This window comes from Ochlerotatus camptorhynchus, unplaced genomic scaffold, assembly GCF_037179485.1.
Source record: "Ochlerotatus camptorhynchus isolate MF236.1 unplaced genomic scaffold, CSIRO-AGI_Acam_v1.1 ptg000167l, whole genome shotgun sequence".
Lineage (NCBI taxonomy): Eukaryota > Metazoa > Arthropoda > Insecta > Diptera > Culicidae > Ochlerotatus > Ochlerotatus camptorhynchus.
In genome coordinates, this window is record NW_027040657.1 from 687,585 (window position 1) to 1,841,017 (window position 1,153,433).

The following is a 1,153,433-nucleotide window of genomic DNA, read 5'->3' on the forward strand; positions in this document are numbered from 1 at the left end:
ACAGAGACAACACGATTGACAATTTTAAGTAGACCTTGCACCCACAATACTGGCATTATGCAGGATTTGATCTATGCTAAAAATCACATACCTCTCGTTCGATTTTGACAATGGTTACACTTAAACATGTAATTTCCCATCAAGCAAACTAACTCCAGTTTAATCGCAAAAACAAACACACTTAATGGGCTCGATAGCAATTTTGTACATGTTCAGAGAGGTTCGGGAATTTTCCAGAATTGCAGCAAATAAGAGTGTAACTACCTTTATGGAAGTCGAGTGAACTTTGTTGAACTTCGTAGATCTTCAGTGAACTTCATAGAAGTTCAGATAATTTTTCTAGAGATACAGAAGTTCAAAAAACTTTATATAACTTTTTATTTTGTGTTTTGCGCTAACGTAAGAATGGCAAGACACTCACAAGATGCAACGTGAGACAAAACACAACAGCCACAGAACTTCATCAAACTGTGTAGAAATTTAGCGAACTTTGGAGAAATTTCGTGAATTTTGCAGAATCTCGGGGAACTTCTATGAACCGCTTTAACTACATTAAACTTCGTACAATTTAAGGGACTTTTTTGATGTTGAGGGAATAAATTCAAGAAAATTTAGTAGAAATCCAAATAACTTTGCATAGTTTCAGAGAATTTCGTTAATCTGCAGGGAGCTTGTAAAAAATTCAGGAAAACTTCATAGATTTGTACCGGTTTCGTTGATGGCAATCGTTGATGTTAAGGGAACCAGGTTTCATATCAGGAAACTTCATAAAAGTTTCAAAACCTTAATTTAGTTACAGGACACTTCGTTTAAGTTTAATGGACTTCGAACAGTTGTTGCTGCTAGGGTGGGGTGCTAAAGGGTTACCAGACAAAGACATCGGCGGGCTTGACTAAACAACGGTCTACCAGTGAGGGTGGGTCATCCAACGACCTCTTTTGATAGCTAGCTCAGCACTCAGATAGTGTGGTATAATTGAATGAAAAGCTAATGATTGACATTCGCATTCTTTGATTCCCTAAATTTTACATGCTGTGTGTATGTGTGTGGTGTGTAGTGTGTTCGTTTAAACTATACCTGGCCGGCCGACAACTGCTGAACCACGCTGGGTGGTAGTGGTGGTGATGGTCTCGAAGATGATGGCTAGTTTGATGGCGGGAAACGTGGTGGTGATTGGGCTCGAGAAGGACGATGATTACCGTGGTGATTGGGCGCCGGTAAGGGTGGCGATGATGCTATCAACTGCCGACAATTGCAGATCCGACAATTGCATGATCCGTGGCCAGAGTAGGTTCCAGTTACTTACTACTATGGCCCCGGTTACCCGATTGGTGACGAAACTGGGTCGGTGGGTATGACTAGGCAATCCCCTGGTCAGTGCAACGAGGACCAGATCTCTCTTCCTGAACCTCGTGGGAGAACGAAGCTCTTCAAAGAACGAAACGGTCCCAGACAGCTTATTCGGAGCCTTTCCTGAAGGTCGTTTCCGGGCCCTATTGGGTATACAAGTAACCCTCTTCATTTATATGTACGTGCCTGTCTCAGGGCCATCACAAATGGTTTTAATTGCACACCTGATCCTCTTCTTTTCACACTCTAATTATGTTTAATTTACTTCCTCACTCCTATTTTCCAAACTTCCAACGTTATCTGATTGTTTTTTAAAATTTTCGCCAACTAGGGGAATTTACGTATTCTCGTCAGTCTAAGCAGCGTCCGAACTTCTATTAGCGATTTCTCAGCGTCACACACATACATGACAGGTTTGTTTGTTGACATTTATCTGCTGCTTGCTGTTCTACCCATTTCAATCGACAGAATGGATCAAAACGGGTTGAACATGTTTTTACAACGCTGCAAACTTCTCAGGTGAGTGTGACTATTGTCGGCAGTCTCTTTTTCTTCGGCACCCTTTCCATTTGAACTGCGTGTTAACCAGCTGTTCTATTATCGGCAACTCGAAATCAGCCGTATTTTGTAGCGTGTATATTTAATTTAAAGAAAAATATGGCATAACAGGATTGCACAGTCGTAAAAATGTAATCTGATTGAAGCTGAAAAGTTAAGGAATCGGCTTAATACATTCAGCGAAGAGTTTTCATGGGAAAATACTGCGAAATTAACGTTTCAATTTCGGTTGCCGAAAACAGTCAATGGGTGCCGAAGCCATAATTTACCCTATTAACATTTAATCCGCTTCTACTCTCTTCTCTGGTTACTTGGCAAGTCCCTTTGTTAATTAATTGTCCGTTTCCTGTTGGTCTTCTCTTGTCCTTTTCTTCTAATTTATCCACTGAACTATTACTTCGACTCAGATTCCAGCAGTTGGTAGTGTACTGTGGTAGTGTTTTGTGTACTAATCCTAGGGGTATATTTATTGGCAATTCTAGTTATTTAAATTTGAACAAGAACATGCAGAAAACCTATAACTTACAATAGTACAAAAAAGACAAAAGTTACAAACGGTAGCATAGTTTTTGAGAATTTCAGAAAATAAACAAAATTCAAAGTTCAAGAAACTTTGTAGAAGTGCAAACGAACTTCATAGTAGGTCATCGAACATTTTTAAATTCTGTAAATTACGTATCAATGCAAGAGTCCTTGTAAAATTACTTTAAGTTAACGCAATTATGAAAAAGAACAAGGAACTTCGTAATAGTTCGCAAACTTTGTAGCAGTTCAGGGAAATTCGTAGAAGTTCAAAAAATATCTTAGAAGATCAGCAAACTTCTAAGAAGTTCGTTGCAGCTTGTCAGAGAACTTATTTCTAATAAACTCAAGTTTCCATAGCGATTTGGGAACTTTGCTTCAACCAGAAATTCAGAATAATCTTTGGAAAATGCGAGGGGGCAATACATCTAAATCTTAATTCTAGATGCAAATCTCACACTAGCGAATCAATCTTCGAAAAATCTTTCGTTTCTCGCATCTACTTGGTTCTTAAGGTTCTTCCCGGAAGATAGGAGAAGCTTATGGATGTTTTGAAAACTTGGTCGAACTAAGGGAGCATGGACAAATTGATCTTGGAAGAATTTTAAGGGCATCGCAGAAGTAAAGATTTTTTTAAGAAGTTGGGAGAATTTTGTAGGTAGTCAGTGAAAATTGTATGAGTTATAGGAAATTCGTAAAAGTTCAGCAAACTTGGTAGACATTCAGTTGTAGTTTTTGTAAGCTATGCAAAACCCTTTGCAGTACAGGGAACCTCCCTGGAGATCATGAACTCACCACAAGTTTAGGAAATGTCATAAAGACTCACGGAACTTCGATTAAGCTAATGAATTAGAAAAACGAAGAAACTTTGTTAGAGTACAGGAACCATTGTAGACGTTTGAGAAGATTCGTAAAATTTGAGAGAACTTTGTTGGTATCCTCAAATTTTCAGTATGTTTTTTCTCTGAATATTTGCCAATACTTTAGGTTGGTCACGCATTTTTCTGAAGATCTGCAACTGTTAAAAATTCAAATAAGTGCTTTCAGATATTCTTCCAACAGAATCAGAAAGTATTTCGAAGACTTTCAGCTGATCAGAGCTTTCAAAAAATTCCCATGCAGCAGGTTGGTCAATTATTATACTTAATGACTGTTTATAAGCCACGTATTTACTTAAGTGGGAGGGGGTGGCAATTTTCTGCAATGCACACACATTTCAAAAAAAAAATTAACGAACGATTTTCTACGCAGACTGGTCTGAATTTTCTCAAAATGGTATACGTAGTTTGTAAACAGCCCCTTAAGACATTCAACTGTTAAAAAATGTTAAATGACATCTCAAGATATTTTCCCAAGATAGCTGATTGATTTGAGGAATAGCAAAGCATAGCATAAACCAGGTTGCACAATGTCGTAGGTTGTACGAGCTCCAAACTGTTGATAAGAAGGAGAACCAACTTCATTCGTTGCTGTTAGATTGTAATTTGTGATTAATTACTACCTCTTAGATAAAGGATGCGTCTCCCTCCAACAAAACAGAGCTGTCCTGGCCACGTGCTTGCATCTGGTGGGGAAAGGGGATGTTAGTCCGACACTTACACTTACTTAAAAGAGATGCAGAGAACTCTACGGCCCCTCATAAGTGTCACGGGAAGGGTGGATTTTTGTTAGTAGGGACGGTAAGCCATAGGATACGCCCAGCCGGCGTTGCTTGCAATCGTTATATCAAGCATTTAATAAATAGAAGCTGTAAGTATGTAGTTTATCTAGCCGTTGTTGCTGCCCATTACCTAAACATATTATTCAAAACAGTCTTCAGATTTTGGAATTAAGAAACATTATCAACTCGATCCTGTTGCTCCTTTTCGCCTGAAAATGTTTGTAGATCCTAAACATATGCACAATTCATTCTGATCGATAGGAGGTTCTCATGTGTAAAATGTTATTAATAGTATGTGGAATCGTAGATTAGAATGAAGGTTTGCCCTTGGTCTAACTCGCACTGTCTGGCAGTGGCATTATGGATAAAATCTGCCTGCAATCATTTCTTATGAATGCAAGAAGCTTGAACCCGGGAGTTAGAAGGTGACAGTTCTACCGCAGCTACAATAGCCCATTTCAAGAACGCAAGCATTTCGAAGCTATTTTTACACATGATAAGCCCCGCCTCAATACATTTTCGATGCAAATATACACCATTGATAATGTACTGAAACTTTCTGAAGATCTTCAACTGTTATAAAATTCCAATTGCATCTCTCAGATATTTTCAGGAACAATTTAAAAGATCACCATCTGTTCGATGATTTAAATAAAATCTTCTGGATATTTGTTTTAGACTTCAGGTTGAAGATCTTAAACTATTCAAAAACTCAAATTACGTCCTAAGGTACTTTTTCCAGACAGGATATTGATCAGGAAGTATTGAAAATATCTCCAGATAATCGAAAATTACAGTAACCTTCGACCTGTGGATATTCAGGTCGATCAAGCATTATTCTGAATTATATCTGATATTGATTACATTAATCATAGTCGACATTTTCAAGAGCTTAAAATTTCAAGTCAATATTTAGCAAAAAACTGCATAGGTCTGTCTGAAAGTAAAAATCATTCAGATGTCTCCTTTAGTTTAGTTGTGAAGATGTTTAAAATGAAGACAAGTCTTCAAATCTGGCTCATGACAGGACTGTAATGAGGAGGTAACGGTATGGGCCGGGAATTGCGAGAAAAAAACGAATGGCTCCGAAACGAAGGATTTCCGTGACTTGGTGTCCTCAGCAAAGTTTCTCACAATAATTAGGACCAGTGATGGCACAATCATTTGCAAAACTATATTAAATTCCTCTCATACGCTCTCAGTATCACGCGTGAAACTGGAACCACATATCTTGCTTGATATTGATTTTACAAGCTCGTTTAATACTGCGAGACTGCTAATCACCTGTGAAATTGAGGCTGATAGTTGACTCGACGCACAATTGATTTCATTGCACATCGTTTTCTTAGTAAGAGATAGAAAGGTTTACTATCTCTCTTTACTCTTCACCCATGCCAGACACGAAGTTACTGCTGCCTGTGGTGATAGAAGTTTCAGTTCGCGTTCAAGTGCTCAAGCACAAATCTTGAGACTCAAACTCACCACAGTAAATGAATAAATGCTTAAGGCTAGCACGGAAAGCATTAAAGTCAAAAAAGTTATTACATTTATTAAAATTTTGACACATGCTGGTAATTGGTTCGTTTGCACCATAGTTTGTGCGAGAAGTCGGGATCGTAAAGAAAGAGTGGGTTCGCAAATTGACTCGTCTTATGTTAATGTTAAGCTGTTGCAAAAGTGGACTACAGTCAATGTCCGAACCCAGGAGTTCGGCGATGGAGACAACCCTTTGCGACGTCATGGCGAACACTGAGAAGTTGTAGTGAACAATAAAGCGTTTTCAAGCACGAAGTGTCTCTGAAATCTTTAGCAAAGCGAAAAATAAAGCCAAGCTGAGAAGATGCTTTACTGGCGACATATGACACATGCTCCTTGAAGGTTAGTTGACAATCTAACATGACTCCTAAGTCTTTGACTTTAGTCTCCCGATTCAGTGCCTGACCATGAAGGCTGTACGTAAAGCAGGTGGGTTATTTTTGTGTGCAGAAAGTGATGATGGCACATTTGGAAGCATTCAATGGCATCCTATTCTTGTGACACCAAGTAGCATAAACGTCCAGCTGTTGTTGAAGGAAAATTGAATCACTACGAACCTTTACGACAAAATACAGTTTAAAATCTTCCGCATAAGAAAGCTTCGGACACCTGATTGAATAGTGAATGTCATTCAAATACAGCAGAAATACGAACGGCTCAATATGACTACCTTGGGGTACACCAGAAGAAACCGGAAACGACTGAGAAATACGGTCACCTATTTTCACTGACATTTGACGACCGGTGAGGTAAGAACGAAGTCAACTAAGAAGGGGACCATGAAAGCCTAATCGCTCTAATTTGGCAACAGAAATCTTGTGGTTCGTTTTATCAAACGCAGTAGAGAGATCCGTGTAAATAGCATCAATTTGTTCGCCTTTTTCAAGCTTTCGAATTATAAAAGATGTGTATTGCACGAGATTTGATGCAGTGGATCTCTTCTGCATAAATTCATGTTGTTCGGAGGCAACGTAACTATAGCAAGTGTGTTTAAAATAATCCAAAACTATCAGCTCAAAAAGTTTTGAAACTTCGCACAAAGCCGCAATGCCTCGATAGTTGATTACTGACTGTTTATCGCCTTTCTTGAAGACAGGAAAAACAAAGGAATTCTTCCAGCCATCAGGGAAGATTCCACAATTCAACGAGAGGTTGAATATGAATGCTAAGTGCCAAATCATCCGTTGCATCTCCGTATAATTACAGATGATGTGGCAGTGACGTTACTGTTCGGTCCATCATGTCCATGCTCAGTAATGAATTGATTCGTTGACGTACGCGCTCATAATATTTGGTTACAATGTTCATAAAAGTTAATTTTTAAGACAGTTAGTTAAAATGTCACCGTCCGTCCTTTTTTTGGGGATCAGATCCCATACATCGTCAAGCTGCATGAAATTAGCATGGTAAATGAAACTCGTCACAACCGGCGGGTGCCACAAGAAGCGACGGTGAGCATGGGATCATTTACGGGCCAAAAGTGGTACACCATCAGCCAGTCGGTAGTTGGTTGGTGGAAGCATCAGGTGTTCGAAACGACCCCAAAAAACTCACTGACGACGACGATGTCGGTTGAGCTCGGAAAGATGAAGCAGCTAGTTTTCCGTCGCGGCAGCACCGTGGTATTATTAAGCCCCTCGGAATGAGGTGTGAGAATAGCATTAAATCATCCTTGATTAACATTGTCGTGGAAGCGAACAAGCGAAACGAACTAGTGAAGCATCATGGCAAGTGAGTCGTGTTTAGTGTATATACTTAAGGCGGAAAAGTTGTTACATATGATGATAGTCGGTTAGAAGGAAGGAGTCCTCCGTATCATGATGAACTGGGTAAGTACCTACGTGTGCTCCTTCCTCCGAGAACTATCATGTTGGAGAAATAGAACACGAGCTGCAACATGTTGCAACTAATTGAGACACCGTGCTAGGGAGGATGGATGGAATTATTCCGAGAATATTATACGCGCTTATGAAGAGTACAAAGTTTGAAAAATGATGAAAATTTATTACCAGATTCAGGTGTGATTTATTTGATACGATGAACTAAGTTAGGCAAGTTGCTCTAACTAGGCATCACCCGCATAACCATAACTAACCAGCTGCTGAAGCTGCCAAACTCTATAAAATATCACCCATATTTTCATCTTAATCAATCATTTTGAATAATTTATGGTCTTGTTAGAAACTAAGATTTTTCTCGACCGATTATCTCCAAAGCATCCAAATGAAGATACGAAAACTGTCATCCATCAGGCTAGAATTCACTTAATATATTTCTCTTGCTAGCAAACTACGACCAAAGCCCGCTGTGTCCATCCCCATTGAGTGATTCTTCGTCATTAATCATCTATTACGAAGGAAGAAACGTAATTAAAAACTTCATCCGAACCCAGCCACGAAATAATCAGAAAAGATGAGCCAGGAAGTCCCAACCTTCTCGCCACCCCCAAAACATTCGGAATTGTCCGACACACACATTTTCACTTGATTTGTGGCTGTTTTCGTTGACTGGTTACAAAACCACCGAAGAGGAACGCAATGCAGCCCATAAGAGAATGTTTAAAATGGATGAGCAGCGTCCTAATTGCCGAAAAAATAAACTGTTTCGCATTTCGACGACCCTTATCGAATGGTTGGCCGAAAAACAAAAAATCTGTTAGAACCAGCCATTGGCCGTGGTTCTGATAGTGATAGCTTCATAAATAAAAACCACCACTCATGGCGTTTCCAGTAGCACCACCACTTGGGAGTTACAAAACGCGTGGCTTTCATTTGAAAAAGAAAAAACAACCATCGAAACCCACCACAAACACAACTCTGTGAGCAGAAGCGACGGGGGATGAAAGTTAAAAAATGCCATAAATTTTTCAACCGGAGGGTTAAAGGCTATATCCGTCAGGACGAGAGCGTTTTGTTTTTTGCTTGACGAACGAATTTCTGTTTATGTTTTATTTTCGTTGGTTATGTTCAGAAACTGATCTGGTATCATGTGTGGAAGTGTTACAAAGGTTTTTTTTTTTTGGGGACCAGAAATGTCGCTGAAATTTGAATGCCCTAACAACACTAAACAAACTGCGGACCCACATGTGTGGAACTCGAGAGTGACGAGAATCATCGCTTAGGATTGTTTAGTTGTGTTTTAGGATTTAGGTTTCATGAAGTGGAACTTTTTATTGAACCACCTTATAAAAGAAGGTTTGAATTTAATCTAGATTAGGGGGCGATACGATATTAGCTTGAAGGAACATTTTTGCTCGGTCCAACGTAACGTAAAGACCCCAAATTCAGCATCAATTCATAGATAGAAGAAAACCAAACAACCGATCAACCAGTAAATGTAATATAATTCCTACCCACACCTCAATAGCAACACAAATTAAATCATTGAATAGATCAGTGTGCAAATATCAGCATAACAAACCTTTCTACAATCACAAAAGCATGAAACTCTAACCATATCCCGACGTAGAAAACATTCCCCTTACGATTGAGAGCATGAATCGTCGTGATCGGATCCAATTCTTCCTATTCAAATTGCTTAATACGGGTGCCATACCAAAATTCACAGATCGACCGCACGAGAGAGCAAAATAGAGCTTTTAGACAGCCAGGATTAAGAAACTCGTAGATCTTGAAGATGAACCTTGTTAGTTTTTGCAAAGATATCCGACTAATGTGGCTTAAATAATAAAGCAGAATTAAGCGTAATTCCTAGGTGCCAGGTTTCGACCACACGCTGTAGATGTTGGTTATCGATCGTATATTTGAATACAATTGGATTCAACTCAAACTTCAACGTGAGAAGAGCAGTGTCGGACCGAGGTTTCTACACGAATCTCGACTGATCTGCTTACACTGCTGCTGGTGTTCCTGCTGTTCCTGCTGCTGCTTATCTGTCACTTTCAACATTCATCACAAGAATCCATTATTATTCCACATCAACTCTATCTACTACAAGCAGCACTCTTCAAACCCGTTGATCAGGTGCAACCGCAATAAATTTGAGAGGTATTGTAATTTGCTAAACAGAGATTTTCTTTCCGTGCAATTTCGTAGACGTTTAGCAATCTCTATTGGTAGACCGTAGCGATGACGACGACGACGACGACCATTAGCAGTACCAACGATGGTAAGTATCACACTTCATTTTTTACGATAGCAAGGACACAGGTAAGTTCTTCCGGACACAGGATTTAGGTAAGATAATTGTTCACTTTTACACAGAATATACACACATTTATTTCTCTACTAAAGATCTACAATTTTTACAATATTTTTATACACTACGCTACATTTCCTTTATTAGTTAAATTGATCGATCCGTTTGCTATGGAAATTGAACTTGAAGTGAAGTTTTGGTTCTCTTGCACCTGTTTTCTCTATCATTCCATCTAAAATTGCTGTCAACATAGCCGGTCACCTAAATTTTGCAAATTTAAATAACAAAGCTTTCTAACTTACACTACAAAAAACATTTAAATTAACTTAAAACATAATAATTATCTTCTTCAGTTTCAGCTTCAGTTTGTTCTCCTTGTTGATTTAAGCTTTCATCGAATGGCAACGGATAAACTCTGGATATGGATCGGGTGTACGTTCCTGCTGCTGTTTTCACCGTTACCACACGAACCAGCCCATCTTCTCCAGGGTGAATAGAAGTAATTCTCGCAAGCGGCCAGACGACAGACGGTTTACTATCCTCCTGCAGGAGTACAGGTTGGCCAACAACAATATCGACCGGTGATGAAGATTTTCTTCGCTGACTGTTGATTTCGGTCAAATATTCTTTCTTCCATCGCATCCAATGTTGCTGAACGATCTGTTGTAATTGCTGGTAGTGCTTTAAGCGATTTACGAGAACGTTGGAATAATCTGGATCCGGTAACGCTGCGAAGGATGTTCCGGTTATGAAGTGTCCCGGAGTCAGGACATCGAGCTCAGCAGGATCCTCGGAAAGTGGAGTTAGAGGGCGAGAATTCATATTGGTTTCCACTTGAGTAAGGATAGTTGCGTAGTCCTCATATGACAACTTTGCGTTTCCTAGAGTTTTGCTCAGCGAAGTTTTAGCGGTTTTGACGGCGGCTTCCCAAAGTCCACCGAAATTTGGTGCCCTAGGTGTAATAAATATCCACTTGATTCCTCTACGACTACATTCATTGATAATCCTCTCCTGGTCATGTTTATCATTGAGCATTCGGTGTAGTGCTGCTAACGTGTTCTTTGCTCCTTGGAAATTGGTCCCATTATCGGAGTGTATCTCAGTGGGGAGTCCACGGCGAGCGACAAAGCGACGTAAGGTGGCGATAAAGGCATCCGTGGACAAGTCACACACTATTTCTAAATGGACGGCCTTGGTGGAAAAACAGATGAAGACTGCTATGAACGCTTTTTGGGGAGCTGCACGACGATGAACGGGTTTCATATAGATGGGCCCACAGTAGTCAACACCAGTTATAGTGAATGGTCGACTGGGGATGGTACGGGTCTTGGGTAGTTGGCCGATGGGCTGTTTGATAGGTACAGGGCAGGGCGGTGGCGAAAACAGATTTGACATTTGCGGCAAATTAAATTGGTAAGATTTTATACACGAAGGGGCCAGAATTCTTGACGCATGGAAGCTAACGTCATACGAGGACCAGACTGATGCGACAATGTATGATAATGCTCTGCAATTAATCGAGTGAGGGGGTGCTTGCTAGGTAAGATCATTGGGTGTTTGGCTTGATAACTTTCATCGGACAGTTGAAGCCGGCCACCAACGCGAAAGATACTATTTGCGTCGAGATCGAGATGAAGATTTTTCAGTGGTGACTGTGACGAAATGAGCCGCTTCTTCTTCAGCATCTGGATTTCCTCTGAGAAGGATTGATGTTGCACAATTTTCACTAGATCTTGCTTGGCTGCTTCCAACTCTGCTACCGTCAGGAATATTTCTTTCGGCGAATCTTCTTTACAGCGGCAACGGCTAATGAAGCGACGAACATATGCTGTTACTCGTATCAACTTCCAGAATGATGAGTATCGATTAAACAAAGAATCTTCTGGAAGAATGTGATGTGTAACCATAACAGTCTTCCTTTTTTCCAGCACATTATCTGAGGGAGCTTCAAGAGAAACTTGTTTAGGCCAATCTTCTTCGTTTTTCAGAAGCCAAGCTGGGCCATAACGCCAAACAGTATTTGCTACAAAGTCTTCAGGAAGCATGCCACGCGAAACGTAATCTGCCGGATTGTCAACTCCCTTGACATAGCTCCATTTATGTCCGTGAGTAAGACGCTGGATTTCTGCCGTGCGATTCCCAATGAAGGTCTGCCAGTTGTTTGGTGGAGCTCGTATCCAATGTAGCGTAACTGTCGAATCCGACCAAAACCAGCAAGGAGTGCCTTCCATACCCAAGGCTGCAGATATACGAGCATAGAGTTTAGCTGCTAAAAGTGCCGCACAGAGCTCTAAACGAGGCAAGCTAAGCCGTTTGAGTGGCGCCACACGGGATTTCGAGGAGATCAGTACGGTTTTGACTTGGCCGTGTTTGTCAGTAGATCTAGCGTAAGCACAAGCCCCGTATCCTACCTCAGATGCGTCACTGAAGATATGGAACTGGATTTCATTGGTATTGTCACCGAAAATATAGCGGGGCACCTTGAAAGATTTCAACGAGGGTAGCTGCGTGTAAAATTCCTCCCACCTGGTATAAATCTCTTCTGGTACAGGATCATCCCAATCGATGCAAGTCAACCAGAGATGTTGCATATGGATTTTCGCCCAGGCAACTACTGGAGAAACGAGCCCAAGCGGATCATAGAGCTGAGCAATTGCCTAGAAAACTTTCCTCTTCTTCCATTGTTCATCTTTCGTTATTCCCTGAACTTCAATGTTGAACTGGTCTGGTTCCAAGTCCCACGCTACTCCCAGTGTTTTGATCTTCTGCTCCGGTTCAAGGTGAAGTGTTGATAGTTCACAATTGTTTTTAGTTAATGGATCGTCGAAAACATCCGGTCGGTTGGAATTCCATTTACGCAGCTATAGTACACCTTCCGACATCAACTCTAACACGTTCTTTCGTAGTCGTTTCGCGTTTTCAACAGAGTCCGCACCAGAAAGGAAGTCGTCCATATAGAAGTCCTCCGCTATCGCGTTTGCTGCATAGTCACACCTGCTTTCATAGTCTTCAGCCAACTTCTTCAGGATACGCGTAGCGAGGAATGATGACGGCGAAAGACCATATGTTACGGTTTGTAATTCGTAGACTTGGATGGATCCGAAAGGATCGAATCGCCAAAGAATCGATTGAAGCGGGGTATCGTCGGGATGCACACGGATCTGCCGGTACATTTTTTCTACATCAGCAACCAATGCGATGGAATGTTTACGGAATCGAAGCATAAGATCCAACAGATCGTCTTGAATGACTGGCCCAGTCAGTAAGGCATCATTAAGAGAGTAGTTCGTAGACGTTTTTGCTGAACCATCAAAGACTACACGTAACTTTGTCGTTGAGCTAGACTCCTTAAATACTGGGTGATGAGGCAGATAGCAGACCGTGCATGTTTCCTTGCCGATGTCTTCGATAGAGCTAACGAGCTTCATATGTCCCAAATCCAAGTATTCCTGCATAAATTCATGGTAACGCTTCCGAACATTATGATCTCGTCCTAAACGCCGCTCCAGCTGATGAAGTCGCCGCATTGCTGTACATTTTGATTCACCAATCAGATGTTCAAACCCGATGCGTTTAGGGTAGCGAACCACATATCGTCCCTTTTCGTCTCGAGTAACAGTGTGTTGAAAATGAAGTTCGCAGTCTTGTTCCTCCTGCGAGCGTGGTTTTTTTTCCGTCAACTCTTCGATGGCCCAGAATTTTTCAACGGCTTTGTCCAACGGATCCACCATCGCTAAGTGATAACTGACCTTTGACAAGTTACCAGTACATTCCGATTCTCCCGCAGCTACCCATCCAAATACCGTGTTGACAAACACTGGCCATGTGGTTTCGAGTTTACGTAGGGGAATTTACGTATTCTCGTCAATCTAAGCAGCGTCTGCACTTCTACTAGCATTTTCTCAACGTCACGCACATATATGATCTGTTTGTTTGTTTACATTCATCTGCTGCTTGCTTGGATATCCATTCCAATCGACAGAATTTTTTTACAACGCTCCAAACTTCTCAGGTGAGTGTGACTATTGTCGGCAGCCTCTTTTTCTTCGGCAACCTTCCCATTAGAACTGCGTGTTATCCAGCTGTTCTATTATCGGCAACTCGAAATCAACCCCATTTTGTAGTGCGTATGCTTTATTTGAAGAAAAATGTAGCATTACTGGATTGCTCGATCATTCAAATATAATCAGATTGAAGCTGAAAGGCTAAACAATCGTTTGGACACATTCAGGGGAACAATCGTTTGGACACATTGATGGGAAAAATAGTGAAATTAACCTTTAAATTTTGGTTGCCGAAAACAGGCAATGGGTGCCGAAGCCAACATTTACCCTATTTGTATCCGCGAATTGTAAGCGAATCGATGAACGTTGTCGAAGCCCTAGAATGGAATATCTCTGCATAGGCACCAAGCGGAGCACCCCTTGCAACTCAAATTTAGTGATTTGGACAGGTACTCACCTGGTGAGCCTGTCTAATAGGCCTCGTATGATATTTATTGCCGGAAACAATTCCTTTGGTGATACGAGAAAATCTAATTCCGTAATGAGCAGGTACAAGACGCAATCCAGATGGCCAATCTCTACAAAAGCAACAAGCGGAGCACCCCTTGCGATCGAAATATACTGATTAGGACAGGTACTCACCTGGTGAGCCTGTCTACTAGGCCTTGTATATTTATAACTGGGAAAGTATCCTCATGTACCAACAATCGAATTCCTTGATATTTAAGCACGAAGAATACGCAATCCAGGGCTCAGTGATGAAAAAATCAACACAGGATGCACGATAGAATTTTTATTTATGATGTTGCACATACAAGAGTGACATGTGCAATTAGATTACCAGAATGATGTTCAGTCTGACTAGTGTGTACACAGAAGTATGCAATGGTTGCAATCCGATCCAAATTTCTGGGGTAGTCTTCCTTCGTTCGGGAGTGATCGATCACCAGGTCCAGGAAACGTAGTGTATAGTTGAAACCAAGAAAGTTGGACAAAACAAAAACGACCAGGCAGAAATGAAAGGAGAAATTGAATTTGTTGGACAGGTACTCACCTTGTGAGCCTGTCAAACAGGCCTTGAGTTTTCAATTTCTACTGGCTGCTTAAGGAATCTTCGATGGCGTTCGTCCAATAACCAATCCAGTTAGCGAAGAGCAATGGCGTAGACAATTAATTCAGTAAAGGCGAAATCAATTGTAGTCTGGAAAGCTTTCAGTATGGCGATGACCTTTTTGTCCCCGCATTAAATAGAGATGCTAACGCAACGTGGTTTTCTCGGAACACTATCCTGGTCACGGCACCAATGTTGTGACCTCACCTGGCGCGTTCCGACAGAGATTTTCTTTCCGTGCAATTTCGTAGACGTTTAGCAATCTCTATTGGTAGACCGTAGTGATGACGACGGAGACGACGACCATTAGCAGTACCAACGATGCTAAGTATCACACTTCATTTTTTACGATAGCAAGGACACAGGTAAGTTCTTCCGGACACAGGATTTAGGTAAGATAATTGTTCACTTTTACACAGAATATACACACATTTATTTCTCTACTAAAGATCTACAATTTTTACAATATTTTTATACACTACGCTACATTTTCTTTATTAGTTAAATTGATCGATCCGTTTGCTATGGAAGTTGAACTTGAAGTGAAGTATAATTTTACTCTCATTACAGTTATTCTAGACACTCACCAACATAAAGCATGAACACACTGTAACATAAAAACAACGACTCACATCTCGTATTCGAACTTATTCTGACAGTCGACATTAGAGCCATTAGTTTTGTTTTGGTTCTCTTGTACCTGTTTTCTCTATCATTCCATCTAAAATTGCTGTCAACACATACCTTAAAAAATGGGCCAGAAATGTATGAATAATACGTTAACACTTTTTCATCAAAATATTGCCAATTCATTCACGTATTTGTATTAAATGCAATTAGTCGATATTGTGCTGCTTAGGGCATGAACTTTCAATACCTATTTTCACTAGCTGTTGCTTCTCGGAACCACCTAAAAATAAATACGATACGTGCTCCTGTTGCAAAGTTTATTTGAAACACGTATGGAAGGTTTGGTTGTAAGGAAGGAACTAATTGACTATGAAAAATAACAAAGTTGGTTTCTATGGATTAACTGCTAGACACTCGGTATCTTGGATCTCTCGTTACGCTAACACTCCTCCTCGAGCGATCCAGGTTTCAATCTTGCATTCGATCTGTGAGTGGCCAGCTTTCCTTTTTGTAGTAGTTTGGTTAACTTATCGGCTATCATTGTTTTGGTTGAACAATAGATGATTTAGATGATCTTCTTCATCGCCAATTTATTACTGAAGTAGAATTTGGTGTCCACATGCTTCGATCACTTTTCCAGTTTCTCAGACTTCAGCAGTTAAATCGTGTTTTGATTATCTTCATACAATGTTATTGCATCTGATTCACGAAAATCCAACATCATCTTGCGAATCCACAATGCTTCAGCAACTACGATAAACTCTGCTTCTGAAAAATAAAGGGCAACACAAGATTGCTTCTTTGCAGTGATGGCTCAATCATTATCAAATTGATATTTTCCCGCTCTCATACGCTCTCAATATCACGCGTGATATTGAAGCAAAATATCATGCTTGATATTGATTTTACAAGCTCCTTTGATATTGCGAGACTATTCACAATATGAAAAGTTGAAGCGGAGACTTGAATCGACGCAAACCAGATTCCGTTGCATCTCGTTTTCTTAGAAAGAGAAGGTATAATAATGCTTTCTCTTTTTCTCTTCACCAATGGCAGTTTCGGAAGCATTCGGGGTAAAGCAAAAATAATGAAACTTAATCTAACCACAGTTTGGTGAATGTTCAGAGCTGCGATATCACAGCTTGCAATATCAATTACAGTTTGTTTGATTGCTCCTCCTCCGAAAAATACTAGGTAGCCAGAGAGAGGATTCACCTTGAACTTCGTTGAAAAGGATGTCAGGATGGCTTCGTATTCCTCTTCAGTCTTGCATAAGATCACGATCGATTGTTCATTTGCCACCGGTCTCTTGAAAATAGAAGCTTAATTTTAATCGATCGTGAGTGGGGGACAGCTGTCTAAAGCACGTTTCGTTCGTCAACATATGCTGCCTATCAAACTCACAAAATCCAATTGCTTCGCGTAATCATATTGCAAATGAATCCACCTATCCAACTCGTTGCTGTGTTACATGAACTGAAATCCAACGACAACGCGCACGGCACAGAATGGGAAAGTTAATACAATAGCATTTCAGGATCAGTTAGTTGCCGTAGGTACAGTTGAACCCCACCCACGTCACCCAGTCAATCATTTCGCTTTGAGTTGAAATCCGTTTCCCGGGAGCAGCGGCCACCACTCACTACCGTAGGACCGAGAGGACCACGTGCCGAGATTTCCGAGTAGGTACGCCGTGTGCAAGCTTGTAATTCAAATCAAATCAATACCCAATCCCATACCCGAGGCAGCCGAGGGTTTGTGTTTGCGTGGACGGGGACAACAAAATACAAAAACCATTCTCTCGGGCAGATTGAAATCAGATTTTTGGTTTAGTCGAATGCTAATCCCAGGGATGGAATGCTGATGCTGAATTGGAATTACTATGTAGTGCGGTCGGTTTCCAATCGGATTGTTGTTTCGTAATAAATTTGCTCGCATCAACTTTGATTGCGTTCCAGAGACGTGACAAATCAATAACCGAGAATATGTATTGTCCACTGTCAGGAGGAGATTCTCACATAATTCATCACGTTGAACATGATTAATGAGACATTTATTCAATGCGATACGTGTATTCTCATCTCATCGTCCGAGAATGCATAAAAGGACTCGGCCTGTTCCACACTTGCAGCAAATCAAATCCATTGCACCGAGATTCATGCACCCATGTAATGGATATCTCCGAAGAAAATAGCCATCACTTTCAATGATTGTCCTGGTGCTCTGCGTTTGCTCTTTTCTCCCCCCGAAAAAGGCCCAAGCACAATTTATTGGAGCTGATTTCTATTTGCAGTGTCAGCAAGCAAAATAAACTGTCCAAGCGTCGTCAGTCCGATTGCCACCCCTTGGGGAGCACCCTTCCAGATTGGAACGACAAGAGAGCTTGTTGTTCCGAACAGACGGGCGGAGTAACTGCAGCCTAATGGGCTAGCAATGATTCGAAGTGAGACATTTCTCGGCTGGTGACAGGCGACTAAAAGAGCTCGACATTTTCTCCTCCGAAGAGTGGTAAGGCCGGGTGCAGGGACTTGTCTCTCCGTTATCTATCGTCACGCTCACAATTGTAAGTGATTAGATCCTTGGAGACCATCCCACCAGCCATGGATCAGAGAAGTGACAAGAGGAGGGAAAATTTTACTTTAGAATCAGGTTTAGATTGAAAGAAGGTTGGAGGAGCATTTTCTGCTTTTTTTTTGTATTTGTTTAAAAAAAGATCAGTCTATTCTCATGTGGATTTCTTGATAAGAGAAGGAGCAAATTCCGAAAATATTTCAATTCGGCGGTTGATAAGCGTCAGGCAGGCTGAAAGTCTCTAAAGTCAAAATGTAGAAACATTTTATATATTTATTACATTTGGCGTGACTGCCCACAATGTGATCTTTAAAAGTTAATTTTTGGTCAAGTACTAATCCAAAAAGCCGGCGCCGGTGGTGTAGTGGTAAGCGTGACTGCTTTCTCACCCCAATGGGTCTGGGTTCAATCCCAGTCGAGGTCGGTGGGATTTTTCTGAGGCATAAAAATCCCTGGTCACGTCTTCCTTCGGAAGGGAAGTAAAGCCGTTGGTCCCGGCCCATGTGTGTTAGAATGGGTGCGATATCCTACGCAGGTGTGGAATCTGCCTTCCTGCACATTCGATTGCCGTCAATGGATGGCAATCGATGTCCGTCGGTGATTGGCACTAGATTGCGGAACAGAGACCGACGTTAAATAAAGGAAAAGGATCTACTAATCCAAAATATTTCAGATTCGAACCGTAACACTCTAAAAGATGCCTACTATAACATCGTTCCCGTTTCTAAACCACTGCTCATAATCATTCTCTGCTTAATCGTCAAGCAGTCCAGTCGGTTTCATCCGCTCCCTCTCTAGAGAGTTAATTGTGATAATCCGTTGCGATAGTGTTTGCGCTTTTCTTTCGCGGTGAAACATCGTTCAATCCCAGCAGGGGAAAACCGCCGCGTGATGATGCGGTTGCAAGCGCGTCCCTGACAGGAAACCACCAACGCTCAGTCAGCTTCAAAAAAGTTGCTTTCGAACAACCGTTATGCCATCGTTAGGCAACGGCGACGAGCCGAAAATTGAAAAGAAAGAGAAACTACCGCCATTCTTCGTAAAGGGATTCCCGTCCGGGCTTCGGGAGAGCCTCGAGTTCTACATCGGAAAGGGAGTGAAGTGCACCATGCGTATACAGGTATCAAGCTGATGGTTCCAGAATCAAGGCCGTCGAAGAGCTGTTGAAGCAGAAAAACATTGGAGTATTTCTCCCACGCTATCGATGTGGACAAGCCGCGCTAAGTGGTCCTGCGTGGTTTGCCCGACATGGAAACCGCTGCGCTGTCGGAGGAACAGAAGAACGGTCTGAAGCCGCACCAAGTGTTCAAAATCGGCACGACACCTTCCGTAAGTACCGTGACCAGCTGTATTTGGTCCACCTCGGGCGAAACTCAACGTGTCTGAACGAACTTGAGTGCATTCGGGCCCTTTTCCACATCGCGGTTAATTGGGAACACTATCAACCTAGCCACCGTAACGTTACCCAATGCTCAAACTGCCTCATGTTTAAGCACGGCACCAAAAATTGCCACATGGCTCATCGCTGTAACGATTGTGGCAAGCAACACGCACCCGAAACATGCGCCAATTGTGGTGCAGCTCATCGGGCTACCAGCAAGTCTTGTCCAAAACGTGCGGAATTCATGGACATCTGCAAAAGGGCCTCCACGCAGGACCAACCAGGTCGGAAGAAAGTTCCGGCTCGTAACAAGCAGAATTTCCCTGCCATTACCCAACGGTGTCCGATTCCGATTCTTCCGCCGCTTCCACTCTACAAATGTTTGGCTGCTGCTGCTGCATTGGTTCCGCCAACTGCTGAGGTGTCAAACCCTTCGGCTAATCCGCGTCGACAATCGTATGCGGAAACGACTGCTTATCCTCCCCCAGGACTAAATATTCTGGCGTCGCGATGATACTCCACAATCAAATGAAAACGGAGATTTGCTCACAACAGAGGACCTCATTACCATCATGGCAGAAGCAATCATCATCAAGCGCTCCTGCAGGACCAGAAACGAGCAGATTCTTGCTATCACGTTTCATCGACAATCATGGACCGTTAAGCCATCAATATCGCCAACTGGAATGCTTGCTCACTCAAGACCAAGATCATCGAGTTCGTTAATTTCCTCAACGAGCAGACATCGCTATCATCACCGAGATGCATTTTAATCGCGAGCTGAACGTCTTCCTTCCCGACTTTCGGCTCGTAAGACTTGATCGCACCTGTTGACTAGTTCATGTTGATCTTCGTCAAGCTTCGTCTACAATTTGGACTTCTACATCAACACATGTCAGGCAGCCTTCAGGTTCAATTGGATAAAGTTGGTGAGATCGTTCCATTTTGTAAATTTTTATCTTTTCAAACCAGTAACTTTGGGAGATCACCTTTTTGTGGTGCGTTACTGGTATAAGATTTACCACCGAACCCTAGTCGTGACAACTTCAATCTAGGGAACCAGGATTTTCCAGTTATCAAAGGATCACATTTTAGTTCTTGTTACTTTTTATGACTTGATAATAGTGACAAGACTCGGGTAGTGACCACCGCGCCATTATGCATTTCTATATTGTATATTTCAAATCAAAAATATTGTTTATATTCATAGATTTCACAAAATCCTTTTCCCTTTGTCCTTCTCCTGTTCTTTTCCCTCTTCTCTTTTCAGAAAGCGAGTAATGGCGCTATAGCCATAAGTCATAAAAGGCTAGGACAGGAGTTAGTGTTCATGCCCCAACCGTCAGAAGAAAATACAGCATCACTTAACCTTTCTGGCTTTGATCCTTCCATATAATTACCAAAATCGGAACGTACGGTACGAGATGTCCACGTTTGGAACCTGAAGCATCGTGTTTAAATCTTCAATTTAAACAGGCCCGATGTTTTCTGAATCATCTTGCCCCTTTAATGCTGCACAGTAGGCCTGGTCGTTTTGATATGTGTGACGCATCTTCGATGTGAAATATATATCAAATAGATAAGAAAAATAATGTAGGTATATATATATAAAGGGTGATACGGTCAAAATTTGGTCAAGGGAAAACGCGTGTAAATCGGTGAAATCGTTTATTTAAAAAATCAAATTAAATTTCTTTTTCAAGTTCAATTAGTATAAAATTCAGGAAAAATATTCAGTTAGGCTTCCGCTTTTCCAAATCCGAATTGCCGGGCCTTACGCTTGACCCCTGCCATCAGATTTTGTACAGCCACCTTGTCCACCTTCTTCGCCGCAGAAAGCCAGTTTGCCTTGAACTGCTGCTCGCCCTTAGCAGTTTTTTTGGTCTTCTTTAGGTTCCGCTTGACAATAGCCCAGTATTTCTCAATTGGGCGGAGCTCTGGCGTGTTGGGAGGGTTCTTGTCCTTAGGAACCACCTGCACGTTGTTGGCGGCGTACCACTCCATGGCCTTTTTACCGTAATGGCAAGATGCCAAATCCGGCCAAAACAGTACAGAACAACCGTGTTTCTTCAGGAAAGGCAGCAGACGTTTATTCAAACACTCTTTCACGTAAATTTCTTGGTTGACAGTCCCGGAAGCTATGAAAATGCTGCTTTTCAAGCCACAGGTACAGATGGCTTGCCAAACCAGATATTTCTTTGCGAACTTTGACAGTTTCATGTGCTTGAAAACATCTGCTACCTTTTCCCTTCCTTTTGCCGTATAAAACTCCTGTCCCGGAAGCTGCTTGTAGTCGGCTTTGACGTAGGTTTCGTCGTCCATTACCACGCAGTCAAACTTCGTCAGCATCGTCGTGTACAGCCTCCGGGATCGCGCTTTGGCCGTCGTATTTTGTTTATCATCGCGATTTGGAGTCACTACCTTCTTGTAAGTCGATAGTCCGGCTCGTTTTTTGGCTCGATGCACGGTTGTAGACGATACACCCAGCTTATTTGCGGCATCTCGGAGAGAGAGGTTAGGGTTTCGCTTGAAACTACCGGCAACTCTCTTTGTCGTCTCAGCGGCTTCCGGTTTTCGATTTCCCCCCGATCCAGACTTCCTGGCTGTCGACAAACGTTCCCCAAACACTTTAATTACATTTGTAGCGGTTGATTTGGCAACTTTTAGCGATTTTGCCAACTTTGCGTGCGAGTAGCTCGGATTTTCGCGATGCGCGAGCAAAATTTTGATACGCTGCTCTTCTTGCTTGGACGGCATTTTGACAACTGAAGAGTGAATTCCAAAATCAAAATAGGAGCAACATTCTACACACACACACACACCTTCAAAATGAGGGGTGTTCAGGTTTTTTAAATGCAAAATTGAAAGAAATACGTCAAGTTGATATTGACCAAATTTTGACCGTATCACCCTTTATATCATTTTCCAGGATGCTTTCAAGAACTGGCTGTGTTGGTGTTAGATTAGATTAGATTAGATTAGGTTAGATAAGATTAGATTAGATTAGATTAGATTATATTAGATTAGTACTAATCCAAAATATTTCATTTGGATTGACCAGAAAATTGGAGCTCTAGGCTTATGTGCAGCGAATCCAAACACATAAAGCAACCAACGATACAGAGAAAACGGTTGCTTCGACTAGCATGACAAACTTGCTCTGTAACATTCAATTTTTGTAAATAAGAAGAGAAAGTATCTAAACAGGCTGCTGCAAATAACACGAAGACTTCTTCCTTTAGCGAAAATGCCTGTGTCATCAGCGAACAAAGATTTCTTGCAACCATGAGGCAAATCAGGGAGATTCAAAGTGAAAATGTAGGAGATCTACTCTGTATGTATGTATGTATGTATGTTTGTATGTATGTATATACAATACAACTTCCACTGCCCGGCAGTGTTTTTATGGAAGAAAAATGTTTGCAATATAATCTATTATTATCTTATACTGATCCCATTGCAAACAATTTTAGCCCGGAAGTTGAAAAGTGATAGCGCTGTTGAGATTCAGTAACCTATTTCAGAATGCCTGGTCACTCACGTTCATTCCGAGGTTACTTTCACTTACAACAAGCCCCGCATACACGTAGTACCGATATAAAATGTATATTGGACTGCGTGTACACTTCCATCACCATGAAAGGAATTCCTGCTTTGTACACTCAGAAACAAATTTAAACTAATTAGTATAAAAGTCACACTAAAATGATATTCGCCTGGTTGACCCTAGACTTCGTTTAGTTGCCTACAAAACGAGCCTAGTATAAACTTGAAGTATAAGGGGTATAGTATATCTATTGAATGTACATGCGTAGTTTAATACTGGTTTATCCCAGAAACGATTACCACGCCCCCTAAGTTTGTTTTGGTTGTCAAAAGGATCATAAATATGATAATAACACAGACAGAATTGATACGTGAATTGTTTAAAAGAGCCATTCCCATACGATGGAAGTGCTTTGGAAATCGCCTTTTTTAACTAGTCACATATTCAATTTTTCGACGTTCAGATGATTCCACATTTTAAGATTATAATTTACTTTATTTTACGAAAAATAAATCTCCGACACTTGAATTGTCTGCCAATGGAAACTTGGTAGCTACTTTCGGTAACTGAGTGTACAAAATTTTCATGATTGGCATCGCCGGTTCAGATGCCAGCAAAACTAGCGCTTTCCGAGAAGAAAAAGTGGCCACGATTCTACCCTCTCCGACTGTCGTGTTCCCAAGCCAATGTAACAAACTTAAACGCGTCTGATCCATATCTACAATCTTCCGATCGCTCTCCGACCGAATGATAATAATCCGACTGACTTCGGTCAACTCAAGAGGTCGATTCAGATTCTGAATCTCAATAAGAAATGCAAACGCACGAAGATTCTTTATCATCGGAAGCGGAGCACGTAGGTCGGCAGTCGGCAGAATCAATTCGTTTCCGTAGTCGATCAGTCAAATTTTGACCAGAGATTTAGCAGAGTCAATCTGAAAAATCAGTCAATACCATCACTCATTAGTTTCGGCAACATGCTATTGTCTTCAAAAGCTCAACGCACGATACATACCTTTTCCAAAATCACCACCCGGTAGTAGATGCTCTCATACGGAGCCGTATAGATGTCACCCACCAGTATATTATCGTACCTATCGATTTCCGTTCCGGATTAACCTGACCATTGATGTCACGCAGCAGCTTGTCGCACTGAGTTTCGTAACCTGCCAAAATTACCCAGCATCGCTTCGGTTGATCCGCCGGAAGGCACTGGACGACCACTCCGAACATCTCCCCTTCTGCCTTTTCCAGCATCGCCTGGCTTATCCACCACCACCACCTTCTTGTGTTTCTTGAGCGTTTCCAATTTCAACTTTGTTCGTACATTGACGCAGGTTCTCCCGATGCTTGGACCAGTCCCGGATCTGGCACACGAAGGAACACCTCGAGACAACGGCTACACGTAAAATCAGCCGGCAGATGACAGAAACTGTTCCATTTCTACATGATTGTTTACTAAAGAATACACTGGTCAAAATACACTCGCACAAATCCGGTTTAGTTTAAACTATATACTGAAGATAGTATACTTTTTATACTAAGCTACGTGTAAACCTCGCGAATGACAAAAATGAATAAATTGTAAACTATCGATGACTACTAATATATCAGAGTGTAGATGGCACGTACTTAGTAGGATGCATTTCATATTTTTATAGCTAGTTGTAATCAGTTAGATCTCACCGCTTATGTATTGTGTCCTTGCTGCTGAATCTATGTAATCTCTATTCTCGTTGAGTCCTGTTGAATAATCGACATCAGTAGTGGAATACTCTTCTCTCTCTTTCTCTATCACTTTTCAATGTTTTTCGTATCCCTTCTTGAATATTGTATCCTGCAAAGCTAGTATTCCCGGCTATTGTCCGGAGGGCAGAACGCCAACACCAAAATCGTAAAAAGACACGGCTTCCGGGAGTGCACAGTGGTCCAGAGCGGAAAATACATGGAAATTGGATTTTCCGCAAAATCTACTGGTTGTAGCGTTTTGATGTCTTCGAAAGAGTTGTTGGTAATGAGAAAATGCATCATTGGATCAGTCATTAGGGTGATTCAGTTTTAGGGTGACTTCAAAAATCTAACTCTTCAGGAAAAATTTTGGGATTTTTTTACTTCTTCAAAGTTGTAGAGGATGCAAAACCAAGCAACTTTGTCCAGTACGTCAAATTTGTATCTCATCATTTACGCAGTCTACGAACTGAAACAACTAGAAGGTTAGGGTGATTCATGACAAAATATGTTTTTTGACCATAACCGTTTTTGCTTTGTATTTAGAGAAAATTATTCTTTAAAACACTCTTAGAACTTTAAAAAACACACATTTTGATTACCTAATTATGACGTTTGGACCACTGAATCAAAAGATATAGTCATTTTAAGGTTTGAAACAAGTATTTTTCAAACTAATATAACTTTAAAACGCCAATTGCAAATCAATGGAAAGTAATGGAAAGAAGAAATTTGGTTCTATATTTGTTGAAAAAATAGCAGAGGTATCATTTTTTTAACTCGAGATATTTGAATTAGAAAATTGTCATTTTTTAAGGAAAAAAGCCATAGAACATGAATAAAAGTGGCAATAACCGGTCATTCACCGAAGACAGTAGAGTTTTACTGGGTTTTTGAACAGCAGATCAAGTCGGTAAAATTTTCCAATGACCGTTAAACGTGATAAATCAATAAATTTGACAAATTTTATTTTTTTATAGCTAAATGGGGTAAGCTAAACAAAGTCTGTACAAGTTCGGAAAACATTTACTAATTATTGGATTTTTAACAGATTTTCAAACTTTTATCGAACAGTTCTGTAATTCAAAATTTACCAATCGGTAGAGGCCTGGATTAGTGTGCATAACAAATGAACTATGTTTACCAATGAAATCAAATGAAAACTATTGTTGTTGATATTTTATGTAGCTGGTTTTGCCAAATTTGGTGAAAACAAGCTTACCGAAGACTTAAATGGGCAATAAAGCAATTTCTTTTACATTTTTGTATAATTTTATTCATAAATATAGAGGTGGCACTCCTGCCCCGTGTGAGTTTTTAAGAAAATTAGTTTTGGCCAATTATAGGGAATAGTTATATATTCTTTCTTATTGGTGTTTCAATATTTCATTGTTAGTGCTGCCTCAATGCAAGAATTGTAGAAAACAATATTGGGAAATTCCAAAATCCTTATTTTATGATGTCTAATTATTATAAGTAATTTCTATTTTTGACACATCAGCACAAAATGTTGTTTTGCATTTTTTGTAATACTTCTTTTTGGACACAACTTTCTATAATGCTGCATAGGAACGCCATTCATAGTGTCATGGGTGAATTAACATTAAAAACATGTTTATTTTTAAAACTATAGGGGTGACACTCTTGCCCCACATGGCACTCTAGCCCCACCTGACCCTACTTACGGTGTGTGATGTGTGTGTGTAGTGTGAGAGGGCCGGCCGGCGACGTTGGGATCAAGCTTCTGAGGGGTTGATGCTCCTGGCGGTGATGGTTACAATCGGGTGATCTTCGAGCTCGCTTCTGGCACTCGTTCCACGACGAGCTGGGAAAACTGCAGGCTTGTACGATCGGTCCCCGTTCAATTTTGTTTTAGTTCATTTTATTGATAACCTTGATCGTTATTAAAAAATAATAAACAGCAACTAATTCCCTTTAATTTGTTTGTATCCAAAATTTCAGCTCAGAACGAGTTGTCAAAACATTTTTTGTGAGCAAACAGCTTCGATTAGTTGTCACTATTATTTTACAATAGATTTTAGCAGTTTTCAGGAGGAATGACCGGTTATTGCCACTTTTATTCATGTTCTATGGCTTTTTTCCTTAAAAAATGACAATTTTCTAATTCAAATATCTCGAGTTGAAAAAAAATGATACCTCTGCCATTTTTTCAGCAAATATAGAACCAAATTTCTTCTTTCCATTACTTTCCATAGATTTGCAATTAGCTTGCGCGTTTTAAAGTTATATTGGATTGAAAAATACTTGTTTCAAACCTTAAAATAACTATATCTTTAGATTCAGTGTTCCAAACGTCGTAATTAGGTAAGTAAAATGTGTGTTTTTTTATAGTTCTAAAAGTGTTTTGAAGAATAATTTTAACAATACAAAGCAAAAAAGGTTATGGTCAAAAAACTGTTTTGTCATGAATCACCCTAACCTTCTAGTTGTTTCAGTTCGTAGACTCCGTAGATGATGAGATAAAAATTTGACGTACTGGACAAAGTTGCTGAATTTTTGAAGTCACCCTAAAACTGAATCACCCTAATGACTGATCCAATGAAAAGATGCGCTTTTTTATTATCAACAATTCTTTCGAAGAGATCAAAACGCTACAACCAGTAGATTTTGCGAAAAACCCAATGTCCATGTATTTTTCCGCTCTAGACCACTGTGGAGTGGAGGCATAGCACCGAAACACGCGAATAGAAAAACCAATAGAAGCACAAACCGCTAGCGGACGCTACAGCAGCACAACTATTGAACCCGAATTATTGCCCGGGATGTTTCACAATAATTTACAATATTACAACACTGATATATTAATCATGATAAATCTTCATTTATACACATACAATGATAATAATGCAAACGAATTTATTTTTGCCTTGGTACAAGCCAAAAATCACGCGGGAAACGCGAAATATGTGACAGTGAAATTAAATGTAGGAGATCTACTCTGTCCCTGAAAACACATTAGGTTAAGTAGGTAGGTTATCAAATTTTCAATACTCAAACTTAACTAACCCTTTATATAGTATTCTGTAAATTAGCGCTAAACGCAATCGTCATGCTAGAAAAATCAATTTAACCAAACAAATATGAAGAGCCAAAGGCTATTGAACTGTACTGCAAATCCAATGTTAAAACATAATGATTCAACAAATAAATATAAATTTTTCTACTATACTGTCCACTGCTCAACAGTGAATCAAATGATGCTTTAGAATGCGTAACATAGTCGAACCCTTTGCTTTGATACACTTATCAACCACGCCACAACGAGGGCCTTTAGGCAATGGCCACTTCAAATATCTTCACCAAATCTGTAGGCAATGAACAAAGTCATCGAGAGGTACAACTGCTGCTGAGATTCTAGGTCGTATGAGTAAAAGATTTAATTGAAATGTATCACAGAAGAACAACATTTTGCTTGAGCGTGCAGAAAATCCAACCAAAATTCCTGTTTAAAATATAAAGAAAAAGTTCCGGGAACAACTTCGGAACACAATTCGATAATCCTGTTTTCGCAGCAAATATTATTGTCAAAAGTAACTTGTAAAATACTCACTTTACACAGCTCTCCAAAGCGCAAACGGTCCCGCAAGGCATTCAGCCAGACTCATTTCCATTTTCATCATCATTACTGGTAGCACACAGTCAGTGGCATCAAAGTTCAAGAGGTTGTACCACCGAAGCCACAATGTTATTCGAAATTACCATCTCCCGACCACTCTTCTTATCCATTGATTTCCATTGAGGGGTGGCAGTAAAACCAAAAATTTACCATTTCAATTCAACCAAATCATTGAATTTTATTCCACAATCAACCGCTCGACGAGCTGTAGGGGGTTGGTGAGCTGTAAGGAAGGAGCTACACGGAAAAAAAAGATACCTTTTGGCTGCTTGACTTGCGCTTCAGTTTGTTTTGAGGTGCTCATCGTTGGGGGAGTGATTTGAATAATTTGATTTTTCTTGAGGGGGTTCTCATTGCTGGTAATCGCTGGAACCGAGAGTACGATTAATGCCGGAAATAGGCAGAACAAACACAGCTTCAACTTTGAAATGGTTGTATTAGTTTTTGCGAATTTCTTGATGAAAATTCCGACCGAAGAAAAACATCAAAGTAATAAATTCCAAACTAAACATTCACCTCATTAGCATTCCGAATGCAACTAATCCGCTAGCTGCCACATAGCCAACATTCCCTGAAAAAACTTTGTTAATTCCACTAATGGAATCTGATCATTGGATACCATAGCCAACTGGCAGCAGCAATAGTGGCAAAGCCAATGCACCCATCAAGTATTAATGCACTCGTCCAAATTGAGAAACTTTCACCCTGCTCGGTACAACTATTCCGTGAAGAGATCCGAAAAGTTGCGCGCCATTCCAAAGATCAAACCAATTGCAAAATCCCTTCCTTGATTCTGGATTTCGGAACCTGATTTCCAATCCACCGAAGGGAGTGAGGGAAAATACTGCATATTCATTCCCGGTAACCCCGTGGATTCTAATTTATATTTATAGGTACGGAATGATGCAGCAGAAGAGTGCACTTTTCCCTTATGAGCGGGATGGTCGTAGATGCGATGGTAATCCCGTTTTGGGTGCCACCAAAGTAGAGCATCCACATTTCCCACTCATATGAGCAGCACACCACCGCCGGCCACCAAAAGTAGCATTGATAAGGGGACGGACGGGGAAAAAAATGGTTGAAACGAAAAGTGCATTCTGCAGCTAACACCATTAGCATCAGTAATAGCAGCCAGTCAGTAGCAGCAGTAGCATCAAAGGCTGACAGGATTCGATGAAGTGAATCTCGCATGTACTTTGTCTGAGAAGAGCTGATGGGATCGTTCGGAGTCGATGTTGTAATGATAGCTTCGAGCGAAGTGTGAATTTTGGCTTCAACTTGATTATGGCATGAATCCAATCAATGTCAGTCTTGAGCGAACAGTGGGTTTTCGTATTTTCATGGTATTCTCCTCTGGCATTTGGGGTTTGCACGAGAAACGTGAAGATATCTAGTTTACAAAATGTGAGCGATGTTGTGCTTCATTCTAGTGACGAAAATGAATAATACTCTCCACTCTCTACACTAGTTAATGATGAATTGACGTGACCACCGGTATCTATAATCTGCAAACCAATGGTGATCACTGCTCTGATCAAGCGATTAGCAGTAATTATTGATTCGTTTGCTTTGTGACATATGCATCGACCTCTGCTGATTGCATCGTAATTATTTCTCCATAAGCATTGTTATTATAATGTCCATCATCAGCTCCTGCAATTGACACTGCCATAATCATATCGCGAATCATAACATGTTTATTTCGCATTTTTATTTCTCATGCTGATTCAAATCATCGACCGGGATTGATAATGTGATTTTTTTTGTGTTCCACAACATTATACCGACCGCACACAATATGCAATACTCAGAATGCAACTTTTAATCCCCGGCTCCACTTCTACATCCACCTACATCACCTCCCATCTGGATAGTACAATAAAATCAAAAACAATTCCAGTTGGCCTCAGCATCAGACCAGCCGAGGCCCCTTCAAATGAATAAATTTTTAATTACACTCGCTTTGTTTCACTGAATCCCACCGCATCATTCAAATGGAAGTTGTAATAATTTCCAAACAACTGCAATAAATTTCCCCCCAGCACCCGCTGATGCCTCCACCGCGACCGTATATTGGAAAGTTTGTCTTGTTTTTTGAAATTGTGCATCTATTTTTCCCGTCTGGTGTCGGCATTGGGTGGCATCCCGACAAAAAGGACCAGCTCAATTGATAGAGAAATTACACCAGCTATATTTTTATGATTCTGAACAAAATGCAGGAAAATAACACCCGCTGATGAATGGACGGCTTTCGGTTTTGTGACCAGAGATCGATCCCAGTATAAATAGGCATGGCCATGTACACATCCTATAGCATAGTACTGGGATCCAGAAGCGTTGTACTCGACAGTGCTCGGACATTTCTATAGGCTTCATTTAGGGTAGGAATTTCATTTCAATTGTTGACTCCATAAATTTGTGATCGAATGTCTGATATTAAATTCACAATTACCGATGATATTGCTGCACTGCAACCGTTGACTCATGACGCATGGCTCAATATTGAAACAGTGAAAAATTCCCGCAAACGATGAGCTACTGTTAGGTTTTACAAGTTTTTAGTTTACAGCTCATGAATGTGAAATATTATTCATCTTTTTTGTCAACTCGTATTGTACAAATACTCGACTTGTTTTAATACTCAAGTATATAGTATATAGTATATAAATCCAAATATCACAAATAAACTTCAATATAATCAAGCAAATGTTGTATTGTGTTTAACCTAAAGATATACAATAACTTGTTCAACAGTTCAACGTTTGATCACTCAGCAATAACACCTCTAGCTACAATTCATATTTAGAGGGGAATTCCTATTTACGCAAGGATTTTTTTACGAATCCCTTGATACTTGGGCTTCGGTAATGTGGATACGATATGCGGTCAGCATCCTTATTATTCGAGCTCAAGCGTCACGGTATCCGGAAAAATAAATAGCTGCAAAACCTCTATCCATGAATAAGCATTCTTGACTGCAGGGGTAGTACGTGTTCATGCAGATATGAATTCTCACAGTAATAATTTCTGGTAAGGCTTTTTCCTTGATACATCCCAACTATCGCCTTATTCGTTATTTTGGAAGAGGAATTACCGTCATAACCGTATTTATGCTCGAAATGAGATGACGGTCAATTTATATGTCTTTTTTATTTTTCCTCAGTGATATGATGGTACCACATGATAGATGTTAGTGATATTGCAAATGAGTGAGAAAAGCAAAAAAACGATATCTCACGGTTGTTGTATCATACTGGTGAGAAGTTTCACGGAGAGAGGGTTCTCAGTTGTTTTGATTATTAACCTTAGGAATCTCTTTTGTCAATCTAAAGGCTGTCAGTACCGTGATGTAGTCAAGTCTTTTAATTTTACACGTATCACAATACTTCAAATTGAAATCAAAGTTTCCCAACTTGTGCGGTAGACCAATGCTGAACAGTTTACATTATAAGAACTTCATTGGTCAACCCGGATTATTTGGAGAACCAGGATATGGTAATTTTGTTCCAAAATATCAATTCCATACAATATTTCGTTGTTTTTCGTTTTAATTCTACTACTATTTATACTAAAAGGAAAAACAACGAAATAAGGTATACAATTATTCTATTAAAACGCTCATCAATCAATTTATCTAATCAATTCCTTATTAAATTTGCATTGATTTCATGATTCTGAACAACATAGGAAAAATCGCAAAGTTCTAGGACAATTTTTTAATGTGGCCACTTTATCGGTCTATCCAAATTATCCGGTGAACCACGATAGGGTCACTTTACCCCAAAATATAATTTCCATACTAAATTTGCTTTCATCTTGTGTTTCTGAACATTATAGAATAAATTGCTAGGATCTAGGACAATTTTTATAATATGGCCACGGTCTTTTTGGATTCTCTTTTGAGCCAGTAGAGATTTCCTGAGGGCGTAAATTGTGTCGTTACACCATACATACTTAGTATTATCAATTTCCAGTAATAAACTATACGTACAGTAAGATTTGAATGTATGTCGATAGATAGTGGCATTTCCTAATTTACCGGGAACTCGGGTTGATCTCAGCCCTCTGTCTTCGGTCAATGAGATCCCAACCGATTCAGCAGAGTTTTTCCTTTAAGAATATGTATAACATTTTGGCAGCCAAGATATTAAAATTAGTCGCGATTTTGTCAATTTTTGCCCACTGTGTTTGTAAGCGATCGCAGTAGGCCGCGCTTGACAGCTAACGTGTTTTTCTTTTGCTGCGTATTTTTCGTATGCGAATTAAACACATTTTGGCCTTAAATTTGTTAATTTGTGTGCTGAAATTTAGTTTCAAGTGTTCATAAAGTTATCATTTAGTGATATATCGTGTTATGCCTGTGTTTGCCTTGAGTGGCTCGGTTGACCTTAAATCTAACCTCCAAAATATACAACGCAGATTCAGTCCCATTGTTCGATGCCAATTTCCATTGCCTCCCGGGAGCGCGATTCTCCGAGTTCGGCGTGTAGTTCTATTGAGAGATCGGTCCGGTTGATGAATTAGCCCGGGAACGTGTTGATAATGTGTCCGTCGCAAGTTTTGGTGGTGATTCGGTGGCCGACGTTGCCGTGAATCAGCAAGTTTTTCGCTTGCAAAAGTGCTCGGCTGCTGGTCTCTCACCGGTGTCGGAGATTGCGAACGATATGAATGATGCATCGCTGAATACGCCCAAGACTTGTGACTATGGCATGACCAAACACTCCCGGGTAACTAGTTCAGTAGCATGAGACCCCTGAACTGTGTCGCAGGGCCGCCATGTTACTGGGTATTCGGAGGGGCTACGCGGACAAAGTATGAAACACAGGAATATTCACATTTTCTAAAACATTTATTTGCCCTTTTCTGTGGCGTGTGGGTGTGGGTTTTCACATATATGTGGCGTGTATGCGAGAGTTTATGAACAGTACGGTACTCACTGTTGCAGCAGATTCTCCTTCGGCATCGCGACGCTGGCGTTGGCCCACACAGCTGCTCCTACACTACCGTGTGGCCGGAAACTTGCGGCGCGGGCTGCAGACAGTGTTGTTGCCGCTTTGGGAGAATGGCGGATCTGGTGGCGTTCATCAGCCACATACGGCTCAGCAGGCGTTGCTGGCTCGTTTGGCTGGCAGGCGTCTTCCGTCGTTGACGGCATCGGCTGACCGTGGCATGGCCACGTTGGTCGAGCCGAGACGGGACCCTCCTTGGCAATTAAGGCCACCGGCCTGAGGGAATCGTCCCTGACGGACGATCGAGGATCATTTACTATTAGGCTCGGAAGCCATCTTGACTTCCGAGCCGAGCCGTGTAAAACCGTTTTGCTTACGGTACGAGGTGTACAAAATGTACAAAAGCACAAGAGGTCCTGAGAATTATCAAATTCTGTCAGGGAAATTTCCGTCAGGATATTAAAAATCAATTACCTGAACGGAGGTAGGCTTTCCAGCCCAAACCCCACAACGGGGGGGGGGGGGTTGTATTATATATGCACTACACTTCACGATACCGGTCTACACGGACGCCTGATTACTTCTGCCAATTAGAAGGTTATTTCTTTTAGAACATGGCCACTCGCATGCCTTTTGCCGATCATTCTCCATTTTTAGCTTAAGACTACGATTGTCCTCCCTTTAGTATCGATCGAGTGTTTTTGCAGCGGTGTTGCCTTCTGTCTTTTAAATTAAAATACGTGAATTTTCCAAACAACAACAACTCATACAAACGAAAATCCACGGATTGTAACCAACTGGTTACAGACTAGACGGGTGACAGTTGATGGCCGCGAACTGTTCCTGGGGAAAGCACTAGACGCGAACCTCCTCCCAGATGACCATGGCAATGCAAGAAAATTTGTGTTCGTTAAAGGAAGTATTACGACAAAGGTGCATCACGAAATGAGACGCAAAGCTTAGAGAAAATCAAAATTACGGAACCAATGGATTGGAGGATCAAATTAACATGGTGAGACCAGTCCAAATACACTTTACAATTAAAAAGGGTTAAGTAGGGGAAATGACGGCCTCGGCATGACATACTATTTTCGGCAACCCAAATTGAAACGCTAATTTCACTGGAATTTCTTAAGAAAACAATTCGCTAAATGCATTCAAACTATTCTTTAGGCTTTCAGCTTCAATTTGATTATATGTTTACCACTGAGAAAAATAAATCTAGCATGGTTTTCTTGAAACGAAACACACGCACTACAAAATGCTGCTGATTTCGAGTTGGCAATGAAGTCACAGCTGTTTAACACGCAGCTCAAATAGAAAGGTTGCCGAATAAAAAGATGTTGCCCACAATAGTCACTCTCATTTGAGAAGATTGGAGCTTTGTAAAAGCGTTTCAAAACAGTTTTTGACAATTCTTTCGACTTAAATTGTTAGAGCTGGCAGCTGGCAGCAAAAGATTGTAAACAAACCAATACTGAATATTTGTGCGTTCTTTAGAGAAAAAGGCTATAGAAAGATGGTCGCTGCTTAGGTTGCCGAGAATCCGTAAATTCCCCTACGTGCCAGGTTTGAAAAGAATATTTTCGAACCTGGAAGCGTGTATGTAATACCAATATCCATTTGATAACGGTGATGCATACATGCGGGGCTTATTGTAAGTGAAAGTAACCTCGGAATGGGCGTGACTCTCCAGACATTCTGATATGGGTTGCTGGATCTGAATAGAGCTATCACTTTCTAACTCTCGGACTAAAGCTGTCTACAATAACCATAAATGCGACATTGTAGATAGAGTTCATCCATAATAACACTGCCGGCCAGTGGCGGTTAGAGGGAATACACACACACACACACACACACTGTACTGCAGTGTTTGTAAGCTCTGATGAGGCCTGCATAAGGCAGAAAGGCCCCTTATATGGCTTATTTGTTACTTGGGTTATTAATTCGACTGGAATCATAGGAAGAAATCAAATTTAAATTCGGAGAGAATTTTCTGGAATGTTCTGAAGATCATTTCTGGAGTGCAATTGAGAAAATATCATGGAAATACCCTTCAGAACCTCAAGATAATAGTACTGCTGATGTAGAAATCACTCACTTCACCTGACGACCCATCTCACACACAAAAAATATGGAGTGCTGCATGGAGTGCTGCATCATACGGATCCCCTTTTCGTCATATGCCTAAAAAACAGTAAAGACAATCATTCAAAATGTATACATCAAATGTTTACTCACGAGTTGGGAGACAACAAAAGAGCCAAATCCTGATGAATGTGGGCATCTTAGTACAAGACACTGAAGAAGTCTGCACATTGTAGACGAAATACGCGTACCTAGACAGATACAGATAAGCAAATAAGGTAGTGGAATTAAATGGAAATTACTAATCTTTCTCTCTCTCTTTAAAAAGAGCCAAAGTTTCACAGATATTCATTTTTGGACTAGCAAGACATTTCTTAAAAGTACTGGAATCTTTGGCCACAAACCGAGCTGATCGACGTATACAAGATAGACCACGTTATATCAATACTATTTTACATAACACCAATAATTCATAAAGACAACATTTGTTCGAGATTTGTTCTTCACTTCATGGAATTCTCTTTCATGGTTCATGGAATTCTCTATCATATTTACCAAGTGTAAGTTGCCTAAACTTGGTGTGAACTTTGCATACTTTGCCATTCAAAATTGAAAACCACCCACCATCTCTCAAAGCAGGCACCGTTGAAGCTCCTTCACCCACCACCTAACCATCGAGATCAGGAAACTGATTAAATCCTATCACTAATTCAATCGTCTTGTTTTCGCGTGAAATTTGCTTAGATAAGGCCAAAACTTTCTCGTTTTCCAATCTATTCCCATCGAACCAGCTACCGACGGTGCGGATTCGTGATGGGTTAGTAGTCTCTTACAATCCTCGCCTCCCATCATCCACGCTCCTTCCAACCAAACCCACATCACTGTCGGCTCGGTTTGGGATAACGAAGTTAGTTCGGTTGTGTTGTGCTGCGAGAGTGGGATCCCACTCAAATTAAAACTAGGTGAAAACTCAATCGAACTGTTTTGGCCACAAGTAATTTCAGATCCGGCCGGATGTGGATCGGTTTCCTCACTCCGAGCGAAGGTGCTCAAGGGTGCTAAATCAGGTGTCAGATCCTAGTCGTTTTCGCTTTGGCAGAAACCACCAAAGAGCATCGCCGGGGAGGAGTGAAGTGAATGGATGGGAGAACCCGAAAGTCGTAATCTAATTCGTGCGACATGTTTTATCGACTTTGCCCGGTATTAAATCAGGTAATCTGGTCTGGGTGCGGCACTTCAAGGAGGGCTGCAAAAAAGGCAGTCCATTTGTTTAGTGTGTTCTCCACCCAGCTACCGGCAAGAAGCAGATCTAAAACAGACTGATTCGATTTGAGCAGCTATAGCATGGAGGGGACAATCGATTTTGCTGGGATGTGATTTTTCGGTGACAGTGGAGGTGGAAATGAAAAGGAAATACCGTGAAATAATACGATATTGGCTCTTGTCTGATGTGATGAAGCAGCATTTTCCCTTCGTTCGGTGTTACGTAAATGGAGGGGAGTCAAAGTGATCATTTCTTCGATGAGAAGCTTGATGGAAAATTGAATGAGTAGGTTGATTTCGATTGTATTGAAAGGGTGTTTGGCAATCTCTAAATTTGATAGCTTACCCACTTTTGCTGTACTGCAGTTTGCCGGAGATTCTGAAATCCATTTATGCTGTACTTCGACGGTCATAGTTCACTTCATCAGCAGAATCCAAGGTTTCACTACCAGAAAAAGATCAGCCTTTCAAAAATGTTCTCAGAGCATGATCTCTTATTTGAATACACTGAACCGTTTGATGTCGATGGCAGCCCCATGCTGCATTAAAGCTACCAACATGCACATTTGCACATTCATACCCGCCGTGTGACGCTAACGGAAAAGCGATGGGCGGTCTCAGGGAAATTGTTTTAAAAGCAGCTCGGATTTTCCTGAGCTGGCAGATTTCATCCCCAGTTGTGCTTTGTTCCCATCGTTGCTGCTGCGCTGATCCGGTTCGATTGTGATTTGCTTCCCGCCCCTCGTCTTCTTTTCGCACCGGGAACGACCGGCTTCAAAGCTCAAATGGACATGAAAGAGAGTTGCCAGGTTTGCTGCACGGTCAATGAAGGTAACTCAAAATTGAGACGAATTTGACTCAAAATCGCAAAAAGTGGGGTTACTCAGTGAATGAGTTAATTTTTTCCCGATTTTACAGGAAACATTTCTTGAATATGAGCATTCATTCACTCAGTCCTAGACTGAGTAAAAGTTTGGCCTATTTTCCTCATATTCAAGCAGTTTTTCGCTGAAAAGTGAGGAAAACTTTCCCCGGCTACTGAGCTAGTCTCATCGGCCATGTAGCTGACTGAGCTGTAACAACAGGTAACACGTCCTCTTTTTTCCCAGGTGTTGTTCGGGGCTCACGAGAGGAAACCGGGAGACCGGGACAAAAAGGTATCCTTTTATCCGACCCTCTCGGATGTTCTCGAAAAGCAAATTGTTTGAACATGGTTCATTTTTTCCCTCATTCTCAGTCAACAACGACGACGACGATGACGACGACGACACCGACAACGACAAGGGTGCATTTTTTTCCAATCACTTTGAGTAGGGGCTTTGTGTAAGTGAGTTTGAAAGTGAATGGCAACTGGCGCTGAAGCACCTGACGCTTCGGAAGCGGTTCAAACCCTTATCCGAAGCAAGCGGTTGTCAAACAGCATCCGCGGACAAAAGGAAGATTTCACTGCTGCAACCTACCTCTTGCGAGATCCATTGTTTCAACTCGACCGGGCACTCACTCGGTTGACGTTCATCGTCGATGGCGCACCGGCACGGCACGGACGACTGATGGTTGATAGTTTAGATGAAAAATCGCCTCAAAAACATCGATCGATGGTTCATCAATTGCTGAACAGGGAAATTGCTCTCAGCTCACTACATGTTGCGATGAGGGAAAATCAGACAAAAAATAGTCAACAGCAGTGCGTTGAAGATCTTTTTTTTTTTGTGTTTGCTTTTTCGGTCAATTGAGGTGGAACAACCAATTTGACGATCGGGAGCTGGTACCAAATAATATGACGTTTCTTTGTATTCAAATTCGCACAAACAGTTAGATTGAAAATATAGAAGAAAGATAGGGGAAGTGGATGTAATGTCGGCCGTAATGCTCCTAATTTGGGCCTATACATAAATTCAGCAATCGACAAAATTTTCAAAAGCGATCAAAAATATCCATTAGTACCGTCCCAATGACGCGTTCATCTAGATAAAATTGATAAATAGCATATTTTTAGCGATTGGCCCAATATTAGATCCATAGACCAACTTTAGAGCCATTTACCCTATAACTCGAAATCGAGTAAGTGAACATTGAGTTGTGGAGAGTTGACTGTAATTGCATCAGCTACAATAAAATACAATTAGATGTTACACACTCATTTTTCCTTATAAAAACCGTACACAAACAGGTCAAACATTCAAATTCCCTGCATAATTCCCATTCATTCTGATTCAGAATTCTCTTTCTATTAACGTCAGAATTTCATTTCTCTACACCAGCGGATGCATAAGTATTAAATTGGTTCAAAATATCGACTTTGCTCTACCAAGCTTAATCAATTTCAAATCAAGTCCTAGTAAATCTCCAAAAATTTGAACTCACTTGGATGTGAACTCAAACTGCACTGGCCTTTGGTAGTTTATATGGGAATTACTATGGGAAAGGTGAACTTATTGTTCTCGTCGTTCTAGACCTCCGCTGAAATGATCTGTGAAATTTTCTCAGCTGCAACTTTGCTCAAGACCGCATTTGGATCGAACATAAGGATAAATAGTTATTAATTAATTAGGAAGATGCTATTCTTCTGCCCTGCTCCATCAACTGCTCAGCAGGCAACATTGGTGTGCTTAGCTCGTATAATAGGGCAAACAATCCAGGCTTATATGTCATAAATGCAAGATGCAGTGTTGCTATGAAAGCAGTCGATTAATCATATCAGAATGTTATCGACTTCGAAATCAATTAATAACTACCCTAACAAAAAATAACCAGAAGACTTAACGACGTGTTCGGGGCAGGGTTATGTATTTTTGAAACAAAAAAAAGAAAACTAACTTTCCGCTGTATCATTTTCTTGAAAGTCATTCTGTTTCTTGTCATCGAGTAACAATGAACATTCCTCTTGTCAAACATGACTTGGCTATCGCTTGTTTCGTTCGTCAAGTACATCAGTTCATTTCATTCGAAGCAAATACTTGTTTCAATTGACTTAATGAATGACTCGAAAAACTGCTTCCTTCGTTTTTCCGCTTTCACTTCAATTTCATTCGACTAGTCACGCGTTGCATCGGCCTCCACTGGTCTGGTGGTTGTGTGACATAAAAAAACATGTCGACATGATGTTTTACATGCTATCAGATGCCACATCGGTGCCACATTGGCGCCACATCAGTGAGCTAAACTAAGGCAGGGTAGTTAGAGAATCGGATAATATGGATTGTTCGGGACCGGGACTCAGTTAAAACATGAGAATAGGTGTAGTGACAACGCTGGCGGGAAAATTCACTAAGTTTGTTAAGCATGGCGATCTGCAATATCGACAGCGAGGACATTTTGTTTGACATTTTTGAACATCCCACGTGCAAATTTGACGAAGGGATAACCGTGGACAAAAAAGTAACAGGTTGTATCCAAGACACGATTGTAGATTTGACGTAGTATTACGAGATGTAGTTATGATGTCACAGCAAAAGTATAGTAGATATTAAATTGATTTCTTAACTCGTTATCGGTGAAAAATTTCGAGTTCTGTTTGTGAGGTGCTTTGTTGATGTCCATGTACAAGCCAATCCTGGACAATATGTCTTGGATTCAAGCTCTTACTCTTTAGTTTACTCTTTTATTAGTCATTTATGGTCCTGAAAAAGACCGATGGGTTGGAAGCTTAGTTAAGAGCAATACTGTGGAAACTTTTCCTCGATATTTTTGGAAATGATAGCGGTGCAGAAATGAAATTTGCAGGGGAAATGGATGTAATGTCGGCCTAAATGCCCCTTATTTGGGCCCATACATAACTTCAGCAATCGACTTAATTTGTAATGGGACCAAACATAAATATTAGTACAGTCCCAATGACGCGTTCATCTAGATAAAATCTATAAATAGCAGATTTTTAGCGAAGGACTCAATCTTAGATCCATAGGCCAACATTGAAGCCAATTCTTCTATTAGGGAAAACACATCAATCACAGAATATGAGACCACCTACGTTTATACTTTTGATGTAATTTTTAAGCTCCTTCTATTAAGAAAATCCGGCAAGGTTTTTTGACGTAGAACTACGTCTTTGTCGACTTTACTGGGGTGCAAATCAAAAAAATATGTGTGGTGAAATAGTGTTAGGTTTTGAACGCTTGTAACTTTGTCATTTATAGATGAAATTTAAATCCAATTGCGCCAATCGATAAGATATTACTTAACGAATATGCTGAAATAAATACTTTTCCAGTTTTTAATCAAAAAACTTTTGATAAATGCACAAATTATAAATTAAACACAGTTTTCATGAAATAAACGTATTCCCCAAACCCAGTCATCATAAATGAGTACCATTTGGTTGCACATCATTTCTGCTTGAACCTGAAAAGATGTAAAACAGCGTTGCTTTCCTGCTTCTGCTCATTACCACTTCGGACGGCGTGGTACTAGGTCCACCAGCAAGCAGGACCAAGTCAGCGGTTCACCTATATGCGGATAGTGTACTAGCACTGTGCGTAGCCAGCCAGCATAATGTAAGCAGGGCATCAGCGACTACCAGCATGTGCTAGATGGCTAGTACACTAGCCCTAGCTAATCCACACAGAGGGAGAGAGGCTGTCGGCAATTATCCCATGCCACTTTAAAAAAATTTGTATGGTCAATTGTCTACGCAGGGGATCGATCATCTTGACAATCAGCGATGTCGAAGGAGAGACGGTAACTAGTATGAACGACGGAAATTATGAACACTAAAAACATGGCATGCTCAGTGCTTGGTATCAATATTCGGCGACTGTGTTAGGGAAACTACTTTTCCCATCACGGAGACTCCTCGTTTTTTGATGACAATAATACGCACGGAATTTTTGTTTTATTCAATAGATAATAAAAGGAATTTCGCTTTTTCTAGCGTCCTGGAGAAAACCTTACGAAGTATCTCTGGTTAATTGACATGGTCATGTGGTATTCGGTCATTGCAAGTTTGTATGTACCACTTCAATACTGTTACGCATTTGACGACAAACGTTTAGTTGCTGGGTACATTATCAAAGAGCATTGGGGCTGGCAGAAAGGCGAGCGAGCGTTCAATGAAAACAACAATAATTTATGGTGATCCTAAAAAGGACCGGTTTGTCGTAATGGTTGCGTGATGCTGAGCTAATAGGGTACTCAACGCGAATGAGGCGAGCTGTATGTTGTTTGGGCAAGGGTGACGCGCTTGGCATAGTCTTCACGAAGTGACTCACGAAGAAACTGATTTCGATCCATAGCGGTGCGGCTCCTTCCTCCTTATATGGATACTCGTGGGCTCTGCAGCGCGCTGCTTGCAGGTTGCCTTTCGTTGTGTACTGGTGAACAATGTTCAATTGCACCCCCAATATGTTGCCGAAAGACGTAATCCTACGTCAAAAGTAGCTCTTAGAAACAAAAAACAATGTCTGACCTAGTAGGCGAAAGACTCTCACTAACCGGAGAAGAAAGTAGCTTTTGGCCGCGACAGGCAGGGTTGAAATTGGTCGATGGTTAGAAGGGTCATTAGTGTCGCTAGATTTAAACACTGGCGTGACTTTAACGATTTTTAAAACATTAGGATAAGATCCAGTTACTATTATGCTATTGAAGAGCTTGGCAATAACCTGCCGGAAGATTATCATACCCTCTGCTTTTCCTGACATAAAGCTAACTTATTAAGATGCTAACTCCGTTCGCACTAGCGGGTCTCAGGAATATCGAATTATTAATACACTTTACCGGTTTCAAAAAATCAAAAATGTTCTTTGAAAGTTTTTCGGCCAAACTGTTGCCAATGCCAGAAAAAACTGTTGGAAACTGGAGTACATGATTTTCCCATCAGCTCGTAATTTTATTTGTTCACTATCTTTATTGCGACCAAAAATTTCATTCAGCTTTTTCCACACATTGGAATGACTAGAGCTATTGAGTATGTTTTCATATTTTTTTTTGCACCGTTGCTTAGCAGGTTTCACTTTTTTTTTAACATGAACCAGCATTTCACGAACATGCACATCATTAGGATTGCTTTTGACTTTTTCAAGGGAACTTTTTTTTATTTAGGACAATGCTCACCTTTTACTCTGACATTTTTAGTGAATGATCTGGTGCACTCAGTTAACAATTTATTATAGGTTGCAATTAGAATATTTCGAGTAGTTTCAACATCATCAGTAATTTGAAGATCATTAAAAACATAGAAAATGTATGTTGGAGCTTAACACGATCGGAAATGTTCATTCTCAGTTTTTTTTTTTTGTTTAATAATTTATTTGATAAGGCTCAACCGAATTAACTTTACAGAGCCGAGGATTCTTCGTCACTATACAATACATCTTAAAAATATAGTCAAAAGGTACAACACAATAAACACTTTATCTTCCGCTATCCAAAAAGCCTCCTCCATCAGAACTGGAGCCGCTTCCAGTAGTTTCATTGTATGGCAAATTGTTGTACACCAACGAGGGTCAGAGCGCGTCCATTGCAGCAATGGACGCAAAATGTGGTCAGCACTCACACACTCATCACGAAACGGTTGCTTTCCAAAGTCGACGACGCATCGACCGAAAGAACTGCTGATGAAGAACAATGAGGAGGACCACACAATGGTTGCTGCCGAGAAAACAGACGATCGCGTAGCACACATCGAGAGTGGTCTGCTTTTGTCGACAGCCGAGGGAACACTGAACATCATTCTCAGTTGTTGTTGCCTCTTTCCATTACTCAGGGATAGAGACGAACTATTCGATCAATTTAGCTGGTTCTTCTGTCTGCGGTATAAAAAGTAATAATCTAAAATCTAACATAGGCTTTTTCGGATACTCTAACTTTTTGATTTTTTACGCGCATTTCAGTAGCAGGATAAGTAACTTAAAATTCAACTGTAGCATTGAAAGTATCTGTAATTTTCCACGTCTCAAGGAATGTTTGGTTCTCGCTCTGTTCGGGTCATAATCACTGCGACCAATACATTGATCTTTTGTTATATATCCGTGTCCTTTGTTTAGTGCATGTCGTAGAACCTCATTACTATGGAAAGTAATGAGGTATTCGTTTTCGATACAGTTGAATCATACATATTTTCTCTTCTCACAAGAAGCATCATTCAATTGCAATGTTCCGTTCTGGGACCTCTCCAAAGACGCGCCATCAAATGAATCAAAATGGGTCTTACATGAATCCTCATTCAATTGTGATGTTCAGCATTTCTGGGATGTCTTCAAGTATGCATCTTCTCAGCAATCAAAATAGGTCTTCTTAGTGAAAAAAAAGCGATGATACTGATATTTAACCATGCATCGGAACCATGGTCCAGACCATTCCCCTTGTATTCAATCCCAAAACCGAGGTTCATAACCGTCAACAAGAAGAGCTTCGGGCCAAAGTTCGATGTTGTAGATCTTACATCCCGTAACATACCACAAAAAACTGATCCACCCACACTACCCTTACAATTGGTTTGTTGCGCGTTCTAAAAAAAGTGGATTTTATGGATCATTTAGACATATTCATGGACAATTTTAAATTTTGAATATTATGAGTTTGTTTTTAAACTTTTTGTTTTAAATTTTTAAATATACATTTCAAAACCATTAAAAGGCTTAATATTGAGAAATAGACGTAAGACAAATTCAAAGTGTTTTATGTCACTTCATACGCAAAGTTTGCGATTTTCAGAGTTGGTTGGAAATGTAATCTAACATGAAGCTTTAGTGTGACAATTTATTAGCTAGAGAATAGTCTTAGAAGAGGGTATTAAATGGTTCTTCGCTCATTTTCAACTTCTATTCAATTTTCAAGTGTGCTGCTAGGGTACCTACCCTCTTCTAAGACCATTCTCTAGCTAATAAATAATCACAATAAAGCTTCATGTTAGATAGCATTTCCAACCAACTCAGAAAATAAAGACAAAGTTGAACACACTTTACAAGAGTTACAAATATTCCATATCTAAACTATTCCCGGAATCAAATTCTACACACAAATTCCCATGTGATTGCAAAACAATGCTTCCGCGTTTTCATTCAACTTAACCATCTGTTAAGATGCCAACATCGCCTATGACGACAGCGAAGAAGACGACGACTACGAAAGAAAAGTTTAATTTCATCAAAAGTCAAAAGTAATTTTTAGTTCACTTCTCTCCTCATCACACTCGCTCACACTGTTACCACTTCCTCGTTTGCAAATGTACAACATTTCCCTGCACATTCACCGATATTTTTCATTAAACTTTTTTCCCGCTTGAATTAACTTTTGCCCAGTCGTTTCGACTCAACTTCCCTTCCCCAGTGCCTCAGTGATTCAGTACCCACTTCCTTCGAATCGTTTTTGACTTGTAAACTATTTCCCTTCATTTCCAGGCTAGCAGCGGGACGGAAGCTGACACAAACACACGAACCCGAAGGAGCCAAGAAGGAAAAATTGCATGTGAATCCAACATCAAGTCCCATCCAATCATTTCTTTATTCGCGCAAAACTTTTTCTCCCCCGACTGAACTGAGCCAAGTTCGTCTTCTTACTGACTGACTTTTGCCTCACCATCGCACCTTGATCGGAGGAAGCGAGCGAGCGAGCGAGCGGTGACTGTGAAAAGTGAAAAATTTGAATCTTTCGGTGACTGCCGTTCTTGCGCAATTTCAAAGAAGGGAGGGGGGGGGGGAGGCAGCTGATGTTCTGCAGGGGCAATGTTAACTTTTTGTCGTTCTTTGCTTTCGCAAATTTAACTAACGAAAAGTTGCTGTCACCTTAATGTTGCAACAGTTTTGCGCTAATATTATGGTTGACACTAATGAACGAACAACTTACCGCTCGGACACCGACGGTTGAATGTGATTACGGTGGAGAGAACTGTCGAGGGGTTCTGCAGGGAGATTTAAAATGATACCGTTTGATTAAAACTTAGATGTTTTGTTAATATTATATCTGGTATTTAAGAGGTTTTCAAAAATTTTAAAGGCACTTGAGATTTGCTTCAGAAAAATGCCCTTAGTATTCAATCAAAGACGTTTTCAGGATTTTTTTTTTCTCTGGATGGTGAGCAGTCTAAATCTTTTAACTTAGTCTATGCGCAACCATAGTTTGAGCAAGTACCCTTTCGAGTTGGCAAACCGATTGGGACACTGGAAATCTTGGACGGTGGTTACATTCAATTATTCCTAATGTTTCTTCAAGAGCGTGGTTTAAAGGCTTGGACTTAAATCGTGACTTCATTCGCGTGATGAGTAGACTTATGTCCAACCACTACTCGCTAGATGCTCATCTCAATAGAATAAACCTCGTGGACAGCAACATCTGTCGGTGTGGAAACGGTTATGATGACATCGAACACAAAGTTTGGCAATGTACGGGTAATGACGCCGCCAGAGAGCGACTTTTGAATACCCTCGAGGAATCCAAGGAAGACAACCCTATGTTCCTATCGAAACGTGCTGGTAACCCGCGATCTCTGCTATATACAGTCGGTTTATGTGTTTCTACAAATGTCTAGTATAAGAATTTAATTCCTTTGTCTTCTGTCTCTCTTTTTTCGTTTTTGTTTGTCTTGTCCCACCGTTTCGATGAGTCTTATCGTTGCCCACTGGTCACCATAGCCGGTCGAACTCCAGACGAAGCTAGAACAGCACTACCTTTCATACTGGCGACTTCGCTCTGATGAGACAACGAAATCCTACCCCCAAGCTCCTCCCCTTATCCTATCCTTCGACAATGTACCCCTCTAACCTTGGATAAGCCACGAGTGTTCGGCCCAACTCCTACATCTTTAATAGATATAAGTGAATTTTGTCAAAAACAATGAACAATGAATTATTGCCTGCGTAAAGCTAACGCGATTGATCCTTCCAAAGAAATGAATTAGATAAAAAATTATAATAGTTTGAGCAAACCTGAATAAACGATGTTCAAATTTGAGTTAAATTCAACGGCCTTTAATGCACCTTCAATAGATCATCGCACTCAAAAGCTAACCTCACTTTTAACCGACCTTTCATTCTTTGTTCTTCATTTTTTTTTTCACATTCGCTTTAAGTAAGTGGTTACAAAATGGTAAGTTGACAACCTGGAAGGAGCGGAGTACCTAGCCCTGGTCCTCACAAGTTCCTACTTCACGCCTCCTCGAGTCATATGATAACAAAAGACTACCAGCTGAAACATGGACACAGCTGGTTGGCGTAACCTGGGTAATGTTGCCAGTCCGGCAATAGCAAAGTGAAGAGGTGCGACGCGAATACTGGCGTGGTAACCATAGTACGGTGAAAGAGGAAATGCTTCACCAAACCCGAGCGTCTATTCTCCATGTTAGGAGCGGCTGATCACCGTCCTAGTGTCAGCATGGGACTCTAAACAGAGCTGTGCACGATGGTCCCCCGGCGAGACAGGGGGTTGGGGCAGGCCCAACAAGCCTCCCTGAAAAAAACAAAGTTGCAAATACCGAAGAAAGAAATACGGATGGGAACAATCGGCATAGACCTACGCGACGAAATAAGGACTACGATTGGAAACTCGGAACATGGAACTGCAAATCGCTCGGCTTCCCAGGCTGCGGTAGGTTAATCTATGACGAACTTCAACCACGCAACTTCGAAGTCGTAGCACTGCAGGAACTTTGCTGGACGGGACAAAAGGCATGGAAAAGCGGGCATCGAGCGGCTACTTTCTACCAGAGTTGAAGCACCACCAACGAGCTGGGAACCGGCTTTGTAGTGCTGGGTAAGATGCGCCAACGCGTGATTGGTTGGCAGCCGATCAACGCGAGGATGTGCCAGTTGAGGATTAAGGGCCGTTTCTTCAACTACAGTATCATCAACGTGCACTGCCCACACGAAGGGAGACCCGACGACGAGAAAGAAGCGTTCTATGCGCAGCTGGGGCAGGTGTACGACGGCTATTCGCAACGGGACGTCAAAATCGTCATCGGCGACATGAACGCTCAGGTAGGACGGGAGGTAATGTATAGACCGGCAATCGGGCCAAACAGCCTGCATGCCGTATCGAACGACAACGGCCAACGATGCGTGAACTTTGCAGCCTCCCGGGGTATGGTAGTTCGAAGTACCTTTTTCCCCCGCAAGGATATCCACAAAGACACCTGGATATCACCTGACCAACACACAGAAAACCAAATCGATCACGTTCTATTCGACGGGAAATTCTTCTCCGACATTATCAACGTCCGCACGTACCGCAGTGCGAACATAGATTCGGACCACTACCTAGTTGCAGTATGCATGCGCTCAAAACTCTCGACGGTGCATAACACACGTCGAAGTCGAACGCCGCGACCCAACATTGAGCAACTACGGGACGCCGGAGTTGCCCAGGACTACGCGCAGCAGCTGGAAGTTGCACTACCCACGGAAGAGCAGCTTGGCGCAGCTTCTCTTGAAGATGGCTGGAGGGACATCCGTTCAGCCATAGGTAGTACTGCTGCAGCGGCACTAGGTACTGCAATCCTGGACCGAAGAAATGACTGGTTTGACGGCGAATGCAAGCTGTTAGTAGAGAAGAAGAATGCAGCACGGGCGAGAATGCTGCAACAACGCACGAGATTGAATGTGGAGCGATACAGACAAGCGCGGAACAGACAAAACTCGGTTTTCCGAAAGAAGAAGCGTCAGCAGGAAGACCGAGATCGCGAGGCGATGGAAAATCTGTACCGCGTAAACGACACACGGAAGTTCTATGAGAAGCTAAATAGTTCGCGCAAAGGCTACGTGCCGCAAGCCGATATGTGCAAGGACTTGGACGGCAACTTTCTCACGAACGAGTGTGAGGTGATTGAGAGGTGGAAGCAGTACTATGACGAGCACCTCAACGGTTAAGCAGCAGAAAACGAAGGTGGCACGGCAACAGACCTTGGAGCACGCGCAGAAGACGACAGGCTACCGGCTACAGGCTTCAAGAAGTTGAGGAAGAGATCGGTCGACTGAAGAACAACAAAGCAACTGGTGTAGAATGTAGATCAACAACCAAGTGAGCTATTAAAATACGATGGTGAAGCACTGGCTAGAGCGCTGCACTCGGTAATTGCCAAGATTTGGGAGGAGGAGATATTACCGGAGGAGTGGGTGGAAGGTGGATTGCTGCAACTACCGCGCGATCACACTGCTGAGCGCCGCCTACAAGGTACATTCCCAAATTCTATGCCGCCGTCTGTCACCATTTGCAAGAGAGTTCGTGGGGCAATACCAGGCGGGATTTATGGGTGCCCGCGCTACCACGGACCAAATTTTCGCGATTCGGCAGGTTCTGCAGAAATGCCGCGAATACAACGTGCCCACACACCATTTGTTCGTTGATTTCAAATCCGCATACGACACAATCGATCGAGATCAGCTATGGCAGATTATGCACGAGTACGGATTTCCGGACAAACTGACGCGACTGGTCAAGGCGACGATGGATCGAGTGATGTGCGTTGTTCGAGTATCGGGGACACTCTCGAGTCCCTTTGAATCTCGAAGGAGGTTACGGCAAGGTGATGGACTTTCGTGTCTGCTGTTCAACATCGCGTTAGAAGGTGTGATCAGAAGAGCTGGGATAGACACGAGTGGCACGATATTCAGGAAGTCCATCCAGCTCCTTGGCTTCGCCGATGACATTGACATTATGGCACGGAACTTTGAGATGATGGCGGAAACGTACATCAGAATGAAGCCTGAAGCTAGGCGGATTGGACTTGCCATCAACGCATCAAAGACAAAATACATGAAAGGAAAAGGTTCTGGGGAAGACAATGGTAGCCTCCCACCCCGAGTTCAAATGAACGGTAACGAAATCGATTGATTGATTGATTTATCTTTATTAGGGAGGCTTTCAGTGACGAAATCGAGGTGGTCGATGAGTTCGTGTATTTGGGCTCACTGGTGACCGCCGAAAATGATACCAGCAGAGAAATTCAAAGACGCATTATGGCAGCGAATCGTGCCTACTTTGAACTCCGGAGGACGCTTCGGTCGAATAAAATTCACCGCCGCACGAAGTTGACTGTCTACAAGACGCTGATTAGACCGGTGGTCCTCTACGGCCACGAGACGCTAACTATGCTCGTGGAGGACCAACGCGCCCTTGGTGTTTTCGAACGGAAGGTGTTGCGTACCATGTACGGTGGAGTGCAGATGGATGACGGAACGTGAGGAGGCGAATGAACCACGAATTGCACCAGCTGCTGGGAGAACCATCCATCGTCCACATTGCAAAAATTGGGCGACTACGGTTGGCTGGGCACGTCGTTAGAATGCTGCACGACGACCCAGTGAAAATGTTTCTAGAAAGCGACCCAACAGGAACAAGAAGAAGAGGCACGCAGCGGGCAAGGTGAATCGACCAAGTAGAAGGTGACCTGCGGACCCTTCGCAGACTACGAGGCTGGTGAACTGTGGCCATGGATCGAGTGGAGTGGAGACGACTTCTTCGGACAGCAGAGGACAACAAGACCTTAGCCCGATTGGTAAGGTAAGGTAAGTTAAGTAAGTGGCACAAATTCGTAGGTGATACAAGTCCATTATTTGAGAATATTGCCACCTCCGTCTGTTACCGTATTGACCGAGATTTGGGATTGATTCCGGACTCTTAGAAGGAACAACCGAGAACTGTCCTGGCCACGTCCTTGCAACTGCTTGTGATGGAAAGGTTTCTTAGTTGGACATATACTTATGAGAGACGCAGAGAACACTACGTCCTCTCATAAGTGTCACAGGACTTTGGAGGTTTTGTTAGTGGGGAGGGTAAAGCCGTAGGATACGTTCCGTAAAAGTTGCTATCAGATTTATAATAGCAATACGTATAGAATAAGGCAAAGTGAAAAAATGCAAGGAAGAGGACGGGGATTCATCTCCCGCCCTTCGCCCAGTAAGCAGAAACGGTAACCACTAACCTACCAAGGCCGTACATTTTATTCTATGATCTTCATAAGAGTAAAAGAGATAGCAACGAATGGGAGCCAAAACAAATCCGGCAGAACTGTCGAAATTCGCGAGTGAGGAAAGGGACCCGGAAGATTTTGGTTAGGTTTCATGTACTGATCTATATAAAGGGTGTATTTGATAAAAATGGTACACCGAAAATCATCTGTAACTTTTGAACCGTATTACATCTGTCAAGTTTCATAGTTCCAGTCATGCGGTCGAAACAAAAAATTGTCCGTGAAAAATGTTGTGCACTTACAATCAAAATCCAGAGGCGTCTCACCGATGGATCGCTAAAAAGCTTGGAATTGCAAACACAACTGTGTCTCGTGTGATAAGAACCTTCAAGGAGCGTCTGAGTACCCGAAGGAAGAAAGGGATTTGACATAAAAGTGGTCCAATGGACAGTAAAATGGACAGTAAAGTGGTGCAACAGTTCAAGAACCGTCCACACATGTCAATTCTAGATGTCGCTAAAAAGTCCAAGGTGTCAGTCGGTTTTGTGCAGAAAACCATTAAGCGTGCTGGGTTACATGTTTACAAGGTGCAAAAATCCCCAAACCGGAATGAAAAGCAAGACATCACAGCGAAAACCACCGCCAGCGCCAGCGCTCGGAAACTTTACACGAAGCTGCTCACCAAATCGTGTTGCATCGTGATGGATGACGAAACTTACGTTTAGACGTTTTTTTTTTTTGTTCTGGAGGATGTTTTCGATGTTCCGGAGGATGTTCGAAAGAAGAAATTATCGAATTTTGCAAAGAAGTTCCTGATCTGACAGGCGATTTGCGGATGTGGGGAAATATGCGGTCCCTTTATCACTTCCGAAACAATCAACGGTGCGATTTACACGGAAGAGTGCCTTAAGAGGCACCTCTTGCCATTCATAAGGAAGCATAAAGGATCAACTCTGTTTTGACCTGATCTAGCATCCTGTCACTACGCTCGAAACATGTTGGAGTGGTACCGAGACAAAGATATGAACCCACCAAATTCATCGGAACTTCACCCAATTGAAACATTCTGGGCAATTATGAAGACGAAACTTCGCAAACATCCCAAAAATATTAAAACAGAGATGAAGTTGAAAAAAATTTGGGTAAAAACAACAAAACCACTGGGAAAATTCGTTGCACTAAATTTGATGGGTGGAGTGAAGAGGAAGGTGCGGGCATTCGGGATGGGAGACGAAATTGAATAAAACAAATTTTATAAATCATAACTCATTAGTAGTATTTCATTCCCTGAAAATTTCAAACAAATCCGATAATCGGTTTTATTTTGGTGAGTAAATATGTGTGTGCCATTTTTATCGAATACACCCTTTAGAGCAGCACGAAATCTCGAACCTTACTCTTGATGGAGCCCATCAGTGCCCGCACAGTGGAAACGGACACGGAATCAGTGCATTTTTTCCATGTTTCCTGCTTTTGCTGGATGTCCTTGACTGCCCCGCCGCTTCGTCGAAGTCGCTGCTTGGAAATTGCCCAGTATTTTTCGATTGGTCGAAATTCCGGCCAATTCGGAGGATTCATTAGCTTGAGGACAAAATCGATCTTGTTGGCAGTATACCACTCCAGCTGGCTAAATCAGGACAAAAGAGGACTTTGCCCCGATGCTTGCGGTTGAACGGCAATACACGCTTTTTCAGGCATTCTTAGGATGTCATCGTCGAGGATGTGACGAATGGTTTCGTTTTCAGGCCACAGCTGCAAATCGCTTGCCAAATCATGGCCTTCTTCACGAACTTGTCGTCAAACACGAACTTGAATCTTCCCGGCACATTCCCACGTGCAGTCGCGATGTAAAACTTTTGACCGGGAAGCTGCTTAAAATCGAGTTTGACGTAGGTACTGTATGCGTGATAATGTTTGCACAATCGTACAAATAAGGTTCCCGTTTCACCTGTGCATACAATGCCTTGGTTTCCTTTGCATGCACGTAAGCTCTTATCGTAGTAGGCTGTGTATAAAAGAAAATGATTTACGTATGTAGTTCTCTTCCGGTGAAAGACGTGGCCGACGAGCACAAGAACGTGTATCTGACCAACAACCTGCTAGCGTTATGGTGTTTGGATTGGTGGCTTCCGATGGCAAAAAAAATGGACCCGTCGTTCATTCCAAAAGGCGACAAGGTCAACACGGAGGTCTACATCGGGATTTTAAGTAAGTATGTTCTTCCGTGGATCAAAGAACAGTACGATCCAAAGCCAAATGTTGTATTTCAACAAGATGGGGCTCCGTGCCACACCTTGAACTGCACTCAGAAGTGGTTGCAGGAACATCTTCCGTTTTGGGCGAAGGATATGTGGCCGCCATCCAGCCCCGATCTTAATCCGCTGGATTACTCAATATGGCGCGTCATGAAGGCCAAGGCCTGTTCTAAACGCCACCCGAGTACCGCAAGTCTCAGACAAACATTGACCCGTACCTGGAGAGAAATGAATCCAGACTACATTATTAGAACCTGCCATGCATTCCGGAAGCGTGTGGAGGCCGTAATTGCAGCAAGTGAAAACTCTATAGATAATTAACATAGGTTAAGACTCTGAGAAACATCCCTCTTTGAATAAACAAAAAAAAACTCGAAAACGAAATTTTTTAGAATTTGTTTTTACTTTGACATTGCTCAATGGTGCAAACATTATCACGGTATGCTTCGTCATCGATCAAAGTGCAGCCCTTGTGTTTCGTCAAAACACGGATGTTTACTGGCTTTGTACGACTTGTATCCTTTCCTGGCAAGGATGTTCCACACCGTTTGAAAGTTGGCGTTGTACCTTCTGGTCCCATCTAGGATCGAAAGACCGGAGTTGGCTTTAACGCACCTCAACGCCTTGCTACGCAGCTGACGATCTCTGGTTCCAGGTTTTTCCAGTTTTGTAGGTTTTGAGCACTCGACAAACTGTTGTTTTCGGCATCTTCAGCACTTTAGTCAGCTTGAAACCGGACCTCTCCGGATTTTCCAGGTGTTTGTGCACAATATTTTTTTCATCTTTCGAGTTCTATTTAACGTTATTTCTGAACGCGATCGACTACTTTGATCAAACTTGCACCAATTGTTCTCTATAGAAGTGTAAACAAACCACTGTCAAATATTTTTGATTCCCAACACTAGAGGCGTGCTAGTGGCGCGCGAAGGGTGTACCAATTAACTTCGGGGAAAATCGATCACGTAAAACGTAAATATGTAAATTAATTCTTAATTGAAAGCTTTCTCTACACAGTTCAAAAAAGTAGTATTGTCATGAATTTGTATATTTGTGTGGAAAGCACAATGATACTCTATTCCCATGGAAGTCGAAAATATTTCCAATCGAACCCGTCGCCTCTGATTTGGTAATACCATGCCTTTTGACTAGGCTATCTGAGGCTCCTCTTCATTCAGGCTACCATCCATTAATAGCTTCCCGAATCCGCTACAGTTTTCTTACCTCCAAGACCACAATTGAAGTGTCACAGGGAAGTCGTAGCCAGATGGGTGGTGCTGGCAGTAACTCATCGTCATCATGCTGCTCTTTGATTTCCTCATCACCTTGGCAGCAGCACGGACCTGCGGCACTAATGCTCGGTTTACACTAGTGCTGGTTCACTACCGCTGGTGACAAATTTTGCAAGCAGCTGGCTCATCAGCATGATATAAACAGGTCATAAAAATCATGCTGATGACCAGCACTAGTGTGAACCGGGCATAAGCAGCGTAACGGGTCGCACACAGAAGCATCCTGGGACATCTTGTAGCAATCCATCTCGTCGGATGCTGCCTGTCCGGAAGGATGTGGAGTGAGGACATCGTGGAGGGGAAAGACGAAGGAAGAAGATTGCTGTTACTTCATCGCAGAATTAAAGTTCTTTTTTTTTTCGACGTAAGTGCGGGACTTGCGTGCTTCTGTACTTGTTCTATTCATTCCTTGTTCACTTTGGAGCTGCTCCTCTTGAAACGATGAGAACGAGAGATGAAAAACAGGAAGCACTTGCAAGTCATTCCGCTCTTTTTCTTCCTTCTGTAAAACACTCACGTTTATCGAGGAAGTAAAGTGGGGTGCTCCAGCGTTTGATGCAAGTTTTGTGCTGAACAGTGGGAAAACATATCTTCATTTCAATAAACTTCCATGTATGTTTGTTTTCTCACAGTTGCTACTTGATAACAGGCTAGTCAATTAAACATATTTTAAGTAGACCATTTTAACAAAAAGATGTCACACTGTTATCCCACATAGGTACGCGGCAAACCTTCCGCGTTATGACCGCTACCAGAATCCATTTTCCCCGAGAGAAAGAACGCGTGGAATGCACGGGATGGAAGCATTGCACCGGGACACGCTGCGGCGGAGGCATGATTGAGAGTCCTCAATAGATCAAGGTTTCTTGTCCGAGGTTAGCGGGATTTTTTTTTTTCGTTTGCACCCTCATCTACCGTGATTCCGACTCTCGTACCTATAACAACTATCGCAAGGGCTCAAATGGGAATGCCTCGGATGAAAATTGATGTTCATCCCAGTTTTGCTCGTTGCTTGGGCTCGTACCCATGTTTTCCGATTCCTCTGAGAGGCAAACGAGCAACGGTGTGGAACGACGACGGAACAGGGCCATTTCGGAAAAGGGTTGGAATTTGCAGTTCCTGAAGCAACCTGCTATCAGTTGGGCTGGTGGTTGATGTCCCCGTGGAGTTACGACGGTGGGATAGAAGGATATTGGATTGGGGCAAAACAGACATTTCAGTATGACTTGGGTGTTTTTGCTTCAATCGTACATGGGTAGATAACTGGATGGCTGGGTACTAGTGTGACTCATACAGTGTAATAAATTTATAAATTGATTGAAGATGAATTTTCTGGCCGTTTCTGAAGCAGAGTTTTACTTAAGTTTTTTTCTAATGCATAACTGAATAGTTCACTAATTCGGGGACATTTTCTCATTAAATATTACACCATCGCACAGTGGTCTAAAACCAAAAAAAACGTGGTCGATTGATATTTGAGAAAAACCAGATTTTAAGGGGTTACGCCTACCTGCAAGACCGAAAAAAGCGAAAGTTTGGATTTTTATTTTCTCGAAAACGACGCAACATATTGAAAATCGGTTTTCTGCCGTTTATTGAACACACATTAAATGGTACATTTATCAGTTGATGCTGTAAAAACGAGGCCCTGGTGCCCCGCACGGCTGCTCCCCGTGGACGATGTTCTAAAAAACGCTTTTTGCGGTGTCAACTGCGGTTTGTGATGTAATCATCTGAAATAAAAAAAACCATGCCAAATCGTTAAGCATGTGTTAAACTAGTCCTTGATCGTTCGGTTCTTTTTTTTTAATTTTTTGACAAAATGGCGGCCTTGCAAAGTTGAAGTACCGAGTTTTGCCCTTAAAATTTGTCTTTGATCGGCTGTACAAAATCGAAATTAAATGAATAAAATCGTCAAAAAGTCGTTTCTTCAATAGGCAATTGTTTGTTGGGTGACTGCGGCTGTGGAATAGTTCTAGCGACGTTTTCATCACTACCTAAACCCCACGTTGCGAGAGAATTTCCAGTCGATGGTGTGTTATAATGCACTGGAAATGCTCTCACAACGTGGGGCTTTAGGTAGTGATGAAAACATCGCTAGAACTATTCCACTTTTGCCCTACTCTACACGGGAAAAAATCCGATCTCCGAAATGAGAAAAATGACTCATGATTTCATGAACACAGCGTATTTTCATGTTATGAAAATACACCATGAATAATATTCATGATATCATGAGCAACTTTTGCGTAACGCAGCAAACATTCTCAAAATCATGAATCATCCGAGTTGAAATCATGAGCTAGATTTTGGTGCGTTAACCAAAACATGTTAACCAAAGAATAAAATAAAACATCAGACTGGATTCGAACCAAGAACCTTGAGATCATTAAACCCATACTTTGACCACTAGACTATAAGTACTTGTATAAGTTGGCAGACAAAAGGCGTATAAGAGATACCTATGTTGTGCGGTTTATGAACACGGTTCGCCAAGTACGTGTAACGCTTGTAGCGGGCTTGATTCCACTGCATTATGAAATCATGAATTTCCATGACGAAATCATGAATTATTGCTACGATTTCATGGGATGGCAAGATTTTTCATTTCATGATTTTTTATTCATGAAAATGGAATCTGATTTGTTTCCGTGTATCTATTTTACCCTACAGCATTATCGAAAATAGAACACCTGACATCTCTGCTCGAAACAGTCGCAACATCGACTCAGATCAAACTCCAGAAGGAGCTGCCATGGTAAATTAATGTTAATTGCCCACATTTTAAACCGATCGTACCAATCTAACCGGCGTGACATGACACCGCACCAGAAGACAGTTAAGAGCAAAGGCGTTTGTTTGATATTGAAACTATCTATTATTCTTCAATTAGCAGAGCCGAACAAAGCGAGACTTTAATTTGCATAATCGCTAAATTAGTACCAAACACTTTCCCCCCTCGCCACCCTGCTTCCGTTGACACAAGCTTCATTTTTTGCGCTTCTTTCAACACAGAAAGGACTTTGCTGCCACTCTTTGATCTTTTCTCTGTTCGCCATCGTCGTCATCGTCTTTGGCGTCGTCTTCCTTTGCAACACAACCAACTGGTAGACCAGCAGTCTCAATGCCAATAAACAGAAAATCCTCAGAATTAAAGCTTGCCAATCTGCCCACCAGAACTGCCAGCCCTTCGGCATCGAACCAGACCAGAGCAGATACCAGACGCACTCTTGCTCTAATGCTATTTAAGAAAACTAACCTTCGCATATAATTTGTCTCGAAAGTTTTATTAAATTATCTAATTGCTTTTTCCGTTTGCATTCCAGGTCTGAGATCTTCCTTGTGGGCAGGGAAAACGGAACGGACACCGGGCAGGACTCTGCTAGACGACCCCCCGGAGAGTGGCTGCATGAGAGCGGATTTGCCTGTTTTAATCTTCTTACACAACACTAGGCTGCTGCTGCTGCTGGTGCTGCTGGTGGTGGTGGTGGGGAGTCCGGGCCAGCCAGAAGCAAAACTACCATACTATCTACTACTCTACAACAAGTCCCATTCATTGAGTGGCGAAACAACTTCTTGAACGTCTTTTTGCATGAGCCTTCCCCGAGTTCCCGGAGGGCTGCAGCGAGGACAGTGCCACTACTTATACTCACATCCGTTGGGCAGAAGCATGACTTTTTCCTTCTAAATATACATGCTCATATAACTGACTGCAGTCCGTAGACTTTCTTCCTTGCTTGTCTAAACATCTTTTGTGCTTCGGTTCCGGCTTTCTTACGACGGGGAGGGAGGCAACTTTTCTTCTTAATCTTTCCCTTATGGTCTTTGGCCAAAAAAAGGCAAGGACACTTCATTTGCTTATGTGACTTGAACACTTACTCAAGACGTGCTTGGAATAGATTATGAATTTTGGGGTTGACAAAAAAAATCACCTCAAAGAGAAGTCCGCAGTAGGCTCTGCCAGCGAGAACGGTTGATTTTACTTTCGCTGATAGCAGATTTTGTGTGTTTTTCGCGTCACTGTTACTAATTCAGTACCAATTTTCGATGGTGTTAATTGATCAATTGAATGTCCTAAGAAGAATATTGTGAATATTTGTGGAAAATCGGTGACAAAAGATTAGTTTGGGTACGTGAGTTGCTGTGAGGTCGGTCGGATTTTCTCACCTTAAGTTTCGGTGCACCGCCTCTTCGATTCTTGCTGCTAGCGTTCTGCCGTCCGGAAAATACCTGCGAAAGAAAGATTAGAAGGCTACCTATGCTTGAGTGTTTTGTGAGTGCTACGTTTTATTCAGTGAAAGAGACTGTTTGTTCATTTAGGTTGAAATAATTAATCATAAAAATTGTACCTGCATCTTCTTTTATTATTTTTTAATAATGACTTTGTTAACGTGTTACTAAATTACATAGCCAGAAGTTTCGTTCGCAATAGCAAAAAACATCCAATTTTTATCAATATCAATGGATTTTTCTAGATAGAACTGGCTTTCTATTCTAGTTACTTGGTTTTCAATAAAGAAACAAACATGAAATCAACTAACTAGATGATAATCAAAACAGAGACAGCAAATCCCCATTGCCAGACCACGCTGTATGCAATTTTGGGTGGAGAAACAAATGACAAGTTACGGGCACTGTTGCCATCTTCAGTTCATTCATGAGTTGGCATTCTCCTTGCTTATTCTTGTTTGTTATTAACACAAAATCTCGCAATAATCAAATCAGTTACACAAGGAAAAACATAGTACATGAATAGATCTTTTGTTATAAAATGATACCCCTGCAATTAGCAGCATTTCTGTTAAAAATTGAAATAATATATTGATTTTTTTTTCCTTGATTTGTTTTTCGTCGATCTTGTTTTCCGTGCTGAGCACCAACGCGAGGGAGACAGCTCCCACACCTGGACCCTACCTATCGACCCATCAACTCATGAACCGGGGACCAACGGCTTTACTTCCCTTCCAAAGGAAGGCGTGATCAGAGCCTCACAACATCCCGGTAGCGGTGGGGTGAGAGGTAATCACGCTTACCACTACTCCACCTACAAACCGACATGAATGATCATACAAATTACAATGAAATTTCTGATCAAAGCACAGAACTGCCGCCGTGTTCGTGCAAAATATGTATCCTAGCCACGAACACGCGTACAAAATTCATGAGTTGGTTCGTGTCTAATCTATTTTGGACAAATTATTTTTATCTAGATTAAACATTTCCATGGTTTTGACAGATGGGACCCCTGCATATTTAAATCGGCCGTTGTGGATTCTCGATCAAGAGTTAAGTTTAAGTTTCATGTCGGTTTGTCGGTGACTACACTACCAGCGCCACTACACTTTTGTTTCAAATTATGATAATTCAAACTATGCATTTATAATTTTATCTGAGTATGTATTTTTTATAAATTTTTGTTTTCTATTTTTTTTCTGGTTAGAATCTAAAATTCAAAGAGCTATTTTTGCAGCAAAAACATAATTTCTTAATTCTGCTATCAATATAATTTAAAGTGCATCTTTTTAAGGAAGCATAATTTCAATTAACGAGCTGTTAATAAAGTTTCTTTAAAAACCTGAAAACTTTCCGTTGAAATTCTGGAAAAACCTGGAAAACTCAGGGAATTTTATTTGGGAAAAAGAGTAGACACCCTTTTAAGTTTTTAAACATTATCCAAATAAGATCAAAGAGAAGATTCTTTCAAGAGTACTGAACGAGTAAAACATATTTCATGTTTCAAATACGAGCTTTGACTTGGGTTTTAATCAAGAATTTTTTTTAACTTTTTTTTTCCATTCAGTGTTCAATTTATCAATGACCAGTAACGCCTGGTAGATTATGTTTTCGTGGTGCGGCGTTACTGGCATTAAGATCTGCCACCGAAGTCTAGTTCGAACTACTTCAAACAAGAGCAAAAGGATTGTTAAGTAATCGCAGGAACACATCTTAGTCCTTTTTTACTTTATATACCTTGTTGATAGAGACTCCGATACATTATTCAACCTTATTCTTGCTTTCATTCGTTTTGTTTTCCATACAAAACAAAAATGTTTTGTAAGGAAAATACGGTTCAAACGAAAACAGAATATGACTGTTTTCGAGAAAGTAATCTTGTTTGATCAGGACTTAAACAATCGTCACGTCGGCCATAGCTTGTTATGATGGAAGAGGCACGATAGCCTGAACAATGCGTAAAAGAGCAAATCGAAACATTGATCGTCGCCTGAAAGTGAAACTTAACGAAGGTCTAAGTGCTTTTAATTTTTGGAATTGAAAGATCGTCGGTTGGAGTGGCTTATGGAGCAGAAAATCGCTGTCCCAGGTCCTTGAATATGAAAGAGGTTTTTTGATCAAATCACTTATTTATTGTGTTTTCTACGAAACTTGTCGTCGTTGGTGCAGATTCTAATGATTACAACAACACGAGTAACGGTATGGATGTGATATGATGGGCTCGGTGACCTTAGAGCAACCGTTTTTGCTTACTGAGCAGAACATCATGAGTCTAATCTCAGGCCCATCCACATTCAAGATTCGTCAATCGTTTTATTTGTTAATATGACTACATGGTAATAACAGCAACTCGGTGATTAAAAAGGTGCTCGTCTGCCTAGTGGCAAACGTTTTTGCTTACTGAGCAGAAGACCGTGGGTTTAATCCTAAGCTCCTTCGCGTTATATGATCGTTAAGACATCAATTCAGCTTATCGTTTACCAAAACGAACCCTGCTGCAAACCCAACCCTCTTATCCAACATCCCAGTGATTCCTCGTGGAAGCGCAGAGGTGTCCTCGGCTTCCATCAAAGCGAGTGTCATGTCAACACAATCCTTCCCATTCCTTTCTTGACCTGTGTTCGGGCGCGGCCGGCGCTGGTATTGCCTAATTTAAGATCACCAGTTTTTACACATTGAGGATGATTGCTAGTCCCAAGCATCGTCTATTGGTTCTCTGTGTAATTACAGCTGATCTGGCAATAACAGAGTAGCAACCGTGGGCGGTCAATCAAGCACAAGCAAGCTCAAGCTCAAGCGAAGAAAATCCAATGGCGTTTGATAAAATTCAGTTCTTCTACACTCAACTTAGTTGAAAATGAAGACAACCTTAACATATAGACCAACTACCTGCATGAATTTGAATTTTGACATAACAGTATTCTCTTAATCAAGGCAACCTCTTACTATCGAAGTCAATATTGCCAATTTATTCAGAGAAAATTTAGCATTTGGCGTCAGATTATCAGCTTTAATAGCATGATGTGGCTGTCAGTTGCGTCGAATTATTTTCCCTGAAATGACAATATTTGTTTTTCTTCATTCGTGGCTGGATGTTCATAGAGATTGCTAAAGTATGATTGTGTCAGTGATTTGTTTTCATCGGGAAAATTTTCCGCTATGAAGTTTGTTTTTCCCGATGAAAACATTTTGCGTATACGTATACGTGACGTAGTGTGCGTACGATAAACGTCAGCAATCTCTATTATCGCCTCTGTTTTGTCAATATTAATATTCGTCTTCATCTTGATGGGGATGATTTTGAGGAACAAATTGCAAAATGATAATTTTCGTTTAACACAAAGATAGCGCTGAAGATCGATTGCAAACTATGGCATCATGCTGAATTGATGATCATACCTAGGTTTTAGGCTCTGGGGTCGACAATATTCAAAATAATCATTTTGCTCGAAATGAATTTGATTATTTTGCTTTTGAGGATCGCTTCTGATTTTGACAATTTTGATTTGGATAATCAAGCACTGGTGAAAATCAACAAACGCGTATTCGTTGATGTATAATGAACCCATTTGTTCATTTCGCTCGTAACAGCAAGGATTTTCAAAACAAACCCAACTCATCTACACTGAGTTGAAGCGCTACTTCATGCTTGTGATGGTAAATGATAAAAACAGACACTGCTCGTAGAACGAATGTAATGTCAAGAAGCAGTGTTAAGGGAACCCCACACGTATCAATATATTGACGGGTAAATGAATTATTGATAAAAATATTGATGATGTAAATACAGAAATATTGTCAATATCGATGTTTTGACAATACGATTATTGTCAATAAAAGCAATCGTGTAGGGTCCACTTTAGGTTTCTGCCAATATCTCAATCAGTTGTGACTCTTTATCAAATCCATCTATAGCAGAATCACTCTATTTTTTGGGTTCATATCCTTTCGAAAACTCTATTTATATTCCAACAAAATTGCTGAGTCCGTATTTAGGGAAAATAAGTAAAATGATTTATGAATGTGGGTCTTTGTTTATTAATTGAATTTTTATGTTACTTTTATTTCAGAGATGTCATCATTGCTTTCACGATAAAGTTTAAAAAATTCCTAAGCACATTTGCTACTCTGAACCGGGAAATATCTGATTTTAAAACATTTGTATCTTCAGATCTGTGATAATTCAAATATCTTACAATTTATTTCCAGATTGTATAACCCCATGGTAAAATTTACATGATTCGTTTAATCACAGATACGTTAAAGTGCATTTACCTTGATTCGAAAACAGTTAGTCAACTCTAAGGCCACAAAAACTACTTCACAACTCAGAGCAAGAAGCAAACTTCCCTAACTCATCGCACCGCACTTCGTTAGTAAAGTTTACGATTTCCCTAACCATCCCATTCATCCGTTCGTCTTCGGTAACAAACTGTAGACCGATGAATTTCCGACCTTCTTCTCAGCAGGCACACCGCAAAACGGTCTGAAAAAAAACTGTAACTTTAGGAGTAAGAAGTCCTCCCCTCTTACAGCCACGATGTTTGTAGGATTTTTTTTTTTCTTAACCCAACGCAGTGTTTTGCCAAATGCCAAATAGCACTTGATCCTGTCATAGCCCTGCTTGTGCGAGTAAAAGTGCTGTTTTGTTTTAAGCTCATGACGACGCGACCGGTCAGCAGACGGCAACGACGACGACGACGACGGCAATAAAAAGGGTCACCGCCCGCCCAGTCCTGCCTAGTAGGGCAAAGTCGGTTTCTTGCAATCCGATTCTCTGGCTCTGGTGTCGCAAGTCGCTAGTTTCCTTCCCTCCCAATGGCGGAGTCAGCCGGTTTTGCTCGGTGAAAAGCGCCAAGTGCAATTTGCAACTAATGAATTGGTCTTGCAAGTTTTTCCGATTTTTTTTTTACTTTTTGCGAACTTTGGCGATAGTCCCGGTTATAGTATTATACTTGAAGGGAGAGGAGGGCGACAAGTTGCCGCTTTTTATTATTCCAATGTAAATTAATTGTCCAATGAAGCAGACACTGCAGCTGTTTTACAACGACATTATTGTTTTTCTACTTGCCTCATTCATATTGGCCATTTCCTTCTTCTTATTGTTATGTTGAATTACATCACGAGGATTATGCTGTTGTTCTTTAAAGTTTTCAAAGGAAAATTATAATATACTAACACTATTTCAGTAGTTTAAATGCACATATTAGAAATGTTGAAGTAATAACACAAATACGTCAACAAAGGGGTGGGCGATCATTCTAATTTCTATTCGTAGTGCAACTTTTATGTTTTATGTGTGGACCTTAGATAACCTAGTAAGAGGCTGTTCATTAACTACGCAGACAGTTTTTTTTTGGCATTCTTGTTCCCCTCCCCCTGTCTATTCACAATTTTTAAAATTTGTATGGGCCGTGAATAATTGCCAATATCACCAATGCATACAGGGCAACGTCTCGAACTTCATGATTCTAAAAGATCAAATCGATAAGCATAGATTACGTTCGCTAACCGAAAGACTTTCAACTGAAAAGTTTTTCAACTGAAAGAAGTTTCAGTTAAAGGACATTTATCGGTCAAATTTATACATTTCAAAATGTCATGAACGAAATGAACCCGAAGAGGTCTAGTGATTGAAAACGTATCGAAATGTGCCATTCATTGCAACTGACGTGTTTTGTTTGTAATTTACTGAGTGTTTAGTGAAAATTTAATAAGAAAAATGTAAAACTCCTTCAGCTGGTGGATTTTACACGCCCAGAAACTTTTTCAATAATGTCTCATGTGTTTATAAATGCTGTGATGGGTTGTTAAACGAATAAGGCACGAAATGATTGTTAAGATTACCGCGAGTCAGCAAACCGGTGCTATTTCGGAGGCTAAGTTTTGTGAGATCTATCTGATTTTGATTTTGCGAGACAGAAACAGAAGGGGGTCTTATGAAGGCCAGATCTTAAGTCTCAAGGCCAAATTCCAGAACTTGAGTGGAACATAGTTCTCACGTCAAACTATAATGTCTAAAATGAACCACATGCCCCAACCAACCTCTAGAACGGCTCCCATACACTCTCCATGCTGAATCGTGAGTCCCCCCTTTTCCCATATCATTACATGCAAAATAATAACCCGATGCAGGTCAATTGAATATGCCTAATTGAATTAGTTGCAATGATAGTGTTAACAGTAATGACAGTATAATATAGTAATTTAATAAAATGAATATTTACCTGTTAATAATGATCGAGGTTGGTGAAAAGTATGGGAAGTTGTTAGTAGATTTTACCATCACATAGTTAGTCGAATCCTTGGAAACCATCATCCTTGTCTTCAGAGAAACCTCTGAAATCCAGGATGTTCAGTTGCTCATCGCTACTTGAATCGCTGAGAGTAACTTCCGAGTCTTCGTATTCTGATTCCACCATTTCAGTGAACAATCTTGTCGTGGCTGATTTGAACTCACTTCTGCTATTAGCCACCTCTTGCCAATAATCCACCGATCGACCGCTTCTTTCTACATCCTGCCTTGTGCTGGTTTTCCAAGTGAAGCAGGGTCTTCCAACTTTTTTCTTCTCCGGGATCCTATACTCTAGGGCTTTCCTGATAATCCCCTGAGGTGCGCTTCTAACGACGTGTCCATAAAAGTTTAGACGAGAAACCCTGATTTTATTGTTTATGGTTCTTCCTTCCAACTCCCGTACAGCTATATACTGTGAATCAGACTGTTCATTGTTCGGTGAAGTCTCTACATTGACTAATTGTTGTTCTTGTGGTTGTTGCTGCTGTGACTGTTCCATGTTTTCAGATTCTTCTCCTTCACGAGACCCTGCATTACTCCTGCTCAATCTTTTTAGTGTAGACAACATCGTGCTCTCAATTCTACGGAGGGAGTTCCTATTACTTTTGAGTACCGTTGCCACTTCCATTGAATACGTCACTACCGGCGTTATCAAAGCGTGATACAGTTTCTTTACCACAGGCCATCTTACTGGGTGTTGCCGCAAAAAACCGCATAGTGTATGGAAGGCTTTGTATGCTTTCTTTATTCGATCTGATGTTGTCTGTTTCCGGGTTAGACTGCTGGTAATCGTTGCTCCCAGGTATGTCAGTTTCGTTACTAGGGTTAGTTTGTATTTTCCAAAATCATATGTCTGGTCTGGGTTAACGTTCCTTATATTGTACGGGTCCCTAAACAGTACTTTGGTTTTGGAGGTATTTATTTCCAAACCAATCGATGCTAATAATGGTTCCAATACAGATAGCAGATGTTCGACTTCGTCAATATTTTCACCCAAAAACAAGAGGTCATCAGCATATGCCAGAATGAGCGGTAGTACGATACTCTCTATATGCTCCATATTTAGTTCTGGGATAAATTCCTTCATCGTGACAAGTACGTGATTCAACATGATAACAAACAAGATTGGGCTGATGGGGCAACCTTGTTTGATTCCTCTTTTCTTTCGTGTTATTTGCGTGCGTTGGCCATACCACTGCAAGGATGTCTCTTCACTCAAACACGCCTTAAGAATCCTGTTAACCAATGATTCGGACACGCCCATTTCCCGCAATATTGGGGAAAGCTTTGACACATCGATTTTATCAAATGCTTGCCGAAGGTCCACAGATACTATAATGACGGGTTTGCCTTTACGCCATTTTTCATCCAGTATCCGTCGAAGAACAAAAATCTGGTCCGTAGCGCTTCTTTTTCGCATGAAGGCCATCTGGTAATCGGGAATCTGCGGAAGTTGCTGTTGTAGTCTGTTCAGCAATATTTTTGCATACAGTTTATATGCTACTGAGCATAATGTAATTCGCCTGTAGTCATTTGTCGATTGTGGGCTGGGTATTTTTGGGATTGGTATCTGTATTGTTGTTGCCCATGACACCGGGACTTCGTTGCTCCGAAAAACGTCGACTAGTAGTTCCACTAATTGATCCAGTAGGTTTTCAGATCCGTGTTTCAGCAATTCAGCTGCTATTCCATCCAGGCCAGGTGCGGAATTGTTACGCATTTCTATTATTATTCTTATCACCTCGTCCTTTGTAGGGTCTGGTCCCGGAGAGCGCTCGTCAGTTTCATCAGTTAGCTGAATATCTGTCCCCGCTCCTTGTTCTCGTAGCCTCATCTCCCAGTCTCTAATATGGATAAATTTCCCACGCTTGCTTCCATTATTCCTTCTGTGTGCTTTGATAAACCTGAATGTTTTCACCATTTTATCTAATCCATTATCATGTTCTGTTTCTTCAAGAAACCTGTTTATTTTGTCTTCGAAATGTTGTTTAAAAGCATTTGCTTTATCGCGTCTGGCTTCCGCGCAGCTTTTCTTCAAAACTGGGTTCGACCGATCCAAAATAAGTTTGTCATGAATTTGATCGTACCGTTTATAAATTTTCTCGCCGAGTTCCCTTTTTTTTTGCCGTTCGACGACATTGGGAATGCGCTCCCGGATATATTGATTTGGTGAGTACGTTCCAGTTGAGGATTGTTCTTGTACATTTCTCGATTGCATTTTCGAGGGGACGTGTCTGCTTTTGTGGGCAGTGCGTTTGATGGTCGGTTTGGAAGTATCCTTTTAAATATAATATCTCATGTCCAAATAACCTCGATTTTCGGTCTATTGATTCAATACTTCAGTATTATATTTTCAAAACATACAATTATGCATTATGTCATTTCATGGCACATAAAACAAAAAGTCTGTGTATAGGACCCAATAATCTAGGTTATTTGTATTTTGTAAAACATCTTTATTTTTTATTATATTTTTCATTCTACTACATATTTTATATACATTATATATTACATGATTATATATAAATTCATAATGTAAATTACAATAAATACTGGGAGGGGAGGGAGCATCAGGGCATCATTGAAGTTGTAACTGGACAATGGAGTGGAGTGCCAACCGGAGTCTAGGAGGGAATGTGTACTGTCATTTTAGATAGTTATATTTCACTCCAACAGTTGCAATGAATTTGACGCGCTCTTCTTTAACAAACCATCCCGTGGAAAGCTTAACATGTTTTGCGAATTTCGTTATTCATTTTGTTGGATCATATTGTTGGAAGGAGATTCTCTTATTCCCGCGGGTTTCGCGTAAGTGCCTCTGCTTACGGGCCCGTCCAACCCTTTTTGGCCCTTCATACAGCAGTATGTTGAATTCAGAATGATGACGGAATTTGATCTTGCTGTTGAGTGGAGCCGCATGCAGGGCAAGACCCAAGCTAGGATGGTGGCTACTTACATACATACATACATTTTGATCGTACCGTTTATAAGCTTTCTCACGCCTTGGAGTCATAGGAGATGTGGGACAACTCAAGTGAGATTGTGCTGCTGTAGTCATAGCCGTAGCTATCTTTTCCCATTTTTCACTTATGCTGGCATTACCAGGGATGCGAGCTAGGTTTCTATCTAATGTTACCTGGTATCTTTCCTTTATGGTTTCGTCATTATATAGTAATCCTAGATCTAGTTTAGCCCGCTTCGTTGGATGAATGGCTAGACCTTCTTGTGAAATTGTTACACTTTCTGTATTTCTTTTGCGTTTAATTATTCCTATCACCATTTTATGATCGCTGATTGATGCTGGATGCAGGAACGCTTTGACATCAGGATTGCATAAAAAGGACATTACGCTTAGTAGTATATGGTCGATTTGAGATTCACTCTTCCGGTTGCTCCATGTAACTCTGACGGATTTTGACTTGGCGAATGTGAGGTAATCCTGGAGTTTGGTCACCGGTCTAGCATAAGTGGATATAAATATAATATTTTCTCCAGCGAAGTCACTAAGATACGAGCACGAGTTCGAACTTATCTTTTTGAATTTATGCGGCTTATGTATAGATTTATGAACGACAATAGCAGTCCCTCCTCCTTCTCGTTGGCGAATTCTATCGTCATCGTTAACATTGTACCACACATAATGTCGTGTCTCGAACGTGCATCCAGGCATACGCGACTCTTGTATAGCGGCTAATGTGATCTGTTGTTCGTTAAGAGCAATGTCTAATTCGTCTCGTTTCCTGTCATTTGAGCATCCTCTGACGTTCCATGTTGCTATTCTGTATTTTTGGTTTGGGTTTCCTGTCATTGTCGTATTAATTGTCGTATGTTCGTATGACCTGTTACTTATTTGTGATGCATCAATCCTTGGGTTCCGCTGCCATATTTCGATTTCGCTGTTCGGGGCCTGATAACCTCGTTCATTGGGTGTCTGTTCTGTTACCTCTTGGGATCTATTATTTCGTAATTGTAGATTTTGCATAATACTATCGTAGTGATTCCTGCTGCAACTTTCTCTAGTATGAGCAGTTATCCGGTATGCAAGGCGTATAACTCCATTGACTGTTCCATTCTCGTCAAATTTTATAATTGGTCCATTTTCGTTGTACACGTCGACTCTCCTTCCATAGATTATGGATACCGCTGAAATCGTTTTCTCACCGCCCCATTCTGCTGAGGTTTCGAGCCTTTGCAAGAACAGTTGGGTTTTCTCTTCCAATCTATTACCAGGAGTGCGTATTTCAGGATCCATAAGATAGGATATCAGGTTGTCTGAATATGTATGAATGTGACTCCGGATGTGAGTCACAACTTCCCGTCTGAGCTGCCAAACCATCTCATAATGTTGCTCCGAATGCACCTCTGTATGATGAAGTTGATTCACTATCGATGAAAATAAACAGTGTCCATCTCTTGCTATCAATCTCACTAGTAAAGCTCCTCGATTATACCGCATCACTTCCATTTTGAATCTGATCGTGGATCCTTCGTGTTTTTATCTAACTATCTCCATTATATTCGTAGGCGTCGGATCAATTCTGCAAGATTATGTGATACTTAAATTTAAGTATTATTTTATCTTCACCTTGTTCCGTGTATCTCATCATGCACCGATATAAAGAGAGAAAGACAATAGAACAAAAAAAAATTAATTAAGTATTATAAGTAACATTTATTATATTTGCTATCAGGGTGCCTTCCATTCAACTATGGACATAACTGTGGAATAACAAGATGCGCCAAACACAAACCCCACACTTCCCTCCGCCACTTACGCACAACATACATCATCATAATATCCCACCACTCCACCATCTCACAAAAAATTCCCTCAGCCAAAATGAATGGAAGGCACCCTGTTTACTGTTTACAATTAGGCTTATAGACATGCGTAAACTTTGAAACCTCTACCCAATCTGGCAAATCTAATCATCAAAAACTTAAAAGGCACCAAAGGTGGTACAAATAAAAGCAAAAACTCCACTGAATGCTAATAAATGAAACCGATGAATGGCTGACTATTTTACGATAAATCGAGGAAGTAATATTGAATAGTAGTAGCAAAGAGTGATTTGCGGTAGAACAGTCGTTTTGTTTGCGCTCTCGTCGTCTTCAAATTCGCTCATAAGGAAATCATCTTCGCTGTCTTCATCCGAGAAGGAATATAGTTGATATCGTTGTTTTCTTCAAAACTGCATCGTATTGTTCTAAATAAAAGAAAAGAGAAAACAAAATCGCCACTCGATCAAGCCAAATTCAAAGGTACACAGAAACAAAATCCATTGGCAAAAATACTATATTGATGGTTTAAATTAAATACTCCCACCAATAGATTTGTGCAGAAACGAAATTCATTTAATTTTACTAATTTTTCTATCAAAACTACTATACCGTTTGAGTAAGCATAGTAGTTTTGACAGAATGGTAGTAAATTTGATTATATTTATAGTCAACTATACTGAAATCATGGTAGATTAAACGGTATTAAGCGTAGTTATACTGAAAATAAGTGTTTTCTGCAAAATAGTATTCCTAACTATTATCTTTGTTTCAGTGTAGTATCTGTGTGATGTAGCATTCCAAAAGTTTTGAGCCAAATAATGAAAATTATTTTTTTACATTTTTGTAACTATTAGACTCAATTATTTAAAAGAAACAATTCATATTTTTTACTATATTTCTAAACTACATAATTATTTAATTTTGGCTAGTAGTTAAATCAAAACAAACTTTGGTCCGCTACATCACAACTGGCATCACTAGTGTGCATCTTTCAAAATGTAAAGATACAGACAAGCCCTGGGACCTGGTTGCAGTTAAGCAATCCTCAAGGTTATGTCAATGCCCAGGGAAGTTTTGTGAGATCTATCTGATTGTAAATCAATTATAAATACCTATTTCCCATAACTACTCGAAACGTGAAAGTAGTAAAACAATTCAAGACTGAAAAATTCCAGCTTCCCATACACACGGTTTCAAGTTTAATACGGTTATGAAAGGTTCATACGAGTAGTTCTGCTTCCAAACAGTCTAAAGAAAGCAATCTACAAAGAGGGGTGCGGCTGGCTCCGAAAGGTCTCTCCTAATGCTTCGTAATCCCCTTTTCCACCCAACTATACACAATTTCAAGGGATTACAAATTCGGCTCTCGACCGAGTTGATTGTCCTATGCGGTTCAATGGTCTGTCTAGTCCATTAGCTGCAACACAATCTATCACATTACATCGGTCGTTCCGGATCCGGGCGGGATAAATCTCCCATCAAACTTTCAAATCACTTTTGTAGCTTCGAAATGGAGCCTGACTGCTCTCTGCATAATATGTATCAGCAAAGCAGTGATTAGGTACCTACGCTATTTTTGGCCTATCTTTGTCGAGAAGCGAAGAGGGGGGTGAGGGTGGGTGGAGATTATTTATGCTTTGTTAATTTTCACCCTCATTGAGCACACGCAGAACGCACATGCAAGAGAGCACATTAGCAAATATCGCACAAGGGGAGATTCGATTGGTTGGAAGAAATCCCTTCAGCCTGCATATTCCTCCCACACGTTAAAATTTATATCGATTTAATTATCACCAAAGGAAGTGGCCGTTGTAGGGCGTCTGAATCACTGCATGGACTACCTGGGACCATAATCTGACGTGCTGCAACCGGGGTCTTTTATCTTCACTCGGATGGGTTCTGAGCTCCCCTCAACAGTAGCAGCAGCAGCAGCAGAGAGGAAGGTAAAACGCACTTTGGGAAATTAACACACCTCAGTTGATGCGTCCTCCTTCGTGTCCCGAACGCGCACAGTGGCAGACGGTGCTGTCTATTGAATCAGACCGAACAACAGAAGCTGGTATTCCATTCGGGGGAGGGGGGCTTGATTTGGTGTGTATTTAGCGTATCCAACGAGTGCGTTTCGGTGATCGATTCGATAAGGTGGAAATTACCGGCCATGGTCATCGTCGTCATCGTTTCCACAATCATCGGCTAGTATGTACCTAGTAGTCCCAGTTGCCTGAATTTAGGTGGTCCCTTCTCGCTTATCCAGTGTTATCCAGCGTGGAGCGGCTCTGATTATTAGATCTCGATATTACAATCCACGACACATGGTGAATTGTTTCGAGACCAGGGGTGGCGTCAGGACCTATCAATAAGGACTGAAACGAAAATATGCTTTTAACAAGTTCTACGTTTCTTAAATTCACGTCCACCCTAAATAGTTTGCAGTTATAAAAATCTTTCACCAAAGCGGTGAATGCCGACCTTACGTTAATTATATCTTCAAACACATTTGCACCGGATCCCCATTTTCAATAAGCGCGATGCAACACATAGTGGTAAAAAAGCATGGACAAATTTCGCCTAATTTAGATGCACAAATTGTGTTGAAATTGTTAAAAGATAATCTAAATAAAAAATATCCGAAATTTTAAGAGAATTTCAGAAATCGTCAGGAAAGTCCAGAGCTTTGCGAAAGATTATAGATCCTTAGGGGTAAGTTTCGATAATCTTCAGTATAATCCCGATGACGATCAGAGAACTCCAGGACAGTTGAATTCACATCAAGAATAAAATTGTATGAGATTTCCAGAAGTTTCAAAAACACCAGGAAAGATCAGAAAACTTCAGGTATGTTTAAACATTTTAAAGAATGACCAGTGAAATTTGGACCACCGTTGGGAATTTTAGGGCAGTTCCATGAACATCAGAAACATTGTGAACTTTTGGACAGTTATACATTAGCTCTAAGAAACTTCAATGAAGTTCCAAAAACATCAGAGTGAGTGTTTCAAGATCATCCAGAGCATCGGGGAAGTTTAATTACATTAAAGCGAAAACAACATATCAAGAAGACTGGCGACTCTTCCATTTTCTCATACGTCCGGTATGAGGCAGGCAGAATCGCGTCATCTGTCGCTCAAAGGTAAATGCTCCGAACGGATTGGATAGCAAAGGTTCCATCCTCCGAATAAAGGTTTGTGTATTTGCTCATTTTTCTATGCGTTGCTTCCACCTTCACTCGAGCGCAGCGATACTGTGTCTGTCGCTTGAATTCAGGCAAAGTGTCCAGTCTTTTTGATTTAAACTTCAGTACAGTTCCATTAATATCAGAAAAAATGGGAAATTCCGAGAATGTTAGATAAATTTCAGTTTTTCTTTTCTTCAGAAAAACAGCAGGAACCATCAAGAAGTTTCGATAATTTCAGGGAAGTTCAGAAATGTTTGGTACAGTTCAAGAGGTGGTCACTCTACACCAGGGCTGGCAAATGTCATTTTCTATGAAAGATCTCACGCGATATTTACAGAGATACTTACAGGTATAAAAGGTTACTAAAGAGATACTAAAAGGTTCCACTTAATTTTGGTATCCATGACAGATACGTATTTCGACTACAATGTGCAGTCTTCATCAGTGTCATTCCCACTAAAGAACTTATCAAAATCTAACCCCTTTAAGTACTCATCCCCTAGGTATAAAAGTCAAGATCACAGGTATAAAAATGAAACTACAATGTGTTGAATCGGAACCTACCTAACTAATAAAAACCAAAGATTTAACTAAGCTAAAGGAGAAAAATCTATACAACTCTCTAATAAGGAAAATCCTCAAAGGCTTGGTAGCCATCATAATGAAGTAATGAAATTGGGTTGTTAGCGAAATGCTAAATAAAACAGCAAAAAAGGTTATCTTCTATTTAATTCCACTTAATTTTGGTATGTGATCTGACTTTTTTACCTAGGGGATGAGTACTTAAGGGGGTTAGATTTTGATAAGTTCTTTAGTGGGAATGACACTGATGAAGACTGCACATTGTAGTCGAAATACGTATCTGTCATGGATACCAAAATTAAGTGGAATTAAATGGAAGATAACCTTTTTTGCTGTTTTTTTATTTCCAAGAGAATTTGACTGGAAAACTAATATTGTTCTACGATGTAGCCACGATAATAATCCTGGTCACCGGATCCCGGAGATATTCCGGGTTTCCGGGAGACTTGTCTAACTTGCTAAATTTTTGGTGAAATTTTGTAAATTTTATAAATATATATATATTTTTAGTAGATACAACGAAAGAAGAACCATTTCTAAAGCAAATCATATGCCAAGAACTAAAATCGGCCTATAATCAAACGAGATATGGCCATTTCCCTGGAATCGGTTCTGGTGGAGGGTTCTGAATGCGGGCAGATCATTTAATCACTCAAAACATGCCGTGCGATAGCTCTTTCTTCATAATTTCTCGTTAAAATACTCTCGATAAACTTTAAATGCATCATTGACCACATTGGCCACTTTCGGAACATCCAGTATGCCCCCGGGGGAACCTGGAGCAGGGGACAATTGCATTTTTACACCAAAACATGCCGTGCAACAGCTCATTCTTCATGGTTTTTCATGAATGGGCATTCATTCAACTTCAAATGGATCAGTGACCACATTGGCCGCTCTCGGAACCACTGAATACACCCGGGGGAACCTGTAACAGGGGACAATTGCGTTTTTACTCAAAAACATGCCGTGCGACAGCTCTTTCTTCATGGATTTTCATGCATATGCTTTCTATAGAATTTAAGTGGATCATTGACCACATTGACCTTTCCTGGGATGACCACATTGACTGGAATGCCCTGGAGAAACCTGTATTGCGGAACACGACAAGGACTTTACACACCTGCCATGGCCAGCACAGTTGCCGGATTTAAATATAATTGAGCCACTTTGGTCGACGTTGTAAGCTAGTATTCGAAGCGTTTTTCCTCCTCCATCGTCGTTGAAAACGCTTGAAGATCTTATGATGCAAGAATGGTACAACATTCCACTAGAAGCCATCCAAAAACTTTATGAATCAATTTCCAGACGAATCCAAGCTGTTATTGAAACAAATGGTGGTCCAACATCATATTAGACGGTTCCATTATAACATTTTCCTACAATTTTAAATATCATTCTTAATTTATAAATAAAAATTCATTAATAATACATAACTTTGCAAATAGTAAATAGCTTTGGAACCCGGATAAAAAGCGCAACTTTTCCAATAAGAATTGTTAATTCGCACTGTCACTATTGTTTATTTGAAATGCAGGAAATGGCACTAACTGATGGTCACTAGCGAGCACAAAAGTGCTGGCGAACATCTCCAGAGCTGACGTCGACAGTCATTTTGTTCATTAAAGAGTTGTTGTTGTGCTCCTGCTACACCTTACATTGATACAAGAGGTCTACAACCAGAGATTAAAGACCTAATCTCCCTATCCACTGCTAGTAGTCAATGGTCCATTTCAAGACTTCAGATAGTTCGAGCTGTCGAACGGCATTGTGAAGTGAAAATACAATTTTCCTCTTAAAGGGTGTCCACGATGAAATTGCCACACACAAAATTGATTCGCAAAATTCGAGTTTTCATCCGATTGCCATCAAATTTTCAGGGATTGAGAAATAACTATTAAACTTCATTTTACCATTTACTCGTATTTTATTTACAGTCCATACGCGAATGCCCGCACCTTGGCCTTAACCCCGGCCATAAGATTCTGCACAACCTGTGAATCAACCGTTTTTTGCATGTAAACCCATACTTTCTTCAGTTCCTCGACTGTCTTCACTACCTTAGGTCGTTTAAGAAGGTGCTGCTTCATAATCGCCCAGTACTTCTCGATGGGGCGGAGCTCCGGAGTGTTGGGAGGGTTGAACATTTTCGGCACGAAATTGACCTTATTGTCCGCATACCACTTCAGCACGTCGTTGGAGTAGTGGCATGAGGCCAAATCCGGCCAGAAGATTGTTGGGACGTTGTGGGCCTTCAGGAGAGGAAGCAGCCGCTTCTGGAGGCACTCTTTTATGTATACCTGTCCGTTCATCGTGTCCTGTGTCACGAAAGGTGTACTCCGCTTCCCGCACGTGCAGATGGCTTGCCAAACCAGGAATTTCTTCGCAAATTTGGACATCTTCTGAGTGCGGACATGCTCCGGAACGCTGTACTTATCCTTGGCCGTGAAAAACAGGTTGCCGGGGATCTGTTTGAAGTCGGCCTTCACATATGTTTCGTCGTCCATGATGCAGCATTCAACTTTCGTCAGCATGTTGAGGTACAACTTCCTGGCACGGGTTTTGGAGGACTTGTTCTGCTTCTCGTCGCGATTAGGGGTCTTTTGTACCTTGAACTTTCGAAGCCCAGCCTTAGTTTTGGTCTTCTGGACAAAACTTCGGCTTAGGTGCAGCTTCTTAGCCACATCCCTAACGGAGGCGTTCGGATTTCGGTTGAAGGCCCCAACTACGCGGTTGTGATTTTTGGTGTTGTACGGAATACTTTTTCCTTCACTTCTGGGCTTCCGATCGGTGGTCAACCGTTCCTCGAACCGCTTAATCACTCGCGACACCGTGGAATTCACGATTCCCAACGTTTTAGCGATGGAACGATGCGAGAGATCCTTGTTCTCGTGATGAATGCGCAAGATTTTATCACGCACGAGCTGTTCTTTCGACTCCATTTCCGCGAGTTTTGATCACAGGACTTTAAAACTTGCAGGATGTAAATAATGCACTATGAACTAAATCCACCCAAATTTTCATTAAATTCTACCCAACGGTTAAAAAGTTAGAGCAATTTCATAGTGTGGCAATTTCATCGTGGACACCCTTTACATGTTATCCTGGGGCATCTGCTGGTTCCAGAATGAGCTCCCCAATGGCATTGTTTTGTGTAAAAATGTGATTGCATTCTACTACAGGTTCCCCGCAGGGCATTCCAGTGACTCCGGAAAGGTCAATGTGGTCAATGATTCACTTTAAGTCTATAGAAAGCATATTCATGAAAATCCATGAAGAAAGAGCTATCGCAAGGCATGTTTTTGAGTACAAACGCAATTGCCCCCTACTACAGGTTCCCCCGGGGGTATCCCGTAGTTCCGAGAGCTGCCAATGTGGTCACTGATCCATTTGAAGTTGAATGAATGCCTATTCATGAAAAACCATGAAGAAAGAGCTATCGCACGGCATGTTTTGGTGTAAAAATGCAATTGTCCTCTGCTCCAGGTTCCCTCGGGGGCATACTGGATGTTCTGAGAGTGGCCAATGTGGTCAATGATGCATTTAAAGTTTATCGAAAGTCTATTGACGAGAAACCATGATGAAAGAGCTATCACACGGCATGTTTTGAGTGATTAAATGATCTGCCCGCATTAAAAAGCCTTCACCAGAACCGATTTCATGGTAATGGCCATATCTCGGTTGATTATAAGCCGATTTTAGTTCTTGGTATGTGATTCGCTTAAGAAATGGTTCTTCTTATCTTATCTATTAAAAATATATATATTTTTATATATATATATATATTATATATATATATATTATATATAACCAGCATCATATATTAAATTTCACCAAAAATTTAGTATGTTAGACAAGCCCTCCGGAAACTTGGAATATCTCCGGTATCCAGTGACCAGGATTATTTTCGTGGCTACATCGTAAAACAATATTAGTTTTCCAGTCAAATCCTCTTGGAAGATTTAAAATCGGATCATATTTGATGAAGTTACAACACTCCAAAGTTGACCAAAAAGTTTGCCTATCCTAGTTATTTTGAGTAACCCCTGTACTTCTTCTGTCACTAGCATTGGACCAGAAAACGATAATAGAGATTTTCTTCAAAATCTCATCGAATTTGTTGTCATGACAGAACGTGACAGTGTTGTGATCATCGTAATTACTAGCTCATTTAATGCTATTAAAGTTACTGGTACCGAGGAAAGCTTAATAATGTATTCACTTTCCCGATTACACACGGTTGTTTGCTTAAATTCATCTAAATTAGCTAGAAATGTTGATGTCAAAACCGCATAAGAATTATTCTCATGAGTGTTTGATCATTGAAAAATGACAAGAAAGCTAATGTTTTCTCATCGTCACATGACGGCCGTAATATTTACCAGCTCTGACACACTCATTTCGTGCCAATTTTTTTAACACCTCGCGTGTCCCACAGCTGTGTCGGCAGTGCCAGGAGTGCCAGTAATCGGACATTGTTCGCTTGTGCATAACGACATGTTTGGCAACCCAGCTAATTTGACAGTTAAAATGTTTTGTTTTGAAGCCAAAACACAACTAGCAAGAGCACTGCCGGGAGAGCAGATGTATATATAGGAATAGATTCATGCACTAATCGCTATGAGCTAACTAATTAAACTCACCACCGGCATCAGAAATATGCTCTCTTCTACAAACCTCTTCCACATTGTTGATATGGAAGCTGCCTAAAATTCGATGCACATCCATATAAAACGACCACTGGCGTGCACAGGGTGGGGCAAGGTGGGGCAATTGCCCCCCCCCCCTTTTATAAATTTTTATTTCCACATTTACAAAATTATAATATAAAATAACTTAATTTCTTGATAACTTGATTTGGAGGTAATTTAACTTTATTTCATAATATAAGGGCACTGAAAACCTTTTATTGCGTCAAATCCTTTGAGATGGTGCCTGAAAATTGCACCCCAAAGGGGCATGAAGGGACAAACCTCAATGAACTTTTTTGGTCAAAAAATTTCTGGTGTAATTTTTTTTCAAGAGTGTTCATGGAGGGTTAAGAGAAGAGGGTAAATTTAAGGTTAAAAAAATCACCTTCGTGGAGGTAAATTAATGAAACAGTTTTTTTATTGAATATTTCTGGTGTAAAAATATCATTAAGGTGCTTCCGTCTATTATCGTCTCTTTAAACTGTTTCCCTGGTAGAGGAGAATTAAGTTCATTCGAGACGGCTCAGCTATCATCAGGGTGGTGCATGGAGGGACTAATCAAAATGGATAACTCTGGTGAAAAAATTGAATCACGCTAAAAATTTGGAGGTGCACATTTAACTGAAAATTTCTGGTGGAAAGTTCGCAACACTGTGGTGAATGTAGAAGCAAGGTTTATTCATTTTACTGGTGTTAATTTGCAAGCTTCATTGAAAATATATGATGAAAAAATTACCCCATTCTGGCGCATGAAGAGGCAGAGCCTGAAAATTGCTCCAAAAAGGTGCATGGTGAAACAAACTTCACTTACAATTTTTGGTACACCGTTTTGGTGAATGGAGGAGCATGCGTTATAGAAAATTTCTGGTGCATAATTTGCATCGCTATGATAAATGAAAAGAACAGAAAATTTCTGGTGAAAAACTTGCACTGATCTGGTAAATGAAGGTACAAGCTATATTTAAAATTAAGCCATATTGCAAACTTCTGGTGGAAAATCTGCACCGTTCTGGTGAACGGATGGACAAGCTTTACGGAAAATTTTTAGTCTTAAATTTGCATCCTTCTGCTGAATAGAGAAAAAAAAATAATAATAATTTCTGTTGTAAAATTTTCACCATTCTGATGATTGGAGGGAAGTTGCTGTACTGAAAATTTAAGATGAAAAATCTGAAAATAGGTGCAAGCTTTATTTGGTGAAAAATCTGCATCATTCTGATGATAGGAGAAGCCAACTATATTGAAAATTTCTGGTGGAAAATGGAAAAGGAAATCTGCACCAATCAGAATATTGGAGAAGCAATTTTTATTGAGCATTAACGGTGGAAAATTTGCATCGCTCTGGTCAGTTGAAATTTTCAGTGTAAAATTACCTGTGGGCAAGTTTGTATTGAACATTTCTGGTGTAAGATTTGCAACAATCTGCTGCATGGAGGAACAAGCTGAATTGAACATTTCTGGTACAAAAACTACAACATTTTGGTGAATGGACGGACAACTTAAACTTGACTTCCGAGAAGAAACTCAATGGTATTGAATTCTGAGGACAGTTCCAAAAGAAAAAGTTTCAAGATGATTTCGAATATACTACCGAGAGAATCAAATTTTGAATGAAATTCCAAAGAGATTTTATGTAAAATTTCAAGCGAATTCCGAGGATAATTTCTAGCTCATTACGGGAAAAATTTCTGAAACTCTAAAGAAATTTCTGTTTCAAGGTATTCTGAGAAAAAATCATGAAGAGTTCTAAGTATACTTCCAGTGGACTTCTGAAATGAATTTCAAAAGAGCTCTTAGGAGAGTTCTAAAAAAATCTGAGAAGAACCTCAAGCATATTGAATTTTGAGGGCAGTTCCAAAGCATTTCTGGAGAGTATTCAAAGAAAATTCTTTGAATAATTTCTAGTAAATCCTGCATATAGTTGCAAGATAATTCCGAAAAGAATACCGAGAAAATTAAATTTTGAGCAAAATTCCAAAGGGATTTTGAGGAAAATTTCTAGGGAGTACCGATAATTTCTAGCTCATTCCGGGAATAATTTCTGGATTATACTGAGGTAATTCTTTTGAAACTCTAAAGGAATGTCAGTTCCAAGGGGCTCTGAGTAAAAATCAAGAAGAGTTCTAAAAATAATTCCAGAGGACTTCTGAGAAAAATTTCGAAAGAGCTCAAAGACTTCATAAAATTTCGAAAAGAACTTAAAGGAATTCTGAGGATTGACTTTTTTGCAACTGTACAAAGTTAAGGGACAGCATTTGGATTCCCTAATTAGTTTGCCATTTAACCTTGGTTTATTGTTGTCTTTTTAAGAATTTGTATAAGAATCTTCTCTGAAAATTTCAAGACATTTGTTACCGTGGTTAAAAAGTTACAGCTATTTATTTGCGTTGGAATAAATTCGGGTTTGTCCTTTATATCGTCTTAAAAACATGTTGAATGTTCGGCATCATTTACTGTCACCCCGACTGGAGGTACTTTGGGACAAGGTTGACATGCTCAATCCTTTTTTTTCCGTCGATTTTGTTTTCCGTGCTGAGCACCAATGCTACCGACGTGCCAGAAAGGCAGCTCCCACACCTGGACCCTACCTATCGACCCATCAACTCATGAACCGGGGACCAACGGCTTTACTTCCCATCCGAAGGAAGGCGTGATCAGAGATGTTATGCCTCAGAACATCCCGGCGGCGCCGACTGGGATTGAACCCAGGCCTGCTGGAGTGAGAGGTAATCACGCTTACCACTACACCACTAGTGCCGTTATGCTCAACCCTTCGCACAAGTCGTAATTCCGTTAACAATTCTGTACTCCAATCGTTACATATTGTTTAAACCTTTTCAATGATCTTATTAGCCTTGGCATTTAGTTCAAAATTTGAAAAAAAAAATAGAACTACAATTTTCACTGAAAATTACCAAGTTCAACGTACTCGCACTGTACTGTTGAGGAACATTGCGAAAACCTTCCGAGAAAAACCAGTGGCAGTCATTGCAGATGAGACGAGCGTGTCATGTGCATCCCTACAAATAACCACGACAATAACCATATCGTAAACAAACAAAGTCATTAACTTCAATCCGAACAAAGTTCATAGATTCAAATTACATAGAATGCAATTGCAACCATATGCGGCGATTGCGCCACAGCGTTAGAGTTATTTCATTTCCACTTTCCTCTCCCCGCGTGAGGCCTATACCGAAGTGCCAACGCAAGGTGTCATGTTGCGCAGTCGGGTAGGACCACCAAGTCACCAAAAATGCAGACCTGGCAAAGATGCATATTTTGGGTATCGGCACTCCAGTCGTCTCGTTCTTACATGTAGACTAACTAGGATAAGCAAGAACATGTAAATGCTATATAAACCAAATATTTCATAATATACGAGACAATTATCGATCAGCAGTCAAACTCTCTTCACTGCGGTCCTCACTGGTAGATACTCTGTTTAGAGTCTACCATAGTTTGGATACCGCATATCAAAGAAAGCCCTTCTCCAAAGGAAGTCTGTTCGATCGATCCATGTAGGCTCAACCTGCTACATGGCAGACCGTGACAGTGGGTCAGCTCGTTAAATTACTGACCAAAAGTTGCGTCGCGAATAACAAAAGTCCGTTGTAAAAGTGATAGTGCGTCGCGAAAAAAGTTCGTTTCAAAAAGCAACGCGCAGCGTGAAAGTGCCAAAAACTGTGCAAAGCTAACCGTAACATTTTAGTTCAATAGTGCGTCGCGAATACAAAAGTGTAAGCCATGGGATGGTTCAGTGCGGACGAGATTATTACGTCCAATGAGAATACGCACGATACACTTCAAACGGTGGCGTTAGCAACCATTGCATTGGTAGTTCTAGCATATGGAGTGCTGAAAATTCTGAATAATCACTATCGCAATCAATCCGAACGGGTGGCATCAACAGCCGTCCGGCTGAATGCAGCAGTTGTGTAAAGAAGATGAACATAGTGAAGTTGTTAAAACAGAAGAAAAGTGAACAACTAAATTGAAAAACAAAACGTTCGTGCAGAATTAGCATGGCAGCAAAAGAGGCCATAATAACAACGTTTAAAAGACTGCAGCAGGCAAATATCACCAACGTTCCAATAATAATAGAAACTAATCACGCGTGCAAGAAAGAACTAATAAACAAACTTGAATCAACAAAAACATTAGTAATAGTAAAAAAATTCAGTAGTTCATTCTTAGTAAAAGTTTCATCAACGGTCACTAAAATTGAAGTTTTACCACGTTTTATCCATGCCAAGAAAAAGCACCTTCTTGTGTGGGCAAGGAAAATGCTACCAAAAACGAATGGGCATCTATTAGTGTCGACCAGTAAAGGAATCCTCACGCACAGTGAAGCTGTTCAACAACAGATTGGAGGACAAATACTAGGCTACGTCTATTAATGAGACTTTAAAACAATCAATAAACTGAACATATAGTGTCGAAAAAGTGAAGTAAAAATGAGTGCAGAAAAATTGACCCCCACAGAAGCAAAGGAGTTCTGGGCAGAAATAATAGCCCAAGCGGAAAAAGACTATATGGTCGAAAAAATAGCACGTTGGAAACATGAAAATGGCTTGTGCAACCCAGACAAATGTTGCACTAATCCAACAATAGTGTACATGAGAAAAGTACAAAAACTACCGTATTCATAAGAACGGTCTAGTGACTTTTGACTGAGTAAAACGTAGTAAAGAAGAAAAACTTGCATCAAGCAAAACAGTGCGCGAAGTGAGGTTTAAAAACAACACTCACCGGAAGAAATAGTGTTCAATATGATCCTGAAATACAACATGAAGATGATCTCAACGAAGACAACAAAAAGATGATCTCACCAAGGACAGCACGATGATGATCTCAACCAGGACAACACGATGATGAATTAATAAAGGTATGGACCAAATCATTGACGAAAAAATCAAAGAATTGATACACGTAAAAAATAATTTTGACAAAAACCCAAATAGAACATACAAAAGGGTTACGCTAGCAAATAAATTAAATTTGGTAGAAAAAACTTACAAATTAATCGTAGATTTACAAGTCAAAAATGAAAGCTATTTAGATGGCACTAAATTAGAATTTAACATTAAATTAAGCCGACAATTATATAATGATCTGAAGGAATTGATCACATTCAAATTGAAAAATATCAAAGATAACTTCAAATTCAAAGCCGCAGTACACTGCGTTTTATTTTGTATAAAAGTATCAAAACCTGTAAAAATGGCGTCTATATTAGAAATAATAAAGGTTATTTCAACCTTAGTTCCAACATTTGATGGTACACAAAATAAATTAGCTAATGTATTGTCAGCGCTTAATGCATGCAAAGCATTAGTAAACGAAAACAATAAAGCAGTAGCCATACAGACTATTCTTTCAAAACTGGAAGGCAAAGCTCGCGCTGCAGTAACGGAAAATCCCGAAAGCATTGATGAAATAATTAATAAGCTAAAACTTAAGTGCAGTCATTCAACAGCACCAAATACTATTATTGCGAAATTGGGCGCAATTAAACAGAAAGAAAATTTCGGAAAATTTACTGAAGAAATCGAGAAACTCACGCTTGATCTTGAACGAGCGTATATAGAGGAAAATGTCCCACTAGAGACAGCCTCTAAACTTGCCACATGTACCGGCATCAAAGCACTAATAAGTGGTGTAAAAAACGAGGAAACAAAGTTATTGCTTAAAGCAGGACAGTTTGCTACCTTGTCCAAGGCAGTAGAAAAGGCGTCCGAAAACGAAGCCGAGAAACAAACCAACACTGCTAATGTTTTTTCGATTCAAAGCAGAAATTTCCAAAGAGGACGTGGTTCCTCCAATAACTATAATAATAATAACTACCAAAACAACCGTGGAAATTACCAATCCAACCGCGGAAATTTCCAAAATTACCGTGGTAATTCCCAAAATCATCGCGGAAATTTCCAAAATCACCGAGGAAATTTCCACCAAAACAGAGGAAATTTCCAAAATTTTCAAAGTAATCGCGGAAATTTCCCTCGATTCAATAACAGAGGAAGAGGGTTTTATAACAATTCGGGACCTGGAAGCCGAGGTGTTTATTACTACATCTCGGAAAACCCGCAGGTCCCCCAACCAGAAGTTGGGGGCCAACAAATCATGCCGATTGCAACTCAGCAGCAATCACCTCGACAGCAGCCTCAACAACAACAACAACAATTCCAAATAGCTTTAGCAAACATGCAACATCCAAGACAATAAAAGGTATTTTTAATATCACGACTGCGTTTTCCAATTTTGTGATTTTGAAAACTGAATCATCACACTCCGAATGTACTTTTCTCGTAGATTCAGGAGCTGAAATTTCAGTGTTGAAACCCACAAAATTGAAGCAGGCGATACACATTGACACTCAACAAATTTGTTCGATTACTGGAATACAACATCAAGCCATTGATACACTCGGAACGATCAACGTTCCTTTACATTTACCCTATGAATGCAATGTTTCACATCAATTCCACATTATACCCGAAAACTTACCAATACCCACAGACGGAATTTTAGGAAGAGATTTTCTGACTAAATTTCGTTGTGTAATTGACTATGACACATGGACTTTATCCAGCTTCATAAATTCCAAATTAATTGAAATTCCAATCCAAGATAATTTAAACGGTGATACACTGATACCACCACGTTGCGAAGTTTATAGACAAATTACCATACAAAGCCCTCATCAAGACTACGTAATCACATCTAAAGAAATCCAACCTGGAGTATTCTGTGCAAACTCAATATTAAATTCAAACAATTCATTGATCAGATTAATTAACACAACAAACCATACAGTTAAAATTCGGAAAAATTTCCATGACCTAATACAACCTCTACAAAATTACAATGTATTTCAATTCAACCAAACAAACCAAAAGAACAGACAAGAAAAATGTTTAGCGGAACTAGATTTGACAAATACACCATACTACGTAAAAGACAAATTAAAAGACTTATGTACAAAATACAACGACCTATTTGCGCTTCAAACTGACATCCTGACTTGTAACAATTTTTATAAACAAAATATACATTTAAATGACCCAAATCCAGTATATATCAAAAATTACAGAATACCAGAAGTTCATAAGACAGAAATAGACAAGCATGTGACAAAAATGCTAGACGAAAAAATAATCCAACATTCAACATCTCCTTACAATTCCCCAGTATTGCTAGTCCCCAAGAAATCCACTGACAATGACAAAAAATGGCGTCTCGTAGTAGATTTCAGACAACTAAATAAAAAAGTAATAGCAGACAAGTTCCCACTACCGCGAATTGACGATATCCTTGACCAACTAGGTCGAGCTAAATATTTTTCAACGCTCGATCTAATGTCAGGATTTCATCAAATCGAGTTAGAGGAAAACTCAAAACAATACACAGCTTTCTCTACGAACTCTGGTCATTACGAGTTCAACCGACTACCTTTTGGACTAAATATTTCACCCAACAGTTTTCAACGCATGATGACGATAGCCCTTAGTGGACTACCGCCAGAATGTGCATTCTTATACATCGATGATATAATTATCGTCGGATGTTCTATCAACCATCATTTAAACAATCTAGAAAAAGTTTTTCAAAATCTAAGAAAACACAACCTCAAATTAAATCCAGCCAAATGTAAATTCTTTTGTGCAGACGTCACATATTTAGGTCACCACATTTCAGCTCAAGGCATTCAACCCGATAAAACTAAATACTCAACCATACTCAATTATCCACAACCACAAAATGCAGATGACGTCAGAAGATTTGTCGCATTTTGTAATTACTATCGAAGATTTATTCCATACTTTTCAGACAAAGCAGCTCCACTTAACGCTTTACTTCATAAAAAGGCTAAATTTGACTGGTCACAAGAATGCCAACAGTCTTTCGAAACTTTGAAAAATGAACTTCTTAGCCCTAAAATACTTCAATTCCCAGATTTTAGAAAACCTTTTATTCTTAGTACAGATGCTTCAAAACTAGCTTGCGGTGCTGTACTAGAACAGGATTACGACGGCATTAGACTACCCATAGCTTATGCCAGCAAGAAATTTACGAAAGGAGAAAGTAACAAATCGACAATAGAACAAGAACTTACAGCAATACACTGGGCAATATCGCACTTTAGACCTTATCTCTATGGACGGAAATTTACAGTGAAGACAGACCACAACCCCCTTGTACATCTCTTCTCTATGAAGGATCCCTCGTCAAAATTGACTAGAATGCGACTAGATTTAGAGGAATTCAATTTCGATATCGAACACGTTAAAGGAAAAGACAATGTTGGGCCCGACGCTCTCTCCCGTGTCATTATCGATTCTGAAGTTCTTAAAAACATGTCAATTTTACCAATGCAGACAAGATCTAAAACTCGAAAAATGACACAAACCCCAGTTAACGAATCTAAAGCCACTAAGATTGATCAACTTAAAGCTTATGATTCAATTAACAATATTGATGCTTTCAATTTACAGAAAGTTATATTTGAACCAAAACTCGACCATTTAAACATTATAATCAAAAATAAAAACCTGAAAGGAATTATTGCTCAAGCGCAACTATTCCATGAAAAGGGAATTATTTACTTAGAAAAATGCATACAAACGATAAATAATATGGCCAAAACGATGTGTATAAAGAAAATTGCGATCAGTGTAATGGATCCAATATTTAATTATGTTTCCCGGGAACAGTTTAAAGAAGTATGCAATGAAATTTTAAATGACGTCATAATAATACTATACACACCAGCAAAGATAATAAAAGATACAGATGAAATAAATAATCTTATCAAAGAAAACCACGATACCCCTTCGGGAGGACACGTAGGTATTAACAAATTATTACAAAAACTAAGAAGAAATTATCATTGGTCTAATATGAAAGACAGTATAAGCAAATATGTTAAAAACTGTATTTCATGTAGACAAAATAAACACAGAATTAAGACTAAAGAAATATTCGAAAAAACTACAACACCAGCAAAACCATTTGAATTAATTTCAATGGATACCGTTGGTCCAATAACGAGATCAACGAAAGGAAATCGTTACGCATTGACAATACAATGTGACTTAACGAAGTATATTATAGCAATACCATTAGTAGATAAGCAAGCTAATACTTTAGCAAAAGCATTCGTTGAAAATTTCATTTTAATCTATGGTTGTCCTATAGCAATCAAATCAGATATGGGCACTGAGTATAAAAATGAAGTGTTCCAGCAAATATGTACTATTCTTTCAATAAACCAAAAATTTGGAACAGCTTATCATCCAGAAACCATAGGAGCTCTCGAGCGAAGTCATCGTTGTTTGAATGAATACCTTAGGCAATTCATCAATGAGCAACATGATGATTGGGACTCATGGTTACCATTTTTCACTTTCTTTTACAATACAACGCCACATACAGAACATACTTTCACACCTTTTGAACTTATCTTTGGTACACAAGCAAACTATCCAACAAAACTAAAACTAGGAACTGAAATTGATCCAATCTACAATTACGAAGCATACTTTAAAGAACTAAAATACAAATTACAAATAGCAAATCAAAGAGCAAAAATGTTATTAGACAAAACAAAAGAGAAAAGAATATCAAATCAAGCAGAATATTCAAATCCAATAGAAATTCAAATAGGAGATAAAGTATGGTTAAAAAAGGAAAACCGTAGAAAATTAGATTCAGTATACACAGGACCATTTACAATAATTGATATTCAACATCCAAACGCAATAATTAAAAACCAAATAACAAATGAAAATCAAATCGTACATAAAAATAGATTAATAGTTTAAATATCTCATATAATCAAAAAAAAAATATTTGTAAGACAATTTAGTAAAGAATCCACCGAGCCTAGTTTCAAAAAAAAAAAAAAAATGAAAATCAAAAAAAAAAAATTATAACGAAAATTGAAACAGGTGAAAGTTCCCAGTTTTATACTGAGGAGTGCGAAACTCGGTTAGTTAAATAAATTGTCGTAAAACCATTATAACATAATTATAAAACAAAATCAAATTTATATAGAGACATCTGGAGTAGTCACAAAATTTAGAATGGTAACATTTCATTTCATTTCATTACACCATTCTCCCAAAAAGGGAAGGTGTCATGTGCATCCCTACAAATAACCACGACAATAACCATATCGTAAACAAACAAAGTCATTAACTTCAATCCGAACAAAGTTCATAGATTCAAATTACATAGAATGCAATTGCAACCATATGCGGCGATTGCGCCACAGCGTTAGAGTTATTTCATTTCCACTTTCCTCTCCCCGCGTGAGGCCTATACCGAAGTGCCAACGCAAGGTGTCATGTTGCGCAGTCGGGTAGGACCACCAAGTCACCAAAAATGCAGACCTGGCAAAGATGCATATTTTGGGTATCGGCACTCCAGTCGTCTCGTTCTTACATGTAGACTAACTAGGATAAGCAAGAACATGTAAATGCTATATAAACCAAATATTTCATAATATACGAGACAATTATCGATCAGCAGTCAAACTCTCTTCACTGCGGTCCTCACTGGTAGATACTCTGTTTAGAGTCTACCATAGTTTGGATACCGCATATCAAAGAAAGCCCTTCTCCAAAGGAAGTCTGTTCGATCGATCCATGTAGGCTCAACCTGCTACAAGCGATTATTGCCACTACGAGCAGTTGGCGATTGTCATCAGGTATATTGATAATGATGGGATTAAATTGCCAATTCCATTGGCTGTCTGAGAGCAGTTTGCATTGAAGAAGATGAACCATCACCGGAGCAATAAATAGATAAAATGATCTAAATTGAACAGTAGGGAAACAATGGTGGGTGGACAGCACCATCCACCACGCACTTTGGAGTGCTCCCTATCCCAGACTAAATGCACCATAGAAGAAAAAATTGCCCCTCATTAACAAGATTCCTGTGCACGCTAGTGAATACGACCACTTTGAAGGTGACCCTCCAGATGACCCAATCAATTTTTTATCTTTCCTGGAAAATATTTGAATCTATAATTATAATTATAATATAATTAATTAACTTTCCTTACCTGTATCTAGCAGTGAGATTGTGCATCTTGAGTTTTATCTCCTCAGAAGAAACCGTAAACTCATGCTGCTTGTACGTAATCCGAATCTCCTCTAGCACTTGGCTATTTTTCCTTGACCCCCAAAAAGGTCGTTGATTTTCTCCTCCCATAACTCGAACAGCAGAGACATTGTGCGTTTTGAGATATTCAGGGAAGTATATAAAATTTTAGGAAAGTTTAGGGAACTTTATGAAAGGTCTAATAACTTCATAGAAGCATCGGAAACCTCAGAACAGTATAGACTTTTGGGAAAATTTAAAGATCTCAAAGAATTAATGAGCATGAGCATGATTGACCGCCTGAGGATGCAACTCTGTTACTATTAGTACAAGTCGAGCATTAGTACAAGATACTGAAGAAGTCTGCACATTGCAGACGAAATACGCGTATCTGTCAAGGATAAGCAAAATAAGGTAGTGAAATTAAATGGAAATTACTAATCCTTCTCCCTCTATCTCTTTATACAGGTAAAGGCTGACTAAAAGTAAATTGGTACGCACAAAAAGACCTGTAATTCATGATTCAATAAGTTTAAAAAATCCATTAAGGTTTGCTTTACAGTACTTTTATTTTAACTTCAAGGTTACAGCATAAGATGGTTACATTTCTCCAGTTCAAACTACCATGCGTCATTCTGGCAGACGTTTGCCGAAACCAAGTACCCAACCGGCAAGTGGAAGATGAATCTTGTCTACAATCTGGGGCAATGCTACAATCTGAAAAATAGGAAGTACTCGACCTAAAATGCCCACCGGCGATAGTAGTAGCAGCAATAGACCTGCAGTAGCTTCCCAGTGTCAGCAGTCGTGGTTAGGTACTAAATTCGTCTTACTGCCCCCTATCCAAATGTCGGTCCAGAATCTCGATACTAGTCGCAGTCGTTTGATGACTACCTCCTCCGTGTATCTGCCTGTTGTTCCATCACATTTTTTATTCTTGGTCATGCCAGAATGCCATATTAATGTCCCTGAAACTGCTGCCGCTTTCGATTGCGTTCATCAAGACCGCGATTCAGATTGGTTCTGTTACCTCCGGTGTGGTTACCTTCACAATTCTGTTAGCAGCATCTTTCTTGATGTTGCTGTTGCCGTCGGTGATACGAATAGAGCGTAGAGATACCTCCTCAGAATGAGTTGTACGGTTGACTGATTGGTGAACCGCACATATGAAATACCAGCTCAAAATTTACCATCAGTTTGTATCCCTCCGTGCACAAGCGGATGCTGCATTTCAGACCTTTTTGCTTGCAGATTTAGTTCCTATTCAAAAAACCGACTACAGCCCTTGGGATCTCCTATCAAGCTATGCATTGCCCAGCGCCAGTAGTGTAGGCAAAGCGGTGCAACATAAAGTGAAAATATCCCACCATCATTTAGGTTCGGAGGCTTTCGTGGGTGTGATTATAATCCTCTGAACATATTCCCACATACCAGCCCATGGGGGCATCTGGGAACCCCAATATAATCAATATTAGTGGCCTCTTTTATCTCGTTTTACTCATCGTGTGAGGGGGACATACCGGGTGAGTTGAGTTGAGAGCTTCGTCATCATCGTCAGACGTCTCTCTGCTGAGGCAATAGTTATGGACCCATCGGAAACGGGTTGAATGTAGGGTGGGAGAAACATGGTCACTAATGAACCACAGCAAACCTTTGAATGCACATGCATTCAGTACCAGTAGTGTATTATCCTGGCTTCGACTGCTGCAGCTGTGTAGGATGCATTCCACGCGCTTTTTGCTTGGTCTATATTCCTCTGTGTAATCAAACTGGAAAGAGTTCCATTCCTGCACATCAGTGCAGTGTATAGTATTGAATCAAAGTGCACATCAGTTATCCTAAGCAGAGTTTAATAAATAACGTCGGACTCGGATCGAACGGCTTTCGTCATTATTCTACACACCCGGAGCCGGAGCGATTCGATAAAAGTTCCTACAATTACGCTACCTAATAAAATGATTGTCGGCCGTTAAGCCAAGACGACACATTTTATGCATATCCGCCGCAAATCCTCGGATACAGCTTTTATTACACTTTATAAGCCTTTTTAGTGCGCGCGCTCTCGTCCTCATCGAAAGAGGCGAGGATGCTGCAGCGAATAAACGATCCGAGAATAGAGGGAAAAAATCGCAAACGGCCCATAAAATAAGGATACAACGTTCATCCTTGTCTTCATCGTTTTCGTCTTCGTCTTGGTCTTGGCAATATCGTTTCTTAAGGAAGGACAGAAGAAAAAAAGCAGCTCACAATGCACCGGGAATAAATCCCTTAACTCCTTCGCAGCGCTCTGCCAGCCGCCGTAAAAGGAATGCTATTAATTTCCTGCTAAAGTGTGATGCCACGTGTCCTGTTGCCTAGACGTTGTGCCAAGTGCTGCTTGTTGGATTGAATCAGCTCAGCACTTGAACCCATGAACGAAGGTCGAAGCCAGTTTTCCGCTATTGTTTCATGGCAGCATCCCTCCCTATACTCTTCAGGACGAGTAAGTGCAGTGTGTCACTTGATAGTAGACCGTTAGGTCGAGTGAATTTGGTACAGTTTTCTTCATCATATCCTAAGGTCTTCAATTCGGATTACTCAATGATTATGTAGTACTACCAATTAGTGCTTCATAAAAATGCTTATTTCATAAAACTTAACAAATTCCCGTCCTACAACAGCTCATCCTGTTGATCACTCCTGCCTCAATTTACTTCCTTCTCACTTGCGCACACCCGACAGCGAATAAGAGTCTACAGGAGTGCAGCAGGAAATTAAAATTTTATCGCTGTCATACGAGATAATTTCCTGCCCTGGATAATGCTCCGCTGTGGAGTGCAACAATAAAAAAAATGATTCTCTGTTTAAAAAACTGAGCTTTCGTACCCCCATCAACCATCATCTCCGCATTCCAGGCGAGACGGAGATCAAGGTCGTTAAAAAATTCACTCCTCCGTCGAAACGGCCTCACGTCCGGGAGTTCAATACTCGCATACCTACACTCCCGGAAATAAATATAAAGACACATAAAAAAGCATGGCGCCTACCAAATATAAGAATCAGAGGAATTCTAACCCATGTATTTTTGGAAGCCACATTATCATGCTACAATATCACCCATAGAAATAACCAATTGCATCATGTACGCAGGGGAAATAAATGGAAATGCGGAAATAAATATAAAGACACATAAAAAAATGTATGGGAAATTGGTCATTTTCGAAACATTACTAAGCATGTCAACAATTCTTGTAGCACCAAAATAACCAAAGAGTTAGTTAAAGTAATAATTAAACTTAATTTCTGAAACGTTTTAAGCAGATCCAATCGCTAGAAGTTATCGAAAATTACAAAAAATCATTGGTTGATCAGCGATGATCAATTAGGAGCTACATACATTTAGGCGTTTTCCGAGTTAGAATTTAGAATCAAGACACATGTGGGGGGACACCCTTCACCATCCCTTCCAAAGGGGGAGTTTGGTAAAGAGAGATGAAAAAACCGATTTGTACCTTCCTTAAAAGTTGTCCTAGCCCGCTTGTCTAATATCTATATACAATCTTCACACTGCCGTACTCTAACGGAACTATCAACTCTATGCTTTCATCTACTCCATCTATCGTATAAAAATTACGACTACAGTCTGTTATTTGAAATTAGCATCTTCAACTAAGCTGGACTAGATCATTTCCAAGTATCAAAAATGAGTTATGAGGGCTAGTTTGATGCATTTTTCAGAAGTATAACGAAAAGATGAATTGAATTAATAACGACTATAAGTTATGAACAATCTCAATTGAACCTTTGCAAATCATGAATTTTGTGTTAGCGCACATATTATTAAATCGTTTGATAAAAACTCATTGTCCTCCTTTAATGTTAAGAAAAGGAATGATTGTCCTCCTTAATCTCCAAACCTCAAATGAAATGTCCTCCTTTTCAATTTTTTTGATATGGTAACCCTAGCCACGATGGCCGGCAATCAGTCAATACTACACTCAAAAAAATTCACACGTTTGATCGAAGTGTTTAAACACTTGATTTTCTAAATGCACAATCACATTTACTTTAAGTGTATTTCACCTTGGTTCAATGTGTTATACACGTTAATTTATAGTGTTTCAAACTTTGAAATGTTGAAAATCTTTCACTATCTATTCAAGTGTATTGCACATTGAATCACGCTACTGTTCAAAACAGATGGATTTAAAGTGTTTTGCATTTCAATACGATGTGAATTGCTTGCTCAGAAAGGTAAACATCGATAACAAGAGTTGTGACTTTATCCTATCAACCTGCCTCATATATGAGAACAACCGTGGCACAGTGAGATCGAACGAAGACTCCGGCAGCAGCATACCCCAACAGTCCATAATCGAATCCCAAATCAGACCCATTAAAAATATATGTGAAAGCTCTGGCCTCTGGCAGTTTTGTTTATATATTTGTCGATTCATTTTTAGAGTCGGTAAAGTAGAATTCGATAAAGTAGAATATTGAACTATGGTGTGCAAAGCTATTGATATCACCATATGAGGCACATAGAATCCAATTGTGTCACAATTCAAATCCATAGTGTTCAGGCATACATAAGATTCACACATGAAATGGATGTGTTTCACAATATGCGCAAAATTAAGTTTGAGACACATGATGATTTTTTTTTTTATTAATTACTTTATTTGTACAGGCTCAATCGAATAAACTTTACAGAGCCGAGTTATCATTTTTGTTATACATTATTGATTTCTTATATTTAAAGTTAAAGGAGCTGGACCGGATACTCGCGGTTGTCTCGAGGTTAGTGGGGATTTACAATTTTTTTTGGATGGGAAAAGGGAGAGGGAGGTTTGAAGTGTGGTTTACGATACAAATATTTAATTAATCCTAAAACATGAACTAATTTCTATTCATCTTGAAAACAAACATAAAAAAAAACCCACACGTACAAAATACAAACTAAACACAAGGTTAATAAAACTTACAATCTAATGTTAATATTCTTAAAGTAAACATATATGAGTTTCATAAACTCCAGATCGCGTCTAGCCAAAATATCCCGAACTGGAACATTAGGTTGTCTACCTCGAGCCCGAAGGGAATCGTACAGTTCAGATCTGACTCCGCGATACTCAGCACAAGACCAAATAATGTGATCTGCGTCCTGGTAACCTTGTCCACATTCACAGAGATTGCTGTCCTTCAGCCCAACACGGAACAAGTGAGCGTTTAACGAATAGTGATTGGACATGAGGCGAGACATCATACGAATGAAGTCTCGACCCACATCCAACCCCTTGAACCAAGAACTCTTCGACACCTTAGGGATGATCGAATATAGCCATCGTCCCAAACTCCCTTCACTCCACTTATTCTGCCAGCTGACGAGTGACTGTTGACGATAAATGAAGAAAAATTCATCGTAGGCGATTTGTCGATCGTAAATATCGCCTTCCATAGCGCCCACCTTAGCAAGTGAGTCAGCCATCTCATTGCCCGGAATCGAGCAATGAGATGGGACCCATGCAAAGGTGATGACAAAAGATCTTAAAGATAAAGCACTTAAAAGCTCTCGTATTTTCATGAGAAAATACGAGGAGTGCTTTACCGGCCTCATAGAGCGAATAGCCTCGACAGAACTGAGACTATCCGTAAAAATAAAATAAGTGAGGCGATCGTTTCTAGCGTATAATGTATTGCCGCCAGCTCAGCAACATATACGGAACAAGGAGCTTGAAGCATTCGAGAGGCGCTATGAAATTCGTTAAAAATACCAAAACCAGCGGACGACTCTATTAGTGATCCATCTGTGAAGAAAGATCTTGCGGGATCAACTTGGCCAAACTTTGCAGCGTAAATTGACGGAACAATCATTGAACGATGATGTTCTGGGATCCCACGAATCTCCCGCGTCATAGATAAATCAAAACTAACTGAATTGCCGAAGTCGGAGAAGCATACACGATGAAGATTATGCTGTGAAGGGCTGACATCCTGTGTATGTACACGTAGTACAATGACATAAAACGAGTTTGAGGGTTCAGCTCAAGAAGCTTTTCAAAGTTTTCGATTACCAGTGGGTTCATAACTTCGCAACGGGTGAGGAGCCTGAGGGACAATTCCGAGAACCGATCCGATAGTGGCAACATGCCCGCCAACACTTCTAGACTCATCGTATGAGTCGAGTGCATGCATCCTAACGCGATACGAAGACAACGATACTGGATACGTTCCAGTTTGATGATGTGAGTTTTAGCCGCCGACTGGAAACAAAAACTACCGTATTCTAAAACCGATAAAATCGTTGTCCGGTACAACGTTAGAAGATCTTGCGGATGGGCTCCCCACCACGTTCCGGTAATTGTTCGGAGAAAATTGATCCTTTGTTGGCATTTTCGTCTCAGATACTCAATGTGGGATCTCCAGGTGCATTTGGAATCGAACCAGACCCCAAGATATTTGAAAGACATGGAATGAGTGATCGGCTTACCCAAAAGTTGAAGCTTCGGTTGTGCTGGGCTATGCTTCCTAGAAAAAACGATCAACTCAGTTTTCTCCGTGGAGAATTCGATCCCTAGCTGAATAGCCCAAGTAGACAAATTGTCTAAGGTATCCTGTAAGGGTCCTTGCAGGTCGACCCCTTTGGGCCCTGTCATAGATACTACGCCGTCATCTGCAAGTTGTCTCAACGTACAGTTGTCACTTAGACAATTGTCAATTTCTCTGACGTAGAAATTATACAAAAGGGGGCTTAAACATGAGCCCTGGGGGAGACCCATGTAACTAAATCGAGAAGCTGTAGAGTTTCCATGAGAAAATCTCATATGTTTCTCTGACAGCAAATTGTACAAAAAGTTATTTATTAATGGAGAAAGGCCACAAGCGTGGAGTTTGTCTGAAAGGACTTCAACGGATACTGAATCAAAAGCCCCCTTGATATCCAAGAATACAGAAGCCATTTGCTCTTTTTTAGCAAAAGCCAACTGAATTTCTGTGGAAAGCAACGCGAGACAGTCGTTCGTTCCCTTGCCCCTACGGAATCCAAATTGAGTATCTGAGAGTAGGTGGTTCGTCTCAACCCATTTGTCCAAGCGAAAAAGGATCATTTTCTCCAACAATTTTCGAATGCACGATAGCATCGCAATGGGACGATACGAGTTGTGATCTGACGCGGGTTTTCCAGGCTTTTTAATGGCTATAACTCTCACTTGCCTCCAATCATCCGGAACAATATTGAGCTCTAGGAACTGACAAAACAAGTTCAACATGCGCCTCTTAGCGACGTCTGGGAGGTTCTTCAACAAGTTGAACTTGATTCTATCACCCCCCGGAGCCGAATTGCCACACGAAAGGAGCGCGAGTGAGAGTTCCAGCATTGAAAAAGGCTGGCTGATCTCGTCTACCGAATTCGTCGTTTCGCGAGGAATCATCCGTGCCGGCACGGAATCAGGACATACTTTTCGTGCGAACTTAAGAATCCAACGATCTGAGTACTCCTCGCTCTCGTTGTTTGAAGACCGGTTACGCATCCTTCGCGCCGCATTCCACAGCGTATTCATCGACGTTTCGCGCGATAATCCGTCCACGAATTGCCGCCAGTATCCGCGTTTCTTGGCTTTGATGAGGCTCTTGAGTTCGCGTTCAAGAGCCGAGTACGCTTCGAAATACACGGGTGTTCCACGTTTCCGGAAAAGCTTAAACGCGTCGGACTTTTTACGATAAACCTCAGTGCATTGGTGGTCCCACCAAGGGGAAGGAGGTTTCCTACGCAAAGACGTTCCTGGAACCGGCCGAGTTTGAGCTCGAAGTGCGCTGTCCAAGATCAGATTGGAGAGGAAGTTATATTCCTCCAACGGTGGAAGCCCTTCTACCGACGACACGGCTTCCTCTATCGCGGTCTTGAACGTTGTCCAATCGATATTACGGGTGAGGTCGTACGCGACGTTAACGGATTCCGACGGATTGAACCCACTGGCAATCGAAATTTTGATCGGCAAGTGATCACTACCGTGGGGATCCTGGATCACATTCCACGTGCAATCCAACGATAATGAGTTAGAGCAAAGTGTGAGGTCTAATTTACTTCCATTCGAGGATGGTCCAGCCAAACGTGTTACTTCTCCATTGTTAAGTATTGTCATATTGAAGTTATCACAGAGGTCATATATAAAAGTAGAACGGTTGTCATCATACAGTTCCCCCCAGCCTGTACCGTGGGAATTGAAATCTCCCATGATCAACCGTGGAGCAGGAAGTACCGAACATATATCTGAAAGTTGTTTGCGATTAACAACGGCTCTAGGAGGAATATAAACAGAAGCAATACAAAGGCTCTTACCTTTAATAATAGCCTGACATGCAACAACTTCAATACCTGTAAATTGTGGAAGATTCACTCTATAGAAAGAATGGCACTTTTTGATCCCCAAAAGTACCCCTCCTCCACGCGAATCCTCACGATCCAGTCGAATAATGTTAAAATCATAAAAAGGAAGATCAATATCTGAAGAGAGCCAAGTTTCACAAAGAGCAAATGCATCACAATCATTATTGTGAACTAAAAACTTAAAAGAGTCTAATTTAGGAATAAGACTTCGACAATTCCACTGTAGAATAGTGATCAAATCCCCGACCTCGTTTGGAAAATTATCCATCGAAGGAAATGATTGCTGCAATGAGGGGCCACTTCAATGTCAATTGCTTCAAGAGGGTCTTCACAGTAGGAAGCATTGCCAGAACAATGCTTTTGAGAGGATCAGAAATATTCAGGTACTTGAGAATATCGTCCACAATTTTATCAAATGAGAACAACCCAGATGAAGAAGGGGCTTCTGTTCTTAAAAATGGGACATCAGGGGTTTTGGATGTCCCCGGGAGAGGTGGAAAATCCTGGGTATAGTCAGTTCTTCTGAATCCAGGAGGAGTAGAAATTTCCTTTTTTCCACCACTCCTTGATTTGGGCAAGCTGATTTGGGGTTCTTCATTCTCAACTTTCCGCGAACGGATGCGTTTTCGTTTCCGTCACACACACATGATGATGACGTGTAGAATTTTTTGAGTGTAGAGATGGCGAACGCTCACGAACCGCTTATTTGATCCGGTTCGAGAAAAAGAGCGAACCAACCACGGTTCTACAAAATTCAACCGCGGCTCTCAAACGAACCACAGCTCAAAATTGAGCCGCACCTCTCAAATGAACCGCAGCTCTCAAACGAACTACAGCTCAAAATTGAACGGCTGCTCACTATGAGAATGACGCACGAACCACGATTCAAGAGCCCCGGCTATAGCAAATTAAGCCACTGCTGTCAAATTCTGATTTCCCATTCTCTGATGTTCGCTCTTTTCTTCAAGCGTCTCTCTCGCTTATGCCACCCAGAAGAAAATATTCACTCATTCTGCAGGTACTTACCTGTTTTCTGTTTATGTCTCTCTTTTCTTTTTTCGTTTTCACTCGTTTCACAAAGTTCACACTTGAAATGGGATTACGCAAGTGTGCGTGTTGTACACGTCAGAAAGGTCAATTGCAACTCGGGATACGTAAGAGCAAATCTCTATTTCTACGCAATCGAAAGTGTAAGAATCTTTTTTTTTTCAACAATAATTTGCAATTTTAATCATTGTCCTCTTCCTTAGTGCCATGTCAATAATGAGTACAAGTGCGATTTGGTATCACTTTGTTCGGAAAGACAACGGCAATGGGAAATTTACAGGAACATGCCGCTACTGCAAAAAAAAGTCTAGCGTTGTCGGGAGGATCGACGGGAAATCTGAGGTGGCATCTATCCACGATTCATCCAACAATTTCCATTGACATTGGACAGTCAGCTCCTGGTGGAAGGTTCGAATCCAGTGCAACACAGGAATCAACAGAGACTCATGAAAATGATGCTACCGTACCATCGCCCAACATCTGTACCATTGTGCGTCCAAAATCGGTTCCTCAGTCGTTAATAACGAATTTTGTTGGGATTACCAAACCAATGTCTGTTCAAAAAAGCAGATCATTTGACATTCAATTGCTCAAGATGATCTGCAAGGAATTTCACCCCTTCTCACTTGTCGAAGACACAGAATTCAAAAAATTTGTAGGAATGTTATGTCCTTCCTATAAACTTCCCAGCAGAAAAACACTCACAAATAGCCTGTTACCGACTGTTTATAACGATCTCCTATCCGCAGTGCAAAAGTTACTCGAAGATGCTCCCGCAGTTTGTATTACATGTGATGGTTGGACCAGCATGAATAACACAAGCTTTAACGCGTTAACTGCTCATTTTTTTTGACTCTAAAACGGTGCTCATACGGCAGACATACGGCGAGAAATATTTCTGAATGGATCACATCAGTCTTGACGAAGTTTTCTATCAATTCCAAAGTAGCAGTTCTCGTAACTGATAATGCGTCAAATATGAAATCAACCGCCACACTTCTCGATGTACCTCATTTAGGGTGTTTTGCACATTCGCTCAACCTTGTCGTCCAAACTGCCATTACAACATCTATGAAAGCTGTTGTTGATAAAAGCAAAGCAATCGTGCAATACTTAAAAAAAAGTAGCCATGCTCTTAGCAAGCTCCATGAAATGCAGCAGAAACTAAACAAGCCGCATTAAAAGTTGAAACAAGACGTTCCAACTCGTTGGAATGCCACTTACGATATGTTGGATCGAATCCTACTAAATAGGGAGGCTGTCGTGTCTGCTTTGGCACTTTTGGAGTCTAACTTGTCCTTGGAATCTGACGATTGGATAGCGATCGAACATTCAGTTGAAATTCTCAAAGTATTTTACGATGTAACGATTGAAATATCCGGGAGAAAACTGTATCGTTGCCTAAAACTGCTGTGCTTCCGCGATTAATGACCCGACATGTTCGACAGTATCTGGAGCGGGAAAAAAGAATTCCGGAGAACATTGATAAGCTCTGTAATCAACTGACCGCGGGACTGGAGAAGCGTTTTTCCGGTCTAGAGTCAAACGAGCTGGTAGCGCAATCGATACTACTGGCTCCTCGCTTCAAAAAGCAGGGGTTCGGAGATGACAGCAAATACAACTATGCATACCAGTCGTTGATAGAGAAGTTGAGAATGACAGACGTAAAACCGACGTCTTTGGAACAACCAGATAAAACCAGTAGTGATTAAGCACAGTCATGTGTATGGGAGGAGTTTGACGAGCTGGTCGGGAAACTACAAGCCGCGCATGATCCATCAGTAGCTGCAATCGTGGAGGTGGATAAGTACCTAGCCGAACCACACTTGCTGAGGATGAGCGACCCATTGTTATGGTGGGAAGAAAGGAAATCTATCTATCCTAGACTGTACCAAATGGTTTTGAAAAGGCTGTGCATTCCGGCCACTTCGGTTCCTTGTGAAAGGATTTTTTCAAAGGCGCACGGGAAAAAAGAGTTCCCATATTCGTGAACCATACTTCACGGTGTATATTTGAGAAAATTTTGTTCTGGATAGTTGGCCGTGATTTTTAGTTCACGATTTTTTTTTCCGAGCGGGACAGTGATAGACGCAGCAGACTTACATCGGGAACCATGGAGAAAATTATGTTCATAAATCAAAACTTGCATTGAAATACTATGTAATAGACATGTATTAGAGAAATCATATCAATAAACACACATGTGTGTTATTCTTTTCAATAAATACTGATTTAAACTTCATCTTACTTGTCGCTTCCTTTATTAATCGATCCGAATTTACCATTTATTTAAAAAGAGGCGGTGAGCCATTCAAATGAGCCGGTTAAATTGAACACATGGTTCTGAGCCGCTCACTGTAATGAACCGTTTTGCCCACAACTAGTCAATACCCAAGATGGATGCCATTGAAAATATGCCACCGTCAACCATATATGTCAACGACTGAAGATTGAGAAACAACTGAAATAGAAAACAGTCAAAAGATGAGCAATTGGAACGAAATTAAAAGGAAATAAATCAGTACACTCAAAAAGCTCTTCATAACTGAAATAGGAGATTCGCGGGAAGACAAACTCAAATTACAATGCCGGTTTAGAACATCTTCAGTCTGGATTCGAATGAAGTAGTGTTAGTTCATGAAATGCTTGTTAAATGAGACAAAAGCTTCTGATTGTGTAAAAATGTGGAAACCGCCTAAACACCTCGTTTGGTCGTCGGTGATAAATTCACATGCTTAAACATTTTCAAATGTTTAGATTCTGTTAGCTCATGTAATTTTTGCATGCTAGGATCAATATACAAAGCACCTATTACGCTTTACCTTGGAGTGCCCCATTAGTCAAAAGGAATGTTCGGATAAAATCTTCGACGCTTGCCACCGGTTTCATGACTTCAAAATTTATTTTATCAAATTTCTAAGGAAAAACAGAAACGGAACGGACACGAACAAATGTTCCGACTGATGAAGAACAAAATATACGGATTGATGACTGATTACACTTTTTAGATCCCTTGGTTTATCTACTGACGACGAAACAAAAGAAGGAAAAATCATCCTCACGGATGCACTTTGAATGTTTTTCTCCCTTTTCTTCTTTTTTTTTCCCCATTATGGAACATACAGGAAAGGTGGTGGACTAAATTGAAAATAAAACGCTTAAACGATGAAGATTGTGACTCACTGTTCCACCAATAACTTAAACAGAACGCGTTCTTCGCCTTCACTTTTCCTCTTTGTATATAATATATATCAATATATAAGTACCTAGTGTATATAATATATAGTTAAGTTTTTTTTTCCTTACTTTTTTACCATCTTATAGACATTTTTTTCTTCTTATCTTTCCTATTCACATATTTTCACTGATTTGGATTTCCAACGTCCTTCTTAACTACACATCCAGTTTCCCGCCTCGCAAAAAAAGCTACCCTCATTCGACTGTTGCTGCCCTCGTCTCCCTCTTCTTCTTCTTCTTCTTCTTCTCTGATTTATTTGGTTTCTTTAAACTGGCACATTTAGCGATTTTTAGTGATTCTCATCGTCACTACTTTTCTACTATAGTAGGTTTTTTGCTTTTCTTGTTTTTCGGCTCGATTTCCATCCATCTCCATCGGACGAGCGCTCAAAGAACTGGCATGTTATCTTCCGAGAAAAATGTACAAAAAATCACCCCCCCTTTTTTTTGTCTTCCTTCTCTGGTGATCCTCATTCCTTCCAATCCGTTTCAGCTTTGTTGGATTTTTGGTTTTCACTAGAATTTTACTCATTTTTTGTTTGTTTCATTCTCTTCGCAGAATAGAAATTTACACACTAACTCTGGTTTTCACGCCCCCCTCCGTCCACGCGCCCATTTGTTTGTTTGATCCTTACGAACTAAAAGTTGATTAAAAGTAAAATAATAACGACCTACACAACTTTGCTGCTTTTCCGATTGCCGAATTTCCGCTGAAGGTTTCTGTTTTTGTTTGGGTTGTTGTTGTGGTTGATTTCAGATTGAATTTCATCTGCTTCGCTACAAAACGTGATTTCTGATTCCCTATGGTTTTTGTTTTTTTATTTGTTGGATGCAAATGATTCATATAACGGTGAAGGAGGTGTGCTGAAGTGGTGTGATTCCTACAACAGTTTCTGATTCGAGCTTCTTTTTTTTCTCTAGTTGAAGAGTGGCTTCTAGTAGCGCTGATTCTTTTTAGTATTTTTTTTTTGCTTTATTCCGATTTCACGTTTCGGGTTTCGTCTACTTTACAGATTTACATTGTACAAAACAGTGTGATCCTAAGCCTAGTTTGTTGGTTTTTTTTCATCCCCCTTGTTTTAATTACTCCCTCTCGATTTCCTTTTTTTTCTTTATTATTTTGTGTTTGTTTCTCACAGTATCAGGCATTTGTTTTAACTACATTTAATGATTCACAAGTTCTCATCTTGGTTTTATTTTCATTCTTACCGAGACAAACTATACATTAGTGTGTTTCTGGTTTTTTTTTTTTTATTCTCGTGTGGGATTTGTGTTTGCTGGTTTCTTGTTGTTTAAATTTTACTAATATTATTCAGTCGCAATTTTTCTGTATCGGTTTGTTTTATCATTTCACATTCCCCCCTATTCTGCGAGTCACGTGACTCTCTCTCACCGGTGAGGTGACAATGGTCACCTCACCGGTGAGAGAGAGTCACGTGACTCGCAGAATAAGGGGGATTTTCTAGTTTTCGACCAGTAGGGTGACAGGACAACACGGTTTTGGTTTTTAGGTGATATCATTTTGCGGTAAAAATAGAACGAGATACCAAATATTGGCCTATTCTGCGCGGCGAGTGAGGAGAGGTGACTCCAATACTGAAGTGACAATTGGCACCTCGGGTGAGGTGGCTCTCCGTGCAAAACAAATGGAGAGTCACCTCATCCGAGGTGACATTTGTCACTTCATTAGTTACAGCGAGTCGCCTCACACAACACGCCGCGCAGGATAGGCCTACATTAGACTGATGCAAAATTTTACTTTTTCGCTCCACAGTGCTTAAATGGTTTCAATATTTTGATGCTTGTAGGGTGCACTACACTGAGGCAAATACACTTAAGAATTTCATAAGACTCGACTTATGAACAACGCATAAGAGTTTCATCAGCATGACTTATTAATGCTTTTCGAGTAACATGAGGTAGCTCTTATACGCCTTTAACCTTTCATTTTCCCAAGCGTTGAAAAACGAGTGATCAACGGGCCCCCTAACCTCAACGTCCATTTTCCGGTTTCAGTCTGCTCCGATTTATTATTTTTTGTAGACACTATTTTTCATGAGGCAAATCAATTAAATTCATACTGATTTCTTGTGGTTAAAGGCGTATAAGAGCTACCTCATGTTACTCGAAAATCATTCATAAGTCACGCTTATGAATCTCTTACGCGTTGCTCATAAGTCGAGTCTTATGAAATTCTTACGTCTATTTGCCTCAGTGTACCTTAACAAGTTAGTTACATAAAAAAAGTAGAAGGGTCTGTGCCTAGGGCCACGAACGGAAGCTTGACGTAGGACCGCTAGTGGACGGAACAAATGTGAAGAGCATTTAGTTCGTTTAACTGATCGATCCTAACTCTTTCCGTTTTTGAATTGTAGACGTACCAAAATTGTAGCAATTTTATTCAAAGAGAAAGTTGATGAAGAGAATCGATCAAAATCAATTGCACCCCTGCTTACAAGTTTGGTTACAAGATTACAACTCTGGAGAGCATTTTGTGTGGTCGTTGGGGGCTTGTGGTTCTGAATATGGACAAACAGGCACAGATAGATTATATTCCAACTCTTCACTGTTCTGTTGGAAATGATAATTTAACCTCCGAAACCGCACAGAGTGCGTCTGTCGCTGCAAAGCGACATCCATGGCCGCTTACGCTTGGCGTGTTCAGAGTAGGTGTCAGCATCACGGATCACATTTCCCAGGAACACCTTCAGCACAACTCGTGGTTTCTCGTAGATCAGATCGGAGATACGTTGGACACCGTCACGGCGAGCCAGACGACGGATGGCGGTTATCACGAAGAACCTTGCCATTTCATTTGGCGCCTTCTTTACCAAGACCTTTTCCTCCTTTGCCACGACCAGTCATTGTTGCCTGCTAAGTAGAAGAGTGGACTACCTAATATGTCGTCACCTTCCTGTTGCGTCCGAAGCGAGAATGAGTTGAGGCTAGACAGCAGCAATGTTTTATATCTTGTCAGGTTAAACCAGAATGACGTGCAACCCAAGTGGTGCTCGATTATGGCGACTGGGTTTGGGAAGAACGTTTATTTCATGAAAAAATCACTTTTTATTTGCACATTGGACAATGCTTGACATTACCACGATTTCAATAGTTCTTGTTGAAAATCTTCAGTCGGAAGCATTGCTTTTGATGCGTAGAAATATTTTTGATCGATTGGTGATAAAGTTATTAAAATTAACTCAGGGGCAGCGGAATTATAGACGTTCAAAATCTTTCATAATTTTGTTACCTGTTTTATTTTCGGTTTTCACAAAGTGTACCCCCATATAGAAATCACAGACGTAGTCCTACGTCAAAACCTGGAAAACCTGAAATCCTCAGGAAATTTTATTTTCCTGGAGAAACCTGGGATTCTCAGGGAATTCCATCATTACTCAGGGAATTTTAAGACTTATCAAACTTATTAGACCCGAAGTGAATTTATCTTCAGCAACCTAATAAATGCAACGTAATCTCGTTTTTGCCGTTGTGTTCTGTTCATCTATGTTGCCAAAAGCGAGACCTTTTTCGACGTATCACAATTGAGTGCTGAAATTGCTTATCCACTGGCGCAGCGATGGGGGACTTCCGCCGGAAGAGTGTTCTGCATCTTCTCCAGGAAGTTAATGCCGGTTTTTCTAGACTTGATCTGGAAGTTTCTTCTGACTGACCTTAACCAATTCAAACGATTTATCTTGAAAGCTGCTTCCAAGTTCACCCAGAGGTCCTGCTGACATGCCCCGAAAATGTCTGTCGACTTCTTCTGGAAATTTCTCTAAACTTTTTCAGATTGGATGTCGGGAGTCTGTCAGTTTCTTTTAACTTTCTCCGGAATTTGTTTCTGACTGCTCTGGAAGCTGTTTCAAACCTCTCCAAAAAGTTTCCATCAGCATCCATTCGAAATTTATTTTAATATTGATAGTTCCAGGGCTGGTAGCAGGTCACTTTTTAGTGACTTGGTAACTATTTTCAAGTCGGTCACTAAAGTCACTATTCCTTCAAATTTAGTCACTAAAGTCACCTTTTTACGACCAATGTTGAGAGTAAAGAATTTGACTTTAAAAACTCAGAGTAAAGTCTGACAAGAAGAGTTGCGAACATATGGGAACGTTAACTGTTAACGGAATCCAATATTTTGATTTTTTTTTTTTTTGAAATTGTCATAGACCTATCGCCATTTTTGAATTATGAATTTGAGCGGGTTTCTCTCTGTTTATACTCTTCAGTATGACGCACTTGACATAGATAGCCCATAGCGACTCACTTAGAGCTACTGATTCCGATAGCGGTGCGGCTTCTTCCTCCTTCTATGGATGCTCATGTGGGCTCTGCAGCTCGCTGCTTGCAGGCAGCCTTTCGTTGTGAACACAACCACTCACCACGCGGTGATTGAATAAACACCGTATGGTGAGAACGGATAGAATTCAACTTTGAAACCTGTGTTAGGGAAATCGCTTAACTATCACAGCAACAGTTGCACATTCGTGCAATTTTCAAGAGTGACATTTTGAAAAATGATAAAGTCTTAAATTTAGCAGAAGCGTAGAAATATTGCTGATCGATTGGTGATTAAATTATTTAAATTGATCCAGGGGCAGCTGAGTTATTAACGGTCAAAATCTTTCATAATTTTGTTACATGTTTCATTTTGGGTTTTCACAAAGTGTACCCCCATATAGAAATCACAGACGTAGTCCTACGTCAAAATAGTTCCAAAAATTAACTATTTTGTTTAGCTTACTAAATTTGACAATGCGACATCGCTGTCTGTTAACATCACATTCGGCTCAAACGTTTATTTTCAACACTTCTGCTCAAACTCCATTAATAATCGTTGAAGAATGAGGAATGAAAATATTGTCGATGCTCAACTCTGCGAAAAGCAGCTTGAGTGATGCGTAGCTTATCTTGCAGCTGAGCGATAATTTCAATCTATTAAAACTGGCGTTTCAGTCTTCTTTATAAAAATTTTAAAATTTTAAAGAATATTCAAGCCCGAGATTTTTCCAATTGATGTTGAGAATTATTTATAGTCCCTGAATCTTGAAAAATAATGATCAACGATCAACTTTAATATCACCTAATAAACAAAACCACCTTCATTTGTCACCCCACCCCATCGTCAATTAATTGAATGTTTCCGAAGGACACCATTTCTCGTCGAAGAGTGTAAGTGTGTGTATGTATGTATGTGTGTTTTGTGTATACGCTACATACGAATTCATATTTATACTACAACGAAATAAAACTTTACAGCACACATGAAACGCTTAATCATCTACACCTACATGGGACTGGTTTTTGTTCTTGTTGTTGATAAACTGAAGAGGCAAAAAAGAAGAAAAAAAAAACAGCAACCGAAAAGAAAAAAACGAAAAACTCAAAACACCTTAAATAAGAATGAAAACATAGCAGAAAACAATATCACCACACTGACAAAACGAAAGCATAATAAATAAGAACAATGCGAAACAATATTTCTATATTTACAAAAGAACAAGCAGAGAAACAACTGAATGAGCTATAAATAATCAAAACGCAAAATACTACACTGAAATCGAACATATGAAATATTCTTTGCTGCCGGCTAAATCCTACGCTGCCAAAGTCTTCACTGATGATATGTATCCTCCAAGTCTGGTTTGGTTTACTGGTTGTGCTGTTTTTGGGGTTGTCAAAACATGCTAAATGAACGAACTCGGCACCTCGAATGCAATCGTGGAATTCCCCCAAGCACAGCAGAACAGCGCACTCATCTGTTGCTGTCGGATTACGGCGGAAATTTCCACCGAAAAATTGATTAAATTAATAATGAATAATTTATAGACGCGCGCGGGGCACGACTGTGAAAGTGTTCCTTTTTTGCTTCCTCTCGATCGTATATTAGCTAGCTGCCAACTAAAAGTTCGGCCGAAAATTTCCGAATTACCGGGGAAAAGTTTCACCGCCGCCGATTCGCGTAATGTTGTGGGATTTGTGTAATTAAATAATTTATCATAATCAACTGGAGCAGGGCTGATAGTGGCATTGGCGTGCGGCTGGGTTGGCATGGTTCAAATTAAACGTGTGGTGGTTGTTCCATGTTGAAATGAGACACCCTTACCAATTATGTTTCCCGAGAATAGCCGATTATAATTTTGCAATTGGCAAACTGTCTGGCTGCTTACTCATCCCTAATTGCAGGGCCAAACGAATTTCGATGGAAACCTAATTCCAAGCTATTCCGTTTGAAGTCAAATGCTTGCCTAGGTTGAAATATAACGGGCATAAGCAACTCACGATGGGGGCGCATGGCTTTCAACGCAGTAGGAAACTATTATCCAACCCTTCGCTGGGAGGGGGTTGGGATCGTAAGTCCAAGCAGGAGACGGGAGGGATGCAATCGATGTCCACACAATGTTCCACACACGTGTCCATGAAATATGAGCTGCCAATGAATGTTAGTAGGTGGTACTCAAGTATTTTTTGACACCAACTGGTCAGCACGGTTCGAAGACCGGCGTGTGCGTATTGTCACTCCGACTAATTACGACCGTTATTTGTAATTATAATAATTATTGCACACACCTTCTCTCTCTATCCAGACATCCAAAGGACACGTGGAGCGCGTTCGTTGTCAGTATTCTCCACAGAGAGGGGGAGGTTCCAAAAGGACATCACTAGGTTATTAGCTGGAGTATGTAACACACACCAACTAGCACACACTTACCCGCTCCATTGTGGTAGCCACTAGACCAGGGCGCCGAGTCAAATGCATAGTTCTAACCAGTGGTGCAAAATCTCGACAATACACGGTGATATTGACAATTCTGCTTTGGTCACTCATTTGTGCTAACAGTCATAGTCAAGGCAAATCATGTCAATTTTCAATGACAATGCTGTCAGTGACGATCATGTGTAGATTTTTTAAATTAACTAAATTTGTAAAGAGACTTGAGCAACACAATTACATGGAGCGGCTAATGTGAACGTTCTGACCTACTTGGATAACAAAAATGTGACACAGAATGTACGAAATTACACTTTTTGCTACCAGGTGAATCTTTGTCATTGGCCGAGTAGCGTCGATGTTCGATTTCCACTTGATCGATTTCCACTTTTTTTGCAGACCGAAGGCGCTTGACGCCCAATAGCTAAGTGTAAAATTTTACAGCTATACATTTTTAGCAGTGTTGGCAAAATCAGAAATCAATTGATATTTTTCCGCTCTCATGCGCTCGCAATATCGCGCGTGATATTGGAACAAAATATCATACTTGAAATTGATTTTACAAGCTCCTTTGATATTGCGAGACTATTCGCAACGTGCAAAAATCAAGCTGAGAGTTGACTCGACACAAACATGATTCCGTTGCACATCGTTTTCTTAGAAAGAGAAAGTATAGTTTGCTATCTCTTTTTACTCTTCATCAATGGCAGACACGAAGTGACTGCTGCCAGCCGTTATGGAAGTTTCGGTTGCATTCGGGAGTAAAGCAAAAATCATGAAACTCAAACTCACCACAGTTTGTTGAGATTTGCAGTTGGTGAGTTTTGTTAGCTTGATGTTCCGAGCTGCGATATCACAGCTTGCAAAACCAACCGCAGTTGTTTGCTTGTTGATTTTTGTCTACGAAAATCAAGCGTGATCTTGGGCGTTGGTGATATTTGATTTTTTGATATTTTCCCAACACTGATTTTTAGTAACTTGACAATGCTTTCCTTGTCATTTTCGCTGTATAATCGGCACTTTTTTGTTACAACACATCGTTGGGACTATTTCTAGTCTGTTGATGTAAACATAACAAATAAACAAATAAACTGGGCTGCTTGTCAAACGGCAAAAATACTGAGGGGAACTTCACTGGATTGTTTGATCAATGATAAAAAAAAAAATCACGTGAATTGAAACAGTGTAAAGTTTGTTGTTGCTATTTTCACAGCATTCAAACTCGCAAATTTAAGAAGACCTAACGCTTTTGCTAGAAACGTTTTCAAGTCTTGATTTCAGTGTGAAAATAAAATAATTTCAAAATTATTTATATTAACACTTAATATTCCATTCGAAGGCCCCTCATTAATGATGCCAACGGAACGTCAAACTAAATTTGACGTCTATTTTTGACGAATAACTGCCTTTTTATTGGCTACAGCCCAGTTAAAGAACGCTCAGTTAGCGAACAAGTACTGTAATGCAATCCATTTTTAATCTATTAGAGTCAAATCACTAGGCTCAATACTTTCTGAAAATGTCAGTCGAAGGAGTAGGCTGTGCGTGTGATCGAACATGACGTTTGTTTTTTCCGTGGAGTTTTTTTTTAATCTATAATCGGTTGCTGATCTGGCCAAAACCAGGCTCAGGAGACAATTTCTAGTTCCTCAGTCCCTATTATTTGCCGCTGATAAGCTGTTCCGAAACCAAGTAGAACCTCCACGAGACGTCCCATCATTCGTTGAGTCGCAGCGTTGAACCTGACTTTTGGCCATGAAAAGGCTTGCCAATGCACATCAAAAATCGACTACATACATCCGAACAATTTGTTTATCTCAAGTCGACGGAAAACATTCCGCGCAATTACCATAAACCGGACTAGTTCATGTTGATCTTCGTTAAGCTTCGCCCACAATTTGGACTTCTACATCAACACATGGTGAGTTCGTTCAATTTTGTAAATTGTTATCTTTTCAAACCAGTAACGTTGGGAGATCACCTTTTTGTGGTATAAGATCTACCACCGAACCCTAGTCGTGACAACTTCAAACTAGGGAATCAGGATTTTCCAGTAATCAAAGGATTACATTGTGCTTGTTACTTTTTATGACTTGATAATAGTGACAAGACTCGGGTATGACCAGCGCCGTGATGCATTTCTATATTGTATATTTCAAATCAAAAATATTGTTTATGTTCATTAGAGTGATGCAAAATTTGAAATTTTCGCTCCACAATACTTAAACGATTCCAAATCGGATCCTGACTAACCTCTCAAAATTTGAACCCATTTGGTGAGAAACTGAGATGGCACAAACCATTTAAAGTTTGTATGGGAATTACTATGGTAAAACCAAGATTTTTGTTCATGTCTATCTAATAATTCACCATAACGGTCTGATTCAAATCTTTCAACTGTACTTCCCAGCTACAACTTTGCTCAAGAGCACTTTTTGATTAAATGCAAGGATCGAAAGTTATCAATGGTTCAATGCGCTGATGTCTCATGATCATGCTCAATCAACTACTCAGCAGGCAACATTGGTGTTTATGGCGCGTAGAATAGGACACAAAAATCATGGCTACTAGATCACACTGCAAAATACAGTGTTGCCTACAGAGCAGCTGCTTGATCATGCCATAAGTTTACCAATCTCTTAAATAATTAATAACTTTTTCCTGTCTCGTTTTACATAGAAACAATCTTCAGCAAAGTTGTAGCTGAGGAAATTTTCTTTAAGAATGGCTTCCGAACTGTTTCGCAGCTTAATATGGATAAAGACTAGAAGGCAATGAACAAAAAGTTGAGATTTCCCATAGTAATTTACATGTAAACTTCAAATGGCTTGTGCGAAGTCTGTTTCTAACCAAAAGAGTTGTAACTTTGGGAGGCTAATCAGAATCCGATTTGAAACCATTTAAGCACTGTGGAGCGGAAAAGTCAAATTTTGCATTAGTCTAATGTTCATAGAGTTTACATAATCCTTTTCCCTTTGTCCTTCTCATTTTCCTTTCCCTCTTCTATTTTCGGTCATAAAAGGCTAGGGCAAGAGTTAGCCCCAACCGTCATAAGAAAATGGAGCATCACTTAACCTTTCTAGCTGTGATGCTTCCAACAACCAACCAATCATATAATTACCAAAATCGGAACGTACAGGACGAGATGTCCACGTTTCATCCATTTATAGGATTCTGAAGCATCTTCGATTTAAACAGGCCTGATGTTTTCTGAATCATCTTGCCCCTTAAATGCTGCACAGTAGGCCTGGCCGTTTTGATATGTGTGACGCATCTTCGATGTGAAACATATATCAAATCCCAATTAACAATTAGGGTTTTATGAGGGTTCTGTAGACTATGCATTAGACTTGTAGCATGCTTTAAAACCGTGATTAAACTTGCAATGTTACTTAGGAATAGACAAGAAAGATTGCATCTCTTTCCAAAATGAAACCAGATCTAATTTATCCACACCACTCACAAAGCTGTCCTTTCGGTGGCACCGTAATTGACCATATAACTTAATGACCCTTCGGCGTATGAACATGTTGAAAACAGGCTTGCTTCCACTCACGCTATAAAAAAATGATTTTCGGAATTTTGGAATCATTAGATGTTATAATGATATTTTGTACTTGATACAAGAAGAAGTGGGAAGACAAGTGTTTGACACATAAAACCAGTAAAATTCGCTTTCAGATAGTCACAATCAACGATTTTACGACCCGCGAGTGCTCACTCTGAGTAAACGCTCACGAATCACAAAATCGCTGATTGCGACACTCTGAAAGCGGCATTATCAGATTTCATGTGTCAGACACATACTTTACAACCTCTTCTTTTAACCTACAAGTACAACATATCATAATAACGTCTAATGATTTTAAAATTTCGATTTTTTTTTATATCAAGTGAGTGAGGAAGCAACCCTGGTTGAGAATGTTGATCTCAAGCCCCATTCAGCTGGTTGTATGGGCAATTTGGCTAGTCCCTGTCAATCACGGAATAGCAACTACAAAGTTTACGGTCAGCTAAGGCCAGCATCGAAAAGTTTTCAATACCCGCCGGCTTCCAAGTCTAGCCACCACAGCATGCTCATATAATCAATCGATTCCTGGAAAGCCATTCAATACACACGGCGGGGTAGGTGTACCAATACGATTTGCATTCAAAAGGTGCTCAAGTTGCATAGCGACGAACGGACGGGTGCTGGTGGGTGGTGGGATGCACCGAACCCACATTCCTCCCATCCATCGCGCCAAACTAAATTGATAGTAATTTCAGATTTTAATAGAATTAATAATGGCGCGCTGATGTGGAAAATGAATAATGAATGAGTGACATTTAATCTGATTATACATAAATAGTTACATGTATACATAACCTTCTAGTTAACAAACTTCCTTCGCTCTCGCGGTGTTCAACTATGTGTGTTAAGTTGCTTTTTTTTTTGTTGCGTGTTTTGTGTGTGTGTGTTAATTATACGCTAACGTATAACATTTTCCCATTGACTTTTCCTTTTTTCTATCATTTGCATTTTTCCCCATTTACCTAACTAATACATATACGTGTAACTACTAATTAATTGATTGATTGGTTCTCTGTAATCAGTGTAATTGGCGTAAAAATAAATTATTAATCATTACTCTCCTACACGTTAAACTGGTAAAGGATAAAAATAAAGCAAAATTGCGAGACGAGCCGGAACAGGGCTGAAACTGTCTCTAAAAAAAAACTTTAGCTAAAATCTAAAACTCAAAACAAAAAATACCATAAACTCAAATTTAATTAGTTCACTTGGGATAGATTTTACGTCTCAGTTGAAATTAACATAGTTCACTTCAATTCAGGTTGATAGCAAATCACATGTGTAGGGGAGTAGTAAAAACGAATTCCAGTTCACTTGGGGTGGTAAAAATAAAGCATCAAATCAACAAACAAAAAAAAACGAAAGCTGACTACTAGCCTTTGGTTTCTTTCTGGGAAGGCTTCACGGCCGCCGGATCTCTTCCTTTTTCGTTTCCCAAATTCGTCACATTTTAATCGAAAAAAAAAATACCACTAACTCTCTTTGCTACAACATCGATAATAACACTTCCCGGAGTGGATCCCCGCCGTCCTTCCCAGCCGTCAGGCTCTAAATCTACTACCTTGCTTCTCGACTACGGTGGTGAGAGTAATAATCGTAAGAATAATTAATAATTGAAGTAAAAATATGCGAACGTGAATGAAAAAAAAAAAAACTAATTTAACAAATATCCAGCTAACGTTTCCTATTTTCCTCTGGCCTGCTTTTTGTGCTAGTTTGCAAGTTGTGTTTTTGTGTGTTGGTTCTACCATTATCGTTGGAATTTTTTTTTTGGTTATCTCCATTATTTTTAAACAAGTAACGAAAAAAAAAAAAAAAATTATAATCAAAAAAGGATAAAGATAAAACAGGAAAACGACCACCAACATATCTGAAAACAGGACATCAAAACTCCTCTTACACAACCTTGTCCACTTTAGTAGTCTGTCTTGTATCATCTGGGCCCTCAGTACTTGACGACCGAGCGATTGTTTCCTCTTTTCTCTGCTGCTGTTTGCAATGTGTGTTGTCTGATGTAAAATAAGTCTATCGTGAAACAATTACACTCAACTTTTGTCTCTTTCTCTTCTTGTACGGGTAAAACAAACAAGACGACAGAACGAACAGAACGACGAACGTAGAAGCTGCTCCCCCTCGACATTTCCCTCGCTAGTGTTGTTGTCCCGAGTATGCGGCTGCCTGCTGGGTGTGTGAATTCCTGCCTCACTCCTACCTTCATTTTGTATATGTGTGTGTGTACCTTTACTAATACGGCTTTGAAGCGTCCTTCGAGCGCTTCAGTTGCACTTTCAGCCGCTTGGTGCCGATCTGGAAACCGTGCATCGCCTGGATGGCGGCCTGCGCCGATGCCGCATTGTCGAACGACACGAAGCCGAAGCACTTGGACAGGTTGGTCTGCTTGTCGATGAACACCTTGGCGGACACTACGTTGCCGAACGGGAGGAACGTCGACGCCAGGTCGGTGTCGGTGAACTCCTGCGGCAGGTGGTAGATGAACAGGTTGCAACCCTCGGGGCCTGTGTGGGGAGGAAGAAGGATGAAGAAACAATTGTTAGTCAAAATTCGAACTGAATTATAAGTAGGGTGTTTTCAGTCAGTTGACGGAAAATGGATCTAAAACTACTAACTCGTTATCATAAACTTTCATGATGGGCAGACAAACTCTGACTATCAGGTTGTTTTTTTTTCAATGCATGTAATGTGATTTTTTTTTGAAGATTAAAAAATTGCATCCTAAAAGTGACAAATTTAAGATTAAAAAATTGCATCCTAAAAGTGACAAATTTCTACGGGCTGAAGATATTTATAACATGAGAGGGTTAGAAGAAAAGGGGTGTAAGTGACTTTGATCGATTCTCTTCATCGACTTTCTCTTTTGATAGTCACAGCTTTATAAACAGATTTTGCGCTATTTCCGCCACCATTGGCGTAGCTAGAAAATTCATCTGGAGGGGGTCTGTTGTATTTTTTTTGCTAAACTACGGTTAAATAAAAACTCGCGAAGATGCTATTGAATCAAATTACGTCAAGCCAACTTGTTTTTGTGTATTTTTTTCCTGTGACCAATAATGTGACATTGAGGCGTACTATTATTTTAATGGTTAATATTTTATATTTGGGATTTTTTACGATCGGGACCACGATTGTGGGAGCCTTAAAAGCTTACTGATTTTGAACAAACAATGATCGTTTGTTCATGCTTTTAGTAATGAAATCACATAGCGTCCGGATCTCATAAATTTAAGCATCTCAAACTTAAAAAAATATCAGAGTTTGGTTATTTCATGAATTTTGTAACTAGCTTTTTTTTATTTGGAAAATTTCATAATCAGTTAAATCTTAGAAATACGAACCAAAATTAAAGTCTAGAATAAGGAATTTTATGATTTTCTAAAATTCTGGCTTTTAAACATGGTAAAGTGCACACAGAATAAATTACATACATTTAGGACTAAGGAAAATGTGCAAGGTATATGTCCATTAGGCTGATGCAAAATTTGAAATTTTCGCTCCACGGTGTTCAAACGGTTTCAAATCGGGTCCTGATTAGCCTCCGAAAGTTTAAACTCATTTGATTAGAAACTGACTTGGCACAAACCATATGGAAATTACAATGGGAAAACAAAACCTTTTGTTCATTGTCTTTTAGCCTTTTTACATATTGTACTGTTAATAAATTCTATTGCTATTCTTATGGGAATTTTTATCAGCTGAAAATCGTTTTTCAGCCAAACGTCAAATGAAAAAGTTATTAATTGTTTAAGAGATTGATAATCTTATGGCAAGATTAAGCAACTGTATTGTCGGCAACACTGTATTCTGCAGTGTGACATAGAAGCCATGATTTTTGTCCTCTATTCTACGCGCCATAAACACCAATGTTGCCTGCTGAACAGTTGATTGAGCATAATCATAAGACGTCAGTGACTTGAATGAAGAGTGAACTGGTGAATTTTGAGATGGTTTCTTCATAGTAATTCCCATACAAACTTCAAATGGTTTGTGCCAAGTCAGTTTCTCACTAAAGGAGTTCAAATTTTGGGAGGCTAATCAGGGCCCAATTTGGAACGGTTTGAGCCAGGGCTTGAAAGGGGATCGCATATCGACTGTGACTGCGTGATCGCGTACGTTTTCTGCATTCAATGTGCGAAGCAAGCACGTTGGTTTGACTGGCAAAATGGCGCAGTCGTTCTGCCTTTTGTCGATTGCTTGTGTGCTGTTTGCTGCAGCAGCTCGGTGGAAGCCGATTTTTCAATTCATTCATTCTCCCGCTTATCGTGCATGTTGAAAGTTGAAGCTGCAGAATGACCGGGAGTATGCTGCGTATTTTGTTTTCATTTCTCTTTTCCAATGGTGAGCTATGCTGTACGAGTCTCTCGATAGACGCGGTAGGAAATTAATATGTTATATTCACCGCTATAACTCGGCTGTTTTCAAACAAATCGATCTAATTTTTAATATTTAAAGTCTCTGGTTGCTATTACGGCCAAATTTGACCGATTTTGAATCTTTTGGCACCATAGGATTCAGAAACTTGTCTTCTTTCTGGACATTGCCAACAATGTCCATTTGGAATAGTCTGGTTCTAAGAAATCCGGATTGTTTCAGAACTAAGCATTTTCTTGCCTTTTGCTAGAATTTTGAAGGAATCGATATCAAAGTAGAATCTCCTTCAAGAAACAATTTCAGCTTACTTGAGGACCAGTTTAAGGTTTCTCCCGGAACGGCCATTCCGGCGCAGGTTCCCGTAGGGCCTCTAGTGGCCATAGAAGTGTTTGGGAAGAAACCGCTACAATATGGGTATCAAAATTCATGAATTTACAGCAGGAGACTGTTTATTATAATTTTGTGATCATCCGATGGATTGTCCCGGAGTAGGTGCCCGTAGGGCCTCTAGTGGCCATAGAAGTGTTTGGAAAGAAACCCCTGCAATGATTTTGCAGATTTTGCTCCACATCCACCAAAGCAGGTCCGTCCAGATTATTCTTTTGCATTTCAGTTTGACCTGACTGGTTTGTAATTTCATACTACAATAGCTCTTCGAGGTTTATATGGCAATTACAAGGAAAAAAAAAGATTTTGATTTATTTTCTTCGTTTTAGCCTTTTTCCAAAATGATATACGGGTATGCCTACTATCTTTTCTTATGTAAAATTTGGAGACTACTTTTTGATAGAACTTTCTCAAATTTTCTCGTAATAATTTCCTTATAAAAATCAAAGAGCAGTATGAGATTGCAACCAAATGGGTTCAAATTTCTGGAGAATACTCAGAAATTATAATCGATTGAGCAGGGTAGAGCAAAATCTATATTTTTAAACACCCTTGTATGGTTAGTCGTGGATTTGCTGAATATAATTTATGAACATTTTCTGTCTGTTGTTTAGGCAACCCAGCAATCTCTAGCGTAAAAAATGTATTGAATTTGAGGGAAAAAACGGTAAAGAATTCGAACTGGGGTCATTTCTTTATTATCTTACAGGTTTGTCCTAATAAAGGGTGGTTAGTGAAATGTTACGTTTATTTCCTTTGCGAGTGGACTAAAGGGTATCAGAGTATCAAAATTTAATAAAATGTTGCCCTTGGGTAGAGTTTATATTAGATGGAAGGAAAAAATAGAGTTTATCTCAGTGAATTTCAGTTCAACTTTTCGAGGTTTTCAGAACATCACATGCTATAAGAGTACATAGGTTGAGAACGAATGATCTTAGAAACAAGGTTGTAGGGTGAAGCACTACTTCGGAATATTGGAAAAATTTCTGTTATACGCATCACAAGTTTAATTAAAAAAGCTGTGTGTATGGCGCTGTCAGAAGACTGATTTTTGGGGGTTTGCCGAAGTGAAGTGAGGTATGCTGCAATGGAACCGCACCTTATATTTATAATTAAGAGTGATACTATCTGCTCACCGCTTTTTCTGCGCTTTCCTTCAATCAATTGGAAAACAGCGGAGACAGGAAAAACAGCGATGAAATAGTGGTGACCACTAGCACAACACCATCCAATTTGTTGAGGGACTACGGTTGAACAAAAATATATTCCCCAAAATATCCCCAAAATATGACGAGCATGTCGCGATGCAGAGTCGATCTTCAGTGAAATTAACTTTCCTCTCATCTCTGAATTCTATCAGCATCGATGTTAATGTATTTCTTGGTTTTCCCCGATGAAAAACTGGTACCTAACGCACTAGCTAGCGCGTCAAGAATCGCACGCATTTTGGGCAAGTCAATCGAAGACAAAGGCATATTCCTCACAGCCACAAGCTTCACGCACGAATCGACAATGATTTGTTCATTAATAGCCACGGACGTTTTTTTTTTCATTTTCTTCGATTTTGCTTCCACTTCCTCACCCTCCTTAAAAAAAACCCTTTCCTTGGCCAACGCGAAATGTGTACAGCGAAAATTACGCACAAAATTTCCCGCATCAAAATTCTTCTGGAAATATTTACAACTTTCATCACCACTCAACCTACACCACACACCCACGTAATTTTGCACAACGAAATCCTTCGCCAAATCACGAAACTTCCTCTTGTCTGCGATTTTCTTTCCAATTTCAACCAGTTTCTTATTAAAAACCACACTGCTAAGTTTGCAAATAACGGCGCCGGTGGTGTAGTGGTAAGCGTGATTACCTCTCACCCCAGCAGGCCTGGGTTCAATCCCAGTCGGCGCAACATCTCTGATCACGCCTTCCTTCGGATGGGAAGTAAAGCCGTTGGTCCCCGGTTCATGAGTTGATGGGTCGATAGGTGTAGGGTCCAGGTGTGGGAGCTGCCTTCCTGGCACGTCGGTAGCATTGGTGCTCAGCACGGAAAACAAGATCGACGGAAAAAACAAACCAAAGGAAAAAAAAAACCCAAATTTATCCATCTATGGTGTGATCAGACCCTTCTTACTTATTCAAGTTTATTTATTTTATTGTCATTATCAGTGACCAAGCCCTCCACCCCCGTGTCATCCAGTGACGCTACGCCACTGCCTGGGGGTACCCGGAATATATCCGGGTGTAGTCTATTTGCCTCACCAATCACCTTATCTTCGTATTTTAATGTGATTTAATGGGTTTTAATTCAATTCATATTCAAGCAACTTCCCCGGGGTACCCGGAACATGTCCAAGTGTGTCCAATGTGGTCTGGAACACTTAACACGACTTGCATTGATCTTATTTTTGAATTCTGTAGTAATTTGATGTGTCGCATGATGGTTTTAATACGTTTTCCGTTAAATCCAGCGTGAAGGCCCATATTCACCGGATCTTATTCCGGCCATATCTCCGGAACCGGTTCACCGATTCCAAAACCGTTCAATGGGACCCCAAGACCTATCATTTGGCACCAAGTTTGTCCAAATCGGTTGAGCGATTGCTGAGAAACGTGAGCGCATTCATTTCGTAACATACACACACATATACACACATATGCACATACACACACACACGCACACACACACACACACACACACACACACACACACACACACACACACACACACACACACACACACACACACACACACACACACACACACACACACACACACACACACACACACACACACACACACACACACACACACACACACACACACACACACACACACACACACACACACACACACACACACACACACAGGGCTACAAATGGTGAGTTGACAACCTAGCTCTGGTTCTCACAAGTTCCTACCTCACGCCTCCCCGTGGTGTAGCCTGGGCAATGTTGTCCTTCTGACAATAGCAAAGTGAGGGGGTGCGACGCGAACACTGGCGCGGTAACCATAACACGGCGATAGAGGAAATGCTTCGTCAACCCGCAGGAGTGCCAACCGGCACATTAGGATCGACGCCAGTAAGATCCTTATTACGGCATACTGGATACGGCATGGAACTATGGACACGACACGGCACAATGGATTGGATACCACGCTACAGGGCTGACAGTCGTGCTATTCTGCTCCCTAAGTAAAGAAGGGTGACACCTTCTTGAAATGGCGAGTGGGCTAATAGTGCGGCTGCCCCCGTCCCGGTAAAACCTTGGCAGGCCTCCGGATACGTTCAAAACTCGTCACCAATTGGTGATTGGTGAGTAGTAGGCTCAGATGTAACATTCCTGACTTACGCCGATCTGGCTCTGAACACGGCCCCCATGAAGGACCGTGTCAACCCTAGCATGGCCTCCCTGCTTGCATAGATAACCATGGGATCACGATAGGAGACTACATACAACGAGTGGAGATAGCGGCCCGAAGGGGGGACCCATCAGAATGGATAAAATTGGAGAAAAAAATAAAAATGAAGAAAAAGAAAAAACCAAAAAAAATATGAAGAACGACGGCAATACGCCAGACAGTGAAAACGGAGGAGCAAACGTGTTCGCAAGGAGTGGGATATTGCAGAGATCACCAGTGTCGAACCTGGGGGTCACTGCGAGTTCCAGCAGCAGCAGTAAGTTTCAAGAAGAGCAGCCAGGCGTTGGGCTAAGCCAGATATTCACACCAATATCCAGTAGTAGCAAATCCCAAGAACTGCAGCTCGGGAGAACCAAAATGACGGAGGTCAGGAGGAAGATCGATGATCTCTATGTGTTCGTGAAGGATAAAAACAACGTACACAAAGAGATCAAGCAACTTGTGACCGGTATCAAATCCGGCATAACAGTGGCAGATCGGGAATGTCAAGAGTGGAGAAAAAGGGCCGAAAATGCCGAAAAGGCTCTGCTGGAGGCCAAGGAGAGCATAAGACTGGCTCAAGCACATGAGACTCCGAAGGGACCCACAAATCCACGTCCTGAAAAGAGAGATAGGGACACGCCAGGAGATGAGGAGGAGCCCAAAAAACGCAGGGACGACGAGGAAGGCATCAAGGAGATGGGAGAAAATGGTGCGTGGCGTAAAGTCGAGAACCAGAAGGAGAGGAAGAAAAAACAGAAGGAAGATGAAGTGAGGAAGAAGGAAGAGGAAGCGAGGAGGAAGGAAGAAGAAGCGAGGAAGAAGGAAGAGAAGAAGAAGGAAGACAGGAAGAATAAGGAGAAGCCTAGGCCTCGTAGGGAGAGAAGCAAGGGTGACGCTCTGGTTGTTGAGGCGAAGGACAAAACGTCCTACGCAGCACTCCTCCGGAAAGTGAGAGATGATCCGGAGTTGAAACAACTAGGCGAGAATGTGGTGAAAACCAGGCGAACCCAGAAAGGCGAGATGCTATTCGAGCTGAAAAGGGACCCTACGGTTAAGAGCTCAGCTTTTAAGGAGCTCGTCGAAAAATCTCTTGGCGAGACGGCGAACGTAAGAGCCTTATCCCAGGAGTCAGTGGTCGAGTGCAGGGATCTGGACGAGATCACAACAGAAGACGAGTTGAAAAGTGCGCTAAAGGTGCAATGCAACCTGGGAGACGTACCGATGGCAATTCGGTTGAGAAAGACGTATGGTGGCACGCAGACGGCGTCGATACGACTTTCTTCGGACGCAGCTAACGAGCTGCTGAAGACTGGCCGAATCAAGGTTGGGTGGTCAGTGTGCCCGTTGAAAGCTATTCCTCGGGTATCTAAGAAAATGGAGAGATGCTACAAATGCATGGGCTTCGGTCACCAGGCGAGACACTGCAAAGGCCCTGACAGATCTGATCTGTGCAGGAAATGCGGAGAGAAGGGGCACGTTGCAAAAGACTGTACAAAGCAACCGAGGTGCATGCTCTGCAAAAAGGAGGACGGAAATGGCCATGTGACGGGAAGTTTCAGGTGCCCTGAGTTCAAGAAGGCGATGGTGGGCCAGCAATAATGAAGGTAACCCAAATAAATCTCAATCATTGTAACACAGCACAGCAACTGTTGTGGCAGTCAACAACGGAAACAAAGTGCGACGTTGCAATCATTGCAGAGCCATACCGAGTCCCTCTCGATAATGGTAACTGGGTGGCGGATAGAGCAGGAATGGCGGCCATACAAGTCATGGGCAGGTATCCCATACAACAAGTATGGCAAGCTCATATGAAGGTTTCGTGATCGCCAAAATCAATGGAATCTTTGTATGTAGTTGCTACGCACCCCCGAGATGGACAATTGAGCAGTTCCACCAGATGCTAGATGGGCTCACCGAAGAGCTCATTGGACGGAGACCAGTCGTCATCGCAGGAGACTTCAATGCTTGGGCAGTGGATTGGGGGAGCAGATGTACCAACGCAAGAGGGTATAGCCTGCTGGAAGCTCTGGCAAAGTTGAACGTCAGTCTGGCCAACGAAGGAACCATCAGCACCTTCCGCAAAGATGGTAGGGAATCCATTATCGACGTTACTTTCTGCAGTACGTCGCTAATGGCAAATATGAACTGGACGGTGTGCGAGGAGTACACCCATAGTGACCATCAGGCGATCCGGTACAGTATCGGCGAACGAACACCGGTGGAAATGCGGAGGACGAAAGTAAGCGAGCGGAAGTGGAAGACGAAGGCATTCAATAAGGATCTCTTCATCGAAGCTCTAAGGGTAGACAACAGCGTCCCGGGCCTAAGCGCGAATGAGTTGACCGAATTATTAGCAAGGGCATGTGACACAACTATGCCGAGAAAACTGGAGCCAACGAACAGGCGGCGTCCAGCCTACTGGTGGAACGAGGAAATTAGCACCCTCCGTGCTACTTGTCTTCTAGCCAGAAGGCGTGCTCAGAGAGCAAGAACAGAAGCAGACAGAGAGGAGCGCAGGGTGGTGTTCCGAGAGGCCAGGGCTGCACTGAAACGAAAGATAAAGCTGAGCAAGTCAAATAGTTTCAAGGAGTTGTGCCGCGATGCCGATGCCAACCCCTGGGGCAACGCATACCGAGTTGCGATGGCGAAGATCAGAGGCCCAACGATGCCGGTTGAAATGTGTCACAACAAGCTGAAAGTCATCGTGGAGGGACTTTTCCCACAGCATGACCCAACGAACTGGCCACCTACACCATATGGCGAGGTAGATGAAGACAACGTTGAACAAGTCTCCAACGAGGAACTCATAGCAGCAGCGAAAGGGTTGAAAGCGAATAAAGCTCCCGGCCCGGATGGAATTCCCAACGTGGCGTTGAAGGCGGCGATCCAGACGTTCCCGGACATGTTCAGGATGGTGCTGCAGAAATGTCTGGACGATGGTCAGTTCCCTGATAGGTGGAAGGTACAAAAGCTTGTGCTGTTGCCGAAGCCCGGAAAACCGCCGGGGGATCCTGCATCGTATAGGCCAATATGCTTGCTGGATACTGTAGGAAAGCTCTTAGAGAGGATCATCCTCAACAGGCTGACGAAATGCACGGAGAGTGAACACGGATTGTCGGAGAGACAGTTTGGATTCCGGAAAGGGAGATCGACGGTGGATGCAATTCGGACAGTGATTGACAGAGCCGAGAAAGCTTCCAAACAGAAGCGGAGAGGAAATCGATACTGCGCCGTGATTACGATCGATGTCAAGAATGCATTCAATAGCGCCAGCTGGGAGGCCATCGCCAAGGCGCTCCATAGAATGAGGGTTCCAGGCTACCTCTGCAGGATTCTAAGTAGTTATTTCCAGAACCGGGTCCTTGTCTACGTGACAGACACGGGGCAGAAATCGCTTAGAATCACGGCGGGGGTTCCCCAAGGCTCCATTCTAGGTCCCACGCTGTGGAACGGAATGTACAATGGCGTGCTGACGCTCAAGCTGCCCAAAGGAGTTGAGATCGTTGGCTTTGCGGACGATGTCGTCTTGACGGTAACCGGTGAGACGCTGGAAGAAGTGGAAATGTTGGCGGCTGAGGCGATAGATACGATTGGTAACTGGATGCAAGGAGCGAAGCTGCAGATAGCCCACCACAAAACAGAAGTGATGTTGGTCAGTAACTGCAAAGCAGTGCAGCGGGCAGAAATTACCGTTGGAGAGCACACCATTGCTTCGAAGCGCATGCTTAAGTATCTGGGAGTGATGATCGACGACCGGCTAAACTTTAATAGCCACATCGAATATGCTTGCGAGAAGGCGACGAAGGTCATCAACGCAATAGCCAGAATCATGCCGAACAATTCTGGTCCAAGCAGCAGCAAGAGACGTCTTCTGGCTAGTGTTTCCTCATCAATACTAAGGTACGGAGGTCCAGCCTGGATTGAAGCGCTGAAAACGAAGCAGAACCAAAGGAAATTGAGCAGTACGTTCCGGCTCATGGCCATGCGAGTCGTGAGTGCGTACAGAACCATTTCGATGGAGGCAGTATGCGTTATCGCCGGTATGATCCCAATCGGCATCACCTTGGCGGAGGACTACGAGTGCTATATGACGAGAGAAACCAGAGGAGTACGAAAAATGGTGAGAACGGAGTCGATGGCTAAGTGGCAGCAGGAGTGGGATGCAGCAGAGAACGGTAGATGGACACACAGGCTAATACCGACTCTTTCGACCTGGGTGAACAGGAAGCATGGAGAAGCCAACTTCCACTTGACGCAGTTCCTGTCTGGTCATGGCTGCTTCAGGAAGTACCTGCATCGGTTCGGACACACAACGTCACCCTTCTGTCCGGAGTGTGGGAATGTGGAAGAATCACCAGAGCACGTGGTTTTCGAATGTCCTAGATTTGATGATGTGCGAGAGGATATGCTCGCCCTTAGCACGGAGAATGTCGTCGAAGAAATGTGTCGAGAGGAGGGCACCTTTAACGCCGTCAGCAGAGCAGTAACGCAGATCATGTCAGCGCTGCAGCGAAAATGGCGGGAAGACCAACTAGAAAGTAGTAATGTGCTCACACAAGTGCGAACTGAAAGCCGAAGCCGGGAGAACTCTCCGTCAGAGTAGGCTGTATCCACCACCAGGGATAACCGAGTAGAACGTGACGCTGGGAGATAAATGGCTCACAAATTGGAGAGACGATCAGCGAACTGGAAGCGCCAATTAGCTGAGGTAAAGTGAGGTGCGTAATGCACGGCCCCCTCCGAAGTAATACGACAAGTGGTTCCGGGGGAAAAGGGCAAGGCGTCTAAGGAGGTTTTAGTGCGGTAAGAATCCCACACACCGTGTCACCGCGACTGTGCGCCCAGTCGTCAAGCGGTGGCACGATGGCCTTTTTGAAGGTTTCCTCCTTGCCAAAAAAAAAAAAAAAAAAAAAAAAAAAAAAAAAAAAAAAAAACACACACACACACACACACACTCACACACACACACACACACACACACACACACACACACACACACACACACATACACACACACACACACACACACACACACACACACACACACACACACACACACACACACACACACACACACACACCACACACACACGCACACACACACACACACACACACACACACACACACACACACACACACACACACACACACACACACACACACACACACACACACACACACACACACACACACACACACACACACAGACACACACACACACACACACACACACACACACACACACACACACACACACACACACACACACACACACACACACACACACACACACACACACACACACACACACACACACACACACACACACACACACACACACACACACACACACACACACACACACACAGACACACACACACAGACATGTTCCGATCTCGTCGAGCTGAGTCGAATGGTATATGATGGTTTTGATACGTTTTCCGTTAAATCCAGCGTGAATGCCCATATTCACCGGATCTTATTCCGGCCATATCTCCGGAACCAGTTCACCGATTCCAAAACCGTTCAATAGCGTTCAATGGGACCCCAAGACCTATCATTTGGCGCCGAGTTTGTCCAAATCGGTTGAGCGGTTGCTGAGAAACGTGAGCGCATTCGTTTCGTTACATACACACACACATACACACATACACACGTACACACACACACATACATGTTCCGATCTCGTCGAGCTGAGTCGAATGGTATATGACACTCGGCCCTCCGGGCCTCGGATCGATAGTCGGTTTTTCAAGTGATATCTATACCCTTCTTTGTAAGAAGGGTAAAAAAAAAGTTTGCAAACACTACCTGCGCTAGAGGTGACTGCCGTAGAACTGATTTTTTTTGCAGTCATTCACTACAGCAAACGACAAAGGGAACTTGACCGAAATGAAAATGTGAAAAAAAATCAAAACGAAGCAGAGTGACTAAACGAGAGAGGATTTTTTACGAGAGGGAGCAAATACTGATTTTTCTACCTATTCGTTACGCTGTGCATTTGGAATTATGAATGCGAAAAGTAGCGTGGAGCAACGGATGGTATACGAAGTACCGCACACAAAGGACAGCTTGAAATTGAATGAATGGTTATGTTGACTGCTCATGAAAAAAAGGACAGACAGAAGCCCTGGTTTGAGCACTGTGGCGCGAAAATTTCTAATTTTGCATCAGTCTAATGTCCATGCACGATTCTTAACATTCTGAATGTGAAAATAAAAATAGTTTTGAGATCCCAAATCCAATTTTTTTCAAGATTTTGTACCTTAAAAAATAAAACTCTCCGATACAGATTGTAAGCATAAATTCTTCGACTACAAATGTAGATAAAAGTCAACGAAATTAGATCAATTGTCATTATTTATTATTTATTATTTCTTCATCAACACGCTTCTTGGCCCCAATGATGGATAAGTTGTTGCCAATGAACTATATTAATATACATTAAAACTACACATATGTTTAAAATTATCTAAAAACATTAAGAAATCTAGCACGTAACAAGTCACGCGGAACGTTAAAATCAAATTGACTGGCAACCAGGTTGAAAACTCTCTGTATCCCAGTAATGGCACTGTTCATTCCGTAATTTGTGCGGTGAGGTTGAGGTCGTAGCATCGCATTCTTCCGTAGAGATCTTGGTCGCACATACAAGTTGATTCGTTGTAGGATTTCAGGACAATCAACTCGACCCAGCAAGACATCAGAAACCAGCATAGCCTTAGCAACGTCTCTTCGTGTACTAAGTGTATCCAGACGAATTAACTGACATCGGTGCTCGTAGTTTGGGAGACGAAATGGATCCCGCCATGGTAGTCGACGAAGTGCGAATCGAACAGACCGCCGTTGCACTGATTCTATTCTCTCGATTCCATTTTGGTAGTGAGGGCTCCAAACAGTCGAACAGTACTTCAATAACGACCGAACTAATGCACAGTAGAGCGTCTTTAGACAGTAAATGTCCGTGAACTCTTTTGTTAACCGGAAGATAAAGCCTAGAGATTTTGAAGCTTTATTCACTACGAACGAAACGTGCCAAGTCCTTGATTTCGTTCACTCTTACCAATGGTACTCCAGAAAATGAATGATCGTGGAGTTTTGGATCTTTCAGTCGAGAAAACGTAATAACAGAGCATTGATTTACGGTCATACAATTCATCTGGCACCAATGAGCGAATGCATCAAGTTGTTGTTGTAGAAACTGAGCGTCAGCCTCAGAACGAATCTTGAAATTTAGCTTCAAGTCATCAGCAAACGAAAGCCTTGGTCCATCCGGCACTGCATTGACATCGTTGAAGTATAAAAGGAAGATGAGTGGTCCAAGATGACTTCCCTGCGGAATCCCTGACGTGATTGGAAATGAAGCTGAATTGGATTCGCCGATGACTACTTGCGAGCGACGACCGTTCAAGTAGGACTGGAACCAATCCAAAAGAGTTCCATGAATTCCAAGCTTTTCAAGCTTGCAATAATAATTGGTCCATCACAACAAGCTCGAAGAGTTTGGAAACAGCGCATAACGAGGATAAATTCTCAGCGCATAATTCCGCCATAATTATCAACATTCTTCCTATCGCCGTTTTTGTGTACAGGGAACATGTATGAAGATCACTTGAAGTGGCTCGAGCAAGCTGTCACTGCAGTTCTTCAAAAACACCGACGGAATTCCACTGGGACCTAAGCACGTTGACACTTTTAGTTTACGTGCAGTCATAATTATATATCCTGTAAGTTATGCAACGTTTCCTGAACATCTACAAAACTTTCTTAAGTTTTACAAAATTTCCTCAACTTCTACGAAGTTCTCTGAATTTATTCCAAATTCCATATGTATTCCATCTCTCGTAATACTTCGAAGATCTCTGAACAGTGTCTGTTTTTTTTTATCTTTACCATCACACGCAAGGAGTAGTGTTTCAACCCAGTGTAGATGAATTGCGTTCATTTTTAATATCTTCGCTGTGATATACACACTTAGATTTTTTTTGCCGAGGTTGACAGCACCGAGCAGCTTGGCATTTTATTTTGCTGGATCTCAGTGAAAAACTTGCCGAGATTCAGCTAACAAACGGGAATTTTGCCGAGATCTCAGCTAACAAAAATATTTTTTGCTGAGATCTCAGTGAAAATAAATGCCAAGCTGCTCCGTGGTGCCAATTTCAGCAAAAAAAATCTACGTGTGTACGAGCGAAACGAACAAATGCGTTAATTATAACGGGTGTTCAATAAAAAAAAAAAATGAAAATCTTTTCAGTCATACAGCTAGTAAAAAAAAATTTTTTTTTCAACGAATTCAGTATTTTTTTAAACATAATGTTTCTTCTTCAAAAAAAAACGTCAATGAATAATGGAGAAGGGGCCCTGATCAGCCGTACGACGCAACTTAGTCGCGATGCTCTCACAAGACCGCTGGATGGCACTGACGTCCATCTTCCGGATACAATTCCGGATCCTCGTGGTCAACTGCTTCGTATCCTTGGCCCGCCAATTATTTTTGTACACTGAGGGAGCCGAAAAAATCCTCAATGGGACGGCACTGGGGCAAGTTGGTCGGGTTCCTTTCATTACGGTATCTTTTTCTGCTCAAGATAGTTCTTCGTCATCCACAGGCACTGCGATTTCACGGTCGCTATCGCCTCGTTCGTGTACTCGGGGGACCGAGTCTTTTTCAAACAGATGATGCCCTCCATCTTGAGGGTTCGGTGAATCAAGGTATCACTTCCTTCATCTTCTTCGTCATTATCTTCGCCGGACGGCCGCTACCGGCCTTCCGCTCCACGCTCAGGGATGCCAGGTCGAAATTGGTCTACCGTAAACTTTTTTCCACGATGACCATGCGTTTCGTAAAACCGTACAACACGCTCGCGGAGCGCTTGCTGTTTCGACGCCATCTTCGATTGAACTGACAGCACCCGAGCGAAAAGAAACATGCCACCCATTTTTAGGGAGTCCAGAGAGCAATTCTCTTGGAGGGAAAACAAATTTACGCTTTTTACTTTAATTACAGAAAGGTATTGAAATCATTCTCATTTTTTATTGAACAACCGTTACATCAACGAATACGCGTATGTTGACATTGATGACTGCTTGATTATCCAACCCAAAATTGTCAAAATCAGAAGCAATCCTCAAAAGCAAAATAATCAAATTCATTTTGGGCATAATGATTATTTTCAACATTGTGGACTCCAGAGCCTAAAACCTCGATATTATCATCAATTCAGCATGAGGCAATAATTTGCCATCAATCTGTGTATAAAAATCAACACAACACATTCTGCAGCGCTATATTTGTGTTAAATGAAAATAATCATTTTGCAATTTGTTCCTCAAAATCATCCCCACCAAGATGAAGACGAATATTGATATTGACAACAACACAGGCGATAATAAACATCCAGCAACGAATGAACAAAAACAAATGTTGACTTCGATACTCAGAGGTTGCCTTGATCAAGAGAATGCTGTTATGTCAAAATTCATATTCATGCAGGTAGTTGGTCTATCTGTTAAGGTTGTCTTCATTTTCAACTAAGTTGAGTGTAGAAGGAATGATTTTTATCAGCACTGTCTCTGAACATCTTTGCACTTCTTGAAAGACACCTATCATCCACAAATATTTTTGAACAACTGGAGAGTTCCTTGAAATTTAACGAAGTTCCCAAAACCTCTCAGAAGCTCAAGGAGGTTTTTGAAGTAAGATCTGTGACAAACTGCAACGAAGCTCCCTAAACTGAAGCGAGGGTCCCTGAAGTTCTTAGAAGTTTATTGAACTATTTTTAGATCTTCGACAAAATTCCATGAACTTTTTCAAAATTCCTTACACTATATGAAGTTTTGGGCAGCTCCTCAAAAAGCTACAAAATTCTCAAAACATCTACATAGTTTGCTACACTTCAACGTTTCCCGTTGATTTTCCACGAAGTTTCAAGAACGAAATTTCTTTAATTTGTACGTAATTTCCACTATTCCAAGTCCATGAGGCTTCAAAAAGTGCCCTGAAATTATATGGATGTTTCCAATCAACACTGAGCTTCCCTGAAATAAAATAATGTTCCCTTAACTTCTACGAAGTTTCTCAAAATTAAATAAATTTTCCCCATCTACGCAGTTTTCAGAACTTTTCCAAGTTCCTTGTGTGTCGATTTTTTCTGAAGTTCTATGAAGTTCCCAAAATTTCTACCAAGTTTCTTCAATTTCTACGATGTTTTCTGAGCTTGCTTGAATTTTTACGAAGTTTCCAGAAGTTGAAGAAAAGACCCTGGGCTCATGGCCAATTTGTAGAGCTTGAATACGTCTTATTATGCCATCGATTAAATGTCGATATAATATAAGTAGTCAACTTAAAGGGCTTTAAAAAAATCGTTGTTGTGGTTCAATTTGACTAATCGCTGTTAACTAGTAACATCGAACTTGACAAGCTCGACAAAATACCGGCGAGTCAAAAAACAAACACCCAAAATTCTGGGAGGGGCCTGGCCCCCTTGGCACCCCCATTAGCTGCCGTCTGCCGCATAGTTTCATAAAGGAGGTTCTCATCTAGCATCCAGAATAGCACACGAATCAAGGAATGTGTTAGCAGCTGAACTATTAACGGAAGAGAAAGTCGATGAAGAGAATCGATCAAATTCACTTACACCCCTTTCCTTCTGACCCCCTCACATGTGTTTCAAGCTGTGCCTAGAGTGAGTCTCAATTTTAAGTAACAACAAAACTGAAAATTAGAAATCAAGAGCCACATGCGAAAAGGGCATACCAGGGTGACCAGTGAATTTTCATTTTGAAATTCCCGGTTTTTTCCCGGTTCAAATCTTAAAAAAATCCCGGTTGTTAATATTCAACAAAAAACGAAATTGAACGCATTTTTAAAAAGTAAATTTTCGGAGTTATTTGTGGGAAAAATAAAAGCAAAATTACTGAAATTATTTTTTAAAGCTAAAAGTATAAATTGAACTCTATGAGTCACATAATGTATTCAAAACAAATCATTGATCTGTCGAGATACCGTAAAACGGGGTATTTTTGATAATGCGGCTTACTTTGATAGGAGAATGTAATGATTAAATTTACTTTCTGTGCTTTTCACGAATTCGAAACATTGGTACCACATTGTAGCTTAGGGTGTTTACGTTGATATCGTATATAGTTTTTAAAGAGTATGTGTTACATATTAAACAAAAATATTAAAAAACATTTTTTTCTCCTGTTTGAAAAAGCACTCACACCATCTGATCGCGCACGGGCGGGATCCTACGTTGTGTTTATGATCGTTGTGATAGGTACGGAGATGAAATTGATAAAACACACAGTTTGCTTGACCGTCCTGCCATGGCGGAGGTATTCGAGATACTGATATATTGTTTATTTGTATTCGTTTGTATAGAAGCTACAGTGGGTAGGGTAGTTGTACATGTAGATGACGTTGCACAAACACCATCATTTATGAAATGTATCTCCGATATAGCCATCACACATTCAATATTGTATTCTTATTCCTTATGATATTTTCTGATTGTATACTCATTCAAAGTTTCATATTTCAAGAACTAAATTGTTTGAGTTTCTCGCATTATTTTCTACATTCATCGAGCGTTATCAATAAAACCCCAAATCAAAATACTGACGTACGGTCACAAAACTAAAAAAATAGTACAAAGGCAATAATTTCCGTTAAACATATTCAGGACTGGTAGCGATCAATGCTGTCAAAAATAGTGATTTTAGTGATCATGTAGAAAGAAATAAGAAGACCAAATAGTGACTTATAGTTGTAAAAAAGTGACCAAAGGGAAGAAAATTAGTCGTTCTGATGGCATACCAAATAAATGTTTGATGTTTTAGGCTTATTCAATTAAATTCTCAAAGACACTTAAATAAAGGGTGATACGGTCAAAATTTGGTCAAGGGTCGTTTATTTAAAAAATCAAATTAAATTTCTTTTTCAAGTTCAATTAGTATAAAATTCAGGAAAAATATTCAGTTAGGCTTCCGCTTTTCCAAATCCGAATTGCCGGGCTTTACGCTTGACCCCTGCCATCAGATTTTGTACAGCCACCTTGTCCACCTTCTTCGCCGCAGAAAGCCAGTTTGCCTTGAACTGCTGCTCGCCCTTAGCAGTTTTTTTGGTCTTCTTTAGGTTCCGCTTGACAATAGCCCAGTATTTCTCAATTGGGCGGAGCTCTGGCGTGTTGGGAGGGTTCTTGTCCTTGGGAACCACCTGCACGTTGTTGGCGGCGTACCACTCCATGGCCTTTTTACAGTAATGGCAAGATGCCAAATCCGGCCAAAACAGTACGGAACAACCGTGTTTCTTCAGGAAAGGCAGCAGACGTTTATTCAAACACTCTTTCACGTAAATTTCTTGGTTGACAGTCCCGGAAGCTAAGAAAATGCTGCTTTTCAAGCCACAGGTACAGATGGCTTGCCAAACCAGATATTTCTTTGCGAACTTTGACAGTTTCATGTGCTTAAAAACATCTGCTACCTTTCCCCTTCCTTTTGCCGTATAAAACTCCTGTCCCGGAAGCTGCTTGTAGTCGGCTTTGACGTAGGTTTCGTCGTCCATTACCACGCAGTCAAACTTCGTCAGCATCGTCGTGTACAGCCTCCGGGATCGCGCTTTGGCCGTCGTATTTTGTTTATCATCGCGATTTGGAGTCACTACCTTCTTGTAAGTCGATAGTCCGGCTCGTTTTTTGGCTCGATGCACGGTTGTAGACGATACACCCAGCTTATTTGCGGCATCTCGGAGAGAGAGGTTAGGGTTTCGCTTGAAACTACCGGCAACTCTCTTTGTCGTCTCAGCGGCTTCCGGTTTTCGATTTCCCCCCGATCCAGACTTCCTGGCTGTCGACAAACGTTCCCCAAACACTTTAATTACATTTGTAACGGTTGATTTGGCAACTTTTAGCGATTTTGCCAACTTTGCGTGCGAGTAGCTCGGATTTTCGCGATGCGCGAGCAAAATTTTGATACGCTGCTCTTCTTGCTTAGACGGCCTTTTGACAACTGAAGAGTGAATTCCAAAATCAAAATAGGAGCAACATTCTACACACACACACCTTCAAAATGAGGGGTGTTCAGGTTTTTAAATGCAAAATTGAAAGAAATACGTCAAGTTGATATTGACCAAATTTTGACCGTATCACCCTTTATGTAATGTACCTTTAAAGCGAAAGATTCACTAGAAAGTTTATGACTAAACCTCCAAGCTTCTACTACCTTGAAACTTGAAAAACCTGGAATTCGCAGGGAATTTTATTTTTTCTTGAAAATAAATACCTGGAAGTATCAGGGAATTAAAACAAATAAAATTTAATATTCCTAGTTATTTGCATTTCTACATTGAACTTTATAGATCCAGAATGGATTAATCTTCAGTAACAAATACATTTTTAAAATTCAGAGGCTTCAAATGATTTTTTTGGTTCTAGAATATGCATATTTCCCACCAATTTGATATATTCTGAATCCGAACAGTTATAATACTTCAAGAAATTTTCAAGAATCTGGAGTCAATTTCCCTGAACAGTTTTAAGACTCATGTAATTTTATTATAATTTCTAAGGATCCCATTCTACGGGAGTTCTGGGAAAAAATCTATGAGAAAAACATCAACTGCAATCTGCTTTTATGGTACTTCTGAGAAATTCCAGACTTCATGTGAAAGCGAATTTTCAAGAGAAATCTCCGTTCAATATGTAGTGCACTATTCTGAGGTCTTCAGAACAGCTTGAAAATTCCCAAAATATTCCTGAATTTAATTCAACTGCCTTGAAGTTTTTTTTTGTAGTGATGCTCGCAATACTTCTCATCAATGTTTTCAACTTCTCTAAACGTTTTCGGACTTCCTAAAGTTTTTCACAATTTTCCTAATCTTCATAAATTTTTAACATTTCACTAAATTTCTCTAAACTTTTTAAAAAATTATGTAATTTCCCGCTCTGGATACCTGTTCTTTCTTGAAATTTGTTTTTAGCTTTATTAGCGATGTTCTCGAAACTTCTCTAAAGTGTTTGCAGTTTTCATGAAGCTTGTTGTACTACCATGAATTTAATTAAACTGTTCTAAAAATGTTTAAGCTTGCGTGAACTTCTGGACTTACGTGAAAACCTCAATAATTTTCTTAACATCTCTAAAGTTCTCTCAAAATCTGGGAACTTCTAGAAATTTCCCGATGATTTAGTGAAAGTAATGAAAGTGAACTCCCTTGAAATTCTCTTTGTTTTTGGAGCTTTACTAAACTTATTTGAGATGCCCCAATGTCCATAAAAGTTTCTGAAGTTCTCGGATCTTCCTTAATTTCCATAGACTTTTATGAAGTTCTCGAAATGTTTCTGAAGATCTCTGTATTTCTGTGAAGTTTTCCAAGTTAGGCGCTTTAGGCTTCCGCAGCGAAATAATTAATAAAGTTTTATGATTTTAACTGAGGTGTTCAAGATTTGTCTGAAGTAACTAAAACGTCGATCTGTGTGCTGAAAATAGGCGTGAGGATGCTAAGAGAAAGTCGACGAAGAGAATCTGTCAATTTTACGTAGGACCTGATGCATTGTTCAGCTTGAATTCTCTTGGCTCACTTGATATACATTCCCGATCAAAAGTTTGAAGTGCTCATATATCTGCAATGAACCATTAAGTCAACGCTATTTATCACACAGATGGCGCTGTTCCATTGGTAGTAAGCAATAAAAATACCCATATAGGAATTGGAAAAAGTAGGAATAATACGCTTTTGATGCTTTTGATATTTTTGGAATCGGGGTGATGTCTTGAGGCCGAAAATTTATATACGACGCCATTTTGAAATCCAAGATGGCGGCTTCCAGGTTTATAAAAAGTGGGAAACACTGTCAAATACCCATCAATATGAGTATTTTTGGAATCGGGGTGATATCTATAAGCCGGAAATTGATATCCGACGCCATTTTAAAATCTAAAATGGCGGCTTCCGGTTTCATAAAAAGTGGGGAATACTGTCAAATTCCCATCAATAAAGGTATTTTTTGGAATCGGGATGATGTCCAGAGACCGGAAATTGATTTCTTACGCCATTTTGAAATCCAAGATGGCGGCTTCCGGTTTCAGAAGAAGTGTCAAATACCCTATAATATGGGTATTTTCGGAACGGGGACGACGTGTAGATGCCAAAAATTGATGTCTGACGCCATTTCGGAATGGCGATCAGTGGTTCAGAATAAGTGCCAAATAATCTGCAATATGTGTATTTTCAGAACGGGGACGACGTGTAGAGGCTGAAAATCGATGTCCGACGCCTATTTGGAATCCAATAGTGGCCATTGGTTTCTAAAAACCTGTGAAATACCAAAAATATGGGTATTTTCAGAAAGAGGGGCAACGCATGAAGCCCGAAAGTCGATGTCCGATGCCATTTTGGAATGCGAGATGGTGGCCATCTGTTTTAGAAAAAAAAAATGTAAAGTATTATACGATATAGCCGCTATCCTGAATTCCAATATGACGTAGGAGCATCAATTTTCGGCATCTACACGTTATCCCCGTTCCGAAAATACCCATATTGTAGGGTATTTGACACTTTCTGAACACAATAAACACCATATTGGATTCCAAAATGGCGTCGGACATCAAGTTTCGTCATCTATACATTGTCCCCGTTCCGAAAATACCCATATTGTATGATATTTGACATTTCATATGAAACTGAAAGCCGCCATCTTGGACTTCAAAATGGCGCCAGATATCAATTTCCGGCCTCCAAAAATCACTCCGATTCAAAAAATTCGGAATTCGAAATTTACGCAGTTCGTATCCCCCGCGTAAAAGCGACTGTATTCTATTTTTTATGATTTACTTGCTGCTGAATTTCGAAATTGCCTGACAATTCTAGGTTCTTCCAGGAAAAATAAAATTCCATGAGAATATATCTCGATATAACGTAACTGTCATGTTTGGCTTCCTTCGTCATTGTCTCACAAATAAAAATTTAATTATTGAAATTGGCATGACTAATAGACGGAGGATTGTGTCACTCTCTCCGATGGTGTTATTACTTTGCTTGAGTTAATGATTGTTAGCTAGAGATCAGCGATGGAAGTCAAAAGTGACGTTATATCCAGGTATATCTGTAGTAGACACCCTGATCCTCTTCTTCCCTAAATCCTTGGCAGATGTCTATGGATTATGGATTGAGCATGTTAAGAAGTACCTGCATCTCTTATACACCTATCTGAGACGTTGAACTCACCTTCAATTTGCTTGCCAGCGGCCGCGGCCACTGCCTGCGCCATCGTAGGATTAGGTAAAGGCGTCGTGGTGAATGCTGCTGTGGCCGCCGAGCCAAACTGAGGCAGAGCGGCGTACGGCGTCAGGGTGGCATCCGATCCAGTGGTCCCTAGAGGATGATCAAGGAAAAAGACTCAAACCAATTGTAGTAATTAAAACCTGATATGGTATTGTTTGAATGTAGGTAATCTGAGAAAAAAAGCAAGTAGGAAGATATATGGGGATCAAGTTCATGCAGCGGAAAAAAACACACCGAACATCGACTCTACTAGAAATGCAGCGGAAAAACGGGCATGCAAAATTTGGATAAAACAAAGTAAAGCGAATCAGATTGTGTTAAAATTGGAATCATTTCACGTCAATACCTCAGGGTGGTCAGCGCGAACCACACCGTACACCAATATACATATTTAGCGCTGTAGAAAGTGTCCCCGAAAGCCCGAGGAGGGTGTGAAAAACGCCAAACCGAGTCCACGCACATTCGAACATTGGAACGTTGGTCTACATGACCAATTTGGGGACGCGGGATGAATTTAATCATGACGACCCATTGAACCTTGCCCCCCTGGCCAACATGGCAGAGACAGCTAACCGCAGGGACATGACCGTAGATCGGGGGGAATGCCATCGGATCCTCTCACTGCCAGATGTTGTCTGTCGTGGGCACTGCAAGGGCGTATTTGTGACCGGTTTTTTTTTTGGTTCAATTTTATGAAATATTTTCCAGCTGGTAAATCATATGCGGTGATGACGTTTTTTTTTTTATTCTGTAGCAGCTGCTACATGATACTACCCCTGAAGCAGCTTGTTCCCGGCAGTTCCCGTTCGGTGATGACCCTGATTGGCATTGGTTTTCGCGGGTTTTTGTGGTTCGTCCTTCAATGGATGCGAATTTTGCACTGTTGCTGCTGATGTTGTTTGTGGGATGAAACCGCGATAACGCTGACATCAACAACAACGACGACGTCGACGACGTGGATGATGATGACGATGATATGAGCGTGTTGTCGGGCGTGATGGAAATGAATTTAATTTGGTTTTATTTATTATATTATTACAATTATTTGATTATTTATTTACACCACGAAGGTGCCACACGGCCACGGATCCAATTATTCTGATATACCGTGGAAAATGATTCGACTGTAAAGGGTCGTATCAAGGGGGAACAGAGCTTAGCTGTTCAAAGTAATCAAGGATTTTTTAACGTTTACAACTATCCCCATTCCGTCACTGGCGGTGGCAGACTGAAAAAGCTCGAAACGTGTTGTTTTCACCAGAAGCCGATGATAAACAAGTTGACGGGTATATGTCGCTCTGGGTATCGGAATCGTTAATTGGGAAAGATTGATGTTTATGGTTGTCATGACACAGCCAAAAAAAGAAAGCCATCCTTAACCAGTTGTTGTTTTCTCTATTGGGAAACTCACGCAGTGCTTGGTAGTGACATATTCTCTAATTAGCTGACCGCTGCTGGGTGCTCTAATTTGTAGGCTTTTGCCGGCACTATCAATTATTTATATCACCACTGGCCATGCGGTGGTGCTTTTCCCAGAATTAGGCACTCGAAGGTAGCGGCAGGTAATTTTCTCCGAAATTTCGGCTATTAACTACCAAATGCGACCGGACACTGGCTAGACCCCCTTCCCCGTCTCCAACGAAAGTCGAGGTAGTTAGGCGCGCCAAGAGCAGAACCAGCTGCTCTGGATGCCATTATTACAGACCAGGCGCGTACCCGTAAATAAGGCCTGGAATCGTTGATATAAAAATTTAATTACTGTGCGGTTGCGACCTACTCATTTGGGTGGTTGGATTGACTGGGAGACGGGAACCATAACCACACGCTGTGTGGACCGACCTCGCAGCAGGAAAATGAGGTGGTACATATACACAACGGAAAAAAGGACATCACATCCCAGAAATAAAGTCACGAGTTGCTACCCACACTGCAGCGCAGGTCGTCGTCGTCGTCGTCGTAACATAATTACGGTTTTTTCCAGCAGGACGGAATTGTTTTAATAATTTCCCGGAGACGACTTCCACGTGCACGGGTTGGAAGTGGGAAGGGGAGGGAGTTAAATCCGAACGAGTGAGTTGAAACGCGCGGACCACATTAACTGAGGGAGGGCCATTTCCGCCCGCGCACTCGCTTTTCCAAGAGCTCCGTGGTGAACTAGGGGAGAATGGTATAGAACGCACCCCCTGGGCAGAACGCACCAGCTGACTTTCATTTGTGTTTTTCATGGTTTTTAAGTAACTTTTTTGTTGTCTTATCAAGCAGCACTTCTAGCATAGTATCTGAACTCAAAATCCTGCATGATAAATCCTAGAATTGGATTTAAAATTCCAAGAAAAACTCAAAATAAAATGAAAAAGTGCGTCTTACCCCGGGGGTGCGTTATGTACTGTTCTCCCCTACTACTGGTGACCGCAAATAATATCATCTGCTGTGCCATGGCAGGTGAAGTACACAACAGAGGGAAGCATTTCTGCCTTTTATTGCATTTTTCCTCCGGTAAGTGGTGACCCACGTCTCCGGGCGGAATCACGGTGGTAGGTACGGATGTTTGAAATATTTCAGTGCTTCCAATCGTGGAATATGTGGGTCAACAGCGATTACACAACTATTAGGACGGCAAATACCTTGAGGTACTGCTTTCAGATTACCAGGTTTATGCGTGGCGGAATTTAGTGGAAATCGGCAGCTGTTTCAATGTAAATGTTTGAAGTGGAATAGAAGAACACCCTGTAACAGAGGTCTCCCTGTTCAGTAGCTACTCATATTTACTGTTCACCAGTGTTTGTTTTTGTCAGATGAGTGGAGCGATGGGTAAGCGTATAGAATCAGCTTCCAAAAGAAGCTTCTGTTGGAATCTTCTTTCAAAAGCTTTTGTTCAGAATCTTCTTTTAGAACATTCAATGAAAGTGTTTTGTTACTTCATACGTAAAGTTTGCGGTTTTTAACGTTGAAAGGCAATGCTATACTTATATCAGCATGAAGGTTTAGTGCGATAATTTATTAGCTAGAAAAAGTTCTGAAGAGGGTAGGTTGATAGTTCCGCTAGAGTATGGCAGTGTGAAAATTGAACAGAAGTTGAAATTGAGCAAAGGGCCATTAATTGCCTGTGGATTTGAGGACATACTTCAAATCCCGTCATCCATCAATGTATGAGCTAGGTAAAAGAGTGCGCGTTTGATTAGTATTATCGTATTAATAGCCCTTCGCCTTATTTCAACTTCTGTTCAATTTTCACACTGCCATACTCTAACGAAATTATCAATCAATCCACAGAACTTTCCCTAGGTAATAAATTATCGCACTAATGCTTCATGATGATATTCTTTAAGAAGCTTATTCTAGAAGCATGCTCGTCGCTCCGCTCCTGTGACTAAAACACGGACGGACAGTAAATCTGAGTAGCAACACACTAAAGGAGAAGTTCCGTAAATGGATTCTTGTGGGATTTAATACATATCTGTAAACAATGTTAGATATTAAGTAAAGAAGGTGAAATAGTTTGGGATTATTCTTAAATATATGGATAAAAACAAAATTGTTTAATTGTACAAGTCGATAACTCGATGGTCCTTCCAATATCCAATCATAGAGAGTTGCCAATTTTTCCGGTTGTCTTCATCCAGGAAAAAATATGCTGTGTATGCAATGACCCATTTAACCGAGTCATCTCTTCAGCTCAATCGCATTCGATTATATGCTTAATTTAAACGTATATCGCACAACCGGAAAAATTATCAAAATTCCGAGGAAAAACAGTTTGTTTCTGTGATCGAAGCCGTCAACATTTGTGCATCTTTTAATAACCTTGAAAAAGTTAGCTCAGAACTCTTTAAAGGAATTTCATGCAGTGTTCTCAAATTTCCATTCGAATAATTTCCCTTCAGATTATTCTTTTCAGAGTCCCTTTAAAAGAAATTTGAGATTCTCTCTGAGAGTCCCTTGAACATTTCTTTTTAACATTTCAGAACACTCCCAAAAATTTGAGGAATTCATCTTAAGGGGGTAGTCCACTCTGGCGGCATGAAAAATAGGTCATTTTCACGATTTTTTTTTAGGGTAAATAGCGATCAATTCAAAAAAAGGAATGCATGGTTTTGTCAATTGAAATGTCCTCTTTAATAGAGATTTTTTTTTTGGCGCGATTGGATGTCTCCTGTAACGGCTGCACCAGGTTCCCCAGGAGACCTCCCGTCTGAATCGTCGCGGGGCGGGACGTCTGGCGGTCACACCACTGGAGCTGGAACAACGAATTTTTTGTGGTTATTCTCTGATAGATGACCCAGTCTTGTACGTAGCCGTTTTTAATTTGGCGGTCCGTTTTTGTACCCTAAGATTGGAGATAAAAGCTTGCACCAAAAATCCATTTAGGATTCTTTTGAAAATCGGCTACGTACAAGACTAGAAAAAAAGGTACTTAACTCGAAAATTCAATCGCCGTTTAAATCGAATGAGCCGTTTCTAAAATACAGCGCCCGCCAATTTTTAAACATCGTTTAGAGAAAATCACGGCAGCAGTTAGAACTACTAAGACACGCCGTTTCGTCGGTAACGGGCGGGTACTCCGAGCGCTCACCTGAGCGCGCTTGGAGCGTCTGGACACGAGTCCACTAATTGGCCTATAACTTTGGAACGATGTCACTTGCGGACTTGTCTATGTTAAAGTAGATATTCCAAAGTATTTTTTGAGCCAAAAAAAAAAATTTTTTTTTAATTTCCAGAGTGGACTACCCCCTTAAGATTCACTTCAAAAGAATTCACTGAAGCTTCCTTTCATAATTATATTTGAAATTAGCCTGAATTCTCCTTAGAATTTTCATGGAGTTCACCTCAGAATTGTCTTACTTTGTCTGCTCATAACTATCCTCAAGCTCGTCCCCCATCTCTATGAGTCTCATCGTCGCCCACTGTTCACCATAGCCGGTCGAACTCCAGACCATACTACCGTTCATACTGGCGACATCGCTCTGATGAGACAACGAAACCCTACGCCCAAGCTACGGTAAGCTCCTACTCGGATTAATATTTAATCCCTTCCTTGTTTGGATGATCCGCAACATGTTTGTTTAGACTCGTGTTGATTAAATCTAATGTCGACATCAAAGCAGCTGGACATTCTCGATCGGGATTTAATTCGAGGATAATACCGTTAGGAGCTTCCAATCAGCTCTATGGTGATTGAAAGTAGAGCTGTTGGGATTAGAAATTATTTCTTGGGATATTTCAAAAGTTACTGGAAGGTGATCAGAACCGAAGTCAGCATGGGTAACTAGTTGGCTACAATGTAGACATGAATCAGTTAAGTAGATCATGGATCAGTAGACATCGATAGTTGACGGATTTCTTGCTGAAGAAAAGCATGTTGATCTGTTTGGATATTGAATAGTGTAATAACCTGAAGAACAATCATCAAACAGAATGTTACCATTGGAATTGCTTTGAACATTATTCCATGTTGTATTAAAATCACCAATAATGAAGAATTTAGACCTATGACGGGTAAGTTTCTGGAGGTCACCCTTGAGAAAATTCTTTTGCTGGCCTACGCATTGGAATCGTAAATAGGCAGCTATAAACGTAAGTTGTCCAAATTTTGTTTCAACAGAAACTCACAAAGTTTCAAAAACTTTGGTTTCAAATGAAGAAAGAATTGTATGTTTGATTCGTCTATGAACAATGATGGCGACGCCACCACGCCAAGACGATCATTTCTATAAATGAAATAATTTGCGTCCTTCTTAACCTTATGGTCAGGTTTGAGGAACGTTTCAGTTATAACGGCAATATGCACGTTATGAACCCTCAAAAAGTTAAATAGCTCGTCTTCATTATCTTGAAGAGATCGAGCATTCCAATTTAAAATATTTAATGCTTTAAAATCCATTACTGAATTTTAAAGTCATGACAATATTATTTGCAAATTTTACTCCAGTTTGAATAGCATCAAACATGGAGTTAGATTTAAGCATATCAGAAATCATGTCAATTAATGCTTTCTGTAAAAATTCCTTGTTCCTTATTCCTTAAAAAGCAGTAATGCTTCCTAAGTCAAATTTTTCAAAATTTCCGTTAGATTTACGTTGGTTAGTATTTTGATTTCAGCTGGTGCGTTCTGCCCAGGGGGTGCGTTGTATACCATTCTCCCCTACCTACGGGTACGAATGTAGAATTTGTTCCTCGCTGACCATTGTTAACAGCAGAGGAATTTATACTTGGCCGGGAACGTGAAGCGCTTCCTACCTGTCGCTTAGAAGCAATAGGATCGCTTTGCGAGTCTTACATTCCCAAAAATTGGATTTGTTGTTTTCACCACAATTTGAACATTTAAATTTCTTAGGATCTTCCTTCACAGGACAATCGTCCTTTGCGTGAGAGGAATCACCACAATTCATGCATTTAGCTGGCATGTAGCAATTTTTAGTTCCGTGACCCCATCCCTGGCACTTACGGCACTGGGTGAGGTTTTGGAAATTTCATCTAGTCTTCTTGAAGTGTTCCCACTTCACTCGGACATGGAGCATAAGGCTAGCTTTTCTAAGGCCTTAAGGTTGTTTAGTTCACTAGACTTGAAGTGAACTAAATAAAAATCATTAGAAATCCCGTTGCGCGAATCGCCAGGACGGGATTTCATTTTCATTTTGATTACTTGGAGTGGCACAACTCCAAGTAATTTTGCCAGTTCATCTTTGATCTGATCCAGGGATTCACCACTGGGCAGTCCTTTCATGACAACCTTGAACACACGTTCAGTTTTGGTGTTGTAAGTAAAAAATTTGTGCTGCTTCTCAGTAAGATACTTGAGAAGACATTTAAATCCGTCCAAGGTTTCAGCCAATACACGGCATTCACCCCGACGTTCAATTTGTAGTGAAAACTTAACTTTCACGAAGTTCAAAAGTTCCATGCGAAGAGCATGGACATCGGAAGTGGTTATTACAATAGGGGGAATCTTTTCCTTCTTGGCATTAAGCCTATGGATCATTCTCATCATGCGTGAGCAAATCAAATTGATTACTCAAATTAATTTCATCAGAAGGGAGATCAAGAGTTTGCCCCTTTTTTGCGTTTAGGAGCCATGGCGGCAGTAAATTTTTATCCAAATCGACTTCCAAGCAGATTACTATAAGAATCTGAAGGATCGAAGAGGAATTTTCCAAATCGATATCCAAGAAGGATTACCTCCGGTAGGGTCCAAACGAAGAGGAATAAGAGTTGAACAAGAGTAGAAATTTTACAGGTTGAGCACTGAAAAGTGCTGTTAAATTTGTTGTAGCTTTAGGTAGTAGTAACACTTCCTTCAGCAAATGGATTCCAAACATCACTTTCTCAATTCCAGGCATTGTGTTCCAGTCTTATTATCCTCCTGTTTCTGTGCTACTTGCCCCTGCCCAGCCAGGATTTGGTCGACCGTCCGACAGTAGTATCTGAAAGAGGCTTCAGAAACCAGTTTCCTACCTAACTGCTTCCAATCGAAATTGTTACCCATTAACCTCGAGCCCGCCACGAGTAATTGGTACCCAATACTAACCTAGAACTAAACTGCTGTTTAAAATGTAAATTCAAACATTACTGATTTGTGGCTCCGCAAATTGTCACACACGACTGAGCCTAGTAATTAAACGAACTAGTTGAAAAAAAAAAATCCGCACCAAAACTCTACGTTTGCCTTTAACATTTTTTGATTGTTATTCAACGAATTTTCAACGCAACATTCTGTAACCCATTAAAGCAACAGGTCATGCACCTGCATCGTCCGAGAAAGGGACAATGACAGGCTGCACTACGGTGGAACTCACTCATTTACCTTATGTCATGGAACGATAACCAGATCGAAACAAGCGCCATACTGCGATGGTAACCAACCATGGCAATTATGAACATGAACTAAAAAAAGACAGACCACCCACCCAACGGACGGGAAAAACGTTATAAATTTATAATTATTAAAAATATAATTATGATGATAATTATTGCGGATCGGAGTGGGTCGTCATATGCTGCTGCTGGCTGTGGCGGGCAGGGTGGTATATTTTTCTTTTCAACCACCCGCCGCGAATATGACCGCCCGTTCGTTGGCTGGAACCTGTAAAAATTCTAGGAATGAAATCAAATGAGATGATTTTTTTTTAATCCTGCAGCGCCGCTGCTGTCTCTGTTCCCGAGGTTGACTGAGGTTATGCAAATGGTCAATAATATATGAGAGGGCGAACGAAATGGTGTAATTGCGCTGTTCTGCGAAGGGGTTGCGTGTAATATTTATGGCGGTTTTTCCCCAATTAACAAGGGCCCTGTTAATTTGTGGACCATCGGTGTCGATGCTATTTTCGGAAGTAACCAATAATTCAGTGTATAATTTCAAGTAGAGCGACTTAACTCATGCTAAATTATTACAAACGCAAAAGTAGGTTGTTAGTTCATGCAAAAATCACTCAAACAAAACCACCACAAGCAATCAATTAGGAGCCCGGAGGAAAAGTGAGCAAAACATGCGAAAAGTAGGAACCGTAATTCTGTTAATGATTATCTCCTCTCACTAATGAAAACGATAAAAAGTACATGAAACCTCAGATGCAACAAATCCAGGTACGGTTGATGATCAAACAGAGCAGGATAACAAAAAAAAACGAGGAGATTAAAAACAACCGAGTAAATTAAGAGAGCAAACTGCAGAATACGGTTTGAAACAATAGATATGAAAAAAAAAGATGAAAAACAGAATCACAACAAACCAACCACAGTTCACGGTCGGTACCGGAAGGTAGGTATGAGACGAAAAGCAAAGGTGGTAGCATTCTGTCGTTTCTGGATGCACTTTTTCAACCCTAAGTACTACAATACTACAGAGAGATGAGCACGGACGGATGGATGCAAACTGGGGGAGGGGGTTTAAAGGCTCAAACAACATCAAAATAGAATTAAAACTGCGCTTTGCCGTGTTTTACCCTTGTCTTTGGTTGGGTTTACGGCTCGGCGACAGTGATAACAAAAATAATATACATCAGCAACAACAGAGTTATAACGGAGGGACACACATTCCAGGAGTTGGTACACAAGGACCAATAGAGAGAGAGAGGGTGGCAATGCGCTCCAGAATAAGGCAAAGGGTGTTGGCAGCAAAACGTTTGAGGCTCACCTGAGGCAGATGTCGCTGCTGTCTTCCCTAAGAGACCTGTTGTGTGGATATGGATGGTGTGGGGTTTTCACATTTTTCGACCGTGTTGTCAGTTCGTTTCGGAGTGATTGTTGTCGGTTGATGGATGGAGTTGGAGTTGGTTTTTATCGCGAAACGGCAGCCAAACCGAGAGATACGGAATCGGGTCGGTAAATAGAGGAAATTTTTTAGAGACGAGCTTTTTGTGGTTATGTTGTGTTGTTCAAATGGTGTTATTTTATTTTTGGCAATGCATACAAATACAACGCAAGAGGACCTCGTAGGTAAGTTCGGAACGACGAGATGTTGCTTGGTTGATAGAAGGAGTAGCGGAAGAAAAAAAACGGACGGGAGGAGATAAAAGCAAATTGTGTTGTTCTTTCTCATTTGAGTTTTTGCTACACCGCTGATGACGGGTGACGATTGCGTCTGGACAACAGGGCGGGATGCACAAGCTGATCAACTTGATACAACTAATGTACGGAGCATACACTTAGTTTCGTTTTCTCGTTGCCGAGATTATCAAAACCCTTTTATTATATTAGACAAAAGTAGTAGGCGAGAACATTTTCGTTTTTCCTGATCCCTGTGATCTCTGATACCCGAAATCGTCAACGACGTTCAATAAACTGCTATTCTGTGACAAATCGGCAGAAAACAAAAACTGCATGCCACCCTTAGACTTCTTGTACCCACCGAACAAAGACCACAAACGGTGGGGAACGAGGTTAGCAGATAAGTGACTTATAAATTAAGAGTTAGCCAAACAGACAGAAACAGATAGCACCACCAGCAGCCAACGACTGTGGTATGACGTTAGCGGTGGGTTGTTGTCGAGAAGGAGCTTGTCTCAAAGAGATGACACTCCACAAGAACAAACCGAAACGGGTGACACAATAGCACGGTGAGGACGACGAGGGGTTCCGAGAAGACAAAGCTGACGGTGGAGTAAGGATTTAATTTAATAAAAATATTATCCACCGAAAGAAAGAAAGATAAGCAACCCAGTGAACTCGTTTCTTCGTCGCCACGGAGAGTGAGACTTTTGCGCGACTGATATAATAAAATTGCCTTTTATACCTTTTGTCGCTGTTTTTCTTTTTGCTTTTTGAGGAAAAGTGTCGCGTGCGCGAGAAGCTAAAACGGAAAACAACACAAACTTCACACAGACACTGTAAATTTGTGTGCACGCTTCCTTGCGCTCTCGGTTTCCGTTTGCCTTTCATGACTATAAAACGTTTATTACTTCAACACGTGGCATTGGCTTCTTCTTCTTTTTCTTCTTCATATCCATCTTTATGAACGAGGGGAAACGGAACAGGAAGATGACAGCGCCGTTTGTAGAGTCGTCGGCATGAACAGTCCTTCATCCCAAGCACAGGGACCTAGCTAAGAAAATCCCGGAAATGGAGCGGACCAGGTGAAAAAGTCATAAAACAGATAAAAATGAAATCGTTCATCTTTTATAACTTTTACGAGTTGTTTTAATGGGCCACTGACTGGTCGGACGATGCGGAAAAAGCGAAACCTGCCTGCCTTTCTCGGCAAAGTTTTGAGTCAGGGGACGGACCTAGTTACTGTCTGACTGACACTCATCATCAGCCAACAACAAACAAGGCACGGAATGCGGGGTGGTGGGAGGGATCCAGGCAGATGATGGAGTCGAGAGTAATGATTTTAATTTCCCGTGCTCAACGGAGGAAATGATTTCATAATGTCTCCATGCTGCTGGTGTCGGTGCCAGGGCGGGCGTTTGGGTCTATATTGTTTGGAAATTATCGTGAAAGTGAGCGACGATTCGCTGGAATTGGCTGTCACGCGGTAAGGGGATGTTGGGAACACGCTTTTTCTATCGCTCGTTGGCAGAAAACAATACGGCATTGTTGCCGTTGTTGTGCGAAAAGGTATTTGCGGATATTAAATTTTCCGAATAATTTAGGATGCTGTGGATTCCAGGTGGAGGAATGTGACAGCTGGTAGAATTTGATAAATGTATTCCATTGACAATGGTCGGCTGTTAGTAATGTAGGCATATGGAAGGTACACCAGGGAATTTAAAATTAAATTTCAGGTATCCATACACTGATGATTGTTGAACATTCAATTTGGTAGCTTTACTTCAAATGGTATGCAGAAATTCGCATTAGGATTGCTGTTGTTGTTTGTTGGTTCTCCTAGTAATCAAGCCGAATGTCATTTGGCCTAATGGAAAATTTGGTAGAACACCATTTGAGTAAAATTTTTGCAATTATATGAGACTAGCTTAATACCTCGGCGTCGCTCGGGATAATTTTAAGCAGTGTTGGGAAAATATCAAAAATTCAAATCTCACCAATGCCCAAGATCACGATTGATTTTCGTAGACAAAAATCAACAAGGAAACAACTGCGGTTGAATTTGCAAGCTGTGATCCACGTTGCCAGATATACCGATTTATCGGTATTTATACCGATTTCCGAACTATATACCGATATACAGATAAGGTTCATCAGAATACCGATTTTTGAGGTTTTATACCGATTTATACGGTTTTTTTTTTTAATATAGACTGTTCCAGAAAGTATAAGCACACCTTATTCTAACGGTCACTTTGAATATAATGAAATATTTCAACATGTTTTGGCTGCGTCCTTTTGTTTGCTCATTTCTGAATGACATAGCATCAAAAAAGTGCTCAGTTTTGTGTTTGTGTTTCCTGTGAAACCACGGGCCCGCAAACTCTACGATTCGTTATTGTGTCGAAATTCTGGGTGTATAATAATAGACGATGAAACGTACGTGAAACTAGATTACAAAACGCTTCCCGGACCACAATTCTATACTGTAAGCGAAGGCAAGGACATCCCCGAAACGGAGAAGGCAATTTTTACCGAAAAATTCGGAAAGAAGGTTATGGTTTGGCAGGCAATATTCGAGTGTGGTAAAACATTTAGTCCGTACATCACAACGGAGACGATGAACACTCAGAAATACGTTAAGGAAAGTCTCCAGAAGCGATTGTTGCCGATGATCAGGCAGCACGAAGGTCAAGTCATGTCATTACGCAAAGGACACTTTAGAATGGTACAAAAGTCAAAATGTATGTTTCGTGCCGAAAGACAAGAATCTGCCGAACTGCCCGGAGGCACGGCCAATCGAGACTTTTTGGGCTTTAACCAAAGCAAAGCTTCGAAAATTAATAAAACCAGTGGACGACATCCAAAAATTCAAAAAAGATTGTTTAAAAGTGGTCAAAATGGTGGGAAGTACCACTGTGCAGAAGCTAATGGGTCATGTTCGAGGAAAAGTTAGGAGTCTTGGCTATGATTAAATATGTAAATTAAACGAGAGTAAAACATCATTTGAAATACAAATACAAAGATGATTTGCCAAATAAAATTATTAAAACTTAAAAAACATTACTTTTTTGTTATTTTGAAAGTGTGCTTATACTTTCTGGAACAGTCTATAATCAAAATGATTATTGCATGCCCGCGCTCAGAATTTCGAAGAAAATTATTGTGGGAGACTTGTATCTTTTTTTAATATCTAAAAAAAATGAGAGCCTTAAAATTCTAAAAAGAAATCATCCTCAAAAATGTCTTATGGATACTCTGTCGATTAATGTTTCAATGTTGAACCGATAAACAGTCGATAGCTCTTTTTGGTAATTCCGGGGGAATCGGGAAATAATTTTTAAACATTATTAAAGTTTCTGGATTTTCTTCCACCTTAAATCGTTAATTATTTTACGATTCTTCTCGGAAACTTATTTCGACTTCCCTTGGAAGCTTCTTCAGCCTTCGAGCGAATGATTCTTCCATCTTCTCTCGCCAGTTTTTCAACTTTCCCGGAACTTCAGGGATGCTTCCAGATTTTGATTGCGGATCCCCACTAGTTGCAGGAACTTTTAAGAAGTTCTGAAACTTCAGAAAAGTGCAGACTTTTGAGTAAGTTTCGATAAATTAAAGAATGTTTCAATAGCTTCTGTTAAAATTCTAAACCCGGAAATTTCAGGAGTCCAGCGAATTCCAGTGAACTTATGGAAACATCATTAATATTTTGGATACTTCACAAGTCCAAAGAACATCTGGAAAATTTAAAGGTTTTCAGGACAGAATTGAGGAAACTTTAGGAAGCTCCGAGAACATCAGGACAGATTATAAAATTTCAAGGAAATCGTTGAAATTTTAAAGGAGTTCCGAGAAACAATTTCCGAAAACTTCAGCAATTTTCCGAGGGGCTCATGCAAATTTAAGAAACGTAAGAGAAGTTACATGACCATAAGCACATTGTGAGAACATTTTATGGGAAGTTCCGTGCTTACTAATGACAGTGTCGAAAACTTTTAAAAATTAGAAAAATCGGGAAGATCAGAGAACTTTAATGCTGATGTTACAATAAATTCAAGAAAATTGCGAGAGCGCCTAAGAAATTTCGTTATGTTCAAGAAAGTCTAGAGACCTTCAAAGTTGATTAGAGATATTCCGGTAGTCTCATTATAATCAGCGAAGTTTCAAGTATTTCAAAGATGATCAGATGGAGTACTCTATTAACTTAAGGAATTCCGAGGAAATATGGAATATTCCTAAGTACATTTCAGGAATGTTCCAAAAACTTCAGGAGCATTGCTGGGTCTTTAGGGATGTTTTATGACCATTTGGAAAATTATCTGGATCATTAGAACATCCCCCAAGAGCTCTTTCTTCCGGAATTATTCCGGCTTCCGACTTCCTCCAGATTTTTTTTCCAATCTACCTTAGGAAGTTTCAGCCAACGTCTCTCTTTGTCCAGTTGGTTTTTTTACTTCTATTTTCCGAGCTTCTTCTGGCTTCCTCTGGAAATGGCTACTGCTGGAATTTATTTCCAATTTCCGAAACATTTCTGCCTTCCTTTGAATGTGAAATCCGTTTTTATTCTGAAAGTTTGTTTAAATTTTTGCCAAAAGTTTCTCAATTTATGTTTGGAAGTTACGCGGATGTTTTTCCGACTTCTCTCAGAACTATCCTCAAATTTCCTCCAGGAGAGCTACTTTTTCTGGATGTTGTTTAATTCAAACATTCGCCGGTGTTTTCTTCCGGAATTTTCCGATCATAGTCCAAAAGTTAAAATTTTCGCTATCAAAAACGGCAAATATATAAAATTAATTAAATTAGTAAATACCGATAAATACCGATTTTTTAAAACTTTTGATACCGATAAGCTTTAAAACATTCTGGCAACGCTGGCTGTGGTATCGCAGCTCGGAATATCAAGCTAACAAAACTCACCAGCTGCAAATCTCACCAAACTGTGGTGAGATTGAGTTTAATGATTTTTGCTTTACACCCGAACGCAACCAAAGCTTCCATAACGGCTGGCAGCAGTTCCTTCGTGTCTGCCATCGGTGAAGAGTAAAAAGAGATAGCAAACTATACTTTCTCTTTCTAAGAAAACGATGTGAAACGGTGTCATTTTTGTGTCGAGTCAACTATCAGCTTGAGTTTTGCACGTTGTGAATAGTCTCGCAATATCAAAGGAGCTTGTAAAATCAATATCAAGCATGATATTTTGTTCCAATATCACGCGTGATATTGAGAGCGTATGAGAGCGGAAAAATATTATTTGATTGATGATTTTGTCAACACTGATTTGATGCATTGAATTCGTTTTTTTTTTTGCATTTTCGGCATGTTTATATCTTTTAGAATATTGCGTCAAAATGCCAATTCGATACACAAAGTCTTTACATACAGCGAAAAAAAGAGGACGTTGTCCGAGCCGGTATAAACGTCGTTGCGCTGGATTATGAAAAGCGACATTCCTTCTTTGTTACACTCGTAGTTACACACTAAAGGGCTGAACACAATGATAGCGGTAAACGCGCAATGTACTAACATTGCGCTAACCACTGTTTCGCTGCCGCATTTCCGTATTACTATCCACACTGCATGCGCGAAAAATCTATTAATTTTTCCTCTTCCGCTGCATGTTGTACGTAAACAAACCACGAAAACGGGATAATTTTGATTGCAGTTTTGAGTTTGGGCGACTGATTATATGCAGAGTCGTCGCGTGCCTCATTTGTTTACCTGTGCACCAAACTTTGTTCGTTACATATTACATAAACTTTGTTCGTTACATATTACTTTTTGTTTTATTTTTCAGTGACAACGTAACATTTGAAGAGCCTATCATCTTGTGTAAACAAAACTTATATGACCCTTTGCGCGCTAACCGAAGCAGGAGGAATTGCAAAACTTAACTAATTTTCGTTTTTATCACAAGGCTAACTTGTTCGACTGAAGTGTAATGAAGAATATCTGTTTACCACTTCCGAAAACATTTTTTGTCAAAATCTCGAGAAAATTCATGAAGTTCCCAGGGTAGCAAACTTGAATTAATCAACTCTTTATTCATCAGAACAACACTATCAGAATGAACCAGAGGAAGCTCATAAGTTTTGACAGACGCACCGGCGCAACCATCGGTAATCTTTCTCCATTACTCTCTTTGCCTGCAATCAGATATCCAAGTGCACAGCGAGAAATGCACGCTTTAGGCACCTATACATCACAAATGTTCTTCTAATTTAAACTCACAAATTCAAAACGGTCTGCAAGTATGATACACGTCCAAAGCGTACCAGACTGCTGTTTCCGTGTTGCTCCCGTTTGACGCGTGACTGCTGAAAGTTTCAATTACAACTAGTGGTGCAAATCGCCATGTATTGTGGAAAATTTGTGGTATGTTTCAAGAGGCGATAGCAGGTCTGCTTGGCTTACATCAGGCATTTGCACATTCACAAACTTGCCACCCCCAAACTTGTGCACTATTTAACGACATGCTTAGAAATCAATGCATTAGGGATTAGGCAGACTATCCGAACTGAATTTAATCCTTTTTTAAGCAGACAAAGGTCGAAGATTTAATTGAGCCACACTATAAAATAGTGTATTCATGGTCACTTGTGGTCTGGAGTAAAGAAGTACAGCCATAATGTGACCATAAAATCTATAAAAATCTAAACACATTTTATTAGATTATTTACACCTGTCTTGTGCACAGGTTGCACACGTAAAACACCGTAATACAGCACATAATCAGACCGCTTGTATGAATAGCCTTTTTATTCTATTAATCAAGGAACTGTGTGATATCTTTGAAAAGTACACGTTTATCGTAAATTGTATACTTTACCATGATTTTCGTATGGTTTTACAGATAAGTAGAGACGTTTCTTGCACTGTCAATAAGTTGGAGACCTTCAAACTAGCTAATCGTCATGAAGTCATAAGGTTATTTGAATAATCTCTGATTCAGCTGACATAGTGAAGAATTATGTGAGATTGAATAGTTTATCAGTAGAAGGTCTTCTGTAGTAATTGATCAATCGAGTGCTCCCTAATAAAATTGTTATGGTCATTTTGCATTACCACGTGTTCCGGGTATCATGTAAACCATTTGTGAAATAGTTCTATCATTTGGGTTATCATTCGTCTATGTTTTTATTATTATTATTATTAGGGCTTCGCAAAAGAATTATGAATATCAGGAAAACTGCGAGAGCTTAAGCAAAGTTCCATGAATTTTAGGGAAGTCTAGAGCAGGGCCCCCCAAAGTCACTTTCAATCGAAAATCGTCAAGCGACGATGAAGCTGTCAACCATCACTTTCAATTGAAAGTCATTGACTAGTGTTCATTTCTTCTTTCATTGTCAAATGAACTTACTTTTGCATTGAAGCCAAGCTGTTCGATCCAAATTCGTGCAGTTTTTATGACTTTTGTTGCTTGTTCACTCGGTTCATTTAAGCGTATGCGCATAGATCTGTGCACTTGGATGTGAAATTTATGATTGTTGAGTGGTTTTTTTATCCATCAATATGGGTATTTTTTGATCGGGGTGACGTTTAGGGATCAAAAATTGATATGCGACGCCATTTTGAAATCAAAGATGGCGGCTTCCAGTTTAAGAAAAAGTCGAAAATGCTGTCATATACTTATCAATAGAGGTATTTTCGGAATCGGGATGATGTCTAGAGGATGAAAATCGATATCCGACGCCATTTTGAAATCGAAGATGGCGGCTTCCGATTTACGAAAAAGTGGAAATACAGTTAAATACACATCAATACACACCATGAATATTTTTGTAATAAGGATGATGTCTAGAGGATGAAAATCGATATTCGACGCCATTTTGAAATCCAATATGGCGGCTTCTTATTTCAGAAACATGGGAAATGCTGATGCCGTCCCATCAATATGGGTATTTTTGAAATCGGGGTGAGATTGGAAATCAATATCCGACGCCATTTTGAAATCCATGACGGCGGCTTCCGGTTTGAGAAAAAGTTATAAATTCTATCAAATACCCATACAAACGGGGTTTTTTTAATTGGGGTGACGTCTAGAAGCCGGAAATCGATATCCGACGTCATTTTGTAATCCAAGACGGCGGCTTCCGATTTGCGGAAAAGTGTCAAATATCCTAAAATATAATTATTTTCAGAATGCGATGAGACGTAGATGCCGAAAATTGATGTTACACCGTCTTTAAATCCAAGATGGCGGCTTTGGTTAAGAAAAACTGTGAATACTGTCAAATACCGATCAGTATAAGTTTTTTGGAATCGGGCTGACATCTAGAAGCCAGAATTCGATGCCCGACACCATCTTGAAATTCCGATTTCAGAAGAAGTGTCAAATAACCTACGAATGGTATCGAATATTGATTTTCAGCATCTACGCGTCGTCCTCGTTCCGAAAATACCCAGATCTTAGGGTATTTGACACATTTTGTGAAACCCGATGGCCGCCATATTGGATTCCAAAATGGCATCGGATATCGATTTTCAGCATTCACACGTTGTCACCATTCCGAAAATACCCATATTGTAGGGTATTTGAGACTTTCTGAGCCCTGATGGCCGCCATATTGGATTCCAAAGGTGTTATCTGATATCGATTTTTGGCATCTACGCGTTGTATCTGTTCCGAAAATAACCATATTGTAGGGTATTTGACACTTTTCTGAAACCCTATGGCCGCCATATTGGAGTCCAACATAGCATCGGATCAAGGTTGCAAATACTCATTTCAGCTAACACAATGTTTTTTTTTTATTATGAATATACTTTGATTATATTTTGAATTGGTAAGATACAAGAAGAAGTTGGAAAGAATGTGTTTGATATATTAAACCTGTTTATTTCACTTCATGAGAGTCACAATCAGCGATTTTTCACACACTCAATCACTCACTCAGCGATCAGCAAATCGCTGATTTGACTCATAGAAAGCAAAATTTACAGGTTTTATGTTATAAACGCATACTTTGTAACCTCTTCTTGTAAGTTACAAGTAAAACATGTCATCATACCATCTTTTGGTTTTATTATTCCGAAAAACATTATTTTAGTAGGATAGTTGATATGTTCTGAATCCTGATGGCCGCCATATTGGATGCCAAAATAACGTCGAATATCGATTTTCGGCACCTTCGCGTCGTCCCCGTCCCGAAAATACCCGTATTGTAGGGTATTTGAGACTTTCCCTGACCCCGATGGCTGCCATTTTGGACTCCAGAATGGCCTCATTAATTTAATTTTCGTTTAATATAAAATAATATATAATTACTACATATAATCCGGATGTCATCCCTATCGGCAACCGATATTGTGTGGATACTATCCGGATACTATATTTTGATGCCTGCGTCTTCAGTTCGTGGCAAGTCGAATGATCCCCGAATTGAAGTGAAAGTGGAAAAAAACGAAGGAAGCAGTTTTCAAGGCATTCATTGCGTCAATTAAAACAAGTCTTTGCTTCAAATGAAATGAACTGAAGCACTTGACGAACGAAACAAGTGATGGTCCAGTCATGTTTTAAAAGAGGAATGTTCATCGTGACTCGATAACAAGATACACGATGACGTACACGAAAATGATATTGCTCGAAATGAAGCGATTTTGTGGAGAGTTCATTTTCTCTTCTTTGTTTCGAAAATGCAGAACCCTGGTCCAGATACTTCTAATTTATTGAGAAGTTTAGAGAATTTTGGAGGGTAACGATATCTTTAGAGAAATTTCGAATATCGGGAAAGTTCCAAGATCTTCAAAATAATATTCAGACAACTTCGTAAATTTCAGTAAAATGTTGAAAACTTCATCGAAGATCTAGAGTAGTTTTGGGAGAACTTCAGAGTAGTTCTGACGAGAACTTCAAAGTTGTTCTGAGAAGAAGTTCAAAGTAGTTCTGAGGAGAACTTCAGAGTAGTTCTGAGGAGAACTTCAGAGTAGGTCTGAGGAGACCTTCAGAGTAGTTCTGAAGAGAATTTCAGGAAATTTCTGAGAACTCCAGAGAAGTTCCATTGTCCTCAGGAAAATTTCGGGAAATTTATGGAACTCCCCGGGAGCACCCGGAACATGTCTGGCCAGCGTGGTCCTCAGTACTTAATATGGCCACCAATTTTCTTATTTTTGAATTCCCATGTAGTTTGATGTATCACATGAGGATGTAGGTGCAAGTTTCACTTCTCCGGGGGTATCTGGAACATGTTCGGATATGGCCAACGTGGTCTTCAGTACTTAATATGGACAACAATGGCCATATTTTTGAATTCTCATGTAATTTGATATGTCGCATGAGGGTGTTGGGTCAAGAAGAATCTAACCCCTTCCCCGAGGCTAACCGAAACATGTCTGGATGTGGCCAACGTGGTCCTGGGTACTTAATATGGTTACCAATGATCTTATGTTTGAATTCAGATGTAGTTTGATGTGTCACATGAGGGTGTTGGTTCAAAAAGAAACTGGCCACTTCCTCGGGGGTACCCAGAACATGCCCGGATGTGGCCAAAATTTTTATGGCAACTTACTTACTACCTTGGATGATTATTTGGTTCACGTCTTGAAGTTTCTGGTTAATTCAAAATTACAAAAAATACATCTGAAAACATTGAGCACTTCACGAGTTTAAGTACAATGCCGCTTTTGCGCTTGCCGCTATGCCGTCATGCCGCTATCATTGTGTTCAGCTCTTAACTTATCTATCGTTTAGAGGAATAAAATTACCCTTTTCTCTCACCAGGTGACGCTAGCGTCAGTTTGTTTCGATTAAATCAGTTGTACGGGAGCGTGCGGTACACGTGCAATAAACGGTTCAATGTGTCAGCTTTGGAAGGGAAAATGAGCCGGAAAAGGCGAATAACGAAGGTGAAATCCGGTTTCAAGGGTACTCATGATGCGCGACCACCGAAAAAGAGCTGAAAAAGATTAAATCGACCGGTCAATCGGCATTCAATGAAAACTGCATCGAAAACCGTGAGCAGCTCGGCGAGGAAGCTTCGTGCATCGGGAAACCTCAGTTCCACACAGAATCGCAAATCGTTCCGAATCGATATTTTTAGAATTACTTGTAATTTCACACAGTTGTTTAATGAGTTTTTACGCAACTAACTTTTGAAAAGGACCTATGAAAAAAAATGACACGCATAAATACAAAAAGACATATCTCCAGAACGATTTGTTTGATCCAGATGGTGTCTTCGGCAAAGTTGTGTAGAAGTATTGTGTCTTTTTAGAAAAAAAATACACGGAATAACATATTGGTGTATTTTGGAAAACAAATGAAAATTAAATAAAAACTTAAAAAATCTCAAATTGCATATTAAAAAAAAAACTAAGGGATAGCGTTCGTGTAATTTTCAGTAGTGACATTTTGAAAAATGATAAGTTCTTAATTTTAACCGATGCGTAGACATATTTCTGATCGATTAGTAATAAAATTATTGAAATTGGTCCAGGGGCAGCTTTGTTATTAACGTTCATAATCTTTCATAATTTCGTTACATGTTCCATTTTCGGTTTTCGCAAAGTGTACCCCCATATAGACAGACGTAGTCCACGTCAAAAAAATATAGGGGAAATGTCGACTTTGGCAATACCTTATCCTATTATCGTCAGGGGGTAAACAACATCCTTGGGGCTCAATTTTGGCAAAAGACTTACATAGCTAGTCTTTCTCACAGGGACCTTCGTTAACGTAGTGTTCTAGTGGCACTTCCACAGTTATTATTCGAGCCTTTCCATGCCAACCTTTGTATTATAATTTGTATATTATGTAGAAAGCACAACCATATTCTATGCCGAGGGAAGTCGAGAAAATGTTCAACCCGAAAGATTTCCTCGATCGGATCGAGAATCGAATCAGACTGACTAGGCAACCTGAGGCTTCACCTTAAAATCCGCAGTGGAAGTAGTTTAGTTAAAATTCGCATTCCTTCCACTCGAACAATGTGCGATACAGTAGCAGGACAAGACCCAACGGTGACCTTTCCATGTACAAGTACATACAAGACAAGACAGAGACAACATCGGGGTACATCTTGAGGGAAAAAGTTAGTCTCGAAAACCCTAGACAGTGAAAAGAAATCAAAACAAACGAACCAAACCATCCCACGTATACTTACACAGTGAGGTCGCTGCGTTGGACATGGCGGTGGGTGTCTGGGCGGCGGCAGCCTGAAGCGATGGTTGCGTCATGGCCGCCAGCGTTACCAGGTTCTGCATCGACAGTGGGCTCAACAGTCCGGCCGCGGCTGCTGCCGTCGTCGAGTCAGTCTGAGCTCCGAGACCTGGAAAAGAGAGAGAGAGAGCAAATAAAACCGTGACTGTAGTGCGGAAGGACAGTCCCCGAACGGTGTGCGTAAATAAATAAGATAAATTGCTAGCCAATTTTGACTCCAGTCTCATCTAGTGGGTGCGTGAAGTGTGATTGAGGATATGGCCACCGCCACTGTAACTGGCCTGTCCGGGTTAGGACATGTAAGCTGTTTGTTCCGTTCTCTATTGGTTCATTCATCTTCATCAGTATAAATGCCTGTCTCGATGGAAAGGATGTATGTATGTATGCTGCACTCGCTACAGGCCAGACAGGAAGCACACATAAGAAAGCAAAATTCTACTCTATAGTGAGAGTAACGGTTTTTCTAGGCGACAAAAAATCGTCACTTTTATAACGATGGTGCGTGACAACGGTTCTTCCTTCCCTTGGCACGCCAGCCAAGGAGTACGATACCGAGAAAAAGACTATTTACGAGCCTGCCCGCAAACGATTGACCGATGTGTAATTTGTCACCTACAGCACACCGACCGGTTAGTTTAGTGGTGGTGGCACGGCTGCCTGTGGCCACTTTTTCCCAAGCACACGCCAGCCGAGCTCTGGCAGGAGAAGCTACCAAGAAAATGCGAAAAAATCAGCTCTGACGGACGGTTTATAATGGTAGTAAATCATTCCTAATTCCCATTTAGGCTTTGGTGCTGCTGCGTTGGGTTGGCTCGGTGCAGAACTTTCTTGGCGAAACAGAGAAACGCGGGAAGGAGGTGACTCAAGAGCAATCCCCTGGAGGGGAAAGTTTGTCCGAGCGAGTTACACAATTAATAGCGTGGTGAGTAATGGCTTTTTTGTTTCCAAAGGGCAATTTGTTCCGGACCTTGGCACGGCATGGCTTTGGTGAAGGCGGATTAGGTTCGCGTTTGGTTGGTCAGTTCACGCTACGGGTGATTAGAACAAGGAACAGGATATGGCTCTACGCTTTCGGTAATGAACGAAATAAATTTTCGTGGGATTTACTGAGATGAAGGATGACATACTTTTGATAAGGATTCACTTTCATTGGGATTATTTATCAAAATTAGAACTAGCCATCTCATGACTGACTGACTGTTAGTAATCCCCGGCTTAGTGTAAGGATAAACGACAGAAGGTAAGCACTTCGAAAAGTCACAAACCAAACCATTATCGCCGCAATTGAAAGAGAACACCGGCACAAGAAAATCCCATTAAGATACATTAACGTGATTACACGAAAATCGAATCAATGCTGGTAATTAGCATCATTAGGTACGCCAGCAGCCGCGAAGGCGGAATGCATTCTGCGGTTTCCTTTCCTGTGGATGGAAGATGCGTTTCGAACAAAGCAGGATTTCAATCTCAACCCTAAAAATAAGGACGACGGAGTCGAACAGCTACAGATATGGTAGGTGGTACTCGACCGTCCCGGCGTAGAAAAGTAATTTAGACTAATTAATTTTAATCTTGCTTTTCGACGGCGGGCGACCGAATCGATGTTACTTTGCGATAAGTGATTTTCCTCTTCTGAAAGGTGTTGGATTGGAAGCGTTCCACAGAATTCAACTTCATTCGTATTTGGAACGTCCGCTCCATATCCATCCACTGCTGGCACCGATTTTATCGATTTGCTTGAAGCCCAATCGACCTCGGGTGGAATGAGCAACTGCAAGCGGGGCACTTAATCTATATATCAACCACCCGACCAACCAACCCGAACACAAGCAGCGGCTACTGTTATCTAAAAGTCTAATCACCTTTCCGTGATTCAATTAGAAGGCCACCGACAAACGCCATTCAGAGGTTTGTACCCGTCGAACCGCAAAAACGGTGTCGCGCTGCTTACAACAGCCACAAACACACACACATACACATACGGACGGACAACAACAAGGGGCTCAATGTCCAAGCACGATTCGCCCATTAAAGCGTGTCCTTTTACCATTTCGACGAGGGAAATTTTGGAACCAAATGAACAGGACGGGACAATCAGCTGCTATCGGTATTTTTTTTTGGTGGGAGGAAATGAAATTAGTTATACCACGTAACCAGGGTTAGTAAGGGGAGATAATTTTTGTTTAGAACGTGCTTTAATCTTGAAGGCGTTCTTAAACAATACTTGTTTCCAAAAGTGGATTGATTGTTGCTCGCAGTCCGTTTGGATCAAGCAATGAAAATGATTTTAAAAAGCACGGCTTCACCGGTACTCAAACTAAAATTTAATTACATAAATTCATAACAAATAATGGATTCGTACAAAAAACAACTTAAATTCAGTTTCCTCCTACTATGCAATCTACATTTCTCGGCAACACTGGTGCACTCGGATCTAGGCCCTATGTTGGTGTAATTGCTATTGATGTTCTGTTTAATTAATTTCTTAACACAAACTTACGGTAAATAGCTCGAACAATCGTGAGCGCAGAACAATAAACAAACCTAACGTCGACCAACAATCAGCTGACGAAATCTACAAAACACCAAATATTACTTTCACAATATTTTTATAAACTATTACACATACAAAATCGACTTCACACTTATTCTACTATACGATCACTAGTGAAATTACTAATCTAATTTCCAAAATGAAAACTTTCACCATCTCGATCGATCTTCTTTTCTTCAATGTCAACAATAACAAATTGCGATACGCATGTATGCGTGTCTTTATTTGGATCATCTTCTGCCGTCGAAAACTGTCAGTTAAAGGGCGGGTTCACAGTCTTCGTCCATTAGCAACTGGATGCTACTTTCGCCGTAAAAAAAAACCCTTTCGCTGCTGGGCGCTCGTTTTTACCGACGGCAACATTCCCCCACCCGTAAGCCCTGTCGCTGATTCACTCGGGAACAGTACGCGGATTACTATTTTCCACCTCGATCTCCAAAACGACTAGCTTCGATATTCCCGCTGCCAACGATCCCAAAATCCATCCACTAACTGCTGCGCTCGACTATAGCTGCTCCGCAACGTATCAGCCAAATCCACCGGAATCCTCGACGGACCAAGAACAGGACGTGATTCGGTGTTAGCGCTTCTTTGTCTTCCCTCACGTTGGTTGACACGTACGTAAGTGGACGTGAGTTGACCAGGTTCTGAGCGTCGATCAGTGCAGTCTACAGGATCTCATCCGTCAGCTTCCGACCATCCGTGAAGACATGCAGTGCCTCTTTTACCGACCGCACCTCTCTCTCAAGCGTCTCCCATAAGTGGCGCTGAAGGTAGGTTGAACGTCCAACGAGTCCTTGCACCAGTCCGCACAGGCAACGTTGATCTCCTTCAGCAGATCTCGATTGGCACCGACGAAATTTGTACCGTTGTCCGAGAAGATCTCAATCGGACTGCCGCGCCGCTTCACAAACCCCCTAATCGCCATTTTGCATGACTCCGTCGTCAGGTTGTTCGCCACCTCCAAGTTAAGCACGTGAACAGTACCACCCATCTTTTCTCCTTCCTTCTTCCACCGGTCCAAAGTAATCGATGCCCACGTTTGAAAACGGATCAATCTTTGCAGCCAATCGCTGTTCGGGTAGCGGTGCCATCCTGGGCACAGTTGGCTCTGCCTTCCGGATCTTGCACCACATGCACTCCCGCATCACTTGCTCCACCAACACGCGTAGACAAGGGATGTAGTATCGCTGCCGAATTTCGTTCACTACCGTTTCCCTGCTGCCGTGGCCATACTGTCGATGGTAATGCGGCACCAGTCTCTTGGTCACCACGTGATCCTTCGGCAGTATAATCGGGAACCTTGCATCAAACGCCATGAGCTATGGATGTATCCCGATTCTTCACGAGTGTCTTCACCTCGTCCGCGAACTTCTCTGCTTGCACTATCCTCTACAGCAAAGTTTCGGCAGACATATATTCATCTTGCTGCAACGGTACCTCGACTGCTGCAAACGCTCTACTTCCAGCTTGCTCAACGCTTCGGCAACGCTTCAATCGGCATCTTCTTGATCCGGCGACGGCAGTTGGACACAAAGCGGAACACTACTGCTACCGTTCGCACCATCACCGTCCACCGAGAAATATGCTGCATCCTCTCCATAAACCCCTCAGGCAACAGAATATGATGCAGCAGCACGCTTGCGTGTAGTTCTTCTTGAACCTCCACCACCGGACGTTTTTGCTTCGGCTTTATACAGGACCCCGATACCACCGACTCTCCGACTTGATTTCCGTTCCTTTTCCCCATTTCGCTAGGTCGTCTGCTGGGTTGTCCTTTGTACCCACCCAGTGCCAATCTTCAGGGTTTGGATGCTGAGAATCTCTCCGATTCGGTGGGCAACGAACGGTTTGTACCTTCTTTGATCGGACTTCACCCACGACACCACAGTATACGAATCGCACCACAGGAACCACTTCAAAACAGGAACGGAATGATTATCGCAGATTGACTTCATCAGCCGCGCGCCTTGAACAGCAGCCTCTAGCTCCATTCGTGGCGTAGACAGGTACTGCAATGCCTCGATGAACGACTCGGCCGTCCTCAAATCGGAAATAAGCAACGCACCCATAAGCCGCATCGCTAGCATCGGTGAACACATGCAACTGTACCGTATCGTACGCCTTCGAATCTAGTCTGCCCAGTTAGCACCTAGGCACTCGGATCTCGTCGATCAGTTGGAATAACTATGTCCATTTCACCCACCGTTCGTAGTGTTTCTTGGTCAGTCTTTCGTCCCACTTGATCCCGCTACGCCACAAATTCTGCATGAGTATGTGGCCATGTATGAGCAGAGGAGCCAAGAATTGCTTTGGATCGAACATAAAGGGTGATACGGTCAAAATTTGGTCAAGGGAAAACGCGTGTAAATCGTGAAATCGTTTATTTAAAAAATCAAATTAAATTTCTTTTTCAAGTTCAATTAGTATAAAATTCAGGAAAAATATTCAGTTAGGCTTCCGCTTTTCCAAATCCGAATTGCCGGGCCTTACGCTTGACCCCTGCCATCAGATTTTGTACAGCCACCTTGTCCACCTTCTTCGCCGCAGAAAGCCAGTTTGCCTTGAACTGCTGCTCGCCCTTAGCAGTTTTTTTGGTCTTCTTTAGGTTCCGGTTGACAATAGCCCAGTATTTCTCAATTGGGCTGAGCTCTGGCGTGTTGGGAGGGTTCTTGTCCTTGGGAACCACCTGCACGTTGTTGGCGGCGTACCACTCCATGGCCTTTTTACCGTAATGGCAAGATGCCAAATCCGGCCAAAACAGTACGGAACAACCGTGTTTCTTCAGGAAAGGCAGCAGACGTTTATTCAAACACTCTTTCACGTAAATTTCTTGGTTGACAGTCCCGGAAGCTATGAAAATGCTGCTTTTCAAGCCACAGGTAAAGATGGCTTGCCAAACCAGATATTTCTTTGCGAACTTTGACAGTTTCATGTGCTTGAAAACATCTGCTACCTTTCCCCTTCCTTTTGCCGTATAAAACTCCTGTCCCGGAAGCTGCTTGTAGTCGGCTTTGACGTAGGTTTCGTCGTCCATTACCACGCAGTCAAACTTCGTCAGCATCGTCGTGTACAGCCTCCGGGTTCGCGCTTTGGCCGTCGTATTTTGTTTATCATCGCGATTTGGAGTCACTACCTTCTTGTAAGTCGATAGTCCGGCTCGTTTTTTGGCTCGATGCACGGTTGTTGACGATACACCCAGCTTATTTGCGGCATCTCGGAGAGAGAGGTTAGGGTTTCGCTTGAAACTACCAGCAACTCTCTTTGTCGTCTCAGCGGCTTCCGGTTTTCGATTTCCCCCCGATCCAGACTTCCTGGCTGTCGACAAACGTTCCCCAAACACTTTAATTACATTTGTAACGGTTGATTTGGCAACTTTTAGCGATTTTGCCAACTTTGCGTGCGAGTAGCTAGGATTTTCGCGATGCGCGAGCAAAATTTTGATACGCTGCTCTTCTTGCTTGGACGGCATTTTGACAACTGAAGAGTGAATTCCAAAATCAAAATAGGAGCAACATTCTACACACACACACCTTCAAAATGAGGGGTGTTCAGGTTTTTTAAATGCAAAATTGAAAGAAATACGTCAAGTTGATATTGACCAAATTTTGACCGTATCACCCTTTACTCATTATACACCGTAACGCAATCCTCTTCGTTGGCCAAGCACCTTCCCGAATGTATGGCTGAAGGTCTTGCCAAATCTTCGTCGAGAATATGAAGTTATCTCCCTCTGGGTCCCACAACATCCCCAAGACTCGTTCGAATTCGCAGGACTTGTCCACCTCCAGCAGCTTCGCCGCACACTTTGGCTCTCCAAGCTCCTGCAGGACTACCTCCGAGTTACTGACCCAGTTCCGTATCTCGAAACCTCCATTTGCGTGCACCTTTCTGACATCCATCGCTAGCTTGACACCCCTCACCATCCCTCCCAAAGGGGGAGTTTGGTAAAGAGAGATGAAAAAACCGATTTGTACCTTCCTTAAAAAGTTGTCCTAGCTCGCTATTCTAATATCTATATGCAATCTTCACACTGCCGTACTCTAACGGAACTATCAACTCTATGCTTTCATCTACTCCATCTATCGTATAAAAATTACCACTACAGTCTGTAATTTGAAATTAGCATCTTCAACCAGCGTTGCCAGTATTCCAGATTTATCTGGATTTTCCAGATTTTCAGTCGTCTTGCCAGATACACAGACAGACCACGTATATTTCCAGATTTTTTAAATATTTTCCAGATTTTCCCACATTTTTTAAACAAATTGCTTTAAAAATATCACTGCAATTGATTTACTCTCTAAAATAAAAAAATAAGTCAAAATTGCTACTTTAATTATTAAATGGTCATCAACGTTGGAAATTATTGCAACATCGTACATGGAATTGTTACAACATTTTTGCATGTTAATGGGTAGCAGAATCATGAAAATTGAAACATTTCCACTAATTTTTTTTTAAATATCGGGCCTTTCTTATTTGGAATTTTTGTTTTGATTTTGGCTATAATTTATTTTTTGGAATCCTGGACTAGAAAATCAAAATTTCAAAATGGAGGAATTTTCATTAATTTAGAGAAATCGAAAACTGTCCAGGATAACAATAAATTGAGCTTTGGAAAAATAAGCAAGGCTTTTGCATCTAGACAACTACCAGGACTTTGAAGTATGTTTTTGAGATTTTGGAGGAATTAATTTAAGAATTAAATTTGAAATTAAAGGCATTTTTGAAGTACTTGTGAATATTGAGTTAGCAGTCCGAATTATTTTCGAATTCTGAATTGCCCTAGAATTTCATAACTTTAAGTATAGTGTGAAGTGAATTCCTTGTGAAATCATAGGAGGATTTCAAGTTTATTCTTAGTAGAGTTCCATAGCTCTGATAACAATTGCTTGGCGATTTTGTGAAGAAATTAAATATAACTCGGAAGAGAAATCATAGAAAATTCTTAAGATGATACGTTGATGGCAAATTCAAAGAATTGCTGGGAGCATATGTAAGGAAATCTGGGAGGAATACAATGAGTATGCTGATGCGAGTCGTGAGAATAATTCTAATGGAATTCTTTCCAAGGTTTCTAGGGAGGTTCATTTTAATTAAATTTTAAGAAAGAGTGTGGCGGTCATTCTGAAGTGTGAAATTTTTAGCGATATTCTAAGGGAGAAAATGGAGACAAAATAATGCGAATTTTTTGGGAATTATAACCAGTTTGAGGAAATTATGGAATATTAGAATGATATCTAAAAGATAACAAGAGATAATGCGTACCAAGAGAGTTTTTCTGAGAACTCCTTGAATGCTGTTGAAATTTTTTGGAGATAATCAAGATTATTTTAGGGGACTCCAGAAAAGAAGTATGATGGAATCCTAGGATGATTCAAAGGGAACTTTTTTGCATAAAATTATTCGTAATGGTCATGCGTGGAATTACCCGTAGTTTAGGTAAAATGTGCGTGAGTACCACCATGTGAGGTTTTGGTTCTCACTTCAGCCAGGTGAATTTTTCATAAAATTAAAATTGCCTGCTGGTCTACTAGGTGTTATGTGTGGGTGCACGACGTTAGGCATACGGACGTTAGGCATAATGTACGATAGGCATAATGGACGTTGGGCATAAAGGACGTTAGGCATAATCTACCGGATGAATTCCAGAAGGATGATAATGGAGACCGTCTATTGATTGCTGACTTCGGTGACAATAATGAAAGAGCCTTAATTTTTGGAACTCATGAACGACGTCTTGGACAGGCAAAGTATTGGGTTACAGATGGTACGATTGCCACAGTTCCTTGTTTGTTTCGGCAACTCGTCACTGTTCATGGAAGTATCGCTCCCTCACATCAGCAGACGGTTCCGCTAGTTTTCATTCTAATGACAACAAAATCAGAATCGTTGTATCGAAAAGTATGGCAGGAAATCCTGGAAGTAGGAGGTATGTTTTTTTGTTATTGAATGAAAAACCACAGAAATAACCATTCTTGATTTCATGAGCTGTTCTTTGGCATCATATTTTATTCAACCTTGGCTGTTTTTTTGTTATTCAATGAAAAATCACAGAATTCACCATTCTTTATTTCATGAGCTGTTCTTTGAGGAAAACCTTTTCTTCTTTGACTTTTGCAATATGTGTGTAAGAATATATTACAACAAATGTGTGATTTTTTTTTATTTCTAGATGCGATTGATTTCAAGATATAGTTCAAAACTAAGCTGAGTTTTCATTGTATGATTACTTAACCACTATCGCTACTAATCATGGATCTAAGTAAATATGTAGATACGTCACTTATGATATGATAAATAATGGATTCCAAACTGTGCAAACTATGTTTGTTTAACTTGTATCATTTTTTATTCAACGCTAAGCCTAATTTAAGCATTGTTTACAGGTTTACAGGTTAAGCAGGTTTCTAGAGTTGCACAGCAGCAAGGTATTCTATGCCTAACGTCCATTATGCCTAATGACTTTATGCCTAACGTCCATTATGCCTAACGTCCGTATGCCTAACGTATTTATGCCTAATGGGGTACACTCCTAATAAAATCTTTCAGACATATTCTGGTACTGCATCAAATAGTAAGGACTGCATCGACTATTATTAAAAAAAATCCATTTCATAAAAGTGGCTGGATTCTTTGCTTCTCATACTTTAAAAAAAAAGTTACAGTTTAAACAAATTTTCTGCAGTATTTTAACTGAAATTTGAAATTATGTGTAAAGGATATTTAAACATTTTTGAACATAGTGCCAATACTTTTCCTAAATTTTTGATGCTAACAAGTTATTTGAAGTAATGAAATTGGGTTGTTAGCGGAATGCTAAATAAAACAGCAAAAAAGGTTATCTTCCATTTAATTCCACTTAATTAATTTTGGTATCCATGACAGATACGTATTTCGACTACAATGTGCAGTCTTCATCAGTGTCATTCCCACTAAAGAACTTATCAAAATCTAACCTATATAATTTATTTAGACATGTAATTCATAAACATTCTGGTACTTTAAATAAATTCCAGATGATTTATTCTGACCGATTTTTACGGGATAAATGCACATCCGTTTGATTTCAATAGCATTATGTTAAAAACAGGACTTTTTAGAGCATTCCAGATTTTTCCAAATTTTATATTTTAACTGGTCCTGATTTTTCTGAAAATGACCTGGCAACGCTGTCTTCAACTATGCTTCTGCAAGTTCTCTCGCACCCCAGGATTTCGTTTCATCCGAGCTTCCAAACTTCGTACCTTTTGCATTGTGTTGAAAAAAGAGCAAGTTTTAGGTTAGGTAAAAACTCGCTCTGTTTCACTAATTGATTCTAGAACTATGGCCTGACAATTAATATTAAGGTTTGTTTATTTTTCCCGGTTCTGCCGTCGAATTCCAGGGTTTTTTCAAGGTAATTTTCATATTCCAGGATTTCCCGGAATTTGAAAATTCCTTGCTAATTTCAGGTTTTTCCAGGTAAATAAAATTCCCGGACGATTCCAGATTTTTTCCAGAAGACTTCGAATTGAGTTCAAAGAACACCTACCGTAGTCCGAGAGAACCCTGGATAGAAGTTCCCGAAGCACGCTCAAAGTAATCCGAGGGAAACTTTAAATGATACCCCTCCCGCAATTAATTGAATAGGTGTTAATGTTGAGACACACAATAGAACACACAAATTAGGATTCCGCCGGACACCTACCTTGCAAAAACTGCTGCTGCTGAGCCACCGCCTGCAGCTGCTGCAGTAACGTCAGGGAGGCCGGTGAGATAGCATCGGCCGCTAGGAACGGCGTCTGCTGCTGCGGTGGGTTCGGATGGTGCCCGGTGGCCGGTGCGGTCATCGGCGTTACCGACTGCGTGATCGGCTGGTTGATGCCGGCAATGTTCCACAGGTTCGACTGCATCTGCTGCATCCGTTTGGCGTCCTTGTCCTTTTGCGTATCGGCAAATTTCACCACCAGCGGTGCCGAACAGCCTTCCATGGTTTTGCTCTGGTGTAGAGACTGAAATGGGGTAGAGACACAAATGAGTAAATGTTTGATTAGGAAACGCTGCGATCCGTCATCGTCGATGACGGAGATGAGCATCTACTATCTGATTAGAGGATTTATGGCATACGACCGAACACGGAAGCGCATTTCTGAGGAATTTCAATTACGAATCTGATAGTGGCGGGAACAGCAGATTGTTCGATTGTGATTGATGATGATCCGATAATATGCCGTTTGAGGGTAGAGGAAACCTAACTGTTTGCTGCATAGCCCAATTACGGTGAAAGTTTGTCACCCAAAAGAAGAACCACCGTGACATCACCCACCAATTTCGGTTTGCTAACATCATTCCCATCCCCTAGCAGTAGCCGTTAATTTACTCGAACAAGCGACTACGTGTTAATTTCATGCCCAGTCGCGTCTCACCGTCACGTTGGATTATAGAGGAGGGTTACAGCAGTTCTTAATCGCTGGTGCTTCCGTCGTTGTTGGGCGAGGCCGGGTGTTTATTTTTCTTGCGTCTCGAAAAGAAGGAAGCTCGAAAAAAGCACTCCCCAGAGTGACACTTTGTGACGAAAACTTTTTACCACTGTCATCACCAATTTAGGTGGCCGCGGACATGAAACGGAACGAAATTTGAGCACATCATCACTGCCGAACGGGAAAGTAATCATCCGTTTCTGTTGATTTTGTTGATTTTGGCCGACGAGTTCAAAGGTGTTAAAGGATTTCTGCTCTGGCAGTCAAATCGCTAAATTTCTCAGTGAAGTCACGTGGAAGATGAAAGTAGCTTGTAGACAGAATAAATTTCAGATTAATGATAAGAAATCAGCAACTTTCTACAAAGTAAAGCATATTGAAGCAATTTAAATTTATCGGACCACTCAGTCGCGATTGCAGCGCAGCAGCCACTCGAAATAACAAATCCCATTAAAACACTCATAACGAGCACTTTCCCGACACTCATAGAGCCGCACCATCAATGATTGTTATTCAAGAAGCGAAAATATAAAGAACCGAAAATAATCACCAGACTCATTATTTCATCGTTTTGGGGATCCTTATTTTCAATTGTTGGTCTGTGATGATGGCCGGACGTACCAGGCCATCACTTCAACGTTTCCCACCCAACACTAAGAGCATATCCACCGTTGTTAACGGTGTTCGGTGGCATATTTAAATCGAATTTCACCTCTCACCACCCACCACAGCGCCCCGCGTGCATTTTCTTAACGATATGCAAAACATCAATAACAATGAAAATCGTTTATGGCTATATGGGTGTTGTTGTTGTTGTTGCTTGTCGTCGATCGATGTGAAAGCAACAGCGAGAGAACGAACGATGAAGACGACGACGGCGACGACAGAGCCGATTTACACCCACCAAATCGAAAAACCGACGACGCGACGCCGAACCAACCAGACTACATACTACGGTGACATCTATGAGGAAAAACAGCGGAGTAAAACGATTGTTATTATTTTTTATTGGTGTTTGTTGCTCGTAGTAAGGTTGCTATCGTTTGTTATGATTATTCGTTATTGCCGTTTTTTTCGGGCTGAGGAAGTGAACCTTTGTCACCGACAACCGCAAATGTATTCACAGTAAATTCGTGAAAATGTAAGTTTTATTGTTATGGAAATGTAATCATTAACAGAATTGGGAGGAGGCTTGCCTTCTGGATAGGTGATTATGGATTAAGAAGGTGGGAGAATGAGTTCAAAAAATAAATAAATACAAAATTCTTTTAAAAGTCGTTTGACGATCACAAGACATAATCTGCATATGCGGGGATTTATTACAGATTTCGCATACAAACATGCATTTGGGTGTAGTGCCTCCATCCTAGTTCAACATTTAAATTTTCCACTTATCATTTGTTCATTTTCCTAACACTGAATGAATAGCATGGGTTACGTTACGCCCACGCCACCCCACAACACAACAATATCAATTTTCAGCGCTGTCTATTTTTCTGCAATCCAGACGTCGGCAATCTATTATTTATTTCTATATTAATTTAATGGAATTTGTTGATATGTGTAAGGCAAACAATCCCTGGCTTTTCCCTCAACCGAAAAGGATATATGCACACGGCGCACAACCTATAGTTCCCCGCTATCATATCCGTGTGCAGACGAAGCGTGACAATTTAGACGCCTATTGTTATCGTTGTTGAGTTCATAAATTTTATTGGATGAACGCAAATAATAAAAAAAAATCCATTCCACCGACGACGGCTGAGTGGGATGAAGCGAAGTAAGAGAGACAAGGGCCCACCACGCCGTGGCCGTTAGCAATTTTGGGAAATTGATTTCAGTAATTGAAAAAGAGTACCCACTCGCAGTTCGGAGGAAGCGTTTAATTTCGAGACGGGGCAAATTAAGAGTAAATTGAAAACGGTCTGCTCCGGCGAACGATGCCGCCGGTCGGTCTAGTGGTGGAGGGGTTATGTTTTTCGTTAGGGAGCTGCCCAGCGGATCTGGTTGATGCGTACGGTTTTGTTGGGCAATATCAATTTTAATTTTTATGTTTGCATATTTTTATGCCTGCAAAGGGCGAACATTCACGCCCCATGCGTAATTAAATGATAATCGAGGTGCTTAAATTACGGATATAGAAATCAACCCCCGGGGGGTTGGGCAGCGTTGTATTTTTTCCTGCAGGAAGGGTTAAGTGTAAACCGTGTCGAAGGTGGTGGCTTTAAAAGTAATTGTAATGGGAGAATTTTACTTAATTGATGTAAAGCGTTTGTATCACCAATGTTTTTCGCAATTTTCACTGCAGCACTCTGCCAGTGAATTTTAATTTTTAAATTCCCGATTTTCACTGGTTTAAATCCATTTTCCCTGGGTATTTATATCAGAATATTTAGTGAATTTTCATTTTGATTTCCCGGGGGTTTTCCATGTCATGGTAGCCAGCAAATTCTGATTAGCAATTCCAGGGCTGGTAGTGGGTATGTGTTGTAAAAGTAGTGACTTTAGTGATATTTAAACCATAAAAAAGTGACCATATTGCAATAATCGTGGGAATCCTTCCTCGACGGCATTTATTCGAATTATAGCCCTGCTGAAATCTGGGCGAGAGTGAACGCACTGAATGGCAAAAAAAGATCCGGCCATTCAAAATGCGAGCATGATAACGAGGGACCCCAGCATAGTCGCGAACAACCTCGCGGAATACTTCGAGGATTTATCAGCACTCCGACAATATAAAAGCACCTTCCTACGTAAAAATGTATTAATGGAGTCGCTGGAAAATTTCACGATCCCAAACGACTCCTGTTCGACAGCCATCAATCAGCCGTTCTGCATGGCAGAACTAAACCACGCACTGGCTAATGGCAAAGGAAACTCCGCTGGTCCTGATGATATTGGATACCCAACTCTAAAACAGCTCCCACCGAGCGGCAAAACAGCCTTCCTCAGGTTGCTGAATAAGGTCTGGCTGGACAATACCTTCCCATCAGAATGAATACACAGCCTTGTAGTTCCCATTCCAAAGAACGGTGTTTCCCCAGAGCCTTCCGTCCTATATCGCTCACGTGCTGTGCCTGCAAAGTGATAGAACGAATGGTAAACCGATGCCTGGTTGATTTCCTCGAAGAAAACAGCTATCTCGATAATCTAGTACCTATTTTTCTGCACTCGGCCAAATCTTAGGTGAAGCAATGAACAACGATCAACATGTGGAGATCGCCTCTCTCGACTTGGCCAAAGCCTACAACCGGACGTGGACTCCGGGAATACTAAAACAACTGGCTCAGTGAGGTCTCTCCGGGAACATCATGCATTTCCTACAGAATTTCCTTATGAAAAGAACCTTCCAAGTGACAATTGGGAATCACCGCTCGAGGATAGTCAGCGAGGAAACTGGGGTACCACAAGGGTCAGTCCTTGCCGTGACCCTCTTTGAACAGCATTTTCGACCAGCTACCAAAAGGTATTTATATCCTGGTGTACGCAGATTCCATCGTCTTAGTAGTTCCAGGTAAAAGTCCCCTTCTTCTAAGAAGCAGGCAGCATTAAACGCCGTAGTCCGTTGGACCGATTCAGTCGGATTCAATCTTCCTGCAGTAAAAAGCGTGCGAACTCACATCTGCAAATCAAGGCACCGGCCACCACTTCAACCGATCACAATCAACAGCCAACCGATTCCTTACAAGAAGACGATCCGGATTCTCGGAGTACGATTTGACAATCGACTCAGCTTCTTGGAGCACCTGAAAGATGTCAAAGAAAATTGTAAAGCTCGTCCTCCTGCGCACTCTCGCCAAACCTCATCGCAGCAATAACAGGGACATCCGGTTACGAGTCTCTAAGGCTATCGTGGAATCAAAGCTCCTCTACGGTATTGAAATTCTGTGTTCAGCAGCTGACACTGTGATAGATAAACTGAGCTCTACATACAACAATGCGATCCGAACCGTATCCAGTTTGTAGCCTTCCACACCTGCAGATGCCGCCTGCGTGGAGCTGGGGGTGCTTCCTTTCGCCCACGTAGATGCCAGCACGGTGTGCAAACGAGCAGTGAGTCACATGGAGATGGCATCCAGGAATGACGAGACAACCCTCGTCACAGAGGCCAACAGATTATTGAATCGATTCTGCAACTGTAACCTCCCACCCATATCCGAACTTCAACGCTGCGGTCCAAGAAGTTAAGACAATCATATTAGGAGTAAGTTCAGAACTGAATGGCTGCACAAGAAATATAGCGGACACTGCATTCGCTATACTGACGGTTCAAAAAGTTCCCTAGGCGTAGGCATTGGGATAACTGGTCCAAATCTCTGCGCTTCCCATCGTATACCTGATCTTTGTTCGGTTTTTACTGCCGAAGCCACGGCAGTATTCATTGCAGCCACTACACCGTCAGTAAACCCGCTCCTAATTTTATCGGACTCAGCCAGTGTTATCTCTGCTCTCTCTTCTGTACGCTCTCGTCACCCATGGATTCAGGCCGTACAGGACTATGCCTTGCCTAACACTGTCTTCGCATGGATACCTGTCCACTGTGGGATAAAGGGGAATGACGAAGCGGACCATCTGGCAGCCTCCGGGTCAACAGCGAACCATTTCGCAAATGAAGTCCCCAGCCACGATACCAAATTGTGGCTCAATTCTGTCTTTCACAACTCTTGGTCATCTATCTGGAATAATCGCACGACACTGTTCTTGCGCAAGATCAAGGGATGCATCCACAGATGGGAGGAACTCCCTGATCACAGAGAACAGAAGATAATATCCCGACTTCGCACCGGCCACACCAGAATCTTACACGACATGAGCGGCAGATCTTTTCATATAGAGTGCGACCTATGCCGGGTCCCTTTGTCCGTTGAGCACTTTCTCTGCGCCTGCCCAAAATATGCCGATCTTCGGGAAAAACATCAAATCGACCAGAAAAATGACGCCACACCTCAACGGATATACTCACCACATCATAACCACAGATTCAACCAATTCAACGGCCGTGTAAACTAACGGCAACCGAAGGCAACAACCTAATACACACGACAACGGGGCAGAATAAACAACGATAAAATTTAACGGCAAATGAAAATGAACAAGATTACGGATAACCAGCAGAACTTAACTAGTGATAACAAGCCCAGGGGGGCTATTGATTAGCCCTTTACTATGTTTAAAATACAACAAGAGATGAACCAGCCAACGGCTTAAAATCTCTATAATAAAGAAAAAAAAAGTGACCTTATTGATCAGAAAAATAATGGTTTAAATTTGTTCTCGAAAAATAAGTATGAATTGAACAAGCAAAAGCACGGTAAAATTCAAACTTCTACATCTAACTCACTCTGCACTCTTTTTTATCCCTCTATTTTTTAAACAAACAATTTACTATGTTAATACTGAGGCACAGACGTTCAAATTCACGGATTTAGAGAAATTCTGAATATTTTAAGATAATTAATTTTAAAGATTTGGCTTATAGATGAAGGTGATACTTAACGTATCACAAAGGGGAGGAACTGCAGTATAGAATTAAATGTAAATCTAAGTTAGCCATGAGTGTTTTAATAAAAAAAATCGTTCTCTTCTTTGTAGCCACCATAGCAGACTGGCGTCTCCATTTCTCCTAAAAATTGAATCTTCTGCAACAGCTCAAACATTGAAGAAATAACAACATAATACTGGGATCTGGACAATCTCTCTATTCACGGACATAAAACAAGATTTGAATGCGTCTAGGACTTCAAATCTCAATCGTGAAAATTAGGGATTTACGGATACATTTTAGAGTTATGGACTATTTTTTTTATTGCTGGGACTTAAAAATTCGAGATCACTAAGACAAACAACTTCAGAACATTGAGCGGCCTGAAATAGTTTTCTATATTTTGAACATATAGAATGTGAGTTCACAGTCTTTGAACAATTTAAATGCTCCTAAAACATAGAACATATGTTATGGCCATGGACATTTTTGAAGTAGGAATAAGTCTTTTGGCAACATATTGGAGGTGCAATTAAAAAAAAAACAAAACCGATCGCATTACGAAAAGTGGTCCGGTTTTGACCACATATAACTCTGTCAATAGTGGATGGATTTTAATTCTAAACAAGCCAATCGATTGTCCACTGTTGCAATGATGATCAAAATAATCACCGATTGCCTGCAAAAAGCGCTTTCCCTAACACAGATTTCAAAATCGAATTCCATCCGGTCTCACTGAACGGTGCTTATTCAATCACCGTGTGTGTGGTGGTGTCGGCCGGTCGTCATCAGCAGCAGCAGCAGTGCTTTCGGCACTTGGCGTTGTTCTCCAGTACCTACACAACGAAAGGCTGCCCGAAATTAGCGAGCTGCATCCCACATGAGCGTCCATTCACTGAAGGAGGAAGAAGCCTCACCGCTACTGATCGAAATCAGTAGCTCTTCGTGAGTCGCTGTGGGCCATCTATGCCAAGCGCGTCACCCTCGTTCCAAACAACATACAGCTTGCCAGCCTTATCCGTGTTGAAAACCCTAATAGCTCAGCATTAGTCAACATCTCGACAAAACAGTTCTTTTCAGGACCACCATAAATTACTGTTGTTTAAGAGTTAATTTTCATTGAACGTTCGCTCGCCTTGCTGCCAGCCGAATCAGCCCCAAAGCTCTTTGCTAATCTACCCAGCAAACAAACGTTTGTGATCAAATGCGTAACAGTATTGAAGTGGTACATAAAAAGTCTCGTAATGATCGAATACCACATAACCTTGTCAATTAACTAGAAACACTTCGAATTAAGGTAAGGTTTTCTCCAAAACGCTCGAAAAAAGCAAAAAAATCTAGAATTTATCGCAAAAATCTCACCATTGGAAATTTTTTGCAAGAATTTCCTCCAATCAATTTTCGCTTTTTTTATTATCTATAGAATAAACCAAAAATTCCGAGCGTTTTGTGCACGAAAATGCGTAATTTTGTCATCTGAAGACGAGGCGTTTTCGTGATGGGAAAAAGTGGTTTCCCTAACACAGTCGCCGAATATTGTTACCGAGCACATAATTCAACGTCAAATCGACGGTCGTGTCTTGGATACAATTTTATATTAATATTAAATTATATTTAGTTTAAAAAAACCTAGATTTGGAAATTTTTTTCCGTATTATCAGATCATTAGTACGGAAAAAAAATACAATACAATTTAATGGACTTAAAGCTTCTGTGACATGATTTTTTCCTGGGTGTTTGGACAGATACTAAAGCTACCGGATTGGTCCCCGTTTCATGAGTTGATGGGTCGATAGGTAGGGTCCAGGTGTGGAGCTACCTCCCTGGCGTCAGTACAGGGTGATTCAGAATAACTGTCACTGATTTCACAAATATGCAATTCTCAATAGGTAAAATGGGTATATGTTCAAGTAATTTTGTTTTAAGTGTGTACAAATATCAGCTTGTATTGATAGTAGGATTTTAAATTTCATTCGTTTGTGATTTGAAGCAGCCATTGACGTCAAAATGGAGCATTGCATACATCTGTAAAAACATCGTGTCTTATCTTTTAGAAACTGAAATCTCTTGGAAAGAATGTAACATTTATTTTTGCATTATTATAGATGTACAAAGGAACCATGCTTGGAAAATCCGTTCAATATCAGAGCTTAAACGCATCACCAGGACTCAAAAAGTGCTGGAACTAAAGCGTGCGTGCCAGCTGTGGTTATTTTTGTTGACAAATGTGGCTGGTAATTAAGGTAAAGGGAGAGAGATTTGAAATAAATTATGCTTAGTTGAAGGTTATATATGTAGAATATCTGGAATATAATGATATCAAAAATTTATGCAAGCGTTCAATCGTTATGACCATTTCTAAAAGGGACAGTTATTCCGAATCACCCTGTAGCACGGAAAACAAGATCGATGGAAAACAAATCAATGAAAAATAAATAAATAAAGCTAGCGGATGCCAAAAATTTTTCAAATTGCTGGCCTTTAAAAAAATATCGAGAGCTTGAAAATTTTCCTAGACCATTGAAATTTTAGGATTGGAAAACATTCTCGAAGTAAAATAGCCAGAATATTGGTTCTAGATTTTATTTTTTGAAGCCTCTGACAATTTGTGATAAGTCTATGACAATTTCCAGATCAAAAAAATAAAAATATTAGCGATTCAATTGTCTTTGTGATTCCTTTCATAATTTACTCAACACAGGATTTCTTTGTAATATTCTCAAAAATTGTATTAGAACCATTCTACAGAGCCCTTTCAGAAGTTCACTAAAGCAATTATGATGATTTATTATGATTATTATATTCCCTTGTAATTTTCTATACAACTTTAGCGAACTTCTCTGTAGAACAAAAAAAAAAACGTTGAAATCCACCCTAAGATTGCCCAACCACATTCAATGATGCTCCCAATAATTCGTCCAAATTTCTTTTCATAATTCTGTATAGAGTTCGCTTTAATTCTCCTTAGAACTCCCATGAAATTTACCTACAAAATGTGCAGAAATTGTACTCAGAATTATCGCCAGGGATCGTCTGGAAGCACGTGCACAGCTCATAAAAAAGTTTGAGCTTGCCCTTATTTATTTCGAGAACAAGAGACCAGAGACAGAGCACCATAAACATTTTGAGAGACGTGCGATGCAGAGAAGAGCGCTCAAGTATAGCACAACGAGAGCACACAATAAGCACAAGATAACCTCATTCCTTTATAAACAGTTCCAAAGTCAATGTAAACATACACCGCATTTTGAATGTTAGTTCCATAGCATGTCACAATATTATTCTTAACTTATACTTTATATATTGTTAAATTTTGGAATATAATTACATTTTGCGTGAGCGCACATTTTTCATCAGCACAAGCTCATCCCACGTCTCATTATTTTTGACGTGCAAAAACACAGATGTATATGTTTATTCGTCAATGCTGTGTGCTGTTCTCTATCCCTGATTATCTTGGTGGACTTATTCTCGGAATATCTTAGGAAAATATACTCAGAATTCCCTTGAAACACTTAAAGAATCCCTTGGGAATCGCATCCTCACAATAAGATTCTCTTGGTATTCTTCTCGGAACTCTCTTGAAATACTTTTCACTTGGAATAATCTTGCAAATTTCCTGGATTTTTCTCCAGAATAATTTTGGAACTATCCCCAGAATTTAATAGCCTTGAGGTTCTTCTAAAAATGTCTATAGAGCCCTAAGCAGCACCCACTACAATTTTTTCTCAGAACTTATTTGGAATACTTTTTAGAAATGGACATAGAATCTACTCTCAGTCATTATGGAATTATCCTCTGAAGTACATTACTATTTCTACTAAAAATTCTCCATAAATTTAACTTCTTCTTACAATTCCAGAGTGATTCTAGATTTGGGCGTAATTGGTTTTGTAAACAAGCATGTCTATTGCCAATTTCTTGCGAATAAAAGCTCAATCTCGCAAACAAACTATACCACATGATAGAGCATTCATTCGCACGAAATCGACAACAGACGTGTTTCCCGAGCATTTTTTTTTCTTTATTATAGAGATTTTTAGCCATAGGCTAGTTCATCTCTTAATTTCCCGAGCAAAGCTGGAGTTCAAATTAATATCAAAGTTTGTTGTTACCATGAAACTAATTTTGAATGCTCCAGCACTTAACGGTTAACACAGCAAAAATAAGAGCAAATTTCTACACTGTTGAAAAAACCGAAAACTAATCCTGCTTTCAATTAAATCAATTTGATTACTGATTTTGCATTCATAACATTTAACTGAATACGGGCCTAGCGTAAATGGTAAGCATCCATCCTTCTCACGCTGAAAGACTTGAGCTCAAGTTCACTCCAGTGCGCAGTTAACTTTTTAACAGTCTGAACACGATGCCTCCGGTAAAATGTGTAACGGCAAACTTGTTTGAAAAGTCATAGCTCAACAATTTATAGACGTATTCCAAATCTAGTAACGCCACTTGAAACAAAAAAGTTTAATAATTTATTCGGTATCAATAAATTTAAAATCCATCGATTAATTGCTGAGCAATGATTTGCCGTTACATATTTTACCGAAGGCATCGTGTTTGGAGTGTTAATTGAGAAGTACCAAACTAAATAGCGAAACATTGAATTTTTGAATCGAACCTCTCCGATTTGTATTAAACTTTGTTGTTAGTTCGAGGCAATGATCCACATTCTTGGCTGAAATTAGCCATTTTGGTCTTGTAAATTTTTCCAAATAACGTTCTTGCAATTTTTCAAAAAAAAAAGCGCGGAAACGGCACTTCTGATCGTATTGGCGTTTGAGACAATGTTATAGAGAAAAATAATACGTTTCTGGGAAAATTAACAAAGAGTTTGGTACTGCGTTCAACATGTGTCTATGTTTTAACTACCGTGAAAATTCACTCAAAACTATGTACTGGATTTGATTGGATTGTTCTCAAGCATTTCCTGTAATATACATAGCTTCATAGAGTTCATTTCAGTATTCTTCTACAATAAATAAGAGATTCTCTCAGAATTTCCAGTCTAAAATTCACTGTAGAACATTAAAAAAAAAAACTAAATTAAAATCTTAAAAGCCGGCGCCGATGGTGTAGTGGTAACTGCTTTCTCATCCTAATGGGTCTGGGTTCAATCCCAGCCGAGGTCGGTGGGATTTTTCTGAGGCATACAAATCTCTGGTCACGTCTTCCTTCGGAAGGGAAGTAAAGCCGTTGGTCCCGGCCCATGTATGTTGTGAATGGGTGCGATATCCTACGCAGGTGTGGAAGCTGCCTTCCTGCACATTCGGTTGCCGTCAATGGATGGCAATCGATGTTCGTCGGTAATTGGCACTAGATTGCGGAACAGAGACCGACGTTAAATAAATGAATGCATGAAGATCAGTTTTAAAGCTTTTTCAAAGAATTCACTTAAGCTTCCATCAATCGCTTGAATTCTCCTTACACTTGAGTTCTCAACACAATGAAGAAAATGAAATTCCCTGAATTCCAGAAATTAAAAAAAAGTTCCAGGTTCAGTGTTTGGCAACACGATATCACCAGCTCCACTTTCCACAGATAAGCACTAGTCTATTTTGGATTTTTTTCATGAAATACCACATGAAATACCACATAAAATACACCCCTCCAGTCCAGTACATTCTCAAATGGAATAGAGCTATCGATAAATTTTATGAAATACAAAAAAGGCAGAAATGGCGTGTTACCAAAAACGGGAAGATACCGTATTTTCCAAAATCCACAAATTTTAAACGTGGTAAGCGTCAGATAATAAGTTGAATCAGTAACCGTGATGTTACTATGATTGTAAGCGTCGTGTCAAGGAAACTGCAATCATCTTATCTTCATGGTGACCAGCAAATCTCGATTAGCAATTTCCAGGTTTTTCTCTTGGAAATTTGGAAATGTTAAGATCGCTATATACATTTGAAATAAGCATAACGCTGAATGCGATCGAGCCGAAGGTTAAATGGTTCATTTCTGGATCTTGAATTATTTTTCCTTAATCTTGAATTATTTTTTTTTTGTTTGATTTGTTTCCGTACTAAGTACCAAACGCCAGGGAGGTAGCTCCCACACTTGGACCCTACCTATCGACCCATCAACTCATGGACCTTGGACCATTGGCTTTACTCCCCGTGATCAAAGATTTTATGCATCATAAAATCCCGGCGGCGCCGACTGCGATTCAACCCTGGCCCTTTGGGGTGAGAGGCAAATCACGCTGACACGTTCGAAGTCTTCGCTTACAACTTTACAGGCTTTTAGTTGATTGAGAGTTCTTTTAGAATTATTCTAAAATAAGTTTGAAATCCTCTCTGGAAGTCCATTGAAAGTGTCTTTATAACAGTCCATAAATTATCTGTAGAACAGAAAAAAAAATATAAAATTCATCCTTAGATTCTCTTAGAATTTTAAACTCTATCTAAGAATTCGCTGGAGCTTTATTTTTTTTTTGTTTTGCTTGAAATTCTCCGTAGAGTTCCCATGCAATTCATCTCAGATTCTCGACCAACAATTGAAAAGGGCTTATTAACTTTTATGAGCACAACTTGTAATCCTTCTTCCCTGCCAACATCATCGGGCAAAGGAAATCTCCCACCGAGAATTGTCTTTAAATTTTGCTCAGAACTATCTTGGAGTTCTCCTATAATTTTTTCTAGAAATTGAATGGAATTCTCAATAAAACACTCTAGAAATTCCATTTGAAATGCGCATGGGATTATACTCGGAATTTCCTTATTATTATTTTGGAATTGCACATTCAAAATTCGCATCCCTTGGTACTTTTCACAAATCCCAGAATCCTCTTCACTTTTGGGAGTTCTAGTAAAAACTCTCTTAGATATTTTACTAAAGCTCCCTAGAAAATCTTATTGGAAATGTATTGGTGTTATCTCAAGAATTCATTTTAAAATCTGCACAAATTTGCTTTGGAAAAAAAAAACATCTAAAATTAACTTAATAGTTCTTCATAGTAACTGTATCCTGAAAATCTAGTCCTGTCCAAGGGTCTTGAAATCTTATTGTTTTCGAAGAGAAAACGAGGTATATTTTTTTCAGATTCTCAACTTTTTCCGGTTTTCCCGGTTCACTGGTCACCCTGTATTTAACATATGAAGCACTCATATTTAATCCCATTATAATTTTAAACCTTGAGCACATTTTGAGGCCCAGCTCCGCAAGAAAATTATTCCGGATAATACGCTTAACCAAAAGCTAATTCGCGGACGAATTCCTCCGATCGGAAATCGTAAAAACTGCGCTTTCACTTCTACAATTCTGTAAGTTAATTCCATCTAAATTGCAATAACAGCAACATTACAATACTAAAACTTAAATGAGAAGCTAATTTAACGAGCTAACCAGGTTTCCAATAAAGACCTAGAATACTCAATAAAGCCACTCAATGCTGTCAAGGCAATGTTTGTCTACGTATAATTTAGGCATTATTCAATCATAAAAGTACTACTCCGAGTAACAAAAAAAAAATCCTTCCAAGCAAAATCATTATCCTAAATTCTCATTTAGTTAGTTCTCTCAGCTTATGAAGCTGTTAAGAACACAATAAGGAACAATAATTAGAAGTATTCAGAAAAAAATCAGCATCCTTTCTTAAAGCTGGGTTTAGACAAGGCAAGTCAATTGATCAACTCAGTTGAAACCATGTCATTCAACTGGCTTGATCTACTCACTCGAAGTGAAAAAAAGTTGAACCACCAACTCTTCAAGCCAATTGAATTCAACTGATTTGATCAATGACTTGCCTTGTCTAAACCCAGCTTAACTCTTCACCATTCTTGCATTTACTCAAAGGCGCTCCAATGCGCACAAGGGATTGATTTTCGTTGGACACAGCTGGAGCGAGCAGACGTACCAATCTACTCGAAGGTTAAATTTTGTCAGACGCAATTAGATGTAACATCTATTAAGAGACGCACATGCCCATTAGCAGCTTACAATTTGCAACAACTAACAGCGTCTAGCGCCTATGGAAATGGATTTTTATCTCAGTTCAACTCAGGCATGCGAAAACACCCAGTGGGAGCTGAATTTATAATAGACTCAAAATCTTAGAAATACCGTTTTAGTTTAGTAACTTTTGCTTAACATGCAGAAATGCAACATCACGCATTGACAACCACAAGTTCGCAACTCTATTTAAAATTTGAAATGAAAAACCATCCTCAAGCTACACCGAGTAAATAAGATGTTTGAAACTTGCTAAGTCAGTCATACTTATTAATAAGTTTCTGTTATAAAGAAATATTTCCTTGAATTTGAGATAAACTTCCTGATTCTTCCTGAGATTCCCTGATTTTTCAGGTTCAAAAATGAATTCCCTGATATTCCCTGATTTTCCAGTTTTTTTCAGGCAGTGGACAGTTTGTTAACCTAGCAGTATCATTGAACTTTCAGGTGCAAATTTTACTCAATAACAAATATTCTAGAATTATGAATATTTTTAGATCTCCTTGTTTTATAATTTCTTGGTTTGTGGCGTTTGTTGGAAGCTTTTATCGCGTTTAAGGGGGTTGAAAATCCTTTTGTTTTTAGCGTTGTTGAAAAGATTAGCGTTTGAAAGTTTTGTCTCGCGTTTTACAGCTTATTTGGTGTAAAATCATTTAATTAGGCTATTAGTAAGAAAAAGTACCATCACATTCAACAAGAACCCACCAATCAACAAGCCCCATATTCCCACCCACAACCGGGTTCCTATTTTGCCAACTAAATCTTCATTATGATCCACAACCCGCTGAAAACCATCAACAAGCTCGGAACAGAGCGCTATTACAAATACAATTTAGCAAAACTCAACATATCGCGCCGCCAACAATGCTAGAGAAATATAGCCCCCCGGGACCATGGTGGTGTGGGGCGGCCGCCGGGAGAAGGGGTGTGGTGGAAAAAAGCGATAAATAAATATTATTTTTCCTCCCCAATAAAACAAACCATGTGCACGTGTTTGTGCGAACACACATTATGTTTGGCCATAAATCAAGTCGACAGCTTCAGCTTTCAGCTGGCTTCCCGTGTGCGAGCGCTTACTAAATACACTATTCTCTCCCCCCCCCCCCCCCGTCGTCGGGGTGTTGAAACTATTCCTAGCATGCACTTTTCTCTCTCTTTAAATGGATATTTTATTAGATGAAATTATGAAGCAAATGGGAGGCAATCGAGCGGAAGTAGGGCGGGCACTTCAATTAATACCTAGTAATCTCTTCCGATTCCATCAAACGCATTATGTTGGGAGTTAGTTTAGAGTGCTAGTTGAGAAAGGGATTGATTCAGGAAATTAACTACCGTCGATTAGAAGAGAACACTGCCGGGTAGCTTAGTAGTTTCGATCCGGTTTTGTGAAGGTAGGGCGGGGATGATTTATTAATTTGGTCCAAGGTTTGAGTAGTTTTCCCCCGGGCTTGGTTGGCTGCGATGAACCGTTCGTAAAAACTCGATTCAATTTGGACTCATTTGAATCGCAAATGCGATGGGGTGTTTAGGTGATGTCGGATCAATTTCGAGGAAATGTTTATCCGCTTAAATTACTTCCATGGTAGGGATTTGTGTAATTTGCTTGTTTGTTAGTTAAGAAGGATTAGATTGATGTCAAATTGCTTGCCATAAATTCTCCTAGCACCGAGGTGCATCAATTTAGCCCATTACTCACCTTGATCGCCCCGATCGCAGCCTGTTTGGTTGCGAACGTGACGAATGCACAGCCTTTGCTCTGTCCGGACGGATCCCGTAGCACCGTACACTCCTCGATTGCTCCATGGCCGGAGAACAGATGCCTCACATCATTCTCATTGTACTTTTTACTCAGCATACCAACAAACAGCTTCCGTTCTGAAATGGAAATTGAGAAAACAGAACCCAATATTAGAGCTTGACACAAAAGAACTAATCCTTCGTCGAACAGTGCCAACCAGAAAATTTCTAATTGGCACAAAGCTCATTGTTCTTTTCAGAGCTTTTTCGGTGCAGCAGAAGCAAAATTTTGTTGTGTCCAATCCGATTTTCTGCCCACACAAAAGTTCAAATCCAAAAACGCTCCTCGATTTGTTCCATTTAGTTCATTTTCTGTTCCAGTGCCAGGGAAAGTTCAAGTATCGAATTGCACCCCCTCTCGTTCTCTACTCCCATTACCTGCAGTGGAAACCTTTTGCAGCATATTAAAACTGTGAGTCTTCCCTATGTCGCCGTTCTACACCCATTCAGAATTGTTGTTCAGTTCTAAACAACAGACGACAGAACCCTTAGCAGCAGCAAGATGAAACTGCCGAGAGTTCAGTTCGAGTGAGCATATTCCAGTTTTCATTAACAACATACACTGCTGTGTTCGAAGGAAAGTGGCACTGTACCTGATAGGAAGCCCCAGGATTACCATTGTAGAAACCCATTCTCCCCCCGGCAGCCCACCATTGAACCCTCGTCGTAATCATAACCTAGGTTACTTTCTTATTAAGAATCGAAACCAACGTGGAAGGGAGCTTGCTGTTTCTGAAATCAGGAAACCCTAACCCGGCACACTGCTCTCTCCGCGTTCATTCTATAGATTCGTGCAGCTCAAGGACCGACTTTACAGTGAAAAGCTTCTAAAGCTCTTGAGAGATCACAATTTTCCCCCTCCCCCGCTTGCCACCACTGACTTTGGTGATTTTCCCCTGGTAATAAATTCGAGCGCAATCCGGTTTCCTACTATAGTCAGAGCCAGGAATTTCAACCGGAGAAAAAAGAGGACACCAGAAATGGGGGAGGTCGAGTGATAACGAAGCGAAGCTATCCTGGTAATCCGACGATACATGCATGCACTGACTGCTGCCAACCAGGAATCCTTGTAAACACTTGTACCTTTCCCTGGCCCGGTCGGTTGGTGGTGCTTTTAGACTGTATGAGTCAAAGGAATATCGTACTGCCTTCTGCTGCTACCAGTGTGTAGCTGAAGGGCTAAAAAGGAAATAAGAGGAGCAGAGGTGGTGTGTAACAGGGAGATTAGTGCCAGGAGGATGCTGTAATTCTGCAACTGAGAAAGAAGTGCTATTGCAATTGTGAGGACACTGATGAAAATAAGGTTCGTTAATGGCAGTCATTTTCCGTTGAAAATTTGATACTCTCCTTTTTACAGCACAGAGTCAACCAAAATTATACCAAAAAAATAAAAATAAAAACTTCAGACTGGATTCGAACCTTGGGGCCATAAAACTCCTAGTCAACATTAGACTATCAGTACTTGTTTTAAGACGGAATGCGAAAGGCGTATAGTGCGTTTTATGAACACGGTTTGACAGGTATGTGAGCAGTTCCACGCCAAATTACGAATCGGCAAAACTCGACCTTCTCCGATTTGCATGAAACTTTGCATAATTGTTTGTTATGGGAAATGATTCACATTTTTGCTAAAATTCGACCATTTTGGATCGTGTAAAATTTTCAATATGTCGTATTTGAAATTTAAAAAAAATAGTTGCATGAAATCTAAAGTTCTGATCGAAATGACGTCTGAGACACAGTTATAGAGAAAAACAAAAATATATCGATCAATAATTTGATAACTTATGGGATTGTACGCAATGGTAACGTAGGACTGCGTGGTCTTATATAATAAATCTTATTTGTGAACTGCAGCAAGAGCTTGTGTTTTGTGTAGGATTAGGAATCTGAGCGGTGTTCTCTCTGTTTATACTCTTTAGTATGACGCGCTTGACGTAGACGGCCCACAGCGACTCACGAAAAGCTACTGATTCCGATCAATAGCGCTGTGGCCTCTTTCTCCTTCAATGGATGCTCATGTGGGCTGCAGCTCGCTGCTTGCGGGGAGCCTTTCGTTGCGTACTGGAGAACACCACCACTCACCACGCGGTGCTTGAATAAACACCGTTTGGTGAGAGCGGATGGAATTCAACTTTGAAATCTGTGCTAGGGAAATCGCTTTTCGCAGGCAATCCGTGATAATGTTAATTATCATAGCAACAGTTGCACATTCTTGCAATTTTGAATAGTGACATCTAATAAAGTCTTAAATTTAAAAGATGCGTAGAAATATTTCTGACCGATTGTTGATATAATTATTGAAATTAGTCCAGGGGCAGCTGAGTTATTAACATTAAAAATCTCTCATAATTTTGTTACATGTTCCATTTTCGGTTTTCACAAAGTGTATCCCCATATAGAAGTCACAGACGTAGTCCTACGTCAAAACGGCCTTAAAAGTTCACGGTAGACACTAAACCTCTAAAACTTAAGACAATAGTACTAGGACTTTTTTCTTGCTAAAATCCCATCCTGGACCACTGTGCATAGTGGCCCAATATTTTTTTTCTTTTAGAATGTGATAGGGTAAATGATGGCTTCGGCACCCATTGACTGTTTTCGGCAACCAAAATTTAAAACTTAATTTCACGTTATGTTCCCACCAAAACAATTCACTGAATGTATTCAAACGATTCCACAGTCTATCAGGTTCTATCTGAATAAATTTATACGACTGAGCAAACCTGATATGCCACATATGTCTTTGAATGCAATATACACAGTCTGAAATTATTGTCAGAATATCGATTGTATTATTTAAAGGATTCCCGTTACTTTTTACTCAGAATTCCTTTGGAATTCTACTTCGCATGTTTCCATTGAATTCTCTAGGATACTTTAAGATTTCCCATGAAATTCTCCCTGACATCACTTTGAAAGTATCCTCAGAATTCTCATGACATTTTTCATAGAATTTGTTAAAAAATTTCCTCTAAACCCTCGTTAAAATTTCTTCTGCATTCTCTACGGGTCGTCGTCTTGGAATCCTACTTAGAATTTACTGGAAGCTTTCCTTACAATTCTCCGCAGATTTCAATTGAAACATCTTTAGGATTCTCATATAATCAGGATGTTCTCAGTATTCTTTGGAAGTTATTTTAGAATCACTTTGGAATTCATTTGAAGTTCTCCTCACAACTCCCTTGGAATTGTCCTTATGAATTATTCTCTGATTTCTCATCGAAACACCTACCAGTTTAATGCATGTCCAAGAGAATGAACATTTTTCCATTTTTACTTATAGGGTTAATGAACCAACTATGGCAAGTGCACCAGTTATGCCGTAATTATATATACACAGTGGATGTAGGGTGCTTCATTTTGAAAAAAAAAATCATTGCGATGATAGTTTTCTGTCGGTGTCGGTCTGTTTCGGTTGCATGTAACACTATTTGATATTACTAACGTTCGTATCGTCCCATATCTCTTCTAAACACCGACTACAAACTGTTCTCTCGTATCCTCAAAACCCGTCTGGAGAATGTGATGCGAGCCCACCGCATATTGTGCGACGGGCAGAAATGCTCAAACTCAGATCGAAACATCTTTCAAGCTACTCTCGCTCTGAAAGATCGAATTGCGAGCCTCCGTCATCATCGTCGCGCCGGGAAGCTGATCAGCTTCGACCTCGATCATGCTTTCGATCGGGTCCGGCACTTTTTCCTCTTCGGGACCATGCGATCGCTTGGTTTCAACCAGCATCTCATCACTCTGCTCTCCCAGATTGCATGTCGCTCCACCTCTCGCCTGCTCGTGAATGGGCACCTCTCACGGCCGATCGACATCCAACGCTCGGTGCGGCAGGGGGACCCGTTGTCCATGCACCTCTTCGTGCTGTACCTCCATCCACTAATATGCAGACTCGAACAAGCGTGCGGGAATGATCTGCTGGTTGCGTATGCCGACGATATCAGTGTAATCGTCACAACAGCAGCACAAATCGAAGCAATGAATATACTGTTCACCCGTTTCGAGATAGCTGCTGGCGCCAAGCTGAATGTGGGGAAAACTGTTGCCATTGATGTTGGTTTTTGCGAGGGAAACCGCATCAACATCCCATGGCTACGGACGGCCAACACAGTGAAGATCCTTGGCGTGATTTTCGTCAACTCGATCCGGCTGATGACGACCATAAACTGGGATGCGGTGGTTAGCAAATTTGCGCAACTGATATGGCTCCAATCAACGCGGATTTTGACTCTGCATCAGACAGTGGCTTTGCTGAATATGTTCGGCACCTCCAGGATCTGGTATCTTTCATCAATTCTACCACCATTCAGTGTACACATGGCGAAAATTACATCGAGGATGGGCACCTTCCTCTGGAGTGGGATGATCGCTCGCGTTCCGATGGCACAATTAGCGCGAAACCGCGAACATGGTGGACTAAAGCTGCAACTTCCGGCGTATAAGTGCAAGTCGCTCGCTATCAACTGGCACTTGAAAGAGATCGAATCCCTTCCCTACTATAAATCCCTTCTTCTGCAAAATCCCCGCCCAGCAATATCAATAGACCTCCCCGACCTGAAACTGATCCTCTCAAACTTATCCCAAATTCCCCCTCAGATTCGACAAAACCCCTCCGCCGATCAAATCCACCAGCATTTCGTGGCACAGACGAAGCAGCTCCGGGTCGAACGAAACTGTCCGACAAACGACTGGCCATGCACGTGGCGAAATATTGGACTCATTCATCGGAACAGAAAAGCAGGCTGTACGTTGAAGTTAACGAAAAAGTTGAGCACCGAAAACTTTGGTTTGTGATGCGGAGAGTTGACAGCGAGTATTGCTTACACTGCACCAACCAAGCAATAGAAACACTAGAACACAAATTCTGTACCTGCACTCGAGTTGTTCCAGCTTGGGAAATCCTGCAGCGGACAATAGCTACTGTTCTGAATGGGTGGAGACGGCTGTCGTTCGAGGAGCTAATCAGACCGGCTTTGAAGAGAATCAACAGAACAAACAAACTAACAATATTAAAATTGTACATTAGCTATATAAGTAGTTGTAATGGAGTGATAAACTTACAAGCACTGGAGTTCGAACTAAATTTTGATAGTTAAATAATAATGAATGTGATACATCTTTGACAATAAAACCAAACTTATAAAAAAAAAAAAAAAAAGGTACTAACCGCACAGAGCGCTCATGCCGGGTGGTGAGCGAACCTGAAGAAAAAGTAGATGACTATACAGGATGAGTGGTACCTGGTCTACGATTCAAAGTTGGATTCTGTGATGTAAAGTATCACATAAAAGGTAAAATAGGTAATATGTAAGTATTATTGACAATAATCATAACAATCGACTCACATAAGTGATGATTCATGATACATAACATTGGCACAACATAAACATTTAAATACATTCACAAAATAGAAGGGAGGGTCCAACAGGGCACCCGATTGAAGCGATTTGGACAAGGATAGTGAAAATGCCAATTCCCTGTTGATAACATTTCGCGGATAAAGGGCGGGCTCTTCTCCCCACTCATTGGAGCATGTTCCTGTTTGGGGGCTAGTCTTTTTGACCAATTGTGCGATCATGTTGCTGGAAGGAGATTCTTTACTGTCCCGTAGATTCGTATAGGCGATCTTGCCTATCGATCCGCCCAATCCGTTTTTGGCCCCTCATACAGCGACATGTTGAGGACAATCAGAGGTCATTAACCTTAATTAAGACAAACAGAGAAGAGAGCCCACTGACTGCTATCGGACTTAGTTTCCGTGCTACAATGGGTGGTAAACCACTATCATGCATCATGCTATCATAGATTTCTGTCATTGTGAATTATCAGCAGCCAAATTCCTACAATTCAGCCAGTCATAGAAATGCTCAACTGCAGGAGAGGAAACCACTGTATTGTGGGCCAGGAATGCAATCTGGCGGAACAAAATTAATAACTTCAAAACGTGTAATTGGAGTGACTTTGTGATATAAAATGCGCCATCTTTTGGTCAAAAAATAGTTGTACTAAACTTGTACTAAACTGCTATTCAAAATGTATTTTTTTAATTATTCATGGTTTCTTTGACAAAGTTGTTTGTTGGTTAAAAATATGAAATTCTTACGAATATGTCAAACTTGTAGCTTCCTTAGTTTTCAAGATATTGATTTTGTTTATATTTAAAGTTAAAAAAATCAGTTTTTTACAATTAACTGTGTTTTTTTCTCATCAAAAGAAGTAGTTTTTATATTTTTACTGGCGAATTCCAACCAAGGCGTCACAACGATAAAATTGAGCCGGCTCCGGTGGTGTAGTGGTAAGCGTGACTGTTTTCTCACCCCAATGGGTCTAGGTTCAATCCCAGCCGAGGTCAGTGGAATTTTTCTGAGGCATAAAAATCTCTGGTCACGTCTTCCTTCGGAAGGGAAGTAAAGCCGTTAGTCCCGGCCCATGTGTGTTGATGAATGGGTGCGATATCCTACGCAGGTGTGGAAGCTGCCATCCTGCACATTCGATTGCCGTCAATGGATGGCAATCGATATCCGTCGGTGATTGGCACTAGATTGAGGAACAGAGACCGACGTTAAATAAAGGAAAAAGGATAAAATCGATGCGATGAAGAGACTGCTAGCTTTATTTTTCTGTTGAAGTCGAACAGCTTCGTAGTATTCTAGAAACCTCAGCCTCTCTCTTTCTCTCGTCGCTTCATTGGTCTTTCTTTCAAGCTTCAGTGAAGCGGACGAGTGAAGAAAGACGCTTGACTTTGATAGTTTCGTCTTTCATAAAACACATCAACAGAGGTTTCATGACGTATATGACGGAAAATGAAAATATATATTTAAATCATTTCTCACTTGAAGATTACACGTAATATGTTCATATTATCTTCCATCCACATATTTATCTAAAAAAAAAGTAACGAAAACGGGGCATAACGCATAATAAACAATTTGAAAGGGCAGTGATAGAGTGTCGTTGAAGTCATAATGTCGTAGTGTTTCATCTCGATGATCGACGTTACCTTCATTGAAAGTGATGAGCAAAGCAACGACGAGTTCTAAGCGTGCAAAGCAAAGCAACCTACAGTTCTAAGCGTGCTTCTTTTTCATTTTCGTTTCGTGCTGCTAGGCTAGCTAGGGGTTTTATAAATGATGCTGAACACGTTAAAATTACTTAACAAATTTTTAAGTTTTTTCTCTAGTAGCCTAGTAGCGGTTATGACATTAGAAAAAAAAAAATGGAACTGCAATTCAGTCCATTTAAAATATGAAAAACTTATCTGAATTCACATTTTTTTTTTTTAATTTGGGATTTGAATGATCTGCTGCAGTCTATGAGCTCATTTCCTTGTTTTTCGTCAATCTTGTTTTCCGTACTGACAACCAATACTACCGATCCCAGGGAGGCAGCTACCACGAGTGGGTTATATCGGTTTACAACTCTAGCGACAATATACAGTGAAATGGAAGTGATACTCATAATGAGGGCCGTGATTGCCGTACAAATGAAATGGGAATCACTTAGTTGTGACGAAAAGTCTTCAAATTTTACATTTTCTCAAATTCAAGCAAATCCTCGAGCAAATTTCCTCCCGATTAAAAAATGTTCGCAGCACAATTCGACAGATGATGATATTAGCTTGTGCCTGAATTAACAGATTCAATGGAAGATGTATTTCCTTTTGGTTTGTTTTTTTTTCCGTCGATCTTGTTTTCCGTGCTGAGCACCAATGCAACCGACGTGCCAGGAAGGCAGCTCCAACACCTGGACCCTACCTATCGACCCATCAACTCATGAACCGGGGACCATCTACTATACTTCCCTTCTGAAGGAAGGCGTGATCAGACTTAGAAAATCCCGGCGGCACCAACTGGGATTGAACCCAAACCTTTTGGGGTGAGAGGCAATCACGCATACTTTCACAATTCTTAAACTAAGAGTTTTTAATTTAGAAATTGAATTTGTAGCTGAATTAGGGGTGTGGATTAGGGTTGTAAAGGCATCTTTGAGATCCGGAGAGGTCATAATTTGCTCATGTCTGCAGTGAGTACAGGGTGGCCAGTGAATTTTCATTTTGAAATCCCGGTTTTTCCCGGTTCAAATCTTAAAAAAATCCCAAAAAACGAAATTTAAAGCATTTTTATAAACGTGCTGAAAGGAATTTACTGAAAGGATGTAAGAATGTGATTTATGATTACCAAGATTCTGGGGCTTTGAAATTTGTGTAGATTCTGAAACTAGAACTTTTCTTCAAAATTGGTGATTAATAACAATTTTCTTGATGCAAGATTTGGAGAAAAAATAATTAAAATGAGAGATTTAGAAAAAAAATTTAAGATCACAGCTTTGAAGAAAAAAAATCATACTTATGAGTCGTGGAGTCATAATTGTAACGCTCTGACACTTGGAAGCATTTTAAGGGTTATAACTTATTACAGAAAAAATCTAAAGAACCTTGCGGACAAACCCTGGATTTTTTAGTAAAATTTAAAAGAATTCAAAGTTTTGATTTCAAACAAATATTGAGAAGAATTCCCACACAGTTTATGAAGGAGATGTTTTGAGCAGAATTCCAGAATTATTCTGACATGAAGTCCTCAGAAATTGTTAGATGAGTTTGGAGGGATTTCTGTGGAGAAGAATGCAAGTTCTAAATTAAATTGTTACGTAATTTTAGAAGATTTCAAAAGGAGTTGTGAAAAACAAAACTTTAAGTAAACTTCCTACGTGATTCTGATGAGATTTGTATGGGGATCGTGAGGAAAATGATAGATAAATTTTAAGAAGAATTCGAAGAGAATTATGATGTAAATTCAACAAAAAACAGAGTTTTAAGAGTGGTCTGGCAATAATTTCAACCCAAATGCTAAAAATTCATCACAGAACTCCAACAACATTGATTTAAAAAAAAATGCTGATAGATAGAAAGAAAATCTTTAAAATACCCCAAGTGGTTTCTAAATAAAATCTCGAAAGATTTCTGCTGTTTTGAATAGAGGTCAAAGAAATGTTTGAAAAGATTTTCAAAAGAATCAAAGTCGCCGAATGGGTTCAAGGGAATTCTAAGAAGGATTCCAACTAAAATCTTAGAAGGAGTTTCAAGTAAATTCCAAAAAGAATTCAGCGGTAATTATTACGCGGAGTGTTAATTTCAGAAGAATTCAATGATAATTCAGAGCAGAATTCTAAGTTAATTCTGGAATTCATATCATGAGAATTTTGAACAACGAAAAATTAAAACCCCGGAAAAGAATAATTCAGTTTCGGTTTTAACAAATATTTGTATCCTAAGTCCAGAATCTTCAATATTTTCTTTTAAGGACCATGCACTTTACATCTGAAATTGAAACGAAAAAAATCAATTTGCAACAAATGCTGAGTGATTAAATTCAAAAAAAACAATAAGACGGGAAACTGAAGAACATTATGCAGCAAATAAAGCAAGACATTCATTTGGAAATGAATCACTCTGTTTTAATGATTTATTCTGAAATTCTGGTGTAAAAATTTGTTCCTATGGTATAGTTAATTCAATTTTCCCGGTTCTCTCGTCGAATTCCCGGGTTTTTCCGATTACTTTTCAAATTCCCGGTACTCTCGATTTTTCCGGTTTGCTGGCCAAATTTTACTGAGTAGCAATTCCGACATATTAGTTAGTTGCATGCATTTTCAACATTTCGTTATAATTTGCCGTAACAGTGATATACTTGACGATGACGGGGAGGAAGGCAAGAAATGAGGCGACCATTAATAACAAAAATCCTTTAGTAAAATATTCGCCTTTTTTTTCTAACAGTGCCTACCACTCAATTCCGGATTTTCATTTGTGGCATTCCAGAACACTTTTAGCGACGAGAACCGGTATGTGGTCCCCCTGGCTGGCTGCCTGCTCGTGATGCAATTTTGCAGCAGGATAATAACAAGAGCGACCGACCTACCTATCTACGGAACAGCAGCAGCAGATTGCCAATGGCAGGAAGAAACCCATTTTCGTCGTTCCCCGTGCTGCACCAGCCCCGACGACGAGAGGGAAGAATATGGCGACATTTACTGTTTACCTCTTCATATTTACCAACACTCACTGTTTGGTTGGTGGGTGGAAATTGAAGATAGGTGAAAGTGAAGAACAGAACTGGGGTAGATTGCACTCATCCAACCCGACACTCCCCTACCACCACCTGCTGAAGATGCATTCATGCGCGATGCCTTTTAATCCCATCTTCTTCTCATCACATAGCATCACAAGCATGAAAAAAAAGGATCCAGAATACAGGTCTCACAGCGACTAGAAAGAGCACAGACTAAATGGAATCTCGAAAGGGGAGTACTGCGCTGCTGCACAACCACAGAAAATAAAACTTGCAGTAACATTCAGGTGCAATTCTTACGCCGAGGTTAGGATTTTTACTCCGCCATGGTTTCGCTTTACATGCTAGCAAAGGTAGGGGTAAACCGAAAGAACCGCATTCATTTTGCCTCTCTTAGAATTGTAACACCACACGTAACGGTGCAGGATTGGGTAAAGCCGGAAAATGAATGACTCGTTGCCATCTTTCCTCGGCTCTTGGTAGCATGCCTTGCAGCTGAAGTGTCCTTTATTCCAGTGTAGAGTAAATGATTTTTCTCTTTTTCAGTAATGCTTCCTAGTGTGGCAAGTAGAATTAACGCCACAGTTTAGATAAAACGTGAATAGCTCAAGCACTCACGGTGGAGGAAAGTGCACAATTTAGGAAGGCTACTTCAAAATGCAGTTTACAGTTTTCCAGCAGCAGGAGTGGCAGCGGCGTCGAAAATGGCAAATGGATAGTAAACTTTTAATGCGCTACTAATTGGCAATTAGCGAGCTGGAAAAAGCTGGTTGAGCATGATAGTTCTGGCTGTGAGGAGGGAATTTTAGAAAGAGGCGTGGTAGGCACTGCAAGTGGGCTTATATGGTACGCAATTGAATAATGGAGGGCCTGAATACAGTGGGGTTGAGGTATTGTTAATGGAAACCTATCGAAACTATGTACTTCACGAAACTAAACAGAAACGAACCAGTGAGCCCACCGCGAGCAACAACTACCAGGAACTGCAACAGCAAAATGAAAACTTATGAATGCAAATACGCAGTCTGCTGTTTCAGATTCCTGTTTTCAAATGTAATACTATAGCATTTCTATTTTACTAGGTTCGTGGAAACGCAAATTCCACATGCGAGTCGCAAATTACTAGCGAACACAAAGAACTAAGCCAAAGCTACTTACGAGCGCGAGGTGAATCTTCTGATCCGATATCGAATGCACCATTCCTACCACCCACCAACAAATCAAAATAGCAGCAAAAGTGTAACGTATGGCTGTGTAAGAGGCTTGTACCGGGGTAACCAATGGGAGTCTAATGCGAAGAAAACCGATCTTCAGACCACATTTGCCCACCCACGCTCCATCCAACTATCTCGGTTATTCTGAATCATGCATCATCACCAGCCCAGGAGCTCTTCTATCGCTGTTGCGTTGCCCCATTTTGCTGAATGAATGTGGACTATCCGACCAGAAATTGCATACATACGTTCGTTGATAATCCGGTGTATGTGGGTTAACCAAGCCCCAATGTTATTCGATACTTTATTTATACTTGTTTACTAGGTTTGGTCGAGACGAGAAGCTGCCGCTGGGTGGATGCGGTGGGCAGATAAGAGGTAAGTAAGCAGCATCCGGTATCCGGTAGCTGGGTGAGGACGAGGACGAGAACGATGATGGTCTTGGAAAGTACGACGAGCTGGAAAGTTGTCTGGTGAGATCTAAAACGTTGTTCAAGTGTACATCGTCCTACTTTGGGTATCAGGCAAACCATTTTCAGAATGGTGCAAATGATGATTTTAGGGTGGTTCTAACATTAAAAAGATTTTCATGATTTCGATGGAAAGGGATTTTCCAAACATTATTTTTGTTGCAAAACGTCTATAACGATTTTCAAAGCAGGTATTGGTGGAAACGGGTTTGATTTTTAAAATAAGCTATCACGAATGTTTAGAGCATCTTTAAAATGCAGGGTATCGATTCAATGAAGAAAACTAAATTCCCTGATTTTCCGCACTTAGAAATGATTAACGACTTCGGTAATTATTACCAAACTTTCAACAGCTCAGTAAAAATCAGTTCGGTATCAGGAATTTTAATTCATTAGCTGTGAAGATTCAAAACAAGAAAAAACTTCACTACATCGCAAAGATTCGATTATTTAAACAATACTGACATTGTTTTGAAATTAAAATTAGATTGGGAGTCAAAGTTTTTCAGCTGTTGAAAGTTCGGTAGAAATTAACGAAGTCTGTAATAAATTCTGTGTGTAGTTTTGATAAAATGATGGTTGGAATTAACGCGAAATAATCAATAATGGTCGCCACTAGGCCACCAAGCCCCTTACATCACAATAAATGTTTCTGAACGACGAACGTCCGGTGACTGAATCTTTAAACCCGGATAAAGTACACGTTATATCTTAACGGGGGGCGACCCCGGTGTAGTGGTAAACATCCATAACTCTCAAGCCAAAGTCACGAGTTCTAATCTTACCCCGGACAAGTCACGAATGACCCAATGAATTGTTAAAGTGACTATAATAATAAAAAAACAAGTAGAAGAGTCTGTGCCTAGGGAAACGAACGGAAGCTTGACGTAGGACCGCTAGTGAACGGAAAAAAATGCGAAGAGCATTTAACTAATTTAATTGATCGATCATCTATATCTTCACTCTTTCAAATCACTTGCCCTCCTGCTTCCAAGTTTGGTTACAAGATTACAACTCTGTAGAGTAATAGTTGGAGGCATGTGGTTCTGAATATGGACAAACAGGCACAGATAAATTCGATTCCAACTTTTTACTGTAATAAGCTTGTTGGTCCTGAAAAGGGCCGATTTGTTGTCAAAGTTCGTGATGTTTTAACCTCCGAAACCGTACAGAGTGCGTCTGTCGCTTCGCTAGACGACATCAATGGTCGCTTACGCTTGACGTGTTCAGTGTAGGTGACAAAATCACGGATCACATTCTCCAGGAACACCACCTTCAGCACACCTCGTGTTTTCTCATAGATCAAATCGGAGATACGTTTGACACCGCCACAGCTGTCTACTCATCACGCCGTCCGAAGCGAAAATGAGTTGAGGCTAGACAGCAGCGCTCTTTTATACCTTTTCAGGTTAAAGCAGAATGTTGTGCAACCAACTGGTACTCGATTATGACGACTGGGTTTGGGAAGAACGTTTATTTCATGAAAACAGTGATAAAATTATCACATTTTATTTGTACATTGGACAATGTTTGACATTACCACTTTTTCAATAGTTTCATGTTGAAAATTATCAGTCGGAAGCATTGCGTAGAAATATTTCTGATCGGTTGGCGGTAAAATTATTGAAATTGGTCCAGGGGCAGCTGAGTTATTATTGTTAAAAATCTTTCATAATTTTGTTCCATGTTCCATTTTCGGTTTTCACAAAGTGTACTCCCAGTAAAGAAATTATTAGATTTTTTTTCTTCTCCAAAACCACAACAAATGTGTGCTGAAATTGTTTATGACCTTTTAGAGATCACAGGCAAGTGTTTGGACTAATTTTGGTGATCATGGACTTGAATTTCTAGATCACGGAGTTGGAAAAAAAAAATCAAAATATTAGTGATTCCATCAACACCTATTGAACAGTTCTGGTCTGTTCGCAACTCTTCTTTGTAAGACATTATACGATGATTTTTAATCAATCTTTTTAATACAAATTTGCTACCAAATCAAGCTGTGATTTGATGTGATTTTTTAAATCTTTACTCTCAACATTATGAATCATAAAAAAAAGTATTTTTAGTGACCCGTGCGTTGCGTAGAAATATTTCTGATCGGTTGGTGATAAAATTATTGAAATTGGTCCAGGGGCAGCTGAGTTATTAATGTTCAAAATCTTTCTTAATTTTGTTTCATGTTCCATTTTAGGTTTTTACAAAGTGTACACCCAGTATAGAAATTTAAGAAGTAGTCCTACGTAAAAAAAATTCTATCAATTTTATAAACAGGGTGATTCAGAATAACTGCCACTGATTTCACAAATATGCAATTCTCAGTGGGTAAAATGGGTATATGTTCATGTATTTTTAATTTGAAGTGTGTACAAGTATCAGCTGGTATTGATAGTAGGATTTGAAATTTAATTCGTTTTCGATTTCAAGCAGCCATGAACGTGAAAATGGAGCATGTCATAAATCTGTATAAATTTGTGTGTTATTTTTTAGAAACTGAAATCACTTCGAAAGAATGAAACATTTATTTTTCGCATCATGATAGAGGTAAAAGGGAACCATGCGTGGAAATCCGTTCAATATCAGAGCTTAGACCCATCGCCAGGACTCCAAAAGTGCTGGAACTAAAATGTGCGTGCCAGCTGTGGTTCATTTTTGTGATAAATGTGGCTCGTAATTAAAGGTAAAGGAAGAGAGATTTGAATTAAAGTATGCTAAGCTGAAGGTTATAGATGTAGTATATCTGAAATATACTGATATCAAAAAATCTTGCAAGCGTTCAATCGTTATGACAATTTTTAAAAGCGACAGTTATTCCGAATCACCCTGTAAGTAGCCCATAAGACCTCTAAACTTAACCCGTAATCCTAAGGGCAAAAACATGTGGATAACTCAATTTCTTGTGGAGTTTATCCTTGGGGCTTAACAATATGCTCTTTAGGAACTTTAAATGTAGGTACATCTAAAAAAACCTCAGCACTTGATATTGCTCGACAAACAATACAAAAGGGCGTGTCAGCTTTTGTAAACAAAAACTTGTAATGCTCTTTTCTCACGAACCGAAGCTTGCCATGCCAAACGAACAACATCATCGGGTGGGGAAAATTCTCTCCTATCCCAGGGCTAGTAATGGATATGTTATATAATAGTAGTGACTTAATTGACTAAAATAATGAAAATAGTAACCAAATAGTAACTTTAAAACAATAAATAATAATAATAGTTAATCGAAAGAAAAAATGTTCAAAAGGTTGGAGTTAGACAAATTTGGACAATTTGTAGACAATCAATTTTAAAGATCTCGGATATAGAAACTTTTGTAGCACCACAAATTTTCATAACTCTGGCACCTACACAATTTTTGCAGATAGCAGTCTAAGAAAAAATCTCATTATTCTGGACCGAGGGAAATTTTCCAAGATAGAAAGATCACGAACATTGAAAAATTTACATTGCTTAAAGTCTCGATCTCGAAAAAAAAAAATACGATCTTAGATCAATTATTCAATGCTAGGACTTGAACATTCAAGACCTCTAAGACAAACAAATTAAGAGCATTGTGCGGCCTGGAATAATTTTCTATAGAATGTTAGTTCTGACTCTGAAATGACATTTTACGATCCTGGACAAAGATTTTATTTTTAATCTGGTCTTGGAAATTTTATGATTCCAGATTCCGTCCGGCAGCAGTGGGCTCTCTTCTATGTTTGTCTTAATCAAGCTTAATAACCTCTGATTGTCCTCAAGATGTCGCAGTATGAAGGGCCAAAAACGGATTGGGTAGATCGATAGGCAAAGTCACATCTACGGAACAATAAAGAATCTCCTTCCAGCAACTTGATCAGCCAATTGGTCAAAAAGACAAGTCCCCAAACAGGAAGATGCCCCAATGAGTGGGAAGAAGAACCCGCCCTTTATCAACGAAATGTTATCAACAGGGAGTTGGCATTCTCACTCTCCCCGTCCCAATCGCTTATGATTCCAGATTACAAGACCACAAATAAGTGCAATACAATTCAATGGAATATGAAAATAATTCAAGATTTTGTGACATGATTTTTTCTCGATGTTTGAACGAATACTAAAGTTACAGAGCTTCAATTTTTTTTCAAAATTCCTAGACCATTTTTCGAAAACTAAGGCTTGGAAAACTTTCTAGATTACTATCCAGAATATTTGGACCAGATTTTTTTCCGAAACCCCAAAAAATGTGTGATGAAATTGTTTATGACCTTCAAGAGATCACAGGCAAGGGTCTGGACTAATTTTCGTGATAACGGACTTGAATTTCTAGATCACGGAGTTGAAACAAACAATCAAAATATTAGTGATTCCATCAACACCAATTGAACAGTTCTGGTCTGTTCGCAACTCTTCTTTGTCAGACAATATACGCTGATTTTTAAATAATCTTTTTAACACAAATTGGTTACCAAATCAAGCTGTGATTTGATGGGATTTTTAAAAATCTTTACTCTCAACATTATGAGACATAAAAAAGTGTCTTTAGTGACTAAATTAAAAGAAATAGTGACTTTAGTGACTTTTTAAAAAAGTGACTATTTAGTGGCTGACTTGAAAATAGTGACCTAACCACTTGCCAGTGTTGCGAAGGTGAGATAAGGTCAACCTGCGCATCCGGCCCCCGGGTTGTTCTATCCTCGTTCATATTTTTCAGACGATTGAAGTTGCTTCTTTTTCTAGTGACCGTAACTATCTTAATTCTTCCAAATGTTTTTCCTTCGCCAACCCTAACTGGTCCTTTTCATTCTCAATTAGCTGCTGCTCAATCTAGTCAACAATTTCAAAATTATGGAAGTAATAAGCGTCATAATAAGCGACGTCTCTTACATCCTCTCCACTGTTCCTCACGACCTCCGGTGACGTCCTGTTCATTTCCATCACCTCTTCCTCAATTGCTTCCTTCATTATCATTGTTGTCCATTCACTACACCAGCGCATTTTCTGCAACCGCTCTGCTCAACGCTATGTTGTTGCTTTGTCAGTTGGGTCAGATATTCATCCGGTGCATGAGAAGCATTTGTTTTAATTCCCGCCATAACATGTATTCTTCTTCCGATAGAGGAAATTAAGCGAGGAGGGAATTTCCTTTCTAACATCCATGCATGCACCTCGCACACCTGTGTACATGTCGAGGCCAAACTCGGCAGGGAATTTTTCTCGGATGACTATTTCTCGATCACTTTTTTGAAGGGACGTATCAGCTTCTGTAAACCATGCATTTGATCGTCAATTTGACGTAACCGATAGCTCGTCCACGCACACTAACACCACTTTCAGGTAGGGGAGTTTTTCCCCTATCTGATGGTAATGTTAACATGCGTGGGCGAGCTACCAGTTATGCAAATCAACGATTAAATGCATTGTTTACAAAAGCTGATACGTTCCTTCGAAAAAGTAATCGAGATTTGTATTTGTATTTGAAATAATTCATCTGACATTTTAGCCTTGATGAATAAAATTAAACCTAATCCAATTTATTTGCAAAACGTCCAGTTGGTTCATTAAACTCGAAAAGCTCTTCGACAGTCGTAAACGCATGGATACACGCTGAAATTGGTTCGTTGTACCCAAACACGGTTCGGTGAAAATTTGGTTGCAGTAACGTTGTATTCCGCAGAGATCTGCTTTGCGCACGAAAGTTAAACATGGCAAGCTGTTTGGTTTCACCATTCAAAAGCTTAACAATAACCAACAATTGCTGTACTTTCCGTCGTCGTTCCGGTGTATCTAAGCGACGAACGCATTTTTCAAAATTGGACGAACAAGTGCACAGTACACAACGGCTTCCAACAATGTGGGTCCGAAAAATCCTTCGCTATTTTGGAAATAAAGTCCAACTGTCGCGTTGCTTTCGATATGATCGCTGAACGGTGTAAATTTTTGAGTCTAGTAGAATCCCAGATCAGTCACACTGGTACCAGTGTTGCCAGTATCCAGATTTTCGGTCGTCTAGACAGATACACAGACAAATCGCGTTTATATCCAGAATTTTTATAATATGTTCCATATTTTCCCAGATTTTTGTGTTGCTTTATAAATATCACTGCAATATCACCCTCTAATCAAAAAAAAAAAAAAAAGCCAAACTTACTACTTTAATTACTAAAGGCCATGAACGTTGGACATTATTGCAACATCATACATGGAATTGTTACAACATGTTTGAAACGACATTTTCTAAACATTATTGGCTGTAAAAATCATGAAATTTTTAAAAATATCGAGACAGGATTTTTTTTTGTGATTTTGTGTAGATTTTGGCTATATATATATATATTTTTTGGAATCCTGGATTTATAAAAATCAATATTTTAATATGGAGGAATTTTCTTAATTTTGAAATTCAGAGAAATCGAAACTGTTCAGGATTGAAAACAATAAATTGAGCTTTGGAAAATTAGCAAGGCTTTTGAATCGAGACAACCACCAGGACTTTGAAGAATGTTCTTGATATTTTTGAGGATAATCAATTAGAGTTTTAAAGTACCTGTGCATATTGAGTTAGCTTAGCAGTCTGCAATACTTTAGAATTCTGAATTGCCCTGGATTTTAAGGTAATTCTGAAAATAATTTACAGTGAAATGTAAGTATGCAGTCTGTGCAACCTTTGATTGAAGTGAAGACGGTATAAATTGTCTTTTGCAAACTCTGATGACAATTGCATGAAGATTTTGTGAAGAAAGAAAATAGTTAGAATTCGGAAGAGAAATCATAGAAAATTCTTAAAATGAAACTTAAGGAGAATGCTGATACGAATCGTATGAATAATTTCAATGGAATTCTGTCCAATGTTTCTATGGAGATTAATTTTTATCATATTTTAAGAAATCTGGCAATTTATGGGATGCAAGTCTCCCTTTTTGGCAAAGTACTTGAGTACTTAGGAAATACTGAAGAGGATTTCAAAACAATTCTGATCTTACCTACAAAGCAGTTCATAGGATAAATCTGAGAGAAATGTGATGGTCATTCTGAAGAGCGTACCAAGGAAATTGTTAAGAATATTCTAAGGGAGTTTCATAGAGAAAAAATGAGACAAAATTATGGCAATTCTTGGAAGTTATTGCCAGTTAGAGGGAATTGTGGAATCAGAGAGCGATTTATAAGAGATTACAAGGGATAATGCTAAGCACTCTTAGAATGTTATAAGTTTGGATATTATCAAGATTAGATAAGGGGAATCCAGAATAGAAGTATGATGAAATTCAAGGATGATTAAAATTGAACTCTGCAAATGAAGTAAATTCTGATTAGAAAAATATACCCAGGAAAAATATAAATTCCAGAATTTAGAATCATTTCATGATCCTGAGACTTCAAAAAATGACGCTTCCAGACTTTCATTTTAGTTATATGGTAATATTATTCTTTGGCATAACATTATTTGTAATGGTAATGTGGAGTTACCCGTAGTTTAGGTAAACTGTGTGTGAGTACCACGATGTTGGGCGTTGATTCTCACTTCAGCCAGGAGAATTTAAGTTTAAAATAAAATTGTCTACTGGTCTACCGAGTGTTGTGAGTTGTATGATGTCAAGAATGAAATGGGAATTCTGATAAATCGCAGAGGAATATTACAATTATTTAAAACTAATAAAAAATTTAAGACATATTCTGGTACTGTATCAAATATTAAGGACCAAATCGACTATTAGCTTAAAAAAATCATCCCATCAAAGTTGCTTGACTCTTTGCTGCTTCAAAATCACAAAAATATTGTTTGCAGTATTTTACCAAAAAATTAAATTAATTTTGAAATGCTGCGTAATGCGTCACATCTATATCTTAATTCAAGATACTCAAAAAATCTCACACTAGCGAATCAATCTTCAAGAAATCTTCTTTCATTTCTCGTATTTACTTGCATCGCGCAGGAAATCTTCAAAATTTTCATGAATCTTCTTTCTATCTACTCAGCAGCGTGCGCACAGCTAATCACACCAGAACAAAATCTTTCCTGCATCGTAGATAGAGTCGTCCCGCTCGGCGTAATGGATATTTATACTTTTTGGGAACACTGTGTCAATACTTTTCTTAACTTTTGGATGATTTTAGCAATGCTAACAAGTTGGCTTTATATATTTTTTAAACATGATCTGGCCTAAACTCCAGATGATCATACTGACCGATTTTTACGGGAGATTGATATATCACTTTGATTTCAATAGCAGGATTTTTTGGAGCATTCCAGATTTTTTTTCAGATTTTATATTTTGACTGGTCCAGATTTTTCTGAGAATGACCTGGCAACGCTGTTTCCATACGAAATTTACTCATATTTGAAAAAAACAACTACAGTTACTCATAGCTAATGGGTAGCTGCAGTTTTTCTCCAAATATGAGTAAATTTCGTATGGAAAAAAATGCTCTCAGTCAATTGAATTCAGTCGCTGAGTTGTTGTACTTAACTGTGTACGAGAGAGTCGCACATTGATTTGTATTGTTTATCAATTTGAAATCTATCGCATCAGTCTGAAGGTGACTGCAATTTGTCTTCCCCAGACCCAGGTTAAGGTTAGGGAAGTTCGTTCAGAAAAGATAAGAACTCTGTGTTGAGAAAATTTACTTCAGATATTACTACGGACGAACTATGGCGTTGAGTTGTTTTACAAATGTCTTAAAACCATCTGAATTAGTTTTACAATATGAATTCTTTACAAAATTCGAGGGGATTTCAATTCTAGCCGAAACTTCTCTTTATAGGAGATCCATAGAACAAATTCTATATTTTATTAGATGGATTTCTACCAATAGTACTGCTCAAAAAATGCTTGACAATTTACATTAATTCTCCAATCTTTATCATAAGGAGCCAGTCTGTCATCGCCAAGTACCTAGATTTCCGTCTGTTTGAGATATAGCTTTGATTACAGCGTAGGTTCCCGATAGCCTAGTTAGTATGCGGCATGCCATGTCGCACACAAGGACTAACAGAAGAACATTAAGTTTAAGGCAGGCGCAACGTTCCATTTGGGACGTAATATCTAAAGACAACCAAACTATATCTATCCTACCATCGCATGCGTTGCTCATCAAAATACCTACATCCCAAAATGAACGTTTCCAGCTTGTTTGGTTGGATGATAAGCTTCCGAGTTCTCCACAAAGCGCCATGGTGATGACGCGGTGGCAGAATCGCACATCAACATCCATACGGAACAATGCATTCCCAATGTTTTGTTGTTTGCACGTTACAACTACCTCTAGCAATTGTGTAAATCAAAACCTCCTGCTCTTTTGTGCTGCAACTGCAATTGAATCCTGGCGGGAAAATGCAACGCGTGAGGAGAAGTGACAGCAGGAGCGAGCGCACTATTATTCTACAAATAATGATGGTTTACGGTTCCGAACATGCGATAATGAGGCACCATTCCGAACGAAACCGATATGCATCGAATTCTATGTGAGGCGTATCGCATCTCAAAGCGTTAGACAGCGCTATCAATTATCGAAACTAGCAATGACGGGAAAATAATCCTACCGTGGAAATCACCAGAAGCAGTTGTGTAAACTTTCCCTTCGTGGCTCCCGGCGCAATCAAACAATATGCTTTCCAATCGGGGTGGGTATTTGCACGAAATTCTAGCTTTTCAGCTGATTCGTTATCATAATGATAATGATTTGTTAAAACACTACCGCCGCCTAACGGCGGTGGCATCGTCGCTCAAATAAAACAACTGACATTCCCTCGGATTTGGACCGGGAATCGAGATGAGACAGCGAAAATGGCATCATGTTTCAGACCAGGCCAGGGCCAATTGTTATCGCACATCCTGCTCCTCCTCGGCCAGCCATTATTGCTGCAACGAGTAGAACTAGTAGTGGTATTTGCGGATGAAGGGTGCTTGTGTGTTTATATCCGCTCGAAGGCAGAGCATAAGCATTTGACACAATGGCGCAATAAATGGGCAAACAGCAAATATACTACCGGGCTGTTGTTCCGAAGCCGAAAGGAACGCAGTTTCGACTCCGGGACGGAGGGTAGGCCGATGGGTGATTTCTGAAATAAAAATCTGTGATTCTTAGTAAATAGTCAAATGTTCATAGAGAAATTTAAACATCATAGACCCAATGAAAATTCCTTTAAAAAACTAAATTTCATCAGTTGATAAAGGGTGATACGGTCAAAATTTGGTCAAGGGAAAACGCGTGTAAATCGGTGAAATCGTTTATTTAAAAAATCAAATTAAATTTCTTTTTCAAGTTCAATTAGTATAAAATTCAGGAAAAATATTCAGTTAGGCTTCCGCTTTTCCAAATCCGAATTGCCGGGCCTTACGCTTGACCCCTGCCATCAGATTTTGTACAGCCACCTTGTCCACCTTCTTCGCCGCAGAAAGCCAGTTTGCCTTGAACTGCTGCTCGCCCTTAGCAGTTTTTTGGTCTTCTTTAGGTTCCGCTTGACAATAGCCCAGTATTTCTCAATTGGGCGGAGCTCTGGCGTGTTGGGAGGGTTCTTGTCCTTGGGAACCACCTGCACGTTGTTGGCGGCGTACCACTCCATGGCCTTTTTACCGTAATGGCAAGATGCCAAATCCGGCCAAAACAGTACGGAACAACCGTGTTTCTTCAGGAAAGGCAGCAGACGTTTATTCAAACACTCTTTCACGTAAATTTCTTGGTTGACAGTCCCGGAAGCTATGAAAATGCTGCTTTTCAAGCCACAGGTGCAGATGGCTTGCCAAACCAGATATTTCTTTGCGAACTTTGACAGTTTCATGTGCTTGAAAACATCTGCTACCTTTCCCCTTCCTTTTGCCGTATAAAACTCCTGTCCCGGAAGCTGCTTGTAGTCGGCTTTGACGTAGGTTTCGTCGTCCATTACCACGCAGTCAAACTTCGTCAGCATCGTCGTGTACAGCCTCCGGGATCGCGCTTTGGCCGTCGTATTTTGTTTATCATCGCGATTTGGAGTCACTACCTTCTTGTAAGTCGATAGTCCGGCTCGTTTTTTGGCTCGATGCACGGTTGTAGACGATACACCCAGCTTATTTGCGGCATCTCGGAGAGAGAGGTTAGGGTTTCGCTTGAAACTACCGGCAACTCTCTTTGTCGTCTCAGCGGGTTCCGGTTTTCGATTTCCCCCCGATCCAGACTTCCTGGCTGTCGACAAACGTTCCCCAAACACTTTAATTACATTTGTAACGGTTGATTTGGCAACTTTTAGCGATTTTGCCAACTTTGCGTGCGAGTAGCTCGGATCTTCTTGCTTGGACGGCATTTTGACAACTGAAGAGTGAATTCCAAAATCAAAATAGGAGCAACATTCTACACACACACACCTTCAAAATGAGGGTTGTTCAGGTTTTTTAAATGCAAAATTGAAAGAAATACGTCAAATTGATATTGACCAAATTTTGACCGTATCACCCTTTAACCGATTTTTCTTAAAAGTTCCAATCGGTTGAAAATTCATTCTATTTCTTGGTTAATGTGTACGGGTAGACCATGTTTTAACAATTCTCCATTACTTTAATAAGAGTACTTTAGTTTACTAAGTTTACAGTGTATTTATAAAAAAGCTTGTTAAGTTATCTTTTGAAATATTTGCTGTCATTCGTTATTTGCCATAATCTTTCGTCTCACTTCACATTTTTCCGACGTTAAAGTACTTTTGTTACTCCATCGCTGGTCCCCTCGGAAAAGCAACACTTGCACCCAACACTCGGAAGAAAGGTGGAGAGACCTTCTAGGCAGCGTGGCCGAACATACGTTGTACACATTCCCTCCGGTTGACTAGCTATGTACGAGACCACACTCCAGTTTTGACTGCAGCAACAGCAGCAGCATTGGTGGTGTTTGGGAACAAAACGCGTAAACATATTTTTCACACAGCAGCATCTCTTGACATTCCCGGAACATGGCAAAGGCAAACGCGCTAAGAGCGCTGCATACAAAACCTCCCCAGCACACATGAACAATCACATCCCAAACAAAGCTCCACAGGATCCCAAACACACCACCCCATTCATAGTGACAACGAACGGGTCCTGCTGGTGGGAGATGATGATGGGGAGGAAGGCAGACAAACGTACACAAACAATGGCAAAATGATATGTGTACCGTTGCTGGGTTACAATTTGGGCTTCGTTCGAGGGGTTCCGGGAGCCGCCCGACCCACCCCAACTCGGTACAATCCTGACAAATGCTAACATTGTAGGAAAATATTTATTTTTGGAGTTATGAGTGTTGCGAGCAAAGGGGGAAGGGTGGGTGTGGTGTGTGCTTTTCCAGTATCGTTTGTAATTATGTGAATTAACTAACGAGATAATCTGATCCCATCAAGAGCAGATAAGCAATGTACAGGGGTAGTGTTGAATCCGAGTCAACTTGTCAGAAAATCTGAAACCCTAACGAACCGAGCCAAAAAAAATCAACAAACTCAGCATCAATTAGTTTCATTAATTGAATACCATTTGCAAGCGCGTTACCCCTAATCGTATGCAATTTCAAAAGATCGCTAACGAACGGAGCAACTTTTTCTTTTTGTGTTTGATGGCGAGTTCGGATCGCCACCACACGGACGATTGGACGCGAGAAAAAGCATCCAACTCATTGCAATAACATTTAAACAGCAATTGCTGAAAATTAGCGCGCACCGGCTGCCGTGTATGGTCGGTATCCTCACCCTCAACAACGCCACTGTCCAGTCGGCCACTCGAGTTCAAACTGCCGTCAAGCAGTAGTCCCAATCGGGTCACAGTCCACCAGCAGCAGCAGTGTAGAAGTGAACGAAAAAGTGCCAAAACAAATCATCATCATTAATGAAACGAGTTTTGTGCTGCAATTCGTCCGATTCTTGGAGCACTCTGCCTCACGTTCTATGCTCTGGAAGGTATATATGCACACATTTGGCCATTTGGCACCGGGCAAATGCTAATCACTGCCATCGTCATCTGAAGAGTGACCCCCCCCCCCCCCATGAGAATCCAGAACGAACCGAATTCGTTGCAACAGCAGCAGCAGCAGCAGCCAGTTGGGGAAGTTTTTATTTCGTTTACGTCCGATCGTTCCCTGAGTGCTGTTCGGGAGACATGTAGATTTAATGGGGGTTGCTCTAGCTGAATAGTACCTGGTGATTTGTTTAGACCGGAGGTGGCAGCAATAAATGGAGCGCTAACGTTGAGTGATAGCGTTTTTGCAGGAACTTTTTTTTTTGTGATTGCCGAAATGGTAGAGAACCATTTAGCTGATGAGTGGATGATATTGCGGAATTGGTGACGATGAAGTTAAACTGAGGTACATTTCAGAGCGAATTCCACCGGTTCGGGTACGTCTGGATTGAAATAAACTAACCGACACTGGCTTACCCTCGGAAGTTGAAGTTCGGATGAAGCTTACCTGGAAAGAAAGAGAAATGAAAATACAGTTAGTTTTGTTAACTAGATGTACCCTAAAAAAATGCGTACAGCCATCGTTGCAACAACTTTAGGACTGTTACAAGATTTTCAAAATTTGATCCGTGAAATCCGAGATTTCCGTAAAGAAATCCGTGACTTCAAATAATAATCCGTGACAGTAAAAAAAGGTTTTCATAGTTTCATTAAATACCATTGGTATTACTACTCATGGCATTTCAAGCTTATTGTTTTTGTTTGCTCAAAACTTAGTGCTCTTTAACGAACTTCCTCATTTTGATTGAAAGCTTTCTATGCCTGTCGTGAAGTCGTGAAATTTTCCAACCCGAAAAATAAATAGAACGGACGGGAATCGAACCCAACCGCCTCCAACATGGACTTTCTTCATCGCTGCACCTTTACCGACTGATCTAAGGGAGTATCGTCGGTACGCTTTGAAAAAACAAATTAGCAATGTATCATCTTCAGTTATTTATGTTCTGTTCGGGACCTAACACCACTGCGACCTGTTATTTGATCTATTGTAGTATATCCCGTGTCCTTAGTTTAGTGCATGTCGTATTACTCCATCACTATTGAGAAATGATGAAGTATTCGATTTTTTACAGTTGTCATTCTCGCATTTATCGCAAGGATCCGACTTTAATTGAAAGGTCCCGCTATTTATACTCTTCGAAGAAACACCCTCCAAAGGCGCGCACCTTTGTCAGTCAAAACTGGATTCCTTAGCAACAAAATTAAGGAATGACACCGATAATGACCATGCATCGGAACCCTTGTCTTAACCACTTCAAACTAGGGAACAACGAATAGAAGATTAGGAATCACATAGATGAAGACTAACTAACTAATTTTTTCCTTGTTTCAAGGTCATCCTCGGTGGACAAAGCCGAGTCTTGTCACTATCATAAAAGGCATAAAAAGTAACAAGGACTAAGATGTGTTCCTTGGAGAACTGAAAAATCCTGTTCCCCTAGTTTGAAGTAGTCAGGACTAGCAATCGATGGTAGATCTTACATCCCGTAACGTACCACGAAAAGGTGATCTACCCACGTTACGGGGCATAATTGGATATATTGGATAAAAGCGGCATAGCTTTTCTGGAACATTATTTTAAAACATTTATGCATTTTAGATTGAAATGCAAATTAAACTTGAAAATGATTAAAATACAAATCCTATTTAAAAAAATTGGGCGCATAGAACGAATTACCATGCAATGCATTACCTTAGAGGTTTGCATTTTTAAGAATAATAATACTGAAAATAATTCTTCTCCGGAGTATTTAAAAAGAGTTCAAGGGAAAATTTTAAGGTGATTACAAGAAAAATTTCAAGGAAATTGAATTCTGAATTCCATTTAATTCCGTCAAAATTTTGAGAAAAAAATACAAAAAATATTCCGGTGTTTAGAAATTTGAAATAAGAGTTACAATGAAACTTTCAGCACTTCAAAGAATTAATGGGAATTCTGAGCAGAACTAAAAATTGGTAATTCCATGGGAATTTCGGTGCAGGCTGATTCCATGTGATTTTTTTTTTCAGGAGAATTTTTCGGGGAATGCAACTAGCATTGCAGGCCGAATTCAGAGAGTGTTCTGCAAAAAATTTTCGAGAGTACATATTATGAACCCGAGTAGCACATTTCCGTCACAATAAGTTGCAGCAACTTGTTTATGACTGATATAAGTTGTGTATAAGTTACCACAACCGATTTGTGACAAGCGTGCTACAAGGGAAGGAAACTATAAGAGAATTTAATCTTTCCCTAAAAAAAAATGCGAGATCCTGGACAATCCTGGATCAATTTTCAAAGTTTGGGAAAAATTTGTAATTCTGATACATAGATTTTTAAAGATTTTAATCTTCAATGTTCAGGGGGTTTTATGCAAAATTAAATGATATGGGCATGGAGCGAGGGATTACGGAACATAAGATGTTTTCAAGTTCCAAATCTGGCCAAAGTATTTGAAAAATCAAATGTTGTTATTTATCAAATGGCTGAGACTTCATTCTGCTAATTCTTGGATTTTGGCACTTTGAAATGTTTCTAGATCTTACGCTTTTTTTTAACTACTTCGTTTATTTGGAAGGCTCAATCGCGTTAGCTTTACGGAGCCGATAGTTCATTGTTCTTTGTTTGTAACAAAATTCACTTAATTCTATGTCTAGTATGTGATCGGAGTTTGAAAGTTTTGATATTTTATGAGATCTTGAATAAATGTTAGACTTAAATGTTTAATGGTTGTGATTGTAAAACTCATCTCTTAAAACTGATTGTCATGTCTTGAAATCGTTTGTTGAAATATAGTTCATGTTTTTTTCCTCAATTTTTTAACGCAATTAGAGAACATGTTTCTCATAAACATGGTAATTTTTCGAAAAGTTCTGGAAAAACCTGGACAACTAATGCAATTTTGTTTAGCATAAAGAGTCATCCTGCATAAAAACCAACTAAAATTATACTTCAATTTCATTAAATAAATACACAAGAGAAGATACCGAAAGCATAAGAAGCCCCGATAATATTGGAAGATAAACTACAGAGATGCCCATAATTAAGGCCCATACATAAATTAAGCAATCGACTAAATTTTCAAAAGCGACCAAAAATATAGCATATTTTTAACGATGGGCCTTATCTTAGAATATTAATGATATAGGGGAAATGGCTCTAATGTTGACCTACATCATTAATATTGCCGGCAAAATTTGAGATGGTTCTTTTGTTCTGAAACTTACTGATTTGTTACAAGTTCTTCACGTCAGTTAGGTTAACTTTGACATAAAGTTATGCAGGGTGAACAGTGAAAAAAAATCATATATTTCCCGGTTGTTCGTAGCAATTGAGTATTCAGTAAATTTGGCATTTCAGAAATTTACCAACGTTGTTTTGAACCTATGTATCTTTATAATTTTAGTCTTTGACATATTTTCGAGATTTATGTATTAATAAAAAAATATTGTGATCCTAGGTTTAGAAAAAATCAATCTGGTGCTGAGAATTTCAAGATATATTTGGGGAGAAGAAAGGAAATTCTGGATTTCTAGGTGATTCTGAACTGACTTGTATTTGAGTCGTGAGAACGATTTCAGATGAATTATAAGGAGAATTTAGATAGATTTATTAACATAATTTAAAGGGTGATTTGAGGATATTTCTAAAGCTGTACTGAAAAAGATGCAGAAACGAACTTCAAGGGAATTCCGAAAAATATCGGAAGGATCATATTCTGTGGATAATTCTTTAAAAAAATGGAGCACAATTTATTTATTTTTTCTTAGGAAAGTTACAGGAAAATTCAGACGAAAATGCCGAAGGAGCGTTTTGAATTAAATAAAAAAAATGTTTATTATTTCAAAGGAATGTAATGTCGCATGTCTCGCCAAATCGTATTCGGAGCAGAGTTGCGACCTATCACAATCACGATCGTCAAACAGCTGATCGTAGTAACGCTTGGTAGATTTCTATCAATGTGCTTGTCAAAGCACTCTTCATGACCATCCATCAAATTGACGAAAGAAGTAAAAAGCAACTGGTGAATGTCGTCTTCGGTGTTGATCCATTACCGATCTGGTCATTCCCGACAACCACGACACTCATTTTTGCTCATTTTGAAGCAGTTGCTGCTTTGCTTGCTTATGTGCGTGTGTTGGTGAGCGCGCCCAACAGCTTCCGTTTAATTTGTTTGTAACTCACACAGTCACGCGTGCCGAGTCGAACTTGGAATGCGTACGCATTGTTTGCAGAAGTCTTCACTGTATTCGTTATGCTTTACATCATCAGCAGCGAGTGTTACGTTTTGCCTGTGAGCAGCAACCATTACTCGTGATTGTTGTTTGCCATGGCTCTACCTCTCACTGCTTGACAAAACGTTCTGTCAGCGATAGTCGGTTGATGCGTTGACAAATGTCGAGTGAGTGCCACTTTGAATATACTTAGTTTTTCCTAAATTTATCTAGACTAACCTTTGAGAAGGGCCAAACTTTTTTTGCCGATTTTTTTCAAAAAAATATTATGGAAAAATGAGAACTCCTACAAAAAATGTGTTGCATGGATGACTTTTAGGAAATTGTCCAAATTATCAGAAAAAAAATACTGAAAAAAATTCCATTAGAGACCTACATTGAAAAAAAAATAAATTTTTCAAATTTGAAGTCGATTTTTAAAAAAAATCGCCATGTTTGATTTGGATGAAACTTTGTCTCAAGATAGTTAATTATGATTACTACCAACCGTCCGTACATCGCGAGATGGGCACTTTTAAGGAATTTTTTTTTTTAACAAAAGCTTTTTCATGTCTGAGCTGTTTTTTTTTTAATTTGCCATTTTTACACAAAACTAAACCAGTGAAGCTCAAAATCATCTCATAATCCAATGGAGCTCAATTTGCGATTCAATTTTGTCTAATCAGCACTTAAGTTCACTTTTAGTAATCAAAAATTTCATATGAAAAGGGCTCATGATGCATTTAAATCGTATTCGGAATTGGCAGCAGCCTCTCAGAGTTCAATGAAACTTTCTGGACATGTAGACCTTGTCAAAACATATCATTCCCTTATTCTGTTGTCTATTACTGAAGCCAAAATCTGATAATATGTGATCCCATAGAATGTATTTTTTCTACCATCGTTGACGATATGGCCCGTAACTTATTTCGGTTGCATCTCGGATTATTTGTATTGGCACAACATTTCAATCCTTTGAGCCTTAATTTACTACTTTGGTCCATGATAATAATTTTACTAAAACTTGTCTTCACAACTTTCTTTATCAGATTGACTGCTGCTTGTATGAAATCAACCTTAGTTGTATAGTGCTCATAGGTAGAATGAAGTGGTAGGTATATAATGTTAATGGTTTAGGTATAAATAACAAAAGGGCAATCGTTGTTGATACGAAAGAAGATCTCAATTCATATTTTATTCATGCCTAATTCTTTATGGATAAATTTAGCTAAGAATGCAAAGTTGCTATAGAAGTATCGGAATTTGCCTCAGTAGTAGACAATATAATCAATTATATTATTTTCTAATGATATAAGCTCTTTTCATATGGAATTCTCGATTAATCCAAGTGATAAGTTGCTGATTATTTTTTTTTTCCTTTGGTTTGTTTTTTCCGTCGATCTTGTTTTCCGTGCTGAGCACCAGCATCTCACAACAGTCGATAAAGAGTGTTTGGTTCTCCCATTTAATTCGCACACTCTGTTCCAACTAATCTGTGAGAAAGCGATCCACACAATCAACGGTACACTCCGTGCGGCGCAGGGAGCGAATATAATACAACAAGCGCTAATGTCTTCTGGGAATTCTTTTCAAACTTTACTCACCACGACTGCATGCATAGGAAATGAAGAAGCGCATAACGAAGAAGAATTTTGTCTTTTTGCTGGGTTTCCCATTTGCAACCCTACACTGAGTGTCGCTCTTTGCGTCGGAGATGTCGGAGCGATGGCTACACATTGAGCTTTCGTTATATCTGGGTGTGTGTATGTCTTATCTTCTCTGCTGTTTTAAACTTGCGCAGGGTGAAAGACAAGCAAACTTTGCGTTTGATTGATTCTCACTTTGTTTATTTCAGAAAATCAGTACATTGCACACATTGAGTGATCAGATGACAGCCCTGCATAAAGCTAACTTAAATGTAGCTAAAGGCTATTCTTGCGTATTAGGTTACCTGCAGTGCTACAGCTGTCTAACCACAAATCTATAACTGTTTAGGTTATTTTCGCGAATTTCTTTGCAAAGAGGTCGCATAAGGAACGAATCGTAACCTACGAAGCTACAAAAGGATATCGGCAAGGTTATATTTAATTCACAAGCGCAACAAATGCTTAACTATATTACTATTAGGACAAGCAAAGTAATCTGGTCGAGAACCTACTTGAATCCCAACCGGAAGTTATATGTAAAAGCGAAGACAACAAATCAAGACGACTGGCAACTCTTCCATTTTCTCATACGAACGCTATGAGACAGGTACAATCGCGTCATCTGCCGCTCAAAGGTAATTGCCAGTCTTCTTGATTTGTTGTCTTCGGTAAAAGGAACTAAACGTAAGTCTTACTAGTTAGAATTACCATCTAAATATATATCGATAAACTAAAAATGAACTTAAAATACCTAACATTAAGTTCATTATGAAATATGCTACACACTTAGAAAAAATCATGTAAATTTAGGTGCTCTGAGACTGACATATACGAGCGTCAATTTTGACATAGAATTCAGTCATAACAGACGCGAAACTCAACTTAATCAAACGTACTTTTCGTCGAGTAACGAACTTTTCAGTCTGGGAGCAGTCAATTTTACATGAAATATTTGTTTACGTCTTAAAGGATTATGTCAAAGATGGATTCCGTCACTAGTAAAATTCTTTATTTCTAAGAGTGTAATGATCGAACACAGTGAATTATTTACCGAGTTATGAACTCTAAAATCTATATAACATTGATGTCATCGTACAGGAAAATTATATTCTTCCAAAAACGAACATTCGCGTTTTATTGCCGTCGGTCAGAGAATACTTTTTTTGGAAACTGATTCCGTTGAAACGACTTCCAACATTTCTTGAGTCACTTAGTCTTCAAAACTTTCTCCAAGTCCAATTGTTGGAACAAAATATTTAATTGTTACGACTGAAAGCTCTCGAGAAATTCCAAGAATTCTCAAAAAATGGTTCAAGTCTGAATATCTAAAATGGCAAACATCCTGTCCCCGATTGTTTGAACTAGCCTAGTCTTTCGGGTTGGAAATGCTCTCGACTTCCAGACAGATAAATATTGTTTAAGATATGTTTCAATTGGTTACTCTTCGTAAAATCCTGACTACTCGTTAGCAAATTTTACAGAAATGCCAAGAGATAGCTAATAACGTGTTTGTGTCCCAAACCAACCAATCGATCTAAAACTTCACTAGGTCCAAAAAAAAATCTGAAAAATTGCATTGTTCCAAATCTGTGCCGTAGCAATTGCAGTATCCTTCCATAATTTATCACGTCAGAATGTGTCACCTGATAATGAAAACGACAACCCTTTAAGCATTTATGAAATATTCAAATGCGATGATCGTCGGAATTTTCGCGCTCCTTGGTGACGACACTTGAGTTCTCTGAAAGAAACCTTCCCACCGCCGAGAAGCGCTACTTAAGGGTGGCTTCTTTGCATGTCATGCGAAGAAAATCCACTCGTGAAAAATATAAGCAATTTATGCGTCGTCGTCGTTGTCGTTATCGTATATTCAAGTACAACGACTTCATTTTCCACTCGCACTTCACAGCTCCAGCTTTCATATGTAAATTCGTTTCAGGCTCTTCATTTTTTGCTCTTTGATAGTACTTTTGGGCGATGCTTTTCCAAAACAAAAAAATCTTTTTGGATATGTGAACATATGGAACAACCGGAGGAAAGAGATTAGAATCGCGCAGCGATGACAAAACAAAAGGGGTCGGGGGCCCCTCTGGGGGAAAATCAAATAAATTTCATAATGGTTAATTTATGCAGCGCAAGCTGTTGTTTGTTGATTATGCTTCCATCCCCTTGGTTTCCCCGGGAGAAAACAAAGCAACAACTGTGGGGGGCAATAGCGAAATTTGCCACACAAAAAAAAAAGACCAACGGTGCTGCGACTCGTAATTTAGATGTGCTTGTACTTTCGACGATGATTCGTTTGCTTATCTAGGTCTTCGTAAATGGCGACCAGAAAAAGAGAGGCAAATTCCAAACCGATAAGAGTAGCAGAAATAGCGAAGAATGATGATGATTCTCTGTTCGCCGATATGATCTACGATAGTGGAAGTAGCAGCAGCAGTATGATGGAAACCAAGCGCAAAAGGAGCAGCAGAATGTTTAAGTTATGTCCACTTCATTCAATTATTTCTTCTGGCATTCTGGCTTGCTCGATGGCCGTTGTCGTCGTCGTCGTCGTTTGAGTGCGGCATGCCAGGCCAAAAGGACACCGGAAAAGTCAACCGCTGCTACTGACACCCGGAGCAAGCGACTAGAGGAGGACATAGGACATGGCAGCAGACCTCTACCATAACCAGCAGCAACCTTCATCCCTCCCATCGGATCTGGAGGAGAGCAGCTGTGACAACAATAATCTGATTATGATGATTGTTTAATAATGGAGGATTAACAGCTGCCGGGTTAATTGAAAGTTAGTCCAGCGCACAGTGACGAGTTGAGAGAAAGAGAGGGCATCCGTCGTCGTCTTCAACGCGTCAGGTCTAGTTGAGTGTAATTGCTGATTTGGATGCGAGCATTGGATCAATTACGGAAAATGTGCTAAATGTTAAATGAGCACTGAAGAAATGTTGAGATCGTTTAGGATTCCAGGTACAATTTAATTGGATTCATTAAACTAATCGAGTAACTTGACCATCATCATGTTTGACCGCCGCGGTTGCTATTCCTTTATTGATAAATCAGCTGCAATTTCACAATGTACTAACATATATGTAAAGAGTAAATTTCTGTTAATTATGTAAATATTTGACATAAGTTCATCAAAAAAGTTGATTATATAATGATACTTACTAATCTACTTCATTTGTAAGCAACCTTTAATATTAATTTTTAAAAGTTCGTAAAACAACTCTGACAACGTGGGGCTTTAGGCGCGTTGCAAGAGCTTTAGGTAGTGATGAAACGTCGCTAGAACTATTCCACAGCCGCAGTCAGTAATGAGCAAAGGCGGCCTGTAGATTTGAAGACATACTTCAAATCTCCGCGTACATCGTACAGGTTAGGCAAAAGGTGTGCGTTCGACTTTGTACTGTCGCACATTTTCAACTTCTATTCAATTTTCATACTGCCGTACTCTAACGGAACTATCCACCTACCCTCTTCTAAAGATCATTCTCTAGCTAATGCATTATCACACTAAAGCTTCATGTTAGCATTTCCAACCAACTCTGAAAATCGTGGCTACAAACTCTTTCAGAAGGTCCTATTCTCACTTTTTTATTTAAAACATAAGCACATCTACTTACAATGAATTCGTAACGAAAATGGCTTGCGAAACACTCGAATTTAATTATCTTACAGCCTCTTAAGCTCCCCTCTTCCACTGCGCCTCTTCTGATTCAGGGTGTAGAGCCCGTTCAATCGACTGTACTCTCTCCTACCTCATGGCGCACTACCTGTAGCCCTGGCGGTAGTATCAATTTCTAAAGCCAGAAGAACTCGCTCAAATTACGCCAATTATAAAGTAATTTTCTTTTACGACTATACCCACTGCTCGCACTGTTCAAGACGGGGAGTGACTATCGAGAACAAGTTCATGAAAAGCGAAGTACTTTGCATAAAATTACCTCACCGAAGCGACAACTTCAAATGCAGTTTCCTTCCTTCCGCATCTATGGAGACGTGGAAATTCTTCGCATTTTTCCGCAAGCATAAATATGTTGTTCGCTTTCGTCTATTGTGACCCACGCACACTGCAGAAGCTGTCTGTCACACGTTTTAGGTACGAGGAGACATCCTTTTAGCAACAACATCACCACCATCGTCCGTCAGAAAGTGGCGATAAATTTCTCCTGACATCAAACATCCCACCACCACCCGACTGAGGTCTATTTTTTATTCGCTCGAGAGTCTAGAGGCAAGCCTGCCACAATGAATCGTTCATCATTCCGGTTCAAAGCAAACGCCCGCACACGACAGAGGAAGGGGGGGGGGATGCTTTTCATATTTATCTTTTTAGACGCCGAAACGAGACACCACACGGCCATGTGTCTATGACAGAATAGGTCCTTTTCGGCGGTTGTTGGTGGCCGTTCTTTTTTTTTTGTTTTCCTATTTACGCTACACTACGCTGAAGATCTCTTCCTCTCGATTTGCGATGGCAGCCGGGCGGCGATGGGCTGCGGCCACGCTCGATATTGAAATTTATGGCGAAATTATGCCAAAGCATGATGCGACACTCGGCACATAGATAAAGCGAAAAGTCCCCTCCTCTCCATTGCCACTGGATGCTGTTTGCGGGGAAGATGGGGACGCGTTATGCTTTTTTTTTTCTCTATGCGCCATAATTCATATGCATTAGCTTTTATGATATTTTAAGGCTCCTTTTTCCATTGTGTTATGGATGCCCGATGCTGATGGTGTGGTCCTTGAGGCGAGTAGGAGTTGTTTTTTGTGGTTGGCCATGCCGGTGCATAAACAGGGGATGCCCTATCGTTGGTGGCTGGAGACAAATGGGGTCACTTTGAAGGGTCTAGGTAGGACTTTTTTTTCTTGTTATGATGTTAAAGACGATGTAGTGAAAGTAGAGCCTGATTAATATGTGCCGTGTTTAATAGCTGATCCTATGGCTAAACTGATGGAAGCTATCTCTATAGATATTTAAATAATTTATTTTGAAAGATAAGTTGCATCAGTACGCAAAACAAAAAACTTGGTGCGATTCGAGCTTAATTTGTGATATGAAGTCTAATTTTAAGACACGCAGCATTCAGCTCGTTTACTCGGCTGTTGAAAGAAGCAGACCACTCTCGATATGTGTCACGCGATCGTCTGTTTCAGGGTGTTCATTCAAAATCCATTTTTCAATTCCCGGTTATTAAAAAAAAACTCTACCTTAAACAAAAAAGGTTTTCAAAAATAACCCTTTAGAGATAATGATAAAATTTTGTCAGCAGAATTCCTCTACAATATGCAGGGATGGTGGTAGTGGGTATTTTATACAATAGTATTGACCACAATAACGAAACAAGTGACCAAATAGTGACTTTAAAACAATAAAAAAGTGACCAATAGTGACATTTATTGTTCGGAAAGATATTAAAGATATGGATCTAATCTGTCGTTAAATGCGATCCGCTTTGACAAATATTATAAATTCCAAAACCACCAAGATTTTTTTTTAAATAAAACAAATGGTTGAAGGATCTTATTAATTTGTTCATAAAATCAGTAATAATTGGATAATCAATAGGTTAATTTGTAACTTCCTTTTGCTCACATTTCTGCCACGATTTATTGGAACCGTTGAATAAGTTGAATTTAGATTCAGATCGCGAATTGGTTGAACTTCGGGATGTGAAAGATTGAATATAGAAATTTATTAGGAAATCTTGAAATTGAAAAAAATTTAGGCGCAAAGAAAAATGTTCAACGTCTTGAACAAATTCATCAATTTTAATACAAGCAATTTTAAAGATCTCGAACATAGGACTTCTGTAACACTTCAAACATAGAAAAAAATTCATATCTCTGGAACCTAGGCAAGTGTTCTGGATCGTATCAATAATTATCATTATTCTGGAACGAGGAAAATTTTCTCGAAAAATCTTGATCTTGAAAAAAGTTTTAAGATTCTGGTATACATTGTAGAGATATTGGATTTTTTTTTTGTTTAATGCTGGTACTTAGTTATTCGCGATCTTCAATTCAAACAAATTAAGAAAGCGTAGAATAACTTGCGATATGTTAGAATGTAAGTTCATAGTCCGAGAAAAATTTAATGTTTCTAAAATATAGAAAATATTTCATGATTTTAAACAAAGAATTTATTTAAAATCTGGGATTGGAAGTATGCTGATTCCGGACTTGTAAAAAATACAAGAAGTTCAGAAAAAAAGAAGATTTTACTACATGGTTTTCCGATGTTTGCCGGTACTACTAATGCTTCCGGCTTTCAAAGATTTATCGAAATTCATGTCTTTGAAAAAGTCTCTAGCGCTTGGAAAGTTTCCTAGACCATGTTTCGACATATTAGACTTGGAAAATTTTCAAGATCACGAAGAGATATCGGAACCAGAGTTTATTTTTTTCGAAACCTCAGAAAAATTGTGATATCTCGAGATCATAGACAATGGAATTGTGTATCCTATTTTTTTTTTGAAGATATCGGACTTGAAACAAATACACTCTGGCCATTCTATTTAAAAATTTAAAAGCCTGTTTTTTTTCGGTTTTTTCCAGTTGTCTAACCTAGTTTTCCCAGTTTAATTGAAACAGTTAAATATGGTAAAATACCTCAAGTACCATCACAAGTTTTATCGCATGATAAAACCCAAATCCTTACTTGAAGCATAGATTATTATTTCGCTTAACTATTGACCCTAAAGAATACAGTATGTAATATGCAGTAAGGTCAAAATATGTTATTCTCATGTTGGGATTGGAATTGAGAAGAGAAATGCAAGGAAATTCCAATGATGATGTTTTAAATAATCTTAAAATAATCTTTACAGGATTCCAAGAGGATGATTTGAGAATGCTTAGCAAAATGTCAAGGAAAGTATTTTTTATTTATAGTAATTTTCACACTCTCGAATCATTCGTACTTTATCCGGGTGAGATTTGATCTCATGCTTTTGGAGTGAGAGGTATAGGTCAGATCTTTATGTTTTACAGACTAACCTCGGTATTCAAAGATGTCCTAATCTTGGTATCTGGTTAGCAAAAAATGCAGCAATTAATGTTTAATTTACCTCTATGTCCGGTGTCGAACATGTACATGAATCTGCTTGAAGTAGCTTCGTAACAGGATATGTCTCGCTCAGCCTTTATACTAGAAATACTTCACTCGGAAAACTGTAGCAAAAGAATTCAAGCAATGACACCATATGACACCATATGCATTCTAATGACACCATATGAAATTCTATTAATTTAGCTATCATAGTAGGAACAACGACAAAATTACCGCTTTATCCGGGCGCGAACAGATTGCGAGTGAGAGAAAAGAATAATATGAAAGTTGTAAGTAAGAAAATATAATTATGAATGTGCTATAAAGTCGATTGATTCCAAGTAACATTACAAGTTTAAAGGTTTGAAGGATTCTTCTAGACCAAATTATGACCTACAAGACTAAAATAAAATCAAAATTTTTACTTGGGATGAGTATATACGATCTTTCCCGGTTTTTTGGTCCTCCACATTGTTCTTCATCGGCAGTTCTTTCGGTCGATGCGTCGTCGACTTTGGAAAGCAAGCGTTTAGTGATGATGAGTGTGTGAGTACTGATCACGTTTTGCGTCCATTGCTGCTGCAATGGAAGCGCTCTGGCTCCCGTTGGCGATACTGCCAAACAATGAAACCACTGGAAGCAGATCCCGTTCTGATGGAGGAGGCTTATTGGATAGCGGAAGATAAAGTGTTTATTGTGTTGTACCTTTTGACTATAGTTTAAAGATAATTTGTATAGTGGCCTCGGCTCTGTAAAGTTAATTCGATTGATCCTCATCAAATAAATTAATGAACAATAAAAAAAAAAGCATTCAGCTCAATTATCGAGAAGCATATTTTTAGGTCTAGGAACACCTAATTTACGTTACTATCCTGGCAACTTAAAAATTCAAATGAAATTCCTGACTTTCACAGATTTTTTCTCTGGCTTTATTACGTTCCTACTGGAACTTTAAGCCGGCTCTCAACTAAATGCTCTTTGAGCACTTCCACAGTCGATTATTTAGAGTTTTCTACAATTTTTGCATTTGTATTCAGTCATTCCATAGCAAAACGATGTAGTGGTTCTCAGAATTGCGTAAAAATTGGTAATTGTGATCGTTATCGTAAAATAATAGACCCGTATTTTAATATTTATTTTTTTTTTTTTATTTTGGCATTAGGGTGACAATTTCCATGTTAGAGTGGTCCAACGAATCGATTTTTTCAAAACTGATTTTTTTTTTCAAGAACTCATAGCTTTAATAGGTAAACACATTTAATTCTGATGACATTATATTATATATATTCAGGAAATCAGTAGCTCAATAGGATATAAAGAACCCGTAATAATCAAGAAATGGTATAGCTCTTTAAAGCAAAGTTGTTTATATTACATATACGTTTCATTCATGATAATTATTAGGTCATATTGCTATTTAAATAATTGTTTAAAGTTCAATCAAAAATAGATCATAACCTTCCTCCAGCCAACATCATATTCAGCTTTATCCAAAATGACATGTAAATTAATAACTTTTTTTTATTTTTCAAAGAATTTTTAGTTTTATTTTAGTAGGGGAAATGGATGTTATGTCAACCTAACTGCTCCTAATTTGGTCCCATACATAAATTCAGCAATCGATTAAATTTTCAATAGCAACCAAAAATATCCATTAGTACCGTCCCAACGATGCGTTCATCTAGATAAAATTGATAAATAGCAGATTTTTAGCGATGGGCCCAATCTTAGATCCATAGGCCAACATTAGAGCCATTTCCTCTATTTTAGTATTAGTTATAGTATTTATGAGAAGAATTTCGTGAATGATCAAATGGTTTCAAAGTGCAATGCTGGTACTCTCAAAGATCGATATCTGACACATTGCTGTTACAAGATTTTCAAAATGTGACCCACGAAATCCTTGATTTCTCAAAATAAATCCGCGACTTCAAACACTATTAATCCACGACAAACAAGAAATTGTTTTCAATGCTTAAAAATACCATTTGTATTACTACTACATAGCATTTCAAGCTTATTGCCTATAGTATATTAGCATTTTGCCTGCTCTCAACTTTGTGTTCTTTGAAGCACTTTTACATTTTAATTGAGAGCTTTCTATGCCTGTACTATCCTATGCCCAAAAAAATCGAGTATATTTCCAACCCAAAAAAATAATGAACCAGATGGGAATCGAACCTAGCCGGCTCCCAGAAGACTTGCTTCGTAGCTACACCTTGAATTAACTTGAAATTATTAACATCCAAATCCCAATAAAAAAGTAAGAGGTTGTATCCAAGACACGACCGTAGATTTGACGTAGGATTACGTGCTCAGTATCAATATTCGGCGACTGTGTTAGGGAAACCACTTTTTTCCCATCATGGAAAAGCCTCGTTTTCTGATGACAAAATTACGCATTTTCGTGCACAAAACGCACGGAATTTTTGGTTCATTTAATAGATAATAAAAAAAAACTAAAATTGTTTGGAGGAATTTCTTGCTAAAATTTTACATTCGCGAGATATTTGTGATCAATCATATAAATTCGAATTTATTTGCTTTTTTCTAGCGTCCTGGAGAAAACCTTACCTTAATTCGAAGTGTTTATGGTTAATTGACAAGGTCGGGTAGTATTAAGTTATTGCGAGAATTTGTATGTACCACTTCAATACTGTTACGTATTTGACCACATTAACGCTTAAAAAACAATAATTTTGTCGTGATGGTTGAGTAATGCTGAGCTATTAGGGTGTTCGACACAGATGAGGCTGGTGAGCCGTATGTTGTTTGGAACGAGCGTGACGCGCTTGACATAGATGGCCCACAGCGACTCACGAAGTACTGAATCCGATCAGTAGCGGTATGGCTTCTTCCTCCTTCTTCGCTGAATGGACGCTCATGTGGGTTGCAGCTCGTTGTGTTCTGGAGAACAATGTTCAACGCTACGCGCCAAAAGCACTGCTGATTACGACCGACCGGACACCTCTACACACGGTTATTGAATAAGCACCGTTCGGCGAGACCGGGTGGAATTTGATTTAGAAATCTGTGTTAGGGAAAGCGCTTTTTGCAGGCAATCGGTGATAATTTTGATCACCATAGCAACAGTTGGATATTTGTGTAATTTTCAATAGTGACCTATTGCAATTTGATAAAGTGTTCATTTTAGCAGATTCGTAGAAAAATTTCCAATCAATTGGCTTGTTTAACATTAAAAGCTATCCGCTATTGACAGAGTTATAAGTGGTCAAAACCTGACCACTTTTCGTAACGCGGGCGATTTGGTTTTTTTTTTAATTTCACTCCCAATATATGAAAGACGTAATCCTACGTCAGAAAATAGGGCGCATAGCACGAATTTCTACACAATAAATGTAATTTGGGGTTTTCATTTTTAAGAACAATAATACTGAAAGCAATTCTTCTTAGGAGTGTTGCAAAAGAGTTTTAAGGAAAATTTTATGGTAATTCCAAAGAAAATTCCAAGGTAATTAAATTCAAAATTCCGACAACAGTTCCAACTAAATTTTGAGGAAAATTTCAAAGGAGGACTATTCCAAGGATATTCCGGTGATATTTTGTTTCGAAAATTTAAAAAAGAGAGGCAAGGAAATTATAAGGAGCATTTCAAAGAATTAATGGGAATTCTGAGCAGAACTAAAAACGAATTCCGTGAGAAGCTGGAGAGAACTCCAAGTGATTTATTTCAGGAGTATTTCTCGGCGAATTACTAGAATTATTAATAATATGATGAGCATTGCAGAGAAAATTCAGAGAATGTTCTGCAGAAAATTTGCAAGAGTATCATGGAGGAAATTATAAGAGAATTTAATTTTTCCATATACAATTTCGAGATCCTGGACACATAAAAGAAATGAAAAAAAAATTTAAATTCTGAGGCTTATATTTTGGTAGATTTGATGCTTAGAAAATTATAATATCTTGGATTAAGATAAATATTCATGATTCAGGGTGTTTATTTTTGAAATATAATATTCCGCTCATGAAGGTGAGATTGCGGAGAAGATTGGGGAACGTGAGAAGCTTTCAACTTCCAAAACTAGCAAACATATTTGAAATGCCGAACTTTGAAATTTATTGTTGCGAATTTGAAATTAATTATAAGGCTGAGACACCATTCTTCAAATTCTGGGATTTTGGCACTTTGAAAAGTTTCTAGATCTTCGACTTGGAGTTTGAAACTTTTGTTATTTTATGAGATCTTTGACTTAAGTAAATGTTAATCTTTTAATGGTTTTGATTGAAAAATTGATCTCTTAAAACTGATAGTCATATCTTGAAATCATTTGTGAAAATAAAGTTGTTGTTTTGCCAAAAATAACATCTATTTTTTTGGCAATTAGAAAACAGCTTTCTTCATGTGGCAAACCAGTTGGTAAATGCATTTAAAGTCTTCGTGACCGTCTGGGTCAGTTTTTTATTTTTAAATGCACAAATTCATTAATTAGAGCAGTGCTTCACCACCGTATTTTTATTTTGACGTAGGACTATGTGATTTCTATATGGAGGTACACTTTGTGAAAATCGAAAATGGAGCATGTAACAAAATTATGAAAGATTTTGAACGTTAATAACTCAGCTGGAACAATGTCAATAATTTTATCACCAATCGATCAGAAATATGTCTACGCACCTGTTGAATTTAATATTTTATCATTTAAAAAAATGTCCCTATTGAAAATTGCACGAATGTGCAACTTTTGCTACGACACTTAAAATTATCACCGATTGCCTGCGAAAAGCAATTTTTCCACAGATTTCAAAGTTGAATTCCATCCGGTATCACCAAACGGTGTTTATTCAAGCACCGCGTGGTGAGTGGTGGTGTACTCCAGTACACAACGAAAGGCTATCCGCAAACAGCTAGTTCTCAAGGCTGGCCTTAACAACTGATCGGTTTCAGTTCCAATCACCGTGTGTGGTGGTGTCCGGTCGACGACATCATCAGAAGCAGCAGCAGCAGTGCTTTCGGCACGTGGCGTTGAACATTGTTCTCCAGTACACAACAAAAGACTGCCTGCAAGCAGCGAGCGGCAGCCCACATGGGCATCCATAGAAGGTGGAAAAAGCCGCATCGCTATTGATCGGAATCAGTACACACTAATCGAGTCAGTACGGTTTTACTGAGTTTTTGAATTGCGGAACTGTTCGGTAAAAGTTTTAAAATCTGTAGAAAATTTATTAATGAAAAAATTTGTTCTGAACTTGTACATACTTAGTTATGTTAACCCCATTTAATTATAGAAAATAAAATTGGTCGATTTCATTGATTCCTTACGGATAACGGTCATTTGAATTTTTACCGACTTTTTCAGCAATTCAAAAACCCAGTAAAAAATACTGACTCCTGTAAAAAAATCTTAGTCTGTAGCTCTTCATGAGTCACTGTGAGCCATCTATGTCAAGCGCGGCATACTAAAGAGAATAAACAGAGAGAACCCCGCTCAAATTCCTAATCCTACACAAAACACAAGCTCCTGCTGCAGTAAAAAATAGATTTATTATATAAGACCACATGGTCCTACGTCACCATTGCGTACAACCCACCCCATAGGGCTGTCCCTTTTAGGTTTTGGATACAATTACATTTTTCAGTTGGGTGTAGAAATTGAAGGATGATTTGAGAACTTCTCATTTATCCTGGGTGTATTTCTACAATCCTACAATCCTCGGCAGTCTGATCAACCAACCAATATAGCAAAATGCTTTTTTACGTAAGCTGAGCCGCTAGCATTCTCCAATTCGTGCCCCAAATTCGGCAACACAGGGAAAGTAATCTGCGTAAATGTGCTTCCACGGTCGCATTCATAGTTTGCCGTGTGTTCATTTGATACCACCACCAATAGCTCCGTGTAAAAGTTCATTTTCAAATCGACGTTATGTTATGACTGCGCTTTTCAAGCCGATGGCAGTTTTTTTTTTTTACTTTGGCAGTCCCTCAATTCGGTTGAATAACATTTTTTTTTTGAGAGAAAAGTGAACCTTGGTGATCCGGGTTTGCTCGAAAATAATTTTACAACTTTTATCCGACGACGACGACGGGAAGTAAAAGAGCGAAACACGTCAGACCACATATGGCCTCCGCGTGCCTTGATTGAAAATGTTGCCTATCGTCACACAAAGTATGGGATGGCGAAAGCTTTTATTCGAGTTTTACACAATACGGAAAAAAATGGATGGGTTAATGGAGTCTTCCGGTACCTTTATATCAACAATTACAATACGCGAGGTTGTGCAAAATTAATCAAAACCAAACCAAAGATGAGCATTAATGGTAGATTCAATCCGAATGATCCATGCGTGTAAATTTGTATTTCTTATTACCCAAACTTGCAAGAACTATTGCTTACAATGATGGACGCTTGCGTACAATATTTAATCAAATCCCTCATAACATTACATGATCTATAATGCAATCTTGTGTGATATATTACGCTCCATTTATGTGCATCATATTGAATAGAAATTTAAACTACTTTTTCGAACTGCATGCAATTAGATTGTATGGATGTGATGAAATAAAATCAACCATGCGAACCAACCCTATCGTTGCATCAAAATTCCATCGAGACTCGCAACGGCGAAAGGGACAACTTTTCCAGAGTAGCATTTCCGATTTCTCCTGCATTCCCGGATCGCAAGAGCCAGTGTTTCGCAGTGAGGAATTTTCAACAAGAAAAAAAAACCGAAAATCCTACACTACTGTGGGTGACATTAAAAATATTATTTCATACATGTACAACTTCCCAACCTTGTGCCTTTTCCTCGTTTTTCATTTTCGCAGCGTTTTCCTGCACCGGAGGCGGGCAGAGTATATCCGCATTAGAGTTGTTGCGTGCAACTTTCTGCCCAAATACAGCTCGGGATTACGTGATTTCGAGAGTGCAACATTGAAGCAAACTGGCACCGGAATCGTAATCACGCGTTATGAGTGCAAAAATTCGGAATTTGGCAATAAGGCAAAAGTTTGTAATTACCAGAACCGGACTGGTACGGGCATAGAAGACGGTTCCATAATTTTTGGCTGGTTTAATTTGAATTTTCACTACAGGCAGGAACTTTTAGTCAAAAGGTCACGTTTTCAATTGGGTTTCCTAGTTGTCCTACTTTCTTTTTCTTTTTATCAACGCTCACTGATTCTGTGACAGCAACAGCAGAGCTGAAGTGCCTGCTGGCGAATGACGACGACGACGACGACGACGACGGTAGCATTAATATGGAACAGAAATGTTTCGGTCCTCTCAGTGACTTTCGGGGTAGCATAATTTTCCACACAACTTCCAGTTCCATACAAAAGCAGCCCTAATAGTTTAGTGGTTCAGGAAGCCACGAAGTTGCACAGTTGCAATATGAAAAATTAAAACGCGGTGGCAAAATTGACTTTCAAATCAACCTTGCTCCTGCTTCCTGGCACACTCTGGCTAGGCAACCACTGCTAGACCAACGTTATGATGCTCGCTCATGCATTAAGAAGGGAACAAATTTTTCAATTTTACCTACATTATTGTTTTTCCCATTAGCATATACAATATGCGCCACTCGCCTGGATGCAACAACGAACCAGGCCAGACTTGGTGCCCTTTTCCCTCCTTTAGCTACGGATGATGATGGTGCGGCAAGAGTGAGTGTGTAATGCATCGTTTTATATGTGCATCATGCACTTCGTTATCGCGGTTAGCCCAGGCGGAAGCGTGCCAGTTGGAGTCTGATATTATTATCCAAGTGCAACGTAGCTCAGACAAGTTTCGAGCATATGAGTGAGTGAGTAGGTGATGGCGGTGGAGTGAATGTCGCCCTGGAAAAAGGGATTCATGATTATAAGGACGACGACGACGATGATGGTGATGAAGTCTAATGTCTCGGGAAATGAGCTTTTCATTATGGAAATTGGTTTTAAAATGTCGACATTAATTTAGTACAATTCAAGGGACAGCATATTTAAATCAAAATGTAAGCGTTGGATATGGGGAATGGCAATGTGCTCTGTAGTATGATAATGCTGTTATCGATAGCAGCGATATTACAAATCTACTATCAGTTGAAATTATTGAAACATTCACGGCCGATAACATCGACTCTGTCTGACTGAGTCAGTTTTTAAGTGAAGAATAGTGAATTAATGACCAAAATCATTTAAATAAGGAAACAAGATGTGACTTCAAAAATTATCATAAAGCTTTCTGATATAGAATCATGAAAATTGATTTGTCAGTCACCGTCAGTCCGTCAGTCACAGTTTCATATCTGTACACCCAATCGGGGGATGTAAGATTTTCTCACAATTATGAGGGATGCATCATCGCAGGATTTTAGTGGAGGCCGCATAAACGGAGGATTAGATATACCGAGCTGCGGTTCAATGCGAAAAGATGGAGAAAGAAAAATGTGGAGTGTATAAGTGAGTGAAATGAATCATGTCGAAACAAATAGAAAAAAAGGTTACCGACTGGACTCGAACTACGAACGTTGCGATTATCAGACTTGTGTTTTACCCACTACTCTACTCTCTCCATGCTTCGGGAGATGGATAGGCTAAAAGTGAATAAGAAGCGCTAATTAATTTCGAATGCCTTTTCTGCTAAACGGGAATTGGAGATAAACAAGGCGAGTGTGTGCGTCGCAGCGTTGCCAGATATACCGATTTATCGGTATTTATACCTGTTCGCAACTATAATGCGAAAACGTAACAGTTAACGTGCAACCCCTTTCCTGAAAATGAAATCTCATCGTGTGTGTGTGTGTGTGTGTGTGTGTGTGTGTGTGTGTGTGTGTGTGTGTTTGTGTGTGTGTGGTGCAAAATGACGAACGTCGTTATCGACCAGCCGCCAACGGTGCCTTCCCAAGCAGAACTTCACCATCACATCGAAATAAACAGCGCGTTGCTTGATTGGTGCCATTTGGTAGCAAATAAGAGCAACTTCTCTCTTTCTTCCTCCGGCACTGTCTGGATAATGGCCTCCTCGTTGGCACACCATTTGTGGAATGTCTCGTGACGGATCAGATCACGGGTGTGATGCCAACTCGCAAATTCGATACACAATCATGGCTCCTACCACCTGGATTACCGCTTGCAGACCCAACCTTCCATACTCCCGGAGAAATAGACCTTTTGTTTGGAATCAAGCTCTTTTTCGAGTTATTGATGCCCAGTCAGCTGAAATTATCTGACGAACTTCCCATTCTTCAAGAAACTCGCCTAGGTTGGGTTATCGCCGGTAGTGTTGATGACGTAAATCCATCCCACAGTCAGCTGCAATGCCATATTGCCGTCCTTGAACCACTAGCTAAATCTATGGAAAGGTTCTGTCCCTGGAAGCTGTTGAATCCTCCCCAGTGCTGACTAACGAAGAACAGCAATGCGAAACGATATATCGTTCCACAACCAGTCGTGATTGCAGTGGTCGCTATACTGTCCAGCTACCCTTGAAGAATTCAGTGTCCAATCTGGATAACAATCGTTCCGTTGCCCTCCGACGATTTTTCATGCTTAAGCAGAGGCTCCAGAAGAATCCCGAATTGAAGCAGTTGTATTGTCAGTTCATCGACGAATATAAGCATCTTCATCACTGCAAGCGAGTGTTTGAGTCTGATGATTCGCCAAACAAATTGACATATTATCTACCCCACCATGCGGTCCTAAAACCTACAAGCTCCACGACTAAGCTCAGGGTCGTATTTGATGCTTCAGCCAAATCCTCTGGCCTTTCTCTAAATGAGATGTTGATGATAGGCCCGAAGGTTCAGGATGCTATTTTTTCGATCCTTTTGAGATTTCGTAGGCATCGCTATGTCTTTACTACGGACGTTTCCAAAATGCACCGTCAGATTCTCCTCTACATCAACCAGACATCTCTATTGCGAATCTTCTGGAGGAAAGAAATAACTGATCCGCTGGAAGTGCTAGAACTGTTAACTGTCACCTACGGGACATCTAGTGCACCTTTTCTGGCTACCCGAACTCTGAAGCAGCTGGCTAGTGACGAGGCAGAACGCTTTCCCATCGCGGCAAGAATTGTGGAAGAAGACTTTTACGTTGATGATGTTCTTTCTGGTGCCGATACCGTTGAAGATGCTATTCGATACCGAACAGAGTTGACCGAGTTATTGAAGTGTGGTGGATTCCCAATCCACAAATGGTGTGCCAACGAGGAGGCCATTATCCAGACAGTGCCGGAGGAAGAAAGAGAGAAGTTGCTCACGTTTGAAGATGCTGACGTCAACCAGTCCATTAAAACTCTGGGGTTGCTGTGGGATCCAAAAGATGATGTTTTCCTTTTCATTCCTCATTCGTTTTCCTCCCATACAGAACCTCCAACCAAACGCTCTGTCCTTTCCGAAATAGCAAGGCTTTTTGATCCCCTTGGTCTGGTGTCTCCCGTAATAGTGATGGCAAAGGTTATAATGCAGCAGATATGGTTGAGTCAGTTAAACTGGGATGATGTGCTCGATGGAAAACTTCTACAAGATTGGCAAACCTTCCGTGAATCTCTCCATAAAATCCAACAGATCAGAATCCCAAGGTATATGGCATCACCTGACGCTGTCTTTTACGAAGTTCACGGTTTTGCCGATGCGTCAAATCTAGCATACGGCGCATGTCTTTACATTCGTGCAGTTTCAGTTCAAAGCGTTAAGGTTACGTTAGTATGCAGCAAGTCTAAGATAGCACCGATCAAGGGTCTTACAATACCAAGACTGGAACTTTGTGCAGCACTGTTGCTATCCCGATTGGCCTCCATGGTTATTCCTGCCCTTAAGATGGATTTTCGACAGATCACGTACTACTCCGATAGCCAAATTGTCCTTGCCTGGCTGAGAAAATCACCAGACCAACTGAATTTGTTCGTCCGCAACCGTGTCACGGAGATCAATAATCAGACACAGGATGTCCAATGGAAGTATGTACGCAGTGAAGAGAATCCAGCCGATGTGGTGTCTCGTGGACAGCTACCTGAGCAGCTTGCCGAAAACCATTTGTGGTGGAATGGACCAACGTTCCTTCACAGCCATGAATACGATATGAATGAACCCGATCCCATTCAAGATGATGAGTTGCCAGAATGGAAGTCCACTCTAATTGCTACACCTGTCGTTCGTCCTGAGACTCTTCCATTTATGACCAACTTTAGCTCGTTCCGAAAACTTCAGAGAATTGTCGGATACATTTTAAGATTTGTGAAGAACTCAAGATTGCCTAGGTCTCAGCGAACTCTTTCTAAGTCTCTCACTATTCCTGAGCTGAGGCATTCCATGGAAATTATTGTCAGACACGTCCAACACATCGAACTACTGGATGACATAAACGCCTTAAAATCTGGCCAACCTGCTCGTCGACTTGCTGAGCTTCGCCCCACTCTTACTAATAATATTTTGCGAGTTGGGGGTCGATTGCAAAACTCCCAGCTGCCCTATGATGCCAAACACCAGCTGGTTCTACCAGATAAGAATCTTATAACGGAGTTCCTTGTGAGAGCTTTACATGAGGAAAATTTGCACGTTGGTCCGTCGGGTTTAATTTCCCTGATTCGTCAAAGGTTTTGGATTCTCAATGCTCGGAGCACCGTGCGTAAAGTAATAAGGTCCTGCATCGTTTGCTTTCGGTCAAATCCAAAATTGCTTCAACCAACAATGGGAAATCTGCCAGAAGTCGTTCCCGCATCTCTCTTTGCGAAAACAGGAGTTGACTTTGCTGGACCGATCTTCATTCGTCAAGGAGGACGGAATTCGAAACTGGTAAAAGCCTACATCTCGCTGTTCATTTGTATGACCACAAAGGCAATTCACTTCGAGGTTGTGTCGGATCTGTCTTCGACTGCGTTTATAGCAGCACTCCACCGTTTCGTTGCTCGGCGTGGTCTTGTTGAAGAGTTGCATTCGGACAACACAACTAATTTTTGCGGCGCTAAATCTGAATTGCACGAATTGTACTTGTTGTTCAGGGAAGATCAAATGCGAGGAAAGTTGAACGATTTCTGCCAGATTACATGGAAATTCATCCCACCCCGTTCTCCGAACTTTGGTGGGTTATGGGAAGCCGGAGTAAAAAGCACTAAAACGCACCTTAAGAAGATTCTACGCCATGCATCACTGACCTACGAAGAGTACTACACAATTTATCACCCATCGCGGCCTCAGTTATCCGAAAACTCCACCAGTTCCTGCAATGGTCTATGATTGACCAATACCGATTTTCGAATTTGATACCGGTATACAGATAACGATTCTTAGAATACCGATTTATGAGATTTTATACCGATTTATGCCGATTTTTTTTAATATTCAAAATGATGATTGTCTGCCCACGCTAAACTGTCAGAGGAAACTATTGTTAGAGACTATAATCTTTTTGAATATCTCAAATTCTTTGAGCCTGCTCAAAAAATATTCATCCATAAAAATGTCTTATGCTTGATACTCTTTCGACTAATGTTCCCATTTCCTCGCCGTTTTTTAATAACCAGGAATCGAGAAACAGCTCGGTAATTCCTGGGAATCGGGAAATACTTTTATTCAGTGAACAAATAGGGGAAATGCTGGCTTCGGCAATACCTTAACCTATTATCGTCAGGGGGTAAACAACGTCCTTGAGAGCTCAATTCTCGCATGTGGATACATTATGTTTCAGCACATCTATTGGCCAAATTTGAGTGCTCTAGGACTTTGCTTACCCCCTGACGATAATAGGTTAAGGTATTTCCGAAGTCAACATTTCCCCAAGGTCCATAAAAATGTTCATTTTTTTCACTTCCTCAAGTTGGAATTTCCCTCTTGCCCCGTACGTTATTTTCCTATTCCTACCGGAAAGTTATTTCGACTCCCTTTAGAAGCTTTTTATGGCTTCGCTCGAAACTTTCTTCCGTTTTCTCCCTCCAGTTTAGTTTCCCAACATCCGCCGAACTTCAGGGATGCTTCCACAGTTTTATTGCGGTTCAGGAAAACTTTAGTAACTTTTCAGAAGTTATGGGTAAGCTTAAAGATTTGTAAGGGTAAGTTCTGTTAAAATTCAAGAACCCGGAAAAAATCAGGGAAATTTAATGGTTTTCCTGACAGTTCCATTTGTTTCAGGGGAATTAATAAACCTTTAGGGATGCTCTGAGAACATCAAAACAGATCAATTAATGTCAAGGGAGTTTCTGAACCTTTTAATGCGTTCCGGAAAACTTGGTGAATTTCCAAAAACTTGAGCAAAGTTCATGAGAGAGGTTTATAAAATTTTTAAAACGTAAGGGAAGTACATTAGAAAATTGTGAGATCATTTTAACGGGAGGTCAGTGCTTTATGATGGTAGTTTCGGGAACTTTTAAAAATAGAAAATGCTGATGTTCCATGAATTTTAAGAAATTTCTGAGAGCACTAAAGAAGTCCTGAAAGCTCCAAGCAAGTGTAGACACCTTCAAAGGAGATAAGAGATTTTCCTGTGGTTTCTCAGTACTTCAAGGATGATCAGAGAACTTCAAAACAGCCCCATTAACTTCAGGAAAATTGCAGGAACTTTTAATGAGTTCCGAGGAATTATGGGATTTTGTGGGGTCTTCAGAGATGTTTTGAGAATATTAGGAAAAATTTTGGATAAAGAGCTTCATGAATGTTGTTTTAACATCCCCAAAAGATCTCTTTCTCCCGGATTATTTTTCCCAACTACTCCTTGAAGTTTCTTCCGACAGTTCCGTATGCTTTCCAAATTTCTCCAGAAATTAGGAAGTTTCTAACAGCGCCTCCAGGACGTTTCCTCCATATTCTCCAGGAAGTTCAATTAAACCTCTGCCGAATGTAGAAGAAAGAGAGAGAGAATTCTCCCAGAAGTTTTTCTTCATCTTCTTCTGGATATTTCTCCAGACGACATTCTCCGACTTCTATTGGAAGGTTGTTCTGATTTTCTTCTGGCTTCCCCTGGAATTGGCTATTCCAGGAAATCTTTATTGTTTCCGTGGTAGTAATCTTTGTTAGAGCTTCTTTATTGTTTCCAATTCTTTCCTGGATTCCTCAACCGATTTTTTTTCCGAAAGCTTGTTCAATTTTTTGCCTGAAGTTTCTCAATATTTGTTTTGAACTACATCCGGCATGTTATTTTTCACTTTTCTTAGAACTTTCTTCAAACTTCCTCCAAAAGAACTTCTTAATTATTTCTTTGGAAGTTTTTTCAACTTCCTGCTCAAGCTGATTCAAACATTCCCAGGAAATTGTTTCCGACTTCTCCTGGAAAGCAATTTTTCCGTACTTAGTCCACAAGTTTTAATTTTCGCCTTCAAAAACGGCAAAATAATTTATTATTATTATTACTTTATTTGATAAAGCTCAACCGAATTAACTTCACAGAGCCGAGGATTCTTGTTCACTATACAATACATCTCAAAACTATAGTCAAAAGGTACAACACAATAAACATTTTATCTTCCGCTATCCAATAAGCCTCCTCTACCAGAACGGGAGCCACTGCCAGTGGTTTACTTGTATGGCAGATTCGCCAACGAGGGTCAGAGCGCTTCCATTGTAGTAATGGACGCAAAACGTGGTCAGCACTCACACATTCATCACGAAACGGTTGCATTGCAAAGTCGACGACGCATCGACTGAAAGAACAGCTGATGAAGAACAATGAGAAGGACCTCACAATGGTTGCTGCCGAGTAAACAGACGATCGCGTGACATACATTGAGAGTGGTCTGCTTCTGTCGACAGCCGACTGAACACTGCAAAATAATTTAGTAAATACCGATAAATACCGATTATTTTGAACATTTGATACCGATAAGGTAGAAAACAACGTCGTGGTGCGTCGTTCTATTATGTTATAAATAATCTTCTAAAGAACAACTTCGATTGCTCGGACATTCTTCAGCAAGTTTCCTTCAATGTGCCCCATCGTCAACTTAGAAACTCAGCCTTAATTACTGTTCCACGACATAGGACTAGTTACGGGTACAACAGCCCATTCAGGCTTTTAGCAACATTAGTGACTGTTTTGACTTTAGTATAACTAAAAATGGTTTTAAAAATAGTATTAGGAACGTAGGTTAGTAGTAGTCTGTGTGACATAGTCGAAGGCGCGAATGACAATAAATAAAAAGCATGCTGGTATAGCCGAAAACGTAGACAGACACGGCAGAAAAAAAAAATAAAAAATCATTGCACCGTCTGCAAGGCCAACTTATATCATTCTCTGCAGTATTGGCTGCGGAGGATGATAGGAAATGCAACTAACATTCAACATAAAACATTTCAGGCCAGTGAATTTTCATTTTAAATTCCCCGTTTTTTCCCGGTTTTCCCGGTTCAAACCTCAAAATATTCCCGGTTTTTAATATTTAGTAAAACATAATGATTGAAATATCACGTTATTTTCGAGGTACTTAGAATCAATTTGAATAACTTTTTTTTTAGACTCGACTCGACGAGTCCTCTTAAGATTGTAAAACGCCAGAATTATGGATTTTTTCAAGTCGCATAGCCGAACACTATCGGGCTGAATGCGTCATTATACCGAATTTTTGAGGGAGAGATAAAATTAAGAAATTGTTTTAAAAATCTTGAACTTGATGCGGCGCAAGATTTTTTTGAATGTTCCGTGATCTGTACGAATATAAACCTTAAAAACAAATGTAATCTTAAGAATAATTTTAATTTCTAAGATTCTGAGGCTTTGACATGTGTTTAGAGTCTTGGAATATACAATTTTTTTTAGAAATTTGTGACTTATGAAAATCTATCTTCGACTAAGAAGAAAAACAGGATTGAATTTTTTTCCAACAAGATGAATCTGAGAAAAATACTTAAAATGTAGGATTTTGAAAATGTTTCTAGATCTCTGATTAAGATTTTTTTTTTTCGTGATTTCAGATTTGGAAAACTAAAGTCCCTGAAAAATTTTGTTCGCTTGGAAAATGTTCAGGGTTCTAATAATTTGAAGAACGTTTTATAGAATTTTGAAAACTCAAAATTCTGAGAAGAACTCGAAGAAAGATTCAACGGAGCTCTAACAAGAATTCCAAACTAATTCTAGGATTAAGTCCTGACGAACTCTTAGATTACAAGGGAGGCGTGAGGAGAACTTAAATTAGAGTTCCTAGTTGATTCTAAAGAGAATTGTATGCGGATTGTGATGAGAATTTATAAAGAAAAATAACCATAATTTAAAGACTTTTCTGATAATAATTTCAACGGAATACCGAGAAAGAATCTCGAGAGAACTTTAACCAAGATCTGAGCAAAATACCGAAGGAATTGTGTTCTGAGGTAAATGAATAAAAATGCTGAAAAATTTAAATTACCTTCTCAAGATAATTTCAAGGAAATTTAGCACAGCACATGGTATTCTGAGGAGGATTCCAAAGTATTTCTGTGGGAAGCGTTTTGCAAAAGGTCAAATAATTTCAAAGGTTTAAGATGATTAAGAGCTGAACAAACCATTTTTGAGCTGAAGAAACATATGTTTGATTGATTAAGCTTCTTCTTCTTCTTCTTATTCGCATATCAAGCTTATTGCATAGTGCATATTAGCTTATTGCGTGCTCTCAACTTAGTGTTCTAAATGCACTTCCACAGTTATTAACTGAGAGTTTCCGATGCCAATAACAATGCATGAATTCGTATATTGTGTGGCAAGCACAATGATACTTTATATGACCAGGGAAGTCGAGAAAATTTCCAACCCGAAAGATTCCCTCGACCGGACCGGGAATCGAACCCGCCGCCTCCGGCTTGGCAATACCGTGTCTTTACTGACTAGGCTATGAGGCCCCTTATTGATTAAGCTCAAGCTGTTATTCAACTTTCAATTTTTGTTGCAATATGTTAAAGTTTATTGATTTTTCCCGGTTCTCCCGTCAAATTCCCGGCTTTTTCCGGCTTATTTTCAAATTCCCGGTTATTTTACGGTTTTCGCGGTTTTCCCGGTTGGTTGGCCACCCTGACATAGTGAGTTTAGGTAAATGTTGCAATTTAAGTTAAAATTTGAGTATACATAATTTTAAATAGCCAAGTATTTACGAAATAAGTTTCATTCAATACCTTTCAAGACGTAAAATGGCAGCGATATAAACAAAAACATTTGCAAGTTATTTTTTTTTTTAGACCTTAAACTTTCATCGTGAGTGTATTTTTATAATCCACTAGCTGAGTGTGCCCGGCCTTGCTCGAGATTCAATATTAGTTTGAGTTTATGCGCCGATTAAAAAAAAGCATGCTATATTGAAGGTAGCCCCCCCTCTTATCTAAGAGGCTATATCCTATGACCATCTCCTTATACCTCCACATGCCAAATTTGGTTCCGTTTGCATGATTAGTTCTCGAGTTATGCAGAAATTTCTGTTTCATTTGTATGGGAGCCCCCCCCCCCCTTACAGAAGGGGGAGGGGTCTCGAACCATCATAAGAACCTTCCACGGCCCCAAAAACCCCTGTATACAAATTTTCACGCTTAATTATTTGCTTAACTTGACATCTTGACTAGACTGAACTGGAGACTGGAAAAGTTGTTCAAGTGAAAGAGACTTATTGGATGGTGTACATCACACTTTTAATTTCTCATTGTTTTAAACTTGCGACCTGGACTAGATAGAAGCGAAGACATCATATCAAGAAGACTGGCAACTTTGCCAGAATCCAAGCGACATATACAATAGCGCTGCGCTTGAGTGGAGATGGAAGCAACGCATAGAAAAATGAGCAAATACACAAACCTTTCTTCTGAGAATGTAATCTTTGCTATCAAATTCGTTCAAAGCATTTACCTTTGAGCGGCAGATGACGCGCTTGTACCTGCATCATAGCTTTCGGTTTGTAACGTTTTACGTTTATTTGTAAATAGTTTTTCGTTGAAATCTAATTTAATTAACAATTAAATCCTTTTTATGTCAAGTTTGCTAAGAAATGAAATATTTCAACCGTGTAAATAAAATCAGACCATTACTGTGTCGATTTAACAACTTTGCCATATTTACTGTGTCTAGGCTACAACTTCGCCATAAAAGCTCAACTTATAGTGAGCTGTATTATATTGTACATGCTTTCTGGAGGCGCCATGAAGTCCGTCGCCATTCGAAAGGTTTGGCGCAACTCTCGAATAAAGAGAGAGTTTTTAAAAGATGACCTATCTGAATAGGAAAAGGTCGTTAGGAATTTTCCTGCTCGCAAAATTATTCTGACTCATCCATTTCGCTTTCGAATCGGCTGGATAACAGAAGTGCGCGAATTACTTTACGTTCTCGACTTATATTAAATCAAATTGATTTTGTGCGATAAGTTTCTCTAAAGGTACTAAATAGTAGTGAGTGAGTTTTTATCAACCAGTGGTTTTTTAAACGTTTTCTTTCTTTTTGTACAGTGGACATAAGTCCGTATTAAGTTCCGCGTAGTCTGTTCAGTGCGTTTATTTGTGATATTGTACAAAAAAGGTAATTTTATTGAATTTTGTTAAAATTTAGAATTGTATGAGTAATGTGAGTTCGCGTTGGATTTCCAGCCCGTTGCGCTTTTTTTGTACGGGCTGGATATACGTTCCGTTCGGCTATCGTCAACGCCGGATCGGGTTCCATCTGTGGCATCGCCATCATCGTTCGTGGGAGACGGACATTTTCTGTGACTCGTGCGCCCTGCTAAGGCCCGCCTTTTCGAAGGTAGCTAAACGGAGGTGGGTGAAGTTCGCTAATATTCGAAGCGAAATATCTTCCGACGGTCGCCAATCATCCGTCGACGAGGTCCCTTCCACTACAACCCCGTGGACCATCATTTCCGAGAGCTCGGACCGTGTGAGTGCGTCGCCAAAAACGTGCCACGGTCCGGATTCAATCCAACGGGAGAGGGGGTTCATTTCATCGCGGATGGTCATAGCGGAAACAAAGTACGCGAAGCCGTCCGAAGGTAAGTTGGCCTCTTCTCTTTGCGGAGCGAATCTCCCGGGACAGCACGACTTCTCGTCGTAGCTCAGCTCTCGATTGCCAAATCGGAAGTCTTCCGTCCAGCCGCCACTCCCTCCGCAACTCTAATTCGGCCATACCGCGTACGAGTCACCTTCCGTTGCTGCGCGCCATACTGCAGCATGTGAGCGGCACCATCACGTTTACGCCGCCATCGCTACACCGCCATCATCGAGTCGTCGAGCCCTCATCGGACAGCAGTCAGCGATTCATCACTTCGTTAAGTAAAACCTGCGCAGGTATGTGAGAGCATGTTTAATTCATGGCCATGATTTGCTCTTTCCCGTAAACCCCTCTCAGAAATCCAATGCGAATGAATGCTAGAATATAGTTTAAAGAAAAAGTTGAAGATTAGTTTTTCGAACGTTTTGAATGCTACTCCCTGAATAAAACACACTTACTACGTTACGTTCTGTTTTCTTTCGTTTCCGCTCAGTTGAGTCAGCATTCCTTCGTTCTCTTTCCGTTTCGTTTCGGGGGTGAGTCAGAGTAATACCTTGGTTTATTTATTTGGTCCATGCGCTCCATTCCTGTATTACTGAAGGACTTGGCATTTCCAGAAAGTTAATAGTTTTTTTCATTGCCGTTAGTAACCAACGACCGTTCAAGAGGTCCTCTGAGAGAAAAGTCTCATTTGTCGGGCAAAGCTTTAACACGACCAGTGGTCTCTCTTAATAGAGAGTGGCGCTTAAGCCACTGAGTTAAATCAAAACCTCAGCGAAATTTCACGAACGGTTACAGGTTGAGAAAATGGAAGAGTTGCCAGTCTTCTTGATTTGTTGTTTTCGATAGATGGTAGCGTTCGTGGAACAAGTTGTTTTGATGATAAGACGTATTGGATAAATTCACTCGCCAGGTGACGCTAGTGTGAAATTTGACATCTAATGGCATGCTTTAACTTGACAGTACGACTAGACAGAAGTTTGCTGTCTGCAGTAAAGTTGTTCTGAATGACAATAACTGTCAGCTGTCGTATCTCATTCGAAAAAATCACTAACCACTACTGCTATTTGATACTAATGGCTTGCTGAAGTCGACATCTCGAGTAGAAAGCCTGAATTACGTGCTTTAACTTGAAAGCTAGATAGATGGTGGCTGTTTCTGGTAAAGTTGATCAGATTTATAAGGCCTATTTTATGGTGGCCAGTATAGTTGAAAATTTCTTCGCCAGGCGGTACTAGTGTGTGGCTTGCTGTGTGATTCTGTCACCAGGCATGTACCCAACAAACAATTTTAGCTGTAGCTCAGCTTATACAGGCAAAAATTAGCTGCAAAAGGTAAATTTTGGCTGTAGCTAAAATTGTTAGTTGGGTAAGTTGGCCTTTGAATAAATGATTATTTAAATCGAAATTTTGATAAGTTCGTCTCATTCTTGATAGTTACTACGTCCCAACTGGAACTATTTATTTACGAAATATGACAATTTAATTCAATTTAGGATATTGAATGTCGCCTTATTTCATTTTAGGATGAAATTGATATATCAATAATTTTTAAAGCAAATTGAGCAAAAAAACAATGTCGTAGTCCTACGTCAATAATGCAGTCGTGCTTAGAACACAACCCTTAAGTTTGTTAAAGAAAGGAAGAAGTACATTTTATTCACAATTTGATATCGAAGTTCACGAGTTTATCCAAGTTTTTTCCGGTGAACTTCAAATTTCCAACATTTTATGCTTTTCCCAAATTCACGCTTAACTGATCACCCTGATTATTGTATTTTACAGTTCAAACTGGACTCCTCAAAGGTGCAGAATCGCTAATAAAAGTGTGTTTTGATGACGTATCGTCTTGGTTTCTTCTGCGTACTTTTCCATTTAATGAACTTCCAACTAGGAACTAAGCATATTGTAGCATTGTAACAACTTTAATATATTTTTTGAACGAATTTTTCATTGCAATCGAAAAAAGCGTCACTAAAATGTGATCCACTAGCAGTCCTGTGATAAAGAATCACAAATTATTTATACTTTGTTAAAAATACAACACTACTTCTTGATTCCAAATTCGGCTTAAGGTTTTCAATTTCGTTGAAACACATAGGAATGTCTTTGGAATTACTTCGTCATACGGATGAAGGCAAAAATGGAATTGAAAAATGTATTCGCTTGGAGTGCTTTTTCCGTTTTTGAAAAGTAAATATTCATAATTTTCGATTTTGAAGGCTTCACGTTGTAGTTTTAGAACTAAAGTATAATTGAATCGATACAGCCAAAATATTCGATAAAGTTTATGTTTTCTGCTTGATAAGACGAAAATGGGCGCTTAGGCCGAAGTAATTGTTAACCCTATCGCTTGATCCATTATAAACCAGCTCCCGAACCTCTTAAAACGGATAAGCCATTAAAAAAGTGTCACCTTCAGTATTCAAATCGTCATAATTAAACGCGAATGCCATATTCATCGAAGGGGCAGCCGACGACGATTCCGCCACCGCGATGGCGGTAGCAATTAAAAACGTGCAGCTATTTCAACCGTGGTGACAATTTCGGCTCATCCTCAGCTATTGGGCTTGAGACAATCGAGCGAGGATAAGCTGTCATCCTCATCTCCCGCCTGTAGCAAGCCCTGTTTCATTTGCATATGCCTTGTTGTTGTTGTTGTTGTTATTTTCGCACCAAAAACCCCAAACTGTCGCATCGCACAAAGTGCAATAAAAAAAATTGCGCATTTGCAAATAATAACGTTAAAATGTGCTCAGATAAGATCGTTTGCCGTGCCTGCGCGGTATTTGTTTGTGCAATGCACGCGTGCTTCTCTGCTTCCTCCGGTTAAGGTCCCCGGAAAGGCACGGTTGGTGCACCCGAGAAAAGAAAAAAATAACAGCCTGACATCTACTACATAACAAGTCTTGTTATTTCAGATATCATTTTGATTGCAGTTGATAATGCCGAACTAATTAAGTTATCAACCTTGACTAATTTTGTAATCTTGAAAAAAAAAGCACAGTACCCGTTCGTTTTTGGACGGGGTTTGATTTGGCACCATGCAACAATCAAACGAATTTGAAAATAGTGTATTTTTGCTCCTTGTGATTAATTTTTTTTTTAATAAAATATTAATTATTAGTAACGGTGGTCCACAATCAACGAAATCATAAATTAAATTTCAAAATAAAACCGTTCGATTGTGCCACGGTTCGATTTTGACAACACTAAATGTTTGGACTAGTCTCCCAAATCGAACGAGTGCTGTACTATTTGTTTACGCAGAATGCATGGTTTGTTCTACGACCTTAATAAAGAAAACCAACAAAAACTCAAAATATTATCCGTATGGTGAGAAAAAAAATGGTACAAAACAACCCTAATCATATTTCAATTATCAGCATCAGGCTTTAATTTCAAATCGCACAGGATTTGCTATCAAGATGTTTTGAATGATAACAAAATTAGTATTTTTGTTGAGATATTAAAATTTGTTATCAATTTGGTATAAATCTTTGCTCGGGTTTGGGCATGGATTGGCGGAGAAGACAAAAGGATAGGGTGGCAACGCATGGTGCATTATGACAATTTGACGCTTGCTGCTGACACAGGGCATTTTCGCTTGCGACTGATGAATCGTTGCCGTCCAAATTCAAATCACGTTTCACCTGTCAATGTCCGTTTGTTCCTTACGGTGATGGCAACAACGGGTCCCCCCCCCCTCCAACTTCTCTGCTAGTAGTGTGTGGCGTCGTACCGTAATAACAATAATAATAATAATACTACAATGAATGTCGCAGCTTACAGCGGTTTTGAGGAAAGACAAAAGATTGCAGTCGAGAGAAATCGTTGTCGTACGTCGTCAAATTTTATTGCTGTCAAAAATTGTTCGAACGAAACGCTCCGTTCAAGTGAATTCAATGATGGATCTGTTGCAATTTGTTGCTCCATCCAAGTGGAAGTGTGGTTTTGAAAGTGCCAATTGTCGTTCGTTTCAATGCAGTATGTCGGTCTGTCGTTGGACAAAGAGGAATTTTGGCAGAATTCGAAGTGTCACCGGGGATTTGTCCGTTAGGACCGATTATTCACTGCGGTGCATTCTGGCACAGTCAGCAACTCTCCGAAAAGGAGCTGAAGGGTTCATGTTTTTGCATAAAAATGTGCATCATTATTATTCTTTCACGTGTGTCCTCCCCTGCACATTGCTGCTGCTGCTGGGAGATGGTAATATGAATAAGAATGTCGTACTCCATTATTTGCACGTACCACACTGTGAGTTGGTTCCTCCGACGACGACGACGTCGTCGTAGAAGTAAAAGGCACAACGATGACGGGACGTTCCAGAACAGGACATGGCAGTTCCTTATTGCTGGAGAGCATTTCATTTTCTTTGGAAGGTAGAGGTCACACCGACGAGCATAAGTGTGGAATTACACACGCTTTGTTCCGGATCTTCTTGCACTGCTCTCGCTTTGGTTGTTGTTGTACCTCTGTGCCCGTGACATATGTCAGTTAGGTGTGAGCCGTAGGAGTAAAGCGATGATGACATCGGAAAGATAATAATAGTAACGTCTCGATTTAAGTGAAATACAATGCATCATGCTGGGCTGTGTTTGTTGGGTGGTGAAATACGGACAGAGTGGCCAGTGAATTTACATTTTAGAATCCCCAGATTTTTCCCGGTGTATAATATTTAGTAAAAAAAACGAAAGTATCCAACGATTTTCTTGACGTAGGATTACGAAATGAAATTAAAAAAAAATCCGCGTTACGAAAAGTGGTCAGGTTTTGACCACTTATAACTCTGTCAATAGCGGATGGATTTTTATTCTTAACAAGCCAATCGATTGGAAATTTTTCTACGAATCTGCTAAGATTAACACTTTATCAATTTTCAATAGGTCACTTTTGAAAATTTCACAAATGTTCAACTGTTGATATGGTGATCAAAATTATCACCGTTTGCCTGCAAAAAGCGCTTTCCCTAACACAGATTTCGAAATTGAATTCCATCCGGTCTCGTCGAACGGTGCTTAGTCAATCACCGTGTGTGGTGGTGTCCGGTCGATCGTCACCAGCAGCAGCTGCAGCAGTTGTTTCGGCGCGTGGCGTTGAACATTGTTCTCCAGTACACAACATCATACATGATGTTCATTGCCTCGAAAAAAGACTCTCTGCAAAATTTGGGCTCAAACGGGTATGATTTGGGAGTGTCGCAAAGCGGTTTAGAGTTTGAACTTATCAGAAAAATACCTCAAGGTACATGCCATTTCGGCATTCGAAAACATTTTCTGTGTGCCAAATGTCTTAAAAATGCATAAAACGTCGAGATCTAATGTTAACTTGCATTTTGTTTGTAGAAAATCGACTTTCTTGTTCAAATTTTGACCGCTTTGCGGCACCATTACATTATGTCCAATTGAGCTCAAATTTTGTCTACGGACTTTTTTTTGTTCGAGGCGATGAACATTTTGTTTATGATCCGATTAAAAAAAAAATAAAAAAAATAATACATCTAGGATATTTTAAAGAATATCCCAGCGGAATTTGAAAGAGCATTATTTAAAGAGAATTCAAGCAATGATTATTTAGGAACCGAAAATAGTTGTATAGGTATTCCAAATCAATTCCAATTCCAAATATCCTTAAGAGTTATACAGATAATTTGAAAGTTGCAAAAAAAGGATTAAAGAATATTAAAAATCTTGAAACTGTATAATTCATTCAGACAGGAGATGGCAGGACAAATATGCAAGAGATTTCAACAAGTTTTTAAGATCGCATGCTTCCCAAATATAAATGTAAATATTTTGTCTACTCTTTAAGATGTTGTTCAATATGTCCATGACAGTCTCCACATTCTCTGTACAACTTTTAATGAATCCTTCTGCTAGGGAGTGGATAGAAAAAGGAGTCTTGACAAAGATAAATTATAATCTTGAAACAACAAAGCCTTTGTATGGTTTCTTTATTGATAGGAACAATCATGTGCCTGCGGTAGAAAACAAAATCCAATTTAAGAGAACTTAAGTTTTAACTTTCTGCCTCTTCAAGACCGTGCGAAATTGTTCGTTTTTGTAAACGATCTTGTCCCAAATAAGGAAAAGCACCAGCTTTACAATATTGGCCATATTTCATCAACTAATTGTGAAAAATGAGGTTTGTCTGATACTAATGAACATAGAATCAAGCAATGCACGAACTAAAAAATAATCTGGGATTGGTGCATCAAAATCATAATAGTGCGGATGAAGGTTAAGGTAAAGGATATCGAAGATATTCTTCAATTGAAGATTCAATCCTCTTCAAAGCAGCTAGAAGCTGCTTTGTGACTGATGATAAGAGCGGTTTCTTTCAACTCGAGGGTTCACGAGCCTTCTTTGTTTATTTTCAAGAAAGAGTTAAGAGAGATAAGATGGAACAAACGAGTAATGTTTCACGCTGAATTCGGGAAATTTTTGGACATTTCATCAACAAATCAATCCTAGAGGAATGTAGATAGGTAGCTATAGCATACCTAAGTATTGTGAACTCGAACTGAATGTAACTATTAAATATATATGAAAAAAGGTAAAGTATGCCAGACAAAGAAATTTTAACATGCCCCAGAGCGTCAATGTTAGATATCTCAGACTGCACAAAGATGGAATAAATATCTTTTTTTTAATATGCTTACCAGAAAGACGGAAACAATTACATCCAAATCATGTTAAAAAAAATATATGCACAATCTTGGAAAAAATTTCTAATCTGTGTTATAAAAAGATTTCAAGATTCTAAGACTAGCAAAAGCAATTGGAATGATTTCTGCTAAAGTAACTAAACATTTATCAGCTTAAACTCATGATTCATTTGGAAAAGTTTTCAAGATTAGGCATATTTTTGAAATTATCGGGAATAAATAATTTTCAATCACAGACTTGGATTTTTTTTCGCTATCCAGGATTATGGAAAAAAAAACTTAAGAATACCGGACTTAAGAAAATATTCAAGATTCTATGATAAATATTCAAGATACCGAACATAGGATTTTCTGGTTTTCTCGGTTCAGCTGCTGCCTTGATATAGGTTTAATACAGACATCTTATGGAGATTTTAACAAACTGGTCACTGCACAAGTAACATTGTAGGTTTTAGAAATATGATATTCAAGACTATGATAAACGTGAATTGTTGCTTGGGTGGATTAAACAAATTAAATTTACATGGTGACCAACAAATCTCAATCAGCAATTTCCCCGTTATTTTCCCGGAATTTTGGAAAAATTTCTCGGTTTAGCTATACACATTTAAAGAAAGCATAGAACTGAATGCGATTGAGCCACATCGATCACTAGGTTAAATGGGTTATTTCTAGGACAGCAGCATGTTTCCTGGATTTTGAATTTGGTTCGAAGACTTAACAACTCCCAGTTCTAGTGACCAGCGTTTTGTTGAAGTTTTAGAGAACTGGCTTGAGACATTCCTTGATTCTAGTAAATTAAATATATTGGCTGGTGATTTTAATATTAATTGGCGTGATAACCATAATTCGAATCATTTGAAGCGTTTAGCTGAGTTTTTTAATTTAAAGCAAACGGTAAATGAGTATACGCGTATTTCCAGGCACAGTAGAACTTTAATTGACCACGTTTATTCCAATTTTGATTCCATTTGTTCAGTTACGGATACTGATTTGAAAATAACCGATCATGAGACTTTAGTGATTAATGTCTTAGACCATGTTAACGATAACGATAATTTTGTAAAATTGAAGTGCTGGAGGAAATATTCGAAGCAAGCTGTTTCGAATCTTGTTGAGAGAAGCCTGGATTTTCCATTCGCGGCCGGTAACTTAGATGAATCTACAGCTGTTCTTAATAACGCTTTGAAAACGTGTACCAATCAACTAGTTGAGCAAAAGTTTGTTTCTTTGAAAAACTCGAACAGCTGGTACAATTTGGATCTTTTGCGTCTTAAACGGAAAAGGGACAAATTGTACAAAAAGTTTTGTAGATCTAATAATGACAATCATTGGACTAGGTACACAATCGCGCGTAATAAGTATTCACAATCGATAAAGAAAACTCGTTGTGAATATGTTCAAAGGAAGATTGATCAGCATCAAAACAACAGCAAAGAGTTATGGAAAATTTTGAAATCTTTATTAAAACCTAGTAATTGCAAACCGCGGTCCATAACTTTTAATGGCACATTAGAACAGTCAGAACAAGTAATTGCAGCTAAGTTTAATGATTATTTCGTAGATAGCGTTTCATTGATTAATCAATCTATTGAATTGGTCGATGAACCTGACGAAATAAAACAGCCAGTTAATAGTAGTTGTAGATTTGAAGTTTTTCACCCAATCACATTAGATGAACTTAGAGTTATTTGTTTTTCATTAGGAAAATCGGCTGGAGTAGATAATGTTAATGCTAGAGTTATTCAAGATTGCTTTCATGTCATTGGCCACATCTTGCTGGACCTTATTAATGAATCATTACAAACTGGACATGTGCCACAAATTTGGAAGGAATCCTTAGTGGTCCCTATTCAAAAAGTTGCTGGAACGATTAAAGCCGAAGAGTTTCGTCCCATCAACATGTTGCACACATTAGAGAAAATTTTAGAACTTGTTGTTAAAGGTCAGCTGTTGGAGTATTTAAATAATAATAGTTTGTTGATACCAGAACAATCGGGATATCGGGAAGGTCATTCTTGTGAAACCGCGTTGAATTTGGTATTAGCGAAGTGGAAAAATAACTTGGAGTGTAAAGATACGATTGTTGCTGTTTTTTTGGATCTTAAACGCGCTTTTGAAACAATTTCTAGGCCCTTATTGTTAAGATCAATCAAGCGCTTTGGAATTACGAGTACTGCATATAAATGGTTTGAAAGCTATTTGTCTGACAGAACTCAACGGACTGTTTTAAATGATTCTGTTTCCAGTCCCGTGGGGAATAACCTTGGAGTGCCCCAGGGAAGTGTATTAGGGCCCCTGTTATTTATTATGTATATTAATGACTTGCGACGTGTTTTACGATTTTGCGACATTAATCTTTTTGCAGATGATACTGTGTTATTCATTGCAGCTAAGGATTTAGATGATGCCGTTTTACACTTGAATGAAGATTTGCGTTCTCTAAGTAGATGGTTGAAGTACAAGCAGTTAAAATTGAATACAAGTAAAACTAAATTTATGGTAATTTCGCGGAATCGAGTAAATGAGAACGTCTCTGTTGTAATTGATGATGAGACTATTGATCGCGTTCGGGAGATTAAATATCTTGGCGTGATTATTGATGACACACTTAAGTTCAACTCTCACATTGAAAATGTCATCAAGAAAATTGCCAAGAAGTATGGAATTCTATGTCGGCTGAAAAACGATTTAACTATTGCCAGTAAAATACAGCTATACAAATCAATCATCTCTCCTCATCTTGACTTTTGCCCTTCCATTTTATTTCTGGCGAATGCAACACAAATATCGAGATTACAGCGCTTGCAGAATAAAATAATGCGTTTGATTTTGAGATGTAATAGATTCACTTCCTCAACTTTGATGTTAGACGCCTTACAATGGTTGTCGGTGAAGCAAAGAATTGTATATTTGACTATGGTGTTCATTTTTAAAGTAGTTAACGGTTTGCTGCCTCGATATTTGTGTGATCGAATTGAAAGAGGAAGTGACTTTCATAGATATAATACTAGAAACGCGGTTGAAATAAGAACACCACATTTCTTGACTTGTGCTTCACAAAATTCATTATATTATAAAGGAATAAATGTTTTCAATTCGATGCCTAGACATATCAAACGTTTAGCAACACTTACAGAATTTAAAAGACACTGCATTTCACACGTTAAAACTGTCTTTTGAACAGTTATCCAGTGATTTTTTTATGAATTGACAAATTATGTATCTTGACGAAGTTATCTCTAACGGATTATTTTATATGGATAGCTGTCATAACGACTTTTTAATAATTATTGTAGCACTACAAAAACTATTTCTGTTCGCCACGAGGGTGATGATGGATTTTTAATATTTGATTTTATAGTAGATTAATTAAAAAAAAAAAGTAGTCTACAAAGGTTTGAGCCTCGCGCGCGTATTACGGATATAGAGGACTGAATTTAACATTTGATAAAAAAAAAATGCAATTTTGAAGCTTATTTGAAAGATACCTTGAGTTAGTAGTAAGTTTTCTGGCAAATGTTAGGGGTTCGTGAGCATTCCTGACATTGCTGAAAATTATGATAGCATCAGATTGCGGGGTTACTAGTGTAATAGGATGCTTTGTTGACTGTTCATTAACTCTTGATTGCTTGTAATATTTATGAATATTTTAGGTGGACAAAAAGGCGAACTAAGAGGGGGACGCCTGAGCTTTTCCACATTTATATCGCTGTGAAGCAACTGTAAACTTTAGAGGGAATCTTTATCTGTAACTGAAACCAGTTCGATTTTGTTTGCCAACCTGGTTAAAATGTCATATTCAATTATCTTAAAGATAAATCGTCCAGCTCAAACCTTTGTAGGGGTAAGAGGTGGGACCATCATCATCATCATCATCATCATCAATTTGCCTCTGAAAATTCGCTCAAAACTTTACAGGATTTTATTTGAGTATTTCCTTTAGATTAATAAAAATAGAACCCTTGCTTCTGGAGCTAAATCCTCAAACATGTTTTATGACTTTGTACTACCTATATTTAACACAGGATGTCAGCCCTTCAAGAAATATTCCCAATCGTGTAGTCTTCTCCGATTTCGGCAATTCAGTGAATTTTGATTTATCTATGACGCAGGAAATCCGCGGAATTCCAGAACATCATCGTCCTGTGATTGCTCCGTCATTATACTCTGCAAAGTTTGGCCATGTTGATTCTGCAAGAACGTTTTTCACAGATGGATCTCTAATAGGGGAGTCCGCTGGTTTTGGTGTATTTAATGAATTTCATAGCGCCTCTCGAAAACTTGAAGCTCCTTGTTCTGTGTATGTGGCTGAACTGGCAGCAATTCACTACACTTTGGAAACTATTGCTTCACTTCTTCCAGACCACTACTTTATTTTTACGGATAGTCTCAGTTCTGTCGAGGCTATCCGTTCCATTAGGCCGGTAAAGCACTTCTCGTATTTTCTCTTGAAAATACGAGAGCTGCTTAGTGCTTTATCCGTGCGCTCTTTCATCATCACCTTCGCGTGGGTCCCTTCGCATTGCTCAATTTTGGGCAATGAGAAGGCGGATTCACTTGCGAAGGTGGGCGCTATGGAAGGCGACATTTATGATCGACAGATCGCCTATAGTGAATTTTTCTCTATTTATCGTCAGCAGTCGCTCGTTAGCTGGCAACATCAATGGAGTGAGGGTAGCTTGGGACGATGGCTACATTCAATTATCCCTAAGGTGTCGAAGTTTGCATGGTTCAAAGGGTTGGACTTGAGTCGAGACTTCATACGCGTGATGTCTCGTCTCATGTCCAATCACTATTGTCTAAACGCTCACTTGTTCCGTGTGGGGTTGGGAGACAGCAATCTCTGTGTATGTGGACAAGGTTACCAGGACGCTGATCACATCCTTTGGTCTTGTGTGGAGTATCGTGGAGTCAGATCACATTTTTATGATTCCCTTCGGGCTCGAGGTAGACAACCTAATGTTCCAGTTCGGGATATTTTGGCTAGACGCGATCTGGAGTTTATGAAACTCATATATGTTTACTTTAAGGATATTAACCTTAGATTGTAAGTTTGATTAACCTTGTGTTTAGTTTGTGTTTTGTACGTCTGGGGGTTTTTTTTTTTCAATGTTTGTTTTCAAGATGAATAGAAATAATTTCATGCTTTAGGATTAATTAAATAGTTATATCGTAAACCACATTTAAAACCTCCTTCTTCCCTTTTCCCATCCAAAAAATTGTAAATCTCCACTAACCTCGAGACGACCGCGAGTACTCGGTCCAGTTCCTTTAACTTTAAATATAAGACAGTAACAATGTATAACGCAAAGGATAACTCGGCTCTGTAAAGTTTATTCGATTGAGCCTGTACAAATAAAGTAATTACAAAAAAAAAATAAAAATAGAAGCTCTGAAACACAATGTATCCACATGCCTAAATTGAGCTCTCAAGGACGTTGTTTACCCATCTGACGATAATAGGTTAAGGTATTGCCGAAGCCGTCATATACCCTAGCTGTTTTCAGGATTCTGATAAAAAAAAATATCTCTCTGGGAATCTCCAGCATATTTTTTTTCATAACAGTCTCTGTAGAATACTCTAAGCAAATTTTGAAATTCGTCCTTAGATACGCTTTGAATTTTAAGCTCTTTCGAAGAATTAAATGGAGCATGTTTTTTTAAATGCACTTCAATTCTCGGAATTCCCCGTAGAATTCCCATGAAAATCACCTCAGAATTCTTGACCGAAGATTGAAATGGGCCTATCAGTCAAAGTTCAGACAAAGGGTTAATAAAGTAAGACTAACCTGTATCGTGAAAATCTAGCCCAGTCCAAGGGTCTTGAAATCTATTTTTTTTTCGAAGAGAGGACGAATCATATTTTTCCCGATTTGTCATCGAAATTCACGGGTTTCTCCCTGCTTTGTTTTCCATCTGGCTTCAAATTTTCGGCTTTTTCCCGGAATTTAAGGTTTCCCGGTTCACTGGTCACCATGAGTTTGTCAAACCACTAAAGTATATTGAACCTTCTTAAATTTTGATGATTCTGTATAAATATATAAAAAATAATACCCGCGTAAATCAATTTTCAGGATTTTTAAAATTTTGGAGACCATCGCATCTTTTTGTCAAAACTTTTTTTATAAAAAAAAAAAAAAAAAAACGATTTGAGAGTCTCAGAATTTTGAAAAGCCTCATAATTTTTTTTTTTCTGTTAGGCACTAGGCTGAACGCTACCCGAGAAAAGTCGGTTAACAAAATAAAAGCAAATCGATATTAAAGTTAGTTCCTATCATAATGAAAACTCATTTTGATTTCAATTGGGTTCTTTAATTTTGAAAAATATATCAGTTTTTATAAATCATCTGAAAAAGCTTCGTTTTCTGAGCACAGCGATATTTGTTGCGAACCCACACACTTTCATCTCGATTTTTAAATCAAGATTTAAAGCAAAATAATAACTTCACTGTTTGACACTAAGCTGACAAACTGACAGCTCGCTCCCATACAAAGTGACATCGAGGGGCGCTTATAAGGTGATTTTTGCAAATGAAATCGTTCTTATTTAAAATAGTTCCAGTGTACCAAAATTGATGAAATTTTGGGTTTGGGTTCCATTTTTAATGCAGATTACGAATATGCATTTACCTCAACACCCTTAAAGAACCCAACTGTCGCGACGTAAAGTCTAATATCTTATTGTGCTTCCATTATGCAGTCAAGACTTTTTAAATTAAAGCAACTTAACTTGAAGTTCTTCTGTTAGTGTCTTGTTTAAAATTGAATCAAAATTTAATAAAAAACTAAAAAATCATCTGTCGTATGTTTGTATGACACATTTTAGGTCATTTGTGACGTGCCCGTGGTGAGATTTGAGCTCAAGTCTTTCAACGTGAGAAGCATGCACTGTTTATAGCGCACATAAAATTAACACTAGATTTGGCATAAATTTACGCGATATTTCGAGTAAATTTAAGCGCAATATCGCATAAATTAGCAATATTGTATGCAAACTTTTAAACGATTTCGCTGTTTATGCGAGGGGAGATTTCTCTCAAAATTAAGCGAGGGGAGATTTTACGCGATAGTTAAAATTCAGAATTTTTTTCTGTGTGGATGTTAACCATTTACGCCAGGACCATATTCAGTTAAATAATATGATTGCAAAATCAGTAATCAAATTGATTCAATTGAAAAAGCAGGATTGGTTTTCCCGTTGATTCAACAATGAAAAAATTTGCACTTAATTTTGCTGTCAACCAAAATGAGATCAAATATTAGACATAAGTTACATCATAACATCAAATTTTGATTTCAATTTAATCTCCAGCTTTGCTCTGGTACTGGGCTGTGTGGCCAGTTTTTGGCGCTAGTGGTCCTCTCATTGACCGTATCTATCTTAAATTTAAAATGTGATATTGTGTTCTATATTTACAAAATTTACTTTGCTTTACAGTTAGAATAAATATTTTGGGCAATTTTTTGAAAGACTGTGAGTAGATAGATTTTTGAAATCTTGGCTAGTGGTTGAACAACTATTTATTGATTTATCAGTGTAGCTTTGGACTTTATTGGCAGAGTATGCATGAATTTTGAGTAATTTCAGTAAAACGGTCGATTTTCAACTTTTTTCATAGTAGGCGGATTTTTGTAAAATTAGCGGCATTCAAAGATCTTTATTATGACTACAGATTAGCAAAATTTCAATATGTTTGGTTCATTGTATTTCAAGACAATGTGTTGTTTTTAGGAAATCTAGTTTTTTTCTAAAATAGCTCTAACTTCTTATACACTCATCCAAATAAACCCTATACTATATCGATAACCAAAAAATGGTTGATGAGCCAGCAGCCAAAAATTTAGAAATCTATCTTTTTAAGTTGTGCTCGTACAGCTGTTTTTTTTTCTAAAATGTACGGACAGCTGTACGCTCAATTTTGAGATACACTGTATATCTACGCAAATAAAATCGTGAAAATTTAATTAAAATTTGATTTGGTCCTAGAGTCAAACACTGGATCACTAGTACCATAGCTGGTACGCTTACCTTATGAAACTTGAAAATGCATTTTAAAAACAACCAGATTAACGTAATAATATTGGAATCCTTAACTGAGAATTTGTTTGAAGATTACGGGAGAATATTTTCGAGTTTTATGAACTAGACCAGATTCTAATACTGAAAAATAGTGTACAGAATTTTAAATGCAATGCATAATGAGAGTTGAAGAGAATTTTAGGGCTACTGATGAAGGAATTCTGAGGAGAATGCTAAAGAAAATCGATTAGAAGCTCCAGGTTGTTTTGAGAAGTATTTCAAGAGAATTGTTGGGAGAACTAAAGATGAATTCCATGATAGTTCTGAAGATGGGGATCGAGAGGAAAATTTCAGAGAAATGTAAGGCAAATTTGTAGTAAATTCAGGGAGCATTGTATGAGAGAATTCGTAGATGAAATCAAAATTAATTAACCCTATGACAAACTTAACGATCGTTACAATCATGACATTGTCTCTAATCACATTATAGATGTTCAAAATTCTCTATGCAACACTAACCAGTAACATTGAAAGCTTTATAGAGGTTTTATAACATCCTATAAGTCTAAATCATGGTCTACAGAACCCTCATAAAACCAAAAGTGTTACTTGGGTACGTTATACTAAACCAAGAAGGTTCCCTTTTGATACCTTATAATCATTTTCCAGAAACAAACCAACATATGTGAGCCAGTCAATCAACGAGAATTCTGAGGAGAGCTCCAAGGAAATACAAATAATAATTTCAAGCTAATCTAATTCTGATGATTTCTAGAGAAAAAAATCATGACTGAATTTCCAGCTAAGGGAATTCCTAAGAGACTTTTTAAGTTTTTTTTAAGCTTTTTAAGGAATTTCTAGGAGGAATCCAAAGATAATAATTCAAAAGGAGTTTTGCGCATTATCCTCAAAGAATTATGAGTAACATTCAAGGGAAATTTGTAAGAAACTCCTAATAGAATTCTAACAAGAGTTTCAAAAAAAATTCCAAGGAAATTCGAAGAGATTCTCTTAAGGGCATTTGGAAAAGACATTTATTTCTGATAAACAATCCTAAGGCATTCTGATGTGAATTTCAAGGTAATTTTGGTAGAATACTTTGGGAATGAGACGAATAGGTCTGGTTAAAATTTCATGCAAAATTCTGAGATAAATTTTAAGGCCTGAGAAGACTGTCGCTTAAATCGCAAACCAGGTTTTCCCATATAAACCTGGTACTGGCAGACTTGATCCTCAAAGAAACTTTCGTCAAAATCTCATTCATTTTTTCGTCAATGACGAAGATTCACCTGGTAGCAAAAAGTGTAATTTCCTGAATTCTGTGTCACATTATTGTAATTCAAGCAATTCAGGACGTAGATGCTTGTTGACTTTAACGGCTACATGTAATTGTGTTGCTCATTTCAAATTTAGTTAATAAAAAATATCTACACATGTTCGTCACTGAGAGCATTGTCATTGACAATTGACATGGACTCAAGGTTGCTGATCCTCACAGCGAAGCAAAATTCGTTATATATTCCTCTCGCTGTTGCTGAAGTAGTGCTGCAGTAGAGCGGCTCTTTTCTCGTGCACGAGAATATATCTCCCACGAATGATGTTAAATAATTCGGTTTTGCGCTTCTTTTACATTCTCTCGTCATTCGCTGAGTTACGGATTTGGACAAAACAACAATCGTCACTCATCCGCTTGTTCGTTACTGGACGAGTATAGCGGGGTCCATTCAATTCGATTGACATTCGTTTCTGGGTAATCTTCACAAAGAATACAAGATTCCACTCGCCACGAGCGTTCACGGCGATGCAATGTACTGAGCTGGACGCTTGAGTGGTAGCTTGACGTTGCGCTGGAGTGAATAATTTTTATTATTCAGCAATCGCACTACTGTGGGTACAGATCAAGTGTATGCGCGAGAACATAACTTTGAGTTAGGAAAAATACGTCATCAGCTTTTACTGCGGTTGCAATGTGTAGTATTATTATCGGTAAATCATTTTAATTTTAGCCGTTATTCCAAATCTTTTTCATGCTTTTCTCTCTTTGCTATAAGATAACTGAAAAAGAGCATGGGTTTCAAAGTGTATTCCAAAATATTTTCAGAAAGAGAGCCAGGTTCATTACTGCATTACTAATCCAAGAAATATTAGCAGTGCATTTGCAATGCAATTTTTTCTCTGGATGTACATGGAGAGTAAATAAATAAAATGCCTTAAAAACAAGCTTCACAAAATAAGGCATTGAGGGGGGATCCCGACATAATGAGATTCATAGCTCTCAAACTTAAGTCACAAATTAAAATCTCACACACTTCGAATGATCCAAGACTGTTTATTTGTCGATAAAAAATCGATAAGCTTGATTCGCTTTCACGATGGATGTACAATACAGTATTTTCCCGTTTTTGGTTACGCATAATATTCGACTTTTTACTTTTTAGAAAATCCATCTTATATTAAATTCTTATTCTGATTTCACTAGACCATTCTTTGTGGATCCTTTCTACTTGATATTTTATGATAAATTGTCCAGAAAGTACCAGCACAAATATGAGGAAAAACTTAGCTGATGAGGTGTTGCCAAAAACGGGAAGGCACTCCACTGTATTGTTACACGGGGTATTAGTTGGAATAACTTTAAACAAAAAAAAATCAGCGTTAGGAATTAACCTGGTCGACTCACCACCAATAGGAACACTTGGCGTGTAAGCCAAGTGCAACATGTGGGAATCTGTGGTGTCTGGGCTGAAATGGCTCTGATTTTTTTGCTTACAGATAGAGTTAATACTTTTGTGTAGGAAAATAAATTTCTAACAATTTGTAATAGTCAATTTTCCCGAAAGTTTTAATTGAAGTTTTCGGACATCAGGGACATTGAAAATTTATAACACTTATGATCCAATCATCGTAGAATGAATGTTATATAAAAATATAGAGAAGTCATCTCAGCAATACATAAAAAAAGGAAAATCCATAGTCAGGGTCATAAAAATTTGTCAAATCTATACAGAGCTTTGATCGATTCGCTTAACTGACTTTCTCTTTCGTTAATAACTCAGCTGCTTCAACATTCCCTGTTGTATTTGACGATTTGGACGATAGATAAAAACCTCCTCTATCATGCTCTGTGGCAAAAATAGCATGAAAACTGTTTGCATAGCCGTGGTTATCAAAAGAGAAAGTCGATGAAGAGAATCGATCAAAGCAGATAGGCCATTTTTCCAGCTCTGTATGGAAATGATTTTTGTCATGAAAGAAAACTTCTTACCTTTCAGTGGTGAAAATTTCAGAGTGGTGTTTTTGACTGTAGTTTTTCGGTAATTACTCAAAAACTTCATCAACTTTTAGGCAAATTACCTTCTGCTAAAATTTTGCATACACAATTTGCCGCATTATTTCAGCGCCTCTGTGGATTAACGGAGGCAGAGTATTCCGGGATATTTTCAGACCGCACGCCTTCCACAGGGGGTCCAAAAGTAAATTGGCACTTTTCCATTCTGGATACCTAATGGAAAGGTTGTGCTCCGTAACCATTTACAACGTACCCAGGAGCACATCACCCCTAGTGGTGTCCGTGTCACTTATCTTCCATTTTAAATTTCCATGATAGGTCTTGCTCATATCGGCAACTTGTAGCAATCGCCGTGAGTATTAAACTGACTCACCGTGAACGTTCATTGAGGCTTGCACTCTTATCCGATCACACCAGTTCGTAAAGAACGATGAGAATGGAACGAGAGTGAATGGAAGGCAGCACGAATACTCTTCGCACACAGGTCACTCACGAAGACTCACGTTAATGGCATCGTTCGGTTCCGTTCAGGAATGTATACTTTGCTTTCGTTATTTCAAACGCGTTCGGAGACGGTAAGTGCTTTTGAGTCGTACAATGCGAGTATCAGTAACCTTGGACATGGTTTGCCTTGACGATGACTGTTAGCACAAATTAGTGACCAAAGCAGAATTGTCAATATCACCGTGTTACTGCGACCAGTAATTCAATCTATTGTAAAATATCCCGTGCCCTTAGTTTAGTGCATATGTCGTATTGAGAAATAATTAAGTATTCGGTTTTGATACAGTTGCCATTCTTGCCTTCATAGCAAGGAACCAATTCTAAATAAAAGGTCCTGTTATTTATAAACTTCGAAGAGTGACAGCACCTTACACAAAGACACGTCCCTTTGTCAGTCAAAATTGGTATCCTTAGCAACAAAATTAAGTACTAATGGTACCGATAATGACCATGCCTCAGAACCCTAGTCTTAACCACTTCAACCTAGGGACTGCAGATAACCGACAGTCGTGGCAAATTCTCGAAAACCCTGGGCACGCCAATAAATTTAAAGCTTTGAAAATGAATCCGGAATTTGTAAAGCATGGGATCAAATACAAAATCACATATGCCTACTTTGATGATTTATTGGCGTGTAACGGTTACTTGAAATGATGCGGCCTGTGCAGTAGAGGGTTAAGCATTTAAATCATAGAAGCTAGTGATTCTAATTTTGATCCTACTGAAACACAACTAGCTCATCAAATTCCTGCAGACTCGGACATGACAACGAGAATTGTCCCCAAGCATAGCTCTCAACCCATAATCATAAATCAACGTGGAAGGCGAACCTGAAACAAGCAGTTCACATTTCTTCAAGCTTGGCGCATTAATAGTGGATAATCCTTTTGTCACAATGCTGCTGCACTCTTCGTTGCACTCCACTGTCGTCCATTTAGACATTCCACAACAGGGGCTGCTCAAACACAAGGAAGTCCAGCAGCAATCTCTCTGATGCTTGTTTAAGTGGAAAGATATTATTTACTTTCCTGTTGCTGACCTTACTTTTGAGCTGCAACGATGGAACAAAGGGATGCACTTGCTGTACTGGCTACTGTTACAGAAACAATAACAGCTACGCACAGCACACAAGAAGGTGTAAGTCGGAATAAATTGTTACACTCCTGTAGGACTATCGGGGTTGCCCGGCTGTTCGGAGAGCTATGGTCATTCCCTCTTTGGAGTTAGGTGACGAAGAGAGCATAATTGAAAGAAAATACCCAGACAAACATGGGCAGTAACAGGTTTCATGGAATAAACCAGTTACAAGAGTCAGCCTTTCATATTTAATAATCAAATTCATCTGTGATTCCAGAGGGACAGGCAAATTTCCTTCTCACAAACACGAACAAACGCTCATCAGAAGGATAGATGCATCAGGAGAGACAATTGCATTGTAATAAAACGAATGAGAATGTGTGCGTGTATGTGTGAAAGTGTAACCAGTAGGTTTGGAAAATGCACTTTGGCTTGATATGAAACCACAAGAAGCAGCCTGAAGGAAACAACAACAATCAAAGCTTGAAATGGATCTGATCTTGGAGTGAGTGCTTTCAAATGTGGCTAAACCAACACCCCCTCGAGCCGCACCGTTAGAAGAATACAGTCAGTGTTCTGTCTATTCTTGCCCAGTTGTAAAGGAAAACACACCATCTCCGTTTTGGTGTGTTGTTTTCCTGGGAAATTCATGATGCATCACAGACCAGAACAGGGCATGTGTGTACAGTTTACTGTCCGTTTGGTTGGATTCTTTGTGTCTTCTGGTCCATTGTGGTTGCCCTCCGGGAAGTGGTTCTACCGAGAAATCCTTTGCTGCTTTAGGAGCCTTACTAACTATTCTATGTGATAGCAGGGTTGTGGAGCACTTCAGTTGATTTGGTAGAAGATTTTAAAGTTCAGATTTGAACGAACAAAAAGAACGTTAATTTACTAAACTTACTGCGAGTGCCTAATTGAAGGAACAATGATGACACTTACCTGAAATTAAAGAAAGAAAAGACGCTATTAGAAATTGAAGATCTGACTGAAATTGAATAGAAAAAGACCTGAGACAACGCCATTTTTTGGCTTCGTCCCATTCAAAGCACAGAAATGCTAACTTTCAGCTTCATTCCACAATTCAAGCAAATCAGCAAAACCCCCAAAACCACATGCCACTAAAAAATGCAGTTCTTCTAGATGTTGACAAAAGCGAACCTCAGCTGCATTTTCGTACTCGGTTGCACTTTTCCCTTTTGTTACAGAATGGCAATTTTTATTCTGTCAACTTCTGTGCATCTTTTCTTCGACGAACTTTTGCTCACCCCGATGGCTTTCGGAGGAGCTCTAGTTTTTCATTTCCAGGATTTTTCGTTCACCCTGCAACCGAAGTCAGATGTTATTTCGTAATTAAAAATACCAAGGATGGCGGCCAGTAATGAATGTCGTTTGCTGCTCCATTTGCTGTTCTTTTTGGCATCTGGTTTTTCGTTGGTTTGTAAAAGTACCAAACTGACTTACATTCTCTAGCTCCTTGTAATGGGCATGGAAAAACTCGTCCAATGGGACGAAAAATGGAGAGCTTTACCATCCAACTATTTGAACATGCGTCAACGAAGTTGATTGAATTTTACACCCCACCCCCCTGCCACTTTCTGAACTACCGTTTAATGGCACTGCCCAACGACATTGATGACGCGACACCATGGTGCGCATGAAATGTGACGTGACGCAGCGCCATGCCGTGTCTCACGGTGCCGAGAGGAGGAGTGTGTCATAAAATGCCGTTGAAATTATAAACAAATTACATTTACGACTCAAATTTCAGAACGGTGGAGGTGGGGCCTAAAATTGAGAGATTTACGCTTTCCTTCATCGTTCGATGGCAACTGGGCGTAATTTAGCGACACTTTGTATCGCAATGAAACGAGAGTGGCGGGGGCAGCACGCGAAAATTTAAAAGAAATTCAATTTTTTCACCTGCCATGCCGAATTGGTACAAAATCAAGCCCATGATTATACGAGCTCGTGTGCCTCATCTATCACTCCCCTTCGTGGAATTGGAATTCTAATGGAAAATCAGTGTTGTATAATTAATACTTGTTACCAGAGCACCGAGCAAAGCACACAAGACGAGGCGCCCATCCTTGACAACGGATCGTACAAATACACACTTCAGAGGCAACAGCAGTAATATATCACATAAGCACGTTCTGTTTTCGCAAGCAAAGTACAAGTAGGTACCTACACTGAGCCTAGTGCTCCAGCATAGAAGCTCGGCTGGTTGTAAAATGTTTGCCAAGTGCTTCAATACATGTTGATGGATGGATTTGAACTCAACAACAAGCATTTCTCGTAATGAAAAATCAGCGTTCTGTTGAGAAAGAAGTATGCAGTAGATTTACGAACGCGGGTGGCGGTGATTCTAGTTGAAAGGAATTGACTTGAAGAAAATTTAATGTTTCGACCCTGACAAAATCTATGACGATTTTCGCCTATAGGTATCATTGCATAGTTTAATATGATTTGGCCATAGGGAGGGGGAGGGTGAGTGCATAATTTACTTCATTTACCCCCCTGACGATAATTTCCGAAGCCGTCATTTTCTTTCTGAAATATAGAAAATTCAGGCTTGGCGAATTGGCAAACCATTCAAATGAAATATTTGGAAAGTGCCTTTCGTGTTGGGGTCAAGTTTGTACGGCGAATCACAATCTTCTGCTGCCCACTGCTCTATCGATGTGTATTGAGGTCCCCACCTACCTTGCTAAATTTGAACGAATTTGTTTACGATTTGGATTTGCGGGAGAGCTTTAAAGTTTGTATGGGGAAATCGGTGGGTAGTAGAACAAAATTATTAATTTCCTCTTTAAAATTTTAGAGATTGGATTAAAATTGCACTTAGATTAGAATACTATGCAACACAATTTTGTCGAAGATCGCAAATTGATTGGGCTTCTGAGCAAAAAGCTATTATTATTTTTTTAATATTTTAGGTGCTGTTCATTAACTACATTGACTGTGTTAAGAGGTTTTAGATCCCTCCCATCTCGCCAGTACAATTTTTTGACCGTAGACACTTGCTAAAGAGTTGTGCTGTCACGTTTTTTCCCTGGGATTTTTTGATTTTCCCAAATGCGAAGGGGAGTATTTGAGGGGGACGCGGTCATTTCCCAGTTTTCTCTGTTTTCCTGGTTCGCTGGCCACTCTGATTCTAAAATTACATGATATCAAAAATTATGCTAAATTTTATGAAACTACAAGCTATTCTAAAATAGCAGTAATAGGGAGTAAATATACTAAAACAGCATACACTTAGGGACCCTTATTGTTAGTCATTTTAGCTCTTAAATGTGACGCATAGAAAAAGGTCTCGATTTCGGCAAAAAAAAATAAGCAGTTGTATTGCAATAAATGAAATCTCGCTGTATCCCTACAATAAACTGGAGATTCCCTCTCTCGTATTTAGAAATTTAGAAACAGCCCAAAAACGCTGTGGAGATCACACCCATAAATTATCGTTACCTTTTATAATTCAATTTGAAAATCACTTGAATTCGTCTGAAAATTACTATGCATTTCACCTTAGAAAAAGCTTAACAATTCTGCTCAGGATCATTTAGCAGGTCTCTTCTGCATTGTTCTGACAATACACTCGGAATGTCCTGAATTTATTGTTAGGAACCTCTAAGCATTCGATTTTCATGGTATTCTTCTAGGAACCCTCTTAAAAATTCACTTGAAGTAATCCTCACTGTATTGCACATTATATTTTTGCATTATTTTAAGGCAATATATTTGTATATAAAGTCTTAATATCCTTTTGTAGATGCTCTTTGCCATTTCCGCTGAGTATCAGCAGTCAGAATTCAACAGTTGGGAGTAAGTTTGATTGATGCCGTTTTCAGAAACATTTCTTTGGACGCTAATGCTGCTAAGATTATGAAATAGCTTAAAAATATCGTACGATGGGAAGAGAAAGAACAAAAAACTGTTTTGTAACAGTGTGTAAAATTTATAAGAGAATGAAAATCATAGACCATAAAACAACCTCAAAGAAATTTATTTTTATTTCTTTGGTTTTTTTTTTCTTTTAATTTGTTGTTCGTCGATCTTGTTTTCCGTACTGAGCACCAATGCTACCGACGCCAGTGAGGCAGCTCCCACACCTGGACCTTACCTAGCGACCCATGAACTCATGAATCGGGGTCCAACGGCTTTACTTCCCTTCCGAAGAAAGTCGTGATCAATTATACTAATGCAAAAATGGTCCAAGCATCGAAAGCTCATCGGTTTCCCACAACTTTGTCTCAGACATCGTTTTCATTAGATGAGCCGTTTTCGTGCTATGATTCATTGAAAAATATCGAATACGCAATGACCGAGTTCCAGCACAAACTTGGCGTATTTCCCCTTGCGAACATTAAGCGAAGTTTCATAGAATTCTGAGACCTAATTTCTAAAGTTTGAATTATTTTTTTTGCTAATTGGCTTGGAATTGCACAGTTTTTATGGTGTTATGATTTAATAAAGTAGTTTAGAACATGATTTTAACTTTTAAACAAATATGCGTGCTGCTTTGAACAATAGTTTTCATAATCTGAGTATTTATTTAGATATCATAAATTAAATGAGAGCAGTTCCACACCAAATGACGATTCGGAAAAACTTGACCTTCACCAGTTTGCATGAAACTTTGCATATTTTATTTAAATGAGCAATGATTCACATTTTTACTAAAATTCGACCATTTTTGATCATGTAAAATTTCAAAAATGGCGTCAGACTAAGTTGTAGGGAAAAATAATTTGTTGTTGTTTTCTGATGATTCAATAGGGGAAATGACGGCTATTTTCGACTATTTTCGGCAACACAAATTGAAACACTATTTTCACTGGATTTTCTTACGAAAACACTTCGCTGAATGCATGCAAACGATTCTTTATGCTTTCAGCTTCAATTTGACTATATTTTTACCACTGAGAAAAAGCAATCTAGCAGGGTTTTCTTGAAATGGAACACACGCACTACAAATTGTAGCTGATTTCGAGTTGCCGATAATAGAACAGCAGATTTACATGCAGTTCAAATGGAACGGTTGCCGAAGAAAAATTGGTTGCCGACAATACTCGCTCTCACTAGAGAAGATTGGAGCTTTGTAAAAGCGTTTCAAAACAATTTTTGACAATTCTTTAGACTGAAATTGTAAGAGCTGCTGGCAGCAAAAGATTGTAAACAAACCAATACTGCATATGTGTGCGTTCCTTAGAGAAAAAGGCTATAGAAATAAGGTCGCTGCTTAGGTTGCCGAGAATACGTAAATTCCCCTACATTTAAATAAAAAATAAAACCGAAGCCGAATGAGGCGATAAGTCAAGGCCGTAAATCATTGTGTGCATTTGTGCATTTTTACTGCACATTTCAGCTGATTTCATGGTACTTATTAACCTTTCTACAGCAGCTTTTCCGATGATATATGGTACAATTACACTTCAAAATGGTGCAAAGCATTGTATACTAAGGAGCATTTTCAAATGCTTAATGTACAGTTTTCTCTATTTTAGGGAGCGTACTTTAAATATTTACTGAGCATTTTAAGATTTTTAATGTATTTTGATCAATCATTTAGGGACCAACCTGATCTATTTTAATTAGATTTTATTACTTATTAAGGATAATTTCATCTGTTTTTTTTTGAGCAAAAGTAGGGCTGCCCTTTCTGCCGAGGATGCTGATGTACGTTTTTGCATGCTTTATCGGCCTCCTTAGGGCACGTCCATTATCACCACCTCTTCATGCAGCACCTCTACCACTTCCTCTGTTGATTTGCTGGTGCTGTCTGACAATGCACCTACAGCCACTACACCAGGGTACGAACTGCTATCCGAGTTGCAAGGAATTTTGTAGTTCTTCGAGAACCTTCGTGGTACTTCAGGAAACTTTCTTGAAGTGCAGATTTTTCTTTAAAGTTCAGCTAACTATGTAGAAGCTCACCGAACTTCAGTGAAATTCGTAGAGTTTCATCGAACTGCTTCGGTAACTATTCTTCTTCGTACCTGAAAAAGTTATAAGACAACGACACTTCATACACCTCGCAGCTCGTAATTGACAGTATGGGCTGAATGAGGCTATTCATACTGTCGCTAATGTGATTAGTAACACTTATGCTTCGTTTGACTCTAATGTTCCGTTAACTGTTTTCACTAGAACACTGTCCTGATTTTGAATGTTTCTTTGGTATCATTAAAGGGAGTCCACGATGAAATTGCCACACTATGAAATTGCTCTAACTTTTTAACCGTTCGGTAGAATTTAATGAAAATTTGGGTGGATTTAGTTCATAGTGCATTATTTACATCCTGCAAGTTTTAAAGTCCTGTGATCAAAACTCGCGAAAATGGAGTCGAAAGAACAGCTCGTGCGTGATAAAATCTTGCGCATTCATCACGAGAACAAGGATCTCTCGCATCGTTCCATCGCTAAAACGTTGGGAATCGCGAATTCCACGGTGTCGCGAGTGATTAAGCGGTTCGAGGAACGGTTGACCACCGATCGGAAGCCCAGAAGTGAAGGAAAAAGTATTCCGTACAACACCAAAAATCACAACCGCGTAGTTGGGGCCTTCAACCGAAATCCGAACGCCTCCGTTAGGGATGTGGCTAAGAAGCTGCACCTAAGCCGAAGTTTTGTCCAGAAGGCCAAAACTAAGGCTGGGCTTCGAACGTTCAAGGTACAAAAGGCCCCTAATCGCGACGAGAAGCAGAACAAGTCCGCCAAAACCCGTGCCAGGAAGTTGTACCTCAACATGCTGACGAAAGTTGAATGCTGCATCATGGACGACGAAACATATGTGAAGGCCGACTTCAAACAGATTCCCGGCAACCTGTTTTTCACGGCCAAGGATAAGTTCAGCGTTCCGGAGCATGTCCGCACTCAGAAGATGTCCAAATTTGCGAAGAAATTCCTGGTTTGGCAAGCCATCTGCACGTGCGGGAAGCGGAGTGCACCTTTCGTGACCCAGGACACGATGAACGGACAGGTGTACATAAAAGAGTGCCTCCAGAAGCGGCTGCTTCCTCTCCTGAAGGCCCACAACGTCCCAACAATCTTCTGGCCGGATTTGGCCTCATGCCACTACTCCAAGGACGCGCTGAAGTGGTATGCGGACAATAAGGTCAATTTCGTGCCGAAAATGTTCAACCCTCCCAACACTCCGGAGCTCCGCCCCATCGAGAAGTTCTGGGCGATTATGAAGCAGCACCTTCTTAAACGACCTAAGGTAGTGAAGACAGTCGAGGAACTGAAGAAAGTATGGGTTTACATGCAAAAAACGGTTGATTCACAGGTTGTGCAGAATCTTATGGCCGGGGTTAAGGCCAAGGTGCGGGCATTTGCGTATGGACTGTAAATAAAATACGAGTAAAATGGTAAAATGAAGTTTAATAGTTATTTCTCAATCCCTGAAAATTTGATGGCAATCGGATGAAAACTCGAATTTTGCGAATCAATTTTGTGTGTGGCAATTTCATCGTGGACACCCTTTATAAGAAAGAATTTGGGTTTATGACATATACATGCACCCGGATGGCCATGGGACCGTCCTCCGGAGAATCCGGAACATCGGTAAAAGTGAAGTAATGAAATTGGGTTGTTAGCGGAATGCTAAATAAAACAGCAAAAAAGGTTATCTTCCATTTAATTCCACTTAATTAATTTTGGTATCCATGACAGATACGTATTTCGACTACAATGTGCAGTCTCTAATAAGGAAAATCCGCAAAGGTTTGGTTTTTATTAGTTAGGTAGGTTCCGATTCAACACATTGTAGTTTCATTTTTATACCTATGATCTTGACTTTTTACCTAGGGGATGAGTACTTAAGGGGGTTAGATTTTGATAATTTCTTTAGTGGGAATGACACTGATGAAGACTGCACATTGTAGTCGAAATACGTATCTGTCATGGATACCAAAATTAATTAAGTGGAATTAAATGGAAGATAACCTTTTTTGCTGTTTTATCGGTAAAAGTGTTTGATCGCGCACGGGTGGGATTCCTACGTTGTGTTTTGATACGGATAAGTACGGATAAATGAAATGAAACACACCGATGAGCTTGGCCGTCCTGCCATGGCGGAGGCATACGAACTACTGGGCTATTGTTTATTTGTATTTGCTTGTATAGTAGCTACAGTGGGTAGGGTAGTTGTACATGTAGATGACGTTGCACAAACAGTGTTCATCTATGAAACTGATCTTAGAACTCCGCGGTTTTTTCGAAAGCATTATGAACCGTAATATAAGAAAGAATTTGGGATCATGACATAAACCTGCACCTGGATGGCCATAGGACTATCCTCCGGAAGATCCGAAACATCCATAAAAGTGGGCCAGCTATGAAACTGATCCTAGAGCTTCGCAGTTTTTTTTTTTCGAAAACACGAAAGAATTTGGAGTTGTGACAAACATGAACCCTGATAGCCATGAGACTGTCCTCCGAAAGATCCGGAACATCCGTAAAAGTGGTCAATTCATGAAACTGGTCCTAAAGTTCTACGGTTTTTTCGAAAGCATTTGAAACTGTGGTATAATAAAGAATTTGGCGTCATGGCATAAACATGTACCTGAATGGCCATGGTATCGTCGTCTGGAAGATCTGGAACATCCGTAAAATGGTCAATCCATAAAACTGATCCATGAGTTCACCGGTATATTACGGAACTGTGATATAAATAATAATTTAGACCCCAATGACCATGAAACCGTCTTCCAAAAAATCACGATTTTTTCACAGTTTCATGTATGAAATACTTTTACGGATGTTCCGGATCTTCCGAATGACGGTCTAATGGCCATCCAGATTCATGTTTATGTCACGACCCCAAAATTATTCTTATAACACAGTTCCTAATATTTTTTGAAATAAATTGTGGAGCTCCATGATCAGTTTCATGGATTTATCACTTTTAAGGATGTTCCAGATCTTTCAGAGGTCGGTCTCATGCCAACCAGGTCCATGTTTACGTCACTACTTTTTTTTTTCTTATATGACAGTTCCAAGTGATTCAGTTTCATGAATGAACCAATTTTACCGATGCTCCGAATCTTCCGAAGGATGGTTCCATAGCCATCCGGGTCCATGTTTTTGACACGACCCCAAATTCTTTCCTATATTACAGTTCCACGTGTTTTCCAAAGAACCGCGGAGCTCTAGGATCAGTTTCATGGATTGACCACTTTAACAGATGTTTCGGATCTTCCTGAGCACACTCCCATGGCCATCCGGGTGCGTGTTTATGTCATGAACCCAAATTATTTCTTATATCACAGTTCCTGATGTTTCGAAAAAACTGCGGAGCTCTAGGATCAGTTTCGTGGATTGATAAATTTTACGGATGTTCCGTATCTTCCGGAGGAACGTTCCGTTGTCTCCAGGATCCATATATTAGAACCATGACTGTATTCTGGCTAATTATGAACATTTGTGCCCATTAATCTAACTTATGGATCATTTGCAAAACCCATAAACACTCCTTAAAAAAAAAAAGTGTAACGACTCTTTTCACTTTTGAATAAAGTAGACGACCCTATGTTTAATCTTTTTACAATCCACAGACCCTAGGAATTCTAGAAGTAGGGTAGAGCGCTACTTCGTCGTAATCGCCCATTTCCGTTCAATCGATCAGAAAAGATCAATAATATCAATGATTTCACCGTGCACAAATCAATAATAGGTTTGTTTCGATGCGTTAGTTCATTAGCTACAACATAAATCCTGTTAGAGCGCATTGTATGAATACGCCCATTGTTCTCAAAACAAAAGAAGCGCTCCTAGCGATTCCCCTTTTTCTACGTTTATCCGTAGGACGAAGAAAATCCAATGGCGTTTCAATGCGTTTGGACGGAATTGAAACTCGTAGAACGAATTTAGAATCAAGAAGCAGTATTAAATTTTAAACAATATCTCAACAATTTGTGGCTCTTTATTAAATCTAACGGTACGTATGGAAAGGTGAATAAATTTAGAAGTCATCTTTGACAGAAATGTTCCATTTTTTGTTTAAACTCGTTCAGAAAAGAGAGATAAAGTGCGGGTTGTGCTTAGTAGGACGGAAATTAGATCTAAAACCCTACTACAATTTATGAAATTCATCAAGAAATAACTAAGTTATGCCATTGCAAACTTGCCGTTACACATTTTTCGGAGGCATCGTATTCGGAGTGTAAAGCTCTATAGCTGGTTTTAATAGGAACATCGAATCAAAACAAAACAAAAACCGTTGAAACCTGTCACAAAGTTAACATTACAAGCGATTCTTCTATTTTCCCTTGTAATCAAGATGTAGAAGTGAAGTTTTAAGAAGGGTTCGTGGATCTTTCCGAAGCGTATCGGAAAGCCGTTTGTTCAATATTGTTAAGAGCTCCTTCACCGCACTGTGCCTTCTGTTATATAAGGGAGCCCATGATTGTAGATCCTCCAGGAGTTTCATATTGGCGATCGTCTCATCTTCATCGTGTTCAAAAGCACTGAACGGGTTTGCATTTCATGTATCTGAATCGATTTTTTTTAAACATGAATAACAATTTTCAGAGTATTTTTTGCTATTGTTGTAGTATATTTTTTATTTGTGCCTCTGATAAAGATGATAGTTCTAATGAGGCTTTAATGAAGGTATAAGAGTGCTTCAGGTATAGATCATGAAAAGTATGCCATAATACATAATTGCATGTTTTGTTCTGGTTTTATTCTTTAGTTTTAAGTAGTGATACAGAACCACCTTACACCTACCGTTAAAACTATGAACTCTGAGGCCTGACAGCCACACAAAACCGTAATACAACCTCAGACTACAAGGGATGCTATGATAAAACAATAATAAAATAACAATAAATCTTCCGAGCATTTAAATTATTAATTGGGAAACTCATTCCATTATCAACTGTGACAAATCAATTTCGTTGGATAAGACCAATGCAGGTTAGCAATTACGAATTGTAACGTCAAAGCTCATGCTTCACTCGAAGATGCAGGTTTGGCAATATGAAAATAAATACAAATATTAGTAACATTTTCAATGATTTATTAATTCCACATATGCAGTTCTCTCGAGACTTACTGTTTCCGTGATTTTTGGTGTCATGAAAAATATTTAAACATCTTTAAAAACTATTAATTATTTCCTAACAGAAATTTATTTGTCTCAGTGGAATTCACTGTGGCTAATAGTATTTTTTTTTCTAGTTCTTTCGAATATGATATACATTATTTTCTGTTGTTCTCTCGTTCGGACCAGCAAATTTTCATCGCTAGATTTTCCGATTGAGGAAGGGTAAACACGGATTCGATTAAGCGAACTAATTATAATCCAGAAATCCTCTCGACTCTTAAATATGACGTGAGTGCCACTTTGAAGCTGCTGCTACACCGGGATGCAATCATCCGGACACACTCCTGCATAGTTATGCTACATTGGATAAACAAAGCACTTCATTAAATTAATCATACCCTGGTTTTAGAAACATCAAGTGGAAATGAATCTCTGCCTATAGGCTCGATTCGTTGCTGTTGAATGTAGATGTGGTAATGATGTAGATGGATATCTATTCAAACCTACAAATGCAACTGAAATTGATCATTTGTTGAGAGTGGCGGGACAGACTCCCCTCTTTCGAACATTTGATGCGTTATCCTGAAGTAAAGGAGCCATGGTTCGAACTGACTGGTTTAATGCAATTGAATGAATCCCAACACACTACATCACATACAAAGCGCTCTAGAAATTGATACCGAAGATGGAGATGTTGTTTGATCACTGGGGTGCGGTTCGCTTGGCATATCAAAGATATTTCGAATGCATCATCATCATCATCATCAAGTGTCTTGGGAGCTGCAATGCCGGCAAGTGTTTGCCTGTGATGGAATGAATTAACTAAATGTATTTGTTTGTTTGCAGTCCGGAATGGGATTACCCTCAGTAATATTCCCCCTGCCAGTCCTTCGGCGAACTGGACCAGAAAGAGATTGATTGATCCTTTAGTTAAACAAAACAAGTTTGCTGCTCAGTTTGTTCCTGGAAACTATTCCTTTTGTCCGTTGATCGAAATGGAGCGAAGCAGCACGAGTCGTTTGTATTCTTTCGGGAAGACGGAAAGTTTTCCGGGATTTAGTTTAGGACTTTTATCGCATACTTAGCGAGTTTGTGTTGTTTTCATTTGTCCGTCCGGGTGAGCAAATTGATTGATTGGAGAAACAATTTGTGTTGGTTCTCGAGCACCGGAGATCCGAATGCAATTCGGAAGCGCAATCAAGGACAGAATACTAATCGGTTGCGATTGTAAATGAATGATTAGTATGCGTTGGGACGAACCAAACGTTCACTGATTTAGTTCAGCGCACGCGAATTGGTGGGAACTTGCCTCGATCCCACTAACCTTGCACACTCTAATCATGCTTCTTGGTTTCGCTTTAATTTATCATGCTCACCTCCGTTGCCCACTTAATGCCACGCCATGTCGCTATTAATTACTCGCTCCTGACGAGCTGTGTGAGTGTGCGGTTGAATCAACGATCAAAATCTATAATTGAATATTTAATTTCTCAATAGTTTTTCCTCTTGGGCAAGGAAACCAGCAACAACCATGCAATTATTTATTTACGTTTCCGTCTCCGGTATCCGACCCGGAGTCAACTCCCAGCTACCGATGAAGATGGGAAAGGAAGCCGTAGGAGAGCATTTAGTTATTTATGCTTTTCCCTTTTCCCACTTGAATAGCCGCGCTGCATCGTGCTCGGTAGGATGATGTGTTCAAGTGGTTGTTTTACAACCCACGATGATGCACTTTTACGATCTCCAGTCAGCCATCCAGTGAACCAGTGCTAGCTAGCGAAATATAGAAACGAGCAAGTGAAAGATGAGAAAACTGACCCTCGGGGGCTAGCGCCAACTAGCAGGAAGCGAGATGAAAAAGTGATGCCAACAGATGTTCTGAATCTGATTCGCGGTGGTGTAACCTAGGACAAATGATTTATTCTCCTATGCTTTCTGCGCTTCAGGTTACAGCGCTACAGTAACAAGTGACCGTACACACTTAGAAACACTTATTCTGTATCAAGTCTGACTGCTGAGCCATTGAAAGAAAAAAAAAGCCCATTTTAATCCCGAAAGTTTCTTTTGTTGTGAATTAAGAACATTCTTCCGTTCAAAAGGAAAACATTTCAAAAAATGAGTTCAAATGTCGCAATGAAAAGAGCATGACCTCTTCCCTCACATATGGTGCCTTTCATGTTTTCCGGACAAACACAAGCATCTATTCGGCTGCAATAAAGCAAAGATGTGAATCAAAGCATTTTTGCTTTTGCACAGGAAGAACAAAAAACGAACACTGTCGCCGAGGGGAGCCTTGTCATTTTCATCGGTTCCCCCCCGATGAGCACTAAATGGAAAATAAGAGATAGATGAAGAAGGGGGACGAGGACCGGAAAGTGGAAAACTATTTTCCTATAAAATTTGCTGCTTCAACAAGATGCTTGTGATTGCTCGTTTGTCGGAATTCTGCTGCAGTGTGCAGTTTCATCTTTGGGTGGTATTGTTTTTTTTTTTTGAGTGTGTGCATATTTCCGTTTCATAAACTTGAATGAGCTAGGTTTGATAGCATTTGCTCTGATGGATTCGGAGAACTAATTGTCTGTTTTCTGGTAGAACTGAAAATCTTCTTGGAAATTGCCTTGGTAGAAACAGAGGACCGTGCCGATTCAAATTTCGGACACTTAAACTCGAACTTCGGACACTTTTAAAAGTTGATTATCTCGGTCGAATATGATCCACATGTCTTGTAAATTTTAAAAATTTTTTGACTAGTGCCCTCCACGATCATCTAACATTATTACTTTGTTTCTAACTGGATGTAATATTTAATTAAAAATGAAAGTGTCCGAAATTTGAATCGTCCGAAATTTGAATCGGAACGGTATAAACACTCTGTATAGTCTGTTTGTTCCGAAGTTCAAATTGAATTTCTATATTTTGAAACTTGACTAACGATCGGACACTGTCGAATTGTGAAATGCATATCATAATCACGAACGAGTCATCATTTTTACTCATTTTACTCATTTACTCGATTCCGCGAAGTTACCATAAATTTAGTTTGACTTGTATTCCATTTCCACTACTTATACTTCAACCATCTACTTAGAGAAAGGAAATCTTCATTCAAGTGTAAAACGACATCATCTAAATCCTTAGCTGCAATGAATAACACAATATCTACAAAAAGATTAATGTCATAATAAATAAAAGGGGCCTAATACACTTCCCTGGGGCATTCCAACGTTATTCCCCACGGGACTGGAAACGAAATCATTAAAAAAAAAAACAGTTCGTTGAGTTCTGTCAGCACTCGTAATTCCAACGCGCTTGATTGATCTTAACAATAAGGACATAGAAATTGTTTCAAAAGCGTGTTTTAGATCCAAAAATACAAAAATAAATCTTTACGCTCCAAGTTATCTTTCCACTTCGCTGATACCAAATTCAACGCGGTTTCACAAGAATGACCTTCCCGATATCCCGATTGTTCTGGTATCAACAAACTATTACTATTTAAATACTCCAACAGCTGGCCTTTAACAACAAGTTCTAAAATTTTCTCTAATGTGTGCAACATGTTGATGGGACGAAACTCTTCGGCTTTAATCGTTCCAGCAACTTTTTGAATAGGGACCACTAAGGATTCCTTCCAAATTTGTGGCACATGTCCAGTTTGCAATGATTCATTAATAATGTCCAGCAAGATGTGGCCAATGACATGAAAGCAATCTTGAATAACTCTAGCATTAACATTATCTACTCCAGCCGATTTTCCTAATGAAAAACAAATAACTCTAAGTTCATCTAATGTAATTGGGTGAAAACTTTCAAATCTACAACTAGTATTTACGGGCTGCTTTATTTCGTAAGGTTCATCGAAATTTTCCATAACTCTTTGCTGTTGTTTTGATGCTGATCAATCTTCCTTTGAACATATTCACAACGAGTTTTCTATATCGTATAAACCTATGTAAGTGTTTTGATATTTTATCACGTAAACAAGTGATTGTTTTTATGGGTCCCTGAACACACACATATGCCTGTACACTAAATTCTTTATCCTTTGAACTTGCCAAATCACTAAATTAGAACAAAATGTTTTAAATTGTGTTTCAAAAAACAACCAGTCATATCTAACATTGTCTTATAGGGTAAAGGGTGATACGGTCAAAATTTGGTCAATATCAACTTGACGTATTTCTTTCAATTTTGCATTTAAAAAACCTGAACATCCCTCATTTTGAAGGTGTGTGTGTGTAGAATGTTGCTCCTATTTTGATTTTGGAATTCACTCTTCAGTTGTCAAAATGCCGTCCAAGCAAGAAGAGCAGCGTATCAAAATTTTGCTCGCGCATCGCGAAAATCCGAGCTACTCGCACGCAAAGTTGGCAAAATCGCTAAAAGTTGCCAAATCAACCGTTACAAATGTAATTAAAGTGTTTGGGGAACGTTTGTCGACAGCCAGGAAGTCTGGATCGGGGGGAAATCGAAAACCGGAAGCCGCTGAGACGACAAAGAGAGTTGCCGGTAGTTTCAAACGAAACCCTAACCTCTCTCTCCGAGATGCCGCAAATAAGCTGGGTGTATCGTCTACAACCGTGCATCGAGCCAAAAAACGAGCCGGACTATCGACTTACAAGAAGGTAGTGACTCCAAATCGCGATGATAAACAAAATACGACGATGCTGACGAAGTTTGACTGCGTGGTAATGGACGACGAAACCTACGTCAAAGCCGACTACAAGCAGCTTCCGGGACAGGAGTTTTATACGGCAAAAGGAAGGGGAAAGGTAGCAGATGTTTTCAAGCACATGAAACTGTCAAAGTTCGCAAAGAAATATCTGGTTTGGCAAGCCATCTGTACCTGTGGCTTGAAAAGCAGCATTTTCATAGCTTCCGGGACTGTCAACCAAGAAATTTACGTGAAAGAGTGTTTGAATAAACGTCTGCTGCCTTTCCTGAAGAAACACGGTTGTTCCGTACTGTTTTGGCCGGATTTGGCATCTTGCCATTACGGTAAAAAGGCCATGGAGTGGTACGCCGCCAACAACGTGCAGGTGGTTCCCAAGGACAAGAACCCTCCCAACACGCCAGAGCTCCGCCCAATTGAGAAATACTGGGCTATTGTCAAGCGGAACCTAAAGAAGACCAAAAAACTGCTAAGGGCGAGCAGCAGTTCAAGGCAAACTGGCTTTCTGCGGCGAAGAAGGTGGACAAGGTGGCTGTACAAAATCTGATGGCAGGGGTCAAGCGTAAGGCCCGGCAATTCGGATTTGGAAAAGCGGAAGCCTAACTGAATATTTTTCCTGGATTTTATACTAATTGAACTTGAAAAAGAAATTTAATTTGATTTTTTAAATAAACGATTTCACCGATTTACACGCGTTTTCCCTTGACCAAATTTTGACCGTATCACCCTTTATCCTAGAATGTCTATGCACTGTTTCGGAACACCCCTGCTTGTTTCAGATGACGTTTACACAACTGATTATCACTGTGAATTATTGTTTACATTTAGACCAAAAATTCCGTGTATCGCAAGTGTCGGTTCTTTTCATTTGCGTGACAATAAAGCATTTCTTCGGAAAAGCGCAAACAGATCGTGCATAAATGGTGCACTATCCCCAACATTTCTTTGCGTCAATTATCGAAATTGGAAGGTGTAAGTATCGGAGCTGTTCGAAACGCGATTCGGAAGTATATTTCATTTTGAAATTCCCGGTTTTTTCCCGGTTTAAATTTTAAAAATGTCCCGATTGTTAATATTAAACAAAAAACGAAATTGAACGCATTTTTAAAAACGTGCCGGAAGGAATTTACTGAAAGGATAAAAAATGTAATTTAAGAAGATTCCCAAGATTCTTGGGTTATGAAATTGGTGTAGAGTCTGAAACTAGAACTTTTCTTCAAAATTTGTGATTAATAACAATGTTCGTGATGCTAGATTTGAAGAAAAAATAATTAAATTGAGAGATTTTGAAATTTTTTGAAGATCACAGATTTGAAATAAAATCATACTTATGAGTCGTGGATTCATAATTGTCACGCATTGGACACATTTTAAGGGTTATAACAAATTACAGAACAATCTATAGAATCTTGCGGACAAACCCTAGAATTTTTAGTAAAATTTAAAAGAATTCAAAGTGTTGATTTCAAACAAATATTGAGAAGGATTCCCACACAGTTTATGAAGGAGATGTTTTGAGCAGAATGCAAGTTCTAAATTAAATTGTTACGTAATTTTAGAAGATTTCAAAAGGAGTTGTGAAAAACAAAACTTTAAGTAAACTTCCTACGTGATTTTGAGGAGATTTGCATGGGGATCGTGAGGAAAATGACATAAATTGTAAGAAGAATTCCAAGAGAATTATGATCAGAATTCAACAAGAAACAGAGTTCTAAGAGTGTTCTGGCAATAATTTCAACCTTAGTGCGAAAAATTCATCACAGAACTCCAACAAAATTGATTGCAAACAAATTGCTGACGATTATAAAGAAATTCTAAAAAATACTCCCAGGGGTTGCTTAACAAAATTTTGAAAGATTTCTGATGTTTTGAATAGAGGTAAAAGAATTTTTTGAAAAGATTTTCAAAAGAATCAAAGTTGCCGAATGGGTTCAAGGGAATTCTAAGAAGGATTCCAATCAAATTCTTAAAAGGGGTTTCAAAGAAATTCCAAAAATAATTCAACGGTAATTATTACGCGGAGTGTTTTCTGGTTGATTTAAAAAAAAAATCCATGATAATTCAGACCAGAATTCCAAATTTATTCTAGAATTCATATCATGAGAATTTTGAGTAACGAAAAATTAAAACCCGGGAAAAGAATAAATCAGTGTCAGTTTTTACAAATATTTGCCTCCAAAAATCAATTTGATATATGTAAGAGACACACCAGCCTAAGGCTGAAAATCTCTATAATAAAGCCAAACATTTGTTTTTAATATTGCTGAGTGAGACGAGAAACCGGAAAAATTTGATAAAAAAGGCTATGGTTTGGCAAGCTATTTGTGAGTGTGGTATGCTTTCCAAACCGTTTGTGACAACGGAGACAATGACAACCGATTCTACGTGTGTGAGTGTTTAAACAAGCGTTTGTTACCCATGATCCGTAAACATGACGCCTCAGTACTGTTTTGGCCGGACTTGGCGTCGGTTCATTGTCCCCAGGCCAGGCCAATCGAAACTTTCTGGGCCCTGATCAAAGCATACTTTCAGAAACCTGTAAAGGCAGCGGATTCCGTTACAACGTTTGGAAAAGACTGGTAAAAAGTATCCAAAATTGTTGGAAAGGCATCTGTGCTGAAGCTAATCCCGAGCAGGAGAAAATAGCTAAATACCTAATTCTGATCTGATGCCAAAATTTGGTGTTGATCAGCATTTCAGCAGTTGACCAAAGAATAATAGCAAAAAATGCATGCAAAATACTTTGTAAATAACAAAATTTGATATTAGGATACCAAAAAAAAAACCTATGATTGCTGAATTTATGTATGGGCCCAAATTAAGGACATTTAGGCCAACATTATCATTTTTTAATATCGTGCTTAGACATTCTGAGACACTCTATACGTGTTACAAATGTGCATATTCAGTTTGGATTGAATGAAAACTGCTAGAAAATAACTTAAACTTACAAGATAACGAAAAAGAAAAATTACTAAATCTCAATTATTAGTTTTCTGAAGTTGTAAACATGGGCCGAAAAATTATATTTATACTTTGTTCTACAAAATTAATATAATTTTTTCTGGTTTGTATCATCATTGGGGCCTCCCTTAGCTTAGTTGTTAAAGACGCAGCTACAAAGCAAGACCATGCTGGAGGTGACTGGGTTCGATTCCCGGTTCGGTCTAGGAATTTTTCGGATTGGAAAATTTCTCGACTTCCCAGGTGGCGAAATGTTTCCAGAATTGTTTGAATGTTTGATATATCTACACACTTAGAATTTTTTACAGGAGTCAGTATTTTTTTTACTGGGTTTTTGAATTACTGAAAAACTCGGTTAAAATTCAAATGACCGTTATTCGTAAAGATTCGATAAAATCGCCAAATTTTATTTTTCATCTTTGAACGGGGTTAACAGAAGTATGTCTGTAAATTTTCGTAACACATTTTCTCAACTTTGAATTTTTCACAGATTTTGTAAATTTTACCGAACAGTTCCGCAATTCAAAAACTCGGTAAAAATTACTGACTGGATAAGTGTGTAGGCAGATAACTTTGATAATTCGCAAAGAACTTTTCACAAAATTAATTCAGAATGATCTCAAGAACTTTTTTAGAATGATTCCCTTTAAACTTTAAGCTTAGAGGTAGATAAGCTTTTACAAAAATAATATTGCATTCTTGAAATTCTTTGCAGATTATTTTCGTAGTTGAAAATGCTCAACATCAAATATCAGAATTAAAGTGGACATTTTATAGATAGATAGATAGATAGACGAGGAGATGAAAGTAAAGAGTTGATAGTTCCGTAAGAGTACGGCAATGTGAAATTGGTAAATAGAAATTAGAAAGCAAACAAAGGATAATTTTGAAGAAGGTACGAATCGGGTAGAGCTTCTCCTTTACCAAGCTCATCCGTTAATGGGGGATGGTGAGGGGTGTTTTCCCCTGCCACCACTGGAAAAAGGGATGATTGCCGATTTGTTCATGTACCTCCGATAAGCGGAAACAGTTCTATCGATTGTTTCACACTTAAGTCGCCATCTGACGTAAACAACTACCCGATTCGTACCTTCCTCAAAATTGTCCAATTTTGACAATGTTCACACTGCCATACTAGAACGGAAGTATCAACCCTCAAATTTAATCTCCTCATCTATCATATAACCCGGGGGGGGGGCCCCCTTTTGAGTATGATATTTGACGTTAAGCATCTTCGACTATGTAAATCGTTGAATTCACGCATGATGTAATGACACATCATAAGTTAAAGTAGATTATTTTCGATTTTAATCATGGAACTCCCATAGTATTTCCTCAGAATTCTCAACACCAAAATCCATCACAATCCATCGAAACCTCAAAATTCGATTCCATTGGAATTCTTCTCGGCATTTATTTTGAACTCTTTAGAATTTTCTTGGAAGTATCTTCAGAAATAACCCCAGAATTCTTTTAGAACTATCCGCAGAGACCATCGAGTTCACGGGATTTTCATGGAATTTGCATCAGAACTTCTTTAAGCAAAATTTCAGAACTAATTAATTAAAATTGGACCGTGAATCCTCATCCAATCATCATAGAATTCTTCTAAGAACTCTCGTTAAAATGCACTCTCAATTATATTGGAATTATTTCCAATATTGTTTCGGAGCTGAATTTTGCGTCTCTAATATTTTAAACAATAATCAAAGGCGACGTACGAGCGTGTTAAGCCAAATTTAACTATATACAGGGTGGCAAGTGAATTTCCATTTTGAAATTCCTGGTTTTTTCCTGGTTTTCCTGGCCAATGATTTAAAAATTTCCTGGTTTTAAAAACCATGTATTTAAAAAAACCAATTTTTAATAAGAAAAAAAAAAATAGAATCCTTGTACCATCATTCTTCGCGCAATGCGGAATTTCACAAACCAAAATAGGTAGGGGAAATGACGGCTTCGGCATGACAGACTATTTTCGGCAACCCAAATTGAAACACTATTTTCACTGGATTTTCTTACGAAAACACTTCGCTGAATGCATGCAAACGATTCTTTCTGCTTTCAGCTTCAATTTGGCTATATTTTTACCACTGAGAAAAAGCAATCTAGCAGGGTTTTCTTGAAATGAAACACACGCACTACAAATTGTAGCTGATTTCAAGTTGCGGATAATAGAACAGCAGATTTACATGCAGTTCAAATGGAACGGTTGCCGAAGAAAAACTGGTTGCCGACAATACTCGCTCTCACTAGAGAAGATTGGAGCTTTGTAAAAGCGTTTCAAAACAGTTTTTGACAATTCTTTCGACTGAAATTGTTAGAGCAGCTGGCAGCAAAAGATTGTAAACAAAGAAGGTCGCTGCTTAGGTTGCCGAGAATACGTAAATTCCCCTATTAAGGTTCTTGTTCATGCCCGTGAAATCTTTATCTGATTGTTTGCTGTAAAGAAGCTAGTAGGGAGCCGCGCTACTTCGTCGTATCATGTCGCCTATTTCCGTTCTATGTGCTAAAACTATAATAGGAAAGCGTTTTCACAACATTTTTGCTTACAAGATTAATTACGATTGACACTGAAACATTTCCGATAGCCCGTAAAATGAACAACTTTAGGGGTGTATGACGAAGAAAAGCTGAGATACGACGGACTAGCGCGGAGCCCCATCTAATGTCTGAAATTAAGAGATCTATAAGCACCTAAATCTTGAGATTTATGTTTTTGAAACTGCAATTTTTTTAACTTTATTATTGAGATTTTTAGCCAACGTTCTAGTTTATCTCAAGGTGAAATTGCGAAATGTGATATGAATGAGGACTCTTTAAACAAACCTTTGCTTCTAATAATTTTACGGATTATTAAAATATTATTAAAAGATTTCATAAACAACGCTGGCTTACTCTTATTATTAAAAAGACTGACTGCTGAAGTTCAAAAAATATTTTTTTTTTGACCGCCCTAATATATAAATAGTCACCCTAATGACAACATAAAAATAAGGGTCTAATGTGTTGCGATTAGGAACAAAACTACCAATTTTTACAAAATTCTGAGAACCACTATATCGTTTTGCTGTATACAGACAAAAAAAGTGAAAACTCTTTTAAAACAGATAGCATTAAATTAAAACTTTTTTAACACCAATTAAAAATAACATTTTTATGAATTAAAATAAATTTAGCGAGGGTTCACTTTTACCCCTTACTCCCCTATAAAGTGTACCCCGTATTCTTCTAATATCTCATGAACTGTTGTTTAAAGACATAGTATTCTAAACCCATGCATAAAGTGCTTATGTTTTACGAAAAATAGAGCTGTGAAAAACATTTCCTCCAAAAAGTAGGGGGAAATGGGGTAAAATGGTCCAAAACACATACCTACAAGGCTCTCCGGTCTATGCGAACCCGAACCCCGAACGATTTCCCTTCGGAAAAGTCGTTTTTCATGGCCGGAATTCAGCGTGCTGTTGAGATATTGAATTTTGGGTAATTTTGGACCCATTTTTGCCCATAGTGCAATGCCTAAATGTCGTAGAAGTTACATTAAATCTGTAGAAAATTCTGTAAAATTCGTAGTTATTCCCCAAAGATTAAAGGACTTTCCTGAAGTTCGTAAGACTTCTCTGAAATTTGTAGAACTTCTCTGAAGGTTCGGAGAGACTTCCTGACCGTCGAAGGTCATCACAGTAGTTCACAGGATTTTCCTGAAACTTGTAAGAATTTCCCGAATTTTGTAGAACTTGCATGAAGTTCGAAGGCCTTATCTGAAGTTTTTAGAAACAGAACTTTTTTATTGAGCACGTTGAACAGGTACTTCAAAGTAGTTACGCGCTGTTCCCGACTTTTTCCCGGTTTTCCTGGTTCACTTGCCACCCTGTATATAGGTAAACCTGGCTTAAGATTTAAGCAGGTATGAAGAAATCGGTCCTCAGTGCACTTAATTTTACATGAGACTTTCGTAGCTTGTACTTAGGTATTCTTCTCTGATATATCTTGGTGTCATCCCTAGAATCCTTTAAAATTCTCTTAAAATTTACTTTGGATTGTTTAAAGCTCTTAATCATCCTTGAAAGACTTTTGAAAATCTATCACAGAAAAATACCTTTGTAAAGTTTCCAAGGTTTATAATTTATTTTCTGGGAAAGGAGGTATATTTTCCCCGATTTTTAATCGAAATTGAAGGCATTTCCCAATAGTTTTCCTGGTGTTTAAGTTTAAAGTTTTGCGGGTCACTGGTCATTCTGGTTAAAATTTTCAATTTTTTAACATATATGTATATTTTGTTAAAACTACTGTAGACATTCTTAGTGCCATGTACTCAATTTAAACATATTGTTGATATATTTAAATTTCACTCTTTTTAGTAGTGAAAAAGAGACTTTAGTGATTATTTTTTGGGAAATAGTGACATTATTGACTTTTGGCCGTAAAAAGTGACTTTTTAGTGACTGGCTTCAAAGTAGTGACCAAGTCACTAAAAAGTGACCTACTACCAGCCCTGCATGCGATATCGGGATATTAGTTCCTGCTCGGGTTATGTAAGGCTCGTCAATACCATATTTCAGTTTTTTTTTTCTTTTGATTTGTTTTCTGTCGAGCTTATTTTCCGTGCTGAGCACCAATGCTACCGACGCCAGGGAGGCAGCTCCCACACCTGGACCCTACCTATATACCCATCAACTCATGAACCGGGGACCAACGGCTTTACTTCCCTTCCGAAGGAAGGCGTGATCAGAGATGCTATGCCTCAGAACTGGGATTGAACACAGACCTGCTGGGGTGAGAGGTAATCACGCTTACCACTACACCACCGGCGCCGCTATCCATATTTCAGTTGTCAGTTATGCTATTTTCATACCTGAATTTGGTATTAATGAGTTATTTTCTCCTCCTCGGGATTTAGGTACTGTACACTCACTCAAATTATTGGGGTAATCTAATCTAATGTCGCTAAAACTGCATCGACAAGTTTCGGAAATGTATTTTACTGTTTTCTAAAAAAAATAAGCAATGCAAGACTCGTTATAAAATTAACTAAAGTTTGGAAAAATGATAATGATTTTACCAAGATCTCAGGTGTCAAATTGTGTGTAAGTTGTATACTGTGTAAGAATTTTAAACTCGTCTAAACTATGTTAAAATATAGTGATGGTCATTTGAACTCAAGGTGAGCCATTATCCCATTTGTGCTACAAAAAATTGGGGGTTTTTTTTATTGCTTCAAATTGATTCACTCAATCGATCGACTCAACTCGCGCAAAGCAAACATTTAAAAAAAAAAAAAGAATTATCCAACGATGTGTACCTACCAAGTGACTGCTTGCTCTGCACCAAATCGAAAACCGAATTGCTGCGCGCTACTGAGCTTCTGTTGTTCACTTTAATCGAAAACCGGTGACCCACTATCTAGGCTCTAGGTTCTGTTTTATCTCCCCGTCACTCAGCGATTTTTTCCCCTGCTTCTAGATCTACTGCCGCACAGTGGAGTGGATAGAATAAAAACCTGATCAGAAGTCCAAACATATATATCGAGTTTATTTTGTTTTGGACAGTTTTATTTTAGATTGCGATGTTTATTGTAACGTCAATTGATAGCTTGTTGCTATTGAAATGTTTTGTTAATTCTCATTACAAGAGGTTAGAACCAACTGAATTTGAGCAATATTTGTTGTGTTAACGTAAAGGTCGCATATAATGATTTAATGTAAATCGTTTAAGGTACTGTCGCATGATTTTTAATCAAAACCGATATGGAGATTGTTGAAGAAGGTTATAAAGGGATTTGATATTTGCCAAACAATGCCTGGACATACACATACAATTTGTCAATGCAATATTTACAAATTGACTCAAAATAAAATAAATTAATTTGACGGTCATTTCCGGTTTAAAAAAAAACATATAGGGGATGGGGATCTAAGGATTGGACACATCGATAAAAATCTACTGACTTGATAATACAAATGCAGGGCTGGTAGCGATCACTGGTATCAAAATAGTGATTTTAGTGACCATGTTGAAGAAATAAGTGACCAAATAGTGACTTATTGTTGTAAAAATAGTGACTAAAAAGTGACCTAAGAGAAAATAAATGTTAGATGTTTTAGACTTATTCACCAAGTATCTCATAAACACTTAACCTTTGAACCATGAACCTTTAAAATGAAACCATGAACCTTTAAAATGAAAGATTCAATAGAAAGTGTATGGCCAAACCCACGGTATTAGTCAGGGTGTCTACTAACTGCAAAAACCTGGAAAACCGGGAATCCTCAGGACATTTTATTTTTCCTTAAAATACCTGGAAGGCTCAGAGAATTGAATAAATTTCTTAATACGGATATTTAAAGAAAAAAATGAATTTTAAAATACAAGCATTTTATGTTTCTCGTTATTTACACTTTTATCTTTATAGATCCACATTGGACTAATATTCAGTAACATATATATTAAAAAACAGAGGTTTGAAATGTTTTTTTTTTTGTTTGAAACATGCATATTTCCTAGAAATTTTAAATTTGAACTAGTCCTGGACTTAAAAGCTATAATACTTCGAGAAATTTTCAAGAATCTGGAGTAAAAATCCATGCAAAGTTTTGAAAGCTCGTGGAATTTTACTTTAATTTCTAAGGACCTTATTTTAAGGAAGTTCTGGGAAAAGTATGTTATATGTTGTAATCTGCTTTTAAGGTAGTTCTGAAGAATTTTAAATTTCCTGTGAAGCCTGAAAGTTTTTACAAAAATTTGAAGAAACCCTGAATTGAATTAAAAGCAAATTTTAATGAAAACTCTGAAAATTTCTGAGGAGCACACCTCCTTCAGAGAAAAATTTCAAGGGCCTTCTGAGGATAATTTTATAAAGTTGTGGAAGAAAACAAATCCGGAGCATAAGTCCTTGGAATCTTTTTGAAAATACTAAAAGGAGGATTACAATTAAATCTGAGAATAACTCCAGAACATCTTCAAAGGAATTCGAAAAATAAATTCAGGAGGGTTTGCCAAACAAATTATGCGAAGAAATCTAAGGAATTTGTGAGGAGAAATTTGCAATGCCACTGAATTCTTAGGAGACTTTCAATGTGAGTAGAATTCCAAGGGAAGGATATCTGAAATGAATTCAATAAATATTCGGAGAGTTTTTCGAAAGGGTTTCTTATTGTGGTGAATTTCAAGGTCTTTCCGAGGAAAACTAAAAGAAAATTAAATTAGGAGGATAGCTTTATTGAGATGTTGAGGAATATTTCAATGGAAATCAGAATAGACTATTCTGAGGTCTTCCGAACTTCTTGAAAGTTCCCAAATTTGTCCTGAAGTTAATGAAACTGCCTTAAAATTCTTTTGTAGTTTGAGAAACTATGCTCACTGATGCTCACAATACTTTTCATCAAATTCTTAAACTTCCCTGAACTTTATAGGCCTTCCTAAAGTTTCCGCAATGTTTCTAACGTTGCCTTGAAGTTTCGACAATTTCCGTTAAGTATTATAACCATTATAAACGCTCACTAATTTTCCCTGAATTTATCAATCTATTTATCTATTTATTTACCTGAAGTTCTCTAAATTTGTTTAATAATCCGGCAAATTTTCTGATATATATTCATAATTCCCTGACGCTTCTGACGTTTTCGGATCAATCATAGAATTTATAGAATACCCCATAACGGAACTCCTTGTAAGTCTCTGCAAATTTGCTTAAATTAGTGGTATAATTCTGAAGTTATCTGATCGTCCTTGAAGTACTCGAAACTTCGCTGAATATCATGAAACTATCTAAAAGTATCTAAATTTATTATAAGTTCTCTGGAATTTCTTGAAGATATCACTGATTGCTAAAAGTTCTCGCAAAGCTGTTTCTTTAAAACTGATTGCCATGTCTTAAAAAAAAAGTTTGGGTATATTGCTGTTGTTTTTGATCTACAAAAAAAGCATATTTTAACGCATTTAAAAAATAGCTTTCTATTTATAAACCTGGAATTAATCCGTTTAAGTACTGGAAAAAAAATTGGAAAACTCATGTAATTCTATTAAGAAAAATGACACCCTGTAGATAGAGAAAGACGATCAAACTCCACAGAGCATGATCAATTTTGAAATAAATTCACGCTAAAAAAAGTTGAAAATAGTGACTGATTACAAGAAAAAGTGACTTTAGTGACTTAGCCTTAAAAAAAAGAGACTTTTTAGTGACTGGCTTGAAAAAAGTGACCAAGTAACTAAAAAGTGACTCGCTACCAGCCCTGCAAATGGATAATTTTGTATGCTAGTGAAACATTGATGACATGATAGGGACATTAACCTTTTCATTTGAAAGTTCTATTGTTCCTGGTTATAATGGTTAAAGAAAACCTTCCGGATGTTTCCGGTGTCATTTGTTACCTCACTTATATAAATGGAAAAAAAAATCGATTTAAGTAATTTTTAAAAGTCTTTTATAGAGTTACGTCCGTGGTATCAAGCATGCACATTTGCCAATGGATAGAGCAGTGTTCTGAAAGATAACAAATCGTTGATTTATTAACGAAGTTCTAAACGAATAATAAGAAAAGTATGATATCACTACGGGGTAAATTAATCTGTACCAATGCTCGTTGAAAATCGTACTATGTATATTATTTGTTGTATATTCTTGGGTCATTCGTGACAGAACAATATATCAAAATAATTTTGATCAGATACATCAACCAAGTGCTCCACTGTGATGCCGTCGCAAATTTTCCCATGAACCTCGCAACGACAACTGCGAGGGAGTAGGTAGGTATGGCTTCGATTTTTTTTTCGCTACCTCTCTGAATGGGATGGTGAATCGATGTCATAAAATTGTGAAACTGCCTATATGCTGCCTCTGATCATAAAAATAAAATAAAGCAGAATAAAATAATCATTTTTTCGTCGCGTTCCTCCGTTTATCTCCCAGGTGACGACAATCGGTATTAGGTAGGTATATGGTAGCATTTATATGGCCCATCATCATCGACCTGTGGTGCATGCATGTTTTGCTTGAAAGGCTTTAGATTTGGATCTTCCATACCGACCGACCGAAAGCTGAGAATTTAAACTACGGTTTTCAATCGCTTACTGTTTCGCACAATTGCTTCGAATTTGTTGACAACGGGGAGAGCAAATAGAGGGAGGGGGGGGAGAGGAAGGGAGGGCAAAATAGTTGTATGTCGCGCAACGAGCAGCACTGTTTAAATGTTATTTGCTTTATTCATGAGCGCTGATATTGGTGCAGAATGGGGAACGGAGGGGTCCAGAAAGAAGCGCATTTTCGTTTCGACTAAGTCTCTCGCCGTTGCTTTGAGTCGCAGCATGGCAGTTCGGATCTGCTGGTTGCCTACTAGTGTGTGCGGCAATAGTATTATAAAATAAATAAATATAAATGAGCACTCAAATATAGGCGAATCGGTTTCGATTACGTCACGTTTCACCAGTGGCACACATACGGCGAGCAAGGTGGTACACCATTGGGAAATGGAAGGAAGGTAGGTTGGTTGGAAGGGTTCGCTTTGAAATTGTTGGCATATTGTTATTGCGAATTAGGCTGGAAATTAATTTCGATTCAAAGGGAAGCGATATGTTTGGGAGCGTGATTGCAATCGGAAGGCAACATTAGTAGTGATCGGTTTTATTGGAGAACGGATACTGATGCTCCCGATCCGTTGGTATTTGATTTTAAGCATGCAGCGTTACAGTAACAATCCAAACAAAACTCGCTCAAAAAGGCTTTCAAAATTATACTCGAATGGGAAAAACATCACATGTGACCGTTTCCAACTCCCCCATGCCGAAACAAAAATCTAAAACAAACATTTTCACTATGTTCATTACAACTCTCGCAAAACAATAATAAACACTATCCACTTTCATATGCGATCCTTCTCCAGTTTTAAACAAATCCAACAGACTGTGAAATCAACGTAGACAAAAGCACTAGGAGCTCATTTTGTAATCTCACCCCATCAACCGACAGGGAAAAAGCACACTCATTCACACGCATTGTTACACACCATGTAAATATCCCGCACATGGACTGATACGGATCACCCAGCCGAAGAGAACATTGGAGGATATCAACGATCATCATTTCCATATCCTGTAGCTATGCGCTACGGTGGCTCAAAATAGTTGTTTTGGCACCATACACAATCTCTGCCTTCCCCATCTCTCGCTGATGCTAGTCAAGTCAGTCAGTCAGTCAAGCATCGAGCCGAAAGGCAAACTTTGCCGAGTCCACAACAGCATCCACTCGTTCACTAACAATAGTGCAGTCAGTGAGCTAGCAGAATTGGTGTGAAGTTGTTTGTTTATTTCCACAAATGAAAATTCAAATCCATGCTAATAGATAATGTTATTGTTATGGGCTTGTAAATAAGGATAATGAAGTTACACTCCCCCGATTCGCCACATCCCATCGTCACACGGTTGTCCTCCTGGCTGTTATGTTTATGGGGGGCTTTGCGTATTTTTCAGTATGATTTTTCAATTTCGTTGATTGTGTTAGGGAGCGTTATGAAAATGAGATGACTCATGCGAAACGAAAACGGGGAATAGCTGCATTTTCTGCCAATTTGAACGGAAAGTTGTTTAAAGCGATGATGCCAATTTATATTGGGGTTTTAAAATCAATACGAGCAAATACAAAATTACAGCATACGAATCATGCAAAAATGTCAATCGCATAGGAAGCTATAACAATGAAAAGCAATATTTAAGAAGTAAATACACAATATCCCAGAATGCACCAAAATAGAAATGTAATGACGCTACACAGCCAACAGAAGTCTCGCAAATTCCAAGTAATAGGACTGCTTTAAACCTTGATAAACCTTACAATATTACAAAAATTGCAAATATTAAAAGTTTTGAAAATTTGTCCAGTATTAAGACTTTAGAAATTTTCAATAAGCCAGACATTTAAACTCCCGCACGCTTGATTTATTATAATTTAACAATATTCAACATGTAGAAATACGGCATTCTGCATCTTTGTGTTAGATTTGAATCATCAGAGCTTCATATGTTCCAGAATCTGGGAAATTTCTTAATGTCTGAAGTACTGGTCTGCGGACTTACATTTTATAAGTCCTAGAAATAAAAACAAAAAACTCTCCTAATCATGAATATTTATATTAACTTTTTTAAGCATGAGATATTAAATTAAAAAAAAATCTTCAACGACACATATTTTTTCAATCAAGGTATTTGTTATTTCATACATGAAGTTCACGATTACAGAGTTGGGAGAAAATGATATACTAACATCAACATGTAAAGCTTCATGCGATAATTTATTAGCTAGATAATGTTCTGAAAATTCAACAGAAGTTTAAGTTGAGCAAAGGGTCATCATACTCATAAAATGCGCACTCCTTTGCCTAGCTAACTTGATGAGTGTGGGGACTTGAGGCATTTCCTCAAATGCACAGGCAAAAGAGTCCAAATTTGACTTACTCATGTACTGCAGCGGCGAGAGATAGTTCAAGCGATGTTCATCACTACCTAAAGCCTACCGTTGTCGAAAGTATTTTCAAGCATGTGTTTGAACCAACTTTGAAGTTTAAAGAGGATTTTTAAAGAATTGTCTGAATAATTTCCTAATAGTTCATCTTAAAAATTATCTATATAACGATAATGGACTCACCCTGCTGTTCTCATAAAATTCTCAACAAAATATCTCTTCTCAGTGTTCACTAAGTATTCTTCTAAAATCCCCATGGAATAATCTTCGGATTTCCCTCTATATTACTCAATAGTCTAGACTTTCCTGATGCTTAAACGATTACTGAATTTCTTTGAAGTTCTCTAGAATACCCTGAGTTTATCAGTATTTTTTAAGAACCAGCACCTTTACTGAATTAATTAATTTGCCTTGAAGTTTCATAAATGTTCCTTAAGTATCATAACCATTATTAACACTCGCTTTTTTATGTTTACCTTAAGTTCTCTAAATTTGTTTAATAATCCAGTAAATTATCTGATATATGTTTTCATAATTCCCTGACGTCTCTGACGTTATTGGATCATTCCTTGGTATCGCAAAAAATCGTCCTCGAAGTACTCGAAACTTTGCTGAATATTATTCAACTATCTAAAAATATATCAATTTAGTTCTCTGTAATTTCTTGAAGATATCGCTCCTTGCTAAAAGTTCTCGCTTTTTTATTAATGGAACTTCGTTGATGTTCTCTAATCAACTTAGCTAAATTTTCGCATTTTTCAAGTTCTTGAAATCTCCATGATATAACACCCTTAAAATACTCTTACGTTTTCCGGATGTTCATAAAATTTCCAGGATATCTCGCGGAGCTTTGCTGAAGTTTTCGGAAATTCACTGAGTTTCTCGAAACTGCTTAACGGTTTCTAGTATTTCCTTGAAATTATTTCAACTGCCCTTTCAATCTCTAACCTGTCTTGATGTACTCGAAACTTCCATAAAGCTCTTAGTTCTATTGAAGATCTCGGTTCTGCTCGGAAATAAATAGAATTCCCGTAAACACCTTTAAATTTCCCTGAAATTCTCTTAGCATCTTCCCTGAAATTTGCGGGGTTCTCGATTTGTTTTTTAGCGCATCATGGAACTATTTTGAATTTATCTAAATTTACGATTATAGATTTTAATCCATCTAGCTATTCTGAGGTGCTTAGAACTTCTTAAAAATTTGTACAATACCCTTAATGTTCGCTTGACACCTGTGAAGTTCTCTGAGATTCTAGGAACTTCATAAAAGTTCCTGAAAAGTCTCCGGATGCTAAAAAAAAACCGCTTTGAGGTTCTTACAGCTTCCAGTAAGTTTCCCATATTTTCAGCGTGTTAACTTCCCTTATGTTCCTGCAGTTTGTTTAAAGAGCATCACTGAAATTCTCAGCATTTCCTTTCATTCCTCAGAACTTCTTCAAAGTGCCAACAATTGTTGTAAAGTTAATGGGACTGCATTGAGGATCTCTAATCTTTCATAGAGTTAATTACGAACTTGAAATAAATCGTTTATTTTTTTAACTTAATTCTGGCACTTTGAATATTTTCTACGTGTTGAACTTGTACATGGAATACGAATCTTCAAGACATTGAATATTTTTAGATCTTGGACTTACTTGGAAGACTCAGGTTATTTTATTCAGAAAAATGAGTAGACATCCTGTATTTAGAGATAGCCGATTAAACGTCACAACGCAATGATAAATCAATCTTGAAATAAATTCACGCTAAAAAAGTTGAAAATAGTGACTTATTGCAAGAAAAAGTGACTTAAGTTTTTTTTTTTTTTTTTAATTCTTTATTTAAGAGATTTTTAGCCTTAGGCTAGTTCATCTCTAAAGTGACTTTAGTGACTTGGCCTTAAAAAAAGAGACTTTTTAGTGACTGACTTGAAAAAAGTGACCAAGTTACTAAAAAGTGACTCGCTACCAGCCCTGGGTATGATACCTTATTTTGGAATGCTTATGATTTAAAACCTTGTTTTGATATTATTCAGCTATCGAAATATGTTGTAAAATATCATATGAATACCAAAATAACAAAATGTGATCTTTCAGTTTTTAGACAATAACACCTAAAAGAGATATTGAATTGGTATTAGAAGACCTTCAAAATAACAAACTATGATATTCTTGCATCTAAAAAAACCCGTCTGTTATCCGTTTGTTATTGTAATAACTAAATTATTGATTAGTTCTTTATTCGTAGAATACTTTTGCGGTATTATTTCTGGTAATTTACCTCTTCTACTTCTTCTTCTTCTTCGCATTTCAAGCTTATTGCATATCGCATATTAGCTTATTACGTGCTCTCACATTAGTGTTCTAGATGCACTTCTACAGTTATTAATTGAGAGCTTTCGATGCCTGTACCATTTCTGCATTAGTATAATTGTGTGGCAAGTACAATCATACTCTATGCCCAGGGAAGTCGAGAAATTTTCCAACCCGAAAAATTCCTAGACCGGACCGGGAATCGAACCCAGCCACCTCCAGCATGGTCTTGCTTTGTACCCGAGCAGGAGAAAATAACTAATGAATACCTAATTCTGATCTGATGTCAAAATTTGGTATTGACCAGCATGACATAAGAGGTAAAATACCAAAGAATAATACCAAAAATTACATGCAACATACTTTAAAAATACCAAAAATTGATATTTGGATACCAAAAGAATACCTGGGTATTATTTATTGGTATTTTACCTCTCACGCCAGGCTCATCCATTCCAATTTGAGGTATCGAGATATTCGTTCCTGCTCGGGTAGCTGCGCCTTTACCGACTGAGCTAAGGGAGGCCTCACTAATACCATATTTAGGTTGCCAGTTATGCTATTTTCATACCTGAATTTGGTAATCCTTTAAATTTGTCGAATCTCTTAACGGAATCCCTTTATGAAGAGCTTTGAGTGGGTTGGTTTATTTCCTTTAAATTCCGTTCTAATTGCTTATCTTTTGACAGATACGCGTATTGCGTCTACTACTTGCAGACTTCATCAGTGCCAAGTACTCAACACCACTGAAGAATCCATCTTATATCTACGAGTTATATACTAATCAATAGGTACTAAAAATCAGCAGGTATCCACTGCCATGTCAAAATTTACCTAAACAGGTACCTAAATTCAGCCTCTACCTGTTGGAGACTATTAGAAATTAAAAATATTTCTTATCCAATTATCTGCCCAGAACTATCATGGGATTATACTTAAACTCAGAATGAAATACACTTGGAAATTTTCTCCTACCTTGAAATTCTCTTTTACTTGGAATCGTCAATAGAATTCCTTTAATATTGTTTTAAGAATTCAATTTGTGATATTCTCAAAATTTCAACCAAAACTCTGGTCTGAAATCCTAGTATGTGTATACTAGACTAGACTAGACTTAACTATAAAACTCTCATCAGGAATTCTCCTGAGCCTCTTTATTTCGTAATTATCATCAGAACTCATTTTAAATTCTGTTCATAATTCTCTTTTAATTCTCGTCAAAATTCTTTTAGAATAAAATTCATTTGCTATCCACCCCACGATCCCCATAACATTCTCCTCAGAATCATCTAGGAATTCACCTTGAAGTTCTTTTAACAACTACCATGGAGTTATTCTAATAATTTCCTAGGAATTGAATATCTTCCTTTGTCTCTTCATAAATTTATTGAAATTAGTCCTAGAATTCCTTCTTCATCGAATCCTGGTCTGAATTTCCTTTTTTTTAGTTATTCTTTTCAGCATTTCTCCCTTTAAATTATCCTGAAAATTCCGCAGGTAGTTTCCTCAGAATTCTACAATTTTTTTATGAGCCATGAACATTCTTTCTAGTTGTAGAGCACTGATTTTTTCCAGGACCAAAAAAAAAAACAATTCAGGGATCTTGTAAATTTTTTAATATTCTATATTTGAGTATTCTTCTCAATCCCATATTTAAACAAAAAATCAATCTCATTTGTTCAAAATGTCTAAAATTATTTGTTAAGTCAATCTGTCACTCTCTACAATATGGTCTTATGACCAATTCAGTGCAATGGCGTTCCGCGTAGTGACTTTTAAAATATTCCATGACTAAGTTTCTCAGTATCAACCTATGAACCGAGGACCAACGGCTTTACTTAACTTTAAGGAAGGCGTGATCAGAGATTTTATGCCTCAGAAAATCCCGGCTACGCCGACTGGGAATTGAACCCAGGCCTGCTGGGGTGAGAGATAATCACGCTTACCACTACACCACCGGCGCCGCTATACTCCAGAATTATAATGATCAAAAAGTAAGTTCCAGTTCCAGTTAGTAGACACCCTGGAAAGGTACTCTAAAAACTCCATTCACTTGCGATTTTTCACGGATCTTGGTATACTTTTTTTTTGCAATAAAATTTGAAATAGGGTATATGTTGGCTTCGGCACCCATTGACTGTTTTCGGCAACCAAAATTTAAACGTTAATTTCACTATGTTTTCCCATCAACGCACTTCCCTGAATGTGTCCAAACGATTGTTTAGCCTTTCAGCTTCAATCTGATTATATTTGAACGATCGAGCAATCCAGTAATGCTACATTTTTCTTCAAATAAAGCATACGCACTACAAAATGGGGTTGATTTCGAGTTGCCGATAATAGAACAGCTGGTTAACACGCAGTTCTAATGGGAAGGTTGCCGAAGAAAAAGAGGCTGCCGACAATAGTCACACTCACCTGAGAAGTTTGGAGCGTTGTAAAAACGCTTTCAAAACGTTTTGAAAAATTCTGTCGATTGGAATGGATAGAGAAGCAAGCAGCAGATGAATGTAAACAAACAGACACATCATATATGTGTGTGCCGCTGAGAAAATGCTAGTAGAAGTGCAGACGCTGCTTAGATTGACGAGAATACGTAAATTCCCCTACATGTTTTTGGTTTCATTTCCGTAGATTTATGGCAAAATATATGTTTTAATCATGTATCGAAACAAATTTGGTAAAGATTGACACAATATTTAATTTAAGATAATAAACACTGGCACAGTTTTGTTCTGAGCTAACACAATTGGCTTGGAGTTCTAGTTAAAACTTTCCTAGAGTTTTTCTCAAAACTCCCTTCAAAATTTTCTCTAAAATACCTTGGTGTTATCCCTTTTTACATTTGCTAAAAAGTCTCTTAATAGTTCGTCGGAGTGACTTTATCCTTAAAATCTAGCCTAGTCCAAGGGTCTTGAATTTTTGTCAACGGCAAAATCTTATTTTTTTTTTAAGGGAAGGGCTGTCGGCTGTTTTCTCGACTTGGTATAGAAATTCACGAGTTTTTCCCGATTTTCCAGTTCACTGAACACCCTGTCATTTAAGTGACTGGCTTTAATAAGGTGACCAAGTAAGTAAAAAGTGACCTGTTACCAATCCTGGAATACCTACTGAATCGATGGTTATGCCTTATAATTACAGATTAATTCATGTCTCTCATGGACGATTTAATGAGATTTTTTGAGAACTTCCAAGCAAATTCTCAATTAAATCTTTAACAAAAGAAATAATTTACCTAATTTACATTACTTCTACTGGTTCAAAGTCCTAACTGATTCGGTTCAGTTTCTTAAGCGTCCCACACTTCATAGATCTTGCTCCATTTGGTCTAATCAACTAGCTCGCTGCGCTCTCTACGTTTTTGTACTGGCCGGATTCGTTGGCCGGCATGCTTACAATATTTCCTGCCCATTGTACAATTCCAGCTTTTGCAACTTTCTGGAGTATGGGTTTAGCATTAGCATTAGCGTCGAACAAGTTGCACAATATCGTAGGTGGTAAAAATTCAAATCTATTAAGATCTAGACGGATATCAATTACTGGGCAAATAGTAAGTAGGAAATAATTCGTTAAATTTGTCGAACCTCTTAACGTAATCCCTTTATCAAGAGCTTTGAGTGGGTTGGTTTATTTCCTTTAAATTCTGTTATAATTTTTTATCTTTTGATATTACTATCTCCCAGATAAAGACATATCCCACTCTGTTAAGGATTGTACTGGCCACGTCCTTACTTAAGAGAGATGCAGAGAACTCTACGACCTCTCATAAATGTCTCGGGAATTTAGGATTTATGTTAGTAGGGAAGGTAAGCCATAGGATACACCCAGTCAGTGTTGCTGGCAAACTAGATTTTTTTTTATAAATGGCTCGCCATAAATTTGCAAACAACAAATGCGCTGAATATGAATTTAAACAAAAAAAAATAGTTCCTAACTCTACTACTAAATCGCTGGAACTTTTTTTTTTGTATTGAGAGAATTTATCTGTATTCCACAGTAATTCTACCATTCTTTACTTTTAACTTAAAGCTATTAAACACAGCAAGTGAACAGAGCCTCAGTCAGGTTGATTTTAGTTACTTTTTAGACATTCCACATTGACCTGATATGAACAGTAACCGACAAGACTATTTCTCACTCAATAAACATCATACACTTTCAATCAAGTTGTTCACACAGTAAAACTTGACTTTGATGTCAACCAAACAATACGAGCCACGCTGGCAAGATCATAAAATGCAGCAAATAATTGCTGACCAACGATCAATCACGGCTAAACGAGCAGCGGTGTGTGAGTTGGCAAAAATTTCGCAATATGAAACCTTCGCTCAAGTGCATAATCGCAGCCGGTGTAGAGTGCATTCAATACAAAAACTTAAAGCCTCATTGGAACAGCATGGCCAAGGTTGTCCTGGCCACACCACGAGGCATGCTCGCTAAACAAACCAAGACTAACTATGCTACTGCTGTCATCGTCGTCGTCGTCGTATGTGTGTGCATCAACAATTGAACTGAACAATTTAAAAAATATACGGTTTCTCAACTGCGATCGCTAAGCTCTAGGTACCTGTCGGGTGTGCTTACCACCGGCAGTTGTGGACCAAAGTCGAGTCCCAATCAAATGCATATCTATATGAATTGTTTTGTTGGAAACCGCGCATGCCGCGGCCATCGGCCGCTGTAGTGTTATTATATCATTCCAGTACACACTTAAAGCGAACGGTGCGGCGGCTAACTGTGTACTTCCCTCTACCTATGTGGTAAAGTTGTGTTGAGTGATTCGAATAAAATTGCGCGCTCGCAGACTACAAGTAGTGCATAAGTGCATTTTTATGGGGTTGAATAATCATACACAAACACAAATAACAGATCAGCCCCGGCTTGTTGAAGTTCATTGGATGTCAGGGTGCAAATCACAACAGTAACTGACTTCGACACCCCCCGATACGCCCAGACTAAACACACACAGAATCAAGCCGAAGGGGGGCGGCCTGGAGCTAATTGGGAATAAAAATCACGCTCATCTACTTGATGCTTATAGTTGGCCTCTGCCGGGGGGTTTCAATTGAAAAGCGCACTACAATCTCCACAGTATTTTGTTGCTGAATTACGACAACTACAACGACGACGACGACGACGATGATCATCATTCGGAGCCGTCACAACTTGCTCAGTGTTTGCGTGGGTTAGCGAGGCAGTATAAATAATCAAACTTACTACTCCACTCGCCTACAGACCCACATCTACTAGCAAAAGGGGAACAGGTAAATACTCATAGTTATACAATCGACAGTTATGCACTTTGTGCTATCGACGAGCAGCACAGGTGGAAAAATTGTGTCAAGTTCAACGCTGAGAGTTATTTCCGAAGCGTTCTAAAGGCACGTGTCCTTCGGATGCAATCTATTAGCAATGACGATGAGGACGATGCCACGTACCCGGTAGGCACAAAGAGCGCACGCTTCACTATTATTATTTAGCATCGCTTTCCACCTCAGCATCTCTTCACAGAGATGCACGCATCGGAGATAAGACTCTTTTGTTGACTTTATACTGGTTCGCCGGTGTTGTCATTCGTGGAAGAGTTTCATCAAAGCTGTCGAGGATGAGCTGCATAGTTGGTTGGCAATCAACCTAATGCAGCTGAATGCTGTGTACCAAGCGTAGGTTTACTCACATGGATTGAACAGAACACCGACGAGAACATCACATCATCGACCAGGCAGTCATAATTAAGTCAAGACCTAGGGTGAGTTCGATTCCTACCAGGGGGATGTTGAGGAGAACATTTTGCATTGCTACATTTGATTATGCACCAGTAAAATAATATATTAGGCATCCAATTAATCAGTTTATTCTTTGATTTTAAATGTTCCAAAATGTGGGTACCAACATCAATGTGAGCTAGATGGGTTCTTTACATGGGATTTGACAGCCACAGCAGCCCCTTTATTCCTGCTTCATTCCAACATGCCAGACTCACCGGAACTTGAATGATTATCCAATCCCAGTTGACCAGCGTCAACTGAACTATATAGTAAGCGAAGTCAACAAATGATTGCATCAAAATACAAACTAAAACAGATGGACGCACACGGCGTGCGGCAGTTCACTTGATTTATATTGACGTAAGCGCGCGCGTTTCATTCTAAGCACTCTGTGCAAAGGTTATAAATGCTTTGCTCTCGTACTCCAAACTCAATAAAGCGCAGCTACTCCCTCCCACCCGCATCAGCCAGATATGATGCAATCGGCTTTAACTCTGCAAAGTACACATATTTATTTTGCGCTGAATAAATAAATTGAAAAACGCTGCTGCTGCTGATGCTGCTGGTCGATTGCGATAGGAAAAGACATATCGAATTAAGCTCAGTGGAATATGGCAGACGACTATGACGAGGACGACGACGACGACGACGAAAAAACCGTCAGAATTCTGAATGTAGGGGCAAGTGTGTGCCGCTGATTGCATATTTTCAGACGGCAGGGCGGAACGAAACGAAGGAACGAACGAGGGATAGGACAGGCAAAAAAAATGCACTTTAACAGTGCGTCGATTCACAACTATTTAGGACTAGCAATTATTAAATTATTCCGTTGTCGCTGCTGCAGCTGCATTTTTTTTTTGTTTTCGTTCGAATCAGTCTAATGGTCTGGAAAGCTGAATGGAATGCTTATGTGCGGTTTGCGTAGCGAAAAAAATGTGTTCTAGAAATTGGTGACTAGTGTGTGTGTGTGTGTGAGTGTATGTGTGTCACAGATAGTGCGCTTAGTTGAATTAGCAATACAATTTTAGAGCATGGAAATTTGATCCGTGGTTGGAGTTGCAGCAAGAAGTCATTTTAAGCGGTTTCGTTTAGAACAAAATGAACCGCGTGAACTACTTCTCAGCTTAACTAACTAGCTAAACTTCTCCAGAATTATCCAAAGTTCTAAAAAGAACCATATTCTTTGAATTCTCAAATTAATGGCGAGATATCCAACTACGATTTTAAAACTTTTCTTATGTTCCTTGAAATTTGTTCAAGTTCTCATTTCATTACTTATCAGAGGATGCACAAATTTCCTGAAATTTCCTTTTTCAGACGTTTCTTGTGTTCCCATGAATTTCGCTGTATTTTTCTTTCACTGGGGGTTCATTTTTTAAATTATGGAAAATTATATAATCTTTGCCCCGTAACGTGGGTGGATCACCCTTTTCGTGGTACGTTACGGGATGTAAAATCTACCGTCGATTCCAAGTCCTGACTACTTCAAACTAGGGGAACAGGATTTTTCAGTAATCAAAGGATCACATCTTAGTTCTTGTTACTTTAAATGCCTGGTTGATAGTGACAAGAATCGACTTTGTCCACCGAGGATGATCTTGAAACAAGGATTTTATTCCGTTGTTCCCTAGGTTGAAGTGGTTAAGACTAGGGTTCTGATGCAAGGTCATTATCGGTGTCATTGCTTAATTTTGTTGTTAAGGAATCCAATTTTGACTGACAAGGTGTTGGAAGGTGTTCCAACACTCCGAAAGATATAAATAGCTGGACCTTTCAATTCTTCAGAATCGATTCCTTGCGATGAAGGCAAGAATGACAACTGTATCAAAACCGAACTTCATCATTTCTCAATATTGATGGAGTAGAACGACATGCACTAAACTAAGGACACGAGATATACTACAATAGATCAAATTACTGGTCGCAGTGGTGTTATATCCCGAAAATAAGAAGCTGTGATTCTTCGTCCACTTTTGCAAGATTCAGCGCACTTTGAAGATCTTAAAAGTGAAAGGATCTTCGAACTTCTGAGTCGTTGGGAAGATTTCGGAGAGATTCAGAATGCTTCGGAGGTGTCCAATGAAAGCCAACTGTTTCCAACATCTTGGCAGTCAGATAGCGTCAGACGGCGCGACCAAGAATGTCATAGGTGTACGAATCAAGAAGGCTAGGGCTGCCTTTGTGGGTTAGCACGATGCCTCCGGCAAAATGTAAAACGGCAAATTATCAATGTTTAAAAAATCATTGGTCAGCAATAGATTTTAAATTTATTCGTTATCGCTGCGACTGCAATAATTTTAATTATCATAGAAACAGTTGCACATTCGTGCAATTTTCTATAGTGACCTTTTGAAAATTGATAAAGTCTTAAATGTAACAGATTCGTAGAAACATTTCCTATCGTATTAAAAATTAAAATCCATCATCTCTGGATAAAATTCAGACCACTTTCATACCCGGACCGATTTTGATTTTTGAAATTGCACCCCCAATCATGCCTTAAAAATATATGGATGTAAAATTTACACTTATGGGAACTGACATCCGATTGATGACCTAGACAAATGTCCAGAAAATACTCTTTAACAAATTTATGGCGGTCCTGCAAAGGACCGTTTTGTCGTGATGGTTGAGTAATGCTGAGCTATTAGGGTGTTCAACACAGATGAGGCTGGCGAGCTGCATGTTGTTTGGAACGAATGTAACGCGCTTGGCATAGATGACCCACCGCGACCCACGAAGAGCTACTGAATCCAATCAGTAGCGATGCGGCTTCTTCCTCCTTCTTCGGTGAATGGACACTCATGTGCGATGCTTGCGGGCAGCTTTTCGTTGTGTACTAGAGAGCAATGTTTAACGCCAGGCGCCGAAAGCACTGCTGCTGCTGATGATGATGACGATCGACCGGACAGCACCACACATTTGATTTTGAAATCTGTGTTAGGGAAAGCGCTCTATGCAGGCAATCGGTGATAATTTTGATCACCATTTCAACAGTTTGAAATTTGTGTAATTTTGAATGAAGACCGATTGAAAATAGCTTAAGTGTTCATTTTAGCAGATTCACAGAAATATTTGCAATCGATAGGCTTGTTTAGAATTAAAACCCATCCGCTATCGACAGAGTTAGAAGTGGTCAAAACCTTACCACTTTTCGTAACGCGGTCGATTTTTTTCAAATTGCACCTCCAATATGTTGCCAAAAGACGTAATCCTACGTCAAAACGAAAACAAACAGGCAGCATGCGTACAGCAAAAATCTTAACATTGACAGCACAACGCACAGTGGGACCATTCTCGGTTTTTTCCCGGTTTAAATCTCAGAACATTCCCGGTTTTTAATATTTAGTAAAAAAAAATAATGATTGCAATATCACGTTATTTGCGAGGTTACTAAGAATCTGTTTGAATAACTTTTTTAGACTCGAGTCCTCTTATGATTGTAGAGCGCTAGAATTTACAAGATAAAATTAACAGATTGAATTAAAAAATCTTGAACTTGAACGGCGCAAGACAGTTTTTTACAAGTATCCTGATCTGTACGAATATAAATCTCAAAAAGATATGTTATCTTAAGAACAATTTTAATTTCTACGATTCAGAGGCTTTGCGTGTGTTTAGAGTCATAGAATATGCCTTTTTTTTTAGAAATGTGAAACTTATGAAAATCTATCCTAGGTTTAGAAGAAAAAAACAGGATTGGATTTACAGTCCCTGGAAAATTATGTTCGCTTGGAAAAATGTTCAGGGTTCAAATAATTTGCAGAATTTTATTATTAGAATTTCAACTGAGCTCTTACAAGAATCCCAAACTAGTACTAGGCTTAACTCCTGACGAACTCTTAGAAGAATTACAAGGGAGTTGTGAGGAGAACTTCAGGGAGAATTCCTAGCTGATTCTGAAGAGATTTGTATGTGGATTTTGAGGAGAATTTTAAGGAAAATTTAAAAAGAAATATTAACAGAATTTAAAGGGTTTTCGGATTATAATTTCAAATGCATACCGAGAAAGATTTACAACAGAATTTTAAGCAAGATTCGGGAAAAATGCCGAAGGAATCGTGTTCTGAGGTAAATAAAGAAAAATACTGAAGAATTTAAATTACATTCTTAAGAAAATTCAGCACAGAATTCCAAGGTATTCTAAGGAGAGTTTTGCAGAAGGTCGAATAATTTCAAAGGTTTAATATGATTAAAAGCTGAATAAACCATTTTTGAGCTGAAGAGAGAACTACTTCGGCCTAATCGCCCATTTTGGGCCTATCGAGCAGCAAACTTCAAATAAGTCCATGATTTCAGAGTAAACAAGTAAATTATGCGTTTGGTACAATATTTTAGATAATAAGCTACCGAACGAAGTCAATGAGAACGCGTGATATGAAGGTTTGCACCTATTATTCCCAGAAACAAAAGAAGCTCTCCGACCGAATCAATTTTTATCTTCATCCGATAGGCCGAAGTGAATTCATTGGCGTTTCAATGGCGTTTCAATGCGGTAGGCCGAGTTTAGAACCCGTAGGCCGAGTTTGGCGTCAAGAAGCAGTGTTAGACTTTTGACAATATCTCAACGATTGGTTTCTCTTTATCAAATTTTGCGGTATGTACGGAAAGGTAGATAAATTCGGAAGCCATCGGTAATAATAACATTTCGTTTGGTGCTAAACTGCGATAGATTAAGAAAGAGTAAGTGCGGGTTGTGCTTAATAGGCTGGAAATGGCGTAGTTAACCCTATGTTTGCTTGATTTAACACAAGCTGTTATTCAAATTTCTATTTTTGCTGCAATATGTTAAGGTTTATTGATTTTTCTCGGTTCTCCCGTAAAATTCCCGGTTTTTCCGGTTTGCCCGACTTCTTTTCAAATTCCCGGTTATTTCCCGGTTCGCTGGCCACCCTGCCATTTTCTCGCCTTTCTCGATGTTTTAGCGTATAAGTTTCTCAAAGGTGGTATTACACATAGAAAACTAACTTTTTGTAATCATAAGATAATATGTTTATGTCCTCGGCAAAGTTGGAGGACTATGAATTTTATGAAACTTTGCGGAAGACACCATGTTTATACGTCATAAGTCTTGGGAGATATAAATTGGATTTTGGTCAGGACTACCTTACAACCAGTTTTTTAGCTTGTTTGCATCATGTATCTTAACTAATCGATTTGTCGATGCTGTCGAGGCAATGCTTTTTTTATCTAGTTCGTTTATTTTTAAGGCTCAATCGCGTTAGCTTTACGGAGCCGATCATTCATTGTTCTTTGTTTGTAACAAAATTTGCATAGTCTAGTTGGGCCGAATACTCGCGGCTTACCCGAGGTTAGAGGGGTACATTGTCGATGGATAGGAAAAGGGGAGGGGAGGGGAGCTTGGGGGTATGGTTTCGTTGTCTCATCAGAGCGATGTCACCAGTATGAACGGTAGTGTGGTTCTAGATTCGTCTGGAGTTCGACCGGCTATGGTGAGCAGTGGGTGACGATGAGACTCATCGAGACAGGGGACAAGACAAACAAAATCTAATAAAGAGATACAAAAGACAAACGAATGCAATTATTATACTAGACATCGCGGGTGCGTCTCTGATAGGGATATAGGGTTGTCTTCCTTGGGCCTCGAAGGTATTCAAAGTTCGCTCTCTGGCGGCGTCATTATCCGTACATTGGCAAACTGCGTGATCGATGTCATCGTAACCGTTTCCACACCGACATGGCAATGGTTGTCTACGTATCTTTGAATCCTTATTCAATCATAAAACTGCTACTCCTTATCAACTCTCAGGATCTCAGTTCAACTCAAGAATGTATGTTTGTGTGAGTAATTTTTGTTTAACTTGCATTGAGCAACCAGAAGTTCGCAACTCGATTTACAGTTTTAAATGCATACTACTACACCGAGTAACGAAGTTGTTAGAAACTAGCGAAGTCAGTTATACTTATTAATAAGTTTCTGTGATCAACACTCCGAATACGATGCCTCCGCTAAAATGTGTAACGACAAATTTGCAATCTTTGAAAAATCAAAGCAAAGCCATTTATTAACCAATAACAAATTTATTGGTGCCATTTGGAACTACAGACTTTAAAAATTCATTTGGTATCAATAGATTCAAAATCTATCGATAAATTGCTGTGCAATAGTTTTTCAAACCTTGCTATTTTGCCGTTACACATTTTACCGGAGGCATCGTGTTAGGAGTGTTAAAAAATATTTCCCTGAATTTGAATAAAATTCCCTGGGATTCATGGATTTTCCGAGTTCAAAAATTAACTCCCTGATACTCCCTGATTTTCCATATTTTTTCAGGTAGTCAACACCCTTATCAACCTTAAATGCTCATTTTACCCCTACGCTTGTTCGATAACATAAAATACAATAAGAAAGCGTAAATGGTCTTAAATTATACATGTTAAATATGATATTATTATGTTAAAATCTGTATTTTTTATCAAAGAACTTGAGTTAAACTGACAGATACCCATAGTCCGTGCTGAAATTTTTCATTGTCATTGACAGACTTTCGCGCGATATTGACACAATTGTTTTTTCACATAGTCACTGACAGACTTGATCCTCAAAAAATCTTTGTCAAAATCTCATTCATTTTTTCGTCAATGACAAAGATTCACCTAGTAACAAAAAGGGTAATTTCGTGCAGTGTACAAATTTAGTTATTAAAAAAATCTACGCATGTTTGTCACTCACAGCATTGTCACTGACAATTGACATGGTTTGCCTTGACGATGACTGGAAGCTCAAATGAGTGACCAAAACAGAATTGTGAATACCACCGTGTATTGTCAAGATTTTGCAGAATTGCCCATAGTACCCTTATTTTCACCATAAACAACATCGATCTCTTTAGGCTGCCCTTCTTACCCCCACAACCCATACGCGAAACAACCCTGGGCTTGGAGTTCCAGCCAAAACTCTATGATTTCAGTCCCGAGGTTTTAGGAATCATCTTCAGGAGGACCTACGACTTCGAATCATAGATATTCAATTAAGAGACCTTATAGAGGTCATTTTGGACAAGCCCTGTATAATTGCGCAGTAGTTGAAGTAAAAACATATGACCCAGAATCGTTTACGATTTGCAATTCTTAAACGCTTCGTTTAGAATCTTGGATACCGTGCGGGACCGAAATCCGTACAGCACCGAAATCCGTACACCCTGTTGAATTTGTTTATTTATATGCATCATAACAATGTAAATATTATACATGAATACATATTCATGTTCATTCATGCATTAGCTTAATGTTTACGTCAACAATTAAGCAGAATGTCATGCAATTAAAATACAAAAAATAAAAACCTCAACACGTGTCGGGCATTTCTGTCAATCGGTTGCGTTCTTAATGATTTTCTAAGAAAATCACTCGGATTTACTTCAGTTTGTTAAGCGTATTTCAGTGATGTTTGCAAGTAGTTTCCTGAAGGTCGATCGAAAAGGTTAGTGTTTATCGTTTTATATCTCAATTCTAAGCAATGGATCGTTCATATGGTATTTATTTATCAAAATTAGTACTGTACGGATTTCGATTCATATATAACAGCTGATTCTAAATCCGTACACTTGTGCATCACTAATGACGATTCTACTTTATCCAATGTTTTTCAGCAGATCATGGAAACTAAATACACGCCGGAGGATTTGGAGAAGACTGTGGCAATAATGCGTGCGGAGAAATCTTACCGAGAAGCATCCAGAGATTTTGCCGTTCAATTCACCACCATAAGAGATGCCGTATTGAATCGCTACTCTCTTATTTTATTCGTATTGTAAACGTTATATTATTAATATCTTTTAATGAAGAGCGTCAATAACCAGCCGAAAAGTAAAACAACGCAGCTCCCCTACAGGATATACAAATTAGGGACCATGCATAAATGACGTAGCATTTGAGGGGGGAAGTGAGGGTTTCAGAATTTTTGAGCGGCCATGTATTGGATATAGCCAAATACGCTACGAGGGGGGGGGGAAGGAGTATAAAATTGATCAAAAATATGCTGCGTCATTTTTGGATGCTCCCTTACAGAGAGCAGACAGAAATGGGCCAGAGAGCATTCCCAGCAGTAGCTACCAGCGATGAATGACCGGAAATACACATGAAAGTAGTGCGGGCGAAAATTGATAAAGAGAACGCAAAGAAACAAAGGATTGAGGAACGACAAAAGAAAAAGGTTGAGCGAGAGAGGAAGAAAAGGAAGAAGAGCAAAGAAAGTTCCCTAATAAACAAATACCATGAACGAACTTTATCCCGGATGGGTAAACTTTCGCACAAATGGTTTGGATGATACCCCGAACACGTCGTTAAGCTCTCTATTATAATTATTTTTATTAGGGTTGGAAGCAAGAAAGCATTATAACTTGAAAAGGCAATGGTAACAATGGAGAAGAAGCAGAAGAAAGCTGTGGAAAAGAAGCAATGAAAGATCTGTATTTTTATGATTATTACTCTCTTGACGTATTAAATCAAATTAAGTTATAGTCCTTATTTTACCAATTTTAATTTTCATGCACAAAACGAAAAACTAATCCTTGATGTCAGTTCATTGTCTTTTTTTGTTAGTTTCTAAGATGGTTGTATTTTTCTTTTACTTATCCGCCATTATAGGGCTACCATCTTAGGGACCGGTTAATTTATCGCTTGATGCCAGTTGGTGGAGTTCCAAAGTATGCCGCATCTTGCACGTTATCACATGTCAAATTTCAAAAACCTCGAAGTTGTGATCGGAGGAAAACTCCAGTAAGAATATTTAACCCAAAGCACTGGTATAGAATAAAATTTGGAAGAAATTAATCCTTAAACATGATATTAGTTAGCATAAAAATCCAGAACAGTTATCTTCTTAAATAAAAAGAATTCAGTTACCTCTCCTTTGAATCGATTGGAGCATCAATTAATCTAACGCTGATATCATTAGTTAAAACAGTAAAAGTAAAAAAAATGAACTTGAACCTTTGACGAATGATTCTTATGTAAAATCGTGCACTGAATTCAACAATGTAGTCGAAAAAAAATGTCAGTAGGATAGTTTTTGAGGTACAGCTAAAAATGAAAATTCACTTTAAACAAGTTTGATTACTATAATACAAATATCTCCGGTTGTAATGAGATTATATCAATTATTTTAACGCTAAATTAGAGGTAAGAAATTTTTTCGTTCGATCAATTGAACATCAATTGTCAGTGAGATTGATGGTATTGTTGTTAGTTAATAGTTTGTTTTTTAAGTTTTGAATTGAAAATTGAATTTCTGCTATGTTTTTAAGCAATGTAAATTAAAATGTTTATGGTAGTTCTACCATTACTCTCACGGAAAAATAGTGTTATAACGATCGAAATAAAAAATTTAACACGTTTAATTTGGCATTAAAATAATTAATATCACTTCATTGTAGCCAGAGATATTTGTGTTTTAGTTTTTTTTAACGTGAGATTTAATTTTTTAGCTAGGGGAAGGAGGGGTATAGTGAACAGGCAGGGCATAGTGAGCATCCCGTACTTTGGCTCTGGATCTCCAACTGCATGAAACAAATCAACTGGTAGTAGGATCAATATCATTAAGATATTGATCCTACAGCCAACAAATTTGTTCTGAACGGCCGGAAGTCCAAGCTGGAGCACGCGCGATGCTCACTATGCCCCACCTGTTCACTATGCCTCTCTTACCCCTATATCTCCAAAACTATCCTACCGAGATTTTTTTGGACTACATTTTTGGATTCAGCGCACGATTTTACATGGGAAATGACCATCAGCGTACGAAGTTCAAATATGCTATAAACTAGTGTATTTAAACGAATATAGCTGTTTTGCACTCTTAGCCAAGCAACTACAAAAAAAATACTGTATTCAAGATAGCAACACGTTTTTTTTTTTCATTGATTTGGATCGATTTACATTCATGTACGGATTTTGATTCATCCTCAACACAGTGTACGGATTGCGATTCAAAACTGTACGGATTTTGATTCAATCGTAAAACGCTGTACGGATTTTGATTCAAGATATGTGCAATTTAAATCCTTTTTTCTAATAAGTAAAGGTAATTTTAAGACCTGGTGTTTGCAAATATTGGAAAAATAAAGATAAATGTAAAAGAAAAAGATGTGATACAGAGCATAATGTGATAGCATTTTTTAGTATTGACCGTTAATGATTCTCTCGTGCTTAGGTGTACGGATTTCGGTCCCGCACGGTAGTTTTCACAATTTAAGATAGAATTCTAAACGAATTAAGTCCACATTCTGAACAGGTCATTTTTAATTGAATCCAATTTAATCTGACCCACATAAGAATGCAGCACCAACTCTCCATTCCGAACAAAACGGATATAAGTCTCGCCGGAAACAGATGCTCTTGTGGTTTTCCCAAATTCAGCACATTCCAACCGGAAAACTGTTCATATGAGCCAACACCCGTAGATTCTTCTGCCAGCGGCTTCAGCCAGAACAGCACTTTGAAAATCATTAGCATTTTATAATTGAATTAAAACTATTTTACGAAACAACCACTCGACACTTCCGGAACGCGACGGCGACAACAACCGTACGAGAAAATGTATACGAAACAATTTTTAATCATCCCCTCTCATCTGCCCTTCCAACGAAGCCAAAATCCACACCCGTAGTACGATGTCCGTAAATTTGCCATCGGTCAGCAAAACCTAATGAGATGAAAAGCAAGCTCTGTACACCTTACCTTCCTACCTATGTATACAATACGTTTCCATACGGGCGCACGGGGAGGGCAACGTGCGAATCGTTTTGCACCCAGGAAATGAATTGTTTAATTTTCATGATTCGGAAAACCACAACCTCAATCCCGTCTGCTGCTGCCGCCACACACACGCACACGTCAGTCACAACGATGGTGATGAGCTGTGCTTTGGGTCGTCGGCCCTCCGGGTCATCATTCGTGGAGAATAATCCGAATCGACGGCTCTGGTTCTGCCCGCTTCTCGTCATTATTATTCATCCCTCATAAAACCCCATTTACCTACATACGACGCCCGCGGTCGTCGTGTACGCTGGGGGTAGCAAAGCAAGCTCACCCATCAGGTTTTCGGAGATGAAAGCGCAATGATTTCTGCAACCCGAAATGCTGAAATCGACGAGATTTTTGGTTGTCAAAAAAAAACGCTATCTTTGAGGTAAAACGATGAGACTTGTGTGTGTGTGTGTGTGGAGGCTTCGAGCACCAGGCAACCGTCCGCAGCAGAGAGCCAAAATATGTACATATTTGCGGAGGATTATGCATTGCGAATTTCAAACGGACGCTTAAGTAGACGATCAAATAAAACACGTAGCCTCAATTGTGCGCCGGAAAGGGCAGGGAACGGATTATTCCAAGAACGAATGGTTTGGAACGATTCGGTGGAAGCTGTGCTTGAAAAGGATTCGAGTTTTAAATGATTTACCTTGCGAAGTTCTGTCCAAGGGAAATAGATCTGTTCTATTTCGACTGAATTTCCACGCCTTCACTGATTGGGCTTTAAGTATGTACATCAATAATAAACCTCTAACTTAATTTCTTGCAACAGATAAGCAGAGCAAACTTATTTGAACAAAACTTTAACTTCCGCACAATCCTTGTGCTCCATGAATTCAACGCCCAGATTCCGCCGCCCAGCCCTGAAGATAGCGGAGATTACAACTTAGTGTAACTCATGCTAAATATTTGCACAGTTACTTACTCGACTACACCAATCCACCAAATGGAGAGCACATATCTACACAACAAGACGGCAAGGCAACACGCTGCTGCAGCGCATCAGTGCAAATTTTTTGTTTCGAATAAACTTCGAAAATATTTGCCTTAGGTATTCGCCAGCCAGAAACTTCTCGTCGGTTGCTCTATCTAGCCAACATCCACCCCGCACATCTCAAGAACAAACGAAACAGCACATGTATACTGCCGCCGCCGTTGTAGATAAAGCCGGCATACCACGTAATCTGATTGTAAACATTTAACCAGGAATCTAGTTCCTTTCCGGTACTTCTCGACAACAGCCACGACCCGTTTTTCCGCTCGGATATTTAAGGAAACAGCACAAGGCAGAATGTTATTACAATTTTGAGGTTTTCCCGAATTCCTCCTCGCTTCCGCATCCCTTCTGCCAGAACCAGAAGAATTTCGCAGTTTCATAATTAAAACCACAACCTAATTCGGTTGCTGGGGCGCCGACACTCGCAAGGGAATACGTAAAGCTTTGACATGTTTGCCAAAGTTGCGCGATCTTTACACTCCCATCTCGCCCAAGGTCGGGGATGCTCGCCTGCCGGTGATGACGTGACGTTAGTAATAAGTTATTTGCTTTTAATTAACCAAACTTCGACACATCGTCTGCGCTCTCATCTCGGTCGATTGTGGAGGGTCTTGACTGGTCTGGCAGGTCTCGTCTCGGGAGTACAAAGTTAGTGTTTGCGCACTAAATATGTGTACTGCTGGCAAAGAGTAGTTGCTAGATGTTGGCAGTTGCGAAAGGTTAGTTCACTCAGTTCGGGGGTAATACGCAAGAGGTCGCGGGGGCTCGTCGCCGTTGAGTTCGACTTTTGTTGACTTTACATACTAGTCGCAGATTGGTAAACAAGGGTGTGTAGATCTTATCGTTTAAGCGAGATTGAGCTGCATTCGTTTGTCTTTTCAATTTCATATGGTCTCGTATGCGTGCTGCTACTGCATGACACAGTTTCGATAATAGCTTAATAACAACATTGGTTACAGATCGATGAACATACACACTGAACAGTTCACTTACATTACATCACCCCACACCGCCAAGCGAGCGAACATACACGCGTCAGCAAAAACCATTCTTACGAACAACAATCAAGTCGTCACCCGGGTCGCGATGGTTGAAAAAGCGAGACTCACTTACCTGGAAAAAAGAAGGAAACAACGTGAAAAAACAATTATTAATAAAGTGTGAAATTGATATATTTAGCTATTGTTCGAATGCGAACACTCTGCCATGATGTGGAAAAATCAACTTACGAGACAGACGTCCGCACAGGGCGGCTTTTAACTCAACAATTACACCCCATGTGGCAATGATTTCTCGTAGGTGATTTGGAGAGGTAAAAAGGAAACACTCCTACGAAACCCCAAAGGCGATAAGAGTTCAAGCAAATAATATCAGGTAATAGGCTCTCGATTCACACACACACACACACACACACATACATCGACATGCGAGTAGGTGCAGGTTGGCGGAAAGTTTTTTGTCCGAACGAATTGACCGATATTTGAAGGCGTTTGTTGTTGGACGTGACCGGAATGAAGAATGTGGGGCCCAATTTGATCCAGTTCTTTGCGTGTAGTCCGAGGGGCCCAACAAAAGCACCTTTCTCATCAAGATTAGAAATGGTTCTTTAAAAGGGGCTTTGAAGTTCTGGAAACGAAATACTGATATCGGATATCAGAAGTGTTTTGAAACAGCGAATGCGCACGTTTCAAGGCAAGGCATAGGTAGGATCGGTTTTAGGATTTTCATGTGCAAGTGAGATGATACATTTGCGATGAAGTACTAATAAACATGTCACGTAGAGTCTGTTTGGATTAGAGAAGTTTGTAATTTCACTCACAGCACTTGGTTGCAAATGTATGCAGCGCCAATTGGAGGGATAATGGAAAACTCACGACTTTTAGTAAGTAGCAAGTGAATTCCAGGGCTGGTAGCGAGTCACTTTTTAGTGACTTGATCACTTTTTCAAGCCAGTCACTAAAAATTCTGCTTTTTTAAGGCCAAGTCACTAAAGTCACTTTTTTGTAATAAGGGCCTGTTCATAAACTACGTAGACAGTTTTTTGGGATTCTTGACCCCCCTCCCCCTGCGTAGACAATTGTCCATACAATTTTTTTTTAATTTGTATGGGCCGTAGATAATTGTCTTGTAACTGTATACGTAGTTTATGGACAGCCCCTTAGTCACTATTTTAAACCTTTGAAGTTGACAACCTTGTATAGAGTTTTTGGCTAAATAAAGTTCCCTGAGTTTTCCAGGTTCTTCCATAATTTTGGCGGATATTATCTAGCTATTTATGAAATGCGTTAAAAATATGTTTTTTTTTTTTGAAAAAAAATCAACAAACAACAATTAACGCAAACGTTTTTAAGACATGACAATCAGTTTTAAAGAAACAGCTTTGCTTCATTTTAGTAAGTCTAAGATCACAACATTTTTAATGTCTTGAATTTTCGTGCTAGCAAAATTGTGGAAACTTTTAAGAAGTTCTATTTATCTTAGAAAAGCTAGATCTAGAGATCTTTCGAGAATTCCAGAGATCTTAAGGGGAAGTCCCGGAAACTTTAGCTCAAACGATTTGATTGGTTTTAAAATCTATAAGCGTTAGTTTAGACAAATTCAGGATAGTTCCATGATGTGCTGAAATGAAATCGAGAACCCTTAAGATGTTCCGAAATATTCATTACAGAGACCTTCAGAAAATTTATGAAAACTTCAAAAATATTTCAGGAATTTCACAGAAATTCAGAGAATTCCAGGGAAGTTTAAAGGTGTTCACGAGAATTCCAGCAGCAGAACCGAGATCTTCATTTGAATTGAGAGCTTTAGGGAAACTCCGAAAGCATGAAGATCGATCATAGAATTAAAGGGCAGTTAACAAAATTTCAAGAAAATTTCCGGAAACTTCGGTTTGCTCAGAGAAAATTTCTGGAACGCAATGAAAATTATTTGGACTTCCGGAAAATGTTAAAGTATTTCAAAGGTGTTATATCATGGAAATTCCAAGATCTAAAAAAAAAAAACGAAAATTGAGCTAAGTTGTTCTCTAATCCATGAGGTTCCATTAATTTAAAAAAGAAGATAACTTTTAGCAAGCAACAATATTTTCAAGAAATTCCAATAAATTTAGATATTTTTAGATTGTTTCATTATATTCAGTGAAGTTCCGAGTATTTCGAGGACGATGAGATAACATCAGAAAAATCCCATTAACTTAAGGAAATTTGCAGTGACTTCCAAGGAGTTCCTTGGAATTATGGGATGTTCCGAGAATTCTATGATTGATCTGAAAACTTTAGGAGATTCAGGGAATTATTAAATATATATCAGAAAATTTATCGGAATTTAGAGAAATTAAGATAAGCATAGAAAACTTCAGGGCTGAACTTTCCAGGGAATATTAATGATTCAATGCAAAGTTCCGTGAGCGTTTATAAACTTAAGGAAAATTGTAGAACTTAAAGGCAATTCAATCAATTCCAGTTGGGTTCTTTTAAAAAAAAAATACAAAGATATTCAGGGCAGTCTAGAGAGTTTTAAGGACATTGAGAAATATTGTGGCCAGTTTTAAAAACATCAGGAAACTCTAGACTGTGGAAGAAGTTGTGACTTAGTTTCGATAATTTGAAATTCAGACAAATCTTGAGAACTTCAGTGAAAATCGTGGAACTTTATCAATTATTTCGTTGCGGGAGCTTTTTTTTCCTCTGTTCGGGACCTAACACCACTGCGACCAGTATCTTGATCTATTGTAGTATATCCCGTGTCCATAGTTTAATGCATATCGTATAACTCTATCACTATTGAGAAATGATGAAGCATTCGATTTTTTACAGTTGTCGTTCTTGCATTTATCGCAAGGATCCAACTCTAATTGAAAGGTTCCGCTATTTATACCCTTCGGAGTGTTGAAACACCCTCCAAAGGCGCGCCCCTCTGTCAGCAAAAATTGGATTCCTTAGCAACAAAATTAAGGAATGACACCGAATGACCATGCATCAGAACCCTAGTCTTAACCACTTCAAACTAGAGATCAACGAATAGAAGATTAGAGGCTGTCCATAAACTACTTAGACAGTTTAGGGGGGTTGACAATTATCCACGGCCCATACAAATTTTATTTTATTTTTGTATGGACAATTGTCTACGCAGGGGGGGGGGGGGGGTCAATAATCCCAAAACACTGTCTACGAAGTTTATGAACAGGCCCTTAGGAATCACATAGATGAAGACTAACTAACTCATTTTTTCCTTGTTTCAAGATCATCCTCGGTGGGCAAAGCCGAGTCTTGTCACTATCAACAAGGCATAAAAAGTAACAAGCACTAAGATGTGTTCCTTGGATTACTGAAAAATCCTGTTCCCCTAGTTTGAAGTAGTCAGGACTAGGAATCGGTGGTAGATCTTACATCCCGTAACGTATCACGAAAAGGTGATCTACCCACGTTACGGGGTTACGGGAGCTTAAATAAGTTCCAGAAATTTCAAAATAACTTCGAAAACTTCACAGAAGTACAGAGATCGTCAGAAACATTTCGAGAACTTCATAAAAGTCTATGGAACTTAAGAGAAAATCCGAGAACTTTAGGAACTTATATGGACATTTCGGGAGCATTTTAAATAAGTTTAGTAAAGATCCAAAAACAAAGCAAATTTCAGGGGAGTTCAGTTCCATTAATTTCACTAAATTGACGGGAAATTTCAAGAAGTTCCCAGATTTTCAGAGAACTTTAGAGGTGTTAAGAAAATTATTGAGGTTTTCACATAAGTCCAGAAGTTCACGGAGGCTTAAAAATTTTTAGAACAGTTCAATCAAATTCACGGTAGAACAACAAGCTTCATGAGAACTACAAACACTTTAGAGAAGTTTCGAGAACTACAAGATATTGATCTCACTAATAAAGCTAAAAAAAACTTCAAAAAAGAACAGAAATCCTCAGAGCAGATATATTCCAAAGCAACGAGATTACATAAATTTAAAAAAAAGTTTCGACAAATTTAGTGAATTGATAAAACTTTAGAGAAGATTCATGATCGTTAGGAAAATTGTGGAAACTTTAGGAAGTCCGAAAAAGTTTAGAGAAGTTGAAAACGTTGATGAGAAGTATTGCGAGCATCAGGCAAGATTCTCTAATTTCAAAAGAACTTCAAGGCAGTTTTATTCACGTCAGGAATATTTTGGGAACTTTCAAGCTGTTCTGAAGACCTCAGAATAGTCCATTACATATTCAACGGAGATTTCTCATGTAACTTTCATGGAATTATTTCAGAAATTCACTTGGAACGCTTCTCTGAATTCTCTAAAAAGTATTACATGATTATAGTTAGAATACTTCTCACAATTCCATTGAAATATTCCTCAAAATGTCGTTGAAACTATCCTCAGAATTCAATTTTCTTTCAATTTTCCTAGGAATCGCATTGAAATTCTCCTCATTAAGAAATCTTATAGAAAGATCCTCAGATTATTCAACATGTTACACTCGATGTAATGTAAACGATTATTAGAGAGTCAACGTAGTTTATGAACAGCCCCTTTTCAGAGCTCAACCTGTATAATTTCTACCTTGTTTGACTCTTATTCCTCTTCGATCCTTGTTTGGACCCTACCCGAGGAAATGCTGCTTAGCCATCGACTTGGAAAATTCATGTTCGATCCTTCGGATTCTTATAGTAATCTGCTTGGAAGGCGATTTGGAGAAGCTTGGTTCTGCCGCACATGGCGCCTAAGCGCAATAGAAAAAGACAATCGCTTGATCCCCTTTCTGATGAAATTCAATTTGAGCAATCAATTTGATATGCTTACTGGTGATGAGAATGTTCCATCATCCAGGAAAAATTCCATTAAACATTCCCGGCTTTTGAGCTTCGTGAAATTCAAGTTTTTACTGTAAATTGGCCACCGGAGTGAATGCCGTGAAACCTTGGACGGAATCAAACGTCTTCTCTAGTACTTTACTGAGAAACAACACACATTTTTTACTTACGACACCAAAACTGAATGTCTGTTCAAGGTTGTCTTAAAAGGTCTGCCCAGTGGGGAATCCCTGGATCAGATCAAAGATTAATTGACTAGATTACTTGGAGTTATGCCACTCCAAGTAATCAAAATGAAAATAAAATCCCGTCCTGGCGATTCGCGCAACGGGATTTCTAATGATTTTTATTTACTTCACGTCAATTCTAGTGAACTAAACAACCTTAAGGCCTTGGAAAAAGCTAGCCTTATGCTCCATGTCCGAGTGAAGTGGGAACACTTCAGGAAGGCTGAAGGAAATTTCCAAAACCTCACCCAGTAAGTGCCATTGATGGGGTCACGGAACAAAAATTTACTACATACCTGCTGAATGCATGAATTGTGGTGATTCCTCTCACGCAAAGGACGCCTATCCTGTGAAGGAAAATCCTTAGGGATTCAAATGTTCACATTGTGGTGAAATTCACAAATACATTTTTTGGGAATGTAAGACACACACGATCCTACAATTTCGTTCTAAGCGACAGGTAGGAAACGCTCCCGAACAGGTACAAATTCCACTGCTGTTAACAACGGTCAGCGAGGAACAAATTCTACATTCGTACCCGTAGGTACAAATATACTATTTACAAAAATACTAGCCATCATAATTCTAACAAAGCGGCGCCGGTGGTGTAGTGTTAAGCGTGATTGCCTCTCACCCCAGCAGGCCTGGGTTCAATCACAGTCGGCGCCGCCGGGATGTTCTGAGGCATAACATCCCGGTTCATGAGTTGATGGGTCGATAGGTAGGGTCCAGGTGTATAAGCTGCCTCCCTGGCGTCGGTAGTATTGGTGCTCAGCACGGAAAACAAGATCGACGGAAAACAAACCAAAGGAAATAATTCTAACGGAAATTTTAATAATTTTGACTTAGGAAGCATTACTGCTCTAAAAAAAGATTTTTTACAGAAATCATTAATTAAAATGATAACCGATATGCTAAAAACTAACTCCATGTTTGATGCTATTCAAACTGGACTTAAATTTGCGAACAATATCGACTTTGATATTTGGTAATGGATTTTAAATCATTAAATATTTTGAATTGGAGTGCTCGATCTCTTAACGATAACGAGGACGAGCAATTTAACTTTTTGAGAGTTTATAACGTGCATATCGCCGTTATAACTGGAACGTTCCTGAAACCTGGTTAAAAGTGACGTAAATTATTTCATTTACCGAAATGATCGTCTTGATGGAACCGGTGGTGGCGTTGCCATCATTGTTCATAGACGAATCAAACATCAAATTCTTTCTTCGCTAGAAACCAATGTTTATGAAACTTTAGCAGTTTCTGTTGAAACAAAATTCGGACAACTTACTTTTATAGCTGCGTAGGACAGCAAATTTATTTTCTCAAGGGTGACCTTCCGAAACTTACTCACATAGGTCTAAATTCTTCATTATTGGTGATTTTAATGCAAAACACCGCTTTTCTAATACTGCTCAACGCAATTCCAATGGTAAAATTCTGCATGATGATTGTTCTGCAGGTTATTAACTATTCAAAAGCCAAACAAATCAACATGATTTTCTTCAGCAAGAAATCCGTCAACTATCGCTTTGGTCTTAACTGATCCAACTAGTTACCCATGCTGACTTCGGTTCTGATAACCTTCCAGTAACTTTTGAAATATCCCAAGAAATAATTTGTAATCCCAACAGCTCTACTTTCAATTACCATAGAGCTGATTGGGAGCATTATCGAACATTTATGGAATATAGCTTTGATCCAAACATTCCTTGGCAAACTAACGATGCAATTAAATATGCTCTAGAATTTCTGACTACTTCAATAGTTGAAGCAAGAGCTGCCTCAGTACCAAAATGCGATATTAAATTCGATTAAATTATAATAGACGATGATCTTCAGCTCTTGATCCGTCTGAACTATGTCCGTAGGAGGCAATATCAAAGAACTCGCGATCCTACCATGAAAGTTATCTGGCGGGATTTGCAAAAACAAATTAAAAGGCGATTCTCTGCCCTGAGGAACAAAACTTTTGAAAATTATGTTTCGAAATTAGAGCCGAGTTCCAAATAATTTTGGAAGATCACACATTTTTTTTTTAAGGAAAACCTCAAAAGCCTATTCCAGCGCTCAACGAAGGTTGTAAAGTTTTGATCACAAATTTGGGAAAAGCTCAGAAACTTGCTAAGCAATTCGAGAGTTCCCATAATTTCAGTTTGGGTCTTACTAGTCCTATTAAGAATCAGGTTGCTCGGGATTATCTGAATATTTTCTCGGGGGAAAATATTTTTGATGATTCCTGGGGGACTGATTTGGACGAAGTAAGATCTATGACTAAAAAATTTCATAATATGAAACCTCCAGGTGATGATCGAATGTTTATATCGTCATAAAAAAACTCCCATAGAATTGCTTGGGTTTCTTGGTAAAATTATTTAACGGATGTTTTCATTTGGCATACTTGTTCCAATTTTGAAGCTGGATAAAAATTTAGCTGAAGCTTCGAACTACCGTCCAATAAGTTTGCTTTCTTCAATAAGTTAACTTTTTGAAAAAAAAAATAATAGAACGATGCTTCACATCAATGCGAACTTGATTTTTGCAGATGAGCAGTTTTGATTTCGCCATGAGCATTCAACTACTCATCAACTGTATAACATTTTCACTTCGGACCTCCCTGATTTGCCTCAGGGTTGCCACAAATCTTTGTTCACTGATGACACAGGCATTTCCCCTAAAGAAAAAGTCTTCGTGTTATTTGCAGACTGCAAAAAAGTTTAGATATTTTCTCTTCTTATTTACAAAAATGGAAGACTTCACCCAACGCTTCCAAAACTCAACTTATAATATTTCCACATAAGCCTAGATCTTCCTTTTTGAAACCTAGTAGTAGTCACATAGTCACTATGAACGGAGTTCCAATTTCCTGGTGAAACCAAGTTTTTTTATTTTTTTTTTTTTATTTAGGGGATTTTTAGCCGTAGGCTAGTTCATCTCCGTAATGGTCAAACCAAGTGAAATATCGGATTAGTACTTGACCGAAAATTGACTTTTAAAGATCCCATTGAGGGTATTCAAGTCAAATGTAACAAATATATTAAATGTTTGTATCCTCTTATAAACAGAAAATCCAAACTTTGCCTGACGAATAAACTTCTAATATTTAAACAAGTTTTTAGACCGGTCATGCTTTACGCTGTGCCAATATGGTCTAGTTGTTGCACTATCAGGAAAAAAAAGCACTTCAAAGGATTCAGAACAAAGTTCTGAAGATGATTTTAAAGTTGCCTCCCTGGTACAGTGCTACCGAAGTACATAGAATTTCGAATGTTGAGACTTTAGAACAAATGTCCAACAAAATAATTAATAATTTCAGGCAAAAATCGTTGCAATCCTCAAAGCGACGTGTAAAGAAAACTGCAACCATCTCGACATAAATCTACAAAAAAGGCTTAAAGTTTTCAGTAAGCCCTTGGCATGGCAATTTTCTCACCCTTAGAAGTTCTTTCTGACTGCTTCCGAAATCATAAATTCGCATAAATTCATCCATCTTCCGCAAATATCGATTAAATTTCCCTTTTTTTCTCCCGGAATTTTGATAAATATGTTTATTAACTAGGAATTATGATTAGATAATCATTAGACGTGGGATTAACAACAACTTTTCACAAGAGAACTACTTATTTTTTGCCAACTTAAGACTCAGATTGTTAAAACATCTTTAAAGATCCATATAATCCCCTAAACTGCACATCTGAATACAGCATCCATGCTTCGCATGCACGATTTAATAATTGACCACCTTATTCATAATAAAATCCTAAAACATAAACCCTCCCCCACAGAATGATTCTCTTCTGATTATTGCAAAACCCATCTCCACCAGACTGGAAGGATTGAATAGCAGCGCACAAAACAGCAAGCATAATCAGCAGCAACAAAGGTCAACCATCCATGCGGAGCGCCAACCACAATAAATGATATGATTCTTTTACAACAAGGAAAATGAAAATGCTCTTTTCTCCAACTCCACCACACTACGCTGATGAAAAAGCATCCTTTTTCCTAACCGTCGACCATGAAATGAAGAAAAACAACATCATTGCAGAATGCAGTCGAAGCCTTGCACGCCACCACTGCTGCTGCCATCCGCCATTGTCATTATCATAACAATAGGAAAAATTCTTACGCTAATGGCTGATGTTTTCCAACTGAGTCTCACTGCAGCTTCATCTCGAGCAACCATGAGAGTGCTGTGTCAGAAGCAGCAGCACTCGCCTTTCAAGAGTCTTGTAATGAAAACTAAGAAGCCTTCCTTACCCGCAAAAACGGAGTAAGGGAGGTCGCAACCAATTGACATCTCTTCATTGTCTCCTGGTCGGGGTTTATGCTGTGGTGGCTTTGCTCCTTTGTCTCCTTTGCCAAGGAGAAAGTTCACCGGAGTAATGGAAATTCAATTTTATTCCATTACCAGCCACAACCCACAGAATAACACTGCTAGCCTGCTTCTTCCTTCTATCGGCCCCGACCCAACAACCACTTATCGAAGTGACTATCGATTTCGCTACACTGACTTGCTTCCACACTGTTTTCCCGCTAATTAGTATGCTTTACTTGTCCGAGTGACACTTCTTGCTGCTGATGCTGATGATGATGATGATGATGACGATGCTGCTGCAACGAGATTTTTTCTCCGCATCCATTTGGGAGTGACACTTTAATCAAGAGTTGCATCTTTCATAGTACATCTTACGAAGAAACGCTGCGCAGTATAAAACTGAGACTGCCGCCGAATGAAGCGGAACGCGAGACAACGGGAAACCTTTCAACGGAATGACCCTTAACTACAGTTTAATGAAAATGATTTTTCCTCCTTCAGTTGTTTCATTTGCAGTGACGAGGGAAGAAATCCTTCATCGTCTTCTTCCCTTAGTCTGGTACTGGTGTAATATGAATACCAAATTAATTTTTCATCCTCGCAACAAGTAGGGCGTGAAGCGAAACTATGAACAATCAGCGAATCAACTAACCGACTGGGAAAGGAAAAAAAAGAGCAAATTTCATATGCACTTGGATGGAGCAAAGTAGAAAAATGCGGTACTTTGTTCTCCTCTTCACTGTCTTGGACCGCCCGGCCACCGGCTACAGGGATTCAGTCGGATGATAAATTTCTGGATCTTTATGGTTGTTTGGCTACAACGAGACAGAGACGGGAGATCACAAGATGAATGGTCAACATTGTATCACTTTTTCTAGCGACGGTTTATGGACATGTAAGATACTGCGGCATCTCCATTAGCCCGAAGTGAAAACAAAAAAGTCCCTAAGCAACAAGAAGTTAGAAAATCTAATTACGCTTGTTTATCCTCAATTTCGAAAGCAAATTCACCTAAGCACCTCACTCAAATACAATTTATATCAGCCTTCCGTTCAAGTAGTATTCAAACAGGTAAACAACCTTTACTCAACAAAAGACTATAAACGTACATACCTACTCCTTACCAGACGATTGCCAAAAGTCACGCTTCCGTCTGGGAAAAGCCGCTCTGAAAAACTAATAAATGCGTGTTTTCTCCCGTCGATTTCCATAGCCTTCGCCGCCCTTCGACATTGACATTATTACCGTGTCAGACTCGAGTAGAAACCACCAAGTTAGAACCTTCTTCTTCTTCTTTTTACAGTCATAAAGACCGATCGCATGTCCTACGAGCACTAACAGCAGATACACCGTGTGCGTACAAACACTTTAGCTAATAGTCATACAAATTGAGTGCTGCAGAATAAACAGTGTGGCTCTCCGACCAATGAGCCGACTGCTCCTACTAATGATACCGGTTTAAGGGACCTTTTTCTCGCCCCGAAATGTGACGACATCTATTTAAGACAAGCTGATGACGACGGGCCATCTCCACAGACTCTTCGCGCCAGGCCCGGACTGATAAAGATGTTGCAGCTCCCAGAATGGGCCGGGCGGGACGTGAGAGTTTCGAAAACTAAGCTCGTTAGAACAATACCGGTTGCTGAAGGGGGTATAAGACGATGATGATTTAGCATCTTCGTGAGCTGTCAAGGTTGCCATCGTTCGGTGTTGTTACGTGCATATTTTGCAAAGAGCGAGCACACCTGCCGATAGTTGCTGATGCACCGTCATCAAGCGGTAGCAGCACGAACAAACAGTGCAGTTTAGTAGCACCTAAGCGCGTGTCTAGAAGATCCTATTAAGAACAAGGACTGAAGGAAATGGTTGGTTATGGTTGTTTGCATAAATTTACCGATTGTCATTGTTCCACTTGGTTGATCAACGCTAAGTGTTAATAATAGCGAATAAAAAGCTTCAAAGTATAAACTTAACCGGATAGGAAATTGAAAAAAAATCTAACTGCATCGATTTAATAAATGCCCCCAACCGGAGAATGAGAAAATATATTACGCTATATTATTAGCAGTAAACCAGATTACTAAAAGGGGCCTCCCTTAGCTCAGTCGGTAAAGGCGCAGCTACAAAGCAAGACCATGCTGGAGGTGGATGGGTTCGATTCCTGGTCCGGTCTAGGAATTTTTCGGGTTGGAAAATTTCTCGACTTCCCTGGGCATAGAAGTATGATTGGACTTGCCTCACAATTATACCAATGCAAAAATGGTACAGGCATCGAAAGCTCTCAATTAATAACTGTGGAAGTGCAACTAGAACACTAAGTTGAAAGCACGCAATAAGCTAATATGCGATATGCAATAAGCTTGAGATGCAAAGAAGAAGAAGATTACTAAAAAAAACTACACGGAAACAAATCCGATTCCATTTTATGAATAAAAAATCATGAAATGAAAAAACTTGCCATCCCATGAAATCGTAACAATGATTCATGATTTCGTCATGGAAATTCATGACTTCATATTTAATGCAGTGGAATCAACGCTACAAGCGTTACACGTACTTGGCAAACTGTGTTCACAAACCGCACTACATAGGTATCTGTTATACGCCTTTTGTCTTCCATCTTATACAAGTACTGATAGTCTAGTGGTCAAAGTATGGGTTTAATGATCTCAAGGTTCTTGGTGCGAATCCAGTCTGCTGCTTTATATTATTATTTTTACAATTTTTGGTTAAAAGTTAAACCGATGAATTTAGCTCATGATTTCAACTCGGATGATTCATGATTTTGGGAATGTTTGCTGCGTTACGAAACAGTTGCTCATAGCATGAAAATACGCTGTATTCATGAAATCATGAGTCACTTTTCTCATTTCGGAGGTTAGGTTTTTTTTTTCGTTTACCAGCGACCGCAGTTAATTCGCCTAATGCCATCCATAGGACGAAGCGATTCGAGTACAATTCGCTTCCTTCTTTCAAGTGGAGTGGAGTGGAATTAGAGTACAAGTACATAGCTTCATTCACAACTGACTGTGGGGCTGTTTACAAATCTAGGGCTGTTACAAGATTTTCTAAATTTGATCCGCGAAATCGGCGATTTCTCAGAAGAAATCCGCGACTTCAAATACTAAAAAAAAAACTGTTTTCATTGCCTAAACATACCATTTGTATACTACTACATGGTATTTCAAGCTTATTGCTTATAGCATATTAGATTTTTGCCTGCTCTCAACTCAGTGTTATTTGAAGTACTTTCACATTTTATTTATTTAATTCCATTTCGTCAAGCCAGTGTAGACTACATACAATGATTATTACAATGTTTACTTACATACTATGCATTATGCATCTATTCTGTTTTAGCTTAGTTTTTATTTGCTGCTTGGACATAGTGATGTCAATAGTTCCGCAATGCAAATTATATAGGCGCATCATTCGAGCTATTTTTTGCATAGTTTGTTCTGTACGATGTTTCTGAAAATAAATTCCGTGTTCTAAGATATCGACAAGGTGTGTAAAAATTTAATTGTGCGAGAATTTCTGCCGAATCTATGCGCATTGAAATAATGTCGTTGATGAAGAAAAGCATTGCAAATTGGCGGCGCTCCTTAAGTGTTTGTATATTGATGAGCATGCAGCGCGCTTCATAAGATGGTAATGGAAATGCAGTCCAATTCAATTTACGTAAAGCATATAAAAGGATTTGTTTTTGGACAGATTCTATGCGTTCTTCGTGTATGGAAATGTATGGATTCCATACTAGGTGGCAGTATTCCAGAATTGGCCTTACATATGTGGTATATAAAAGCTTAATAGTGTATGGGTCTTCGAAATTATGACTGAACCTTTTGATGAAGCCTAGCATTCTGTTTGCTTTACTAATGATAGTATTATAATGTTCTATAAAAGTTAGTTTGGAGTCTAGGATTACACCTAGATCTCGTACAATTTTGCTTTTTTCTACTATTTGGTTGCCTAATGATATTTCAATATGCGGTGTTTCAATTTTTCTGCTAAATTCTATTGCAGTACATTTTTTACGTTCAGTTGAAGTAGACTTTTACTACACCAGGTGTGGAATATATTGATTTCATTCTGGAATTCTTCTGCATCGCTAGAATTACTTATTTCCATAAAGAGCTTCATGTCGTCTGCATATACAAGCAATTTTATTTTTTTTAAGTATGTAGGAAATGTCGTTTATGTATAAAATAAAAAGAAGTGGGCCTAAATGAGAACCCTGGGGTACCCCAAAGGTGACTGAAATTGGTTCTGAAAGTTTATTTTGAAAGCGAACTATTTGTTTACGATGTGTTAGGTATGATTGAAGCCAATTCAAAAGTCCAGGCTCCATTCCTATTTTCTGCAATTTGAGGATTAATAATGGTATGTCGATGCGGTCAAATGCTTTACTGAAGTCGGTGTATAGCGCTTCAACGTGCTTGCCACTGTCCAACGCTTTAATAATGAAAGATACATATTCTAGAAGATTAGAGGTAGTTGAGCGACCTTTAAAAAAGCCGTGCTGTTTACTTGTAATTAGATTTTTCACCTGCTGAAAAATATTGCCATTTACGATTGATTCAAAAAGTTTTGGAATGCAAGAAATAATAGCAATTCCACGATAATTTCGAATGTCTGATTTTGCACCTGATTTGAAAATAGGTACCAAATAAGATGATTTCAAAATTTCAGGGAATTTTCCATTTTTCAGAGACATGTTGAAAAGACGCTCTAGAGGAAATGCGAGTTCTTCAGAAAGGTTTTTCAAAAATATGGGTGCGATGCCGTCAGGTCCAGACCCTTTCGACGCGTTTAAGTTTTTTAGTGCATTGAGGACTTCATGTTGAGAAAGTTGGTTGACAGAGATGTTTTTAGAAATTTCAGGAATGAATGCAAAGAAATCGCGGTCACGATCTTCTTCGGAAAATGTGGTGTATACTTCTTGGAAGAAATTTGCAAAGAGATTGCAAATTTCAGAAGAATTCTCACCTACATTTGCATCCAAATTTATTCGCGAAGGAAAATTGCTGCTTTTTAATTTCGTGTTTACATAATTAAAAAAGTTCTTACGACATGATTTGACTTTATTTTCGACTTTGCGGTTATAGTCCTCATATGCAGAGTTGATGGCTGTATTTAATTGGTTGCATAAGTTGTGATAGTTTCGCAAATTGGTTTCAGTTTTTTTCTTTTTTGTATAGTTTATGAGCTTTCTGTTTTTTATTCTTTAAATTTTTCAGTTGTGGATTGAACCATGCGGGTAGTTTATTGTTTTGTGTTCGTCTTCTTTTTTTTATGGTACAGTTTCTAAAATTAGGCTTTGAAGAATTGAGTGAAATTTTTCTACTTCAGTATCGACATTTCCTTCAATACTTATTAAATTTTGCCAATTTATTGTACATAGTCTACGTTTGGCTTCTTCGTAATTTACTTTATGGTATTCCGGCACTTCTTCGTATTCCCAGTCGCTGGAGGAAGAAGAATTTTGTACGAAGATTGAGTATTCAATTGCTGTGTGAAACACTTCATTTTTCCATAAAGGTGCTAATGATGTATCCACACAGAAGTCTTCAGTACAATTTGTAAATAAAAGGTCTAAATATGAGTTTTGTTGATTTTTTACATGGTTTATTTGATTAAGACCAAAATAAGATATTTTGTCGAATAATAATTGTAATGTTTCGTCTTCACCTACGACCGGGAGTAAAAATGATTCATTTTCAATGTCTGTAATAAAGCCTGCGTTTCGTTGATTGAAGTCGCCATAAATATGCAGTTTTACTTCTGGTTCCATATTTGACATTATAGTTTCAACAATTTGAAAAAATAGTTCAAAAGACTGCTTGTGGGCATGTTTAGGTGGAAAATACACAGAAGAAAAAATGTGTATTTCACCGGCAATAAGTGCTTTGACCCAGACATTTTCAAATTCCTTGTGCTTATTTGTTATGATTTCTTCAGAAGTAAAGTCAGCATTGATGGCAATGAGCACTCCACCACCAGACTTTTTATTACAGAGTTGAACATTCCTGTCGTGCCGGAATACATTAAAATTGTTTCCAAAAATTTCTTCGCTTCTGACGCTTTCGTCCCAGCTTGTTTCAGTTCCAAGAATTATTTGAAAAGAAGAAGATAGAATGTTCTGGTGGATTTCTTTCATTTTAGCTGGGCTTTTCATGCGATTGAAATTTTGGCAATACACCAACATTTCATTTTTTAAATGAGAGCTTTCTATGCCTGTACCATCCTATCCCCAATTTTCCAACCCGAAAAATTAATAGACCGGACCAAGGTTGCAAATACTCATTTCAGCTAAAATAATGTTTTTCGGAATAATAAACCCAAAAGATGGTATGATGGCATGTTTTACTTGTAACTTACAAGAAGAGGTTACATAGTATGCGTTTGAAACATAAAACCTGTAAATTTTGCATTCTATGAATCACAATCAGCTATTTGCTGATCGCTAAGTGAGTGAGTGAGTGAGTGAGTGAGTGAGTGAGTGAGTGAGTGAGTGAGTGAGTGAGTGAGTGAGTGTGAGTGAGTGAGTGAGTGTGTGAAAAATTGCTGATTGTGACTCTCATGAAGTGAAATAAACAGGTTTAATATGTCAAACATATTCTTTGCAACCTCTTCTTGTATCCTACCATTTCAAAATGTGATCATGGCATCCAATTATTTCATAATTAAAAAAACATTGTTTTAGCTGAAATGAGTATTTGCAACCTTGGACCGGACGGGAATCGAACTTAGTCGCCTTCAGCATGGACTTGCTTTATAGCGACGAGGCCCGGTAGCTCAGTGGTTACCGTTTCTGCTTACTGAGCAGAAGGTCGGGAGTTCAATCCCAGGCCCGTCCCCTTCCTTGCAATTTTTCACTTTGCCTTATTCTATACCCACTAGATTTTAATGAAAACAAATTCTTCTTTAACACCGATCGCATCACTTACCACAGTGTGGGTCCTGATCTAAAAATAGAAATTGGATGAGTGCGCGCGCGTGTGTGTGGTGTGTGTTTGTGTATTATAATCGCTCTACCAAAAAACGATCCCTGCGTGTGCGTGCAACCTTTCCCCACATTCAACATCCCAGTGATTTCTCGTGGAAGCGCAGAGGATTTCTCGGTTTCCATCACAGCGAGTACCACGTCAACACATTCCTTCCCATTCCCTAGTTGACCTGCATTCGGACACGGCCGGCGCTGGTATTGCTAAATATATTAGATCTCCAGTTCTTACACATTGAGGATGAATGTTAGTCCCAAACATCATCTGTTGGTTCTCTGTGTAATTGCAGCTGATCTGGTAATAACAGAGCAGCAACCGTGGGCGGTCAAACTTTTTTTTTAGTATGGACTTGCTTTATAGCTGCGCCTTAACCGACTTAGCTAAAAGGTAAAGGAGTATCGTTTGTAACATTTGAAAAAAAATAACAATGTACAGGGTGGCAAGTGAATTTCCATTTTGAAATTCCTGGTTTTTTCCTGGTTTTCCTGGTTTTAAAAACCATGTATTTAAAAAACAATTTTTAATAAAAAAAAACAAAGTTCTATGTGCTAAAACTAAAAAATTTTGCAAAAACATCTTTGCTTACAAGATTAATTACGATTGACACTGAAACATTTGCGATAACCCGTAAAATGATCGATGACGACAATCGAATGTGCATGAAGGCAGCTTCCACACCTGCGTAGGATAACGCACCCATTCAACACACATGGGCCGGAACCAACGACTTTACTTCCCTTCCGAAGGAAGACGTGACCAGAGATTTTTATGCCTCAGAAAAATCCCACCGACCTCGGCTGGGATTGAACCCAGACCCATTGGGGTGAGAAAGCAGTCACGCTTACCACTACACCACCGGTGCCGGCGATCGAAGATCTGAGGACCTCCCTGAAGTTTGAAGGACTTAACTGAATATATGAGGACCCTTAATTTAGAAGAGCTTCCCTGAAGTTCATAAGGCTTTAAATATCGAAGGGTTTTCCAACAGTTTGTGGGCCTTTCCTTAATTTCTTGGAAATTCCCTGAAGTTTGGAGAGCTCCCATGAATTTCGTAGGAATACCTGTAGTTCAATCGACTTCTCGGAAGTCTTAGGAACTTTTTTGAGCTTGGGGAACTATGTTAAGTTCAGATGACTTCCCAAGAGTGTTGAAAACTTCTCTGATGCTCGGAAAAATCCATAAATGTTATAGGATTATCCTTAAGTTTTAAGCAATGCCTAAATGTCGTAGAAGTTACATTAAATCTGTAAAAAATTCTGTAAGATTCGTAGTTATTCCCCAAAGATCAAAGGACTTCCCTGAAGTTCACAGTAGTTCACAGGATTTTTTTGAAACTTGTAAGACTTTCCCGAATTTTGTAGAACTTGCATGAAGTTCGAAGGCTTTATCTGAAGTTTTTAGAAATAGAACTTTTTTATTGAACATGTTGAACAGGTACTTCAAAGTAGTTACGCGTCGGCACTGCTTAAGCCTGCTATCAATTAAGCACAAATCATACATGCAATTGATTCGAGAAAAAATTAAATTAAAAATAAATACAAAATATATTTACTAAATTCTTAGGGTAAATCTTGTTCATCAATGTTTAGTTGTGTGAAAGATTTAGCTTGAACAAATGGTCAGTTTTGACCTGATGATAAAAAGAAACTTTGACATACATGAAATTTAAAACCTATTTAAATTATACAAATAAGATTATTTTCCAGGTGGACTTATGAAATTCCTAGTTTTGCACTGGCACTTGCCACCCTGAATGTATCATCTTCAGTTTTTTTATGTATAGTATAAACTCTGAGTAATTAGTGAACATAATAAAACACCCTAACATTATTCTATTGAATAATACCGGCCTAGATTTGATGAAACATTATTTTAAAAAAAGGAGCCGTTGACCGTGTACCAAACCGTGGGTTGCTGTGGCAGCCTATTACCATGAAGCATCTCAACGACTTCGATTTGGCTGATGATCTTGTGTTATTAGCACAACGGCGCTCTGACATGCAGAGTAAGCTCGACGACCTTGTGGAACGCTCCTCTGAAGCAGGTCTAACCATCAACGTCAACAAGACCAAATCGTTGGATGTCAACACGGAAAACCGTTCCAATTTCACGGAAACGAAATCTGCAAGCAAGCACTGGACTGGAATCCAGCAGGACATCGCAGCAGAGGCAGACCCAGAGGCTCGTGGCGGCGGAGCCTAAACAGTGAAATTAAGAACGTTGACCGAAATTTGACTTGGGCACAGGTCAAGGCCAAAGCTAGTAATCGCCCAGGATGGAAATCTTTCACGAAGGCCCTTTGCACCCCTGGAGGTGCGCAGAATCGTTAAGTAAGTAAGTAAGATGCACAGTGTCTATGTGGATAATGCATGAACTATTCATGGCATGTATACCAGATGTTTTAAGTTATCCAAATTGTTCTGGAGTTCAGATAATTTAATCTACTAGATCAACGATGACTGGGATAAAGTCTGTAGGCTTGAAATATGTCCAAACAGATTCATAGTGTCTATATGGATAATGTTTAATTATTTTCACGTTTACCAGATGATCTAGGTTCTCCAAATCGTCCTGCAGTTCAGATGATTTGTTTTACTAGATCAACAAAGACTAGGATAATACCTGTGTTATCGAAATAAAGGGCGAACACGAAATTATTGCGACACCGAAAATGTCATGCCAATTTTCTTATAATGTTTAGAATCAAAACAAAACTTTAGGGTAGTTTTATACATATATTTACTTCAAAAATCAAAAGAAAAGTTAATCGATGGAGCCTTGAGTGTAAAATTGAACGCATTTTCGCTTGATGCCCTCCATCAAAGTCTTTACAGTGTCATCCGGTACCAGTTTCTCAGTTTTTTTTTCCATTTTCTTAACATATCCTTCTCGTCTTTGACTGTCTTCTTGCTCTTCCGAAGTTCCTGCTTCATTATTGCCCAGTACTGCTCCACCGGGCGCAGCTCCGGACAGTTTGGCGGATTCATGTCCTTTGGAACAAAATGGACAGAATTGGCCTCATACCACTCCAGGACACTTTTAGAATAGTGGCATGATGCCAAATCTGGCCAAAATAGCGGAGCTTCGTCGTGCTGCTGCAAGAACGGCAAAAGGCGCTTCTCGAGGCACTCAGATTTGTAGATCTCGCCATTTACTGTGCCCTTTGTCACGAAAGGCTCACTCCTCAGTCCGCAAGAGCAGATGGCCTGCCAAATGAGATATTTGGAGGCGAACTTCGACATTTTCTTCTTCTTAAATTTGTCGTCCACATCGAACTTGCTCTTGCCGCTGAAAAACTCCAACCCCGGAATTTGCTTAATATCGACTTTTATATACGTTTCGTCGTCCATCACACAGCAGCCATATTTTGTCAGCATGTTCTCGTAGAGCTTCCGTGCCCGAGTTTTAGCCGTCGATTGTTGCCGCTCATCGCGGTTTGGGAAGTTCTGTACCTTGTATGTATGTAGTCCAGCTCTCTTCTTTGCATTCTGGACGTAGCTCTGCGACATGCCGATCTTTCTAGCCAAATCACGGCTTGAGACGTTGGGATTTGCTTTAATCACCCGCTTCACCTTTCCCTCCGTCTTTTTGTTCTCCGGTCCCGGTTTTCTTCCAGCTCCTTTGCCGTGGTCCAACGTCAACCACTCCTGGAACCGCTTCAACACTCTGGAGACGGTTGAATGGTGAATGTTCAACATTTTCCCCAACTACCGGTGCGACAGGTCAGGAAATTCCAGGTGTTTGGAAAGAATTTGTTCTCTCAACTCGCGTTGGTTCACCTCCATTCTCGTTCAATCGAAAAACACGACTTCGAGTTTGACAGCATGTACACAATACACATCAATGAGAATGTGTGCAAAATTTGGTTGATTTTTACCCAATGGTAAAAAAGTTATGTCCTGTTGAATGTGTCGCAATAATTACGTGTTCGCCCTTTACATCGTCGATTTTACGCAAACGATAAGTCAATCACATAAACGAACATTAATAATAGATATATGAATGTTTCTTCTGTCCGAAGGTATTGCTGGCATGCGTAATTGTGCCTGTTTTCAACATCGTGTTCTTTGAAGCACTTCCACAGTTATTAATTGAAATCTTTCTATGTCAACTATGTGACACATAATGGTACTCTATGACCATTGAAGTCGAGAAAATTCCCATTCCTCACTTCTACTCTGTTCGATTTCGTATTTGGTTGGATAAGCAAAATGAAACCCTATGTGCACCGTGGACCAGGGATCGAACCTGCAGTTCATAATGTGCAGGATGACTCTGTCCACTATCATAATACTGGAGCTATACACAATATCGACAGCAATTTGCAACATTTATCACAGTCGTTTAATCAAAAATGGTTCATTCCCATCATGATTAACAAATGAATCAACGGGCTTAACCCTCTCAAACATTTACAATTTAAATTAAGCATTTTATCTGCCACATCCCAGTCGAAATCAAACCAAAATAGTACCTACTATTAAAGTATCGCAGCGCAAATTCATTTGACCTCTATCCATTTGCAAGCATAAAACTAGTGGCAAAAAATCGAACAAAACCGCTACATAAAATCAACCACAGCTGGCAGGCGAGCGGAATACGGAAAATGAAGTTGATCCGCGCGCTGTAATGGAGAGCCATCCGACGTCGACGATCTAGAAGCGAACGGACGGACAAGAGTGAAATGAAGACGGACGTTTCTCTCGCGACTTTACTCCTCGAGGCAGACACACAGACAAGAGCAGACAGCAGGCAAAAGGGTCGGCCTCCTCTCCAGGAACGAAATTGAATTATGAAATTGAGAACGAGATAAAAGATTTATGGATGATGATTCGATTGGGTTCTCGACCGGGCTGCTGCCGGCGGACAGACGGACTTGGTTAATGCATTTCAAGAGCAATCTTGTACGCTTTTTCGATTTTTTGTTTGTTCTGTGCGAAACATGACGCTGAAGCGATTTGAGATGGAATCTTCTTCCGCTCAGAAAATTTCTCAACCCTAAACTAATTTTTAAAAGAGCATTAAAAAGCGAATGAAATTAACTACACACTAAACAGCTTTACAATTTAACTTTTGACTATTAAAAAAGTTTACCGCTCGTTCTCCCTCTCTCTGTCCCTGGAGATTTTTTGTTCGCTACATTTCGTCCTCTGAATTTGGCTCAGACGGGGGTGGAAGCTGCAGCGCATTCCTTCGGGAGTACCTACATTATTTTTTGCTATCGTGTTTAAAGGGGGTGCGGTGAACCTTTAGCTAGTGGAAATGTGGCGGAAAGTCATAAAAACCGTCCCCTTCCAGTCCCCCTCAAAATGGGATCGTCTTGTCTGTCGGCGAGGGCTAGGGTGGCCAAGTTGCAAGTCGTTTGTACTACTTTATTAATTGGTCACCCTACACTCTCAGCTCAGTTCAGGAAAGATGCACACGCAAACTTTGCGCTCAAGTTCATCTTTGGCCAACAACTCCCTTCAGATTCAGGACTGCAATCCGTTCCGGGTTTGCCAAGAAGTCGCAAGTCTGTTTTGTAAAGGATCTCTGTATATTTTGTTAATTCCTTCTTTCCTTCCACCAGCCAGCCACTCTCACCGGAGCAATGGTACCCTCCTGACTCTCGAGGAAACTGCTGTTGACATTGCCCGTAGTTGTCCTCGCAATGCGTCTCCCCGTTACAAGCTGTATCTTCTTTCGTTCCTTCCGACCGTCCGTCTCCAGGGAGTGGAATCAAGAGGCAAGCACAAGTTCTTAAAGAAAACTGCACTCCCTTTCTCTCTTTCTGGCTCTCCGACCCTGGCGCTTTATGTATGCATACAGAAGTTGTTTCCGCTTTTGTCGCGCTCCATATCGTGGTTGGTGGTGGTGGTGGTGAGGCAAAATTAAACTCCCAGGCTAAGGTTTATGTTTATAGTTATCACATATGAAGTTGCGGGCAAATTTGAGCACAGGAAGTAAGTTCGTAGTGCAAGTAAAACGAACGAGACCTGGCCAAGGAGGAAACCGAATTAGGTGCCTTTTGTTCCGAGGCGAACGAAAGAGAATATGGGTAGTAACGGCGAGCATATTATTCGAATAAAGTTTGATTCTTTGGATAGGAACCGGGCATGTTTGTAGTGAAGATAGCTCGGTAAGACCGATATTGGCTTACGAGAATGGGATTGTTGCGTCGTCGTTTCGGGCGGAAATCGCTTCACCGAGTTGGGTAGGAAAAATGTCTATTGTTGTGGGTGAAACTTTTCCTCATCGGGTTGACATTTGGTCATGTAAACTGCTCTGTGACAATGTTGGGTGCCACAGTGTGTGATGGGATGGCACAGGGAGCTGGTTGTGTGAACTTTTAGCCAACAAACATTCTTTGCAAACTACCACCAGGAAGTAGTTGACTTCAATGAGGTCACAAGAATTATTGCACTTTGGAAGAGTAAACAGTGAATTGTTGTGAGTGTGGGGAATAGTTTGGGAATTCTTTCTTTCTAAATGGGGTGGCAGGGAAGAGAGAGAGAGAGAGAGAGAGGGTGACGAATATTTATAGTCGAAAAAGTGGGATAGTTGGCCGATTATGGATCCCCACAAAAAAAGTGCATTTTAGGAAGACTCAACTAATTGGAAATAATTATTATTATTTATCTTTATTATGGAGGCTTTCAGCCTTGGGCTGGTTCGCCTCCAGTAATTGGAAATAAGTGTACTTCAAATCGTGATATGAAAACTGACTCCGACGAAACAGTGAAAATTTGTGGCACGGTAAAGGAATGACTTCTGATGACTGTCACCAGCACGGCGAATGAGAACGACTTAAATTTGAGTTTAGTTCACTCATAATCGCCAAAAGTGCAGGAACTCAACTCGATGAGTAAAATTTGTCTCATGATTTCCTGTGGAAAACCTAAAGAATCTGCCGGAAAATGAGGAAATTGACGAAAATTTTATTCAGTCTCGGAGTAGTACCAATAAACTGAGTGAATCCAATCTTTACTTTTCTCAAATTCGGAAATTTTTCCCTGGAAAATCCTGGAAAAACCTGGGAAAACATGAGGCAAATTTACTCATCGCTGAGTTCCTGCACTTTTGGCGATTATGAGTGAACTAAACTCAAATTTGAGTCGTTCTCATTCGCCGTGAAGTTAAATTTAAGAAGGAGGTTGACTTAAACTGTAGTTATTTACGATACTGTCTGTATATTGTTATACGAATTTTGGTTGTTTGGGAATGCAAGCAGACTGTAAGACGATTAGGTTAGAAATTCTGAGGTAAGTTGTAATCGCCTACAGCAACAATGACATTGTTAACCTACGCCCAGAATTCAACGAACAGCTGAAGAATTCGACAAATACACAGGATCGTTATTAGATCGGACATACACAGCGTAGATGTAGACGGATAGATGAGGAAAAGCAAGATGCAGACAGCATTTTGTTCGAAATGCTCGCAATCCGAGAGAAACAAGGTTTCACATGTTAGGCTATTTTTAACAGCTACTAAAACGCAACCGTTACGTGTTAGATGATTTGAAGGAGAATTACAGTTACATCGATAAATCGAGTCTCCAGCAGCTGATTCCGATCAGAGCACATCATAGCGAAGTCATATTTTCATATTAAAATGTTGTTTAATCCAAGTAAAACTCTCTAACTATACACCATCACAGTATATGCTGTAGCATAGCATAGATGATTATGGGTAGGTGATAAGGTTAAAGTGTAGCAACTACACAACATACAACTACTTTTAAAGCAAAATGAAGTCGCCAAATTTTCATACCAATCAAATAAAAAATATGATAATACATTTAAACGTCAATTAGGGTTTTGGTTACGTCATCGCAAACAATTTCACATGCGTACTCAGGGTGTCCATCACATGGAATCATGAATTTGTATAAAATCAAAGAGTTTCACCGCAAAAAAATCAGCCTACATTTTGTTTTGGTATGTCGGAAAAAGCGTATATCAAGAACTGAGAATGAGAAACCCAGTATTAAAAGTTCTTCAAATCTTCCTGGAGTTTAGATCTTGAAGTTCTATAAGTCAAATAACATGTGTTAATAAATTATTTATCATTCTCGAAATTGTCCTGGCGATATTTTATAGTTTAATCGAAATCTTGTTTTGAGCATTTTGTACATCATTTAAAAGTATTAATTGTGTTTAAAAATTACATTTTTGGATTATCCAAACCATCCCGAATATCTGATCTTGAAGTTCTATTGACTCAACAAGGTAAACGAAGATTCGGCTAAATGATAGAATGGTTAAACCTTCGTGAAGCCCCTTTATTTCCTCTGTTCGGGACCTAACACCACTGCGACCAGTAATTTGATCTATTGTAGTATATCCCGTGTCCTTAGTTTAGTGCATGTCGTATTACTCCATCACTATTGAGAAATGATGAAGTATTCGATTTTTTCACAGTTGTCATTCTTGCATTTATCGCAAGGAATCGATTTCAGTTGAAAGGTCCCGCTATTTATACCCTTCGAAGTGTTGAAACACCCTCCAAAGGCGAGCCCCTTTGTCAGCCAAAATTGGATTCCTTAGCAACAAAATTAAGGAATGACACCGATAATGACCATGCCTCAGAACCCTTGTCTTCACCACTTCAAACTAGGGAACAACGAATGGAAGATTAGGAATCACATAGATGAAGACTAACCAACTCATTTTTTCCTTGTATCAAGATCATCCTCGGTGGACCAAAGCCGAGTCTTGTCACTATCAACAAGGCATAAAAAGTAACAATGACTAAGATGTGTTCCTTGGATTATTGAAAAATCCTGCTCCCCTAGTTTGAAGTAGTTAGGACTAGGAATCGGTGGTAGATCTTACATCCAGTAACGTACCACGAAAAGGTGATCTACCCACGTTACGGGGCGTGAAGTCCTTTAATATCATTGATTTGGTTCATTCGGTTTACCAAAATGCCTGGACACACCAAAAGAAATTCCAAAAAAATACTAGGTAAGCTATCGTGGTAGAAATAACAAAAAAATCACCATTTGTATCGTGCGCAAACAGATTGTGAGTGAGAGCAATGCATTAATTTTGAGGATTCTGTGGTCTGTGGTAAAGACATAATATGAAAGTTGTAAACAGATGTGTAACCAAGAGAATATAATGGTGTATGTGATATAAAATTGATTGATTCCTAGTAACATTGCAAGTTTTATCAACGTTTTAATGATTCTTCAAGACGAAATTATGGCCTTCAAGACTATGATAAACCCAAAATTGTTACTTGGGATGAGTATTTATGATCTTTCCTGGTACAATTTGGATTTTCCCGCATTTTTTCCCCGGCAAATCCGGATTCCCGGTTTTTGTCCGGATTTCCCGGTTGGATGGACACCCTGGTACTGCTGCTGAAGACATATTAGTCAAAACTCTGAGACTTTGAATAAATTTAAGGGTTATTACAAATGCCAGAACATTCCATATAATTCTAAGCACAACCCTGATATTCTAAGGGGAAAGCTTACCGGCCCGAAGATAAAAAAAATATCTTCGGTACATGTTTATTTTTCTTAAAATATTTTTTTTTTTCAGAGCGGTGAGCCTTTAACAGGAAATTATGCTTTTGGTACGATACTTTAGTTAAAATTCTACCGAACGAAGTCAATAAGAACGCGTGATATGAATGTTTGCACCCAATATTCTCAAATTCAAATGAAACGCTCCGACCGAATCAAACTGTATCTTCATCCGATAGGCCGAAGTGAATTCATTGGCTTTTCAATGGCGTTTCAATGCGTTAGACCGAGTTTGGCGTCAAGAAGCAGTGTTAGACTTTAAACAATATCTCAACAATTTGTTTCTCTTTATCAAATCTTACGGTACGCGCGGAAAGGTAAATAAATTTGGAAGCCATCAGTAATAATAACGTTCCGTTTGGTGCTAAACTACACTAGAAAGACATAGTGCGGGTTGTGCTTAGTAGGCCGGAAATAGGGTAGTTAACCCTACTGAGGATCAATTTTGAAATGAGAAGTTCTGAGCATAATTCTAAACTTATTCTGAGATGAAGTTCTAAGAAACTGTGAGATGAATTTGGATAATTCTCAGGTAATTTAAGAAAGGGGTTGTGAAGAAAACTTCAAAGATAATTACTATATGATTCTGACGAAAATTGTATAAGGATTGTGAGGAACATGAGAGATTAATTTTAAGGAGAATTCGAAGAGCAATATGATGAGAATTCAACAAGGAACAGAATTTTAGAGTGTTCTGGGAATAAATTCCAAGGGGTATTGCGGAATATTTATAAGGGGCTGTTCATAAACTACGTAGACAGTTTAGGAAGGGTTTGGCATTTATGCACGACCCATACAAATTTAAAAAAAAATTGTATGGACAATTGTCTACGCAGGGGGAGGGGGTCAAGAGTCCCAAAAAACTGCCTACGTAGTTAATAAACAGTCCCTAATAGAATTCCAATGGAGTTGATTCCAAAAAATGGCTGCGAATTATTCTTAAAAATGTGCCATTCTTGAATTCTAAGAAGGATTTCAATCAAATTCTTAGCGTATCTAGGAAAATCCAAAGAAAATATTAAAATTCTGGTTTCTTGTGGAGTTTTATGGTTAGTTTAAGAAGAATTCCATGATTATTGAAAGCGGAATATCAAGTTAATACTGGAAGTCATATCAAGGGAATTGTGAATAAAATTGCAAAAAGATTTCGAATTGAAAAAAAAATTAAAGGGTTGTGTCGTAGACACGACCGCATTATGACGTAGAACCACGTAAAATTGCTGTTTGTCATGCATTTTTGGCTATTATACTTCATATTATATAGGGGAATTTACGTATTCTCGTCAATCTAAGCAGCGTCCGAACTTCTATTAGCGATTTCTCAGCGTCACACACATACATGACAGGTTTGTTTGTTGACATTTATCTGCTGCTTGCTTTTCTACCAATTCCAATCGACAGAATTGATCAAAACGGGTTGAACATGTTTTTACAACGCTCCAAACTTCTCAGGTGAGAGTGACTATTGTCGGCAGTCTCTTTTTCTTCGGCACCCTTTCCATTTGAACTGCGTGTTAACCAGCTGTTCTATTATCGGCAACTCGAAATCAGCCGTATTTTGTAGTATGTATATTTCATTTAAAGAAAAGTATGGTATAACAGGAATTCACAGTCGTAAAAATGTAATCAGATTGAAGCTGAAAAGGTAAGGAATCGGCTTAATACATTCAGCGAAGAGTTTTGATGGGAAAATACAGTGAAATAAACGTTTCAATTTCGGTTGCCGAAAACAGTCAATGGGTGCCGAAGCCATAATTTACCCTATAGGGCGGGGCAGAACGTATGTTTTTACTTAAATTTATTTCCCGGAAAAAGTGATCGTCAAAGTCCATGTCTTTTTCTGGTTGTTGTTAAGTGGGTGGGAAGGGGTTTTACATACATAATTTTCCAAGTCTCATTCCTAATAGTGGTGGTCATGGTCACGCCGTTATCCACCATTAGCCGCTGTCTTAGTCCTGCTTGCTGCAGGACCTAGTGCCACGCCGTCCGAAGCGATAATGAGCAGAGGCAGGAAAGCAGCGCTTGTTTATATCTTATTATTATTATTTAGCTTTATTTAGGAGGCTTTCAGCCTTAAGCTGGTTCGCCTCCAAAGCTTGTTTATATCTTTTCAGGTTCAAGCAGAATGATGTGCAACCAAGTGGTATTCGTTTATGATGACTGGGCTTGGGAAAAACGTTTACTTCATGAAAACAGTGATAAAATTATCATTTGCGCATTTTTCAAAAGTTTTTTGATTAAATATTGAAAAAGTATTTATTTTAGCAGATTCGTTAAGTAATATCCTATCGATTGGTGTATTTGGACTTTAATTTCATCTATAAAAGACAAAGTTACAAGCGTTCAAAACCTAACACTATTTCGTCACACGCATTTTTTGATTTGTACCTCAGTATGTTCGACAAAGACGTAGTTCTAAGTCAATAAAAATAAAAATGAAAAAAACCTGAAAATGTTTGCTTTAGTTTCGGTTTTTACATGAATTTTATTCAAAGTCCAGCATCTTCAATATGTTCTTTTAAGGCCAAAGCACATTACATCTGAAATTTTAATACAGTAATGACCCGATATTGTCAGCAGTGTTGCCAGATATACCGATTTACCGGTATTTGAACCGATTTTCGAACTTGATAAGGCTCCTAGGATACCGATTTTTTAGATTTTATACCGATTTATACCCATTTTTACCCCTGCGCTCAAATGTCAGAGAAAACTATTGTGAGAGACTTTTATCGTTCTGAATATGCTCAAAAAATAAATCATCTAAAAAAATCTTAAAGAGCATCCATTAAGTCCATCACGTTCTAATTGGAGTTAAAAAATGTGCGACAAGCAACCCAATTTACATTGAAAGCTGAATAAGGACTTATTTAGGCAAAAATATGCTGCTTAAGCTAAAAAAAATAGCTTATTCAGCTTTTAATCAGCTCAAATTGTTTGTTGTGAATGTATTAGGTATTGGAAAAACGTTACAAAAGGGGGAGGGCTTGAGGTTCCCTAACATGACGTGATGTACTTAATGAATGCTCGCTTAGGCTTGATACTCTTTCGATTAGTGTTTCCAGCTCATCTCGGTAATTCCTGGGAATCGAGAAATACTTTGGTCTTTTATGTCTCCAAAAAAGTCCATAGGAATGTTATTTTTTTTTTTAACTTTATGAAGTTTATTTAATATTTCCTTAGAAGTTTCTTAAAACTTTCCCCTGGAATATTCTTTAACCTTAGTCCGTAAGTTATTTCCCAATTCCTCCCGAAAGTATCATCGAATTCTCCCAGAAGTTTATTTCGTCTTCCCTTTCTGCATAAACTTATTCTGGAGGTTTCTGACTTCTATTGGAAGATTTTTCCAAGCTTCTTCTAGCTTTCCCTTGAAATGGCCAGATGTCTCGATTGCCAACAGCTCATTGTTCTAGAAGGGTAGGTACATCGTACGGGTTAGGCAAAAATGTGCGTCTATCTTTAAAAACTGTCGCATTAATGGCCCTTCGCTCATTTTCAACTTCTATTCAATTTTCATACTGCCGTACTCTAACGGAACTATCCACCTACCCTCTTCTAAAGATCATTCTCTAGCTAATAAATCATCACACTAAAGCTTCATGTTAGCATTTCCAACCAACTCTGAGGTTTCTTTTATTTATAGAAATCTCAACATTTCAGGGTGGCGAGGATGTTGAGAAGCGTACTACGGCGATCGCGCTCGCATTGAAGTTACCCCCGATGTTGCTGCAAGGGCTTGTGGATCAAAACCATCCATTGTCCAGCTACCAAATGTCAACGAAGCTTACTAATACTAGCATACAAGGAAGATCAACAGCTGACCGAAGATGCAATCGTTGCAACTGCATATGAGGGTCATGACCGGCAAAATCACCAGCAGAAATCGGCACCATCGCGAATCGATTTAACGTGGCCATATCAATGTAAGGACTCGGCAAAAGCGGCCACACTTTGTGTTCTTTTCATGTAGAATAAGTGAAATAAATGTTTAGGTCAGTAAAAATAAACTTTGTAGAGTGTGTAAAAAAAATGTAGTGTTTTAACATGATCCAAGGTGTTATTTTTGTGTGTGCTGGTCGATAGGAGACAAATATACCACAATCCGATAGAAAATCCAGGAATCCACTCCACAATATACAGTTCACTCATCGAAGGCTCGAAGGTATGGACCAGAATACCAAACATTTACCACTCCTGGAATTTTCTTCCGTTTTCCGAAACCTTTCTGGCTGCTTCTGGATATGATGTTTGAGTTTTCCCTATAAGTTTCTCATTATTTGGCTAGGAAGTTTCGCGGATATTTTTCGGTCGTTTCTTAGAACTTTCCTTAAAATTCCTTCAGAAGAGCTAGAATTCCAACATTCCCTGAAAATGTCTTCCGACTTTCCTGGAAAGATCGGTCTTAAATAGTGGTATGACCCTAAGATTTTACAAACTATACAAAACAGTCCAAGCCACTCCAATACGAAATATCCCTTTACAAAGTGTATGCATCCTTCACAACCGTCCACAAGCTTTTGCAAGATCTTACAAAGATTTGTGAGCGATTGTGAGGGATGCGAATGCTTAGAAAATGGATATTTCATCTTGGATTGGTTTGAACTAGATTTTTTAGAATCGAAAATCTTAAAGTCATACCCCTAACTTCTTAGACAGAAGACAGACAACGCAACTTTTTAAGAAAATTGATGCAGGAAATATGTGTTCACGTATCCAGGAGCAGATTTCATCTAGTATTACAAATTCCAAGAAGACAAAGAAGTCACAGGAGTTCTTCTTCTTAGAGCTTCCTATGAGTTTTCTATAAAATGTACTTTGAATTCAATTCAGGGTTTTTGTGGAATTCTACTAAAAACTATCTCAGGCATTACATGAAACCTAAAATTCCTCAAATCTAACTGGATAGCAGATTGCACTTGATGTGTTTATCAAAAGTTCCCAGAACTCCCTTGGAATGAGATTATAATCAAATTTCATCCTTTGAAACTGTTCAAGGATTCTTGAAAGTATCGTGAAGTAACTTTTAAGTTCAGAATTTCAAAACCTTATTCAAATTAAAAATTAGTGGGAAATATTCATATTTCAGAACAAGAAAAAAAAACCTTTCAAGCATCTAATTTTTTTTTTAAATGTATGTGTTACTGAAGATCAATCCACTCTGGATCAAAAATAACGAGGAAGAATCACTAAAGATTCACACAAATTCATTGCCAAATAAAAAAGTTCTAGCCTGTCTAAGAGCCCTAGAGTTAAATTGACTCCAAGGTACAACCATTTTAAACGTATAAATAAAAGCGCTAATAAAAAACTGTTATGTAATGCTTAAGACTTCTCTCGACTCCAAGAGATTCAAGGAGATTCAAAGGAAGCATTCAAGTTTCATAATAATCTGGTAACCGCACACAGATCCGCTTACAAAACTAGTACACGAACAGATTTAAACGCCCAATAGATAGTCACATAATGAATTGCAAATCAATCAGAATTTCCATTCGCAGTGCGACCAACTCTAATCGAACCCTGTGAAAAAAAAACTAACCTGGGACATGATAGGGCGTCGGTGTCGGCGCCGGCAGCCAGTAGGCTGCACTGATCGATGGATAGGCTTTGGAGTCCTCATTCGCAGCGCCACCCCCACCGCTACTGATCAAGCCTCGCAGCGGACAGATTGGCCCTGGACTCGACAAACCCGAACCATTCGATCCAGGACTTCCCGGCGACTTGGTGCGGCTTTTCATCATTCGTCAAAAAACAGCAGCGTTACGATGGCGTTAATTGGTGTAATATTTTTTTATTTTATTTCCGTCGGTTAATTATTTGGTTTTCCAGCGATGATTGTTCAGAACATTCGTTTCAATGATCAAACGCGAAGCATTTTATTTTTTTTGTTTCGATGCAAATTCCGATTTCGGCAGGAAGGAGGGAAACAATTTAATAATGTAATAAAAAAAAATACACACACACACGAATAGCACATGTAGATCACTATGGAAGCATCACAGGAGATCGGTGATTCGATGAATTTTGCTAATGAAAGCCTCCGAAAAACATACACTCATTTATCTAGCGATTTTTTCTCTTCCTTCTCGGATGATTTGCGGTCGAAAATTTTACGCTGGCTATTGAATTTCCTAGCCAACTTCGGGAGCGCTTCACTTTTGCAATTACGTGGAAACACAACACAGATACAATATAACACCGCACATTGATTTATGCCATTATAATTATATGCACCATTGATAATTTTTGTTAATTAACAGCGTATTATTAAAACTGGACCGCGCGCCTTTTGTTTGATCTTCTCGCTCTCGCCCCTCGTGGCCGACGACTTGGATCAATTTATTGTATGCACACACAGACAGACAGACATACACATAGATACGCACAAATACAAATTGTTTCAATTTATGTTGCACCCCGCGTGCTGCTGTGACACGGGTTTAATAAATTATATCCTTTGCTATTTAAATTTACATTACGCGAATCAATTTTCCATATCACACGCCGATTGCAATCTTTGAACTCTCATTTCATACGGCTCTCATTCGAGGGACCCCTCGCACGCGGTGTGATTTACTGCTGCCTATAATTGTAGGGATGAGAAAGGGCAATGAGTGAACGATTTTCCTCTCGTGCAATAACTCTCGCCAGGTAATTGTTTTAGGATGCGATCAACATTGAAGTACACAATAAACACGCACACATAAAATAAATGTATATGATATAAAACACAGATAATAGTAGATGGGAAGATTAACGCTTATCGTTCATTGCACTTTTCTTCGACACATAAAAGTTTAGTAGCTTTAAAACTAGAACAAGTTTACACACAGAAAGTACTAAAAGGAAATTTGCGGTGAATTCGGCCACAAAACACAGTTACACGACACGAACAGAGCAACACATAATGAGAATATGGATGGATGAGAGCTCGACGGGATGATCGACGGCGATGAAGTCCAAGACATATGACAGCGAAGAAGACAATAATGTAACGACGACGACGACGGCTGCTGCTGATGCGCTGATGGCTCCCGAAGATCATGCGATCGATCGATAGAGACCGAGAAGGATCATCATCACCGGTGCTGCCGCGCAATGTGGGTATAAATAAGGAGACACTGGCGGTAGCCAATCGCAGTGCTACGCCATCGATTGGCACCTAATTATAGCCTGAATGTGAACGATCGCTGATTGGCTGAATCGAACAATTCCGATCAGGTCGAACGGTGGAACGGTGGCGACGGAAAAGGGTGACACTTATTTACGACACATTCGACGACGTAGGTTCAGTTAGCACATTTCAATGTACACAAGTTAGGCAAAAATTAGCGACTCTGCTAGATACATTTAACACAAACAGCATACACACAAACCCGGGCCACAATTGATGGGGAACAGGCAAACCAAATTGTTGAAATGTTCGAAATTTGGGGAAGATAGGAAGAAGCAACGGTTCGCCGATGAGAATCAGGATCAGGATGCTAATTATAGGCGTCAGCAGAGTCTTCGTGGCGAAATTCTTGAGCCACAATCGTTGCTTGTACTTGAAGGAATGTTCCCAATAGGGATTAATTTTAGATACAGTAGGAGGACGCGGCAAATGTTATTGGCTTTCTTTGAATGTCAAAAAACGCCGTGAACCGGGTGCAAATCAAGTCTGTAAAGATTACTGTCGATTCAAACAATCGAATCAATTCATTGGGATGAGAAAGTAGATGTCTAATGAAGCTACTGCATCGTTATTTCCAAGATTCACTTTCTGAAATTCAGAACCCGATAGTAGAGCCATTTCCAGAACGTTTTTGAATTCAGACCATCGATTGATCTTTCTACAATACAGTGACCAGATAGTGACTTATAGCTTTAAAACAATGCCTAAAAAGTGACCCAAGAGAAGAAAAGTAGTCGATCTGATGGCACACCAAATAGAGGAAATGGATGTTATGTCGGTCTAAATGCCCCTAATTTGGGCCCATACATAAATTCTGCAATCGGCTAAGTTTTCAATATAGACCAAAACAATCCATTAGTACTGTCTCAATGCCGCGTTCATCTAGTTAAAATTGATAAATAGCAGATTTTTAGCAATGGGCCCAATCTTAGATCCATAGGCCAACATTAGTGCCATTTCCCCTAAATGCTTGATTTTTCAGACTTTTTCAATTACCATCTGATAAACACTTATGTACGAAATGAACCTTTAAAGCGTAAGATTCAATAGAAAATTTATAACCAAACCCACGGTATTAGGCAGGTGTCTACTACCTGGAAAACATGGAAAACTGGGAATCCTCAGGAAATTTTTATTATCCTGAAAATACCACGCATTCTCAGGGAATCTCCTCATTCCTCAGCGAATTTAAGGATTTTCTTACAATGGATACTTTAAAGAAAATAATGAATTTGAAAATACACTCAGGTTTTTTTTTTTACACGGGGGATGCGTACCGTGTAAAAAAAACCTACGAGTTCATGTTTTTGAAAAATCGGATTTTGATGCCATTTGTAATTAAAGCATGATATGGTCCATATAGACATATTTTAAAAACTTCTGTATTTACACCAAAAATTGTGATTTTTTTAAAGTATGCCATTCGATTACCTATAGCTTGAAACGGATAATGTGGTTGGAAGCAAGTCGATAGGTTGTATCGTTGTCGAGAAATCTTTAAAAACGTACCGTGTAAATCGTGGAAAACTGTGTAAAAAAATACTTCAGTGTACAAACATTTTGATTTCCTCGTTATTTTTGATCCAGAGTGGATTGATCTTCAGTAACACATACATTTAAAAAAAATAGATGCTTGAAAGGTTTTTTTCTGGTTCTGATATATGAATATTTCGCACAAAATTCACGATATTTTCAAGAATCCTTGAACAGTTTCAAAGGATGGAATGTGCTCATAATCTCATTCCAAGGGAGTTCTGGGAAATTTTGATAAACACATCATGTGCAATCTGATATTCAGTTAGAACCTTGTATTGAATTCAAAGTACATTTAAAAAAAACTCATAGGAATTTCTGAGAAGAAGAACTCCTGTGACTTCAGAGGAATCTTCCAAGGGAATTCTGAGGATGGGAGTTTATGGGATAATCCGGAACATAAGACCTTGGAATTTGTTGGATAATACTTAGGGGGATGCTAAATGGAGGATTACTATTATATCTGAATTAATTCAGAAAAGAATTCCACCCAAGTAACATTGCAATCTTTATAGAGGTTTTATAGCATTCTACAAGTCTAAATCATGTTCTACATAACCCTTATAAAACCAAAATTGTTACTTGGGCAGGAGAGTTTGCATACAAATTATGAGGAGAAATGTAAGGAATTTGTGAAAACAAATGCAAATGAATTATTTGGAGACTTTCAATGTAAGTATGTATAATGTAAGGGTTCCTTATTGAGGAACATTCAAAGAAAATTTAATTCAGATGATGATTCCAACGAAATTTGGAGGTATATTTCAATAACATTGCGAGAAGTCATTTGGAGATATTGTTTAGAGAATTCTGAGAAGCGTTCCAAGTTTTCTAGAATAAATCTCCCAAGTAACATTGTAAGTTTTATGGAGGTTTTAAAGCCTGCTACAAGTCTAAATGATGGTCTACAGAACCAATATAAAACCAAAATTGTTACTTGGGCTATGAGAGTTTCGAGAGACTACAAAGTGAATGTTGAGGAGACCACCAAGTTGATTTTCATGAGAAAGTCCCGTTTAATATGGAATGGACTATTCTGAGGTCTTGATAGCTACTTAAAGGGTTTCCAAAATTTTCTTGAAGATAAAGAAACTGCCATGTAGCATCATTGATGCTTACAATACTTCTCATCAAATTCTTAACCCTGTGTTCATTCGGCGATCGTCTGTTTACTCGGCAGCAACCATTGTGTGGTCCTCCTCATTGTTCTTCACCAGCGGTTTTTTTTCAGTCGATGTGTCGTCGACTTTGGAAAGCAACCGTTTCGTGATGAATGTGTGAGTGCTGACCACGTTTTGCGTCCATTGGAAGCGCTTTGACCCCCGTTGGCAATACTACCATGCAATGAAACCACGGCTACCGTTCTGATGGAGGGGGCTTTTTGGATAGCGGGAGATACAATGCTTTTGTGTTGTACCTTTTGACTATAGTTTTAAGATGTATTGTATAGTGAAGAATAATCCTCGGCCTTGTAAATTTAATTCGGTTGAGCCTTATTAAATAACTTAATAAACAAACAAAAAATCTTAACCTTCACTGATCTTTTTCGGTTTTCCTGAATTTTCCTCAACTTCACTATCATCAATTATCATCTTCTCTTAAGTTTTAACAATTCACTGAAGTACTCAAAACTTCTTTAACATTCATGTTATTTCACTAATGCGAAATGAACTGTTCCAAGAAAAACGCGTTATAAGTTTGCTTCTTATGTAATGTGACAACCCGTTTGGCTGTTTTTCCTAACTTTTCCAGAACAAAGTTGTTGAGTTCATGCAGAATAATGTATCTATGGGTGATAAGCTAACATTTCCATTGAAAACCTTAGTTTTGAGAAAAACGCAAATGGAACCGACATGCGAAACTTCTTTAACATGTAGGAGAAATGGCTCTTATGTTGACCTATGGATCTAAGATTGGGCCCATCGCTAAAAATCAGCTATTTATCAATTTTATCTAGAAGAAAATTGGGACGGTACTAGTGGATATTTTTGGTCTCTATTAAAAATTTAGTCGATTGCTGAATTTATGTATGGGCCCAAATTAGGGGCATTTAGGCCGACATTACATCCATTTCAACTATGTCATTTTTTTAAACTTTAACGGTTTTTGTTCTTTCCTGAAGTTCGCAAAGCCGCTCTTAAGTTTTTACAGTTCTCATGAAGCTTGTTGTACTGCCCTGATGAACTGTTTTAAAAATGTTTAAGCTTCCGTGAACTTCTGAACTTAAATATGTGAAGACCTCAATCATTTTCTTAACATCTCTGAAATGCTCTAAAAATCTAGAAACTTCTTAAAATTTTCCGCTAATTTTCTGAAACTAACTGGAACTCTGAAATTCTCCCTGTCCCTGTCTTATTATCCACCTGTTTCTGTGCTACTTGCCCCTGCCCAGCCAGCATTTGATCAACCGTTCGAGAGTAGTATCTGAATGAGGCTTCAGAAACCTGTTTCCTACCAAGCTTCTTCCAATCGAAATTGTTACCATTAACCTCGAGCCTGCCACGAGTAATTGGTACCCAATACTAACCTAGATTACTGCTGTTTAAAATGTTAATTAAAAAATTACGGATTTTTGGCTCAGCAATGTGTCATACACGACTGAGCCTAGTAAATACGCGAACTAGTTAAAAAAAATGCTACTGATTTTATGAGAATTCAAATTAAGTAAACATTTTGAAGTTGGATACCTCGAAAGATTGTCAAGGCCTCATTAAGACTTAGGAAGTTTGGGGCCTCCTTCAGCCGGTAAATGCGCACCTACAAAGCAAGGCCATGCTGGAGGTGGCTGGGCTCAAATCCCCGTCCGGTAAGTTAACCTTGATAATTAAATTTCTTCTCTGCATGCTCTTGGACCCTGCGTTTCTTATTCTTTTTACGAACATGGAAGCATAGTATTTCCTCAGAATTCTCAAAACAAAAATCCATCTCAGAAATCGCATCATAATTCCGTTACAACTATCCGCTGATATTGGAGCCTTTTTTGAGTTCACGAGATTTTCTTATCCTTAGCATTCTCATCAGAGCTCTCTTTAAAAAATATCAGAACTTATGTTAAATTATTGTTCATTTATTTATTTGATAAGGCTCAATCGAATTAACTTTACAGAGCCGAGGATTCTTGATCACTATACAATGCATCTTAAAACTATAGTCAAAAGATACAACAGAATAAACCCTTTATCTTCCATAAGCCTCCTTCATCAGAACGGGAGCCGCTTCCAATGATTTCAATGTATGGCAGTATCGTTAGCGGGGGGCATAGTGCTTCCATTGCAGCAATGGACACAAAACGTGGTCAGCACTCACACACTCATCACGAAACGGTTGCTTTCCAAAGTCGAAGACGCATCAACCGAAAGAACTGTTGATGAAGAACAATGAGGAGGACAACACAATAGTTGCTGCCGAGTAAACAGACGATCGCGTAACGCACATCGAGAGTGGCCTGCTTCTGTCCACAGCCGAATGAACACTGAACTTATTTTGAATATTTACTAGAATTTGAACCAAGAATCCTCATCCAATCGTCATAGAATTTTTCTCAGAACTCTCTTTAAAATGCACCTGAAATTCATCCAAAAAAATGTTTTGGAGCTGAATTTTAATCATTTAATATCAAAAGTGTATTGTGTATGTGTCTTAAACCAGATTTAACTTATGGTTAATCCAGGTTTAATGTTTAAGCAGAGGTGAACAAATCGTCTCTCAGAGCACCTAAATGTACACGACACTTTCGTAGTGTGTAGTTTGATATTCTTCCCGGAATTTTTTTGGTGTCATCCCTAGAATTCCTTTCCTTTTTTCTTCAATTTATTTTTTGAAATTTTCATTAAAATTTCTAGATAATTCTTTAAAGACTTCTGAACATCTAGCACAGACCGGTATCCTTGAAAAGCTTCCAAGGTTCAGAATTTATTTTCGGAACAAGGAAGTTTATTTTCCCCGATTTGTCCTCGAAATTCAAGGTTTTTCGCAGGTTTTTCAAAGGTGTTTTAAAATTCCTTGAATTTTTACGGTCACCCTGGTTATAATTGTATATGTTTAGACAGATATGCATATTTCTACAGTAGACTCCCTTAGTGCCAAGAACACAATTTAAACATTTTGATTATATTTTCCATATGGAAAAGTGACTTTAGTGTAAAAATTTACTATTTAGTGACTGACTTAAAAATAGTGACCTAGTCACTAAAAAGTGACCTGCTACCAGCCCTGCTATTAACCGCACTATAGGAATCTTGACTGTATCTTTATTTCAGGGCTGGTAGTGGATATGTAATATAATAGTAGTGACTTTAGTGACTAAAATAATGAAAATAGTGACCAAATAGTGACTTTAAAGCAATAAAAAAGTGACTAATAGTGACATTTATTGATCGGAAAATAATGGTTACAATATTTCGTTGACTGCGACCCACTTCGAGAAATTTTATAAACTCACAATCACAACCCATCCAGAAAATTTTTCAAGCTCTTTTAAAATAAAACAAATAATGGTTTACCGATCCCATACGTTTGCCTCGAAAAATTATTATTTATTTATTATACTGTGAACCAGGAATTCAGGAAAACCGGGAAAAAGGCATGAAGAATTCGAAATCACCGGGAAAAAATCGGGAAAAGTCCGTGAATTTCGATGACAAACCGGGAAAAATAAGATTCTGGACTTTTAAACAATTGAAAGGCCCCTGGACTGGAAAATATTTTCAGGATACAGTCACTTGAATGAACTAAATATTATGAGATTTTGAAAAGATTTTAGGATGAATTCTGCAGATAACAACAATGTGACTCTAAGAGAGATTCCACTAAAACTCCAAGTCATTTGTCTTGGGACTTCAGAAGTTCAGAGTAGAATCTGTAGGGTAGTTCTTTTGGAAAATTAATGACGATTGTGAAGCGGATTCCAGGTCCATTTCAAATGAATATTCAAAATAAGTTCTTAGAAGAATTGTGATGGCAATTCAAAGGAAATTCTTTGAAAATTTAAAGATAATATCAAGCGAATTCTGAAGAGACTTTCATGGATCTCACATTAAAAACCAAGGGAGTCGAATTTTGAGGGAACAATTCCAAAGGAATTCTGATAGGAGTTTTATGAGAATTCCGAGTGTAGTTCCAAGAGCATCTCGAGAAGAATTTCAAGGGTATTCTGAGGAGAATTCCTAGCAAATTTTCAGAAGAATTTAGTGGAGAGCTCCAAGATAGTTATGAGCAAAACTGTGTGACAATTCTGAGGATAATTGCATGTAAATTATAAGGAATATTCAGACTAATTCTACATAGATTGTAAGGAGTATGTAAGTGAGTTTCAGTAAGTTTTTTCGAAGCGAATATTAGGATGATTTCTTCGATTTTTTATTTTTTGAAATGTTGTATAGACATTTACAACGGTCTCTCGGAGAGAATCTCAAATTCATCTTAGAGAAACTCTGAAAATAAATTTGAGATAAGAAATGATTCTAAAGGAAATTTGAGAACATTTCATAAAAAATCCTGTAAAGAGTTTTGAGCGAACTTTTTTCAATATAGTGAAAAAACCGAAAAATCTTAATGACTTCTTGATAAGAAGCTAGCCATTAAAAAAATGGTATTTCCCTGTTGTGAAAAATACATTTAAATTAAGCATATGTGCGATTGAGCCGAAGAGATCACTAAGCTAACTGGGTTATAATTTAGTAATACGAAATTTCCCTGGCTCAATTCAACCGGGAAAATCACCAAAATTCCGGGAAAACCCCGGGAAATTACAAATTATGATTTGCTGGTCACCATGATTATGACTAATGCTAATTTGATTTTTGTTTTATGTCACCCAAAATTTAAAAATTTAGCTTTTTTTAAAATATTTTCCATTCTACGCTTTATCCTTAAAGTACACATTTTTTTTTTCTTATTGATTTATGAATTTATCATTAAATAAGTTACTTATACGTAAACTTATTTGTTGTTTGTTACCTATTTAATATTTGCCCCTCCTCGTCCTATTTGAGTGATGTCGGACATAAAATGAAAATATTATTTGCATCATCCTTATGCCTTATTAAGTAATCAAATAATATTAACAAGGCAAATGTTGGCAATTTTTAGACAATAATTTTTAAAGACCTCGGATATAGAAACTTTTGAAACACCTCAGATTTGAATAGCTCTAAGAGCTACACAACTTTTCTAGATAGCGGTCCAAGAAAAAATCTCACTATTCTGGAACGAGGAAAATTTTCCAAGATGGAAAGATCGTGAATACACACGGCCAGGCCTGGAAAATCATTTGCATTCATTTCGTGCATTCATTTACATTCATTTGCCTCTAACTTTTTTCTTCAACAGCATTCCACAAAATGATGTATATGGCTTTTGTAGGTTTTGTTATTAGCTACAACATTTTTGATAACAAATCAAATCCGTATCTCTGATGCATGACAAACCAAAGCGAACAGAAGCCACTACTGTTTTTCAGTGAATGTATTTTACATTCACTGAAAAACAGTAACAAGTTCTGCCCACTCTACTTCGTGATGCATAAGAGATACAGATTTGAGTTATTAGCAAAAGTTGTAGTTAATAATAAAACCTACAAAAGCTCTATAAATCATTTTGCGGAATGTTGTTGATGAAAAAAGTTAGAGGCAAATGAATGTAAATGAATGTATGAAATGAATGCAAATGATTTTCCATGCCTGCACACGGCAAATTAATGTGACTCATATTTGAGTCAAGTTCACTTAAATTCGCAAAAACGTAGGTCACAGAAATGAGTAAATTTTTACTAGAAGATGCGTAATTGTCACTAAAATATGCAGAATGTCCATTCAAATCCAATTGTTCAATTCCCGTTTTTTCCCGGTTATTAAAAAAAAAACCAACCAAAAAATCACCACTGCCTTAAACTAAAAAGGTGACGAAAAATAACCGTTTATAAATAATCATATATTTTTTTTCAGCAGAATTGCTACAGAATTGTTCTACAATACGTCTATTTTGTTAAAAAAAAAGATGAGATTAGTATTGATATGTTTATGATCTAGATCTCTAACATCTCATGGAATCATGAATTCGTATAAAATCAAAGAGTCTCCTGCAAAAAATGAGCCTAAATGTTGTATTTGGATGTCGGCAAAACCAAGTCTCGATTACTTTTTCGAAAGGACGTATCAGTTTGTGTAAACAATGCATTTGATCGTCGATTTGGCGTAACTGGCAGCTCGTCCATGCATGCCAACACTACCATCAGATAGGGGAATTCCCCTCCGCCATCAAGTGGTGTTAGTAAGCGTGTGCGAGCTACCAGCCACGCCAAATCGACGATCAAATGCATTGTCTACAAAAACGGATACGACTCTTCGAAAAAGTAATCGAGATATATCCAGACAAGTTACCTGAACAAGAAAATAGCAGTATTAAAAGATAAAATTATCAATTTTGTTTAAAAAAAACTTTGTTGGATTATGAAAATCATCCCGGATTTCTGCTCTTGAAGTTCTGCAGACTCAACAATGTGTACGATGATTCGACTTAATCATAGAATGGATAAACCTTAGTGAAGGCCCACTAATATCATTGGTTTTTATTATTAGGTTTTCCAAAATGCCTGGAGTTCAGATCTTTTTATTATTATATTATTATTATAGTCACTTTAACACTCCTGGATCATTCGTGACTTATGCCGGTTAGATTTGAACTCAGGATAATGATGATTTCCCCTAGGTTTGAGCTGGATGATTTATCTCTAAGATAATTAAGTACTTCGACTTTGGCGCGAGAGGTATAGATTCAGATCTTTATGTTTTACAGACTAACCAAGGTATTCTACGATGTCCTGACTAATCTTGTGTACCTGGTTAACACAAATGCAGACATTATTTTTAAATTATCTCTGGAAATTTCGTTGATTGTGTCCGGTTTCGAACATTTGCATGCCAAGCATGATCGGGTATGCAAGGAGTTTTAGCTCGGTCATTCTTTTAATGGCTTGAATCTGCCCAAGTAACAATTTTGGTTTTATGAGGGTTCTGTAGACATGATTTAAACTTGTAGCATGCTTTAAAACCTCGATAAAACTTTCAATGTTACTTGGGTGCTTTTCTATCTTCAAGTATCTTCGTAACAAGTTATAGTATGTCTGGCTCAGGCTTTAGAACTACTTCACTCAGAAAACTGTAGCAAAAGATGACAACCAAAAACAACGGCAAAATCACCGTTTACCCCGTGCGCTAACAGATTGTGAAAGAAAAGAATAATAGATAGGGGAAATGGCTCTAATTTTGGCCTATGGATCTAAGATTGGGCCCATCGCTAAAAATCTGCTATTTATCAATTTTATCTAGATGAACGCATCATTGCGATGGTACTAATGGATATTTTTGGACGCTATTGAAAATTTAGTCGATTGTTGAACTTATGTATGGGCCCACTTAGGCCGACATTACATACATTTCCCCTACTTTATCACAATGAAAAACATAATATGAATGTTGTAAACAGATGTGTAAACAAAATAATATAATTATGTAAAATTGATTGATTCCATGTAACTTTGCAAGTTTTATAAAGATGTAAATGATTCTTCAAAACCATATTGTGGCCTAAAAGACTATGTTATTTAAAAAAAATGCTTATTAGGATGAATATATATGCGATTTGGGTTTTCCCAGATTTTTCCCGGTGAATCCGAATTCCCGGTTTTTTCCCGGATTTCCCGGTTTTCCCGGTTGGATGGACACCCTGTATATGAATAAATGGCATTCAAGTATCAGTGATATTTGCTCATATTTGAATAAAAATATACTCAAATGCGAATTTTAGTGAACGGAACTCACATATGAGTCAGATTTATTTGCCGTGTCAAATATTTTGCATGCGTCTCGAACTTAACTGGAAATCGAAAAAAAAAATGAAAGCTTCCGGGATATCGAAATCTCTAAGACAAACAAGTTAAGAAACTTGTGCGGACCGGAATAATTTTCATATTTTGAATATAGGGAATGTAAGTTCACAGTCCTTGAAAAATTTATATTTGTAAATTTTCCTAGACCATTTTTTGAAATATCTAAGACTTGAAAAACTTCCAAGATCACGAAGTAAAGAAGCCAGGATGTTGGAATCAGATTTTTTTTAATCGAAACCTCAGAAAATTTGCGATTAAATTTTTTTTTACTACTTCGAGATTACAAAACAAAAGAAAAAGTTAGAAATTTTATAATTTGGTCTGGAAAAAATCGAAGATAACGGGCCTGAATGTTTGAATCACGGAGATGAAAAAAATAAAAATATTAATGATTCCATCAGCACCAATTGGATAGTTCTGGTCTGTTCGTAACTCTTCTTTGTCGGACTTTACACGCTGATTTTTAATGAAACTTTTCAACAAATACTTGTTACTAAGTCAAGCTGTTACTTGATGTGATTTTTTAAAGGACAATTATTTACTCTTTTTTTTCCTTTGCTTGTTTTCCGTGCTGAGCACCAATGCTACCGACGCCACGAAGGCAGCTCTCACACCTGGACCCTACCTATCGACCCATCAACTCATGAACCGGAAATCAATGAGTTTACTTCTCTTCCGAAGGAGGCGTGATCAGATATGTTATGCCTCAGAACATCCCGGCGGCGCCGACTGGGATTGAACCCAGGCCTGCTGGGGTGAGAGGTAATCACGCTTACCACTACACCACCGGCGCCGCTAATTATTTACTCTTGACATTTTTAGTCGTAAAAAAGTGACTTAAGTGACTACATTTTAAGAAATAGTGACTATAGTAACTTTTAGGTGAAAAAAGTTACTGACTTGAAACTAGTGACCAAGTCACTAAAAAGAGACCTGCTACCAGCCCTGATATTTCAGTGTTTGCAGTTCTTTGGAGTACCACCAATGGTTGTTTTTTCAACAATGATATGGATCGAAACTCGGGGGTTCTTATAACTGCGAAACTCTAGCGAAGGACTCAAACAATTTAGATTAGAAGGCTTGATTATGACAGTCAATCAACGACAGACTGTATAATCAGTTATTTTGATAAACACCAGTTGAACTTGATTTCGAAACATTCTGAAAAGTATTTGTCTAACGAAATTGTTAAACCTCTCATAAGTTACGAAGATTAGTACCTATTCAATGATAAAATAAAACGAAAAACTGACACATGGGAATTCCATACAAGACTTTTTAGCAGTCTTAAAAAAAAAAAAAATACAAATCTTTATGCTTGACGATCCGCCATATTATTGAACGAACATGGCTGATCAGCAAAACAAATGCACCCATCTAGGAGAAAAACGACCCCCCAACTACCATCAATTACGGAAAATTGACCTCAGTGCAACGCATTAACCTTTAAGTAGATACTAAAACAGCACGATACCTTGTGCTTACACGAAAAAAAAGAGAAACATTGCAACATTCATGCTGAGGAATGATCTTTAAAGTGTTGTGTACTGTACTGTATGTACAATTTGTCCCTCCTACTGGTTGGTTCCCATCGCTAGCGATCGATTCCCAACCCCTTCGCACGTAAACAAAGTGAAATAGCACAGGGCCGCCGCCAACCAGCGTCGGGGGGCGAAAGGGAAAAAGATGAACTACCCGGAACGTCTGCCGGAGAAATAGGTTGTGTGTTGTTGTATTAGCCATATCTGTTTTCCTCTCTCTCTCTCTCTGCACCGACCGTCGCGTCTCCGCCGTGGGGGGAATGAGAATCTAGCAGCAGCAGTCAGTAGAAAAATGTGTACAGATAAATAAAAATAAATGAAATCGCAATCAATGCTGCTCGTTTGCTTTTCAATGATGCTTGAGATGGCAAAGACCCGACGACGACGACGACTAGTCAGAGACTGGAGAAAAAATTATACAAAAATTGATTGAATTTCTGCTTGATGCTGCTTGGCGCAAACAGCATGTCCTCCTCTGGCTTCCGGCACATGAAACTTTGAAGTTGGGTGGTTGAGGAGGTGAAAAAACAGATCAGCCTAGACACAGCAGGATGCTGAGCGATTATAAAAGTTATGTCAAGAATAATAAATAACAAACAGAAGCTCAGAAGAGAGAAAGCGAGCAAAGGAATTTAAAGAGCCACTGTATGATGTTGTTCTACTACTGCTGTTGCTATCACTCGCAGATGCTTGTATATGCACCGTGTGCCATATGATGGAGAACAGTGGGAAATTTCTGTGCCAAAAAAAAATCCAAAATTCATTTGAACGTTTCACTGTTTGGAATCCCTAAACAAAAGCAACGAAAAAACTATTATTGGCATTTTCAAACAAATCATCCCATAGTGGCAAGCTGCCGAGCAGCAAGTAGGAAAAACTATGGAAATACATCACATATGAGACGATGATGCATCTATATGCACTTTCCCTCTCTCACTCGTTCGTACGTCCCATTTGAATCTCGGTTTTGGATAGTAGTAAAATAGCTTGGCACCGTACCCTTCCATAGCCTATGAGCAGTGCTTTTGCTGAAGAGCTGCCAACTGGTGTATGTGGCTGCTGGCAAAGAGAAGTATTTGAACCGGTTTTTCTGTGCACGGGTAGGCCTGCCGACAGACGACCGGCGACGGACGCACGGGGGGGGTGTGGAAGGCGGAAGCCGAGGCTGCTAAAGAGAGTGAAAATGCAACAAGTTTCATCTTTTCCCGTGCATGCAAGAGTAAGTAGATGCCATTTGACACACATATCTATCGGAAGCGATGGGCTCGCGGAAAGTGACATGTCGTGCGACGACAACACAACCGGTGAATTTGTCGCGCCGCGATTAGATGGCTGCAACATTCCGTTGTGGTGTTGCAAGAGCGGGGAGATTAAGCGATGTAGCAGACACCCACAGTGCTGGCGCTGCTAGTGAGCGTTTTGGGTAGCTCAAGCGGATATTGGGAAAGCCAGCAGCATGACTAATGTTGGCTGGGAATGGTTTGTGTGATGTTTGATTTTTGATTTGCGAAATTTGTTATGATGGACTCGTTCTGCCAAAACCCCAAGGGCTATCCACATGCCACGTGGACAGTTCTTGGAATATTTTAGACCTCCCGTTCAAACGTTTCAAGGAACGTTTGTCTGTTTCCCAGAAGATGCAATCAACAGGGCTGGTAGTGCTGATGCGATATAATAGTAGTGAGTTTAGTGACTAAAATTACGGAAATAGTGACCAAATAGTGACTTGTAAATACTAAATAAGAAACCATTTATATGGTTACTTAGAAATTCAAATACGGTTAGATATGTCATGGAACTTAAAATCAAATTTCATAAATTCCTCTAATTTAATCGAATCTCACAACGGAATCTTCTGTGAAGAGCATTTGAAGTGATTTGAATAATTTACTTTTGCTTACGTTGTTCATGATGACTAGCAAATAGCAATTCCCATTTTTTATGATCTTGAATTTGATTCTGCGTTCGAAATCTTTAAATATTTGATATATCTAGGTAGATAACTTTGATAATTTGCTGAGAACTTTTCACAGAATTTATTCAGAATGATCGCAAGAACTTTTTAGAATAATTCTCCTTCTCTTAAACTTAGAGGCAAATAAGCTTTTACAAACATAATATTGCATTCTTGAAATTATTTGCAGAACATTCAACAAAATTCTTGGAAATAGATTATTTTCGTAGTTGGGACTGCTTAACATCAAATATCAGAATTAGAGTCGACATTTTATACGATAGATGAGGATACGAAAGAAAAGAGCTTATAGTTCCGTTATAGTGTGACAGTGTGAAATTTGTATATAGAAAGTAGAAAGTGAACAAAGGACAATTTTAAGGAAGGTACAAATAGGGTAGAGCATCTCACTTACCAAGCTCATCCGTTAATGAGGTATGGTGAGGGGTGTTTCCCCCTGCCACCACTGGCAGAAGGGATGATCGGCGATTTGCTCATGTACCTCTGATGTGCGGAAACAGTTCTATCGATTGTTTCACACTCAAGTCGCCATCTAACGTAAACAACTACCCGATTCGTACCTTCCTCAAAATTGTCCTTTGCTCGCATTATTCACAGCCGTAGTATAACGGAACTATCAACTCTATAATTGAATCTCCTAATAGATCATATAAAATTTCCACTTTAAGTCTGATATTTGACGTTCAGCATCTCCGACTATGTAAATCGTTAAATTCACGCACGAAGTAATAACACATGATTAGTTAAAGCAGATTATTTTCGATTTTTAATTGATTCTTCTAGGAACTCCCTCAAGGTTTCTTCCATAAATCCATCCTAAGAATTCCCATGCAATTAAACTCAGAAATTTTAAAAATTTCTGCCTAAAATAATCTTAGACTTCTCCCTTGCATTCAATTTGTATTCTCCTCAGAATCCCCATAGTATTCCTAAGAATTCTGAAAACAAAAATCCATCACAGAATAACTTTGAAACTCTTCTCAGAATTCCTTTGGGATTGAATCCTCAAAATTCGATTCCATTGGAATTCTTCTCGGAATTTATTTCGAACTCTTTAGAATTCTCTAGGAATCATCGTTACAAATCACCCCAGAATTCTTTTAGAACTATCCGCAGAGACCATCTTTGGAGTTCACGGGATTTTCATGGAATTTTCATCAGAGCCCCCTTAAGCAAAATTTCAGAACTAATTTTGAATTCTTATTAGAATTGGATCTAGAATTCTCATCCAATCATCATAGAATTCTTCTCAGAACTTTCGTTAAAATGCACTCTCAATTATATTAGAATTATTTCCAAAATAGTTTCGGAGCTGAATTTTGCGTCTCTAATAATTTAAATAATAATCAAAAGCGACGCTCGTGCCTGTTAAGCCAAGTTTAACTATATAGGTAAACCTGGCTTATTATTTAAGCGGACAAGAAGAAATCGGTCCTCAGAGCACTTAATTTTACATGAGACTTTCGTAATTTGTACTGTGGTATTCTTCTCTGATATACCTTTGTGTCATCCCTAGAATCCTTTAAAATTCTCTTAAAATTTATTTTTGATTTTTCTTAATCATCCTTGAAAGAATTTTGAAAATCTATCACAGACAACCACCTTTGGAAAGTTTCCAAGGTTTACAATTTATTTTTTGGGAAAAGAGGTATACTTTTCCGGATTTTTAATCGAAATTGTAGGCATTTCCCAATAGTTTTCCTTGGGTTCTAAAGTTTTGCGGTTCACTGGTCACCCTGGTTAAAATTTAAAATTTCTTAGTGCCAAGTACTCAATTTAAACATTTTGTTGATATTTTTAAATTTCACTTTATTTTAGTAGTGAAAAAGTGACTTTAGTGATTATTTTTAGGGAAATAGTGACTTTTCGGTGTAAAAAGTGACTTTTTAGTGACTGGCTTCAAAATAGTGACCAAGTCACTAAAAAGTGACCTGCTACCAGCCCTGAATCAAGGCATCCAAGCGGTACACTGGATCGGAAACGGCATCAGAACGTCATGAAGGCTTTCAAAGCAAATCCAGGACTTTCGGACATGGATGTGGCCAGCAAACTCGTTACTATTAAGAATATACGCATTCGGCAAGGTTCCTTTAAGTATCGGTCATTAAAGCAACCGAACCGGACCGTAAAGCAAAACATTACGTTCAAAACGCGGACCCGAAAGCTGTATGACCAGGTGCTGACCAAATTCAACGGATCCATTCTTATGAACGATGAAACTTATGTCAAATTGGGCTTCAAACAGCTACTGGGAATGAAGTCGGGGTCGCGGAGATATTCCCAAGAAATATTAATGTGTTTTTGCGGACAAGTTTGCCGGTAAGCTGATAAACTGATAAGCTGATGACTCCGATTGTCATCACAACCAGAAATATGAACGGACAGTTATACATCCACGAATGCCTGAAAAAACGTGTATTGTCGTGCATTAGGTCCCACCGGGGCCCCGCAAATTTTGGCCAGATTTGGCGAGTTGCCATTACAGTCCTTGAGAAAGGGATGAACCAAACTGCCCGAAATGTATTGGGTTATTATCAAAGCTATACTGAAGAAGAGTGGAAAAATGGCTAAGGATACTATTTCAATGGCAAGATACTGGAAAAAGCAGCCGGTGAGGTTGACTAGCAGCTTGTGCAGAAGTTGATAGCACGTATGAAGCCCAAAGTTCGAATTTCTATTGGAGAGGATAAAAAATCGCAAAACCCAATACTACAACTACAATAAATACATAACATTTTCTTTTAATAACGTCTTATTCTAAACCAAACCGATTCTGCGATACATCCGATGAAAGCGTACCGATTCTAAATTGGCAGGGCTTAAGGAATCCCTCAACGAGCGGCTACCCTTTAACTACCCAAGTAACATTTTAAGTTTTATTAAATACTACAAAGCCACAATAAAACAACATTCATAAAACCCTGGCTGTTTTGCCATTGAAGCATCCACCAAAACCTCATTAAGACTAGAATCTGTCTAGTTGGGCCACCCTGGAGAAGGTTCTGAAAGATGTATTCTCAGAGCTCTTCAAGATTGATTTACTGCAAGAAGGTTATATGACGAACGCATTAAGAACCATTTGAAAACCGTATTTGACGCTTGCTAAATCCACTAGAAAAAAAGCATAAATTAAGATAGAAAAGAATTCATAATTACCATCCGATCGTATAAAAATCCTGTTAAATTACCAAAATTATTTAAATAGTTCTCATGAAGTGGCCTAGTTTTAGGTGCCATAATAAATCTTATGTGAAATGTACGTGATAACACCCAAAAAAAAATAAGTCCGCCCTCGGAAAACGTCGATTTTACTAATTATTTTAAATTTAAGTAAAAACAAAATTATCTTCAGATCGATCATTAAGCTTAGCCATGTTTTTTTTAAGATTTTCGCCTTGTAAATATTTGCTTATTGCTAAATTGACCAAAATAAAGTTATATCCAAGGAAATGTAGATTGAAAAACGAAAAATAATTGTAATATGGCCGAGGCATAAATGTTGATTTTCATGGACAATTTGTGAAACAGTTGTTTCGCTCTCAAGAAATCCCTAACAAATTCAAAAGGTTTTAAAAAGGCTTTCATGAAGAAAATTGCATTTATCTAAATCCATTTTGCTTGATCCTAACCCGTTCAGATTTATGGCAGCATTTATGGAGGCAAAGCTGCCGGCAACACATTAAACGTCAAAGTTTGTTTATCACTCTATAGTTACGCTGTGCGATCCAACGTTCTTCCAGGCAACGGATTGGTAGCAGCTACTCAGAAAGTGTGCGATACTGTTGCATTATATTTAGCATTTCGAGCAGCTTATTCCCGAAAAAGATCCCCTTTTCCGGATGGTTCCCGAAGTGCACCATCAAACGACGCAGGAATGTACGCTTGAATGAAATTTTTGATGAGTTTCACCGAATAAAATCGCTGCCAAGGATAGGAAATCAGCTAATCTCTACTAACTGGCAGTTTGGTAGTTTGATGTCGGCACTGATCCAAGTAATTCCGATCGTCACCTATAGGTACCGATTCAGCCGGTCGTGCTGGTTCTTCTAAAGAAGTAAATTTTGCTGAAATCGACTTCCCTTCGATCGTTAGGATCGCTTGAATTTTTCATCGAGATTTCCTTGTCATAAATTTTGGATTTATTCACTATGAGGATCCATATATTTCAAGTTTAATTTGTAAACAGAGTAATTGTGGATTTTATGATACACTTTAAAAAGACTAAAAAGCATTAAAATGTGCCTTTTGCTCTCATTTATGGTTGCTCAAATTTGGTTTAAAATGATAGAAAACTTTTATAAGGTATTTGAACAAGACATTAATAAACAATTGCTGATTAAGTTTATGATTGAATTACAGAACAGTTTTTATAGAGGGATTGAGAACTGGTTTAAATTTATTTTTAAAACAAGGCAATCGTGGACTTTCACGCCAGACTATAAAAGGTTTTTGAAACAGCAAAAAGCTGAATTACTAAACAGCAATGTTTTACACTTTGAAATGCTGTATTTAAACTAAATGGAAAGTTCATTGCCATTATAAAACCATCTTATGACCATCATAGAGTGGATACCAAACAGTTGCTAAATTGTTACTTGGGAAATCATGCTGCATTTTCATATGTGACAAGGTGTCAACCCTCAACAAATCAACACTGAGCAAAGCTATAAATTTGCAATAATTTAAAAATTCATAAGACAACTGATGGTTAAATTTAATTTAAGATAATTTTGTAAAGTCCAATTTGACATTTGAAAACCATAGAATTATAAGATTTGTCTAAGTAAAATGTAAATGTTTCGAAGGGCACTAGGCCGAACACTACTGGATCAGCAAAAAAAGCATAAGAAATCAAGTTTTCGTTATATGAGCGCTTCTTATTTGCTTTTAATCGATCCATATTCCAAAGCATGAAGAGAGCAGTGGAGAAAGCACAGGTCTGATAATCGCAGTGTTCGTGGTTTGAGTCCAGTATTTAGCCTTTTTTCTATTTTTTTTTTCCACTACTTCTTCTTCTTCTTCGCATTTCAAGCTTATTGCATATCGCATATTAGCTTATTGCGTGCTCTCAACTTAGTGTTCTAGATGCACTTCCACAGTTATTAATTGAGAGCTTTCGATGCATGTACCATTTTTGCATTGGTATAATTGTGTGGCAAGTTCAATCATACTTCTATGCCCAGGGAAGTCGAGAAATTTTCCAACCCGAAAAATTCCTAGACCGGACCGAGAATTGAACCCAGCCACCTCCAGCATGGTCTTGCTTTGTAGCTGCGCCTTTACCGACTGAGCTAAGGGAGGCCTCCACTAACATCCTGTAATGATGAATCTCTCAAAATTGTAAGCAAATCTTACATTTCCCGGTTGGGTGTGAAAATAGACCAAAAAAAGCACTTCTGCAAAGTTGTAGCAGTGTTACTTTCAAGCAATTTTTTCGAAGAAATATTTCAATTTTACAATTTTACAATAAGTCAGTCAAGAAAATGTGTCGTAGTGGCTAGCTGATTCCCCTGTAATTCATAGGGTTAATGTCGCTAATGTCGGCGTAATATTGGGTCCAATCCTACATTTTAAATGAAAGCATTGTTTGCCAATGTTTCACTAGCAACCAATAATATCCATTTGTAATGTCCAGATGACGCATTGTTCTAAGAAAAAATTAAGAACAGGATATTTTTATCAATGTACCCAATCTTTTAATCTATAGGTCAACATAAGTAAAGTATTACATCTAGCGTTCAGAATCATAAGGGTCTAACTGCAATGATCGATTATCTTAATCGAATTGCTCTTGTGTTCATAACTCGGCTGGATTAATATTAATTGGTGCGTTTGACGTTGATAGCCAATGCAACCATTTACAGGCACTGTATTGTTTAAACTTCACTAAACCGTGATTCTGAACGCTGGACATCTTTAAATTCGACAGCATTTCCTGTACGAGAAATTCAATCATTGATAAATTCCTTCGAACACACTGCTAACAATTCGTTTCCTAATTTGCATTATCCACTTTTTTTTTAGACACTGAAATCTTCCCAAAGAGGCCATCGCAGACTGCTGAGTAAATAAGTAATTAAATTAACGTTATATTCCATCCACCCCGTCAACAGAAATGCAAACTTCCCTTCCCTGGTACAACAAAAAAATTCGGCGTTAAACTATATGCGCTTCTGAATTATTTTTTTCCATCCTCCAACAAACAAACGAATGATGAAACTAATGTGCCACTCCGAACAGCTATGGTTCGAGGTAAGCATTACTCAGCGTTTACTTTCCGATCATTTGGGCGGCCGTACGAATAGGATGGAGTTAATTACTCGACGAAGTGACATCAATAATACCAATCAGCAATTGGATGATGATGATGACGAGAAGACCTCGATGCATTTATTCCAGCCCACCCACATTATTGAACTGATGGAGGAAGAGAGGTCCCACTAAAAATGCTTCCACCGGCAAAACCACCGACGCCGACGACCACAATCAAGCACTCGCGGTTGTAGGGGTTGACATAAATCATCGAATGTTGCGGTGCACTCCTTCTATGCTGATGCATTTCTTGATGCATGCTTAAACGACAGATGGATTGCTCTGGCTGTATAGTTCTAACATTTATGAGCCGCACGAATCACGCCTGATGGATACTGACTGACGATGGAGATGGGGTTGTGGATGTAAACGAATTAGTGGCCCCCGTCTTGGTTTTGCCATTTGCCAACCAACTAACGAACGACCGCCATTGTCATCGTCACCGCTGCTGTCGACGTAATGCAATGTCGATTTGCATTTAGTGGCTACTTCCGTTCATTCGTTCGTCCGTCCGTCCGTTCGTCCGTCATCCAGGCAGCTAATGTGGTTCCAGGCTTTCCGAGTCTCGTTGACAGTTATGAATTATGGATGATAGGTTCTATCCCTCTCTCTATCGCTTTCTCTCGAGGATCAAAGTAATAGTTGTGCAGCTAATGATGGATTCCAATGTTTGCATCACTACTCTGATGTAAATGGTCAATGCCATTTCCTGAGAGTAGGTTAATTACTTGCGAACTGAGTATTTGCTCTACCAGTATAATACATAAATAGGCCACGGAGAGATGACTTATGAAGGCAAAAACCGTCACATCAAAAGATTCCTCCGATCCACACCAGCATCACAAAATTGTCACCTGCAAACCTGGTTCGTTTTCACTATTTCGCTATTTCGCATTTGTTTATTACCCTGCGCGTCAATTTCACTTTTCAAACATTACAAACTTGTTCTCCACACGCACCGTACCAAGGCGTAAGTACACACACGTACGACGTATACATAAGCATCATCTCAATGAATACCGGTTGGATAGCGAAAGAGACGACGTCGATGCTGCTTACTACTTGTCCGTTTTTGTTCGTATCAGGTAGGAAGCTGCGAGGTCTCTTCATTTAATTGGAACCTACGACGAGATCTGTTGGCTGCAAGTGGTAAAAAGTAGCCCTCTTGAGCTAGGTACCGACATATTTACCACTCATGGCGATATCTAGGTATGGTTCCGTATGTGTACGTGCCTCGGTTGAGACCCCTTGGAGGAGTTTGTGGGAAATGATTTGAAAAAGGTAATTTCAGGCTATTGATCTGCCAACCCCGGCCGAAGAGTTTTATTAGTGGGATGTTTTCGTGTTGTTTTTTTCCATTTAATCAGGTTTGATGAAATGCCATGTAACCTGGAGGTATCAATGGAACAACAAATATTGACACTAGCGGTAGTTTTTTTTTTCTATTTCTTTCACGAATTTCAACATTACAAAGTTGTTATTTTTTTCTGAAGAGAAGTGAAGATTTAAAAAAAAATTCTAAACCATGATAAACGTATTTATGGAAATGTGCCTAGAACACAATCGTCATTGAATTTTCCACAGAACTACGTAACAAATATACTCTGACCTAACAAAATTGGCTTCGTCAGTGTTCACCCGGCTGTCGACAGAAGCAGGCCACTCTCGATGTGTGTCACGCGATCGTCTATTTACTCGGCAGCAACCATTGTGTGGTTTTCCTCGTTGTTCTTCATCAGCAGATCTTTTGGTCGATGCGTTGCCGACTTTGGAAAACAACCGTTTCGTGATGAGTGTGTGAGTGCTGACCACGTTGTGCGTCCATTGCTGCAATGAAAGCGCTCCGACCCCCGTTGGCGATACTGCCATACAATGAAACAGCTCCCGTTCTGAAGGAGGAGGCTTATTGGAAAGCGGAAGATAAAGTATTTATTGTGATGTATCTTTTGACCATAGTTTTAAGATGTATTGTATAGTGTACAACTAAACTAATTAAACTCTCTTGGAGTTTTCCCCAAAACTCTTTTGGATTTTTCCTCTGAAATACCTTGGTATCATTCCTATAATGCATTCTAAAATCACCTCAAAATGTATTTGGAAGTTTTATCAAGATGCTCTTAATCGTTCGTTCTTCAAAGTGACTGTATTCTAAAAATCTGTCCATTCCATTGAGCTTGATTTTGTTTTTTCCAAGGTGAAATCCATAATCTTATTTAATCCGAAGGGAGAACGAGGTATATTTTGTTTCCGATTTGACGTCTTAATTCACAGGAATTTCCCGGTCAACCGATCAACCCAAATTTAAGTTTAGTTTACTCATAAATCGCAAAACTCAGTGAGGAGTAAATTTGCCTGATGTTTTTCCAGAATTTCCAAGTTTTTCCAGAAAAAATCCCGAATATGAGTAGAGTAACGATTGGATATCCTCAATCTAGGAGCTTGGGCGCGTGATATTGAAAGCGTTTGAGAGTGGAAAAATATAATTTGATTATTTTGCCTACACTGGACTGGTGAGAGCTGCTTCAACCACATCGCATTCACGTTTTGGTTCAATGAATACCAACTCAAGCAACACGAACTAGGTCTGAATCGTCTGAATGAATACCAAAAAGGAGATCACAAGTTGTTCCGATCTGTTTCGAGCGCTCATTATGCAAAGCTATTGTTTTAATGTTACCTAGGCACGGAGGCAACAATCAAGCATTTTGTCATTGCTCACATAAATGTGATGAATATGGGGGTTAGGATGACTGCAACAGACTCCCGAAGAGACTACTCTTTCTAGCCTTCAGCACTGCGATGGAAGTGCGAAAGAGTAAGCTGTTTTGTTCTGTAGTACCTCCGTCAGTTTTTCCGCCCAAAAATTTCAAAATCATGTGAGCTACAGTGCATCTGTATATGGATACAACCCCCTGTACCAACGTCGTTGGGAAAATTTTCTTTTTCATTTTCTGTCGTCGAAGAGCCGATTTTCTCTTGTATCCGATTCAGAATTACTTTACACTACACATAACTTTGAAATGGTTCTCGTCCATTTTCATCATTTTCCGGCTGATTTTTGAGGTATTCCACAGGAAAGCATTAGGCAAATTTGAGGAGATCGGAAAAATATCAATTTACTAATGATTATGCCATCACTGGCTTCTGTCCAAAAACAAATCAGGGTGGCGACTGGATTGTAATTTAAAAAAGTAAGCTTCTATCAAATTGAGTGGAACGTTGTTGAAATTTCCCGATTATTTTTAATAATAGGAAATTCATTAAAGCCTTCTTCATTTGGATCCCAACATTTGAAAAGCGCGATAAATTATTTATTAAATGTTCAAGAACAATTCTAGATATAGCTGGAATTAGGGCCTAACAGCTTTTGTAAACAATGACTTCTCTTGATGATTTCTAGAAATTCAAGGCTTACCCACGCAAACCAACATCCTCATGGGGTACGGAAAGACTACCCCTTTCCGATGGTTAGGTTGATCTGCGTGGACGAGCCTTGAATGCCTAGAAATCATCGATAGAAGTCATTGTTTACAAAAGTTGTTACGCCCTAATTCCAGCTCTATCTAGAATTATCTCATAAACTTTATTGAGTTAAATTTTCATGATTCTGTATAAATGTGCATAGCTACAGATACACTAGGAACTGTCAGCAGCAGTATAACAAAATAGACGAGAAACTTAAAGAATATGAAATACGTTCTCATCGAGTGCAAACTCGAAAATGATAGATTGAAGATTGAACGAAATGCATAGATATAAAATCAGCGAAAGAGTTTGTCTTTGGTTCAGATTCCAGAGATTGGAATAATTTAGCTCCTAAAATATAGTAGTAATATCCGTATCACAATTTTGTTTAAAGCTATTAAGAAGCGAATGATTGATTCACTCTACCAAGCTACCTATTTCAAAAAATGTACTTGAAAACGATTCAACAATTAGCCACGACATGCTCATAAATTGTAACCGGTCATCCCAAGTAACAATTCAGTAACCATTTAGCATGCACTCTGATTTATGATGGTTTTATAACGGCAATGAACAATCCATTTAGTTTAAATATAGCATTTCAAAGTGTAAAACATTCCTGTTTAGTAATTCAGTTTTTTTGCTGTTTTAAAAACCTTTTATAGTCTGGCAAGAAAGTCAAAAACTGTCTTATTTTAAAAATAAATTGAAAACAGTTCTAAATCCCTCCTTAAAACTGTTCTGTAATTCAAGCATAAACGTCATTAGCAATTGTTTATTAATGTCTTGATAAAATACTTTATAAACGTGTGCTATCATTATAAAAGCAACCATAAAACCATTAAGTTTAGCATTAGAGCAAAAAGCATTTAATGTTACTTTTAAGGCTTTTTAAAGTGCATCCTAAACTCCCCAATTACTCTGTTTACAAATTGAGCATAAAAGATGGTTCCTCATTGTTAATAAAAGCCAAATTTATGACAAGGAAATTTCGAAAGATAAAAGTAGGATGATTTAAGCAAAATTTACTTCTTTAGAAAAACCAGCACACCATAAACGACTGACCATCTGGCGGAGAAGAGCAAAGTGAGCGAGGCCCTCGAATTCATAAAACATTGTCAAAAGTTTAAAAAACATACCAGCCTTCTCCAGAACTTGCGAATAGATGACAACCGACAGCAAACCACTGAAACTGTTAGGTAGCGGAGAATAGCTGGTTTTTTAATCGGCAGCGATTTTATTCGGCTAAAGAATTATATTTTCGAAAATTTCATTCAAGCGTACATCCCTGCATCGTTGGATGGTGCACTTCTGTAACCATCCGGAAGATGTTCGAAATGCGAACTGTTGTAAAACAGTATCGCAAACTATCTGAGTAACTGCTCCCAATCTATCGGGAGAAAACCGCCTGAAAGAACCCTGCATCCCATAGCGCAACTATCGAAAGATAAACAAACTTTGACGTATAACATTTTGCAGGCAACAATGCCTCCATAAATGCTGTCATAAATCTGAACGGGTTAAGATCAAGCAAAATGGCTTTAGATAAATACAATTCAGCCTGCAAGTTTTCTTCATAAAAGCCATTTTAAAACCTTATGAATTTGTTAAGGATTTCTGGAAAGCAAAACAACTTTTTCACAAATGACCCATGAAAATCAACTTTTATGCCACCGCCATGTTACAATTAATTTGCTTGTTTTTTTTACAATCTTCGATTTTCAATCTATATGTATTTCCTTAGATATAACTATATTTTGGTAAATTTAGCAATGAGCAAACATTTAAATGCGAAAATCATTAAAAAAAAAATCTCGGCCAAGCTCGATCTTAAGAATATTTTTTTTTTTTCAATGTTGAATAATTAGTCAAATCGACGTTTTACGAGGGCGGACTTATTTTTTTCGATGTTTACACGTACATTTCACATAATATTTAATAAAGCACTTAAAACTAAGCCACTTAATGAGAACTATTGTAATAAATTTGGATATTCAACACCATTTGTGTCCATCAGTTTCAATTTTAAATATTTTGATAAGATCGGATTCATAAATCTTTTTCTATCTTGATTGATGCTTCCTAGTGGATTTAGCAAGCGGCGAGGGGAAATGGCTCGGAAAGGGTTTTGATTGTTGCTAAACAGCTTTTGTTGTAGCTTTCAAATGGTTCTCAATGCGTTCGTCATACAAGCTTTTGCAGTAAATCAATCTTGAAGAGCTGCGAGAATACACCCTTCAGAACCTTTTCCAGGGTGAGCCAACTAGACATATTCTAGCCTTAATGAGGTTTTGGAGGATGTATCAATGGCAAAGCAGCCTTGACCAGGGGATCTTTCATAAAACTTAAAATGTTACTTGGGATGTAATACAAAGTACGCTACGAGGAAGGTATTAAATTGGTAAAACATAAGCTACGTCATTTATGGATGTTCTCTTATCGACAAGACTATAGAGAATTAAAAATACTTCATATGAATTACAACTTAATCACAGCTGTCGAAGAGCATCTAGAAATCTCTGCTCCTTGAATTCATAAATAAAAATTAATGCTATGAAATTCATACAATATGAAAAATTTTAACTATCCGATACAAGACGATTTAAAAAAATCTAAGCCGCAACTCCCAGTGATGCTCTGGCTGTTATTGAGAATAATTACTTTCAATTTATCATAACAACCATTCAAACTGGCATAACAAAGCGTCATATCAATTAATCCGAAAAAGTTGTGACATCCATAGTAGTAACTACTTCCCGTTAGATTTATGTTCTATTGATCCAAGCACAAAACTTTAGGCAACAAAACCAAACAGTTTCGCTATTTCGGAACAACAACAATGGAACATAAACTCCGCTGCTCGTTCTACCCGAAGTCATCGAAGTATACAGAGAGGTACCGTCGTTTGCGGATGGAGTGTTAGCCGGGATTCCCTTATCCCAATTCCTGGCTACCTGTTCTTGGGTAGCAACAATACTGACCACAAATAGTATCTTCATTACCAAACCGCAGGTATCCAGGAATATCGGCTAAAAATAACTCCACCCGCAAACAATGGTGCCTCCGCTGTATTTGCCAAACCACGACGATAGTTTTACCATAAACTCTGCCAAGAAGTTGCGAAGGAGGAGTTAATTACCGGTTTCTGTGTCACCGGTTTTTGTTTTTCCAACCGGGGCCGGAGATTCAAACTGTTGCAAAGTATGGCTGCAAGATTGAAAATTTATGGCACGATCAGAGAGAGGGAGTAGTGTTGTGCCAAAAGGTGTTGACGAGCCAAATGCCACTGCACCATAAGACAACTTCATTTTCATAAGCCCTTTCAGTGAGTCCGTGGGGTGGTGGGTGGTGAGTGTATTCCATTGTTTTCACCACGCCTTGCACAACAATCGGCGGGCAATAATCGCACAGTTTATTGCTTTCCAGTTCGTTTCGCCAGCGAGATAATAGATGTTGAAAAGCGGCGGCAAAATGCGGACAATATTTCTCGGGCTCTAGGATAGGTTGCGGATTTTCCAGCCTATAGATACGGACTTCAAAGTGTCGCAAGTGGCGATTTTCAGCCGATATGAATTATGACTTAATTAGAGGTTCGATTTCATCCTCTGCAGCTAATTAGTCATGCTACGGTTGTGCAATGGAGAGTATTTATGTCTGGCCCCAATATGAACCATACATACAAGGAACGATTCAGAATAGTTGACCTTGGTGTCAGACACAGATTGTGACCGTTATCGCGCTACGAGTAGTTTCACGTAATTGTGGCTGATTGAGATGAACGATTGCACTATTGCGGAGGAGCGGGTTCTGCATAACCAATTGCGCCCGCAGCGGTAAGAAGCAATTGTCTTCCGGTGAAACACGGTAGATCGGTACGAGCCATCTAGTCGTAATGTTTCACCTCAATTGAGACATTTCAACAAGCGCATCTACTGATATCATCTTTAACTCGCAACAGGTTGACAAAACTGTTGACCATAAAGAATCAGTGCACTGCAATCGTTCCAAATCTTGTAGATTGTTGAACACCAGCTACGAAACTCGAACCGATGCACTCTGCTACTGCCACTCCATTGCACCTAGACAACTAGCTGCACACCGAAAGATAAGGTGACACCGGTTGCACCCCTCCCTCCCGGTAATTTTTATCTCAGCCACAGTGATTTTCTGTGTGTTTCCTTTTTGTGACTCCGTGTGTTGCACTTTTTCCGTCGTCCGACGACTTTCAACCGCAATTTAGTCTTTCGGCTTTCGGGGTCGTACTTTCATCTGTGGTTTTCAGCCCCCGCCACGGGGAACGGGAAGATGTTCGCCTGCAGGGTCGGTAGAGAAACATTATCCGTTGCTTGGATAAGAGCTAAGGGACGGTTGGAACGAGACAGCCAGCGAGTGAGTGCAACCAAGTCATCTAATCGCGTAATTTCACTCGTAAAGCTGGTGGTAATAAAATGAGACGAATGGTTTAAGCTCGTCGTCGTCGTCGACGTCGGTTGCCGTGTGGACACCGTGCAAGGTGGTGGGGACGTTGGGGTACCGTAATTAGTTGCTTACGATGATGACAACACTGAGCACATACTCGTGAAGGCACTTAATGCACACAGACGCACAAACTCCAACGAGCGGGTACTGCACCGCTTCTAGCTGTTGTAGCCTGTAGGTCGTACAGATAGATATAAGACCAACTAAACTGGGAAGCTGAAATTGTACTTTGAGGCTTGTCTGTGAAACAGAGATAGCTGGAAAATTGCAGCCCTCCCCAACCGATCTGTCGACAGTGACTTTGACTGTATGCCTTCCGTGCATACGTATGAGGCGAGCTTGAGGTTTAGCAGCTCGTTTTCCCGTGATCTCTCGTGAATGTGACAAATAGATCTTTAGTAGAAAAGCCATTTCCTCCGCACGTCGGAAAGCACACACCACCGCGACACTTTGTATGGTTTCCCATATTCCGAACTTGAGAAGTGATGTTCGTCGGTGCAAGAAAGCTTGTGCGACACCAACCAACGAACGAACGAACGAAATCAATCAATCAACGTCTCCGGCGAAGCGGTTTGACCGAACAGGAAGCAGTAGAGCAGCAGCAGCAGCCAGAGAGGGAGAGAGAGAGAAGTGCCTTGTTCCGAGGGTGTCGGATTATGTGTGTAGTTATCTCGTGATTAGGAACTTGGACACGTGTTTGACTACGGGAAGACGTATGGTTTCTTTGATCGCTCGAACATGTGGGATGGATGTGGCTTCTTGGGTTTGACTAGAGTTCATGCTTTCGATGAATGAAATATGAGAAAAGTAGATCTCGGAAATGCGATGCTGGTGGAACGATGGCAGTTATTGAATATTTACTTTTGCTTCTTCAATGGGGACAGTCTGTCCACAACTTTGAGCACTCCCAACAGCTGTTGGTTGAGGGATTTCTACGTCTATACCATCGTTGCACTTTCACGTGCTTCATTTTATAGATTTCCCATGTTTCAAAACCTTAAATATTTGATCAACTCCGGAAAAATAAACAGTTCAGTTAACATAATTTGTTCTACTTCTGATAGTGATTCATTGTTGACTACTGACAGGGATGAGATTCCATTTGAATGTCGCCGCCGATTGTCGATTGTAGTGGACCGTTGTGATGTAAGGAGCTCGGTGGCCTAGTAGTGACAGTTTTTACTTACTGATCAATTCCAGGCTCTTTATTATTATAGAAGAGAAAGAAATTGATACCGTAAAACGGGGTAACATTGATAGTTTTTTAAAGTATATTCTAAATATTTTTACAGCAATGACTGTTTTTCAAATTTTATATTTTTAAAACAAGTACTGTGGATTCAAGAGTTAATTCGTAAGTAACATGTTGAACGAAAATTAAAGCATTTGCACTATTTTTTTAGTTTTGTAACGGAACTTCAGTATTTTGATTTGGGGTTACTTTGATAATGCTCGATGAATGCAGAAAAAAATTAGTGAAATTCAAACAATTTAGTTTTTGAAACTTTGAATGAGTATATAATCCGAAAACATCATTAGCAATAAGAATACAACATTGAATTTGTAATGGCTGTATCGGAAATACATTTCATAAGTGGTGGTTTGAGTGCTTTTTCAAACAGACGAAAAACACGAAAATGGTTTTTTAATATTTTTGTAAAATATGTAACACATACTACATAAAAACTAAAATATGGAACCAATGTTTCTTATTTGGAAAAGCACAGCGAGTAAATTTATTCTTTATATTATACTATAAACGTTACCCGCATTATCAAAGATAACCCGTTTTACGGTACTTAAAAACGGTACGAAAAAACTTTGTTTGTTTCTCCATTACATCTCACGAACCGGGATCGAAACCTTATTTGGCTTATTTTTGGGAACGTCATTTCATTTCAATACATAGGATCATATCGTCTAGCTTAGACCAGCGTCGGTCGCAGTGATTTTTAAGGCGCTCAGGTGCCTTTTGGCGACCGTTTTTGCTTACAGGGCAGAAAATCGTGGGTTCTATCCCAGGTCCCTTTACATTACAGCGCTGAAAGAATCGGATCATTTGCTCTTCAGGCTTGAAAACATAGCATTCCAAAATGAATCCAGATCCAGATTTACCCTTCCTACTGACAAAAATTAAAACAAGACCGCAAGGACGTATCCGGCGAAATTATCATCATGATTGTCCGCCCATGGTTACTACTCAGTTATTGCATAGATCAATTGCACAGAGAACCAATAATTTTCGAGTACCGTTAGATTTTGTGCCACTTTCTTAGAGAAAAAAAAATCGAAAAAAAAAATTATATGCTCCGAAAACATAAAAAAAAAAAATGACAGGTTAGTTTATTGGTTCATTATACACTGTTGCTAGCTTTGTCAATCATAGAGTAGCAACTGCGATATTTGCTGTCATTCAAGCTTAAGATCGAAAATGGTTCCCTAGATTTCAACATATGTCCAACAAGTTCCTAGTTAAATCTCACACATTCCAAAATTTTCCATGATGTCCCATTCGGCTTGATGGTTTTCGGTCGATCGAATGTCGAATCTTGAACATAATTGTATACCTTTTTCGTCGATTTCTCCTTTCAATTCTACTACTTAATTTCAAGGGAATGCTAAAAAGAATGTAATTATAGAAATATATAGTTTGGAAGGAATGTTGTTCGTAAATCATTTTTCGAGTTTCCTAAGAATCCAATAACATCAGAATTTATATGGAATTTCCATCAGATTTCTTTTGAAATTTCTCTTAAAACTTATTTAGAATATTCATTAGAAATGGACTAGGAATCCTGTACACAATCGTCATCAGGGTGACCACTGGATTTAAGAATTAGAATTTCCATTTCCCGGTTTCAGTTTCCTTTGAAAATTGATTTATCCAGGACAATTCAAAAAATTAATGGATTTTATTCTAAGATTCTATTAGAAATTTCGAATGATTCTTTCAAGTATTTACGGGCACTTTATTCCATAATTCCATTACAATTCTGAACGTCCGCGCTTACCCAACCTTATCTTGAATTTTCTGCTCTAAATTAGCTTGAAGATCTCCTCTACATTCAACTGAAAATTAACTTGAATTAACTTGAATTTCCTCTAGAAATTCCTCTCGAGATTCCCTTTGGAAGTAGCCTCGGGATACCATTAGAACTCTTCTCAGAATGTCTAGTTCTTGGACTAGTACCCTCAAAATTCGGTTCCTTTGGCATTCTTGTAGAATTTCGCTTGGAACTCTGTTTAGGAATCATTTTTCTTATTTCCTTAGAATTCAATACCCTCAGAATTTCTTTGGAATTTCCATCTGATTTCTTTTTTTTTATTCCAGACAAGAATTTTATGATAATTCTGTTTTAACTTTCAAAATGAGCTTCAAGGGAATTCTAAGGGAAATTCTAAGCAAAAACTTCTAAAGGGTAACTTTTCAATATTCAACATTTTCAATCATGGAGACAAATTTAATCGCATTCTAGCGAGAGTAATTGCGAAAACTATGAAAATTGTAGAGTAAGTAATAATAGTTTTTTGGAGAGATTACGAAGGCAGTATCAAAAACTTCAAGGGAATGTCGTAGAGAATGATTATATTATTCAGAAGAATCCTTAAGTCTACTCTGAAGACATCTTGGGATGATTCTAAGGGAACTCTTGAGATAATTTCCTATATATCATATCCGAAGAAGAACTATCTGCGAGAAATCTTGAAATTATCTAGTTAATTCAGACATTGGAAATATGCGAAGATCCTGGACAAAGAAGTTCAAGACTCTGGGTTTGGAAATCCTTTTAAAGTTCTGAGACTTTGAACAGTTTTTAAGTTTTCACATTTACAACAAAATATTTAAAATCCCGGTCTAGGAAAGTTGGACTCACACGACACGAGTCGAACCCCCATTATAAGTCTGATTTTTTAATTAAGTTAATAAGTGGTCTGTTCCAATAAATGTTTAACCGTTTTTTTTTTTAAATTACTGATGCGTCTCTAGTTGTCGTAGCAAGAAACTGTTGACAGATATTTGATCTGGAAGGATTTGTCATATCATATTATGAGATTGCATTCAAAATCCCGGTTATTCTCCAGATTTGCTCGGATTATTTAGATTCAAAGTTAATTCCCGGTTCTGTCGGTTTTCCCGATTGAGTCATGGTATTTTCCACGGAGCTACCAAAAAATTTCATTTTAAACTCTCACAATTCTCCACTCAATTTCAGTCAAAACGCTCTTAGTTCTTCCCAAAAATCAATTGGAATTTTTTTCTGAAAAACCTGGGTGTGATCTCTAGAATCCATTCTAAAATCCTCTCATACAAAGGATGTTTGAAAAATTCATCCAAATTCTCTCAATAGTACTCCAAAGTGACTGTATTCCAGTCCAGCCCAAGGTCTTTTTTGAAGAACCAGAATCATATTGGTCCAAACAGAGGAGAAAATATTTGTTTTCCCGATTTGTCATCAAAATTACGGACTTTTCCTGAAATTCACGTATCTGGAATTAAATAGACATTATAAATCATTCTTTTTCTTCCCACACTTTATGAAATGCGAAAAAGTAGAAGAAGAAGAAGAAATTATGAGTCTAACGATTGGCGAGTTAAACTCATCATTTCTTCTTCTTCTTTTTCGCATTTCAAGCTTATTGCTTATCGCATTTATGTAAGTTTATGGCGTGCTCTCAACTTAGTGTTCTAAATGCACTTCAACAGTTGTTAATTTAGAGCTTTCGATGAAACTACCGATGCATGACTTTGTATATTGTGTGGCAAGTACAATCATACTCTATGTCAAGGGAAGTCGATCAAATTTCCCTGCCTTTACTGACTAGACTAGACTCATCAACATCTCTTAAACCTACTACATATTCTGAATGGATCGACACGTCTCCTTACCAGCCGAATTCGTTATCCAAAAATAGCTGCAAACTTTCCACACGTTTAGGAATTTTACATTCTGTCCGAAACTGGATCGCGCAATCACAAATCTATCGTCGTCGTCATCAACGTACGGCACGACGACATTAGCATGTACTTTAACCAAATGCCAAAGGAAAGCAAATAGGCCTCGTTCGTTGTCGTCGTCCGTATCCGAATCGAAAAATTAGAAAAATCAACACCATTAGCATATTATTGCCCGCGCTGGCCAAGGCCACAAAATTAGACCGATTATTGCCAAAACGGATCACGTTTCTGCCGTTTTGTGTGCTTTATTTTCCTCTTCTTTACATGTTTTTTTTTTCTTCCCTCAAACGAGTTCAAAAATCTAGATCCTCTTAGAAAACGGCAAACCATCACCACCCCCAACAAATCTCGGGGAGCTATGCTCGAAGCCAAATGTTCGTCGTCGTCGTCGTTGGTTCGTTCGTTGTCGTATTCCATCAACCATCGGTATGTCAAAGTTGTCATCGCATCGCGTTAAAAGCCCACAGCTCGGCCCGGCCTGGGGCAGAAGAAGCGTCTCTAAAATGCCAAACAATTGAAATTGTCATAAATGATGGCGCGGGCGAGCGAAAGGACCGAGGGTTGGGGCTGGGGGAACGACGACGCACGCGAAAAAGACGACATAAAAAAAGTGAAAACGTGCCCTGCCCTGCGTTTTATGTACTTTTTTTTTTCAACAGCGTTTCTTTTCCGACTCCAACAATTTACATACATACTAAACTCGGTACGGCCAAGTGAATTGAATGGAGTCGTAGAAGAGAGTGAGATTTAACATATCTCTTCGTCAAAGGGCTGGGACCTAGCTCCGGACGGTATGGACGTAATCAACCAATTATGACCCTTGTCGCAAGACGTTGACCCAGTGTTCCATTATTTGCGAGACTTTTGAGTGGAAATTTTACACAATATCTAGGCTATTGTAGTGGAAAATAGCAACGGCGATGTCGTTCCGTATCGCACTCACTTTTGCCTCCATATCGTCGTTACCGGCGTCTAAATTGTTTGCTAACTAATGTAGCTAAGTGTACCTGGACGTAGAGCGTAAGAGAGATAAGCACACCTCGCTTCGTATAATAGCATGCAGGGCTCGTCGTTGTTTGTGGAGTTGCGCGTACATTTTGACTGCATAATATTTCGGAAGCAACTTCAATTCGTTTTTTCTTCTCGGCGGAGGGAGAAAAGCGTGCTTTCCCAAGCAGAATATTAAAAACTCGATAATCTAATTTGCTGGAATGTGTATGGTAGCTGCCACTGGCAGACGACTCGCGCACAGGCCCTAAGTATAGCCGGTGGTTTTGATGATATAATATCTCTTGCCGGCAGCAATCGTTCGCGCTGTCAAAACTTTAGGCAAAAGGCAGACCAGAAAACAACTTCAGCCATCAGAAAGTATGGCAGAGGAAAATAAATATGAGCCAGCATGGGCTGGCTGGTGACGGCGCGCCAGTGTGGGTGGTTGATTAAGAAGGGAAAGGCTCGAAGAGTGTAGCGGCACGGATCATACATAATAACCGCACACAAGGCAGCCGAGAGTCGAGAGCTCGCTGGTTCGAGAACAACATACGGTAGAGCGATAAAACAGACGTAAAACTAATGTTTTGATTTTTATGCTCCACCAAAGACGTATCACTGCACGGCGGCGGTGCGACTCTTGAGCGTGGATTAAGGTTCGGAAGATGGATGGCGGCATCACCCGAGTCAATCGGCAATAGTTGAATTTTATGAGTGATCTCACTCATGTATAGTGCGTTTGGCCGGACAAAGGTGATGACATTGTGGTCATCAATTCGCACGAAAGTAGGTGTGACATTGGGAGCTAGATAGGTGACTTAATGGTTTGTATGGATGATTATTTGTCAAAAAAAAAATCTGGAAGAATTTCTTCTGGAAAAGGTAAGAGGTTTAACTGCACGGCCAACCAAAACGACTCAGCGACAGAATTTAATTGACTCATTGAATATTTGGGATAACCTGCAGTTACTCATTAGCTATGAGTTCCTGCAGGTTTTTCCAAATATAAGTAAATTTCGTATGCAAAGAAAATGCTCTGAGTCAATTGAATTCTGTCACTGAGTCGTTCTGATTGGCCGTGTAGCTATCGGTTTTTTTTTATTAGGGGAGAGTTTCAGCCAACGACCTCAACTGGCAATGTATAATGAACATCAGCCATAAACTACTAGCCATTAGTATGATTTTTTGAAGAAAAGCCAATGTGTTTATCAGCATGGCTTTTGACCTCTCTTTATTGAACAAAATTTTATATTTTGCCGATAAGGTGAGTATTCACGGTGTCGACTTAATGAAGAAAACCAAATTCCCTGATATTCCCTGATTTTCCAGATATTAAAAAAAAAATAAAAGCGACAGCCCTGTGGGGTTGTACGCAATGGTGACGTAGGACTACGTGGTCTTATATAATAAATGTTATTTGTTAACTGCAGCAGGATCTTGTATTTTGTTTAGGAATAGTAATTTGAGCGGGGTTCTCTCTGCTTATACTCTTTAGTAAGACTACATTAGTGATTGCCCTGAAAAGAACTTTTTGATATGATTTAAAGTTGGGACATCTTCAGAAATTTAACTCTTTTGGAAAATCTTGGTGGCACCTGGATCAGCAAATCGGACCGGACAATCCCATATTCATCGGCTCAATGATTGGGCACTTGCAAGAGTCTCGGCCCGTCTGCTGCTGGACAGGGGTTGAACTGGTGCCTCCGACAGGTTGGAAGGCCACAGAATATCAATGTCCACCTAGTTAAAGCTCCTCCCATTTTTAGTTTTTCTCGTTAAACTCCTTCTCTCAACAAGTTGGTAAATCTTAACCGTTAGCAGAAAGACGCTTAACATTTTTTTCGGCGAATTTATGATCCTGTTTTACGTCATGATTTTTCTCTATGCCTGTTCCGATAAATTAGTACTTTTATTTATTTTCTCTACTGCGTTAAATCAAACGAGTAGAAATAAGAAGGGATGTTGGTTATGAGCTCGAATAATTGAAAATTCGATAAATATTTAATCGAATAGCTGGAAAAATCTTCACGATTAATCGTTAATCGCATAATTGGACTTTTTGGCATCCCTAGAAAATAGTGTAATTTCATGTTTTTTTGGTGGTACATCGATATTTGTTCAAAAACTTTGTTTGGAGCTTATTGGTATCACGGAAAAACCCTTTTTATACAGATTTTATGAATTTGCTCTTTAAAAAAAGAAAAGAAAATTTGAGTTTAACTTCATTTTGAAAAAAGTTCACTTTCCACGCATTAGCTATTCATCATGGCTCATTTTCTCAGAAATCATTGACCCGATTTGGAAATTTTTCAACGTCAAACTATAGATATTGTGGTCCCATTGAAAGCTATTGAATATTTTTGGAATCGGTCAACTGGTTCCAGAGATATGGCCGAAACAAGTTCCAGGGTATATGGAACATGGACCTAATTTTGACATGGAAGGAATAAAACCTATCATGCTACACTTTACATTACTTCCAAATTCGATAACAAGATCAATAACAAAATTGAGTGCCTTGGACCACATTGGCCACTTCCGGGCCTGTTCTGGGTGCCCCCGGGGAATTTAGGGGCTTAAAATGACAGAATATCAGAACTTAATTCCGGTTTTATAGTTTTTTTTTTCTACTAGGAATTTTTTTCGGAAATAAGTTTCAGTTACCAATTTTTAGTTTGTTAACATTTTATTTCAAGTTAATTCACACATGGTACCCGCGATCTCTGCTACATGCAGTCGATTTATGTGTTTCTGCAAATGTCTAGTATAAGAATTTAATTCGTTTGTCTTTTGTATCTCTTTATTAGTTTTTGTTTGTCTTGTCCCCCGTCTCGATGAGCCTCATCGTCGCCCACTGGTCACCATAGCCGGTCGAACTCCAGACGAATCTAGAACCACACTACCGTTCATACTGGCGACAACGCTCTGATGAGGCAACGATACCCTACTCCCAAGCTCCTCCCCTTTCTAACCTCGAGTAAGCCGCGAGTATCCGGCCCAACTCCTACTAGACATAGAATTAAGTGAATTTTGTTACAAACAAAGAACAATGAATTATCGGCTCCGTAAAGCTAACGCGATTGAGCCTTACAAATAAACGAACTAGATAATAAAAAAAAAGTTAATTCACACACAGAAGGTGTATGAGAAGTGCTTAATGTAAATTCATATTAACAGGTTCTTTCGGCGCTTTCGTGGTAGTTCGGAAATCGGTGGTTACCCTTTCAGCCAACCTGACGATGGAATTCCTCCTTTAAATTCACGCCCAACTAGTGACGCAAGGTCTTTAGCAGCTCCCAAGATCCTTTTGACCGTCTTGGGACTGCCAGAAGCAGCGCACATACAAACCAAATCCGCTAGCTGGTTCTCCAAATCAACACTCAACACTATTGCCCTTCCATATTTCTTGCCGTGGCTTCCCTTAATTTTTGCGTGAAGTGTCGTTTTCGGAATATTGTACCTTTTCTGTGCCTGGTACGCGGTAAGTGATTTATTTCTTACTAAAAGAACAATCTTTTGAAGATTTTCGACCGTATAACTCTTTTCTTTAGCCATTTTTTCAATCGAAGAAACTGATCACTCGGCCAAAACGAAATCGAATTTCAAATCAGCTGCTCGTAGGATGTAGACAAACCGAAGCGCACCTAGCGGCCGTCTTAGGAAACACATAGGTCCAACCATCATCATGCGTAGGTCCAACCATGATCATATTTATCTATTCGAATTTCGTCAATTATTCAAACATTTTAGTGAAACCAATGGATAAATGGCGTACTAACGTGTTGTTTACACCTTAACGCAGTATTGCAGTTACTGCATGAAAATAAAAATAAATGTAAAAAATATTCCTTTTTTGTATGTTTGAAAGCAAGGCATGATGACGAGCTAATGCGTGGAAAGTGAACTGTTTTGAAAACACATTGAAACTCAATTGTATTGAAGTTTTTTTTCAATAAAACACCCATGCAAATTGAAGAAAAGGAGTTTTTTTTTATGATAGTAAAGTGATCTTTTAAAAAAAAAACTTAGCGAAGATTGACTAAACTAGCGATTGAAAACATAGGTCCAACCATCATCAGTTTTTGGATAGGTCCAACCAGAATCAATTACCCTATCAATGAATGTGTTTGCCGTCGAGTTATTAACGAAACAGAAAGTCGATGAAGAGAATTGATCAAAATCACTTGCACCCCTGCTTCCAAGTTTGTTTACAAGATTACAACTCTGTAGAGCATTTTGTGTGGTCGTTGGGGGTGTGTGGTTCTGAATATGGCAATGAATGTGAGTGTGTAAAAAGTTACGCAATTGCATCCTCCCTATTCGCACACGCCCGAAGATCGGAGGCGAATGCCACTTCGACTTGTTTCGTCTACAAGCGACTCTCTGATGACACTGTTGGGGAAGCAGCAATGCTACATCGACATGTTTCGTCTAGAAACGATTCTCAGATGACTGTGTTGTTGTACGTAATTGGTGGATTTGTTAGTTATTTTGACGCTTTTGGACAATGCGTAACATTTACCACTTTTTCAATAGGTTTCTTGTTGAAAATTAACAGTCGGATTGCTATTGATGCGTAAAAATATTTCTGATCGATTGGTGATAAAATTATTGAAATTGGTCCAGGGGCTGCTGAATTATTAACGTTCAAAATCTTTCATAATTTCGTTACATGTTCCATTTTCGATTTTCACAAAGTGTACCCCCATATAAAAATCACAGACGTAGTCCTACGTCAAAAAATAATCCCGATGCAGGGCCTACCCACTTTTGCAAACACCATCAGCTATTTCCTCAGTACTATACCAGTGCTTCCTGGACATTTTTTTCTTAAAATACCACATGGACCCAATTTCAAATTGAATAAAGCGTTCGATACATTTTAAAGAATGCAAATTAGACATAAATTACGTGTAGCCAAAAACAGAAAGACAGCACATTTTTCTAAATACACACATTTTAAACGTGGTAAACGCCAGGTAATCAGATCAAGCAGTAACCGGGATGTTACACGGACGTGTTAAGGAACTGCAACCATCTCGATATAAATCTACTTTCATGGACTTTGAATTTGGTGCTGCGACACGTTCGAAGTATTTACAACTCAAGAGCCACATGTGAAAAGGGCATACAAGCTTTTAGTAAACAAACCTTCGTTGGCCCTTTTTCGCCAACCGAGGGTCGCCCACGCAAACCAACAACATCATCGGGAAGGGGAAAGTTTCCCCTACCGGGTGATGTTGATGATTTGCGTGGTTGTCATATGGGTTGCAAGAAAAGGGCCTAAGAGGGTTTGTTCTTAAGCGTTTCCTTTAGGATCATTTCCTTTCACAGAGTTCTTTTCAGAAGTCTTCTCAATTTAAAATTCTTTCTGGAAGCAGGGTGAGGTGGGCAAAACAGCTCACCTGACTGAGTCGATCAAACCCATCCAGCTCACTAAAGGGAGTCGAATCTTTTGAACAGCTCTTCAGCTCACATTGAAATAATAGAATGATGTTACGCCTTTTCACAAGCTATGCAATCCAGCTCAGATCCGGATCCGGAGCTGAATCATGAAGAATCGAGAGAGAGAAAAAAAAGATCCGAATAGCCGGACGGGTCCGAGAGTTATCATCCTAAACAGCTCCCAGTGATTCGAGTAGATGATTCGGATCCGGAGCTGAGCTGATAAGCTGGAGAGCTGCATTTCGCTTTTCGGTTATTTACTTTTGTACGGATCTTCCGCTCCCCCAGAGAACGATGGGAGGAGAGGTAAGAGCACATATGCTGGAGGAATAACATCAGCAATAAGACCCGGGTACATACATAAATTGGATAATATCAGTAGAAAATTACAATGTGTGTGTAGCACATGTGCATATCTCTCTCTCTCCCAAACAGCCGCTTGGAAGTTTGCTTTCACAATTGGTGCTGTCGATCAGTAGGCACATGATTTATTACGCGCCCGGTTCACGCTGTGACTATTCAATGTGGAGTAATGAGTCCTTTTTTTAAAAGTTCCGCTATGAGGTTTAGACTTGTGATAAATATCAGTGAGCTGATGAGCTGCGGTTAGTAAAAAAATGAACGGCGGGTCATCAGCTCACTTTAGAGAATCGGGTCTATAGAACAGCTCGGGAGCGGATCGCCCATCTCTAGTGACCAGTGACTTTTCATTTTGAAATTCCCGGTTTTTCCGGTTCAAATCTTAAAAATTTCCCGGTTGTTGATATACAACAAAAAACGAAATTGTACGCATTTTTTAAAACATGGCCAACTGTAAATTTTCAGTGATTATTTGTGGGAAAAATAAACGCCAAATTACAGAAAGTGTTTTCTAAAGCTATAGGAAAAATTCAACCCTATGAGTCACTTAATGTATTCAAAACAATTTATTGGTCTTTCGATATACTTTGATAAATCGAATTCTACCACTTTTTATGCTCGATACATCTTATGATTTCAAAGCCCTAGAATTTATTGAGTGACAGAGATTAAGGTCCCTGGGTCAAATGCTATCTGGATGAATAGGTTATAAGACAGAATTGTGAAGAGTAAGAGATTTAATTTAAAAAATCAGGGTGGCCAGTGAATTTTCATTTTGAAATTCCTGGGTTTTTCCCGGTTTTCCCGGTTCGAATCTAAAAAAAAAATCCCGGTTGTAAATATTCAACAAAAAAAAAAACGAAATTGAACGCATTTTTAAGAACGTGTCGAAAGGAATTTACTGAAGGGATAAAAAAAAAGTGATTTAAGAAGATTCCCAAGATTCTGGGGCCTTAAAATTTGTGTAGAGTCTGAAACTAGAAGTTTTTTTTTAATTTGTGATTAATAATAATCTTCGTGATGCAAGATTTGAAGAAAAAAACAGATCACAGATTTGAAAAAAATATGTCATACTTATGAGTCGTGGAGTCATAATTGTCACGCTCTGAGACTTGGAAGCATTTTAAGGATTATAACAAATTACAGAACAATCTATAGAATCTGGTGGACAAACCCTGGAGTTTTTAGTAAAATTTAAAATTTAGAATTCCACAATTATTCTGACATGAAATCCTTAGAAAATGTATGATGAATTTGGAGAAGAATGCAAGTTTTAAATTAAATTGTTATGTAATTTAAGAAGATTTAAAAAGGATTTGTGAAAAACAAAACTTTGCGGAAAATTCCTTCGTGATTATGAGGAGATTTGTATGGGGATCGTGAGGAAATGAGAGATGAATTTTAAGAACTATTCCAAGATAATTATGATCAGAATTCAGCAAGAAACTGAGTTCTACGAGTGTTCTTGCAATAATTTCAACCCTAGATTCATCACAGAACTACAACAAAATTGATTGCAAAAAAATTGCTGATAATTAGAAAGAAATTCTTTAAAATACTCCAAGGGACTTCTAAATAAAATTTCGAAAGATTTATTCTGTTTTGAATAGAGTTAAAATAAATTTTTGGAAAGATTTTCAAAGGAATCAAAGTCTCCGGATTGGCTCAAGGGAATTCTAAGAAGGATTCCAATTAAATTCTTAGAAGGGGTTGCAAAGAAATTCAAAAAAAAAATCAACTGTAATTATTACGCGGAGTGTTTCTGGTTTATTTTAGAACAATTTCAAGATAATTCAGAGCAGAATTTCATCTTAATTCTGGAATTCATATCATGAGAATTTCGAGCAATGCTAAATTTAAACTTCGGAAAAGAATCATTCAGTTCCGGTTTTTACAAATTTTTGTTTCCAAAGTGCATCTTCAATATTCTCTTTTAAGGACCATGCACTTTACATCTGAAATTGAAACGACAAAAGTCAATTTGCAATATTGCTGAGTTATTAAATTCTAAAAAACTAAGACGGGAAATTGAAGAAAATTATGCAGCAAATAGAGCAAGACATTTATTTGGTAAAGGATCACTCTGTTTTAATGGTTTATTCTAAAATTCTGGTGTAAAAATTTGTTCCTATGGTATGGTTAATTTATTTTTCCCGGTTCTCTCGTCGAATTCCCTGTTTTTCCCCGGTTTTCCCGGTTACTTTTTGAATTTCCGGATATTTCCCGGTAGTCCCGGCCACCCTGAAAAATGTTTCAGAAAATTTAACTTGATGCAAATGAGAATTAGAACAAATTGATAGTGATATCAGATAAAGAAAATGTGTACGCGCTGATGTACAAAGTTAAACACGAAAAAAATATGTGAAAAACCTACTGACGTTTGATTTGAGCACGCTCAACGTGAAACTAAACATGGTTCATGAAATTTAATACCCACGACCAATAGACCGACGCTTAAAAAAAAAATACTGAAAGATTATTTACTGAAAAGATAGATTCTAAGATTCTGGGGCTTTGAAATTTGAGTAGAGTCTGAAAATAGAACTTTTCTTCAACAATTTGGGATTAATAACAATCTTCGTGCTGCAAGATTTGGAGAAAAAATAGTTAAAATGTAAGAGTTTAAAAGTTTTCCAAAATCATGGATTTGAAAAAAAAAAATATCACATTTATTAAATAGTCGTGTAGTCATAATTGTCAAGGCTCTGAGACTTGGAAGCATTTAAAGGGTTAAAACAAATTACAGAACAATCGATAAAATCTTGCGGACAAACCCTGGAATTTTCAGTAAAATTTAAAAGTATTCTAAGTGTTGATTTCAAACAACTATAGAGGAGGATACCTACATAATTTTCGAAAAAGAAGTTCTAAGCAGAATTCCAGAATTATTTTGACATGAAGTCATTAGAAATTGTTAGAAGAATTTGGAAGGATTTCTGTGGAGGAGATTGCAAGTTCTAAATTAAATTATTCGGTAATTTTTGAAGAATCCCAAGACAATTATGATGAGAATTCAACAAGACACAGTGTTCTAAGAGTGTTCTGGTAATTTCAACCCTAGTGTCAAAGATTCATCAAATTCTTTAAAATACTCCAAGGGGTTTCTAAATAATTCCAAATTTCGAAAGATTTATGCTGTTTTGAATAGAGTTAAAAGAAAATTTTGAAAAGGATTTCAACGAATTCAAAGTCTCCGAATAGGTTTATGGGAATTCTAAAACGGATTCCAAACAATTTATTAGAAGGGGTTTCAAGGAAATTCCAAAAAGAATTCAACGGTAATTATATCGCAGTGTTTTCTGGTTAATTTTAAAAGAATTTCATAATAATTCAGAGCAGAATTCTAAGTTCATATCATGAGAATTTTGAATACGGGGCTGTTCATTAACTACGTAGACAGTTTTTTTTTTTGGGATTCTTGACCCCCCCCCCCTACCCCTGCGTAGACAATTGTCCATACAAAATTATTAAAATTGGTATGGGCCATGGATAATTGTCAACCCCTCCCCCTCTAAACTGTCTACGTAGTTTATAAACAGCCCCTAAATATAAAACCCGGAAAAAAGTATCAGTTTCAGTTTTTACGAATATTTGTTTCTAAAGTCCAGCATCTTCGATATTTTTTTAAGGCCCATGCATTTTACATCTGAAATTGTTTCGCAAAAATCAATTTAAAATATTGCTGAGTGATTAAATTCTAAAAACAATAAGGCGGAAATCTGAAGAAAATTAAGCAGCATCACCCTGTTTTAATGGATTATTCTGAAGTTCTGCTGTGAAAATTTATTCATATGGTGTGGGATAATTTATTTTTCCCGGTTCTCTTATCGAATTTCCAGGTTTTTCCCGGGTTGCCCGGTTACCTTTCAAATTCCCGGATATTTCCCGGTATTCCCGGTTCACTGGTCACCCTGTGGGAGTCCCTTGAAAATTCCTGTAGAACATTCCAAAAAATTATCAAAATTCGTCCATAGATTCTCTTCGCATTTAAACACAGCTTACATTTTTTGTAATTCGCTTTAATTCTCAGAATTCTCCATAGAATTCCCATGCGAGAATTCTCGACCAACAATTAAAATGGGCCAATTAGCTTTTGAGGATAAACCCTTTCCCTGCCAACATCACCATCGGGCAGGGGAAATTCTCCCGTCGAGAATGGTCTTCAAATTTTGCTCAGAATCATCCAAGAGTTCCTAATAATATTACTGGAAATTGATTGGAGCTCCCTCAAAATTCGATTCCCTTGGTGTTTTTTAAGGAACCCTAGAATCCTCTTCACAATCATCATGGAATTTTCCAGAGAGGTGCATAAATTATTACTCTTAACTCACTCACTTGACTTGGGAGTTTAAGTCGAAATTCTCGTAGAGATTTTCCTAAGACCACTTAAAAATGTTCTCTTGGTGAATTCATTCTTACAAGCTGTTCAAATTTGTTTTGGGAAAAATTTCCAAAATTGTCCTAATAGTGACTGTATCCTGAAAATCTTGTCCTAAAATCTCGAGACGACGAGAGAAGACGAAGTATATTTTTCCCGCTTCACGGGATTTTCCCGATTATTTCCCGGTGACTTCAAATTTCCGGCTTCAGCCCGCTTTTCTCGGTTTCCCCGATCACTGGTCACCTTCCATTTTACATATGAAACACTTGTCTTTAATCCCATTATTTTGTTCTGCCTTGAGCACATTTTGAGATTCAGTTCCGCTAGAAAATTATTCCGGATAATACGCTTAAAACAAATTACGGGCGGTTTCGGAAAATCGTAAAAACAGCGCTTTCATCTTTAGATGAAGTTTTTAAACTTCATTGCAATTGCAGCATCATCACAATACTAAAACTTCACTGGGATGCTATTTTTACGGGCTTACCAGGTTTACAATGAAGACCTATAATACTCAATAAAGCTACTATGTTCAGTCAAGGATAAAAAAAAATCCATCCATTATCCTAAATTCTCTTTTAGTTGATTCTCTGGGCTAATCAGGCTAATAAGAAAACAATGAGGAACAAGAACTACAAGTACAGTACTTGTTCGCTAACTGGGCGTCAAAAATAGACGTCACATTTAGTTTGGCATTTCATTGCCAGAATTGGTGAGACGCATTCAAATGCTACATTAAGAGTTAATATAAATAAATTTGTAATTATTTTCATTTCACATTGAAATCAATACTTGCAAGCGTATTTGGCGTATTTATCTCAAGTGCAATGTGGTGAAAATATCATTAAGAACCTTTACACTGTTGCAACTCAATGCACGTATTTTTTTTTCAACGTCGATCAAACAATCCATTGAAGTTCCTTCACTGTTTTTTGACGTTTGACAAACCAGTCCAGAAAGCGGTGCCGGTGGTGTAGTGGTAAGCGTGATTACCTCTCACCCCAGCAGGCCTGGGTTCAATTCCAGTCGGCGCCACCGGGATGTTCTGAGGGGGAAGTAAAGCCATTGGTCCCCGGTTCATGAGTTGATGGGTTGATAGTTAGGGTCTAGGTGTGGGAGCTGCCTCTCTGGCGTCGGTAGCATTGGTGCTCAGCACGAAAAACAAGATCGACGGGAAACAAATCAAGGGAAAAAAGCCAGTCCAGTTAGCGAGTGGAATTCCCGGATATAAATAACCATCCAATTACTATAAAATAAAATACAAGTAAATCAAAATTGTACAAGGAATTTTATCATATTGAAAATTACAATACAACCCATATAGTAAAAAATTTCAACAATAGAACTATGTAATTTTTAAACAACTGAGCTGTTCGGTAATAGTTTAAAAATCAGTGAAAACTTCAAAAACTAGAAAATTTATTCAGACTTCGTTCATTATCCCATTTAAAGACACAACAAATGTGCTGATGCTATTGTTTTCCTACATGTAACCGTCATTTGACAGTTTTACCGATTCAAATGTTCAAAAACTTGCTAAAATTCAACCGACTTCGGCGATCTCGTATGAAAACGCCAATCTTGCCTACGACAATGTGATAGTTTTTCTTCTTGACCTGTGTTATATATTCATCAAAAACCTTCTTAATTTTTGCATATAATAAAAGCATAACTGGTGAAATGACTCAGAAATTGAATGTTATTCTAATCCCTTTTCTAATCCAACAATGGGCAATGCAAAATCTCTTTGCAAACAACTTTGTGCCCATTCTCGTCGCACTCCAGCCAACGATGTCTTTAAACATTCTAATCCCCAATAAAAGGAATCCTCTGTCCATAGGAATGATAAATTGCCTCCATTCACAGCCGGTCTTCTACCATCACCAGAGACAAGTGGTGCATCATCGGAAAGAAAACAAAAAGCTGCAACAAGCATAAAACTCATTTTTCCCCTCGCACCAGCCCCCCCCCCCCCCCTCAATCCTTTCCAGCATAAGTAACCTATCTTCGTTCAATCATCAGATACATACATCTCATTCAAGGAAAAAACTACTGTGCACTCTGAAGTCTCGGCAGCAAGAATCGAGAGAAAGAGGTTAGGTCGAGCAACAAATTAGTCTCTTATGGTCGGTCGTCAGTCCGACCTTCTGCATCTGACTTCATCTGGGACCTTTCTCTGGTTTGTAGATGTAGCCATTAACGACCGAGATACTCAAAGCAGCAGCCGCCACCGGTCGAGTCGAAACATAACGCAATGGGTATTGACAACCGAACGTGGAAAAATAGGAGGGAAAAAGTAGATTCGTATGAAAGGATTTTCCCGCCCGAAAGGGGTCACACTGAGAGACAAGCAGGCAGTATGGATGTGTATATGTGAATGTTGCATGTTGGACGTGTGACGAGGAAAAAAAAATGATGACAAATTAGAGACAAGAGTTATACAACAAGATTTAGGAATCTCATTTTTTACGTTCCGTTTGTTTGAGGAAAATGGTGTCGTCTTTGCGCTGGATTAGCCACAACAGATTGGAAGCGAACTAGGGCACGAGTGTGTGTTTTTAATACGACAGAAACAGAGAGAGGAAAATTAAGGATTTTTGACATTACACTGATTTCCTCTGCCTCTGGGAGGTGAAGGGGTGTTGAGTTCTGGAAGACCTCTCCGAGAGCATCCGTTTAACCATCCATCCATTTCATATTATGTGTGCACGCGTCGTGCTCGTGCATATGAATATGTCACAATCTAGATATCTCTTTAGTTCAAGTAGGAAACCGATGGAAAACAACGACAGTAATCGCAGAAATGATGCGTGAAATTGTTTGCCGGTTCCATCGCCGCCGCCGAGGACAATCCGCCCTGGATTGCTGCGGATTTAACGATGACGACATCTGCTTCTTCTGCTGTCGAAGGTTTGCGCCGCCGTCTGCTGCCGACGACGACGGGCTCACTGAATCCATCATCGTAAATTTTCTTCCCGCGCAACGACGCCAAGTGAACATCATCATCCCGCTCAGTCGCCAGCAGCCGACGAATATTTTTCTTTTCACTAAGTGGCTTATTTTCCCGATGGTTTTTCCACTTTCCAATCCACAGACGATTTTTCTTCGGCTAGAGCACGCAACTTCGCAGTAAAATTAATGCTCACGTCCGCCACTTTTATGGACAGATATGTCCGCTTTCGCTAATTTTTCATTCCTCGACCAATTTTTCATATTTATCCCCACGAGATTCCTCGCATCGCACAGTATTGATCATCGCACTAAACAGAACTAGCACACAAAACCTGGTCAACATCGCGGTCGAAGGAAATCGTGACCAATCACTTCGCACTGTAGAGCTTCTTTCGAAATACCCAGCGTGACAAAACACCGCCCGGCACAAAGGGGTGCTAAACACTGTGTTATCGAACGACTATTAGCGTCGTGCACTACCACCATGGTTCACTTTGCTTCCCTTCAATTGCAGCCAGGCCTAATGGAATTATACACACTCAACGATCACCGGCCACATCTCGGTCAAGATTTGCCTGGAATTTTCAGCGATCCCCACCACCCTTCTCTCGGTATTAGCCCCGGGGACGCTTCTAGTTGGGCACCCGGAGCGATCACTCACTTGGTCACTTGGTGAACGACAGGTGACGACGACGGTCGCAACGCCAACGACGACGATGGCGACAACGACGCAGACGACACAGACGGCAACGGAATCGACGACAGAATACAACTGTCAGCACCGGACTCCGGCTTGAAGTGCTGAACTTCTTCGAAGTACGACGACGACGCTCGATTCATAATTTTCCAACGTCACAAAGTTTCTGCTTTTCTTTAAACAACGACTAACAACGAACGCGAAACAGAGACAGTAAGGCAAAAAAAAACTGCACAACAAACAAGAACTTTTTCAGCAGTAGTTCACGAAACTAAAAACAACAGAGGGCAGTAGTATGAGGACGGCGGCGCGTCGTTGATGGAACACGAAACACAACACAACAACAGCGCACACAGCAAAATAGGCACAGAACGCGCGCGCGCTCGCTTCGACCGATCGATCCTCGTTTGAAACAAAACGCAGCACAACTAATATTTCATAGACGTAATGAACAATGACGAACCCCCCAATCGCAGCCAACGGCAACAGAAACAGGCGTTCAGGCAACCGCCATGCAACATGCTACAAACACCATACATTCTCGATGGAAGTGTGACAGACGCTCACAGCGGTGCTGTCTGTATCGTTGACGATGATCGCTACTCTCGCGGTCTTTTCTCATTGGTCTCAAACACTCATTGGAGCCAGAGAGAGAGCGCGCAAGAGATTGAGTGATCCGCGGTCGGCGACTGTATGGGGATATGCTTTGTTTACATACTTTCAGCGGTGTGGATAAGTCGCAGTCAAAGTGAAGACTTAGTCTAGGGTAAATATTGGTATTACGGATACACGGATTGCCGGTCTACCAACAGGGGCTACTACTTTAAAAAAAAACAAAATCTGATATCTCTTTTATCAGGATTTTCCAGGATGTCCCATTAAAAACCTTAAAAAAAATTTGGGGCATTTTCGAAAATTTCACACCAGGATTTTATCAACGCCTAAGATCGAAAACGCACCAAAGAGGATTGCCCCTTAAAAATAGCAAAAAGGTGAAAATGAACATCTTTTCTATAATTTGGAGGGGAATACGTCGACAATTCGATGCTTGTCAGCTTGAGTCAACTTTCAACATGCAAAGATTGCAAACCAATTACCATTTATAAAGCTGCTGAAGGAATATCAACGATAAGTTATAAGAAACTACTGATAGACCTTATTTTCTGATTCAAAAATCTTATAACAGTTTTGACAAATCGTATAACATTTTTCGAATATTCGCTCTAGAGTAAAGTGTTTAGTTAGACTTAAATGAAATTAATAGTTGAAGTAGGCTTCAAGCATTAAGCCTGCAACATTTTGTTTTTGTAAAATATGTACAATAAGTAAATTTTTAAGCGGGTGTCCACATTCCCCCATTGGCCAGCGCCAGTGGTGTAGTGGTAAGCGTAACTGCTTTCTAACACCCCAATGGGTCTGGGTTCAATCCCAGCCGAGGTCGGTGGGATTTTACTGAAGCATAAAAATCTCTGGTCAAGTCTTCCTTCGGAAGGGAAGTAAAGCCGTTGGTCCCGGCCCATGTGTGTTGAATGGGTGCGATATCCTACGCAGGTGTGGAAGCTGCCTTCCTGCACATTCGATTGCCGTCAATGGATGGCAATCGATGTCCGTCGGTGATTGGCACTAGATTGCGGAACAGAGACCGAAGTTAAATAAAAAGATGAAGAAGATTCCCCCATAGGCCATATTGCTATCACTAAAATTCCTATTCCAGAATCATAAAAATATTACAGTGACTGAAATCTTAACAAAATCTAGAAGATCCTTCATGGTCTATAATCTTCAAAGAACCTAAGATATTCCCAAGTAACATTTTAAGTTTTATGAAATACTACAAAGCAACTATAAAACAACATTCATAAAACCCTGGTCAAGGCTATTTTGTCATTAATGCATCCACCAAAACCTCATTAAGACTAGAATATGTCTAGTTGGCCCACCCTGGAGAAGGTTCTGAAGGGTGTATTCTCGAAACTCGTCAAGATTGATTTACTGCAAAAGGTTGTATGACGAACGCATTCAGAACCATTTGAAAGCTACAATTAAAGCTATTTAGCAACAATAAAAACCCTTTTCGAGCCATTTCCCCTAGCCGCATGCTGAATCCACTAAGAAAGCATCAATCAAGATAGAAAAGGATTTATGAATCCGATCTTATCAAAATAATTAAAATAGAAACTGATGGTATAAAAATATTGTTGAATATCCAAATTTATTACAATAGTTCTCATTAAGTGACCTAGTTTTAAGTGCCATATTAAATTTTATGTGAAATGTACGTGAAAACATCGAAAAAATTAAGTCCACCCTCGTAAAACGTCGATTTGACCAATTATTTAACATTGAAAAAAAAAATATATTCTTCAGATCGAGCTTGGCCGACATTTTTTTAAATGATTTTCGCATTTAAATGTTTGCTCATTGCTAAATTTACCAAAATATAGTTATATCCAAGGCAACATAGATTGAAAATCGAAGATTGTAAAAAAATAAGCAAACTAATTGTAACATGGCGGTGGCATAAAAGTTGATTTTCATGGATCATTTGTGAAAAAGTTGTTTTGCTTTCAAGAATTCCTTAACAAATTAATAAGGTTTTAAAATGGCATTTATGAAGAAAACTTGCAGGCTGAATTGTATTTCTCTAAAGCCATTTTTCTTGATCCTAAACCATTCAGATTAATGGCAGCATTTATGGAGGCAAAGTTGCCTGCAGAAAGTTAAACGTCAAAGTTTGTTTATCTTTCGATAGTTGCGCTGTGAGATCCAGGATTCTTCCAGGCGGTTTTCTCCCGATGGATTGTGAGCAGTTACTCAGATAGTTTGCGATACTGTTTTACAACATTTCGCATTTCGAACAGCTGGAAGCGTAATCGTTCCCGAAAAAGATCCCCTTCTTCCGAATGGTTACAGAAGTGCACGATCCAATGATGCAGAGATGTACGGTTGAATAAAATTTTCGAAGAGTCTTTCGCCGAATAAAATCGCTGCTATGGATCCAGGAACCAGCTGATCTCCGCTAACTAACAGTTTCAGCGGTTTGCTGTCGGTTGTTATTTCGATTGTCATCGCAAGATCTGGAGAAGGCTGGTAATTTTTTCAACTTTAGACAATGTTTTATGAGTTCGAGGGCCGGGCTCACTTTACTCTTCTCCGACAGATGGTCAGTCGTTGGTGGTGTGCTGGTTCTTCTAAAGAAGTAAATTTATCTGAAATTGACTTGATTTTTTCATCCTACTTCGTCTATCCTTCGAGATTTCCTTGTCATAGATTTGGCATTTAGTAACTAAAGGGTGATACGGTCAAAATTTGGTCAAGGGAAAACGCGTGTAAATCGGTGAAATCGTTTATTTAAAAAATCAAATTAAATTTCTTTTTCAAGTTCAATTAGTATAAAATTCAGGAAAAATATTCAGTTAGGCTTCCGCTTTTCCAAATCCGAATTGCCGGGCCTTACGCTTGACCCCTGCCATCAGATTTTGTACAGCCACCTTGTCCACCTTGTGCCGCAGAAAGCCAGTTTGCCTTGAACTGCTGCTCGCCCTTAGCAGTTTTTTTGGTCTTCTTTAGGTTCCGCTTGACAATAGCCCAGTATTTCTCAATTGGGCGGAGCTCTGGCGTGTTGGGAGGGTTCTTGTCCTTGGGAACCACCTGCACGTTGTTGGCGGCGTACCACTCCATGGCCTTTTTACCGTAATGGCAAGATGCCAAATCCGGCCAAAACAGTACGGAACAACCGTGTTGCTTCAGGAAAGACAGCAGACGTTTATTCAAACACTCTTTCACGTAAATTTCTTGGTTGACAGTCCCGGAAGCTATGAAAATGCTGCTTTTCAAGCCACAGGTACAGATGGCTTGCCAAACCAGATATTTCTTTGCGAACTTTGACAGTTTCATGTGCTTGAAAACATCTGCTACCTTTCCCCTTCCTTTTGCCGTATAAAACTCCTGTCCCGGAAGCTGCTTGTAGTCGGCTTTGACGTAGGTTTCGTCGTCCATTACCACGCAGTCAAACTTCGTCAGCATCGTCGTGTACAGTCTCCGGGATCGCGCTTTGGCCGTCGTATTTTGTTTATCATCGCGATTTGGAGTCACTACCTTCTTGTAAGTCGATAGTCCGGCTCGTTTTTTGGCTCGATGCACGGTTGTAGACGATACACCCAGCTTATTTGCGGCATCTCGGAGAGAGAGGTTAGGGTTTCGCTTGAAACTACCGGCAACTCTCTTTGTCGTCTCAGCGGCTTCCGGTTTTCGATTTCCCCCCGATCCAGACTTCCTGGCTGTCGACAAACGTTCCCCAAACACTTTAATTACATTTGTAACGGTTGATTTGGCAACTTTTAGCGATTTTGCTAACTTTGCGTGCGAGTAGCTCGGATTTTCGCGATGCGCGAGCAAAATTTTGATACGCTGCTCTTCTTGCTTGGACGGCATTTTGACAACTGAAGAGTGAATTCCAAAATCAAAATAGGAGCAACATTCTACACACACACACCTTCAAAATGAGGGGTGTTCAGGTTTTTTAAATGCAAAATTGAAAGAAATACGTCAAGTTGATATTGACCAAATTTTGACCGTATCACCCTTTATGAGGAACCATCTTTTAAGCTCAATTGGTAAACAAAGTAATTGGGGAGTTAATGATGCTTTTTAAAAAGGCTAAAAAGCAACAATAAATGCTTTTTTCTCTAATGTAAAACCTAATAGTTTTATGGATGCTTTTATAATGATAGAACACGTTTATAAAGTATTTTATAATGATATTAATAAACAATTGCTAATGACGTTTATGCTTGAATTATAGAACAGTTTTAAGGAGGGATTGATAACTGTTTTAAATTTATTTTTAAAACAAGACAGTTTTTAACTTTCTTGACAGACTATAAAAGGTTTTTAAAACAGCAAAAAGCTGAATTACTAAGCAGGAATGTTTTACACTTTAAAATACTATATTTAAACTAAGTGAATTGTTCATTGCCGTTATAAAACCATCATAAATCAGAATGGATGCTAAATGGTTACTGAATTGCTACTTGGGATTAAGAAATATTTTCTTTGATCTGCATTATTTTGATTAAGTTCAAGATTTAACTCCAAAATGAAACATTCATTGTTCATATTTTTTTTAATTGGGCAGTTATATAATAAATCTTAAATTTAAGTTTTAATTTTTTGAAATTTGAACATCAGTTCCTATATTATTCATAATTAGGTTTCATCTACCGATTGGGCAAAAATAAAAAAAAATAAAATTACTAAATATTGCTGTGTGTGTGTGTGTGTGTGTGAGTGTGTGTGTGTGTGAGTGTGTGTGTGTGTGTGCGTGTACAATCTAACCCCCACTGTCCGGCAGTGTTATTATGGAAGAAAACTGCTTTTTATTACCTTTAAATTAAAGCAGGTTTAGTCCGGGAGTTAGAAGGTGTTAGCTCTATTGCAGCTCCAGTGACCCATTTCAGAATGCCTGGTAATTCACGACCACTCCGAGGTCACTTTTACTTACAATAAACCCCGCATGTTCACTCTACCTTTATCAAATGGATAATGGTGTCATAAACACACTTCCAGATTTAAAACTATTATTTCCAAATCTGGCACGTATATAGTTTTGAAATTTGTTCAACTGTATAAAATCGATTTGAATGGACATTTCTTACCAATTTTGTTTCGAATACCTCTTGATTCATCTGCTGGCAGCACTTACTGGCCCTTACCGGCGACCAACCCTTACTCAAATGCTTCAACTTCCCGGATGGCGGCCCGCTTGATTCACTCCATCTTGATGACCTTCTGTTTGCCTATCAGCCTCTTCCACTTTTCGTCCTTCAGATACAAATCCGGAATAAGATCTTTCTTTTTTTTTTACACAATCAATTTTAGAGTTTTTTTAATCGTTCAAATTGATAAAAACCATAAAAACACAGAGACTTTTTTTTTAGCAAAATCAAAACACGTCATTTCAATCGCGCGGCCTACTTCGATCCAAATAAAATTACTAAATATTGCTGTTTTTAAAAGATTTTGATTGCGTTTTGTGGACGCACATGCATCATTTGGCATAAGAAGACGGGGCGTTTTTCTGTGGTGGGAAAAAGTGACTTCCATATCTATCACAGATTACAAATTCGACAGAAGCCGGCGCCGGTGGTGTAGTGGTAAGCGTGACTGCTTTCTAACACCCCAATGGATCTGGGTTCAATCCCAGCCGAGGTCGGTGGGATTTTTCCAGGCATAAAAATCGCTGGTCACGCCTTTTTTCGGAAGGGAAGTGAAGACGTTGGTCCCGGCCCATGTGTGTTGAATGGGTGCGATATCCTACGCAGGTGTGGAAGCTGCCTTCCTGCACACTCGATTGCCGTCAATGGATGGCAATCGATGTCCGTCGGTGATTGGCACTAGATTGCGGAACAGAGACCGACGTTAAATAAAGGAAGGAAGAATGAAATTCGACAGTGAGTATGCATAAGGGCGTAGCCCCGATAAACGATTCTCTCTTTTGTTAATAACTCTCTTGGATTTACATTTCTCGGTGCGTTTGCTGTTGCATTTGATAGCCAATACAACTTGTTATAGCACAGTTTTGGACAAATTTCAGGAAATGCTTCCTTTAGCATTTGAGCAAATTGAAAGAGAAAATCTATGAAGAGAATCGATCATCGCATGGGCCCTTGTGCATGCTCACTGTCGATTTCTCGATGCGTTTGCAGTTTCTTTTAATAGCCAATACCTCGGCCAATATAACCTGTTACAACACTACATTGAACAAATTTCAGATAATATTCAAGCTGAACATTGCATTAGGTCCTACGTAACATTGATCGATTATCTTCGTCGACTTTCTCTTCTGTTAATAACTTGAGCATATAACCGTTTCTTGATGTGTTTGTCGCTAGAAAAAAGCTTCTATTACACTGTGCAACAAATCGAAACTTTTTTTTTAGAATATTTGAAAACGATATCTCGTTGTCTTACCCCTCGTTTGGGTGATTTTTCAAATTGGGTACCCCCTAAAAATCTAGAATTCATGTAAAATCACTGTAAAACCCATAGTATGTGCTGATATGTTGAGATTTCCATAAAGTAATTATTTGAACAACCCAAAAGAATAAAAACAGTCTAAATCCGATGATTTTAATCATACTTTATTGTTATTTTAATCAATTTAAAATTATTATTGGCCTTTCCTGATTATACGAATAACACAACTTTCTAGGACTGAGAAAATTTGCGATATTTGACTTTCTTGTTGTCGCCATCTTTATGAACTTTGATATGTTGTCCCGATGATGGTCGTATATTGAAAACTGATTGAGAAATGCGTGGACAACACCAGCTAAGGAAATCTAATGTAATCTACCCACCACTCCTTCCCAGAGACTCAATCTTGCTTCTTCCGCTTCATATCAGCTAGGGATAGTTAAAAACTTTATTAGATCATTGGACAAGAAAACGTCAGCGTTTCTATGTTTGCGTGACGTGTTCCAGAAACTAAGACCAACCAAACTTTAAGAACCAAACCAAACTTATCTATATGATAGAATAATTTTAATTTTATTCGTTCGGCAGGAATACTTAATGGCCGGATATCAGGAAGCTAGAGAAGAGTACAGTCTTCGAAAACAAATGTTTGCCAAAGGAACAAGTTGCCTGGAGATGCGTTAAAGATGTGATTCATAATTGTCTTGGAACAAATCGGTCTCCAAGATTCCGATCAATTATTGAGAGTATGATAATCATCGCGTTCAACGATATAAATGTGCACATGTCCCTTAAAATCCATTGCCTGCATTGCTAACTCGATCAACTCGAAAAACAATTGAGCACAGAAACCGATGAACACGGCGAAAGATTCCATCAGATTGCTGCACCATTTGAAGCTTGGTATGCAGGGAAAAAAAATTGGTATCTCTGTTGACATAATTATGCTGGAACTTATTTGAAACCGAGTAATTAATAGCGTCAATTTTGGTTTTATTGAGCATTTTCTATAGCTTTAGATCTTTGAGTGACTACTTTATAAGAAAAATCACCAAAATGAGGAAAAATAGTATGTGTAATGGTTGTACTGTGAATTTATATGGATTTTATATTTTTGAGGGGGGGGGGCACAATTTTAAAAATCACCCAAACGAGTGGTAAAACGGCGATATATTGCATTTAAATGTTCTAGAAAAATGTTCCCCTAATAATTTCCAACAAAAAACTTTCAAACAGCAAAATCGTAATGTGCTTTAGTTAGACAGCATACGACCATCATCGGACTACATACTAAAATTCATATAGAGGGTGGTACCAACAAATTAGGACGTGTTACGGTATAAGTATGTTCTAGACATACTTGATTTTACATGAATTCTAGATTTTTAGGGGGGTACCCAATTTGAAAAATCACTCAAACGAGGGGTAAGACAACGAGATATCGTTTTCAAATGTTCTTAAAAAAATGTTCCTATGTCGTAACATGTTTTAGTTAGGCAGTATACAATCGCCATCGGGACAACATACCAAAATTCATAAAGAGGGCGGTACCAAAAAATTAGGACGTATTAGGGTATAAGTTTGTTCGAGACTTTTACTCAGGGGACCACGAGAAAGTCAAAACAAGTGAATTTTCCCAGTCCTAGAAAGCCTTGTTGCACAGTGTTATCGATCTGTGTGCTGAAAACACAAGGAGAAAGTCGACGAAGAGAATATGTCAATGTTACTTAGGACCTAATGCAATGTTGTTTCGCTTAAATATAGGAGTATTAAGAGAAAATCGATTAAGTGAATCGATCATTGCAAGTAGGCCCTTTTGAACGCTCACTGCCGAATTTCAGTACCTACACAGAAAAAAATTCTGAATCTTAACTATCGCGTAAAATCTCCCTTCGTTTAGTTTTGAGCTATACTTGGCATAAACAGCAAAATCGTTTACAAGCTTGTATACAATATTGCTAATTTATGCGATATTGCGCTTCAAATTACACGAAGTATCGCGTAAATTTATGTCAAATCTAGCGTTAATTTTATGTGCGCTATATCTCGCAGAAATTCACATGAATTTTTCGAACGGTGTAGCACTGAAAAAAAAAACTCGACGGTACCTCTATTTATGCAAAGAGATTAGCATTGCAAGTCCCTCGACATCCCCAAGTCATCTCAGACATCAGCAAAAAATCCGGGATTTTATAAATCGTTCTATAGCATAATTTTCCAAGTAGGATGGACTTACATAGCTAATCTAAAAACATAAATAGTGAAACCGTCTGATAATTTCAGTGCTTGGTACAGAAATCTGTAGGGGAAACGCTCATATAGTTGCGGTACGTTAGAGGCGTTAGGTTCCTATAGTTGTGCATGGAGACTCAATACAAGAAGCTATTTCTTGATTACATTTTCGAAGGGACGTAATAGCTTTTGTAAACAACGCATTTGATCCTCGATTTGGAGTAACTGGTAGCTCTCCCACGCATGCTAACACAAATTTTCCCCTACCTGATTGTGGTGTTAGTATGCGTGGGCGAAGTATCAGTTACGCCAAACCAACGATAAAACGTTTTGTCTACAAAAGCTGATACGTCCCCCTCGGAAAAAGTAATCGAGATTTGGAGAACGCGGGATCGTTATCACTCAGGCGAGGTTGATCCACTTCGGAGTGCTTGCACCACCGAGGCGACGAGGCTCGCTGCCAGCAGCTAGTGATCTCGACGGGAATGACGCGCAAGGTTCGGGGTGTAAACTCGTGCACAAGAACCGCTGCCTTAATACTGCTGCTAAATGCTCACTCGTCGTCTGAAGCGAAAATGAGATGAGACACGACAGCAACGCTGTTTTATAACTTTTCAGATTCAACCAGAACGATGTGCAACCACCAAGTGGTACTCGATTATGACGACTGTGTTTGGGGGAACGCGATGGAGAACGTTTATTTCATTGAAACAGTGATAACATTATCACTTTTTATTTGAACATTTTGCAGCAGTTTTTTTTTTTATGGAAAATTGGAAAAGCATTTATAATAACAGATTTTTAGAGTTATTTCCTATCGATTTTTGTGTTTGGATTTCAATTTCATCTGAAAAATGACAAAGTTATAAGCGGTTAAAACCTTATACCTTTTCGTGACGGTGCAATTTTAGATTTTAGATTACCCTCAGTACCTTCCGTAAGACGTAGTCTACGTAAAAAAAAAGGGGGGGGGGGGCATTTTTAGATATTTGCATTTAAAGTTTTCGAATGAAAAAATCGAAGAGTTGGCAACACTGTAAACAAATAACGATCACAAAATTCAATTTTACAAAATTTCAAAAAGAGTATTCAATGTCATTTTTATCTTTATTGGTTTCAGAGATAGGGGAAATGTCTTTAATGTTGGCCTATGGATCTAAGATTGGGCCCAGCGCTAAAAATCTGCTATTTATCAATTTTATCTAGATGAACGCGTTATTGAGATGGTACACTAATGGATATATTTGGTCGCTATTGAAAATTTTGTCGATAGCTGAATTTATGTATGGGCTCAAATTAGGGGCACTTAGGCCGACATTACATCCATTTTCCCTACGTGCCAGGATTCAAAAAAATATTTTGAAACTGGAAATGTGTGTGTAATACTAATATCCAATTGATAGAAGTAATAAATACATGCGGAGCTTATTGTAAGTGAAAGTAACCTCGGAATGGGCGTGACTCTCCAGACATTCTGAAATGGGTTGCTGGATCTGCAATCGAGCTATCACCTTCTAACTCCCGGACGGTTTCCTGGTACACTTGCAACCATGCAGATTCTAATTCGAACAGTAGTTTGATATCCGTAAAAATACCATTTCAACCTGGTAGTGATTTATCTTAAAGAAAATAGTGGTGCGGAAGGTAAAAAATCTTGAAAATAGTATCCAGAACAACTTCTTAAATTGTCTCGCTGGTCAGCGGATGGACAATGTACGAGTAACCATAACCATACGAAAGATCAAGTAATCAACTTGGTCGTATGCTGCCGAAGTTAAGTGAAATATGCCGAAATGATACCGCACCCTACATGATGATAACTTAACTAAATTTAAAGTCTAAACCGACCCACCTCCCATGTGCTAGGCCCTTATAACAATCCGGATTAAAATTCAAATCATTCGTAATCTTAACCAATCCCTCTCTATAGCATCCAGCTTAACCAAACTGTGATCTCTTCGACATCGCACCGATACCGACGCGACGTACAGATGACAAACGTGCCTCAACAAAACGAGATGATTCACGCCACTTCCAAGATCGTGCCAGTCGCCGTCGTAGCCGAAAGTCCCTACCCAGGAACAATCAATGCTACCTCTGTGCTGGTGTGGGTTCGCGTTTGTTCCTCATCGACATTCCCCGAAATTTGTCATATATGTACCTAGGTATGAACACCCCTCGCTCTCGGTTGATCCCCGTGTTGGTTGCGTCCCATCCCGTGTGATAGCTTTACGTGTGCGATATGATATACTGCCGCGGCCCCGAAAATAACGCCGAAGACGACGATGATTGCGACGACCGACGAGGCAAGATACCTATGTAAGAATATTTTATAGCTATGTTGAACCTTTCCTGCTAGATGGATGGAAGCGAAACTATCATATTCAACATGCACAACAGGAAGAAAGGTGCCCGACTGATCGTGGAGGAAGGACCGAGGAGACGCTAGATTAAAGCGATTGTTGTGTTTGTTTTGTATGTTCCCTGGTCTTTTGTCATTATAGTTAGGCTTTTCTAGAAGTTGCGGGGTGACCCTACCCTGCGATGACAGACAGAAACGCGGATATGGTGGATTACCACAAAGGTGGCAGAGAGCAAAAGAAGAAACCCGCGCTGTAGTAGTGAATAACTAAACAGTATGTGGATGAAAAAAAAAAAACGTTTGTATGCTCATTCGTAATTTGCATAATGTTGTAGCGTGGGGAAGTGAAATGAGGAATCACAGAAACAACATATGACGTAAGCGGGCGTTCGGATTTCTCACACCTTCGACAGAACACATGTCAAAACGATTTCATTTACAGCTGTAACCAATGATTTACATATTTAATTTGCTTGACTTTCATGGGCATGCAATTGATTAAGGGGTGATGTGTAAATCCCGGCAATGACGCACAACACCTTAGTCCGAAGCACTCATCGCTCGCGAAATCTTTATTGGTATGTCGCACTTATCGCTCAATAATCTTAGTGGATCGCTGCTGACCACCGTCACTGCTGCAGTTTAATTGCAGGTTAGTTTACATGTTGACGATGCATTTTTCCTACCTCTGCTTGTGTTTTAACTGGTGTGGGTAGATGTGTAGTGCAACATGGTGCAGTTGAAGAAAAAAATGAGCGACGTTTTCACACGGAGAGGCAGTTTTTGTTTACATCTCTCCTCACTGCTCGTACGTCCACACACCAAATTAAAAGAGAACCCATGTGCGCAGAGTGAGCGCGTCCGGTGCAACACGATCAGCTGTCTCATCGGCTGAGAGGGAGCACGCGCAGCTTAAATTTTCAAGACTGAAAGAGCGAGAACTCACCATCAGCCATGTCGCGCAGCGGAGTGGGTGCAGTCAAAAGCGGATTCTGTCAGTCACGATCGTGATTTATGGCCGTTGTATGCAGCGAGTGTGGTAGGGTGGTGGTTCCATTTTTTTTTGATGAATTTTCACTTAAATTTGACAGATATCAGGTGAGTCGCAGAAATTCAAACAGCATGGTCTTGTATTTAAAAGTTTCATGCAAACTGAATTTAAAATTTTGTTGTGATAATCCAAATTGAGTTACAACCTTTTTCAAAATCATTTGAGAATTTCCAATGGCTTTTCTGTTACTGATTGATTATCTGGGCGGCAAGATGTTTTTTTTTTGCGTTTTCAAGACTGTTCTATCATGTAATTTCAAGATTATTTTGGGTTTATTAATTCAGTTTGAAAAGCCCGTATCTGAGCCATTTTTGTCATTTAAATATTATTATGAGATTTTTCGTTTTAAAGATATCAACATAATTTGTTTTTAAAGCTAAGCTAGTTTAGCAATTGTGAGACTCAAAAAAAGTGTTTAAAAGCCGTTTCAGTGTTATGACGCTTTTTTTTTAGATGTAAGGCCGTTTTAGGGCCCTTAGGATTTTAAACGCTTTACGCAAATAACCATTTTTGTTTTATCAAGGTTCTGTAGGCCATGATTTGGACTTGTAGCATGCTTTAAAACCATAATAAAACTTGCAATATTTCTTGGGTAGGGTCCTTGTCTTCAGCTTCAGGAATCGTTATTTTACAATTTCGTCGTTTTCGGTAGCTCCTTTTTCGATATGATACAACTCATGCGATTTGATAACTCTTACAGACTTTTAAGATCATTTTCGTACATTAAGGTGGAAGTGTCCTAGTGAGTAAATAAACATTTCAATAATGATTTCCTCTGAGACATCACTTCAGATTGCAAAAATCTCTCGTTGATGTTTTGCTATTTTGGTTATTTGTAATCAATTTGATTGCTATTAGGTTTTGGAATTTAGGCAATCATGCAGTATGAAGGCCATTTTTGAGATCTAAGTTCATTTTGGCCGTACGGCATCTGTATTCTGAATTGGTGGATCGTGAGAATATATAATTAACTCATAGTGGGTCGCAATCGACAAAAGTTTGAGAACCACTGGCCTATAGTTATCGAATAAACACTCTCGAAATCAACTCACATAATCTTCTTGCAATCTGCTTTCATCCTAGTTCTGATGAATTTTAGATTTCATGTGAAGGTTGAGATAGATTTGAGTAGAATTGTAAGAGAACCCTGAGCCGATTTCAAACTAAATTTTAATTAAAACTCATAGTAATACCAGAGGAGCAGACCTACTGAGAACTTCAGAGGAAAATTCTAAGGGAATTCTGAGGATAATTCCATGAACATTGTGGGATAATACGAATCCGGAGCATAAGTCTTTGGAAATTGTTGGAGAATACCAGGGTGGCCAGTGAATTTTCATTTTACAATTCCCGGTTTTCCCAGTTCAAATCTCAAAATATTTCTGGTTTTTAATATTTAGTAAAAATAGTGATTGCAATATCACGTTATTTTCGAGGTACTTAGGATCAATTCGAATAGCCTTTTGTTAAACTCGAGCCCTTTTATGATTGTAGAGCGCCAGAATATACCAAGTACCTCATGAGTTTTTTAGGTCGCATAGCCGAACGCTATCTGGAACGGCTGAATGGGTCGAACTTTAGAGGAAAAGATTGTATTAAGACATTGTTTTCAAAATCTTGAACTTGATACGGAGCAAGAAAGTGTTCTACAGTATCGTGATCCGTACTAATAGAAACCTTGAAAACAGATGAAATCTTATAAACAGTTTTAATATCTATGATTCTGAGGCTTTAACATGTGTCTAGAGTCTTAGAATATGCCGTTTTTTAGAGATTTGTGGCAGTAAAAATGTGGGATCATGATTTTTTTTTCTAGATTTAGAGTAATACAGTCGCTGGAAAATTGTGTGGTCTTGGAAAAATGCTCAGGGCTTTAATTAGAAAATTTTTAATAGAACTGTAGGGAAAAGTTCAACGGATCTCTGACAAGATTCCTAAATTAATTCTAGGATTAAATCCTGACGAATTCTTACAAAAATTCCAAGGGAGTTGTGGGGAGAACTTCAAGGAGATTTCCTAGGTGATCCTGGAGAGAGCTGTATTGATGTGGACGATGAGGAGAATAGCAGATAAATTTTAAGGAGAATTTAAAAAGGAATAAAAGCATAATTTAAAAGGTTTTCTGGTAATAATTTCAAAGGAATACTGAGAAAGATTCACCAGACGACTTTAAGTAAGATCTGAGAAAAATTCCGAAGGAATCATGTTCTGAGGCAAATAAAGAAATTTCTTGAGAATGTTTCATAAAATTCAGCACTGAATTCAAAGGTATTCTGAGGAGAATTCAAACGGATTTCTGAGGAGAGTTTTGCGAAAGGTCAAATAATTCCATTGAAATAGCGGCGTCGGTGGTGTAATGGTAAGCGTGATTACCTCTCACCCCAGCAGGCCTAGGTTCAATCCCAGTCGGCGCCGCCGGGATGTTGTGAGGCATTAACATCTCTGATCACGCCTTCCTTCGGAAGGGAAGTAAAGCCGTTGGTCCCCGGTTCATGAGTTGATGGATCGATAGGTTAGGTCCAGGTGTGGAAGCTGCCTTCCTGGCACGTCGGTAGCATTGGTGCTCAGCACGGAAAACAAGATCGACGGAAAACAAATCAAGGAAAAAAAAATCCATTGAAATACACCTGAAAATTTCGTTGAAACTGTCCTCCGAATTCAATTTTCATTGAATTCTCTTCGGAATAACCTTGAAATTATCCTCAGAAAAAATCTCCCTCCTTTCCCTGGAATTCTGCTCACATTGAAAGTCTCCTTAGAAATCATTTGCATTTCTCCTCACAAATTCTTTAGATTTCTCCTCATAATTTGTTTGGCAAATTCTCCTGGAATTCTTTTCCGAATTCCTTTGAAGATCTCTTAAAGTTTTTCTCCCCCTGAGTATTCAATCAGTGAACCGGGAAAACCGTGAAAGCCGGGAAATAACCGGGAATTTGAAAAGAAGCCGGGAAATTGACGGAAGAACCAGGAAAAATCAATAAACCTTAATATTTTCAACATATAAAAAAATAGAAGTTTACTAACAGTTTGAACTTAATCAAGCAAACATATGTTTCTTCAGCTCAAAATGGTTTATCCAGCTCTTTATTATCTTAAACCATCAACTCATGAACCGGGGACCAACGGCTTTACTTCCCTTCCGAAGGAAGGCGTGATCAGAGATGTTAATGCCTCACAACATCCCGGCGGCGCCGACTGGGATTGAACCTAGGCCTGCTGGGGTGAGAGGTAATCACGCTTACCATTACACCACCGACGCCGCTATTTCAATGGAATTGCGAGAAGTATTTTAAGTTTATTCTGGTGAATTTTTTTAGAGAAGTCAAAGAAGCGACGTTTCAAGTGAATTTCTTGAATAATTCCATGTGAGTTTCGGGAAAATACAAAGCGAATGTTGAGACGAACTCCAAGTGAATTTTCATAAGAAATCTCCGTTGAATATGGAATGGACTATTCTGAGGTCTTCAGAACTACCCGGATGTTTCCAAAATTTTCCTGAAGTTGATAAAACTGCCTTGAAGTTCTTTTGTAGTTTGAGAAACAAGCCTGATGCTCACAATACTTGTCATAAACTTTTAAAACTTCTTAAAGTTTCCTCAATTTCCTTAACGATCATGGATCTTCTCTTAAGTTTTAACAATTCGCTAAAGTTCTCGAAACTTCTTCAAAATTTATTTATTTTTCCTAATGATAATGGAACTGCTCTGAGGCTCTGCTCTTTCCTGAAGTTTTCTAAACTTTCTAAAGTTTTTGCTTTTCTCATGAAACTTTTTTTGCTGCCTTGAATTTAATTGCATTAATAATGTTTGGGCTTATGTGAACTTCTGAGCTTCTGTGAAGACCTCAATCATTTTATTAACATCGCTGAAGATCTCTGAAAAATCTTCCCGCTCATTTTCTGAAACTAATGGAACTGAGCCCCCTTATTTTTTGAGCTTATTAAACTTCTTTTGCATGCCCCCGCATTTTACTAATGAAAGTTCCTGAACTTCTCGGATCTTCTCTGAAGTTCCATATGAATGAAGGGAATGAAGTGAAGTTCTCGAAATGTTTCTGCAGATCTGTGCACTTCTGTGAAGTTTTCGAAGTTTTTCTGAAATATCTGGAACTTCTTCAAGCATTTTAATTTTTCTTGGAATCAGAACGAAATAATTAACATAGTTTTGTGATGGTTGGTTGGAAATACTATACTAAGATCAACCTGAGTGAAGGACCATTAATGCGGTAGTACTAGTCGAACGCACAATCCTTTACCTAACTCATACAATAATGGATGAGGAGACTTGAAGTTTTTTTTTTTCAAATCTACAGGCCTGGCCGGAATGGAGACGACGTGTAGATGCCGAAAATTGATGTCCGACGCCATTTTGAAGCGCAATATGGCGGCCATTGGGTTCTGAAAAGTGGTAAATACCCTACAATATGGGTATTTTCGGAACGGGATCGATGCGTAGATACCTAAATTCGCTGTCCGACGCCATTTTTTAATCCAATACGAATGCCATTTGGTTCAGAAAAATTGTCAAATACTCAACAGTATGGGTGTTTTCTGAAAAAGGACGACGTGTAGATGCCGAAAATTGATGTACGGCGGCATTTTGGAATCCAGTATAATATTACACACTTTTTCTAAAACAGGTGGCCACTATAGTCGCTATATTCATAGTCTGGCGGATAGAATCGAGCAAATCATGACCAACAACAGAAAACAGCACATCAGCTATTGTGAATAAAAATTCGGAAACCCTTTTCTCGTGACTCAAGGCTCGCCTATGCAGACTAACACCATCTTTGGGTTGAGGAAAGTTTCCCCTATCCGATGATGCCGGTGAGTTGCGTTCGATTGGCGAGGAAAGAATAATCATCGCTTTGTTTATAAAAGTTGATAGTACCTTTTCAATTGATGGTCTACAATATATTGAATTGGTTCCACTTTTTGATAGATCGAAATTCTATCCGCCAGATTATGAATATAGCGACTATAGTGGCCACCATCTTGCATTTAAAAATGGCGTTGAACGTTGAACGTTGGCGTTGAAAAAAAATCGTTGAACAAAATGGCGTTGATGGGTCGATAGGTGGTAGGGTCCAAGTGTGGGAGCTGCCTTCCTGGCACGTCGGTAGCATTGGTGCTCAGCACGGAAAAGAAGATCGACGGAAAAAACAAACCAAAGGAAAAAAAAAAAAAACTTGGATATTATCCGGAGGGAAAGAAATGTGGATAGGGATAGACTCCGTTTATTTCTATCCACTGGATAGGTCTATCCGGATAATTACATTATTCATGTCTATCCGGATAATATCTAGGGGTAAGACAGCTTTTGATAATGAGTAAAATTGGAGTAAATTTTGAGTAACTCTGAGTAATTCGAGTAGCTCGTTATTCAATTTCAAGGTGACATAGCAACCTGTTTGTGTTGTGTGCATTCCACAATTGTCAAGCATTGTTTGACGAGGAAAATCTACACCAATCATCCAATAACATTACACACTGGATCACCATCCGCTTATCATTGGTTGATGATGATAATAGTATGAATGTATAGTGAACATGTGGATTTAGCATAGCTTTCCTGTGATCACATAGCTGCAAATCCCATCACAAAATCACATGAATATTATGAGGTCGATGAAATTCATATGAAAAATCATTTAAATTTAACGTTTTCGCATAAATGTTATGTGAAATTCAGATGAGTTCCATTACTTTTGAATATGGATTAACATCATGTCCGTTTCCAATGGAAGCTACATGAACACTATTTTCGGTGAACCATTGTTCTGAGACCACACTTACGAGAGTAATTCATGTTGAAACGAAATACACATGGATTATTAAGTATTTGTAGCAAGAATACAAAATTAAAATAAATGAGTAGGGTTTTTGATCTAATTTCCGTCCTACTAAGCACATCCCGCACTTAACCTCTCTTTTTTGAAAGGGTTTGAACAAAACATGGAATGTTTTCATCAAAGATAACTTCTAAATTTATTCACCTTTCCATACGTACCGTTGGATTTGATAAAGAGTCAATCAATATTGAGATATTATTAAAAATCTAACACTGCTTCTTCATTCTAAATTCGTCCTACGGATGATGGTAGAAAAAGTGGATTCGCTAGGAGCGCTTCTTTTGTTTTGAGAACAATGAGAGTAAATATTCATACATTACGCTGTAATAGGCTTCATGTTGTGGCTTATGAACTAACGGGTCGGATCAAACGTATTAATGTTTTGTGCATGGTGAAATCATTGATATTATTGATGATTTCTGCTCGATAGAACGGAAATGGGCGATTACGACGAAGTAGCGCTCTTCCCTACTTGGCATTGTTGAAGTCTGCAAGTAGTAGACGAAATACGCGTATACACACTCAAAGCTCTCCATAAAGGGATTCCGTTAAGAGGTTCGACAAATTTAAAAGATTAAATTATGTTCGTTTGTGCTGATTGCATTTTAATTTTTTGACGAATTTGAGACTACTTAGATCACTATTATGAGTTACTCAAATTTATTCGCTGTAAAAATATTAACTCTGAGTGCAACCCTGAAGTTCTCTAAATTGGACTAATGTTCCGGCAAGTTTTCTGATATATATTCATAATTTCCTGAAGCTTCTGACGTTTTTGGATCAATCATAGAATTCTTGGAATCAGTGGCGTCGCCCTAACCTCAATCTACCTGTTCAGAAACTTTCAAAACGTAATCAAATAAAACAATATTGGAATCAAATAATATAAATCAGTGAAATTATAAGACCCTGTGCCTTTTGAAACTTATTTGAATGTCAAAATGACAAAATAACCTTTTTCAAAGCTGTTGAACAGGTAAAAAGTAAGGTTACGCGACGCCACTGCTTGGAATATCCCATAATTCCCCAGAACTCTTTGTAATTCGCTGAAAATACCCTTAAGTTATTGGGATTCATCTGAATTTATCTGATCGACCTAGAAGTACTCAGAAATTTGCATAACATCATGAAACTATCTAAAAATATCAAAATTCTCTAATCAACTTAGGCCAAATTTACGCAATTATTTGAAATTCTGGAAATTTCCATGATAGGGGAAATGGATGTAATGTCGGCCCTAATTTGGGCCCATACATAAATTCAGCAATCGACTAAGTTTTCAATAGCGACCAAAAATATCCATTAGTACCGTCCCAATGCCGCGTTCATCTAGATAAAATTGATAAATAGCAGATTTTTAGCGATGGGCCCAATCTTAGATCCACAGACCAACATTAGAGCAATTTCCTCTATAACATCCTTAACATACAATACTCTCGGAAATTCTCGTAGAGGTTTGCTGAAGTTTCCGGAAATTACCTGAATGTATCGAAACTTATTACAGGTTTCCGAAATTTTTTTTTAAATTATTAGAATTGTCCTTTGATTCTCTGATCTGTCTTTATGTTCTGAAGCTCTCAATTCTAAAGTCTGGTTCCACTTATAATCCGGACACTTTATTTATTCTATAGCAGCGCCGCTAGTGGCCGGATTTGAAATGTTTTGACAGCGATTTGTTTTGAAAGTACAAATAAACCCGACGTAGTCAACTCGAAATATCGCGAAAAAGTTGAAAATTGCCGTTTCTACCGTGGAAGCAGTTCTCAAGCGGTTCCGTGATAGCAAGAGTGTGGCCCGAACGGTTCAAAGCACACGTCGGGCTGAAACTTTGGCTCGGCAACTGAACCTGAAGGTGTTGAGCTCGATCAAGAGAAATCCTGGACTTTCGGATTGGAATGTCGCCAAAAATACGGTGCCAGTTGTAGTACCATCCGGAGGATCCGTATGCGAGCAGGTTACCGTTCATTCCGTGCCTCCAAACAACCGAACAGGACGATGAGGCAGAATCTAGTGACCATAGCACGCGCTCGGAAGTTGTACGACCTTCTGATGAAATACAGAGGATGCCTTCTTGTAAACGACGAAACCTATGCCAAGATGGATTTCAGGCAGGTTCGCGAACAAAATGTCCCCAGCAAATTCAAGTTTGTTTTCGTTGGTTTCGCCCGAAAACTCATGGGCTGGCAAGGAATTTGCAGCTGCGAACTCATAACCAAGCTTTCCATCACCAACAAAACGATGGAATCGAAGCTGTATAAGCAACAGTGCCTGGAGCAATGTACACTACTGAAATTCTAGCCCGATTTGGCAAGCTGCCACTAGAGTCGGAAGGTGCTATTGTGCTACCACGGCAATAAGGTGGATTTCGTCGACAAGGATATCAATCCACCCAACTGTCCGCAATTCCACCCTGTCTAAAAGTATTGCGCAGTTCTGAACCGGATGTTAAAGAAAACTGGAAAGACGACTCAGGAGGCTGCACAAATAGCACGATGTTGGGAAAAAATGGCCGCTGAGGTTGACCAGTTGTGCGGCAGATGATGGCGGGAGCTCCAAAGAAAGTCCGCGAGCTCATCCGAACGCCGTCGGAGTAATTTTAATTTTTTTTTTTATGAATGTACAATGAAATACTTTTATTTTGATTAAATTACCTATTTCTTACGTCAAATCAATCCCGAGAAAAACCTGTTTTTATGTGTCCGGATTTTAGGTGGACTGGTACTTTATGAAGTTTTTGTTAATTCTTTGAAGGTCTCTGAACTTCCCTAAAAGTCTCGGAACACCTTAAGGGTTCTCGATTTTTTGTCAGCACATCATGGAACTATCCTGAATTTTTCCAAGCTCACGCTTACATATCTTAATCTCCTTCAAAAGACTGAACTTAAGATCTACGAAAATCCCCGAAGATCTATAGATTTTGTTTTTCTGAGGTACTAAGAACTTCTTAAGTTTCCACAATTATCCACAAGTTCTCTATATTTCTGAAGTTCTCTTGACACCGGTGAAGTTCTCTGAAATTCTAGGAACTACTTGAACCTTCCTGCAGTTTTTCAGAAGCTAAAGAACCCATATTTTCAGGACAAATCTGATCTGCATGGACAGAAACTGTCTGTCAAATCGAAATGTAAAAAGAAGTTTACTCTGTTGAGTACCATACACATCGATATAGAAATACTTACAAGGTTACAAGCTGAGTTTTCCACATGGTGTTTTATATTCTATATGAGTACGTACCTGAAATGAAAAAAAAAAGATAAAAATTAGCTAGGATATGTCATTTATTTTCAATTGAAAATTAAAATTATCAAGCAATGGTTGAGATCGATTCTTTTTTTTCCACAAAAATAAATCAAAATAAAGATACCTATACTATGCTAAAAAAGTTCATTCGAAAAGTTATGCAACCAGCAACTTAAAACCACTATTTCCAGAATCGCCAAAAATTAACATCCGAATCAGAGCATTGCAACGTCAACCACAACCATTAAATTAGTTTGTAATAAATAACCCGAACGGGTTGAACCTCATTTCACGGTCATAAAAGCACATTCAGAACGCGAGATTTATGTTCAGCACAAACGACGACGCCTGGTCTCACTTAAAGATGCGTCTTTTTTTCCCTCTTTCGAACATCCCCGAAAATACCGCACATTTTCGGATACAACCGTTTAAATTTCAGACTTTGGCACGGTTCCAGAAAAGTGATATGAACAAGAATCCGCCCCTCATCGTCCGGGAACGAACGGCCGCATTAAAACAAGCAGTTGTCGCAAATGTTTTGCATGTTCTGCGTCGCGGCGGCGCTCCGGCTGATTACCCCAGCCAGCTGTTCAAACCCTAGGCCAGAATCTGTGTTTGGGCCGCCATGGCGAAAATCTGTACACAAGCTACTTATAAGCCGACGTAGAAAATATAAGCAAATGATTGATGTGTCTTACTGGCTGCCTGCATGGTTCGCTTCAGTACGAGTACAAGTAACCTACGTTCAGTACGGCAATCTTCGACGAGAAGCCAAGCCGATTTTGTTACATCTTGCCTCGTCCCAAAAGACACGCACCTGACAGATTGGTCTCTAGGTCGGTCGGTTGGCCTCTATACCAGTTGTGCTAAGTGCTTTTTCACTAGCATGTGTTAACAAATTTTCCCCCGGTTTATTGGCCCTTTCCCAGGTTGTCCTCCGGCCGTCAGTTGACAAGTCGAAACTAACGGTTTCAACCAAACCAATTAGCACTGACTGTTTGGAACAGTATGACTCATTGAATGCAATGAGGAAGGAGAATGCTTTCATCAAAAACTGAGATTACAAATAGCAGCATTTTTTGGTGTTTAGCTGAGTACCGAAACTGCAATGATCTTCATCATTGCTGATGGTGACGACGCATATTCAATCACACCCAACCAACGGGTGGAGACGCACGTGTCGAAAACGAACAAACCTCACTAAGAGGATCATATAAATGTACTCATGTATACTCACATACTCATACCCGTGCATGTGTTAACCCAGCGCAAATTATGCAAAACAAACGAAAACGTCGACGACGACGATGGGAAAAATCAACAACGCCACTGTTTGTTGTTGCTGGTGTGCTGCTTCTGTTATGAAAACGAATATCTACCAACTGGATTAGGCGCTTTTACATTCATAAACCTATTTTATGTACACCCAGGACTACTACCACTACCCAGAGAGCCAGAGATTAGTGCGCTGTGTGTGGCAGTCGGTGGTTGGAACCACTGACGACTGGCACCCACCAAGTCGGATTCTGGTATAATAGCAGCACTCATTCGCTCTCAATGCGGTATCACCACCACGTCGCGAAACCCAAAGAGGAGTAGTGTCACCAACACTAACCGTGAAATGTGAGTAGCTTGCTATCATTTTTCTTAGCGTACTTCATGAGTAAGTACCACTTGCTTGTGTTGTTTGCGTTTGCATTTAATGACAAACTGGAAATTCGTTCTCTCCTACGGCGGCTGGAATAGCAATGGGTAGGTGGCTGGTGCCAAAGGGAATTGAAAAGAGAAGAAGAGGCAGATGCAATGTGAGAAGAATTAAACAAAAGTATATCGTAGGGTGGGTCTAAAATTAATGGCAAAATTGTTCAACTGGGCAAAATTTTACGTTGTTGCGTTGGTTTGATTTTCGAAAAAAAAATTACGGATTCCAAATTTTGCCCTAAAAAACACTGGGGCTTGGAAGAATTTTCAGGGATCTAAAAACTGACAGATTTTGTTTAGAAGTGTGCCGAGAGTAACAATTTTGCGGAGAATTTAAAGGGAATTAAAGCATGGTTATTAGACTGATGCAAAATTTGAAATTTTCGCTCCACAGTGTTCAAACGGTTTCAAATCGGGTCCTGATTAGCCTCCGAAAGTTTAAACTCATTTGACAAGAAACTGACTTGGCACAAACCATTTGAAGTTTATATGGAAATTACTATGGGAAAACAAAACTTTTTGTTAATTGTCTTTTAGCCTTTTTACATATTGCATTGTTAACAAATTCTATTGCTATTCCAGGGCTGGTAGTGGGTATTTGATGTAATAGTAGTGACTTTAGTGACTAAAATTACGAAAATAGTGACCAAATAGTGACTTTTAAACAAAAATAAAGTTTATTGATCGGAAAGATATGTTTCCAATCATCCGTTATTCGGTTAATCTACGAAAAATATTTTTTTATCTCTTGTATCTATTTCCATCTCCTCGCATCGCTCTTCACCTTTTTGTAGGAAATCTACAAAATCTTCACCAATCTTCTTGCTATCTACTAAGCGTGCGAGCATCTCACAACAGCAAAGCAAAAATTTTCCTGCATCTTACATAGAGTCGCACCCCTCGGTTATTCCGGTATTGTTCATGCTTTTTAAAAATAAAACAAATGATTTAAGGATCACGAGCACTACCTATTGAGAAGATTCTGAACTACTGTTAACCAGCAAAAAGGCTATGATCTCCTGAACAGCATTGCCTAAGACAGTAACTTTCTATCTGGTCAGGATCTCGAGATATTTTAAATGAGAATTTCACGTGTATACTAGCGCCGCATTGTGAGAAAATTCTGAACTATTGTCACCCAACAACAAGATCCTGACTTCCTGAAAAACTTTGTCGAGTACATTTACTTTCTATCTGGTCAGGATCTAGAGATATTTTATATGCAAGAGTTTCACATGTATAGTAGCGCCGCAAAGTGAGAAAACTCTGAACTACTGTCCACATGCGAGAAAGCCTTGACCTCCTGAACAACTATGCCGAAGACAGTACCTTTCTATCTGGTTGGGAACTCGAGATATTTTATATGAGTATTTCACATGTATACTAGCGTCGCGTAGTGAGCAAATTCTGAGCTATTGAGCACCAAGCAATAGGCTTTGACCTCCTGAAAAACTTTGTGAAAGACAGTAACTTTCTATCTGGTCAGGATCTCGAGATATATCACATACGAGAATTTCACATGTATTCTAGCGCTACGTAGTGAGAAAATTCTGAACTACTCTCCACCAGCAAAAAGGTTATAGTCTCTAGAACAACTTTGCCGAAGACAGTAACTTTCTATCTGGTCAGGATCTCGAGATTTTCCATGTTGTAACCAATTAAGTAAAATCCCACGTAGTACGGACACCGTTTACGTGGTTCTCATTCACATTTTCTCTATTATCCGCATTTTTTGGGGGTTAACTGTGATAAAAGTTTAGCTTGTTTAGTTAAAAACAAGTTTTTGAGGAAATCTCGTTGGTTTCAGATCGATTGGTAACTTAGCAACAAAATGGCAATGTAAAACTCATGTGTGTTGTACAAAGTACAACAGCGCGAGTAACGGAGGGTTAAGGATCACATAAATTCTAACCTCCATTTTCTCACTCTGCAGATCACGAATTTGTTATTAGATCGCGAAATAGAGACACAGAGAAAAATGTTCAAAGTACCGATTTTAGACAGCAATTTTTGAAGATATTGCAACATGGAGAACTTCAGTCTAGAATTAAATGTACTTAGATCTAAGTTAGCCATGAGTATATTAATAAAAGATCCTTCTTTTCTTTGTAGTCGCTATAACGAACTGGTCGTCTTTTTTACTTTGCTCCATTCTTCTCAAGAATAGAATCTTCTGTAACATCCATAGAAAAGAATCATAACTCTGCGATAACTTTCCTAGATCGCAGTTTAAGAAAAAATCTCATTATTATGGCATGAATGATCCCGGACATAAAACACAATTGAATGCGTCTAGGACTTCAAATCTCGATCGTGAAAATTAGAGATTTACGAATACATTTTAGAGTTTACAAAAAATTCTAAGACCTGGACATGGAATTTTGGTTTTGGTATTACCGGAATATTAGTATGGAAAACATACAATACAATTTAATGGACTTAAAAAGGAACTGAAAGATCTGTGACATGATATTTCTTCTCGATGTTTGGACGGATACTCTAAAGCTACCGAGGGTCAAAGGTTATTCAAATTTCTGGCCTTTGAACAAAGGTTGAGAGCTTGAAATTTTTCCTAGATCATTTTTTGACATTATACATTGAACCAACGAGAAAGGTAATTTTTACCTGCAAAGTCAGGTAGCCTCTTCAATATAAGACTTCAATTACATGGTAACGAATTCCACTGGATTCACTGGTCCAGTCCACATGTCATTCTGGTGAGGGTTCAGTGAAATTCACTTAAGTTTTTCGTGATTTCATGGTATGAAAATTTTCTCGTCGTATTCGTAATTAAAAAATGGCGATGGAAGAAAGTGCGCATTTGTCATTGTTGGACGAGTTGGAATTCCCAGGCTTCTTCATGTTTTCAAGCGTATATTTTATAATTTTTATAAATTAACACTCAAACCGAATGTAGGGTTACGGTATGTAATGTGGGTCTAGTCCTTTCATTCGGCCTATCACGCAAATAAATAATTAATTAAGGAATATTACACAAAAAATAAGGAAAATATTGATCACTGATGGTTGATAAATGTGTACCACACACAAATCAATTTATATCACAACATTTCAATACATTTTCAGCTCTCGTAAGTAATAAAACTGGTTGAGAATATCACAATGTTCGGAGTTTTTAGCCGCCATGACTTATAAGGTTAAGATGGGAAGGTTGACTGACGATCATCAAATGGCCTGATTATGGCATTTATTGATTGGAATTACCTGATAATACACACACGTAAAACTTACAGTTGCTGTTTGAATATTTTATGTTTATTTTAATTGTTTAACAACGTTTTCACAAGTAAAACATGGACCCAACTTTAGGGACACATTTCTTTTCTATGTTCCTAACTATGGCCCATGAAATTCATTTGACAGCATATAGCAATAAGAGTAACGTCAACAATGTTGTTTTGCATTTGGATGATAAGGAACGAACAGGAAGGGAGATTTTTTCTGCCAAACCTGTATAATGAACATCACAATGTTCTGATTTAGATATTCTGCGGTCAAAAGACGATAAGCGAAATTTTTAATTTTTAATTTTTAAATTGAGTGATTTAATGTAGTTTTCGTAAAATTTTCTCTAAGAAATGTTTTGAGGAATGAAGAGCATTAAGTTAACAGTGATAGTGATAAAAAAAAATACATCAGAAAACGTTACCAAGAGCGTTTTTTTGAGGATCAAACAAGATAGGACGAAGTTGCATCCATAAATAGACCCAATTTGGGGACAATAGACCCATATTACATACATTTCCCTCGTGAGTTATTGTCTTAAAAAAAGTAAGTTTTTCAACTTTTCGTGGTTTCTGATAGCAAACGACATGATAAGCATATCTAAGCATACCATTTAGCAGTAGAATATCGTTTGCAGGTAAATTCATTGATGAGTTATGATTAAAAACGTAATCGATGGCTGCATATTAGACCGAGGTTAGGGACGTATACCCTATCAGTAGGTTAAACGAGTTTGGTTCTGGGTTCGAATTCTTAAAAATTTGTCTATGTTTTAACTACCTGGAACATTTATTCAGAACTCTTTAAAGGAATTTATTAGAATATTCTAAAGCATTTATTTGGAATCATTATCAAGTTCTTTTATTTGGAAGGGTCAATCACGTTAGCTTTACGGAGCCGATAATTCATTGTTCATTGTTTTAATAAAATTCACTTATGTCTTTCTTTGTGACAGGGTTACTTCCACTCACTTGCTATAAAAAAAATGTTTTTCAGAATTATGATAATTAGTACTTGTAAGTTACAAGATAAGGACGTGAAGTATGTGTTTGACACATAACATCTGTCAATATTGCTTTCAGTGTGTCACAATCAGCGATTTTACGACTAGTGAGTGCTCACTCTGAGTGAACGCTCACGAATCATAAGATCGCTTACTGTGACGCTCTGAAAGCGAAATTGACAGGTTTTATGAGTCAAACACATACTTTACACCCTCTTCTCGTTACCTACAAGTACAACATATCATTATATTATCTAATGATTGCATAATTCCAAAAAATATAATTTTATGGCAAGTGAGTGGAAGCAACCATGGTTTGTGATGAGATTCCATGGAAATTCAGAGAGTGTTGAAAAAAGTTGAAGATAATTTCAAGTTAATTATAAACATAGTTACAAGGAAATTCAGCATTAAGTACGAAGGGAATCGAATTCCAAAGAAATTCTGAGAAGAGTTTTATGAGAATTCAGAGAATAATTCCAAGGGCATCTCGTAAAGAATTTCCAGGGACTTCTAAAGCGAATCCTAAGTGCATTTCAGAAGAATTTAGAGGCGAGCTCGTGGATAGTTTTTTTTAATATCTAGTTCGTTTATTTGGAAGGCTCAATCGCATTAGCTTTACGGAGCCGATAATTCATTGTTCTTTGTTTGTACAAAATTCACTTAATTCTATGTCTAGTAGGAGTTGCGCCGAATACTCGCGGCTTATCCGAGGTTAGAGGGGTACATTGTCGAATGATAGGATCAGGAGAGGAGCTTGGGCGTGGCGTTTCGTTGTCTCATCAGAGCGTTGTCGCCAGTATGCACGGTAGTGCAGTTCTAGATTCGTCTGGTGTTCGACCGGGTATGTGTGACCGGTGGACGACGATGAGACTCATCGAGACGGCGGGACAAGACAAACAAAACTGATAAAGGGAAGAGCTTTTTGAGTGTGTTGATTTATTTCCTTTTAATTTCGTTATAATTGCTAATCTTTTGACAGATACGTGTATTCCGTCTACTACTTGTAGACTTCATCAGTACCAAGTATTCAACACCACTTGGCACTGATGAAGTCTGCAAGTAGTAGACGGAATACGCGTATCTGTCAAAAGATAAGCAATTATAACGGAATGAAAAGGAAATAAATAAATCAACACACTCAAAAAGCTCTTCATAAAGGGATTCCGTTTAGAGGTTCGACAAAATTAAAAGATTGATAAAGAGAGACGAAAGACAAAGGAATTAAATTCTTATACTAGACATTCGCAGAAACACATAAATCGACCACCAATGATAGGGATATAGCATTTCCTTGGGCCTCGAGGGTATTCAAAAGCCGCTCTCTGGCGGCAAGCATTTCCCTTCACAGAGTTTATTTCAGAATTCTTCTTAAATAAGTTAGAGATTCAATCTGGGAGTCCCTAAAAACTGTTTTGATCTAGAGATCAATCAAAAATAAGCATCCATAAATTCTAATCGAAGCTTCCCTCTGTAATTCTATTAAAAACTCTCTTTTGAATTCTTAAGCAATTGACATCAGAATTATCTAGAAATTTTGTTCATAATTATCTTGGAGCTTTACTCTAAAATCTTCTGAAACTTTGCCTACAAAATTCCTTCAAATTTTCTAGAAATTCGTTTCGTAATGCATTTGGAATTATCCTTGGAAGTCCCTTTTCTCTCGGATTTTTTGTGGAATTGTACTCTTAAAATTCAATTCCCTTGGTATTTTCCACGGATCATTGGATCCTCTTCACACTTGGAATATCGTTGTTTATTGATTTATTTGATAAGGCTCAAACGAATTAACTTTACAGAGCCGAGGATTCTTGGTCACTATACAATACATCTTAAAACTATAGTCAAAAGGTACAACACAATAAACACTTTATCTTCCGCTATCCAAAAAACCTCCTCAATCAGAACTGGAGCCGCTTCCCGTGGTTTCATTGTATGACATTTACGCCAACGAGGGCATCCATTGCAGGAATGGACGCAAAACGTGGTCAGCACTCACACTCATCACTAAACGGTTGCTTTCCAAAGTCGATGACGCATCGACCGAAAGAACTGCTGATGAAGAACAATGAGGAGGACCACACAATGGTTGCTGCCGAGAAAACAGACGATCGCGTGGCACACATCGAGAGTGGCCTGCTTTTGTCGACAACCGAGTAAACACTTACTTGGAATTTCACACACTTGGATTTATTGTGATAAGATGTCTATGAGTGGTTTCTAAAAAACCGCGGAGCTCTAGGTTCAATTTCATGAATTGACCACTTTTACGGATGTTCCAGATCTTTCAAAGCACTAGACTTGTGTTCTACCGGAAACTGACTCTTCTCAAAAGGTGGCCAACTATCTGCTTAACAACTTCTCCAAAGACATCAGGAAGTTATCTTTTCAAATTGCCGTCCAATCAGTGGTTGGTCCCGTTTAAGCTCAAATCCCATAAGGTACGTGTATTCATTAATGCCGGATCGACCGTACTATAGGAATCCAGTGGTATCAGTACTATAGGATTATGGCAAGAACGGATCCGCACTATAGGAATCTTGACTGTAGTTCCAAGGAAATATTAAGAGATTCTCTCACGGGATTCTAAGAAGAGTTTCAAAAGGATTCTGAGAAACAATCCCATGAAATTCTGATGTAAATTCCATGATAATCTTGAGACGATACTTTGGAAAAACTCGGGGGAATTCCACGAGGAGGATAATCCTGAGAATAGTTTCCAGATAAATATTATAAGCATTTCAACAAAATTTTGAGGTAAACTTTTATGAAATCCGGAGGAGAATTTTGAAGTAAGGAATGGAGAAGTATTCCACATTCTGTGACATGAAAAGTTTTCAAGGTTCTAAAGCTTGAGTCATTTAATATCTGGACGCAAAAAACGGATGTATCGCATCCTGAGTCGCCTTTCCACTCTTCTTCAACTTCTATTTGACAATTGCGCAATATTTCTCAATTGGGCGTAATTGAGGGCAGTTGGATGGATTTGTCCTTTTAGAAGAAAACTACTAAGCCTCCGAAAAAAGTGGAACGGCAAACTTGATATGCTTGAAAAATCATAGCTCAGGTATTTTTGACGAACTTCACGGTGCCGCTGAAAACTACAAACTTCTTCTCCATGTTAATGTTTTATAAGCGAGATGTCTAGGCTTTGGCTAGTTCATCTAGAATAATCATGAAGTGATTTATATGCTCTGCCAATCAAAGATGGTTATCACTGCTCAGTGACAAAATGGTCTAAACATATTGCTTATTTGAAAGACTATTGCAACCAATTTACTGAGTATTTTGTGCAGCGTACATATTTATTTTTTAACATGCCATTCAAAATGAGCAAACTTGTTTATTTGACACATGGCTTATTTGACCCCTCATTCTCCTATAAATGTTTCCAATAGTTAATCAAAGCTCACTTCCTGGTTTCTAAATGGTATATTTGGAAATTTCAAAAGAGAAATATTGTCTATTTATGCCAATAAACCAGTTCAAATGCTTTCAGTTGATAGAGGTGGTGTAAATCAGGTTCTAAACATGTATTTATTTGTTCGTACAGAGTATGAAAACAAGCACATTGGATGCTTAGATTCCTTTTTACTTCAAGAAAACCTAAATCTCGTGTTAGCATTTCAGCGGCAGAAACTGTTCAGCCATCAGAAATCATTAAAATAAAGTGAACTATTTTGATATGAGATACCGGAGAAAAATACGCACACAACATGCACTTGAATCAGTTCTGTCTTTTAGACTATTGTAATCTACTTTCTGAGTGTTTTTTGCATCTCATATTTAATTTTTTAATATTGAGTTTAAATTCGGAAAACTTTTATATTTTATTAAAAAATCTGGTTTATTTGACCCCATACTCTCCTATAACGTTTTCAATAGTTTTTTTAAAGGCACAAGTTGACTACTAGAAGGCATATTGTCTACTTCTGATAAAAGGTACTGAAAATTTCAATCAGTGAAGTATCATAATGGGAAAAAAACTACAGAAAATATGGGATTGTGGGGCAAAATAGGCTCCAAACATGCACTTATCACAGCGTGCGCCAATTCAAAATACGCAGAATTCTTGACATTTTTCCCAAAGAAAGTCATATGTTACAATGTGTGGTTTCAGCGGCAGACAAGTTCAAGCCTTTTTGTTGCAAAAATTCCCACTGTGCGTTGTCTCGATACAATTGTAGAACTTCTCAGCTGTAGTGACAGCTTGCCAAATTATACCAAAACATTACAGGTCCATTGTGAGCCTTAATGTATGGAAGAATAATTTTTTTCAGGCACTCCTGTTTGTACATTTTGGAATCCATAGTCTTGTTTGTCACGAAAACTTGGGTCTTGCAAATTTATCGGCAAAAACGAATTTTAACCAGCTATGGACCATTGCCTCGACCAGTGGCTTTATAGAACTTTTGTCCAAGAGCCTGTCCATAATCCTATTTAACGTACGTTTCGTCGTCCATTAGACTGATGCAAAATTTGAAATTTTCGCTCCACAGTGCTCAAACGGTTCCAAATTGAGCCCTGATTAGCCTCCCAAAATTTGAACTCATTTAGTGAGAAACTGACTTGGCACAAACCATTTGAAGTTTATATGGAAATTACTATGGAGAAACCATAATTTCGGTTCATATCTATCGCAAAATTCACCAGTTCACTCTACTTTAGAAAATGATAGCTGAGCTTGTTGAAAATTTTCTCAGCTACAACTTTGTTAAAGACCACTTTTCGATCAAATGTAATGAACAAAAATTATTAAGGATTCAAGTCACTGATGTCTTATGATTATGCTCAATCAACTGTTCAGCAGGCAACATTGGTGTTTATGGCGCGTAGAATAGAGGACAAAAATCATGGCTACTATGTCACACTGCAGAATACAGTGTTGCCCACAATACAGTTGCTTAATCTTGCCATAAGATTATCAATCTCTTAAACAATTAATAACTATTGCATTTGACGTTTGGCTGAAAAACGATTTTCTGCAAAGTATTAGCTGATAAAAATTTCCATAAGAACAGTAATAGAATTTGTTAACAGTACAATATGTAAAAAAGCTAGAAGACAATTAACAAAAAGTTTTGTTTTCCCATAGTAATTTCCAAGTCAGTTTCTTATCAAATGAGTTTAAACTTTCGGAGGCTAATCAGGACTCGATTTGAAACCGTTTGAACCCTGTGGAACGAACATTTCAAATTTTACATCAGTCTATTGTCCATGCGGATGCATCCTTCGTACTTTGTAAGAACCTCATTGTACAACTTCCCGTTTGGTTGCTTACTGGTTCGAAAAGATCGAAATCCTTCTCGCTGACGAATCCGTTTGACGGTGCTTTGGCTGGCATTGAATTTCTTGGCGATATCATAAACCGATAGCCCTGGGTTTTCCCTAACCGTAACCCTAACGATTACTATGATCCTGCCGATCGGTAGTATGCCGCTCACGGAAACGTTTGAGAGCACGGCACACGGTCGATTTAGCCAATTTCAACGACTTCGCGATTTTTGAACCTGACCACGCCGGATTTTCCTAGTAGGTGTCCAAAATTAATTTTCAGTTCACGGCTTCCATCAAGTATAACTTCTTTTAAACAAAATGAATTGTGACGAACTTTTCAGCATTGAAAGAGGAAACATGCAAAAACAAACTGCTGTCAAAACATTCCAGATCCGACCGCTAATAGCACTGCAGTAAAATAAACAGTGCGTCCAGATATTAAATGACTCAATCTTAAAAATTACAAACTTATTAAAACTGTCAGACATAGGACATCAAAAAACGTTAGAGGTATCGAAGTTAACCAAAACTCGATTGGTATTTTTTTAGGATTCTCACTGCAATGAAAAATTTACAAGGTCTTTTGCTTGATAAATTTATAAAACTCTGGGACTTTATGTTTGGCATCAGTGTTGTTAACAAAACTCACCAGCTGCAAATCTCAACAAACTGTGGTGAGATAGAGTTTCATGATTTTTGCTTTATACCCGAATGCAACCGGAACCTCCATAACGGCTGGCAGCAGTCACTGCCATCGGTGAAGAGTAAAAAGAGATAGCAAGCTCTTCTTTCTCTTTCTCAAGGGCCACCCACATTAGATCCGTTTGCGTTGCGTTGACGTAAATTTGACAGTTAGACAATAGATTTAGCTGTCACTTTGCCGCAACGCGTCCGATCCGGATCTAATGTGCGTGGGCCTTAAAAAAACGATGTGCAACGGAATCATTTTTGCGTCGAGTCAACTCTCAGCTTGATTTTTGCACGTTGTGAATAGTATCGCAATATCAAAGGAGCTTGTAAAATCAATATCCAGCATGATATTGCGAGCGCATGAGAGCGGAAAAATATCAATTGATTGCTGATTTTGCCAATACTGTTTGGCATATCGTACTAAGGGAAAGGTAAGAATTTCGAGTGTGGAGAAATATTCAATATATTGGACTTTTTATTCGAAATTTCCATTTAATTCAACTGGTTTATTTCCTTATCCATGACAGATACGCGTATTTCGTCTACATTGTGCATACTTTTCCAGTGTCTTGTACTAATACTCGAGTATTAGTACAAGACACTGAAGAAGTCTGCACATTGTAGACGAAATACGCGTATCTGTCTAGGATAAGCAAATAAGGCAGTGGAATGAAATGGAAATTACTAATCAATCTCTCCTTCTTTATTTTAAATTTACTTGTTAATTAGTTGTTAAATCAATAAAACAGTTCATTCCCATACACTTTGCTTCCAACCTTACTCCCAAGCGAGTAAACTACTTTGTCTCTCACACAATTCTCTCACGAGCTAAATCTCCTAACATGTAATTTGATGACACATGATTTGTGATTTCCCTCTCACAGACTTCAGAATTGAGTACCTGGCATTGAAAAACTTGTTGGAACTCCTATTTATGCACATAGATTAACATCCGAAGTCCCTCCTATATTGCATAAATGATACTTTCTAAGCCCCACCCCATTCTTAGAAAACGGCGAAAAATGCAGTTGGGGGCGGGGCTTAGAAAGTATTTTGTGTACCGAGTATGCAAAAGAGGAGAGATTTCAGATGTGAATCTTAATTCATATGTAGAGGAACCAGACATGCTTTTTGGAGTCATATACTCTATATTGCAGTCTGTGAAAGGGATTTCTAGAATTGTGGACTGCACTGTCCTTTGTTAACAATTAACGAAAAGCAGTTTATGCGTAATTTCCGACAGATGTTACCACAAACAACAGTAGTGACATCAGATGGTTAATAAGATGGAAACCATTTCCATAGATTCATTCAAAAATCGTGCTGAAGTATAGCAAATATAATCTGCTAAATAAGAGATGCACACAGTTTCGGATTCTTGCTTCTCAATAATATACCGTGGACCCCCGGTAATGTGACCGTTTTTAATCTGAACCCCGCTAATCTGCACGCCGTGCAAAATAAAAATGGCTCAAACGTTATTCAGCATATGGAATGGAGGAAAGCGAAATGGAACATTGCGAAACGGAACGCAGAATCAAAACAAAACATGCTTTTCTAATGCTGATGCCAGAGATGAACCAGCCGATGGCTGAAAGTCTCTTTAATAAAGAAAGATAAGATAAGATAAGATAAGACTAATGCGGATAGGGTTACTAGAAGTGCAAATTAAAAATGAAGTGTCGTTCAGATTAGCGGGGGTCCACGGTACTCCGACTTCGTTCATCGAAGCTTTTCAAAAAAATATGAATGATTTGGAACTTGTGGTTGTGTGAGACGGGGCCTAGTTCGAATCTTTTGGGATGGAAATGCTTTCGACTGTCCTGGACTGTGCTTGCCATACAAATTAGTGCATTGGTTAACACAGAAAGCTCTCAATTAATATATGTGGAAAAGCATCTAGAACACTAAGTTAAGAGCTGGCGAAACGCTCACTATTGAAGTGTAAAAAGCCAGAAGAAGATTAACGAATTTCAATGGCAGCATTTCTACGCTGTTACATCAATAATGGTAAACCGAGTCACAAACTGTGCCAATTCCGAATCATCCCGTGTCTTCTCGAGCGAAGTGGCGAAGAATCCACTAAACTGTGACTTGGTGCCTCTGGTAGCCGAGCCGACTAAGTGGCTGGTAGTTCTGTTTATCCATTTAAAATTACAAAGTAAACATTCCTCCGTCGTCGTTGTCATCATCTGTCTCTCGCATTCTTTCCATTCGACTCTTCCACACATACCTATACTTATATATATATAGCTGGGACTGATTGTACCACTTTGTCGTGTGTTTCGCAGCAGGGGGGAAAACCCCTTTTTGCATGTTCTCAAACTTTTTTTTAGATCTCGAACTCGTGACTAAGTATTGTAATTTGTGTATTATCACTCCATTATGAATGCAACTGGAAATGCGAGTCAATTTATGGAGTTGAGTGTCGCTTTTTACTCGTGCAATAACTCATAAACCAGTAGTTAATCGCAAAAACGGCTCATACAGTTGTCCAAATGAGACAACCGAGAACAGCAAAGAGCGTGTGAAAGTGTGCCCGAAACACGACATATCCGGATTCGATCATCGTCTTTCCTCCACACCGTTTGCGAGGAAGTCGGTCGAGTAGTTGCGAAACAGCCTCATCATAAAATTCACAAGATGATCTGATCGGTCCGGAAGAGTTCAGAGCTCAGAGAAACAGGGAACGCCAATGAAATACGGAGTAGCCGTATGGACGACGACGTTGTTAATTAGAAACGGAAAGTGAAATTTAATCATGCTCTTGCCGATTCTACCTCGTTACAGAGGAGTCTGTTCTGGTCCCAGCCAGGGTGAGGCGATGTGGAATGGTACCGGGGAGTGCGAGTGGGTGACGTACCGTTTCAACAGTATCATGTTCGGAACAGTTTTTCTACACGATTCATTTTGCTCGTTGCCGTCTTTCACAACTCATTGACGTCGATCTTCTGGTAGGCGGTTGGCAGTTGGCAACATACTCCCGGCAAAGTGGAGTGTAGTTATTTATCTGCTAATTACGGAATATCTGGACATTAGGGTGGTCGTACATGTTGTAAATATTGATCATTGGGGTTCTCAACTAAGACTGTTTTACAACCGAAAACAACGCTGCTCCCTTAGACTCCGGAAATACTGATTTTTTTAGTTCATCGTAAAATATTAATCATCACCGAAGGAGGAATTACCGTATCGGCATATTTTCCAACTTCACCTCCATTCAAAAATGCTTCCCTGATGATAATTAGTTCTTAACGCTTCATTACAGGATCAAATGCCGCCGACTGTTCGTTCCCTAAACGAAACATGAGTTTGTACTGCAGTGTCGTAGTAAGTTCCTGTTTCTTCTTGAATTCGATATAGGGGTAGACGGGGCAAAATGAGCATCCTTAAAGTTTACATCAAAAATCTTTTATTTTTAGAAACGGGGAAATGTAAGATTCTATTGCAGATTTGCATGAAAAATATGCAAAATTTGTACTGATCCGGGACATGAACAGATTCTGAAATCTTCTCTCGGGCGTTTACCAACCGTTAACTTCTTCGCTTCAAGTTCTTTGATAAGGTCACATTTACCGAAGTAGTAGCATTTATTTTGGGAGTCTAAGATGCCGCAGGACAGATTCCAATGGGCGGCCATTTTCCTTCCCTCAAATCGAACAGCTCCCATTGGGTAGGCGTGGTTTCCACCCGAATGTCAAACGCAACTAAAGGTAATCGCCTATTGTCATCAAATCATCGACATTCTAACCAAACCGAACGAACGAAGGAAAGAACGAGTGCAAGTCAACGTTCCCCGGTTGTCAAGCCAAAGGCAACAAATTCCGAGAATTAGTAAACAACTTAAAAGACAAATGTCCACCTAACTAAATCATGCCGAAAATAAACACTTTGTCACCACCGGTACTCGCAGTGCGCCGGCTTCTTTCTTCGGTTTATGATTGTTATTGTTACTATTACTGTCGTCCCCATTCACGAAAAAAAAAAGTCAAGACGAACGGAGGAGCCAAATCTCTCGCTTCGCGGGTTATAAATTATACGCTAGTTGAGATATTTGAATGACTGTCTTCTCAAAACTGAAAACCGCCACTCGCATCACTCATTCCCTTCCGATCCACACCAAAATGCGTCCGCACCGTGCAAGTGAAGAAAAGCGATGACAATTAAAATAATCTTTTATTTCCCTGGTGCAATTTAGGATGTAAACGTCAGTTTTAATTGTCAGCCGAAGAAGGAATTGCCGTTGACGACCTTGGAAACGTTGGAAAACTTGCTCGGGACACTTAACCCACCCCACTCCCCAAAGCTTCCCGGTCCAGCAGCGTGCCCCTTGTGACAGATTTATCGAGTGTGAAATTTCCCATTTTCGGTAGGACTAACCGCATTTCCTTTGCATTGAGACGACCCACAAAACCGCCATTGTTCGTCGTACGATGGCACTCGAACATACAGGCGGATAGACAGACAGACCGATAGCGATGCAGTTTTCCTTGAGACAAATTTTCCCATTGCAATCGAACCGAACGGCAACCGACTACTGTCGGTTCACAAAAGGAAAAACGGATTCTGTCGCAGAGCAGCCAACTGTCATCGGCGCTTTCGGTGAAGATTTAATTTTGCATGACGCTTTAAATAGATGCGAAACTGGTCGTCTCTGTTGGCTTGGTGGATGGTAAATGCCATAGTGGCACGCCTGGTATCGATGAATGCGATTTGCGGTTCGGAGTGACGGGGAGGAGTAGCACGAAGAAAAAGTGACATCGTTTTGCATCTTCATTTGCAGCTGGTCGAGTGACAGGAGCCGAGGAAAATTGAATTTGGAAGAGTAGAACAAAATTTGTTATTCAGTTCAAATTATGATGGAAGGATAACAACTTTGCGCGTGAGGCCGGAAAAAATGACATTTTTTTTTACTATTTTACTATTTAGGGGAAATGGATGTAATTTGGGCCCATACAAAAATTCAGCTAACGTCTAAATTTTTAAAAGCGACCAAAAATATCCATTAGTACCGTCCCAGTGACGCGTTCATCTAGATAAAATTAATAAATAGCAGATTTTTAGCGATGAGCCCAATCTTAGGTCCATAGGCCAACATTAGAGCCATTTCCCCTACTATATCGAACCCAGTGGAAAAAAAATGTTTTAAAAATTTAACAAAGGCATTTCCTACTTGATTAACAGAACTATTCAAAACGATTGAACCATTGTATCAATTTTTTTTTATAATTACTTTATTTGTACAGGCTCAATCGAATAAACTTTACAGAGCCGAGTTATCCTTTGCGTTACACATTATTACTGTCTTAAATTTAAAGTTAAAGGAACTGGACCGAGTACTCGCGGTTGTCTCGAGGTTAGTGGAGATTTACAATTTTTTGGATGGGAAAAGGGAAGAAGGAGGTTTGAAATGTGGTTTACGATACAACTATTTAATTAATCCTAAAGCATGAAATTATTTCTATTCATCTTGAAAACAAACATTGAAAAAAAAAACCCACACGTACAAAATACAAACTAAACACAAGGTTAATCAAACTTACAATCTAAGGTTAATATCCTTAAAGTAAACATATATGAGTTTCATAAACTCCAGATCGCGTCTAGCCAAAATATCCCGAACTGGAACATTAGGTTGTCTACCTCGAGCCCGAAGGGAATCATAAAAATGTGATCTGACTCCACGATACTCCGCACAAGACCAAAGGATGTGATCAGCGTCCTGGTAACCCCATTGTATCAATTGAAAGTACTGCACACAATATTCGGCGGCAATTTAAAACATGTGATGATGTGGGTATGGTAAAATACGGCAGACTTCAAATGGGCTGGTCATTTTGTGCGAATGTCTTTATTTTATCCTTGATTTGTTTTCCGTCGATCTTGTTTTCCGTGCTGAGCACCAATGCTACCGACACCATGGAGGCAGCTCCCACACCTGGACCCTACCTATCGACCCATCAACTCATGAACCGGGGACCAATGGCTTTACTTCCCATCCGAAGGAAGGCGTGATCAGAGATTTTATGCCTCAGAAAATTCCCGGCGGCGCCGACTGGAATTGAACCCAGGCCTTAGTGCAAATATTAACAGAGAACTCGGTGAAAGTCGGAAACGACTTGGAAGATGAAAAACACGCTGAATGTACACTGTATGAGACTAACATATACGACCGTAAATTTTGACATAACATTGAGTCATAACAGATGCGAAATTCAACTCAATCAAACGTACTTTTCGTCGAATAATGAACTTTTCAGTCTCGAAGCACTTAATTTCACATCACATGTTTCTTTATGTCTCATCCTTTATGTGATAGATGGATTCCGTCATGTGTAAAATTAGTTGTTTATAAGTGTGTAGGTCAATTTAGTTTGTCAGGAAACGTGTGGTAGATGTCCACAAAAATATAATTAAATTTATCATCCAAACATAACCCATTAACGCCCAGTGATCTATTTATCGATCAGTGACATAATTGAATACTGTCTAGAAACTCGAGTTCATAAGATATAGATGTCTTCACCAATATTTGTCTATGGACCAATCTCTTAAAAATGGTAAACAATTTAGTTCGGAATCGACTCACTAGTGTCTGAAGAAAATTTCATGTTATCAACTTTTATAGAATAAAGTTCTCGTGATATGAGTTAGATAGAATTATGCGATCTTCTTCAATGTTGTTTAGATTACAAAACTCAATACCTGGTGTATTGGTGTTTTAGTTCAGAATTCTCTAACTAGGTGATTCTAAACAAAGTTGCTGTTTTCTGCAATGTTGTTCAGGAAGCTTGATGGGTCGATAGGTAGGGTCCAGGTGTGAGAGCTGCCTTCCTGGCGTCGGTAGCATTGGTACTCAGCACGGAAAACGAGATCAACGAAAACAAATCAAAGGAAAAAAAGATGGAATTTTTAGTAAAATTTAAAAGAATTCAAAGTGTTGATTTCAAACAAATATGGAGAAGGATTCCCACACAGTTTTCGGAGGAGAAGTTCTGAGCAGAATTCCAGAATTATTCTGACATGAAATTCTTAGAAATTGTTAGATGAATTTGAAGGAATTTCTGTGGAGAAGTTCTAAATTAAGTTGTAAGGTAATTTTAGAAGATTCAAAAGAGGGGGTGGGAAAAACAAAATTTGGCGGAAAATTCCTACGTGATTCTGAGGAGATTTGTGTGGGGATCGTGAGATGAATTTTAAGAAAAATTCCAAGAGAATTATGATCAGAATTCAACAAGAAACAGAGTTCTAAGAGTGTTCTGGAAATAATTTCAACCCTAGTGCGAAAGATTCATCACAGAACTCCAACGAAAATAATTGCAAAAAATTTGCTGATAATTAGAAAGAAATTCTTTAAAATACTCGTAGGGGTTTCTAAATAAAATTTCGAAAGATTTCTGCTGTGTTGAATAGAGTTAAAAGAAATTTTTGAAAAGATTTTCAAAGGAATCAAAGTCTCCGGATAGGCTCAGGGGAATTCTAAAAAGGATTCCAATGAAATTCTTAGAAGGGGTTGTAAGGAAATTCCAAAACGGTAATTATTAAAGCCCCGGAAAAGAATAATTCAGTTTCGGTTTTACAAATATTTGCTTCCAAAGTCCAGCATCTTCAATATTTGTTTTAAGGACCATGCACTTTACATCTGATATTGAAACGACAAAAATCAATTTGCAATATTGGTGAGTGATTTAATTCTAAAAACAATAAGACGGGAAACTAAAAAAAATGATGCTGCAAATAGAGCAAGACATTCATTTGGTAAAGAATCACTCTGTTTTAATGGGAAGAAAATTAGTCGTTCTGATGGCATACCAAATAAATGTTTGATGTTTTAGACTTATTCAATTAGAATCGCATAAACACTTAAATATGTACGATAGGAACATTTAAAGCGTAACGGCGCCGGTGGTGTAGTGGTACGCGTGATTACCTCTCACCCCAACAGGCCTGGGTTCAATCCCAGTCGGCGCCGCCGGGATGTTCTGAGGCATAACATCTCTGATCACGCCTTCCTTCGGATGGGTAGCAAAGCCGTTGGTCCCCGGTTCATGAGTTGATGGGTCGATAGGTAGGGTCCAGGTGTGGGAGCTGCCTTCCTGGCACGTCGGTAGCATTGGTGCTCAGCACGGAAAACAAGATCGACGGAAAAAACAAACCAAAGGAAAAAAAAAAACTTAAAGCGAAAGATTTAAAAGAAATTTCATGACTAAACCTGAAAAACCGGAAATTCTCAGGGAATTTTATTTTTCCTGAAAATACCTGGAAGGCTCAGGAAATTTTAAAATTTTCTTACTATGGATATTCCAAAGAAAAGAATGCATTTTAAAATAAAAACATTTAATATTCGTAATTATTTTCATTCCCATATTGGACTTTATAGTCCCTTTATGGTTCTAGAATGTGTATGATTAAAACATTTTTTATAAATTCTGAACAGAGTCAAATTCCTTGCACAGTTTTAAGGCTCATGGAATTTTATTATAATTTCTAAAGACGTCATTCTACGGGTGTTCTGGGAAAATAATCTATGAGAAAAATATCAAGAACAATCCACTTTCATGGTAGTTCTCAAGAATTTTAGATTTCATGTGAAGGCTGAGATGTTTTCGAATAGAATTTCAAGAAAACCCGGAATTGAATTTAAAGTAAATTTTAATACAAATTCATAGGAATTTCTCCTCGTCTGAACTTCAGGCGAAAATTTCGAGGGCATTCTGAGAATAACAACATGATGTTTGTGAAAGACAACGAAATCGGAGCATAAGTCCTCGTATTTTTTGTAAATAATTGAGTGGTGAAGGGGATGCTAAAAGGAGGATTACAATTAAGTCTGAGAATAACTCCAGAAGATCTTCAAAGAAATTCGGAAAATAATTCCAGGAGAAATCTAAGGAATTTGTTAGGAGAAATGAAGAGACTTTCAATGTTAGTAGAATTCTAAGTGAGATTAAAATGGAAACCTGAAATGAATTCAATGAAAAATCTGAGAATCTTTCCATTAGATTTCTCACTGAGGAGAATTTCAAGTTAATTCCTAGGTAAATTTAAAAAAATGAATTCGGATGATAGTTTCAACGAAATTTTGAGGAATATTTCAATCGAATTGCGAGAAGCATTCTAACTATATTCATGTGATATTTTTTTTAGAGCATTCAGAGAAGCGTTCCAAGTGAATTTCTAAAATAATTCCATAAAAGTTTCGGCAGAATACAAGCGTAAGATTAGGAGAACTTCAAGCGAATTTACATGAGAAATCTCCGTTTAATATGTAATGGACTATTCTGAGGTCTTCAGAACAAAAGTTCCCAAAATATTCCTGAAGTGAATGAAACTGCTTTGAAGTTCTTTTGTAGTTTGAGAATCTAGCCTGATGCTCGCAATACTTCTCATCAATGTTTTCAACTTCTCTAAACTTTTTCTACAATTTTCCTAATGATCATGAATCATCTCTAAATTTTTAACAATTCACTAAATTTACCGAAACTTTTTTTTTTTTAATTTATGTTATTTCGCTGCTCTGAGGATATCTGTTTTTTCTTGTTTTTTTTATGTGCTTTATTAGCGAGATCAATATCTTTCTTGAAGTTCTTGAAACTTCTCTTAAGTGTTTGTAGTTCTCATGAAGCTTGTTGTACTACCTTGAATTTAATTAACTGTTCTAAAAATGTTTAAGCTTCCGTGAACTTCTGGACTTCTTCTCTGAAAATCTGGGAACTTCTTGAAATTTACCGCTAATTTAGAGAAACTAATGGAACTGAACACCCCTGAAATTCGCCTTGTTTTTGGAGCTTTAGTAAACTTATTTGAAATGCTTTCGAAATATCCATATAAGTTCCTGAAGTTCTCGGATCTTCCGTTAAGTTCCATAGACTTTTATAAAGTTCTCGAAATGTTTCTGACGATCTTTGTACTTCTGTGAAGTTTTCGAAGTTATTCTGAAATGTCTGGAACTTATTTAAGCTCCCGCAACGAAATAACAAATATAGTTCTACGATTTTCACTGCATTTATCAATATTTGTCTGAAGTTCAAATTGTCAAATCTAATTCATAACTTCTTCCACAGTCTAGAGTTTCCCGATGTTTTTAAAACTGGCCAAAATATTTCTCACTTTCCTATACTGCCCTGAATATCTTTGTATTTTTTAAAAAGAACCCACCATTTTACTAGAATTGATTGAATTGTCTTTAAGTTCTACAATTATCCTTAAGTTTATAAACGCTCACGGAACTTTGCCTTAAATCACTAATTTTCCCTGGAAAGTCCAGCCCTGAAGTTTTCTATGCTTACCTTTTTTTTCGCATTTCAAGCTTATTGCATATCGCATATTAGCTTATTGCGTGCTCTCAACTTAGTGTTCCAGATCCACTTCCACAGTTATTAATTGAGAGCATTCGATGTCTGTACCATTTTTGCATTATAATTGTGTGGCAAGTCCAATCATACTTCTATGTCCAGGGAAGTCGAGAAATTTTCCAACCCGAAAAATTCCTAGACCGAACCGGGAATCGAACCCAGCCACCTCCAGCATGGTCTTGCTTTGTAGCTGCGCCTTTACCGACTAAGCAAAGGGAGGCCCCAATGCTTACCTTAATTTCTCTAAATTGATCAAATGTTCCGGTAAATTTTCTGATATATATTTATAATTCCCTGAATCTTCTTAAGTTCTCAGATAAATCATAAAATTCTCAGAACATCCCATAATTCCAAGGAACTCCTTGTAAGTCATCTGAGAAATCTGGGAGATTTTTTTATGTTATCTCATCGTCCTCGAAATACTAGGAACTTCACTGAATATAATGAAACAATCTAAAAACATCTAAATTTATTGGACGTTCTCTGGAATTTCTTGAAAATAACGGTGCTAGCTAAAAGTTATCTTTTTTTTAAATTAATGGAACTTCGTTGATGTTCTCTAATCAACTTAGCTCAATTTTCGAAATGTTTTTGATCTTGACATTTCCATGATATAACACCCTTAAGAGTACTCACATTTTCCGGATGTTCGTGTTATTTTTATTGCGTTCCAGAAATTTTCTCTGAGCAAACTGAAGTTTCCGGAAATTCCCAGAAATTTTCTAGAAACTTCTTTAAGGTTTCTGCAATTTCCTTGTGTTTTTTTTAATTGCCCTTTAATTCTATGATCTGTCTAGATGTTCTTGGAACTTCCCTAAAACTCTCAATTCTAATGAAGAGCTCGGTTCTGCTTTAAAATAAATGGAATTCTCGTGAACACCTTTAGACTTTCCTGGAATTCTCTAGATTTTTGTGAAGTTATCATAAATTTTCTGAAGTTCTCTGTACTGAAACTCTCGGAACATCTTAAGGGTTCTTGTTTTCATTTCAGCACGTCATGGAACTATCCTGAATTTGTCTAAAATAACGCTTATAGATTTTAAAACCAATTCAATAGTTTGAGCTAGTACGAAAATTCAAGATATTAAACATGTTGTGATCTTAGACTTACTAATATGAAGCAAAGCTGTTTCTTTAAAACTGATTGTCATGTCTTATAAACGTTTGCGTTAATTGTTGTTGTTGTTGTTTTACAAAAAAACATATTTTTAACGCATTTCATATGTAATTTTCTTATTATAAAAAAAATATCCGCCAAAGTTATGGAAAACCCAGAGAACTGAGCGGACACCGTGTAGATAGAAAAAGACGATTAAACGTAAAAAAAAAACTCTATACAAGGACGTCAACTTCAAATTGTTCAAAAATTAGAACAAAATGTAGGCCTACCCGAGCAAAGTACAGCATCAAAATGACAGCATATTGAAATCAAGTTTTGATATCAACATCAAACTGAAATCATAATTTGATTTCAGTTTAGGCAATTGACAAATTTGATACCTAATTTTGTTTTCATTTTGCTGTACATTTGCTCTCCAGAAATATGTTGTTGCGGGTTTGTTTTCATTGCCTTAGCATAACATCAAATTGAATACTTGTTTTGCTATCAACAGGAAAAATGGATATCAAATTTGGTTTTCAGTTTGCTCTCACTGATAGCAGAAATAGTTTTCAATGTGATGTCACAGGAAGATTTTTTTGCTCTCAATTTTGATATTTTAACCGTTAAAACGACCAAAACGACAGCAACCTGAGTAATCATTATCAGCGAAATCACAACATCAAATTTAGATTTCAATTTGATCTCAGACTTTGCTCGGGTATCCTACACATTGCAAGAAGAATGATCACTCTTGTTATAAATTCATGTTAAAAAAAAATTTACAAGAAAAAGTGACTTTAGTGACTTGGCCTTAAAAAAGGAGACTTTTTAGTAACTGACTCGAAAAAAGTGACCAAGTCACTGAAAAGTGACTCGCTACCAGCCCTGCTATCTAGGTGACACTGATGTTCAATGAATTTCTTGTAAATGGTTGGTCGATATCTCTAGATATGTGCATATACAAAGTTGCTGTTCTCTGCAATGCAGTTCAGGAGACCAAGACCTTTTGAATTGTGGACAGTTTCGTTCAGAACTATCGCACTAGGTGACACTAGTGTTGTTATAAAATTTAAGATTTTTAACAATATCTCATCAATTGGTGACACTTTATCAAATTCAACGGTACGTATGGAAAGGTAAATAAATGTATAAGTCATCTATAGTAGAATAATTTCATACTTTTGATAATATCCGTTAAAAAAGAGAAAGAAACCGCGAATTGTGCGTTTGGCTGATTTGGATTATTCTTCCTTCCTTTTAGCCGTGGGCTGGTCCGTCTCTTCAAAAACACAAGCTAAAAATAAGTTCAAATGCCATGATTATTAGTTTTAGGTGTTGAAAAAATTCAGATGTTTTACCAGTTGAGAACATTATTTTTATTTATCGTATCCTTGAAGTAGCTTACTACTCGATATCCCTCGAGATCCCCGAAACCAACCTACTGTCATCCATGCCCCCTGAAGACACCGAAAGTCCTGTGGAGCTGCGTAGAAAGATTATCAGACCACCACAACCGAACTGAGGGTTCTAGGCCCTTGGTGCCTTCTGTGCAAAAGTGACACTGATTGATCTTCATATGCCGCACTCAAGTTACGTCCCTGTCAAAAAGTTACCACGAAAAGAATCTCCAGGTATTCGATTCAACCAGGTCCAACTCTCGCTAACCGCATAACCTCAAAGCGTGTGACTGAGTTATGTTTTACTACAATTTTAGATTCCACCATCCTCAACGCCAGGCAAAAAACAAGGGCCACTCCCCATCGCCGGAACACGTGGAGAACATTTATGAACGTGTACCGAATATAAACAATTTCTGCTGTTGCTCCTGACTGCTGCCCTTTGTCCATCTTCACTGTCCCACGGAGAGCCGCTGGCACACTAACAAACTGGTTCCCAAGGAGCAGCAGCTGCTCGTGGCTGGGCGTCAGGATCAGCGACGATGGTCACGCGTCGTCCTTTGTCGTCGATGTTGCCGCCGGCTTACAAAAGAATCAACCACTAAAAGCGCGCACGACGTCGACGGTGCCATAAAAATGTTGCCCTCGGGTTGCAAGTTGTCAACGCCATCACACTCTTTCTCTCTGCAAACCCAGGTCCTGGACCTGCTGGAAGACGACGGCGACGACGACGACGACGATGGCTGGCGACAGATTTGTTAGGTTCCGGACCGGACGGGGAGTTTTGTTTACGAGTGCAGATTGAAGTTAGCTTGCTCTCCTGCCCAGACGAAAGGTACATTATTTTTTCCGCGCTGCAAAGTGGTCATAAAGAATAAGAAATTAAAATTTCAAATTTTCCGTGAACCTCCCTCTCTCTCTCTACCAACATTGCTGCAGATGGTTGGTCGCTTAGTTTGCATACGGACTGACTGTTTGTATGAAATATTAAGAAATGTAGAGCGGATATTAAGTTGGGGAAATTCATTCTCTTTCCGAGTAAATGTTTTATAGTTTTCGTACTTCCAGTTGAGTCACCAAAACAAATATTGAAAACGATAACTGCGGAACATACACAGGGCCCATGCTTCGTTTTTTTTTCGCTGGAGTGAATTAGCGGTTGGACAACAAATTATTATCATTTCTGTTTGTCTAGCTAGGTCTGGTGTGTCGTTTTATGTTTCGGACACGCAACCGTGTAGGAACCGGGGCCGACTCGACTCGCTGGATAAACAAAAAAACAACCGAGCAGAAATTTGAGTCATGGAGCCGAAAGGAAGAAACCAACAACCATTCTTTAAATAGAAAGTACATGAGCAAACAAAGGCGACACACATTTCCGTCGGTCATCGTTGGCCGTTCGCTTCGATATCGCACCGGAAGAATTGGTCACCTGCGTCGTCGCTTAGGAAGTTTGGAACCATTATCGTAACGGGTACCACAGAAAAACAAAAACCGACTGTCTTCTTTTATACGGCGGGAATTCCGAAAATGGAGATGCACTTGGTGCGTTCAAGTGCCGTTAAATTTATTCATTTCAGCTGCATGGATAAATCTGTGTCGATTGTGTCGCCACTCGACGACGATGGTTGATGGTGTTCTTCGGTTCTCTCGAAATCGAACAGAGTAGTAGACAAAGAACATTCCTGCCTCCACGATGCTAAGCGAATTTTCGAGATCTGGTGGGATGCTGGTGAGGGGGGCAAGGTTTAAATTGATTAAATGAGACCAAGAAACGGCATCGATTTCAATTCGGTGCGACATTATTGTACAGAAAGGATTTTCCATTCTTGGTTGGATGGGTACCCGATGTGAAAAAGGAAGCCGGAGATAGAACAAAGTTTGTTGCAAACTGCTGTTGTGATCTAGTTACACTATGTCAAGTTACATACAATTCCCATTCCCAGAAATTATCTTTTACAATACTGCAACGCCCTTTCTTGCGGTTAACGGGTATACTAACAAATAATCCACATCGTCAATTCGCCGACTATTTTTTTTTTTTAGGAAATCTTGTTCAAAGAGTTACGTCGCCTGTTACAAATGTACTGTTTAAAACGATTTAACAATTAGTCATCGGCACGTTCAGTTACTAATTTTTGCTCAGTTCTGCGATCCACAAAGCAATTTATTCGAAAATAATCCAATCTACTAAGCCCTCACTTGCCCCGTAACGTGGGTAGATCACCTTTTCGTGGTACGTTACGGGATGTAAGATCTACCACCGATTCCTAGTCCTAACTTCTTCAAACTAGGGGAACAGGATTTTTCAGTAATCAAAGGAACACATCTTAGTCCTTGTTACTTTTTATGTCTTGTTGATAGTGATAAGTCCTCGGGTTGCCTGGACTGAGGATGATCTTGAAACAATGGAAAAAATGAGTTAGTTAGTCTTCATCTATGTGATTCCTAATCTTCTAATCGTTGTTCCCTAGTTTGAAGTGGTTAAGACTAGGGTTCTGATGCATGGTCATTATCGGTGTCATAGCTTGTTTTTGTTGTTAAGGAATCCAATTTTGACTGACAAAGGGGCGCGCCTTTGGAGGGTGTTCCAACTCCGAAGGGTATAAATAGCGGAACCTTTCAGTTAGAATCGATTCCTTGCGATGAAGGCAAGAATGACAACTGTATCAAAACCGAAGACTTCATCATTTCTCAATAGTGATGGAGTAATACGACATGCACTAAACTAAGGACACGGGATATACTACAATAGATCAAATTACTGGTCGCAGTGGTGTTATGTCCCAAACAGAGGAAAAAAAAAAGCCCTCACTTCGTAGTAAAATCTGCGAAACGGCGGTTGCAAGTGGTGATGTAGCAGACATGGTAAAGTTCTGAGCTTCCGAAGAAATCCGAAATTTCCCGGAAAAATTGAATTAAAGACTGTACTCGAAAAAAGTGAGACACACACAAATGGTCGTCAAAAATTCATTTTAAGTTGGATTTTATTTAAATTGTCATTTTGATACAGGGTGTCAAGTCTATAAAGAAAATAAAATTCCCTGATTTTCCAGTAATTTCCCAACAAATTCCAGTTACAGTGCTTACATGGTTTTGTTAACACGCTTTCATTAGCTTACTTTCCTCAGATATGTAGACAGTTCTAGTTGCAGACCAGCCTATACAGGCACAAATTAGATGCATAACGGAATTGTTCGGTTGTATCAGCTAGTATTCAGCCAAAATTGTTAGTTGGGTAGTGCTGCTTTCTGGACATTTTTTCATTAAATACCACAAATCCAGAACAATCACAAATTGAATAAAGTGTTCGATGCATTTTATAGAATGCAAAAAAAACAGAAATCGCGTGTTGCCAAAAACGGGAAGGCACCACTTTTTTTTCTAAATTCACAAGTTGTAATCGCGTTAAGCGCTAGGTAATCAGTTCAATTCATGATTAATAGGAAAGGAAACTGCAACCATCTCGATATAAATCTACAATCAAGTCTTAAGATTTTCAACAAGTTTGCTCGATTTACTCCATGATATGAGAAGAGATCCTTGGCATCGCGATTTTCTCACCCCTGGAAGCAGCGTTGAAAATATTCACCAAAACTCACTATGACTCGCAAACTTTTACCTTGTTGAACTTCGTGAAATACCGTGAACTTCTACAACCCGGCTTAGAAGTTCTTATCTGGCTGTTTCTGAACTCAACGCTAGGGGCAGAAATTTAACCAGTTCTCCTACATCTTACATATAAATCACTTGTCACTTGGTAGACAATTTGAGATGGTTATGGTGAAAAATAGTTTCCCAAGTTTCCCCCAAATGGTGAGTTATTGTCCCGGTTATTGTAGCTCTTAACTCTTATGATAAATGCCATTAAGTATCATTCTGTCGGGCACGAAAATACGTGGACTGTTCTTTTCTCATTTGCTCCATTCAAGGCGTCAACGTGAAATGACGGACGAACTTCGCGTCGTGTGAAGTCAATTTCATTTATATAAGGTCCAGGCCAACAGGCTTAATTGTGTTAGTGAAATGTGCAAATGTTTAGTGGGGTTCGTATTTCATTGCAATTTTTATCTTTTTACACGAAACAGCTGTTGGCATTGGCAATCTCACTGTTGACAGTAGGGGATTTTGATAAAGTGACGTCACCATTTGAGTGCTCAGCAATGTTTACAATAGTTTTGCTTCTAACACCAGCAGGCTGCCTGTTGGCACATACCTTATATGAATTCATTGGTGTGAAGTCGCCAATAGGAGGTGTTGGTGAAAAAAGCGATTTGCCTTGCGTTACAACTGTCATTGAACGGATGAACGCATTGTTGCTTGGATTGCACTTTTGCGGTACACAATCGGTAGAAAATATTCAGAACAAAGTTACTTTTACTCAATTTGGAAGGAACAGGGCTGGTAGCGATCACTGCTGTTAAAAATAGTGATTTTAGTGACCATGTTAAAGAAATAAGTGACCAAATAGTGACTTATAGTTGTAAAATAGTGACTAAAAAGTGACATAAGAGAAAATAGATGGATGATGTTTTAGACTTATTCAATAAGTATCTCATTAACACTTATGTACGATATGAACCTTTAAAGCGAAAGATTCAATAGAAAGATTATGGCCAAACTCACGGTATTAGTCAGGGTGTCTACTAACTGCTAAATCCTGGAAAACCGGGAATCCTCAGGAAATTTTATTTTTCCTTAAACTACCTGGGAAGCTCAGAGAATTAAAAAAATTTCTTACTAAGAATATTTAAAAGAAAACAATGAATTTTAAAATTCAAGCATTTTAATTTTCTTGTTATTTCCATTCACACTTTGAACTTTATAAACAGTGGACTAATCTTCAGTAACAAATAAATTTAAAAAAAAAAACAGAGGCTTGAAATGTGTTTCTTTTTTTTTTTTTGGAACATTCATATTTCCTAGAAATTTTAAATTTGAACTAGTTCTGCACTTAAAAGCTATAATACATCAAGAAATTTTCAAAAATCTGAACTCAAAATCCATGCACAGTTTTAAAAGCTCGTGGAATTGTACTATAATTTCTAAGGACCTCATTTCAAGGAAGCCCTGGGATTTTTTTTTCTTGTGAAGCCTGTAGTTTTGAGTAGAATTTAAAGAAACCCTGATGTTTAATGAAAACTCTGAAAATTTCTGAGGAGCACAACTTCAAAGGGCCTTCTGAGGATAATTTTGTGATTTTGGGAGAAAACGAATCTGGAGCATAATTTCTTGGAATCTTTTTGAAAATACTAAAAGGAGGATTACAATCACATCTGAGAATAACTCCAGAACATCTTCAAAGGAATTCGGAAAATAAAATCAGAAGGATTCGCCAAACAAATAATGAGCAGAAATTTAAGGAATTTGTGAGGAGAAATGCCAATGAATTCTTAGGAAACTTACAATGTGAGCAGAATTTCAAGGGAAGTTTTGAAGTTCTTTTGTAGTTTGAGAAACTAGCCGGATGTTCTCAACGCTTTTCATCAAATTTTTAAACTTCTGTGAAGTTTTCGAAGTTTTTCTAAATTTCTGGAACTTTTGTGCTCCCGCAATGTTCATGGAATTAGAACGAAATAATTAATATAATTCTATGATTTTCACTTTTTTTTGAAGTTCATGAAACTTCCCTTAAATAATCGACACTAATTTAAAACTTCTTCAATAGTCTAGACTTTCCTGTCTAAACGATTATTGAATTTCTTTAAAGTTCTCTAGACTGCCCTGAATTTTCAGTATTTTTTAAGAATTCGCAACTTTACTGATATTAAATGATCTGCCTTGAAGTTTCGAAAATTTCCCTTAAGTATTATAACCATTATAAACGCTCACTAATTTTCCCTGAACTTATATATAGTTACCTGAAGTTCTCTAAATTTGTTTAATAACCTGGCAAATTTTCTGATATCTATTCATAATTCCCTGACGCTTCTGACGTTTTTGGATCAATCATAGAATTCATGGAATACCCCATCATTCCACGGAACTCCTTGTAAGCCTCTGCAAAATGCTTAAGTTAATGGGATTATTCTCAAGTTATCCAATTGTCCTTGAAGTACTTGGAACTTCACTGAATATCATGAAGCTATCTAAAAGTATCTAAAATTATTAGAAGTTCTCTGGAATTTCTTGAATTTCTGCTTGCTAAAAGTTCTCAATTTTTTTAACTAACAGAAATTCGTTGATTTTCTCTAATCAATTTTGCTAAATTTTCGCGTTTTTAAGTTCTTGAAGTCTTCATGATATAACACGCTTAAAATACTCTCACGTTTTCCGGATGTTCATATAATGTTTATCACGTTCCAGAAATTCTCTCGGAGCTTTGCTGAAATTTCCGGAATTCGCTGAGTTTATCGCAACTACTTTACGGTTTCTACAATTTCGTTGAAATTATTTGAACTGTCCTTTGAGATTCTCTAATCTGTCTTGATGTTCGCGAAGCTTCCCTCAAGATCTTAATTATATTGAAGATCTCGGTTCTGGTGCCCGGAAATAAATGGAATTCCCGTAAACACCTTTAAATTTCCCTGAAATTCTCTGGACTTCTGTGAAGTTACTGAAATATTTCTGAAGTTTTCATAAATTCTCTGAAGGGCTCTGTACTTCCCCGGAACATCTTAAGGGTTCTCGATTTTTTTTCAGCACATCATGGAACTATTTTACTATTTTAAACTGCTCCAAGTCTTGACTAAAGCTACGGAAACTGCTCTTAAGATCTGAAATTCCCCAAAAATCGCTAGATCTAGCTTTTCTGAGGTACTTAGAACTTCTTAAAAATTTGCACAATACCCCTCATGTTTTCTATATTTCTCAAGATCGCTTGATACCTGTGGAGTTCTCTGAAATTCTAGGAACTCCATAAAAGTTCCCGAAATTTTTTAGATGCTAAAAGAACCACTTTGAGGTTCTTAAAGCTTCCAGTAAGTTCCCCGTATTTTCAGCTTGAACTTACTCAAATTAAGTAAGTCTTAAATTTCAACAATCAATGGATTTGATTGTAAAGCTGTTTCTTTAAAACTGATTGCCATGTCTTAAAAACGTTTGGGTAAATTGCGGTTGTTTTTGATCCACCAAAAAATAACATATTTTTAACGCATTTGAACAAATAGTTTTTTTATTATAAATCTGGAATTTATCAATTAAAGTACTGGAAAAACCTGGAAAACTCAGGTAATTTTATTTATAAAAATGAGTAGACACCCTGTAGATAGAGAAAGACGATTAAACGCCACAAAGCAAAGAATGATCAATCTTGAAATAAATTCACGCTTAAAAAGTTGAAAATAGTGACTGATTACAAGAAAAAGTGACTTTAGTGACTTGGTCTTAAAAAAAGAGACTTTTCAGTGACTTGCTTGATAAAAGTGACCAAGTCACTAAAAAGTGACTCGCTACCAGCCCTGAAGGAACGATGGATAAGCAAAAAAATTCCCTGATTGGTTCGAGAGTTCCCTGATAATTCCAGGTTTTTCCAGGTAGTCGCCACCCTGATTGACGTCTTTTGGTACAAAAACAACACCGGCCGCGCGCAGGATGCCAAATCTGGCCAAAACAGCATTTTAGATTTACCCGTTGATGGTACCCGTCGTGATGTACGGCTGGCTCATCTTACCACACCCACAGATGGCCTGCCAAACCAAGAACTTTTTGGCGAATTTGCCAACTTCTTCTTCCTTACCTCCTCAGGAATGGACAGCCATGATGTGGAAACGTAAAATTCCAGCCCCGGCATCTGCTTTGTGTTCGCCTTGATGTAAGTCTCGTCGTCCGTTCGGACACACCTCGGTTTCGTAAGCTACTCTCTGTACGGCTTTCTGATGCGGGTTTTGGCCACCGTGTTTTGTTTGTCGTTCCGGTTCGGTGCTATCCGGATCTTTTAGCCTTATCCGGGTCAACTATCTTCGGTTTCCTGCCGCATCTTCCTCCTTGAATGACTTCACCACCCGGCAAATCGTCGAATGGTGGATTCCCAGGTGTTTCCCAATCCATCTGTGGGACGCAGTCGGATTTTCCACGACGGCGCACAAGATTTTTTGGCGGATGTGCCCTTACTCCGATGCCATCTCGATAACCACTTGAAAGCTTGTGATGAAATTGTGCATAAACATTACCCTCTTAGCTAGTTTCAGTCGAAATTTCATCTATTTTTACCCACACGCTAAAAAGTTACAAACTAATCAATGTGTCTCACTTTTTACGAGTACAGTCTTTAGGTGCATCGAAGTGCTGCTGGTTGAGAAGAAGCAAGAAGATACGCGTAAATAGTGGTTTTTCGGGACCTCTGGGAGGGGAGGAAAACCACAAAAAATGGCTCCAGTTCAGTGAAAAGGAAAAGCAAGATGGCGCCTAAGCCGTTAGAAAAATATCAATGATTCGAGAAGAAAATCAGTTTTAAGCGTCGAGAATGATTAGGATCTAGAATAGTGATAATAATAGATTTAAGCCAAGCTTAAAGTTAAGGAAAAGAGAAGAGCGAAGTGAAAAGAAGAAAATTAGCCAGAAAGGGGCCTTACTGAAGAATGCGGACAAGCAAGATCTCCTGGTCCCAAGGAGGAATCCAAACCATCAGCCGACTCAAACCTGGATCGAACATCGCAACGGAACAACGGAATCAATAAGCGACCAAGAAGACTGGACAAGCTCGGCAAAACACTGAGCAAACGTCAGTCAGCGACTAGCAACACAGATAATGACAAGTAAGAGACGATGGAACTGGTGGATTTGGGAATCCAAGGAGCCTTCCCACCCGATTCAAGTTGGAAGAATCCTTGATGAGAAACTGGGAACGTTCAGATTTCGACTGGAAACAAATGATATCAGCGCACTCAAAAGGCTGAAACTCGACAAGCACAACCTACGAGTGTCGGAAGCCAAGGTGAAGGACCACGTCATCTGCTTCAAGAGGAGAGTGCCAGAAATGCTCGGTTATGAAGAATTAATCAAAGCCATGGAAGCGGACGCCGAAGTGATTAAGTTGACGGATACACCCACCTCAAGGTCACATTCAAGGGAACAAAAGTTCCGGAGGCCGTTAAAATCTGCGGATGCTGCTTTTGGTGCGAGCTCTAAATTTATCCTGTCAGACAGTGCAAAAAATGTTGGAGATTCGGCCATGGTACCAAATTTTGCACATACAGAAGAGCCAAATCCAGTCAAGAACGGCTGCATCGGGAACACGAAATGCGTAAATTGCCAGAGGGAGCACCGTGTAAACTCCAAGGACTGTCCCGAGGGAACAAGGAGGCAACGTATCCTTCAAGAGATGAAGAAGAACAAGAAAACATATACGGAAGCGAAACAACTTTACCCCAAACTGACCAACCGTTTCAACATAAAGGGTGATACGGTCAAAATTTGGTCAAGGGAAAACGCGTGTAAATCGGTGAAATCGTTTATTTAAAAAATCAAATTAATTTTCTTTTTCAAGTTCAATTAGTATAAAATTCAGGAAAAATATTCAGTTAGGCTTCCGCTTTTCCAAATCCGAATTGCCGGGCCTTACGCTTGACCCCTGCCATCAGATTTTGTACAGCCACCTTGTCCACCTTCTTCGCCGCAGAAAGCCAGTTTGCCTTGAACTGCTGCTCGCCCTTAGCAGTTTTTTTGGTCTTCTTTAGGTTCCGCTTGACAATAGCCCAGTATTTCTCAATTGGGCGGAGCTCTGGCGTGTTGGGAGGGTTCTTGTCCTTGGGAACCACCTGCACGTTGTTGGCGGCGTACCACTCCATGGCCTTTTTACCGTAATGGCAAGATGCCAAATCCGGCCAAAACAGTACGGAACAACCGTGTTTCTTCAGGAAAGGCAGCAGACGTTTATTCAAACACTCTTTCACGTAAATTTCTTGGTTGACAGTCCCGGAAGCTATGAAAATGCTGCTTTTCAAGCCACAGGTACAGATGGCTTGCCAAACCAGATATTTCTTTGCGAACTTTGACAGTTTCATGTGCTTGAAAACATCTGCTACCTTTCCCCTTCCTTTTGCCGTATAAAACTCCTGTCCCGGAAGCTGCTTGTAGTCGGCTTTGACGTAGGTTTCGTCGTCCATTACCACGCAGTCAAACTTCGTCAGCATCGTCGTGTACAGCCTCCGGGATCGCGCTTTGGCCGTCGTATTTTGTTTATCATCGCGATTTGGAGTCACTACCTTCTTGTAAGTCGATAGTCCGGCTCGTTTTTTGGCTCGATGCACGGTTGTAGACGATACACCCAGCTTATTTGCGGCATCTCGGAGAGAGAGGTTAGGGTTTCGCTTGAAACTACCGGCAACTCTCTTTGTCGTCTCAGCGGCTTCCGGTTTTCGATTTCCCCCCGATCCAGACTTCCTGGCTGTCGACAAACGTTCCCCAAACACTTTAATTACATTTGTAACGGTTGATTTGGCAACTTTTAGCGATTTTGCCAACTTTGCGTGCGAGTAGCTCGGATTTTCGCGATGCGCGAGCAAAATTTTGATACGCTGCTCTTCTTGCTTGGACGGCATTTTGACAACTGAAGAGTGAATTCCAAAATCAAAATAGGAGCAACATTCTACACACACACATCTTCAAAATGAGGGGTGTTCAGGTTTTTTAAATGCAAAATTGAAAGAAATACGTCAAGTTGATATTGACCAAATTTTGACCGTATCACCCTTTACTGGACGAGGAAGAGTTCCCTGGTTTGGAGGATATTCCAACCTCATCATCTCACCTAGATTCAGGCGAAACAGATCGTCCGGTTCGGTGCAAATGACGGAAGCCCCTCCCAGTCGAACCATACAGATGGAGAGACAACCAAATACGCAGTGGCGTCCCGTAACCTCACTTTTTACCTGTGCATCAACTTTCAAAACCAGATTTAACGCCATGTTCATACTCGAATCGGTTGAAAAATACACTTATAGCGAATTTGTTTATTGTCCACTTCCAACCTGGATTGGGTATCAAGTCAGGGTCTGCTTGTTTTCTAGCAAACGTCAGTTTGATCGTTTGTTTTTATAACCTGGCACGGGTCGACATTCGCACAGACAAAAAGTTCGGGTTTGCACTGGGTTGGAACTGGTTCCAACCTGGGAATAAACAAATTCGTTATTAATCTTCTAGTTTACTCGATATCTACCCATTGCAAGCAATATTTTGATAATTCGACAGTGAGCATGCATAAGGGCGTATACGCGATGATCGATTCTCTTCATCGATTTTCTCTTTGCATTGCTACAGCTAAGCGAAACAATTTTCGAGAATTTGTTCAATGCAGTGCTGTAACGCACCGAGAAACGTTGATCCAAGCGAGAAAAATCGACGAAGAAAATCGATCAACGTGTTTACGCCCTATGCATGCTCACTATCGAATTGTTTATGTTTTGAAAATTGGTGTACAGGTAGATTGAGGTTAAGGAAACGCCACTGCAAACACGCCATGCAGATGCGCTGAAAGTCACTGACCTAGAGAGGTTCCTTCACAAACTCCTACATGACCGCATAGCAGAGATTGGAGCCAAGCAGCTAAAACAGACCTAGACAAGGATAGTATCATTATTGAAATAGGAAACGACATCAGGGATCAATATAGCGCTGCTGCATGAGATTTGGTTGAATGAATAATACGAAGCCGTCGATATGGAAGGCTACCTTCCGGTGGAGGTAGTAGGAATCAAGGATTCGACCCCAACACTTGTTTCAGTGTACGTGCCTGCAGATCGAAGAATGGAGAAAGAAGTGAAGGATACACTGAAGAAACTCTTCGACAATCTAGACAACATGGCAGGAGAAATACAAATCGGAGGCGATTGAAACGCCCATCATAGGACCTGGGACCCACAATCTGCGGAATGCTCCAACGGAAAGTTCCTCAACAGTTTGATACTGTTAAACGACGGAAGCTCAACGTACCTAACCACACTGACAGAAGCAGCACTGCTGTGGACATTTCTTGGCAGAGCCAGACGGGCGGTAGAAGATCACGAGTTTGGAAGCATCCACCTTTCAATCGTGATAGAAGTAGGAGGCACCATCCCTGTCGTGAAAGGAAAAGTTAAAAGAGTCAACCCGAAGAAGGTAGTGCAGAGTTTAAACGCCATTCGACCGCAGTTCTTCTACGACCCGACGGAAATGCAAGAGATATTCGAAGAATGCATAGAAGAATTACCTCAAAAAATGGTGGACAGATGAAATCACCACAGCATATCTTTACAAAAGAGTATGCTTAAGCGAATATTATCGGTACGAAAATCTAAATAACTACAACAAGAGACTGCAGAAAGCCCGAGCCACAGGGAAGAGAATGACCAGGAGAGCCAAAAGCTACTGCAAGGAAATGACGGAAGCTATCGACGAGACAACCCCTAGCAGGCAGTTCTGGAACATCGTTACAGGTTTAGACAGTGCTCTAAACACTCCGTCAAAGAAGAGGAACGAAATCAACATGGAGGAAGGAAAAAAAAAGCTCGCAAGCTACTTCTTCGACAACAAATACGAGTTCGTTTCGAGAATTAGCCCAACAACCAAACCAGAACTGACGGGCTAAGAGATGGTTTTGACAGACGAAGGAGACAAACCTAGCAAAGAAGAAGAGCCACTCCGCCCCCGGGGAAGATGGGATGTCCTACGCCATACTCAAAGCTCTAAAGCCTGAAATGCAGCTCAACGTAACGGAGTTGATCAGCAGAGTATTCGTCCTCGAGGAAGTTCCAGAGAAATATAGAATCACTAACATTAAACCAATGCGGAAGCAAAACGGAAACGGGTTTGTATGCCAATTGCCCTGATGAACATCAACCTCAAACTGTTAAACGCAGCAATCAAGGATAGAATAGTGGAAATAATCGACCTAGAAGACCTCTTACCAGTGCTGCAAAATCTCGACAATGCACGGTGATATTGACAATTCCGCTTTGGTCACTCATTTGAGCTAAGAGTCACAGTCAAGGCAAACCATGTCAATTGTCAGTGACAATTCTGTCAGTGACGAACATGTACATATTTTTTTATTAGTTAAATTTGTAACGAAATTAAATGAATTCAGCAACACAATTACATGGAGTCGTTAATGTGAACAAGCATCTACGTCCTGAACTGCTTGGATAACAATAATGTGACACAGAATATACGAAATTACACTTTTTGTTACCAGGTGATTCTTTGTCATTGACGAAAAAATGAATGAGATTTTGACGAAGGTTTTTTCGAGGATCAAGTCTGTCAGTGACTATGTGACGAACAATTTGGTCAATATCGCGCGAAAGTTTGTCAATGACAATGACAATTCTCAGCACTGCCTCTTACCGCGCCTTTCGTTCGGTTTTAGGAAACACTGCTCAGCAACAACTTGCGTAAACTACGTGGTGAAACGGATGAATGAGACGACGACGAAAAGAAAGTTTGGGATGGCCAGCTTCCTCGACCTTTCCCAAGCATTTGACTCGGTTATCCTACAAAACACTTGCCAGGCAAAACATCCCAGACAAAGTAATATCCTAGCTGCATGAATACCTGTACCGAAGAATCCCACTTTCTCCAATACTCTTCAACCTGTACACCAATTTGCGGATGATTTCGCTCTACTCATCACAAGAGACGACCTAACTTCAGTCGAAGAAAGAGGCAAGAAGATGTTAGAGAAAGTAAAAAACGGACTGCAAAGTAACCTGAAATTAAGCATCAGCAAGTGCGTGGCGATAGTCTTCTCCAGGAAAGACATACCGGGAGTCAGACACACCAAACCAATCATCTTCACGGAATCGAAAGGAGCATGTCAAACACTGTTGAACAGAAGCAAAAGCAAAGAAAACTTGCCGGGAAAATCATCGGAAAGCTCACAGTAACAAAACCATCGTCATCCAATGGTTCCCAAGCCACCAAGGCATACCAAGGAACGAAACAGCTTATCAGGAAGCGGTCGGTGTCACCCACGGCAGACAAACAGAGTTTATGGCCCTAGCTCTCTCGGACGCAACCTTTTTAGCTAAGAAGGAAATATGGAACGCCAGAACGAGACAAGAAATCTCGGAAGAAAAGGGAGTGTTCCAAAGAACATTCATGGCAACACCAGGAAACAAGATATGGCATTATCAAACGAAGAGGTCACTCCCTGACGAAGGATCGTCGGCACCAGTGGGAACTGGAACTCGACGAACTGTGTGACTACTGTGAGGAAAAGAAGGACATCATTCACATTCTGTATGTATGCCCAAGGTACAATGTTGAACGCTTCGAATTCCCAGAACTGGAGTATTACAAACCACTAGCAACGATACTCGAAGAAAATGCGGAAGCAGAACTAAAGCAAATAGTTCAATTCGTTAAGCAGATCAAAATCAGTATATTAGACGAGATCATGGAACAAAAATCAACTACTTAACTAAACCAGAACCAGCGGCGGCGAGATGGGCTGACGTCGGCCTTAGCCCGTCAACAAAGACAACGTCACATAAAAAAGTTAAAACATTTGCAATTGTCACATAATGTTATGTGAAATTTTTCAACTCCTGACTTTTTCCCGGTTTTCTTGGTTGGATTACAATTTACTTTGATGCTTTGATTTTCAAAAATGTACAACCTAGTTTTTTTTTTGACGCATCAATCCAAATTGCAAAAAGCTGTCGTCAATTTATGTAAAAACGGCTCCGTGAAACTACTGCGACTGAGCCTTGACAAATAAACTATAAAAAACTTACACCTACATTAAATATTAAAATAATCAAAGGAATGCAATGATGACTGGTTTTTAAGGTATCAAAAAATAGGTAGGACATTTTCGAAGGATCAAGACTCTCATATTAGAACACATAAAATCGATAAAATATTTATTAATATAAACATCAGATTACTCCATTGTCCTATCTCGAGCTACAAAAGCCTCCAAACAAGCGCAGCAAGGCACATCTTTTTATTAGAAAATAGAAACTCATATCGTTATGACTCGGAGCCATTGCCGTCGTCGTCGGGGTCGGCCCTAGAGAGCCTCATATTGAACAATGGCAAAAACCAGCATTCCAGGAGCTTGCTTCGGAAAATATGTCATATTTTGATAGGATTTTCCCCCCACTTCCTGTCCGCGTTATTCCCCGGTCTACAACACAACAACTACCTTCAAGTCCAACCGTAAAAAAAAACAACGGAGGAAGGAGTGAAGGTTAGAGGAATCGAGAGCGGAACGCTACATATTTTCAATTTTATGCCATTGTGCGCACGAACCAGCTCCCTCACTCCAGCTGACTCCAAGGCCTTCCGTTTGTGCAACGGAACCGCAACCGACCAATATTATACACACATCAGGAAGCGTTTTTTTTTTTGTTGTTTAGAAATTTGCTGCTTTTTGTGGTGGCCTCTTTTTTTTCCTGCGATCCTAACCGGACATGTCAAAAGTGTGATAAATGTGTCATCGAACGTCGCCTGCGGAGGCGTTTTGTGATTATCACCGCACAACCGACCGACCCAGTTGACCGATTCCGACCCGGCAAATAATATATCAAAGTGGAACATATACCTAAGCTTATCGTATCAAATTTGCTTCTTCATTCGGACAAAAACCCGCATTCACCCGTGCTAATTCATTCAAAATCGAATAAAAATGTCCGGAACAATTCCGGGTCCGCCTTCTCCAGCCAAAGGTCACCCGGAAGCCACGTTAAGGAACGTTAAGAAAAACAGATGGAAAGCTAGCAGCAGAAACACACAAGTCCCGGCTAATCTCATTAAGGAGCATTTTGGGATTGTTCCAGTCCTCTCCCTCTGCCTTCGCTGCGCTTCTCGCATCTAGGAAAGCAAAGGCGGAAAGGAAACATCTAAATTTATACGAACTGACGGGTCTTATCAGCGGACACGCCTCTCATGATCCGCTTTACCCGTCAAGAGTAATCCCTAATAAGATAAATAACTTAGGATAAGCATCTGCTGCGGACGCTCCGTTTGATTCCGTTGGTGGAACTGGAGTCGTTTTTCTAATTGCTGGCCAACCTTACAGCTGGACGAGGGCAGCCGTCCCATCAGTTTTGCTGTTTATTGTGACTCACCCGACCGCCACCACGGATTAGGAGGTGGAAACAACAGGCCATTTCTGTCACTTACCTGAAAAGAACCAGATAGAGAAACCCACCAAGAGTCGCTATTAGGTAATTTTTTGTTCAACCAACATCCGGCTTCCGGATGTGGCGCGAAAAGAAAGCGAAATTTGGTAGAAAATCACCTTGATCGACCACTTCGAAGAAGCGACGGCGAGAGCGAAGCCGGAGCATGGAATCGACGTCATATCCGAAATAATCCATTTTCTACAACTGGACACTTTTCACAAAACGGTCACAGAACGAAATTACACTTTTCCTTCACAATTTTCACAACCGACAACACGCAAGACACTACTTTTTACTTTACGAAAGGACAAAACTGAAAACGTGTGACAATAGTGCGGATGCGGAGATAACGGTTTTATTGTTTATTTTTTTTTTTTCGGTTCACTTTGACATAACTAACCTGCGCGACGAAAAGCAATAGGTATCGACCGTTACACCGCATGTCATAAAACTGGATTGAATGCTGAAATATTTCAACCAGCATAAATAAGCGGTGCCAATTTTTTTTTTAAATGAAACCAAAAAAGCATCAGAAGTATGCAAATTCCGCTTCACCTTATTGAGTCTGAGCCATGATTACTTCGGCAATAATCATGTTTGATTAAATTCGAAATAATGACGTGGGATAAAAATGTATCTTTACAATATTAAATTTAATTCTTCTAGAATATTATTGTACAATCATAAATGATTAAAATTCAATCAAAAAACGTTGAAAATCAACCAATAAATATTCAAGTTTCAATTTAAGCAACCATGATTAAACTGGGTTTAATATCAGATGATTATTTTTTAGCAAGAGATAATTTATTTTCAATTATTCGATACTATTAAACTGAGTTTAATGTCAAATTGAATGCATTTTAAACAAAATGAGAATGTTAAATTTATCAGTGTACTGATTGGCGTCTTGCAGTGAAACTTTTCCAAGCTTTCGCCACCTACATTTCGAAGTAAGAAATACTAGAAGGAGGATAGTTTCTAAATTCTCCAAGTAAAACAGACGATTTTTGGGGCAAATCGGTACATAAAGAAAAACTAATAATTTCCGGTGGAAACTTTTGCTTGAATCGTGTAAGAAAACGTGTTTGCAAACTAACTGTTAATATTTTTGTATGGATCGGAGATGTTTTCATGGAAAATTATGCATAACAAGTTTGCACGCACAGGTAGAGGTTACCTCCTGCGCAGCTGAATTTTTCAGAAAATGGTGAATATGTGCGATTTCCACTAGGATGAAAGTGGAAATTAAGTGAATTTACTTAAGAAAGATTGTATCATCCTGGTGATAATGGAGAAATGGTTGTATAGGACGCCAATATTCAATAAATGTTCATTTTAGCTTTTTTAGGTAAACATATTGATGCTCACAATTTTCGACGGAAACCGCTACGGAACTTGATTAACTTAACACGCACCATACTATAAAATGGTGCTCGATGGTTTATAAAGTGATAACAAGATGACAAATCATCTTTATTTTGAGTTATTGAGCAATTTACTTCTGTTTACATCATATGTACGATGCAGCATTGATGGAGCTGTGAAATTAAATGAATATATCTAATGAAAGTTCATCTGGAAAAGTCAAAGATGCCCATCAGTATGATCGTGAAAACATTTTCTTCTTAAATTCGAATGTTATATTGGAAGGATTTTACGCAGGCTTGATAAAAATTATGATTTAATGCTAACTTTCACGAATTTTATATGCAGTCCGTCAACATTATCATCATCATGCCGAGGTGACATCTGCGTCGAGCTTTTACGGCAATATACTACACTTTTCACCTGTGTGTAAAACACAACTCGCAAATATTTCACTTTGCTTGGAACTGTAATCAGTTACGATCAGCCCAGTGGCAGACGCGTGGGCAACATGTCATACAGTGACAGCGGGCCCAGCACAGCAAAATAAATGATTTCTCGCGTCACTTTTCAAATAGACCAATGTAACATATCCACCATTTTGAGAAAATCGAAGTTGAAGTTCAACAGATTATTATTTTAACTGTTTAAAAACAATACATTTTGCAATACTATTTTTAATGTAGTCAGTGTATAATAACGTTGAAAATTCAGAAGAAACGGTAAAATCACAATTTTACTTTGAATATCATGATACAACATATAAAAAACCACATAGGACGTTTTGACAAGTCGAGTTGTACATCGGACATGTAACATTGGACGATTTTTCTCAATGACATAATCAATGAGTGTTACATTGGACGTTTTGTCTACACGATACAAGATTTCCTTTCACAGATTTCAGAGTATAGTACCTAACTTTAGATTGGCCCCGCCTTTGGAAAATGAGCACCAATCATGTTAGGCAGTCCGAATGACCGAAGTAACAATCATATACCCATCATTTCAAACTGTACATTGGACAATTTTTGATCAATGATTATTATAAATAAATGAAGGTAAATTTGGATGGATGTTTTTGTTTCACATAAAATGATAGAAGAGCAGTAGTTTGTATCACTTAACTCGATTTGTTTACATTTGTTACATTGGTCTATTTGAAAAGTGACGCGAGATTTGAGCCCGGGACATGCTGCCTACTGTCAAACGCTGCTGTTAGAATAGGCCTTGTCACTGGCCTGGATACGATCCACCGAAATCGAATGTTATGTGTATCGCATCTTTTTCGCTTACTTTTACTTTTTTTCACGCATGCAGTCTCCCTCTAAAATGCTTACTTTGTAGTCAATATCGAGTCTTTTATACACGGCGAATGAGCCGGCGCTGGTGGTGTAGTGGTAAACGTGACTGCTTTCTAACACCCCGATGGGTGTGGGTTCAATCCCAGTCGAGGTCAGTGGGATTTTTCTGAGGCATAAAAATCTCTGGTCACGTCTTCCTTCGGAAGGGAAGTAAAGCCGTTGGTCCCGGCCCATATGGGTGCGATATCCTACGCAGGTGTGGAAGCTGCCTTCCTGCACATTCGATTGCCGTCAATGGATGGCAATCGATGTCCGTCGGTGATTGGCACTAAATTGCGGAACAGAAACCGACGTTAAATAAAGGAAAGAAGATACACGGCGAACGAGAACAACCCAAATTTGAGCTTAGTTCACTCATAATCGCCAAAAGTGCAGGAACTAAGCGATGAGTAAAATTTGTCTCATGGTTTCTTGTGGAAAACCTAAAAAATCTGCCGGAAAATGAGGAAATTGAGGAAAATTTTATTCAGTCTCGGAGTAGTACCAATAGACTGAGTGAATTCAATCTTTACTTTTCTCAAATTCAGGAATTTTTCTCTGGAAAATCCTGGAAAAACCTGGGAAAACATGAGGCAAATTTACTCATCGCTGAGTTCCTGCAGTTTTGGCGATTATGAGTGAACTAAACTCAAATTTGGGTCGTTCTCATTCGCCGTGTAGTCATTATTTTGTATTTTGCTGTTACCGTGAAGTATACAATTGACCACTTTGTCAAGCAGTTTTGGCGTGACTTTCTACCAGCGATTTCACAAAACTGGACCAACTAATTACAATTTTTTTGTGAAACGCACAAATGTTGGCTACTTTTCTCGAGGTTCTAGAAGAAAAAATCTTAAAATAATGTTTCATTTCAAAGTTCGAGTGGTAGTAAACGTCATTTTATCTGCTCGAATGAAGTGGTTAATTGACCACTTTGTCAAGCAGTTTTGCCGTGACTTTCTACCAGCGGTTTCACAAAACTGGACCAACTTATTTCTATTTTTTTATGAAATGCACAAATGTTGGCTACTTTTCTCGAGGTTGAAACAATCTCAAAATAATGTTTTATTTCAAAGTTCGAGTGGTAGTCAACGTCATTTTAACTGCTCGAATGAAGTGGTTAATTCAAAGCGAAATGAAATTTGAAGCAAGTGGAAAATGATGTAATTTCGCTAGCGAAAAAGGTTTTGGATCATTTTCAATTTACTCTTTCCGCAGGTCACAGTTCATGTGAAGTGAAATTGATCAGTTTACACCTTAGATGGAGTAAAAATTTGACAGATACGTTCTTTCTTGAAATGTCAACGTCGTCTTTGAAAATTCTCAAGAAAACCCCTTATTCGTATACACCATTGTAAAGTGGAAAGTTAGGGCTTTCATTTGGCAAGCTCTAATATGGTGATGGCCATATTGAATTTGACTGCCTGGTTTCAGCGAGAATTTATTATTAAAAACGACTGTACTAAAAAGACATTTTTTCCCAGTAAAGGCATGGTAAGCAATTTGAAACTTATCACCGTTGACTGGCTTTTCTTGGCGTAAAATTAAATTACTTACAGCTTTCTACCCCTAAAAATTCCTGCATGCTCATATGCATGTAGCCATTGCAAACATTTCAAATATGCAATCCAAAGGTCTATATTAGTTTTTCCATCCTTTACCAGTGGCTGCTCGCTCCATGTCTATGGGCAATAGACTGATGCAAAAGTTGAAATTTTTACTCCACAGTGCTCAAACGGTTCCAAATTGGGCCCTGATTAGTCTCCCAAAATTTGAATTCATTTAGTGTGAAACTGACTTGGCACAAACCATTTGAAGTTTATATGGGAATTACTATGGAGAAACCATGATTTCGGTTCATATCTATCTCAAAATTCACCAGTTCACTCTACTTAAAAAAATGATAGCTGACCTTGTTGAAAATTTTCTCAGCTACACCTTTGTTAAAGACCACTTTTCGATCAAATATAAGGAACAAAAATTATTACTGATTCAAGTCACTGATGTCTTATGATTATGCTCAATCAACTGTTCAGCAGGCAACATTGGTGTTTATGGTGCGTAGAATAGAGGACAAAATCATGGTTACTATGTCACACTGCATAAAGGGCGAACACGAAATTATTGCGACACATTCAACAGGGCATAACTTTTTTACCATTGGGTAAAAATCAACCAAATTTTGCACACTTTCTCATTGATGTGTATTGTGTACATGCTGTCAAACTCGAAGTCGTGTTTTTCGATTCAACGAAAATGGAGGTGAACCAGCGCGAGTTGAGAGAACAAATTCTTTTCAAACACCTGGAATTTCCTGACCTGTCGCATCGGCAGTTGGGAAAAATGTTGAACATTCACCATTCAACCGTCTCCATAGTGTTGAAGCGGTTCCAGGAGCGGTTGACGTTGGACCACGGCAAAGGAGCTGGAAGGAAACCGGGACCGGAGAACAAAAAGACGGAGGGAAAGGTGAAGCGGATGATTAAAGCAAATCCCAACGTCTCAAGCCGTGATTTGGCTTAAAAGATCGGCATGTCGCAGAGCTACGTCCAGAATGCAAAGAAGAGAGCTGGACTACATACATACAAGGTACAGAACTTCCCGAACCGCGATGAGCGGCAACAATCGACGGCTAAAACTCGGGCACAGAAGCTCTACGAGAAGATGCTCACAAAATATGGCTGCTGTGTGATGGACGACGAAACGTATATAAAAGCCGATTTTAAGCAAATTCCGGGGTTGGAGTTTTTCACCGGCAAGAGCAAGTTGATGTGGACGACAAATTTAAGAAGAAGAAAATGTCGAAGTTCGCCTCCAAATATCTCATTTGGCAGGCCATCTGCTCTTGCGGACTGAGGAGTGAGCCTTTCGTGACAAAGGGCACAATAAATGGCGAGATCTACAAATCTGAGTGCCTCGAGAAGCGCCTTTTGCCGTTCTTGCAGCAGCACGATGAAGCTCCGCTATTTTGGCCAGATTTGGCATCATGCCACTATTCTAAAAGTGTCCTGGAGTGGTATGAGGCCAATTCTGTCCATTTTGTTCCAAAGGACATGAATCCGCCAAACTGTCCGGAGCTGCGCCCGGTGGAGCAGTACTGGGCAATAATGAAGCGGGAACTTCGGAAGAGCAAGAAGACAGTCAAAGACAAGAAGGACATGTTAAGAAAATGGAAAAAAAACTGAGAAACTGGTACCGGATGACACTGTAAAGACTTTGATGGAGGGCATCAAGCGAAAATGCGTTCAATTTTACACTCAAGGCTCCATCGATTAACTTTTCTTTTGATTTTTGAAGTAAATATATGTATAAAACTACCTTAAAATTTTGGTTTGATTCTAAACATTATAAGAAAATTGGCATGACATTTTCGGTGTCGCAATAATTTCGTGTTCGCCCTTTAATACAGTGTTGCCCACAATACAGTTGCTTAATCTTGCCATATAAGATTATCAATCTCTTAAACAATTAATAACTATTTAATTTGACGTTTGGCTGAAAACCGATTTTCTGCAAAGTTGTAGCTGATAAAAAATTCCATAAGAATAGCAATAGAATTTGTTAACAGTACACAGTAAAAAGGCTAGAAGACAATGAACAAAAAGTTTTGTTTTCCCATAGTAATTTCCATACAAACTTCAAATGGTTTGTGCCAAGTCAGTTTCTTATCAAATGAGTTCAAACTTTCGGATGCTAATCAGGACCCGATTTCAAATCATTTGAACACTGTGGAGCGAAAATTTCAAATTTTGCATCAGTCTAATGGGCAACCAACTAGCCAGAGGCTATTGATGCGAGCATACTCAGAAGAAGCCAATAAAACTACGCACCGTTCGCTATCTGATGGATGGAACATCCTATCAGAAAGCTAGCGCCTCTGTACGAAAGCCGGATTCCGGAGACCGGAAGCACTGTCCGGAAACAATGAAAACGATAAGAGGCGTAATTGAATGATTTCAATTAATTTGCGAGCGCTGCCTCTCGCATTAAGCAATCGATCGCAAATAATCCAGCAATTGAAAGTTCCTCGGGTCTTGAAGAAAATTAAACTCAGCTTAAGTTTAAAGTGCAGATTGAATCGAGATTGAGGTATGTTGTATTTGCGCTGCGATTTATTGAATTTGTCTAAATAAGGCTGTGTCCCAATTTGAATTTAACTCGTTGGGGAAAAGATGGCTTCGACACATATTTACCTATTATCGGCACGAGAAATGAAGTCCTTAACTACTGATTTTTTGCATGAACTTGCATCATGTGCCCCAATTAACCCTTAAGACTTCATTTACCTATAGTCGGTATATTCATAGTCTGGGGGATAGAATCTTGGGAATCAATTGAGCTGTCAAATAGCGGAGCCAATCGAACAAATCAGGACCAACAACAGAAAAGGGCACATCAGCTATTGTGAACAAAACTTCGGAAACCGTTTTCTCGTTTCTCAAGGCTCACCTACGCAAACAAACAACATCTTTGGGTTGGGGAAAGATTCCTCTATCCGATGACGCTTGTAATTTGCGTTCGATTGGTGAGAAAAGAACAACTAACGGTTTGTTTATAAAAGTTGGTAGTACCTTCTCAATTTTTGGTCTACAATATATTGAAATGGTACCGCTTTTTGGTAGATCAAAATTCTATCCACCAGTCTTAAAATATAGCGACTATACATTTACCGCCTGACGATAAAGACGTGCCGAAGCCGTCATTTACCCTAGTTAAAAGTGATAGATGGATTAACCTTGCTATCCGAGCGTGATTATTTCCCGGGACGGGACGGGACTTGACATTCGAGCTTCTGACTCTTCTTAATGTTTTTGAAGAATACCCGGAGTTGACCAATGATGCCAGGAATGTAAAATATTTTTTTCTATTTTTATTTGGATTTTATTTGGAGTTTCTGCCGCCGTTTAGCAGCATGTACATCATTTTTTCTCAACACAATGAAAACATCCATAAACAAAAACAATATCCATCGCTTAAAACACGCAGTGCAGTCAATTTTTCAACTGTCCTTTCACAAATATAAACAATTAACATCGTCAGTGATGTCAACATTGACTAAGGCATCACTGCCAGCCAGATTGATGCAATCCCTCTGCCCTTTTTATCCCACGATTGCTACTGTCGACCAGTCAGAAACTGGCTCGGTGTTGACAGCAAATTGGCTCGAAATCGCTACCCGATTGTTAAGTCCCGTCCCAGGTTATTTCTGACATACAAGCAGCACTGAGAACAGACGTCCAACTTCGGTCAGAAACTTGTGTAAAGATAAGTGGGAACATCGCAGTTACGTCATAGAGGTAACTCTAAGACCAGAAGGTCCCGAAGAAACGAGTTCAACTTTTTGGCTCAGCTCTGGTACCACCGACAAACCGACATGAATGACCATACAAAGTAGCATCAAATTTCTGATCAAAGCACAAAACTGACATCTGCCACCGTGTTCGCGAAAAATGTGTATCCTAGCCACGAACACACATACTAAATGTATGAGTTGGTTCGTGTCTAATCTATTCCGGGCAAATTATTTTTTATCTAGATAACAAATTTCTATGATTTTGACAGATGGGATCGCTGAACATTTGAATCCGCCATTATGAATTCTCGATAAAGAGTTAAGTTTTAGCACAAACGAAGTGACAGACAGAGCGGCTCAAAAACTTTGGTGACGCACCTGCTATTGCAATTTTTCAGTGTACCACATGGCAACACCACTACTACTGGATTGTACCACATGGCAACACTACTACTAGATTGAACTAGCATTTTCACCAAATGTACTAGAATGTTTTGGTTCTATCTCTTCCACTCTACTCAAAACTGAAATGCATAAAAAAATGACAAAATGATACGCACTCTTTGCACACTGTCAAAGAATCATTGTACACAAAATCAACTTTGTTCAAATCAAAACAAAAAAAACTAACCCATCTGGTGGATGATGGCATAAGCTTCCAAGAAAATTCTATTACAGTGAACCACATTATTTAAATGGATTTCTTCGCCAGTTAGTCGTCTGTCACTTCGTTTGTGGTTTTAGTTTCATGTGGGTTTGTCGGTGCTAGTACTTCTTTGGTACCAAGCTAATCGATTCACTCCTCGAAACATAGGAAAATCCAATAACCCCTCATTTTATCTGTCAAACTTTCATAGCGAATCAAAACAAACATAGTGTAGTACTAGAATTACGACTAGAATGGGGTACGTTAATCGTTTGCTTGGGACCAATAGGCTAGTCAAGTAGTGAGCCAATTTAAAACCGTTAAATTGCTGTTAAACTCATTTTAGAAGATCTAATTCCATACACACTTAAATTTTTTCGCCGAGACTCAGCTTCAAATAAAATTTTGCTAAGATATCAGCTACCAAATAGATATTTTGCAGAGATATCAGCAAAAGTAAATGCCGAGGTAATCGGCTGTTGGAGATTTTACCGAGCTAGATTAAGTGTGTACATTTTTAGGTTAGCCAAAGGAAAATAATAAACAACTTTACACGGCGATGTACCCACTAGTTTGCGTGCGTTAAACGTCACTAATTTCAACCTAGAGCGCTCGACTAAAATTATGGACGACACCACAAAACTGAAAAAAGATGTTCCAATCGAGCAAAACAGTGCAACAACTTTTGACAGACGTCCATACTTTTACTTGGAGGACTTTATTCCAACCTGGATCGGGTATCAATCAAGACTGGGTCTGCTTATTTTCTGACAAACATCAGTTTGATGGCTTGATTTTAAAGCCAACCTCAGGCTCCCACTGACATAAATTTCGGAATCGCACCCCGATAAAAGAACTAATCCATTATAAGTATACTTCCTTCTCGTCATGTTTGAGATGAAACAAAATCAATTGGGTTGTTTAGGGGTATTAAGGTAAGTACATATTCGTAATCTGCATTAAAAACAGAGCTGAAAACCAAAATTTCATGAATTTTGGTGCACTGGAACTATTTTAAATAAGTGCGATTACATAAGCAAAAATCACTATCTTAGCGCCCCTTGCAGGGACTTAGTAATAAGTTCTCTCCCAAGTAAACAAAAGTTCTAATAAAAGGCTATTTGTGGCTTAAGCAGCTTGGTTGAAGGTGTTCTATAGAATTCTAAGCACCCTTATTTTTAAGTCGATAAAAGAACTTGAAAGTTCCGGTACCACACGGGAAAAAATCCGATCTCCGAAATGAGAAAAATGACTCATAATTTCATGAACACAGCGTATTTTCATGTTATGAAAATACACCATGAATAATATTCATGATATCATAAGCAACTTTTGCGTAACGCAGCAACCATTCCCAAAATCATGAATCTTCCGAGTTGAAATCATGAGCTAAATTCATGGGTTTAACTTTTAACCAAAAATGCAAAAAGAATAAAATAAAGCATCAGACTGGATTCGAACCAAGAACCTTGAGATCATTAAACCCATACTTTCACCACTAGACTATCAGTACTTGGAAGACAAAAGGCGTATAAGAGATACCTATGTAGTGCGGTTTATGAAGACGGTTTGCCAAGTACGTGTAACGCTTGTAGTTGTCTTGATTCCACTGCATTATGAAATCATGAATTTCCATGACGAAATCATGAATCATTGTTACGATTTCATGGGATGGCAAGTTTTTTCATTTCATGATTTTTTATTCATGAAAATGGAATCGGATTTTTTTCCCGTGCACAATTGAAGCAGCTTCTGGCGGAATTTGAACGGAACTTTTAGAAAATGAATTAAGAAAAGGTTTTCGTCCTCTACACCAATTTTATATTTAGTTTGCACTTATATGAAAGTTAATTCTAAAGTCAGGACTTTATGAAAGTTATTTCTTAAGACAGGTATGAACGTGTATTGATTTATCAGCATTAGTAGTAGTATTGGAACTGTTTGAAGAATTAAACCCAGTCCTTCTGCGTGAGAGCCTCAGCACGCTACACTACGTCATCTGCGATATATTAAAGTGAGCTGTTGGAGTTTTCAGTGCCAGCTGACTGACTTGAATACAAAAAAAATCCGAGGATAATTCTTAACAAATTGCTGTCAAACTAATTTTAGAAGATCTAATTCCATACACACTTAAATTATTTCGCCGAGATTCCAACAGCCGAGCAGTTCTGCAATTTATTTTGCTGAGATTCAGTAAGACAATTGCCGAGACTCAGCTAACAAATAATTTTTTGCTGAGATATCAGCTACCAAATAGATATTTTGCAGAGATATCAGCAAAAGTACCAATTTTATATTTAGTTTGCACTTATATGAAAGTTAATTCTAAAGTCAAGACTTTATGAAAGTTATTTCTTAAGACAGGTATGAACGTGTAAAGGGTGATACGGTAAAAATTTGGTCAATATCAACTTGACGTATTTCTTTCAATTTTGCATTTAAAAAACCTGAACACCCCTCATTTTGAAGGTGTGTGTGTGTAGAATGTTGCTCCTATTTTGATTTTGGAATTCACTCTTCAGTTTTCAAAATGCCGTCCAACCAAGAAGAGCAGCGTATCAAAATTTTGCTCGCGCATCGCGAAAATCCGAGCTACTCGCACGCAAAGTTGGCAAAATCGCTAAAAGTTGCCAAATCAACCGTTACAAATGTAATTAAAGTGTTTGGGGAACGTTTGTCGACAGCCAGGAAGTCTGGATCGGGGGGAAATCGAAAACCGGAAGCCGCTGAGACGACAAAGAGAGTTGCCGGTAGTTTCAAGCGAAACCCTAACCTCTCTCTCCGAGATGCCGCAAATAAGCTGGGTGTATCGTCTACAACCGTGCATCGAGCCAAAAAACGAGCCGGACTATCGACTTACAAGAAGGTAGTGACTCCAAATCGCGATGATAAACAAAATACGACGGCCAAAGCGCGATCCCGGAGGCTGTACACGACGATGCTGACGAAGTTTGACTGCGTGGTAATGGACGACGAAACCTACGTCAAAGCCGACTACAAGCAGCCAAGGGACAGGAGTTTTATACGGCAAAAGGAAGGGGAAAGGTAGCAGATGTTTTCAAGCACATGAAACTGTCAAAGTTCGCAAAGAAATATCTGGTTTGGCAAGCCATCTGTACCTGTGGCTTGAAAAGCAGCATTTTCATAGCTTCCGGGACTGTCAACCAAAAAATTTACGTGAAAGAGTGTTTGAATAAACGTCTGCTGCCTTTCCTGAAGAAACACGGTTGTTCCGTACTGTTTTGGCCGGATTTGGCATCTTGCCATTACGGCAAAAAGGCCATGGAGTGGTACGCCGCCAACAACGTGCAGGTGGTTCCCAAGGACAAGAACCCTCCCAACACGCCAGAGCTCCGCCCAATTGAGAAATACTGGGCTATTGTCAAGCGGAACCTAAAGAAGACCAAAAAAACTGCTAAGGGCGAGCAGCAGTTCAAGGCAAACTGGCTTTCTGCGGCGAAGAAGGTGGACAAGGTGGCTGTACAAAATCTGATGGCAGGGGTCAAGCGTAAGGCCCGGCAATTCGGATTTGGAAAAGCGGAAGCCTAACTGAATATTTTTCCTGAATTTTATACTAATTGAACTTGAAAAAGAAATTTAATTTGATTTTTTAAATAAACGATTTCACCGATATACACGCGTTTTCCCTTGACCAAATTTTGACCGTATCACCCTTTAGTGTCACACATTGAAAATTTATTTGTAGATTTAAAAATCGAGATGAATGTCTATTGGATCAACAAAAATATCGTTGTGCTCAGAAAACGATACTCTGGGATGATGCACATATTATATGACGCTCTAAGGGGGGAAGGGAAGTTTATGATTTTGTGACAAGCAATGCATTTGGCATAGAAAAAATCACAAGGGACAGCCCTATGGGGTTGTACGCAATGGTAACGCAGGACTACGTGGTCCAATATAAAAAAAATTATTTGTTAACTGCAGCAGGAGCTTGTGTTTTGTGTAGGAATAGGAATTTGAGCGGGATTCTTCTTTAGTATGCGACTCACGAAGAGCTACTGATTCCGATCAATAGCGGTGCGGCTTCCTCCTCCTTCTATGGATGCTCATGAGGGCTGCAGCTCTCTGCTTGCAGACAGCCTTTCGTGGTGTACTGGAGAACACCACCACTCACCACGCGGTGATTGAATAAACAACGTTTGGTGAGACAGTCCGCATCGTGCTCTCTTGCCGTGCGGATCTATTTGCTTTTTGCTGAAGGAAGTGTTACTACTACCTAAAGCTACAACAAATTTAAACAGCACTTTTCAGTGCTCAACCTGTAAAAAATTTCTACCTTGTTCAACTCTTATTCCTCTTCGATCCTTGTTTGGACCCTACCCGAGGTAATCCTTCTTGGATATCGATTTGGAAAATTCCTCTTCAGATTCTTATAGTAATCTGCTTGGAAGTCGATTTGGATAAAAATTTACTGCCGCCATGGCGCCTAAACGCAAAAGAAAGGGGCAAACTCTTGACCCCCCTTCTGATGAAATTAATTTGAGTAATCAATTTGATTTGCTCACGGATGATGAGAATGATCCATCATCCAAGAAAAATTCTAGTAAACTTTCCCGGCTTAATGCCAAGAAGGAAAAGATTCCCCCTATTGTGATAACCACTACCGATTTCCATGCTCTTCGCATGGAACTTTTGAATTTCGTGAAAGTTAAGTTTTCACTACAAATTGGACGTCGGGGTGAATGCCGTGTATTGGCTGAAACCTTGGACGGATTTAAATGTCTTCTCAAGTATCTTACTGAGAAGAAGCACAAATTTTTTACTTACGACACCAAAACTGAACGTGTGTTCAAGGTTGTCATGAAAGGACTGCCCAGTGGTGAATCCCTGGATCAGATCAAAGATGAACTGGCAAAATTACTTGGAGTTGTGCCACTCCAAGTAATCAAAATGAAAATGAAATCCCGTCCTGGCGATTCGCGCAACGGGATTTCTAATGATTTTTATTTAGTTCACTTCAAATCTAGTGAACTAAACAACCTTAAGGCCTTAGAAAAAGCTAGCCTTATGCTCCATGTCCGAGTGAAGTGGGAACACTTCAGGAAGACTGGAGGAAATTTCCAAAACCTCACCCAGTGCCGTAAGTGCCAGGGATGGGGTCACGGAACTAAAAATTGCTACATGCCAGCTAAATGCATGAATTGTGGTGATTCCTCTCACGCAAAGGACGACTGTCCTGTGAAGGAAGATCCTAAGAAATTTAAATGTTCAAATTGTGGTGAAAACCACAAATCCAATTTTTGGGAATGTAAGACTCGCAAAGCGATCCTACAATCTCGTTCTAACCGTCAGGTAGGAAACGCTCCACGTTTCCGACCAGGTACAAATTCCTCTGCTGTTAACAACGGTCAGCGAGGAACAAATTCTACATTCGTACCCGTAGGTACAAATATCTCCCCTGCTTCAAATGTTTCATCTGTACCTACTCCCCTCGCTGCTAACAATGTTCAGCGAGTTAATGGAGCTACCTATGCTGCTATTGCAACGGGTAGAAATCAAAATACTAACCACCGTTCTAACGGAAATTTTGACAATTTTGACTTAGGAAGCATTACTGCCCCCAAAATGGATTTTTTACAGAATTCATTAATTGATATGATTTCTGATATGCTTAAATCTAACTCCATGTTTGATGCTATTCAAACTGGAGTAAAATTTGCAAATAATATTGTCATGACTTTAAAATTCAGTAATGGATTTTAAAGCATTAAATATTGTAAATTGGAATGCTCGATCTCTTAAAGATAATGAAGACGAGCTATTTAACTTTTTGAGAGTTCATAACGTGCATATTGCCGTTATAACTGAAACGTTCCTTAAACCTGCCCATAAGGTTAAGAAGGACGCAAATTACTTGATTTATAGAAATGATCGTCTTGATGGACCCTGTGGTGGCGTTGCCATCATTATTCATAGACGAATCAAACATAAAATTCTTTCTTCATTTGAAACCAAAGTTTTTGAAACTTTGGGAGTTTCTGTTGAAACAAAATTTGGACAACTTACGTTTATAGCTGCCTATTTGCCATTCCAATGCGTAGGCCAGCAAAAGAATTTTCTCAAGGGTGACCTCCAGAAACTTACCCGTCATAGGTCTAAATTCTTCATTATTGGTGATTTTAATGCAAAACACCGCTCATGGAATAATGCTCAAAGCAATTCCAATGGTAATATTCTGTTTGATGATTGTTCTGCAGGTTATTACACTATTCAATATCCAAACAGCCCAACATGCTTTTCTTCTGCAAGAAATCCCTCCACTATTGATTTGGTCTTAACTGATTCATGTCAACTTTGTAGCCAATTGGTTACCCATGCTGACTTCGGTTCTGATCACCTTCCAGTAACTTTTGAAATATCCCAAGAAATAATTTGTAATCACAACAGCTCTACTTTCAATTACCATAGAGCTGATTGGGAGCAGTATCGAACATTTATGGAATATAACTTCGATCCAAACATTCCTTTGCAAACCAAAGATGAAATTAATTATGCTCTTGAATCTCTGACTACTTCTATAGTTGAAGCAAGAGCTGCCTCAGTACCAAAATGCGAGGTTAAATTCGATTCAATTATAATAGACGATGATCTTCAGCTCTTGATCCGTCTTAAAAATGTCCGTAGGAGACAATATCAAAGAACACGCGATCCTGCCATGAAAGTTATCTGGCGGGATTTGCAAAAACAAATTAAAAAGCGATTCTCTGCCCTGAGGATCAAAACTTTTGAAAATAATATTTCTAAATTAGACCCGAGTTCCAAACCCTTTTGGAAACTCACAAAAATTTTGAAAAAACCTCAAAAGCCTATTCCAGCGCTTAAAGAAGGTGGTAAAATTTTGATCACAAATTTGGAAAAAGCTCAGAAACTTGCTAAGCAATTCGAGAGTTCCCATAATTTCAGTTTGGGTCTTACTAGTCCTATTGAGAAAGGTTGCTCGGGATTTTCTGAATATTTTCTCTCGGGAAAATATTTTTGATGATTCCTGGGGGACTGATTTGGACGAAGTAAGGTCTATAACTAAAAAATTTCAAAATATGAAAGCTCCAGGTGATGATGGAATTTTCTATATCCTCATCAAAAAACTCCCAGAGAGTACCTTGTCTTTCTTGGTAAAATTATTTAACAGATGTTTCCATTTGGCATACTTTCCTGATAAATGGAAAAATGCAAAAGTTGTTCCAATTTTGAAACCGGATAAAAATCCAGCTGAAGCTTCTAGCTACCGTCCAATAAGTTTGCTTTCTTCAATAAGTAAACTTTTTGAAAAGATAATTTTGAATAGAATGATGCTTCACATCAATACGAACTCAATTTTTGCAGATGAGCAGTTTGGATTTCGCCATGGGCATTCAACTACTCATCAACTCTTAAGAGTTAACAATTTAATTCGTTCAAACAAATCTGAAGGCCACTCAACTGGAGTTGCTCTTCCAGACATAGAAAAAGCATTCGACAGTGTTTGGCATGAAGGTTTGATTGCTAAATTGAAAAAGTTTAATTTTCCACTTTACATTATGAAATTAGTTCAAAATTATTTAACTGACAGAACTCTGCAGGTAAATTATCAAAATTCCAAATCTAATCGACTACCTGTTAGAGCAGGAGTTCCTCAGGGTAGCATTCTTGGGCCTATATTGTATAACATTTTCACTTCGGACCTCCCTGATTTGCCTCAGGGTTGCCACAAATCTTTGTTCGCTGATGACACAGGTATTTCCGCTAAAGGAAGAAGTCTTCGTGTTATTTGCAGCAGACTGCAGAAAAGTTTAGATATTTTCTCTTCTTATTTACAAAAATGGAAGATTTCTCCCAACGCTTCCAAAACTCAACTTATAATATTTCCACATAAGCCTAGAGCTTCGTTTTTGAAACCTAGTAGTAGTCACATAGTCACTATGAACGGAGTTCCAATTTCCTGGTCAAACCAAGTGAAATATCTTGGATTAATACTTGACCAAAAATTAACTTTTAAAGATCACATTGAGGGCATTCAAGCCAAATGTAACAAATATATAAAATGTTTGTATCCTCTTATAAACAGGAAATCCAAACTTTGCCTGACGAATAAACTTCTAATATTTAAACAAGTTTTTAGACCGGCCATGCTTTACGCTGTGCCAATATGGTCTAGTTGCTGCACTACCAGGAAAAAAGCACTTCAAAGGATTCAGAACAAAATTCTGAAAATGATTTTGAAGTTGCCTCCCTGGTACAGTACTACCGAAGTACGTAGAATTTCGAATGTTGAGACTTTAGAACATATGTCCAACAAAATAATTAATAATTTCAGGCAAAAATCGTTGCAATCCTCAATTGCAACGATTAATTCCCTTTATACTTAGATAAGATTTAGTTTTAGTTTTTAGTTTTAAGATATCAATTGTTATACTGACATGCAGGTTAAAAAACCTGTTTAAAATACTGAATTGCCAAGACATGAACAATGTAAAAACACTTAGATATATATCATAACAATTAAGGCTGGTACGTTACTGCAGTAACTGGAGCACCTAGGTTAAAATGAAATGTAATTTATTTTGAATTTGGAACAAATAAAGAGTTAAAAAAAAAAAAAAAAAAAAACGTTTGGTGAGACAGGATGGAATTGAACTTTGAAATCTGTGTTGGGAAATCGCTTTTTTTTTTTAATTTCGCCCAGATTCCAACAGCCGAGTAATTCTGCAATTTATTTTGCTGAGATTCAGTAAAACAATTGCCGAGAGTCAGCTAACAAATAACATTATGCTGAGATATCAGCTAACAAACAGATATTTTGCAGAGATATCAGCAAAAGTAAATGCCGAGGTAATCGGCTGTTGCAAATTTTACCGAGTTAGATTAAGTGTGTAGGTTAATTATCATAGCAACAGTTGCACATTCGTGCAATTTTCAATAGTGACATTTTGAAAAATGACAAAGTCTTTAATTCGAAAGATGCGTAGAAATATTTCTATTCGATTGGTGATAAAAATTTTTTGAAATTGGTCCAGGGGCAGCTGAGTTATTAACGTTCAAAATCTTTCATAATTTTGTTACATGTTCCATTTTCGGTTTTCACAAAGTGTACCACCATATAGTCATCACAGACGTAGTCCTCCGTCAAAACGTCACAAAAGGGAGGAGGGGGGTTAATTTATCCTCAATTTAGCATGACTCTTTCTGATGATGTACAAAAAACGGTGTTTTTCGAAATTAAACAACCCCATTAGACCTTGTTGCCACAGTCCGGTTTCATAACGTCATCTTAATTTAACTCCAAAACCCATACAGGTCAAGAATGACCATATTTGTTTTCAGTTCACTTAAAAGGGTTACACAGACGAAAATAGGACAACCACTTACCGTTTCTATTTTCACTATCGGCAGGTTTCATCTGGATTGGGTGGTGCATCTAAAATGGAGAAAGAACAAACAAGCAAAGATCATGAAATTAGTATCATCGAATGTGGGACTCTTGCTGCAGTCTAAATACATATGGTTTTCCTGTTTTTTGCCTGCCGTTTAAAGGTTCAAGTTTAACAAGAAAACATATTTGGCCATTTTGTCAGCATGGTCGGAACGTGTTAATCGAATATTCGCCCTCCCAATTGCAGCCTTTCCAGATCACCATACACACATTCGAAATTGGAATGTGCAAGAGCAAATATTTCTTTTAATTAAAACTTTCCCTTTGATCGGATAACTCGGTGCATCCCGCAGAGTGCCACAATCCAACAGGACGCTGGAGATTGTGGGATTTTCGCACGAAAACAATCATTTCTCCGGTTGTTATTGAATTTACTCATTTCGATTGTTGCCTCACACTGCACCTGGCAGCAGGACCAACAGTGTGTGTGGTATTAGCAAACAAACATACGGGGCTACTCTGCACGGTTCAAAGGTACCAAAACCGGAGAAAACCAGTCAGTGGCACAATCAAGGCAGATTTCCCGGTCAATCGAATCGCTCTTTGTTGCCTTCGATTGAACAAAGTGCGTGGCGTATGTATGTTATTATTGCGGATCAGCACCGACAGCGATTTTCCGGTTGAACAGAGAACCATGTACGTGTAACGGTCGGTATAGCTTGCAGGAAGTTGCTTTGTGGGTTTGATGCCAACGAAAGGAAGCGTCGAACGAGTAGACAGTTGACAGTTACATGTCGGTGCGCGGGCTACGTGACCGTTTTGCAAAATTTGGGCACGTTTTCTGATTATTGGGTTATAATCGAATCTTGAGAAAATGCAGTGTAGTGTAGTGTTGAGCGAAATGATGGTACAACGTTAAAAATGTTGTTAAAGTGCGAGATCAATGATGAATTTGCCTAGTCCCCCTAGGAACTGCCATACAACGAACGGTGTAAACCAGTGGCCACAGGTCTTGCATATTGATTTGCTAGGCTCTGCCAGGAACCGCAAGCCATGGAAAGCGTATATGAAACATGCTGAATACTGCATGACCGAACACCAAAGGCCCTTTGGGACAAGGAGCGACCAAACGAAACGAAGGCTTCTGACGTGACGCTTCAACGATGCCAATGGACGAGGCGCGAAGCGGCATGAATATCGCGTCCGCACAAACACACTCTCCGATCGAAAACTCAATTATTTAATAATAATGTGTTTATTATGTATTATTAACAGGCGGAATGTAAAGGTTTCCTTGCTGTACCGTGTGGCAGGATTGGCCTCTGATGGCCTGTAGTTCAACTTCCGACATGGGCAGGATGAGCAAACACAAAGAGACTCGCAGACACACGCGGAGACTCTCCCGGCGGCGTTCGAGCGATGTGGAATGTACACATGTGTATACGACTCCGTGGAATCAGGCAGGCAGGCAGGACAATGGACCGAGGTGATATTGCTATTGAACGTTTCACCTCCGGATCGATTGTTATGGCACACTGCTGTGGCCTGCCCGGCGGGATGTCCGTCTGTGTCTGGATGTATCCTCCTGTGAGTGAATGCATTCGCGATAGTTGGTACGAGGTGACAGGAAAAATGTTTATGGAATTGCACTGACAACTTGACTGCTTTGTTGCACCACTGCAGACTTCTCTGGACTGCTCTGGAACCGGCTAGACATGTGTGTGGTTTGAAATCCTGGCTCGTCGTTCGAAAATGCTATAATTTAGTCATTTGATGGGAATTTTCAATTTCAGGACGGTTCATTTAATTGAATTCGTGGCTACCATGCATTATGAAAATTGTCCTCCACATCCGGACCGTTTGAACTTTGCTCTTTTGGTTCTGTCGGACGTATAGATTAAGTAATCTGCTATAAACGATTTGCCATCAGTATCAAAGACATAAATGGGTTTCTCATCTCGATAGACGACTTAACATCTATGGCATAATCATCATCATTATCGTCGTCTCGCCACAACAACGGCAAGATCCAAGCTGCCAGCCATATAGAAACACCACTTCATTACACCCAAAGGTACGTTTAAACCATTTTCAAGCTCGCTTGATGCCGGAGCATCGTCATCATCATCATCATCGTCGTCGTCGTCGTCGTCGTCATAGTCATGCATCAGGTATATGCCCTAGAATGAAGCAAAATTGTCCTCATCCTTGCGGGCTCTGCAGGCTGGTTGTGTTGTTGTCGTTTCTGTGTGCAATAATGAACCTCGTGAGGCTGTCGGTTTTTAAATTGCAGTCATTTATATTTACTGCTACTGGTTGTGATGCAAGCTCAGGACGCCCGAGCTTAATGTGTCAACTTTCACATAAAATTTTCTAACCGTACACCTGATCCGGGTTGGGCTTCTGTCGTTTCACAACCACCCACCACCCCCACCGGACGTGGACCTCCTTTTGAGCCGTTTACACACAAAGCTATTATTTCGTGAAAGGAATAATCGATTGTGAGCACCATCTTGGTGCCGTTGAAGTCGACAGCTCTCGAGTTGGTCGCTCTGATGTGCTTCAGCCCACTAAGTGTGTTTGAAACTTTAATTAATAGTTTAAAGTGTGCCTCATGTGTGCATGTGGGAAAATATTAACACAATAGAGGCACACACTCAGACCGGGAGTGCTTCATCCAAGAGAGCGATAAGGACGCAGGTACATGAGCAGCAGCACCAGCAAACGTGGCAACGTGCGCCACGACTAACCGGGTGGATAGTTAATGAGGGAACCACTCGAAGGCGAAAGGAAGCACGTTCGGTGAACAAATGCAGTGAAAAGTAGGATTTCCGTTTCCGTCTTACGAGAACGAGGGGTGCTTGAGGTCGCTTAACCAGATTTCAGCACGTTTTCTAGGGTACCTGGTTTGAATGACGGTCGCATGTGGTAAGTCAGAACGGTGGCACTTAAGGATTTGACGAAAATATTGCATCGCACATCAGTTGGAAATGCAAACGTTTTAGGACAATGATGACATACACTTCAATTTTTACCACGCTGTGAAATGAAAATGAAAAACATCGCAGAGTCAGCAGGAGTTGCATTTTTCCGTCTGGGGAAATTCAAAATTGAAATATTTCAAGGAATGTTTAATGAATATACGAAAACAATCGTGGCTGAATTTATAAATCTATCGAGACGACATGTCAAAATTGGAACAATCGATTATCTAAGGCCTTTCGCAATGCTGAGTTTGAAAAATTATTGCAAACTACTCGACAGTTCTAAAATTTGAAACTGTCAAAAATGAAACTGCAACATGGTCAACGCAACGCGCAGTTTTAAAAGATGTTTGGCATTCCTGTCTATATATGTGTGCGTGTACAAAGTTTGTCTGAATTGTTTCCGTCGGTGAATTAAACACGAGCTTTGCGTATAAAGGTGAGTTGAATTAATGTATTACCAAATACAAAACCCTCTCAATTCCCCTAATACATCGCCAATCAAAAAGGGAGAAGCCTATAAGATGTGAAAGAAGTAAATCTCGATTACTTTTTCGAAGGGACGTATCAGCTTTTGTAAACAATGAATTTGATCGTCGATTTAGCGTAACTGGTAGCTCACCCACGCATACTAATACCACTATCAGGTAGGAGAAAATTTCCCCTATCTGATGGTAATGCTAGAATGCGTGAGCGAGCTACCAGTTACGCCAAATCGACTATCAAATGCATTGTTTACAAAAGCTTATACGTCCCTTCGAAAAAGTAGTCGAGAAATAATATTATGTATATGGGTCATTAGCTCAAGTAGGTACAGAATTTAAAAAAAGTTGTGGTGGATGTCATCGATTTGAGCCAAACTTGGCCAAAATGCTTATTTTGGCATACTGAACAAACGCCTTTTTTTTATTTTGCTCTAAAGTACCTAGATCGTTCTGGGCTACAACCCTGGATTTTCGAGATTTTTAAAAATGTCATCTTTCAGAAGAGATTACTCCACAACCAAATTTGAAATTTGATCTCGAGGCGGTTACTCCATTTGAAACTAGTGAGCGGTTGGACAAATCGATGTCATCACATAATGTGGACTGCTTCTTCCAAAAACAATGTTCCCTTGCTTAGCTGTCGAATGTATGCAGTACATTGCACAGGCAATATCATCCTGCGAGGCGGAGTACATGGCGCTGTCCAGGACGATCCAGTAGGCACTATGGTGGAGGAATTAGTTGAAGTAAATATTCGGTGAGAATTTTATCCAGATCTTGTGTGACAATCCAACTACTATTTGCATTGCCAAGAATTGTTCTTATACCACCCGAGGACCAAGCACTTGGGCATACAATACTATTTTGTGCATTGTCCATGAAGCAATCGACAATGGGACGGTGATGGAAAATATATTAACTCCAAAAATCCAGTTGCCAATGGATTTTCCAAGCCCCTAATTAACTAAAGCCGGGATCGTGAACCAGAGCGGTTTCTAGGAATCGAGGATTAGGGGGTAGAGTTGTCGATCAAATAATCTACAATTAGAATAACAAGCGATGTTTGTTACAGCAATAAATAAAATGCTACTTACCGACAAACCTTTAAGACCAATTCACTTTAATGAAATGGAATGAAATGAAATGAAAACGTTTTCGGCTGTTCGCCTACCATCAATATCATGGATAACAGGTCCGGCGATAAAAATCTGTTGCCTCTTTCATTTTTTCGCCGTTCTTTTGCAACGATGAGTTTGCGTCAAACTGTACGTTACATGAGAGTAGCGGGAGAAAGAAAGAGGTGACAAATTCACATTGCAGAACCTGTTCTCCATGGCATTGACCTATCATCTGTCAACAGTAAGAAGCGCACACATATACAACCACAGAAATTTGAAACACAGCTCGTTTCGTGGTTCAAACCCGCACAGAAATAAAACAGAGTTGTCGAGCAGTTGCAAATCTGATGCAAAAAAGTGCTCGAAAAATGAAACTACAACTCGGCATTGAGAAGGGTGCGTTTTTGTTTTTAAAAAACACAGCCCATATAAAAAAACACTGCATTGCGAACGGCCTAAGGTCGTTCCGCCGTTCGCAATGCTGAGTTTCAAAATTGTTTTAAACTACTCGTCAATTCTATAATTTGAAACTGTAAAAAATAAAACTGCAACACGATCAGCGCAACGTACAGTTCTAAAAGATGTTTGTAATCATCAAGTTTCATAAACTTTACTGTTCTCTATGAAGTTCTCCGTTTTTTGTTTGTGAAGCTCTTCGAAACATCTTTAAACACATCCAAAGAAATTTGAAACAGAGTTCCATTCGTGTTTCAAACTCGCTCAGAAATAAAACAGAATAGTCAAGCAGTTGCAAATCTGGTGCAAAATAGTGCTCGAATAATGAAACTGCAACCCAGCATTGCGAGAGGTACGTTTCTGTTCTAGTTTCAAATTGAGACAGTCATTATAAAATGCAACAGCATTGCGAACGGCCTAAAAGTCACTACGAAAAGTTATTCCAATTAACCACTTTGTCAAGCAGTTTTGGTGTGACTTTCTACCAGCGATTTCACAAAACTGGACCAACTAATTTCTATTTTTTTTTATGAAACGCACAAATGGTGGCTACTTTTCTCGAGGCTCTAGAAGAAAAAATCTGAAATTAATGTTTTATTTCAAAGTTCGAGTGGTAGTTTACGTCATTTTAACTGCTCGAATGAAGTGGTTAATTAACCACTTCATTCGAGCTGTTCGTCCTATAGAGATTTTCACGACTGATTGTATTGGTGTGCTGTGTGAAACTCTTTTAGTGAAAATTCGAGGAAAATGCATAACAAACCGCTGTCAAACTCATTTTGACCGATCGAATTACATACATTTTGAGGTTAACCCGAGGAAAACAATAAACAACTTTACACGGCGATAGACCCCCATTAGTGTGCGTGCGTTAAACGCCACTAATCTCTATTGAATAATCTGGATTTTATTGCTTCATTTTCTTATTGGTACAAGGTCGTCCCAAACCTGCTCGACTGTTATGATTAACTGTCTGAACGGAAACCTCTGATAATCGTCAAAGAACTTCATTTCTCCTGCTTTAACCAACATTTCACTCGCATGCGATGGTCCAATTTGCTAACCCAAACCAACCCTTCAACACCGGCACTTCTCGGCGCGCGGTTGCTGACGGGAAGGAAACACTCAATAATTCATGCTTATCGATTTTTGTTTCATCACTCAGTTGTTTTTGTGCATCGGAGAAGCAGCTGATGTAACACGCTTCCATGGGGAGCCCATTTTTCCGTGCGGCGCCTCCTCCAAGACAGAGGCTCGAAAAAGGCAACCTTGTTGCAAAGAGCTTAAATGGAAAAAGCACTCTCCATCTGTAAAAGCAAACCGTAACCAGAGCTCGTCGGAACGGTTTCAAAGAATACACACAGCGCCAACAACGACCGACCACCGTTCACCGTGCCGCTCGTTGTGTAAGCCTGGAAGTATCACGCGACATGATCCGTTTTGAAAGACGGTTCCTCCGTCTCAGGTGTGCGCCTTTAGGAAGGTCGAGGGAGTCCTCGCGCGGAGAGTGCGGTTGACGGGGCATAAAGAAACATATTTCATGTCATTATTAAACAGCAAATATTGAAAAGTTTTCCCACTTCCACCACATCTTTCATGTTTCATAAGTTTGCAGGGACCTTATGGAGGAGCGCAAGTGGCAAAAAATATCAAACATTTCCTTGGGAAGGTGCGGAGGAGATTGTTTACTCTTGTTTTTTCCGCTTCGCTTTTGATATTTTCCCTGGCTCAACGCTTGCAACTCGAGAACCCACTCCTCGGTAGGTATTGATCCTCTTTGGCAAATATCGCTACCAGCTCTTTCCTCCGGAGGGGTACCTCTGAAAGCAGATCAATCGAATTTTTTTTTTCTCTCTCTGTAGCAGCTCGACTATTCAAACATCACAGAGCGCCCCACACTTTGTTCTGATGATGGTGTGTAATTCTATATTAAAAATTTCTTTTTCGTCGTTCGTTCGTTCGTTCGTCGTCGCTTCCGGCGATGAAAGCCCGATTTGATTCTAATGAATTTGGTTTCAAGTTGTCATGTATGATGAAGAGCATTGGAGGAAGAACACGGTGAAATGTGCTGATTGAGATTTCTCGATGAAGATTTAGAAAGGGCTTTTTTTTTCCTTTGATTTGTTTTCCGTCGATCTTGTTTTCCGTGCTGAGCACCAATGCTACCAACGCCAGGAAGGCAGCTCCCACACCTGGACCTTACTTATCGACCCATCAAACTCATGAACCGGGGACCAACTGCTTTACTTCCCTTCCCTCAGAACATCCCGGTGGCGCCGACTTGGATTGAACCCAGGCCTGCTGATGTGAGAGGCAATCACGCTTACCACTACACCACCGGCGCCACTATCAAACGGTCTTATCTGCTTTGATCGATTCATTACATAGTTTGATAAAGGATCATCCAGATCATCAACTTCAACAGTGAATGTTTTTACAGCTGAGTTATTAACGAGAGACAAAGTCGATGAAGAGAATCGACCAAAGCAGATAGGACATTTTCAATTGTTCGTCTCGATTTATTTACCCCCCAACGTGATTTCGATACCACTATCAGTAAAGTCAGAATGAATCCAATGCAATCTAATAGCTTTGAAAGCGCGAGTGCAGATATGAATACTCTTGATGGTTAGAAAGAACCGGAACAGCAAAGTTTAAAAGTAGAATGGATTTTATTTAACGACTAGCTTGAGTGGAGTCTTGAACAGGAATGAAAAGTTTTTCACCGTTGTTTATTTAAGAAAACTTAGGTTGCTAGGGGTGACGTTCGGTCTCCAAGGAGGTGATCAGCACACTGCGTTACCGATTTACTCCAACACCCCCCCTGAATCGGTCAGTCCTAGGAGGGTCCTCAGTTCGCGGAAACGTCCAGGTTCCAGGGGCTTGGTGAACGTGTCCGCTATTTGGTTTGCTGTATCAATTGCTTCGATTTGAAGTCTTCCTTGTGCCACATGGTCGCGCAAAAAATGGTGCTTTACATCGATGTGCTTGACACGCTTGCTTTCGGTGTTTGTGGCCATTGCAATGCACCCACGGTTGTCTTCGTACACCTTGAATGCCGTGTCCGGTCGAACTTGCTTCAGGTCTTCAAGGATTCCGTGAAGCCACAGCCCTTCGGAGGCCGCGGCACTCAAAGCTGCATACTCGGCTTCACACGACGACAGTGCAACGGTTTGTTGCTTGCGGCTTGCCCAAGACACGGTGTTCCCAAAGACCTTAAAGACGAAGCCACTAACGGATTTCCTATCCTCAGCATCCGATGCCCAGTCAGCGTCTGCGTACCCGACAAGTGCCTCGGCGTCGTCGTTTTGCTTGTACTGGAGCTTCAAGTTCTTCGTCCCCTTCACGTAACGGACCACTCTCTTCAGGGCTTGCCAGTGGGCCTCATCAGGTTGAACTTGGAAGCGCCCTAGGTATCCAACAGCGTAGCATATGTCCGGTCGAACACACAGCATCGTATACATCAGGCTGCCCAGCAATTGACGGTATGGATGCGACACAGGATTCGCAGCTTGTGGTGGCAGGAAACAGCCTTTCTCCATTGGGGTTTTGACATGGTTACAGTCTTGCATGCCGAACTTCGTCAGCACACGGTCCACAGCAGCTTCTTGCGCCAGGTACATGCATCCGGTGGCGCGGTCGTATCGGATCTTCATTCCAAGGAAATGATTAACCACGCCGCAATCCGTCATCTGGAGCTTCTTGGAAAGAGCACGCTTGATCTCCTTCACCAGGTCCAGTCAATCGCCAGCAATGAGCAAATCGTCCACGTAGATGATTATGTATACCCCCCCTCGATCGTCGATCCTGGTATATAGACAGTAATCATGTCGGGAACGGGTAAAGCCGACATCCAGTAGAAGGTCGTTTAGCTTGTTGTTCCAACAGCGGGGGCTTTGCTTGAGTCCGTACAGCGATCGATCCAGCTTGCAAACGAAGTTCGGCGGTGCTGCAACTCCTTCGGGTATGGCCATGTAGACGTCTTCTTCAAGCTCACCGTAGAGGAATGCGGTCTTCACATCGAGTTGGTGAACGTGCATCCTTCGGTGGGTTGCTACAGCAAGAACGGTTCGTATCGTGGCTAACTTTGCTACGGGGGAATATGTTTCGTTGTAGTCGACTCCGGGCTTCTGTTGGAATCCCTTCGCCACCAAGCGCGCCTTGTAACGGATCGGTTCGCCATGCTCGTCCGGCTTGATTCGGAAGACCCATTTCGATTTGAGCGGAACCACACCAGCAGGGCATCTCACCAATCGCCAAGCATGGTTGTCCGCTAGCGACTGCAGTTCCTCACGGACCGCTTGCTGCCAAAGAGCTTCGTCGGCTCGTCCAGCGATCTCCTTGTACGCCTCCGGGACATCGAAGATCGAACGCTCGGCCTCATCTCGTCCAACGGAACCGTCAAATAGTACATCGGAAACGTTATGGGGAACATCTGCAGAATGGGATTGCGCGGGAGTGAAAATTTTTCCAACCAGAAATTCTTTCAACTTACCGGGGAGTCTGCGCTCCCGTTCGCTGCGCCTCGGGGTTTCCATTTCGAGGTTTGAACCACGGTCTAGTTGCGAAGGGAGCGCTCCGGTTTCTTCAACACCGTTGTCTTCAACCTCGCCTTCTTCATCATCAGTCAGGATGTCGTCATGTTGAGCCACCAGCGGCTCATCGGGTTGAACGGACTGTTCAGGGGTTTGCACGTCTTCCTCATCTTGATCCTCGAACTCGTACGGAGCAACAACCAAAGGAGTTTCGTCACGGATCTGGGTGGCAAACGGAAAACTGTTTTCATCGAACTTGACATCTCTGGCTAGGAATAACTGCTTCTTCTCTTTGTTCCACAGGCGGTAGGCGTTCGGCGCATAGCCGATTATCACAGCAGGCTTGCTTTTCGGATCCAGTTTCTTCCTCTGTGCCGTGGACACCCAAGCAAATGCTTTACAGCCGAACACACGTAGTTTACTAACGTCCGGCTTGTGACCAGTCCACATTTCCGCAGGAGTCTTCCAATCAGATACCGCGGTGGTTGGACTTCTGTTCGTCAGGTATACCGCCGCTAGAACCGCTTCATTCCACAGATTCTTCGGAGTTTGGGCTTCAATCAGCATCGCACGCATCTTTTCGACGATTGTCCGATTGAACCGTTCGGACACTCCATTCTGCTGTGGTGTGTACGCTGCGGTTGGCTCGACTTGGATCCCCTTGGAAACGTACCAATCACGCTGGTCATTGGAGCAATACTCGCGCCCTTGGTCGACAGTCAGCTTCGAAATCGAATGTCCCAGAGCGGCACTCGCCATGGCCTCGTACTCTCGAAACTTCTGGAACACCTCGGACTTCTTCTTGATGGGATATACTACTGCAAAGTGCGTGTAATCATCAATAAAGGTGACGAAGTACCGAGAATCATCCCAAGCCGCTGGTGTAATTGGACCGCACACATCGGAGTGCACTCGTTCTAGAGGTCTTGTAGCACGGACTCTAGTACCCGTGAATGGTTCTCGGCACTGCTTTCCGAGAACACAAACATCACAAAAATCCAATTTATCTGGTTTCTCGGGAATACCTGTTACCATGCCATGCTTCGCGAGTGTCTGCAAACTCTTGCTCCCCAAATGAGCCAGTCGACGATGCCACAGGTTACCAGTCACAGCTCCACACATGTTGGCCGCCACCGTATCGACACGGAGATTGAGCTCGTAAAAATCGCCCCGCATGGGACATCTCGCAATCAGGTCACGACCTTGCTTCATGATCGCTTCCTTTTTCGTGAATGTGACATCAAGATCCGCTTTTGCCATCTTCTTCACAGATAGCAAGTTCGCTCGAAGATCTGGTACGAAGAGGACGTTCTTCAAGCTGATATAGTTACCTTCCTTGTTGACGCCGTTGATCGTGCCACTGTGCCGGGAAATCAGGGATTGATCATCCTTCGCCACGTTTATGACGACAGGGTGCTTCAGCTTCGTGAGGTCGGCGAAACAGTGCTTCACATTCACAAGGTGGTCCGAGGCTCCGGAATCCAGCTTAAAGGAAACTGCTCCCTTGTCCTTTGTTTGGGAGCATCTCCCGGTCATAAAAGCCACCGCCTTACCTCCAGCAGCAGCGTTAGCTTCAGCGCGCCCATCTGTCTTCAACTTCACACCACAGTCCTTGGCCTTGTGCCCCTTCTTCTGGCAACGGTTACACTTTCCGGTGAACTTACCAGGCTTCTGCTTCGATCCTTGGAATGCTGCAGGTTTCTCTTGGCAGGAATCCGCTGCCCGGTCGGTTTTCTTGAGCTCCTCGGCAAGAAGGAGCTCGCGAACAACATCCAGTTTTAGGTTTTCCTCACCTAGATTTTTCAGTGCCGTAACCAACGGATCGAACGACTCGGGAAGGGTAGCAAACAGCTGGGACACAATATCGTTCTCTTCAAGCTTCGCTCCGGCCAGCTTCAGTTGTCGGATCAGCTCTTCGAAGGTTTTCAGGTGATCTTTCACAGACGAACCTTCCATCATTCGTAGCTTCGCAAGTTGCTTCCTGACGAATGTCTGCGACGAGACGGACTTCTTGGCGTAGGCGGATTCAAGGCTCATCCACATCTCCTTGGACGTCTCCTTGTCCCGCACCAAATGCAGCAAATCGTCATGAACAAATGACGTCAGCAGGAACGCCGCCTTACCGTCATCTTCCTGGAACTTCGTGAGCTCGGCCGCTTCCATCGGAGGATCCTTCTTGATGATATCCAACAGCTTCACGGACTTCAGATACTTCTCCACTCGAAATTGCCAATTGTCGAAACCAGTGCCCGAGAACTGCGGGATCCCGTGGACCAAATCCTTGCGTGAGTCGCCCATAACCTCTTGATGGTTAGAAAGAACCGGAACAGCAAAGTTTAAAAGTAGAATGGATTTTATTTAACGACTAGCTTGAGTGGACTCTTGAACAGGAATGAAAAGTTTTTCACCGTTGTTTATTTAAGAAAACTTAGGTTGCTAGGGGTGACGTTCGGTCTCCAAGGAGGTGATCAGCACACTGCGTTACCGATTTACTCCAACAAATACGATGTTTTTTTTCATTTGAAGATTATGAAAACGGTGGATGATTACAGTCTGTTTATAAGTTGAGAAAAACAGATCCAGTAATGGCTTTGCATAACTGATTCCGTGTAACATGTCTGAGGTTGTCGATAAATGATATTTTGTATTGGATTTCTATTGAAATGGTTAATTAAAAAATGCAATCTTGTCAGATTAATCAAATATTGGAGGTTGTGACGCTTTATATAAGAAAAATGATAACTTCATATTTTCAAATCGATGTCAATCTACTGACTTGTGATATGTCATATTTACTAGGTGGGGTGAAAAGTAAGTGTCTTTTTTTTAATTTTATTCAATATAGTCCTCTTTTAGCTCGATACACCTATTCCAGCGATTTTCCAACTTCATGATCCCGTCTCCTCCGCGGCGTCGATGATTTCCTCACGTGAGCTGATTTTTTTTATTGATGAGCCATCTTTTGAAGTTTGGGAAGAGATAATAGCATAGAGGTAACTCTAAGACTAGAAGGTCCCGAAGAAACGTGCTCAGCTTTTTGGCTCAGCTCTGGTACTATCTTCGGTCCCAAGCTAATCGATGCACCCCTCGAAACCCCTCATTTTATCTGTCAAACTTTCATAGCGAATCAAAACAAACATAGTGTAGTACTGGAATGTATACTAGAATGGGATACGTTAACCGATTTGCTTGGGACCAATAGGCTAGTCAAGTAGTGAGCCAATTTAAAATCGTTAGTTTCTACCGGTTGGTAATACTCGCTGTTCATGGTTTTTCATATTTCGAGGTAGTCCACGAAGAGTATGCCATGACAATCCCAGAAAACTGACGCCATAACCTTTCTGACCCATCGAGCCTCCCTCGGCCACTTCGGAGCACTCGTGCCGGCTTCAGTCCATTGCCGGGCACTCATTATGTTCGCTGGGGTGCAATAGCTCAAGTAACATTTCTGGTTTTATGAAGGTTCTGTAGACCATGATTTAGACTTCTTTCTTCTTCTTCGCATTTCAAGCTTATTGTATATCGCATATTAACTTATTGTGTGCTCTCAACTTAGTGTTCTAGGTGCACTTACACTGTTATTAATTGAGAGCTTTCGATGCCTGTATCATTTTTGCATTGGTTTAATTGTGTGGCAAGTCCAATCATACTTCTATGCCTAGGGAAGTCAAGAAATTTTCCAACCCGAAAAATTCCTAGACCGGACCGGGAATTGAACCCAGCCACCTCCAGTGTTTTTGGTCAGAAGTGAGCTTGCGCGTCACCCAGCGACAGGATAGTTTTTTTCAAATGCAGTATCTCGCCCAAAATATGGCGTGTGCGCTCAGTACTAATCTTTGCGGTATCTGCAAGCTGGCGCACCTTCACTTTCCGGTCAGCCAACACCATTTCATATACTTTCTTGACATTTTCCTCTGTAACCGCATTGGAGGGCCTACCGCTGTGAACTTGATCGGTAGTGGAGTTGCGGCCACTACGAGACTCTCGAAACCAATATTTGACGGTGTAATCTGACGGAGCATTAGTCCCATAATAATTATCCAACTTTTCTTTTGATTCCTTCGCCGTTTTGCCACTCAAAAAATAATGTTTTATGAGAGAACGAAGATCGTTTTTATCCATACTCAACATGATGCCAAACACGTCAACAACAATCTAGGATTGGGTGATCCAGGATCGATCCTTAGAATATCGATCTTTTTCACCCCGATTGCCGATTTTTCGGATCGATTCTTTGTCCACGAAAAGATCGAAAAAATCGATTTTTTCGTTCGATCTTTTCGACCTTAAAAAAAGTGTTGAATTTTTTAAGTGTATTTACATCGAAAATATGATTTACTTTCATCCCAGACTGCGTGGTATTTTACAAACATAACGTCAGAATCACTTCCTATTAGCTGGATTACAATGATGTCACTATTTGCGTTTGCAATATTTACAAATACAGTTTGGGCTACCTCACACATGCTCTTTGCTGTCACATTTTGTCTACACGGCGAAACAGAATGATAAATTTTGATTAATCAATCATTAATTATTAAAAAATACACAATTCAGTGCCAACATTTCAAAGGGGCGTAATTGCTTTTGTAAACAATGACTTTAGGCGTCAATTACAATTTGTAGGGGCCTCATAGCCTAGTCAGTAAAGGCACGGTATTACCAAGCCGGAGGCGGCGGGTTCGATTCCCGCTCCGGTCGAGGGAATCTTTCGGGTTGGAAATTTTCTCGACTTTCCTGGGCATAGATTATCATTGTGCTTGCCACACAATATACAAATTCATGCATTGGTAATTGGCATCGAAAGTTCTCAATTAATAACTGTGGAAGTGCATTTAGAACACTAAGTTGAAACGGCGCCAGTGGTGTAGTGGTAAGCGTGATTACCTCTCACCCCAGCAGGCCTGGGTTCAATCCTAGTCGGCGCCGCCGGGATGTTCCGAGGCATAACATCTCTGATCACGCCTTCCTTCGGAAGGGAAGTAAAACTGTTGGTCCCCGGTTCATGAGTTGATGGGTCGATAGGTAGGGTCCAGGCAGCGTTGCCAGATATACCGATTTATCGGTATTTATACCGATTTTCAAACTTGATACCGATATACAGATAAGGTTTCTCAAAATACCGATTTTGGAGTTTTAATACCGATTTATACCGATTTTTTTATTATTAATAATCAAAATGATTGCTGCCTGCCCGCACTGAATTGTCAGAGGAAACTATTGTGACAGACTTTTATCTTATTAAAAATTAACATTTTTGAGAGTGCTCTAAAAAAAATTCATCTTCAAAAATGTCTTATGATTGATACTCTTTCGACTAATGCTTCCATTTCCTCGCCATTTTTGTTTACCAAGTAGTCGAGAAACAGCTAATGGGTCACCCCAGTAATTTCTGGCAATCGGAAAAAAAAACTTCTACTCTTTGGAAAAATAGATCCATAAAAACGTTAATTTTTGAACTTCCTGAAATTTCTTCAATCTTTCCTGTGAAGTTTCTTCCAACTTTCCCTAGGAATTTCCGTCCACTTTAGCCTGTAACTTATTTTCCTATTTCTTCCGGAAAGCTATTTCGACTTCCCTTGGAAGCTTCTTCTGGCTTCGTCGAAAGGTTCTCCCGTCTCCTCCCGTCTCCTCGTGTCAGTTTTTTCAACTTCCCCGGTACTTCAGAAATGCTTCCAGAGTTTTATTGTGGTTCCATTAGTTTCAGGAAAACTTTAGGAACCTTTCAGAAGTTCTGAAACTTCAGAATAGTTTGAACTTTTGGGTAGGTTCCGATAAATTAAAGACAATTTCATGAATTTCTGTTCAAATTCGAGAACCCGGAAATCTCAAGAAAGCCCAGAGAACTCTAATGAACTTAGGGAAACTGAAATATTTTGGAATCTTCACAAGACCAAAGAACTTCAAAGAAATTCAATGGTTTTCCGGATAGTTCCATTTGTTTAGGAGAATTGAGATAACTTTAGGGAAGCTCTGAGAACTTCAGGACATATAAATTCAAGGAAATTTCAGAATCTTTAAATGAGTTTCGAGAATCTCAGAGAATTTTTGAAAACTTCAGTTAAGTTCCGAGAGGTTCATGAAAATTTTGGAAACGTAGGGAAAGTAATATGAACATTAGAAAATTGTGAGAACATTTTAAGGGAAGTTCTGTGGTTTTTATCGGCAGTTTACAGAACTTTAAAAAAAAATAGAAAAATCGGGAAGATCACAGAACTTCAATGCTGATGTTTATTAATTTAAAATTGTATGCGCTAAAGATGTTCAAGGGACTTTTAAAGTAGATAAGAGATTTTCCGATAGTTTCAAAATAATCAGGGAAGATCCGAGTACTTCAAGGATGATCAGAGAACCTCAAAACATCCCCATTAACATTAGGAAAATTGCAAGAACTTTCAAGGAGATCCGAAGAATTATGGGATATTCCGAACTGCAATTCAGGAATGTTCCGAAAACTTCAGGAACATTGTGGGATTTTCATGGATGTTTTATGAATATCAGGAAAATTGCTGGATCAATAGAGCTTATGAGTAACTACAGGGAATATTGTGCTAACATCCCCAAGAAATCTAAATCTTCCAAATATTTTCCCATCTTCTTCTTGAAGTATCAATTCTGTTCCGTAAGCCCTCTGGCGTCTGACTTTTTCCAGAAGTTTCTTCCAATCTACTTAACGAAGTTTCTCCCAGTGTCTCCTGGAAGTTTCTTCCGTCTTCTCCAAGAAGTTCAATTAAAGTTCAACCGGATGCATCTATCGAGTTCTCCCAAAAGTTTATTTTGTCTTCCTATGAAAGTTTCTTCATAAGTCACTCTCCGGAGGTTTTTTTTCCGACTTGTTGGAAGGTTTTTCCAAGCTTCTCCTAACTTCCCCAGGAAATAGGTCCTCCGGGATTGGATTCCAATTTCCAAACTTTTCGGACTTCTAAATTTTTTCCGAAAGTTACTAATATATGTTTGCCAGAAGGTTCTCAATATTTGTCTTGCAAGATTCCGGATCTTTTTTTGAAAATTTTTTAGAACTTCCTTCAAACTTTCTCCACAGATCTTCTTTATTCTTCCTCTGGAAGTTTAGTCGGTATCATTAAGAGACTTATTCAAATATTTCCCAGAGATTTCTTTCGACTTACATAAAAAGTACATCTCTTGATTTTAGTCCAAAAAAAATTGAAAAAATTAAAATTAATTAAATCAGTGAATACCGATAAATACCGATTTTTTAATCATTTTATACCGATAACCATGGAAACAATCTGGCAACGCTGGGTCCAGGTGTGGGAGCTGCCTTCCTGGCACGTCGGTAGCATTGGTGCTCAGCACGGAAAACAAGATCGACGGAAAAAAACAAACCAAAGAAAAAAAAACACTAAGTTGAGAGCACGCAATAAGCTAATATGCGGTAAGCAATAAGCTTGAAATGCGAATAAGAAGAAGAAGAAGCGTCATTGTCACGGTACTAATGGATATTTTTGGTCGCTATTGAAAATTTAGTCCATTTTAGAATTTATATATGGGCCCAAATTAGGTGCATTTAGGCTGACATTACATCAATTTACCCTATCATTATGTTTCTCCGTACACTTTTTTGGCAACCGAACTAAACTGACTCACACATTGACAGTGAGAAAGTGTGACGTTCATATCCTCTTTGCTTTCGTTTGCTCGTTGCTTTGTGCGCATTATATTCAACGAAAAAATTCGGACCGGTGATTTAATTCAATATTATAAAAAAAAAAATTGGGATACCAACGTAAACAAGCGTATTAAAGAAATCAAAAGATCAATCTACCAAAGATCGACTCTTTGGTACCAATTTAATGAGTGGATCGATTCTAGTGCCAAATATAAGATCGATCTGTCAAGAACGATCTTTCTCTGAAGATCGCCCAATCCTACAACAGTCAGCAAAAACAAAACTAAAGACTGTATCGCACTGAAATTTGGCATGTCTGCCTAAATATGAACGGTCTACAAACAAGGGAAAAGACGTTGAGGCTCGAACAAAATTTCTCTAAAAACTAGTGTAAAGATTCCTATTCAACTTAAGCAAGGTGCTGGCGTTGCACAATTTACACTAGACACTAAGTGCTGGTAGCTCCAAGTGGCAATTTTCAACAGAAAATTTATCGATACTACCGCCAAATTGGTCGAAAGTGGAAAAATTATAGAGGAAATCAGGAGATGCTATCGCCACGTAACGGCGACGTTTCCACTTATCTTTACACAAGTTTCTGACCGAAGTTGGACGTCTATTCTCTGTGCTTCAAGGCACCATAACATTTTTTGCAGTTGCAGCGCATTCTGACGGTCGAGGAGGTTACTTTTCACCTCACTAGTATATTCATGGGACGGGACTTGACAATCGGGTAGCGATTTCGAGCCAATTTGCTGTCAAATCCGAGCCAGTTTCTGATTGGTCGATTTGACAGCAGCAATCGTAGAATAAAAAGGACAGAGAGATCGCATCAATCTGGCTGGTAGTGATGCCGGAATCAATGTTGACGTCAATGGCGTTGTTAATTGTTTCTATTTGCGAAAGGAAAGCTGTAAAATTGAGTGCACTGCGTGTTTTAAGCGATTGATATTGTTGTTTGTTTAGGGTTGTTTTAATTGTGTTGAGCAAAAATTATGTACAAGGTGCTAAACTGACGGAGTTTTCTCAGCGGAGGAGGATCTGCACGATTTCGGTTGAGGTTTTCTGGTGTGCACGGTCGAGAAGTACGATTTCGGTGGATATTGTCGGTGCTAACAACGGATGTTCCAGGAAATTTCTAAGGTTTTCCTGTGGAAAAACTAAAAAAACTGCCGGAAAATGAGGAAATTGACGAAAATTTTATTCAGTCTCGGAGTGGTACCAATAGACTGAGTGAATCCAATCTTTTCTTTTCTCAAATTCGGGAATTTTTCCCTGGAAAATCCTGAAAAAACCTGGGAAAACATGAAACAAATTTACTCATCGCTGAGTTCCTGCACTTTTGGCGATTATAAGTGAACTCAACTCAAATTTGGGTCGTTCTCATTCGCCGTGTACAAAAAATGCACTGAGAAAATGCATTTAATTTTTTTGTTGCTGGTAAAACGTATTTATTTATTTTTTGTTATAATAAATGCACCAAAAGTGATCTGCCCCTAGGGTTACTTACATTTGGATGTAGGAAAACATCGCATGAATTTCGATGACTATTAATCGACCCACAAATAAAGCAATCTTTTCGAGGCACAATAAATTTTGAATTGCCATTTCATAAGTAAGAACCGAAACATAAACTCGTACACAATAGGAACAAATAACAATTAACAAAAAAGAAATCACTGTAGAGTAAAACCAATTCAAACGGAGAAAACTTACCCCCACAAGCGTCTTGATGTTGTGCAGTGCATCCTGGGCCTTGAGAGCCGCTTTTCGCGTATAAAACGTCACAAAACAGCACCCTGGAAGAGAAACGAAAACAAAGAAGAAAAAGCACGATAAAGCATTGCACAATTCACGCACACGGACATGTTTATTGTTTTGGTCAACCGGCTTAGGGCCAGGGCAAACGGGAAAATATGTACAACAAGGTCTTCGCTAGTGAACAAGAGAAAGAAAGAAAGAAATAGAACAACAAGAACAAAGGAAATGAGGACACCAGTCGAACACTGAATAATTGAGTAGATTGTTGTTTTCCAGCTCAAGGATCTCCATCATCAGACAAACAAAACATGAACACTCATTACTGACCATTAGCAGTGTCCCAGATACAAACAATTCATAGGAAGATAAAAAAAAAATCGATTTCTTGGCCATGGCGTGGCTAATCTATCCTGTCGTGCGGTTCAGACCATCAGTCTGGAATGCGGAACGTGACCGGTGTGGACAGATGATGGATTATGGTTTCTTTATGTGGTGACAAGTACACACTTACACACGAGCACACATATTACAGGCAGTGTCAGTTTCCGTTTCCGGTGGGGTTCTGTTTTCTTTTTCTTTTTTTTTTTTCGTTTTCCGATAGAAGGTCCAGGTAAAGCATAATGTGGTGCTCCGCTGGATGTGGCCATAAGTAAGCCGTGTCCCAGCGTGCACTTTGTGTAAACAAGTCTGGATCCGCTCTGCTCTGCGTGACGTATCCGGACCGGACTCAAAGCCTGGACAGCGTGTATCTTTTGCTCTGGTAAACAATTCCGGTGCCGGTTTCTTGTTTATTTTTTGGAATGGTAATAGAGAGCATGATGATCGTGATGATGGCCGTGATTGACGAAGGATGTGGGGGCTGCGTCGTAAGAAAAAGAGCCATCACTCTCGAGAGGCTGCCTGGATTTGGCCGGACCGGAAATTACATAGATGTTATCTTGACAGCAGGAAACTTGCCACAGGGGTTTGGGGCCGACGGGGGTTTCGGGTTTGTTCAGGCTGATTGTGTTCCATCGAGAGTCGGTCGATGACAGTATGTTGATCGATAATTTGTTGAAAACATGGGTGCATTTTAAAGCCGGATAGGAAATTGGATCCACAGTAGGCTTATGCTTTTCACTAAAAGAAAACCAAATGGGAAACATAGAATTTATGCGATGTTTTTTTTCAAGAACTGAGTCGAAATATATAACTAGTTTGCACAAACTTTTTAATGGTAGCGGAGAATCCTCCTAAATGCATATGAGTTTCACAACAGAAAATCGAAACAAAGCCAGGCATTGCACTTCCTATTGGATGTAATTTCACCTAATGGCAAGTTGTGTACGTCTTTTTGTTCGACAAGCGCTAATAATACGTTCTTTTCCTGGTGGTAGCAAATTGCACCTACACGCCATCAAAAGACAGACAATGCAACTTCCAAGTTCTGAATAACTCATGAACCGTAGCAGAACACAGAAAAAACCAAACGTCCATTCGGTGCAACCCTGACATGCAATCGGCTTGGAGAGAAGAGAATTGCTGTCTTTCTGCTGGAAAACTCCCCCTCCCCCCTGCTTCAAGACATTTCTGGAAAAATGATTTCGTTTCTTGACTGCAGACACTGGACGCCCGAAAGAACACCCGGAAAAGTTCACGTCAATAAGTCTGAATTATTCAACCACAAGCATTGCACACGCTTGGTTCGGTGGCCAGTCAGTCAGTTTGAGAACAGAAGCCCTGACGAAGAACTGAACATCCGTGACTGAAGAGAATAATTGAGGTTTAGAGTTAATAATTGATGGCTAGATGGGGAACTACTTTCCTGGAAGGTAATTATAAATGATTCCCAAAGCTATGCTTCGTCCTTCTACGGGAAAAGTTTCATCGTTGGTAAGTTTTTCCTCGAGGATTTTCTGGTATCAATTTTTGAACGGATTCTTGAATATAAGTTTTCAAAGCCGATGAAGACAATGGAACAATGCTACCAAACGCACATCCCCGGAAGTGACTCCAAAAGTCCCATGTGACCAACAGCCTACCCTCACAAATTCAAATGAGATCCTCTGATTGCATTAACAAAACGCCCAACACCCAAATTCACTCGACCCACCCTAGACAGATAATCTTTTCGGTTCACTTGTTTGTCCTGGGCCCAGCCCGGTCCACTTTTTACCACATGATGAAGCCACAGATCAAAAGCTCATCACTTTCCTTTCAGAAAAACGAACTGAAACTTTTAATGATATCGTTAGCAATCCATTTTCCATCCAATTTATCCCACTCAATGTGCGGTTCGTATTGGAGTTTGGAGGGGGCAGGTTTTCGGTCGGTTGGCCATCCCTGCAATTATTATCATTCGAAAGTCATTTATTTCCCAATCAGCATTGACATCATCATATTCATTTTTCATTCCTCCCCCATCAACAAACATTGGCAACCGGGATGAGACTGTGGGACAAACATCGGCTCAACGGGATCCACATCTAGCTAGAAGATAGTCTCAATTAGATCCGTCCGAGCCAATCTCTGCTGATGCTGAGAGAAAGGATGCGAGCAGAAATCCACTTTGGATTCTTCAAGCATTATCACAGAAACTCGAGCAGAAACTATTGTCATTTTAGTCCAGAGTGGAAACCCACAGAACTTCACACCCAAACAGACTGATGCGAAAAGACAAGTAGAATCCCCTGATTTTTCCCTTCGGTTGGCCAACCCAACAGGGGCTAAAGAGCTCTTTCTTTGCAGCCAATCAAACTGATACAGCAAAACCTCCGCTGCACAGTGGTCGGAGATGGCAAAATCACGAACTAAATTGCATTTTGTAGAAACTATTATTTTTTTTATTGATTTATTTGATAAGGCTCAATCGAATTAACTTTACAGAGCCGAGGATTCTTGTTCACTATTTTTTTCCGTGTTGTGTATATTCATCACTGCGACCATTACTTTGATCTATTGTGATATTCCCTGTTTTTGTATTGCTTTATCAGTGATGTCGTATAACTATTTTGTGAAGTGACCGACATAGACTTGCCAAAAGCATTTTCCCAGCCAGGTATTACATTTAGAATGAAACCTGCATTCCAAATATCAAAGGGTTCTGCCAGCCCCTTATCCAGAAAAATACGCCTTTATTGAAGATTGCTGCACAAGAGCATAGCAGGCGTTCAGAGTCTTCCTTTTCTATGCCACAGAATCGACACATATTATCTTGAAGTTTTCCTATTAACTTCAAATGCTATTTACATGGACAATGTCCTGTTATCAAACCAGTATAGACACTGAGTTCTTTCTTTGATAATTCAAGAATTTTGCTAGACTTTGAAATGTTCGGAATTATGCCTGTATAGCAGTGGAAGTGTTGTTCCAATGTTTTCCACTTCTTGATCTCCATCTTAAGAGAGCAAGTAGAAACTCCACAGAATTGTTCTGGTCCTATGAATTACTGAGATGGTCCTTGCCTGGCTAACGTGTCGGCTTTTTTATTCCCTTCAATTCCACAGTGGCCAGGAACCCAATGTAGGTTTACTTGGTTTTGACCGGCCAATTTCTGAAGTGACATTGCACATTCCCATTCGAGTTTTGAATTGCATGTTGCTGATTTTAAAGCATTTAATGCTTGACTATCAGACACAATACAGATATTCGAATGTTTGTAATTTCTGCGCAAGCATATTACAGAGCATTCAAGAATTGCTTGAATTTCAGCTTGGAACACGGTTGGCCAGTAACCCATAGATATTGAGATATCTATCCCTGGACCAGTTACCCCTGCTCCCACACGATTGTTCAATCTTGAACCGTCTGAATAAAAAACAGTTGAACCTGGTCTGATGTTTGGTCCCCCACTTTCCCAAACATTACGATCAAATTCTACTGCATTGTATAAACGATCGAAATTATATTTTTCTCCATCCAGTCTTCATTTTCTAGTACGAGCGAATCAATATCAAACATTTATAAAATCCTTAAAGCACTCCTTTCAGCTTCTAATTGGATAAATTGATGCAACGGAAGCAGATTAAGTAGAGCATCTAGTACCATACTCGGTGTGCTGTTCATCGCACCAGTTATTGACAAAACATCTTAACACTACAGTCAAAAGGTACAACACAATAAACACTTTATCTTCCGCTATCCAATAAGCCAATAAGCCTACTTGTATGGCAGTATCGCCAACGGGGGGCAGAGCGCTTCCATTGCAGCAATGGACGCAAAACGTGGTCATCACTCACACACTCATCACTAAACGATTGCTTTCCAAAGTCGACGACGCATTGAGCGAAAGAGCTGCTGATGAAGAACAATGAGGAGGACCACACACGAATGCCAGGCTGTTAAAAGGTTAAGTGAACTACTGTCATCTTACCTGCTAGTGTTTAGTTCAATCTTCTGTGACTTTTTAATTGGACTTGTAAAATGCCTAAAATGGTCGTTTTTGATTGATTTATTAAGTTTCTGATATTTATTCACCATAAAATACATCCACTCATTTATGCTTATAAGTCAAACTTCACAATTACTTGCCTTAACAGACTTAGATTCATTGCAAGAGACAATACATCTGGCAACCCGTTTTCAATGATACTTTCACGATTGTTAGCAAAGCAGTAAAGTTTAAGTGGTTTTCTTGGTGATCAACTTTGTTCACCAAGAGTTTTGTGAAACAGTTGTTTTAAGTTTCGTGTATTCGATTGCGTGTAATTGTGCTCTACTTCGAAGAATACAAGTAAGTAAATACAGTGAATGTATTTTACTCAGGAAATTTTCGTTCTAAAAACATGAAAAACATGTTTTAAATTTTCATATTAATAATGTGAGAATGTATGGGTACACTTATGATGATGATTGAATGATATTTCAAAATAAAGAAAAATACAAATTTACCTACCCTTTGTTGAACCTTAAACATTCCACAAGACAAACCACATAGGTTCTATACGAATGCATAAACGGTATGTGTGCCAATCAGGGTGTAAGTCACTCTGCCACCTTGTGTTAAAACCCACAAAAAACACTGTGACACACGAGGGGGGCGACACATCTAAATCTCAATTCGAGATGCTCAAAAAATATCACACTAGCGAATCAATTTTCGAAAAATCACTTTTCATTTCTCGCATCTACTTGCATCGTGCTTCATCTTTTTGCAGGAAATCTTCAAAATCGACATAAATCTTCCTTCTATCTACTCAGCGTGCGTGCAGTTAGCCACAGCAAAACACAATCTTTTTTGCATCGCAGATAGAGTCGTTCCCCTCGGTGACACACTCTAAAAACCTTGTCATGCAGGCTTCCAACCGATAAAAGATAATTTTTCATCAATTCTGGCACCACTTCCAAGAATGCCTACATGTTGTTTATAATAGACTAATCCATGATCTGATTTTATCATTCAACTTTGACAGTACGATCTATTTTTTATTGTTCTGAACCTCTTTAATGAGTAAACAAACCAATCTAACCTGTCAAATTTGAAAATATTTAGAACGATTGTTTATTTCTATGGTTTTTGCTATCACTTGCAATTATGGTTTATTTGTATGAGCCAGGATATCAGCTAGTGTTCAAATTAAAAATTTAATGCAAATGATCTGGATTAACGTAGCTGGCAGAATTGATTTGTAGACTGTATCTGTTTTCGTTGGCATACTCTAACAGACAGTACATTGGATTGAGCGAGCACCTCATGAGAACCATTCTCGAGTCTTCAAACAAAGTTTTTCGGGTCACGTGGAGTGCTGGAATTGACTGAGCTTCCATCAGAAGAACCGTTCGTAGGCTCGTGAAACTCCATAAACAGCTTTTCTACCCTTCAATGCACCAGGCCGTGGGTAGTTTTTTGATTGTTATGATCTACAAAGAACCCCTCCCCAGTTGCCGTTGAACCCGTTTTCCCCAAAGATTTGTTCCGTATAATTGGCGATGATGGCACCGTTAAAACATCGTCACATCTTGCAAAGATTGGCAGTTTCTTATGGGAATTTTCGTTGCAGTGAAAGGATAGTACACAGTCCACCATGAATCTCGCACAGTCTGACGTTTGCTTATTGGATTTTACCATAGGAGTGAAGAGCTACAGAGTCCCGTCAACGCCAATAAACAACTATTAGCAAATTTGTTTATTATCGGGGTTGGAACTAGTTCCAACCCAGTGTGAAACCGAACTTTTTGTCAGTGCGAACCTGAACCTGAGGTAGATTTTAAAAACAAATTATCAAGCTGACGTTTGTCGGAAAACAAGCAGAGCCGATCTTGATACCCGATCCAGGTTGGAACTGAATAATAAACAAATTCGCTATATGATCGCAGAGGAATATGTCATTTTCAGCGTTGTGGAAATCATGGTTGCCAGTAAACATTGTATGGTGCCGCTTAATGTTTTGACAGCTCGTTCGACACAGAAACACCCTGAAACACCCAAAAATCCGAGGGGGGCGACACATCTAAATCTCAAGTTTAGATGCTCAACAAATCCGAGGGGGACGACTCTATCTACGATGCAGGAAAGATTGGGTTTTGCTGTGGCTAGCTGCGCGCACGCTGAGTAGATAGAAAGAAGATTGACGGCGATTCTGAAGATTTCCTGGAAAAAAATGATGCGTGATGCAAGTAGATGCGAGAAATGAAAGAAGATTTTTCGAAGATTGATTCGCTAGTGGGAGATTTGTTGAGCATCTAGACTTGAGATTTAGATGTGTCACCCCCCTCGAACAAATCTCACACTAGCGAATCAATCTTCGAAAAATCTTCTTTCATTTGTCGCATCTACTTGCATCGCGCATAATATTTTTGCAGGAAATCTTCAGAATCGTCATCAATCTTCTTTCTATCTACTCAGCGTGCGCGCAGCTAGCCACAGCAAAACACAATCTTTTCTGCATCGTAGATAGAGTCGTCCCTCTCGCAAAAATCTTAGTTAACTTATTGCAAGGCTTCTGCTTATGAGTTGACTTATGCATTTTATGAATAATCAACTATAGAAATTTTCCAAAAAGTATAATAAAAAAACTAAAAAACTAACTTTTTTCCCTAAAGAGGTAGAAGGATTCCTTCTTGGGCAAAGATGTAGATATATTCAAAATATGAAACTTTGTTGAAAATACAAGTTATCTATGTTGAATTTTGTTGATATGAACCGTTTAAATTTAGTTTTTAATTATTAACTTTTTATGTAATATTTTTTCAAGCAAAAAGTGTTGTAGACTAATATGCACAAAGTGAAATTACATGTTTTTGCTCAAAACAGAATGTGACTATATACATTCCTTGCTAAGTTATAGGACTTTTTAACTTTATTTTACCCTATTTTTGACACCATATAGGGGAGAAGGTGGCAACACGGGGCCCAATATCAACTTCTCAGTTTTAAAGTTTAGACTTTATACTACAAAGTAATAAAAGTTTGGTTAGCCCAATTCATAAATGAGCGAATAGGGTCACGTTGCACCCCAAGTAACATTGCAAGCTTTATAGAGGTTTTATAACATTCTACGAGTACAAATCATGGGACCTCCCTTAGCTCAGTCGGTAAAGGCGCAGCTACAAAGCAAGACCATGCTGGGTGGCTGGGTTCGATTCTCGGTCCTGTCTAGGAATTTTTCGGGTAGGAAAATTTCTCGACTTCCATGGGTATATAAGTATGATTGGACTTGCCACACAATTATACCAATGCAAAAATGGTACAGGCATCGAAAGATCTCAATTAATAACTGTGGAAGTGCATCTAGAACACTAAGTTGAGAGCACGCAATAAGCTAACATGCGATATGCAATAAGCTTGAAATGCGAAGAAGAAGAAAGAAGAAGTCCAAATCATGGTCTACAGAACCCTCATAAAACCAAAATTATTTCTTGGGACGTTTGCATGTTTCTATACTAAATCAAACCAAACTGGTTTAACTGCTACTCAATTCCACGAGCCACATTTAAACATTAGCAGTTTGATTGGGTTTTGTATAGAAAATGGCAAAACACACAAATATTCAACGTAACTCTATTCACTCTTAACCAAACCTTCACTACTTTGTAGCACAAAATCTAAGCCTTAAAAGGAATATGTAGTTGATATTGTGTCTCGGTTTGCCACCTTTTCCCCTATATGCAGCCAAAATAGGGTAAAGAATGTTTAAAAGTACTATAACTTTGCAACCAATGAAAAACGGATGCACATAACCACATACTGTCTTCAGCAAAAACGTGTAGCTTCTCTTTGTTTATATTTTTTTAAATTTAAAGGGATAACCATAGAAAATGGTCCATATTTCCAAAACAATTAGATTTAGAAAAAAATTAATTTCACAAAGTTTCACATTTTGAAAAATTCTACAACTTTGCCCAAGAAAGTATCCTGTAAGGTTTTTAATTTTGTTCATGGTAGGCTATGATATTTTTTAAAATTGTAGGTATGCGGGCAATACTTATTCGAATAGTTCCTCTGTAGACACTTTTTTGCTTAAGTCAATAGTTTATACGCAATTCAATTTAGTTCTTGATTTTGCCATCCCCGACCACTGTGCACTGCCGTTGGGTCGAACAGACCGAAAGGATATAGGTACATTCCCAATCGCTGTCGTATATCGGTTCTGTCTCTGTGTATACTTGTGTAACCAGGCAATGGTGAAAACAAAAGCACACACACGAGCTTTTCCCTTGGTGTCACCCCCCACTCGAACTTCCCACTAGGTATTGATTTCGCCTCCTACGATAGTGAACACGACTCTTTCGGACCGACCTGCTGTCCATTACGATTTTCTTGTCTCTTATCGAAGTGCCTCTCTTGTCCGATATACACAGGACAAACGAACGGACGACAAACACATCGGAGTTGGCCCTCCTTCGTTCCGATACAAATATGGACAGCCGGAGAGAGAGAGAGAGAGAGAGATAGCGTTCGACCAAATGTCAACGAAAAACAGACCGTTGAACTCGATGCTTTGTGGCTAATTAAGCGACTAATCTTCCGACGACGGATTAATTCACGGCTTCAACGGGGAGGACCATTTCGAAAGCTCGAAAGCACTATCGGACGGATTGTTTTCTGTTCTCAATTGGAGTTTGGTTCGGTGGAGTGGCAGATGATAACGGAATTACTTGCTGGGATTATCGGGATCGATTTTTATGGAGTTTTATTTTAGTTTGTTGGGATAGAGAGTGATGGAAGTTGGAAATCAAGACGGGTGCTTGTTAAAATCGCGTTAAGTTTTTCGGGGTTTTGAAGTTGCAAAGGAAATTTGGTTATTTTCATGTGTCAGATCTTCTGTTTGGCTGGACTACATTTGGATCTAACCTCGTAGATTAAAAGAGAAATCATGATTAATTACTTAATTACTAGAGGGCTAGGGTTCAATTTTCCGAGGCATTAAATCTTTGATCTCTGGGAAGTAAAGCCGTTGGTCCCCGGTCCATGAGAATCATAAAAAATAATAATAGAGAGGTAGCATTAAAATAATACCGAATAACCTCATTCTCAATAGAACTAAAGGGTGTCCCACATCAAATTGAATCACGAAACAAAAACGCTGTAGAAAATAATCTATTGGGTACTTTCTCTTGAAAATTTGGGTAGAAGTAGTTTAGAGTGTATTGTTTGCACTGTATTTTTATCGCTGTCAGTTTTTCGAAAGTTGGAGAAAATGGCGTCACCCGAAAAGCAACGTCATGATTCGATTTTTCGCAAGCACCTGGAAAATCCTCAACTCCCTCATCGGGACATCGGCAAACCACTCGGAATCGTTCAGTCAACGGTGAGTCGTGTGATTAAACGTTACTACGAAACTCTGAGCATCGAACGGAAGGAGAAATGCGGTCAGAATGGATGTTCTATTAGTGATCAGGATGTGGCCAAAAAGTTGAATCTGTCCAAGTCTTTCGTTCAGAGAGCCAAGGACCGGGAGGGACTGCATACTTACAAAGTGCAGAAGGCTCTAAATCGTGACGAACGGCAAACACGGTGGGAAAGTCACGGGCCCGGAAACTGTACACCCAGATGCTGACGAAGCTTCACTGTCTCATCATGGATGATGAGATTTACGTCAAGGCGGACCTCCGGCAGCTTCCGGGGCTACTGTTCTTCACCGCCCAGCACAAGTTTGCTGTTCCGAAGGAAGTAAGAAAGCAGAAACTTTCAAAGTTTGCCAAGAAATACATGATTTGGCAAGCGATCTGCTCCTGTGGCAAACTGAGTGCGTTGCTAGTGACTACCGGGACTGTAAACGGGGAGATCTACCTCAAGGATAATGGTCAACAAGTAGACGCTATTTACACAGACTTATCCGCGGCGTTTGATAAAATGAATCATCAAATCGCAGTTGCTAAATTCGACAAGCTGGGAATGAACAGTAACTTGCTTTCCTGGCTTCGATCCTACCTAACCGGTCGAAGTATGTCCGTCAAAATTGGAGACCACGTTTCGCCCTAATTTCCGGTTTGGTGTTCCCCAAGGAAGTTACTTGGGGCCGTTTCTATTCTTGCTGTATATGAACGATGTCAATTTCATCTTGAAATGCCTTAAACTCTCGTATGCCGATGACCTGAAGCTTTACTACATGATTACGCAACCACAAGACGCGTTTTTTCTGCAACAACAACTGGAAGCCTTCGCTGAATGGTGCCATATTAATCGAACGTCGCTGAACGTGTCCAAATGTTCGGTTATTTCATTTGGCCGCAAGCAATCACTCTTCCATTTTAGCTATGCTTTGGGAGGCGTGAATCTACAACATGATTCGACAGTCAAGAATCTGGAGATTCTGGTTGATACAAAATTAACCTTAAAGGATCACGTCGCGTACGTTGTGTCTAAAGCCTCATCGCAACTAGGATTTTTATTTCGCTTTGCAAAAAAGTTCAAGGACGTCTCAATTGTGCGCCCTATCTTGGAGTATTCGTCTATCGTCTGGTCTCCTTATTACCAGAATGAAATTCAACGCATCGAAGCTGTTCAGCGAAAATTCGTCCGGTTCGCTCTACGTCATCTTAGGTGGAGAGATTCATTCAACCTGCCCAGTTATGAAAGTCGTTGTCTACTTATAAATCTGGAATTACTAGAAGCAAGACGCAACGTGACAAAAGCGTGCTTTGTTGGGGATCTTCTGCAAGGCAACATTGACAGTCCTACGCTTCTTAGTCTCTTGGACATCAACACACGTCGTCGCAATCTTAGGTCGCACTCGTTTATCACCATCCCTCCGGCAAGAACTAATTATGGCTTACACGAACCTTTGCGAAGCATGTCCCGTGTATTCAACCGGTGTTATTATGTGTACGATTTCAACATGTCACGAGAAACAAAAAGGCTTAGTTTTAAACGAGTTTTATGTTAATTTATGTTATTCGTTAGTTTTGTATTTAGTTGTAGAACAAGTGTCATTGGTGTAAACATTTTACCTGTTGACTGATAAACAATAAATAAATAAATAAATAAATAAGGAGCCTGGCTGCGGGATCTAGCTTCGTGCCACTATTCAAATGTTGTCCTGGAGTGGTACGAAGCCAACGGGGGCACTTTCGCACCCAAGGACATGAACCCTTCAACGCACCGGAACTAAGGTCCATCGAAAAATACTGGGCTATTATGAAGCAAGCACTACCGAAGCATGCCAAGGAGGTCAAATCTGAGGAAGACATGCTGAAAAAGTGGGTTTCCGTACAGGAGAAGCTGCAGCCAGTTGTTGTACAGAACCTAATGAGTGGAGTTAAACGTAAGGTGCGAGCGTACGGTTATGGTATTGAAGTCGAATGCAATAAATATACCAAAAGCTTACTAATGGGTTATATTTTATTGTCTGAAAGTTTGAAAAGGATCGGTCAACTAGGTAGTTTTCTACAGCGTTTTTTCCGTGAGGCAATTTGATGTGGGACACCCTTTAATAAGACCCAAACTGAAATTATGGGCACTCTCAAACTGCTTGGCACGTTTTTGAACTTTTTCCGCATTTGTGAATAGTTCTTCAGGACAGAGAATCGTTTTAAATTTGTTTTGTGTAACCCGCCACTTTTTTTTTTTTTTTCAATTGTATCTAATGGGTCTTAAAATGCGGATTCAAACACTACAAATTGAAATTTTACCAGCCTTATTTTCATTTGATTCAGAATAAACTTAAATATTTTTTTAATATTTGCCACGCTTTCCGGGATTCCGAATTATGTTTCAAAATGAGCAAAAACTAAACTCATCACACATACCTAATCGTAACAACCGAACAATAGAGCACGCGCGATCGAGGTTCTCCTGCCGGCTAACAAACGGAAATCAAGAACAATAATGATAAATTTATAAGAATATTTTTGCATCTAATGGGTCCAATGATGCACATTTATACTTAAAATGTTTAAGTATAAATGTATAAGAATGTTTTTTAACTGAGTACTCTGAAGCCAAATATAAGGTGTCCCAAAAAGTATAAGCACACTTTCAACTCGCAACTATTTCTACCCCGATGAAGTTTATTAGCTTATTAGTTTATATGTTCATCTAATCTAGTGTTGTTGTTGACTTATTGCTCAACAAGTTTCTATGCGCAAAGTGTATTTATCAGTAAGGTAGTGCGCAAAAATGAAGGAAGTAACTATCGGAGCAGTCCAAACCGCCATCCAGAAGATCGGTAAAGAAGTTACCTTCATAGAGGTAACTCTAAGACTAGTAGGTTCCGAAGAAAGGTGCTCAACGTTTTGGCTCAGCTCTGGTACTATCTTCGGTCCCAAGCTAATCGATTCACCCCTCGAAACATAGGAAAATCCAATAACCCCTCATTTTATCTGTCAAACTTTCATAGCGAATGAAAACAAACATTGTGTAGTACTAGAATTTTGACTAGAATGGGATACGTTAATCGATTTGCTTGGGACCAATAGGCTAGTCAAGTAGTGAGCCAATTTAAAATCGTTAGTTTCGTATTGATTGTTGTTACCTTCGAGGACACATCTAAATCTGGCCGTTAACTGGTGAAGCGAAAAGTCAACCAGAAGATCATCCAAGCTTTCGTTAATAACAAAAGTGTCTCTGTTCGAGATTGGACCAAAAAAACTACAAGGAACAGCCCTATGTGATTGTACGCAATGGTGAGGACTACGTGGTCTTATATAATAAATCTTATTTGTTAACTGCAGCAGGACCTTGTGTTTTGTGTACGAATATGATTTTGAGTAGGGTTCTCTCTGTTTATACTCTTTAGTATGACGCGCTTGACATAGATGGCCAACAGCGACTCACGAAGGGCTACTGATTCTGATCAATAGCGATGCTATGGATGCTCGTGTTGACTGCAGCTCGCTGCTTGCAGGCAGCCTTTCGTTGTGTACTGGAGAACAATGCTAGATAGAGCTGGAATTAGGGCGAAACAGCGTTTGTCAACAATGACTTCTATCGATGATTTCTAGGAACTCAAGGCACGCCCACGCAGACCAACATATCCATCGAATAGGGGAAGTTTTTCCCCACCTGAAGAGGATGTTGGTTTGCGTGGGTGAGCCTTGAATTTCTAGGAATCATCGATAGAAGTCATTGTTTACAAAAGCTGTTAGGCCCTAATTCCAGCTCTATCTAGAATGTTCAACACCACGCGTCGAAAGCACTGCTGCTGCTGTTGGTGATGCCGACGACCGGACACCACAACAGCGGTGATTATAACTGAATCCGATCAGTGGTTGAGGCCAGTCTTGATAGCTACCTGCTTGCGGGGAGCCTTTCGTTGCGTACTGGAGAACATCACCACTCACCACCCGGTGATTGAATAAACACCTTTTGGTGAGACCGGGTGGAATTCAACTTTGAAATCTGTGTTAGGGAAATCACTTTTCGCAGGCAATCTTTTAATTATCATAGCAACAGTTGCACATTCGTCCAGTTTTCAATAGTGACATTTTGAAGAATGATAAAGCCTTGAATTTAACATATGCATAGATATATTTCTGATCGAATGGCGATAAAATCATTGAAATTGGTCCAGGGGCAGCTGAGTTATTAACGGTCAAAATCTTTCATAATTTTGTTACATGTTCCATTTTCTTTTTTCACAAAGTGTACCCCAATATAGAAATCACAGACGTAGTCCTACGTCAGAACTGAGAACATTGAAGAGAAACGTCCAACGTGCCAAGGCAAGCAACGGGCTGATAACGTTCAAGTAGCAGAAGAAGCCAAAACGGAGTCAGAAACAAATCGCATCCGTGAAACCGAGGCCTCGGATGCTATATGATAGCCTGCTGTATGGCAAATTGGCGTGTGTTATCATGGACGATTAAGCATGCGTCAAATTTGACTATAAGACGCTTCCGGGAGACCAATACTACACAGTCCGTGATGGTTGGGAAGCTGACGATGCCGATAAGTCTATTTTGGGTTGGTTTGGGAAGCGATATGTGAGTGTGGCAAATTGTCAATGCCATCAACATGATGGCCCAGTACTATTTCGGTCCGATTTGGTGTCAATGCACTACTCGACCGACACTTGAAAAAGACTGGACAAAAGTGGCCAAAATTATTGCCAAGGAATCTGTGTTGTAGCTCATGGGCAACATCAGCTCAAAAGTTCGCTCCTTGGCATACGATTAAAGTAACTGGGGATTATTTTCATCCAATTGAAAGAAACTATAGAGAACATATACATGAAATAAGCTCATTAACATAACGTTGTTTTATTCCAATAATAAATTGTGCTTATACTTTCTGGGACACAGATACAGACACACATACAGATTTTTCTCAGTGTTTTTAGATTATATCAGAGCTGAACTCCTAGAAAGTTCTAGACAAAATTCCAAGGACGACGTTTCGAATCAGAGAAATATTTATATGACATTAGAGTGAATTCCAGGGGAATTCAGACAAGATTTTGAAAGGAATACTGATATGAATTTAATGGGAATCAAATTCTAAAGGCAGTTCTAAGACAATTTAAAGGAGAGTTCATACTTAATGCTGAAGTCGGATTTAAGAAATGTCTGGCAGTATTCCAGAAGAGTGTGCTTCCAAGACAATTTATAGGAGATTTTCCATATTGTTAAGACAAGACTAATAAGGTAATTCTGAAAAGCATACCAAGAGATTTCGGATAAAAGATCTAAAATAGTTTTATTGAATTTGTGAGAACTACCTATTGAGTGCATATTTAATTTGAAGAACTTTAACTTATGTACCCACCAAATCTATCCATGTACGATGTCCAATGGGGCGAATTCATGTATTATGAATTCAAGTTTTTGCTTGCCTTAAATTTTCATCACCAATCTCGTAACTCACTCCGATCAGCCAAAAGCCTAAGCTCAAACAATGCACAGTGGTCCAGAATGGAAATTTAGCAGGAGTAGTAGTCCTAGAGCTTCTGTTGTTATATTTAGCCATTTGGTGTCTTAGGTGAAGTTTTTGTGCTTAAACATTACCTTCTTTAAGGTTAAGATTCCAGAATTTCATGTTTCCAGATATGAAAACTTAAATCTATATTGGGTTGTGCCTCGAACAGTGATGGCATAATCCTCATTCAAATGATTTTTTTTCGCTCTCAAGGGCTCTCAATATCATGCGCGGTATTAGAATAAAATACATATCGGTAAATGCTGGGTAATGTCCAATACAGATCCCATTGAGATCACTAGCCTCTTCCCAGCAGTGGTACCAGCCGGGAACTGTGAGCAACCTTAGGGAAGATCGGGTTACCAACCCCGGTGGGAACTTTGGTCATAGGCTGACAGGGAAGGGGGGGTTTGCTTCGGCAAGCCTGAGCGTCTGTTCTACAGGAGGAGCGGCTCACAACAGCGTCTGTTCCCCATGTTAGGGGCGGCTGTTCTACGTCCGAGTGCCAGTGAAGGACTCTAAGCACAACTCTGCACCCTGGTCCTCCGGAAAGTTAGGGGGTTGGTGTCAGGCCCTGCTAGCCAGCCGTAAAAAAGCATTGCAACGGAAAATCAGCAACAGAGAAATACGAACCGAGACCAACGGCAACGACCCCAGCAACGAAATAGGACTTGCAATTGGAAACTCGGCACGTGCAACTGTAGATCTCTCAATTTCATCGGGAGCATCCGATCTCCAATCTACTGAAGGACCGTGGATTCGGCATCGTAGCGCTGCAGGAGGTGTGTTGGACAGGATCCATGGTGCGAACGTTTAGAGGTAATTATACCATCTACCAGAGTTGCGGCAACACACGCGAGCTGGGCACAGCTTTCATCGTGATGGGCGAAATGCAGAAGCGCGTGATCGGTTGGTGGCCGATCGACGAAAGAATGTGCAGGTTGAGGATCAAGGGCCGATTCTTCAACTTTAGCATAATCAACGTGCACAGCCCTGACTCCGGAAGCACTGATGATGATAAGGACGCATTTTACGCGCAGCTCGACCGCGAGTACGATCGCTGCCCAAGCCACGACGTCAAGATCATCATAGGAGACCTAAACGCTCAGGTAGGCCAGGAGGAGGAATTCAGACCGGCGATTGGACAGTTCAGCGCCCACCAGCTGACGAACAGGAACGGCCTACGACTCATCAATTTCACCGCCTCCAAGAACATGGCCATACGTAGCACCTTTTTCCAACATAGCATCCCTTATCGTTACACCTGGAGATCACCACAGCAGACGGAATCGCAAATCGACCTATCGTGGCGCTAACATCGACTCTGACCACTACCTGGTGATGGTCAAACTGCGCCCAAAACTTTTCGTCATCAACAATGTACGGTACCGATGCCCGCCACGGTACAACCTAGAGCGACTGAAGCAACCGGATGTCGCCTTAGCATACCCGCAGAATCTCGAGGCAGCGTTGCCAGAGGCGGGTGAGCTCAATGTGCCCCCTCTAGAGGAATGCTGGAGTATAGTAAAAGCAGCCATCACCAACGCAGCCGAGAGCACCATCGGGTACGTGGAAAGAAGTCGACGGGATGAATGGTTCGACGAGGAGTGCAGAGCGATTTTGGAGGAGAAGAACGTAGCGCGGGTGGTAATACTGCAGCATGGAACCCGACAGAACGTGGAACGGTATAAACAGAAGCGGAAACAGCAGAACCGCATCTTTCGGGAGAAAAACTACCGCCTGGAAGAAGCGGAGTGCGAGGAAATGGAACTGCTGTGCCGTTCCCAAGAAACACGGAAATTCTACCAGAAGCTCAACGCATCCCGCAACGGCTTCGTGCCGCGAGCCGAAATGTGCAAGGATAAGGACGGGAGCCTCTTGACGGACGGACGTGAGGTGATTGAAAGGTGGAAGCAGTAATTTTGAGCTACTGAATGGCATCCTTAACTTCCATCAGCGTGGGAGTTGGGTCTGTTCCGTCCTCTGCTGCTTACCAGCTTACCAGCTGATGGTATTGCAGCCGAACTCATCAAGATGGGCCCAAAAAAGTTGGCCACCTGCCTGCACCGGATGATAGTCAGGATCTGGGAAACAGAACAGCTACCGGAGGAGTGGAAGGAGGGTAATCTGCCCCATGCACAAGAAAGGCGACCATTTGAAATGTGAGAACTTCAGAGTGATCACCATTTTGAATGCCGCCTACAAAGTGCTATCCCAGATCATCTTCTGTTGTCTATCACCTAAATTGACCGAGTTCGTGGGAAGTTATCAATGCCGTGAATTCCAGGTCCCAACGCATCATTTGTTCATCGATTTTAAGGCGGCATACGACAGTATCGACCGAACAGAGCTATGGAAAATCATGGACGAGAACGGCTTTCCTGGGAAGCTGATCAGACTGATCAAAGCAACGATGGACGGTGTGCAAAACTGCGTAAGGGTTTCGGGTGAACTATCCAGTTTATTCGAATCTTGCCGGGGACTGCGACAAGGTGACGGACTCTCATGCCTACTCTTCAACATCGCTCTAGAAGGTGTAATGCGAGGGGTCAGTGTTCACTCGGCTGTCGACAGAAGCAAACCACTCTCAAAGTGTGTCACGCGATCGTCTGTTTACTCGGCAGCAACCATTGGGTGGTCCTCCTCATTGTTCTTCGTCAGCAGTTCTTTCAGTCGATGCGTCATCGACTTTGGAAAGCAACCGTATCGTGATGAATGTGTGAGTGCTGACCACGTTTTGCGTCCAGCAGCTCCCGTGTTCATTGTGTTGTACCTTTTGACTATAGTTTTAAGATGTATTGTATAGTGAACAAGAATCCTCGGCTCTGTAAAGTTAATTCGGTTGAGCCTTATGGAATAAATTAATTAAAAAAATGTGAGGTTAGCTCTAGGAAAATTCAGAGAAGAGTTCCAATGCTGAAGAGAGCTTTAAGAAATGTCTGGCAGTATTCCTAAAGCGTGAGCTTTCAAGGAAATTTTGAGGAGAATTTCAATATCGTTAAGACAAGACTAATAAGGTAATTCTGAAGAGTATACCTATAGACTTCACTGACAAAATTTCGAAGATAGTTTTATCGAACTTGTGATCATTATTGTGTGTACATAGGGGAAATGTCTCTAATGTTGGCCTATGGATCTAAGATTGGGCCCATCGCTAAAAATCTGCTATTTATCAATTTTATCTAGATGAACGTGTCATTGGGACATTACTAATGGATATTTTTGGTTGCTATTGAAAATTTAGTCGATTGCTGAATTTATGTATGGGCCCAAATTAGGGACATTACCTGCATATCCCCTTTATTTAAATTGAAGAACTTTAACTTATGTACATGTAGAATATTTCTCAAATAGAAATTCTACAAAAATTCAAGAAATTTATGTGTCATCATAAACTGCAGCAATTTTTACATAAGCTTTTAAAAGTTTCAAAAAGGACACATTTTCACTTTTGAAACCGGAAAACCCGGAAAAGTCGAGAATTTCAAAATGAAAATTCGATGGCTAGCCTGTAATCATATTCAACTCACATTCAGCAAATATGTTTTATGTTGAATTAATAATAAATTAACTGTATGAAACAAGTGGGAAATTAATTAGAAAACAATATAATCAATTAATTCGTCACAACTCAGAAGAAGGTTATTCTACCTGAACACCAGTACTAGATTTAAACACACCAATTTGAGGCAGGTGCAAGAAGCCTAGAAACTGATGCTACAATATTTGATAGCTAACCCATCATTTCCAAACACTATCTAATCTTAATCGACTGCACCGAAACTCCGACTACACAACTCAATTCCCATCCATCCAAGCTCTGCTCGGTTCGTAAAGCAACAGCTTTCCCAACGCACCATCATCGGATCGTATCAGGAGCTCGGTAAAATCAACACTTCATCATTCAAATTATTACATCACGATTGGAGCGCAATCAAATTAGGAAAGAACGCGCACGTGCTTGGCATAACTTTCCGGTTGCTTCCCAGCCTTCCTTCCACCCGAAGAAGCACGCACTCCTCCACAGACAGTGTAGACACACAACGTATAAATCATCGCCAGTTCCGGACCGTTCCTCCGCCTCTCCCCGGAATCTCGGTGGCCGTCTTTGTATCGACATTCATTCAGCATTCCTCCCGAACGGCATACTTCAGTTTTTGATTAGCCCTGGGAGAATTTCAATAAAGACTTCCCCTCCCTGGAGCCAAGCTTCCTGGGAGTAGTCGTTTAATCGCACAGTGATTTGAGAAATGTGGCGCTTTGCGGATGGCTGGTTTTTGAAATAATATTACCCAATGATCCACGAATTCCTCACCATCCACACTAAATCTATCGTCTACCCAATCGAGCTGAAAACTCCACAAACTTTAATTACATTTCGCTGAGACTGGTAGCCAATCTCCATCTTCATCAGTGCTTTCACTAATGAACGAACCGAACAGATCATTCCAGAAGGACTAATTGAAAAATGTAGCAAAATTAGTTCACTGCATCCACTTGGTAATGGCCACTTCTGAGTTCGTTTGGTTTTTTTTTGTGTTTTACCCTAACGGTGAAAGGCTCGCGTGCTTTCCACATATTTGTTCGGTGTAGTCTTTCGAGCCATTCCGATATCGAGTGGAATCTCTAGGAAACCGTGATGAGCGTGGTGCAAATAATTAAAAAAAAAACCATGAGCCAATTCCAGTATCCACAGAACCCGGATCAATAGCCTAGAAAGGATAGGGAACTAGGGAAAAAAGGCGCAATACAGAAGGTTCGCTCCACTTACCACAGAGAGCTGACCACCATCAGATCGCATGGATTTCGTTCCGCCACGTTCGCAACGAATGTGGTGGCTTTCGTTATTTGTTTATCTGCCTTAGCCTGTTGTATAGTATGGAGTGGCAATGTTCACCAGGCGCAGGAAAATTACAATCTACACACTACAGGAGTTATGAAAAGCAAACGGAACAGGCAGACGGAGCAAAAAAAAAAATGTGGAGTGGAATGAAAAATTCAGAAGCTTCCCCACTGCTCGGCCAACGGTCATCAGTCGGTCTCCGGCAGTATCGGAAAAACGCACCACTCTGTACCGGTGAAGTGCAGAAAATCTATCGCCACTGGACATGTATGGATGGCTAACGATAAATTCACTGCAAGGTGTGCGTGGGGGTGGAACTGTGGTGGGGAAAATCGATAGTGATAGCCTAAATATATCTATCGGTTGTGGTTGAATAGTGGCGCGAAAGGAACAGAAACTACATAGGTAGCTCAGAAGCCAACGACGACAGTGTAACGGAGAGGAGTCAATTATGTGTTGTGTTAAAAATGTATGACCTGTTCCAGTCATTCTCGGTTCCATAACAACGATGACAAGTTGAGGACATTACTATTCCATAGCAATTGGCGTAGAAAACAAAAAGAATTTTTAAACCTATGTTTGAAGAAATTTAACTCTCGTAGAATATTGATTGAAACCTGAAGCAGTCTCGTTGCCAGGAAACCGATCGCCTCCAACAAATCGAACAGGCATCGTTCGTTCAGAATTTTCCTCAACAACAAGACCCCAGAGCTACATCGATGCACCAGGTATCACATGAACGGGAATCAAATCTTGTCGGCTATGCAGCACACACACAGACACACACATCCATGGACAATGAATCTTTAATCTCATTTATATTTCATACATTGTGAAATAAAATTTTCATCGATCTGTCGGTCAGAACGACAAGGATGAGCTCTATAGTTCTCATTTAGGCAGAGTTCTGTTTTCGATGGCAAGGTTCTGTTCCCGAGAACGAGTGATGGATTCAATAATTACGTCATGAAATCGACTTACCCGACTCCCGTACATCTTTTCATCATTATTGTGTTGATGTGCCTGGCCTGGGCGCTCGCTCTGCTTTTGCGTGATTTAATACAAAGAAGCTTTTGTTCGGAGATTTTAGTAGAAAATCACGATCCACCCGGTACCGATACACAGAAAACCGTATCATCTGCGCTCCCAGTGAACGTCGGCAGGCAGCAGTGGATGCTGCTTTGAGAGAGAAATTTAATTTCAATTATAATCTCGTTGCCGTGCGTTGGAACATTGCAGACCGTCAGGAAAATAATTGGATTTAGCACTTGAGCGTTGAGGAACAATGTGCCAAAGAAATGCCGAAGGCTCTTCCATTTTGGTTGCAAGTGGTTTTGAAGAAAATCCAAATCTACACTTCACGAGGAAATCGTGTTTTGGGTTCAACTGATGGAAAACTATTCGAGGTTTTGGCGAATGATTGAAATGCTAGAAATTCTCGGGAAAAACGGTCATAAGTTTGGGGGTCACCCCCCAAAAAAACATGCAAATGTGTCATTTTCATATCACTGTCATTTTACGTCCAATTGTCGTTCTCTTTTGGTAATTTGAAAGGTATTGAATCGAAATTTCTGCGTAGGTAAATGGCTCAATATAATTTTAAATATTTGTATGCTAAAAGTTCACCCAAAGTTACTGTATTTAAAAAAAAATTACTCTGGAGTAAATAAAATTTTTGAAATGAAACTAGTAGTAGAACCCATATTATATACCCAACGGGCTACTTTAATGAAAATTTGGAAGAAATTTTTATAAAATATTTAACGCATAAGAATATTAATTCAAGTCACCGATCAAAAGTGTGGGGTCACTTCCAAAGTAACAATTCAGTAACCATTTGGCTTATGATGGTTTTATAACGGCAATGATCAATCCGTGTAGTTTAAATACAGCATTGCAAAGTTTAAAACAGTCCTGCTTAGTAATTCAGCTTTTTGCTGTTTTAAAAACCTTTTATAGTATGGCAAAAAAGTCTTAAACTGTCTTGTTTAAAAAAAAAAATAAAAAAATATCTCAATCCCTCCAAACGTCATTAGCAATTGTTTATTAATGTCTTGATAAAATACTTCATAAACCATTAGGTTTTGCATTAGAGCCAAAAGCATTTATGGTTGCTTTTTAGGCTTTTTAAAGTGCTTCATAAACTCCCCAATTACTCTAAACTCCCCAAATACTCTGTTTACAAATTGAACAAGATATTTAAACTAGCAGTTTCTCTTTTAATTATTTTGATAGGGTCGGATTCTTAAATCCTTTTCTATTTTGGTTGATGCTTTCCTAGTGGGTTTAGCAAGCGGCTAGGGGAAATGGCTCGGAAAGAGTTTTTATTGTTGCTAAATAGCTTTTACTGTAGCTTTCAAATGGTTCTCAATGCGTTCGTCATACAACCTTTTGCAGTTAATCTATCTTGAAGAGCTTCGAGAATACACCCTTCAGAACCTTCTCCAGTGTGGGCCAACTAGACTTATTCTAGTCTTAATGAGGTTTGGTGGATGCATTAATGACAAAATAGCCTTCACCAGGGCTTTATGAATGTTGTCTTATAGTTACTTTGTAGTATTTCATAATACTTAAATGTTACTTGGGTTCTTCAGTACGGTGTTTCACTGTTTTAAGTTGAGGTGAAATTTTACTTTAAAAATAAAAAAAATGTGTTAAGCCACTTATCACATATCCAAATTTGGACGGAAAATAGCAAACATATGATCAAAAAACATTTTCAGGTTTGTTTTGAGGGTCACCCCAAACTTTTGATCGATGACATGAATTTCAATTTAAAGTTTCAAATAAAAAAAAAATCAAACACATTTTCTCGACTGCAACCCGTAGGATATTGAATAACACAAGAATTTCATTTCAAAATTTGGCCAACCCAATTCTGAGAAAATCAGTCATGATTATTCAGTGTAATTTTGAAAAATGTTTTAGTATACAAAATCTGAAAAATAAATTGAGCCATTTATGTACGAAGTAAGTTTAAGTCCATACGGTTAAAATTACTTTTTTTTGGTGACCCCAAACTTATTTGGATGTGTATAATTTAGTTCACAATTTAACAAGACACAAAGGCGTAGCCAGGTTTCATTAAAGGAGGAGGGGGGTGGTGGCACATTTGGTAAGATGCCAACAACGCCATTAGGCCGAATGTGATTATGTCGATAGAGTTACTAGGTAAAATGAGCCATTTGACCGACATTAAAGTTGCATGGTGGCCAGTATATTCCGATTTGCTATTCCGATTTTTCCCGAAATTCAGGAAATTTCTCCGGTAGTGCAAACAAAAATAAACATAGCCCAAATGGGATTCAGCCGAAAGCATCACTAAATTAAATGAGTAAGTAGAAAGACAGCCAAATTTGCCTATGTTTTAACTACCTTTGAAATTCGCATAAAGACTGGAACGCACGAAAATTGGTCGACAAAAAAATCGTTTCTTTCAGTCAAAATTCATATCACAAAAATCTTCTTATTTTTCTTTTGGTAGTTCAATTCATATATTTAAAGGAAAAAATGTTCGTTTATTCTTTTGGTTTGCCAAATCCGAACTGCCGTGCCTTCGGCTTAACCCCTTCCATTAAATTTTGCACAGTGGTCTCATCTCCGACGAACGCCAGTTAGATTTAAACTGCTGTGCGTTTTCCATGGATTTATTAGTTTTTTTAGACTCCATTTGACCAAGGCCCAATACCGTTTGATAGGGTGGAGTTCTGAGCTGTTGGGAGCGTTGTGGTCTTTGGGTACCACAACCACGTTGTTCGCATCGTACCACTCGATTTCCTTTTTTCCCCATAATGGCAGCCTGCCGCTTTTGGTACCTGCCGCTTTTTCAGGCACTTCTGGGCGTAGATCTCTTGATTTATGATTCCCGGTAATATGGTAATGAAAATGCCGCTTTTTAGACCACAGGTGCATATGGCCTGCCAGACGAGACATCTTTTCGGGAACTTCTATAGTTTGATGGTTTTGAAAATTTCAGCCACCTTCCTTTTCCTGATGCGGTATAAAACTCCTGTCCCGGAAACTGCTTGAATTCCGGCTTCACATATGTTTCGTCGTGAAAACGTCGGATTCCCAAGTTGCCCAATTTTTGCGCGTTCCAGACTTTAGAACTCTTTACACTATTTTTTGGGATTTTATCATATTTTTTTTTGATCATTTCTCTTCACAATTTCTAATCAGAATTCCTCTAAAATAATTTTAAGAAAATCTCCAAAATTTTCTCGACATTTTCTTAATAACAGTTAAGTAATTCTATGCAAAGAACTCCTCATGGAATTCATCCTAAGATTAACTTTTAAATGATAGCTTCCTTTGATTATTATATTTTAAAATGACTTCAATCCTTCATATAATATCCATAAAAATCAGTTCACGTGAGTCTTGAAATTATTCTCAGAATTATATATATGTTCATCTGAAGATTAATTTTGGAATTCTTTTAAAAATATTCTCAGTACTTCTTTGAAGCTTAACCCTTAGGTTTCGTTTCATAATTTTCTTGGAACTTTATAGAGAACTCATTTGGAATAATTTTTAAAATATCCTTTTAATTTTACCATGAAATGATCATTAGAACCCTCCAGAAATTCTTTCAAAATTTATTTCGAATATTCATTAGGAAAGGACTTATAAACAATAAAAAAAATAAGCATGAACTCTCTTTAAAATCCACCTGGAGCTCTCACACTAACCTTAGAACTCTTCCTACATATGACTTGGAGTTCTATTCAAAACTCTTAAAGTTGTTTCCAAAACTTCTTCTATTAAATACTTTGGTGTTATCCCTAGAATCTATTCTAATATCTCCTCAAAATTCCATTGAAAATTTCATCAACATTCTCTTAATAGTTCTGTGACTGTATCATGAAAAGTTTGTCTAGTCTAAAGGCTTGGAATTGTTACAAGGTCATGAATATTATTTTTTCTAGAGAGAGGATGATGTTTATTTTTCCCTATGTGTCACCAAAATTCACGGCTATTTCCCTGGTGATTTCAGATTCCTGGATTTTTCCCGGACTTTCAAATTTCCCAGTCCACTGTCATATTTAAAATTTTTTAGATAATGTCTTCAAATTTAAAGTTTTTTATGAACCCTAAGTTTTCTTCCTGAATCCTGAATCATGATTATTTTCATGTGCTGGGAGAATTTCCTGAATTAAAAAAATAAGATCATTAGACGACAGAGAAATTTGTGAGTTTATTGAGATCAGAGTATACGATAAATTCCTAGATCTCAGACTTACATTTTTTAAAGATCCAATAAATTTAGGTTAGGATTGCTAAAACTAACAAATTCAGCGAAAACCAGTTTCAGAAATATAAAAAAAATTATTTGAAAAGTACATCTAAATAGACGATTTGACTAACATGCGTGAATTAAGAAATTTTGGTTTTTTTTCTGGCGTTCTGTAATTTAATACATCCCTTAGTAGATGATTCCTTGAATATTGAGTAAGGGAAAGTTGACTGTAGTGAATTTACTCAGAAGTGAGATGAATCTTCCGAGCTTCTTGAGTGTGAGGGAGATCGAAGGATGTTTCACTCCGTCTTTTAGTACACACTAAGATTATTTTACAGATTTTTGTAATTTTTTTACCTAAATCTCAACAACTGAACCTTCGGTAAACCATTTTACAGTTTTCCTTTAATTATTTACAGATATCTGTGAAAAATTCAACCAGGGGTAAACAACGTCCTTGAGAGCTCAATTTTAACATGCTGATAAATTGTGTTTCAGAGCAACTATTGGCCAAATTTGAGTGCTCTAGGACTTTGTTAACCCCCCTGACGATAATAGGTTAAGGTATTGCCGAAGCAAACATTTCTCCTATCTTGTTTAATCGGAGCTTAAACAATCGTCACGTCGGTCATAGCTTGTTATGCCTTCAACGAATTTTTCTTCATTTATCGTCAACAGCAGTCACTCGTCAGCTGGCAGAATAAATGGAGCGAAGGAAGTTTGGGACGATTGCTTTATTCGATCATCCCTAAGGTGTTGAAGAGTCCTTGGTTCAAGAGGTCGGATGTGGGTCGAGACTTCATTCGTATGATGTCTCGCCTCATGTCCAATCACTACTCGTTAAACGCTCACTTGTTCCGTGTTGGGCCCCTAATGTTCCAGTTCGGGATTTTTCGGGTAGACGCGATCTGGAGTTTATGATACTTTTATATGTTTTCTTTAAGCATATTATCCTTAGACTAAGAGACGAACCAGCTAAAGGCTGAAAGTCTCTATAATAAAGCAAAAAAAAAAACTTAGACTGTCAGTTTGACTAACTTTGTATTTAGTTCGTGTTGGTTTTTTAAATGATTGTTTCTGTAATAATTGTATAATTACACTACGGATACCAAATTGAATAGGAATAAGTTCATGTTTTAGGAATAATGAAATATTTGTATCGTAAATCGTAACTCAAACCTCCTTCTCCCTCTGATATCCCACCCATAAAACTGTAAATCTCTACTAACCTCGAGACGACCGCGAGTAATCGGTTCAATTCCTTTAACTCTAGATTTAAGACATCAATTATGTATAATGCAAATGATAACTTGGCTCTGCAAAGTTTATTCGATTGAGCATGTACAAACAAATGAATACAAAAAAAAGCATGTTATGACAATGCGTAAAGAGCAAATCGAAACATTGAACGTCGCGTGAAAGTGGAATTTAATGAAGGCCTAAATACTTTTTCGTAACTTTTAGTTTTCGGATTTGAAAGATCGCCGGTTGCAGTGGCTTTCTTACTTAAAGAGATTTATGGTTGAATTGCTAGATTATCGTGTATTTTGCGAAACTTGTCGTCGTCGGTGCCGGGTTTGGATGGTTACAACAACTCTAGTAACGGTATGATGTGGTATGAGAAGCTCGGTGGCCTTAGAGCGACCGTTTTTGCTTACTGAGCAGAATATTATGAGTCTAATCTCAGGCCCATCCACATTCATGATTTGTCAATCGCTTTGTTTGTTAATATGACTACATGGTAATAACAACAACTCGATGATTAAAAAGGAGCTCGTTTGCCTAGTGGCAAACGTTTTTGCTTACTGAGTAGAACACATGCGTGACATGCGTTTGGGCACACATTGTGTACACATTGAGGATGAATTCTAGTCCCAAGCATATTCTATTGGTCCTCTGTGTAATCACAGCTGATCTGGCACTGACAGAGTACCAATCATGGGTGGTCAATCATGCTCATGCTAATGCTGAATATCTTAAATATAACAGAGGATTTTTGTTTTGAAATTCGCAAAATTACCAGAATGACAGCATTTTTTCGTTAAAAAAATCACTGCTCAAATGCTCGTAAAAACTCAGCAAAATTGATTCAAAAGTCTCCGAGATCCCTGTCTGGTAATGTTAAAAAAATTATCTTCAAGAAATGGACTGCCAACAGCGGAAAAATACAAATTTTTGCCTGAAAATTTTCGAAAATAAATCTGTAATGTTGCATCCTGAGAACCGGAAGTGATTGCATTTATTCTAATGTAAAAAAAATTACAGAAAATTCCAATTTTTAGAGACATCTACAGGTGTGTACAATGTTAATTCCATAAATTTATCTAAAGGGTGTATTTGATAAAAATGACACTCCAAAAATGTTCTGTAACTTTTGAACCGTATGAGTAAAAAACCTTAAAATTTGGGTAAATCTTATTCATAGTGTATTGTTTGCATCTGTCAAGTTTCATAGTTATTCATACAGTAGTTTCAGTCATGTCGTCGAAACAAGAAATTGTCCGTGAAAAAATGTTGTGCACTTATCAAAATCCAGAGGCGTCCCACCGATGGATCGCTAAAAAACTATGAATTGCAAATACAACTGTGACTTGTGTGATAAGAACCTTCAAGGAGCGTCTGAGTGCCCAAAGGAAGAAAAGGAGTCGTCATAAAAGTGGCTAGGAAAGCGGTTTAAGAACCGTCCAAACATGTCAATTCGATATGTCGAGATGTCGAGATGTCAGTCGGTTTGTGCAGAAAACCATGACGCGTGCAAAAAGCCCCATACCGGAAGCATCACTGCGAAAACCCGCGCCGGGAAACACGCTTGGCACAAAGTTGCTCGTCAAATCGTGTTGCATGATGATGGATGACGAAACTTACGTCAAGGCTGACTCCGTCAACTTCCTGGGCAAGAATTTTTCATTGCCAAGTCTAAGTTCGATGTTCCGGAGGATGTTCGAAAGAAGAAATTATCGAAATTTGCAAAGAAGTTCCTGATCTGGCAGACGATTTGCAAATGTGGTGAAATAAGCGCTCCCTTCATCACTTCTGGAATAATCAAGGAAGCACAAAGGATCAACTCTGTTTTGTCCAGATCTACCATCTTGCCACTACTGTCGAAACGTGTTGGAGTGGTACTGAACCAACGGATTAAATTTTGTTCCAAAAGATATGAACCCACCAAATTCATCGGAACTTCGCCCAATTGAAAAATTCCGGGCCATTATGAAGACGGAACTTCGTAAACATCACAAAACTATTAAAACAGAGCAAGAGCTTAAGAAAATTTTGATAAATCACAAAAATACTGGGAAAATAGGTGGTACAAAATTTGATGGGTGGAGTGAAAAGGAAGGTGCAGGCATTCGGGCTGGGAGACCAAATTGAAAAAAAACAAATTTTGTAAATCATAACTCATTAGTAGTTTTTCATTCCCAGAAAATTTCAAGCAAATCCGATAATCGGTTTAATTTTTGTAGTAAATATGTGTGTGTCAATTTTATCGAATACACCCTTTAGAATTATTAGTAAAGAGTAGAAAAATATTGTTAATAAATCAATCATCTGTTCCATCATTCTGGCAGCTTACTCTCACGTCAAGTCTCGATATTGTTGAGTTCACTCTATATTCTATGCTTAGCCAAATACGAATTCACGGACTTTTCGGTTTACCGCTTCCATTAAGATTTGCACAACCTTATTGTGTTGTTAAATTTAGTAATTTTCAATGTACGCCGGTTTGGTTTGATTATTTTTCGTTTTATCAACTTATTCTTTCAGTGTTCACTCGGCTGTCGACAGAAGTAGACCACTCTAAATGTGTGTCACGCGATCGCCTGTTTACTCGGCAGCAACCATTGTGTGGTCCTCCTCATTGTTCTTCATCAGCATTTCTTTCAATCGATGCGTCGTCGACTTTGGAAAGCAATCGTTTCCTGATGAGTGTGTTAGTGCTGACCACGTTTTGCGTCCATTGTTGCAATGGAAGCGCTCTGCTTCCCAATGGCGAATCTGCCATACAATGAAACCACTGGAAGCGGCTCCCGTTCTGGTGGAGGAGGCTTATTGCAGAGCGGAAGACAAAATGTTTATTGTGATGTACCTTTTAACTATAGTTTTAAGATGTATTGTATAGTGAACAAGAATCCTTGGCTCTGAAAAAATAATTCGGTTGAGCCTTATCAAATAAATTTATAAAAAAAACTTATTCTGAATCCTTCTTGAGAATCGTAATAACAAGGCACTAGATTAGGCTTAGCTAATCAATGGTTTTCTAATAAAAGGTACTACATATTTGTTCAAACACTCGCTCACGTAAATATTCTGGATGATGCCAGCCGTCACAAAGATAATTGGTCTTCAGCTCACCAGTTCAAAACACCTGCCCGGTCAATTTGTTTTCTTGAAAATTGCGACCGATTTTTTTTGCTTAAGTCGTCCTGAAAAATTCTCTTCCAGTTGCAGTACAACATTTTTGATCAGGCAGCTGTTGAAAATCAGCCTTCACAAAGAAAAAAAAAAATGAATTCAACGAATGCGCGTGTAGAATTTTAAAATACTGGTACTCTTGTTTGGTAGTTTTCTTAAAAAGCAGACAGCAAAAGTCGGAAACTAAAAATGGCAAGAGATTGTTTGGACACACACCTGCGAAAATGGACGTTTGATATTTTAAAAGTGCACGCGAAACAGAAATGTTTGAAATTTGAGTTGATTACTTTTCGCTCGTTCCACCCTTTATAGTGCTGTAAAAACTATCTTATTCACTTATCTAACAAAATATTTCTAGGATTTCCTGTAAAAGAATGAAAATGAAAAGATTTTTTTGAGTGAAAACACAGATTTCAATTTGGTAACCGAATGTCATAGACACTGTAATAATTTACCCCCGAGAAGGAAACTCCCATCGCCGTTGTCGTCATTTCGAATACCCATTTCAGAGGAGGCCGTTGTCATCATTTCGGATAGCCTTCCATTTCAGTTTCCTCCCAGAAAAAGTCCCAACAAAAGTGCATTCATACACATAATCACACGTACATCTGATGTCCCAGCTGGTCCAACGAAAATGAAACCGAATGAACACGTTCATAGTTTGTCATTTTTGTCTGACTGGCAGCCATTGGAGGAGGAACATTCGTGCAGTCGAGGTACTTGCCTTCGCACATTCCCAGTCAGCTAAATGGATAAACTTTTCCTTCTGATCTCGATGACTGGCGTTGCTTGAAGTCTTGCCTCTCTTGGCTCCACCGAAATGGCATGAATTCAACAAGCAATCTACCCCGAAACCTCACCTAGTCTGTGTGTGTGTGTGTGGTGTGCGGTGTGGGTGGAAGATATTGGAACATCACTTTTATTTGTGCTGACTCCATCATCATCAGGAAAAGTCAACCCGAACGAAAAACCGTTGTCACTGTCGTCGTCGTCGTACAATGAGCAGCTGAAACGACGGCAGACGGCTGCATCGTCATCATCTAGGGTCCCTTTCCGTCTGCAAACAGAGCCCGGTTAAAGTTCTATCATTTATAGTTGAGAGAATAAAAAACGGATTTCATCAGCGTTCGTCACTTTGCTGCTTTGTTAGGGTGAAAATTGAGTGAGATTTGCAGCAGCTCTTCTCTAGACTGATTCGAGGAGGGGAAGGGAAAAGTTTTATTACTATGACTACTCCTACCGCTAGTAAGTACTACAGTTGTGATCATCATGGCAGACGACACTTTTACTTCACTTATTGTGGCAATGATATTGACTTTGAGAAAGTTGGCTCACACCAATCTCTGTTTGTGGAAGACCAAACTTCTCCACCCTGCTGCACCTCTTCTGGAATAAGTCCTTTCAGGTCGCATGTTCTCGACGGTCGCACCGGATGATAACAACAGTAATAAGCGTTAAAAACATCGTAACTTACACGACTCGGAGCGATTTTCATTTGAATCTAATGAAATTTATATTTTATTGCCAAGCGTGTTGAACATGGAAGCTATGCTAGACTCGACACAAAATGGCACACATTCATGTGATCAGCACGGAGCCATTAAATGTAGGTGGGTGGTCTGTCCCTCCAGGAGTTTGCGTTGGTCCCGTTTAAGGAAATGGCGTTCAATTTATTAGTCGCAATAAAATTCAATTCTGGAACCAAGCTTTGGGTATGCTCTGTCTCATACACACCACCATTCCGAACAATAGTGTAGTAAAATTTAAGTGCGCTCTGGTGCAAAAGTTGTAGCCCGAAGGTGGTTTTCCGATCTTGGTTTCGAGGGAAGGGGGGGTGCCGTCTTTTGCCGATCGAGAAAGTTTAAAGTTGCGACGGTGGAAGTAGTAGCAGCCTTGTGGTTGGCGCAGCGGAAGGAGGAATTGCTCTCAGTTGAGCCATTCATATTTAGTTGGGAAAACTTGGAATGTCGGGCTTAGGGATAGTTGTTGGAACATATTCCAATTTTCCAAATGCGGAATATATGAAATATGTTTGATCAAATGTATACCATTCAATCAAGCAGCATTCGAATCTTACATTCCATCATTTTCATCAACACCTCAACCTACCATGACATCCAGGGTCAAAGTTCTACCACCGTTTACCGCCCCACCCATTTCGATGGAACCGCAGCCTGGCAAAATGGCTATGAAAGTGTGCACCTTTCGGACCACACCGAAGTTCAAAGCTGATAGCGAGCATAATAAAGCAATTACCATAAATTTTGGCATTGTCAATTGGAATTTAAACATAATTTGCATATTACTCATCTCTCTTCTGCCCTCGCGAGCGCGATTGGTCATTCCGCTCCTCGTTGCAAGCCGCCTAACTAGGAAGCGTGCTGTAGCTCTCTCTCTCCCCTTGCTCTCTCTCTCTCTACCTAGGTGGGTATGAAATTAATTATATTATTTGCACAACGGTCAATACAATTTGTATAATTAATAATAGTGATATGGTGTGTTAAGTGCGTAGTTTGTTGGGCGGTAGTTCCAATAAATGTACGATGTGCGTATCGCCGGTTAACGGGTAGAGGGTGATCCTGTTTAATATTCATATTTGCTGCAAATTTATGCACGAACAACCGACTAGGCAGCGCAGCAATCATGAGATGGGATGGGACTAGGAAGAACAAGGTGCGAAAGTAAAATTTCCCTCGGGGACAGTTTGGGACTGCTTAGCAAATTTCGGTCGGTAACAGGTTTACACGGTACCTACGCACGCAAGTGGATTAGGCCGCTTTGGAACGGTTGCCAATGAGGATTTGAGGAAGTGATATTCATGGGACATTTAGCGGAAATTGGGGTAGATTAGTCGGTTGCTGCGAAGGCGGGAAAATTCAAATGGAACGTAACGGAATGGCTTCTTTAACTTTTTGTTGAAGGAGGTGAGCTAGGATTTCCCCGGTGGGCCTGGGTCTGACCTGGGCGGCATCACGTAGCAAAATTCACAGAATGCTCTCTCTCAATAGAAAGAAGACCGACCTGTGGTGTGTACGAGACAACAACGGCGAATGGTGAGAGATAAGATAGTGTCTGGGTACGGTTGAGCATTTAATTTAATCCCCCTGCCTCGCCACATACTCGCATGCCAAGGTGCGGGTTCACGAGGCAGTACAAGACGCAAGGTGAGCTTCTGTGTGACAATGATAATCTTTCCCACTTTGTCATGTGTTTGCTTCGGAGGTTTGGCGTCACCGAGCAGCACTGTATTTTGCCAGCTGAGCAAGGTAAAGGCTGCTCTGCGGTTGAAATGGATGCGATTTAGCAGTGATGCCAGATTTGAAAACGTGTTTTCGCTTTTTGGATTTTGAATATTAAGAAGAAAATATTAATTCAACGCCTAATAGCCTTTTGGTTTATTTCAGTTTAGTGGCAAGTTCAAATGATTTCGGATAGTAGACCAGATATTTTCGAGTTATTTGAGGTAAACTCACAATACTTCAAGAGCAAATCTTGTAACCGTTCTGTTACAAAGGTCCAATACAATATTTTAAACATGCACCATGTGATCGAGCATTCAAATAAATTTGTGTAACACTTGCGGTTAAACCCACTGGGCAGACGATACGGCCATGCTTAACGGCCGACTGCTGAATAAGGCGCGCATGGCCGCGGCAAAATGGTGACACCGAGTCACGGGTGATGAGCTGAAGGGTTCTGCGATGCTTAGAGAACGGCCATCGTTCACTTTATCTCAGGCGAGCGTGTAGACTAGAAGTGTCTGAGGAATACATTTTAACAGAATACAGTGCGAGTAGTGAATCAAGGTGAAGTGTAAATCACCAATTCAGCTGATTCAGGTAAAGTCGAAGTCATCCTCTAAATTGGTGCAAGGCACTAATGGATGTTACCTCCTCGCTAGAACCTTTCTTTGCAACCAATCAAATGGTTTTCTGGTTGGCGAGTCAAAGACCGCCATTGCACGCTACGGTCTAGGTGACATTTAGTTACCTTGACCTAACCGTAAAGGACATCGTTCTCGGGCTGAAGGCCCTAAACGCCAAGGAGAATTTCCCTTCCCGGTTCGACAGAGGGCGGCCTTGCCATCGTCGACCGGCTTCGTCAGAAGGAAGTGCCTGTGCATCGGAACCATCTCCACAAACCGCTATACCAGCCCCGGTAAAACCAACCCGTCATCGCACTACAGCCGACGTTCGGTCAGCCTCGCTTCATCAGCCATTGTCGGAATTGTACCGGAATTTCACCGAGCGGTGGTACCGCCATCTTGCCGACAAGATCGGCCTTTAAGGATCATTCCGGAACCACAGCGAGCGCTCGCTGGTCTGCAGTCGTCGTAGTCGCCATCGTCATCAAGGGTATGTGCCAAGAAAATCGAACACAACACCACACAATCCACACTATCGGTAATTGGAGAAAATACAGTGTTTAAATTGATCCGCGTTGTGTTTCAGTTTAATTGAAAGCTTAAATGCCTTTTCATCCGCGTAGCCCCTCCAGTTTGCCAGGTAGTGCGCTGACTCTGAGACACAGTTCAAGGAGTCTCGTGCTGCTGAGTCGGGCAGAACAATAGTTTCAATCTCAAACTTAGGAGCTACAGGAAAAATCTAATGAGTTATGGTAAGTGGTCAAAGGAGTGGTTCAGAATGACCTCTACCCACCCATTTATTCCGGGTTCACGCCGATTGAGAAATTTTGCAGATTAAAAAAAAAGATCATAAACACCGGCCTGGTGGAAACATGGTGGTTTGGGACTACGAAACAGGCATAGAAAATCATTTGCATTCATTTCATACATTCATTTACATTCATTTGTTCATAACTCAATACTCGAATCTTCATCTCTTATGCATCACGAACTAGAGCAGGCAGAACTTGTTACTGTTTTTCAGTGAATGTAAAATACATTCACTGAAAAACAGTAGTGGCTTATGTTTGCTCTGCTTCGTGATGCATAAGAGATACGGATTAGACTTGTTGACAAAAGTTGTAGCTAATAACAAAACCTACAAAAGCTCTTTAAATCATTTTGTGGAATGCTGTTGAAGAAAAAAGTTAGAGGCAAATGAATGTAAATGAATGCACGAAATGAATGCAAATGATTTTCCATGCCTGCTACGAAACTAGAGAACAACAACGGTTTGCACCGGGTAATAATTCGGAGTTCGGGACAAGTCCTGCCATCAATATTAAAATATAAAAGCACTCTTTATCCAACCATTTTTTTATCTTGGTTGTAATTTTGTCATTTTTGGTTAATATAACTCGTAAACTGATTGCCAAGATTTTGGTGTTTTTACCCTTCTTTACTCAGCTTGACGTGATCGGATAATGATGGTGCGTATGTGACGAAATAATGTATGGCACGTTTCTCAGTAGCCACCGTGGCCATATCGAATGTCCAGAACTGCATTAGCCCATTCCGGATACGTTCTGAGTGCCCCCAGAGAAGTGGCCAGTTTCTGACTTGGACCAAAACCCATCAAGCGACACATCAAAACGCATGAGAATTCAATAACAAGTTCAATGGAAGTCATATCGACTACCCGGATCCACATTGGACACATCCGTACATGATCCTGGTTCCCCAGGGGAAGAGTCCAACAACTCACACAAGTTAGAACCCATCATACGACACCTTAAATCACATCAGAATTCCGAAAAAAGTTCATTAGTTGTCATATTGTGCACCCAGTACTAGGCATGGCAAATCATTTAAATTCATTTACATTAATTTGCCTCTATCTTTTTTCATCAACAGAATTCCGTAAAATGACGTATAAAGCTTTTGTAGGATTTGATATTAACTACAACTTTTGTATGTACCAGAGCGAACAGAACCCACCATTGTTTTTCAGTGAATGTAAATTACATTCAGTGAAAAAATAATAACAATTTGTGCTCGCTCTAGTTTGTCATGCATAAGAGGTACAGATTTGAGTTTTTAATAAAAGTTTTAGCAAATATTAAACTCTACAAAACCTATAAACATAATTCTACGGAATGAAATTGATGGAAAAAGTTAGAATGAATGTAAATGATTGCACAAAAAGAATGTAAATGATTTGCCATGCTTGTCCAGTACTACATTGGCCTCATCAAGATTTGTTCTGGGTGCTGGATGAGATTGACCACACAAGCTCCAGGTTCATCCAAGATAGTGACCAGAATATGATGTAAGGACCATCTACAAATGACGTAGTATTTAAAGGAGGCGAAGTTGTGATCGGCCATGAATTAGGTATAGCAAAATACGCTAGAAGAGAGGAGAGGAGGTCAAATAGTCAAAAATATATTTATGGATGTTCCCTTAAAACATCTAATGATTTTTCCGGAAAACATTTTTTTATGGCAAAGTGAGTGGAAGCAACCCTGCACACAAGAAAAGTTATAGTTAGAAATACACTTTAGCTCACGAACAGATTATCAACTACCTGTCAAAATTTGGAAAAATCAGGGATTCTCAGTAAATTCAATTGTTGACTTGGAAGCTCAGGAAATCTCAGGTAATTTTCATTAAATTTAAGGAAACAGTTCTTGATCCTTATTCATAACTGCATTACAAACTATAATGACATCACCACTCATGTAGGAAAGTGAAACAATGATTTTTTTTTAAGAAGGCTTAGACTTGAACAATTTTAATCTAGGGAAAAGTTCTTTGGACTAGAGTAATATTTTACAGATCGAAGATATTCTGGGACGTATTTCAGTTTCAAAGTGTCGTTTTTCTTTGCCACTGTCTCCAAAGACGGCTACGTCCAGTTTGGTCCATCTCACCAGTTTTACTGAGGTTAGACGAATTCTGAATTCATTAATATTTATTATTTTCTAAACCAGAAAGATTTGAAAGGTTTCGTACTCATGTAGTTTTTATAATTTTTGGATTTAGTTTCACTTCCCAGTCTTAAAACATAAACCAAGGTTGCGGGTCATTTGAAATTTATTGGATCGTGGACTTGGACAAGCTTAATTAAGATCTTGGAATAAAAAAAACAAGGCTCAGAGTAAAACAAACTTTGAAATCAAGATCCCGAATTTAAGAACAAAATCATGGGCTTTGGAATATTTATTAATAAGATGCCATACATAGCAACACCTCAAACTTGGAGCAATTTCAATGATTTTCGAACATGTAAAAAATTTCCACATCTCAAATTTAGAAAAATGTTCAATATCTTCAATTTTTCATTTTTTTATGATTCTTAACTTTGGTTCTAGGCAAAGAAATATTTTCAAGATTCTCAACATGACTTTTGATATCCTGAAAAATTACTTAAAATATGTTACATTGAGATCCCGGATTTTAATAAAAAATCCGACATAGAAAAATGAAAAATTATCTGCTTCCAAAACCCAAACCAAAATTTATTTGGAAGGATCAATCGCGTTAGCTTTACGTTGCCGATAGTTCATTGTTCTTTGTTTTTAACAAAATTCACTTAATTCTATGTCTAGTAGGAGTTGGGCCGAATACTCGCGGCTTACCCGAGGTTACAGAGGTACATTGTCGAAGGATAGGATCAGGGGAGGAGCTTGGGGGTAAGGTTTCGTTGTCTCATCAGAGTGTTGCCGCCAGTATGAACGGTAGTGCGGTTCTAGTTTCGTCTGGAGTTTGACCGACTATGGTGACCAGTGGGCGACGATGAGGGTCGAGACGGGGGGACAAGACAAACAAAAACGATTTAAGATAGACAAAAGACAAAGGAATTAAATTCTTATATAAGACATTTGAAGAAACACATAAACCGACTTCAAAATTTAAGATGTAAGACTTGAGAAAATCGATCCCGGATTTGCACAAATTTTCAAGATTTATAAGCATTAAAATTTAGAAAAATTTTGAACCCACAAAGATTCGAAGTTTGATAAACTGTTTTAGATCTAGATCTTGAGCTCATTTGAAAAAAAAAAAATAGATTTTAGATATCTATCATTTTGCTCAGAGATATTTAAAACCATTTGATTATCAAATATATAAGTTAAATGCGCCATATAGGGTTTGTTTGTAGTTGTAATATTTATTCCCATATCTAATATGAAATTAAAAATAATATTACGAATATCACTCCGCGTAGCATGATCTCAAAACCTTTCAGCTAATACATCAAACTTATTAATCGAGAACCTTTTAATGGGTTCCTATAGGGTGGAGTGTCTATAACTACAGCTTACTTATTACGGCGGATTTTCATAGGTATTCAATGGATCATAAGCATGGTTGATTTTTGCAACAGATGTCGCTAGTATAAAAAGTAGAAGGGTCTGTGCCTAGGGGCACGAACGGAAGCTTGACGTAGGACCGCTAGTGGACGGAATAAATGTGAAGAGCATTTAGTTCTTTTAATTGATCAATTATCTATTATCTCAACTCATTCCGATTTTGAACTGTAGGCGTACCAGATTTGTAGTAATCTTTTTCAAAGAGAAAGTTGATTAAGAGAATCAATTAAAATCACTTGCACCCCTGCTTCCAAGTTTGGTTACAAGATTACAACTCTGGAGAGCAATATGGACAAACAAGCACAGATAAATTCTATTCCAACTATTTATTGGTGCGTTTAGTATAGGTGACAGCATCACGGATCTCATTTTTCAGGAACACCTTCAGCACACCTCGTAAATCAGACCGGAGATACGTCAGACACCGCCACGGCGAGCCAGACGACGGATGGTGGTTATCTTGAAGACTTTGCGATTGGTTCTGAATATGGCGATGAGTGTGCAAAATATTACGCAATTCCATCCTCCCTATTCGCACGCCCCGAGGATCGGAGGCGAATGCCACTTCGACTTGTTTCGTCTACTTACTACTCTCTGACGACTGTGCTGGGGAAGCAGCATATGCATGTAGGTAATTGGTGGATTTTTTAGTTAATTCGACGCTTTTGGACAATGCTGGAAATTTACCAGTTTTTCAATAGTTTCTTGTTGAAAATCAACATTCGGAAGCATTGTTATCAATGCGTAGCCATATTTCTGATCTATTGGTGATAAAATTATTGAAATTGGACCAGGGGCAGCTGAGATATTAACGTTCAAAATCTTTCTTAATTTGTTACATGTTCCATTTTCCATTTTCACAAAGTGTACCCCCATATAGAAATCAAAGACGTAGTCCTACGTCAAAAGATACGTCGATTTATTTTGCTTGCAAAATACCGGAAAATGTTGCTTTTAACGAAATATGGACGTTTTTTGAAAACAATATTTGGTAAAGTTGATGGGTAAATTTGTTACGCATTACCTACCAAAATCAAAATTTTAGGTAATATGTTCCAATTTTCATACATTATTTTTCCGGTTAACATTTTGTCCATGGGAAGGTGGTGCCATGCTGTAAGTAGTGTTACATATTTTCCAGTTATGTCTAGTACCAGGACTGTAGATTTCCGAATTAAACTTTAATCTAAAAGCTTCATTTAATTTTTGATTGTCTTTATCTCTAGGAATGGAGGTGTCTGGGTTTTTTTTTCAGGAAAACGGCTGGAAAATCAGTGAATATCAGGGAATTTATTTTTCATCATTGAGTCGACACCCTGTAAAAGAGCTTATTAGGCGTTGTATGGCTGACTTGTAGATAATTAAACTGTGTTTCTTGAAAAAAAAAATGTTTCATAATTTTCAAATATAAGGTTTTTATGGAAACATTAGATTGACGTTCTGATTTTTTTTGTGTGGACAGTTTTTTTTCTTTTTTTTTTAATTTTTAAATGAAGAATTTTGATTTATGTAAAAATGTGCAGGTTCATATCTATTCCCTCTTAACTGTTCCACGGATATAAGGATCAGTAATGGCAGCAGTATTTTAGAAGGGGAATTTAATGAAGATTAATTATAAATTTTGGTTGGATAGTACTACTAAATAGAGTGAAGAACAGTTTCAGCCCCTCGGAACTCTATTCCAAGAACGGGGTTCGCAGCAAAAAAAAATATATATTGATATAACATCAAAGTGGATGCACTTTAATCGTGTCGAAAATATGGTGTAATATAACTTGCCAAAAAGGACAACATTATCATTAATACAGTGCATGAACTGACATTACGCTTCTTTTACTGCATTTGTTTATTTTTGTGGCCAAAAAAAATATCATAAGATTTTCCACATGATTGAAGTGCGGTCTCTTGGATGTAATATTTTTTATTGCCGTGTTTTTCTAAAGAAAATTTATCAGAAATCTATCCAAAAGACGCTCTAAATATGTGATGCTTCATACTGCAAAAATGAGTATTGTAAGTTATTGTTCACCCCATGCATGGAATAGGGTCTCAGTGAGCGGAAGTCGTTCTCCACCCTACGTGCCAGATTTTTCTACGAAAAAGGTGCAAAGTTGCTGAAGAAGATAACCCAAGTAACCAACAAGCCCGTTAATCGTCCTTTTTTGCTATATAAGGCTGCTATTCGACTGATATAAAGTTCGGAAACCCAATATTTGCTAATCCCAAAAAGGGCGATTATCGGGTAGTTAGCGGGCTTGATGGTTACTTGAGAAAGTCAGTACGCCCACAAAATTTCATTGAAATCTGAGACGATGCTAGCAGACGACGTCATAACAGTGGAAAACAACTTTGCAAAATATGAATTAACATAAATCCTAGCTATGTTTGCATGATGATTGCGCTTAAATGTATTCTTTTGTAAAGTCGCTGAGAAATATCTTTTTGGAACGGCGCCGGTGGTGTAGTGGTAAGCGTGATTACCTCTCACCCCAGCAGGCCTGGGTTCAATCCCAGTCGGCACCGCCGGGATGTTCTGAGGCATAACATCTCTGATCACGCCTTCCTTCGGATGGGAAGTAAAGCCGTTGGTCCCCGGTTCATGAGTTGATGGGTCGATAGGTAGGGTCCAGGTGTGGGAGCTGCCTTCCTGGCACGTCGGTAGCATTGGTGCTCAGCACGGAAAACAAGATCGACGGAAAAAACAAACCAAAGGAAAAAAAAAAAAAAATATCTTTCTGTTATCACAAGTGTTTTCGAAAAAACTGCGTAGCTCTACAAGCAGTATCATAGATGGACCACTTTTACGGACGTTACGGATCTTCCGGAGGACATTCCCATGGTCATTCGGGTACATGTTTATGTCACGACCGCAAATTATTTCTTATATCACAGTTCCATTTGCTTTTGAAAAAAAAAAAAACCGTGGAACTCCAGGATCAGTTTCATGGGTTGACTATGCTATGGATGTTCCAGATCTTCCGGAGGACGGTCCCATGGCCATCCAGATACATGTTTATGTCATAGCACCAAATTCATTCTGTCATCACACTTCCGTGGAGGCGAACCAGCCTCAGGCTGAAAGCCTCCTAAATAAAGACAAATCAATCAATCAATCATCACACTTCCTAGTGTTTGAAAAAAAAAAACTGCGGAGCTCTAGGATCAGTTTCATGAATTGATCACTTTTAAGGATGATCTGTATCTTCAGGAGGATGATTCCATGCTCCTCTAGATCCATGTTTATGTCACGACACCAAAATCATTCTTATATCACAGTTCCAAGAGTTTTTGAAAAAAAAAACCGCGAAGCTCTAGGATCAATAACATGAATTGACCACTTTTACGGATGATCCGGATCTTGCGAAAGACGATGCCATGGCCATGAGGGTCCATGTTTATGTCGCGACCTCAAACTGTTTTGTACATCACAATTCTTAATATTTTCAAAAAAATCTGCGGAGCTCCACGATCAGTTTCATGAATTGACCAGTTTTACGGATGTTCCAGATCTTTTGGAGGATGGTACCATGGTCATCCGGGTCCATGTTTATGTCGCGACCCCAAATTTGTTCTATCATCACAGTTCCTAATGTTTTTCAAAAAAACTGCGGAGCTTTAGGATCAGTTTCATAGATTGACCACATGGTCATCCAGGTCCATGTTTATGTCGAAACCCCAAATTCATTCTTATATCACAGATCCAAGAGTTTTTGAAAAAAATCGCGGAACTCTAGGATCAGTTTCATGAATTGACCACTTTTACGGATGTTCCGAATCTTGCGCAGGACGATGCCATGGCCATCCGGGTCCATGTTTATGTCATGATCCTAAATTCATTCTTATATCACAGTTGCAAGTGTTTTTGAAAAACTGCGGAGCTCTAGGATCAGTTTCATGGACCACTTTTACGGATTTTCCGGATCTTGCGGAGGATGGTATCATGGCCATCCGGGTCCATGTTTATCTCACGACCTCAAATTAATTCTGTCATCACAGTTCTTAGTGTTTAAACAAACTGCGGAGCTCTTGGATCAGTTCCATAGATTGACCACTTTTACGGATGATCTGGATCTTTCGAAGAATGATCTCATGGTCATCCAGGTCCATGTTTATGTCACGACCCCAAATTCATTCTTATACCACAGTTCCAAGAGTTTTTGAAAAAAAACCGTGGAGCTCTAGGACCAGTTTCATGAATTGACCACTTTTACGGATGATCCGGATCTTCAGGAGGACGATTCCATGGCCATGTTTATCTCACGACCTCAAATTGTTTCTTATATTACAATTCTTAATGTTTTCAAAAAATCTGCGGAGCTCTAGGATCAGTTACATGAATTGACCACATTTATGGATGATCCGGATCTTCAGGAGGACGATCCCATGGTCATCCAGGTCCATGTTTATGTTACGACCCCAAATTCGTTCTTATATCACAGTTCCTAATGTTAAAAAAAAACACGGAGCTCTAGGATCAGTTTCGTGGATTGACCACTTTTACGGATATTCCGGATCTTCCGGAGGATCGTTGCGTTGTCTCCAGGATCCATATATAGGAAAAATGACTGTATTGTGGCTAATTATGAACATGTGTAACTCTTCTGTCTGTATCCCGGTAGAAACGCTCAGTAGCAAGAAACCTCTCGAGCTGTGTCTCAAGGTCGGCTTACTACTGGGTAATCTGGAGGGGCTTCGCGGTCCTCATATGCAGTACTGTCACCTGACTAAAAGCTATGAAAAGTTTAAGTGACACAGTAATCAAAGGGTGTATACTAATTATTTATTAAGAAAAGCTATAGTAGCTAATAGTAATTCTATTGAATTTTATGGGTTGACCACTTTTTAGGACTGAACTGCTGCCGTTTTTTTTTTTTTTTTTTTTTTTTTTTTTTTTTTTTTTTTTTTTTTTAACTCTTTATTTGTTCCAAATTCAAAATAAATTACATTTCATTTTTAACCTAGGTGCTCCAGTTACTACAGTAACTTACCAGCCTTAATTGTTATGATATATATCTAAGTGTTTTTACATTGTTCCTGTCTTGGCAATTCAGTATTTTAAACAGGTTTTTTAAACCTGCATGCCAGTATAACAATTGATAGCTTAAAACTAAATAACTAAAACTAAATCTTATCTAAATATAAAGGGAATTAATCGTTGCAATTGAGAATTGTAACGATTTTTGCCGGAAATTATTAATTATTTTGTTGGACATTTGTGCTAAAGTCTCAACATTCGAAATTCTATGTACTTCGGTAGTACTGTACCAGGGAGGCAACTTCAAAATCATTTTCAGAATTTTGTTCTGAATCCTTTGAAGTGCTTTTTTCCTGGTAGTGCAGCAACTAGACCATATTGGCACAGCGTAAAGCATGGCCGGTCTAAAAACTTGTTTAAATATTAGAAGTTTATTCGTCAGGCAAAGTTTGGATTTCCTGTTTATAAGAGGATACAAACATTTTATATATTTGTTACATTTGGCTTGAATGCCCTCAATGTGATCTTTAAAAGTTAATTTATGGTCAAGTATTAATCCAAGATATTTCACTTGGTTTGACCAGGAAATTGGAACTCCGTTCATAGTGACTATGTGACTACTACTAGGTTTCAAAAAGGAAGCCCTGGGCTTATGTGGAAATATTATAAGTTGAGTTTTGGAAGCGTTGGGAGAAATCTTCCATTTTTGTAAATAAGAAGAGAAAATATCTAAACTTTTCTGAAGTCTGCTGCAAATAACACGAAGACTTCTTCCTTTAGCGGAAATGCCTGTGTCATCAGCGAACAAAGATTTGTGGCAACCCTGAGGCAAATCAGGGAGGTCCGAAGTGAAAATGTTATACAATATAGGCCCAAGAATGCTACCCTGAGGAACTCCTGCTCTAACAGGTAGTCGATTAGATTTGGAATTTTGATAATTTACCTGCAGAGTTCTGTCAGTTAAATAATTTTGAACTAATTTCATAATGTAAAGTGGAAAATTAAACTTTTTCAATTTAGCAATCAAACCTTCATGCCAAACACTGTCGAATGCTTTTTCTATGTCTAGAAGAGCAACTCCAGTTGAGTGGCCTTCAGATTTGTTTGAACGAATTAAATTGGTAACTCTCAAGAGTTGATGAGTAGTTGAATGCCCATGGCGAAATCCAAACTGCTCATCTGCAAAAATTGAGTTCGTATTGATGTGAAGCATCATTCTATTCAAAATTATTTTTTCAAAAAGTTTACTTATTGAAGAAAGCAAACTTATTGGACGGTAGCTAGAAGCTTCAGCTGGATTTTTATCCGGCTTCAAAATTGGAACAACTTTTGCATTTTTCCATTTATCAGGAAAGTATGCCAAATGGAAACATCTGTTAAATAATTTTACCAGGAAAGACAAGGTACTCTCTGGGAGTTTTTTGATGAGGATATAGAAAATTCCATCATCACCTGGAGCTTTCATATTTTGAAATTTTTTAGTTATAGACCTTACTTCGTCCAAATCAGTCCCCCAGGAATCATCAAAAATATTTTCCCGAGAGAAAATATTCAGAAAATCCCGAGCAACCTGATTCTCAATAGGACTAGTAAGACCCAAACTGAAATTATGGGAACTCTCGAATTGCTTAGCAAGTTTCTGAGCTTTTTCCAAATTTGTGATCAAAATTTTACCACCTTCTTTAAGCGCTGGAATAGGCTTTTGAGGTTTTTTCAAAATTTTTGTGAGTTTCCAAAAGGGTTTGGAACTCGGGTCTAATTTAGAAATATTATTTTCAAAAGTTTTGTTCCTCAGGGCAGAGAATCGCTTTTTAATTTGTTTTTGCAAATCCCGCCAGATAACTTTCATGGCAGGATCGCGTGTTCTTTGAAATTGTCTCCTACGGACATTTTTAAGACGGATCAAGAGCTGAAGATCATCGTCTATTATAATTGAATCGAATTTAACCTCGCATTTTGGTACTGAGGCAGCTCTTGCTTCAACTATAGAAGTAGTCAGAGATTCAAGAGCATAATTAATTTCATCTTTGGTTTGCAAAGGAATGTTTGGATCGAAGTTATATTCCATAAATGTTCGATATTGCTCCCAATCAGCCCTATGGTAATTGAATGAACTGCTGCCGTTAATTCTGCTCCGCCGAAGACTACACTGCCGATGTGCGAGCGCTCGCCGATGATACTACGTACGACGAGCTTGACGTCAGGCGAATCAAGCCTGACAGGGTGGTGATGTTTGAGTTTACTTGCTAGTGAATCGGTCAACAGATCTACTTGACTTGATGGCAATCTGCGGTCTCCTAGCGTCTACTCTCGTTGACAAGAATCAACAGAGTCCAGGCAAGGCCGGAGTGAGGGGTCCTCTTTTACGTTTAGAGCCGTCTTGGCCCGAGGAATGCGGCGATGTTGGCCTTGCAAGGCCAAAGCGAAATGATGTCCTTAACTGTTAGGGTTAATAGCCACTAAGGACCAATAATCCGACTCGTGTGCTTCCTAACCGACTTAGTCGGTTGGTTCACAAAATGGCGCTGTACCGAATGGTACCACAAAAAGGTCCTGTGAGGGCAACGGGGATTATTTAATAATTGTCGTACTGGTCTATGGTCATTCGATTAATGTTAGGTATCGGTAATTAATTAGCCAAGCCGTATTACCTGATTGAACAGATAGATATTCCCGCGATTCACCACTCACTTTATATTACTTTAAAAACACTTGGTTTTAACGATCCGAAGCACACGAACGCCAGATACTGATTGAGGAATGGCGGTTTTCCTTCGCGCTTTTCCCATCCGATTGCTCTTCTCGTGAGACGTTATTTTCCACCCATTTTGAAATCATAATTTCGCCCGAATGTTGTTGTACCCACTGATAGAATACTCATACCCACTTACTGTTGTACGGTTTTATACAATTTTCAAATTTAAAACAATTAATCCTACTAACAAATTAACTATTTTATACAACGACTACTAACCCTACTAATCCAACACCAAATAACCTTAAGAGACGTGACGGTACATTTAACAACTATGAACAAATTAAAAATCTAATATGTTTTGTAACAAACGGTTACACATGTGTACCCATTTTTTTTTTTAAATTTAGATATTAAGCAACTTGCCAAACCTATAAACACACCTTATAAACAACGTATAACGACTCTTTTGGCTTTTAAAAAAAGTAGAAGACCCTATTTTTAACCTTTTGTTTTTGTTTTTGTTTTTGTGTTGTAAAACTGAAGTGAGAAATGCTCGCTGCTCATCTCAGACTTTAAGTGTAAAAAATCATTGGTGTTGGATCAAATGTTAAGATTTACCTACTCTTTGCATATCTATAGTAAACTATGATCCTAATCTATCAATTACTTTAAAGAATAACAAATTCCAACAACTGAGTGACAAGTTATTAACAAATGAGCAGTTGGTGTGTACAACTGTGCATGCCAAGCATGCTTTTGACAATGAACATTCAGACCTTAGGAATTCTAGAGGTACCACAATTTTTGAAATTCATCAAAAAAATTTTAAGCTAGGAGAAATGGTTTTAATGTTGGCCTATGGATCTAAGATTGGGCCCAGCACTAAAAATCTGCTATTTATCAATTTTGTCTAGATGAACGCGTCATTGGGACGGTACTAATCGATATTTGTGGTTGCTATTGAAAATTTGGACGATTGCTGAATTTATGTACGGGCCAAAATTAGGGGCATTTAGGTCGACATTACATCCATTTCCCCTATGTCATTGCAAACTTGCCGTTACACGTTTTTCAGAGGCATCGTGTTCGAAGTGTTAAAGAGAGCCACTTTTTGTTATTTATGTTTCAGAACTGTTTTGAATTTGTTATCCAAAATCACTTGACATTTCGTATAATGTATATTTTTCTTCAAAAGGAGTTATTTTGTCCAGCAACTTTGTCTCAAACGACATTTCAATTGGAAATGACATTTTCGAATTATGATTTCTTAAAAAAATATCTAATGCACCATTTTGAATTGTTTTTCAAGATTCAAAATGACCGAATATTAGCTCAAATAAGGAGTTCCAAGGAAATAGCAACCAATAATGAATTTTTAAATCAACCTTCTCTATTTAGTACAAAACTTTGCGTGATTGTTTGTTATGGGCAATGATTCACATTTTTGCTAAAAGTCGGCCATTTTGGATCTTGTATAATATTCAAAATAGTGTCCTTCGAGGTGTCCTTGAAATTTTTTGAAAAATTGTAGCACAAAAATGGCATTTCTGATCGAGATGACGTGTGAAACACAGTTTTAGGAAAAAATAATGTCTTTCTGGGAAAAATATACTCAAAATGATTTCTGTTTATATTAAGTAAACATCAAAATATTTTTTTTTAAAACCCAAATATCCTAAAATGTGCCTTACCAATTTTAGCTATTTTTTCAAGTTGCAAACTTATGAAAAATTCAAACATTTGGAATTAAAAAAAAATCAGTTAAAAACTGGCAAGAATCGTGCAACATGAACTTTTGGTAAGCTTTTTGTTGGTACGGTTTTTTTGCGTATTTTCCAAAGGAAATTATTTAAAATGTCTGAAGCAATTTTTTTTTCTGAGTATAAATAATCTGGCAAAATACAATAACAAAAAGTAGAAAAATACCAATAGTTCTTGTACTACGATTTTTGGTAATCTTAAGTGTTCATATATTTTTTTAATTCTAAAAATTGGACATTTTAAGATATTCAGGAGTTTGGATTTTTTTTAAATTTTGAGTATCAATTTCTACCAAAATTTTATTGAATTTTTTTTTTCCAGAAAAACATATTTTTTCTACAACTTTGTCTCAGCCGTAATTTCGATCAGAAGTGCCGTTTCCGTGCTAGAATTTTTTGGCAACGTGATTTGTGTTGTTTACAAAAGCTGCCAACACAGACTGCAGAGCAAAATGTTCCAGCTTTGTGCGTGACTTTATCGTTTTCTACGAGTTTGTTTACGTTATCTGAATTCTCAGTGAACTGGTGGACTATTTTTCCTTAAATTTCGAATAACATTTATTGAATGTGTATTGCAAAGTTTTGCCTAAGGGGCTGTTCAATATCTACGTAAACAGGTTTTTGGGATTCTTGCCCCCCTCTCCCGCGTAGACATTTGTCCATACATTTTTTTAAAATTTGTTTGGGCCGTGAATAATTGCCAACCCCCCCCTCCCCCTAAAATGTCTACGTAGTTCATGAACAGCCCCTAACCATGGTCGTGGAAGTGCGTTAACAATGTGAGTTTTTTATGGTTTTAGAAAAACACTGAACTTCGCAAAAAAATGGCTGGAGTTTTGCGGACTATCGTCGGATTTTTCCCTAGTGGGTTGTATGCGTTTGTGCAGTGTATGATACAATGAAAACTATTTGGTGGCAACTAGTTAAAATCTAATGCTTATTCCAGTACTTCTTCGAGCACACGCAATTGTATTTTGCTAACGAAAGTGGGAAACCTCTGAAGCTGCCTGGAGTTATCCCGGTTCATCAGCAAAAAATACATGCTGTGCGAAAACCATGCCGAAAACCAATATCAAAAACTTTCTTAACTTTTTGTTTGAATTTATATCATCCCGATTACAATACTTTTCAACTGAAACATTCTGGCAAACGAAAAACATGCTCGTTTGGCTCACATTTTGACAGTTCTCGCTGCCCGATTGGCTCTAGATGGTCGCGAATCTCTATGTATAGGATTACTAATCATAACCAGGGCTGGAAAGCACCTCAGAGTGTTTGCAAAACAATTTTGTGATTGCATCGCACAACACTCGACAAAGAGAGTGTGGTTCTCCCATTTGCTTTGCACACTCTTTTCCAACCTATCTTCGAGAAAGGGATCCATACAAAGAGCGGTACACTCCGTCCGGCGCAGGGACCGAATGCAGCTAAAGTCTCTTTGAGTTCTTCGCAGACTTTGCTTACCACAATTGCATGCATAGGAGATGAAGAAGTGTCTTTTGTCTTTTTGCTGGGTTTCCCGTTTGCAACCATACACTGCGTGGCGCTCTTTGCGTCGAAGCCGTCGGAGCGATGGCTACTGATTGAGTTTTCGTTATTGCTGGCTGTGAGCATCTTTCTTCTCTCCGCTGCATTTCACGTACGCATGGTGAAAGAATAGCAATTTTTGGGTTTACTTGATTCTCACTTTGTGGAGTTCAGAAAATCAGTACACTGCGCGCATAACGATCAATTATGCAAAGTTTCATGCAAATCGAAGAAAGTCGAGTTTTCCCATTCGTAATTTGGTATGGCACAGCTCAAATGGTAATGATTGACCATAACAAAAAATTATGCAAAGTTTCATGCGAACAAGGTAGAATTTGAAATCTATCTGGTTTCGATAAAGTACAGTCAACTTACCAGATTTATAACTGTGAAATGGTCAAATAGTTGATCACCTTTTCGCCAGTATAAAGAGAAACTAAAAAACTGGCACCACTGCCGTTTATACTATCCCTTAACTGTTTAAAATATGATGAAAATACATACGTTAATGGAGCTAACTTGCTCTCGACATCATTGTATGTGATAGAGCGTTGCTCCAACGACGACGATGTCGACGACGACGACGACGACGACGGCGCCCAAGATACCTTATGGACGACGATTGTGTCGGAGTAATAAAATTTATTCTTTACACCTGGGGAGAGACCATAAATTTTTCGACTTGCTCGGAAGTGCGCTCAGTACGTGGTTCGGGGTAGTTGCTCTATAGGAAATGAAGAAAGTTTAGAATATTTAAAACTATGTTGCACACTACCCTAATGGCACGTTATGGCTCTCTAATGTCTGCCACTTTCTGGTTCCAGTTGGTCGATAAGAAGTTTCTGCTTCGCAAAGTGAATTTTAATTACATTTAACCCGACTTGGCAAGTTCCATGCCGCTCTGGTGGAGCGATATTTCACGGATCACAGATGGGTCTCAGTGTTTCTGGGGCGATACACCAGACTGCAATAACGCTCACCGTGTGGGAAAACTGTTGGTACCAACATTGAGTTGTGTAAAATTTCCGATTCCCCACGCAAATTTACATGCTAATCTTCTCAACCCAAATCCCTTCATCTTATAACGAAGCACCATATGTTCCTGTTGATACGCATCCCAATAAAAACTCCTTTTCATCATCTAATCCCATCTCAGCCTGCCATGACCCTCCGCCGAAAAAAGGAGGAAAATAAAAAAAAAATAAAACGAACCGCCTACTCTGTCATCGTGACGGTGCACCTTTTCTGCCACCCATTTTCATTCCGGTGTGTCTGTAATTTAAAATTCAAGCTCGAAAATTGAATCACAGCCCTGCTTTTCGCCTACTCAGCGTGTAAAATCGCAAGATTGGATCACAAGAAACAGGGCAAAGTCAGCCCCTTTTATGTCCACGGGATGAGGTGAGGGCTGAAGGGAAAACAAACGGTGTCATCGATTTTTGTCTGTGCACCGAGCCTCCTTAAAAAGGAGTAGGCAAACCGGGGGGAAAATCAACCATGTTCGGTTCATTTACAAGACGCGGAAAAAGATCAAACTCACTCGTTCCTCTTTTGGGTTTTGTTTGCACTGCGTTTAAATTGAGTGGTACCTCAGAGTCAGGGCGAGGGGGCGACGTCGATGGAAAAGTGTCCCGTCATCAATGTGCTGCGAGGCTTCCGAGGCATCGATTCTCACACCTAACCTTAAAATTTACGCGACTTTTTCCTCTTTCAAGAACTCGTATTCAAACAAGGATAAAAGAAAGAATTGGTAATCCTTCACTGTAATCTTCTCGTAAGACGGATCTCGGCGCCTGCCAACCCACACCGCGGCAGTGATTAGGATGATTCCGCTTTTCTATGGTTTGTTTGCGAAATGCTTCCTGCCATGCGACGAATCCTTCGAAAACGAGGGGGTGTGGAAATCCCCCCTAGCAATGGAAGGTAACATTGGGACGATTGGCTCCGGCGAGATTTATGATGAGCTTAGATTGATTTAATTTCTGATTTGAATACATTTTCCTCTTCGGGGGGTTAGTTGGGGCGACGATAAGAAAGGGGTTGCTGTTCCCATGGTACACAAGCAGGGCATATCTTCGAGCTCAATCAAAGAAGACGCATGTCTCGAAATGAAATGAGAAAGGTAATCAAAGACGGAGGGATTTATGTTCAAAAGAAACTGAGACGACCGTAGATCTGAATGAAGAGTAAATTTTATAATTAGTTTGACTTTCTAACGAATGTAAAGACCACTTGGATTCAAGTCAGGGTGATTACCCTTTGCTTGTGGATGGTTTGAAATTTAAAAACCTTTCACGCAAAGACTTCAGACGAAGCTTTAATTTCAGTCACTGAGTAGAGAGCAAGTTTCTTTTCGTTGGCAAGGCGTAGGCATCCAGACCGGTAGAGAGCACGAAAGAGAATTTTGGGAAAACTCCCAGATGGACAGAACATTGCACCCGCAGAAGTGCACCATGAAAGGATGCAATTTATGATGAAGGAAGATTTTTTTCTCTGGAGAGCTGACTGGAAAGAACGTGGAGAGAACACATTTTATGTTCCTTACAGTGGATGATGTATATTTATTTTAAGCATGGAGCATTATAAGGGAATAAGGAGCTTCCTTCAAAGTGAAACGGCAAACTTCACTACATGACTACAATACTGAAACTACACCCAATGATCACCTACGGTTCTTAAATGTTGATCAATTAATCAATCAATCAAAGAAAAATTATGAAGAGAGCTGCAAGGAAATCTGGATAACAATTCCAATGGATTCTTATTCTTGATATAGCTCAACAAATTTTTTGCAGAATTTTCAGATATTTTGAAGATAGCTTCAAGAAATCTTCTTACACAACTCTTAAGAAATTTTGAGTATATTTTCAAAGAAACTATAAGTAGTGTTCCTAGAGATTCTGAAAAAAATTCCAAGGAAATACTAAGGAAAGTTTCAAAATAATGCCAAGATTATTGAAGGAATTTTGAGAAGAATTTCAAGGAAATTTTGAGAAAAATTACCAGGAAATATCCTTGGATATTTTTGTAGAATGGCATACCAAGCAATTTCCGAAGAATATATAAAAAAAAAAAAATATGGAGAAAAAATAAATACATTCTTGCGAGTATGATTATGAATGTGCAGATGATTTAAGACTGAACTTCAGTAGTCTTCTGTCAGACATTTCTTATGTGCTGAATCGGAGATAGTTTTATTTATCATGGCAACAATTGCATAAAGTCTTAATTTTAACAGAATTGTTAAAAAAATTCCTATCGATTGGCGTATTAAGAATTAAAATCTATCATCTCTGGATCAAAATCAGACTACTTTCATGCCACGACCGACTTTGGTTTTTGAAATTGCACCCCAAATGTTGCCTTAAAAATACATGGTATGTTAGATTTAAACTGACATCCGATTGATGACCTTGACAAATGTCCAGAAAATACCCTTTAACAAATGTATGGTGGTCCTGAAAGGAACCGTTTTGTCGTGATGGTTGAGTAATGCTGAGCTATTGGGTGTTCAGCACAGATGAGGCTGGTTGGTATGTTGTTTGGAACGGTGGTGACGCGCTTAGCATAGATGGCCCACAGTGGCTCACGAAGAGCTACTGAATCCGATCAGTAGCGGTGCGGCTTTAACCTTCTTCTTCGGTGAATGGACGCTCATTTGGGCTGCAGCTCGCTGCTGGGGAGAAGCCTTTCTTTGTGTACTGGAGAGCAATGTACAACGCCATGCGCCGAAATCACTGCTGCTGCTGCTGCTGATGATGATGACGACCAACCGGACAGAACCACACACGGTGATTGAATAAACACCGTTCGGCGACGAGACCAGATGGAATTCCATTTTGAAAACTGTGTTAGAGAAAGTGCTTTTTTGCAAGCAATTGGTGATAATTTTGATCACCATTGCAACAGTTTGACATTTGTGTGATTTTCAAAAGTGATTTTTTGAAAATTGATAAAGTGTTCATTTTAGTAGATTCGTAGAAACATTTCCAATCGTTTGGTTTGTTTAGAATTAAAATTCATCCGCTATTGACAGATGTATAAGTGGTCAAAACCTGACTTCTTTTCGTAGCTCGGTCGATTTTGGTTTTTTTGAAATTGCTCCCCCCCATATTTTGCCGAAAAACATAACGCTACGTCAAAATAGCAGTATACTTCTGACGTTGATCAGAAAAAAAAATGATGAACTAAAATACTAACTCACTTCTCAATAATCACTTAATTATCACTTGCTTACTTCTCATCCATCGACTTCTCTGACATTTTTGGCAAAACTAGTGGTATTTTAGCCTGTTTTCAAACTGAATTCAATGCAGTGCTGTCATGGTAGATTTTGGGCAAGTTACTCACCTCAAATCCATGCGACCTCTAATTGACATTGGGGTATGGGTAAAGATTGTCTGCAATCCGCTCGCCATAAAACTAACAAATACTAACAGGGAAGCGCACCTTTCATAAAAAGCCAACAATTCGTTTAGATTGCCTTCAACGAGAGTTGTGCCCAGACCCTCGCCTTGATATGCCAAACTCCTAATCACTGTTCTATCCCACCATGTTAGTTTCGTTGTCTTCGTTCACAGTTAAGAATCTGGAAGCGATAGTAATGCAACTCATCGCTACATTATAGAGGAACACACCGTTTGAAAAAATCGTGTACATTTATTAGATATTCAGCGTACACCATGATAACGATATTTCATGTAAATTTAAGTGCCAAATCAGCCAAGTTGTAAACAATTTCGTTGGTTATACCCACTAGATTTAACGAGGGGAGATTTTACGCGAAGGTTAAAATTCAGATTTTTTATCTGTGTAGGCAATAGAAGTCATTAATTTAAGCGAGAATATTAATCTAAAATCGATACCTGTAGATAGGGTACCTTGAAACGTGAATTTTATTGGCTGCAGTCTGATATTAAAAGTAAGATAAAGGTCATGAATATCCTGCAATTTTCCATATATTAGTTGAAAAGTCCTGAAGATCTCAGAACTTTCCTGAAGGTTTTTGCACTGACTTGAAGTCCACGCACCTAAACTTTCAAGAATTTCCCTGGACTTCCTCGAAGTTATCTGGCCTTCCCTCAAATTCTATGGACTTCCCAAAAGTTCACAGTTCATTTCTGAAGTCCTCAGAAGTATTAAAACTTCACACCATAAAGTTCTTTCGAAATTTTCGAAACTATCCTGATGCTCGCGGAGTTTTCTTACAATCTTAAAATTTCTCTGGACTTCCAAAAAGTATGAAATGTTGTGTAATTCTAGGAAGCTCCTGTAGTTTTATTAATTTTCCAGAAGTTCTTAAAAATTCTGTTATTTCCCTAAAGTAAATGGAACTGACACTGAGGTTCTCTGATCTTCCCTGCAGTTCTTGGAACTTCTATGTGGTCCTTGAAACTTCTTTGAAGTGCTAGTAGTTCTCCTGAAGGTCTTGGTACTACCCTGAACTAAATAGAACTAACATTTGCTGACTATCCATCGCTTTATGTTCTCAAGTGGCGCTTCGTCGGTGTAACGGAGGCCAGCTGGTCTAGACCCTGCCAGGCTGTCGGTTTCGCTATTTCCTGGGATATCGCAGTGCTCAGTGATTCAGGTGAACACCGTGTTCGGGGGTGTGGCCTCCACGATACCTTGTATCCAGAGGTGAGTCAGGGTCTCAGAAGTAAGGGCTTGTATCACGCTGTATGAATCGGATAGCACCAGTATGGGCCGGTTCGAGGCTGTTGTAACGGCAACAAAGATGACCGCAGCTTCGGCGGAAAAACCGAGCATTGTGGCGGTAGGAAGCTACTCATCGGTGCTGAAATTCCGGCTACTCCAATTTCGACCCCTGACCTGCTCGGGAAAGCGATCCGTCCGTGTATATGTGAGCATGAGGTGGGTAATCCGAACCTAGCAGTTCGGCTACTGTTCTCCTCAGTGCTGCAGAGTTATCTCGATTTTTGGTGGAGGTATGCGCCAACTTTTGCCTCCGTACCAGTGGACCTTGGCCACTGGGGGGAGCTCCGAATTGACAGTCATGCGGAGGAGTCTATTCCCCTCATCGAGGAGAAAGATCCTGTCATTTCCGGAGGTCATTACTGTAAAGGCAGCGGCTTTCGTTGCAATTGCGGCGGTTAAACGATGGCGAAAGGGCGGCATCGGCGGGCGTTGATGGAAGAAGACCGGAGACAATCCGAACGTAGGTGTTGAAAGTTGGTGCTAGTTTCTGCACGAGCTTTTCGGTGGCAATGCACGTCATCTTAAAACCGTACAGTAGGTAACTATCAATGTGTCGTGATTGTTAGACCAGTGGGGGCGGGAGATGGTCCGGATCAAGTTGATCCTGTTGCTGCAGTCGTTCTTGATCGCCTTAAAGTGCTGCTCGAAGTTGAGGGACCGGTCAACAAGTACCCCCATAATACGAACCGTCTCCTTCAGTGGTATGGGCTGGCTTTGATCTTTGATAGGTGGCCTGCTGATACGGTGCCGGGATGGACACACGTAGCACCTGACGCTTTTGGTGGCCAAAAGCTGGAAACCTACCGCGCTGGCCCACTTGGCTTCAGTGGAGACTGCTGCCTGGGCCTTGATCCTGTTACGTGCTGCTGTTGGGCCGGTAGTTACGATAAGTACATCGTCAGCATACATGAAAATGTAAACATTTTTCGGCAGTCCTCCGAAAACTCCGTTCATGGCCTTCTTCCAGAAGTGCCCCCTCCGGACACTTGTTTTCATTTTTTTTTAATTCTGTAATTTGGGGAAACCCCTTTAGGGGTTCCCGGAGATGAACCAGCGTCTGGCTGAAAATCTCCTTAATAAAGACAACCAACCAACCAAGCGTTCATGGCCACAAGCAAGAGGGTAACGGAGAAAAGCTGAGACCTCGTGTTGCCAACTTTGACTCTGAAAGAACGATCGGTCAGGAAATTTTTGATGAAGTGGACCATGGGTTCACACAGGCTCCAGTTGACAAGTTGCTCTAAGACGAGGGGCGTCCACGTCCTGTTGAAGGCCTTCGATATATCCAGCGAGCGCTATCGTTGGCACTCTTGAGGACCTCCCCTAATGTTGCGAAATAAGTTGACGTTCCGTACCCTTGACGGAAGGCGTGCTGTCGATGGTCTAGCAGGTTTTCGGCTTCAAGGAAATGCTTTAGCCTCCTGTTGACCATTCGCTCAAGGACCTTGGCCATACAGCATGTCAAGGCTATTGGCCGGAACTTGCTAACTTCAAGGGTTGTTTCATTGGCTTTTGGGATGGGAATGACTAAGCTCTCCTTCCACGACGCCGGAGGAGGGCATGCTGCAATTCCTGCCAGGAGAATGCCTGGTTGATGTCCGATTTCCCAGCGTCAGAAGAAACAGTGAAATTTGCGATGGATGACGTCGAAGGCTTAGCTTTCCGCTTGAATTCGTCTTCGTACTTCTCGATGGCTGCGAGATCGGCAAAGTACGAGTTCGTCCGCTACAATTGCAGGATCAGAAACCGCTTCACCGTTAATCTGTACGTGGAGCGGTGTCATGCGCCGTTTCCCACTGAGGGCGTTGACTTGCCTCAAGTCGGTCGTAGACTGTGACGAATTCATTCCTTCCAGAAAATCCATCCCTAATGACAAAATAATAAAATTCGGGTCTAATAGATTGCAATTTTTACGAAATTTCAAGCACCACTATATCGTTTTGCTATGGAATAACTGAATATGTCTCTTATAAATTTTGGTGCGCAGATTTTGTAAGGGAAGCGCAGGTAGATTGATATTGATAAACATTAAAATAATAATAATCGGCTATCGAAGCTGGTAAATCATGGAGTTTGGTGGCCTGAATAAATGTAATTCAACTCCATCTGTTGTTTTTACCTTGAATAAAATCTCATATCTTATGTTTAAAGCGAATTCGAGGCTGTGACGTTTGTCGTGGAAAATTTAAAATTAATAATTTATGTGTGATAGCTTGCCTCGTAATTGGAGCACATTTTCCGCGGTTCGAAATTCCAGTGATGACCTGTGTTATATTTATACTTGGGTGCTGATCCGGTCAACAACTACCATAGATGGACCTGGATTCGATTGACCGGTTCTGGGTCGCCACCAAAGCCGAGATTCAAGATGTTATTTTCACGAGCAGCCAATCATCAGCAACGGAAGATCTTCCATTTGAAAACACCGCTAGTGCACGTACATCGACAGTCTGCCAGGATCTACAATATCCCCCAGCTTGTTCCTGGAGCCGCTGTCAAGCCACCAAACCCCCCAACGTTCCATCATTCAGTGCGATCAAGTTGCCGAGGTAGGACTTTCAAGTGCCAGAAAGAAGCTTACAGCTGACAAACGTCAAATGGAAATCGAGAATTTGGTTAACATTGGAGGCATTTGGTGAGATCCTTCCATTACAGTGTATTTTATATGCCATTCATTACATTGCATATTACTGTTACATTCACTCATAACCTAGCTTGGAGCGTTTGGTACGGTATGTCATTGTCCACGCATCCTTCCACCCCTGAAGATTCACGAAATGCGTCGCTGTTTAGATATACCATGCCAGCACCATATTTGACGCGTTCTTAATGATGACGCAATCGTCAATTTTGACAAGATATTTTTTTTAAGCCTTGTAACACCATCATCCCTCTAGAGCATTGAAACTAATATTTGCAGAAGTAACATTTCAAAAATAATTATTTAAAATAGTCGAACGTTATGGAGTGCGTCGATTTAGGAACTGCCTCGAAAATGGTGCCTCCACGGTTTATTTGAACTCGAATCCTTTCACAGAATTATCTTTGCGACAAATGCAACGCAGTAGGCCTGGCCGTTTTGATGTTTGTGTCATATCTCAGATATGCTGCAAACATCAATTTTGACAAGAAAAATGATTAGGTCTTATCTAACCTAATGATTTTCCAGGATGCTTTCTCGTACTGGCTGCGATTGTATTAGATTAGATATCTTTTGTTTAAAGTGAATTCATTCTAGACGGTCCACCATAGGATGTAAACAATCCTATAATGGACCCCAGGCGGTCAATGGAAGGTGAATGATGCCAATAACTTGTTTCAGGGAAATCTTGAATCTTTTTGAAAAATAATTATTAAAACAATAATTGAAAGGGCATACATTTATTTAGTGTAAATGGGTAAAACAGTTAATAGTGTATCCAAAATAGGTCAAATAACCCTACATATTGACATGAAACTAGTGTTCCTCTTTTTTTGGTAGTAACTTCAATCTTAATGAAATGCAATATAATGCAATGAAACCTATAAATCACAGTATCTGGCATTATAATCAGACATTTGATTTCACAGAACAGTGAGCAAGTTTAAAAACGAGTTGTTTGGTCCTAGTTATACTCTTATTTTCAAAATTTATTTCGATACAAGGTGAGAACACACAACCAAAACCATAAAAATCTATTTCAAATTTGACTTAAGCCCTAGGGCCAAAACTGGAGCAAAAGTGCTAAAACTAGCACACTTTGTGTAGGGATCAGGGCTGATAGCACCAAATATATCCAAAAATAGTGATTTTAGTGACTAAAATGAGTAAAAAAGGGACCATTAAGTGACTAAAATGAGTAAAAAAGTGACCATTAAGTGACTTTTAAGGCACAAAAAGTGACCAAAAAAGGAGACCCAAGTAGAACTTATTGAGCTCCAATTTAAAAATGTATAAGAAGATTTTAAGCATTTTGTCAATATTAGTAGTATTTGTATTCGGTATCTGTTGTAAACAGACATGAGTGATTGATTTTTACACTAGCCTGCTGCTGGCTACTCTTTCATTTTGTTCAATTTTCAAGATAAATCCTTTTTTCAGTAAACCTGTTCCAATTCATAATTGTTGCCCAAAATGTGTGTTACATTTTAAACATTATGCTATGAAAATTCATTATAATTATCGTTAATAAAAACAATCGCTATTGTATGGTTTTTTGCGTGTTTTATAATACAACAACCTATATAATCCGTCTTCATCTGCAGGAAAAGACATCTAAATTTCAGCTGTTCGATGGAACACAACGTACCAAGAAGCTTTCACGCGCATCCATATAGTATTTCATTTGAACAAATACCCTCAAGCTTTGAGTGTTGAATGGCGAGACTGTGACCCTCGGTTGGTATTGTATACAAGCACTTATATGTTGTCAGTTTTCTTACAGGCAGAGCTGCACATCAGTCCCATATGAGTTTTTGTCAGCTTTGAGTTCGCAATACTATTAGTTATCTAATGGCATCTCCAAATGCATTACGCCTCTTATTAAATTTGACCGCTTCGTTTAGTGCACTATTGGTATTATTGTAATTGGTCAGAAAAACTGGAGCGATTATCCGGTAAAATCCATTTCCTTTCACAACTCTTCAGTATCTATTTTATGAAAAATATTGATTAAATCAAACGGAAAATTACCAATTACGGAAGCACAGCAAAATCTAACATATAGTCAGATGTTCCAAATTAAAACCCTAAAGCTTTCAGCATCCCACAGTGAACCACTTGTTTTAATTAACATTTTTTGCAAAAAAAATGTAAAATGAATGTCTATTTCTGGGTTGAATTTAATGTGATTCAACCTTATCTTGTGCTTCGGTGCCGAGATTAGATTCTTTGATTAGTATGAATTTCTCCTTGTTTTCCAGTAAAAGTTTGTTATCATCCATCATCAGAACGTAAACAATCCTTCAGCGAACACTGAGTGGTCCACAAAAACGTAATGATGACTTCAACTTTGAATGCAGATTGCATGGAACGAATATATTTAACTAGTTAAAGTATCAGGTTAACGTTCACCTTATTAATAAACAGTTTAAAATCAACAATGAATAGTACATGAATCTAGTGACAGCTAATAGAGGATCCAAAATAGGGAAATTAGTACTACTTCTTTCCGAAGTAGTTAGTTATAACAGTTGCTTTCTTCTTGTTGACTATTTCCTCCATGCTGTCAGCTGCTCGTTTTTGCGACGCTTGCTTTTTGCGCACTGACTCGACACCATCAAGCATGGCTTGAGCCAGCTCTATTTCAGCCATATCCTTGTTATTGTATAATTTTCTAAAAATTGAAGTTTGGACACACAATTAAACACACAAAAATCATCGATTCACAAATCGCCTCGTTATTCAACAATGCTCCATGGAATCATTGATTTTATACATGAAAAAGGTTGAACATAGCCACTTCACCTAAAAACCACATAAAAACTATTAATATGGACTCAAACTATTGAAACAAAAACAGGTATTTTCGTGCAACTCACTTTTTTTTTCACATATTTCTGATTCTTCTCTTAACTCAAGTAGGTGTCGCTACCGTACAACAACATACCCGTATTCTAAAGATATTTTATTTTGGTGCAACAATTAGTTTTTCTCAAAAAAACAAAACAGTTTAGTTATACTTAACCAATTATATTACTATATAAACTCACTTATATTTTTCTCACTGAGAAGATGAATATTCCTTCATTATGTGAAATTAATTTATTAAAATTATTTAATAGCTTTATAAATGTTCTTATTTCTTAGACTTCAGTAATTCACTTCAACGAAACATGGAGTACACGACAATTTTAGAGGGAAGCCCTCAGAACTTTATAGAAGTACTCATCACTTCAAGAAGTTCCATAGATATTAATGAAGTTCAGAGAAGATCATTGGGAGAACTTCAAAATTATTTAAGAACCTTGCGTCAGTTTATTTCAACAATATATAGTTTTAAAAAAATCTCAAAAGTTAAGAGCAATTTGAAGGGTTTATTGAGAATCCTCCAGCCTGTTATCTTAACTCAAAGCCTTAAGAGAAGATCATAAGTTTTCAGAAAGTTTTAAAGAACTTCAGGTAAATTTTAAAAATTTTAAAGATTTTCCTCAAATTTCAGAGAAGTCCTAAAAACTAATGAATTTTACAGAATTTTAAAGAAGCTTAAAAGTTTCATAGAAGATCCTAGAACATCAGAGAAAGTTTAAGAATTTCAGACAACTTTATATATTGAGAGAATTTCTCCCAGCTTCTAAAAAAATAAACAACTTTTAGAATCTGCCAGCATTTCGAAGAAGTCTAAACTTTTTTTTTAATCCTTTGGAATTTTTTTATAATTTCAATAATGGTCAAAGCATATAAAAAAGTTCCCTGAATCTCAAAGAATTCCAAAGAACAAAATATTTCAAGACCAAACTAACTAAAGAGAGGGTTATAGTTTTTCATTCAATATCGCAGAACATCAAGGAAGTTTGAGGAACTTGGCAGAATATGTCAGAAGTTCAAAAAGCTCTTTGAGCTTCAGAGAAGTTTATTGATTTTAAGGACGAAGGGGTAGGGGGTCTTGAATTATTAAAAAATGCTACGCTAGAAGAATGCTCCTTTAGAAAATGCGAGAATTCAGGAAAAGTTCATAGAACTTTAAATTATTTCCCAGAACTTCAGATAGTTTCCTTGCACATCAATTTTGTTTTTCGGATTGAAATTCTAGTTCAATTAGTCCAAATACTTAATATAAGAACACCAAGCTTCTCCAAAGCTGCTAAAAATCAAAAGAAGCTCCCAGAATTGTAGAGAATACGAAAAATCTCACAAGAATATCCCAGCATTTTAGAGAAGTTCTCAAAACGTCATAGTACCTTCAAGTACTTTAAAGGATTTTCCAGCATATACCAGGTTCAAAATAATGCACAATATATCTAGCATAAAACAAAATTTACAACACCGGTGTTGTGGTTTTTTTTATAGTTATAAATAAACCGAAACCAGGATTTAGGACTACGTTGAAGAAGCCCGTAGAAATGATGGAATCGAAAACAACCAAAAGCAACATTTCGAACGCTAGGCAATTTCCGGGACACTTGATAATGTGGGACGTTTTGCAGGACAGGAAGGCGAATCCGGGACGTCTTGTCACTTTAGCGTATTTCTTACGAGGCAAGGAAAAAGTGCGCCGAACACCTCAAGCCGATGCAATGCAAAAGCGCAGTTTTACGACCATTTCCGCCATTTGGAAAGCTACCAAAAAAGTAGTTTAGTTGGGTGAGAAATGCACAATAAAAAAACGCACTAGGTGGGGTTATGTTTTATGAAATTTCTCTTGTCGTTGTTTTCACTGCGGAATTTTATTTTATTGACGAATAAAAGAAAGCGGACACCTCATTGTTCGGCGGTATGTCTGGGCGAATTTTTCGCCAAAAAGAGTAAGAATAACATTAATCTCACTCATCTTCATGCTAGAACTCTTTACTCCTTGTGTGAATCATTCGTATTCATTCACTCCACAGAAAATCCCCATAAGGATCTGTCAACCTGTGCGCCATATTTCGTAGACCCGAATAGAAGTGAACTTCAGTCAACATTTAACCTGTCAATTGGCGCATTCAATCAAAGCGAAAAAGAATTGACCGATATTCCTAAACAGAGCTGAGTGCTATACATAGGTGCACTGAAAAAGATTTTATGGTTTTAAATTTTTTTTTTTTTTTTTTTCAAGAAGAATATTTTGCGTTCTTTATTGAGCGCCTCCTTTGCTTTAAAAAGTGACTTTAGTGACTTTTTGACAAAAATAGAGACACCTTAAAAAAGTGACAAAGTCACTAAAAAGTGACCCGCTATCAGCCCTGGTAGGGATAGACTGTGTAAACATTTAATCGATTTTCCTCATATCTAAACCGATTTTTTTTTAGAAAAATCGAGCGAATTGTCTGTAAACAATATTGTAAAATAACGTAAAATTACGTTTAGAATCCACATTTTCACAGCTACGGCTTCAATGATATAGACAAAAACAAACAGTGAAGCCGAAGTGAATATGATGTTGCTCATGTTGATCACCCTTCCTCATCATGGATCATAGATTTTCTTACTCATTGAGCATAACACGTAACACCGGATGTGCTTGATTACATTTAAATATCCTTCAACCACCTTTCCATCATCCTACCACAAAAGACTGTAAAGTCTTCTGCTAGACATTCGGTAAATTTCCCCAACACTCTCCGGGCCGGCTTCCTCTCGCAATCTTTCTTTACGAGGTGCAGGGAAAGTGATTTTATTTAATTTATATTGCCTTCGGGTTATTTGAGAAAGTTATGTCCGAGAGTGAGCGAGAGAGCAAAGTTGTTCCCCGTCTGGAGTGGATTACTTAAAGCTCTGGCGGATTTTTTTTTCTACCCCGGTTACTTTTTGTCCGAAAAGATTGTTTGAACTTGCGCCATCCATTTTCACACCTCCTCCCGGAGCCCTCAGGGCGTCGTATGCGGTATGGAGGTCAAACTTTTGCTCCATCATTGCCTTTTCTTGAGTTAAATCTCGTAGTTATCTTTGAGATCATTGTGCTCTACTGTGAGGGACTGGGAAGGCACGCATTGTTTCTTTAAAGGGTCTTCACCTGCAAAAAAGGCACATCTTTTCACCTGGCCCGATCGGGTCAAAAGTGACACAATGTTTATTTTGGCACCGAGCCGGGATAGCCAGAGCCAAACACAAAGTGCGGCACGACGACAGAGAGAGGAAGAAAGTTCAACACGTTTCAAAATTGATGATGATGATGGCCACAGGACCGAGGCCATCATAGTGCGGTACGGTTCAACGCGTACGGTGCTCGCTCTCCACATATCCGAATTTCCTCTTGAATGGACATCAGGGGGGAGACAGCCGAGGAAAATGAGTAATGGATTGGAAATCAACGGTCCTCCAAGCAAAGCGCATTCATTGGCATGCGAATTCCAACGACCGACGACCGGTGAATCATCGCACCGCTGCATAGAATCACTTTTCATCGAAAGCTGCTGCTGCTGCATGAATCGTGCTCGGGTGCTTCCGCTGTCGATGGGTTGCATAACTAAAGGCGTTCGATATGGAAAGAGAACGGGGAAAAAATGGGAAACGTTTTCCATACAGAGCTACCCAGTCAGTGGGGCCACACATCGACACGTTTGTTCGTTCGCTCGATCGTCGTCTGACCGTATCAAACATATAGGGGTCGTGGGGGTAAAATAGGCACCCTAAGGAGATTGATGTTGTTCATGGGGAACATAAGTGTATTCTGAGTATCTCGCGTTAGACATAATAGGGGAAATGGATGTAATGTCGACCTAAATGTCCCTAACTTGGGCTCATACATAAATTCAGCAATCGACTAAATATTCAATAGCGACCAAAAATAAGTATTAGTACCGTCCCAATGACGCTTTCATCAAGATAAAATTGATAAATAGCTGATTTTTAGCGATGGGCCCAATCTTCGATCCATAGGCCAACATTAGAGCCGGGGAAATGGCGGGGAAATATAGAAAAATTCGTGTAAATTTAGGTGCTCTGAGACTGACATATATACGTAAAACAAAATTCTCTTACATACAATGTAAGGTTGAACTTATTACATACTCTGTATATGTTTCATACTACAAAAGTAATAGCAGTTCTTGAAATGCAGTGCAGGTTTTACCAGAATAGATATTATCGTATACATCCTTTACGAGATGGTTTTCTAGACCTTTGTTCGAAAACTAAGCTAACTTAAAAATTGCAAAATTATTTCAAAACCTTCCGGCGATCACATTGCATAATCTGTTCTTGTGGTCAAACTATATTTTTCCTGCAAATCTGTAATTGAATACTACATTTCAAGAGCAAATTTTCATTATGTCAAAAGTAACATTCGGTGCGATCCGAGTAAAATAAAATTTTGTTTTGATGACCGAAAAGTTATTCCTATTTCCAATTAAACACATATAATCTCATAGTGATAGCAAAGTTTAACATATTAAGCAGAGTTTTGATCATTCAAGGCAGATCACTAGCTTTCATGCCACAAATACTGGTTTTTGAGTCAAAAGTTATTATACGTCGTTTGGTGGCCCCTAATGTTACTTAAGTCAAAGTGTATTTACGGTAGAAGTATCAATCACGTCTCCTTACGTGCAGCATATTCATAATTTTAGGACCACTGAAATCATTTTAGCACAAACAGTTCGATTTACTCACTTTATTGAGAAAGTGAAACGACGAACGTACACTTTTCACGGGTTTTTCTGCGCTGTTACTTACGACAAACGGCATCTCCATAGAAATCGGGTGACTTAAGTAACATCGAAAAATGTTTTGATCGGAAGGTGATTACGTCAAAAAGCAATTTGACTGGTAAATAAATTTAAAAATCCTATATTCGGACAGTATTAGCAGGAGCATCGATTGACACTGATAGCTTTTGTTACTTTTGATGTAATGAAAATTTGCTCTTGATTTTAAGGTTGGATGTACGAGCGTCAACTTTGACATAAATACGAAATGTGAAATTCAGCCTAATAAAACGTACTTTTTGTCGAGTAACGAACTTTTCAGTCTCGGAGCACTTAAATTTATATGAAATGTTTGTTTGCGTCCCATCCTTTATGGATTTCGTCACGTGTAACATTAGTTATTGCGAAGTGAGTAATGGACAAGCGTTGCACAGTGAGGTGAAGCAGGTCATAATTGAAATAATTTTCCATGAATTATAATTTCTATATTTTTGTTTGTTTTCAGATTCGCTGACAGATTTTAACGTCAAATGCGAAATTGCCCGATAATCCGACGAGAACTGAAAAGTTCGACGAGAAGAAAATTTGTCGAAACATTGATCTTTCTAGAAATTCAATAAATATGATTAGTTAATCATTTTTTCTCATCCTTAACGATAAAAACTATAACAGCATATAATAAAGTGACTTTAAATCCGCTATAAGCTTTGTTTACCTTAGTTATTATATGTCTAAATCACTATTTTAAATTGAAATTGAAAATTATAACTAAAATGCGCCCAATTGTTTCATTATGGGATTTTTACTGTCTTCAAGAGTTTTTCATGACCTTTCGTATTCGTTCCACAGTTTGCTTAAGTTTATGCTTCTGTGTTAAAGTTGATAATTTTCATGAAGATCGATTTTTACGGTAATTTTTTTTAGAACAACGAATTTTAAATATCTTATTGCGAACGCGAACGGAGCATCAACATAACTCACAAAGTGTGTTGATTACAATTTTAAACAAAAAAAAAATCATGGCAACCGGTTTTTGTATGGAGCCGCCCCACTGTGCGTTGGGGTAAAAAGGACACTCAATGGTAAGTTTGGTGAAAGCATTTTTAACGATTACTTGGTAAAGGAGTAGCGAGTAGCTAAACACCACTGCGACCAGTAATTTGATCTATTGTAGTAAATATATGAGAAATGATGAAGTATTCGGTTTTTAAACAGCTGTCATTCTTGCCTTCATCGCAAGAAATCGATTCTAATTGAAAGGTCCCGCTATTTATACCCTTCGGAGTGTTGAAACACCCTACAAAGGCGCGCCCCTTTGTCAATCGAAATTGGATTCCTTAGCAACAAAAATAAGCAATGACACCGATAATGACCAAGCATCAGAGCCCTAGTCTTAACTATTTCAAACTAGAGAACAACGAATTCAAGATTAGGAATCACATAGATGAAGACTAGCTAACTCATTTTTCCTTGTTTCAAGATCATCCTCGGTGGACAAAGCCGAGTCTTGTCACTATCAATAGGGCATAAAAAGTAACAAGGACTAAGATGTGTTCCTTTGATTCCTGAATAATTCTGTTCCCCTAGTTTGAAGTAGTCGGGACTAGGAATCGGTGGTAGATCTTACATCCAGTAACGTACCACGAAAAGGTGATCTACCCACGTTACGGGGCGAAGTGATACCTTAGTTTGTAAGTTAAATACACAGTCAAAAAATAAAAGATTCACAATTATTCAGATTGATTTTCATGAAAATTATTATTTACTCATAACTCACATACAATAATAATAATCAATTGTAATATGACATTCGCAAAAATTGTCTCCTCTCATTACTTCATTAGTCCGTATATTTTTAAAATGTTTGTAATTGGACAATTTTATCAGAGGTGGCAGATTTGGAGAAATGTCTTCATTTTGAAGATATTTGATATTATGTATAAAACAGCAAAATAGGGTTATCTTCCATTTAATTCCACTTAATTAAGTGGAATTAAATGGAAGATAACCCTATTTTGCTGTTTTATTAAAGCATTCCGCTAACAACCCAATTTCATTACTTCATGATATTATGTGATGGCATTTTTTCTTGAAAAAATTAAAAACACATTTTTTGTTTTGTGAAGTTTTTTGAAGATACGCTGAAACTGAAGAAAACTTCCCAAGGCTTTTTGACAGACATTTCAAGATTTTTTTCTATGGAAACGAAGATTTTGACTTCATATTTTAAGCTCTTACTTGAAAATGCTTATGGAACCACCCTTGAGGCCTCCCTTAGCTCAGTCGGTAAAGGCGCAGCTACAAAGCAAGACCATGCTGGAGGTGGCTGGGTTCGATTCCCGGTCCGGTCTAGGAATGTTTCGGGTTGGAAAATTTCTCGACTTCCCTGGGCATAGAGTATGATTGTACTTGCCACACAATTATACCAGTGCAAAAACGGCACAGGCATCGAAAGCTCTCAATTAATAACTGTGGATGTGCATCTAGTGCATATGCGATATGCAATAAGCTTGAAATGCGAAGAAGAAGAAGAAGAAGAAGAAGGAACCAACATCTGTTTTATTTGAGAATAATATTTGATCAATCTCAATAGCCACAGGATTTTACTGAAATCGTCGATTAGCTGGAGATCTGTTAAATACTTCCTGAGATAGCTATGCTTTTTTGAAAAAATATCTAATGGTCATCATTTAAATTCATTTGAACAGTTAAAGATACAAACACAATAATACTTGATCAACCTGAATCCATGAAACATATCCAGAGGACAATCCACAATTGGATTTTTTTTTATTAGCAAGGACTTCAGCCATCGCCATTTTTAAATGCTTTGTCATCAACCTGTCGTCTAGAAAGAATATCTGAGAAACGACGTTTGAAAATCTGAACAGTAGCAGATCTTCAGAATAATATTTGATCAACCCATAGTCTTGACAAATATCCACAGGCCAAGCTCCTCCCCTGATCCTATCCTTCGACAATGTAACTCTCTTACCTCGAGTAAGCCGCGAGTATTCGGCCCAACTCCTACTAGACATAGAATTAAGTGAATTTTGTTACAAACAAAGAACAATGAACTATCGGCTCCGTAAAGCTAACGCGATTGTGCCTACCAAATAAACGAACTTGTTAAAAAATAATATCCACAGGACTTTATTGATATCTTATTAGAAATCCGTGAATATCAACGAGATTCTCTTTTTTTTCTAATTTTCCGAACTTCATCGAAGGTTCCTGTACATTCGCATAGTTTTTTTTATAATGAACTTAGTTTCATGAACGCAATCGGAGCTCTTTGACTTTCTTTCCAATCCATTGAGCTTATCCCAAATTCACTGAATTTGTGGGAAGTTCCATCATCTTCTGCGAAGATCGCTATGCTTCTTAGATTTTTTCATAGTTTATACAAAGTACTACAGATTATTACCAACTTTGCTGAACATGTACGAATTCCCTTTAACTCATACAATGAACTGTGGTACGAAACGGTTATTTGGCGGGAATACATTATTTTCTCCGTTTCTTTTTATTTTAGGCGAATCGTGTCTTTGTAGAAAACCTTTAACTTAAATCAGAGAGACTTGAGATATTAACATTAATATTGGGGGTAAATTACCCATAACTTTTGAATGTTAAGATATACAAAATACTATGTTCGGAAAAAATGTGCGTCATAGCTATCCCTACAACTTTTTTAAAGAAAACTTTACCAAAACTTTCCTAACAAAACAATTGGGGCACCCTAGTTCAAAGAAGAGAAATAGTTTTAGCAAGACAGACAAATGATGTTTTCAGCAAAGATGCTTGAAATACTATTTTTTACAACTTCGCTCAACTATGTAACAACCTATTACATAAAACAAAAACAGCTGGATTTCTGATTTAAGTAAAAATGAGGACCACCCTAATCACCGTTTTTATTAAAAGAAGCCCATTAAATTCTAAACAACTTCCAAAACTGAATATAAATGCAGCTGGATTGTCAATCTTACCAATAGGAACAATCTTAGCCACTTTCCATGAACATGGGAATTCTGTAGTGGTTATACACAAATTAAATAAGTCTGTGATGTAAGGTAGAGTGACACGTAAAGACACTTTCAAAATATTCAGACTAATGAAATCAGTACCCACAGAATCACATGAAGCAGACTCAAACTCTTCCAAAATATCGTTACTAGTAATACCTGTGAATGAAAAATTAGCAGAAAGTTCATCAACTTGCTCAGTTTCAATAAACGATGATGGGGCAAAATGTGAAACAAAATAATAATTCAATGAATCAGCAGTGAAATCACCACCACCAACATTCGTGAACCTTTTAACCCGATTCGCTTGATATTATTCCAAAGTTTTTTTTTTTAGCAGGAAGAAATGCACTAAGTTGGGAAGCACAGTATTCACGTTTAGTGTAACCGTACGGCTAGTTTTTTTTAAATGCGTTTATTTTTCCAGGCTTATTTGCCGTAGCTTTGCAGAGCCGATATTCTTCGTTTGGGTTACAAAATTACTTAAAACTAACGCTAGTAAAGCGGGGGCCGATTACTCGCGGCTATCTCGAGGATAGGGGAAACAAATTGTAACAAACGGTAGGCATTGAGAACACAAGGTTTTTTCGAGCATGGGGGTACACCGATGGGGACCAAGCAACTTGAGAGAACACAAGATGACACTAACAACTGAATCCTCAGATCGATCCGTTTTAAAAACACATAAATTAAATTAAAATAGTCGAGATCTCGGCTCGCCAAGATGTCTCTAACGGGCCGCAAAGGCTGTTTTCCTCGGGCCCTGAGGGATGCGAATAACTCGGATCTAGCAGCACAATGTAGGGTGCATGACCAAAGCACGTGGTCGATCTCGTGATAACCACTACCACAAACGAATAAATTGCTGCCTGCGAGCTCGATTCGAAAGAAATGCGAGCAGTGATTGGACATCAGCCGTACGGTTAGTTATGTTGTGTCATTTTTAAGCATTATTTTTTATCGCGTTTCCAACAGTCATATGCTTCTGAACGATTTTTGAACATCCTGTGGACATGTTGGTTAAGCCATGGAGTTGAAGGGTCTCTTTTCCAGTTTTCTGGTAAAAGACGCATAACGGTTTATGTGTGACAATAGTTCAGTTAATTTAACATCACAATAAGAATAGATAGCTTCCATATTTAATTCTTGTAAATTCCGTATAAAGGAATCGTGGTTAATGCTATTGTAATCGCGATGGTTATAGGTTTCTGGTGTAGAGTTTTTGAGTTTTTGAATTTATAGTCAATACATATTAAATCGTGGTCGCTAATACCGCCAACAGAAGACTGGTAGGTATTATTCACATTGGATGTACAATTTCGTGCAATTAAATCAATAAGAGACGGGGTGCTACCGGGTAGATGGATGGATACGGATTCTCTATTTAAAAGAGATAGTATTCATTTGATCTACCATAGTACGACATTGGGAAGACTGTTTTCATTTTGTACAGGTTTACATAAGGTGGTTTGTAAGCAATTCCACACACTAAGTTAGCCTTTGTTAACTTAACAAATAAGTTTTCGATTTCACTATTAGCTTCAGACTTGGCAAGAGCTGAGAACCGGATATTTTTCTTCAAGTAGAATGCAACGCCGCCTCCACGATTCCGTTTTGTACATTTCCGGTCGGATCGTATTATTCTATAACCCTGCAATTCAACGGATTTGTTGGAGACAGAAGATTTGAGCCATGTTTCAACTAAACCCAAAACATTCAATTTTGACTGTTCGAACAGTAGTCGATAATTGTCTACGTTAATATACATGCACGACATTTGAAAAAGGCCACAGTCAAAAAAAAATTACAAGATTCAAAGTTATTCAGATTGAATTTCAAGTTCATTATTTTTTACTCATAAAAATCGTATAATTTCAATTTGTTAGTTATGTACGAATGATCGTCATATGAAATCCTGAAATTCGAATTATCTTTTTAAAATATCACATTCGCAAAAATTGTATCCTTCCTATTTTAACTCCATCAGTCAGTATAATTTTAAAATGTTTGTAATTTGACAATTTTATTACAGACGCCAGATTTGAAGAGAAGTCTTAATTTTTGTTTTGTTTTCTGTCAATCTTGTTTTCCGTGCTGGGCACCAATGCTACCGGCACCAAGGAGGCAGCTCACACACCTCGACCCTACCTATCGACCCATCAACTCATGAACAGGAGACCAATGGCTTTACTTCCCATCCGAAGGAAGGCGTGATCACAGAACATCCCGGTGGCGCCGACTGGGATTGAACCCAGGCCAGCTGGGGTGAGAGGAAATCACCGGCGCCACTATGTCTTCATTTTGAATGGCATTTAATATTCTTTGATGACATTTTTTCTTGAAGACATTTTGAAGACATGTCTTGTTTATGTGGGAGATATCCTGAATCTGAAGAAGACTTCCGAAAGTTTTTTTTCAATTTTAAGCAGAAATTTGAAGATATCTGCTATAAAAGATTTTAATTTCATATTTTAAGCTCTTACTTGAAAATGCTTTTTTTATTATTATAATCACTTTTCAGTGTTCACTCGGCTGTCGACAAAAGCAGGCCACTCTCGATGTGTACCACGCGATCGTCTGTTTTTTCGGCAGCAACCATTGTGTGGTCCTCCTCATTGTTCTTCCTCAGCAGTTCTTTCAGTCGATGCGTCGTCGACTTTGGAAAGCAACCAATTTGTGTGTATGAGTGTTGACCACGTTTTAGGTCCATTGCTGCAATGGAAGCGCTTTGCCCCACGATGGCGTAACTGCCATACAATGAAACCACTGGAAGCGGCTCCAGTTCTGATGGAGGAGGCTTTTTGGATAGCGGAAGATAAAGTATTTATTGTGTTGTACCTTTTGACTATAGTTTTAAGATGTATTGTATAGTGACTAAGAATCTTCGGCTCTGTAAAGGTAATTCGGTTGAGCCTTATCAAATAAATTAAAAACAAAAAAAAAATCACTTTAACGCTCTTGGGTCATTCGTGACTTGTCTGTGGGTGAGATTTGAACTCGTGAGTTTAGCGTGAGAGGTATGGATTCAAACCATTACGCCAGGGTCGCCCCCACTTGAAAATGTAGATTATGAATAATGCAACCAAAACCTTTTCTATTTCAGAACAATATTTGATCGATCTGAATATCCACAGGATTTTACTGAAATCTTCGATAAACTTGAAATCTTTTAAATACTTCCTTAAAGATGTTCCTTTTTGAGAAAATATCTAAGGGTCGTCATTTGAAATCATTACGGGATGTAGATCTACCACTGATTCCTAGTCCCAACTACTTCAAACTAGAGGAACAGGATTTTTCAGTAATGAAAAAACACATCTTAGTCCTTGTTACTTTTTATGTCTTGTTGATAGTGGGTTTCCTAGATCGAGGATGATCTTGAAACAAAGAAAAAATTAGTTAGTTAGTCTTCATCTATGTGGTTCTTAATCTTCTATTTGTTGTTCTCTAGTTTGAAGTGCTTAAGACTAGGGTAATTCTGTTGCTAAGTAATTCAATTTTGATACACGCCTTTGGAGGGTATTCCAACACTCCGAAGGGTATACATAGCGGGACCTTTCAATTAGAATCGATTGCTTGCGATAAATGGAAGAATGACAACTTCATCGAACGAATACTTCATCGTTTCTCAATAGTGATGGAGTAATACGACATGCACTAAACTAAGGACACGGGATATACTACAATAGATCAAATTACTGGTCGCAGTGGTGTTAGGAGGAAAAAAACCTGAAGCCATGAAATATATCCAGAGAGCTGTTTTGAAATCTTCTAACAGCTGGAGATCTTTTAAAGACTTCATGATCAACCTGTCATCTAGGAAGAATATCTGAAAAACAACATTTGAAAACCGGAACAGTAGCAGATCTTTAGAATAATACTTGGTCAACCCAAAGTTTAGAAAAATATCCATATGAAATTTTTGATATATTATTGGAAATCCATGAAGAGAGAGATTATTTATTTTTTTTTAATTTTCTGAACTCCTACGAAGGTTCTTGTACATCCCCATCTCCACTCTTGAACTTGAACTCAGTTCCACGAACTCAATCGAAGCTCCTTGATTTTTTTTTTGAGCTTGTTTTTCCTTGATTTGTTTTCCGTCGATCCTGTTTTCCGTACTGAGTACCAATACAACCGACGCCAGGGAGGAAGCTTCCACACCTGGACCCCACCACCTACCAACTCATGAATAGGACACAAAAATTATGGTTACTATGTCACACTGCAAAATACAGTGTTGCCTACAGAGCAGCTGCTTGATCATGTCATAAGTTTACCAACCTCTTAAATAATTAATAACTTTGTCCTGTCTCGTTTTACATAGAAACGATATTCAGCAAAGTTGTAGCTGAGAAAATTGTTTATAAGAATGGCTATCGAACTGATTCGTAGCTCAATATGGAAAAAGACTAGAAGGCAATGAACACAAAGTTGAGATTTCCCATAGTAATTTACATGTAAACTTCAAATGGCTTGTGCGAAGTCTGTTTCTAACCAAATGAGTTGTAACTTTGGGAGGCTAATCAGGACCCGATTTGAAACCATTTAAGCACTGTGGAGCGAAAAAGTCAAATTTTGCATCAGTCTAGTGTGGAAGCTGCCTTCCTGGCGTCGTAGCATTGCACAGTGGTCCAGAATGCATATTTAGGTGGAAGGATATGATTTGAGACTGAAATTGAAACTTTAGACTAAAAGTATTTTCTACAAAGTTGTTCTTTATAGTTAGGTCCTCATTTTTATGACAATGAACTCTAGGGGGTTCTAATTATAAATAAAATTAAAAAATCTACGGTTTTTGTTTGAAGAAATTATGGTATACATTTTTCGGCAAAGTTATAGCAGATTAAAAGCTATTTTTTAAATCCTTTAATTTGAGGACCACCTTGACGTTTGCAAACACCAAAATAAGGGAATTTTTCTTAGGCATACAATCTCTGATCAGGGAAGTAAAGCCATTGGTCCCCGGTCCATTTTTTTTATTGAAAATTTAGACTTTTTTTTACAATATCAAAAATTCAGCGATGTTCGATTTTTTGCTTCTGAGCAACAGTTTTTTCAAAAAGATTATCCGATTGTCATGAAATAAGGTGATATACAATATACAATGATATTTAACGATTTTACGACAAAACAAGTACCTGCCCATTTTGCCCCAAGCTGAGGCTGTAGCAGTTCCTAGCTCAAACAACGAGAGCGCTTGGCTTCAAGTGCATGCTTCACCTCTGGCGGCAGCAACGGTGCTGCAAAAACAGTGAACTGTCACTTTTATTTGATTTTTATTTCCAGCTTTAGATCGGATGTGTCGCTTTTTCTTCTCGAAGTGGGATAAGAGCAGCGGCTGTTCTCTCGAGCGTGTGTAGTCAATCGGCGAAGGGTGGTTAATTTTGATCATGAAACGCGACAACCCATTTCAACTAGAAATTCGTTGCCCCAATCCATTCATTTTGTACGGAAAACAACTAAATACTAAACAGGACAATCTTCTGACGTTGATAAACAAGGATTCAACCCTCGCAGAGCTACAATTTACGGTTGTAAGACGTTTGCTTCGAAATTGATGGACTGCCGTCGACGCCACATTGATCGACCTGACGGGAATTGACTAAAGCCATCGCCGCCATCATCATCGTCGTCGCAGTCCGTCGTCGGGCGTCGTCATAGAACATGCTTCGGGCATCGACGTTCCAACGACAACTTGAGTGCACCACTCTCGCTCGCTTTCGTGTGCAGTGTAGTGTTTTGAAGAGCGCAAAGTGAAAAAGAATGGTCCCACATCACCCGAAAACATCAACACAAAGCACACAGTCATGAATAGGGAAAACGGTATTTTTTTTTCTCCTCCACGTCTGCCTCGATGTGACCTCGAGATCTCAAACGACGACGACGATGGACGACATGAGCGACCTCGCTCTTTCTGGTCAATTAAATCTACTGAAAGCGTGTTGCCGTTGGTGCCATGTCGATTGATTTTTTCCCGAAACGGACCGAGATCACCAGCCATTTGTGGTACTGTAATCGAAAGTGATTTTTCCATCCCTTATTCCGAAAAAAAAGCTGGGATTGGTGGGAGGCGAAATCAATTAAAAACTGCCATTCAGCACACTTACCTTTACTCAGACCGGACGTCTTGTCGCGCAGCACGTTGATCTGATGCACCCGGCCAAACTCCTCGAACATATCCTTCAGTTGCTGTTCGTCCATCGAGCGTGGCACCTGCCCGACGAACATCTTGATATAGTCCGGATCGGGTTGGTCCCGGACGGTTTCATCGTCCTCCTCGCAGCCGCCAATGACGACACCGTAGCCGGGCGAGGACTTTAGGGGCGACGGTATCAGCTGAAGCCCGCCGCCAGGGCTACCCGTACTGCCGAGGACGTTAACGCTACTACTACTACTGCTATGGCTACTGATGATGTTCGGGTTGTTCTGGTTTATCACATTGGGGTTGTTGTTGTTCAGCGTGGTATGATTGTTATTGTTGGTGCTGCCGTTGCTGTTGCAGTTATTGTTTCCGGCGGGATTGAGGTTGTTGTTGTTGGCGGTGCTGTTGTTGTTGTTATTGTTCATATTCATGAGGGCGCTGCAATGAGATAAAGTAGAGAGAGAGGATCGTGAGATAAAAGCAGATCTTGGATGTACAATTTGCAATATTCCCCAGCTAATCCGACAAAAGACTTGCTCGACGAAAGTATTTACAACTGAAATTAAAAAAAGTTGTCCCTTCAATATTTTTAAAATATTTTTAATTAAATAGATTATAACAAATGCTACCTTCTGTGAAAATTTCAAGTTGGACACTTGAAGAGTAGCAAAAATATCCTTCAATAACAACTTTTAGATTTTTTTTGAACTTTTTGCTTAAACAATATTTTTGTGAAATTTTGACTGAAAACGATTTCGAAAGCCTAAAAAATGGACAAATATTTTAAAAAAACATCGAAGTGGTATACTTAAATTTCAAGCACATTTATGGATTTTTTACCCCAAAGAACCGATTTTTTATAAATATCATGCAATGCCATTCGACGAGGAATTATTCCAGCATTTTTTTTTAAATATTTATAAATAGTTAAACATCTAAGAAATTTAACGAAAATTGGAAGCATCAAAATAACCCATACATTCAGGGTTGCCACATACCCGAGTAGCACACTTTTATCTTGCAGCAACCTGTTTTTGGCGGAAATAAGTCGTATAGAGATTTCAAAAATCTATTTGCGACAAGCGCGCTACAAGGGTATGCAGTATGTATGGGTCATTCTGCACAGCAAAAAAACAATCTGAATTATAAATGTGATGTAAACATTCATTCACGTAAACTTGAATTTCATTTCACGCAAACGAGCAATTTGTAAGCAATGTTGTTTACAAATATGGGCTTTTGCATACAATATTTGCAACATTTCATGAAATGTCTCAGAACTTTACAAGATTTATAATGTAAATTTAGATGAGATGAAACGCTCCTTTTATGTGCATCATATTGAACAGAAATTTACGCTACTTTTTCGAACTGTGTGTATTTTACAGATCTTCTGAATCATTTCAGGATCAACAATCTATATATGGGTCATTCCATCTCAAGTGACCGAGTAAATTTGCAACAGAGATTCAAAATGTCAACGATGATGTAGAAACTACCGCAATCATCGAATCATCGTTTTCAACTCTTAACACTACGCTGGAATCGTTGTTTAGTCACCAATTACCAAAACCAAGGTGAAACGTTCGAAGAAGTATCCCGTAGAGAAGTATTCCAAAGCTACAAATCTTTAAAAACTTCATTTGATGCAGTTCTCAGCAAAGAATGCATTTCTCAAGAAACAAATTGCGGAAGCAGACAATATGCAGCAGCTGGAGATGAGATGATAAGGCTGCTAACAGAAAAGATTCGAATTTGTGAGAAAGCAACCGATAACATTCTGATTTTTTCAGTACTACAAAAATCGTGGAGTTTGCGCAAAAATCAAAGTAAGTTGTATTGATCTAAAGAGAAAAAAATGAAACTGACCATTTGTGATTGATAATCCACTGACGAGTTTGAGTGCTCCGAGCGATTAGTGCGGAACATGAAAAAATGCGTTGAGGGGAAAGGCGTTCCCCCAATCCCAGAAAAGGTAATAAGGGCTGCTGAAACACATACAGTTCGCGTCTGCGTGATTCACCAAAATTTTAAGCTTACATTTTTGGGTGCTAAGTTTTTCCAAATTGAAGTGGAAGTAGGAGGTTTAATAGCGTTCAATTCGTACAGAGACGTGCTGAAGCAGAACCTTTGTGATCCACCTACTGAGGCGCGATATTCGAATAGTTGTTCCAACACACCTTGTGGTGATTTAGATTCGATTAGGAGCTTGATTTGGTCATATTTCGATGACAACTTCATCGAGGAAATTACGTACAAGCAATGGACGCAGCAAGATCGGTTCCAATTAGCAAGCAACTCAGCTTGTCATAAACTGGTTTACATAACTTATATATGACAATCTCAGCTGTGAAAATGTAGGTCTACATGAATAGAACTAAAATATAGCTGTTATAACATGTTATAAATACGTAACATTCAACATGTATTCATGTTTGCTCATGGTCCTAAAACTGACATATGAAAAACATGTTGTATATTAGGCTAGCAAGTTTACACCAAATACAATTAGTTATAAATGTGTTATAAACAGGTAATTGAGTCATGCAACACCAAATTATAACTTCAAGATGACAAGTGCCTATCAGAAAGGTTGAATACTTCACAAACAACAATACACCGGGTTTAATACAAGATGTTTTCCCAGCAATCAATATATAACTTATTTACAACTGGGATTTGTTACATTTTTCATAAACGATGTTGCAAGCTTAGAAACGAAGGTTAGTGATGCTGAAACTTTTTTTGAAACATTTATAGAAGCAGTGCCAGATGTTCGAAAACACGACTACATAGCAACAAGGCAAGCAGAGTTCTATAAGTTGACTCGGGACAACTTGCACGAAGGAAAAGCTCTTGTTGTGGCTGACTTTTCCGAAAATTATTCGTTTGTGTTCCAGGACAGCGTACAAGGGGTTCGCTATAATAACCTGCAGGCAACCGTCTACCCATTAGTCGCCTATTTTTTGGAACAAGAAAAGGTTGTTCCTTTAAACTGTATCATGATCTCCGATGTCCTTGAGCATAGCACAGCTATCTTCTACGCTTTCCAGAGGCAGTTTGTAGAGTTTCTGAAATCTCGGCTACCAAAATTAACAAAAATTATATGAAGAGCTTTGAGTGTGTTGGTTTATTTCCTTTTAATTCCGTTATAATTGCTTATCTTTTGGCAGATACACGTCTTCTAATTGCAGACTTCATCAGTGCCAAGTACTCAACACCATTTGGCACTGATGAAGTCTGCAAGTCGTAGACGAAATACGCGTATCTGTCAAAAGATAAGCAATTATAACGGAATTTAAAGGAAATAAACCAACACACTCAAAGCTCTTCGTAAAGGGATTCCGTTAAGGGGTTCGACAAATTTAAAAATTAAAACTTATATACTTTTCTGACGGTCCTGGTTCACAGTGTAAAAACCGATTCAATTTGATAAACTTGCTCTTCCATGAAGAAGACTTCGGGATTCCAGCTGAGTAGCACTATTTTGCACACGGTAAAGGCCCAAGCGACGGATAAGGTGGTACCTTGAAAAGGTTGGCGACAAGAGCCGCACAACTATGCAAACGTCAAAAGAGTTGCACGAATGGATACTAGACTGATGCAAGATTTGACTTTTTCGCTCCACAGTGCTTAAATGGCTTCAAATCGGGTCCTGATTAGCCTCCCAAAGTTACAACTCATTTGGTTAGAAACAGACTTCGCACAAGCCATTTGAAGTTTACATGTAAATTACTATGGGAAATCACAACTTTTTGTTCATTGCCTTCTAGTCTTTTTCCATATTGAGCTGCGAAACAGTTCGATAGCCATTCTCATAGAAAATTTTCTCAGCTACAACTTTACTCAAGATCGTTTCTATGTAAAACGAGACAGGAAAAAGTTATTAATTATTTAAGATATTGGTAAACTTATGACATGATCAAGCAGCTGCTCTGTAGGCAACACTGTATTTTGTAGCGTGACATAGTAGCCATGATTTTTGTGTCCTATTCAACGCCCCAGAAACACCAAAGCTGAGCAGTTGATTGAGCATGATCATAAGACATTAGCGCATTGAACCATTGATAACTCGATCCTTGCATTTAATGAAAAAGTGGTCTTCAGCAAAGTTGTAGCTGGGAAAATTTCCTAAAAGTACAGTTGAAAGTTTTTGAAGCAGACCGATATGGTGAATTATTAGATAGACATGAACAAAAATCTTGGTTTTACCATAGTAATTCCCATACAAACTTCAAATGGTTTGTGCCATCTCAGTCTCTCACCAAATGGGTTCAAATTTTGAGAGGTTAGTCAGGATCCGATTTGGAATCGTTTAAGTATTGTGGAGCGAAAATTTCAAAATTTGCATCACTCTAATGGATACTTTCAAATTGTAACCTGAATGTCCAATTTATAACATCAGAGCACTATAGTGAAGAAAAGAAGGCTTTAGAAACCAGATTAAGTTTGGCACGATCCATTCCTGCAATTCGCGGGATACATTCAGCAACTCCTATAACCGACGGAACGGTTTTTATGAAAATGGCTTCGTTTTCAGTAACGGGTTCAAATTATAAAGTTATTTCAAAGCCTAGCCAAAATTCATCACGTAAGCCGAAGACAAATCGAAGAAAGAAATAAACGTATCCTGGATCACGAAAGGTGCACTCCGCTTCCCGCACGTGCAGATGGCTTGCCAAACCAGGAATTTCTTCGCAAATTTGGACATCTTCTGAGTGCGGACATGCTCCGGAACGCTGAACTTATCCTTGGCCGTGAAAAACAGGTTGCCGGGGATCTGTTTGAAGTCGGCCTTCACATATGTTTCGTCGTCCATGATGCAGCATTCAACTTTCGTCAGCATGTTGAGGTACAACTTCCTGGCACGGGTTTTGGCGGACTTGTTCTGCTTCTCGTCGCGATTAGGGGCCTTTTATACCTTGAACGTTCGAAGCCCAGCCTTAGTTTTGGCCTTCTGGACAAAACTTCGGCTTATGTGCAGCTTCTTAGCCACATCCCTAACGGAGGCGTTCGGATTTCGGTTGAAGGCCCCAACTACGCGGTTGTGATTTTTGGTGTTGCACGGAATACTTTTTCCTTTACTTCTGGGCTTCCGATCGGTGGTCAACCGTTCCTCGAACCGCTTAATCACTCGCGAAACCGTGGAATTCGCGATTCCCAACGTTTTAGCGATGGAACGATGCGAGAGATCCTTGTTATCGTGATGAATGCGCAAGATTTTATCACGCACGAGCTGTTCTTTCGACTCCATTTCCGCGAGTTTTGATCACAGGACTTTAAAACTTGCAGGATGTAAATAATGCACTATGAACTAAATCCACCCAAATTTTCATTAAATTCTACCCAACGGTTAAAAAGTTAGAGCAATTTCATAGTGTGGCAATTTCATCGTGGACATACACCATGTGTATGCATGGTGCCCATCAATAAATGATCATTTTTTTGTTTTAAAACTTGTAGTCTTAAACATTCAATACATTCCAAACGACAACTTTCGTTTTCTGGCAATAAGTGAGTCATATGTAAAATAGTCTGCTGTTCATTTGGGCGTCGTTGAAATTCGAAAAATGTGGGGGCATTTGAGAAATTTTCATTGAATGTTTTAAGCTGCAAAAATCACAAAGTTGGCAACACTCTTCTCTGCCTTCTGTTAGAAATGTCCCTCTCCAGTGGAGTGTTTCCTTCCTGCTGGAAATCAGCTAAGATGTAGAAGGGATGCAAAAAAAACATCGACAACATGGTTTCATGGCAAGGCGGTAAACAACTTCCAACCTTCTGTGTCTCACCTCGTACATTACGGAGAGTATGACAGACCATATGCAAACAGATGTCATCTACACTGACCTATCAGCCGCCTTCGACAAGTTGAACCATCCTATAGCGATCGCCACACTGGATAGGCTCGGTATAAACGGCAGTCTCCTACGATGGTTCGCATCTTATCTATCTGATCGTCAGCTGGAAGTTGCAATCGACGACTGTCGATCTGCTTCGTTCCCGGCCACTTCGGGTATTCCGCAAGGTAGTCACCTCGGCCCGTTGATATTTCTTGTGTATTTCAACGACGTCCATTTCGTCCTCGACGGTTCACGACTGTCGTTCGCAGACGACATGAAAATCTATCTTCGAATCCGAGCCATCGCTGACTGCCACCTTCTCCAACTTAAACTCAACGCTTTTGCTAATTGGTGCCAGCTGAACCGCAAAAAACAAAATGTTCAGTAATCACGTCCTCACGGAAGATACATCCAATTACATTCAGTTATATCCTAGAAGGCGTACTTCAGTACATCGTGTGAATCACATTAAGGATCTGGGAGTCATCTTAGATTGTCAACTCACATACAGCCAGCATATCTCGTACGTGATCGACAAGGCATCCAGAACGCTCGGCTTCATTTTCAGGATAGCTAAAAGTTTCACGGACATCTACTGTTTGAAGTCGCTTTACTGCTCCCTCGTCCGGTCGGTGTTAGAATACTGCTGCCCTGTATGTAACCTCAATTACCAAAATAGTGTACAAAGAGTAGAGACTATTCAACGACGATTCATCTGGTTTGCCCTTCGACGATTGCCTTGGAGGGATCCTTATCGTCTTCCAAGCTACGAAAGTCGGTGCCAGTTAATTCACCTGGATCCTTTGTGGAGTCGTAGAGATACGACAAGGGCCCTGTTTTTGGCAGACATTCTACAGGGTAGAATCGATTGTCCTTCTATTCTACAACCAATACGCAGATACATTTTCTTCATACAAACTATAGTTCGTATAGTGCTATCAATGGGCTACAAAGGGTTTTCAATCGTGGTGCTTCCTTATTTGATTTTCACTTGGCACGCGAGACGCTGCGTCAGAGATTCCGTGATATATTTTTAAGAATTAGGAATTAAGTTGGACTTCACGGCTTATGCAGCTTGTTACTTCTTGACTATATTGTATTACCTAGTATTGCTTAATCCATCATTAGGACTAAACCCAGTCTGTTGATGTAGAACCAATTGAACAGAATAAACACTGGAGAACATATCACATTTTTGCTATCGGTTTGATTGGAAGTTTCGTCGTTTTTAACGGCTTTCACGAGAGACCATCTTTCTATATCGAAGTATTTCGGAGTATACATCCAAAAAACATGTTATCTTTAATATTCAATATCTCCTAAATGGAATGTGTTGTTTTTTGTCGATAGGTGGTTGTTACGTAAAAAAAACTCCGCTAAACATTTTGGCGTTATCAGATTTATAAAAAAAATGGGGGCATTTTGAGATATTTGCATTTTCAGTTTTAACATGCAAAAATCGCAAATTTGGCAACACTGGAATCAACGTTCAAAATCCTTACTAAACTGTACCCTTTGTCTGTATATTTAATGGTTATTTAAGATTGCAAATGTCCATTTTGCAACAAAAATGTTTTTTGGAAGTAGGCAAAGGTATTGCTGAAGTCGTCATTTATCCTAGCAGATAAATATCTATTTGGCTGTGAGCTAGTGCTAGCATAGAAATGTTCATCAAATCTCGAGCAAAATTGGGATTTAGATTAAAATGGAAGCGTCCATATCCTTGCTCCAAGATATCCATATAAACAGCAATCTAATCCGTAATCTCCCGGAATCTCACTTATATGCTTGGCATAACAAGCGGACCAATTATCCGGCGTTCCAAATCGATTTCAAACCCATCAATCAAATCAACGATAAATCCTCCAAACAGCCGCCACTCCCACCCCATGCGGATAACAATTCAGCACCATTACCATCAATCTCACCGTTGAAAACCATGTCAACGGGAAGGGATTACAGAGCGTCATTGCTTAATTACCTCCTAAAGACCCTCTATTCTCTGTCTCACTGGCAAGATAGAAACGGAAACCTTCCTTGAAATTTAATTTCCTTCGATTCAATTAGGCATCCCTCTTGGACCGGTACCTTGATTCCGTCGTCCCGCTCCAGGAGGTAGATTTTTCGCCATAGAAACCGGTGCTTCGACACAAAGAAAGAAATTATTCAAATTACTTTCATTCCCCCACCCGACCCCCCTCCCAGTCACTGGTGATGCCATTAGTGTTTGAACCTGAGCGGCAGTAAATTGTTTCCTATCCTCTCAGTTCGTCACAACTCACAGTCATTTGGTAACCATTGACAACGATCGGTTTTCTAGGCAGGTGACTTGATTGCTGATACAGAAAGAAAGTTGCTCTGCAATTGGCTGTAGCCAGAAAAAAAAAGTCTTAATCCAGACATTTTTGTGTAATTTCCTCCCTTACCGTTGAATCTTGAATTCCGAAAAAACAACAATCCAATAAGCATAAATCTGGGAATCTCACCAATGTTGCTCAAGTGTGTCGATCCCCTCGAATAAACTGCTGTTTCCACTGCTGAACGAATGGTGCTAGGATTTGATTTGATTTCTCTCAAACCCCTCAAGGTAGAATAGAACGAAAGAGCGGAAATCTATGGGTGGATGGATGGGATGGTTGATTTTTCTATATCATTATTTCGATAACATCCCATTCGATGCGCTCTAACGAGATGAGCGAGTGGGGGAGGAAACGTCGGATAGCAGAGCAGGGGACAAGAATCCCTGATTATGTTTACTACTTTTACCCGGAGCCCACCGGATAACCAACAACAACGGGAAAAGTCGAGGCCGTCGTCGTCGACGTCGTTTCCAGCGCGTCGTTGAGAGTTCATTAAATTCACCACGGATCGGTGCACTTAAATGCAATATCGGAAATAATTGAATCTAATATTTTTTTCTCGCTTTCACTCGGGGGTTGTTCCCGGTACCTACTGCGGTAACGAACAGTCTGTGCTGATTTAGTTGAGTGGGCGGTGGTTGTAAAACTTGGTTTTGTGTAGATTCGTTCGGAAAGGGGGCTAGGTAGGTGGGTAGAAGACGGAGACAATTAATCTATTGGAGCGTAATTTTTTTTTACAGCATGGTATGGTTCACCTGAATGGAACATGAGGATTGAGAAGGTCAATGACATGCAAGAGGACAGTCAGGGGTGAGTGTGGCAAATCTTTATAGTATTTACAATACAAAATCAAAATAGAATTGAAAAGTCTATGAGCGAAACTAAAGTTTCCGATAGCAATTTCGCAAATTCGAATAAAAAGTTGATTTACTGTGTAAAGCGACGAGGCATTTGGGCAATCAAAAAACAAGTCTTACGAGCAAGGATGGGAAAATTCATCCCCCCGCGTGACCATCACATAAACAAAGATGTCATTCTCGATTACTACCACATTGCTGAATGTGTGTGAATTCTTCCAACTCGGAACTGAACAGGCGAGAAACTGGAATAATTTGAAAAGCGTTCATCACCAAGTGCAAAACTCGACTCAAAGCGTAGAACTGAAGGGTAAAAATTTAGAACCAACGCGTAAGGCATTAGTTGAATGTTTTGTGCTATGGTCTCAGCATAACATTGAAATTGCCTAAATGGTTCCTTATAACGTGTGAGTACAAAAAAAAAATGTTCGTACGTTTTCATCCACGTGAGGCAGGGAATTTCAAAAACACGTTAACAAATCATAACGAATAACATGAAGTTCATGTTGATGTTCAATGAGTGATCCTACTAAGAGAGAGCTGGAATAGAAAAATACCGAAAAAAAAAATTTACGTAATAAGTGTATGGTTCCTAATCAGATTTTGCTCTAAAGTGTCCAGATCCTTCTGGGCTACAACCCTGGATTTTCGAGATTTATAAAAATTTCAACTGTCAGAAGAGTTTACTCCACAACCAAATAACCTATTCGTGATCTTAGAACGTCAATTTGAAGGTTTTTCAATGTAAATTCTTATAGGTGTATCCACATTTTGTTTGTTAGTAACTACAGTAAACAGGCTGATTACCGGCAGGTATCCAAATTGTCAAAAAATGGCCTATTTTCACCATGGGTGGGATTTTTTATTTCTTAATATTTTGGGCTCAAATTTTCACCACACTCTGAAAAACAGAGTGCCAGCGCTAATCCGGCAAATGCAGCCGAAAACTATGAAAGCGAACGCACACACAAAACAGAGAACAAACTTAAAACACAACCGTATCCAAAGGGGTTCGAAACTGCACTCCTTCTGTCCATAATTTAATGGTGGTCCTAAAAGTGAAAAATACGTTCCTATGGGATACACCCAAAACGTTGTACTTTAGAAGTACGATGAAATCAGATAGATTGGCAAGTATATAAAATTTCAGTTATGGATGACAAATGCATCTTGAATAATACCCCGAGCAAGGCCGGGCAGACTCAACTAGTAGCTATAATAAAAAAAAACATTCCTGCTCGAGAGATCATATCTAAAAAAATTAATTATTTTCTCAAATAAGGGTATTATTCAAGTAGCAGCTGTCATTCAAAACTGAAATTTTATATACTTGCTAATCCAGCCTTTGGTCTAGTAGAGCAGGACATGTAAAACCATTTGATCTGGATTAGGATTAGTATGATGCCATATTTCTGATTAATCTCATTGTCTCTTTGACATTTCAGGAGCATGAATCTCACATAATATGCAACAATGAAACTGAAACAGTGCAGCAAACACGGAGTTCCAATTTAATCGGCAATGTCGCAACAATCGGAGAATAGTGCTTTCGAAAATTTGAAGACTCCATGACGACTTTCATGATGGCCAATTCTGAACTCTTCATGGCATCACCTTAAGTCCAGAAAGAGCCCAAACTAAAAACTGGTGAAGAAGATAAAGTGAAGATACCCTCTCTCAAAGGAATTTCACTGAAAAAACCGAAGCTGCGAAGCCCAAAGTGACAGTACTTCGAAAAATGGTAAAACGAAGAAAATAAAGATGATGAATCTAATGAACGACGATGATAAAGAAGAAGAGACACAAATATACTAAGACAATTTGAACAAAATTACCGACGAATTCCACGCTAATTCAACAACTGTTTGGCAGCACCCTCTCAGATTTAAATAATGCTTTATTGTGAGTACTTCATCATTCTAAACAGCTTTGTATATTTTATTTATTCTAACTATTTTGTTTGTATTACTTCTGCATGACGTTAACAATTTACATAGTTGAAGATGCTAATTGCAAATAACAGGCTAAAGTGGTCATTTTCATACGAAAGATGAGGAGATGAAAGTATAGAGTTCATAGTTCCGTTAGAGTACGGCCGTGTACTCTCCATATACAATTTTCACACTGCCGTACACTAATGGAACAATCAACTCTATACTTTAGTCTATTATTTGAAATTAGCATCTTCAACTATATGTTATTTATTTTTGTCAATCTTGTTTATACCGTTTTGTTACAATGATAATCACATTTTATGTTTTATTTCTATAAATTATTATAAGCAAAAATTCTATAATTTGGTTTTTATCATTATTTTTCCCAATTAATTAGTTTGGTAGGCTCAATCATGTAAGATTTACGGAGCCGATATAACATTGTTTGATGTTTAACAAGAATTTCGGTTTTGCCGAGACTTAAAAGCCATTCACAACACACATCAATAAATTCCCAGTTGAACCGTACCCAACTCAATCGTATAAAAATTCAATAGCTTCGTATTGCTTAATATAAGTGCCCATCATCTAAAGGTCCAAATTTGCATTGTTTGTTACATGGTGGTTTGTTATAAATATGTTTCGATTTCGTAGTTGCCGGAAAGGTTTGTTTGATAAGAGTTCTACTGAATCAATACGATGTGAAACGATATCGTTTACAAATGAAACCATTTCAAATTCCCGAAGCACTTTTAATGTTTGGACGTTGATAAGCATGATTCATAAGACGGAAGAGGAAATCTTGTCCAGCCTAATTTACGAAGAGCATGTAATAAAAATTGCTTTTGTACGCCATTAGGTCGAATTAGGTCGAATCATAATAACTGTAGCACTTCGAAAAAGTTTCAAGACTTCTGTCTGAGAAGGAACATACATAAATGGATTCAACGTAAACTATCATTCCGTATCGAGCGCTGAGCCTGTTAACAGCGGAGAAGGTTTTTATTTTTTTCCTTCTTAAGCGGTTGCGCACCGCTTTTGCGCAACACTTATGGCATCTTCCGATGCCAACGTTGCGCAAACCAGGTATTACCAACAACTTTCGAAAGGACCATAGGTTGTCTTTTTTCGGCCTAAAAATAAACCCTTGAAAACTCTCGATATTTCGAGAGACTTACTGCGTAAGTAACCGGAAATCTTGGTACATAAGGAAAGATTCAACAAACTGCGTGTAGAAGCACCGAATTATGATGTAGCAAATAAAATTGCTGATCACGAGTTGTTTAGTGTTGAGTACAACATCTACATCCCTTCTTGAGATGTGGAAATAGAAGGCGTGGTCTCCGACGCGAGTCTGTCTGTCGAGGACTTGAAACGTGCCTCGAGTTGTTTTAAAAACAGAAAAGTCACAAGCGAGCTTGTAAAGATACTGGATGTTAGGCAACTGCATTCAGTGTCTTTACAAGATGGCATGAAAGTCTATCAGCATTCAGACTCGTTTCGGGTGACTTTCGCTGGTTCAGTTCTCCCAAACTTTGTCAAAGTTGATGGTGCTTTTTTTCCAACTGCAAAAGGCTAGGACACTCGGCCAGCTATTGCGGCAACAAAACTCTTTGTGGCAAATGTGGTGAAAACCACAAAGAGGATTCTTGCCACAAAGAATCAGTAAAATGCGCATATTGTGGCGAGAATCCTCACCCCTTGCAGGAGTGCCCGATGTACAAGCAGCACTCCGATAAAGTGCAGCGTTCAATCTCAGGACGCTCCAAGCAGACATATGCTCAAATGGCGAAGGCTGCATCAGCCGTCCAAGATGCAAACCAATTTTCGATTTTGTCAGCTGAAGAATCGGACTCTGACTCATCCGATGAAGGTGATTCTACGGTGGTACACGCACCTTCCAAAATTGACGGATCCTCAAAAAGAAAATGCCCCTCCCCGAAAGTGCGCCGTAAGAAAACTAAAGTCACCTCCAGAAGATTGGCAAATTCCCAGGGTAATGGGGATGAAAAAACGAAACCGAAGGCTCCTGCTGAACTAATCCCTGGATGCAGCAGGAATTTTCCACCATTGCCCAAAAAAGATAAGAAAAATAATAATGCTGCTCCTCAAACTTCTCAAATCCAAGTCCGAACGAGGTTTGCTAGCTTTTTCGGACATTGTGGAATTCATAAATGTGAAGAACAAAGATCTTTGCATAGCTTCAGTTTATGTTCCACCAAGAATCTCAATTAGCCGTAGTCAACTCTGGAATCTAGTTTAGATTCTTCCATCCCCAGTATTAATTCTGGGTGAACTCCCATGGTACTGGGTGGGGCGATCTATATGATGACAATAGAGCGGTTATTTTTTACGATTTATGCGACGACTTCAACTTGACTATTTTGAACACTGCTGGTGAAGCGACAGGTATAACAAAACCTCCGGCTCGAGAAAGCCGACTCGACATATCTTTGTGTTCAAGATCGCTATCATTGAATTGTCTGTGTAAGGTTATCAATGATTTCCATGGTAGCGATCATTTGCCAATCATCATTTCAATTAAGTGTGCCCCTCACTCTGCAGAACCATCTCGAGTTCCATTTGATCTTACAAGGAACATAGATTGGCATAAATATGCAACGGCGGTGACAATCGGTGCCGAATCAATAGATACGCTTCCACCATTGGAAGAATATCGATTCCTCGCCGATTTGATTTACAAAAGTTCACTGGAAGCACAAAAAAGAAAAGTTCCAAGTGCGCCCTTCAAAAGGAGACCAGCCACACCTGGATGGGACGAAGAATGCACAAAATTGTATGTAGAAAAATCTGATGCTTTCAAAGCTTTTCGTAGACACAAAACCTCCACTTACTTCGAGGAATATTCAAAGCTTGAAACAAAGCTGAAACAATTAATCAAAGAAAAAAAACGCAGTTATTGGCGCAATTTCGTCGAGGGACTCTCACGAGAAACCTCAATGAACACCTTGTGGAGGGTGGCTCGGAACATGCGTAACCGCTCATCTTCTAATGAGAGTGAAGAATACTCCAACCGATGGATATTCGATTTTGCTAAAAAGGTCTGTCCGGACTCATAGCCTAGTCAGTAAAGGCACGGTATTACCAAGCCGGAGGCGGCGGGTTCGATTCCCAGTCCGGTCGAGGCAATCTTTCGGGTTGGAAATTTTCTCGACTTCCCTGGGCATAGAGTATCATTGTGCTTGCCACACAATATACAAATTCATGCATTGGTAATTGGCATCGAAAGCTCTCAGTTAATAACTGAGGAAGTGCATTTAGAACACTAAGTTGAGAGCACGCAATAAGCTAATATGCACTAAGCAATAAGCTTGAAATGCGAATAAGAAGAAGAAAGAAGTCTGTCCGGACTCAGCTCCAGCACAACACATTCTTCGAGAAGCGTCTCCGAGCGGCAGCTCGCTGGATAGACCATTCCCAATGCTGGAGTTCTCTATGGCTCTTCTTCCCAAAAAATCTCCCATATATCGCTAAAAGACTTATACTGCTAGACTTATTCAATTCCTTACTAGAAAACAACATTATACCGCCTGAATGGAGACAGGTCAAAGTAATAGCCATTCGAAAACCTGGCAAACCAGCGTCTGACCATAACTCATACCGCCCGATTTCGATGCTTTCGTGCATTAGGAAATTATTGGAGAAAATGATCCTTCGGAGACTCGATCAGTGGGTCGAAACAAATAACTTGCTATCAAATACACAGTTTGGGTTCCGCAAGAGCAAAGGAACAAACGATTGTCTAGCGCTGCTTTCTACAGATATTCAACTGGCCTTTGCGCACAAGGAGCAATTGGCTTCAGTATTCTTGGACATTAAGGGGGCTTTTGATTCAGTTTCCATTGAAATTCTGTCAGACAATCTGCGCAGATGTGGACTTTCTGGAATTTTAAATAATTTCTTGTACAATTTGTTGTCAGAAAAGCAAATGAACTTTTCCCTTGGACAACTGACAACTTCCAGAATTAGCTACATGGGTCTGCCCCAAGGCTCATGTCTCAGCCCTCTTCTTTATAACTTTTATGTCAAAGATATCGACAACTGTTTGGCAGAACAATGCACGCTAAGACAACTTGCAGATGACGGTGTGGTTTCCGTAAGAGGTCCACATGCCGTGGACTTGCAAGGACCATTGCAAAGTTCCTTAGATAACTTGTCTTCTTGGGCTAGGAATCTAGGGATCGAATTCTCGCCGCAGAAAACTGAACTGGTAGTGTTTACTCGAAAGCGGTACCCAGCCCAAATGCAGCTTAATCTTTTGGGCAGAAACATTACTCAATGATTCAAAGTGCACTTGGAATACCCATATTACGTATTTGAAGCAAAAATGTCAGCAGAGGATCAACTTTCTCCGTTCAATTTGCGGCACATGGTGGGGTTCTCATCCGGGAGACCTCATACCGCTTTATAAAACAACTATTCTCTCTGTTCTAGAGTACGGCTCTTTCTGCTTTCTCTCGGCAAGAAAATGTCACCTAATAAAATTGGAACGAATTCAATATCGTTGTCTGCGTATTGCTGTTGGCTGTATGTACTCAACGCATAACATGAGTCTCGAGGTTCTGGCAGGAGTAACATCCCTCCAGAACCGTTTCTGGGAGCTCTCTCTCAGAATACTAATCAAATGCGGAGTGACGAACACACTTATAATTTCAAACTTTGAAGAAATTCTTGGGCTGAACACACAATCTCGATTTATGAGAATCTACCACCACTACATATCGTCAGATATGTGTCTTACTTGTTATACTCCAGACCGTGCTCACTTCACCAATCGCAGTTCCTCAATTGAATATGATCTGTCCATGAAACAAGTGATTAATGGGATTCCAGATCAACTTCGAACTATTATTATCCCGCTTATTTTTACTGAAAAGTACCAACACGTCAATTGCGTAAACAGATATTTTACAGACGGGTCTCGTCTCAGTGGATCCACTGGCTTCGGTGTCTTCAATGAAAACTCTAGTGCCTTCCGCAAACTTCAGGAACCTTGTTCCGTTTTTGTTGCTGAGCTGGCAGCAATTAACTTCGCATTGGGGATGATTTCCAATATGCCCGCAGACCATTACTTCATCTTCTCGGATAGTCTCTGTTCGATTGAGGCTATTCGGTCGATGAAACAAGGTAGGCTTTCATCTTATTTCCTTTCAAAGGTAAGGGAGCAGATGTGTGTGCTGGTCGAAAGATCATATATGATTACCTTTGTATGGGTCCCCTCACATTGCTCAATCCCAGGCAATGAGAAGGCGGACTCTCTCGCATTTTATGACAAGCAAATTCCACACGATGAATTTTACCATTTAGTGCGTCAGAGTACCCTTTCGAGTTGGCAAACCGATTGGGACAATGGAAATCTTGGACGGTGGTTACATTCAATTATTCCTAATGTTTCTTCGAGAGCGTGGTTTAAAGGCTTGGACTTAAGTCGTGACTTCATTCGCGTGATGAGTAGACTTATGTCCAACCACTACTCGCTAGATGCTCATCTCAATAGAATAAACCTTGTAGACAGCAACATCTGTTGGTGTGGAAACGGTTACGATGACATCGATCACGCAGTTTGGCAATGTATGGATAATGACGCCGCCAGAGAGCGACTTTTGAATACCTTTGAGGCCCATGGAAGACAACCCTATGTTCCTATCAGAGACGTGTTGGGAACTCGCGATATCTGCTATATGCAGTCGGTTTATGTGTTTCTTCAAATTTCTAGTATAAGAATTTAATTCCTTTGTCTTTTGTCTCTTTTTAATAGTTTTTGTTTGTCTTGTCCCCCCGTCTCGATGAGTCTCATCGTCGCCCACTGGTCACCATAGCCGGTCGAACTCCAGGCGAAACTAGAACCGCACAACCGTTCATACTGGCGACAACGAAACCTTACCTTCAAGCTCCTCCCCTGATCCTATTCTTCGACAATGTACCTCTCTAACCTCGAGTAAGCCGCGAGTAAATATTCGGCCCAACTCCTACTAGACATAGAATTAAGTGAATTTTGTTACAAACAAAGAACAATGAACTATCGGCTCCATAAAGCTAACGCGATTGAGCCTCCCAAATAAACGAACTAGTTAAAAAAAAACGTAAACTATGCAAGAAATACCTCTTTTAATCTTCATCTTCATAAAACAAATTCTAAAGATCGATGAGAAAACATCAACACTCATTAAAAAAATGTGTGGGACACATTTTCATAATTCTCATCTTAAGGGAAACCATTTTTTTTCCTTTTTGAAGAATTGGAAGTTCATAGGCTTATAAAATGTTTAAAGAATTACTAATTTGAAAATATTTGAGAGATTTCGCAAATGAGAACATTTTCAGATGATGAATTATTAGCCTTTCAAACATGAGCAGTTCTTTCGAGTTTGAACATTTTCATCTGATTATATGCTTTAGAATTTTCACTTCAAGTTCGTCCTTCTTTGAAACATGAGCGATTCTTTTTGAACGTATACAAGAATTCAATTTGGCATCTTGGATGAACAATGATGTCGCTTTCTTTATTTGCTACTGATTATTTTTATTTAGGTGAAGGTCTGTTAAGGCCTCATTTCTGATGAATCCCGGGTATCTCCCATCCAGGGGTTGAAACTGTTGACGTTTTTCACTACACTCGCTTCGTTGTCGGGCGCGATAGTCTGTTTGTATTCGTACTCTCATGCTCTACTGTCGTCTCTCTTACACAGCGCAAACGGTAGAACAACATTCGAGCAAAAAGAAAATTATCAAATAACTATCATATAACATGTGTTATTTCGCTCTAATTCCTCGATCTGGTGTAAATTAAATCATTTCTGATCAGCAATGTTATTATATTACTAGGACACGTTGATTGCTGTTTTCAGAATTCACACAAGCACAACGTCAGCAGCATAATAAGAGCTGCTTAAAAGAAAAACATACATACGTGACGGTTTTCGGCGACAGTGTCGTATGGCAGAGCCTTTCATGTGACATTTTAGTTTGGTACTGTAATTTGATAGCTTGTTTTTCAAGTGTCGGAAGCAAAGGCAGTCGTTAATCACAGAAAATGTGTTGACTACCTTGACTGCTTACAAGACTGCTCCCATCTCTAGAGCATTTAAGAGCACACATATCAGCTCCAACAATAACATTTTGAAAATGGATCCTATTTTTTTTTTCCTTTGGTTGGTTTTTTCCGTCGATCTTGTTTTCCGTGCTGAGCACCAATGCTACCGACGTGCCAGGAAGGCAGCTCCCACACCTGGACCCTACCTATCGACCCATCAACTCATGAACCGAGGACCAACAGCTTTACTTCCCTTCCGAAGAAAGGCGTGATCAGAGATGTTATGCCTCAGAACATCCCGACGACGCCGACTGGGATTGAACCCAGGCCTGCTGAGATGAGAGGTAATCACGCTTATCACTACACCACCGGCGCCGCTGTGCAGTTTATTTAAAATACAATTGATAAAACACTTTATGAAACACTGTATTTACTAACAGTAATCTGTTTGAATCAAATATATCTGGGATCTTAATTTTCTTAGTTTGGCAGTGATAATTTTACCACATCTAGGGATGTTTCTAATTCTTATATAACGAGATATGTAACTGAATTTGCATTTTCGGGGACTTCGTTTCGTTTCCAGAAGATTGAAAAAAAAAAATCACAAGCAGAATCTAAATAAAAAACGACTTATTCATTCTGACTTTATTATACGTCTGATTTTCAAACATTTCTCAGAACTTAAATGATCCAGACATAGTCCTCCAAATTCACTACCAAGTTAATCTCATCGAAAGATAAATGATTGCAATCTTCTTATCGTTATCATCGTCATCGACAAGCATCAATCGGCCGAAAAACCAAACCTGCACCAGTCTTCTGCTGTTGCTTCGCGTTGTCGGACGGAACTTCATCCCGTCCGTGTAAACACGCGCTAATTATCGCTAACTGTGCGAAACCGAGACCAAACTTTCGGCGCGCGACTTTGCCCGTCGATTAATTACTATTCATGTTGTGCAAATATCCGCACACAGCTAATTATAAACTTTTCTCATCGCTTCCTTGATGGGGCAAAATAAAAATACACAAACCCGTGGAAGTGGGATCGGAACTGAAACAGAAAGGCGAAAAGTTTTCCGCTTTTTTTTTTCGCCGCAGTTCCGTTTCCGGTTGGGTTTCAAAGTGAAGACGAATCAAAAAAAAAAAATGAAAAAGAAAAAGAACGGCATCTGACAAATGTATTCAACAAACACGTCTCTATCACCTCGTGGCATCCTAATTGGAATCGTGTCTTGGTTGATTTTCCGGTTCCTAATCCACAAGCACCTCTGTTGAGTTGATTTAGTTTCTTCCCATTTTTTATCACCATCATCTTCGACTCGAAAAAATAACGCAGGAAAATCACGGAAAGATTTTCGTTTTTATTTTCCCATTAAGCGCACACTTTAATCACAAAACAATATCATGAGCTGAAATCTAATTAGCTTTCGCTCTCGCTCGTTCATTCGTTCGAGCGGGATTCCAACCTCCGCAATCTGACCTCGGTTATAATTCTTCACACCCACAAAACACCAACCAGACAAGCTTCAAGGATCACGGATTGGGTTGGAGGGCGAGGCGACGGCAGGTGGCGGCGTGCAGAAATAAAACTAATTAATAACATTTTAAGTAAAAGTCTTCCCTGTTCTCGCCCGGTTCAGAAGCGATTCGGAAGCCCGTGTTGCCATTGCGTTGGTCACTGAGAAAGCTTTTCTATACTTTGTGCTGCAGTGATTGCTAGATATACAAGAGGGTAGCAATAAGGACGAGACAAACTCCAGCTAGAGCGTGTCGCTATTCCAGAACGAGTCTAATGGGGCAAGTGTGCAAATGGTGGACAATAGAGACAGTATTTTTCCCGGAGTGTTGGAAGCTTATGAATAGTCACAATATGATGGGATGGCACTGTGAAAAATAAAGGTAATATATGTATGCTTAGTTTTTTTTTAACTTTGTTAACTGACAAAATCCAAAGGCTGCCAAATGCGTGTGGATTAGACTGATGCAAAATTTGACTTTTTCGCTCCACAGTGCTTAAATGGTTTCAAATCGGGTCCTGATTAGCCTCCAAAAGTTACAACTCATTCGGTTAGAAACAGACTTCGCACAAACCATTTGAAGTTTACATGTAAATTACTATGGGAAATCTCAATTTTTTGTTCATTGCCTTCTAGTCTTTTTCCATATTGAGCTGCGAAACAGTTTGATAGCCATTATTATAGAAAATTTTCTCAGCTACAACTTATCACTATATCACGTGATATACGCTGTAATGTGAACGGGGTATTAACAACAACCAACAACTCGTTCAGTGCGATTGTTGTAGATCTCAAACCTAGTTACGATGCTGCGTTTGTGATCATGCCAATCTCATATCTTCGTCAACGTTCAATCTGTTTCTTGTCATGGTTTTAATGTGGAGATGAGTTGAAAATTCACTCTCTCACATTCGTACAAAGATACAAATGGGACAAGGATCTTAAATATCTGCTAGGAGACTTTGGGATACGACATGGCACGCCAGAACCACTAGTTCAAATCTTTTTCACGGAACAAATCACGAGATGAGGAATCATTTCTCAGGTCCAAATATTCATCCTGTATTTCATCAAGACTTCCACATCCATTGCTAATCCAGTGAGTGAAAGTGAGCAATAATTTCTCATTAAAGATCCGAATTTAGCTCGTTAGCTTTTGTCAGTCATACTTCAGAGTCTATGAACCATGGCAACATTTCCAATACTAACCTTTCGGGGCCAGTTTTGCTTGAATGCTTGAAGATCGTATTGGAAGTGAATTATATGGATTTGTGAGGGCTTCTCTGATATGAACTAGCAATCGGCAGAAAATCTCATTTATGATGTATGATTTATGTATGATTCAATTGTTATTAGCGAGATATTAAAGATGGAAATCAAAAGTGACAGTTGCGTTACATCGAGGTATAATCACAATTACAAATTAGTTCTAGTATCACAACTAAAGGTGCTTTCGAACCAATCTCGGAGCTCTTTGGTCAGCTTTACTGCCCTGTGCGGCATAACAGTCCCAGTAGCATTTTTGGCGTAAATGAGTTATACATGGGAATCGAAAAAAAAAAACGCAGTAGGCTCTGTCCGCGAACGGTTGGTTTTGTTTTCCCTGACGCTGATGTCATCTGTTTGCCGCATATTTCCTAACTGTATCAAGTCAAAAATATATTCGTTTTTGCGTGTGGATAAGTGTAAATTAAGATCTATCACGTTTTAAGAAGCTTTTTAGTGATATTGTAATTAACGTGAAAGCTCTGGGACAAGGATTTGTTTCAAATAGCTGTGTTGCAATGGTGTCGCGTTGGTCGGTTTTTCTTTTCGCTTAATTTTGGTGCTTTGCTCCCTTCCAAGAAGAGTTTTACCGGGTATTTTTTTCTTTTCTTAGTGCTGGCGTTCCGGAGGATGCACGCTAATGAGGTGTCAGGCAAACATTCGGTACAAATGATGTGATTGAAAATGTTGTGTTTGGTTTGTCAAAACGGCGGGGAAGATTTTTTCTATTACCGCGAGTGCTTTTTTGGAGGCAGAATTTGGTGAGATCCATCTGATTATAAATCAATTATAAATCCATATATCCCGCGCCAGATTTCGAAACATCACATTTCAAGACCGACAATTGAAATGGCCTCATAAATCAATTATAAATCCATATATCCCGCGCCAGATTTCGAAACATCACATTTCAAGACCGACAATTGAAATGGCCTTAACTCTATTTTGTAAACAAACCTTGTAAGGCCATTTTCTCGCGAACTGAAATCCGCAAAGGCAAACCAACATAATTAACAGGTAGGGCAAAATTCTCCTCTACCCGATTGTGGTTTAGGTTTGCGAATGAAGGTTTCGGTTTGCGAGAAAATGGCCTTACAAGGTTTGTTTACAAAATGGAGTTAAGGCCATTTCAATTGTTGGTCTTGATTTAGAAATCTGGAAGTGTGTTTGCAGTACTATTATTCATATGATAACGGTAGTGTTTACATGCGGGGCTTATTGGATGTGAAAGTAACCTCGGAATGGACGTGAATTACCAGGCATTCTGAAATGAGTTGCTGAATCTGCCATAGAGTTATGGTTTTCTAACTCCCGGACTAAACTTGCTTTAAATTATTACATTAGGGATCGTTGTAAGCGAATTTATTCCACAATACCACTGCCGGCCAGATTGAATACACACACACATACACACACATTGATAAAAGGGAAATGTGGTGTGATTTGATCTATCCTTCTCTACTTTACTTTCTCAGAGGATATGTTCCTATGTTGTTTAACCATGTGGTCATACGGCTGTCAGGCAAAATTTTGTACTTTTTCCCGAAGAGTTCTTTTCGGAATACTTCTAAAAAAAAAATTTAAAAGTCTCTCTGGAAGTCCCTTGAAATTTTTTTTATAATATTGCAGAAATTCTCTGTAGAACACTTCAAAAAGTTCTTCACACTCGTCCTTAGATTCTCATAGAATTTTAAACTCTTTCTAAGAATTCACTGGAGCTTCATTTTTTTTATTTGCTTGAAATTCTCCATAGAATTCCCATCCAATTCACCTCTGATTCCCGACCAACAGTTGAAAAGGGCCCATTTGCTTTTATGAGCAAAGCTTGTAATACTCCTTTCCTGACAAAACCACGGGTAGGGGAAATTCTCCCGCCGTGAATTGTGTTCAAATTTTGCTCAGAATAATTTGGAGTTCACATTTAAAGTCTTCTGAAAATTGCATGGAATTCTCATTAACATTATCAAGAAATTCCATTCGAATTGCGCGTGGAATTATCCTCGGATTTTCCATATATATACACTAAGATTTTGTTTTCGTGTTCAGTAAATTTTACCGAAATCAGAACAGCTGAACGTTCGGTAAAACTTTAACCTTCATTTAAAAGGCTATTGCATTTGAAAATAATTCCAAAACATGTTGAACCTTGCTTAAATGATCAAATCTTTTCATTTTAGTGGCGATTTAGTTTCAACGTAGCTGAAAAGCTATTGAATTGAATAGCATTAATTTTACCGAACGGTTCAGCTGTTCAGATTTCGGTAAAAATTACCGAAGTCGGCGATAATTTCTAAGTGTGTAGGTCTCAAAATTCGCTTACTTTGGTATTTTACACAAATCCCGAAATCCTCTTCACTCTTGGGAGCTCTAGCAAAAACTCTGCTAGAGATTTTGCTTGAGCTCCCTAGAAAATATTCTAGAATTCATTAACAAATCTGCTCGAATTTGTTTGGGAAAAAAGTTCAAATTTTTTCTTAGTAGTGCTTCAAAGTCAATGTATCCTGAAAATCTAGTCCAGTCCAAGGGTTTTGAAATCTTATTGTCTTCTACACACCAAGAAATACTGAATTTTACTGGCGATGTAAACATTCATGCATGCAAACATTGATACATGTTAACTTCCTTTTCACGTAAACTAGCAGCTTGCAAGAAATGTTGCAAACAAAAATGGACAGTTGCATACAATATATGAAATACTGCATAACATGTCTCATAAATTTACACGATCTATAATCTAAACTTATATGATATATGACGCTCCATTTATGGAAATTTACACTACTTTTTTTAGCTGTGTAGAAGAGGACGAGAATTTACTTTTTTTTTTAAATTTTCATCTGAATTTAAATGAATTTTCTCGTTTTTTTTCCCGGTGACTTCAAATTTCCAGATTTTTCCGGTTTTCCCGGTTCACTGGACATCCTGCCTTTTACAAATGAACCTTTGAATAATTCATCTAAAATCCGCTATGTATAAAAACTTACCAACAAACAAACAGACGTTAGACTTCAAACAGTATCTAGACAAAGAAAAAATCCTACAATTGTGAGTGCAAAATATTTATAAAATGTGAAACAATTAATTCTTAAAATAAAATTCCCCTCAGTTTGCCCTGAAGAAGGCCCTTTATCAGAGCCAAAACGTAGGGAAAAATTACAAAATTTATTTGATTATTGCATATGTTTTTATTCCCTTTATATTTTTTTCCTTGAGCATATTTGAGACCCAGCTCCGCAAGAAAATTATTCCTGACAGTACGCTAAACCAAAAGCTAATTTGCGGGTGGATTCCTCCAGTGGGAAATTGTAAAAACAGCTCTTTCTCCTCCAAAATTTAGTAAATTAATTCCATCTAAATGGCAATAGCAGCAACATTACAATAATAAAACTTCACTTAGAAGCTTATTTTACTCGCTAACCAGGTTCGCAACTCTGAGCAATCAAATAAAAAAAAAACATCCCGGGACCATTATCCTAAATTCTCATTTAGAACACAATAAGGAACAAAACTAGAAGTATAAAAAAAATCATCATCTTCTCTTAAGCTGGGTTTAGACTAGGCAAGTCAAATGATCAACTCAGTTGAACTCAAGCGGCTTGAAAAGTTGAGCCTGGTTCAACTTTTTTTCATTTCAAGTGAGTTGATTAAGTCAGTTGAATGACATGGTCATGGTTTACACGTTCAATTATGGGGCATGAAGTAGTTCGCCTCCTCGTGGTGTGCCCTGGAAACGTTAATTATCGAACCCAAAGGAGAGATATTGCGGCTAAACGAACTACAGCAGAGTAAGGACGCTGAAGCCCCATCCAGCTCGTCCCAGGAGGTCGATAAGCCCTGCACAAACCCTCGTTGTGCAAAGGCAGGAGTGACACCGGGTTCTTAGAGTGCTTAGCACACGCAGCTGGTAGGCGGTTACATCTGTCCTGTTTGGCCCTGGACAGTTGGCTGGCTATCACGTCTGCTCTAGAACTCAGGCGAACAATGAACAGCGAACAACAAGAAGAAGGCCCTGCACAGCTGCTCATTGTGCAGTAGCGAGTGTCACGTCTGTGACACAACACTAGTGTGATGCGCCATAGCGCAACCGGCCCCCTCCCATGATGTAGTGCTTTCGGGCGGTTCCGGGGAGGGCAAGGGCCTAGAGCACAGGGTAAAGTTTAGTGGGTCGGGAGCGCTACCTCTCCCATCAGATTCCCCCCTGTATAAAAAAAACACGTTCAATTAGCGTTGAAGTCAGTTGAATTCAACTGACTTGATCAATTGAGTTACCCGGTCTAAACCCAGCTTTAAAGCTGGGTTTAGACAAGGCAAGTCAATTGATCAACTCAGTTGAAACCGTGCCATTCAACTGACTTGATCAGCTCACTCGAATTGAAAAAAAATTAACCAGGCTCAACTTTTCAAGCCAATTGAATTTAACTGAGTTGATCAATGACTTGCCTTGTCTAAACCCAGCCTAACTCTTTACCATACATACATTTACCCAAAGGCACTCCAATGCGCTCAAGGGATTGATTTTTGATGGACACAGCTTGATCTAGCAGACGCACCAATCTACTCGAACGTTAAATTTTGTCAAACAACACCTCAAATTCATCGAAATACCCTTTTACGTTAGTAACTTTTGGTCATCTTGCAAAAATCCTACATCAAGCATTGAGCAACCACAAGTTCGCAACTCTAGTTAAAGTTTTAAATGGACAAACATCCTCATACTACACCGAGTAATAAAGTTGTTTGAAACTAGCGAAAGTCATACTTATTAATAAGTTTCTTTCATGAAGAAATTTTTCCCTGAATTTGAATGAAATTCCCTGATTTTCTAGGTTCAAAAATGTCCTTGATATTCCCTGATTTTCCAGATTTTTCTAGATAGTCGTATTCAAAACAATATTCAAGAGATTTATTTTTTGTTTTTTAAGTTTAAAACAGATTTTTACCCAAATTACTAAATTTTAATTAACGGCTTGTATTTTTTTCTGCAAAGCAGTTTGTTTTTGCTAAAATTTACGACATTTTGAAGTTTTGCGCGATATTCAATATGGCCGAATTTCAGCTAAACTGTGAATGATTGATCACACAAACAATTGTGCAAAGTTTCATGCAAATCGGAAAAGGTAGCATCAGATCGATTCGTCATTTGGCGTGGAACCACCCTAAAGCTCTATTCAACGAAGGAAACCGCTCCAGTGACGGAGCGTTCTCCCCCATAGAATCGAGCGTTACTAGTTCGATGCGTTTTCTGTAGCGAGTTTCTAAGAAAAGAGACGATGCAAGACTTGACAATCTGTGGGTAGACATTTCCTGGTGACAGTGCCAGCTAGTGACTCGAACTTTGTCAGTTTGGCTCAAAACCAATCAGTTCAAATCTTTAACATTCGCTAGCAGTGCTGCAACATATCATGACACTCACGTGACACTCGTCTACGCATCACCCGACTATCGCTGACAGAACGTTTTGTCACGCAGTGAGAGGTAGAGCCATGGCAAACAACAATCACCAGTAATGGTCGCTGCTCACAAGCAAAACGTTACACTCGCTGCTGATGGTGTAAAGCACAACAAAAACAGTGAAGACTTCTACAGTACGATGATTAGAAAAAGCGAAACGACAGAAGTAAACAAACAATGCCTGCGCATTCCAAGTTCGTCTCGACAGGCGCAACTGTGTGAGTTACAAACAAAGCAGGCACCATTAAACGAAAGCTGTTGGGCTCACTCACCAACACACTCACATAAGCAAGCAAAGCAGCAACTGCTTCAAAACGAGCACAGATGAGCTTCGTGATTGTCGGGAATGACCAGATCGGTGATGGATTACAACCGAAGACGACATTCACCAGTTGTTTTTTACTTCTTTCCTCAACTTGATGGATGGTCATGGAGAGAGCTTCGACGAGCACATCGATAGGAATGTACAAAGCGTTACTACCATCAGCTGTTTGACGATCGTGATTGTGATAGGTCGCAATGGTTTTATGCAAAGTAAATCGCCAGTTTCTGACTGTCAAAAATATCTCTTTTGTGAATCCGTACCCTGTAGAACAATAAACTAATTTTCTTTCGATGCTATGAAAACGCGTTAATACAACAATCAATACGAAACTATCGATTTTAAATTGGCTCACTACTTGACTAACCTATTGGTCCCAAGCAAATCGATTAACGTACCCCATTCTAGTCAAAATTCTAGTAATGCACAATGTTTGTTTTGATTCGCTAAGAAAATTTGACAGATAAAATGAGGGGTTAGTGGAATTTCCTATGTTTCGAGGGGTGAATCGATTAGCTTGGGACCGAAGATGGTACCAGAGCTGAGCCAAAAAGTAGAGCTCGTTTCTTCGGGACCTACTAGTCTTAGAGTTAGCTCTATGTTAATACCATATAGGTGACTCTAAGACTAGAAGGTCCCGAAATAACGAACTCAACCTTTTGGCTCAGCTCTAGTACTCTCTTCGGTCTCAAGCTAATCGATTCACCCCTCGAAATATAGGAAAAACCAATAACCCCTCATTTTATCTGTCAAATTTTCATAGCGAATCAAAACAAACATTGCGTAGTACTAGAATTTCGACTAGAATGGGGTACGTTCAACAATCAATACGAAACTAACGATTTTAAATTGGCTCACCAATTTAGTAGCCTATTGGTCCCAAGCAAACCATTAACGTACCCTATTCTAGTTGAAATTCTATTACTACACTATGTTTGTTTTGATTCGCTATGAAAGTTTGACAGATAACATCAGGGGTGTGTGGATTCATGCAGAACATGCAGGGGTGAGTGAAATAGCTTGGGACTGCTTGGGACCGTTGTTCTGGTACTGAGTGAGCCAAAAATAATAATGATTTTCTTCGGGACCCAGTGGTCTTAGAGTTACCTCTATGGTACGTTGATCGTTTGCTTGGGACCAATAGGCTAGTCAAGTAGTGAGCCAATTAAAAATCTTTAGTTTCGTATTGATTGTTGTTAATACTATGATGTCTACTCTGCACCGCAAGTGAGGTGAGGGAACCCGCTGTCACTAGTGAGGTGACAATAGTCATCTCATGTGAGGTGACTCTTCGTGCAAATCAAATGGACAGTCACATCACTAGTGGCAGCGAGTCACTTCACCTTATAGGTCTCTGTATCTTATGACTTTTATGGCAGACTGAAATTTCTGGGTGATTTATAATCGGAAATTTGTCCAGAGCGTAAAATTATTGACTGCTTAGGCTGAGTGTGAAAACACTGCTCTATTCAATTCATTGATCTATCCAACCCGTATGTACCAAATGGTAAAGGACGAGGCAATGAAAGAGCAAACAAAAACATTCAGTCACTCACGAACAGGCGCTGGCCTTCGCTCACACAGAATGTAATTGAGGCATTTTTCCATAGAAAATGTACGCTCAGTCATTCAAAACAAGGATTGGGTACCATTAAGCTGGGTTTAGGCTAGGCAAGTCAAATGATCAACTCAGTTGAATTCAATTGGCTTGAAAAGTTGAGCCCTTTTTTCAATTCAAGTGAGTTGATCAAGGCAGTTGAATGGCATGGTTTACACGTTCAATTCGCGTTCAAGTCAGTTTAATTCAACTTGATCAATTGACTTGCCCTGTCTAAACCCAGCTTTACGGAAGAATAAACGTGCTGACTGAGCTAATGACTGGGTGCTCTGCTGTCAGTGACCCGTTTACTTCCGAATCATTCAGACTCTCACGAGGCGGTGAATGATGAGGCGGATGGCTGTTCATATTCATATTAAAATGACTCATTGAACCTGACTGTTTTGCGCACTGCATTTTTCTGTGCCAAAAAAAAGACAGTTGTCCATAACTAGTCCTCAAGTTGACCCCAAAATAAAATTACCGTATCTCAGTGATATTGCAATGGACTTTTGAAATTTAAAATATTTTGCAAAGTGGAAAAATTATACAACTGTTGTTTACAGTGCCCTCTTACCATCTCACTTGACATTCCACCATGAGAAGGGGATTTTTCTTCTCTCCAACTCATAACCTCTAAGTCGGCAAAAGCCACAGAAGAAAAGTGTTGGATTAAACGCAAGGAATGAGCAAACATTCTTGCACTATTTCCTTCCTTCACTGACAGTGGGGGTGTGTGGGTGTCAAGGAGCTCCCCAACCAACACACAGTCGTCGAGAGCTGTCAAGAAGTTGGTTAGCCCTACAGCAGCTAAGACTCTCGGATGCAGCTCAAGTCGAATGCAGGAAGCGAAGAGGAAAAGCTGAAAAACGTAAACTTTGTGTAAAGTCTCTGACACACAGGAGGGAAAGCAGTTTTCCACCAGAGTGCATATCCTTGGCTTAAAGCCCTGGCTGTTGATGCTGGACGCGTGGGTTTAAGTTTCTTTTTATTCTTCCTTCCTTTCCCTCGCTTACTCTACATTGAGTTACGAAATAGGGGATGAGATTAAAATGCCGGATGAAAGGTCTCATTTCTGTTTCTCTGTGTGTAGGGAGTGTTTTTTTTTTGTTCGTTCACTCGCCGCCTACTTGGATGCAGGGAGCGAGATTGCGACGGCAAAAAAGCAGTCCAGAAATGTGCAACAGAGCAGTCACGATAATGGGAGAAGATGGGAAAAAAGTTGTGAAAGAACTTTTTCGGGAAAGCTATACGGGGAAAACGAGAACAACTTAGTTATGGAGACTGAAACTGAGCAAAATGGGATTTTTTTACACAGTGAATAAGTGGAATTTCGTTGGTTTTTATGCAGCAGGAATACTCGTGCCTATATTGGGAACACAACTTTTAAATTTCTAGGCGACGTTCCTGCATGTGAAGCCGTCACTCAGGAATAGAGCAACTGTGGCTTCATATGAAAGCACTTTCGCACTGTTTCACAATAAAGAACCACAAACAAAGGAACCAACACGATCGCACTAACAAAATTAAACAAAAAAAAATGCACAGCAAAACACCGCATTCGCAAAATATAATAGTATTTTCCGCTCGTTGGTGGTCTTCCCATAGCAAAACCGTAGCAAGCCACATTTCCGCTTGCAGTCAGTCGTTGTGTTGGTTACGATGGAAAACAATTCCACCGTGGCCAACTGTGTGGTCGCATTTTTTCTGACCCTGAAAATTAGCAACCGCCCTCATTAGCGTCAGGAGAGGGAGGAAACTGAAATGGAATGCTTAATTTAATTTCTCCTTTCGCTATGACCTGCTGGGAGGTCGTGTGAAGGCAAATTTGCTTTTGAAGTGCAAAATGGGGGCAGTTTTAAAATTACTCACATTTCTTGAAGTTCGGCGTCGATTGCGGGCTGGACAAACGGATGGATGAACCGTTTGCGGGTATCCTGATACGATGATAGCATTTTCATTGCAACGAACACTTGTTGTTTTTCCGCTCGTATGTGAATGCGATAAAAGAGCTTGGAATTTGAATCAATCAAAAATCACTTGTAACTAGAGCACGACGAATTACGTTTCTTCTTTACGAGATAAAAACTCGTACGATAAAAAAAAACTTTTCAAAACGCGCGCGTAAAACCGTGTTGAAAATTCCGCGTCACACTTCCAATAGCTGATTTCCTTTGGAAAGAAGGAAATTCGAACGAAGTAATATACTTCAAAAGAACTAAACTTGCGATTCACAATTGGTGCTATCACACTTCAGGTGGGGGCAAAAGAAAAAAAAACTCCGAACGCGAGGGTGGATAACAGCGAACACGAGAGTCGAAACGGAATATAAAACAAGAGTAAACTGTATCGAACAACTGATAAAAACGAAATGAGATCGACTGTTGGGATGGCAGGACTGAGATCGATGTGTGGAGTAGGTAGAGACCGAATATGGTCCATTGTTGCAATGTTTGTGCGTGGTAGTGGCCACGGGGCTATTGTTTCCAGTTGGTGAGGTCGATTTCAAGGTTGAGCCAATTTTTCATGCAGTACAGTCGGGTCCCGTTTACAAGGGGTTGTATTGATTTAATTTTTTTTTGATTATTCATTTTTCTTGTAGTTATAGTCGAAGGGTAAATTTATCATTTCTCTTAAAGCTGTCAAATAATTTAAGATGGTGATAGCAGGTCAATTTGATTTATGTATGTTTGACGTAATTTTAATTGGTTCGTAAGTCCCACTTTACAGTTATATCATATAACACAGACAAATGTAGAACTAGCAACCAAGGAATCAAACGATTAAGTTTTAGCCCCCATCCATTGCTTCAACATGCATGTAAAATATTTTCACAAGGTTTAAGTCAAGAATGTATATTCAAATAGCCGTATCAACTTTTGAAAACAAAGATTCGATCGTAAATTTTTCGGAAATTTTAGCTTGTTGTAGACTTGTAGAGAAAAATGAAATCTTTCTAGGAAAAATATACACGGTAATTTATTTTTGAGTAATTCTGAGTCAAAGTTCTGAAAAGTGTTAAAACTGAATGGTCTTAAAATGTCCTTGTTCAATATTTATATATTTTTTAATACGTCATTATTATTGTGAAATATGGGAAATCTTGGAAATTTTAAAATTGACAAAAATCGTTGAACAACAACTTTTGTAGTTGAAGATGCTTATTTCAAATAACAGACTGTAGTGGTATTTTTTATACGATAGATGGAGTAGATGAAAGCATAGAGTTGATAGTTCCGTTAGAGTACGGCAGTGTGAAGATTGTATATAGATATTAGAATAGCGAACTAGGACAACTTTTAAGGAAGGTACAAATCGGTTTTTTCATCTCTCTTTACCAAATTCCCCCTTTGGAGAGGGATGGTGAGGGGTGTCCCTCCCCGCCACCACTGGCAAAAAGAGATGAAAACCGACCCGTTCAAGTACCAACTGTGTGTTTGAAACAGTTCTACCGATTTTTTACCGCACTTCAGTTGTTATTTGAAGGAAGGCATCCAGTCGTAGGTTTGGAAATTGCAACTATTGTTTACCCCTACCACGATAAGTGCTCCTGTCATCGTCGACTTGACGATCTCGAGGGGACACGGGTGGGGTAGGTGCTGCTACTGTACCATTGACAGTAATTGATGGTATGCTCCCATCTATCGTATAAAAATTACCACTACAGTCTGTTATTTGAAATGTAAACATGTAAACCATCCCTAGCAGCACACTTGTCACTGTAGAATTGTGTTTGCTTGAGTGCAACTTATTTCAGTTACAATAGAAGTGTGTTAATTGGGATGCCATTCAACTGACTTGGTCAACTCACTTGAATTGAAGAAAGTTTAACCAGGCTCAACTTTTCAAGCCAATTGAATTCTAATGAGTTGATCATTTGACTTGCCTAGTCTAAACCCAGCTTAACGCTATGTCATAAATGTAAAGCAATAATAATATAATCTTCTTTGCCTTTTCAATGCTCACTCGGGCCGGTATATGAAAACAACCAAATTGTTGGCAAGCTGCTTCACGAAGTAATGACGAAGATGATACACGTGTGTTAATAGGAACTTTTTTGTTATATATTATTTCGATTCTGATCAAGCTATGTCCGTGTATATTGCAACAAACTAGGCAAGCAATGTAGCATTATCCTTCAACAACTCCGATCAAGCTATATTACAGAGAGAGTAAATCGTGGCAGTATATACAAGCGAGTTGACTTTATCGTCCGTTGCTTTATGCGTTTGGATTCGCTGTTCTTAGTTCATGTCGACCAGAAGTGACGTATTCGTTCTACGACTTTTTGCAATATGTCAAAGAAGTCATATTGAAAAAAACAATACAAGATCCTATTGGCAATATTTTAGCACAAATGTGAAAGATTGAACATTTTTGTTTTGTTTTGCTATTTGGCCTGGAACTGATCTTTTGTTCTTGAAATCAAACTGATGCAAGAGATTTGATACCGATCCAATGATTACGGGCTCAAAATAAGCAACAATAGGAAACTTTGGTATTCACCGTTGGTTAATGCAAGAACGTATGTGAATTTAAAAAAAAAATACTATGAACGTTGGGGCCTCAGAAAGCCTAGTCAATAAAGGCACGGAATTGCCAAGCCATAGAAGCGTAAAAACCTAGATGAAGAACTTAGAACAATGTTATCCCATTTTTTCCGTTTGACTGAATGAAGTTTGTCCAAATGGGTCGATTGGACATTGGTCTAATACTTTCCATCTTTCAATCATGAGCATTTCTTATGGATGGTTTTGCTCTCCTTTTTAATGGTACTGTAAATGAAGTGTCCCATATAATTTAATTATTCTTAGTTTATCAGTTTGTAACTAATCAATATTCATCCAAAAAGCATTTGGCAAACCATCTAGACAATTCAGAATAGATGTTTTAGGCTTAGCTGTCCATTAGCTAAAAGAGGGTTTATGCAGTGCTGTCATGGTAAATTTAGAACTGTTTTGGATACTCACTGATGTTTTATACGCTCCCTCGCCCACCTCAAATCCATGCACTCACGTTAAGAGGAGTTCATCATTTTGTGTAATTTGAAAATGTAGACACAACATTAAATTCCCTCTAATTAAAACTAGGGTACGGACAAAAAATTGCTGCAATTCGCTCGCCATAACATTTAAAACAACTAATTTGTCCGGTATTGAAATATTAGTTCAACGGGGGATCAATAAACCACAATTTCAAATGTTCGGCCGTTAAACTTGGCCTTCTTAAAGGGATAATTAAGTGCACCCAACCCCGCGAAGCGCTCTAAACGATCTTAAACTTAAACTAGCCCTGATGAAGATCTCAATCCCTGGATCGAAACGTTGGCGATGATAAAACTGTTATCATTTTTTGTAAATATAAAAGCTGATACAAAATCAAGACCAACAATTGAAATGGCCTTAACTCCATTTTGTAAACAAACCTTGTAAGGCCATTTTCTCTCGAACCGAAGTCCGCAAAGGCAAACCAACATAATGAACAGGTAGGGAAAATTCTTCTTTACCCGATTGTGGTTTAGGTTTGCGAATGAAGGTTACGGGTCGCGAGAAAATGGCCTTACAAGGTTTGTTTACAAAATGGAGTTAAGGCCATTTCAATTGTTGGTCTTGAAATATCAAATTTTCCAAGACTTTCCGGAAGCTTTCGGCCCTTCTCTGAATTTATGGGAACTGCCCTGAAGTTCAAAAAAGCTCACTAACCTTCTCTGAATTTGTTAGAACGATTAAAAAAATTCCCGTAAACTTTCCTGAAATTAATTGAACGGATTCCCTGAATTGTTTTAATTTCTTCATGAAGTTCCTCAAATGTTCAAGAATTTCTTGGAACTTCTCTTCCTTTATTTTTTTGGAACATTCCTAACATTCTTAAATTTTTCATAGTTTCTCGCTACATCTTGAACTGATTTGAAGTACTCTGATCGTTCTTGAAGTACTCGGAACATCGCTGCAAAAAATGAAACTGCTTAAAAATCTCAACATTTCCTTGAAAGTCTAGGAACTTTACTGAAGTTTTCGGAAATTCCTTGAGCTAATTGAACTGCCCTGAGGATCTCTGATGTTCCCTGATTCTTCTGTAGTTATTGGAACTGCCCATAAATAAATGTGTTTATGCCCTGCTAGGAAAATCTTACTGTCTGGATCACGAACCGAGCAGTTATGAAGTGCTCAAAAACATCAGAACTATCTTATAGGCGCATTCCAACCCATAGACATAAGCTATTAGTCTTAAAGCATTAGTCTTAAGTTTATCGCCCTGAAAATATATTTTAGTTTTCTAAAAATATTGGGAAAAATTATCACTTTTTTCCATAGATTCCTGTGAAAATTGACATGAAAATGCTTGTTTCTATCGCATCATGAAAAAAATTGCACCCTCAGCATAACCGAAAGATCAAAGTATTGTGATACACTTTAGGTCTGGTTTTTTTGATTGCTCGATTTGGAATAATTTTTTACTAATAATTCAGTTAACTCTAAACCTAATTTGCTACTACTACTAACTTAAATTATTTTTATCCTACTTATTTACAGTACTACTATCTAAAGGGTGATACGGTCAAAATTTGGTCAAGGGAAAACGCGTGTAAATCGGTGAAATCGTTTATTTAAAAAATCAAATTAAATTTCTTTTTCAAGTTCAATTAGTATAAAATTCAGGAAAAATATTCAGTTAGGCTTCCGCTTTTCCAAATCCGAATTTCCGGGCCTTACGCTTGACCCCTGCCATCAGATTTTGTACAGCCACCTTGTCCACCTTCTTCGCCGCAGAAAGCCAGTTTGCCTTGAACTGCTGCTCGCCCTTAGCAGTTTTTTTGGTCTTCTTTAGGTTCCGCTTGACAATAGCCCAGTATTTTTCAATTGGGCGGAGCTCTGGCGTGTTGGGAGGGTTCTTGTCCTTGGGAACCACCTGCACGTTGTTGGCGGCGTACCACTCCATGGCCTTTTTACCGTAATGGCAAGATGCCAAATCCGTCCAAAACAGTACGGAACAACCGTGTTTCTTCAGGAAAGGCAGCAGACGTTTATTCAAACACTCTTTCACGTAAATTTCTTGGTTGACAGTCCCGGAAGCTAAGAAAATGCTGCTTTTCAAGCCACAGGTACAGATGGCTTGCCAAACCAGATATTTCTTTGCGAACTTTGACAGTTTCATGTGCTTGAAAACATCTGCTACCTTTCCCCTTCCTTTTGCCGTATAAAACTCCTGTCCCGGAAGCTGCTTGTAGTCGGCTTTGACGTAGGTTTCGTCGTCCATTACCACGCAGTCAAACTTCGTCAGCATCGTCGTGTACAGCCTCCGGGATCGCGCTTTGGCCGTCGTATTTTGTTTATCATCGCGATTTGGAGTCACTACCTTCTTGTAAGTCGATAGTCCGGCTCGTTTTTTGGCTCGATGCACGGTTGTAGACGATACACCCAGCTTATTTGCGGCATCTCGGAGAGAGAGGTTAGGGTTTCGGCAACTCTCTTTGTCGTCTCAGTGGCTTCCGGTTTTCGATTTCCCCCCGATCCAGACTTCCTGGCTGTCGACAAACGTTCCCCAAACACTTTAATTACATTTGTAACGGTTGTAGTAGCTCGGATTTTCGCGATGCGCGAGAAAAATTTTGATACGCTGCTCTTCTTGCTTGGACGGCATTTTGACAACTGAAGAGTGAATTCCAAAATCAAAATAGGAGCAACATTCTACACACACACACCTTCAAAATGAGGGGTGTTCAGGTTTTTTAAATGCAAAATTGAAAGAAATACATCAAGTTGATATTGACCAAATTTTGACCGTATCACCCTTAATGTTTAGCACTCATTTGTAGTACCAGAATGGTGGGTTCGGCGCGAATCTATAAAATAAATTTCGAAACTGGTTGAGAACAATCAGTGATTTTGAGTCCTTATACCTTGTTCTATTATCGTCAGGGGGCAAACAAAGTCCTAGAGCACCCAAATTTGGCCAATAGATGCTCTGAAACACAATGTATCCACATGCCAAAAATGAGCTCTCAAGGACGTTATTTGCTCCCTGGCGATAATAGAATAAAGTATTGCCGAATACGTCACTTACCCAATATGTTCCAATATTTTTAGAAAAATCTAAACGTAATTATTTTTTTTCTCAGCGGTGAACTTCCCCTTAAATATAAGTACGAAACGTACCTGGAATCAGTAGAAAGTCTAAGTGTTCCATGCTTCATGTATCCAATAAACTTGACCAATTGCAAATCACCAATTCGCCAAGAATTGACCAAGATTCACGGCACCGGCTCAACAAACGTTTGAATGTGCGTCAACAAAATTAAATTGTCCAAAAAAATCTTTAAATTTTCTTGAAAATCTCTGGACTTTCCTGAAATTTCCGGTACTTCATCTTAAAATTTTCTGAAACTCTGGACTTCCCAGAAGTTATTGGCACTACCGTAAAGGTTTTTGGAATTTATTTATTATTTTCACGATTTTTCTTGAGTTGGAACTTATTTGAAGGTTTCTTAACTTAAGTGAAGTTCTCTCTAAATTTCTGAAGTTATTTGAACTTATTGTTTTTCCTCTGTTTGGGACAACAATTAACTGCCACCAGTAATTTGATCTATTGTGGTATACCCTGTGTCCTTAGTTTAGTGCATGTCGTTTTACTCCATCACTATTGTGAAATGAAGAAGTAATCGGGTTTGATACAGTTGTCATTCTTGCCTTTATCGTAAGGATCCGACTCTAATTGTATGGTCCCGCTCTTTATACCCTTTGGAGTGTTGGAACACCCTGCCCCTTTGTCAGTCCAAAACGGATTCCTTCGCAACAAAATCAAGCAATAACACCAATAAGATCATCCTCGGTGGACAAAGCCGAGTCTTGTCACTATCAACAAGGCATACAAAGTAAAAAGGACAATGATGTGTTCCTTTGATTACAAAAACAATTATGTTCCCCTAGTTTGAAGTAGTTCAGACTTGGCTTCAGTGGTGTATGTGTATTTACAATCACAGATTACAGAATAGAATCCTCCTGCAACCATCTTTTGTATAAATAATTGCAAAAAGCTTAAATCTGGGATTTAGAAGGTGACAGCTCTATCGCAACTCCAAAATCCCATTTTAGGAACGCAAGCATTCCGAAGCTATTTTCGTATTCGATAAGCCCCGCTACAATGCATTTCAATGTGGGAATAATTAATAATGTACTGGAACTTTCAATCAAGCTATATTGATGGATTGACGCGTATTTAATGAGTTGGAAATGTTTGTAGTATCACGAGTACTAGTACTTGGAAATTAAGTATGAAAATATTATAAAGGACAAAATTGGAACGAACTCACCAAATCTGGCCAAGTAAACCCTACAAGCTGGCCTGATGTGTTAAAGGGCTAGTCAGAATTGTAAACGGTTCGCTTCATGGGGTAATCCGGTTTGTGGTAGAGCTTGCACGGAATGTCCCGAATGTAGTCTTGAAACACCTCTTGGCCGTCCGATACAATCTGCACACTGTCAGTTTGAACTTGGTTTCGGTGATAGATCTTAACGCCAGTAACGCACCACGAAAAGGTAATCTACCAGGCATTACTGCAATTTCCCTGTTCTTGACATTTTATATAAGTTATTGGAACTCCTCTTATTTTCACTTTCCCGAAAACTTCGATATTTCCCAAGTTGTTCAAACATCCCTGAAGCTCTCGTTACTCTTCTGATTATGTTCCTGGAATTAGCCAGGATCTGTCTTAGAGAGTTCTATACTTCCCGAAGTTCTCTGGTGTTTTGTGAATTTTGCGAATTTTCTGTGAAGTCTTCGTTGAACTTCCTTGATGAGCTCTGGGATATCTTTAATTTTTGGAACATCTTGAAGGTTTTGTAAAACACCTACAATTTTCCTAAATTGAATAAAACTGTTCGAAAGCAATTGATCTTCACTAAAGTTCCCAAAATTTGCGTAAATTCTATGGAACTGCCCTGAAGCAATCTGAAGTTTTAAAGGACTTTAAAACTCCCCCATTGTTTAGAACGTTCTCAGATCCACCTCAAAATTTTGAGAACTTCCTTTAAATTCTTGGAATTCTCCGAACATCTTGCATTTTTCCGCTGTTAATGGAACTAACATAAAGTTCTGGAAATTTTCCTGAAGTGCTCGTACCTCCATAAAAGTTCCCGAAATGGGACTGCCAACTTGTTTGAAGTTGACTGGACTTTTCTTGGAACATATGTAATACTCTGCAGCTTTCTGGCCCTGACATCTTTCCTGAAGATTCCGAACTTTCCTACAGTTCGCAAAATTTTCGGAGGCTAATGGCTCTGAGGTTCTCACACCTTTCCTAAAGCTACCTGAAGATTTCTGATGTGTCGTGAAGTTCTTGAGAAGAACCTGATTTTTTTAAAAGTTAATTGAGCTGTCATGAAGTTCCTTCTCGTGAAGATCATGAAACTGCCCTGAAGCTCTAAAAACTTATCCTTAAAGATCTTTAAACTTTCTTGTAGTTCATGGAACTTGCGTGATGTTTTTTAAACTTATCTGAATATTGTAGATAAAGGGTGTCCACAGTAAAATTGCATCATTTAGAAGTACTCGCCAAAAATAAGTCTATCACAAGTCTCTCATTATAGCCCAGTATCTATCGATTGGCTGCAACTTCGGTGTGTTTGGGGAATTGAGATCCTTCGGCACGAAATTGACCCCATTCGTCTTGTACCTTCCATAACGTCCTTGGAGTAGTGACAAGAGGCTTGATCCGGTCAAAAAATTGTAGGATCGTTTTGTGATTTGAGAAATGGAAGCAGTCGTTTCTTCATGCACTAATTCATGTAGACTTGGCTGTAGTTGTTACGAAAGCCTTGTTCCGTTTTCCGTACGCACAAATCGCCTGCCAAATCATGAATTTCTTGGGGAACTTCGACACTTGCTGTTTCCTGAGGGACTCTGAGCAGTATGGTTTTGTGAACATTGGTGTGTACAGCTTACGTGCCCGCGTTCTAGCTGTCTTATTCTGTCGTTCATTACGGTTTGATGCTTTCTGAACCTTAAATGATCGTTTCTTGGCTTTCTGCACAAAACTTTTTGTCAGGTGAAGTTTTTTAGCGACATCCCGAACGGAATAGTTGGGTTTGCGTTTAAAGGCAGCAACCACTTGCTTGCGATCTTCAACGCAGTACGGAACACTTTTTTTGGACTCACTTGCTTCCGATCGACAGTTAAACGTTCTCCGAAACGTGTTATGACACGAGAAACAGTAGACTGTTGGATTTCCAACATCTTTCCGATGCCTCGGTGCGAATGATGTGGGTTGTTGAGTTCAAAACTACTTGACATTTCGCAATGAAACTCACGCTGAAGCCATCTCACCCAAAATTTCATTAAAATCAACCCAAAATGTTGAAGCTTTTTGAAAGTGATGCAATTTAATTGTGGACACCCTTTATTACCTAAAGTTCTTGAATTATCATCGAATTTTTTTCAGAAGTTTTATAAATTGCTGTGAAGAGGGAAGTTGAGTTTTATCATTGAATTTTATTCCAGTACTTGTTTTTCTTTCTTTTTTATTACAAGTGTTTCTAAATTGATTGAAGAGCGTTTTAGTAGAATAATTGTATACCTTATTATGTTTTTAATTCTACTGCTTTTGTATCACTTTATATTTCACTAATTCACTTTCACTATTTACTTTCACCAACACTTTAAAAAAACTATAACAGATACGTATTTCGTTTACTACTAGGCAAACTTCTTTAGTGTCTTGTCATAGACTGACTAGACACTGAGCAAGTTTGCAAGTAGTAAACGAAATACGTACCTGTTATAGTTTTTTTTTTAAGTAATAGTGATAGTAAATAGTGAATGTGAATTAGTGAAAGTGAAAGTGATATAATAGTAGTAGAATTAAAAATAATAACTACGCAATAAGTTATAAAAGTGTTTTTTTTATCACAAGGGGTGGAGGAAAATTTATTAACTTCGAAAAGGCCTAGTAAAAATTTACATCAAAAAATTCCTTAATTAATTTGGAGATGTAGGTGGCTGTCTTCACAGGAGCATGTGAGCAATCATAATGCGGCCCAAATGAAATCAAACTGTTTGTATCTGATGGGTGCAGAATATTTTCTTAGCACATTCGTAGGTGGAATATTTTACAAACGTTTGTTTTTGAATTTGCTATATTTGAATTCCAAATTTATGGGGGCTGATTTGATCTGCAATACAAAATATATCTCATGTTGTATACTTGCAGCACAATTTTGTTCATGTAAGCGCACAGTAATAGATGAGCGCCGAAAAATTCCCTATGCATTTTGGTGCTCAGCTTTTAGAAGAGGTGCGCATGAAGTTAGTTTTGGACAAAAAGAAACCGGTTTTTGGTAAAAAATTCATCAGATTTGCGTTGTATAATATTTTGAAAGAGGCAAAATCAAAATACAGCCGAAGATCCACACGGCCAATGAACTCGACTCAAATTTGAGTTAAGTTTACTCATAAATCGCAAAATGTACAGGAACTCAGCAATGATTAAATTTGCCTCATGTTTTTCCAGGTTTTTCAAGGAAAAAGATCCCAAATATGATAAACATAAAGATTTGATTCTCTCAGCCTATTGATACTACTCCTACACTCAGTAAAATGTTCGTAAATTTCCTTCATTTTCCGGCAGATTTTTGAGGTTTTACACAGAAAAACATGAGGCAAGTATACCTCATCACTAAGTTCCTGCACTTTTTGCAATTATGAGTAAACTGGACTCGAATTTAGGTTGATCTCATTGGCCGTACAACAAATCAAACCAAAAAGAGTAAACAGCAGTTGAGAATTGCCCCTAGTGGGCTTATAAAAGCGGCTACAAACTAAGTTTTGTGTTTGAATGTACATTTACCGAAACAGCTAGCTGCCGTCGCTGAGAGTAGGTATCGAGTAACAACAAATAAAAAGGAGCTTCCGATAAACTCCGCTCTCTAACTGGTGCAAAGTGAGCCCGTAGTAGGTCGTAAAAGTGGTCAGTTTCATATTTTATGCAGCGCATTTTTTCCCACTTTTATTCCGCAGATTTGGCCTGCAGCAAGCGTGCCATTTGTTCTATTGCAGTGGATGGGTTGCAAAAATATGCAATTTTGGATGCTGTGTCCACCTACCTGCTAGTAGGCAAAAGGACCAAAAACAGCTCAAAGTATCTCGCGGTTGAAATGTGCCACGGTTGGGGGTTATAATTTTTCGGTGAACCGGTCGTTATTTGGTTTGATCGTATATTTTATGATCGTAGCGCGCACCGGTCTTTGGCGGGTGGTTTACGAACGTTTATCGGGTCGATAAATTTTTGTTTACTTGCTTTGAAGTCAAGTCCAGGGGATTCAGTATTTGATTTGTTTAAATTTAACAATCATCAATTTATTAGTGTTTATTACGAATTTATGATGTTTCAAAGTTGTTTCAAATTTGAAATTTGTAATCGTCAAAAATAGCTTATGCTTTCAAATGTAATAAATTTAAAATGATTTGAGCTACCACCATAGAGATCTCTAAATGATTAAGTGTGAGTACATTAAACTGAATCGTTATAAGTATGTATGCGATAAAATCGCGACTCACTTTACCACATTCACATTTGAGTCTTCATTATTATCTTTAATCTCTATATGATCAAATACGTAATAGGAAAACAAATCAAGTTGACAAGCCCTATCAAAACTGATTATATAACATAGTCAAGTTTGAATATTTCTATAACTTTATCGCTAAAAATCAAATTTCAAACCCATCCTAACTCACGGAAACCAAATTCACTAGGGATGCCTTTTTGAAGCACTCAGAATAGCCATTCGAAGAGCCACGTCATTTGACCCACTCTCGGTCGTAGAACGATAAGTGTCAGTGCATAAGAATCTATAAATTTTTATCGCCTTTATAGCTTTCCCCCCCACCCAGTAGCTCTCCCTTTTCCCCTATATCAGCCATCCTTAACGAATCGAATCGAATCGAATCCAAGCGATATATGTAGGATTGTGGGGCAAAACGGGAGCCACCACCACAGCACTGGTTTTGAAATTCAATCTTTTCAAAAGTTGCTTTGGAAATCGCCCCCCCCCCCTCCTGAAAAACAGACAAGAGCGGTTGTTAGGGGAGGAAAACTATATGCATTATTCATTGACAATTGACGGTGGTGGAATACTTCCGACTCCACTCAAAACCTCCCGAGGATGCACTAGTTCGTTCCACTTGCCGCCACAGATTGATCTGACATGCCAACGAGAATGGGATGAACATTTTTGCCAGGAGATAGGTATGATAATAGGAAGAGGACGAGTGCGGAGAAGATCGACCGACCTCAGTGACTCTACACATGTTTGAAATTTTCTCCTTATTGTGTTGGCAGTTTGGCACTGTTGGGTTCGTGCCAAAACCGCGCGAGTGGATGAGATGGGTAGAGCTTTTGAAGCTTGCTGTTTTTTTTTCGGCTATCAAGGTCAGTTTGGTTGTGTGGTTTTCGATTGTGGTATTTGGATGGATTTTGCATTTTGCGAAAAATTGAGTGGTGGTGAGATCCGAAGAAAGAATATGCCAATCTCACAATTGAAGCGTAACGATTTTGACTGAGGAGGGATTTGGGTCAGTGTACTTGGAATTAGGAACACTACCAAAAGGGGATTTTAAAGTTGGTCTAGCGTCAATAAGGGAATTTGACGGTACCGTAGATAGGTCCACACACATCCACGATTCTCGATATTGAATATTATATTTATTATTTGGAGTTTCGGCTATGCAGTCTGGCGAGTTCAAACTGCCAAAACACAGCTGAAACGTTGGGCAGTTAAAAACTACGGTTAGAACTCGCCAGACTGCATAGCCGAGACTCTAATTAAGCAATTGGGGGAAGCGCTCCTATAGTTGTGTATGGAGTCTCCTAACCTAACCTAACGCTTCTTACGTATCGCAACTAATGGAGCGTTGGCCCAACCAACAGTCGGAAAATTAACAAACAATTTATTAATCTTATATTATGGGGACGGCCTCGGCGTAGCGGTAATCATTCATAACTCTCTCACCAAAGTCACGAACTCAAATCTCACACCCGGACAAGTCACTCAGAATGACCCAGAAGTGTTAAAGTGAGTATAATGATAAAAAAAAATCTTGCAATCATATTTCAAGGCCTAAGATTTCGACCTGATTGAAAGTCAGATATCCTGAAAACAGTCCTATTTTTTATATATAAGTTAATTGCGCTGTTTTTCGACTATAGTGGTCCAGCTATTGAAGTGACACATTCACATTGAGTGTTCAGAAAACTATTTGAAATAATTTTGCATTTACATTGATTTTTTCTCTGCATAATAATGTTTTTTTTTTATCTTACGCGTAAGTAGAGCTTATATATTTTTTACTACGATAATTTTGCTGTTTTCTGCTTGATGTTTTAAAAATTGGCTTATTTATTAAATAGAAATGTAATGCACTTCTGCCTTGACCTTGACGTCATCTTTATAGATTGATAATATAATAATATAATGATAATATAATAATGATAATAGTTGTATATGTGTGTGCTTTTGTGTATTACATCGAAGCCCCACTGGCCATTAGTGGTATAATGGAAGGAGTCTGCTTGCAATAATCCTTAAAGTGGCACCTTAATGCAGCTTTAGTCCGGGAGTTAGAATGTAATAGCTCTACTGTAGATCCAGCAACCCATTTCAGAATGCATGGTAATACACGACCATTCCGAGGCCACTTTCACATACAATAAGCCTCGCATGTAAACACTACCGGTATCATATGGATAATGGTACTGCAAACACACTCCCAGATTACGAAAGGTGAAGTTTAATTAATTTTTAATCAGATAGATCTAAATAACTAAATTCCACCTCAGAAATAGTACAGATTTGTTCACGGTAATCCGAAAAAAAAAATCCTCTCAGTCGTGCATAGCATTTTCAACCACACGCGAAACTATTGAATAAGCTTCCGAGCCTCCATTAGCAAAAAAGTTTAACGTTTTTCACATTAAGTTTGCACGCAGTAGGGTAACCAACTGATTTTGGACCCCTAGAGGAAGTGAGATCACATTTATGTCAAAATAATATTATTTGTTTATTATCATTATGCAATTTACATGCGGTTGTGTTCGAAAGCTACTCATCTTGGATGTAAAATGTCACTAGATGTTTTATTTATTGATATATACTCGAAAAATAATTCTTTTCACATCATGATATTCACATATTTTGGACCCTTCCACTTGATTTTGGACAGTGTCCATAATATATTTTGGACACACTGAATGGGAACGAATATATTTTGGACATGCTGAAGTTCTTTCAACCTATGAGCCTAAAATTAATTATGACGGTCACTTCTTCCTATCTCGCATTTGTTAGGTCCGTCTAGGTGGGAAAATTTTCAAAGAAGGTGCCGTAAAACGGGGTGAAATTGATCAGCGGGGTGAATTTGATCGCTGAGTATAACCAATATTGTACTTATGCATAATATTTTTACAATATATACAAAGATACATTCGTACGCTAAGTAACGAAAAACATGTTACACATGAAAATCACGAGAAATTTCAGCGATCAATTTTGCCCCGCTGATCAATTACACCCCGTTTTACGGTATGCATAAAAGTTAACCCCCCGTTACTCGCGCTGTTGTACTTTGTACAACACATATGAGTTTTCCATTGCCATTTTGTTGCTGCCAATCGATCTGAAACCAACTTGTATTCCTCAAAAAACTTGTTTTGACCTAAAAAAGCTAAACTTTGATTGCAATTAACCCCCAAAATGCGGATAATAGAGAAAATGTAAATGGAAACCGCGTAAATGGTGTCCATACTACGTGGGATTGACTTAATTGGTTACAACATGGAATATCTCGAGATCCTGACCAGATAGAAAGTTACTGTCTTGGGCAAAGTTGTTCAGGAGGTCAAAGCCTATTTCTTAGTGTACAATAGTTCAGAATTATCTCACTTCGTAGTGCTAGTATACATGTGAAATTCTCGTGTATAAAATATCTCTAGATCCTGACCAGATAGAAAGTAAATGCCTTCAGCAAAGTTGTTCAGGAAGTCAAGCTCTTTTCGTTGGTGGAGTAGTTCAAAAATGTCACACTACGAGGCGCTAGTATATACGTGTAATTCTCGCATATACAATAGCTCGAGTTCTTGACCAGCTAGAAAGCTACTGTATTGGGCAAACTTGTTCAGGGGGTCAAGACTTTTCGACTGGTAGACAGTAGTTCAGAATTTTCTCACCACGTGGCGTTTGTATACATATACACTTCTCGCATATGATATATCTCGAGATCCTGACAAATAGAAAGTTACTGTCTTTGAAAAAGTTTTTCAGGAGGTCAAAGCCTATTGCACGTCAGGAGGTCAAAGCCTATATACACGTTAAATTCTCTCATATAAAATATCTAGAGAGCATGACAAGATAGAATGTTACTGTCTTGGGCAAAGTTGTTCAGGGGATCAAGGCCTTTTGGCTAGTGGATGGTAGTTCAGAATATTTCACTTCATGGTACTAGTATATACGAGCAATTCTCGCATATGATATATTTCAAGACCTGCTAAAAATGTACTGTAATCGGCAAAGTTGTCCAGGAGATCAAACCCTATCGTTGGTGGAAAGTACATAATTTTCTCACTAGGTGACGTTGAAAGACACGTGAAATCCTTGCATATAAAATATCTCTGAATGACCCGCATACTAGTGCCACGTAAAGGGAAAATTCTGAATTACTGTACACCAACAAAAAGATCCTAACATCCTGAACAACTTTGCCGAAGACAGTAACTTTCTGTCTGGTCAGGATCTAGAGATATTTTATATGCGAGAATTCCTCATGTATACTAGCGTTGCAAAGTGAGAAAACTCTGAACTTAAGTGCACCAGCAAAAAGGCCTTGACTTCCTGAACAACTTTACCGAAGACAGTAACTTTTTATATGATCAGGATTTCGAGATATTTTATATGAGAATTTCACGTATATACTAGCACCATATAGTGAACAAATTCTGAACTATAGGCTTTGAACTCCTGAACAACTTTTTCGAAGACAGTAACTTTCTATCTGGTCAGGATTTCGAGATATATCACATGCGAGAACTTCACATGTATACTAGCGCTATGTAGTGAGTAAATTTTGAACTACTGTCCACCAGCAAAAAGGTTATGATCTCTAGATGAAGATTTATCTAGTCGTTCTAGGCTATGCCGACTGTTTAGAACTACAAAACCTTCTTGAAATCTTTAATGATTGGTGTGAACGTAATTTTATGGTCCTGTGCGTCTCAAAGTGCTGCGTAATTAGTTTCCGTCGAACTAGGACTGCCATTTTGTTTGATTATAACGTTGCTGGAACTGCAGTTCAACGTGTCGATCACGTTAAAGACCTCGGTGTCATGTTGGATGAAAAGCTCACATACACTCGCCACTTCTCAACCAAGATCGACAAAGCTAATCGACAGCTTGGATTCATGTTCAAGATATCTAAGGAATTTCGTGATCCTCTGTGTTTTAAAGCCCTTTACTGTTCATTGGTACGCTCACTACTGGAATTCGCGTGTGTTGTCTGGAATCCCTACCAAGCTATATGGAGTGGACGATTCGAAGCTGTTCAACGCAAATTCGTCAGATACGCACTGCGCTATCTTCCATGGAGTGACCCGCTGAATTTACCACCGTATGCTGACCGCTGTCGTTTACTGGGTTTGGATACTCTTGCTAAGTGACGAAACATATCGCAGGTCGTCTTCGTTGCTAAAGTTTTACTCGCAGAATATGATGTTCCTGAGTTACTGGCCAAAATTAATCTGTATGCTCCTGCCCGAACACTCCGTCCGAGAACCTTGCTACATGAAGTAGTACATGCAACCAACTATGCTGCAAACAGTTCCTTTGTCGCCATGATTCATCAATTCAACGAAGCCTCTGACCTATTTGACTTTGACATCAATGCCTCGATGTTTCGTCATCGTTTGCTGTTGGCCAATTTTTAATTTTTAATGAGTGACTACATTTAGATTTAAGTGTTTCATTGAGACTATCAAGTCAGATGGACTATAATAATAATAAATAAATAAATAAACTACTTTGGCAAAGACAGTAACTTTCTATCTGGTCAGGATCTCGAGATATTCCATGTTGTAACCAATTAAGTCAGAACCCTCGTAGTATGGACACCATTCACGCGGTTTCCATTTACATTTTCTCTATTATCCGCATATTTTGGGGGTTAACTGTAATAAATATTTAGCTTGTTTAGTTAAAAGCAAGTTTTTTGAGGAATACTCGTTGATTTCAGATCGATTGGTAGCTCGGCTGCAAAATGGAAATGGAAAACTCACACTGTTGTACAAAGTACAACGCGTGAGTACTCGTGTTACAAAAGTTGGCGCGAGTAACGGAGGAAATATAATATAACATAAGGAAACAACTGATCTTACCATAAAAAAAATCATTCAGAAGTAAATCTTAATACGGAGACCTGACTATATGCTTGCAGTCCATATTATTTTTGTATGGGCTGTTCATAAACTACGTAGACGGTTTTTGAGAGATTTCAACCCCCCCCCCCTTCCATAGATGACAGTCTCAAACACAAAATTTAAAAAATTGTATGGACCGTAGACCAAGCGCTCCCACCCCCCTAAAGCGTCTACGTAGTTTATGAACAGCCCCTTAGTTAAATGCGTTTGGGAGATAGGAAAACTTTTTTGGAAAACTAGGAACTTGGAAAACTAGGAAAACTCAGAGTGGACCACTCTACGTGTTTTGCCGTTTTTCCCATTTTGAATCGCCTGATTAACAAGAAATATATTTAAAAACAATAAATTCATATAATTTTGATTGATTTACTTACCAATTTAATCAGAAATCTGAGATAATAGCACGATCGACCAACCGGAATTTTTTTTGTCGCTCTTTTGATGATTCTCATTTGATAAGTGTCCAAAATAAGTTGGTAACATTTTTTTACGATCTCTTTTGGACACTTTTTATTTAATACTTTTAAAGTAAAATCTTAAGGTGAAATCTTTATAAACACGTGAAATACATCTTCCAAAGTCAGATAAACTGATTTGATAAAAAAAATCATTGAATTGTATATTTTAGACCAAATTTAAAACAAGTACACTAACGCCGATTCCTCTTGACAAACGTCGAAATATGAAACTTTTTCGATAACATTTTCTAAAACTGCATAAATTGAGCAATTGTAAGCAATTTGAGGTGAACTAATGATCTTGAGACATAGCAAGTAATTGAAAGAATGTAATTACAACATCAACCCAGATCAATTTGAAGAAACTAGACAGTAAGCGAGGAAAATATATGAAAAGGGTCCAAAATATGTAGGGGTCCAATTCAAGTTGGTTACCCTACAACCGGAAACATAGGAGAAATGGATGTAATGTCGGCCTAAGTGCCCCTAATTCGGGCCCATACATAAATTCAGCAATGGACAAAATTTTGAATAGCGACCAAAAATATCCATCAGTATCGTCCCAATGACACGTTCATCTAGGTAACATTGGTAAATAGCAGATATTTAGCGATGGGCCCAATAGAGCCATTTCCGTTATAAAGCAACAACAAAAACAACAACAAGTCTAATTTCAATGCACGGCCTATCTCGATCTTCAAGAAGATCGAAGTAGGCTGTGTAGCGGAACTTTCTTGTTTTTCTTTTGCTGCGTCAATTTCACTTTCGCAAAAATTAAAATAATTACAATTTTGATCTAGAAAAAGTTAAATATAAATTCTGTTATTTTATCAAGTGGTATTAATAAGTGTCCCTATAGTCCCTAGTGAATCAGTGATATGAGTGGAACGTAGCATCGAATTCTTCCTGTTCCGTGGTATGAGGCGCCGTTTGTTCTAACTAACGCTTAGGAACGCTCAGCTAAGTTTATTTACCATCCATATTATGATTTATGTTTATTCATATAAATTGCAACTATAATTTTAATACTAAATACGTACCAGTATCAACGATTTTTTTTCTGGAAGTGTGAATAGGGTAGAGCACTACTTCGTCGTAATCGCCCATTTCCGTTCTATCGATCAGAAAAGATCAATAATATCAATGGTTTCACCATGCACAAATCAATAAAAGGTTTGTTCAGATGCGTTAGTTCATTAGCTACAACATCAATCCTATTAGAGCGCATTGTATGAATATTTACGCTCATTGTTCTCAAAACAAAAGAAGCGCTCCTAGCGAATCTCCTTTTCCTACGTTTATCCGTAGGACGAAGAAAATCTAATAGCGTTTCAATGCGTTTGGACGGAATTAAAACTCGTAGGACGAATTTAAAATCAAGAAGCAGTATTAGATTTTAAACAATATCTCAACAATTTGTGACTCTTTATCAAATCCAACTGTACGTATGGAAAGGTGAATAAATTTAAAAGCCATCTTTGAGAGAAATTTTCTATTTTTTGTTCAAACCCGTTCAAAAATAAGAGGTAAAGCGGGGGTTGTTCTTAGTAGGACGGAAATTAGATCAAAAACCCTACACTTCAGATATCCATTTGATATGTAAGTGTGTACATGCGGGGCTTATTGTATATGAAGATGACCTCAGAATGTGTGCGTTTGAACAGGAATTCTTGAAATGGGTCATTGGATTTACAATAGAGCTATCATCTTTCAAATCCAAAGCTAAAAGTGTTTGCATCTCCATCGGTAAAAACAGTTTTACCAACAAATAGGTGCAGGCAGGTTTCTTCCATAAAAGAACTGCCGGTCAGTGGGAGAAATCCTTCCTTGTAGCCACACACGGCCTATCTTCAAACTGGTAAAAAATAAAATATAGCATAGCATAAACCAGGTTGCACAATGTCGTAGGTGGCACGAGCTCCAAACTGTTGTTAAGGAGGAGACCCACCTTCCACCTTCATCCGTTGCTGTTAGATAGAAATTTGTGGTTAACCACTACCTCTTAGATACAGGATGAGTCTCCCTCCAACAGACTAGAGCTGTCCTGGCCACGTCCTTGCATCTGGTGGGGATGGGAGAGGAATGTTAGTCCGACACTTACTTAAGAGAGATGCAGAGAACTCTACGACCTCTCATAAGTGTCACTGGAAGGGTGGATTTTTTTAGTAGGGAGGGAAGGCCATAGGATACGCCCAGCTGGCGTTGCTGGCAATCGTTATATAAAGTATTTAATAAATAAAACCTGTAAATCATTTACCCATTTACCGTCGTTGCTGCCTAAATTACCTAAACTCATTATTCAAAACAATCATCAGATTCCGGAATTTCAAAACGTTACCTCCTCGATCCTGTTGCTTCTTTGGCCCAAAAATTCGGTTGTTCATAAACATATGCACAATAGATTCTGATCGAAAAGATGTTTTAATGTGTAAAATGTTATTTATAGTGTGTGGAATCGTAGATTAGAATGAATATATCCATAGTTGTTTCAGTGTTGTGAGAATGATTATGATGAGACTGTGATTATGTTTAACGGGTTTCTTTTTATTTTTTGAATGGTGAACTGAAATGCCCGTGGGAGTGAAAAATTCCGGATATTTCTTCTCCTGTTGGCACAAAACCTTCACGTCTTTTCAGATTGTCAAAGATAACACATTGAAACATTTTAAAATAAATCAGACAGTGATCTCAATAAAAAATAAATTCAACTAAAAAATATTTAATTTAGAAAAATACGAGTGATAATCCACTTTCATGTACCAGGTACTGCATCGTATCTTGGCCATCCTAGCTTCTTGCGGAATGGAAGAGAAAATATACAGATTCATAGCGTCATCTGAGACTATCAACAGCTATGGGCTAAAAATCGAGTTTTCGGAATTGTTTATGAAAGATCCCAGTTTTTCAAAATTCTTTAACATTTATTTCATTGTAGAAAATTTTGTGCTCATAAAAATCATAAAATTCTTGATCTTCATTTTTCAAGATCCCACACTAGATTCTGCACAACGGACTAACAAGTAATCCTAAAATGTTACAACCCAAACTGTGTTCGATACTACCAAACAGATAACCTGACTGAACATTTTTTTTTATAAGATTCCTCGCTAGCTCCTGGCCTTGGACATTTATAAAAATTCTGCGTTTTCGATTTAGTTGATTTTGAATTAAGGTTTAAATGAGTTGGAGGTTGGGTTGCTTTTTAATTGTTATATTGGGTTGCAGGGCTCTACATTTTCGAAGCTCTAAAATGAACTCGAGTTTTGTTTCTCTCATACAAACGTGTTCAACGCTTCATTTCTATAACGCCTAGCAAGACTATCAGCAAGAAATGATAATGAAAAAGAAGCACGCTTAGAAGGAAACGCTGGCTGTGGATCTTCTCGTCGTTGCTTTGCTCATCGCTTTCAATGTAAGTAATGTCGATTTTCTAGTTAAACGAAACCTCATTATGGCTTTCAATCCCCTTTCACGAACACTCTATCACCGCTCTTTCAATTTGCTTAAAGTGTTTTCACGTGAGAAATGCTTTAAATGTGTTATTTCATTTTCCGTCATATAAGTCATGAAACCTCTGTTGATGTGTTTCATGCAAGAGAAAACTATCAAAGTCGAGCGCTCTTTCACTCATCCGTTTCACCGAAGCTTGAAAGGAAGACCAATGGAGCGATTGGAGAAAGAGAGACAAGCGATTGAACATTTGTTTGTGCACGCCGACTGAGGTTCTAGAATGCTGCGAAGTTGTTCGACTTTAACAGAAAAAGAAAGCCAACAGTCTCTTCGTCGCATCGATTTGGTCGATTGAAGCTGATATTATATGCAGACGACCTTAAAATATTTTTACGAATTTGCTCGATCGCTGACTGCCACAATCTTCAACATCAGCTTAATGTCTTCGCCAGTTGGTGTACATTAAATCGAATGGTAGTGAACCCAGCAAAGTGCTCTGCCATAACGTTCTCACGAAAAAAGCAACCGATTGTATTCAGCTATGACCTGCTTGGAACGACACTCGAACGCGTGAATCAGGTGAAAGACCTGGGTGTGGAGTTGGATTCACAGCTAACATTCAGGCAACACATTTCTTATGTCACCGATAAGTCGTCTAGGACTTTAGGATTCATCTTCAGGATAGCTAAGAATTTCACCGATGTCTACTGCTTAAAATCTCTTTACTACTCCCTCGTACGATCGACGCTTGCGTATTGTTCTGCGGTTTGGAATCCGAATTACAACAATGGTGCCGAGAGAATCGAATCTGTTCAACGTCGCTTTCTACGTTTTGCGCTGGAGAGTTCCGTTTCGGCTGCCCAGCTACGAGAGTCGCTGCCAACTGATAAACCTTGAACCTCTCCGGATTAGAAGGGACACCAGCAGAGCTTTGATTATCGCCGACACTCTACAGGGACGAATAGATTGTGAGGCTATCCTGAGGCAAATTGACCTAAACGTGCAACCCCGACCACTCCGTAACAACGTCATGCTGAGACTGCCACTGCGTCGCACGAACTACGGGGCATTTGGTGCGATTTGATGACGTGATGCGCTTCGTCGGAGATTCTCATCTGTTTTTGCCGGCCGCAGTGACTGACAGAGAAAATTAGTGTATTTCCATTTATGTTTTTTTTACATTCTGACCATGTTGCTTTGTTTTTCTTTCTGTGATTATTTGACATGTAATTTTACTGTTATTGTTATTATGATTAGTATTATTAACATCATTTGGGTTTCCTTACTTGGCATTTCCTTTCATTCCACAGAACTTCTTCAAAGTTCCTTTAATTTTTGTTAACCGCCCAGATTTTTTTATATTTCATGAGGTTCTTTCTGATGACGTTCTTGGAATTGTCTTGAAATTAATAACATTGTACTGAAGACTTCTAAGCTTCGGGACGTTTTATGCAGTACCGTGTTTTTTTTTCTATGAAGTTTCCGACATTTGTCTTATTCTCTAAACTTCCTGATGTTCTGTAGGCTGTCAATATTTTTTGGAAATTTTTTAGGGTTCCCGGAATTCTGAATTTAATGGAACTGGCTTTAAGTACTCAAAATTCACTTGCAGCTCTTGGAACTTGAAACTGAAGCTCCCATGATTTTCCTGAATATCACGAAACTGTCCTGAATTCTCAGAAGTTACATAACTTCCCTTAAGATCTTTCGGCTAAACTAAATTTTTGGCAACGGTAGTTCCTGAAATTCCTGTAATTTTCCTGGATTAAATGGAACTACTCTGAAGCTTTTGGATCTTCACTTAAGGTCCTTAAACTTTTCTGAAATGTATGGAACAGCCCTGAAGCTATCGGAGCCTACACTGAAATTTTTAAAATTTTCATTTTGTTCTAAACGTTCTGGAGGTTATTGATGTTTTCGGAAATTCCTTCAAATTCTTGGAATTTTCATGATATTCTCTGATCTTCCTGAGGGTTTTGACGATCTCGTGACTCTTAACCTCTTTAAAGATTTTTGAACTGCTTAAAACATCTGTAAAGTTCCTGGACTTTTTATGAAAATAATTGAACGGACCTGGAATTCTCGAAGTTTTTCTATTTTTTATGTGTTTTTAAGGAGATTTTAAGCCATATTCTGGTTCATCTCCATTTTTCCTGAAGTTTTTGGTACTTCCCTTAAGTTTCTAAAAAAAAAAATCGGATTTTCATGGAACCGTCATTCTCAGAACTTTTCCGCAGCTCTCTGAACTTTTCCAAAGATTTTTGAACTTACCTGAAGTTTTCTGAAGTTTTTTGAAGGTATTTCTAAGTTCCTGGAATTTTCTAGAATTCAGTGAAACTGTCTTGAAGTTCTCTGAAATTTATCTAAGTTCACGAAAATGTCTTGCAGTTCATGGATCTGAACCAAAGCTCTCGGAACCTACCCTTTTAAGACCTTTAATGTTCTGGACTTTCTTGTAGTTTTCGGAACTATTTTTTGAAAGTTCTCTGACATCGGATAATCCGTATAGTTCTTGGAACATCACTGAAGTATTCAGATTTAATCTAAAGAGGTTTGAACTGTCTGTATTTTTCTGGAATTCCCTGAATTTCTCAGAACTTCTATAAATCCCCAGTATTTTTTTCTGAAACTAATGAAACTGTACTGAAGTTCTCTGGTAATTACCATGAATACAAAACGTTTTAAAATCGATCACATGCTAAAATATTTTTAAATTTTAAAAATAACATTGCAAATTCTGCATACTTTTCATGCAAATCTGTAATAGAATCTTACATTTTCCGGTTGAGTGTACCATTTGTACCAATTTTTTTTAAACGTTATAATTTCGTAAAAATGATTATTTTTTGGTTTTCTGCATACAACATAAACTGCCGCATTATTTTGTTTACTGTCGGGGATAAACAATAAAAAGGAATTGTAAAGTAACTACTAGCTCTCGTTTCTGCTCCATCCGTCAAGTGCCAGAAAAGGTGACATCTGAAGAACGAGATATGTATGAATCAATGGCATCAAAGAACGACTTTCACCAAGAGATGAGAAATGTTGCGATATGAACCGAGAGATGAAATTTGAAACTTTTGTCTTTCCCATCGTTCCATCTTATCATCATTTCCGCAGCAACAGCAGAACAACTTTCCTTCCCTCCCATACACAGAAGCTAAAAGGGTGCGATAAACATCCTTTCGAGAAAATAAAAGAGCTCGCGCTAACAGAACTGCTTTGCTTCTCTCATATCACACACACACGTCCCCATCCCCATCCCCATCACCCTCTCCCCTCGATCTCGATCCAGCAGATCCGGTATTCCATTTCAAGAGGGTAAGCAATTTTCTGACAGTTATGAGCTGGATAACGTATAAAAAGGATTTTTTATCACCACCACCGGCAACACAATTCGCGTCACACTATTCTTCCACGCTGACGACGACGACGACGACGACGACGACTGAACACTATACCGGAATTTGCTTCCCTTCCGGGTTCGTAATCTTCGACCTCCAGCATCCCCGGCCCCAACCCCAGCCGCGTGCGTGCAAAGAAATGTATCATATGTCATTGTTTGCCCTCTTGGATTGTGTTTTTAACCTTTCGGCATCGGATTGGAATCGGGAGGAAGAGCATTTCGCCATTCCGACTTGGCACTTTCTGCTCTGGCCGTCGGCGGCAACGACGCCGGGTTCGGAAATGAGATATAGTTTTTCGTTTCAATTATTTTATTTTCTCAACACCCCCCCCCCCCCGCACCGGCGGCATTCTTCTTGTTCCACCGACGACCGACAATGGCATAGATCCTGCAACGCTCTTCACATTTGCACTCTCTGGGTTTTTGTGTCATTGGTGCTTCAACTGTTGGCCGGTGGCTATATATAATATGTGGCACAATATAGCAAAACTGCCGATGGAAAGAAGCTGGAAATGAGCTTCTTCCGGTTCCGTTTTTTTTTTTATATTCTGGATGAAGCTCTTTACAAACGAATTGGTTGAGTTCGCTTCGGGATTTCCAACGAGAGATGGATAATCGTCGTTTGAGGGTACCTACGCTTTTTCCATGCACAAGTCACTTGTGGAATGCATTTGCCGGATCGTAAGTTGAACTTACTTTGAACATTTGTTTTGAAATTGGTTTTGGGTTTGAAAAAAAAAATATAAAAGATGGTTGACGCTCTAAAAGTGTCTGAGTAGTTTTGGACTGGCTCCAAGTGCATAATCTTTCGCAATAAATCTACCATATTAAGGCTGTCTAAAAGTAAATTGGTACGCACAAAAAGACCTGTAATTCGTGATTCAATAAGTTTAAAAAGTCCATTAATGGTTTCTTTAAAGTACCTTTATTAAAACTTCAAAGTTACAGCATAAGATGGTTACATTTCTCCAGTTCAAACGAAATCTCGAACCTTCCTCTTGATGGAGCCTATCAGCGCCCGCACAGTAGAAACGGACACAGAATCAACGCATTTCTTCCATTTTGCCCGCATTTGCTGGATGTCCTTGACTAGCCTGCATCTTCGTCGGAGGCGCTGGTTTGAAATGGCCCAGTGTTTTTCGATTGGCAATTCGGTGGATTCATTAGTTTGGGGACAAAATCAATCTTGTTGGCAGCATACCACTCCAGAACAACCTTGGAGTAGTGATAGTTGGCCAAATCGGGCCAAAAGATGATTGTGCCCCTATGCTTGTGGATGAACGGCAATACTCGCTTTTTCAGGCATTATTCGTTGTAAACTTGGGATGTCATCGTCGAAGATGTGGCGAATGGTTCCGTTTTCAGGCCACAACTGCAAATCGCTTACCAAATTATGGTCTTCTTCGCGAACTTGTCGGCATACACGAACTTAAATCTTCCCGGCACATCCCCACTTCCAGTCGGGATGTAAAAATATTGACCGGGAAGCTGCTTAAAATCGAGTTCGACGTATGTTTCGTCATCGATCAAAGTGCAGCCCTTGTGTTTCGTCAAAACACGGTCGTACAAGAACCTTGCACGCTTTTTGGCCACGGAATTCTGCTTCATGTGCCGGTTCGGATGTTTACTGGCTTACAAGTCGTACAATTGTATCCTTCCCTGGCAAGGATGTTGTGCACCGTTTGAAAGTTGGCGTTGTACCTTCTGGCCACATCTCGGATAGAAAGACCGGGGTTGGCTTTAACGCACCTCAACACCTTGCTGACGATTCCTGGTTCCAGTTTTGACGTAGGATTACGTCTGTGATTTCTATATGGGGGTACACTTTGTAAAAACCGAAAATGGAACATGAAACAAAATTGTGAAAGATTTTGAACGTTAATAACTCAGCTGCCCCTGGTACAATTACAATAATTTTATCACAAATCGATCAAAAATATGGCTACGCATCCGAATGTTGATTTTCAACAAGAAACTATTGAAAAAGTGGTAAATTTCCAGCGTTGTCCAAAAGCGTCGAATTAACTAACAAATCCACCAATTACGTACATGCATATGCTGCTTCCCCAAAACAGTCATCAGAGAATCATTCCTAGACGAAACATGTCGATGTAGCATTACGACGAGGTTCGGTAGTGGTTACCTTTTCTGCTTACTGAGCAGAAGGTAGGGAGTTCAATCCCAGGCCTGTCCCCTTCCTTGCAATTTTTCACTTTGCCTTATTCTATCCCCACTAGATTTAAATAAAACAAATTCTGCTTTAACCGATCGCATCACTTACCACAGTGAATCCTGATCTAAAAATAACCTACCTCACTAACATAACTATCCTTTCCGAGACAGTCGTGGAGATGTAGAGGTATTCTCGGTATCTAGTAACAACCGGACGTCTAACTAATCTTCCTTTCCTCCCCAAAAGACCGCGAGGACGTGGTCGGCGCTGTGAATTGATCTATACATTGAATTAATGTGCCATGCACCATCTATGTAGTTCTCTGTGCAAGTGGATTAGTTCTGATCATTCATGGAGGAGCAACTACGAAGTGCACGGTCAGATAACGTTAACTCGACGGCAAACACATTCATTGATATGTTTGTTGTTGTGGATGGTAGAAGAGCATAGCAGAAATAGTGCGAAATAGGAAGCCATGGTCATCACAAAAGAGGAAATCGATAAAGAGAATTGGCTTTTACCCTTCTGCTTCTAAGCCCCTTACAGTCATCGTCATAGCATTGCACCGCTTTTGGTTCTAGGGCACTTGCTGGTTGCAATTTTTAGATCAGGATTCACTGTGATGCAGCAGAAATTTCCTTCCCAACTCTCTTGTGGAATCTTTTAGTGGCTTTGAAAAGGGCCGGTTTTGTTAGATTTCGACGGAGAAATTAAGAGCGTTCACCAGAAATACGAAGAGCCAGCAGAATGTCCTTTGGCATAATTGTGACACGCTTGGCGTGGATGGCGAACAGACCGACCAGATAGGCCTCGCTGGATTCCTGTAGGGCCATTAACGGCAGAGCTCTGGAAGCGCAGATCGGTCTGGAAGTCCTGGACGATTTCGGGGACCAGACGCTGGAAAGGCAACTAGCAGAAAATTGGAATTTCTCGTCACATTCGTTTCAACCTTACCCGAAGAAACATCAACAGCAATAACAATGACTGGACGTGGCCAGTGAGGCAAGGACTCGGCAAAGGAGGAGCCAGTTGTGTTGTATGATAACTTACAGGGTATTACCAAGTTCACCGTCCGTCGTCTGGCTCGTCGTAGTGATGTCAAGCGTATCTCTGATCTGATCTAAAACCCGAGTGTGCTCAAAGTAAGGTGATGCTGGAAAACGTCATCCGTGGCGCACCTGAGGTTAAGCTTCGTTCATTTTCCCTATCCGAAACGGCCCTGTTCAAGGCCACCAACTAATTTGAAAAGAGATTGTTTAGGAATTCTACTAATATTGGCATGAATGAAATTCCTGGAACCAGCAAAACGGTAGCAACCAAGCTTCTAATCCTGAAGCAACTGAGTTCTCTGAGTGCCCATTTCTCGTAGCGATGAAGGCTAGCGCTGCCTTTCCAACCACCGGGTCAACCCGTATCCAGCGTAGCCGTAGAAAGAAGTATTTATGGTGATATTATATGGTTGACACAGAACTGCCTTATTGCATTGTGAAGATAGAAATTCAAATAGCCAGAAATTTTTTGTAACCCTTAAAAGGGCCGTTTGATTTGTCAGATGAGTTCTGATGAACACAGCATGGCTTTACTGTTGGCTCACACTCCGGTACGGTGCAGATTGGCAACGATGATAAACGCCCTGAGTTAAGAGCCTAGAACTCGAAAAGTGACAAAGCTGGGTGATGGTTTAACGTGTAAGAGTTCTACTTTTTACTGTCAAGGCGGACGTTCCGAACGAAAATTAAGTCCACTGTCCATGTCCAGGTGCAAATATTTCTTCATGAACTCGACGAACTTCAAGTTCCCTTCGTTCATGAGGTCCTTGTTAAAATTACCCAGCACAATCGTGGGCATTGGCTTCAAGCAATATTTCGTCAGATTCCGCGCACAAAAGTATTGCTTCTTTCAAATCTGTACGATAGTAAATAGAACAGAAAATCAAAATATGAAAATGAGGTACGGAAAATAAATAAAATATGGTTCAGATTAATACCTGGCTCAATAAAGATACACATTACCATTTATTATATAAGACCACGCAGTCCTACGTCATCATTGCGTACAACCCCATAGGGCTGTCCCTTGTAGTTTTTTCGTAGGTCCGCTGATTCCTTTCCACACTCAGGGTTTACAGGGTGATTCAGAATAACTGTCACCGATTTCAGAAATATGCAATTCTCAATGGGTAAAATGGGTATATGTTCAAGTTTTTTTTTAGTGTGTGCCACTATCAGCTTGTATTGATAGTAGGATTTGAAATTTCATTCGTTTTCGATTTCAAGCAGTCTTGGACGTGAAAATGGAGCATGTCATAAATTTGTATAAAATCGTGTGTTATCTTTTAGACACTGAAATCTCTTCGAAAGAATGAAACTTTTATTTTTCGCATCATTATAGAGGTAAAAAGGAACCATGCGTGGAAAATCCGTTCAATATCTGTGCTTAGACGCATCGCCAGGACTCCAAAAGTGCTAGAACTAAAACTTGCGTGCCAGCTGTGGTTCGTTTTCGTGATAAATGTGGTTGGTAATTAAAGGTAAAGGGAGAGAGATTTGAATTAAAGTATGCTAAGTTGAAGGTTATATATGTAGTATATCTGGAATATACTGATATCAAAAAATAATGCAAGCGTTTAATCGTTATGACCGATTTTAAAAGTGAGTTATTACGAATCACCTTGTATTTGTAGGTTTTGAGCACTCGACAAACTGTTTTTTTTGCATCTTCAGCACTTTAGCCAGCTTGGAACTGGACCACTCCGGATTTTCCAGGTGTTTGTGCCCAATATGTTTTCTTCTTTCTAGTTCCATTTGACGGTATTTCTGATCGCGGTCAACTACTCTGATCAAACTTGCACCAGCTGTTCTCTATAGAAGTGTAAACAAACCACTGTCAAAGATTTTCGATTCCCAACACTAGAGGCGTGCTAGCGGCGTACCAATTTACTTTTACACAGCAAACAAATAATTTTGATATCAAAGTGTATGCACTTCAATCGTGTCAAAAATATGGGGTAATATTACTTGTCAAAAAGGACAAAATTATCATTAATGCAGTGCATGAACTGTCATAACGCTGCTTTTACTGCAATTGTTTTATTTTGTGGCCATAACAATTACATGAGATCTTCGACATGATTGAAGTGCATTCTCTTGCATTTAATATCAAAATTTATTTTTTGCTGTGTAGTTAGCCTTTAACGCGTGAAAAATGCGCCTTTAACGCTAGATTTGGCGAAATTTTACACAATATTTCATGTAAATTTAAGCACAATATCGCGTTAACTGCAATATTTTATACAGGCTTGTAAGAAATTTCGATTTTGAAACATAGCTCAAAATTGACGAGAGAAGATTTAACGCAACAGTTAAAATTTAGAACTTTTTTTTTCTGTGTAAAGCAGTTCCATGCTAAGTGAAAAATCGGCAAAAAAATCGACCATCTTCGATTTACCTGAGCAATGATTCGCAGTTTTGCTCAGCTATGTTAAATCTTATAAAATATTTATTTTTGAGCCTTGTAATTTTTTCAAACAATTGTTGTGAGGAATTGGCACTTCTGATCGAAAATCATTAAAATAATAAATTAAACTTCAAAATATAACCATTCGATTTTGGCAACATAACATTCTCGGCCTTGTTGCCTATCTTGTTTTCCGTGCTGAGCACCAATGCTACCGACGCCAGGGAGGCAACTCCCACACCTGGACCCTACCTATCGACCCAGCAACTCATGAACCGGGGACCAACGGCTTTACTTCCCTTCCGAAGGCATGATCAGAGATGTAATGCCTCAGAACATCCCGCCGGTGCCGACTGAGATTGAATCCAAGCCTGCTGGGGTGAGAGGTAATCACGCTTACCAGTACACCACCGGCGCCGCTACTCGTTTTGCTATCAACAGGAAAAAAATTACATCAAATTAAGTTTTCAGTTTGCTCTCGCTGATAGCAGAATTAGTTTTCAATGAGCTGTCACAGGAAGATTTATTTGCTCTCAATGTGGATATATTAACCGTTAAAACGACCAATACGACAGCAACCTGAGTAGCCATTATCAGCGACATCACAAAATCAAGTTTAGTTTTCAATTTGATCTCAGACTTTGATCATCATTTTATTTGTCGCTGGGCTAAACAATCGGTCGCAGCGGTTTGCTGTGATATGCTAGGCTCGGTGCTCTAGCTACGACCACTTTTGCTTACTGAGCAGCGGAGGATGAATTAATCATTGAGGGCATCACCGACTGCTGGTTATTCAATTATCACAAATCTTCATGCATTGCAACAGATGTTCGTTCGTCAATGCAATCTCCGAATCAAATACCATCCACCGCAAATCATTCATTGCTAACGGGAAATGCACTCTTTGGCATCTTTGCGCGAGAAGATCCTTCCTGTTGGTGCCCCGAAAATCTAGCACCAACCACCCGGCAGATATGGTGATCGTTTTAGCCCCATTTGTAGAACATTAATCCCTTTGCCCGGCGGCTTTCGCTCGGAGCCAAGAGCACTTCCCGAATCGCAAGTACAATGAACTGTTTTTCTTCTCTTCCGTCCTGGCGGCAGGCGTTCAGCTATCGTAGAAAGGTTGCCTGCGGTTATCGCCATCAGTTCCAGCAGTTGGCCGACCAACCAACCAACCGACCAGCATCCGCTGCAGACACGATTTCCGCACATTTTCCCGAGCTCCGTCGGCGTTGCCGTCGTTTGTGCTATCCACCCGGCAGAGTTGAGTCTGGACTTTTTGGACCAGAACGGAACCAACAACGCGCGTCCCGACGACGAGGAATGCATGTGTACACAGCCCCTATCTAGCGAGAAAAACAAGCACTCTGAAAAAGTGAAATTGCACCATCCAGAATGGTGGAGGACGACTGAGGTGCGGGGTGACCAGACACTAGTAGCCTACATAAATCATAATCCGGCGACAGCTGGTACTGAACTATCTCTATGTACGTTGCTCTGATCATCCCTGAGAACCCGGGAACCATTCTGGAAGAATTGAGAAAACACATTCCGAAAAGACAATGAATGGCCCCCACTCTCCGGATGCTGTGGAAGTACATAAAAAATACTCAAATCAGAGACAAGCAATCATTATTAGTGGGCATTATGTGACTGTCGCCGGTTTCGTTTTTTGGCCGGTTGATTGTCCGAGGGGCAAATGAACCCATTAGGCATTGAATCGGGTTGAAGCGATGAATGGTGTTTTAATTTATTTGAAATTTTCTCTTCGACAAAGTTCCGAAACTCTTCCGCTGGGGAAAACGACGGGAAAAATCTCAATCCATCCGAAGCGGAAATGAACTTTTTCCACATCAACTCAAACTTGAGTATGTTTAAGGACGCTCCATTCATTCGCCGTAGAGCAATCAAAGACCAAAGGAATCCACCAAAGTAAGAAGAGCACATAAGGACATCATCAAGGGCTTCCTTCTCCTCCGTTTGTGAAAGCTTTTTACACAAGCACTATCAGAACAAAAACAGCAGCAAAAACGCTGGGAAATGTTTTCTTTACAGTAGACTTTGCTTGGTTTTAGTCTCAATTTGGGAATACACAGAGGCACCCGGCTACCGTCCCATACAGAAGAATAGAAATGGTCAAATTAGGAGAACAAAACCAAAACGCCAGCCAAAGTATCAACCACAAGGTCTTCTTGGACCATCGGAAAATCAACCCGAAGAATAGTGGGAAAAGGAACAAAAGAAGCAGAAAACCGTTTTCCAGCATCTAGATCAGATGATGCTCTCTTCTTGTACACACTTGAAAGCTCCACAACCTTAATACGTCCGATGGTTCAAGTTCATTCCTTCATGCTTTTTTTTTTGCTCTGTAAGACATTAGTCGGGGATTGGCTCAATGAAGATATACTACCAATCCAGCTGCACTGACAGACTACGAACGGACTCTAGCTCTAGCTGCTTGGTGCTTCTGTGACGATCTTCCATAGACCGCCTGTAGTCGAAGGTATAGTGTGGAAAAGATGTGTTTCGCTCATTCTGCCACAGACACATCCATCAGGAGGAGAATTCGTGCTGGCTTGTTCTCTTGAAAAGAAAAGAAAGCACTTTTTGAGACGAGCAACAACACGCCAGTGGTAGAAAAAAGCAATCAGAAGACCATGATATCCAGGACCTGTTGATTGGGTTCGGAAAGAGAGCGTCGGTTGGAGTAGAAAAGGAATGCGTCAAAGCAAAATGCTTGGGTGAAAATTCTTAAATAGTACTAAACATAGTGATTTTTTTTTCTTTCTCAAAATTGATTGAAACCCTAAATTGATCAAACGTAAGTCAATTAGCTGGTTCGTCTCAAAATCAGAGCTGCACAGTGGGCAGAAATCTCTTCTGAAAACACCACAGTTCCACACTCTGCTGTTTCCAAGTTATTTGGGAAAGAAAATGAAACTTGGTGATAAAATTATGAAATTACATTATGTTAAGATATTTTCATTATCAGGGGGCGACCCCGGCGTAGTGGTTAACATCCATACCTCTCACGCTAAAGTCACGAGTTCAAATCTCACCCCCCGGACAAGTCACGAATGACCCAAGAGTGTTAAAGTGACCATAATAAAAAAAAAAAAAAATATTTTCATTAAGAACCATGCAAACTTACGTGTTTTTAAGATTTAGATGCATAAAAATCAGAACTTTTGCTATTGAATAAATAAACAAATTCTAGCAAAAATGTCGAAAAACTTCAAAATATATACTTGATTAACATTATTCTGCTTACATCATCCACAGATATCTGCAGAAACAATTGGTACCAATTGGTTAAAGTTCAGGCAGGTTAGTATTAAGTGGAACATGTTAAGTAAAAGCAATTTGACTCGTTAAATAATAAAATTGATAGCAGTATTAATAAGTTTTCAAAACAAAAATATGTTTGTTTAAACAACAAATATTTACCCTTTACAAAACTGGAATACAGAAAATTTTAATTGGGAACCTATTGGATCAGTAAACTCACTTAAACGAAAATGTTTCTTTTTTGCACGCATGGTATATTATAACACCATGTTTAAAAAAAGCACATTAATATTCAAAATGACCCCACAATTGATTTCGGAAACCTATCAAGATTGATTGAGTGGTAGGAAAATGCCGATTGGTTTTTGATTTTGTCGTGAAATTTAAATTTCTGACCCATAGTGAGCTCGTTTGCCTCTGGCAAGGGAAACCAAAAGAACTACCTTCTAATAATAGAGTTTTATTTTTTGGGGGGTCCCCCCAAAGATGGCCAAGTTTTGAACCCACCACAGCATGCTTTTGGTGCTACGACCAAATGTAAAATACTGTGGTAGCCACAGCAAAGTTCTGGCATTTTCATTTATCCATTTATGCAGTAAACCAAGGGGTAAGACAGCTCCTAATTATGAACAAATTCAGAGTTGCTCTTGAGGCACCTCGAGTAACTCACATTGCTCAGTGAGAAAGATCACTGTCATTTCTCACTTTTCGCATAGCAGCAACATATGGAGGTGCGAAGCCGAAAACCTGCTGCCAAGCAAAATAACAACAAAAATCGGGGGTTTCGTGTCTGCAACTGATCTTTCGGTACCTAAATTTCCTTCGATTTCCAGCTCCCGGGATCGCTCCTCGAATGGCCTCGGGATCAAAACGTGCGTGGGCTAAGGACTAAAATCGACTCGTTTTTCATGGCTGTTGCGGAGGCTAAATATGATTTGATCGTACTGACGGAAACGTGGTTGGATGACTGGATTTATGCATCGCAACTTTTCGGATGCCCTAGGATCTCCCCTGAACAGTCAAAAATCGCGCGGTAGAGGCGCTCTGATTGCTGTCTAAACGAGACTAACCAGCTACCTAAGTACCTCGCCCATTTCCAGTCTACTGGAACAGTTCTGGATTGACGTGGAATTTCAACTAAACATTCTTGTCCGATTGAAAACTAGTTAGAACCAAATCGATTTCGGTTAGGCACCTTGATGTCATTTGTGACAACTGTCAAACTTTTCGTTTCCGCCCACATTGCGTTTGGCTTATTAGGCTTGATTTTGTCTCGATTGAGACTCCGCTCTTTTTCTCTCATATTTAGCGACTACACCAAGCTGGTTTGCAGTGGCCCTTCACCGATAGTGGAACACCATTCATTGACCCACTGTTATCGCATATACCAGTGGCTTGCTGTGCTCTTTTGGACCGATTTAACCTACACGGGTTTACTCAAGTAAACACTTTGCCGAACCGAAACGGACGTTTGCTAGATCTTGTCCTCGCAAATGATTCCGCATTACCGGGCACTTCTACTCCTTTGCCGGTCGAGCCACTGATCGGTCTAGATGCTGACCATCCCGCTCTCGTCGTGTCATTCAGGTTACCTACTCCGATTGTTTATATGTCGCCATCTGAGTGCTACTCTCTGGACTTTCGCCGGGCCGATTACACTGCATTGAACAATGAGCTTGCAGACATTGATTGCCAATTTATCGAACCGACCGCTAGTGTCAATGTGCTTTGGATTTTATCAGTACACGGCGAATGAGAACGACCCAAATTTGAGTTTAGTTCACTCATAATCGCCTAAAGTGCAGGAACTCAGCGATGAGTAAAATTTGTCTCATGTTTTCCCAGGTTTTTCCAGGCTTCTCCAGGGAAAAATTCCCGAATTTGAGAAAAGTAAAGATTGGATTCACTCAGTCTATTGGTACTACTCCGAGACTGAATAAAATTTTCGTCAATTTCCTCATTTTCCGGCAGATATTTTAGGTTTTCCACAAGAAACCATGAGACAAATTTTACTCATCGCTGAGTTCCTGTACTTTTGGCGATTATGAGTGAACTAAACTCAAATTTAGGTCATTCTCATTCGCCATGTACTGTGCTGGAAGATGCTATTTTTCTCATTGTCCCAGTACGACGACCCCCGCAAAAGGCTGACTGTTTTAGGTTTGCAAGTCATCGCTATCGAAAATAGAATCATTTTCCTTCAAATCGACACTTTAGACGCACGGAAACGAATCTTCTCACGAACCCGAAAAGTTTTTGGTCATTTGTTTCCTTCAAACGGAAGGACTCCGAATAGCCAAAAAGCACGTCTAAACCAGTAACAGCACAAAGAAGCAGCTGGACATACATGCCGTGACACTGGTGATGAAGGCCCCCTTTGAAAGCTTTCCCAGCTTCGGTCGAGCCGTTTTCTGGACAAATTATGGAATGCACAGCGTTTCAATAGCCGATCTGAGCAATTCTTGCGTAATTTTTCAAATAGATAAATCTACATTGATCGATTCTCTTCATCGACTCTCCCGTTCGTAAATAACTCGGCTACAAAAACGTTTTCTGTCGTCTTTATCGTATTAGATGCCAGATTGTTGTTTCCTCCATCGATCTGTGTATCGAAAATATCTGGAAGTATCTTAACAGGGCCGTAGCGATCCAAAGCGATAGTCGATGAAGAGAATCGATCAATGTAGGTAGAACCTATTGCAAAGTGACATTAGAATTCTTTTTTGTTTACAAACAAGACTGACGCGTAATACGTAGTAAGCCAAGGAGTAAACAGACAGAAAAATCGATGAACGTACATTGAGTGACTCGCAAGCTACTCGCTGCATAAAAGCAACTCAGAGTCAGCGTTGCCAGTATTCCAGATTTATCTGGATTTTCCAGATTTTTAGTCGTCTTGCCAGATTTTTTTTTTTCAGATTTTTTAAATATGTTCTAGATTCTTCCAGATTTTTTTAAACATGTTGCTTTAAAAATATCACTGAAATTAATTTACCCTCTTATAAAAAATAAAAAGCCAAACTTACTACTTTAATTATTAAAGGTCATCAACGTTGGACATTATTGGAATTTTAAGATTATTCTGAAAATAGTTCACAGTTAAGTGTGCGGCGAATTCTTTGTGAAATCAAAGGAGAATTTCAAGCTACTTTGGAGTAGAATTACATCCACCTTTGTGGGTTTCGGGTTCATGTAGCGTCACCCATCATTTATGCGTATTGTGAGGGCCACGAAGTGAGGGTTCGATTCCCGCTCCAGCCGTTGCAAATTTCGGCAACCTGAAAATTTCCCAACTGGTCTAATGGGTGTGGTGTGTTGTCCGTTGTCTAGTGTTAAATATTCAGTCTGTGCAACCTCTGGTTGAAGACGGTGTCAATTGTCTTGTCAACTCTGATGACAATTCCATGGAGATTTTGTCAATAAAGGGAATACAATCCGGAAGAGAAATCATAGAAAATTCTTACAATGAAACTTAAGGAGTATGCTGATACGAATCGTGAGAATAATTTCAAAGGAATTCTGTCCAATGTTTCTAGGTAGACTAATTTTAATAAAATTTTAAGCACAATTTCTGGGAGACTTTCAAAACCATTTTGACAAAGTACTTGAGTACTTAGGAATATTGAAAAGGATTTCAAAAAAATTCTGACCTTACCTACAAAGCAGTTTAAAGGGAATTATCGGATGGGTCTGAGAAGAGTGTGACGGTCATTCTGAAGAGTGTACCAAGAAAATTGTTAAGAATATTTTAAGAATTTCATAGAGAAAAATGGACACAAAATTGAGCCAATTCTTGGAAATTATTACCAATTTGAGGGAGTTGTGGAACTGGAGAGTGATTTATAAGAGATTACAAGAGGTAATGCTAAGAACTCCTAAGGGCCACCCACTAAGATCCGTTTGCGTTGCGTTGACGTAAATTTGACAGTTAGACAATAGATTTAGCTGTCACTTTGCCGCAACGCGTCCGATCCGGATCTAATGTGCGTGGGTCTTTAGAATATTACTGGAAAAGTTTATATATTTTCAAGATTATTTTAGGGGAGTATAGAAAAAAAATTGATTGAATTCTAGGATGATTCTAATTGAACTAAAAAGAAGGCGAAGATATCCTGTAAAGATTTCCAAGTAAATTCAGACTAACAAAAAAAAATCATGATCAGGGACGCAGGAAGTTCTTGAGACTTCAAAAATGAAGCTATCAGACTTTTATTTTAGTAATATAATAAAATTATTCATTAGCATAAAATTATTCGTAATGGTCATGCGAAGAGTGGAGTGGAGTGGAGGTAAACTGTGTGTGAGTTCCACGATGTTAGGCTTTGATTTCCACTTCAGCCTGGTGAGTTTTGCTTAAAAATAAAATTGCCTGCTGGTCTGCTGGGTGTTGTGTGTTGTATGATGTCAAGAATTAAATTGTAAATCTGATCAACCTCAGAGTAATGATAGAATTATTTAGAACTAATAAAATCATTAAATTATGGTACTGCATCAAATAGTAAGGACTACATCGACTATTAGTTCAAAAAATCCATCCCATCAAATTTCCTTGATTTTTTTCTTTTCATTCTTTTTAAAAATGTTACAGTTTAAAAAACAATTCTAACCATATGTTTTGCTGTTTTTACCCACATTTAACTCAATTTTTTAAATGCTGCGTTATGGATACTTGAACTTTTTGGGCACACCGTGTCAATACTTTTGAACTTTTGGATGATTTTAGCAATGCCAACAAGTTATTTACTTTATATTATTGGTTGGAGGCGAACCAGCCTAAGGCTGAAAGCCTCCTAAATAAAGCTAAATTAATTAATTAATTTATATTATTTATTTAAACATGTAATTTATAGCCATTCTAGTACTTTAAATAAACTCCAGATGATCATACTGACCTATTTTTACAGAAGATTGGCAAATCACTTTGATTTCAATAGCATTATGTTAAAATGAGGATTTTTTGGAGCATTCCAGATTTTTCCAGATTTTATATTTTACCTGGTCCAGATTTTTCTGAAAATGACCTGGCAACGCTGCTCAGAGTAAAGCTGTCTTACCGGTAAAGGACGAGGCGATGAAAGAGCCAACAAAAACATTCAGTCACTCACGAACAGGCGACTCACACCGCTTGCCTTCGCTCACACAGCATGTAAGGGCCCATGCATTAATTATGTCACGCTAAATCGAACAAAAAATTACCCCCTTCCCCCTATACTGCCTATAATCGCATATCGGTCCCATATGGATTTTCGTCAATTTTGAGATAACAACGCTATCCTCTATCAATTGGCATCTACTTTCATTTGATTGATAAAACTATGGGCTTTGATCATGAAAAATATGAAAACAACATCAAGTCAGCTTGTCCCATCAAGCAAAGTAATCGCATATCAGTCTCATCCTTAAATTCAATCGTCCATAGTTCACGTTAAAGTTCCGCTATTCGACTGGCCATATTTTTCGCTGATATAACAGAACATGCAAGCTTCATTGTGACAGATTTTAACTTAAAAAAATTATCAATAAATTTACTATGATTTTTCAAATATTTACATGAGAATTGCACTTCGTAACTTCAACTATCATTTTCTCAATGCCTACTTTTTCCATATGGGACTGATATGCGATTATAGGCAGTTTAGTGACGTTTTTCCTATACCTAATGCATTGCTTTTCACAAAATCTCAGACCCCCTCCTCCCCCCTTAGAGTGTGACATAATATATGCGTCAACCCTAACTGAGGCATTTTTCCATACAAAATGTACCCTTAGTCATTCAAAACAAGAATTGGGTACCATCACGGAAGAATAAATGTGCTGACTGAGCTACTGATTGAGTGCTCTGCTGTCAGTGCCTCGTTTACTTCCGAATCATTCAGACTCTCACTCGGCAGTGAATGATGAGGCGGATGGCTGTTCATATTCATATGAAAATGACTCATTGAACCTGCCTTTTTTGCGCACTGACGATACCTCTATTTATGCATTTAGAGTGGAATTGTAATTCCCTTCTTTTTTGCATACTCAGACCAAAACATTTTTTCTAAGCCCTGCTCCTAACAGGATTTCCCGCCGTTGAGTTGTCTGGCCTGAGTATGTAAAATGTACACGGTAAGAAAAAAGTACCCAAAGATCAGTTCACTTTTACCTACTTTTGACTAGTTTGTCTCCTTTTCTCCTACTAATGTTGTCAAAAACGGAGGAGCAAAACCACCCAACAGGGGTAGTAAAGTGTGGGAACCCAACGTTAAGTATAATCATTAGAGTGATGCAAATTTTGAAATTTTCGCTCCACAATACTTAAACGATTCCAAATCGGATCCTGACTAACCTCTCAAAATTTGAACCCATTTGGTGAGAAACTGAGATGGCACAAACCATTTGAAGTTTGTATGGGAATTACTATGGTAAAACCAAGATTTTTGTTCATGTCTATCTAATAATTCACCATATCGGTTTGCTTCGAAAACTTTCAACTGTACTTGTAGGAAATTTTCCCAGCTACAACTTTGCTGGAGACCATTTTTTGATTAAATGCAAGGATCGAAAGTTATCAATGGTTCAATGCGCTGATGTCTTATGATCATGCTCAATCAACTGATCAGCAGGCAACATTGGTGTTTCTGGGGCGTTGAATAGGACACCAAAATCATGGCTACTATGTCACACTGCAAAATACAGTGTTGCCTACAGAGCAGCTGCTTGATCATGTCATAAGATTACCAATCTCTTAAATAATTAATAACTATTTTCTGTCTCGTTTTACATAAAAACGATCTTCAGCAAAGTTGTAGCTGAGAAAATTTTCTATAAGAATAACTATCTAGCTGTTTTGCAGCTCAATATGGAAAAAGACTAGAACGCAATGAACAAAAAGTTGAGATTTCCCATAGTAATTTACATGTAAACTTCAAATGGTTTGTGCGAAGTCTGTTTCTAACCAAATGAGTTGTAACTTTTGGAGGCTAATCACGACCCGATTTGAAACCATTTAAGCACTGTGGAGCGAAAAAGTCAAATTTTGCATCAGTCTAATAATCATATTTACCTACTGTTGGGTACAACTAACTTACTTTTCGTTAAAAAGCCAGTGGAAAATTCCATACGAACTGCACACAAGTAAATGAAAATTACTTTGACCCGCTTTACCAACTTTTGGGTTCCTGCACTATAGTGCCGAGATGAGTTAAAAGAACTCAATTTTGGGTACTTTTTTTCTAACCGTGTAGGGGCTTAAAATCGAATCGAAAAGCATGAATAGAGGTATCGTCCGTTTTTTTTTCAGTGCTTGGTATTGAAATCTGAGATAGGGAAATCACTTTTATCACATCACAGAAACCAAAGAATTCTGTTTAATTATCCAAATAAAAAAAGCAAGATTCAGTATTATTTTTTATCAATCGGTAGATAAAAAATGTACCGTGAATTGATTGGAGGGATTTTGTGCTGAAATGTTCTGATCGTGGGACATTCGCGATCAATTACGAAATTTCATTAATTATAGGTGCACTCCATTTCTTTTTGCTCATTTCTAGCGTCCTGAAGAAAGGCCTACCTTAATGTTATTTTAATATTTTAATGAACCGTGCCACTGTGAACATATCTTTTAGTCTCACCATTTTATTCAGCAATTGCTACGATAGGATTTATCCTAAGATCTGGAGAGAGAATACGTACCTGGAAAGAGAAAAGAAGGAAAAGAAGTTTCATATTAGTTAAGTAAATATGAAGAAATTAAACGTCGAAATTAATCGATTGATGGCCTTTAGAGCAGTGGTGTCACATTTTACATCTTTATTTCAATATCCAAAAACATGTTTAGGTTTTCAGTTTCAAAAATCTGTGTAAATATGCAGATGTTGTCCTAAAATCTGTATAAATCAGCATATTAAAAAAAATAATAATCTATAATCTGTAATGCAGATTGGGCCTCCCTTAGCTCAGTCAGTAACGGTGCAGATACAAAGCAAGACCATGCTGGAAGTGGCTGGCTTCGATTCCCGGTCCGGTCTAGGAATTTTTCGGGTTGGAAAATTTCTCGACTTCCCTGGGCTAGATTGTACTTGTCACACAATTAAACTAATGTAAAAATGGTACAGTCATCGAAAGCTCTCAATTAATAACTGTGGAAGTGCATCTAGAACACTAAGTTGAGAGCACGGAATAAAGTAATATGCGATAAGCATTAAGCTTGAAATGCAAAGAAGAAGAAAACGAAGAACTATACATGGGCTCAAATATTTGAATCTGTTTGATTATCAAATATATAAATAAGAATACTGATGAATGTGGGCGTCTTAGTGGAATACCTGTATAATAAGGGTTCAACAAGGGGTTGGTCACTCTGCAAGGTGTGCCAAAACAAGCTTTGGCACACCTGGGCATAGCCATTGGCTCTGTTTGGAACCCATGGTTACAATTTTTCTGATCTTTGAAGTTACTGGCAACACTGAACTTTTTCTGCGCTAGCGCAGTGTGCATGTGTCAAAATTTGTTATTGATGTTGCCACAATATAATCAATTTGTTTCAAAACACAACCGTGAATATCCACTAAGTCTCACCATGGATTCTCCTAAATCGAAATTTTAAGCGTACATCCTGATGCCTGTCCGAAGAACTAGGTACATCATTTCGCGCCGGACTGCGTACAATCATTCGGACCACCCAGTATGAAGAAATCAGGGCAATCGCACATTTCCTCCCAGACAAAGAACAGCTGACAGCTGAATTTTAGAGGAGACGGACCAGCAGCAGCAGTAGCATAGGCAGCAGCCGCAGCCGTAGGAGCTACATCACTAATTTGTGTAGCCGTGGCTCTACCAATACGCTATAGGTTATGTCTTAACGGACGTTGGACTATGCCTTAAATTTAGTTTTGATATTGTTTCAATGTTTTCTCCCTTCAATAAGTGGATGTTATCAAGATCGGTCTTCCGTTGTGTAGTGTCGAATCGAATTGGATAGGACATTACATGGGGGGTGTGTATGTGTAGCCTTGGATGGTGCTGACAATGACGATGATGCTCGTTGCTGGTAGGGTGAGAGCTGACGAACGAGTTACGTTGTTGCTTTTGCTTTCCTTCTAAGGACATGGACGCCATCTTACATTGCAAATCCGAACACGATGAACCAATGCATTGGTTCATCGTGTTCGGATTTGAGACAGCCGCCCGTCACCGAAATATGCGTCAAACCACGGGACGCTGCTGTCACGACGGAGGCTGTCACGGCCGCTGCCGACATTGGGTTGTCAGGTGCTGGTGACCCATGTTTTGATTGTTTTCGTTTCTTCACGCACCGTTCATCGTCTTGGACGAGGAGAAACACTGCTTCATAATGATCGGGAATTGTGTGCCTTTGTGATCGATCGCGCTGTGGTTGCACTTCATGATGGCGGTCACCATCAGGGCTCAGGAACTCGACGAATCCGCAGGAGGAACGTTCCGATTTCAGCGGGAGCATTCGCACTTGCGACGGGTGGCAGTCCTTGGTGGATCTACTACTACCATCATTTCCGATTGGAATTTTGTTCAAGTGCTGGATGCTGCGTTCGACTGGTTCAACTGCGATGGCGTCTCCCATCTGGACCATGGCGGTACCCTCTTTGCTCTTCAGGAACTTTATCCTGACAACATTTCCGTACAGGCAAAACAGACTGAACAGCTTATCGGTGTTGGGTGTGTTGTTATCTAGTTCGCAGACCATCAAGACGGCTGCTTCCAGTGTGTAGTTCAAACTGGAGTCCGTGTCAGTGATGCCAGATGATTTTTTCAAAAGTCTGTATGAGTGTCAAAAAATATGTCTGTATTTGTCTGTATTCTAGAAAAATCACCGCATTGCAGATTTCGTATTTCCCACATGTATTTTGGCTATAAAATTACTCGCCACACACTAAACTGAACAAATAAGCATTTTTAAACATAATCAAGTGCGTTTTTACGGTTTTTTAAATTTTAGTACAAAAAATACGAAGTCAAAACTTAAAAAGCATTTTGCTGTTTAAAATCATGAGATTAAAAAAATAAAACTCCCGTTCAAGGTCCATGTACCAAACCATCGGAATTAAGTGTCAACGTAAAAAAAGAACATAGGTATGTGGGTAAGGCTAGAAGAAGGGAAAATCTATTATTTCAAATAAACATAAATGAGAAATGATCAGAACTTACCGAACAGATTTTATTATTTAATATTATTATACATGTTGCTTGAAAATAGTCGAAAACCTGTTTTTATTATTTCAGTGATTCCTTTTTATTTTGATGGCTTTTCGATATCCCTTGGACACTAGGATTCCTTGCATCATAGATCCATCCTGTTCCGCAGCTTAGTTTTGTTTAGGGTGATCGACGAAAACATCCTTTCAACTGCCGCTGAGGAGTGTGGTAATGCAAGTAGGGTTGAGGGTTGGCACAATTCGTCTGAGATAAGGAAAAGCGATTTCGCCATTCACCCGTTTGGTGGCCAGTACCACTCCCCAAAATTCAACACCAAAATTAGTATCCATTGGCAAATCCATGTTTCTCACCTCGCGGAATTCATTGTCTACCATTTGCATTTCGAATTCGTTGATAACATTTGGCCACATCCGCATAACTGGGTACATTGAGAAGTGCGTTTTATTTTTGAGATTTATTGGGTCAATGCCCTACCTCAACAACCTGGCAATTTTTGGTTTACGAGAATCATATCATCCAAGCGTTATGCAGAAGTTCATCGCCATTGTTCTGAAGTGATGAACATCCTCAAGCTTGATGCTATTGGATGACATAACATCGTCCAAATGTTTTTGTACGCCAGTACCCATATAAACCTTTTCCACAGTAGTTTCTGGGTTGCAAAATTAAAAAAAAACCCATGTCTTCAAGCTTTGCAATGTAGTCTGGTCTCATGAAATTATCGAGGATTTCCTTGAGCAAACGAACTAGCTCAGAATTGAGTCGGAATATTTAAGGCGCTTCCGATTGGACCAAGCGGTTTAGTTTGTTAACTTTTGGTAGAACAAATTCCAAAAACCTCAAGCAAAGCTTTGTCATGGGGTTCTCCAAGATACCGCTGATTTCTTCTCGGCATCAAGTCCACATTCGAATTAGTATAATTTAAGTATACTCTGAGAGCTGGAAGTCTTTCTAGCATCCGTTTCACCACCTGCGTGTGGCAGCCGGGTGGAGCATTTTCAATGGTTTCAAGTCCATAATTGCTTGAAACTGTTCAAATATGTTAAATTTCAGGAACCAATTGGTAAAAATCTATACAAAATCTGTATTAAGTTTCTAATATCTGTATAATGTCTGTAGTCTGTATTGGGTCTGTACGAAACTTCAAATATCTGTATAAATACAGACATATCTGTATATCTGGCACCGCTGGTCCGTGTCGTTTTTATACGCATTGAAAAACAAAACAAAAACAAGAGCTGTTAAAATACCGGGTTGCCAAACAAGGCATTATTCACAAGCAAAAAAATAGTCAGTTCAATGACTTATCGGCACTGTCGGTACAGATGTGGCACACTGAGGTACACTGAGAAAAAATAAATGTGTAGAGTGACCACCCCTTGGGTTTTAATGTATTGACCATTGGTTTTAATAAATAAAATGATGATTATAGCGTATCATTATTTTCAATCTGGAATTAATCTTTGGATCTAGGAGTGGGAGTCAAAGTCGGGCAAATTCCACCGACTCCTCTGTCCGATTCTCTGACTTCTCGATTCCGACTCCGTCTCTTCAGCCCTGGGGAACAGTGGTTGAATTAGCCTAGATTTCCACCGATTTATCGGTGGATCCACAATATCGAGTAAGGAAGAGTTATGAATGAGCATTAGCATGAGCATGAGCCGAGGATGCAACTCCGTCATAGCCAGATCAGCTGTAGTTACACAGAGAACCAATAGACGTTGCTTGGGACTAGCAATCAACTTTAATGTGTAAATACTGATTATCTAAAACTAGGTAAACCCTAGCGCCAGCCACGTCCAAATGCGGGTCAAGAAAGGAATCGGTAGGAATAATGAAAGCCGAGAACACCTCTGCACTTCCACGAGGAAGTACTGGGATGTTGGATAAGAGAGTTGGGTTTGCAGCAGGGCTCGTTTTGGTAAGCGATATGCTGAATTGATGTCCTAACGATTCAATAGCGCGAAGGAGCTTGAGTTTGAGCCCACGGTCTTCTGATCAGTCAGCAAAAATTGGTCCCCACTAAGCCACCGAGCTCCTTATATAACAAAATAATAACGATAAAATTACCGTTCAGCTTATTGTTTCTATCCCGGAGGTGACCTCACCGACGAAAACAACAACTGCTCTTGAGATGGATTTGATTTGGATTTCAAATCAACACTTCTTTTCTAAAACTCATATATTTATCAATTTTATCTAGATGAACGCATCATTGCGATGGTACTAATGGATATTTTTGGACGCTATTGAAAATTTAGTCGATTGCTGAACTTATGTATGGGCCCAAATTAGGGACATTTAGGCCGACATTACATCCATTTCCCCTATTACTTCTTTACGCGACCGTCACTTCAACCGAATTTCACTACGCTCTTTTTTATATTAGTAAAGAAAGCCGATTTAAAGTACAACTCTATAATGTGACGAAGCCTGTGATTGAACCCATGATTTTCTGCTCAGTAAGCAAAATCGGTCGCCAAATGGCCACCGAGCTTCTCATTTCACAAAACAATTACAAACAAGCTCCTGTTCAACTTTCTGTTACTAGATTTCGATCCCGGTGGTGACCTCATCGATGATGATAACAAGTATTCTTGAGAAGGATTTGTTGTAGATTTCCAATCAACTCGTCGTTCCTAAAACTCGAATATTATTCCTTTTAAGTACGGCGCTTTATTGTATCGAAAACCAGCGATGGCGCTTTATTCTGTTGTGGAAGAGCTTGGGTTTCCACCCATGACTTTCTGCTCAGTAAGCAAAAACGATCCCTCCAGGGTCATCGAGCATCTGAAAACCACAACGATCTATGACAAAATACGATTATGCTATCTCTTGGAACGAACGAACGAGATACGCGATGATGCATATCGTTTCTACGGTTGATAGTTATTTTTAAATATACGAATGGTACTGCAAACGACGATGACGACGATGACGAAAACAGTGAATTTCTATGTTAATGGAACATTTCTTGCAGATTCACAACGTATTCAATAGCTGTGTTTTGATGTGATGTGATGAAAAACCACCATCTGTGACTCTTACACTAAACTCCCGGGAATAGAGAATCTCTTTCCAAAAGCGACATCTCCAAATATCCCAAAATAGATCGCATTATTAGGACCTCCGATGATTATCATAATAATTGTATAAGGAAAATAATTAAAATAATAAATTGGAACGGTTGCACCAAATCGATACACCAACTATTTCTCGTTATTATGATATCCATTACCAAGAAATGGTAGACTAAACACGATAATAATTTTGCTTATTCTTAGTGTCGGTGGTTACGTCCTATGATGAATACAAGCGAACCAAGAATCCTGTGTGGCCAATCAGATGATCGGCCAAATGATGCCTGCAGATAAGTTGAACGACGATGACTGGTGGTTGAATGTTTTCAGTCTTGTAAGAACCACAAAGAGCCGGAGAGAGGTCCAAATAATGGTAATTATAGCATACGAAACCTGGTTGAAGGAACACTATTTAAAACTTCTCAAAATACCAAAAAATCGGGGCAAGAAATGGACGGCTGAAATTTTTTCATGTCTCTCTTCGAGCACAGCACACTACGATCTCAATCGGGTAAGGAAGTGTTATGTATGTATGAAAATGTACAACAGTTGACTTGGGAGACAAAAATAGGCTCAAGGCATGACAAGGCTCTGGGAGGGTTTTGAACCCCAAAGTTCCCTCCCCCCTTCCCTGCACCAGTGTTTAGAGATAAACGTGTTAATTCAAATTCTGGGATGGATAAGAAATATCCTATTTACAAGTGCCATTCAGTAATCGATAAGAACAAAGCTCCCTTCTAAAGGATTCACTTTGCAGATTTATCAAGCATCTTCCTGAAGGGACCAACCATACTCCCATCGGGACAGTATTCCATTTTTCGAGCCAGCAGACAGATTGATGGTCGTCCTTATTGTCGTCGTCGTTGTTTCTTCCCTTGGTTCTCAAACTGCAAACCCGGCATTATCCTCAAAGCCTCAGCTGTTGTCCGACAATAATTAATAGCTTCCTTTAATTGACTTTTATTACAGAATTATTTACGATGGCTTTATTCTGCCATTTCTCACTCCCCTCCTGGCAACGCTGGTTTGGTTGGTGGGTTGGCTAACTGTTTTCCATGATCCAATGCAATCTTGAAACGCTCTCAGCCAACGACATCCCAGAGGCTCGTAAAAGGTTCAACATTTAAGCGGAATGTACTAAAAACGGCTTCGAAATGGTTCCACATTCTAGGAAACCGGAAAAAGAGCAAGCTTTTTAGTATGAGGAAAGCAGGCAGAAGAAAAAAGAGTGGATGCTGGAGAAATTGATTCTGAGCTTCCTGCGAAATGACGCCTATCGACGACGACATCGATGACACCGGCGACAGGAGGGCAAATTGAATGAAATCGAACCACTTGAGTGTCGCACACACACACACACACACCCCGTTTCGCGATTTGGCCTTCCATCCAGATCGAGACGACGACGACCCGGGAGGAGATAAGAGAACGATAAACCTATTAAATTATCTTATTTTTTAATGAAAACCTTCCGCTCGTGCTTTCCGATACGCTTACCGGCACCCATCTGGTGGTGGTGGCATCGAAGGAAAATCCAGGCGAGAATGAAGGAGATACGAAAAAGACGAAAATGCTGGCCCGGTGAGTTTGCCCAATAAAATCGATTTTATTAAGTAGATACAAACTCCCTTTTGATTTCTTAACTACAGTTGGATCCGTTTAATTTCGTTATGAATTCCACCATTTATGCCCATTCTATCTTTCGGCCCAAAAATCTCCCTCTCTATTCCTATCAACCCATTCAGGAACAGGAATATTGACTCATCATCATCGTCTCCGGCTGTTGTCGTTGTTCCGATCCTTTTTCCAAGATAGTAGTCACCGTCGCCGTCGTCGTCAAGCGTCGGTCGTCATCTACGCAGAAAGACGCGAAAGAGTAAGGAAAATCGCCGCCTTTCTTCCCGACTGTTCTTGTTGCCACTACTGCTGTAAAAATGCCTTGGAAAATGAAATCCCCTTTTCACCCTTCTATCAGAAGGAGGGCAAAGTAAAATTGCAAACCGTAAGGAATCATGCACCTCGCGTCCGCACCAGCAGCCCGGGTTTGCTCGTGTAGAATTGGCGTTTTATATTCAATAAAAATCGATTTTTTTTCCTGCTCGGCGTTTCCTATCGTTTATATGATCCTCCACCAATCTCCGAAGACGGGTTCCGTGGAAAATGGATTCACTTCGAATGGTTTATTTTTTTCCCTCTCGATTGGAACCAAAAAGGAGATCGACCGTCAGCTGCAGTGAAGCTCATTTCCTGGGATTTTTTTTCTCGTTCGGTTCGGAGAACTTTCCACTGAAAAGACGATTATGAACGGAATAATTGAGGAACTTGCATAAAGAAAGTTCCCCAATAAACCGATCTAGACGATGGTGGGAAAAAAGTGAAACTGCCTGTTGGAAATTTAAGCTGATTAAACGGAGTAATTTATCACAACTCTAACCGGGCTCGAAATTTGAACCCGCCGTGAGCACTTCCACGCAACAATCCACAAACTGCGACGATTTCCGACACACAAGATATCGTCTAGCGGGCTTTCGCCGGAAGTTGCAGATCCGTACTCGCATTCAAGGAATCATCAACAACGAAGCCGATGACAACAGGCAGCATCCTTCAGCCTGGAGGGTCTCTTCTCTTTCCCGCAGTCAGTGCCAGTCAGTTCCAGTGAAGGTACTCTCCGTCTTCATCGTTATTCATGTCACGTGCAGACCACATCCTCTGCTCTACAATACATCTAACATCCTACGAATAGGTCCATATGAATGTTTGGTAACAGGGCTAACTTGTGTCTTGCCTCCCACCTACGCACACGGTGCAGCATCCCACAGCGTGGTGAGATAATCCAAGAACATGAAAGCAATCAGTATCTCATTTCCTTCCCCGGTAAAACCGGCACCGAGTGATTGACTGAGTCGCGCGCCCGCGAGAACCGGAGCCCAAAGTGGAGAAGGCCTCCTCGAAACAATTTCTCGAGTGGATCCCAATGGCTGGTGGGAACCCGAAGTGGAGCGCATGTCCTTGTGGAACCCGGAGAAAGCGGATGGCAACTTGTGGGATTACACAATGGAAGATCCACCCAAGGCGAAGGTGAATGAAAGACAAGCTCGCGATGTTGTAGGTAAGTGGAGAAGCAGCACTTGAGAGCGCATGGTGAGTTGAGGTTCACAGCGGGGGGAAATTCAATTTGAAGCAAGTGGAAAATGCGAAGCGGAAATTGTTTTAAAGCCACTCCACCTGGGCAGTTGTCGGATTGGTTGGAAGAGGTGGGCCGATGCGATCAGGTTCAGGATTGCGAAGATGACGACAAGGAGTGGGGTGGCAATTTGTCGAGTGGTCTTCCTAGGTGAACTGATTTTGACAGCAGCGGATGATTAAAGAGACCTCGGCGAGGCGTTACCATTGAACGTTCCGGAAGGAAAATGGGCTCCCTTTCAAGCAATGACAGATTCATTAATTCCAAATATCGCTCGAGCTTAAGGATGTGTTTGCTAAATATAGATATTTGCGAAGAAGGTGAGATTGTGCCTTCCGATGATTGTTCGGTGCAAAACTGTATTTGGTACTTTGACGAGTGTTACACCATTGAAGCAAATTTGGCAATGTTCTTCATCGTTACATTCAATTACAAATATGAATTCCTGTGTTTTTTGTAGAACAATGCTCGTATTTATTGCTGTCATTTCTGTCGTAACTTTTCTCAATTTTTTTTCCCGTTTTCGTCTCATAGTTAGTTGAAATGCCTTAAATTAAGGTGAACAATTTTAAACAGTTAGCGGCGCCGGTGGTGTAGTGGTAAGCGTGATTATCACTCACCCCAGCAGGCCTGGGTTCAATCCCAGTCGGCGCCGCCGGGATGTTCTGAGGCATAACATCTCTGATCACGCCTTCCTTCGTTCGGAAGGGAAGTAAAGCCGTTGGTCCCCGGCTCATGAATTAATGGGTCGATAGGAAGAGTCCAGTTGTGGGAGCTGCTTCCCTGGCGCCGGTAGCATTGGTACTCAGTTTGGAAAACAAGATCGACGGAAAACAAATCAAGGAAAAAAAAATGTTTATTGAACTGGAACCAAAAATGGTACATTACCCGAGCAAAGTAAAATAACAACAACCTGATATCATCTAGAAAACAAATTCAGATATCATTTTGTTTTCATTTGTTATCGCATAACTAATTTAGTTATCAATCACGACAATTTTTAATCAGTTGTTATCATGAAAGAATATGAAAGTTAATTCAAAACTTAAAATATTGTTCGCAAGCTTAAAAAAAAAACATTGCCAATCCTATGTCAGTTATCAGAGTAAGGCTTTAATACGAAATCGATAAAATAATTGGAAATTTGTTGCCAAAAATTGCATGCATCACTGGATTTCTTATCAAGATGTTTTCAATGATAACTAAATCAGTTATTTTTGAAGTACCCAAGGAGTATTCTTTTGTTATAAGTTTTGTCGTGTTGGATGTTTATTCAACCACAATGATATCATGTTCAGTTATCAAATAATGATAACCGAGTATCAGAATTTGTTATTAATTTGGTATAATCCTTTGCTCGGGCACCCATTGCACTGTGGCCCAAAACGGCAATGTAGCAGGACAAAAAATTACTCTGCTGTTATCCATTTTAGTGAATTAGAGTCTTTGGAGAAGTTATTTAAACTGAAATGATGCCGTTCAGTTATCGCCGTTATATTAAAAATGTTAAATATTTAAAGAGCTAAAAATTAGGATATATGGAAAAATTCAAATTTTTCATATATGTATTTTCTTCGACCGTAATGTGTTCACCCCTAACACAGCCATCAGAAAGTTGGTCCCTAACAACACAAGCCGAAGCCGCATAATCATTCAGCGTTGCACGTTGGACGGGTTGACCTCGAACTTGTTCGCTGCAGCGTGGACATCGTAGCATTTTTTTGACGTAGGACTACGTCTGTGATTTCTATATGGGGGTACACTTTGTGAAAACCGAACGTATAACAAAATTATGAAATATTTTGAACGTTAATAACTCAGCTGCCCCTGGACAAAATTCAATAATTTTATCATCAATCGATCAGAAATATTTCTACGCATCTGTTAAATTTAAGACTTTATCATTTTTCAGAATGTCACTATAGAAAATTGCACGATTGTGCAACTGTTGCTATGATAATTAAAATTATCACCGATTGCCTGCGAAAAGCGACTTCCCTAACACAGATTTCAAAGTTGAATTCCATCCGGTCTCACCAAACGATGTTTATTAAATCACCGCGTGGTGAGTGGTGGTGATCTCCAGTACACAACGAAAGGCTCCCCGCAAGCAGCTAGCGATCAAAGCTCTCCTCAACCGGTGCTCGGATTCAGTCCAATCACCGTGTGTGGTGGTGTCCAGTCGTCGGCATCAGCAGCAGCAGCGGTACTCTCGGCGTGTGGCGTTGAAAATTGTTCTCCAGTACACAACGAAAGGCTGCTTGCAAGCAGCGAGCTGCAGCCCACATGAACATCCATAGAAGGAGAAGAAGCCGTACCGCTATTGATCGGAAGCAGTAGCTCTTCGTGAGTCGCTGTGGGTCATCTATGCCAAGCGCGTCACCCTCATTCCAAACAACATACAGCTCATCAGCATCATCTGTGTTTAACACCCTAATAGCTCAGCGTTACTCAACCATCACGATAAAACGGTCATTTTCAGGTCCACCATAAATTAGTAAAAGCGAATTTTTTGGACATTTTTCAAGTTCATCAATCGGATGTCAGTTCCCATATCAAGATAGAGCTGGAATAAGGGCGTAACAGCTTTTTTAAACAATGACTTCTTTCGATGATGTCTTGAAAGTCAAGGCTCGGCCACGCTAATCAACATCATCATCAGGTAGGGTAAGGCTTCAACTCTATCTAGATATGTTTAAATCTAACATACCATGTTCTTGAAGGCAACAATGGGGGTGCAATTTCAAAAACCAAAGTCGGTCACGGCATAAAAATGGTCTTATTTTGATCCAGAGATGGTGGATTTCAATTCTTAATACGCCAATCGATAGGAATTTCTTCTACGAATCTGTTAAAATTAAGACTATTGAACATTGCACGGATGTGCAATTGTTGCTATGACAATTAACATTATCACCGATTGCTGTCGAAAAGCGATTTCCCGAACACAGATTTCAAAGTTGAATTTCATCCGGTCTCACCAAACGGTGTTTATTCAAACACCGCGTGGTGAGTGGTGGTGTTCTCCAGTACACAACGAAAGGCTGCCTGCAAGCAGCGAGCTGCAACCCAGATGAACATCCATAGAAGGAGGAGGAAGCCGCACCGCTATTGATCGGAGTCAGTAGCTCTTCGTGAGTCGCTGTGGGCCACCTATGTCAAGCGCTACTAAAGAGTGTAAACAGAGAGAACCCCACCCAAATTCCTTTTCCTACACAAAACACAAGCTCCTGCTGCAGTTAACAAATATCATTTATTATATAAGACCACGTAGTCCTACGTCGCCATTGCGTACAACCCCATATGGCTGTCCCTTGTAGTTAACTTTTAATTCACCTACATCAGCTAAATACAGAAAAAGGATGGGCATAGAACGATAATCCAAATGCTTAAGTAAGCGGCTGCCGATTGATTTTCAGATGATTGGCATCGACACCAATCATCCTGCGTTGGAAGTTTCCATCAACCTATCTGTTCCTGTTCGCTACGATAACCCCCCTGTTGATGTACATGAGCTCGACTTTCGTAGAGCAGATTCCGTCACACTGAGTCACTCGCTTGCCCAGGCAGATTGGCAGTTCCTTGACACGTGTTCATCTATTGATGAAGCCGTCAACTACTTCGCTAGGGTCGTTGGCCGGGCAATAACTGATTCTGTCTCATTGAGGAGACCCTCTCCCAAACCCGCATGGTCCAAGGCTCGACTACGGAATTTGAAGCGTCTGAGATCGAAGGCCCTCCGTAAATACTGTCATACTCGTAACCCATTCACCAAACGATTATTTTCAACAGCGAGCAACGAATATCGCACATATAACCGAATTCTTTACAAGAGCTACACAAGGCGTGTGCAGACTAATTTACGGCTTAATCCAAAGCAGTTCTGGTCATTCGTGAATACCAAACGAAACGAGGAGGGGCTACCAGTCGAAATTCACCTGGGTGATAGAAATTGCCAGCAATTCCTTTGAGAAATGTAATCTTCTGGCAGAACATTTCAAAAGCATGTTCAATGACACTACGGCTTCGTTGTCCCAAAGTTGCTGAAGCGGTGAGGGACACTCCCAGTGATGCTTTCAATTTTTCGATTACCTCGGTTACAGTAGACCTCGTCGAATCCGCCATCAAGAAGCTGAAATTTTCTAATGCTGCTGGCCCTGACGGAATCCCCTCAAGCATCCTAAAGCGATACTGTTCAGAGCTTACAACACCGCTTTCGAAGCTGTTCAATATTTCAGTACAGCAGAGGGAGTTCCCTACGCGTTGGAAATCGTCATTCATGTTCCCGATCTACAAGAAAGGAGACAAGAGAAACGTCGAAAATTACCGAGGGATCACATCACTCAGTGCCTGCTCTGAAGTTTTCGAAATCATCATCAACGACGCATTATTCTCCAGCTGCAGAAATTACATTTCTCCTGACCAACACGGTTTTTATCCCAAGAGATCAGTTTCAACAAATCTAGCTCCGTTCATTTCTTTATGTCTTCGGAGTATGGAAGCTGGAGCGCAGGTGGACGTTGTATATACAGATCTTAAGGCTGCATTCGACCGGGTTGACCACTCCATACTGCTAGCTAAACTTGAAAAACTCGGTGTATCCTCGGGTTTAACTTGTTGATTCAAGTCCTATCTGACCAATCGGGAACTTTGTGTTAGAATCGGATCAGAGCAATCGGACTATTTTACAAACAGCTCCGGTGTTCCGCAAGGTAGCAACTTGGGACCATTACTATTCTCGATTTTTGTGAATGAGGCCGGACTGATCCTCGCAACTGGTTGCCGATCGTTCTACGCGGATGATGTGAAGATCTATGTGATTGTTCGTAGCTTGGCCGATTGCTTGCGGCTTCAGCACCTAATCGATACTTTCGAAGAGTGGTGCTCAAGAAACTATCTGTCGTTGAATGTACAAAAATGTAATATTATCTCATTTCATCGCAAGCTGAAACCAGTGGCATTCAACTATACGATAAATCACCAACTTCTGGAACGTGTGGACAATGGTCGTGACCTAGGAATCACGCTGGACTGCGCCTTAACCAGTGATGCAAAATATCATGACACTCACGTGACACTCATCTTCGCATCAACCGACTATCGCTTACAGATCGTTTTGTCACGCAGTGAGAGTTAGAGCCATGGCAAACAACAATCACCAGTAATGGTCGCTGCTCACAAGCAAATCCTCACACTCGCTGCTGATAATGAAAAGCACAACGAAAACAGTGAAGACTTCTGCAATACGATCATGAGAAAAAGCGAAACGACAGAAGAAAATGAAAACAATGCCTTCGCATTCCAAGTTTGTCTCGGCAGGCGCAACTGTGTGAGTTACAAACAAAGCAGGAAGCTGTTGGGCTCACTCACCAACACACTCACATAAGCGAGCAAAGCAGCAACTGCTTCACAACGAGCACAGATGAGTGTCGTGATTGTCGGGAATGACCAGATCGGTGATGGATCACAAGCGAAGACGACATTCACCAGTTGCTTTTTACTTCTTTCGTCAACTTGATGGATGGTCATGGAGAGAGCTTCGACGGGCACATTGATAGGAATGTACAAAGCGTTACTACCATCAGCTGTTTGATGATGGTGATTGTGATAGGTCGCAACTCTGGCCTTAACATTCAAGCTTCATTACTCGGGCATCGTTGCGAAAGCTAACAGGCAACTCGGGTTCATTTTCAAGATCGCTGACGAGTTTCGCGATCCTGCCTGTCTAAAAGCTCTATACTGCTCTCTAGTGCGATCGATCTTGGAATTCAGCTCGGTAGTATGGTGCCCGTATCAAGCAGTTTGGATAGCGAGGATTGAATATGTTCAAAGGAATTTTGTTTGGTATGCCTTTCGTCGTTTCGAATGACCGTACGAAGATCGTTGTCAACTACTGGGTCTTGAAACACTAGCACATAGGCGGACGATTAGTCAGGCCGTGTTCGCAGCGAAAGTACTTATTGGTGATATCGACTCTCCAGGAATCTTGGCTGAATTCGAAATCCACGCACCCGAACGAGTTCTTCGGTCGAGGAGTTTCCTGCATCTTGGAATCTGAAGGATGCCTCGCTGAATACGCCCAAGACTGGACGGGCAGTAGCTGGTGGCCGTGAACGGTTCCTGGGGAAAGCACTAGATGTGACCCTCCTCCCAGATGACTATGGCAATACAGGAAGTATTGGTATTGGAAGGTAATTGCTATTAGATGAAGTAATGAAATTGGGTTGTTAGCGGAATGCTAAATAAAACAGCAAAAAAGGTTATCTTCCATTTAATTCCACTTAATTAATTTTGGTATCCATGACAGATACGTATTTCGACTACAATGTGTCATTCCCACTAAAGAATTTATCAAAATCTAACCCCCTTAAGTACTCATCCCCTAGGTAAAAAAAAAGTCAAGATCATAGGTATAAAAATGAAACTACAATGTGTTGAATCGGAACCTACCTAACTAATAAAAACCAAAGATTTAAGTAAGCTAAAGGAGAAAAATCTATACAACTCTCTAATAAGGAAAATCCCCAAAGGCTTGGTAGCCATCAGTTAGATATTTTGCAAACAGTGACATATAGCGGACATGAAGAACCAGTGGAGGTGCCGGGCAAAGGTGTTTATCCTAGACAAATGGTAAGTTACAAATTCTCTGTTGTCGTAATCGCCGTCGTAGTCGTAGGCAGTACCGTTAGTATATTTAAAATTAACCACCAACCGCGTATTTCTGTTGTTCATTACATGCCAAGTAAAATTCGAGAACGTAATTTCATTTGAATAGCTTGTTCAACCAGGTCTTAAACAATCGTCACGTCGGTCATAGCTTGTTATGATTACCTGAACCATGCGTAAAGAGAAAATCGAAACATTTAACGTCGCGTGAAAATGGATCTTAATGAAGGCCTCTTTCATAGCTTTTAGTTTAAGGATTTCAAAGATCGTCGGTTGCAGTGGCTTGCTTACTGAGCAGAAATACGCGGTCCCAGTTCCTTTCATATTAAAAAAGTATGGTTAGATCGCTTGTTTATCGTGTATTTCGTAAAGTTTTCGTTGTCGTCGGTGCCGGGTCTGAATAGTCATAAAAACTTGAGTAACGCTATAATGTGATATAAGGGGCTCGGTGGCCTTAGAGCAACCGGTTTTGCTTACTGAACAGAACATCATGAGTCTAATCTCAAGCCCATCCACATTCAAAAAAAAGGAGCTCGGGATGCAAGATCTACCACCGATTCATAGTCCTGACTACTTCAAACTAGAGGAACAGGATTTTTCAGTAATCCAAGGAACACATCTTAGTCCTTGTTACTTTTTATGCCTTGTCGATAGTGACAAGACTCGGCTTTGTCCACCGAGGATGATCTTGAAACATGGAAAAAAAATGGGTTAGTTAGTCTTCATCTATGTGATTCCTAATCTTCTATTCGCTGTTTCCTAGTTTTAAGTGGTTAAGACTAGGGTTCTGATGCATGGTCATTATCGGTGTCATTCCTTAATTTCACCAAGGAAGGTTGCCAAGGAATCCAATTTTGACTGACAAAGGTTCGCGCCTTTGGAGGGTGGTTCTCCGAAGGGTATAAATAGCGGGACCTTTCAATTAGAGTCGGATCCTTGCGATAAATGCGAGAATGACAACTGTAAAATAAAATCGAATGCTTCATCATTTCTCAATAGTGATGGAGTAATACGACATGCACTAAACTAAGGACACGGGATATACTACAATAGATCAAATTACTGGTCACAGTGGTGATATGTCCTGAACAGAGAAAAAAAAAGGACCATCCGTGAAAAATATCAAGGGTTTTACATTTTCAATTAAATTTTATTTTGTCATTTATATATTATTGAACGGAACATCAACATAATCTCATACTTGTTCGTCAACAAAGTGGTCGTGCGTTGGACACAACCCTCAACTTTTTTATCAATGACTGCCAGGTACACCTCAGCGAAATTTTTCACTCCTACGTGCAATATTTCAAAAGTTACAGTGATTTGAAGGTGTGACTCTTTCTCAAATCGAACGGTACATATAAAATATATAAATGTCTCTGGTTTTATACCAAACGAGAGGTTAAGCGCGCGTGGTAGAACGAAAACTAGTTCCAAAACCCAATTTCTGAAAAGTTCACCATCAGAGCAGAACTCGTTGCAAAATTTGCTACATTCTTCCGAAAGCGAAATCACAACTACAGCTACAGCTCTGTCATCCGGTTACGCCACAATGTCACAAGTCACCAACCCCCGGTGAGTGCAATTCCATCTTGAGCTACTCAGCAGCAGTAGTGCGGCCAGAAAGGGTCACTCCGTTCAGTTATTATCTGTCAGTCAGGAACACAACCGACCAAGCTCTTGATTGTCAGCCATCAACCCGGAGACGACTTTTATCCGACTCTTTTCGGAGGTGGTAAGATGTGGGGGTTAAACTTTCCGACCGGACGAAGGAATGCTCCTGGAAGCCAAAATAACCGGATATGGCATACTCTACGGAGAACACGGAACAAGTTTTCCATTTAATGTAAGCTATAAACGAATAATTGCATTTTGCGGTAATCCACCATACTTGTATACCGGTTTGGGATGACTTCTGCCAAGCTGGAATGCAGTTGATACACTCCGGTGGGGAAATGGAAGTCTTGGCCCGTCATTTTCGTTCAGTTGCCTGATGGGAGAAATATGAAATTTATGGTTTGCATTCTGATGAAATGAACTGATGCTGTAGTAGGAACTCGGTGCGGTCAGAGCCACACCGGAACCGGTTACTTCTCAATGTCTTCGTCTTCTGCTGCAGATAAATGATAGATGTCGAAATGCCAAGGGAGGAAATATTTTCCCCAAATTGAGGAAATTATCAACGGCTGCAGTGGGTGGAATTTCCAAGACCAGGATAGGGAGTGTAATCAAATTCCCTCCTGATGTATTTTGTATCATTTTGGAAGAGAATCCACCAATGTCGGTGTCGTTGGAAGAAAGTGAAACGGGATAGAGCGCACGTGATCGTAATCCTGAAAACCTGAGTCGAATTATGATTAATTCCCATTTTTATAGCCGCTACAAAAAGAGGGAATTAAGAGGGCCGATTCCCGTCTGTGACATGGACGTTTATGATTTCTGGGATGGAATTTCGAAACAAAAGGGCACAGACAACACCAACGAGCTCGTATGGCCGAGCCGCAGGGCGATTTACAACAGGGCGGATGCAGAAATGTCACGTATGGCAGTAATAGTCGGGTGGGATAATCGCTTCCGGGGTTTTCGGGGTCGTTTAAAAAGGATTAGTTGGCGAAAAAATAGCCAACATGGAAGCCCTTTTACGACGGGTCCACCCAATGTGGGTGTGTGTGCCTTGAAGGGATGGGCGGGAAGCGAAAAATGGAATTCTTATCACGTAATAGACGCATTTTTGCTCGGATCCAGACGGTAGGGATGAAGTATTTCAATGACTTTGGTTTGATCAAATCTAACTGCTCCAATCGGGTGGGTAAACGAGGTTTTCAAACCATTGGAAAACTGGTTTGTTGGTGAACTAAAGTTCATTGAAATGGTCTCTTTAACTACACACATGCAATGGAAGCAATTTCCGTGATCCATCACTTTCGAAAGCAATATTTTAATAATGATCCACCTGTACCGGGAATGCGATTTTAATGCTCCGATTACGATAAATCAATTTTACGACAGTAATATATGGTAAGTTTTATTGCCGTGTATTCCTCTCCGAATCTGAGTTCCTTGTGAGCAGACGACAAAATCGCCGGAAAACCATCGTCTTTCCCCGTCGTGGCTTCTTGGGCGTCGTTGATGTCGTCAAGTTCATTATTATCGCAAAATCGTGGCGCACACGGCGCCGCTGAATGGGAAGTAAGCACACCGGGGCCGGAACTACAATATCGGTACCTCCCCTTTGCCTTTTGCCCACCATGTTTTACCAGATAATACATCACGTTCAACATATTTCACCTTCTTGATGCGACACGTAATATTGCTTGTGGTGGAAGCATAAGCTGGAGCGTGTTCCGGGGCGGGTGAAACTGTTTTTTCCTAGCTGGGTGCGAGTGAGATGTCGTCGAGGCGAAAGGAGTGCGTCATGTGCGGGGTAGAACGCATAATTCATACTTTCCATTCAAATTGCCTCAATTTATGCAATTGGTGAGTGATGAATTGTAATCGCCATTTGATTGGTGTGAGATGGTGGCGTCTTGGACCGGTATTTTGGGGGGAGTATTGAATGGTTTGGTTGTTTACCCGAATAAAAATGTAACGATGCAAAAACAATAGACAAGCCAATAAAAATACATTCGAACATATTGTTTTACATTAAGAATCTATTGTAAATAGGAATTTTACTATAGACGTTGGGGGTTGATAAGTATCTTAAACATAGAAAAACCATTTTTGTCTTGAACTAATTTGATTTCATTGCAATAAATTGTCTTGTTCGTCTATTGTTAAAAATTTCGATATCATTGAATGTATTGTAAACTTATTATGATAATAATATGATCATTTGAATAACACAAACGACAATAGGGAATCTTTCATAGATGGTAGAAAATGTCTAAATTTCCTTGGAGTTCTACTTAGCATTCCTTAGGTATTCTCCTAAAAATTTCCAGAAATTCTTTGAAACTCTCCTCAGAATTGAGCATTGATCACCGTACAATTCGAAATTTGATCAAAGATCCAAATAAATAGAAACTAGGTATTGGCAATGCATTCTTAGTATGCTAATGCTGGTGAATCAGTATTTTCAAGATCAATAGCGGTGTTTCCAAATCCAACGATCATCGGGAATGGGAAAGATTGCTAGTACATAAATATGATACACATTGCTACTAGAATCGGCCAACACCTCTGCAGCTTCACATCACATTCAACGACGACGACGAATGATTCCTTAGCGGTGCCGGTGATGTGGAGGTAAGCTTGATTGCCTCTCACCCCAGCAGGCCTGGGTTCAATCCCAGTCGGCGCCGCCGGGATGTTCTGAAGCATAATCTCTGGTCTCCGGGTCATGAGTTGATGGGTCGATAGGTATGGTCCTGGTGTGGGAGATGCCTCCCTGGCGTCGGTAGCATTGGTGCTCAGCACGGAAAACAAGATCGACGGAAAACAAATCAAGGAAAACGAATGATTCCCAAGTAAAAATTATAGTTTTATTAGGGTTCTGTAGACCATGCTTTAGACTTGTAGAACTCTTCATAACCTCGATAAAACTTGCAATGTTACTTGAGTTGTCACACGAAATTGAACTTTAGCAAGATATCGACAGTAATTAAGCTACGAATGACCTCCCTGGATGGATTCAATCATGATCTCTTTCCAGCACACTTTGAATTGTACCACGAATAACACTTTTTTAACGTACGTGTTCTGACAGAATTCGTAACAACTAGGCCAACCCCTTACTTCACAACAAACCATGACGATCGACATGTTTCCACTCTCTGATCAATCGAACGTAATTTTTGAACGCGAACCGGTTTAATTTTGCACCGGTACATTGAGTTCTATCAGTGTTTATTAGCTACGTTTTCGCACGACCGCATTATTGACGTTGGAATACGAGATTGTTGTATTGCTTGATAATTTAAATAATAATTTAAAAAATATTGATTTATACATATTATTCTAAAATAAACAAACATTAAATTAAAATTCCTGACATTAGGGGACATTCAATATTCGATTCAATTTAAATATTTAAAAATTCTGTTTCCATCCTATTCAAAATTAGGTTCCACACATACACAACTAATTTTCAGGAATCTACAGAATCATTTTAATTTGCAGCAAGGGATCATCCATTAAATATGTCACACTTTTATAGGGGAGGGGTTTTCGGAAACTGTGACGAGCCATACAAAAAAGGTCCATACCAAAAATGTAACCAGGTAGGGGGGGAGAGTGGGTTGAAAATGGCCCAAATTTACGTAACATAATGAATGGTACTTCCCTAACCGGAGTGAAAATTCACTTTAAATATGAATTTCATATAAGCAACCGGTTAAGAAATACATATGAGTACGTCACACCATATTATAACATTTTAATGTTGAAAAATTATGACCGATAAACTGAATCTCATTTGAGTTTGTCCATCATCTATGTCCAAACAAAAATCTATCAAATAGTGAACGTTGTAATTACATAAATTTAACATCAATTAAATTGTTTCATATTAACATATTTTTGTGAGTTTGAACTGATCTATTCTTTTCTACACAAGGCATATTGTTGTATTTAAATTTTCAAACATGATGGTACCCTTTTGGTAAGTATTTGTCCGGCTTTTTTTAGCTGATGTATGCCATGAAAGTTGCAAACCGTCTACTGATAAATAAATACGTTACAAGCCAACACGTTACATTCGTGAAATCTCCATTTCACAAATAACGACGGCAGTCCCAAAACAGCAGATGAAATGAACGTCGAAGACAAAAGAAAGTTCCAGTTGGGACGATTTATAGAATTATTATTGCAAAGGCATCTGAACTCGAACAAAGCTAGCAAGTCAGTTCGAACACTGGTGAAGAAATTTTCAGCTAAACTGGCCACCATACAATAGGTCTTATACATCTGATCAACTTTGCCAAAAACTGCAACCATCTATCCTAATTGAGCTTTCCAGGTAAAGCAAGTAATTATTCATCAGAAAAACTTTGTCCAAGACCGCCACCTTCTATCTAGTCGAAGTCGCAAGTTAAAGCAATAAGAAGTTAAAAAGCATACAGGGTGATTCGGATTAACTGTCACATTTTAAAATGATCATAACAATTGAACGCTTATGTGAATTTTTGATATCGGTATATTTCAGATATTCTACATATATAACCTGCAACTAAGCATTCTTTAATTCAAATCTCTCTCCCTTTAGCATTAATTATCAGCGAAAAGATTTGGGGTTTTTACGCCTTTTCTAGGCTTTTCCCCATCAGGCTTCATTTAGACACGTTAAGTCCGATGAAGAAAAACAAATTGAATAAATATTTGTCACGAAAACTAACACTTTTTGAGTCCTGGCGATACGTCTAAGCTCTGATATTGAATGGATTCTAAAAGATAACACGATACAGATTTGTGACATGCTCCATTCTTACGTCCAGGGTTGCTTGAAATCACAATCGAATGTAATTTAAAATCCTGCTATCAATACAAGCTGACATTTGTACACAGTAAAAAATTAATTTTAATATTACATTCAAGGGCACTTCAATTATGTAATTTTTATGGCCTCAAAAATAAACAAATGCAGTAAAAGCTGCGAAATGTGAGTTCATGCACTGTATAAATGATAATTTTGTCCTTTTTGTTAAATTATATTACACCATATTTTTGACACGATTGAAGTGCATCCACTTTGATGTGATATCAAAAATTATTTTTTTGCTGTGTACACATTTTAAGACAAAAATACTTAAACACATACCCATTTTACACATTTAGAATGGCATTTTTGTGAAATCAATGACAGTTATTCTGAATCACCCTGTACTAGTGTAATGTACACCATCCAGTAAGTCTCTTTCACTTGAAAAACTTTTCCAGCGACAGAAACCTTCTACCTACTCAAGATGTCAAGTTAAGCAAATAGTTTATTTGGGCCACCTGGAAGACGAATTCTGAACTCAATTGTTCACCTTCCAATAGGCCTTATGAATCTGAAACAGCTTTGATGAAGACCGCAACTCAGTGATGTCATGGTAAATTTGGAACTGGTTACTCATTTAGAATTACTCTTTGCGCCCTTGTAGGAAATAAAGATATTTTTTTTTAAATTTCAATAATTGGTTACCGTGGCCGTGGAAAGTCACCAGTTCTAACTACCATCACTGAACATTTCACTTAATATCGCGAGGGTGGGGTTGCTCACTGATTGAGTCCAAATTTCCTCAAAAATCTGCTCGAATATGACGAAAAAATGTACTCAGTCTACAAGGCCGATCAAAGAAACTCAATACATGAGTCGAATTTAACTCACAGTTGCATTACATTTCGTAGCGATATTGCGTAGCGTAAAGTAGCGATACCCAATGTACTACTTCGCTAAGTAACCCCTGTTTCTGCAAATATGAGTCAAATTTGACATGTGCATCCATAAACTTAAAAGACGTAAACATTTTCTTTTTTTTTCAAAAAGATTTTTGAAGAAAATTTTACTCACTTTTTACTATTTTGAGAGAATTTCTACTCAATTTTGAGGAAGTCTCATCAGCCTGCACGGCGTCTAACGACGTGACAACCATCAAATCCCCAGACAATCTGAAGCAAAACGTACAGGTAAGCTCTTTTATAACCTCGCAACCAGTTGCCTCTCTCTGTTCTCTCGATAGTGATAGCAAGTGAGGACGTGATTGTTTGATTGCGGCCTGAACTTTTGGTCAATTTTCAATAGTTTGCTAATCCTTAATTACTATACTATTTAAACCAAACAAATCTTTCATCAATTCTGAATCAAAGGGTGTGACAAAAATTAAATCCATCAATAAATGGCCAAGTTATAAGCGTTCAAAACCTAACACTATTTCGTTACACAATTTATTGGTTTGCACCCCAGTGTAGTCCACAAAGGCATCAAAACTCAGTGTTTCATCAGTCATCGATGTCATTCGAAGACCAACGTATGTGATCGAGAATATATACCCATTGCCCACCCCCTTCAAATCTGGTCCTGACTGCTAATACCTCTAATACCTTTTTTATATCTTTATTAAGGAGACTTTCAGCCCTGAGCTGGTTCGCCCAATACCTTGATTGTGCGTTAGTATCATCGTTCAAATCCGCGCCGAAGACGATGGTAGCGTAAAATTAAATAAAAGTAAGAACACAACCGAAACGAAGAACAACCTCTTCGACATTAATCAACCATGAATTTTGATCACAAACGACGACAGCTGCCCAAGCCATGTGTTTGTGTATATGTGTGTATTCAATCTAACCCCCACTGGCCGGCTGTGGTATTATGGAAGAAATTTGCTTACAACAATCCTTAATGTTATAATTTGAAGCAAGTTTAATCCGGGAGTTAGAAAGCGATAGCTCTACTGCAGATTCAGCAACCCATTTCAGAATGCCTGGTAATTCACGTCTATTCCGAGGTTACTTTCACACACAATAAGCTCCGCATGTAAACACTACCGTTATCATATGAATAATGGTACTGCAAACACACTTCCAGATTTCGAAATGTGATCTTCAATATATATGGAAATATGCATTTATGATTGATTATAAATCAGATGGATCTCACCAAATTCTGCCTCCAAAAAAGGACCGGTTTGTTCACTCGCGGTAATCGAAAAAATCTTCCGCGTTGTTTTTACAACCCAACACGACATTTTATTTGCACCGAATTTTTGCTTGACACCTCATTCACGTGCATCCCCCGGAAGGCAAAACGTCAGCACTAAGAAAAGAAAAAAAATACCCGGTAAAACTCTTCTTGGGAGGGAGGCAAAGCACCAAAAACAAACGAAATGAAAAACCAACCGACGCGACACCACAGCAACACAGCTTCTCGAAACAAATTCTTGTCCCAGATTTTTAACGTTAATTACAATATCACTAAAAAAAACTTCTTAAGACGTGATAGATCTTAATTTACACTTATCCACACGTGAAAACTAATATTTGTTTGATTTGGTACAATTAAAAAAATATGCGAAAAACTGATGAAATCAGCGCCAGCGAAAACAAAACCAACCGTTCGTGGGCAGAGCCTACTGCGTTTTTTCGACGACAGCTGCCCAAGCCATGACGTCAAAATCGTTATCGGAGAACTTAACGCTCAGGTCGACCAGGAGGAGGAAATCAGACCGGTTATAGGAAATTTCAGCGCTCACCAGCCAACGCCACCTCTAAGAACATGGCCATACGTAGTAACTACTTCCAGCATAACCTCCCATATCGCTTCACCTGAAGATCACCACAGCAGATAGAATCGCAAATCGACCACATTTTGATCGACGGAAGGCACTTCTCAGACATTATCGACGTCAGGACCTATCGCGGCGCGAATATCGATTCGGACCACTACCTTCTAATGGTTAAGGAGCGCCAAAAACTTTCCTTTGCCAACAACATTCGGTACCGACGCCCACCACGGTAAAATCTGGAGCGACTGAAGCTGCCCTCATCCGTTGCCGGATGAGCGAGAGCTCACCGAAGCCCCTCTGCTGGAACAACGTGAAAACAGCCATTAACGGCGTTTGTGGAGCGGAATCAACGGAACGATTGGTTCGACGAGGAGTGTCAGATGGTTTTGCACGAGTAGAACGCAGCGCGGGCGAGGATGCTGCCCCAAGGAACCCGTCATAATGTAGAGCGATACAACAGCAAAAACCATCCGGCTGGAAGAGCTGAAGTGCGAAGAAATGCAGCAGCTGTATCGTTCTCATGAAACGGGCAAGTTCTACGAAATGTGTTGGAATAAAGAAGGAGGTATCTTGACGGACGAACGTAAAGTGATAATCAAGTCCCTAAACACCACCTATTAATCGATTTCAAGGTTGCTTATGATACTATTGACCGTGAAGAGCTATGGAAAATTATGGACGAGAACGGTTTTCCCGGAAAGCTGACCAGACTGATCAGGGCTACGATGGATGGTGTACAGTGCTGCGTGAAGATATCGGGTGCGTTATCGGACCCGTTTGAGACTCGCAAAGGACTTCGACAAGGCGATGGTTTTTCCTGCCTCCTGTTCAACATTGCGCTAGAAGGTGTTACGAAACGTGCGGGCTTTAACATGCGGGACAAGATCTTCAATAAGTCCAGCCAGTTCATCTGCTTCGCTGACGACGTGGACATTGTCGGAAGAACGTTTCGGGCCGTGGTTAAGCAATACACCAGGCTGAACGTGAAGCAGAGAAGGTTGGATTAAAGGTGAATACGTCGAAGACAAAGTATCTGTTAGCTGGAGGAACCGAGCGCGATAGGGCTCGCATAGGCAGAACGGTGACAACTAACGGAGATGAGTTCGAGGTGGTGGATGAATTTGCGTACCTCGGATCATTAGTGACGTCGGATAACAACTGCAGCAGAGAAATTCGTCGGCGTATTATTACCGGAAGTCATGCTTACTACGGACTCCACAAGACCCTGAGGTCGGGTAAACTTCACCTCCCTACTAAATGTACCATGTACAAGACGCTGATAAGCCCGTTAGTTCTCTACGGGCACGAGACGTGGACGATGCTTGAGGAGGACCTGCAAGCACTGGGTATTTTCGAACGACGAGTGCTTAGGACCATTTTTGGCGGGGTATGTGAGAACGGTGTATGGAGGCGAAGGATGAACCACGGCTAGCGCAACTCTATGTATCCAGAACCCTGTAAAAAAATCACAAACAAAAAATCGTGTAAAATAGACTTGAGTTTAGAGCAGGAACGATTTGGATTCGGAAAAAACTCGACCTTCTCCGATTTGCATGAAAGTACTGCAAAATTTGACATAAAATTGTTAAATAATTATTATAAATGGACCGTTGCATAGGTATCAGCTTAGAAATCCTGCAACATTGGTCAATTGTCGTCCATATAAGGAAATAGGCTAGAAATCTGTAGCTCATTGAAGTAAAACATTGTTACCATTTTAAATGGTAACATTTTGACTTTTTATTTTGTGTGGGAACGTAGGGCACCATTTGTTCAGCAAGCTTTCAATTTGAATTGCGAACGGTAGCACCGATAACGATTGTGGGTGACTAGTGAAGTCGGCTGCAGTAATTGGAACGGAAATGTGGTAGCGAACGAGAGAGCTGAGTGGTGTGAGTGTGATTATGGGTGGATGGTGAGGAGGATAGTGAGTTCGAACCAGTCGGTGTGTAGCGATGCCTTTTGACAGACGTGCGGTGGAAAAATGGTAGAGACGGTAGTGGACGTGAGATGCGAAGCATGAGGTTCGCGTCACTGCAGGAAGATGATCATCGTTGGTCTCATGACGGAACGACGTCATCAGACAGCGACTATCAGATCATCGTCCGCAAGCCACCGCCATCAGGCCACTGTTATCAGGCCACCGCCAGCAGGCCACCGTCATCCGGTCACCGCCATCCGGAGAGCCACTATCTGGCCATCGCCATCACTTTATCCGGCTGGCTGTCACAATCAAGCCATCGCCTTTAGACTGATTCTATTCTGCTGCCGCCGCCATCGGGCTACCACCATAGGGATGCTTCCCTTCGGCTGTGACCATACGGTACTGGGCTGCCGCCATCTGGCCGCCAACATCCTGCAGTCACTAACTGCCCTCCACCATCTAGACAATGCCTAGCTCATCATATTGGTTCGCATAACGAATAAATGTAAGGTAAATTCTACTTTTATAGAAGTTGGTTAGGACTTCTCCACAATCCGAAAGCTTCCCCACGCAAAAACGCCCTGGGACCCGGAACCAAAAGAGGCCTTGAGTGCCCACTCTAGGAGCTGCCGTTGGCTTAAGACCATCAGTACGGGGCTTAGGCTGGTTCCCTTCTGGGACTAAGCGGTTCCGGGGACGTAAGTTGTTTCAACATGCTTCAACTCACTGACTGAAATCGAAACGCAAAGCTATTTACGAGTACGGAGCAGGATATCGGAGTACGTTCTTTAGCATCCTGGCATGTTTATCACTCTTGGAATTATCACCTAGCTTAACGGTCTACGCTATCTGGTTTGTAAACTAGCATCGGTATTTTGTCAGGTAACAAATACTGGTATATGTCTGACCGAATCAAAAGATACTACCCAAGCAACAATTTTGGTTTGATAACGCTCTTGAAGACCATGGTTTAGGCTTGAAGAGTTCTTTAAAACCCCGATAAAACTTGCAATGTTGCTTGGGTACGCCCCTAATGAACTTTAACGTTTTTCGAGTACCGGCTACATTCGCACCGCTCCACATGGTTTTAAATCCACGTTCTACGGCTCCAACTGTACTCTTCAGCATTCTACATTGTTCTGAGTCCATATCACCCGGTTCCAAAGCAAACTACAAGCTACAAGAAATCACCTCATCTACGGTCACACTACTGTCACGATAATTGTACAACGTGTCCAGCGTTCAGGCTCCGACTACATTTTTCGGCATTCATACGGCTCTACATCGGATTCATGCTCTCTGACTCCGAAACAAATTACAAGGTCTGGTAGAAATACCAGTTATTTTGTCAGGTAGCAAATATGTCTGGCCAAAGATAGAGATACTACGCCCCTAATGAACTTCCACGTTTTTCGAGTTCAGCAAAGCAACTACTCCACATGGTTTTGGATCCATGTTCACCGGCTCTGAAATTAACTGCAATAATTTGTAACACCAACGGTCTCATCGGTGCCACCATGAGGGAACAGCTTGTCCAGCGTCCAGGTTTCCGGTTACCCTCTTCATCTTTTCTATGGCTTCGCATCGCTCTCCGGCTCCAGCTACACGTTCTAGTTGTAACTAGTGTAACTCTACTGTCTGTTCCCGGTAAGTTCTCAATAGCAAGAGACCTCTCGAGCTGGGTCTCAAGGTCGGCTTACTACTGGGCAACCGGAGGGGCTACGCGACCAAACGTGCAGAATACTGTCACCTGATTATCGTTATGGAAAAATGCAACTGTGGTTCAAGATAGAAACGTTGGCGCGTGAAACTACTATAGGTCCTCCCAAGCGTCTTCCCTCATAGACTTACATCGGCAGAGCCCAGGAAAGGCCGGAGTGACTCTACCTAAAGTGGAACATCTCCTTGGCGGTTAGGGAGGGTTCCCGAGACCAATTCCTTCCAGCCGATTATTTTTGGTCTGGCTTGAGGAAGGCTAGTTCCTTTGCTTTTAGACCTAGCGGTCCCTAGAGACTGCTAAGCCGGATCACGTGCGCGTCGGTTGATCTTGTCAACGGACAAAATGGCGGTGTGTACTAAACGGTAATACAAAAGGTCCTGCGAGGGTATCGAATGGACGTTAGTTCAGCCGGTAGCTATAGTTTGGGCAGAAAACTATTTACCTGAATTGAGCAGAGGTGCAGCAAATTGTCACACTCAAATATTACCACTAACTACTGGCTATTTCAAGCACTTTAACTGTTCAACACCGGGTCGCTTGTGGGCTATCTGACCTCTGTCCCTTCGCTTTTCTATCCCTCCATCATTTATCCCAATAAAAAAAATTCTTTCTCCATTTTCCCGCCTGCATTTCCTTGTTGTAGTTGCACCCACTGTACTGTAACCTATCCCCACTTTACTGTTATACAATTTAAAGTTCAAACAATTCCTTACTAACAAATTGACAATATTTTGATACAAAATCTTTAAATAATCCTACTTACCAAGACCAAATAACTTATAATATCGTGACAGTACATTAAACAATTATGCACAAATTAAAAATCATACTTATCTTGTAACAAACGGTTACATAGTAGAAATACTAGTTTTTTATCGGGTAACAAATATTGGTATATGTCTGGCCGAAGCCAGAGATATTGCACCCCTAATAAAGTAAATCAAAAGTTCCAGAGCTCGCACCACCTACACCGTCTCCAAGTAGCAACTAGGTTTATTATAAGATAGTCAATAATCTAAGTTTGTGAATTGCAACTAAGCTCACTGGAAAGAGCATCAATTGTAGATATTGATTGAAAAGATTGAAGGTTTTGTGCCTATCGGAGAAGTGGTTTGAAAGGTGCTTTACTCTAATGGATTTTCCTTCACTAAAAAAAGTTTTGACTGTAGTGATATTGGAGCAAATTTAACCGTTTGTTCTAAATTAAAAAAGACTGCTTAGCCGAATATCACAAAAAGTTAAAATATTAGTCGAAAATTTGTTGTTCAAATTTTTTTGAAATTTTCACAAAAAAATAGCATTATTCATAAGCTTTGTAATGAAAATTATTTAACAGTGTTAAAGACGGTAGTGTGTTCAATTTTTTTAATTTTTTACTCTGTGTATTTTTCTTAAACAAAATTTATTTTTTCCTGCAACTTTCTGTCAACGCCATTTCGATGGTCAATGATCGAATTTTAGCTCAAATGTGAAGGATTTACCATAACAAACAATTGTGACAAAAAAATCATTCAAATCCGGAGATGAACCAGCATCTGGCTGACAATCTCCAAAGACAACCAGCCAACCAGCCAACCATGCCAATCGGAGATGGTCGCATCAGATCGATTCGTCATGTGGTGTGGAACTGATCTATATTAAATACTACTAATCGATCTAAATCGTTCCGTTTTAGACAATTGTAGGTCAACTTTATATATTCGAGATCATGGCTAACCAGAACGTTTCCGGGTGAAGCAGATTGTTTCCCTTGAGCCCTGGGGTATTCAGATAACATGGATCTGGCAACACGGTACGAGGTACATGACCAAACAACATGCTCGATATTGTAGTGACGGCCTCCATAGGTGCAAAGATTGCTGTCTGCGATCCCAAACCGATGTAGACGAGCGTCTTACGAACATTGATTGAACTTCAACCATCATTCGAATTTTGTTGCCAGTTTATGAAAACTTTCAGACGAGCAAATGCGAAAAAAATCGTTGAAGGCGATTTGTCTTCATGGTCAGATTAAAATGTGAAGAGGAACTCCGTAGAAATAAGGCATACACTCCAACGTCAAGTACGAGCGAATGAATCGTGATTGACTACACTCATTTACAGAGTTCATAAGGTCGCTGAATTCAACCCGTGGTCAATAATTACCCATCTCTATTTTACCACTTAACCAATTTTTCCTTCCATGAAAAAAGCAATCACCCCAATCTAGATGTCCCATCTGTATTATTATCTTTATTGTAGCAATTTTCAATAAAAACACACAGTAATTATACTGGTGGCCATTCATTCTCTCCCGGCATTCATGGGTGCTATTTTGAGATTCATTTTTTTTTCTCGCCCAAAAACCAGACGGCGGTCCATTACAAAAGCCATGGGAAAAGCTTAATCCTTTTGTTCGAAACTCTCCGCCAAACCTGCCCTTCTATAGTTGGAAAGCCAAAAAAAAAAAAAACTCCCAGAAAAATTGAAAGGATCATTTGAATAAAAATGACCGAACCTCCGACGAGGAGCTGAGTGGGGAACAAAAAGAAGAGAAAATCACAAACCATCACTGACCCAAAATTTCCATCAGTTCCGAGCCAACAGAAAGCAATTGCTACTCGACTGCTGGATGCTGATGCTATTTCCACCACCCACTCCCCCCTAAAAAGCCAACTCCCGGGAACGAGCTTCATCAATTTTAAATGTGGTGAATGCTACTACAACTGAAAGGGTTCTATGCTTTTTTGTCTGCATCTGGCCATGTTTCAAAGCTCATCCAATTGCAGCTCATCTTGTCCCTAATGAAAGCTTTGTTCTCACGGACGACGACAATGAAGCGGGGGAGTCAGCTGAAAATTGTTTCCAAATCGTAAAATAGTCGGAATCACAGATTCACTCCCGGAACCCGACGGGGGTAGTCGCTTGGGTGGGGTGGTTCCACAAGGGTAGATTGTTCCCGAGATCTGGATTATGACGAAAATGAAAATTGAGACCAAGCTGGGAAGATGAAAGGAAAACGGATACTTTCTAGGTAGGGACATTTGAAAGGGGTTGGAGACGAAAAAGGCAAATTACAGAGTTTTTTTTTGTGTGGATGCATCAGATCAGGCTCAGCAGGATGAATTGGTGCCACTATGACTTTGAACGAAACATTTTATCGCAACCCTGAATGTCACGTGTTATAATGTGTCTGGCAAGTGAACTGATAAGATAAAAATGATCCACGGTTGAAAGTTGCTTATCAGTATTAATTTGTTCTGTTCTTTTCCTATCAGCTATTAGGGTTTCAAAACATCACGTTTGCATCAACATCAAATAGCATCGTAAAATTTCAACACAGCCTAATTGTTCAAATGTGCTCCAAAAGTCCTAAACAATAAACCCAATCTTTGCTTTCAAATTTATCCTCTATTGTTATTTATTGCCTCAATTTGTATTCCCATGTCGATTTCGAGAGCCTTCCAATTGTTCCGGAATTTACGTCGCAACCGAGTGGATGGATGTATCACAGTTCCATACACACACACACACACCGAAACTGTCTTGCCCAACGGGCCCAGATGGGACAAAAACCAGAATCACACTATCGATAGTCGATATAAATCAATTACGAGGTCAGCTCACTCTCTTCTACAACCATAATCCATTCCAAACAACAGCAACTAGGACTACCAATACCACGCCTAGATTGTGCCGACCGATATCGAAGGATCGATTCTAATAAGCACACTCTCCGTATCTCTTCCAGCGACATCCACACATCTAGGAGTCTGAACGCGGCACAGAAGCCCAACTGGGTCTCCCCCGAGGCAATAAATTTCATTTGTTGGGGCGGCTCGCCTTTGTTTCGTGCGCTCTCTCTTTTTCTCACATCAGCCCAAAACCGTTGATGGCGACACGACGTGTATAGGAAATCTAAACGACCAACTATAGGACCAACACTTCACAGCACAATACTGTATCGAATGGGATTGGTAACGACAGACAAGACTGCGAGATCGGGATAGCCTTGAAAGACCAAGGGATGGGATTTATGGTCACGCTTTTGAGACTAATTGGAAGTAAATGATGGATTGTTTTCGTGCATCAAGCTGTTGTTGGTGGTTAGGGATTGGTACACTCAATAATTAGGCGTTGTAATTTTCTGTGATGGAACGCTGTCACAAAAAGACCTCTCCAATAATGGTTGCTTTTCAGTACTTTTATTAAAACTTTAAAGTTACGGCATTAGATAGATACATTTCTTCAGTTCTAACGAAATCTCGAACCTTCCTCTTGATGGAGCCCATCTGCGACCGCACAGTGAAAACGGACACGGAATCAGCGCATTTCTTCCATTTACTGGATGTCCTTGAGTGCCCCGCCGCTTCGTCGAAGTCGCTGCTTTGAAATTGCACAGTTTCCCGCCATTTTTCAATTGGTCGAAATTCCGGGCGATTCGGAGAATTCATTAGCTTGGGGACAAAATCGATCTGGTTGACAGCATACCACTCCAGAACCACCTTGGAGTAGTGGCAGCTGACCAAATCGAGCCAAAAGAGGACTTTGCCCCTATGCTTGCGGATGAACGGCGATACACGCTTTTTCAGGCTTCTTCGATGTAAACTTGGTATGTCATTGTCGAAGATGTGACAAATGGTTTCGTTTTCAGGCCACAACTGCAAATCGCTTGCCAAATCATGGCCTTCTTCGCAAACTTGTTGGCAAATACGAACTTGAATCTTCCCGGCACATCCCCACGTCCAGTCGCGATGTAAAACTTTTGACCGGGAAGCTGCATAAAATCGAGTTTGACGTATGTTTCGTCATCGATCAAAGTGCAGCCCTTGTGTTTCGTCAACACACGGTCCTACAAGAGCCTTGCACGCTTTTTGGCCACGGAATTCTGCTTCATGTGCCGGTTCGGATGTTTACTGGCTTTGTTGGCGTTGTACCTTCTGGTCACATTTCGGATCGAAAGACCGGGGTTGGCTTTAACGCACCTCAACACTTTGATGCGCAGCTGATGATCCCTGGTTCCAGTTTTTTCTTAGGTCCGCTGATTCCTTTTCACACTCAGGGTTTCCTTGTAGGTTTTGAGCACTCGACAAACTGTTTTTTTCGGCATCTTCAGCACTTTAGCCAGCTTGGAACCGGACCACTCCGAATTTTCCAGGTGTTTGAGCACAATATTTTTTTCTTCTTTCGAGTTCCATTTGACGTTATTTCTGAACATGATCGACTACTTTGATCAAAATTGCACCAGTTGTTCTCTATAGAAGTGTCTGTCAAAGATTTGCGATTCCCAACACTAGAGGCGTGCTAGCGGCACGCGAGGGGTGTACCAAGTCGACCAAAGAACTAAAAGTCGGAATCAATTTCATGGGGAACTCTGAAAACACTTCCCTTGGAAATAAGAAAACATTTATAGAAAAAGCCAGAAGAACTTCTTAGAAAGTCAAATGAAATATTGAGGTAAAATCTAAAGAGCCTTCCGGAGGACGACAGATTAAAAATGTTTGGTGAAAATTGGTATTAAATAAAATCCAGGTTAGTCAGAAGACACTTCCAGTGGAAGTTATTAGGATTTCCAAGGGGTAAGACAGCTTTACTCTGAGTTGCATTTTTGCAACGAGTAACTCGTGAGTAACTCAATGTACCTCTAAATTAAATCAACGTGCCTCTTTACCTCTTGGCTTACTCCGTTTACCCCCTTCACATATTAGGCATCAGTCTTGCTTGTAAACAAAATAGAATTGTTCAGACCGGCTATTGAAACGATGTGAATTCCAGAATTTGTTTAGAAAACGGCTCCACCGAAGAGAACGAGAAATCGTTGCGGGCAATCACCGGCATATTACTAAAGAACTAAACATGCTCAGAATATAATAAATAATAGTTAAAAGAATAACAAATAAAACAACAAAACAATTTTTATCCTTCTGGATGAAATTCTTCTTTAAAGTAGTTATGTTAATCTTCAACAAACACTTCCGTCGACGGCTGCAGAAGAATCCAGGTGGTGTATCTCAGAAAGCTGACCACATAACGATCATTTAGAAAGCACCAGAAGTGTGAGGATGTCCGCTCGCAGCAGAACAGTGCCTTGGGAATCCAGTGGTTGGTTTGAAGTTTAATCTAGTGGCAGATTGTCGAGCGATGGGAATGAGATCGCTGCGATGAGTATCAGAGGACGAGCAGGGTACGTATAATTTGCCGGATCTGGAGTATTTGGTCAGGTGGATCAAATTCTTCTACCAAATCGAGCCGGATGTTTACTTTTTGTTTTTGTTTTGCTTGACAGCAGCTTTTCGGCTTTGCACCTCCATATTTTGCTGTGATGCGAAAAATGAGAAAGTGATCTTGCTCACTGAGCAACGTGAGTTACTCGAGGTGCCTCAAAAGCAACTCTGAAACTGCTCATGATTAGGAGTTGTCTTACCCCTTGAGGATTTCTGAAGGAAGAAGAATGAATCGTTCAGGGAAAGTGGCAAAAAATGTCGGAGAAAGTTTTCAGAATTATCATGGAAGTTCTGAGAACTGCAGGAAAGTCAGACTTTCGGGGAAGTTTCGGACCAGTTCCACGAACTTCAGAAGAAGTTCCAAGGATTTCGAAGTAGTCCAGAGATCTCCAGAGAACTTGGGAAAACTTAATTTAAAATTAAGGACCTTGCCCAGAGAACATCAGAAAAAGTGTAAAGGATTTTTATGACAGGTCCATTTATTCAAAGGCAGTACTAATAACTTCACGAGAATTCAAGTAGCTTTAGGGATGCTCCGAGATCATTAAGTCAAATCAAAGAACCAATAAGGGCAGTTCAATAAATTTCATGGAAATAGAAGGAACTTTGTAGAAGTTCCGGAGAACTCAAGAAATTCATGAAGTTCCGAGAGTTTCATTAAAATTTTGGAACGGAACAGGGAATTGCATGATTTTCATGGTAGAACTTCAAAAAATAGTAGGAACCTCAGCGATGATCAGCAAAATTCTGAATAGTTTGAAGATTTTAGGAAGTTTCATCACATATCGGGAAGTTCCGAGTACTGCAAGGATGATCAGAGGTCTTCAGATCAGTTCCATTATTTTAGAAAAATTGCATGAAGCTTCATTGAGTTCCAAAGAACTATGCGATATTGGTTACTTGTGTGCAACTTTTTCCAGTCACAATCAACTCTCATCCCGAGTAATATTTTCGATGTTATCATGGCTTTGACGAGGTTTATAAGGCTTAGAATTGACATGAGGACCATAATTAAACCGTAAATTTTATACGCTTTTATAATTTTCTCCATGAAACTGAGTAAAAGTGACTCACTCTCTGAGTTAGTTCCGTTTTCAGTGACGTTGCAGCAAGTTATTGTGATGGAAGTGTGTTGCATGGGTGCTATTATAAATTCCATGGAATTCTGATCAGCTTTTTTTGGAATACTCCTCAAAGTTCATCTTGGAATTATCTCCATAGTCATTATTCCGGAAATTCCCTGAAAAACCCCTTGGCATTTTATAGGATTTCTCCTCAGAATTGCTTTAGAACTGCCCTCTAAATAAACTTGAAGTTTAGAAAAATTTCAGAAACTTCACAGACATTCTAAGAAGTTTAGAGATCTTTAGGTCAATTACAGATCATCGTCGGTAAATAAGCTAGATCTCCAGGACAGTTCCATTAGTTTGGAGATTTAAGGAAGTTTCATCACATACAGGGAAGTTCCGAGTACTTCAATGACGATCAGAGATCTTCAGAATAGTTTCATTATTTTAGAAAATTGCATGAAGTACGAGATATTTCAGGAATTTAGGAAGCTTCATGGATCTCTGAAGTTCAGAAAAAGCTAAAACTTTAAGGCGAATCTCCGTGAGCTTTTAAGAAGTTTTCAAACTTTAAGGAAAATCAAGGAACTTCAATTTACTTCAGTAAAATTACGGGTACTTTTAAAATATATTGATAAATTCAGGGTAGTCTAGAGTTCTTAAGGGAAGTCCATAGATATTTCTGGTACTCCCAATAACATAAGGAAAGCACATTACACATCAGGAAGGTCATTTTTGAGAAAATTTTAAAATGGTTTTCATGCGCTTCAGAAAAAAATTGAGAATTTAAGTGAACATTTTTGTAAGAGATGATCTCTATAATAAAGGAAAAAAAAAAAAAAAAAAAAAGTGAACATTTTAGAACTCAAGGGAAGTTAAGAAATTTCAGGAAAACTGCGTGAACTTCATAATATTCCAGAGTACGTCAGGAAAGTTCGGAAGACTTCAGAGAAATTCTGACAACATCAGGAACATGCGGAAACATAAAAAAATTCCGTAAGCCTCCGGGTTGTTTAGAGAATTGGGGGAACATAACGGAAGATCATTGTTAATATATTAATTTCAGAAGAATAGCGGAAAGCTTTATGAAGTTCCCATGGTTTAAATAAGTCCAGTAAACTCCAGAAATGTTAAAAAACTTCAGATTTTTTTTTTGAAACTTTTAGAAGTTCAGAGATCTCAGAAGAACGATAATTTCTATAATTTTAAGGAAGTTGAACCTTAGGACAGTTCCATAAATTTCAGGGAAGTTACAAAAAAAAGTAAAGATGTTTCTAGGACAGGAAATTGGTAATATTTCACCGCGTTCCTAGAATTCCAGAAAAATCCCTGAAACTTCAAAGATGATACATGATTGTTTGGGAAATTGAAAGAGCTTTAGGGAAGTTCAGGAAAAATTAAAGATTTCAAAGTATGTTTTTTTAAGCTTCGGAAGAACTTCAAGTCAGTTCCATTAACTTTAGAAAAATTGTGTAGCTTTTAAGAAATTTTTTTTTTCCTTTGGTTTGTTTTTTCCGTCGATCTTGTTTTCTGTGCTGAGCACCAATGCTACCGACGCCAGGGAGGCAGCTCCCACACCTGGACCCTACCTATCGACCCATCAACTCATGAACCGGGGACCAACGGCTTTACTTCCCTTCCGAAGGAAGGCGTAATCAGAGATGTTTTGCCTCAGAACATCCCGGCGGCGCCGACTGGGATTGAATCCAGGCCTGCTGGGGTGAGAGGTAATCACGCTTACCACTACACCACTGGTGCCGTTGGCTTTTAAGAAGTTGTAAGGACTTGCTGGGGCCTTCAAGGAAATCCAGAAAATGTAAGGGAATCCCTAGCATTTCAAGGAAGTCTAGAGAAGTTCACACATGTTTTCAGATTGTTGGACAGTTACGTGAACTTTAGCACAGTTCCGAGACCTACGTCTCAGATAGCTTTATTTATATTTTAATTTGTTTGTCGTCAATCAGTGTCGGTTTTTACAATAGTTGCATTAAGTGCTAATTTTTACATTTGTGTCTTTGTTATGGCGAGCTGCATGCAGACAAGTTTTATTCATATCTCAGTGTCAGTTTGAGAGAACTAAATTGTACGGTACATGCAGATATACAAATTATTATAAAGGTCGGACTCGATTATCCAGAGATATAGCAATAACTGAAAAACAACTATCGATCTGAATTTTGGCGACCAATTTTCATCTCACTTTCTTCGACAATGGCTGAAGCCACCCACAATTTGGAGTGAATCTATAAACACTCTATGCGCTTATCTGATGCTTTGAAGCCACCCACATTGTTGAGTGGATCCATGAGCACTATGGTGGGTCCAAATGTCAACCTCCTGTCCCCCACGCCGGTGGAAAATTTGATCGAATTTGGTTTGGATCTGGATTTGCGGGAGAGTTCTTAAGATTATTCAAATACATGTCAAAAATACAAACAAATCGCAATCTAGCCCAGAAGTCAAATCGATTTGCGATCTCATACAAAATTGTTCTGTATAGTACTACCAATCTAAGTACCGAAATTCTAAATCGAACAAAATACGCTCAAATTTGGCAGATGTTGGGAAAGAGCAGTGGAAAGCAGGGGTCCACCCTAATGTTCATAGATCTACTCAAAATTGTGGGTGGCTTCCATAGGCGTGCGCAGGTCCTTTCATGAGGAAGGACAATCCAACCATTCGGGGGTATCTCGTATTCTAGGCAGTATCGGTGAGTGTAGTTATGGGCATCTAAAATTTTGAGCAAAATGATGAGATTAGGATTGCTGTACGGATGGTGATCTTCAGAATAGTACCTAATGAGCCTGAAGTTTTGAACACACAACTAGAAGCCTTCACGGAGATCTTTGATCACCTGATGATCTTTCAAAAATTACTCCCAGATATTCTCACAAATGCCAAGTGTTGCTCAGAAAGTATACAAAAGACCTCTTGGTGATCATTAGACTGATGCAAATTTTTTTTTTTTTTTTTTTTTTTTTTTTTAGTATAGTCACTTTAACACTCTTCGGTCATTCGTGACTTGTCCGGGGGTGAGATTTGAACTCGTGACTTTGGCGTGAATGGTATGGATATTAACCACTACGCCGGGGTCGCCCACAGTGCTTAAACGGTTCCAAATTGGGTCCTGCTTAGCCTCCCACAATTTGAACTACTTTAGTTAGAAACTGACTTTGCACAAACCATTTCAAGTTTATACGGGAATTACTATGGGAAAACATATGTTTTTGTTCATATCTATCTAACAATTCACCACATCACTATGCTTTTAAAAATGATAGTAGTGATTGTAGCGAATTTTCTCAGCTACAACTTTGTGCAAAACCTCCTTTCAATCAAATGTAAGGAACAAAAGTTATTAATGATTCAAGTCGCTGATGTCTTATGATTATGCTCATTCAACTGTACAGCAGGCAACATTGGTGTTTCTGGTGCGGTGAATAGAGCACAAATATCATGGCTACTATGTCACACTGCAGAATTCAGTGTTGCCCACAAAACAGCTGGTTGATCATGCCATAAGATTATCAATCTCTTAAACAATTAATAACAATTTAATCTGACATTTGGCTGAAAAACAATATTGCACAAAGTTGTAGCTTAGAAAATTTCTCGTAAAAATATTTATAGAAATTTTCGAAAAAGCAATATGGAAAATGGATAGAAGACAATGAACAAAAAGTTTGGTTTTTCCATAGTAATTTACATATAAACATCGAATAGTTTGTGCCACGTCAGTTTCTTACCTAATGAGTTTAAATTTTGGGAGGCTAATCAGGACCTGATGTGAAACCGTTTGAGCACTGTGGAGCGAAAATTTCAAATTTTGCATCAGTCTACTAGTCATAGATCTAAAAAAAAATAATGAAGGTATTTATTCAAGACTTCAGTTGTATCATGCATCATTCTGAAAATCTTCAACAGTCCAACAATTCAAATCACATCTTCCAATATACTTTCATTATATCAGGTTCCTCAGAAAATTTCACGGCCCAAAAATTCAAATCATAACTCTCATGCATTTTTCAAGATAGTTATTTAATATGTGAACGGTGGGAGCCCGCAGGATCCTGCCAGAGGCGAGTATTTTGACAAGTTTGAACTTCCTACACTCATTGATTGTACGTTGCAGCGCAATGACCGTCGCGATAATGATGATATCTGGATATATTATCAAAATGTACGTGGCCTGAGAACGAACATAGATGACCTACTTCTAGCGGCAACCGATTGCAACTTCGATGTGATCATCATGACCGAGACTGGATTGGGCAACTGCATCACGATGCTACAACTATTTGGTTCAGGCTTTAATGTTTTTCGTTGTGATCGGAGCCCTGCTAATAGTAGGAAATCCCGATTCGGTGGTGCTTTGATCGCTATTGCGCGGCGATATGACAGCCGAGTTGTACAAACCGTGAGTGGGAAAAGTTTGGAACAAATATGTGTTTTCTCGACGATCAAAGGCAGAAAGGTTTTAATGTGTGCAATCTATATTCCACCGGACAATAGCCAAGATGTAATTCTAATCAATGACCACGTTTTCTCCCTAATGAGCTTTGTGGAAAGTATTCGACTGGTGACGCTCTCCTGGTATGTGGTGATTATAATCAACCACGCATGCGCTGGTGTTCAATTGACAACGTCATCCAATGTGATGCTTCACCACTACCGCTGTCCAGTAGCACTCTTTTGGATGGTATGGTTTATATGTGCCTTGGCCAAAAGAATCTTGTGCGCAATCCACTCGATCGCATTCTCGATCTGGTTTTTTGTTTGCCTGATTGTGAGGCTAATGTGAATAGCTGCTCAGCTCCGTTGACTCTCACCACCCCCCGCTTGAGATCTCTCTACCAGCGCTTGTGGTGTGTGACGAACCTATTGAAAGACATGAGGAGCGACCTCTAAACTTTCGAATGATTGATTTTGCGGCCCTTTCGTACTTTTTGCTAAACGTTGACTGGAATGCGATATCTACTATCATAGATGTCGATGAAATGGCGGAAATGTTTTGTTCCATTTTGAACGATTGGCTTGTTTCGAATGTTCCACGAATTCGGCCGTCAGTTTCGCCTGCCCGGAGTACTCTCCGTTTACGGGATTTAAAACGCACTCGCAATGCTTGTCAACGGAAACTACGTCGTCAACGAACGCCTGGCAACAAACAAAGTTTTCAACAAGCCAGCGGTTTTTGAATGCCACTCTTTACAAATCTTACGTATTGCGTGTGCAAATTGGTCTGAGAATAAATCCACGTGGTTTTTGGCGCTTTGTTAACTCCAAACGGAAAAGTGCAGTGATCCCAACGAATGTCTACCTGAACGAAACGACTGCAGCGTCAGCTACAGAGTCATGCCAGTTGTTCGCCAAGCATTTTAAGCATCCGTATTCGCGACGAATCTCGCCTCAAACTTGGAAATCGATGAAGCCACCAGTGATGTTCCCGCTGATTTTGTTGAGTTTGGACTATTTGCTGTAAATCCAGAAATAGTTTCATTGGCTACAAATAAACTGAAACGTTCGTTTGTCCCTGGTCCTGATGGTTTGCCTGCAGTTATAATATGCCGTTGTATTGCCGCTTTAGCACAACCGTTTTGTGATATCTTCAATCGCTCACTTCAGCAAGCAAAATTCCCTCGCATTTGGAAGTAATCGTTTATGACACCCATTTTCAAACGTGGTGATCGTTACAATGTTGTTAACTATCGGGAAATCACGAGTCTCTCAGCTGTCTCAAAATTGTTTGAGATTATAGTGGGTGGAGTTATTCTCGATGCCACAAAAAGCTACATATCCACTGATCAACACGGATTCATGCCCGGACGATCAGTTACCACCAATTTGTTGAATTTTACGTCGAAGTGCATAAAAAGTATGGAGGAAAAAGCGCAAGTCGATGTAATTTATACCGACCTGAAGGCGGCGTTCGATAAAATTGATCATAACATACTGCTACACAAGTTATCTTGTCTTGGAGTTTCTATGCAATTGGTTTTTTGGTTGGAATCCTACCTTACAGATCGTGTACTTCGAGTGAAGGTAGAGGGTTGTGTATCTTCGCCGTTTTCAAACAAGTCTGGAGTTCCACAAGGTAGTAATCTCGGACCGTTGCTGTTTATTCTGTTCTTCAACGATGCTGCTTTGGTTTTGGGCGAAGGATTCAAACTCTATGCAGATGATTTAAAGCTGTACATTGTGGTGCGCACACAAGAAGATTGTTGGCTTCTGCAAAACTCGCTGACTTTGTTTGCCGATTGGTGCCAGAGAAACAAACTGACTATTAGTGTGGAAAAATGTCAGATAATCAAGTTTCACCGCATGGTACATCCAATTTTGTTTGACTATCATTTCGACGGCGATACTCTTACCGGAGTTACCAGTGTGACTGATCTAGGGGTTCAACTAGACAAAAAAATGACTTTTGATTTACACCGTTCAGCGCTCATATCGAAAGCAACGCGACAGTTGGGCTTTATTTCCAAAGTTGCGAAGGGTTTTTCGGATCCACATTGTTGGAAGTCATTGTACTGTGCACTTGTCCGTCCAATTTTGGAAAATGTGTCCGTCGTTTGGCATCCTCACCATGTCACGTGGTGCCTAAGGATCGAACGGGTTCAGAAACGGTTCATTCGTCTGGCACTGAGATACTTGCCGTGGAGTGATCCTGACAATTTGCCGCCGTATCCTGATAGATGCCGACTGTTGGGCTTAGACACACTGGAACAACGACGGAAAGTACAGCAATCGTTGCTTATTGCTAAGCTGTTGAAATTGTGAAACTGATGCCCCCGACCTGCTTGCGATGTTGAACTTTCGTGTGCCGAGCAGATCTCTTCGGAATAAATTTTCACCGAACCATGTTTGGGAACAACGAACCAATCTCAGCGTGTATTCGTGCGTTTACGGTTGTCGAAGAGTTTTTCGAGTTCAATGAATCAACCGAACGTTTTGCAAATCGGATTAGGTCTGTGTTAAATTAGCTCTAACTTATTCATTAAGACTAAATTGTCAGATGAATTATTTTAAATACAAATACAAATACAAATACCAGGTTGCTCAGAAATTATTCAAAAAACCCCTCCAAATGATCAAAGATCTTCAAAGAATCTTCAAGATATCTGTTAAAGACTTCAGCTAGATCAGGTATCATTCTGAAGATTTTCAACTGCCCATCAATTCAAATCACATCTCCAAGGTACTTTCAAAGATTTCAGGATGCTCAGAAATTAATTTAAATAACATGAAGTGAAACAGCAGTGATCGCGCACGGTAGGACCAGATTTTTTACGTTGTGTTATAAAGATTAAAATACGATGATGATTTGGGCCGTCCTGCCATGGCGGAGGCAGACAATACTATATATTTATTGTTTGTTTTTACATACAAGTACAGCACATTACAGTAGATACATGATAAGAGTGACAATTATACGTGGACAAGTGGTGACATCTATGGACAAGTTCAATAACTGTGTTATGCTTAGGGTAAAGGTGGTAATCGTTGCTTGCACGAACAAGCAGTTTTAGCTGTTTTATTTAAGAATTCCGCTAATAACCCAATTTCATTACTTCAACATGAAGTGATTCGAAATCACATTGAAAACCTCAGGTTGTATTTACGAGATTCCAAATTGAGCAGGTGTCATTCTAAAGATATCCATGTATTCCATAATCCATATTGCTTCTCTCAGATTTTCTCTTATATGAAACACGGCAGTTATGAAATTATTTTATTATTGTGTTTTAAGATCTCCATAAAGTCTTCATTCATCGTCTTCATTCATCTTCTTCATTCCTTTGTTTAACGTCGGTCTCTGTTAGTGCCAATCACCGAAGGACATCGATTGCCATCCATTGACGACAATCGAAAGTGCAGGAAGGTAGCTTCCACACCTGCGTAGGATATCGACCCATTAACTCATGAACAGGAGACCAACGGCTTTACTTCTATTCCGAAGGAAGACGTGACCAGAGATCTTTATGCCTCAGAAAAATCCCACTGACCTCGGCTGGGATTGAACAGAGACCCATTTGAGTGACGAAGCAGTCATCTCCATAAAGTCGTCTGGTATGTTTTTAAGCCTTCAGATTGATCAGATACTACTGTTCTGAAGATCTCAAACTGTTTATCAATTTAATTCACATCTCTCCGATATTCTTTCATGATGGCTTGCATGATGGCTCTGAAAATATTCCAGAGATCTTTGTTTTGAATTGGTTAAAAATGCTTAAATTGCATTGACCCTATGCTTCTTGTTTTACTTATTAAAATCCAATATCACAAATACAAAATTATGGCCCCGGATAATCGAGCCATTCTCTCCGGATAGTCGAACCCTCGGGTAATTTAACCCCTGATGATCGAGTCCGACCTGTATTAGAACTAAAGGCGCTCCTTAAGGATGATGCATTAAGCATTGAGGTAGGCGATCTAAGAAATCAGTGGGTATCCATCTCCAAACTTACCATGACAGTACTACGTAGAAGGCAATTTTAAGGAAAATACAATCCTACATTTTGAAAATAATATGTCAAAATTAGTACCAAATCCTTTTGAAAATTAAAAAAAAAATATTGAAAAAACCTCAAAAGCTTATCCACCTTCTTAAAGGGGACAACATTTTATTTTTTAATGTGGGAAAAGCTAGTCCTATTGAGGATCAAGCTACTCGAAATTGTCTAAATATTTTCACTCGGGAAAATATTTTTGATGATGCCTGTGAAGCTAATTTGGATGAAATATGAACTATAATTGGAATCATTCAAAATATGAAACCAGCAGGTGATGTTGGAATTTTCTATATCCTCATCAAAAATTCCTAGAAAGGACCATGTATTTCTTGGTAAAATTGTTTGACATATGTTTCTATTTGGCATTCTTTCCTGATAAATGGAAAAATGCAAATGTGGATCCAATTTTGAAGCCGGATAAAAATCTAACAGAAGCTTCTAGCTACCGTCCAATAAATTAGCTTGCTTAAATCAGTAATTTTTTAGAATAGATAATTTTGAATACAATGATGCTTCACATCAATTCAAACTCAATTTTTGCAGATGAGTAGTTTCGATTTCGCCATGGACATTCAACAACAAACTCTTAAGAGTTTCTAATTTAATTCGTCCAAACAAACCTGAATGCTGCTCAACTGAAGTTGCTCTTCTAGACATAAAAAAGCACATCCACAATTGTTAAATGAGAACTTTTTAAGTCTGTACCATTTTTGCATTATTGTATTATAAGCATAATTGTGTTGCCAAAAATTCCTCGACCAGACCGGGAAATCAAACCCAGCCATCTCCAGCTTGGTCTTGCTTAATAGCTGCGCATTTTTCGACTGACATAAGGGAGGTCGCTATATCTTCTAAGCATGTTCTTCATTTCATTTCAAGCTTATTGCTGATCGCATTTAAGCTTATTGCGTGCTCTCAACTTAGTGTTCTAGAGGCACTTCTACAGTTATTAATTGAGAGCTTTCGATGCCTGTACCATTTCTGCATTATTATAATTGTGTGGCAAGTCCAATCATACTTCTATGCGGAGGGAAGTCGAGAAGCCACCTCCAGCATGGTCTTGCTTTGTAGCTGCACCTTTACCGACTGAGCTAAGGGAGGCCCCTTATCTTCTAAGCACAATGTCTAAAAAGAGAAACCCTCATCAATGTTCTTATCTCTCGCATATAAAAGTGTTTGGAGAATTCTCCAAAAAATTTCAAACATTCTTCTATTATTCAATTTGAAATGCATTATAATTTTCCATGGAAGAAAGACACATTCAAACAGCATTCGGTAAAATGGTTTTCTGTCAAGCAATTATGTCAACCTGCTCCTGAGCCATAAAACGTGCTGTGACAAATTACACTTCCATTTGAAGCATTCTGAAAGCAATCATTGAAATAATTACAATCCTCCTCCTCTGTATTTACGACATTTACCAGTTTAGATGCGCTTTGTAATGGCAATAAACAATAAACAATTGCACCATCTACTCCCTGAAGCATTCGATGTATAGCACCTTCCATTTCCCAAACTCCAGAGAAGGGTTACTTTTACAAAACACTCTGCCCCGTCGGTCGTCGTCCTCGTCGGTGAGTAATGTCACCCAATGTCATGGAACGAACCAGAAAGGTCGGAAATGGATTTTCCATTCCATTCACAGAGCACTTCCAACCGCTCTCCATTTCGTCATTTCATCTTTGACTGGTTCACCACCCAAACACACATCCGTTGCCAGCAGCAGGAGAAAAATCATTTACAACTTAATTGCACTTGTAAATTATGTATATTTTATTATTCAAGGTACGATCCTCTAGCATATCTCGCTTTCACTTTATAGTGTACAATCGTTTCAGGCTCCACCACCAGGTAGCCGGTTCTTTGAAAAGGAGGGACAAGGGGACGCTGGTAATGACTAGGTCTTGGTCCATTATTTATCTTTTCCCGAGCGCAACAAATCCCCCTCCTTCCTTCTACTGCTACGGTCGGAGAAGTTGTGCACCGGTTTGAAAAGAGTGTAAATACGAAAGGGGCAAAAGAAGAAACCACCCAAGTGAATTCATGCCCGGCTGTGGAGCCCATTAGAATGCAACAGGACACAAATTGCGATATGAAAGAGGTCATAATTACCCTGGTCCAGGCGGGGGAGACCAATGAAATGTAACCGTGCACTCTCTGAATGCAAATGAGAGGATTCGCCTTTCAATAGGTTTCCTGATATTTTCTCCATTTATATATTTTTTTCTGCACTGCAAAAAAAAAGAAAATGGAATCCTGGAAAATCATACGTTTTTCAACCGGGGAGAGGACAACAACAAAAAGCAGCAAGCATTTCCCCCCTCACTTTCACGCTGGGAGGGCTGAAATGGAGCACAATTTCCGGTGCTAAGCGATCAACTTTATTTTTGCTCGCTCTGCTCGTGCATATTGCTTGCTCTCCACCCTGCATCAGATTGGCAAAAGCTACCAGCAATGGCCGTGAATGTGAACTGGAAGCAATCCATCTTTCAAGCGTCTTGGTTTACGTTTGCATAATTTTCAATTATTGTCGCGCCCCAGCTCGCAGGCAGACTAACGAGGCTAACGGGGGTTCAGGAAACCGTCGCGCACGGAAGGTGTTTGTGTGTGTGTGGAATGGAGTGAAGGCAGATTGTCATAATGTACGATGCAATTGGAAGCATATTTCACTTAAAATCCGATAAATTTAATGGGACGGAAAGATTTCATTTTTTTTTGCTGCCACATACCATCGCTGCAAATTTCGTAGTTTTAGTTCTACTGTTGCCCAATCTGTGGTTCTGCAGTTGTTGCAAACTGGCATGAGGATTGGACATGATTGTAACAATCCCTAAGCCACTTAGATTGCTAAAAAAGGATTAGCCTTATATAAGTACAAGACACTGAAGAAGTATGCACACTGTAGACAGCATACGCGTATCTGTCGACCTATGTTGTGCAATATTTTCCGAATTTCAACTGAGCAACTTCCAAAAAAGTTGTTTAGTTGAACAAGAACTGTGAAGTGACAAAGCTCAGCCATCTCTGGCAATAGATAGTTTCTATCTTCAAAAAATAGAATGTTTTCTCTGGAAAACACCCATCTCGGAACCTATTCTCTAGTGGTGGTGTCAGAGTGCAAAGATGCTCTTCTGTGGTCAATACATATTAGGGTGCTAATGAGTGTCTAGGGGAAAAAGTGAGCCTTGAATTTTCTAAACCGACCTTCACACGATCGTCTGTTTACTCGGCAGCAACCATTGTGTGATTCTCCTCATTGTTCTTCATCGGCAGTTCTTCCGGTCGATGCGTCGTCGACTTTGGAAAGCAACCGTTTCGTGATGAGTGTGTGAGTGCTGACCACGTTTTTCGTCCATTGCTGCAATGGATGCGCTCTGCCCGCCGTTGGTGAAACTGCCATACAAGTGGCTCCCGTTTTGATGTAGGAGGCTTTTTAGATAGCGGAAGATACAGTGTTTATTGTACAACTCAATAAACACTGTATCTTCCGCTTGTTTTGACTATAGTTTTAAGATGTACTGTATAGTGAAGAAGAATCCTCGGCTCTTTTAAGTTAATTCAATTGAGCCTTATTAAATAAATTAATAAATAAAAAAAATTGGGCTCAATCGGAGATTTGGGGGTGACACAAAATAGCACTGGAGTTTTTTGAACACCAAAAAATCACCCAAGGGGAAGGCACATGCACGTATAACCGAAACATTGAAATACTTGATAAATTCAAGATAAAGTATAATAGTCAAAAATGCATGACATACATCTTTTTTTTTTTTTTTTTTTAACTCTTTATTTGTTCCAAATTCAAAATAAATTACATTTCATTTTAACCTAGGTGCTCCAGTTACTGCAGTAACGTACCAGCCTTAATTGTTATGATATATATCTAAGTGTTTTTACATTGTTCATGTCTTGGCAATTCAGTATTTTAAACAGGTTTTTTAACCTGCATGTCAGTATAACAATTGATATCTTTAAACTAAAAACTAAAACTAAATCTTATCTAAGTATAAAGGGAATTAATCGTTGCAATTGAGGATTGCAACGATTTTTGCCTGAAATTATTAATTATTTTGTTGGACATTTGTGCTAAAGTCTCAACATTCGAAATTCTATGTCCTTCGGTTGTACTGTACCAGGGAGGCAACTTTAAAATCATTTTCAGAATTTTGTTCTGAATCCTTTGAAGTGCTTTTTTCCTGGTAGTGCAGCAACTAGACCATATTGGCACAGCGTAAAGCATGGCCGGTCTAAAAACTTGTTTAAATATTAGAAGTTTATTCGTCAGGCAAAGTTTGGATTTCCTGTTTATAAGAGGATACAAACATTTTATATATTTATTACATTTGGCTTGAATGCCCTCAATGTGATCTTTAAAAGTTAATTTTTGGTCAAGTATTAATCCAAGATATTTCACTTGGTTTGACCAGGAAATTGGAACTCCGTTCATAGTGACTATGTGACTACTACTAGGTTTCAAATAGGAAGCTCTAGGCTTATGTGGAAATATTATAAGTTGAGTTTTGGAAGCGTTGGGAGAAATCTTCCATTTTTGTAAATAAGAAGAGAAAATATCTAAACTTTTCTGCAGTCTGCTGCAAATAACACGAAGACTTCTTCCTTTAGCGGAAATGCCTGTGTCATCAGCGAACAAAGATTTGTGGCAACCCTGAGGCAAATCAGGGAGGTCCGAAGTGAAAATGTTATACAATATAGGCCCAAGAATGCTACCCCGAGGAACTCCTGCTCTAACAGGTAGTCGATTAGATTTGGAATTTTGATAATTTACCTGCAGAGTTCTGTCAGTTAAATAATTTTGAACTAATTTCATAATATAAAGTGGAAAATTAAACTTTTTCAATTTAGCAATCAAACCTTCATGCCAAACACTGTCGAATGCTTTTTCTATGTCTAGAAGAGCAACTCCAGTTGAGTGGCCTTCAGATTTGTTTGAACGAATTAAATTGGTAACTCTTAAGAGTTGATGAGTAGTTGAATGCCCATGGCGAAATCCAAACTGCTCATCTGCAAAAATTGAGTTCGTATTGATGTGAAGCATCATTCTATTCAAAATTATCTTTTCAAAAAGTTTACTTATTGAAGAAAGCAAACTTATTGGACGGTAGCTAGAAGCTTCAGCTGGATTTTTATCCGGCTTCAAAATTGGAACAACTTTTGCATTTTTCCATTTATCAGGAAAGTATGCCAAATGGAAACATCTGTTAAATAATTTTACCAAGAAAGACAAGGTACTCTCTGGGAGTTTTTTGATGAGGATATAGAAAATTCCATCATCACCTGGAGCTTTCATATTTTGAAAATTTTTAGTTATAGACCTTACTTCGTCCAAATCAGTCCCCCAGGAATCATCAAAAATATTTTCCCGAGAGAAAATATTCAGAAAATCCCGAGCAACCTGATTCTCAATAGGACTAGTAAGACCCAAACTGAAATTATGGGAACTCTCGAATTGCTTAGCAAGTTTCTGAGCTTTTTCCAAATTTGTGATCAAAATTTTACCACCTTCTTTAAGCGCTGGAATAGGCTTTTGAGGTTTTTTCAAAATTTTTGTGAGTTTCCAAAAGGGTTTGGAACTCGGGTCTAATTTAGAAATATTATTTTCAAAAGTTTTGTTCCTCAGGGCAGAGAATCGCTTTTTAATTTGTTTTTGCAAATCCCGCCAGATAACTTTCATGGCAGGATCGCGTGTTCTTTGATATTGTCTCCTACGGACATTTTTAAGACGGATCAAGAGCTGAAGATCATCGTCTATTATAATTGAATCGAATTTAACCTCGCATTTTGGTACTGAGGCAGCTCTTGCTTCAACTATAGAAGTAGTCAGAGATTCAAGAGCATAATTAATTTCATCTTTGATTTGCAAAGGGATGTTTGGATCGAAGTCATTTTCCATAAATGTTCGATATTGCTCCCAATCAGCCCTATGGTAATTGAAAGTAGAGCTGTTGGGATTAGAAATTATTTCTTGAGATATTTCAAAAGTTACTGGAAGGTGATCAGAACCGAAGTCAGCATGGGTAACCAATTGGCTACAAAGTTGACATGAATCAGTTAAGACCAAATCAATAGTTGAGGGATTTCTTGCAGAAGAAAAGCATGTTGGACTGTTTGGATATTGAATAGTGTAATAACCTGCAGAACAATCATCAAACAGAATATTACCATTGGAATTGCTTTGAGCATTATTCCATGAGCGGTGTTTTGCATTAAAATCACCAATAATGAAGAATTTAGACCTATGACGGGTAAGTTTCTGGAGGTCACCCTTGAGAAAATTCTTTTGCTGGCCTACGCATTGGAATGGCAAATAGGCAGCTATAAACGTAAGTTGTCCAAATTTCGTTTCAACAGAAACTCCCAAAGTTTCAAAAACTTTGGTTTCAAATGAAGAAAGAATTTTATGTTTGATTCGTCTATGAATAATGATGGCAACGCCACCACAGGGTCCATCAAGACGATCATTTCTATAAATCAAGTAATTTGCGTCCTTCTTAACCTTATGGGGAGGTTTAAGGAACGTTTCAGTTATAACGGCAATATGCACGTTATGAACTCTCAAAAAGTTAAATAGCTCGTCTTCATTATCTTTAAGAGATCGAGCATTCCAATTTACAATATTTAATGCTTTAAAATCCATTACTGAATTTTAAAGTCATGACAATATTATTTGCAAATTTTACTCCAGTTTGAATAGCATCAAACATGGAGTTAGATTTAAGCATATCAGAAATCATGTCAATTAATGAGTTCTGTAAAAATTCCATTTTGGGGGCAGTAATGCTTCCTAAGTCAAAATTGTCAAAATTTCCGTTTGAACGTTGGTTAGTATTTTGATTTCTACCCGCTGCAATAGCAGCATAGGTAGCTCCATTAACTCGCTGAACATTGTTAGCAGCGAGGGGAGTAGGTACAGATGAAACATTTGAAGCAGGGGAGATATTTGTACCTACGGGTACGAATGTAGAATTTGTTCCTCGCTGACCGTTGTTAACAGCAGAGGAATTTGTACCTGGTCGGAAACGTGGAGCGTTTCCTACCTGACGGTTAGAACGAGATTGTAGGATCGCTTTGCGAGTCTTACATTCCCAAAAATTGGATTTGTGGTTTTCACCACAATTTGAATATTTAAATTTCTTAGGATCTTCCTTCACAGGACAGTCGTCCTTTGCGTGAGAGGAATCACCACAATTCATGCATTTAGCTGGCATGTAGCAATTTTTAGTTCCGTGACCCCATCCCTGGCACTTACGGCACTGGGTGAGGTTTTGGAAATTTCCTCCAGTCTTCCTGAAGTGTTCCCACTTCACTTGGACATGGAGCATAAGGCTAGCTTTTTCTAAGGCCTTAAGGTTGTTTAGTTCACTGGACTTGAAGTGAACTAAATAAAAATCATTAGAAATCCCGTTGCGCGAATCGCCAGGACGGGATTTCATTTTCATTTTGATTACTTGGAGTGGCACAACTCCAAGTAATTTTGCCAGTTCATCTTTGATCTGATCCAGGGATTCACCACTGGGCAGTCCTTTCATGACAACCTTGAACACACGTTCAGTTTTGGTGTCGTAAGTAAAAAATTTGTGCTTCTTCTCAGTAAGATACTTGAGAAGACATTTAAATCCGTCCAAGGTTTCAGCCAATACACGGCATTCACCCCGACGTCCAATTTGTAGTGAAAACTTAACTTTCACGAAATTCAAAAGTTCCATGCGAAGAGCATGGAAATCGGTAGTGGTTATCACAATAGGGGGAATCTTTTCCTTCTTGGCATTAAGCCGGGAAAGTTTACTAGAATTTTTCTTGGATGATGGATCATTCTCATCATCCGTGAGCAAATCAAATTGATTACTCAAATTAATTTCTTCAGAAGGGGGGTCAAGAGTTTGCCCCTTTCTTTTGCGTTTAGGCGCCATGGCGGCAGTAAATTTTTATCCAAATCGACTTCCAAGCAGATTACTATAAGAATCTGAAGGATCGAAGAGGAATTTTCCAAATCGATATCCAAGAAGGATTACCTCGGGTAGGGTCCAAACAAGGATCAAAGAGGAATAAGAGTTGAACAAGGTAGAAAATTTTTTTTACAGGTTGAGCACTGAAAAGTGCTGTTTAAATTTGTGTAGCTTTAGGTAGTAGTAACACTTCCTTCAGCAAAAAGCAAATAGATCCGCACGGCAAGAGAGCACGATGCGGACTGCATGACATACATCAATTTTGCGTCGTGCTACGTCATACTGCGGTCGTGTCTAGGACACAACCCATTAATTTTTTTTTGTTCAGATGTCGTCTTTTATTGGACTGGGAATTCTTTCGATAGTGGGAGGTGAGATATGGAACATTGATGGAATGAATCATCATCTAAAACTGAGCACAGCTATTTCCAAATTGCTTGTATACCATTTTAAATCATATTGAACATCAAATACGTGATACTTCACTAGGGTGGTTCACTTATTTTACAAAAGGTGATTTTTTTTAATATTTGAAACTTTAAAATACACGCAAAATCATCATCAAGTTTCATCTGAATGCATGTAAACACACTCAATTGAATGAAATATTAACTCTCCATCAGAGAACCACTTTTGCATTGTGTGCAGTATATGAATATGTATTTCATACTTCCATAGGCCGGTTCATATATTTTTATTTGGGTAATTTCATGTAATACATAATTTGATAAAGCAAAAATCGCACAGATATTTATGTTATCAGAGTTGGATGGAAATGCTATACTTATGTCAACATGAAGATTCTGAAGAAGATAGGTTAATAGTTCCGCTAGAGTACGGCAGTGTGAAAATTGAATAGAAGTTGAAATTGAGCGAAGGGCCATTAATGCAACAGTACCAATCAAATGCACACTCCTCTACCCAACTCATACATTAATGGATGAGAGGACTTGAAGTATTCCTTCAAATCTACAGGCAAAAGAGTGCGCGTTAACAATGCTGATGATGGTACAGCACGCCACACCACCCTACTGCTTTTCTTTCTGAGATGACTAAGCTGGTCATGCTGAGAGGAGCAACACAATAGCTGGGTAAAGATTATTTGCATTTTAATACACCATCGCTTGGAAATACTTTCGGCAACGTGGGGCTTTAGGTAGTCATAAAACGTCACATGGGCTATTCCACAGCCGCAAACAGTATATGAGCATGTCAAACGCGCAGAACAAAAAAAAATATACCAAAATTAATTTAATAAGACCAAATTATAGCGCACAGGATATAAAACCAACAAAATCTGACCTCCGATCCACAACAACACAACCGAAAAACCCTGATCACAAGAGATCATCACGAATGTAAAAAACTCATTCAACGAAACCACCATATACTACGCCAAGGACCAATAACACCGAACCGATCGGCTCTCCTTTCACAACACCGAAAAATCTGTTTAAGTGCACGAAAATTAGCTAAAATTAACTTGTCTTCCATATAAAGGGTGTCCACGATGAAATTGCCACACTATGAAATTGCCACACTATGAAATTGCTCTAACTTTTTAACCGTTGGGTAGAATTTAATGAAAATTTGGGTGGATTTAGTTCATAGTGCATTATTTACATCCTGCAAGTTTTAAAGTCCTGTGATCAAAACTCGCGGAAATGGAGTCGAAAGAACAGCTCGTGCGTGATAAAATCTTGCGCATTCATCACGAGAACAAGGATCTCTCGCATCGTTCCATCGCTAAAACGTTGGGAATCGCGAATTCCACGGTGTCGCGAGTGATTAAGCGGTTAGAGGAACGGTTGACCACCAATCGGAAGCCCAGAAGTGAAGGAAAAAGTATTCCGTACAACACCAAAAATCACAACCGCGTAGTTGGGGCCTTCAACCGAAATCCGAACGCCTCCGTTAGGGATGTGGCTAAGAAGCTGCACCTAAGCCGAAGTTTCGTCCAGAAGGCCAAAACTAAGGCTGGGCTTCGAACGTTCAAGGTACAAAAGGCCTCTAATCGCGACGAGAAGCAGAACAAGTCCACCAAAACCCGTGCCAGGAAGTTGTACCTCAACATGCTGACGAAAGTTGAATGCTGCATCATGGACGACGAAACATATGTGAAGGCCGACTTCAAACAGATCCCCGGCAACCTGTTTTTCACGGCCAAGGATAAGTTCAGCGTTCCGGAGCATATCCGCACTCAGAACATGTCCAAATTTGCGAAGAAATTCCTGGTTTGGCAAGCCATCTGCACGTGCGGGAAGCGGAGTGCACCTTTCGTGACCCAGGACACGATGAACGGACAGGTGTACATAAAAGAGTGCCTCCAGAAGCGGCTGCTTCCTCTCCTGAAGACCCACAACGTCCCAACAATCTTCTGGCCGGATTTGGCCTCATGCCACTACTTCAAGGACGTGCTGAAGTGGTATGCGGACAATAAGGTCAATTTCGTGCCGAAAATGTTCAACCCTCCCAACACTCCGGAGCTCCGCCCCATCGAGAAGTACTGGGCGATTATGAAGCAGCACCTTCTTAAACGACCTAAGGTAGTGAAGACAGTCGAGGAACTGAAGAAAGTATGGGTTTACATGCAAAAAACGGTTGATTCACAGGTTGTGCAGAATCTTATGGCCGGGGTTAAGGCCAAGGTGCGGGCATTTGCGTATGGACTGTAAATAAAATACGAGTAAAATGGTAAAATGAAGTTTAATAGTTATTTATCAATCCCTGCAAATTTGATGGCAATCGGATGAAAACTCGAATTTTGCTGACTCAATTATCATTCACTCCACTCAACCCAGAGCCATTCCCAAACACTGCAGAGCCAAACGTGTCTGCTTGATCGATCCCAAATAACAATTTTGGTCTTATGAGGGTTCCGTAGACCATGATTTAGACTTGTAGATTATTTTAAAAACACACTACACTCACGTGATAAATTTAATATAATTTAAGAATTGCCAAGTATTATTTTGATTTTATAATTTGGTTTGCCAACTATTTTTGTATATCAATATTAATTATCGTTCACATTACTTATTAACCATTTATATTTATTCATTTTGTGGAATAACTACACGCTCACTCAAGCTGTATTGAAATCACTATTACAGATGAAGTGTATTGCAAAATCGCATAAAAACGAAACGCTTGCATACATTACTGATTTTGGCTCCGCAAAGTGTCACTCACGGCTGAGCCTAGTAAATAAACGAACTAGTTAAAAAAAAATACAAGCTGCCTCCCAAAATAATTTTTACCACCTCTGGAAACGTTCACTGATTTGTGAGGCTCGTTGTAAAGTCCAAGGTTCGAATCCGAACCATTCTCTCTCGTAATAAAAAAAACCAATCTAACCAGAAGTAGATTGATGTGAGACAGTTTAATCATTCGGTATGAGAGAGAAAGAGATAGAGTTTCAGTCGACTTAAGACCGTAGTTGATGAGATTTGTCGTTTGAAAAGGTTGTTAATTGATTTATTTAAAATACAGAAGAAGTAACTTATTTCCTTAATTTACGCCATTTCCTTACCCTTATTAATTATTTTTCTGACTGTCTCTGGACTTTCCGCTAGGGATATTTCCGCCTATGAAACACTTGTCTTTAATACTCCGTTATAAAATGTATTTCCCGTGCACACTTCAATGCCCATCCCATCTCCGTTGAACATTTATTATGGATAACACGTTTAACCAAACGCTTGATCGCAGTGGGATACCTCCGGTGGGAAATCGTTCACAAGCACGTATTGCACATCCCTGTCCAAGTTACATTGCAAGTTTTATTGAGGTTTTAAACACAAGTCTAAATCATGGTCTACAGTACTCTCATAAAACCCAAATGGCCACCACCGGGTAATGGTCCGAGCTCAGCTCCTGGGAGGCCACAGGTTGAGAGATGTTGTGTCCCATGTTGCTGACGAACATGTCGATGGTCACATGGACCCCAGACCCAATCAACCGGGTGGGAGTGTCCGGGGCCAAGATGGTATCGTGGCCCTTTTGCAGGTCTTCATTCAGGATGGTGCCGTTTCGATTGCTCCGACCGTTGCCCGAAGCTTGGTGTTTTGCGTTCAGGTCGCCAGCGATGAAGCTCCCGCACCTCCGGGTTTGCTTGGCGCAATAGGCCGCGATGATGGTAATTGGGCGAAGTGATGTACTCACCTCCAACCCCGGAGCAGGTGCCGGCATGTCTGACGAGCCGGAAGTTGGGAAGGAATACGTTCAGTTCGGGCTTCAAGTGCGTTTCGGTGATGATAGCAATGTCGATCTCCTTGGTGTTGAGGTAATCGAGCAAGCGTTCCAATTTGCAATTTTTATAGCTTCATGGTCCATACTTGGTGACGAGAGATAAGGCAGCATGAAGCTGTTCAGATCGAGTATTGCAGGTGCGCAGGATGACGATCACCTCTGCAACCAGCGTTACTAGTTCCTCCGATGTAAACGGAGATTCGTCAACTGAATCCCCGGTGGCAACACGGGCATACTATAGTCCAGGCGCCGAGGCAGAAACTTGATTTGGCAGGGCCGCTGCAACAGTGAGGCGATGTTGAGCTTAGGGGGCGGCTCGTTGATTGTTGAGGGGTAGCGGTGGATTGGCTTTTAGTGCACGTTTATTTCGAAGCCAGCCTGGCTGGTTGCTAGTTGCCACCTTCTTCCTAATGTTGATGTATTCCGTTCGCTTGGGGCAGTCCCGAGTAGTGGCACGGTGAGTACCGCCGCAATTCACGCACTTCGGCTCGGTGTCATCAGCTTGAGCACAGGTCGCCATCAAGTGGGCCATAGCACACTTGTCGCAGCGTGGTTTCATAAGACAGTTCTTCGTGCCATGGCCGAAGGAGAGGCAACTTGTGCATTGGGTCACATCACGGTGTTGTGGTTTGTAGGATTCCCAGTAGATAATGACCTGAAACAGGTCACGTATGTTGCTCTCCACCGTATTGTTCTTCAGTAGGTCACCGACCAACTTGCACTGCTGTAGGCTGGAGCACATGATCTTTGTTCCTACGCTACAGATCTTGAATAGCGGAAACAATTTGAGTTTTGCCAGCTCATCCCTAAGCTTGGCGACGTCCTTCATCGGGGTAAACAGCGGGGTAATCCGCTCCTTTTTGGCAATTTTTGCGGCGTCACCACCACCATTTTCAACTCAACATTTGGGCCTTTTTACTAAGGCCCTCCGATGCTGGAGTAGTAGAACGCTTGTGTTCTATGCTTTGTTTGGTGGCAAGTGCAATTATACTTGCCAATGTGCCTGTCGATGACGGCACTTCCACGACGTGAACGTAACAATAAAATGAATTAGAAGAAACTCGATAGCGGAGCGAACGAACGAATGAACTATACTGCTAGAGGGTCTAACAAACAATGACCATGAGTGGAAGAACGACAGCAGAGCTCTTATATAGTTTAACAGGTTCAAACAAAACGATGCACAACCAAATGGTACTCGATTTTGACGACTTGATTTGGGGAGAGCGTTTATTTCATTGAAACAGAGATAAAATTATCACTTTTTAGTTGTACATTTTTCAACGCTTTTATTTGAGAAAATTTATAAAGCATTTATTGTAACAGTTTGTGAGAGTTATTTCCTAACGATTGGTGTATTTGGATTTTATTTTCATTTATAAATGACAAAGTTATAAGCGTTCGAAACCTTACACCTCTTCGTGACGGTCTAAATTTTTTTTAAATTTACCCCCAGTATCTTCCCGTAAGACGTAGTCTACGTCAAAAATATTGCTTCTAATCGATACACATAAGTGAAACTACAAGAACCTGTGCCTTTTGTAACTGATTTGAATGTAATCACGATCGTAATAAAGTTTCCAATGTTGTTTAACAGATCAAAAGTGAGGCTACACGACGCCACTGCCGTCTTCCTAATTATTCAAAAAACTATTTATCCTGACGTTCGTTCAAAAAGTTGTCTTTAGCTAAGTTGCAGCTGAGCAGTTCCAAGCCAGCTGACGAATCGTTTTTATGTTTGCCTCTCCGAATGCCATGAAACTTCGCATAATTGTTCACTAGGGGCAATGAGCCAAGTTTGTGCCAGATTTCGAACATTCTGACGCACGCCTATTTTTTCAAATTTTCGAATACGATTTTTCTATAAACCATTGCACAAAAACGGCTCATATAATCGAAATGACGACACTGTTAAAAACTTCGTTAACAAAATCAGTACATTTAAAAAAAAACTTATGCTTATTTGAAAGCTTATCAAAAATGCCATCTTTTCTTAAGTCTGCATAAAGGACACTTCAAAATTGACCATAATCGTGCAGAAAACATATTTTTCTATTAGATACTTTGGTCTTCCCATATTACGTACACACTTAGAAATACCTAATCTTAAACGTGACGGAATCCATGTTTGACATACAGGATGAGACGTAAACAAACATGTTATGTAAAACTAAGCGCTCCGAGACTGAAAAGTTCGAAAGTACGTTTGATTGAGCTGAATTTCGTGTCTAATATGACAGCACCTAAATTTACATTAGTTTTTCAAAGTGTATATTTAAAGCAAAAATGTCAGCAGAGAATCAACTTTCTCCGTTCAATAGGTGCACATTTAGAAAAATTGATGTAAGGTACTCTAAGACTGATATATATGGGCGTCAATTTTGACATAAAATTGAGTCATATTACACGCAAAATTCAGCTCAATCAAACGTACTTTCGAACTTTTCAGTCTCGGAACACTTAATTGTAAATGACTTGTTTGTTAACGTCTCATCCTTTATGTCAAAGATGAATTCCGTCACTTGTAAGATTAGGTATTTCTAAGTGAAAAAGTCACCTAATCAATTTGGAACGAATCCAATAAAGCTTGGTAAGCAAATTATGCGACCCTATCAACTCACTAATGTACAGAGGCTTGGGTTCTAACTCACGATCTTTTGCTCGGTAAGCAAAACCGGTCGCTCTAAGGCCACCGTGTCCCTCACATCACGAAACAGCTTTGATCGACGATCGATCGAGCCCGGGAACAAGAAGCTATACAAATCATATGACGTCTCCAAATGCACAGTGGGCCAGAAAGGCAATTTAGTGGAACAAAATTAATAATTTTGATATACGCAAGGTTGCAAATACTTATTTAAGCTAAAACAATGTTTTTTTTTTAATTATGAAATAATTAGATGCTATGATCATATTTTGAATAGGTAAGATACAAGAAGAGGTTGCAAAGAATGTGTTTGACATTTTAAACCTGTTTATTTCACTTCATGAGAGTCACAATCAGCGATTTTTCTCACACTCACTCACTCACTCAGCGATCCGAAAATCGCTGATTGTGACTCATAGAAAGCAAAATGTACAGGTTTTATGTTTCAAACGCATACTTTGTAACCTCTTCTTGTAAGTTACAAGTAAAACATGTCATCATACCATCTTTTGGTTTTATTATTCCGAAAAACATTATTTTAGCTGAAATGAGTATTTGCAACCTTGGATATACGTCGTTTTATTGACTTGGTGTCTAGGGAAATAATTAATGGCATTAAAAAGCAGTTATTTGGTCATATCAGTTTGTAATAAACTTGACTTGATTTTCAAAATGAATATTTTTAATTATTCATTTTGGATGGTTGGTCTCTTTGACATACTTGTTAATTGGTCAAAAATATGAAACTATTACCGAGACGTAAACATTTCAGTGGCCTAAGTTTTTGAGTTATTTATGTTTAAAAAAATGGTTACTCTTAATTATGTTTTTTTTTAATTAGGCTTAGTAGTAACTTAAATGATCTGTTTTCGCTCTTAGTTTTTAATATATTGAACAAAAGCAGTTATTCTGATGAATGTGGGCGTCTTAGTGGAATACCTGTATAATGAGAGAGAGAAGGATTAGTATTTTCCATTTAATTCCACTACTTTATTTGCTTATCCTTGACAGATACGCGTATTTCGTCTACAATGTGCAGACTTCTTCAGTGTCTTGTATTAGTCGAGTATTAGTACAAGACACTGAAGAAGTCGAGTATTGAGTCGAGTATTAGTACAAGACACTGAAGAAGTCTGCACATTGTAGACGAAATACGCGTATCTGTCAAGGATAAGCAAATAAAGTAGTGGAATTAAATGGAAAATACTAATCCTTCTCTCTCTCATTATAAAAGCAGTTACATTTGCCACATATTTCAACAATAATTTCTTCGAAATCGCACAAAATCACACCCTTCAATTTTCAGGGCTGACAGTATTGTTTGTAGGCTTTGTTACAGTGGTAGACTCTATTTTATCTAGGTAATATACGCTTATAGAGCATACATACATATGTTTCTCTTCCGTTGCGTCTTAAAAGAAATGGGAAAGTATGACAGTCCCCACGTCTGAGAATTAATTGTTTGTTATTTAATAATCAAGCATGGACATTAGATTTCGTTGTTGGAAATACATAGTTTCCTATAAATTCAAAATAAGCAATAACATGAAAACGGTTGGGCTTGAGAAAAAATCATGCATTTTTGTTAAAAATAACGCATAGATTAAATTTTTGGTATTGTTTTACTAAAAAATGTTCTAAAAAAAAAAAAGATTTAAAGGAATTAAAGGAATTACCGCTTAACACTTTTCACCTCTTCACAAAACATATTACGAAAATCGAAGGATGAGGAGAGTTGTTCTCAGAGAAAAGCAACGTTTTATATTTCATTGACAGCGAGCTATTAATTGACGAGAATGTGTGATTATTTTTATTTGAGAGCGATTTTTTGAACCAAACGTATAGCATTGCATTATTCGTTTAGAAAGGGTGCGACACAAAATTTATAAATGGTTTACATCATATAAGACTATTATCATTGTAAGACCTGAAAAACTATGGCTTTTTATTGTTTTTCTTAGACATCCGGAAGACTTCGTAAATAACATCGAATCACATTTCGTTAACTTCTTGAATTTGAATTCAATAATCATCCAAGCGATATGTCAGACTTGTCACCTTATTTGCGTTTCCAGTTATGATGTTATCATACCTGAATTTGATATTCATAAGTTATTTTCTCCTGCTCGGGTAGCACAGCTGTTTTCGATAATTTAAGGACAGTTCTATAAATCTGCGCACTGTATGGATTGAATATAATTTTGGCTTATTTTGGGTAGTTCATTATGGAAATCGATATAAAATTTATTGAATAGCAATCGTGAGCTGCATACTGTTGGTAATATTAACATCATTTAAGTTATTCAGAAAATTTTTGGTATTGAACTAAATTTTCTCAAAAAAAAAAAAAAAACAGGTTTCAACTTAGGATGTTACCTTTGAATCCTTTCAAATAAGATCCTTGGTGATAAAATATCAAACAACTTTTCATCAAAAGAGCCCTTCGCGCTCGTTTCACTCATCGCAAAAGTCAAGAAACAAATCTTTCGAAACGACTGTTTGCACTTATTTATGCCGTCGGAATCGTCCTTTCATCCCATCTCGTCGCTTCCACTGCCAATGCTTACGTAAGAACATAGGCATCATATGCATTCGAAAACATCACTCGAAGGCCAAAGTAAGTCAAAGTAAAGAAAAGTGGGAAAAAAGGAAATATGCCCTCGTTTCCAATCTGCAAATGTTTTCCTTCGAGAGTCAACTTCTTTTTACGATAATTGTGGTAAACATACAGTGCATCGCAAAATTGAGCGTACACCTGGATAGATTTTTTTGAAACGCTATAAAAAGGTGGATTTTTAAAATCTGGGTTGGTGGTTGAACAACTTTTTTTTTTTTATTTTAAAATCTCCCTGATAAAGTCTTATTTTTTTTTAATTTAACTTTGTTGGCAGAGCCTATATGAAATTAGAGCAATTTCTGTAAAATGCTCGATTTTTTACTTTTTTGATGAAAATTTAAAAAAAGGGTGGTGCATTATATTTCAGGATTTTTTTTTAGCTAATTTTGGTTTTTTTTTAATAGCTGGTATTTCTTCCTCTTTCAACCAAAAAAGCTCACAATACTATATAGATTATCTTTAAATGTTAGATAAGTTCTTTTTAAACTTTACTCGTACAGCTGTTTCTCTAACATTTATAGACAGCTGCACGCTCAATTTTGTGATACACTGTGCATCAGTAGCGACGGCAAAATCAAACTGTGAATCGCGATAAGCGCCGTCGTCGTCGTCGTCGTCGTCGTCGGTGGATGCCGCTGCCGCTACCACAAGAAAAGCACAAAAGCGGATGTCGAGGGAAATTGAAAAGAGATGTGGATGCAGCAAACAACGACGACGGCGACGACATCTGAAAGGAAGCGGAAAAAAGCTTTTCGCTATCAGTTTAACCCCTCCCCCCACCGAAGTCACGTCGGCAGTATACCAACATGGCCCAGTTTAAGTGACGACGACGACGACGCAACCAGTGTGTTGAGTTGAGTGTAAATTCGGAACCAGATGAATGGATTGCAGCCTCGACGACAGCCGGGCTTGACGGATGTCGTGGAAAATGGCACACCCGCGAACTCACACGCGGCTGACTGACATACGCAACAGATGATGATGATGATGATGCCTCTGCCTCGATCGACGTTAGAATATGCAGAATAGAAAGACACACGAATGAAGAATGAAAGCCGGAAGTGTCGCTTACATTTTAATGAAGCTTGAAGCGGGAAAGGGAAATTGGGGCTTTGGAGCATTTTTTCGCCCCATTTCCTGGGAATTTAGGAACTGTCAGAAAGCAGAACGCGGTGACACCTGATGGGTGCCAATTTGATTGAGTGGAATATGCTTCGATGAATTGTGGAATTAGATTAGGGCTAAATTGCAACTTATATTCAAATTGACATTCCAGCTAAAACTGATCCAATTATCATCCAACATAAACATGAACGTAACAAACTCGTAGAAAGCTCGAAGAATCGCCCATCACGTCCGGATCGTATTTCCTGCTCCGGGCAAGAACCAATTTCACCGAATGACTGGTAGTAGGTTTCCAGTAGCCCCATAAAGCAGTCAGTAGGCCAGCTCGGCTCATGAATCAAGTCGAAAATCAATTACCTGCCCTCGAATTGGACAGCTGGACGACGGCCAATAGAAACGCATTCGTGTCTGGTTGTATTTCACCGCCAGTCTAATTAGAAATTGAAATTCATTCCCACATTCTTACCGGGTCGACTCTCGGCCGACCGGAAAACGGAAACGGAACCACTACTGCTACCCCCCACCCTCATCATCCACTTCAGGAAGGAATATTTAGGTGAGGCATGAAAGGTAAGCTTTAGCAGTTAGACAAACAGTGCACGTTTCATGGTGAGCCCATAAGTCTATGACTTTCACTTCAGCACCTCGTTTCTCGAAATGTGGGTCCGAGAAGGATTTGCCGCAAAAGGAAAAAAACGAAAGGTGAAAACCGGACAAATAGCTTGGAAGCGCTGGAATGGGGTGGTTTCTTCGTTTTGTTGTAAGTAAATTGATAAATTATATTTACCATAAATATTCATTTCATTAAAAGTTTCGTTCCGTTCGAGTGCAGTTGCGATGGACCGATGGACGGTGAGGTGTGATTTTTTTGCTGGGATGCAGAGACTTAGGCCTTAACTCACAGCCGGAGGTAAAATTTTGGATGCTTGACATTTTCTTGAATGTTTATGTTATTCATATGAACATTAACTCTAACTGTGGGCGAAATGTCATTACATTCTGAAAGCCTTCGACCCATTCGACTCCAAACGTTATCAGTCAATCCACCAATCATTTTTTTCAGTATTAACAAACCAGCTAGAATGTAAACGTCAAGAAATGTTGAATTACACTACACTATTTCCGAGGTTTCGCTTTCCATATTTCAGAAGTGAAAAATATCATTCTGAATACGAGCAATGATATCTGCACGGACAGTGCCGAGTTACTAGGCCTGTATACGTATAAAGAGCTCTTTTTTTGAGCTCTAAGAGCTGTTTGTATCTGTAGAACTATGAGAGAGTTTAGTTTAGTTTTCTTTATTAACAAGACTTTCAGTCTCTGACTATGTGAGAACTTATCACATCATATTGTTGTATTGTATGTCACCACACACTAAACATAGTCGGAGGATTTCATATGGCTTCAGAATATCATGTAGGACTATCCACATATTCTCTCATCTTATAAGGCTGACCAGGAATTATCCTCAAGGCCATCAGTACTTCAGATATTTTCTAATAATATCAGGGTGGTCAAGCTTATCACAATAGATCAAACTTATGGTCGTAGTGATGACACGGAATAATCATTCCAGATCAGGAATCATTCTGGAGACCTACAACTGATCAATAATTCAATCGAAGCCATTTAGATATCCTCTGATCATATCAAGATGATCAGAAACTATTCTGAAGACCTTCAACTATTTTGGAGACAAACAACCTCGCGAGCAGAACCTACTTGGAGCTCAGTCATTCCAATAACCATTCATTGAAAGAAGTAATTCAGATGCTCTAAGAATTAGAACTAATCATAACATTAAATTATATCCTGCAGATAGGACTCAAAATCCAGACACTTTTAAAAGTTACTTATGACTGCCAACTATGCTGAAAAAGACACGGTCTTTTAGTATCGTTCTGAATCATCACACATAGAGTAAATGGCTCTAATTTTGGCCTATGGATCTAAGATTTGGTCCATCGCTAGAAGAACGCGTCGTTGGGACAGTACTAATGGATATTTTTGGTCGCTATTGAAAATTTAGTCGATTGCCAAATTTATGGATGGGCCTAAATTAGGGGCATTTAGGCCGACATTACATCCATTTCCCCTATTTATTATGTTGCAAAGTAAACGTAATACTTAATAATAAAATTAATGTTTGGATTAACGAGCCGTCCGGTATTCGGTGCATTACGATATTCTCTCCACATATTAAGTGCTGAAGTGCTTTAGGCATTCAAATATTACCTCATTATATAAGTTTGATCAGGAGTTATTCTAAAGACCTTCAATTCATCAACGTTTATTCATTCACACATTCTCTCATCATACCAAGATGATCAGGAGTTTTTAGGTCCTTCAGATATTCTCTGTGTATATTTAGTTGTGTGCTTGGGGTTCAACTATTCAGTCTTAAAGATTGTACTCCAAAAAAAATGCAACACTTTCTTTTGTGCATAACTTTTTATTGCATGGGTAAAAATTGATGGAATTTTGAATAAAACTAGTTTAGAGTATAATTTTTACATGTGCAAAATATCGTCACAATCTGTCAAGTGGTTATCGAGATGGCTTCCAAGCAAGAAGTTCAACCAAAAATTATCGTAGCGGTCGTGGAAAATCCAGGTTAGTCCCACAGGTGGATCGCGAAAAAGTTTGGAATCGACAATTCGACCGTGTCTCGTGTGGCAAAATCGTTCAAAGAGACCCAGACGACTCAGCGGCGAGCTGACAGTGGAAGAAAAGCAAAGTCGACCGACCCCGTGAATGCAAGAAAGGTGAGGGATTACGTCAAACGCAATCCAAACTGTTCGATTCGGGACGTGGCCAAGAAGGTCAATTTTTCCGTCAGGTTCGTCCAGCAGACAATGAATCGGCATCTAACCGAACCGATAAACATAATACGGTGGCCAGATCCCGCTCCAGGAAGCAGATCCTCGGCCTGGAGTTTTTCGTCGGCAAGTTCTGCCTGGATGTTCTGGAGAAGGTTCGGAATAAGAAGGCCGACAAATTTGCCAAGAAGTACTTAGTGTGACAGGCGATCTGTGGGTGCAGCACATTCAGCAAGCCATATATAACGACCGGCACCATCAACGGTCAAATATATAAAGAAGAATGCCTCCAGAAGCGTCTGCTGTCCTTCTTCCGGTACAACGAAGGTGACACTCTGTTTTGGCTGGATCTGGCATCATGCCGTTAGGCGAAACCAGCGATGGAGTGGTACGAAGCTGAGATGCGGAGAATTAGATAACAATAGACATAGAATAAAAGAATGCCTTGCTTCTAAGAAAATCTGGGAGTGGTGTAGTCAGATTATAAGATCACGCTTTAATTTTGTAATAAACGACATTGAAGACATTCTACTATTTAAAATAAATGAGCGTTCGCAAAAAAGTAAAGCAGCGCTTTGACTAACGATAAGGGTGGTCGCTTTCAATTTGAGATTGACTGAACCATCTTTGTTTGTCTTTAAAAAGGAACTAAGAGAGATAAGATGGAACAATCAAGTTAGTTTTGGAAAACAGTTTGGAAATAGTTTGAATATTTGTTAAATTTTAGTTGTGCTACTAATGGAAAGCTAAAAGAACAATGAACAAAATGTTAGGTTAAGATAGGTTAAGTTAGCCTAGGTTTCCCTTCCCTGTGTGTGGGTGTTTGTAAATATGGATGTATGGATGTACGGGTGATAAATAATGAGTGGATATGAATGAGTGTACATGAACGAATGTATATTAACCCCGAGTACGCCGCGGGTAACCGGTTTCCCAAGTTCACGTAGGTTTTAAGTTAATTTAAGGAAAATTAAATTGACCGACACATGGAAAAAAGATAAATGAAGAAGAAGAACAAACGGTGAAAGCTGTCAAACCGTTTATTGTAATATTTAATCATTTTCTTCAATAAAAAAAAAAAAAAAAAAAAAAAAAAAAAAAAAAAAAAAAAATATATATAGAAAAATTCTGGGTGATTATGAAAGGCAAGCTCCGGAAAACTTAGTTGGTCTTCAAAAATGACAAGGACTTGAAGAAAGAGTGGACGTAAGTGTTTAAGAAAGATGGCGCAAGCGTTGCACAGGATTTGATGGGTAGCATTAAGTCCAAAGTGTGGGTATTTAGCCTAGGAGAGGAGGTTGAAGAAACCAACTTTGCAAAAACATAGCTGATATGTGTTTATTTATTCCCTGAGAGTTTAAAAAATATCCGACTTAAATTGAATTTTTGGTGATCATTCTTGTCTGTTGCATTTTTTTTTCGAGTGCAGTCTTTATGTAGTGAATATACGTATATAATTTCTGTATCCATCGTTTCGGTACTTATAAAACCCTTTTAACATTTTTTTCTTCACAACGTAAGCCTTCAGAGCTGAACTCTAAGAACATAACTCATTACAGATGCCGCCATCTTGAATTTAAAAAGGGGGTCAGACATAGATGTTCAGTTCCTACACGTCACCCTGATTCCAAAAATACCCATATTGTGGGGTATTGACAGCATTTTCCAGGTTTTCATGAACTGGATACCGCCATCTTGATTTTAAGTTAGAATGGCGTCAGACATCGATTTCCGATCCGTTCACGTCGCTCCGATTCCAAAAATACCAATATTGTGAGGTATTTGACAATATTTTCAAAAACCTCATTTTACGAAGTAAATCCCAAATAATGAGGTTTTTTCACGCACCAATTCGATTTACGAGCCCCCGGTTTGGTTCGTTAATAGAGGTTCCAGTGTACAATTAAAAAAAGGATGACCACTCTTTTCGTGTTCAGAAGCCCGAAAATCTGGCACTGTTGCACACAACCAGCAATATCGAAAGCGCAAAGTGTAGTCACCTCTCCGACTGCTTGATTCTATATGTAGAGTCCATAGAGTCTATATATGTGAATCAATTACATTTTATTATTTGTATATAGGATGTTTAAGATTCCTCAAACCTTTCTGTACTTCAGATTAGATGATCTACTACGTCAACAACGACTAAAACCATTTATTTAGCAACGGACCAACCAATGTATTGAATGGAGTGGTCTGTATTTTAATTGTGTGTGGCAAAACCTATGTCAAATAAAATTTTAAAAATAAGATAGGGCCAATTGGGGAATCACTTGGACCAAAAACGGGCACACTTATCCTACATGTAAATTAATCGTAAATGATGCACATAGACTCTATGAATCTGTTAGGATATGATTTGATGCTAAAGGCTTCGTCTCAGTCGTGGTTGATTTAGTAGATCATTTGAGCGCAACTTCAATGCGATTGGAAGAACCTAGAACATCTTATATACCGGTTCTTATATATCTTATATATTTTATATATATGGTTCTCAAATTATGGGTATCTTTTTCTACCTGGGTTTGCTTATGCCAGCTCTCAACTTAGTGTTATAGATGCGCTTCCACAGTTATTATTTAATTATGAGCTTTCTACACCAGCACCAATGCATGAATTAGTATATTGTTTGGCCAGCACAATGATGCCCTATATCCAAGGAAGTCTTGAAAATTTTCAACCCGAAAGATTCCCTCGACCGGACCAGGAATCTAACCCACCCCCTCCGGCTTCGTAATACCGTGCCTTTACCGACTAGGCTATCTAAAGCCCCAAATGATACGTAGGAGAAGGAGGGGCATAGTGAACAGGTAAGGCATAGTGAGCTTCCTGTGCCTTAGCCTTGGATTTCTTATGGTTCGAATCAAATTAATTGGTCATTAATCATAGCAATAGTGATATTGAACCTACTACCAATCAATTTGTTTCAAAAAATTAGAGGTTTGGGACTGGATTAAGGGATGCTCATTATGCCCCACCTGTTCACTCTATGAATCTGTTTGAATACGTTTCAATGCTATTGACATTGTCTCAGTCGTAGATGAACTTGTAAAGGGTGTGCACAGTTAAATTGCATCACTTAAGTACTCGCCAAAAATAAGTCTATAATTTTGGTTTACGTATCCTTATGTCACTCTATTTTTTTTTACCAAATCCATATGCCGAAACTTTCTCCTTAATTCCACCCATAAGGTTTTGCACAGATTTTCTCGATTGCATTTTCGAGGGGACGTGTCTGCTTTTGTGGACAGGGCGTTAGATGGTCGGTTTGGTGTGGGTGCTGGTTACCCAAGTAACCAACAAGCCCGTTAATCGCCCTTTTTGCTATATAAGACTGCTATACGATTGATATAAAGTTCGGAAACCCTATATTTACCTTATATCGCAAAAAGGGCGATTATCGGGTAGTTAGCGGGCTTGGTGGTTACTTGGGTAGACTGATGCAAAATTTGACTTTTTCGCTCCACAGTGCTTAAATGGTTTCAAATCGGGTCCTGATTAGCCTCCCAAAATTACAACTCATTTGGTTAGAAACAGACTTCGCAAAAGCCATTTGAAGTTAACATGTAAATTACTATGGGAAATCTCAACTTTTTGTTCATTGCCTCTAGTCTTTTTCCTTATTGAGCTGCGAAACAGTTTGATAGCCATTCTTATAGAAATTTTTTTCAGCTACAACTTTGCTGAAGATTGTTTCTATGTAAAACGAGACAGGAAAAAGTTATTATTTATTTAAGAGATTGGTAAACTTATGACATGATCAAGCAGCTGCTCTGTAGGCAACACTGTATTTTGCAGTGTGACATAGTATTTTACATGATTTTTGTGTCCTATTCAACGCCCCAGAAACACCAATGTTGCCTACTGAGCAGTTGATTGAGCATTATCATAAGACATTAGCGCATTGAACCATTGATTACTTTCGATCCTTGCATTTAATCAAAAGTGGTCTTCAGCAAAGTTGTAGCTGGGAAAATTTCCTACAAGTACAGTTGGAAGCTTTTGAAGCAGATCGATATGATGAATTATTAGATAGACATGAACAGAAATCTTGGTTTTACCATAGTAATTCCCATACAAACTTCAAATGGTTTGTGCCATCTTAGAATCGTTTAAGTATTGTGGGGCGAAAATTTCAAATTTTGCATCACTCTAGTGCTGGTGCCGTTAACAGGTAGGGGAAAATTTCCCCTATTTGATGGTGGTGCGGGATGCCGGTTGCGCCGGATTAGGGATCGGATGCATTGTTTGCGGGATCGGATGCGTTCCCATTTGTCAGAGTGATAACCTCGATCGCATGAAGCATGTTCCTCGGGTTTTTACGGTTAGGTGTCTACGAATAATCCATTATGATTTTTTTTCATGTTGAATCGAACATGCAAGCTTGGCACCTGACCGGTTAGTTTTTGTTGTGTTATTAGGTGTGTCCAATAGAGTTCGGTCGAGATAGTTTAAACGACGTGCAATATTTGTACGCTGGTAAACTCGTCAAGCGTGAAGTAAAGCTGGGTTTAGACAGGCCAAGTCAATTGATCAACTCAGTTGAATTCAATTGGCTTGAAAAGTTGAGCCTGGTTCAACTTTTGTCAATTCAAGTGAGTTGATTAAAACAGTTGGTGTGGTTTACACGTTCAATTCGCGTTCAAGTCAGTTGAATTCAACTAACTGTATCAATTGAATTGCCCTGTCTAAATCCAGCCTAAGGGGCACGGTAGCTCAAAAATATGAAAGTTTTATGGATTCTGTTCCCGTCTTACGTAAAGACCAAATCGAAACAACGAACGTCGTGTAAAAGTAGAATTTTATGAAGGCATAAGCACTTTTTCGTAGCCAGGTTTTAAAGATCATCGGTAGAAGAGGCTTATTCTTGTGTTAAAGGCACCACAGTGGAATTTGAGTTTGAATTAATCCCAGTTCCTATTATATTACTATTATATATTCAATGATGAATATTTACAACAGGATCAGAACACAATTGGAAGAAGCAACGTTACATAATTTCTTTTTCTCTAATGGTTGTTTAACGTTTATATGACAGTGCAATTAACCATTTTATTATTCCTTTCCAGGAGAGAAAATTATATTACTTGTTAATACATTTATTTGTGTAGGTTAACTACCCATTTCCGGCCTATTAAGCACAACCCGCACTTAGTCTTTCTTAATCTAAATCTTAATCTAAAATAGACCCGGTCTTCATTCTAGAAGGCGACAAGGTCAACACGGAGGTCTACATCGAGATTTTAAGTAAGTATGTTCTTCCGTGGATCGAAGAACAGAACGGTCCGAAGCCAAATGTTGCATTTCAACAAGATGGGGCTCCGTGCCACGCCTCGAACCGAACTCAGAAGTGATTGCAGGAACATCTTCCGTACTGGGCGAAGGATATGTGGCCGCCATCTAGCCCCGATACTAATATATCGCATACTCAATATGGCGCGTCATGAAGGCCAAGGCCTGTTCTAAACGCAACCCGAGTACAGCAAGCCTCAGACAAACGTTGACCCGTACCTGGAGAGAAATGGATCCAGACTACATTATTAGAACATGCTGTGCATTCCGGAAGCGTGTGGAGGCCGTAATTGCAGCAAGTGGAAACTCGATCAATAATTAACATAGTTTAAAACTCTGAGAAACATCCCTCCTTTGAATAAATAAAAAAAACTCAAAACGAAATTTTTGATATTTTTTTAAATTTTGGCGTTGCTCAATGGTGCAAACATTATCACTCATACGTTAGCGTAGTTTAGCACCAAACGGAATGTTGTTATTACTGATGGCTTCCAAATTTATTTACCTTTCCGTATGTACCGTAAGATTTGACAAAGAGAAACCAATCGTTGAGATATTGTCAAAAGTCTAACACGGCTTCTTGACGCCAAACTCGGCCTAACGCATTGAAACGCCATTGAAACGCCAATGAATTCACTTCGACCTATCGGATGAAGATAACAATTGATTCGGTCGGAGCGCTTCGTTTGTTTTTGGGAATAATGGGTGCAAACCTTAGCATTTGAACTAAAGTATCGTACCAAGCGCATAATTTACCTGTTAACGCCAAAATTGTGGATTTATTTGATGTTTTCTGATTGATAGACCCAAAATGGGTGCTTAGGCCGAAGTAGCTTTCTACCCTACTTGTAAATACTTATTTAATCAGATTCGGAATATGAGTGATGAGGAAGCTTATTGTGTTCGAGAGTCCTCCGTTTAGGTTGGATTTATTGATTTAAATCTTTAAGTTTATTTTCAGCTCTTCGATGGTATATAATTTTTAGATTAATATTATAATGATTCACGTTTTTCAGTCTTCGTTCAGGAAAATACAAAAACATTGTAATGCATGATAACAATTGCATGAAAAATTTTAACTGTTCAAAGAACCAAAGTTTACCACTATTTTTAAAAGCATCCCATATTGCGTTAAGCCCTTCTTCCATGGTGCATAATAAAGTGTTTGTTTCAATTCCAATAAAATATCAACATTTGAAATCAGTTGAATGCATTCAGGTTAATTGAAATCGGGCTTAATTGTATCTTGAAATATTTGTTTATATTACATTCTTCATATTTTATGTATTGCATGACTAGTAAATTACTTTTATTTCACATATTTAAAATCTCATTATATCATTATAGCTTGAATTTTCATGTTGGATGTTATGTGGTTTTCAGTCTTTGGATGCTCAAAAACGGGATTTTGAGTTTTCATCTGACGTTTCGGTCACATGAATTGTGCCTTTATCAAAGAATTAACTAAATCCCGTTTTAGTATTAAGAGCCCACAGCATAGGCACAATTGTCATCGTCTATTCGTTCTCTATGTAATTGCAGTTTATCTGGCAATAACAGATTAGCAACTGTGGGTGGTCAATCATGCTCATGCTGATGCTCATGCTCAATTCCATCCATTAGGTTTTACATAACGGTTGAATCGAAATTTGTTTCTGCTCTGTAGTGACAAATTTAGGGTGCATACGGAGTTCGTGTTTCATTATAGCCCAGTATCTATCGATCGGCCGCAACTCCAATGTGTTTGGGGGATTAAAATCCTACGGCATGAAATTGGCCCCATTCGTCTTGTGCCACTCCAGAACGTTCTTTGGAGTAGTGAAAAGAGGCTAAATCCAGCTAAACAATTGTTGGAATGTTTTGTGATTTGAGAACCGGAAGCAGTTGTTTCTTTAGGCACTCATTAATATAGACTTGGCCAGATGATTTGATATAAGCTGCAGGGCAATTTGGAGAACCTAGAACATCTGATATGTATAGAAATGGGAACATAAATGATGGGGACATTGCTCCATAGTTGGCTGATCCAATACGATCCAGGACGATTCGATGAACTTGGAACATCTTATACACAATGGAATATGATCTTAATTGATGCACATAGACTTCATTAACATGTTTGTATATGCTATGTTTGCTAAGGATATTATGTAAGGCCTGGTTGATCAAGATGATCATATTATGTGAACTCATGAACGATTTAGAAGACTTCAAGTATTGTTTGGATATGAGAATGGATTTTTAGCCCTTTGTTTGTACCTCTAAATTAAAGCTTAAGTGAATTCCAAAAATCTTTCAAAACGGATTTTAAATAAAATTCCTAACATGTCTCAACTAAGGGCAGGTATATCAAGATGACTTTAGCATGCTTAAGTATCAGAGAAAAAGTCGTTTTGATTAATAATCAAGATTGTAAAAATAGCCTGGGGTGTCATATTGACCCTGGTTACGCGAGGGTTAGTAGGGTGAGCAAACATGATCGGATTGGATGGATTAACGGTTCCACACTGGGTTGGAATTACCAAATCGTTGAAAAAGGTCGAGTTACATGGATTCTGCGATGCTTCTTAGAAACCCTACGGGGCTTGCATCAACATCAAAACTATTTCGGAAGATGACACAGTTTAAGTTCACTTGTACACAGCCAAATCTCGAGTTGCACACGTAGTAACCGTAGCATTTCAAGGAATAGAACCAAGTGAAATTTTTAGTCTTTAACAAATCTCGTATGGTTGATAGCGTACATTCAGCGTTTCAGCTTCAACGCCAAGATTGTCAATCGAGGTTGTCGGAAACAAGGCTCTCTAACACTCGTCGAACGCGACGATGCACTTCGACTGCTAGTACGCCTGGAACAGAAGGAATTCTTCCCCCAAGAGTATGCCGATTTGTTGAAAGATCGCGACGTTCAAGGTGCTTCGAGAATTACATCTCTGAATCCAAAGATTGTAGATGGCATTATATGTGTTGGCGGCTGGCTACGAAACGGTTAACAAAGGGTTAATGCTAAATCAACATGTTATGAACATGACTGAGTAGCAAACCACAAAAAAAAAGACCAGTGCACAGGTGTTTGTGGGGGTGAGGATGCGTCTAAGCGCTGATATTGAACGGATTTTCCAAGTATGGTTCCTTTGTACCTCTATAGTGATGCGATAAATGTTTTATTCTTTCGAAGAGATTGCAGTTTCGAAAAGATAACACACGATTTTAAACAGATTTAAGATATGCCCCATTTTCATGGCTGCTTTAAATTGCAAACGAATGAAATTTCAAATCCTACTTTCCAAGGTTGCAAATACTCATTTCAGCTAAAATAATGTGTTTCAGAATAATAAAACCAAAAGATGGTATGATGACATGTTTAACTCGTAACTTACAAGAAGAGGTTAACAAAGTATGCGTTTGAAACATAAAACCTGTAAATTTTGCTTTCTATGAGTCACAATCAGCGATTTGCTGATCGCTGAGTGAGTGAGTGAGTGAGTGTGTGAAAAATCGCTGATTGTGACTCTCATTAAGTGAAATAAACAGGTTTAATTTGTCAAACACATTCTTTGCAATCTCTTCTTGTATCTTACCAATTCAAAATATGATGATCTAATCTAATCTAATCTAATCTAACACCAACACAGCCAGTTCTTGAAAGCATTCTGGAAAATGATATACATACCTACATCATTTTTCTTGTCTATTTGATATATGTTTCACATCGAAGATGTGTCACACATATTTAAACGGCCAGGTCTACTGTGCAGCATTTAAGGGGCAAGATGATTCATAAAACATCGGGCCTGTTTAAATCGAACATTTATACACGATGCTTCAGAATCCAATAAATGGATGAAACGTGGACATCTCGTACCGTACGTTCCGATTTTGGTAATTATATGATTGGTTGGTCGTTGGAAGCATCAAAGCTAGAGAGGTTAAGTGATGCTCCATTTTCTTCTGACGGTTGGGACATGAGCACTAACTCTTGTCCTAGCCTTTTATGACTTATGGCTATAGCGCCATTACTCGCTTTCTGAAAAAAAAGAGGGAAAGGAAAAGGAGAAGGACAAAGGGAAAAAATTATGTGAAATCTATGAACATAAACAATATTTTTGATCTGAAATATACAATATAGAAATGCATATCGGCGGTGGTCACTGTCCGAGTCTTGTCACTATTATCAGGTCATAAAAAGTAACTAGGAATAAAATGTTATCCTTTGATAATTGGAAAATCCTGATTCCCTAGTTTGAATTTGTCACGACTAGCGTTCGGTGGTAGATCTTATACCAGTAACGCACCACAAAAAGGTGATCTCCCAACGTTACTGGTTTGAAAAGATAAAAATTTACCAATTGGAACGAACTCACCAAGTTTAACTGCTTGACATGTGTTGATGTAGAAGTCCAAATTGTAGCCGAAGCTTGACGAAGATCAACATGAATTTATTAAATTTCATACATAAAAATGAAATTTATTCATTGATATTGAAGGGATCATAGAGTTATGGAGAGTTGACTGTAGAAGAGCAACCGAAATAAGTTTAATATCATCATCATCAATGGAGTTTAGATCCTGCTTCATGACAAAGACCGATCAAACGGATGACGGAGTTTGACGTCAAAGTCCATCTTCCATCCAAACAACGAGGGAACAAAAGGGACCTCTCATACCTTCTACCACTACCGCGAATCATCATTCCGGTGCTCACACTCTAATTCAATTGGCGTTGACGGCACCCTCGAAAAACAGTGTCTTCTAACATTTTTAAATAGAGCGATTACATTCGCAAAGATCACCATCTTAGCGCCCCTCGGTGGGGCTTTGCATGGGAGCGAGCTGTTAATTTGATAGTTGAGTGTCAAACAGTGAAGTTATTGTTTATTAATTTATTTGATAAGGCTCAAACGAATTAACTTTACAGAGCCGAGGATTCTTGGTCACTATACAATACATCTTAAAACTATAGTCAAAAGGTACAACACAATAAACACTTTATCTTCCGCTATCCAAAAAGACTTCTCCATCAGAACTGGAGTTCACACATTTTGATCATTTCCTTGAGAGTAATCGTTGTCGAATTTGGCCAAGTTGGTTGAAAATGGTTCTTAGCCTACACAGTTGAAAAAAGTAATGTGAATTTCTATCACTATGATGCATATGAAAGGAGCGTCATGTAGCATACAAGTTAACATTCAAAATATTGTATGCAACATTTCTAGCAAGTGGTATTATGGAAAAAATATACTTGAAATTATCATATTAGAGATAATTGAAAGCAGCTTTAGTCTGGGAATTAGAAGGTGCTAGCTCTACTGTTGATCCAGAAACCCATTTTAAAATGTTTGATAATTCATACCAATTCCGAAGTCACTTTCAGAAGCCATAAGCTCCACATGTCTACAGTTCCGATATCACATGGCTAATGGAACTGCAAGCACACCTTCAGATTCACACTAATGCTTTGAATCCAGCGCGTATTTAATAAACCATGATGTAAAACACGATTGGGAATATCCATTGTCAGTAAAATAATATGAAAAGATCTCACCAAATTATATGTCTATAGATCCTGTCTTAAGACATTATGGTCGCCATCGTCCTCCTCCTCTTGCTTGTAGATACTTTTTTCGCAGCAGCACACATCAAAAGTTCTATTCAAAGGCACTACCTTACCTTACCAATTCAAAATATGATCATAGCATCTAATTATGTCATAATTAAAAAAAAAACATTGTTTTAGCTGAAATGAGTATTTGCAACCCTGCTACTATCAAAACAAACTACTTGAACGTATGCCCATTTTACCCATTGATAATTGCAAATTTGAGAAATCGGAGCCACTTATTCTGAATCACCCTGTACATTTTATCCGATCAGTTATTTTTTGCTTGTGTATGTGATGGCTTATTAATTGGCTCAACTAGTGTCCAAAATTAATGTTTTAGCTGACAGTGCAAAACAATCTGCTGCGAAGGGCAAACCATTTCCTGCTTTAATTCTGCTTACCAAGCAAATGTTGCAAATGAATAAAGACCCTGATCTTCCGTGCGTTGATGCTGGTCATACTAAACCTGAACCGTCCCAGCAGTTGTTTCCCCGGTTGTTCCTGCTGACGGAAAATGAGCCGAGACCGGGAAACTTACCTGCAAAGAAGGAAGAAAAGAAGAAGACAGAAATGGAAATTAGAAGACATAGGAAAAGTCGGATTTACACATCGGGGAATTAAGGCAATGGTTCGCGGAGGACTGGTGCGTCGCCCTTGGCTCCTTGCTTTGCTCGTAATAAACAACGATGGGAAAGATTATTTACGAGTGGCCGGGCGTAATTGAATAAAGTGTAATTTGCCGAAGCAAGTTTTTCCTTTCTTCATATTGCTCGCATTTTCTTGAGGAGCTAAACAGTTTTCTTTTGCTAAGTAGCAGCAGAGTGGTCTTTTTTTTTGTGCTGAGTCAATTGTAGCTTTAATGTTTTTTTCCATGGCGAGGAACGAGAAAGAATTCATGAATAAGAATGGCAGCGATGTGGCGCTTCTGTCGGTCTTCTTGTGGTAAAGCTGTATTTCTCGGTCTGCTTCTTCTTTTTTTTCCTGCTCCTGGGAGGAGATTTATGATTCGAAGGAATCATTTTTATTGCCATGCTCTCCCGGAGTGTGGAAATGTGGGCCAAATGGAATCCGTTTCGGGTGTTTGCTCCGGAGTAATGTGACGATTTTGCGTCATTATATGATTTCGTGATATATCACGAGGTTTTTTTTTTCAATTTCAGACGATGGCACTGCTTTCTATAGGCAAAATTGCAAGTTTTTCATAGAAAATATAATATTATTTCATAAATTATGGAAACGTTTCGAATCAGTGATTTATTCTATTCTTAAAATGGTTCTCATTTTTTTTAATTCCTACTGACTTAATACACCGATGTTGATAATCCAAAGTATTCAGCTGAAAAGCTTTTTCACCGTCACCGTTATCTCATATATCATTCTGCTCACCTGTTCATACGACGATACAGCTTGGAGCAAGATGAACATGTCATTAATATTCTTATTAATAAACGAGCCCAAACCGAAAGCATGTGGCCATGTGGGTGCTCGTTTCACGCTGCTGGCTGCCGAAAAATGGTGTTTCCCGATAAGGACTCAGACACAGGGACGCACCCTTACACGAGTTCGAACAAAAGGAGGGGTGCGAATAAGCACATTAACCGTTATTTCATTTTTATTCCATGCATAATTCATCACCCTCTCACAGATTGAGATCAAAGCAGGCGGCGCGCAGCAACAGCGCTCGTCCAATGAACGAAGCGGCGAACATCAACAAAAGCCTTCTCAGATGAAGAGATGAAGAAAGGATATATTAATTTAGCTCGCCTCGCTTCAGTTTCGGCCGGGAGGGTTGGAGTTTGATTTTAATTTGAAATGAAGCGAATGTTGCGGGAAAACGAAAAACATTTGCTATCGCTTTGCGCGTGTGTGTGTGTGCTTGTGTATGTGCGATTGAGGGGTGTTGAAATTGAGAGGATGGTTAGAAAATCAAATAATTGGCAATGTGATTAGTAAATTTTTCAAGAGGGTAAGATTCAGTAGGGATGCAACCATATTTATTAGAGCACTTTACGATTAATTTCCAAAAATAACGGGGTCCGTTTTTGTTTTTTTGTTAGTAATGTTTATTGTACGACGGTCATGTTTTTATAGGGTTGTAAGATCTGTTTTCCGACGGAATGGCCTTTATCGGTGGGGTTCGCAACTGTAGTAAAGTCATTTCGTCTTGTGTTTGTTGAGCTGTGTGCTGTTTTTATATATCTTGTTTGTTTTGGTTCCATCCCAGGGTGGCCAAGGCTAATAGCTTTGATGATTTTGGCACTCAAAGGACAGGAAAAAAGTTATTTGCAATTAAATTAATTGGTTACAATCTTAATTATTTTTTATGAAAGATTCCAGTGAGCGTAATATTCAATAAAGCTATCAACATGTTATTAAGAGTAGAAGTTTCCTTCTGCAACATTTTGAGGAATTAATCTGTTAACTAGCCTGACCCATCTTACCTCGCATTGTCTATCTTTGCATGACTAATATTAGTAAGCTGCGTGATAACTTTTATCTAGTTCGTTTATTTGAAAGGCTCAAAAGCGTTAGCCTTACGGAGCCGATTGCGTGATACCTAATCATATTTATTTAAATTGTACACCCAACAGGGAACAATAGATCCTATGGGAAGCACTAACGTCCGTTGTGAGCACTCCACGTTTCTAAAACATAGATACCTGCTATCAACTTTCTGCCAACGCTCATAAAATATCTCTGCTAACTAATCGCTTTTTCAAAAAGTCGAAAAATTAAATCTCAGCTAACTGAGACGCCCCGTCCCGTTCCCCACGAACATCATCCATCAGCGGCGGCAAATTTTCCACGACTAATCCTCCTTTAAGACGAACTTGATCCCACTTCCATCACTTTTTCAACTTCACGAACACCGAAACTGACGGCGGCGGCCACCGAGGACAGCAGCATCGTTTAATTCGGACATAAATCCAAGACGCTCGCTGCTGGCTGCGACATTCATTCAATTTCCCGGGATTTAAAAGCTTTAAAACTCGCCCCCTCGGTTCAGTGAAGCAAATTCTGCTGATAAAGGACCTGGGGCAAATCTTTTCCGATTCTTTCCTCGGACTGATTGGAGGGGGGAAATCGGGAAATAACACTCACCCAAAACGGAATGGCGTTTGATTTTGTTTATTCCTGCTGAAAGTCCCCTCCTATTTCTGTTTTCTATATTTTTCCTCCTATTCTTCTCTAGGTGACAGCGGAAACTTTCGGTGCCATTTTTCTTCACTATGTCCGGAACAACGGGATCCCCGCCAGCTTGCCCCACACGTGTGCCGGAGTGTGAATGGAGCGAACAAGTTCGGAAGCAAGGGAAAACTTTCGCCGCGCGAATCCGAGCTCGGAAATTTGGGAAATTCAATTCTATGTTCGCCCAGATCCAGATCCAACAACAACCGAAAGGAACCATCAATAACAATGTGCAAAAGCGCCTAGAAAGCGTTTTTAATACCTTTTTTCGCTTTCTTTTTCAAATGGGGAATAAGAAGATGGAAATGGGAGATCCAATCGCTTCCTGCTTTATGTCAATGAAGTTTTTTTTCCCGCGTCGCTTGCCTGTTTTCCCCACCGACAAAAAAAAAATGGAAAATTGAAGGATGAAAAAAAAAAGGCTCGGTCCTACACAGCCAATGAGATCAACCAAAATCGGAGTTCAGTTTACACATAAATCGCAAAAAGGGCAGGATCTCAGCGATGAGTAAATTTACCTTATGTTTTCCAGGTTTTTCCGGTGAAAAAAAAAACAGAGAACGAGAAAAGTAAAGATTGGATTCTCTCAGTCTTTTTGTACTACTCCTTGACTGAGTAAAATTTTTGTCAATTTTCCTCATTAGGCCAATTTACTCATCGGTGAGTTTTGGCACTTTCCCTCAGAATCGCGAATTTGAACTGAAATTTGGGTTGATCTTATTGACCGTGTGCTAGGCGATGGCGGTGAATGGTGTTTTTGGCAGCCTCATTCGGCGAGGTCGAAAATTGGTGCCCAGAAATTCGTAATCCAATTAAATGGGGCGAGCTTGCCGCTTTCGTTCCATCTGTTCGATCGGCCGCGCCAAAGCTCGGTCAACGGTTCGGAACAGTGCGCGCCCCCTCTTGAACGTCCAGACCGGTCCAAAACCCGTGTGCCATTTGGCCGCCGTCGTTATTCTCGAGAGCCTCTTGTGAGCGTCAATTTTCCTCTGTTGATTGCGCTAAATGGGCTCGAAAATTCGACTTTGGAATGTTTTGGTGGATGGTGAATGACGAAGATTACAAGCAAGTTTGAGTAGATTTTGGTTTTGTTCTAATTGGTGGAATCTGGGCCGGTGGCGGGTCGTTGGAAGTAGACTTCAGTCGTGAATGAGAATTTTTTGACTCGTGGTGGGTGAAGTCGAATCGATTAACTGAATCTGTGAGGATACACTAACATACGGATTTGTTTATCAGTACCGTTAGTAAGATTATCGTTAGTTCACATGGGTATAGTTGTGATAAATTTTTAAAAAAAGACATCCTACTTCTTCTTCCTGACTTTTTTAACGCTTCTTCCAGTTTAGTTTAGTGTTCCATGAAGCACTTGTTAAGTTGATTCCTTGTAGAGTCCACAAATGGCCGCCACGTAGGCTATAATTTTTGCAGTTAACGTGGAGTAACAATTTGAATGTTGCACATGTCGTAGAAGCTCATATTTGTGCACCTAAAGTTTTGAAGTGGTTCCGAGAATAAGTATGTCACAGCGATTCACCTTAATAATTGAGCGCTTTCTATGCTTACATTATAAGGCAAGCCAAATTAGACTGATCGAGGTAGGCCGTGAAGGAAACTGACGTGTTTTGTTTTTGCTGCTGCTTTATTTCTCGCATATTTTACTGTATGTTTAGTGAAAATTTAACAAGAAAAATGTAAATCTCCTTCAGCTGGTCGACTTTTGACGACCGGAAACTGTTTCAATAATTTTCCGTGTTTTTATAAAAACTGTGTTCGGTTGGAACAATTTTGGAACAAATGGATTTCTTAGATTACCGCGAATGAACAATCTGGTGATTATAAGATATAAACCTATTTCCAAATACTACTGAATACCAGACTTGGAAAAACACCCACCGGCACTGCGAGCCGTGCAATAATATTGCTCCCTGTTCAAAGCTAACACGCACTCGGTTTCGGTACCTCTTGTCGGCTCGCCACCGATACGAACAAGAAACCTGAACGCGGAGCCGTTTTATTCGGCTTGGTGCCGTGCTATGCTTATTCGGTGCGCTCCGTGCGGCTCCGTGCCAGGGTCCGGTGCCAGACAGAATACCGTGCTTCTTCTTCTTTGTTTCCATTTTCGCAGTCTACCTGCAGCTAATTTTTTTTTTCGTTCCTTTTCTGATTGACCTTTCCGGCGATACACTGTACCTCTTTGCTCCTATGGGAAAGCCCCACAAACAACTGTCATTCTGTGCGGAAGCATGGCGGGCTGTTCCGTACTCTGTCGCTCAAATGAAAAATCTCAAAAAGGCTGTTCATTAACTACGTATACTGTTTTTTGGGATTCTTGACCCCCCTGAAATTTTAAAATTTGTATGGACCATGGACAATTGCCAAGCACCCCCCCCCCCTCCAACCTGTCTACGTAGTTTATGAACAGCACCTAAGGAACTATCACACTGTGAAGAGCCAATGCCGTCAATGCGAATTAATGCAACAGCGATTTTCACCATGTAGCATTAATGCGGCAAATATAATTGCCTTAAAACCATAGTTTTTTTTTCCGCAAAGGTCAATTACAAGTTAATTGTTTTGTTCTTATTTTCACTGGCAAATACAATTTGCTTCACTATAACGTTAGGGGCTGTTCATTAACTACGTAGACAGTTTTTTGGGATTCTTGACCCCCCTCCCCCTGCGTAGACAATTGTCCATACACAAATTTTAAAATTTGTATGGGCCGTGGATAATTAACAACCCCCCCCCCCCCCTCTAAACTGTCTACGTAGTTTATGAACAGCCTCTTATTTAGAAAACTTTCTTTAGTTTACGCAGCGTGGCACAATATGTCGTAGACGAGAATGATGAGTGGTAAAATTAGCACCAGAGCACCAAAGAAGTTCTGTATTAACAATAGAAAAGGGCCCTTCAGCATTTGTAAAAAAACCGTTCTAAAGACCTTTCCTCACTAAGCGAAGGCCACCCATGCAAACCAACGCCATATCATGTAGGGGAAACTTTCCCTTATCCGATGATGGTGTTGGTTTGCGTAGGCGGCCTTTTCTGTGTTAGGAAAGGGCTTTAGAACGATTTGTTTACAAATGCTGATGGGCCCTTTTCTATGGTTGATCTAGACATTTTGCTTCACCCGGTTATTCATAATTTTCAACATTTCGAAAATGGCCAACACATCCGTATCCGAACGGACCCTGTTCCTGTCGAGAGAAATGACGGACGCAATTAAGAACGCGTTTTAAGTTAGCTTCGCACCATGGATTCTTATGTAAAGGGAAAACCTACTTGCCAATTTTTCTAAACTATTTCAGAACCAATTTCTTGAGTCCATCGAGTATAATTAAACTATGAGCTACTTGCTACCACTTCCATTGAAAAACTCAGTTTTGACAAAAACGCAAAAGGGACCGAGTATAGCGCATCACCAACAACGAACGATACGAAATCATGAGCTCCGTTGGCTCCGTGCCGCACGGTGGCGAGCCGAAGCCCGTAGCACCGCGTTTGGGTTTCTCTTTTGGTTCGGTGGCGTGCCAACATGTTGCACCGACACCGGGTGCTTTATCGAAGAAACCCAGTGCTGTGCATACATGAGTAGGTTGCCATCGAGCCGCACCGAGCGGTGTTTTTACCAAGTCTGCTGAATACGCGCCGGATTTCTAAATATCACTTTTTGAAATCTGGATCTGTGTTTGCAATACCATTATGCATATGATAACGGTAGTGATTATACACGGGGCTTATTGTATGTGAAAGTGACCTCCAATTAAACGTGAATTACTAGGAATTCTGATTGCTGCATCTGTTGTAGAGTTATCACCTTATAACTCCCAGGCTGCAGCTGCTTTTAAGCGTCACTTCAAGGATTATTGCAAGCAGATTTGTTTCATAAAGTCGAGAAAATTTCCAACGCGAAAGATTTTCTTTATGTAATGTGCGTCTATTGCCAACACCGACAGCAATCGAGTGGCAGGGAAGTGAGTCCACTCCTGAGAACCTATGAAACCGATCAACGCATGGGCCGGGAACAACGCCCTTAAATCCCTTCCGAAGGAAAACGTGAGACGAGATTTAACTCAGATTTCATCAAGCAAACAAAAAAAAATGCCAGAAGTGATTTGCCGAGATACGAAAACTGATATTTTCAAGGGGTAGGAAACTCGGCTCACCAATCTTGGGTCATCTTTTTTGTCAGTGTGCCACAAGTGTGCCGCAGGTGTACCGATTGTGCCGGTCACAGAGCAAGCTGTGATTGTTTGTAAAATACCCATCCCGGCAACCCGGCATTTCTGACACCTTGAATGTTTTGACTTGAAATCGCAAGGATAAATTGGATTGAGGATGACGCGGGAAGTGGCGGGTGTTGGTGTTTTATGTTCATGGGATAATAAAAGTCCTGTGTAGGGTTTTAAAAATGCCCTCAAAGGCAGACCAGAAAACTAGCCTATCGTGCTGTGAAAAACAACGGTCTTTCAGCGACCGGAAAGATGGGGTACATTGTTGGAAACCGACTATAGAGGATGATGAATAGACTTCTGTAGTTTGTTTTGGGTGAGTTGCATCATTATTTGTAATAAGGGTGCTAATGGGGTCTGAATAACTGCCTCTTTCTGTTGAGTCCACTATAGAACCTACATTTCGTATTTAGATCTATAAGTTGACTGCTGGTCTAAATTCCTCTAGTATATTCAATTAGAGGATGTTCCTGTATATTGATTCAAACAGCACGTAATGTTGTGAATAACTTCAATGACAGTTATCCAGCAGTGCTCCCATTTTATTTACAACAACCTAATGCCTACGAGATTGTGTCGAAGGTATGCCGAAAGTGTGCCGATAAATGTGCCCAAGCTGTGCCGAATCTAATTATGGCACAATGTGCTGAATGACTTACCCCTTGGATATTTTACTCATTTTCAATCCTTATTTAATTTGTTTACACATTTTGGAGCATAACAGTCTGCTGTAATTTCTGATTTTGTTGAACATGATTGCGATGATTGTTTGGCGTCTTATGGAATTGTTGAACATGTTACTTCAAAATGAACCTTCATTTTGAGGAGTTCTTTTCTGCCCAACTGCAGAATACTTTATATCATAATATTTGCCTGAAACTGGGTAGGCCCCGTGACTCAACTACAACAATGATACATAAATGAGTGATTCCAAGTGAACTGACTGCGTATTTTTTTTTTTAAATTAAATGCTTCCAAACCCCGACCAATGCATTTTGGTACCGTGGTTAAACAGAACAATGCAAAGCCGTACGAATGCTGAAGAGTGCAGCTGGAGCCGTAGAACATGGATCCAGAACAATGTGGAGCGGTGCGCATGCAACCGATACCCGAAAAGTGTGGAAACTCGTTAGGGGAGTAGCTGTAGTTTGTTGTGGAGCCATAGAGCATGAATCCGATGTAGAACCATACGAATGCCGAAGAATGTAGTCGGAGCCTGAACGCTGTTCAATGATGATGACAGAAGTGGGACCGTAGATGTGGTGATTTCTCTTAGCTTGTTTTGGAGCCGGAGACCATGGATCCAGAACCATATGGAGCGGTGCAAAAAACGTGGATGTTCATTAGAGACATAGTATTCTGGCTTCGGCCAGACATATCCCAGTATGTGTTACCTGACAAAATAACTGGCATTTCTACCAGACCGATGCTAGTTTACAAGCCGGATAGCGTAGACCGTTGTGATAGGTTATAATTCCAAGAGTGATAAAACATGCCAGGATGCTAAAGTATTCCGTTGGACAGTACCTGACTTCCATCACGCCAGTCGACATCAGATCAGATCAGATCAAAGTTGAATCGTGTATGAATGTGTTTGGTTCGTCGGCTCCCTCCTTCGGATGACAGCATGGCGATGCAGCTCTGGTTGTCCTCGTGCATCACCACTGGCCCATAGACGACCTCGCCTGAGGATATCTTCCATTAGCTTCAACAGCCAGAGTAGCTCCTGACTAGACTCGGATAGCGCAACGTACTCAGCTTCTGAAGACAATAGGCTGACACATTGCTGTGTCCTAGATTGAACCACCTCCGAGCTTCGAAACGAACCCGGAATTTGATTTTCGATTCGTTTTGTCACCAGACCACTCTGCATCCTCAAATCCTCCGAGACCGCTGGTTCCACCAAGCTCAAGCTTCAAGTCAGCTGTTGCGTTGAGGTAACGTAAAGTCCCCTTCGCTTCCGATCAATCCGCTTCCTTTATTAACGAGACTTTCAGCCTTAGGCTGGTTCATCGAGCCAATCCGCTTCGGTAGGTTGGCTCACCTTTCGTCCCATAATAGACGCTGCAATCGCAATATCGGGTCTAGTACACACCGCACCGTACAGCAAAGCACCGACCAGACTCTGGTAACGCTCGCCGGATGGCATATACTCCTCCTCCTGTTGCTTCACGTTTGGATACCCAGGATCCATGGGTATTTTCGATAGCTTCGCTTGGCCCATGTCCAACCTTTCAGCAATCTTCCGGATGTAGGCTGATTGGTTCAACAAGAAACTGCCGGAACACATTTGCTCCACCTGTATGCTGAGGAAGTTGGTGACATCCCCCAGGCACGTGAGCCTGAATCGTTTCGACAGGTAGTAGTAGAACCTCTCGTATTCGTTGTTGTCGGGACTCACAATCAACATATCGTCGACGTACAAAAATATGCAATACATCGTTAATTTGACATAGACACTGTATTTCACGTAGCTCTGCTATGGGTAAAATAGACGCCGTTACATTCTATTAAGAAATCCACGGTAGAATACAGACGAGTTTTTTTGTATACGACCTTAAGTTCTACTTCGTTGTCGACAAATTGAGAGACAATAGGTTCTCAGCAAAGAACCCTTGAAGCTTTTCTATATCTCTTGTCATTTGCGAATGGTTTGTTCTGGATCTCCTTCTTCATATGATAATGACGTGTCATCAGTAAATAACCGTGGCTTTCCATGCAATTCCATTTTAGCAAGATCGTTCATGTATATCAAGAACAGTAAGGGACCCAGATTACTGCCCTGTGGAACACCTACTGTCAATGGTTTTCTTGAGATTGAAGCGCCATTCACAAAATCAAAGTGAGTCCTTGCACTTAAGTAGTATTTTTCCGGTCTAGAAAAAGTACCCCCACCAATTTTTGAGAGTCCATTCCTGCGTACTAGATCCAGTGCGGAATCCATATTGGTAATTGTAAAATACCTTGTGTTCGTGGAGGAAGTGTGATATTCTAGATAAAAGCAGTTTTTCTAGTACTTTACTAAATATTGGCAAGACCGATATTGGTCTGTAATTGTCTGCTTTTTGGTAAATTTCCCATGCTGATAGATTCATTGAACACATATTTCAACAAAACTGAGTTTTTACTATTTAAAATTTCTTCGAGATGTGCTTAAAGAGTTCACGTGGTTGGCTTTCTAACGGACGCCATCTACAGCTTGTTATCACGTTCTGTTTGGCAAACCCTTTAATTTTTGCTTGAACAGACAGTTTCCTAGAATATGTGCTTTTCAGTGAATTGTTCAAATTTATCACATATTCTAAACGTTCCGCTGCTGATCCTTGTGGAATATTTTGCACAGTGACTTGAAGTGCTTTATTAAACATACTTCTGTTGATTATCACCTTTTCTAAACTCCGAATTTCGAATGGCTTCTCCAGCTTGAACGTTGATAAAATCATACTGTTATCGCTAATGTCTGTAGAGATAGTTTCATTTGCAGAACAGCTTACAGAATCTGGACAGATAACTTGATCTAATATGTTATTGCTAGCAGGTCTTGCAGGGATCGTGTTTGTGACTGTAAAATTAGAGGTCAATATATTCTCGGGTAAGAGTGCTTTTTATCAGATTAACAGGTATATTGATATATCCAACGATGATTGCGGATGATTCAGATCTTTCAATTTTCAACATTGCATCCAATCTTGGGAAAAATGCCGTACATTAAGGTCTTGGCAGGTCCCAGCGACATGCTATCGAAATGCAGAAGGTTGTAGAATACGCTGGCCCCAAGTAGTAGATCCACTTTGCCGGGAATGATGAATTGATCGTCTGCCAGCGGCTTGCTGGAATGAAGTTCCCAGTCGGAAATGTCGGCAAATTGGTGTGGAATCGGATCTGATATTTTTGGCAGCACTGCACAATCTATACGGACCTCGTAATCCGAAGTTCTCGATTGCATGTCGATTTTCTGGCGATCTTCGTTGTCAACCCAGAAATTCCTTTGAGCGGCAGGTTGATTCGGTGCGGTTTCAGTCCCAGTCTCTTAGACAGCTTGGCCGTGATGAAGTTGGTTTGCGACGCGGAATATAACAATGTGCGGGCGCTGTGTTGCTGCCCACTGGAATCAACGAGATTGACTACTGCAGTTGCGAGGAACACCGACGTAAAGCAATCACCGTAGGAAAGTTTATTGATAACTCCGAACGAGAGCTGGCTACCATTCGGCTGACTGGAGTCCAGCGACCCATCTGATTATCCAAACGGATTCGCTCGGTGACTGGGATTTCCTGGAACCTTTTGCAGTAGTATAGTCGGTGCGGAGCTTCGTTGCAGACCGAGCACTTGGATGGATTCTTAACTTGTTCGTTGGTGGTGACGAAACTTGAACTTCTCGATTACGGTCTTATTACTTGTCTCGTAGCGAACTTTGGAGTCTGAGCTTGGGCGGTTTCCAGCTAATAAGTTCGTTGTTCGAGAAACTCTAAGAATTCCTCGAATTTGGGTGGATTCTGGTTCGTGGCGATCTTATCTTACCACTGACTGCTGTCTGTTTTCCGAATCCACCTTGGCCAGGAGAAGGTAGACTAGTCAACAGTCTCGGTCTTCACGTTCAATGGCCTGCAAAGCTCGCTTGACATCGTCAGCGGTTTCGTGGAGCTTGCGTAGACTGGAAACTGAAGGCACGGTGGTACTCGGAATCTCGCAAAACCGTTGGATATGGTGATTTACGATTTGGTCCTTCCGATCGAAGCGTTTCTTGATAATGTCCAGGGTTCCTTCATACGCATTGTCCTCGACCTTGATGTACTTTAGAAGGGCGGTGTAGGTTTTCAGGTAGAACAACCGTTGAGCGTTCGTCAGACGAGGATTGTTGTGTACGGAGCTGATGAACAAATTTTAGAATGAATTCCACTCCCCGTGGTCTCCCGAGAATGTGGGAAGAATCCCTTTCGGGAGGAGTAGGTTGGAGGGAACTAGCGTAGCAGTTGATCCCACTGCGGGATTCATGCTCTGTTCTCCGAATGACAGCGGAGTTGGATTGCCTCGAATGGCCACCATTCGTACGGTCTTGTTGATCGATGCCTTTAGAGAAAGTTAGCGCCTTTCTAGAGCCACTTCCTCGTCGAGATGAGGCTCGATGGATTCAGTTTCCGTGCACAGATTCAGAATACCGTTACACACTCAATCGTCTTCACTTTTTGATTTTTTTTTTTTATTACCGAGTTTGCACCATAAACAGAATGTCAGCACAATGATAGAAAACGAGAGAAACTGATAACACTGATAACGCCAATAGCAGCAACTATTTCAATATTGTTCAATATTAACGCATCTCACTCCGACAGGTTTGACAGCTTACTGAAACGAACTCGATGTAATTTCGCCGTGATTAGGTAAACAATGGTGTTTCCTCAGACAAAAGCGGTTTCTTATTGAAATTTATCACTCTAAAAAAACCAAAATGTATCAAAACTTTTGGTTTATGGATACGTTTACTTCGAGAGAGTAATTTGGACCTCAGCCTCCATCTCTCCAGCGATGACCGATTGAAAAGTATCAAGTATGTATTGCACAATTTCACAGAGAATTTTCTTCGGAGCACTTGTTGCCGGTTGATATACGATCCACCTAACACCTTTTCAGTTAATGACACTTTTAAGAAACTGAAAACTAAGGATCCGCCTTAAATTCTTTAAGATCTCCACACTCCAATGTGAATTAGAAAATGGGTCACATCTTGGATTAGCATGTTACAGATTATTTTATTACAATCATAGGAAGTATGAGCGTGTTTTTAATAATTTTCATACAATGAATTCAACTTATTTTTAAGTTTACGCAGAATTAAATGATTTCTGTCAAAAGTAACTGTTCTCAGCGGTACTTTTTTCTGTAATTATTAATTTAAATGTATTTCTATTTTCTTCACACTGGGTGGTAAGGCAAAAGTTCTGCATAAGATGTAAATATAAACTTACATGGTTGTTCATAAAACTATCAAAACGGAATGTATTTGACGTAGACTACGTCTTCCAGGAAGGTACAGGGGGTAAATTGAAAATCTAAAATTGTGACCGTCACGAAAGGTGTTAGGTTTTGAACGCTTATAACATTGTCATCTATAGATGAAATTGAAATCCAAATACATGAATCGATAGGAAATAACTCTTCGAATCTGCTGAAATTATTTTAGATTTTTCAATAATTAAAATTAAAATTTAAAACATAAGTAAAATAAAACAGCAAAAAAGGTTATCTTCCATTTAATTCCACTTAATTAATTTTGGTATCCATGACAAATACGTATTTCGACTACAATGTGCAGTCTTCATCAGTGTCATTCCCACTAAAGAACTTTTCAAAATCTAACCCACCTAAGTACTCATCCCCTAGGTATAAAAGTGGAATGTTTTATCTAGATGAACGCGTCATTGGGACGGTACTAAATCTGGAACTGGAAATTTGAATGATTTTTTTTGACAATTCTTTGTTTTCTTCTGACGTACGGTTTTAATCTAAATAAAATTAAATCAAATAAACTGGTATCGAAACTGTATTCTTTTTCCTGGCCATATTTCAAGGTTTTGAACCACTAGATGGAGAAAGAGTGGGCAGTATTATCCAATTATGGTTATTTTTTTGCTACAGGTCATTGATTCGCACGAGCAAAGCAGCGCTTCGTATGATATCACTGGAATGATGGAATGATTACAGCAAGAATTGCGGGGCTGGCCTGTGAATTTCTTATAGACTCCGGGGCACAAGTCAACACATTGACGGAGCAAGTGTTCAAAACGCTCAATGATTGTGAGGAATATAGGAACAGCCTTTACAATATCCAATCTAGATCAGATCGGCCTCTCAAGGCCTACGCGACAACAGGTGAGATAACAGTATTGGGAACGTTCGAAGCTTTTTTGTTCGTTTCGGAAGAGCGTCCGGTGCTACTAGAGAAATTTTACGTAGTCAGAGAGAAGCGATCTCTTCTCGGAAGAGCCACTGCAACGCGATACAGTGTGATTTTGTTAGGCCTTCAAGTACCTGTGAGCACGGATTGTTCAACAAGGTATCTGCACCTGCAGAGTAATGCAATTGCTATGGTACAGTGGGGTGAGGCGTTTCTAAAGTTCAACATTCCACCGGTCGAAATTAAATACGACACAACGAAGCCTCCTTGCCGTAACATATTCTTCAACATACCACTAGCGGTGAAGCCACTCGTGGAGCAACGATTGAAACAGCTAGTGTCGTCGAATATTATCGAAAGAGTGGAAGATGAAATGGACGTATCGTTTTATTCGTCCATGCTAGTCATTCCAAAAGGGAAGGAAGACTTTCGTCTGGTAATAGATGTCCGAGGTCCAAACCAATATATTCTGAGAACGCCGTTTGCTATGCCGGCGCTCGAAAAGATTATCGCAGAGTTGGAAGGTTCTAAAGACCTAACAAACGCCTTCTTCCACATTGAACTTTACGAAAATAGTCGCCATCTGACATATTTCCTAACGGAGTTTGGAATGTTCCGTTGCATTCGCTTGCCATTTGGGTTGTGCAACGCCCCAGACATTTTTCAAGAAGTGTTGCAACGGAAAATTTTGGAAGAATGCAAAGGCGTTAAAAATTATCTCGATGATATCTTGGTGCATGGTAGGACCAAAGAGGAACATGATTTGAACTTGGCTGCAGTGCAGGAACATCTCACGGAACACGGTGTTAAAATCAACGAGCGAAGACCCGTAAATTGTTCAGAGGTAAAGAGTTTTCTTGGGTTGATTACCTTTGTTGATTGATTTCTGCTTCACCGGGCAACCAAAACAAAACGTTTACGTGCAGTGGCTAGCGCAGAAAGATTCCATTGGACCGAGAAGGAGGAAAATGAATTCGTGATGCTGCAAAACGAGTCATTGGAGAGGATCAAAACTTTGTAGACGCGTCGGCAGTAGGGCTTGGGGCGATGATTGTTCAGTTCAGCAACGAGGGTGTTCCCCGGATTATCGCTTGCGCTTCTAAGGCACTTACAACAACAGAGCAAAAATCCCCTCAGACGCACAGGGAAGCCTTAGCTGTTGTTTGAGGTGTAGAGCGCTTCTCTTTCTACCTTACGGGTAGATCTTTCGTAGTCAGGACAGATGCAGCAGCGAATGAGTTTATATTCAACAACAATCGCCGAATCGGAAAAAGGGCAGTATCGAGAGCCGAAGCGTGGGCACTGAGACTACAGCGCTACGATTTCACGATCCAGAGAGTGTCAAGTGAGAACAATGTTGCTGATGCTTTGTCGCGGTTGATTTGTTGTTCTCAAGCAGCGGAGCCATTTGAGGATGACCAAGGTAATCATTTGCTATTCGCTTTGGATGCGGGCTTGGAGATAACGTTAAGTGAGGTTGAAGTTCAATCGGAAATCGACGAAGAGATCCAACAAATCTGTACAGCGTTGAAGCTCGACAAGTGGTCTCGAAGCTTACGTGGATTCAAATCTCAAAAGAGAGAGCTTCACTACCTCGGTTCTCTCGTATTCAAAGCCGATAAGAAAGTACTTCCGAAATCGCTGCGCAAGAAAGCTTTGTGGGCTGCGCACAGTGATCACGTCGGGGAAGTAGCCATGAAAAGAGTCATGCGGGAGTTTTTCCGGTGGCCATGTATGGCTAAACAGACCGAGAACTTCGTGAAAAATTGTGAAACTTGCGTGATGCTCTCAAGGAAAAATCCTCCAGTGCCATTATCATCAAGAGTACTTCCAGAAGGTTCTTGGGAAATTGTACAGATAAATTTCCTTTCTGTATCTGGATTTGGTTCAGGAGAGTTTCTAGTTGCGGTGGATACCTATTCTCGACTGCCGAAAGTACAAATGCTGCACTTTGTGATATCTTCAAACTATGGGGCTGCCCGAAGATCTTGCAAAGCGATAACGGTCCGCCATTCCAGAGTATTCATTTCTGTAACTTCTGGGAAGATAAGGGCGTGAAGGTACGAAAAGCAGTCCCACTAAGTCCGCAATCAAACGGAATGGTTGATCGTCAAAACCAAGGTATCATCAAGGCCTTGGCAGCCTCAAGAATCGATGGAGTCAATTGGCGCACAGCTCTGCAACGGTTTGTGCATATCTACAATACCTTGGTACCCCACTGAAGGTTACACCATTTGAACTAATGGTAAGATGGAAGTAACGCGGCACATTTCCTAGTCTATGGAATGATACTAGGGAGGAAAAGTTAGATCGCATAAACCTCAGGGAGACAGACTCGGGATCTGAGTTAGCTAGCAAAAAGCATGCTGATATCGTTAGAGGTGCTAGGGATTTGGACATCCGTATTGGAGATCAAGTATTGTTGGCACAACAGCGCAAATCAAAAACCGATCCAACATTCTCCGTTATACAGTGATTGCAAGACAAGGTGGAAAAGTGGTTGTTATGAGTGGTAACGGAATTCAATATGTGCGAAACGTTCGTGATATTAAGAAGGCACCTCCTAGCTATGAAGATGAACCGGAAGAAAGCATACTTGGTGAATATAGCCATCAACAAAACAGGATGGAAACTGAGAGGCAAATGCAATGTTCGAATTACCTGATGAAGAAGAAGCAGAGACAGAGGTGACTCCAAGGTTTCAAACAGATGTTGTGCAAGGACAGACGAGTCGTAGCCTTCGTTCAAGAAGTTGTTTGAACAAACCAAAAAGGTACGACAACAATTTCATCTACCGAATTCATCAGTAAGGAAGTTCTACGATAAATTGTAAGGAGAAGCATATAGGCGTGTGACACGATCGCACAGATCTTAGTTCGAAATCGAGAGTCGAGCACTTGCTCGAACAGAAAGAACTACTGGAAATCCGGCACGAAGCACGAACAGTAACAAGTTCGTGGAGCGTGGAGCCATGATTCAAAAAACTTCTCGCTGGCATCACTGGACTTCCTATGTCACTAATGTTAATTTTGACGTCGGACGCGCGTTCCGGTTTGGTGGGCGCGTGACAATGAGATGAATTTTAAGCTTGGATTTTAATTATTGTCCATCATTTCCGCATTTACCCTATTCAGATAACCCTTTTGAAACTTGCAGCACAAAATTGTCTGGGTACACTGGCAATATACTGGAGTTGTCACGTTGTCCCCAGGTGTTGGCAATACCTTAACCTATTATCTTCAGGGGGTAAACAACGTCCTTGAGAGCTCAATTTTGGTATGTGGATACATTGTGGTTGGCCAAATTTGAGTGCTTTTGGACTTTGTTTACCTCCTGACGATAATAGTTTAAGGTATTGCCGAAGCCAACATCTCCCCTATATCCTTTGACCTCTATAAAACTGGTATATTCTGTAATTTCGCATTACATCTGACGTGTAACTCTGTTGTGTTTATTTTCATAGAAGCTGCATCAATCTTGGAAAATGCTGTTGGTTTAAACTAATCAAAATTGAGCCACGGATACTCCACATGGAATAACCGCTGGCTATAAGATATCTCCCAATCCAGTTCCTCCTGGGTGATGGACCATCCGATTGTTTGAGAAGAACTACCAGGTGTGAAGAAAGAATGGAAGTTGAAAAATGATGGAATGGTTGAATTTTTCCACTCGGCTTTAATTAATTTTGTTTTATGGGAAAACTTTCATAACAATGGGTGGGAGTGGTGGTGAGGAAGCAATGTGTATGCGCTTCAGAAAACCGAACCAATCCTGACAAGCACATGAAAAAGTTTGTTGCAAATGAAGCTAAATCGAGAATTATGACTTTAAAATCGAATAAAAATACCATGTAAATATTTTAGCCATTAAATTCTCAAAACCAATTCGAATAAATTTGCATAAATTGCTAAACCTCAACTGACTACGAAACGAACCCTTCCGTATAAGAAAAAAGTAGGCTTAACTCAGCCATCACACAGTGGCTCATGAAGAATGTGACTAAAGCCAATAATGAAATCTCGGTTGCTTTGATCAAAAACCAAGCCCATGGTTAGGGGAGAGGGAGAAGAAAATCGATACTGGTTTGCTGACTCATTAGACTTTCCAGGCAGGACATATCAGCACATATATCCTTCTCGGAACAAAACCCAAAGGATTACCGGTGTTCATAATGAACATTCTTTGGGGGAAGCTTTGTGCTTGTTTTTTTTTTGTTTTTCTTCCCATCTCGTCTCATCAAGTCGTTGAGATGCTCTTGCTCTGATCTGAAGTTTACCTTGTTTCCCCGGTTGTTTGGCTTTGATCCTTCCACAGCCACTACCACTATGACACCGTTCGTTGTCGTCATCCTAACGAAGACTGTGGAGAATAAGCTGGCATTGTACGGAAAGTATGTCTTTGGGTTATGAACGGACGGATGACCGAGTGGGCTGATCCCAGTGCGAGCGAATGTGTCAGGGTCGATTTGTCCTACCTGGCTGCTGGCCGTGAGGGGTGGGCTGCTTTCGTCATCGTCGTCTGATGAACTGACCTGGGTTGACGGAAAGTGGGAAATGAGGTTAGCCGCACAAGCAAGACTGCTCTGTAGTGTTTGTGCGGTGTGACCCTGATGAAAGGTCATCTGGACTGGCCAGGTAGAAATGGGTTGATTTGTGGGTTTCCCATTGTTGGTTCCTGCGCTGTTTGTTGAGTTTTGGATGGGATTTGGAATTTCATAAAAAACATATCCATTGTTGGACTTGTCCCGAAAGTCATCTGGGTATACATCTTGAAACAGCACTGCGGTGCTGCCATACGAAAAAGTTTATCCATATTCACATCTTTTCATGCAAACGGCAGACACATAAAAATTAATTCCAAATTAGCGCCCAACGTGGTTCGCCTCCCTCACACTTTTTCCATTTATATATTGGTAGCGTGTAGCTTCAACTTTTCCTCTCTTTCTCTCGCTCCATTAATCCATTAGTTTACTGCGCCAATGCCTGCTGTCTCATCTCGTTAAAAATTGATGTCTCTCTGCAGCAACAACGGAAAAGAACATACTGCAGCTGCTCATCTTAGCTAAAACTTCCGAACACGATGAGATGAGCATTCCGGGAAAAACTTTTCAACCCCCATCGGAAAACTCGTTTTCTCATCTGAGCCTACCAGACACGAGAAAAAAAAAGTTCTTCGCTTTCGTGGGTCCAACTTTTCCACCTGTTCATCAATTCTACTGTACTTAAGAGGTGCTCATATCTGCCGTCTTAATCACGCATTATTAGTGAACACCTGGCTGAGAGGGAGAGGAAAAAAGTTAGCCTAATGGCGTATCGCTGACGCCGTCGAAAAATGATCCCCCGAAATACGGAAAGTTGACACAAAGTTGAAAAAGTTTTAATAAGCGTACTCACCTTCTTATTCTTCACACAGTTTCCATTTACGGGCTCATCAAGTTGCTCATTACACTTGAAAGGCCCTCGAGCCCGCAGCGAACCTCCCCAACGACACGACGCACGTTCATTTTCGTTAATTTTTAATACGAGCTACATTTGTGTCGCCATCGGAAAATTACTTCGCGGAGAACGATCTATATGAAAATGGAAAATGGCGGTAGTGACATCCAGCAGAGAAAATCCATTAAAAATACAATGTCGATTCGCAGGGTCCTAAATTATTTACCTTTTGCCTGCCTTTTGATGAAGAAGACAGTCTGTAGCGGAGTGGTCCTTTTTATCAACATATTCGCGTAGTATGCCATGAGACGGTGATGGCGGCAGCCATGACGACCTTCTTGGTATGCTATGCAAGCTGAGAGTCTGGCTGGAAATCGACTTTGGAACGGTGGTGACTCGGCGGTTCTTTTCCAGGTGTCGTATTTCTCGTTTAATTGACCGTTGCCTCGAACTACCTCCGTCACCACCACCGTCAACCTTGATTTTCGTTACGGGGAGTTGACTTCCATTTTCCTTGAATCTACACTCACACACACACACACACACGCGTGCCCCGAAATGTGAAGGGCAGCAGCAAGTGAAAGTTTTGCCACCCTTCGAAAATGCTACCGGCACGGATAGATGTGTATATGAAGCTAGGTGCTAGCCCACCATGGAGAAACGATTATTTGGAACCAAAGGAGGGCTGTTGTGGCCACGTTGGGGCTTTAAATTATGGCCACAAGTTAGCCAAGTGGAAAATACATTTTCTCCGCTGTGATGCGGGGGATAATGGAGGTTTTTTTTTGCCTGCACCCCTCAATGGGTACCTTTTATGGTTTGTAATGGGAGCTATCAATCAGAAAGTCTAATTTAATATTGTAGACGAAGGTGTACTCATGAGTATGATTGACCGCCCACGGTTGCTGCTCTGTTATTGCCAAATCAGCTGTAATTACACAAAGAAACAAATGGACGATGCTTGGGACTAGCGATCATCCTCAATGTGTAAAAACTGGTGATTTCGAACTAGGCAATACCAACGCCGGCCGCGCCAGAACGCAGGACACTCGCTTTGATGGAAGCTTAGAAATCCTCTGCACTTCCACGAGGAATCACTGGGAGGGTAAGAGGGTAAGGTTTGCAGCAGGGTTCATTTTGGTAAATGATAAACTGAATTGATATCCTACCGATATGGAGGGGTTACTGTATAAATAAATGAAAAGGAATGATTTCACCCAAATAACCAAGTGGAGCTGCACCAACAGCAACAGGCCTCCTCATAGACTATCTTCGACCCATCGCAGGTATCTACTTCCTCCTTTCGAGATAATTATAACTGTAGACGGTCTGCTTGACATCAACACGAACCTGTCAGGGCTTTGGTAGATGCTGCATGAAATTTGAGCATGAGCATGATTGACCGCCCGCGTCCGCTACTCCGCTACTGACAGATCAGCTGTAATTACACAGAGAACCGACAGATGATGCTTGGGACTAGTATTCACCCTCAATGTGTAAAAACTGGTGATCTCATACTTTTAAAAGGCAATATCAGCGCCGGCCGCGTCCAAATGCAGGTCAATTAAGGATTGCATAAGGAATAAAGTCTGGAACGCCCAAAAATGGTCAACTTTGATTGGTTTATTTCTGTTAAAAATGCATTAAAATAACTTGAAATGCTGCATTTGGAAGTTGAGTGTATATACAATGGTTGCTATGATGAGTTTTCACCGTTTGCTCTCCAGTTTTCAAAACGTCCAATCAAGAGGAGCAGCGTGTCAAAATTTTGCTCGCGCACTAAGAGAATCCGACGTTCTCATACGCTAATGTTTCAAAATTTCTGGATGTGATTAAATCGACCATGACAAACGTTTTAAAAGTATTCAGGGAGCGGCTGTTGACCGCCAGGAAGCCTGGAAGCGGCGGTAATCGTAATCCGGACATGGCATCGACGACGAAGAAGGTGGCGGTGAAATATAAGCGGAATCCTAAACTCTCCATCCGGGAAGTCGCTGGCAAGCTCAATGTCTCCCATACTACTGTGCAGCGGGCCAAGAAACGAGCTGGGTTGTCGACGTTTAAGAAGGTGAAGGTGGCGAACTGAGATTACAAACAAAACACTTAGGCAAAGTAGCGGTTCCGAAATCTGTATACGAATCTGCTCACAAAGTTCGACTGTGTCGACGAAACTTATGTGAAGCCGGATTTCAAGCAGTTGCCGGGACAGGAGTTTTATACCACATCAGGAAAAGGGAAGGTGGCTGAAATTGTCAAAACCGTCAAACCCAAGTAACCATTCAAGCTGAATTGTAAGAACAAAGGTTGATTATTGGTTGATTTAAGGTGTACGAAGCTGATTAACACCAGGCTGAATATACAGTTGATTAGTAGTGCATGAAGTGAATTGTATCCCCATAATTCAACCTCAGTAAGTTAGCTGATAAAAAGACTGAACAAGACTTACTTAAGCTTAATTCTACTCCACAAACCAGCAATATGCTACAAATATTCTGATAGCTTGATAGAATAATATGAATTTATTGCACAATATTGTTAAATGTCGTCAGTTGCATTTCCGACATTTTAGTTATTCTAAATTCACTGCCTACCTTTCTAATCCCAAGCATCACCAGCAGTAGAGACAATTGACAAGGAAGAGGAGCTTTTTAAGAATAGTTCCACCTAGAAATGGACTGCGACGACGTCGGAAGTATTCCTGTGTTTTGTCTGTTCACCACTTCATATTGCACTTAATTTTCATACCGCATTTCAAAAATAGAATTCAATAAAAGCACTAAAATAGCATCAAAATACATCGCGCACTTGTCTCCACATTGTGTTTACTGCACTTGAAATGAGAGGAATGTTTTACTGTCACAATTTATTGTTTATTATTCGGCATTGCTGTATAATACTCTTCCGGTTGCTATTATTCAACTTAATTTTAACGTGCTTCATGTTAATGATCATACCTTCTGCCTCAAATATGCTTATGTGGTCGAGTGGGTATAGTTGACGCCTGTGAATGAGCGACTGCCGGTTCGAATCCCGAAATGTAAAGGTAATTTTTAGACATATAATAACAATATAAATATGTAAATCCAATTAGTCAGCAACATTCTAAAGCAGTCTCATAAAAAAAATATAAGATATGAAGCGGTCTTCCATTATATTTTTTTTTTAATAAAAAATTAAGGCTGAACAAGGGTTGGAAAAGACTGTTGGTTAATGCATTGAAAAGCTTATAATTTAGATTGTTGTTAAGCTTTGGGCTGATTAAAATCACCAGATTCAGATGTTTAAAAGCTGAACAAAGGTTAAAGTGATCCATGTACAACAATTATTAAAACTAAGCCTGAATTAAAATCGTTGAAAGAACACTTGTTAAGCATCAATTTGTTACCAGGGAACTATCGAAGTTCCCGAAACAATAGCTCGTCTGGCAGGCCATATGCACGTGTGGTCTAAAAAGCGGCATTTTCATTACTACGGAAACCATCAATCAAGAGATCTACGTCCAGGAGTGGCTAAAAAGCGGCTGATGCCATTCCTAAAGCAACATAATAGCTCCGTGCTGTTCTGGACGGACTTGGCGAGCTGCCACTATGGGGAAAAGGCAATCGAGTGGTACGATACGGACAACGTGGTTGTGGTACCCAAAGACAACAACCCTCCCAACAGCCCAGAACTCCGCCCCATCAAACGGTATTGGGTTCTGGTCAAACGGAATTTCAAAAAAACTAATAAATCCATGGAAAACGAGCAGCAGTTTAAATCTAACTGGCGTTGGACGGCGAATAAGGTCGATGAGACCACTGTGCAAAATTTAATGGAAAGGGTTAAGCAGAAAGCACGGCAGTTCGGATTTGGCAAACCAAAAGAATAAACGAACATTTTTTCCTTTAAATATATGAATTGAACTACCGAAGAAAAATAAGAAGATTTTTGTGATATGAATTTTGACCTCCAATTTTGTCGACCAATTTTTGCGCGTTGCAGTCTTTATGTTGACGTGAAAACTCGTGTTGTACGAAGCCGAGAAATCCTCAACTCTTCCACGAGAAATCACTGAAAAGGTGTACTCATGGTGTACAAAGTGCTAAAATCGATTCACATAGCTATCTAAAAAAAAAGTAACGAATACGGGACGCAACGCATTTTAAACAAATTGAAAAAGCGGTGACAGACGGTGAAAGGGATTGAACGCCATAATGAGGTTTCGTTTCAACTCGATAATTGACGTTTCTTTCATTGAAAGTGAATGAGCAACGCAACGACGAGAAAATCCACAGCCAGCATTTCGTTCTAAGCTGTCTCCTTTTTCATTATCGTTTGTGCTGCTAGTCTAGCTAGGTGTTATAGAAATGATGCGCGTTGAACACGTGGTATGAAAGAGACAAAACTCGAGCTCATTTTAGAGCTTCGAAAATGTAGAGCCCTGTTCATAATCATAAATATTCACCAAAAGCATCAACCCCAAGTAGACCGGAATCAACCCGCAACACCACACAGCAACGCGTAATTGGTTACTTTGAAAACACCAGCAAAAACATACCCAAAACCGCTTTGAAATGTTCCGTTTCGCAACCAGCCTAAAACCACCCGGCATAATTTAAATAAGACAATATCCGACTGCGTGCACAATATTTTTCTCCTCGAATGAAAAATATCACCAAACTCGCACAGATGTCTTTCCACCACTCCAAACGCGTCACATCAACATATGCGAGTTGTGAGTAAAGCTGCTTTCTGGTTGCCAACCGAAATCGTCGAGCCCGGCCAAGCATAGCGACGTCGACTTTATGTTATATAAAAGTTAGATAAACAATGCCTCGTCTTCCTTGGTTTTCGACTGTGGCTTCGCGGGCCGTTTGACAACCAGCACCAGTCTCACTCAAAAGCACAACGCGACGCACTGTCAAGTGGAACTCACCAAGGAGACGAAAATAAAATATTTAATATAATAATGCTTTTCTTGTGTAACGAGCACACAAGTCTTGGTCGCCGTCGGTTGGATTTTGGATTCACGCACCCTTGAAAAGAGAAGTTTCCCCTTGTGGCCTAGAACAAATCTACGCACACGTACGCGCCTACTGTTGCCGACTGCTCGCGGGAATCCCTCCCTCACCTCGCCTGCTTTCTGGCAGCTGCCTGTCATCACGGAGGGGGGGGGGGGTGTTCCGAACTGACGAAGAAGACACCACGTGCGAAGAAGGGGAGAATGATAAATTTTCAAACCCTCACTCTGCCGCATCGAAAACCAGAGCCATTTTTCGACGTTAACAACTACTTGTCAGCCATCCTGGCGGACGTTCTTTTGGAACGCGTAGCACGTGGTGTCTCTGTCGTCCTCCTCATCGTTGTTGTTGAGAGATTGCTGTTCTAGCAAATTTGCATGTTAATGAGTGCTTTGTGGAAAACATCTTCTACCGGGTGCGATGATTCACGTCGCGTCGCGTCGTGCCGGGTGTCAACGAGGAAGAGGAAAATTGCTGACGGAAAACTTTTCACCGGAAATGCTCGCCCTCACCACCATGGGCCCCCGTTCTGCGGAATCCACTAATAACTCTAATTGGCTGAATCAACGCACCCGAATACCGCGGCAATTTAGCGCATCTATCTTGAAAAGCAGGGTATCAGTTATCAGAACTGGATCTGACAGTTGAAATCTCGACCGCCGATCGGCGTCGGTTTTCGTAGTCATACTGTAATAAGACGTACGGCTGAGAGACCCTCTTGGAAGACTTCACCGCTCGGTGAGTGGTGTGTGCATAATTGAAGAGCTTTTGTTCCATCGAAAAACCAGTTGGTGGAAGCACTCGAAGCGTAAGATGATTCCAGTGCGAATTTACTGTCACTTGGTTTTCATGGGCGTAGTCATTTTTATGGCTTCCCCTACAAAATAGATTGCAACTCCAGAATAATCACAATCTCTAGAATATACTTCAGTGTAAACCTTAACTTTTTCAACACCACCAAACTCCACAACCTGCTCACGCTCATGGTCCTCTCAAGTTCGCCCCGTTCCAGCCCTCGGAGTAGTGTGAAAATAAACCACTCGAAAATCCTTCACGCAGAGAATTCGGTGATGGGTGAGCCCACCGTTGTTGAGCTTCTGGCAAAACAGCCAACGGACCAAAGTAAAGACGAACAACCATGGGAAAAGGCCAAAGTCAACCTTCGCGTGCTCCTCGGCAGCAAACCACCGGCACTTGCTGGAGTGAAAGCGAAGAATAAAGGGGAGGACTATCAAATTATTTCGCGTCATTAAGTTTTCCCCTCCCGCAGAACCACCTCTTCATCGCAGCAGGCTCTGTTTTTCGGCTAAACAAATTTATCAAAATTTGTTTACGCCACACTTGCTTTTTGCGGCGGTTGAACTTACAGCCGCCACCGGTCGATCGCAGTAGTCATCGTCATCGTCTACCCTCGGCGAGCTTAGAGGAGCTCCGTAGTCGGCGGAACAGAAGTGGCTGTTTCGGCGCTTTTCCCGTGATGGTGGGGAGTCGCGATGTTCGGGGAAATTGAGTAATTAGCTTAGCTCTAGCCTGAGACCGGAGCAAGATTGATGAGAGGAGATTCTAGAGGAGAATGGAGGACACGATGAGTTGTTTGTATCGTGTGTGCCAAATGTTTTGACCCAATTGACTGCACTGCCAGTGACCTTTGCCGAGTTGTTTACCTGGTCGCCGTGGCAAACTAGGAGATTGTTTTTGCAATTGAAATTCTGCAGTTCTTTCCATTCAATTTCGCAAACGGTTCCGGATTGGAACTTTGCTCAACCGAGCATTTCCTTTTGCATTCATCTGGAAAAACTTTACCATAACTTCCCGGAGTGGAAATTCAATTTTCCCAATAAAGTTCACGGCGGGCACAGCTTTTGCGGACCCTTGGAAGAGTAATATTATTCCGGGCCTTTTGCCAATGCGGAAAACGGAAAAAATCACTCACCCAGTCAGTCATAACTCAAATCTATCCCATTTCCACCGGTGAAAGAGCAAGTGTAAAAATATATGCAGGTGGAACAGGATCCCCAGAACCCAATCAAAAAGTTGTGGCACGTCAGGCTTCGCAATTTGGTTCATTTATATCGTTTTCGCACGCCTGTGTGCGTTTGAATGGAGAGCCGAGCTAAATGGACTTACACGTGCGAGTGCGTTGGGACTGAGTTGGGAACATACAGCTTTTTTTTTTTTGTTTGGCTCAGTAGATCTCCCAGTCGACCCTCTGTCGTATTTTAACTTTTGTGATAACATGAAGCAGTTTAGTAGCTTTATGGTGGAAAATGAAACGTTTTGTAGAGTTAGACGACTTGAAATGCACTCCAAGGATTTCAGCGACCACATGTTAGGACTTTTCTGTTTTGCTCAATCGGTAATCGTGTTGGATACGATGGGTTCTATTCATGGTTTAGTTTTGGATTATTTGTGCCATGTGTGAAAACTAAATCTAATCCGAATTGTTTTAACTGTGGTCTTAGCTTACAAGTAATATCTTGATCAATTGGCACGGACACTCGTTTCAATGGTTCAGGTGCTGCGGTGAGGGTTGTAAATAATCTCCTTTGTCGAATTCTCGCTTTTGTTTTGACGTAGGACTACGTCTTTGATTTCTAAATGGGGGTACACTTTGTGAAAACCGAAAATGGAACTTGTAACAAATGAAGAAAGATTTTGAACGTTAATAACTCAGCTGCCCCTGGTCCAATTTCAATAGTTTTATCACCAATCGATCAGAAATATGGCTACGTATCGATAACAATGCTTACGAATATTGATTTTCAACAAGAAATTATTGAAAAACTGGTAAATGTCCAGCATTGTCCAAAAGCGTCGAATTAACTAACAAATCCACCAATTACCTACTTGCATATGTTGCTTCCCCAGCACAGTCGTCAGATAGTAGTAAGTAGACGAAACAAGTCGAAGTGGCATCCGCCTCCGATCCTCGGGCGCATGCGAATAGGGAGGATGGAATTGCATAATATTTTGCACACTCATCGCCATACTCAGAACCACACGCTCCCAACGACTACACCACTGAACGGCGCCGGTGGTGTAGTGGTAAGCGTGATTACCTCTCACCCCAGCAGGCCTGGGTTCAATCCCAGTTGGCGCCGCCGGGATGTTCTGAGGCATAACATCTCTGATCACGCCTTCCTTCGGATGGGAAGTAAAGCCGTTGGTCCCCGGTTCATGAGTTGATGGGTCGATAGGTAGGGTCCAGGTGTGGGAGCTGCCTTCCTGGCACGTCGGTAGCATTGGTGCTCAGCACGGAAAACAAGATCGACGGAAAAAACAAACCAAAGGAAAAAAAAAAAAAAGGTCTACACCACTGTGTGGTGGTGTTCAGTCGTCGAAATTAGTAGCAGCAGTAGCTTTCGGCGTGTGGCGTTGAAAATTGTTCTCAAGTAACAATGAAAGGCTGCCTGCAAATTGTTGCCAGTCGATGTTTTTCGTGAGTTCGTACGTGATGTCAACCGAACGAGTGGAAGATGAACCATTGGTAATAGAAATTTTGATTGGCAAGTGATCACTACCGTAGGGATCTTGAATTACTTTCCACGAGCAATCCAACGATAGTGAACTCGAACTGAGGGAGAGGTCTAATCTACTTTCTCTTGCTGGAGGTTTGGCCACTCGTGTTACTTCCCCAGTGTTCAGAATTGTCATTTTGAAGATGTCGCACATGTCGTAAATCAAGGTTGAGCGGTTGTCGTCGTACAGTTCCCCCCAGCCTGTACCGTGAGAGTTAAAATCTCCTAAGATCAACCGAGGTTCAGATAAAGCTGAGCAGATATCAGTGAAACCTTGGCGAGAAATCGCAGTTCTTGGAGGAAGATATACTGAGGCTTTTACCTTGGATATTTACCTGATATGCGCCAACTTCAATGCCCGTCACGCAAGGCAGATCGATTCTATAAAGGGAATGGAGCTCATTAATCCCGAGAAGCACCCATCCATACGAATCTGCTCAATCTAGGCGAATAATGTTAAAATCGTGGAAAGGGAGTTCGGTGTCTGAAGAAAGCCATGTTTCACAAAGAGCAAATGCATCAAAGTGAGTTGTGAAGTAAAAATTTGAATGCGTCAAGTTTCGGTATAAGACTTCTACAGTTCCACTGAAGAACAGAGATCATATCCCCAACCTCATTCGAAAAATTATCCATCAAAGGATGTGATCGACGCAAGAAAGGACCACCTAGAAGCTAGTTGCTTCAAAAGAGTTTTCACAAATGGAAGCACTAAATTAATAATGTTCCTAGTTGAGTCAGAGACGTTGAATATATTGAAGATGCTCTCCACTATTCCAGAAAACGTGAACATGGCATCATGTTCTTGCTGGTTATTCAGCTGTTTTTCTGGCTGAAAAACTGGGATATCTGGGGTTTTATATGATCCCGGAAGTGGCGGAAAGTCTTTGTTAAAATTAAAAGCTTTAAATCCCGACGGTGGGGGTTTTGCTACATTTCCGCTACCTCTTAAATTTGTCAAGGTAGGTTGAGAGTCCGTACGAGAGGCCTTACGAAGTTTTTGGGTGACGTTTGTTTTGGACCGCTTCCTCGTGTTGCCGTTAAAGACAAAAGGACTACTCTCACCAACCTCTGAGTCAGAGCCCTGATGGTGGAATGTGTTGTTGCTTTTTTGGGTGGTTTGGGAAGATGAAGCGGTCGTTTTCAAAATTTCTGCTAACGAGCGCTTAGAGCGAGCTTGCAAAAGACCGCTTTAGTTTTTCTCCCTGCTGTTTGTACTTCGGGCAATCACTCAGAGCATGCGGAGCATCCTTACAGTAAACGCATTTTGGGGTAGCATGACAAGGACCCTCCGTATGCTCCTCCCCACATTGATCGCACCGTGGTTTGTTGGAACAAAAGTCCGCGGTGTGACCTAGTTGTTTGCATTTCAAGCAATTCATTACCCTCGGTACAAACAAGCGTACAGGTAGTCGAACCTTCCCAATTGTGACGTAGTCAGGTAATGCCAATCCTGAAAAGGTCACACGAAACGAATCTGAGAGGGTATACTTTTTGTTTGTGAGCGACACTGACTGCAGTTGGATGCAGTCCAGTATCTTGACTTTCGGGAGGGCACGGTTTTTGAAAATGCTGAAAGATTCGACTTGTGGGGACGTAGACTCGATATTCAATCGAAGAAAGCTAACAGGCAACAATCCGATTTGCCTGTTTCAGGTCATCAACGGTAACGCGCAGTTTGTTTGACGTCACCTTAAAGATATCGGTTATGGCCGAAAAATGTTTTGTCACATCCTTCGAAATCCGAGAAATATTCAAAGGTTTTTGTTTGGGCTGGAAAAAAAAACAACCCACGGACCTTTTGAGCCGCTTGGGTAAGCTTTATGGCGGGGGGTCGCAGAAATTTTTAAGGGAATGGTTGGAGCAGGGGGAACAAGGGGGCGAGGGGGCGAAGGTGGGGAAGAGGGGGCAGGGGGTGAAGGAGGCTGTTGTTCACACATCCCCTTTGGGTAAGCTCCAGTGTTCTTGCTGGTGGTTTGATCAAGGTGCTCTTCAAGGGTATCCATTTCCTCAGAGCTATCAATCTTTTCAAATGAGTCCGATTTTTTGTCCAGGATGGTTTGATTTTTATACAGATGCTTCAAGATTGAACAATCAAGTGGGAGCAGGAGTAACTGACCCAGGGATGGACATGAAATCCAAGCAATTTTTGGGTGTTCATTCGTAGAAACTAAATATAAGAGTTCAAATATATGCATAATTTCCGACTGTCAAGCTGCTCTAAATGGTTTAAAGTCGGCGACATGTACATCCAAACTTTTTCAATCACTTCAAAAATTGTCTTGTCATAATCAAGTCAACTTATATTGGGTTCCAGGTCATTGCGGGATTGACGGAAATGAAAGAGCTGATGCACTAGCAAGACTCGAATCTTCTCATAAGTTCATAGGGCTAGAGCCCTTTTGTGGCTACATCGGTTGCATCTTTTAGAATGGAGCAAAAGCGTGGGAATCTTCAAAAGTGGAGGAAATTTGGAAGAACACTTCCATTGCTACGCAGTCGAAGTGACTCATACATCCAAACATTTCTGTGACGCAAAAAAGGAACTTTCTAAGAAAGATCTGAGCAGATATACAGGTCTTATAACAGGTCATTTTCCGACCCGTCATCACTTGAAGCTGATTAGAAAACTTCAAGATGATGTACGTCGCTTCTGTGGCATAGAAAAAGAAGACTCGGAACATTTGCTATGCCACTTTCCGGCAATTTTCAATAAAAGGCGTAAGTTCTTCGACAAGGGGCCATTTGAAATTTGGAGAACAACTCTCAGTACGGCAGTGCACTTTATTCGAAGTGTAATGCCTTGCTGGGATAAAGCTATTAGTCAAACAATGGCGATCACTCTTAATAATAGTGATACGGCATCTTGATAAAGCTAAAAAAAACAAAAGATTGGGAATATATCATAATAGATCAGAAAAATCATCCGAATCTCCATCCTGAAGAAAACCCAAATTCTCCAACTGTGCAACCAAGTGACATGGGTAGATCACCTTTTCGTGGTACGTTACGGGATGTAAGATCTACCACCGATTCCTAGTCCTGACTACTTCAAACTAGGGGAACAGGATTTTTCAGTAATCCAAGGAACACATCTTAGTCCTTGTTACTTTTTATGCCTTGTTGATAGTGACAAGACTCGGCTTTGCCCACCAAGGATGATCTTGAAACAAGGAAAAAATGAGTTAGTTGTTTTCATCTATGTGATTCCTAATCTTCTATTCGTTGTTCCCTAGTTTGAAGTAGTTAAGACTAGGGTTCTGATGCATGGTCATTATCGGTGTCATACCTTAATTTTGTTGCTAAGGAATCCAATTTTGGCTGACAAAGGGGCGCGCCTTTGGAGGGTGTTTCAACACTCCGAAGGGTATAAATAGCGGGACCTTGCGATAAATGCAAGAGTGGCAACTGTAAAAAATCGAAGACTTCATCATTTCTCAATAGTGATGGAGTAATACGACATGCACTAAACTAAGGACACGGGATATACTACAATAGATCAATTTACTGGTCGCAGTAGTGTTAGGTCCCGAACAGAGGAAAAAAAAAAAGGTGACATGATGACATTCTCGTGGAGCTAAACACGCCGTGGAAGTCCACAAAGCAGCAGAAAAGGGACTTAAGAAAGCCGTTACGACGTTTGCCCAGCGGAAAATCAAATCGGTGGAGTATTTGGATTCATCAAACACCTACCCAAGTAACACAAATGTTTAGAATGTCGTTGAGTAAACTGCTATAGGTACAACCAAAACCAGTCATACAAAGGTTATATACACTGTTATAGAACATGTGAGTTGCTTGGGTAGTGCAAAATAATGCAGTTACAAAGTCCTTTTGGTTTTACTTGATGTTAGCCCCTTTATTGTTCAGTGCTTTGGAAAGTACGATGAATTTAGCCAAATTGTGTCACTACCAGTACTGCAAGACTACTTTTCAGAAGCATTAAAATTTTTTCATGAAGTTTGATATGTCGCACGATGGGTTTGGTTTCTTGTTGAGAATTGGCCACATTCTCGGGGGCACTGGAACATTTCCGGGATGCCCAATGTGATCATGGACCATCGTTTTGGTATTATTGGTTCAACTACATCATTTGAGTGAGAAAATATTATGTTCACCGGGTGCAAAATTATAACAGAACATTAAAGCCGAATGCCGACCTAGAGTGACCCCAACGGAAACCGGAATAACTCCGGAATCATGTAAAGATCCTTTTTTTTCTTGACGGATTCAAAAACATGAATAGATTCCCGTTCAGAGAAATTATGTTTTTAGAGCTACTTGAATTTTGAAATCCAAGCTTATTTAGACGTTAGGCACGCAAAGGCTAAGATGGAACCTCCTTTTTTATTCAACCATATAATTGAAAAACCATTCCTAGGATGCATAAAATTATTAGGAAATTCACAAATCCTTCATCACTTTTCCCCTTCCAGATAAAATTCATCCTGCCCAACCACAAGAAATGATGACCACTCGTCATAAACCTTTCTCCTCCGTAAGCGGCCGTCATGAATTGGCCCGATCCGTTCTGAGCCGCTGTTGAGTGAGTGGATCTATTTATTTTATACGGGTGTGATTAAATTAAGATAGGATTTACGATTATTTCTTCATATTACAGCGCAGCAGGCAGCAGGCAGCAGGCAGAGTGTGTACTGTTCTGTTTTATGTTTCGCCACTTCGCCTCAAGCTGGCGGGCAAGCAAAGATCGACGCTTGCCGGGGTGCATGTTCCGAACCCCAAACGACTTACATCCGGTCTGTTGTTGACTGACTGACTGACTGACTGACTGACGGACTATGCCTCAGCTGCCCTATTGAACGGGGTTGAACGAGTCCTACCTCAAGCCACAGCAAGCAGTTGCATAAATTTTTGCGTTGCTTTCGGCCGTCCTCCTCCCACGTGCGCGCAGCTGGAGAAATTTCTGCATGAGAATGTGCTCTAATAACGGAATCATTTGAATAATTCAATGTGGCCTTTCCTTGGCGAGCCATTTCGCCTCCGATACATCTCCTCTCGTAAACTGTGGCATTTAACGATGTGGCGAGCGGGAGTGAATCTTTTCAGCATCCAATTTCCCAGCCAGCAAGAGTAGCTCTTTGTATGCGAATTTTCATAAACCACCAAGACTTTGTGTGGACCTAATCAGACTCCATGCATCGGGAGGGGGGGGGGGGGGGGTGAGAGAGAATGCAACATCCTGCCAAGAAAATCCCCCATTTGGCACCGCTGAGCTTAAAAGATGAGCGTTTATGTAAGCATATTTCAGACACTCTCGTCGTCGTCGCCCCCTGGTGGAGCGGAGATTTCTTCACACAACAACGCCAAGCAACAAATTTATCCGGCGAGGGAAATCCACTTTTCATGGATGATAAAATTTGCGGGGGTCGGTTTTTGGCTGCACAGACAGAAGTTTAGAACACTATGATGCAACGCAATGCATGTGGCGTCGGACGTACCAGAATATATTGGGAGAACGTCGTGTGAATGCTTCGAGGGAACTTGGGGTGTCGGCAAAATTTGCAAAGCTTAGAGCAGTTGCATGCAGTGCAGCGGAGACCCTGATAGTGAAGAGAAGTTATCGAAAGCAGGCTATCATTTCTCATTTGAGCTCGTTGCTGTGGGTGACTGCGGTAGGGGTTCCATGCGCATTTTACGATACAGTTTTTATTAGTTGGGAAATTGGTTTGAAATAATGAAATAATGAAATACAGGGCGGACTCGATTATCCGGAGTCTTGAAAAAAATTTCACTCCGGATAATCGAGCCCTCCGGATAATCGAGCCATCAAAAAAAAAAATTTTATTTGGTCTTATGTGGTCACATTTAATGTTTTTAGTGGTCCCATTGAACGCTATTGAAGGATTATGGAATCGGACCACTGGTTTTGTTGATATGGTCGGAACAAGTTCCGGCGTTTATGGGCCATGAGGCTACTTGAAAGGAACAAATCCCATTAAGCGACACATCAAATTAAATCAAAGTTTGATATCAAGATCAATGGTGGCAAAAATTAAGTACCTTGGACCATATTGGCCACTTCCGGGCAAGTTCCGGGTGCCCCGGGAAAGTGACCAGAATCGGACTTGGATAATAACCTATCATGAGGCACATTAAAATACATCAAAATTCGATAAGAAGGTCAATGGAATTGAACCCATGGACCAACCGCTTGAGAAGCGAACGTGTAGCCAACCACGCCATGGGACCCCTCAACTTGAGAAAAATCGTAGTCTCATTGCAATTATTAGTTCCGGTGCTCTAGGGATGATAGTGTAACAATTCAACTGATGGTTGCTGATAAAGCGGCTGCAGGCGAAAATGAAGACGAGAATGCGGAATTCGATGTCATGTCTGATGTTGACATAGTCAATGCTGTTCTTAACCATGATTCACATTTTTATGAAGAAGAAAGCGTGACGAACACCATTCTGGATGAAACTGCAAACATTTCTACGGCAGATGACAACCAAGATGAGGAGTACGAACAAGTTCCAGATCAATCAGCGCTGAACAGTATTGACACTATCATCACATGGGCTGAGGAAAACCAATTGCCGTTGGAACGGCAGTTTTTACTTCGTGAAATCAGGGGAAATATTCTTGACAAAATAGTTAATAAGGATTGATTTATGATCAAATTTGCAATTCTCTTTGTTTTTACTGAATCACTTTACTGATGAACTACTGTTTTTACTGAAATGATGAATAAATGAATTGAACTACAAAATAAGATAAGAAAATTTATATAAATTTTCAGGTATGAAGCCACCAAAATACCAATTCTCACGAAACCCCCCTTACACCCTCCGTTACTCGCGCCAACTTTTATAACACGAGTACTCGCGCGTTGTACTTTGTACAACAGTGTGAGTTTTGCAGCCGAGCTACCAATCGATATGAAACCAACGGGTATTCATTAAAAAACTTGTTTTTAACTAAACAAGCTAAAATTTGATCACAGTTAACCCACAAAAATGCAGATAATAGACAAAATGTGAATGGGAACCGCGTAAACGGTGTCCGTACTACGGACACCGTTTACAACATGGAAAATCTCAAGGGGTAAGTCACTCAGCACATTGTGCCGAAATTATATTCTACACAGCTTGGGCACATCCATCGGCACATTTTCGGCATACCTTCGGCACAGTCTCGTAGGTATTAGATTGTTGTTAGTAAAATGGGAGCACTGCTGAGCAACTGTCATTCAAGTTGTTCGGAACATTACGTGATTTTTGACTGTATGTTCAGGAACATCTTCTAATTGAATATATCAGAGGAACTCAGACCAGCAGTTCTCTTATAGATCTAAATGCGAAATGTAGGTTCAGAGTGGGCCCAAGAGGAAAAGACAGTTAATCAAACCTCTTAATTCTAACTAAACAAACTAAAGAAGTTTATTCATAACCCTCTATACTGCCCTGTGCGGCATAACAGTCCCATTAGCATTTTTGGCGAAAATGAGTTATACAATGAAATCGATAGTCAAGTACTGTAATTTCACAATGAACAGGAAAAGTTTCCTTCTTTGGTCAGAAAATGTCGCAAAAAATACCAAAACAACGTTGTTCCGTCCATAAGAGTCCATTGAGAAAAAAAACCTTCAACAGCAGTTTTCTCAGTTTGCTGTTTTCACGAATGGGACAACTATGCTGAAAAGGGCAGTATAGTCGGTCGCCAACAATGCTCCCCATCGGTTCCAACTCTTTCCGGCCGAAAGGCTAGGTTTCTGGTCTGCCTTTGAGGACATTATAAAACACTAAAACACCGGATATGTATTACCCTATGGATCACAAATCACCGAAATTTCGCACACCCGCCACTTCCCGCGTCATCCTAAATCCGATTTATCCTTGCGATTTCGAACCAAAACAGTCAAGGTGTCAGAAATACCGGGTTGCCGGGATGGGTATTTTACTAACAATCGCAGCTTGCTCTATGACTGGCACAATCGGCATACTTGCGGCACACTGACAAAATAGATGACCCAAGATTGGTGTGCGGAGTGACCTACCCCTAGGAAAATCTCGAGATAATGACCATATAGAAAACTACTGTCTTTGGTAAAGTTGTTCTAGAGATCATAATCTTTTTGCTGGTGGAGAGTAGTTCAGAATTTTCTCACTACGTAGCGCTAGAATACATGTGAAATTATCGCATGTGATATATCTCGAGATCATGACCAGATAGAAAATTACTGTCGTAGACAAAGTTGTTCAGAAGGTCAAGACCTTTTCGATGGTGGACAGTAGTTTAGCGTTTTCTCACTTCGCGGCACTAGTATACATGTAAAATTCTCGCATATATAACATATTTATAGATCCTTTCCATATAAAAAGTTACTGTCTTCGGCAAAGTTTTTCAGGAAGTCCAGATCTTTTCGTTGGTGGAGTAGTTCAGAAAATTCTCACTACGTGGCTCTAGTATATACATGCAATTTTCGCATATACAATAGCTCGAGATCCTGAGCAGATAGAAGTTACTGTATTCGGCAAACTTGTTCAGGGTGTCAAGTAGTTTTGGCTGGTGGACAGTAGTTCAGAATTTTCTCACTACACGGCGCTAGTATAAACGTGAAATTCTCATATAAAATATCTCGAGATCATGACCAGATAAGAAGTTACTGTCTTAGGCAAAGCTGTTCAGGGGGTCAAGACTTTTTGGCTGGTGGACAGTAGCCTAGAAATTTTTCACCACATGGCGCTAGTAAACGTGTACAATTCTCGCGTATGCTAAGCTCGAGATTCTGAACAGGTAGAAAATTACTGTCTGCGAAAAAGTTTTTCATGAGGTCAATGCTTATTGCTTGGTGCACAATAGTTCAGAATTTTCACACTACGTGGCGCTAGTATACACGCGAAATTCTCGCATGTAAAATATCTTGAGATTCTGATCAGATAGATTTCTCTAGTGGACAGTAGTTCAAAATTTTCTCACTACGTAGCGCTAGAATACACGTGAAATTCTCGCATGTGGTTTGTTTCGAGATCCTGACCAGATAGAAAGTTACTGTCTTCGACAAAGTTGTTCAGGAGGTCAAAGCATTTTTGGCTGGTGAAGACAGTAACTTTCTATCTGGTCAAGAACGTGAGATATTTTATATGCGAGAATTTCACATGTATACTAGCACCATGAAGTGAGAAAATTCTGAACTACTGTCCACCAGCCAAAAGACCTTGACCTCCTGAACAACTTTCTATCTGATCAGGATCTCGAGATATAGCATATACGAGAAGTGGTGAGAAAATTATTAACTACTGTTTACCAGCCAAAAAGTCTTGACCCCCTAAACAACTCGAGCTATTGAATAATGGAGAAAGTTACGTATATACTACCACCGCGTAGTGAGAAAATTCTAAACTATTGTCACCCAACAAAAAGATCTTGACTTCCTGAAAAACTTTGCCGAAAACATTTACTTTCTATCTGGTCAGGATCTAGAGATATTTTATATGCAAGAGTTTCACATCTATAGTAGTGCCGCAAAGTGAGAAAACTCTGAACTACTGTCCACCTGCGAAAAAGCCTTGACATCCTGAACAACTATGCCAAAGACAGTACCTTTCTATCTGGTTGGGAACTCGAGATATTTTATATCACGTGTATACTAGCGTCGCGTAGTGAGCACATTCTGAACTATTGAGCACCAAGCAATAGGCTTTGATCTCCTGAAAAACTTTGTGGAAGACAGTAACTTTTTATCTGGTCAGGATCTCGAGATATATCACATGCAAGAATTTCACATGTATACTAGCGCTACGTAGTGAGAAAATTCTGAACTACTGTCCACCAGCGACAAGGCTATGATCTCCTGAACAACTTTGTCAGAGACAGTAACTTTCTATCTTGTCAGAATCTTGATATATTCCATGTTGTAATCAATTAAGTCAAATCCCACGTAGTATGGTCACAGTTTTCGCGGTTTCCATTTACATTTTCCCTATTATCCGCATTTTTTAGGTGTTTACTGTAATCAAATTTTAGCTTGTTTAGATCAAAACAAGTTTTTTGAGGAATACTCGTTGGTTTCAGATCGATTGATAACTCAGCAACAAAATGGCAATGGAAAACTCATGTGTGTTGTACAAAATACAACAGCGCGAGTAACGGAGGGTTAAAGGCCCTTAGGTACATTTTTTTTTACGGGTCTTCAAAAATTTTGTTCGGTTGCCATTCCCCACCCCCCCCCCCCCCCGAAACGTGACGTAATTAGTTAACGGACCATCATGGAATTCAGTTTTTGTATGTTGTTGTGGCACATGATATGTTTGATTCTTTCCAGGTCATAGTTAATCCAAAACCCCTTAACCCCGGATTTTGTAACAAAGGCACACAAACACTTAAATATATAGTTGAAGATGCTAATTTCAAATAACAGACTGTAGTGGTAATTTTTATACGATAGATGGAGTAGATGAAAGCATAGAGTTGATAGTTCCGTTAGAGTACGGCAGTGTGAAGATTGTATATAGATATTAGAATAGCGAACTAGGACAACTTTTAAGGAAGGTACAAATCGGTTTTTTTCCATCTCTCTTTACCAAACTCCCCCTTTAGAGAGGGATGGTGAGGGGTGTCCCCCCCCCCGCCACCACTGGCAAAAAGAGATGAAAACCGACCCGTTCAAGTACCAACTGTGTGTTTGAAACAGTTCTACCGATTTTTACCGCACTTCAATTGTTATTTGAAGGAAGGCATCCAGTCGTAGGTTTGGAAATTGCAACTATTGTTTACCCCTACCACGATATGTGCTCCTGTCATCGTCGACTTGACGATCTCGAGGGGACACGGGTGGAGTAGGTGTTGCTACTGTACCTTTCGACCATTGACAGTAATTGATGGTATGCTCCCATCCAGAGTTATGTACTTTGACTATAAGTGCCAAGTGCGGTAAAAATCGGTAGAACTGTTTCAAACACACAGTTGGTACTTGAACGGGTCGGTTTTCATCTCTTTTTGCCAGTGGTGGCGGGGGGGGGGGGACACCCCTCACCATCCCTCTCTAAAGGGGGAGTTTGGTAAAGAGAGATGGAAAAAAACCGATTTGTACCTTCCTTAAAAGTTGTCCTAGTTCGCTATTCTAATATCTATATACAATCTTCACACTGCCGTACTCTAACGGAACTATCAACTCTATGCTTTCATCTACTCCATCTATCGTATAAAAATTACCACTACAGTCTGTTATTTGAAATTAGCATCTTCAACTATGTAAATCGTTGACTTCACGTAGAAGTAATACTAAAAACATATAGTCAAAGTACTTAAATATAGTCATTTCTCGATCTTGTCAGACTGAGTCGAACGATGTATGTTACTCGTGCTCGGATCGAAAGTCGGTTTTCCAAGCGGTTTATGAAAAATAATTTGCAAGATAGGTAAAAAAAATATGACTCCGGATAATCGAGCCATTTTCTCCGGATAATCGAGCTCCGGATAATCGAGTCCGGCCTGTAATGAAAGATAATACGGGATATTCTTCCGGAGATCCACGATTCGCAAGTAACTGCGTTTCCAGGAATGTTTTGGATGGATTTGATAACTTGAATATGCGAGATCTTGAAAGATTTTCTAAATTCATGATCTAGCGAATTTACATAATCCGGAATCTTGGATAGAATTCTAGGACTGGGATTTTTGGAATTTTCAATATCCAAATTGCCATAGTATTTTAAAGTTTAAAAACATTCAAAATTTTCTGTGCCCAGGGATCTTAAAACATTCTCAAAGAATACATTTCAAATAATTTACAAGAATGGATTCCTTATTGAACGCACTGGATTCACCTGAATCTTCCTTTTGATAGCAGCGATAACCCTCGGAATCTGAGCTGACCTCGGACGACCTGTGGCCACCTTCGCGGAGAGCTGTCCTTTTTTTTTCTCGGTCTAAAAACCTTTTGACGGTTCAACGGGACACTCCCACGGCGATTGAAATGTGTTTTTGCGACATTTGCGCGTGGGACAAATCACGAATACGCTGCCACTTCGTCATGGTGCAACTGTCAAACTATGTAAATCATTTTCTTTTATACACAGCCTACTACGGTATGAGCTATAGGTTACGTGCATTCAAAGAAAACCAAGGCATTGTATGCACAGGTGAAACGGGAACCTTATTTGTACGGTGGTGCAAACATTATCACGCATGCGGTAGTAATAATAATGATTGGCTCCTAGAAATAATTTTCTTTTGATTTGAAATAATTCCAGTTTATTCAAGATTTTGCACTCTTCTATTTTAAAACCTGTTCTCGTTTAGTGTTGCAATGATCGCCAATTACCTACCACATCAAAAAACACAACACATTAGTAGATCTTCAGTTGTAAATAACACGCAGCGTTTCTGTCAAAGTTAATTTCATAAGAATACGGCCTCCTGACTCTTTGACACTCGGGAGGATGGTTTGGGTGTCACCTCCTAACCATTTGTGCACACTGCAGTAAGGCTATTCATCATTTACACGATGGTATTTAAACTCTCTTTTACATTTATGAATTGTGTGTAAGTCCCTCTTAATTTAGTAAATGTTAAAGATAGCACACCAATGGTTCTTATCCTGGAGTACGCATACTCTTTCATACCATTCGAAAGTTTAAATTGCCAGATATACCAAAATTATTACAAAATTCTCAACGAAATTGCTTAATTTTCTAAAAAAAATGTTTAACGATGAATTATTTAAATTTTTGTTCAGAGTAGAATTGAGGAGTTTTGAATTTTATCAATCTATTCAAAGAGTTTTCATATAGTTTCACAAGTTAATGACATTTATAAATGAATGTTTCTTATCCTGTAGCAACGATTTTAGGTATATATTTAGTTTCGACTGGTGAATCAAATTCTTCAAATAATTTTGTATATTTGTTTGTAAAATTGAACAACTGATTTATTCTTTAATTTGTAATTATGACGCTGCATCAGCGCTGAACTTCCCTTACCCTTTAATAATTATAAAATTAAAATTTGCCTAATTCAAGCCATAAGGTATTTTTTACAGTTAGAGATTTCAAATGTTTTCCAAGTTTTTTTTAAATTATATTTGAGAAACAAAAGCATACAAATTTTTCAATTTGTTTATGTTGAAGACTGAATTCCGATAGTTAAAAGATTAATCAAAGGACTTATGTGAGAAATCTAGAACTTGAAATAATAACTGATCACATCTATAGGATCTTGAGACTTCAGAGAGTTTTTTTTAATTCAGAGACTATAAAAATGAATCTTAAGATTTTTAGAATTTTTGCAAACAAATTTTAAGAACTTAGAAAGCCTCTCAAGATATGATAAAATGAAGCATATTTAAAAGTTGAAATATGTTTATTCATTGTTGAGACACATTTTTAAGATGTCATGACAACATCAATGATTTAAAAAAAATAAAATCCTGGTTGAAATTCTCCTGCATGGACTTGGATAAATTTTCTTGATTATGACTGCTTGAAGAATACTATATTTAAGAGTATTTCGATGATGATTACAAAGAAATTTCGAGGATATTATACAATAATTCTGACTTGAATTTAATGAAAATAAAGACGGAAATTCTAGACTTTTTTTTTTTTTAATTATAGTCACTTCAACGCTCTTGGGTCATTCGTGACTTGTCCGGGGGTGATATTTGAACTCGTGACTTTGGCGTGAGAGGTATGGATGCTAACTACTACGCCGGGGTCGCCCCCCAAAGGAAATTCTAGACAAATTTTTAAGAAAACTAAGATTTAATTTTGAGGAGCAACTAAAGGAAAAAAAATGATGAGAATAATTCCAAAAAAATGTAGAAGAGAGTTCCAAGTTTTGTGGACGGCCATCTACCAGTGAGTTTATGAAAATGACGCAATTAATTCAACTTATTTAAAGATTCTGTTTTCTTAAGGTTCAAGAAGAAAAGAAAAATATATATACAGGAGATGCAATGTCGGCCTGAATGCCCCTAATTTGGGTCCATACATAAATTCAGTAATCAACTAAATTTTCAATAGCGACCAAAGCTATCCATTAGTACCGTCTCAATGACGCGTTCATCTAGATTAAATTGATAAATAGCTGATTTATAGCGATGGGTCCAATCTTAGATCCATAGGCCAACATTAGAGCCATTTCCCCTATATAAAAATATTGCTCCACGGCATAGAATTATGTGGATAGATCTTGGGCGGATCGCTTCGGAATTTTTTTTTAAATAAAAGGTCGCACGCTTGATCCAGTTTAGGATATATTATTGGCTGCTTGCGAGAGCGTAATTTCATTTAAAAAGCTTATTTAACCAGGGCTTAAAAAATCTTCATGTCAGTCATAGCTTGTTTTGATAGCCTGAACAAATGCGTTAAGAGCAAATCGAAACATTGAACGTCGCGTGAAAGTGGAGCTTTACGAAATTCCGAATTTTAAAGATCGTCGATTGCACTGGCTTGTGAGCAAAAAAACGTTGTCCTAGGTCCTTCCATATTGAAGAGATGTATGGTCAAATTGCTTTTTTATTGTGTATTTTGCGAAACTTGTCGTCGTCATCGGTGCCGGGTTTGAATGAGTGGCTCGGTGGCCTTAAAGCGACCGTTTTTGCTTACTGAGCAGAACATCATGAGTCTAACCTCAGGTCCATTCACTTTCAAGATACGTCTATCGTTTTATTTGTTAATATTCGTCTATTGGTTCTTTGTATAGTTACAGCTGTTCTGACAATAACAGAGTAGCAACCGTGGGCGGTCAACCATGCTAATGCTATACCGTGACTTTTCTGAAAGGCATGTTAATGAGATTTAAGAGAAATTTTAAGAAAAATTACAATTACAATCATGCACGAGAAATTCTGAAACACGCTTTGAGATAATCCTGGAATGATTTTAAGGAAAATCTCAAAACACTCTGTAAAATGTTGAGATTAAATTGTTTATGTACTTTAGACACCGATTTTCTCTCGAGATTCCGTGCGAAAAGAGTACTTAATGATCCATAAATTTTGTTCTGATGCTTGGGCATTTTTAAAAGCTAACTGTTTATTACAAATCTGAACGATTGTGAGACTTGATCTTATTCGAAATTCTGGACATTAAAAAATGATATCTCTAACATGGATTTTTTATAGGATTCCGTCGACAAAATTCCACTAGCGACATAGGAAATTCTATTTTTTTAATGTCAAATCGTCGCTGCACATTGTTGTACCTAGAATAGCATATTTTTTTAGATGAAAAAAAAAATGTTTTTTTTAAACATCTGGAGATTTCCCTTGGAGGCCTGGAAAAACCTGGAATACTCAGAGAATTTTATTTAGCAAAACGGTTAGTATTATGACCCCTTATTTTGCAGTATCAATTGCATCATTGCAATAATATAAAGTCATAATCTTTGTTGAAAATGAAACTTGCACACCCCAACCAATTCCGTGATTATAGGGCTGCTTGTGACCAGCAATTTGGTCGAAGCTAATGACGAGCACAATTCACCTCGTTCCCGTTACCCACCACTCCTGTACGGTTCCTCCAGCATCCGGCATCCTTCAAGCGGATCATCCCGGCGTGGTGTCGTCCGACTTAGTGGTGCTCTTCCTATTGTCGGGTCGAGTGGACCAACAACAAACGATACCATCTCTGGCATCACCGTCCGACTCAGAATGTGAAAAGTGAACTAAAGCTACAATTTTCGAACACCGAAACTAGATGGCGACCTACCTACCTACCTACCTACCTACCGGCAATAATGGTACAAGAGTAGATCTGGTTTCGGGCATTGTGCCCTGCAGCTCCCTTTTTCGGAGCCATCATGATGAACCTCGGTATCAGTGTCCGGGCAGGGCTTCGTGTTGCACCTGAAAAGTACAAACGGACGTACGGACCGACAAGCTCTTCGCAGCGACGACGACTGACTTCGACCGGGCGGATAGAAAAGAGAGCATCAAAAATATCTCATGCAACATTTATTTGATTAGATTTCGTGATTGTGTGAGCTCCTCAATCCAATTTTTCCATCGTCTGCTGTCACACACGGCACCAGAGTGCAGAAATACCGAACAAGGGAACCGAACAGCATTCCACGTGCAAGCAATAGACTGATGCTTTTTTGCGTCGTCCGATATGTGGCGGAGGGAGACAGAGAGTGGACCAGCATTGGAACGGTGAGCTCATGAGCTCACTTACCTGGATTGTGCAGATCTGAGTTGATGACGTTCGCTTCGGCATACTCTATATCCGGTCAACCAAGCGACAAGCCAGTCATCAAATGACATCATCTGACGTCGGACGATGTAGTCGTCCAAGTGTCTACTGGCGTCATTCCCGACTGTTGTTGCTGATACAGAAAAAAAAGAACCGGAAGTTACCAGTTCGTTCAGCAGTTGGGAATTGCTTCAACATGAACCGATTGGAATTATGCGGGTAAGGACCAAGTGTGAAATAATTCAATTGGAAAGATTCAAACTTTATCCTTCGGCCGCTTTTCTTTCCGTTGGTCCGGAAAGGGAATTGTTGCTTGAAGACACTTCTCACCATGAGACGCAACGTATTCAATTAGAAACCTCTCCGAAAACTGTTCTCCTGACAATTTCAATTAGCATATAAAATAAGCAGTAAATACTGTCCTTCTAAAGAGTGCGCATATCACATCAGCTTCACTCTGCAAATTGCCCCTTTATTCCCAAATTTAGATCTCATCAGCAAACATTCGCGTATGCAAAACATTTTCATAACGTAATAAGAGCCTGGAGGCAATCTCGTTTTCAATGATTTTTCCTTTAATATCTTCCGCTTCCAGCTCGTCTCACTTCGCTTCACCTCATCTCCACCATTCCAAGTTTATATAATTTTTATGCTCGAATATTATCGCTTTTATTTTCATTTTTCGCATTACAAACTGGCATGTATGGGTGAGCGGGTGGTGCATTGAACCAGCTCGGAACATTTTAGATGACACATACTCGCTCTGCATGTGTGACAAAAAAAAACGAAACAAATTTTGTACGCAGAATTCCCCCCGAAGGATTCAAAAAAAAAAAAAAAATAACTCACACACAATCACACGCATAAAAGTCGCTCGTAAACACCGAGAAGTAACTCTGCATGGAACGCCCAACGAAGTAGGACCTAAGGGTTGGAAACGCTAAAAATTCGGTCCCTCTCTCTCGGGGGGCGGCGAGGGCGGAGAATGAAAAGCTGCTGACGCGTTGAGCGACGACGATGAAAATGAAGTGTGTCCTTCCTGAGGCGATTTTACAGCGAGCAAGCTGTCTGGCCACCGAGTGACTGACTGACTGAATGACTGACTACCTATCTAGCAGAGGCAAAAGAAGGGGTGGGATGCGTCAGCGTCGTCCGCAGCGTGACGACAAAGTTAGGGAAAATGCGCTTGGTTTTTTTTTATGGTTTTGGGCGAAAATGTGGACCGAATTAAAGTGATTTGTGACACTTGGATGGTTTCATTTGTCGATGAGCCAACGAAGGGAATTTTCGTGGCTTGAAGGCATAGTAGATTGTGATTGAACTCTCAGGCGATATTTTGCTGTGATTTCAGATCAAGTGAACCTCCGATTTCCAATCCTTTTCGATGAAGCCAATATTTTTAACAACCTCAAAATTCTTATACCAAAAACTATAGGCATGGAAAGGCCGACCGATTTTTTGAGCAGTAATATTGAAGTTCATTTGTATCACAGAAAATAAAGGATAAGTTATAAAACTATAACTGAATTTTCAATAAGCTAGATGGCTTAATTTATGAATGCAAAAGCGATCCCTTGTATCTTAATTCCATCGAACATAGTTAAGTTTTATCCCGTTGGATAATTTGTATCCGGAGATAACTTCTCTGCAGATAAATTAATTCTGATAGTGTAAGCTATGCTGAGTTTATAACAGCGTTTCTCAATCTATTCAGAAATCTGGACATCTTGGACATATGTTTTTAAAATTTCATGCAACATTTATCTGGATGTAAAATTTTGTGAGATCATCCAAATTGATGTGACTAATGGTCAACTTAGGGTAGTTTTGTTGGTTTCTAGACTGGTCCTCGTTTTCAAGGCGTTTTTACAATTTCTAGCAGGGATGCCAAATTTAAAGACATGCTCTTGATGACATTTGAAATTCCGTGTTAAGACATGTTTTCTTGCACACACTTTGAATTGTTTCATATTTTGGGAAGATGTTTGCTTTAAAAATGAAAATTTTACTTCATATTTTAAGCTCTTTCTTGAAAATTTTGATAATGTTATCAAACCAGAATAATACTTGATGCAAAGGTTTCTATTGAAATATTCAATTAGCTGCAGATCTTTTGAATTATTTCAAATCAATCTGGATTTTAGAACAATTCCCTGAACATCTACGATAAATGCTGAGCGAAGTTAACCGACCTTCTAAGAAGTTTTATGAAGTTTCTCAAATTGTTATGTAATTCTCTAAACAACATTGTTCCGTGAACTGCTATGAAGACCACTGCAAATATACGAAGTTTCCTGACAGACCAAATCCAAGCTCAATAAACTTCAAACGAACTTACATGAAGTTAATACAATGTCCCAAACTATTCTGAAGACCCTTGAAATTTTTTACCCAACGGTAACTTAATTTAGTTTTGCATATGATATGCTATTGCAGGACGACCAAATTGTAGATAGCCAACGGTCAATTTGAATAAAACTGCAGTCGACCCAAACACATTATGCGTAGTGAAGCTGGTGTCGATCGTTGGTGGAACTGGAGCGAGGGGAAGAAACGGAGAATGGATTGGACGAGAGGAGAAGAGGAGAGGATTGGTGGGTTGAAGGATGATTCGATCATTCGATGTGCCAACCTCATTGCGAACAGAAGTGGAAACCACGATTCGGGAATTCGGAAGAGATTGTAATGCTAACGAAAGTTGAATGCTGCATCATGGACGACGAAACATATGTGAAGGCCGACTTCAAACAGATCCACGGCAACCTGTTTTTCACGGCCAAGGATAAGTTCAGCGTTCCGGAGCATGTCCGCACTCAGAAGATGTCCAAATTTGCGAAGAAATTCCTGGTTTGGCAAGCCATCTGCACGTGCGGGAAGCGGAGTGCACCTTTCGTGACCCAGGACACGATGAACGGACAGGTGTACATAAAAGAGTGCCTCCAGAAGCGGCTGCTTCCTCTCCTGAAGGCCCACAACGTCCCAACAATCTTCTGGCCGGATTTAGCCTCATGCCACTACTCCAAGGACGTGCTGAAGTGGTATGCGGACAATAAGATCAATTTCGTGCCGAAAATGTTCAACCCTCCCAACACTCCGGAGCTCCGCCCCATCGAGAAGTACTGGGCGATTATGAAGCAGCACCTTCTTAAACGACCTAAGGTAGTGAAGACAGTCGAGGAACTGAAGAAAGTATGGGTTTACATGCAAAAAACGGTTGATTCACAGGTTGTGCAGAATCTTATGGCCGGGGTTAAGGCCAAGGTGCGGGCATTTGCGTATGGACTGTAAATAAAATACGAGTAAAATGGTAAAATGAAGATTAATAGTTATTTCTCAATCCCTGAAAATGTGATGGCAATCGGATGGAAACGAATTTTGCGAATCAATTTTGTGTGTGGCAATTTCATCGTGGACACCCTTTAGAGAGATATCCGCTCGTTTTTTCGGATGAGATAATCCGTTGGTGACAGTGCGAGATAGCGGAATGCTCGTTGGTGAACCAGAGCAGACTCGTACCTGTGGATCGACCGGTCCAGGTCACCGGTTTGCCCAACCGGGCACTCTTCAGCCCGTAGGGTCTACGAGACCACGTGCTACATCGTAGCCCAGCAAAGTCGTTGGCCTACGGCCGAGGGTCGAGGCAGTACGTCGCCTATAGAGAACCGTGTCCGGCTCCCGGAAGTTGGACTATCCATCGCTGCAGGATTCACCCAGCGACGTCATTGGCACACGACTGAGGGTCAGGTATTGAAGCGAACGAACGCCTGCACGGCCATCGGGAGATGGATAAACCGTTCCAGCCGCCTGGCAAACTCATTTTACCGTCAAACCATCGGTGCCTGATTGGTATTCCCCGTCGACGTCGTGGGCACACGACGGAGGGTCCGAACAAACCGGGTCGCCGCTGCCGACCACCCAGCCCAGCGCTACGAAATCCGCCTACCGAACCGTTCTCGTCCACACCACCACCAACTCAGCTCTCTTGACGCCACCGCTAGAGTCAATAAAGTTGTACCGTAAGTTAACCCATATTTCGTTGTTTAGTTGAAAACTCTCCCCAACTGCTCACCAACGCCCTGAGACCCGGAAGGAAAAGAGGTCATTTGTGCCCACCCCAGACAGCTTCCTGTTGCTTTAGACCAGCAGTTAGGTGCTTTGGCTGTTCTTCGTCTGGGACGGTGGAGCATCTCCCGGGACCAACAAGTTTCAAATTAAGCAAAGTTTCCATAACTTCTATTCCATAAAGTTCCCCAAACTAGAACATCTGAAAATATTCATGAATATTAGGATAATTTTGGCATCTTAAGAAGTTCAGAATGAAAGAAGTTCAAAACATTTTGGAGAAAATTTAGAAGAAATTACGTTAGCAGAAGATCAAATAAAAATGTCTGACCGTTCAGAGAAATTCTGAAAAGTCGTGAGAAGCTCAAGGAAATCTTGAGAGCCTAGAAAAGTTGATAAATTTGCACAAGATCTTTAACGTGTTTACAGAAGTTATGTTTCAAAAAAATTCAATTAGATTAAGGAAAATTACGGGATCTTTAAGTGTGGTCAATGAGCATCTGGAAGATTTTAGGAGCTCTAGATAAGTTCTGACATGTTTAGGAAAATCACCAGCTGGCATGTGATTTTAAGTGTCACACAAGCTCTCACATTACCATGACAGCACTGTTTTTGTCCATTTCGACCTTTTGACAAATATTTGAACTGAGCTGTCAACCCTTCAATAGATCTTGTTTACTTGATAAACTTTGCCGAAGACAGCAACTTTCCATATGGGCAAGATCTCGAGATATTTGATAGTGAAACATTACCATTTTTGTATTTGTGTCATTAATTCTGAAAGCTGAGTAGGCTGCGCGTGCGAACGAACATGACGCTCGTTTTTATCTCGAAGTTTTTTTTTTTTTTTGCATATTTGGTTATTAATCCGGTTAACATTTTCGAAGATGGACAAGAACGCGATTATCCGTTTCAAAAGGAATCAATCCAGCCCTGCGAGAACTGCATCCCATTCCCACGGGATACTGGCTGTACTGACTGTGATTTGCCGCTGACATACGGTTTCGCAAACGAAGAGGAACCTTTATTGAAACCAAGATATTCCATTGTTCGTGGTATTCGCGTCAAGAAATTTCAAGTTGCTGGACCTGATACTTGGCTACCGTCACTCGGATCCAGCAATCGACTACAGCCGATTATCTTTTATCCCAAGCCGGAGGATCACTACAATTGGATACTTCAAACAGGTTCTACATAGGACCGGACTAGTTTATGTCGATCCCCATCAAGCGAACCGTCTTTGATTGGAACTACAATGCAACAATAGCACGAATACTTCCTGTGGATTCATTTGGACTAAATTGGTGGGATCGTATCTGGTTTTATCTATTTAAACTAAATTTACATGATTCTCATAAATTTGACAAATTCTTAACGGAGTTAACGCATCCCACTTTCTACACCGGTCTTCTACTGTTTCATGCAATATATACCTACGGTAGTTGTTCGTTGCAATAACTCGATCCTGGATGGCTACCATGAAACTTTCAGTATCTGAGAAGAGTTCACCAGCCACGTATTCGACGCCACTTTGTCGACATGTGCTTGTTCCAACTGATGGGGATGCGTCCCATGCAGCTCCTTCAGCTTCCAGTTTTTAGGTCGCTATTCAACTGGTAGTCTTCCTGCGCCATATGCAGGGCGCTGAATCCGTGGTCTGTCTCACAAACAGCACGGTAGACTTCGTGACGCTTGGATATCAGTGATGCCTCTTCCTCCTTCATTATGTGGCAAAGTGACTCTCTCGACGGCCGACTTTAGATGATGCATGCGATGCTTAGTGAACGAAACTCGTACTGCTCGTTCTATCGCCTCCAAGTCTGTTTTGGTCCACTTGATCACCCCAAAGCTGTAGGTCTACAGGGGCACGGCAAACGTGTTTATCGCTTTTATCTTGTTGCCGGCCGACAGGAACGACCTCAGAACACGATTGATTTGATACAAGAACTTTTCCTGCAGCTCCTTCTTGATCGTTTATGGCGAATCCCTTTCAGTTGCGGGAACCCCAGGTACTTGTAGGTTTCGCCTTTAACCATATTCCGAATCTCCTCCTGTTCGTTGATGCGGAAACTGCCAGTATCCACTACTTGACCCCGATGGATATTGACTGTTCGACATTTATCGACTCCAAACTCCATCCGGATGTCATTACTGAATACCGTTACAAGCTGTAAGCGACGGTGAAGCTTCTCCACTGTTTCCGCAAACAGCTTCAAGTCATCCATGTAGAAGGTGTGGGTAACATTTGTGCTTCTTCCTCCACTTTTCAAATGGTAGCCATAGTTGCATTGATTGAGTGCTCTGCTGAGGAGGTTCATCGCAAGGCAGAACCATAGTGGACTAAAGGTATCGCATTGGAAAATCCCCCTTCTTATTCTGATAGTTCTGGACCGTAACACCACTGCTCCGTCAGTAACGTGGAGAGATGTGCTCCACATTCCTATTGCGTACTGCATAAGCCTGATGACTCCATCGTCCACCTTGTACAACTACAGTACCTCGAGAAGGTGGGAATGCGGTACTGAGCCGTACGCCTTCTTGTAGTCGATGTACGCCATGCTCAGGTTTCTCTTTTTCTGGCTCGCCTGACCGACAATAACTGCATCGATGATGACCTGATCTTTGCAGCCTTGAGTGTTTTGCCGGCAGCCCTTCTGTTCTTCGGCCATAACGTTGTTTACATTGTAATGGTTCTGTGTTATCCGATTTATTACTGTTGAGAGCACTTTGTACAGGCTCGAGAGACATGTTATTGGCCTGTACTTGACTGGATTAGCCGTGTTTTGGTCGAATGCTTTTTCTATGTCTAGAAGAGCAACTCCAGTTGAGTGGCCTTCAGATTTGTTTGAACGAATTAAATTGGTAACTCTTAAGAGTTGATGAGAAGTTGAATGCCCATGGCGAAATCCAAACTGCTCATAGCGTTAGCGTTGTTATGATATACTTCGTAGATTGGATACTAGCGACACTCACGTCTCTTCTGAAATTCTCAGTTAGACTACTTTCAGGAATAATGCTGAGGAGTAAACATTGGTTCCAATCTAAACAAGAGTAACAGAAGCATGACTGTCGCTATTCCCGGCCACGCCCATCTTTACCATAACTAGGGATAAGGAAGGAAATGTTGATGTAGTACTTACTTAACGAGAGGCCACCGACTTAGCGACACCCTCATAAGTGCTACGGAGTTGGAGGGTTGGGTAGGGTATTCGGTTAGGATTCACCTCAAGTTGGCGATGCAACCAAAAGTATGTATTGTTTATTTGTTGTTTATTCAATCTCTCGATAGCCGGCTATCGAAAGAACATATTAATTTTGTTTAGTGATAATGAATTTTAAGAGTCATGACGGAGAGCTTGGGATTAAACCCATAAATCCAAACTGCTCATCTGCAAAAATTGAGTTCGGATTGATGTGAAGCATCATTCTATTTAAAATTATCTTTTCAAAAAGATAGCAAACTTATTGGACGGCTATTAGAAGCTTCAACTGGATTTTTATCTGGTTTCAACATTGGAACAACTTTTGCATTTTTCCATTTATCAGGAAAGTATGCCAAATGGAAACATCTGTCAAATAATTTTACCAAGAAAGACAAGGTACTCTCTGGGAGTTTTTTGATGAGGATATAGAAAATTTCATGATCACCTGGAGCTTTCATATTCTGAAACTGTTTTAGTAAGGTCTATACTTCGTCCGAATCAGTCCCCCAGGAATCATCAAAAATATTTTCCCGAGAGAAAATATTCAGAAAATCCCGAGCAACCTGATTCTCAATAGGACTAGTAAGACCCAAACTGAAATTATGGGAACTCTCGAATTGCTTAGCAAGTTTCCGAGCTTTTTCCAAATTTGTGATCAAAATTTTACCACCTTCTTTAAGCGCTGGAATAGACTTTTGAGGTTTTTTCAAAAATTTTGTGAGTTTCCAAAAGGGTTTGGAACTCGGGTCTAATTTAGAAACATTATTGTCAAAAGTTTTGGAAGAGAATCACTTTTTAATTTGTTTTTGCAAATCCCGCCAGATTACTTTCATGGCAGGATCGCGTGTTCTTTGAAGTTGTCTCCTACGGACATTTTTAAGACGGATCAAGAGCTGAAGATCGTCGTCTATAATAATTGAATCGAATTTAACCTCGCATTTTGGTACTGAGGCAGCTCTTGCTTCAACTATAGAAGTAGTCAGAGATTCAAGAGCATAATTAATTTCATCTTTGGTTTGCAAAGGAATGTTTGGATCGAAGTTATATTCCATAAATGTTCGATATTTATCCCAGTATGGTAATTGAAAGTAGAGCTGTTGGGATTAGAAATTATTTTTGGGAAAATTCAAAAGTTACTGGAAGGTAAGAGCACCTCAGTAATATCGGCTTCAGTGAGGTCATGGAGCTCTGCGGGCTTGACAATTTCAGCAACGTGACGAGCTAGCCTCGATGATCGGTTTCCCCTCTTGTACTGTGCCAACCGACCAATCTTAGTCCGAAGTGCGATTATTCGGCCCTCCAGGTTTCGCATCCATGCGGGTTTTTGTGCGTTGGGACGTGTACGACTTTCGACGTTTCCTTGCGGGTACGTCCGCAATCCCAACGTTTGTACCACGGCCATAGCTGCACAGTACACTATGAACTGCAGGTCCTCAAGGTTCTCAGCGGCTTCCAAGTGCTGTGGCTAAATATTCTCGTTGAGAATGCTTACTGCACTCGTTAGTCGGTAGGAATACTGCAGTTTCAGTATCCTGTGCCGGGACATGGGGTCCGTCCCTTGGAACTGTGTAGTCGCTGCGTCCATTCGAAAAGCTAGCTCGTCCCGTAGTTGCTGGTCTACTACTTGTCCAGGAGCGGTTGGCTTCTCCGTTGACGTGTTTGCCACTGCAAGCGACTCACGTCTCTCACTGGCAAGTGATGCATTCAGCCCAAAAGAACTCCTTCTCGACGTATCGCTCGATCCATTCCATTGTGTGACATGCTAGCTATCTGAGCTATCCTAAAATACATCATTTGGGCAGCTCAATAATAATCGATAAAATATTGTTTGAAACTGAATACCTATCAGCACTCCCGATCGCAACTATAGCTCCTTCGATGTCCTATGGGAATGATTAATTCATTCACCGTTATTTTACATGAGGCCAATGTTACCTCTTCACCTCTCCAATTTACAAGGAAGGATGAATTTATTGTCGTGAGTGATGTGATCGCTGATTACGATTTAAATTAATTAGGCGTAGCATACAAAAATAAAAGGGTTGAGCTTGGTATTGAACTTGTAACCTTCTACTTGGAAAGCAGAAACGGTATCCACTATTCAACTGATTTTGTCTTGTTATGCTGAACCAGTGTTGTGGAATAATGAATCCGTCGTTAACAAAGCATTTACAAAGCATGCGATTAAAACATGAATCGATAGTAGTTTAAAAGTAATTATGCTGAATGTATTCACCTTAATTCAGCAATATTGTAAATCGATGCAATAAAATCTAATGATGCAGCTGAAAAACATTTATTAGACGTCTAATAAAGCATGTCATTAAATCAATTGAAAACAGTCGAATTAAAGCGTCAATATGTGTGCAAATTACACTTATACAGTTTGTTATTAATTCAAACTTTTGGTGTTGAATCGGGAGGAACGTTAACGTTTATAAAGCTTTTAACAAGTAATTTAATCAGATCAGAATAGCGGAAGAGCGGAATAAAGGTGCATCTATCGACCACAGTGCGTTTTTTTCCCAGCGTATAATTCGACAACCTGTTTTACTCAGCATTGTACACTTCTCTTTAATAAAGAAATCAATCAATCTTTTTTTTTTTCTTTCTTTTATTTAACGTCGGTCTCTGTTTCGCAGTCTAGTGCCAATCACCGACGGACATCGATTGTCATCCATTGACGGAAATCGAATGTGCAGGAAGGCAACTTCCACACCTGCGTAGGATATCGCACCCATTCAACACACATGGGCCGGGACCAACGGCTTTACTTCCCTTCCGAAGAAAGACGTGACCAGAGATTTTTATGCCTTAGAAAAATCCCACCGACCTCGGCTGGGATTGAACCCAGACCCATTGGGGTGTTAGAACGCAGTCACGCTTACCACTACACCACCGGCGCTGGCTAGCATTGTAAACTGTAATACAGCATTGATTCAATATATTTGCTTATTTGTAACTCTGAATTGTTTGTTGGGTTGTCTCAGACGTCATCTCGATTGGAAGTGACGTTTTCATGTTATGATTTGTAGAACCATATCAAATACGCCATTTTGATTTTTTTTGCGTTTTTTAAAATGGCTGAATGAATGTGAATGATTGACCATAACAAACAATCATGCAATGTTTCATGCAAATCGAAGGTCAGATCGATTCATCATTTGTCAGAGCGAAAGTCAGAACGAGCAACTGAGATCTTGGAACTTACTCCTTAATGTATAGCAAAACGCGGCTCATTTCAGACTCTCACGTGAGTTTCATTCCTTCCAATACATTATTTCCATACCGGTTTTCTGGATTGTTGATGTGTTGAACTTACCTGCAAAGAGAGAGAACAAAATATAATTAATTGATGAATATAAATAATTAGTTTGTTAAGGGCCACCCACATTAGATCCGTTTGCGTTGCGTTGACGTAAATTTGACAGCAAGACAATAGATTTAGCTGTCACTTTGTCGCAACGCGTCCGATCCGGATCTAATGTGCGTGGGCCTTTATAGTTTCTATGAGCAGACTTTATTTTGACACAGATATCAACATTTTGTAGATAATTTCCATGATGTATTAAGAATTTTAAATCTGCATCTTATCACACCCCATCAACCACTTAATTCTCCAGGTGATAATTTAAAAATGTCGCAAAACAAATACACTGAACCACTGCAGTGCGAAAACCTCAAAACGGCTGCCAACTGGAAAAGAGATCTTCAACCTTTTAAGCCCAACATCACATCTTCCGGCAACCCTTCCGCAGAGTGATGGAGCCCCCGGAGCAGGTTTTGCTATTTCAGGATTAAATACTCATCACAATTTCAGAGTCATTGCCTCGTAGCTGAAAGCCGTGGGAGGAGAAAGGAATGAGGAGCTCTGTATATCTGTCTCTCTCTCTTTCTCCCACCTAGTGAAATCATTTGCACATCACATCCGCCTCGGAATTTGAATAAACGATAATAAAATAAAATTTAATGATTATTTTATTATAGCCCGAGCGACGTTGACAGTTGCTGCATGGAAGGCGATAAGAAGACGGAGCGAGCGAGGAAAATTACACTGGATAAACATTTGACGGCGAGCAGGGATCTGTAGGTATGTCTGCGCTCCGAAGACGAGTTCGAATGGAGTACCTTCGTAGGATTCCTCGGAAGTGTCCCCAGAGAGACGGCGAGCACAGAACAGGGAAATTTGTACTTGGAATCTATGAAGTGAAACATTAATTACAGCGTCCCGTCGTCGTCGTCGTTGGCGTCGTTCCCACTCTTGGAATTCGTGGTGAGACGGGTAAGAGCGCTCTGGATGCAAACTTCTGGTATAAACTATGGCGGTGGTAATCACTATTTCATGACGAGAAATGCAGTGCAATTGGTACGATGAGCAGAATTCGGTTGAGGATAAGCCGATGATGATGATGAGGATAGGAATGGAGATGCACTTGAAATGATGGCAGCAGAAGCTAAGTAGTTTCGTTTCGTTAACATCACTGAATGAAGTTCTGAACGAACTGTTACAAATATTAAGAGGTAATTCAATATTTCCGGAAATCATTACCGGTAAAAACTAATTAGGTCAAAAGGCAACTCTCTGTTGGCCTAGTAAGCCGTCAGGAAATTGTATTCATCCATTTGACCTCCCTAAGCTGTATAAATAATTCAACCTCAAAAGCTTCTAATGCTTCACGGCCATTAGGCACGCCCAGCATTGTCCAGCTTTGGGATCCATCCTAAAAACACCGGACCACCACGCAAAATAGCACATAATCCTTCCCCTTGCTTCTCGTATGAAAAAGAGTTCATCTTATACATCATCTTCCCTGAACCGCATGGGACACGTCCTGAATTTTCGGTGATGAAATTCAAAACAATCGTCCCATGTCGTCGGTCCTGCAGCGACCGGACCAACCAAGCAAGACAGAGACATTACCCGAAAAGAGCTTTCACCACATTGCCATAAATCTTCAGTAATCCAATTAGGACACAACAGAACTCATCTAATTAAACGCATCGACGGGCACCACAGCTTCAGCAGTAGCAGCAGCATCGGACGACGTCTAAAATCTGCAAACACTCGCTCCCTTCACAACTAGTCCAAAAATAGCCCCTAAGCTCAAAATCAAAACATGGTTCTTGTTTCCTTTCTCGGATTCCTCAACAACAACAACAACAACAACAGGAACAATATGGAAGCTCCATCCCCGGGTGTTCCATGATCTCGTCATTATCGCTCAGGGAGTTTCGGTTCGCACCATAATTCGAGAGCATCGCCACCAACAACGGAAGGATTGTGCTGTGTGCGCTCGAATTCCGAGAACGACGACACGGCCCGGACAAGGGATTTTAAAATGTTCGAACGTTTGGGCCCTTTGCACGTCTATACAAGTTGGAGTTGTTTGTTCCACCACCTTTCACTTCCCACCACTGGCACCATTTTCGGGGGATTGGTTGACCTTCGGAGGCGAAGCTTTAAATACCGTTCCAGCTGATGCTTTTCCGAATCTTTCTTCCTGGAATTTGGTCGAGCACGAGGGGGAAGTGGCTTGTGGAATCGTTTGTTGCTTCCGTCTTTCTGCTTTTCTGCATTCACTACCTACTGTGTGTTTCTGCCTCTGTGACTGTGTGTGCGACTTGACAAAGGGCAAGCAGGATGTGAAACTGAAAGGGAGATTAACAACAGACTAGGCCAGGCTGAGAGTTCTTTTATGGCAACATTCTTGTTCCCGGTTGCTTGCAAATTCTGAAAACCGATACGAGGAAAACTGGACAAAATAATAAATTCCTGGGCGTGACCCGAGTCCGTGAGGGTGAGGAAACTGGTAATCATTTCGATTGATAATCAAGGACCGAAGAGAGTACCGGAGCTGAGCCAAAAGTTGAGCAGGTTTCTTCGCGACCTTTTGGTTGTATAGTTACCTCTATGGCAGCATCTAGTAGCTGGTTCCCTCCGGATAGTTGGAGCACGCAACGTTTCGAACTCTATTCTTATCTGGTTAAGCGAATGATTAGAGGCCTTAGGTTCGAAACGATCTTAACCTATTCTCAAACTATAAATGAGCACCTTCCCTTAAATTCTTGCATGGTGTTATTGCAGCGTTGACGCCGCGCCGACCCCTGCGTTCGTGCCACCATAAGCGGCGTACAAGAGATTTGTGTGCTTAGTGGGCCATATTTGGTAAGCATTTGCTGTGGGATGAACCAAACGTAATGTTACGGTGCCCAAATAAACGACGCATCATAAATTCCATCAACGGTGTTGATTGCGTCAGACAGCAGGACGGTGGACATGGAAGTCGTCATCCATTAAGGACATGAAAAATCTACCATTGTCATTGGTGTTCGCAAGTGGTTTTCACGGGTTTCTACCTAGAAAAAAAAACCATACCACTGCAAGATCACTCACTCGTTCATGAGTGACCCGAGTAGGTGAACAGTAGGAGATATAGTTGACCTATTCTGCCCAATGTCCCTTATCAATCTATCCCGTACCATATCGATCGCTTCACGATCAACGGTAGGGCCGAGTGTTGGTAGGAAACCGATGATAAAAACATTGCACGCACTTAGATAGATCCCTAGAATTTTATATAATTTGGTCCGCAATAAACCTTTCGCAGGAACAGTCGCTTGCTTAAGTACACGTCGCGTGATTATTTTAAACCGTGTTAAGAATTAAATACAGTCTACATAATTCACCCCGAATAAGTACCGCGTGTTTAAGTGCTTTCTGTGCGCGTTATCCGACGACTTTTGAAGTGATTAAGTCCCTGATTGAACATTTTGGTCCGCTAGAACCGGATCGTCGGGAAACGCGAAAGTGAAGTGACTGTTTAGCCACCGCGTGGTCGCTGATTATTCTCCATAAGGGAGAACAATAGGACACGGGTGTCTAAAGGCTAAAGTGGTTTGGTGCTCTGCTGCTGCTGTTGCTGCCATCGTTCGTCTGTTGTTGCTGCCATCATCTTTCTGCTGCTGCTGTTCCTGCGGAAAGTGCTACGACGAAGTTGAACCTGCCATCGTAGATTCGACGGATCCAGACGGATTTGCTAGGCGATATCAGGATAGGTACTGAGAGCCCCGAGCAGGTTTGTCTGTGGCGCGGATCTCTGTGGCACGTGAGACCGATGCCGGCGAGAATTGCATGTAGAATGAGCCAATCGAAGTGAAGTGAAATCGATTTACTACCGTGAATAAATATTATACAAATTGCTTGCATGATCAAATTTGTGACGTCCAATTTATTTGAAGCTGAGTTGAGCCCTGACCATTCCACCATCTTGTTGGCTTTGTCCGTTTTGTAGGTTGGTTTGCCTTGTTCTTGATTTCCCATTTTGAATTGGTTTCATTGCCCAGTCAATACCGCGTGGTCGATTCGAGTATCGCATTCGGGTGAAGTAATAAGTGATAGTGAAAGTGTTCAATTATGCCAGCAACCGATGCTCTACGGCTGCTGCACAAGCAGGAGCGTGCCATGCGGATTTCCCTGGACAACATAAAGGAGTTTGTCCAATCGATTAACGATGGAGCTGATAGACGTTCTTTGAACATGCGCTAGGCTGGATAATATCTGGCAACAATTCATCGATATTCGGATGCGCATTGAGCTGATCACTGATGGCGTCGACGATGAAATTTCCACGGACGAAACGAAAGAAATGGAGGAAGCAAGATTGCAACGGCAAGTCAGGATCCAGAGACAACGAGATCGTGAGAACTCGAAGATAATTAAATATTTCGAGAATGAAGTGTACCGCTTGAAGGAATCTATGTTCGGGTTTCTTCAATCTACATCGAGTAGTGCACTGCAAGTTCAACAGCATCAACCTGAAGCTGTACCACAGTCCAAGGTGAAGCTCCCAGAGCTGAAACTGCCTATCTTTAACGGAAGAATCTCGGATTGGGTCACTTTTCGAGACACGTACAAGAACCCGATCAACAATGATACTGGCTTGTCTAACATAGATAAGTTCACTTATCTGCGAACGTCTCTCATCGGTGATGCGCTTCAGGAGATTGCATCGATCGAGATTTCCTCTGCCAATTACCCCATTGCGTGGACCGCCTTGGAAAATGCCTTTGAGAACAAGAAGTTGTTGGTGATGACCCACTTGGACTCGTTGTTCGCCCTAGAGCCACTCCGGCAGGAGAATTACGAGTCGTTAAGTAAACACGTAAATGGGTTTGAGAAAAATCTGCAAATGCTGTCCAAGATTGGTGAAAACCCGGAGGGTTGGAGAACGTTGCTGCAGTACATGCTCTGCAAACGTCTGCATCCCACAACACTGCGGCATTGGGAATCACACTACAATTCAAAGGAAGTCCCATCCTGAAGAGTCACTGTTCAGTGTTGCAGTCTATCTCATCTGGAAGGCAATTCCAGGCTGAACCGAGGGAAATAGTTCGTCCTTCCACTAGTCATGCAGGTATCCAGTCATCAGGATGCTGTCCATTCTGCGGAGAATCTGCGCACTCCGCATTTAAGTTTGCGAAGTTTTCAAAAATGAGATTTTCGGAAAGGGTCGATGCCGTGAGGAAAAATTCGCACTGCTTGAACTGTTTGTCTCCTGCACACATCGCAAGATTTTGCACTAGAGGATCGTGCTACCAATGTGGCCAGCGTCATCAACCACCACAAACTAAGCCAAAACCTAACGGTCACTCAACAAACACTCAGCAAACACAACAAAGCCACCCGGAATCCGCCACAAATGTAAGTAATGCTCATTCACACACTCCCGCCACAGACGGCCCCAGTACAAGCTACCACACTGCTCCACTTGTAAACACACAACATGTACCACACACTGTTTTGCTCTCTACCGCCGCTGTCGTCAATCTATATGATCAGTACGGCAATTCTTTACACGCAGTGCGCAAAACAGTCAGGTTCATTGAGTCATTTTGATATGAATATGAACTGCCATCTGCCTCATCATTCACTGCCTCGTGAGAGTCTGAATGATTGAGAGGTAAACGAGTCACTGACAGCCGAGCACCCAGTCAGTAGCTCAGTCAACACATTTATTTTGCTGTGATGGTACCCAATATTTGTTTTGAATGACTGAGCGTACATTTTCTATGGAAAAATGACTCAATTAAATGCTGTGTGAGCGAAGGCAAGCGGTGTGCGTCGCCTGCTCGTGAGTGACTGAATGTTTTTGTTGGCTCTTTCATTGCCTCGTCCTTTACCGTTTGGTACAAACAGTCTGCACAGAGCAATGGATTGAGTAGTGCAGTGCTTTCACACTCAGCCTAGGCAGTCAATAATTTTAAGCTCTTTTTACACGCTCGTGCATTGCTGGACTTTGGCTCCCAGCGATGCTACATGTCTGAACATATTTCCCAGAAGCTCAAATTCAAAAGAACTCGTGAGCATCTGCCAATCGTTGGAATTGGAGGGTCTCGCACTGCTTCTGCTGAAGCAATTTCGCTGAAGTTCATTCGCTCGTCACTAATTACGTGACAAATTTGATGTTCCATGTGTTGCCTCGAGTCACTGTCGATCTACCCACACGAAGCATCGACATTCGATCGTGGAACATTCCGATAGAAATCATCCTAGCAGATCCGACGTTCAACGAGTCCGGAGCAATTGACCTGATAATTGGAGCGGAAGTCTATCTGGAGCTGATGATTGCAGAACGCCAGTTCACTCTTGGAGATACTGGCCCGACCTTGCAGAACACGCTGCTGGGCTGGATCGTGTCCGGAAGCAGTCCGGAAGTATCAACATCCCTAACGACAGTATCATCCTGTGCCACTGAGAACATTGAAGAAGGATTAGCACGGTTCTTTGAGCTAGAATCGTGTCGCACCACCAGCACCCTATCGCTGGAAGAATCAGCCTGCGAGCTACACTTCGAGAAGACGACAACGAGAGATTCGAGTGGTAGATTTGTCGTCCAACTACCCAAGAAGCAATTCATGCTGGATTGTCTAGGAGAGTCGCAGTCTATAGCCATTCGTCGCTTCATGGCATTGGAGCGCAGACTTGATGCAGATCCAGCAGTGAAGAAGATGTATACCGAATTCATTGAAGAATATCTACGGATGCAGCACATGCGCCACGGGAATTAAGTGCATTTCCAGTTGCTTATTTCCTACCGCATCATGCGGTAATTAAGCCGGACAGCACGACAACCAAGTTGCGTGTCGTGTTTGACGCATCCTGCGCAACCACCACTGGAGTCTCGCTAAACGACGTCCTTATGGTAGGTCCTGTTGTTCAGGAGGACTTAAACGCAATAACGCTTCGCTTCCGCCTGCGGAAATATACAATAACAGCCGACGTCGAGAAGATGCACCGGATGATGAAGACGCATCGCTTGGACCATCCCCTTCACTGCATTGTGTGGAGGGCCGATTCTGGAAAACCCATTCGCATCTTCGTTCTGACCACCGTAACGGACGGTACCTCTTCAGCACCATATCTGGCAACGCGTTGCCTCAAGAAGCTGGCGGAGGAAGAGAAAAGAAATTTTCCTCCCGCAGCGGACACCATAATCTACGATTTCTACGCTGAAGAGCGTCGACAGCATCGAAGAAGGAGTGCAGCTATCCAAAGACCTCATCCACGTGCTGGGCACGGCTGGACTGACCTTAAGAAAGTGGAGTTCAAATTCCCGAGAGAGCATGGACAGTATCCCACCATATCTGCGGGATGAACGCTCATCTTTGGACCTTTCTGTGCGCGTTATCCGACGATTTTTGAAGTGATTAAGTCCCTGATTGAACAATTGGCTTGCAAAATATTTCGGATTGACACCCATATTGATATGATTCCGGTCATGTACCAAATTAGCCACTTCCCTCGGGGAACCCAGAACCTGCTCTAGGATAGCCAGCACATCTTGTGACGCCGAAAACGATTCTGAATATATCGTGCTGAAAAATAATCAGTATTGATATTGTCCGGTCACGGACACTGGAGATGGTGTGGCAATCCTCGGCTCGGAGGATTCCAGCTGATTTGGCTAATTCCCCCTGTGGGAATGCCAACAGGAACACACAGAAAGCTCGATTGAAAATCCTGCTTAACTCATAGCCCTGAAAAGGACTGTTTTGTCTTCGGCTTGTTCAAGAGGAAAAACGATGGTTTATAATTTCAACGGCGCTATAATTCGGTGTTCTCTTTACAAAGTTTGTGGACTGTATCATCGCGACGCCATTTGCCATTTAAATGATCTTTATTTCTTGTGATTGTGTGGTTTACATGTATGGATTTTCAAGTGACACAGATGCGTCTTTTCAACTTTAGTACATTTGAGATTTTAATTATTATTTACAGTTCCTAGTCCTATCAGGCCTATTTTAAAGTATGACCACCTTGGTGGTCATCGCGACGCCCTAAATGCGTTGCCTTAAGGCCATCGTTCGGACATTTTGAGCCGTTTGTCTGTGATTTGGGTGGTTTTCCAGGAAACGTCCCGAAAATCCTGTGAAGGAAAGCGAATATCGGGAAACAAATTCCGTCCGATTGTAGCCAAGGATTTTGTTTTCCTAGTGGGGTAAAATTTGGGTGGAAAAGTGCATTCAACTTCAAGTGGTGTGCTTTTTCCGGGAAAGTGGCATTTCCACCCAAAGAGAATATGCACGTGAGTGTATATGTGCGCGCAAGGAAATGCAATCTTGCGCCTATGTTTTCCCGGGAATTTCCCAAGAAAGTATACCATATTTTTATACCAGGACATTCTGCAGACTATGCACAACATGATGGTATACATAAACATAAGATTTTCGAAAATTTGTAGCATGGTTTTTCAATTTCCAAACCATGCGCCAAACATTCTCGCTGTAAATTCGTCACGGACATAGTAAAGAAGCAATCAGCAATTACGCATTTGTTTTACCACGTTGCCACATTTTCTTGTTCGTAGGTCCACGAGTCCTTTTTCGCTAGTTCGCTCATCATATCAAATTGATCAGGAATTCTTCCGAATGTCAAAAATTATATCGAAGACCTACGACGGATCCGAAATTGAAATTGAGATCTCCATATATTCTTTCATCATATCAAACTGAACAGGAGTTCTTCAAAATCTTATCTTATCTATCGAAGACCTACGACTTATCGGGAATTGAAATCGAATCCTGCATATTCCCTCATCACATCAAATTGATCATTAATTCTTCCGAATAATCAGAAATTATATATAAAACGTATGACTAATCGGAAATTGAAAATGAGTTCTCCATATATTCCACCAACACATCAAATTGATCATAAATCCTTCTGTAGACATTCGGGCAGATAGAATATATTTCAAAATACAAGGATGGTCAAAAATTCTTCCAAACTATCAGAAGTTATATGGAAATTCTTCGATTGATTGCAAATTGAAATCAAATTCTCCATTAATTCCTTGATCATATCATATTGGAATTATCAGGAATTATTCCGAATAATAAGAAATTATATCGGAAAATGAAATCGAGTTCTCCATATGTTCCCTCATCACATCAAATTGATCAGGATTTCTTCCAAATTATCAGAATTGATATCGAACACGTATGACTAATTGGAAATTGAAATTGAGTTCTCCATATATTCCATCAACATATCAAATTAATCAGAAATCCTTCTGAAGAACTTCGGGCAGTTTTAATGTATTTCAAAATACAAGGATGATCAGGAATTATTTCGAAATTTCACCGAATTATCAGAAGTTATATGGAAACCCTATGACTGATTGGAAATTGAAATCGATTTCACCATAATGTGTACCCTATGTACCATATCAAAGTGTTCAGAAATTCTTCCGGATTATCAGAAATTATATTGAAGGTCTTCGACTAATAGAACAATTGCAACCAAGTTTCCATATATATCTCAATCAAATCAGGTTGATCAGGAATTCTTTCGAATTATCAGAAATTATAAAAAAAAAAACTTCCTGATCAGAAATTAAAATCGAGTTGTCCTTATGCCCTTACCATATCAAATTGATCAGGAATTCTTTCGTGTGACCAAAAATTGTATCGAATACCTACGAATGGTGGGAAATTGAAATCGAGTTTTATCAGGACATCTTCCGAATTATCAGAAATTATATCGAACACATACGGCTAATTGGAAATTAAAATTGAGTTCCCCAAATATTCCCTCATCATATCAGATTTATAAGGAATTCTTCCGAATCAGCAGAAATTATAAAAAAGACCAATTACTGATCGGAAATTGAATTCGAGGTCTTTGAATATTTCCTCATCATATCAAAGTGATCAGGAATTCTTCCGAATTATCAGAAATTAAATCGAAAATCTACGACTGATCGGAAATTGAAATCAATTCTCCGTACATTCATCACATCAAATTGATCAGGAATTCTTGCGAATTATCAGAAATTATACCTAACACGTATGACTAATCGGAAATTGAAATTGAGTTCTCCATATATTCCATCAATATATCAAATTGATCAGAAATCCTTCTGAAGACATTCGGGAAGTTAGACTGATTTTAAAAATACAAGGATGGTCAGGAATTATTTTGAAATTCTTCCAAATTATCAGAGGTTATATGGAATCCCTACGACTGATTTGAAATTGAAATCGCATTCTCCATTAATTCCCTCATCATATCATATTGATCAGAATTGTTTACGAATTATCAGAAATTGCCACTGATTGGAAATTGAAATCGAGTTCTCCATATATTCCATCATCACATCAATTGATCAGGAATTCTCCCGAATTATAAGAAATAACATCGAAGACCTACTACTGACGGGAAATTGAAATTGAGTTCTCCATATTTTCCATCACCATATCAAATTGATCAGAAATTCTTCTGAAGATCTTCGGGCAGTTAGAATGTATTTCAAAATACAACGATAGTCAGGAAATATTTCGAAATTCTTCCGAATTATCAGAAGTTAGTTGGAAGCTTTACGGCTGATCAGAAATTGGTATCGAGTTCTCCGTATATTTTCTTATCATGTTTAATTGATCATAAATTCATCTGAAGATCTTTTCAGTTGGAATGTATTTCAAAATATAAGGATCTCAGGAATAATGTCGCCACCTTCAAATGACCAAAAATTGAATCTACATCGTTTGAATAGTATCCCACCATATAAGAATGATCAGGAATTATTCCAAATTCTCGCATCATATAAAATTCTTTCGAATCATCAGAAATTATATAGAAGGATTACGGCTGATCAGAATTTTTTTCTCCGAAACACTTTTTATTGTAATTCTGGTTTATTGTAAGAATTTCAATCACATGAATAGTGCATCGCAATTTCATAAAAATAATAATTAGGAAGTCATTATCCAATCTTAATCTAAAGAATTTGAGTGTGTGTGGGTGAAAACAAATATAGCAGGTGAAACTTTTATATTCAATCAACGCATGCTGATTTCATTCATTTCTGATTCAGAAAATGAGAGCATTCTGCTCGCAGTCATTGGTGTAAATGAGACATTGCAGTTTATTTAAAAAAAATTGTTTTCTTAGGACTAAACCAAATAAATCAAGTAAAAATCAGCAGAATCGCTTCAAAGATTTTTTACTTAGTCTAGTCACACGATAAAAGCGCAAGAGGTGATGTCTATATAAAACACATATGTTATGGTAAATATAATTGGCTAGCGCAACTTAATTATAATTATAACGCAACCTACTAATTGGGGCATGTTGTAAATAAATTTCATCCTTCCAACGAATGGATTTTTTTTATGTTTCCATCATCAATTAACAAAATTTATTATTCTGGGGTATTTAATTGTGTGAAAAAAGGGCATAAAATGAGATCTCATACTCCCAATGCAGATGCAATTTTTTGGAGAATCTTTACATTCTACTTTCAAAAAACTCATGGGCTCTTTAGAAAAAGCTTGATACTGTTAATAGAATTGTACACCATATTCTTGATAAAATTCCCAATTTTTGCAAACATCTTTTTTTTTTGGGAAAAAATAGAATGTCAACTTATTTTTAGTTATCTTACGTTTCTCTTCTACACACCATACTTGGGATGATAAAACATGGATAAAATGTATTCGAAAAACAAGAACATTACTTGTATCATATAATGAAGTTATAATTCGGTATTGCAACTCTTAATTACCTGTTTATAACACATTTATAACTGATGGTATTTGATGAAAATTTGCTAGTCATGTGTACCACTGAAATATAACTTATTACTTTCATATTTTAAATAAGTTATATTTAAGATGTATTCATATTTGCTCACGTTTCTAAAACTGACATACGAAAAGATGTTTTTTATAAGGCTAGCAAGTTTTCACCAAGTTTTTTTATAAATATGTTGTAAACCGATAATTGAGACATTCAATACCGAATTATAACTTCAAGATAAACAGCATGTCAGAAAGGTTGAATACTTCACAAAAACAATACAACGGGTATAAAACAAGACGTTTTGCAAGCAATTAATATAGAACTTATTCACAACTGGGATTTGTTTTATTTGTCAAGAACGATGTTACAAGTGATACTTGGGAACGGACCGTCAGAAAATTGTAAGATACTGCGAGAAAAAAATCTAATTCATTTCAAGTCCTGTCAAGAGTTCCTCAGGGTTCGCACTTCGAACCTCTTCTTTTCATTTAACGATATCTCTCTTATTTTGAAAAAGCTCAAACTGCTTATTCATGCTGATGAAGTACATGTTTTTTTAGACGTGGTGTTGTAAAAGTTTGTTTGATAAAATAAATAATATATAAAATAAAAGATTTACGTGTTTTTCTAGATTCTAAATAAACAATTGTGGATCATTATAACACAATAATTCTTAGAGCAGGCAATTCATATTTATTTTATAAAGCAATTTTATTTTATAAAGCGTTTTGGTTTCCACTTTACACCTTACACAATTGAACGAATAGAGTCAATCCAAAAGTAGTTTTTATTATATGAGTTAATTGGGATGGACAGCATTTCTTCTGCCATCTTATGAAGCATGTTGCTTGTTAATCAACATTCAGGTATTGAAAGAGCATCGTCTCTTGGTCTCTTCCGTAAACAATATAGCTTCGCAACGCATTGACTCAGGTTATTTATTATCAAGACTTAATTTTTATGCACCGTTTCGAAAATTGCGTAATAGACATTTGTTCGCGGTAGATCGCCACCGCACTAGCTAAGCGAAATATGGACCGATAAGTCAGATGATATCTATATATAATGAAAACTGTGAAATGATAGTCCTAAATATGTCACCGCTAAAATTGAAAAATAATTCCAAGCACTGCGAAATCATAGATCATAAGTAATGATATTATAATGTAATCTACGCTTTTGATTAACGACTAACTAAATAAATAAAATGGTAAATTGATATAATATTTCCTTATCAAATCGAAATTATTAAACATTCTTATGAAGATCTTCGGTCAGTAAGAATGCATTTCAAAATATAAGAATCACATGATTAAACATTAAAAATAATTGCATTGAATATTCTCTCATCATATAAGGTTGATTAGGAATGCTTTCGAACTATCAAAAATTATATCGAAGACCTTGGACTAATAAAAAAATTGAAATCGAGTTCTCCATATATTTCTTTATCATATAAAAAAAATCCTTGGTTTGTTTCCGTCGATTTTCTTTTGCGTACTGAGTACCAATGCTACCGGCACCAGGGAGATAGTTTCCACACCTGGACCCTACATATCGGCCCATCAACTCATGGACTGGGGAACAACGGTTTAACTTCCCTTCCGAAGGAAGGCGTGATAAGAAATTTTATTCCTCAGAAAATCCCGGTGGTGCCGACTTGGATTGAACCCAGGCCTTTTGGGAATCACGCTTACCACTACACCACCAGCGCCCCTTTTATAACAAATATATCAGCAATTCTTCTGAAGATAAGAACGTATTTTCATAACATAGCGTTGAACAGGAATCATGTCGAAGATCTGTAAACGGTCAGAAATTGAAATAAAATCATTTGAATATTCAAATTTTTGCTACATTCTATCTGACCGACGATCATCATAATAATTACTGATCACTTTGATATGATGAGCGAATATATGGAGAATCGATTTCAATTTCCTGTAAGTCGTAAGTCTTCGATATAAATTCTGATAAATTGGAGGAATTACTGATCAACCTCATATGGGACGATAATATTCAAAAGATTGAATTTCAATTTAAGATCATTTGAAAGACTTCGACTAACCATCTTTATATTTTGAAAATACATTCTAACTGACCGAAGATCTTCGGAAGATGACTTATTATGAGAAGCGAATATATGGAGAACACAATATAAATTTTTCTATAAGTTGGAAGTCCTCGAAATAATTTCTTATAATTCGGAAGAATTCCTAACCAATCTCATATGATGTAAGAATATTCAAATGGTTTTATTTCAAGATCATTTGAAGATCGTCTACATGGCTCCTGGTCAATTCTAAATTTTGAAAATACATTCTTACAGACCAAAGATAATCAGAAGGACTCCCGATCACTCTGATATGACCAAGGAATATATGGAGAGCTCGATTTCAATCTCCAATCGTAGGTCTTCGTATCATTTATGATAATTCGAATGAATTATTTATCAAACTGACATTGTTGGATAGTATTCAACGGGTTTAAAACAAATTTTTGATTATTTGAAAGTCTTCTTTATGATTCCTGATCATTATTACATTTTGTAAATACATTCTTATTGACCAACTGACAATTTCTATTCAATTTGATGGAAAAAGGAGAGCTCGATTTCAATTCTTCTTTTAATCGAAGGCCTTCGGTATAATATATGATAATTCGGAAGAATTCCTGATCACTTTGATATGATGAAGGAATATATGGAAAATTCGATTTGGATTTCCGATCAGTCGTAAGCCTTCGATATAATGTACGATAATTCGGAAGAATTCCTTGTCAATTTGATATGGTCATGGAATAAGGAGAACTCGATTTCAATATCTGGTCAGAAATAGTTTTTTTTTAAATAATTTCTGATAATTCGAAAGAATTCCTGATCAACCTGATTTGATTGAGATATATATGGAAACATGGTTGCAATTGTTCTATTAGTCGAAGACCTTCAATATAATTTCTGATAATCCGGAAGAATTCCTGATCACTTTGATATGATGAGGAAATATTCAAAGACCTCGAATATGATAAAGATATACCTGTATGGAAAAATCGATGACAATTCTTCTATAAGTCGAAGGCCCTGAATATGATTTCTGATAATTCGGAAGAATTCATTATCACTTTGCTAGGGTGTATATGGATCATTCGATTTCAATTTCCGATCAGTCGTAGGTCTTCGATATAATTTCTGATAATTCGGAAGATGTCCTGATAAAACTCGATTTCAATTTCCCACCATTCGTAGGTATTCGATACAATTTTTGGTCACACGAAAGAATTCCTGATCAATTTGATATGGTAAGGGCATAAGGACAACTCGATTTTAATTTCTGATCAGGAAGTTTTTTTTTTTATAATTTCTGATAATTCGAAAGAATTCCTGATCAACCTGATTTGATTGAGATATATATGGAAACTTGGTTGCAATTGTTCTATTAGTCGAAGACCTTCAATATAATTTCTGATAATCCGGAAGAATTTCTGAACACTTTGATATGGTACATAGGGTACACATTATGGTGAAATCGATTTCAATTTCCAATCAGTCATAGGGTTTCCATATAACTTCTGATAATTCGGTGAAATTTCGAAATAATTCCTGATCATCCTTGTATTTTGAAATACATTAAAACTGCCCGAAGTTCTTCAGAAGGATTTCTGATTAATTTGATATGTTGATGGAATATATGGAGAACTCAATTTCAATTTCCAATTAGTCATACGTGTTCGATATCAATTCTGATAATTTGGAAGAAATCCTGATCAATTTGATGTGATGAGGGAACATATGGAGAACTCGATTTCATTTTCCGATATAATTTCTTATTATTCGGAATAATTCCTGATAATTCCAATATGATATGATCAAGGAATTAATGGAGAATTTGATTTCAATTTGCAATCAATCGAAGAATTTCCATATAACTTCTGATAGTTTGGAAGAATTTTTGACCATCCTTGTATTTTGAAATATATTCTATCTGCCCGAATGTCTACAGAAGGATTTATGATCAATTTGATGTGTTGGTGGAATATATGGAGAACTCATTTTCAATTTCCGATTAGTCATACGTTTTATATATAATTTCTGATTATTCGGAAGAATTAATGATCAATTTGATGTGATGAGGGAATATGCAGGATTCGATTTCAATTCCCGATAAGTCGTAGGTCTTCGATAGATAAGATAAGATTTTGAAGAACTCCTGTTCAGTTTGATATGATGAAAGAATATATGGAGATCTCAATTTCAATTTCGGATCCGTCGTAGGTCTTCGATATAATTTTTGACATTCGGAAGAATTCCTGATCAATTTGATATGATGAGCGAACTAGCGAAAAAGGACTCGTGGACCTACGAACAAGAAAATGTGGCAACGTGGTAAAACAAATGCGTAATTGCTGATTGCTTCTTTACTATGTCCGTGACGAATTTACAGCGAGAATGTTTGGCGCATGGTTTGGAAATTGAAAAACCATGCTACAAATTTTCGAAAATCTTATGTTTATGTATACCATCATGTTGTGCATAGTCTGCAGAATGTCCTGGTATAAAAATATGGTATACTTTCTTGGGAAATTCCCGGGAAAACATAGGCGCAAGATTGCATTTCCTTGCGCGCACATATACACTCACGTGCATATTCTCTTTGGGTGGAAATGCCACTTTCCCGGAAAAAGCACACCACTTGAAGTTGAATGCACTTTTCCACCCAAATTTTACCCCACTAGGAAAACAAAATCCTTGGCTACAATCGGACGGAATTTGTTTCCCGATATTCGCTTTCCTTCACAGGATTTTCGGGACGTTTCCTGGAAAACCACCCAAATCACAGACAAACGGCTCAAAATGTCCGAACGATGGCCTTAAATATATTTGGCTGTCTTCATTTCTCCTACCTTTCCCCTTTCATTCACAAACCAATCGGCGCTCGCTGCGCGCTCGTTGGTTTGCAGTCGGTCGGGCGTCGCTCGGACGGTGCTGCTGCTTGTATGCTCGTGCCAAGCCAGCGGCAGCGTAAGGAAATGATCAAAGCTTGTTTGTAGGGTCTTGACACAAATTACATTATGTTAGTGTTGGGAACCGTTTACCCGCGGTCGCCTCGGGGTTAGTAGAGGTTTTTAAAGGATTTGGTAATCGGGTAGGGTGATTTACATAAAACAAAAACTACTACTACTACTACTACTACTACTACTACTACTACTACTACTACTACTACTACTACTACTACTACTACTACTACTACTACTACTACTACTACTACTACTACTACTACTACTACTACTACTACTACAACAACACTACGTTCGCTCCAATCGCGAACATTCTCCCTCCGGGGAAAGAGATACTTGGTGGACAACAGATTGGGTTGATTCAAAAGGTTTCCTGAGGAATGCTGATCCAAAAGGTTGATTCAAAAGGGCCAATTTCGAGATTGGGGGGTGGAAAATACCATGAGAGATGTGGACCCTAACAATTGAATCTGATCCGGGGTAGACCTTCACAATACGAGCCAGTTTCCATGCCTGAGGTGGAAGGTTATCTTCCTTCAACAATACTACCATCCCTGGAGTTAAATTCTTGGAATCCTTTGTCCATTTTTGCAACAATGCAGCACACAGTTCGGATCGGGAAATCGTCAATCCTTTGATTAAAATAACCTTTGACTTACTACAGACAAGAGAGACTTTTACCCCATCTTGGGTTATGGTTCGGAAATAAAGACATGCTCCATATGCATTGGCAGATGCGTCGGCAAAGCCATGAACATCAACATAAACTGCATCAGGGGCACACATATACCTGGGAATTCTGATTTGGTGAATCTGATTTAGAGAATCATGAAATATGGTCCAATTTTGTAACAACTGGCCATCTAGAACATCATCCCAATTCAGCTTACTCATCCAGATTTGCTGCATTATCACCTTAGCAACTATTATGGCAGGTGACACAAGGCCAAGGGGATCAAATAGTTTAAAGATCTGCGAGAGAACATTCCGTTTCGTAGGTGGAGAGTTGGAAAGACTTGGAAGTTCCACGTGGAATCGATAGACATCTTCAGTCAGATCCCAAAGAAGTCCAAGTGTCTTGATGGCTTGATTAATATTCACATCTTCAAAAGACAGGAACCTTTCCCTGTCTTCTTCTGGAACCGACTCCAAAATCGCTGGGTTATTCGCACACCACTTATGAATGGGAAATCCCCCTTTACGGAGAAGCTCCGTGAGCTCGAGACGACATTGGATGGCTCCTTCTATGGATTTAGACCCAGTCAGGACAACATCAACATAAAAATCTTCAAGAACGATCTTGGTTGCGATCGGAAATTGGTGACCATCATCAATAGCAAGCTGCTGAAGAGCCCTTGTGGCTAAGAATGGCGCAGAAGATGTACCATAGGTTACTGTCGTTAATTCCAAGACTTGTAAGGGATCATTTGGATTTTCTCTCCAGAAAATTCGAAGCAAAGTAGTGTGGATTCTGGCAATTGCTATCTGCCGGTACATTTTACTAACGTCAGCAGAGAAGGCATATCGACGCTTTCGAAAACGCAGGTTGATCGAGAAGATATCATCTTGGACCACCGGTCCGATCATCAAGACATCATTGAGAGAAGGTCCATTACCCTTCGACGAAGCATCGAACACAACTCTGAGCTTCGTTGAAGAGCTCGTAGGCTTCAACACCGCATGGTGAGGGACATAATATTTCAAAATATTTGGAAGATCTTGAGACTCATCAACCTGAACACAGTGACCGAGGGATTTGTATTCATTGATGAACTCTACATATTGTTTTTTCAACTCAGGGTTTTTCTGGAACCGTTGTTCCAGCATGAAGAATCGACGAAGAGAACGATTGTCTTCCACCTTATGAACAGAATCCTTCAGGGGCAATTGAACAATGTAACGACCATCCTGGTCGCGATGGGTTGTGGAGCAGAAAATTTCTTCGCACAACTGTTCTTCATTGGTGAGAGGGTTACATTACGGATTCAATCGACCAAAACTTTTCGATAGAATCAGCACGACTTTGCAGACCTACAGAATAACAAGGCTTTGCAACATGAGGCTCATCGATAGAACCAGCAACAACCCATCCAAGCCGAGTTTCTTGGAGGATTGGAAGTTCTTCAGCAATCTTGAATCGACCTTGTAGCAATAATTTGAAAAACAACTGAATTCCAATCAGCAAGTCAATTTCACCGGGATTATGAAATTCCGGATCTGCAAGTGGAAGATTCGGCGGTCTGTTCCACTTTCTTATATCAAATGGAACAGATGGCATTGGGCCAGTAACCTTGTCAGCAACAAGACACTCAAGTTGCGAGGCATAGTTAGAATTACAAGAACGTATCTCAATTCTAACCATCTCAGATAGCGTTGAACGCTAACCATTTGCTCCGACTACCTCAACATTAGTGGAGAAACGGGGTAGATTCAAAGACTTAACCAGACTATGAGAAGTAAGGTGAGCCTGGGAACCACAATCCAAAAATGCTCGACAGTATTTCAGATTTCCATCCGTATTGATATCCATATTGAAGTGATTCAAAACAACATTCATGATCACTTTACCGGAGCCGATTTCAAGGAAATGGCCAGAACTCGGTTGTTTCTAAACAGATCTTGGATATGTAGCCAGCATTGAATTAAGAATTGCTTCTTGTATCAGGACAAAATATGCATTCTCATAAACTTCCACACCAGAAAAAATACTAGCGATGAAAAAAATCAGTTTTTGACATATCCGCCAAAAATTCGAAAGATCTTCGGTGGCCAGTGACTACCACAAATTTTCAAACGTTCAATCAAAACTGCTATAAATTTCACATCAAAATTTGCTTATTTTTCGAAAAAATAATGCTATTAGAATTTTAACAAAATTTTGCCTGTCCCGATCATTTTATCTATCCCCTGATGTGTCACACTACCCCGTAACGTGGGTCGATCACCTTTTCGTGGTACGTTACGGGATGTAAGATCTACCACCGATTCCTAGTCCTGACTACTTCAAACTAGGGGAACATAATTTTTCAGTAATCAAAGGAACACATCTCAGTCCTTGTTACTTTTTATGTCTTGTTGATAGTGACAAGACTCGGCTTTGTCCACCGAGGATGATCTTGAAACAAGGAAAAAATGAGTTAGCTAGTCATCATCTATGTGATTCCTAATCTTGAATTCGTTGTTCTCTAGTTTGAAATGGTTAAGACTAGGGTCCTGGTGCATGGTCATTATCGGTGTCATTCCTTAATTAACCACTTCATTCGAGCAGATAAAATGTCGTTTACTACCACTCGAACTTTGAAATGAAACATTATTTTGAGATTTTTTCTTCCTCGAGAAAAGTAGTTAACATTTGTGCGTTTCATAAAAAATATAAATTAGTTGGTTTAGCTGTGTAGAAAGTGTGTGTGTGTGTGTGTGTCATCCTCTATCCCTCACCCAGCCGGGGGCGTTGGACAAGTAGAACTGCGAATAATTTGATCAAATCTCATGCTCCGTAATGGTGCCCTTTATGTTGTGAAGACTAGTACTTCAATAAGGGTAACTTTTGAGGCAAGACAGGGTGTCCTCAACAAGTTAAGGGAACAGGATGCACTAAATGTCCACAACAGGTACAGCAAAACATCACATAGACGCCCTTATTCACACTAACTACTCAGGGGGTAGAAGGTCAAGAAGAGCCACCGCCGCCAACTAAAGCTTGAACCGGGTACCTGGGACTCCCACGATATACCCGCGGCAATGGTCAGCAGACGATGCCCTGTGCGTATTTAGTATGTAATATGTTTTATTTGGATACACAAAATGTTTGAAGCCACGCGTCATCTAAACCATAATTTGCATCACCACAAATACACTTGTCAACAATCTTCAACTGGAACGTACTCACCAAATCACTTCACCCGGGAGCGCATTCCCTATGCTTCCACGCACATTTTTCCCTCCATTCCAACCACACAACAACCAAATATCACTTTTCTTCACTTTTGTTCACTCCGTGCACAAAAGCAATGCACATCGCAAAACCCTAACAATAGATCAGCGCCGTTCTCATCACCGCGTAAATAAACAGAAATTAAAATTTTCACTCGCGATGCCACAAATTTCTGGTCTGGGAGAAACAATCAAACCACGCAGCGCCAAATCTTCTGATGCTTGCAATTTTGCAAACATGATGAATCATGTTTTCTTTCTCGATTCTAAAATTTCTCGGAAAGCGAGAAAACCACCACTCACACACGTATAACCGGGAGGCAGAGTGCCAGCGCTAATCCGGCAAATGCAGCCGAAAACTATGAAAGCGAATGCACGCACAAAACAGAGAACAAACTTAACACACAACCGTATCCAAAGGCGTTCGAAACTCGACTCCATGGTTTAGCTGTGTAGAAAGTCACTCCAAAACTGCTTGATAAAGTGGTCAATTTTGTTGCTAAGGAATCCAATTTTGACTGACAAAGGGGCTCGCCTTTGGAGGATGTTTCAACACTCCGAAGGGTATAAATAGCGGGACCTTTCAATTAGAGTCGGATCCTTGCGATAAATGCAACTATGACAACTGTAAAAAATAGAATACTTCATCATTTTTCAATAGTGATGGAATAATAGGACATGCACTAAACGAAGGACATGAGATATACTACAATAGATCAAATTACTGGTCGCAGTGGTGTTAGGTCCCGAACAGAGGAAAAAAATGTGTCACACTGTAATTCAAGAGCTGTCATTAAAATTCAAGCAAAAAATATAGTGAGTACAAAACAGATACCTTAATTGGATGATTTAAGCGTTTTCAAACATTCACCCACTCGGGTCACCCCGGTGAAAAGCACAAGAATATGTAGTTCTGGTCGGTTGAAAGCGGATATATGTATGCCGAAACTGCTGCTTCAGTATGGGTTCCCAGTTTCAAATTCATCGGCAAGCCGGTTTATCCGGCCATCAGACGTCCGGAAAATGGGAGGAAACAATCTTTTGCAACAGCAGCAGCAGCCAGTCAGTGATAGCAAGAAAGCGACGGACGACGAGAAAGTAGCAATTTTCCGAGAACGTTTTTACGAGCTGACATGGTTAGCCAAAGTTGTTGTACAACCAGCCGACGTCGTCATCGTCGTCGTCGTCGTCGTCTTGCATGTAGTAGATTGTTGCCACGTAGGTTGTGGTACTGGAACATGAGAGGAAAGAAATGGACAAACCAAACGTGATCCTGGGTTTTAGAGATTCATGAACCGGTAAGGATTCGGGCTGCGAGGAAAAGTGAACCAAAAGTGGATTATTTCATGGCTTTGGTTCGGAATCTGCATCGACCACCGAAAATAGAATTGGTAAAAATAACTTCCCCGGATTGGATAATTTCGATGTACGGATGTGACCAGTGAATATGAGAAATGAAAGTAAGTGCAACCGTTTGCAACAACGTTGGGAAGTTTATCCCTGCAAAAAGCGTTACCTACCTACCATTTACATCCGCTTTCGGTAGATATCCTTGGGAAAGACCATCAGGGTCGCCGGTTTACTTTTCCCAACATCCACTTTAGAATTTTACTGCTGCTGTAGTGAAGGGAAAAGTAACAGACTGGTAGTATTTCCGGTCTTTACGATTCCTCAGCTGTTCTTTGCACCACCACCACAACGATCGTCCGAGAGATGGAAGATGCCAGGGCAAGTCAGCCATATCCAAACCAGCGCGCTTATGAATGAGATTGATATAAATTGTGAGAACATGAATTTTGCATTATTTCCAAGGATTTATGAATGCTTCTTCCTTGGCACTGAAATGCGAAACACACAGGATGGAGTATAACTTTGGAGTGATTTTCCAGTTCGTCTGTCTTTGGTGAGGTGATGGTGATTTGTTGCTTATCTGACCTCTTCAGGTTGGATTTGAAATTGTATTCTGGATGGGCATTATCGTATGATGGTTGGTTTTACAGGTTTTTCACGTTGAATGGCTGCTGAGACTAACACAGAGAGAGAATAATTTTCTCAAGATCCACTAAATAGCGAACAATACTGTTCGAATTTCTTTCTCCAGATGGTAATTTAGTATTCCTGTTCTCCTTCAATCTTAGATTCTGACTAGAGGTTGTTATCTTCGCCAATGTTGTTCTGGGAACATGATATATTGAACGGTGGTCAATTAAGCTTAGAAATATAACATCAGAAGGTCCTAATGTACAATTTGATTTTTTGAGTTTCACTTGAAATCAAGATCGCGACTAGATAGAAGGCCACTGTCTTCGACTAAATGGTGTTTGCGCGTGCATACTAGAGTGATGCAAAATTTGAAATATTCGCTCCACAATACTTAATTGATTCCAAATCGGATCCTGACTAATCTCTCAAAATTTGAACCTATTTGGTGAGAAACTGAGATGGCACAAACTATTTGAAGTTTGTATGGGAATTACTATGGTAAAACCAAGATTTTTGTTCATGTCTATCTAATACTTCACCATATCGGTCTGCTACAAAAACTTTCAATTGTAATTGTAGGAAATTTTCCCAGCTGCAACTTTGCTCAAGACCACTCTTTGATTAAACGCAAGGATCGAAAGTTATCAATGGTTCAATGCGCTGATGTCTTATGATCATGCTCAATCAACTGCTCAGCAGGCAACATTGGTGTTTCTGGGGCGTTGAATAGGACACAAAAATCATGGCTACAATGTCACACTGCAAAATACAGTGTTGCCTACAGAGCTGCTGCTTGATCTTGTCATAAGTTTACCAATCTCTTAAATAATTAATAACTTTTTCTTGTCTCGGTTTACATAGAAACGATTTTCAGCAAAATTGTAGCTGAGAAAATTTTCTATAAGAAAGGCTAGCGAACTGTTTCGCAGCTCAATATGGAAAAAGACTAGAAGGCAATGAACAAAAAGTTGAGATTTCCTATAGTAATTTACATGTAAACTTCAAAAGGCTTGTGCGAAGCCTGTTTCTGACCAAATGAGTTGTAACCTTGGGAGGCTAACCAGGACCCAATTTGAAACCATTTAAGCACTGTGGAGCGTAAAAGTCAAATTTTGCATCAGTCTAGTGCATACAGTTTGAAATAAAGGGTTAATTAATTACACATTTTCATCAAATATATCTCAACTTTGATTTATATAGTTAAGATCTGAATTAGACAAAATTGAATTGATGGTTCAATTTGATGAAAGTTGGTAGCATTATTTTAAAAAGTAATATATATCACGCAAAATGGCCTCATCAAAGGTGACGAGCGATTGGGATAAATTCAAACAGTTTCCACTTGACATTTTTTTCAACTGACATTTTTGCAATCAGGAAAGTGTTTGTCCCTCAGACGCAACTCATAATATGGTGGTGCATATAGGAAACTTAAATGAATCCTTTAAATTTGTCGAACCTCTTAACGGAATCCCTTTATTAGGAGCTTTCAGTGGGTTGATTTATTTCCTTTAAATTCTTTTATAATTGCTTATCTTTTGACAGATACGCGTATTTCGTATAAAACTTGCAGACTTCATCAGTGCCAAGTGGTGTTGAGTACTTGGCACTGATTAAGTCTCTAAGTAGTAGACGAAATACGCGTATCTGCCAAAATATAAGTACGGAATTTGAAGGAAATGAACCAACCCACTCAAAGCTCTTCAACTTAAATGAATAAAGCCTAGGATAAATGATCACACTAAAGCTTCATATTAGATAGCATTTCCAACCAACTCTGAAAGCCTTGGATGTTTTTTGCTTATTAGTATAGCCACTTTAACGCTCTTGGGTCATTAGTGACATGTACGGGGGTGAGATTTGAAAGCCTGAATTATCTCCAAATTCAACACCGCAAGAAAAATTTCAAAATGAAAATAAAATTTTATAAACCCCAGAATCTTAAAAAAATGTAGCTTGTAAACTACAGGGTGATTCAGAATAATTGTCACTTTTTAAAATGGTCATAACGATTGAATGCTTGCATGATTTTTTGATATCGTATATTCCAGATACACTGGAACCTCCATTTACGAACCAAAACGGGGGTTCGTAAATCGAATTAGTGCGTAAAAAAAAACCTCGTTATTTGGGATTTACTTCGTAAAAAGAGGTTTTTGAAAATATTGTCAAATACCCCACAATATGGGTATTTTTGAAATCGGAGTGACGTGTAGGGACCGGATATCGATGTCTGACGCCATTTTGAAATCCAAGATGGTGACTTCCAGTTACAGAAAAACTTGGAAAGTCTGCCAAATACCCCCACAATATGGGTATTTTTGGAATCAGGGTGATGTGCAGGGACCAGAAATCAATATCTGACGCCATTTTGAAATCCAAGATGGTGGCTTCCGGTTACATAAAAACTTGGAAACTCTGTCATATACCCCACAATATGTATATTTTTGGAATCGGAGTGACGTGTAGGGACCGAATATCGATGTGTGACGCCATTTTTTAATCCAAGATAGCGGCTTCCGGTTACAGGAAAACAGAAAAAATACCGTTAAATACACAACAATATGGATATTTTTGGAATCGGAGTAGCCAGTGATAACCGAGAATCCATGTCTGACGCCATTTCGAAATCCAAGATGGTGACATCCGGTTACAGAAACACTGGGAAATACTGTCAAATACCCCACAATATGGGTTTTTTGGAATCGGGGTGACTTATTAGGACTGAAAACCCATGTATGACGCCATTTTGAAATTCAGTATGATGACTTCCGGTTACACAAAAATCATGTTAAATAACCTACAATACGGGTATCTTAAGAATCGGGGTGACGTGGTGGTATTTTCCAATTTTTCTGTAACCGGAAGCCACCATCTTGGATTTAGAAATGGCTTCAGACATCAATTTCCGGTCCCTAAACGTCACTCCGATTTCAAAAATACCCATATTGTGGGGTATTTGGCAGAATTTACAAGTTTTTCTGTAACCGGAAGTCGCTATCTTGGATTTCAAAATGGTGTCAGACACTGATTTCCGTTCCCTATACGTCACTCCGATTCTAAAAATACCCATATTGTGGGCTATTTGACAGAATTTCGAAGTTTTTCTGTAACCGGAAGCCGCCATATTGGATTTCAAGATGACGTCAAACATAGATTTCTAGTTCCTACACGTCACCCTGATTCCAAATATACCCATATTGTAGGGTATTGAAAGTATCTTCCAGTTTTTCATGAACCGGATGCCGCCATCTTGGATTTCAAAATGGCGTCAGACATGGGTTTCTGGTTCCTACATATCACTCCGATTCCAAAAATACCCATATTGTGGGATATTTCATAGTTTTTCCAAGATTCCCACAGATTCACATCGGTGCGTCCTGTGTGCAAAACAAAAAGTAGAAGAGTCTGTGCCTACACACTAAGATTTTTTTCAGGAGTCAGTATTTTTTTACTGGGTTTTGGAATTGCTGAAAAAGTCGGTAAAAATTCAAATGACCGTTATCCGTAAGGAGTCTATTAATCGACCAATTTTATTTTCTATCATTAAATGGAGTTAACAGAACTAAGTATGCACAAGTTCAGAACAAATTTTCGCATTAATAAATTTTCCACAGATTTTTAAACTTTTACCGAACAGTTCCGCAATTCAAAAACTCGGTAAAACCGTACTGACTCGATTAGAGTGTAGGACCGCTAGTGGAAGGAACAAATGTGAAGAGCATTTAGTTCTTTTAATTCATCGATCATCTATTATCTTAACTCTTGTAACCGGTCAGCCTAACGAGTTTCCCGGGGATTAAGTAAGGTGGCTTATGCGCCACTCCTTTCGGAGACCACCTACCTGTTGATGGTTTGCCCGGTCGTTGAGACCCTCAGGGATTAGTCTAATTACTCCCGAAAGCGGGAAGGGAAACAAGTTGACTAACGCGAAGTCTCGGCAAAGGCCTGATTGCGGATACGGGCTAAGAACCGCGGAAAGGACCACGTTCACGTGAAAATAGACGAGCTGAGAGCGGAAACTAAACTCACCGATTTCTCATCACAGGCAGACCTGGTCGACCAAACGTCCGACCGTTCAAAACTCGGGAGCGATCTTGGTTGAAATCGGGGCAACTACCCCAGTAAAATAAACAAAATGGAAATTACGACAGGAATAACATGCAAACCTTTCAGTAACTTTCTTTAACGATACAAAATCATGAAGGCAGATCTATAGGTAATGTTTTAGCTTCTCCCACATTTATTCCTCCTGCATATCTTCTAGCGACAACAACATTTCGACAGTGAGCATGCATAAGGGCGAATACGCGATGATCGATTCTCTTCATCGATTTTCTCTTTGCATTGCTACAGCTAAGCGAAACAATTTTCTAGAATTTGTTCAATGCGGAGTAGTAACAGGTTGTATTGGCTATCATAAGCAACAGCAAACGCACCGAGAAACGTTAAATCTAGCGAGTTATTAACAAAAGAGAAAATCGACGAAGAGAATTGGTCATCGCGTATAGGCCCTTATGCATGCTCACTGTCGATTTGTACGATTTCAACAGTTTAATGATTCATCCATTGTAGCTCGAGTAACTCATTTGTTTGTACATTTTCTCTCTTCGTTCTTCTATCTAGGCCTACTGTTTGCTTTCCCGTTCATTCTACTTTCCTACCATGCTTCGTTATATTCTCTGAGTGCTTACGGCGGTATCCTATTGGGTGTGTGTGCTCACTGATGGACTATCGGCGCAAGCGCTTTATCAAAGATAGCAAGTTTCTTGGCGATGGGCACGCTACCTACTTTGTAGCATTCAGTAGCGACCAAAATATGCCATGAGTAAGTAAAAGGTTTACATACGCTGAGGCTTGGCGGGAATCTAGCCGGAATCGCAACGGTCACTCATTCGTCAGTGAACTCGCGTCGATAGATGTTGATGACGCTGATGCTACTGGTGATGACGCCTCTTACGCTTGTTTGTGGACTTTGCGACGGATACGACCGTCGCGACGCTGCTGAAAACGTGTTCGTCGATGAACAGCGATGACTGGTGTGGTTTTGGCGCCAACGATGTTGAAGCGCGTTCTGCAAACCCTGCCAGGGCGCGAACTTGACGTGCGCAAGCCCTCCCCCGGTTTCCGCACTGCCGGGGAAACTCCGTAGCTGACAAGTGGGGTCAGAAGCGATCACTAACTGGTTGGTGTGATGTGTCGGGTTCTGCAAAATGGCCACAAACCTAGCGGAAAAACGTGACACCGTTTGGCGTCAAAATTAGCACACACCCAAATCACACCGTTAAAGCACGCATTACCTGCTAATCAAGGTACACTCTCGCACACTCTTCCTCGCCACGCACTATTTAGCACTCTGCTATCTAACGCTAACACTCAACTACTTAAAGGCACTACATGTTAAACGGCTTTCACCTCCAAAATCACATCACTGCGCGAGACTAACTACCGGATCACTCCTGTCTCTTCCACAAGCCAGAACGAAGTGATCGAACAAAGTCCCAATATCCTCAGATAAGGCGGGAGATTCAAATAATCTTCACTTCCAGATTTAAGTCATTTCCCGAGAGAAATGACGAAGTTTCTAAGTTCGTCAAAAATCACTTGCACCCCTGCTTCCAAGTTTGGTTACAAGATTACAACTCTGAAGAGCATTTTGTGTGGTCGTTGGGGGCGAGTGGTTTTAAATATGGATAAACAGGCACAGATAAATTCTATTCCAACTCTTTACTGTAATAAGCTTGTAAGTCCTGAAAAGGGCCGTTTTGTGGCCAAAGTTGGTGATGATTTAATATGGCCATGGCCGCTTACGCTTGGCGGCTTCAATGTAGGTGACAGTATCTCATTTTACAGGAACAACTTCAGCACACCTCGTAGATGAGACCGGAGATACGTTTGACACCGCCACGGCGAACCAGACGACTGATGACGGTAATCACGAAGAACCTTGCGATGACACTTGGCGCCTTCTTTACCAAGAGTTTTCCTTCTTTGCCACGGCCAGTCATTGTTAGATAGAAGAGTGGACTACCTAACCTGCCACTACCTTCTTACTGCTGCAATAGGGCTGCTTCTGCTGCCTGCTCACCACGCCGTCCGAAGCAAAAATGAGTTGAGGGTAGGCAGCAGCGCCCTTTTAAATCTTTTCAAGATAAAACATAAAGATGTGCAACCAAGTGGTACTCGGTTATGACGACTGGGTTTGAGAAGAACGTTTATTTCATGAAAACAGTGATCAAATTATCACTTTTATTTGTACATTGGACAATGCTTGGCATTACAACTTTTTCGATAGTTACTTGTTGAAAATCATCAGTCGGAAGCATTGCTTTTGATGCGTGCATATATTTTTGATCGATTGGTGATAAAATTATTGAAATTGGTCCAGGGGCAATTGAGTTATTGATGTTCAAAATCTTTCATAATTTTGTTACATGTTTAATTTTTGGTTTTCACAAAGTGTACCCCCATATAGAAATTACAGACGTAGTCCTACGTCAAAAGTTGCTTGTTCAGAAATCGTATGCTGATGCGACGAAACAGTCAGCAGCCGAACGAGAGCATTTTTTTTAATAATACGATAGCTTTTTATCTGCGGCACAACACCAACAATATACTGCTCGCTGCCCGAGCAAAGTCGGTTAACAAAATGAATGCAAATCGATATTAAAGTTTGCAGTTCCTATCATAATGAAAACTCATTTTGATTTCAATTGTCGCGACAAGTCTGATATCATATTGTGCTTTCATTATGCAGTCAAGACTTTTTAATTAAAAGCAACTTAACTTGAAGTTCTGCTGTTAATTTCTTGTTTAAAATTTGATTTAAGTTCATCTGTCGTTGAACTAACGATTATTGTTTAATTGTTTTGTTTAACACATGTTAGGTCATTTGTGACTTGTTCGGGTGACATTTGAACTCAAGTCTTTCAGCGTGAGAAGCATGGATGCTAACCATTTACGAAAGGCCCGTATTCAGTCAAACATTATGAATTCAAAATCAGTAATCAAATTGATTTCATTGAAAGCAGGATTAGTTTTCCGTTTGATTCAACAGTGTAAAATTCTGCTCTCATTTTTGCTGTGTTAACCGTTAAGTCAACCAAAATGAGATCAAATGGAGTATTCAAAATAAGTTACATCATAACAGCAAATTCTGATTTCAATTTGATCTCTAACTTTGCTCGGGTGGCGACTTCAATTGTATGCTGCGACCATGTGATGCGTCGGGTTACAATAACAGCCCTGCCCTTCAGTCCACTATACAGCAACTGCAACTCAGTGACGTCTGGGTAGAATTGTACCCCACGACTCCCTCGCCCACGTATATCACGCACAACTCCGTTTCCAGACTTGATTGCATGTACGTCAGTTTCTGCGCGCAGCTGCGAAATGCAGCCACACATGTATGCTCTTTCACTAACCACACAGCGCTTATTTCGCGAATAGGCCACTCTAGCCCCGGTCGCGAACGTGGTCGTGGTTATTGGTCATTACTCCCGATAATTTGACAGCAGAGAACGTTGACGAATTAGAGATCAGATGGCAATATGTGACTCGACATAGGCCAAACTTATCCTACGCAAAGCCGAAAATCTAGTCTTTCGACGGAAATCTCGTGAGGCATACAGTGAGTTTCATGCACAACACCAACGACTGTATGTACAGCTTCAGCAAGCGTATGATGGATATTTCCCTAATCCAGCGATGATAGTCACCATCAATCGCGTGAAAGCACAAATGCTTGCTCACCAGCGCCCTTTCTCGCAGAACTTTATGCGTATCAACGACACGTTTATTGCAGATGAAAGCATAAGTACCTTCCAGCTGGGAGAAAACCGTCATCACAGAGCTGCGCGGCGATAATAACGCTGCTCCAATACTTCAGGGAGCTATTCACTGCGACAAATGAAAATGGAAAAGCGATGCGAGAGAGTGGTACCCGGAAGCGATGGTACCCGGAAGCGATGGGTTACCCGTCGAATTCTACCAACGTACATTCGACGTGATCCATCGAGAGCTGAACCTTGTATTAAACGAGGCTATGACAACAGAGTTTCCCTCTGAATTCGCCAACGGAGTAATCGTGTTGGTACGAAAGAGAGGAACGGCAAATACCGCTCGAGGATACCGTCCGATCAGCCTTCTGAATGCGAACTTTAAACTTCTTGGCAGAAACATGAAAGCACGTCTCGAGGTCGTGATGAAGACTGCACAAAAGTGTTCAAGGAAACGAAAAGGGAAGCAGATAAGCTGATCTCGATCACATTTTTGATCGGGTATCCATTTCCTTCCTTCACGGAACCATGCGGCAGCTAGGAATAAACCCAGCTTTTGTCGGCGAAATACCGAAAATCTCTTCGGATACGTAAGGGCTCGACATTGATCAATTGGCAGCGATTCTCGTAGCTTGGAAGACGAAGTGGGTATCTCCAAGGCAGCTTACGGAGCGCGAAGCGAAGAAAACGTCGTTGCACAGATTCAATTCGCTCGGCCCCATTATTGTAGTTCGAGCTCCAGACTGCAGAGCAGTATTCGAACGTAGATCGTACGAGAGAGCAATAGAGCGATTCCCAGCAGTAAATGTCTGCGAAGTTCTTAGTAATCTTGACGACAATGCCAAGAGTTCTGGACGCTTTGTCGACGACAGACGATATATGGTGTGAGTATGTCAGCTTTGAGTCCAGAAAAACGCCTCAATCTTTCACGCAAGGCAAGCGTTCGATAGTCGCGCTGGGTTGACCACCACTTAGCTGGGTTGACCACCAGTCGGTTTAGACTACACCAGTCAGCAAAAATGTCAATCTGATTTTGGAGAGAACGGCAGTCGGCGAGTGAGCGGATGCGCAGAAAAACTTTCAGATCGTCTGCAAACTATATTCGTGGCCCTGTGATAACATGGTGAACGTCGTCGAAGTAAAGGAGAAATACCAATGGTCCCAGATAGCTACCCTGAGGTATACCGGAATTTGAGCAGAAACTTGCTGAGCGACAAGTACCCAAAGTTACGGTCAGTTGGCGCTCCGTAAGGTATGAACGAAACCATTTCAAAAGATTTCCACCGATCCCAAGCCTATCAAGCTTAGCGATCGCAATTTTGTGGTTCAGCTTATCGAAGGCCGCCGTAAGATCTGTGTAAATAGCGTCCGTTTGGGTCCGAGCAATCAAACTGTCTGTGATTTAAGACGTTAGGCACAGCAGGTTCGTAGTTGTGGAACGCCCAGCTATGAATCCGTGTTGATCTATACTTAGATATTGCTTGCAATGTGCATTTAGGGACTCTATGACAACCAATTCAAAAAGTTTTGATACAGCACTCAGCGACGTGATTCCCCGGTAGTCGTCTTAGCTGAAGCCTTAAGTTTAGAAATCGTATCTGTAGTGGCGTCGACAACGCTAAGCGTTTGGTTGGACAAAGGAACATTACTGGCCGCGGAAGTAATGAGATTAGCGGAGAGTCGCTCGCCTTCAAACACACTAGCAAATTTGGCTGAGAACAGGTTGCAAATGTCTTGTTGATTGCCAGCAGTTTTACCATTACAAATCATGCGTTGCTCATTTACGAACTTCCAGAAGAATTTCAGGTGTGATTTAAGCCGCCGTTGAATCCTCCTTTGATAGCGTTGAAAACAGAGACGACTTAACCGCTTATACTCGTGGTTGAGTCTGACATAGTAGCATTTCAGCGGCAGTGTGCGGAATTTAGTAGATCTTCTGAGAGCAGCCTTCTTAGTTCGTTTCAACGAGCGAAGAACTTTCGTCATCCACGGGACAGTTCTTGACACTTCTAAAAAAATCTAATTTCCCTGAAGTTGAGGGAATTGCCCTGAGGTTTGCTAATCTTCTGTGAACTTCTCCATTTTTATGCACCTCTCATGAAGATCCTGCCACTGCTTTGAACTTAATAGAACTGTCCCAAGAATCCCTGAACTTTCTTTAAAATCAATAACCTTTCAGTACTCGCATCAAATTTTGTAACACAAGCAGTTGCACGTTGTACAAAATACAATGCTTGAAACCATATATTCTCCAAAATATTCTTCAAGCATTGGTCTATTGGTAAATTTCATGATTAGTTTCGTGTGGAGCGAGTTCGAAAGTCAAGTTAGACTTGCATTGTTTTTCGTGTTTTTCTTTGTACAACGGAGCGATCTAAGAGAATTCTCAAAAAATTTCTGAAACTGTTGAGGAACTATCAACAGTTTCCGTTATATTCCTGACGTTTATGGAACTGAAATGATATTCCCTAACTCCATGATCCCATCATTGCCCTAAGTTGGTGAGAGTTGCCTATACTACAATTACAATCACGTCAACAGATTTATAGCTCGATTATAAGACATCCAGATGAATCTCTCGGGAGTGCTTCCATTACTGGCCCACGTCAGCAGACAAATCTACACGCTGATTTCATTCTCGCCACAAGCACCCATTTCCTACAATGGCCGACGGGCCGCCAACCAAAAATCATAAACATTACTTTTATCTCGCCCCCCTCCAAATGTCAGTTTCTCTGTTGTTTCTTCCGAAACGATGCAAGATCCCTATCGGCATCAGATGATAATGAATTAGGTCGTTGAAAGTGGGTACTTATTCGTGTCCTCACCGCCGGCCGTTCGTTCGCAACAGTCAACTCCAGCCCAGTTTCTGAGGAAGGAATCCCTTGCATTGTTTCCCAACCGGATGGGAAAAGAAATCGCTTCCCGGAAGGAACTATTGAGCCATGAAGGAAGCAGATTTCCCGCTGGTTGTTGTTGGTGCATGCTCACAAATTCATACAGCTATAAACGTCGACCGAGGAGAGGGGAGCCCGGCGGCCACAAGTGCACTCTTCTTGCGGAGAGACGATTTATGGCCTCTCGAATTCGCTCTAGTTGGCTTGGCGGTACACAATCGATAGCGTCGGTCGCCGGGTCTATTGGACCTACTCGAATCTTGTGCAATTCAACTCCAGCAAATTTTCGATTATCCCACCCGAACGATTCCGAGAACGGACCATTCAGTGTGTGCCAACATGTGAAACTAAATTTTTCATCCCGGTGTTCATATATTTGTCATTTCCACGGATTTTCCTCCACACAAGCCTCCGTTCGTGAAAAGCGATAAATTCAGCATTTCGGTTTCTTGATGTTGTGCTGTGTGGTGGTACTATTTCTGACATAGGTTCAGTGCATGTTAATGCTCTCACTCTCACATTCATTCGACATTCATTGAGTTCAATTGGAATGGCTCAGTGGATTCGAATTGGACTTTCGGTAGTTGATCATTCTCCATCCCATCGATGTCAGGCTCGATGGTCTCCCGGGTGCAGTTCGGTCGTAGGTGCGAATCGGATTTCGATGGCTCTTTGTTCGCATTTCGTCCAACCAACCGATCTGGCTCATCCAGAAGCCAGAACATATGTGCACGGGTGTGGGTCTTGTCGAAATAATAATCGTACAAAAGCAATATAATAATATTATGCTTTCAATCAAAGCGCACTTCCCCTCTACTTTGGTCTGGTCGAATGGTTGTGCACACGACAGGACATTGCGTTCCATTCACGACCGTGGCGACAAGCCACGCTTTCGATGGTAGACCTCGTCGTTGTCGTCGTAACGTACTGCCTACGTACCCAGTACATACCAGTGTTCAAATAAACCACAGGAGGACGAGGCAACCGAGTTATGAGAAACCGACTAGATAACACAAGCGAGAATCACATATCGCCTTCGCCGCAACATATGAATATAGAATAAGTACGACCCCGGCCTGGCTATGCGAAATCAATAAATTCTCGATATGTGAAAACATATGTAGATTTTATTACTACACCCATAACGGTTTGCCGTTTTCAACTGGTGCATAATGTGCGGATCGTCGGTTGGTTTGTGGGTCGGTCGGCGGAGTGCGGCACAACATAAACTCAAAACCGATACGGGAGAGGTTAAGCGGTGAACCTGCGGCCAGGACCGCAAGCTCGTTGCACTGCAACCATTCACCTACACAGGGAAGACAGACACAAGTGAGCAAGTGAGCGTTATCTGCCCCGCCAGAAGTCGATGGCTCAGCAGGTGCCTCTTGAACTTGAGCCAGAAACCGCTAAGGATGCCAATCTCAGCAGTCAAGTTGGTGGACCCTACCGAAGAGCACCTGCAGCAGTAGAATGGCACAAAAAGCACCATGATTGACACTTTCACTTCAACTTGTGAGCAGTCGGCGGTGGTGCCTCGTTGCATGCCGAGCCAGGAGTTGAAACGTTGCTATGGGAACGGTGCTAAAGTCAGTCTACTGGAAGTGGTTGGCCGGAACCTACCTAGCTAGCAGCCGAACGAAGCCAAAGTTCTAAACATTGGAAGAAACTTTTTAACGAGTTCGAAAGCAGTTCTGACTGCAGGGGCTTAGATCATACATGTGGTGCCATGTGGAGGCGGTGGAGAGACGGAACGGTTTGTTAAGTTTCTTGCTGCAAGGGGATCATATGTTTTATGAATGATTGCGATTCAGTGCTTTCTATCAAAATACTCAAATTATCTTCAAGTTGGCTGTTTTTAAGATGATAGTAAAAGTAAAAAAAAAAAAAATACAATTTTCTTTATCTGAAAATTTATAGAGATACCTACCTATCTTTCTTGCAGTAATGTTTGTTTTACATGGGAAATAAATACAATAGAGTTTATAACCCATTTTATTAGATTAGATTAACCCCATCTAGGGTAAATTGCCATATTTAATACTGAACCCTAGTAGTTTGTTTTAGTCATTGATTCATGACCTTTTAAGTATTGTTTCAGCAATGGATTTCAATTAGGCACACTTGCATCTAAGCGTAGTATGGTTGAAGAATTTCGTAAAACATTGTAGTTTTGTTCCTTATCGCAAAAAAATTAGACCGGTATTTTTTTATTTTTCCATTTGTATGTTAGGGTGGTCCAAAAATCGTTTTTTTTTTCAAACATGACTTTTTTCAAAAAGATTTATTACTTTTGAACAACTAAGCTGATTTCAAAGATCAAAATATTAAATAAAAGGTTAATAAAAATGCTATTAGGAAAAAAATATTGATATTAAAAAATGAGCTTTAGTATTGAAAAAAATTGTTCTTGTTGTTTATGGTTTTCGTGGTTTGTTGACAGAAGGCGCAATATGTTTTTATATTTTTGCTTGGAAATTTTTGGGTTTTTTACACAACATATCACAAAATCAGCGATGTGTTTTGATTTCGTTTTGAGTTATATTTTTTTGAAATTATCAAGTTTTGGGTTTTCACTCAATACTCCAATGCGACTAGACTACTATGTGTTTCCATTGATTTTTTTTTGTATTTTTTTAACTCTTTATTTGTTCCAAATTCAAAATAAATTACATTTCATTTTTAACCTAGGTGCTCCAGTTACTACAGTAACTTACCAGCCTTAATTGTTATGATATATATCTAAGTGTTTTTACATTGTTCCTGTCTTGGCAATTTAGTATTTTAAACAGGTTTTTTAAACCTGCATGTTAGTATAACAATTGATAGCTTAAAACTAAAAAAACTAAAACTAAATCTTATCTAAGTATAGAGGGAATTAATCGTTGCAATTGAGGATTGCAACGATTTTTGCCTGAAATTATTAATTATTTTGTTGGACATTTGTTCTAAAGTCTCAACATTCGAAATTCTATGTACTTCGGTAGTACTGTACCAGGGAGGCAACTTAAAAATCATCTTCAGAATTTTGTTCTGAATCCTTTGAAGTGCTTTTTTCCTGGTAGTGCAACAACAAGACCATATTGGCACAGCGTAAAGCATGGCCGGTCTAAAAACTTGTTTAAATATTAGAAGTTTATTCGTCAGGCAAAGTTTGGATTTCCTGTTTATAAGAGGATACAAACATTTAATATATTTGTTACATTTGGCTTGAATGCCCTCAATGTGATCTTTAAAAGTTAATTTTTGGTCAAGAACTAATCCAAGATATTTCACTTGGTTTGACCAGGAAATTGGAACTCCGTTCATAGTGACTATGTGACTACTACTAGGTTTCAAAAAGGAAGCCCTAGGCTTATGTGGAAATATTATAAGTTGAGTTTTGGAAGCGTTGGGAGAAATCTTCCATTTTTGTAAATAAGAAGAGAAAATATCTAAACTTTTCTGCAGTCTGCTGCAAATAACACGAAGACTTCTTCCTTTAGCGGAAATGCCTGTGTCATCAGCGAACAAAGATTTGTGGCAACCCTGAGGCAAACAGGGAGGTCCGAAGTGAAAATGTTATACAATATAGGCCCAAGAATGCTACCCCGAGGAACTCCTGCTCTAACAGGTAGTCGATTAGATTTGGAATTTTGATAATTTACCTGCAGAGTTCTGTCAGTTAAATAATTTTGAACTAATTTCATAATATAAAGTGGAAAATTAAACTTTTCCAATTTTGCAATCAAACCTTCATGCCAAACACTGTTGAATGCTTTTTCTATGTCTAGAAGAGCAACTCCAGTTGAGTGGCCTTCAGATTTGTTTGAACGAATTAGATTGGTAACTCTTAAGAGTTGATGAGTAGTTGAATGCCCGTGGCGAAATCCAAACTGCTCATTTGCAAAAATTTAGTTCGTATTGATGTGAAGCATCATTCTATTTAAAATTATCTTTTCAAAAAGTTTACTTACTGAAGAAAGCAAACTAATTGGACGGTAGCTAGAAGCTTCTGCTGGATTTTTATCCGGCTTCAAAATTGGAACAACTTTGGCATTTTTCCATTTATCAGGAAAGTATGCTAATTGGAAACATCTGTTAAATAATTTTACCAAGAAAGACAAGGTACTCTCTGGGAGTTTTTTGATGAGGATATAGAAAATTCCATCATCACCTGGAGCTTTCATATTTTGAAATTTTTTAGTTATAGACCTTACTTCGTCCAAATCAGTCCCCCAGGAATCATCAAAAATATTTTCCCGAGAGAAAATATTCCGAAAATCCCGAGCAACCTGATTCTCAATAGAACTAGTAAGAGCCAAACTGAAATTATGGGAACTCTCGAATTGCTAAGCAAGTTTCTGAGCTTTTTCCAAATTTGTGATCAAAATTTTACCACCTTCTTTAAGCGCTGGAATTGGCTTTTGAGGTTTTTTCAAAATTTTTGTGAGTTTCCAAAAGGGTTTGGAACTCGGGTCTAATTTAGAAACATTATTTTCAAAAGTTTTGTTCCTCAGGGCAGAGAATCGCTTTTTAATTTGTTTTTGAAAATCCCGCCAGATAACTTTCATGGCAGGATCGCGTGTTCTTTGAAATTGTCTCCTACGGACATTTTTAAGACGGATCAAGAGCTGAAGATCATCGTCTATTATAATTGAATCGAATTTAACCTCGCATTTTGGTACTGAGGCAGCTCTTGCTTCAACTATAGAAGTAGTCAGATATTCAAGAGCATAATTAATTTCATCTTTGGTTTGCAAAGGAATGTTTGGATCGAAGTTATATTCCATAAATGTTCGATATTGCTCCCAATCAGCTCTATGGTAATTGAAAATAGAGCTGTTGGGATTACAAATTATTTCTTGGGATATTTCAAAAGTTTCTGGAAGGTGATCAGAACCGAAGTCAGCATGGGTAACCAATTGGCTACAAAGTTGACATGAATCAGTTAAGACCAAATCAATAGTTGAGGGATTTCTTGCAGAAGAAAAGCATGTTGGGCTGTTTGGATATTGAATAGTGTAATAACCTGCAGAACAATCATCAAACAGAATATTACCATTGGAATTGCTTTGAGCATTATTCCATGAGCGGTGTTTTGCATTAAAATCACCAATAATGAAGAATTTAGACCTATGACGGGTAAGTTTCTGGAGGTCACCCTTGAGAAAATTCTTTTTCTGGCTTACGCATTGGAATGGCAAATAGGCAGCTAAAACGTAAGTTGTCTAAATTTTGTTTCAACAGAAACTCCCAAAGTTTCAAAAACTTTGGTTTCAAATGAAGAAAGAATTTTATGTTTGATTCGTCTATGAACAATGATGGCAACGCCACCACAGGGTCCATCAAGACGATCATTTCTATAAATTAAATAATTTAAGTCCTTCTTAACCTTATGGTCAGGTTTAAGGAACGTTTCAGTTATAACGGCAATATGCACGTTATGAACTCTCAAAAAGTTAAATAGCTCGTCTTCATTATCTTTAAGAGATCGAGCATTCCAATTTAAAATGTTTAATGCTTTAAAATCCATTACTGAATTTTAAAGTCATGACAATATTATTAGCAAATTTTACTCCAGTTTGAATAGCATCAAACATGGAGTTAGATTTAAGCATATCAGAAATCATGTCAATTAATGAATTCTGTAAAAATTCCATTTTAGGAGCAGTAATGCTTCCTAAGTCAAAATTGTCAAAATTTCCGTTAGATCGTTGGTTAGTATTTTGATTTCTACCCGCTGCAATAGCAGCATAGGTAACTCCATTAACTCGCTGAACATTGTTCGCAGCGAGGGGAGTAGGTACAGATGAAACATTTGAAGCAGGGGTGATATTTGTACCTACGGGTACGAATGTAGAATTTGTTCCTCGCTGACCGTTGTTAACAGCAGAGGAATTTGTACCTGGTCTGAAACGTGGAGCGTTTCCTACCTGCCGCTTAGAACGAGATTGTAGGATCGCTTTGCGAGTCTTACATTCCCAAAAATTGGATTTGTGGTTTTCACCACAATTTGAACATTTAAATTTCTTAGGATCTTCCTTCACAGGACAGTCGTCCTTTGCGTGAGAGGAATCACCACAATTCATGCATTTAGGTGGCATGTAGCAATTTTTAGTTCCGTGACCCCATCCCTGGCACTTACAGCACTGAGTGAGGTTTTGGAAATTTCCTCCAGTCTTCCTGAAGTGTTCCCACTTCACTCGGACATGGAGCATAAGGCTAGCTTTTTCTAAGGCCTTAAGGTTGTTTAGTTCACTAGACTTGAAGGGAACTAAATAAAAATCATTAGAAATCCCGTTGCGTGGACGGGATTTCATTTTCATTTTGATTACTTGGAGTGGCACAACTCCAAGTAATTTTGCCAGTTCATCTTTGATCTGATCCAGGGATTCACCACTGGGCAGTCCTTTCATGTCAACCTTGAACACACGTTCAGTTTTGGTGTCGTAAGTAAAACATTTGTGCTTCTTCTCAGTAAGATACTTGAGAAGACATTTAAATCCGTCCAAGGTTTCAGCCAATACACGGCATTCACCCCGTCGTCTAATTTGTAGTGAAAACTTAACTTTCACGAAATTCAAAAGTTCCATGCGAAGAGCATGGAAATCGGAAGTGGTTATCACAATGAGGGGAATCTTTTCCTTCTTGGCATTAAGCCGGGAAAGTTTACTAGAATTTTTCTTGGATGATGGATCATTCTCATCATCCGTGAGCAAATCAAATTGATTACTCAAATTAATTTCATCAGAAGGGGGGTCAAGAGTTTGCCCCTTTCTTTTGCGTTTAGGCGCCATGGCGGCAGTAAATTTTTATCGAAATCGACTTCCAAGTAGATTACTATAAGAATCTAAAGGATCGAAGAGGAATTTTCCAAATCGATATCCAAGAAGGATTACCTCGGGTAGGGTCCAAACAAGGATCGAAGAGGAATAAGAGGAATTGAACAAGGTAGAAAATTTTTACAGGTTGAGCACTGAAAAGTGCTGTTTAAATTTGTTGTAGCTTTAGGTAGTAGTAACACTTCCTTAAGCAAAAAGCAAATAGATCCGCACGACGAGAGAGCACGATGCGGACTGTTTCCATTGATTTATAGCGACTGTAACATGGTCATGACAAAAATCCTGAGTGGCGGTAAAATTGCCTAACTAAATAAAGTTTTTTTTTTTCATCTATCAGACTGAATATTAATTGTGAAGCCAATGACCATGATAAATTTATGTTCGAAAATCGTTTGATCGATAATAATGTTGATAATACAGGAAAGTTTGAATTTTATTTTCAAGAGACATTTTGTTCCGCGGATATGTTGATGATATTTTATGTTTTGTGAAGATGGTTGATCTTGAAGATGACCCTTCCGAATGCTGCTTAAATTTTATGCAGACATTTTTGCTATAGATATGAAGATTTTGACTTGATGGTGTAGGCTCCTAATATATTCAAAATAAGATTTTTTTTTAGGCATAATACTTTTTCGACTTGAATAGGGATCGAAGTAGGCCGGGGCTTAACATGTGTGAAAATAGTGTGGTGTGAAAAAACCTTTTACACATCAGAATGAATTGTGCATATGTTTAGGATCAACAAACAGTTTCAGCCGCAAAGGAGCAACATGATCGAGCTTATAACGTTTCTTAATTCCAAAAGCTGAACACTATTATTAATAATATGTTTAGCTAATTGGCAGCAACAACGGACAGATAAACCACTTACAGCTCCTATTTATTAAATGCTTGATATAACGATTGCCAACAACGCCGGCTGGGCGTATCGTATGGCTTACCTTCCCTACTAACAAAAATCCACCCTTCCCGTGACACTTATGAGGGGTCGTAGAGTTCTCTGAATCTCTCTTAAGTAAGTGTCGAACTAACATTCCTCTCCCATCCCCACCAGATGCAAGGACGTAGCCAGGACAGCTCTGGTCTGTTGGAGGGAGACACATCCTTTATCTAAGAGGTAGTAATTAATCACAAATTACTATCTAACAGCAACGGATAAAAGTGGGAATCTTTCTTAACAACAGTTTGGAGCTCGTACCACCTACGACATTGTGCAACCTGGTTTATGCTATGCTATGCTATAATACTTTTTTGACCTGAATAACCACAGGACTTCATTGAAATCTCTGGAGGTGGAGAGCTGGTGATCATTTAAATACCTGCTGATCAACGAGCCACTTTAGGAGATTACCTGAGGGACGATATTTGAATTTTTGAACAGTTGAAGATCTTCACAATAATACTTGATCATCCAAAAAACATCCACAGGATTTCACAGTTCTCTAAAAGTCTGACCGAGGCTGCTCTGCTTCCATTGCTGCTGCTTCTGCTGACTTCTGCTGCTTGTCCGTCGCCTTTTAAAATTCGTCAAAACTCGTCAAGTCAAGTCAAGTCGAAGTTCTTTTGTGATCATTTATGAAAAATTGTAGCATGGTCACTTTTATGTAAATATAATTGAATTAATTTAAGGATTGCCACTTATTTATTTGAATTTATATTCTGTTTTTCCATCTATTTTTGAATTCCATTAATAATTTTCGTTATTTATTTATTATTTATATCATTAAATTAAATTGAAATTGCAATTACAAATGAAACGAATTGTAAATCCGCATAAAAACGAAACGCTTGCATACAAGCTGCCTTCCAAAATTCATTTTATCCGCCACTGGAAACGTTCACTGGTTTGCGACACTCGTCGTAAAGTCCGAGGTTCGAATCCGAACATTCTCTCTCGTAAAAAAATCAATCGAACCAGAAATAGATTGAAGCGAGAAAGTTTAATCAAACGGTACGAGCGAGAAAGAGATAGAATGATCAATCGGTTCGAGATCGTAGTTGATGAGATTTGTCGTTTGAAAAGGTGAAATAGTTTTCTTGTGTGAGAAGTCTAGTGATCGAATTTAATGTTTCTTTTTGTTTCCTTCGTGTAGCCTAAAGTTCAGCAGTTAGGTCAAAGTTGACGTGCGATCAATTTTTGTGTGTGCGTACGTAGAGAAAAGGTCATTCGTGGATAATTGTTTTGTGTGGAAATTTTAATTTTTTTTATTTATGTAGGATTCGCTTCTAGCGATATACGGCCGAAGCTCGGCACACCGCATCTCGAGATAAAGCACGACTCTCGACCCCACGATTCTGCGACAAAAGTCCCGGTTTGAGGGGAAAGCCGGAAGGAAACAAACCGTTTCGACAGAGCGGCCATTTTGCCATTTCCGCCACGTGTAAAACATCGACGCCCCAACGTCGTCTACAGCGCCAATCAATTTCGGCGCAAGTTCAGTACCAGCTTCGAGACCATCCATCGACTGGGAATTTCCGCAGCATCATCGCCAATCGCCGCATTTCGGGCGATAGCCACAATACCGCCGCAATCCAGCCGGTATCTGCTTTGCCGACCAATTAATCAGGCAGCTATTTCGGTACCGTGAGTAAACCCAACAATTAATCTAACCTTGCGCATGCGTTAACGACACCACACACACCCACCACGAAGAAGAGCTCGATGAGAAAAACAAGCTAGCGATCACTAGATCAAAATCCACACACAGTAGGGAACTAGAGAAGAAGAAACACGCATAATGAAAACCTAGGTTATGCAATTAAATAAACTTACTTAAATGTTTTATAGTAGTTTACCTAAAAAAATGTTTTTCCGTTAAATGTTAAAGTTTCCCATGTAACTTATTTTTTGGTTTCGAGAATTCTCACATTTCGCGTCGTTCTACTTTTTTGTGTTAAAGGTCAGACTGCCTGGGAAATCAGTCTCTCCACTCACGTGTCTCGATCGGCGGGGATTTTTGAATAAGTGAGTTCCTCCGGTGATGATACTGGTGAGTGTTGTTTTCGTGAGTAGGTAGAACGACCGGTAGCATCAACTATTCTCCTTTGTGTGAAGAATCTCGATCCATCGTGCTGTTTGAGTCTTCTGTTTCGTTTTGAAATTAAACTTTTGGTTCTGATTGAACAAACCCGCCCTGAGGTCGGGTTTCTAGCCGGGCAAACAAGACTCGACGGACGGTCCTCCTTGGAGGTGGCGCTTAAGCCGTCCGTTTATCGAGCCAGGGAACGATCCAGAAGACGGAAAACCGTTAGCCGCATTTTGCGCGCTACAGAATCCTGTATTAATTCAAAGTTTCTTGAGCTTTAGCTCTGTTCAAACGAAGCTCCCTGAACTAATTCCCAATCTTTTGATCTTATTTGAAGCTCATTGAGCCTATATAAAGTTCCCTGATCTTGTGGGAAGTTCCGTGCACTTCTGAGAAATCCTGTAAACTTTTATGAAGATTGCTGAATATCTAAGATCTTTCCGTAGCTTATACAATTTCAACAAAATTGGCTAAACCTGCAAGAACTTCCTCTAACGCATACAATGTTCCATGAGTATCTAAAATTTCCCTTATCTTTACTTTTAGATAATTTTCTCAACTTCTACGAAGCTCCATGAATTTCTTCCATGTTCTATATTTTTTACAAGCTCTCTCTACTTCTGGGAAGACCCTGAACCTTTTCAACAAATTTTCCCAAACATTTGAAGGAAACAAAGTTCTCAAAACTTCCAGCAAGTTCCGAAATTAATCTCCTAAGTTCTAAGAAGTTTACTGAATTTTTACGATACTCCTTCTTTTGCAATGTTCCGTGATCTGCTACGAAGTTCGCTGAGCTTCTACAATTTTGGTTGAAATTATATGAAGTTCTATAAACTTAATAAAAAAAACCTAGACAATTCGTGGTGCTACCTCTCTTTTTTACGCGACCGTCATGAAATGTGGTGAGGGCATCTTAAAAGTAAAAGAGTCAGGAGGGCACACATCTGAGAGTTTTCCATGTAATTAAATATCAGGATCTTGCAGTATCATTTTTGATGTACAAATAGTTATCAACATATTTTAAAATTCGGAAAATATGATTTTTTAACTGTTTTCTTGCATTTGAAAAACCTCTAAAAATCTGCCGGGATGGTTTATGGACAGTAGGGTGCTAATCTAATCTAACACCAACACAGCCAGTTCTTGAAAGCATCCTGGAAATCGATTAATATACCTTCATCATTTTTCTTGACTATTTGATATATGTTTCACGTCAAAGATGCATCACACATACCAAAACGGCCAGGCCTACTGTGCAGCATTTAAGGGGCAAGATCCGAGCGTAAAATTATTGACAACTTAGGCTGAGTGTGAAAGCACTGCACTATTCAATCCATTGCTCTGAGGCTGAGCAGACTGTTTGTACCAAACGGTAAAGAACGAGGCAATAAAAGAGCCAACAAAAACATTCAGTCACTCACGAACGGGCGACTCACACCTCTTGCCTTCGCTCACACAGCATGTAATTGAGGCATTTTTCCATGGGAAATGTACGCTCAGTCATTCAAATCAAGTATATATAGTATAGACTGAGACTGAGTGCTCGACTGTCATTGACTCGTTTACCTCTCAATCATTCAGACTCTCACGAGGCAGTGAATGATGAGGCAGATGGAAGTTCATATTCATATGAAAATGACTCATTGAACCTGACTGTTTTGCGCACTGGGCAAGCTGATTCAGAAAACATCGGGCCTGGAAATGTTCAGGCCCAGCAAGCATCTTAACTAGAAAGCATTAGTGATGCTTCGTTTTCCTCTGACGGTTGGGACATGAGCACTAACTATTGTCCTAGTCTTTTATGGCTTATGGCTATAGCGCAATTACTCATTTTCTGATAAGAGAAGAGGGAAAGGAAAAGGAGCAGGACAAAGGAAAGTGGTTTAATATACTCTAAGATCATAAACAATATTTTTGATTTTAACTATCTATATATATAAAAATGAATTTCTGTCTGTCTGTCTAACCCTTATAGACTCGGAACCTACTGAACCGATCGGCGTGAAAATTTGTATGCAGGAGTTTTTGGGGCAGGGAAAGGTTCTTATGATGGTTTGAGACCCCTCGCCCCTCTGCAAAGGGGGGCTCCCATACAAATGAAACAGAAATTTCTGCATAACTCGAGAACTAATCAAGCAAATGGAACCAAATTTGGCATGTGGAGGTCATTGAGTGTAGCCCCTTAGATAAGAGAGGGGCTACGTACAATATAGTATTTTTTTTAATTAGCGCATAAACTCAAGCTTGTATTGAATCCCGAGCAAGGCACACTCAGCTAGTATAATATAAAAAATCATAACCGGGGTAGTCACTAGCCGATTCTTGACACTAATAACAAGGCATACAAAGTAGCGTAGACTAAAATGTTCCGCAAGTTTGAAGTTTTCAGGACTAGGGTTCGGTGATAGATATTATACCAGTAACGCACCACGAAAAGGTGATGTACCAGCGTTACTACGGAACAAACTCACCAAGCTTAGTCAATTGAACCTAAAGGCAGCTTTGCACGTGTTGATATAGAATTCCAAATTGTAAACGGCCCGCTTGACGAACACCAACATGAACTATTTCGGTTTGTGGTAGAGCTTGCACGGAATGTCTTCCCTCGATTTGAGATAAAAAATGTTCAGGTAGTAGATTTTTGATATGCCATGGCAACCCTGTTCGTGACCAATAGTCAGGTTCCGCGCTGCAACTCAACGATGAGGCGAATTATGTAACGTCGAGGACCCCTTGTTGGTTCTACTTGGATGGACAGTAGGGTGCTTCATTTATTAAAAAAAAATATTGGCAATCTTATAGACCATCTTCTGGTTTGATCAATATTCCCAAAATATGAGCCTGTGCAAAAATGGCAGGGATTGATGATAACGCCTTCCTTCGGAAGGGAAGCAAAGTCATTAGTCCCTGGTTCATGAGTTTATGGGTCGATAGGTAGGGTCCAAGTATGGGAGCTGCCTTCCTGGCGTCGGTAGCACGGCAAAGATAAAGCGATAGAAGTGAATTCCAAAACGTTCCAATAGTGATTCAGTCTACAAACAAATTTGAATCCATTTGTGTGATCTCTAATCCTTTATCAATCTTTGTTATTTCAAACTGGAGGGTGACTTATACAACTGCAAATACTTTTTTTCAAAATGCTGCATATCCACATCCGTTTGTGCCTTTAATATACATCCATTGCATAATAAAACGATGTAGTGGTTTACACATTTTCTTAAAAAATGGTAATTTTGTTCCTTTTCGCAAAATATTAGACCCGGATTCTTTTATTTTGTCATTAAGATGACAATTTCCATGGTCCAAAAAAATCATAGCTTTTGAACCACTGGGCAGATTTCAAAGAACAAAATATCAAATGAAACGTAATCAAGAGAACTAAGGGAAATGTCGGCCTTAATGCCCATACATGAATTTAGCAATTGACTAAATTTTCAATAGCGACCAAAAATATCCTTTAGCACCGTCCCAATGACCCGTTCATCTAGATAAAATTGATAAATAGCAGATTTTTAACGACGGGCCCAATCTTAGATCCATAGGCCAATATTAGAGCCATTTCCTCTGTGTAGTAAAAAATTTGGATTTAGCATTGAAAAACATTGTTTGTATTTGGTTATTATGATTTTTATTATTTGTAGATGGAGGGCGCAATATGTTTTTAGCTTTTTCCTTGAAAATTAAGGGTTTTTTACACTCCATATATACAAATCAGTTGCATATTATTTTAGCACATCAAATGTGTTCAACACATCAATTATAACTTAATGGATAATTCTTCTACAGCAATACGGATTTTAGTAATAAATAATATGAAGTACTGGCTGCTCTGCAGCAAATGCGATACAAAATTCATTTAACCTTGCATGATAAATTGATTCGCCAATATTTCTATCACATTACGGTTCCGTTTGAATTCACTAGCCTGAATAAAGATCACTACGTTTTGCTTTTGACGAGCTTATCACCGCACCTTTTTATGCTCAATCTTGAAATTCAGACTTGCTCCACATATCCTATGTATAGGACATTCCATAGAACCAGCGACCCCGAAAAAGAAAAAAAAACGAATGGTGCCTATAAAGGAGCGATATAGAAGAAAGCACAGAGCCAATCAGATAAAATATCGGTATCAATCTTGACAGCAGACAGGATAGTGATTGATGGAAACCAGACGGATTGGCAAATATTTCATCTATTCATAGCAATGGACGATCGGGCGCAGCGCCCACGAGTTCCACACCCTACGTTTTATCCTATGAGTGGCATAGAGCGTGGGAGTTTTTGCTATTAAAGACGGGAAGTTGCCAGGAATCAGGTTGATTGATGAAATTATTTATCAATAAATATATTTTTTTTTTCCGATTGATGCAATGCTTCTTTTAAGGGAGTAGTATCTACTTTATGGTGAGTACATGGGGGCAATAGCTTACTTCGATAAAGATGTCTTGAGATGAATATTGACACCCTTTGCAAAACTCCCTCGCACAAAATCCCATTACGGGAAAGGCTATCATTTCCGCACCAAACCGGAAGCTATCGCTTCGACGTGCCAATAAGGCCAAAGTGTTTAGCATTTCCACTTCGAGCGAGGAAATCAAAACTAACTGCCATTGTGTTTGCCCCCAATTTTACGTATATCGTTGTCACCACTATCATCATCACTGTGCTCTATTATTGCCGCTGTTCGCGATTGCGGAGAAAGCGGAAAGCGGGAGGCTTCATCTCTCCCTCGAGGGCTCAAAACAACCTTTATCCGAAAACGGTTCTCTGTAGCCGAAAGAAAAGCACACCCGCACAGGACGTAGAAGTGCAACTTTTCCAATCCCTTAGTAGACGCTGACTGCAACCAAGCAACTACCGAATGAAACGAACGAACGAACGAACGCAAGGCACACTGATCGTGAATTATGAAGGTGTCCCCAGTGAATAACGCCGGGATCCATCCTTCTCCTTCGCCTCGCTACTGAACTGAATGGGGAGCATCCAGAATCTCTGCGCTTCGATAAGGAATTTTCGCAGGAACTATACGGTCTTGCTATGCAGGTTTTCTCGTGCAGAATTCCGTTGAATAGCGTGATGGGAAAAATGTGTGCATCACCGATGCAACCGAACTGGCATGGTAATGGTGGTGGTGGTGGTGGTGGTTCCAGAAAGAAGGTGAAACGATAGAAAAATGTATCGAATGGTGGAGAGCGAATACCGCAGTTAAGGTGAAATAAACAACGATTTTTGCAATGCCTGCTCGACGTATCTGCCTTGGACTTGGTTTCATTCGGAGCAATGAACGTAGGGGAAGACAGTTCAAAGTGAAGCTTGGGGTAGAAAGCATTTCCATTCTCAATTCGTGAATTGGACGAGCAGCATTTTTGCTCAAAATTTCCTGGATTTTAGGGATGGAAAAGCATTGATATACGATTTCGGGCATTTTATCCCAGGGTGGATTTTGGCCTGTTGTACCCTATCTACCTACAATGCTGACGCATTTCTGCACGAGGTAGCACGTGTCATCGCAGCGTTGCAACAAATGTTGCCATTCCATATGGTTAATTGAGCCACATGAGCCGTCTAAACTCAGCTTTACTGTTGATGTTGATCTGAAATAATTGTTAACATTTAAATTTTTCGAAGTTTTCATTCGTTTATTTTCGAAGTTTCACAACGAAATGATGCAGAACTTTAACGATTTTACGTTATACAAGGTGAATACCAATGGGCTTCAGCTCAACTTTTGAAATACGACTTATATGTTATTTCCTGTACTCCTACTTATACTCTTTACTTCGATCGCGACTTCGAAAAGATAAATATTCCATCAGTGACGCTAAGTTTCTCATAGACAATTGAAAAACAATTTGATCGCTTTCAACAATCGAAGCATTTTTGTGCTAGAAAAGGTTTAAGAATCATAACCATGTATAAAAAGGAAGTCTGATCAAGGAAAGACAGATCATTTAACACTCCAAACACGATGCCTCCGGTATAATGTGTAACGGAAAACTTTCAATATTTGAAAAGAATTGCAAACCTTTCGGCGACTTTTGAAATTACAGTTTTTAAAGATTAATTCAGTATCAATATATTTAAAATCTATCAATAAACTGCTGAGCAATGATTTTCTAAACCTTACCCATTTGCCGTTACACATTTTACCTGAGGCATTTCAAACCGCTTAGGCCGCAGACACTTAACAATCAAAATAAAATCCCGCAACTTGTTGAGCACTGGCAGCCCTGCCTTTTTTATAGAAAGCCACACTGTCAGGACGGGAACGTGAAGCTGTCTGTCCGCTTGGCATGAGTGCTCTATTTCCACGATAGTCAGCCCCAGCATCAATTGCACTGCACTCCGTCTAGCTCACATAGAAATGCAGAGCCAAGAAAAACAGGGTGGTAAATATTGGCACACATTTTTCTTCAAACCCCATCAATTTCCTCAATTTACTATAGTTCCATCCCGGCAATGGAGTTTTATATTTGTACCAAACGTATGGATGTTTTCTTCCTGGAAATGATCTTCTGTGAAAGGAGCTTAGCAGGGGTGCTTGACGGGTACGATATTCGCGACACTATCATACGTTTTTTTGCCTATAGTATAGGAAATGGGTGTGCGAATGGAGTCACTCATTCCCAGTCCCCTCCCCTAACTCGCGTATGGGTGTAAAGGGTGCATTCGAAAAAAATTGCACGCGCATAAATTAAATAACTTTAAATTTTCAGCGAAGATTGTTTAGAGTGTACTGAACAAGTAAAAAATATCGCATGATTGAAATCCGAGTTTTGACTTGGGTTTTAAGCAGGAAAACAAAATGTTGTCATAACAATTCTGTACAGTGGCGAAAAACTATATTTTGCATATGTTTAATTAAATTTTCTATATCTTACAATTTATTAACGGATTATGAATCTTTTAAATGTGAAATAAAGTAAATCGAAATGAGCTGACATTTTCAGGCATAATGTCTGACCAACTGCACAATATTTGGATACATAATATTTGGCGGAAAAATTGGCTTGGTTCCATGAGTCAATAGCAAAAATGACAAAAGAATTTTCTTTCAAAACAGCTGATTTGAGCACCTATCTGACCTTCATAAAAAATAAATGCATTCGTTACAATCTTCATTGAAAATTTCAAATGATTTGGTATAATAGTTAAAAAGTTACAACTGTTTTTGTGAATCTATACTGCGTCAGAAAATTTTGAGACTCTCACTAATACTATCTTACCGCTCAAGCCGTTGAACCTAGTTTTACAAAGCTTTGCTCCACATGTCATTTATTGTTTACAAACAGATTGGTGTTTTTGAATTTGTGTGGATAAAGGAAGATTTTGAGAAAAATGTACGACAAGAATGAAATTCTCAGATTACTCCACGCCCAGCATGGCTTTTGTAAAATGTTCAAGAGCTACTGTATTTCGAGTCAAGGCATCAATTGGACTTCCAACAGTTCTAACAATACCTGTAAGTGGTCGTACGCGATCTGTGAGAATACCAGCCAATGGATGCATCAATGTCAAAGCAGCCTTGACCAAGGTTTTATGAATGTTTTTTTATAGAAGCTTTGTAGTATTTCATAAAACTTAAAGTTTTACTTGGGATGGACACAATCATCTTAATAAGAGTGAAAACCAAATTTCAAAGAACGAAGCTGCTCGTGTGTGAAAGTAATACATAATCATACTTTACTTTCGAGAATTTGTCATGACAAGTCAGTTTCAGAGAATTTAGCCATTTTGATCGAATACACCCTTTAGCAGTGATCGAAGCCTGCAACCCACGACTGCTCTAGATGGAATCGAATTCCATTCTCCCCGTCCTCGTCGGTTTTGGCGCTTGCCACCGATAATGGAAGGAAAATATTATTTTTCACTTTAAAAGTTTATTTTCGGTTGAACGGGAGAGGTTAATGCGCATACAAACACGGTCGAGGGACTAGGATGGAAGCGCAGCGGATCCATTTTCGGCGTGGTGAATGTGTGGTTTACCTTTCCAACCAAGGCTCGGTCCTCCGGATGATGGAGCTCTTCCGGTGTTAATGGAAAAATTGAGGTTAGGTTTTCTCGGTTTGGGCTCGTTAACACTTACCTGAAAAGTGGAAGAAAGTGGAAATGAAGAAAAGATTAAACGAGGGTCGTCTGTGGAGCAAATTGTCTAGCCTATCTCTTCAATCTCTTTAATGAGTCCATCCCACCCCACAGAACCCCGCACAGCCAGACTGAATAACATCTGATTCGAAAGCCAGAAACTTAAATTATTTCCCTCCCAATTTTCAAACAACACCCTTTTTTGCTTTGGCTCTCCGAAAGTCGTCCGAAAACGAAAAAAGCCATAGAACAACTTTTTATTTATGTTTATCAGGCTTGCCAGCAATAACACTAAGAGCGGAAAAATGGCTCCAACCGGGGCCCATGGATAACTTGAGAACTTGCTTTCCAATTTTGGAGTTTGTTTCGCCGAGTTGGTGAATGCGTGCGCGCATTTGGGATTTTCGGTTCTGTGTAGTTATTTTTTTTTTATTTCGGCTAGTCTTCGCAGAGGATAAAGTTTGCGGCTGCTGTTATTCACCGAGTTTCGTTAGCATGATTGAAATTTACAGTTCTTTGTGGGTTATTTTTAGGCAGTAGTAGAAAAAAAAGTTCGAGATTAAGTGTTTGTTTGCCAGCATAAGAGGCTCTAGGATTGCTGTTGATAGTAATCGAGTGGTTCAAGCGAGTGTTGGGAAGCAGGATACCAATGGCCCTCAAAGTCCGCAAAACATGTTGACTCAGACCAAACATTATTTTGATTTCGGTGGGTGCCACATTCCGATATCATCGTCCGAACCAATTGTCGCCATCCATGATCCAAAAACCCGTCCGCAATCCTCGAACTAAATCGTGGGCATTTTGCACTCAATTGATTGATTTCCCGTCCCAACCCCGGCACCAGAATCTATCGGTAAAATGGTGCGTATAAATCGGTTCATGAACCCCCTAAGCCCAGCCAGTCCTTCGTCCCTCAAGAGAATCCTCGCACATGTTTAATAGTCTCTTCCGGGGCTCGGTCGATTTACTGGGGGAGAAGAAAAAGTGTAGCCCAAGATGGAGCGCTTCGTTCGGTCGGTTGGTCTGTCGACTTATCGCACTCCGGAAGTGAATCTTCCTTTCCCTTGCAAATCTTCCGAGGAAAATAGGATTTCGGGCCGTAAATACATAGTGCTCCGGAATTTATGCAAATGGCAACCCGGCACCGGGCACCGGGTTCGGAATCGATTTTCGGAAGTCAGAATCGATATTGCTGCGAATTGTGCCTTTCTGCATCCTCGCCATAAATGTAGGCACTGTCAGGATTAGCACGTGTCCCTCGAGTGTGACCTTTTCCGTATCATATTTTATAGGAGATTTCCCGAACGAAGAAATGGAAGCGATGGGAAGGAATGAGTTTAACTGCGGTATTGGGTTGTGCCAAAACTTGTTATCATTTACTTTCGAAGGACGCTGGATTGGTGGCTGTCTTCGAGTTGGGGCCGAATTTGAATATTGGAAATGGGTTCAATGGACGAACGGCCGTTGTTATTGTCGATTCGATTTCGGTCTGCTGCAAAGTTGACCCATTTTGGGATTATTTGTTATCAATTCAATCCTTTTGCGCTTGGAATGAGAGGGGGGTCGATTTACATTTAAATACTTTGTGTTATTGGGACTGTGGGGTCTTCCCTGATTGTTGCTGGTTAATTAAGCTTTAAGGCTGTGTCCTATTTTTCTGGATAAAGTATGCTTTAAATTTTAATGTAACAGACAGTGAGTTGTAGACGAAGCGCTTTAGGCAGTAAGGCTATGACTCGAATAGGTTGATTTTTCTTTTGCTAGCTTTGTTTTCCGACGATCTTGTTTTCCGTACTGAGTACAAATGCTACCGACGCCAGGGAAGCAGCTCCCACACCTTGACCCTGTATATCAACCCATCAACTCATGGACCGGGAACCAACGGCTTTACTTCCCTCAGAAAATTCCACCTGCGCCAACTGGGATTGAACTCAGGACCTTTGGAGTGAGAGAAGATGGGAAATAACTTTCAAACTGTCATTTTCAACAGCAGTGTATTTTAAACTCCGCTGTATGGTTTAAAGGATTATGAATATATTTGAGATTTATTACACATTAATAATGACATTATTTAGACTTCCTAAATTATCTAAGCTATTGAATACCTCAAATATCACATAGACAGTTAAAGGAGTTGGGATTTGGAAAATGTCAGAATCAGATTTAACATTGAAATAACAGTCATTCTATGCCCAAAGCATGATCCAATTGCCAAATTGGTTTAAAAAGGTAGTTCATAAATTTTCAGTTTATAAAGCAAAGCATAACAAATTTATACTGAATGAAATTTCTGAATGTAATTTAAATCCATTTTTTATAAATTGAAGACATTTCCAGCATTTGAGCGACAAGTAAAATAATAATTTGCTTGAAGTAATGTTAAACTAGCGAGTTAAATCATTTGAAATTTCCGAAACCTATATTTTGAGGTTGGAGAGTCGAGAATGTCTTAAATAAAGTACAGGGTGATTCGAAATTACTGTCACCGATTTCAGAAATATGGAGTTCTCAATGAGAAAAAGGGTATATGTTCAAGTAAAGTTTTTAAGGTGTATTGATAGTAAGTTCTGAAAAATCATTCGTTTTCAATTTAGAAACTGAAATCTCTTCGAAAGATTAAGACATTTATTTTTCAAGTAAAAAGGAACCATGCTTGGAAAATCCATTCAATATCAGAGCTTAGGCGCATCGTCAGAACTCCAAAAATGCCGAAACTAAAATGTTCGTGCCAGCTGTAGTTTATTTTCGTGACAAATGCGGCCGGTAACTAATGATAAAGAGAGAGATATTTGAATTAAAGTTTGTTAAGTTGAAGGTTATATATGTAGTATATCTGGAATATATTGATATCGAAAAATCATGCAAGCGTTAAATCGTTATGTCCATTTTTAAAAGTGACAGTTATTCCAAATCACCCTCTCATTTCAAGAAAAAATAAAAAAAAAAATATTAAAATCCTAAATATTTCAAAGTGTTCTAATCCGATTAAAAAAGTAGAAGGGTCTGTGCCTAGGGGCACGAACGGGAGCTTGACGTAGGACCACTAGGGCACGGAACAAATGTGAAGAAAATTTAGTTCTTTCAATTGATCGATCATCTATTATCTTAACTCTTTCCGCTTTTGATTTATAGGCGTACCAAATTTGTATTATTTTTTTAAAGAGAAAGTTCATGAAGAGAATCGATCAAAATCACTTGCACTCCTGCTTCCAAGTTTGGTTACAAGATTACAACTCTCGAGAGCATTTTGTGTGGTCGTTGGGGGCATGTGGTTCTGAATATGGACCAACAGGCAGATAAATTCTATTCTAACTTTTTACTGTAATAAGCTTGTTGGCCCAGAAAAGGACCGTTTTGTTGCCAAAGTTGGTGATAATTTAACCTCCGAAACTGTACAGAGTTCGTCTGTTGCTTCAAAGCGTAGACGAAATATATGGCCGCTTACGCTTGGTGCACAACACCTTCAGCACAACTCGTGTTTTCTCGTAGGTCAGACCGGAGACACGTTTGACACCGCCACGGCGAGCCAGACGACTGCTTTTGCTGCTTCTGCTGCCTGCTCACCACGGCGTCCGAAGCGAAAATGAGTTGAGGCTAGACAGCAGCGTTGTTTTATAACTTTTCAGGTTAAAGCAGAATGATGTGCAATCAAGTGGTACTCGATTATGACGACTGCGTTTGGGAACAACGTTTATTTCATGTTTCATACAGTGAAAAAACTATCACTTTTAATTTGTACTTTGTACCACTTTTTCAATAGTTTCTTGTTGAAAATCATCAATTAGAAGCATTGCGTGGACATATTTCTGATCGATTGATGATAAAATTATTGAAATTGATCCAGGGACAGGTGACTTATTAATGCTAAAAATCTTTCATAATTTTGTTTCATGTTCCATTTTCGGTTTTCACAAAGTGTACCCCAGTATAGAAATTAAAGACGTAGTCCTACGATAAAAATATATATCTTATTAAAAATTGGGAACTTTTGGAATGTTTAAGGTACTGAGAACCAATGCTACCGATGTCAGGGAGGCAGTTCCAACTCCCTGGACTCTAACTATCGACCCATCAGGACCGGGAATCAACGGCTTTACTTCCCTTTCGAAGGAAGGCGTGATCAGAGACTGTATGCCTATTTTATGGCCCAATGGCGCCAACTGGGATTGAACCAAGGCCCTTTGGAGTGAGAAACAGTCACGTTTACAAATACACCACAGGAACCACTAATGTTTAAGGCTATGGACATTTAAAAATTGACAAACAATCGTAAAACAATAGGTTTAATTTTTGATCGTTTTGTGCTTAGTAAATATCATCGTTTCGGCGCTTAGCAAATATCACGCTGATTAATTCCCACTGACACCATACCACACAAAACGAAGGGAACTTATTACAATTTCGCGCACCGAACGATAGATACGTGATGGAAAATGGAACAAGGAAGAACGATCTCGACCGCATATCTGCTTCTATCCGTTTGTAATTGACTTCTATATATTTACATTATTCACAGTAAAATGAATCGTGAAAAAAAATGATCGTGGTTCAAACCAGCCTAAAAACAAACTGACAAACCATTCAGCATTCAGAAATTCAGAATAAAAATGTAACTAAACTACCCAAGTAACAATTAAGTAACCATTTGGCATCCACTCTGATTTATGATGGTTTTATAACGGCAATGAACAATCCATTGAGTTTAAATGCAGCATTTCAAAGTGTAAAACATTCCTGCTTACACACTTAGAAATTTTTACAGAAATCTGTAAAATTTTACCGAAATCTCAACAGCTGAACGTTCGGTAAACAGTTTCGCAGATTCCCTGTAATTTTTCACAAATATCTGTTAATTTTTCACAGATATCTGTAAATAATTATAGGAAAACTGTAAAATTGTTTACCGAACGTTCAGCTGTTGAGATTTCGGTAAAATTTTACAGAAATCTGTAAAATAATCTTAGTGTGTAGTAATTCAGCTTTTTGCTATTTTAAAAACCTTTTATAACCATTAGATTTTTCATTCGATCAAAAAGTATTTATTGTTGCTTTTTAGGCATTTTAAAGTGCATCATAAAACTTACAAATTGAGCTTAAAAGATGGTTCCTCATAGTTAATAAAAGCCAAATTTATGACAAGGAAATCTCGAAGAATTCGTCTAGGATGAAAAATTCAAGTCGAATTCAGCAAAATTTACTTCTTTAGAAGAACCAGCACACCATCAACGACTGACCATCTGGCGGAGAAGAGTAAAGTGAGCGTGGCCCTCGAATTCATAAAACATTGTTGAAAGTTTTAAAACATACCAGCCTTTCTCCAGATCTTGCGAATAGATGACAATCGAAATAACAACCGACAACAAACCACTGAAACTGTTAGTTAGCGGAGATTAACTGGTTTCCGATCCATAGCAGCGATTTTATTCGGTGAAAGAATTAACTCATCGAAAATTTCATTCAAGCGTTCATCCCTGCATCGTTGGATGGTGCACTTCTGTACCCATCCGGAAGAAGGGGATCTTTTTCGGGAACGATTGCGCTTCCAGCTGTTCGAAATGCGAAATTTTGTAAAACAGTATCGCAAACTATCTGAGTAACTGCTCCCAATCCATCAGGAGAAGACCGCCTGGAAGAACCCTGGATCCCACAGCGCAACTATCGAAAGATAAACAATCTTTGACGTTTAACGTTGCCTCCATAAATGCTGCCATAAATCGGAACGGGTTAGGTTCCAGCAAAATGGCTTTAGATAAATGCAATTCAGCCTGCAATTTTTCTTCATAAAAGCCATTTTAAAACCTTATGAATTTGTTAAGGATTTTTTGAAGGCAAAACAACTTTTTTCACAAATGACCCATGAACATCAACTTTATTGCCACGCCATGTTACAGTTAGTTTGCTTGTTTTTTGCAATCTTCGATTTCCAATCTATATTTCCTCGGATATAACTTTATTTTGGTAAATTTAGCAATGAGCAAACATTTCAATGCGAACATCATATAAAAAATCTCGGCCTAGCTCGATCTGAGGAATAATTTTTTTTTTCAATGTAAAATAATTACTCAAATCGACATTTAACGAGGGCGAACTTATTTTTTATTTTCGATATTTTCACGTACATTTCACATAACATTTAATAAGGCTCTTAAAACTAGGCCACACAATGAGAGCTATTGTAACAAATTTGGATATACAACAAGATTTTTATACCTTCAGTTTCTATTTTAATTATTTTGATAAGATCGGATTCATAAATCCTTTTCTATCTTGATTGATAGTGGATTTAGCAAGCGGCAAGGAGAAATGGCTCGGAAAGGGTTTTTATTGTTGCTAAATAGCTTTTGTTGTAGCTTTCAAATGGTTCTCAATGCGTTCGTCATACAACCTTTTGCAGTAAATCAACCTTGAAGAGCTATACAGAGAATACACCCTACACAACCTTTTCCAGGGTGGGCCAACTAGACATATTCTAGTCTTAATGAGGTTTTGGTGGATGCATCAATGACAAAATAGCCTTGACCAGGGTTTTATAAATGTTGTTTTATAGTTGCTTTGTAGTATTTTATAAAACTTAAAATGTTACCTGTGTAAGCTTTGGTCATTTCCCGTCACATCCCCTTTATTGTTTTAGAATAATAATTGGTGCAACAAGTTTAGTTAATTACAGTTGTGAATTTGATTCTCATTGTCCCTTTGCAAGCTGTTTATTTAAACCAAAGTAAAGCTTGGAATAATGCTCGGGCATCGAGGCGTACATATTATTTCATTTCTGCAGCATTTTATAAAAGGAAAAATCTCTGAATGTGTGTATTTTTTGAAAATACGATTATTGTTTTTTGATCTTGGTTCGTACTATCAGCTTCTTCGAATCACCGCTAGGGTCGCTGCCGTCGCTACACTTTGTTTGCGTTCTGATTACCTCCTTCCCGCAAAATTCGCATCAAAGTTTCCACGGGAAAATTGCTTGAAAGCACATCAAAGGACAAGGAAACGGGTCAGAATTTCGCACGAAGTCAACGAAGAGATGATCAAAGTAAGCTTCAACAAGAATGGTAGATTGATATTTATTTTATAAAACAATTAATCATGTCCTCTTCCCACCGTAGCTGCTTAAAATGAGACCCATACAATATTCCCCCGAAACACTGAAAAAGGCTCTGGAAGAAGTAAGAAGTGGCTCATTGTCAGCGTATGCGGCCCACAAAAAGTATCACATCTCGAAATCGACTTTAAGCGACAAACTGAATGGAAATCATCCCCAGCGACTTGGAATCGAAAACTTTTTCGTAGTCAATAAATACCAAATAAAGGGGCTCTTGGAATTCATTGACCTGCTCCAGGATGATGTGGAGTGTGACAATATGGTCCACACAAGATCTTTCGGCACGGAATTCTGCCTGCTGCCGCCGGAGAGTCACGTCGATCTTCTCCAGACCACACACAGTCAGATCCCCATTATTTGGGACCTTCACTAAGACGCCCTGCATCTAGTCGGCCGGAAAGTCGCGGTGTCCCAGATATTCCAGAATAGTTGATGCAACATTTGAGCGGATAGCATGGGGTCAGCTTTCAGCATCTCTGCTGATATGCGATCGACCCCTGGAGCCTTGTTGGATTTCATGCATCGACGCGATGCGCCGCACCCTAGGCGGATCATGCCGAGATTTTGATGGCTGGTTGGCCGTCGAAACTTGAAGAAGTTGTTCGAAGTGCTCAAACCAGCGTTTCAGTGGGGCTAGTGGGGTCGGTAAGCAACTGTCCAGTCGTGTCCTTCACTGGCATCCTCGGATTCATCCTTGCTCCACTCAGGCGTTGTGAGATATCGTAGAGGAGGCGTATATCGCCAGTGTTTGCGGCGTTCTCCCCTTCGTCGGCCAGAGAGTTCACCCACGCTCGCCTGTCCCGTCTGCAAGAGCGCTTGACTTTCTTTTCTAGAGCCGAGTACCGTTGACGGGCTTCGTTCTTGGCTCCTCTAGTTCTGGCCCGCGCTATCGCGGCTTTTGCTTCTCTACGCTCCTCAATTTTCCGCTAGGTTTTCACAGTGATCCTCTGGGTGCGCAGATCACCAACATTGTTCTCTTCTACGCTGCCACCTTCTGGAACGTCCGCAGCTCGAGTCTCAAGTTCTTCAACGAAATACATTTTACCGTTGGATCTTCAAGTCGGCGTGTGTTGAACCGCCACCAGAGTCTCTCCTCCCGTCCCTGGATCCACGCCATGCGTAGGCGGATCTCGCCGGTTAGGCTGCGTTTATTCCGGACATCAAGAAGGTTCCGTCTCCATTATCGGCTGTGCAGATGTGGTCGGTCTGATTTTCGTTATGTCCATCGCGGGAAATCCACGTGACTTTGTGCACTGGCCGATGGGGGAAGAGCGAAGGTCCGATCATCATGTCGTTAATGCCACAAAATTCTGCAAATAGCTTACCGTTTTTGCTCATTTCGCTGACACCAGTATTTTATAACTAATGCTGTTATAACCTTAGTTCAGGGTCCCGGCTTGAAAAAAAAAACAGTCAGCGGCAAATCCATTTTTAACGTTACGCTTTAAAAAGGAAGGGGGGTTGTGCATAGATTTCTTTGACTAGCTCTGTAACAGGTGTAGGGAACACACAAGGGAGAATTGAGTGTTGATTTTTGCTAAATTTCACGTGGCATAGCTGATGAATCTCCGATTATTTAGCTGTGCTCTAAATTCTGATTGTATGTAATCTTTAATGAATATAGTATAAACCATAGCTTCAAATACCCTTTATTGCCGTTCTAACATTATTCAAACTCCGTGTCTTGCGATCGGAATTTTAATCTTGGTAAAAAATATCCGAATGTTATTTTTAAAATGCAGTTATGAATCTGAATTTACTCACATACCCAATTTGCATTTAATAATGGATCATGTCATTCGAGCAGTTTAAAATGTCATTTCCAACCAATGGTACCCGGAAGCAAAGCGAACGTCGAGATAAGGGGGTTTTATTTATGCTAGGCACAATAAATCTGAAATTTATTGCCGTTATCTTAATAACTTTGGTAGAACGATGCTCCAAATCTGCTCGACTATGCAATTTATCCTGTTCTACCTGAGCCATTGAATTGAAGTCAGCGATGGCCGTTCACAAAGCATCCAATGATTTTTCCTCAACATTCTCATAATTTCCACCGATTTCGGATTTGTTTTCAAAGAAATCTCATCAACTGAACTTTCGCTAAAACATTAACTTTTGTTTAAAAACCAATTTTTCTCATACGTCAACTCAAAACAAATTCAGCTTATCTAATCTTCTATTGGGGTGGATTTTTAGCAGTTTCCTAAATAGAAGTTTTGGATGATATACCATTAATTAAGGCATTTTATAAGTTCAAACCAACTTTATTATTAAATGAGTCAAAATCAAATTGAGGGATGCTATAAACCAGACTAAAATTGGTTACTAATCATGAATATTGAGAACGAAATATTGATGAATTTTGATATAAACAGTTCTATTTAAAAATTCGCAAGTATGAGGAGTCGTAAACAGATTCAGTTTATTCAGTTTAAATGTGTGGTAAAATAAAATCAGGTTGGAAAACAGAAATTAAATCGAAAAAGGATGACGCAAGTATTTATTTTTATTTCATGTGTGCTAGAATCATCCGAAAATTGGTGTCAAATGGGTGGTCAGGGCGGTGTGTTCTAAATGCTGATTGGTTCCCTGGGGAATGGCAATGAATAAATTGATAAGCCACTTAATAATCTAATCCATTCAAATCAGTTCATACGGAAAAACACGATAAGCCAATCCAATCAATCACAAAGCTACCAAGCTGTTCGCTAAGGTATAAAATCAGCAACAGGGTCATCGACAAATCAGTTGCAGTAGAACCTCAATTGATCAAACTTCTGGATCATCGAAACAGGAACGCTCCGTCGTCGATTCGACCATGTAGCAACGGTCGTCCTCTTCCTCGGACCGTCCGTCACTGCCATATAAACCACCCAGAGGCTCCGACTTCAATATGGCCGTTGAATTTGAAGTCGGCAAGTGTTAATGGTATGATGAATTTGTTTCGAAGTGAAGATATTTTTTTAAGAATTTATAGTTCGGAAAATTTCGTCCCTGACGGCTGAGTTGAACGTAATCGTGTTGGGAATGCATCATCAAATAGGGCTACCAAAACTACGCGATGAAGACGTTTGCGGTCATCTGCTGAACGATGTCCTGTGTCCTTTGCAAGCGGGTGATGTGGAAACGTACCATTTCCATCACGAAATTCTTTCGAGCTACCCTCCCACATCGGTCACAAACGAAATGAGCCTGGTTTACAAAACAAGACAGTGGCATGCGTGCTTCATTTACGATACCAGTATTGTTTGATGCGAAAATTTGCAATGTGAAACAATTTCAAGATCAACTCGAATTTCACTCGATTCTTTGCTGACAAAATCAATCCAGTTAAGAGGCTTACTCTTGCGACACTTTCGGTCCGAGATTGGATTCTCACATTGATAGGATTTTCCGATTCTAGATCTAAGCCTATTTTGCTTTCAATCAGATATATCACCGATAAAACAATTCGATTGGTTTGCTTGAATCCATGGTGAAAGGAAAGGACATGAAAACAACTGAAATCAAAGCAGAAGGACGAGTACTGTGCTAGAAAGGGTGGTGTGTGGAAAGGTTTGAAGCAAAATTTGAATGTGTGTCGAAGTGAAGGTCAATCACCGGAGTGAGAGGCAATCTAGATTGACTGGATTGTTGAAGTGTACTTTATCCCATTCCAAAGAATAAAGTTCATCGAAATTGTGTGCTGGTCTACCTTTCTTGACAAATGACACATCCCCCGATTGCCAATAATTGCTTTTCTTCGAATGCGTTCAACCGTTCGGCCAATCAAGTTGCTAGAAAATAGAATCCACCTTTTCCACATTTGACGGATGTCCCATCCCTCGGCTCACGACCGAACCATCCGATTTGATTCGCTCGAGGGCCAACGATAATGACAAATTTCTGCTGTCGAAAATCAATCGGACTTGCAAAAACCTGAATCCGTCAACACAACCAACGACAACGAGCAGAGCTGGAAGATGAAATGAAACACGTGACATCCCCATAAGGAGATTAGTTCCATTTCATTTTTTTCTTCTTCTTCTTATTTTCGAGGGTTGGATCGGGACCGAATTTTTATTATCTCTTGTGATACGAACATGTTTCATTTTGTTGGACTCAGCTACCTGTATGGATTCGTCCAATTCTTTTCCTTTCGATTCAACTGGAGAGTTTGAATTTGAGAAAAACCCATTAATATTAATCCTCTCGATTCGCCATTTGGATGCTGAATAGAAAGTGATCGAACTGCTGACGAGGTTCTTCTTTATTTGGGACGTGGAACATGTGAAGGACCAAAGAATATAAATCGCCTGCAAATCGGCTTCTTTTAGGATGGGAACCTGCCATCCTTCTCATCCAATATTGGGGAGAGTAATCTAAATTCGACAAATGTTGTTAATTTTTTATCATCGGTTCTTTGGAAGGGACTGCTTTAATGAGCCATCGTTTCAGCCGTAAATTGTTCAAGAAAGCTACAACCTCGACCACCACCACCATCATCATCGTCATCATAGGAAAATCGAATATTAAACGGTAGTATCGGCAGCTTCCCTTGCTCATTCGTTCACCGCAAGCCTACAACAATTGTGGGCTCATAAAAGTCCAGTATAGGACGTAATGGTGGGGGAGGTGGACTGTCGCTCGTCGACGATAACAACTGTCGATAATCGGCAGCCAAACTTTCCCTTTTAACGACCAGCTCGTAAAAGTTGCTGGAGCCCACCATCCACCCACACAGCGAGCGTCTTTACTCCGACGTACGTAATTTACCACATGGGCTTATTGGCGATGGTGGTGGAAGGACCCAAAAGTATGAACCCTCTGATGCGGAACGAATGAGGCAACAAAAATTAATAAAGCACTTTCTCCTCGTTCCGTTTATTGGGTTTGATGCGATTCGATCAAAAATCATCTCTGGGGCTGTTCATAAACTATGCAGTCAGCTTATGGGTGAAGAGGTTTGCGAAATTATAATAGTTATTTTTGAATTGATTTTGATTAGGGAATGAACCTAAATTTACAATCATTAGTGAAAGTGATTAATGATTTAAAAACTACTGAGGAGTTCCAGGCAAAATAGCGAATACAAAATTAATCTTTGAATCGATCTTCACCGATGTATATGGAACTTAACGTATTTTTTTATTATGATTCACATTTTTATGTTGATCAGCATCAAAACAACAGCAAAGAGTTATGGAAAATTTTGGAATCTCTATTAAAACCTAGTAATTGCAAACCGTGGTCCATAACTTTTAATGCCACATGAGAACAGTCAGAACAAGTAATTGTATCTAAGTTTAATGATTATTTCGTCGACAGTGTTTCATTGATTAATTATTCAACCAATTCAGATGAACCTGACGAAATAAAACAGCCAATTAATAGTAGTTGTAGATTTGAAGGTTTTCACCCAATTAGATTAGATGAACTTAGATTTGTTTATTTTTCATTAGGAAAATCGGCTGGAGTAGATAATGTTAATGCTAGAGTTATTCAAGATTGCTTTCATGTCATTGGCCACATCTTTCTGGACCTTATTAATGAATCATTGCAGAATGGACATGTGCCACAAATTTGGAAGGAATCCAAAGTGATTCCTATTTAAAAAGTTTCTGAAACGATTAAAGCCGAAGAGTTTCGTCTTATCAACATGTTGCACACATAAGAGAAAATTTTAGAAATTGTTTTTAAAAGTCCAGTTGTTGGAGTTTTTTGATACCAGAAAAATCAGGATATCGGGAAGGTCGTTCTTGTGAAACCGGGTTGAATTTGGTATTAGCGAAGTGGAAAAATAACTTGGAGTGTAAAGATACAATTAATGCTGTTTTTGTATCTAAAACGTGCTTTTGAAACAATGTCTAGGCCCTTATTGTTAAGATCAATCAAGCGCTTTGGAATTACGAACGCTGCATATAAATGGTTTGAAAGCTATTTGTCTGGCAGAACTCAACGGACTGTTTTCAATGATTCTGTTTCCAGTCTCGTGGAGAATAACCTTGGAGTGCCCCAGGGAAGTGTATTAGGGCCCCTGTTATTTATTATGTATATTAATGACTTGCGACGTGTTTTACGATTTTGTAACATTAATCTTTTTGCAGATGCTACTGTGTTGTTTATTGCAGCTAAGGATTTTGATGATAACACTTAAATGAAGATTTGCTTTCTCTAAGTAGATTGTTGAAGTATAAGCAGTTGAAATTGAATACAATTAAAACTAAATTTATGGTAATTTCGCGGAATCGATTAAATGAGAATGTCTCTGTTGTAATTGATGATGAGACTATTGATCGCATTCGGGAGATTAAATATCAAAATAATTGCCAAAAGTATGGAATTCTATGTTTACTAAAAACCCGATTTAGCTATTGCCAGTAAAATATTGCCGTTTCAGGGAAAATTATTTGACGCAACTGACAGCCACAGCATGCTACTAAAGCTGATAATCTGACGCCAAATGCTAATTTTTCTCTGAATTGGCAATACAGCTATACAAATCAATCATCTCTCCTCATATAGACTTTTGCCCTTCCATTTTATTTCTGGGCAATGAAACACAAATATCGAGATTACAGCGATTGCAGAATAAAATAATGCGTTTGATATTGAGATGTAATAGATTCACTTCCTCAACTTTGATGCTAGATGCCTTACAATGGTTGTCAGGGAAGTAAAGAATTGTGTCAAATATATATGGTGTTCATTTTCAAAGTAGATAACGGTTTGCTGTCTCGATATTCGAGTGATCGAATTGAAAGAGGAAGTGACTTTCATTGATGTTATACTAGAAACGCGGATGAAATAAGAAATGAATTGACAAATTTACTACGAGGTTATCTCTAACGGATTATTTTATATGGATAGCTGTCATAACGACCTCTTAGCCTGAGCTTTTCCACATTTATATCGCTGTGAAGCAACTCTAGGGGGAATTTATATCTGTAACTGTAACCAGTTCGATTTTGTTTGCTAACCTGGTTAAATTGTCAAATTTAATTATCTTACAGATAAATCGTCCAGCTCAAACCTTTTTTGGGGTAAAAGGTGGGACCATCATCATCATCATCATCATCATCATCATCATCATCATCACAAAACATGTGAGTTATCATTGATTTTTCTGAGAAAATATGATGTGTTTACACTGAATTACGATTTACTACCATTTGCCACCACATCCCTTGACCAAACCTATAGGAATAGAACTGTTAAAATGTGCTTCCTTAAAACCCATTCAACATTTCTTGCAGAAACATGCAACATGGTTTCATAATGGAAAACTTCTTTTTTTTTTTTACTTTGGTTTGTTTTTTTCCGTCGATCTTGTTTTCTGTGCTGAGCACCAATGCTACCGACGTGCCAGGAAGGCAGCTCTCACACCTGGACCCTACCTATCGACCCATCAACTCATGAACCGGGGACCAACGGCTTTACTTCCCATCCGAAGGAAGGCGTGATCAGAGATGTTATGCCTCAGAACATCCCGGCGGCGCCGACTGGGATTGAACCCAGGCCTTCTGGGGTAAGAGGTAATCATGCTTACCACTACACCACCGGTGCCGTTAATAGAAAACTTTTTAAAAATTATATTTTTATCGAAGTAGTGCAGTTCGAAGCAAGGGTGGAGAAGCTTCGATCACAACTGGATCAATGATATTTAGTTGCTGTTTCACAATTAGTACATATACCCGTTTCGATAGATCGTTAACCTTGAGATGAATTCGAAGTTTATCAATCGATTCGCGATCTTCGGACACAAGTTTCTTAGTTTGTTGGCAAACAAAATCACTTGTCCTGATGCTTGACGGTACATTCTCCCAGTCGGAATCGAATTATTTGGCAACTGTTGGCGTTGGTAACTTTCTACAGATAACAGCTGATAATCAAAGCTTGTCGATGGTTCTTCCTCGGACGTTGATCTTCTATTAATTTCGTTGATTAGCTCGATAGATTCCCGATCACAAATTGACCTGTCGAAGACACAGACTGGCTCCTTGAACCCTGACAAATTCATAACAGAGCAATTACTGATCTCGTATAGTTTGTTGTTCGGATTAGTCTGCTGGATGTCTTCGGCTAGTTGAGGAAAAGCTTGACATTCGTCCAAAACATTCTCATATCTCTCAGTTTCCAATAATGATTCAGGGGTGCTGCAAGATTTTTTTGTTAAACGAGATCTATCCATGTTCTTGAAGTCAAAAGGTTGAAGATCGGTTGATCGTTGATCATTGACGATGGTTTCTTTTTTAATGACAGCATCATTTGTCTGTTTAAGCAGCTTCACAAATTCAACTTCATTGAACATTTTGTCTGTATTGTCACATTTTCACTTCTGGTACAGCTCGGTGTATTTTGCTTGCAGCGGGCCAAACACAGCAACATCTAGTACTTGGAGAATGTGCGTTGAATTGGGATACAGCACCACTAGCTTCACGTCATTCTCGTAGCACCACCTATACAGCTTCTACGAATGGTGACCAGAGTACCCATCCACGACGAGCACAATTGGACGCTGAATTCCCATTTCAATCCAACGAGGGTTCAAATGCTGCGTGACAAAGCAACAAGATCACTGAACGAATCTTTAAATGTGATCAATGGCGGCACGTAACTTCCATCTGCAGCAACAGCATAGGTACAAGTGATGTTTTCTTTCAGATTGCCCGCTCAACGTTATAAACAACCTTCGCCCCTTTTCGTGCTTACACTTTCTTTGGGCACTGGATTCATAACGTAGTTGGTTTCGTCCACATTCCACCATGAAGCTGGCCGATCCAGGAGGTACAACATTTGTCCTTGCTCGAACGGGCTATAAACGTACTGAAAATATCGTTCAAGTCGGTCAGCGGTCAACCCCGCGGATGCTCTTCCAAGTGCTTCTGGTGTCCGCTTTGAGATTTCAGGGTGTCTCCGTAAAAACTTGTTCAGCCATCTTGTTGATGATATTCTTCTTTTGAAAGTGCTGCCTTGAAGGAATGCAAGGAAGCTGCTTCAAGTACGTCTTTTGTGGTTTTGCGACATCCTGACGCTGCGCACAGAAGAATCCAATCGGCTAGCTGATGCTCATGCGAGGCACTTAAAACTGGACCGACTCAATCACGAGAATCTGTGGGGTGCCTTGGCAGTTGCTTAAGTTGCTAGCTGGATTGCTTTGTTGCTCTTACTTTACCGTTGAAAACTGTTGTTTAAGATCGAAGAAAATTAAAAACATATCATTACATAATTCTCCTAGTGCTTCTTTCGCGTGTTCAAGCCGTTGGATTTGCTGATATCATCAAGGAGGTGACGGAATTGAAGGCTCAAGTTGCTGAAATGATCAAAATCTTGTCTGGAGGTAATCAGATGCTGGTCACAGAAAAATCATTCTTGCTGCAACATTCAACGCCAGTGTCGTCGTCTAAACCTTCAGATTCAACGAACATGTGCAGCCATAGTTGTGGCATCAGCCCGAGAAGAAAGGATGATAACTTCACTATTAGTAGGGATAACTCGTTTTCATTGGTGCTCTCAAATATTGATAACTGAGTAAAAGAGCATGACATCGACCTGCTGGTGTCTCAATCGCTTGGTATAAAAGAAACGGATAGTGTTAGGGTGACCAAACTCGAGCCTAGATGGAAGGTTTGTGAAGATATGGACTACGTTTCGTTTAAAGTTGTTCCTGATAAAAAGTGGAAGCATGCAGTTTTGAGTACTTCTACATGCACTAGCAAAGGTGCATGGTTTTTGTCAACCGACGTGCCATCGCGTGGTATACTATCGAGTTACATGTTAATGTTATGCAGTTCCATATCAAGCAGATTAGTTTTTTTTTCTAGCGATGAATAAATTAAGATGTGTTTGTATTATGTTTGTATGATATTGTTTCTCATTATTGTACTCAACTAATTTTAGGTCATCATTGGGGCCTGTTGATGTAACAAACAAATAAATAAAAAAAAAAAAAACAAATAAATAACGGAGCCTTGTCTGATCCTATCTGGCTAATCGCTGGTGTGAGACAAGGATGTATACTATCACCACTACTGTTCCTCGTCATTATCGAAGAGATCATGGTGGGTGCGATTGCCCGTGTACCGCGGGCTGCTTTGGCAGCCTATCAACGACTTGGATAATGTTGCTCTACTAGCACAATGGCGCTCTGATATGCAGAGTAAGCTCAATGACCTAGCCGAACGCTCCTCTGCGGCGGGTCTCACCGTTAATGTCAACAAGACCAAATCGTTGGATATCAACACGGGCAACTCTTCCAAATTTACGGTAGCGGGGCAAGCAGTGGAGAAGGTCTAAAGTTTCTAATATCTTGGCAGCCAAATAGCATCGGACGGCGGGACCAAGAGCGACATAGGTGCATGAATAAAGAAGGCTAGGGCTGCCTTTGCGAGTCTACGAATCGTATGGAGATCAAACCACATAAGTCAACGCACCAAAATCCGAATTTTCAACTCGAACGTGAAATCTGTGTTGTTATACGCAAGCGAGACGTGGTGTGTATCAGCGGAGAACACTCAGAAGCAGCAAGTCTTCATCAACCGATGCCTGCGGTATATAATTCGTATAATAATCTCGAATGCCGAGCTCCATCGTCGATGTCATCAGAAGCCGATAGCAACAGAAATTCAAGAGCGAAAGTGGAGGTGCGTCGGTCACACACTTCGACGGGGTGGAAACGAAATCTGCAAGCAAGCGCTGGATTGGAATCCGGCAGGACCTCGCAGCAGAGGCAGATCCAGGGGCTAATGGCGGCGGAGCCTCAACAAGGAAATAAAGCAAGTCGATAGGAATCTGACCTGGGCCCAGGTCAATGCAAAAGCGAGCAGCCGCCCAGAATGGAGTTGGCTCTTTAAATCTCCGGTGGTGTTTCAGGACCCTTAACAACATAACAACTAAGTTTGACATCTTTGTGAGAGTTTGTTCTCAACAACAGACGAAGGTGGTGACTAGAGTGGTTCTCTTTTTTTTTTTTAAATAAAAAAAATCTATATTTGCATGTTTTGGAGGAATGCATGCGTTCAAACAAATAATTTGAGCTGTTTAAAAGTTGAATAACCAACTTTTTAGTTCAACAAGCATATTTTTGGCTGAAAAAGCTCTTATTCAATTTTAGAAGTTTGTTGGGTTCTATTGAGTTATAGATATTTTAGTTGCAAGGAGCTTTGCTGAACAACCTATCATTCTATCAACATTTTTCGATGTTTAGTAGGGGTAGTTTTAGAACAAAAACAGCTTGTTTGATCTAACAATTATTTCTTGATTTTATTTTGAGAATTATTTTTGAAAGCGAGATTTTTAGCACAATGGCTAACTGTAAAGATACATATTTTGATTATTTTTAGATTTTGTTTTACGAAATATATGATGTTTTTGAGTGTCATTTTCAAACGATCAAAAATGTATTTCTTTTCAACCATATTTTTCTAATAAAGGCTACAAAATGGGACTGACAGTATATAGGGTTTGTAGGTGGATGCAAATACTTACATAGAATATGAATATACGTAGTGTTCTATAAAAATAGATTGTTTTTACATAACAATCTTTATAACTTTAGTAAAATATCATCTATCAATTCAAAAGATGCGTCCTCCTATGCACTTGAAGTCCTTTCAAGATGGTTCTCAAAATGAAATAAAAATAAAAAATAATAGAGCAAAAACTGTTTTATCAGAGTCACCCTAACTAAATTCTGAAAGATGTTCATAGAATATATTGATGAGATAGATTTTTGATGTGTCGAGCAAAGTCGATTGAAATTAAATTATCTACAATTTTGTTGAAGCAAGTACCTCTTAACCTTAAAAATAAAAAATGTTATATATTTTAATTGGTAAAAAATATGAGGAGCACTCATAGTCACTACCTATGCCAAAACTAAGATCTTTTTTATATTGATAAACTCTCTTGAAGATGTCAAAAGAGCATGATTTTCGAAAAATCAATTTTTGTCGTGAAATTTTGCGTTTTCAACCATATTGCAATCCAGGGATAGAACCAGGCATGAAAAATCATTTACATTCATTTGCCTCTAACTATTTTTTTTTCTTTATTTAAGAGGTTTTCAGCCTATTTTTTTTTCATCAAAAGAATTCCGTTAAAAAATGTATGAAGCTTTCATAAGTTTTATGATTAACTTTTGTGGAAAAATTAAATCTGTTATGCATGATGAACAAGAGCGGGCAGAACTTGTTATTATTTTTCAGTGAATGTAATTTACATTCACTGAAAAACAAAGTGGGTTATTTTTGCTCTGGTTCATCAGATATACAGATTTGAGTTGTTGACAAAAATTGTAGTTAATTATAAAAACAACAAAAACTTCATACATCATTTTACGGAATTCTGTTGATGAAAAAAGTTAGAGGTAAATGAATGCATGAAATTAATGTAAATGTATGATGAGAGAGAGAAGGATTAGTAATTTCCATTTAATTCCACTACCTTATTTGCTTATCCTTGACAGATACGCGTATTTCGTCTACAATGTGCAGACTTCTTCAGTGCCTTGTATTAATACAGTCGAGTATTAGTACAAGACACTTAAGAAGTCTGCACATTGTAGACGAAATACGCGTATCTGTCAAAGATAAGCAAATAAGGTAGTGGAATTAAATGTAAATTACTAATCCTTCTCTCTCATTATACAGGTATTCCAGTAAGACGCCCACATTCATCAGGATTAATGTAAATGATTTTCCATGAAAGGATAGGCCCATTCTAAAATGAAAAAAAAAAAAAAAAATGGCATGGTTCTGTCGCTCTGTTGCGTAATACAGGAATACAAAAAAAACTTCTATTAATATTCCAACGTCAGAAAACAAGAGAAGCAAAGGGAGTGTCGAAACTGATCCAACGAAGAAGGGGGTGCTACTCTACAATCAAAGTGGCTCATTTCATAGGAACCGTCCATCCGACCGGGACAGTCTCGAAACGTAGGAAACTTTTCCAACTGTGTCTGGTAGCAGCGATGGAGAAGTAATAATAATTTCGTCGTAAAAGGAGTTTAAATAAAAAATTAATATCGACAAAACGACAGCTTGGCAGGCCGACGACGCCAGCGGTCTTTGCTATCAACTGTCCCCCACCCTCCTTTCTCTGGTTTTCAATGTTTCTTGTTTTTTTTTTACGATTGTTCTAGTAGTGAAAATTATATCGCGTGCTTAAAACGGAAACTTTCACGGCTGTTGCTGTCACACGGGTTTCAAATACCGAAGGGGGAGGAGACTTCGATGATTGAAGCCTCTAGGATAATTGCGGAAGGGGAGTAGGTCTCGTACTCTCATTAGCGTTCCTCGGTACGGTGTGTACTGTTTGCAGTTGATGCAGAGAAAATTGATTTCTGACATTTGTAAGCCATGACTTCCGAACTCACGCCCCCAATTTATTGAGTGGAGAAAAATTGAAATTGAAAGCTTGAAGCATGGCAATCGAACGTTTTCATTGTAGATTGGAGAAAAATTTCGAGACTTTGGGAATTTTTTGAGAAATCGATGATTTTAGCTTAATTTTTTGTTAAATAGTCAAGTTTAGATAAATGTCTGGTTCCCAAATGGAATCCTACCTTAGTCGTCAACTTTGAGACCGATAGGTCGATGCCAAAACTTTCATCCAAATGTTGTGGAAACTGCAAATTAATTGGGATGAGTCACTCCCTGATAATGTGCAATCCTCTTGGCTGGAATATAGCAGGAACATCAGTGCATTGGAATCCATTATCATTCACCGATGGGTTGGCTACAGTACAAAATGTACTTCTTCTCTACTGTACTGATAGCACTTACGGTGCCTTCTTATATCTTCGATGCCTGTACATTAGACTGATGCAAAATTTGAAATTTTCGCTCCACAGTGTTCAAACAGTTTCAAATCGGGTCCTGATTAGCCTCCGAAAGTTTAAACTCATTTGATAAGAAACTAACTTGGCACAAACCATTTGAAGTTTATATGGAAATTACTATGGGAAAACAAATTTTTTTATTCATTGTCTTCTAGTCTTATTACATATTGTACTGTTAACAAATTCTATTGCTATTCTTATGGGAATTTTTATCAGTTACAACTTTGTGGAATATTTTTTTTCAGCCAAACATCAAATTAAATAGTTATTAATTGTTTAAGAGATTGATAATCTTATGGCAAGATTAAGCAACTGTATTGTGGGCAACACTGTATTCTGCAGTGTGACTTAGTAGCCATGATTTTTGTCCTCTATACTACGCGCCATAAACACCAATGTTGCCTGCTGAACAGTTGATTGAGCATAATCATAAGACATTAGTGACTTGAATCATTTATAACTTTTGTTCCTTACATTTGATCGAAAAGTGGTCTGGAACAAAGTTGTAGCTGAGAAAATTTTCAACAAGCTTTCACTTTCTAAAGTAGAATGAACTGTTGAATTTTGAGATCGATATGAACCGAAATTATGGTTTCTCCATAGTAATTCCCACATGAACTTCAAATGCTTTGTGCCAAGTCAGTTTCTCACTAAATGAGTTCAAATTTTGGGAGGCTAATCAGGGCCCAATTTGGAACCGTTTGAGCACTATGGAGCAAAAATTTCAAATTTTGCATCAGTCTGCTATACATTACTGGATCGGTGCGACGGGACTTAGCGAATAGATTCCGACACCGGCGATTACACATAACAGACGTTAAAAATACTAACCATTAAGTCCTGAAATTTATACAACGATTTGATAATAATGGTAGTGCCTTGTTCCATCTCAGTTATAAGCGGCTGTACCTTGGCTTCCCTTAGCTCAGTCGGTAAAGGCACAGCTACAAAGCAAGACCATGCTGGAGGTGGCTGGGTTCGATTCCCTGTCCGGTCAAGGAATTTTTCGAGTTGGAAATTTTCTCGACTTCCCTGGGCATAGAAGTATGATTGGACTTGCAACACAATCATATCAATGCAAAAATGGTACAGGCATCGAAAGCTCTCAATTAATAACTATGGAAGTGCATCTACAACACTAAGTTGAGAGCACGCAATAAGCTAATATGCGATATGCAATAAGCTTGAAATGCGAAGAACAAGAAGAAGACCTTGTTCTTGTATAAAGAAAACCACATATAACACCTTACAGCTTCCATAAAATATCAGCAGACTCTATGATTGTCTTATGTATCTTTTCCCACCAGTGAGAAACACCAATGCAATGTAAAAGAAATATCTCCCTGCTAATGAAAATCAATTCCAAACTTCGATGACTTGTGACCGGAAATCCCCCCGTCAGCTCCATTTCCAAAACAAAAATTCAATACTTCCCGCCCTAAGAGCACCTCGTTCTACACTGAAACTGGTTTCCGTGACTGGTAGCCATACTTCTTAGGCAATACGCCACTCGTTAGTTGCACTCTTGAGAGCGAGGGGGAAGAAGAATTCCCTTAAGCCAGAGTTGTTGAGCTGATGCTCGTTGCAAACCACACGCAACGAGGGAAGCTCAATAAATTTTAAGGCAATTTTCCAACCCCCTTCTGCAGTTGGCTAGAACTGGCAAAGAACGAAAAAAGGGCCGTCAGGTAAAAGCCCAATTTCCTGTGGGTGATGGAGATGGTCAAACTTTCCGCTCTTGCTTGCTTGCTTGCTTGCTTGCTTGGCTGCGAGTTTGCTTGCAGAGATGAAGCTGGTAGATGAAAAATAAAAGTGCTCAACGACGGCGGAGACGATGACGACGAGAGCATGTAATTGGTTGGGTTAATTTACGTGGGTTTGACACGCAAGCAACTGATAGCCAACTTATAGCCGGTGTGGAAGTCTAGGTTTCCGGGTTCATTTGCGTTGTGGGAGAGGGTGGTAGGAATCGAGGTTATTTTGTAGTTGTTATTTGTCTCATAAATTGTTATTGCTGAGAATACTTGTTTTAATTTCAAGAAAATTACAGGAACATGATCTGGAGAATTGCGAGAGCTTCAGGAAAGGTCCATGAATATCAGAAATGATAAGCTGAATCCTTAAAAATATGAATAGCTGAATCCTTAAAAAAACACCAAGTAGAACCTACGTCTAGAGATCTTAAGGGTAGTTTCAAAGGCTGGGTTCGATTCCCGGTCCGATGTAGGAATTTTTCGGGTTTTAAAATTTCTCGACTTCCTGGGACTAGAGTATAATTGTACTTCCAACAAAATTAACATTAACAGATTCTCTTTGTCGACTTTCTCTTTGTAGCCCCACGGCCATGTTAAGACATTCTCAGGTATTTTCAGCACACATATCGATAAAAGAAGCATTTATATAGCATCTAATACGACAAACACAACAAGAAACGGTTCTGTGCTCAAGTTATTATCGAAAGAGAAAGTCGACGAAGAGAATCTGTCAATTTTAAAGGGCGAACACGAAATTATTGCGACACATTCAACAGGGCATAACTTTTTTACCATTGGGTAAAAATCAACCAAATTTTGCACACTTTCTCATTGATGTGTATTGTGTACATGCTGTCAAACTCGAAGTCGTGTTTTTCGATTCAACGAAAATGGAGGTGAACCAACGCGAGTTGAGAGAACAAATTCTTTCCAAACACCTGGAATTTCCTGACCTGTCGCACCGGCAGTTGGGAAAAATGTTGAACATTCACCATTCAACCGTCTCCAGAGTGTTGAAGCGGTTCCAGGAGCGGTTGACGTTGGACCGGAGAACAAAAAGACGGAGGGAAAGGTGAAGCGGATGATTAAAGCAAATCCCAACCTCTCAAGCCGTGATTTGGCTAAAAAGATCGGCATGTCGCAGAGCTACGTCCAGCATGCAAAGAAGAGAGCTGGACTACATACATACAAGGTACAGAACTTCCCAAACCGCGATGAGCGGTAACAATCGACGGCTAAAACTCGGGCACGGAAGCTCTACGAGAAGATGCTGACAAAATATGGCTGCTGTGTGATGGACGACGAAACGTATATAAAAGCCGATTTTAAGCAAATTCCGGGGTTGGAGTTTTTCACCGGCAAGAGCAAGTTCGATGTGGATGACAAATTTAAGAAGAAGAAAATGTCGAAGTTCGCCTCCAAATATCTCATTTGGCAGGCCATCTGCTCTTGCGGACTGAGGAGTGAGCCTTTCGTGACAAAGGGCACAGTAAATGGCGAGATCTACAAATCTAAGTGCCTCGAGAAGCGCCTTTTGCCGTTCTTGCAGCAGCACAATGAAGCTCCGCTATTTTGGCCAGATTTGGCATCATGCCACTATTCTAAAAGTGTCCTGGAGTGGTATGAGGCCAATTCTGTCCATTTTGTTCCAAAGGACATGAATCCGCCAAACTGTCCGGAGCTGCGCCCGGTGGAGCAGTACTGGGCAATAATGAAGCGGGAACTTCGGAAGAGCAAGAAGACAGTCAAAGACGAGAAGGACATGTTAAGAAAATGGAAAAAAAAACTGAGAAACTGGTACCGGATGACACTGTAAAGACTTTGATGGAGGGCATCAAGCGAAAATGCGTTCAATTTTACACTCAAGGCTCCATCGATTAACTTTTCTTTTGATTTTTGAAGTAAATATATGCATAAAACTACCCTAAAATTTTGGTTTGATTCTAAACATTATAAGAAAATTGGCATGACATTTTCGGTGTCGCAATAATTTCGTGTTCGCGCTTTACTTAGGAACTAATGTAATGTTCAGCTTAAATTATATCAATGCAAAAATGGTACACGCATCGAAAGCTCTAAATTCTCTCTGTGGAAGAGCATCTAGAACACTAACTTGAGAGCACACAATAAGATAATATGAGATAATTTATAAGCTTGAAATGCGATGATGAAGAAGAAGAAGAAGAAGAAGAAGAAGAAGAAGAAGAAGGGTAGTTCCAATGATTTCAGTGAAGTTTCAAATACTTTATAAAATTTCACATCAGTAATGGTATGCTCCAATACAATCAAAGACCGATCCATTAATTCCTGGAATATTTTGAAAACCCTGAAGAAGCTCTGGGAATTTAAGGAATGTCTTAGTCTTAGTCTCAGTTACATTTACATGCAACTTCACAGAAGTCTAGAAAACTCCAGAGAAATAAATAGGTTTTCAGGACAGTTCCAGTTATTTCAGGACCGTAAGAAGAAGAGCACGAAAGCTCAGAGAACATAAGGAGAACCTAAAGGCAGTTCAATTAATGTTGAGGAATTTGTTGGGACTTTGAAGAAGTTCTGGATGTTTTGGAAACTTCAGCATACTTCCGAGGGCTTTAGGAAAATATCGGATACGTTTGGGAAGTTATATGAATATCAGGATAATGCGGTAACATTTTAACGAGAGTTCTGTGATTTTCATGGCAGTTTAGATAACTTCAACAAATTTCGGTGATGATCCGAGAACTTCACGATTGTTTTAAAAATGTCTAGAAAATTGCCAGAACTTTTAAGATGCGAGTACAATTGTACTTGCCACACAATTATACTAATACAAAAATGGTACAGGCGTCGAAAGCTCTTAATTAATAACTGTGGAAGAGCATGTAGATCACTAATTTAAGAGCACGCAATAAGCTAATATGTGATAAACAATAAGCTTGCAATGCGAAGAAGAAAAAGAAGAATAAGAAGAAGAAGAACAATAAGACAAAGAAGAAGTTAATGAAGGTTGGGATGTTTCCAAGTCTTCAAAAGGTTTTTTTCCTTGATTTGTTTTCCGCCGACCTTGTTTTCCGTGCTGAGCACCAATGCTATCGACGCCAAGGAGGCAGCTCCCACTTCTGCACTTACTTATCGACCCATCAACTCTAGAACCGGGGACCAACAGCTTTACTTGCCTTCCCCCGAAGGAAGCCGTGATCATAGATGTTATGCCTCAGAACATCCCGGCGGCGCCGACTGGGATTGAACCGAGGCCTGCTGGGGTGAGATGCAATCACGCTTACCACTACACCACCGACGCCGCTTTCAAGAAAGTTTAAAGATCTTTAAAAAATATTAGAATTTCAGGGTAGATTCATTTTATTCAGGAGAGTTCCGAGTACTTCAATGATGCACAGAGATCTTCGGATCAGTCCCATTAACTTCAGAAAAAAATGCAGGAACTTTCAAGGAGTTCCGAGGGAATATCCCAAGTAACATTGCAAGTTTTATCCTACAAGTCTAAATCATGGTCTAGAGAACCCTCATAAAACCACAATTGTTGCTTGGGGAGATATTCCAAGAATTTCAGCAAGGATCCAAAAACTCCAAGAACGTGTATGGTCTTTGGGTAAGTGTCATGAATATCAGGAAAATTTCTGGAACAGTAGAAAATATAGGCAACTAAAACAAAGTTCCAAAAACTTCAGGGAATTCCTGAAAAAAAAGTACAATCATATATTTTAGGACAAGTTCCGCGAACTTCACAGTAGTGTTCAAAACTTAAAGAAAACTATGGGAAATTGCAAGACATGTTAAAAAATACTGAGAAAACTGTAAAGAACTTTACGAAGCTCTGAGATATTCTGGACCGTTCTAATAACATCAGGGCAAGCACGTTTAATACCAGGAAAGTCTAGAATTTTGGGAAAGGTTTAAAATAATGAAAAATTAGTTTCGATAACTTAAGAGCAGTTACCTCTCACCCCAGCAGGCCTGGGTTCAATCCCAGTCGGCACCGCCGGGATGTTCTGAGGCATAACATCTCTGATAACGCCTTCCTTCGGATGGGAAGTAAAGCCGTTGGTCCCCGGTTCATGAGTTGATGGGTCGATAGGTACGGTCCAGGTGTGGAAGCCAGGGAGGCGCGTTGGTAGCATTGGTGCTCAGCACCAAAAACAAGATCGACGAAAAACAAATCAAGGAAAAAAAAATATGTCGATCTAATTCAAGAAAATAGTGCAATCCTTCAGAAAGTTTAAAAAATTCCAGGGAAGTTCAAATTACTTCAGGGAAGTTAAGAAGTTTCAGAAAAACTTCGAGAACGTCACAAAAGTTCTCGGCGCTTCCCTGAAGTTCAGAAAACGTTAGGGAATATCCGAAAACTTCAGGAAAGCTTCAGGATAGTTTCATGATCATGAGAAACAATTTAGGAGCACTTTAAATGAAGTACATATGCTTCAGGGCAAGATTTGAAGGAAGATCATTGCAGTTCCATAAATTTCAGGAAAATTGTGGAAATTTTATCTGATTCACAAATTTTCAAGAAATTAAGTGAATTTCAGAGATGTTTAGAAGTGTTCAGACATATCTTTAGAACCTCACAGAAATTCAGGGATTTTCTAGGAAGTTAAGGGATTCTTTGGATCAAATAAATTTCGGTCATTACCAAGACTTCAGCAGAATTTGAAGAATTAAAGAGAAGTCCCGAGCACTGCAGGGAATATTTATCCAGAAAGCTCCAGCAAAGTTAGAGCAACTTCAGGGGAATAACAAAAAAATAGAAGAAGTAATGGGGAATTGTTAAAGCTTCAGGAACATCCTAGAATTTCAGAAAATTCAGGGACTTATGAGGGAACTTTAAGAAGTTCTGAGAAGTTCAGGGATGTTCGTAGATATAAAGGAAAGTTCCGTGAGTTTCATGATAGTTTCAAAAACTTCAAAATTACTTAAAACAGTTTTATTTAGTCCAGGACAATTGTGGGAACTATGAGAATTTCAGAGAAGTACAAAGAAGTCAGTATATTTATAAGGAAATTACGTCAACTTCCAAGTATTTAGTTCAGTGAAATTATGGAAAATTCGGGGATCATCAGGACTGTTCTGAGAACAGCTCGAAAATTGCAGGAACTGTATAGCCTTTGCCTTTGAGGGAAGTTCAAAAAAATTACTTTTTGATTTTTCTAAAAATATTGGAAAAAGGTTTCAAAAGTCTAACAAAAATCATTTTTTTTTCTAATTTTTCAAAACAAATTCACGTGCAAAAACATTTTAATAGCTCATTTTGGCATAAAGTTGGACTCAAAAAACCACAAAACATCGACTTTTCGGCTTAGTTGAGAGTCCGATTTTTGTTTTCATGATGAGATAGAAAAAATGTAAGGAAGAAAATGATTTTCTTGGATTTTTGATAATTTTTCGCAATATATATTTTTTTTAACCAGAACCTTCCCCTTAAAGCAGCAAAAATCAATCAAGTTTCAACCCAAGTAACATTGCAACTATAATCGGAATGAATAAAGAAATTAATTAATAAATAAATTGTTAAATAAATAATTAAGTAAATAAATAAATAAATAGATAAATAAGTAAATAAATAATTTAATTATTAAATAAAAAAAAAATATTTTTTTAAGATATATGAAAAATAATGATTTAACAAATAAATGAATAAATAAATAAATATTTATAAATAAATAAATATAAAAAGAATTTTATAAATGTATACATAAATAAATAAATAAATGAATTTAAATGAATAAATAAATAAATTAAATAATGAAGTAAAAAATTAAAAAATAGAAAACTTAATAATTAATTTAATAAATATATAAATGTATAAATTAATAAATAAAACAAACAAATCAATCAATTAATAAATTATTAAATTAATAACTAATTTAATATATATAAAAAAATAATTAAGTAAATAAGTACATTAAAAATTTAAACATACCTAAATAAATAAATAAATAAATAAATAAACAAATAAATCAATATAAACAATAAAAGCTTAAATCAATAAATAAATAAATCAGTTAATAAATAAACGTATTAATAAATAAATAAATAAATAAATAAGAAAATAAATAAATAAATTAACAAATATATAAGTGAAAATAAATACAGATAAATATAAATAAATAAATATCTTACCGAATCCCACCGGTGCCCTTAGATTTTTTCGCAATATTTCTCACACACACGTCTCTTACCGATGATATGTGCTTACCTCTCAGTATGTTCAAACTTTCCTATAAACAATTCAATTGACGCAATTTCGCTAAACCGTAAATCATAAATAAATAAGTGAGTAAATTTATAAATAAAGAAATAAATTACTTAAGAAAATAAACAAATAAATTAATAAATCAATAAATTAATAAATAAATAAATAAATTAATTAATTGATTAATAAAAAATAAATTTATAAATAAATTAATAAATAAATAAATAAATCAATGAAAAATTTAAAATAAATTAAAAAAAATGCTAAATATATGCTAAAATATTTAAAATAAAATATTTACATGAATTAAAAAATAAAGTAATAAATAAATAAATGAAAAAATAATTACAAAAATTAATTAATAAATAAATAATTGCATAAAAATAAAATAAATGAGCAACTTGAGCAATAAAAAATGTTAAAAAAGCAATTAAAAAAAGAAGTTAATAAATAAATTAATATACAAATAAGCAAATACAACTAACATATCAATATATAAAAATAAAAATAAATTAATCAATAAATGAAGAAATTTAAAATCAGTACACTAATTAATAAAAAAAAAATAAATGAATGAAAAAAAAGTATAAAAGACTAAAAAAATGAATAAATAAATATATTGACAAATAAGTAAGTAAATTAATTATTTAATGTATAATTTACAAAATTTGTAAACAAATTACAAAAAATAGCACAAATGAAATAATTAAATTAAAATATAAATAAATAAACAAATAAATGACTTAATAAATAAGATAATAAAAAAAAAAAAAAAAAAATAATGATTTGATTAAAAAAAAATTATTTGATTAATATAAAAAATAATGATTTGATTAATATATAAGTAGAAAAATAAATAAATAAATAGCAAAATATCTACCTCAATTAATTAATTAATCAACAAATAAATACATGAAAAACAAACAAAAGTATATCGATGGCTAGCAACACAACATTTTGGAATTTAATGAATTGCGCTCTACCTTGCTTGTTTTCTAAAGATGTATCGCGAGCTAATCGTAAACAAGTTCTTCCAATCAGTGCTGAGGTTTGTCATTATTCTTGACAGACTTTTGGATGATATTGGTTTTCATAAGCAACATTGGTTTTCATTAGTCACTGATAGACTTGATTCTCAAAAAAAAAAACCTTCAACCGGCAACCATTCTACCGAATTGAACGCAACAAGCATCAAATGAAAGGTACCATGACTCTGTAAATGTAAATTAATAGATTTTTAATCGATTAACTGGTTCCGGAGATATGGTTGGAACAAGACCCGAAATCGCAGAATTTGGGAACTAAATGGTGTTTGTCGGCAACCACATAACCGGATTAAGCAACCAGCAAATAAAAGGTATTATGATCACATTGAATTCTGTTGAACAAATTTCGAATCGGTCAACTGTTTCCGAAGATATGGGTGGGACAAGTTCTGAAAAACATAGATTTTGGGAACTAAGTCGTATTTCTCGGTAACCAGTAATGCGAATTGCACGCAACACCCACCAAATGCAATGTATCATGATCCCATATCCTCACCCATAGAACATTATTGAACAGATTCACAATCGGTCAACTGATTCTGGAAATGTGGCAGGAACATGTTCCGGGGAATGTGAGCCATGGTACTAAATTTGACCAGTAAGGAATAAAACCTATCATAAGACAAAATAAATTACTTCAAAATATGATAACCAACCACATTAGTCAGTTCTGGGTATGCCCCAAATGCCCCCGGGGAATTAACCAACTCAGACTTGAATTAAAATCCATAATGCTCAATCAGGGTTGCTTCCACTCACTTGCTATAAAAAAATTGTTTTTCGGAATTATGAAATCATTAGATATTATAATGATAATTATTACTAGTAAGTTGAAAAGGTTGTAAACTAGGTGTTTGACACATAAAACCTGTCACTACTGCTTTCAGTGCGTCACAATCAGTGTATGTCAAGTCATAAATTCGCTGATTGTGACGCACTGAAAGCGAAATTGACAGGTTTTATGTGTCAAATACAACTTCTTCTTATAACTCACAAGTACAAAATATTATTTTAGCATCCAATAATTCCATAATTTCGAAAAACATTTTTTATAGCGAAGTGAGTGGCAGTAACCCTGATGCTCAATAATAAATTTTGATTTCATCAAATCGATCAAATTCCAAAGATATAAAGAAAACAATGCTGCATCAGTAATACGTTTCACTCAAAATTTATTCATGGCATGGTTTCGACGTCCACAACAAAAAAATGTTTTGTGATGTGAAAAAAGTTGTGCCACCAACGATGGATGACCCCATTGCTTACGTACGGTGGAGACATCTACAATTTGTAAGTGGGTACGTGTAACTAAGGTTTTCTGTCTAGATACTCGGGGGGTGCTGACAGCATTGTCACTGGAAATTGACATGGTTTACTGGCTATTAGCTCAAATGAGTAACCAAAGCAGAATTTTGAATGTCCCCGTGTATTTTATCAAGATTATGCAGCACTGTTCCAGTGTCAATTAGAAGGCACAACATTGTGTGCACATGCAGTAATAAAACATAATTCTTGTGTCATTTTTCAGTAGGTCCTACATGTTATGACTCTTTTCATCGACTTTCCCTTTGCCACGGATGTGTTGAAATATTTCCTGATATTTTCGACACACAGTTCAATGGAAGAAGCAACAGTTCTAGTTTCTAATACGGCAAAGAGGACAGGAAACGTTTTTCTAGCTGAGTTATTTACGAAAGAGAGAGACATTAATATAATTCGTCTTTTTGAAAAGTAACGCGAGAATTAGGGGAGCTCTTTAAAGGGGTGCATGTAATTAAATTGGGTGGAGTGCACACATCTTAAAAATCATCAACCAGCTCCAAATTTACCACTTTAGTCAGAAAAAACGAGATAAATAGATTTGAATGGAATACCCATCTATTCTAAAAAGAAATTTTGATAATTTCATGATTTTTGATATCCGAATGCTTCTGAAAGCAATAAAAAATATAACGCTCATCAGACTCGTTGAAATTAGACATTCAAAATTAATTGCATTCTACTTTATCCTCCCATTTAAGCAATGAATTAAATTTCGAAACCCTCTCATCCCCTTTCATTTTGAAGCAAATAAAAACAACCCAAACAAAAATACGAGCCTGGCATTTGTTTCACTTGTGCTACTGCGGTAAAATCGAGGAAGGGTTCCCGGAAAAAGTTGGCAGTAGAGGCATGGTTTGTAAGACTACACGAGTTTATCATAATTTATGTAAATATTAATTGTAGCGATTCTTTCCCCGTTCGTTTGGGGCTTAGTTAGAGGGAACCAAACCCTCCAACCGTGTATTGAAACTCCATCCAAACTGCGGGGGATGAGTGGAAGGAAATGCGTTGTTTATTTTTTACTTTCCGGAGTTTCATTTAGTCTACCTGTCGCGGGCTGGGTTCCTCTAATTAGCAGATGAAGTGTATTTTTTTTTCTCTCGCAGTGGTTTTCCCATTTCCAGCGAGAAAGGGTAAAATGATGTTTATGTTACGCTGAAAGGTAACGTGAAATAATAACCTTAAAATTTTTAGAAAGGTGCTTAGGTAAATATTTTCAATCCGAAAGAATTCCACGGATGGTGGGTAGAATAACATTTTAAGGTTGAATTAATTAATGAGTGCAGAAGAACGGTGTGGATGAATTTCTCGATCGATGTTCAACTTTTCTATCCTGCTGTGATGGTTGGAGATGGAGATATTGATTCGATTCGATTCCCCATCAACAGTTTTCTCGCGCGCGCTCTTTTGCTTCACGTCCCATCACATCAATCACGCCCCAAATGCACAGCACGTTGATGTGCAATCGAATCTCTGCAAGCGCTGCTGATCGTGCTGTATTGATTTACGTTGCTTTTCCTTGCACTGAGTGGCTGGCGCGATGATGGTGGAGGAGCACTATTGCGGTTTCATTTAATTGGCCAGCATCAATTCGGGGAAAAACGTTCCCACACCCAACCAGGCCTACGAATCCATCCAATCTACCTAACGCGAAGCACCCTCAGTCCAATGGAAAGCAAACCGCAGAAATTGGCAGGAGTGGAATTGGGAAAATGATGACTGACAAGTGTCCTGCTGACGAAGTCGGCTCGAGAGGGGATCTGAATAAGCGTATTTTGATTATCATTGACACTCGTCGCACCGCCTCCACACCCAACGGTGTCGATTGTTGCCACAGGCGGAAGTTCACCCGAGTCCGGAATTCAACAGCAGTAGTGTTTCGATGGCAAACATGGCCTTAACAAGACCGGTAAACAAACAAAAATTTCGGGCGAAGCCTTTCGTGACTGTGTTGTTGTTGTTGGTGTTGTAGTAGGATTAATTCAGTTGGGATGGTTTTTCCAGATGCTGACGATAAGGCGACGGTGTATTCAACAAATTGTTTTAATTCGAGTTGGGGGCTACCCTTCGAGGGGCTGGGAGTTGAGGGACACTGAAAAAACAATTTGGTACAACAAAACCCAATTAGACTTGATTTTGCAGGGTTATTTGTAAGAACTTATTATCCAAGAGCAACTCGCTTGTTAGATGTTTGATAATTTCAAAAATAATGTCCAGCTTGACGAGATCGTAAAATGTTTGTATGTGTGTACGTGAAACTTACTTAGTTGACTGGAAGATAGATTGAATTTAATCCTGATTAGTCATTTGGTTCCGGAGATGTGATCAAATAAGTGAAATCTCGTTTTGATACCTTGTTATAAAAAGTGGGATTGCAACTTTTTATTCTTCTAAAACGCTCATCAACCCATTTAGATTTTGAAAAGAATATTTTGGGGGACAACTCTTCAAAATGTCAGCCGATTTTGTGAGAAGACATTTTAATCAACGTGTTGAAGAAAAGTGATATTTGGTTGTTGTGTGGTTGGAGTCGCTGGAGGAGGAATTGTTTAGGGATGACTAGAGAAAAATATGCGTGGAAGCATCGGGAATGCGCTCCCGGGTGTAGTGATTTGGTGAGTACGTTCCAGTTGAAGATTGTTGAAAAGTGTATTTGTGGTGATGCAAATTATGGTTAAGATGACGCAGTTCATATGGCTCACAACCAGCCAGTTCACTCCTCTCCTTGCTCTGCAGGTGTTTGTTTACCTGCTGTGTTCTTTTTGCCCCGAACCATCTTATTACTTGTCCTGTTTTTAGGGGCTGTTCATAAACTACGTAGACAGATTTTTGGGATTCTTGACCCCCCTCCTCCCCCTGCGTAGACAATTTTCCATACAAAAATTTTAAAATTTGTATGGGCCGTGGGTAATTGTCAAACCCCCCCCCCCCCTAAACTGTCTACGTAGTTTATAAACAGCCCCTTATACAATATAAATGCACCCATTACACAGTGGTCCAGAATGCAGATTTAGGTGGAAGGATATGTTTTGAGCCTGAAATTAATTATATGATTTGAGTAGTAGCTATACTGAAGATCCGAGAGATGTCGTCCCTTCAGTGGTAGGAAAATCATTTTTGCAGTATGGAGAATATCAGAAAATCCACGATTTGTGTCTAAACATGCTTTCACAGAAGGAAACAAATAAACGAGTGTTTCCTATATCACCATAGTAATGTACTCGTGCAATTTTTGTGCATCTAAAACTGCTCATAATGACGATAATGAATAAAAACTGAAAATTTTCATGCATTTCCAAATGGTTTCCTACCATTCCCATACATTTGAAAGTGACTAGCCCTCTGGATGTGGATGATGTCAAAAACAACAAAAAATGATTAATTGAAACTTTGGTCTAAAAGTATCTTCTACAAAGTTGTTCCTTGTAGTTACGCCCTCAATTTCATGGCAATGAATTCTTGGGTGGTTCTTATTTTCATTGAAATCAAACATCTAACTTTTTTAAGAAATTAAGGTATACATTCTTCGGTAAAGTTATAACTGAACTAATTTCAAGCAACTTTGTAAAAAACTTTTTGGTTTTTCTTTAATTGACCGATTTAGAGCTATTTTTCTTGAGTTGAGTTAGGGTGCCTCTAAAAAATAGTTGTTTTGCTCTGGTTTTCTTATTGAAAATTTCTCAGTAAAAGTATTTTCAAATAACTTTTAGATCTTTAAAAGGCTCAAATTTTTGCTGCACAGACTATGTCAATATCTTTCGCCGATCATCAGGTATTGACGTTTTTCTACCAAAAATATGCCCTTTTCAAATTTTAATATCTCGAGTTGGGGCCAACAAAAAAAAAGTTTTTAAGGCATTAGAAAGGACGTATGTTATGCTAAATAATATTATAAAAAAACTAGAGGGATGTTATTTTTAAATTCGTTTAAAATAAATTTGTATTTATTCAAATTTTTAACTATAATTGGGTATATCTTTTTTATTAGAAGAGATATAGACAACAACCTCAGTTATACAACATCCGTCTAAAAGAGCTTTAAAAGTCTCTAGAAGATGACTTTCATGAGAAATTTTAAATAAAAAAGTAAGAGCTAAAAAACTATTTTTTTTTTCAATCGACTCCAAAAAAATTACTCTAAAACGAGAACGTTAAGAGATAGAAAAAAAATATCTTGGACAAAAATGCTTGAAATTATTTCAACTACAACTTTTTTAAACAACACATGTCTTTATTTTGTAAAACAAAAAAGATAGTTTTTTTTAAATCCTCTAATTTCAGGACCATCCTGACGTTTGGAAACAACAAAAGAAGGGAATTTTCAAGCACAAAAACTTCTCCGAAGACACTAAATTTCCAAATATTGAGACAAATGTACTAGCACATTTTATTTAAAGTTGTCGTTAGAGTGACCCTATGAAAACCATATTTTGCCGATAACTTTTTTTTTCAAATTTATCATGGTAGCAATGTTTCATTCAAATCGGACGGGGTCGAGACAAAACTGATATTTTCTTTTCCGTTTTGGGCAGGAAATGCTCGGACGTCATTCCGATCAGAAATGACGTTTTAGTGCTTTCAATAAAAAAAAATGTTAAAGTGGCCATTTTGAGAAAAATTAAAAGATCTAAAATGGCCGATTTTTTTTGCAAAAATGTAAATGATTGCCCATAATACATAATAACGCAAAGTTTCATGGAAATCTGAAAAGATCGAGTCTTGAATTGTTATTTGTTTATCTTATTTGGCTTGGAACTGGTCAATAGCTAGACTTGTTGCATAGGGTATATCAGGTTCTTTTTTTCTTCTTCATGTTTATCATATAGACTTTCAGCCCAGAGCTGGTTCGTTATTTGACTTAGCTCGGGAGCCTTAAGATTTGGGATAGACTCATTTACTTATTCAAACCTTTGGTAAAATATATCACATTGTGTTTTATAGTTTGCTTTAACGATTCATTTGATGAGGCGTTTTTGATGAGAGTGGTTTGATATTGATCAGTAATGCATCATAGTTTTTGAATTTTTGCAGATGGACAATGATGATCATGGTTTTGACTTTGATGTGGGGTACACGTTTTAGAGGCTTGTTTAAAAAAAATACCCATTGTATTTTGACGTAGGATTATGTCTTTCGACAACATATTGGGGGCGCAATTAAAAAAAAATCAAAATTGTCCGCGTTACGAAAAGTGGTCAGGTTTTGACCACGTATAACTCTGTCAATAGCGGATGGATTTTAATTCTAAACAAGTCAATCGATTGGAAAATAATCTACAAATCTGCTGAAATGAACACTGGAGATCACTGGAAATTACACAAATTTCCAACTGTTGCAATGGTGTTCAAAATTATCACCGATTGCTTGCAAAAAGCACTTTCCCTAACACAGATTCCAAAAATGATTTCCATCCGGTCTCGGCGATGGTGTCCGATCGGTCGTCATCAGCAGCAGCAGTAGCAGTGCTTTAGGCGCGTGGCGTTGAACATTGTTCTTCAGTACACAACGAAAAGTGGTACGCAAGCAGTGAGCTGCAGCCCACATGAGCGTCCATTCAGCGAAGAAGGAGGAGGAAGCCGCACCGCTACTGATCGGAATCAGTAGCTCTTCGTGAGTCGCTGTGGGCAATCTATACCAAGCACGTCACTCTCGTTCCTAATAACATACAGCTCACCAGCCTCATATATGTTGAACCCTCAGCATTATTTAACCATCACGACAAAATGGTCCTTTGTCAAGGTCATCAATCGGATGTCAGTTCTCATATTTTTAAATCTAACATACCATGTATTTTTAGACAACATTATTGGGGGTGCAATTTCAAAAACAATGTCATTCGCGGCATGAAACTGGTCTGACTTTGATCCAGAGACTCTATTCATACTGCATTGGACATCCCTTATCCAACATGTGTGATGTAGAACACATATGAGCTGTGTTTGTTCACATCGACCGATACTGAGTGGTGCGGTACAAGCACATATCGTCGCTAATAGATGATTGGTGTGTATTAGAGAACGCTTCCGAAAAAATACTAGGGAGGGAAACGGATTCGAAACTCAAATGCCATTAGCCAAATACATCCGTATACCATAGGTCCACCGTTGTATAAATGGAAATGCACTCGTGTTCTGAATGGGAATTGTGGGTTCGAATCCACCGGTGCCCTTAGATTTTTCGCAAATTTTCTCACACACGCGTCTCTTACCTCTCAGTATCTTCTAACTTTCGTATAAACCAGAGATGATGAATTTTAATTCTTAATATGCCAATCGATGGGAAATTTTATAATTTTTCAGAGGTCACTATTAAAAATTTCACGAATGTGCAACTGTTGATATGATCATTAATTTTATCTCCGATTGCCTGCAAAAAGCGCTTTCCCTAACACAGATTTCAACATTGAATTTCATCCCGTCTCACCGAAAGGTGATTATTCAATCTAGGATTGGGCGATCTTCAGTAAAGGATCGATTTTATTTACGGCACTAGAATCGGTCCATCGATTTAAAGAGGTGGGCAACCCGCTCATGAACTGAGTTAAGGAGCTACTTCAACAGGCTGAACGAGTGAACGAACGCTCTATTAAAATGAACGGTAGCTCACCCGCTCACCATCACCACAGCAAAACAGAAGTGATAGCTGAACTGTTTCAACTACGCGAGAGCGCAAATCGGAACTGAGCGCGAGCGTTTGAATGCTGTGTGACAGCTGAGCTGGAGATATCTTGAGCATGGACTGATTGAACTGAACGAGAGCATTTGATTGTGACAGCTGAGCTATGTAAATGTAAAGTTATGATTATGAGTTATGTAAACGATTGAACTGTATGAGAGCACGAACCGGAGCTGAACGAAAGCGTCTGATTGCTGCTGCTAGAACTACACGGAGAGAAAACCAATTTTTTGCAGATGATGTTTGTTTTTATTGATAATTGAAATAATTTACCATTATTTTTAGTTGATTCATCCTAAGATTGTAGTATAGCTATATTTTTTAAGCATTGTTCTTTTCTAACAACCTGAGCTTTGGTTATAACAATCTGTTTTTGTTTGAGAATAACTTTGTCGATGATTGCATTCTACTCCCCTTCATATCGAAGCAATATGAATTTAGGAATCGACTTCTACTATGAACGTCGTTTCAAATACAGCCCAACTTTAATTCCAGTTTGAACTTACGTCATATTTTATTTATTTAAAACTAGATTTTTTTTCTCTCCGTGATAGTTGAACAAAGCGACTGGTGCTGACGGAAAATATCTTAGTGCTATTTGATGAATGAACCACATATGAAAAAAATGAATGTGACTGGCAGGAGATCAAGAACGTAGACTACCAACCAGCGCTGCCAGGTGTACAGAAATTTATACACAAAATATGAGCTGCTGGTTTTAACTTCACCAAACCAGCATCATACTTAATATTGCGTGGTTTGTAGCTGCTATATGCAAAGAGTAGCCAAATTCTGAAACTATTTTTGAAGTGGACATTGTTTACAAATTGCTACTATTATTGAAAATAAGAAAAGGCTCTGGTATGGGGCAACTATCAAGAAGTCAGCCGATGTGGCATCACTGAAACTAACAAACGTTTGTCTCTCACGCTCTCGTCCATATTTTTCTTTGATATGTGATTTCTAATATTTTGCAATGAAAGAACACCCATGACTGCAACCTCTTGGAGCCAGTTGTTCGTTTTTCCGCATTTCATTCAGTTCAATACTTATTTGCCAATTAATATTTTTAAAAGTGATTGTTTTTAACGTTGGAATTGCATTATAAGGTTTTCGTTGCTTGCTGTCAGCAATTTAAAACATTCGATGAATTCTTATGGTAGATTAAAATGCTGCCCCAAGGAAGGGTCACCAGTGATATCTGGTACCATTTAAAAAAAGAAGAAGGCAGAGGTATATGCCGTCACTGCAAAGCCAGCATCGCTATGTCATCAGGATCTTCGGGAAATTTAAAGAGCCATATGAACGCTGAACAGAGATGGAACACAGGAGCAACCGAAATCTTCAACTACAACTGCTTGCACTGTCAACTCAGAAGACGTAGAACCGCAACCTACTTGCCAGAACGTGAGTACTCAAAATCGAGAATCTGCTACAAAATCCGACACTGCTGTCACTGGATCGTCTTCAATTTCGATACCATCTGCCTCACAGACTTCGATGGCACGATTTGTCGAAGTAATCAAACCCATACCAATCCAGAAAAGTAGACTCATTGACATTCAGCTCTTGAAAATGGTTTGCAAGGAGCTCCATCCGTTTTCAATTGTGGAGGATATGGAATTCAAGAAATTTGTGCAGCTACTTAACCCATCCTATGTTCTTCCAAGTAGAAAAACATTGTCCAATGGATTGTTGCCAGTTGTCTACAATGACTTGATGGAAAAAGTTAAAGGTGAGTTGATTGACGCTTCTGCAATTTGTTTAACCTGCGATGGTTGGACCAGCATTACCAACACCGGATTTTACGCACTTACCGCTCATTTAATTAATAAAAAATGTATTTTGACATCTTTCTTGCTGGAGTGCTCCGAGTTCATGCCAAGGTGAAAATATTGCGACATGGGTTACCAAAGTTCTTCTGTCGTTCGACGTCGAAAATAAAATTACAGCAATTACAACTGATAACGCTTCGAATATGAAGTCGGCTGCAACTATTTTGCAAATGTGACACTTGGGATGTTTTGCTCATTCATTGAACCTCGTTGTACAGAATGCCATAGCGAATTCCATCAAAGCCACAGTCGATAAGGGCAATTTTTCAAGAAAAGCAGTCATGCTTCTTCAAAATTGCAAGAAATGCCGAGTTTAATGGCAAAAAGGTTTCTAAACTCCAGCAGGATGTTCCGACCCGGTGGAACTCCTCATACGACATGTTGGAACGCATGTTACTTAACAAAGAAGCTGTAATTTCTACTCTGGTACTTCTGGACTCAACACGATGCACGTTGGAGAGTAATGACTGGGACATAATTCGGCAAAGCGTACAAATTCTCGGCCTCTTTAAAAGCTCGGTGCTGGCTCGAATTATGACTGAGCAAATCAAATTACTTGCAAATGAATACCTCCCGCGGTGTGTCATGATGCTGGTAGATGAGCTAACTGATGGCCTTATTAAGCGGTTCGGGGACAGAGAATCTAATAAATTAGTAGCCCAGGCTGTCCTTCTCGATTCCCGTTTTAAGAAGCAAGGTTTCGCAGATGAGGGTAACTTCAACACGGCGTACCAAGATATTGTGGAAAAAATGCGGCAGAATATTGGAGCAATGGATGAAATTGAACAGGCCGAGCCACAACCATCTGTTGCTAAATCATCCATTTAGGAACAGTTCGATCACACAATCAGCAAATTGCACACAGAACAGGATCCTAAAGCTGCAAGCGTAATTGAATTGGATAAGTTCTTGGCTGAGTCATATTTGCCCAGATCAGGTGATCCTCTAGTTTGGTGGGAATCTAGGAAACAGGTCTATCCGAAACTTTACCAGGAGAACTAGCTCACAGTAATGAGCGGAACGGTTCAGAGGTGCTCACTTCAGTGAACCATTTTGCCCACCTCTAGATTTAATCGGTACAATAGAATCGATCTTTGCAGGATCGATCTTTTCTTCATAATGCTGAATTACCGTAATTCACCGAATACAGGATGGTCGGTTAACTCGGATATTGAAATTATAATTAAATATTATGACTATTACTGACAAAATTTAAGTGATTTTTTGAGCATAGTAAGCAGTGATAATAAATTTTGAAACGTTTCCAGATGTATGGGCTAAGTATCCGGATTTTGAGTCTTCAGTCAAAATTTAAAATAAATATCAAAAGTAACATATCTAAATTTTCATTTACTCGTGTTTTTCGAGAGATGTCATACTTATCAGAAGAATTGATTTAGAAGTCTTTAAATGATGTTTTGTATTATTAGGTTACAATAAGAGATTATAAGGAATGTGTTGCAGCTGATTTTGCTGTCAAAGAGTCACAATCAGCGATGCTCGGATCACTATTTGTGAAGAATCAGGAAAGAGTAAAATTGTCAGGTTTTATATGTGAAACAGAAACCAGCGATGTTGTCAGGTTTTATGAGTGAACACAAACTTTTTTTTTTTTTTTTTTTTTTGTGGTTCTCTTTACAGACGGCTAAGACCATAGTTTGGTCCATCTCGCCAAACACAAACTTTACAAGCTCTTCGTGCTACTAAAATACAAAAATATTATCATAATCATAATATCTTTTGATTCCAGTATCCCACAAAACATCTTTTTTTGCGAAATGAATCAAAGTAACCCTGTTGTCAACCTAAATGTCGTAATGCGTAATAATGAAAGAGGCAACGTATCAAATTTCCATTATCCGCCCTACTTTATAGAACATTAAGAGCGACTACGTTGATGCTAATTTTGAGTGTATGTTCATTAAATTTAGGTTTGGGGGTCAAGAAAATCAGTTTTTCGATGCACAAAAATTACATTGGTTTGCTTCTTTGAAGATCGAAAAGATCGAACGGAAAGATCGATTTTTATGATTTTTTAATAAATAAAGAATCGATCCTATAAATCGAAAATCGAGATCAAAAAGATTGATCTCTCAAAGATCGATCCGAGATCGCCCAATCCTAATTCAATCACCGCGTGTGGTGAGTGGTGGTGTTCTCTAATACACAACGAAAGGCTCCCCACAAGCAGCTAGCTATGAAAGTTAAGTTAGTTAGTTAGATAGTTTTGGAGAACTGGCTCGAGACATTCCTTGATTCTAGTAAACTAAATACTTTGGCTGGTGATTTTAATATTAAATGGCGTGATGATCATAATTTGAATCATTTGAAGCGTTCATCTGAGTTTTTCAATTTAAAGCAAACGATAAATGAGTATACGCGTATTTCCAGACACAGTAGAACTATAATTGACCGCGTTTATTCCAATGTTGATTTCATTTGATCAGTTACGGATACTGATTTGAAAATAACCGATCATGAGACCATAGAGATTAATGTCTTAGACTATGTTAACGATAACAATAGTTTTGTAAAATTTAACTGCAGGATGAAATATTCGAAGCAAGCTGTTTCGAATGTTGTTGAGAGGAGCGTTGATTTTCCATTCGCGGCCGGTAACTTAGATGAATATACAGCTGTTCTTAATATCGCTTTGAAAACGTGTACCAATCAACTAGTTGAGCAAATGTTTGTTTCTTTGAAAAACTTGAACAGCTGGTACAATTTGAATCTTTTGCGTCTTAAACGGAAAAGGGACAAATAGTTCAAAATTTTTTGTAGATCAAATAATGACAATCATTCGAATAGGTACACAATCGCGCGTAATAAGTATTCAAAATCGATAAAGAAAACTCGTTGTGAATATGTTCAAAGGAAGATTGATCAGCATCAAAACAACAGCAAAGAGTTATGAAAAATTTTGAAATCTTTATTATAACCTAGTAATTGCAAACCGCTGTCCATAACTTTAAATGGCACATTAGAACAGTCAGAACAAGTAATTGCATCTAAATTTTATGATTATTTTGTAGACAGTTGTTTCATTGATTTATCAATCCATTGAATTGGTTGATGAACCTGACGAAATAAAACAATCTGTTAATAGTAGTTGTAGGTTTTCACCCAATTTCATTAGATGAACTTAGAGTGATTTGCTTTTCATTAGGAAAATCGGCTGGAGTAGACAATGTCAATGTTAATGTTATTCAAGATTGCTTTCATGTCATTGGCCACATCTTGCTGGACCTTATTAATGAATCATTGCAAACTGGACATGTGCCACAAATTTGGAAGATATCCTTAGTGGCCCCTATTCAAAAAGTTGCTGGAACGATTAAAGCCGAAGAGTTTCGTCCCATCAACATTTATTGCACACATTAGAGAACATTTTAGAACTTGTTGTTAAAGTCCAGCTGCTGGAGTGTTTAAATATTAATAGTTTGTTGATACCAGAACAATCGGGCTATCGGGAAGGTCATTCTAGTGAAACCGCATTGAATTTGGTATTAGCGAAGTGGAAAACTAACTTAGAGTGTAAAGATACGATTGTTGCTGTTTTTTTGGATCTTAAACGCGCTTTTAAAACAATTTCTAGGCCCTTATTGTTAAGATCAATCAAGCGCTTTGGAATAACGAGTACTGCATATAAATGGTTTGAAAGCTATTTGTCTGACAGAACTCAACGGACTGTTTTTAACGATTCTGTTTCCAGTCCCGTGGGGAATAACCTTGTAGTGCCCAGGGAAGTGTATTAGGGCCCCTGTTATTTATTATGTATATTAATGCCTTGCGACGTGTTTTACGATTTTGCGACATTAATCTTTTTGCGTTGATGATACTGTGTTATTCATTGCAGCTAAGGATTTTGATTATGCCGTTTTACACTTGAATGAAGATTTGCGTTCTCTAAGTAGATGGTTGAAGTATAAGCAGTTGAATACAATACAAGTAAAACTACATTTATGGTAAGTTCGCGGAATCGAGTAAATGAGTACGTCTCTGTTGTAATTGATGATGAGACGATTGATCGCGTTTGGGAGATTAAAAATCGTGGCGTGATTATTGATGATGAACTTAAGCTCATATTGACAATGTCATCAAGAAAAATGCCAAGAAGTATGGAATTCTATGTCGACTGAAAAACGATTTAACTATTGCCAGTAAAATACAGCTATACAAATCAATCATCTCTCCTCATGTAGACTTTTGCCCTTCCATTTTATTTCTGGCCAATGAAACACAAATATCGAGATTCCAGCGCTTGCAGAGTAAAATAATGCGTTTGGTATTGAGATGTAATAGAATCACTTCCTCAACTTTGACGCTAGACGCCTTACAATGGTTGTCGGTGAAGCAAAGAATTGTATATTTGACTATGGTGTTCATTTTTAAAGTAGTTAATGGTTTGCTGCCTCGATATATGTGTGATGGAATTGAAAGAGGAAGTGACTTTCATAGATATAATACTAGAAACGCGGTTGAAGTAAAGACACCACATTTATTGACTTGTGCTTCACAAAATTCATTATATTATAAAGGAATAAATGTTTTCAATTCGATGCCTAGACATATCAAACGTTCAGCAACACTTACAGAATTTAAAAGACACTGCATTTCACACGTTAAACTGTCTTTTGAACAGTTATCTACTGATTTTTTTTTATGAATTGGCAAATTATGTATCTTGACGAAGTTATCTCTAACGGATTATTTTATATGGATAGCTGTTATAACGACTTTTTAATAATTATTGTAGCACCGTTAAAACTATTTCTGTTCGCCACGATGGTGATGATGGATTTTTAATATTCGATTTAATAGTAGTAGATTAAACAAAAAAAGTAGTTTACAAAGATTTGAGCCTCGCGCGCGTTTTACGGATATAGAGGACTGAATTTAACATGTGATTAAAAAAAATGTAATTTTGAAGCTTATTTGGAAGACACCTTGAGTTAGTAGTAAGTTTTCTGGCAAATATCGGGAGTTCGTGAGCATTCATGACATTGCTGAAAATTATGATAGCATCAGATTGCGGGGTTGCTAGTGTAATAGGATGCTTTGTTGATTGTTCACGAACTCTTGATTGCTTGTAATACTTATGAATATTTTAGGTGGACAAAATGGCGAACTAAGCTTTTCCACATTTATATCACTGTGAAGCAACTGTAAACTCTAGAGGGAATTTATATCTGTAGCTGTAACCAGTTCGATTTTGTTTGCTAACCTGGTTAAAATGTCATATATAATTATCTTAAAGATAAATCGTCCAGCTCAAACCCTTGTAGGGGTAAAAGGTCGGACCATCATCATCATCTATGCCAAGCGCGTCACCCTCGTTCTAAAAAAACATACAGTTTGCCAGCCTCATCTGTGATGAACACCCTAATAGAACATCATTACTCAACCATCTCGACAAAACAGTTTTTGTCAGGACCACCATAAATTATTATTGTTTAATAGTTAATTTTCATTGAACGTTCGCTCGCCTTGATGCCAGCCACATCACCCCCAAAGCTCTTTGATAATGTACCCAGCAACCAAACGTTTGTGGTCAAATGCGTAACAGTTTGGAAGTGGTGCATACAAATTCTCGCAATGACCGACTAGTACTTGACCTAGTCAATTAACCAGAAATACTTCAAATTAAGGTAAGGTTTTCTCCAGGACGCCAGAGAAAAGCAAACAAATCTCGAATCTATATTGGAAAATTGTACAAACAAATTCAATTTGTGCACGAAAATGTGCAATTTTGTCATCAGACAACGAGGCGTTTCCGTGATGGGAAAAAAGGGGTTTCCCTAACACAGTCGCCGAACAATAATACCGAGCACGTAATCCTAGGTCGTAGCCTACTGTTGTTTTCTGTAAGTAATGTGTGTTTCCAAAATAAACAAATACATTAGAAATGATGAAGCAAATGCATCAAGTTGTACATTTGAAAAATGTGTTAGCTTTAGATGAGACGTATGGAGAAATCTCCACCCTCATATGGCACACCAACCATCTAATAATCAAATATTGTTGCTTACTATGTTGGTTCACCGTTATTTCAGAAAGATAACGCCAATTGTACCGCTGTGCGACTACGAAAGATAAGGCCCATTTACAGGCTAAATTGTTTGGGGGTACTCACTTTTCTTTGGCGTTCATCTCGATCTGCATGGTCGCCACATCCGCCGCAACGTCCGGCACCCGATGGTGGGGGTGGTGCAGATCGCCACCGGGTCCGGTTCCGTTACTGCTACCGATGCTGGCGATCACCGGTGAAGCCACGACCGACGCCACCAGCGCCCCTCCTCCGTTGATGATTGCATTGTTCACCACGTTGCTGTTGTTGTTGTTGTTGCTCAGGCCCGGCTTCTGATAGGGATGCTTGGCCGCACTCAGCAGATGGTGATGATGGTGGGCGTATCCACCGAGCAGCACCTTGTTGCCGTTGCTATCGATCCCGGACGAGGGCGAACTCTTGCCCGAACCTGGCGAAATCTTGCCGGCCAACGCTTCCAACGAATTAAGCATTGTTGTTGGTGATTATTGAAAGGAACACTTTACTCTTTTTTTTTGTCGCAGACGAAGGGTTGGACACTCACACAGAAAATATACAGGACACAGAGGAAAATAACGGACTTGGACACGCACTGACACACGCAAAAGAACGCACTCTGAATGCACGAAATGGGTAGAAAAATGAACACCACCTTTTTCCTCCTGATTTGCTCTTTTCGTAGCTTCTTACTATCAACGGAATGAAAGGGATTTTCCCTTCTTTTTCGATTAACTTAGCTTCTCACACTTCTTCTTTACTTTCCGTTAAACCCTAGGAAATCTTCTTCAACTAACACTTGTTGCAAGGAACGGAGAAACTTTTTTTTTTTTTCTGGAATGGGGAAAGAAAGAAAATAATCTTATCTTAGATAAACTTCGTATATGCGCATCGCTCCTTTCCGACTCGTTTTGCTATCGATAAGGAGGCTTCTCACTCGTTCACTCTTATCGCTCTTTGCTCTTCTTCTTCTTTTTTCTTTTTTATTGGTGGTGTGCGATGTGGCTGCGATTCGATTTCCTTAAAACTTCCCGAAAAATTTACACCCAGGCGGATTAATTTCGGAAGGCAGATGTTACGAAATCAGATCAAACAACCGAGGGCCGACGATCTCACGGGAAAAGCAAAACCGACGAATACGGAACGCGGAACGCAAAGGACACTACGGGATTTGGTTGTTGACGGCACGGAACGGTGATTAGTACTAAGTGGTGCTCTTCGGGCGACGTTATCAAAACTTCCAGCGACGACGACGACGACGACGTCAAACAGTCGCGGGTCGGTCGCTCTGTTATCTATATTTGCTTTTGCCTGCTCTCCTAGTCGTTGGAAGTATTTTTTTTTTATCTATACGAGCACATGTCTGCATATGACCACACACCGGAGAGGAAAGCGCAAGTATCATGATTCCCACCACCTTTTCTCGGTTGGGGCTTACATGCAGATAGTAGTGCTGTACTTCCCTTATATTTTTTTTTTATTTCATAGAGCGCATTGCCCGGAACATGTGGATCGACGACGACGACAACGGAGTCCCTGAAGTGGAAGAGTTCTTCGCGTATTGTGCTCAGATGGGTAAAGGTAGTGGCTCTGGGGTTTTCTTTTTCACCAGACAAATAGACCAGACGGACGAGGTACACGGGATGATGATGATGATGGTGATGTTGATGCTTGGGTTCAAATATTGTGCAACCACGTGCTGATCTCGACCCGGGTACTGTTTCTGTTCGGGTTCATCCAACTGAGGGACGGATTTTTCCCAACTTCTGTCGCGTGCGCTTTATTTGAATTACAGTACAGTACTTACAGCACAGAATACGTTATAAAAGGCAGATGGTTGCTTTGGAGATAAATACGCCCCCTCTCTTTGCGACAACGGATGGCATGTGCAGTGGTGGTGGTGATGGTGGTTTCTGATTACCGTTGGTAATTTGGTTTGTTTTGAATTTACTCCGCGTTAGTCAAAGTTCTAGAGTTCCAAATGTTGAAATGAATATATCGTTCATTTCGTCATCAATCATAAGGTGTTCCAAAGACGGTGAACTCTTTTTAGAAACGCTTTGTTTACCTTTTGGTCGTAAACATGAATGCGTCGTACGAGCCCAAAGCTAACCCGATTACATATCCAACAAACGTTCGAAAGATAACACGACCCCATTTGCTAGAACATGTGGCAGGGCATGCTGTTGTAGGAAATAGTAATGTTTGTGCTATAGAAGTCATTCATATTTAGCAGGTGATAAAAATGCTCACGTGAAGTTAGATTAGAGGGAAACTGCGATTTGCAATTAAGGTTTCATCGATGCGACTTTGATAGAAATATTTCATACAAACCAAGCGACAAATAGGGTCAACAGGTTTAATACAGGTGAAAGTGAATAGGTTTAGAATGACTCACTAAATCGATTTTTTACAAAATAACGCAGCGCCCAAACGAAAAAAAAAACTCTTCCGTGCAAAATTAAAGAACTAAAATTACTACCTCTAGCAATTTTTACAAGATTGATTTATTGTTTAAAATTTCTGAAAATTATTTTCAAAGTTCAAAATATTATTAGGAGCATTGCCTCCGAAGACAACATACCTTTAAAATGCATTATTTCAATGCAAACCATTTTTTTGTAATGCAATTCCAAGCATTAGATTTCGTTTTCCTAAGCAATCAACTGGCTTTTGCATGTAAATGTGCGTAAGCATGCTCCAGGCAGTGATGCCACATATTCAGATTTATCTGAAATCATACAGATTTTTTTCAATACATACTTGGATACAGATATCTGAATAAATAGATTACAGATTTATAGAAAATATACAGATTTTTTAAAATAAGTGTAAAATAACTTCATGTTTTATTATATTTATTAATTCTGAGCAGCTTCAATTCACAGAGCACCAAACCCAAATTACATTTTTCACTAAATAAATTAGTATTGTATTACCTATCATCGTTAATTGTGAAAGAGCTTTTGATGTTCAGATGTTAGAATTTTGATTTTTTTGTTTGAAGTGTTATTAGTTTCCCATTCTTATTGTTTGATTAACCAAGTCACCATGTCGAAGAGTTAGCTGAATATTTTGACATTTGAATAGCGTCATATCTGAAGAATAACAATGCATCAATTCGACTTAACTTCAAAATAAAGTTTCTTTGTCGTAACAAACTGCAAGACAATTGCTAAAACAGAGAGTGTACGTTTAGTTTGCGTTTTAGGGTTGTGAAATAATTTAAATTTATATTTTTTTAACGCAATGGCACGCCCCTTCAGCTGAAATTTTTACAGTAAAAAATCATTCCTATTTTATTGTTGAAACATTTTCATACCAATCTGACGTTTGATGTTAGAGATTTCATTTGACACATAACGTTCATGTGATTTAGTGGTGCAATTTCCAATTATGGGATCACATGAAAGCTATGTGAAATTCACATGGATAGTTTCCACTGGTTATGTGATTTATTTTATGAGTGTAGAAAACATTCATTTCATTTGACGTTTGGTCACAGAACAGAAGTGGAACTTCGGATCAGAAAATGGCTCCACTTTTCATTGACGCACAATAGCGCACCTAGCGGTAGAAGGCATCTTCTGCCTGCAGCTAAGATAGACAGCATGCTATGATTGTGCGAGTGCGCATAGAAAGCCCATGTGGAACGCTATCACAATGCATCGCTTATTGATCAGAAAAACGTACCACTTTTTGCTTCACCGATTTGTTTGCACTTCCCCTTCTGTTCTGTGGTTTGGTGTTAGAGATAAAGTGATTTCCCCGCTTTACCTTTGGTCCCACACACTTAAAAAAAATCATGTAAATTTAGGTGAACTGAGACTGACACATACGAGCGTCAATTTTGACATAAAATTGAGTCATAATAGACGAGAAATTCAGCTCAATCAAACTTACTTTTCGTGGAGTAACGAACTTTTCAGTCTCGAAGCACTTAATTTTACATGACATGTTTGTTTACGTCTCATCCTTTATGTCAAAGATGGATTACGTCACGTGTAAAATTCCGTCTGTGACCAATAGCAAGTCACAAAAACTATTTCACCTGTTTAAAACATTCTCGGTTTTTATTCGCTCGGTCGAAAGGTGACGTATGGAATACAGAACAGATGGAACTATCCCAAAGGGTTTAACAGGTATTTACAGACAACAAATACTTAGTAGACTTAGGTATGTAGGATCAAGCAACAACAAACTGATTCGATGACCTTTTAATTTTCCAAATGCTTAATTCGAATTGCAATCTGGTTTGATATGAAGAGTTTGTGAAAATTAAAGATCAAACATTAAAATTGAATGAAAAATTATGGGTCATAGAACAAAATCAAATTCTAGGGTAGACTCTCGCTACTATAACTTTTTTTTACACTTGTTGAAAACCAAGAGTCTGGAATTTCAAGATCATTTAAATAGAGACATTCTTTAGAGAGCAAATTTCACTTCCCATGAAACAATTTTGGTTTTATGAGGGTTCTGTAGACCATGATTTGGACTTGTAGAATGCTATAAAACCTCTATAAAGCTTGCAATGTTACTTGGGTGTTCATGATTCTAAACTTTGAACAAACTCTTTCCGAACTTTGAATGAACTCAAGCGAGGTCTACGTAGGTCCGTGCTAAGACCATAATAAAGAAATTATACAGATTTGATGCGTTATTGCAAGAACTCAATTATGAAAGTGCTTGCAAATAAATTGTAAAAAATTTCTATTCTAAAATTTCTAAAATTTCTAAGTCGTGTTGGAGTGCTCCGTAACGTGGGTAGATCAGCTTTTCGTGGTACGTTACGGTATGTAAGATCTACCACCGATTCCTAGTCTTGACTACTTCAAAGTTGGGGAACAGGATTTTCAGTAATCAAAGGAGCACATCTTAGTCCTTGTTACTTGTTATTCCTTGGTGATAGTGACAAGACTTGTCTTTGTCCACCGAGGATGATCTTGAAACAAGGAAACAATGAGTTAGCTAGTCTTCACCTATGTGAGTCCTAATTTTCTATTCGTTGTTCTTTAGTTTGAAATGGTTAAGACTAGGGCTCTGCTGCATGGTCATTATCGGTGTCATTGCTTATTTTTGTTGCTAAAGAATCCAATTTTGACTGACAAAGGCGTGCCTTTGGAGGGTGTTTCAACACTCCGAAGGGTATAAATAGTGGGACCTTTCAATTAGAATCGATTCCTTGCGATGAAGGCAAGAATGACAACTGTATCAAAACCGAATACTTCATCATTTCTCAATAGTGATGAAGTAATACGACATGCACTAAACTAAGGACACGGGATATACTACAATAGATCAAAATACTGGCCCCAGTGGTGTTATGTCCCGAACAGAGTAAACAAAAAAGTCGTGTTGTAAACTTATGTTTTTTTGAATTAATAAAAACAATTCAAGTGTGTGTATGTGTGAGCTAATTCATGGATCCTTTGTAAAAGTTTCAACCTCCATCAATTCTGACATATCTTGGTATTTTTTTTTAAAGATAATTAGATAATTCCATGAACTTTGACAGGCCTTCCCTGAACTACGGCAGGACTTTCCTGAGGTTCGGCAGGCTTTCCCTGAACTTCAGCATGAGTTCCCTGAACTTCATCAGGACTTCCCTGATTTCCGAGAATTGAAACGAAAGGACTTCCCTGAACTTCAGCAACCCTTCCCTGAACTTCGGCAGAACTTCCCTGAACTTCGACAGAACTTCCCTGAACTTCGGCAGAACTTCCCTGAACTTCGGCAGGACTTTCGGCAGGGCTTCCCTGAACTTCATCAGGACTTCGCTGAAGTTCGGCAGGCCTTTCCTGAGCTACGGCAAGACTTCCCTGAGCATTAGCAGGACTTCCCTGAACTTCAAATCTCTGAATTGAAGTTGTCATTTCAGTAGTAGAATTATTATAACTATACAATAATATTGTATTACGGTCAAAATTCCGATACTTCTCATTTTCCTAATTTGCAATGCTTGTTGGTATTGGTGCATTTTGAATTTGGATGTGGTTCGAACGGGTATGGATTCGGTATCAACGGAAAAGCATTAAATTTCACCTTAAGGAATACCCGCAATATCTTCCATCTAAATATAATCCAGCGTATCTTAATCTAAAGAACGCGGGCTGCCGTTAGGTGTATCGCAGAAGTTCTGACGTCATGATCATATGTTATTGAAATTTCGTGTAAACTTTATCTGGGTTGAAAATTATGATAATCTGAATTGAGCAATAGTATCAACATTTTTATTTGGTTTATTTTACATTTTCAAGGGATTCATGTTGGCGGTGGTTAACGTGGAGGATGATTTGAGGCCCATTTGCCTTTAGAGTTATGGAGAGTAGTTCCGGTGGTGCGGTTCATCGTCTCTTTCGGGACGTTAATATGTTCTCCATGACATTGGTTTGGTTTGCCTTGTATATTTTTTGTATTTGTTGGACGGGCTCCGGGTCATTTTCTGATATAACTGAATCAGTGTTGGAAAAGTTCGCGATATTTCACGAAGTTCACCAAGGGAAAAGTTCATGAGTCATAGTGAGTTTTCGCGAACTTTTCCATCACTGAACTGAATCAAATTAGCGCAAAGGTGGTGCAGTGTGGGTTCAAACTTTGGATCTTGTAAACTTTTCATCATTGTTGTTGATTTTGCTCCCGGTGAGGTGGCGCATGATTTATTCGGTGAGCTTAGCTTTTGCTCATTTTGAAACATAATTCGGAATGTCGAAACAGTATGTTCCGCAAAATTCATTTCTAGATCAAATGAAAGTTAAGCTAGTTCCATTTTGATTCCAGGGCTGGTAGCAAGTCACTTTTTTTGAGCTGAAATAAAATCGAGAACCCTTAAGATGTTCCGAGAGATTCAGCATAGAGACCTTCAGAAAATTTATGAAAACTTCAGAAATATTTCAGGAACTTTACAGAAATCCAGAGAATTCCAGGGAAGTTTAAAGGTGTTTATAAGAATTCCATTTATTTTAAAGCAGAACTGAGATCTTCATTAGAGTTTAGAGTTTTGAGGAAGCTCCGAGAATATGAAGACAGATCAGAGAATTTAAGAGCAGTTCAAAACATTTCAAGGAAATTGCTGAAACCGGAATTTCTGGAAACTTCGGTTTGCTCAGGGAAAATTTCTGGAACGCAATAAAAATTATATGAACATCCGGAGAATGTTAGAGTATTTCAAGCGTGTCATATAATGGAAATTTCAAGATCTGTAGAAAATTCTAAAATTTAGCTAAGCTGATTAGAGAACATCAACAAAGTACCATCAATTTAAAAAAAAATGCGAGAACTTTTAGCAAGTACCCATATTTTCAAGAAATTCAAGTAAACTTCTAAGAAATTTAGATATTTTTGATTGCTTTATTATATTTAATGAAGTTCCGAGTACTTCAAGGACGATAAGATAACTTAAGAAATATCACATTAACTTAAGGAAATTTGCAGCGACTTACAAAGAGTTCCTAAGAGTTATGGGATATTCCGAGAATTCTATGATTGATCTGAAAACCTTAAAAGCTTCAGGGATTTATAAATATGTATCTGAAAATTTACCGAAACATTTGAACAATTTAGAGAAATTGGGGTCAGCATAGAAAACTTCTTGCAAGGAAAATTAGTGATTTAAGACAAAGTTCCGTGAGCGTTTATAAACTTTATAAAACTCAATGAAGGTTGTAGAATTTTAAGGCAATTCAATTCCAGTAAAATGGTGGGTTCTTTACTAAGGCAGGGCAGTCTAGAGAATTTTAAGGAAATTGAGAAATATTTTGGGTAGTTTAAAAACATCAGGAAACTCTAGACTATTGAAGAAGTTATGAATTAGTTTCGATAATTTAAACTTGAGTCAAATCTTGAGAACGTCAGTGAAAATCAAAGAACTATATTAATTATTTCGCTGCAGAGCGGAAGCCTAATGAAGTTTCCTGAAATTTCAGAATAACTTCGAAAATTTCACAGAAGTACAGAGAGGAAACATTTCGAGAACTTCATAAAAGTATATGGAACTTAGGGAAGATCCGAGAACTTCAGGAACTTCTCAAGTTCAAGTAAGTTTAGTAAAGTTCCAAAAACAAAGGGAATTTCAGGGGGGTTCAGGTCAATTAGCTTCACTAAATGAGCAGGAAATTTCAAGAAGTTCCCAGATTTACAGAGAACTTTAGAGATGTTAAGATTTTTTTTAGGTGTTTTATATAAGTCCAAAAGTTCACGCAAGCTTAAACATTTTTAGAACAGTTCAATTAAATTCATGGTAGTACAACAAGTTTCATCCCATGCAACAAATCTAGAGCTGCTTGGCTATATTCAAAATTTATAAAGGTTTTATTGCAGCTGCAATCATTACCCACAGCTTTATCACGGTCATATACAATGCAAGTCATGAAACATTCTTATAGCTATCTACAAAACCCCTATAAAGCTAATTAAAAAACCAACTGATGCTTATGCTATTTTCACTTATGAAAGGTTTTATGATTGCTTTGAAGTGTACAAAAAAGTAATATGAATTGCCCTTATAAAACCAAAAAATAAATTTTTTCGTTGCTTTATAAGTAAGCGCAATAAAACTAGTTGGCCATGACACAGTTATTTTAAAACAATTATAAGCATTCAGTTGCAACTTGTCAGAAATGGGCGTAGTGTGCGTAAGAAAAACGTCAGCAATCTCCATGATTCTTCCGTTCTCGCTCGCATATACATGGGGTGACACGGTCGAATCTTGGTCGAAATACATGGAATGGTGACAGTCCTAGGGCAAAAAGGTTGAAATCACGCATAACTTTTCATAATGGTTAATGTACCATTCAAAACTTTTCTAAATGTTTGTAAAATTCATCGGTTGCACCCGTAGAATAGGAATATACATTTGCCCTCAAATAAAAAAATGAATTCAAGCTGAACATTGCATTAGGTCCTGAGTAATATTGACAGATTCGCTTCGTCAACTTTCTCTTTGCATCCCCACGGTCATGTAAAGACATTCCCAGGTATTTTCAGCACATAAATCGATAAAAGAAGCTTTTATCTAGCATCTAATACGACAAACACATCAAGAAACGGTTCTGTGAATAAGTTATTAACGAAAGAGAAAGTCGAGGAAGAGAATCGATCAATGTTACTTAGGACCTAATGCAAAGTTCAGCTTGAATTGCTCTTTTAAAAAGAAAATAATTCTCGTAATAAAATCATGCATTATGCTTTTCTGTTCTGCTTTCATCCCATGCACACTGGGCCAGGAATGCAACCTAGCGGAGCAAAATTAATAACTCCGAAACGAAGCATTTCCGCGACTTGGTGTCTTCGGCAAAATTTCTCGTCATAATAAGGACCATCTATTGACAAAACTTCTTCTTCTTATTAGCATTTTAAGCTTATTACTTAGTACATATTAGCTTATTGCGTGCTCTCAACTTAGTGTTCTAAATGCACTTCCACAGTTATTAATTGAGAGCTTTCGATGCCAATACCAATGCATGAATTTGTATATCGTGTGGCAAGCACAATGATACTCTATGCCCAGGGAAGTCGAGAAAATTTCCAATCCGAAAGATTCCCTCGACCGGACTGGGAATCAAACCCGCCGCCTCCGGTTTGATAATACCGTGCCTTTATTGACTAGGCTATGAGGCCCCACATCTATTGACATAAACAAATAGTTATAGAAAAAAAAATGTTCCATTAAAATAAAGAAATCTACAAAACACCAAAATATACCTCTCTCAAATTTTGATATTTTGTTTATCGAGTGTTGCTTAATTTTTGCTGAAAATGTCAGGTTGCGATTTTTTGCGCTTTAGGAGACATTAATGTTCAAAAATTGTGTTTTTTTTTCTCGTTTTTTCAACAATGTCTTTGAAATTTGAAGCTTAATCCAGTATGTTTCTTCACAAAAGCTATTTATTTAATGTATTTGCATAAGAGAAAAATATAACATTATAAAGCTGTAAGCAAAAAACCGAAACAGAAAAAAAACCATATTTTCAACATTTTTTTCTTTAACTCCATATAACTTGGAACCAGTAGACAGTGGAAATTTAACGTCTTTGAAAGAACTGTTCATTTTGTCAAGATAAACAACTTTGCCAAAGACATCAAGTCTCCAAAACGTCAGAGAAAGAAGTTAGATTGTGGCACCATCTTTGCGGAAGAGTTTTGAACTATTTGTTTATGTCAATAGATGGTCCTTATTATGAAGAGAAATTTTGCCGAAGACACCAAGTCGCGGAAATGCTTCGTTTCGGAGTTATTAATTTTGCTCCGCTAGGTTGCATTCCTGACCCAGTGTGCAATGTAAGCATTAGACATTTTAAGAAATTGCGCTTGGTGTTTTTCTTGCCTGCTGTCCTCTCGCCATATTGTCATTATGAAAATGCCATTAGCCTTGGAATAAAATCCAAGAAATTTCAATAAAATAATGGCTAAATAAGAGATCCGAAATGATTTCCAGTTTGCATTGGTATGAATTTATGTATTGAGATCTATTTTCTGTAAAATTAAGGTGATTCCATCAAATTCATTTGATTTCTGAAACAATCTTTTTTGTTAACTTGAATTATTTTGGAGGCGCATTTATTTAACGCGCACATTATCCCACAATACACGATAAAATTTAAAGCGAATATTTTTTGGAACTTCTAAAAAGTCATATATTTTCTTTAAGATTTTCACTAATGTCGCCATGAAACAAAATTGATTGCATGGTGATCTTGACACCAACACTCAAACCTATTTTTACCGCTAAAGATTTCCATTTGGAAAAAAAGTTTCAGCAGAACAGAACAACAACAAGCTAGTTTATGGCGGTTGCTTTGAAGCCAATACAAATTAAATTGGCTTTATAACTGATTTTCACCAAAGCGTAATAAAACTGCTTGGATACAATATTACTCTTATAGAGGCTTTGAGAACCTTTTGTAGAGTATGAGGCTTCCTGACAAAAGGTTTTAAGACAGCTTTATTGTGATTCTCAAACATGCTTTATAAACCTTATCAAGAGTGGTCCACTAAGCTGTATGACGATCTTATAGCGGTTATCAAAAGGTTGTGCTGGAGCTATTAATTTTATTGGCGGTTTTATGAAATTGATCTCAATAACCACTAATAGAGTGCAATAAAACAAGAAATGCTACTTGGGATGAGAGCCAAAACGAACCTTGCTGCATACCATATCATTTTATCCAACATCTCAGTGAATTCTCATGGAAGTGCAGAGGATTCCTCGGCATCCAAAAAAGCAAGTATCACGTCAACACATTCCTACCCAATCATTTCTTGACCTGCATTCGGACGTGGCCGGCTATTATGAGAGTTGTCGTTTTCACATCATCATGAAAGGGTAAGGTCATTCTAAACATTTTAGGCAATTTTGACTTCTTTAAAGCTTTTCTAGGCCATTTTTGTGTTTTGAACCATATTGGCAACTATAGGCCAGGAAATTTTTGGTGTTTGTCATTTTATAGGATGTTTCTGCTTAAGAAAATTCTTTTTGGAAAGCTTTCAAGACATTTTGGAATGTCATTTCAGCGTGTTGAGGTCTTTGTCGTAATTAAAAGCATTTTTTTTTTGCGATTTAAGGACGTCTATAGTAGATGTTCTCATACTGTTCAAGGACGGTGTCTACGGTTGTGGTTTTGTTCGAGGGTTTCCACGGCGACCCCTCGAATTTCGCGACAGACCACTTGCTAGCTGCGTTCTGAGTAGACCACTCGCAACCAAAACTTATTATGAGACACTCACGGAACCAGGACGAGGTGAGGTTCAAGTGTCACATACTGGCAACATACACAGCAAAAAATTAATTTTAATATTACATCCAAGAGGATGCACTCCAATCATGTCGAAAATATCATGTAATTTTTATGGCCACAAAAATAAACAAATGCACTAAAAGCAGCGTAATGTTAGTTCATGCACTGTATTAATGATATTTTTTTCATTTTGGCAAGTAATATTACACCATATTTTCAACACGGTTGAAGTGCATCCACTTTTATGTGATATTAAAATTATTTTTTTGCTGTGTACTGATGTCTTGTTTAAGTCTTGTCTAGTTGACTTAACTTACATTTATTTATAGCGAACGAAGAAATTCATATTTAAAGTTAGATGAAGTTAAAGTTAAACATATTCAAATATTAAATTTCAGTATTCAATCGTAAAAAGACGAAATATCATGGCAAAATCATGTGTGATGCTCGATATATTCGTATATTTTAACTCTCCACAATTCAATATTCTATAACTCGATATTTTCCATAAGTCGATGCCTCCTTTGGTCGATTTGCTATGCTGGAACGGGACTTGACAATCGGGTAGCGATTTCGAGCCAATTGCGAGAAACTGCTGAGCCAGTTTCTGATTGGTCGATTTGACAGTGGCAATCGTGGAATCAAAAGGACAGAGGGATCGCATTAATCTCGCTGGCAGTGATGCCGGAATCAAGGTTGACGTCAATGGCGTTCTTAATTGTTTATATTTACGAAAGGAATGTTTGAAAATTGAGTGCACTGCTTGTTTTAAGCTATGGATATTGTTGTTTGTTTATGGTTGTTTTTATTGTATTGAGCAAAAATTATGTACAAGCTGCTAAACTGCGGTAGGAACTCCGAATAAAATCCAAATTAAAATAGAAAAGCTACCAGTTACGCCAACTCGACGATCAAATGCTTTGTTTACGAAAGCTAATACGTCAATTCGAAAATGTAATCGAGAAATAGTGTAAGAAAAAGCTTGGTCGAACCATGTCGTTATCAACATAGATCGATAGAAGTTTAAATTTGATTTCCAGTAATTTATATTTTGCATTCTAAGAATCTGTTAATTGTTTTTTATGTAATCGATATTTGATGAGTCAAAAGCAGTTACTTTTTACTGACTTAAAAGTCACAACATAAATTCTTTTAATTCGGTGACATAGATCCCACGATGAATCACAGGTGCTTGACATTTTAAGAGTGCACTATTTTTCTTCATATTCCATGGAGAAAGACAGCTTCTGTGTCTCTCAAATTGCCACTCTTCCAGAGTGTCCATCCCAGTGAGGTAAAAAAATCCTTATTCAAATAGTCGAGTGAAGTTTATGTTTGCATTGCAGTCGTCCGTCTCCTGCATCCCCATCACCTCATCAACTGGCAATTCTGGTAGTTTGGCTACGGACAGGACACCTGCCGTTAGCTCTCATCTTCACTAATTAAAAAAATAGACCAAACTCGAAACGAATGAGACACACTGCCGAGAGGAGCTGGGAATCACTTCGTTCGCCTGTCACTATAGTTCCAACTGCTGCCACTCTTAATTAATATTTCATAAGGCGCTAATGAAAAAGTACTTCCCCACCGAAAAAAAAAATCATCCTTCCCATTTTATTGTATCTTTCATTCGTTAATTTATATCCCCACCGTCCACTGCAGATAGTGTGGCCGGCTTCAAGCATCATTGTTGTTACTTGGTTTTTGGATGGAGTAGTATTAGCAGCAGTGGGAGTGGCGCTAATTGTTTTCCTTCTCCTCTGGTCCTGTGGTAAAGATGAAGAAAGAAGGAAACAGCGAACTCCAGTCAGCAATGCTTCTTCATTTCCTAATTACCGCCTTCATTGAATGCAATAGGTTTTATATCTTGGGAAATGGGCGACGGCGTTCCAAATGGAGCATTTATGACTCTAATAATGTTGTATGAGCATGAATTTGAAGACAATGATGTTACACTTTGCCTACTGAAATTTCTAATAAAAATTGTAAACTTTTGAAACTTGTTTCCGATTGATTGAATATTTAATCAGGAATTCTGGCACCACTGCCTACCAGCAATGGATCGCTTATTTCGCTTAAATCCAATAAAATTTTCAGTTATCCCATCTTAAATAGATAGTTTAGTAAGGTTTGGTTAGGTTACTTTATTAAAGAGACTTATAGATAGTTTAGTACTATTAATATCCCTATAAAAATTTAAAATTTCCGCCGCGCAAAGCCACACTCTATGTTTTCACTGAAGGTAGACTTGACAGCTCTCTCGAGTGCATCTTCAGTGAAAACAGAGAGTGTGGCTCTACAGTGCAGAGCTTTTGCATTTTGATAGGGAGATTAATAGTATTTAACTATCTTTTTTGCGATGGATTTATTTAAAATTCAACTAGATTTTACGTTAACATACTACGATAAAAAGTAATGAAAAAGCCCCAAAAGAGCAATCCATCACTACGTGCCTACTAAACTTTTGAAACGAATTGCACCAGCTGCTGGGAGAACCATCCATCGTCCACATTGCAAAAATTGGGCGACTACGGTGAGCTGGGCACGTCGTAAGAATGCCGCACGACGACCCAGTGAAAATGGTTCTAGAAAGTGACCCAACAGGAACAAGAAGAAGAGGCGCGCAGCGGGCAAGGTGGATCGACCAAATAGAAGGCGACCTGCGGACCCTTCGCAGACTACTAGGCTGGCGAAGTGTGGCTATGGATCGAATAAAGCGGAGACGACTTCTTCGGACAGCAGTGGACAACAAGGTCTTAGCCTGATTGGTAAGGCAAGTAAGGATCACTCTCCCACTCTGACCGATAATATATGTTTGTACAGATTTATTTTTTTAATTTATTGACGAATGTGAGACTATTTCGATCGGTTTTGAGTAAATATGAGTTACTCGAGTTTACTAGCTGTGAAAATATTAACTCTGAGTACAGCCGTCTAAGTTCCAGATCAAAGAGTAAAGACAAATTAAGGCTTGACCTTTTTCGATTTGCCTAATCTTTGCCTAATTGTATATTATGGGCAATCATTTACATTTGTGCAAAAATTCGGTCATTTTGAATCTTTTAATTTTTATCAAAAAGGCGAATTTGACATTTGCAAATAAATCGTTGCACGAAAACGACACTTTGAATTTGGGAAAATAAAGAATTTCTTTAAAAAAATTATTCGGCAGTTCTTTATAATAATATTTAGAAAAAAATTCCAGAAAGTGATAAAATTTTTGATAAGAGACAATGTTCTAGTTCAATTATTTGCATTTTTTAAGATGCTTATGACAAATTTAAAATCTTGAAATATTCAAAACCCTCGATACTTAAAAATTGACAAAATCGGAGAACAGGAACTTTTGATCAATTGTCTTACAATTCTTTTAATTCGGATGTTTTCTAATTTTTTGCAGAAAACAATATGTGAGACCAGTTAAATCGTTGTCAGTTTACAAAGATTTAAAAAATTGACTTGCTCTACGATTTTTGTTGATCTTTATGAATCCAAGCTTTAAAATATTTCAAAAGTATGCATTTTTCGTAAAATTTTCTTTAAAAAAATAAAATAAAATGAGCAAAAATATTTTTGGATCTCGAAGATCGTTAACAATTTCATGGATTTTTTTGCTAAAAACCACTAAAAAATAATCTGTGAATATTTTTCCATTAAAGACATTTCTTCCTTACCACATTACCTTGGACGTCATTTTGCTTTGAAACTATGTTTGTCGATTTAATGAAAAGTGTCAAACAGGTCATTTAAAATATATAAGTTTCAGATAGACAAGTTTCAGGATAAATGTGAATAATTTCTCTTAAAAAAAGATTTATGCAAAGTTTCATGTAAGTCGGAGAAGGTCAAGTGTGATGGATTCGTTATTTGGCGTGGAACGGCTCAAGTGTCCTTGCGCAACACAATTTAAAAATTATATTTGTTTTGCCAGGGCAAGATAGCTGTACTCAGAGTAACTATATTTGCAGCGAGTAAATTTGAGTTACTCACACTTACTCAAAAATGATCAAAGTAGTCTCGATTTTCTGATCAAAGGAAATATCGTCTGACAGCATATTTGGTTTTAACATAAACACAGTTTTTAAGCATTAAAAGATCCAAGGCAGACCAGGGATTGATTGGTTTATGTGTTTTCGTTGAGGATTTTTTATGATGTGATGGTGTTATTTCAGGACTATCCATGTTGGCACTTGACCAGAGATTTGAGAAGTTTCGCATAGTAAAAGATAAAAAAGATCCCTCTCATCTTGTTGAACTAATTTTGGACATGACGAAATCCAACATAAATATTGAAGCATATCGTGGCAAGTACTACTATGTTTCAAAGTTTCATTAACGTTGTACCGGAAAGTGCAGTAGCAAGAAACTCCTCGAGCTGGGTCTCAGTGTCGGCTTATTACTTGGAAGTCCAAGGGACTTTGTGGACAAGATGAGCAGTGTACCTGATTAGAGATTATTGCTGAAAGATATGTTTTGGCGGGGAAACTTTGGTTTTCATTGTGAAAAGACTGTCTAGTTCTGATCTATAGCCCAACAAACAATTTTAGTTGCAGACTAGCTTATACATGCAAATATTAGCTGTATAAGCCAATTTTTGGCTGTATAAGCTAATCTGCAGCTAAATTTGTTAGTTGGGAGGTTAGTTTTATTGCACAATCTACTGTTTGTTTTTGGGGGATTTTCTTCGGTTAGTCTTTACTACTGCTGTCGACTTACGGTGACTGGTGTTTTCCGAACCGATGAGGAATGATGGTTTGACTGCACACCGGTTTGACGGGGCTTGTCGTTCGTGTGTGGCTTGGAAGCCTTTCACGCGTCTTTCCTCGTTGGCGAGGATTTACACGGCCTAGGAAGATACCGGAGTGACCGTGCCAAAAGGGGAATGCTCCTTTTCGGTTAGGGATATTTTCCCCGAGTTTTAAACCTCCTTCGTGGTCACTCGAACCAGAGGTTGGAACTAATCCTTGACTGTAAGGTGAAATGTAGCTTGGTCTACTTAGCCAAATCGTGTGTTCTGATTGGACCTGACCAGTCCAAAATAGAGGTATCTGGTGTATAACACACGAACGCCTGATTCATGTAACCGTTCTGTTACAAACCTTCGATTCGATGTTTTTTTAATTGCACCATGTGATCGATCCTTCAGGTAAATTTAAACTATAGCGATGAAACCCACCGGGAAGACGACACGGCCATGCATAACGACCGATTGTCAAATAAGGCGTGCATGACCACAACAAAATTGCGACACGGAGTCACGGGGTGATGTGGTGAAGGGTCCAGCGATGCTCAGCGAACGGCCATCGTTCACTTAATTAAAACAGGGGATCGTGTAGACCACAAGTGATTAGCTAGTTGAGTAAAATTAATACTCAGGGAACCTAGTGCAGGTAGTGAATCGTAGTGACCTGTTGAACACCGATTTCACCGATCCAGGACCTTTTCCGTACGTTTTTCAAACCGCTTTCTGGTTGGCGAGTTTCGGACCTCCATTGCACGATGCGGTAGAAGTTACTGCCTAGCCACGGATATCTTATTGCCAAGGACCATTGTTCCTCGTGAAGGAGGACCCCCTAATCGCTAAGGAAAGATTCCCTTGCTGGTTCGACAGAGGGCGGCCTTACCGTCGTCGACCAGCTTCGTCTAAAGGAAGCGCCCTTGCATCGGGACCAGCTCCAAAATCCGTCATACCAGCCCACCACCAAAACACCACATCGCTAAATCAAACCGCCATCGCACGACAGCCAACAAACGGTAGACGCGTTAGTCAGACCGCTATCGCTGTAGTTGCCGGTACACCAGTCGGTGGTATCGCCATCTTGCTGACAAGGTCAGCCTTTGATCGTCCACCATCGCTGGAATCGTTCTGGAATTTCAGCGAGCACTCGCTAGACTGCATTCGTCGTGGTCGTCGTAAAGTAATCCTGCGTAGTGGAACGACAATTTAATATTCTGCACTTGCACTGGTTGCTATGTGTATAAGATATTGAGCAACACAGAGTTACTCAAAATTAACTCCGATTTTACTCATGATCGAAAGCTGTCTTACCCCCAGGTCACATGGTTTAACATGAAAAAATCCGGACACATTAAAAACGCTGCCATAGAAGTATTGTTTGAGCAAATTTAAAAAAAACTCAATGGATCAACCTAAGAATGTATAGAATCATAGTAGGCGTTGATTGTCAGGATAAGTTCATTTGTTTACATCATGACTTCACCGGAGCAAACACGTCGTGATTCAATCCTGCAAGCTTGAAACGAAAATCCCGATTTATCCGCTCCTGGCAGTTTTCAATCAACTTCCTGGGCAGAAATTGTATACCTCGAAAATTCAAAAAGATATTGAAATTCTCCAAAAAGTTCCTTGTCTAGTAAGCAATCTGCAGTTGTGGGCTGAAAAGCGAAACTTTCGTTACTTCTGGGACTATTAACAAGCAAAATTTACCAAGAGGAGTGCCTACGGAAGAGACTACTGGTTTTCTGGAGCAGCATGAGGTGGATTGCCTATTCTGGCTAGACTTGGCAAGCTGCCACTACTCAAATTCCACCAAACAGTGGTACAGCGAAAATGGCGTCACAGTGGTTCCCAAGAAGATGAATCCGGCAAGTACTCCGGAACTAAGGCCATTTGAGGAATACTGGTCAATTTTGAAGCACATGCTGAAGAAAAATGGTGGAACTGCAATTAACCTGAAGAATCCCAAGCTGAAATGGAATTTGGGAATGGCAGGGCTCGTGCAAAAGATGATCGAACAAAAGTTCATATCAGGTGCTCTGAGAGTGACATATAGAGCAGGGTTGCTTCCACTCACTTGCTATAAAAACATATTTTTGTGAATTATGCAATCATTAGATGATATAATGATATGCTGTACTTGTAAGTAACGAGAAGAGGGTTTAAAGTATGTGTTTGACTCATAAAACCTGCCAATTTTGCTTTCAGAGCGCTACAATAAGCGATCTTATGATTCGTGAGCGTTCACTCAGAGTGAGCACTCACGAGTCGTAAAATTGCTGATTGTGACGCACTGAAAGCAATATTGACAGATTTTATGTATCAAACACATACTTCACGTCCTCATCTTGTAACTTACAAATACTAATTATCACTTTACCATCTCATGATTTTATAATTCTGAAAAACATTTTTTTATAGCAAGTGAGTGGAAGTAACCCTGTATACGAGCATCAATTTTGACATAAATTTGAGTCATAACAGACGTGAAATATTGCTCAATCAAATTAAATTTTCGTCGAGCAACGAACTTTTCAGTCTCGGAGCACATAATATTACTTGGCATGTTTGTTTACGTCTCATCTTTTATGTCAAAGACGGATTCCGTCACGTGTAAAATTAGTTATTTCTAAGTGTGTATGATAAGAAGGAATACTGAAACAATGGTCTTACAATTAGCATAATACCCTACTAATTTAACACGATTTTCATGTCTGGATTTTTTCGTTTTCAATCGGCAACAATGATGTTTTAAACGAATGAATCAAACACATATTTGTGCATCATCTATTCTTGAAATCTACATCTTTTTGAGTATATGAAAAAGTCCCATTGAAGACCCACCGTCACCCAGTCAATTCCAATTGGATCGGACACAAACCACCAACCACCACCGTCTCCTTTCCAAAAGTACCATCAACTGTCATCGCCCTTTGCTCCAATAATGGCAAGTGAACCTCGGGTGATTGTTTTCCCGTTTCTGTGTTTGTTTGCCGGTCGCTTTTCCCGAAGAAGCTTGCTCAGCTCATACATCGATGGATGGATACATCCGCAGCTAGCCAGTGCGACCCGGGCAGCCATCGGAAATCAGTTATAATAACTACTATCGTTAATTAAAATTTATTGGTTTGTTATCCCCGGGGGATTTTGGTCCTCAGTTGGTCCACTGTGCCATAGTCGGGTGCGTTTTCTTCGCATTCGGTTCAAGTTTGAGACAGCGTCCAAGGAATCAAGAGTGTCCGGTTCCGATGTAGTACTTGGGCAACATGCGCTGCTCCATTGTTTGCCTGCAAGAAGGGAAGAGACGGAAAACGAAATTAAATAAATTATTGAGTAATTCTTCATCTTGTGGAGGGAAACTGTGGTTGAAGCAATATTTGAGCAGGATCAATGAGATGGAAATAATGACTCATGCAGTTGCAATAAACAACTCGCTGAAACAAAAAAAAAACACACTAATTGCCATGAGGAATGATAGCGTTTTTGTGAGTTCCCAGAAAAATTTTATTCAGCGCTTTATAATTGATTTGATTGTTTATCGTTCCCCGAAGATTACACCAATCTGCTTACAGTAATCAGCTGTCATCGAATAATCATTAGGATAAATGTTATTTTCCAATCCATCAGCAAATCACAACGCGAGTAACCGAGCCCCGCCTCCCCATCGTTTAATCTCTTTCACCCCCGCTCTGCCTCGGGGGACATGTTGAAACCAATTTCCCTAGCTTCACTCTAATCGAATTGCAATTTGTTTCGCTAAAAATAATATCGGATACGCCATTTGTCGCTGGGGGACAAGGACAATCGCGTGCACCAGATCAGACCGTTCTGAATGGAAGTGATTTTTTTTTCTGGTCCCGCTGTCTACGGGCGAGAACCATCTAAGCCGTCGCGTTGTCACTGCTGAGTTGCGTTGCTAGTTTCGTATGTCTGCCTAATGGTCAAAATTCAATTTCTGTTATTACATTTAATGGCATATTTCCATTCCGCTCTCCAATCCACTCGTTTAAGGTGACCAGGGGTTTGTGGCGAATAGAAGTCAGGCATGGAAAATCATTAGCATTCATTTGCTTCTTACTTTTTTCATCGACAGAATTCCGTAAAATTATGTATGAAGCCTCTGTCGGTTTTATGATAAACTATTTTTTTTAAAGATTTTGCCCATCGCTAAAAATCTGCTACTTATCAATTTTATATAGATGAACGCGTCATTGGGACGGTACTAATGGATATTGTTGGTCGCTATTGCAAATTAAGTCGATTGCTGAATTTATGTATGGGCCCAAATTAGTAGTATGTATACCCTATATACCTCGTATGCATGGCGAACTAGAGCGAGCTTAACTTGTTACTCTTGAAAAACAATGGTGCTTCTATTCGCTCTGGTGCATCATGCATAAAAGATACAGATGTAAATTCCTATCAAAAATTGTAGCTAATCATAAAACCTACACAAGCTTCACGTATCATTTTACGGAATTCTGTTGATAAAAAATTAGAGGCAAATGAATGTAGATGAATACATGAAATGAATGTAAATGATTTTCCTTGCCGGCCAAAAGATCAACCTCTGTACAAGTGTTGCCTCCTAAATAAGACACATCTGTCACACAAAGTAACAGCAACTTGATTGTAGTAATTAGTAGCGTGGTTGACTTTTCATGGTATGTGATCCGAAGAGATTTGCTCTGCACTGCATTAATTATTGCCAAAACCGTCATTCAAAAAGTTAAGAGTTTTGAAAGTGAGAATCTTTAGAATTTCTTGTGCACTTTTCAGAAAATCACTTAAAATCTGGGGCCATATTGTGGAAGTCAGAACGACAAACTTTTCATACAAGCTCCATCATTTGTTTTAAATTAGGTCTCTGAAGTAGAGAAGAGAGTGAAGGTTCTTCTTCTTCTTCTTCGCATTTCAAGCTTATTGCGTATCGCATATTAGCTTATTGCGTGCTCTCAACTTAGTGTTCTAAGATGCACTTCCACAGTTATTAATTGAGAGCTTTCGATGCCTGTACCAATTTTGCATTGGTATAATTGTGTGGCAAGTCCAATCATACTTCTATGCCCAGGGAAGTCGAGAAAATTTCCAACCCGAAAAATTCCTAGACCGGACTGGGAAACGAACCCAGCCACCTCCAGCATGGTCTTGCTTTGTAGCTGCGCCTTTACCGAATGACCTAAGGGAGGCCCCGAGAGTGAAGGTTGCATTTTATCAAAAAGCAACAGGCAGTTGTAACTGGCAGATAACGGAACAGAGAGAACGATTTCGTGTGGTGATGATTATGGTGAACAGTCTCGCCTGACTTTGCGCCGTCGGCAGCATCGTTGCGACTACTGTGCAGCAGCATATGGTGTCGAAAACGGCATCCATCCACCCCACATTCCTTTTTTGAGCGACACGGTCACTTACGATGCGGTATCAAGCACAATCGGCACAAGTTCTTCTGCCGCATTGCCTTCCACCGGCCTCCGATGTCCAACGACTTGAAGCTGAAGCAGTTCAGAATCTGATGGCCGTCTTTCTCGCAGTAGGAACACGCTTTTGACGTACGTTCTCCTTCTGGACTCTTCTTCTTCAATACACTTGGTGGCTCATTCGCGTGGGTAAACAGCTTCTCCTTTTGCTTTGTCTTTTCCACCCTAGGCTGTTTTTGGTAGTTTTGGGCAGAGTCCACTCCAATGCTCAGTTCGGAAGCTAGATTCACCAGTCCCGACATGAAGTTGTTGAACGTCACCAGGTTGACGTGAACGAACGCCTGCTTGAAGGATCCCCACTGCATCTTCAGCGAGGTGGGTAATTTATCGATCAACTCCTGTAGCAGCATCGGATTCGATAAATGCGCTTGCTGATCTGTCAGAATAATGTGATCGACGAGATTCTGAATAACAAAGCCGTAAGTGACAATGGTGCTCAAGTTATCCGACTTCGGTGGCGGAGCGTTCCTCACCATCTTCAGAAGAGAACTTATCAGTATCTCTGGCCTTCCGTAGAGCTTATGCAACGTTTCCATCACGTACGGAACAGATGCGGGTAGGAGCAGACGACTTCTAACTGCCTCCAATGCTGAACTTCCCAAACTGCGCTGCAGTCTGGCTAGATTCTCGGCGTCCGTGTATCCGCAGACCTCCGTCGTGTTCTTGAACGAACTATAGAAGATAGGCCAATCCTCAGGATCCCCTCCGAACTTGGGTAGCTCTCGTGGCATTACCTGCCGAGCTGCCAATTGGGCACTAGTTGGTCCTGTCGAATCGACTGAATGATTGATCCTAGTCCCGTCAATTCCCAGCGATGTTGGTACTACTGACGGTGTTACTTCCGACCTCGTTACTGGAAATGCAATACTTGTTGCTGGATACGGAAACGATACTGAATTCCCGGGGAAAACAGCAGGATTGCTTGGAATTCCCGGAAACAAACTAGCAGTAGTTGAAGTAGGAAGCAACGGTGGATATCCGGGTGGAAACTGGAACAAACCAGCCGTGGAGGGAACTGGTGGATTCCCAGGAACGGCTGGTACAGGATTAGAAGAAATCGAAATTGGGAAATATGGCAAAGAGCTAGTAGTTGTTTGAGCCAAATGCTGTTGTGGATTTCCATACAAGCCATTCACATCATACGGAATTGACGGAATCAACCCTGCTGCACTCGAGAGCATTGAATTTATTCCAGGATACGAGTAGACCGGTGTAGTACCAAGACTGCTAGGAGGATTGTGGATTCCAGTCAAAGGCACTCTAGTAATCGTTGGCACAGTTGAAACTAGCGACGAAGTAACCGTCGGTGCTGTTACTACAGTCGGGACAAAGCTTCCACTAGCTGTTGTAACTACTGTCACTGGAATCGTTGAAAACATGGGTAGAGAGGATGAAGTGCTTCCTGGTATCGTTGATAATGCCAAGGACTCGTAGGACTTCGCCAGAGCTGTGACGTTGCCACCGGGAACTGGAATCGTCGGATCCGGGTACAGCATACCCTGATTCAAAGGAACCAGATTGGTAGAGGTTTCCACCATCGAAGAAACTGTTGTTGTTGGTAGCACAAGGACTCTTGAATTCGTCTGGCTAACAGCTGGGACTGGCAGGGTAGCTTTCTGTCCGGACGTTGATGGTTTCGACTGTCCAACTCCGTCCACTTGGGCTCCCTTATTAAGCCATTTCTCCATCCGTTCACGCCTACTCTTCACGCTGACTCCGCTTTTCCTACTCGATGAATCCTTTGCATCTCCCATTTGCATCAACAACTCGTACCTTTGCCTCAGGTATTCCTGTTCCTCGTCTAGTTCCTTTAACTTAGCTTCTTCTTCCAGCTTTCGTATGCGCAGTTCTTCTTCCGTTCGCTTCTTTTTTAGTTTCCGTTGCTTCTCGAGAAGTTGTAGGCTGAGTTGCAATTTCTGCGACACTCGACTATTTTTGCTGACAGACGACTCGTTGAACGATACACCAGACTTCGATGCACCTTCCCAATTTGCCAGGCAATCACTGCACTTCCAACTTCTATCTACTTCTGCAATGGATTCACTGACACCCGCGCACTGAAAGTGTTCCCACGATTCACACACATCGCAACACACCATTCCTTCCCCACATCAGTACGATCGCACTATTTACAATACTTTTCAGTGTTCTCATTTACGTCCGACATTTCGAGATCGACCTAACTGAACCTGTGACTGACTCTAATGTAGTTTTTGCTATTTAACTCCTGACGGCTGACTCTAATGCTTTTACTAACAGTAACGTTCGCGACCGACGAAGGTGACAGAATCAAAGATAGGCACTGACTTTATTATACTGCACTTCGTCTCCGTTCCACACTCTAAGCTGCACTCCACTTCCAATCTCGTTGTGGTTCCGGCGAGGGTTCAGGCTAATCGTCTTCAAGAGTGGGTCGTCTTGTGAATGTTATTCCTCTTCCAGGTAGATAACCGAAGCATGAACTCCGATGGGCAAATTATCATCCAACACAGGACGAAAATCTTTAAAGAATGTTCCCGTAAGTCGGAACAAACACCGTTCTTTTCAGTTGCTGACTTAGCAGCTTTAAAGCTGTAATGTATTAAATTATATAATTAGGATCAAATTCAAGGCAAGTAAATTAATCTAATCTTACATTTTCGGTATTATTCTTCTTTTTATCTCCTGATCTTCGGTTAACCTAGGAAGGACGAGTCCAAAATAATCTACTGGCAAGTACAAATCAATTAAGGTCCATTTTAGGTTAACAATTGAATGATAATAGGGTAAGTATAAATTTTCAGGTAACATACCTCGTAATCATTAATTTTCCACTCACTGCGTGGCACTATTATAGCGGACTTTTAATAATTAGCGATCTGTATATAAAAAAAAATATTAAGAATCAATTACTAATAACTAATAAACTCACTTAAAACCAACGGATATTCAATTCACTTAACTAAATTTACAAAGAACTTATGCAGAAGTGCAAAACAATTCAAAGCTGCTCACTATTCGATGTCTATGTATTGTTTACTACCACTGTCATTCCGTTCACTTTATCCGGCATTGGCGTTTCGCTCGCGAGGGTTCGGTCAGTTGGTTCACCAACAACTCGCCGCAACGAGGGGTATCGGCGACAGCATACTTGCAATAAGCATAATCGATTGCGTGTGACTATTGCCACATGGTATCGGGTCGATTCGTAAACAGCAGGAAGCAACATATCAACATAGGACTTGGGAAAGATTCAGCATAAAACAATAATGAATTCTATCTGCACAATTGGTTAACTGAAACTGAAATATACAATTATTCTACAATCGCAAGTCAGAGTGTTATTACCTTCGAATGCCAGCTCATGGCGATCCTGCCAGGAGAAGTGGTATTTAGGAAAAGTGATTGAAATTTAAGTTTTTTCAACGTGTAGTGAATAAAAGTGAAATATGCCAGGACTTTATAGGGACAATTTTGTAAGAGGGCGTGACATCGGACTTCTGCAGTTTGTTCGGCAATTGCCAGGGCGTGGAAGAGGTCAACCAATATTCTCACAACCACCAGGAGGATCAGAGCAAAGCATTGTTGAAGTCAGTCCTGGAAGGTATTACAACTCAAAGAAAACGTTTTGTAATTGACTGACAATTAATAAAAACTCACGATGGGAAAACCTCAATCTAAATAAGAAGTTGAGCAAATATTTTCAGTAATTGAAAATCAGGAAGTGCACACAGACCTTCATGAGAATCACAAAATGAAATTGAACATTATAAATTTCTTGTTGGTTCTAATATTCTTTGTGGTACTTATAAAAATAATAAGAAATTTAATGAGACAGGATGCAGTAAAAGCTGCTCGAATAATTTAAACATTGAATACAGAAGTATAAAAATATGTAATACAAACTTATCATGTGCGCAGAGTTACATTTTTCTCGTGTGTGCAAAAATGTGCTGCCGAGACTCTCAACAAACCGTCTCCCGTCGCAACGAAAACAACATGTGACGAGCGAGAAAGAGACACGCGAGAATGAGATACGAGCGAGAAACAAATGCGACACCCAAAAATCCTGGCGTGCACGAGGCTCGCACTGATCTCATGTGCCTCATCTCATGTGCTACGATTAATGCTAGAACTGCAGAGCTCGAAGTTCTGGAAGGTGTAGGTAAGTGAAATACAGGCTGTTGAAACTTGGTTTCTTTGACCGACATTTTATTTGCGTTTACACAAACCATTCCTATTTTAGAGGAAAGGTAGCATATATTTGCAAAATTCTTGAAATCCTCTAATAGCAAAGGGTATTAATTTGCCGGTCAATTAGAATATTCTTTGTTTATTTTTGCCGGTTCAACACTTAACTGCACTTGTATGACTAACATCTTTTTACACATTATTTTCAAAATATAGAATGGACAAAAATTCTACAAAAAGTGTATCGGTATTGTTTAGTACGGGGATTTGACCGTTGCAAGACGATCACACATTTTCAACGTAATTTACCCATTCATCGGCAACACAATTGGTATACATTGTTAGATGGGATGGTACGTATTTTGAATAGGTTATATCGGAATGCTACGAATGCAGCAATGTTATGATAACTCAACGGGTGGAAGAATTTTTGCAGAACATTTTTTTCTTGCCGTATTACTTTTACGCTTTCACTTGTACTTTGTTACCATTACTTTAAAAATGTTCAGATTTTTTTAATGAACCTCATGCGATCGAGCATTCAGATAAATTCTATAACAGAAGCGGTGACCCACTGGGTGATGGCGCGGTCTATGCTAAATAGCTGCAGCAAAATAGCGACATGAGCGGGCATCGTTCGCTTTAACTCAGATGAGCGTGTAGACCAGTGCAGTGATATATTTACCATTCCAATTATTAATATCACCAAGTCTACCGACCTTCTGTTCCATTCCTTCAAATCGCTTTCTGGTTGGCACGGTACGATCTAGGTGGCTTCTGCTAACCATTGCTCTGCGGGTTTCGATGGCATCGTTTTCGCGTCGATGTCCGTAATCGCTAAGAAGAAATAACCTTTTCGGTTAGATAATGGGCGACCTTGCCTTTGTATACCAACAGTGTCAGAAGGAAGCGCCTGAGTATCGGCACCAATTCCACAAAGTGACCACCAAGCGTCACCATCTCGCTACAACAAACCAGAAACTGGTACAGCCATTGCTACAACCTGCAACAGATCAACCAATCAAATCACCATTTTGCCACCATGTTGCAAGAGTGTATGGTTTAAATTTGGAAAATACCGCGTTGAAGGTTGATCTATCCATTTGAAAAATTATGATATTCAAAAACTTAAGCACATTCTTAAGTCATCCTTTTTTTTAGCAACTCGCTAATTCAGATCAGAAGAACATCAGCAAATGCTGATCTTTTAAAACTTCCTGGCTGTCTAGGGAGAATATCTGAAAGAATATCCTGTTACTTATGCAGCGTTTCCTGAACATCTACAAAATTTCCTTAAGTTTTAGAAAATTTTCTCAAATTTCAAAGTACCCTGACATTAAACGATGGTCTAAAATCTTCATCTTCAGGAAGTTCATTGAGATTTTTAAGATCTCTGACAAACTGCTATGAAGTTCCCTAAACTGAAACGAAGATCCCTGAAGTCTTCTATCTTTACGAAATTCGCTGAACTTTTTCAAAAGGCCCTGTACTTCCATGAAGTTATACGCAGTTCCTCGAATTATTACGTAGTCCACAAAACTTCATCAAAGTTTGCGTCACGTCTACGTGTCTCGTTGATTTTGCGCAAAGTTCGACGCACGAAATTTCCAAAATGTGTGCGGAATTCTCTGAACTACTTCAAGTCCATGAGGTTTCATCAAAGCTCTGAAGTTATAAATAAAAAAGGTCCCTGAATAATAAAGAAGTTCCCTGCTATTAAGCAATAAACTTCTACGAAGATACCTAAACTCCCACTTCTACGAAGTTTTCTGAACTTTTCCATGATCTCAGAACTTCAAATAATCTCACTAAATTTAGCTCATGATTCATTAATGCTTAAAAAAATATAATAATAATACCAAAGAAACATTCAAAATCAGAACAGTGTTCTAGTGAAAACAGTTAACGGAACATTAGAGTCAAATGAAGCATAAGTGTTACTAATCACATTAGCGACAATATGAATAGCCTCATTCAGCCCATACTGTCAATTACGAGCTGCAAGGTGTATGAAGTGTCGTTGTCTTATAACTTTTTCAGGTACGTAGAAGAAGAGTTACCGAAGCAGTTCGATGAAACTCTACGAAGTTCACTGAAGTTCAGTGAGCTTCTACAATGTTAGCTGAACATTAAAGAAAAATCTGCACTTCAAGAAAGTTTCCTGAACTTTTAAAAAGTTCCCTGAAGTACCACGAAGTTTCTTGAAGAACTACAAAATTTCTTGCTACTCGGATAGCAGTTCGTACCCTGGTGTAGTGGCTGTAGGTGCATTGTCAGACAGCACCAGCAAATCAACAGAGGAAGTGGTAGAGGTGCTGCATTAAGAGGTGGTGAGAATGGACGTGCCCTCAGGAGGCCAATAAAGCATGCAAAAACGAACATCAGCATCCTCGGCAGAAAGGGTTTGTGGATCTGGCGAGATTCGATGCGTTGCAAGCACAAAAAAATAATATAGGAAATCGATTTAGATCTCCATTGTAATATTTGTCTAAACCTTCGGCTCCGCAGAGCTTTCAAAGTAATTGAACCTACTAAATAAACATTTTGGACAACATGGTTTTCGATTCATATACCGTTGAGTGTGACAAATATGTTGGATTCATCCCAAAATTTACAATCCAGTTTTTTTATTTCTCATCATATTTTCAGGTTGACTACTACTTGGGACGAACACACCATGCTTTTTGTCTAAATATATTTGAACAGTTAAATATATATTTGAACAGTTAAATATAGTTGAACAGATCTCAATTTCAACAACGAAGTTTTTTTTTATAGGGCCCTCCGAACTATTGGTTCTCTGCCAGCTGCAAAATATCTATCAATTTGATCCACTAAGACCAATCGGATCCAAATCAGGCTGATCAATACCCTGATTCTGCACTGGCTATTTGAAGTTTATATGGGAATTACTATAAGAAATGTGTATTTTTTGTCCTCATCGTTCTATCCCTGCACCATAATGATTTACGGAAAAGTTGTCCATCAGAGCCCCCCCCCCCCTCTGACGTGAGAATTTCCCAGCTACAACTTTGTTGAATGTCAAGAAAATTTGTTATTAATTAATTTCCAAGTTGATAACTTGCTGGTAGGATTAATCGGCTGTTTTCAGGGCAACACTGCATCTTGCCCTTATGACATAATAGCCTCGATTTTTTGTCTGCTGAGTAGCAAATGAACCATGTCAGAAGAACATCATCTTCCTAATCAATTAATAACTAATTATCCTAACGTTCAATTTTTCAATTCCCACATAAACTTCAAAGGGCCAAGTGCAGTATGAGTTCGCATCCTAATGAGAACAAATTTTGTGAGAATGATCAGGTGCTGATTTGAAATCGTTTGAACTTGGTGGAGCTAAATCAATATTTTGAACCATAAAAATTCCATGCGCATGGATCGGTAACAAACAACCCCGCCGGTAATTGGTTCGTAATCGTTTAATTCATCTTCCGCTTGAAATACTTCTATAAAACCACAATCTCTCAACCCTCAAAAACTGAATACCAACTGATTGAAATCAATCAGTTGTACCAGCAACACGAGAATGTGACAGGACTACAACAGTTCTCTGCTGTTTTTTATCACCAACCAGCCACTTTTACCATGCACGCAGGACGTAGGTACGCTGCCGATCTCCCTGGAGCTCGCCGAGCTTAGCTGACGAGACACAGCAGATGTGACACGAAGGAGGCACGTAGGAACAAAACAGAAACGCGAAATAATACGTCTCGAAATGTACCAGGCACCTACGATCTTATAGAAAGCGTGTATCTATCACGCGGGATGGATGCACGTGTGCATTAACTCTGCATGTGCGATTAAAAAAAATCATCGAAACAATATAATGAAAAAAGAAGAAAAAGACAATTTGCTGAATATCTTAAGGAAGCGATATCCCAGCAGAGTTCCAAAGCGTACTGAAGATATCTTAAAAGGTGAAGTGATTGAATTCTGCACAGCTGACAGAGGGATCAGCATTTATAACAACCGGCTCGATGATAAAATATACCAAATTCCGCTGCAGGAGCCTGATCACATTTTGTTCCAAAATCGTTATGGCATCCTGGAATGGAGACCACAATGCCCATAAATGAAGAAAACTAAATTAATTTAAATTATAATGTAAGTTATAATAAAAGGATAATACATTATAACCTAATACATTTTAATGTATGGAAGAGTTATTAGACATTGATATAATCGATTTCGTTACCACCAGATTAATTTGTTTAGCTCATGGGGCAATTGATGGGACTGCAACATTGAATCAAGTCTCTAACAGATTAAAGTTGAAATTTGGTGTAAAAATTACACCTAAAGCTATTGAAAACGAAATGTTTGCCCTCAAACAAGGCAAAAAGACTATTTCAGAATTTGGAATTTGCTATCGAGGGTGAGACCAAGGTAGACTACTTTACTCAATCATTCAATGGGAGTGCTATCAAGATGGACCTTGATGTTAACAGGTGGAACAAGCCGAGGTGAATTCGAGTGTGGAAACAGAATGGTTTGTGGTTTGAAGCTGCATTGATACAAATCTTCCAGCTCTTGAAATAATCGGACAGAACATCCAGGCCTGATTGTAGTTTACTCGCCAGAGCACGGATCACTCGACCTTTTTAGATGATGGAGATATCATCTGGGAACATAGACTGGATATCACCACCCGGTTGGGGAGGCACGTCTGACGTGAAAATGTTGAAAAGGATAGGCGCAAGCAGGCTACCCTGAGGGACCCCTGCATCAACGTTGAATCAGAGGGTATTTGTTCAAGTAGACCTGGAATGATCTGCCCGACAAGTAGTTTTTGATGATCTTAACGAGGTAGATCGGAAAGTTGTATCGATGCAGCTTGTACACTAGACCATCATGCCAGACATTGTCGAACGTCTTTTCAACATCCAACAATGCCATAGCAGATGTATTGGAAACGGACTTGTTCCGCTTGATGATATTAGTAACCCTTGCGAGTTGGTGGATGGTAGAGGCTAGAGGTTAGACAGCAGTGCTCTTTTATATACTTTCAGTTCAAAGCAGAATGATGTGCAACCAAGTGTTACTCGATTATGACGACTGGGTTTGAGAAGAACGTTTATTTCATGAAAACACTGATAAAATTATCACTTTTTTTGTACATTGGACAATGCTTGACATTTACAACTTTTTCAAAAATTTCTTGTTCAACATCAACAGCAATGTTTTCGATGCGTGGAAATACTTCGGATCGATTTTGATAAAAATTATTGAAATTGGTTCAGGGGCAGGTGAGTTATTAATGTTCAAAATCTTTCATAATTTAGTGGCAAGTTCCATTTTCGGTTTTCACAATGTGTACCCCATATAGAAATCACAGGCGTAGTTCTACGTCAAAAATCATATTCGACTTTCTCCGATTTACATGAAACTTTTCATAATTAGAGAAGCTGTACATTGAGGAGAATTTAACACGACAAAGTTTTCAAACTTGATTTTCGCCGACTAACTTTCACGGAGAAACTCATACTAGTAACCCTAGTAAAACAAACCAAACCAGCATGAAAAAGAATCACACCAGCACCAGTGAAATCCATCAGCTGATCACTCGTGTAACGAAATTGTCTGACCCTTCGGAAAATGTGAAGCAGAAAAAGACAAAAACCGCATGGTTTGTCCTTTCTCCGTTGTGCTGCCCCGACGTTATCCTAGCTTTATGGTAATAAAGTTCGCTCTAGCCCCCCCCTTTACTGGCTCCCTTTAGTGGACCCATGCCAGCCACTAACCGCCACTTGACTCTGGGGTTTCCGCTCCAGTAAAGGTAAAACACGGCGCCGGTCGGTAAGCAAAGCAAACGAAAGAGCGAACCACAGATAGATGATGGCAGGGCAGGCAGCGGGAGTAAAACTAGCCGCGTGTGTGTCCCCAATAAAGTCAAAGGACTGGCGACAGGCGGCCGCCAGCTCCACATCTACAGCAGCACCCTAGATTAAAGGTAAATGTTAAAGCTCATGTTTAGCTTCCTCCCCACGTAGACGCTGGTAAAGTTCACTGATTATGTTTACTGCGGGAAAACAAGCTCCAGCTAGCAATGGCTCACGATACACGTGGCGGGTGGAAGAGGCTAGCTTTACGCAACAACTTACTTGGCGCCAGCGGAAAAGTGCCCCCCGCCCCTGTGGGGATTCCCAGAATCGTAAAAGCAGCACAAAACGAAAATTGATTAAATCTAGTTGATTAATTTCAAATCCCAATTTCTAGAAATTGGTGAGTGCCGGTGGGACTGTGGGGGGGGGGGATCAATCAGTGAATTGCTTCATATTTGATGGTTAGAGAATTTCATCAATTTAATCAGCCGGCTTATTGTTTGATGTTGTGTAATGCAATGGACAACCAGTGTGACGTGATGAATGTAATATTTTTATCTCGAAAAACCTCATCAGGAACGCTTTAGTTGTTTGTCACTCATCGGAATGAGTAAAACACAACAAATTGTCACCTCTTCATGCCACAAGCTGTCGTCTGTCGGGCGTTGAATCACTCTTTAGCACCCGCACCCACCGGTAGGGATTCAGCCGAACCGAGAAACAAAGTCGGAATTAGAACAGATTAAATATTTATTAATTCTGCCGGTTTGCTTGAAAAGTGAAACACATCTAGCGCGTGTGCGGCACACTTTGGCATCGCATAATCGTCACTTGATGGGAGAGGAAATCACTCTTTTGCCGTTGATCCACGTCCCGACGCCGCTACCGACACACGCAGGGGCGCACTCTTCCTCAAGTTCTGTGTAAGTTCGGGTTCATTTTCCTGGGTCGTGTCGAGAAAGTTTGTGATTTCACGCGGCGCACTAGAAGAATCCCCGGGTGCTCGTTTGATACCGTCGTCGTCGTCATGTCGTCGATGGCAGGCGAAGACGATGCCAAGTGAAGATAAACACGTTTTCGTGTGTTCTAGCTTTGGCGGGGTTCGCCGGGGCAGAAAAGAAGCGAGAATTTAGATATTTAGCGGAAGGAACGACAACCAACCTTCACCACCGCCACCATTGGTGCGGAGCGAGAGATTATATCCGGAGTGCAATAAAATTAAAAAGTCTAAATAAAAACGTCAAACATAAACACAATAAAACGAGACGATATGGAAGGGTGGATCCGTTGACGACGTGGCTTGGCAGACTTTTCGCGATAGTGGCAGTTTTGAGGAAAAGTTTGTCGTTTCGGATTTGATGGCTCCGTTGAGGAATGCATGGTAGTTGTTTTGATGATGTGTAGCAAAGAACTTTTGTGATACAACTTCAGACGAGCTTTGAAAGCCTTTGATAAGCATCCACGGTGGCTTGCTTTAAAATTTAATTGTCGTCCTTGACTAATGCTTTTGACACATTCTAGCGTAACGCGACACCACGAGAAGCTTACCTGATTACTAAGGCTTGTTCGCGGCAGTTATTAATTGACAGCTTTCGATGCCTTTACCATTTTTATTTATTTAACCACCCTTCTTTGACATTTTAGCCATACAGACTGTTTAAAGTGACTTAATCCTATTCTTAAAAACTTTTCTACTTATATTAAAATCAAAAACATCACACACCTCATTAAACAGTCTGCAACATCTATCGAAAGGATTGTTATAACCGTAAGCAGTACGATGTCCGGGAGTCTACAGAAAGTAATAGTTGCGGAGACGGAAAGCTAGAGTGTGGAAATTGATGTAACCCGAGCAAACAACTGCAGTCAATATAATTACTAATCATGTCAAATATGAACATCCTTTTTTTTCAGTATAAACATAAAGGACATATTAAAATAAGAACTGGCGTGGTACATCTACGTTAATTCAGTTGGATTTCCAATTGGATTGCGGTAAGTTGTCATCAGGGTTCAGGGTTGAAACGTATCGTGGTGTATGCCGGTAGTTGGAGCTAGTCATTGAGGGGTGCGTGGGTCGAGTAATTTAAATCATATTGAAGAGTCCAGTTTCCTTCAGGAAGATGAACAGCGTAGCAGTCCGAACGAGATCATCGGAGAGGACATCACGGATGCTGCCGGAAATGTCGTAGCTTCTCCTGGCTCTATCGTGTTTCGGGCATATGCAGATGAAGTGCTCGACGGTCTGTGGGATGTGTCAGTGGTCGCATATCCTCCGGAAGGGTCCGTCCCTCTTATAGTTGTGGGAGACGTTTGTCGACCTGCTCACGGTGGAGGGGTGGATCCTCCCATCTGCTGGTGTCCCCTTTTATCTTCCGTATAAACAGTATACTTCCGGCGAGCCAGTCCCAGCTCCAGGATTGGTCTACGGTCTTGGTGACCCACTTCTTCAGATCCTGCCCGGGGACCTTCCGGGTATATTTGGTCATACGACGGCCTGATCCGGCGAGATGATCAGCTTCCTCATTCCCTTTTACACCGCAATGTCCAGGCAACCAAATGAATACCGTGTTGGGTGGCGCGTACTCTTGGATGGCCTGTATCCAGGGGTGCCTGCTGGTTGCGGATTCAAGTGCAGTGACTACACTAGTGTAACATGTGTATCACACATGTTAGCAAACCCACTTCATTTCCAATAAGTCAGCAACCCATCGAGCCGATGGCCGTTGCATTTGCATAAGCACTTTCCCATGAAAGTGTCGTTTTACCGGGTCAATAATTTATGACTGTACCCGACTGTTTCCAAGCTACACGTCGCGCGGCAGTGCCGACTGTGTGGGCTCTCTTTTACTCTCTCTCTCAATCAGTGCATCGATCACTGATTGGTCCGTCTTTACATAATGACTTCAGGTACCTTCAGTACATACAGCTTAGGTTAAGGCAAGATACGCAATAAAGATACATTCTGGTTCTAACAACCGAACTGTGCTGACTTCTTAATGTGAATATCAAGCCCTGGTGAAAAGTAATATTGATAAAAACTACACTAGCAGAGTCTGTGAAAAGTGTGATTGGCCGTGTATCCGGGGTAGTAACTGCGATAAAAGCTGCGGCTGCCTCGGCGGAAAAAATAGAGCACTCATCCGGGAGCCTGTGATACTCCTTTAGGTGGTCACCGGAGATGCCGATGCCCACGCTTTTCTGGGCTACGGAACCGTCCGAGTAACGGATGGCGTATCCAGCGTACTTCCTTCTCTGCAAATCCAATACCGCCTGATTTACCGCAGTGGGATTGGAACCAGCCTTGAAGTGTCGTTTGATGGTGTGGTCGGTCTTGATTGGCGGTTTGTTCCAGCCTCTGGCTCCAACCCTATGTGTCTTGCACACGGGGGGGAGAGCTCGGTTGGAGATTTCCCTGAGGAACTTGTTGGTCTCCTTTAGGAGGGAACCTTCCTCGTCTGTACCTGACGTTATCTCATTCAGCCCGATGGCGCGTTTGCATATAGTCCCGGTAATCGAAGGGGAGTACTCCTCCCTCAATGCAGGCGGTGATCCCGGGGGTACCAGGAAGGAGTCCGGAAGAAATCCGAAGTGCTTGCTTGTAGACTGGTGTAAGCCTTTCCACCAGGCGCGGTTTGGCAAGGTACGTAGCCTCGATGCCATAGGTCAGCCGCGAGTTTACTAAAGCCTTTACAACATTGAAGCGTGAGGTCCGGTTGGCGTTAGCATGTCGGCCTGCTAGTGTCCTCAGGATGTTTAGACACTGCTTGCAGGCACTCCCCAACAAACAATTTTAGCTGCAGATTAGCTTATACAGCCAAAATTTGCCTTATGCAGCTAATTTTTGCCTGTATAAGCTAAACTGCAGCTAAAATTGTTTGTTGGGTCTTTACCTCGTTCAGGTGCGTGTTGAATGTAAGAGAGCGGTCGAAATGCACACCAAGTATCCGAAGGGTTTTTCTGAACGGAATTACCTCGTCCTGGATGCTGATCTTCGTGCTGAGGTGATTCGACGGAAAAATATGAGTGTACCCGCTTTTTGCTGCGGACATCTGGAATCCCGCGTTTGATGCCCAATTCGAGATGTAGGCCGTGGCTTGAATAATTTTTCTTCGAAGCGCTTTGACAGTCTCCTTAATTGCCATAAGAACGATGTCGTCTGCATACACGAAAATGAAGATTCCGACCGGCAACCTCGTGAATACCCCATTCATCCTAACGAGAAAGAGGGTGACCGCTATCACCGACCCTTGCGGTACGCCAGTCTCCTCGTCGAAAATCTTGGATCGGCAGTTTTGAACATCCTCTGGAGAAAAGACTCGGCGATTTGTTAGTGTTTGCAGTCCAATAAGCGCACATCTATGCTCGTACGGAGGTAAGCTATCTGGATTTGTCCATGGCAGATGTCGTAATGCAAACTTTATAAACTGTTTCTGGATTCTCTCGATGCAGAGATGACATGAACATGAACAGCATGATATGGAGCCCAAATTTGTACTCCATATTCAAGAACACTGCGAACCATAGAGCAGTACAGCGCTTTCAGGGCGTACCCGTCGTCGAATTGTGCAGTATTGCGGCACAAAAATCCTACCATCGAGCTGGCCTTTGCAACTGTCATGGATATGTGCTCGTTAAACCGTAGTTTGCTGTCCAAGATGAGCCCAAGATCCTTAATGGCATTAACCCTTTCCAGCGGCTATTGATTCATAGAGTAATCAAAAATGATCGGAGAGTGAGAGCGGGTAAGGGTAATCACCTTGCATTTGGCAGCATTGGCTTGCATTCCATTCATCTGACACCAGGATGACAATCGCTCTATATCAGCTTGTAGTGCGCAACAATCCACGATCAATTTGGTCACACGGTACAGTTTAAGATCATCCGCATATAGCAACTCTTACAGGAACTTAGCATATCACACACGTCGTTAATAAACAGAACGAAAATGAGAGTAATGGATTAGTATAATTGTGTTGCAAGTACAGTCATACTCCAACCCGGCAAATTCCTAGACCCAACCGGGAATCGAATCCAGCCACCTCTAGCATGGTCTTGCTTTGCAGCTGCGCCATTACCGACAGAGCTAAGAGAGGCCCCTAAGCTCATACATCTCCTGAAATATCTCATCAATGAGTGAAATATTTCGCAGATTGGTGAACGTATGTCTGTTCTTTCTGAGAATACAACTTTTGTTTATTATTATTATTATTATTTAATTTTATTCATCGGACTATTGTCTACATAAAACAACCTTAAAGGTAAAACAATTCAAGTGTTTCTAATCCGTGCCAAAAAGTGAGATGAAGATTCCCCAAATTCGAATAATTCTTCGACAGCCGTAAACGTACGCATCATAGTTGTTAGTGGTTCGTTGTAACCGAACGCCGTTCGATCAACAATCAATACGAAACTAACGATTTTAAATTGGCTCACCACTTTAGTAGCCTATTGGTCCCAAGCAAACGATTAACGTACCCTATTCTAATTGAAATTCTATTACTACACTATATTTGTTTTGATTCGCTATTAAAGTTTGACAGATAACATCAGGGGTGTGTGGATTCATGCAGAACATGCAGGGGTGAGTGAAATAGCTTGGGACTGCTTGGGACCGTTGTTCTGGTACTGAGTGAGCCAAAAATAATAATGATTTTCTTCGGGACCCAGTGGTCTTAGAGTTACCTCTATGGTTCGATGGTACCGCGGTTGGAGAAGGGTACCACTTCGTAATGTTCTCGGTGGTACTCGGATATCCAACAGCGAGAGAAGCCTCGAGCAGTCGACCTCACCATTCAATAGCTTGGCAACAAAAACTGCTTGCTGATTTTTCCGTCGGTATTCCAGAGTATCCAAGCTCAGCAGATTGCAGCGATCAGAATACGGCGGGAGATTTTGCGGATCACGCCATGGTAGATTACGTAATGCTATCCTGATAGACTTGCGCTGAACACTTTCGATTCTCAAGCTCCAAGTCAACTGATGAGGAAACCAGACCAAGGAGGCATTTTCCAGGATTGGTCGCACAAGTGAGCAATAGAAAGCTTTCAGGCAGTGTGGGTCAATGAAGTCCTTCGATATTTTCGACACAAAACCTAGCTGGCGATTCGCCTTTGTGATCAGAGCAGAGCGGTGGAGGTTGAACGTCAACTTATGGTCCAGTAGAACACCAAGATCGCTGAACTGGTCGGTTCTTTGAAGAACCACACCGTTGATGGCATAGTCAAAAACAATCGGTTGCCTGATGCGGTAATACGACATTACCATACATTTAGGAATGCTGAGGGTAAGCTTATTCCAACGACACCAATCAACGAACAGATCCAATACCGATTGAAGACGAATGCAATCCTCAGCAGTCCGCACCACGAAGTACAGCTTTAGGTCATCGGCATACGCAAGCTTACAGCCATCTCCAAGTAGAAGAAGTGCGTCGTTGATGTACAACACAAACAGCAACGGGCCAAGATTGCTACCCTGTGGTACACCTGACGAGTTCGTGAAATACGAGGAAGTACTGGAATCGAGTTTCACTCGCATAGACCTGTCAGTCAAGTAGGAGCACAACCACGAAGTCAAACGGTCCGACGCACCGAGTTTGGATAGCTTTGCCAACATAATGTCATGGTTGATCATATCAAACGCTGCTTTTAGATCAGTGTAGATGACGTCTATTTGTGCCCCATTTTCCAGTTGCTCAAAACATGTCGAGGTAAAATCTAAAAGATTTGTGGTAACCGATCGTCCAGGCATGAAGCCATGTTGGTCACTAGAGATATAGCATTTGGTGTGCTCAAGAATGAAACCACTCACAATTATCTCAAACAGTTTTGATGCTGCAGAGAGATTAGTAATTCCTCTGTAGTTTTTAACGTCACGTTTATCTCCTTTCTTGTGTACCGGAACCATAAATGACTCTTTCCCGATTGCAAGAAATTTCGACTCTACAAAAGATTTGTTGAAGATTCTGCAAAGCGGTTCAACAAGCGCTCCAATGGTACGACAATACACTGCAGAAGGAATGCCATCTGGTCCAGGCGAGAAGGTACATTTCATTTTCTTGGCGGCATTAGTTACTATAACGGGCGTTATTTCAAAAGTGTTTATGTCAACAAGGTTTGAAGGCACATCCGAAACAGACGAGACAAGTTCAGTCGATTCAACGTCATTGAAAAAAACGCTTGCAGGCATTGTTGAATTTTTCCTCTTCGAGTTTACATAGCTCCAAAAGCTCTTGGGGTTTCGCCTTAAATTAGTTTGCACTCGTAAAACGTACGATTTGTAGAGCGAAGAGTTTAGATTACGGTACTCGTTACACGCCAAGTGAAAACTACGCTTATTTGCCAGGGAACGGTATCGCCGAAGTCTGAGTTGCGAAGCATTTCTTTTTCGTTTTAGTTTTCGTAGCAAAGCGGTGCTCCACGCAGGAGTAACAGCAGGCCGACGAATCGGTACGTTTGTATCCATCCAATTATTTAGCACAGCACGCAACGTTTCAGCCATTTCATCAGCATTCAGTCCATCGAAAAGAAGATCCCAGTCAGTGACGGAAAGGAAGTCCATTAGAACATCGAAATCAATCTTGCTATAGTCTAACGCAAGCTCATCACTCGCATTCAGCAGCAGTGCACCGTCATCAACTAGAGATGGTAAGCAGACGACTAGTGGCGGATGATGAAGATCATCTGGCAAGAGTGGTGAAACAGATCTCGAGATTTCCACAGGAAAGTCCGTATGGCAAAAGAACAAATCCAGGATGCGTCCTAAGTGGTTGCGCTCGAGATTTCTCTGATGCAGGTTGTGGAAATCCATGCCATCAATCAAGAATGAGCTAGCAACTGGTAAAGGAACAGAGTTCATAGGTCGAATCTCACCATCAGCCCAACTCCAGGATATCCCAGGTTGATTGTAGTCACCGCATACCAGCAAGCAATCGCTGTCAGAGCCACTGTTACAAAGCTCTTGGATCGATTCAATATGCCCATTCAAAACGCTGAGATCCTTGCTCTTGTCTGGAGGAACGTAAATTGCACACAGCAATAGTCGCTTGGATCCAATCCTCGTCGATACACACACTTGTTCTATCGTTTCTCCGCTCGTTGCAACGACACTGCTACTGATGAAACGATGATGTACGGCAATTAGAACCCCTCCGAAACGAGATTTGCTGCTGTTTATATGGCTTCGGTCACATCGGTACACATTGTAGTTGCTTCCGAAAAGCTGCGTCGAATTGATAGCCTCGTTAAGCCCCGTCTCGATTAAAATGATGACGTCAAAATTGCACTCCAGGACGTTGCAGTAAAAGTCGTCGATCTTGGTGCGCAGTCCACGTACGTTTTGGTAATAAACCCATAAACGACTAGCGTCACGGGTCGTGTTCTGTAACATGGAAATATTTGGCGCGGGAATATTTGGTGAATGGTACAGATACTCACCGTCACCGTCACCTCACCGTCCACAGAATGTCGCAAAGAATGATTATTGATAATGGTGCTAACCCTAGGGTTTCCACCGTCCACATGATAGAGCCTTAAGTATTTGTCAGTGGATTGCCGTTGGATCCAGACTGGTTTTTTGAGTAGTCGGTGAATTCACGGAATAATATCCCATCAGGCCACGTAGAAGCGTCGAGAGCTAGTTCTTTCAGCGATGGATCCAAGCCAACTTTGAAGGAAATGAAAGTCAGCTTCGTCATATCCACTTCCTTGGGAACGAGACGCACGACGTCAGCAGGTGTTGTTAGATCCAAGCAGCGAGAAGTAATTTTTTGAATGTCCTCAGCAGTTATTAACGGGTGTAATCCGGACAGGTAGAGCCAGAACTTTGGAGGGGAGATCGGTGGTGTTAGACACGGTACAGACAAGTCACTGAGATCAATTGCATTGGTCCCACGCACAGAAGAAGTGCCAATCGGTCCACCTTCATTACCACGACGACGTTTAACACCAAGTCTGGGCGAGGCATTTCCCTTCCTTGATCGATTCGATGGTCGCTCAGCAGGAATATCCATGGAAATGCACTTGTCAACTTTATCACTCAGCGATTTCACCAAGTTGAACAGTTGTTGAACCTGAGCCGGTCTCTGGTGTATTTCTTTTTTTTTTTAAGGTGGTTCATGGAGGGTTAAAAGAAGAGGATAAATTTAAGGTTCAAAAAATTCACCTTCGTGATGGTAAATCGAAGAAATAGATTTTTATTGAATATATCTGGTGTAAACATATCATCAAGATGGTACATGGAGGAACTAATCAAAAGGAATAACTCTGGTGGACAAATTGAATAACGCCAAAAATTTTGAGGTGCACATTTAACTGAAAATTTCTGGTGGAAAGTTCGCATAACTGTGGTGAATGTAAAAGCAAGGTTTATTCATTTTTCAATTGCATAATTTGCATCGTTCTGATGAATGCAAGCTTCATTGACAATTTATGGTGGAAACATGAAGAGGCAAAGTCTGAAAATTGCACCACAAAGGTGCATGGTGAAACAAACTTTACTGACAATTTTTGGTGCACCGTTGTTGTGAATGGAGGAGCATGCTTCACTGAAAATTTATGATGCAAAATTTAAATCGCTCTGATAACTGAAAGGAACAGGAAATGTATGGTGGAAACTTGCACTGGTTAGGTAAGTGAAGGCACAGACTTTATTTAAAATTAAGCTATATTGATAATTTCTGGTGGAAAATCTGCAACCGTTCTAGTGAACAGATGGGAAAGCTTTTCTGAAAATTTTTGGTGTTTAATTCACATCCTTCTGCTGAATAGAGAAACAAATTTCAACAATAATTTTTGGTGGAAAATCTGCACCATTCTTATGATTTAAGGGAAGCTGCTTTACTGAAAATTTATGATGAAAAATCTGAAAATTGGTGGCAAACCTGCAACATTCTGATGATGGGAGAATATTGAAAATGTCTGGTGGAAAATGAAAAAAAAAGGAAATGTGCACCAATCAGATGATTGGAGAAGCAATTTTTATTCAACATTAACGGTGGAAAATGTGCATCGTTCTGGTCAATTGAAATTTTCTGGTGGGGACAAGTTTGCATTGAAAATTCCTGATGTAAAAAATTGCACAGTTCTAGTGAATGGAGAGGCAAGCTTTATTGAACATTTCTGGTAGAAAAACTACAACGTTTTGGTGAATGGACGGACAACTTAAACTTGACTTCGGAGAAGAACCTCAAGGGTATTGAGTTCTGAGCACAGTTCCAACAGAAAAAATTCTGAGATTGATTTCATGAAAATTCTGCGAATAATTTCTAGTGAATCCTGCAGATAGGTCCAAGATAATTTCAAAAATAATACCGAGGGATTACACAGGGATGTTGAGGAAAATTTCAAAGGAATTCCGAGGATAAGCTCATTCTGGAATTAATTTCTGGAGTATACAGAGGAAATTCTTCTGAAGCTTTAGGGGAATTTCAGTTCCAAGGTGTTCTGAAAAAAAAGTCCAGAAATATTCCGAGAAGAACCTCAAGGGTGTTGAATTTTTAGGACAGTTCCAAAATATTTCTGGCGAGAATTTGAAGGAAATTCTGCGGATAATTTCTAGTGCCTCCTGCAGATAGTTCCAAGATAATTTTGAAAATAGTACCGAGAAAATCAAATTTTGAGCGAAATTCCAAAGGGGTTTTTAAGCAAAATTTCAAGCGAATTCCGCGGATAATTTCTAGCTCATTCCGGGAAAAATTCCTGAAACTCTATAGGAATTTCAGTTCCAAGATGTTCTGAGAAAAAATCATGAAGAGTTCTAAGTATAATTCCAGTGGACTTCTGAGAAGAATTCCAAAAGAGCTCTTAAAAGAGTTCTAAAAATATCCGAGAAGAACGTCAAGGATATTGAATTCTGAGGACAGTTCCAAAGGATTTCTGGGGAGTATTCCAAGAAAATTCTGCAAATAATTACTAGTGAATCCTGCAGATAGTTTCAAGATAATTCCGAAAAGAATACCGAGAAAATTATTTCTGAGTGAAATTCAGAAAGGATTTTGAGGAAATTTTCGAGGGAGTACCGATAAGTTCTAGCTCATTGCGGGAATAATTTCTGAATAATACTGAGGAAGTTCTTCTGAAACTTTAAGGGACTTTCAGTTCCAAGGTGTTCTGAGTAAAAGTCAAGAAGAGTGATCGCGCACGGGCGGGATCCCTACGTTGTGTTACGGATATAAAATAAAACAACACCGATTGCTTTGCCGTCCTGCCATGGCAGAGGCAGTGAAACTATTGATATATATTTATTGTTATCGGTATCATTTGTATCTGATTGTGTGAATGTGTGTATCGCCGGTAGGGTAGGTGTACATATATACGACGTATTGTACAAACAAAGAGTTATAAAAATAACTCCGGAGGATTTCTGAGAAGAATTTTAAAAGAGCTAATAGAGTTCTACAAATTTCGAAAGGAACCTCAAGGAATTTTGAGGATGGACTTTTTCGCAACTGTACAAAGTTTAAAGACAGCTTTTGGATTCCCTAATTGAAGAGTGGGTATTAGTTTGCCATTGAACCTGAGTCTATTGTTGTCTTACCAAGAATTCGTCTAAGTACCATTTCGGTTAAAGCCCTACTATTGCAACCATTTGACGAACCGATCATCATCGACATCGTCGATGAGATTAAATTGCCAATTCCATTGGCTGTCTGAAAACAGTTTGCATTGCAGAAGATGAACCACCACCAAAGCAAAAAATAAATAAAATTAGCACTAGGGAAACAGTCGTGGGTGGACAGCAGCATCCACCACGTACTTTGGAGTACTCCCCATCCCCAGATTAAACGTACCATAGAAAAAAAGCCCCTCCTTAACAAGATTCCTGTGCACGCTAGTGGCCACAAATTAGGAAGGATTCCTTAATGGTTCCTATTCAAAAAGTTGCTGGAACGAATAAAGCCGAAAAGTTTCGTTCTAAATGTGTTACACAGGTTAGAGAAAATTTTAGAACTTGTTGTTAAATGCCAGCTGTTGGAGTTTTCAATAGTTATAGTTTGTTGATACCAGAACAATCGGGATATCGGGAAGTTCATTCGCGAAGTGGAAAGATTTTTCGATCTAAAACGCACTTTTGAAACAATTTCTAGGCCCTTATTGTCACGGTCAAACAATAAGTGCTTTGAAATTACGAGTACTGCATTTCAATGGTTTGAAAGCTATTTGTGTGACAGGATTCAAGGGATTGTTTTTAATGATTCTGTTTCCTGTCTCATGGAAAATAACCTTAGAGTGCCCTAGGGAAGTGTATTAGGGCCCCTTTAATTTTTTATGTATATTAATGGCTTACGACGTGTTTGACGTTTTTGCAACATTAATTCTTTTGTAGATGATACTCATTGTAGCTAAGGATTTAGATGATACCGTTTCAAAAATTGAATGAAAATTTGCATTCTCTAAGCAGATGCTTGAAGTATAAGCAATTGAGATTGAATATAAGTGAAACTAAATTCATGTTCACAATTCAATAATTTCGCGGAATCGAATATCTGAGAATGTCTCCGTTGTAAGTTAGTCACTCTACTGTTACCTACAATTTCCGGAGAGCCGATCACAATAGTATCGCTGCGGTATTATCAAACATCGATTGGGAACCCGAGCAAAGTCTTTGATGCTGGAAATCGAAATAAAATTTTGATAGAAACATCAAACCGAAATCATAATTTGATTTCAGTTTACGCGGTTGACAAATTACTCGCTAGACGCACAACTCTACAGAATAAACCTCGTTGACAGCAATATATGTAGGTGCAGAACCGGTTATGATGACATCGACCACGCAGTTTGGCATTGCCCGGGTATAGACGCCTCCATAGCACGACTTTTGGAAGTAGACAACCCTTCCGTGAAGTAAGAGATGTATTGGGAAACAGTCCCAGTCTTATTATCCTCCTGTTTCTGTGATACTTGCCCCTGCCCAGCCAGGATTTGGTCAACCGTCCGAGAGTAGTATCTGAAGAAGACACCAGTTTCCTACCTAGCTCCTTCCAATCGAAATTGTTACCCGTTAACCTCGAGCCCACCACGAGTAATTGGTACCCAATACTAACCTAGAACTACTGCTGTTTAAAATGTAAATTCAAACATTACTGATGTTTGGCTCCGCAAAGTGTCACACACGACTGAGCCTAGTAAATAAACGAAGTAGTAAAAAATATGGAGTTGTACGCAATGGTGACGTAGGACTACGTGGTCTTATATAATAAATCTTATTTGTTAACTGCAGCAGGAGCTTGTGTTTTGTGTAGGAATAAAGGGTGATACGGTCAAAATTTGGTCAATATCAACTTGACGTATTTCTTTCAATTTTGCATTTAAAAAACCTGAACACCCCTCATTTTGAAGGTGTGTGTGTGTAGAATGTTGCTCCTATTTTGATTTTGGAATTCACTCTTCAGTTGTCAAAATGCCGTCCAAGCAAGAAGAGCAGCGTATCAAAATTTTGCTCGCGCATCGCGAAAATCCGAGCTACTCGCACGCAAAGTTGGCAAAATCGCTAAAAGTTGCCAAATCAACCGTTACAAATGTAATTAAAGTGTTTTTTGGAACGTTTGTCGACAGCCAGGAAGTCTGGATCGGGGGGAAATCGAAAACCGGGCCAAAAAACGAGCCGGACTATCGACTTACAAGAAGGTAGTGACTCCAAATCGCGATGATAAACAAAATACGACGGCCAAAGCGCGATCCCGGAGGCTGTACACGACGATGCTGACGAAGTTTGACTGCGTGGTAATGGACGACGAAACCTACGTCAAAGCCGACTACAAGCAGCTTCAGGGACAGGAGTTTTATACGGCAAAAGGAAGGGGAAAGGTAGCAGATGTTTTCAAGCACATGAAACTGTCAAAGTTCGCAAAGAAATATCTGGTTTGGCAAGCCATCTGTACCTGTGGCTTGAAAAGCAGCATTTTCATAGCTTCCGGGACTGTCAACCAAGAAATTTACGTGTTTGAATAAACGTCTGTTGCCTTTCCTGAAGAAACACGGTTGTTCCGTACTGTTTTGGCCGGATTTGGCATCTTGCCATTACGGTAAAAAGGCCATGGAGTGGTACGCCGCCAACAACGTGCAGGTGGTTCCCAAGGACAAGAACCCTCCCAACACGCCAGAGCTCCGCCCAATTGAGAAATACTGGGCTATTGTCAAGCGGAACCTAAAGAAGACCAAAAACAACTGCTAAGGGCGAGCAGTAGTTCAAGGCAAACTGGCTTTCTGCGGTGAAGAAGGTGGACAAGGTGGCTGTACAAAATCTGATGGCAGGGGTCAAGCGTAAGGCCCGGCAATTCGGATTTGGAAAAGCGGAAGCCTAACTGAATATTTTTCCTGAATTTTATACTAATTGAACTTGAAAAAGAAATTTAATTTGATTTTTTAAATAAACGATTTCACCGATTTACACGCGTTTTCCCTTGACCAAATTTTGACCGTATCACCCTTTAGGAATTTGAGCGAAGGTCTCCCTGTTTATACTCTTTAGTATGACGCGCTTGACATAGATGGCCCACAGCGACTTACGAAGACCTACTGATTCCGATCAATAGCGGTGCGGCTTCTTCCTCCTTCTATGGCTCCAGCTCGCTGCTTGCAGGCAGCCTTTCGTTGTGTACTGGAGAACAATGTTCAACGCCACACGCCGAAAGTACTGCTGCTGCTGATGCTGACGACCAGACACCACCACACACGGAGATTGGAACTTAATCCGATCACCGGTTGAGGGGAACTTTGATCACTAGCTGCTTGCGGGGAGCCTTTCGTTGTGTACTGGAACACACCACCACTCACCACATGGTGATTGAATATACACCGTTTGGTGAGACCGGATGTAATTCAACTTTGAAATCTGTGTAAGGGAAATCGCTTTTCGCAAGCAATCGGTGGTAATATTAATTATCATAGCAACAGTTTTTCATTCGTGCAATTTTCAATAGTCTTATTTTTAACAGATGCGTATTAATATTTCTGATCGATTGGTGATAAAATTATTGAAATTGATCCAGGAGCAGCTGAGTTATTAATGTTCAAAATCTTTCATAATTTTGTTACATTTTCCATTTTCAGTTTTCACACAGTGTACCTCCATATAGAAATCACAGACGTAGTCCTACGTCAAAAATTCACTTTATGTTTTATTATGTACATGACAGTCAGTGGTGTTATAAATAAATAAATAAAAAAAATTAATTAATGATTAGGCTATTGATCGTAATTTGGAGATAAATTATCATTCCTTTTCCTTCTTTTATACATGCACAGTTTTTTTTTGGAGAAATTTCGAGAAAAGAGAATTATATTTTTTTCGAAAATGTGTCCTTATTTTATACCTCAACAGTGCTTTAATTAATAGACCTTTTATCCTTTCGACCTTTTGTCTTTCGACCGTTTGTTTTCAATTCTTCACCCAACGGAACGAAAATACATCTGCGAAAAAGGGAACGACAGATTCTGTAAAAAGTCGCAACAAAAAAAGCAAGCTAATTTCTAATGCTATTCAGTCGCTTCGCTCCGCACTCAGCCAGTTTTTGCTCCGATACCCATCGAAATCCATCAAAGTCAGTGCAAGACAAAGAGTTTATTCTAGGTTGATTGAATTTTCCGCCCAGGTGGTGCGCGGGTTTAGGCAATTGTTTTTCTTCGCTCACATTATTCGAGTCAATCCGATTGAAGGGCTTCATTGGTTGGCGTTTTGGTTCGGTGGAAAATCGATTCCCTGCCATAAGTCAATCGTCGGAAGTGTTATCTATCGACTGGCCAAGCAGAACCAGTGGTAGGTACCAGCAACGCGCAGTTATTTAGACAGATTGTTGTTTTTGCTTCCGCTTCAACCATGGTGCGCCAGAAAGCACTGCGATAATACCGAAGAAGTCGATGAACAGAATCTAATCAATAATCGAACGAAAGATAACACTCACACACTCACAGGCTGCTGGCTTCGGTTCGTAATTGCGTAAAACGAAGGGTGGAAAATGGTGGAGAGGGTGAAAAAATACAAACTATCATCATCATCAGGACCTACTAAAGCTAACAAATTTTCCACCCTCCGTCTGCCTATGCACCCTCGAAGGGACGACGACGGCAGCAGGATATCCTTCATATTTCCGAGAACACTGATGGCTAGTTTGCGTTTATGATGTGGTCGTTTAAATATTTATCTTGGCTTTTTTGTTGCTCCGCTCATGATGTAGTTGTCCAGCTAGGATGGTGGGAGGGTGGAAAGATAGCAGAACCAATCATACATATTTGATCGGGCAACCCGTTTTGTCCTGGACGTTGTTCACCAGGGGGGTTGAACGGAGGAGAAAAGAAAAAAAATGACCGGCTCACCCTTATCGACCGGACACACGCACACATCGATACATACTCAGATCGGGGCCAATCAACCATCCATGTCAATATGGTTTTCTTATTTATTCTATCATGTCAGTCTGATGTCACGTTAGTTGGCTGATGGACCCGGAGTCTTTTGAACTTAAGAGAGAGTGCACTCAATGTGACGTGGAACATGACGGGGGAGTGAGCGGATTGATTTTGGTTTGAAGTTTTTATAAAGTTGAACCAAGCTAAATCATGGCTACTTTTTCGGACTGCATCAAAATAAGCTGCTTGAATAATCCGAAAATCTGTTGAAGCTTACACATGTCCGAGTGAATCGTCATTGTCGTTGATTGAAAAAAAATGTATGTAGGTCACATGCTATCACCGATTACACACGTAATTTGACGCTTCACAGGCACCAGGATAATACACCATCAATTTGGTAATCCATTTGCACGCGCCCTTCCACAAAAAAAGGGACCCCTACCAGAGTGAAAAGCTTGAATTAAAAGTAATTATTGTCATTTCACAATTCACTCATGGCGCGCCTGGAAATCAATAAGTTCCGAACAAAGGAGGTCAATTTAATCCGCTTCCCATCGTTTGCAAATTGATTTTCGTCACTCCTGGCGCACGATTCCGTCAAGCACAGTGACTCCATCAACGGAAACCGTTATCCGCCCCCGAAAAAAAAAATTGAAGCCAAATAGCCGCGAGTGGTACCGACATAAATAAACGATAAGCAAATAAATGAAAATTTAAATAAATAACCAACTGCCTCGACTATGGTCTCTTCAAACACAGCACGTGTGGGGGAGGTCTCCGAGGGTAGCAAAAATGTTAATGGGAAAAAATGCAACCACCCAACAATCACACAAAAACGCATCCGGAAATGACTTCGTTTTAGTGTCCGTCTGCCTATCTCTGACTGTCGGCCGTCGTGTCGTTCACTTTCCCTCTCGATTGCGCGGGCTGAGCACGCTCGGAAATTATACATAAAGAGAACAGCGTGAAAAACTAAATTGCCTATATGATGATAAATGGCGGTAATAATTGGAAAATAAATGGGCTTTCGATTATTTTCGGTGCAACAAATTGGAATTATCCAATTGGAAGTTAATTTCGACGAGAGTGCTCTACGGTGCTCCCGCTTGCCGGCGAATAATGCGGGTGCGAGAAATGTTTCAATTGGTGGAATGGAGATTTTGTGTAGTGATAACGATATGAAGGATGCGCAAAGCTTGTCGCCGGAATTTCATGAGCATCAATGAATTTCTGGAAATTTTATGCAACTTAGGAAATATGCTTACGCATTGTCAGATTTCTAAAATATGGGGTATTTTGTTTAATTACTTATCAAATACCAATTGGGGTAATTTGGGCGAAATTTGAATTGTGAGGTACACTTAAAAAAAAAAGATCAACTATTAGAAGAAGAGCAGTTCTCGCTAAATACAATTTGTTTGTTACATTCGAAAGTTATAGCTATGGAACTAGAAAAAAAAAGTGGACTAGAGAAGTTAACTTGATGGACTCCTCGGGAATATATTTTTCAAAAGCGTTCAATATATGCGTATTTTTGATTCATTAACCCTCCGTTGCTGGCACTGATGTACTTTGTGCAACACATATGAGTTATCCTTTACCATTTTGTTGCTGATTTACCAAAGAATCTGAAACTTTGACTACAGTAAACCCCCATAGAATGGAGATACAGTCATACCTCGATATAAAGCAACCTCTATATACAGCAAACTCGATATAACGAAACTTTTTTTTAAGTCTAAAAATTGAAAAATATCAACTCAAAATCGATTATTAGCGTTATAAATACATTTTAAATTATTTTTTACAAAGTATTAATAAATTTTTCATTTAACGCTGAGTTTAATAAACATCATTTTTATCCCAGAGAGAGAGAGGAGCCAGCTCTATGACGGATGGTTTGTTTTCTTTGTCTTATTTTGACGTAGGACTACGTCTTTGATTTCTATATGGAGGTACACTTTGTGGAAACCAAAAATGGAACATGTAACAAATTAAGAAAGATTTTGAACGTTAATAACTCAGCTGCCCCTGGTCCAATTACAAAAATTTTATCACCAATCGATCAGAAATATGGCTACGCATTGACATTGCTTCCAAATGTTGATTTTCATCAAGAAACTATTGAAAAACTGGTAAATGTCCAGCATTGCCCAAAAGCGTCGAATTAACTAACAAATCCACCAATTACCTACATGCATATGCTGCTTCCCCAGCACAGTCGTCAGAGAGTAGTAATAGGGAGGATGGAATTGCGTAATATTTTGCACACTCATCGCCATATTCAGAACCAAACGCAAATTATTCAAGATAACTACCATCCGTCATCTGCCTGAAAAGATATAAAAGAGCGCTGCTGTATGGCATTAGCTCATTTTCGCTTCGGACGGCGTGGTGAACAGCAATAGCAGCAGTAGGAAGGTGGTGGCTAGTCCACTCCTTCACACCTAATAAGCAACAATTGACTGGTCGGGCAAAGGTCTGGTAAAGGAGGTGCCAAGCGTCATCGCAAATTTCTTCGAGATAAACGGCAATGGTCATCTGGCTCGCCATGGTGGTGTCAAACGTATCTCCGGTCTGATCTACGAGATATGCTGAAGGTGTTCCTGGAAAATGAGGTCCGTGATGCTGTCACCTACACTAAACACGCCAAGTGTAAGTGGCCATGGATGTCCTCTTCAATAAAACGGCCCTTTTCAGGGCCATCAAGCTTACATCAGTAAAGAGTTGGAATAGAATTTATCTGTGCTTGTTTTTCCATATTCAGAACCACAAGTCCCCAACGACCACACAAAATGCTCTCCAGAGTTGTAATCTTGTAACCAAACTTGGAAGCAGGGGTGCAAGTGATTTTGATTGATTCTCTTAATCAACTTTCTCTTTGAAAAAGATTACTACAAATTTGGTACGCCTAAATACAATTCAAAAACGGAAAGAGTTGAGATAATAGATAATTGATCAATTAAAAGAACTAAATGCTCTTCACATTTATTCCGTCACCTAGCGGTCCTACGTCAAGCTTCCGTTCTTGCCCCTAGGCACAGACCCTTCTACATTTTTTCTCCCCTACCCGATCGTGTTGTTGGTATGCGAAGGCAAGCCTGGGTCCGCACGAAAAAAAGTTGTTTTCAAAAGACACAAGGTGCCTGTCCTAACAAAGACATCATATAGTTGTTACCAAACGAAACAAGCCGAAGCCGCATTTCCTTTCAAACTTCGGACGATCACCCAACACACGATTTGCGGACCGGTGGATAGGCTCCCGCAAGCAGCTTGAACCCAGGCTGCCTACAAAAGCGCTCTAGCCAGAGAAGTAGTGAAGAAGCCACACCGTCACTGTGCAGTTGCTCATCGTGAGAAACATCACTGTGGGCCACCGTCATCAAGCGCCTTATCGTCATGACGAAGAACATCAAACTAGCTCACCATAGCTGTGAAGAAAGTGCCTAAAGATCTCAGAATTCCCCAACCACGACAAAGTTTGAACTCGCCGCTACGAGAAGAATACGAACCTGTGTGTAATCCACTCTAAGTGTGTCATCATCATCTCAAAAGATCTCCCGTTGCTAGTATTATCAGCCTTGTACACTTAAGTGTAACTAATAGCGATTGTTTATTATCCAGGTTAGAACCAGTTCCAACCCGTGCGAACCCGAGCTTATTGTCAGTGCGAACCTTAACCCGAGCCAGGTTACAAAAATAATCTTGATTCCCGATCCAGGTTGGAACTGAATCAAAAACAAATTCGCTATAAACCAAAGGGCCCTTGTCAAAGCCATCCAATTTTTTTTGCAAAAGATTAAATTTAAAATTGTTTCTAACGTCCGTTTACCTCGCTGCCAGACAAACCACGTCATCACGCCCAATCTTCGTAGGTAGTTTTCCAACCAGTTTTGAACCAGAAGTAGTAGTAACATTAACATATTTCCATTGACTATGCTTTTGACGTATGGCTGTCTTTCTTTACTATATTGGGGGTCACATTACGAAATCGGAAATGAGCCATGTAAAGTTTATCAATGGAGAAATAAACCAATATTGGGAAATATTTCGATCGACGGAGAATACATCCAGCAATTTTGACGTAGGACTACGTCTGTGATTTCTATATGGGGGTACACGTTGTGAAAACCCAAAATGGAACATGTAACAAAAATATGAAAGATTTTGAACAGTTATAAGTCTGTCCATAGTTGATGGATTTTAATTCTAAACAAGCCAATCGATTGGAAAGTCATCTACAAATCTGTTAAAATGAACATTTTTATACATTATCAACATTGAAAATTGCACGAATGTGCAACTGTTGCTATCATAATTAAAATAATCACCGATTACCTGTGAAAAGCGCTTTCCCTAACACAGATTTAAAAAAATTATTTCACTCCGGTTTTGCCAAACGGTGTTTTTTCAATCATTGCGTGTGGTGAGTGGTGGTGTCCGGTCGTCATCAACAGCAGCAATAGTGCTTTCGGCGCTTGGCGTTCTCCAGTACATAATGAAAGAAAGAGGAAGAAGCCGCACCGCTACTGATCGGATTCAGTGGGCCATTTATGTCAAGTGCGTCCAAACAACATACCGCTCGCCAGCTTTATCTGTGTTGAAGACCCCAATAGTAGCTCAGCATTACTCAACCATCACGACAGAACGATCCTTTTCAGGACCACCATAAATTTGTTAAAGAGCTCCTTCTGCAGTTAACAAATAACATTTTTCATATAAGCCCACGTAGTCCTACGTCACCATTGCGTACAGAAAGGTTTTGTAAACCTGTTAGATGGTTGGAGAAAAAAAATTGGGTCATCTTTGGGTTAAGATAAACAATTTTCGATAAAAATAATAAAAAAATTTGCTTCGATTTAACGTAACTCGATAGAACGTAACGTTGCTTTATGTAGAGGGACGACTGTAATGGGGAAAATGAAAATGGAAACCGCGTCTTAATTGACATGGAATTTATCACGATCCTGACCAGATAGAAAGCTACTGTCTCAGGTAAAGTTGTTCAGGAGGTCAAAGCCTATTGCTTGGGAATTTTCTCACCATACGGCGCTGGTATACACGTTAAATTATCGTATATAAAATATCTCAAGAAAGTAAATTCAAAGTGTTTTTATGTTACTTCATACGCGAAGTTTGTGATTTTCAGAGTTGGTTGGAAATGCTATCTAACATGAAGCTTTAGTGTGATAATTTATTAGCTAGAGAATGGTCTTAATGAAAGGGTAGGTAGATAGTTCCACTAGAGTACGGCAGTATGAAAATTGAATAGAAGTTGAAAATGATCGGAGGGTCATTAATGCGACAGTACAAAGTCAAACGCACACCTTTTGCCTAACCCGTACGATGTACTGTGGCATTAATGGCCCTCCGCTCATTTTCAATATTCACTTTGAACATTAGAGGAAGTGAATATTCGCTGTAATTAATTTTGAGAGGCATTGTGTACTACCGCAAACTACTATATTAGAAATAATCTCAGTGATTTTTCACTGTAGCTACATCTACCGTTTCAACTTGCCCCGGTGTAGAGTAATGGATTTTGGTTGGACCTATTTATGTCATTTTGCACTGCGTCTAAATGTATGCCGTGTTTTTTTTTATATTAATAGGTAACGTATAGACATGAAAATTTTGTGTTTGGTGAAATAGACTACCTTTCTAGTTTCTAATAATACTAAATAATGAATAATGTCCTCATAATAGAATTTTGTTGAATGTTTTTATTCAGAAATGCATTTGAATCATGGTAGGACTTATTATACAACGTATCATTTGTATGCTTAAGAGCCCACAGAATGTCATAAACCAATCAACAGCCGCTAAATGAAAGGTATATGGTCACATAGAGCACACATTTTTTTGAAATCGGTCAACCGGTTCCAGAAATATGACCGGAACATGCTGCGGTTTATATGAGGCATAAGGCTAATTGCGACCTCAAACGAATAAAACTTATCAAATCACATTAGAATGAACTCGTTTGGGGGACCCTGGGGGAAAGAATGGTAGTCGTTTGGGGGACTCTGTGCCAAATTGGCCATGTTTCGATCCCTCCCGAGAAATGGCCAGTTTCTGGATATGGTCAAAAACCCATTTAATTACATTAAAATTCAACAACCAGTTCAATGACAATTATTAGGAATAGCCAGAATCCAATCAATTTCCGGAAACCCCAGGGGAAGTAGTCAGTTTGAATCAAAATCCATTATGCGATGCCTCAAATCACATGAGAATTCATCTACTTCCTCTATGCTCTGTTCATGAAAATTGTGACTAGGAAAGTAAACAGAAAATCATGTAATATAAATTAGGAATTTTGTCAAATATTCAAACTTTTGAATAAAATCAATGCAATAATAGTCTGCTAGCATGAATGTTTTATAAAAGTGAACTAATTTTGAAAACATAATAAAACCGAAATTATGTTAATCATTAAAACAAATATTTTTCTTGTGAGCTTTAAGAAGAAGTTTCTTAGACTTTCTTGGACTAAATTAGTGCCGGTTAAAATAGATCCAACCAATATTCATTACTCTACCTTACGTGTCGAACGTATGCGGTTCCAAAGGTTGTTACAAATTAATTTGAAATTCCTACCTCGAGTTGAAGGACCTTCTCCAACGTCCCAATCAGTCCTAATGGTGACGCATGACCACTGACTGCTTTCATGTTGGCTTGATAAAACCGAAGTCTCTCCGTAGCGCTCTTGGGTCGTTTCGAAGAACCATCAGCCGCATCCAACTGACTTTAAAACATATGTGGTACCTCATGTATGCAATTAGATTAACATCCGAAGTCCATCCTTTTCTACATATTCTGCACAAAAGATATATTCTAAGTTCCCCACGGCACCCGAAACTGTAACATTAAGCCAGGCTGTGGCAATTGCGCTCAAAACCACGCCATCTCCAAATGTGCTGCGGATGAAGCTGTGGCGTCCAAATGTGCCAACTGTGGTGGTGCTCACCAAGGATCCGACAAACAGTGCCCTGAACGCGAGGATTTCAAGCATCCACGAACAGTCAACTAGGACGAAGGAAGGATAAGGCCCCAGCTTCGCGGACAAGCGAATTCGCGGGTGCGATCTGCTCCCCCTCAAGAAACGTCTGGATCTTCTGCTAGAGCTCTTCATCCCCCCCCCCCTGGATTCTGGAGACAAACGACAATGCAAAACAACAACTCCGATCTGTTTTCAGCGGATGAACTGATGGAAATTTTCGTTAACATGACCGGTGCTCTACGTAAGTGCCGCAATAATCCAGAACAGATCCAAGTGCTTGGTAAGTTCATCATCCAGTATGGTATCTGAACCGCCAACCATAGCTACCTGGAACGCTTGCTCTGTAAGACCTAAACAGATTGAGCTTGCCAACTTCCTCCGCAAGCACAGCATCGACGTGGGTCATCTAACCGAGACCCACCTAAAGTCCGGTGACAGCTTCTGGTTGCCTGACCACAACATGATCCGGCTTGATCGCACCAGCTCCAGGGGGGTGCTGTAGCGGCCATCGTCAGAAAGGGAATCAAGTTCTGCACTATGCCCCACATTCGCACTTCTATCATCGAAGCCGTTAGTGTGGAGGTTGAATCACCAACTGGCAACGTCCGGTTTTCGCTAGGAATCCAATTCAAGAACGACCTGAGCGCCATCACTCGTACTAGCTCGTTGGGGGTGACCTGAATGCTCACCGTGAACCTTAGTGGAATTACCAGCAGAACCGGAACGGTTGTCTATTGTTGGACCACGCACAACTTGGACTGTACACTGTGCAGTTTCCGGAAGATCTCACTTTCATCTCTCCGGCGGGAAATCCCTCCACCCTGGACTTTTTCCAAGCTGGAGACGCACAACGATCTCAGCTCCGACCATCACCCGGTGGTGACTGAAGTCGGTGTCAACGTGGTTCCTGCTAGAAGCTGCCTGTGTAAAGACGACCACCATGTCAACTGGGTGCCGTACGGACGAATGGTGGACAGCAACATCCATGAAAATCACCGCTCGACACCGTAGATGACATCGACCTGACGTTGGTAGGACTCCAACAGGCCATATCCATGGCTGACGAGGCATACGTTCGACAAGTTCCTGTGAGGGGTAAGTTTGTTGCCAATGATTCCCACACCCAATTACTGATTCTGTTGAGAAATGTTCGTAGACGCCAGTTCCAGAGGACTGGAGACCTGGACAAAAACGTGAAATGGCCGATCTGAGCAGGCAGATTGCTTCCAGAATGGACTCACTCTGAAATGAAAGTTAGCCAAGATAGCCAAGGTCCTGAAAACTCATCCCAAACCCGTTTCACCTCTCAGAGTAAAAAATGATGACGATCGGCTTCTAATCACCCCACAGGAGAAACCAAATGCAATCAGCGAGCATGTCGCTTCATCGCATTTGCTTGGCTCGAATATCCAAAGTCCGCTCGAAGATCAGGTTGCGCAGTGGTCTGCCAAGTGAAATTACCTCTCACCCCAGCAGGCTTTTGTTCAATCCAAGTCGGCACCGCCGGGATGTTCTGAGGCATAAAATCTCTGAACACGCCTTCCTGGTACAGGCATCGAAAGCCCTCTACTAATAACTATGGAAGTGCATCTTGAGCCTACATTGAGAGCACGCAATAAGCTACTATGCGATAAGCAATAAGCTTCAAATGCGAAGAAGAAGAAGAAGCATCACAACTCTTAACATAAACATTCATTCGCCAGGGCCACCTTTCATTAAAATTGGGTTCGCTTTCCTCTCCCCAAACTCATCGCATCGTATGTAACTATTTTCATAATCGGATTCAGAATCAAGCATAGAGGAGCAGATTGGCAAAACGTTGCCTGCGTTAAATAAATTGTAAACATTGCATATTGCATTTTTATGCATATACAAGTGAGGATTGCCGGTCTTCTCTCTGCTTCCCATTTCCGCTATTCTGCAGCACTAGGCAGATCAGATGAGTGCAATGTTGCGCAGCTGTTTTCCACCACCCATCATCACCTTTTCTGCCACTTGAATGTGAGCAGTCGAAAGTCACCGACCGACTCCTGCCGCGGCGTCAGCGTCCTCATCTGCATCGTCATCATCATCATCATCATCATCATCGTCATCATCCAGCTGGCATCCTCGTCTCGGTGGCGGGCATCAGCTGGTGGAGCATTTTACGAATTTTTAGATTTAATTAAAATCATGATACAGATGGCATCAAGTCGTGCTATTTTGATGAATGACTGAATGTCGTCCGGCTCCAATTGCATTGCTAGCTGGGTGGCAACATTTATGAGTGTAGAGGGGACCGGTTTGGGTTCGAGAGGTGGGGAATGTCACCTACCTACGTGCTGTTCTGCTGTCAATGTGGAGAGTGCATCGAGAATGAAAGCCGTCAGTTTGATGCCCGTGGTGAATTGAAAAATGAACTCAATGAAAATGCCTGATGAGTATCTTTTTTGCGGCGGGGTGGAATTTCAGCTCGTCCATTTTTTTCAATTGCTCAATTGAAAATTGAGTTTTCCTATGCTTACCATAGTTGCTTGACAAAGGGACAATTTGGTCACAAATCTCCTTCATGATTGAAATATAAAAACGTCAGTGACCCATCAAAAGTAAAATTTCTGATGACCACTTTTCGCAGTCCCAATAATTCCCAATTATCCCGGATGACCTGCCTGCCATAACAACCGTAATGTTTTTCCCTCGCAACAAAAAAGAGATTCACTTTATTCCCATTTCATTACGACCAATTTTGTTGCCAACGCACTTCTGCGAATCTTCCAACAGCCAGGCTGCAATATTCAGAGTCATAACAAAAAGCCACATCAAACACAGTCGAGTTTTTCCTCTTGGAAGTGATCAACCTTACCGAGGAAAAAAAATGAGACTAAAAAAGCGGCGATAGATAAGAATGCGAATCGTTCCGTCACAGATATGATAACGATGACCCTCCTAGGAATCTCCAAACTGGCCCCAAAATCTTTGTCATCTTTGTCGCGGTTATAGAAGACGGGGGTTGTCGTCCATTCTCATCTTAGGTCCATTTTTTTTTTCGTGCGTGTGCTCGCCAGGAATAAAAGATGAAACATAACAAACAATGCTTAGGAAATAAAATGTCTGCCCTTTTTGCTCGCCCAAGACGACGAGGGCCGTTTCACACAAATCATAACAGACAGTAGTGTCTCTTGTTATCTTCGTCGTCGTCATCGAGGGGGAGGAGAAAGAGCCATTCCTAATGAAAAGGGCATTAAGAGGAAGCCCCAACTGGCCGTTCGGTTTCGCTTTTTACGAGGAAGATTTGTTCCGGTGACCGACCGTTTCTGCTTCCACTGACTGGCTGCTGGAAGCTGCTTGGTGCGTTGGTAAGCGATATTATGTTTTTTTTTTTATATCGATATTCTAGGAGGGAGGATGTTATCGAAAACAAACAATAATAGCTCGGGTAAACAACCGGTTCGGTTTCAGATTGACTGATTTTTATTTATTATTTAGGGGATCAATGTGTCACGGGAGGGAAGGGGAAATGGCTGGTGCAAACAAATATTTATTGCAATCTAGGATTTGAAAAAGGGGAGTTTGATCCTTTTCAGAAAATCAAGAAGTCTTCTAGAGGCTATTAGGATAATCCCACACACAATGAACCAATGTCAATCGCTTCTGCAGACAGTGCCATGTAGGTGGACAACCTCCTTGAAATGTATGGGCTTGGTAGTTATTATTCTGAACAATGTATGAGGTTTTTTTTTGTTTTTCATCGATAATCTAAAAATTCTATAAACCACCGAATATCCATGAATAAAATTATACATATTAACTAAGGGTACCCAGTGCCGTAACGGTAACGGTAGGGCGATGGTGGGCTTAGGCCAGGACTGCCAATTTGGAGGGGGCCCACGGCTTAGAGACATCAATCATAATTAGTGCTTGCATTCCCAGGAATGATTTCCCGGGATTCCCAAATCCCTGGAATAAACATTTTTGTTCCCGAATTCCCCGGGAAACTTAATATTTATTGTAAAATTGTTTTCAATCAAGCTGCAGCTTACGTTTTCTTTTGCCATTCATAATTTTTATAAATTGTTGTTTAATTTGATGTCAGTTGAACATATTTTCAGCAGAGATCAGTGAAAAATTGACTGTAAGTGCGATGAAACGAACTACTCCATATATCCGCTGACGTCATCAGACAGTATGATTGCACTCACACTTGACCATTCCGCCTGAAAGCATACCGTCATGATCCGATGCTGTTGATTCCTACCTGACAAATGATTCCATCATTTATTAGATAAGGAAAATAACTCCATTCATAAGCCTGTTTCCATTTATCAATTACAGTTGGTGAAATTAAAAAAATATATTTTAGTGGATTAAATACATTTTAGTGTTTTACTGCAGCTGTGGTACAAAAGTGGTAAGCGAAATAGGAATTAATACATTTTTTGTTATTAACTTCAATTTTCACAAATCAGCTACATATATGGCGGATATTTGGCGATATTTCAAACGTTCCATCTGACGCGGAAAAAGCACAATGCCTTAAGTGTTTGCAAATTCTTAAGATCAAGGGTTCTTCAACGAGCGGACTGCTGTGTCATTTACAGCAGAAGCACAACATATCTTGCAAGTGTCAGGTTCAAGCATCAGCCAACCAGCTACCATCTTCTTCGAAAGCTTCCGCCATTCCATCGATGATGAATTTTGTGAAACGATGAGAACTTAACTTTGAAGTAGCAACCGGTGGAAACTAACGATTTTGAATTTGAATAAAAATCACTACTTGGCTAGCCTATTGGTCTCAGGTAAATCGATTAACGTACCCCATTCCAGTCAAAATACTAGTAATTCTATGTTTGTTTTAATTCGCTATGAAGTTTGACAGATAAAATGAGGGGCTCGTGGATTTTCCTATGTCTCTAGGGGTGCATGGATTAGCTTGGGACTAAAGATAGTACCAGAGCTGAGCCAAAAAGTTGAGCACGTTTCTTCGTTCGGGACCTTCTGGTGTTAGAGTTACCTCTAAGAAAGTAGCACGTATGGCGACCAAAGACGGATTCTCTGTGAATGGCATAACCAACAGTGAATTCATACGCCAATCGATTACTGCCCGACGAATGAAACTACCTACAAGCATCGGTTATTAATCTGATTCGTGATTTGTATTGTGAAGCTAAAAACCATGCAGGAGATTCAAAGCGAGTTGCTGAAGGGCAATCTGTTAGTCTTACTCTAGACGAATGGACCAGCAAGTGCAATAAGCGGTTCATCAACATTAACACACATTTCACGATCTATCTTGGTTTGGTTTTGGTCGCTAGATCGCTACCTGCTGACAAAATTGTGGAAATCAACAAAATGGTTCAGGAGGATTTTGGATTCAAACCGAACGAAGTGTTTGGGGTCACAATTGATGCTGCCACCGTCATAGTTAAGTTTGGAAGGATGTCCGGATTGTGTTACAATCATGGTCTCAAATTGGCAGTGTGTGATGTTTTGTATAAGAAATGTTCAGAAGAGCCAGAAGTTGTAGATGAATCAGATGATGATGATGTAGATGTTGAGGAGGATTTTGAGAGCGAAGATGGTATTGAGGACACAGGTAACATATGAATATAGGATGTCGTAGTCAGGTATCTGATTTGTTTTTATCTTATACATTTTAGGGTTGTACAACAGCAATTTTGGCGTTACCTTCAAGCATGTCCGAAAAGTCGAGAAAATGTTCCGTAAATCTTCGATTAAGAATGCTCTGCTGCAAGAAAAAATAACCAAATACTTTCAAAAGCCCTTGAACCTCTTGCTGAACGGCAAAACATGCTTGGCCAAGACCATTTTTTTGACAAACAAAGACGTTGAAATTATGCTCAATCTGCTAAAAACCTTACAGTCCATAAGACTAGCATCGGATGCTTTTGGTCACTATGATGCAACTCTTCTGGATGCTGAGAAAAGCCTGAGCTTTTTTTGACACTCCAATTTCCAAGGAAAAGAATGATGATAATTGAAGAGAGACGGAACAAATGCCTTGTGTCCATTATGAAGATGCTGAACACTAACAATCTGGCATCCAGCACAGAGCTACCAGTTCTGCTCAGGACACAACTTTTCAAGTTCATAAAGGACGAAGCCAGCAACCTAGTCAAGACAGTCCCAGTCTCAGAGGAATCATCCAGTGAAGACAACTGTTTCCATCCGGAACCACTGGAACTTACTCTTGAACAGGAACTTGAATCGGCTATTCAAGAATTATCCGTCAACACACTGGCAACTGGATTTGCGGACATGAATTAAACAATGCAGAAGGCACTGACGTTGTTTGAACTCAACGCGCGACTGTCACAGAATCTCAAGTGACTGTTTGATAACATCAAGCCGATCAAGCCAACTTCGATGAAAAGTGAACATGTCTTGTCCGTTTCCACAAGTATATGCTAGAGTCGGTGTATAATGAGTCACGCCAAGAGAAAAACAGTTGAACTCGCATCAAGGTTTTCGAAAAATTCTTCGATTATATTTTATTATTTATTGCAATACCTTTCGTGAACCTTTCATACCATCGTAATGTTTGTTTGCATGATAGGTATCTGGTTTGACAGTTCGATAGGTAGAGTTGGCTTCACTCTTGACTCATTATACACCGACTCTAGTATATGCAGCAAAACCCGATCGCGCCTTTCAGACAAACATCTCAATGTTCTTTCTTTTTTGAAGTCGTATTTCAAACGGTTTGACAAAGCGTAAGCACCATTTTCTTATCTTCCTTGATTTGTTTTAAAAAAGTTAATTTTTATCCACAATTTTCATTTCAAGTGTTTTATTTTTCTTTCTCGAGATCTGTCCCCCACCCCCCTCCGAATTCCCGGGAAATTTTATTTTAATTTCCCGTTTCCCGGGAAAATTGGAAACCCTAATCATAATGTATGAGAAAATCTAGGATTGCGACTTTTTAGGGTTAGTCAAAGTTAAGCTATTTTTTAATTTTATAAAAGTAATCGAATAATCTCAACCGTTTTCCCATACAAAATTTATAATTCTCACGCTAATCCAGGTCACAACCACATTCGTCCAAATTTGGACCATCTGTATCATTTTGGAGACCTCAGTACACATCAAATGAGCTAGGGATTGTAAAGATGATGCACCCTAGAAAGCAGCTTTTTTTCGTTTTGCGTAGAAATGCATATGAGCTCCGGTCAGTAATACTAACAGAATTTTCTGAAAAGGAACGATTTTTCATACAGAAATCTGTAATACAAATCACAAAATTTTTATATAAAATCTAAAGATTTTTGAAGAAATCTAAACTGTCACAACATCCCTGATAATTTTTCTGTCCACCGTTCAATCCCGCATGTTTATCTTCGCAGGAGTGTCAAATCTCTTTTGAATTAAAACGCATCCTTAAAAAAGATGATTCGACTTATCAAACCTGCAAAATGCTTGTCGATGCTGTAATGCCAAAGTCTCTTTAAATCCTCCTTAAAATTTATCTGCTTACGATTTCCATAAAATCTCTTTTGAATCACCTAGAAATTCAATTCAGACCTTCTGTTGAACTGATTTCTTGTAACATCCAGTTAGGACTCGTAGGTTGTTGGGAACAGCTTTAGCTACAACTAGGTTTTTATTATAAGTAATACAAGGTGGCCACTGAACCGGTAAAACCGATGATGAACTGGGAAACCCGGGAATCGTACACAATCGAAAAAAAAAACAGGAATTGTATTAGAAGTTAAAATATATTTATTACATGTAGGTGTTAGAAATTTGAATCTGTACATGTATAAATTCTTAACTATTCCTTAGATCGGGATAACTTGAGATCTAAAACATAGCCATGTCTTCGATAGTTGAAGATGCTAATTTCAAATAACAGACTAAAGCGGTAATTTTTATACGATAGATGGAGGAGATGAAAGTCTAGAGTTGATAGTTGATATACGCAATTTTCACACTGCCGTACTTTAACGGAACTATCAACTCTAGACTTTCATCTCCTCCATCTATCGTATAAAAATTACCGCTTTAGTCTTTGACTTCACACAGAAGTAATAATAAACATATAGTCAAAGTGCAAACCAAACCTGAGCGTCTGCTCACCATGGAGGTGCGGCTCAAAACGGCGTCTGTTCTCCATGTTAGGAGCGGCTGATCACCGTCCTAGTGCCAGCGTGGGACTCTAAACAGAGCTGTGCACGATGGTCCCCCGGCGAGACAGGGGGTTGGGGCAGGCCCAACAAGCCGCCCTGGAAAAAAAAAACAAAGTTGCAAATACCGAAGAAAGAAATACGGATCGGAACAATCGGCACAGACCTACGCGACGAAATAAGGACTACGATTGGAAACTCGGAACATGGAACTGCAAATCGCTCGGCTTCCCGGATTGCGATAGGTTAATCTATGACGAACTTCAACCACGCAACTTCGAAGTCGTAGCACTGCAGGAACTTTGCTGGACGGGACAAAAGGTATGGAAAAGCGGGCATCGAGCGGCTACTTTCTACCAGAGCTGTGGCACCACCAACGAGCTGGGAACCGGCTTTGTAGTGCTGGGTAAGATGCGCCAACGCGTGATTGGTTGGCAGCCGATCAACGCGAGGATGTGCAAGTTGAGGATTAAGGGCCGTTTCTTCAACTGCAGTATCATCAACGTGCATTGCCCACACGAAGGGAGACCCGACGACGAGAAAGAAGCATTATATACGCAGCTGGAGCACGTGTACGACGGCTGTTCGCAACGGGACGTCAAAATCGTCATCGGCGACATAAACGCTCAGGTAGGACGCAAGACAATGTATAGACCGGCAATCGGGCCAAACAGCCTGCATGCCGTATTGAACGACAACGGCCAACGATGCGTGAACTTTGCAGCCTCTCGAGGAATGGTAGTTCGAAGTACCTTTTCCCCCGCAAGGATATCCACAAAGCCACCTGGAGATCACCTGACCAACACACAGAAAACCAAATCGATCACGTTCTAATCGACGGGAAATTCTTCTCCGACATTATCAACGTCCGCATGTACCGCAGTGCGAACATAGATTCGGACCACTACCTAGTTGCAGTATGCATGCGCTCAAAACTCTCGACGGTGCATAACACACGTCGAAGTCGAACGCCACGACCCAACATTGAGCAACTACGGGACACCGGAGTTGCCCAGGACTACGCGCAGCAGCTGGAAGTTGCATTACCCACGGAAGAGCAGCTTGGCGCAGCTTCTCTTGAAGATGGCTGGAGGGACATCCGTTCAGCCATAGGTAGTACTGCTGTAGCGGCACTAGGTACTGCAATCCCGGACCGAAGAAATGACTGGTTTGACGGCGAATGCAAACTGTTAGTAGAGGAGAAGAATGCAGCACGGGCGAGAATGCTGCAACACCGCACGAGATTGAATGTGGAGCGATACAGACAAGCGCGGAACAGACAAAACTCGGTTTTCCGAAGGAAGAAGCGTCAGCAGGAAGATCGAGATCGCGAGGCGATGGAAAATCTGTACCGCGTAAACGACACACGGAAGTTCTACGAGAAGCTAAATAGTTCGCGCAAAGGCTACGTGCCGCAAGCCGATATGTGCAAGGACTTGGACGGTAACCTTCTCACGAACGAGTGTGAGGTGATTGAGAGGTGGAAGCAGTACTATGACGAGCACCTCAACGGTGAAGCAGCAGAAAACGAAGGTGGCACGGCAACAGACCTTGGAGCACGCGCAGAAGATGACAGGCTACCGGCCCCTGATCTTCAAGAAGTTGAGGAGGAGATCGGTCGGCTGAAGAACAACAAAGCAACTGGTGTAGATCAACTACCAAGTGAGCTATTAAATACGGTGGTGAAGCACTGGCTAGAGCGCTGCACTGGGTAATTGCCAAGATTTGGGAGGAGGAGATATTACCGGAGGAGTGGATGGAAGGTGTCGTATGCCCAATCTACAAAAAGGGCGACAAGTTGGATTGCTGCAACTACCGCGCGATCAGACTGCTGAGCGCCGCCTACAAGGTACTCTCCCAAATTCTATGCCACCGTCTGTCACCATATGCAAGAGAGTTCGTGGGGCAATACCAGGCGGGATTCATGGGTGCCCGCGCTACCACGGACCAAATTTTCGCGATTCGGCAGGTTCTGCAGAAATGCCGCGAATACAACGTGCCCACACATCATTTGTTCATCGATTTCAAATCCACATACGACACAATCGATCGAGATCAGCTATGGCAGATTATGCACGAGTACGGATTTCCGGATAAACTGACGCGATTGGTCAAGGCGACGATGGATCGAGTGACGTGCGTTGTTCGAGTATCGGGGACACTCTCGAGTCCCTTTGAATCTCGAAGGGGGTTACGGCAGGGTGATGGACTTTCGTGTCTGCTGTTCAACATCGCGTTAGAAGGTGTGATCAGAAGAGCTGGGATAGACACGAGTGGCACGATATTCAGGAAGTCCATCCAGCTCCTTGGTTTCGCCGATGACATTGACATTATGGCACGGAACTTTGAGATGATGGCGGAAACGTACATCAGACTGAAGGCTGAAGCTAGACGGATTGGACTTGCCATCAACGCATCAAAGACAAAATACATGAAAGAAAGAGGTTCTAGGGAAGACAATGTTAGCCTCCCACCCCGAGCTCAGATTGACGGTGACGAAATCGAGGTGGTCGATGAGTTCGTGTATTTGGGCTCACTGGTGACCGCCGAAAATGATACCAGCAGAGAAATTCAAAGACGCATTATGGCAGGGAATCGTGCCTACTTTGGACTCCGGAGGACGCTCCGGTCGAATAAAATTCGCCGCCGCACGAAGTTGACTGTCTACAAGACGCTGATTAGACCGGTGGTCCTTTACGGCCACGAGACCTGGACTATGCTCGTGGAGGACCAACGCGCCCTTGGTGTTTTCGAACGGAAGGTGTTGCGTACCATCTACGGTGGAGTGCAGATGGATGACGGAACGTGGAGGAGGCGAATGAACCACGAATTGCACCAGCTGCTGGGAGAACCATCCATCGTCCACATTGCAAAAATTGGGCGACTACGGTGGGCTGGGCACGTCGTAAGAATGCCGCACGACGACCCAGTGAAAATGGTTCTAGAAAGTGACCCAACAGGAACAAGAAGAAGAGGCGCGCAGCGGGCAAGGTGGATCGACCAAGTAGAAGGTGACCTGCGGACCCTTCGCAGACTACGAGGCTGGCGAACTGTGGCCATGGATCGAGTAGAGTGGAGACGACTTCTTCGGACAGCAGAGGACAACAAGGCCTTAACCTGATTGGTAAGGTAAGGTAATAGTCAAAGTGCATGTCTTAGAGTTTTGAAAAGATTTCAAACCCAAGGTGGTGATAATGTTTTCAAATTATTAAAGTGAGAATCTTAAGTAACTTCTAATTCTTTATCAACTTTTGCAATCTCCAAATGTTCTTCTATGTTAGAAACATTTGAAGTGGTACTCAGAATTTTCAGGAAATAATAATCTCAATTCGCTGTCAAATTTCCCCTTTGAAACCTTTTTGGAAATCTCTTTAAACTCTTTCAAAATCCTTATGAATTCTCGTAGATATTTCCTTATTACTATCTTCAGTTTGAAACTCGGCAACGTTTTTTTTTCAGTTAAATTCAGCATTAGGTTTTGTTGGGATTATTATCGATATCACCTGGGAATTCTCCTTAGAATTCTTTTTTATTACTTAAATAAATTGATTGACATTTATGCGATTTTCTAGGCCCTAAATTTTCATTAGGAGAAGTGTTGTTTCCATATCATAATTCAGTTTATGGTAAGGTTAATTCACTTACAATTCTCCTCCCGAATTCCATTTGAATGCTACCTGGAAATCCTTCAGAGTTGCTTCAGAATTCTCTGAACTTCTGCTCACAATCTTTAAAAAAAAAGTGTCTTCTGAACTAGCTTAGGATTCGCCCATAGTTTTCCCCACAGTTGGCCTGAAATGCTTCTCAAAATTACCTACAGCTTATTTTCACATTTCTTTGGGATTGACTTCTGAATTTCTTTTGAATTATTCCTAGAGACTCTGTAGGATTATAGAGGATTGAAATTCTTCTCAAAACTCATTGGGAATTTTGATCAAAATTCTCTACCCAAGCAACACACCTGTTCTGTAACAGTTTCTACAACCCTTGTAGGACAGGTTTTGGTTGTAAAGAAGTTTACAACACATAAATTTTTGAATATAGCGGCACCGGTGGTGTAGTGGTAAGCGTGCTTACCTCTCACCCCAGCAGGCCTGGGTTCAATCCCAGTCGGCACCGCCGGGATGTTCTGAGGCATAACAGCTCTGATAACGGGAAGTAAAGCCGTTGGTCCCCGGTTCATGAGTTGATGGGTCGATAGGTAGGGTCCAGGAGTGGGAGCTGCCTCCCTGGCGTCGGTAGCATTGGTGCTTAGCAAGGAAAAGAAGATCGACGGAAAACAAATCAAGAAAAAAACACTTCTTGAATATGTGATATTTGGGTAGACATTTCATCAAAAGTTAAGTGTTAAGTGTTGAAATCCTTAAGTTTAATTTTAATCCAATAGTCATGTCTTCTGTATTTGTTTTCTGAGATCTTAAATTTTCTTTTTATTTGATATATTTTACTTTAAATCGAGTTTGACGTATGTTTCGTCATCGATCAAAGTGAAGCCCTTGTGTTACGTCAAAACACGGTCGTACAAGAGCCTTGCACGCTTTTTGGCCACGGAATTCTGCTTCACGGAAATTTGCACGACTTGTATCCTTCCCTGGCAAGGATGTTCCGCACCGTTTGAAAGTTGGCGTTGTACTTTCTGGCCACATCTTGGATCGAAAGACCGGGGTTGGCTTTAACGCACCTCAACACCTTGCTGCGCAGCTGACGATCTCTGGTTCCAGTTTTTTTCGTAGGTCCGCAGATTCTTTTCCACACTCAGGGTTTCTTTGTAAGTGTTGAGCACTCGACAAATTGTTGTTTTCGGCATCTTCAGCACTTTAGTCAGCTTGGAACCGGACCACTCCGGATTTTCCAGGTGTTTGTGCACAATATTTCTTCTTCTTCTTTTGAGTTCCACATTACGTTATTTCTGAACGCAACCGACTACTTTGATCAAAATTGCACCAGTTGTTCTGTATAGAAGCGTTAACAAACCACTGCACACTGGGCCAGGAATGCAATCTAGCGGATCAAAATTTAAAACTTCGAAACGAAGCATTTCCGCGACTTGGTGTCTTGGGCAAAGTTCCTCATTATAATAAGGACCATCTATTGACGTAAACAAATAGCTCAAAACTCTTCCGCAAAGATGGCACTACAATCTAATTTATTTTTCTAACATTTTGGAGACTTGATGTTTTCAACAAAGTTGTTTATCTAAACAAAATAAACACTTCTTTTGATTTAACTTCCGGCATTTCTTAAGAAATGCTATGCCTTTCCTTAAACCTATGATGGGTTTCTTTAGTGATATGTACCTATTAGGTTCTGAAAGCTTGGAAGCCATGATCAATGCTTTAAATTTGTTGAACCTCTGAACAAACTTAAAGGATTTATCATGACTTCCAAGCTTTCAGAACCTAAAAGGTACATACCACTAAAGAAATCCATCGTAGGTTTAAGGAAAAACATAGCATTTCTTAAGAAATGCCGGAAATGAAATCTAACACCTATCAGTCATAAGATTGGGGTTAAGACACCAACTCTTTAAAGTAGTTCGAAAGATGTAGTCAGAATTTATAAAAGCGAGCATTCAGAGTCTCTACTCAGAGTTGGAAACAAAGTCGTTGGAATGTTATTCCCTGCATTTGAAATTGGCCAAAGAATTCACAATTGAATTTCCACTGTTTTTGACTAAAGTAGAAGTATTGGAAGACTGCGAGAAAAAAAAGGAAAAGAAAGGTACATAACAACAAACTGAGGTCACTACCATACTGTTTGAATTACACAACACAACAGATAGACCAGAAATCACACAGTTCAGTTACCACAGCAGTTCTCAGAAGAACAATCGACACTTCTCAACAAGGGAATAGGATATACGATCTCCTCAAAACCTGACGTGGAAGAGGCCATCGTTGACATGGAGACTGCAATTACTCACACACTTCCTATTCAATTACACGAGACTGCCAGGAATATTATTTTAGAGACAATACAAAACGGAAAGGGACATTCACTTAGTAAAACCGAAAAAGAGGAAATTCGAATTCTCAAAGAACTAAAAAAAAAGCCGGTGTTCTATACAAAAGCGGACAAAGGTAATGTAATAGTGATTGTGGACAAAGAGGACTATGACAATTGGATGACGGAAAAAATACTAATGGCCCATACAGACAGTTGAGGATTGACCCCTTCCCATCTATGGTTAAACATGTGGATAAAACGTTGAAAGAGTACAAGGCGTTTATTGGCAACACTACGAATCAATTGAAAGTTTCAAATCCTATTCTACCTAGGATCAAAGGTTTATCAAAGATTCACAAGAAAGGAAACGAAATGAGAGAGATTATCTCGACTGAAGGATCCCCCACTCATAAGCTTGCCGATTTCAAAATATGATACTCGCTCAGTTAACAGCACACAGGAATTCGCAAATCAACTTCCGGCATCAGGAGAGGTTCGGGAAGTCATGGTTTCATTTGCTGTCACAGCACTTTTCTGAGTGTAGCAGTAAAGGAAGCCATCAGCCTTTTAGAGGACTGGCTTCTGAAGCAACGTGAGGATTCTACTTGGAAAAACAAAGTTCGGTCATATCTCAAGCTTACTCGTCTTTGTATGGAGGAAAATTATTTCATTTTCAGAGGAAATTTTTATAAACAAACTAAAGGCGCTCCTATGGGCAATCCGATTTTTCCATTTGAATGTGAATTGTTCATGGCTAACCTAGAAAATACTCTGGAGGATAGGAATTTGTTGCCAAAGTGTTGGTATAGGTACGTGGATGACATTTTTAGCATTGTCAAAAGGGAAGATTTATCAAAAATTTTGGAGGCCATAAGCAAAATTTACTGAAGAAAAAGAGAGAGACGGCATACTCACCTTCTTAGATCTTCTCATCATCAGGAAAACGTGTTCGTTCAGTTTAGAAATCTATAGGAAACCAACAAATACAAAGAGAGTAATAGCAAGCACTTCCAACCATTCCCATCAACACAAAATGGTCGCTTTTCACCACATGGTTCACAGGATGCAAACTCTTCCTCTTAGCGATACAGGCAAATCGAAGGAAATAGCTTACATTTTTGAAATCGCTAGACTTAATGGGTATAAAAAAAAAAAAAAAAAAAAAAAAAAAAAACAATTCAAGCAGTAATCGATAAAAGAGCAAGGGATCATTTAGGCGTACTTTGACAACTCTTACACCAGAAACTGAGTGTTTAAAACTGGTAGCGGTGAATTTCGACAAAAACATTACCAAACGAGCATGTTAATTTATAGGTTTTTTTGTTCAAAATTCAATGTTCTTCGATAATTTATTGCATCGTGTGGAGCATAATTCACTGCAAGAGAGAATTATTCGAATAAACGAGTAATTTTATGAGTTTTATCATTATTTTTTGATGTAAAATTAAATTGAAATGTAGATTAAACAAGATAATTTTAAGATGGTTTTGGTTAACATGTCATGCAAAATTCCTTTTTTTGCTGTGCATGCTTTTATCAAATTTGGCTGTTTATATAAAACCGGAAAAGATATGATGGGCACCCAGGAAAAATCGATTCCATTTAAATAGCTTCATATGGCAGCAATCATTTTTCGCAATGGTTTGTTGTAACGAAAGGAGCTCAGTGGCTTAAAAGTGACCGATTTTGTTCATTGAGCATAATATTGTAAAATTCAATCCCATTTTTGGGATCATTTCTACGTTTTTATTATGCGCAAGCTTGATTTTCTAGGGCCAATTTCATAAGTTTATGGTTGACTGTTTACATATGGTACATTTTTACAAGTGGATCATAGGGACATTTTTTATGGATCGTTCAGACTTTTTTTTAAGGATTTTTAGATGAGTTTTTTGGTTCATTTGGGTGTTTTTAGGAGTCTGAATCAAAGTTTTCATGGATCGTTTATTAATTTATGTATGCAAACGTATGTGTGCCCAATCTAACAAAGGACTTTTTCAAAATTCTCAAAATAACCAAAATGGCGGCGTTCGAAAAAAAGTTCGATGTTTCGTTGAAAATATTGTTGCTCAAATGCGCGTAACAAATCGAAAAGTTGGAATATCCGATAAATCCATGTTAGATTTTAGGTAATACATTTTTACATTTTGGATAGAAGAATCAGCCAAATTGATCAAATAGTCTCCGAGATCCCTGTCTCGCAAGATAACAAAATGTGGTTTCGAGAAAAACATGTTAAAAGATTTGAGTTATATTTAAATGCGTCGGACAACGTCCCCTATTTCTCGCTGTATCTTCGCAACTACTTTGTGTATTGAATTGGCATTTTGACACAACATTCTAGAAGGTATAGGGATGCTGAAAAAGCAAAAGCAATCGATTTTTTGAAACCCACCAACAGGTGTGTTCTCTAAATTCAAAATTCAATCGTTTTGGAAATTGTTCTAGTTCTATTGTACACACTAACAGGGTATGAAGCATGCACTCAGGTTTCTTTTGATAAAACATCAAGTAAGTTATGCAACTAACTTCACAACCAGCGAACAAACACAGGTACAAAAGTGCTGCAAAACCACGAGTGCGATAATACCATCAATTATGAATGCTTAAAATGCCACAAGTATGTACAATTACAGGGAAACAAATACCTGGAAGCAACCCACGCAATGCACTTTGTTCCTGAATGCACCTTTCTGGATGAAGAAAAAAAATTCCTTGCATAGAAAAATGTGTTTGAAAGCAGCTTCCCGACAAACATAAAACAGCAGTAACCGCCAGGAAACTCTTTTGTTACCCCTTTTACTTTGCATTGTGCCACGGAGCATGCCCCAAAAAAAAACCCTAAAAGATCCGATTCATTCACCTGGTGCCTCGCTGTTAAGCTTACTTATCAGCATTATGCGTACTATGGGGCAAGATGGCAGAACCTTTTCCTGGAGCGCCATCCTGCAGCAACGGGAAGCACATTACAAGGATTTTCCTGGCTCTCGTGGTCGGGTAATGAAAACAACGTGGAGAATAGAACAGAAAGCTGAAAGGAAAGAAAAATCTCCGCAATCTCGCCACTTTCCGGTTGGTGTTGTTTGTTCTACAGCTGAAAAAATCCCTTCCACCTGCATTGAGTCTGAGGGGCCAAGAATCCACAACCGGAGTCGGAACAATGGCCGAAGAAAAGGGAGGAAGTCGTGATGTTGCTTTCGGAGGAACTCGAGTGAACGAAAAAAAAAAACAGAAAATATATTTTTCCACGTGAGTATGTGAAAAGTGTGCTCTCCCGAAGTGTGCTTGGACGACCAACAGTTTTCCGGATTTGGTGTCGACGGAACGTTCCGGAGGCAGGAAGTCCAGGCGGTTGAAGTGAAAAACTGCACTCAGGAAAATGGTGTTTGTAGTGAATTTTTTTTATAAATGCAATATTTCGTTCCTTGTTTTGAGATGAAATCGTGACCTCTATCGAAACCATCCAGATGAGAGTGTAGCACTCACATTAAGCATTTTTCGCTAAAAATGTAACTTTCGGTCGCAAAGCAACCTTCTGGATCTTTTTCACGTACTCTCTTGAAGCAGCTTGAAACTTTTTTTTTTTCATCCTCGAAAAACATACATAAACCGTTTCCACACCTAACGATTATGTGTGTCACACACATGTGCCCCCGTGTTGTAAACATCTGTTCGACTGAATCATTACAAGCACCGTTTTGCGTAATTTTCTGCGGTGCGCGTGGTTCTTGTCGGTTGCTCTTTCCCGCATTTTTTACCACCTCCAGTGAGTGTAGCAGCTGCAGCCGACCGATGATGACGCTTTTGGAAGAGACTTTTTTTATATGTATGTGTGTATGCGTGTGTGTGTGTGTGGGGGGGGGGGGTTCTAGCTGGAGATACTTACATGTTGTGGCGACTGCTGTTGCCACCCAGGAGAATCACATCTTACTCTACGATGCGGTGATTTATTTTTACCTCTCCTGTCCAGCTCGGAAACAACGTCATCATCGAGTTTTGTAGGGGTGTTACGGTTGAAAAATGTTACATTTTTGATTTTTAGAATGGTGGGTCTAGTTTCTAGCAATGACAAGTTCTGACCATAGCGGCACCGGTGGTGTAGTGGTATGCGTGATTGCCTCTCACCCCAAAAGGCCTGTGTTTAATCCCAGTCGGCGCCGCCAGGATGTTCTGCGGCATAACATCTCTGATCACGCCTTCCTTCGAAAGGGAAGTAAAGCTGTTGTTCCTCGGTCTATGAGTTGTTAGGTCAATAGGTAGGGTCCAGGTGTGAGGGATGCCTCCCTGGCGTCGGTGGCATTACATGATCGACGGAAAACAATTAAAGGAAAAACAAAAAACCCATTCAAGACTCATCTGCTTTAAAGGGGGAGTACACTTTGATTTTTCAAAAAAATTGCATTTTTTTGGCCTAAAATGTTCCTTGGCATGTATACTTTAATTTAGAAAAGACTTCAAGTCCGCCAGAATATTCCTTACCGCTTTACGAAGTGATTTTCTAAAACATGTACCGGCACGCTGAGAGAGCATTTTTATCTCTAAACGCGTTTATCTCGAAACGGGGTTTTTCAAACTGACGTGGGAAATAACTCTAACCAGTTATCATAAAATTTGGATATCGGTTTTGATTGGTTTTCTTGTTCAGAAATAAATTCTGCTTAGAAATACGTATCCACATTTTCGATTTTGTCAAAAATGGATTTTTAATCCACGATTTTGTAAGCATTTTTAGGGTGAAAAAATGCACTTTTTTCCTAAAGCCACAACTTTTGAAAAAAATTAATTAAAAAAAAATCGGAATATGTGTTTCTAACATAATTTCATTACTAATCAGGATTTTTGTTCGATTTATGTTCCAGGATCACATGGAAAGGAGTATTTTCCCACGCCGTTTTCCGAGTTCCGCGCGAGGACGCCCACGCAACCTGGTGCACCGGCAACGGGGAGACGCCAATCGAGTTCAAAAAAATACAAATTGTAGTTCGAAGGATGACTAATAAATGGGTTATAACATATTTGCCCTCCCTGAGTGTTTTATTGCTTAAAAAAATTAACGAAAATGCCTTACTTTTTGGACGATCAAAGTGTACTACCCCCTTAATTCAGGGAAACAAATCTCTGCATCCAGAACCCACCCAGATCTTAAACCCCTCTGAAGTAGTTCCAGGCCAATTAACAGCAATCAAACAAAAAATAATTATTTAACCTTCTCCGATTTGCATGGAACTTTGCATAATTGTTTGTTTTGGTAATCATTCACATTGTTTTTCTCAAAATGGTCATTTTTGGTCACAGACATTTTTCAATAAATCGTAGCACGAAAAATTTAATTCTAATCGAAAAAATCCTCTGAGAAAAATGGAAGGTTAAATTCTTTCTTAAAAATATATATCCAGTTATATTTGTATAACAATTTTGAGAATCTAAATAAGAAATAAAAAATTATGTATCAAAATGTTTTTTTGTTTATCCAGCTTCTGGAAAATTCAATCTTTTGAAATATTGAAACCAGGCTGGCAATTGCTCATTACAGCTAAAAAGCTAGTTTTCATTATTATGAAACTTTGGGATACTATAATGATGATTTTTATTTGTAAGAAGCGAGAAGAGGTGGTAAAGTTTGTGTAAAGTCACAACGCGTTGCTCATCGTTACAGCTAATCGCTATTGTGACCCTCTGAAAACTAAATTGACAGGTTTTATGTATCATACACAACGGCGCCGGTGGTGTAGTGGTAAGCGTGATTACCTCTCACCCCAGCAGGCCTGGGTTCAATCCCAGTCGGCGCCGCCAGGATGTTCTGAGGCATAACATCTCTGATCACGCCTTCCTTCGGATGGGAAGTAAAGCCGTTGGTCCCCGGTTCATGAGTTGATGGGTCGATAGGTAGGGTTCAGGTGTGGGAGCTGCCTTCCTGGCACGTCGGTAGCATTGGTGCTCAGCACGGAAAACAAGATCGACGGAAAAAAACAAACCAAAGGAAAAAATATGTATCATACACACACATTCTACCTTCTATTCTTGTATCTTGTAAATAAGAATTATCATTTAAATATCTCATAGCTTCATAAATCCGAAAAATAGCATTTTAGCTGTAATGAGCATTTGCAAGCTTGATTGAAACCATCGACGCTTAATAATTTACAAAACAATAACTTTTGATGATTTTTTTTTTATTTTTTTTTGTGCAATATTAGTGTAAATGATAAAAGTAATGAGCAATAACTAAAAAAAATCAACAATCTACACAGCAAAAAAAAAATTAATATTACATCCAAGAGGATGCACTTTAATCATGTCGAAAATCTCATGTAATTTTTATGGCCACAGAAATAAACAAATGCAGTAAAAGCAACGTGATGTCAGATCATGCACTGTATTAATGTTAATTTTGTCGTTTTTGGTAAGTAATATTACACCATATTTTCGACACCATTGAAGTGCATCCCCTTTGATGTGGTTTTAAAATTATTTTTTTTGCTGTGTACTGCATAAAAAAAAAGAAAAAAAAAATCATGAATACCGTGTACGTGATAATGTTAGCACCATTGAGCAATGTCAAAATTTAAAAAATTCTCAAAAATTTCGTTTTCGATTTTTTTTTTTATTCGAAGGAAAATCATCGATCGAGTTTCCACTTACTGCAATTACGGCCTCCACACGCTTCCGGAATGCACGGCAGGTTCTGATAATATAGTCTGGATCCATTTCTCTCCAGGTACGGGTCAATGCAAGGTTGCAAAGACTCATTTCAGCCAAAATAATGTTTTTCGGAATAATAATACCAAAAGATGGTATGATGGCATGTTTTACTTGTAACTTACAGGAAGAGGTTACAAAGTATGCGTTTGAAACATAAAACCTGTAGATGTTGCTTTCTATGAGTCACAATCAGCGATTTGCTGATCGCTGAGTGAGTGAGTGAGTGAGTGAGTGAGTTTGTGAAAAATCGCTGATTGTGACTCTCATGACGTGAAATAAACAGGTTTAATATGTCAAACACATTCTTTGCAACCTCTTCTTGTATCCTACCAATTCAAAATTTGACCATGGCATCTAATTATTTCATAATTTAGAAAAACATTGTTTTAGCTGAAATGAGTCTTTGCAACCTTGGGTCAATGTTTGACTGAGGCTTGGCCTTCATGACGCACCATATTGAGTAATTCAGCGGATTAAGATCGGGGCTGGATGGCGGCCACATATCCTTCGTCCAGAACGGAAGATGTTCCTGCAACCACTTCTGAGTGCGGTTCGAGGTGTGGCACGGAGCCCCATCTTGTTGAAATACAACATTTGGCTTCGGACCGTACTGATTCACGGAAGAACATACTTACTTAAAATCCCGATGTAGACCTCCGTGTTGACCTTGTCACCTTCTGGAATGAACACCGGGTCCATTTTTTGCCATCGGAAGCCACCAATCCAAACACCCTAACGCTAGCAACAAGCGGTCAGATACACTTTCTTGTGCTCGTCGGCCACGTCTTTTACCGGAAGAGAACTAATATACCGTTCGGTTCTGGAATTTGATACGGGATCGACGGTAAACATGCTCTCGTCGGTGAACAGGATTACCGAATTTTTTCGCTTAAGGAAGTTCAAGATTTTTTTTGCATCGTTCGACTCGTATCTCCCGGATGCGGTTGGTAATCATGTGAGTTTTTTTTTTCCGTGCCCTTGACTTCGCCCCACAATATTTATTTACGATCTTCCGTGCCGTAAAGTCACTGATCCCGTGTTCCTTTGCCATGTTCCTTATTGAACGCACTGGATTCACCCGAATCTTCCTTTTGATACCAGCGATAACCCGAGCTGACCTCGGACGACCTGTGGCCATCTTCGCGGATAGTTGTCCTTTCTTTTCTCGATCTAAAACTCTTTTGACGGTCCACCGGGACACTCCCACGGCGATTGAAATGTCTTTTTGCGACATTTGCGCGTGAGACAAATCACGAATACCCTGCCACTTCGTCATGGTGCAACTGTCAAACTAAGTAAATCATTTTCTTTCATACACAGCCTACTACGGTATGAGCTATAGGTTACGTGCATGCAAAGAAAACCAAGGCATTGTAGCAGCTCAATTCCGGGCATAAATGAGCATAATTGAAGAGTAAAACATTTCTGCACACTAAGATTATTTCACAGAATCCTGAAATTTCTGAAGCAGCTGAACATTTGATAAACTTTTCGGTGATTTTAAAAAGTTTTCCTGTAATTTTTCACTGAAATCCTGAGGAAAATCATCAATTGGTTAGCTGTTGAGATATCCGTAAAATTTCACAGAAATCTTTGAAATAATCTTAGTGTGTACATATACCTCATACGGAGAAATTTTTTTCTCATCGATGCAATTTAAGTCCAGAACTCAGCTTCTGTCCTACCTTTCTGAACTTGCTTATTTATATGGTTCTATCTGAGCTAAATGAACTTGTTTCATGCTGCATTTTGTATTATTTCTCATTCATTCTGGACTTAAAATCATTACGGTGAATAGAATTGTGCTAGAATGAAATCATTCCTGAAATTCAGACACCTCGTCCAGCAAGCCACATGACGAACAGCGCATACTTCAAAGGTTTTTACAAAAATAAATAACCTCGGAGGAGAACGGCTCATGTTTCAATGAAAGAAGAATATCATAAATAATTCAGTTTCGGTGGAACGAATATTAATAGAGTAACGAGCAGCTGTTTCGTGGTTGAAATTTTAAATTTTTATTTTCTAATATGGGTAAACATAGAAAACAATAATGGTTAATTTCTCAGAACTGTTCATGTTTGAGAAATGGAAAAATTTAATAAAATCATTAAATTTTTATGGAATAAATTTTAGGCAAGAACGGGCAGCTTTAAAACCTGGGAAAACATTCGTTTCAAACTGACAAATACTGGATTTTAAGAGTAAAACAAAATGGCAAATTTAGAAAGAAATACTCTTTTTTTTAGGAATCAACTGCATCCTAAAGCTTTATAATTTTTATGAATTTATTTCATAAACCGGAAGATATCAAGAAGGATCTTTGGTGGCAACATTACCTTCAGCGGGATAACCCATCCAGCGAACTTCCTCCGATGAAATTACCCATTCGGCAAAACGACCTTCGGCGAAATGTCTTGGTCCCTGGCAAAGCATTACATTAAACGTAGAATAAATTACAATAGATCAAAGTAATGGTCGCATAGATTGAAACCCCCAATACGGAATAAGATGCTGCAAACAATACATGACATTAATTTTTTTTAAATACAAAATTCTCAAATTGGCACATTATTTCAGGCTTAGCTAATTTTTATGAAATTTCGATTTTATTAAGACTCAAACTTCAAAAACATTTATATGTTATTCCTTTGGTCCTTCAAAGGTAATGTTCGTGGTTTAAAAAATCAGGCCATATAATTCAACAACCCACGTTGTGCTAAAATCAGAACCATGCAGTTGCTTGGTCTCCGAAAGGCAGAGAACCTGGTACAGAAATCATAGCATAATATTTCGATTGAATACCAAATTCATCGCCATTTTTCGTCATCGATACACTGTGCGCATTGCTTTACCCAAAGTCCATCATTCTTTCACCGAACCAAAAATCGGCACCATACCAAATGATGGTGACTGCTGTTGGACGTGGAAAACCGGCGTCGTTCTGTTGCAATGTCTCAATGCAAATTTTTGGTGTTGGTGTGTTTGACTATCCCATTAATAATTCATGGAAATGGAAATCGAAAATTTAATAAATAATTTTAATTTCCTCCTTTTATGACAGGATTTATGTTTGTTTCCGTGGTTGCACTTACAATGCATAAACGGCTCCATTCACGCATTATGGAAGATTGCAAATTCGTAAAATTCCAAACCAATTTTCAATTAAAGATGCATAATAGTGTCATTCCCCAATTGAGACCGCAAATCAATCATCAGTCCAATATTCTCCAGGAATGCATGACAATTCATCCGGCGTGTGCTCTAAAACTGATAGATTGGTGTCGCTCATGCAAGTGCAATAAAACACTCGATTGGGCACGGCCAGCCAAACCAACTCGGCAAGGAGGGTGACAAAATTCCCAGACACGGTGGGTGCGCGGCTGCACTTCAATTCGACTACTAGCTCAATTTCGTGACCCTAAAATCGAAAAACCATCCCTCGCAAGAACAAGACTAGATAGAGAGGCACGTGTACGAACGACAAAACACGATACTCTATCCACCACCGAATTGGTATTGCTATAAATTGCATTTTTTGTCTGTCTGCTACCGATCCACTGGAAATAATACTTCTTATTGATTGTGCGCTGTGCTGCAGTACCTACCTAGAGCGGTGAAAACAGACAACTAACGAAAAAAAAAAAAAAAAACTACAACAACGACTACAGTAATCACCCTCCCATTGTGTTTGAACCACCCTCCCTATGGTCCTCCTTCTTTGCCAGCTGGGAAAAAACTCGGCAAAACAACAGCAGCAAATATGACACCGCGTTTGTCATCGAACCTCATCCACATCGAATCGCGGAGTTAGAAGAAGAGAACATTTTGTACAGGAATTTGACTGCGAATCGATATCCTGAATCAGCCAACCGGTCGGTGGACGGTCTGTTTGTTCTACAGATCACGATAACCCTCGTTTTGGGAGTGGAATTCCAGGTAGAACGACACAGACGTCTCACCGCACCACCACCGGACGGTCCGTCAGTGTTACCAACGGACAGCGAAGTATGGACACGCGTTTTCCCTGGCGAAAGTTTTGTGATGGCGTTTGCTTGCTTTCAATTTCCGATCCGTTGCCATCAATGGCACTGGCGATTGTTTCAATTTGCATTCCGTAGTTCCAGTTTATCAGTCTCGCCGCAAGGCAGCACTGCAGTGCAGAGTCAGTTGATACTATATGGATCTAAAACGGTATGAAAATATTTAGATAAGCAAATGTGATACGCAGGCGACCGACCTTGTCTGGAGAAAAATCATAAATCTTGCACCCGTCACGTCTTAAGCTCCCGTTACCGAAAGACGCAGACGGGGGTCATGCCACGGAAGGTTGTTCTAGCTCACACTGCATAACACGAGATAAATGCTGTTAGAAAATTGCGAGCGCAGAGTGGAACGCCCCCCAAAGTTCAGCTGCCAGTCAGAAGTGAACTGCAGTAAAAGTACAAGTGCACAAAAGTACTATCTAGGAACTCGTCCATATATCAGTTCTGAGAGGCCATCACACACGTCTCAGAAATGCTGGCATGCTGTAAAGGAGATCCTGTTTCAACTGGGGTAGAAATTACTGCTTGTGATTTCAACATTTTTCGAATGTTCGGAGTGGAAAAATAATACAGATTGATAGGAGTAGGTTGACGGTGATTTATTCTCGCCAGTAGCCAACAGAGTGATCATGGCACGTTGGAAGGGTGGATAAATTATGCTATGATTGAATCAAAATTTAAGAGTGTCATTAGCATTCTTTCACGACTAAATATCAACCTTATTTTGTCATGTCTGCTAACGCAATTTATATGTTGATAGAGCTAAAATAGTAGCATCGAAAATTAAAATTACATAAGGTATCAACAAATTTAAAAAAGAATCTACAAGGGACAGCCCTATGGGGTTGTACGCAATGGTGACGTAAGACTACGTTATTTACGAAGAAATTATTGGCTGCTTTAGGGGACGTCGCTTCGTTTGAATAGCGTTCTGTGAAGTCGGTTGTAGATTGTGGTAATATAAAGAGCACGGTGGCTATAGAGCAACCGTTTTTGCTCATTGAGTAGAAGATCGTGGGTTAAAATCCAAGCCTCGTTACATAACTGAGTTCAGGCCTCTATTGTAGAAAATCGTTACTAAATAATATATATCGGTGGAACGATTCGAAAAAGTAATACGTATATTTAGACAAATGTGACGTATATCTGATTCGGTTCTGAAAACATTGTTATCTACTTCCGGGGATTTCATTTCATTGTAATAGCTTCTTGTAACCTCTATTTCACTATAGACGCCCACATTCATCAAGATTCGATCATTTATTTTCGTACATGTTACCATAAGTATTATGAGTGACATATCTTAATACAGGGTTTCGATTGAAAAATTTGGTATTCCATGATTTTCAAGTCGTTTCCCTGAAAAAAAATCCAGGCAGCGTTGAAGCTATGGTAATAAAGGGTAAATATACTTTTGAATGTAAAAAATCTGGTGTAAATAAATGATCCATAACATATTGGAAAACGTTCCATAAAAAACATCCAAATGATCCATAAAACATCGGAGAAAATCCTTTAAAAAGTGTGAATGATCCGTAAAAAATATCAATATGATCCATATTTTATGTAAAATTTAGCAACACAATTGTAAAAAAGTACCGTTTAATTTCTAATGAAAGAGCATTGAAATTCTACGAACTACCCATAAACATATTGCAATTGATCCATAACACATTCAGCAGTGAACATTAAACTAAAGAAAGTGATCCATAGAAAATCAAGTTTGCGCACTTAAAAATATAGGCATGATCCATAAATTAGACGTAAATTTTGCATGTTTAGGGCACTATTTTTTTTTTATTATTTTTAACCATAAACCTTGAAAAATTGCTCCACTACATATCTACTAAGATTTATTGTCTAATATTAACTAAAATAAAATTTAAACCAATTTTAATGCCTATAATAAAACTTTTTTCAGCTTCAAGCTGTCCAAAACGAGACTGCTCTGAGGAAGTTGCTGTCATTAATCCGAACATTCTTGAAGAACAACATCGGATATAACCTCAAAATTCCAGAGAGATCAACACCACTGTTGAGTGAAGACCAGAACAGCGGTCAAAACTGTACGCTTTGTGAAGGCCATGACCACGTAGATGATATGGTCCAGTGTGATGTCTGCGATTTCTGAACCCATTTTAGTTATGCTGGTAAGACAACAGCTGTAAAGGAGGTTCCGTAGACGTGCTCAAAGTGCACACATTTGCTGAAGGTGCCGAAAGGAACCAAGAAGTCTGTCCCAAAGAAACCATCTAGCAGAAAGTATAGTGCGAGGAGTGATGCCGGATCCGAATCTGAAAAAGGAAGTACCAATGAGGTCAGCCTGGAGGAGCTCCTTGACCAGTTGCAGCAGGAGAAAAGCACAAAGGAGAAAGCGCTGGAGGAAGAGAAGAGAGTTATCTTCCGTCACTCTTTCAACAAAGATTTAGGATTTAGGGATTCAATTATTGTTTTAGTTAAGCACGCAAACGATGTAGCTACTTACTAATTACTTAGGATAAATCAAGTTTATAGCATTTAGGAACAAATTGTAGGTTACCAGATTTTAAGATCAAATTGTAGTACCCTATAGTACCTATGCTATAGGGTAGGTGTTCCAGTTATTAATAGACGTTCCTATTATGGTATGTTCCAATTAAAGTCTATGGGATATACATATGTTTTTCATGTATTGGACCCATTTTTTAATTTGATCTATAAACCTTGGAAAATTGCTACATAACTGCAAAGCTACTCAGGTTTACTGTTGATGGTCTCAATGCTTCGGTGTGAAAAGAAAACGATTGCTGGAGAGTATTGGCAAGGATTGAAGCTAGTATGGGTTCCCTGCACCTTCTTAAGTAGATGTTGGACTAATTTTCCTTCCTATCCCTTGCGATTGTAAGGACTTGGCCAGGTGTATAATGCGATGCTTGATTTGTAGATTTTAATGTGTGGGAAAAACCACTAGTCCCAAGTGTTTTTTTTTTCACGGCAACACACGATATTTTCTACAAAATTTATTGGTTGACCATTATATTGCCCCCCATGATTTGTGAAATCGCTTATGCTATGCTATGCTATGCTATTCTAGCTACTCAGGTTTACTGTTCTGCCGGTGTTTTTTTTTGTCAGAAGAGTTGAACGATGGGCGAGCGTCTAGAATAAGCTTCTTAAAGAAGTTCACTCTTAAGAATATTATTATAGAGTCTTCTTTTGGAAGCTGATTCTAGACGCTTGCCCGTCGCTTCGCATCTCTACCTAAAATACACGGGCAGGACAGGAATTCTAAGTAGATAGGCAGTTGAGCAATTTTTCAAGGATTTTGGATCAACATAAAAAGTAGAAGGGTCTGTGCCTAGGGGCACGAACGGAAGCTTGACGTAGGACTGCTAGTGGACGGAATAAATGTGAAGCGCATTTAGTTCTTTTAATTGATCAATTATCTATTATCTCAACTCTTTCCGTTTTTGAATTGTAGGCGTATCAAATTTGTAGTAATCTTTTTCAAAGAGAAAGTTGATTAAGAGAATCAATCAAAATCACTTGCACCACTGCTTCCAAGTTTGGTTACAAGATTACAACTCTGGAGAGCATTTTGTGTGGTCGTTGGGGGCTTGTGGTTCACCTTCAGCACACCTCGTAGATCAGACCGGAGATACGTTTGACACCACCATGACGAGCCGGACGACCGATGGCGGTTATCTTGAAGAACTTTGCGATGACGCTTGGCGCCTCCTTTACCAGACCTTTTCCTCCTTTGCCACGACCAGTCAATTGTTGCTTGTTAGGTGTGAAGGAGTGGACTAGCGACCACCTATCTACTGCTGCAAATGCTGTTCACCACGCCGTCCGAAGCGAAAATGAGCTAATGCCATTTAGTTAGTTTAAATGATCTTTATTTTAGTTTAACTTGAACGATTACCATATAAATTTTTACTAAGTGATTTAATTGCTTTCTTCATCTTTAGGTATGGGCAAAATTCAAAATTTGTTTTACAGAATTAGTCCTAGACTTAGTACACGGTCGACCACCTTGGTGGGATTGGTTTGTTTTGTTTTTAGAATTTGAAGAGAAACTACTTAATACTACTATTGACAGCTTAAAACTAACCTACTCTACTATATACACTTAACCTACTATGTACAAATTGCTTATTAAAGCATGTTCAGAAAGATTGCATTTTTTAATAAATTTAGTTGTCATATCATCAATTTTGGAATCTACTTTGGGAATTTCTGCCTCTTGATGGAGGTCTGCTATTCTTGTGTCGAATGGACGATCTAGGATCATCCTCAACACTCTATTCTGTGCAACCTGGATTTTGTTCCTGTGGGTCTGAGCGCACGATTCCCACACCGGGGCGGCATAGAAGATCGCGGGGGCTATGATCTGTTTGTAAACAGCCAGTTTGTTTTGCCTTGAGAGGCGGGATCTGCGGCAAATGAGCGGATACAAACACCTAACCAAGGCGGAGCACTTAACTAGGGTTTTCTCTATGTGCGAGCGGAACAGGAGCTTCTCATCGAACAACATCCCGAGATAAGTAACATCAGTGGACCACTCGACCCTTGTACCATCCATTATTACGGTACAGGAGGGAGACGGTTTAAGTTTTGGCGATTGTCTGTGAAGGAACATGATTGCTTGGGTTTTCGAGGCGTTGATTTTGATTTTCCACGTGGTGGCATAATCAGTAAAGGTGTGAAGGCATCGTTGGAGCTTGTTCGTAATTTCACGAGGCATCCTACCCTTGACGGCTATCGCGGTGTCATCTGCAAACAGAAAGAACACGCAACCGTCTCCTAGAGGAGGGATGTCCGACGTGTAGATGCTGTAAAGCAGTGGTCCCAGCAGACTCCCTTGCGGAACACCTGCTGGGATCGGAAATTGTCCCGAAAGGGAACTATTCAACGACACCCTGAACGACCTTTGCTGGAGATAGTTACGGGTGATTTTCACAAGGAATGGTGGAAAGTTGGAGTTACAAAGCTTGTATATAAGTCCGTCGTGCCAGACATTGTCAAACGCCTTTTCGACGTCTAACAAGGCCATGGCTGTGGACTTGGATACAGCTTTGTTACTTCGGATGTTATTCATCACCCGCACTAGCTGATGATTGGTGGAATGCCCCTTGCGGAACCCGAACTGTTCCGGAAGAAGAATGTCATGTTCCTCCACAAACTTGTTTAGTCGGCTGAGGATCAATTTTTCGAACAGCTTGCTCAGCGCTGAGAGCAGGCTAATCGGTCTGTAGCTTGACGGTAGTGAAGGGTCTTTCCCAGGTTTGCGGATCGGGATGATTTTTGCCACCTTCCAGATGCTTGGAAAGTAGTGCAGCTCCAAGCATCTGTTGAGGATGGCAGCCAGCAGCGAGTGCACCCTCGCGCTGAGATTTTTCAACTCTAGGTTGAATATTCCGTCAAACCCGGGAGCCTTCATGTTCGTACTGTGTTTCAGCGCTGAGCAAATTTGTTCCTCTGTAATCCGTTCTTCTGGAGGGACGGCACAAGGGGAGGCATCTAACGTCTGGACGCACTGCACAACCTGGTTCTTGAGTGGACTTGGGATTGTAGAGCCAAGCAAATGCGACTGGGCAATGTGCTCCCCAATTGCATTGGCCTTCTCTTCGTTGGTGATAAGCCGTTCGTCATTGACTCTAAGTGGTGGAATGGGCTTGGGGTGAGACTTCAGCACCTTGGCAACCTTCCAGAATGGTCTGGAACGGTCGTCCAGGTTCTGAACGAGCCGCCCGAAACTCTCGTTCCGGATTGAGACCATTCTGGAAGCGATCTGCCGATTCAGATCGACCATTTCGTATTTACGCTGCAGATCCCCAGTCCGCTGAAACTGGCGTCTACGAACATTTCTGAGCCGAATCAAGAGTTTGGTGTGGGAATCAATTGCTTGAAGCTTACCCCTCACAGGAACTCGTCGAACGCACTCTTCGTCAGCCACGGATATGGCTTGATGGAGACCCTCCAGGGCCCGGTCGATGTCCTCCACTGTGTCGAGCGGTGGGTTGTCGTCGATGTGGCGGTCGACCACGCGTCGAAACTGGACCCAGTTGACTCGATGGTAGTCCTTCCGCTGGCACGGTGCAGGGGCCACGTTGTAGCCCAGCTCGGTCAGCACCGGTTGGTGGTCCGAACTCAGGTCGTTGACGGCAACCGGCTTGGCTAATCTGGTGTTTGCCAAGAACAGGTCCAGCGTCGATGGGTTGCCCGTCGGTGATGTGAAGGTTGGTTCGTCCGGAAACCAGACGGAATAGAGACCATGCTGGGAATGGTCGAATAGCAGGCGGCCGTTCTGGTTCTGCTGGTAGTTCCGCCAGGCCTCGTGCCGGGCGTTCAGGTCCCCTCCGATTACAAAGCGGGCATTGGTGTGGGTTATGATGGCAAGGTCGTTCTTGAACTGCTGTGCTGTACCATTGCTAACGGTACATTGCCGGGGGCAGTAGACAACGATGAACCGGACGTTTCCGGTCGATGTTTCCACCTCAACGCCGACAGCCTCGATGATGGAAGTGCGGTAGTGGGGTAGGGTGCAGTACTTGATGCCTTTCTTGATGATGACCGCGACACCGCCCCCCCTGGAGCTGGTGCGATCAAGCCGGACAATGCTGTGGTCGGGCAGCCAGAAGCTGTCACCGGTCTTGAGGTGGGTCTCGGTGAGAAGGCCCACGTCGATGTCGTGCTTGCGGAGGAAGTCTGCAAGCTCAATGTTTTTCGCCCCTACGGAGCGAGCGTTCCAGTTGGCGATCTTTATGGGTTCACGGTCCATAATTAGCGACGAAGGAGATGATAGCTTGGAGCTGTTGTGTTCTTGTTGCGCAGGTGCGCTTGATGATGATGGCCTGGGCCAACAGTGTGACGATCTCATCCGTTGACAGCGGAGAATCGTCTGTAGCTTCACCGGTTGTACCGGCCAATCCCGGAGCAGGGGGATCCGTCGATGGCCCGGAGGCTTGACCGGGTACTGCAGCGGCAGCCAACTGTTGGTTGAGCGGGAGCGGCGGCGACACTGGAATTGGCCGTGATTGGACCGGTGATAACGGAGGAAAGTTCTGCGCGTTGTTTTCTGGAACCTTCTTGCGACCGGGCTGGCTGTTGGACGAGGCCTTCTTCCGGATCTTGGCGTATTCGGCCCGCTTCGGACAGGCCTTACTCGTGGCCTTGTGGGCGGCACCGCAGTTGGCGCATGTGGGAGTGGCTTCCTCGATGCTGTCGCAGTTGTCGATCTTGTGGTTTTTGCCGCATTTGATGCAGCGGCTGGCCATGCGGCAATTCCTGGTGCCGTGCCCGAACAATAGGCAGTTCGAGCACTGAGTGACGCCACGGTGGGTGGGTTTATACCGCTCCCACTTCACTACGATGTGGAACAGTGTGCGTGTCGTCTGGAGATCCTTCACGGTTGTGGAGTTCTTCTCCAGATGGACCAGGTAGAGCTGGTCACGATACTTGATGGCCTTGCTGCGGGTCATCTTGTGGACTTCGACCGGCTTGAGGCCGTTCGCCTTAATCTCGTCCATTAAGGTGGTGGTGTCCATGTCGTGGAGCCCGCGCAGCACCACTTTCAGCGGCTTGGTGGCCTCGATGTCGTGGGAGAAGTACTCCAGCTTCATTCTGTCCAAGAGGGCCTGAACTGCGTTGAAGTGTTTTTCGGCCGGGACCATCAGTTTGTAGCCTTCCGTGCACCGTTGAATGGTGCAGCGAAGGCCCTGCTTAATGTAGAAATCCAGCTGCTCCCATAGCCCGGGAGGGAAGCCCTTCACATAGAAGGGTGGCAACTTAACTTTTTTCGGCACCGTCTCAGGGTCCGACTGCGGCTGGGCTCCGTTCTGCAGGGCGGAGAACGGATTGTTGCTCAGCAGCTTTTTTGCTGCTGATACGGTGGCGCTGCTGTCTTCAGGTCTGGGTCGTTTAGTTCCGGGAGGCCCCGGCTGCGGATCCGCAACGCCTGTCGGGATGGGCAATGGGGTTTTCTTCTGCTTCTTCTGGGCTGGCTCGGTGGTCGCGCCGTCTCCTGGGAGAGTCTGTTTTCCCGGTAAACCGGCACTCGCGTTACCGCGCGATTTCTTACCCATGGCTGGGTCAGCGAGAGCGTCACTACACAACGCGGAGCTAATTCGACTTGCGAACGAACGAACGAAACTAGAGAGAATTCAAATCGACTGAACTGCTCAACAGTCTGGCAGCGAATGAGCTAATGCCATACAGCAGCGCTCTTTTATATCTTTTCAGGTTAAAGCAGAATGATGTGGAACCAAGTGGTATAAAAGCTACAAAGACTCCTCCCATTATGAGTAGTTTGCTATCAAGTAGCGATACTGGCTCTTTTCCTTTTGTGTACACGGCGAATGAGAACGACCTAAATTTGAGTTTAGTTATCTCAGAAATAAGAATTAAAGTGCAGGAACTCAGCAATGAGTAAATTTGTCTCATGGTTTCCTGTGGAAAACCTAAAAAATCTGCCAGAAAATGAGGAAATTGACGAAAATTTTATTCAGTCTCGGAGTAGTACCAATAGACTGAGTGAATCCAATCTTTACTTTTCTCAAATTCGGGAAATTTTTCCCTGGAAAATCCTGGAAAAACCTGGGAAAACATGGGGCAAATTTACTCATCGCTGAGTTCCTGCACTTTATTTCTTATTTCTGCGATAACTAAACTCAAATTTAGGTCGTTCTCATTCGCCGTTATATCACCTTCAAAGATATCGGCACCGGTGGTTAGCGTGATTACCTCTCACCCCAGCAGGCCTGGGTCCAATCTCAGTCAGCGCCACCGGCATGTTCTAAGGCAAAACATCTCTGATCACGCCTTCCTTCGGGAAGGAAAGCCGTTGGTCTCCTGTTCATGAGTTGATGGGTCAATATGTAGGGTCCAGGTGTGGGAGCTGCCTCCCTGGCGTCGGTAGCATTGAAGCTCAGTACGGAAAACAAATCTCGCGTCACTTTTCAATAGGTCTTATCTACATTGATCGATTCTCTTCATCGACACTCTCTTTCATAAATAACTCGGCTTCACAAATGTTTCCTGCCGTCTTCGTCGAATTAGATGCTAGATTGTTGATTCTTCCATCGAAAATATCCGGCCGTGACGATTCAAAGTTGATCAAAACAATTTTTACCCCTGCTTCCAGTTTGATTACGTGAGCATTTTGTGTGATCGTTGGTTCTGAATATAGACAAACAGGCAGATGAATTATATTCCTACTCTTTACTATAATAAGCTTGGTGGCCCTGAAAAGAGCCGTTTTGTTGACATAGTTGGTGATGATTTAACCTCGGAAACCAAACAGAGTGCGTCCATAGAGGTAACTCTAAGACCAGAAGGTCCCGAAGAAACGAGCTCAACTTTTTGGCTCAACTCTGGTACTATCTTCGGTCCCAAGCTAATCGATTCACCCCTCGAAATATAGGAAAATCCACTAACCCCTCATTTTATCTGTCAAACTTTCATAGCGAATCAAAACAAACATAGTGTAGTACTGGAATTTATACTAGAATGGGGTACGTTAGTCGATTTGCTTGGGACCAATAGGTTAGTTAAGTAGAGCCAATTTAGATCGTTAGTTTCGTATTGATTGTTGGTGCGTCTCTGTCACTTCAAAACGTAGATGACATCCATGGTCGCTTACGCTTGGCGTGTTTAGTGTAGGTGACAGCATCATGAATCTCATTTTTCAGGAACACCTTCAGCACACCTCGTAAATCTGACCAGAGATACGTCAGACACCGCAACGACGAACCAGACGACGGATGGTGGGTATCTTGAAGAATTTGCGTTTGGTTCTGAATATGACGATGAGTGTGCAAAATATTACGCAATTCCATCCTCCCTATTCGTACGCGCCCGAGGATCGGAGGCGAATGCCACTTCGACTTGTTTCGTCTACTTACTACTCTCTGACGACTGTGCTGGGGAAGCAGCATATGCATGTAGGTAATTGGTGTATTTGTTAGTTAATTCGACGCTTTTGGACAATGCTGGACATTTACCAGTTTTTCAATAATTTCTTGTTTAAAATCAACATTCGGGAGCATTGATATCGATGAGTAACCATATTTCTGATCGATTGGTGATAAAATTATTGAAATTGGATCAGGGACAGCTGAGCTATTAACGTTCAAAATCTTTCTTAATTTGTGACATGTTCCATTTTCGGTTTTCACAAAGTGTACCCCCGTATAGAAATCAAAGACGTAGTCCTACGTAAAAAAAATAGTGTCCTAAGCATGAATAATCATGGCTATATTTTTAAGTGCGCAAACTTGATTTTTTATGGATCACTTTCTTTAGGTTCATTGCTGAATGTTTTATGGAACAAATGCAATATGTTTATGGGTAATTCGAACAACTTCAATGCACATTCTTTAGAAATTTAGTGGTACAATTTTACAATTGTATTGCTAAATTTGACATAAAATATTGATAATATTGATATTTTTTATGGATCATCTACACTTTTTTAGGGATTTTCTCCGATGATTTATGGATTATTTGGATGTTTTTAATGGAACGTTTTTCAATATTTTATGGATAGTTTTATCAATTCAAAGGTGCATTGTTAGGGCTGCCGTAATAAAGGTAATCGTAAAATAAATTAAACATCTTGATTAATAAGTGAATCTGCAGTATTATTATTATACTTTACAGGAAAATTACAACTTTAAGGTTTAGTTACTAAGTAAATTAAAAAAAAATGGTTTGGGCTTGACAGTCTGGCAATCACTCATCAGAACAAATTAATTCATAATAATTTGTTCCTACGTTTCGGCTCTGTTTAGAATCTAGACAAAAAACAAATCCAACAATTGTTAGAAGAGAAATTTATAAAATGTGAATCAATTATTGCTAAACATAAAATTGCCCCCAGTTTGGTCTGAAGAAGGCTCTTATTAGAGCCAAAATGTAGGAACAAATTACAATGAAATAATTTTTTCTGATGAGCGATTGCCAGACTGCCAAGCAGATACTAAATATTGCAGAAACTCACCAACATAATGTAAGTTATAAAGCTCGTCATCTATCAATAGGAACCTTTTTTTAATTGCTTAATTGTTAAAAAATGTTCCTAAAATCTCTGAAGTTCTACGGAAAACTGAGAATTTTCCTAAAATTTTAGAACTTTTCAAAATTTTCACTTATTTTCTGAAATAAATAGAACTTTCTTGGAGTTCCAGAATTCCCCTTCAGTCTTGAAAATAAAGTAAAAATCAAAGATTGTCATTAAAGTACTCGAGATTTTGATGAAGTTCTTAGATCTACCCTTACATTCTCTTCTTTTTCGCATTTCAAGCTTATCGCATATCGCATATAAGCTTATTGCGTGCTTTCAACTAAGTGTTCTAGATGCACTTCCACAGTTATTGATAGAGAGCTTTCGATGCCTTTACCATTTTTGCATTAGTATAATTGTGTTGCAAGTACAATCAGGGAAGTCGAGAAATTTTCCAACTCGAAAAATTCCTAGACCGGACCGGGAATCAAACACAGCCACCTCCAGCATGGTTTTGTAGCTGCACCTTTACCGACTGAGCTAAGGGAGGCCCCTCTACCCTTACATTATTCACACTAATTAATATTTTGTGTAGTAGCCTAGACTTTCCTGATGCTATTAAAACTGTACAAAATATTTCATAATTTCCTTAAAGTTCTCCAGACTGCCCTGAATTTCTCAGTACTTCTCACGAAATTTCGCTTTAAAACACTAATTTTACCTGCATTTATCTGGACATTCCTGAAGTTTCCTAGCAATATGCGATAAGCAATTAGCTTGAAATATAAAGAGGAAGTCGAATAATAATAAGAAAAAGTAAATTCTACGCAACTTTTTGCAATTCTCTGCAAATTTCCTAAATTTAATGGGATTTTTCTGAAGCTACCAAATCGTCCTCGAAATACAGGAGACTTCACTTAGTATCATTAAAATTGATAATTTCAAAAAATCGTTACACAAAAACGAAGAAAAATACATTGTTGATTTTTTTATATGTTGCGTAGAAAGGCCTATGTTTTCAAAGAAACATATAAAAACGTGTTATGCCCATTGTCTACAAACCATGAAAACCATAAAAAATCAAATACAATCAAAGTTCTTCTATTCAAAACTACAATTTAAATAAAAAATTATATTTTTGTGAAAAGTTTTTTTTTTTTCTTTGGTTCGTTTTTTCCGTCGATCTTGTTTTCCGTGCTGAGCACCAATGCTACCGACGTGCCAGGAAGGCAGCTCCCACACCTGGACCCTACCTATCGACCCATCAACTCATGAACCGGGGACCAACGGCTTTACTTCCCATCCGAAGGAAGGCGTGATCAGAGATGTTATGCCTCAGAACATCCCGGTGGTGCCGACTGGAATTGAACCCAGGTCTGCTGGGGTGAGAGGTAATCACGCTTACCACTACACCACCGGCGCCGCTGAAAAGTATTCTTAATAACCTGTCATTTGATTTTTTGATCATCTAAATTGGCTCAGTGGTTCACAAGAAATGATCTAATATTTGTCGATAAGGAACAAAACTACCAATTGTATGAAACTCTGAGAACCACCATATCGTTTTGCTGCGGTGATATTTGGTAATGTGATTGCACTTATTTAAAGTAGCTCCGGTGTACCAAAATTGATAAAATTTTGAATGTCGATGTCATTTTTAATGCAGATTGCGAGTTTGGGTTTTCCTCAAAACCGTTAAAGAACCCAATTTATGGAACTGTCTTGAATTTCTCTACTAAAATTGGCTAACTTTTTTAACCAATATGTAAAGTTCTGTTAATTCCCATGATAATCATATACGATTCTTAAAATACTTTCACATTATCCTGATGTAAATATAACTTTCTATACGTTCTATAAATTCTCTCGGAATATTGCTAAAGATTTTGGAATCTTCCTGAATTTCTAGAAACTTCTGTAAGCTTTCTGCAATTTCCTTGAAATTAAATAAACTGCCTTTTGGTTCTCCCTGATGCTCACAATTATACAATATCTTCGTTCTGTTCTGATATAAGTGGACACTAGACTGATGCAAAATTTTAAATTTTCGCTCCATAGTTTTCAAACGGTTTCAAATCGGGTACTGATTAGCCTCCAAAAGTCTAAACTCATTTGATAAGAAACTGACTTGGCACAAACCATTTGAAGTTTATATGGAAATTACTATGGGAAAACCAAACTTTTTTTTTTTTTTTTTCATTGCTTTCTAGCCATTTTCCATATTGTGCTGTTAACATGTTCTATTGCTATTATAATGGGAATTTTTATCAGCTACAACTATGCAGAAATTTTTTTTTCAGCCAAACGTCAAATAAAATAGTTATTAATTGTTTAACTGTATTGTGGGCAACACTGTATTCTGAAGTATGACATAGGGGAAATGTATGTAATGTTGGCCTAAGTGTCCCTAATTTGGGCCCATACATAAATTCAGCAATCGACTAAATTTTCAATAGTGATCAAAAATATCCATTAGTACCGTCCCAATGACGCGTTCATCTAGATACAATTGATAAATAGCAGATTTTTAGCGATGGGCCCAATCTTAGATCCATAGGCCAACATTAGAGCCATTTCCCCTAGTAGCCATGATTTTTGTCCTCTATTCTACGTGAAATAAACACCAATGTTGCCTGCTGAACAGTTGATTGAGTATTATCATAAGACATCAGTGACTTGAATCGTTAATACTTAATTATTAATAATTAATACTTAATTTCTCTGAAGTTCTCAATGGAGTTCTCTGAAGGTCTGTATTCTTCCCTGAAATTCAAGGAACATTTTAAGGGTACTCATTTTTTTTCCCAGAAAAAGATGGAGCGGTCATGAGTTGATCTAATCTACGGGAACTTCATTAAAGTTCTCTGAAATTCACTAAGTACTTGGGACCTCTTCCACAGTTCTCCTCAAATTCGCTCAACATCTCTGAATTTATTTTGACTTACGTTAAGTTCTCTCAAAATTCTTGAAATTGGAAACTTACCATGTGTACACGTAGCTTATTTCTTGAGTTTCACAGAAATTCTTATCATTTTCTTTCATTCCTTAGATCTTCTGCAAAGTTCCTTCAATTTATGAGAAGTTAATGGGTATGCAACCTTGAAATAAATGATGAAGCTGCCAGGCGTTTAATATTCTGAGATCTTCGGCTTATTGAACTTAAGTAAATATAAAGCTTCTAAATTGAATGGATTTGATTATGAAGCATTATTTATCCATGAAAATACGCAAAACACGTTGTCACGTGGAAGGGGCCTTATTTTTATTTCAATTTCTAAAATTGTTTTCCTACAGCGCCAGTGCACATTCCAAAAACGAGTAGCTTATTCTTCCTTAGGAATGTAAAACATCCCCTAAACTTGAGTCAGCCACGTCACAAGGCACGTCGCACCGAGCCTTCAGACACACGCGGCTCTTTTAGTTATGTTCTCAATTCATCTTAAAATTTATCACCCTAAAACTATGTGTGAAAATTATTCCAATAAAAATTCTAATAAAGCTTCCAGCAGCTGCTCAGAGCGCACTGAACGAGTCCTGTGTGAGGGGGTTGAAAAAGTACAAGTAGAATAAAAATTTCTACACGTTTTGCAACCAGCCTCGTCTTTCGAATGGAAAGCAGGAAAAATTACGGCCCCAAGCCAAGACAAATGTAGCACGTGACTCCACCACAACGACGACGACTCCGAATCAAGGGGAACTCCGTGTCCAATTTCTTCCAGCAGCACTTGTGCTTAGTCTCAGCCTTAGGAACGTTCCTGTTGAATCAGAATGGAATTGTTCCTCCGGAGCGGTGCAAACATGTGTTTGTTTTGACGGGGTTCCTTGGCTTGTTCGGTGGGAGACAAATGGAGGAAAGCAACTTGGCGGAGACGGCGAAAAGACGAATGGAGTTTTCCCGGTATTCTTATCTTTTATTTGTGCATATCCTCCGGAAAAACCAGAGTCGTTCGGTTGGACGGTCCTCCAACCCAATATAGTGTGGTGTTTGCCACCGACCAACATTCGAGTGATAGTGGTGGTGGTGGCAAGCGCATACAAGCAAAAGGAAGGAAAAATCAAGAAATGATATAAATAAATAACAAGCATTCCTGTTGATTCCTTCCGGTTCCGGTTTGAACGAGCAAATAAAAACGCCGGAGCGCTGTTCGCGGGTGGATGATAACGACGACGGCGAAAGGGGTCTGCGGGAGGTCGCAAGAAAGCTTGCAGCCAGGATAAGCAAGTGAGGAATATTTTATTATTCCCGGTGAAATAAATGTGATTCTCATAGCCGGCAGTGCGGGATCGTCGTCTTCGCAGGATCAGCGAGAAACCTACCCTCGAGAGGTGCGACTTTGAAAGAGGCGAATTGTCAAACGACCAACCAGGAAATCTCACCATTCGACGGTGGCAGCACAGTCGATTTCATTTTTGCCACCTTCGTTGTTGTGTTGCTGCGTGTTGGTTTCTCGCTTGTGCTCCTTCTTCCCGGAAGCTGGAAACAAAGGACAAATTTTTCCTCGTTCTTGTCTTTCCGCTTAAAGTGCAAAAACAGTAGCATTCTTCTCTATTTTCTCCCTGTGCTGTGTTTATCACAACAAGAACAATGACAACGACAACGGCGAGGATGCTTTCCTCTTTTGTACCCCAATGACACGCTTTCGTTCCTTCCCACCACTCTTTCAGCACCACCTTCGTTTTCCTCGACGGCAGACGAGACAGTCAGTGGATCTAAATTTAAAGCCACATCGCGAAAGATATGGATGATGTAACACTCCTACACGAACGAAGAAGGGCCCCGGAAATTCCATCCACACTGAAAAAGGACAACGACGACGGCGGCGGTGGCGGCGTCTTAAATTGTTACTCGACGGACGGGATATCAACCGAGAGAAATGGAAGCTTTTTCCTTTCCCAAATGCTGCAAGTGGAACAATGGCGCTTGACGCTGGGAACGTATCTGTAGAAGACTATTTTTTGTCTCCTTACTAGGTTCAGTGGAATTTATTAGGAAAAAAAACCTTAAATTTCGTAGCACGCGCCCCTACTTGAGGATGCCGTCCTCCTTCGCTTTCAAGTGGGGCATTTTCGGCTCTCGTAGACGGTAAAATATCTTCCAAATAATTTTCGGTACCTACCTTGGCAGGGGAGTCTATATTAATGTTTTTCTTTAAAGAAGTTTATGGTGGAGAATTAGGTATCTACAAACAATCTCTGGAGAGAAGTTATCTTAGAAAGAGAATTTTATTAGAAAATAGAAAACCGATTAGTACAGAGAGATTTCTGGCAGACGTACTTTAATGGTCACTGACATGACGAAGCAAGTTGCTCCAACTTAACATGGGCTTATTGAAAGAAACATCGGTTTGCTTACTGCTTGGTAAAACATTGACATTCGTTTTAAAGCCAATTTGTCATAAATATAATTTAAAGTTTAAGTTTTTTTTTTTATTTATTTATTTATTGAGTTTAGTTACAACAACAAGTTTATTACAAAACAAAAAATAATTGATACGTAACACAAACTGAACTACATTTGCTACTCAACTAAAATGCTCAATACATCCTCTCTTAAATGTTGTTAAAAAATTTACATTAGTTAGACGATTGGGTAAAGAATTCCAGTGAATCACGCCTCGCACGAAAAATGAGTTCCCGTACTTTGACGTGCGATGTCTTGGCAAAATATATTTAATGGACCGATTGCTTTGTGAAGTTTGCAATTTTCTGTGTAGATAACCGGGTTGTTTTGTTCTCGACAGACTATGCAAAAATAAACAACAACGTAGCTTGCCAAAGTTAACCAAAGGGCATCCTATTAGATGATGTTGCAGGTGAGAAACTCTAGAATATCTACTTAATTTAAAAACATATCGAGCACATGAATTAAGAGCCACCTTAAGATTAAATAACGTACCAGCGGAATCATCGAGGAGAAAATCACATGCCAAAAAATAAGGAAGAAGGAGGCTTTTGAATAGTTTAATTTTAACATCAGTTCTAAGAAGTGATGATGTTATGTGAAGTGAACGTAAACAAGCATATTTATTTCCACATTGTGACAACACATATTTATCCCATCCAAAATTGGATTGAATACGGATACCAAAGCTGGTAGCATTATCGACGTATTCAATTGTTTCATTTTTTAAAAGAAATGAAGGTTTTAATATATTTTGAAAGGAACTATTTTTAACAATAATTTGTTTTCTTGGAGTTCAAGCTAAGCATATCCTTTACAGACCAATCTGGGATCATCTTAAGTCTTCATTAATTTTCTGAGAAATTTCAGCAACAGAATTACTTGCACAGTCAAAGTATAGCTGAGCATCATCGGCAAACAGATGAAATTTACAATTCTTTATTACTTCAGGGAGATCATTAATGTACAATGAGAATAAGATTGGCCCCATAATAGAACCCTGGGGAACCCCAGACGTTATGGAAATAAATTGAGAAAAAACTCCATCATTAAATATAGCCTGTTTTCGCATACTTAAATAAGAATTAATCAAGTTTGCCAAAATTTGATCTCAGTTTTTGACATAAAATTTTATGCGACACAGTATTAGTTAAGTTCAATTGTAAGGATCACGTCAGTGCGAGTCACTATTATGTGGAAGAAAATTTGATTGCTTATCATAAATTGTTTTACAGCTTCCGATTCAAACATATATCTGAATTGATGTCAAATGATCCGTTTTGCGAAATATGTAGAACTGAGTTATCTTGTGTTATAGTGCTTCGATATGTTGAGCTATAATAATTCTCAAACTCTCAACGTCTGATACTGAAAAATACAGAAATTCTCCCAAATGTTGATGAAAAATCGTTTTATTCTGAAAATATGTTGGATTTAGTCTTCGAAGATTTGTTAACATTGCAGGGTTGAGATTTAAACACAAATTGAACTATCAAATCAATAACCTCCCCGAAGTTTTCGCGAACCAATGCGACTGACAATACACACTGAACTAGTTCTACAAATTTTCAAGGATTTTAACTCGAATGGTAACAGTTTTGAGTCATTTGCAGTTGATGCAATTTTATGATGCCAAAATCTCGCTTAACTTTTCAAATAGAACAACCTACAATGGTCGATTCTCTCCATCAACTTACTCTTTCGTCAAGAACTCGGCTTCAAAAACGTTTCGTATCATGTTTATGGTTTTTTTGTTTTGGTAAATGTATTTATTTGTACAGGCTCATTTGCGTTGAGCTTATCATTTGCGTTATGCATAACTAATGTCTTAAATCTAGAGTTAAAGGAATTGAATCGAAAACTAGAGGTTGTCTCGAGGTTAGTGGAGATTTACAGTTTTATCGATGGGGAGATGGAGAAGGAGGTTTGAAATACTTCGTTTATCAACCGTGTGTGGAAAATATCGATGAAAAGTCAAGAGAAAGTCATTAAGAGAAGCGATCAATGTTGATTGGACTATTTGAAAAGTTGCTCGAAATTATGAGAGTGAAAGAGCTAGAACCGCACGCAAACCAAAAATGTATTACATTGAATGTCAGTTGAATTTCCTATCATCATCCGCAGCAATTACTCCCATAAAAATTACATGAGATTTTCGACATGATTGAAGTGCATCCTCTTGGATGTAATATTAAAAATTATTTTTTTCTTTTAGGATAACAATAATGTGGCACAGAATGTACGAAACTACACTTTGTAGTTAACGAAAAAATGAATGAGATTTTGACCAAGGTTTTTTTGAGGATCAAGTCTGTCAGTGACTGTGTAGAAAACAATTGTGTCGATATCGCGCGAAAGTCTGTCAATGACAATGACAAATCTCAGCACTGCGACGCACACACTTGCCACGATTCTCTCCAATTCCCATGCGAAATCGAGCATAAGTGGAAATGAGCGCTTCTTATTCGCTTTTAGTCGATCCATATTACAAAACATGGAGAAAGCAAAGGCATGATGATCACATCGTTCGTGGTTCTAGTCCAGGCGGCAACCATTTTTTTTTTAATTTTTTGACCTGATTATTTTCACTCACTAATACGCTTCATATTTTTCTTTCTCAGTGTTCACTCGGCTGTCGACAAAAGCAGGCCACTCTCGATGTTTGCTAAGCGATCGTCTGTTTTCTCGGCAGCAACCATTGTGTGTTCCTCCTCATTGTTCTTCATCGGCAGTTCTTTCAGTCGATGCGTCGTCGACCTTGGAAAACAACCGTTTCGTGATGAGTTTGTGAGTGCTGACCACGTTTTGCGTCCATTGCTTCAATGGAGGCGCTGTGCCCCCCAATGGCGTAACTGCTATGCAATTAAACCAGTGGAAGCGGCTACAGTTCTGATGGAGGAGGCTTTTTGGATAGCGGAAGATAAAGTGTTTATTGTGTTGTACCTTTTGACTATAGTTTTGAGATGTATTGTATAGTGATAAAGAATCCTCGACTCTGTATAGTTAATTCGTTTGAGATTTATCAAATAAATTAATAAACAACAACATTTTTCTTTCTCCATATTCTTCCATTGGACCGCACCACCACTAACATCCTGCGATGGTGAATCCCTCAGCAAATCTTACATCCCCTTCGGTGGGTGTGTCAAAGTTGGAAGATACAAGAAACTTTCCGAAGAGTCTTTAGAATCCCTTTTAGTTTTATCATGGTTTTGTAGAGGTTTTAAAGGCTTGGAATGGACTTTTTTTTCCCTTGATTTGTTTTCCGTCGATTTTGTTTTCCGTGCTGAGCACCAATGCTACCGACGCCACGAAGACAGCTCCCACACCTGGACCCTACCTATCGACCCATCAACTCATGAACCGAGGACCAACGGCTTTACTTCCCATCCGAAGGAAGGCGTGATCAGAGATGTTATGCCTCAGAACATCCCGGCGGCGCCGACTGGGATTGAACCCAGGCCTGCTGGGGTGAGAGGTAATCACGCTTACCACTACACCACCAGCGCCACTGTGGAATGGACTTGAAGACCATAATAAAACCGAAAATGTTGCTTGGGATGTCAGAGGGAATTTCCGGGAGAAATAGGATTTCCGCTTCTAGAGTAAGCCAATAAGACGTCTGAGTGAAGTCAGATAATACGGTTGGAACGGAAAGTTTGAAGAAACTTTCGCTGAACGACGGAAGAAGTTTTCTAAGAAATTTAGAGGAAAATTTTTCCAGGGCAATTTGGAAAAAAAAAACTTCTGGGAGAAGTTGCAAGAAACTTCCGTGTAAAATCGGTAGAAACTTCCGAGAGAAATCATAAGAATTCATCCGAAGAAGCCTGTCAAAATCTTCAAGAAAGAAACTTCCAGAAGATGCCGGAAAAATCTTCCGGGGAAACCAGGGTGAATCAGGAGAACCATATCGGGGGGGGGGGGGGGGGGCGGTTGGAACTGTGCAATTCTTCCTGGTGAAAATAAATACGTTTTATGCTTCATAAGTTGACCGGCAGAAGTTCTAGTTATGTAACGGTCATGAGTTACGATCGTCTTAGCAAATACAAGAACCGAAATTCAATCCAAACTGCAATTAACCACAACAGGACAATGCTACACCCAGTTCACAAATAGCTTAACTTCAAGCAGAGGAAGGTTTCTCATTTTCGCTCACTCAACCTACATTAGCCGAAGGTCGAGCTATTTGATTTCCTATATGCAAATGATCCTATTTTACGATATTCAGATAAATAAAAATTAAATCTAGACAATAGGTGTTAACCACAAATCGGATTTTTTTATCTATAGCTTTGAACTGTCCTTGCATCGAATGATCTTACTTTTGGTGGAAACAAACCTCGTGCCATTTGAAATTTTATATTCGATTTAATGTGAGTAATTCTAATATTAAAACAGTGACAGTATTTTATTGAATTTCTCAACATAGCTTTTGCGGTTCGGGCAGTTAGTGATTAAGTTGTTAAGCGCAAATTTGTGAGTTTGCGCAAACTAAACCAGGTAAGAGATAGGCTAAAGTTTAAACGTGAAGTAAGTTAATTGTGTGAGCACTTTGAATATGTGAAACCCATTAGTTGGGACCCAAAGATTCAGTTGAGCGCATTTTTGGTCGGCTAGCAAGCAGCAAAGTGTCCACCAATCTATTCCGGGGACATCTCTACCCGGTGCGAGTGGCTTCTTTTTCCGTGAGCCACACTGTACCGCCACCTGACGAAACCGCTGAACGCCCGTCGTAGATGCTGGTCGCGAAAAACCCCACTTACTGCACACACTTAAAATAGAAACAAATTTTGAAATTGAAACAGACTTGTTAGTTGGTGCTTAAACTGATGATGCTTACAATTTGGTCCCGTTCAATAAAAGTCCTTTCAGGTTGAAATGAACCATTAACGCGCATAGAAACTGCTAGCATTTTCTCAATACAACAACCACTGTTCACCATTCGAGCTAAGAAATCTTTCAAGTAGATAAGCGTTACCATTTAGTCTAGATCCTAACTAATATAGGGTAGAGAACTACTTCAGCCTAATCACCCATTTTGGGCCTATCGAACAGAAAACTTCAAATAAATCCATGATTTCAGAGCTATAACATGTCAATTCTGCGTTTGGTACGATACTTCAGTTAATAAGCTACCGAACGAAGTCAATGAGAACGCGTGATATGAAGGTTTGCACCCATTATTCTCAAAAACAAAAGAAGCGCTCCGACTGAATCATGTTTTATCTTCATGCGATAGGCCGAAGTGAATTCATTGGCGTTTCAATAGCGTTTCAATGCGTTAGGCCGAGTTTAGAATCCGTAGGCCGAGTTTGGCGTCAAGAAGCAGTGTTAGACTTTTGACAATATTTCAGCGATTGGTTTCTCTTTATCAAATCTTATGGTACACAGTTCGAAAAAGTAGTGTAAATTTCTGCTCAATATGTCACATATTATATACGTTTACATTATATATCATGTAAAGTTCTGACACATTTCTTGCAATTTAGCAAATATTGTATACAAAAGCTCATCTTTGTAAACAACATTGTTTGCAAGTTGCTCAGTTGCGTGAAATGAAATACAAGTCTACGTGAATGAATGTTTACATCACACTTAAAATTCAGAATTTTTATCTGTGTACGTACGGAAAGGTAAATAAATTTGAAAGCCATCAGTAATAATAACATTCCGCTTGGTGCTAAACTGCGCTAGATTTAGAAATACTAAGTGTGGGTTGTGCTTAATAGGCCGGTAATGGGATATTTAACCCTAATTCAATTCTTGTCGGTTTTGGGACCTGGTAAGTGTTCGTCGAGTGAGAATCACACGCGCCCTGAGGAGAATAGTCTCTGGCTGGACTCATCTGTGTCTGTGACATCTTTTACAAGAGTGGCGCTTAAGTCACATGCATTATTAACATATCCTTATATTCGCTTATTTGACCTAAGGGTCGATTTGAAACTTAATTAGTTGGTTTTGGAACATTTTCTTAGCCGGCTTCGCCAGCTTGGAGCGCAAAAGGGTACAGTTATAATAAACTAGAGTCAAATATTATATCTGGCTACTGGATGAACATATTTCTCAATTCCCTGAAATTCCCGGTAAAAGCCATCAGCTGTTTCCTGATATCTGAGTAGCCATAAATGGTCGGGAAATGAAAACAGCACTTAGGAACCAACTTGCCCTTTACCATTAGCGTGGAATTATTATCGAAATTCTCTTGAAATTCATGTCAGGATCAAAGAACTCGTCTAACAAGTACCTTTCTGGATGGTCTTGGAATTATGGTCAGAAATCCCTCGGAATTGTCGTTATAATTCTCCTCCTGGAACACCTTTCCTTTGGTTTGTTTTTTCCGTCGATCTTGTTTTCCGTGCTGAGCACCAATGCTACCGACGTGCCAGGAAGGCAGCTCCCACACCTGGACCCTACCTATCGACCCATCAACTCATGAACCGGGGACCAACGGCTTTACTTCCCATCCGAAGGAAGGCGTGATCAGAGATGTTATGCCTCAAGAACATCCCGACGGCGCCGACTGGGATTGAACCCAGGCCTGCTGGGGTGAGAGGTAATCACGCTTGCCAATCCTCCTGGAACACGACAATTTGGATTAGATTGCAAGCTGCTGGGCCTTTTTTTTACAGCCGCAATGAAATTCTCCTCATTATCATGTAATTTACTTATAATCAGAGCCATAATCAGGATTTTTATTTAGATGGTGAACTCTTTAATTTTAAGGCTGCCCACATCACTACACACTTAGAAAAAAAATCATGTAAATTTAGGTGCTCTGAGAGTGACATATACGAGCGTCAATTTTGACATAAATTTGAGTCATAACATACCCGAAATAAAGCTCAATCAAACGTACTTTTCTTCGAGCAACGAACTTTTCAGTTTCGGAGCACTTTATATTACATGACATGTGTGTCTATTTATTCATTTCGTCAAGCCAGTGTATGTTTACTTACATTAATTCAATTCTGTTTTAGCTTACTTTTTATTTGCTGCTTGGACATAGTGATGTCAATAGTTCCGCAATGCAAATTATACAGACGCAGCATTCCATTGATTGGGCTATTTTTTGCATAGTTTGTTTTGTACGATTCAGAAAATAAATTTCGTGTTCTAAGATGTCGAAAAGGTGTGTGAAAGCTTAATTGTGCGAGAATTTCTGCCGAATCTATGCGCATTGAAATAATGTCGTTGATGAAGAAAAGCATTGCAAATTAGCGGTGCTCCTTAAGTGTTTGTATATACGATGAGCATGCAGCGCACATCATAAGATGATAATGGAAATGCAATCCAATTCAATTTACGTAAAGCATATAAAAGGAATTGCTTTCGAACAGATTCTATGCGTTCTTCATGTATGGAAAAGTAAAATTCCATACTAGGAGGGAGTATTCCAGAATTGGTCTTACATATGTGGTATATAATAGCTTAATAGTGTATGGGTCTTCGAAATTATGACTGAACCTTTTAATGAAGCCTAGCATTCTGTTTGCGTTACTAATGATAGTATTATAATGTTCTATAAAAGTTAGTTTGGAGTCTAGGATTACACCTAGATCTCTTACATTTTTGCTTTTTTCTACTATTTGGTTGCCTAATGATATGTCAATATGTCTCATCTTTTATATCAATGATGGATTCCGTCATGTGTAAAATTAGTTATTTATAAGTGTGTATCCTTATTGATGGGTAACTCCCTTATAGATAACGTAAAAGAGAAAAAGATTCACAACAAATTCTCACTATTATCTATTTTTCCTGACATTAAGTAGGAGCTACTCAGCCCAGGGATGCCACTATTGTGAAAAAAAAAAAAACTTCAACGTGATCGACGAGAAAAAAAAATTGCGGATGAACGAAGCTGTTCAGAAAGAAGAACGATTCCTAAAAGATAAGAAACTCATTTGGTTTTCTTAAAAGTAATGAAAACCTTGTAGAATTTCAAGGAACTCTAAAAACTTCGTTTGCATTTATTGAACTGAGTAGAAGCTCTGGAAAATTCTAGGTGTGTAGCTAATTTTATAGAAGTTCTTTGAGCTTTGTCAAACCTAAGTAAAGTTTGAAGAAGCTTAATGAACTTCATAACACTTCAGATAATTTAGTAGAACTTCCCAAAATGTTTGTAGAAGTTCAGAAAACTTCGTTTGACTTCATTAAACATTGTTGAAATAAGTGAACTTTCTAGATGATTAGGGGACATAATGGAAATTCAGGAAATTTATTATAAATTTGCAATATTTTGTAAAGCTTTAGACAATTTTTATGAAGTTCAGGGAATTTTGTAACATTTCTGGAACTAGGAAACTTTGTTGAAGTTATAACAGTTCTTCATATAGATTCAGGCACTTAATTAAAGTTCAATGCCTTCATGGAGTTAATTTAGATCATTAAATTCCGTTCAAATTCAGTTAAGGTTATTCCCTGAAGTGTCCAAAAGTGGCCGTCATGATGTCTGATAATCCCTTTTACTTTATGATTACAAGAGCATACATTTCGGACACTGTTGTTACATCGCTCATAAAATGTGGAACTCCCTATTTGCTGCATTCCGGGAGTTCCAGTTTAATTGTTGTTTGTTTTGTGGCAGATCAATCAGAGATTAGGGAACCTCAGGAAACTGCGCAGAAAATCAACAAAATTGTTTAAAATTCAGGCAACTTTGTAAAAGTACAGTCAACTTCATAGGAATACTGAGTACTTTATTGATTCCAAGCGAATTACGTTGGAATTCGAGGAACTATGGAAAGCTTCATAGAAGTACTGGGATTGTTTGTACGGGCCAGATTTGATTTTTTCCTTTGGTTTGTTTTTTCCGTCGATCTTGTTTTCTGTGCTGAGCACCAATGCTACCGACGTGCCAGGAAGGCAGCTCCCACACCTGGATCCTACCTATCGACCCATCAACTCATGAACCGGGGACCAACGGCTTTACTTCCCATCCGAAGGAAGGCGTGATCAGAGATGTTATGCCTCAGAACATCCCGGTGGCGCCGACTGGGATTGATTTGAGGCAAACAACATTTTTTTCTGGTTTGTTGTCTAATGTTGCCTCACGGCAGGTTCTCACAGCGACGTGTCTTCCAAAACGTGATTTATCTATGAATCCGTCGGAACTGACGTGAACTGTTCTCAATTAACACAACATTGACAACAGGCGTAAAATTCCAGCTGGGCCCTAATAGAGAAACCTTTGTGCATTCTCGTACATTTCGGAACAATTCCGAAAGCATGTTCCCATTCACATTGAAACCATTTGCATTGATTCCGTCTGAATGCCGCAGTATCAGATTGCATACACGCAACATCCACCCAGGCAACTGCATTTCACGAACGTGTCGTCTAGCACGTGCCTTCAGGAACAATGATTTTGATCTTTCACCCCCCCACCCAAAGACATTCCATTCATTCTCTGCTATCTAAAACGGAAGGAACTCAACAACAAAACACCTTGCAGCAATACGGAACAAATCCTCCGCTTCTATTGATTTCGAATCCTGTCTTTCTGCCCACCATCGGGATTGTTGCTTCCCTTTATGATTCAAGAAGACAGCACAGCCAGCGCAGTGCAGTGTGTCGGAGCATTCAGAGCATCACGCACGCACGATTTTTCCTTCTGTTTTCGAATGCCCGAACGGAACCAAACTCCCATCGAGTGTCCCAGAATCCTGACAAAACACACCCCCCCCCCCTCCCCAAGAGGGCACCAAACCAACTTCCGGAAGCGACAAGACAAGATTCGATATTAATTGAAAACGTGCCTGCTGCAATGTCTGTGTGCTTCCTGTCCGGAGCTGCCGAGTGCGCTACAATGTGTATGGAGGAGGTAGGTACGAACGACGAACATGCTCAAATCAAAAGCAACGGGATGCCATACAGAGGGATCAATACAGTTCTGTGCGGAGGAAGCTGACTGGGGGGAGGAGGTGTTTACTGCTTTATTTCGCATTGCAAGCCAGCGTAGCAATTTAACCCTAACTTTTTCTCAACCAACTTCCAAACTGCTGTTTGATATGCAACTTATGTTCGAATGATTATTATATTTGTATTATTTTAAGCATTTTATTCTAGTTTCCTTACTTTGTGTGTGTGTGACTGCGTGCAGAAGTAGGAGGGCACCTAGGTGCAGAAGGAATGCCCGTCGCGTACGATTTGAAACTCGTTTCGAAAATCGGCGATAAGTAGAAAGAAAAACACCCACAGGCTGTGTGGCTGGCTTGGGAACGCCGGGGCGATGTGCTTTAATATTCAGGGATCGTTTCATTTTCGGGTTTGATGTTTTTCCTCTGCTTGCTTACTTGACTGGAGAACAAAGCCAGATTGGAAAGGGTTGTTGCGTTGTTTCTTCGAATCGGAGGTCGGTTTGGGAGTGGGGGAGGGGGTGATGGCAGAGGTGGTGTTTTAGCACAAGGAGTGCTTACACTGACTTTGTAAGTGATTTTTTTTTTAAACTCGATGCTCTCTGTTTGGCAACGGATGGGTGCGAATGAATATTTAAATGCAATATTTAAGGATTGCTTGATTCAGTGTCGAGGGGTGACGTGTTTGTTATTAGAAGGATGATTATTTTTGAATGTCAAACTAAATGAGGAGATTATTTTGAAAATTCAGTACTTGATGCGAAATTGAGATCAAATGTCAAATTTTTGTTTTAATGCAAATTAGTCAAGTATGCGATTTTTGTATTTAAATACGGGAAAAATTAGAGTATCTAGCTATTTGCGTTTCCATTTTTTCGATGGTACAGATGATCAACGTTGGAAGAAACTATGTCGATGGATGATGAGTAGAGTGATGCAAAATTTGAAATTTTTGCTCCACAATACTTAAACGATTCCAAATCGGATCCTGACTAACCTCTCAAAATTTGAACCCATTTGGTTGATTTTTCCAATTGGATCTCTTAATATAACTTCTCTTCTTTGAATATAAATGTAATTTGTAAGTTAATGTGTCACATGAGAGTTTTTTGAATTAACATAAAGTTTGGAGCTACTTTTCCGTGTACATATGTTAATATGTTATCAGTGCATCATCTGAATAGCAAAACTGAACATCACATCATAAACGGTACATGATGTTTGTTCAAATCAACAGGAAACCGATTTTAACTAGGTAGATTTTTTATCAAGTGATTTCATGTGATAAAAAATTTGGAAAGTTGAGTCTGACTAATGTAATGGAGAAGTAAGGTAAACTATTGGAAAAGGGTACCCAGTAGCTACGAATTTTTAAGGTAATTATTTGGTACTCTATGAAAAAATGCTCAAGAATGGTTAAAATCGTTTCATTTCACATTTACTACCCACTCACACGCATACAACATCAAAAACGAGCAGTAGCTTGAGCAGCTGCACTGATTTCGTTCGTACTCTTTCGATGTGGAACTACGTCTGTGATTTTAATATGGGGGTACACTTTGTGAAAACCGAAAATGGAACATGTAACGAAATTATGAAAGATTTTGAATCTTAATAACTCAGCTGCCCCTGGACCAATTTCAATAATTTTATCACAGAACTATCAGAAATATTGTAACGCTGCTACCATGTGTTGATTTTCAACAAAAAAAAACTATTGAAAAAGATGAAGAGAATTGACTTTCACTCCTCAGCTTCTAAGCCCCGTTAATTCAGTCGTTGTCATAGCATTGAAAACTAGCATTGCATCGCTTTTGGTTCTTGGGTTACACTTGCTGGTTGCTGTTCGACATTTTCGAAGGACCACCAAAAAACATAAAATTAACTATTTACTGGGAAGCCTAAGAGTCCAATTATTCGATTAACGATTAATCGTAAAGATTTTTCCAGCCATTCGATTAAATATTTATCGAATTTTCAATTTTTCGAGCGTGTAACCGACATCCCTTCTTATTTCTACTCGCTCGATTTAGCGCAGCAGAGAAAATAAATAAATGTTAATCGTCTTTCTGCTACAGGCTAAGATTTGCCAACTTGTTGAGAGAAGGAGTTTAACGGGAGAAACTAAAAAAGGGAGGACCTTTAGCTGGATGGACACTGATATTCTGCAGCCTTCCAACCTGTCGCAGACACCAGTTCAACACCTGTCCAGCAGCAGACGGGCCGAAATTCTTGCGAGTGCCCATTGAACCAAAGAATATGGGATTGTACGGTCCGATTTGCTGATCCAGCTGTCTACACGTCATGGTCTTCTTCCAAAGGGTTAAGTCTTTACTACCATCGGCCCTTTCAGGGCCACCAAGATTTCCCAAGAGAGTTAAATTTCTGAACATGTCCCAACTAAAATTCATATCAAAAGGTTCTTTCCAGGGCAATCATAGTCATACTAAAGAGTATAAACAGGGGTTCTCTCGCTCAAATTCCTATTCCTTAACAAAACACAAGCTTCTGCTGCAGTAAACAAATAACATGTATTATATAAGACCACGTAGCCCTACGTCAACATTGCCTACCACCTCATAGGGCTGTTCCTTGTAGTTTTTGCTTCTATTTTCTTCGTTGAACGCAGAATTGAGCAAATCAGACAGCTGAGCGTACCATGACCAATATGAAGAGCAGTAGTGTGAGGGTACACGACGTTAGGCATACGGACGTTAGGCATACGGACGTTAGGCATAATGTACGATAGGCATAATGGACGTTGGGCATAAAGGACGTTAGGCATAATGGATGTTTGGCATAATCTACCCGATGAATTCCATAACGATGATAATTGGGACCTTCTATTGATTGCTGATTCGGTGGCATTAATGCAAGAGCCTTAATTTTTGGGACTCATGAAAACTTGTGACGTCTTGGACAGCCAAAGTATTGGGTTGCAGATGGTACGTTTGCCACTGTACCTTGTTTCTTTCGGCAACTCGCCACTGTTTATGGAAGTATCGTTCCCTTACACCAGCAGACGGTTCCACTAGTTTTCATTCTGATGACAACAAAAACAGAATCGTTGTATCGAAAAGTATGGGAGGAAATCCTGTTATCGAATGAAAAACCACAGAATTCAATATTCTTCATTTCATGAGCTGTTCTTGGGCATCATATTTTTTTCAACCTTAGCTGTTTTTTTTTTTTGTTATTGAATGAAAAATCACAGAATTCACAATTCTTTATTTCATGAGCTGTTCTTTGAGGAAAACCTTTTGTTCTTTGACAATTGCAATATGTGTGTAAGAATATATTAGAACAAATGTGTGATTTTTTTTAATTTCTAGATGAGATTGATTTCTTGAAAAGTGCTGAGTATTCATTGCCAGATTACTTAACCACTATCGCTACTAATCTTGGATCTAAGTAAATATGTAGCTACGTTTATGCCTAACATCCATTATTCCTAACGTCAGTATGCCTAACGTCCGTATTCCTAACGTACTTATGCCTAATGGGGTACACTCGTAGTGCGAATGATTTCTCACCTTTTATTTTTTGCATGCTGAACTTTTTACGATTGCATTCGGCTGAGTAAGCTGGGTGAGAATTTTGCAGAAAGAATCATTTTTTATTTTCTAACTTTAAACATTAATTGACACATTTAAATTGCTATTAACATGGAGAAAAGTATGACATTGTAACGCATAAACGAAAACCGTCACGCAAATACTGTGAAAGTGCTGTTGTCAATTCAACTGATTTAAATCACTGAGCCAAAAAATATCTCCCTCACCTACTTAAATCGTTTGCGTTCGGTTTCAATCGGGTTCTCCCACGGTAGAGTTAATTGTTCGGCAGCCATTCAGTTTATCCTTCGTTCCTTCTACTGCTGTCAGTTCCAAGTCAAGCTGCAGAGTCACTTGGTTAAAAGAATTTAAACTCGTTCAGCAATCTGTTTGTAGGCGAGGATGGCTATTTTGATTCAGTGGTGGTCGCGCGAGGGAATACTTATTTCCATGCTTGCAAAGGCTACAAGGAGATTGAGGTGGGGGTTTCACTAAAATCATCGAAAAACTACTGTGTCATTTAATAATGGCGCCTCATTATTGAGGAAGAACGAAAACGTTAGACACGACATTTGGGTGAAATTATCTGAAGAGTTGGGTCTGAATATGTAGACAGATTTTTGAGCTATTATTGATAGATGTAGAGTGAAAAATTCAATGAACGCTTCTGTTCATCAATCAGTACGGACAAATATACTACGATGGCATTGAAAACAAATGCTTCATATGTAATAAGGGTTTTCACAAAAATATTGCTGTTTCAAGTGTTGAAGACAACAACATTCAGAGTAGGGTAGGCAATACCGGAGGCTTATTTCTAAAATCGGTTTTCCGGTATCTTAAAATCTAATACCGGTAAAACCGGTAAATCCGGTATTAGATAGAACTACAAATGGTAAATCATTCAGTTATAAATGGGTCATTCCAGCTCAAGTGGGTACACCTCCTATGGTCGATGTCACCGATTTGAGCCGAACTTGACCAAAACGCTTATTTTGGCATTCTGAAAAAAAATGCCATTTTTGATTTTGCTCTGAAGTGCCTAGATCCCTCTCGGCTACAACCCTGGATTTTCATTTCATTTTTCAGAAGAAATTACTCCACAACCAAATAAGCTATTCGTGATCTTGGAACGTCAATTTAAAGGTTTTTTATTGTAGATGTACCCACATTTAGTTTTTATTATAGTGACTACAGTAAACAGGCTGATTACCGACAGGTATCAAAATGGTCAATAAAATGGCTTATTTTCACCATGGATTTTTAATTTCTAAATATTTTGGGTTAAAATTTTCACCACCCTTTGAAAAACTCTTCTACAAGATATGTTTCCAAGGGCAAATGATTTGGAAAAATAGTTTTTGACATATGACCAGATGAGTGAGTGATAGTTTTGAGCTTTTCTGGAGGAAAATCGATGCTTTTTTTTTTTTTGACGAAGGACTACGTCTGTGATTTCTATATGGGGGTACACTTTTTGAAAACCGAAAATGAAACATGTAACAAAATTATGAAAGATTTTGAACGTTAATAACTCAGCTGTCCCTTGACCAATTCCAATCGTTTTATCATCAATCGATCAGAAATTTGTCTATGCATCTACTAAAGGTGAGACTTTATCATTTTTCAAAATGTCACTATTGAAAATAGCACGAATATGCAACTGTTGCTATAGTTATTAACACTATCACCGATTGCCTGCAAAAAGCGATTTCCTTAACACAGATTTCAAAGTTGAATTCCATCCGGTCTCACCAAACGGTGTTTATTCAATCACCGCGTGGGGAGTGGTGATGTTCTCCAATACACAACGAAAGGCTGCCTGCAAGCAGTGAGCTGCAGCCCACATCAGGATCCATAGAATGAGGAAGAAGCCGCACCGCTATTGATCGGAATCAGTAGCTCTTCGTGAGTCGCTGTGGGCCATTTATGTCAAGCGCGTTATAAAAAAGAGTATAAACAGAGAGAACCCCGCTCAAATTCCCATTCCTACACAAAACACAAGCTCCTACTGCAGTTAACAAATAATTTTTTTATATAAGACCACGTAGTCCCACGTTACCATTGCGTACAACCCCTTAGGCTTGTCTCTTGTAGTTTTTTTTTAATGAATTACTTCACACCGATGTTATATTTCACATGTTCTGGCAGGATTCTCATTATGTTAAATCATAACAAACTCATTTATTTACTTCTGTCCATAATTTATTTTGTGGTCCTAAAAGTGAAAAATACGTTCCTATGGGATATAGCCAAAATGTTCTGCTTTAAAAGTACGATGAAATCATATAGATTAGCAGGTACATATATAAAATTTCAGTTTTGGATAAAATCAAAAAAGGTGTTTGTTCAGAATGCTAAAATAAGCCTTTTGACCAAGTATGTCACAGATCAGTGACATCGACCACAACTTTTTTTTAATTCTGTACCCTCTTGAGCTCGAGTGCCCCAAATGCGATTTTCAAAGCTAGGCTTGTTTGTTAAAGTAAAATTGAAGAACGCAAAGAGCGTTTATCGTAATATCTTACAAACCAGAACGGATCTTACCGACGAAGTTTTCCGAAACCGAAAATGCTCTTCCGGAGTCCACTGATGTGGAACGTACAGTACAAAGGGTATCGTAAATCATCTTCATAATTTGCCTTATAAACCCTCTGCATTTTATAAAACTGATTGTTGACGTTGACGCTGAGCTAGTTCTGGAAGCTGTAAACTTTGACTGCTGCAACAATCTTTCAAATTTTTCCTTCACGGTCAAACCGTCGTTCTCTACATCAGCTGTACCATCCAGTCGATTCAGTTTCTCTCTTCGCTCGGCTGTCTTTCAAATCAATCAAAGGACGTAGAATTTCAAACGAATGCTTTATCAAAGTAGTCCGCGATGTCTTGAAGAATACTTCAAAAAAACAAATGAAAAATGCTTGAAAATCCAACAAAATACCGAAAGTACCGGTTTTACTCGTACAAAACCGATATATCAGTATTGAAAAATAGCACCCTAATCCAGAGATGGAAATGGTAAAATATGGTGTGGTGTTTGGAGATGGATAGGTTCAAACTTTTTTTTTCCTTGGTTTGTTTTCCGTCGATCTTGTTTTCCGTGCTGAGTACCAATGCTACCGACGCCAGGAAGGCAGCTCCCACACCTGGATCCTACCTATCGACCCATCAACTCATGAACCGGGGACCAACGGCTTTACTTCCCCCGTGATCAGAGATGTTATGCCTCAGAACATCCCGGCGGCGCCGACTGGGATTGAACCCAGGCCTGCTGGGGTGAGATGCAATCACGCTTACCACTACACCACCGCCGCCGCTAGTTTCAAACTTTGACAACCTTAACAACTTTGACGAAGGATTGAGGATTGAGGATTGAGAAGATGCCATTTAGATACCTTAGGAAGAGATGATGAAATTAGAGCATTTCCTATGTAACCAACAAGCCCACTAATTTCCCTTTTGCAATTGAAGGTTGATGTACGACTAATATGACATTTGGAAGCCCTTTTTTTTTTTAAATGCGTTTATTTTTCCAGGCTCATTTGCCGTAGCTTTGCGGAGATTTGGAAGCCCTATATCAACCTTATATTGCAAAAAGGGCGATTGGCGGTCAATTAGCGGACTTGTTGGTTAGTTGGGTTGACAGACCCGGTGTGCTGAGAGCAATACTACTTCTTCTTCTTCTTCTTCTTCTTCGCATTTCAAGCTTATTGCATATCGCATATTAGCTTATTGCGTGCTCTCAACTTAGTGTTCTAGATGCATTCCACAGTTATTAATTGAGAGCTTTCGATGCCTGTACCATTTTTGCATTGGTATAATTGTGTGGCAAGTCCAATCATACTCCTATGCCCAGGGAAGTCGAGAAATTTTCCAACCCGAAAAATTCCTAGACCGAACCGGGAATCGAACCCAGCCGCCTCCAGCATGGTCTTGCTTTGTAGCTGCGCTTTTACCGACTGAGCTAAGGGAGGCAATACTAGTGTGGTAACAAAAGTCGAAATCCAAAGGCAATTGATACCTGGGTACAATCTTTACTATTGACGTCTAAAGTCGATATGGATTTGCATTGCATAAATGGTAAAATATCAAAAAAATAATACCAAAAAGTAGCATGCTTAATACAATTTGTTGAACAAATCTAAATTTTTGTGCTAAAAATAAATAACTAAACTTCAGTACAATGTTATTGATTTGATACAGTAATTACTTCATTTGAAATGATATTTCAGGAACAAATTTCAGATATTACATCTTGATATTTTACCTCTTATATCGTGCTAATACATTTATTTTTTGATATAATGATCATAATTGTATATGGCTGAGATATTTTCATCTACCCGGACACCTTCTTCGACCAGAGGCTGCATAGACTGAAAGCTTAACACTAGGCTTTGGACAACACACAACACCCTGCAGACAAGTATGAAATTTTCCTTACTACACACACAAGATATGCATGAACTTTAAAACTGTGACGCTACTATGTGCAACGACTACGAAGCGTTCATTTTTTCAGTGAAATCATCTAAATTATATGAGTGTAAATGAAAACGACATTAATTGATAACTAGTAACGATGGGGCCTCCCTTAGCTCAGTCGGTAAAGGCGCAGCTACAAAGCAAGACCATGCTGGAGGTGGCTGGGTTCGATTCCCGGTTCGGTCTAGGAATTTTTCGGGTTGGAAAATTTCTCGACTTCCCTGGGCATAGAAGTATGATTGGACTTGCCACACAATTATACCAATGCAAAAATGGTACAGGCATCGAAAGCTCTCAATTAATAACTGTGGAAGTGCATCTAGAACACTAAGTTGAGAGCACGCAATAAGCTAATATGCGATAAGCAATAAGCTTGAAATGCGAAGAAGAAGAAGAAGAAGGTAAGTTAAATTCCCGGTCTGATTTAGGAACTTCTCGGGTTGAAAAATGTGTCAACTCTCCTGGGCTTGTACTAATTGTATCAGTTAAGAAGCTGTCAATTAATAAATCAGGAAGAGCTCAAAGTTCACTAAGTTGAGAACCGGTGTAGAGTTCGATTGAGGACGTTTTCAAAGTCAAATAAGAAGATAAATAATTACTTTAAATTGTAGAGTGTTGCCCCCATTTTACCCTCACTTTTTTTTATTTGTCAACCCCTTTGTTTCCTCGGACCTACATCAACACTATGTTATAGAAATCAGAGTCTTCAAAAACGCTCAGAACGAAGATGATTTGTGGAAGCTCAAAATTCTTTAGGGCTGTTCATAAGCTACACACACCGTCTTTGACAGGATATTGACCTTCCGCGCCCCACGTGGGCAATAGTCCATACAAATGTTTTGAAATCTGTTTAGACCGTAGACACTTGCCCGGAAGTGTCTACATAGTTCATAAACCATCTCTTCCTTTGGTTTGTTTTTTCCGTCGATCTTGTTTTCCGTGCTGAGCACCAATGCTACCGACGTGCCAGGAAGGCAGCTCCTACACCTGGACCCTACCTATCGACCCATCAACTCATGAACCGGGGACCAACGGCTTTACTTCCCATCCGAAGGAAGGCGTGATCAGAGATGTTATGCCTCAGAACATCCCGGCGGCGCCGACTGGGATTGAACCCAGGCCTGCTGGGGTGAGAGGTAATCACGCTTACCACTACACCACCGGTGCCGTTGTAAACCATCTCTTAAAAAATTGAGTTTCTTCATCATTATCATTTATGCTCGTTTACGAGCATAGAACGGCTCTCAAATTGATGATCTTTGAAGCACTTCCAAAGTTATTATTTGGAGGACTTCTTTGGAAATTAATGCATGAACTTCCCTTTTAAGTTGCAAACACAATGATATAATATATCCTGGGAATCGAACCTGCAACCTCCGGCTTGGTATTACCATGTCCTGACTGCTATCTAAGGCTCCTCCTTGTGATTTTTAAAAACATCAAGAATAATAAATCAACTATATTTTTTGTTTGTTTTCAAAATAATATGTTTGTTGCATGTGCTGCAAGACCTTCTTTACTATGTGTAAGAACAGTAAGAATCACCAAGTATTAAAGTTTGAGTACATTTAATCGCCTGGTCTTCACGGAAAGTGTCGATACGGCATGGATTAAAATACATCATACTAAAGTCTGTGTTTGTTGACTACCGACACTATGTTAGACAATTCTGAACAAAACTAACTGCCACTGAAAGGTCTCTCTGAACTGAACAACTTTGCCAAAGATGGAGACTTTAACATGGTAAATATCAAGAGATATCATATTATCTTTATTATTATCTAAAAGTATCTTTGCTCACCAGCGCCACTATGTAATGTAACTCTGAGTTCGTATGCATCTGAGATGTCTCATTCAACTAAATAAATAATTGGGTATAAGCCTGGCGTACTGATTAGCATGTAGAACTCTCACGAGTTCAAATGTCATCCCCGATCATGCCACAAATTACCTAAACTGTGTTAAAGTGACTAAGTGTACCAAACTCAAATAGTGTCCGTCAACATAGTCTGCTGAACTGATCAACTTTTCCGAGCACGTCTACTTTTTATATGCTTGGGTCACTTACTCAGCACGACTATCGTATGAGTTTATTGAACAACTTTGCTGAAGACACAAAAGTTCAATCTGGTTGGGATCAACATTCATAGGAACTTTGCTTTTCGGGTACTGTATTTAGCTCACAGGTTAAAAACATCTAATCGAACCGTATGACATTGGTAAATGCCACATGAGTTATCTGATGTAAACATTCTTAGCTTCCTAATAGATATATCAATATCAAACACAATCTAAAACTGTAATAGTTATTTACAAACCACTCCGGAAATTGAAAGATCTTGTACAGTAGCAATTTTGTTTCATGCGGACGTAAATAATGCTTATCACTTACATTTATCTGCAATCGATGAGCAGATCCAACCTCGTAGATAACAATCTTTCAATAATTGACTGGAGCTCTGATACGAACAAGCACTCTTCATTCAGATTATCTACCCGGAGCCGCTTTTCAATTGCCTTTCCTTTCCCGTGACCACAATCGATTCCGAACATCTGCCACCTTCGCTTGCCAGTATCATTAATCATTCATTCTTTTCTCTTAACAAGCCACCGAATTCAGAATCTCATTTCGAGAAACACATCAAACACCGCTTCGTTGAATTTCCTTTTATGTTTCATGAAATGCACCATCGATCACAACCACATCACGACACACATCCCGCCAGCATGAAATTCAGCATACCTTTACTCTCCGGGAAATTTTCACCTAACCACAAACATTCGTCAAATTTCCACCGGATTTCAGATTGACAAACTCACTTGTTCCTTTAAAGCCTTTCTTTAAAGCCACCCAAAGGCTTCGCACATGCCCGATTTCAATCGATATTCGACCCGGGCTAAACACAACGACGACGATGGTTGTCCCACATTCCACCCGCAAGTTGCCGATCCCAGTCACTGCCTGAATGCAATGTCAAATTTGTTTATCTGCCCCGACCCGAAGTCACACTTTCCGTATTTTCTTTTCTTAGGTTTATTTTTTTCACGCTTTTCGTAAGACTCTTTTGGAACCGGGTCTAGAATTTCCACTCACACAGCACCGGCCGCTGCCGCTGTAAAACTTCTACCACCCACACGACACCACGCTACTACTGGTCGCGATCGTCATCACTGCAACGGACGATGTCGATGGCATGCTTGCTTGCTGCCCCGAAGATCTCGATCATGCTCTTCTTCGGCTTTTCCCTTTTGGTGGAAAATTCTCCCGGTACACCGTTCTTCACGATCACAAATCAACCGAGGCAAAGCCAAAACAACATTCACGAGACGTGTCACACGGAAATTCGCTCGTCGGAAAACACAGACGCACTCGTCAGAGAGACACACGCGACGACGCGTTCCTCCGAATATCCGCCAAAGACTGACAACGTGAATAGGAAGATTGATAATTTTGATTTTTCATCGTAACACACGACGCCGACCCTGCTGCTGCTGCTGTTGGCTGGCCTTCGAGAGGAAAACACAAGCGGCTCTTCGACACCACTACACTCGCAGCGAAGCGTTCGTCCGGTGGCGGCTGTACTGTCAAGGAAAAGTGCAGTTTCGTCCTGGCGAACACAACAACTAAACCACCACCACCCATTGGAAAAATCGTGCACGAGCGGACGACAGTGGAGAGAGCAAGCAAAGAGCGATGAATGACTCTCCCTCCAATAGTCACCAATACACACCCCCGCAGCATTACCTACTAGCTATCCTTAATCAACATTTTCGGTCTTCTGTTGGGCTCTCTCCAGCGAACAACTCTCCTGCTCTCGGTTCTCACTCCGAATCCTTCTGCCTTCGGGTTTTTTTTTGGGGGTGAAATCTTCAACAACCTCCTCGAAATAATGGATAAGACACTTGAAGCCCCTAACTTGTGCAGTTTCACTCCAAATTCTGCGATCCCGAATCGAAGGCTTTCGAATCGAATTATCACTTCCACTCACAAATCACCCGTCACTAACCGGGAATGTCTACACCGACGGCGACGACCACGACGTCGAAAGCGACGACAGCGATCACAACGAGAGACATTCTGTGTCCGTACGCGATAGAAATTTCCTCCAATCTGAAACTGGAAACTGCTCGACTTTGATCCCACAGTCTATGGAGCTCGAAGAGCCGAGCCCGAAAAGGAAATAGCAACACACACATGCTCATCGAGAGAGCGAGAACGAGAGCGAGAGCGTGAAAAGCGTGTGGAAAACAACAGCAACCACCCACTTCCAAAGCGTCCACCAGCCGCCCAGCCGTCCAGTTGAGGTTGTCGGTGGAACTCACACGAGCAGCTAGCTGTCAAACCTAGTTGCATTTGTGGCTATGTTGGGCGCATGCGTCTGCTTCTATCGATGTTGCATAACAAAGCGAAGTGACGCTACGGCGGGATGTTGCACTCGGAGGGGAAGTAATCAGATGATGTTGAACGCGGCGGGTGGGTCGAGTAGATTTGTTTGTGATCAACGAACCCAAATTCGAGCACACCTGTTGGATGAGTGGAATTTCGATGATTGTTCCAGTATTCAAATATGAGTTTGAATAACATCCTTTCATCTGACGTTCTAACTTATGTCACACGGCCGATGAGAGTATCTCAGTAACTGAGTCGAAATCACTCAGTGAGTGAGTAAAATTGTCATCACTTTTCCGGGTAGAATTTTCTTGAATATGAAGAAAATCGACCAAAATTTTACTAAGACTAGGAGTATACTAACAGACTGAGTGATTTTCCTTACATTCATGTTTTTCCTGGAATATCAACACACTAAGAAAAAGTCATGCAAATTTCGGTTTTCTGAGAACGACACATGTAAGCGACCCTTTTGACATAAGAATCAGTTGAAAGAAACGAGAAAATCAATTCAATTAAACGTTCTCTTCGTCGAGTTGCTTATGTTTCGGTTTGAGAACACTTAATTTTACATGAAATGTTTGATTACGTTCCATGATTTACGTTCAATGTGGATTACGTCTCGTGTAAAAGTAGTTATTTCTAAGTGTGAAGCATAGCATAGCATAGCATAGCATAGCATATGCGATTGTACAAATCGTGGGTGGCTATATAATGGTCAACTAATACGTTTTGCAGAAAATATCGAGTGTTGACGCAGAAAATATCACTTGGGATTAGTGATTTTCCCCACTCAAAAATAAAATCTACAATACAAGCATCGCATTATACACCTGGCCACATCCTTACAATCGCAGGGGAAGGGAGGGAAAGTTAATCCAACATCTACTTAAGAAGGTGCAGGGAACCCATACTACCTTCATAGGTGTCACAGGAAGCAAAGAGTTGTGTTAGTGGGAGGGTGAATGATTTGGTAACTCTATTCGTCAATATAGAGCATTTGATAAATCAGTGACAAAAAATAAAATATAAATAGATAAAATGGAAAGATCTCACCCGATTGGCCTAGAGACTTTGCAGCGTCATGTTTTCAGAAATGCTTTATTTAATTTTCCTTGAACCACCGCAATCACTGATAACGCTCTTCTAGCTCGTACGTACAAAAGAACGCACTCCACGCATAATCCCCCGATCACCATGTCGTTATTGCCACAAAATTCTGCAAACAGCTCACCGTTCTCGCTCATTTCGCCGAGACCATGGCGTCCCATGACACGCTCATAGTCCGTGTTGTCGGAGCCGATCTTCGCATTGAAGTCGCCAGTGTAGATTTTGATGTCACCCTTTGGAACCTTATCCACGACGGCATTCAGTTGACTGTAAAAATTATCCTTGTCCTGTAGCTCGGCAGCATCGGTTGGCGCATAACATTGGATTATGGTAAAGGTTACGAACCCGTGTTCTAAATCTGGCAACGATTATCCTCTCATTAACAGGCTCCCACATGATGAGCGCAGCACTTGCCTGGACGCTAAGTAGGAGACCAACTCCACGATGGCGGGGAGCGTTTTCACCTCGAATACCAGAGTATAGTAGTACCTGTCCCGACGGCAGTTTGTGTTCTCCAAAGTTTGGCCAACGAACTTCACTCAGTCCCAGGATTTCTAGCTTCATGCGTCGCGCCTCGTTGGCGAGTTGTGCCAGTTTACCCTGCTGGGCTAACGTCAATACATTCCATGATCCAATTCGTGTCCGTTGTTTTGCGCTAAAAGTCGTTGCCGTTATATCAGTTCGATGTCTTTCTCTGTTGGTTTCTGTAACAATTGTAAAGGTTTCAGAGACAGTAGGTGGTTGGCCTAAGGTCTCCTATCACCGTGCTATGGTTACCGCGCCAGTGTTCGCGTCGCACCTCCTCACTCTGCTATTGTCGGATTGACAACATTGCCCAGGCTACGCCAACCAGCTGTGTCCATGTTTCAGCTGGCAGTCTTTTGTGATCATATGACTCGTGGAGGCGTGAGGTAGGAACTTGTGAGGACCGGAGCTAGGTATATCGCTCCTTCCAGATTGTCACTCACCATTTTGTAGCCCAGTAGTTATTTCTAAGTGTGAAGGATTAAAATTCGACGCAGTGTCAATTACTCCCCACAGCCGTGTATTAGCTAGTGGACATATTTTTCGAGAAATCTCAGGGAATTACGACGATGTTACGTCTTCGAAAATAAAATTAATTAAAACGAAGACCTTCGCATGACGTATCTTAGATTTGTCATATAGAGCTACGGGATGGGCTACGGGGCATCTAATCCTCAGCTCGGCCTTTTTCAGCAATAAATCTGACTTACTCAAATTACTAACTTACCAATCAGGCTAAGACCTTGTTGTGATGGATAGACCACAATGCTGGAATTCTCTATGGGTCATCTTGCATCGAACAACTCCTCACCGGGAAGCGATATGATTAAATTCAATCTTCTGAAAAATCTCCCAGATATAGCTAAAAGACGCTTGCTAGACTTATTCAATTCCTTACTAGAAAACAACATTATACCGCCTGAATGGAGACAGGTCAAAGTAATAGCCATTCGAAAACCTGGCAAACCAGTGTCTGACCATAACTCATACCGTCCGATTGCAATGCTTTCGTGCATTAGTAAATTGTTGGAGAAAATGATCCTTCGGAGACTCGATCAGTGGGTCGAAGCAAATAACTTGCTATCAAATACACAGTTTGGGTTCCGCAAGAGCAAAGGAACAAACGATTGTCTAGCGCTGCTTTCCACAGATATTCAACTGGCCTTTGCGCACAAGGAGCAATTGGCTTCAGTATTCTTGGACATTAAGAGGGCTTTTGATTCAGTTTCCATTGAAATTCTGTCAGACAATCTGCACAGATGTGGACTGTCTGGAATTTTAAATAATTTCTTGCACAATTTGTTGTCAGAAAAGCAAATGAACTTTTCCCTTGGACAACTGACAACTTCCAGAATTAGTTACATGGGCCTGCCCCATGGCTCATGTCTCAGCCCGCTTCTTTATAACTTTTACGTCAAAGATATCGACAACTGTTTGGCAGAACAATGCACGCTAAGACAGCTTGCAGATGACGGTGTGGTTTCCGTAAGAGGTCCACATGCCGTGGACTTGCAAGGATTATTGCAAAGTTTCTTAGACAACTTGTCTTCTTGGGCTAGTAATCTAGGGATCGAAACATTACTCAATCATTGTCTTTCAAGTACCTTGGGGTCTGGTTGGATTCAAAGTGAACTTGGAATACCCATATTACGTATTTGAAGCAAAAATGTCAACAGAGGATAAACTTTCTCCGTTCAATTTGCGGCACATGGTGGGGTGCTCATCCGGGAGACCTCATAACGCTTTATAAAACAACTATTCTCTCTGTTCTAGAGTACGGCTCTTTCTGCTTTCTCTCGGCAAGAAAATGTCACCTAATAAAATTGGAACGAATTCAATATGCGTATTGTTCTCGGCTGTATGCACTCAACGCATCGAGGTTCTGGCAAGAGTAACACCTCTCAAGAACCGTTTCTGGGAGCTCTCTCTCAGAATACTAATCAAATGCGGAGTGACAAACACACTTATAATTGCTAATTTTGAAGAAATTCTTGGGCTGAACACACAATCTCGATTTATGAGAATTTCCCAAGTAACAATTCTGGTTTTATGAGGGTTCTGTAGACCATGATTTAGACTTGTAGAATGCTATAAAACCTCTATAAAACTTGCAATGTTACTTGGGTTTACCACCACTACATATCGTCAGATATGTCTTTTCCTTGTTACACTCCAGACCGTGCTCACTTCACCAATCGCAGTTCCTCAATTGAATATGATCTGACCATGAAACAAGCAACTCATGGGATTCCCGATCAACTTCGACCTATTATTATCCCGCGTATTTTTACTGAAAAGTACCAACACGTCAATTGCGTGAAAAGATATTTTACAGACGGGTCACGTCTCAATGGATCCACTGGCTTCGGTGTCTTCAATGAAAACTCTAGCGCCTTCCGTAAACTCCAGGAACCTTGTTCCGTTTTTGTTGCTGAGCTGGCAGCAATCAACTTCGCATTGGGGATGATTTCCAACATGCCCGCAGACCATTACTTCATCTTCTCGGATAGTCTCAGTTCGATTGAGGCTATTCGGTCGATGAAACAAGGTAGGCACTCATCTTATTTTCTTTCAAAGGTAAGGGAGCAGATGAGTGTGCTGGTCGAAAGATCATATATGATTACCTTTGTATGGGTCCCTCACGTTGCTTAATCCCAGGCAATGAGAAGGCGGACTCTCTCGCAAAGGTAGGCGCGCAGGAAGGCGAATTTTATGACAGGCAAATTTCACACGATGAATTTTACCATTTAGTGCGTCAGAGTACCCTTTCGAGTTGGCAAACCGATTGGGACAATGGAAATCTTGGACGGTGGTTACATTCAATTATTCCTAATTTTTCTTCGAGAGTGTGGTTTAAAGGCTTGGACTTAAGTCGTGACTTCATTCGCGTGATGAGTAGACTTATGTCCAACCACTACTCGCTAGATGCTCATCTCTATAGAATAAACCTCGTAGACAGCAACATCTGTCGGTGTGGAAACGGTTACGATGACATCGATCACGCAGTATGGCAATGTACGGATAATGACGCCGCCAGAGAGCGACTTTTGAATACCCTCGAGGCCCAAGGAAGACAACCCTATGGTCCTATCAGAGACGTGTTGGGAACTCGCGATTTCTGCTATATGCAGTCGGCTTTCTGTTTCCTCAAATGTCTAGTATAAGCATTTAATTCTTTTGTCTTTTTTCTCTCTTTATTAGTTTTTGTTTACCTAGTCCCCCCGCCTCGATGAGTCTAATCATCGCCCACTGGTCACCATAGCCGGTTGAACTCCAGACCAAACTAGAACCGCACAACCGTTCATACTGGCGACAACGCTTTGATGAGACAACAAAACCTTGCCCCCAAGCTCCTCCCCTGATCCTATCCTTCGACAATGTACCTCTCTAACCTCGAGTAAACCGCGAGTATTCGGCCCAGCTCCTACTAGACATAGAATTAAGTGAACTATCGGCTCCATAAAGCTAATGCGATTGAGCCTTCCAAATAAACGAACTAATTATAAAAAAGGCCTTGTTGTCGTCTGCTGTCCGAAGAAGTCGTCTCCACTTTACTCGATCCATGGCCACGCTTCGCCAGCCTCGTAATCTGCGAAGGGTCCGCAGGTCGCCTTCTATTTTGTCGATCCATCTTGCCCGCTGAGCGCCTCTTCTTCTTGTTCCTGTTGGATCGCTTTCTAGAACCATTTTCACTGCGTCGTTGTGCAGCATTCTCACGACGTGCCCAGCCCACCGTAGTCGCCCAATTTTTGCAATGGATGGTTCTCCCAGCAGCTGGTGCAATTCGTGGTTCATTAGCCTCCTCCACGTTCCGTCATCCATCTGCACTTCACCGTAGATGGAACGCAACACCTTCCGTTCGAAAACACCAAGGATTGGTCCTCCACGAGCATAGTCCAGAACTCGTGGCCGTAGAGGACCACCGGTCTTATCAGCGTCTTGTAGATAGTCAACTTCGTGCGGCGGTGAATTTTATTTGACCGGAGCGTCCTCCGGAGTCCATATTAGGCACGATTCCCTGCGTCTTTGTATTTCTCTGCTGGTATCATTGTCGGTGGTCACCAGCAGTGTTGGCAAAATCAGAAATCAATTGATACTTTTCCGCACTCATGCGCACGCAATATCACGCGTGACATTGGAACAAAATATCATACTTATTATTATTATTTAGCTTTATTAAGGAGGCTTTCAGCCTTGGGCTGGTTCGCCTCCATAAATATCATACTTGAAATTGATTTTACAAGCTCTTTTGATATTTCGATGCTCTTCCCAACGTGCAAAAATCAAGCTGAGAGTTGACTCGACACAAAAATGATTCCGTTGCACATCGTTTTCTTAGAAAGAGAAGGTATAGTTTGCTATCTCTTTTTACTCTTCACCGATGGCAGACGCGAAAGGACTGCTGCAAGCCGTTATGGAAGTTTCGGTTGCATTCGGATGTAAATCAAAAATCATTATATTCAATCTCACCTCAGTTTAGTGAGATTTGCAGTTGGTGAGTTTTGTTAGCTTGATATTCCGAGCTGCGATATCACACCTTGCAAAATCAACCGCAGTTGTTTGCTTGTTGATTTTTGTCTACGAAAATCAAGCGTGATCTTGGGCGTTGGAGAGATTTGATTTTTTGATATTTTCCCACCACTGGTCACCAGTGAGCTCAAATTCAATAACTCGTCGAACGGCTCGATTTCGTCACCGCCAATCTGAACTCGGTGTGGGAGGCTAACATTATCTTCCCTAGAACATCTTTCTCTCATGTATTTCGTCTTCGATGCGTTGATGGCAAGTCCAATCCGCCTAGCTTCAGCCTTCAGTCTGATTTACGTTTCCGCCATCGTCTCAGAGTTCCGTGCCATGATGTCGATGTCATCGGTGAAGCCAAGAACCCGGATGTCTATCCCAGCTCTTCTGACAACACCTTCTAACGCGATGTTGAATAGCAGACACGAAAGTCCATCACCTTGCCGTAACCCTCTTCGAGATTCAAAGAGACGCGAGAGTGTTCCCAAAACACGAAAAATGCACATCACTCGATCCATCGTCGCCTTGATCTCTATCAATTGTGTCGTATGTGGATTTGAAATCGATGAACAAATGATATGTGGGCAGGTTGTATTCGCGGCATCTCTGCATAACCTCCCAAATCGCGAACATTTGGTCCGTGGTAGCGCGGGCATCCATGAATCCCTACCCTTGCATATGATGACAGACGGCGGCATATAATTTGGGAGAGTACCTTGTAGGTGGAGCTTAGCAGTGTGGTCGCGAAGTAGTTGCAGCAATCCAACTTGTCGCCCTTTTTGTAGATTGAGCATACGACACCTCCCAAATCTTGACAATTACTCAGTGCAGGACTGTAACCAGTGCTTCACCACCGTATTTTAATAGCTCACTTGGTAGTTGATATGTTGTTCTTCCGCCGACCGATCTCCTCCTCAACTTCTTGAAGATCAGGGACCGGCAGCCTATCGTCTTCTGCACGTGCTCCAAGCTCAAGTAAAAATTTTGGTTTTATGAGGGTTCTGTAGACCATGATTTAGACTTGTAACATGCTTTAAAACCTCGATAAAACTTGCAATGTTATTTGGGAGGTCTGTAGCCGTGCCACCTTCGTTTTCTGCTTTCACCGTTGAGGTGCTCGTCATAGTACTGCTTCCACCTCTCAATAAAGCCAGTATGTAGTGCGAATTATTTTGCTTCTCGTAGAACTTCCGTGTGTCGTTTACGCGGTACAGATTTTCCATCGCCTCGCGATCTCGGTCTTTCTGCTGACGCTTCTTCCTTCGGAAAACCGAGGTTTGTCTGTTCCGCGCTTCTTTGTATCGCTCCATGTTCAATATTGTGCGGTGCGCAGCATTCTCGCCAGTGCTGCATTCTTCTCCTGTACTAACAGTTTGCATTCACCGTCAAACCAGTCATTTCTTCAATCCGGGATTGCAGTACTACCTATGGTGGAACGGATGTCCCTCCAGCTATCTTCAAGAGTAGCTGCTCTTCCGTGGGTAGTGCAACTTCCAGCTGCTGCGCGTAGTCCTGGGCAACTCCGGCGACCCGTAATTGCTCAATGTTGGGTCGCGGCGCTCGACTTCGTCGGGTGTTATACACCGTCGAGAGTTTTGAGCGCATGCATACTGCAACTGGTCCGAATATATGTTCGCACTGCGGTACGTGCGGTCGTTGATAATGTCGGAGAAGAATTTCCCGTCGATTAGAACGTGATCGATTTGGTTTTCTGTGTGTTGGTCAGGTGATCTCCAGATGGCGTTGTGGACATGACCATGCCATGTTACAGTCGCTATAATTCGATGGAGTCGCATGATAGTCTAGTCGAATAGGAGTATTGAGTGAAAGCCCAAAACTTGATAACTTCAAAAAATATAACTCAAAAACGAAAAAAAAAAAAACACATATCTGATTTTGAGAATTAATGTGTAAAATAGCCTAAATTTTCTAGGAAAAAATATAAAAATATTTTGCGGCCTCTATCATCAAACCATGAAAGCCAAAAAATCAAATACAATCGATGTTTTTCAATACAAATCTAAATTTTGTTAATGTTAGTATATTTTTCTTAAAAATTAATTGCCTATATTTGATATTTTGACCTTTGAAATCAGCCCAGTGGCTCAAAAGTTATGAATATATAAAAACAAAAGTCATTCAAAAAACGATTTTTCGGGCCACCCTAACATATGAATGGTCAATCCCAGTCGGCGCCGCCGGGATGTTCTGAGGCATAACATCTCTGATCACGCCTTCCTTCGGATGGGAAGTAAAGCCGTTGGTCCCCGGTTCATGAGTTGATGGGTCGATAGGTAGGGTCCAGGTGTGGGAGCTGCCTTCCTGGCGTCGGTAGCATTGGTGCTCAGCACGGAAAACAAGATCGACGGAAAACAAATCCAAGGAAAAAAAAAAACATATGAATGGTCACTCTAATGAAAAAATAAAAAAAAAATACACATGTAATATTTTGGAATAAGGAACAAAACTGTTTTTGTCTATATTTTTTCTTACGTAAACAAGTTTTCTAGTTGGTATGTTTCTACATTGAGAGTTTAAAAAAAAAACTACAAGGGACAGCCCTATGGGGATGTACGCAATGGTGACGTAGGACTACGTGGTCTTATATAATAAATCTTATTTGTCAACTGCAGCTGGAGCTTGTGTTTTGTGTAGGAGTAGGAATTTGTTTATACTCTTTAATATGACGCGCTTGACATGGCCCACAGCGACTCACGAAGAGCTACTAATTCCGATCAATAGCTGTAATAGCTTCTTCCTCCTTCTATGGATGGTCATGTTGGCAGCAGCTCACTGCTTGCAGGCAGCCTTTTGTTGTGAACTGGAGATCACCACCACTCACCATGCGATGATTGAATAAACACCGTTTGATGAGACCGAAAGAATTCAGCTTTGAAATCTGTATTAGCGAAATCGCTTTTCGCAGGCAATTAGTAATTATTTTAACTATCATAGCAACATTTGCACTTTCGTGCAATTTTCAATAGTGAAAAATGATAAAGTCTTATTTAAGATGCGTAGGAATATTTCTAATCGATTGGTGATAAAAATTATTGAAATTGGTCCAGGGGCGGCTGAGTTATTAACGTTCAAAATCATTCATAATTTTGTTAAATATTCCATTTTTGGTTTTCACAAAATTATTTGGCTTAACACAAATTAAAAATTCACCATGGTGTTCCAGCTGTATCAATATGAGTACGAACAATGATGCTATTTGCGTGTGGCAGGGGTTATCATGATATCGAGCATTTTGTTTGGTCATGTACCCTACACCGTGATGCCAGATCTGAGTTATCCACATCCCTTAGGGCCCGAGGAAAACAACCCGCGATACCCGTTAGAGATGTCTTGGCTAGCCGAAATTTCGACTATTTGAATTTAATTTATGTGATTTTAAAACGGTCTAGATAGATCTGAGGTTAGTAATTAGTGTCATCTTGTGTTCTCCCAAGTTGCTAGTTGCCCGTCGGTTTGTCTTTTTCTTCAGTATGTCACTTAGCTCGAGATCAAGAGCACATTGCTCTCCAAACCTTGTGTTCTCAATCCCTACCCTGCCATCTATTTGTTACAATTTGTTACCCCTAACCTCGAGATAGCCGCGAGTAATCGGCCACCGTTTTACTAATGTTAGTTTTAGGTAATTTTGTGATTTAAACAAAAAATATCGGCTTCGCAAAGTTACAGCAAATGAGTCTTGAAAAATAAATACATTATTAAAAAAAAATGTTATATGCATTTTTAAGCAAACGTAATATAACATATTGTAATTGACGAAGAAAGCCAAACAAAAAAGTTGTGACTAAAAGTGTTTATCCGTTTTATAAAGTGAATAGTTCTTAAATGGTTACTGTGTTATCAAGCACTCAGAATAGTTTTTTTTTAAGAATTTGAATGTCTCGGATAAGTCTGGCTGGTTTTGGTTTGGATTGTCGGTCAGAATTCTATTTATCCACAAGTTCCACTCAATTTAGTGACTTCAAGTGTACTCAAAAAAAAAAAAAAGGCTCCTCTGATAGAGGGTCGATGCTAGTCTCAGTTTTGTCAAACATTTTGAGCCAGCACTGCCCAAGTAACATTTCCAGTTTTATAGAGGTTTTATAGCATTCTAAAAGTCTAAATCATGGTCTACAGAACCTTCATAAAACTAAAATTGTTACTTGGGTGGTCTGGTCTGGTGCTGAATGACATTTATAAAATCTTCCACTGTTAATCTGACAAAATTAAGATTGTGTTACAGATCTTCATGGCCCAACTACTTCACTAGAGTTGTCTCTATCCCCAATCCATCACGCCATGCAATCGACGAACTTATCTCATAGAACTAAGACACACAGATAATCAACTACTACGTCAAATAGTGATAGAGACATGTAACATAAATTTCAAACGAGCGTAACAGCACTTTTATGGATGGATTAGCCAGGAATAGCAAACGCAGTAGAAGGAAGATTCTGGTCTCATAGGGGCTACATAATAGAAGTCGAAACGAAACGAAGTTCGTATGAACGCTTTTATGAAAATGTAGATTCAACTGGCATTCAAAATGTGACTGTGGGTATTAATCATCTACGGAGCCATCAGCCCAGTTATCGTGTCCGGAGAATATATCTCCGTGTGACACAGAAGTACACATTTCTTAAACGTTTATAATTAACCTAATCGTCGATCAGCGTTCCAAGTCAGACCAAAACACAAAGCACTCACACATTGTTACGCTCAAGCAGGGCCAACTTAGTTTAAATACTGATGCAGCCGAGCTATGAGCAAGCGAGCCGTGGACTGCTGCGACAATTTCCATTTTTAACCGTAGTTGGCACTTGTGTGACTTCTTGTTCTTTTCCCTCCCTAGCGTTAATCAGTATACTAGTTGGACCAATTTTAGAAAATTTCGTGATGCACACAAATGGCGACGGCGGTGATGCAGAGTGCTGCGCTGCAACAAGTCGGGTGCACATGTAAAAGTGTAAATTCGTCGAATGGTTTGGCTTGAACTTTTGCTCTCCGCTGCTGGGGCACCGATGATGTCGTTGTCGGTTCGCTGCAACATTGTAGATAAATTGTATTTGCAGCGGAGCTTTTGTTGATTCAGTTATTTGATTTTTCTAATTCAAGCCAATACTGTAGTAGAGTGTAGGTACCTACCGATGAGTTCGATTGAGTTCGTTGATATTGTGCGAAAAAAAAGAGCATCGGGGCGACCGAGCATCCGAAACCTTCAGGATGGTTCCCCGATAATGGGCGAGAGTGATTGGTCTGATGTGATTAACTCTTAATTGAGTTTTCGCGCAAAGCGATCACCGCGGGTTGCGATAATTGACACTGATGGGGAAGTAAAGCCGACGATGATACTGATATACCTACAGGAACCATGGTGTTTTGTTTGATGTGACAGTGTTTGTGTCACAAGGATGTTGGCCAAGTGTCAAAAGGGTGCTTTTGGGAGGTGAATTATTGGAAAAGGTATTTTTTGTGCTACGAACCATCGTTCTCAAGACACACAATCTGCTACACGCTCGTGTTACTAAATTCACTTCCATCAACCGTATGATATGCCATCCTATCAGCGTTGGGGCATATAATTTCAGCCTTTTTCCCCACAGCCCCTACCGCAAATACCTCCCGCGTACAAGAATTCTCCGTCGTGGGATAATCCATTCCAACCTTCAACGTCGAACACATCGATAGTTGTGCGCTGCTGCCATCGTTCGTTTGAACCTACATTCCGCCGTTGCACACACCACACATACCCAGATAGACAGCGCGATGCTCATCAGTTTTTCATATTTTCATCACATTCTAGAAGGCAAAAGGAACACCTGTTTCAATAAATTCATAATGCGACATTGCCACACTTCGCGTACGCGCTACTTGCCGGAGCAGTTTCGTCTCATGAACTGCTAACCCGTTTCTCGTTCTCGATCCCCAACCATACAGGGCCAAAAGGAATTACTCAGAGAGAGAGTCACTTCTACTCAGCACTGAGTGACCTCAGTTTTTTTTTTTAATTTCTCATACAACTGAGTAAAAGTGACTCTCATTGATCGTGTTGCACGTCATCTTTAGACAGATTCGACATTTGGTGAGAAGTTTGCCCAGAACAAAGCCTGCTACCATCTTTCGTTTCTTCCCTCCGCCACCTATCGGACTAAATTGAAACGAAACTAAAAGCAATATCAGACTTGACCTTTCCGTGCGAAGGTTTACGCACTTACAACTTTGTATTTATAGAGCACGCATCGCCCTTGTTGGGAAATCATATAGTTTGCTATAATTAATTTGGGCTTTACGCTGCCGTTGCGGTACGGGAGCATTAATTTTAGAAGGCGATTGCGTTTCCATGCTGTGGATATTACTCACGTCTTGCCACGTCATTCACGCGTCACTGTTTACGAACATAAATAATTCTAGGAACACACCCTATTTTCTATTTCCACCAGCTGCAGTGATCTAGTGGCAGTTTTGAATATTTTTATTAGGAGCAGGCGTGAACTTGGTTCATTAATTAAAAGTCTAAAAAAAGCTTATATGAAGGAACTATTTTCCAACCGGGCCGTAAAAGCATTAGGAAAACCATTTAGCTTATCAATAATTTTATGGTTGACAGTGTTTACAAAACGTAGGGTTGATCTTTATTAGCTACCTGATTTGTGTATCATCGTATATATCAAGTCGGTAGAGATCTAGGGGAGACAAGTGATTTGGATTCAGTTTCAGACCTAGTTGCTAATTCTAGAGTAACATTTGAAATGAACCTTTGTCCAAAACGTAAACAAACCAGAAAATAAATTTTAAATTTTTCCGCCACTATTCAATTCATATTTAAGAAAATGGAAGTATTTTGAGCATTTATATTGTTCACAATAACAATAGTAAGGGGCTGTTCATAAACTACGTGGACAGTTTTTTGGGATTCTTGACCCCCTTCCCCTGCGTAGACAACTGTCCATATATTTTTTTTTATTTGTATGGACCGTGCATAATTGTCACCCTCCCTCTAAACTGTCTACATAGTTTATGAACAGCCCCTAACTGTATCTCAGTATACAGCATCCAAAATAAGCGAAAAGCTTTCAAAAATACATGAAAATCGATAACAATTTAATTTCATAAATTAATAAGCCTTTTTGTGCATCTTTCAATTGATAGGCCCTTTTTGTTAAGCCGTTGTGCTTGTCATCAGAAGTGGTACGCCTTTTTCTAAGCCATTTCGCAACGTCAAATAAATTAAAAACAAATCATCGGCCCTGCCTCAAGCAGTAGGGTCTACGTCACTAGACTTATCAATGAAATGAAATAAATGAATGGTTGGCCGTTTTAGCGAGCGGGCCTATTAATGAATCGAAAAATTTCGTTGATCGGCCGTTTCGAAAATCTAGTTATTTTTATTGATTTTTCTCGATTATGCGGAACTACACGATTAGTAGCTATCAAGCGGTGCTAAAGAATTTGCCCATTTGAAATATTACTCGAGAATTGGTTGATTTTCAAGTTTAAAAATGTGTGTTTGTTTTTATATAAATGGGTGCTATTTTCTACTCGAACTGTTTGTATTGATTTACGATTAATAATTTACAACATAAGCCAGCTGTCCTGTCTTGTCTTAGGTAGAGCTAATGACTCTTACAATTAGGGATTAGCAGATATCGATAATATCGATATTATCGGGTCATATTGATCAACTGAAATATCGATAAAATATCTACGGAACATCGGTATTTTGAGTAGTTTACACATTTAGTGTTTGCATTCCAAGGAACGTTTTCCCAGAATCATAATTTTCGTTTCCCGGAATTCTCGAATTCCCGGGAAATTTTATGTTTATTCAAAGACTGCTTTAGATCCAGCTGAACTTAATTTTCTCCTCTTAAATTTTTGTTTCGGCGTACAACTAGTTTTAATTTAACGTCTTAAAAATGAATAATCTGCTTATTTCTGTTTGCACACAAGTCAACTACCAAACCCGAGATATTTTAAATTCTATATACTTGGTCGTATTATGAAAAGAAAAGTATTTTTACCCAAATAGAGCCATATAAAATCTTAATTCCTTGTCTAATATAATCTAATCTAACACCAACACAGCCAGTTCTTGAAAGCATCCCGGAAAATGATACACGCAAACCAAAAATCTATTACAATGAATGTTAGTTCCGTTTCCTATCATCCTCTGTTCATGAACATAGCAACGAATGTTAGAAATTGACCTTGCAGGTGATGTAATGGTTTTTTGTCTTTTTTATTTCGTGTTCTATCTACTCTTTCGACTATACCAGTATGCTTGTAGAACGACGCACATTGTAGAACATTGTAGAACGACGCACACACTTGCCTCGAATCTCTCCAGCAGAAAAAGCATACGAAGTCGAGTATGCGAGAGAATGAGCGCTTCGTGTTTGCTTTTAGGCTATCAACATTCAGAAGCATGGAGAGAGCAGTGGAGAAAGCACAGGTCTGATAATTGTAACGTTCGTGGTTCGAGTCCAGTCCGGCAACCTGTTTCCTATTTTTTTCGACATTATTAATTTCACTCACTAATACACTCTACATTTTTCGGTCTCCAATTTTCTTGCATTGAACCGCAGCTAGGTATATCGCATCCTCGGTTCATGCGGTCTCCACTAACATCCTCTGATGATGAATCCCACATAATTGTTAGCAAATCTTACATGCCCCAGTTGGGTGTATATAAACCTACATCATTTTTCTTGTCTATTTGATATATGTTTCACATCGAAGATGCGTCACACATATCAAAACGACCAGGCCTACTGTGCAGCATTTAAGGGGCAAGATGATTCAGAAAACAACGGGCCTGTTTATATTGAAGATTTAAACACGATGCTTCAGAATCCAATAATTGGATGAAACGTGGACATCTCGTACCGTACGTTCCGATTTTGGTAATTATATGATTGGTTGGTTGTTGGAAGCATCAAAGCTAGAAAGGTTAAGTGATGCTCCATTTTCTTCTGACGGTTGGGGCATGAGCACTAACTCTTGTCCTAGGCTTTTATGACTGAAAAGAGAAGAGGGAAAGGAAAAGAAGGAGGACAAAGGGAAAAGGTTTATGTGAAATATATGAACATAAACAATATTTTTGATTTGAAATATACAATATAACAAAGACTAACATGTGATCCTTTGATTTCTGGAAAAACCTGATTCTTTAGTTCGAAGTTGTCACAACTATGGTTCGTTCGGTAGTAGATCTTATACCAGTAACGCACTACAAAAAGGTGAACGTTACTGGTTTGAAAAGATAAAAATTTACAAAATGGAACGAACTCACTAAGTTTAGCCAATTGAACATGAAGGCTGCTTGACATGTGTTGATGTAGAAGTCCAAATTGTAGATGAAGCTTGACGAAGATCAACATGAACTAGTCCGGTTTATGGTAGTTGCGCGGAATGTCTTCCTTCGATTTGAGATAAACAAATTTTCGGATGTATGTAGTCGACTTTTGATGAGCATTGGCAAGCCTTTTCGTGGCCAATAGTCAGGTTCAAAGCTGCAACTCAACGAATGATGGAACGAATGATGGGATGAATGATCGATCGCCTCATGGAGGTTCTACTTGTCTTCGGAACAGCTTCTCAGCGGGAAATAACAGGGACGTAGAACTAAATAGAATGAGATGCAGCTCTCGTAGGGCTTCTTCTGTCTTAGTAAACTCACTGAGGAACTAGAATTTGTCTCCTGGGCCTGGTTATGGCCAGATCAGTAACCGATTATAGATACAAAAAACTCCACGGAAAAAAAAAACAAACGTCAGGTTCGAACAAACGCACAGCCTCCCATATAAAATCGTAATTCTTTGTATACTTAAACCCACCTCAGCTTCCAGGATATTAACGGATACCAATGATCTCCACATCAAGTTCGTTTTACATGCTTTGACATGAAATTTTATAAATTGGTTATAAAGTTTTGAAACAAGTATTATGTTTAAGTTTAAACATAAATACGTCTCTTACTACTAAAGATCTTCAAACTTGGTGTCAGCGGCGAAGTTGTATATTTTCTAACTGTCTAAAAGTTTGCACAACATGCCGAAAAGATATATCATGATTAAACTGTATAAACAGGTTATGGAAGTGTCGTTTATGGTGCATTTCTGGCACCGGTTCTGGGTATCCAGATGTGGCTAGACCAACCTGTAAATCCATGGCATGATGTCTATTTACTTCTGAACGAAAAATCATAAATTTTGAGCCATCGGACGGTACCAGTACATGAACTTTTGGAAGTGTCCTTTTTTAGCCCTACCGGAACTGGCTTCGGGTATCCAGATGTAGTCAGATCCACCTGTGGGTCCATGACATGATGTCTATTTACTTCTGAATGAAAAATCATAAATGTTGAGCCGTTGGACGGTACCAGTACATGAGGTTTTGGAAATGTCTGTTTTGTGCTCTATTGGAACTGGTGCCAGGTAGCCCAAATGGCCAAATGGGAGAAATCTTGGAATAGGTGCCTGGAACGTTTCATCTTTCAGTTGAGTTCAAAAGATCAAAAATCGGTTCAAAAATTAATTTTTGTGAGCGAGTTGCAGTTGGGGCTTTTATGAACCGCTAATGCACAATGTGTAACTTAAGGAACGTGTAACAAAATCATGAAAGAGTTTTAACGTTAATAACTCAGCTGCCCCTAGGCCAATTTCAGTAATTTTTATCACCAATCGATCAGAAATATTTCTACGCATCTGTTAAATTTAAAACTTTATCATTTTTCATAATGTCACTATTAAAAATTGCACGAATGTTCAACTGTTGCTATGATAATTAAAAAATATCACCTATTCCCTGCAAAAAGCGATTTCCCTAACACAGATTTCAAAGTTGAATTCCATCCGGTCTCACCAAACGGTGTTTATTCAATCATCGCGTAGTGAGTGGTGGTCAGCGTCCAGATTTATCTGGATTTTCCAGATTTTTAATCGTCTTACCAGATACCAGATACGTGTATTTCCAGATTTTCTCAGATTTTTTAAACATGTTTCATTAAAAATATCACTGCAATTGATCTACTCACTAATTTAAAAAAAATTAAAACCAAACTTGCTACTTTAATTTTTAAAGGCCGTCAACGTTGGAAATTATTGGAATTTCAAGGTAATTCTGAAAATAGTTCACAGTTAAGTGTGAGGCGACTTCTTTGTGAATTCAAAGGAGAATTTCAAACTAATTCTGAGTATAACCACATCCATCCTTGTGGGTTTCGGGGTCGTGTGGCGTCACTCATCATTTAGGCGTATTGTGAGTGCCACGAAGTGAGGGTTCGATTCCCACTCCAGACGGTGCAAATTTTGGCAACCTGAAAATTTCCCTACTGGTCTAATGGGTGTGGTGTGTTGTCCATTGTCTAGTTTTAAATATTCAGTCTGTGCATCCTCTGGTTGAAGACGGTGTCAATTGTCTTGTCAACTCTGATGACAATTGCATGGAGATTTTGTCAATAAAGGAAATACAATCCGGAAGAAAAATCATAGAAAATTCTTATGATGAATCTTCCCAAGTAACATTGGAAGTTTTATGGAGGTTTTAAAGCATGCTACAAGTCTAAATCATGGTCTACAGAACCCTTATAAAACCGGAACTGTTAGTTGGAGATTAATTTTAATAAAAATTTAAGCGCAATTTCTGGGAGACTTTCAAAACCATTTTGGCAAATAACATGAGAAGAAAAGAAAAGAATTTCAAAACAATTCTGACCTTACCTACAAAGCAGTTCAAAGGGAATTATCGGATAAGTCTGAGAAGTGTGTGACGGTCATTCTGAAGAGTGTACCGAGGAAGTTGTTAAGAATATTTTAAAAATTTCTTAGAGAAAAATAGACACAACATTGAACCAATTCTTGGGAATTATTACAAGTTTGAAGGAGTTGTGGAATAGAAGAGTGATTTATAAGAGATTACAAGAGGTAATGCTAAGAACTCGTAGCATTTTACTGGAAAAGTTTAGATATTTTCAAGATTATTTTAGAGGAATATAGAAAAGAAATATGATAGAATTCTAGGATGATTCAAATTGAAACAAAAAAAAAGGCAAAGATATCCTGTGAAGAGTTCTAAGTAAATTCAGACTAACAAAAAAATTCATGATCTGGGACGCAGCAAAAATATAAATTCCGGAATTTAAAATAATTGCAAGATCCTGAGACTTGAAAAATGAAGCTATCAGACTTTCATTTAAGTAATATAATAATATTATTTTTTGGCATATTGGTCATGCAAATAGTGGAGTTACCCGTAGTAAAGGTAAACTGTGTGTGAGTTCCACGATGTTAGGCTTTGATTCCCACTTCAGCCCGATGAATTTTGCTTCAAAATAAAATTGCCTACTGGTCTGCTGGGTGTTATGTGATGTAAGATGTCAAGAAATAAACTGTTAATCTGATCAACCTCAGGGTAATATTAGAATTATTTAGAACTAATAAAATCTTTAAATTCTGGTACTGCATCAAATAGTAAGTACGACATCGACTGGGGGCGACCCCAGCATAGTGGTAAGCATCCATACCTCTCACGTCAAAGTCACGAGTTCAAATCTCACTCCCCTAAAGCGTTAAAGTGACTAAAAAAATAAAATAAATAAAAATAAAAAAAAATACTACATCGACTATTAGTTCAAAAATTCCATCCCATCAAATTTCCTTGATTTTCTGCTTCTCATTCTTTTTAAAAAAAGTTATAGTTTAAAAAATATTTCTAACCATATTTTCTGCTATTTTTTACCCACATTTAACTCAATTTTTGAAATGCTACATAAAAGATAATTGCACACCGTGTCAATACTTTTCAACTTTTGGATGATTTTAGCAATGCTAACAACCCAACAAACAATTCAAAGTCACAAATAAGCATACACATTGCTGAATAAAACAGGATGTCGAATTATGCGCTGAAAAAAGCTCATTGAGATCAATACATGCGCCTTTATTCCGCCGTTCGCTCTGATATGATTAATTTACTTATTAGAAGCTTTATAAACGTTGACTGTCGTCCTTATTCATAACCAGAAGTTTGGTCTAATAACAAACTGTATAAGTGTAATTTGCACATACATTGTCGTTTCAATTGGACTGCTTTCAATTGATTTAATAAAATGCTTTAATAGACGTCTTATAAATGTTTTCTAGCTCCATTATTAGATTTATTTACTTTACAATATTGCTGTTTAACTGTGAATACAGTCAGCAAACTAAATCTTATACCACTGCATGCTGCAAATGCTTTACAAACGGCGTATTTATTCATTATTCTACAACACTGCTTCAGACTAACAACAAAGCGAAATTGGTAGCATAGTGTTTACCGTTTCCGCTTTCGAAGTAGAAGGTCGCGAGTTCAATCCCAACATCAACCTTTTTTTTATTTATTGTCTAAGCCTAATTAATTTAAATCGCGATCATAGATCGTATCACTCACGACAACCAATTCATAGATCTATCGAAAAGAATAGCATCCTTTCCATCGAAATTAGAGAGATGGAGAGGTAACGTTGGCCTCATGTTAAACAGCTATGAATGAATTAATCATTCTCACATCTCCTTAAATTAGAGCTAGAGTTACGGCTGGGAGTGCTGATAGTTTTTCAGATTCAAGCTTTTATTACTTATTTAGCTGCCCTTATTATGTATTCTAGGATAGGTCAGATGGCAAGGCAAGCGGCTGGTAATCGGATTATGTTTAAAAGAGGATTTTTTGGAGCATCCCAGCTAACAATTTTCACAATGTAAACGCTTTACTCATTTCATTTATACAGCCTCAAGCTGTATTCAAACGTTATACGATATGAGGAAACCTTTACTCAACCTCTATACAAGCAAATCTGGCGAACTTAGTCAGCTACTTATGGCTGTTGGAACGGTCGGGAGAAGCTCTTATTGCATATCCATTAACGCTTCTATACAGCTGTTATCCTGCTGTTTAGTTGTGTGTGAACTTGAAAGGCACTTATTCAACCTTTTCCCGGTAATCCAATAATCACTACACAGCTTTCTCTTGAAGCCTGGTTAAATACTGTTTACGCTTTTTTATGAAGGAATTTATTGAGTTTATTTTGCTGTGATCAAATTAATCGAAATTAGTTTACCCTGCACCGGAACCTGGAATCGAACTCGAGACGACCTCATTGGCAAACCTTGACACTACCAACTGTGCTACGCCAACACTTTGAACTGATGTAAACAAATCAACATTCCCTTCTACAACAAAATCGCTGAGTAGAGGCTTTATAATAGTGCACACTGCACTCTGCTCTCGACTAGTTATAAAAGAGCAGAGTAAAAGCTGCAAAACTGCACACGTCTAAAAATAAACCTAGTTGACTGTGAAAATGCTTCCGAAGTTGCTCTAACACAGTTTATAAGCTGAGTACAGGTTGTTTAGTTGTTGAAAAAGCACTTTTGATGTTTATGTTATTCAGCAAGAGTGGTTGGTTGTTTAGAAGCCATCAAATGAGTAATATATTCACTTTGTTAGCTTTGTTTTGCAACTACAAGTTGAAAGTTGATTAGTGTGTGTGTAGAAGTGACATTAGCTTTTATTGGCTTATGTTATTCAGTGCAACTGACAAATTGAATAATGGTTGTGAGAAAGTTGAGTAAACGCTCTCCAAAACTATTTTGCTAGCTTTTGCTTGTAGCTGTATCTGCAGCTTCTTTTCAGCTACTTTACAGCACAACGCTGGAAAAGTTGGCTTACAAAGCTGAAAATGTTAGTTGGGCCTCCAGGTTTCTCCAGATTTGTTATTTTACTGTCTGGGCAGATGGTATAACAACCCAACAAACAATTTTAGCTGCAGACTAGCTTATACAGGCAAAAATCAGCTGTATAAGCCAATTTTTGGCTATATAAGCTAATCTGCAGCTAAAATTGTTAGTTGGGAATGTACAGACAGTATCGTAAATTGCTACAGTTGAAGTCAAAACTGCATAAAATAATGGCAAACCTCGAATTATGTTTAAGTTAAATCGTATAGAATGCAAATTTCCAACTTATATGCCATAAATCATTTCTCTGTCGTATCGTATCACAAATTAAATCGGATAACATCGTAAAACTTTTCAAAATAAATATGTTATTACAGATTAAATCGTATATTATGTTAAATCAACTCGTTTAAAATTAAATTAAAATATGCACGTATATGGCTTCCACTTTGTTCGTATAAGCCATTTCTTTGCATTCTATACGAATTGTTTGTTTGTATATTTGTTTGTATATCACGAAAACAACTTTGAATATACGTGCATTCTGGTTGTCTGGGTGGTCCAGATTTTTTCTGAAAATGACCTGGCAACGCTGGTGGTGGTATTCTCCAATACACAACGAAAGGCTCCGTGCAAGCAGCTAGCTATCAAGGCTGTCCACAGCCTCGTAACGTGGGTAGATCACCTTTCGTGGTACGTTAAGATCTATCACCAATTCCTAGTCTTGACTACTTCAAACTAGGGGAACAGGATTTTTCAGTAATCAAAGGAACACATCTTAGTCCATGTTACTTTTTATGCCTTGTCGATAGTGATAAGTCCTCTTGTGGTGAAATTCGTGCATTCCCGGTTGTTTTTGGAAATCCGTATCACAAAATTGCCCACCGATTCCTTTTTTTGCCGTTCAACGACGACGGGTGTGCTTTCGCGAGAGTGACGTTTATTTGATCCGTTTCTTTGCACGGGTGCGTTTTTTTTGTAACTAGCGTAAGTCTGCCTGCGATTTGCATTGAGTCTCGGAGATTGTAAATAATCTGCAGGATGCCTCGCTGGATACGCCCAAGACTGGACGAGCAGTAGCTGGTGGCCGTGAACGGTTCCTGGGGAAAGCACTAGATGCGACCCTCCTCCCAGATGACCATGGCAATACAGGAAGTATTGGTATTGGAAGGTAATTGCTATTAGATATTTTGCAAACAGTGACAGATAGCGGACATGAAGAACCAGTGGAGGTGCCGGGCAAAGGTGTTTATCCTAGACAAATAGCAAGTTACAAATTCGCTGTTGTCGTTGTCGTAGGCGCCGTCGTAGTCGTAGGCAGTACCGTTAGTATATTTAAAATTAACCACCAACCACTGAAAATATGAATTATCGCGTATTTCTGTTGTTCATTACATGCCAAGTAAAATTCGAGAGCGTAATTTCATTTGAAAAGCTTGTTCAACTAGGTCTTAAACAATCGTGTATTTTGTAAAACTTCGTTGTCGTCGGTTCCGGGTCTGAATAGTCATAAAAACTTGAGTAACGCTATAATGTGATATGAGGGGCTCGGTGGCCTTAGCACAACCGGTTTTGCTTACTGAGCAGAACATCATGAGTCTAATCTCAAGCCCATCCACATTCAAGATTCGTCAATCGTTTTATTTGTTAACATGACTACATGGTAATAACAGCAACTCGATGATTATAAAGGAGCTCCCCTAATAAACAAATATCATAAACGAACGGTAACCCAAATAGTCGAACTTTTCCACAAATGGTTTGGATGATACCCCGAACACGTCGTTAAGCAAAATAACCATAACATTTTTTATTAGGGTCGTCTGTCTAGTGGCAAACGTTTTTGCTTACTGAGCAGAAGACCGTGGGTTCAATCCCAAGCTCCTTCGCGTTATATGATTGTTAGGACATCAATTCAGCTTATCGTTTACAAAAACGAACCCTGATGCAAACCCAACCCAACCCTTTTACCCAACATCCCAGTGATTCCTCGTGGAAGTGCAGAGGTGTTCTCGGCTTCCATCAAAGCGAGTGTCACGTCAACACATTCCTACACCTTCCTTTCTTGACCTGTGTTCGGGCGCGGCCGGCGCTGGTATTGCCTAGTTTGAGATCACCAGTTTTTACACATTGAGGATGATTGCTAGTCCCAAGCATTGTCTATTGGTTCTCTGTGTAAATACAGCTGGTCTGGCAATAACAGAGTAGCAACCGTGGGCGGTCAATCATGCTCATGTTCATGCTCATGCTTGTTGATAGTGATAAGTCCTTGGGTTGCCTGAACCGAGGATGATCTTGAAACAAGCAAAAACAAAAATGAGTTAGTTGTTCCCTAGTTTGAAGTGGTTAAGACTTGGGTTTTGATGCATGGTCATTATCGGTGTAATTGCTTATTTTTGTTGCTAAAGAATCTAATTTAGACTGAAAAAGAGGCGCACCGTTGGAGGGTGTTCCAACACTCCGAAGAGTATGAATAGTGGGACCTTTAAATTAGAATCGATCCCTTGCGATGTAGTCAAGAATTACAACTGTATCAAAACCGAATACTTCATCATTTCTCAATAGTGATGGAGTAATACGACTAAGGACACGGGATATACTACAATAGATCAAAGTACTGGTCGCAGTGGTGTTATGTCCCGAACTGAGGAAAAAATGCTGCCCACAACCACTGATCGGATTCAGTTCCAATCACCGTATGTGATGGTGTCCGGTCATCAGCAACAGCAGCAGCACTAACAGTGCTTTCGGCGCGTGGCGTTGAGCATTGTTCTCTGTATCTATGAATTACTCCGGAACAACCGCAACGCAACGCAAATTTAGACATTTTTTAACCTTCCAAGCAACCAAAAGTTCTGTATTCAACGATAAAACCCACTGATACGGTCAAAATTTGGTCAATATCAACTTGACGTATTTCTTTCAATTTTGCATTTAAAAAACCTGAACACCCCTCATTTTGAAGGTGTGTGTGTGTAGAATGTTGCTCCTATTTTGATTTTGGAATTCACTCTTCAGTTGTCAAAATGCCGTCCAAGCAAGAAGAGCAGCGTATCAAAATTTTGCTCGCGCATCGCGAAAATCCGAGCTACTCGCACGCAAAGTTGGCAAAATCGCTAAAAGTTGCCAAATCAACCGTTACAAATGCAATTAAAGTGTTTGGGGAACGTTTGTCGACAGCCAGGAAGTCTGAATCGGGGGGAAATCGAAAACCGGAAGCCGCTGAGACGACAAAGAGAGTTGCCGGTAGTTTCAAGCGAAACCCTAACCTCTCTCTCCGAGATGCCGCAAATAAGCTGGGTGTATCGTCTACAACCGTGCATCGAGCCAAAAAACGAGCCGGACTATCGACTTACAAGAAGGTAGTGACTCCAAATCGCGATGATAAACAAAATACGACGGCCAAAGCGCGATCCCGGAGGCTGTACACGACGATGCTGACGAAGTTTGACTGCGTGGTAATGGACGACGAAACCTACGTCAAAGCCGACTACAAGCAGCTTTATACGGCAAAAGGAAGGGGAAAGGTAGCAGATGTTTTCAAGCACATGAAACTGTCAAAGTTCACAAAGAAATATCTGGTTTGGCAAGCCATCTGTACCTGTGGCTTGAAAAGCAGCATTTTCATAGCTTCCGGGACTGTCAACCAAGAAATTTACGTGAAAGAGTGTTTGAATAAACCTCTGCTGCCTTTCCTGAAGAAACACGGTTGTTCCGTACTGTTTTGGCCGGATTTGGCATCTTGCCATTACGGTAAAAAGGCCATGGAGTGGTACGCCGCCAACAACGTGCAGGTGGTTCCCAAGGACAAGAACCCTCCCAACACGCCAGAGCTCCGCCCAATTGAGAAATACTGGGCTATTGTCAAGCGGAACCTAAAGAAGACCAAAAAAGCTGCTAAGGGCGAGCAGCAGTTCAAGGCAAACTGGCTTTCTGCGGCGAAGAAGGTGGACAAGGTGGCTGTACAAAATCTGATGGCAGGGGTCAAGCGTAAGGCCCGGCAATTCGGATTTGGAAAAGCGGAAGCCTAACTGAATATTTTTCCTGAATTTTATACTAATTGAACTTGAAAAAGAAATTTAATTTGATTTTTTAAATAAACGATTTCACCGATTTACACGCGTTTTCCCTTGACCAAATTTTGACCGTATCACCCTTTAGTCAGATAGAGAATAGGGCATCGTTGTACCAATTTGGTCGTGGCACATTTAGAGTATGAGAGAGTGATTGCAGTTTGCTCAAAAGTGCCTGAGTAAAATGCAAGTACATTCGATGATTACTCGTAGTTGTTACAGTGATGGGATGTGTTTGCCATACAGAAACATTTTTATTTGATTTTGTGTGGTGGATGGGTTTTGGACGTGGACACTGGCATATGGGTGATAATATTAAGTTTACATTAGGATAATGTTGAAATATTGAGAAATGTATCGCTTCAGTTTAAGTAGCACTTCACTTCGCAACAGTTTAATGTTTATAATATACTATCAGTTAAAACTGTATTTTTAATTTAAATTTTAATTTTTGAAGACACCCATAGTTTAAAATGCAATATTCATGAGATAATGACTTTTGACCGTCTTTTCACAGTTCTAGACCACTGTGCGCTCCCAGCACCGGAAAAGCCAATCTCCTCCATGAAGGCAGTCATCTCCTGCGCCAAATTTTGAACCAGGAGCTCCCCTCAGTGGCCCTACCACAATGGAATGCGACGAGGAATTGGGCCACCCCACTAGTGCGTTATGACGAAACCATTAAAACAGGCTTAAGGCCGGTGACAACTCGTCGTCTCGCAGAAACTCCGTGACTCCAAATTATACATTACTCAGCAGGTGTGGCCAAATGATGAAGTACAGCAATCGAAATCGGCACGACCATATTCCTTGAGAAAGGATCCATAATTAGAATGCCGTTCGTTAGCCTGCAAAACACGATGATTGCTTGAACAGATCGGTAAATTACTGAATTTATTACGCCAAAATTCCCTCCGTGTCAGTTGGCGGCACCGTGACACTGCTCCAGAAATCAGAAAATTGACACCGGTCGGTTGAAAAATAAACGAAGACGTTGCACAAACAAAATGTTGGGATACAAACTAAAAAAGATTCAAACCATGCCAAACACGCGATCAACCCGTGGGGAGCAGAAAAAGAAATATTCCGCCGATGCAGTGTGTGAGTGTAATATTCCTTCATATCAAATCCATCCACCCAGTCTTTGTCGTCGTCGTCGTCGTCGTCGTCAGTGCATTGATGCCCTCGCGTCAGCATTAATTCAAACACAGATTAAGTAAACAGAAGCTAAACAGCGAGCACAGGCAAATCGTACTCACACGCACGTAATAAAAGCTGACAGAGTTGATATTTTTCTTATGGGACGGTGGAAATCCGAAACAAATTTTCACTGTTCGAAAATGAGGCAATATCAATTGCCTCATGAAGACAGTCGATGTCTGTGTAGAGGTCTTTCGAAGTCAGCACAAATACATCGAAATCGAACGCGAAACAGAAACAAAGCTACGAACCATGTGAGTTTGAACAGACTGATAAGATAAGGATGTGCTCTCTCTTACGTTGCCTTCGGTTATTATTAATACTGTCACTGATTGGACTTTTTTTTTCATTGAGTGCAGAATTCAAGAAAATAGCAGAAATAATGTCCTTTGGCAGATTGACGATTGTGGGAGAAATTTTTTATTTAAAAATTCGACCGGTCCTGTAAAAGTTATCATCATTTTTCGAACTGTTGATTTATAATGTATTTCATGCAATACCTATGGAGTGAGTCCAACGTTATTTAATAAGTCAGCTTGAGATCTAAAGTATCTATAGAATGAAACAAGTTTTACTTCGCGTTAATTACAAAGACTGTCAGGAATGTTGTTTATTGAAGATTGACTTAAATGTGCGCAGTAGTTCAACAATTTAAATCGTATGATTGCGTCTTAACAATCACAACAACAAAAACTACAAAGCATGAATGACAAAACTACAAGCACAACACTTTTACTAAAAGGATAATTTAAACCAAAATGAACCCACCTACCTTTACCTCCTGCCGACGGCTGGGCCAAGATATTCTCCAATTATAATCCGAAAGATGGTGTGCAATGGTGGTATGTATGCGCAAATGCATGCAACCAAACAAAAAAAAAAACACGAGCGACGACGATGACGACAAATCGGAAAGCGCAACACGACAGAAAATACGGAATAGCGACAACAATTAACACTTTTCTCCTGCGCTAGGACAAATATCTCCACGTGGAACACGGAACAAGTGCACAATCGCACAAACACACAGAACACTAAATGCAGAGAATGCACCTATTTACAGAAATATTTTTTCAAATACAGGGAAAAACATCTGACAGATTTGCAGGACAACTCACAAAACATGGAAACACAACATAAAACAACACGCAGATTTCGAAAACGGTTCCGGAAAGTTTCGCGACACGCGTGTTGACAAAACAGTAAACACGAAAATGCAACATAAACACACGGAGCAGAGGTTCTCAAGCAATCCGACGATCGAAGAAGGCCACGGTGTTGCCTACCAACAGAGCCGACCAGAAGTGTGTGAGAAGTGGCTGAACCGAATCGAAACTGAATCCGCTGCGAGTGCTGCGATGACAAAATTCGTTTGAGATGATCAATTTTCGCTTTCGAAGTAATCGAGCTCCTTCGTTGTCCTCTTGGTCTTGTTCCTTTATACGGCCAGCTAAGCTAAGCCTAGACTACCGGCAATCGATCTGCTGCTGATAACGAAAATATGTTTACTCTTCCCTACCAACTCAGTGTGTACTTAGAGCGTCCGATCGCCGGTTCAGTGCCGACAGCGTGGTTCTCTCTTTCTCAGGCAGCGGTGATGGATCTTTAATAATACACATAACGCTGCCACCAAGAAGCTGCTGACACGGTGATACTTTCTATGAGCGTACACTTACTTTAATTGAGCAGAAAATTCGAAACGTTCGGTTTCGGGCGGATCCCCGTGCGACGTCGGTGAGAATGATCGGTTAGAAGGGATTTCCGTCGGACTGATTTACTGAGGTTACTCTCTGCAGGCGAGCATAGAAGACGCCTCTCTGCTTGCATCCGGTTTGTGGGTTTGAGCTCTAATGTTTCGAAAGTCTCTCGCGCTCCGTTCTCTTGCCGACGCGAGACTCGGAAAAGCCTGGATCAGGGTTGCCAAAAGACTTTCAAATACAATTGCTTACATGTGAACTCGAGACAAAATTTGATTTAATCTTTGCTAAGCAAAATTTGATAGATCCCAAACTATGATAGCATTCTACATTCAAAGATCCTAGAGTTGATAAAATGTTCTTGATTGTATAGGGTGACCCATAAAATATGAATACAATCTTATCACACCGTTATTTCTATCCTGAAGCCGTTTTGCAGCTTTTCATTGATGCTATTGTTTATGTATTACTCAACAACGCTGCGTGCCGAAAGTGCATTTCAAAAATCAGCTCGAAAATGTTATCTCTAACGGGAAGCAAACTAAAACGTTAAGGAAATTTTCTCGCAAACATCTATGAACTGGCAACTCTGCACCGAATGAAAATAGGGAGAGCAATAATTGGGAGAAAATCCGCGCGCGCGGCACAAACGACGCACAATGACTTCTACTACAACGCGGGAAACGTGAGAATCAACCACGTTCTTCCCGCCTGTCGACCGTTAGCCCTATAGAAGCACCAAGTTTATAGCCCATTATTGCTGCTGTTGCGGCTGTGATTGTCATTGTCTGTTCCTTCGCTCTTCTGTTTGATGTCGCACACTGGGTCAGAAAACTAGGTAGCGTGGCCATGCATCCTACAGATTTGCAGTCTTGGACAAAGTGGCTCAGTTTGTAAAGGACCAGCTATTGGAGGTTTATGGTTAGATCGTATTCCACACTTAACTTTTTTTGCCGAGGTTCCAACAGCCGACTAGTTCTGCAATTTATTTTGCTGAGATTCAGTAAAACCTATGCCGAGACTCAGCTAACATACATATATTTTGCAGAGATATCAGCAAAAGTAAATGCCGAGGGAATCGGCTGTTGCAGACATTACCGAGCTAGACTGAGTGTGTAGGTAGCGCTCGATTCTTTTTTTAAACGGAGCGTCTTAGAAGAATATTTTGTGTTATGCATTTCAAAGTTCTGTGTAATGTTGTCCAAGACATCAAAGATATCAAACTGACTAAAAGTGAGATATCGCCTCTCAAAACATTTCCACAGAAAATAGTTATCGCAATTGTTTGACGTTTTTCGCTCAGAAGTGTATAACATAGTATTTTATTGAAATGCATAATTATATAAATAGTAATGTTTGATCAATCTAATCTAATCTAATACAAACGCAGCCACTACGAGAAAGCATCCTGGAAAATGATTAGGTTAGATAAGACCTAATCATTTTTCTTGTCAACATTCATGTTTGCAGCATACCTGAGATATGACACAAACATCAAAACGGCCAGGCCTACTGCGTTGCATTTGCCGCAAAGATGATTCTGTGAAAGGATTCGAGGCAGTTCCTAAATCTACGCAATCAATAACGTTCGACTATTTTCAATAACCAGTTTTGAAATGTTACTTCTGCAGATATAAGTTACAGTGCTCTAGGGACGATGGTGTAACAAGGTTTTAACAAATTCTTGTCAAAATCGAGCTGCGATCAAAAATATACGAGTGCGTCATCATTAGGAACGTGTCAAATATGGTGCTGACACGGTATATTTAAACAGCGATGCGTGAACAAAACGCTCCAAAACTGTAATGTAATGAATGGTATATAAAATATAGTGTTATGGAAGGATCTCATCAAATGCCTCCAATGTTAACCAAATTCCCGATTTCCATTTGACGTTTGTCAGCTGTAAGCTTCTGGCACTTGAAACACTTGAATGAAGTCCTTCCTCAGCAACATGATCACACCGAACGATGGGACGTTTGATCAATGCCATTAACTCGAATTAGGGCAGAAATGATCGGTCAGATTTTATCAGATTCATTAATGTGGACCAAGTTGAATATTTCAATGAGCATAGCACAACAGGGAACAGCATATTTACATACTCACATGAGATTTTATAAAACATTTTGTGGTTTCCCATTGTACTATGCTCATTGGTAGTGCAATCAAAAACTGTGATTTTAGTAACCATATTGAAGAAATAAGTGACCAAACCATGTCCAAAGGGAAAATATCATATGACAAATTTTCACCTCCAATTAGGCCGGAACAAATCACAAGTTTTTCTTTTGTCACTCGATGCTCGCACCAGACTAGGAGGAGGTGTTAATAAAAATAAACAGATAAAAATAAAACATTTCAAATTCGTTTTACATTACATCTAAACCATATATTTCACACGCTAACATTTTTTCTTAGCCTTCGCATTAGCTTTATACTTCTTTGAAGCCGTGATTTTCGACACTAATGTTGACTTTATTATATGTAATACTCGTGTTATCAACAAGACATTTGGCGCATAAGTTTTTGTATCCTTTCAAGCAAGAACATTGGTAATAATGTAGATGAATAGGAGCAATTGATTTTTGGGTATTGTTAAATTCCGGATAAACCATCAAGCGGAATACCACAAACGTAAAAGTTCTTATAAAAAACGTTCTGTTTTCGAAAGTTCCTCCCTTTCCAAATATATCTCAGTTTTCTCAACAATTGTGCTTGCTTCAAAAAATCTAAATAGACGTATGGATTCAGGAAGGTCTATTCAACAAAATCCAAGTGTAATATTCAAAGGAAGGATCCAAAATCCATCTTGGCTGAACATAAAAACCAAATTTTAACAAAAATACCTAGTTTTGTCAATTTAAAGCTGGCTTTGTGTGTGCTTTAAAATCATCACATATGAATTCAGCAAGGTCAATTCTATAAAATCCAAGCATAACTTTCAAAGGATAGTATCACAATCCAACTTAGGAGAAAGGGAAAACCAAATTTCGAAAAAAAAAATACTTTTCGAATTACAAACCCGGTTCAACCTTCACTTATGGATTCAACAAGGTCCATTCTATAAAATAAAAGCCTATTTTTCAAAGGTATGACCCAAAATGCATTTTGGCAGAACCGAAAAACCAAATTTACCAAATGGAAAATACGTATGGATTCAGTAATTCTGTAAAATCCATGAAGAAATTCAGCCCTCACGTATGGTTTCAGCAACTTCTATTCTATAAAATACAAGTCTATTTTTCAAAGACAGGAGCCAAAACTCAGTTCGACAAAACAGAAAAATCATTTTTTATGAAAATACCTTCTTTTGTGAATATTAATCAGGTTCGTTCTTCCGGTATTCAGCAACTTCCATTCAATAAAATCCAAGCACAAATTTCAAACGATTATACCGAAATCCAACCTGGCTTCAAACAAATCTACCATAACGAATGAACTTACAAAGGTCTATTCTATAACATCCAAGCCTGTTTTTCAAAGGACACAGCCAAAATCCATCTTGGCTGATCAAGAAACCCAAATTTCTATAAAAATAGTACTTTTGTGGATGTAAACCCAGTATTCTCAACAATTGTGCTTGCTTAAAAACAAATCTAGTATCCGGTATGAACACACGAAGGTCCATTCTTCCATTTCTCAGCCTAATTTTCAAAGGATGTGAATCTCACAAGAACGAGGAAGTTAGTTAAATCACTTCACGAAAGTTCAGACTAACATTAAATAAAATTCAATCACTCAACAAAAAAGTTTGGACTCCCTAAAGAAAAGATGTTACTCCATATGGAAAATTTAAGCTCAAAAAGTGGTAGAAAACTAGATGACCTAAACAAGATTGTGTCTTTGCCAAATGCCAAAGCAGTTAAGAACAGTTCAGAAAAAGTTGAATCAATGCAGGAAACCTTTGATTCATGTAGGAAAGGGATTAAATCAGCTAATGTTGCCTCACTTCAGAAAATGCGAAACCAATTCTTTAAAAATTGGATTCGGGATTTGTTGAATCACTTCAGGAAAGCTTTGACATCTTTAAAAAGGATTGAATAACATAGCAGAAACGTTTGGACTTAGTTAGAAAAATGTTGATGACTTATTCGAAAGTTTGAACTCACTTCAGCAGAAAAGTTCAGACTCAGTTTTGAATCTGCCTAAGAAAGTGTCACCTCAGTTAGGAATTTCCTCAATCGTTTCTGATTTGGTCTCACTTCTAAAAATTTTAAACCAATTTTGAAAAGATTGGATTTAGCTCGAAAATGGTTGAATCACTGTAGAAAGAATTGAATAATTTAGTAGCAGTGCAGCAGGTTTGTAAGTTAAGAAATTTAGATCGAATGCAAAAATCTGGCGGCTGTGGTGGGCTGGGCCCATCGTAACAATGTCGGATAACGACCCAATGAGAATGGTTCTTGGTAGTGATCCTACTGGAACAAGACGAAGATGTACGCAACGAACAAGAGGGATCGATCATATTGAAGACGGCTTACCTAGTGAGTTGCCAAAAAAGATTAGGAATGAGTTCGATACAATCCGTTTACAACAACTGAAACCGGCTGAATCGATTTCAAGGACCTGGCATGCCGTACCGGTCTAGTTCAAATTTATGTTAAAAAGAACAAGGTGATATTCTACAACATAATAAGATCTAGCAAAGCGAGTATCCATATCCAAATGAAATAGCGGGACTGGCAAAATAAATATGCACTGAAAGTTTTTTTTTTATTCCCCCTTTCATGATATTTCAAAATTTTGAGGGGGAGGGGGGGGGGGATGACAAAAGGAAAACTTGAGATTTGTTCCGGCCTTATTTTTTTGTTTTTTTTTTTTTTTTATAACGATCAAGGTTATCAATAAAATGAACTAAAACATAATTGAACAATAATGACAGCAATTATCCAAAGACTTCTGACTTTTTTTTTGCGTTTTTGAGTCCTTTTTTAGGATCTTGGAAGATTTAAAAAACATACACCAAAATAACAATAAACACGTAAAATAAACCTCACACCGCCTAAAAAGCATTAAATATTAGGCTAAGTATTGCAATTGTGGGCCTTTGATTGCCCAGTAAGTTATACCACATTATTAGCAAATAATAACTGTGCAAGTACTTCCAACATGAACTTAATGAATAGCGCTTTCTGCACCGACATATGGTAATTATTTCCATCTCAGTAGTATTCGCATCCAGCGATCATTGACGAAATCAACAATTGCACCCTAGGTTGGTCTCGCACTTCCATTTTCGAACTCTAAGCAAACGTTGCTTTTGACGTCAACTCCAAACATCATCAAACTTAAATTGTTTCAAACAATAACATGACAATCATCGATCGAGCTGCAGCCAGTGAACGATGCACCCGGGACAATAGCCTCTACCGGCAAAACATGTTTTCTCTCTCTTAACGTTATGATCAGTTTCGTGTCATCAGCAAAGTTTTTCGAATGAACAAGATCCGTTCAGTAGTAAATAGTTTAAAGGGTGTTACGATCAAAATTTGATCAAACAAGAATTCGTGTAAATTGATTAAATTTTATATTTAAAAAATCAGCTATGCTTCCGATTAACCGAAACCGAACTGGCGGGCTTTTAGTTTAACTCCTGCCATCAGATTCTGTATAGCCACCTCTTCCACTTTGTGTGCCGCAGAACACTAGTTTGCCTTAAACTATTTCTCGTTGCAGTTTTTTTGGTCTTCTTTAGGTTCCGCTTGACAATAGCCCAATATTTCTCAGATGGGCGGAGCTCTGGCGTGTTGGGAGGGTTCTTGTCCTTGGGAACCACCTGCACGTTGTTGGCCGACACCACTCCATGGCTTTTTTTTCCATAATGGCAGGATGCCAAATCCGGCCAAAACAGCGGAACAATCGTATTGCTTCAGGAAAGGCAGCAGATGTTTTTCCAGACACTCGTTCACATAAATTTCCTGGTTTGCGAAACCAGTTGCAATGAAAATGTCGCTTTTCAAGCCACAGGTACAGATAGCCTGACAAACCAGATATTTCTTAGCAAACTTCGACAGTTTAATATGCTTGAAAATGTTTACCACCTTTCCCCTTCTGGATTCCGTATAAAACTTCTGTACAGAAAGCTGTTTGAAGTCTGCCTTGCGTGCCAGTAGTTCGGATTTCCGCGATGCGCGTGCAAAATTTTGATGCATTGCTCCTCTGAACGCCAAAACTGAAGAGCAAATGTCAAAATCAAAATAGAAGCATCATTCTGCACGCACACACCTACAAAGAAATGCGTCAAGTTTTAGTCGTCCAAGTTTTGATCATTACACCCTTTAGTTGGGAATTAACTCACTATTTGGCGCAAGAATACAAATAAAGTTCAAGTTCGCAGCATCGAAACCGGATAGAAGTTTCCTGCCATCAGCAAAGTTGTTCAACTGGGCACCCCGTATTTCGATCGACCTCGGTGGATACCAAGTACGACAGAAGGACATTCCGATCGTACAAACGTGCAGTTTTCCCAGCTCGTCGTGGAACGAGTGCTAGAAGCGAGCTCGACGATCACCCGATTGTAACCATCATCGCCAGCAGCATCAACCCCTCAGAAGCTTGATCCCAACGTCGCCGGCCGGCCCCCTCACACTACACACCTACATCACACACCGTAAGTAGGGTCGGGTGGGGCAAGCGTGCTATATGGGGTAAGAGTTCCACCCCCTATAATTTTGAAAATAAACCCATGACTATGAACTATGAACGGTGTTCCTATGTACCATTATTGAAAGTTCTGTCCAAAATGAAGAATTACAAAAATTGCAAAACAACATTTTGTGCTGATGTGTCAAAAATAGAAATTACTTATAATAGTTAGACATCATAAAATAAGGATTTTGGAATTTCCCAATATTATTTTCTACAATTCCTGCATTGAGGCATCACTAATAATGAATAATTGAAAAACCAATAACAAAGAATATATAACTATTCCTTATAATTGGTCAAAACTATTTTTCTTAAAAACTCACACGGGACAAGAAGGCCACCCCTATATTTATGAAAAAAATTATACAAAAACGTAAAAGAAATTGCTTCATTGCCCATTTAAGTCTTCGGTAAGCTTGTTTTCAACAAATTTGACAGAACCAGCTACATAAAATATCAACAATAGTTTTCATTTGATTTCATTGGTAAACATAGTTCATTTTTTTTTTGACTATATATGTTTTAGTATTACTTCTACGTGAAGTCAACGATTTACATAGTTGAAGATGCTAATTTCAAATAACAGACTGTAGTGGTAATTTTTATACGATAGATGGAGTAGATGAAAGCATAGAGTTGATAGTTCCGTTAGAGTACGGCAGTGTGAAGATTGTATATAGATATTAGACAAGCGAGCTAGGACAACTTTTAAGGAAGGTACAAATCGGTTTTTTCATCTCTCTTTACCACACTCCCCCTTTGGAGAGGGATGGTGAGGGGTGTAAACAATAGTTGCAATTTCCAAACCTACGACTGGATGCCTTCCTTCAAATAACAACTGAAGTGCGGTAAAAATCGGTGGAACTGTTTCAAACACACAGTTGGTACACTGGAACACTTAACACGACTTGCATTGATCTTATTTTTGAATTCTGTAGTAATTTGATGTGTCGCATGATGGTTTTAATACGTTTTCCGTTAACTCCAGCGTGAAGGCCCATATTCACCGGATCTTATTCCGGCCATATCTCCGGAACCAGTTCACCGATTCCAAAACCGTTCAATAGCGTTCAACCTATCATTTGGCGCCGAGTTTGTCCAAATCGGTTGAGCGGTTGCTGAGAAACGTTAGCGCATTCATTTCGTTACATACACACACACATACACACATACACACGTACACACACACACACACACACACACAAATTCCTAGCATACAAAAAGGCGATGGCAGGCCAACAGTAATGGAGGTAACCCAAATAAACCTCAATCATTGCGACATTGCTCAGCAACTGTTGTGGCAGTCGACAACAGAAACAAAAAGCGACGTTGCAATCATTGCGGAACCGTATCGAGTCCCTCCCGATAACGGTAACTGGGTTGCGGATAGAGCTGGGATGGCAGCTATACAAGTTATGGGCAGATACCCCATTTAAGAAGTGGTTGCGAGCTCATACGAAGGCTTCGTCATCGCCAAAATCAACGGAATCTTCATGTGTAGTTGTTACGCACCCCCCAGATGGACGATGGAGAAGTTCCACGAGATGCTTGATGGACTTACCGAAGAGCTGGTCGGACGACGACCGGTAGTCATCGGAGGAGACTTCAATGCTTGGGCAGTGGAGTGGGGAAGCAGGTGTTCCAATGCAAGAGGGCACAGTCTGTTGGAAGCTCTGGCAAAACTGGAAGTTATGCTGGCCAATAAAGGCACCAGCAGCACTTTTCGCAGAGATGGCCGAGAATCCATTATCGACGTTACTTTCTGCAGTCCGTCGCTGATGGCAAACATGGATTGGAGAGTGTGCGAAGGATATACCCATAGCGACCATCAGGCGATACGATATGGCATCGGTCAACGGAATACTGTGGCAGTACGGAGGACGAGAACTTGTGACCGAAAGTGGAAGACGAAAGCTTTCGACAAGGATTTGTTCATTGAGGCACTTCGTGTGGACGGGAGTCCCGTAGATCTAAATGCAGACGAGCTGACAGAAACGTTAGTGAGAGCATGTGACACGACCATGCCGAGGAAACTGGAGCCAAATAACAGACGGCGTCCAGTCTACTGGTGGAACGAGGCACTTAGTACTCTCCGCGCTAGTTGTCTCAGAGCCAGAAGACGTGTTCAGAGAGCAAGAACGGAAGCAGACAGAGAGGAACGAAGGGAAGTGTTTCGAGCGGCCAGGGCCGCTTTTAAACGAGTGATTAAGCAGAGCAAGTCGAACTGTTTTAAGGAGCTGTGTCGAGACGCTGATGCCAACCCCTGGGGCGACGCATACCGAGTCGTGATGGCGAAGATCAGAGGTCCAACGATGCCCGCTGAAATGTGCCCAGTGAAGCTGAAAGTCATCGTGGAAGGACTTTTCCCGAAGCACGACCCAACAACCTGGCCACCTACGCCGTACGGAGAAGGAGAGGGAGATAACGTCGAAATCACCAACGAGGAGCTCGTAGTAGTGGCGAAAGGATTGAAGGTGAAGAAAGCTCCCGGTCCGGATGGAATCCCCAACGTAGCGTTGAAAGCGGCGATCCAGTCATCCCCGGACATGTTCAGGATGGTGCTGCAGAAATGCCTGAACGAGGGTCACTTCCCTGACAGGTGGAAGATACAGAAGCTAGTGTTGCTGCCGAAACCAGGAAAACCGCCGGTGGATCCAGCATCATACAGGCCTATATGCCTGCTGGATACACTCGGAAAACTCTTGGAGAGGATCATCCTAAACAGGCTGACGAAATACACGGAGAGTAAGCACGGATTGTCGGAGAGGCAGTTCGGATTCCGGAAAGGGAGATCGACGGTGGATGCAATTCGGACAGTGGTCGAGAGAGCTGAAAAGGCGTCCAAACAGAAGCGGAGAGGAGATCGATATTGCGCCGTGATAACGATCGACGTCAAGAATGCGTTCAACAGCGCCAGCTGGGAGGCCATCACCGAAGCACTGCATAGAATGAGGGTCCCTGACTACCTGTGCAGGATCCTGAGGAGTTATTTCCAGAACCGGGTTCTGGTCTACGAGACAGACATGGGACAGAGATCGATTAGGATCACAGCGGGAGTTCCACAAGGCTCCATCCTTGGTCCAACGCTCTGGAACGGGATGTACAACGGCGTGCTAACGCTGAAACTGCCCAAAGGAGTTGAGATCGTTGGCTTTGCGGACGACGTCGTCTTGACGGTAACAGGCGAGACGCTGGAAGAGGTGGAAGTGTTGTCAACCGAGGCAATCGACATGATTGGTAACTGGATGAAAGGAGCGAAGCTGCAAATAGCCCACCACAAAACGGAAGTGTTATTGGTCAGTAACTGTAAAGCGGTACAGCGGGCAGAAATCACCGTCGGGGAGCACACCATAGCCTTGAAGCGTGTGTTAAAATACCTGGGAGTGATGATCGATGACCGGCTAAACTTCAACAGCCACGTCGAATATGCCTGTGAGAAGGCTTCGAAGGCCATCAACGCGATAGCTAGAATCATGCCGAACAACGCTGGTCCCAGCAGTAGCAAGAGGCGTCTTCTGGCCAGCGTGTCATCATCGATACTGAGATATGGAGGTCCAGCCTGGGTTCCAGCGCTGGAAACGAAGCAGAACCAAAGGAAACTGAGCAGTACGTTCCGACTCATGGCCATGCGAGTCGTGAGTGCGTACAAAACCATCTCGTCGGAAGCAGTATGCGTTATCGCCGGTATGATCCCAATCGGCATCACCCTGGCGGAGGACAACGAGTGCTACAGGCGCAGAGAAGCCGGAAGAGTACGGAAAGTTGTGAGAGTGGAGTTATTGGCTAAGTGGCAACAGGAGTGGAACACGACGGAGAACGGTAGATGGACACATAGACTAATACCGATTCTTTCGACCTGGGTGAACAGAAAACACGGAGAAGTCAATTTCCACCTAACGCAGTTCCTGTCTGGCCACGGCTGCTTCAGGAAATACCTGCATAGGTTCGGACACGCAGCGTCACCTCTCTGTCCGGAGTGTGGCAACGTCGATGAAACGCCGGAGCATGTGGTCTTTGACTGTCCAAGGTTCGAGGCAGTGCGAACGGAGATGCCCGTCCTTAACGTGGAGAATGTCGTTGATGAAATGTGTCGAGAGGAGGACTCTTGGAATGCCGTCAGCAGGGCAGTCACGCAGATTATGTCAGAGCTGCAGCGTAAATGGAGAGAAGAGCAGCGATCTAGCAACGCCAGCTAGCGCTGAGAGTACGACAAGTGCATGAGCACAGCCACCCCCCGAAGTAGTCGCTTCACAGTGGTCCCGGGGGGATCCAGGCAGAGGAGAGAGTAAGGAATGGGTTTTAGTGGAGCTGCACTAGGCAACTATTGGATACCACACCGTGCCACCTTCACTACTGGCCAGGCTTCTTGAAGCTCTCCTAAACCTTACTATAAAAAAAAAAATCGGATCGATAGTCGGTTTTTCAAGTGATATCTATACCCTTCTTTGTAAGAAGGGTAAAAAGGTTATGGTCAAAAAACTGTTTTTTCATGAATCACCCTAACTTTCTCGTTGTTTCAGTTCGAAGAATGATGAGATAAAAGATTGACGTTTTCGACAAAGTTGCTTGGTTTTGCATCTTCTACAACTTTAAAGAAGTAAAAAAAATCCCAAAAATTTCCCTGAAGATGACTGATCCACTGAAAAGATGCGCTTTTTCATTACCAACAACTCTTTTCAAGACATCAAAACGCTAAAACCAGTAGATTTTGCGGAAAAACCAATTTCCATTTTTTTTTCCGCTCTGCACCACTGTGCATTGATTGTTTCTTTTGGGATCCCTTGTGCTTTTTCTCTAACGCTTCGTATTTCATTCCGCACTTCACCGGCAATTTCCTTCCGTAGATCGTCCTTGGTCGGTTCTGACATGATTCCGCCTTTTCCAGGTTTTTCTTGTTTTCCGAGGGAGATAAATCCACACTAATTTCCGCACCTGTTCGATCTCATGTCCACCATCTGTTACTATATTCCCATGGACATATGGCATAAGGCACGCGTCTTAAGTCGCTGAAGATCTTAGTTTCAATAAATGATAGTTTCATCAGATTCCCCAACTAACCATTCTGAAGCAAAGTAAGTATATAGCTATATTGCGACTAAATGGTTACTTGGGTACTAATATGGCCGTCAGAATGGTTTTTCGGTTGCGAAGTGAAGTATTCCTGAAATTACATGTAAAAACACATATGCATGTAAAACTCAATACAAATTAATATTTTATTAAATACTTCATGTAACATTAATGTTTCAGTACAGTATGTTTCAACTAAGGCCAGAAAAATCATCAATATGCCACATGTTAATTAACAAAGTTGATGCTGAGTATAAAATGCACACCTTTGCCTACGAAACCATCCACTTAAAAGACAGATTGAAGCACCACCTATGCGACAGGAATACGAACCATTCAGAGGCTGGCCCGTTTGTCAATTTGTAGGATGCAGCGCAAAAGATTTTGGCCACACTTCCGAGCTCGCTGTCCCACTGTGTGTGTTGGTAACGTATTTTTGTACTCAAAGTCTGCCTCGATGTAATTCAATATGACGCTCTGGGATCTGGGCATTTGGCTTCTTCTGATCAACGGACAGAACATAGAGAGCAAGCGCAGATAAGAAAGTGGATGTCGCCGTGACGCATCGTAATCGAAAAATAGATTTTATTACAGTTGAATGCTTACAATGCCTTATTTCTTCGCTAGACTGCGCCTCCCCAATGCACGACATTTGTAGAATACCTATCTATTACGAACAGCGCTTCATCATCATAGAGATTTTCTAGTCTAGAATCGCCACATGTTGCGTTACATGACTTTGGCGCGCGCGGATCATCAGAAGTCGAGCATCATCGCGGGACAACAACAGCAAGATGACATTGTTAATTTTCCCATTCCTTTGGCATGCCGTGCATTATAAATAGCGGCTGTATGTTCGCACATCACACAGAATTACTCTAATCGTGCAATGATGGGACGGTGATGAAAGGGCGCGCACGTTCTGCGCCTATTTTTAAAAAAACGCGGCTCCACTCTCCATTAGTTTCCTCTTTGAACCGCAGCCAGTGTGGTGTCGGAATGAAAAACGAGGGCGAAAATTTATCACAAGAATAAAACTTTTCCCGCTCAGCGCATTCCATCACTCGTTACAGGTCTTAACGAGTTTAGAACATTTTACAGCAATGATACATTCGCAGCGGAGCGCTGGAGCTATTTTCTTCGTTTTTTTTTCGATGAAGAAAATTCCCAAACCAAACTTGGCACGTTCGTGAATAATTGATGCGCTTGCCAGCTGCCGGGGGATCAACTCTTGGAGGAACGCTTCATAGGAGTCGGTCACCCTATCGTTCCATAAATATTGTTATGATGCGCCACATGAATAATGTTTTCGGATTCGAAGAGGAAAAACTTTTAAGTCGAGAATAAATTTTCCTCCGGTGTCATGCGTAGAGCTGCCAGGGCTAGGAGCATTCTTCAAATTCTCCCGCAGAAATATTCGTAGTCAAAGTGGATGTGCCTTGGGGTGGATGGACGGACGGACGGGGCAGGAAAAGTGAGCGTTACTTGGCTTTAGTTGAAGAAGTTGTTTGCGTTTGGTTTTCGGATTGGTTGGCTCATTTGTTCTCACCTGACTGTTCGCTTCCTATCTGTGATAGTGACGGAGAAATTTGTTTAGTTGGCACGGTGGTGCAAAGTAAATCTGTGCTTCGTGTTCTTAGAGACTGAAGAAGGCTGATAGACATTTTGACTGATTGTAGAATGGGTAGATCGTTATATGTTTGACATAAGCTAGACAGTTACAAACAGTAACAGGAGCATTGTAAACCAAACACGAACAAAATCATGGTTTGGCTATCGGTTGCACCTTTGCTTACAAATAAATGATATTGTACTGTCAATGACTTGCGCTTATTGTTACTTACACTACACCAGTGTAGTGTAGCAAAAACGTAAACGACATTAGAAAATATGTGCTTCAATGATTAAACCATCCAATATTAAATCATGTTTCCGCATGCCTCCTGTCTAATAAAGGTGTGCCCCAGTTTAGGAACTGCTGTTATGTTGCATAGATAGTACTTTTGAAATTTTAAACTTGACTTGAGTTTTGACTTTATTGCCTAACCTTTAATGCATACAATGTTCCAGTTTCAACCATGCATAGAAACAATTCTAAACTAACAAGCGTGCAAGCCTTTCACCGCATCCAATCTTATGTGTCATACCGGAACTGCTTTCAAAATCGAACCACTAACGGAAAGCCATAAAATCGATTTTCATCACCATTCCGCTCGGTCTCAATTCTCAATCTCCACCAACATCGCCGGTCGGTGGTGTTATGCTAGGTGGTAGTGGTTCACTGGTGACACTTCTTAACCGAACGAAGAAACGAATTGGAAACCAATCCGGAAGTCGGTATACAACTAATTTCAGCCGCAACTATTTTTCGTTCCCTCACCTGTTATCTCCCTCCCACCCCACGGATCCTCAGAGCAAGAGCATGAATGCTAAAAGTTTGTCGTGGAGGATCACACAGAGTCGTAAACAAACAAACAACATTGCGGCGAGACGAACACTTCACCGGAGCCGCCCGCCGGAGAGCCAGACACATCAATAAAATGCCGAGTTTCAAAAGGCGAAGAGGAGAGTTGCTTCTTGGATCATCCCGAGTCGAATCGTGGGAGAAGGTGGGAAGGTACTGTGGGGTGTGGTAGATCCTACTTGAGAATGTACCGAATGGCAATTGGGAGGACTTGACAGAAGGAAAGAGAAAGTATCCAGTCAGTGGTCTTGCGGTAGGAATTCCGCATCCTCAATCGAAATTGTGAGCTCTTCCAGGTGTGATGTGATGGATAAATGTGGGGGAGTTGCACTGGCAGTTATCCTCGCAGCAGATAGGCAGTCACAGTTGTTCACACTTTTCGTTATTCGTTTGTTTTGGTGGGAAGGTTCCGAGGTGTTTCGGTACAGGATGGTAGGCCCATCACTGGTCCTTCAGCTCAAGGTTTAGCTTGTATTGATCGACCTGGCTTGGCGTGAAGCGGGCAAATAACGTCACACGAACTTTCTCAATTAAAGTTTTGTGTCATTCGATTGCAGGTAAATGGTTTGTTTGGAAGAATTTTAAATGGATGTTTTGCAAACTGTGCACAATAAGTGTACATTGGTGATTCTTATGTTAACTCCGTATTCGATATTTTATATTATCACAGACAAACAGACGTAGCTCTTTTAATAATTTATTAAGTTGTTCGTCTGGTATGTGGGGAGATTTATTTTTCTACATCTAATTTTGTGTATGATTCAACCCACCATCTTCCGCAAAATAACCGTTGCATAGAGCAGTATCGTATAGTGTCCCATGTTTATTAGAACCGTACTCAATGAACCATATGAATTCGTTGGTGTACAAAAACAATTGGAGGGCCAAGAAGTTTAACCAGCTGATAAACCGAATCAAAAGTTGCATTCGTAAAACTATTTTTTTTTCTAATTTTTTAGCTATCACCCGGTGTAGTGCAGAAGGATGACGGATGGTAGATAAGAATTTCCATTACCTGATGGATGGATTGAAGAAATTTTGAAATAGTTAGAATTGCCATGACCTGATGGATGAAATTCCACCGAAATTTCCCGAATGGGTAGATATAATGCTCAATTAATCATTTTGTCAAGCTTCTGCATTTATTTACCATCAGATGTCACTGCTGTTGTTGGCGGTGTCATCTATCGGAAACTACACATAATCTGTTTTTCGTTAATTGTTTTCAGAGGACAGGTGCAAAACATGAATATGCCATTTAGATTAATTTTCGAAGTCCCTCCTTTTTTACACATTTTGCACACAAAATAGCTCACCCCTCACAGGATTTACCGCCGATTTCTATAAATGGGGCGAGGCAGAAAGTATCTTTTGTGCAAAAAATGCAAAAAAGGAGTGACTTCGGATGTTAATCAAAATGTATATATAGATGTACCAGACATATTTTGCAGTGTCAGGTACTCTATTTTGAAGTCTGTGAGAGGGAAATCACCAATAGTGTGTTATCAAAAAAATCGAGTTGCGTATGTTTCGGTTTGGGAACACCTAATTTTATATGACATGTTTGTTTACGTTCCATAATTTACGTCAAAGATGGATTACGTCTCATGTAAAAATATTTATTTGTGTGTGCAGGTTTCGACAGCATCCTGAATCTGGCACTGATTTTTAATAAGTGCCTCCGACTTGGCTACTTCCCCTCGTGCTGGAAGTCATACCCCTCCGGAAACCTGGGAAGGATCCGTCCTCTCCTTCAAGTTATCGACCAATCAGCCTTCTCTCAGGGTTATCAACACTGTTCGAAAGAGCAGTCAACCACCGGCTACTAACATCTGCCGAAGAAAACAACTTGTTACTCGAGGAACAGTTTGGTTTTCGGAAAGGTCGTTCGACCGTCCACCAGCTGACCCGAGTAACAAACATTCCCAGACGGAACAAGTCTGTTTCGAAAACATCTGCCATAGCGTTGTCGAACGTTGAAAAAGCATTCGACAATGTCTGGCATGATGGCTTGGTGTTCAAATTGCAGATACGGTCTTCCAATCTTCTCAGTGAAAATAATTAAAAACTATCTATAAAACAGGATGTTCCGAGTCTCTCTGAATGGCATCAAATCGGATGCTTTCAACATCGGTGCTCGGGTTCCACAATGAAGCATCCTTGGCCCCATTCTATTGAACCTGTTCACCTCCGATATGCCGGCTCTCCCTGATGGTGGATCGTTGTCTCTGTTCGCAGATCACACATCCATCGTCTACAAGGGTAGGGTCATCGGAGCTCTGACTGCCAAACTTCAGAGAGGCCTGGACGTCATGTCTGAATATTTCAACAGCTGGAAGATCCGTATCAACGCGGTAAAGACCCAGGTCATCATATTTCCACACTCTAAATCTCCCAGACTTGTTCCGTCGGTGAATAATAAGATCTGCCTGAACGGCACAGTGGTGGAATGGTCAAAAGAGGTAGTCTACCTCGGCTTAACACTAGACAGAAAGCTGATTTTCAGGGAGCACGTTGACAAAACCAAAACCAAGTGTAACATCTTGATAAGATCACTGTATCCACTCATCAACAGCAGGTCTTCTCTATCCTCGAAAAATAAGCTTGCTGTCTACAAACAAATAATCCTTCCCGTTATAGAATACGGGATGCCAATCTGGGAGAGTTGCGCCAAATGCCATCACCTTAATGCCAGAACAAGATCCTTAGGATGGTCCTAAACAGTCCCGTGGACTAGAAATTCTGAGATCCACCTCCTGGCTGGAATTCAGACATTAGAAGAACGGAGAGTATTCATCCTAAAAAGTTTCAGAGACACCTGTCTGAGATCAAATCACCAGATCATACGTGGCCCTTCGCTCAATTTCAACTTCTATTCAATTTTCATACTGTCGTACTCTAGTGGAACTATCAACCTATCCTCTTCAAAATTTTCTCCGGTTGATAAAATTTCACTCTAAAACATCAAGTTGATATTAGATAGCATTTCCAACAGCAATTATGAAAATGGTAAAATTCACGTATGAAGTTTAAAAAAAAAGCAGAAGGGTCTGTACCTAGGGGCACGAACGGAAGCTTGACGTAGGACCGCTAGTGGACGGAATAAATGTGAAGAGCATTTAGTTCTTTTAATTGATCAATTATCTATTATCTCAACTCTTTCCGTTTTTGAATTGTAGGCGTACCAAATTTGTAATATTTTTTTCAAAGAGAAAGTTGATCAAGAGAATCAATCAAAATCACTTGCACCCCTGCTTCCAAGTTTGGTTACAAGATTACAACTCTGGAGAGCATTTTGTGTGGTCGTTGGGAGCTTGTGGTTCTGAATATGGACAAACAAGCACTGATAAATTCAATTCCAACTCTTTACTGATGTAAGCTTGATGGCCCTGAAAAGGGCCGTTTTATTGAAGAGGACATCCATGGCCACTTACGCTTGGCGTGTTTAGAGTAGGTGACAGCATCACGGACCTCATTTTCCAGGAACACCTTCAGCACACCTCGTAGATCAGACCGGAAATACGTTTGACACCACCACGGTGAGCCAGACGACCGATGGCGGTTATCTCGAAGAACTTTGCGATGACGCTTGGCGCCTCCTTTACCAGACCTTTTCCTCCTTTTCCACGACCATTCAATTGTTGCTTGTTAGGTGTGAAGGAGTGGACTAGCCACCACCTTCCTACTGCTGCTATTGCTGTTCACCACGCCGTCCGAAGCGAAAATGAATGAGCTAATGCCATTAGTTTAAATGATCTTTATTTTTGTTTAACTTGGACGATTACCATATAAATTTTTACTAAGTGATTTAATTGCTTTCTTCATCTTTAGGTATGGGCAAAATTCAAAATTTGTTTTACAGAATTAGTCCTAGACTTAGTACACGGTCGACCACCTTGGTGGGATTGGTTTGTTTTGTTTTTAGAATTTGAAGAGAAACTACTTAATACTACTATTTACAGCTTAAAACTAACCTACTCTACTATATACACTTAACCTACTATGTACAAATTGCTTATTAAAGCATGTTCAGAAAGATTGCATTTTTGAATAAATTTAGTTGTCATATCATCAATTTTAGAATCTACTTTGGGAATTTCTGCCTCTTGATGGAGGTCTGCTATTCTTGTGTCGAATGGACGATCTAGGATCATCCTCAACACTCTATTCTGTGCAACCTGGATTTTGTTCCTGTGGGTCTGAGCGCACGATTCCCACACCGGGGCGGCATAGAAGATCGCGGGGGCTATGATCTGTTTGTAAACAGCCAGTTTGTTTTGCCTTGAGAGGCGGGATCTGCGGCAAATGAGCGGATACAAACACCTAACCAAGGCGGAGCACTTAACTAGGGTTTTCTCTATGTGCGAGCGGAACAGGAGCTTCTCATCGAACAACATCCCGAGATAAGTAACATCGGTGGACCACTCGACCCTTGTACCATCCATTATTACGGTACAGGAGGGAGACGGTTTAAGTTTTGGCGATTGTCTGTGAAGGAACATGATCGCTTGGGTTTTCGAGGCGTTGATTTTGATTTCCCACGTGGTGGCAATAAAGGTGTCAAGGCATCGTTGGAGCTTGTTCGTTATTTCACGAGGCATCCTACCCTTGACGGCTATCGCGGTGTCATCTGCAAACAGAAAGAACACGCAACCGTCTCCTAGAGGAGGGATGTCCGACGTGTAGATGCTGTAAAGCAGTGGTCCCAGCAGACTCCCTTGCGGAACACCTGCTGGGATCGGAAATTGTCCCGAAAGGGAACTATTCAACGACACCCTGAACGACCTTTGCTGGAGATAGTTACGGGTGATTTTCACAAGGTATGGTGGAAAGTTGGAGTTACAAAGCTTGTATATAAGTCCGTCGTGCCAGACATTGTCAAACGCCTTTTCGACGTCTAACAAGGCCATGGCTGTGGACTTGGATACAGCCTTGTTACTTCGGATGTTATTCATCACCCGCACTAGCTGATGATTGGTGGAATGCCCCTTGCGGAACCCGAACTGTTCCGGAAGAAGAATGTCATGTTCCTCCACAAACTTGTTTAGTCGGCTGAGGATCAATTTTTCGAACAGCTTGCTCAGCGCTGAGAGCAGGCTAATCGGTCTGTAGCTTGACGGTAGTGAAGGGTCTTTCCCAGGTTTGCGGATCGGGATGATTTTTGCCACCTTCCAGATGCTTGGAAAGTAGTGCAGCTCCAAGCATCTGTTGAGGATGGCAGCCAGCAGCGAGTGCACCCTCGCGCTGAGATTTTTCAACTCTAGGTTGAATATTCCGTCAAACCCGGGAGCCTTCATGTTCTTACTGTGTTTCAGCGCTGAGCAAATTTGTTCCTCTGTAATCCGTTCTTCTGGAGGGACGGCACAAGGGGAGGCATCTAACGTCTGGACGCACTGCACAACCTGGTTCTCGAGTGGACTTGGGATTGTAGAACCAAGCAAATGCGACTGGGCAATGTGCTCCCCAATTGCATTGGCCTTCTCTTCGTTGGTGATAAGCCGTTCGTCATTGACTCTAAGTGGTGGAATGGGCTTGGGGTGAGACTTCAGCACCTTGGCAACCTTCCAGAATGGTCTGGAACGGTCGTCCAGGTTCTGAACGAGCCGCCCGAAACTCTCGTTCCGGATTGAGACCATTCTGGAAGCGATCTGCCGATTCAGATCGACCATTTCGTATTTACGCTGCAGATCCCCAGTCCGCTGAAACTGGCGTCTACGAACATTTCTGAGCCGAATCAAGAGTTTGGTGTGGGAATCAATTGCTTGAAACTTACCCCTCACAGGAACTCGTCTAACGCACTCTTCGTCAGCCACGGATATGGCTTGATGGAGACCCTCCAGGGCCCGGTCGATGTCCTCCACTGTATCGAGCGGTGGGTTGTCGTCGATGTGGCGGTCGACCACGCGTCGAAACTGGACCCAGTTGACTCGATGGTAGTCCTTCCGCTGGCACGGTGCAGGGGCCACGTTGTAGCCCAGCTCGGTCAGCACCGGTTGGTGGTCCGAACTCAGGTCGTTGACGGCAACCGGCTTGGCTAATCTGGTGTTTGCCAAGAACAGGTCCAGCGTCGATGGGTTGCCCGTCGGTGATGTGAAGGTTGGTTCGTCCGGAAACCAGACGGAATAGAGACCATGCTGGGAATGGTCGAATAGCAGGCGGCCGTTCTGGTTCTGCTGGTAGTTCCGCCAGGCCTCGTGCCGGGCGTTCAGGTCCCCTCCGATTACAAAGCGGGCATTGGTGTGGGTTATGATGGCAAGGTCGTTCTTGAACTGCTGTGCTGTACCATTGCTAACGGTACATTGCCGGGGGCAGTAGACAACGATGAACCGGACGTTTCCGGTCGATGTTTCCACCTCAACGCCGACGGCCTCGATGATGGAGGTGCGGTAGTGGGGTAGGGTGCAGTACTTGATGCCTTTCTTGATGATGACCGCGACACCGCCCCCCCTGGAGCTGGTGCGATCAAGCCGGACAATGCTGTGGTCGGGCAGCCAGAAGCTGTCACCGGTCTTGAGGTGGGTCTCGGTGAGAAGGCCCACGTCGATGTCGTGCTTGCGGAGGAAGTCTGCAAGCTCAATGTTTTTCGCCCCTACGGAGCGAGCGTTCCAGTTGGCGATCTTTATGGGTTCACGGTCCATAATTAGCGACGAAGGAGATGATAGCTTGGAGCTGTTGTGTTCTTGTTGCGCAGGTGCGCTTGATGATGATGGCCTGGGCCAACAGTGTGACGATCTCATCTGTTGACAGCGGAGAATCGTCTGTAGCTTCACCGGTTGTACCGGCCAATCCCGGAGCAGGGGGATCCGTCGATGGGCCGGAGGCTTGACTGGGTACTGCAGCGGCAGCCGACTGGGCAGCAGCCAACTGTTGGTTGAGCGGGAGCGGCGCCAACACTGGAATTGGCCGTGGTTGGACCGGTGATAACGGAGGAAAGTTCTGCGCGTTGTTTTCCGGGACCTTCTTGCGACCGGGCTGGTTGTTGGACGAGGCCTTCTTCCGGATCTCGGCGTATTCGGCCCGCTTCGGACAGGCCTTACTCGTGGCCTTGTGGGCAGCACCGCAGTTGGCGCATGTGGGAGCGGCTTCCTCGATGCTGTCGCAGTCGTCGATCTTGTGGTTTTTGCCGCATTTGATGCAGCGGCTGGCCATGCGGCAGTTCCTGGTGCCGTGCCCGAACAATAGGCAGTTCGAGCACTGAGTGACGCCACGGTGGGTTGGCTTATACCGCTCCCACTTCACTACGATGTGGAACAGTGTGCGTGTCGTCTGGAGATCCTTCACGGTTGTGGAGTTCTTCTGCAGATGGACCAAGTAGAGCTGGTCACGATACTTGATGGCCTTGCTGCGGGTCATCTTGTGGATTTCGACCGGCTTGAGGCCGTTCGCCTTAATCTCGTCCATTAAGGTGGTGGTGTCCATGTCGTGGAGCCCGCGCAGCACCACTTTCAGCGGCTTGGTGGCCTCGACGTCGTGGGAGAAGTACTCCAGCTTCATCCTGTCCAAGAGGGCCTGGACTGCGTTGTAGTGATTTTCGGCCGAGACCATCAGTTTGTAGCCTTCCGTGCACCGTTGAATGGTGCAGCGAAGGCCCTGCTTAATGTAGAAATCCAGCTGCTCCCATAGCCCGGGAGGAAAGCCCTTCACATAGAAGGGTGGCAACTTAACTTTTTTAGGCACCGTCTCAGGGTCCGACTGCGGCTGGGCTCCGTTCTGCAGGGCGGAGAACGGATTGTTGCTCAGCAGCTTTTTTGCTGCCGATGCGGTGGCGCTGATGTCTTCAGGTCTGGGTCGTTTAGTTCCGGGAGGCCCCGGCTGCGGGTCCGCAACGCCTGTCGGGACGGGCAATGGGGTTTTCTTCTGCTTCTTCTGAGCTGGCTCGGTGGTCGCGCCGTCTCCTGGGAGAGTCTGTTTTCCCGGTAAGCCGGCACTCGCGTTACCGCGCGATTTCTTACCCATGGCTGGGTCAGCGAGAGCGTCACTACACAACGCGGAGCTAATTCGACTTGCGAACGAACGAACGAAACTAGAGAGAATTCAAATCGACTGAACTGCTCAACAGTCTGGCAGCGAATGATGTTGATGAGCTGTTGAGTTAGGGCTATACAGCAGCACTTTTTTATATCTTTTCAGGTTGAAGAAAAATTATGTGCAACCAAGTGGTACTCAATTATGACGACTGGGTTTGGGAAGAACGTTTGTTTCATGAAAACAGTGATAAAATTATCACTTTTTATTTGTACATTGGAAAATGCTTAACATTACCACTTTTTGTACAGTTTCTTGTTGAAAATCATTAGTCGAAAGCATTGCCTTTGATGTGAAGAAATATTTCTGATCGATTGGTGATAAAATGATTTAAATTGGTCCAGGGGTAGCTGAGTTATTAAGGTTCAAAATCTTTGATAATTTTGTTACATGATTTCATTTTCGGTTTCACAAAGTATACCCCCATATAGAAATAATAGACGTAGTTCTACGTCAAAATGTGTTATATGAAATTGATTTAATCCATAAGTCCCATTGCTTGAACTTGTGCAGATTAGATGATTTGCGTTACATGGTTACTAGACCTGTTCATTTTAAACGAAATGTTCGGAATGTAACGGGTCAACCGTGATTACTGTTCGTCATGTTAATTTGAACTTTTGTGCAAATTTTCAGCAAAATCGGTGTTGATTTAGAGGTGCTTCTAGTTAATTTTATGTTTTCAAGGTAATTTACGGATTATAATATTTGTATCTCGAGACTGAAACAACGAAAGCTGCTGTAACAACTTTCATAGCAAAGCTTAATGTGTTATCTACCAACTTTGTGGTCAAAGGTTGACTATTCGAAGTGATTTTATTGAATTTTCACTTAGTTTCATGCTCGAAGATATCTTAAAATGTGAAGAATTTTAAAGTATTTGTTCTACGAGTTTTCCACCCATATGATATAAAAATGTGTAGTGTACGGCATAATGTTCCTCATATTGTTCTAGAAGTTTCGTTCCAACATAGTTTTCGTGTATATTTCATAGATTGAGAGATAAAAATCAGAAAAGAGGCCGTTTAGCTAAAATTCACAAGACAACAGAGCCAATAAAAGTCAATTAGATTGACAGAACATAGTTGCATTGCTTTTCAATGACGACCGATGACTGTTTCATTGATATATGATTTTTTCATAAATATGAATCCTCAGTAGACGTGTTTTTTTTTATCAAAGGCAAGTGTCACTCGAGCCATTCAAAATGTTCGTTATTTTATAAATTGCTGTTATGGTTCGAGTGACACTTGCCTTTGATAAAAAAAACACTAACATGAAGCTTTAGTGTGATGATTTATTAGCTAGAGAATGATCTTTAGAAGAATGTAGGTGGATAGTTCCGTTAGAGTACGGCAGTATGAAAATTGAATAGAAGTTGAAAATGAGCGAAGGGCCATTAAAGCGACAGTTTTCAAGATGACGCACATTTTTGCCTGTGGACTTGGAGACATACTTCAAGTCCCCGCGTACATCGTACGGGCTAGGCAAAAATGTGCGTCTATCTTGTAAACTGTCGCTTTAATGGCCCTTCGCTCATTTTCAACTTCTATTCAATTTTCATACTGCCGTACTCTAACGGAACTATCCACCTACATTCTTCTAAAGATCATTCTCTAGCTAATAAATCATCACACTAAAGCTTCATGTTAGCATTTCCAACCAACTCTGAAAATCGTTAACTTCGCGTATGAAGTAACATAAAAAACACTTTGAATGTAAAAAAAAAACACGTCTACTGAGGATTCATATTTATGAAAAAATCATATATCAATGAAACAGTCATCGGTCGTCATTGAAAAGCAATGCAACTATGTTCTGTCAATCTAATTGACTTTTATTGGCTCTGTTGTCTTGTGAATTTTAGCTAAACGGCCTCTTTTCTGATTTTTATCTCTCAATCTATGAAATATACACGAAAACTATGTTGGAACGAAACTTCTAGAACAATATGAGAAACATTATGCCGTACACTACACATTTTTATATCATATGGGTGGAAAATTCGTAGAACAAATACTTTAAAATTCTTCACATTTTAAGATATCTTCGAGCATGAAACTAAGTGAAAATTCATTAAAATCACTTCGAATAGTCAACCTTTGACCACAAAGTTGGTAGATAACACATTAAGCTTTGCTATGAAAGTTGTTACAGCAGCTTTCGTTGTTTCAGTCTCGAGATACAAATATTATAAGCCGTAAATTACATTGAAAACATAAAATTAACTAGAAGCACCTCTAAATCAACACCGATTTTGCTGAAAATTTGCACAAAAGTTCAAATTAACATGAGGAACAGTAATCACGGTTGACCCGTTACATTCCGAACATTTCGTTTAAAATGAACAGGTCTAATGGTTACGACATCAGATTGGTGTAGCGTATTCAAGGATGCTACGCACCAACGAGCAATACAACGTCTTAAGAGCGTAAATGTCAATGATGCTGATGTATAGATACGGCAGAATCTTAAAGTGCAAAATACTTTGGCGTTAATAATCATTATATGCCTAATCTTTGAGTCCATAGTAACGCCCAAATCACAGATTGAACGTACTCTGTCAAATGGAATTGGTGCTACGAGTGAAAAATATCTTACTACTGACACGCATACCATTGTTGTCGCACCAGACCAGTGTCACGTTTATGTCTGCTCTGCTATTGAATTTCGTCTCTATAGGCTTAACATCCCCGGAAAACAGAATTCAATGCTATTGATATCAAATATCCTTAAATTTCCCCCCGCTACCACCTTAAAGTTGAACTGGATTATAATGATTAGATCATCGCATTACGCTGTCAGAACCGGGTCATGCAAGCGGTGATTTGATACTGTTCCCAAATGTTTCTGCTCCTCCACCGCAGTATCAAATCGATAGCTACCCTCAGAAGTTCCCCCGATAGCGGTCGTCGTCGGTTCCACTCCAGTGGTTCCCCTTCAATCAGCGACGTTGTCTAAAATTCTGGTATTATCTTGATTCAACGGAGTACTCCACCTTGTAGCTACAATAGCACATCGCAGGATGAATTGAGTTAGCTTTTGGGAGGAGTTGCTATCTTTCTTCATCAAAGAGCCACCACCACCACGATCAGAACCGTCAACAAAGACAAGACAGACAAGGTATGTGTGTGTAATCATAATGTGAATGTGGTGTTTTTATAACAATATCAAATTGTTACGGTTTTCCAATCAAATCACTGATGTGGTTTCGCTTGTTGAATAGATATGCTGTGGATTTCTGGGTGGTGGGAGGTAAGGGACGTTGATTGAATAGCACTCTTTGCTGGGGGTGGAAAGCAGAAAAAACAGTGATCCATACAAATCCAAGCGGGATCACTTCGAAAATTCGACTTACATTTCCCGTTCACATTTCTCCCGTCGCCATCATGAGTAGACACAAAATGATGCATCTGGTTCTCTTATCAATTTTGAAACTTCTTTAGATGATGTCAGTATATTGGCGAACATGTACGTACCTACATCTTCCACGAGCACGTCAAGATTCCCATTGTTGGATCGTGATTTCGGGATGACACTCGAGTGCACCCTCACTCCAAACCCCCTCGTTCATTACTGTGAGCAGTATTTCATGTGCCAATCATAGAATGGTCCTCTCCTCTTCGAACAATAGGTTACGTATACAATAGCTGATGCAGACTTTGGTGGGGCGGGGAGAGTGATTTTCTTCGCGCGACTAAAATGGCTCATAAATTCAAACTTTATCTCTTCAAACTAACGTTAGCTGGAGCGCGTGCTAGCTCTCTCTGGCTTAGACCGAGTCTCGAAATGTGAAAAGTTTTGTTCATATTGGATTTTCCGATAAGTGACTTTTGTTGAGAATCATGCTAAATTCGATTCAGTGAGACTTTCCAGTCATAAAATATGCACAAATGTGGCGATTAGGATACGGATTGCTCCGGGTGTTCACCCTGCTGCCGGTGCGAAATTGATTCGGTACTTTGAAAGCGGCAGCATATCGCGTTATTTACGCATGAATTTTTAACGTCATTTCTTTGGCGAAGTAATCATCGGCAGATGTGAGCTGCCTTATGCTTTGTATTTCGAATTAATTCTGGTGGGATGCAGAATTTTACGCCAGTGGTGTTCGTTGTAAAAAAATCTATTCATGACTTTGTAGTAAATTGCAATCAATTTTATAGTTTTGTTCTTGGCTCGGCTTTGACGCAGGTAAAAACGTTTAAACTGATAACTTTCTCTGGATGAATGTCGTGGATCTTCTGGATTCTGAGACAAACGTGGTTGGGCACAAAAATCTTGAACCAGTAGAATCCAAAATCTGATGGTTTTTTTTAGAGGTATTCCGGATCTCTCTATACAATCTTCTTTGGCTTTAAGCAGCAGTTTGTTGGGAGCTTTTTTGATCATCTAACCCAAAACAAAGTAAAGGTTCTTGTGATGTTCTTCAGATTTACTACCACTGAAGCTGAATTGCTCTGAATGACGATCGATTTGCGAAAGAGCTTGCGTAATCTCAGATTATTCTGAGCTGCCCACAATTGAAGGGATCGAACTCGTGGCACATCGTTTGGAGTTTGTTGCATGCTAAAAGCAACAGCGGATTAAATATCGCATGCTTTTTCCTGTTCGGATTATGGTTACACAGTTCGCTAAAAAAAAGTTTGCCATCAAGAGCCTTCATGTGTTCGAAACTCTTTTCCAATCCGGACACCCCGGTACGCTTGGTGACGACATCGAAATTGATCCGATCTCGGGTTACACAGCAACCCAAGGACATTGCATCTAATCTTCATTAGGGTTGATCCAAAGATCGAATGAGCTGGTAGTGAGTTTAATACCCAATTGTTGATCCTATTGCCCATGCAAAATTCATTCAGAATACGGCCAAATGCGGCTAATTAAACCAAAATGAAGTCCAACAATCATTACAACATTATGGAGTTGCAAAATAATCAGAACGAAATTTACCCCATCACTTCACAGACCAAATAAAAATAAACCCAATTCATCGAAACCGGAAGCAATGCGCCTCGGAAAATAAATGCGAATCACCGGCAGCTGGTCACCACTCAACAAGAAGAACGACAAAAAAGAAAACAACAAATACGAAATCCTCTGGAGTTTTAAAACCGCTTAACCACTTCGAAAAGCAATCATCCATTTGGTGCGAGAGGGGAAAGCCTCTCATCTGCACCGTCATTGTTTTATTATCGTTCTATGTAGCAATTTCCCAGCGAAAACACCCTGTAATTACTCTGCCATTCACTCTTTTATCCTGCTCGTGTCCAAAATGTTGGATCATTCGAGGAGGGGGAGGTTGAAACCTTTCCACCCATAAAATAGCTTAATCCTTTTGTTCAATAAACCATCCCACCCAGGCAACGAATTCTCCATTCAACATGCACTGCACGGACAGTCGGAATATGTAAATTGTGAAGATCATCAGACTAAAGACCCCGTTTCCCTCGCTCAGCCGTCTCTCCGCAAAAAAATCTACCACAGAGATCAACACAGAGAGATGAAAAAAAATGTATGCTGCAGCCTCACTGACCTAAAAATCCTCTTTTGTGCTGTTAAATTCCGCCCGGGGAGCGGTTTTGCCTTTTCGACTTCAACTCGACATGTGAAAATTGTATGTGCATGTTTCACCGGGACCCGCCTCCCCCATTCCCAGTCGGTGGGATCGAGGACAACACTGACCATACAACTTTATCAATATTTAAACTGCTTCCGGTGGCAACCGGCCCTGACTGCATGCAATTGGAATTCGGAAGCAAATTTCGATCGGAAAAAGTTCACCTCCACCAGCAGGCAATCATCTTTTACCCTTCGATTCATCTTAATCATAATCTCGAATGGAATGGATTGCGTTGATAGGCGGAAATGGGATAAGTTCGTCGTCTTGCTGGAAACATGGAGTTTTATCTGTGCCGTTCCAAAGCTTGGATGTGACGACTTTTGCTATGTAGATCCATTTACAGGAAAGGTTCGGATCGTGATTGAACTGTTAAGCACAGACAAACAGACGCACTTCGAGGCATAGTATTTTTTACAGAAATTCATCGTGGAATTCAGTAACGACACCGAACGAGCTATTTGGGAAACAAGAACTAGTTGGATAAGTTGCAAATTCAGTGGTAAGTAGATCGGTATATGTGAGTTAGATGATCAAGATTAAAGGGAGAATGCAGTTTGTTTCTCGGTGTCTAATGACTGGATTTTGAATGATGATTAATGTGTTGATATATTTTTTCCCATCCGACTGATAACCCGATTAATCAATAGATTTTGAAATCAACTCGACTTGAAAACCTCCATGCCCGTGGATTTCTGGGTCCTTTTTTTATTTTTTTTTCTTTGTTTGTTTTCCGACGATCTTGTTTTCCGTGCTGAGCATCAATGCTACCGACGCCAGGGAGGCAGCTCCCACACCTGGACCCTACCTATCGACCCATCAACTGATGAACCGGGGACCAACGCACTATGAGCAAAAATGGGTCCAAAATTACCCCAAATTCAATATCTCAACAGCACGGTGAATTCCGGCCATGAAAAAATAACTTTTCCGAAGGGAAATCGTCCAATCGTCCGATTGCACGTAGCCCTATAGACCGGAGAGCCTTGTAGGTATGTGTTTTGGACCATTTTACCCCATTTTCCCCTACTTTTTGGAGGTTATGTTTTTTCATAGCTCTATTTTTCGTAAAACATAAGCACTTTATGCATGGTTTTAGAATACTATGTCTTTAAACAACATTTCATGAGATATTAAGAGAATACGGGTTACACTTTATAGGGGAGTAAGGGGTAAAAGTGAACCCTCGCTAAATTTATTTTAATTTATAAAAATGTTGAACGATGCGATTGTTTGAATGACCACAAAGGTTGCTTGCAATAATAGGTTTTTTTTTTCGAATTTTTAAGGTTAATTGGGGTTAAATAAGTTTTAATTTGCTGCTATCTGTTTTAAAAGAGTTTTAACTTTTTTTTGTCTGTATACAGCAAAACGATATAGTGGTTCTCAGAAATTTATAAAAATTGGTAGTTTTGTTGCTTATCGCAACATATTAGACCCGTATTTTTATTTTGTCATTAGGGTGACTATTTATATATAAGAGCGGTCAAAAATAAAATTGTTTTTTTTTCGATTTTTTTCAAAAATTTATAAATTTTGAACTGTTTGGCCGATGACGGAACTCAAAATACCAAATGAAAGTTAATTAAAAATATTTTTCCGAAAAAAAAAATATTATGTTATTAAAAAAATGGATTTCGTATTAAAAAACATTGATTGTATTTATTTTTTATGGTTTCCATGGTTTGTAGATGAAGGGGACATTATGATTTTATATATTGTTCCATAAAAATTTAGGCCTTTTAACTTAACATATGAAAAAATCATGTATAACAATATATAATCATAATGTGCCCTCTATCTACAAACCTTTAAAGCCATACAAAATTAAAAAAATACAATTTTTTATTATCATTATATATTTTTTCTGAAAAATGCTTTGGTTTGGCATTTTGTTCTTTGGTATCGGTTTGGTGGTTCAAAAGTTATGAATTTAAAAAAAAAAAGTCATTTTTGAAAAACATCGAAATCAATAATGTTTTGGACCACCCTAACAAATAAATGGTCACCCTAATCACAAAGTAAAAAATACAGGTCAAATATTTTGCGATACGAAACAAAACTACCAGTTTTTACGAAATTCTGAGAACCACTATATCGTTTTGCTATGGAATGGCTGTACACTGAAGCCTTTTGTTACACTGTTTTTTTACGCGGTTTTTTTTTTACACGGTTTTTTTTTACACGGTTTTCCACGATTTACACGGTACGTTTTTAACGATTTCTCGACAACGATACAACCTATCGACTTGATTCCAATCACATTATCCGTTTCAAGCTATAGGTAATCGAATGGCATACTTTAAAAAAAAATCACAATTTTTGGTGTAAATACAGAAATTTTTAAAATATGTCTATATGAACCATATCATGCTTTAATTACAAATGGCATTAAAACATTTAAGCATGCGAAAAATCAAAATCTCGTAGGTTTTTTTTACACGGTTTTTTTTTACACGGTACGTATCCCCCGTGTAAAAAAAGACCTGAGTGTATATATATATATATATATATATATATATATATATATATAACTGACTTAATTTATTGACCTTGCTTGTATAAAGAATACTGTATTCCTTTTTTTTTAAAAAAAAAGGTGTACATATCACATATCTGCCTCACTGTTCCCCACAGGCATGTTTTTTTAGGAGTGGAGGCGAACCAGCCCAAGGCTGAAAGCCTCATTAATAAAGTTAAATAATAATAATGTTTTATGAACAAATAGTAAAATAAGGGTATTAAACAAACAATTTCATGTATATCACTTATGATTATAAAACCGCATTGCTACGCGGTAGTAATAAGTAAATTGAATTTTGATTGAATATGCGTTTTGTTGTTAAATTGACTTGAAATTGATTGCAACAAAACTAAGTCTTACCCTGCCTCAAACGATTTTTTTTATTCAATTAAATCTTCAACATAATGTTGTACAGATATTTTCTAGGCTAGGTGTCGAATCATTGTAAATTTGTAAATTTATATATTAAAAAGTGAATAAATTGTTCTCAAATTACTTCAAGTGATGTAGCTTGCCAAACTTCACTTTCTAGGAAAATATCAAGAATTTAGAACACTTTTATGATCAAGATATTCTCGTTGACTCACTGTACCTGCTCACTGTTTTTTTACTGTCCCTAGATTTAGGCCCTTGTGGGCCTCTGATTAAAAAGTATATTCAAAATAATATTAGAATATGCTACTCCTCATCGTCGCTGCCAGTTGAAACATTATCTTCATAATCGCACGACATGTCATCATCTGACGCTGAAATCACCGGAATTTCTTCGTAATCTCCATCATCTTCATTGGATGCATAAAACGAGGCCAGTTTTCGTTTAAAATCTTCATCATCTACACGTAACTTCCTGGTGTTCTTTGCATCTAGGTGTGCAAATTTCACGTCGGACCATGCCAGAGCGGTTTTCATCATGTTATGATATTGTCTTCTGGAGACGTCTTTCTGGCCAAATGCGGCCGAGTGAATTTATACCGCTTATGGCTTCTCTCACCAGCTTGTTCATCCATGAAATTAATTGTTTAAGGCTGTAGTCAAGAAGAATGGATGAATATTTTGATAATATTTTTTTAACAGATCACTTACTAGTCGCTCCACCATTTCACTCCGGTGTTTATATTTATAGATGCACGGTGGTATTTGTCTAGCATCCGGAAACTCCCTCTTCAACTGCTTCATGATAGCTTTGAATAGTTCCACAACCTTAGATAACATTTAGAATTAAATCATAAATTATAAACCTGTTTTAATCATCTTTAAATTAGATTACCAACCTTCTTCGAATCCAGGCGGTTTGAAGAAAGAGCCAAGCTACTGATGAGCCACAAGTTTTCTACAAGGTCTTTTCTAACTCCAAGAATTCTGAAAAAGTTTCCTGGGTCGGCCAAAAACCTCCGCGCCATATTTCCATTGTTGCTACTTCCGCTACCGCCAATCATAGGTCGATTTACATGAAGTTTGAAGAAATGCTCTAGTTCATCCGCTATTTTTCGACAAGCGGCTTTGACATCGGGATGGGATAAAGCAGGGTGCCCCTCTACTTTATTTTTACCAGCATATCGGATCAACCACTCCACCATATTTAGTCTTGAATGAAAAAAACGACGGCCCAACACGTGGATCTGCATCTTCAACACACAAAGGGCATTCATGTGTATAACGATTGTTAACGATAGCATTCGCCACTTTGTCATCGATTAGCGTATACATCCCAGAAACCATAATTTTCATTGTGATGCCGCTGATCTGTACATTAAGAGGGTTCTCGTTCATTTCATCAATTTCCCTGAAAAACTGATCAAACATATGTTTCGATAGCTTGTAAGTCTCCTTTGTCCAGTTTAACGAACAAGGGCGACAGAAAGTGTCCGATTGTGGGTTGGAGTTGCGCCAAATTTCACCTCCATTTTCCGCAACGAGAAGCAACGGCATATAATGCTCTGATAGTAGCGAATCATCCTGCCCAAGGATTTCATCTTGGTTATAATGAGAAAAACCAGTAGCTGAATCTGGTCCATTTTCATGCTAGAACTTCCCCCGATTTGGCAAGGGTTTTAACTTTTGACTCCACTTCCTTCAGTCGACTAACCGTGTTATATCGTTCTGTATCAAATCTCTAACGGTTACACTTGTGGACAAATACCCCTTTTCCCTGTCTGCAGGAGAGAATGAAAGTATAATTGCGTCTCTATAACGCATCACACCCACCCAAGGTTCCAAGAGTTTAACACCAAAATGACGTTTAGCATATTTTTAAACTCCTTGGTATTTCCGTTTACTGAGGTTAAATCTTGTCTTCAAAATGAGAGACGTTTCTTCAGACGGCATGTCCGTTACCTGGATGATCGTGGTGGAACTCAGAGCCTCAGATGCCCATTTCTCTTGTCCCAGTCGCAGCTCAGGCAAAAGTTTTGCTACGGAGCATAAAAAACTGTTACGTGCGGATTTTTCTGCTGCCCTAAATAACTTTTCCAACGGTTCTTTTCGAGCAAGCAACCGAGCTTGGTTTTCTTTGGTACGCTCTGCAAGGTTTCCAAAGTATTCTATAATCATGCAGTGCTTATGTTTTACGAAAAATGGAGTTGTGAAAAAACATTTCCTCCAAAAAGTAGGGAAAAATGGGGTAAATGGTCCAAAACAAATACCTACAAGTCTCTCCGGTCTATGAGACCACATGCAATCAATTCCCCGGACGATTTTCTTTCGGAAAAGTCGTTTTTCATGGCCGGAATTCAGCGTGCTGTTGAGATATTGAATTTTGGGTAATTTTAGACCCATTTTTGCCCATAGTGCAACGGCTTTACTTCCCTTCCGAAGGAAGGCGTGACCATAGATGTTATGCCTCAGAAAATCCCGGAGGCGCCAACTGGGATTGAACCCAGGCCTGCTGGGATGAGAGGTAATCGCGCTTACCACTACACCACCGGCGCCATTGAAAACTGGGTTCCTAATAGTTCCAAAATTTGTCACGAAGGAGCATTGGCGTAACTAATTATATTATATTAAATCGATGGCAATAAGACGTCTTCAGGCTCCTCTACAAATTGGCCATGAGCCCAGGAATTTTTCTTTAACTTGTGGAAACTTAGTAAAACTTCGTAACGTAAAACGTAGAAGTTCAGGGGAGATCGTAGAAATTAAGTAAACTTGGTAGAAATTCTGGGAAATTCATAGACCTTCAGAAAAATTCATAGAACAAGGAACTTGGAAAAGTTTTGAAAACTGCGTTGGAGTAGAGAATTCATTTAAATTTGAGGGGCTTCGTAGAAGTTAGAGGAACATTATTTTATTTTAGGGAAGCTCATTATTGATCGGGAACCTCTACATAATTTCAGTTTTTTTTTAGCCTCATGGACTTGGAATAGTTGTGGAAATTCAACAGCAAACTTTGTAGAAGATTTTTGAATTTCGTAGCATTTGAGGAGCTGCGTAAAACTTCATATAAGTGTAAGGAATTTTGAAAAAGTTCAGGGAATTTTTAAATGATCTAAAAATAGTTCAATAAACTTCCAAGAACTTCAGGGATCTTTGCTTCAGTTTAGCGAACTTCGTTGCTGTTTTTCAGAGATCTTACTCCAAAAAAGCTCCATGAACTTCTTGGAGGTTTTGGGAACTTCGCTAAATTCAAGGAACTTTCTAGGTGTTCAAGAATTTTTTTATATAGATGTCTTAGGTGTCTTTTAGCTTCTAGATGTTCAGAGATCTTTGTAGAATTTAAAGAAATGGAAAAAAATATGGAATTTGGAATAAATTCAGGGAACTTCGTAGAAGTTGAAGAAATTTTGTAAAACCTAAGTTTTGTAGATGTTCAGGAAACGTTGTATAAGTTACAAGATATTCTTTCAAGCATCCTTCCTAGACATCAGGAAATATTCGTAAGAACTCCATATAGTCCACGATATTAGTAAAGTTCACTGGATATTTGGTAGGTTGTAGGTTGATCAGGAAGTATTCAAATGTTTTCCAGCTAATGGAATCAGATGGGATCTTGAATGATGAATCTTGATTTTATGGCCATATTTGTACATTCTCTATAGAGAAGACCCGTGCCTTGGTGTTTTAGCTATATTGTCACAAATTTGCACTCCAGCAGGTAAATTCCGGGCAGAAATGTCAATTTCTGCATATAGGGGAAATGTTGGCTTCGGCAATACCTAAACCTATTATCGTCAGGGGGTAAACAAAGTTCTAGAGCACTCAAATTTGGCCAATAGATAGAGCATCTTAGGTACGGGAAATGTTGGTTTCGGCAATACTTTAACCTTTTATCGTCAGGGGGGTAAACGACGTCCTTGAGAGCTCAATTTTGGCATGTGGATACATTGTGTTTCAGAGCGAAACACAATGTATCCACATACCAAAATTGAGCTCTCAAGGACGTAGTTTACCACCCTGACGATAATAGGTTAAAGTATTGCCGAAGCCAACATTTCCCCTACCTAATATGTATAACTTTCTTTCTTTTCGATGAATTGTATGCCTGGAATTCAGCTGCCGGATAGTTTGCATGGATCAGCACATAAAAAATTCCATGCTTTTTGTGTGTATTTTTTGATTAAATAAATTGCCTTAAAAGCTCTTTCCTGTATTTTAACTTTTTTTTTTTTATTTTACTAGTCTTTGAACTGATCGTACCGACAGATATTGCTATTCACTAATCCTATTTCTAAACATTGTCTTAGATATATTAAAATCAAAACCACAATCATACAAGTTTCGAGTTCATTCTAGAGGTGGGCAAAACAGCTCATCTGGCTGAGTGGATAAAACCCATCCAGCTCACTAAAGGGAGTCGATTCTTTTGAACAGCTCTTCAGCTCACATTGAAATTATAGAAATAATGACACAAATTCAAAATAGAAAAATTCTTAAGTGGTTTTAGTGCTTAAAACTGCATAAAATCGTAAAAGTAGTCTAAACCAATAAATCCGTACCTTATAACATGGCTTTGCTTTTCAATGGAAAACGCTACTAACGCAACAACTGATCAACCATAGCGTAAACCAAAATGCGCGCAAAATGTGCCAACAACATAGCAGTTAAACAAAAAATGTATGCGAGAGAGCTACACCTATGTCACACGCGATGATATGATTGACAACGTGGCACACGATGTTACGCCTTTTCTCAAGCTATGCAATCCAGTGTAAATTCAAATTTTATTTCTGATGTTAATTCTCCAGCAGAATTTCTCTCACTATTCTCACTATCATCAGCTCAGATACGGATCCGGAGCTGAATCGTGAAGAATGGAGAGAGAAAAAAAGATCCGAAGAGCTGGACGGGTCTGAGAGTTGTCATCCTAAACAGCTCACAGTGAATCATTCGAGTCGATGATTCGGATCCGGAGCTGAGCTGATAAGCTGGAGAGCTGCATTTCGCTTTTCGGTTATTTGCTTTTGTGCGGATCTTCCGCTCCCCCAGAGAATGATGGTAGGAGAGGTGAGAGCACATATGCTGGAGGAATAACATCAGCAATAGGAGCCGGGTCAATGATTCACTTTAAGTCTATAGAAAGCATATTCATGAAAATCCATGAAGAAAGAGCTACCGCACGGCGTGTTTTTGAGTTGAAACGAAATTGTTCCCTGCTACAGGTTCTCTCGGGGCATCCCAGTGGTTCCGAGAGCGGCCGATGTGGTAAATGATTCACTTTAAGTCTATAGAAAGAATATTCATGAAAATCCATGAAGAAAGAGCTGTCGTACGTCATGTTATTGAGTAAAAACGCAATTGCGCCCTACTACAGGTTCCCCCCGGGGTATCCCATAATTCTGAGAGCTGCCAATATGGTCACTGATCCATTCGAAATTTAATGAATGCCTATTCATGAAAAACCATGAAAAATGTGCTGTCGCACGGCATGTTTTGGTGTAAAAATGCAATTGTCCCCTGCTCCAGGTTCCCCCGGGGGCATACTGGATGTTCTGAGAGTAGCCAATGTATGCATTTAAAGTTTATCGAAAGTCTATTGACGAGAAACCATGAAGAAAGAGCTGTCGCACGGCATGTTTTGAGTGATTAAATGATTTGCCCGCATTCAGAACCCTTCACCAGAACCGATTCCAGGGAATCGGCCATATCTCGGTTGGTTATAGGCCGATTTTAGTTCTTGGCATATGATTCACTTAAGAAATGGTTCTTCTTTTGTTGTATTTACTAAAAATATATATATTTAACCAGCATCATATATCAAATTTCACCAAAAATTTAGCAAGTAAGACAAGCCCTCCGGAAACCCGGAATATCTCCGGTATCTGGTGACCAGGATTATTTGCGTACACCGTAGAAGAATATTAGTTTTCCAGTCATATGCTTTTGGAACATTTAAATCGAATCATATTTAACGAAGTTACAACACTCCAAAGTTGACCAAAAATTTGTCTATCCTAGTTATTTTGAGTAACCCCTGTAAATAAATTGGATAATACCAGTAGAAAATTAAGATCGTGTAGCACATGTACATATTTCTCTCTCTCTCCCAAACAGCCGCTTGGAAGTTTGCTTTTACCGTTGGTGCTGTCGATCAGTAGGCACATGTTGTATTAAGCGCGCTTCTTAATTTATGCGGTAACTGTTCAATGCGTAAGTGGAGTAATGTGTCCTTTTTTAAAAGTTCCGCTATGAGTGATGGATTGAATGGTTTAGACTTGTGATATCAGAGAACTGATGAGCTGCGGTTCCTAAAAATTGAACCGCGGGTCATCAGCTCACTTTAGAGATTCGGGTCTATAGAACAGCTCGGGAGCGGATCGCCCATCTCTAGTTCATTCCTTTCGATTAGAAATATAGTTAAATCTTGATTTTGTTAGTTAGTTCTAATATTAAAAAAAATAATCTGTATAAACGCTTTATTACTTTTTTTTACTTCAAATATCAGAATCATGACATTCAAAATCCGGTATCTTAAAAACCTGATGAAATTAAATTATAACCTGATTATTCACAATTTTTGCCACATGTCAAGATTTTTCGAAATTTTTGATTCCAGATTTTTTCTTACTTTCTTATCTCGAACAATTTTCCTCTCGAGAATTGCTGTGAGTCTCAGAATCTAGGTAAGTTTCCTAAGATCTTGAATTACGAATTTTGAAGACCAGGAGATTTAAAACTTGTCGAAGCCTAAGATATCGATTTTTTTTTAAATCCATTAAATTTATTTTGAACAAAATTTCGTCCACATTTTTTTAGAATGCACATTTATTTTGTGAAGTTTTTTGATAAGGTCAAACATACAATTAGTATTTAAATTATTATTTGTTTTTAATATTAATGTTCTTGAATTTTGATGAAAGGAAAAGGATATTGCAATTTTATTATAGTCTTTTAATTGATCTAAATTCGTTGACTTTTATTAACATTTGTATTCGAAGATATTATGCTTACAATTTGTATCAGAGATATCCTTTTTTATTAGTTACAAAATCTTGCAAACATATGGGTTTGGGATTACAAAACTATTTTTATTGTAACATTAACAATGTTAAGAATTGTGCATCTGCAGCATATGCATGTACGCAATTAGTGGATTTGTTAGTTATTTCGACGCTTTAAAACAATGCTTGACATGTCCCATTTATTAAATAATTTCTTGCATTGCTACCGATGCGTAAAAATATTTCTGGTCGATTGGTGATAAAATTATTGAAATTGGTCCAGGAGCAGCTGAGTTATTAACGTTCAAAATCTTTCATAATTTCGTTACATGTTCCATTTTCAGTTTTCACAAAGCGTACCCCCATATTTAAATCACCGACGTAGTCCTACGTCAAAAACTTGTGCATCTTGAACATTTTCTTACGTCCTAAATGTATTAAATTTATTCTGTGTGTACTTTACCTTTAAACAGCCAGAATTTTATAAAATTATAAAATTCAAACTCCTAGAATTTAATTTTGGTTCCTTTGTCTGAAATTTGACTGATGGTGATATATTCAAAATAAAAAATCTAGTTACAAAATTCATGAAATTACCTAACCCTGAGAATTTTCTAAAGTTTGAAATGCTTACCTTTACAAGATCTTGACTGTGATTTTATTACAAAAAACATGGACAAACGATCATTGCTTGTTCAAAATCAGTAAGCGTTTAAGGCTCTCCCAATCGAGGTCCTAATCGTTTTGTGGAATAAATATAATCAAATTTATTGTTTCACCATTAAAATAATAGTAAGCCTCAATGTCATATTATTGGTCACAGAAAAAAAGTAGAAGGGTCTGTGCCTAGGGGCATGAACGGAAGCTTGACGTAGGACCCCTAGTGGACGGAATAAATGTGAAGAGCATTTAGTTCTTTTAATTGATCAATTATCTATTATCTCAACTCTTTCCGTTTTTGAATTGTAGGCGTACCAAATTTGTAGTAATCTTTTTCAAAGAGAAAGTTGATTAAGAAAATCAATCAAAATCACTTGCACCCCTGCTTCCAAGTTTGGTTACAAGATTACAACTCTGGAGAGCATTTTGTGTGGTCGTTGGGGGCTTGTGGTTCTGAATATGGACAAACAAGCACAGATAAATTCTATTCCAACTCTTTACTGATGCAAGCTTGATGGCTCTGAAAAGGGCCGTTTTATTGAAGAGGACATCTATGGCGTGTTTAGTGTAGGTGACAGCATCACGAACCTCATTTTTCAAGAACACCTTCAGCACACCTCGTAATTTAGACCAGAGATACGTCAGACACCGCCACGGCGGGCCAGACGACGGATGGTGGGTATCTTGAAGAATTTGCGTTTGGTTCTGAATATGGCGATGAGTGTGCAAAATATTACGGAATTCCATCCTCCCTATTCGCACGCGCCCAAGGATCGGAGGCGAATCCCACTTCGACTTGTTTCGTCTACTTACTACTCTCTGACGACTGTGCTGGGGAAGCAGCATATGCATGTAGGTATTTAATTGGTGGCTTTGTTAGTTAATTCGACACTTTTGGACAATGCTGGACATTTACCAGTTTTTCAATAGTTTCTTGTTGAAAATCAACATTCGGAAGCATTATTATCGATGCGTAGCCATATTTCTGATCCATTGGTAAAAAATATATTGAAATTGGATCAGGGGCAGCTGAGTTATTAACGTTCAAAATCTTTCTTAATTTGTTACATGTTCCATTTTCGGTTTTCACAAAGTATACCCCCATATAGAAATCAAAGACGTAGTCCTACGTCAAAATGTACCCAAAAATAAATTGCATTGGACGCAATTTGAGTGATTGCAATTTGCAAAATTAAAAAAAATGCAGCAGGCCCCCCTTCGGCCCCCTCCAGATTAATTTTCTAGCTACGCCAATGCGAAGGAGTCTTCTTGAGCTATTCCGTTGCCTATGCTAACTTTTCCAAAGTGAACCACTAAACTCAAAGTCACGATTTAATTGCATTTCAAATTCCAATAACCATCAAACTTACGCAGCGCAGCGATGCCAGCGGATTCAAACAGCTTCATCTGAGATCCGCCGAAATCGAATCAAATCATCTTGGGCAGTTTTGGCGATAAACCGATAATCAACCGAGGACGGACCGAGCGACCAGCAACAAGCGCGGCAGTGAAGTGTTCATTTAACGGCTCTTGGTGGTCGTAAACGACGGGACAGGACGACGACAGGACACCAGGAAGCCAGCGCGTTCACATTAATAAAGTGCTTCTTACAGCTGCCCATTCCACAAAGCTGCCTTCCAGTTTGCTGAAAGTATGGGAGAAAGTGTTCCGAGGCATATTGTCGCTTTTTGATGATGAATCCGGGCACCAAACCAAATCTACTATCCTCCGGTGTACGATGTAATGCGAAACGATTCGATCCAATCCGATGATGATGATGATGTAGTCTCCGGACATGGCGTGGGTGGGGCGAATGTCGCTTTTATGATTATGAAACATAAAACTTTGATACGTACGTACCTCGTGCACGTGGCCTTACATCCAATGATGAAGTGATTGCTAAAGTTCAGGACGCACGTCTCCCATCCACTAGATCACGACATGTAGGATCAGTGCTGGCGGGGACGATTAAGAGGGTGATAAAACAACAAAATCATTATTGATTATGGTGTGCAGAATAAGATACGGTTGTGATGCGATATGTTTGATGTTTTGTCATCGTAAGGTGGGATGTGATGGTGACAACTTTATTCTATGAGTTGAAATTAACTTCAAACAACAATTGGATAGTATGCTCGTTTAACATTTTAACACTAATATAATTTAAGACGGAAGAATCCCAAACCTTATATTCAGAGGCTGTATACCTATTGCAGCGTTTGATTATTTTTCAACGTTGTAAAGTATTTAAAACGCGAACCGAAGTACGCCCACGCAAACCAACAACATCATGAGCCAGGGGAAATTTCCTCCTTTCCGAAAGTGGCATTGGTTTGCGTGGGCGTTCTTCACTTCTCGTGGGAATGGTCTAGTTTTGTTTATAAAAGCCTTTGCCCCGATTTCAAATGTTACGTCTGATTTATTCCGGTCGTGCCACAAATTGTGCAGTATGTCCTGGTATTAGGCTATTAAAATAATCAGCTTGAAACCACTTGTTTCAACATAATTACATAACGTTCATCTCTGAACAAATACAACGTTGATATCAACATAAGCATTTCTCCAGGAACTTGAAATAAATCAAACATACATTCATGAGGTATCATATAATAGCGGCATATTCCCAATCACTCACAATCCGCTTACAAGTGCAACAAACAGGTCAACCACCGAGCGTAAAATTAAATTTTAATTGATCTATTTACTTTCAATTTATATAATAATCATAATCGCTTGTAATCATAAACGCTTTTGACTTTGGATCATTACGCTTCCCGATGGGTGGATATGTGAGTGTGTGCGTGCGGATATGTATGCTAAACAGATCAACCACGATGAGCCACTCGCTGCTGAACGGGGCTGCTTTGGTGGTGTTTTGCTGCAGCAGCAGATAAAATGATTATCCTGCACCATCAGGCAGCTGCACTTTGGTCGAAAAGGACAACACAGGCGACACATTCTAAATGGTTGTCTCATTTACGATGGGCCAAGCCAAGCCACTCACTGAGCGAGCTGACCGCCACAAGTGAAAATTAATTGCTTTTCTCTGGAGTACGATGACAGTGGACGGCGGAGGATTCACGTCATCATCCTTTTAGCGGTTTTAACTACTGATTCAACCGCACAGGAATGGCCGGGTAGCTAACCGACCGCCACCGCCAAGACTTGGCGTGCACACAAATGATCTGTGCTGTGAGAATCCAGGACGATTTGAAGTTTCCATTTCATTCACGTTCACATGTGCTTTTGCGTTGTTAGAGTCTGAGCAGCTGTTTCAATCGTGGAAGAAATTTTAATGAGCGATTTTTTAAATTGCTTTTGACGTCTTAATGCTCAATTGTAGATACAAAAGCTATTGTTTTATTATCATATTATAATCACCATACGAGAGTGTGGAATTAATTACCATCAATCAGCAAAAGCTTCCATCGATCTTAAGCCATCCTGACACAAAGACTCTTAAATTCTCAATTACAGCTAATCAATTTTCCGTTCAATTTACTCCCCGTCACTCTGCCACAACCTTCCTGTCCCGCAAGGAGCATACCCTCTGCCATCTTTCGAGCCATGGAGGAAGAGTTTCCTTGATGCCAAGTGAACCTGACAATCTGGATTTCATTTTTCCATCGGTAAATGGCCCAAGGAAAATCATTTTCCTGCTGTCAGTTTTCGTAGAATTTGATATTGATTCCACTTCCAATTAGATCCGTCCAAGGCAATCCGTTCCAAACCAGCTCCCCACCTCGGTCTGTTCTGTCTTTGTGAGTGTGTATTATTGTAGATCTCAGGCCAACCAATAACGCAGCAGAGGATATCGGGTAGTGTTTCTAAGCTGTCGCTTGCCACTCCTAACTATACAACCGCCCCGAGAGATAGAATTGACACTTTTCGATTCGCATACATACATCGACTCGACACACATACATAGATGAGGCAGGAGAAAAGGTGCCCGGCAGGAACATTTTCCGTCTTGAATCGATTGTGATTGAAATGGACAGTTGATGCTTCGTTTCTTCCATTTGCTCCCTGAGCTGATGTGTGCCTCGATAAGAACCAGTATCGTGTAGTTGTTAGTCAATAGTCCGGAAAGATTAGTTGAGATGAAAGTATTAAATGAAGACATTTTCTTAACCTTTTTAAAGCTGGTAAATGCCCAACAGCCTGGAAAATTGTCCTACTTGTTGGTGATAAAGACACAAAAACAACTAATTACACCGGATAAATCTACAACTCAAACAACTAATTGCAAAATAATTCATCGCACCGCATTCAAAAGGAAGCTAGATAATTGCCCATCAGGGGGAGTCGTAGTCCTGTGTAGTACTTGTTTGCTCAGCACAGCAGTTTATCAAATAATGAAGGAAATTATGATCCTTTCTCCATTTGTGCCATTTTCACTCAGCAAGCAAACAAAACTCAAACGCGCCACACCGTCTTGTCCTTTCTATTGAGCAACTAATGACAACCATGACGGTCGTCGTCGGCACAGCAGATTGGTGTGGAAGAAAATTGTCCACTTCCTATGTGGCTTTGATGGGACTCCGCCGTAGGATACCAATTATTATTTATCGAGTGACAAAGTGGATAGCCGAGTTCCAATTTGATGGGAATTATTGACGCCACAAATTAACTAGCCCGTCGATGATGACGATGATAAGTCCTACGATGGAAATCGAGCTGCTGGTGGCAATTATATCGGAAGGCAATTTCCTTGTTCTCCAGAAGACACAATGATTACGTGGGACAGAATGGGGAGCTTTACAGGTGGTTGGTTTGGGCGGGGTTCCGATTCAGTGGAATTTCGGGTTTATCACGGTTTGTTTTTTTTTTCACCCTCCGTTTATATTACTCTCGGTTTTATCGCGAAAAATGTTTCACATGTATCATGTTTTTCAGTATTGAATGAATAATATATAATACTTATATTTATCATTGAAACAAAAATATGTCATCAATGTACTGCACAACATCGTTAGGAAATGATAACAATGGTTAATTGTTATAATGAAAAATAAAACGCAGTGCGAATCGATTTGCTTTTTGCTGAAGGAAGAGTTACTGCTATCTAACGCTACAACAAATTTAAACAGCACTTCTCTGTGCTAAATATTACCTGCAAAAGTTCAACCTTGTTTATTCTTATTCCTATTCGATATATGTTTGAACCGTAACTGAGGTAATCCTGTTTGGATATCAACTTGAAAAATTCCTCTTCGATCCTTCATATTCCTATAGTAATCTGCTTTGAAGTGACTTGGAGAAACGTTTTTCTGGCATGGCACCTAAACGCAAAAGAAAAGGGAAATTGCTTGATCCCCCTTCTGATGAAATTTATTTGAGCAATGAATTTTATATGCTCACGTATGATGAGAATGATCCATCATCAAGGCAAAAATCCACTTCAAGAAGGAAAAGGGACTCCCGATTGTGGTGACCACTTCTGATTTCGGAACTTTTGAATTGCATTAAATTCAAATTTTCCCTTCAAATTGTCCGCCGGGGTGAATATCAACTGAAAGCTTGGACGTATTTTGCAGTATCATACTGAGAAGCAACACATTTTTGACGTAAGGCTACGTCTTTCGGGTACACTTTATCAAAACCGAAAAATGAAATTATGAAATATTTTGACCGTTAATAACTTAGCTGTCCCTGGACCAATTCCAAATTTTTTATTACCAATCGATCAGAAACATTTCTACGTATCGATAACAGTGCTTTTGACTGTTGATTTTCAAAACTAATTGAAAAATTTACAAATTGCAAGCATTGCTCAAAAGCTTTGAAATAACTAACAAATCTACCAACTACGTACATGCATGTGCTGTTTCCCCAGCACAGTCATCAGATAATGGTTCCTAGATGAAACAAGTCGAAGTGACATTTGCCTCCGATCTTCGGGCGTGTACGAATAGGGAGGATGTTATTGCGGATTCTGGCTGCCAATTCAGAACCACACGCCCCCAACGACCACACAAAATGCTCTCCGTTTTTTTCCTTGGACTTGAATTCCGTCGATCTTGTTTTCTGTACTGCACCCCAATGCTACCCACACCTGGACCCTACCTATCGACCCCTTAACTCAGGAACCGGGGAACAACGCGAAGGAAGGCGTGATCAGAGATGTTATGCCTCAGAACATCCCGGCGGCACCGACTGGGATTGAACCCAGGTAATTACGCTTACCTGGGTGAGAGGTATTAACGCTTACCACTACACCACCGGCGCCGCTGCTCCCCAGAGTTGTTATCTTGTAACCATACAGCAGGGGTTTTCTGAAATGAACTTTGGCCCTGAAAAGAGCTGTTATGTTACGTTTGTGATATGTTTTAACCCCCGAAACCGTGCAGAGTGCGTCCCTGTCGCTTCAGAACGTAGACGACATCCATGGCCGTGACGGTTTTGCGCTTGGCGTCTTCAGTATAGGTGACGGCATCACGGATCATAATTTCTAGAAACACCTTCAGCACACCTCGGGTTTCCTCGTAGATTAGACCGGAGATACGCTTGACACCACCACGTCGAGCCAGACGACGGATGGTAGGCCCTGGATGTTATCACGCAGAATTTCAAAATATCGACAAAGCTGCATCACTATGACTGTATATATCCAATGGGAAGCGAGAAAATATGGTACCGGCAGAGCTGGTTGTCTATATAACAGGTTGTTACCTACGCTTTTGGCTTACAATTAGATATAATCATTCTCTGCTTGATCGTCAAGCAGTTCAGTTCGGTGTTAGCTCGCTCTCTCAAGTTGTTTGAAAAGTTCGTGGCGATGTGTGTGCCCCGAAATGGGGAAGCATCGGTCGCGAAGCCCGGCGAAGGTCCAGAACCCCGGTGAAGGAAGCTCCGGTGTGTCTATCTCGAACAGGTTTGCTGTTCTCCCCATGGATGGGAAAACGCAGCAAGAAGAGGAAGAAGAATCGAGGCCAGTCCGATATTACTGCGACGAACGCCAGCGACATCGGTGATTTCGGCGACGCCATCGGCAACGAAAATCCTGCCGGCCCGAGTGCGGCAAAAGTGAAGCTACCTCCATTGGTAGTGAAAAATGCCCATCTTAATGAGCTCATCGCAGATCTAGCGACGCTGGGCGTTAAAGCCAAATACAAGTTGGACAGAGTCGGCACCAAGGTGGTGCTCCGTACCAAAGCGGAGTATGACTTGGTCGTCGCCCACCTGAGGACTTCCAAGGTGGAATTCTTCACCCCCACATTCCCGGTGAGTAGCCATTCAAGGTCGTCATTAGGGGCCTACCAAACTTCGACCCGAAGTTTATCGAAGCTGAAATCAGAGACCGGTACAAGCTGGCCCCAAGTGCCGTCTATCGGATGACAAAGAAGGACGAAAATGTGAAGGCGTCTCCGGATTGCCTTTTCCTGGTACACTTCCAGAAGGGAACGGTGACGCTCAACGCGCTGAAAGCCATCCGCTCCATCAATTCCATCATCGTCCGGTGGGAGCCATACCGTGGCGGCCATCGTGATGTGACTCAGTGCCACCGGTGTCTGAACTTTGGACACGGCACCCGCAACTGCAACATTAAGCCACGCTGTGACAATTGCGCTCAAGACCACGCCACTTCCGACTGCCCTGCGGATGGAGCCGTGGCGTTAAAATGCACCAACTGTGGTGGTGCTCACCAAGGTTCTGTCAGACAGTGCTTCAAACGCGAAGACTTCAAACGCATCCGAAAACAGGTGGCAACTAACAACCAACCAGGACGCAAGAAGGACAAAGTCCCGGCATTTCGGACGGAGGATTTCCCGCCTCTTTGTGCTCCTTAGCAAAGGCAAGCGAATTCGCGGGTGCATTCCGCTCAAGCAACTTCTAGTGATTCTGCTGGCCAAAGCTCTCCATCCCCCCTGGATTCTGGAGACAACCACCAGCGCAAAACAACAACCCCGATCTGTTTTCAGCGGATGAACTCATGGAAATTTTCGTCAACATGTCCGGTGCTCTTCGTAAGTGCCGCAATAAGCCCGAACAGATCCAAGTGCTCGGTAAGTTCATCATCCAGTATGGTGTCTAAACCGCTAACCATCGCTACCTGGAACGCTTGCTCTGTAAGAGCTAAACAGATTGAGCTTGCCGACTTCCTCCGCAAGCATAGCATCGACGTGGTTCTTCTAACCGAGACCCACCTAAAGTCCGGTGACAGCTTCTGGTTGCCTGACCACAACATTATCCGGCTTGATCGCACCAGCTCCAGAGGGGGGTGGTGTAGCGGTCATTGTCAGAAAGGGAATCAAGTTTTGCACTCTGCTCCACATCCGCACTTCTATCATCGAGGCCATTAGTGTGGAGGTGGAATCACCAACTGGAAACTTCCGGTTTATCGCTGTTTACTGCCCACGCCAGTTTACCACAAGCAACGGATTAGGAATCCAATTCAAGAAGGAGCTGACCGCCATCACCCATACTAGCTCCCGATTCATAGTTGGGGGTGACCTGAATGCCCGCCATGCAGCTTGGCGGAACTACCAGAGGAACCGGAACGGAAGTCTATTGTTCGACCACGCACAACATGGACTGTAAACTGTGCAATTTCCGGACGAACCAACTTTCATCTCTCCGGCGGGAAATCCCTCCACGCTGGACTTTTTACTGTCAAACATCGGACTATCCAAGCCGGAGGCGCACAACGATCTCACCTCCGACCACCAACCGGTGGTGACTGAAGTCGGTGTCAACGTGGTTCCTGCTAGAAGCTGCCTGCGTAAAGACTACCACCATGTCAACTGGGTGCAGTACGGACGAATGGTGGACAGCAACATCGATGAAAATCCACTGCTCGACACAATAGATGACATCGACCGGGCGTTGGAAGGACTCCAACAGGCCATATCCGAGGATGACGAGACATGCGTTCGACAAGTTCCTGTGAGGGGTAAGTTTGTTGCTATTGATTCCCACGACAGAATCTGCACGACCGCTCCAGACCATTCTGGAAGGTAGCCAAGGTCCTGAAAAATCATCCCAAACCCGTTCCACCTCTCAGAGTCGAAAATGATGACGATCGGCTTTTAATCACCTCACAGGAGAAAGCAAATGCGATCGGCAAGCATGTCGCTTCATCGCATTTGCTTGGCTCGACTATCCAAAGTCCGCTCGAAGATCAGGTTGCTCAATGCGTTCAAAACCTAGATGCCTCCCCTTGTGTCGTGCCTCCGGCGGATATGCTTACAGTACAACAGATTTGCTCCACGCTCAAATGCACCAAGAACATGAAGGCTCCCGGGTTTGACTGTATATTCAATTTGATCTTGAAGAGACTCAGCATGAAAGTGCAGTCTCTTCTAACCGCTATCTTCAACAGATGTTTGGAACTGCACTACTTTCCAAGCATCTGGAAAGTAGCAAAAATCATACCAATCCGCAAACCCGGTAAGAATCCAACATTGTCTTCAAGCTACAGACCAATCAGCCTCCTTTCATCGCTGAGCAAATTGTTCGAGAAACTCATTCTCAATCGTTTGCTCAAGTTTGTGGAGGAAAGCAACATTCTCCTTCCGGAACAGTTTGGATTCAGAAAGGGGCACTCCACCAATCACCAGCTAGTACGGGTGATGAATAACATCCGAAGTAACAAAGCTGTATCCAAGTCCACAGCCATGGCCTTGTTAGACGTTGAGAAAGCGTAACTTCAACTTTCCTTTACATCTGGTTAAAATCACCCGTAACTACCTCCAGCAAAGGTCGTTTAAGGTATCGTTGAATGGTTGTCTTTCAGACACGTTTTCCATCCCAGCAGGTGTCCCGCAAGGCAGTCTGCTGGGCCCCTTGCTTTACAGCATTTATACTTCCGAAATTCCTCCCCTCGGTGACGGTTGCATGTTCTTCCTGTTCGCAGATGATACCGCAATAGCCGTCAAAGGAAGGATGCCTCGCGAAATAACGAACAAACTTCAACGATGCCTTAACGCCTTTGCTGATTATGCCACCACGTGGAAAATTAAAATCAATCCTTCCAAAACACAAGCGATCATGTTCCTCCATCGGCAATCGCCCAAACTAAAACCGGCTCCATCTTGTACTGTAATCATGGATGGCACAAGGGTTGAGTGGTCCGCCGAAGTAACTTATCTCGGGATGTTTTTCGATGAAAAGCTCCTCTTCCGTTCGCATGCAGAGAAAACTGTAGTCAAGTGTTCTGCCTTGGTTAGGTGTCTGTATCCGCTGGTTTGCCGCAGATCTCGCCTCTCAAGGGTGGACAAACTGGCCGTCTACAAACAAATCATAGCACCTTAGATCCTCTACGCAGCTCCGGTGTCAAGAAATATCGAACATTTAAAGTCAAAAAAGTCGCTTTTGGTTTAGTTTCTATTCACCCGTTCAACGACAAACATCAAGCATCAATGACTGGTCGTGGCAAGGGAGGCAGAGGTCTTGGAAAAGGAGGCGCTAAGCGTCATCGGAAGGTTCTGCGTGATGACATCCAGGGTATTACCAAGCCTGACATCCGTCGTCTGGCTTGACATGGTGGTGTCAAGTGTAATTTCGGTCTGATCGAGGAAACCCAAGGTGTGCTGAAGGTGTTCCTAGAAAATATGATCCATGATGCCGTCACCTACACTGAACACGCCAAGCGCAAAACCGTCGCGGCCATGGATGTCGTCTACACTCTGAAGCGACAAGGACGCACTCTGTACGGTTTCGGACGTTAAAACTTATCACCAACGTAACAAAACGGCTCTTTTCAGGGCCACCAAGTTCATTTCAGAAAAGAGTTAGAACAGAATTTATACAAAGTAACCCATGATTCACCCATTCAATTTGTCACTAAATACATCAAAATGATACAAACATCAAATAATTTGTTAGGGAAATAAATTAGGTTCCATTTGTAGTCTTATCGGTGGGTTGAATTTATTCCGTTTCACTTTAATAAACTGAGAAACCCTCATCGTATGCATTCTCCTGCTGCGCGACATCTTCGAAATCGTCCGAACCGTTAAATAAGAGTACAGAGAGTACAAAAGGAGAGGAGCCAGTGTCGCTACTTGATAGCAAACTACTCATGATGGGAGGAGTCTGTGTACTTTACCGGCGTGTTCAAAAAGAAAGGCAATCAAAATTTCATTTTGTGATTGTTTCCCAAACACAGACATCATATTCAAAGAGCATCGGGATTATGCATTGTAACATTCTCTGTAAATTCCAAAATAATATCCGAAACAACAAACTCGAAAGTCGAACAAAAATTTCGTAGTCCTACGTCAACAATGCGGTCGTGTCTTGTACACCACCCTCCAACTTTTTTACCTACGATACCAAAACTGAACGTATATTCAAGGTTGTCTTGAAAGGCCTGCCAAGTGTTGAATCCCTAAATCAGATCAAAGATGAATTTACAGAATAACTTTTAGTTGAGCCAGTCCATTCAATCAAAGTGAAAATAAAATCCCGTTCTAGTGATTTGTGGAACGGAATTTCTAATGATTTTATTTTTTTTACTTCAAGTGTAGTGAACAAACTAACCTTAAGACCTCAGAAAAAGTTAACCTTATGCTCCATCTGCGAGTGAAGTGGGAACACTTCAGGAAGACTGGAGGAAATTTTCAAAACCTCCCCTAGTGCCTTCAGTACCAGTGCCTAAATGTATGAATTGTGGTCATTCCTCTCACAAAAAGGACAACTGTCCTGTGAAGTAAGATTATAAGAAATTTAAATGTTGAAAAAAATTACAAATACAATCCGCAAAGCGATCCAAAAATCTCGTTCGAAGCGTAAGGTAGGAAACGCTCTATGGTTCCAAACAGGTACTAATTTCTCTGCTGTTACTTATGGTCAGCGAGGAACAAATTCTACATTCAAATTATCCGTAGGTACATACAGCTCACAAGTTTTAAATACTTCATGTATACTTACCTATATCAGTAAGTAAATGGAGCTACCTATGCTTGTATAAATCGAAATCCAAACCCTAGCAAACATAATTCTAACGAGAATTTGGAATCAGGTGCTTCTTAATTGGATGTTTTACAGAAATCATTAATCAATATGATTACTGATTCATGATAACATGCTGCATGATAGTGGTCTACCACCCATTGAAGCACGCATACTAAGTCCAATAGCAGTGGGCTCTCTTCACTGTTTGTCTTGATCAAGCTTAATAACCTCCGTTTGTCCTCAACATATCACTGTATGAAGGGCCAAAAACGGATTGAGTGGCTCGATAGGCAAAGTCGCTTATACGGATCTACGAGACAGTAAATAATCTCATTCCAGTAGCATGTCCGCACAATTGGTCACAAAGACGAGCCCCGAAACATAAAGGTGCCCCATTGAGTGGGAGAGAAGAGCCCGCTCTTTATCCACGAAATGTTATTAACAGGGATTTGACATTTCCGCTCTCCCTGTACAATTCACTTTAATTGGGTGCCCAATGCCAGCATTGTTTTGTATATATATGAGCAATAATAAAAATTTAAAATTTAAAACGATCTCACCAGCTTTCGCTGTTTCTTCACCCTTTTGTTCAATTTTCGTGCCTATTTGCGAACTCGTTGTCCTTTTCTGCATCACTTTTAGTCGCAGCTAGTCTCCCTAAAGTCTCCCATGTTATTTCTGATGTGTTCTACGACATTATGTCGTCCATTAGCTTTGTATGAAGTTCTTGAGTTCCTAGTTGCGTCTTATATAACCGTAACACCAGAGAGAAAAATAGACAGTGTCTCCGGGTATTTTCTTAACGATGATCACTCCATTGTCATATCGCATGTGCTCCATTTTACAGCTCTTCTTTCACTTTTACTTTGTTGACTCCATGGTACCGGAAAAAGATATAGATATAAAAGGTGTTCGGTTCCATAGTGCAAATAATTTAAGAGGCGATAGAAAATCATATCCCAAGTAACAATCCAAATGTTAATTGGTTTTATTCATGTTTTATGGTGGTTTTATCAAAGCATGGCTGAGTCTATGTGGTTTTATCATTGCTTTTTTCAAGTAAACTTAGTCTCATATCATTGATATTTCTGAAGAGTGCTTCAAGAATACTTGTAGAAGCCTCCATAAAACTCCATCTTTTGTATGTGTGATTGACCTTATTAACAGTTTTAAGAGACACTTCAACTCCCTATCAAGCCTTCTTTTTAAGCTTTCATAAAACTTGAGAACGGTTTTGAAAAAGTTTTATGGCATTCTTCTATAAATTTAATGTATTTTGAGAATGCTGGCATAAAACTTTCTTAAAACAAAAAGGTTTTAACCGAGAGTAAAAACTCTTGAGAAAGACTTTCCTAAAATACATAAACAAACTGTCAAAACTAATGGACGCCAACAGGTGGAAAAAAATTAAAAATAGTGGATCTTACAAACGGAAGTTGAGTAAAAACCTATCCAATATATTAACATGCCTTCATCTCAGCAAGCATCGACTTCAAAACAAGACGAACAGGTGCGAATAGGTATACAAAGACACAAGGAAACAAAGCCGGAGAACAATCCTTCCGATGCTCAAATGACAAACTCGATGACGAGCTATTTTCTAGTCTACTGCAATTTACATACCAAAAGGTTCTAGGGGGTATAAGAAATATTCCAAATTAAATTATTCATTGCAAATCACTTTACTTCTCAATACTTTATAAAACATTTAATTACATCGCGATGTTTTCATTGTACAGTTCTACATAAGTTGTGTTGTTTAGAATAATTAATAAAATCAAGATGGAGTTGGAATTAGCAACAACAATTGATTATAAGATCTTTTCATTTGAACGTTAACATTTGCAATGTTTGTGATAGAAGCACTGAACTTATGGCGATCTTACATAAAACTTATCTGTCTTGAATATCAATCACTAATTGTATTCAAGCCCAACTGATCTTATTCAAGAAAACAACAAGGTTAATTGAACTTATCACGCTCCTCCATAGTTCTGTGCAAGAAAGATTAGTCTTAACAGAATCTTGTTAGGGGTTTATTTCAAACCATTGAAAATAATGGCGATTAGTTTTGACATTCTCGGAATGTAGCCATTGACACATAAATGACAATAATAATCATTCGATTTCAGTTATGTCAACTGATTATTACCGTTCCAAATAAGGTTCTGCATTTGACAAAGGAATCTGTAAAATCCCTTTCAAAATCATAAAAAATCTGCCTGTTTCAAATTTATCACTTTGCCAATAAAATTATTATTTTTAAATAAATCAATATTTAAGCAATATCGTCGAGGCGCGTTAGATTTTTCGAACTTTTGTATTGCTTAACGACGGTAAAATAAATATAGCATGGAAAATCGCTGAACTACAAGCTCGAAAATGATCGTCTTTGTTAATATGTCCATGACCAATTTTTATTCACATCGTTATAGGTAAAGGAATACCAAATAATCGAAGAATTTATAACTCGAACAGATTTTCCATCAAGAAACAAGCTACCTATCTAGCAAAAACCGGAACCTGTGAAACAAACTTATCACGTACTGGAAGCACTCTTGAAGAGAAAAACATAACACAATGACAACTTGTCGTAGTTTTATCAGAAGTTTAAAGAGATCTTGAATGCCAATATAAGCATGTATCGATAGGAATGTCAAGTTTTAAGCGAACCTTAAAAACTAGTCTTGAGAACCTTCTTTAGTATGGGCCTCCTTCGTCTTATGATGGTTTTATGGCTGTTTTAGAGTAGCTTTGTAGAATAATTAGTTTTATGTTCAGTTTTAGAGAACTTGTCTTGAATACTTCTTCAAGTGTACCATAAAATTCATTTTGTTACTTGGGATATGAAGTAAAAAAATCGATCTACGCATATGATCAAATCTCAAAGATTACTGAGTGATTGAACTTTTTCTGTTTAAGTTTATGATTGTCATAAATTGGCTCTAACTAAAAAAAAATATGTTATTTAGCACAAAACTCTTTCCTTCCTTGGACAACTTGGTAACTTTCCTACTTAATAATGTCATTTCTACTTCATGTAAGCTACATTTAGACACATTTTAGGAATAAACGCGTCGAAAACTTGTGTTTTCCTACGGGTTTCCCTTATTATTTCGTCTAACCAAAAAATGCGCTCTATAACTCTCTCTTTAGTGGTGTCGTGGTGTAGTGGTAAGCGTGATTACCTCTCACCCCAGCAGGCCTGGGTTCAATCCCAGTCGGCGTCGCCGGGATGTTCTGAGGCATAAAATCTCTGATCACGCTTTCTTTCGAATGGGAAATAAAGCCGTTGGTCCCCGGTTCATGAGTTAATGGGTCGATAGGTAGGGTCCAGGTGTGGGAGCTGCCTCCCTGGCGTCGGTAGCATTGGTGCTCAGCACGGAAAACAAGTTCGACGGAAAACAAATCAAGGAAACTCTCTCTTTGACACTAATTTTCTGAAGTAATGAAATTGGGTTGTTAGCGGAATGCTAAATAAAACAGCAAAAGGGTTTATCTTCCATTTAATTCCACTTAATTAATTTTTGTATCCATGACAGATACGTATTTCGACTACAATGTACAGTCTTCATCAGTGTCATTCCCACTAAAGAACTTATCAAAATCTAACCCCCTTAAGTACTCATCCCCTAGGTAAAAAAGTCAAGATCATAGGTATAAAAATGAAACTACAATGTGTTGAATCGGAACCTACTTAACTAATAAAAACCAAAGAACTAATTTTCTATCTTGTTTAGTTTTGTCCCAATTTTCTACTAAACACATCATGTTGGGTCGCTAATTAACGGTTGCGTAAAACACGAATTCAACCCCACCGTGCGTTGCTGTTGACGTCTGTTTGCAACGCGCATAGCCAGGCATGGAAAATCATTTACATTCGTTTCATGCATTCATTTACATTCATTTGCCTCTAACTTTTTTCATCAACAGCATTCCGCAAAATGATGTAAAGAGCTTTTGTAGGTTTTGTTATCGATGCGTTGCCAACATTGTTCATAGACGAATCAAACATAAAATTCTTTCTTCATTTTAAACCAAAGTTTTTGAAGATTTGGGAGTTTTTGTTGAAACAAAATTTGGACAGCTTAAGTTTATAGCTGCCTATTTGCCATTCCAATGCGTATGCCAGCAAATGAATTTTCTCAAGGGTGACCTTCAGAAACTTACCCGTCATATGTCTAAATTCTTCATTATTGGTGATTTAAATGCAAAACACCGCTCATGGAATAATGCTCGAAGCAATTCCAATGGTTATATTCTGTTTGATGATTGTTCTGCAGGTTATTACACTATTCAATATCCAAACAGCCCAACATGCTTTTCTTCAGCAAGAAATCAAAAGGAGCTGCTTACTGAGCAGAAGACCGTGGGTTCAATCTCAAGCTCGTTCGCGTTATAAATATCATCGTTCATACATCAATTCAGCTTATAGTTTACCAAAACGACCTACCCATTCTTTCTTGACCTGTGTTCGGGCGCGGCCGGCGCTGGTATTGCCTAGTTTGAGATCACCAGTTTTTACACATTGAGGATGATTGCTAGTTCCAAGCATCGTCTATTGGTTCTTTGTATAATTACAGCTGAACTAGCAATAACAGAGAAGCAACCGGGGGCGGTCAATCATGCTCATGCGCATGGAACCGATAAGATAATGTAACTGTAACACTTTCTAACTGGAATTAAATAACACGTACAAACATGTATGCAACGGCAACTATCCATTGACTATATTGATACATAAAATCACTACATATATTTACATTAAATAATATATGGGCTTAGATCTGATTTTGGGCCTACTAAGAACAACCCGCCCTTTGCCTCTATTTTTCGAGGGGATTTTTTTCACAAAATATAATGTTTTCACTGCATATGACTTCTATATTTGTTTACCTTTCCGTATGTACCGTAAGATTTGGTAAAGAGAATCAAATTGTTGAGATATTATTAAAAATCCAACACTTCTTCTTGACCCCACACTCGGCCTACGGATTTTAAATTCGGCCTAAAGCATTGAAACGCTATTCAAACGCCCTTGAATTCACTTCGGCCTATTGGATGATTTACCTGAATATGAGGCCCAAGATTGCTACCCTCAGGAACTCTAGCTTTAACAGATAGTCTTTCGGATTTTGAATCCTGATAATTTACCTGTAGAATTCTGTCAGTTAAATAATTTTGAACTACATAATTTCATAGTTTAGAGTACAAAATTAAACTTCCAATTTAGCAATCAAATCTTCGTACCGAACACTGTCAAATGCTTTTTCTATGTCTAAAAAAAAAACAAGTTCAATTGAGCAGCCTTCAGATTTGTTTGAATGAATTAAATGTGCAACTCTTAATAGTTGATGAGTAGTTGAATGCCCATGGCGAAATTCTAACTGCTCATCTGTAAGCGAGTTTGTATTGATGTGAATCATCATTCTATAAAATGTTATTTTTCAAAAAGTTTACTTATTGATGAACGCAAACTTATTGGACGGTAGCTAAGACCTTCAGCTGGATTTTTATCCGTATTCAAAATTGGAACAACTTTTGCTTTGCAAAATGAATAGATCTGTTAAATAATTTTACTTAAAAGGACAAAGTACTCTCTGGGAGTATTTTGATGATGATATAAAACATTCTATCATCACCTGGAACTTTCATATTTTGAATTTTGTAGTTTTAGATCTCATTGCGTCCAAATCAGTCCCCCAGGAATCATCAAAAATATTTTCCCGAGAGAAAATATTCAGATAATCTCGAGCAACCTGATGTATAATGGGTACTCATTTTCCCATTGAGAATTGTATATTTCTGAAACCGGTGACAGTAATTCTGTATCACCCTGTACTCTACAAAAAAAAATGCCTTGGGCTGTTTCGACTATCCAATCTCAAAAGAGATTTTTCCGCAATCATTTAACGCACTAGACTAACCACTAACCTTAGTTCAAGCATATTGCTATTTTACGTGTCTCTCAAATGCTGGTAGAGTTGCCAGTTACCTTGATGAAATGTAAATGATCATTTTAAAAAAATGGAATGAAATAATAATACATGAATAAATTACCGATTTGGACAACTGGGTCTTGCATAATGATTAGAATGACAGATATTTCAATGTTAAATCCGACGAGTTTCAAATATTTCAATCTAACATTTTTTTTGGACGTGATAAAATCGAAACTTCACAGAAGCAGTGACAACCCAACAAGGTGATGAAGTATGCTCCTATGGGATGTATTTGGAATTAGAAATTTACTTGACATAATCAAAATATAAACGTTTCTCGAAGCTTACCTTATGTGTCCTTTAAGGTGCAACCACAAAATAAAGGTAGCTAATTTCACCTGCAACCTAACGTGGTTGTGCATTTAGCTTTGTCAAATCTTTAAAACCCCCTAAATGGCATTATTGTAACCCCACCAAATGGAATCGGGCAACTATCTCGGCCACCGGATTTTACATTTCAGCAGTCGAGTCCTGTCTGCTTGAATCAAAAGCTTACGCGTACGGGATCGCATCATGGAAGGCTATACCTTGCGGCTTAGTTGACAATTAGGGGAGGATAGACAAGAAAATACGATTTTGGCTTGATGCCGACAGTCGTCGGTACTTTCGCTTGCAACAGGTCTCAATAATCGACCATAAGGAACCACTGAACCGAGTTCCTGTCACCCCCGGAAATCGAGACTCGTTGCCAAATGTGTACTACAGATTGTCTAAATGGTGAAAAGGTATGGCTCATAAGCCCAAACGTAACGATTTGCAAAAATGTGCTACCACAAACAAACGGACAGACGTTCCGGTAAATTCGAGACAGATTAAATTCAATTAGATGCTTGGCGCCCGGTGACCGCCAATAAAAAGCGTATTGCTGCTGGCAGAGGCGTGCAACAGATAGTCTTCAGGACGAAATGCAAGGCCTGAGTACGCCAATGTCCTTACGAAATCGACGTCAACGACCAGGACGACGACTCTCATTTTGGCATTGACAGTGCCACCTAGGAAGAGTGAAAGTTGTTTCCATTATTGTAGCCATTGCTGCATCCCCAGTCGGACCTCGACGGCACACGACGAGACACTGCGGAAACGTCCGTCCCCCGTTCCCGTTTGTGTTGCAAGGGCTTTACGTGATCCCCGGACAACTGTCCGCAGAGTATTATCCGTTTTCCGTTTGCTGTGTTTCCATTGCATGAATATTGGACGGAAGAGATTTTCGCCTCCCCCCGAGGCAACTGACGGTGGATGGGCAGGCGGACATCTAACATTTTTAAGCTCTTCCGATGTGCGATGACAATGTACCTACTTCGCCTAAGCTTCGTCGTCAGACGGACTCCGGTCGTTCATGGAATGCATTTAAATCATAATCTGTTGGGATTTGTCCTCTCGGGGTGTGTATGTGTGTGTGTGAAGGTATTCATGAGCAAAAAAGTCGTCTTTGTCGCAGGCTTCACGATTTGCATGCAGATTTTCGTTCGATTCGAGGAAATTCTCCCGCATGGGCCCACGCCGGAGGGACTAATAAAGATGGATTTTTCACTGCAGATTGATTCATAATGGGGATCCTCTAAACGTGGGGGATGGAGAGATGGTACGTTCCTGTCCTTCATTTGTTCTATAAAACAGCGACGCAATTTGATACCCCTCGAACCGGGTTTCCAGTTGTAATAATTACCTTACCCTTCTTGGATGGCTTGTTATTGAATTTCGAGCCATCACAGCATACTCATAAAACGTAAATTGTCGATCCGTAAATTATTTAGACCCTTGCCACAATGATACGCCTTTATTCAACCCCCAAGCCGCAACACAATATCCAATCAGGCATCATTTTCGTTTTAACTCAGTCCCATTTCCCTCGACCCGTCAGACGGAACCGAACACCAAAGCCACATTTCATACCGGAAAACTTTCTTAAGCAAGGCTCAGAAAGTACATTTTAGATTTTCATCAAACTATCAAATACAAACGTTCATACACACCCTTCTATGACGAAGAAGAGGGTCGGTTTTTTGAGTAACGACCCCACAACTTGGCCAAGCATGAAATAAAACTTGATCCTTTTGCTCACTGTTGGCTCTAAAGGTATCATTTGATATAGTTTAGTTACAGTACCATCACTCAGCTCATTGATTATTTTGATTGGCACTGATACGGTGGTTCTAAATGACTTCAGTTTACTGTAGAATTTGCATTTACGGGAACAAAATTGTCGTTTCTCGAGATTCTCAAATTTCCCGGGATATTTATATATTTCAGCCGAGCTTTATTTCGTTCGTTAAAATTAATCATTAGTGTGAGATTTTGCTTGTGATTTACGTTGACCATGACAGGAAAATACGCCAAAATAACTATTGAATTGACCTTTCAGAAAATTTTTGATCGAAACATCGGGGTTGGCTTTAACGCACCTCAACACCTTTCTGCGCAGCTGGCGATCCCTGGTTCCAGCTTTTTCATAGTTCCACTGATTCCTTTCCACACTCTGGGTTTCCTTGAAGGTTTTGAGCACTCGACAAAATGTTGTTTTCGGCATCTTCAGCACTTTAACCAGCTTGTGCACAATATGTTTTTCTTCTTTCGAGTTCCATTTGACGTTATTTCTGAACGCAATCGACTACTTCGATCAAACTTGCACCAGTTGTTCACTATAGAAGTGTAAATAAACCACTGTCAAAAAATTTCAATTCCCAACACTACAGGCGTGCTAGCGGAGCGCGAGGGGCGTACCAATTTACTGTTAGTCAGCCTTTAAAAGGATTGTTAGTTCGAGACCCGTTGGTATTAGAGGCTAAGTATGGGAAGAACACTTTTGCTAGTAGGAAGGGTGATTCACTTTGGAAAGTGATGCGGTCATTTAAAGCATGGTAAGCACATGATGCGATCCTGTCAACTAGTGTAGTGTAAATGGGCAAGGGTTCTAAGCCATGATATTTTGCTCAGTCATAGTCACCGTTTCCCTCACAACAAGGTACATCCGACGATTGTTCAAGCCCGAGTACAAGAAGCTATAAAAGGGAAATGACGTCCCTGAAAACAGTTAACTATGATTTCCATACCGGATCAAGCGTTCGTCAAATGTTTGTAAATATATTACTTTTTCCGTACCGTTCCATAGTTCTATCAGTAACGATGTTCTATAATTGTTGCAATATTGCGACGACCGTATCTTGATTCCATATGTCCTGAGAAGGAAATTGATCGAAAGCTGTCACGCCAGCCACAATGGGATCTTGGCTTCTTTGAGGCTAGCTCGGGCGAATATCTTCTGGTCAGGAATGTCCACTCAGATAAAGGAAGTCGTGAAGAACTGCACCATCTGTGTGAAATTTGCAGCATCTCAACAGAATCCTCCAATGCAGAGCCACCAAATACCGATTCATCCCTTCCAGTTGGTCTCCATGGGTGTCTTCTTCTGTGAGCTGCAGGGCGTTAAGCGAAAGTTTCTGGTAACGGTGGATCACTATTCGGATTTCTTTGAAGTGAATTTGCTGAAGGATCTAAGTTCCAAATCTGTCATTGCGGTGTGCAAGCAGAACTTCGCTAGACGACTGGACAATTGCTTACCGACCCCACTGACCAGCTGAAACGCTGGTTTGAGCAATTCGAACAACTTCTTCAACATCTCGGCATGATCCGCCTAGGGTGCGGCACATCACTCGCGTCAATTCCGAGGCCCCATCACTGCAGGAGATTGAAGTAGCTATCTGAAGCATGAAATCCAACAAGGCTCCAGGGGTCGATCGCATATCAGCGGAGATGCTCAAAGCTGACCCCATGCTATCCGCACAAATGTTGCATCAACTATTCTGTAAAATGGGACATCGCGACTTTTCCGGCCGACTGGATGTAGAGCATCTTAGTCAATGAATTCCAAGAGTCCCTTTATTTGGTATTCATTGACTACGAAAAAGCTTTCGACCGTCTCAATCACGAGAATCTGTGGGACGCCCTGAGACGCAAGGGAGTCCCGAATAAAATCGTCAACCTCATCGAAGTGCAGTATGAGGCTTTCACGTGCAGAGTTCTGCATAACAAAGCCTTGTCCGACCCTATCGGGGTAGTCGCTGGTATGAGACAAGGATGTATACTATCACCGCTACTGTTTCTCATCGTAATCGACAAGATCATGGTAGGTGTAATTGACCGTGTACCGAACCGTGGGCTGCTTTGGCAGCCTATCACCATGGAGCATCTCAACGACTTCGAATTGGCTGATGATGTTGCTCTACTAGCACAACCGCGCTCTGATATGCAGAGTAAGCTCAATGACCTAGCGGAACGCTCCTCTGCGGCGGGTCTCACCATCAACGTCAACAAGACCAAATCGTTGGATATCAACACGGGCAACCCTTCCAACTTTACGGTAGCGGGGCAAGCAGTGGAGAAGGTCGAAAGTTTCCAATATCTTGGCAGCCAAATAGCGTCGGACGGCGGGACCAAGAGTGACATAGGTACACGAATCAAGAAGGCTAGGGCTACCTTTGCAAGTTTACGAAACGTATGGAGATCCAACCAGATAAGTCAACGCACCAAAATCTGAATTTTCAACTCGAACGTGAAATCTGTGTATCAGCGGAGAACACTCAAAAGCTGCAGGTTTTCATCAACCGATGCCTGCGGTATATAATTCATGCCTGGTGGCCTCACAACTGGATCTCGAATGCCGAGCTCCATCGTCGATGTCATCAGAAGCCGATAGCAACAGAAATTCGAGAGCGAAAGTGGAGGCCACACACTTCGACTGGGCGGAAACGAAATCTGCAAGCAAGCGCTGGATTGGAATCCGGCAGGACATCGCAGCAGAGGCAGACCCAGGGGCTCATGGTGGCGGAGCCTCAATAAGGAAATTAAGCAAGTCGATAGAAATCTGACCTGGGCACAGGCCAAGGCAAAACCGAGCAGCCGCCTAGGATGGAAGTCTTTCACGTTGGCCCTTTGCACCGCTGGTGGTGCACAGGACCCTTAAGTAAGTAAGTTAAACCAAGAAGGAAACTATTATTGAACTGCCTACTGCGACGACTACGACACTCGCATCTCCAAGCCAACCACGTTCTTCAGTGCTAGGAACATCAACAACAACAACGGTAGCTGCATCGTCATGGCTAACGCGAACTTGAAAGCAGGGCTGGTAAATATCACGGCCGTCATGTGACAATGAGAAAACAGGTCCTCTTACTATCACGAGACGAAACGACCGATCATTAGCTTTCTTGTCATTTTCCAATGATCAAGCACTCATGAGAATAATTTTTATGCAGTTTTGACATCAACATTTCTAACTGGTTTAGATGAATTTAAGCAAGTAACCGTATGTAATCGGTAGAGTGAATATATTTTTAAGATTTCCTTGGTACAAGTAACTTTAAAAGCAATACATGAGCTAGTAGTCACGATGATCACAGCACTGTCACGTTCTGTCATGACAAAAAAATCGATGAGATTTTGAAGAAAATCTCTGTCATTTTTTTCTCATCCGATGATAGTGACAGAAGAATCTCTCTCTGTAAATATCGCGTGAGATCTTTCATTGAAAATGACATTTGTCAGCCCTGCTTGAAAGTACCCATTAATGAGTAAAATTTTACCCATTTTGAAGAAAAGTGGCTTAACTCCTGAAATGAGTAAAACTGACTTTACTCATTAATGAGTATTCGCCGAATAGTTACTTAAAAAAATGGGTATTTTTAACCCTTAATATTTTTTTTTTGTACATGAGTAAAAAGTACCCATTATATCGAAAATCATATAATTCTAAAATCATTGATTGGAGTTTTTTTTAATATAATCGTAAAACACTAAGTTTTGTTTATTCAGTTATTAAAAAAAAAACATGAAAATATTTTATTCTTCTACCGATCATAGCCAAATCACATCACAACTTCGAGACAGCTGATTCAAGTTTTCATGAGGTCTTCTTTTGTCAACATGCTCCCATAAAGGAATTTTCAACTCCTAAGCCGTATCCTCCTCCTACACCCACTTTACGTCCATCGGTGCGACAGCTGGTAAAGAGGCATTATCCAGGACAGGTTTCTGGGGGTAATAAATTATAAGATGTGAGCGTTCAAACAGTAAATGCAATGAGCTCCATGAAGTCTTTCGTGGGACGGGAAAAATCCTTACCTTCCAGTTTTTCGAATCCTTTCGGATTATCTTGGATCATCTATTTTCACAATACCACACCGAAAAGATTTGTTCCATACTTTAGTTATCCGAAATTAGCACTGTTTAATTCGATGCAGCTCAAACATGGCGTCACGTTTTGCATTGAATTATTAATGAATATTTTTAACCATTTTAAATTGCCGAAGATATTTTCAAAAATGAGGAAAAAGTACCCGATTTTGGTATTTTTGTAAATACTCATGTTTTGACAGTTCAGACTAATTTCAAAAAGTGAGTAGGAGATACTCATTTAATGGGCTCTTTCAAGTTAGCGTGCAGTTTCGAAGCTGAAGGGGATTCGGCCCATTACACCGTCGCAGACTAACCGTCCTAGAAGAGAAATTCGTATACCAGAAAAACTTAAAAATGATCATTTGCAATTTTAATAACTCGACAGTGAGCATGCATAAGGGCGAATACGCGATGATCGATTCTCTTCATCGTTTTTCTCTTTGCATTGCTACAGCTAAGCGAAATAATTTTCTAGAATTTGTTTAATGCAGAGTAGTAACAAGTTGCATTGGCTATCAAAAGCAACAGCAAACGCACCGAGAAACGTTAATCTAGGAGTTATTAACAAAAGAGAAAATCGACGCAGAGAATCGATCATCGCGTATAGGCCCTTATGCATGCTCACTGTCGAACTCTTCGAAGGAAACGGAGGATGTCGCAATATTGAAACACCCCTCGTACAGATGAGCGCTTGTGTACTTGTATGTGTGAACTTGCAGGGTCAGAGTATCATAGAGAAAGAACAGTCCAACATTATCCTTTAGGTTTTGTGAAGTGAAGTTCAATAAACGAAGTTATTGACCGTAATATCTGGTCTTTTATTATGTTTATAACAATAATATCGGCCATGGATGGATTTTTAAATTTTCGCCCAGCAGGACTCACTATTGCGTTAAAACAAAATTGAGTGAATTCTGTAGTAACACTCACAAAACTTCATATGGTCACGACAAAGTCAAGTTAATTTATTCATTTTGTAGAAGTGAATCTCAGGAACTCAATAAAATTGGTGTATGAATATGATGATATGAAATAATAAATTTAAACCATGTGGGTCCACTAAATGTAAAATATTTACTCCACGGGTATGCTTTAAACTATTATTTCCTAAATACTACCCACTAAAACTAAGTACTCCCTCATTTACGACCAAAAAATAAATCCAAAACTCTATGTTATAGAATTACGTTCGTGGTATCGGTGCCGAATAAACAGATCTCTTCAAAAACCTAGAACCGAACAAGTACCACCAGGAAGGCATCATAAACTAAATTCTATTCAAACAACTTCCTATCCATCACCAACCTCAAACGTGGGAGGTTTCACTGGACGGGTGGAGTCAGTTTGGATGATTAAAACCACTGAATATAGTCAGGTGAGATAGGTGGCTTAAAGCAACAGCAGAAAACGTATCCTTTTCCAGTTTATGGGGTTATTCCTACCGGAAAATGATGAATGCCCTCCAACGAAGCGAAAGGGGAAGCGTGTTAATACGAGAGTATGCGTAATAGTTTTGATGGTTAGTGCCGATGTAAAACCTAGTTGAGTGTTTCGGGTATGAAATTCGATGGTCGGTGGGAAACTTTCCAAATGGAAATTTTTACGGGTTAATGACAGTCATTATAGTGTAAAATTAACACTTGGGCTGGCAGTCTTGGAAACTTGGGTACGCCACGGAACATTACCAATCGAGCTGATAGTGCGTAAAATTCAATTGAAAATGCTTAAGAGCACCTACATTTTGTTTACAACCCACAAAAGGAAGTATCCATAATAAATTTGCAAAATCATCATCATCTGGTCCTTTAAACTTCGTCAACAACTATAAATCATCGTGCTAACGTGAACACCTAGTATGTCCAATTAATTATCCTGGAATAAAAGCCTGACAAGTGAGCAGAAAATTCCTTTTCGAAATTATTCAAAAATCCTTCTTTCATTATTCTGCAGGTCAACGTTTTCCTTCTTCTTTTGAGTAAAACCATCCACCATAGCAGGCGCTGCGAACCTCTTATGTCTACAGTTGCAACCGGGTCATCGCGGTAAGCCATGAGAAAGCGTATGTGTTCAGTGGTTTGGTGCACACTTTCCATGTCGTGTAGCTTTTTCCTCCGATGCATGGTCGCCTTTTCTCGGGTAAAAAAAAAGACCCGTTTCTAAACCCTTTTCCTCGTTGAAGGAAACCATTGTTCATAAAACAAAACCCGCAACTATTTTATTTTCGAGGAAGTCGAAAGCGAGCCGTGTATGAGTGTGTTGAAAAGCTGGATTCATTTAAATATGATGGATTCACTACGCTCTGCCGACATGTTAATATTTTAAAATTTGTGGAAAACTATTTCGTTTTGTACTGTCTTCATCCCTCCCCTAGCCAAACGCTTTCATCGGATTGCTTTGGTTTCAATAGCCGACTCGTCTGTGTGGCTGTGTAACATGTTCCAGCAGTACCTACCGGCCGATGTTGGACGGGACACAGCACAGAACTTGAAATTTTCACCAGGAAGTGAAATTTATGTCCTGAATGATAAAAATGTCACAGCATACCATTCGGTCTCTTTTTTCTCTCCCTATTCCTCCTCTTTTTTTCCGGTATCGCTCAGAAGAAATGTCCTACTGCACTTGGTTGCTATGCTGCAGCACCGCACACTATGCCCGGTGATGGAGTACTCCAGTGACACACTGTGTGCATGGGTTGCAGTAGTCTGGTGGTGCATCAATGGACGGCGATGGACGAACCCGAACAGACGGCAGTAGTCGGTTGTGAAAAGAGTGTTTAGCTGTTGTAGCAATTATCGTAAATTGTCGAGTGCCGAGGAGACAGTGAAACATCGGAGATTTATTCCGCGATAATTTTCATCGGAACATGGGAGGACATTTGTGCATTGCTGGGCGAGCTAATGGGTAGTTCGTAGGGGTAGTATTTTTTTCTCTGAATAGTTCGACAAAAAGCTAGTAATACCTACTGCACATCAGAGCTCGATTGGGTAAAAATATTTCTTAATTTATATATGAAAACTAAGTGCAAATTAAACGGTTCGGTGGATAAATCACTTATAATCCAAGTTGAGTATTTCCTGATTGTGGTTGATTTTTCGACAAACACTTTCATGACTTAATTGGAATTCTAAACATAAAAAATTTATTATGTCACGTTCTAAGGGGGGAGGGGGCGTAAAATTTTATGACAAGCAATGCATTAGGTATAGGAAAACCGTGACGAAAGAGGGGACATAATTAATGTATGGCCCTTAAAACCTAAAGTAAACACGATGTTACACCACACGGTATGTCTGACGGCACTTTTTTTTTTTGCAACAATCATATACCTCAGATTTTTCTTCACATGATGTTAGTATTGAAAAAAAATGTCATGGAGGCGACCCCGGCGTAGTGGTTAGAATCCATACCTCTCACACCAAAGTCACGAGTTCAAATCTCACCTCCAGACAAGTCGCGAATGACGTTAAAGTGACTATAATAAATCATCTTGGGTTATTTGATCAAAACTGTTTTGAAGTTTAAAAAGCCGATTATGAAGGCTTATATGGACTATTGACCTTACAAAACTACTACGAATTGAACAAATGCAGTTAAATAAGGTTCAAAGGTTGATTGAATTGATCCAAATGGCATTAAAAAGTTCTATTTGACTCCCAAGTAAGATGATTATGTCGACTTTGCGCAAAATCAATTAATATTTGTTGGTAGCACAACATCTTCTTTAATTTCTCTTCCCTCATAATAGTAAAAAAGAAAGAAGCATTGATTTTCATCCAGATTGGAGTGTTTTTTTATGGATGTATCGTGTAGAAAATCTGGGAAAAAATAAAAAAAAAACTCATGTAGAAAATAGAGCGTTCGCTTGTTGTGCTTCGAAAAAATCAAGGCATCTTCGTAGTGACGATCGTTGAAAGATTTTTATCGGAGCTCAATAAAGAAGATAGCATGTCAACACATTCCTTCCCATTCCCCTATTTGACCTGCATTCGGACACGGCCAGGTATTAGATCTGCTGTTTTTACACATTGCGAATGAATGTTAGTCCCAAACATCATCTGTTGGTTCTTTGTGTAAATGCAGCTGATCTGGCGATAACAGAGAAGATGCCGTGTGTGGTTTATCATGTTCATGCTGATGCTCATGCAAGTAGTCGCTTACCCAGTGCTTCCAAATCAGGTTGGCTTGGATTAGAGATAATCGCCATCATTGCCACAGCACGGTGACGCCATTATCGTGGGTGCAGAGTGGATTGACACTATTGAATAACCCCAGGAAGAAGTGATTATGCTAGCGTACTAATCAAATTCCAGTTCGACATGGTCAAATAACCCTGTATCAAAGGAATTCAGAAGTATATTATTTTGTATGGATCCCTAGGACACATCGGAGTAAATGAAAACGAGGAAACAGCATATTTTGCAGCCTTTGGCAGACTAACAAGCTGCTGAACCTGGGAGGTTCCTGCCCTGGATCTACATCATTGGCTCGTGACCACAATATTAAACTGCTGAAAATGCGGAATACTTACAGTCAGGAAATCATTTCTTCCGGAGGATTAAGGGGGATACCAGGAGATGGGAAGACCCACCACTGAGGAGCATTGGCGACATAGCCTGATCGCAAGGGCGTAGACAAGTTTTACATGGCCAGATGTCAACAGGCGCTATTAAGCCGAATGTAACTAGGCCCAAGGGTCAAATGAGTGATTTAACTGATTTTTAAGTTTGTGCAGTTTGCATAAATGATTTTCAAATTTGCATGGTGAAGAGCATATTCCGAATTGACTTGATAATAGTGACAAGAATCGGGTAGTGACCACCGCCATTATGAATTTCTATATTGTATATTTCATATCAAAAATATTGTTTATGCTCATAGATTTCACATAATACTTTCCCCTTTGACCTTCTCCTTTTCCTTTCCCTTTTCTCTTTTCAGAAAGCGAGTAATGGCACTATAGCCATAAGTCATAAAAGGCTAGGACAAGAGTTAGTGCTCAGAAGAAAATGGAGCATCACTTAACCTTTCTATCTTTGATGCTTTCAACGACCAACCAATCATATAATTACCAAAATCGGAACGTACGGTACGAGATGTCCACGTTTCATTCGATTTAAACAGGCCCGATGTCTTCTGAATCATCTTGCCCCTTAAATACTGCACAGTAGGCCTGGCCGTTTTGATACGTGTGACGCATCTTCGATGTGAAATATATATCAAATAGACAAGAAAAGTTATGTAGGTATATATATATATCATTTTCCAGGATGCTTTCAAGAACTGGCTGTGTTGGTGTTAGATTAGATTAGAGATTAGAGCTCAATAAAGAAGATAGTAGGTATCTGAAAGCTTTGTGTCCCATACTCAGCAGGTGCCATTTGCTACTAAAACATCCTGAGGGGCGGAAATTTGCATGACATTTTCAAAATAAATATATGTTTGACTCAACGGCGAGATCAAAAATAAATTCTGGCAACCATGACGAATTTGTTTGAAAATCGTTTAACCGATAATACCTTTAATACAGCAATGAAACTCACATGAGGTGAGCTACCCTTGCCAGGTGATTGTAGGTAGCCCTCACCATGAATTACTACAGAATTGCTAGAGCTTCATTGCAGTTAGCATTTTTTGTCTAAGGAAACTTTCAGGAAGGTTCAGTGACTTTCTAGGAAACTCTGCAAACTATCATAGGGAGCTGTAGTGAATTTTAGGAAATTTCTGCATACTTTCAATAAGTGCCCCCAAAGAAGCAAAGCAATTCAACAACTTTTAGATAAGTTCATTGAACTTCAGAGAGGTTCTACGAACTTCAGGAGAATTCTTCCAACTTTAAAGATGTGCTTCGATCTTCACAGAAGGCCTATAAACTTCTGGAAAATTATGCCAACTTCAGGGACGTTTTGTGAGCTTCAGGGGAGTTAAATGTCCACCTGGTAAGTTCTATGAACTTCAAGAGAGTTCTGTGAACTAAAGTAACATTAAATTAATTTCAATGATGCTCTGTAAAAAGTTCATAAACGTGAAGAAATGCAAACTTTAGGATGGTCTGTGAACCACAGGGAAAATTTAATAACATTAGGAAAGAACCGTGAACTCTAACAAGTATCCAAGAATTTCAGGAAAAAATGCCAAACTCAGATGGAAGAACATAAAGTTTGAAGAATTTTTTTTTTCCTCTGGATTGTTTTTTCCATCGATCTTGTTTTCCGTGCTGAGCACCAATGCTACCGACGTGCCAGGAAGCCAGCTCCCACACCTGGACCCTACCTATCGACCCATCAACTCATGAACCGGGGACCAACGGCTTTACTTCCCATCCGAAGGAAGGCGTGATCAGAGATGTTATGCCTCAGAACATCCCGGCGGCGCCAACTGGGATTGAACCCAGGCCTGCTGGGGTGAGAGGTAATCACGCTGTTAGTGACCGGCACCGTTGGTTTGAAGAATTTCATCGAAGTTCAATGAAATCAAGAAAAAACTTATGAACAGGGCTTTGAATTTGAATGTAACTTCTACAAACTGTCTCATCGGGTCGTTGGTGGAACAACTTCCACTCCATGTCTTAGAAAACAGGTATATTAGGTATTCTTGCGATATCTCTTTCTCTTTTACGCTTCCCTTATGAACTGTGACCGATGGCATGAGCAGGGTGGAAGGGCGTGATAATGAAAGTCCGCCACCTAAAAAAATATCGTGAGTATGGCTCACGCATGTTACATTGCCGTTTACCGGTTGTAACCGTCGTAGAACGTACTCTATCAGGACTCCTGCAAACACAGTGACTTATGCGCCACTCTCGATGACGAGAGACCACTGGTCGTGTTTTTCTAAGGTTGCCCGACTTAGCTATTGTTGCAAGAAAGCAACTCTCTAGGGTTTTCCGAACGGTTTCGAGGTGAATTCAAACGCAATGAAAGTAAACAAAAGATGATTGCAACCAAAAACGAACGCAAAGCGGAACGTAACGCAGAAATCACCCGGTGGACTGATTTACCACAGGGATCTTGAACGTAAACGAACGTAAAAAGGTAGTCTATGTTGAATTCATTTTATGTATATTGTCCTTCTTTTCTTAATTCTTGTGTGTGTGAGTGTGTGTGTGTGTGTTGTATTGAGTGTTCATACAAGCGACGTAGCAGGGATGTAGCGTCGATGGTGGATGCTCACGAAAACAACGGCCGAACTAAAGGTGCGGGGGAGGTTGTTGGTGGGTGTTGGTACTCTCCAGATCATCCGTTCGAGGTAGCCAACGTGCTCCTAGTGGCCTTCACGTACTCTGATTCTGTTACGCAACCACTATGGAACGGAATGGAACCACCCCGTCAGGAATCGCAAGGCAGGCCGACGGAAAAACCACAGAGCAGTCGCACCGGAAATACACCACGTGTACAGAAGACAGGTAAATGCCAAGGAATTGCCCTCGGGTTTCTAGTCCGTAATAAAAACGTCCGATGGACGCTCGCTTTTGTAATAAACGCACAATGCACAAGGGCAGAGTATTCACCGTTGTGATTTTAACACGCCAAAAAACTTTAATTAGAATAAAACCGAAGAGAAATATCACTAAGCTGACTTCTGCTCTCTAGCCGACAATTATTTAAAGCGAACGAGAAATTAAGTTTAAAGACGTACTTTGCCACTCTGGGGGACGTGCTCAAGGAAGCTTACGACCAGGAACACCACGTTGAAATCATCTCTTTGGACATCTCCAAGGCTTTCAACCGGACGTGGACGCCAGCCGTCCTGAAAAAACTAACAAACTGGGGCTTGAAGGGGCATATGATGTATTTCATACGAAACTTCTTGACCGACCGGTCATTTCGTGTATTGGTGGGGAACACGCGGTCGAAAAGTTTCAGTGAGGAGACTGGAGTCCCTCAAGGCTCCGTTATCGCAGTCACGTTGTTTCTGGTGGCAATGAACGGGGTATTTGACCGGCTACCTGGGCGCATTTATATATTTGTTTACGCTGATGATGTGCTGATTGTGGCCTCCGGTCCTACACAGATCCGAACCCTACGGCAAGCGCAAGCGGCAGTCTCTGCCGTCGTCAAATGGACCGACTCGATGGGTTTCCAGCTATCCGCCAGGAAGAGCATCCGATGCCACGTATGTCCGTCTCAGCACCGAGTCAATAGCACCCCAATTACGATCCACGAGCAAGCCATTCCAAACAGGAAAACAGTTCGCGTCCTCGGCGTACTGATCGACCGAACGCTCTCCTTCGACCAGCATTTCCAACAGGTCAGAAAGGACTGCCGCATTAGACTCAACCTCGTTAAAACGATCTCTCGGCCTCACCGATCCAACAACCGCGATGTTCGGTTCCGGGTGGCGCGAGCCATCATCGACAGTAGGTTGCTTTACGGGACGGAAATTACTTGCATCGCTTCCGAGAAGCTCATTAGAACCCTAGCACCAGTCTACAACAGCTACATCCGCATCATATCTGGTCTCCTGCCATCCACTCCAGCAGACGCCTCATGCATCGAAGCGGGTCTTCTTCCTTTCCGGTTCTGCTTAAAAGCAAATATTGCCACAAAAGCCGCCGCCTTTTCCGCCAAGACCTCCGGAAACAATAGGATCTTTCTCCTCGACGAGGGGAACATAGTCCTCCGCACGGCCGCCGACATCGACCTCCCCCCAGTGGCCAAAGTCCATTGGCATGGAGAGAAAAGTTGGCACTCTTCACGAATCCAATTGGACAATCGGATCAAGAACCGCTTCAAAGCAGGGGATGCATCCATCATTTTGCGCAGATCGGTCGCCGAGTTACTTGGTTCCAACTATGCCGACCACGTACATCGGTACACCGACGGCTCCCGATCGATAAACGGAGTAGGTATCGGGATTTTTGGAGACGGTATTGCTGAAAGCAGCAGTCTTGCTCCACAATGCTCGGTTTTCTCGACCGAGGCTGCAGCGATCTTCCGTGCCGCTACGACGCCAGCCAACAAACCGATACTTATATTAACTGACTCACACAGCGTCGTTCAAGCAATCACCTCGGAAGCACCAAAACACCCATGGATCCAGGCGATTATCAAGTACGCCCCACCGAACACCGTGTACACATGGATTCCCGGACACTGCGGAGTGCCAGGTAACGAGTCTGCTGATCACCTTGCCGGAGCCGGGACATCGGGTCCCAGACTCACCAACAAGGTACCCCTACAGGACGTCAGACGGTGGATCATGCGGACCATTCGAGCGACATGGGAAGCTGAGTGGTTCCGCAACAGAACTGCCTTCATCCGCAAAGTAAAAGGGTCAACTGAACCATGGAGAGAACTGGACAACCTGAGGGATCAACGCGTGATTTCGCGGCTTCGAACCGGGCACACTAAACTCTACTATAACTATGGTGGCCTGCCGTTCCGCAGAAGCTGCATTATCTGTGGGGTACCCTACACCGTCGAACACATCCTGTGCAACTGCCCGGAATTCCAAAATCTTCGGGAGTCACTCTGCCTAACTTCTAGCATCAGCGATGGCCGTCGGGACATCTCAGCTGGATGGATTTCCCCTATTGGACCCATGCCAGCTGAGCTCTGTTTTGTTTGGATTAATCGTTTGTAGCTTGTCTTAAATCATTTTGTTTTCTGTTGTTCTTCTGTTTCATTATTTTATATATTGTTATTTTTTCATAAAAGTTGAAGAGCCAGCAACCAAAGTTATTAACTAAATGTTAATATACCATGCACAGCTAAAAAAAGTAGTGTAAATTTCCGTTACTATGATGCACATAAATGGAGCGTCATAAATCATACAAATTTACATTATAAATCGTGTAAATTTATGAGACATGTCATGCAATATTCCATATATTGTATGCAACTTTCCACCTTTGTTTGCAACATTTCTTGCAAGCTGCTAGTTTACGTGAAAAGGAAGTTTACATGCATGAATGTTTGCATGCATGGATGTGTACATCACCAGTAAAATTCAGATTTTTTTAGTGTGTGTATCTAGAGGTTACTCACTCTGAGCCCGCTCCTTTCTTCGGAGATGAACTAGCCATAGGCTAAAAATCTCCTTAATAAAGAACTAAAAAAAAATAAAAGTTTAAAGAGCTCTCAACCCCTCAAATTCTTCTAATCATCATGTTTGACCCATACCACGATTCATTGAACTATGTTGAAATACGCGTATCTGTCAAAAGATAAGCAATTATAACGGAATTTAAAGGAAATAAACCAGCCCACTCAAAGCTCTTCATATGTTGGACAAGTTAACTTATTGGCCATCCATTGATTAAACCATATTCAAACTTTAAAACTGCTATAGCATTATAGTATGCGATGGATTGGATTTTTAGAATCGAAAGGGATGTTTGATGTTCTTGAATTGGAAAAAGTTCTAAACAAAAGTGATGTTAGAAATAATAGAAAAATATAATACAAACTAACGGAGAACGTTACACGGTATTAAAAAGGGAGCAGATTATGAAAATTAAGGTTCACAAATATCCAGAAGAAAAATGATAACAAGAAGTTCAAACCAAACTCGACAGTCAAAGTTGTGCGGGTGTGTAGATATTTGTTAGCAAAAAAAAAACACCGCAAAAGAAAAAAAAATCATATAAATTTGCAAGTAAGGACACTTTGTTACCAAAAAATGTACACCGTGAACTATAAGATCACGGCTCTGAATCACGAATATGGGAACGGATTTTTTACGAGCAGGCAAAAAACTAGTCGAGGTTAGTTTTACAAACGTCACAGGAAGACCAATGGGTTTAAATTTGATTCAGTTAGGAAACAAAAATCTAAGATTTCTCACGAAGATTTTTTCAGCTTGTCAGCTTTAAGGAAGATCTTAATCTGAGTGTAAATAAGGTCAGTATGTATCAGTTATCTCTATAACTTTTGACGTGGAGGTCACATTAAAAAAATCTAAATTCAGGCATGTAACGAAAACTCCCAAACACGGACATAACAATAGAGCGCAAATCGAACACACGACACATTGCGCATGCTCACATGAGCGAGCTCATCACTCGGTTGACAGCTCACCATTTCACCAATGAATGGAAGGGAGGAGAAAATCAGCGGTAATAAAAACGCTTGCCAAATCGTTTTCGTCGTCAACGAAAACCAAGTGTAACATCTTAATAAGAACACTGTATCCACTCATCAACAGGAGGTCTACCCTGTCCCTGAAAAATTAGCTTGCTGTCTTAGGTTAGGTTAGGTTATACTCGTAGTTTGGTAGGTTATCACTTTTTTCAATTCAAACAGAACACGCCCCCCAAGACGTATTCTGTAGACTAGTAGAAGAACGTGAATACTTGCAACTAGGAACGCTCCACAGCGGCACGAATATGAATAAAGACGGTCAAAAATATTGTCTACCCTTTTTCGACGTTTTAGAGACTGGGTGTCTTGGGAGAAGTTGCTCAAAATTATATCCCGCATCTTTTAAAATACACACCTGAATAATCTTTAAGCTAGTATTACTCATCTAAATTCTAACTTTTTCTAGTTACGAGATAATGGTTGCATGTCTTGGACAAAGTTGCAGAACAGTTAATTTTATGAACATTTGCTAAAGACACTAAATTTCTACATCATAACTCTGTAGAGCTATAATAGATTTTCTCCTAAGACTACCTTAATATTGATTTTTTGAGTTAATTAGTGGTTTTTTTCAAATATGATCAATTTATCATGTTCTAAGAAATTGTGGGCATCATTAAATTATACAACTTTGCTGAACACACCAATGCTTTTAATTGAAATCAATGTTAAATGTAGCCCGTCATGCGTTTTTGTGACGTTATATTCAATGGCTCGAAAATAGGGTAGGCTTGATGTAGTCAAAAACTGATTGTATTTGGAAGATCACATTATTAAAAAATTTTAACCGTTGGGTACCGAGGGGTACTTAGTCAAATCTCGTTTAGAAATATTTAGTACAAGTTATAAACCAATGTGTGCTACGAGTGTGCTACTTACTCATGATAAAATTTACAACTATCAAAATGCATTATCTTGAAATGTAATCAATGGGTGATCGCGCACGGTCAGGACCCTTTCCTACGTTGTGATTTGATAAATAAAAGACTATGATTTCGACCGTCCTGCCATGGCAGAGGCAGATGATACTGTGTTATATTTATTGTATTCGTAATTCAGAGACAGCACATTACAGATAAATAGTAAGAACAAGTGGTGGTATTGTTAAGGTTGATATAATGTACTTAGAGTCAAGGCGGTAAATGTCGCTTGCACGAACAATGGGTTTGTTCATCAATTGTATATTCTGAACTTTGATATTTTGAGTATGCCGATATTGGAAAAAAAAATGTTTTAATTACTGACTATTTTCGATAATATTTGACATGACGATTTCCGTGAATCTTCTCCGCCCACACTTTGAACAATTCCATCCGACAAAAATTGAAAAAATACAGTCTTAAACGAAAATCTATTATAGCTCTACAGAGTTATGATGTAGGAATTTGGTGTCTTAAGCAAATGTTCATAAAACCAACTGCTCTACAACTTTGTCCAAGACATGCAACCATTATCTCGTAACTGGAAAAAGTTAGAATATGGATGTGTAATACTAGCTTAAAGATTATTCAGGTGTGTATTTCAAAAGATGCGAGGTGATGATTTTTTTTTAAGCACACACAAAGCCAGGTTTAAATTGACAAAAGTACGTATTTTAGTTAAAATTTGGTTTTTAGGTTCAGCCAAGATGGATTGTGGCTTCTTTCTCTAAATATTAGGCTTGGATTTTGTTAAATAGACCTTCCTGAATCCATACGTCTAGTTAGATTTTTTGGAGCACGCGCAATTGTTGCGAAAACTAAATTTAAATTTACGAAGTAGGTATTTTCATATATCAATTTGGATTTCCTGTTCTGCCATCTTATATTTGAATATATAGGAACTATCAAAATGAGAAAGATTTTTTTTATATTCGCTTTAACACTCTTGGGTCATTCGTGACTTGTCCGGGGTGAGAATTGAACTTGTGACTTTAGTGTAAGAGGTATGGATGTCAACCACTAGGCTGGGGTCGCCCCCGATTTTTTTTTTCATAAGAACTATTACGTTTGTGGGATTCCCGGAATTTATCAAAACCCAAAAATCACACTTATGGGCGAAATATCTTGTTAATAACTCGGGTGTTACACATAATAAAGTCATCATTTGTGGCTTCTGTTATCCATTATTGTCAAAAATCACGGCTTTAAAGAAGCATAAGACTAAAGCGAAGGCTAAGAAGTAATACAAATGCTTGAAATAGACGGTTGATCGCGCACGAGCAGAACTTCTTCCTACATTGTGTATTACGGATGGTTAGTAAATAATAAAACACGATCGAATTACTGACCTTCCTGCCATGGCGGAGGTAGAACTACTATTATTTATTTATTTATTTATAGGACACAATACAATGCACAGCTGGTAGGGTAGTACCACACGTAGTGGACGTTTGCAAAAACAACGGTTTAGGTGTAATGTAAAACCAATTTTAAATGTTTTAATTATTTTTTTTTATTTTTCTTTTATTCCTTCCCCCCACCCTTGACTGGTGCGAGCATCGAGTGACAAAAGAAAAACTTGTGATTTGTTCCGGCCTTATGAGATCATGACAAAGTTATGATATCTTAGCTACCGAAAAGGAGATCTTACTGTTCCATTGAATGTTAGTATTTTGACAACTTTAGTCCCCTTTTGAATCATTTTAAAGTTGCCAAGAAAGTGCCTTCAGACATAGCGTGCACCAGTAGATAATTATCAGCTTGGTTGGTTGAATAGATAGTCCACTAGAGGAACAAACCATCCGTACCGATGAATGAACCAAATTAGCCTTCAAAGCAAAAGTAAATCAATAAAAGTGCGGCCCAAATTCGCTGTAATTAAACGCGATTTTCAAAACAAACAGAAAAAGAGGGTTCCACTTTGATCTGTTGTACGAAGGTACCTCTGGCATTATTGTATTGAGTTAATGGTAAAAAGCCCGACTGAACCCCCCCCCCCCCCTCCTCCTTTGCTGCAAAAGCATCCAGTCGACAACTGATTAAACAGGAGATTAGGGAAAACATTAGCATTAATTTTGTTTGACTCGCTCTGTCGAAAAAGCAATTAATTAAACGTCGAACCGCGGAACCTCGGTCCGCGGGATGTCCGACAGTCCAGTTGCGCCCGTTCCTCTCTGCGATTCGTTGTTTGTCGACACGGTCGAGCTCCAGCGAATCAATGGATTTTCGGGTGATTTTTGGGCATTAGCGGGATCGGTCGGTGGTTGATTAAATGATTTCGGTGTTTATTATGGATTACGCTGAATTACGCGGGAAAAGCAAAGATGGAAGTGTTGTGTGAGTGTTTGATCATTATGTAATTGAATACGGTAGAAAATTGCAAACAACATATTGTTTTCATGTAGAGAATAAAGGCACAACAGTATTAGATGGAGTAAAGCTTGGGAACTAAACCAAAATGACATGTTTACGAGCTGTCTGCATCCCATTCAATTTGTGTCTAATCTCCGGGGGAAGTGCCACTTTTATCCCATCACGACAGATGCCGGGATAATTCCTACATCAATGTGTCAAAAACAAAATTTGAGTAGTAAAATTCTCATCGTAAAAGAATCGAACCCATTCTCCGGGTCTGTCTCGATGTGAGCGTTTGTGTTAGTGTGGGGCAGCATAAAAAGTGGGGGAAGTTTAACACGTATCATAAAAATTTCATACGAATGTCTCTTCCCTGTCGATGACTGTCTGTTGGCTGCCTTTTTGCATGGGTCTTTTTTTCCGATCTCTACTTGCGTTTTACGACCCTGTTTGTCTCCTTCACATTTGTCGTAACATAGCAGAAACAGCTTACAACAGGACTGTTGATCCAAAAAAGGGAAAAACAACAGCTCGATGCGCAGTGATCAGAAAGGAAACGGGAACGAAGCAAGGGAGACTCAAATGGTTCACAGTCGGGACCTGATTATCCTCTCATGAGAACTCGATTTGGATTAGTCTAATGCCCAACATAATGGACATGACTACTTTTTTCTAAGGCATATCGCGGCGATTTTTTAAACACAAAGCAATGTTAAGCATATTTTCCAATCCCACCTCGATCCCACTAACGCCCCTGTTTGACAGTGTGAATATGCTTTGTCGCCCGATTTGCCAGGAATTTTCCCTCCCATCACCCTTCGGATCACATTTGTCATATCAACTGTCGTGTAAATCATGTGGAAGGATATGTTTTCGCTCGCAAAAGTTCTCCCAGCATTCCAATTCCAAACCATCGAAGAACGCTGAAGACGACGGAGACGATTCCATAAGTGATTCTGATTCTTGAGTGCGAGTGAAAACTTGCAAGTTGATTGATTCAACTGAAGCGCACAACAAAAAAAATACAAAGAAAAACAGCAAGAAGAAAAACGATTAGGCCCATTAGCATTATTCCGCATCGCGAGCATCAGGCAAGTCGAATAACCAACAGAAAAGGCTCATTTGCATTGACTAATAGCCGACAACTGATTTTTCCTCCATTCAGTTCCGGGGTTTTGTTTTTGTTCGACGAGTGCTCTTATTTTTCATTCCCCTCCCACCCAGACTGCAATCCACAAAGTATTATCGGGCTATCAGATTCAATTTTTCCTTTCCAACTCCTCGCCATTGTGGGAGGGGGGGTGCATGGCGGCATATGATACAATGAAGGCAAAGAGTTCCTTTTCATTTTCTTTTTGTTCCAGATCGATTCTTTCAAAGAGTCAAGAGTCATCGGTAGGACGGCGAAGAAGACACGATGGGTGGTCGTTGGTGGGTTTCGGGCACTGTTTGAATAAATTTGCATTAATTTGCCAAACTCCTGATGAAAGCAAACCGGTCGGCACTGGAGGAAAAACTAGGTAAAAGCGATAATGAAATCTCCGTCTCGCTGGGTTATCCTTCTTTGGGTCGTTGAAAATCAATATTGCATGGATCGATTTTTGGACTCAAGTACCGGTCATGATTACCAAAGGCAGCGACGGAATCTGATTGAAGGTATAAGCTTATAGTGGCTTCTGTTTACTTAGAGCAAGCTCAAACATTGTAAAAGGGATTTTTTTTTGGCTCCAAGAACATTTTAAGGATTTTACTTTATATTCTTTGTATGTGAGACTTTGAGAACACAAGCACTGGTCAGATTATTTGCTTGAATTCGATAGCCTTGTTCATCAGGCTCAGTTATGAGATTGTTTGAAATTTGATTCTTATAATTAGTCTTGATAGTGTGGTATTCTTCGCGACGTTCGGATGCGAATTTACAAGAACACGTTTTTATAATATAGAGAGAAATTGTATTAGTTTTTACTGTGTGGAAGTCTGTTCTAGAATGGAGAACACACCACGATGGAAGTTAGCTCAAACCGCTGACGGGGAGCTTACCCAGAGTTGTGGCCTATCACAATCAAAATCGTCAAACAGATGATGGTAGTAACGCTTGCTATATTCCTCTCAAGCAATAATTTTTGTTTTATTGTAGTTTTAAAGCAGTTGATATAACCATATTATAAAACCTTCACTTACGACCACATTGCTCTAACAACCTCCTGTAAACCGCTATACAGCCATGTCATGGCCAATTAGCCCAGTTTTAATGCAATCATTAAAACTTCATATGCGAACTACCTCAGGTCAGGAGCATAGGCTTTATGTCAGTTTTATGACACTCTACACGTGGTTGTTAAAACTGAAAGCATAGAACCTCCTCCTGGTCTGAAAGTTTTAACAACTTTTTGATGACTACCATAAAACTTTTTTTCAACCGCATAAATCGCTCCTGAAGAAGTTGATAAAACATGATATGTAAACATTTTGACAACCTTGAAGGTTTTAAGTTGGGTTTATTTGGATGATAGTTAATATTGAGAAATATTTTATTGTGTTTTATTCTGTCGATGTTTGATGTGAAATCATGATCAATGTCATCTTGTGATTATAGCTGATATTGTTGGATATAGAAAATAAGACGACTTTATTTCAATTTGGCATTAATCTGTATATGCTTCAGAGCATGCCGTGCAATATTTATGGTGATTATTATACCAAATAGGAGCATAAATTCAATGCGCCATATGAATATCAAAATATAGAGATATTTTTAATTTGTCTACATTAGCACCATACATTAAAGAATAATTAAAAGATTATCTATTTAGTACAAAACTTTTCTAATACGGCGACATTTTTTTCGTTATAACTTGCTGTTCCTAAAAAAATCCTCGATATATCATATTCTCCTAGATTGGAATGCTAAAGCAAAACATAAACCTAATGGTTGTATCTTAGCATTTCCTAGTCCAACTTGATAGCGTTAAGTTATATGTTAGCTCTAAAGCTAGCTTGCTGGTTTTATTAGGTACAGCGAATCAAATCAAAACAAAAACCTTGGCAACCTGTCAAAAAGTGAGCATTCCAAGCGATCCTCCTATTTGCCGGCGCCGGTGGTGTAGTGGTAAGCGTGACTGCTTTCTAACACCCCAATGGGTCTGGGTTCAATCCCAGCCGAGGTGGGTGGGATTTTTCTGAGGCATAAAAATCTCTGGTCACGTCTTCCTTCAGAAAGGAAGTAAAGCCGTTGGTCCCGGCCCATGTGTGTTGAATGGGTGCGATATCCTACGCAGGTATGGAAGCTGCCTTCCTGCACATTCGATTGCCGTCAATGGATGGCAATTGATGTCCGTCGGTGATTGGCACTAGATTGCGGAACAGAGACCGACGTTAAATAAAGGAAAGAAGAAGAAGAAGAAGAAGAAGAAGAAGAAGAAGAAGAAGAAGAAGAAGATCCTCCTATTTTCTCTTGTAATCAAGATGTAAGAAATGCTCATTGTCTCCACTTAAATTCACTGTCTAATTTGAATGGAAGACTGCTTGACTTAGCCTTCATTAGTGATCCGGATAACGTTAATCTTCTTGATCCTCCGGTCCCTCTACTGGATATCGATCATCATCATAGGACTTGATGCCGACTGCAATCCGCCCATGATATCGGACTGTGATTCATATCCACCTGAATTGGATTTCAGGCACTGCGATTTCGGCTCGTTGAATAATGAACTGTCCACTATCAATTGGCAACAGATTCTGGATGGTGTTTCTGTCAACGCTATTGCTGACCAATTCTACGACAATCTGTATGAAACACTCTATGCGCGAGTTCCTCTCCAGAGGCGTGTTACGAGGTTAACCTCAGTGCAACCCTGGTGGAGCCCTGAGCTACGTAATTTGCAGAACGTATTGCGTAAGTCGCGCAAATGCTATTTCAGTACCAGAACCAACGAGAGCAAAAATAGTCTCCGATTAATCGAAACGAGATACAACGGACTGTTGAAGTCTAGCTATGGGGAGTACGTCCAGCGAACGCAAGCGAATCTGAAGCAGCACCCATCGGCGTTTTGGAAGTTCGTGAAATCACAATGGTCTGGTAATCGTATTCCGGACATAGTTGAGTTTAAAGGGATCGCTGCTAGCTCCCCTATCGATGTTGCTAACTTGTTTGCGAGCTTCTTCCAATCAGTTAACAACACAAATTCACCACCTCTAAATCCTTCAAGTTTCGATCGCATCCGCGAGTACAACCTGAATATCCCAACGTTGCGCTTCTCAAAAGACGACGTTATGAAAGCCTTGAATGACCTCGATGTTTCTAAAGGCCCTGAGGTAGATGGTATTTCCCCGTCTCTGCTCAAATATTGCGCTTCTCCGATCTCCTGCATATCCAACCGTTCGCTGAGCGAAAGATCATTTCCCAATGTTTGGAAGACAGCTTCAATTGTGCCAATCCATAGAGCGGGTAATCGAATCCGAGCTGAAAACTACCGTGGAATATTGCATTAGCAAGGTCTTTGAAACCTTAGTGCACAATGCTCTGTACAATGTAGTTCATCCTATAATATCGGAGTTCCAGCATGGGTTTGTCCAGCACCGCTCTACTACTACAAATTTGCTATGCTACACTAATACTCTGCTTCGAGAGGTTGAAGCCCGGTGACAGGTGGACTCCATTTACATCGACTTTTCAAAAGCATTTGACACAGTGCCACACGTGTACGCTACCGAAAAATTAAGAGCTATTGAATTCCCTACTTGGTTAGTTGAGTGGATTCTCTCTTACTTGCCTGACCGCCATTCCTTCGTTTCGATCAATTCTGCACGCTCGAAGGCCTTTGCAATTACTTCGGGAGTACCGCAAGGAAGTGTGCCTTCAGATTTCTTCATTTAAGCAAATGTTCGCCGACGACCTGAAGATGTTCAGAGTCATCGCGACCGTACTCGACTGCCTCGCCCTGCAAAATGACATAAATGGGCTACTCCTGTGGTGCCAAGAAAATGGTATGAGTGTCAACATAGCAAAATGCATCGTTTTCCCGTCGGAGCACCACCGTCAACCACCAATACACAATTGGATCCGTGTCATTAGAGCGTGTTACCTCAATTTGTGATCTTGGTGTTACTATTGACTCGAAGTTAATTAAAAGAAAAGTTAATCGATGGAGCCTTGAGTGTAACATTGAACGCATTTTCGCTTGATGCCCTCCATCAAAGTCTTTACAGTGTCATCCGGTACCAGTTTCTCAGTTTTTTTTTTTCATTTTCTTAACATGTCCTTCTCGTCTTTGACTGTCTTCTTGCTCTTCCGAAGTTCCCGCTTCATTATTGCTCAGTACTGCTCCACCGGGCGCAGCTCCGGACAGTTTGGCGGATTCATGTCCTTTGGAACAAAATGGACAGAATTGGCCTCATACCACTCCAGGACACTTTTAGAATAGTGGCATGATGCCAAATCTGGCCAAAATAGCGGAGCTTCGTCGTGCTGCTGCAAGAACGGCAAAAGGCGCTTCTCGAGGCACTCAGATTTGTAGATCTCGCCATATACTGTGCCCTTTGTCACGAAAGGCTCACTCCTCAGTCCGCAAGAGCAGATGGCCTGCCAAATGAGATATTTGGAGGCGAACTTCGACATTTTCTTCTTTTTAAATTTGTCGTCCACATCGAACTTGCTCTTGCCGATGAAAAACTTCAACCCCGGAATTCGCTTAAAATCGGCTTTTATATACGTTTCGTCGTCCATCACACATTGCGCCATATTTTGTCAGCATCTTCTCGTAGAGTTTCCGTGCCCGAGTTTTAGCAGTCGATTGTTGCCGCTCATCGCGGTTTGGGAAGTTCTGTACCTTATATGTATGTAGTCCAGCTCTCTTCTTTGCAACGTGCATTCTGGACGTAGCTCTGCGACATGCCGATCTTTTTAGCCAAATCACGGCTTGAAACGTTGGGATTTGCTTTAATCATCCGCTTCACCTTTCCCTCCGTCTTTTTGTTCTCCGGTCCCGGTTTTCTTCCAGCTCCTTTGCCGTGGTCCAACGTCAACCGCTCCTGGAACCGCTTCGACACTCTGGAGACGGTTGAATGGAAATTCCAGGTGTTTGGAAAGAATTTGTTCTCTCAACTCGCGTTGGTTCACCCATATTCTCGTTCAATCGAAAAACAAGACTTCGAGTTTGACAGCATGTACACAATACACATCAATGAGAATGTGTGCAAAATTTGGTTGATTTTTACCCAATGGTAAAAAAGTTATGTCCTGTTGAATGTGTCGCAATAATTACGTGTTCGCTCTTTAGTTATTTTCGACTTACTGCGTGGCAACATTGATTGTCCTCAACTACTACAGGATGTCCCTCTATACGTTCCACCCCGACAGCTGAGGAGCTCACAACTTGTCGCTGTGCCGGCTCACCGAACTGGGTTACGGTTTCAACAATCCATTCGACGCTTGTCTGCGAGCTTTTAACGATACTAACGAGGATTTCGATTTTGTGATTAGTAAAAGTGCTTTTAAAAATAGGATTAAGAATATTAGGTAAAGTAGTCTGTACGATTTCTATTTTTTATCGAAGATGAAACAACAAATAAATAAATAAAGCTTTTACAATACAAGGTGTAAAGCCGTGATGCAAATACTGACCATCTCCAACCGGATTTAGTGAAACTGTCTGCGTGGTTTTAAGAAGGGTTCGTGGATCGTTCGGAAGTGTATCGAAAAGCCAATATTTCTAAGAGTTCCTTCACCGTACTTGGTCTTTTGTTAAATGAGGGAGCCCATAACTGTAGATGCTCCAGGAGTTTAATATTGGCGATCGTCTCATCTTCATCGTGTTCAAAAGCACTGAAGGAACACGATTTATTCAATTTCCACACACACATTTTCGATGGTTTTTTAAATATTGGTAACAATTTTCAGAGTATTTTTGTAATTGTTGTAGTAATTTTCTAATCTGTGAATCTTGAGCCTCTGATAAAGATGATAGCTGTAATGAGGCTTTAATGAAGGTATAAGAGTGCTTCAAGTTTTATATGAGTCATGAAAAGTATGCCATAAAACATAATTGCATGTTTTGTTCTGGATTTATTCTTCAGTTATAAGTAGTGATACAGAACCACCTTACAGCTACCGTTGAAACTATGAACCTCGAGTTTTAATTTAGTAGTCATAAAACATTTTTATAGACGACTTTACGGCCTGATGTTATGACAACCACACAAAACCGTAATACAACCACAGGATGCAAGAGATGCTATGATAAAACAAAGAAAAAATAAGAATAAATCTTCCAAGCATTTAGATTGTTACTTAAGGGTAGTGAGTGACCCCAACAGTTTCCGTTTAATTTTGCCTGCTTTGTTTGTAACTCACACAGGCGTGCGTGGCGAGACGAACATGGACTGCGTAGGCATTGTTTTCATTTTCTACTGAATACGCGATATTGAAAATTTGATACAGATTAGCTTGAAAACAATATGGCAACGCTGCTTGGTGTATTCCTATCAATGAGCTCATCGAATAACTCTCCATGACCATCCATCAAGTTGACGAAAGAAGTAAAAAGCAACTGGTGAATGTCATCTTCATGGTGATCCATCACCTATCTGGTCATTCCCGACAATCACGACAGTCATCTCAAGACCAAAAATTGAAAAGGCCTTAACTCCACTTTGTAAACAAACCTTGTAAGGTCATTTTGTCGCGACCCGAAGTCCGCCAAGGCAAACCAACAAAATGAACATGTAGAGGAAATTATCATCTACCTGATTGTGTTTTAGGTTTGCGAATGCTTGCTGATTTGCTTGCTTATGTGAGTGTATTGGTGAGTGAGCACGAACACGGACTCGTCAAAGTGACAGCGCGTCATGCGTTCCTCGAAACGCTGAAGTTCTGTCTCTTGTCGTGTCTGTTTACATTTCACTTGATCAACTTTTTTCTTATTTAACCTGAGCTACGTACACGATTTCAAACAAATTTTACTCACAGTGTTTGGTACTTTTCTCTTACTGAATTTCTCCATATAAGTATCCGACATCTTCATAATCGATTTCTGGATCAGAAAAGTCATTAGGCTCATCATTGTTGCTCTTCTGATAAAGTCGCATGTTCACGGGACCTTTAAAAAGTCTGTTCGAAAGAAAAATTAAAAGGTTGTGTCCTAGACACGACCGCAGTATGACGTAGAATCTATCTATCTATCTATCTATCTCTATCTATGATGCAGGATACATGCATTTAGGTTAACTTCCGACGTCCCTCCTTTTTCACATATTCTGCACAAAACATACTTTCTAAGCCCCACAACTGACAGGATTTCCCACCATTTTATTATGAATGGGGGCGGGGCAGAACGTTTCTTTTGTGCAGAATATGTAAAATAGGATGGACTTTGGATGTTAATATAATTGCATATATAGAGGTACCAGATATGTTTTACAGTCAGTTGTTGGTAATTCAGCGAGTGTATGTCTCCTATTAAGCAATATTTTTTTGAAAATGTTAGCTCTGCATGTAAAAAATTAATTGTTCTTACATTATTGGGGTTTGCTTAAAATTTATTTCCCGAAAAAAAAATGATTGCAAAGTCCATGTCTTTTTCGGGTTATTGTTAAGGGGGAGGGGGTTGTTAAGCGGGAGGGGGTTTTACATGCACGTTTTTTTCAAGTCCCATTCCTCATTGTGGTGGATACGCTGTGATCCACCTTTAGCCGCTAACCTAGTCCTGCTTGATGCAGGACCTAGTGCCACGCCGTCCGAAGCGGTAATGAGCAGTGGCATGAGAGCAGTAGTAGTAGTAAAATTTACGTTTATTTTCTGGGTTTTATGTTTCAACATTTGATTTAACATTTCAATTGGTTAGCCTTTGGCTCTTCATCTTTGTTCTAGTTAATTGGTTATTCTAATGTGATGATTGCGTTTAGCGCTAATTTACAGGATACCCTTTGTGGGATTGTTTTGGTTTGAATTTAAAAAATTGATAACCTACTTACTTGAGCACCTAACTACTTAAACTAGGTTGCCAAATCACGAATGATCTGGTGGTTTGATCGCAGACAGGCGACTCTGAACCTTTCCAGCGTGGAAGTCTTTCGCTCCTCGAGTGTTTGAAGACCGGCCAGGTGGTGAATCTCAGAATTACGAGTTCGCGGTGGACTGTTAAGGATCATTCTGAGGATCTTGTTTTGGATCCTCTGAAGCTTTAAGTGGTGGCACTTAGCACCAGTGCTGCAAAATTTCGACATTCCACGGTGATATTCAAAATTCTCCTTTGGTCACTCATTTGAGCTAACAGTCATGGTCAAGGCAAACCATGTCAATTGTCAGTGACAATGCTGTCAGTGACGAACATTTGTAGATTTTTGTATAAGCTAAAATTGAAACGAAATTAAATTACTTGAACAAAAAAATTGCATGTAGCCGTTAAAGTGATCAAGCATCTACGTCCTGGACCGCTTGGATAACAATAATGTGACTCAAAATGCACGAAATTACACTTTTTGGTACCAGGTGAATCTTTGTCATTGACGAAAAAATGACAGAGATTTTGACAAAGGTTTTTTTGAGGTTCAAGTCTATCAGTGACTATGTGAATAACCATTTGGTCAATATCGCACGAAAGTCGTTCAATGACAATGATAAATCTCAGCACTGCTTAGCACAACTCTCCCAGATTGGCATACCATACTCAATAGCCGGCAGAATGATTTGCTTGTGGACAGCAAGCTTGTTTTTGAGGGACAGGGTGGACTTCCTGTTGATCAGAGGGTAGAGCGACCTGAGCAAGATGTTACACTTGGTGGATGTCTTGTCCACATGGGATCGGAATAGCAATTTGCTATCGAGGGTGAGACCAAGGTAGACTACTTCACTCGACCATTCAATGGGAGTGCTATCAAGATGGATCTTGACGTTAGCAGGCGGAACAAGCCGAGGTGAATACGAATGTGGAAACAGAATGGTTTGTGTTTTAGCTGCATTGATACAAATCTTCCAGCTCTTAAAATAGTCGGACAAAACATCCAGGCCTGATTGTAGTTTACTCGCCAGAGCACGGATCACTCGACCCTTATAGATGATGGAGGTGTCATCTGCGAACATTGACAGGATACCACCACCCGGCATGAGAGCAGCGCTGATTTATATCTTTTCAGGTTCAAGCAGAATGATGTGCAACCAAGTGGTATTAATTTATGATGACTGGGTTTGGGAAAAAGGTTTATTCCATGAAATAAGTAATAAAATTATCATTTGTACATTTTCAAAAGTTTAATTACAGAAAAAATGGAAAAATATTTATTTCAACAGGTTCGTAATGTTATATCCTATCGATTGGCGTATTTGGATTTTAATTTCATTTATAAATGACAAAGTTACAAGCGTTCAAAACCTAACACTCCTTCACCACACATATGTTTTGGTTTGCACCCCAGTATAGTCGACAAAGACGTAGTTCTACGTCAAAATACCGATTGCAATCAACAACCTTTCTGATGACAAGGGCCTTCAAACTTTGGCTGCAATTTTCCTCTACTTCCTACCAGTCTAACACTCGAAAAAAGGTCGTCTTCACTGTAATGCGTACGTACCTTGCAACGCTTATCATACTACTGTTTATTATACTGCTGCAGCACTAATCGATCGCGCGGCGTTCTCGCGGATATCGGACAAATTCCGATCGTTGTGTGAATTCAACTCATCTACGTAATCCGTCAAACCATCAGAAATATACCGTCTTTGCAGCACACCAAATAGCAACCGATAAGGAATATCTCCGATAGATCGATGAAGCGTGTTGTTCAGCAGAAATTCTGCATCGACGAGTACAGTATCCCATTGATGCTTACGAGTTTCTACTAGTTTACTTAACAGCGGAGCTAAAGCGCGGTTGTAGCGCTCTATTTGGCCATTACCCTGAGGACACGCGGTGGCTACAAGCTGGTGTCGAAATCCATGATCGTTAGCGAATGATTTGAATTGATCTAAGGTATTTAAGAAGGGAGATTTTACACGATAGTTAAGATTCAGATTTTTTCTGTGTAGATAGAACGAAACGGAAACGACCGAACATATTCTTGCAGTAGTTGACGCGTTATCCAAATTTTTGAAGTTGTTTCCAACGAAAACTACAAACTCGCGTAAAACTATGAAACATTTGCAATCGTATTTTATCGCCTATTCTACGCCAGATGCTCTCGTATCGGATAGTGGTACCGCGTTTAAGGTGGAAATCAGTTCAAAAAATTCAACTACATACAAACTCATACTTGCGAGTGTATGTGTGTTTGAGAGACACTACTGTAATTTTCCAATTTTACGGCACACAGTGAAAATTGGGAATACCATTAACAAAAACTTAAAACACCTACCTTGCTATACCGCTCACATGAATCTGAGTTTTAACCTTTTTCGATAAAAAAAGCTGCCCATTTCAATTGAGGCGCGCCATCATTTTATTTTGGGCCGCCAACGCACACCCTCTCACTACACTACACTAACACACTCCAAAAAAGCAATGTTTTGGTTCAATGCTCATTTTTTTTATGTTTCACAACACTTTCCGTTCTTGTACATGGCTTCACGTTGTTGGTCTATGACTCAACTATCAATAAAACGTTAAAAAAAATCCGCGGCGACGAGCACAAAATCGCGAAAACTTCATCAAACGAACTTTGCAAAAATTTGGAAACTTCGATCGCTTCCCCCGGCGCCGTGAGAAAGGGACAAAAAGAAAACACATGTCCAGTCCTGTTTTGTTGGCGCAGTCTCAGAGGGTGTGTGTGTGTTTATTTTCAGTTGGGCTGATTCACAAGGTTGCTAGAATCTTTTCACCGAATTCCAAATAAAACATCAATTCAAGACCAACAATTAAAATAGCCTTAACTCCATTTTGTAAACAAACCTTGTAAGGTCATTTTCTCGCGAACCGAAACCTTCATTCGCAAACCTAAACCACAAACGGGTAGAGGAAAATTTCCACCTCCCTGTTAATTATGTTGGTTTGCCTTTGCGGACTTCGGATCGCGAAAAAATGGCCTTACAAGGTTTGTTTACAAAATGGAGTTAGGGCCATTTAAATTGTTGGTCTTGAATTCTCAAATGAATGTTGCGTGAGGATTGCGTTAAAATTGAAAGAAATATTGATTGCGATAGCATATTACGCGTAATAATGCATTTCTACTTCGTAAATGATAATGTCGAGTACTAACAGAAATTATGACTCAATACTAAACTTGCTTTTGGCAGCACTGCCAGCTGACTAATGTATGTGAAAATTATGCTCAATTCGTGCGTAACTTCTTCGTGTTCTGGACAGAGTTTTTTAATCAGAGATAAAAAATGCCGCATTTAACGATTTTTGCCTACACGAAGCTTTAAAGCGTAAACACAGGAATTCAGTATGTGAAAGCGTGTCGATGTATAATCCAGAACCGGAACTGAAAAGCGATGAGGAGTTTGAAGAGATCCTGAACTTTCTTTCTGAATCAGATTCAGCATATTCGGTCAATAGTGAGGGCAGTGAATTTGAGTGTTTTTTCAAGTTTAAAGATGCAAATGTCGAGGAAGGATAAAAAATAAATAAATAAAATACATACTATATATAAACTTTATGGACGAATAAGAATATATCGTCGAAGGACCATTATTGAAATCGGAGCTTCTTTCGGACTTCGGATCCACAAATTCTAGATTAGACCAAAACCGAAAACTTGAAGTTGTGTTATGGTGTTCGGTGTGTATATACTAGCATTAATGTAAACAAAATACTTATTCATATTAGTTAGGGATCGTCCATTAACAACACTATTTAAAGTTTTTTAACCCTTTTTTTCTCTAACAATTTCGAGATATAAGTACACAGAGGACGGTTCCCGTGGCGTAGTTGGCTACACATTTGCTTCTCAAGTGGATGGTCATAAGTTAGATTTCCAGACCGGGGGGGGGGGGGGCCACAGCCTTCTATAGCCGGAAGGAAAGTAAAGCCGTTGGTTCCCGGGCCATGAGTTGATGGGTCGATAGGTAGTGTCCAGCTGTGGAAGCGGTTGGTAGCATTGGTACTCAGTACGGAAAACAAGATCGACGGAAAAAATAAGTAAATAACGCAATTTCGAAAAATAAGAAAATGCTGAACTCAATTCCCCCAATAAACCCTTACGTAATAAGTACATGACCCCTTGCATGTTTGAATTTATTTGAATCTGAATTTTACACTTGCCATGAATTTTTTAGAAAATCTTGTAGTTAAACTTAAAACTGCAAAATAACAATACTTCCCCCCACTGCAAAATAACAAAGATAAACACTAATATACTATATGTATTGGTATTCCTGTACCAACACCAATACATACGTTCAAATACTATACTTATATACTTATACATACAGAGGCTAAATCCAATCTGAGCTATGCTTGGCATAAACAGCGAAATCGTTTACAAGTTTGCATACAATATTATTAATTTATGCGATATTGCGCTTCAATTTACACGAAATATCGTGTAAATTTATGCCAAATCTAGCGTTAATTTTATGTGCGCTATATCTCACAGAAATTTATATGAATTTTTCGAACGGTAAAACGTTCCCAAACAATCAATATAGATCGTTGCAAATGGAACATTTGTCTTGTCCACGAGGTGTAATAGTGCATCTTACTTCTTCTGCTTCGGATTGAACGATATACACGTCACACATTTCGCGATGTGATCCTTCAGCTTCGACCGTAAACCGGAAAACTAATACGAACGTTTGATCAGTTCACTGGCCTTATCGATACCGAAATGTCCAAAAATCATTGTCTTGAAGAAATCTGTGTTGTCGGTAGCAACTGTTAAATTAACGACACAAACACAACTATCGATCAAAATACTAGTCGAGTACGCCCTACTATTTGGATCTTCGACTCGTTCACACCTACTATGTCCCTATCACTGGACCTACTAGGCTCAATATCATCAGGAACACAAGATTGTTTGATCAAACTCACCGGATAACCTGAGTCAGCCAACGACTTCATCGTCTTCAATCGTCCACCAATGATGACGCCACACACCACCATCGAGCTGGAATCCACCCCAAGAAACTTGCAATCGTTCGTTTGCTTCGGTTCCTCCTGATCACCGATCGGGTACGCCGCTGTTGCTGGCTCCAACCTTCTTATACAAAGTGCATCTAGTTCGTCGCTAAGGTTGGGGACAATTAATCAAAATGTGTCCCGTTCCACTACAGTTAAAACCTTCATCGTTTTGCTTGGCTGTTAGATGTTCGGTTTCACTGTGAATTGTGGATTGTTGCTTGGTGCGATGAAAACACTGCTATCACTCGGACCACAACTCGCGCTCCCCGTTACATCCGTACATCAAGCCCCAATCTACCATCTCCTAGCAGACGTCGAATGCATCCTCAAAACCAATAGCGATACTGAAATCCAGGATCGAACTCGTTGTGGCATAGCCAACCTGATCACGAACTACATCCACCACATCAAACACGTGCAGATCCTCTGGACAAATTCCTCAATCATGCTGAACGCGTTACGAAGAACTTCGTCAAGGCAAACTCCGATGTACTGATAGTTCCGTCGGACAAGGGAAACAAAACGGTGCTCATCCAGGCAGACGAATATCGGCGTAAGATGCAAGACATGGTAAGCGATCAAACAACTTACAGACTTGTACAACGGGATCCGACATCGAGAAATCAAACTCGGAACAACAACCTCGTCAAACGGCTCCTAGACTTGAAACTGATTGATATCAGAACAGCGAGAACTTTGAAAACATACAAAGCCGTATGCCCGCGCATATATGGACAGCCGAAAGCGCACAAGGAAGGACTACCACTCAGGCCAGTAGTGCCAAATATGACCGCACCGTCGTACAATCTGTCTAAATATGTTGGTCAGATCATTTAAAAATCCATCAACAGTCCATACAACATAAAAGATTCCTTTTCATTCTGCCATTTCATCAACGAAGTTGAGCTACCACCCGACTACGTGTTGATTTCGCTCGATGTCAAATCGCTTTTCACATCGATCCCCATCCCACTTATTCAACACGACATCATCATGCGATGGAACGAGATAATGCCACACACGAACATCAACCTGGATCTGTTTCTGGAGCTGGTTAACTTCTGCGTAGGATCCAGCTATTTCGTATACGATGGGAAGTACTACGAACAGGTGTTTGGAACGGCCATGGGCAACCCACTATCACCCATAGTTGCTGATCTGATAATGGAAAGCCTATTGGACACGACTATGCGCAAGTTGGACTTCAAACCACCGTTCATTCGCAAATATGTGGATGACCTGATAACAGCGATACCACTTGAAAAACTACAGCATATTCTGGACGTATTTAACAGCTATGACGTTCACATCCAGTTCACACACGAGTTGGAAGTGAACAACAAATTACCGTTTTTGGACATGTTGCTCGTCAGACAGGACAACCAGCGGATAAAAACAGAATGGTACATGAAACCCATCGCCAGTGGACGTTTTTTTGATTTCCTTTCGTACCATCCCATGAGCATAAAACTGAATGTTGCCAAAAACTTCATCAGCCGAGTCTACCGACTATCCACCAACCAATCAGACGAAGAAATAGCAAACATCATCGACAACCAGCTCAGACTCAATCACTATCCTGCTCATCTACGACACCGTCTGATAAATCGCATGACCGAACATCGCCAATCGCCTAGCATAACATCAGCCGACGAGGATCAACAACAGCAAACACCTCCAGTCCGGCAAGACACAGCACCATCCGAACAATCTACAGGATCCAACCAACAGCACCTGGAACATACTTACCGGTCAATGGTCCACATACCTCATCCCTCGAGCAGAATCGAAAGGCAGCTAAAACGAGAATATCAAAACATACGTCTGGCGAATCGAAATACCCACACTGTTAACAATACTTTCAGCAAGACTAAGGACCCAGTTCCTCCTGGACACCAAACAAACGTCATATACCAGATACCATGCAAAGACTGCACTGCATGCTATATTGGGATGACGAAAAACAAACTCGACACCAGAATGTACGGACATAAATCACATTATAACACTTTAGATGCACTACAACAAACCAACACCAATCTCCAAGACCCAAGTTTCACGCAGCTAGCTGAGAAAACAGCACTTTTGCAGCACAGCATCGATAACAACCACCGTTTTGATCTAGGGAAAGTGAAAATTATAGATAGACACGAAAAAGAATACGCATTATCACTATTAGAAATGTGTCACATTCACAATAGTCAAAACAGTATAAACAAACGTACAGACACAGAAAGTTTGAACGTAGTATATGCGGGGATTCTACATGCTCTCAAAAACAACACAAATATTAACACAATCAATAGCTTGAGCTTGCTTGAGCTTGAGCTTGAGCTTGATTGACCGCCCACGGTTGCTACTCTGTTACTGCCAGATCAGCTGTAATTACACAGAGAACCAATAGACGATGCTTGGGACTAGCAATCATCCTCAATGTGTAAAAACTGGTGATCTTAAATTAGGCAATACCAGCGCCAGCCGCGCCCGAACACAGGTCAAGAACGGAATGGGAAGGATTGTGTTGACCCGACACTCGCTTTGATGGAAGCCGAGAACACCTCTGCACTTCCACGAGGAATCACTGGGATGTTGGATAAGAGGGTTGGGTTTGCAGCAGGGTTCGTTTTGGTAAACGATAAGCTGAATTGATGTCCTAACGATCATATAACGCGAAGGAGCTTGGGACTAAACCCACGGTCTTCTGCTCAGTAAGCAAAAACGTTTGCCACTAGGCAGACGAGCACCTTTTTAATCACCGAGTTGCTGTTATTACCATTTAGTCATATTAACAAATAAAACGATTGACGAATCTTGAATGTGGATGGGCCTGAGATTAGACTCATGATGTTCTGCTCAGTAAGCAAAAACGGTTGCTCTAAGGCCACCGAGCCCCTCATATCACATAATACCGTTGCTCAAATTTGTGTATCCATTCAAATCCGCAACCAACGACAACAACGAGTTTCGCAAAATACACGATACACAAGCGATTTTACCATAAATCTGACCTGGGACCACGTTTTTCTGCTCAGTAAGCAGGCCACTGTAACCAACGATTTCATTAAGTTCCACTTTCACGCGACGTTCAATGTTTCAATTTGCTCTTTACGTATTGTTCAGGCTATAAATAGGCCCTTTTCAAAAGCTACGCGAGAAATACGCACAATCGTCGCCTACCTCGCAAAACTGGTTCCAAACGACAACAAAGGCATAAGCAACAATGGATTGTTGAACTTTGCTGGCTCCGGTGGTGTAGTGCACAGCAAAAAAAAATGTAATAACGATCTGTCTCTGTCTTATCTCAAATACAAAATGCCAATGGTATGAATGTATCTATATATAACTTGGAAATGACGTACAATCAAATAAACCCGTAACCCACTCACTTGGTCAGGTTTCAGAATCGTCCAGTGGGCAGTGCGCTCTACACTCCAAGTTCCCTTTTTTTCAAATTTACCGCAAATTTGATATTTTACCCATTGCGTGTTGATTAGTCACAATGAAACATTGTGACAGAAGTTGAGGTTACTAGAGTATTAAATAATCTAGGTCCTATTTAGGATTATCCTATCCTATCCAAATCTGGCCAACGCCCACCCTAAACCTAAACCTGTTCTAATCCACCTGAAATGACTAACGAATTGAGGACTTTGACTACCCAGCCATGCAATAGTCTCATTCCGTGCCTTATGGCAACTTGATGATTCTATTGCGCTCATCTTCTGGCACCACCCAGGGGAGACTTGGTCCTGTACCCAATGCTTAACTTATCTCCATTCCACTCAGCTACTCGCAATTTCTTGTGATATAATGGGCGGAATATTATTATATGAGACAATTCAATGCAGACGTCTTTCCAAATTTGGCAGATCGACAGGTAATCGGTGATTTTCCACGATAGTTGCTATTCAACAACTCGACAACGTCCCATCGTCAACGCCTGCTATGAGAATTTCCCATTGCAGACGCCAACGAAATGACGTCATCGAGCTATCGATCAACTACCCTGGTTATCGCCTGGTACCTTATAGCACGATGCTAGGAGGCGAACCGGAAGAATCGATGAGCTACCTCCCCCACAAATATTAACACAATCAATAGCAGACAAACCACAACTCAATAACAGACTATACAGACAAAATATCTCAGAAATACACACAAACAGAAAGTGAGAAGCAGCACAATTGCCACACGCGTTTCCCATCCAACCGCAAAACTTTATCTTAAAAAGCACAGTTGCTTAGGTAGTGTTTTTAAAACTAAGCGAAAAAAAGCCTAACGTAACAGGGAAACACAGAGTTGTGGAAACGCGCTTAGTAAGTTGGGTGTAGAGTAGAGCACAACAAGAATCAAATCTAACCGAATTTGTATTATAGCCGTAGATGGACGCCATAATTAATCAAAGACGGATTTATGTAAAACCACGCATACACTTAACAAAAAAACGTAGCCTCTGTAAGCCACGCAACCAACACAGTACCTATCCAATTTTCTAAATCCTCTTAATTGTAGAAATCCTTGAAAATGGTGAAATATATCACCGAAACGTCGGAGAGTTGAAGCAATACAACGTTTTTGCTGCAGTAAAAAGACTGAAAGAGCCGTTAAACCCTTCAATCAATCCCTATAACACACCTGTCGCAAGCTCTCAAACTTTGGTTAGAAGTTTTCATGATATTTAAAGTTACTGGCAACATTGTATTAAATCTACGCCTGCTCAGTGCATGTGTCAATATGTTAATCATTATTGTTTCAATCGGTTTCATAAATTCAACCGTGAATTTCCTCGTGAAGCTCTGCCATAGATTCCTCACAGCGCACATATTTTCAAAATATACGCTAAAAACCGGTCAAAAGTTAACGCGGTATGCTAGCGGGATGAGCGAACCTCCACTCAAGAAGACGATCGAACTGTTCAAGGATCTGGTGCGGAAGGCTTTGTTGTTTCAGAACAGTTTGATCGAAGTTGGGTATACTTCAACGAGCTTAGGTACATCATATTTATACCTCTAGCTGTATCAAAATTCTCGAACCAATCAGAACCCGTTTACCCGTTTACGCTCATTCGACTCTACTCATTTCTATTCCACACTAACTCTGTCTACTACAGGTCTATCACGCTATCTACTACACCAGATAGTCAATAAGGGTTGAATGTCAACAAGGAAATCAAGTATGTTGAATGAATGTGGACCCAGGCCCAGGTCAAGTGGAAAGAAACTAGCCGCTCATGATTGAACTATTTCACGTTGGCACTGCTGATGGTGCTCAGAATACATGAGTTAGTGAGTTGTGTGAGACCCACCACGAGCTTGCACAATCCTGAAGCAAGTTCATCCTGATCCTTCGAAGAAAGTAGCCCTCATTGTGAAACATTTCAATGACAAATTAGCGCTCAATGTCCATTGCTGCATGAATAAAACACAACCTGGAGTTCCTTCAGCATTCAAAATTTCTTGCATCACCAGTGGACCCATGAAACCCAACGGATCAATTTACTTCTAAATGATCTCAATAATCGACCTGCTAATGTGTATTTACTCCTATTCCATTTTTTTTTTTTTTTTTCATTTCGTGCAACAGAGTCCTAAATTCACAGTTCCAAAACAGCCCCCACCCACACGCACGCACTTGACTTCCGGAATCGCCCTCTTGAGACATTATTGTCCCGTCTTCGTCGTCATCGTCATCATCTTCTTCTGCTTGGTTCAGGCTCAAGAAAGCGTTGGAAATCACAAAGAACAACAAAAACAGTTTTGCTCTCCAGCTGAAAAAGTTTTTCATTCATTCGATTCGTGCGTCAAGTCAGCTTTCCACTCGAGGAGCTGCAGGAGATAAATCTTAAAGTCGATACATTTGAGCTTAATGTCTTTATAGGAAAACAAGGACGTAAGGGAGGAGAAAGGGGAATGGAAATCTCACGTGAAGATGTTTATTTTCCGTCGATGCCGAGTGGACCGTAAGCCCAATCTTTCGGATGGGGGTGGACCGTATTTCTCGAAAATGGACGAACGATGGGTTGAAATGTTTTCCGATGAGGGAAAAAAACTTTTCCAAACATAATCGGTATGATTTGTGATTGATTCAATGGAAAATCGGCCTTCCGAGGGTTCGAAAAGTGATGTTATTTTAGCAACCAGTAAATTTATTGACTTTCGAGTGAATGGGTCACATGTTCGCAGCGTAACTCGAGTCATAATGAATTTGTTTTCTTTGCAAGCATCGCAGAGCAACAGGACAAAAATAAAAGACGCTGATCACAGCAGGAATCTTCTGCCCGGGTGCGATGGTGGATGGTGAAACGAATTCGATGGAAAAGTTTAATTGGTTTTCGGCTCAATTGGAGGCTGCCATTGAAATGTGTATCGTTTCTTTGTGTCGGTCGATCGGCACGCCGGCAGCAGAAGGACAACGAAATTCAAAGTCATCATTTTTGGGCGAATCGGAATCCGATTTGGTACAGTCGATTGGCAACAATAATGACAAATTTTTCGCCAGTTCTTCCTATTGTGTTGGAAGTTTTGGTGCGATAGCAAAATACAAACCGGAATGAGAGGGCAATCAAGCATGGTCCAATCAGATTGGACGTAAAGACGATTAGAAGAAAACGATTTCTCCGTTTCGAGTTGTGGAATGATGGAATTACTACTGGGACTGTCCTTGAAAGTTATTTCAAATGAACGACAGTTCATTGTTACAAATGCTGCATTAGAGTAATTACCCATCCACGCTTATAATTGTGTAATCTTGATGATACCCAGAAACCACCCCCGGAACACAAATAATCGCATTAAAACAGAACGAGTGGCTTTAAATTATCCTAATAAAAATTCAAATCTTCAAACACCAGCAACAAAAATCATCCAACCAGAACACCCTCCAGAAGGACACTTTGGTTGTTGGCACAGATAAAAATGGGAAAATACAAACGGATTTTGCGTTTTCGTCCGCTCAATTGTTGCATGTAGTGAATTTTTAAAGAAGAAATGTGGAATACGACGCGCGTGACTGCAGTCAGCGAACTGTTTCAGATGTAAGCGTGATTAGATAACGTTACACAATTGACAATAGTTTTTTAAGATATTCAGCAACTTTGTATTCTTATGCACAATCATGACTTTGGATTCCAATCTCTACAATATTAGTTTTAAAATGATTAAAATTCTACTCTATCATTATCCATAAACAAGCACTAACAATGAGAAGCTGCCACATTAATTGATTCCAGCAACGAATCCCGTCAACTCTCGTGTGGATGTTGGATTCCCCAACAAAGCCATGACCAACCGGTTGGAAGTGGCATTATCAATGGCACTCACTGGAATGTGACATCGAGGGTTATGTTGCATGGTTTCCCCTACATTGCATGTCAAAATTCGTGACATGCGCATTAGGTGGTTCCATGCTTTCATTGACAGCCTTACTGTTGGCGCACTTTTGTAAACTGCTTGAATTCTTCTTCCGGTAAATCACGGTAAAGTCTGTATTTAAAGAATTGTTGAGTCTAGTAAACCTGCAAATCAAAGGAAAAAACGGTCATGCAGAATTCATGTAATTTTCAGCGATAAATAGTGCACAAATTAGTAACGCTAGATTTGGCGGGATTTTAAACGATATTTTATATAAATTTAAGCGCAATATCGTATGAATTTTAAACATTGCATACAAGCTTGGTAGCAATTTCGATATTTATGCCAACTACTGTAACTTCTTGTAGCTTACAAGTACAACATATCATTATAACGTCTAACGATTTCATAATTCCGAAAAACAATTTTTATAGCAAAACAGTGGAAGCAACCCTGCCCGCAGGAATCACTTATTATGGAAGTCTTGTGAATTTCCACCGCAAGAGATTTATGATTGCATTAACCTTCCTATAGTTGGATGGTTGTTGATGGCCAACTAATACAAAAAGTGCAATAACATAATAGTATTTAATATAAAAATGTGAAGCCATATATCAGCCTTATACTGCAAAAAGAGCCTTTAGCGGGCTTTAAACGGGCTTGGTGGTTACTACCCCAAGGCAGAGGTGAATTTCAGCCTGGGAACACTTTTGATTTTCCCTTATGCAGTAGCAAGATTAAGCTGCTTCTCGACAATCTTATTTTAGGAACGTCACCCTAACAGAGGGTCATTGAAGTTCTCGAAATGCAAATATTTGGAATGTCACCTACCGGAAACCTTAAAATTCAAATGCTTCGTCCTTACGATCTTCTTCCCGTTCTTATATAAAGAATGCCACCCTTCCAGAGCATCATTGATGAATTGCTGATACTTTTGAAATTCTAATACTTCGTCCTCATCTCTATGTGCAAATTTTTAGCATAAAGCTGCAACAGCATATAACTGTCACCACATTGATAATTCAGTTATTCTTATGCTGCATCATCGTGAAGCTTTCGATATTCTCATTTTAGAAGTGTCATCCTAACAGAGGACTACATCGTTGATAATTTAATAATCCGTCCTCATGAAGATCTGTTTCTCATCTAGGCAATGTCACCCTTATAGACGATTTTTGTCACACCGATGATTTCTAAATTGTATAGCTGCTGAAGCGCTCGAAACGCATCTTTTGTATGTCGTCCTAACCAGTGATGCAGAATATCATGACACTCACTCGACACTCGTCAACGCATCAACCGACTATCGCTGACAGAACATTTTGTCACGCAGTGAGAGACAGAGCCATGGCAAACAACAATCACCAGTATTGGTCGCTGCTCATAAGCAAAACGTAACACTCGCTGCTGATGATGTAAACAGTGAAGACTTCTGCAGTACGATGATGAGGAAAAGCGAAACGACAGAAGAAAATGAAAACAATGCCTACGCATTCCAAGTTCGTCTTGGCAGGCGCGACTGTGTGAGTTACAAACAAAGCTGGCAAAATTAAACGGAAGCTTTTGGGCTCACTCACCAACACAGTCACTTAAGCAAGCAAAGCAGCAACTGGTTCAAAACTGAGCACAAATGATTGTCGTGATTGTCGGGAATGACCAGTTTGGTGATGGATCACCACCGAAGAAGACATTCATCAGTTGCATTTGACTTCTTTCGTCAACTTGATGGATGGTCATGGAAAGTGCTTCGACAAGCACATTGATAGGAATGTACCAAGCGTTACTACTATCAGCTGTTTGACGATCGTGATTGTGATAGGTCGCATCCTTGAATTGTAACGAATCTGTTATTATTTAACGAGCAAAGGACTGAATGAACGTAATGAACTGAAACTTTTTTCTGATTGTATTGAAAACAATATTATCTAAAGCTGTGCAAAGTTTGTTGAAATCAATTCACCACGAAGAAAGTTTCATCAGTTCGATTTTATTTTTTATTTACAAGGAAATTGGAAAATCGTGTGATCAAGCCGCATTGGCACTCAACAGTGTAACAGCTTCTCTGTTACAAAAAATCTCTTAATAAAGTATGCCTAGCAGCACACATGTCACTGAAAAATTGTGGCTACTTGTGTGCTACTTATTCCAGTCACAATCAAGTTGCAGCAGCATATTTCGATCGAAGTGTGCTGCTTGGGATTTGAGAAGGTATTTCAAAAACTGGAAGTCCTCATTTTGCTTAGTAAATTATGTTATTGTTGATTGTTTTTTAAATGAGTTTTATTTACTCGATAAATTTTAGTTAATTTTCCATCCAATTGAGATAATGGTGTTTGGAATAAACAAAAAAAAATTACAACTCATTTGGAGCTTTGAGCTTCACCAAATAGCAAGTATTTAGATAACAAACATATGACCGAATTTGGTCAAACTTCGTACAAACTCAGCCCATCAAACATAAAATTTTACCAATAAATTTTGATAATTTAATCCACCAGTAGCCAGCATTTCAAAAAAATTATGCACGTACTTGAAAGATACAGCTTTTCAATTTTTTTTTTGGATTAATAAAAAAAAGGTGACTAATTAATAATTGCCAATACTGTAGGAGTTAAAACTATTTTTTTTAAATAAAAAAGAACAAATGTAAATGATATATTAAATTGCGCTGCTCACATGATGCAAACGATTTAAAATATTCCAAATATTGATTGCTGTAAAAATTAACTTATAAAAGTGAAATAACAAAAATTTCAAAAGTTTTGCTAAAAGTTGGTGTTTTAGGATTTTTGTTGATTTTTAAGCAGTGATGGGCAACTGAACCAACCGGTGCGCACCGTGTGCTGGTTCGTGTTCAAAAAATACTCCTGTGTTTATGTAAGCGTGTACCCTGGTTCGGTTGAGTTTTAGTGTACCAGTGTGTTCTAAATCAAAACCGTGTGCCGGTTTTCGAGTTGATGTTCAGAACCACAGCTTGAAAACCGAAAACCGGTGTGCTAGAATTTTGGTTTTGGTACACGAGATATAAACCGTGTGCAGGGTTCAATTATATGTTACCAAAACCGTTCTTGGTTCCGAACATTGGCAAGAATTAAATAGCAGTGCTCCCAAAAAGGTGAGTAAAATATGTGTACCAAGCGACAGTTATTAATTCAATTGCCAAATATTTTGATAGACAATATTGGTAGCGAAGGAACTAGAAATCATTTTGAAGTCTGACAAATACCCTTCGATATGGGTATTTTTGGAGTCCGAGTGACGCCTATAGTCTGGAAATCGATAACCGATACCTTCTTGAAATCCAGAAGGCGGCATCCTGTGGCAGATAAACTGAGAAATCCTGTCAAATACCCTTCGATATGGGTATTTCTGGAATCGGGGTGACGTATAAATACCGGAAATCAATGTCTGACGCCATTTTGAAATCCAAGATGGCGGCTTCCGGTTGTAGGAAAACTGGGAAATACTAGCAAATACCCTTCAATATGGGTATTTTCGGAATCGGGATGACGTATAGAGACTGGAAATCAATGTCTGACGACATCTTGAAATCCAAGATGGTGGCTTCTGGTTGTAGAAAAACTGGGAAATACTGTCAAATACCCTTCGATATGGGTATTTTTGGTATCGGGATGACGTATAAAGACCGGAAATCATTGCCAGACACCATCTTGAAATCCAAGATGGCGGCTTCCGGTTATAGGAAAACTAGAAAATACTAGCAAATACGCTTCATTATGGGTATTTTCGGAATGGGGATGTCCAATTTAGACCGGATATCAATGTCAGACACCATCTTGAAATCCAAGATGGCGGCTTCCGGTTATAGAAAAACTGGGAAATAATGTCAAATATCCGTCAATATAGGTATTTTTGGAATCGGGATGACGTATAGAGACTGGAAATCAATGTCTGACGACATCTTGAAATCCAAGATGGTGGCTTCTGGTTGTAGAAAAACTGGGAAATACTAGCAAATACCCTTCAATATGGATATTTTTGGAATCGGGATGACGTATAAAGACCGGAAATCAATGTCTGACGCCATCTTGAAATTCAAGATGGCGGCTTCCCGTTGTAGTAAAACTGGGAAATACTAGCAAATTCCCTTCAATATGGGTCAAATACCCTACAATTTAGGTATTTTCGGAACCAATAAGACGTGTAGATGCCGAAAAAAAAAATGTCCGTTGCCGTTTTGGAATCTAATATGGTGGCCATTGGGTTAAAAAAAAGTGGCAAAAACTCTACAATATGGGTATTTTTGAAATAGGGACGACGTGTAGATCCCGAAAATTGATGTCCGAAGCCATTATGGAATCCCCAATGCCGACCATATCGTATAATATTTTACACTTTTTCTAAAACAGATGGTCACCATCTTGCATTCAAAAATGGCGTTTTACATCGATATTCGGCCTACACGCGTCATTTCCGAGGTGATAATACCCATGTTGTAAGGTATTTCAAAAGTTTTTAAAAGCCAATGCCTGCCATCTTGGAATCCAATAAGATTTTGGACATCGATTTTCAGCCTCTATACCCAAGTAACATTGAAAGCTTTATCGTGGTTTTAAAGCATGCTACAAGTGTAAATCAGGGTCTACAGAACCCTCATAAAACCAAAATTGTTACTTGGGTACGTCGTCTCTTACACACTTAGATTTTTTTTGACGATATTAGCACCATCGAGTAGTTCAGCATTTTATATTGCTGGATCTCAGTGAAAACTTACCGCGATTGAGCTAAAAAACGGGAATTTTGCTGAGGTCTTCGCTAACAAACAGAAATTTCTCGGTAAAAAATCTAAACGCTTATCCGAAAATACCTAGTTGATGATGCTTATTTCAAATAACAGACTGTAGTGGTAATTTTTATACGATAGATGGAGTAGATGAAAGCATAGAGTTGATAGTTCCGTTAGAGTACGGCAGTGTGAAGATTGCATATAGATATTAGAATAGCGATCTAGGACAACTTTTAAGGAACGTACAAATCGGTTTTTTCATCTCTCTTTACCAAACTTCCCCTTTGGAAAGGGATGGTGCGGGGTGCCCCCCCCCCCCGCCTTTTGGTCTCAGTTCGGAAAAAAACAGGAACGAATCGCTCATGTATAATGGGATCTTCTTAAAAACGCTATTCAAACTTTGATTAACGATTCAAAAAAAGGTCCATCGAGTTCCACCGCAAACTTTTCATAGAATTGTTAGTAAAAGTGTCGTTTACAAGACCATGTATGATTTAGTTGTAACTTTTTGCAACTCTACCAGATTTTTAACTTTTTGTCGGACAACGCCAATTGCTCTTAAATCAGCAGATTTTTGAAAAATGAGTCACATGTGAGGAAATCGAAAAAACGCCATGTGTTTTCCGCTATTTGGCGTCATGCTTATCGGATGACACACCTGAGAACGTTTTGAAGAATTTGCACAAATTTTGCGTCGTGAATATTGAACTCCAAGTGTGTTAAATGTCATCAAGTAAAGAAGTATTTTATTAAAAAAATATACAATTGAAGTCATCAATTGAATTGCCTGCTTACGATACAAATTTTGACGATGATTCCAATGAAAATTTTACTCGCGGTCGGCCCCAGAAAGATTTTGTAAGCTGCTCAACCAAAAAAAAAAAGACGAGTTGCAGAACTAGTTTCCAAAACCGCTCCAGAAGAACTAGTATTCGCCGCAAACGTGTCATTGAATTCATCTGTTCCTGCAGAAAATACCAATACTTAGATACTTAAGGCCTAACCAAGCTCTAGCTCTGTTTGTTGATCTGGATCTATCAGAGTGGAAGTACATTGTGCTTCGAGATGCTGTGAACGCCATTCATAAAGATTGTCTTCCAAGTCTGTATGCTTTAAAACAAGCAAAGAACTGAATCGTCACACAAAACCTTTCGGTTACGGCTATGGTAGATCTTCAAGAATTGCTCAACCTAACAGTTAATGGCATCACTAAAGTAATACAGATAACTTACCCCACAAAAGAAAGATTGGTTTGTAAGTGGGGAATGGGTGGTAGTTCTGGTCACAGCATTTATAAACAAAAATTTTCGGATTCAAATGCAACCTACGAATGCTTATTCCTAATTGCTATGGTTCCTCTCTAACTCATTGATGCAGAAACAGAATACATTTTATGGCACAACCCCCGACCAGTCTCTACAAATTTTTGCAGACCTATTAAACTTATGTTTGCTAAGGAGGATTCAACTTTAAATGAGCAAGCCACAGTGGAGTCTTGTATCAGTGAATTAGTTCCATATGAGACATGTGTAGGTGATACCAATCTTCACGTTTCCTATGAATTTCTTTTTACTATGCTGGATGGGAAAGCTTGCAGTACGCTGTCACACGAAAAAGCAGCAGCTCAGTGTTACATTTGTGCCGCAACTCCAAAAGATGTGAACCAAACGAAAGAACATGAAAAAAATGAGAATACAAACAACTTCAGATTTGGATTATGCGTTCTACATTGTTGGATTGAGTCGTTTGAGTGCCTTCTGCATATCGCATATAGATACGTGACATTTATTTCCTCACTAAGATTTGTGCAGTAATGAATTTATTTAGGATGACCTTTAAAACCTGGCAGGTTCGTGGAGAAACAAATAAGAAGAGCCACGAAGAAAACAAAAAAAACGATTCAGCAACAGTTTAAAGTACAAAATTATTTTCTGGTTCTGTACAAGTGCTGCTATCACGGGAATTGACGAAACTCTAATCGAAAAATTTGGTACGATGTTGAGAGTAGTAGACAGTGGAAAACTAATTGATATTCCCAAATATCAAACATTATTACAAGAAACAAGGATTCAATACTTAGATATTTACTGCTGGTATTACATGCCTTTGACGGTTCATAAACTGTTGACACATAGCGCCAACATTATTTCAATGTTTGAGTTACCCATTGCCGAACTTTCGGAAGAAACTTTAGAAGCTACCCATAAAATTATCAGGAAAATCTACTGAACCACACAAGAAAAACATCCAGAATCAATACAAACGATGACTTGATGAGATCATTGCTGTTGAATTCGGAACCTTTTGTTTCTCTTAATCGAAAAACATTTTCATCTAAACATCGCGAAGATAACGCAGCTGTTTCATATTACATAAAACATGCCGAAACAGGAGAATAGTAAATGGAGTTTTTGGAGAACGTAAGTTTAAACATTGAAGAAACATCGTAAGTAGACAAGGCTGGAATCGGAAGAAAGCAATCGAAGTAAAAAATAAAAGTAAGCTGTATTGAAGATTTTCCCTAAGATTGATACTAATTGAATTTTTACGTTTTTCTTGCGTTGTTTTTTAAAATAAAAACAAAATTTTGCATGGGTATAAATTCAAATTATTGCAAAAATTCGAAATAACAACCTTTTCAAATAATTATTGGTTAGTAGGGATATGAGACACATTCGCAAATACATAGAAAATGGATGAGGCAATCAATTTCATATCAAACATTTTTATTGGATAACACAATAATTATGTTGAATTAATAAAGTTAATTTGGCTTATCAGACATTTATGCGATCACTTACTGCACATTTGTCATTACTGCATATTGTAGCTGTGAACCTCTAGAGTAACTTTTTCCATAACACCCATCGGGTAAAATTACGATAACTTCATTGTTTTGTTTTTGTCCCGCTAACCCATACATTCAACGCACTGTGCGTCATTTCAATCAGAAGTGACATTTTCGTGCTACTATTTATTGGAAAATGAAAAAAAAAATGGAGAAAAAAACTTCATGATCTAAAACTACCGACTAGGTTAGCAAAAATTTGATGATGGAGAAGGTTGAGTCAAAAATTCATATGTTTTATGCTATTCCGCGTGGAACTGCTTATTTGACAAAAGGCATAACTTGCTTATGCAGCTGAAACATTTTTTTTTTTTTTTTTTTTTTCAAATAAAGATCCATGCCCGAATCCAATTTTGAAATCCATGATGGTGGCTTCTGGTTACAGAAGAAGTTTGAAACAATGAGGTACCCATATTGTGGTGTACTTGATAATAAAAAAAAATGAACGCAGATCCCAAATAACCAGTTTTTTTAACGCACTGATTTGATTAATGGTTTGGTTTGCTAATTGAGATTCCAGTATAGTAGGTTAAAAATAATGTATTAATAGTTGGTTGGAAATGCTAACATGAAGCTCTAGTGTGATGATTTATTAGCTATAGAATGATCTTAAGAAAAGGGTAGGTGGATAGTTCCGTTAGAGTACGGCAGTATGAAAATTGAATAGAAGTTGAAAATGAGCGAAGGGCTGATGCGACAGTACTACTAAGTACAGTACAACAGTACAAAGTCAAACGCACACCTTTTTTCCTAACCCGTACGATGAAGTCTCGCGCAACATTTGAAAAGGGCCTATCCTAATTGATCGATTCACTTCGTCGACTTTCTCTTTGGTTTACCACGGCAACATAAATGAATTTCTCGCTAAGCTCGCAGCACAGTTCGACAGAAGATGATGTTAGCTTGCGCCTGAAACAACACATCGAATGGGAAATTCATTTGCAGTCAGGTTATTCGTGAAAGAGAAAATCGATGAAGAGAATCGATCAACAATGATAGGCCCTTTTCTCGTGTTGCGCAAGAAGTATGGCTTCAAATCTACAGGCAAAAAGATGTGCGTCCGCCTTTGCTCATTACTGACTGCGGCTGTGGAATAGTTCTAGTGACGTTTCATCACTACCTAAAGGCCCACGTCGCCGAAAGCATTTCCAGTTGCTGGTGTGTTATAATCCTATTCTTCTTTACCCAACTATTGTGTTGCTCATCTCGTCATGACCAACGTATTCATTTTTTGATGAAATAGCAAAAATACTGCAATGATGCAATTATTATTGGACAAACAGCAAATGAGTCTATGGTGTCATGAACTTTTGTGTTTGAATGGTATACTTAAAGATGGATTAACCAAAAAGACCAGCCCTGTACAGAAGATCTGGAAAATGTTCAACCGACATTATATTAGATTGGTCCGATTTCAGCCAAAATTTGACTGGTCATTAAGTTCTAATACGTCCGGAAGTATATCACCGTAAAACGTTCAAGATAGTTGAATTTCCTATGCCTTTGATCTGGTAGTGACTTGAAAGTACACAGATAAAAAAGGAAGGTTAGTTAAAATTATATTTTGATGTTTTTTCCTGTCATCGTCAACATCAATCACAAGCAACATCTCACACTAATGATTAGTTTAAACGGACGAAATGGCCTCTAATATTGGCCTATGAATCTAAAGATTGGGCCCATCCATAAAAAAATTTCTTGTTCTTAAATTGTTCGTGGAACAATGAGTCATTTGGGCAATACGAATGGATATTTTTGCTTGCTACTGAAACGTGTTCAAACAATGCATTCCTTCGAAATGTATGCATGGGTGATATCAACCCTGCATGAATTTCCCGGGAACTTCGGGAATTTCTAGAATGGAACATTTTGTTCACTGGAATGGAAACCCTAAAGCTTATGTATCGGGTATCAATTACTTCTTCACAATACTTTTCTCGGAACATGTAAATCTAATCCCCTTTCGAACAGCTCACGAAATACATCAATCAAAGCATAGATATTGATTTATCTCACGTATGTGTATGTCTCTTCCAATTATAGATTGGATGGGAATATGATGCTACTCTCAGCATCAACAGCACACTTACAAACTGCAAATTGTGCAATCAACCATCGGCAAGTGTGAAGATGGAAGGAAAGGGCATGGAAAGCGACGAGCAAAAATTTCTCTAATGATGATAAAAACGCCCCCAGTGAAAGCTTGCTCTATTGTTATAATCCGCAATACGGTAAGTATATTGTAAGAGATAATGTCTGTACGCTGATGGATGTGAAATGGAAAACTTTTCCACCGATCATACATCGTCCTCCCAGCATCCTGTTGCTGCTGCTGCTGCTGCTGCTGCTGCTCATCATCGTCAACAACAGTCAGTACCAGTTAGTAGCAAGAACATTGCAAGCATCAGCTGTGAGCCGCGGGCTCTAATACTAGATGTACGCCAGAATTGGTTCGTTGTTAGTCCCGTAACTGGAAAAGGTACAAGTTTTGCTCGTTCATCTCTGCTACCCGAAGCGGAGTGAAACAACTCGCCGAGTGAATGCAGATCATGTTGCTAATTAGAAAGTGGTTCTACATTAATTAGTACTGATACTGGCAGGTCACAGATTGGTCTCATGGTTTATGAAAAAGACGGAGCGGAGGATTGCATCAGAAATAATGGATATTTTTAACTTCATGTTCCGAATATGAATTCACTTGAAGCGCTGCTGCGGGGTAACAAATCACCTCCTCCCGAGAGCAAAGAGGATAAAACTTGCAACCATTACTAATAGAACGTGTCAGAGTTTCATTATCTCGAATTAGTCAAAATCAAAGGTACCATTAGTTTGCTCACAGCTTGAACTCTTGCTCGACTTTCTGTTGCACATTCCACTTTTTGATACAAATGTTGAAGAACTTCCAGGGGAGGGCTTCTCGGGAAGGGATGGGACTGAAACCAACGTCGGGGTAGACCACTGACTGATGACGGATGCCTTCATTTTGTTTTGGATTGTTCCGTTTTTTTGCCGTATACATATTCGGGTTGCGTCGGAGAAAGGTCATGCTGAGCGTGAAAAAAAAAGGATACTACTAGTGGCTGTTGGTGGTGAGGTTTGGTAAGTGAAAGCAGTTTTTCCCCTGACTGTGTAATGGCAATTTGGTGATGGGAATAAATGGAATCCACGATGGTTGGTGCACTTTGCTAGAATGTTATACTTGTTATAACTACCATCCATGATGATGATTATATAATGCCAAGCTTTGATATCTTTCTACAGTATTAAATTTCTCGTGACCGGTTATTTTTAATTTAATATCATCAATAACCATATATCTTCGTACACACAATCTACATTGATCACTTTTGCATTTTTATGAGCTCGTCTTAATGGTAGAAATCTTACAATTGTGATAATTGTTTATTGTTTAATAATTCGTCTGACATAATAGTCTTAGTGAATATTAAAAAAAAATCAATCTTCTTACTCGATTTACAAATTGAGGAGATGACATACCAAAACCGAACGCGGATTCAACGGATGCAAACAAACGAACCATTGAAGATATAGGTTGTTACATAATTCCCGGTCGTGTAGAGCCAAAACTACCATGAGCGGACAGAATCACAAACACTGAATAGCAAGTGCACCAACAAATCAAATAAACGCAAGAAAATCATCTTAACAGTCGTATATTCTTGCTCCCATTTTCTTGCGCTTCTCGTACTCCTCCTTCTCTCAACTATAAGACTCTCAAAGGTCTCCCTGCTACCTTTCTTTTCTACTCTACTGCTGATAATTTACATAAAGGTTTCACTACTCACTGATGGGTCCATCATTGTTGTTCGGCTGCTGCTGCTTATGGGTGCACCGGTGCTATCGATGTCGTTCGGAGGCATGCATTCTGTCGTCGGACGTGGAGACGCGTCGCGTACTTGTCCCTTCATGCGAACACGCAATAGCCCGACCGAGCGGAGCGCCCGTCCGGTGATCTTCAACAACCCGGGCGTATGCGCTCGAGTTTTCCGCCTACTGCTTCTGCTGTCGTTGGTAGCCGTTTCGACGTCTGATCCTCACTCAGATAGCACAGCCGCCACCTGTGCTACGCCTATACACCGCTGCCAGTTTCGGCCGTCGCTGGCCACTCCTTGAGCTACTCTGTCGACCGGCCCGTCACCGCCTGACTTGGATGTCGAACGTATGGCGTCTCTCTTCGATCGTCAACCAGGACACTCGTATCGATCCCGACTGGCCGAGAGGTTGACCCTCGACTCCTGTCCTTGCTCGTATGCACAATCGTTTCAGCTCCTCCTTCCGTCACTGGTGTGCCAGCTTGTTTAGTGGGTGGTCGTATCGGTTTGAAGGTTTCCCCGATCCTCTCCCGGTCGGCTAGCAACTGCCCGGATGTTGACCGTGCTCGCAGACGGTCTCGCTCTGCTTTTCGTCTCTCGTGTCGCACACCGGACACCACCGCACTAAACTGAAAGATGAAAATCAAGAAGAAAGGCCCTGTGGCAAACTAGGGTTAGGTTTAGGCTCATCTCACACGAAATTTAACGACCTACCTCTTTCGAAGGCCTTTCTTGGTGCCAAATCTGTTCGGAGCTAGAACGATTTGCCTTGTGTGCCCCTCTCTGGTTCGTTTTGTATCCTCAGACGGCGTGAAGGTGGATGCGGTGAAAATTATCTTCAACCGATCTATAGGAAGACAGTAACAAACGCTGTATTAGTTGGGCTATCCAGAGTGAGGCATATTTTACACTCACCGTGCACTTTTTCCCCGTGTGCGTCTGGGAAGGGGTCAAATCCAGCCGGTTGTGGGAGTTTTTCTTCCGTTGCTCCATGCGAGTGCAGCACCTCGATCTGCATGGAAAATGCAAATGGGGTTATCATGACGCACATGCAGAAAATCATCTGCCATTACCTGATTCGTATCTCCAACGCCACACAGAGTTCGATCGGAACGGGTGTTATCTCGCAGCACTAGTTGTTTGCCACCGAAATTTCTATCGTCGCTACCAGCGACTACCCGCGAGTTGGTTTTTTCACTCCTTTTTCTCCGCACCGGGAACTGTTTTCCGGACACCAGCAGCGAATTTTTTTCCACGCAAAACCAGCGAAAACGCGACTAATCGGCGGGAGCACCAAAACGATTTTGCCTCTCTGTGTACTTTTCCTTTTGTCTGCTTTGTTCCTCTTTTGGATTCAGCGGAAACTGAGCTGAATGGCTGCACTCAGCACTCTCACGGGTGCAAGATAATCCATAGCATTGAGTCCGCTTTCAATCGGTGCACCCCTGCAGCATCTGTTTACGCTGTTCAGCCTACACTGAAAGCTTTTTCCTTCTACTTTTGTTTTATGTTTTATTAACTATATTGTTGACTAACGTTAACTTAACTAAACGTAACAAGGTTGGTTATAACCATGCAGAGTACGGTGAAATCCCGGCTGCATCAGGGACCGCTGACGTAACATCCTACCTGAAGCACGGAAATCAAGGAGCGATAGAAGATAGGAGTAATTGACGCCACCGCTAAGTAATTTAACGACAAACGTAGCCTGTTGATCGTCTTCGATCAAGCGTTTCAGAACCAAGCAGATGGCATCTATCGGGATACGTTGGAAGGTTAGAAGGATCACGTCTCGGTAGATTCCTGAGGGTAAGCCGTATGATTTTTTTTTGTCACACGAGGCGCACAATATAGCGTTTTTTGGCATTGTGGATCCGTGAAGTCATTAGCAATTTTGGAGATAAAGTGAAGTTGACGGTTTCCCTTGGAATAATCGATGCACAATGGGAATGCAAGGACAGTTTTGAATCCAACACAACACCAAGATCAGTCACATGGTTAAGCAGAGTATCATCGATGTGGTACTCATAGATTATCGGGGCTGTGGAACGATAGAAGGTCATCACGTGACATTTCGCGATGCTGATGACAAGTTAATTCGAGCGACACCAGTGAAAAAACAAGATGAGCAAAATTTGCAAGTGAAGATAATTCTCGATGCAGCGTACAAGCACATATATCATCAGCATTTATGAGCATGCACCTATAGCCAAGTTGTAGCATAGTAAATTCAAGCAATTCTTGAATGCTCTTGTAATATGCTTGCACACAAATTATAAACATTCGAATGTCTTCATTATGTCTGATAGTCAAGCTGCATTAAGTGCTTTAAAATCAGCAACATGCCATTCAAAACTCGTACGGGAATGTGCAATGTCAGTTCAAAAGTTGGCCTGTCGAAACTGTTAAATACTCAATTTCTCATGGGGTACGTTCGGTGCACTTACCTCAACAGCACAGACGAAGACCTACCTTGTGATCGAGCCACCGACAGCTGTGCACTTCACAGCCACCAGCGTAGGGATCGAAGAGTCACCGTTGGCTGTACACGCTACAGCCACCAGCGAAAGGATGCCTCTCTCGAACGAAGGACCACAACACAACTCGTGATCAAGCCACTGACAGCTGTGCACGTCACAGCCACCATCAGTGGGACGATGAGCCACTGACAGCTGTGCACACCACAGCGGCCAGCGAAAGAACGATGCATCGTTGGCTGCGCACACCACAGCGAACAGCGTTGGAACGATGGGTCGCCGATAGCGCTTCACGCTTCAGCCACCAGTCGTTGAGCTGCCAACAGCTGTAACCACTACAGCCACCAGCGAGCTAAACCTCTCTCTTTCGAAGGAACATGGCAAAACTGCCGAACACAAGGCTCCGATGAGCAGGGAAACAGTAAAGCTGGGTTTAGACTAAGCAAGTCAAATGATCAACTCAGTTGAATTCAACTGACTTGAACGCAAATTGCACGTGTAAACCATGTCATTCAACTGACTTGATCAGCTCACTTGAATTGAAAAAAGTTGAACCAGGCTCAACTTTTCAAGCCAATTGAATTCAACTGAGTTGATCATTTGACTTGTGAGCCCAGCTTAAGTTCCACCTAGTGGACACTTTTAAATGAGTTAAACTTTAAGCTGGGTTTAGACTAGGCAAATCAAATGAATTCAATTGGCTTGAAAAGTTGATCCTGGTTCAACATTTTTCAATTCAAGTGTGTTGATCAAGTCAGTTGAATGGCATAGTTTACACGTTGAACGTGAATTCAACTGACTTGATCGACTGATTTGCCCTATCTAAACCCAGCTTTATGGAAGATGAATCGATCACCACAGCAACCATTGGATGAACGAACAGGAACTGGACGAAACACGAATGCTCCGGAAATCTCCGTTCTCGAACGAAAAGGATGAGACACTGTTCTCAACTCTTCCATTTGCTGCTTCCTCTTCAATGATTGAATACAGGATACAGAATGAAGAATGAATGCAATGTTGTTTGCTTTTATACTCTTTCTTCGGCTGCGTCAGCAAAACATTTTTTTACTGGAAGCGTTCATCGCGTACAGAAACCAAGTGAACCTATATTGGGTTCCTGGCCACTGTGGAATTGAAGGGAATGAAAAACCGACAACTTAGCCAGGCTAGGATTATCTCAACAGTTCATAGGACCAGAACTATTCTGTGGAGTTTCTGCTTGTTCACTTAAAAAGGATATCACGAAATGGGAATAAATTAAAGTGGAGACCAACTAGAACAACACTTCCATTACTAGGCAGTCGAAACGGTTCATAACTCAGAACATTTCAATGACTAGCAGAGTTCTTGAATTATCAAAGAAAGATCTTAGTGTCTTTACTGGTTTGATAACAGGACATTGTCCAAGTTAAATATCACTTGAATTTAATAGGAAGTTAATAGGAATACCTGTTATGGTCTTGTACAGCAATCTTCAGTAAAATGCGTGTTTTTCTGGATAAGGGGCTGGCAGAACTATTTGAAATTTGGAATGCAGGTCCCAGTAAAGTACTACATTTTATACCTGACTGGGAAAATGCTTTTGATCAGTCTATGTCGGTCGCTTCACAAAATAGTGATACGGCATATCAAATATATAAAATAAAAAGGAGCAGCCCTATGGGGTTGTACGCAATGGTGACGTAGGACTACGTGGTCTTATATAATAAATCTTATTTGTTAACTGCAGCAGGAGCTAGCGTTTGGTGTAAGAATAGGAATTTGAGCGGGGTTCTCTCTGTTTATACTCTTTTGTATGACGCGCTTGGCATAGATGGCCAACAGCGACTCACGAAGAGTTACTGATTCCGATCAATAGCGGTGCGACTTTTTCCTCCTTCTATGGATGCTCATGTGGGCTGCAGCTCGCTGCTTGCAGGAAGCCTTTCGTTGGGTACTTGAAAACACCACCACTCACCACGTGGTGAATTCAACTTTGAAATCTGTGTTAGGGAAATAGCTTTTCGCAGGCAATCGGTGATACTTTTAATTATCATAGCAACAGTTGCAATGCAATTGCAACGTGCAATTTTCAAAAGTGATATTTTGAAAAATGATAAAATCTAAAACATAACAGATTTGTAGAAATATGTCTAATCGATTGGTGTCAAAATTATTGAAATTGGTCTTGGGGCAGCTGAGTTATTAACGTTCAAAATCTTTCATAATTATGTTACATGTTCCATTTTTGGTTTTCATAAAGTGTTCCCCCATATAGAAATCGCAAACGTAGTCCTACGTCAAAACGGGGAATGTATCACAATAGATCAATACCCAACACGGAAAAAAGCCAAGTGAAGATACAACGCCATAGAAAAAAATGACAAATAATAACGACCCCCAATGGCTTCCTAGCAAATGACGATGAAACACAAGATCCGTGCTTAACATGCAGCAACCTGCCAGGCAGGTAGGATGAAAAACCATGACACCAGTCTATTTGAGGCTTCTAATAGTGAAAATTTGCAGAGTTACATTTTGTGATCTATTTAGTCGAAATCCGCCTTCAGGTCCGTGGGGCCTCCCTTAGCTCAGTCGGTAAAGGCGCAGCTGCAAAGCAAGACCCTGCTGGAGGTGACTGGGTTCGATTCCCGGTCCAGTCTAGGAATTTTTCGGGTTGGAAAATTTCTCGACTTCGCTGGGCATAAAGTATGATTGTACAATTATACTAATGCAAAAATGATACAGGCATCGAAAGCTCTCAATTAATAACTGTGGCAGTGCATCTAGAACACTAAGTTGAGAGCACGCAATAAGCTAATATGCGATAAGCAATAAGCGTAAATGCGAGGAAGAAGAAGAAGAAGCCTTCAGGTCCGTGGAGAATACGTCTACCTTCGCTTTTTTATTCCATAGCCGTAAGACAGATGGTAGTTAGATCCATCAAATAAGTACCCTAGTAGCACGCTTGTCCCATATCGGTTGTAGAAACTTCTTTACGACTTATTTTAATCATAAACAAGTTGCTGCAACTTTTCTTAACGGAAGTGTGCTACTTGGGTAGCTACGGGCCATCCGGGATTCATATTCCGTGTTGATCGGTCGAGATGTGGATCTTTGTAGAGCGCAGAATATGATCGCTGACGATGATCTCGAATAGCTTCGAGGCGGCTGAAAGGCTGGTTACCCAACGGTAGTTTCTGACATCTCGCCGGTCACCACTTTTAAGCACAAGAAACATGTAAGACAGTTTCCAGCTCATGGCAAATTTTCCTAGTTCGAACGCTTGGTTGAAAATGAAGGCTAACGCCTCGGCTAGTGCAATTGCACAGCGACGGAGAACAACAGCAGGAATTACATCCGGTCCAGATCAACTGCATCCAGCCCTATGTTTGACGCAGCCAGTTCGGCCTCGGCGTCGCACGATGATTCTGATTGGAAGACGGATGCAAAAAGTGTCGCGTAGAAATTGCACACTACTGTTTCACTTTTGGACTCCCTGCCGTCATAGACCACATAGGGCGGAACTGACGGATTTATCCTCTAGCTATTTACGAAGTCCCAACATGATTTTAAATCCCGGCGCAAACAAAACTGCACTCGTAGAACGTGAGATTTCTAGAGTGCAGCATTTAACTTTCGGCAGTCACCACTCGATCGTTTGGAGTTAGCTTTTGTAAATAAAAAATCTTTGTCAAGAAAGGAAGGGGTAGGAATATGTTGACGTAATACTCGCTTTAATGAAAACCGAGCACACCTCTGCACTTCCACAAGAAATCACTGGGATGTTGGACAAAAGGGTTGTGATTGTAGCAGGATTCATTTCGGTAAACGATATGCATTGATGTTCTAACGATTCCATAGCGCAAAAGAGCTTGGTTTGAACCCACGGTCTTCCGTTCAGTAATCAATATCGGTCACCACTAGGCCACCGAGCTCCTTATATCACAAAACCAGTACGATCAAGCTTCCGTTCAATTTGTTGTTACTATGTTTATATCACGGTGACAACCTCACCGACGACAACAACAACTGTTCTTGAGAAGAATTTGACATCGATCTCCAATCAACACGTCTGTCCTTAAACTTAAATAATACTTCTTTTACGGACCCTTTTTTAATCAATTTTCATTACGCTCAGTAGTGTAAGAGGCTTGAGTTCTAACCCACGATCTTCTGCTCAGTTAGCAAAAACGGTCACTCGAAGGCCACCGTGCCCCTTATATAACAATAAGCTACGACCGACGATCATTCATTATCGGTTACAAGAAGCTATTACAATGAAATGAAATCCCCGAAAGTAGATAACGATACCTTCAGAACTGGATCAAACATACACACTAAGAAATTATCGCCGACTTCGGTAATTTTTACCAAAATCTGAACAGCTGAACTTTTCGGTAAAATTTATGCAATTCAATTCAATTGCTTTTCAGCTACTTTGAAACTAAATCTCCACTAAAATGACAAGATTTGCTCATTTAAACAAGGTTGAACATGTTTTGATATTATTTTCAAATTCAATAGCCTTCAAAATGAAGGTCGAAGTTTTACCGAACGTTCAGCTGTTCTGATTTCGGTAAAATTTACCTTACACGGAAACAAAATCTTAGTGTGTACGTCACATTTGTCTGAATATACGAATCGAATCGTTCCACCGATTTCTATTATAAACGATTTTCTACAAAAGAGGCCTGAATAGATCAACTCAGCCGACTACGACCGACTAAACCAAAAGCAATTCTTATGATGGTGATTTATTCGGTTGTCGAAGAGCTTGGGATTAAACCCATGATATGTTGTTAATTGAGCAAAAACAGGGTCATCGAGCTTCTAAAACCACAACACTCCACGACATAATATGATAAAATTCTCACTTGATATGTAATGAACAACAGAAAAACGCGATAGTTCATATAGTTTCAGCGTTTGATGGTTAATTTTAAATATATTAATGGTACTGCCTATGGTGACTACGACGGCGAATACGACGGCGCTTATGACGACGACAACAGGGAATTTGGAACTTACTATTTGTCTAGGATATAACACCTTTGCCATGCACATCGACTGGATCTTCATATCCGCTATCTGTCACTGTTTGCAAAACTATCTAATGGCAATTACTTTTGTCGTAACACTTCCTTTATCAAAAACAATGCTATGGTCATCTGGGAGGAGGCTCGTGTCTAGTGCTTTCCACAGAAACCGTTCGCGGCCACCAGCTACCAGCGGAAAACTTGCTGGTTCATGGCAACGTTAGCCATTGAATCTCCACCAAAACTCGCGACGGACACATTATAAGCAATTTCCACGGCTAATTTGCCAACGGGACCGGGTTCAAACTCGCCCACGGTGATGAGACTCTCGATAGAACTACACGCCGAAAGTGTGGCATTTTAACTCTGAGAACCGGGCTTCCGGGAGGCAATCACAATTCATCACAAGCACAATTTCATGATCACTTCAAACTTAATTAACCACTTTATTCGAGCACTTAAAATGACGTTTACTACCACTCGAACTTTGAAATAAAACATTATTTTGAGATTTTTTCTTCTAGAACCTCGAGAAAAGTAGCCAACATTTGTGCGTTTCATAAAAAAATATAAATTATTTGGTCCAGTTTTGTGAAATCGCTGGTAGAAAGTCACGCCAAAACTGCTTGACAAAGTGGTCAATTACAGCACGCACAAATGATGTTTAATTAAAAAAAAAATCCAAATCCTCGGAAGAAAAACACACACACGTCAGATTTCAAACACGGCTTGCTGCGATCCTTCGCAAAACGTCGTCGAATAGCAAGGAATTATGTAGAAGTTCGAGAATTTCGAGGAATTCAGGTAGGTATGTCGATGGGAATATAGTAGAAATTCAACTTAATGTTCTGAGATCTTGATTCAATCTCCGGGAACAGTGAATGAGACATAGAAAATATTTACAAGTTCAGCAACCTTGGTAAAAATGTAGTTGTAGTTTGTGTAAGCTATAAACAAATCGTATAAGTTCAGAAATCTTCGTTAAAGTGGACGCAACTTTCTAGCAATTCGCAGAACTTTCCACTAATTTAAGGAACTTCACGGAGGCTAAGGGATAAATTAAATTAATAGAGAAGAAGTACAGGTAGCTTTACGTTTTATAGACCTTAGTTGATATCCATGGATTGCAATATGATTACAATTAAGTTCTCTTGATGATTTTGAAAATCTTGCAAAATGAAAAGGGATATTCCGTATTATTCTGAAGCTCAGAAACACTCCTTGGTAGGGGCGACCCCTGCGTAGTGCGGTGGTTACTTGGGTCTACTACTTATTGATGATTAAATACGGTTATATTGTTTTCGGTATTGCGTACCAGAGATTATATTTAGCAGTAATTCCTTTCTGCTAACGCTCAGCAACGAAAGATCATCCTCATTCACCCCAAGCCACATCGTATCAATTGTCAATCAACAAAAGAAAATTAAACTCATCTCCTCCAGGAACAAAAAGCAAACATGACGACAGATGATGTGAAGCACAATCATAAAATGAGCACCAGATTCAATCAAAAAAATGTGTTTTCTTCACAATCGACCCGTCCCATTCCACGTATAGGAAATCCAAACCAAGTCACCCAAGAAGCGCACTTTCTGCCCCCGGGATCCACTTCTCATGTTCTCTGTTTAACCTCTCAATCGATTCCACTCACGCCGAAGCCATCGAACGTTTCAAAATTGCTCCAAGATTGCTCCATTCGGGTCGAATTTTCTTTTCTTAAACAAGCACTCCACACAGAAGACATCTCCAGTTGATGATGCTGCAGGGGGTTCCGTTCGCAGCCATCTCGATAGCCGCTAAACAAAAACCATAATGTGATGTTTTACCGATATTAAATTGTTAAGATTTCCCAATCACATCCGCCCATGTTTCGGGTGGGGTCATTCCATGTGGACACATGTACCTGTGTTTCTTCGTTTTCCACCAACGCTGATTTGAGAAAGAATGGGAAGCTCTGTGTGTAAGAATAAAAATGTCCCCCTGAGCGATCTTGATGGAGTGTGTTTGATTCCAAGAGGGGATTTGGAGAAAAATGAAGCTGACAACGACATTGTTTGATTTTCTGTATTGTTCGGACAAAAACAACGATCTGAGCGGTTTGTTAAGTTGAGAAGTGAGTTTTCCCATTTGTAATCTTCAATTTACATAAAGTCAATCGTGTTTTTCAAGGATGACAAATGTTTTCCTTCCAAACTCTCTTCCCTACTTCAAGTGGCTAGTTAGATACTATTTGGGAGCAGCCTGTGGACTTATCATTATATTGATAAACAACCCCGGCCTGCTCACGTCCCCGTCCAGAACCTTTCGAAAACAATGACCACCCATTGAAAGTCCTCTCAGTCCGGTCGCATTGTTATGCTTCTTTTGAAAGAAAATGTCCTTCCACGACAAACTACAAACAAGAACCGTTCGACTACCTCGCCCACCTCCTCCTCTTTCCTCAGCATCCAGGTCAAGTGGCTGGTCCCACTTGAATGAGCAATTCAGAATCGCTTTCCTGTCTCTGCTACCGTGTTACCGCTGAATTCACGTTCCTGGCTCGCAATTAAATTATCGCATGAAGAAACACCCAAGAGCAGGGTAGTTCTCCGGTGCAACTTTTCGGAGCACTTGAGCAGAAGCAGACCAAAGCAGGAAATTCAATTCGCTGCTGGACAATTCGCCTATCGTCGCCCGCTCTGTGGAAGTGATGACAATCTTCCCCCTGTTTGGATTGCTCATGGTCCGGTTGAAGTGTTTTGTATAATTAATTCCATCGAAACACTGACTGCTGTGTTGATGTTCACACTAGGATATTTTCTGGAAAGGATTTTGCCCACTTGGAGCTGTTCGGTTCCAGTAAATCAATTAATATAATTCAATTTACAATTTCTGCAGTGAATTCTCGGGGAAATCTGAAACTGTGCTGGATAGGTTTTGCGTAAATCGTGCAAATTCAATGGGAAGATACATGCTGAGTACTCATTTATACTAATGGATTAATCATCAAGGGTTGGCATTTTGTAGTGCTTATTGTCACTTATCAATTCAAGTGGAGCGACTGGTATTTATAATCATCATATTAGGGCATGTTATTGGATCTGCGGTACTGCCCATAAAAGCATAACAGTCACCTCTTTGCTGGATTTCCTGTTCAAATGGGTTTATTATGCATTTATGGGTAGTGTAGGTCACTAAAGAAAGCTCTGAACGGAAGACTGCTGCTACTGGAGATCTACTGCGATCTGTTGGGTCTGTAAAAAAAAATCGATAGATTGTTAGTAAAGATCCATTCTGCATCAGATATCAAATAAGATAAGTGCTGTTGTCGTAAAATGTGAGCTTAGTAGCCTAAGACGTCTGTTCTCCCTGGAAAACACGGAAGCATCAGGCAGCGAATGAACATTAACAATACCATGCGGATAGAAGACCCCCTCTCCACATCCGACTGCAGGTCCGGAACGACTATGGTGAGTGGCGGCAGCAAATGGCTGGACTGAGACGGAGGGATTGGGGGCTTCCACGAGGCTTTCTACGGCGCGTTCCGGGCTCCAAGGTACGAGAGTTGATTCGGCGGCATTCAAAGTGCTGAAATTTGGATCGGAATCAGACATCGTATTTGCGCTATTAATTATGTACTCGCCTGTTCTAGCAAGTTGGAAGACCCCCAATCCACATCTAAACTCAGGGCCAGGGCGACTATGATGAACGCTGACAGGAATTAGCAGCTTGAGTTAGAGGAAATGGGGGCTTCCATAAAGCTTTCCACGATGCGTCCCGGTTGAAAAGCAGATTGGTTCATCCAGAGTTCAGAAGACATCGAGCTTACTACGTCGTTTTCAGAAGGCGAGGTTGGATCGGATGGTTGCGTTAAGTATTCGCTGCTGGAAGCGGAAGGTGGCTCAGAAAAAGAAGGTTTTGGAACGTATCGATACTTGCCTGTAAGTACAGGCTGGAAGACCTCGTCACAGATTCCAAAACCAGGGCCAGGACGACTTCTGATGATTAGATCTACAAACAGCTCGACTGGTTCGGAGGGATCAGAGGCTTCCGAAGCACTGTGTTGTTGCGTCCCAGGTCCGCCCATCAGCACGTTTGTCATCAAAAAGGGAGTATCTCTCGATGATTTCCAGAAATTCAAGGCACTTCCACGCAAACCAACATAACGTCGGGCAGGGGAAAGAAGTTACAAAGCTGTAACGCCCTAATTCCAGCTCTATCTAGAGATGCGTTGTGCGTTCATTGCAAAAAGGTACTCCAGCGTCCTTCCAGGCGATTTTCTCCCGAAACGCCAGATGCTCAGTCGTTGCTGAAATTTACTTCCCTTCGGTCGTTAACATCGCTTGAATTGTTTCATCCTAATTCGTGGACTCTTCGAGATTTCCTTGCCATAAATTTTGCTTTTATTCACTATGCACGGGAAAAATTCCGATCTCCGAAATGGGAAAAATTACTCATGATTTCATGAACACATTAGAACTTGTATAAGAATGGAAGCCAAAAGGCGTATAAGAGATACCTATGTAGTGTGGTTTATGAACACGGTTTGCCAAGTACGTGTAACACTTGTAGCGGTCTTGATTCCCCTGCATTATGAATTCATGAATTTCCATGACGAAATCATGAATCATTGTTACGATTTCATGGGATGGCAAGTTTTTTGATTTTTTATTCATGAAAATGGAATCGGATTTGTTTCCGTGTGAGGATCCAACTTTTAAGTTCAATTTGTAAACAGAGTAGTTGGGGATTTTATGATACGCTTTAACAAGTCTAAACAACAACAAAATATGCTGTTTGCCCTCATTTAAAACCAAATGGTTATCTTGTTGCTTTTATAATGATATGAACTTTATAGAGTATTTTATCAAGGCGTTCATTAACATTATGTTTTATGGAGGGATTGAGAGCTGCTTTAAATTTATTTATAAAACAAGACAGTTGTTGACTTCGTCGACAGACTATAAAAGGTTTTTATAGTCAGCAATAAGCAGAATACTAACCAGAAATTATTTACACTTTCAAATGCTGTATTTAAACTAAATGGATTGTTCATTGCCGTTATAAAACTCTCATAAATCAGAGTAGATGCCTCTTGCAGTGTCGATGTTTGAATGTCAGGTCTGGGCCAACAGTTGTCCGGTTCATCAAGTGCCAAACTTCGTGTCTTCGTTATGTTGACTTGTCTCAGCATATGCTAACTTCAGCTATGTGTTTCAGAGCACGAATGTTCAGCACACTTTGTACTTTTATTGTGCACGACACATCTTCCCTCTTCTAACAAAAAAATCTTTTTTATATCTTTATCCAACTATATCATTGACGCGATAAAACTGTTTTATTTCCACTGACCAGTCTATTTACCCCAGTGTATTAGCACTGGGTGCAAGACGGGAATTTTGTGGTGCACAATAAAAGTACAAAGTGTGCTGAACATTCGTGCTCTGAAACACATAGCTGAAGTCAGCAAATTTAAAACTTGAAGAAGTTTTTGGACTTCTAGAATTTCTATCTAAATACATTGTTTTCCTTTTAATTTTACTATTATTATATCACTTTCACTATTGACTTTCACTATCACTATCTATAGGGTGTCCTAGAATGTCTAAGCACGACTTTGGAACACTCATGCTTGATTTAGATGACGTTTAAACAGCTGGTTATCACGCTGAATCATTGTTTGCATTTCCACCAACAGTTTCGTGTATCGCAAGTGTCGGTTCTTTACATTTCCGTAACATTGCGAAGCATTTCTCCGGAAAAGCGAAAACAGATTGTGCACAAATGGTGTACTATCCCCAATTAATCTCTGAGTCAATTAGAGAAATATGAAGGTGTAAGCATCGGAGCCGTTTGAAACATGCCATTTGTGATTTCCCTTTCACAGATTACACAAAAGAGTACCTGACACTACAAAACATGTCTGGTACCTCTATATATGCATTTAGTTTAACATTTGAAGTCTCTCCTTTTTGACAAATCCTGCACAATTTGTGCAGCATGTGTAAAAGAGGAGGGACTTCGAATATTAATCTAAATGCATACATAGAGGTACCAGACATGTTTTGCACTGCACTGTCCTCTGCGAAGTTTGCGATTTTCAGAGTTGGATGAAAATGCTATCTAACATGAAGCTTTAGTGTAATAGTTTATTAGCTAGAGAATGATCTTTAGAAGAGGGTAAGTAGATAGTTCCGTTAGAGTACGGCAGTATGAAAATTGAATATAAGTTGAAAATGAGCGAAGGGCCATTAATGCGACAGTACAAAGTCAAACGCAAACCTTTTAACCATTATAACACACCATCGACTGGAAATGCTTTCGGCAACGTGTAGCTTTAGGTAGTGATGAAACGTCGTTAGAACTATTCCACAGCCACAGACAGTAATGAGCAAAGGTGGGCGCACACTCTTTGTCTGTAGATTTGAAGACATACTTCAAATCTCCGCGTACATCGTACGGTTTAGGCAAAAGGTGTGCGTTTGACTTTGTACTGTCGCATTAATGGCCCTTCGCTCATTTTCAACTTCTATTCCATTTTCATACTGCCCTTACTCTAATTGAACTATCTACCAACCCTCTTCTAAAGACCATTCTCTAGCTAATAAATTATCACACTAAAGCTTCATGTAAGATAGCATTTCCAACCAACTCTCAGATTATGAGTAGTTTTCGGTAGATGTCACCGCAAACAACAGCAGTGACATCTAATGGCACATGAATGCAGAAGCTTGACAAAATGATTGTTTGCTGTGCTGAAAATCGGTGTGCGTGATGATGGACGATGATTCATACGTTAAATTTGATTACAAAACTCTTCCTGGTGATCAGTACTACACCGTTCGTGATGGCCGAAGTGTTGACGACGCGGATAAGTCGATTCGGCAAAAAGGCTATGGTTTGGCAAGCCATTTGTGAGTGTAGTATGCTTTCCAAACCGTTTGTAACAACGGAGAAAATGACAACCGATGTTTACGTGCGTGAGTGTTTAAACAAGCGTCTGTTACCCATAATCCGGCCAAAACAGTACTGAGGGGTCGTGTTTGGAGTCGGTTCATTAATCCAAGGGCACGTTAGCCTGGTATAAAGCCAAATTCGTACCCAAAGAGATGAATCCGCCAAACTGTCCCCAGGCCAGGCCAATCGAAACTTTTTGGGCTCTGACCAAAGCATATTTTCGGAAACATGTAAAGGCAGCGGATTCCGTTACAAAGTTTGCAAAAGACTGGAAAAAAGTATCCAAAAGTTTTGGAAAGGCATCTGTGCTTAAGCTAATGAGTAGCGTGAGATCAAAACTCCGCTCCTTGGCTTACGATCGAATTTCGGATTTTCTATTCTATTTCATTCCTTGATTTGTATTCCGTCGATCTTGTTTTCCGTGCTGAGCACGACCCATCAACTCATGAACCGGGGATCAACGGCTTTACTTCCCTTTCGAAAATCACGGCAGCGGGGTGAGGTAATCACGCTTACCACTACACCATCGGCTCCACTATCTCGGATTTTCTACGATTAACTGTAAGAAAATGCTGTAGAGAACATAATTAAAAAAATCAAATTTGCTGTAAACAGAGTTACGAAATCGTTTTTTAGATCGTGCTTAGACATTCTGGGACATCATATATGACTAGACACTGAAGAAGTCTGCAAGTAGTATACGAAAAACGTGTTTGTTATAAGTTTTTTAATAGTGATAGTGAAAGTGAATAGTGAAAGTGAATAGTGAAAGTGCATAGTGAAAGTGAATAGTGAAAGTGAATAGTGAAAGTGAATCGTGAAAGTAAATAGTGAAATTGAATAATGAAAGTGAATACCAAGTAACAATTTGGGTTTAATGAGGATTCTGTAGACCAATGTTACTTGGATAGTGAAAGTGAATAGTGAAAGTACCCGAGTAGCACACTTTCATCACAATAAGTTACAGCAACTTGTTTATGACTGAAATAAGTCGTTTATAAGTTTTTACAATTGATTTGTGACAAGCGTGCTACTAGGGTAAATAGTGATAGTGAATACTGAATGAGTGAAAGTGAAAGTGATACAATAGTAGCATACTTAAAAGGAAAAACAACGTAATAAGGTGTATCATTATTCTACTATAATGCTCAACAGTCAATTTAGATCTCTAATCTTGTATAAAGTTAAATGCAAACTAGACATGAATATTTTTTTCAATAATCACCGAACTTTGAAAATTTTCAATATCTTAATTTTGTTCTTAAAATATAAAACTTCAGGATATTGAATATTTTGGGATTTTCGATTTACTAAAATTAAGTTAATATTAAACTTCAATATCTAATGGATTTGATTATAATGCCATTTTTTAAACTCTGCAGAAACTTGGAAAGAAGAGAAAAGTTACCGTCAAAGGCTTTGATATTTCGAAAATTGTATTTTCATTAGAGAATATAAGATTTGTCAAAATGAGTACCAAAAGTTCAAAATTTGCCTCGCAAAATGATGTGACCGCACACAGATTCGAGCGATGTTTGTAATTCCGCTCAACAGTGTATCTAATTTCAGGTAAAAGTACTGCAATTTAAACTCTATGCTGGTATTCAATTGGCGAAAAGTCTTGCATAGCTTCAAGGATACTGTTTTCAATAAAAGTATGTGCTTTGGATGAAGGTTCAAGCTTGTGCCATTGGATTAAGATTTAAATAAAAACTATGCTACTAAAGGCGCTCCACGTTCATATTACTTATGACGGACGCAATAATATATGACATTTTGGTCCAACATAGTGATCATACTAAGGTCAGTATCCACAATAATCCGGACACATCAAAACTTAAGTAAACCACAAATTTCACATTATATTTCAATGGTAGTTGTTTATTTCAGATCCATGAGAAATGATATTAAAATTCACAAAGTCAAAACATTGTTATTCGGCATTTGCATTAAATGTTTGTACTTTGGGCTTAACTTCATCCATTAGGGTTTGTACAGATGCCGTGGTGGCTGCTTTGTCCAAATTGTTTTGGAAGTGTTTGATATCTTTGATTTCTTGTTTCTTCCCAGAAAGCTTCCGCTTCATCAGCCCGAATATCTCTCGATTGGACGTAGCTCTGGACGATTTGGCGGATTTGCGGTTTTCGGTACAATATTCACTTGAGTTGCTTCGTACTCCACCACAGTTTAAGCTTTGTGGCTTTTGATGAAGCGTACACACTAAGATTTTTTTACAGGAGTCAGTATTTTTTTACTGGGTTTTGGAATTGCTGAAAAAGTCGGTAAAAATTCAAATGACCGTTATCCGTAAGGAATCAATGAAATCGACCAATTTTATTTTCTATCATTAAATGGAGTTAACAGAACTAAGTATGTACACGTTCAGAACAAATTTTCGTATTAATAAATTTTCCACAGATTTTTAAACTTTTACCGAACAGTTCCGCAATTCAAAAACTCGGTAAAACCGTACTGACTCGATTAGTGTGTAGCAATCGCTTCTGCAGGCACTCTTTCTGGTAAATCGCCTTGGTCATTGTGCCTATAGTGACGAGAGATTTACTCTTTGGGTGACACGTGCAAATTGCGAGCCAAATAAGACATTTTTTGGGAAATTTCGATGTCTTCTTCGTCTTGAAATACTCAGCTGTAGCCAGTGATGGCATAATTCTCACTCAAATGATTTTTTTTCGCTCTCAAGGGCTCTCAATATCACGCATGATATTGGAATAAAATATCAAGCATGATATTGTTTTTACAAGCTCCTTTGATATTGCGAGACTATTCAGAACATGTAAAATTGCAGCCACGAGTTGACTTACCACAAAAATGATTCCTTTGCACATCGTTTTCTTAGAAAGAGAAAGCATAGTTTGCTATCTTTCTTTACGCTTCACAGATGGCAGACACGAAGTTACTGCTGCCAGCAGTGATGGAAGTTTCGTTTCGTGTTCGGATGTACAGCAAAAATCTTGAAGCTCAAACTCAACACAGTTTGGTGAGAATTGTAGCCGGGGAGTTTTGTTAGCATGATATCATAGCAACCGTATCACAGCTTGTAATATCATCGGCTGTTGTTTGCGTGTTGAGTTTTTGGTCTACGATACTCAAATGAGATTATGCACATTGGTGAGATTAGATCTTTTGATATTTTCACAACCCTGGCTGTAGCATACCAGAATAGAAAGCCAGCCCTGGAAGCCGCTTAAAATCCTTCAGGACCTAAGTTTCATCGTCCATGAAAACACATAAAAACTTCGTAAAATATTCGCAGTACAAACGTCGAGCCCGTGATTTTGCTATCAAATTAGGTTTGTCGTTGTGATTTGGAACTGTTCCTATTTTATACGGTTTCAGCTAAAAAAGCTGTTTTGATTTCTGGACAAAACCAGATGACATTCCTATTTTACGAGCCATCCTTCGAACAGAGAGATTCGGGTTTTCCTTCAATATCCTCTTCACCTTTCGGTCTATGACAGGATCAGCTCGTCTAATGTTTTATCACTTCGTGGTTTCCTCTTGACCGTCAAACGTTCCGAAAATGATTTGAGCACTCCGTGAACAGTGGATTTAGGTAAATCAATTTTGTTTACAAGTTCCCGTATTGACAAGTCAGGACGGACATTTCATCCGTACGTACTCGCGTACGTGTTTTTAATTCGTTGCCATCTTGAACCAAACATTTCTAGATAAACATTTCAAAAGGTCCTATCTGCATTGATCGATTCTCTTCGTCGACTTTCTCTTTTGTCAATAACTCAGCTGCAAAACCTTTACCTGTTGTATTTGACGTTTTGGACGCTAGATAAGAACCTCATTTATCGAAATCTGTTTGCAAAGTAGTGGTTATGAAAAAAAAAGTCGATGAAAAGAATCGATCAAAGCAGATAGGAACATTTGAAATGTTCATCGAGATTTAGTGTAAACACCAATCAAAGTATTTTTCATCAATGACTCCCAGTGATTTGAAGGTGTCCGGATTAATGTGGATACAGACCTTATGTAGTCCGATATCAAATCCCATCAGTCACTTAACTCCTCTTAGGTCATTCGTGAGTTGTGCGGGAATGATATTTGAACTTGTTACCTTTATCGTGAGCAACATGGGCACTAAATACGACGCCAACCAATGATAATGTGCCGTTGAACAATGCTCCAAAATTATACATTATTTTATCCACCCGTCGACTATATGTGAAGTTCGAACAATCGTACGCAAAAGCAAAAATAAATGCTTGCAAAAAAAACTCTAGCGGTAGCATCAACTCAGTAATGATTATAATTTTCATTCGGAAAAAATATGATGTGGATTGTCCTGTGGCGAGTGTTCCGTGGTGCTGTGCCGGTGATGTAGATGGAAAGCGGAGGGGGGGAGGGGACGGAGGAATTAATTTTCACTTTTGCTGACTGGTTGATGTTTCCTGTGCCATGTACGACACGGGGTTGATTGATGAGCCCCGTTGCTAATGAGTAGTGACAAATGATTGGGCCGTTTGGAGCGTGTGGACAGGGAGAGAGATTTGTGCGATTTAAAGTGTGCTAATTGATCGATAATCCGGGTGGATGATGATGATGATGGTGCGATTAATATGCGTATTTCATTTTTCTGTATAATCTGAATAAGCATTCCTGAGTGGTAATAGCAGATTAGCAGTTTATTTTCAGATGCATTTTTATTTTTTCAAATTACATTGCTCAACAAACTACCTTATCTGCTCCTGCTCTGACAATTTCCTTTACAAATATAACAATGTTTGTCTATAAGCTTCTTGGAACAAAATTGCTTTCTGATTGAATTCTCCGGTGTACGAGAGAGTGTAACCAATCAATTTTCCCCTTTTTGCACCCAATCGTCCAGAGACAATAATGGGTTTCAACCAATCAAAAGGAGCAAACGGCTGCTGAAATGAAAGAGCAATAATTCCACTCGATAATGCAATTGGCAGCAAGAAAACAATGCAATCGTCCAACCTTTCCAGAAAATTCATTCCAACCTTGTCTTCCCAGATGGCCACAAGGAAACATTCCAACCAACAAAAATAGCAGTAAATCATTCCGTTATCTTGGAGACGAGTGAATGTCTCATTTCCCACACAAACACACATACGCCGCTGTTGCTGTTCCGGCATTCAATCCTTTGAGACCATCGTCGACGGTGGCGGAAAAGAACTGCTTCGGAGAGCAAATTCTATTCCTGAGTTTGCTCCCACATGGCAATTGCGACCGTCTACGGTCGGACCGACGTAGAAGAAATATGGCAACAAACAGGAATGGACAGATGTTTTCCACCTTTCGATTCCTTTTCAATTTGAAACTAAACCGTTGATCGGCTAGACTTGTTCGGAAATTTTCTGAGCATGCTTATCAACGACTTCGATAATTCCCGAAAGTTTGTATTCTATGCATGGAAAATCCATGAACTGACGGACTTGAATCACTATAGTTCACAACATTAAATAGATCAACCTAACCTAGAAAGATAAGAGATAAATATCCATACTGTGCAAGCTTTTCAAGCCACGGAGTACTTTTTGAGTTAAAATTTCTGTGCCCCGATTTTAGAAGAATTCTGAGAGAAAATGGTCTTAGTGGAGACTTAAGGAGTGTTTGGGTTTTTCAAATCTTAAAATCAATTGATCTCCGTAAACATGGCCCTTATCAAGATTTTAGGGGTGTTTGAGTTTCCAATATCTTAAATCCATTTATATTCATAAATATCCCAAGTAAAATCATAAGTTTAATCCAGGTTTTGATGCATTGTATAAGCGTTAAACATGGTCTACAGAACCCTAATAAAACCCAATTTGTTACTTGGGATGGCCTTTATAGAGATTTTAAAATCCATTAATCTCCGAAGTATGGGCTTAACAGAGATTTTAGGGGTGATTGGATGTTCTTAATTATTAAATGCAAATATTGATTGAATAATAGGGAGTGTTCCATTCTTCCGCCCATTTCTAAATCATTACTCTACACTTACTTTCCTTACCAGTTGTGCCAGGCTTCCGGTTTCCGTTTCAGAAAAATAATTTCTTTCACTTCACGCCACACTGCTCCGAAGATGAAAATCCGCAAAAAAATCCCCAGAGATACGTATCAGTGCCGGAAATAACGACCACCATCCGAAACCATATTGAACTGGTGCTTGAACAAATTCTCTCGCAGTAAATTGAATTGGAAAACATCTGCCACGAAAGAAGGACAGGATAAAAAGATAATACCCGAAAGTGGTAATTAAAATTTTATTTCAAGGAATCCCCGCCATTTTCCCTCCGACTGCTGTCCAAGCAACAAAAAAGTTATCACTGAATTCGGACAAGAAAGGGTCCCTATTTGTCACGTTTGCTTCTTTCCCGAGAGGTGGAAGATTCACGATCGCTTGCAGTTTGGCTAATTTATTTGTTTTCCCGGAGAGTTTCACCTGAAGCGTGCAGCGTTGGTAAGGTACGTTACCTTTTAAATGTAATGAATTTCGGATTTCATGGATAGTGGACTTTTCTTTTTGAGATGCTTTTTGCACCGCGGGAGCAATCTGGAAAATTAGAATTGAATTGGTACTAATTAGACTCATTTTGTAATTAGATGAAAACTTTGCAGACGGTGGATGTGTAGCTGCGTGTTCACCTGTAAATGTTGGTCGTCGTAAATTATCGAGCTATACACTTTGGCAATTGGATTTGGATGCATCGGGATTAATTTTCAAAACGTTTCGGAAATCAATGATCATCTTTCATGGAAATCCATCTGTGTTTTCGTCAAATCGCATTTCGAATTCTAATTTCAACTGCACACTTGACTGCACCATGCATCGAAATTAAATTCAAATCGGATTCGTCAGATATTTACTGGATTTGTTTGCCTTGAGGTTTCCTCGCAATCCATTGACTCTAGAAGAGGTTGCTTCCTTTGGCCACGATGTAACGCAGCAAACACATGTCCAACGCAAGTCAACATTCCCCTTGGCAATACATCATTTCGATGAAAATTTGCTTTGATGAGGTTAAACACTGCAGCAGAATGAATGGTTTCCCATGGTCTCCCTTCAGTTCCCAGTCTCTCCTGGCTCCTGGTACACATAGTTGTATTATGACATACTGACTGAGGAAAAGTCATTCCGGTAATTGATCTTCGCTCCAGCCTCTTCCTGTGTCCTATTGCGGTTATCCTGCGACAACTGCACTCCTACCACGAATGTCACCAACAACTCCAAACTGCAAGCGGGCAGCCGAGGGCAAGATTTATAAACTAAAAGCCAAGTCCTATCTCTCAGCAGGAAGGCACCTTCCGACACAAGCAGGGAGAGGTCAAACGGTACGATGCAACCAACCACTCGATTACGTCCTACCACTTTGGCAGCAAAAGCTTCGAGTTGATTTGGGTGGATCAGAAGCTGATGTGATTGGCATCAACCACACAGAGTGAGTTTTCCGAGAAGGGTGAACGGGAGTCAGGCTGTGGTGAACCGAATTTGTTTTAAAACCGGAGCATATTGATGGATCGTACCCGAACCACCCAGACTAAATTGGCAGTATGGATGGAAGGTATTGTTTCTCAGGACACGAGTTGCTGTGGATACACATGGCAAAGGTTCACTTGTTTGGGCAGCAGTGCATGAAATTTGGAACGTTGAACACAAGAGATCCCAGCGTGGCTGAACTTCAAAGAAAGATTATCGAGTTGGAAAATAAGCTCATTCTTACGAGAAGTCTCCATGCTGCTGCGGTTGTTACTGAGGATGGGGTGTGGGTGTGTGTGTGTGTGTACTGTTCTGTGTGGATGCATACAGTGGTAAGTGGTGTGTTAGATGTTTGGAATCCGGTGGGTTGCAGGTGTAGCCGATGTTTTATTTTAAATTAAGTCAGTGTCAGTGTTCGGAAAACTCAAAAACTCATGTGTGAGATAATTTGCCTATTTACTTGCGAAATTGATTTTAATTTTGTATATTTTCACTCGTTGATATTTATTTCATATATTTTCACTCATTATTTGTTACAAATTCAAAATAAATTACATTTCATTTTAACCTACGTGCTCCAGCTTCTACAGTAACTTACCAGCCTAAATTGTTATGATTTATATCTAAGTTGTTTTTACATTGTTCCTGCCTTGGAAATTCACTATTTTAAACAGGTTTTCTAAACCTGCATGTCAGTAGAACAATTGAAATCTTCAAACTAAAAACTTGAAATAGATCTTCATATCCGATTGATATGAATGGGGCGGGGCAGAAAGTATCGTTTGTGCAGAATACATAAAAAGGAGGGACTTCGAATGTTAATCTAAATGCATATAATCACGGAACACATTTCCAAATATAAACCAGCGATGTCATCAATGTACCGCGTAGCAACACATCGGACCACGCAACCACTCCAGTTCATCGAACATCAAGCGTCAGCAGAAATTAGAATTATGCAGTGCTAGCAGAAGCACCGTTGAAAACTGTTGTTTAAGATCGAGGAAAATTAAAGAAATATCATTACGTAATTCTGCTAGTGCTTCTTTCGCATGTTCAAGCCGCTGGATTTGCTGATATCATCATACATCGCCGAGAAATAAACATCAACCATCAGAAATCGGAAGATTGTTATACCATCGCTGTCGAACTGAGGATTCCATTGTCATTAAATCAAAACATGCCGTGCAAAAAGTGCTCTCATCCCATCGACGCAAAAAACGATATATTCACTGTCTGTCAAGGAAGATGCAGTAAAGCTTTTCACGCACACTGCGTAGGTCTCACAACAGATACAGTACATGCTCTTTGCAGAAACGTCATTTGGCTTTGCGTTGATTGTTTGGTAGAATTTGGATCGGTCCGCTATCGAGATACAAATAAATGTATGCAACAACAGCAACCACTGCAGATTATCAAGGAGATGACGGAATTGAAGGCTCAAGTTGCTGAAATCTTCAAAATGTTGTGTGGAGGTAATCAGATGCTGGCCACAGAAAAATCATTCTTGCTGCAACATTCAACGCCAGTGTCGTCGTCTAAACCTTCAGATTCAACGAACATGTGCAGCCATGGTTGTGGCGTCAGCCCGAGAAGAAAGGATGATCACTTTACTATTACTAGGGATAATTCGTTTTCATTGGTGCTCTCAAATATCGATAACCGAGTAAAAGAGCATGCACAGCAAAAAAATAATTTTAATATCACATCAACGTGGATGCACTTGAATCGTGTCGAAAATATGGTGTAATATTAAAGGGTGATACGGTCAAAATTTGGTCAATATCAACTTGACGTATTTCTTTCAATTTTGCATTTAAAAAACCTGAACACCCCTCATTATGAAGGTGTGTGTGTGTAGAATGTTGCTCCTATTTTGATTTTGGAATTCACTCTTCAGTTGTCAAAATGCCGTCCAAGCAAGAAGAGCAGCGTATCAAAATTTTGCTCGCGCATCGCGAAAATCCGAGCTACTCGCACGCAAAGTTGGCAAAATCGCTAAAAGTTGCCAAATCAACCGTTACAAATGTAATTAAAGTGTTTGGGGAACGTTTGTCGACAGCCAGGAAGTCTGGATCGGGGGGAAATCGAAAACCGGAAGCCGCTGAGACGACAAAGAGAGTTGCCGGTAGTTTCAAGCGAAACCCTAACCTCTCTCTCCGAGATGCCGCAAATAAGCTGGGTGTATCGTCTACAACCGTGCATCGAGCCAAAAAACGAGCCGGACTATCGACTTACAAGAAGGTAGTGACTCCAAATCGCGATGATAAACAAAATACGACGGCCAAAGCGCGATCCCGGAGGCTGTACACGACGATGCTGACGAAGTTTGACTGCGTGGTAATGGACGACGAAACCTACGTCAAAGCCGACTACAAGCAGCTTCCGGGACAGGAGTTTTATACGGCAAAAGGAAGGGGAAAGGTAGCAGATGTTTTCAAGCACATGAAACTGTCAAAGTTCGCAAAGAAATATCTGGTTTGGCAAGCCATCTGTACCTGTGGCTTGAAAAGCAGCATTTTCATAGCTTCCGGGACTGTCAACCAAGAAATTTACGTGAAAGAGTGTTTGAATAAACGTCTGCTGCCTTTCCTGAAGAAACACGGTTGTTCCGTACTGTTTTGGCCGGATTTGGCATCTTGCCATTACGGTAAAAAGGCCATGGAGTGGTACGCCGCCAACAACGTGCAGGTGGTTCCCAAGGACAAGAACCCTCCCAACACGCCAGAGCTCCGCCCAATTGAGAAATACTGGGCTATTGTCAAGCGGAACCTAAAGAAGACCAAAAAAACTGCTAAGGGCGAGCAGCAGTTCAAGGCAAACTGGCTTTCTGCGGCGAAGAAGGTGGACAAGGTGGCTGTACAAAATCTGATGGCAGGGGTCAAGCGTAAGGCCCGGCAATTCGGATTTGGAAAAGCGGAAGCCTAACTGAATATTTTTCCTGAATTTTATACTAATTGAACTTGAAAAAGAAATTTAATTTGATTTTTTAAATAAACGATTTCACCGATTTACACGCGTTTTTCCTTGACCAAATTTTGACCGTATCACCCTTTACTTGCCAAAAAGGACAAAATTATCATTAATACAGTGCATGAACTGACATTATGCTTCTTTTACTGCATTTGTTTATTGTTGTGGCCATAAAAATTACATGAGATTTTCGACATGATTGAAGTGCATCCTCTTGGATGTAATATTGAAATTTATTTTTTGCTGTGTGACATCGACCTGCTGGTGTCTCAATCGCTTGGTATAAAAGAAACGGATAGTGTTAGGGTGACCAAACTTGTGCCTAGATGGAAGGTTTGTGAAGATATGGACTACGTTTCGTTTAAAGTTGTTCTTGATAAAAAGTGGAAGCACGCAGTTTTGAGCACTTCTACATGGCCTCATTAAATTAAATATCGTGAATTTGTCAACCGACGTGCCGTCGCGTGGTATCCTATCGAGTACCATGTTAATTTTATGCAGTTCAATATCAAGCAAATTCTTTTTTTCTAGTGGTGAATAAATTCTATGTTAATGATTTTGTTCAAATTTGAATGTTAAAGATGTGTTTGTTTTATGTTTGTATGGTATTGTTTCTCATTATTGTACTCAACTAATTTTAAGTCATCATTGGGGCTATATCAAGCCTGTTGATGTAACAAATAAATAAATAAATAAATAAATAAGTATGACCGCTGAGGAAAAATTCAAACAGTTCAGTTTTAGCATTAAGTGAGACAAGTGTAATCAAATGATTTAGTTCAATAAAAGTTTTTTTTTTATAATTATTATGAGCACCGTCTCGTAATTGGCGCAGCCGTCCGGTCTTTGTTGAAAAGTGCGTTAAAAACAGTGCAAAAATACGGATTCGTAAATCCGAATTAAAGTATGCCCGCGAGTAACACAGTGAGAAGTGAAAACATCCGATTTCATCCGAGTGGTGGTTGGAGTAGAGGCTTCGCCGCACGTCACCAGACAACAGAGGAACCCGCGACACACGACAGCAACCAAGGTGAGTACCTCTTTTGTGTTCTCATCGCACGACAAATTAAAATCGATTTATACGTTATACCCGTTATGAGAGAGAGAGGTGTACCGTAAATATCAGTTCAACTTGTCGTAAGGAATAAGGCCGTTCTTAGAGAAGCTTTTTTCCTAACCAGAATTAGCAAAGTTCTTAGAGAATTGCTATTTTGGAAGATTCAGACGAGTTCTAAGAGAACATCTGATTCTAAATAATAAAACACCTCCTGAATGCCAAAATTCAATCGTGAGATTAGTGCTTTGAAAAGAGCAAGAAAACTACACACTAAAAACATCTGAATTTTACTGGTGATGTAAACATCCATGCATGCAAACATTCATGCATGTAAACTTCCTTTTCACGTAAACTAGCAGCTTGCAAGAAATGTTGCAAACAAAGGTGGAAAGTTGCATACAATATATGGAATATTGCATGACATGTCTCATAAATTTACACGATTTATAATGTAAATTTGTATGATTTATGACGCTCCATTTATGTGCATCATAGTAACGGAAATTTACACAACTTTTTTTTAGCTGTGTATTCTTCAGATCAGAATCTTCTGATTCAGAAGAGAGTGATTCTTCCCACGAATCAGGAGAGCATTCTCACATACCCATTAAGTTTCCATTACCCTTAATTGAAAACCTCGAAATATTTTCGGAAATGGAGCAGTTAACTCACCAGCTCGCTAGCATTATGCAGCAGCTAAAAGAGTTGAATGAAAATCAAAACCGTCAGCAGCGAGTGATCGACAACTTGCAAAACGTAGCACCTGCGGTAGCACCCGCAGAACAGCAAAATCATACTGGTGTGAATCTGGAGCACCTATATAAAATTCCAGACCCTATAAAATCCCTACCTGTGGCTGAAAACAGCCGAAAATACCTTAAATTTGTTTAAGGATCGCGTTAACGATACCCTTTTCAATATGTACGTCACCGCGGTGACAAACAAAATTCAAGGCAAAGTCAAAGACATTATTTGCCTTGCTGGTAACCCGCAAGACTTTAATGCCATAAAAGAAATTCTGATGAATGCACTCGGGGACAGACAAGAACTGTCCACGTACAAATGCCAACTTTGGCAGAACCATATGAGTGACGGAATGTCCGTCCAAAAATATTACCAAAGGACGAAAGACCTAGTCCAAAACATAAAAACGCTGGCAAAGCAAAAGGAAATTTACAAGAATAGCTGGCAAGCTATTAATGAGATTATCGATGAAGATTGCTTAGCTGCATTTATCGCCGGCTTAAGAGAACCCTATTTTGGGTACGCTCAGGCCGCACGGCCAAACGACAAATTCAAATCCAAAGAACTAACCGCAGCATGTATGTCTGATAAATTGCCTTCAAGAAAACTCAGCTACCAAAATCAACAAAAATTTAAAAACTAAAATCAACAGAATTCAACATTCTTAGAAAAGACTTTTAAAAGGAATTCTGAAAATTCCGAAAAACCAGAATTTGAATCTTCAACAACACCTATGTAAATCGATCGTTTAATCAGAAGTCAATTGACACTCAATAAAAAACTCATAAATAACCAAGAAATGGACTCTGAACATGATTCAGAATCAGAAAACGAATCAGAACAAGAGGTTGCAGTAAATTTTCAAATGAAAATCAATACACAAAACGAAACATGAATTTTCTCCCTTATCTTGAAGTAAAACACCCAGAAACAAACAAAATTATCAAACTTTTGATCGACTCAGGCGCAAATAAAACTATTATTTCCCCAGGTTTACTCACTCGTCCAAAACCCATAAGTACTTCTATCACAAATGTTTCTGGAAATCATACAATTGAAAATAAGGGAAAACTAAAAAAATTAAGCACCTCCCTCCATTATCATTTTATGAATTTAAATTTCTTGAATTTTTCGACGGTATATTAGGCGCAGAAACACTTGCAAGATTTAAGACAAAACTGAATTTTGAAGCCAAAACACTACTATTAAACAGAGAAAACATTAACTTTTTTAAATTCTTCCCTTCTAAAACGCCTGAATACCATCACACAGTAACTTTGAAAACATTAAATAATGGTGACTGGTTTGTCCCCGAATTTCAAAATTTGAAAAGCAACTCCTTTGTGAAACCGGGTTTATACAGTGCAGATAATTTTAAGACTACTATTAACATTGTAAGCACTGAACAGAAGCCACCAGAATTTTCGAGTATCCAACTCACAATAAATAATTTCGAAACAATTGACCCTATCCCCATGGAATCAACACATACATTGAATTACGAGGAAATAGGCGAACTCATCAGGACTGATCATCTATCTTCATTAGAAAAATCAAAACTAATTGATCTGTTTAAAAAAAAACAACTAGTTTTATTGCGCAAAGGAGAAAAATTATCTTCGACCACTGCTATAAAACATAAAATTATAACCGACAATGATGCTCCGGTTTACACCAAAAGTTATCGTTATCCACATTATTTTAGAAAGGACGTTGAAGAACAGATCCGAGAAATGTTAGATAACGGTATAATTTCCCATTCTACTAGCCCATACTCCTCGCCGATATGGGTAGTACCAAAAAAGCCAGATGCCTCTGGTAAACGTAAAATACGTGTCGTTATCGACTACAGGAAACTGAACGAAAAGACTGTAGACGATAAATACCCAATGCCACAAATAGAAGACATCCTCGATCACCTTGGAAAGTCTGTTTATTTCACTACGCTGGACCTTAAATCTGGATTCCACCAGATCGAAATCGATCCAAAACACAGGGAAAAGACAGCATTCTCCACTGGTAAGGGCCATTTCGAATTCACACGAATGCCCTTTGGTCTGAAAAATGCCCCCGCCACCTTTCAGAGGGCAATGAACAATAAACTCGATTCCAGTACTTCCTCGTATTTCACGAACTCGTCAGGTGTACCACAGGGTAGCAATCTTGGCCCGTTGCTGTTTGTGTTGTACATCAACGACGCACTTCTTCTACTTGGAGATGGCTGTAAGCTTGCGTATGCCGATGACCTAAAGCTGTACTTCGTGGTGCGGACTGCTGAGGATTGCATTCGTCTTCAATCGGTATTGGATCTGTTCGTTGATTGGTGTCGTCGGAATAAGCTTACCCTCAGCATTCCTAAATGTATGGTAATGTCGTATTACCGCATCAGGCAGCCGATTGTTTTTGACTATGCCATCAACGGTGTGGTTCTTCAAAGAACCGACCAGTTCAGCGATCTTGGTGTTCTACTGGACCATAAGTTGACGTTCAACCTCCACCGCTCTGCTCTGATCACAAAGGCGAATCGCCAGCTAGGTTTTGTGTCGAAAATATCGAAGGACTTCATTGACCCACACTGCCTGAAAGCTCTCTATTGCTCACTTGTGCGACCAATCCTGGAAAATGCCTTCTTGGTCTGGTTTCCTCATCAGTTGACTTGGAGCTTGAGGATCGAAAGTGTTCAGCGCAAGTTTATCAGGATAGCATTACGTAATCTACCATGGCGTGATCCGCAAAATCTCCCGCCGTATTCTGATCGCTGCAATCTGCTGAGCTTGGATACTCTGGAATGCCGACGGAAAAATCAGCAAGCAGTTTTTGTTCCCAAGCTATTGAATGGTGAGATCGACTGCTCGAGGCTTCTCTCGCTGTTGGATATCCGAGTACCACCGAGAACATTACGAAGTGGTACCCTTCTTCAACCGCGGTACCATCGAACGGCGTTCGGTTACAACGATGCGTACGTTTACGGCTGTCGAAGAATTATTCGAATTTGGGGAATCTTCATCTCGCTTTTTGGCACGGATTAGAAACACTTGAATTGTTTTAGCTTTAAGGTTGTTTCATGTAGACAATAGTTCGATGAATAAAATTAAATAATAATAATTATAATAATAATAATAATAATAATAATAATAATAATAATAATAATAATAATAATAATAATAATAATAATAATAATAATAATAATAATAATAATAATTGGGGATTACATAGGCACAATTTGCTATGTATATCTTGACGATATTATTATCGTTGGACGAAACTTGAATGAACACTTAAAAAATCTAGCTCTTATTTTGACGAGACTTTCAGAATTTAACTTAAAAAATTCAATTAGACAATTGTGAATTTTTAAGAAAGGAAGCTGAATTTCTTGGTCATATTATCTCTGAAAATGGCGTAAAGCCAAACCCGGAGATAATAGAAAAAAAAAATTTAAATTGGCCGATTCCAAAAACGGAAAAAGAGATAAAACAGTTTCTTGGATTAGCAAGCTACTACCGTCATTTCATTAAAGATTTTTGAAAAATTACTAGATATATGACGAAGTATTTAAAAAAGGATACTACCTTAAACCTTCAAGATCCACAATACATAAATGCATTTAAT

At 39.7% G+C, this 1,153,433-nt stretch overlaps 1 protein-coding gene across 5 annotated transcripts; it reads right to left on the reverse strand.

Moving 5' to 3' along the window:
- Positions 1-111,975: 111,975 nt before the first annotated feature.
- bru1 (bruno 1) lies at positions 111,976-868,371 on the reverse strand. Of its 5 annotated transcripts, none has more exons than XM_065222372.1 (10): positions 866,957-868,371; positions 566,795-567,267; positions 491,679-491,761; positions 472,751-472,799; positions 184,126-184,304; positions 168,214-168,517; positions 157,911-158,075; positions 145,463-145,498; positions 136,276-136,422; positions 111,976-114,392 (listed from the first exon to the last, which is right to left on the reverse strand). In XM_065222372.1, exons 1-10 carry the CDS (start codon positions 867,340-867,342, stop codon positions 114,121-114,123), a joined length of 2,094 nt encoding a protein of 697 aa, XP_065078444.1. In that variant the 5' UTR covers positions 867,343-868,371; the 3' UTR covers positions 111,976-114,120. The 5 variants fall into 5 exon arrangements, with proteins under 5 accessions (XP_065078444.1, XP_065078446.1, XP_065078445.1 ...); XM_065222374.1 differs by lacking the exon at positions 866,957-868,371 and adding an exon at positions 596,903-597,406; XM_065222373.1 differs by lacking the exon at positions 145,463-145,498 and having other exon boundaries at positions 866,957-868,069.
- Positions 868,372-1,153,433: the final 285,062 nt, after the last annotated feature.

What these genes read in the sequence shown, in the direction of transcription:
- bru1 (XM_065222372.1), bottom strand. Translation starts at nt 867,342, where the DNA reads ATGCTTAATTCGTTGGAAGCGTTGGCCGGCAAGATTTCGCCAGGTTCG. An exon ending in CGATAGTGAAAATAGAAACG is followed by an intron (nt 184,305 to 472,750) that starts GTAAGTGGTTGT and finishes TTTCCATTTCAG; the next exon opens with AACGGAAGCTGTTTGTTGGT. An exon ending in CTGCGATCGGGGCGATCAAG is followed by an intron (nt 168,518 to 184,125) that starts GTGAGTAATGGG and finishes ACCCCATTTCAG; the next exon opens with TCTCTACACCAGAGCAAAAC.